The 1,153,433-nt window shown below is 44.9% G+C and overlaps 4 protein-coding genes across 7 annotated transcripts in view; 2 read left to right on the forward strand and 2 right to left on the reverse strand.

Annotated features, from left to right (window-relative positions):
* Positions 1 to 103,415, forward strand: part of LOC147690264 (inverted formin-2-like) — a 156,283-nt gene extending 52,868 nt beyond the window's left edge. The window contains exons 9-12 of the mRNA XM_086939470.1: positions 40,321 to 40,391; positions 74,305 to 74,428; positions 97,158 to 97,322; positions 103,302 to 103,415. Of these exons, the coding sequence (XP_086795596.1) occupies positions 40,321 to 40,391; positions 74,305 to 74,428; positions 97,158 to 97,322; positions 103,302 to 103,415 (474 nt within the window). The remainder of the gene's footprint in view (positions 1 to 40,320; positions 40,392 to 74,304; positions 74,429 to 97,157; positions 97,323 to 103,301) is intronic.
* A 165,644-nt stretch (positions 103,416 to 269,059) lies between these two features.
* On the forward strand, positions 269,060 to 747,214 carry ADSS1 (adenylosuccinate synthase 1). Its single transcript, XM_086937899.1, has 13 exons — positions 269,060 to 269,419; positions 433,784 to 433,886; positions 462,686 to 462,748; positions 511,515 to 511,565; positions 578,838 to 578,904; positions 591,881 to 591,988; positions 592,144 to 592,225; positions 622,822 to 622,948; positions 638,700 to 638,854; positions 642,100 to 642,224; positions 667,138 to 667,235; positions 738,973 to 739,122; positions 746,963 to 747,214. Exons 1-13 carry the CDS (start codon positions 269,246 to 269,248, stop codon positions 747,013 to 747,015), a joined length of 1,356 nt encoding a protein of 451 aa, XP_086794025.1. The 5' UTR covers positions 269,060 to 269,245; the 3' UTR covers positions 747,016 to 747,214.
* On the reverse strand, positions 747,208 to 800,013 carry LOC147690266 (uncharacterized). Of its 2 annotated transcripts, XM_086937901.1 has the most exons (5): positions 799,962 to 800,013; positions 792,048 to 792,191; positions 761,535 to 761,700; positions 761,415 to 761,446; positions 747,208 to 748,043 (listed from the first exon to the last, which is right to left on the reverse strand). In XM_086937901.1, the coding sequence occupies exons 1-4, from the start codon at positions 799,970 to 799,972 to the stop codon at positions 761,438 to 761,440; spliced, it is 330 nt and encodes a 109-aa protein (XP_086794027.1). In that variant the 5' UTR covers positions 799,973 to 800,013; the 3' UTR covers positions 747,208 to 748,043; positions 761,415 to 761,437. The 2 variants fall into 2 exon arrangements, with proteins under 2 accessions (XP_086794027.1, XP_086794026.1); XM_086937900.1 differs by lacking the exons at positions 747,208 to 748,043; positions 761,415 to 761,446 and having other exon boundaries at positions 761,520 to 761,700.
* A 278,186-nt stretch (positions 800,014 to 1,078,199) lies between these two features.
* Positions 1,078,200 to 1,086,365, reverse strand: ZBTB42 (zinc finger and BTB domain containing 42). 3 transcript variants are annotated; one of them, XR_015299945.1, is made up of 3 exons: positions 1,086,176 to 1,086,365; positions 1,082,202 to 1,084,116; positions 1,078,200 to 1,082,156 (listed from the first exon to the last, which is right to left on the reverse strand). XR_015299945.1 is itself a non-coding variant. In XM_086937902.1 (2 exons), exons 1-2 carry the CDS (start codon positions 1,086,246 to 1,086,248, stop codon positions 1,082,741 to 1,082,743), a joined length of 1,449 nt encoding a protein of 482 aa, XP_086794028.1. In that variant the 5' UTR covers positions 1,086,249 to 1,086,365; the 3' UTR covers positions 1,078,200 to 1,082,740. The 3 variants fall into 3 exon arrangements, 2 of the variants coding, with proteins under 2 accessions (XP_086794028.1, XP_086794030.1); XM_086937902.1 differs by having other exon boundaries at positions 1,078,200 to 1,084,116; XM_086937904.1 differs by lacking the exon at positions 1,086,176 to 1,086,365 and adding an exon at positions 1,085,188 to 1,085,285 and having other exon boundaries at positions 1,078,200 to 1,084,116.
* Positions 1,086,366 to 1,153,433: the final 67,068 nt, after the last annotated feature.

Genomic DNA, 1,153,433 nt, shown 5'->3' on the forward strand with positions numbered 1-1,153,433 from the left:
TTAAGTCAAAGAATTTTGAAGAGACTTTCAGTTATGAGTAGTAAGGATCAGGGGCCAGATGTATCAATGGTTTTCACATTCACAAACGGGCCAATTCTTAGATTCGGCCAGTTCACGACGGGAAAAAGCCTTTTGGAATGTATCATCCCAAAAGCCCATGCAATATAGGGAATCACAAAATTGGCGATTCCCTATTTTGTGAATGCATTTAAGAAATCCAAATTGCTATTCCTTAAATGCAATGCAGGAAGCACCCAAGTTGTGCAATTTTGCCCTGAGAAATCGCAAATTACAACCAACTTCTTTGAAAAATGCACTTTTTTCAGGGGTGCAACAGGGTGTCCTTTTGACACCCTTGAAAATGAATTCGCAATTTGCAAATACCTAATGGGTACGCGCGAATTTCGAATGATTTCCCTCTAGGTCTTCCAGGCCCATAGGAATGAATGGGATGGGATTGCTTGATTGCGAATTGCGATTATTAGTACACATTCAGGTGTCATTAATGTTTGATTTTTCTGAGTAAATGAACTACCTCAGTTTCACTCCAGGTCTTTGTTTTCCATTTGGATTGGTTCTAGTCTAACTTATTGGAACTACCCTTGTACATAATTGCATTTTTAATTCAGATAAAAATAATTTGGGATCTGACTGTAAAGGAAGGAAAATGGGCACATTAATGAATCATTAGGAGTAGCCTTACAGCATTGATTTTTTTTTTCAAATAGCTTTATTTGCGCTAAATTGTTTTAAACTTGTATGACAGTAGCAAGGAGTAGAAAACAGCAGGGAAAAACTATTGATTGTGTGCTTGTCATTTAAACCTTGTTTTAGAATGCCCCCTGCCATTACAGCATTGAAATTGGTTCATATTATAGGCAGGATGTAAATTCCTCTCAAATGAAAGTTACTGTAAAAGTGGGGGATTCATTTTATTTTAACTGAGTAGTTGTACATATTTTTCTGTAACCACAAAATGATAGAACAACCACTGTATACATCGAGACACAAGGTCCTATTCATGTCACAAATGATCAATTTTCGTTGAGGAAATATACTTCTGCTCTGCTCACCCACACAATTTGTGTGGCATGATTCATCAGCGAGTCCTCATCCATGCATCTAATTCCCCCGAATGGGGTTAACCCTTATCCCATTCGAGTGGGTAGGGGAGCACTTTGATCTTGTGTTTTTCTCTTCTATTTTGGGCTCCTAATTGTCAATTAAAGTAGCCTTCCGGTTCCTCAAGTACTTTTTCAATATTTAGAGGTGAAGAACTATATTAAAAACCTGGATGGATGTACTCGGAGAATATTAATTCCCTCATGTCCATATAAGTCAACCTGTTTAATCCAGCTTTTTATTCGCCGATTGGGTTGCCGAGCTTTCTTCAGGACCAGTCAGATCCTTACAACCCCGACCCACTTGGTTGTCATTAGTAATTTGCAGAAAACCAGTTTTCAATGTGTTCCCACACTGCATATACTATATTCTATCGCAACTTGGTTACTCCTATAAAGAAAACTACTAAATCAAAATGCTTCCAAACCCACACATCACAGGATAAGAATGAAGCCCATCCAGGGGTATTAGACAACCAGATAATGACTGAAGGATGCCACAGAATTGTTGTGTGGGTGGGAGACCTTTTAAAACAGAAGAAATAATTCCTTTAAAGAAAAAGGATCTTTCGGTCTCCAGGAACAAAGTAACTTTTATGTATAGAGTGATTGTTCTCTTTTTTTGTGTGGTAGATATTGTTTAGGGAAGATAAGAAAATTGTCAATGATGGACACTTCCACCACCGCCTCTGTTTTTTGGTGATCCTATTTTTCATTAAACCAGGATTTTGGCTTTTATTACAATAGGTAAGAAGCATTACTTGCTTATGATTGTAAGATGGGGCTGCTGCCAATTTATTTGGCACAACCTTAAATACAGAAAAACAATTTGTCTCTTTAACAGCCTATGGCTTCATGTAGTGTTTATGCGTACAAGAAATTAAATACATATTCTTGGTAGATGAAGTACCCATCTGTGATGGTATCAATCCTAGTAAAGAGCAGCCAAGTTATGGTGATGACTCTTTTTCAGATAATGGACAGTATGAACTCCTTAAACTTTCAGAATGAGACATTTTCAAGGACATGCACTTAAGAATGTCCAGATGGTGGAGGAGCTACACGCCTGATAAAGATGGCTGCGTAGACCTGCAGCTCCGCCGGCCCCATCATCCTTTGTTCTATCCTGACCCCCGAGCCTCACAGCTGAAACCGGAAATCGGGCGGACCACCTACAGCCGTCTCTGGAGTCCCGGGGACGTCGTGGGCCAGAGTGGAGCTCGCCTGGAGTTTGGGCCTGCGTGGGAACTGAAGCCGGGGACTGGGGTTTCTGACCTGGCCGCACCCGAGTGCAACAAAAAAGGTGGCCCGAACCGGAAGTTGCCGGCCGGGTCCGCCAGAGGGGGAATTGTGGAGAAGGTGGCGGCCAAATAAAGAGCTGCGGTGGTGGCTGGATTTTCCCTTTCTCCCTCCCTCCACAGAGCAAGAGAAGTAGCTGAGGGCCCCGGATCCAGCGTGGCCTTGGAGATCGCCGTAGGCGGGCGGACAACATCCTGGCTGAAAAGTGGGGGTGAGTAAAGATCAGGGGTACACATGGCCCTCCTCCCCGAACTTCTCGTCAAGGCCTTCGTGTGGCAAGAGACTGGGAGAGATCCGGCATATTGGGGAGCCATCCTGTGTGAATTGGAGGTCCCGGTCCCCTTCCCATGAGCTGGGCCAGACTCTGCGGTAGACGGGCAAACAGGAGGAGAGAGTTGCCTGGCTAGGAGCAGAAGGAAGAACTGTGGTGAATTCAGCATTGTTGGACAATTGGCCCTGAGGAGCGCTGGAAATAGGGGGTGTTCTGATGGCGATTGATTGCGACTAGGCAGTTGAGTGTGCGGAGGACCCCCTGGTAGGAGACTCACTTGAAATATCCAGCTGAGGGGTATATCGTGCCTAGGACCCTAATGTAACTTGCTCGCTGGCGTGGGGGGACCCAACTAAATACCAAGCTGTCCTGTGCATAACGCATGCAATGGCGTCCAAGCAGGATGGGGAGAGGCACTCCTCTAGGGGGTGAGGTCACTAAACCGGTACAATCAAACAAGCTTGACCGCTATACTTTGCCGAAGGGTTCGCCAGCCGGCTCGGGTCTTCAACTGTCACAGCTGAGGGGTCCGCGGATCAGGGGGGGATGTCACGCTACATGACATTATGGCTGCCGTAGATGGTGTTAAATCCTCCCTGGGACAGCAAATGGTAACACAAGACGCCAAGCTGGACACAGTTTCCATGGAAGTTACCCTCATAAGAGCAGACCTTACTAAAGTTAATGATAAGGTTAAATCACTTGATATTAAAACTTCCAGCCTGGTAGATGATGTGGCCCAGCAGCAACAAGATGTATGTGTGCTTAAATCCTCCCATGAACTGGCAGAACGCAAGCTGGACGATTACGAAAGTAGGGCCCGAAGAAACAACGTTCGTATTTTGGGGGTGCCCGAAAGATCGGAGGGCCCTCCCCGAATCTATTTGTGGAGGATCTTGTCCTCAAACATCTCCAGCCTAAAGGCCTCAGCAAACTTTTCACCATTGAGCGTGCCCATAGGGTTTCGGGGGGGAGGCCGAGACCTGGAGCCCCGCTATGCCCCATGATCGCCAGGGTCCCGAACTTCAGGGATAGAGACGCTATCCTGCAAGGTCCGGGGACCCTATCCGGTAAGAAAATGCTACCCTCTTTTCCGGATTTTATGCAGGCGGTCCAGAAGCAGCGACGCAATTCTTTTGGCGGTTAAGAAGAAACTGAGAGAGAAGGGGTTGAAATACGCCATGATGTTCCGGCACGTCTAAGGGTGGAGGTCAATGGGAAGGTCTGGTTTTTTGACAACCCAGATGCTGTGGCAGATTGGATAGACACTCTCCCTCGGGACGGAACAGGATCGCTAGACCGATCAGAAGAGCACGAGACAGTGGAACGTGAATAATACTGTTTTCTATATTGATGTGTGACTTGAATCTGTCTGGTATCAGTGACTGTAGGGCCTTGAAACTGCCGCAAGACTCTCTGGGAGCTTGGTTTGTTATTGGGATTTGGGGCTTGGGGGGGATTTAACAGTATCAGAAGGGATCTTGGGTGGGGGCGGTGAAGCCCAACCCTCCCTCCTTTTTTCTTTCTTTGAATCGTTAGGGGCGACAGGCACTCTGCATTTTCAATGGGCAGTTTGAAGCCCAGCGGGCAGGGCAACGGGGTGGGGGGACTTTGGGGGGGAGGTTTGGTTTATATGTTGATTGGTTTGTCACATCAGTACAGAATCCTGTTTCATTAGACAAAATGAAGGGGCGCACTGGAAGCAGCGGGTAGACGATGGGGGTAGTGAAATAAAAGTATTAAGTTGGAACGTTAACGGGTTGGGGGATAAAATCAAACGAAGTGTAGTTCTACAATTCCTTAAAAGGCAGGCACCGGATGTGGTCCTGCTTCAGGAGACACATCTCATTGGGAATTCATGCAATGCTCTGCATAGAATGGGGTACAAGTTAATCTCACACTCCGGGTTCACGTCGGGCTCAAAGGGTGTGTGTATCTTGATTCGTAAAGCCTTTCCACTGGCAGTGTCCTCCACATGGGAGAATGGAAGAGGCAGGTATATTGGGGTCACGAGCATGTGGGAGGGACAACATATAACCTTTGTGTCTGTTTATGTTCCGCCGGGGTTACAAGGCACAACGCTGGCAGATTTGGGTATGGTCCTACTTTCGCTCCCTGAGGGGCTTTTACTCTTGGGAGGCGACTTTAACGCGGTCACCTCTGGTATGATGGACAGGTATCCCCCACGGGAAATGGGGAGGGCGAAGCGGTGGCTACCTGACTTTATAGACACAATGGGACTTGTCGATAGTTGGAGGTTACTCCACCCAGATCAAAAACAGTACACTTTCCACTCTGGGGCACCATGATAGTCTCTCACGCCTAGACTACTGTTTGGTCCCTGCTGCACAAGCTTCAAACATAGCGGGGGGTTACACACTTAGCCAAAGTTATATCAGATCATTCTCCACTTTGGATTCACATTGTCATAACCCGGAGAATGGCGGGAAGGGTGGCTCCAAAAATTTGTGGTATTTGCTTAATCCCAAGACCCGCAAGACCTCCTTGCTAAGCTAGATGACTACTTTGCCAACAATGTGGGTTCTGTGTCTTCGTCCAGGTCCCTATGAGAGGCCTTTAAGGTAGTTATCTGGGGCCACGCCCTGCCTGTGATAGTGGAAACTAAGAAGGAGAAGCAGAGGGAGGTGGTGGAGTTGGAAACTGATATCAGCAGACTGGAGGGTGTGCTGGAACAGGAAGTGACGCGGGCTAGGCTTCACCAGCTGAGCCTGAAGCAGCACGACTACAGGGCATTGGTCACCGATAAGGCTAAGGCTCTTGATAGGGAGCACCAGGGTAGATTGTACAAGCAGGGGGACAAGGCAGGAAAGCTTATTGCATGGCTGGATAAGAGAGATTGGGCTTGCCGGTTGGTCCCTGAGCTCCTGACGAAGGAGGGGTTGTGACTCACTGAGCCGCAGGATATAGTAAACACATTTGTGGAACACTTCCAGGCTGTATATACATCAGTTTCTTCCTTCCCGGAAGCTGATTCTCATTTATTACTCAGAGATATACAACTCCGGTGTCTTTCCCTCTACAATTGACAGTCTATGGATAGTGCGCTGACAGCGGACGAGATCGACCTGGCCATCCGTTCATTGAACTCCGGTAAGGCACTAGGCCCCAACGGGCTTCCCATTGAACTTTATAAGCTTAAACCGGATCAACTCGGACCATATTTAAAGGAAATGTTTCTGGAGTCCAGGGGTTGTCCGCTGTCCCCCCTTCTTTTCTCTTTGGCTCTGGAGCCTTTGGCCGCTTGGATATGGTGGGAGCCTTCAATCAAAGGGCTGCAATGGACCTCAGAATGGGAGGACTGTATATGGTATGCAGATGATATACTGCTTTATCTGACCTCTCTGCGTAAATCTCTTACTGTGGTCTTTGATGTCCTGGCTTCCTTCCGGGGAAACTCAGGGCTTTCCATCAACTGGGAGAAGTCCCTGCTGTTTGTATTGAAGGGAGACCCCCCTGTCCCTCCGAGAAACTGTCCTATACAGGTTAACTCAGAAGGGATAAAATATTTGGGAATTTTAGTGTCGCTGGATTCCTTGCTTGGGTATACTCGAAACCTTCTTCCTCTTCTCCAAAGACTTAAGAGTGATGTTTCCAATAAGAAGAAGCCTCCTCTTCCACTGTTGGGAAAGGCAGCCCTCTTTAAAATGATGGCCCTCCCCTGTTTTCTCTATGCCCTGCAAAACACCCTGGATGTGGTACCATCAGGATACTTTAGTGAGATGGAGAGCTTACAGCGGAATTTGTTGTGGGAGGGTAGGCCCCGTATTGCTTTACACAAATGAACACTCCTTGTATGATGGAGGCATATCCCGCCCGGATATAACGAGATATTACTGGGTGTCCCAGCTGGCTGCAATCAACCACAGCACATATGGCCGGATTGACACCCTGGATATGCTATGGATAAATGGCTTTTCCCTGGGGGTAGGTATAGCAGAGCCCTATATTCTCGACCTAATAGACTGGCATTGACGGGGCGACTAAACACTCGGTCAAGGTTTGGCATGTGACCACAGGTTCACTGGGCTGGAAAAATAAGCTGACCATGGCCACCCCGCTGTGGGATTCAGAGCAATTAGGCACGCTCTGGAAGACAAAAGGCTTCGACAAGTGGGATCTCATGGGAATCTCCACGATCAAATATATTTGGGGGAAGGGGGGATTCATCACTCCCTTCTCTCTGTGCTTCCTGAGGGGTCAGAGCCACCAGAGGATTCCCCCCTGGAGGACAGGATACTAGACGGGCACCTACCTGACAAAACCATCTCCTTGATTTATAAGAAACTGATCAATCACAAGCCTGACCCTATGGAGGTGCTGAGAGACAAACGGATGCAGGACGGAATAGAGCTGGATGAGGAAGATTGGCAGGCAGCAGGGTCCTCCCGGAAGGAAATCTCAATTACGGCCCACTTGCGATTAATTCAGCTTAAAATTCTCCATAGGATCTATATCACGGGACCGCAGCTTTTGCATATGGAACTCTCAGACAGGGGGGCTATGCAAAGGAAAATGTGGTCAAGTGTGTACTTTTATACATATCATCTGGGAATGTGAACTCATCAATACTTATTGGCGTAATACATGATACCATACATAAAGTACTTGGGGTTTCTGTTTCACTGGATGCGAGGAGGTGCTTACTTAATATCTGGGAGCCTACTGATTTGAATACCTCACAGACGCAATAGGTTACTTTGGGATTCATGATTGCCAATCAGAATATTGCCCAATTGTGGTGAGCTGGCCAGCCTCCCACCCTGGAACTGTGGGAAAACAATTTGGACTGGTGCATGTTTAGGGAGAACACTGCATATCTTGCAAGAGGACAGCCTCGAAAATGGTAATTAATTTGGGGGTCTTGGAATAGTTAGAGGGGGAATTTGTACACCACCCCTGTCTGCCACTTTGGATGACCCCCCTTCTCCTTGAAGGTCCCATATAATTATGAACGTTGTTTAATCTGTCGCCCCCTGATATATGCTTGGCTGCCTTATTTGACCCTCTGTAATGTGATTTAACAGATGCTTTTTCAATAAAAAAGAGTTTAAAAAAAAAGAATGTCCAGATGGTGATTGCTAAGGGCTGTTGCTACTGTATGATCAGTAAGCTACCACTATAAAAAGACATGACTCATTCTTGTGGTTACCTTTACCTCTGCCTTCTCTCAGTAGCAGGCCCCTCCAAGCACTAACTGCTGGAGTGTCGAATCCGACCAAGTGATAGAGGGCTTGTATCATCTGTCTGAATGTAAGTAGCAGTCAGCTATTCTAGTCTGCATGAAGCAGTGACCAGTAGAAGGTCCTTGCTCTTAGGCTCAGACTTGTTGTCTGAGAGCATTATAATAAGATGCAGCTTGGACGAAGGGAGCATCATACTCGCAGACGTTATAACTTGTAGATGCCACTTAGGTGGAATTAACAGTTAGTGGGGGTGCTAATTGCAAGGGCAAAACTTTCTCCCACCATAGTGGACAAAGTGAAGGCCTGCAACTGGTACATAATTCTGGATGTAAATCCATGCTTTCTGGGGTAGTGAGGTGAAAGGTAGTGATGGTTTTTAAAATTCTATCAAGCTACAGCTGTGGAGAGTGGGGATTATACCACTATTTGACGACCACGTGAAGAAGGGCAAAATGCAACCTGTTAGTTCTAAATGGAGAGGGATTACCCAAAATAGTATTGTGGGTTATCCTGTTTTCTGAAGCTTGTTACGTCAAAGTGTTCACCTGCGTGCTGCACAGATCCTGTGTGTCTCCTGTGCAAATGTGATAGAATTCTATAATAGTACTGATGCTTCAGGGCAGTTGTAATCATTGTATTCTTATTGTTTGAAGCATCATCTTAAAAGTAGCATTTAATTAAATACCCCTGCATAATTATATTTATTATATCAATGGTATAGCATGTTATATTTAGAATGGTTTATTTTGTAGTTTCTATCTGTTTTCAGGTTCATGAGGAGCAATTGTATATAAACTAGGGATGTTGCTTAATTGCTGGGTAGTCTCTACTCTGTTCATTAAATCCTGTTTCGCTTTGTTCTAAAGAACCTGCAGTCACTAGTTTGGTGGACTCTGGGCACACATTATACAAAGGGGTGCAACAGGCATTTGTGCTCGCTTGTGCACCCCTGGGGCACTTTGGTATTGCAAAGAGGGCTGCAAAAACGTGTACGGCCCCTTCGATAACAAGATAGCGCTGAAATACATATTGCACTAGCGCTCTCACCAGAGGGCATTCCCTCATTAGTAGGAAGGTGCACCCCATGCAAATGAGGGAATCTTTGTCTCTGCGCCTGCGCGGTATTGTAGACTTGAGCGCAAAAGCAAGGAAGCCATAAGGAGGTGTGCTGAAAGTGCACCACAAAAATGCGACGTACTACCAGTGCACCCCCTGATGACAGCCTTTTGGAGGGAGCAAAGGGGGTCCTATTAACCCCTAGACATCCCCCTGCAGGCAGGTGCAGTTGCTCACTGCATCTGCCTGAAAAGGCATTTCTCACCTCACTTAAGTGTGCAGGCGAGTTGCTGCCTGCACAGTGAAATTCTGAGTGGCTGTTTCAAAGCTGCTCAGTATATCACTTGAATGAGCCCCCAGGGAAGCGTGAGTTTGCGGCTGCCATGGGGTCAGCGCATTGATTTTAATACTGCACACTCCATTTGCCAGCTGCACCCGGTGCAAACAAGGAAAAAGTACAACATGTGTAGTATCTCCCCTGTTGCAAGGATCCTGCTCATACACAGAACTGTGCACAGAGACCAAGGACATCTGTGAATTGTAGAGTACCAAAAACCCACCTCAGTACCTAGAAATCCCTAACCAGCCAGCATCCGTGTGGCATTAGCTCTTCATCCTATAGCAAAGCAACCAATGATTAGACCACCTAGAAGCTTGCAACTTAGGACAAACTCTGGAATTGTGGGAAGTGAGAACACTCTTTTGTTATACTCTCATACCAGTCCACAACAGGAGTAAATAGGAGACACAGGTAAGGTTAAAATATTTATTTTAACGACGTCCTCTCAGATGCAGTATCTTAACCAACATAAGCAGACATATGATTAGAAATAATATGGTCAGCATTGTTACAATTCCATAAAATACAAAAGGAGAAATCACATTACAATGATGGTGAAAACAGGTCTTTTGGCACCTAGTTTTAACACGCTCCTATATAGGAACTATGTTTATAAACTAAAGAAGGTCTCTTAGGCTTGTTTGGGGGACCCCATTACCTTTCCGCTCAGTACGAGTAAATCACATCACAAACCTGCAAAAGTGCTCTGCATCCCTGGAAACAGAAAATCATCCAAGCGTGTGAAATCATGGCAACTGTGCAATAATAAGGGCTCCAGAATCTGTTATCTCACAGCTGCCACATTGTTGTGTCTAAAAAGCGTTACTCGATAATATCGAACAGCTACCATGTTATGATAACCTTGACGGCTTCGGCACTGACTGTGCAGACTAGGGGCACCATGGAAGTCTAGAGATGTCGAAAACAAACCTTTTTTCATGTGTAGACCTTCGCGAAACCTAACTTACAAAAACAGCTATATGCAGTGTCATGTACAAAAGCGGCAAAAGATAAAATGGCATTTAAACTTCTAATAAGCCATGCTGACCTAACATGTGTGCAAAGCAGGCCTTAGGCCACACTACACCCTCCCTTGATCGGCGAACGCACAATAAAGGGGGCAAGATGCATAGAATGCAGAGTTCAAGTTCGAATGAGACAGACCCAAGTTCAGAAATGTTGCCAAACTTGATAATTGGGAGTTACAATCCGAATTAAAAAGTAACAAAGTCAGTGAAAACATCCACGGGTGCCCTGGTGTACATAAGACCTCAAACAATTGTGAATAGGGAAAAAGCATTTACAATCCAATGAAACAAATTCAGGAGTCCAGTACGTGTCTATGAAGCAGAAAAAACTCACTTCAATCCAATAGCGAATAGGCACCGTATGTCGCAACCGCCTCCAACAGGAAGTTGTTATCATTATCCATGAACATTTCAACCATCTAATTAAGTAATGGAAATTAACAGACATGTTCCTCAATAGCTGGAGCCTCTAGCACCATCAAAGGACAACCCGGGCTTTCTTCAAGATAACTGCGTGCCAGAAAGTCATTAGCCGCGGTCTAGATGTTCCAATTCCCCAGGACTCCATGAGCCGCTGCGCAGGCCATAATTCCGAAACCAGAACAATCTATTTCATGAGCAACTAAGGGACTCATTAGTAGATTAAAATCCAGGTCAAGAGACACCATATTGCAGAGACACAAGTCCAGGGCCATTCAAATCCACAATCCAGGCAATGGAAAAGAGGCAGCATGCAAGTAAAGTAAGAAAACCGGAAAGATAAACCATACACTACAGTCAGTTGCCAGAGGTAGCGGTCCATAGTATTCTAGCATCCGGTTACGAAGCTGGAGCAGCAGGAGCAGATCATCATGGGGCACAGAATGTGCATCTATTTTGGAGTAAACAAATTAGTAGCAGTACGCCCGCTCCCAAAGCGAGAATTAACGGGAAACCACCGTAGACACGAAAAAATCGAAAGAAAAAATTCTGGTATCACACTAAATATAGCTTGGAACGAGGTCACAAGGCCAGAACTTACTACTTTAAAAAATTGTGCCAGGCCCGTGGTTGACGAGGCATTAAAGATTGTGTGAATCAAAGCACCGAAATGCAGAGGTAGATCTGTATTTAACAAGACATGTACCTCAGTGCATGTGTTTGCAACGTGAAGGACGAATGTTTCATGCGCAGATGTAACGGCGACTTCCTTCTAGGAAAAAAGAGCTCTTATTCCACTCATCTTGTTGAACTCTGCTGTCAAGGTCGGGATAGAAGGCCATATGGAAACATCGAGCCTCCCATGTGGAGGAGGAAACATGACGTTCTTACAGCAAACTACACATTGGGAAACTGTAACGATATATGGAATAACAGCGAGCATACCACAGCAATCTTCATTATTTAATAACCAATAACTACCGTTTGCAAGCAACATGAAAATTGGTGTAATAGCCAGGGTGGGCGTGCCTTTCAAAACACATGCAAGATTAGGCGCTGTAACATTACAAGAACTGTGCAATTGCAGGTTTCTAAAGAGTGTTCTGTCGTGGAAATGCAGTCTTCACCTTTTAAATACACTTCTTACCCTTCCCTTAAGCACCTATATGTAAATGGGAGATTCCACACTTCATGTAGGAAAGTGCTACCTAAAGGCTCAAGTCTGCCTACGGCATAGTGTTTCATGCATGACTCAAATTTAAACAGAGGGAAAGGTAAAGTTATTAACCCATGGATGAGCCAAACTGCTGAATTTGGCTCGGCCACTGAAAATGGTAACGGTTCCAGTTTCTCAATGTGCAGCAGTGAAAACGTGGCTTCTTTCATTGACATAAATTGTTGTTTAACAGTCAAATTTAAAGGCAAAAACAAAGATGTTGTGTTCATGTAATCCCAAGGCACCTTCCCAGATTTCAATGTGTGAAGAGTCCATGCAAAATACATTATAGAACGCAATACATTTTGTCCATGGTACAGAACTGCAATGTCTTCTTGTACAATATTAACAACAGATTAAACAATGTTATCTAATGTATAAATGCGGGAAGAAAGGGTGTTAATGCTATTATCTACAATGGCAAGCACTTTTTCAAAATTGGCCTGCTCTATAGCTCTGAGCCTAGAGGCAGCTTCAATTTGGGACAGTTTCCAAACTTCGTTATAAACAGCATATATCCATATTTTTGAAATGCCCGCTGCAGGACCTTTCACAAAATCATTCAAATCCACGTTGTCAGTCAATTTAGAAAAATGCAACTTAACTGACGCTAAGGTGGAGTGTTTGAGCCAACTCTCAGGTAATTTCCCTACAGAATAGGTGGTGACCGAATGTTGACTCTGAAACGGGGGTCTACTCTAACCTCTGTATAGCCAGCGGTTAGACCCAGAAAACGGTGCCTGCAGGAATCCGCACTTTTTTGCCATAGCAACTAGCCCTCTGGATCAATGCTGGAAACATTAAAAAAGGATTTTCTCAACAGGGCCTGTAAATCACTCAGGGAAGAACTGGTGTATTTATTCCAGTGGGAAAATTCACTCAGATCAGGAAACGAAGGAACATTTCATTTTTTAGACGAAGCCAATCCAAAGCAGGTGGTTTGTGAAACAGAAGCATAAAAAAACATATGGTTTGGGATGAGTCATGCATGATGCAAAGCCTCAGTGCCTTGCACTTGCCAACTTTTAGAACCCCAAACAGATTTAATATCTAGGATATCTTTCCACAGTTCATAGCACCCAACAGGTCAATAAAGGACTTTGAATACAGTAATTTTGCGTGGGTAAGTCTAACCTTGGACGAGGACTTCTCAGTTATCCTAAAATAAAATGCATCAGGGTTTGATCAAAATCAGTAAAATAAGAAAACTTTTTCAAGAGAGTCTTTGATCTGCCTTCAACAGGTGCGGGAAAATGTTCCCACTGTGTGTAGTTAACTGCATTTCTAAATGTATTTGTCTTATGCAGAAAGTGATTGCCAAAATGCCGGTAACAGAATAAATCACCATAGTTTGCAGACTCTAGGTATAAATCCTCAGCATCAAAGGCAGCATAATATTTCAAATCAGAAATTAAAGCTTCCATGGCTTGGATGTCCCAATCATCAGAGTGGATATTTTGTTTAACCACATCCCCCATAGAAAAACGGAGTACATTGGGAACATTAATAACCTCTGTGGGCCCATGAATCTAGAGCTTTACAGCATCCCTTACAATCTAAAACGGGCCAAGCAGTTATATTCACAAATGTCTGGTCCCTCTTCATAATGTGCGAAGAGAAGTGGGAAGCCAAAGTTCTCCATCAATTAGTCTAATGGAAGTTCTTTCTTGAGCGTGGTGTCCATTCACAAAATAAAAAAAATACATCACAAATCCGATGGACATGAATAAAAAAAATTGAAAAGAGAACCAACCAAATGTAAGTCCAAGGGGGAATCAAAAAATGTTTTTTTTAAATCAGGTAGCAAAAATCTAAACATTTGAAGGGGACTTTGATGTGGTCGAGTCAGTGTCAAATGAAAAATGGGATTGATTAGCCACACGGGTCTCCAAATCAGGCATGGACAAGTTAATGGGGTAAGTATATTCAGTATCATTTGGAGGATCACCAGCAGGTGAATTCAATAAAGGATTCGCAACTGTATTCATCTCAATGGCAGGCTCCAGGGCCAAAACAGAGTGTCGCACTATTGCTGGACACAAAACTGCAGTTGTCATACTAAAAGAATCTGCCACCGTGTGTAGTTTGACATAGTTAATGGAGATGTACCTGTTCCCCTTTCGCCCAGGAAGAGGAGGTAAAATGACGGCTCTTGTACCCTGCATGCTAAGTACAGGAACTGGAGCTCGATAGGAGGGACCGAATTCCTTCTTGTTCTAGATCTTCTCTCGGACCAGTTCTCCAACTTCGGGTAGCCAGCCAACTACCGGAATCTGCAACGCAGCATCAGATGTGGAGGGCAAATGTTCCTTTGCAAGACTGTCTCTGGTCTTTTGTAGGTTCTGTAAAACATTAGAATGTTCATCTACGTCAAAGGATGCGGCGGCCGCCGCCATGTCTAGACCCTAAAGGTCTGGAGCAAACATTTTGATGCCAAAGAGCATTTCGTATGGGGTCCGCCCATCCAGTGACCTTCTTGGGAGATTTAGTGCACGCTGTATGCTATTGAGGTGGGTTAGCCAGTCTCGGCCAATACCTGATACCTTAGCTATCAATGATTGCTTTAAGTCACGGTTAATTCGCTTCACAACACTATTGCCCTCAGGGCCGGTTTGGAGACGAAAATTTGACCTGGACCCCTAAAGAACTCATGGCATCCTTGTATGCCTTAGAGGCAAACACTGGACCCTGGTCCAAATGGAAGGTACCACCCGCAAAAATTCCCACAAAGACACGCAAATCCCTTACGACAGTTCTGTAATCAGCACTGTGTTGAGGCCACAACCACACAAAGCGTGTGCACGAATCAACTGCAACGAAGATGTACTTATACGGAGTATCAGATGAGAAAGCTCCGCAGTGATCTAAAACACATGCAAGCGGTTTATTAGATATGCACAACGGAGTTTGGGGCGGGCGTGCAGCTGTAGAAGGTTTTATTCTGCTGACAAATGCCACATTGAAGGACATAATCACATGTCTGTTTGTACAAATTCCGCCACCAATGTCGTTGCTGGAGAAGAGCTACAGTAGCTGACACGCCGGCATGCGATGAGGCCATCCCAGCATGGGCTGCTGTAATCAAAGCCTGCCTGCGGTCCGCGTTTGGTATTAACCTGTCACCAACGTTAATTCTCACATGAGGAACTTTATCAGGACTTACATAATGAGAGTATTTAGAAGGGAAACCTCTAGGGTAATTACCTCCCTTCTCTGTAGCAGCATTAACTGCCAAGATGCCATCATCAATCTTACTTTTGAAACGTGTAACTGCTGCTACTGAGTATGCTGCAACTGCGGTCTTAGCAGCATCATCCGCTAGACAATAGCCACTCGAACCCAGATCATCTTCTGTTTTATTGTGTGACCTTTCGAATCACGATAATCATTTTTAGTCCAAAGGGGTATATTGTCGTTGTATGATTGAACACATTAGTAAGAGTCACTTACGATTAGTGTAGTCACGCTAGGATCTGCGTACTCTAATGTAAGCCTCAGATCACAAAGATCTGCCAACTGGGCGGTACAGTCACCTAATGTCGGTGTATGCACGGCATCGGACTTGAATTCACCATCCACCAAAGTACCTACCACAATTGCGAAGGCCGAAGAGTATGCGTGCTTTAAACCTATAGCCGCTTGCGCACTTCCATCAGTGTAAATGATACAACGGAAATCCTCAAGTGGGAGCATGGTCAGAGGAGCAGGATGAACTAATTCATACTGCAACAACTCTTGTGTCTGCAAAGAAGAATCAAAATTGAAAGTGACATCTGGGGATGTCAAGGATGTGGCCCATTGTATCCACTGCGGGTGCAAAGCTTTGGAATTTGGTACACTGGCTTTCGTTACTGCCTCCAAGGCAGGATATGGAGTAACAACCAAAATGTGCTTTCCCTGTGAGAGTGCACGTTCCTTAAGAATCGCCATTTGCACTGCTGTCAAAAATGTTCCACAGTGTAAAATCGCAACTCAGCCGAAGTGTACAAGTGTGACTTGTAAGCGATAGAGACTGTGTCACCCTCGTTAAAAGTGAGGTACGTGAAACCTACCGCGCCTGGTAAGATTCTTATCACCAGCTTGGTGTGGTTATCACGAGTCAACAAGAAGTTAGATTCCAGCACATCAACCTGCAAAGATTGCAAGTTGGCTGAATGTTCAGGCAAAATTCACAAGATGATGGACGGAATGTTGCACAATGGTAAAACATTCATGATAGTCAGAAACCGGTCCTTGGATGCTTGATTCCGGTCCAGGGAAGACATGGCTTGGCAGTTCGGGCTGGACTGTTCCCAGGAGGCACAGGGTAAAGACTGATTTACATATGGCCATGTCTGAACTGGGGTGGCTTGGTGAGCAAAATAGCGATGGATTAAACCCAGATCTATGACTGGGGGTGAATGCTTTTTGCCATTGTGCAACATTCCGTCCATCATCTTGTGTGTTTTGCTGTTCAACCTATGTGGGAAGGGTGTACCCAGACGTGGGTCCCGTGCACACTAAGCCACTGGAGTCAAGCTATCCTGGCTGAAGGCGGCTGTGACTGGGGGTGAATGTTTTTTGCCATTGTGCAACATTCTTTCCATCATCTTGTGTGTTTTTAATGCTCAGGCACCCAGCGCGGTTTGGAGAAAGTAGGTTGTACCAAAGCGTAAAGAGTCTTGATACACTGGGCATAATCGGGAAAGTAGGTATGCCCCAAATTCAAAAAGCCCAGTAAAGATAGTAGTTTTTCAGTGTTGTGGGAACTCACAAAAGTGCGCATTTCTCCAGGAAGTGAAGAGCTAAACCTCGACCTTCATTAATGAGCTCGTAGCCCAAGGGACATCACTCTGTACTCTGCAATTTGACTTATTGCAAAGTTGAACTTCTAGCCAAAAATGGCAAATTATGCAGTCTACACGGCACAGATGGACTGTTCCTATAGCCCATAGCCAAACGGCAAAATTGGCGGTGTTTGCCACCACTGGTAAAAGCTGTCCATTGACTACTAATAGAGTAAGCATGGGCGAATTTTGCGAATCTCGCGTTCGCGAATTTTGCGGATTTGCGAACTCGCAATCCGCAAAATCCGCGAATTCTCGCGTATTTTTTTTTGTGTGTTCGCGCTGGTTTCTGCCAGTTCGCGAGGGTTTTGTACAATTTCGCAAACGCGAACTTACCTGTCGGGTCGCAAGTTTTGCGAACATGTTGTTTCTACGTGTCCAGCCTGTTTGGGACACTCTTCTTGATCACTGCCACTCTCTGTCACCACTGCCACTCTCTGACTACTCATGCCACCCTCTGGCCCACCCATGCCACCCTCTGTTTCATCACAGCACCCTCTGGTTGTCCATTGTACATTATTGTGGCAAAGCAAAGCACACCTTCCCTGCCTCAAGTGACCTGAATTAATTTGGGGCTGATTAATGTGTCACAGAATATTTTTTTAGCTGGCACCTGCTTCCTTAGTGCTTCCTGATTAGTGATCTTTTGCACTTGCTAAGTGCTTTCATTGTTGCAAAATTAGTTACAACACCTGCCCTGCCCCAACTGACAATAATGAATTAGGGGCTGATTAATGTGTCACTGGACTTGAACTTCCAGCCTGGCTCCTGCTTGTCTGCCTTAGCTGTAATTCAGGACCTTTGTGTAACTATTCTGAGGGTCAGAGCAGGGTCACATAAAAGTTGCAAGTAGGCAACTGAACTCTGGAGGGGCCCCTCAGGAAGCACTACAGGAAATGGCTACTAATGATGAGCTTGAACTTTTGAACCTGGTAAGTAGTTTCAGTTTTGCTAAGATCGTATTTCTGCAATTTAGCGCTTATTCGCGGGGCGCGAAGTTGAACTGGGAAGCCGCGAACTCACGCGAACAGTGCGAGCAAGCCATAAAATCCGCTGCTCGCGGATTTGCGGATTTTGCGGGAAATTCGCGAATCTCGCGGATTGCGAATTTACCGAAAATCCGCAAAATCCGCGAGCGTAACGGATTTTCCGCCCATGCTTATAATAGAGAACAGGTTATGGGCCAAAAAGCTATTGGATATGTCAAGTGTGGTTTTGAACCTTGTACGCACAAGACTATCCACAAAGGCAGATCTGTGAGTATTTTGGATCGCACATGTACGACAATGTGAATTAAGGTGGCGGTAATCTAATACCAAATGGTAAGAGCCGTCATGCTTAGTCACAGTAAAAAGAGGGTTATTCATCGGAGATGCACACGTTTCAGTCACACCCTGATATTCCAATTGTTCAAGGATTTCAGCCACAGGAGCTTTCGCCTCACGTTGCATGGGTTATTGGGGTTGAGCCTGTGGCATAGACCGTAAGGGAATGTCATGTCTGGGGGAAAATGTATCCAATCCACAATGAGTGCGGTAAAAAGCCTGCGCTAGCGCCTTATCCCAATCTTCTGCAAAATGCAGAGCCTGCTTCTTCGGTACAGTGTGTGCGCGAAACTGGAGAGGATTACCTCCTCCCCTTGTGGAGCAGCTAAGACAAAAGGAGGGTGCCAATCGACCTCCGCTAACAAAATGTCATAAGTAGTAGTCAGATTTTCCCCCCAAAAACCTTTTATTGTACGGTGTACGTCATCTTCAATTAAAAGTTCAATTTCAAAAAGCCCATCAGGGGGAGCCACTCTAGTGTCAGCTGTCTCTACTACAAAGGTAATCATCAAAAGGAGGGAGAGTGATCAATTGATCAATCGGGCACTATTTACCACTCAGAAGAGTGGAAGGTCCAGTGTCAGCCTGTGCCCGCGACAAGCGTAGGTAATCCAAGTGGGTTGCTGAACTGTTCCTTGGAAAAAGGGAATTAAGTGTATCTGGCGTGACCGGAGGTGTAGATGAAACACCTTTGGGCATCCATTTTGTTGGATGTATTTGCCTCACACACCCATATGGGTGCCATGCTTCATCATAGGCGTTGCTCCTCATCTGGGAGGCGGTGCAATCCCCGACGGGCTCACCTCTGAGAGGGGCTCTTTGGCGGAGATCTTTTGTATCCAACTGCCTTATGGTGAAGTGCGGGTGTGTGGGTGGGGTAGCAAGTTGCCTAGGGGAGTGATTTAAAATGTAGTGGGGGGTACCCGAAACTACTTTATTCTGGGGGTCCCCCACTGCAATTAAAAGCGTGAATCTAACTCGCTAGGTGCCAATCAGTAAGGTATAGTGGCCCTAGATGAGATTAGAGAAGGATTTGGTCGACCTGTTTCTCGCGTGTGGCAGTTGCCCGCGATTAATGAGGACCTATAAAAGATAAAAACTAAATTCAATCAACACATGCTAGTGTCATGTGTGTAAGACCAGTAGTGTGGGTGTAGTTTACCTCTGTGGCTTTATCCTATGCCTAAACGGGGAATAAAAATACAGAGTTAATAGCATTTCGTTTCCACCAGAAAAGCATACATGGTCAGGGCCAGGACAAGAACACAGTGTGTCATGCTAGTGATAGTGAATTTCAACTAGCATCAGAATAACGTGACTGTGTTGTAGCAGCGTGCAGTGTAACCATCACACACACACTATGTAAGTGAAAAGGGTGCTTCATATTAAAAACAACGGTGTAAAAACAGCAGCAGTCTCACAGGAGACACCATATATTTCTTATTGTGTGGCCAGATGATGTTCAAAAGTGCTCACTTAATGGTCGGGGATTAAATGCAACATGAACGTTCGGTGGGTTGGTACATCGGGGTTGAACCTTCAAGTATGGCTAGAGGGGAGACTTGTATAATGTCAGAGAGGCTAGAGTTAAAGTAATCAGAGCCCTCTGGAGGACCGGGATCGATATTTGCTAGGCGGAGTTACTGGGGACCCTCGCAATGTGCTACAGGGGTGTACCTTACCTCATACTTCCCGTGTCCTCGCGGATTCACCTACCCATCGCCGCCGAGCTCGGATAGATAGTGGAGCTCGGTGGCGCTCACTATTTCTAGGTGTGAGCGTCAGGGAACTGCGCCCGTCCCCGCCCCCTTCACTAGATCAGGTGGTTCGCCTGGCCCTCCAAAGAGACTTGGAAATCCTGCAAATGGTTGCACACAGCCAAACAACTGTGTACTGGGATATCAACTGCAGCCATATCGACACAGTGAAAGAGAAGTACAATGCAATATAAAAGCACGACTGGGTAGTAATTCAATAGAAAACGGTTTGATATTATCAAGCTTGAAAATACCTATGCAACTATAGGTAGGTTTAATCCGTCACCACTGTCAACCAGAAACAATAGTGAGGGGATTGTGGATTGATATAAGTACTTCTCGAGAGTCTCACAATAAGACCACTACTTTAGATGCACCATGTTGCAAGGATCCTGCTCATATACAGAACTGTGCTCAGATACCAAGGACATCAGTGAATTGTGGTGTACCAAAACCTCCCCTCAGTACCCAGAAATCCCCAACCAGCCAGCATCAGTGTCACATTAGCTCTTCGTCCTAGAGCAAAGCAACCAATGATTAGACAACCTAGAACATGCAACTTACGACAAACTCAGGAATGGTGGGAAGTGAGAACACTTTTTCGTTATACTCTCATACTAGTCCACAATAGGAGTAAATAAGAGACCCAGGTAAGGTTAAAATATTTATTTTAACGACGTACTCTCAGATGCAGTATCTAAGTCAACATAAGCAGACATATGATTAGTAATGTGGTCAGCATTGTTAAAATTCCATAAAATACAAAAGGAGAAATCGTATTACAATGATGATGAAAACAGGTCTTATAGCGCCTACTTTTAACTCCCTCCCTATATAGGAACTATGTTTGTAAACTAAAGAAGGTCTCTTAGGCTTGTTTGGGGGACCCCATTACCTTTCCGCTCAGTACGAGTAAATTCCATCATGACCAGAGAAAGCTCTCTGCATCCCTGGAAACGGAAAATCTTCCAAGTGTGTGAAATCATGGCAACTGTGCAATAATAAGGGTGCCAGAATCTGTTGGCTCACAGTTGCCAAATTGTTGTCTAAAAAGCGTTACTCGATCATGTCGAACAGCTACCATTTTATGATAACCTTGATGGCTTCAGCACTGACTGTGCAGACTATGGGCATGATATAAGTCTAGAGATGTCGAAAAAAAAACTTTCGTCATGTATAGACCTTCGCGAAGCCTAACTTACAAAAACAGCTATATGCAGTGTCGTGTGCAAAAGGAAAACGGGGTTTAAACTACTAATAAGCAATGCTAACCTAACATGCATGCAAAGCCACACTACACCCCTGAGGCTATATCAAACAAGTCCCCTGGGGGTGAAATTGGCATTTGCTCCCACTTTATGCATCCCTGGGGCACTTTGTTATTACAGAATGTGCAGCAGATGCTTGTGCGCCCCCTTTAGCAATACATAAAGCGCTGGTGTACATTCATCTCAAGCGCTATCTTTAGAGGGAATTCCTGCATGGGGGACTAGCCAAGCCTGCCAAGATGGTGGAAGTGCTCGCCTGAAACTCTGTGCACTTGCCTGACCATCGTCCACCATTTGCACTAGTGAGGACACCAAACCGAGCTATCGCAACACAACATTGGCTGAACTGCAATCCATACGCGCAGAGCTCTGGGGGGAACGCTACGGTCACCCGACAGCAGGTGAGATACCCAGGGAAGAGGAGGTGGAGGATGACAGCCCGGACCGACCTGCCCTGTGCCCGTCATGCCACAGTGCATAGTTGCTGGCACAGGGGAAAGAGATTTGAGCCAACACCACAGGCTGAATTGTTGTGGTGAGATTGACATGCAAAAACAAGCTGCCAAAGGCTATCCCATGCCATTTGATTGAAGGGAGGAACACAATGCAACACTGTCTTATTTCTCCAGAACGCCCAGAGCTGAAAGAGGTGGTAGGTGACAGTACAATAAGTGATGGAACACGGGTTCAGGAGTGGCGGTTCAGACTGCGCAAAGCTGATCCAAAGGCAAGCATTAGCAACACTATGCGAGGCTCCCAGTGAATGGGGATCGACACAGAAGAGGAGGCTGCAGTAGTGGCTACCACAACAAGAGGGCAGGTCAGGTGAGGGGAGGAGATCCGGGCGGTTGGGCCTGAGCCATGTGGGATGGGCCAGCTATCGGAGCTGGTTCATCGCCACTCACACTACGAAACCCGCATGGCAGGGAGGCAGAGAAGCATGCTGAAAGGGGTACACAGCTGTGGAGGCCTCCACTAATTTGCTGGTGGGGAGAGATCATCTGAGGAGAAGCAGCAGCGCATCCTTTCATTTGCGACTGCTCCATCTCTTCCACAGCGACACCGCTCCCTCAACAGGAAGATAGTAGCCTTCAATAGTACAAAGCAACAGTTGTGACCTCCCCACCTGGAACCAGATGCACAGCCCTCCACTAAGGCCCAAGATCCCCCCCATTGGGCCTCACAGAGGTGGCAGCTAGAACCCTGCAACTCATCTGGCCCCACGGAAGAGTGCATTAGGCGCACCGCACGGGCAAGCCTACTACTTGGCACCATAATCTGAGTGCGGGGTAAACCGCTGCACTCCACGGACAGCAAAAAGGAGATAGATTCTGAGCCACCAGACTTTGAGCCCACCCCAACATCAGTGCTGCCACCAGGCGGTGAGATGCACAAGTACTCCTGACCCCCAAACCTTATGTCTGCACCACTTGAGGAGCAGTGTGAGACCAGACACTATCTAAATTATAGACCTATATACTAACCCCATCAGACATAGAGGGAAAAGTGAACTAGCTACTACCCTTCGGAAAATGGGCGCCAGCGCCACAGCACTGCGGAACACAGCGAAATGTCCCTTTTGTCCCAGTAAAGCATGGGGAGGGTCCGCTCAAATAGGACCGCAAAGGCCACCCTGATACATAGCCACATTCTAGTCACTAAAAACCAGTAAGGAGAAGCTGAAGCACCACACACACTCTCCATGTCTGAAAAATTGGACAAGGTGCTAACTGAACATTCCAGGGTCACCATAGACGACCGATTTGGGGCCCTAGCCACAGACGCTAACCTCTTACATGATGACTACTGCAAACTGTCCGATAAAGTCACGGATAGTGAGAAAACTCTCTCCACTTTACAGCCTTGGCAAAGTCGCAACAAGAAACGCTACGACAATTATAAAGTCAAGTTAGGACTCTGAAGGAACGAACAGATCTTGAAGGACACTCACATAGGAGTAATATTTGAGTCCTCAATCTACCTGAGGGAGTTGAGGGATAGGACCCCATCAGATACATTGAGACGTGGCTTTGTTCTTTTACACCTGACTCAGAACTAACTGCCTTCTCAGTGGAATAGGGCATGCCATCACTCCTTACGTGCATTCCACTGCCTCCAGGGTCCTCTCCTTGTCCACTGCTGGTAAAGCTCCTTCACTTCTGTGACAGATGCAGTACGAACAGCCAGGCAAAATATACCATACGAGTAGAAGAGAAATATATGGTGCTTTTCCCCAACAACTCCGGTGCAATGATCTTTCTTGCTGTAAGTAAAGCGCTGCCTCTGCCAAAGAAGGATACAACGCTCACTATTATTCCCAGCATAATATATGATGGAACCACTACCTTCTTTACAGATCCGGCCGAGGTGTTCGGCAGGATCCGAGACGAATTGAGCAAACGCTAGAACCCAGGAACTGGCATAATTATAGAATGAAAATAAAGCCACACTCCAGATTCCTGCCCAAAGCTCTGTCACAGGATCCCCTAAGCTGGAACGCAGAAAGGCCCTACAGGCAGTGGCGGATTTCGACCCAATCTCAGTGGCCACAGTCAACAAGAATGGGCCACACATTTTCACATCAGAAGAAAACGTCAGTGACACAAACACTTCTCAAGCACAATCAGTGAATCCACCTTTGGTGACCCCCCCCCCAAACTGCGGACACACATTTAAAATGTCGACCTTAATAGCTACCACCTCCATCAACTATCCAGCCTTAGATGTGCCAATGTCCAGATAAACTTACGCCACCAGAAGTATAGTTTAGCAAGGCTCTCAGCCTCACCAACCACTCAGATTCCACATAGGGCAAATGCATTGCTAGCTAGGGCGCAAGAACGGTTCACCCTCACACTACACTAGTGCGCTAGCATCATGCTCGGTTTGGATGTACGGCCCATTTTGGTAGGTCTCCAGTATTGGGAGTATTCCCCCCTCAGTCTACACCCTATTACTTGACCCTACCCTTTCTCCCTGCCAACCTGATGCCCAAAACTGAAAACAGTTTCCTCACTCTAAAAATACATGGCATTCACACAGCACGCAAGCACTACACTGTTTACTCTTACATAAAAATACAAGTGCAAATATCCATATTACAGGAGGCATACTTAATAGCTGGGGAGCTAGAGAAACTGTGAAAGTTAGTGAGGCACATTCTGCGCAACTACATGTTCAACATATGCACGCAGGGCACTAAAATTGCTCCGGCCTAGAGATCCATTCCAGAACATGTAGGGTTGATGATAGAGGCTGCAGTTCTTTCTACTGGAGGGGCTCCTGGATGGCCAGCCGATACTCATAGGCAGTATCTATATACCAAACTCTGAGCAGAAAAAATTCTGGAATTCTCTATACGGAGTTTTAACTTCTCACCCATTTCAACATATTGCCATGGATATGGGGGTGGTGGTGACTAAAACTGTGTACCAGCTCTTTCTATGGATGGATAGATCCACTCTCCCCATTCCAACTATCTGGCCAACAGAATGATAATGTACGTGGGTGTGCCGCTGGCCACCGATGGACGCCTGGCGAAGCAAATACCCCACAGTCAAACTATATCCTTCCTGCAAAACCTCTGGGTGTGACTAAATAGCTTCCTGTGTTCGCCTGTAGTTATACACCAATGATGCAGCATGCAAAATATTTGGGACATGCTCCTCTCAGCCCACAATGCACACCTTATCATACTTAAATGGTGATGCCCCAACCCCTGTCCTCACTTGGCGAGTCCCGTGTGATTTCCTGGGAGACCAAGTATTCTGTTATGAGGAACGCAAAAATATTCAGAGCTACTTTGCCAAAAATGCCAATATGGCATCAACAGGGATGTTAGAATGGGACACCTCTAAAGTTGTCATACGAGGGGCAAGCATACAGCAGCCGTTAGGGATCTGCGCTACACTAGAACAACGAATACTAGAGGCAGAAGACAAATTGGCAACCCTGACTCTGGCAGCAGATGCCAATGATGCATTGGCAATCCAAATAGCGGAAGCTGCATATACAGAACTATTAGCAGACCTGAGCCAAAATAACTTCGGGGCTCACACCACCAGGGTATATCATGAAGGTGGTAGAGCGGAAACACTAATGACCTGGCTCATTTGGCAAGACACAGACTAAACAAAATAATCGCTCCCACTTGGGTGATAGTCTGCTCTCAAGCAGACATCAACCAGGCCTTTTTTGAGTAACACATTGAAGTATACAGGTTTCCGGGGCAGGCCTGCTGAGCAATAGCTGACCAGTTCCTTGCCAACTTTCCAATACCCTGAGTTGCCATGCCAGACAGGACCTCCCTTGATGCAGTGATCACATCCACTGATGTGACATAGGCGATCCAAGCCCTGGCAGAAACAAAGCCCTAGATATGGATGGCATTCCACTAGAATACTATTGCACTTTCTCCACTCTCCTAGCACCTCAGCTAGCAGACCTGAACGTGCTGGCGCTAGAAACTGGGGAACCTCCGGGATCACTTCGCAAATCACTGATGGTGTCCTTTTTAAAACCGTATAGTGATCTGAAACCGAGGACATCTCCCAGACCGATTGCACTGTAGTTGGCGGACTGTAAGATTTTTGGTAAGATACTGGCAGACTGCTATACCAAAGTCCTCCCAAAACCAGTGCACCAGGACCAATGCGGATTTGTACCGGCAGTTCTACTTCCCAGAAAATCATCTGCAGTTTATTCCATGTACAAGATTGAGTACAGGTCCACTTTCCTCAGGCTGCTTGGCTGATCTTGGACCTGTAAGAGGCCTTTGACACCCTACCCTGGTAATATCTCTGTGCAATACTTCAGTGCATGGGGTTGGGCCCCACACTCCGAGCCTACACAAGACTACTGTACAAAAATCCCAATTCAAATGTTTGGGCTGCCACATCTCACCGCCCTTCCTGGTGTCTAAGGGTACACGTTGGGGCTTTATGTTGTCCCCTTCCTCCTTGCCCTGGCGATGGAACCCCTAGCGTCTTCGGGAGGAGGATACGGAATGGAGTATCCCAACAGTGGGCATCACCCACATTTAACTGTGTGCAGACGACCTATTACGCTATGTGCGCACTATCACAATGAATCTCAAAACCATCTTGACTACACTAGAAGACTTCGCTATGGCGGACAGCCTGAGAGTCAACTGGGTAAAATCCTCTATATATCCATCTAACCCCAACCTCCCCCCTTGAGGGGTATGCATTTGGGACGTCAGACGTTCCTGTAGTGCTCGGGCCCGCTACCTAGGCGTATGACTTTTTCACACCCCACAAGATCTGTATGATAGGAAGGGGTGAGAGCACACTGCTTCACCTCCCAGCACAGTTCGCCCATTAGAATTCTGGTCAATGCAATTCATGGTACATGCCTAGTTCAAATTTTACTGGAGTATTCCACCAAAGTTGGTTCAGGTTAGTGCTATAAATCTGTAGACATGTGTTTCTGGATATCATCCGTCATCAGTATAGATAAAACTGAATTTAATTTGGGTTGCTGAGCAGGCTGCCACAATCTTTTTAGGTCTCAGTACCTCTTACAGGCGCATCTCCACAAGCTAGTCAGCTCAATGGCTCAAGGGAGCCTTTTCAAACAGGAAGGGGTGGGAGCACATTGCTTAACCTCCCAGCACAGTTCGCTCCTTAGCATTATGGTAAATGCTGTTCTTAATACATGCTTACTTGAGATTTTACTGGAGTGTTCCACCAAAGTTGGTGCAGGTTAGTGCTGTACATCTCTAGACACGTGTTCCTGGATTTCATCCGTCATCAGTAGAGATACAAATTAATGGTAAATGGGGTTGCTGAGCAGGCTGACACAATCCCTACAGGTCTCAGTACCTCTCACAGGCACACAGGTGCATCTCAACAAGCTTGTCAGCTCAATGGCTCAAGGGAGCCTTTTCAAACCTTGCTTCACCTCCCATAGTCAGCAGGATGATAACCCACAAAAAGTTTACCTTTGCAACTGTAACACAGCATCTGTGCTTCGATCCCCAAATGTATGTATATGTAATCCTATCCAATGACAAACTGTATCACTCTTGATGTTTTAAACTCAATAAAAAGGTTTTAAAAAAAATAGGGGGCGCTTCTTCATTAGCATGGGGTAGTGGCCCTGCGTAGTTGCCTCTGCGCCAGCACAGTATTACCGACGTGACCGCAGAGGCACATATGCTGTTAGAATGTGCAACAAAACTGTGCCACAGAAAGGTGCACTCTTGAAGTGTGCCTCCTAAATGCAGCCCCTAAAGAGATGGAAGAGTGTCCCATGGACAGCCCAGACATCCCCTTGCAGGCCAGTACAGTCACTCACTGCACCCGCCTGCAAGGGGATCTCTAATCCATTTTAAAAGTGCAGGAGGCATGCTGCCTGCAAAGAGAAACATGGAGCAGCTTTTAAACCGCTGCTCCATATTTCTCTTACATGTGAGCCTAGGGGGAATCGTGAGTTTGAGGCTGCCCCGAGGGCAGTCACTCTTCCTTATAGAGTGCATCTTCTTGTTTGCACCCAGCGCGCGTGCTTAATGTACCATGGTGCAAACATGGAAAGTGCGCCCTACTGTAATATCGGCCCTGGTCAGCAGTAGATTTGTGTAAGAGGGCACACCATACACCACTGTTTCTTTCACAAGAAATATGATGAAATGCTGACTTTTTTCATTGAATTGTGAAGATATTGCCTGATTTTATTAGACATGGCGTATAAAACACTGAAATTGAAAGCAATTCAAATTACACTTTATTAGCGATCTACAAAGGTGAGGAAGTGTAAATCACCTACTCAGAAATCCAGGCTGTGTACACACAGGACCCTATATCTCGCGACGTCCTCTTTCCTGATTTCATAGATAAACTTTATAATTCAGATACAAAATGGAATAACACCAATAACAACAAAAATCACAGTAGGACCATCCATATGTTATCACCACCAAAAGAGTTCCCATTGAGGGACTGGGATGGTGATAACTGATTATTAAAATTAAAGTAGATTCATATAATACTGATTTAAGAAGGGTGTGTAAAAAAATAAATATGCAGCAGACATTGGAGGGACAATTGTTGCCTGTAGGTCTTTAATAAATCTAGGACTTTTTCTTTATTAGTTAATTTGTAAAATCTGTATGTGTCAAGAGTGAAGACTCACATTGTGTGGGATTAAATTATCTGACCGCAATCAAGGAAGTATGATCTCCTCTTTTTGCATTAAATTCTCCAAAAAGGAGAAATTGCCTAATCCGGAAATCAAAGAATGTACCGAAATATCACACCGGCACGAACTGCTTTGGAGGCCACATCACCCCGAACAACTGAGCCCTAAAAGAATGAATAATATTTTAAGCAGACCACATGTGCCAGTTAACCAAAGTCAGAGTTGAAGACACAGGGCCACCTGGCTTATTGAAAGAAATAAGCAGTTTACATCTTGCAGTGAACTGACAAAAATAATGAAATCCTTTCTACTGACCTCGGGATAATTCTTTTTCTTTTCACCGGAAAACCATTGCTGATGATAAAACCCTTCTGAAGCAGGTCTGCCCTCACTGAGCTAATAGAATCCTTTATTTGAAAAGAGTTGATTAAAAATCTATGGAAATGGAAAGGACACCGGTTGGTAAGTTGTAGTCTTTTATTATGATAGCATTGACGAGAAAATTCGGCACCTTCGAATGCAAGGAAAACCAAACCTCCAGCTGATACTACCTACATTCCGTTCCCCAGGTAACCAGAGGTTCTATAAGTAAAACCCAGCACATCTTCTCCCTTTCATAACAATAACAACAAAAGTTAAAATGGATAAAATAACAGAATGAACAGGGAACACTTGCAATGCATAGCAAAATAATGTACATATATACATGTGGAAACAAAGATCATAACAATCTAAGAAACAACTTCACACAGCCTGGAAGATGGAAACCTTGCCCTGGTAGACACTTGACTTTCCCCACCATCAACCACAGCATCTCTTCCTCCTCTTCCTGCACAATTATCAACCATACTCTTGTGAATATAATGTGCAATGGAGAACTAATCATTGTTCCACCACTTTCCATTTTGTAATCTTACCACATTCTTTTTCACATTCACAACTTTTTGTGGAGAGGAGAATTTGGAATCCTTCATAGCGATGATCCTTGGTACTTTATCGAAATCACAAATAGCTACTTTGCATTCCCTTACCCGCACACTCACATACTTATCCTGGGCATGTGCTCTTTTCCTGCCCACTGCTTACACTTTTTGCCTGGAAATGGTGGAAAACTCCACCCACACACTAATCACCTTAGATGCAGGTAAACTGCCACCTAGTAGGGTAAAAGGAGATAGATCAGTGTCCGCATTAGAAGTGGTGCGAACAGACCATAACAATTTGCGTACTACTCCTTACAATTCAGACCACTAGACCTGGCTAACTGTATATTATCCTTGATAACTCTGTTAAATCGTTCTACCAGTCCATTGCTCCTATGAGGGTACTAGGAGATCCTGGTATGTTTAATGCCCAAAAAGATTTTTAAAAATCTGAAAATTATGAAGATGTAAACTGACAGCCATTATCTGATCAAATTTCATCAGGCTTGCCTTTTCTAAGAAGAATGGATTCCATCAATTTGATGACGTTAAAAGTATTGAGAGATTCGACAACTTAATTTCTGGCCCACAGCTATAGAAATCCACAACAACTATACCATATTTCAGTAAACATCCAGAGATAACCATGGGACCAATAGTATTGATAGCTAATTTTCCCCCATGGCTTGTTGGGAACCTCAATGGCTTCAACAGGACTATGGACGTTAACTTGACACTTGTCGTTTCCAGCACCATTGATACAATCTCCAACAAAATCTTCAACACTCCTGTCCAGCCTTGGCCACCAAAAAAGATCCCTGATCCTCCTCTTCATGGCCTGCATACCAATATGCCCCTCATGAGCCAAAATAAGAACTCTATTTCTTATACTCTCTGGAACAACCAGCAAATCGGAACGATAAAGAAGGCAATTAATAGATAAGGGATGTTTGTAAGAATCCCTCTTTACTCCATCAGCCTACCATTCAGAGCAACCTTGAAGAATACAGTCTTTCGCCTCTGTGATCTATGCATCGGTGTCACAAGCTGTAAGCCACTCACTCTCAAGAATAGCACAATCTCATCTGTTCAACAGCACACACCAAATCAGTGTCCATATTAACTGATGTTTCCCCCTCATCAACTACATTGCAACTAGGCAGATGAGGCCTACAATCTGCCAAGACATTTGTGGCACCTGGAACATATTCAACAGAATAATCCTACTCTTAAGCCTATATTGCCATTTATCAATACTAGGTGTGGCTCGTTCTATGCCTTTAGTAGTGAATAACTGCACCAAAGGCTTGTGATCGACTCGAACAGTAAAATGAGAACCCCATAAGTACATTTTAAAATAAACAGTGCCCCACCAGCATGCTGAAGCTTCTCGCTCGATCACAGAATAAGATGATTGGCACCCTTCAAGCTTCTTGAAGCAAAAGTTACAACTTCATCCTTGCCTTCTCTATGTTGCATAAGAATGGCACTTAAACCCATCTGGCTGTCATCAGTCATAATAATAGTTTAATCACAGGTGTTGAAAGGCTTCAAGGGTATAGCCTGAACGAGCTCTTTTTTGACAAGAGAACATTCTTGATCACACAGATTACACCACTCAAAAGTTAATTTTTTTCAGAAGATTCCTCATATGATAAGAGTTTTCTCTACACTTAGAGATGAATCTTGAACAGAATTCAACTAAACCCATGAATCAATAGCTCTAACAAGGTTAAGCTTAGGTTCAACACCTTTAACGGATAATTTGGAACCTCAACACTCAATGTTGGGAACACTAAATGTACACTTCTCAGTACTGAGAGTTACACCTCTTGCCTTCGAAATGGACAAAACACGATGCATTCTGATATCATGTTGATCTTGATCATTGCTGAATACTGAAACGTAGCCTTTAAATGCAGCAACCCCTTTGACACCGTATTCCAACTGATGTAGAAGGCATGTATAATGCCTTCTACAATGAGTTGGAATAAGGCGGATGACGAAACCAACCCAAAAGGCATGCGCTTGAATTGAAGTAAACCCTCAGGAGTAATAAAGGATGTCAGGTGTCTACAATCGGGATGAAGGTTAATCTGATGGTATGCTGAAGTCATATCCAATAAACTAAAAATGTTACCACCTTGCAAAGTGGACAGCATTTCAATGATGTTTGGCAAGGAGTGGCGGTTGATCCAAATTTGCTTGTTACGATCGCGTAAATCCACTCACATATGGACCCAACCATTAGCCTTGCGTGCTAAAACAGGGGGAAACCCAATTAGAACATTCTACAGGTTTATTAACACCAAGGTGTCAAAGCTTCTGTAATCCATCTTTCAACTCAGCCCGCAAGGCTAATGGAACTCTTCTAACTTTGTGTGACTTTGGATAAGATTCATCAGTCAACCTGATCTTATGGGTGTAACCCTTCAGGGTACCTTTTTGGAAAACTTCAGGAAACTGCATCTTTCACATGTTAGAGTGTCTTACAGGCATAACGGGTAAATACCTGTCCCTTAACACAACCTGAGTTGGTTTGTTAGGGTCAAGTAATGTGCCTGAATTCTTCTGATCGTGCCAACCCAACAAATTGTAATTGTCCTTGGCTATGTACACAACCCCATCAGAGCTATTAGTTTGAAACTTCAAAGTGGCAGAGAAATCACCCACCACATCAATGATCTTGCCACCGTAACCTACAGGACGCAGTTTCGAATCAGTCAAATGAGTACCATTAAACTGGTTGTGCCAAACTTTCTCACTCAGCAAGGTATTAGTGAACCGGAGTCAACCATTACGTTCACATCAACACCATTGACACTGAATGTGCAAAATGTCTAACAAAATCACTCAAACCAGTGCGACGGATAGAATCATCTGCAGCAAAATCCTTGATCAAAAGTATCTTATCAGCTTCACTGGAAAATTGATCCTCCTCAACACCATTACTGGGAGTTACTCCAAAAACCTTTTTCCTATGTTGAACCCTATTGGAAGATATAAAAACCTTGGCAAAATGACCCTTACACATACATTTAGTACATGTGCGGTCCTTAGCAGGACAAATAACAGTAGAAGGACTCCCACAATGATACCACTCCAATTGTTTGAAAGGAGGCCGTTTGACTTGCTTGTCCAAGGTGTTACCAGTCTCAGAAGTATTTCTCGAAGTATCCTTAGTTTTGTATTTCGTATATTTTGATTTAACTGCAAATACCTCAGCAGAGTGAGATTTTCTGTCTGACATAGTCAATTGACTCATAAAGGATGAAGTACTCTCAGTCCTAAAAGCAATTTTTACAACCTTCTCCAACATAAGATTAGGTTTAGATAACCGGGCTTCTTGGACTTTCTTGTTAGTTTTCTGGACTAACTGATCACGGATCATTTCACCCTCAAAGTCCCTACACTCACACTAAACAGCTAGAATTCTTAAAGCTGAAACATAGCTGGCAGTTGATTCACCAGGAATTTGAACTCTACCATAAAATGTGTCCTTCCATGATGACATTCTTCCTTGCATTGAATCTCAAATCTAGTGCTCTTAAGGCCGTGGCGTACTCCTCAATAACACTGTCTCCCTTCCCTTCACCTTCTCTAGCCAAAATAGGATCAGAAGGAATGTGCTTGAGTATTTTGCATCCATCTGTACCTATACAATGACGAAGGATAGCAAACTTTTTTTTTAGGAGTAAAGGCGTCACAATCAAGTGCATCCAAATATGCCTCAAAAGCTTCCTTTCACGGCCCCCAATCAGACTCGAGGGTTAGTTGGACTAGGAGGAAAGGCAGGTGGAGGAACTGGTGAGTTTTGCATTCTGTAAAGGACAGCTCTGTGCACACAATGTTCAAAAAATATGCGAGGAAAGGAAACCGTGAGAATACAACAAGGACTATTAAATTATGATGGAAAAACAAGAGGTAAACTTACATGCTGTATGTTGTAATGAACTGTGTGCATCAGCGAAGACAACTCCCAATCCACAACACGTAGAGGGTAATGACAATAAATCAAGCTGTGCGTATCAGCAAATAAAATTACTGTACGCAACTCAAATGAATACAGGAACAGCTGTGTGCATGAGCACAGACACTCCAATGCACAATATGTAAGAATTGAGTGAAATACAGCTGTGTTTATCAGCGAATAAGGACAGCTCTGAACATACTGTTGATTTTGTATACAAGCAAGGAAGCTGTGTATATCCGGGTACGCAACTCAAATGAATACAGGAACAGCTGTGTGCATTAGCATAGACACTCCAATGCAGAACATGTAATGATGAATGAAAGTGAAATTCAGCTGTGCGTATCAGCGAATATTGAACGCACTGTAGATTATGTATACGAGCAAAGAAGCGGATATGGAGTCACAAACAGCTGAGCTGTGCGTGTCCGCTATCGAGAATAAAGCTGATGCTGCACCAGACAGCAAAATAATCAGCATGTGAGAGCTCTGGTTGCCATGGATACCGGAAAGCTCGAAGAGAAGATGAAATGGTTGATGCAGCGTAACTATGCTGGAGGTGATATTAGCGAAGGAGTCGGAGGAGAAGGCACGCGCAGAAACTTGCCCGAGACAGCGCAATGCCTGCTTAACAAAATTGAAAAAAGTACTCACGGCTGGTATACGAGTCTCCAAAGGACTACTGCAAGAGACCGTGCACCCATAGGATAGGAAACTTGAAGAGACGCTCACACTCAGCAACCGCCTCCTCCAAAAAGATGGCAATTACACAGAGGCCAAAGACAAGGTGACTGGGGGCTGGAACACCGGGTGGGGACTTAACCTTTCCCAGTCAACTTGTGTCTACTGAAAGGACACCAGTTGGTAAGTTGTAGTCCTTTATTATGATAGTGTTGACAAGATGAGTCTGCACCTCCGACTCCAAGGAAAACCAAACCCCCAACTCCCAACCGACACTCCCTACATTCTTTTCCCCTGGTAACCTGAGGTTCTATAAGTAGAACCCAACAGAAGCCAAGGAGTGTTTGCAGGACTTATGGACCTTATGAAATCATTTGCTGGTTATGAAGAAAAGGGCAACGTTCTGTGACCTATTTTTAAAATCTAAGAATAGGTCAATTGCCTTGCACAACACTTTGTCTTTCTTGACTGTTCTGTATTTGAAGCTAAATGGCCACCTATACTTCAAGGGAGGGGGGAAAAGTTTTAGTGCTTTTAGTAGGAAGCATCATGGTAGGGCTTCTGGAACAGATTACCTTTTGTAAGCTGCTGCCAGCATGGCTCCTGGAACTGGCGGACCTGTCATAAACTGTTAGCAAAGACTGCTCTGAAGGAACACGGAACCTTGTCCATTGCAGGAAAAGCAGCAACATATTTACCCCTTTCCTTCATAATTTGATTACCAAACAAGAAGTTAGAGGCAACCAGGCCACTTTCACAACTTGCTTATTTATTGGGGGGTTGAATCAATTTTGATTGATAAACCCGTGTGTCTGCAAGGAAATAGTGGTATGTAAGTTGTAGATAAAACGTACTGGCCCAGTTAGAGTACCCTACTCTGCTGGGGTGCCCTCTTTTGGCTGCTCTGCCAGGTCCAGGCAAACTATATCTAACAATATGGTCAGCTTTTTGTGATCCCTCCTATACTTGGAAAATAATTGAACCGTTCGATGGAGAGGGATTGTGTTTACTTTGCCGTCCATTATCATTCTACAATATTCTGCCTTATGTTTAGCACAGTGATGTCCTTGATTTCTGCATTACATATTATTTAGTACACGAGAACCCAGTCAAAACATTGTGTTGTAGTAAGGAAGGGTCAAACAAGGTATTTGTTTGTGCATTAACCACCTCCAATCCAGACCCCTATAAATTATTCTCAGAAATGTTATGAATGTCCTTCTACCATGCCCTCCCTCCCGTGCTCTAAGCACTGCAAACTAAAATTGTCTCTCAGAATCAGATGTGGATTGGTCATCATAAGCTGTTGTGTCAAGTAAAGCACTGTATTTCTTTGACTACACATCAAGGAGCTAGATTCTCGCTTCCTACAGTATGGCAACATCTTTTTGTAATGAAACTCCAACTAAGTCAGGTATCTCCTCTAAAAAACAAGATTGATTGCTCTGTAGAAATAAGCTGAATAGATTTATGACCTTATTAAGAGTTTGGCAGTGTTTCATCAGGCCCACTGCTGCAACACTGACAAGCACATTTTCAGACCACCAGCCGGATTTATACTGGAATCCAGGTTGGGTGATCCTGCTTTGGTGATCCCACGGGCGCTGTCTAACCAAGGCTCACATGCTCCCCCAGAGGCAATATTTTCTTCATTGCCACTCTTTTCATGTTGGGTTCATTGCCATCGAAAGGGTTGCATTGAATACATTTGTAATATGCTTGGCGATTCCGTAGTGGCACTGCCAGCCTATTGCAGGCTCGGACCGCTGTGCCACCGCCGTGGCGTCACAGATCCCCAGAGGTTGCAGTGATCTTATGGCAGTCCCACCGCTGCACCTGCAATACGGCGATCAGACTGCCAGTGCATGGACTACCACCAACTCTAAGGTGATCCATAGGTCCTAATCGGGCCCTTAGACTTTTTTGATAGTTTACTAGTTTTATTTATTGGTTGTGAGTCTATGGTCTGTATGACAAACTTAGGAGGACAACATGCATAGAGGACAGGGAGTTGGAAAGGAAAGAGCAAACCGCTTTTATATATAGCTCTTTAACTAATTCAAGTCCTGAGAAGCGGACATTAATTTTATCCATATTAAAGTAGGGTATAATTCAAAGGTTAGCACAGTTCAGATAAGTAGCAACTCAAAGTAAAATATATATCACTTTGATATCAAATCCACCAGGGAAGATGGCACAAATGTGATAGTGTTTTTCATTAACACATGGTGGTAATGTGGTGTTGAAAGTAAAACTGTTGCGTTTTTGAAGGATTGAAGCAGCAAACCTTTGATAAGTATCAGTTTTGCTTGGGCTCCTAATAGAAAAATAATAGACAGCTGTCAGCTAGTCACAGATCCAAGGGCGCCTGCGCCTCTTTGCCTTAACAGAAAGAAGTGTTACAAGTAGCCTGTGCACAAGTGATGTATAAAAGCAGAGTAAATACTGCAAGTCTAGAATACAGAAATCCACAAACACAACAATCACAGTACTCCAATGTTGTGTTTGTTCTGTTTAATGCCGATCAGATGCCCAGCCAACACGTGCTTCTTCAGGGTAATGGACCCATGACTTCTTCAGGGCTAAAGGATGCACAATGGCATAATGTTAAGCAATGTTACATGCACAATGGGGCAGTAGAATTCAGGCGGACACTGTGACTTTAGTGCTACCAAACACCCAAGGTGCCATAAGCAGGGCGGGTATGAAACATTTCGGAAAAAAGCAGAATAGTAGTTTTGTGACAATACGTGGGTCATTGGTTAGACCCGTGACTTGTGTGCATAGAGTTGCAGCAGACGAAATACAATCTAACAATCAGTATAACGATAATACGTAATCACAAAATCAGACTGCTGTGCGTTGAACAGTATTTAGTTTCTTTGAACGTATACATTTGTGCTGCTAATTTACACTTTTTCCTAGGTAATAGAGCGAGGTAATTCAAGCATTAATATATGAGTGACTAGTGCAATGGAGACAGGATGGTCAATGCAACCGGACAAAAGGAGGAAAGCGGGAAAGAGAATGAAACAAAAAGAAGAATGTCTGAAAAGAATACTCTCGGGGAACTGTGAACATAAACACTGCTTACCTATGAGGGCCGATGGGCTGGGAGGGATCTATATGTAATTACAGAAATGTGAACAACTCAATAAAACTCCTGCTTACAAGCAGTGACACACATCCTGAAATAGGGGTGAGTGCGTCAAACTGAGGGGGCTCACCTCTCCGCCGGTTGTACTTCCGTCCCGGCTAATGTGGGTGAGTATCTCCAAAGGAATGAACATCAGATAGTGAGATGGTCAATACAATCAAAGAGTACACTATGGACAAAGCCGGAATAACAATGGATCAGAACCAGTTACATTACCTGGGAAAACGACGTCCCAGGTAAGCAAAATGTGTGTGTGCTCAAGAGAGAAAAGCTGCACAATAATGGTAGAACCAAGAGTAGCACAGCAGCGGACACATACCTGATAGAACGTGTGAAACAGGCAGGTTTCTTACTGAAGTGCCACTTCATGGCTAGTAAGCCAATTTGTGGATCAATGTTCGTGTAGAGGGAGACTACGTCAAGTGAGGCTAGGATGATTTCATTTTGCCAAGTAAGGTCCGTGAGTAAGCTGAGGATGTTATTCGTATCCTTGATGTATGCCGGGAGATTCTGAAAAATTGGTTGCAGGAACATGTCTACATATTCCTCTATTCTCTCGGATGGTCCCCCTACGCATGACACAATCGGTCTACCTGGTGGGAAGGGCAGATTTTTGTGTACCTTGGGGAAGTGTGTATAAAACCGGGATTCTAGGTCTCTCCGCTTTGAGGTATAAAAATTCTTCTTGGCTCAGCATCCCCTCTCTGTGCCAGGTACTCAGATGTTTGTTGAAAAGGAGGTTGAGTGTACAACAAACATCTGAGTACCTGGCACAGAGAGGGGATGCGGAGCCAAGAATAATTGTTATACCTCAAAGTGAAGTGACCTAGATTCCCAAGGTACACAAAATCTGCCCTTCCCACCTCTACACTAACATCGATCAGAACATGTGAAAGAGCAGCGCAATTGTGATTGGCTTCACCTGTCACTTCCATCCCTTTACGCACGCTCTCTCACAATATTAGGTTTTGTATTACATTTTAGTGTATTTTTCTCAGCACTCCTACCCGGTCTGATCCATTGTTAATCCCACTTTGTCCATAGTGTACTCTTTGATGGTACTGACCACCTCACTATCTGACATTCTTTTGGAGATACTCACCCACATCAGCTGGGATGGAAATACAACGAGCATGGAGGTGAGCCCCCTCAGTTTGACACACTCGCCCCTAATTCAGGACGTGTTCACTGCTTGTTATCAGGAGTTTTATTGAGTTCTCGTTTCTGTAACTAGATAGATCCCCTCCCAGCCCATCGGCCCTCATAGGTAAGTGGTGTTTATGCTCACAGTGCCCCGAGAGTACTCTCTTCAGGACATGCATTCTAATTTTTGTTTCATTCTCTTTCCCTCTTTCCTCCTTTTGATCTGTTGCTTTGACCATCCTGTCTCAGTTGCACTTGTCACTCTTATATCAATGCTCTAATTACCTAGCTCTATTACCTAGGAAAATGTGTAGATAAGCGGCACGAATATATACGTACGTAGTAACTAAATATTGTTCAACACACAGCAGTCTGGATTTGTGATTACGTATTACGTTATACTGATTGTTAGATTGTATTTCGTCTGCCGCAGCTCTATGCACACAAGTCACAGGTCTAACCAATGACCCACGTATTGTCACAAAACTACTATTCTGCTTTTTCCGAAATGTTTTATACCGTCCCTGCTTATGGCACCTTGGGTGTTTGGTAGCACTAAAGTCACAGTGTCCACCGAATTCTACTTACCCATTGTGCATGTAACATTGCTTAACATTAGGCCATTGTACATCCTTTAGCCGTGAAGAAGTCGTGGGTCCATTACCCTGAAGAAACATGTGTTGGCTGGGCATCTGATCGGCATTAAACAGAGAAGAAACGCAATTTGATCTGCTTTTATTCATCACATGTGCACAGGCCACATGTATCGATTTTTCTGAGACCTAGTGTCTACCTGGGGGTTTGGGGTTATCCCCCTGCCTGTGGCCCCGTCTCTTACTGGTAATTTCCACACACACACGTACACACGAGCAGGCGCCATATCGCATTACTTAAAACCAGTCTTAATTGTCTAGGCTTAACAGAAAGAAGAATGGGCAAAAGCCAGTTGATGGTGACGCACTGAAAGCTTGTGTGAGAAACCTCGTCTTATTCACTGGCTTCAGGCGGCGAGGCAGCACAGAGCAGCAGTTTGTCACAGGCTGTCACAGCAATGAAAGAGGGACACAAACAGTTGAAGAAAAGTTTGTTAGTAGAGACCGGAAACCTGGCAAGAAAGAGAACTGATGTACCCAAAACATTGAAATGTCAAGAGCTCTATTGAAGATTATGGAGCAGCATATATGAACCAGTACAGGCCTGCTGCTCTCCACATTTCAATGTCCTAATACACAGACTTTGCCTTGCCTTTCACTTTCCCCTGCCTTGCCAAAATATATGGAGTGTGCCGGGAAAAGTGAAAGGCAGAGATCATGCTGTAGAGCACACTGAAGCCTTCCCCCCCCTCCTTGAGTAGCTCACACAATTACTTGAGCCTCAGAAGAAGGGAGTGGGGGGGGAGAACTGCCACTAGTGAAATGGGGTGCCAATACCGAGCTCAGCAAAGTGTGGTATCCATGCTCCATGGGTAAACTTCTGAGTATCATCTCCAAAATGCAACATAACCTTCTGTCCCGAGCACCAAGACATAACAACTTATGGGGTACTTATGGGGTACTTCATATAGAGTGCCATGTTCTTTTGGTCATGCTTTCTTGCTATTGGTGTTCTGTTTTTGCTGTGGATTTAAAGTATGTCTATTGCTTCAATGAATGAGGATGTCTTGACTGATGAGGGTCCCTTATGTAGACTGCCTTGGGTTTTGATCGATTACCACTCACCACCTTTAATGGGCTGTAATAAAGTATTATTGGAAGTGTAGTGCTATGCTATTTCAAAGTTACATAAAGTGTAGTAACACAAAAAACATATGAACACCTCAGTCTGGCCATAGATTTTGTTGACTATCACTCTATGGGTGCTTACAAACTCAAACTAAAAAATGCTGGTTTAAATCCATACTGAAAAGAAATGTACCGAAGAGTTAACATTCTCGGGTGTAATGTAAAGTTGTGCATACCATGTGTCGCAAAAAAACTTGAGAAACCAGATCTATTGAGGTGACAGCAGCTCTCCTAACAAGTGCCACATCTCACCTGCAGAAACAGAAATTGCTTCTCATTTAGTCACACATACCCGACATAGCTGAACTGCTTACTAGAATTTCTGATTTCAGCACCGAAGTCAAGAGACGATGTTAACCAGTTTGTTTGTTTACAGGAAGTTGAGAAGAACCACCATGACTTGCTGAATCTTCCTAATGATCTTGAGTGTGTTTCCAGAGCAGCTGGGTAGGAGCACTTCTTTATTTCCAGATCTAAAACAAATGGTTCTCGTCGATTATTCAATCCTCGACCTCAATATGGTCTGCACCTTCTGCTTCCTTTATAAGATGCATTCATTCTCACTACTGTGTTTTAGTTTCTGTTCGTCTTGGGAAGCAACTAAATTGCCCCTTTTTATTAATGTCCAGTGTCCTCTCCTTAAATTCCTTTTCTTTGACAGTTTGTTTTCTTGTTCTGTGGAAGGTGCCTCTATCGCAATACGTTGCTCCCTAAAGTCACAAATGAAACTGTTTATGCTTGAAGTTAAGAAACACACTCACACAGAATCTTCCTCATCAGTCTTACCTGGAGGGAACTGACCAAGTGACTTTCTTTTCCAGATGTGCAACGTTCAGTGGTGCACCACAATGCATTAGATCTTAACTAGTTATTTCTTCTCAGTTACGTAATACCAGGGTAGAGAAGTTTTCCAGGTTGTGCTGTGCCGCTTCTCTTGCCTGGTCCTGTGAACTGGATCACTTGAATTCAAAGCATCTTACATTTAGTATAATTAAAAAGTGGCCCGTCCTACCCCTAACTACCCCCTACCAGCGATGCGTGTCACTGTACAATTTTTGTGAACAGATGGGGCCACAGATTTGACTGGTGGACACTTTGATAGAAGATGAACCACATACAAACGTGAGAGTTTAATGAGCATTAGATTTCGCCATCCCATCCAGCGGAGTACCCAGAAAATGTAATGCTCCCGTCTTTCAACCAGGCTCTGATGGAAACAATCAAGCGAGACGTGAGCCTGAACATTCCTAGAAGAGCTCCCTTGTCTCTTCCATCCAAGAATCGATCTACTCATGCTTTGTTATGTTATGTTAAATTAATTTATTGAGCGCGCTAACACCATTAGGTTCCTTGGCGCTATACTGAGAGAGCAGGGAGGAGAGACAGAAAATAACATAACAGAGGATAACAACTAATTATACGCTTTGGTGAAAAGGTGCGTTTTAAGGGAAGATCTGAATCTGGAGTAGGGGGAGGACAACCTAAGAGAAAGGGGTAAGGAGTTCCAAAAAGACGGGGCTAAGAATGAAAACCTAAGGCCGCCGTGTTTCTTCCGCTTGAATCTAGGGACAGAAAGTAGAGCCATTTGAGATGACCGAAGGGTGCGGGAGGGAACATACTGATGAAGCAAGGAAGAGATGAAAGAGGGGCTGTGGCCAGTGAGGGATTTGGAAATGATACAACCAAGCTTAAATTTACAGCGGGCAGAGACCGGAAGCCAGTGGAGACTTTTTAGAAGAGGCTGAACATGTTGATCTCTGGGCTGATGGTATATCAGGCGGGCAGCCTGATTTTGGATCAACTGGAGTCTCCTGAGTTGGTATGCAGGAATGCCTGCGTATAATGCATTTGCGTAGTCAAGCCCGGACATGACTAACGCAAGCAGGGCCAAAATAAGGGCATCGGTGGTAAGTAGGCAAGAGATTTCGCGTATTTTCCTGAGCTGGAAATGGCTGGAGGAAACTACAGCGCTGATCTGGGGTGTCATAGATAGATCGTTACTTATGACAACTCCCAGACTTTTTGCTGAGTTGACGGGACAGGGGGGGCTGCCAAGACTGGCAGGCCAAAAGGAAGAGTGCCAGGGATTGGAGGGTCCCCTGACAAGCACCAGCTCGGTCTTGTCGGGGTTAAGTTTCAGATGGTTTGTGCCCATCCAATCACTGATGAAACAAAGGGTGTTTTGGAAAGTGGAGATGGATTCATCCCTGGAGTCAATGGTGAAGACCAGTTGAATGTCGTCCGCGTAGTTGAACGCGGAGACATTGAATCGACGGAGTGAGCGGATTAACGGGACCAGGTATAAATTAAAAAGGAGAGGGGATAAGGAAAAGCCTTTTGGGACACCGCAGGTCAACTCGACTTGAGAAGCAGAACACTGGGACAGCCTGACAGCTTGATGGCGATGGGTCAGGAAAGAGCGCACCCAGTCCAGGGCAGTACCCTGGATGCCAGCCTCTCTGACACGGTCGACCAAGATGTCATGGTCGACCGTGTCAAAGGCGGCCGACAGGTCTAGAAGGACCAGGGCATGACAGGTGTTAGAGTCGGCGCCCCTGCGTAGTTCGTTCATCACAGAGAGGATGACTGCTTCTGTGGAATGCACAGGTCTAAACCCAGCCTGCTGGGGGTCCAAAACACAAGTCTTCTACAAAAGAGGTAAGGGTTTGAGTAACATGGGACTCCAGGACTTTGCTAAGGAAGGGAAGGAGGGAGATAGGGCGATAGTTGCTCATGATGGACGGATCAGCCGTAGGTTTTTCAGAATGGCGACCACCTCTGCCCGTTTGAAGGATCCCGGGACCACCCCCGTGGTCAAGGAGTTGTTTAAAAGGGCTAGAGGGGGATCCGGGCAGGAAGTGAAAGCTTCTCGCAGGGCCGAGGGGGGGCAGCAGTCACAGGGAGAGCCAGAGGAGACTTTGAGCAAGAGGGGGAGAAAATTATCTTTAGAAATGAGGGGGAACTGGGTTAGGGTATGGGTGTTGTGGTGATAGGGGGTACTGGGGGGAGAAGGGGCAGATGAGGCATGAGCAGAGATGCTGGTTTTGATTTTGACAATTTTGTCCACAAAGAATTGATTCAAGGAATCACACAGAGGCTGGGAGGGGAGGGGAGCAATGGTGACTCTCGCCGGGTTAGATAATTCCTCAACAATAGAGAAAATATCTTTGGACTTATTAGTGGAGTTCAAGATCTTATTGGAAAAGTAGCTGGATTTAGCCCGGGCTATAGCAGACTTGTATTCCCTCAGCTGAGAAGAGAAGACAGCTTTTGTCTCGGGGGTATATCCACGACGCCAGCGTCTTTCGGTGCCTTGAGTTCCTCGGTGAACCACCTATGGGCGTCGTGACTGCGCCGTGTCTTAACAGGTTTTAGAGGTGCCACCGAGTCCGCGGCGGAAACAAGCCATTGGGTGAGGTTATCGGACTGAGAGTCAATGGAAATGGTGTTTCCCGTGATAGAAGGGGCAGAAGAGCTCAGGAGGGAGGTAAATTTATTGAGGTCGGCCTTGTTCCAGTTACGTGCCAGAAAGTTAGATTCTCGGATGATATTGGCGGGGGGGGGGTTTGGCAAGGGAAAAAGTGTTAAGTAGATGATCTGACCAGAGGCAGGGAAGAACAAGGGGAGTGGAGATGTCTAAGGAAGAAGTCCATACTTGGTCCAGGATATGACCTTTAACGTGCGTGGGTGTGTGTATATGTTGAGTGCAATTGAGGCCCAGCATGAGGTCAGAAAAGGCAAGTAAATCAGAGGTTTCATGAGGGTCCGATGGCCAATAATTGAAGTCACCGAGGACCAGAACATTGGTGTTGTTGATGGTCAGCTGCGAGATAAGCTCACCAAACTGAACGGAGAAGTTTGGCATAGGTTGGGGAGGGCGGTAAACCAGGACACATATAAGAGAGGACCCAGGTTGTTCCAGGCTGAGTACAAGACAGTCGGTCATAGGGATGCTGGGGGTGGGCACAGGGGAGAACCGGGTTGGGTGCCTAATGATGGCTGCGACCCCGCCACCCGCTTTGCCAGAGGGGCAGTTGGCTTGCAGTATGTAATATCCCGGAGGGATGGCCGCCAGGATATCAGGGGAGGAATCATCTGTGAGCCAGGTCTCGGACAGGAACAAGATGTCAGGCTGTTCCGATCCTAAGAGATAGAAGATGTCAGATTAATGGCTGACCAGAGACCGAGTGTTAAGGTACATCACAGATAAGGGGGAGTTAGGGGCAGATCCCGAGGTAGAAGTACGAGATTTGCCTGCCAGGTCCGGGGGCCTGTGAATGGGAGATGGAAGAATGATCTCGGGGAAAGATTTCCTGGGTGCAGGCAAGCCGCATACAGCGTGCTTAACAGAGGGCTCTGGGGGACGGAGTACGGGCTCGTGAAGTGAAATAATGGATTTCACTTCAATCCACCCACTGATATCCACCATTTCACCTTTACATTCTCATCAGTTCATTCTATCATCCATCATTTCATCAATCCATCCATCCAACCTTGGATTCCATTTTCTGTGCCATCCTTTCATCCTCCCATCATCGCATTCACTTATCCACCCATCCTTTCACCTACTCATCCTTTCACTCATCCATCCTACCTTCCACTCATCCATCCACCTGAACGTCATCCATCCTTCACCCACTCATCCATCCACCCACCTATCCATCCTTCTATCCCCCCACCCTTTCACTCACTTATACAACCATCTGTACTTTGATCTACCCAACCTTTAGCCCACTAATCTACCCATTATTTCGCCCACTAATCCATCCATACTTTTACCCACCAACTCACCCTTTTGTCCACCCATCCTTTCTCCCATTCATCCATACAGCCCTTCGACCACAATCCCACATATCATTTCACCCACACATCATTCATCCTTTCATCCATCCTCCTTTTCCCCCACACATTCTTCCACCCTCCCATCCTTTCACTGACCCATCCATCCTGTCATCCACCCACCCCTTCGCCCACTCATCGATCTTTTCACTTGCCTTGCCCATACCCCCACTCATCCATCTACCTTTCCCTTTCCATCAGCCTATCTTTTTTCCTTCCTTTTAATGATTAATACATAAGCTTTTAACTGCCAAGTTGCAGATAAGAGGGCCAAAAGGAACCCACTCCTCTGTAGCTTGTCAAGCAGGGGTTCACGATGGCAGTGATCCCACCCCAAGATAATTTGGGGAATCTCACTGGGTTTGTCCAGGCCTATTTCATTCAAACTTTGCCACCATAAATTATTGAACTATTTTGTACGCCAAAATACTCAACTCATTTTATGTTCCTGAGAGAAAGTGCCTCTTTTTTGCAAGGTTAGCCCCACTTTTTGCCCCTGGTTTTGATGTGGTTTCAGTTGTAGTGCACAGGGTCCAGGACAGAGCCCTAAGACAGGGTTCACTATACCATAGGTGACAATATATCTTCATGAGCCAGTGAATCTATACAGAGTACCTGGCCTGGGAACTCCAGAACTAGAGTTCCACAGCACCATGATGGCTTCACTGAACACAGGAGTGTTTGATACCAAACTACTCCTTTCATTAAATCCACACTGATGCCAGTGTGACATTTATTGTACCATGTACTCAGAGGGCACCTCAGAGGTCCTCCCTGAAAACCTACCAACCCTGGTGTGGTCTGTGACTGGCTGTAGGCAGCCAGCCACCACCAGACATCTTTTTGGACACCTAGGTAGAGAGCCCTTGCTTTCTGGGACCCGAAACAATGCACATCCCAGGATGGGCCGGTGCTTGAAGTGGAAGCTTCAAAGACCTGCCTCCTTTGTAATGCAACCCCCCCAACCTTTTCTGCTAGAAGCAGATGGCAGCTCCCTGTTGCACCCGTACGTTGGGTGAGAAAACCCAAGACCAAATGTTGTGTGTCCACCTCTGTCAAGGCCACCCCTAAGGTTCGGGGAGGCAAGTTGAAGCACATCTTTCAGCCCTGCCATCTTGAAGATAAGGAGATCCTCCCACTCAGGGCTAGGTCTATGCCCACTGACCCAATGAAGTTTCTCCTGACCTCAAGTGTACAGCTGGCTGATGGCTCCTGACTGCCACAATGACTCCTGCAGCCTGAATCCAGAGGCTCCCTGACCGGCTCCAGGAAGTAGACTCTGTTGTCAAGGCACCAGAATCTCCTAAGCTTTGGTGAGCTGAACTGACTGTGCCCCTGCAACCACCTACATCTCTACTTGCTTCTGCTGTCATTGGTATCCCTCTTGCAACCTTCAGTACTACGCCTGCAGCCTGATGGTCGAAAGAAGAAACTCTATTGAAAAGCATTGGGTGCCCGACCCTGATTTTGCGCCCTGCAAACAGTAACCCTGGGCGTAGCGGGGCTACATGGAAGGCCACAGAGTTGACAAAAAATGCTGTGGAGCTCTGCTACACCACCCACCTCCCACATGGCTGGCAAACTCTGCTCCGACGCAGAGTGTGTGGAGATTTGCCTACTCTGTGGAACACGGAGTAGGCAAATCTCTGCACATTCCGCAAGCAGAGTTCCCTAACCGGGGTTAGCACACAGCCGTTCAGTGCCACTTATGGTATATGTTTGGTCCTGCTTCGTGTCTCCCCCTGTGCTTGTGCTTCCCACCAAAGCTTTGCCCCTGCAACTGATCCACTTACTTGCAAGCAGTGTGGCTCAAAGCACCCCTGTCTCCATTGAAAACTATTGGGCTAAACTCTGACCTGAACCCGGCTGCCCCTGTGCCGCTGGTGGTGCAGTTTTTGTACTCATCAGGCCTAAGACTGGATGTGTAAGTGTGGTACTTACCTGTTCAACCACATTGTTGCTTTCCCCATAGGACAAGATTGAACCGCTTTAAAAATATTCCAAGTGTCCGCTTTTGGTGAATGTGAAAAGTATTTTTATTTAAAAATGTACCTTATTGTTAAGATCATAGTTTAAAATTAAATACAAACAATGCTTATTTTTGCAAAATTGGTGGTGATTCCCCTCTTGAGTCCTGTGTATTGGTCAATGTTGTGCAATAAATGTCTTGCACTCCTCTATGTTGGGCCTTTGGCTGTTCGACCACACTACCACTAATAGAGCATTTTGGGTTTACATTGAGCCCTGTAAGCTTTTGAGGAACCCCTGGTCTCGCTGCAAGGTATAACCACCTAGTGGGCATACCATAAGCAGAGCCAGCTTCTTACAGTTCCATTTCCCTGCCCACCTCTTTTCTGAAGGTGGTCATGTTACAAATACTGTTACCAGTAACCGCCTTTTTGGTCGCTACATCAACCTGTAATAGAGCACCAAAAATATTTTACTCTTTGAGACCTTCAGTCTTTTCATTCCTCAAATATAATTTGTGTGCATAGTCTTCGAACCTAACACTTTGCAAGTTAACTTGCCTTTTCATTCCTGCACTCTACAAGCCATTGCTCTCACTGTCTTTAATGTGGTTATTCTTTCAGCCAGTATCCTATTTTGTTTGATTTCCCCACACAGTGGTCGGTTTTGCATAATGCTATTAGGATGTGTGTTATGCATCTTATCTGTGTTTAAAAATGCATAATTTCTTGCATAAGTCTGCAAACATCTGTACTTTCACACTGTGGAGGTGTCCGTTTTTTATGTCTTTCTTTAATTTATTTCCAGTTTTTCTAGCCAATAGCACATTTGACAAGTGATGTGGTTTAATTACTTACCAGTTTGTCGCAATACAACCTGGCCTTCATATGTGCTGCACCTTTTGCCTGTGGGATAATTTTGATGGCAGGGGATGGTTCTATATGCGGTCAGTTCAACGTTTACCCATAAATCACTTTAATTAGGTACAAAAACATTTAGCCAGTTCAGCATAGATCAGAAATGTTGTGCTCAACCTTTGGAGACCATGCATGCATTACAAATATATTGTTATGCTATGTTATATGGATTTATGGAGTGCAACTAATCACCTGAACTGTGTAGAGGCACTGAAGCAAGGGAGCAGGTTGTCTGTTGGGAGTTTATTGAAGAGCCAGGTATTCAGCCTCTTCCATGATTCAAGAAGCGAGGAGGCGGCCCTGGTGTGTGGAGTGGAGGGAGATGGTTCCATATTTTTGGGTGTGATGTAGAAGGAGATTAGGCCATCCGTTCTGCTTTTGCAGATTCGGGTGCAAGAGAACATGGCTGAGCATATGTGTCTGCTGGGTTTCTAGAAATGAAGGCAGGAGTTGGGGTATCTCGGTCTTATGTTGTGCCGTGACTTGTATGCATGTGTGAAGTTTGAATTAGCAGTGTTTCCCATTGGTAGCTGGTGGAGTTCTGAGGTTTGGTGCGGTGTGTAAGTGACGTGGGAGATCCAGGATGAGTCTGTTGCAGCATTCTGGATGGTTTGAAGTTGGTAGAGGAAGTGATTGGAGATTCTGATATAGTTTTGCCATAGTCTAGTCTTCTAGCGATGTCTGGTGCATAGTATGTGGAAGTAGCAGGAGCTGACAGTCTTCACCTGTGAGACAATGTTTGTAGTCTAAGATGTTTCTTGCATTGTTAGTGAGTATAGTTGTTGGACCAAGGTCTGATGGCCACCAGATAGATTCCCAGGGGAAACTCTTGTTCCTGAAATTCACTTCCGTCTTGTCGGAGTTGAGTTTCAGGTAGCTGCTTTTCATCGATTCTGCTATGCAAATCATACATTTAGTGAAGTTGCAGCAGGTTGTAGAGAACCTGTCAGGCATTGAGAGGATGCACAGGGTGTCATCAGTGTAGGAAATCATGGTGATGCTGTGAGGTCGGATACCGGCGAGTGGTGCCATGTACATGTTGAACAGAATAGGGCTGAGAGATGATCCTTGAAGGACTCTACAGGTCAGGTATTTGGGCTGTGATCTGTAGAGAGTGAATCTTACTCACTGTGTTCTCCTGATGCGGAAGAAGCATATCTATTCAAGGTCAGGGCCTTTGATGTCTGTGTGTATTCTTTTGATGAGGCTGGAGTGACACTATGTTGAATTAATGTGATGTTACAACGCAGTTGTTAGACCGTGGTACGTTACATCGCAGTAATTACAACCATTTGCGCTAGAGGGCACTGGATTTAGGAATAGTATGATTTACTATTCCAACTCCAGCCTACATAACAGTAGGGAAGGTGTTGGAATAGTAAATCGTACTATTCCTTAGTGTACAGCGCCATCAAGCGCTGTAATGACCGCGATGTGAACATACCGCGGTGTAACAGCCACGTTGTAAAGGTCGTTCACCATATCGAACGCAGCAGAGAGATCCAGCAGTATGAGGAAATCTGCTTCTCCTCCATCCAGTAAGGAGTGAATGTCACTTGTGTAACAGAATTACCTCTCAACAGAAAGTTAGGCTAATCATAATAATAATCAAATGCACAATCGCAATCACAAAAACGGGTTAAGGTGATGTCAGAAAGAAAGAGGGCCTTGCCGTCTTTATGTGGACATTAATTCTTTTCATCAGATTTGTAAAATGTAGGGAACCCCAAGATAGCCACCTCCATCTTGTAGTCCCAGCTTCTCTGAGTTAAATAGCCCAGTGAGAAAACAACCGAAAAGGTGGTAAGACTAGTACTGTGTATTGTTGATAGTTTAAACCTGCTAGTTTCATTCTCCCCATGACTGCTTACATTGAACTTTGTTTCTGTGCTAACTGTACTTTTGAAACTGCTGATTTTTCTACCGATTTTTCGAATGTCTCTCATAGTTTTCCCTGTGCTGATAAGCCTGTAGGGGCAACCCCCCCAGTCTCTCCCAGCCTTGTGTCTTTAAAAGTAAAAAAAAATAATAAGACAAACTACATCCTCAGCAGAGACTTAGCAGAGTGTGTTTAAAAGACTGCTTAGTCTTAGTTTATGATTTAAACGGTGTTTGGAAAGAGTATGTAGCACTTGATTTTGACTAGAAAAAGTGGTTTAAGTGAGCAAAAAGCAGTTTTTAAGGGGCTGTAGATTTAGAATTAAACAGGACTTGAAAAGCGTGGATTAAGCCTGTTTGTATCCAAGGAGATTCTGAATTCAGAAGCAGCACACCCTGCCTTGCCCCCTGGCCATCATCCAGGGCTTGAGGTCATACGATACTTATATATTTGCTATTGGACGTTACACCTGTGCTCTGCTTGGCTGCTGTATCTGTACTGGACTTGGGGTTAGTGTTCTTATTAGCTGATAGGTCTAGGGTTTTGATTGTTCCATTGGTTAGTGATTCCATTGGATGTAGGCCTTAGTGTTTGTGTTATGATTGTAAAATAGTACAAGGGTTTTTGATTGGTTCCTGGGGGCTAGGGTTTCTTTTGTGCCTAGGGCTTAGGGTTTAATATCTGATTGGCTGCTAGGGCTATGATTGGTTGTATGAGTCTGGTTGCCTGTTGGTCTTAAGTCCAGCACTAAGGACACACCTGCTATAAGTCCACAAACACTGCTCACTCTTCTTCAAAACAGTCACACTATCACCAAAACACATTCTCTAAACAGTCTACTAATAAATGCTTGATCACTCTAAAAAAACAAGCATCACATCTATGACCTGCACACTACCTGACTTGTCATATCGGAATCATGATTGGAAATGACATGGCTCAAGTGTTGCATGAAGCGGTTACTCTAGGCGATCAAACTATTACCCAAAATTGTATATGAAAGAGGAGGTGGCCTAGCTGTTGCATTCAAGCCAACCTTCATTTTCACTAAAACGGACGACGTCTATATACTATGATGTGACGTCCTATTCACCAGATGCAACCCTAGATAATCTTCCTTCTGTAACTTCCTACTCATTTACAGATCTCTACCTAGCAACACAACATTTCCAGACAGTTTCAAAACTTATAACCCTACATACCAACCTATGCATTCTTGGTGACCTAAGCATTGTGTTTGACAAACCAATATGCTAAAACCAAAACCAATAATCATTGGCCTAGACCCGCTAAACGTAGAGCAATCATCCGCATACCCACACACATCACTGGACACATCATAGATGTAATTTTTGCAAATCCAGAACTAGTTACTTTTCAAACAACAACTTCAGTCCCATTGTCAGACCACCATTTTCTTGCTTTCCAACATAAAACGCAAAGCAGCACACCCAAAACCACGTTATATGTAGCCACCTTGGGGACAAACTCAATTTTGAAACTTAGAAACACTACTAAAATCAAGTACAGATCTAGGCATAATAAATTCTGTAAAAAAAATTACTGGCTACAGGATGCTTTTGATATCCTAATACCACTAAGAAAAATGCAACAGAGCCAAAGAAAACTCAAACCATCGAGAATAAATACAGAGGTAAAAAGATAAAACTGCTAATTAGAAAGCTGTGACGCAACCATATCAAAACAAACACCAATCAAGACAAACTTCACTTAAAGACACAACAAATTGTACAAGCCGGAAATCAAAAAAGAAAAAATACTATTCATAGAGAATTCAAAATGCTAAATGTGCAAATGAAGACTTCCATAAAATTCTCACCGAATTTCATGAATTCAATTGCCTATAAGGAGCTCATACCATTACCCAAAAATTCAGACAAACCTGTATATCATTACACATCCAAAGCAGATACATTGGACTCCTTTTTTAAAAACAAAGAAAAACCACCAGCACTAAACCTTTCCCAAAACAAAATCCTCCAAGAGTAGGCTAACCCAGTCTCTGCCTCCCTTCCAACGAATATCACACATGAATGTATGGATATGGTCGAAGCTAGCAAACCTGCTGGCAGCCCTTCAGACACATGTCCACCACAAACCTTCAAGACAATTCTTCTAACTGCCACACCAATAAGAAGAATCAATAACAATTCCTTAACTACAGGAATATTTCCAGAAGATCTAAAAAAAACAAAGTCTTAGATACACCCATTACTACAAACAGAACTGGAACCACTTAACCCCGATTACTACAGCCCAATTACAAATGGACCTTTCCAAGGCAAACTGATAGAAAGAGCAGCATCCACCCAGTTGTCCCAATTCATTGACGATAATTTCATACTAAATGAAGTGGCCCTTAGGGGCCAATTGGGTTACTTACAACCACCTGCTATGCCTTTCCAAGAATGAAGAGCCAGTCAGACTGTATAGAATACAAACAAGCTTTTATTAGTAAATACTCTGCAGAGGCGTCCAATCTGACCTGCACCCTAAAATTTCTGCCAAGGGACTGACTCCCCAGCAGCCCACAACACATAATCATTCCTCCCAGAAGCCTCCAACCACGCCCACAGTTGAAAGTTACCAGCTTGGGCCAAACACAGACTGCCAGATGGGTACATGCAATCTGCAAGTCAAGGTTACCGTGCTGAGTCTCAGCATCTCCCAACGTGGGAGCAGAACTACACACTAGGGTTGGTATGTGAGGGCAGAATGGCCTATTTATTAGTAAGTCTGGAAGCAGCCTTGACTCGAAGAGAAAATAATAACAAAATACAGTGTTCTGCTGAGGCAAGCAATACGAGTGATGAGGCCTAGTGCAGGCACAGTCTAGGCAGCCTAATAGGGATTATGAAATACAAAATTGAGTGACATTAGCTAACTAAAGCTTACACAATATAGGGATGACTCGGTGGGTTGCATAACGTGAATACAAGTGGCGTCTATTTACCCACACACTGCTAACCAAATATAGCATGAAACAAGTGTATAGCAGGAATGTTATTTTCAAACCTAACAGACCCTCCTTTTAGCATGGGTGGCTAAATGCTTTATTGAGGCTATCCTGCAGGGTCTTTACACTTCTAAGTGGGAGAACGAAAATGCAAATTCACTCAAGTTGCAAGGGAGAATAAGGCATCCCATGAGTATCAAAATCCACTCAGTATTCAAAAATACCTTTGTCAATAAGCATGATGGTCTGTATATCCTGCATCATCCTAATAGAGACCTTATTATCACATTCTGTCAATTTAGGGGTAGGGGTGAGCTTGCCCGCACAATAGATGCAACAGGCTGGAAGGTAATATATAAGCAACATGTAAAGATAATACCTGCAATAGCTACTAGGAAAAGTAGTATCTTCCAACCCCATGATGACAGCAGACCCCAGAACCACCCTGTGAGGGGACAGTGAACCATTATCCTGATGGATATCTGAGTTGGCCTGTGTACTTTCTGTATTGCAGAGTATACATTAGGGGCGTTATCAGGAATGTAAACACAGCTGCTGCCGATGTCGTGGCAGGCTTCACCCCAATCAGCAAGAATGACTTGTAAAAATATCTGGTTGTGAAGAGCAACAAGCTTCTTGGCCTGGAGCTCGACTGTAAGATTAGTCAGTATACCTGCAGTAGTATTAATAACTCCAACTACTCTGTCAAGGCTACGAATATTATGACTATTGAAAATGGGGCCCCAGAACGGCAGAATGCCCTTCATTATGTCAGTAAATTGCTGTCGGGAAGTATCTGTTTGATCTATATCTTCTGGATTGACCATTCTTTTGACCCGGTGCAAATATAGATCCTTACATTGTAGCAAATTAATTTTGTGATAATTGGACGGTGCAATGTAAATGGGGGGGTAAAAGAAAGGAGACGTAACACCGGCCAGACCATCCCCTGGGAAGTCATGTATAAGCCTGTTCCCCACAAATTGTATATATTTGGATGTGTAAGTAAAGGTGGGCTACTAGTAGTGTTCAATTGGTAGGTGTAGTTACAACTAGAGGTGGGCGTAGTTCGCGAAGTAGCGCTACGCGAAGTGCACTTCACACTACGGGAACTTCACGTAGCACTGCGCGAGCTGCGTCGAAGCATGTTCGCACTGTGCAAGATGCGTTTTCAATGATTGCACAGTGCGGACAAGCATCCGGCACTGTGCAGTCATTAAAAACGGCATCTTGCACAGTGCGAGCTGTAGTTTTCTGCTGCTCGAGTAGATTATTACTCGAGCGACAGCTTTCTCAGCGCGAACTGGTAGTTTCTCATTGAGAGCGGTCGCGAGCATGCGCAACCACTCACAATGAGAAACCTGACCTCCCCATGTTAAGAATCTCGCCGGGATGTCATTTTGCTTGCTCGCGGCCGCGACCATGACGTTGAGAACCGCGAACAAGCAGAAAATGATCGCTGCACTACGCTATGCTGCACTACGTGTGTTTGCACTATGCTACGTGCAGCTCGCGTAGTGTGAAGTTGTGCAAACTTCCCAAACTCCGCGAGCGTAGCGGAGTGCTTCGCCCAGGGTTCGTTACAACTGCTCTGTCCTACTGGAATGTTCCCTGCACCTTCAACACAGAAAGTAGCTGCTGTATAGATCACAGGGACGGGCATGGCTTTGTCTTCAGTGATATTTCGTTCCTGGAAACATTTAAAGTATTCAGTAACATTATATCCTTGAAAATCCAACATTTCATGTTGTAACCATTTATAGGGGTGGGCGGAATTCGCGTAATCGCGTTACGCAAATCTCTGCGAAACGGTAAAAAATCTCTAAGAACACGCAGAAATTCCGCCAACACGCGGAATTGCTTGTTCGCGATGCTTTTTTACTGTTCGCAATTGCCGTTTGCGTGCTCGGGGGGAAATATTTCGCGAACATGCATTTTGCGAACAAGCAAAAAATTTCGCGGAATGCAGAATTTTGGACAATTTCGCATTCTCCGCGGAATACTAAATTACCTATATTCCGCAAATTCCATGAACGGAATGGAATTTACCACCCAGGCCTAGTATCCAAGTGATCTTAATATTTTCATAATTATTAATACAAGCTTCTGGATGTAGGGTATCCTACGGCTGTCAGTGTAGACATTGACCAGTCCTTCACTCAACTCACAAGCCCTAAGGAGGGCAGCCAACTCTGCAGCTTGGGCCAATTGGTATGGGATACGGGCTGTCTCAACGCCAGTGTGTAACGTTGTGATTGCATAAGCTGCAGTGGTAGTGCTATCTGGTAGTTTGAAACAAGAGCCATTGACATATAGTTTACCTTGGGGGGGGGGGGGGGTCAGATAAGGGAACATCAGTCAGGTCCACCCGTCCTTTTGTTTCTTCCTCAATCCATAATAAACAATCATGAACATCATTGTCCTTTTCTTCCAAAGGGAGGGGTAGTAACATGGCTGGGTTCAGAGTAGCACATTGATGGTAATGTGCGTAGCAAACCATGTTAATTCATACCCAGTCAGACACACACTAGTAAGGTGCTGCGTCTTTGTCCTATTCAATAGTGTAGCATGGGGTACCATTACTGTGAGGCCAGTCTCAAGGATGAGCCCTGCCGATTGTCTGATAGAAACTGCCGCAGCAGCTCGGGAGAGCTCTGGCGACGTTATCAAGAATAGCAGAGAAATAAGCGCAGGGTCTCTGCTTACCACCGAAACCCTGTGTTGGAACAGAAAAAGTGCAACCATCCGCCTTGTATATATAGAGCACAAAAGGCTTCTGGTAATCAGGAGTACCAAGCACAGGAGCAGAGCAAAGCACAACCTTTAATTGCTCTAAAGCTTGCTGGCATACAGATGTCCAAGGCAATGGTTCATGAACTTCTTTGGTGGTCCGGTAAAGGAGGGGTTTCGTTAGTAAGGAATAATTAGGGATCCAGTGATGACAATAGGAAGTTATACCAATGAAGATGCGCACCTCGCATTGGGTCCTAGGAACAGGCATATTAGTAATAGCAGCTATGCGTTCAGTTATTGGTCTGCGACCCTCCTTCAACAGTAGGTGACCTAAATAGGTGCCCTACTGTCGACAATATTGACATTTTGAAAGTGACACCTTGTGTCCATGGTGTGCCAAATGCAACAGTAATTATCTGTGGCCTCTTTACAACCATCTTCAGTGTCCGAAGCCACAAGGAGGTCGTCAACGTACTGCAACAGCACATTACCAGGGGGAAGTTCCAAAGAATCTAATTGAGCTTTCAAAACTTGGCAATAGACACTGGGACTTTCTGTATAGCCTTGTGGAGTCTGGCAGAATCTAAAGCTCCTTCCAGCTATTGCAAATCCAAACAGATATCTGCTATCTGCATGGATTGTAATACAGAAGAAAGCATTCTTCAAATCGTTCACAGAAAATAATTTTGCTGATGGGGGAATCATTGTCAAGATTGTGGAAATGTCTGGAACCACAGGGTACTGGGGAACGACTATTTTTTTAAAAACTTCTGTAAGGTCAATTATGAAACAGTAAATATCAGGGTGAGCATTGAAAGAATCCAAGTGTGTATTTTTAAGAATCGGAAGAATAGAGCTATTACACACATTCGCCAGTCTCCTCAACCACACCAAACAAAATCAAATCCTGTATTTGCAATACAGCCTTTTCTCCTGCCTAGGATATCTTGTACTGGGGCAATACAGCATTGTCCTTAATCTGTATAGAGACCGGTGGGATCTGGAGTAACCCCACATCCGTGTCTCCTGTACCCCACAGTGTGCAGGGCACATCTTTAAACTTAGCGGGGAGGGGAGCATCTTTTGCAAAACATTGTTTGGCACGGGCCACTTGCGGTCCAATGGTCATGTAAACGCAGTCTGGAGAACAAAAAATTGTTGCATACAACCTTTTTAACAAATCCAATGACAACAAATTCTCCCCACAATTTGAAGTTAATGAAAATGGTGAATCAACTGTGAAGGGGCCAATAGTCAAAGCAAGAGATTTGGAAATGGGACTAACACCGGCATGCCTGAGAAACCCACCGAAACATTGTTTTGGCCAGACAGAGCTGCACCCGGGACCAGTGAATAGGAAACAGAGGTATTCATAGCCCCTGCATCAACAAAAAATGTAGTCGTACCTTGCAAATCCACAGTGACATAGTGTACGCACTGATCTACGGGCACTGGAACTGGTCCTTGCCCTTGCCCTGTCCCTGACTATCCTAGCTGTGAGACATCCCCGTCACTTCGTCCATGTCAATCATCATGGTAGTACTGCCTCCCTCAGGGGTCATCAAAATAGTTTCCGCCCTGTTGATTAGACGATGTATTCTCTGACCGCATCTCCCCCAGCCTCCTCCTCCTCTTCCAACTCCTCTAAATCCCCCACCTCTTGGGGCCTCACCTTTCTGCAATAACTTCCGACACTCATTCCACCAATGTCCCTCCAGCTTGCAATATGCACATTGATTGAGCCCAATGGGTGCACTCGAAGTACCACCCCAGTTAGACCGGGGCAGCCGCTGGGCCGAACCTCTTCCACTTCCCCTCGCAACATGCTGCATCAACACCCTAGTTTTCAAATCTTTTGACTTTTTCTCCACTTTCTCCTTCTCTTCATTCTCTCTATGCTCGTAGTACTGTGCCATGCTCAGTATTACAGATGGGCAGGAGGTGCTCCAAGTACTTTCTGAATCCTGCAACCTAGTCCCAATCTCAGGGAGCAAGTTATTAATGAATCTGCTGACAAAGAACCGGACACCACCTTCCCATGACAGGTCCTGACCACTAAAGTCGAGAAACACCCCTTAAAATCTAGTAAAGAAATCACACACTCTTGTCCATCTTCTGACGACATGCAGTCAACTTGTCTTAATCCAACCGTCTCTGCGGAATAAGGGAATGCATATATGTGCGACCCGGTAAAGCCAATAACTCCACCTTCGGCTTGTAGCCGGGCTTGCATTTCTTATCCCACACCCGGATCTGATCCCATGTTCCTCCCTATTCCACAACATGATCTTGTATATGCACCTGCCTCCATATATCCACCGGTCCCAACAGACCGAAAAACAACTCAATATCCGCTAACGTCATTACCGTGAAGGAGGCCGCCTCTGTCAACTCTGTAGTACGCAGTCAGATTTTTTCAGAGGGTCTGGCACTTGACCTTTAAGGGATATTACCCCACTCATCTTACATGGAGTATAGATCCACTGTTCCTTAAACCGAGCTTCGACTCGTGGCCTAATTAGTGTTTGTGGAGTCACGCAGTTCTGGTATTTCAGGGTGGTAAATGGGATGGACCTCCCTCATGGGGTACTGCGTCACCATCGTCGGAACCTTTTGGAGCAATCTGCCCCAATAACCCACCAATGTCGTTAAATTACTAAAAACCTCATTGCGAGCCATGCCTGTAGCATAAACCTTGTGCCGTATGTCATAGATCTGCGGTGCAACACCCCGAAAACACTGCTCCCAAGGTCCTATTAGCGTGGCTGACATGTGCTTAAGAGCAGGCTTCTGTATAAAGGTGTCATAATCTTTCTTCACACTCCACACTTCTTCCTCACTATAGAATGCATTCCGGGCCCACTGAGCCACCTGATTCGCCACCATTTGCTTTTCCTCATTACCCACAGCATCACGTGCAAACTCTTTCTCCATGCGGGTCTCATGCTGCGGCTCAATCCCTTCAGGTATCCCACGCACAGGCACCTCGCTATTTTGCAGTGTTGCGCTTAAGGGGAAAAGATCAGATGAAGAGACAGATTTTATGAAAGGGAACAGTGCTGTAGGAGTAAAAGGGTGTGTAGCGGCAGATGTGGAGTCAGTAGACAAAACAGGAGAGCTAACGGCTCCTGGCCCTATTACTTGCGTAAGCAGATAGGACGCAGGCGGGACTTGGGCTGAAGCAGTTTGCCCAGAGGCGGAAATACTAGGGAGAGTGGCATCAGGAGCCGGGGACTGAGTAGTGTGGGGACTTTAGCGTATATCCACTCAGGAGAGACATATGGTGGAGGAGGGCGAGAATCCAATAGCTCTTCAATGAAAACATCACCTTCCTCCCTAGTAACATAACATTTATCAGTCTGCAATCAAAACTTTCTATCTGTACATTCCATAATAGGGCCAATACCATGCTTGACGTATACATAAAAATGTGGGAACCGTCCAGAGGCGCAGGCTGTCTCTCTTCCAGTCGAGCCTCAGTAGAACAACACCAGCATCCAAAACACCCCAGTTTACTTAGACAAGGCATCCCCAACGGACAAGTATAACACCAACAGCAATACTAAAAGAAAAGATAATTAATTTAAAAAAAAGAAAATTGTTCAAGAACCAAACCTTAAACAGCCCGAAGACCGCTCTTTACAGTCCGAAGACTGTACCAAGTTCAAGTAGACAGGTTCTAGCTCCAGGCCTTTTCAACTGAAGACCAAATTTCCAGTTGGCCTGGAAGATTGTTCGCAAACACTCTCTTTTAAGAGGGTCCGCAAACCCACCAAGTTCAAGAAGACAGCCCGAAGACCGTACCAAGACACAGCCCGTCGGCTCGTGCCGTTCGAGCAAGGCAGTCCGAAAACTGCACCAAGACAGTCCGGCAACTGTGCCAAGACGCAGCCTGTAGGCTTGTGCCATTCAAGAATGGTGCCATTTTTTCCAAGATTCAAATCCCTCACCTGGTGCACACAGGTAGAGTTCAGTTATTCTCCACTGCGGACTCTTCAGACCAAACAGTCAACTCCAAGGTTTCCCCTTCTCTGGACCCCAGCCGGTGACCACTAAATGAGGAGTCGCCTGATCAGCTGGATGGGGCAGCTGCGAGAACCATGCTCGATCGTGTTGGGTACCCCTATCCGCCCAACCGACCAAATGCACCCTGAATCTGCAACCCGATTATGGATCACCTTGCGGGGTCCCTGTTCAGGCGCCAACTGAAGGAAGTGGCCCATAGGAGACACTCTGGTTACTTACAAGCACCTGCTATGCCTTCCCAAGAATGAACAGTAGGTCTGGCAGTAGAGAATACAAACAAGCTTTTGTTAGCAAATACTCTGCAGAGGAGTCCAATCTGACCTGCACCCTAAGATGTCTACAGGGGGACTGACCCCGCAACAGCCCGCAACACAAAATCATTCCTTCAGAAGCCTCCAACCACGCCCACAGCAGAAAGTTACTGGCCTGGGCCGAACATGAACAAAGGAGGCACAGAAGTATGGGCTACCACCTGCCAGATGGCTACATGCGATCTGCAACTTAAGGTTACTGCACTGAGTCTCAGCGTCTCCTAACGGGAGCAAAACTACAAACTCTGGCTGGTATGCGAGGGCAGAATGGCCTATTCATTAGTAAATCTGGAAGCAGCCTTGAACAGAAGAGAAAATAATAATGAAATACAGTGTTCTGCTGAGGCAAGCAATAAGAGTGATGAGTCCTAGTGCAGGCACAGCCTAAGCAGCCTAATAGGGATCACAAAATACAAAATGGAGTCCCACTCGCTAACTAAAGCTTACACATTACAGGGATAACTCAGTGGGTTGCATCACGTGAATACAAGTGGCATTTATTTAGACACACGCTGCTAACCTTATATAGCATTAAACAAGTGCATAGCACGAATGGGATTTTCAAACCTAACAATACTTTCAGACTCCCAAACAGAATTCAGTCCAGGGAGAGGCACAGAATCTGCCCTCATTGCAACCTGGAATGACCTTTAGAACACAGTTGACCGGAACACGGTTGCTGCACTACTACTCATGAGAAGGACCTCTCAGCTACCTTGACATTGTTGACCACGGCACTCTAATACAATGACTACGAAGCCAGCATAGAGGGGACTGCTCTCAAATGGATCACATCTTACCTTCAAAACAGAGCTAATGTAATCCATACCCCCACTTTCTCTTCCAAACCATAAACCATACTTTACAAAAGCACATCTTTCGCAAGGCTCAATCATCTCACCCTTGCTTTTCAACATTTACATGACATCATTGCCGGCCCTGATCAATACATTTCACCTCACTTGCTAGGAGTATGCAGATGACAAACACATGCTCCTTAAACTAGAAAGCCCCAAAGACTTTGGAAACTCAAAAATGTTTAGTTGCCTCAGAGCCATTGATCAGTGGATGATATAGAGCCATCTCAAATTGAATGCTTCCAAACGGAAATACTCACATGTGGTGATTGGAAAAATTACGACCCACTCACCACCTGGCCTGATGATCTGGGAACACCACCGCCTAAAGTATCTAAGGAAGTAAGAAACCTTGGCATCTCCCTTGTTCTATCTAAACCAGATTAGTCCAATAGCCTCTACCGCAGATCATCTTTAACAACTGTATAAAAACTACAATGGATTCAGAACTCTGCTGCAAGACTTCTTAGACATAAAGCCACAAGTCCACATCTACCCTGCCTTGAAGGTTCTACATTAGTTACCAGTTGCCAGTAGATCCACATTCAAACTGCTTTGTATCATCCACAAATCAATACATGGACCAGGACCATTCTTCATCAGGAATAAAATCAGCAAAGGAACCTCCCCTCTAGATTTGCACCTCGCCTCAAAATCCCACCAAACAAGAAAAAAGCATAAGTGGCACATCCTTCTCAGTTCAAGCAGCCAAACTATGGAACTCTTTACCCCCAAACATAAGATCCACAGATAACTACCTTCTCTTCAGAAGCCTACTCAAGAGTTGGCTCTTCAACGCAGACCCACCATACTCACATAAACATACAGCATATTTCTGTGTATAGAAGCACATATTTGCACTATGTATGTGTACCTACCTCTGTGTATTTCTTTGTATGTGTGCAATAAATGTTTATAAGTATATAGATATTCATTGGTTCTGCTTAGCAAACTTGTTTAACAGGAAAAGTGTAAATTATAAAAAACACTTAAGTCTGAGTTTATTAAATACAATTTTATTCGGTATGTTACCTTCTTCATACATATACGCCTTCCATATATTTATTTATCTTTATATTTATTACTTTACTTCTAATTCAGCATCTCCAATGCACTACCCTATATCTCACCCTAAACCTCTCTCATTACATCCTCCACCTCCACTCTGACTCATGCCAAACTTCATTTAACTACTCTCTTCAGTGTACTACCATATTTCTCACCCAATACTTCTCTATAGATCCTATACTCCAAATCAAAATAACCCTTTCTAGACTCTTCCCTCCATGCATCATCACAAACTTCTTTTACTAGTCGGATCTCCCAAACAAGCCTTTCTAATCCCTTCCCCCACCTCCCCTTTACCCATCCCAAATCTACTACTGCTATGATCTAAAAAAAAAAAAAAACTTTCTAGACCCTTGCCTCTTCTATTCCTCCACTATCCTTTTCAATCCAACTAGCAGACTCTTACATCCACTGCTCACATTAATTTAATATTTCCTATACTAATTACCCAATAATCCTGTTTGAGTTCCGGAGCAGCATGCTACTCGCCGAAAAGCGATTTGATGTCTCTCACGGATTGGAACGCCATATATAAATACAATTAAAATGACTATGTTTACTCCATGTTCATAGTTCCAGTTGATTAACCACTCCAATGTTCAGAAAATTATAAGGGTTTACCCAAATTACCCTCCTATACCTGGAGTAAAGAACAATGTAACAAGAAAATAGAAAAAATGTCAAGAAGGAAAGAATATATAAATCTTGCTCTTCACATAGGGGACTGACTGTATATTCCCCTATTATCAGTACATACTCCTGTCACTAATTACGTTCCATTTTAATAACAAAATAATCCCATACCAAAGACACACGATTACATAATTAAATTATGTAACCTTTACAATGTCTTTTCTTCCCATCATATAAGACTAGTTTTTTCATGATTATTATTTTGTGAGTATTTCCTAATTAAAGCCTTGAGTGAAATTCATGTGGATGAAATGGAACATTTAATCACAGCTAAAAAAAATTCTGAACAAGCACAAAAGGGCATACTTGCAAGCCTCTATCGCCACAGGAACTTCACTTTCAATGACATTCCTGTGACGATAAGGTCTTCACCTTATTTACAAGGCAGCGATATACCACTAAAAGTTGATTAACCACTCCAATATTCAGAAAATTATAGGGGTTTACCCAAATTGCCCTCCTATACCTGGGGTAAAGAACAATGTAACAAGAAAATAGAAAAAATGTCAAGAAGGAAAGAATATATAAATCTCACTCTTCACATAGGGGACTGACTGTATATTCCCCTATTATCAGTACATACTCCTGTCACTAATTACATTGCATTTTAATAACAAAATAATCCCATACCAAAGACACACAATTACATAATTAAATTATGTAACCTTCTTCCCATCATATGACTAGTTTTTTCATGAATATTATTTTGTGAGTATTTCCTAATTAAAGCCTTGAGTGAAATTCATGAGGATGAAATGAAACATTTAATCACAGCTAAAAAAAATTCTGAACAAGCACAAAAGGGCATACTTACAAGCCTCTATCGCCACAGGAACTTCACTTTCAATGACATTCCTGTGACGATAACGTCTTCACCTTATTCTTCACCATCTCATCGAGGCTGTAAATCCTACGATTAACGCCATCATCAACGAATCCCTCGAATCAGGCATCGTTCCCGATGACTGGAAAAAGGCCATAGTGAAGCCTCTAATGAAGAAGCAAAACAAATCCCCCACTGACCTCACTAACATGCGCCCAATTTCTCTACTACCCGCACTAGGCAAAATCACGGAGCAGCTAGTATACGGCGAGTTAAAAACCTTTGTAGAGAGCAATCACATTCTGCACCCCCAACAATCAGGGTTCCGTTCCGGCCACTCCACTGAAACCGCCTTGATTGAATTATCTGATTCTATCAAGTTCCTGCAGGATGAGGGGAGACAGGCTGTACTCATCCTGCTCGACTTAACAGCAGCGTTCGACACCATCTCGCATGCCATTCTTATCAATAGAATGCGCAAGATTTGTGTGTCAGATACTGTGCTGACATGGATTACATCGTTCCTGTCCAATAGATCCCAAACGGTTTCACTAGGCCCCTACCTCTCCAGAGAAAGACCAATCACATCAGGAGTCCCCCAGGGGTCCATACTTAGCCCTCTTTTTTTTAACATTTACATGGCCCCCCTCCTCGCAGTGATAGAATCCCACGGAATCCTCGTTACATCGTATGCTGATGACACTCAGCTTGTCGTCACCATCGATAAAAAATGCACGGATGCAGCCCTTAGATTTAAGAATGGTCTCTCTGAGGTTTTTCTATGGCTGAATAGAAATCACCTCAGATGCAACAGTGCCAAGACTGAGATATACCCTTAGGGAAAGACTTGTCCTTTTCCCCAAAAGACTGGTGGACAAAAAACTCAGAAGCCCCGCCGAGTGCTGTTTCCTCGGCACGTAATCTTGGCATCCAATTCGACGCATCCCTCAGCTTTGATGATCATGTCCGCATCACTGCTGGGTGCTGTTTTAGCCTCATCAGAACACTGAAGAAATTCTTTGACTTCCTCCCCATCTCAGCCAGACAATCAGTCGCGGTTGCTCTAATCCTCTCCGGACTTGATTATTGCAACGGACTAATGGCAGGAGTGAAGAAGTCCACCCTCAGGAAACTGCAAAGTGTTCAACACGCGGCGGCCAGACTTGTTCTTAAACTCCCAAGAAGGTCCTCAGCCTCAGCAGCCCTTAACACCCTCCACTGGCTACCTCTTCACAAAAGAATTTTGTTTAAACTTCTGCTCACTGCATTCAAAGCCACTAGGAAAACAGGCCCCCTGTATTTCACTAAGCGCTTTATGCATTACAATCCCACGCGCTGCCTGAGATCATCAGGAACCAACCTTGTCGTTATCCCAAGATTTAAGTTAAAAACGCGAGGGGGGAAAACCTTCTCTTTCCTAGCAGCAAGAGCTTGGAATAACCTCCCCGTTAATCTCAGGCTAGCTGATACTGAGAGCCACTTCAGGAAACTCTTGAAAATCTAGGTATTTCAGCAATCCGGCGCCTCTGTTTTCACAGCCATCTGATTCATTCATCACTACGTTTCCTTTTTCTGCACGCTCAGCGCCAAGATGCTCCTTCCGGAGCGATAGCCGCGCTTTACAAATCCTATAAAATATCAAATATCAAAAATACAAGGCAGCGATATACCACTTAAAGTGACTTAATGCTGCCTTGTAAATAAGTCAGCCGTTCACGCTATACCTAGCATGAAAGGAGTGGACAATTGGGGTTGCGGTGGGCGGTCTGCCGCAACACCCATTCATTTTGCCGCTGTACCGTATTTGGAAGGGTGGCATGAATGGGAGACCGGGCAAAAATTAAGACCAGGGAAAACCATATCGTAACCTGGCAAAAGGAGGAGAAACTGTGTATTTTTCCTAGTTTTTGCTGTTTGTGTACTGCATATAGAAAGAGCAAAATGCCATGAAAGATTGTTTATGTGCAGGAAGGCATCCCTTCCTGCTCATAAACAATCATTCCCTCAATGGAGGCAGCCTTGCACTATGGTGCAAGGGTGCCTGCCTTGGCACAAGGCAGCTTATTTAGCGCCAGCGCTAGGGAAAATGCTGGGATGTGGCATATCTTTGTAAATAAGGCTCATCCCTGAGTTTTGGGAATGGCTGAGCGTGGCACTAGAAGTTTGTGTTCACCATGCTCTGCCCATCCCTTGAAAATATGCCCCAAAGTATCTCGGACTCTGCCAATTGGCCAGTGAAATGAGAATGCATCTTGACATCATCGTGACTATATTCGTCCAAGCCCTACACAAATTCGACATTTCACCATGAAATTACAGTCCCTTCAGTTTGCTACAGGTTGACGTTGTCACCCAAGGCGCAACACGTGCACATGGTCTGGGGAACTCTCTTTTTAAAAAAAAATAACTTCCTTATGTTTGGGGGTAAAGAGTTCCTTTTTTTGTTTTAAGATAATGTGTACACCCAAATTTCATAGTCCGAAAAGGAGGTCCTGATTCATCATTGATCTGGAAGGAGTTCACTAATTTAGGTTAATTTAAATACTAGGTTCAATCGGGAGACCGGATTGCCAGTTAGTATAATTTTTATGGGACTGGTCCTCGTCAGTTTTTATCATTTTCACTCTTTGTTTTTACTAAATGGGTGTTGGATTACTTGGGTTCCCAAAATGTGGTCTTTATTTTTCTACTAATTTACATACTACATTAAAAATTATTCGAAAAATTACCTACATGGATTATTATGAACTTCCACAATAAACATATAAAGCTACGTTATAATTGATATTACTGTACAGTTAGTGGCAGTAGTAACATAAGGTAAAAGTTATAAGTAAATAAACATGAAAGTTCGTTTTGTGGATGAAACTATTGCAAATTCTGGAAGAAGCAATGCTTATATATTCAAAGTACAGGGAAACAGGTGAAATGTCCTAGAAGGAAAAAAGCGAATTAAAACCAACTTTGGTGTCTGTAGGCCTATGTGCAAGGGTGATTGTAGGTGTGTTGCTTTATCTGCATAGCGGTACACAAGGGGGTGGTGATGGACAGAGACTCACACCCAGTCAACAGATCTGGGTTTAATCAATCACCGTTCATTAGCCCACTCTGCCACCCCAGTTCAGACATGGCCATATACAAATCAGTCTGACCATCTGCCTCATGGGAACAGTCCAGCCCGAACTGCCAAGCCATGCCTTCCCTGGACCGGAAACAAGCTTCCTACGACTGGTTTCCGGCATTTCAGCCGTCTTCAGCCAGGCTTGCTTGAATCTAGTGGCACAGTGAGCAAGAGACTTGTGTCTGAGCATACCCTGCCAACTTATGGCGAACAAAGCGGTACAAAAGGGGGTGGTGATGGACGGAGCACCTGAACCAATCAAACACTCATACCTAGTCAACAGATCTGGGTTTAATCCATCACCGTTCTTTAGCCCACTCTGCCACCCCAGTTCAGACATGGCTATATGCAAATCAGTCTAACCCTGTGCCTCATGGTAACAGTCCATCCCGAACTACAAGCCATGCCTTGCCTGGACCGGAAACAAGCTTCCTAGGACCAGTTTCTGGCATTTCAGCTGTCTTCAGCCAGGCTTGCTTGAATCCAGTGGCAAAGTGAGCAAGGGACTCACGTCTGAGCATACCCTGCCTACTTATGGTGAACAAAACTCAGTCCATCATCCCCTTTTGTATCGCTTTGTTTGCCCTAAGCTGGCAGGGTATGCTCAGACGTGAGTCCCTTGCTCACTTTGCCACTGGATTCAAGCTAGCCTGGCTGATGACGGCTGAAATGCCAGAAACCGGTCCCAGGATGCTTGTTTCCGGTCCAGGGAAGACCTGGCTTTGGCCGTTCTGGCTGGACTGTTCCCATGAGGCACAGGGTCAGACTGATTTGTATATGGCCATGTCTGAACTGTGGTGGTGGAGTGAGCTAAAGAATGGTGAAGGATTAAACCCAGATCAGTTGACTGGGGGTGACTGTTTGATTTGGTCAAGTGCTCCATCCATCATTTCCTTTTGTATCGCTTTGTTCGCCCTAAGTTGGCAGGGTATGCTCAGACGTGAGTCCCTTGCTCACTTTGCCACTGGATTCATGCTAGCCTGTCTGATGACGGCTGAAATGCCAGAAACCTGTCCCAGGATGCTTGTTTCCGGTCCAGGGAAGACCTGGCTTTGGCAGTTTGGGCTGGACTGTTCCCATGAGGCACAGGGTTAGACTGATTTGCATATGGCCATGTCTGAACTGTGGTGGTGGAGTGAGCTAAAGAATGGTGATGGATTAAACCCAGATCATTTGACTGGGGGTGTTTGATTTGCTTAAGCGCTCCATCCATCATCCACTTTTGTATCGCTTTATCTGCATAGGCACGTGTATTTCTCTGTCAATGTGTGCATGCTGTATATATATATATATATATATATATATATATATATATATATATATATATATATATATATATATGCATGCACCATATAAAGCAAACCTATTGATTTTTCAGTGTTTTTAAAAGTGTGAGCATGACTAGACTGGCTAAGTGGGCACATGAAAATTATCCATATAGGCTGGGGAGGCAAGAACTCTACTTTCTTATAGAAGCATGCATGATTTGCTACTAGAGAGCATATATACACCCGTCTCCATTTTAAAAGGAGTACCCTGAGAATGCAAAGGCTGTGTGCCCGATTTCTGTAGCACCTGTCTCTCACTGGAGCCACCTGAAGGGTCATCTCTGTACCACTTGGAAGGCAGGCCGCATTGCCATTTGTAGAGCAAAAGATGGGCCAGCTGCTTTGAAAGGCCAGTCTGCCTTTTACTTATGGCCGGGATGCCCGCCACCCGCTCCCAACACCAATCCCCAAAAATGGGAGAAGTCGGACACAGGTTTGAACTTTTGGAAGGCGGGAGGGAGTCACCCTCCCGGCCGTATTTATTAAAATATGAAACAAAATTTAAAACATTAAATAAAAGTTTCATCATTATGTACAATTTTACATTTATTACATTTAGATGAAGACATGTTCTTTGGCTAACCTTAACAGCTCTCTAATACAAAGGTTTCCTAGCCGAGTCTAACATCCTGCAAATGCATAAATTCTAAATTAAAATTGTACATTCTAGCATTAAGGGCCAACGGCAAGGTAACCGGTGTCAGATCCCTACTACCAAAATCTCACCCTCACGGTGTGAGTGGCGCATGCGCAGAGGACTCTACCCTCATTGCCAACTGTAACTTCCCTTGTCGTGGTGGGGGCCCCCTTTCCACTCGACGCCATCTTAAAGGTCGTCCGAGTTCCCGTGTGAGGTATCTGTAGGAAGGACAGCGTGGTCTCTTCCCCCCCCCCCCCCCCCCCCCCCCCATCCCCACACTCTCTATCCACCTTCATGGATATCCGGCCCCCGGGAAATTAGTAGGAGGGGCATCTAGCCGCCTCCCCCCTGGGAGGGGCCTATGGCCGTCTTCCCCCTAGGTGACCCATCCTTAGTGGGTGCCGCCTCCCCGTGGAAGGGGCCAATGGCCGCCTCCCCCCGGGCGCTCCCATCCATTCTGGGTGGCGCCCCCCTCTAGGGACCTTGAAATTACTGCTCACCGATCATGACCTTACCGCCACAGGCCGGATAGTTGACCGACTATCCGGCCCCCCCCTACTCCTCCTAAAGGTCATGCTTCATCAAACCCCTTAGCCACGCTATGAAGTCTATAAGTAAGTCATTCCCCTCCCTGGACAGATGAACCCCATCATTCAGATACATGTGATCACCCCGAATACACCCATGAGGAATGCTATGCAACTGCGAAGAGCGGAACAATTTACCAATTTTATTGTTAACCCTTTTCACTGAATGGTTCAGTGCTGACACCGAAAGGCCCCCCCGCCATACCTTCCTTGGGATCATGTGGGACCAGGCAATCGTGCACCCCGGGACTCTTTTAGCCAACCAGCTAACAGCCGACAAAATGTGTTCCAATAACACTCGTCTACCCAGTGTCACCAAGTCATTTCCCCCCCAGGTGTACTATGACTACAGATGGCGGTGACCTTTGCCGCCCTAAGAGACCCTCAAAAAACGATTCGCATTGGTCAAAACAGAGCCCGCCCTTCCCATGGAAGGTCACTCTGTACCCGTATTCCCCAGCTGCGTGAGTCGCGTCATCTGCCTTGAATACGTCCCCGGCGCGCCTCACATATGAGTGGCCCACGACCCATACCACTCTCTCTCCAGTCGGTGATCCTTGACCGCTGGTCTCCTGGTGCTGGGTCGACTGCAAATTCCGCACCGCGTGACAGGCTCACGAAACTGTAATTCAAACAAAAGACAAGAAGCGTGAGTGCATGTCAATTGATCTTTACAACATGTGCAATCGCACATACCTTTTGAAGCAATTCGAGGACCAACGTCCCAACTGTTTTACTTCCTCCGCACTCTGACCCCTGGCTGTAGCCTCAGTAGCAGCCCCTATCCTAAAGGAGTGGGTCCCAAAATCGCACGGGTCCATGCCCGCGGCAGCGATTGACAGTGCTAGCACCCTCTGGAACTGAAATCTCGTCAGTGGGGTGCCATCCTTGTGCCTCAGCAAACTCCCCCCCCATGTAGCCGCCCTTAGTGCCAAGTATTCCTCTATACACTTTATCGGGCACGTGGGGGACCCTCGCGCGCGCTGCACGATAACACTATTTCCCATAGCCCCCTGGTCAGTCTTGGACCTGGCTATCGAGATCACCATTGAATCACCCCTAATTTGGACGTGATCCCTGCACAAGCCTCCCTCAACATCTTTCTTGTTCCTTGTGACAAGTTCGCTCACCCGCATAGCCCCATGGAATGCCAATGCGAAAGCTGCCCGGAACAGAACTGCTTCGAAATGGGAGGAGCACGTCTCGTCCAGCTTTGCTACGAGCAGAGACAACCTGTCTAAGCCAATCGGGCGCCTCGCGTCTTGCTTGCGACCCTCCAGGCGCTGCCAGCCGCGATGGGCTTTCTTAACCAAAAAGGAACCCGTCGGGTCTTTTATGCCATGCACCTGTGCCATGAATAAAATGGCCGCCCTATGTCTACTGGCCGTTGCCGCTGATCGGCCTTCTCTGTGCAGCGCTACCAGGAACCCCAGGAAGGATTCCTCCTGTCCCCAGCTCTGTCTCCCTGTTGGACCCAAAAATGTGCAGTAGGAACGAAACGCTACTTCGTATGCCTTCCTTGTCCTGGGGGCTAAGCTTGCTGCCACGAGGTCTTGTAATTCGGGGCACCGATTAGCCATAGCGCTTCGGGAATGGTGCCGCCACTAGGTCCGCTGTGGGTAGATAGCCCCTGAACGCCTGCATATGTGAACGAGAGAGTGCATCAGCTGCATGATTCAGTACGCCTGGCACATGTTTCGCCCTGAACTATACATTCAATCTCATGCAAAGTAGTACAGATTCTTTCAACAATCTCAAGATCCACTTGCAGCGGGCTGCCTGCTGGTTAATGCACTCGACCACAGTCATATTATCAGACCAAAACACCACTGAGCGGTCCCTGAATTCGTCTGGCCATGCCATCAGAGCAACCCAAATGGGGAATAACTCCAAGAACCCAATGTTACCTGTGAGATCGCTGGAGTGCCACCACGTCGGCCATACTTGCGCCGACCATCGGTTTCCAAAGATGGCGCCAAATCCCACGCTCCCAGCTGAGTCAGTCCACAGACCAAGTTCGTCTGAAGACGCTGGTGGCTTGTTCCACACAACTCGTCCGTTGAAGTCCGCCAGAAATGCCAACCAAATGCGCATATCCTGGCGAATATCCGCCGACAGTCTCGTACGGTGGTGTCCCTCCTTGAGACCCACCATAGCTTGTGCAATAGAGCGTGAGAAGGGGCGGGCCGTTGGCATTACCCTCAAGGCAAAGTTAAGCTGACCCACTGTTTGCTGTAACTGGTGCAGGGTCACTTTCTGCTTGCCCAGGCATTGTATCAGGGAAGCCCTGAATTTGGCTACCTTTTCCTTCGATAAATGGAAACATCCTTCCACCGAATCGAGCTCAATTCCCAGAAACTCTAGTGAAGTAGATGGTCCGACCGTCTTACCTGGTGCCAGTGGTACTCCGAACTTTCGCATGAGGATGCAGAAGTCCCGTAGCGCCTGCGCACAACTCTTCTCGCCGGCTGCACCCAAAAACACGAAGTCATCTAAATAGTGCATCACATGCTTATGGCCCGTGGCCTCAGTGAAAACCCACTGTAGAAAACAGCTGAACATTTCAAAATAAGCACAAGAAATGGAGCAACCCATCGGCATGCATTTATCCATGTAATAACTCCCTTGAAATGCAAAACCTAGCAAGCGCTGATCCTGTGGGTGTACCGGGAGCAACCGGAACGCCAATTCAATATCTGATTTCGCCATCAGCGCCCCGGGGCCCAGGCGATTTAACATGGCCACGGCATCATCGAACGATGTGTACCGCACTGAACAAACTTCCGGGTCAATGGCTTCATTCACCGAGGAACCCCTTGGGGCGGACAAGTTATGAATAAGTCTAAACTCCCCATTGTCTTTCTTCGGGACAACCCCTAACGGGGAACATATGAACTGCGCCACCGGCGGGCGATGAAAAGGCCCCGCCACCCGCCCCAAGCTGACTTCTTTTGCAATTTTCTTTGCTGCAACGCTTGGGTTGTGTTGGACAGATAACTGGTTTTTACAAAAGGAGTCCCCCCGAAAATCCCCAGCCGGGATGTGGAAGCCATGTAAGAATCCCTTCCTCAACACCCCGGCGGATACATGATTAGGGTATTTGTTCAACCAAGGAGTCAGAGCCATGATATCAATAGGTGTAGGCAATCGGTCACAAAGTCTTACCTCACTCTTGCTTGGACCCCCCTTTACCTCCCGTCCCGCTGTTTTTTGATCTACAGCTACTCTCCGGGTGTGAGGAGTTCCCACAGCCCACACATGCATGCCTGAACCTACATGTTCCCTGCAGTCTGTTACAGTTGCCTCTATTGAAGCCCCAACAAACCCCACGCTTGCCGCCATTCCCGCCGGTCTTGGGCTGATAGTCCCCACCGGCGCCCGCTCGAAAGGGCACCGCAGGCTTTTGACGGATGACCCCCGACCCGCTCCCGCTCGGCGAGGACGTACCTGCCGCCCCTGGCAAGAGCTGCTTGTGCCATGACACCGAGTCAAGGCAGTCCCAAGTCAACGTAGCATCAAACTCTTTCGCTTTCCGAAATTTCATATCATAACCTTTCCATTCATCCCCCTCATACATGGAATAAAAATCCATAATTCGATTCTGGTAGCAAGTCAACTCGGTCATCAGTTCAGGCTTTCGTTCCCCCATGACTGCAATAAATATGGAAAAGGCCTTAACCCAATTCGCTACTGTCTCATCAACCCTGAATTCCGCCATTTTGGCGCGCCATGCACTCGGATGCCACAAATCTTTCTGGGATTTTGCATATTCCATTTCGCGATTGTCGTCAATAGTGAAAACATGTTAACATATTTGTCCCCCCATATTAGTTCTTTTGTGGCCAAAGGGATGTGCTGTGCCACCCTTTCCCGCCTCGAGGGTAATGAACCCTCCCCCGCCATTGGCAATGTGTGCTTACCAGGTTCGGCCGTTATTTCTGCCGCCTTTTCACGACCAACCGCAGGTCCTCCCGGTGCCACCTGTGGGGGAACAAGAGGAACATTCGCCGTTGCGGCCTCTCTCGACTGCTGCAATTGCTCAATTATTAGTATGGCCTCCTCGGCCGGGTCTCCCGCGGCCACTGCCCCCCCTGCTTTTTTCTTAAGCCATGGCAACACCGCTGCCAACTGGATGGCCAACTCGGGAGGCATCTCTTCATCATTAGCGGGAGTAATCACAACCGGGATTGGCAAACCTATATCTGGGGTCGTTACCGGGATGTCCGCCGGCGTGACGGGGGCGACTGGGGGTACCTCAGGAACCGGGACCTCCCTTGAAACCGCCCTCCTCTTGACCCGCTTCCCCCTACCCTCGGGGACGACTCCCGGCAAGGCTGGGCCTATTACCTTCTTAGGGCGACCTGGGTTGCTCAGGGCCGCCAATTGTTTCTTAACTTCCGACAAACCTCGACCGATCGAATCGACTTTTCCGAGCTTTCGGTCCATGCCAGCCATTCGGTTCGACAACAGGCGTAATACCTTCTCCATCTCGGAACCCTTTCCTGCTTTCTTGCCAGCCATGGTTTCGAGTATTCTGCTCCTAGTCGATCAACGAGGTCCTGGATCTTTCGTACTTCGACTAACTGAAAGAGAAACAACAAGATTACAAGTTCTCAAAATTGCTGCTTGTTCCGTCGAGGGCTCACAAGCAACGAGTGGGTGCAGCCTTCAGAGCACAGGAAAAAGAGGACGCTTCTTCGGATTCCCGCTCTATTTATCCTTCTGCGGGAGGGCGTGTACCCTCCTCCGGTACGCCCACTGGGCGTGGTCTTCCGTGTAGGTGTCTAGGACAACCCCTCTTGGGCAGGAAAAGGCGCGCCCCGGCTACGCCACTTCGGGCATACCAGCCGAGCCCGGCCCCCCCACCCAAAATGGTTTCCCGGGGGGATCGGGGCACCCAACCATACGTTCGGGGGGACCGAGTGGTCGCCCCTTTCCAATTGCGCTGCACCCAGGGTAGGTGCAAGTTTGCGGCAGCTCTGGGAGAAGCGCATTAACTATAGCAAATAGGATTGGTCTGACATGCTTGCAGCACAAACCAGGACTCTATGCCGCATACATAATACTGCACCTGTAAAAAATCTTGACATATTCTAACATTTCATCATTGTCTTATTAGACTTTCTGTAACATCATTTACAGGGCCCTAAAGAGCCTAATGGTTTTTTTTTGGATTTTAAACCAATCCCTCTTGGAGGGGTTGGGGCTCCCTGTGCTTGGACTGTGTAATACGGGGCTGCTATTAACCAAGTTCGAATGAAATATTTAAAAGGGTTAAAAAAATATTAGATTTGAGTTGGCGTTTTTCCTCCTTTCACTAGGTACTGTTATGTTACAGTTCTAACCTTGGTCGTAAATACCCTTGCTAAGCAATGACCTTCAATGTGCCGTTCTTGTGAGTGCATCATGTAAGAATTACCCTTAAACGGAATGACTCTCAAGCAATCGTGCAAAGTATGTATGGGTGTATAGTGAAATCTATCTATCTAACTGAAATGCACATGGTTTATTTGAATTGTTACATTTATAGAAATCCCTGAAGTCATTCACTTGTAAGGACATTGTTTTTCTCTTTTTCATTTTGTATTATCAGAATTGACGTGGGAAATTTGTACTCTGAAACAAGTGCCATAGTGAAAAGATTGAAAGAAATTCAAATCAAAATGTCAGCCCCTGTAGCAATAGACGTAAAAGAGCAGTATGAAAAACCAATTCAGGCAAGTAAATTCTGGATATTTGAGTCTGCGTTTTGAAAATGTCCCTTATTTCAATATTATCCCTGTTCAGTGTGTCTTTACAATCATTAGTGGCATATTAATATTAGTAAGTAAATGTGATTCCTTTTTGCTATTATAATAGTATTTATGCCCAAATGTCTCCTATGTGCCCAACATGTGTTATGAATACAAGACTTTTGCAAAGTTGAGGGTGGGCATTATGTTCCTGCTGGGATGTCCGCCAGGTAGGTGTTGGTTAAATCTTGTAACTGCACCTCCACTCATTGCTGCGGTATACTGATAAACCAACACGATGGTGTCGTACAAGCAGGGTGGAGAACAATTAGAAACCAGCAGGTGGGTACACAAAGTGAATTTGAAATGGGGATAGGGGTGGCTGCCTGTTAATAGCAAGCTAGTTTATTGTGCGTTCAACAGTTTTTCACATGTCGACACCCCTGCCCAAGTCTTAGTTCTCAAACTACCTGAGGGTTTGCCAAGAGGAACCATTGCATTTCCAGCAATTTCAGTTGCAAGGGACCCTCTGTATCTTGAGGTTCATACTTTTACCATCATGCTTCTTTCCCAGGCCTTTGCCACCTACCTTGGGTTTGCTCTCTGCAGGGGAACGTGTTGCCTGGCGTGGGAACTTTGCTTTAGTATTCGTAATGCTCCCATTAACGGTCATGGCTCTGATTCCTGGTTTTACACTCAAACTACTTTTACTAAGTCATGTTTATGGCTTTCTTTCTGTTTGGTGGACACTGCATGCTATGCAGAACTATAATTGTTGTGAATATTTTTGTGACACATTCTTTTTATGTAACATAAAAGACTAACCACTGTCTGCATTCCAGTATGTTAATCGTCCTATGCATTTTTGTCTAAAGGACTGGCTATTATGTAACATATATTCTCTCCGAAAGGGAGCCTGAATTGCATTAATACTACTTTTATGTGAGCAAGAAACATTGGTATGAATCGGCTATTCCTTATCTCTATTAAGGGCCCGATTGCAAAACAATCCTAAATCTATTGCCTAATCTGGCCAATATTCACATTGATCTCTGCTACTAGCGTCTGTCACTCAGTCATGTAACATGGGCAGGTGTTGTATAGTGCATAATTACCCCGTGCTGTTTCTTGTGACATAATTTATGTTGGTCACCCTGCTCAATGGTACTCATTTTATCTATAAAGGAAGGATGAGGATTTGTGGATCCTCAAACTTCCTGCAGTGGAACTAATTATTCCAATGAGCCACCAACCCTGGCTAGGAGCCTTGGTGCAGCTCTACTCATGACTAGCTTCTTATGACGTACACTAGAGGTTGATGGGTTATTAATTCCCTTTGTACCAAATTTCTCTGGATTAATAAAAATGCTCATATTGCCTTATCAAAATTAACTAAACCTAAAATGGAAGATGGTGTAAGTTTTCCTAATTGTAAATTATATCATACTGCTTTTTTGATTCAACAAATGTATGCTTTGAATAGACCATATCAAGACTCTCCTATACCCAACTGGATTAATTTTGAACGCTCTCTATTACATGAATTTTCTTTTTATGATGTTATTTTTATGTCTAACTGCACAATTATTTCCAAGTACCCCATTTTAAGATATATTCACAGCATCTAATGCATTCAATTTTTTACCATTGGCTCTAATTTTTATCAAACTTTCCTTGCCTCCTCTACCTGGTATAATAATTCCTTTAAGTTTTGCCACAAAACATTCTATTTTAAACATTTAAAAGAAAAGGGTGTTCTATATGTCCATCAATTAGTCTCCCACAATTCTGTTCTCCCCTTCATTACAATACAAGATTGTTATGGTTTACCTACTTCTTGCTTGTCCCAATATTAAATGTCACAAGTGATTAAATACTTTTTTATTAACCAAGAGCTTTCCTGCTGACTCTACTCCGCTTATTCCCCTGACACCTCTATATAATATTGCATTTGATTCCAACCCTAAACCATCTTTTATAGCTAAACTTTAATCCACTCCTATTTCCGTCAGACTTAAATCCTCAGTTAAGCTATCATAGGAGCAAGACATCTCCATGACCCTCTCTGTTCAACAAAGGGACAAATGATGGCATAAAGTTTTCACTACCTCCAAAGCTGCCAATGTTACTCAATCTTTATTCTTTTTATACGAAATAGTTGTTCATACACCTGCTCTTATTCATAAAATCAATCCTTCTATTTCACCTTTATGCTTGTCATGTCTTTCCTCTAAAGGTACATAACTTCATTTAATATACTAGTGCCCAAATGTTTTTTAACTTTTGGAAATCTATTTCGTCTAAATGTTCAAAGATGTTTTAATATCATATTCCATTATCCATTCAAAATGTTTTTCTTGGAACTATGTATGAATATTTAAATGACTGCTCTCTGAAGTTGATATTAATCTGATCTTTTTATTGCACTTGCTTTTAAGGTCATTCTTACCTGTTGGAAAGATAACTCTAAAATATGTTTGTTAACAAGGTGGAATCTTTTTTGTGATGAGCATAGAATATCCACTGTCTCCTTCATTACCCAAGAAAAGTAGATCTGATTTACTCTGGTTACCCTTGACCACTTTTTGGTCCTCACACTCATCCTTACCCTAATTTCTAGACGTCTCTTTCTAGACGTCTCCTTCCTTTTCTTTATTATTATCTCTTTTTTCTTCTATTCTTTTCTTATCCATTTCTTCTCTACTTTTATTCATGCTTAAAATATAAAATTGACTGTTAGACATGTATTCTGCTAATTTTTATTTACATTATACCATTGGATTGCATTTTACAGTTTTTTATCCTAATATTACTGTATATCCCTTTACCTCTAGTATATGATTTTTTGTTGTTGTTCACCTTCCTTTTGATGATTGTAATCTTGGTATTCTATTTTTGATTCTAATAAAAAATATTTAACTAAAAAAAGAGGTTGATGGGATCTCCCCATGAAGGCCATTTCTACTTGCATCACCGAGAGTTTTATTTTCCATGTGATCAACTTATCTCTAAACACCTGTGGAACTTGTCCTTGGAGCAGCGTAATTTTGGCTCCACCTTTTTGTTCAACTAGGCCATACATATATATTTACACATGCTTTATGTGCTCGTGTGATGTAACATTATTAAAATAGTGTAGGTCACTTTAACAGATACAGCAAGTGCATTTACTGTGTAATCTCAAGATTTGAGTGTGCATATTAACATTTTCCTTGCATTAACATTGGATTGTAGCTCTCATATACATCTGCATTTGTGTGGTTTGAACAATATTATTAATTCTTATATATTCACATACTCATTTGAATAGTACTCTACATCTATATTACAGCCGTATCTGTAATCATGCATTTAAATATGTATTGCGATGCTTGCCACACTAGCATGACCAAAGGCCTTAAACATTTGAATTTCTTGATGTTTAACTTTCAACATGAATGTTTGCTTTGGATGCAATGTTTTTCTCACTTTTACAGGTGCAGTCATGTGATCTTATGAATAGAGAAGGCACTTTGTGTGAAAGAGATAGTGAGGTTCAAGAGGAGTACTTTTGGTAAGAATGAGAAACCTTAACGAACAAAGGGAGGGCTTCTGTCCCTTTAGAGAACTTCTACAGAGGCTTTGCTATGCGGACACCTTTCTTGCTTCCCTGACTTCATTTGGGTTGCCCTGACCCCCAGTTTAGAATAGGGCTTAATAGATTTTCTTTGCCAACATCATGTATAAACAGGAGGATCAAAACCTTCAATCTAATCACCAAACTGTTACTCATTCTCTGTATTGCGGCTACTGAATTCCTCATTTGCTTTCTGTTAATGAGGATACAAGTTTTCTAGCTTTTTGGATTTCCATTAGGTATTCTGTATTATTACACTGCTTTTGCAACTGATGACTATCAACTTGTCTTTGAACTTGTATTATATCCATACTTAGAGACATCATCCGACTCAGAGTTTTACTGTGTGGCCAAATGGGTTACACTTAAATTGCTAAAATATAGTTAATTCACTCCTTTATTTCCTCAGGCACCTAGAAAGTTCCATTGCAAAATGAAAGGAAAAGGGGCCCAAATATGGTGCGTTAGTACCCTTCTCTGTGTCATCTTAAATTCACTTTAAATATATACTCTACTTGGTATCACAAACTAACACCTCACCTCCTTCCTAGATGTGCCATATTCTAGGTTACATGAAAACCATTCTGGAGTTTATATAAATGAAGAAAGCACCTAAGACCTTTCAAAGCATACATTTTAAGTTTAAAGTATTTTATTGAAGCAGGGTGAGGAAAGAAACAACAAAACAAACATAGAACCACAGGTGCCTCTCAGAATCAGTGCGCATGGTACATTAGATACATAAAGGCAGTCCTTTCGACACGGTGGGCACAGTCGTGCCTGGATCTCACAGCTCGCGCACCTGTGGGCGAAAACAAAAGGGGAAAAAAGGAAAAAGGGAAAAGGGGGGGAACAACCCTACCCCTCCTCCCACCCAGCCAACAACCTCCCAACCCCCAAACCCCCTCCCCCACCCCCTTTACTGTGCTGTCAACCACTCGCTCTTCCCCTGTGGCACCCTATTGTCTACCCCCACTACCAGTTGTCAGCTTGGGCCGATTAAACAGGCGGGTCTGGCGGCGGTGTCAGCCGCAACAGTCTAAGATACCTAGGGCATGTGATTTCTTTGAATTCTGAGCATAACAAATTATGGAAGGGTGCCCACAGCTCCTCAAAAGCGTCTACGTCCCCCGCCACCACTAGGGACAGCTTCTCCATGCCAAGGACATGCCACAATCTGTGCAGCCAGCCGACAACAGTGGGGAGCGTGGCGGAGCGCCAGTGAATGAGTATGTTCTGTACTGCTGACCCCAAAGCTATCGCTGTCTGTCTACCCCTTTTAGATCTGAGAGGGTACATCAATCCATTCGGCAAACCCAGTAGGACAGATGCAGGGAGACGGGGTAGTTCTATTCCAAAGCATTTGTCAACCTCATTGAGGACCTCCTCCCAGTAAGGAGCCAGAAGGGGACAGTCCCACAATATATGAGTAAGTGTGCCAGTCTGACCACAGTTGCGCCAGCATGTCCCAGGTATTGAGCGGTCCATCTCATGTAATTTCTCAGGAGTGCGATACCAATAGGTTGTGATTTTGGTGAAGGTCTCTGTGAGCCCGGTGTGATAGGCGGAGTGGCGCGCTCGGTAGGAGATGTGGTCCCATTCAGTATGGCTCAGCACTCTACCAAGCTCCCGTTCCCACCGCTCCCTACCCGGGTTGTAAATGTGAAAGGGGGGGGGGTTGCAGCATCTTATACAAGTCAGAGATGAGCTTGGCGTCCGACGAGCGAGTCACTAGCCAGCGCTCATACGCTGTGATCGTCCGGTCTGCCGTCGCGCGCACTTGAGGCTGTAGCGCCCAGTGACGTGCCTGCATATACCGCATGCGTTCCGTCTCGGGGAGGCCATAATCCCGACGCAAGTCCTGGAAGGGAACGACACCCTCTGGGCCATATAGATGATATAAAGTGAAACATCGGGCCGCCCGCCAGTGATCATAGGCTCCAGGCTCCATACCCGGGCCAAAGTCTGGGTTACCAATCAGTGGCGTGAAGGGAGAGGGAAAGGTAGTGAGTTTGTGCCTGGTAGCCACAGAGTCCCACACACGAAGCGGGATCCGCGTCACAAAGGAGGCATAAAGGTTAGGGGGCCGATGGGCCCTTCTCAGGAAAGGCACCTCTTGTAGCGTTCTGCCTGCTACCGCCTGGTCCTGAAACAGCCAGTGTTTATCCGATTCCCACCGGCTCCACTCCACCAAATAGTGCAATTGGGCGGCCTGAAAATACTTCTGCAGGTCTGGTATCCCAAGTCCACCAGACTCCGGCGCCAGTGTAGCTATGGTCCGTTTGATCCGAGGCCTACGGCCCTGCCACACAAAACGTGCGATGGCCGACTGAGTCTCCGCGAGCCATCCTTTGGGGGGCTGTAGCGGGAGCGCCCTGAACAGGTACAGGACCTGTGGCAGGAGGGTCATCTTCACTGCGGCCACCCTGCCCAACAGCGACAACGTGCCCCTGTCCCAGCGGGCCAATTCCTCCTTGATCTTTGCACTCAAAGCCGTGTAATTGGCTGTGACCATCGCAGGGAGTGAGGGTGCCAAAAGGATCCCCAAATACGGAATCCGGTCCCCAGACCAGCTCAAGGGGAAAAGCCTCTGCAGTTCAGCTCTGGTGGCGCTAGTCAGCGAGATATCAAGGGCCGCAGACTTCCCAAGGTTCACCTTGAAGCCCGCCACCGTAGCAAAGAGGTCCAGTTCCGCGATACATGCAGGCAGGGACCTCCGCGGGTCGTAGAGTGTCAGTATGACATCGTCCGCATAGAGGCTAAGGGTATGATGGAACTCTCCCATCCGGACTCCTATGATGTCGGGGTTCTGGCGGACCCTTTGAGCGAACGACTCCATATAGAGAGCGAAGAGCAGAGGGGACAGCGGGCACCCCTATCTTGTACCACGCTCTATTGGAAAGTGCCGAGAGCTGCCCCCGTTCACCCGGACTACCGCAGATGGGAAACTGTAGCAGTTGAAAATCAGGTGCCGGAACTTCTCGCCGACCCCAAACTTGCCCAGGACCTTCTCCAAATAAGGCCAGTGCACCCTGTCAAACGCCTTTTCCGCGTCAATGGAGAGGAGCATGCGTTCCCCGGGAATCCTCGAGGCCTTCTCAAGGATATGAGTCACTCTCTTCGTGTTGTCCACAGTCTGCCTGCCTGGTACAAAGCCGGCCTGATCCGAGTCGACCATGCCCGGGAGATGAAGCGCCAGACGTGCCGCCAGAATGCTAGTGAAAACCTTCAGGTCTGTGTTCAAAAGTGAGATTGGGCGGTAGGACCCGCAAGCAGTCCGATCCTTGCCCGGTTTCGGGATCACAGAAACCGTAGCCTGAAGAAATTCAGGGGGAATGGCACCCGGCTCCGAGAATGTATTAAAAAGACGCGTCAAAAGAGGCGCAAGCTCCTGGCAGAAGGTCTTGTAGAAGAGCGGAATAAAACCATCAGGTCCCGGGGCCTTACCAGTCTTGAGCCGGGAGATCGCCGTAACCACCTCCTCAATCCGGATCTCCCGCTCCAGATATTGGGCCTGATCCGGCGTCAGCGACGGGAGCGACACCGAGTCTAGATAGTCCGTTTCGGCCCGTGCGGAGGGGGCCTCGCCAGTGTAGAGGTCAGCGTAGTAGTTGCGGAAAACTTCCACGATCTGCCCGTCCTCCATGACCGACCCCCCGGTAGGGGTAACTAACTCCTTCACCCGGTGCTGTTGGTGTTGCACCCTGAGCTTGTGCGCCAGGAGCCGGCCGCACCTGTCCCTACCGGTGTAATACTTGTGCTTCAGGCGAAGCACCGCGTAGTCCGCTCTGTCTGTGTCAAGAGCGAACAGGAGTTTCCTGGCGGCCTTCAATTGCCTCCAGACTCGGGGGGCGCCCGTTCTGTGATGTACCTGTTCCAGCTCCCGCACCCGTCGAGTAAGCTCGTCCCTTTTGAGCTGGCGATCTTTGTTCTCCGCCGAGGAGATAGCGATAAATTCGCCACGGAGCACAGCCTTCAGGGCAGCCCATTGCGTTGCGCGGGTAGTGTCGCCGTTGTCGTTGACATGTTGAAAGTCCGTTATGGCCGTGCGGATCTGTAGCACCGTCGATTGCCTGTGCAGTAACGTATCCCTAAGACGCCAGACCCCCCTCGGATGAGCCACTGGAGGTAGACGGAAGGTGCCCCCCACCGGTGCATGGTCGGAGAGAGAGAGGACCCCCATGCCGGCAGTCGAGGCCAGTTCGAACATCGGGCCCGTCACTAGAAGGTGATCCAGCCTCGCGTAGGACTTGTGGGCATGGGAGAAATAGGAGTATGCACGAGTCGCGGGGTGGAGGCGGCGCCACATGTTGTGCATATCAAGCTCCCCCAGTCGGGTACGAACCGAGCCCGAAAGCTCCCCCAACTGGTGGCGCCGCTGCTCAGACCTGTCCAGAGTCGCATCAAAAACCACATTCAAGTCCCCCCCCAGTACAATGTGCCTGTCAGGAGTGGATGTCACGTCTTCCAGCGCCTTGTGCAGAAATTGGTCCTGACGGTCATTGGGGCCGTATATGGAGCCTACAGTAAACACCAAGCCCCCCATCTTAGTCCTATACGCCAGGAGTCTCCCCTTCTGTTCCGCTACCTTCTGCAAAACCTCCCCTCTGAACCCTCTTGAGAACAAAAGCGCCACACCTGCTGTTTTAGAGGCACTGGAAGAAAAGAGTTGCGTGGGGAATTTAGGGGTGCGCATTCTGGAACAATCCTTGGCCAGCAGGTGGGTCTCCTGCAGTAGGCAGATGTCGGCCTGAGAGTTCTCTAACAGGGACAGGACAGCCCGCCGTTTAACCGGATTATTCAGCCCCTTCACATTCAGAGTAACAACTTTAAGGGCCATCACGGAGGGGGACACCAGAAACGCTCATGAAGGCAGGCGAGGCCCACCGGGCAAAACTCAAAGGCCACAGCAAGAAACATCATCTCACAGCGAAAGCAAACTTCCCAACGGCACAGTACAGTCCCCGAACCCCAAAACACCCCAACTGTGTGGACCCCCCCCCCCAGAACCCCGCACACCCAGCCCCACACTCCCCCCAACCCCCCCTCCCCAGCGAACCCCCAAACTCGAAACTTTCCCCAACAACTCCCCTTCCTCCCCCCCGCTCCCCAAGCCATTCAAAAGCGTCATTGTCCCAGTCCGGTCCTTATCGGACAAGGCCGTGGAAAGTGGATCAAGTGGACGTCCAGCCACCACCACCAGCACCCCGCCCCCCCTACCCCTAGAACCCCCGCACCTGCAATGGTGAAAAGCTAATGTAGACTCCCCCCGGAGTAAGTTCAGGCCGTCAAGGCCACATCGCCGTTCGTCGTCGCCCTGGAGGCCTCCTGGATGGCGCTCGACATGTCCGCTCGAATCGTGGGCGAGTCAGGCCTCACAGTCGGCGGGGATCGCCTCTCCCCGATCTGTTGCCAGCCGTCTCGAGTGCTGCGCCTGCGGCGAGGCGCCGGGGTGTCCGTGTCCGAAGCCGTGATCCCCAATACTCCGCAGACATCCTGGAGGGACCGAAGCTGATGCAATGTTCCATTCCACCGGAAAATCAATCGGAAGGGGTGCCCCCACGAATACTGCGTTTCGTGCTCCCAAAGGAAGTCCGTGGCAATCTTAAATGTTTTCCTCTTCAACAACGTGATCGTGGATAAGTCCTGATATAGAGCCACCGGGTGATCTCTGAAGCGGAAAGGCTGCTGCCGCCGCGCCTCGCGGAGAATCCGCTCCTTCAAGGGGAAGTCCGGCAAAAAGGCCAATATGTCCGGGGGGCGCCGAGGCCCTGCGAGGACGACCAACCCTGTGCGCCCTGTCGATACGTATTTGGAAGTCCTCAGACTCCCCCAGGATTGCGCGGAATAGGGCTCCCAGGTAGGCGGCCACGTCCTCACCCTCTTCGTTGGACGGAACACCCCGGACCCTGATGTTGTTCCGCCTGGACCGGTTTTCAAGGTCCTCGGCGTGGGCCTGTAACTCGATCTGTTGTTCCCGCAGCCGTAGGACCTCTTGCTGCAAGTGGGTGATCTCCTCGTCCCTAGAATGACCAGCCGCCTCCACAGTGTTAACTCGCTCCCCCAGGGAGTCCACTTCTCTTCGGACTTCCCGGACCTCTCCGGCCACCTCCTTCTTCAAAGTCTGAAAATCCTCCCTCAAGGAGCTAAACAGTGACTCCAGGAATGACCGGGTCACTGGGGGCTCTCCGCTGTCAGCGCCCCTGGAGTTGGCCGGGGGGCTCGGGGCAGGCTGGCCCCCGCCGCTGCGCAGGGCACCGCGCCCCAACATGTCCGGCAAAGTCCGATCGCCTCTCCTCTGCCCCCTGGCATTCGACATCTTGGAGAGGTGGGAATCGCCGACGTCCACAGCTCGGCGAGTAGGCGCCACAGACTGGGGCAGCTGAGCAGCAGAAGCTGGCCGGTCCTGCAGTCGCTGGTAAGGGAGCACTGCAGTCCAGAGGCCCCGGTCGAGGATGGGCGGCTGCTCCGAGTTCTTCAAAATGGCTACCCGTTGCAGGCAATGGGGCCAACGCCCAGGAATCGAGGCCGACCCCCGTCACGGGAACAAATGCAGGGCGTACAGTCAAAGGGCAGGCTCGCAGGGCGCGAGGCAACCAGGGCCGGCCCGCCGGGATGTGCAAACACGCTGTAAGCACGACCTCACTCCGTTGCGGCCAGGGGGGACCGGAGCAGCCACATGGGGTAGGCCTTCTCGGGCCCCGGTGTTGCGTAGTTGCCGCAGGTCGGCTACGCCTCCGCCGCCACCGTCTATTCAACTCCGCTCCGTCGACGAAGGCCGCTCCGGCACCCACCCAGGCGCCGTGTCCCGGGCACGTCGGCAGGCCACTCGCAGTCACTGGATCACCTCGCCGGAACACAAAGCCTGAAAGTCTCGCGGCTCTCGGGCCTCCCGTAGGTCTCTCAGCGGGCACCGCCTCGGTCGGCACCCGAGCTGAACCACCGCCGCGGCGGGACAACTGGGGCTCGCCGACTGCTCTTCATCACCACGGGGATCACCAGGTGTGGTAGCCGCCCGATCTGGGGGAGATCAGCGGCTGTGAGTGGTGCAGGGTTTTCAGGGGCTCGGGAGCTCTCGGCAAGTGCGTCCTCTCAGCCCGCCATCTTGGCCACACCCCTCAAAAGCATACATTTTAAAAGCGATATTCTCTTCACACACCTTATTAAATTGCCTTCTCGATTTTCCTTTTTCCTTACACCAAATTAAAAAAAACATTACATTTGCAATTATTATTATTATTATTATTATTAGGAAGATTTATAAAGCGCCTGGTTAGGCGCACCGGCGTGTCCCCACACTATGGTAAGTAGAGTAAACAGTCCAAGCAGCCATCACAGTCGCCTACCTCCCGTATAGGTGAGTCTTAAGTTTTCTTCTAAAAATGGACTCTGAAGGCTCCCAACGTAGCTCTATAGGCAGGGCGTTCCACTGCTTAGCGGACAGATATCTAAAAGACCTGCCCCCCATTCGAGCCTTCTTTATTTTTGGAATTTTCAATAGCCCTGTACAGGAGGAGCGCAGGTCCCGTTAAGGCTCATAACGAGTGACCAAACTCTGTAGCGGGACAGGGACTTTACCGCTCAGGATACGGTGACACGTGGAGAGAGCCTTAAACTCCACCCTGCTCCTAACAGGAAGCCTATGTAAGGCCTGGAGCGCTGCTTTAGAAGGAGATCTCCTAGGGAGCCTCAGAACTAAGTGAGCAGCTGCATTTTGCAGCACCTGAAGGCGGTTGATGGCCCTTCCCGTGGCCCCCAGATACAGCAAATTGCCATAATCTAGGCGTGAGGTGAATAGGGCATGCACCATTGTCCGACGAGCTGTGATAGGCAGAAGGTCCAAGACCTTCCTCAGAGTTTTCAGAACTCCGAAGCATACCCCGACAACCCGGCCAATCTGGGGGCCAAAGGCAAGGTCAACATCAAGCCACACTCTGAGATTCCTTGCTTCCTGGCAGGGGACAGGGGTTTCTCCCAAACAGGGTGGCCACCATGCCGACGACCAGACAGATGGCCCTCCCCCCACCACGAGTACCTCGGTCTTGCTACCGTTTAGTTTCAAACAGTTGGCGGACATCCAGGTTGGCAGTTGCCAATTTGCATACCCCTCACTGTACTTCCCCCTGCTCACAGTACTTCCTCCTGCTCACAGTACTTCCTCCTGCTCACAGTACTTCCTCCTGCTCACAGTACTTCCTCCTCCTTCCTCACTGTACTTCTTTTTTCCCTTTATTCAAATTAGTATCAGGGCAAGGTCACCCATTTCTATTCCAAGCTGCAACGCTTAATCATCTCTGTTCTCATTGTAGTTTCACATTGGATATGTGGGGTGCTGAAGTTTGTTGGACACATGGAACTATTAAGCCCAGGACAGTGCTAAGTCAACTTGTCCCACTCCTCTGAGGACCCTAAAACTCTGATTTTGGACTGGTCTAAATGGTCCCTCGGTGGTCATGATTAAGTCTGTAGGGACCGTACCCCATAATGTATATTTTCGAGTGTGGCTATGCTAGCTCCTGGCAATATGGAAGTCGGGCCTCTATCTCAAACTTGAGCTTTGCGGGCTATTCAAAAGCCAGAACGTGTAATGTAAATATTGTGCAATGTAGAGGTTTGGATTTTGTACTGGTTTTAAAGCGTGCATTGGTTACTGACATACCTGTGCCCCCCGCACTTAACTTGGGTTCTCATTGCCTTTACTGTATACTACAGGTATAATGAGGAAGCCAATGCACGTAAATTCATTACTGTAGTTACCTCTACTGTCGACCTTGGGAGCCCTAAACTGTGGGTTCCCAGGGACGCTTTCCACTTCCCACCCTCTATGGTGATCCTACGACTGCCCTGACAACCTGGATTCTATCCTTTTAGTGATCAAAGTAACTAGGGAAGTTCTAAAAAGCAAAATAGATATGGCCACTCCGGATCCAGGCCTCCTATGGGTAAATAAAAAGAACACAGAAAAAAAAACAGTGAGCCAAACTGAAACCTCCCATTGGATTACTACAAACTTGGATTGCTGTCCTACTTGAGTATTCAATTCAGGAAATACCATGCTTAAGGAAGGTCCCACAAAAACAATGCTCATTTAGGTCTGCCCATGTAATCTGCCTTGTCAAGGCTAAGGCCCTGAGAGCCTTTTGAGTCACCTTTTTGATTGCCAGAGGAAAGGACGCAGTCACCAAGTAACCACAGTTAATTTAATAATGCTACTGAAAGGTGGCAAATGCCTCCTTAATAGGGTTCTAAACGGGGCAGGAAAAATCTAAAAATGGTAAAAAAAAAAAAAAACTAACAAAAACACTGGCAGCTTTCTAGATGTTGATGGTATCTCCAGCTACAAATGATCAAAAATCAGAATCAACAATCGTATCAAATGGATGCTAAAAACAGAAGAGAATGAATGTGTTGTGGTGCATCCATCACTTCCAGATGCCTCCTGATCGGACTTAAACAGGAACTGGCATTGCAGGAAATGCAAGGCTCTCCAAAAACAGTTACTGAGTACCCCTTTCAGATATGATGGTATGAGGTAACCTCTGAAGTTAAAAAAGGTCAGTCAAAAAACTATCTGCTATCTCTAACAGCTGTTGCCTACTTGGATTCAGGCCAAAATTAACCCATCTCTGAAAAAGTGAGTACATTAACCATTATGACATGATACCCTTCAGAGGATGGAAAGTCCATTGAAGTGATTGATAAATAAAACTACCAGGATTCAAATAGGAGTAATAAAAATTCTAGCTTCTGTGCCAGCGGCTGGTTACCGCAGAGTATTTGTGGGCACGGAGACTCAGGACAGTTCATTTTCATATAATTGTTGCTTTAGTATATGAGGTGACTTATGAAGCTTCTCCGTTGCATTTAAGTCCTGTGTTGTTGGCTCGCCTGGTTCATTTTGTGTTCTATCGCAATAATTTCTTCACTCATCTCAGATTTCTTTTTCTTCTCATCCTGGTGTATTTCAATATTATTTGAAGAATGTAGTGATTGTATATGTAATCCCTTTGGACCTCCGGATTGGGTAACCTGGTCAATACCCCCGATACCACACTATACAAAAGACTGGAGGATGTAGGTATACGTAGTGGTCTTTAATATATCATCAAGCAGACATAAGGAATGATGCCAGAATGGATACAGGGTACAACACCTCGTGAAGTAGCTGGTTCTATTCTTCCAACCGTCCTCTGCACTAATGCCGGTCCCGGCACTCCCCAACAGAGGACACTGTGCAAAGAAGTGGCCGACAATGCCACTCGAATTAGAGGTATGTGTTCTTGGTGGTATTGGAATCGTCCTCCGCAATAGTGTCGGTCCCGACACTCTCCAACAGAGGGCAAGCACCGGTGAAGCGCAATGCAACAGTGAAGGAGGGCCAACAACCCTCAAGCGGGGACTGTGCCTGCAATGCAGCAATGCGCTCGATACCCTCGAGCTGGGACAGCGGGATGCTTAGCGTCCCACACGCTTGATAACCCTCGAGCGGGGACTGCCGTTAAAGTCTAAAGAATCAAGCGTCTCAACCCCGCTCGATAACCCTCGAGCTGGGACTGCCTTTAAGTCTGCAGAATCAAGCGTCTCAACCGCGCTCGATAACCCTCGAGCGGGGACTGCCGGAAAGGTCTGCAGAAGTAAGCGTCTCAACCGCGCTCGATAACCCTCGAGCGGGGACTGCCGGAAAGGTCTGGGGCTAGAAGCGTCTAAGCGTACTCGCGTACGTCAACAGGTCTCACCTCTGGCGCTGTTCTCTGGTGTGGTCCTCAACACAAACTCAGAATATCCAACGCCTTCCGCTGCCGCCATGTTCGTTTATGACCGCTCGCGAGGCTCCTCCTCCTCGCATAGCCCTCTGGTAGATGTAGTCCTGATGAGTCTTCGTCCTCGTTTCTAGCGCCTGGGCGAGTGTCCTAACAGTACATTCCTCCTCACTCAGGGACACCGAACAGGACCGGGCTTCTCCGGGTATTTCCTGTGAAAAGCAGACACCAACTGCGGCGCACAGATGCCCGCGACGGGCTCCCACGACTGTTCCTCCGGCCCATGTCCTTTCCACGAAAAAAGGTACCACAGTTTGCCCCGTCTCCATCTCGAATCCTTAATGCCCCCAACCTCGTATTCGCTGTCACCCTTCATCAACACCGGCACAGGGACTGCAGGCCGTGATGAACGAGAGGGTTTGAGCAATGATACATGGAACACCGGGTGGATACGCATGTTGGCAGGTAGCTCCAGACGCATATTCACAGGGCTGATGCATTTCTTGATGCGGTAGGGTCCCAAGAACCTGGGATGGAAGACGCTGTGCTTACGGAACCTCATGTTCTTAGAAGAAACCCACACGAAATCCCCCTGTCTGTATAGCGGTCCAGGCCGCCTTCTCCTGTCAGCATATGTCTTGTACACCTTCTTGGCCTCCTCCAGACTCCTCCGTGCATTCTCGATCGTGTCCTTGATGTGTACTACCCGTCGAGCTGTTTCAGGCATGCCCGACTTCATGACGGGATGTATCAAAGGGAGGAACCTGGGATGGTGTCTGTAGTTGCTGTAGAACGGCGATACCTTCGTGGATGTATGCGTTGCATTGTTATAGGCTATCTCCGCAAGCCACAACTTATCCACCCATTCCTCCTTGCCTTGGTCTATGAAACAGAGATACTTTTTCAGCGTCTGGTTGAGACGCTCCGTTTGGCCATCCGTTTGTGGGTGGTAGCTAGTGGATAATGCGGAGGTGATCCGCAGCGGCGAACACCAAGTTCTCCAAAAGCGCGCGGTGAATTGAGACCCGCGGTCCGAAACAATCACACTCGGTAGGCCATGTACCCTCACCACCTCCTTTAGAAGTGTGATCGCTAGCTGTCCTGCAGTTAGTACTCCTTTGCAGGCAATGAAGCGACCCATCTTGGTCAAATAGTCTATAACCACGATGATAGCGGTATGGGGTAACCCTACCACGAAGTCCAAAGATATGTTGTCCCATGGCCTGGCGGGTGTTGGAAGTGGTTACAGAAGCCCCCGAGGCGGCCGTGATCCGATTTCATGGCGGAACATGTAGAACAAGCGGCAATCCATCCCCTCACATCAGCTCTCACTGAAGGCCACCAGAATTGGCGCACAACGTATTCGACCGTTTTCTCCAGGCCAAAGTGCCCAGCACAGGGAGATTCGTGACACCACCTGAAGGCCAGCTTCCGTAGTTTGACGGTAGGCAACAGTAGACATCGACCATTCAACGGAACCCCATCCCTAACCTGCCATTCCACATGCCTGCGGAGCCACTGCCGCCATCCGAAGGTGCGGATACCTCTCTATATTCCTTGAATGAATGCCCCTGGTTGGATCGCTCCTACAACTGCACCAGGTTGAATGTTGGACCTGATGGACGGCATAGGCCTTTCCGTATCTGTGTGCTGTCTCGACACGACAGTGGGTCTGCCTTCCTATTCTCCGTGCCAGGTCTATACGTGATGGTAAAGTGGAACCCGGAAAAGAACAGCATCCATCTCATCTGCCAGGGGGACAGCTGCCGGGCAGCCGTCATGAACTGTAGGTTCCTGTGATCAGTGAACACCAACACAACGTGTTTAGCCCCCATCAGGAGATGTCTCCATTTGGCGAAGGCGTCCTTTATGGCCAGCAGCTCTTTTTCAGCAACGTGGTAGTTGCGTTCCGCCATGTTCACCTTCCTGGACATATACGCTAAGGGATGTAGCAGCCCCGTCTCAGGGTTTTTCTGCGATAGGATGGCCCCTACCACGAGATTGGAAGCATCGGCTTCCACGATGTACTGCTGTTCCGGGTCGGGATGAGCAAGAACAGGTGCGGTCACAAAGGCTGTTTTCAATGCCTGGAATGCTCGTTCTGCTTCGTTTGACCATAGAAATTCAGAGGATTTCCTCAGTAGGTTAGTGATGGGCGCCACTAGTCCAGAAAACCCCTCAATAAACCTCCGATAAAAGTTGGCAAAGCCAAGAAAGGTCTGCACCTCCTTCACGGTCTTCTGGGTTGGCCATTCCACCACCGCTTTCACTTTCCTTTCAGCCATTGTTTGTCCTTCAGGACTCAGCATGACCCCCAAGAATTCCACGGTGGTTACGTGGAAGTCGCACTTGCTGAGTTTGCAGTATAGTTAGTTTTCTCTTAGAATTTGCAGGACTGAGGCTACAAGCCACACATGGTCTTCCAGGCAGTCAGAATAGATCAGGATGTCGTCAATGTAGACGACGACGTACACATCCAGTATGTCTCTTAGAACGTCGTTCAAAAAGAACTGAAACGCCGCAGGGGCATTACAGAGCCCGAACGGCATCACTCGGTATTCGAACAAACCAAACCGAGTCTTAAAGGCCGTTTTCCACTCGTCCCCACACCGCATGCGGACAAGGTGGTAAGCCCTCTTCAGATCAAGTTTGGTATACACACGGGCCCGCTTCACCTGTTCTAGGAGCACATTGATGAGTAGTAGGGGGTATCGTTTTTTTTACTGTTGAGCGCCCTAAAGTCCACGTAAGTGCGGAGTTCCCCATTGGCCTTCGGAATAAAAAAGAGGCGATGCCGCCAGTGATTTTGATGGCCGTATGAATCCTAGACTCAACATTTTGTCCAAATAGGAACTAAGGTGGATATTTTCGGGCTCTGACAAGGCGTACAGTCTCCCGCCAGGTATGCTCGCACCTGGGACCAGATCGATCTGGCAGTCGTAGACCCGATGAGGTGGTAGTGCCTCTGCTTGTTTGTCGTTGAACACGTCCCCGTATTCCTGATAGGCCTTGGGCAGCATTACTTCCTTTTCTGCTGCAGTGGCAACCTCAAAACTTGAACTCATTGTTTCTATTGCCGTCCGTGAGAACTGCCTACAGGAACGAGAACAATACTGGGAGTCCATCCGTATATCTTGGTTTTCCCAATCAATAGAAGGGTTGTGTTTCTTCAGCCACGGTAGTCCTAGAATGATCCCGTACTGGGGGGCACCGATGATGTTAAAGTCCAATACCTCATGGTGATCCTTTCCATAATACACCTCAACATCACCTGTGTGTTGGCTGATGGGTCCCGAAACCAACCTGTGCCCATCCACCGCAAAGACGTCCTCTGGGACCACACAAGGCAGTAGTGCCACCCCTATGCAATGCGCCTCTTTCTCGTCCATAAACACTCCCATGGCCCCCGAATCTACCATGGCTGAGACCAACACCCACTCCTCTCGCACGTTCAGATGTAAAGCAATAAACATGTGGCTGGAGCTGGTTGAGGCGAGAAAATGTGCTGAAGGGATGTCTCCAAGACTCCTGGAATCCCCTTCTCCATTCCGGGAGTCGACTAGTTTTCCGCCCCCTTTTCTACAGTCGCGGTTGACCAGCGACTGGGGCGAGAACGACCGGTCTTTGATTTCGCAGGACACTCGCGGACGTAATGTCCTTTCTTCCCGCAGTACAAACTAAGGGCTTGTTTCCTGCGAGACTCATTTTCAGTAGCCGTAAGGCTGGCTCTGACGGCTCCCACGTCCATGGGTTCGTTCCGAGGGGCCGAAGGCGAATCCGAAGTCGCTGGGTAGCTGGAGGTGCTAGGGGTTTTGTCTTTCTTCGGACCTCCCCCTCGGCGTTCGCTTAGTCTATGTTCAAGACGCAGGGCCAGGCTGATCACGTCCTCGCATTGCACTGGTTGGGGATCGATCTGAGCTATCACGTCCTTCAGCTCTTCACTCAATCCCTGGTGAAATATCGCTGTTTGTTTGACAGGGGGCCATTGGTTTCCGCTATAAGGCGTCTGAAAGCGTTAAGGTATTGGACAAAGCTAGTGGATCCCTGTCTTAGTTCAAGCAATTCTCTATCGGCAGTGTAGGTATCGGCTCTCCTGTCAAACACCTTAACAAACTCCTCTTGGAAGGCTTCCCAATCGTATAGCAACGGATCGTCTCTGCTCACCAGAGGAACAGCCCATTGAGCTGCGTTCCCCGCCAGATATGATATCATGAATGCTACTCTCGCCTGGTTAGTAGGGAAGGCTTTCAGCTTGCAGGAGAAGTGCAGAGCCACATGCGTTATGAACACCTGGACTGTGGACGGGTCTCCGCTGTATCTCTCTGGGGTGGCGAGCGGTATGGCTACTGGCATCTCCACTATAACTGCAGGCTGACCAGTACAGGCCCTTGTGATGTCCCGCATCGACTATGGCAATGTGCTTTATCTAGGAGCAGATAAAGCCACAATCAATAAACTTCAGGTTGTACAGAACTCAGCTGCTCGCCTGCTGCGCAATGTTCCACGGAGAACGTCCGCAATGCAAGCTCTGCATGACCTTCACTGGTTAAAAATTTCTGATCGTGTGGTCTTCAAAACTTTGTGCTTCCTATTTAAGATTCGTCAGGGTTCTGCTCCCATCTACCTGCAAAATCTTGCCCAGCCATATCAGCCCGGCCGCTCTCTTAGGTAATCCAACAATGGCAATCTTGTGATTCCTAGAATCCGACTGGCAAAAATGGGAGGCCGTTCATTTGCATATCTAGGACCCAAGATGTGGAATGCTCTCCCGTTGGCACTAAAAACAGAAACGAGTCTTCTTGCTTTCCGTAAAAAATTGAAGACTCTTCTGTTCTAGGTTCCTCGGTTCTGTTTTTCTTTTCTCTCGGCTATTGCTTGTTTTCTTCTCCAGTCTGTCCCTGGCGCCGGGAAACCCACTGCGGGTAGCTGTGCGCAATACAAGTTCAATAAATAAATAAATAAATACCAGGAGCCCCAGCACTGAACGGATTCCTCTGGAAATGTTCCACTCTAGCTCTTAAATCCGCTGTTTCCTGTCGGGAAGCAGCCAGGTCGTTTTGTACATCCAGCAAGGCCGCCAACACGTCTTACATGGCTGCCATGGCGAAGTACCCAACCGGGAGGTCGATTAATGTTTTGTAAGGTCGGATATTATGTAATCCCTTTGGACCTCAGGATTGGGTAACCTGGTCAATACCCCGATACCACACTATACAAAAGACTGGAGGATGTAGGTATACGTAGTGGTCTTTAATATATCATCAAGTAGATAGAAGGAATGATGCCAGAATGGATACAGGGTACAACACCCCGTGATGTAGCTGGTTCTATTCTTCCAACCGTCCTCTGCACGAATGCCGGTCCCGGCACTCCCCAACAGAGGACACTGTGCAAAGAAGTGGCGGACAATGCCACTCGAATCAGAGGTATGTGTTCTTGGTGGTATTAGAATCGTCCTCTGCAATAGTGTCAGTCCCGACACTCTCCAACAGAGGGCAAGCGCCGGTGAAGCGCAATGCCACAGTAAAGGAGGGCCAACAACCCTCAAGCGGGGACTGTGCCTGCAATGCAGCAATGCGCTCGATACCCTCGAGCTGTGACAGCGGGATGCTTAGCATCTCACACGCTCGATAACCCTCGAGCGGGGACTGCCTTTAAGTCTGCAGAAGCAAGTGTCTTAACCACGCTCGATAACCCTCGAGCGGGGACTGCCGGAAAGGTCTGCAGAAGCAAGCGTGTCAACCATGCTCGATAACCCTCGAGCGGGGACTGCCGTTAAGTCTGCAGAAGCAAGCGTCTCAACCACGCTGGATATCCCTCGAGCGGGGACTGCCGGAAAGGTCTGGGGCTAGAAGTGTCTAAGCGTACTCTCATACGTCAACAGGTCGCACCTCTGGCGATGTTCTCTGGTGTGGTCCTCAACAGGAACTCAGAATATCTGACGCCTTCCGCTGCCGCCATGTTAGTTTATGACCGCTCACGAGGCTCCTCCTCCTCGCATAGCCCTCTAGGAGATGTAGTCCTGACGAGTCTTCGTCCTCGTTTCTAGCGCCCGGGCGAGTGTCCTAACAGTATACAATGTTGCATTATGTCTTACTTAAAAATGAATAAAGACTGATACAAAAATAACACATAATAAACAGATTTGTTAATGGGAGCAATCAGAATATAAAACTAAACCATCGTATAGGATTCAAGACAAGAGACTTACAGAGGCCCCTCGATGAATCCATTAGCGTGTAAGACAGCAGTAAATTTTGGCAAATGCCTTTGAATGCTTTTTAGCTTGTTGTGCAAATTTCAAGACCTGGCAGGATCTGGCAGAGCGCTCCAGACCTACTGGTACAGGTTGGTTTATTGGCCCTGTGACTAGCCTCCTAAGCATTCTGGCACCTTTACAACAATTACTGTTGATGGGGGACATGTTGCTTTCTGACTAATAAATACTTTAAAGGTTTTCAATTACTTTTAGCAGGTAAATACTTTTTAGGAAGCTCTCAACGCTGGTACCAGAATACTTGGGAAGTCTTCCAGTTTAGCCCTCTTAATAAGTATATTGGTGCCCTGGCTGGGACTAAACCAAATTTGATTAAAGTGATCGCAAGATTTCAACTTTGCTTTGAAAAGGTATTGTAGGAATCTGGATTATAAAACTATGGGAGGAGCTGTGACTGAGCTCACACAAAACTACTTTATAGTAACTCGTGAAGTAAACCGGTTTTTATAGCTCATCCTTGGTAGCTTGGCACAAGCAACAATACTTTCCACAGAGAAAATTGCAAGTGGCACAACGGAAGACAACACTAATAACATGTCAGATGTGCATGGTGATGCACATTTCAACCTAATGTAGTTATGTGTAAAATGTAATCATTACGACGCCATAATCAAATTGATCCTATGTAGGGCTCAAGAGTTACAAATAAAAAAAATCAATGGATAAATATAGTCTCGTAAACACCCATGGTAGTTAATTGGGTATGGTTTACTGAGACCAAGACACTCTAGGAAACTCACAGATAAAGAAGGCAAGTTTGAAACGAACTGTTTTTATCCTTGTCAAACGTTGAGGACTGAGAGCTAGGCGTCCTGTGGCCTATTAGGCTGCTTCATAATCGTGTTTCAGAAGATAATTTGTCTATAATATGACAGCTCATAAGGATGTCCAGTGTGAGACCAGTATGCACCACTAATGTGGCTGCAGTGAAACTTGAAAAAGGCCTGTTCTTACTGTTTTTTTCACAGTTGTAGTGATTCAGTTCTGTCAATATATTTTCCTCACGGAAATATAGATGTTGATAAAGGCTGCCGCAGTAAATCTTGCAAGCTTTAGATAAGAAATCCATTGACTTCTGTCTTAAATCTGTAGTACTGTAGTTAAACGCTCTCAAGCAGTTTTGTCGTTTTTGAGTTTTTTTGTGAATTTGCCAGTCATTAAGAATCAAGCTAACTATTCTCTTATAGATTAACTAATGTAAAAATAATTACAAAGTCTCTTCCACCAAGTTTAAAATATACAGGAGTAAGGGAACAAAAGAATATGCCCTGATATCTTTTTTCGGTGTCCTGACTTGGCAGATCATGTCTCTGGCTGATAAGCTCATCATCAGGGCGAAACTAGTCCTGGGTTGCTTGTGTTCCGGTTCAGGGACGACCTGGCTTGGTAGTTCAGGCTGGACTGTTCCGACTGGAGCAGGGTCAAGACTGATGTGTGCAAACTGAGTTCTAATGGTGTGCAAATTTACTACTGATTGGAATGTGGCTTGAGCAATTGCCAGTGGCTGAGAATAATTCAAGCATTCCGTACATTGTTTTTGGCCTACTTTAGTTAGCAGATGTGGTATTATGTGGCATATGCGACAAATGCACAAGTATACGGAAAATACAATGCCAGTAAAATTCATTAATTGCAGAGTCCCTGGTTGCTGTAACATTACTATTCTAACTATCCAGCTACATTAATTTAGGTTTGCTGCAGATATACACGACTCATTTTGGGGTAGATTGCTGCTAGTTTATTTGTTGGTAAGTGATTTTGGACCGATTGAACATTCCGACCATTCTTGATTTTTAATTCTTAGAATTGTGGCCACATTTTATGCAATTTCGCCAAGTTCCTCTTACCACAGTGATTGTACCATGCATGAACCATGATGAAAATAGTTCAGCAGCTTACACATACTTTTACAAAAAATGGAGTGAATGTGTTTTACATTTTCAAATAGAAATGACGGGGAAACTTCGGTGACAGCTGAAAGGGCTCTGAAAATACTTAAAATAGTATCCTGATTGTATGCGTGGTTGTGTCACTACACAATTCTGTTCATTTATATTTCAGGACTGCCTCAATTCATTAAGATCACTGGAAGGGGAGTTGGAAGACATTGGCAAAAAGAAAGCAAGGCTTGCGCTATACCTATGCGAAGACCTAAACAGATTGTCGCTGGAAGATACCTTTGCCACAATAAAAACTTTCAGGGATGCTCTCCTTAAAGCTCAGAAGGTCTGTATTTAAAGGTTGCGAGTGACTCCAGAATGAACAATTACAACTTGTTGCCAAGCAGGATGGAGTTAAAATTCAGATCCAAGCTGTAGAGCATAGCCTATTGCAGCCACTGTAGGGTCTGATTCCAGGGGTTCTAAAATGTGAAATGAATTTTTTTCAAAAAAGTACCACTTACGGGTGAGGTTTTTTTCAAAATTGTGTTGTATTGGATAGCATCTGCTAAATTGAATTTTGCTGTTGCTTTTTCAGCTTCCACCAGTAGGTGATACCTTGTAGGACTGCAGCCCCCCCTCTTCCCATGTTGGTCTTTTGAAGTGTTTTTCATAATTTTACTCCAATATTATCCTACTCAGCTGTTTTGGCTACGCCGTCGTGCATGAGTCACCGACAGGAAGTTGAAGATGGCCCAGAGACTTGATAGTCTTTTAACAAATTAGAAATAAAAGTTGGCCAAAAGAGCTCTGTAATTGCTCCTTGGGATCTCCTTGTGGTGGTGTAGTCTAGGCCCCAGTCTTAAACGTGAAAAGTACTGGTTTGCAGGATACAACAAATGCAATTGAAGTCTGAAAAGAAATACAGCCTGGCTAAAAATATGGATGTAATTGTAAAAATGCATTTTCTAAATTTCACTCAAACGTCAAGGATATTGGAATAAGAGCAATCCAAAGAAAAATTAATGCAGCCATTTAATTAGAGGAAAGGAGGAAAATTTATTGTTGTAAATCTATTTCTATTTTTTATTTTACTAAGCCGTCAAAAGTCCCCCACCAAACCCAGTGCAAGATCCCCTGAAACTAGGTAAGACAGCTGTATTGGCATGACTTTTTGGGAAAAGTCGTTTTGGCTATACTGTGGCTCAACAAGTCAAGTTCTTTCTCGTTTGCTTGGATGGAATTTATTGGGGGTGTGCGGACCGGCCTCTCGATGGTTCGCTCATTTCTTCTGAGCTGAAGTCAGGCAGTGGCTCTTCCTCCCTATTACTCCCAGGTTTGGGCTATTAACCAGGGAGTGTGACAGGGCTCTGCCATCAGCCCGATCTTGTTTCACATCTATATGGCTCCACTGATTAGAATGATTAAATCTCATAAAGTGACCCTGGTCAACTATGTGGACGATACCCAGCTTATTGTCTCCCTAGCTGGTAATCAAGAGTTTTCTTAATTTCATGATTGCATGATCAACATCAGTCATTGGCTTAGGTGTAACTCACTGAAGTTTAAAGTGGGTTAAGACAGAGCTACTCCACTGTACTACTCGTAATGTCCCTGAAGCTTTTCCCTCCAATGTCTGTTCCAAGGTGTTTATGGAGAATTTAGCGCGTGTGAACACAGTTCAGAATTTGGGAGTTGCCTTCGATGATAAGCTTAGCTTGGAAAGCCATGTAAATAAGATGAAGGCATAAAAGATTTCCCTCCAAATACTATGTTTTAAGGGTTTTTAAACGTTTGTCTTGCTGTTTTATTGAACATATCATATACAATCATGATACAGTTTTTAAGAGAACTGATGTACAAATGTTATGGTGTTGGTGTTGAGCATAAACTACTGTAATCTGTGTACGAAATTGGGAATGATGTCATTGGTTTTAGGATAACATTTTTAAAACAATCTTTAGCCATATTCAAGGAACGACTGGACAACAACGCACACAACAGCAAGGAACTCTTCAACATCGTCAAAGAGCTCTCCAACCTCAACGCCGGAAACAACGACATCACCCCTTCGCAAGACCTCTGCAACTCCCTCGCCTCCTACTTCCACAACAAGATCGCGGACATACACAACAGCTTCAGCACTCAACCGACGAACGCCACGAACGAACCACCGCCCCCCACCACCACCCTCCGCGCCTGGACTCCGATCAGCACCGAAGACACCGTCCGCACGATGAACTCCATCCACTCCAGATCTCCGACCGACCCCTGCCCTCACCACGTCTTCAACAAGGCCGACGCTGTCATCGCACCCCACCTCCGGGACATCATCAACACCTCCTTCGACACCGCTACCTTCCCAGAGAGCTGGAAGCACGCCAAACTCAGCGCCCTACTCAAGAAGCCATCGGCCGACCCCACCGACCTCGAACTACCGCCCCATCTCGCTGCTCCCGTTTCCTGCAAAAGTCATCGAGAAGACCGCCAACAAGCAGCTGTCCGCCTTCCTCGAGACGAACGGATCCCTCGACCCCTCGCAGTCTGGCTTCCGGGCCAACCACAGCACCGAGACCGCCCTGATCGCAGCCACCGATGACATCCGAGCGCTGCTTTACAACGGAGAAACAGCGGCCCTCATCCTCCTCAACCTCTCCGCGACCTTCGACACTGTCTGCCACCATACCCTAGTACAACGCCTCAGCAACGTCAGAGTCCAGGAGAAGGCACTGGAGTGGATCATCTCCTTCCTCGCCGGAAGAACACAGAGAGTCCGCCTCCCTCCGTTCAGATCTGAAGCCACCGAAGTCATCTGCGGCGTTCCTCGAGGCTCCTCGCTCAGTCCAACCCTCTTCAACGTCTACATGAGCCCCCTCGCAGACATCGCACGCCAGCACAACCTCAACATCATCTCCTACGCCGATGACACCCAGCTGATCCTCTCCCTCACCAACGACCCCACCACCGCCAGAGCCAACCTTCACGAAGGGATGAAAGAGGTAGCCGAATGAATGAAGAACAGCCGCCTGAAACTGAACTCGGACAAGACGGAAGTCCTCATCCTGGGATCCTCACCCGCCACTTGGGATGACTCCTGGTGGCCCCCCGCCCTAGGCAGCGCACCCAAACCAACAGACCACGCACGCAACCTGGGCTTCATCCTGGACTCCTCCCTCTCCATGACCAGACAAGTCAACGCCGTCTCCTCGTCATGCTTCAACATCCTGCGCATGCTACGTAAGATCTTCCGGTGGATCCCCATCGAGACCAGGAAGACGGTCACCCAGGCCCTCGTCACCAGCCGTCTGGACTACGGCAACTCCCTCTAGCCGGAACCACCGCCAAACTCCAGAAGAGACTCCAGCGGATCCAGAACGCCTCAGCACGACTCATCCTGGACATCCCCCGTCGCAGCCACATCTCCAAACACCTGAGAGACCTGCACTGGCTCCCGGTCAACAAGAGAATCACCTTCCGTCTCCTCACCCACACACATACAAAGCCCTACACAACCAAGGCGCGGGATACCTCAACAGCCGCCTCAACTTCTACGCTCCCAAACGCCAGCTTCGATCGACCAGCCACGCCCTCGCCGCCGTCCCTAGCATCCGAAGAGCCACCACAGGGGGACGGTCCTTCTCCTACCTCGCCGCCAAGACATGGAACTCCCTCCCCACCCACCTCCGCCTGACCCAGGACCACCTCGCCTTCAGGGAGCAACTCAAGACCTGGCTGTTCGAGCAGTAGCGGACCCCCCTCCCCCAGCGCCTTGAGACCCTCTGGGTGAGTAGTGCGCTATATAATTGCGATGATTGATTGATTGATATTATGTATGAATCTTATTCTCAGACATGACAGACAATTTAAGGTTTTGGCTTTGGAAGTTTACTCTTGATACATTTTGTGTATTTGGGTTTTTGAAGTGTATGTATGTAGACCAATGCATGTGACTGTATTATCCTTAAACAATGTATTGTACATCTTTTTAAATCTTTTACATTGTCTTTATTGCAACTTTGATGGCCTGCGGCCGAATATAGCCTTGTAAGGCAAAGGCAATGTGATTTGAGGTCCTGAAAAATCTTCGGAATTTTTTGCCAATGTTTCCATCCACCTCTAGAACGTTGGTAGTTTGAACGTTGTGCTTATCCGCCAGGAAAATTGTAATACTCTTCTTTTGGATGCACTAGATTATCTCTTGCATAATTTGTCAAGGGTTCAGACTGCAGCAGCAAAACTTGCCCTGTGCCGATCTCGGAGAGCCTCTGCTTCCTTGGCATTCAAAGAGCTGCATTGGCTGCCACTTAAGCATAGAATACAGTTCCAATCTCCTTGACTGGCCTTCAAAGCCTTCCATGAGATAGGCACTGATCCTTTGCAAAGGATATTGAAAAGATATATTCCCAATTGACCACTTTGCTCTGGATCTGCAAATTTGTTTTGCGAGCTTAATTTTAAGAGATGTAGGCAAGGTGGCAGGACTTTTATGGTTCGAGCAGTTAAGCTCTGGAATTTTCTTCTTCCCGCCTGAAAGCATTTACTGCCCAATTAAAATTAAGGAAGGCAATTGAGACCTGGCTCTTTCCAAAGTAACAGGTGCAGAGCTGTGTCTCCCTAGAGCCTGGATTAATTTTCTGGCTTCTCTTGCTCCCTTCACTTTCTGTATGCTCTCTAACCCTCTTTGGCCAGCGCCAGGATACTAGCTGGTGACAGAGCGCTTTATAAAAGTAATAAATAAATATATTGCTGGACAAGGACCATAGTCCGGATGTAAAAGATTGATCTGCTAAGGAAATGTATTCCACCTTAAACTATGTGGGTTGAAAACCTGTGTTGATTGTCCTTCTACGGTGTTCAAATATCATGGCGATGCACTGCTTTGAGGCTGGTGCTATCTTCAGACTACCACAACTTCAGGCATAGATACTAAAGGTATGTGCTCAAGGCGTTTTTTGTCTGATCTTCCACATGACGCTTTCATGGGGTTCCTGCAATGTTTTCCTTCAATGCTAGGGAGACTGGGGCATGACAGCCACTGGCTGCTCTTCAGGGAATTAACTCTGTACGTTCCAGCTGAACGTTGGTTACCATGAATCAGTTGGAAATCAGAACTCCTTAGAAATATGCAACAGGAGATTGAGACCATGAATAGGCACAGCTTCTCTGGCTTCAATATTAGTCCTACATGTTCCATGAAGTGAGAATCTCTTACCTGGTCAATGAAATTTGTGATCCTAAAAGCCTATTTAGTCAAGTGGCCCAAAGTTTGCATTAAATTAGACTATCTCTCAATCGGATTGGCGTGGGTTTGATATGAAGCCCTGAAATGACCATTCTCCTTTTTTTCGGGGAAATATATATATAACGCTGCAAAGTACATTTTATGAGCAAATTCTAATAAATACAAAATAATTACATTTCAACAGTGCCTGATAAAATTTATAGTGAAGTCAAAGTATAAAAGAATGTATATTCCGTGTAAGACTCAGCACTTTTCCACCCAGTTAAAATATATATAAATGACCAATAGAAACTATCCATGCACATACCTTGCAGCGAGTACTGTGTAATTATTCAACATGAATCGCACCTAGCCGTTTCTTTCCGTTGAGTAAGAATCTATCATGCTGACATTTCTAGCACTTAAGAAATGCCTTGTCCGCCCTATTTTATTTTATAACAAGAGAATTTTGCGATTGGCACCAACACTCTCACCAGTAAGTTACCTTGCCAAATAGCTCAAATCAGTTAGAGCAAGCGTCATTTCCTGATGGCGAATCTGTCTGCAGAAACGATTGATTGGTCAGCATAGGTTATGACGGGACCAAATGCTGTTTCACTCAATGATTTGTCTGCCTGAGATAGTTGAAATATTAAGTAACCCCACAGGAAAAATATATTTTCTGAAGGAAATGAAAAGGTCATGACCGATCCCAAGGACAGTCAAGCTCCTTTCATTAGCATTTTGAAATTCAGTTGATATTTTTTTTTTCTAACAAAAGTAGCTTTTGAATAATTTTGTAAGAGTTTCCTAAATAATAATCAATTGTATACCATTTCTATTCATGCTAAGAGCAAGGTACATTTGTGATCATCCTCTTTAGAAACTGGAGTTTTGATTGATGCGGAGATATAGTTTTATTAGCAGGGCCTTGTACCTCACAATGTTGCATTGCTTAATCATGAAGTAATATGCAATTGTTAAACAGTTGTCAACCGTTGCACACTTAAACATTCTTTTTCATAGAAACGATTGTTTGAATCCCTTTTTTCTTCTGCATCTTCATCTCCATGTATCTATGCTCTCTACAAATTGTACTTGTAGGACAACAAAGACCGGCTGGCTCAAGCTGTAAAGGCAGAGAAGAGGAAGAAGCAATCCACAGAGGATGAGGCTAAGAGGCAAAAACGGCATTCTGGAAAGATCAGTAAGTTTTAAGCTATATTTTGAAATTACCCCTCCAGTATGCTACAATTTGGCAGAGAATGCAGCTCGATGTTCTGGTTGATTGATGGTGTTACTGATGCCCCCGTTCTTGCATCAGATATGACTTTTCATGAACCCAAGGAATGTTGGGTCAATTGGAAATTTCTGATCAGCATGTCCCAGTAAGGCTCAGGACAATGCATGAATTAACAACTTGGAGTTATTGTTTTAGGCATATAGATGCCATTGTTGAATCCATACTGGTGAAGGGGTCCTCTGTAAATAAGCACCCACAGGGACCTGAAATGTTGTAAGCTGTAATTCAGGAAGATTGGCACCAAAACTAAGTGCACTTTATAAGTTCTATCCTAATCCCATTAGTATTTAGTGGTAAATTAAATGTATCCCCAGTAACTAGCAGCACTCTGCTGTTTCTTTAGACATTAGAATGAGGCATTTAGTATAACACTATAGAAGGTTCTAGCTGCAGTGTCCCATTACCATAACTCATATATCTCATATGCATTCTGTTAGAAATGGGGTCTCTAGTTGGCAATAGTTTACACCTTTGTCCAAATAGGGGCCCTTCCTTCTAGTCGGGATAAGCGTATACACTCCCCTTGGCTTGGCACAAGCAGTCCGGCTTCTCTCAGAGGCAGTGTGTACAGCAGTTGCACATAACGAACAGTAATACAGTGAACACATTACAAAAGGATACCACACCAGTTTTAGAAAAATGCCTAATATTTATCTGTGCAAACCAGGCCAGAACAATAAAAGACCAACATATAGTAATTAAAAATAGGTACTTTGCAAGTAGGACTTAAAAATGCAGTTCTTTGAAGTCAGTACATCCATCTGATGCTACTGCGGTGTTGGAAACTGCAGAATCCAATAGTTTCAGCTGACCCCGACGGTGTGGGCTGGCTTTAGTGTCAGCAGACTCGTAAACAGTGCCTTTGGTTCTGGCCGACCGCGTTGGTGCAGGCCAGTCATGGCAACTGTCGCGGTTGCGATGTGAAGCGGTGCGGCACAAGATGCCTTCAAATCACGATGCAGGCAGCAGCTAGGAGACGGTCGTCCAGCAGTGTCAGTGAGACCATGGTTGTGGTGCAGAGTGAGACGGTGCTCGTCACAGTGCTGACAAGTCTCGGTGCAAGCAACAGTGGCGGTTGATGGGAGCTGGCGTCAGTCAGCCCAGACTGTGGTGTGGGATGGGCGGTGCATCGTGTAACTTAAGAGTGGTACCCCCAAATCACAGTGTGGTCACACGTGTCACGGTCAGCAAGCAGTGATGTCGTCGGTGAGAGGAGGCCACAGAGTGAAGTGAGGCAGTGTGGAGTGCAGTGCTCACAGGTCACGGAGCAAGCAGCGGCTCTGTCGTCATTGCTGTTAAGACCAGGGTTACGGTGCGAGATGCAGCGGTGCCCTCTGTGGTGCCTTCAGGATACTGAGCCAGAGACTGAGTCAGCTGCTTTCCCCCCTCTGTGGCAACTGAAACTACAGTTCAGAGGCAGTACCCAGAGGTTGGTGAAGTCTTTGCGGTCCCTGAGACTTCGGAGCAGGAGGCAAGCTCTACTTCAAGCCCTTGGAGATGCTTAGCAACATGTTTGAGAAAGTTCGGTCCAGTCCTTTCGCTGCCCAAGACCGAAGCAGCAACTGCAAGCTAACCCAGCAAACCAACAACACAGCAAAGGAGCAGTACTCCTCCTGCCAGTTCAAGTTCTTCTTTTTGGCAGGTTTCTTGATACAAGCAAGTTCTCTGAAGTCTTTTATCTCCTTGAAACTTCCAACAGGAGGCACACTGTACTTCAAGCCCTCGGAGTAAACTCTAACAGCAGGATGATGAAAGTACAATCTAGTCATTTCCCTGCCCATGATAGAAGAAGCAAGCAGCAGGCCAACACAGCAAAGCATGCAGCAAAGTGGCAGATCCTTCTGACATCTTTTCCAGCCCTTGTTCCTGGCAGGTTCCTTAGTTTGGCAGTATTTAAAGTTCTGGGGTCTGGGTCCCAATATTCCTACCACATTTCCCTTTGTTCTCTTGTGGCAAAATTCTCTCAGCTCAGTTCAAACCAGTTCTGTCCTGTCTGGCCCAGCTTCCCGGCAGGAGGTGTAGACAACCTTGTGCAAGGGAGACGGGCCTATTCAGGTGCAAGGGAAATCTCCTACCACTCTAAATCCAAACCATGCCTATTTGGGTACTAGTGAAACACCTCCCACTACTACTCTGAATGCAGCCCAGGTCTATTCAGCCCAACCTTGACTCATCCAGAAAAGGCAGGACACACCTTGACCACCCATTCCCCCATGGTTGTCTACAGTCCCTGCCACTCCAAAGCCAAATATTCCATCCACAAACTGGCAGAGGTACATAGGATGGCTAAGAAAGGAAATACCCACTTTCTATAGGTGGTATTTTTTAACAAACAAAATAAAAATCCTCTTTACTAAACAATTCATTTTTATATTTGGAGTTCAGGCATACTAACCTCCAACTGTCTATTTTGTCCCAATGGGAAGGTATACTTATATGATGATATAAATAAACTCCCATTCTATCCTATGGGACAGATAACCTTTCCACAGTGAAAAAAGAAATACACAGTATTTCACTATGAGGACATGTCCCACACATCAGTACATATTTTACCTTTCACATACAATGTACCCTCTCCACAGGGGTACCTTGGGCCTACCTTAGGGGTGACTCACATGTAATAAAAGGAAAACTTAGGGCTTTGCATGTAGGTGCACTTGCCAAGCCAACATGGGAGTCACAACTGCACACATACCCTGCAGTGGCAGGTTTGAGATCCCTTTGAAGGGCTGCTCATGTGGGTGGCACAATCAGTGCTGCCGCCTACTAGCAGCATTTGATTTACTGGCCTGGGGCGCATACAGTGTACTATACTAGGGACTTAGTAGTAAATCAAATAAGCAAAACATGGAAGCACTAATCTATTTGCAAAATTTACCAGGAGAGCGCCTTTAGACCCTCATGGGCCCCCTGATTGATTGATATGCACTTTAGCACTAAATAGCAGTGGTAAAGTACCCAGAGTCCTAAGATGAACAAAAACAGGAGGCCAAAAAGCAAAAAGTATTGGAGGTAAACTCTGTGAAGAAGCCAAGTCTAACACATCCCTAGAGCAAAAATGTATTTGCTATTGTAAGCCCCCCTTAGTGAGCTAAAATAGGCAGGTATCCGCAACATGTTTATTTCTCCTTGAGAAATTCCAAGTTGCTAGCAAAGTGAAGGTTATTTGATGTCGCTTGTTAATCCTTTGTTGATAGCCTACCCTTCTACAATGTTATGTATGAGAGTCTCTTCCTTCCCCTCGATCTGACTAACTTGCATGAGCTATGCCAGAGGGGTGACCTTTACAAGATACAGCCCCCACACTAAATACCTGTTTAAAAATATTTTGCCTTGTTGTACTTCAACACATACTAAATACCATATTATTAATTTCTGTCATGAATCCTCATTCTTATGTTATCCTCAGCCCCTGTAGTCAGATGGGTGCAATCGATGATGGGACACGTGTTCTCAGGTCTACCTGCTGAGACCCTTCATCTAAGAGTTATGGCAACACGGTTTGGTCAGGAACCAGACTTGAAGACATTAAAGTAGCTAATTGCTCTGCAGCAGCCACCTTTAAAAGTTTCTCCTACAAACAAATTATTCATGTGTATTTTGTTTATCTGTGGTTCATTTGCCTTAATCATATCAGCCTCCAGCCTTTACCTAAAATGCAGATTTTCAAAAATTCTTTGTTGAGAAGTGCTAATTTTATTAAAGCCATGGAGGAAAGCATTATCCCAATTGCCTCATTGTTTCTAGAGAACTGGGAGGATGGCTATTGTTCTTCTTTCTCAGTTCTGTCTGCATTTTATTTGTGTTATACTCTGTTATCCAGAAGAATAACCCGTTTTAAGCAACAAGAAAGAGGAAGCTCTATTTATCGACTGTTAAATGTTTGCAGTACAGCAACTAGATGCAACTTGGTATTCGTCTATTGATGTGTGGCTGCTAGAAAAATACATCCCTAAGAGAGAGAGCATAATACTCAACTCCAAGTCTTTATTAAAATAAGGGGTTTTCCAGCAATTTTTCTCAGAAAATCCACATTTTACCTTGTGAAAGTGGTACAAAGTGCACATGGTTTGGTATTGAATTTCGATACATGCTACACCAAATCTGAAAAGTGGAGGGAATACTCAAAGTGCTCGTTCTCACACTTTTGAAGAAGCTTGGCCTTTTAAGGTGGCTGAAGTGTTACACAAGAATGAGTGAAGTCTGTAACTGCAACCCTCTCGAGAAATACAGATTGTAGGAAATTGGGGTATTAGTTGAGATGGGTGAGTCAACCTTATATAATCACAATCTTCGTCCAGGTGAACCACAAAAGTCACTAAATTAACCTATGCTTAATCCTCTGATAGCTTGGCACACAAGCAGTCCGGCTCAACTTAGAGGGAATGTATAAAGCATTTACAGAGTACTCCAACAGTAATAGTCACAACACAAGAACAATTCAGAACAGCAAAAATCCACACAGTAGAACAGGAATAATGAGTTTTTAGAATTTAAGGTAAAAATAGCGCCAAAAGGTGGGAAGTGCCAACTGCTGGTGTCTGTACAAAAGGGGGGTGGTGATGGACGGAGCATCTGAATCAATCAAACACTCACACCCAGTCAAAAGATCTGGGTTTAATCCATCACCGTTTTTTAGCCCACTCTGCCACCCCAGCTCAGACATGGCTATATGCAAATCAGTCTGACCCTGTGCCTCATGGGAACAGTCCAGCCCGAACTGCCAAGCCATGTCTTTCCTGGACCGGAAACAAGCTTCCGAGGACCAGTTTCTGGCATTCCAGCCGTCTTCAGCCCGGCTTGCTTGAATCCAGTGGCAAAGTGAGCAAGGGACTCACGTCTGAGCATACCCTGCCACACTTATTGCGGCCAAAAGCGGTACAAAAGGGGGTGGTGATGGACGGAGCATCTGAATCAATCAAACACTCACACCCAGTCAAAAGATCTGGGTTTAATCCATCACCGTTCTTTAGCCCACTCTGCCAACCCAGTTCAGACATGGCTATATGCAAATCAGTCTGACCCTGTGCCTCATGGGAACAGTCCAGCCCGAACTGCCAAGCCATGTCTTCCCTGGACCAGAAACAAGCTTCCGAGGACCGGTTTCTGGCATTCCAGCCGTCTTCAGCCCGGCTTGCTTGAATCCAGTGGCAAAGTGAGCAAGGGACTCACGTCTGAACATACCCTGCCACACTTATGGCGGCCAAAAGTGGTACAAAAGGGGGTGGTGATGGACGGAGCATCTGAATCATTCAAACACTGCTGGTGTCTGGCCACACTGGACCACGACAAAGTCAAAAATTCATGCTGACCGCAATGGAGGTTTATTTTGCTGGATCAAAATGGCAGTTTAAAGCTGCTCAAAGACAGGCTGCGGGGCCTGGCTTTGAGACTCATTTTACTGAGATACTTTAGTGGATGGCACAGGGAGTGTTGTACAGTGTAGTTTTCAGGCCCTGGTTACATATAGTACCATATACTAGGAATTTATAAGTAATTCAACTTAGCAATTGGAAAATGCCATGTTTAGAAGCGAGTGCACAAGCACAAGCACTATCTCTGGAAAGCAGGGATAAAGTGCACAAAGTGCTTGGCCCAGCGATAACTGGGTTGAATGCAAAAATCTGGGGGAATACCATGCAAAAGATGGTACTTTCCAGTACGGATCGGAAATTTCAACTGCTGTCTTTTGGTTCCTGCTGCACCTCTCTAATGTATGCATGAATTTGTATAGTTTACATTCACAATGGGATGATATTTTGGAAGTCTGGTACGCTGCCATGAACTGCACTGGATGTGTTCAGTGGCCAAGCACACACAACCGTGGCTGTTCTGTTTTTAACTCTGGTCCTGATGATCTTGGACAATCTATCTGCCTTACTCAAGTAAATGTAAATGTAAATGTATAGGCATTTATATAGCGCAAGTGTGTCCCCACCTCCCTTCCACTTAAAAGAATTAGAAAACTACCTTCTATCCTGACATGTAAATATGTGTGTATTGAACAAGAGGGAGAGTCAGGGATATTTACATAAACTATGTGTGGTGGGAACTCCTGGCCCCCGAAATTAACAATAACAACAAAGGAGTACCCCCTATATGAGAGGAAGATAGCAATTAGCCATATCCTACAGAAGATACAGGTTAGCCCTAAAAGGCCCCAACCCGTTTACCGGACAAAGCTTGTCCTTTGAGAAGACCCCTCACTCACCAACCTGGTTGGTGACATGCTTCATCATTGGGGTCCCACCCCATAGGCAGAGTGCCCATAGGGTGTGCTACGACACCTGACTACAGTAGAGCGGGATATTGTATGTTTATATGTGCTTAAAACTACAGTGAAAGGGTATATTAAAAGGGGCCAGTACTACTCACTTCAAGACTTTATTCTTGAGCGCCTGAACCCCAATAAAAACAAATGTGGCACCTGTGCCTATTTAAGAAGGCTTTGGTGCTTTAAGAAGTGTAATGTATTAAAAATAGCGAAGTGTGCTATGTGAAAAATTATAAAATAAAATAGGTCTACGTGTTTCAACCATTAACCGCCTGATGATCGCATACCGAAAAGTGACGGAAACTAGCCGTCTTGGTAGATCCGAAGCCCGTGAAGCGACACCACCGCTTAAAGTGTTTTTTCCTGAAACAAGGACAAAACACACCCTTTTACAATAGACCACAATTCACCCCGTGCAATACTCACGGTCCTGACGAAAACCATAGAATCTTTTTAAATGGTTGAAACATGTAGACCTATTTTATTTTAAAATTTTTCACATAGCACACTTCGCTATTTTTAATACATTACACTTCTCCGGTGACCCTGGTTCACGACCCTGCTCCGTCGGAAATTGAGCCCTCGTCCCGGGCCATCCTCTGCTTCCGGGTCTGCCGCCTCTAACCAGTGAGCCACACCACTCCACAGCCACTTCTCCCGTACACCTCTTAAACTTCTTCCACTAAACTAAAATAACTCCAGCATTATGTTGCTCTAATCCTTATGTGGTCTTGCCCATCACCTGCATCCTTGAATGCAGTGCTCTTGGCTTTCTCTTCATATAAACATCCCCACTTATTCGGAACAATTCAAGCCTTCCAAAGAAAGCCCTCTCACGTCCTGTAGATAATGTTGGTTAACGGAAGGGTGTGGATCCTCCGGCAGTCCCTTGCCATATCCATACATTTCTCAAATTCAATTGTTCAATGAAAATGTACTCCAATGTTATGATGCTATACATGCTGAATTTGCCTTGGATGACTGGTTTTATTGGAAGTACCCCTAATTAACACACTGCTTACAAGGTTGATTAGAAGACTGCATGTGGCAACATGACACCCCACACACCTGAAGAATCACTACTAAGGGCTCATATTGGGGAGTAGTGACTGGACTATACAGTCTGCCCACGGGACATTCTTTTCTAGAAATAGGTCCCATCATACTCCAGGATGTTTTGTCCATCGTCACTAGGTAAACAATACACAAAACAAACTGGCCAGCCATTACTGCATGACACCCATGATTGGTACAACAGAGATCAGACTGAAATTCGTATTTCAAAGTCCTACAAATTGTACTGGCCTCTCTCCAAATTGAACAAAGCATAATTACTACTAACTTACGTTGAATCCTGGTCCCGAAGGAAAGCAAGATGCATTCTAATACAATTTTTTTTTAAATGTGTTTTATTGATTTCTAGACATGAAGAATAGCATGAGAATCCGTTACATGTAAAGTATGTAATCGGCATTGTCGTGGTTCAAAAGGCATTGTAACCATTCAGGTAAGTGCGTAGCTGGGGCAGATACAGAAGCAAAGTATTTTACACAAGATGTAGGAGTCTCCAGGAAAGCAATCTTAAAACGTCTCATAAGTTTTAGAAGACGTCTTTGGAATAATACTTCGCTATTAGCAGGAACACTGGTGCTGAGACCCGGCGAAGGAACCACCATCGGAAGCAACTTGCTATATTTATACCTTCAGGAAACTCCTTAAAACATGGATCTTTCCCACCCAAGACGACCTAGCATTGTCACTAATCTAAACTCATGCCTCTCATAGTCTCCTTTTCTCTCTGTTAAACTTCACTATATATCGTTACATGCCTGTTTTCTTTCTGTCCACATAAGCGCCACGATGCTCCTTGGAGTGAACGTTGCGCTATACAAAAACCCTCTTCATTCATTCATATCACTAGGAGTGTGGTTACATTTGCAGTGGGGCCCAAATATGTTTCGTCTGAAACACTTAGGCAGGCAGTAACATGTTCACATATTCTGGCATGATCTTGCAATGTTAAGTCCTTACTACCTAACACCTTGGCTGCTAAGGCAATTCCCATCCTGTGCTGGAAATTGCTATTCTCCTTTTTTTATGACGAGCTCAGCTCGTCATAAGCACAGCTCCAGTGTGCCTCATGATGAGCTGAGCTCGTCATGAGCAGGGAAGGGGTTAATAGTAGGTAAATGGGCTCCATGCATTTCCACTTGCCAATTAGCCAAGGTCAACGCTTGTGCTGCATATTTACTAACTGATGTAGGTACACTCTTGACATAACCAATTAAAGCTACAAGTGGATAATGATCGTGAGCGATATCAATCACTCTGTTGAGTTAAGACATCACACCAATATTTATTTACAAAGGCACATTCCATGATGATAGTAGAAAGTCCGCCATTTTCTTCTGCTGGAGTATAAAAAATGTTTGTACATATTTGAGCTGTATGAATCTTTGCCTGCTGCTGACTGAGACCTATCTTATGGAGAGACGTTGAGTCTACGATTGTTTTAGTTAATTTGTAACCAATTTCTGACTCACCCTTTAAGCAGGATTTCGACAGTGGCTGGGTTTGGTCCAGGAATACACACCAGAAATTGCTTTGTTCTAGCGGATTTAATTAGGTATTTTGGTGGTAGAAAGGGTGTAAGCTCTGTAGGAAAATCTAGGTTCAAGGACCTAATGCATGCAGGATCCTATAATAAGGAAATGCATCTGATTCTGTCAGAGTTTGACCTCTGTCTGGAAATTATTCCAGTGATGTAAATTTATGTTCAATGATCAAACTGCAAATCTTTGTAACCTATAATCTCTCTAATTGAGTATTTGTCCCTTTTCAAGACATATCAGTAGCAATGCACAGTTAGTGACCTTGATACTCTGCAGTAGTCTACTCACAGCAGTGGATTCAGTAATGTAGTTATTAAAACATATATAAAAGTAGTGGGTTCTTTTATAACAGTTCAATCAAATCTAGGGACTGTATTCTCCAAGCCTCTCCAATATTGAAAACATAAATTTACATTACAAAATCCTTCTTGGTGTCCAAGAAAATGTGCTGTTGCCATTGTTTCCGGGTTAATTTGAGATTCTGCTTCAAAGGGAGTTCTGAGATTTATAGCTTTTATTCTACAGAGAATAAAGCCAGATTGCTTAGGTAGGGCAAGTCTGGGCATGAGGAGGACAATATGGTTAGTTGATTTTCACTGAGATTTGTGTGTTGGTGATCAACATTGACAGAGGCCAGTACAAGGAGAAAAATCTGACAGCCTGTCTGGGTTTGAGTATCATAGCGCCTTGTGTGTGGTGATTAGATGGCCGCCCCTCTCTAACACCATAATTCATGTGAAATGACGAACCCCTAGGCTGACCTGTTGCAGCTCTGGTAGCTGGGCGATGTCTAATCTGGATAACTCATCTATGACTCCATCAGTGCTGCTGGTTTTCTACATTACATGTAACCTGATTGGCGTGGTGAACAACAGACCTAAATAGATTGCAAAATTTCTGTCTGTGGAAGATATGCATACTGTGCTACAGGAGGTTTCAGACGGTATCTGCCATTTGCAAATGGATGATGGAACAGACACAAATTGTATTTTATGAATCGTCAACTTATAAAATCAAGGATCAGCGGAACATTTTGAACTAAAAATGGGGAAACTTTCTAAGTGACCCGCGGTCACCTACTATGACTCAAAATACAATTATAATAACCCCTGCAAGCACTTACATCTCCTTTGTATATTATCGGGATCCTCCTCTTCTATGAATTTGTGTCAATTAACTTGGAATATTCTAGGAAGACATAACTGTACTGCCTGACCCTGCTTCCTTGATATTGGGAAATACTAGGACACTAAGAAAAAATGTTTCTTAACCACATACAGTTAACCGAGAACTATGGCCCTGATTGTGAGTGGTGGATTCTCACACAGTGCGATATCTCCATGTGGAATACAGCCACCAGCTGGCATGGGTCTCCAGGCCTAGAATTATTGGAGTCTGCAAAATCCTGACCAAATTATTTCGGCCCAAGAGAACTGGACCTCACTTTGCTGATGCAGGCTATGGCAGTAGCAGCACAGCCCTGCTTCCTTGTGAAGGAAGTGACCTGTTTAGGGCCACCCAGGTCACTAAAGACCCCCTCTCAGCCTTCCATATCAAATGAAGAGTCAGTCAGACAGAGAATACGAACCAACAGTCTGCCCAGTTGCTAAGAGTGCTGCAGAGAGGACTGAAATTGACAAGCTTAAAGATACATTATGTGCATTTCGTAACTGGGCTAAAACACACCTAGTGGAATTTTCCAAGCAGGTACAGCTAAACAGTGAAATACAGAAAAAACTGTTTCAGCGCTCCTATTTTACACAAAATATTGTAGGCCAAGGTCGTTCCATTCAGAGCCTGCCACTGGACAAGTGGGACAAGTCGTCGATCTAGTGAGAAAGCTACATGCTAATATGAACAGTATGCTTATTACTAAAACAGGACACAAAGAAAGAATCGAAACTTACAGAAGGGCATTTCTCCAGATTGAATTGGATCAGTTTTGAACAGCCTAAAATGGCGCCCACATAGAAAATTGAGCAGCGAATGCTAACGTACATTGAGCGCTGCGTAAGCATAAACAGTTTCTATGTTAACACTCGTGCTCAAGCCCTACAGGAGCAGTAGGATAGCAGATAACACTTCTCCCAGGCACCACCTGCCCCAAAGTTTTCTCTCTAGTATGGAGAAAAATGCACTCTAACGAACACAGTATTTCCGGGTCTGTATAGTGATTTCCTACTCTGGGTGAGAACTTGTGTTAATCACGGATTCTGGTTGTATACTCATACTAAAATCCGGCTAAGGTCTTTTGGTATCCCTGACCAAGTTCCAGTGTATTTGAACTCAAGGGATATGTAGCAAAGACTGCTTTAAATGGTTGGGAATTGATAATGTCCAGAAATATTACCTATTAGAATATTTAAAGAGAATGATAATGTTTCCCAATGCCTTTACACTCAGGCCCTTCCTTATTGCCTCTATGTGTATACTCCTGTGTCCCTGCTAACTTATAACTGCTTATTCCACTTCCCCACCACCTGGCCAACACGCCCTTTGTCCATCCGACAGACATTCAGAGGTTAATATAGGCAGTGTCATCTTGAGAAATTGAAATTCATTTACATACCTTATGCTTTCTCAATGAATTAATTGGTTGGATGTGAGTGATCAGCTGACTGTTAAAAACTGTATATAGTGCTTGATGGACCTCTGAAAATGGCTAAATGTGATATTAACCTCATCAATATGACTAAGTGAAAGGAAGGCTGAGATCGGCCTCACATATGCCTCTAATAAAACGTCATAGCACAAATTGATGTGGTAGTCAGCTGGATAGGCAAATCTATAATTTGTGTTTATCTGCACTACTTCCCTACTCCAAAAGTGGTCAATTCCAAGAATTGAATGACTTGGGCTTATTCATGTAATGTGACATTCATCATAGGCCACCTCATCCCACCCTGGTAAGATTGTGCTACCAGAGCAGACTCAACCTCATGCAGGACTGTCACGAGGGAGTTCTTAGAAATTACTAGTCTGGCAAAATCTGAGACCCAGGTATATTAACTAAAATGCCTAGGATTCCTTTACTGGGTAGTGCTCCTGGTATGTATGAAAATACTTAAAGTATATTCGGGGGACCTTCTTAGGTGCCATGTCCCTTTCATAGCCCTATAGTGCCAACATGCTACTGCCATCTGCTAGGATAGCTAGGTCTCTGGCATTCGTCAGGGATTATTTTCAAATCACTATCGGTAATCTATGTGATAAATCAAAGATAAGGACATAACTCTCCTTATAACAAAGGTAATTTTACCTAATTCAGGGAGACCATTTGCCTCAGGGGTTTGTGACTCCTATTGTCACACTTTCGTCGAGGAGAATCGCCCTCCGCATTCCAACCTTGCCCTTAAGAACAGCCGGCCACCGCGTCAATTTGTGTTTAACTGTGTTATTAGTCATATACAGCTGAGAAGTAAAATAATGGTTTGTTGCAAGACAGAGGTTTGTTTCAAACACATGGCTGGTTTAAATTGCCATTTATTGAGTGAATCTGTCCGTTTAGAGACAAACCTTGCTCCTAGTCACTTATGTAGACTTTGTCAGATGTGGGACACCAACGATAAATCGATGGATGTCCTCCCTACTCTACTGTATGGTGATGTGTGCACTCTACATAGGGCAACAAGAACATGCACCAATTTTTGACCAATCTCTTCCATCTACCAAACTTTAAATAACCACCTTAGTCATCAGGGTAACTATGAGGGGTTGAAAGATATCTGGAGGTGATGTATTAAACAGTTCTTCTGTTGTATTTTCTAGCTTGTAAAGGTGATGCCTAAATTGGAAAGGAGTGCATCCTTCACGCCTTGATTTCAGATGGATAAAGGATTTTATCTCCAGAAAACTTCCACATGCAAGCGTGAGACATAGACTGCAGAAAGCGGTTACTGCTGAAAGCTTTGGCTGTTGATGTTCCGGATGAAGGCCAAGGTTTGGGTAAAATCAGCAGACATGACTCTGTTGTGGCTTTCTCGACACTAATCCGCACCACACTTCTTCCAGGAAGAGAGGACTTCCGGCTTAATTGGACCACATGCTTTTTGCTCTGCCCTTGATCATCTTTTTGTGTGGCCTCTTCAGGCCTTTTATTGTCGTCGTTGCTGCTGCTACTGTTTCGAGTCTCTCTTTCTACAAGTCTGTTTCAGGATTATAGGTATATAGTGACAATAGATTATGAAATGTATGCATATATAAATGTATATGTGACTGCACTTTCTATTTAATGACTTCCAAATGTGTTATTCTGACTTGTTTAGTGAAGAAACTGAACTAAGCAGTAACTTAGTGTTTGCATGGGCATCTCCTATCATCATGGAGTTTTAATGCATCGAGAGATTAAAAATGTTAATAAAATTGTAAGCATGTCATGTAAAAAATAAAATATGTAAATGATTAAAGAATTGTGTTTAAAAAAATAAATAAAGGTTAAAGTATGTAAATATACGCATGACAGTTATATCAAATTGTATGGGTTGTTTCCGGTCATAATATAAATGTTGATATGATTATTATTTTGTGTGGAATACTTACTTGAAAGAGCTCACACCACTTTGGCTTGAGCATCAATATACTAGGGCACCTGATGATCCTTCCTCGACTCACACAACCTTTAGGCCTTCTGGGAGTGAGGGGGAGTAAATTAGAAAGATGTGCTTACAGCTGGCTTTCTGCCCTCTGCTCTCATGTGAAGGGCTGAATCACCCCTTCAAGTAAGGGTGAAGCGTCTTATGAGAAGGTGGAATCACAGCACGGGATGATATTGTGGAAAGGAGTAGTTTATTTGAGCTGCCATCTTGGTATTGTTCTATTCCTTTCCACAAGGATAGTTAATTATTAAGTTACTATTCTGTTCTTGCATCTGTCTGCCCTCCTGAGCTCGCCTACCTTGATGCAGCTCCAGCCTTCCTTGGTGCTTGGCCCAGTCCTCTGGCAGTCGGAGTTGGTTGGCTCACCTTTAGCCCTGTGGAGAAATCTTGCTGCCTTATTGTTTTGCTCACCTTGAGGAGAGCCCGCATTTGATCGCTGATGCCAAGGGAGAAACAAAAATACCACGGCCCAGTCTAGAGTTGGTTTGGTTTCAGCCTGGACAAACACATGGAGGGGGGAGGGTGGTGAGGGCTGGCCCAATTTTGTTTTTCAGTAACTTTTTTTTTTTAAACCTGAAAACGTTAAGCCCAGCAATTACCCCTGATCATTAGCTTGCACTGTAGGGGTAAGGTCCTGGGTTTGCATTTTAAGTTCGCTAAGTGCACTGAAAGTCTGATGTGGTATGGCCTGAACAATAAGGGTTCTGAATGTGAACCGTACCCCTCATCAATAGCTCAACTGCAGGGTGCCAGTACTGGCCCAATTGTTTATAACATGGAAAAGCTGTAAAGCAATTTGGATAGACTAGCAGAGATATCATTTGGTAAATTAGACGAATTTAATAGCTTGAATGCCTGAAAACAATTGTTATTTCAAGAGTGACCTTTGGCACTTCTGGTGCTTTTAACCCTGGGCTTCAAATTCCACCTCAGCATTTTAAGCCTGGTCATTTGTCATTGAGAGAAGAAGGGCTTATTTTAGACAACAACGCTACCTAATATGGCTGGGTGAGATGGGAAAAGAAAAGGGAGGGATACCTAGTTGACCGCTTTTGTAAACTAGAATTGACCAAATGTGCTCACTGTGTGGAGGAGTCTCCAGTGAGCTCAGAGGGTAAATGGGAGTTGAGCACCCAAAGCATTTGGGGGGGGGTCCCCAGGGCTGCTTTTACAAATTTCAAGAGGTCCACCAGCAAAGGGATGTTGCTAGAGGACCTCCAGTGTCACAGAGTCTTGATGGAAGAAACCATATCAGGGGCCAAAGGGACCTTCCACCATTGGGACAAGTCCTGAACGGTTGTGGGAGAGTTCAGGGAATACACTGAAGCCCAATAGAGTGGTTCCTGGAAGGTTATTCTTAGGCACCTGAGGGACCCTCGGTGAGTTCTTGAAGAATTTAATGCAGAGGGGGAGAAATTGAACGGTCTGGCCCAAACAAAGGAGGGGATTGGGGGACAGTGCGATTGTGGTTAGTCCACCTCAAAGCACTACATCTGTGGTGGTGGAGAATGGGACAGGATTAGGAGCTGCCATTACCTCCCAGCCACATAAGGATAAAGGCTATGATGGGTACCTTTCAGACAATACTGCCAATGCCCTTAGTACAATTGTCTTGTTTTCACAGTTGGCTGCCTCTTTGCAGAAACCTGGTGATGCAGGTCTTGAACTACCCATTAAGGGGAAGATAGTAAATCTTGACTTTCTTAAGAATGGGGTAAGGAGACAGTAAGCCCAGCTCCTTAAATCTCAAACTCCAAACCCCATTGATTCGTCATATAATTAAATTAATTAAATTTACCTTACAGGGTGGTATTCTAGGTACAACCAAACATGTTAGTGTTCATAAGAAATGGACGATGTACTCCAGTTATTTAACATACTCCCTATGCCTATGATTCAGCAGAGTTCTCAACATGTGGCAGCCACTTGTTGGAGCTAAGAGGTTGACCACTTCAAAATCTTGACAAGTCGCCGGAGTGGATTTGCAAATGAGTCGCACCATGGAAGTACTTTCATTGAATCATTTCCCATCCTGCTTAAGGTGATTTCTTCCAGTTTCAACCTTGAAAAAGAAGTATGTACTTCCAAACACTTTTTTACTGTGCTGGACTTTAAAGAGAATTTGGTGCAAAGGATCAAAATTAAACTTAATTATTCACAAATTGAAGTACATTGTCCATGTCTTACAAAGGCTGAAATGTTTGGATAAATCTAGAGTAACTTTCTCGAAGGAAAAAGACAGTAGATCTAGCAGGCAATCATAGTGATCGCTGATCTCAGAAAACAAGTGACCACCTTGGCGGCAGCACAAACCTGCATTGGTGAGGCCAATAAAGGTTGTGCCCGCACAACCACCCCTAATGAGTTGAACAGACAACCTTCAGCAAGTAAGAACAGCTCATCCCAAGGGGACATGGTGGACAAAAGGAGAGTGGTGGCATCCTCAACACAAAACAATCTAGGTGTGCCCAAGAGAAAAGGGGAATCGGAGGCAGCCCTCACTAGACATGGTAACCTCCATGCAGGGTACATAGAAAACATGGAAGAGAAGCTTAGCGGATGTATTATCTTTGATCAGCCTAAAATAATGGAAACTGAGGTTGAAAAAAAGAACGGGAGAAATACAACCTAAAGTAAAAGAAAAGGGAAAAAATGTTTTTTTAGTTTCAATGTGTAAGTGAGGATTATAAACTTGAAATTGATCCCAAATTAATATTTTGCTGAAACAAGAGTCTGAAAGGGCAACATGATTGTACCAAAGAAAGAACCCCATAAGTTCCAATTAATTCACAGCACTTCTTGCAGTCCTGTCGAATATGCCTATTTGTTGATCTTCCATACAGTTCTGTTTTTTTTAGCTGAAGCTTTCTTTTATACCCGTGGTAAAAACCAATCGTATAAGCTCTTGATATGCTGATGGTTTTTCCTGGTGGGTAATTTAATGCCTTATCTTTGCAAGTTCCCGTGTTTCGGCCCCTCTTTCCATTTTGCAATCTTGGTTTCCAGTGATTGATTCAATCTCACCCTTATCAGGCCTCCCAGTACCCATGTACTGTTAGAATCTTGAATTGGATTTCTCTCCATTCATTCATGAGATGTTTCCTTTGAAGTTGAGTGATAGAGAGTTGTGATCTTTTTGTTCTCCAAAAGTGAGAATACATCATCGTAACCATTTGAGCTCCAAAGGCACAATAGACAGAGGTCTCTGTTTCCTTGTTTTCATACGAGTTTCTGGCTGAGAAGAGGCCTTCAATTGAGCTAAACTGGATCAGATATTTACCTCTGGCATCAGTTTTTTGAAAGCTGTGGCAAATTGACAGAATGCTAAGGGATGCTTTCTGTTCAGTAACCACCTCTTGATAATTTCCCCACTCTCCAATTTTGCAATTGATGTCCCCACAGACTATGGTGATGGGTTTAGAAACAGAATATTTCGTAATTGCTTTTCTGCTACATGACAGGAGATATTTATATAATTGAAACCTCCTTTGCTGTGTATATATATTCACTGTTCTGCACTATATTATCAATAGGGTGATATTATATAACTGAATTTTCTTGTGGTCTTTATTCCATACTTTTGTTTCGAGTTAGTTTTCTCTAAAGGCCAGTAGTTGTGTGGCACATTTTGTAAGTTTAATATAGCCCAGAATTTCACATGTTACTGTCAGCCATGTCTCTTGCAATACCAGTATTTCATGGTTGTTCAGTCAGCTCATAAGATCGATCTGCCATTCCTTTGAAGGTTACTGATCACAGTTAATGTTACGACTGTAGATTTCCTGCCCCAGTCAGTCTGTCCTGAACGAAGTCTTCTGAGATGAGGATGTAGTAAGGCTTGTTGCAATGGGTTTTCATTTTACCTGAGGGTTTTGTGGGTTTGCCTATCCTTATTTTGCTCTATTATTCCATTGTGTGTTAAGTAGTTTTTTCACTGCACCAACAGTTATAGAATTTGTCGGTGGGGCTTTGTTTTGGTGACTTGGATTTCCTTTGTTTTATCCTCTATCGCTGATTGCAGACTGTTGTCTTTGCGGGTCTTGTTCTCCCCCTCCCTCTTCACGAATAAAAGTGACATTGTTAGTATTGCTATTCTTATAATTTCTACTTTTGTGTAGGATGTAGACAGTTGTCGCCAGGGACCTCCTCTCCCTCCCTCCCTGGAGATTGACTCCCTAACTCTCTCGTGTGTTTTACTGCCAATTAGTATTCTAATTTCTGAGAAAGGTGAGTAATGGGGACATGTTTCTGCATATACCGTCTCAGATTAGATTTTCCTGTACATATTATGTAGTAAACGTCTTTGCTAGGTTTTGCCCTGGGGTGGTGTTTGATTATTTTCAAATGGGTCATTTTGACGGTGCCTTCGCCTACCTTTTCAGACAGCCATTCATAGGTTTTATTGTTTTAGAAAATATCTTTCTTCATTATTAGCAGAAATGAGAGATGTGAAGTACTTTAGCATAACAAAATGGATATAGGTTATGCAACATTCCAGTTTAGGATATTTATTTAATCTTGAAAAACCTTCAAAATTCCACCCTATGCATATTCATGACAACATTTTACTGTAACATTTAGTTTTATATTTGCATTTCTGCATATGCATGAATGAGAGCATAATAATGCCCCTGCACATTGAGAACTACTGACTCCAGTACGTGCATATCTGGATGACCCTAAGGACCGTGGACAATCCATTGTCTTCCTTTAGTGGCTAATATCATGCAAAATTTAATTGTGCGTAAGGAATTTTTCTTCTAAGCGAACTCACCTCTACCATATCCATGTTTGTCCAAACAATGATGCCATAAAATTCGGAACATTCATGCAACCTTCATTAAAAGTTTAATATAGTATGCACTGTCAGTTAGTGTACACATATATATCTAAGAAAATACATTATTTGTTGGGAAGTCTAAAATGGGGTCCATTCGGGAGGAAATTTCCATCCGAAGGGTCGACTGGAAAAGGGGGTCTACAGCATTGACATTTGAGCTGTAGAGTTGGGGATTGTGTGTTTGCTCGGATCTGTATATTGTGTCCCTGTGGGGGGTGGATCTGCAGGATTCGGGTTAAAGTGGGCATGTCTGCGTTAAGAGTTTCTTAAAGTGGTTCTTGAACATTTCTAAGGGCTAACTTGACTGGATCTCTAGTGGGATTGAGTTCCAGATACTGGGAACATTACCTGTGGGTGAGTTGGCATTTGTTTCCTATTTTTTGTCTTGCATGTGAGCAGAAGGGATCCAGAACCCCCTGGGAGCGAGAACCTCTAGAGTTTTAGTTATTTCAAGGCATGTTGAGTATGGCACTGTAAGTGATGCAGGTTGTTTTGAACAGATTTTAGATGTTACCTCAGACATTCACAGCGTGGTACATTACAACACATTGTAATCTACTACAGCGTAAATTACTTTCAAAATGCAAACCATGTATTTTCATTGTGTTGAGTTCTTTAACCCCTTCCATGCTGATGACGAACCCCAGCCGTCATGCACTACGGTGCTCGTGTGCTGATGACGGCTGGGGTTCGTCACGGCCCGCCCCTGTTCGTGTTGTTTACAGCACACCAGGGGAATCGCGGCCGCATGGAAGGGGTTAAACAAAATATACTTTTTAAATGTGTAAACATTAAATTACATGTGTATTTTTCTACATATCCATTCACATTTGTGACTGTGGGTATGTGTGTATATGTGTATATGTGTATATATATATATATATATATATATATATTTATTTTTTTGTTTTTTTATATTTATAATTTTGTTAGACTAGTGTTTATATAGTGTTATGTATACATATATTTTTTTATTGAGTGGTTAACACCCAAACTCACCTTTTTCCTAAATATATTTTTATAAATTATACAGACAGACCCACACAATCACACATGTATATTGTTTATATAAGTTATACAGTATTTTCATAGGTAAGTTCGGATCAACTGCTTAAGATAGTGAGTACAGCCAGTCTTGTACCAGTGATTTAAGTTTTTTGGGGGGGGGGTAGAAAAGAAGGAATTCTGTCTGTTTCAGGTGGTTGAAGACCTCTCTTTTTGAATGACTTTTAGGGTGATTTCTAGCGGAATTAGATTTTTGTGGCAAGACGGTCATGGAAAGTTATATGCCATCTACATAAAGATGGTAAGAAATGGTAGACTCTTTCAGGATTTCAGTTAGCAGGTTCCAAGCACAAGCTTTACAGGATAGGAGATCATAGCAAATATTGAGGTATCTCCTGAGTGACAGAGCGATATCAAATTGTGATTTGGTAAATTTGATGCATTGTGAGCGGTTATTCAGTTATGATAAACATTTGAGGAATAGGTCAAGGAGAATAAGTAGGCAGGATACCATCCACTCTCTGTAGAATGACCATGCGCATTCTTCATCCTGTTTTGAATCCTGATTGATTGCAGGTCTAGGAGATTGTTATCTGAAATGTATTGGTTTATCTGAGAGAAAAAAGCTTTACAGAGATGTTGAGAGGAACAGTAGGTTAGACATAAGGTGGAAATTGCCTTGCTTGTCTGGGCCAGGTCTTTGTTTTTTAGAGGTGGAGTTGCTGGTTACACTTTCAGGCAGTCCAGTACCTCATCTTAGGTTATAAAGAATTGATTGTGTCCAAAAAGGGTCTCTGTTCCTTGATTTCTTTAGTTGGGTAGTTTGAGATTGGATCTGTGATGTGCATGGAAGTGTTCATTTGTTAGTGCTTTGATCACCTCAGTATCGTCTAGCTGCCTAAATTCATTCCACAAAGCATGAGTCTTCGCAGTTGGGGACATCATGGAGTCATTTGTTGAGGTAGCTGGGAGAGATCACTCTATCTTTATAATTTTGCAGTAAAAGAAGTTAGATAGCTCTTCATATGTTTGATTTTTCAGCAAACATTGGCCTCAAAGATGTTCTTGTACCTCCTTTCATTATGGAGTAGGTTGAGATCTAGTGTTTAGGAGTTCTGTTTCCATGTTCTTTCTGAAGATCTAAGATATCTTCTCCCATGATTGTTGAACCATTAACATGAGATTTTCAGTTTTTCTAGAGATTCATGTGTGCCAGGTGATCCATCAAATTAGTTAATGTTGTATAGCAGTGTTCAGTTAGGCTAGTAGATGTTTCCTCCCGGCAGCGGGTGAAGATGTAAAACATAGCACCTTGTCAGGCATCACTTTTAGATGGGGTGAAAGATGAGATGATCAGTCTAGTCAACTGTGATAAGAGGCAATCTGAACCATGTCTCTTTTAGGTATTAAAAGTTCAAGGATAGATGCATATAGACTAGATCAAACTTGTGAAAAGTTGATGGAGGTCATTGAAACTTAAAAAGGAGTTTAGTTCAGATGTTTGGAAGTTTTACGGGTTGTTCCAATCATAGTTAAGGTTGGTAGAGGAGAAGAGAGACCGGACATAGATTAACTCCAGAAGTTGCTCGATAAAGGCATGATTATAACCTTGAGGGTGGTTTAGGTTGGGGATCTGGGGGGGTGTGGTATGAGGCCACAAACCTTAGTCCTACACTGAAGCATTGGAACATGCACTAGTTGGTTTACTCATTTTTGTGACTGTGGTCCCTCCACTTGGATTGTATTCTCTGTCAAGGTGTTTGATCTTGAAGTTGAGAGGAAAGTAAAGTGTTTATTGTTGTTGTTTGGACCACAATTGATCTATGCTTCTCAGGGGTGGCAGTAGCAGTATGTACTGAGTGAAGAGGTGACGGGTCAGTATGTCCTGGGGAGGGGGGTGATTGTTGATTCTGCCTTTGACTGTGGAGGGGTGAAGGGTACTTCAAGAGGGGAAACACGGACTTCAGTTTTTTCAGCTCAAAGCTTGAAGAGAAAGAAACAGTTTAGTGGTGAGGGAGTTATCCTGTACAGATAAGGAGTGGCAGGGGCAGTGATTATTGGTGTTGTCTGTGAGATCCTTAGAAATTAATGCCAACTGCATAGTGCCTTTCACCAGTCTATTCACTCTCACATAGGCCATTGCCTTGTGTATTATACAATGATGTACACATGTGCTTCAAACCAATTGTGTCAAAATATTCCATAATATCTTTTGACGTACATCGTATGCCGTTATCTGTAAGAAGCATGGCTGGGATACCTTCCCTCAAACACCTCACTTAGTACATTGATGGTGGATTCTGTAGTGATATTTCTCATAAGTGTTATCTCCATCCACCTTGAAGCCACATCCACCAACACCACTCCAAACTTTTCACTATCATGTAAGTCATAGAATTGACCAATAGAATCCATACATACTTTTTCCACCCACTCCTTCACCTGACCATCCATCCCAGGCCACCAAAATCTTTCTTTTAATTTTCTACCCGTTATGGTTTGACCTAGATGTCTCTCATGGGCTAAACCAATCATTCTACTTCTCTCAGCTTCGGGTGGTATAAACCTCTCACTCCTCAATACAACCAAATCGCCCTGTATGAAAATCTCATCCTGCATCTGAACAAAAGGTATTTGGCCTGGTGGAACACTGCTTTCCCTTGACACTCCCTCTTTGACCATCCTGATTACACCAGTAAGAATACTGTCTTTGCGCACCCCTTTCACCCAGTCCTCTAAGGTAATGGCCTTGCCTAAATCCCCAGTGAAATCTTCAGGACTAGCCACAACCTCTTCTGTAATGAAATCAGGTGATGGGGCTTTGGTATCAGGTAGACAGGCAATCTGCCACACTGTTACGCCAACCAGGTACATACTCCACATTACACATGAAATCTTGTAACCTAGCCGTCAGATGTGCAAGTCTCCCAGAACACTTTTTTGTGCCTTCAGGAACCAACATTTTCAAGAGTGGTTTATGATCTGTTCCTAGTGTAAAGACCATTCCCCACAAAACACCCTAAAATGTCTGGTGGCCCAGGCAGAGGCTAACGCCTCACATTCAATAACTGAGTAATTTCTCAGTCAAAGAACGTAAAGCAAAGGCCACAGTTCTTACTTGTACTGCATCTTTTTGTGCTAAAACTGCACCAATACCCACAGAGCTGGCATCCACCATCAAAATCGTGGATAAACCCGGGGTAAAAGGTGCTAAGATATTGACGTTAGCAATATTCTATTTGCACACATAAACGCTGTATGTTGTTTACCACCCCAAGTACATTTCTTGGTTTTCCTCATCAACTCTTAGTGGTTCCACCTTGTATGCAAAGTCTTGAACAAATTTAGCATAGTATTCAACCATGCCCATGAACGACCTCAATTTGTCTGTGTCATCAGGTACTTTTACATTGACTATGGCACTAACCAAATCATGCTTGGGGTGGATGCCTTCTTTTGTGATGTGTAACCCCAAATAATCACCTTCGTCAACAGCAAAAACACACTCATCTTTTCACAATGTTACACCAGCACCGCTCAAACCAGTACCTGATCCAAGATGGTTTATGATTAGGGCTCCCACTTTTCCGTTTTTACAGATTTTTACATATAAATACAGACAGTTATTTATTTTCCTGTCTGTATTTATTTTTAAATACAGAAAAATACGGAAAATAGATCTTCTTTGGCTGTTTTTTCAACAGTCAATCATGAATGCCAGTCAGTTGGTGTACAGATTGAGAGGTAGGAGAGATGAATAAAGAAAATGGATTTCATAATTAAGCTTAATTAAGTGCAGATATACAGTTATTAATGCTATTCTACAAATCAAGTGTTTTCAGATAACACTATTACACTGTATAATGCTGAAACCTTTTAGACATTCAAATGTGACTATGTATTTATCAGTCAAATAAATATGGAAACATTCCCATTGCAGCTTCATTTATACTGAAAACAGAAAATAAAAATGGATAAATGCCGAAAAAATTAGCAAAAAAACAATATGGATAAATACAGACAGAAATGTAGAAAAAATAAATACCATAAAACCAGGAGCCCTATTTATGATCTTTGATATTCTGCCCATATATCAAAATGTCATCTTGAAAGAATATCACTCGATCGATACCCTTCAATATTTCCATGAGTATACGCTGAAGTGCCCTAGCTGCTGAGCATAAACCAAACGGAAGTCTGTTAAATTGGCAGGTGCCTTCTGTCATAATGAACAATGTATACTTTCTTGAATCCGGATGCAATTTGATTTGGTGATACGCACTGCGTAAATAAAGTTTAGAAAACACACTAGCACCAGCCAAACTCCAAACAATCTCAATGTTTGGAAGAGGAAAACTATCCATGATAACACCCTTGTTTAGTCTTCTCGAGTCCACACAAAAGCGAAGCGAGCCATCCTGTTTTTGAGTTATTACCACTGGAGACAACCATTCAGCAGCCTCCTCTGTTTCAATAATCTTATCATCCGGCATCCGTTCGATGTCCTTAACTTAGACCCTGGCAGCCATGAGAACTCTCCTGGCATCATGTTTAATTGGTACAGCATCTTTTCTCAACCTTATTTTGCGTAGGAAACCAACAGCCTCATCCAAACTGTATCGAAGACTTTTGCATGTGATTGTAAAATACTTTGTACATCATTATCATTTATACACAGAACTTGTTGGCCTGCCCTTGGATCTACTCTGATAAGATTGTACTGGTCAAGCCACCCTAAAATGGATGGATCTTCCGGGGCAATGTCGCCCCATATCTCAGCTCCCTTTTATGGCAAAAGTGGTGGAGGCACATGTAAATTCCATCTTATCTAACTACATTGATGAGCATAACATTTTTGACCCATCCCAACACTGGTTTCGCACCCGCCACAGTATGGAATCTGCTCTTTTGGCGGTTACGGAATCCATCCGTAGTAGTTTGGAAGTAGATGATTCTGCGGCCTTGATCCTATTGGATCTTAGTGCTGTATTTGATGCGGTGTCTCATGAGATTCTTCTTCATTGTCTTTGGATGATTGGCATTAGGGGTGCTGCCCTGGAATGGTTTTGGTCCTTTCTGACTGAGCGGTCATTTCAAGTGACCGTGCCGCAGTTCCATTCTCACGAACATTTTCTGGACGGGGGTTCCTCAAGGCTCTATCTTGAGCCCACTTTAATTCAACCTGTACGTGGGACCCTTGGCGGAGGTGGCTAGAGGCCTGGGGTTGTCCTTGGTGTCGTATGCTGATGACACCTAGCTAGTGATCGCTTTCTCCAAAAAATGCAGTACTAACCTGGAGAACTTTAAGGAGGACTTATCTATTATCTCGGACTGGATGAAGGCCAATTGCCTTCAATTAAATGCCAGCAAGTCTGAGATTTTATTGTATGGGAAGGACCAGGGACTTTGGTCAGAGCAATGGTGGCCTGATCATCTGAAACCTGAGCCGTTGCCGAAGGAGACGGTGAAAAACCTGGGTGTTTGGTTCGATACCGGACTAACATTCGACAAGCAGACAAGAGCTGTAGCCGCTGTTTGCTTTGGGCTTCTGAGAGGATTGAGGCCTTTGCTTGGCTTCTTCTCTCCCAGAGCACGTCAGACCATCCTGCAGGCTTCCATTCTTGCGAGGCTTGACTATGGCAATGCCTTATATCTTGGTGCCAATAAAGCTAGCATCAAGCGCCTGCAGAGGGTCCAGAACGCAGCAGCACGTATGTTAGTGGCTCTCCCAAGATCTCATTCAGTGGCCCATGTGCTTGTGAAACTGCATTGGTTTCCAATCGAAGCCCGCATTCAATTAAAGGTGCTATGTATTGCGCACAAAATTCTGCATCTTCAAGCCCCCGTGGGGTTATTAGGTCTATTGAAGCTCGAAGGAAACCCCGTTCTGGTCCTTTGGCAGTGTGGCAGGCCGGGGGACTGGGCCCAGGGCCGTGGCACCCGACCCGGGGCCCGGCCGGGCCCCTGGACCCCATCCAGGGCTTCCTGCCACATGGCAGGCCCAGGGACGGATCCGGGGCTGGGGCGGCATCCTGGCATGTCCAGCTGCCGGCTGAGTACCGCTAGGCCGAGGGGGGTGCCAGAATACCTTGTCCCTACCAATCCGGAGGAAAATTACCCCCATTTCTTGTAATCTGAGCACACAAGGTGACAGAGGGGACCCAGGGCGCAAACATGCCCGACCTCCTGGAGCCCTCGCTGGGGTCCGGGAGGCGAATGGCACCCCATCGGGACTTCCAGGGAAGTCCGGCCATCTGGTCACACCATAGGAAAGCATTGCGGGTGACCAGATGGCCGAGGCGAGAGGGGCGACCAGATGGCCGGGACCGAAATGACACCAATCTGCCTGCCCCGGGCCTGTAGGGCTCAGGAGCTGCGGGACTGCAGGGCTCGGGGACTGCAGGGCTCCACGGCTGCGGGGCTCGAGGGCTCCAGGGCTTCGGGGCTGCAGGGCTGCAGGGCTCCGGGGCTCCGGGGCTCCGGGGCTCCAGGGCTGCTGGGCAGCAGGGCTCCGGGTTTGCAGGGCACATGACCCATGGAGCCCGTCCCGGGCTCTTCCCAACGCCGCGGGCCGGAGGAGGGAGCCACGGACGCCTGGGAGGTGTTGCCCGGGGCACATCCCATCCGGTCCCGGGGAAGGTGTCTGGGCATACTCTTGCCCCTAGTAATCCGGAGGAAAATTACCCTCCTTTCTTGTAATCCGTGCACGCGAGGTGACAGAGGGGACCCAGGGCGCAAACGTGCCCGACCTCCTGGAGCCCTTGCTGGGGTCCGGGAGGCGAATGGCACCTCATCGGGACTTCCAGGGAAGTCCGTCCATCTAGTCGCCCCAATAGGAAAGCATTGCGGGCGACCAGATGGCCGAGGCGAGAGGGGCGACCAGATGGCCGGGACCGAAATGACGCCCAATCTGCCTGCCCCGGGCCTGTAGGGCTCAGGAGCTGCAGGGCTCTGGGGCTCCGGGGCCTCGGGGCCTCGGGCCTCCGGGCCTCAGGGGCTCTGGGGCTGCAGGGTCTCGGGGACTGCAGGGCTCCACGGCTCGGGGGCTGCAGGGCTCCGGGGCTCCGGGGCTCCAGGGCTCCAGGGCTCCAGGGCTCTGGGTTGCTGGGCTTCAGGGCTCGGGGGCTCCAGGGCAGCAGGGCTCCGGGGCTACGGGGCTCCAGGGCCCGGGACCCATGGAGCCCGTCCCGGGTACTTTGCCCCTCTGCGGCCCGGAGAAGGGAGCCCCGGATGCCTGGGAGGTGTTACCCAGGCATAGCCCATCTGGTCCCCCTGGCAGAGAACCACCAGCCTTGGAGGGGTGTCCGGGCGTACCCTGCCCCTAGTAATCCGGAGGAAAATTACCCCCATTTCTTGTAATCCGTGCACTCGAGGTGACAGAGGGGACCCAGGGCGCAAACGTGCCTGACCTCCTGGAGCCCTCTCTGGGATCCGGGAGGCGAATGGCACCTCATCGGGACTTCCAGGGAAGTCCGGCCATCTGGTCGCTCCATAGGAAAGCATTGCGGGCGACCAGATAGCCGAGGCGAGAGGCGCGACCAGATGGCCGGGACCGAAATGACGCCAATCTGCCGGCCCCGAGCCTCTGCGGGAGGGCTCCAGCCTGCCCTTGCAGGGCTTGGGGGCTCCGGGGCTCTGGGACTGCAGGACTCCGGGGCTGCAGGGCTCCGGGGCTCCGGGGCTCCAGGGCTCCAAGGCTCGGGGGCTCGGGGGCTCGGGGACTGCAGGGCTCGGGCTGCAGGGCTCCGGGGCTGCAGGGCTCCCAAGCTCCAACCAGGCCGGGGAGATCAGGGAGTCTGCCCAGGCACAAGGGACCCCTGTCCAGGGCACACGGACCCCCAGGACGCGCCGCCGTTTTCCACCAATTTTTTTTTCCAAAATTTTGCGGAGTGGCACTCCACCCAGCCCTAGTTATCAGTCTGAAAATAGTTCAGGTGTCAACTGACATTCTAATGAAGTGGTCAATGTTTTTTTCTTGAAAGTTTGCAACAGCAAATTATGGAGAATCTGGAAAAAAGATTTTGTTCTTTGTTGCCTCGTATTTATGAAAAATTGAGAACTGATGAAAGTAAAATACAAAGCATTTGTGATATTCGTAATCTTTTGGGTGTATGTTCCGGTTCTGCACAATTTACGCAGAATATCCAGCAAGATGCTCAGGAATTTCTAATGTATATGCTTACCATATTGGAAAATGAAGGCATTGAAATTGAAAATCTTTTTGGCCTTTGTTATAAATGGGAACATTTTTGTGAAAATTGTATGTATACATATAGCACTAATAAAGACACTGAAAGATTTATATATTTGACATTACCAGACTGTAAATCAGTGTCTTTCAGTAAACTAGTTAAAGCAGCAAATCAAAACATGGTGTAGCCAATGCAAATCAGAAATGTTATCAACATTATTTATACGAAGATATGGACAATATATCATTTTAATGATGTAACGTTGTACAGCTGATGTAAGAAAATTGGACACTTTAATAAAACATTTTGTAGCAAGTCAACTATCAATATCAGGCAGGAATTTTGTAGCAGTAGCAGTAATTTTCCATGATGATCCTTCCACAACATCTAGACATTACACTGCCTATCTAAAATGTGATAAAGGCTTGACATATTTTAATGATGCTAAGTTGGTTTTTAAATAAAGTTTGCCAAGCGAATTACCAAATTCGGACCTAATATTTTTAAAGCCAACGTTTTAGGAACATACTTCAGCCTCTGAGGAATTTATTAATATGTATTAATATGATTACTATTGGACAATTTCAATATAAAGGATTTCAGTAATACTATTTGGCCTAGAGGAAAGGTTTATCTTTGAATTATGTAATTTTTCTTGCACATTCTCTCTGCATATATTTTTAAACAGGAACATTTACAGTGTATATAAATTTAAGTTAGAACATTTTCTTAGCATTTTATATATGTGTGATTTGCATGATATGGTATGTTATTGAGGATGTAGTCTTGAGTTTTTTTAAACAATCTTATTGTTTTTTTTCCCACTGTTATGCGATGAGTACGATTGAAATCACTGTTTCTAGTGAAATTCAATATATTCTGAGAACAGCAAGAAAGTCAAAGAAAATAATTTGTAAAATGTTAAAATGATGCTGTATTGTAAAAAATATAATATTATATATTAGAACTGTATTTTTCTTCTTTCACAGATCCTAATTCTGAAATATCAAATTTTCAGAAATTTAGATTATAAAAAAGACCTGAAAAAAATGTGTAGCATTTTTTATTTCTATTACTGTGAAGGTAAGTTTAATGAAGTATTAAAATGCACAATGGCCTGTGTTTGCACAAAGGTGAAGAAAGGGGAGATGGGCTGAGTAGATATGTGTGGAAAGATGCTCTGTGGGTGTTTTAAGTTATAGGATAAAGTTAACATGAATACTGAGTGTAACTGGGGGCCAACTAACCCACCAGATATGTGCAGAAAATGCCAGAGAGTTGCATTGCAGAGAGGTAAAAAATAGGACATGGCTTCAGAGTACCTCTCTGTAACGCACCTGTATGGTATTCAATAGAGAGACATGGTGGGCTAGTAGGGCCCAGGGACTTTCAGGGTCAAGAGACAAAATTCCTTAACTTAAAATATGTCACAGAGTGTGTTTGCACATGTCACATCAGGCCCTATCCCTTCAATAATCTATAAACATGTCCTATCAGTTTGCCAAAATGTAAGTACTTATAAATGTATCTTGTTCTCTGTTTGCATTACTGAAATTACTCTACTTTTTACTCATATAGTTAAGGATTGGCCTAGCTATTAACCCTAGTACAAATTAATGTCTTTATATACTATGCAAGCAGATCCTTGAGAAGCTACAAAGTATGAATACAGTCTTTAAGCACCCAGTTTATACCTATGTAGTTTTGGAATCTCCCTTTCATAGGATTTCATGTGACCTGAAAAAAAAATGTGATTGGTTCATAATATTTCCCATTGTACCTATGGGAGGACCGCAATCATTTCAATCATGTTTCTTTGAGCATCTTTAGAGACATAACTCTGTGCTTACCTCCTATCACGCTCATGCAATTTTCAAACAATGAGCTAGCAATATGTTCTTATTGTAACAGTCTGCCAATACCTAAGCACTTATGTGAAACATTTAGACGCATCCTGTGCCAACAATATATCACTTTTTGTAACATAGTTATAGCGCAAGGCACTCTTTTATATTTACAAAGAGAGGAAAAGGCAGTCTGTGTACCTTTTTCTTCTCCATGTAAATACAACCTCATCATACATACCACTTTGCATTGAAAGGGCATACTATAGGTTTTGCTGTGCGTGTTTGCAAAGAACACTCATAGAACAAGACACATCTCCAGATTTATCAGAAATTATAAATCTGGACATTTGTGTGAATGCTGCACCATCCTCCAATTGGTGTAGCAAGGCTCAACACGGAGAGTTATTTTCATTTCTCCTCATTTTTTCTCTTTCAATGTATGTTAAAATACACAGCATACATTGAAGGAAAAAAATACCTTCGCTGACTGTTTTTGTGCAGGAAGGGTTGTCTTTCTACACAAAAACAAACTCCACACGACACAGATATCCTTGCTCCAAGGTGCAAGGGTGCCTGTGTCACCACATGGCTGCAGTTTAAGCAGCAGTGCTTAGGGAAGCATAGACTTGCAACATATCTATGTACATATGTTGCATCCCTGTGCTTCGGAAGTACCACAGCACGCTGTACCTAAAGAGCTTACAGTGTCATGCTGCATCACTTCCTTATAGTTCTGCACTTATACATTCACCATACACCACAAATGCATTCTTTCAGTCAATTATGCACTACACATACATTCATCTAAACTTTCACACACTATCATACAAATATAGCTCTTTTTTTAACCAGAGTAGATAGTTCTGAAAAGAACTGTTTTTTTAATGATTTATTTTTTTGAACGATTTTTTTTGTTTTGGTTTTTTTTTTAAAGAAATTAAAAGACAACTGGAGGAACAAAACTATAAACTTTAGGGGAAAAAACACTCTAGCATCGATGATTATCGATTGCCCTGCAAACCAAATCAACAGTTTGCTCACCATAGCAGAGCAATCTATTACACTTAACACCGTCTATTTTGGCATTTGCAAGCTGGGGATGTATGTCCAGTTGTGGGTTTGAAGGTGATGCCCCAGAAGTGCTTGGTACTGCCGGTTTTGGTGGTGGATTCTCCCGCAGTCTTCTGTACTCCTCACATGCCAGGTTAACAGGATGAAGTGATTTTAAATGCTTCAGCATGCTTGCGGTCGCTTAATAGTATTTTTTGTTTGGGTCTCCACGTGACAACACAACTTTCCAAATTTTACACGTTACTTTCGTTGTTTACTTTTTTCTGTCCTCTATAAAGGTGAAAAATTTCCAGACGATGGAAGTGTACTTTGGAGTGCGTGGAGTTTCTTCTACAAATCCTTCTGCATTGGAGTGTTCTGACTCAGAGGATTCCTGCTGTGCTGAAGCCATTTTTCATCCTGTAAAAGGAAAACCAGGTGTCCAATCAGGAACAAATGAGGTTCTACTTGGTAGAGGTGTTCCGCCAAAGAAGGTCTAAAAAGGATGATTGAAATGGTTGGGGTACTTCAATAGTTAGAATAGGAAGTGTTATAAACCAATCAAATCTTTTTTTCTGGTCACATAACATCTGCGTAGGGTGCGCACACGCAGCACGCACCCAACGCGACTTTGTGAAATTGTATTTAAACGTAATATAGGATTATTAAAAGTAAAAGTATATTTGTATTATTACATCAGATAATGTCTTGCCCTAATATTTATATTGAATACATATATATATATATGTTTTCAGATATAAAAGAAATTGCGGGAGTCGTGCACCCGCCACGTCGAACACTTATGACGTCACGCGGAAGCGCACGAGTGTCGCTTAACGCAATGTGTATATGTCGCATATGCATAAGGAGTCGCGTACTGGTCGCATAGCAATTGTGCATGAAAAAAACGCACCCATCTCACACCCTAGGCGAATCCTACACAAGAATCCTACAATGACTGATAGGTTCCGCGCAGTGTTTGAGAAATGTACGCTTTGGGTGCACGACTCCCCCCCCCCCAAAAAATGGAGAAAAAAACAAAGAAAATAATATAAATAAATTAAAAAATATAAAATACATTTAAAAAAATTTAGAATTTCAATGTTTAAAAACATTTTTTAAATTTACATAAATATGTAATGTAATTTAAAAAATAAAATATCTAAAAATAAATAGTTTAAAAAATGTTGTAAATCAATATGGAAAAAATAACTAATGCGTTTAAAAATTGTCTGAAAAACTTTTGAAATTCAGTGAAAAAACCATAGGTTTCAGACATGTTATAGTCAGGAATTAGCATTCAAAAAACCTTTGAAATTAACTGAAAAAACCATAGGTTTCAGACATGTTATAATTAGGAATTAGCATTTAAAAAACCTTAAACTCACTGAAAAAACCATAGGTTTTAGGGATGTTATAGTTAGCTGGACATTTCACTCGTACAAAATCATTGAAATTCCTCCGTTATAGTTAGTTCACTGATGACATCTCCAGTGAACAGCATGGCGGGAGTGGTAGTCCCGATTCTTACCCTTTGGTGGGGTCCGTTTCTTCACCAATAGTTCTTTTGCCAAAATTAAAATATTCATAGCCCTCCGGTGGGCTTCAGGTCCGTGAAACCGCTTCCCCAAATTGCATATTTCCTCGTGCTGGAACTGGAGGACACAGGTACGCTTCCTGAAATAAAGTTTCAGGTGAACATTTCCTTGTGGAGTGCACTTCACAGCGCGGAGGCTTTTTGGGAACATGTTGTACACAGCAGCTCCAGCCTTGAGAGGTTGCACCGCCTATAATAACGGAATAAGGTCTGTTTGGCTGTGCACTTTCACAGCCACTCCCGGCATGCTGTTCACTGGAGGACACATGTTTGAAAGGGTCATATACGTGGTAATCCAATGCCTGTTTTCCAACTTGCCTAAACATCATGATTAAGGTGCAGGTGGCACTGAAACGCGTAGGGATATTAGTTGCTTGGGCTGTTTAAACCGCTTCCTGAAATAAAGGTTCAGGTGAACATTTCCTTGTGGAGTGCACTTCTAAAGCGCGGAGGATTTTTGGGAACATGTTGTACACAGTAGCACTGATAGTCCCGGAGAAAGGTCTGTGCGGTTGTGCACTTCACAGCCTGTTCCAGCACGAGGAAATATGCAATTTGGGAAAGTGGTTTCACGGACCTGCAGTCCACTGGAGGGCTATGAATATTTTAATATTGGCAAATGAACTATTGTTGAAGAAACGGACCCTACCAAAGGGGAAGAATCAGGACTACCACGGCCAGCATGCTGTTCACTGGAGGACACATGTTTGAAATGGTCACATACATGGTAATCCAATGCCTGTTTTCCAACTTGCCTAAACCTCATGATTAAGGTGCAGGTGGCACCGAAACACATAGGGATATTAATTGCTGGGCTGTTTAAACCGCTTCCCAAAATAAAGGTTCAGGAGGGTTTTTTGGAACATGTGTGTATATATATATATATATATATATATATATATATATATGTATATATTACTCAGGAAGTCAGCCTTACAGCGTGAAGAAGGACGACAGCGGACCCAGGAAATTTCAGGTGCAAATTTTATTTAGTGCAAAGAGCGCCCCCGCACCATAGCCATGACGCGTTTCGGGTCTTCCTTGACCCTTGATCACATGACAGCGCTTTGGAGTGATGATTCAAAATTTAAAGTGGCCGTGCACAAAGGAAAATACACGTCATCATAGAGATAGACAAAATACTATACAAGCGCCATAAGTTAATATACTTATTTTTGAAAAAGCAGCATTAAATATACTGTTTTAAAATAAAGTTAAAAACATTTCCCCAAATAAATACATACAATAAATATATTAAAATATCATATATAAAAAAGCATCATGTAAATGTGCAAAATATTGCTGCTATAATAGCATATGACAACTTTCGACAATTTATCTACAAGTTGATGTCACACTGGGGAAAACCTTGTAGGGATACTAACTGTGAAATACAGGTTTTCTAACCAAAGACCCAATTGTCTTTCAATATAGAATATAATCCCAACATAAAACGCTGATTAAAGAGTATTGCATAATGTATAATTGTCGGAATATGTTCCAATGTGCAAAGCAGTGCAAAGTAAACAATATAGAATACAACCTGTGTGTGTGTGTGCAAAAGTGCAAAACATGAATTGATAACATTTAAAACAATAAATGCTAAAATCAAATTCAAACGTATATTTGTAAAACGTTTAAAATGTTATATCCAATAGCTACTATAAGTTCGTAATCATTAAGAGTTTTTGCAACTTAGCTTAAAGAAATATCCATAAACCTGTAATCAATACCATACATAGAACCTTAGATTTCAAAGAGTTGAATGCCCATGAATGTTTCCCATTACAAACATGTATAAATTACTTCCCCTGCATTCAATCCATTAGGATGCTTACTATCTAAGTTCAAGATGTAATAAGTTTCAAGTTTGCGGAGAGCCCCATTCCTGTCGCCTCCTCTCCTTAGGGGCATAACAGCGTCTTTTGCGTAATATTTCAATAGACTGGAGTTTTGTTTATGATACTCCTTAAAATGTCTGGCAACAGGGTAACTCTCATCACAATGTATGATAGCTCTTAAATGTTGAAGTACTCTCTTATGGACTGGGAGTCTCGTGCTACCAATATATCTGAGTCCACAGGGACATTCAAGAACATATATCGCGAACTCAGTTTTACAGGTTAAATATTTTGAAATGCAAATCTCTTTCTTGAAAAATGGAGAGGTATAGGTTTTCTTATTGACCCCATTTTGACAGGCTTTGCAATTAGAACATTTGACAAGCCCTTACCTGCTACTTAACCAATCTGTCTTCACTACGATTTCAGGGCTACTACTAGTCAAGCTAGTCTGCATTGAGCCTGCTTTCTTAAACGTAATGGTTGGAGCCATGATCATTCCCATTTTTAGCACCGGGTCGTTCGTAATGAGATCCCAGTGTTTAGTCATAATTTTCCTGATATCATGATGTTGTTTACTGTATGTAATGATAAGCCTTGTAGTATCCTCAACTGGGACCTCCACATTGTTCTGTTTCATCGCTTTAGTAACTAGGGCCTCTTCTCTAGGCAGTAGCTGTGTGCGTCTAATAGCTGCCATAATATTTTTATCCGAGTATCCTCTAGCTAAGAAACGTTCCCGGCAGACGGATTGAGCTTTTATCACATCTTCCTGCCTGCTACAAATCTGTTTAATTCGAAGCATCTCCCCGTAGGGGATGCTCCGAATTAAATGTCGTGGATGATTGCTAGTGGCATGCAGCAGGGTATTGCCTACTGTAGCCTTCCTGTGCAATCTAGTGTGGAGTGTCTGTTCATGAGTGAATACTTCTACATCCAGGAAGTTAACTGACGTTTTACTGATTTGAGAGGTAAATTTCAAGTTTAAACAATTTATATTGATTTCCTCAACAAATTTAGTTGCTGATGCTAGCTCTCCCCTCCAAATCAGAAATAGATCGTCAATGTACCGATATATACATATGATGTTGTTATTGAGGTTCTCAGCAAACTGCTGTCCGAGCACCTGCTTCTCCCACATATATATTCACTGAAAAAACCATAGGTTTCACACCAGTTATAGTTACCTGGAAATTTTACTGACGTAAAACCATTGAAATGCCCACGTTATAGTTAGTTGGACTCACTATAACTTGCGCGCCTGCAATGCACTGCTGATGATGTCACATATTACATCACTCATGACATGGTCAGTGACATCACTCATGACATCACTGATGACTAAGCATGGGCGAATTTTGCGAATCTGGCGTTCGCGAATTTTGCGAATTTGCAAACTCGCAATCCGCAAAATCCGCGAATTCTCGCGAATTTGCGGATTTTTTTTGTGTTCGCAAGGATTTCTGCCAGTTCGCAAGGATTTCTGACAGTTCGCGAGGGTTTTGTAACAGTTCGCAATTGCGAACTTACATGTCGGTTCGCAACAGTCACGATTATGTTGTTTCTACGTCTGGTTCATCATCACAGGTTCCCAGCACCCTCGGTTTCACCCCTGCCACCCTCGGTTTCACCCATGCCACCCTCTGGTACATCAATGCCACCCTCTGGTTCATCATCACTGTAGATTATGGGGGGGAAAAGCAAGCACACCTGCCTGCTTCAACTGACATGAATTAATTTGGGGTTGACTTATTAATGTGTCACTGTTTTAAAATTCCAGTCTGGCACCTGCTTCCTTATCTGTAATTTGCTTTGTTGCAGTGTAATTTTTCTTTCCAGGACCTTTGTGGCCTACTTGTAGCTATTCTATGAGCCTGCTGTGAGGGTCAGAGCAGGGTCATACAATTGTTGCAACTAGCAACTGAACTCTAGAGGGGCCCTTGTCAGGAAGCACTACAGGGAACGGTTACTAATGATGAGTTTGAACTTTTGAACCTGCTTTCACTTTTGCAAAACTCGTTTTTCTGCAGAACAGCATTACAGCAACTGTAATGCCCCACCAAGCTTATATGAGGAAGTTGATTTCTAATCCAAAAGTTATCCAAAGATAATCAAAAGGCCTCAAATCCAAAAAAATGCAGGCAAATGTCAACCTGAGGAGTTATTCTGATAAAAATCATCATTTTCAGAAGGTCTATGCTGCTTGCTAGTAGATTTCTTGTGCAGAATTGCAATTTTTGTAATTTCGCGAGTGCGAGATTGTTGCTGCCCGCCGCACCTACATGTTCGCAATTGCGAACTTACACCGCAAAGAAAAAAAAATCCACTGCGTGCGAATTTGCGGATTTTCGGTAAATTCACGAGCGTTCGCGGATTGTGAATTTACCGAAAATCCGCAAAATCCGCGAGCGTAACGGATTTTCCGCCCATGCTTACTGATGACACCATCCAGTGAATGTGTGTCTTTCGGAATTTTTTTTTTTTTTTATATGTATTTGTAAAGTACGATGCAAGAATAAATGGTTAAATAAGTGTGTGAATGGATGTTTGTTTTTAAAAGAATTGATTGGTTAACTGCCTTATTAAGTGTATCTTAGTGAATACATATATTAGCAAGTAACTTTTATATATTGAAATGTATGTATCAGGGTTTCACTTTGTGTATAAGTGGCTGTATGGGTTGGTGACTGACTCACTGTATGTGTTTTGAAGACAGCATATGTACAGGACTGTATGGATGTATGAGTGTGTATATGTGTATGTTAGTGAGTAAACGACTGTCTCACTATTGTCTTTTTCAGTAACAACATATGTTTTAATCTCGTATATGTGAGTATTGATTTATAAAACTGAGTATATGTGAATGAGAGATTATAAGAGTTCCTGTTTAAATTAGTATGTGTTTATATAAGTGATTGTTTAAGAGAGTAAGTATGTGTAAGTATTCTTAGAAGTAAAGTGGTAGTGTGTGTGTGTATAGCTGTATATGCAAATAAATGAATGTTCATTAGTTTTTTTGCATGTGTGAATGTGTGTGAGTAACTTTTGGATGACTGTCAGTGTGTAACAGGATGTATAGGTGTATCACTACATATAATGAGTGAGTATATGTATGAATGACTATATAGTACTGTTTGAGAATGAGTGGATGTGTATACAGATGGTGGAATTACTGAATTGTTTGTTGTAACTGGTATGGGTATCTCCACTTTTTTGAAAATGCTAAATTCTATTCTTGAATATGTGTTTCAAGACTTACATTACACTGAAAGGAGGACTCTCACTCTGTCACAAGGATGGTGTCATCAGTGATGTCATGAGTGATGTCACTGACCATGTCATGAGTGATGTAATATGTGACGTCATCAGCAGTGCTTTGCAGGAGCGCAAGTTATAGTGAGTCAACTAACTATAACGTGGGAATTTCAATGGTTTTATGTCAGTAAAATTTCCAGGTAACTATAACTGGTGTGAAACCTATGGTTTTTTTGGTGAATTTAATAGGTTTTTTAAATGCTAATTCCTAACTATAACTGGTGTGAAACCTATGGTTTTTTCAGTGAATTTCATAGGTTTTTTAAATGCTAATTCCTTTCTATATCGAGTTTCTAACCTATGTTTTTTTTACAATTTGCTGTTTTGTGTAAGTATTAATTTTTGAGGTTTTTTTATATCATTTTTTCCTGGGGCGCTCTGGGTGCGTGCTCCGGTAAGCTCTCCGGTAAGCTTTCTGGTAAGCTCACCGGTAAGCTCACCAGAAAGCGCACCCAGAGCGCTACTTTCGTTCGTGAAAAAAAATATGAATGAAAAGTTAATAATAATGCAAAACATTTCGTACCATACAAATAAAATCAGTTTTTTTTAATAAGGAAAATGATTATGCATTTCCGTAAAAGTATGATGACGTCACTTCGGCGCGCAACGTAAGCGCCCTCGGAAGCGCCTATGTTCGCGCCGCGTATACGCCCCCGGAAGCGCCATCGTTCGTGCCACGTATGCGCCCCGGAAGCGCCTACGTTCTCGCCGCGTGTGCGCACCCGGAAGTGCTCCGGTGCGCGTAGCGTAAGCGCGTCGGGTCATGTGACCTTAAAATAACACTTTTCATTGGTTGCTAACAGTTTTTTTTACAAAGAATGAAATCCCCACCCATTTCCTTCACTACTTCTTTCACTTTTGTGACTGCAAGACCTGCCTTTTTGCTCCTGGATATTTCTTGGTTTTACAATTGCTGCCAGACAATCCAGCAGTGAGGATGAACCATAATTCATCAATGAAGAGCCTCCTCAACGAAAAGTTAAGGAACATTTCATTTGAAAATTTTTTTACATCCCACCTGACCAAAAAAAGGTGAATACTCCAAAAGTGGAGTGCAGGATCTGCAAAGAAGTGCTGTCGCGGGGTAACCCCTTAAAAAAGTACTCATTTGGAAACTTCACGATGCTGTCCCATGTCCAGAGGAAGCACCCCCCGAATTTTGCCCGGGAAAGTGTCAGGGCTCTGGCACAAGAGGTTCCCAGTGATGGGGCCTCTACATCCACCGGAGGAGCAACTTCTTCTGGGAGGGGGCAATCGCAGGAGCAGGTGCCAAACATTCAACCTGCATTTAACCATGGTGTCCTCAGATGCAGATACTGCAATCAACTCCTCACCTATGGGGAGCGAAGTGTCCAGCTCCTGGTTTGAGCATTGGAGAACCATCGCTGCCCTTCCCACCCCTAATTTTTTTTGTTTTTTTTGCTCCTGTTGAGCAGTTTACATTCCCTGTTTTTGTTCCTGTTTAGAAAAAGAAGAAAACAAAAAGTTATTTTCAGAACTACCTCCAATTCTCATCAAAGAGCTATATTCTTAAAAAAATGAAAAAAGAGTAAGTGAAATAGAGTGCATTGATAATGGAAAGGAGAATGAGTAAGAAAGAACAGAAAGGTATGAGAGGAGAAAGCAAGTGAAGTAGGAGGACTGAAAGAAGGTGAGTGCTAGGAAAGAAAGTAAGGAGAAGAAGAGTGAATATGGGGAATGTTGATATTCAAAGAAAATGTTGAAAAGGAACAGGGGTGTGGAAGGATAAGAAAAGATGCATTGCTGGAGTTGAAGGCAGAAGGCCTCATTTATGAAGGCATGCGTCACTTTAACACCACCAAAGCATCACTTTTTGTGACGCATCAGTCCAATAAAAAATGCACCTTATTTATTCATATTTACAAAGTGGCGTTTCTAGGTAAATACGTCATTTTGTAAACCCCTGTGCCACATTATTCCTACGTCATGTGTAATGTATGGAAAAGGGACGTATTGACGCAAGAAAGGGTCGTAGAGGTGACACAGTGAATAAACTGGAGGCCTCATTTCTGAAACGTGACGCATCGCTACGTGAAAACAGCGATGCGTCGCTTTTCTGTGCGCACTCCTTATGACATTCCAGATGTGTCATATTTAATGTATGACGAATCAACTCGCAAGGAGTTACAGATACGTCAGTATTTCTGACGTATCTGTAAACACAAAAGTGACGCATTACTGGAGTGTGTCACAAATGTAACGCAACTCCAGTAATGAGTCCTTTCACATAGGGAAAGCACCATGTGAAAGGTCTTGCGCCAGTCTTACACCTGCTGTGAGGCAGGCGCAAGATTTTGACGCAACAGCATCCTAAAAGTGACGCAGTGAAATCTCATAGATTTCACTGCGTCGCTATTACCAAGCTTTTTGCGGGGGAGCGCCCCCTCTGCATACATTATACCTGACGCAGGTATAATTTGGCGCAGGGTTTTAAAAAGTGACCCATCTACCTAGATGCGTCACTTTTTAAATATAGTGCAACGAGGCACATTTTTTTACACCGCTGGTGCGATGCGTCACTTTTCTGTGCGCACTCCTTACAACATTCCAGATGTGTAATATTTAATGTATGACGAATCATGTCGCAAGGAGTTACAGATACGTCAGTATTTCTGACGTATCTGTAAACACAAAAGTGACGCATTACTGGAGTGCGTCACAAAAGTGACGCAACTCCAGTAATGCGTCCTTTCACATGGGGAAAGCACCATGTGAAAGGTCTTGCGTCAGTCTTACACCTGCTGTGAGGCAGGCGCAAGATTTTGACGCAACAGCATCCTAAAAGTGACGCAGTGAAATCTCATAGATTTCACTGCGTCGCTATTACCAAGCTTTTTGCGGGGGAACGCCCCCTCTGCATACATTATATCTGACACAGGTATAATGTGACACAGGGTTTTAAAAAGTGACCCATCTACCTAGATGCGTCACTTTTTAAATATAGCGTAACGATGTGCATTTTTTTACACCGCTGGTGCGTCACAAAAAGTGACGCACAGGCGGCGCAAAACTGTCGCAAGGCCTTCATAAATATGGTCCTGGATTTTCCCCGTGCTTCGCTCCCCGGTGCGCTTCCCGGTGCGCGTACCGGGCGCTCCCCCTGTGCAAATCGAAAAAAAAAAAAATTTAAATGCCCCGCGGGACCCTATTTTAGCCCCCACATTAAACCTAGGGGGTCAGGAGGGGGTCTACCCTGCCCCCTTATGGTCAATTCTCCCCTTTGTTTTTGCCACCTCTTATGTCTCGATTTTACAGAGACACAAGATGGCGGCCGCTCCAGACTGTTTAGAATGTTTACAGACACCCAAGAGCCAATCCGCTTTCTGCGCGCAAGTCGCGTGGCGCGCCTGGTGCGCTCCCCGGTGCGCGTACCGGGGCGCGCCTATAGATATATATATTTTTTTGAACCTAAATTACTCAAAATCCACTGGAGCACATATCTTGAGACATAGCAAAGGCACATCGGGCTACCAGTCCCTACAATTTTGCCAAGTTTGGTGTAAATCCATTCAGCCGTTTGAGCTAAAAGAGAAATCGACCGCCCTATGGAAATTAACATGGGGAAAATGCGTTTTGGGACTCCCCTTTTATCTCGGACCCCGCTTGACAAATCCCCCCCCCAAACTTTCAGGGAAGGACCGGGGCGCCGCGAGGCCATTTTGAGGACATTTTCAGGCAGATTCGTCAACCGGCGCCAAAGTTATTCCAAATAGAATTTTGAGATTTAACATTGAAAAAATCCTAACTATAACTACCTACTGGCGACCGCCAGTAGGTAATATATATATATATATATATATATATATATATATGTATATATATATTTATATTATACCAACCAGGCTCTCTCCTCTCCTACGAAAAGAGTGTGGCACTGCTCCGGGGGTGAAACAGGAACGGCTTTATTTTAAAAAAACAGCGCTGGCATTAGTCTCTGGAAACGCAGGGCAGACGCGTTTCCGCCTCAATGGCTTCATCAGTGCCTATCCAGATTGTTTGTTGCTCTTCCGGGGATTCCTTTCTTGTAGTTGTTATGATCATGACCACTCCCAGTCACATGATCAAGTCCCAGCCTTGCCTCACAAGTGCAAGACACTAGGCGCTCCTCACTTGCACTGCTGCATTGTGGTTAGTAAAGTCCTTCGCAAGTGCCCATTCAGTGATGGGGCCTCTTAACATTGTAAATTGTAAATTGTTGTGTCTTATAAAGCGCACTGCTACCCGGAGGCCTCGTAGCGCTATAGACCGCTGGGGAACCCGTCCTGGCTTTCCCTGTGAGATAGTCCCTCCTGGGGGTCTCCAAGGTGAAACCAGGCATCCCCGGCGTTTGTGTGGGGCCGTTGTGGAGATGAGGCAAGCTAATGCCCAGAGTTGCCGAGTGTGCTCCCTGGTCGGAGTAGGCACCGATGCGAGAATTATCAGTCCGCTGATCCTGGTCCAAGACCCTGCCGCGTCGGGAATCGAACCCTGGTCCCGGGCCGTTCTCTGCACTCGGGTCTGCCGCCTCTAACCAGTGAGCCACACCTCTCTTAACACATCAAGTGATGCTCCAGACGATGTCCGGCCGGGTCTCCACGCCACCTCAGCCTTGCCGGTGGTAAAGCTGTCCTGGGTCCCCCTTATCAGGCAAAGATTTGCCTCCTCTCTCCCCATATTGGCGATGTATTCCTCATAGGACTATATATACATACATAACCATGCATTGTAAAGGCACTGCATGGTTAAAACTGAAAAGCACGTTTCTTATTTTTTTTAGGCTGAGAAAATAAAGAGAACTAAAAAGTTAGATTTTTGATTGTTTTGAAGAACAAAAAATTTCAAGTCTGAATTTGTCAGGATCGTGGATATAGGGAATTGTTTTGTGTATTTTTCCCACTTCTGCAGGAGAATGAGCAACCTACTATGAACTGCCGTTATCGCACAGTTTAGATTGTAATGCTTTTGTTAGATAATTTAATAAGCAAGAGTTTGTCACCATATCTTTCAGACTGCAGTGTTTTTCTGGAAGAACTTCCTGTTTCCCCAAATTCTGGGCCTTCTGTAACATAAACAAACTAAAAATTGTTCACAATCTAACCTGAGTACTAAATTGGGCTACGTTTGTGGTTATGTAAAGAGGAACTCGGGATCTGCCGGATGAGCGGGGTCCCTGGACACCACACAACTGACACAGGAGTGAGGTAAGGAGAAGGCAGGAGATGCTTTGTGGGTTCTAACATTTATAGTCGGCATCGCAGTATAGCGGTAAACCAAACAACGTTTATCTTTGGGGGAATTGAAACGTTTTGCAGACCACTAAATAATATAAGGAACCACTGTGTGTGAGGAGTTCTACAGCACATTTGGTTGTTCAGGTTACAACAGAAATACTTGAAACGGAGTTACCTTTAAACAGATAGAAGCAAGGGCAGCCAAATGACTGCAAAAAACGGTCAGCATGTTTCAGAAAGAAGCATCACTATCTGATATGGAAGACTGAGGAGTAAATACAAATCTGGGCAACAAAAGTATGAAACTATTATTCTTACAGCTGGAGAAACTACTTACAAAATAAATCCCCAAGAGCTGGGGAATAATCACCTTAAAAAAGTATATTAAACTCGACCGAGTACAAAGAGGCCTGAGGATTTTAACACTTCCTAATCGCCCTGACGCCCAGTCAGAAATACTGGAGGAATGGGGTAAAAACAGTATGTAATGTTTGAAAAATATGGTACTGATAATTCTCAAGTACACAAAAAAGATATTCCGGAATTACACAGCACCATTGGATAAATTAAGACACAAATTGCCATTATGAAACTGGAAGAGGTGGCAAAACAACTGAGAAAGGAAATGGAAAATAATCATGACAAACATGAGACAGAGGTGGAATAAAGGAAAGAAAGAAAGTTTAAAAGGTATGAAAGAGATTATGAAACTTGAGCTATTTTAACCTTCGCTAGGAGGTTTGATAAGCTAAAACAACTACACTTAGGAAAAATGACAATGGCAACAACAAAGACCGCCGGCAACTGCCGTTACAAGTGAGTATGAATCTGACATGAGTACTGAAGTAAGAAATGTGCGAGTAGGAGGACGTACAACTACTTTTTTTTTTAGAAGAGATTTCATTAATGTATATTGACCAAAGAAACCCCAAAATCCAAGGAAGAGGATGGGGGTGAGGGCGAGCAAGGGGCAAAGACTTTCAATCAAATTTAAGAAGCAAAGAAAAACTCGAAGCAAGAGCGGAAAAAACAAAGGGTTATCCATTATGAAATAATCTGCAAAAATAATTAACAGCATGCATAAAAATGTAAAACACAATCTAATAATTAATCTATCGGATTATACCCTGAACCAACATGAACAAAATGTGTTAAACAAAGGACTTTCCTTCTGCCCGGAGCTACATTATGATCATGTTGATACCAGAGAGGACATATACAAATCTGTGGGTAAATTGAAACTCACAAAATTCTTCACTAAATCAGCGCACACTTGCATACAAGAGAATACACAAAAACCACCAGAAATGAACCTCTCAATATCTGATATAACGATCCTTAGGATATCATATGATCTCATGCAGGGTGACACGAACAACAAAATGATGGACTCACAAATATTAGAGTAAATGGAGGTTAAAAGTGATAAAAAGATGATTAGCAAGTTCAAACCCAAGGCAAATTTCTGTCCAGTACTCCGTTTCGGAAACGAAGTAGTCGGACTTCGAGAGAATGGAGAAAACATGCAACGCAAATGAAAAAGAGAATCTAACAAAGGCAGAAAGGGAAGCATTGGAACTACTAATAAACAGAGAATATCTAATAATAAAGCCCATCAAAGAAGCCATGAGACAATTGGACAACACGAATAACTACACAAAAGTGATGAGAAACCCATTGAATGGTTTGACTCTGAAATTGGAGACAAAAATAGACAAATGGCACCGAGAAGGATTGCTATAAGAGGATGAAAAGTTGTTTTTGATCAATGATAGCCCAGTAATGCCAACTATATACTTCCTGCCCAAGGTCCACAAACGCTTAAGGGATCCCCTGTGGAGGCCAATAATTTCAAGATGCACTCATTATACGAACATTTATCTGAATATGTGCATTTCTATCCGGCACCTATGGTAATAAATTTAAGCTCCTATATTAAAGACACTGGAGACTTCTTACAACTACTTACAAATGCAGAATGGCAGAAAGGATACCATCTGGCAACCATAGAGGTGGTACTTTATACACCTCAATCAGTAATGAAGTTGGTTTAAATGCCATCAGTTACTCCCTAAAGCAAAGGAATATACAGGAGCTAAGACACAGCAGGGTGGTCACTGAGATGATTGAACTATGCCTCAGAAAACAACATCTTTCTGTTCAACAACCAAATTTACTCCCAAATATGCGGAACTGCAATGGGGGTTTCCTTCGCTCCTCGCTACGCTAACCTCACTATAGGGTGGTGGGAGACAATCATCGCTTGGAGAGAGGAGACTGAGGCACATACAGCTAAAATCACCCTACGGCTGTGATTTATAGATTATTTGTTTTTGATTTGGAACGGCAGCAAGGAAGAATTCACTGAATATATGCAGATTCTTAATGAAAACACTGTAGGTCTCCAATTTACATATAACATCAGTAACAAAGAACTACAATTCTTAGATGTTACAGTGCATGTTGAAAATAATCAAATTGAAACCACAATATATAGAAAACCTACTTCAACTAACAGTATATTGCATGGCGAAAGCTTCCATCCACAACAACTGAAGAAAAGTATCCCCTAGAATGAGAAGGACTATTCAAATGATCTGGGAATGGATACAACATTTCAGGAAACAACTAGATTCCTTCAAAGAGGATACAAATATTGGGATGTGAAGCAAGCAAAGGAAAAGGCAAAACAATTGTCCAGAATATCCACAATCATGAGTAACAAAGAGGAAAAGCAGGAGAAAGAAGATAAAACAATCAGACTAATTCTCACCTATAGTAAGGAAAATCATAATATCACGGAGATTCTGAACAAACACTGGAATATCTTCAAAAAAGACCCAGACATTGGTAATATAATAGGAGAAAGACCAAGTGTAACAAACAGGAAAGTACCATCATCAAGAGACCAATTAGTCAAACGCAATTTCACAGTGAATGTGAAGAAAGACTGGTTAACAAATCAACAAAATGGCTTTGTACACTGTACTAAACAAAAGGCCCGTGGAATAGGCAAAAATGTCAAAGAAATGGTGGATTTAAGGGGCAAAATCTTCAAAATTGATGAAAAAATAACATGTAAATCAACATATGTGATTGAGTGTTACTGTGGAATACGGTGCATGGGCAGCACAATATGCCTCTTCAGAAAACGGATTTTGGAACATCTTTGAGCTATTCAAAATGGTGATTTGTCCTATGCAATTGCAAAACACATGATAACACATCATAGTGAAGATTGCCATAACATCCAGTATTTTGGACTAGTAAAAGTACCAAAACATGAGAGAGGTGGCAACAGAACCCTCAAATTGAGATGACTGGAATCAAGGATGATTGTCACATTTAGGACAAAGACCCCACACTGACTGAATGGGTATGAAGAATTATACATACATTTGTAAAGCCTTATGAACCAAGGCGAATGAAACAGAGACAAGCAAGACTAACATTGATACATGCATCAGGATGAAGTGCGGGAGAAATAAAACAGCAAATAGAGTGGATCAACAAATGTGTACAAAGAAAGAGAAACAATTCTCTGAGGTATTTACAAATAACTCACAAAAATATTGTCAGATAAAAAATTGGGTAGCAAAAAGGCACTTAGCCTGAAGGACTTACATCTATAACAATGCTATAGCTCCTGTGGCAATAGCTCCCAATCCATTGTGAGACAATATTGTACACTAATCCAGGATACATAACTTCCTTAAGTAAAGCCCTCTTTTACCCTCGGTTCTAGCTAGCGTTCTGCGGTGTACGAGAACCACTGGCTGTTGCCCTGTGGAGCTGTCTTTGCAACTATAGAGGAGTCTGGCTTTGGTTCACCTCTCAGCTGTCTCCTGCCCAGCCGGACATCGGATATTGTTTTTTGTTTTTTTTTGTAACCGCTGTTTTGATGTTTTAACTTCCTTATGTAAGGTGCTCTTTTACCTCCGGGTCTAGCCAGCGCTAGTGCTCTGCAGAGTCCGAGAACCATTGGCCGTTGCCCAGTGGAGCTGTCTTATGCAGCTATAGAGGAGTCTGGCTTTGGTTCTCCCCTCAGCCGTCACCTACCCAGCTGGACATCAGACATTGTTTTTAACGGTTCTTCACAATCTTGTCTCATTGTTTTATCTTTTTTTTTTTTTTACTCTGACTGCTTTGTCTCACCTGAAATAGTTTACCCCTTCTGGTCTCCCTGTCTCTATCAGCATTCCTTCCCCTGTTTACCTTTCCCCTTTTCCTTCCATTCCTCATATTACGTTTTTGTCTTGGATATACTGCACACTAATAACCTTTTGTTATTGTGTAATCTCATGTTCTTCTTTTATGCCTACTCTTGTAACTGACATAATTTCCTATAACTGTAACTGATGCTATTTTTGTAACCTGTAACTCACTGATCCTCATGGAAAGCGATCTGATACCTCCGGGTCTAGCCAGCGCTATATAAAACTTTTTTTTAATAAAAGAACTAATGACATTCATCACCATGTATCACGCTAAAAGAATGCTGCTATAGATATAAGTGCTACTCTAAAACATCCTTGTTCGAACAAATGGCTGTTTTCAAAGGTGTTGCACACGATAATGTTAACGTAAACATCAATTCAATTGAGACATTGATAGATTACCCAGTTGAAACATTCTATAAATTGTATATATTTAGAATAGTACACCTAGGAGAACTGTAACCTGAACTTGAAAAACTACATGTCCCATAATTTATCATTGTGGGTGACAATGGGCTTGGACTATAAAAAGAGAAATTAAAGATGGACTTACATTACCGTGAACAAAACCCGTTAGGGTTGAAACACGTAGGTGTTGGTAGTGGGATATTCAGCAAGTTTGCAATTAAAAGTTATGAATGAGATTCCTTTGGTGTGCGGTGAAATCCTTGGCTGGGTAATTGGTGACTAAGAATCTATGAAGGACAGTCCACCCTCGACACCGGCAGCCTCTGTGAGAGAGAGAGAGCGTCACCACAGGCAAATTGTTGGAGTGTATATATATATTTATATATATGTATGTGTAATCTATATATATATATTACCTACTGGCGGTCGGCAATAGGTAGTTATAGTTAGGACCTAGTTTCCGTAGGAAATCCGCAACATTCTATTTGGAATAACTTTGGCGCTGGTCGACGAGTCTTTGCGAAATTCTCTAACAAGATGACCTGCTCTGCTTCGGTCCTTCCCTGAAAGTTTGGGGGTGATTTGTGATGCAGGAGCCAAGAAAAAAGGGGGTCCCAACACGTGTTTTCCCAATGCAATTTTCCATAGGGACCTTTAAGAAGGACTACAGCCCGAACTGCAGAACGGAATTACATCAAATTTGGCAAAAAGGTAGAGTTTGGTTTGCAAATGACCCTTTGTGTTAAATGGTGTAAATCCGTGCAGTAGTTCCTGAGAAAATCAAAAGTAAAATCATAGATATATCTATAGGAGAAGTACCGTCCGAGGATTATACGAATACCCTTATGAGCACAAGCTGCTTGCTAATTGGCTATCAACTGGCTGTCAACACTCCAAACCAGGAAGTGTTGTCTGATTAGCTGACCTGTCACTGACCCAACGCACTCAATAGGTGACTGAAAGCAGAGAGCTGCGGAGCGCTCTGTTGGGACGTTCGAGAACCCAATCGGGGGTTTTGGGAAGTGAAAGTGCTGGTGAAGCACTTTGCTGATAAAATTTATAACCCAGTCAGTGTTTTGGCAGATTCCTTGCAGAGAGGGAGTAGCGCAGGCATTGCAACCGAAGCTGTGGGTGTTGGTCTTAACCTTTGATGAACTGGTCCTGATCCAAATCCTGGGGTCATCCTGTCCTGATTGTCCATGAGCTGCACCTGCGCGCCTACTGGCACTTAAGTCCTTGGGGTTCTTCCCGTCTTTTCCAACTGACCCGTGGCCAGGGTTGGTCCTCACTCTATCCCAGGTAAATATAAATTCTGTGTGGGTGTTTGTAAATGAATTTGCATTTCCTTTTCTAAATTCTCGAATATTACAAAGCTTAATTGCATATGTTCCTTTTTCTTTCCCCGTCCCTTGGTAAATGAGATTTTCATCTATTACTGTCGATTAGTTTGTTTTCCATTTTTCCTCACCTATAGTTAAGGTTAAATTGTTTCTATTTAGCATATGTTCCTTTTCTCACCCTCCCTTTTAGGAGATAAATAGAATTTAATTGTATGTTCCAACTCTTATCTTTCTTGTAGTTTAATTGTGCTGAAACCGAATCACGAATTACATAGTTGCATTTCTCCTTTTCCAAACTGTTAGGGTATTTGCGAAAGTCTTTTGAGTTTAGTATGTTCCCTTTCTTTACCCTCCTTTAATCAAGTTGAAAGTCATATTCTAAAATTAGCATGTTCCTTGTTTTTACCCTTCCCTTTATTTCAAGTTCCTAAATGATTAGCATACTCTATCTTATTCATAGCTATACGCTGTTTATGATTTTGATTATAGTCTCATCACTTTTAATCTTCTGCTCATGACATATGATGATGATAATTAGATAAAAATTTGAACCTACCCAGAGTCTGTAGTTATTTCATCCTTACAAAAATGTTATAAATGTTTTGAGTGCCTATCTTTAAACTCACCTCCCTGATCCAATGTGTTTTGGTTCCTAGTATCTTCATTGCTAGGTCATAGGTATAGGAATTAGAGATAAAATCACAAATACACTGATAGAAGAGCGTGAGTTACCTAAATAATGTTAAGGTGTGAAGTTTGAAATTATGGGCCCAGGTGAGTATCAGTAAAATTTCCTAGCCGGGTGACCTGAGCGCTCGATCAATGGTGCTTGCTGGGATGTGAAGTTCACCAATGTGGGCTTCAATAATGCTCCAATCAGAAGGCGGCCCAGCTGAACCACAACCAATGGGTTAATGGCACTATTGTTTAAAAGCAGCGTTCGGAGCCAAAAACCGATGTGAAGGCATTTGATAAAGACAATTTCTATTGAAATGCGTCATGCCACATTTCCTGCAATAAAGAGTCTTCCTGATGCCCCCTCTGTGTCCCACTGATTGCTTTCTAGTGAAGAGTTTGTATTTTGAATTTATCTATCTTTCTATCTATATATATATATATATATATATATATATATACATATACCTTCCACTTTGGTTCCATTTGCCGATACCGCAGCGCTCAACACGGGTGCGGCGCCCTGCAGCTGAACCACGCTGCTCACAATTCTCACACCATTCCTCCAGCAGGAGAAATAATGGGTCGCACTCCACAGGTGGTATTTTGCATTTTTTCTTTTTATTTCTTTAACATTCTCTTCAAGTTTAAAGGCAGCTGTTACGATCTACGCGTTTCGGTATTCCCAATACCTTGCTCACGATCAACCGCACACTTGGCTCCCCCCCTGTTTGATATAGTTAATTACATCTCACATCACTTCCTGTTGGGGATAACAGGAAGTGATGTGAGATGTGATTAACTATATCAAACAGGGGGTAGCCAAGTGTGCGGTTGATCGTGAGCAAGGTATTGGGAATACCGAAACGCGTAGATCGTAACAGCTGCCTTTAAACTTGAAGAGAATGTTAAAGAAATAAAAAGAAAAATTGCAAAATACGACCTGTGGAGTGCGACCCATTTTTTCTCCTGCTGGAGGAATGGTGTGAGAAATATATACATATACATATATAACCATGTGTTGTAAAGGCACTGCATGGTTAAAAGTGCAAAGGATGTTTCCTATTTTTTTGGAGCCAGAGTGTAAAGACTGATAAAATAAAGAGAACAGAGATCACACCTGTCGCCACCACAGACCTTAGCCTATTCGCAGAAGATCAAGGGAATCACGTAGCGGTCTAATCACCCTTCCCAGGCAGTGCGGCATGGTCCTCACAGGATCACCTTTATTTAGGTTTTTCCTTGATGCAAACCATTCAAACTTAATCACTGAGCCACTAAGCTTTTGTTTTTGACCAGCCGAGTCGGAATTATCATCGGCAACGTGATCTTTAATAATCTACACACGACAGGAACACCCTCACTTCGGTGCTTAATAAACATTCGAACCTAAACGTAGAGCCACTAGGCCTTTATTCAATTGACCAGCAGGTTTGGAATTATCACCAGCAGAATGATCTGTATAAATCCACGCACACGAACCCTGAAGAAGTCGCAGGATATTTCCCATATTGACAAATCACGTGTTGGCTAGTTGCTTTTTTGATGTTACATGGAATAAAAGACAAAGAACAGATCGTTTTGAACTTTAATTACTTCGATGCTCACATTATTTGATGAACTCGTCAAGAATTCTTATACATGTGCACAGGACTTTGGTTCGCAACTCTGTGAAGGATCCTAACCAGACATCTAGAATAACATACGCTGAAACAGCAGGGTGCCATCACTTCCTATACCATCAACACTCCACATTGTTGTAAAACTGCAAAGGATGTTTAAAGAATACCTAAAAGTTTGATTTTTGATTGTTTTGAAGAACAAAAAAGTTCATGAAGTCTGTATTTTGTCAGGATCATGGGTATATGGAATTGTTTTGTGCATTTTTCCAACTTCTGCAGGAGAAGACGCAACCTAGTATCAACTGCCATTATCGCACAGTTCGGATTGTAATGGTTTTGTTTGAATATTTAAATAACCAGAGTCTGTCACCATATCTTTCAGACTGCAGCGTTTTCCCAGAATTCTGGGCCTTTGGTAATATAAACGAAATAAAAATTGTTTCAAAATCTAACTTGAGTATAAAATTTACTAAATTGGGCTATGTTTGCGGATCAAGTAAAGAGGAACTTGAATTTGTTAAAGAATATGAAAGGAGAGTGAACATTCTGAGATGTGAATGATTAGAACACGATTAGAAAAAAAACATTGAGGCTGAAGAAATTTTTTTAAATTTGAATTTTCATCCAAAATTGAGAATGGAGCATGAGCGAAACTGTGCATTATGTATGGTGTCATGAACCACCAGGAGGTAAGCCAACAGAGTTTGTTGGAAAGAGTGAGAAAGGAAAAGGACTTATATTTTCAGAGATTCATTTCTGGATGGTGTGGTGCCAACACTTAGAGGAATCTACTGTGTGGAAAAGCTCCTTATTTTACCCTGTCCCATATTTGGGTGAGTTCTTACTTTCTTGCTTTGGTATTCCAGAGGGTTACAATGTGAATGCGATGGATTATGCTGTTGGTTTGAAGAGTGGAATGAGGATCAGCACAAATTGTCCTTGTGTGTTAGGAGCTATGTGTCGACCTATTGGAGTGGCTATGAATGATGTGAAAATTAGAAGATTATATAGGTTTGTAGATAGCCTTGCTTCCAGCTCTGCTGGTGCATTAACCCAAAAAAATGCAAATTAATTTTATGTGTGTGATTATGTGAAACGCCGTCGACTTGACATCATTATGAAGGAGGGCAGAGTCTCATCCCGGATAACAGTAAGCATATTAATGCCTTTAAAAAGCATCAATATTGTTTCTCAGGAAGTCATATCTTTTCAACAATATGCCTATTATGACTTGGTGAGTTCCTCATTGGGTGAGATAGCAAAGGGCTTTAGAGAGGTTGGTGAGTGGTTTGTGAGGGGGCATGCTAAAGGTCATACTGTGGGTCAGCTCTAGGGCTGTGCAGCCTTTGTAGTCTCATCTGGTCCTGACCTGGGTGGAGAAAACAATTTTAGAAATACCCCTTTTTTTAAACAGCGCCTACTGCCAAGTTCCTTGTGTGTCCAGCAGTTTTCAGGCAACAACAAAACTTTTCAATATAACTTTTGGTGATTAAGGACCCTGCTGGAGAGAGATCTTTGTCTAGTGGCAGTTTCCATTCATGATAAAGGAGCATGAGGGTTACAATGCTTGCTGCAAAGAACGTGCACCCGGCAAATCACTGAACTGTATTTTATGTGGACCTCTTAGTGGGTTATTGCTTTGATTACTAAGCTTTTTGTTACTTGCAGTTCATAAGTTACAACCCTAAATAGCATATTGAGCTATGAACTGCCATCAGAGTTGCAGTCAAAATGCATGGTATAGGTTAGAAAGTTATTTCCCCCCCAGTCTTTCATTATGATGCTAAAATGGGGTAATTTGGGTTGTGCAACTTTTAGTAAAGCAAACAACTGTGGTATGTTTTAAATCTTAAGTTTGTTTCTCTAGATCAGAAAAATAAGACTTAAAATATACTGCCCACTAGAGTTAGTTCTATGTGACTCCGACACCTTGTGATCCTCCTTGTATATTTAACATTTCCTATAGACTGATTCACACACACGATTCATTGGCTCTGTATAATGTGTGTGATGCAAAGTGCTCTGACTTTGTACACTGGTATAAGTAGCTATATAAAGTAATTTTTCAAAGACTATTCCATGAACCCATTATAACGTTCATTATAACGTTCATTCACACTGTTTCACGGTTTATGTAAGTAGTTTGTTCTGACGCCTCTGGATGACATTAGGTCAAAGGGGCTGAATTTATTTTGATGTTATGGGTCAGGCTAAGGCCGTAGGTTATGGGTTGTTTTAAATTCTGTAATTATATTTTTTGAAAATGTAATTCTTTGTTCAGACCACAAGGAGTTAGTGTTCTGTAATGCTTTTCTTATTTTTTTTTTATAATGTTTATTAAAGAGTAGCAAGACATCACATTTCGGCATATAAACAGAAGATAAAACAGAAAATATACAATACATAGTGCATTACATCTGTGTCATTGCTACCCATTTTTGTATTATACCCCAGAACCCCACCCTAACCCACCCACCCAGGGATCGCTACAAGGGGAGAGAATAAAGAAAAGAAAAGAAAAAGAAAATATGATAAACTCATATTATGAAACAGGTGAATCCCATTATGTTTCATTATATACAATGAAGAATTTTTTTTTTATTTTTTTTTTGTATTTTTTTTTTTTTACTAGTTTAAATTATCCAGCCAATTAATTACTGGCTCCCAAACTGATTCGCCCTCTCTTCGAGCCCGTATGCCTCTCCTCTTGAAAACCAACAGCTCCCACTTCCCCACATTCAAAAACTTATTAAACCACTCATGTTCTGAGGGGGGAGAAGGATCTAACCACACTGTTGCTAGACATAATCTAAATGTAGCCATAGCTATATAAAATAGCTTCCGTTCTGGCAGCGTCATACTTATATCTGCCACCCCCAATATAATGGCTTGCGAAGACAATTGTATCTGATAACCGAACACTTGCTCCAATCGTTGTTCTATTTTAATTATCAGTGGAGTTAAACTAGAGCAAGAAGAGAACATATGGATACTGTCAGCTGCTATCTCCCCACACCTAGGACAATTAACTCCCGTGATCCCGCCCCATTGTTGTATACGGCGTGGAGTTATATACAAATTAAACCATGTTTTAAAACATTGTACCTGGAGGTTAGCAGATATAGTGGCAGTATAACTAAAACATAATGAATTTTCACAAACCTCCTGCCCAGCTTGTAGACCAATCTGCCATCGGTTAAAGTGTTTAGGTAGATCATCACTCCGCCTTTCATTCAACATTTTATAGATTATAGAGATATTAGAGTGCCCCCCTCTGATAGCCTCAACTAGTGGGATAGGGGTCCAACTAACATATTTCCGGGAGAGAAAGTCGCGAATCTGTAAGAACTTAAAGAAATGCTGGTTACTAATACCAAATTTATGTTTTATGTATTCAAATGTCCGCACCCCCTGAGCAGAGACCAAATCCCCCAACCTTATTACTCCGTGTATAGTCCATTCTCTGAAATACCCGTCTGCAAATATTTCAGGCAGGAGGGTATTACCCATTACCGGAGTATACACATGTATCCTTCCTATATTAAATAGTTTCCGCACAGGGGTCCAGACTTTAAAGGCTGCCAGTAAGACTTTAAACCTCACACGTTTGAAATACGCAAAATCGATATGCCTGAATAGTAACCCCTTGACCTCTTCCCCATAAATTAAACAATACGTAGAAAGCTCAGAGACCTCTAAGTCCACAAATACAGCAATGTGTCTTAATGTAATTGCCCAATAATAAAGCTGAAAGTTTGGTAAAGACCAACCCCCCCTCTCCCTGGGTAACGTCATATATTTATGGGCTCGTCTAGGTCTTTTACCTGCCCATACAAACCATGAGATTAGATGCTCTAGCTTCCTAAACCATACTTGCTCAAACAAAACAGGAATCGCCCTAAAAAGATACAATATTTTTGGTAGAAAAATCATTTTAACAACATTGCAGCGACCCATCAGTGTTAATTGAAGATTGTTAAACTTTCTAGTATCTTTTTCTATCTTTCCTAACAGTGGTTTAAGGTTGATCTCGACAATTTCCTCGGGATTAGAGCTTATTACAATTCCTAGGTATTTGGCCCTGCCAATAACCCGAGGATCCACCAACATGGTTTTATCATTGCATATAATTTGAGTCTTGGAATTATTTAAATGGTATCCAGACAACTTGCCAAACTGTGAAGTTAAGTTTGAGATCTCTGGCATTGCTGCCTGAGGAGTGTCTGTCAGAATGGCTAGATCGTCTGCATACCCCAGTATTTTCGTGTTACCACCCCTGGATCTCACTGGACAAATCAAATCATTTAAAAGAATTTTTTTAATAAGTGGGTCTATATAAATTGCAAATAATAAAGGGGAGCAGGGGCAACCCTGGCGTGTACCTCTTAAAATATTAATTGAACCAGTCTGGATCCCCATAACTGAAATATGGGCCGTCGGCTGTTTATACATGCTCTGGATAGCCCTTATGATTCCTTCTCCTAGGCCATAATATCTCAATACGGCCCATAAAAAAGGCCAGGAGACCCTATCAAAGGCCTTCTCTGCATCTAACAGAATTAGGGCCATAGGGTCTCCTGAAACCTTAGTAAAATCAAACAGCGAAATAACATGGCGTATATGGTCTATAGTTTCTCGCCCGGGCACAAAACCATGTTGTTGGACAGAAACAAGTTTCTTAATTACCCCAGAAATTCTATTGGCAAATATCTTGGCATAAATTTTAATATCACTATTGATGAGCGTGATAGGGCGGTATGATCCCAATTCTGATGGATCTTTATCCTTTTTTAAAAAAGTTATAATTCGGGCACCTCGCCAGGACTCCGGAGGAGCCTCACCACCCTGAACTCTACGAAATAGTTCTAACATGACCGGGGTGAGCTGAGGTCGAAATATCTTATAGAATTCTCCCGGCAGAAAGTCTGGGCCAACAGCTTTGCCCCTCGGAAAAGAATCTATAGCCTGCCAAAGCTCCTCAATACTAATTTCTGCGTCTAGTGATTCTCGTTCTTCTGAGGTTAGTGGATCCACCCCGATCCCCTTTAGATATTCCTGAATTTCCACCTGAAGGGCATCGTTATCACAAATATCATCATAGTATAATTTTTGATAAAACTTCTGAAATGCAAGAGCAATGGCTTTCTCCTCAGACACAGGCCCCAAATCCGGATCCTGAATCGTCTTGATACGTATAGTTGCTTCTCTGTCTTTAGTTCTTGCGGCTAACAAATGCCCTGCTCTCTCACTACTCTCAAACATTTTAGATCTCCAAGCAATAAATTTGCTAGCTGCTTTCGCCTGTGAACGTTCTGTAATTGCAGATTTTGCTATAGCAATCCGTGTTAGGGCTAAATCGCTATCCCCACCTGTCTGTATCGAGCGAGACAGATTCACTTCTGCTTTTTCCAATTCTTTATACAGCCTCTGTAAGTTAGCCTTCTCTTTTTTTTGAGCATCCCAGCCATATCTTGTAGTTTCACCCCTGATCGCAGCCTTAAGAGTATCCCAAATATTCTGAATACCTGTGCTACCCTTATTTTCCTCTAAAAACTGCAAAATTCAGGGGGACATAGTATCCACGAATTCCTTTTCACTAAGCAGGCCACGATTAAACGTCCAGACATCACTTTTGCTCTTACATGCCTGTATACTCATCACCAGTACGAGCGGATTATGATCCGACATCACTCGAGGATATCTAATGATACTAGAGCCTTGACTAAGAGCTGGTGATATAAAAAAATAATCAAGCCTGGAACAAATTTTATGTGGTGCTGAAAAAAAAGTGAAACCCGGATCACCCCGATTAAAAAACGCCCAAGCATCAATTAGCCCATGAATCTCTATCAGATAGCGTAGAGCCTTATATACTTTAGGTTTTCTCCCAGTGTATGCGCTCTCTGGTTGATTCAATAATCCACAGTCCATATTGATATTTAGGTCTCCACAAATTATAAAAGGGGATGGCCATCCTATCAGCTCCAGGCTAAGCCATTTATACAGTTCTGGGTCGTCCAAAACTGGGCCATATAAAACACAGAGCGTGATATTTTTGCCCTGAAAATCACCATATACAATTACCCAGCGACCCAAACTATCTGCCAGAGATCGAGTTATATTCACCTTCCCTCGTCTTACTAGGATTGCAACTCCTTTAGTCTTAGCCTCAAGTTTAGTCCAAGAGACTAATTGAAATCCCTCAAATTCCAGCAATTTATGACGACTAGCTTCTATATGCGTTTCCTGCAGGCAGAGAACATCTGCCTGCAAGAATCGCAGATCTTCCCTCACTCTTCGCCGTTTGATCGGATTATTTAGCCCACATATATTTATGGATACAATTCTAATATTAGCCATCTCTTAAAAAAGATATTCCAGAAAACATGTATAACCAGCACTTCATAATAATATTCAATACGGAGAGTTTATCAAAAGACAACGTTTCAAATCCTACCATTTGTGCCCCTCGTCGCAGATCCCCCTCCCCCTCCTCCCCACCCCCCCCTGCCCCCTCCCCTCCAAACACAGGCAAAATAGGTCCTCAGACCCGTGTGATGCCTCCCACTTCCCGAGTGTGCCCTGGTCGCTCCCTGTCTATATACATACAAAAGTGAGCGAACATTCCCAAATAGAATAGAATTGAATCCCATGTAGATCTACACAGGGGAAAATCGATCAAATCAAGAGATCAAAAAACCACTGCATGTTAAATCTACAAATATACTGATAGACTTAGAGTCATTTAGCCCACAGGTATTTCTTTTAAATAGTCCTCGGCCTGTATCTCAGAAGTGAAAACCCGGATTTTGCCACGAAAAATAACTTTAAGCCGTGCGGGGTTTATTAAGAACACCTCGCACCCTTTCTTTTGGAAAGGGGTGATCAATGAACGGAGCCGCCACCTCCGTTCCACTGTTGCATGGCAAAAATTCGGACGCACAAAGAAGGTATGACCTTCAGCAGTTCTTTTGGTATCAGGACGTGCTTTTTCAAAAATGGCTTGCCTTAGTAAAAAATTACCAAAAAAAATGAGGATGGCCCTAGGTTTTGCTCCTGGATCAGGATCCTTTTTTTGCGTAAGGGGAAATCGATGGGCTCTTTGAATCTCAGTGTCCCATGACCAATGAGAAAGCTCCGGAAAAGCAGCTTGAAACAATTTTATCACGAAACCTCTAATATCTTGACCCTCTTTTTTCTCTTCAATTCCTAAAAGTCTGAGGTTATTCCTTTGCAGCCTATTTTCGGAGTCTTCCAACTTCCACATTATATCTGTCAGTCTATCGTCATTGGCCGTTGTTTGAGTCTCGGTCTTCTGTAGCCCTGTCTCTAGCTCCACAATCCTTTCCTCGAGTGCAGCCGTCCTAGCAATAACTTCGGAACATGCTTTGGTGTTTTTCCGGATAGCACCCTGAATCTTCATTGTAGCCAGCTGAGCCCTCTTGTGTTCCTGGCGTGCTTCGCTTTGTATCGATTTTAACATTGCATAGATCAGAGTATTGGATGGAGGGGAGTTAGTTTCATTACGATCTTTTTCTTTCTCGTGGGCCTTAGACCCCCCTAATCCTGTAAGACTAGTGGTAGCCGGGGCGTAGTCCCATTGGAGGTTGTGGCTCATTTCGGACCCTTCACTATCTACCTCCTCTGAAACCTGGATGGGTGTGAGCTTTGTCTTACTGTGACGAGGTGTGGCCCTTTTGAGTGTGTCCGCTGTATTTGGTGGACTAGCACTGTCCTCGTCTGATGACAGATCCCCACTTACGGAACCCCCAGTGGACTCCCCCTCAGACTCCTCAGCCACTGAGAAGAAGCTATCCGCGTCCAGAGCCTCCGACAGGTTGCCATCATTTGGTTCCGCTTTCTCTCCTGCGGGGGTCTGGAGAATACCTGACACCCCCTCCTCCAGCAACTGGCTCTCAGGGGGACTTAATAATACTGCTGTATTATCGTACCCCTCACCGCTTCTTATTTCGTTGCAAACAGCTGGTGCGGGTTCCGCAACTAGAGTGGCTTTTTCCTGGTCTCCCAAACTCTTGTTGCCCCCATTGCCGTTTTTTTGTAACTCAGGGGTAGTGCCTTGATCATCAGTACATCCAGTTCTTGTTTCAGTTACATTTATATCAGTGGGGGAGGTTATTGTTAGAAGGGGAACCTGTGTCCCATTTTTTACAGAAGTTGATCTTCCCATAAACATATCCGGGACCGTTACAGCTTTTCCCCTTACAGCGTTGTTAACTGCCCCTGCCTGTACCCCCAGCTGTACAGTGTCTTTAGTTCTGAAGGCGGCGCTGGGCGGCCCTTTCCCCACAGTTTTATCTGTTAATTTCTCTGAATGTTTCCCTTTCACCAGCTCGGGCTTTTTACCACTCACTGCATTTGCTGTTTTGATTGCAGCCTTCTCTATCTTGTCAGATCTCCCCGCTTTCTCTACCTTCTCTAGTTTCTCGGTAGAGAGATTCTTTCTCGTGGAAACGCCAGCCACAGGTGATTCTCCAGGGATTTTCCCAACCGCCGGTAAAGCATTTCCAGCCGCCGGTAAAGTGTTTCCGTTTCTGCGGGGAGGCATCGCGGTGTACTCAGATGCCTTGCTGCAGGTGCTCCTCGTTCTCTGCGCTCTTGCTGCTCGCCACGCCCGCCACACTCCCAGGTGTACACGGCTCCGGAAGGCGGTGATCGCCAGCCGCGCTGACCAGAGCCAGGGTTTCTCCGTGAAACAATCTGTCAGCATCAAGTCTTCTAACTGGCTCGGGTTCCGCAATGCCAGTCACATTACCAAATTTACAATCCAGTCGTAATCGCTCACATTCCTCACTTCACGCAACCTCGGACAGGGAGTGACCCTCACTCGGATCAAGCGGCCGCCATCTTGCCCTTCACCTCCATAGTGACTTCCTCCTGTAATGCTTTTCTATAGTGAAAATAGCTTTATAAACCCTTGAAGTAGGGCTGAGAAATCTTTTTTGGTCTCTATGATGGATGCTGCCCAAATTCTTACTGATTTTGCTGCACATATGAGACTAGGCCTATTATTGATTTTGCCTATTCTGCTTTGCTTCTATCACGGAAAGACTTAATGGGAATGATTTGTCTTTTTAAATTAGATTTGCTGCATCTGCACTAAATCTGTATTGAATCCTTTGAATTTTGTAATAAACAGTCATTTGTATAAGTTCTGCTCTATAACTCACATTTTTAGTCCTTTATTGTGCTATATTTTAAATGCTGTTTTTAGCCTTGTTTCTGGGACTCATTGTCTCTTGATATGAGGATAATACCGCCCCAATCTATCCACCTCCTGGGCATGTCACTAAGCTGTAAAATGTTAATAATTTACTGCACCCCCACATTAACCCATGAATCTCTGTAGCAAGTCGGGCAATTGCAAAATATAAGGAAAGGGCTTGTGTGTGTGCTTCCAGTTTCTGCTTCATTAGTAGATTCCAGTACTTGCATGCCTGAATATCAGGACTTTATTTTGCCACAGTTTTTTTTGTTGAATATATGAATTTCCTGTCCCAACCCAGCAAACCCAATCCAGTATTTACAATCTGTTAAACTGGGCATCTTTTGGCATGTTTCCCCTGAGTTTTTGCTTTCTGCCCTCTTGGTTATGACTGTTTTTACTGGCGTAGAGTGTCTGCGCACTTTTCGCACTGCTGAACAGTGGTAAAGTGCAAGTGCTCCTGTGGTAAAGTATGTTATGGATTGGTGTTTCCATGATTGGATGTTTGGTTTTCTTGTCAGCCCCTAGTAAAGTGCACTGTGTGTGCCAGGGCCTGTGAATCAAATGCTATGCATGGGCCTGCAGCACGGACTGTGCCACCTATGTGAGTAGCCCGGAAAAGGTACCTCAGACCTGTCATTGCAGAGTCTGCACGCAGTTTGTAACTGTCATGTCGACTTGGGCTAAGCGCACACTGACCATTCCCTACCCTTCCCTTACATGTCAGGCCAAAGGTACCCCTGTGGGCAGGGTGCAGTGTATGTGAAGGTAGGACATGCCCTGGTGTGTGTGGCATGTCCTGATTAAGAATTAAAGCCCATTTAATTTTTCACTATTGTAAGGCTACCTGTTCCCCATAGGACAGAATGGGAAGTCTGTTTATAACATCTTATAAACACAACTGGCCCTAGGAACTAGGTAGGAAAATAAAATTTAGTATGCCTGAACTAAGAATCTAAAGATGCATCTTCTAGTAAAGGTGATTTTTATATTCTGTGTTTGAAAATACCACTTTTGGAAAGTAGGTATTTTCTTGCTCAGTCATCCCGTGTGCCTGTGCTGGAATGTGGATTGCCTGTCTGGGTTTTCGACAACAGGTGGCTAGGAAGAATGGGTGGCTCCCGATAGGTAGGTTAGGAAAGGGCTGAATAGACCTTTGCTGCAATGGGGGAAGAGGAAGAAGATTTCCTTGCACCTCAAAAGGCCTGGCCTGCCTCTGACAATGCTGTCTCCACCTATCACACCAGCGAAGGCAGAACTGGTTCTGGCTGTGCACAGACACCCTCTGCCTTGAGGATCAAAGGATTTTTGGATCCAAATACTGGGGCCCAGGCACCTGAACTTTAGAACTCATCTGAATCAAGAAGACTGCTTCACAATGATGCCTTGGCCTTCCCGACGACGACGCTCAACGCCGAAATCAAGGCCGCTGCTTGCACCGTGGTTCAAGGGCACCGCTCAAAGTTGCATGATATGAGTATTAACGGGGAAGGCCCTAAACACTCAGGACCTGGGTCCGTGGGTCAGTATAAGTAAGGTTTGGTCTGAGTTGAGACAGTATCAAATGATTTCCAATAAACACACACTCACCATAGAGTTATTTTAAATAGGATGAGTCGGAAAGAAAAGTAACTTATTCATTTATAAACATTTTGGCATTTTTAATCGTGCACGGTTAGATTTAATCCAAAAGCAGCAAAAATTGAAAAAAACATATTATAGTATCCACATGTACTCAAAACAATACATAAGAAATTCATCGGACGTGCTCTCAGAGAGAAGGAGGGAGAGTGAGTGAGTAAGTGAAAGGGACAGGGTAAAGGTGTGGTGACAAAGTGGTTACATCCAAATCGACACTTGAAAAACCTCTACTAGCAAGTTAATGAGCAAAGGTTCCCAAAGTCACATCACACATAGGGAACAAGAGTCCATCGTTTAGTTGGTTCCTATGGTGTGTAAAGTGAAGGCGTAGTTCTACGTTTCGACCCCTGGTAACGCTAAAGGGCTAGTTCAGAGCCTCATGGTGGGGTCTTCATCAGGAAGAGAAATGGAGAGCGTCGTCAAAAACGGCCATCAAATGTTCCGTTTGGGAAAACTGGGCTTCCCCGAGCTCCACAGAGTGTTGGCATGTAGGTTGACACACAGCCAATGAGGCACACTCGGATGCAGGACGCCGACGGTGATACAGCACGGCTGTGCGTTCCCGTTTTTCAGCTTAAAGCTATACCGATACATCGAGGATCTATTCACCAGTACCCATTGGCTGTGTGTCAACCTACATGCCAACACTCTGTGGAGCTCGGGGAAGCCCAGTTTTCCCAAACGGAACATTTGATGGCCGTTTTTGACGACGCTCTCCATTTCTCTTCCTGATGAAGACCCCACCATGAGGCTCTGAACTAGCCCTTTAGCGTTACCAGGGGTCGAAACGTAGAACTACGCCTTCACTTTACACACCATAGGAACCAACTAAACGATGGACTCTTGTTCCCTATGTGTGATGTGACTTTGGGAACCTTTGCTCATTAACTTGCTAGTAGAGGTTTTTCAAGTGTCGATTTGGATGTAACCACTTTGTCACCACACCTTTACCCTGTCCCTTTCACTTACTCACTCACTCTCCCTCCTTCTCTCTGAGAGCACGTCCGATGAATTTCTTATGTATTGTTTTGAGTACATGTGGATACTATAATATGTTTTTTTCAATTTTTGCTGCTTTTGGATTAAATCTAACCGTGCACGATTAAAAATGCCAAAATGTTTATAAATGAATAAGTTACTTTTCTTTCCGACTCATCCTATTTAAAATAACTCTATGGTGAGTGTGTGTTTATTGGAAATCATTTGATACTGTCTCAACTCAGACCAAACCTTACTTATACAAAGTTGCATGATAACTCCCTTATCCTGACTAGGAAGAAGGGTCCCTTTTTGGACAAAGGTGCAAGCCCTTGCCAAATAGAGACTCCCATTTCTAACACAATCCCAAAGACAGTCTGACAAATGGGCCAGTCTATAAGACTACAGATCAGAAAGTTTAATAAATCTCTGTTAGTAACATTTTAACAGTGCTTTCCAGTGGCATCCTTCGGTAACTCAGGTTATGACGAGAACTGTGTGGCTTGTGTATATTGTTGCCCTTTTTAAAGCAGGTAAACAAGTGACCCTTGCTTCTAGTCCTTGGTACTTGTTGTATGAGTAGCCTCTTAATTCCATGGCAAGGTATCTTCCACATTCAAATAAACTCACGAACCGTATGATAGCATTTTGAAAGAATCTCCATCCTACTGCTGATTTTACAGTTAATTATCACCCACTCTGTAGACAAATCTGGCAGGATACTGAGACAAAGTGTTTTATACCATTCTGTGGTTTTCCTACAGATGAGAGAATAAATGTATAAAGTCAGACATTGATACAAAGTGCTAGATCAGTGGTAAATGCAACAATTTTAATTATCAGCCATGTTTTGATAAATTCACTAAGTCAAGCCCCTAATGCGCTTTGTAAAATGGATAACTGTAAACTGCTAACTTTACTGCCTAGCAAACTGGCAATTGATAGACCACCTCGATTCAGGATATGAATTATTTGGTATTCTATAAGTGCCACACTAGCTGGCTAGCATGAGGGCACTGTTTAGGGGTTAAGCCCGAGTGGGGATACAGGAACGGGAGGAGGCAGAGTTGCTGGCAGGAATGAGAAGTCAGCTTATCTGAGTTGTGTTCCTTGATGAGGTGAGGTTTCAGTTTCTTCCTGAATTGTAAGAGGCTCCAGTGTCAGATGTTTGGGAACCTGGAGGTGCATGCTGAGAGGATTTTTTTCTTTCCTGCAGTATTTAGTCTCTAATTTGGTGATGTTGGAACTCCTCATCTGGTGTCGACCGCTAGATATTGTTACTTTCGGCCAGATTCATGAAAGACCCGTTTTGCGAGTCTGAAATAGCGATTCATAAGGAATCGCTATTACAGACTCGCAAAACGGGATTCATGTAGGAATCGCAAAATTAAATGCGATTCCTACAGATTCCTTATTTGCGATTAGCAAATTGCTAATCGCAAATAAGGAATAACTCCCCATTCATTCCTATGGGCCAAAAGGCCCATAGGAATGAATGGGGAGTATTCCTTATTTGCGATTAGCAATTTGCTAATCGCAAATAAGATAGCGATTTGAAGGGTGCCAGGGGTGTCCAAAGGACACCCTGTAGCACCCCTTAAATGCACATTTCAACAGGTGTTGCGCACACACATGTCCAAAGGACATGTGTGTGTGTAACATGCAACTTAGAAAAATGCTTTTAAAAGCATTTTTACTAAGTTTTCTCTATTTACCACGAGGTTTGACCTCGCGGTAAATAGCGGCCGAAAATTGCGATTTCGCAATTTTAAAATGTTTCAAGAATAGCATTTAAGGAATCTCTAATAGAGATTCCTTAAATGCTATTCCTCGCAAATTTGCGAGTTTCTAAATAGCAAATTTTGCATTTGGGATGATGAATCCCAAATGCAAAAATTGCACTCGCAAAGGGCCAGATTCTCAGAATCTGGCCCTATGCGAGCGCAAATATGATTGATGAATCAGGCTGTTTGTTAGCTATGTTTTGGTCCTGACGAAAGCCAGCATAAGGAAATGTCTGGCTGAAACATGAAGACCGATTTGACCTTTTGCAGGATGCATGAGCCGAATTTAAGTCTCTAGACATATCCGCATTTTCTTTTTAACCCTCTCATAGGGCCCCAATAATAAAATAATTCTCTGAACTGATGGGAACTCTATCGATAATTTTAACTCACATATCACTCCACCTCACTTGGCCCAAAATACACCAGCTCCGCTGTATTCAGGCATCGCAGCACACCCATGGTGCACTCTGCACCATGGGTGGGAACCCGATGATGAAGCATGCCACCAACTAGGTTGGTGGGTGAGGGTTCTTTAAAAAAAAAAAAATCCCAGACAAACTAGTAATCGAATGGCTTAATTATCTGTACGAGCCTGTTCCTACTCTGGTCTTGTTACATGAATCATATTTCAAGAGTGTTCAGTTTGTCTCTGGTGTTTACCATCTTCAGGTTCACTGTGTATACTGGGAGTTGTACCCCAAAGCCTCCCCACAACTGTGTATGTAAAATGTGGGAACATTTGCATTGTTTGTTTTTGGAAAGAACATGGATTCCTGGAAGAACACTGAAACAAAACAAAATAAAAAAATCTTAGAACTTTGAAACCTAAATACCAGAGTCTTCACGTTATCCAGGTACTGCCAAAATAAATGTCAGGGAAAATCAATCATCAAATGCAGATTTCATATTTTGGAAATTTCTACACCTTCCTTCACACAATCATTTGGCAAAGGAGTATGTGGATACTATGTATATCCCATGGTAGATCTTTGTTTGACTAGTGCAATGCCTGCAGCACTGACACCATATCGGATTTTCTACTCTCAGGTGGTGCATGTCTTAGAAATAGAACGGAAGGAAGAAATCAACAGTTATTTAGTAAAAATAGAATGAATTCAGAGAGGACTAGGGCCGGACTGCAAACAAAAATCTGTTCCTGGCAAAAATGCTCAACCCAGCCCCACATTGATGTGGCAGACTAGAATATGGACTTTCATGTTTGGGACTTGGCAATTCATTAATTTCTGAAACCAGCTCCTTAGCCTGCAGCTCAGATTGAAATTGCCAAAGTGGCAGAATGGCCAATCCCTCCCCAAGAGAGGACATGCACAGGAACACAAGATGTCAGAGAGGCAGTGCCTTGGGAACAAGAAGTCAGAGAGTGGGAGGGCATGTGATGTTGAAGACTTTTTCTGACCCAAGCTCAGCTGGCCAAATGCTCTAGATACCCAGCTTTAAACAATATGCTTTGCCACCCAGGCCTGCCTTTTCTACAGCTCCTTATCCCACCAATCACTAGCTTTTCACCAGAATGGCATGGATCTAACAACCAATATGCCACATTGTTGGCCATGAATGCCAGTCTAAGACATTTCCTATTGACTGTGACCCTGAGGCCATATTCTGAGACTTGGGTTTACAGATTTATGAGCAAAAACTGTGGCCCAATATCTTATGACACCCCAAAATGCAAAGCCCAAAATGTACCTGCATATGGTTCTCCCACTAGAAATAATTGCATAAGGCACCCACCCTCATGACGTCAGTTTTAGCAGGGTATCAAAATAAGTATCTGGGGAGGCGTGGCCAACAGCACGGCCGAGTAAGTCGGGAGCCATCGAAGCTCCGGCGAGCCGACCACATCCGACGTACTTATAGCCATCCAGAAAACCCCTAACTGCCCCCACAAGAGATCGAAGTGTCCTACAGTGCAGTGGGCACAGTTGGAGCCGGTAACAAGGGTCCTCAAAGCACCGCAATTTGCCTGAGAGCAGCGGCCCCTCGAAGAGACGCAGAGGCAGCCCTAAGATGGCGGCGCCATGACGGACTGAGGCGGAGCCGCGAACGACGCGCTGGTGGGACGGTGAGGAGAACGAGTGAGAGGTCCGGAGGTTCAGGGCAACTTGCCGAAACCTGGCGGAGGGTAGGAGAATAACGGGGCCCCAGAGACGGAACACCGGGAAGCCGCCTTAGAGGTGGGAGCTGCGGCGGAGGCCCGGGCCTGAGGAGGCGAGTCTGTAAGGAGGAGTGGGGGAGTGCCGACGCTGGGCCTACCGGCCGAACTACTGAATAGAGGAGCCTGGGACATTTGGTTGCACCCCGAGGAGAAAGAGGGGCCCGCACCAATCAAGGGCAACAGGCCTTGTGTGGACCGATAGGCTTGGGGTGAGGAGACGGGGCCTGCGACTTTGCGTGAGATCCTCACGAGGAGGCATCGGAGGTGCCGGCAGCCCAAGGGGAGTGCTAATCACGAAGTGGGAGACAGCGGCGGACAGGGGGAGACTACGACCGACAACAAGTGAGGCCCGGCCTGGGATCCGGGAAGGAGGGACATTTGGGCCTGAGCCCAGGACATCACTCCCCTTGCCTGCCTGGCGTGCGGAGGGTTGCTGGCCCGGACCCACCCTGAGAAGAGAGACTCCGGAGGCCCTGATACACTCCGGGGCTCCCACGTCTGGCGCGGCAGAGACAAGAGTGACCAGGTGCACCGGTAAGACGTTGGAGATCAGACCCCGGGGCAGGAAAGTAGGGGGTGAAAAGTAGCCAGTGAGGCCCCCGTTGACCCGGTGGACACCCTGAGAAAACAAAATGGGCAAGAAGGAAGCGGCCCTCAAGGCCCCACGCCAGGGCACATTGGATCGCTATACGACGGCACCCCCTGCGGCGGACGCGGACGCCGTGGGTCCGCGTTCGGACACAGCTCTCCTGATGGGGGCCATACAAGCGTCAAGGGAAATCATACAGGCATCACGTGCGGCCCTAGAGGTATAGATTGGGGAAGTGGGCTCAGAAGTCGCACAACTGCGACAAGACTTTCGCATTCTCACGGAGAGGGTGACCACGGCTGAGACTAGGCTGGGGGAGGCAGAAGATATAATTCACTCCCTACAGAAAGATGTGAAAGAACTTCGGGTATCGCACAAACAGCTACAGTGGAAGGTGGATGATGCGGAAAATAGGGCCCGACGCAACAACCTCCGCTTTGTTGGTGTTAGGGAAGGAATCGAAGGGTCCAATATGGTGGAGTTCCTGCGCACTTGGCTGTTGCAGATTTTGCCAAAGGCGGCATTCTCAAACTGCTTTGTGATCGAGACGGCACATCGGGCACTCCTTGTGAAGCCATTGGTGGGAGCGAGACCGCGGCCGGTCATCGCTCGTTTCCTGAACGTTGCGGACCGGGACGTGATTTTACGCGAGGCCAGAAAACTGGGGGAGATCCGCATGGAGAACTCACAGATCATGATCTTCCCCGACTACAGTCAGGAGGTGCAGAAACAGAGGCGCTCCTTTGACGTGGTAAAGGCTAAGCTGAGAGACCTGCGGATCCATTATATGCTACTTTTCTCAGCCAAACTCAAAGTCATTTATAAGGAGAAAACGTACTTTTTCACCCACCCCGAGGATGCATGGCAGTGGTTGGAGGAACGCCCGCCTCTAAGGAGGTGAGAGGGAGAGATGCGAGGTGCGACGGAGGAGGAGACCGCTGCTGGGAATCAGTGGGAGACTCCGAAGACACGACGGCAACGGAGAACGCAGAGTTCCAAGAGGGTGACGGCGACGCCCTATCCCATGCAGAGTCCAGCTGGCAAAAGACAACAGGGCCCAGGTGCCCCCAACCTCGGCAGTCAAGCGGGGTCCAGGTTTCGTTGCCTGGCAGGGAATACCCGCTCAGAAGGAGAGGAAGAAGTGGGGGGGGGTCACCTAGACCTAGAGGACCAGTCGATACATCTGTTAGTGGCGGCAATTATCGAACTGGAGCAGGAAGTTGTTTCGCACCTTATAAGCACTGCTGTTACAGTTTTTTTAATATAATGTGTATGAGAGTGGATTTTGTAGGAGAAACTATCTTTCCATATTTGCCAAATAGACTGTTTAGAGTGGGCTTGTAGGGGGTGAACATGGGGAGGGCGACAGACCTTCTCCGCCTGGAAGTCCTTTATCCCATCTTTAACGAGGATGGGACTGACGAGGGAGGGAAGTGGGGAGGGGGGAAAGGGGGGAGTTCTGTTTGTTCTACGGATGGTATGGTTGGGGGGGCGAAGGGGGAAGGGAGGTTGGGGTGGGGAGTAGGGGAAGGAAGGGGGAGATGGGACATGTCAAGAAGGTCATACACATCTGCGTCCCTGGCGCACCGTTGACACCAAGTTTATGCACCGCAAACCAGGACTTGGGGCATGATGTCAGTTGACCATGTAGATACATCACAGGATTCAGGGGGGCTTAAGATATTAACATGGAACGTCAACGGTCTCTGCAGTAAAATTAAAAGAGGCCTAGTGAATGCCTACGTGAAACGGGTGGGCACAGATATAATCCTGCTGCAGGAAACGCACCTTCAGGGCACCAAATGTGGCTTTCTGGCTAGAGGGCAGTATGAACTTCTTGCACACGCGGGATTCACTAAAGGCTCTAGGGGGATGGCCATACTGATTAACTGAACCGTTTAGGATAGCGCAGGTATGGACTGATCCTCACGGGACGTATGTGAGAGTGAGGGGGATGGCATGAGTACACGATTGTCTTGGTTTATGCCCCCCCTAAATTACAGGCGGTTACACTTAAGGGGGTCACGGACATCCTTCTAAACAAGTCAGATGCCCTACAGGTGCTAGGGGAGACTTTAAAGATGTGATGGTCCCACCACACGACAGGACAGGAGACAGGACTAGAGACCAGACTCCGACCCTACTTTCAAAGACGATTACTACCCTGGGATTGACTGATTTATGGAGGTGGCTGCATCCAGAAGTTAGGGCCTACTCTTTCTTTTTGGGCGCCCACAGGGCCTATTCTAGACTAGACTATATTTTTCTTGCCCGACATGTCCTGACAATAGATGACTTAGCTGAGTACAAAGCGAGGGGGATCTCGGACCACTCACCGCTCCTGGCACGAGTGGGGGGAAGGAAGGAAGGAAGGGAGGAGAGGGTCCTGGAAGTTGACAGCCTGGGACCTACAAAATGCGGCCATACTGCAAGGTCTCAGGGCCGATGTGAAAGTTTACATAGCTGAAAATGAGGGCTCGGTCTCATCAAGAGTGGTCTTCTGGGAGGCCTCTAAGACAGTCCTCAGAGATAGTGTGCAGAATAGACTGGCGGAGGAGGCAAAGAAAATACAGAGGGAAATTGGGTCCCTAGAAGCCCAGATACTGGACCTGGAGAGGGAATACCTGCTTACTAAAAGCCCAGGGACCCTCAGGAGGCTGAAAGATGTGCAGAGCCACTATAGGGACATGGTAACGGGAGAGGCTAAAACACAGGCGCTGGCGACACTTCATCATCTATACGATGTGGGGGACAAATCAGGAAAGTTACTGGCGTGGCTCAGTAGGAAGGAAAGGGATGCCAGGTGGGTAGAGCAGGTCAGGGACACTCAGGGAAACCTGGTGAGATCAGACGCTCAGATTGCAGGGGCCTTTACGGAGCACTACAAATTATTCTACAATGCCAGGGATTTAGGGACACAAGAGGATGCTCTACGGTACATGACACATATTGACCTCCCAGTATTAACTGACGAGGACCTCCGTGAACTGGAGGCTGACATCACGCTAGACAACGTTAAGGCTGCCCTGGCTAAGCTTCGGCCGGGAAAGTCCCCTGGCCCAAATGGGTTCCATACGGATTTTTTTAAGCGAACTGCAGACTTATTGGCCCACAATCTGCTAGGACTCTTTGAAGAGGCAGTGCAAGAGGGGGAACTGCCGCCAGACCTCCACATGGCCACAATAATCCCGATATATAAGTAGGGAAATCGGCAGAAGACTGCTCGTCGTATCGCCCTATCTCTCTCTTGAACATAGAAGTGAAGCTGTTGGCGACCATTCTAGCCCTAGACTACGGAAGGTAATACCAGGGCTAGTGCACATGGATCAAACGGGTTTCCTCCCTGACAGGGCTACCAGACTGAACCTCAGACGAACTCACAACTGGCTACAGGAGGTGGGTAAGAGACGAGACCCTCACTGGTTTTCGTCTCTGGACGCCGAAAAGGCGTTTGATGCAGTTCACTGGCCTTTTCTGGAAGGAGCCTTTGTTGTGGTTCAGCTTTGGTCCCAAATTCCGGAAGTGGGTACAACTGTTGTACACGGATCCTAGAGCTAAAGTTAGAGTTAATCGGGTCTTATCTGGGGATTTCCCGGTGAGGCGGGGGACCAGATAGGGGTGCCCCCTATCCCCTCTGCTCTTCGTGCTAACCATTGAGGTGCTCGCGGAGGCGATCCGACAAAATGCGGACATTAGGGGTTTCAAACTAGGGCCGACGGATACCGCAGAGGACAAAATATCACTATATGCGGACGATGTCCTCCTATATATTACGCACCCAGACATTACGATACCTGTGTTCTCAGAACTGGAGAAGTACGGAGCTCATGCAGGATATCAAATAAACTGGCACAAGTCAGTGTTATATGATCCCAGGAGCCAGGAGCCATGAACGGACCTCCCAGAGAGGCTGCAGACGACCAGCGAGGGCTTTACTTACCTTGGGGTGTTTGTGACGCTTGATGGCAACCGCTCCTATGACAGGAATATTTGACGGATAGTAAAAAATGTTATCGAAGATGCAAACCAGTGGAGGCTGCTACCTCTCACAATCCTGGGGCATGCGGCTATGTTTAATATGATGACACTGCTGAGGCTACTGTGTGCATTCCAAAACGAGTATTACCCCCTTCCAAGTAGGGTGTTTCTGGAAATAAATGCAGAACTGAGGTACTTTCTGTGGTTGGGTAAGCAGCCGCAGGTGGCATTGACGACCCTCCAACGGCATCAATATAGTGGAGGGATCTCACTCCCTAATGTTGAGGCTTACTACTGGGCAGAACACCTGGTGCCCATTAACGACTGGCTTCACACCACGGCTACGCACCCTACGTACACCCTTGAGAGACATAGTATGGCCACTCGTTCATATAATCACTATTTGTATGGGGGCAAAGGGAAAGGGTGTTTGCTACCAGCAACTAGGCTCACCCTGACAGTCTGGAACCTAGCGATCAAAAGTATAGGATGGGAGAGGAAGCCGACTAGGCAGACACCGTTGTGGCATTGTGCCCGGCTGCAGGAAGTGAGTAAACTGAAGGGGTTCCAGAGGTGGGATGCCATAGGGATTTCGACGCTAGGGGATGTGACTGCAAAGGGGTAACTGAAATAATTTCAAGCTCTGAGGACGGAATTTGGCCTGCACCACACCAATATTTTAAATACGCACAATTGAGACATGCCTGGAGGGCAGAGGGGATCCCAGTGGGAACACTCCCTAAATATGCACCTCTGGTGGTCCGCCTCCTGCAGGAACAAATTCCGGAAAGGGCGATATCGCTCACATACAGGACACTGATGAATAACATATCCGATGACCTGGGTACCCTCAGAAGGAAGTGGGAGTCTGAGGTAGGGGAAATGGACACAGTGGACTGGTACACGGTGGTAATGCATCCAAGAGAGGTAGCTGTTAAATCCAGGCTGAGGCTTATCCAATACAATATCCTTCACAGGACCTACTTTGACAGGGTGTGCCTGTACAAAATGGGAAGGGCTGGAGATATGAACTGCCTGAGATGTGGACAAGATGGGGGGGACTTCTACCACACCATATGGTCCTGCCCGACAATTCAGGCTTACTGGGCGGAGGTCTTGAGAGAACTGGGGGAGGTGCTGGCGACCTCACTGCCGTTGGACCCTGGACTGGTTCTGTTAGGCATGACTAATGATGTGGACCGCGCTCGCCCGCTATTGATATTTCTGGTCCTGGCTTTGGTGGTAGCTAAGAGGGGTGTGGCAAGGAAATGGGGGGTGGCTGCACCGGCACAGCTGGAGGAATGGCGGCGAGGTCTGGACCTATATATGGCAGCTGAGAGGGTCACATATAAAGCAAGGGGATGCCCTAAGAAATTTGGCAGAGTCTGTGGCAAATGGCGACAATACCATGGACTGGATGGGGGACTCTGAGGAAGGTCATTGTGGCAACATAGACTCTGGCCCTGGAAGAGCACTGGTGAGGCTCCTAGAATTGGAAGAGAGTATATTGATTTTAATGGTGATGCTCGGTGGGTGGGGGGGAGGAGGGAAGGGTGTGATGACCAATGATGACATGATTGTAATGTTGTTAGGTAATAAAATGCAAATAAAAATGTTTAAAAACAATAAAAACTAAAAAAATAAGTATCTGGGACCAGCCAGTAACCTAGTTCCTAACCACATGAAAAATTATAGGTTTTTATGACAGAAAAATCTCAAAATCAAGCAATGCCAAGTTAGACAGTGTAGTTAATAATCGGTCCCAAATGAAAAGTAACGTCCGAAAAAAGCTGGACACCATCTCTAATAGAACAAGAAAGACCTCTGGCTCACCTCCAAAATCAATGGGTTCTTATACAAAATGATTGCATAGTAAATTAATCAAAACTGCAAAGTCACCATGACACGATCACAAGTTATAACTCTTTAGCAAATCAGAAAAGAAAATGTCAAACGTTTTATAGATGAGCACTAGGCGCGCAACACCCATTGGGCTCACGGGGCTTCAGCCTACCTCCCCCCCTCCCCGTCGTGTGTGTCAGCCCGGGCTGACACAGGTTTGCGGGCTGGCGACCATCTAATTGCAGCCGCACCCGAGTACTTAACAGGTCTTTAAAAGACCATTTAATTGTAAATTAGGCTTTTGCTGTGCTTTCATCCCTTCTTACAGCCTGTCTATGGTTGGAAGAATTAGCCCCCCCAAAATAATTGTCAGGCCCCCCCCAAATTTGGTTCCTGTTGCCCGCCTGATGAGCACTATCCCATTTTTAACAAAGCATCTAGCATTATCCTTGCAACTGCTGTCCAGAGGTTTTTGAACAAAATACGAAGAATTTCACCTGTGATGAGTCACACTCACAATAAAACTATGCCCAGCAACGGAACTACAGTGGAAAGACCTTGGATAATGTAAAATTTCAGAAATAATACAATTAATTCAAAACACAGCAGTAAAAATCCATAACCTCAACTTGTCTTCGCTCCATTGAGTTTGCGGGAAGATAAGATCCTTGGGGGAACAAGATGGGAGGGGGTGAAGACCGGACTGAATGACAGAACAGCATCAGGACAACATCCATTTTATACTATGTAGCTTTTTGCATATAAATAAGCACAAGTACAATGTATTAACAACACACTAGTAAACATCCTATTAAACCAGTTACAACTACAATGATGCTAATTATGTATTTGCTATTGGATCCACATATAAATGAATATACATTTTTATTTATTGCACAAAAAGAAAGTTAAAAAAAGCTCTCACAGTAACCCACCCCCTAATTATTCTATAGTCACTAAAACACAATAACTTTATTAATCAAGAAATCACTTGGTCGAAATATGTCCAGTGACTAGGCCTTCTGATGAGACAATATGATTCGTCACCGTTAGTGTCCTTCTTTGATTATTTCACTGATGCACAAAACACCTAGCACACATGTCCTCAGATACATTTCTAAATCCAGTGTGTTCCCAGTGCTTTATAAATACACATACCAGGTTGTCTCTGCTAACATGTGTCTATAAATGCATGTATTTAGCCATTGGATACAACATTGAATCCGGAAGAATTCATTTATTTTCAGCATTAAGGTACACATCCTGATCATTTTTCTTGTAGCCCAATTTTTCCTATTTCTTTTTCTCTTCATCTGTAGATTCATCCTGAAGATCTCTCAACTCACCCAGAGACGTCTGAATAGATCTCCTAAAGAAACAATTCATTGGACTTCCTAAAGTGCTTATTCTTGACAGTCTGAGGAAGACCACCAAGTCATCGGCATTCCCTCCAAACAGATTTCAAAAGTAATCCAGCCAGGTGATTGTGTTACAGAGGCGGCATGTGGGGCCCATAGAGCCTGCTAGTCATGCCACCACAGTACAGCGCCTTGTGCACATCTGGTGCAGTGTGTGACATGTACCATGTTGTGCATGCAAAGTGCACCCACGACAGTACAGGAATTGGTGGAAATCCCATGTGCCCGAGCCAAATTTCGAAATGGACTATAACACCCATTAGCCCTGTTTGAATTCCCTTCCTTGTTTAATGAATGAATGTAGATTTATAAAGTGCACAGCTACCTCTGTGGAGGTGTCCGTGTGCAATCCCACCAACCTTTTCTGGTGGGATCCCTGCCACAAAACGTTCATCGGGAAAGCAATTTGTAATTTGGACAGTGGCGCCAGCATCTGGACCTCAATCATAGGCTGCAATTTTAGCCACCACAGTGGGTTGATCAGAGATCTTGGTGGAGTCTTTGGATTGTAATCGGGCCTTGGGACTACCGGGATGGCGATGGCCGGATCGCTATCAGACTGCATGGTGGTCCTGCGACTTCTGGTATCGTAATCAGGCCATATGTCTCTACCTGCCTTACGGGCAACACACTTGTCCACTGCAATTTCTTCTGGTGGTTCTATTGTTTTTCACAAATCCAATATGTAAGCAGATGTAATAAATCCCCTTTGTAACCACAGTCGACCAGTCATGAACCACTCCAAGACCATATTGGCTGTTTGCTTAAATTCACATTCAAATTTTCCAAAGGAGCAAGAAGGTTCTCGTTAAAGCTACCAACTCTGCCACCTGTGCTGAAGTTATATTCTGCAGAAAGGATGCCTCAACAATCTCAGAAAAGGAACATACTGCATAGGCAGCTCTCAATGCTCCATATTGGTCTATTTAATGATACCATCAACAAATAGTTTTAGATAAACCATTTCTAAAGGAGTTTTTGTTTTTTATTTTTATATCTGGGCTTTTTTTTTTACATTCCCTGTCTATGTATACTGCCTGAAATAGGAAGCCGGTTGCTGGGCTCAGCCAATTGTACCTCTTAATAGTAATAATCTCTTCTGCAAGGATAATTTGTTCATAACAAGTCATCCTGCTGTGTGTAATGTCCTGTGTTCTTAGTTGTGTCAACCACATTTCAACTGAGTTGGGGACATGTACAATTAAAGTATGACCCACCACTTTTCCTTGGCAACTCAAAAGGCACAACTGATTTCAAACATCCTGGAAGACTTAACGGATACTGGATCCAATGCATCTTAGAAATATGCAATTGTATGCATTAACCAACTATGCTTCTGAGCCAAGATTAACAATTCACATCCACCTCTCTGGTGACAGAGCAGGACAAAACGTAAGGTATAGTCTGGCATTCACAATGCAGACTTTCTCTCCTTTCTTTAAATGCTTCAGTACATTCTTTGTCAAATGGTATTGCATCTTGTATGTCACTGTAAGTCAGAATTACTCAAAACTTTGCAATAAAGGAAAAGTTCAGAATTCCCTTGTAACAGTGGCTAACAATTCCAAGAAACATCCACATGTCTCTCTGGGTGGCTGGTGGGCTAGTTTTCTGAATTGTGAAAATTTATTGAGTCTTTCCTCACACCCATTTCAATATGGTGTTCAAAATAAGTTACTTCTCTCATACAGTACTGTATTTTTGTTGTAGAGACCTTATGTCCACTGTCAGCTACATGATTTAACAGGGCAATTGCATTGGGTTTATAGTCCTCTTTTGTTTTCGATGGAACGAACACATAGTGGTTATATTGCACTAAGGTTGAGTCACAGGGCCACCTCAGTGTTTCTAGATCTTTCTTCAGGATTTGGCTAAAAATTGAAGGACTTCACATATACTCTTATGGAATCCTACACCACACAAGAACGTTATTCTGGAATTGAAATGCAAAGAGAAATTGTCTCTCTTCATGCAAAGGGATTAAGAAGAATGCTTGGCAAACGTCAAAGACTGTATAGCAGTCTGCAGCAGATGGAATTTGCAAAAAATCACTGCTGGATTCAGTGCCACTGAACAACACGAATTACTATTTTGTTACATAAGTCCTGAATTCTCCATTTTCCACTAGGTTTCTTTATCTTCATCACTGAAAAGTTACAAGGATTTCCGAGTACCTATGGTAAGATTCCCTGTTTAAACTTTTTTTCAATCACCGGCTTCATTCCTTCCACTGTTTCTTTTGAAAGTGTATACTGTTTAGTTCTAGGGAAAATTGCTTCTGGTGTAACTTTTATTTTAACTGGTTCAGTACTTTTTGTCAACCCAATCGCCTTTTCTGAAAAATCCCATGCCTACATACACATCTTTGAAAATATATGTCTTGAGTCCTTAGGCAGGTAATAATGGAATTCTTTTCTTTTGTGTTTTTATTTTCAAAACTGAATCCTCATCTTGTGTTTCAATAACGCTACCATCCTGTGTGCAATAAATAACAGAATTCCACTTGCACTACAAGTCTCTGCTTATCAAATTCACAGGACTTGAATCAAAGAAAATGCCCTGATGCTTATTCTCAATCTGACTAAATTTTAATGGGGCATGCACTGTAAAAGACACACTATTGATGTATGGAATGCAGAACAAATCAAAACATTCACCCCCCCCCCCCTTAGTCGAGAGACCTGGGTTAAATTAATCATTCTTTTGCTCACCATGACACGCCAGTTTAGACCTGGCCACATGCAAATCAGTCTTGACCCTGTGCCCCATGGGAAAAGTCCAGCCCAAACTGCCAAGCCAGGCCCTCCCTGGTCTGGAAACAAGCAACCTAGGACCGGATTTGGGTTTTCACCCACTTCAGCCGAATAGCTTGATTCAAGTGAAACCCCAATACCGGTCTTGAGATGCTTGTTTCCGGTCCAGGGAGGACCTGGCTTGGCAGTCCGGGCTTGACTGTTCCCATGAGGAACAGGGTCAAGACTGATTTGCATATGGCCAGGTCTAAACTGGGGTGGCATCGTAAAAAAAAGAATGATGGATTTAACCCAGATCTCATGACTGTGTGTGAATGTTTTGATTTGTTCTGCATTCCGTCCATCAATTGTGTGTCTTTTGCTTACATCGCATGAGGAAGGCGCATGCTTTGGAAATTGCGCAATTATTATCATTACCGACACCATCTTTCTCAGTATCATTGACTCTGCTGTGTTTTTTTAAAAATCTGCATGAGCCTTTCATAAAACGCGGACACTGACTCTATCGGTTCCTGTTAAGTTCTCAAGTTGTACCCAATTTATATCCCTGTTAGCCACTCTTTTATTATGATACTCAATCCCCTGTTCACATGTTTTTTAAGGAATTCCTCAGAAGGAACATTATTGGGAAAACCCCTAGTTGGTTCTTCAGTTGGCCATGCACCACTGCTTTGCATTATGCCCACAAGTCACTAGGGACTACAATCTTAAATAATGACATGAAATCTGTCCACAATGCCTGTGAAATGTTTGTTAATCTGTACACTTCTTTATACCACCTCTCAGGTTCCTCTTGCAATTTTGGAAAATTGGTAGTGAAAGCATAAATATCAGCCCTTTTCCATGGCACATGCACAAGATTCCCTCAAGGAACCTCTGTCAACAGAAATTTAAAAAAAAAATCCTATTCCAACTTCCGAATCACTTGCTGTACCCCTTGCTCTACCTTCAACTCGCTTTATTTTCTTTTTTGTTCGCTGTTGCTATCTTCCATCTTTCCTTGTATTTTCTCAAGTCACTCCATTCTTTTTTCAATCAAATCCTTAACATGAGCTCTCAAAGTGATTATGCCCATTTCTTTGATTTTTTAAAAAATATTTATTTAATATTATGAGTCAAATCTACTTTATAACAGTTTCAAATTTTTCATTTTTACTAATGTCCACTTCACATTCAACAGCTAACTCCTATAGGTTATCGTGTGCTTCATTTGCATTTCTGGGTGTTCAAATATCTCAATTCAGCATTGTTAACAGTCTGTTCCTTCCAAATTCGATTTTTGAAATTTCAATTTTAATAGCTTTAGGGGAGCTCTACAACCACTATCGTTCTAGCAGATGGATCAACTTGAACCTGAGTAACAGGTTGTGTATCTCTATTGGTATTGGGCAATTCTGTCATTGTTATCTTTGTTGGAGCACTCTGTACTACAACAGAATGAGTTTGCAGAGTAGATCTCCTGTCGCTTCCATGTCAGGTCCCAAACAAGAACCACTTGTTCCTACTGCTCTAGCTCAACATTTAAGAAAATATGGTGGTACCTTCACAATCAGAGCGACTTGCATAGTATTACCAACATCCTCTTTCAGGCAAGGTAAAGACTTGGGACCAAGTGAGCCGTAAATAACGTGAGGTTATAAGGAGGAGTCTGGGGCTTCATAAAAAGATGTGCCTCATTGTGATTTAGCAAATGACACACACGTGATGGACGGAATGCAGCACAAATAACATTCACCAAAGTCAAGAGATCTGGATTAAATGAATTGTTCTTTTGCTCACTGTTAGACCCGTCTGCTTCTGAGAGTCCCCTCACCACTATGATTTCTTTTGTTCCCCTGTACCTCCAAAAGTTTGTCACTTTTCTTTGTCTACCAGGACCTTTTGTGTGCTGTTTCATGGGGCTGGATGTTCCTTGACGCCCAGTTGTTCACAAGGTTTTTGGCACCTATTTACAAGGAACCTGTGACATTATAGACTGGGATTGACAACCTATATGAATGGCCTCAAAATGGTGGCCACCCTTTTTCCTCATGTGAGTGACTCCCCTTGGAGCCTCCATGAACCTTGACCTTTCAAGGTTTTGGCGCCCTTTTGCTTGGCGCGCATTCCTGACAGGAATTACTTTATTTCCCTCAGGTACACAAAATGGCTGCTCTAGAACCCCAGTATGGTGGCTGTTAGGGTCCCAAATACCTTCCAGTAGTGCCATGTCATTGGCCTGGCCCAAAGAAGGTTCTAGAACTTACTGGCGCGAGCCAGCACCTCAGGGCACTGGCTATATAAGGTCCAGTCCCTGGCGGCCATTTTAGATGACCAGAAGACTAGATAGGATAATGATGTTCCAGATCTAGGTGAAGAAGGAGATTCCAGACTTGACACCAGATTGACACCTGCCCTGTTGACCCCTGAGGCGGCTGGTAGTGTGGCAGTAGAGCAAGCAAGAGTCACTGGCGTGGATCCTGACTGGCGTTCCAGTCAGCTGTGTGTGCGGTGACCTCGCGCCTACAGTGCCTGCCCAGCGTGAACCTCGTCACCCCCAAGAGACTGTGGCCGTTTTCGTGTGCCTCCCCGCCCCCCCGGTGGTGAATTACGACAGACTCGGGTCGCGAGGCGAGAGCAAGTTCGCCGCGACCGAGAACGTCCTCTGTGCCTCCTTGTGACAGGCGCCTCCAGCGAGGAGCTCGGACGTCTCTGAGCTCCACCGGCGTAGAGAACTTCCTGCGCAGACTGAGGTGAGGTGGTGCGCCGGGGCGGGGAAAGGCCTGCCTTCGTTGGGCGGGACTAATGTCTCTGCCCTCCCCAGTGAATCGGCAGCTGAAGTTGTGGGCGGGAACCATCCCCTGTTTGAGGAAGTCGGAGGGAGGTCCGTGGAGCCCCTGAGAACCCGTCGCTGGCGAGAGAAGTGCTGAACCCGACTGAATCGCTTTTCGATTGCAGCCGATGTGAGGTGGGTCCGTTTCTTCAGGTGGGAAGCGCTGTTATAAAGGAACTGTGAACCGGCATTTATGTGACTGAGCGCGAAGATTGTGTGACCTCGTCGGCAGCCCCGTTCGGCAGTCTAAAGACTTGGAACTGGTGCCGCCTGAGTGCTAGCGGTGGTAGAAGCCCCTAGGCGCGCTTAGACCCCCACCGGCAAACAGAGATCTCAACCCGGTGGCCGCCGAGTGTAAATAAAGTGTTCACTGTCTTTCCTTGCCTTTTAGATATACGCGCATACCCCCGTGTGATTCTTAAGAGTCCCAGCACTCCTTTTTGTGCCCAGAGAAGCCTGTGCACATTAGTGGTGAAAACGTCATAAACTGTAAGAGTTATCTTTCCAACCTGAAATGTATTTACAAATGTAATGTTCCTGAACTATTTAATTGGTGGCAGCGATACCAGAAAGAATATGTGGTTGTTTATTTAACTGAACCAGTATTTATTCTGCTAAAAAGAAAGTGATATTTATGCTATTTATTGAAGATATTTATTCACGATATTTATTCTATTTATTGACAATATTTATTCCTGATATTCTTTCTATTTATTGATGAACCGTATTCCAAAGCTATTTATTGAATCTATTCCAAAATCGAAACCCAACAAATTGTGACCAAAAGAGATGTAAAGGTGCTTTCCTAAATTGATCCCCCATTCACAACAGAGAATTTTTACATAAAGGAATCGTATTTTTCTACAACAGTGGTGTGGTGTCCTTCTTTTTGGTGGTTGTACAAAGAGATATTATTGGGTCAAAGCCGGCTTAACACGATAGCCTTCACTTGCCTTGACACTTGAGCCAAGCTACCCCCTTTGTGCTGGGCTTTCCCATCGCAGGTCCAACACTCACCATGCCACCCCAGTTTAGACCCAGCTGTATGCAAATCAGTCTTGACCACATTCCTCAAGGGAACAGTCAAACCTGAACTGCCAAGCCGGTCGGAACTGGGGTGGCAAAGTGAGCTAAAGAACAGTGATGGATTCAACCCAGATCTGTGACTGGGGTGAGGGTCTGAAACGTTTCAGTGCTCCGTCCATCATATTTTTGTATTTGCTTTCTTCCCCTAAGTTGGCAGCGTATGCCCAGACATGGGTCCCTTGCTCATTTCGCCACTGGATTCAAGCTAGCCTGGCTGATGAGGTGTTACCCCGAAACCGGTCCTAGAATGCTTGTTTCTGGTCCAGGGAAGGCCTGTTTAGTAGCTCGGCCTGGTCCCATGAGGAACAGGATCAAGACTGATTTGCATATGGCTGGGTCTGAACTGGGGTGACAATGTGAGCTAAAAACAATGATGGATTCAATCCAGATCTGTGACTGGAGATGAGCGTATGAAAACGTTCAGAGCTCTGTCTATCAGCTCTTAATGTTTACTTCATGGTGAAATAGGCCACTAAACTACCCCCTCCTTACCCCACGGTGAATGTGCATAGAGTGGCGCCGGGAGAACATGGCTTGCCATATTACTTGTCAGCTCAGTGGGCACTGAGGATCCAGCATTGCATGTTGAGGCCTGACACACATTGGCAAGCGGCATTGAGTATGAAGTGTTGTGCAACTTTAGCTGCCCTTCAATGAGCAACCAGCTAAAGGGGCCCTAGCACTACACCTATTGTTCAGCTCACCACACAGAGCTACTGGGAATCTGGTGTTGGTGCCACTTGTCCCAGTCACTATGGTGAAACTGAAAAGTGTGAAACATGGAAACCATGGTGGCCTCCATGATAGTGAGATGGTGATCTAAGCTCCAGTGTTGCAATGCTTTCCTCCCCTGATGCTACGGCTCCGCATTGTGTCACCGAGCTGAATTTCATTTTTTCGGGGCTGTCCATGATATGAAATCTACTCTGGAGCCCAAAATGTGGTGGTGATTGAAATGGGGCCCATATGGGCAGTTCGCACAAAGCTGGTGGAATGAGTGGAGACTATAGAGTCGCATTGGTGGCGCTTTGCTCCCTCATTGAGAGATATGCAAATACACATCAAGCTTTTCAGGAGGAGGTACGATACTGGGATTTGAAAAAATTGAAGATGCTGAAGAGCAATCTAATCATAACAATGTGCGTATTGTAGACCTCGAGGAGCAAACTAATGAACCAAGCATGGAGCGCTATCTTGAATCGGGATTTGCTGACGCAGTACGGACTGGTAAACAACCACACTTTTTCTCAGTAGAACAAGCATGCAGGGTTCCAAACAGAGCACTGCCCTGGGAGCACTTCCCCAGGTCAGTTACGGCGAGACTCTTCAACTACTGAGATAGAAATCGCATCCTACATGAATCAAAGGCAGGAGGGCCATGGAGGATCAAGAGCAGTCAAGTAAGCATATTCCCTACTACGCCTTTCAGACTCAACATCACTGGTAGTCATTCTCATGGTTCAAGCAGCACCTCAGAGACCTTAACATAATATATGCCCTAATATTGCAGGCCAAACTCCAAGTCAAGGATAAGGGAAAGGGAAAGGTGCTCTTTTCTTTTTAACCCCAACAGAAGTGCACACCTGGTTGGATGCCAGGGGGTGGCCCTGAGGCTGGAGTTTGCAGCGACTCTGCTGCTGCTAAGCAGCCCTTGATTCAGGAGAAACAACACTGCAGACACTTCAAAGATTGACCAAACTCAAGAGCAAGCAACCAAAGAGCGGGCCACAATAGTGTAAAAGATCGAAAGGTACGCTGGCCCAATATCATCGAGCTCAGGAGACGATCAGGTGTGCCACATGGATGTGCAAAGTGCCTAACTGGAGGGTACACAGTCAAAATATCGACTACAAGATATCGAATGGACATAATATCGAGTTTTAAATATAGAATGGACAAAATATCGACTGGACAGAATATAGACATCAAAAATATCGTTTTTAAGGTAAGTAATGTAATATCGAATGTTAAGAATATAGACAGTTAAAATATCGAAGTATATAATATAGGTTATTAAAATTATCGAATTTTTAATAATATTGAACATTTTATAGTGTTTTTTATATTATTATATGTGTGAAAAGTGTGTATTTATGTTATAATTTATTTTAATTAATGAAATTTGTTTTTTTAATTTTTGCGTAATTTAATTCTGTAGCGGGTTGTGGGTTTATAGGGGAATAGGGTGGGAAGTAATTTAATAACAATTAATTAAATATGTAAATTTATTTATTGGTATTCATTTTTAATTAATTGTTAATTAATTCATATTCGGTAATTACATTTTAATTGGCAAATAATTTAAATTAATTGATTAATTGCTAATTATGTTAATTTTAATAATTTGATTTCTGTAGCGGGTTGTGGGTTTATAGGGGAATTAGGTGGGAAGTAATTTATTTAGAATTAATGAAATATGTTAAAATATTTATTGATATTGTTTAAGATTTATTGTTAATTAATTTTTTATGGGTAATTAATTAAATTTGAATTGCCAATTAATTTTATTTAATTGATTAATTTCTAATTATGTTAATTTTACTTATTTAGTTTATGTAGTGGGTTGTGGGTTTATAGGGGAATAGGGTAGGAAGTAATTTATTTATAATTAATTAAATAAATCAATGTATTTAATTGTATTTAATTTGAAGTAATTGTTAATTAATTTTTAAATGTTAAAATATTAATTGTTAATTTGTAATTAATTTGTATTAATAGGTAAATAATTGTAATAATTAATTTTAATTTGTAATTTTAATTAATTAATCATATTATATTAAATTGGTAATTACTTTTAATTAATTTTTTATAGATATTAATTTATATTTATTGAAATAATATATGAAGTATTTAATTTCCCTACTATTGCACTCTCTGGAGTGGGAATAGAAATTTTTACCACTATGCTATCCAACGCTTTCCCTACTGTTGCACTCATTGGAGAGGGAATAGTAATTGTTACCCCTACGCTATCCAACGCTTTCCCTACTGTTGCACTCACTGGAGTGGGAATAGTAATTTTAACCCCTACGCTATCCAACGCTTTCCCTACTGTTGCACTATTTGGAGTGGGAATAGTGATTTTTACCCCTACGCTATCCAACGCTTTTCCTACTGTTGCACTCACTGGAGTGGGAATAGTAATTTTAACCCCTACGCTATCCAACGCTTTCCCTACTGTTGCACTATTTGGAGTGGGAATAGTAATTTTTACCCCTACGCTATCCAACGCTTTCCCTACTGTTGCACTCTTTGGAGTTGGAATAGTAATTTTTAACCCTACGCTATCCAACGCTTTCCCTACTGTTGCACCCACTGGAGTGGGAATAGTAATTTTTACCCCTACGCTATCCAACGCTTTCCCTACTGTTGCACTCACTGGAGTGCGAATAGTAATTTTTACCCCTACGCTATCCAACGCTTTCCCTACTGTTGCACTCTTTGGAGTGGGAATAGTAATTTTAACCCCTACGCTATCCAACGCTTTCCCTACTGTTGCACTATTTGGAGTGGGAATAGTAATTTTTACCCCTACGCTATCCAACGCTTTCCCTACTGTTGCACTCTTTGGAGTTGGTATAGTAATTTTTACCCCTACGCTATCCAACGCTTTCCCTACTGTTGAACCCACTGGAGTGGGAATAGTAAGTTTTTACCCCTACGCTATCCATCGCTTTCCCTACTGTTGCACCCACTGGAGTGGGAATAGTAATTTTTACCCCTACGCTATCCAACGCTTTCTCTACTGTTGCACCCACTGGAGTGGGAATAGTAATTTTTACCCCTACGCTTTCCAACGCTTTCCCTACTGTTGCACCCACTGGAGTGGGAATAGTAATTTTAACCCCTACGCTATCCAACGCTTTCCCTACTGTTGCACTCTCTGGAGTGGGAATAGTATTTATTACACTTCTGCTATCGTACGGTAATAATATTGGATATTATTTAATTATATTATGTTACTATATATATATATGTTTTAACAAATATGATTGTAAATTTTTTTTGATAACTTTCATGAATTATTTAATTATTATACGTTAATTTAAGTATTTTTAAGTATATTTTAGTAATTAATTTTTAATATTATTTTAATTTAACACTGTTTTTAATAAAGTCGATATTTTTATAAACTATATTTTTGTAAACGATATTTTGTACTCGATATTTTTGTACTTACCTGTTTGTAGATACAAACTCGATATTCTGTCTGTCGATATTTTGTCATCGATATTTTTGCTAGTCGATATTCTGTCCCTCGATATTATGTCAGTGATCCAACTGGAGGAGGCCCTGTTAACCTTGAGACACGGCTCCATGCTGCTTTCCATGGCAGGAGACTTGATTGGTTAACTAATGGACACTCGCATATCCTTTGTTGGTTTAATACGTTGCCTGAGGAGAGAGTGGAATCAATGGACATCAGCCTTGCTATACATGGATGGGGGGATTGATCGAGAGGGACATGGGCTAATGCATGCTCTGGAGGCAGGGCCTGCCTGGAGCAGAACACAGAATTGAGCACATACCTACAATGTGCCCCACTGACTACCGAATGGACACGACACGCAGGCATCAGTTTGGGGTGCTACATTTTTGGCTATGCAATTTCTGAGCCCTTGACTGGGGATGGGAAGTTGAGGTTTACATGGTTAATACTTTTAGTTCACGTACTGGAATACAGAATGTAGAGATACCATATGGAGACTGGCCAGGCCTACTGAGATGGAGATGTGATGTATACTACATGACACAGAGGACATAAACTCTTATGCAATCACAAACTTACCCTTCCAATACAATATAATCACCTCAAATGTTCGGGGATGGGCGCCCGCATCAAGCGCTATAGAATTTATGCCTGACACGGACATTGACAGATTGCATCCACCAATTCTTGGGATGCACTCACTGGTGACATCAAGGGTACTATCCCACTGATTAGCAAACGTCGCGGTCACATAGAAATGGCGAGCCCTATACCTGGCCAGTAGGGAATACTCATGATATTCTTGAGTACACACCTTACACACACACACATAGATCAGTTTTGCTGTAACAAGACATTAGTAGGCAACATGTTAGATGCAGGATACCTGGGCCGCACTTTCTCCAATCACAACTCTCTTCAGATGATCATAACCTGTGGGTGTGTTTTGCCCTCTATCCCGACCTGGGGATACCTGTAGGACTGCTGCATAATCCATTGACAACGGCTGCACTTAGGGACCACATAGAGACATACTAAACAGAGAATGACAGGACAGCTTTCAATAAATTGATAGAACGGGATGCATTGAGGGTTGTTTGGAGGTTTGACTATCAAGAAGATCACCAAGATGAAATGCACTTAGAGTCACCGTGTCACCCTAGAGGACCACATAGGCTCACTTGAGGATGAGGCAGAGGTGACATTGCAGGCTCGGTATGTTCCCTCCATTGCAAGAGGAGCATAGTGAGGCACTGCAGAGGTTAAGATGTCTTGAATACAGAAAAACGAAGACCCAACAACATGGAGCACTAAAGCAGGACATATGCTGGCATGGCTCCTGTGGTTGGATTTCCCCAGAACCTGAGTGGTCATAATCCAGGACTACCGACTCGCATAAATGAAGATGGCGTCACTGGGCTAGTCGTGAGTAGATGCATAGCCCTACCATGTCGCGCCCAGCACCCCTTTCTCCTCACCTGGATGGGGCCACGCTTGGTCCTCAAGAGCCTCCGGGCGCCATACCAGGGCGGCGTGAATGCTGTGGAGGCCTTGCGGTCAACTATTACCCCTACTCTGGATTCAGGGCCCAGTAAGAGCTCACCTGTAAGACATCTGGGGTCTCTGCTATCTTTAAATCCAGTTAACCCTTCTACTTCACTACAAGGTGTTGACCCTCAAACTGCAGACTTTGGCCCTTCTGTTAATACACATGTTCAGCAAAGAAGACTGACCCTGGCTACATGGAACATTTGAGGAGCTCTAAGCTCTCAAATCCTGACTGGCAATAATGTGTTTCCTCCTTTGACCTTCTTTGTGTACAAGAGACCTGGTCAATTAATTCTTTCCATATTGATAGTTTTTGCAGCCTTTTCCAAACAGCAATTCCCTCACCGGTAAGCAGGCCAAGAGGAGGTCTTTCAACTTTTGTGTCAGTCAAATAAGAACTGGTTAGGGAAGGGCTTAAATTGTCTTTTCCATATGTTCTTGTTTCATAGATAATATTAAAAGGGAACTGGAATATTATGATGATGTTTTTTTTACAATACCATCCCCAATACCCAGGTGTGTAAAGTGATGGAGGATTTTGAAGGTTTTTTGGAATGGCTAGGGAATTTTAATATTACCTTCTGTTCCCAGGGGGGGAGTCAGTTGTGCGGCCTGCGAATCAAGGATGGCCAGGATAGGGCTAATTTTAAACACAATTTTTTAAGGGATACCGTGAACACACTGCTGTTAAAATATGAATTTGCAATTACAGGTGGACCCTGGGTAGGGTTTTTGAGCTCCGTTACAACGTTCATGGTATGGTGGAGTATGATAGATGTTATATTATTTTTGGCAGAGGATGTACCCATGGTGCCAGAGAATAAAATAGCCACTAATTGCTTGAGTGATCACAATCCAGTTTGCATCAATCAATCAATCAATCAAGAAATTTGTATAGCGCGCTACTCACCCGGAGGGTCTCAAGGCGCTTGGAGGAGAGGGGTCCGCTACTGCTCGAACAGCCAGGTCTTGAGTTGCTTCCTGAAGGAGAGGTGTTCTTGGGTCAGACGGAGGTGGATGGGGAGGGAGTTCCAAGTCTTGGCTGCCAGGTAGGAGAAGGATCTTCCTCCCATGGTGGCTCTTCGAATGCGTGGAACGGCGGTGAGGGCGTGGTTGGTCGATCGTAGCAGGCAGGTGGGAGTGTAGAAGGTCAGGCGGTTGTTGAGCTACCTGGGGCCCAGGTCGTGGAGTGCCTTGTGTGCGTGGGTGAGGAGTCGGAACGTGATTCTCTTGCTGACGGGGAGCCAGTGCAGGTCTCACAGGTGTCCGGAGATGTGGCTGTGTCGGGGGATGTCCAGCATGAGTCGTGCGGAGGCGTTCTGGATGCGTTGGAGTCTTTTCTGCAGTTTGGCTGTGGTTCCGGTGTAGAGGGTGTTTCCGTAGTCCAGTCGGCTGGTGATGAGTGCCTGGGTGACCGTCTTCCTGCATCACTCTTGAATTAAATATCAGGAAATCCCCTGGATTTTTAGAGAATGATCAGGTGTTTAATAAAAACAAAGGTTTGAGGGTTAGATGGGAGTGATTTCACCCAATGAGTTTTAGCCAAAAGATAGTGCAATAAAATAGGGAATCAATATTGACATACTTGGCTGTAAATCACTCTCACACTATTGTTTTAAAGGAATTTGAATGATTGAGTGGTGCAATAAGTGAAGGTCAGAAGATCCACAATCCAAAACCGATTCCCCTGCACACAAATGGTTTAATGCTGCATGTTCTACAGCACAAAAGCATTTAAAACCTATCTTCAAAACCAGACTCCGCTGCCCTACAGCTGTCTGAAAGGCTAGGCACAATTATAAGGCCATAGTGGAGGTAAGCAAAAGAGATATAAGATCAAACTCTTGGGAAGATCTGACCGAGACTTCAGCCCTAGGGAACACTGGGAAATTCTGGGAAGTAATAACCCTCCTTTTTTTCAGATGAGCATAACCCCCAGGGTAGAAGCCCTGATTTCAGAGGCTGAGTGGATGACCCATTTTACAGACATTTTCCAACCAAGGGCAGGTGCCCAATATCACTCTGATGATCCCTGTGGATCTGTCTTCTTAGACGTCCTCTTAACTATGCCAATAGAACTAGAGGAAGTAGTGAATGAAATAAATTGATCTGTTCTGGTAAAGCTCCTGGGGTCAGGATTACCGCAATCACCCGGTCGAGAACCAGGATGAAGAGACTAATGAATCAGTGTTTGGTGACACAGAAAACACGTCTAGGCAAGGTGCCACAACATCAGGTTTCTATTCTGTTGCTTCGCCACTGTGTTAAAAGTATTAAGCATTCTTGCCCAACGAGGCGGAGCGGACGCTACAGCCTACTGTAAGGTTAGCAGGCTAGTGTTGTGGGCTCGCGATTAGCGGAGCTCGTTATGCGCACGTTCGGCGAGAGAACTGCGCACTTCAACTGATTTCGCACGAGGAGTAAGAGTCTCCTCCTCGCACCGTGACTTCGTGAGGAGAATATCTTCAGTTATACGCAAGTAGCTTCTTGTAGTTTTTTTTTAGTTTAGTTAGTTAGTGAGAAATAAAAGCATGTGCATCGTGGGAGTGAATTCCTAGCATCAAAGAACATCAAACAACAGTTGTGAGAGTCGTCCAGCTGGTAAACAGAGGTAACGCTAGCTTTACCTGAGTGAAGACAAGGAGAAAAGGTACAGAATACATTATCGGTATTTTCTGTTACAATATCATCTATTGAAGATTTACCGCAAGCTAAATAGTGCCCACACCGCCATCACTCGCTCCACTTGTACCCACAACATTCACACCAAGAAGACTCATGAGACATGCTTGTGGGAAAACGGGGTGCAGGTTTATTTGCATAGTACAGCAGATAGGTGGGTCATCTTACGGGCGATCCAAGACGGCAGCCCCTCGCTGACCCGCCTGCCTAATTAGCCAACTTGCACGGTAAGTCGATGCTCTTGACGGTGCAGTACTTTTAATGTTTATCTCGTTACTCCCGCCCCCCCTGTCGGGGCGGAGCGATGAAGCCACCCCCGGTCGGTTAGGCACCCCCGACCGCCCGAAGGACTAACGGGGCACCGACGTTGCTTCCTGGAACCCCCTCGGCTCCAGGTCTTTGGCTCGGGCACCCCTAATGTGCCAGGCAGAGGTATTACTGTCTCCTTCTGCCGCAGAGGTACCATTACTGTCCATCTGCTTCCAGATCGCCCTGTGACTCCGCCTGCAACACAAAAAAGACCATTAATTGTTCACACCAACCTGCTGCTCTGCCGCTGGGTCTGGGCCAGGGCGGGAACAGCGCAGAGTAGATCTTAGCACACGCGGCGGGAAAGAGGGATTGCTGAAACCAGGCTGGCCTAGATAAAGGCCTTGGGCCCGCCTACCCTCTACTTGCAGCGCCTGCATTGGCCACCTGTCCGGGGGGGGCGGCGCCCCGCCTATCGCGCTGGTGACGTTCTGCTCGCGAGGCATGTGTCACTAGGACGCTGTCTCGCGTTACCTCCCCTTCGTGTCGCGCGGCCAGCGGCATAGTGCCCACACCGCCATCACTCGCTCCACTTGTACCCACAACATTCACACCAAGAAGACTCATGAGACATGCTTGTGGGAAAACGGGGTGCAGGTTTATTTGCATAGTACAGCAGATAGGTGGGTCATCTTACGGGCGATCCAAGACGGCAGCCCCTCGCTGACCCGCCTGCCTAATTAGCCAACTTGCACGGTAAGTCGATGCTCTTGACGGTGCAGTACTTTTAATGTTTATCTCGTTACTCCCGCCCCCCCTGTCGGGGCGGAGCGATAAAGCCACCCCCGGTCGGTTAGGCACCCCCGACCGCCCGAAGGACTAACGGGGCGCCGACGTTGCTTCCTGGAACCCCCTCGGCTCCAGGTCTTTGGCTCGGGCACCCCTAATGTGCCAGGCAGAGGTATTACTGTCTCCTTCTGCCGCAGAGGTACCCTTACTGTCCATCTGCTTCCAGATCGCCCTGTACTCCGCCACAGCTCTGGATGAGGCCTCCGCCGATGCCAGAGTCCCCCACCACCTAGCACTGCTGCTTAGACCTCACCCCGTATCTCAAACACAACCTGCTGCCGCCAAAGTTTCCTGTAAGTCAAGGAGAAACACATCCATACCCGTCTCAGACAAGTGAACCCCATCCTTTTCATAGTATCCCACAGCCCTGTCCTGTATTAATGAATGCCTAATAAAGCCCATCCCTCTTCTTTCGGTAAATTTCTGCATGGCCCTGTTCACCCTTCTCCTGCTCTGCTCGATGGCCTGCGGTGACCGCGCTCCTCTCCAAGTCCTGCGTGGGACAATCTCTGACCATACCAATTCCATTGCTCCCAACTCGTTTGCTAATGCCGTGAATTCCCGCTGCATCGTATCCACTAAGGCCCTCCTCCCCCTTGTAACCAGGTCGTTACCGCCCAGATGTACTACTAAAATGTTGGGAGGTCCCCCTGCAGCTGCCACTCCCTGCGCCAGTCTATGCTGAAGCTGATCCCACTTCATTCCAGGTGAGCCCATCCATACAATCCGTGTCCTTGGAAAGGTCAATTCCCATTTCCTGAATGCAGCCCATCGCTCCAGTCTGGAGACATACGAATGCCCCATCACCCACACGCAGACGCCGACTGAAAGAAAAGACACATCTGGTATAACGCCTTTATTCTGACTTCACTGCAAACCACAACAAACCACAACACACCAGAATTCAATGACATCACACATGTAAATTGCAACATACAGCTCGGTATTGCTTTGCATTGTATTATGGGCGTACATATCTTTGATAGCATGCTGATGACCATCTCCCCACCCTTTTGACACCTTCTTCACCCAAGCCTGCCTTGTAAGCAGCTGTGGCTGCCCCAATTCTGAAAGAATGGCTGGAAAATGTTTTGCCATCCCCAGCTGCTGCCAACCCTGCCTTTGCCAGCACTTTCTCCATTACCTTTTCAAATTGGAACTTAGTTAAAGGCGTGCCGTCCGCGTGTATCAAAAAAGGTCCTGCCAATAGTGGTCGAATTCTCAGGTATTCCCGTGCCAAAGACACCGGACAATACCTGGGGTCCTCGAAAGCGCGCAATGTTATCTCAACGCCCCTCCCAGCCTGATCAGTCTTGGATTTGCGCAACCATAGTATCAGGGAATCCCTGGCATTGACATCCAACATGTCCAGTGCTCTCCCCGACCTGTCGTTCTTGGATCTGACCACCAGCTCACTGGTCCGAAATGCCCCAAAAAAGGCCAGGCAGAACGCAGTTGCAAACAGGTGGGCCTCAAAGGCCGAACTGGCCACCGCAGGCATTGTGTCTATCATGCATCTCAGGGTAGGGAAATCTATCCCGGCTCTCTTGTCAGGGCTCCTGATTTCGTCCCTCGCCCAGCCTTTCAGTGCCGCCCTAATCCTAAATGCTCCCGTGGGGTCGTCTACACCATTCAGCTTGGTATCATGCCTGAGTGCGGCCAGGTGGCTGCACACCCAAGAGTGTGATTTACCGGATTCCTTTGCCCAAACGACAAAGCCTTCAACCTGTCCCATCAAACCACCCTCCGTTGCACCAAGGTACTTCGTCACTGCCTGGAATGTGTCCAGCTGGGCTGCATATCTCCTCCTTGTCGATACCGCCAAGGAACGCTGGCCCATCTGCTTTAAGCGTTCCCCCACCGAAGGAGTCGCCAGTATACTGCTGGGAACGGTGTCATCTCCTTGCTTGCCTGCGGCCATGCCTCCCGGAACCGTGACAGCTGAAAGCGAGAGAGAGCATCAGCTGCCACATTTTTGACACCCTCCACATGTCTAGCTCTAAACTCAATGTTGTGTCGCAGCCCAGCCCTGACCAACTCCCTCAGCAAGCTAAGGACCAACGGGCAGTTTGCACTCAGGCCGTTGATCGCCTGAACCACCGCAAGGTTGTCAGACCAGAACACCACCTTCCTGTTGCCCAGCTCCGCCGACCATAGGTGCACAGCCACTACAATGGGAAAGAGTTCGAGAACAGTGATATTTGCTGTCACCCCTTTCTTACGCCATGCATCTGGCCATTTCATTGCACACCACTTCTCGCGAAATATGACACCAAATCCTACTCTCCCTGATGCGTCAGAAAATAAACAGATACCTTGGCTGCTCTCCCAGGGGGCCCTCCAGATCACTGTACCGTTGAAATTACTCAGAAATTCATCCCACATGTTCAGATCAGCCCTCAACCCGGGGCCCAGGCGAACTAAGTGGTGCTTCTTTACAACCCCTGCTGTAGCCTTAGCCAACCTGCGTGAGAACACCTTGCCTGCTGGTATCACCCTTGCGGCAAAGTTCAGTTTGCCTAACAAGCTCTGCACACGTTCGAGTGTTGCGCTGCCCTTCCCCAGCATTGCTGCAATCTCCTGCTTCAAGTCAGCAACCTTGTCAGCCGGTAACCTAGACTGCCCATTGACCGTGTCTAGCTCCACGCCCAGGAATGTCAGCACTTGTGCAGGCCCTTCAGTCTTCCCTGGTGCCAGTGGAACCCCCAAGTGCTCCGACAAGTTCTCAAAAGCTCGCAGTGCTTCCTCGCACTCCTGCGACCCGTCTCTGCCAAAAAAGAGGAAGTCATCCAGGTAGTGGGTGACTTGTGTAATACCGTGCCTGTGCGTGAGTGCCCACTGCAGAAAAGAGCTAAAAGTCTCGAAAAGGGCGCATGACACCGCGCAACCCATTGGCATGCAACGGTCAAAATACAGTGCCCCTCCCCAACTGAAACCTAGCAGATGTTGGCTGTCTGGGTGGACCGGCAAAAGGCGGAATGCTGACTCTATATCTGCTTTTGCCAACCAAGCTCCCCTGCCTGTCCTCCTGATCAAATCAATGGCCATGTCTAGTGAGCAATAAGAGACCGAACATGCCCCTTCATCCAGCCAGTGGTTAACTGAATTACCCTCAGGGTACGAAAGATGGTGGATCAGTCTGAAAGAACCCTGCTGCTTCTTAGGGACAACACCTAACGGGGAAACTAGAAAATTCTGGAGGGGTGGGGAAGGATATGGCCCCGCCACCCGCCCCAATTCCACCTCCTTCTGTATTTTCTGGGTCACCACTTGGGGTAGATCCCTGGCTGACCTCAAGTTCAGCGCATCCCTGTGGCCCAGGGGGCCCTTGTACGGAATCCTGAAGCCATCCATGAAACCCTCATTCAGTAGCTCACGCTCCTTTTTCAAAGGGTATACCCTAAGTAATGGCAGCAAGTTTAGCAGTCTTATGGGGGAAGGACCCTTGCAATGCACCATCCCCTCACCCAGCTGGGGGATTAACAAATCACATCTAGAAACCAATTCTTCTCCTATCCATGCCACATCACGTTCAGAGCCAAATTCATCCCTACCTAAAGGACCTGTCTGCCCATGGATAACCTCATTACCTGGTCCCGTCTGAAACTGTCGCCGTGTTGGTGGTTGTGTTCTGGCCTGTGGTGCAAGAGATTGCTGCGTGCTGGGACCCACACTTGCTGCACTCATGCGCGAACTTACATGCTCTCCCCCATGTGCACGCGCCATTGTTGAACAGCCTACAAGTCCCTGAATTGAAACGCCTAGGGCCTGCTTCATAGCCCCTCCCTCGACCCCCCCGAAAGGGCTGCTGAAAGGACCTCCTCGGGTATTGTTCCCACTTCCTATCCTGGTCCCAACGCTTGTCCTCCCGGCCCTCACCTTGTAACCTCTGTGATGTCTCCTTCTTCCCATTACTCGTCCTGCACATATGTTTGAACCATAATTGTATGTCAGTGTGGTCCCAACCCATATCGGGGCAGCTGGCCATGGACTTCCTGAACTCCTGGTCGTAATAAAACCATCCCATACCCCCAGATTCTCTTGCCCCTTGCTGGATGGAATTGGCATACTCCATTAAAGCCTCACTTTGACCCGGATCCTTCTGCACTATAATGGCCGCCAAGATATTGAACGCCTCCGTCCAATTCTCGATGGTCTTATCTGGCCACCGCTGGAACTTGACCTTATCCTCCTCCTTCTTACCCATCCTTCTCGTATCTGCCCCAGAGTGCTCATGCATGAGCAAAGTCAGGATGTCTATGTATTCCCTCCTCCATATGCCCTCCTTTGCCGCCTGCGGCACTTGCCTTGCCAATGAACAACCCCCTTTATTTTTGGGCACTTGTTTCCCCATCCCTGTCGGTTGAGACCCACCTGCCGGACTCGGAGTGGCCCCGCCCCCCGTCCCCACAATTGCTGGGCCAGGAGTCGCTCCACCCACAGCCCCCCCGGAACATGGACCCACACTAGCCACCCCTCCTGTGGCGAGTACCCCACCAATGGTATGCAACCCTGAAACGTTGCCAAGCGGGGGCGCTGTCTGGGGGATAATTACCGGTGTACCAGGTGGTCCATTCTGATGTACACTGGGGGGCACACTCAGTTGATTCCCCGCTGACACATTCTGTGAGTTAACTGTATTAACCATCTGTGGGGCTCCAGTGAATGGAAACACATGACCCGTGCCCGGCTGAACCGCAGCTGCACTGATCTGCTGTGTGACGGCCGATATACTCTGTGAATTGATAGCATTGATAATCTGCGGGGCGGCCGCAAAAGTACTGGGCCCCGCTTGTGAAGCGCTGTTGACAGTGCTCTGTTGGCTGGCTGGTACGGCATCCTGCAATGCCTGTGAGTTGGTACCCTGACAAACGGGTGGCGGTATGACCACCGACGACCCCCCCCTTAACGGCGGCGGCCCTGCTTGAGCCCAAACCTGGCTCACTGGGTCAGAAGGTAACGCCCCCAAAATAGGAGCCAATTTCTCATGTGCCATAGTTATGGAGTCTAAGCGCTTCTGGAACATGGCCATCAAACCCATCATGTTCTCCATTGTCTTACCCAGTTGGGACAAGTCATTCAACTCCGCCACAGGCACCGGCGAGGGTGCCACTGCCGTTTTTGTTGTGTTGACCACCACCTCCACCGGGACCGCTGGTGAAGCCGCCTCAATCCTACGTGGCGGTGCGACTGGAAAGTCCTTCTTTGTGGCTTTCCTTTTGCGGGTGGACCGACGCGTTCCCTCTCCTGACGTGCCCGGTGTGTCGTCGCCCGCGTCTTGACCGCCCGCCTCCTCCAGACGGCGAGCCTCGATAAAGCCCTGTGCCCATGCCGGCCCTTTTGACTGTGCGACAGCCAAGAATTCCGCCCATAATCCGTCCTGTGGCAAAGCGTCACCGCGGGAGCTCATCGTGGCTGCTCCTACCCCTACAATTAAAAGGTACACATCAAGCACTGTAATTTTGCTAAACATCTACCTACCCCTGGCGGGACTAAGTCATGGGCCTTCTTCGGCGTAACAAATATGTTTCTGGCTAATGCTACCCTCGCGCCACTACTCGATGGCGTGCCCAAATTGATAATTACCTGATTGTTCCTCGAAAACGTCCGGTGTACCGCGCTCCTAAAGCCGCCCGCGCCGAAGCCGAACCTGTACCGAGCCGGACCTGTAAAACAACACGAGTTACTTCCTGTATCCACACACGACCTCGTCCTAACTACTGCGACCCATGCGTTCCCGCTGCCCGGCACGTGACGTTTTATGGCCCAATATATTACCTGGCGTCCTTGGATATGGCAACCTGATCACTGCCCGCAATCCCCGCGTATCCTGTGTACCCTGAAAAACAAACTCAATTGAACGGACTGCACAAGACTCTGTCCTGTCCTGTTGGAGGAAAAAGTTCATACCCCGACATCCCCCGCCAAGCGTTACCTAAGCGGCCCCTCTCACCTGACTGCCCTGTGCCGATGATGCTGTTTGATTATGCCCTCGTTGAAGATAAACCCGACACTTGCTTCTCCTACAAACGGAAAAGATGGAGGGAAATGGCAACCGGTTAGTTAGAGCATAATAAGTGTGTTACCCCAGTCTTGAGCAGAAGAAAGGCAACCTTTAAAAACCATAACCTGACACGCATAGTTGCCCAATAAAGGTGACACCCCCTGAATCCGCGCTCCCCCTCTGAGGAGAAACACCAAGGGCCCAGGCGCCAAGGGCCCAGGCGCCCGTCGAAATGTGACTTTATTACCCCAGACCATACCAACTGGCACGCTGTCTGCCTCCAACCTACGGCCTTGCTCACATGGTATCGTCCCTAAGAGTCTTACACCCAGTGACATCACGTAAGGAGGGTCTCATTAAAATGCATTCAGGGGCTGGTAAATGTAAAGTTGCATTTAAAGGTGTCTTGCAAGTAAAGGCATTACAGAAGTACCAAAGTACGAGTGCAAGTAGTACAAAAGAACACTCATCAAGAAATCAAATCAGATCTTGATCCATCGTCCTTGGGGGGGGGGGAACAAATACACAGAAACTATGTGAATCTCACACACCCTGAAACGCGCTAACCAATGAAAGTGAGGAAAATAAGACATATAAGAAGTCAACCAATGGTAAGTAAAGGGCAAACCAAAAGCTCGTGGTCGTAAAAATTAATACGTTTTCGCAAGAGAAAGCGCAAGCCCATTTTAGTTAACACGTTCGCATGCCGACTCGATCGCAGTTCGACCCACCTTTCAGGGGAAGGGCCAAATACTCGAGGTCTTACGACAAATTCGATTCATGATATAAACTGACGCTCGCGGCCGCGTGCTGTCATGGCGGACCGAACGGATTTGTTTATCATCATATGATGCACGCAGACACGACACCGCCTCCGGTCACCGGCGGTGGGCAGGCTGTTCCCGTCTTGTGTGCTTTTATTGAGCGTCGGATTCGAGGGGCTCGCGCTGAGGATAGTAACTTGTCTATTTGCAGTGACAGCCACGCAGTATAAATAATCCCCCGCACCACCAGGGCTCCCCCTATCTAAGCCAGTCAGGGAGCATGGCTTTGCATTTATTTGTTTGCCTTGCCTCGTCCACCTCGAGTTCTTTGTGCCGGTGGAAGTTTAAGCGAGCACGTTTCAAGCTGCTCTAACGCAATTCCCATTAGGACATATATATGTGCCTTAGACTGTGCACGCCAGCGTGGAGATGCAGGAGTTAAACACCAACCTTGGGAACACAATGAATTGCAAACCTACTGAGGCGCATGTGGGTCTTTCATTACAGAGGAAACTGTGGTAGTCCTATTGCCTCCACAAACGCATTCACCCAACGAGCTATCTTATCAGCTTAGGCCCGCGTCTGGCGCATTCAATTTACCTTCGGGTCAAAATTCTGCGGGTGTTCGAACCCAATTAGGGATTCGTTTGGGCCATATCTACGGGGCAGTCCTAAATACGGATTCCATAGTTAAAGGGGAGGTAGACGACACATTAAAACTACAGAGTAGACAGCGAAGGAATGCTCGCATGGACGACTCACTCCCGACTTCCAATGCGTTGAGCCCTCCCAGCGTTAGTCACGGGCTTTGAGGAGCAGTTCATTACGTTGCCTTATTTCTATGTCGTTGCTTCCAGTTAAAATATTCAACAACTCTCAAATCGTCAGTCAATAGCTCACCCACTCGGCACGTTCGAACGCGAGCTATTCTGCCCAGGCACGCGATTTGGCGCCCCAGTAGCGCTGTGCGTTCCCGCCAGCTCCGGCCGCCATTACCGGCCATGCGGTTCGTGCTATGTTCGGCCCTTCGACTGACCATAATCGTATCAGTTGCTACACTCGAGCCAACTTGCCCAAGATTTACATTTAATGACATTGGGCACTTAAATTGGAACGTTCCAACGAAACTGTTCAACCTCCTCCCGCGATTTTAGACCCTCAGTAGCCGAAGCCTATTACTAACGGCCGCTGTGCGTCAGCTCCGACTTCGACCGCCATTACCCGCCATGCGGTTGGCGCCAAGTTCGGCCATCCGATGAACGTTACTTGTGCGTCCGCTCCGACTCCGGCCGCCATTACCGGCCATGCGGTAGGCGCCTGGTTCGGCCATCCGATGAACGTTACGTGTGTCAGGTGTTACGATCGAGCCACTGGTCTCAATAACTAATGATGCAGTAATACCCGTGCATTTGCCGCCGTCGGGGAAGCGCTAAAGCACACCTGCCAACCCATACTGAATTTCGCATTCTTTACTTACATGGGGCATTCAAGCGCCACAACTCTTTAATGCCCTCCTCAGACCAAGCTGCTAGCGTTCACCAGGGCATGTCTTTCGCAGCTGCTCTGCCTTTATTCGTCCTGCGTCTGTCCTAGCGCCTTCCTCACTTCCCTGTGCATAACTCATACTCCCGCCTTCCTGAACGGAGCTTGCACCGCCGAAAACAGCGCCGCCCCGTGCCATCTAGAAACCCGCTCTACCCACCGGTTCTCGCCCAGCGCCCGAGCCTCGCATAAGGACGTGGCTAAAAGACACGCAGCTAGACCGACGATCCTTACTAATGCACACTATCTACGTTACCCGCCGTCGCTATTCCCGCGCTCCCTGCGGGCCAATCCCACTACGGCCGTCCAGGTGCCCCGCAACCCCCCCCGTGGACAAGCCACTGGGCCCTGTCAACCTGGTCATGCCCAGGGACGGGGCCGGGGGGAGGCCGGTAACACGCATACCTCTAAGATGATCCCAACGATGAAACACGCGACGACCAACAGCGACCAACAGCGACAACGGGAACAGCGCAGAGTAGATCTTAGCACACGCGGCGGGAAAGAGGGATTGCTGAAACCAGGCTGGCCTAGATAAAGGCCTTGGGCCCGCCTACCCTCTACTTGCAGCGCCTGCATTGGCCACCTGTCCGGGGGGGGGCGGCGCCCCGCCTATCGCGCTGGTGACGTTCTGCTCGCGAGGCATGTGTCACTAGGACGCTGTCTCGCGTTACCTCCCCTTCGTGTCGCGCGGCCAGCGGCAAAGAGAACAGTTGCTTGCTGATTTACTGTCTTTTGAGAGTACTAATATAAGAACACACAGAGGTAAAGAGACTGTAGAAATAAAAAATATTACTAGGGTGAAAAGCTAGAGCAGATAATAAATATCTTCATTTATCAACAGTTATCCTGTGTAATATGCCATACCAACTACAGCATAGAGAGCAGCAATAGCCCAGGTCTAAGGGGTAAATATCTTACCTGAACAACAGAATAATACAATTAAAAAAGGTTATTTGAGTGTATTTATGCATGTTGTTTCCACAGGTGCAGTAATAAGACGCCCTGCTGAACAGACGAGACGCGGACTAGGACTTGAGTTCTTTAGGCGGAGGCTGTGTCTCTGTTTCTCCCATTCCCCTTTCCCCGGCGTTTTAGCCGAACCTCGGATCGTTATATCATTCGGGTGACGGTTGAGGTGAGGGGGCTTTGGGAAACATCGTCAGCTCCTGTGGCCTGACGCTGAGATCTGACACCTGGCCTGGATGGGGGTGTCAGTTGATCTATTTAAATCTAGCATCCATCTATGGGCCACCGTTGTTACCAATGTTTTAAGATGTGCAGTGGAGGATATTATACCCAAATCTTGGGATCTTGGGTGTCTGTGACATTAATAATACCCATTTTTTAAGAGGAGAATAACTCTTCACCAACTTGTTACAGACCTATCTCTCTGATAGATGCCACAGCCAAAATACTGGGAAGGGTCATTTTAGGCCATCTAGTAATATGGGCTGAGAAAAATAAGATTATCACCCCCATTCAATATGGTTTTTGGCCAGACCTCGGCACTGCAGAACAAGCCTTAAGTTTACATCCTATTGTTGGCAAACGCGTAAAGGCAAAAGAGGGAGCAATATATTTTGGCTTTATTAACTTTTCAGGTGTGTTTTATTTTAATGAAAAGAAATAAACTTTGAGGTATATTCAGAAAATGTGGGTTGATTTGGGTGTCCTTACCCTAGTAAAGCGTCTGCACAAAGATTGGAAAATTGCAGTACGTTATGGCCCACAAGGGGAACTAACCTCACCAAGTAAACAATAGTTAAAAGACAGGGATGCATTTTAGCCCTGTTCCTAGATTGACTTTATATAAATGGCATAACTGATCATCTTGTACATTCTGGGGTGGATGTTTTCGAAGGTGGGAGAATGATCAGTGTCCATACTACTTTACGCAGATGATACGGTATTGATCGCTCGGATGCCAAATAGTCTACAGAAGCTGCCCGATCATTTTATGGAGTTTATGGAAAGCTTGAATCTGAAGGTAAATCAGGTAAAATGTTATATCATGACGTGGCCCGATTCACAAAAAACTAGGCATTATAGACTATGGGGACTCTGCTCAAGAGGTCAACTAATTTTAGCAATTTAGGTATACCTTTTAGCTCCTCCCTTAGCATACATATGAAACACCAACAAATGGTCAGAAATACCCAAGCTATTTTCCACTTCTCTAGGAAATAACAACACAAACCGCTTACAAAAATATCAGCTCTGTTTAAACCTAAATGTATTTCTGCTGCTGCCTACGGGGCTAATATGTAGGAGTACCAAAAAGCAGACCTCCTCCAACATATTGAAAACTGTTTTATACGTAACCTTCTGGCAGTTCCAAATAAATATTGCAAACATGATTTGCCATGAAGAGGTGGGTATACCCCATACTGGGGACCAATTAAAGTTTGCCCCTCTTCTATTGTGGGCTAAATGTTGGTTGAATCCTGGGGCAGTATTGGTGAGAGTGTAACGCTGATTGTGTATCGCTCCAGAGTGCTCTTAATGCCGCTGGCAGCGCGGCACGAAGGGGAGCATGGGCGGACAGCGCCCTAGTCCCACACGTCGGGCGAACGTAGCCTGCAGCGCGCCACCCTGTGCCGCCCCCCCGGCCAACAGCCAATGGGGAGGGCTCCCTGGGGACGGGGGAGGCGCTTTCGGGTATATGACCAGGCCCAGCTACTAGGCTCGGCCTTTCCTTCCCCGCGCCTAGTCCGAGGCTGCTCTGCGCTGTAAGGGTGTCGTCGGGCGTCGTCCTTCGTCCGTCGTATCCAGGTATTTGCTGCTGTCTCGCCTCCCCCCGGCCTCGTCCCTGGGCATGACCAGGTCGCACGGGGCCCCAGTGGTGATTACCACGGGGGGGGTGAGTCGTGGCCAAAGTGCGGTCTCGACCCTCCTTTAGAGCAATGGGACCACATGTAGTGGCGCGCCCTCGGGTCTGGGGAAAATTTAAAAAAATGCCGTCGGTTTTGGGGCCCGTTTTGAGCGCGACACGAAAGACCTTGCAGGACAACATGGCCGTGGGGGTTGCAACGAGGTTAGTCCCCCCTCCCATGTGGGCCGGGTCCTTGTTAAAGACGTGCTTTGCGCAGTAACATGATACACACTGGACTTGCTGTAGGATACAGGCGGGTTTACCTCATGTCTGTTCAGTCAGCACGGCAATCTTTGGGGTCAACCAAGGCGGCTGCACCTTTAATTTCTTATGCAGCTTGCCCAAAAGACGTGAACAGCAACATTCCACGCTGCTCGACAACTTTAGCAATGATGGGCACGTCATTAATTTCGTTGTGCGTGCCAATTAAAATAGAACCCCCCCTCGCACAAGATAAATCAGAAACCATGTCCTCCGTCGTGTGTGTGTGTGCCCCACCTCACTCGCTCCTCTTATTGAGAAAAGCATGAGGCACCATGTATTTGGAGTGTGGCTTTCACAAGGAGGTCGCCGAGCTTTACATTATTTCTTTGTCTGCAATCCGGTGCTGGTTCATACAGGGAGAGTATATTTCAGAGTGTCTGAAGTCGTTTTACTACCACAGCTCAGAAAGTTTGCATATGTAAAATATGTTTCTGGTGCTGGAGTTCACACAGCTTTCTGCGCAGTCAACGCTCCCCGAGGCTTCTCGTGTCCCCTCGTGTGACCGCCTCGCTGCTGCGGAGCTATCACGGTGTGGTTTACTGTTAAATACACCACTGACTTTTAGGTAGCATGTAGGAGAGTGTTTTTTCAGAGTTTCGGAAGTCGTTACTATCGCAGCTCAGAAAGTTTGCATATGTAAAATATGTTTCTGGTGCTGGAGTTCACACGGCTTTCTGCGCAGTCAACGCTCCCCGAGGCTTTCACACAGCTTTCTGCGTTATTCAACTGCTCCCCGAGGCTTTTCGTGTCCCCACGTGGGACCGCCTCGCTGCTGCGGAACTATCACGGGGTGGATTACTTCAAATACACCACTGACTTGTAGGTACCGTAGATATGTATCGGTATCCGACAATATGGGATCAAAACTGACTGTAATACAGTGAGGTTGCGGCATATCCTGAGGTTCCAAGACAGGGATCTGCTCCGGTTTCTTTGCACGCTATCGGTTACAAAGATGTCAGCGTATTCTCCCGTCTTTGACCCATTATTCTATGTATGTTTTATGACCTCCCTTTAGATCTCACGGTAGAAACTCTCACTGTGGCATTTCGTTGACTCTAATAACGGGCCTAGCATTACATCGTAGCACCGATGAATGTGCGATTTGCTATCACGGAGTAGACTACCACCGATTAATGGGTAGCGTAGAGTGGCATTGCTCGTGGCCCGAGATCACTGCTTGAATTTTTTCACAGTGATTAGGATTCTGGTACCCTAATTTTACACTGCCCTTGGCCAGCAATTGGTCCCTGGAGTGTGGCAAGCGTGCAGGCCGCCTGGGAGGGCAAGGACAGCGATGCTGCGAGGCCGCTTTTGGTTGGCGCTAGATCCGGCCGCCATTACCGGCCATGCGGTTGGCGCTATATTCAGCCATGCGGTTGGTGCCAGGTCCGGCCGCTAGCTTTACATCGGATCAACGATGAATGGGTAAGTTGCTATCACAGAGTAGAGTTGCACTACTCTTGGCCCGAGCTCACTGCTTGAATTTTCACAGCGATTAGGATTCTGGTACCCTAACCACAGAATAATGTGTTTACATTTTTTTATTAATTACTAAGGTGTTACGATCGAACCAACTGTTATAAATACTCAATAATGCAACAATGTTCGTGCATTTGCCGATGTCGGGGAAGCACTCTGGCAACTCTTGACAACTTGCACAGGGTTTTGCGATATTACTTATATTGGGCATTTCGGCGCCACAAATTTTGGAAATGCTCCCCCTCGGGCAATCCCGGTGGAAATACTCCCCCTCGGGCAATCCCGCTGCGATTTGGTTGATTACTTCCCAAGACTTTAACCCAAGCATGGATAATGCATTGGTTTAATTGACATGTATTACAGGAATGCGGGGGATGTGGCGCAGCCGCCAGAGCTGCCGGCTCGAGAGCTGGTGCTCCTGGTTTGAGTCTCAACATCCTGTGATTCTGGACAAATCCCTTAATATCGTTGCCAGATATAGCGAGCTCGCACTCACCTGATATAGCCCTGCAAAGCATTAGTCCCCTGTTTGTTTCTTTGCTGCGATCCTGCCGCTTGCATTAAACAGTAGGAAGTGACATCTCATGATAACACCGTGTCATATTACTACACACATGTACACCGTCATATTAACTATTCGGTATCCAAAGCTCTCGTTGTGCAGGGGTCAAGTGGCTCTAATGCATGTCGTTCCTGATTATATTTTATATGCTTTACTGAATCTTGCATTCCCTTTGAATGTTTGCTTTTCCAGGAGGTGGGGTTACGTTTTTTCCAGGCAGCATATTGCTCATTTCTAGAACATAGTGAATTGAGTCTTTAACGGGGCACAACTGTAAATATGCCTCCTGTGCAGCGTCCTCCGTCCTCTTCGTGCCTGCCTCTACTGCTTCCATTGTTCTGCTCTGACACCAAACAACACTCACATGAGTCGATCTTCAGCACACGAGGGCAAGGGCCCAGGCAGAAGGTTTTTTATGCCGACATAATTTTGCACGGTTCCCGACTCATATGAGTTGTTCGATTGCAAGGGTCAGTGTCTCCTCGCGCTCTCGGGGATAGAAGTCTGGAGCTCGAGTTCAAATGGGGACATGCGCGCCGTCATTCCCTGGTTATCCACATGATCACCTCTGCAGCATACGAGTGCAAGCGGCCCAGGCAAAATGTTTTTTATGCCGTATGACTTTACAGAGTTTCCGTGAATGTGTGTTCCTCGTTGTGATGCAAAATTCCATAATTAGACGGCACCAATAAGTGGTGTTGAATTTTGCATAATAAACAATAATTCTGTCGCATTCCACCGCAATTTCTCTAATTGCTTAAATACAGATCGCGAGGCGTCCAAGCATTCCTTACGGTAGGTTCCAACCCCGTACTTCTACATGACGCATTTGCGTGCCAGTCTTACTTCCCCAAGGTTGCCTTATGTCTGTGAGCAATCGAGTACAATACCTCCATGCTTTCCGCGGGAAAGGGTGAGCCGCATTATGTTGACCCTCCTGGATGCAAAGTTTCTATACGTTTGTAAAGCGTGCCTTCACTCAAATGGGGTGACAGAGGGGATGTTTGAGCGACCATGATACAATACGGACTTGTATATTATTGATTTAATGCGATTTTATATATCGCGAACATTACTCGAAGGTGTCAGAGCGCTTTACAAAAGAACCAGTTACAATACTATGCTCGCTCCTACGGTTAAGAGTTCTCGAAGTAACCTACTGTATTCTGCAGCGCGTCCAATGGGGGTTAACTAAAGGCTCCCTCCGCGCTTCTTTTGTTCGGAGATCTCAAATCTTGGCATCTCTACCTGCATGTGGAATTGATAGAGATGCGAATGCGTCGCCCTTTGTGCGCCTGGCTAATATAATATGCACAAAATCAAGCCAGGCGGATAATGCCGCATCAATTATTAGCGGTTTGGCTGCCCAGGCCAGCGTGCATATCTTTCACGCAGCATTGGACAGGTAGCCCGTGAGCAGCTATAGTAAAAGTAAATACAAGGCATGATGTATTGTTATTCTTATATTTGTTTGTACTACGAACACGTAGGTTAACCTTTAAGGAAATCTAATTTTAGTTTAACTTTGAAGGAAATCTGTGCTTCTCGTATCTCGCCAATGCAGGGCAGTAAAGAAGCGGTGCATTACGCGTTTTTCCTCAAATGGAGCAGGCAGGGCCCACACTGTTGCAGAGCACTCGACAGCGAAGCCCGCGAGGCTGCTCTGGAGTGGTGCCAGATCCGGCCGCCATTACCGGCCATGCGTTTTGCCATACCCGGCCGCCATTACCGGCCATACGGCATGCAATCATCAAAGACAGCAGTTAGCACTTTTAATAATAAAGCATCCCCAAAGGGATGCAAATGCTTTCCGCAATTGGTACTAGGAGTGAGCCCTCTTGGGATTCAAGCGCCTACTCACAGGTTCAAACTGATAAATGCACCCACTGATTAGTCGTAGCAGCTCAATGGCGGACTTAATAAACAATATTCAACTGCTTAACAAATCACAATCTTGGACATTGAAGTAGTCAATATGATTGATAAAGAATTGCTGTTAGCTATCTCTCATTGTCAAGGTACGGAAGATGTTTCTTGCAGCTTAGTTCGCCTGTCAGTTACCATCCCTGAGGCAGTTACAGACGTTATGTAACAGTATTAGGTAAAATGTATCTGTTAAGAGAGGCATCCCGTTACTTGTCCAGGCTATATATGAGTCCAGGTACTGTAAGATTACTAGACGCCTTGTCGGTTCCTTACTTACCCAAATAACGATGCCAGCACTATTTGGGCCCTGTCACTCTATACACAGGCAGAGGCACGGTAAGATCCAGATGTCTTTGGCTGTCCAGCGGAACAAGGAAAGTGAACAAATGTATGTCAATTTTCAGTAACCTCCTTCAAGTACAGCATGAGGAAGAGTTAGTAATAAGTCTTCAGGCGAGCAAAGACCAGTGTGCAGGTCACAAGAGTAACAAAACACAAACGATACGTAGGCAATGGTGGCACTTGTGCAAGTATCGAAGGCAAACAACATGTGAGAGGTAGCAAACAGTGTGTTACAAGAGAAAAGTGGCGGGGCATGTTACAAAGGAGTACGAAACGCAGGTACAAGGATAATACTGCAACAAACGTTACGTAGGCAATGGGGCACTTCTGAAGTGCAAAGGTAAACAACACGTGAGAAATAGCAAACAGTGTTTTATAAGAGAGAAGTGGTGTGGCATGCACCAAAGAATACCAAACACAGGTACAAGCGAGCACTGCAATAATGGCTAACACTTTAAACTGAGAAATGGGAAAGACATTGACGGTTATGGCATCTGCAGTTGGCTCTAACCACTCACAAATAATGATCTTGCAGTGATTTGCCAGGACAACCACTGTCATGATTATTGCAGCACTGTGCCCATGCAGCAAGTAAATGATTTGACTACAGGATAACTGTTATAATACCACCCCTTTGCGGGGACGAATATCACTGGTTTTCCATTCTCAGCAGATACAATAATGCAAATAGTCACGTGCCGATCCCTCGTATAATATGTCCGGTCAAAAACAACTAACAGTACCCAAGGAATCTCTGTAGGAGGTGTGGCCTATGTGACTAAGGGCGTGGCCTAAGAACAATAGCTAAGCAATCCCCATGAGAGGTGCGGCTCATGTAAATAAGTGCGTGTCCTAAGACCCGTGCTAAGAGATATACATAAGTGGTGGGCCTATGTAATGGAGAGCATGACCTGAGAACAATAGCAAGAAATCTCCATTGGCAGGTACCGATACGGAGAGAAAATGGAAGGGTACTATGATAAAGGTGCACTAAACAGCGACCAAAAGTAGCTAGGTAGTGGGGGGCTCTGTCATCGACGGGGGCCTCCTCCAGAGCTGTGGCGGAGTACAGGGCGATCTGGAAGCAGATGGACAGTAGGGGTACCTCTGCGGCAGAAGGATACAGTCTAAATACCTCTGCCTGGCACAGTAGGGTGCCCGAGCCAAGAACCTGGAGCCGAGGGGGTTCCATGAAACAGCGTTGGCGCCCCGTTAGTCCTTCGGGCGGTCGGGGGGCCTGAACCGACGGGGGGTGTGCCTCATCTCCCCGCCCTGACAGGGGGGGCGGGAGTCTAACGAAATAAAGTGATAATGTACTGCACCGTCTGAGCATCGCCTCATCGTGCAAGATGGCTCCTTGGGCATGCGGGTCAGCGAGAGGCTGCCGCATTGGATCGCCTGTAAGATGACCCACCCACCAGTAGCTGTGTTGTACGTAATAAACCTGCATCACTGCTTTCCCACAAATATGTCTCATGGTTGCCTTGGTATGTAAGTGTAACGTGCGCAGGGCGGAGTAAGCACTGATGGTGTGGGCACTATATCCCATAGCTGGCGTATGTTAAAAAATGCTTTCATAATTAGGGCGATTACATTTTTTGTAAATCCATCAATTATTAGGGCCAATGCAAAGGCCATTGTGGTGCATGGACAAAAGAGTGTGTGGTGCGATAAAACTCTGGAGAAGTTTGTTCATATATGTACGACCACATCCTTTGAATGATATTTGATCTTGCTGGAAAGCATTCTCCACCGTTCTTATTTAACACTTTTATGATTGAATGTTATCCATTCTAGAGCTGCCATTTCACAACCATATATATATTGAAGCATGATTTACCACTATATCCTTGCGATCAAATTACAAAGCAGAGTACATGCCATTTTGTATGGTATTGCCCTCTGTTGTCTTGCCAGAGAGTGGCTTTTTTAGCTCCATTTTCGCATCAGGCTGGGTTTACACACTTTTTATCTGATTTGGAGTTTTTACAATGCTTACACATGAGAGATTTATGTTAGGCCAATCTAAATTTTATCAGAAGTGCATTACAAAAGTGGAATAAATATGAGCTGATTATCTTCTCAAAGTAGCTGTTTGTGTTTTTTATTATAGATTCTGCTTTCAAATATTTTAAAAAGGTTTATTAAAATATGTGCACAATGAGATTTTAACTAATACTTGATTTTGTCTTGTATGAACTGTGTATTATATTTTATATGTTTATGGCAAAATTTCACCAAATAAAGATGATTTTGTTGTTGTCACTACCAGAATATTGGTTGACGTGCAGTCTATGATCAACTGGGTGCTCAATGACTATTATGCTACCCCCTACTCACCTGGGGCTGAATTAAATGAACAAGTGGCCAATGATTATCTGAGAGCAATTCCTTTCCCCAGCCCAGAAAACCACACTTGTTGGAACCCCTCATCCCGAGAAAATACAAGCAGAGATAACAATAAATGGCCAGGGGCAAGACACTGGACACAGACAGTCTCACCTTGGAATTTGATGCAACTTTTTGGACCGGGATTAGTGTTGGGCATGTTAAAGACCTAGGAGTCGGCCAGAGATGCTGGACATCTCCCTAAGTCGATGAGGGAGGAGCTGATCGAGGGTTTACTGAAACCTGGGAGGATTAGAAAAGTGCTTGGTATTATAGACCATTATTGCTGTTGAACATTGACTATAGGGGGAAGTGTTGGCTAATCTCCTACTACGCCATAAAACAAAGAAGGGAGTGAAGAGGTATAATAAGTCATGGACTCTGCCTCCTCTACAAGTAATGAAAAAACAGAGGGAGTCAACTCTCAATTCCAAAGAACTGTGCTATCCTTACAAACCGTGAATAAACCCAAGAGAACCATTCAGTTTCTAGCATGGGAAAAAATATGTGTTCTAAAATAACCCTCACCCACCAAAAGGTCCCTTGGTGGCATGCTTCATCATCGGGTTCTTCCCCCCACGGCGGGACGGGGAATGCTACGACCTATGGATACGTGGGAGCACTTTCAAGTTAGAGTGGAAGGGCTAGAAGGTAAGTGAGTTAAAAAAATACCTGACTGCATGGAAAACGAAACTTTATTACTCTTGATAGCTGGTATTAATAAAAGTGGGGAAAAGGAGGAAAACATGCTGTAATGGTCAGTTTCCTAAGAAGTTTTCATGTTTCGAAGCCTACCCCATAGCTTCTCTTCAGGACCTAGGATGTTGTTCCATTTAACCACTCTGATTGTTATCTAGTGCGGTCAGCCTGGTCAATGTCAAAGGCTAATATGCATCTTTGTCAAAAATACCTTCATCCAATATCTATTTGGTATTCTCTTTAAAAACTATCTGGAAGGATAGAGGAACAAAGTTAATAATCGTAGTATATACTCGAAACACCCCTTCACCACACTCGTGAAAGGTTTAAAAGGTGAATTTTTTTTCACTCCATGTACGATAGTTCCTCGTAGTTTTTACGTGTATATCATGCTGCCCTTTTGAAGCTCTGTTCAAGACGTACACGACAAGGCAATACATATAACAAGAAACACAAACTATAGATGCGCTTTGAGTTTGCAGAGATCGGTGCCCTTTTATAATGCAAGTTTTGTGTGACAGTAGTCCTCTATACAGGAGAGAAAAAACACGATGTGACAGTTTCTCAGCATTTTATAAAAACTGACAGAGAAGGCACACTTAGGTTGCCTACTTAGGGCCCCAATCTTCTACTACCCCTGATCCACAATCTGATACACACAGATCAAAACAGCTTCATTCCAGGCAGTAATGCTTTCTTAAATATTCTGCACTTATTTGGGTTAATCGACTGGGCCAGGCGCCATCGAGAGCACCACTAGGTGATCTTGCTTGATATCAAAAAGGACTTTAATACCCTCAGCTGACCTTATTTGCTGGAGGTGGTATGGCAGTGCGGCATAGGGGCTGACTTTCTTTGATGGGCGAGTCTGTTATACAGTGCCCCAAAAGTGAAAGTATATATGGTGGGATTATAGTGCCCCCTATCCAGATTGGAAGAGGAAGGCATTGGGGGTATCCGCTCTCACCTTTAATCTTTGCTTTGGCTACATAACCTCTGGCCTGCATTCTGAGGGTTCAGCCACTGGACTTGGGTATCCCTATGGGCAGAGAATGGCACATAGTGCCCTTAGAAGCCGATAATGCCCTGATATACCTATGGGATCCAATGACACTGAGTGAAACCTCGCCCTAGTGATGGCAGTACTTGTAGGCTTTGGCAAGGTTTTAGCCCTCAAAGTGAACTGTGAGAAATCCTGCCTGTACCCATCGACTGCCACAGAATCTGGCAAGCAGTAGACTCATCTGAATCCTGTACTGCATTTGGCGACTGATCCATTTAAATACCTGGGAGTGCACATCTATCACAATGAACAGTATCTGTTCGAGAGTAACGAGGGGAGAGCTGCCACTTCGATCAGGAATTCCCTTCCCTTTTGGACTGCCTTACGTTTATCCACAAAGGACCACATAGCAATTTCTAAGATGCTAATACTCCCTAGGTTACTATATTTCCTAACCTCACTCTCTCGCATACTGAAATGTTCCTTTTTTAACGAGTGCCATTTTCTATCATCAATGATAAACTGGAGTAATGGGAGATACAGGGTGAGGTTGACTGACCTTTATCACCCAAGATGAGGGGGTGGGGTATGGATGCACCAGATCCTGAGCTATATTATCCTGCAGCACAATTGCAGTGGCCAATGATATGGATAGTGAGGTTTGCTGATCCAGGGACCCAGATCATGCGTGCACATTTAAATGGTCTGTCACTGCTACTGGGACTCTGGTGGTGGACAACAAGTGCACCACCCCTGATCTGCTGTTTCAAGTGGCACAATGGTGCTGGTAGAAATACGTGCAGGGTGTCCCCAGGATGTCAGGATACAGTCTGATATTCGCTGCCTTGCATGATACGTGCTACTGAATTGAGGTGGGTGTCACAAAATGAGATCTGTTCCTTGAACTAACCTTGCAATCCTTTCCTGCCCTACAAGAGGCTACCAATCTATTGTGGGCACCTTTTTACTCTACGCAGTGATGAGTGTCCTACTTTGAGAAAAGTGGGGAAAAGGAAATTTGGAATCAGCCACCTCGGAACTGTGCTATTGATACACTGTCTTGACATACACGCTGTTATGTTATGTTATGTAATTCGCTTTTGTATCGCACTCGAATCACCTGGGGGCATCTCAGTGCTTTACTCTATCTCACCTCTGAGGTAGGACAATAAGAGGACAAATTTAATACAGGAGAGTTTTTAAAAGTTTCCTAAAAACGAGGTAGGAGGGAATTTCTCGTAAGGAGAGTGGAAGACTATTCCAGTATTTGGGGGCGATATAAGAGAAAGCCATGCCCCTGGATCGCTGGCGTCTGCAGCTGCTGTGTACAGGATCTTAAGCAGCGAGTTGGCACATATCTTTCCAATTTATTCTGGAGATATTCTGGACCCTGACCCTGAAGTGCACGGAAAGGTAAGGCAGCAGATCTTAAAAAAGGCTCTCTACTTGATTGGAAGCCAGTGTAGCTGTCTCAGCAGTGGTTTAGAAGGGGTGCCAGCTGGCATATTCAGAACCAGCCTGCCCGCCGTGTTCTGAATCACCTGTAGTTTTTTCAGAGCCGTAGCTCCCACTTCGGCTAACAGGGCGTTCCTGTTGTCCATGCGGCTCATCACCACGGCCTGAGTTATTAATCTGCGATGTTCTAAGGGGATTAACGGCAGGATCTTCCGTAGTAGTCTTAATCTATAATAACAAGCCCCTGATATTGCGGCTACCTGATCTTGCATGGACAAGGACTGATTTAATTTGATGCCAAAATTGTTGACACAAGGCTTCGGAATTGGAGGTGGGCCGTGTTTAGGTGGCCACCTATCATTTGTCCAGACTGCTTCGGCCTTCCCCAGAAGCATGACTTCCGTCTTGCTTGGATTTAACTGTAAGCAGTTGTTGGTCAGCCAGTTGGAAATTGCAGAGATTCCCCTAGCAAAGCAGAGTCTGTCAGCTTCTGGGTCTTGGCCAATGTTAAAAAGCAGCTGGGTATCATCAGCGTACGATATAATATCAAACCCCAGTGCTTCCACCACCTTAGCCAAAGGGGCCAAATAGATATTAAAAAGCATAGGGCTAAGGCAGGAGCCCTGGGGGATGCCCTTATCCAGTGATGTTCTTTCAGATTGGTGGGGGCCCAAAATGACCGTTTGGGAGCGATCTGCCAAGAAGTTCCGGAGCCATTTATGAGCCAGTCCCTGAATGCCACAGGCGCTTAGCCTCTCCGCGAGCCTGGAATGGGAGATGGTATCAAAGGCCGCGGAGAGGTCAAGCAGAATCAGGATTGCTGAGCCGCCCGTGTCTAGTTTTGTTCTCAAAGAATCCGTCGCAGATAGGAGGGACGTTTCTGTGCTGAATCCTCGGCGGAAGCCGGACTAGGATGTATCCAGAATCCTATTTTCCTCCAGGTAGCTGTTCAGTTGCCTATTGATCAGGCTTTCCAATATTTTGCCCAAAAGAGGAAGCAAGGAGATAGGCCGGTACTTGCCCAGCTCTGACGGGTCGGCCGAAGGTTTTTTAAAATGGGGCGCACAATGGCTTCCTTCCAAGGTCTCGGAATTACTTCTTCCCTAATGGATAAATTAAATATCTTTTGTACTGAGGGGGCCAGAATGTGGGATAAGAGCGACATTATTTTGGGTGGACAAAGGTCCATTGGTGACCCTGATTTGGCAGATGAAAGCGCCGTTTGGATTTCAGGTAATGTAAAAGGTTCAAAGTTTTCAAGAGAACACCTGGGCCCTATGGTGTCAGCAATTGAGTTATCTATATCCGAGAAAACTAGCCAGGTTCTCTATGGAGAAGTTCGCGTAAACTTTTTTGATTTTCTTATAGAAAAACTCAGCCAGTGAGTCACACAGATCCTTTGTCTCAATGGCAGGTTGTTTACACACCGAGGGTTCCACAAAGTCCTTTACTATTTCAAAGAGGGCCTTGGTGGAGTTATTGAAGTGCTCAATTTGATTTGCGATGAACACACACCGTGCAACTTTAAGATTTCGATGGTATGCTGCCAGGGCAGCTTTATATTGTTGTTTTAGTAGGACTGATTCATTGCATCTCCATTGTCTTTCGAGTTTCTTGCATCTACCTCAACCGCAACAAGATCGATTTTTCCTGGCTCAGTTCTGGGGTAAACCATTTGGCTGAGTTACGTCTAGGGGTAAATCTAGCTTTCTGTTCCATTGGGATGATAACATCCAACACTTTCTTCAGCCCCTCATTAAATTCTATCAGCCTATTTTCCACACCCTGGTCCCCAGTCAGTGTGGTAATCCGATAGGCCTCCTCAAAAACTTGGGGGGAAAGCTTGTCCCACTGCCTGTGCACCATGGGACACCTGCCAGCAGGTGGGCTGCAAAGGCCCTGAACGGGCAGGGGGGAAGCGAACTTGATCATACAATGGTCAGTCCAGACAAGGGGCTGTGGGAGATCGAATATGAGCTCCTCTATGTTAGTAAAAACTAGGTAGAGAGTGTGACCGCCATTGTGAGTGGGCCCTTGTATTCTTTGGTGGAGTCCCAATTTTTCCATATCAGTGAGTAATTTGTTTACCTCTGGTGAGGAATTGAGTTCCCTATGGTAATTAAAGTCACTGAGTACTACAAACTTGGTGGCTGCCAGGGCATGCGTGGCTATCGAATCTATCAGTGTGTCCAAAAAATCATTTTTCGGTCCCGGAGGCCGATAAACCAATGCTCCCGTCCAGCTCTCTGAAGCTGAGAACGTTACCTTGAAAATACCCAATTCCAACATCTCATCCATTTGCACGAGCGACCAGGAGATGTTAATATACTGCTTGCATGCAATAGCTATGCCTCCCCCCACCTTTCCCTTCCTGTCCAGATGTAAAAATTTATCATTTTCAGGGATGGCGATGTTAATAGTAGGGTAGTTGGTGGGGTTCAGCCAAGTTTTCTGTCATATAGCAAATATCAGGGGAGTGGGAGTTAAGCATGTCCCATATTTCGAACTGGTGTTTGGCAAGAGACCTAACATTACATAGCATAAAGGTGTACGCCTCCTCATTTGCGAGCCTTGGAATATGACTTGATTCTGAGTGACTTAAAAGTAGGTCCCCTTGAAGTCTACAGCAACGACAGGCAGCAGGGCCTTCTAACTGTGCCGGGAACTTAATATGGCAGTTAGGCATATTCCCTCCTGAGCTACAGGTCGTCCTCCGGATTTTGTGAAGTTCAGTAGAACAGTAGACTAGGGGCTTTGTGTAGGCCGCGAGTAATAGGGAGCTGGCAGGGGACATAGCTCTTAGCCTCGACCTGCCGCGGACGGGCGCAGACGGACTTACCTTTGGCGCACCTTCGGAGGCATCACTGTGTACTTTTATAATGACGCCGCTCGCGTCAGCTGCCTGAGCCGCACCTCCACCGCCCCGCCTCCGAGGTGGGCGTGGAATGTGACCGCAGCGTTCAGGGGAGGAATAGACACCGCACCTAATTGGCGGAGCCTGAGAGTCAGCACTTCAATGTGCAGGTCAGTTTTAAAAATCAAGCACAGGAACTAACAAAGGAAATAAAACAAAATAGAGAATTTAAGAACACCAACACGCTTCCTAACCCCCGGCTTTCCGCCTCAGGGGTGAAAGAGTAAAGCGAGCCTGATCTTAATCGGTCCTTTTATAATGACGCCGCTCGCGTCAGCTGCCTGAGCCGCACCCCCACCGCCCCGCCTCCAAGGTGGGCGTGGAATGTGACCGCAGCGTTCAGGGGAGTGAAAGTACAATGCACAAATCTGCTGCATCACCCTGTACAATTATTGGGACACCTTAGGCAATGGTGGGAATGAGTGCTAGACATAAGGTTATCAGACCAGCAATTTGTGAAAGGCCTCACGATGATCAAAGGGGTTTCGATGAATGCCAGACTGAGATATGTCCAGTTTAATAACCTACATCACACCTATTTAACCCCCATGGAGTTAACTGCATGTTCCCAGGCCCGGAAACAAAACATTTTTATATTGCACTGTTTCTTTCCATTCGATGTTTATCTCTTTTGCTGCAGATGTTGTACCTTTCCAGACACCTTCTGTTAGTGAATAGACATTTGTTTTGTATTAGGCAACTGATAGTGAGGTTCTCGTCCGAAGGAGAGGAGGCAACAGGAAGTGTGATTCATGAGAAGAAGAGTCTGGATCGCAGAATGTGAATGATTTAGCTTTTCAATGACTAATATCTAAAGAGTATTGTTCAAGTGTGAGAAGATGAGGAGTTGACCTATTCTCAGGAGTTTACTAAAATCCTGTCGAACAATGCAGGAGACGAAAAGACAATTGTTGACATTTGGAATTTTGTGTGTTTATAGAAGTATATGTTCTTAGAGTAGCAGCCGGATTCCTTCCCAAACTCTTTGCCTGATAACTCAATTTTGAGTTTCTTATATCTCTTTATGGTAGCTTGCTTAGCTATATCTTTGATCTTTACTGATTTATAGGTGAGAATATTTTCCAGCGTATTATTCAAAGGCGTTGTGCATTGATTCTCTCATCTAAACTCTTCATTGAGCATCTGAACTGACACCTAATTTTTACCTTATTCAAAAATATTTAATTTAGGGAACTTCCTTAATGGAACACGCTTGCTGCATTATTACAATAGTTACTGTTATCTTAACTAAAATTATATTTGACCTTATATTGAAATACAAATTAATGGATCATGTTAATTAATAATAGTTATCCTTAAGAGACTACTTCTAACTGAATACATGATTATATACTAAAAGAACTGAAAATAAAACCCTTTATCTCACATACATTCTGTTTATTGGCTGTACTGAAAACCTTTTTATGATTTTACATGTTGTTGTACATGATGGCTCCTTTTTACTTTTTCATGGTCAATGAACAAATGTCCATACAACAAAAGGCGTTGATTGTTTAATGATTATACCCAAAGTTCAAAGTACAGAAAACCACGCCTCATCATAATTAACCCTGGGCGAAGGACTTCGCTACGCCCACGAAGTGGGTGTAGTGTTTCCTACTTCACCCTTTGCAAAGTAGGCAAAGCAGGCAACACTACGCCCACTCCTTGGGCGTAGAGAAGTTGCCCGCCACCCGCCTCCCTCCCGCCCTCCCAAACATACCTAAATTTAATAAACGGGCAATTAAAAAAAAATAAAAGGCACTTACCTTGTCCGCGGCGTCCCGGGGCTCCCTCTGCTCGTCCACGCTGCAGTTTTGATAAACAATACGCATGCGTGGCCATCCGTGCATGCGCATTTTTTTTTGCGAGAAATGTGCATGCGCGAGTGGCCGCACATGCGCATTGGTTATCAAAATTGCGGCGTGAACGAGCAGAGGGAGCCCCGGGACGCCACGGACAAGGTAAGTGCCTTTTATTTCTTTTTAATTGCCCATTTAGTAAATTTAGGTATGATGGGGAGGGGGGCATGCGGCGCGTGGGTGGGCGTAGTTTCTCGCCCACTTTGCGTACCTTTGCGTAGCCCCACTACGCACACTACGCCCAGGGTTAATCATAATGTAATACTTTTGCTCACATCATGATAAATCTGCACTTTCTGTTCTATACTATGAGAATATTTCCTTCATTTTGTGGGTGAGGCAGAAGACTTTCTGATGCTACTGGTGAGGCTGTCATGTTTCTGTTGATTTTGCTGCTAACCTGGTACTTAAATGAATTCTGAGTGTGCACTATGTAATGCTCAGTTTGCTGAGATGTTTTATGGCAAATACTTATGTTGACTCTGTACAATATCTTTTCTAATAAATCCTTTACATTTATTCAGCTGAACTAGAGCTTAATTATTGAGTGGGCCCCTATTTCCCTTACATGATTTATTGTATTTTGTTGGGAGGTGCCTTACCTCGGGGGGATATTGGCTCATGAAATTGAGGTTTAACACTGATTAAACAATCCTTTGGTGTTTTGTTGAGGTAAAGTTTTGGGGTGAAACATTTTCAGGGTCCCCTGTTCCCACACATGTTAACCTGCCAAGATATATGGTAGGATAGAGCCAATTTCTCCCAAAGCTGCTTAGCTTAGCTGTGTTGGCCTTTATTCAGTAACTCATACTGCTTGCTTTAAAAGATGTATTTTTTGCAAAAAGTAAGTCCATCATTCCAAAAGCAAAAAGAAATGGGACTTTCCCCAAAGAAGGACAAGTCTAGTGCAGGGGAAGGAAGCAATGAGTGATGATCTGTGGGAGAGCACAGCCTGGAAAGTGACTGGAGCTGGATATACCATAGAGGGTGATGGGGCCATTGACTATGAAGACAGGCAAGTGAACTGGCTGAAGTGGGGAGGCAGGTGAGGCTGAAGGAGGAAAGAGAGATAAAAGTCACCCTGCTTGCTCAGTGTCAGAGTGAGAGAGAGCCAGGAGCAACACTGCTCGCTGTTGGCAGGGCAGCAGAGGAGCTGAGAGAAACCATGTGCTGAGGACAAAGATCCCACGGCATGAGAAGTGTTTGGGGGAGAAGGGAAAATACCCTAACAAATAAGAACGCAAAGGATCAAGGACTCCCTTGAAATAGAAACAGTAACATGCTGAAGAAATATGGAAAAAGAAAAAAGTTCCATGGCATCAGCAGTGGGAGGATTAAATTCATCCAATTGAAATCTAGTGTAAAAGAAGCATTGCTCACAGGATGTGATTGACACAAGAATAAGGGGAAAAGCTCCTCCATCAGGAGCAAGCAAATGAGATAGATATAAATACCATCCATTCATGCGCATGGCCTGACCCCAAACCCACTCTGTGGTAAAGCTATCCATAGCAACACAAGCAAACGATATATGGACAGCTTTTTCTGTGATTTGTGTAGAGACGATTAATTATGAAGAAATGTCTCCTTTTGCTGTAAAATTTTAAAACTGATCAATTCATTTGTTAGTTACATTACATCAAAGTTGTTTTCCTGCTGTCTCCCTAAGGCTGATTCAGCTGCTTTATCCAGAAAGTTAAAACATCTGTCACTACATATTCATCACAGAGGTTCATCAGGGTCATTACACACAAAACTATTAGCTTTAAATATGATACTTATTCTCTTGTGACATTACAAGGAATAAAATACAGTTAGCTTTGACAGCATGCATATGATTGTAGTACTTAGAGTACCCTAACCACAATAATGGAAATAATGAAAATATTTTGTGTTTTTATATAGCAACTGTCAATAACTTCACCTCTCCATATTTTTTAAGGAAGGCCCCAGTCTCGAGCGGAAACGGCTTTTCTCATGTCAAATACCATCTGTCGTCGTATAACTGCTGTACGTTAGGGTGCCTGGAAATACTTTCCTTGTCTCTCAAAGACACTGCGCCTTGGACACTGCCTGATTCCCTGAGTGATTTACCGGGACTCCAACACACAGAGAGCTGCGGGGTCCGCCACGAGACTGCTCCGCCCATCCTCTCTGCACCGGGAACCTATTGAGACCTCTTGCGGCTCCCGCTTCGCGGGAGACACTGCGCCTTGGACACTGCCTGATTCCCTGACGATTTACCGGGACTCCAGCACCCAGAGAGCTGCGGGGGCTGCCACAAGACTGCTCCGCCCCTCCTCTCTGCACCAAGAAACTATTTCTATCTCTTGCACCTCCCGCTTCGCGGGAAGCGCTGCGCCTTGGACACTGCCTGAGGGACATCCTTACCAGCACGCAGGCAGTCCATCCAAGCCTGTCACACCAGCGGGACGCCACTTCGCTCCTGGGGCCCTGACGCTGTGGTCTCGCCGCCCAAACTCCATCGCGGCGGCTGGAGACTACAGCTCCCAGAGGGCTGAGCAACAACTTCCGCCCACTTCCTCACGCAGCGCGCCCGGAGGCGCTATTAAAACTGGGCTCTTCCTCGACGGAGCGGGGACATCCTTAACAGCACGCAGGCAGTCCATCCAAGCCTGTCACACCAGCGGGACGCCACTTCGCTCCTGGGGCCCTGATGCTGTGGTCTCGCCGCCCAAACTCCATCGCGGCGGCTGGAGACTACAGCTCCCAGAGGGCTGAGCAACAACTTCCGCCCACTTCCTCACGCAGCGCGCCCGGAGGCGCTATTAAAACTGGGCTCTTCCTCGACGGAGCGGGGACATCCTTACCAGCACGCAGGCAGTCCATCCAAGCCTGTCACACCAGCGGGACGCCACTTCGCTCCTGGGGCCCTGGCGCTGTGGTCTCGCCGCCCAAACTCCATCGCGGCGGCTGGAGACTACAGCTCCCAGAGGGCTGAGCAACAACTTCCGCCCACTTCCTCACGCAGCGCGCCCGGAGGCGCTATTAAAACTGGGCTCTTCCTCAGCGTCGCGGACGGCGCCGGGCGGAGCCCGGGCAGAGGGCGGGCCGTCTGTGGCCGTCCGGGGTCGACGAGGGACGGGACGGGCCACCACCCTTGGCTCCAACGCTCCCCTGATAATACATCCAGGAACTGCATTGTTTGTTTGTATAGGGAAGCTGGACAGGGTATTGAAGCCCTTTGAAGCCCTCTGAAAGCCATTAGTCAAACCCTTCGACCTCACGCAAGAGGAGTGGCAGAAATCCACGCAGCACAGAACTGCTGCGATAAGGCAGGAATCTTCGAGGGAATTATGTCTACCCACCCCAATACTCGCTCGGCTGGGAACAAATCAAACAAAAGACCCACCCCTAAACCAACACGGGGGGAAACAACAAAGGAGGGCGCCCTTGCAAAGGGGATTAAACCTACAGCAATTGACCTAATGCTAAAGAAAGTGACAGGTGAAATTGAACGCATGGAACAGAGTTTATCCTCCTCGCCCAACCTTAATGCTATCACCCAAACACCCTCCAGAGACGTTTTAATAGTAGATAGCCCAACTACCCAGGGCAGTGTATCCCAATCAATCAATGACTTAGAGGACGTCCCCTGCGCACAAACCTCAGGCCCAGAAACCTCTGAGCTCAATGACACGACCCTTCGGAAAAAAAGGAAGCGACTGGGGAGAAATAAGTGACACCAGAGACAGAGGAAAGCACTAGCAAGAGATAACTCTCCAACATGTACACAAGAGCATACAATAGCAGTAAATAACTCCCAAGTAGAATCCATACCACCAGGGTGGATCGACACAGTAGTCACAGATCTGAAAAAACAGTTAGAATTTCATTGCGGCACAATTAAAGCCTATAATAAGTAAGGTGGACAAAATAATGTGTGAGCTCTCCAAACAATCCAAGGTACTAGAGCACAATCTCGTAAAAATTCCTCCCGACCCACCCCAATTAACCGAGGAAGTCACAAGCGATAAGGCAAATCCAAAGAGAGCGCAAAATAACAACTGTGTCAGTCACTCTCAGCAAGAAATAGTCCAGATTCATGAGGCCCCCAAAATTGTCCAAAATCTTAAAGGGGGCACTAACGACAACTCTAGAGGGAGATACAATCAAGGTGCAAATAATACACAAAGAGAGAAACCCACCCCACAACCATTAATGCAATGGAGACAGAATGATCGCACCCAGAGGGAAGGGAATTATAATCACTGTTACACAGACCCTGACCCCTTTTATAATACCAACGCCCCACACATAGATTTACCCCCCGAGGAGTGCCCTTTTGTAGTAATTTTTGCAGGGGTACCGGAAATTAGGCCAAACGAGAGAGAACCCCAATACCAACTGCTCTCCAAAATCTCCAAGTGGCTGAATATCCACAGACCCTTAAACAACGGGGAGAGAGGAGAGATAGCAAGTGTAAGAAGGGCAAACTGGATCGGGGGGAGAAACAAAGACATTAGAGGAGACTGCATAGTTGCAAACTTCACGGGCACTAGTCTGGTTGAGTATATCCTGAAGAACTCCAATAGGAACCAAACCAGCACTATCTGTGCACTCCCACTTGGGTATTTTTACCCTAGGTTCAGGAACAACAATCGTGGGGGTGACGAGGGAGGGTGGACGCGGGTTAGATCACAGCGCCCATATAGACCCAGACTAGCAAGCCGCCCTGAACAGCCCTATCCCCCCCGAGATTACGCACAATGGACAAATAGATTTGCCCCAATCCAATCACTAGAAGATATTGATTGACTCACACCCACAGAAAATAATAGCGTAGTAAGCCTGGCCATCAGTAGTTGCCCTGGATCAGAAACACGGGGCGAACGTGGGAGTGAGGAGAGTACCCAAACTGGGAGATTGGACTCACCTCGGAGGCAGGGGGGAAACAAAATATCTAAAAGAGAGTCACCAATAGCTGGGGAGGATAGACTAATTGATACACACATAGTAAAAGGCAAGGACAAGATGGAGGGTCTAACCATCCTATCTTGGAATATCGCAGGGCTGGAAGGCAAATTTAAAAGTAAGGAATGGTTAGAATTTATAAAGTGTTTTCATGTTATAGCACTCCAAGAAACTTGGGCAAAGGACCCGGGCCCATGTCAACTGGAGGGCTATAAGTGTTTCTTTAGACCCGCCCAAGCAACAATCTCGGGTAGAGCAAAAGGAGGCCTAGTAGTATATGCAGACTTAGATCTGAAAGGTACCTGGTCATACCCAGATTGTTTGTCAGATAACATACAAACAGTTAGACTTCTTCACAAGGGGGAGAGTCTACTGTTTGTAAACTTTTATAACTCCGGACCAGTGGAAGGGAATTTCCCAATACTAGCAGAGTTGGAAAGCAGACTAAACGAGGAACTTGACCAAAGGACGACGGGGCCAGAACCAACTGTCTTGTTGATGGGGGATTTTAATTGTCATCTATGCCCCAAACTACTCCCCCGACTCCTGACTGGTCAGCTTGTCCACTAGAAAAGGGCCCCCATTTTTCTCATTGCAAAGAGGGTACAACTCTGATGAAGTTATTAGATAATTTCGCCCTCACTCATGTCATGGACCTTGCCGCTATTGAGGTAGGCGAATCCCCAACACCGACATTTAAGGGCAAAGGTGGGGGGTCCATAATAGATTACATAATGAGCTCCGCTTGCGCTAGGGATCAGATCTTAAACACCAGGACTGAGTGGAGTCCCTTTAGTGACCACAACCCCATTATAATAGAAATTAAAGGGAACGATTTAACCAGAAAAGACCCAGGGTTGATCCTCCAATCAGAAATTCAACCAATAGACCATGGGAGACGCCTAAGGTGGTCAGTGATTAACCCCCAGGAATTTTACGCCAAACTAGTGGATGAAGGGAAAGCCCACATAGAGACCTGTTTAGAACACACAACAGAGGATAGAGGAGTAGTAGAGACGTTTGAAAACTTGACTAAAATAATCGAGAGACTCCTGACAACTAAGAAGCCCGCAAAGCAGTTATCCACGCCAAGATGGTTTGACTCTACCTGTTCCAAAGCGCTAAGAGACCTAAAACTGAGCCTTAAAAAAACACCAAGGGACAAGGTTGAAATCACTCGCTGCAGACAAAACTATAAAACCCAGGTAAAGATCAGGAAAGGGACTCTCCAAAAAGAAGTCTGGGCAGACCTAAGGGTGGCTGGTGAGAACAAAGATTATGCCCAGTTCTGGAAAATCATAAATAGACCATGCTTTCATGACTCAAGTTCCCCAGTCATCAGTTCTAACATCTTGCCAGAACACTGGATCGCTCATTTTAAATCCCTGTACAACCAACAGGAGATAGACAATGGTGATGGAATATGGAGGGACCAAGGGCAGATAAACTTGAACTATCTTTGGATGAAGTACTCAAAGCAATCTTAGGTCTAACACGAAACAAAGCCCCGGGCCCGGATGGGACCCCCCCAGATCTTTTTCTTAGCAATACTGAGCTATGGGCCCCAATGGTAACAAGAGTATTGAATGCAGCAATTAAAACGGGTCTGCCGAGATCATGGTCCACTGCGGTGATTGTTCCCGATTTACAAGAAAGGCTGTAGGTACAGCCCGCAGAGTTATAGACCAATCTCGCTCATTGACGTCACCGCCAAGGTACTGGGGAGGGCACTTCTCAATCGACTTTTAGATTGGACTGACACCAATAACATCCTGGTGGACACCCAGTATGGGTTCAGAACAGGCAGGTCAACCACCGACCAATGCCTCAACCTATACTTGCTCACCGCTAAGTATACCAAGGCGTCTGATGGCACCATGTACATGGGGTTTATGGACTTAGCAGCAGCTTTCGACAACGTTAATAGAGCCAAACTGTGGATACTCATGTCTAACCTAGGAATTGATCCGGATCTCATTAACATCTTGAGGGAGCTACATTGGAACACCACTGCCAAGGTCCGCTACAGTGTGGGGGGGTGAGTACTGATCCCTTCCCGTGCTCGGGCGGGGTGAGGCAAGGGTGTATCCTGGTGCCATTCCTGTTCTCCCTTTATATAAATGGCCTGGAGAGCGACCTGATAGCACTGGGAACTGACTGTCCAAAGGTGGGCACGCGTCATCTGCCAGTACTTTTGTACGCCGATGACGCGGTTCTCCTAGCCCGAACGGCTGTTGGTTTGCAACTTTTAATTAAGGGTTTCTCGGATTTCATGAGGAAATTGGACCTCTCCGTCAATATGACAAAATCTTTCATCATGATAGTGGGGAAGAAACCTCAGAAGAAATTCGTATTCAAACTGGGGGATCATGTCTTGGACACTGTTAAAACATTCCCATATCTGGGCCTTTTATTCGATGAGAAGTTAAACTTCGCCCCTTTGATAGAGGAGAGGGCGAGGAGACTAGTCTCAGCTAATGGGGCTATATTGAACTTTGCACGTCGAATGGGTCGCTGGTCCCCAGAGCAGGTGATGACTTTGTATAGATCAGTTAGCATCTCAAAGACCATCTACGGAGCTGAAGTGTGGGGTTTCAGAGATGCACAACTAATCCAAAGAGAGGAAGATAATTTTTTTTTTTTTTAAAGTTAAAACTTCCGCCGAGCATCACCGCAGCAATTACTCATGAAGAGCTGGGAACCACATATATAGCTGATATCATCAGACTGAGACCCATACTGGCCTGGCTTAAAATCTGGTCAAACCCCAATACAGAATTATCCAGACAGATCATCCAGGATTGCTTGTTGGAAGAGAAATGCCTCCAAATCCCATGGCTGAAATATGTTAAAGACACTTTGGGAGATATTGATGAACAAATGCTATTCTTGGACCCCTCCAGGGTGGACATATACTCCAGACACTCTGTACAAAGTCAATTGTTGGATAAATTTAATGGCAGGAGGAGGGAGCTTGACTCTACTAAATCCTCGGCAGTGGCGCACTCGCTTGTATCTAATCAAGTTGGTATGGAACCGTACCTCTTTTTAATGTACAGTCAGCACGAGAGGTTTTTAATGACTCGTTTTAGGCTCAATTTGTTGCACCATATTTTAGCTTATCCATTAGGGTTCACTCAAACAATTGAGCAGAAGGGTGCCTGCGGCTGCGACAATAGGTCTCCGCAGGACACCCTTCATTTCGTCTTATTGTGTTCCTTTTATAAAACACCGCGCCAAAGATTCTTAGTGGGTGTCTTGAAGGACTTAAATATTATCCATGCCAAATCTGCCTTACTGTTTTTGCAAAAAGCCACTGAAACGCGAACTCTATTTGCTGTTATAAGTTTCCTTAAAATTGCTTTTAAATTTAGAAATACAAGGGGATGATGAAATTGGTGGGTTTGGGAGGTACCTGAAATGTTACATGGGGTCTTGCATCACATCTGCTCTCTGGTTCTGCCATTCACAAAAACCCTTCTTTTTAACTGGACGTCTTTTTTTTTTTTTTTTTTTTTTTCTTTCTGCTTCTTTTAAACAAATGTCAAGTTGTTCAGAATGTTTTTAATGGAGATTATGTATTATGATTATTATGTATTTTCATGATGGTTTTTAACCTTAGAAACAAATAAACGAACTGAACTGAACTGAACTAATCAAATTCCCTACCTCAGATAGAATCTTGAGCTAACTTTTACATATTTCAAGCCCTTTAGCCTGCAGGTTACATACAGAGCATAGCAACAAGCACTTATTCAATTAACCATATTGATTTATTTCAAAGTAATCATTCGGAAGAGCATGTTCTACAACTTCACACTCAGCCAGGGACACCCAACTACTGATGACTGTCTCCACAGAAATATCAAATATTATATTCCTTGTGTTACTTGACAGCAGCAGCTTGAACCCTGCTGCACAGCCCTGTAAAAATCACAATTTCAACAGTAAGGAAAATCTGATGATTTTACATAAACAATAAGTCACCGCTAAGTGTACCATACAGCCCACAAGATGGATTTCCTTACTTTTAAGCGTGAAACAGGGGTCACATGAACAATGACATATTCCGCAATGACTAAGCCCAAAACATCTTTGTCACTGGTCAGGCATTAGCCGGCACTTGAGAAAAGTATAGATTGTGTACTTTGATCTGTAATGTTTGACCTCTACCAGCTATAGGCTGAATTCAAAGACGTATTTTTATATTTAATGAAAAATTTATCTAATCTTGAAGCCAGATTTTTTATTAAATATATGACAAAATTTACTTTTAGAAAGTTACCTTTACCCTGCTGGAAGCTGCTGGAGGCTAATTTGAATTAGCTCTTTATACAGAAGTCAAGCTGTACTTTGCCTAAAGTGTGAGGAGTGGATACTGCTCTTAGAGCAGAGACAATGGCCTAGGTGTGGGGAGATGTTTTCTTCACTTGCAGGAAGTCCGGATAGTGTGAACCCAGGAACTTCATAACCTTCAAAGATGCCTGCCCTGTCACAAGCAAGTGTTAGGAGGCCTCTGGAAAGGCCAAGTTTTTTCCCCTTAGCAACAACACAGTGGGGGGAAGCTGCCTCCAGAACAGATTTAGAGTGACCAATGAGGACAGGTCTGCTGGGATCCTGGTCACATTACTGGGTGGGCACCCTTGCTCTGCACAACGGGAGAAGAGTTCCTCCAGCTTGGACTTAGTGAGTGAGGGGCACTGTGGTATTGTTTGCAGTGGGGCACACAGGAACTGCTACAAATGTGAGTAGGGATACCCCTGGGAACTTTTACGCTATTGGTTAGAGAGGGGGCAGAAGTCATGTCACCCCCACCTACAATCTATTGCAGTCACATCTCTGTCACCCAAGACACCTTCTTTAGGACACTTTGTACCTATAGAAGAACCGAAGGACTGCACCTGTTTGGGACCCGTGAGTAGACATGAAGTGCCTGCTGCCACTTGTGTCCAGGACAAAGAAAAGGACCCCCAAACGTCAAATGGCTAACCTTCTGTACAAGCCACAGGGCCCCTACAAGCTGCAAGAGCCTTTTCTTAAAGAGCCTGGCTGATGAATACCAACCGGATTGGACCGGGACCCTGTATGTGGCTTATCCAGGAATGAGTTTTGACACCCAAGTGCTGTTCATAAGGTCCTGGGATGCTTGGCTATGTCTAACTGGCCTTCTGCTAACATACCTTCAAACCTGGGATCCATAAAACATTTAGAGGTCAAGACCTCTGGAGAACCAGGACAAACATACCAAGCCACTCCACTAAAGATGTATTGCAGCTAGGCTGAAGAAACAGGTTTCCTTTCATCAGAAATTTTCCCCAGCAGCTAATCAGATTCAGCAGGACCTTGCTGAGAAAGCATCAGGCATTGTGCTTCGGATCCAGTTTGCAATCTTTCCGTGCTAGGGGATCTAAACTCCGAAAAAGAGACTAAGGGTTACCATATTACAAGTGCATTTGAATATCATGCACTTGTAATACAGCGAACAGGATATCAGTCACATTTGTGATGGAGTTACCAGTCTGCAAAACTCTAAATTAGGCTCCAAGTCTGAAGCTAAAAATCTTGACCGGGCAAATGTGCTAAAAGTATCTGACCGGCAAGAGGGCTTCCCTGGAGTGAAATTAAAATTTTCCTGCTCAGAGATTTTCCTGTCAAAACCAGAAGCTTCACCTGAATCTCGTCCAATTCCTATCTGACATCGTGGAGTCCCCCTTGGATATTGCTGGCTGTCCTATCCCGCTGAAAGTTTTGACTTCCAAAAAAAGACTTGAGTCCCAAAGTAAAACTTCTGACCAGGTCAAACATAATAGGTGTATCTGAAATCACCTCTAGGGTCTGGTCTATTATTAAAATTCATATCATTGGTTACCTTAAATGGACTTTTGTCATTTTGTTCATCAAATGTACTCTATTTTTCTAAGTTAGAGTGGGATTTTTACGGTATTGTGTTTTCAAATTTTGACTGTTTTTGGTACTTCTAAATTCTTCACGCATTTTCTTAAGTTAAACTTGCCTACTCTGTGCTACCAGGTGTTGAACTCTGAATTATTGAAACCTTTAATTGGGCCTTACAAGATAGTGACCTTATTAGTAGTGATGGACTTTCATTCACCGCATTTAGTGATTCGCTTTCTCACAGTTTCATATGCAACTTTGCATTTTTAGGTTGAGGATACCAGACAACATCAGTTCTCTGGTTGCAAAAGACCTATTGTGGACCTAGCAAGAACAAAAAGGAGCTTACAGTTCACCATTGACTACCATTATTTTGCTTTATCATCTCATTGGCCTGCTTCTCATTCCAAGATTTTCCTTGTTCCAGGTTGTCCATCTTGTTTGTCTCTCACCTGGACCAAAGCCTCTATGTCGCCTAATTGACTGGCCCCTATCTTTTCACAGCTCACTGCTAGGAAATCACTTTTCTCTTTAACTTAAACACTTCACGAAAGTGCATTTGATTTCCAGATCTCTTTCTCTCGTGTGGCTCTCCCGCCAAATACCCACTTTCTTCAGACAATTTTGCTCTCACCCTCCTGATGCAATCTTTTTTTTGTATGCTTCTCCCCCTATCAAACTCCCTCCCTCATGCTCAGTGATGCTATCTTGCTCATATGCTTCTCCCCCTCCCACTGTTTTGACCTGGCTCGTGTTGTGTTTTTTCCCTCCGCTGCGCACTCATCATTGATTTCCCCAACTTCTCCTCCTTTGACTGCACGCAAAGTGTTTTTTTTTCATATTTGTTATCACAATTTATTTCCTTTTGTGGGAGAGGACAAAGCAGCAAATTGCTGCCGAGCCATCTACCTAAATATGAAAAAAGTGCTACTTTTTATTTTTTATTTTGATCATCGAATTCGATTGATACATAGGAAAAATGGCACTTGCATCATTATAAAGGCATGCCTGTGTAATGATGTGTGTGTGCACGTCATCATGTGTTTCTAAAGAATAAGGCAGCAATGTCATTGTGTTTTTATTTTTATTCTGCAGTTTTTTAAGTCCCCAAACTGTGACCTATTGGCTTTCCCAATGCTTGTTTTAGAATTGTTTGCAAACAAGTTGTATTTTTATAGGGCCTACGTGAATCGGTTATCACATACTAGCCAGAGACGTATGTGATCTGGTGAACTCACTGTACTACATAAACTTAGTGGAGTTTATACTGATTTGTTTGGTCCAATGCTGACTATCTCTACCTTCATGTCAATCTTTAGTTGAGCTTCCAGAGAGAAGTATAGACTGATATTCCTTCTAAATTTCAGAACCACCCTCTGCCTACTGTTGTTTCATAGGTGTCCCAACCCTTATCTTTTTAGTTTTCTGCTCCAAATTACCCTAGCGTTTTCTTTTTAAAAAAACTGTATTTTAAAGATATATGTTTGTATTTACCAATTAGATTATTGACCTTGCATTGTGAACAAAGAGCTGAGATCCAAAAGATTAAGATATGCATTGTAAAACAAATCAATGTGAAATATATGAGAAAATATAGAATTCGAACTGTAAAATGCACACAACTTAATACAAGCACATTATTAGTATTGTTGTTAGAATTAACCAAAAGATAGACTGTAGTTCTCATAGCACAAGCATGTTAAGTATTTTGCAATAATGTTTGGGCAACTTATTGCTGCACAGGATTCATTCTGTCAGCAAACCAGCTGTAACCATTACCTTTTACCAAAGACCTGAGCAAACATTCCAGCAAAATTTCCCAAAAGTTTAGCAATGCCCATAACAGGTAGGCAGTTGGTACCTTCAACATTTCAGAAAAGAAGTGATGAGTATATAATTAAGCAAATCCTGGGTGCAGCCTGAAGTCCACAGCCAGAGTCTGCCTTTGCCAGGGTAGTGCCTTGGGTGGAAATGAAATGAAATATAGATTTGTAGAGCGCTCTACTACACGAAGGTGCAAATGTGGTGTTTTGCTGCTGGTGATTGAAATGAGGCAGCAGGAAGCCACTTTTGTGTTCAGAGGTCAGTCTTTGGCTGATTTCATAAAAGTTGGTGACTTGCCTCTGAACACATCTCTACACCACCCCCTGCTCACCGAATCCAGGAAGATAGTCACCCATGCCCTCATCAGCAGCAGACTAACCTATGCCAAAGCACTCTATGCCAGCATTACCCAGATACTCAACAAAGAATCCAGAATGCCGCAGCAAAACTAATCCTCCACATCCCCCAGTGCAGCCACATCACTCAACACCTCCGCGACCTCCACTGGCTCCCAGTTGACAGAAGAATAACCTTCAAACTTCTCACCCATGCATACAACTCCCTTCAATACGCCGGACTCTCATATCTGTATCACCGCCTCACATTCTATGTACCCAACAGACACCTCTGTTGCATCCAGCTTTCCCTGGCTACCATTCAACAAATCCGCAAGGCCAGAACTGGAGGAATGTCCATCTCCCACCTCCCCTCCAAGACATGGAACACCCTGCCCATCAACCTCAGGAAATCACCTTCACTGACGCAATTCAAGAAAGACCCCAAGACCTGGCTCTTCAGCAGAACACAATTATTAGAACAAGTGTAACCATTCACTTGCCCGTTCCAGGACAGCTGAGGGTGCAAATATGCAATTTGCTCAATTTAACATCTTTGAAGTAAAGTCAGGCATATGAACGTCATCAATGAACCCCTCGGGAATAGTTGTTCATTGTAAAACTAACTGAGTTCTTGGAGAAATCCATGTTCAAGCAAGGGGAACTTCCTAACGGCTTAATCTGTTTTTCCAAGAAATCGTTGTGACTTTTGGTGAACAGATGGAAGTAGCCATGCCTGTATTTAGGCTGCATGGGCTATGCCTAAATAAGGGCTTCATTTATATGCCTATATAAGGGCATGAATCGGGAAAATCCATTCAGAATCTAAAACGACCTACAACACCCACTCCACTTTCTTACGTTCGACATTACTACGTTATAAACACAGTAAAATATCTAAACAGGATGTGTTAATACCCACCCAAAACACATAAAAAATGCATTGGCACTGGTTGTACACGAAAAAGCATTTCTGCTGTACGCATTTAAAGCAATGGTTCATTCCAAGCATATAGTTGATATTTGAAAAATGCTATCTGAATGAATCATGAAATTACATTTCGGAAATGGCTCGGAAATACAGAAAAGAAAAAGGTGCAGAAACCATTTCATGTCATATATAACTGTTGGTATGAGGACAAGGTCAAATATGTTTTTTTCAAAGAAGTCTAGTTATCTATGAATAGTTCTACTTTAAGCAGATTACTTTGTGCCCAAAATAAAAAAAATACAAATTTGGAAAAAACAAAATAATAATCATAGAAAAAAAGAGTTCCAAAGTTAGAACTTTTGTTAGGAAAACATTGAAGGTCGAATTCAGAGTCTCTCAGAACACTGTGTGCCAAATCAAAAGTCAGAGTTATTGTTTGGAGAAAACATCAAATCTTCTAAGTCTGTCAAAAATGTGTCTACCATTGTAGGTGAAAGTTGGATTACCTCGTTAAGAAGATCAACCGCACATAGATGTGAAACATCGCCGTCAGCATTGGTCGCATTAGCAATGTTCGAATTAGATGGTACCTGTGTGCCTGTCGTTTCTCGTACCTCAGCAGTAGCATTTTGCGCCGGTGAGATCTCAAGGAATGCCGTCATCAGGATCGGTAGCCGTTGTGGACAACACAGTGCATGAGCCATTACTGGTCCAAGCAAAGTATCAACAACTGTTGACAGGACTGATGGGATTGTCAGACTAGTGTCTAGCACACATTCTTCTCCACATAGCAGGCATCGTAGAACAGGTAAGGTGCAATCTTGCCAAATTGGTCTGAATGATAGAAACCATGTGGTATTCAATTCTCTTAGATGAGGTAGTACCAAAATGTGGATGATGCGCTCAAGACACTACATCGCCAGTAGAGTTGTCTCCACGGTGAATTGGGTGTCGCTTGTAGTTTGACTTGCCATATCGCAGCAACAGGAATAAAAATAGTATCCCTGCATTGAGTCCCAAAATGAGAGGCAATCTGCCAAACACAGAGTGCATGAAGTTTGAAAATATTCCTAGGACTGCTTCAAAAGGTGCTAACAGTCTCGAAAAAACTTTCTTAAATACATGTAAAATACCACTCATATCAGCCATGTTTAAGATACGACTTAACATTTCCGATAAATGTATAGGGCAATTTGTAGTTAAGAGGGCATGTATCTCTGCATAAGTCCTTGCGACTTGCAGATCATACATTTCTTTGGCCGAGGTCAGTGGCACAGTTTTTTGTAAAAGAATGGCTTTCATTCTGCTTAAAGTATCAATTCGTTTAGAAGAGATGTTCAGTGAAGGCTATAACGGCGACTCCCCGTCTGTCTTTGTTTTTGGAAAAAATACTTGCATACCGCAAGTGACTCTGGCTGACACAGTTACTAGATAGGGTAAACCTGGCAACATGCCACAGCATCTGTGATCGTTCAACATGAGGTAACTTCCATTAGAAAGCTGTCCAAAAATTGGATCAATCACCGCAGCTGGTGAACCTTGCAGGTGGCAGGATAAATTATTAAAAGAACCATCGCAGGCCCATGTAAATTAATACCCTGACAAAGGAGAGAACCGCTTAGTGCGTTTTCACAATTGTTACCACTAAGAAACACTTCTTTCCCCCCACTCCAACATATGTGTGTATATGGTAATTCCCATGATGTCTTGATATATTATTTACCCAACCTTTCATATGTGCCTGCTGGTATGTGTTTTAGGCAATATTGAAAATGGAAAATTGTAACAGACAGAGTGATTGTTCCGTGTCTAATCCATTCTGTTGCTGGCTTTTCAGCGACCGTTAATGGCAATCTTTCCAATGAGATTGAAGTCTGAAAAAGGTGACGTAGTACTGATTAAACGCCAAGGCACATAGCCTGAACTAAGGTTTTGTAACGTCCAGCCTAATAGCATTATTAGCATTATGGAGAAGTGTGGCTCAGTGGTTAGAGGCGGCAGACCCGGAAGCTGGGATCGACCGTGGACCAGGGTTCGATTCCCCGCCTTAGCGGGTCTCGGGCTCAAAATTCCACGGCCTCGACAATTCTCGCTCCGGTGCCTACTCGACTCATGGGGTCTCACTCTGCAACTCTGGGCAATAGCTTGCTTAATCTCCACGACGGCCCCTCGCGGCAGGATGCCTGGCTTTCACCCTGTGGACACCCCGCCGGGGCCTCTCACAGGGGAATACCAGGACGGGTTCCCTAGGCAAGCGCCAGGATGCCCTTTGGGTGACAGGTTGCGCTATATAAATACACCTACATTTACATTTACATTTACATGTGATTGTGACTGACTTTGTTGCAACATGACCAAGTCCTGTTCCATGATGTCTATGGCAGAGGATACTATGCTGTCCAAAGAATATATTCTGGACGACAGAGTCGTTAACCCATTGTCAACTACAGAGAGAGTTTTCTCTAAGTTAATACAATCAACTTCTCGTATTCTTTCTGCAGTCTCTGCTTGCGTAATCTTCCATGATTCATTATAAGCAGCATAAACACTGGCATATATAAAACGTTTATGACGCTGTGTTCTAGGTCCTAGAAGGAATTCCCTAAGATCAGCGCCATCTTTAAGTAAAGATAAGTGTTGTTTTACATCCTAGTGTAGATCTATGTAACCATTCAAGGCACAGTTTCCCTACACTGCATGCCGTTACTATTCCTGGATGCTGTCTTTGAACATATCTTGGATCTGGCATAGTGAATTGGAACCCCCGTGTTTTATTCAGGAATTCATCTTGACAGGTATTTGTGTCTGTGGGCCAGATTAACCATTTTTTCCAATCTGGATCTGTTCTGTTGTGGTGCAAAATAGTGTGTACGTCGGCCTACCCCTCTAAAGTGTTACTGCTATCAGGTGTTGTTGTACGTACAGACAGATTGTTTAAGTCTTTTATCTTGGCTAACGCAAGACAAGACGTCTGTTGGACAGTGTCATTCAAAAACATAATTTGTTCTGGGATGATGCAGGCTCGAAATAAAGCTTCTATCCCTTGCACCTGCCAATCTTTTGTACCCCAGACAGTTCTTGTCTCAATGTTGTCTTTCCAAAAGTCGAAACCTAGTGAAGACAGCTGAGCATAAAAGGCTGCAGAATAAATTTGTTTGGTATTTGTCAACATACTTTTCATTCCTGTCTTATTAACATTTTTAAAGTAAAATGATTCTGGATTTGAAGTATTAAAACCTGAAATGTATGGGAATGTTTCCAAAAATGTTTTTGAGCTACCCTTCGGTGGCGCAGGACAATGTTCCCATTGATTATATATTAATGCATTTCTAGGGTTTGCAGATTTGTGCAAGAAATGATGACCATAGTGATTATAACAATACATTTGTTCATAATCTGATGAACCTTCTAAGTATTCATGATTTGTAAATACAGCAGAAATTTCAAAGTCTGACATCATATTATTGCCCTGGGCCGACTGCGGCCCAGGGCCAGTCCCCCTGCCCCTTTTTTACATCGTACTAGTTGGAGTCGAGATGAACTTCTTCTCCTCCGCAGTGAGCTTGGTGGACCTTGCTCACACAGTATTGAGGCAGGAAACAACATGGGCTGCAGCCACTGTAATTTTACCTTCAACATAGGTAAGGCTCAAATCAGAGGTCAGCATACCTTGGTATGTGGCCTGCTGAAGGTACGCTCCCTACGCAAACACTCTCTGGATATTTATGACCTCCTCAGTGGAAAACAATGGGATCTGTTTTTCCTCACGGAAACTTGGCTTGACCAAGATTCCATGCCGGAGATCATTGAAGCCATCCCAGAGGGTTACTGTCTGCAAAGACTAGACAGAATACGGGGGAGAGGGGGCGGCATAGCCATAGTTGCTAGACAAGACTATCAATGTCAGCTAGAACGCACCATGATTGATGATAGCGAGGCTGGTGCTTTTTCCATCTCAATAAATGGCTATTTCACCCTGAAAGGCCTTTTAATTTACCGCCCTCCGGGCTCCACTGTAGCCTTCATTGAGAAGCTAGTGGAAGGCGTCACAGAGGCCGCATTACGCACGGATAAATACCTTGTCTTAGGGGACCTTAATTTGCATTTAGATACCCCTACGGATAGGGTGGCGAGTGATCTCTGTCATACAATGGCAAGTTTACAGTTTGAACAGAAGGTACTGCACCCTACCCACAAGTTGGGCCACCTTCTGGACCCAGTTTTCGCAAACTGGAACCAAGTGGACGCCCAAACTCCGATCCCCATCCCATGGTCTGATCATCTCCTCGTCCCTTTCACCATCGAAATGCAGGGACCTCGCCCCAGTGACCCCCCCGCTGACAAACACCCTAGGCGGAGATGGGCAGCGTTCTCCCAAGCCAAATTCAATCTGGCGCTAACCGAGAAGGGTCATCCTGGGGGTGATGGGGTAGATGAAATTAATTCTAATCTAGACCAACGAATCACGGAAGCCCTGGATCTGGTGGCACCACTGGGTATGGCGAAAATGGGGGGCCGAGTACAAAGATCGGCCCCTTGGTACAACGAGGACATGCGGACGGCCAAAGCAGCATGTAAACGTGCTGAAAGGCAATGGAGGATTGCCTACTCGACTCATGCCAAAACAGAATATATAGACTGTAGGCGCAACTACCACAAATTAATCAGGAGTCAAGTCAAGTCAAGTCAAGTCATAAAATTTGTATAGCGCACTACATACCCAGAGGGTTTCAAGGCGCTTAGGAAGGGGAGGAGGATTATTTGTCAAATATCCACGTTTTAAGCTGCTTTCTGAACGCTAGGTGATTCTGGGTGAGGCGAAGGTGAGCGGGGAGTGAGTTCCATGTTTTGGCAGCCAGGTATGAAAAGGATCTGCCTCCCATGGTGGTCTTGTTGATGCGAGGAACAGTGGCGAAGGATTGGCTGGAAGAGCGAAGTTGGCGGGAGGGGGTGTAGAAGGACAGTCGAGAGTTGAGGCAATCTGGTCCGATGTCGTAGAGTGATTTGTGTGCGTGGGTAAGCAGTCGGAAAGTGATCCTCTTATTGACGGGTAGCCAGTGGAGGTCTTTAAGGTGACCAGAGATGTGTTTGTTGCGTGGGATGTCTAATATGAGCCTGGCTGAGGCGTTTTGGATTCGTTATTTGTACGAAAAAGCAGCAGCGGACCTTAAAATGCTGCACCTAAACTCCAGTGCCAATGGGTCTATGATCAAGTCAGTTTGATATTGTGCTGCCAACCCCGACACCAGCTGCTGTTTGGCGTCGCTGTGCTCTCCAGATCAGTTAGACAGTTTTTAGATACTCAAGGGGGCGCACCAAAATGAGAGTCCAAATAGAATAAGTAGAGAAATGTTCTTTATTTATCCTTGTTCAGCAAAAAAGCGCACATCAATAAAATATGTAGTGAGATCAGCCAACGCGTTTCACTCCCTACCAAGGAGTTTCTTCAGGGTGCTGCGAATATTTTCGGTAAGTTGTCTTTTGTAAGATCCCTCTGTGATCGCACTGGTATTTTTTCGGTCGTTTCTTTATTCCAGCCTATTTCTTTAAAAGAACCTTTGGAGTATCTCTCTTCCCTTATCTTTTCTTTTTATCATGGACTTTGTAGGTCTTGTCCGAAAAAGTAGTTCTGGTGTTTCAAAAAGCTACCCGTCCCTGGTTGTATTTGTTCTAGGTGGGTACAGTGCTTTAATGACCGTCGTCAGTTTCGGCGTCTCGGCATGGCTGGTTCTCATGGAGTATCTCTCTGAGGGAAGAGAGATACTCCAAAGGTTCTTTTAAAGAAATAGGCTGGAATAAAGAAACGACCGAAAAAATACCAGTGCGATCACAGAGGGATCTTACAAAAGACAACTTACCGAAAATATTCGCAGCGCCCTGAAGAAACTCCTTGGTATGGAGTGAAACGCGTTGGCTGATCTCACTACATATTTTATTGATGTGCGCTTTTTTGCTGAACAAAGATAAATAAAGAACATTTCTCTACTTATTCTATTTGGACTCTCATTTTGGTGCGCCCCCTTGAGTATCTAAAAACCGTTTTGGATTCGTTGTAGTTTCTTCTGGAGTTTAGCGGTGGTACCTGCGTAGAGGGTGTTTCCGTAGTCCAGTCGGCTCGTGACTAGAGCGTGGGTGACTGTTTTCCTTGTTTCGGAGGGGATCCAGCGAAATGTTTTTCTGAGCATGCGAAGAATGTTAAAGCAGGAAGAGGATACGGCGCTGACTTGTCTGTTCATTGAGAGTGAAGAATCCAGGATGACGCCAAGGTTCCGTGCGTGGTCTGTCGGGATGGGTGCTTTTCCGAGGGCTTCCGGCCACCAGGAGTCGTCCCATGCAGAGGGGGATGTACCTAAGATGAGCACTTCTGTTTTGTCTGAGTTCAGTTTCAGACGGCTTTGTTTCATCCATTCGGCGACTTCTTTCATTCCTTCGTGTAAGTTAGTTTTGGCGGTGCTGGGGTCCTTGGTGAGAGACAGGATCAGTTGAGTGTCATCCGCGTAAGAGATGATGTTGAGGTTGTGTTGGCGGGCGATGGCCGCGAGGGGGCTCATGTATACGTTGAAGAGGGTGGGACTGAGTGAGGATCCTTGAGGTACGCCGCAGATGATTTCAGAGGCCTCGGACTTGAATGGTGGGAGGCGGACTCTCTGGGTTCTTCCGGTGAGGAACGAGGTGATCCATTCCAGTGCTTTTCCTTGGATTCCGATGTTTCTGAGGCGTTGTAAAAGGGTGCTGTGGCAGACTGTGTCGAAGGCTGCAGAGAGGTCGAGGAGGATGAGGGCGACTGTGTCTCCATTGTCCAGCAGAGTTCGAATGTCGTCTGTTGCTGCGATGAGGGCGGTCTCAGTGCTGTGTTTGGCTCGGAAGCCAGATTGTGAGGGGTCGAGTGATTTGTTGGCTTCGAGGAAGGCGGCGAGCTGGTTGTTGACGGCTTTCTCGATGACTTTGGCCGGGAATGGAAGAAGCGAGATGGGGCGGTAGTTTTTGAGTTCGGTGGGGTCTGCTGTTGGTTTTTTCAGAAGGGCGGTGAGTTCAGCGTGTTTCCAGTCTTCTGGGAAGGTAGCAGAGTTGAAGGAGCAGTTGATGACGTCTCGGAGGTGCGGAGCAATGACGGAGTCTGCTTTGTTGAAGATGTGGTGAGGGCATGGGTCTGTGGGGGATCCAGAGTGGATGGAATTCATCAGGCGGATGGTGTCCTCAGTGGAGATTGGGTTCCAGGCGTTAAGGGTGTTTATGGGGGGAAGATGGTCAGCAGATGGTAGGGTGGGTTGGCTTCCGGGTTGGTTGTCAAAGCTGTTGTGGATGTCAGCAATCTTGTTGTGGAAAAAAGAGGCTAGGGAGTCGCAGAGGGTTTGAGAGGGGGTGATGTCGTTGGAGTTGGCCGAGGGGTTGGAAAATTCCTTGACGATGTTGAAAAGTTCCTTGCTGTTGTGGGCGTTGTGGTCAAGTCGATCCTTGAATGCTGTTTTCTTGGCTTTTCGGATCAGTTGGTGGTGAGTACGGGTGGCGCTTTTGAAGGCGTCCTTGGTGCTGGTGGATGGGTCTTTTTTCCAGGCCTTTTCAAGGGAGCGGCACAGTTTCTTGGACTTCTTGAGATCATCGTTGAACCATGAGGCCTTCTTGTTGCCAAGTTTGTGTTGACGTTTTTTCAGTGGTGCTAAGGTGTCGGCGGTGTTGGATAACCAAAGGGTGAGGTTGGAGGCGGCTTCGTTGGCGTTAGAAGAGAGGGCTGGGGAGGTTCGAAGGAGCGATGTGGAGATCTGATCCGTGGTGATTTTGTTCCAGTTTCTTTGTAGAGTTGGTTGGAGGTGGATGATGGGTTTCGGCTTGTTGTAGGTGAAGTGAACGCAGCTGTGGTCAGTCCAGAGGAGATCCATGGTGTGGCTGAAGGAGACATGGTTGCTGGAGGTGAAGATGGGGTCGAGTGTGTGACCTGCGATGTGTGTGGGGGAAGTGACCAGTTGTTTAAGTCCGAGGTTGGCGAGGTTGTCTAAGAGGGTGGTGGTGTTGCGGTCGTTGATCTTTTCAAAGTGGAAGTTGAGGTCTCCCAGAAGGATGTAGTCTTTGGAGGGGAGCGCGTGTGGGGTGATGAAGTCCGTGATGTCTTCACTGAATTTTGCGCGGGGTCCTGGTGGTCTGTAGAGGAGGGTGCCTCTAAGAGTTGTCTTGGGGTCGATGTGGATCTGGAAGTGAAGGTGTTCGGAGTTAGCGATGTTGGCGTCGGAGCTGGTAGAGATGCGGATGGATTTCTTATGGACGATAGCGATTCCTCCTCCTGTATGGTCGGTGCGGTCCTTGCGTGTGATCTTATAGTCATCAGGGATAGCGATGGCGATGTCAGGGGCGGAGGAAGCGTTCATCCATGTTTCCGTTAGGAAGGCGACGTCTGGAGAGATGGTGTCTAGTAGATTCCGTAGGTCAATGGCGTGTCTGTGGATCGAGCGGGTGTTGAGGAGGATGCATTGTAGGAGATTGGGGTCGGGAATCTGTGGTGTGGTCGTAGCAGAGATGTTGTCGGTGCCGCTAAATTTGCAGGAGAAGCAGGAGAATGGTCCGTGGGTGCGTCCAGGAGCGGCTTGGACGCAGTTGGGGACGCGACCGGGGTTAAGGGCTAGGAGGGTGGCGGCATCGTAGGTAACGCGGGGGGCTGGGCAGCGCGAGGGGCAGGGGGTCTGGCGCTGGGCGCGGTCCAGGCGCGGACGGGCGTAGACGGGCTTACCTTTGGTGCAACTTCGGCGCGTATTGGCCGCGGTCGCTGCGCGTGAACGCTGCGCGCGGGAAGAACTGTCATATATGGGTGGTGGAGGGGGAGGGGCGAGGGCGGCTCAGCTGGGAGGCGGGCGCGTGTACAAATAACAGCACAACCAACAAACAAAATGGCAGCGGAGCGCTGGGGGCTAACGCGCTACCTCTGACAAAGTTAAGCAGGGGTTAACAAGCTCTGACTAAACAGAGCAAAAGCGTCTATTTTACTATTGGCAAAAAGATAGGCGGCAGGCGAGGCACAATGCAGGCTGATTAAACAGATCACAAAGCGTCGCTTTAACAATGAGCAAAAAATGAAAGGCGGCAGGCGAGGCACAATGCAGGCTAATTAGACAAGGCAAAGAGCGTCTATTTCACAATAAGCAATAATGAAAAGCGGCAGAGGCGAGGTACAATGCAGGCAGTGAGGGCACAACGATACCAGTAGCAGGGGAGCGACCACTCTGCTCGAGAGCTGGGAGCGAGTCACAGCGCTAGTTGGGTTTGGAGCGCTGGAAGTAGTCTGTGGGAGGGCGGCTCAGCTGGGAGGCGGGGCGCGTGTACAAATAACAGCACAAACAACAAACAACATGGCAGCGGAGCGCTGGGGGCTAACGCGCTACCTCTGACAAAGTTAAGCAGGGGTTAACAAGCGCTGACTAAACAGAGCAAAAGCGTCTATTTTACTATTGGCAAAAAGATAGGCGGCAGGCGAGGCACAATGCAGGCTGATTAAACAGATCACAAAGCGTCGCTTTAACAATGAGCAAAAAATGAAAGGCGGCAGGCGAGGCACAATGCAGGCTAATTAGACAAGGCAAAGAGCGTCTATTTCACAATCAGCAATAATGAAAAGCGGCAGAGGCGAGGTACAATGCAGGCAGTGAGGGCACAACAATACCAGTAGCAGGGGAGCGACCACTCGGCTCGAGAGTACTATTGCAATAAGATAGAGGAAGCAGAGCAGTCCACCAAGGAGCTTTTCTCTATTTATAAGTCTATTGCGATAGGGAAACCCGCCGCGGTGCCTAAGAAACTCTGTACAACGGAGGGCTGTAACCGAATTGCTGAGTTCTTTGCAACCAAGGTTACTAACATCTATAATTCCTTCCCCCAGAGGACAGATAGCGGCCCTAATCACCCGGAAGCCACTAGAATTAAAGGGGAACAACGATTAACCACTTTCGTCACTCCCCCCACTGCGGAATTTCTCCGTATCTGTGGATCGATAAAATCTGGTTCCCCAAGAGACCCGACCACCCCTAGTCGGCTAAAGGGCAGCTTGCCAGTACATGAGCCCTATGTCCGTCACCTACTGGACACCTCCTTTGAGTCCCAGGCTGTCCCGAATGCCTGGAAGCAGGCAGTGGTACTTCCGCTGCAGAAGAAGGCCAACGTCAGTTTTGAAAAACTGGACAACCTCCATCCCATCTCCCTCCTGCCCTACATGGCAAAAGTGGCAGAAAAAATAGCCAATGTGCAGCTTATGCAGTTCGAGGAGACGGCTTCGCTACTCCACGACTCGCAATTTGGCTTCCGCCCCCGTCATTCGACGGAGTCTGCTCTTCTCGTGGCGGTGGAAGCACTAAGACAGGGCGTGGACGAGGGCCAAACTATGGCATTGATCTTACTCGACCTAAGCGCAGCGTTCGACACTGTAGCACACTCCACCTTGCTACAGTGTCTGAATGAAGGCGGGGTGACAGGAGCGGCGCTTGGTTGGATCAAGTCCTTCCTGTCTGACAGGTGTTTTCAAGTCAGACTGGGTGAATGCTACTCAAGGGAGATTGAGTTGGGCCAGGGCGTGCCTCAGGGCTCGTCTCTGAGCCCAACCCTATTTAATATCTACGTCTCCCCCCTGGCGGCCATCGTGGAGGGATATGGTCTTCGTTTGGTGTCCTACGCCGATGATACGCAGTTGGTCATCTCCCTGTCGCGTACACCCGGCCTTGCAGCGGACATCTTCAGGAACTGCATGCAAGATCTCGCTGCCTGGATGTCCGCAAACTGTTTAAAACTGAACAGCAGCAAGACCGAGGTGCTCGTGGTAGGGGGTGGGCCGTCTGCTTGGTCGTCGGCGTGGTGGCCGCCCTGTCTGGGTGAAGTCCCTGTTCCCTGCCGTGAGGCCAGGAACCTTGGCGTGTGGCTGGACAAGGACCTTGCCTTTGGTCCACAGGTCGGTCGGGTGGCGGGGGTGTGCTTCGGTGTCCTGAGAGCCCTTAGGAAAGTGTTAGATCTGCTCCCTATCTCTGCTCGAAAGACGCTGGTGCACGCCCTCGTCACCTCCCGACTTGACTATGGGAACCTACTTTATCTGGGGGCCACAGGCAGGGTCATGGGCCGCCTGCAGGTCCTTCAAAACGCGGCAGCGCGGCTTGTACTCAGGCTCCCTAGGAGGTCATCCGCCAAACCAGCTCTGCGGGTCCTCCATTGGCTTCGCATTGAGAGGAGAGTGGAGTTCAAGGCCCTTGCTACATGTCACCGCATTCTGAGCGGTTAAGCACCTGTACCGCTCCAGAGCCTGGTAACCCACTACGAGCCCACACGCAGTCTATGGTCCTCCCAGACTGGGTTGTTAAAAGTCCCCAGAGTATCTAAGGTGCGCATGGGAGGCAGATCTTTTAGATACCTCGCTCCCAAGAGCTGGAATGCTCTTCCGTTGGAACTGCGAGTAGAACCCTCCGAAGTCCTGTTCAGGAAGAAACTTAAAACATATCTTTTCAGCAGATAGCCTTCTGTGGGAGGAGGGGGGACAGCCATTTCACTTATCACAGCGCGGGGACACGCCAGTGGCGTAACCAGGCGCTTAATAAATGTCCAAATATATAAATAAATATTATTAACAGTCTCGAAGTCCCAATCATCAAAAAACGTACTAGATGAAACAAAGTCTTTCAAGGAAATCTTGAACTGGTGTGGAATCTTCAACAGCTCAGACGAGCCAAAAATGTCATAATCAGTTCTGTCCCAAGCTATACTCCCTAGTATAGGAATGGATGTGATGTTCACTGATCTCAAGTCTCTTTGTTCACGATGAGATGATTTGTATGGCTTGAGGAGTAATTTGATGTTCTTACTTGCTGTGTCCTTTTTAACAAATCTTCCATTTATCAGCAATCCCAAAGTTATTACCAGAGTCAACCAAAGTAGAAGAAAAGGTACTTCCATCACAATCCAAAGTTCAATCCATGGTGAAACCAGGTAAGTCTTTTCCAGGAGATGAAAAAGTTCAGTTGCTTGGTATTTCAAAGTTCTTTTTACTGGTGTTGTTTCAGGTTCGCTGCGATCCTCGGAAAATGTATCAAAGTTAATGAAATAGCCAGATGCAGTTCTGTCAATTGTAGGGATTGCATCAGGGTTCGTTGAAATCGCGGGAACCATTTGATCACTTGTTACATTTGTGTAGTCGGATGCTACTTCATTGTAGACAGGCTTTTCTCGATGAACTGTTATTTGGGTTTCAAGAGGTACAAGTTCCACAGCTTTGTTGCTTAGACCTTCATTTCGCACTGCAGATTCTTCAAAGGTGATGAGTCTCTCAGTTTGAACCTCTTGGATAGTAGCTAGATTAGGGCGTCTGCTACATCTTTGAAGTCCATTCGGCCTACTGCTTATGATCGGCCACATGATGTGGTTTGACCAGGTCGATGGACACGAACCTGGTCTACTTTTTACCAGCAAGGGGCGGCAGTAATACTGTTCTTGATCCGTGGATTGCTAGGACAGGTACTGGTTGTCTGTAAGAAGGCCCAAATTCCTTCTTGTCCACGATCTTCTCTCTGACTAGATCCCCAATCTTTGGAACCCAGACAGGCCTTGTTGGGAAGGTCGGTTTCTCTTCAGTGGTCATTGGTTTTAGGAACACGTTACTTTGTTTCGTTCTTAGTTCATTTAAGTTCTGTAAAACAGCCAAATGGTCATGATATCAAAGGATTTTTGGTCTACCACTGATGGCTGACAATCGAGGTCCGACACTATCATTCTGGTCCCAAAAAGGACTTCATATGGAGTGATACCCCCTAGAGAACTTCTTGGCAGATTATTAAGACTACGTTGGATACTTATTAGATGCTTGACCCAACCGTCACCCGTGCCTAATACCCTAGCTGTTATAGATTGCTTTATGTCCCGGTTTTTTCTCTCCACTACCAAATTTCCCTCAGGATGGAATGGACTAGAGTACCGCAATGCAACACCCAGATTGACCATGGCTTCCTTGTAACCTCGGGAGTTAAATGCAAGACCCTGGTCTGAATGTAGTGTGCCAAGTGCGTATGTGCCGATAAAGACTCGCAAATCTTTTATAACAGTTCGAGCATCAGCCGAGCACGGAGGCCACATCCAAATGAATCTTGAACACGAATCCACTGCGACCATGATATATTTATAGTTACCATCCCTTTGTAAGGGACCGCAGTGGTCCAGGTAAACACAAGCTAATGGTTTATCGGAAATTAACAGGTGCGTCTGTGCAGGAATTTTCACAGTAGAGACCTTCATCTTTTGGCAGATTTCACATTCCACAACACAGTTTATGATCTGTTTCCTCATGTGTGGCCACCAGTATCTCTGTTTTAATAATGACACTGTGGGGGAAACACCTGCATGTGCAGAGGCAAGCTCTTCATGTGCTGCTAAGATTAGTCCTAATCTAGGTTCCATGTTTGGAATCACTCTATCCCCCAATCCAGGGATTCGAGCAAACGGAACAATATTTGCATCAATTATAAATGAGTATTTGAGTGGAGAGCCTTTTGGTAATGTTTGATCAAACTGTCTTTGCTTGTTGCATTGACAGCCATCATTATATCACTGTCTATTTTAATTTTTGCACCAGTGATTGCAGCTACGGAAGCCGTTTGCACAGCTGCCTACGCGACTTCATCAGCCAATGGATTCCCTGCAACGTGAATGTTAGCACGTTGATGACGCAGTGTATGTATCACGTGAGTGGTTTGTAGTTTGTTGTAACTGAACTACTTGTTCCCAAAGCAACTTATGCTTGATTGTGCCACCCTTTGCATCTTTGTAACTGTTTTGAATCCAGTTTTGCAAGTATTCATTGTAACATTGAACACAATAATACGAATCCTACACTATGAGTGTGGGGAATTCGCAGTCAGTATTTTCGAGCGCCATCCTAAATGCTTGCAGTTCAGCTCGCTGAGATGTACAATCTCCTCGAGATTGTGTTTTAGTGACCATTGGTCGGAATTTGCCATTTCACCAACGATCCCGCTTGCAGCACTATAAGCTTGTTTACCCCCCGTAGCGGGCTGTGCTGACCTGTCAGTATAAATCATACATTCATACTGCTCTAGAGGCAGAATTTCAGTAGGCAGAGGACATTCTTGTTCACATTATAGAAATTCTGGTGTTTTCAGATATGGATCAAAAATGTATTCAAAGTCTGTTGCAGCAAGAGAATTAACCCATTGTATCCATCTAGGATGTTTAAGCTTTAGCATTAGGAATGCTCGCTTTAGTCACTGCTTCCAAGGCAGGTACAGGTGTAACGACCATAATTAGCTTTCCCTGTGCGAGGGCTCTCTCTTTTGCTACAGCAGTTTGAACAGCTTCAGAATTTTTTCTGTTGAAGTAAACTTAATTTCTGCTTGTGTGTACAAATGTGATTTGTCAGCTATTGATACCTTTTCTCCTTCGTTAAAGGTTAAGTACGTGAATCTGCATCTTCCTGGAATGATTCGGATCACTAAGTTGCTTATGTTTACGCGTGTTTGCAAATGTTTAGCTGCTGACATGTCTGTTTACAATGAACGCAAAATTTCTGTGTGTTTTTGTGTCCAATTATGTGTTTTAAAATCTGGTTTGATTATTTCGAAGAGGTTTAACCCTTTCTGCGTAATTTAGAATGTATGTTCTTCAGAAATTCAGGAAACCTAGAATCGACTGTAAGTTTTTCTGCGTTTTTGGAGATTGGAGCAGCGCCCATTTCTCTAGAAAGATTGCTGCCAGGCTTTTGCCTTCACTTGATAACTCATATCCCAGAAAAAGGACGTTGTGGTGGGCAATTCTCGATTTTTAAAATAAAATTAATTTATACCCTTTAGAGGCGAATCCTAAAATAATTGTATTCACTCTGTTCAAGTGCCTGTCCAAGTAATCGTCTGTCAGATAGATGTCATCCACATATGATAAAGCTTCATCATCATATGTCTGTAGTAACTCTGTTACTCTAGCTGAAAATAACCCAGGACTATTCTTAAATCCGTGAGAGAGATGACAGAATTGACGCTGTGTCCCCATAAGTGAGAAAGCGGTCAAGTACCTACTTTCTGGAGCAATGTTCTGCGCTATGTTCATTTTGTACTGCAAAAGTTTTGCAACAAGAGTTTTAATTTCTGTAATCCAATACTACACGATATGTATTGTCTGGTTTGGAGACAGGAAACAAAGGATTGTTCATGGACGAAGTGCATGTTTCAATCACCCCTTGGTATTCAAGTTGATCTAATATCTCCCTGACCTGTTTTTTAGATTCTTGCTTAACTGGGTTCTGCCTTTGTGCAGTTGGTTGTTGTTTTAACTGGATTTTATGGTAAGAAGAATCCTCATCCCATCCTACATGATTTTTATATAATGCAGGAGCCTGAGCAACTGCCCATTTCCTGGCATAGGTATATTTTAAATGAATCGGAATATGGTTGGAGAAGGCTGGCATAATGATGTCTTCCCCATGTGATAAACTCCCTGACGAATTCTGGTAGCCAGTCTTGTTCAGCAAGAAGAATGTCATAACCCTTTAAAAGTCGCTCCCAGATGAGTGCTCTCATTTTTCTTGGTATGTCTCCCTCCATCCGGAGAGTTACTTCATATAACTTATGTGGACAACTAACCCTGGTATCTGCAGTTTCAACTTGAATGAATGCATGCAAGTCCACTGGCTCCAGATGATCCTTCAAGTTCTTGCGAGCTATAGTGACTTCTGCTGCACTGTCCAACATTGTCTGAGCCCATCCCCCGTTCTTGAGTTGTGTCCTCAAGATCCTCGGCATGTCTGATTTTTAGACCTGCTACCTTCTTTTTGGTGAATTGAGGTTTCTTGTTTTTCTGAACGTGTTGATCATCTTTGAACTTCACACGTTCTTCCTTGTGTTCTGACCATCCTCTTCTTTTGGATTTCTGTGACAAAGTCCTAAAGGTACGAGAGGAACTTGTATCAGTATCTTGATATCTATCAGGTTTTCTCTAATTATCCCTATTCCTGAGGTTATACCTCCTTTCAAAGGGCTCCTTTTGAGGAGACCTATCTCTGGATTGAAAACGCTTCTCTTTAGAAGCTTTTTTGCTATTTTCCCACTTCTTTTTAGAAGGAGTATGAGTGTTTTTAGTAAAGACCTTTAACTGTGTAATTCTAGTAATTATTCATCCGACATTGATTCAATGTCTGGGTCAGGTCTGCAGTTGGCTAAAGCTAGCCATGTTGCTCCTGGTCTACCTAGTGGACTGAGCCTGGTAATGTGATATTAATGTTTTAGGGCGCCTTTAAACCAGAGCGCATGCTCTTGGTAAGTTAGTGGAATTTCAATATCCTCGAATGGAATGTATTCCTCTGGTGGTTCATATTCTTTGTAGAAGTGAAACACTTTTGTTACTGGATTTGCTTCAGGGAAGACTATCAATGAATTGAATACCTCTGTCTGGTGATATTCATGTGCCTCTATCACAAAAACTACCCTACCACTTCTTGCTGATAGGCCATTTCGTATAAGTTTTATAGTGATAGCTTTCCTTAAATTTTCATAAATGCCTATAGCATCCTCGTCGGTTTCATTAAAACCTGTTATGTTGAAAGCTTGTAATGCAACATGGCCTGTAGCTCCATTTGTCCCGGGATTGTTATCCCCGTTTAGGGACATTTTTGTTGACTGAAAGTTTGCAAAGCAAGCTTCAGAGAAACAAAGATAAGCTGCACAATATTTTGGAACACTTTATCCTTCAAAGTTGAATAAATCAAAAAGCAAATACATAGGATTTTCGTCCCACTCAGCTATGGCAGATATTTTATCTTTTTACCCACTCCAGACGTCTGTTGGAGTATTTTATGGGAAAAAGGGGTCTCTGAGAAAAGCATGACTCAGTTACTTTAGTATCTAGCGTTAAATTAGTGCCTTACCAAACATTGGGCGCCATGTAGTGTAGTTCCTATATTCCCAATAGGCTCTGCGCATTGGAATTATATATCCTATAGATTTTACATAAGACTTATGTCAGTAGGTCTCTATAGAATATACTAAACTTAATTGTGAGTGCCAGCTAGCTCAGAGGTCACTAGAAACTTTCTCGAATTCACAAGAAGGGATTTGTTTCTGATAACCGCATAAACATGACAACTTTGTTTCCCTAGGACTGGAATAACTATCTTCAGAGTCGTGGAAACAATAGATAAGTATTTCACTCAGTCAATCGTGCATGCTTCGTTTCTACAGAGTTTGCAGAGAAATACTGAGACGGGCTTTTCAATAAAAGGTTTATTGAACAGTCTTCTTTCTCATGCAAGAGAGGTGAACTGCTACAATGGTTAGACAGAATGCAAAGTATAATGTGTACAGCGTAAACAGTAATATGAAATAATACTGTAAGAGCATTGTATGGTTTCTAAGCCATATAAAAATACAAACATAAATACACAGGCTAAAATACTCAACTGGTGCTTCTAAAATACACCTACTCCAATGTACCTAACCTAAGTTTAGTACTAGGGAGGAACTAAGTATGGTCTTTTGCATAGGTATAATTTTTGCCAAGAATCTATCAAAGGTTTCTCTAGGTTCTAATCAGCTCCATACCTGGAAATGAAGGAGGTCTGGTATCTCTGTTTCGGGACTCAATTTCCCAATACCCCGCAAGGGGAATCAGAAACACTGGAGCTGGATTTCTCAGCAGAGGAGGGCAGCTTCCTGATCAGTGCATCAGCTGGAGAGTCGGCTTCCTTCAGCACTTGCTGTGGTGAGCTGCATCTGGAAAGTAGGTTGTCAGGCTGCTCCAAACCACCCTACTTTGCCATAGCAAGTGAAGGTATATTTATACCTTGAAGGTGTTTAGGAATGCCATCTTTGGCGTAAAGTCTGGCATATAAACGTCATGAATGAACCCCTAGGGAATAGTTGGTCATTGTAAAACTAACAGAGTTCTTGGAGAAATCAATATTCAAGCAAGGGGAATTCCCTAACGGCTTAAGCTGGTTTTTCAAGAAATCGTTGTGACGTTTGGTGAACGGATGGAAGTAGCCATGCCTGTATTTGGGCTGCATGGGCTATGTCTAAATAAGGGCTTGATTTGTATGCCTCTATAAGGGCATGAATTGGGAAAATCTATTTGGAATCTAAAATGACATACAACAAGTGGACATGTATCCTGTCTTTATTCAGGTCTTAAGCTAAATAAATCCTATGTCGAACTGGGATGCGAAACTGGGATAACGTTCATGGAATCCAGGGTACATATATCAGACGGAGTGTCAGGTTTGGTATGCATCTCGCTGGTTGGCATGTCAGAGTGCTGCTCGGTGGGGGGGGGGGCGTGGTTGGTCCAGCCCTTATGTCTTATCTTTGAGTCCTGTAAGGTTTGTGGTGATAATATCGAGCAACATTACGTATTTGCTACAAGAGGAGAGTTGGCGTGTGTGCTTTCGGTCTGGGCTTGTGAGTGTGGGTCCACTGGGGTGTGCGGGGAACCAACTGGGTCGTCATGTGCTGGTGGCTGTTTGAATTGGTGTAGTGATTGGGTCCACTCAATAGAGATGGGGTGCTTATGTATCCCCTTCACCTGCTCCTCCCTTAGTGTATCCTCCGCCGTCGCCCATTTGTGTACTTCTCCCACCCATGCTGAAATCGGGGGACACGTGGGGGATCGCCAATGCATAGCTATACTTCTTTTAGCCAGCAAAATTGCCAGTGAGATAAAGCGGATTGATACTTTGTGTTGCTTCTGTTTCCGGAAGATACTTAATGCACAGGCTTCCCAGATGTGAAAGCCCTGTTCGATCCCTGAGTGTCTTGTGAACTTAGTTCTAATATGGCTGTAGTGTGGGGCAACTCCAGATCATGTAATAGAAATCTGCTTCCCATGATCAGCATCTGGGGCAGAGGAACTGGGTGTCTAGGTAAAATCTTTGGGGCGCGCTGGCGTTTGATATGAAATTGTATATTTTTAGAACGTGCATTTCTGGACACTTTCTTGCGGTATTCGAAGGCCATCTCCCACTCTTTCTCGTGTATTTGGCGCCCTAGTTCCTCCTCCCAAGTGGGTCGCAGGGCCTCCAGGGGTTTGTTTGTGTGCTACTGAATGGCTTTATAGAGCCTTGTGGTCAGGTGTCGCCGCATCCCTATGTGTATGATCGTGTGCCTGACCGGGTGAGTTGCTGGCACTCCCGTCGGTAGGTCGTGGTGTGATCGATAGCTTTCTAGGAGTTGGCGGTGACGTAGAAACTGGCCTGGGGGGGTGGTCGTAGTGGTCCATAAGCTGGTGGCACGGTCTAAGCTGTCCGTCCTCAGAGACTCTATTTCGGTTAGGCCATGGTCTGTCCATGTGTGAAGCATGCTAGTTGTGTAATATTTCTCTTGTTTGGGCCAGCTGACTAGAGGCAGCAGAGGGGAGTACGGAGGCATCCTTGCCGACATACGGTGTATCCATTGAATTCATTTGCACACCACCACTACTTGTATCGGGTATGTGCTCCTCGGTTTAGTGCCTGGCAGTAGCAGGCGGCGAAGTTCTGGGATGGGTACCCGGCCGGTCGCTGTGTATGTCTCACCTATGTGTCTTTCTGCCGTCCAGTTGAACAGCCACTTTAATTGTGCTGCCAAGAAGTATGATTCGAATGATGGTGCGCCTAGTCCTCCCTGTGTGGTGGGTAGTTGTAACTTTGCTAGTGCTATCCTACGTCTGCTTGTTCCCCATATGAGCGAGCTGAGGAGTGAGTCTAAGTCCCGGAAGAAAGCTCTGGGTGGGATTACTAGCAGATTTGTGAAGTGGTACAGTAACTGTGGGACTATTATCATTTTGGCTACGGCCACAAGGCCGATCGGGGCTAGCAGAAGGTTTTTCCAGAATCCGACCGCTGATCTGATTCCCGCCAGTGCTCTACGGTGGTTACCTTCAAATATGTCAGCCGGGAGTGGTAGAGACGGATCTCGAGGTATCGGGGGGCCTCCGCACTCCTGGTCACTTTATGGTCACCCAGCCATACATCACGAGGGGGGCGGTTCGGGTGTAGTGGGTATATCATGGATTTGTCCCAGTTTACAATGAGCCCGGAGGCTTCTGTGAATTCCATCAGTATTGATCAAATGGGTGTTAGGTCTGCAGTAATGTTCCAAATATATAGCAAAAGGTTGCCGGTGTACATGGAGACACTATGTATGGTATCTGCTATGGGAATGCCCCAGTGAACCCCCTCCCGTCGCAGCCGTATAGCCAAGGGTTCTACAGCGAGGGCAAAGAGTAGAGGCGAAATCGGGCAGCCCTGTCTCATGCCTCTCTGCACCGCGAATTCTGGCGATATGTATCGTCCCATGTGTATAGGATTTGTATGTATGCTAAGAGGATGAGACCGAATCCTGCTCGTTTTAAGACTGAGAACAGGTATTGCCATGTGAGGGTATCGAAGGCCTTCTCGAGGTCTAGGATAAGACAGGCTGCTCTGGGGAACGTGGCACCCATTTGATCTTGAATATGGAAGAGGCGGCGTATATTTTGGGACGTGTTTCTGCCCAGAACAAAACCACATTGATTTGGGTGAACCAGGTGGTTGTAGGATTTGTGTATACCTACTCGCTAATATCTTCCTTAGTATCTTACAGTCGGCGGACAGAAGTGTGATGGGATGGTAGGAGGCCATCTGTTGTGGGTCGCGATTTGGTTTCAGGAAGGTTACAGTAACTGATTCCCGGAAGGATCTTGGTAGTTCTTTTTTCTCTAGTGCTGTCACGAACATCGCCACCAAGCGGAGGACTAAAAGTGGGGAGAAGGTTGTGTAGTATTCCAGGGGGAAGCTGTCTAGCCCCAGAGCTTTGTTGAAAGCCAGTGCATGTAGTGCGTGGGTGATATCAGTGGATTGTATCTCTGCATCTAGTGCATATCTCTCTGCCTTTGTGATTTTGGGGATCATCTTTTTTTTTTTTTATATTTTTTATTGAGAATCCATGAGGCATAATAAGAAAACAATATACATGGTTCAAAGGAAAGAGACAAGGTACAACATAAACAAACCACCTAAATTAACAATAGAATGGTAATGTAGAGGTCGGTTGTCGAATTACATAGCTTAGTATCTGATTGAATTTATTCTTGTAAAACAAAGAATAATTCATGTTATTAATATGAATATTGTACACATTATTATAAGGGCCAATGTAAACAAAAAGAAGATGAGAAGAGAATATAACAAATTAGAATATTACCGTAGCCATGGTCCTAAAAATCGATGAGTTTGCTACAATCTGTTAGCATGCCAAGCAGCCACTGGTGCCCAGGTCTTCATCCCCACTTCTCTTAATTTTGTACCCTTGAGTTCATACAGAGCCGCCTCTACATTATGTATTCCTAATAGTCTAGACAACCACATTTGGAAGGTTGGGGCCTCAGTGTCTTTCCAAGCTGCTGAAATTATAATTCTAAGTACAGCTGTGGAGATAAAAATTAAAGCTTCAGTCTCAATATTTAATTTCAATTTGCTTTGGCATCCTATAATCATGAGTGTCAGAGACAGGGTTATCTGAGCATCCAGCAGCCCCGCCCAGAATGATTCAATCTCTGTTTTAATTGATTCAAGTTTCTCGCACTGATAAAACATATGGGTAATATCGGCTGGACCTTTGCAGCATCTGGGGCAGTTGCTGTTCTCCCTCTTACCCCAATCATAAAGCTTGGAGGGGTATAATAGAGATTGAATAATGTTTTGAAGTGCTGAGCTCTTAAATTGGAGGAGCGTAGGAATCGTTTGTCCATTACAAGGGCTCTGTCCAGGTCAATGTCCGGATTCTCCAATTTTAAAGCCCAGGCTGTCTCAGTTTTGTCCATATCGTCCTGAGATTCCTCCAAAAACAGCCTATACACTCCGTTGAGGCTAGGTTCACCCCCCTTCAAATAATCCAGTATCTTACACCTCTCCCTCAAGATGATACGGGCCTTGTTGATCTGATTGTACTGACCACCTGAGCATATTTATAATCTTGGCTGCCCTGGAAGGAGTGCCTTTGTCTTAATTCTTCCAGAGTTCTACACTCATGCCTGACCATAACTTGCCCCAGTGTAAGGATACCCTGTCGCTCCCAGTGTCTCCAGAACCCATCATTACTTAGGTTAGGAAAGAGGCCCGAGTTCCAGAGAGGGGTGTGGTGATTATATTTAGAGATTGGCAGTGCTTTCTGAGCTGCTGATTTTGGGGATCATCAATGGGTCAAGAAAGTGGTCTAGTATTTCCTGCTCTAACGGTGCTGGGGTACGGTAAACCTCAATGTAGTATTGGTGGAACGCAAAGAGGATTTACGCCTGGGACCACACCAAATTTCCGAGGGGGTCTAGCACTTTAGTAATGGGTTTCACGTCTGTCTTGTTTGGCTAGCCATGTCAATAATGTACCCATTTTATCCTGCTCCTTATGCATCCGGGTTAAATAAGCCCTGAAGTTGTACCGACGGAGGCCGGTGCTGGCGGCTAGGTACTCTGTCTTTGCTTTTGCTACTTGTGCCACTGCCTCCTCAGATGTGTCATCTCGTTTAGTAAGGGCGGCTAGCTGCACTTCGGCTTTGGTTAGTGCTTGCTCTAGTGTCCGTTTATGTGTCCCATTCTTCTAATGTAGATGTCACTGTTCCTGCATTATTTGTGAAGTATTCCTGTATGCTTTGCCCCTGTTCGTGTTTAAAGACTTGATCTGTCAGGCAGTCCTGTGGCAGTCGCCAAGTGGGAACGGGGGGGGGGGGATCTCCAGTTTTTCCGCAGGATATGGGCATCATAGTCAGAAATAACCCGGCCTAGGTAGTCCGTATGTTGAATTTTGGGTATTAGCTGTGCTGAGCATAAAAATCTATCTAGTTGGACCCGTAGTTTATGTGGTATGGAGTGGAACGAGTATAGTCGAGTCTGTGGATGACGCATTCTCCATGCATCTGTGAGTGTCCATGTGTGACCCAGGCTTTAAACTGTTCTGTTTGCTTGTGGGCTGGAGAGTGTGTGGGTGGGGGGTGGGACCGATCTAGGGTAAGGTTTAGTGTGCAGTTATAATAGCTCCCTAATATCCATGGTATGGAAGCAAATTGGGCCAAAACGCCTGTGAGGCAGTCCCAGAACCTGTCTTGCTCTATATTTGGGGCATATATACTGCCCAAAAGTACTGATTGCCCATCTAAGAGACCCTCCAGTAGGGCATACCTCCCCTCCTCGTCTACGACCATTCTGAGTTCCTCGAATGGGGTCCCTGGTCGAACCCAAAACAGCGCCACGCGTGCTTATGCGGAGTATGATGTGGCACATATAGTTCCGTGCCATTTGGCCTGCAATTTGCCTATTTCCGATGTGGTTAGATGCGTATCTTGCAAGAACGCGATCTGTGCGTTCTTGGGTTTTGTATATGAATATACAGCATAAGGTTTACTCGGTGTATGGAGGCCCCTAGTTTTCAGTGTTAGGATACTGATGTCTGTGTTCTGCATTGTCGTAGCCATTTGTTTTTGTCAGTACATGCTAATGTGGCGAGTATCAGCTGGAGCATAGTGCCCGATGATTCCCTAGCAGCGTGATAAACATATGTGAAATGTGATGTTGCCCATTCGCGTGATACAGTTACCCTGTTATGTGAAGGTCCATGAGGGGAAGGGACTATACTGAACAGGGGCAATGAACTGTAAACTGGGGTTGAGAAACAGTCCCAATACCAAGGACCTATCGCTGGTGACCATACGTCCAAACCTACTTTCATAGAAGAGGAGAGTGTAACAATATGATGTATGGGTGACAGTGCGTGTATGCGAGGCGGGTCGCCGACGGGGCATTTTCAGGATCATTGGTCGTTGTCTGGATTGGGCTTGACCATGCCTGTACTGCGTGCGCTTGAAAGGTGAGTCTAGGTTGCGCAGGCCGTTTGGAGGCTGCCAGTCAGGTCACTTTATGCCAAGAGAGGGTTAGTTTGTCCGTACAACATGGCATGAGCCGTCTGGGGTAACCAGGGGAGGTGTAATTAAGTCCACTCCAGAAAGCGTTCTGTCACTGTCATCTTCTCCTTCCGAAGAAAAGTGGTGTGGGGTTCCATCTGTGTCCTCTGCGAGTGGGGAGGTCTGTAGTTCTGTCACTGCTAGTAGAACCTCTCGTCGCTCCTTCGTGATTTGCTCCAGGTCTGGAGATTCTTGGGTATGGGTCCCAGTCACCCTGTCTGTACCGCTAGGTTGCTGCTTCGAGTTACGTCTCCTGGTGCGTGGCGACTTGAAACTTGGGCCGCGTGTGGTCTCTGCCCTGGGTTGTTGTACACAGTGTTGATCCACCCATTTGTATGCCTCTTCGGTGTTTGCAAAGAAGATGGTGAAGCCGTTATAAATAACTTTGAAGCAGATAGGGAAGAGCAGGGAATATTGTATGTTGTTCGCCCGCAGTTGTCGTTTCACTTCCAGGAATGATGATCTTTGTTGCTGCACCGCCTGTGCGTAATCAAGGAATATAATTATCTGTTTTATGTCTACCCGCAAAAGGGCCTGATTGTCTGGCGGCACAAAGCACTGTGTCACGGTCTCGGAAATGCAGGAATTTTGCCAGCATTGGTCTGGGGGCGGCTCCTGGCATGGGTTTGTGGGCTGGAACCCTTTGAACACGTTCTATGGAGAAGAATGTCGTCCGGCAAGCCTTGGTAGTGAAAGATTTCGCCCACGCTTCCCTGGGTTCCGCCAGGTTCATGCATTCGATTCCCTCTGGGAGTACCAGCGCACGGATTTTACAGCGTTTGCTGCGACCCTCGGGTGTCATTTTGGGGTCAGGCAGAGTGCAGTTCCTCAGTTCGCAGCTGGGCGGCGGTGGGAACCGTCCCCCTGTCCTGGAATCACTGATGGCAGGGCTGACACTCTCGGCACCACTCGGTTGCACTCCGGGCCCGGGTCATCTTCTGGATCAGGTCTGCAATGGTAGAAATGGCGGACCGTTGCCGGCATCCGTCCCCCGTCCCCTTTCTCAGTCTTGGGACGAATGCTAACTATCACTGATGTCGAGTTGTCCTTTCACCGCCTACACGCCCCCGCCCGTCTGTCTCGCAGATCACGCTCCTGGTGCGCACCCCTCGGCTCAAGACCAATCACACAGGGGCTAATGTTAGGTGCAGGTGGGCGCCGTCTTGCCGCCGGGAGTCGGGATCCCTAAAATTACGTTTTTCATCGAGGATCTGCCCAATTGGTGGGTTACTGGTTCACCTCTTGATGTTTCTCATAGTCCAACCTCAGGGTGTCGGCTCAGCAACCAGATGCAACGTAGGGAAGTGGGCAATATGCTATCCCGATCGCGGAGCCTCAGCAGTACAAGCCTGCCATCGCAGCCTTCTTGGCCACGCCCCCCTGCTATCTGCCCTGTTATCAGTAATATTTGAAAATGAATCAAATGACATGATCGTTGGTGATTGCTGCGGGCCGAGTGGGCTGCTTACTGTAAAAGGTTCTGGTGGGTGGGCCCGTGCACCCCTATCTACGTGTAAACTGATTTATCTCTTGTACAAGAGATAAATCCGTTTACACATAGATAGGTGTACTCGGTCCCACCTACCAGAACCTCTTCAAAAGAACACAGCACTTAGTCTGGTCTGCTGCCAACCCCCTTCCCCTGCCATGCCTGAAAACACTCACTGGTGAGTAGCCATGCTTTACAAACCCTGATTCAATCAATCGGGACACTTGTAAAGTGCACTACATACCTGTCAGGGTCTCAAGGCACCTTGGGGGGGGGTGCTGCTACTGATCAAAGAGCCAGGTCTTGTGGAGTCTTCGGAAGGCCAGTAGGTCTTGGGTCTGCTGTAGGTTGGTGGGGAGGGTGTTCCAGGTCTTGGTGTCGAGGTGGGAGAAGGATATGCCAGCGACGGTCATTCTTCGGATGCGAGGGACTGTGCTGAGGGCGAGGCCGGAGGAGCAGAGCTGGCGGGTGGGGGTGTAGAAGCTGAATTGTCTGTTGAGGTATGCTGGGCCAGTGTTGAGGAGAGCTTTGTGTGCGTGGATGAGGAGCTTGAAGGTTATCCTTTTGTTGACGGGGAGCCAGTGCAGGTCTATCAGGTAGGGTGAGATGTGGCTGCGGAGGGGAATGTCAACGATCAGACGTGCTGAGGCGTTCTGGATGCGTTGCAGTCGTCTCAGGAGCTTGGCCGATGTTCCTGCGTAGAGGGCGTTTCCGTAGTCCAGCCTGCTGGTGACGAGGGCCTGGGCTGTTCTAGTTTCAGTGGGGATCCACTTGAAGATCCTGCGGAGCATTTGGAGGGTGTTGAAACAATGAGGAGACGGCGTTGAACTGCTTAGTCATGGAGCAGGTGGAGTCGAGGATGACCCCTAGGTTGCGTGCGTGGTCGGTGGGTGTCGGGGCAGTTCCTAGTGTTGTCAGCCATCAGTAGTCGTCCCAAGCTGAAGGGGTAGAGCCTCCGTCTTGACCGAGTTCAGCTTCAGTCGGCTTTTCCTCATCCATTCGGAGACAGCCTTCATTCCTTCGTGGAGGTTGCTTTTGGCGGTGTGTGGGTCTTCGGTGAAGGAAAGGATATGCTGGGTGTCATCGGCATAGGAGAGGATGTTGAGGTTGTGCTGTTGGGCGACGTGGGCGAGGGGTGCCATGTGTGAGAAGTTGGCCTGATATTCAGTGTTCACTATTCTAGTGATCACTATGTATCAGTCCAAACAACCCTTATGGTGATTGGTTGTAAGTCAACCGATAGACCAGCTATCCTAGTAGCATGGACAAGAGCAGTCTTCGGGCTAAACTCTAGAGGGCGTGTTAAGCCAGCTGTTATACCATCACATATACCCCTTGAACACCAAGTGAAAGGACACCACACAAGTGTTATGAAAATAAACAGTGTATTTATTTAGATCACAACAGCCCTGTACTCTTGATGAGGACAGGGTACTAAGCACAGACAAAACTCTTACGAAAATACTTTAAGTTGCACAATTTACACAAATGCCCGAGGGGCACGAAAAACCATATACCATGGAAGTGGAATGCGAAATTACTAGCAGGTAAGTACTGGACTAATAGGCTTTGGAATCGCTAGGACTACGTTACTGAACCTTTAGATTACTAGTAGGAGGCCTAGGGGACTCGGGTGGAGAGTGTGCACTCTCACGCGGGATGCGGGACAAAGTCTATGGAGGCTAGTAAAAGCAAAGTTAGTGTTCTCGGGCGAACCCGATAAGGTAGGCTGAAAACGTAAGTGGATCTGGACCCTTGGATAGTGAGGCTATGCTGGGGCACCGAAATGCCGAAGTTACCTAGCCCAGAGGCTGCGGCTGCATAGGTCTGAAAAGACGTCGGGAATCCTCGTTGACGAACCAGGAGCCTGAAAGAAGGAGTTGCTGGCAGGCGACCAGTGAAGATTGTTCGGTGGATCCAAGCCTGGATCGAAGATGGAAGACACCTGTAAGCAGAGGGGACCAAGTTCTGAATCACTAACCAGTGATACGATGGGCACCAGGATGGCACTGGATGAAGTCACCTCGACCAGGTGAGTGGGCGACGCTGGGCTCTGCAGTCTCACGGACCAGGAGGCGTTGTCGGTGACCAGGATGGAGGTGCGAGCGGTCCCACAATGGTTGATGCTGTCGACGTCGCTGGACCAAGGATTGGGGCAACAAGTCTTGGCAAATTCAAGCCCACGCGGTGGACCTAAAATGGCGTCTGGAGTGGACCAGGAGGGTCCGGGGTGCTCCTCTTTTGGAAGGGAGCAAGGGCCAGTCTGGAGCAACCAGACTAGCAGTGGTGATGTCGTCGGTCATCGTCGGGAAGGCCACAAGCCAGTGGGCTAGTAGCCAGGCAACGCGGTGAGCAGCCAAAAGCAGAAGGGCCCCACGCAGATCTCGTGGATGCTGGGGGGCTGGACTTCGGTGCTGGAGCTGCTCAGGGTCGGGGCTTCTCGGACCCTAAAGCACTCACCAGAGGATCCCTCGGCGGTTGTGCTGGATAGAAGTCATGCAGTTCTGATGATGTCCGGTCCCTCGAGGTCTCGTCGCACCTACGGTTCTCAGCTTAGCTGTAGAGGTAGGTAGAGGTCAGAGGTGCCAGGGAAGCCGGGTCTCGTTGTGCTGGTCGGTCGGATTCCGGAGGAAGGACGTGCAGCAAACCGCAGAGTTCTTAGATGGTGCCTGCGGATGCAGGGTGACTACTCCTTAGTCACAAGGGAGAAATCTTGAGAAGAAGTCGAGAGTTCCTTTCGTAGAAAGTAGTTTCTTGATTCAAAGATGATCTAATATGGAAGGGTCCCCGCTCCTGCCTTTATCCTAAAGAAAGGGGTGGGTACGCAACTAGGTCCTGCCCTAGGGGTGGGACCAGGAAAGGGGGTGGTTACACCCCTCTCCCATGCCGGACTTTCCCCAGCTCAGGGGCTGGTGGGCCCCTGGAACTGGTTCTAGCCGGCAGATGCGTAGTGAGCACCGGGGTGCCACTTGCAGTCACCTTCCTGTAAAGCCCTGCCTACCCAGGATACACAAAACCCTGTCTGGGATGGTGCTAGCACCGCCCCTGACAGGAAACCCTTTGTCCAAGCTCCCCTCGCTGGAAGGACTCCCAGCTGCAGGGGGTCAGACTTGTGTCTGTGGTGGCAGCATCCATTTTGTGATGCTGAGGCTCGAGTTAACTTTAACCGGGGTTCACAGTTACATACATGTCGTGTCCCTCTAGAAGGGTGGAATGCTAACCCCGTCGCCAGAATTGGCGAGGGGTTAGTATTCCAATTCGTATGACACCTTACTCGACATGTTTTGATAAAGCGATACCAAAGATAGCATTTAACCGCGAGGATTATAATGCACTTAAGAGTATATGGTATGCGTTATCATGGAACAGCTATTGGGACTTGGTTCCGCCAGCTGCAAACGGGCTCAGCTCATGCCAGAGCACCATCTCACACGATTCCAAGCACTCTGCCTTCAGGATTGTCAAGGCCTGCCATAGGAGTGACTGATAGGAATCTGTGTGTCCATGTTCGGGTTAGATATAGGTATACTATATCTAAAGCAAAGGGTGATTACACCACCTTGACCCAGCTGTCGTGCAGCCAGTTGTGTCAGATTTAGATGGCCAGCCAGGGGTGGCATAATACATGCTGCAGCCCCTGGTAGGCCTTGGGTACACCTATGCCCTGAGTTACAGGGTCTGAGAAGGTGGCCCAGTACCAATTGGAAATGTACCTAAGGTACATGGAATCCATTTTAGAGAAAGAGCAGTAGGTCTGGGGTCCTGATTGGCAGGATCCCAGGCCAACTAAGTCGGAAAACCAGCAAAACACCAGGCAAAAAGTTGGGGGCAACCATAGTCAGGTATCCACCTTCCTACACCATGTAACTGTTGAACAGCGTTGGGCTGAGGGATGAGCCCTGGGGTAGGCCACAGATGATCTCGGTGGCATTGGAGCAGAAGGGGGGGAAGCAGACGCTCTGTGTTCTGCCGGAGAGGAAAGAGGTGGTCCAGTCCAGAGCCTTCTCTTGGATCCCGGCATCGTGTAGGCGTGTTCGTAGTGTGCGGTGGCAGACCGTGTTGAAGGCGGCTGACAGGTCCAAGAGGAAGAGGGACTCTGTTTCTCCGATGTCTAGCAGGGTCCTGATGTCATCGGTGGCGGCGATGAGGGCGGTTTTGGTGCTATAGTTGCTGGGGAACCCGGACTGGGATGGGTCCAGGCTGCTCTTCTCCTCGAGGTAGTGGGTCAGTTGTTTGTTGACGGTTTTCTCGATGACCTTTGCTGGGAACGGGAGCAGGGAGATGGGCCGGAAGTTCTTGAGTTCCTCGGGTTCTGCCTTGGGCTTCTTGAGTAAAGCGTTGATCTCGGCGGGTTTCCAGCTTTCCGGGAAGGTTGCTGTCTCAAAGGAGATGTTGATTACTTTCCACAGATGGGGTGCGATGGCTGTGCTGGCTTTATTGAAGATGTGGTTTGGACATGGGTCTAACGGTGATCCGGAGTGGATGATGTTCATGATCTTGCTTGTGTCCTCGTTGTTGATGCAGGTCCAGGAGAGCAGGCGGTTGGTGCTGGTGGTCGTGGTGGCGGATGTCTCAGTGGTAGTCGTAACGTTGAAGCTGTTGTGGATGTCGGCGATCTTGCGGTGGAAGAAGGTGGCCAGCGAGTCGCACAGGTCTTGCGAAGGTGGGATGTCGGTGTTGGAGCTGGGGTTGGAGAGTTCCTTCACGGTGTTGAAGAGTTCTATGCTGTTGTGTGCGTTGATTGATTGATTTGACTCACCTGAATTATGCACAGATTAGCATCTCACACTTGTGCCAATTTGTTTGTTGGAGCGGGTAAATAGTGTGTGGTAGCAGGGGGCGAGAAGAGAAGGGAGTGCCAGAAAGCAGGCTGGAAGGGAGTGAAGAATTCTGCTTGCAGCACTGGAGCCAGGTGACAGGGACTCTGCTGTCTGCTGGACCTTAATACAGAAAGCTCCTTATGCCCCTCTAAATATTGGTCCCCTGGCCCCAGATCGCCCATGCCAAAAGCCAGTCCTGGATATAGCTGCCTCTGGACATCATTTAGAGTATGACAGGTGGACTACTGTCCACCAGGGTGGGCAGAGATACAGTTCCCTTGCGGTCCCGTTCTGAAAAATGAAGTACATCAGACAATCGGTGCTGAATGGAGTGGATGGTCTGACGGCACCTACACCGACTGCCCCAAATCCGTCAGAACCAGCAGAGGTAACGCCATTGGAAACATGATGGCCTGCATGACACATAGGTCCAGATGTAGGACGGCAAATACAGGTCAGTAAAGGACGATTTCTGCCGTTACCGACCGGTATTTGCTGTTTGACATGTAGGGGGCCTTTTAGTTACACAATCGGTATATTTACTGATTCAGTAAATTTACCGATTCTGTAAAATACTGAATCGGTAAATTTACCGAATCGGTAAATACAGATGTAGGTGGCACTTTAAACAGTGCCACTGGCCCTTACCGATTTGTTATTTACCACCATATACTATTTGGTGGTAAATAACGAATATCTGTGTACATGCACATCTGTGCATGTACACCTGTGCCATGTGGCACACAGACATGCACACAAGCCTGAATCAGAGGTGCAACAAGGTGTCAAAGTGACACGCTGTCCCCCTTGCAAAATCGGTAATTTTACCAAATCGGTATTTACCGATTTGGTAATTGACATAGATTCCTATGGGCCTCAAGGCCCATAGAAATCAATGGCAAATACCGAATCGGTAAATACCGATTCGGTAATTACCGAATCATACAGATTCGGTAAAAATTACAGATTTTTTACCTACATCTGATTTACCGAATCTAGAATACCGAATCGGTAAAATTCGGTATTCTAGAGTCGGTAAATCAGATTTACCTACATCGCGCCTATAGGGCCTGGTTTACAGTATAGGTGCTAATTATCGCACCTGGAAAGGAAGAATACAACAAGTTACATTAATTACCTGTGTGCAATAAATATGCCCTATTAAGAGTTTCTGGGGAATAACATGCATATTTTGGTGTTCAACACACCAGAATCTGCATTACATAGTAAACTCCATATGCTTTTTCCCCTTTAAAGGTCTGCAGGTTTAACCTGCTGACATTTGAGAAAAGTTGAGGTATTTAACTCATCCAATAATGATCGGTTGTTTAAAATAACACTCAATTCATAATACCGAACTAGCGCAAATGCAGGAGTGTGAAATTAATCCCCCTCTCATCAGGCCATAAATAGAGTGGACAGACCGTTAATTTTGTGGGCAGGGTACTCCACCTTTGTGGAGGAGTACCCTGTCCACGAAACTCTGGAAACAGCCCTCTGTCTATCCAGATTTCGAAGTCTATACAATTATCCAGTTTCAGTTCATCAGCAGAAGTAGAGCCGACTGCTAGTTGCATCACTTCTCTACAAGAGAGTGGCAGCAAGGCCCATAGATAAAGGTAGGCGGCCTCATTGAGCATTTCCATATAGTTGCTGTTCTTGCTTGAGTAATAGAAGGTTTACCCTTGATTAACAGTCCTCCTTCTGTTACTTGATAAACATCCCATTCTTTTCCGTCGAACTCCACACACCTCCATTAGAACCAGGGCTTTAAGTGAGCCAGGTCCTGCTGGTGCTCAGCACCTGCAGTTCTAAAAAGCAGGTGCTGAGACGTGTCCCTTTCTGGCTCTCTATTATTGCCCTCCCCCTCAGGCTGAGAAAAAAATCTTAACTCTCTTGCAGTACCGTTCACTGACTTTGTATCTTTGAAGGTACTCGTTACAGTTCTTTCAGTCTCATAATTTCAGAAATTAAGCATTTTAACTATTTTATACAAAGATGCCTTTGTTTTTGCCTATTTATCCGATGCCACTAACAACCATTGAAAAAGCCAATAGTCCTGGCTTGCTGTAGCTGTAATGTTACTTTTTGTATTATATATCTGGATGCAATGACAGAAACAGCAAAATACTAGTCGGTGGCACATAATTCTAAGCAGAGATTTCTAACTTGTGTGTTTTCAGCTACACCCTTAATTATATCGGCCACGCCCCTTTGAGAGACCCCAATTTTTCAATCTCACTTAAAGCCCTGAGTAGAACTCTTTACAACTACATTTATTTTTAGAAGGTCTTTGAACGATAGCAATTGCAATGCAGCCGGATCTTCCGCTCTTTATATTCAATATGTTAACTCATTTTTAATAAAGTTAAAAATCTAAAGAACTTCCTTTTACTGTTTCAAAAGGATACACTGTGATGCTGTCATCTTTTTGCTCCTAGTTTGCTTGTATCTGCTAGAGGTGATTTGGTGGAGCTAACTGAGTAATGCAATTAATTTCGAAATTTTGTTTCAAATACAGATACAAGAACAAACAATCTTTCATTTAGAGCCGCAGTAGGTATTGTTTATAGTGGCCTGCAATACAAAATCAGTTTCTTTGGACTTTGAAGGGCGCAGTCGGTATACTTTTCACTTGATGAGAGAGATTATTTTTAAAACATTGTAGATTGGCATAACCGCATGCAGAAAACGTACCTAATGCCACCTTCCCTGTCTTATTTCGGTGCCCGTCATTTTATAAGCACAAACCAGGGCACGAGTCAGGGGTACACGCGGGTACACGGCGTCCACCAACTATTTTCACAGGGTGGATACAGTCCACTCTGCTAAGAAGTTGGGCTCCACAGAAATATGTTGAACTTGTCCCAGTGTAATTTTGAGACACTGGGACACGTTTATCAGCTCCTGCACGTTGTCTGCTTTCGATTCCCAGCAGCAATGTGCAGGCAGCGAGGGGGCTTTTTTTCACCTCCAGCTGGGCAACGATAAAGACAGAAGTTAAGGGACCATCAGGCCTCCTTTTGATGGAGTATGGGACTGGAGTCGTCCTGGGACCTCGCAAATGCACCAGAAAGGAAACAAAAGCACACAGCTTGTTACCTCTTCACAGGAACTTAAGAGATGCATGCGTTTTACTTTGTTATATATAAGTACATGCACTGTGAGCAGGGGCGGCCGTGGGGCATGTGCAAGCTGTGCACCTGCACAGGGCCACCAAACCCCAGGGGCCTCCACGCCAATATATATTCTTAATATAATAATCCTCTGAGGGAGCCTATGTAAAATGCCCTAACATATCTCGTCGGTCTAGTAAATGCTATAAAAAATGCGATTTCAATCTCTCTACTTCACAGTGTCATCAAAAGGCTGGGTGTACTCGTTTCTAACAGAGTTTCTCTAAACCAGCCTGGGGACTTCCCAAAGCTACTTTTTAGTACATATTTGTCATACATATTTGCGTGGCGGCCCCTGACAGGGATTTGGCGGCCTCCGGCTCTGTTCCACTTCCTAACACCCTGACCCCCCCTTCTGAGCTCTGGGGTGCTCCCCCAAGACCTGGACCCCCTCTTTCGGGGCGCCCTACCTACGCTCCCTGCCCAGGGCCTCCATGAGCCTAGAGCTGCCCCTGCTGTGAGCATGTTAGATGGGCTGGTCTGTCTCAGTATTTACACAAATATTTGAAATAGCACTATTGTATTTCTTTTATTGTGCTACTCATCCCAATGCAGAGAGTTAGAGCGCTTTAACCCCTTCGATGCTATTGACGGAACGGTTCCGTCATGAGCGTCGGTTGGCCTGTGCTCATGACGGAACCGTTCCGTCATGAGCCCGTTGGCTCATTAGAACGTTCAGCACAGCGCAAGAATCTGCGCCGCACTGAAGGTGTTAAATAACATACACATTATCCATTCCAAATAAACCATGTAAGTGTGTAAATTAATGTACAAGATGTCTGACATGAGAGTCAGGGTTACAAGGTGTAGGAGTCAAATACTCTTCATAGCTCACTGTGGTCTACTCGAAGGATTACAATGTATTAACTAAAGGATCTGTGTTCAATGCAGTAATCTACTTACCTATCTACATAAAATAAAAATCTGTGATCTGCAGGTTACATGATACGCTTTGCAGGAGACAACTTTTTTTTAAAACTTGTTTTATTGCATTAACATACACATATCAGAGCATCACTTCCAGATAGGTCATTTCCGGTGATGCCATGTGGAATGTCACACATGTGATGTCATGTGCTTTGATGGCACACTGTATCACTTGCATACTGCCTAACTTGGTCAGTCCCCCCACTTCTTTTTTTTTTTAGGACTTGTGCCCTGGCACAAACTGTATGCTCTATTTAAAACAGAATCCTGGAACTTGTAGTCCTGTTTTTTTATAATGGGGGTAAACAGGACTCCAAATCCCACCAGGCAACGAAAACTGGACTGAATGAGCTACTCTCACCTATGGGACAGGATAACTTGAGATCCCTGTTTCAAATCTATTTTAATATCTAGGGTGATGCTATCCACAGTGTGAAACATTTTTAATGAAACTGACCTAAGATTTCTGAACAGGCAGTGCCCTGGAAAGACGGTAGTTTTTGAGGCGCATAGGTCTGTCTTCCTCTGAATATGCGCTAGTTCTGTGGCATAGTCAGTAACTATGGCTGTCAGACACATCGCAGGAACGCAGGGCAGTGTTTTTGAATGGCACGTGGGACTGGGGGTAGAGTCAGAACTTCATAAGTCCGGCGTCACGTCATCTTGACATCCGGCTCACTGTGCTTGCAGCCTGGCCCACTCTGCCCCCCTTCCTGGAGTGGATGCTTTACCGCACGACTGACGCGACTTTAGGCCCTGGGGTGTGTTTCTGTCACACGGTGTGACTCCGCTCTCCCCCTCCCGCCCCCCACGTGACATTCAGCGCCAGGGCTGGCTTTATTTCTGGTCCTTCGGTGCTGAGGCTCTGGGAGCTCGCAGTGCACAGGGAACAGTCGGAGAGGACGGTACCCCCAGCACAGCAGGCAGCATGTCAGGCCCCCGCGCCTCCAACGACCGACCCGGCCCCGGGGGATACAAGAGGCCGCGTCTCGAGCAAGACAACAAGGTCATCGTGGTGCTCGGAGCCCAGTGGGGCGACGAGGGCAAAGGAAAAGTCGTGGATTTGCTGTCAACAGACTCTGACGTGGTCTGCAGGTGCCAGGTATGTATCCACACCCCCCTACATGCCCAATTTCAACGCCTCGTCAGGGGTGGTAGGCGCTATATACATGCATTTTCAATGTGTGGGCATAACTCCACCTCTGTGCACAAGGGGCGTGGAATTCTGCCCATGTTAGAGAACTGTGGCTGGACTGGGGTGTGGGGAGTCCCTTTCGGCATTTACAGGGCACTGGCATGACAGCATGCGAGTTCGGTATGCAGGCAGTGAGAACTTTTGAAATTCCTGCTCCGCAGCCCATTATTTCTGCGGGGGTTGTAGCTTCAGAGAGGTGTTTGGGGTGTTACCTCCCCACCCCCAATAAATGTATAATTTACTAAATAATAGGGTACAGGAGCCTTCAGTCGGTAAATATGGCGAGTTGACAGTCTGATTTCACCTGGGACTTTTTTTAATACTCACTCGGACATAAACACACACATTCTTCTGTTTTGAAAGTCTGCTCTCCTTCTCATATAATAATAATTATGATATGACAGCGAGAGTTTCTTAAAATCTGAAGCCCCCCCCCATCCCCCCCTCCCCCCAATTCCCCTCAAGTCTTATTGACCTAGCTAGCCCCTGGTTTCTGGGAATAGTTCCTTAAATGCCCAAAGGCCAATTGCGCGTTCCATGGTTGAGAAACAGTTATTCCCTGCTGCTGTTTTCCATCGCCCAGAATGTATTAACAGTGACAGTTTTAGGGAATGTCGCTTATTTCATGCTTCTCTTCAAAATCTGCAATGGGGAGAGCGAAGAAGCTCATCTGCCAACTGTAAAAAACATTAACAATTTGTCTTTCTTTGATATTATTCTCAACATGACGACGAGTATTTTTTTCAAGCTGAAATTGTGCGTGCACTTAAAAGCTTCTTCACTGCACCCATATGTTACAAGATGTGTACGCTTGGGGACAAAAACGCACAGTCGAATATTTGACATAATAGTGAAAAGAATTTGCCAAAATTCAGAAAACTGAATTAAATCAACCTCAGAGCATTGCAAAATAATTTATAGAATCGTGTAAGCCAATTGCACGTTCAAATTGTAAATGCACGTTGAATAACGCGTTTTTCCAAACAGTGCAGTATGACTTGAAATGAAATGAAATGAAATGAAAGCAGGATTTATATAGCGCATGGCTGCCCGAAAGCGTCCCAGCGCTGAGATTGCATAAACAGCTGAGGGGAGGAAGGGGGCGGGGGGCAAAGGGCCAAAGAAGGAAGGAGAAGCTTTATTGTGGGAAGAGGTGCGTTTTGAGTAGTTTCCGGAACTTCATGTAGTTGGGTTTGGCCCGAAGATGGATTGGTAGGGCGTTCCATAGAGTAGCAGCTGTGACCGAAAAGCGGCGTCCTCCAGTGCGGGCTTTCTTTGCTCTGTGGACCGTAGCCAGGTTCCTTTGAGAGGAGCGGAGGGACCTATTGGGTTTGTATGGGTAAAGCATGGTCTTCAGCATCGGCGGCCCTAGGTTTTGCAAGGCCCTATGGGTGGTGCATAGGGCCTTGAATATGACTCTTTCTCGAATCGGCAGCCAATGAAGTGCCTTCAGTGCTGGTTTAGCAGAAGATCTCCGGGGTGTTCCTGTCAGTATCCGAGCAGCGGCATTCTGTGTTCTTTGGAGAACATTAAAGGTAGCTTCTGGAGCCGCCAGGAAGAGGGCGTTACTATAGTCCAACCTCGATAGTATTAAGCCCTGGATAAGCAGTTTTTGTGATTGTGCAGGGAGTAGAGGGAGAATCTTCCTGGCTGAGCGAAGTAGGCCAACACAGGTGCCAGCAGTTTTTTTAGCCTGTGTTTTCATGGATAGATCCTGTTCTAGCCAGAAGCCTAAACTCTTAAGTTCCGTCTTGGGCTGAGGAAGGGGACCTAGGCATGAGGGCCACATGGCGGACGGGAGAGGCGACAATTGATGTCCCAACAGCATGAGCTCGGTCTTGGAGCCATTGAGTTTCAACCTTGAATTGGACATCCACTTGTAGATTCCCTCAAGGCAATCATGAAGGATTTTTATCTTTTCACCTTCAAGGCAGAAGGACACAACCATTTGGGTGTCGTCAGCATATGTTACGGCTTTTATCCCAAAGGGGATGACCACATCCTCCAGGGGGGCCATGTAAGTGTTGAATAGTGTGGGGCTCAATGAAGAGCCCTGTGGAACCCCACACTGGAGGTGGAATGGGTCTGATCGTATATTCCCTTCACAGACCTGGAAGGTTCTGTCCTTCAGGAAAGATGAGAGCCAGCTGAGTGCCTTGTCCCTCACTCCCAGGTTGAGTAGTCGCTGGATCAGGATCTTGTGGTCCACTGTGTCAAATGCAGCGCTTAGATCCAGGAGGATCAGTAAGACCGATCCCCCTGAATCCAAGATGCATCTGGCTTCCTCGACTACCTTTACGAGGGCGGTCTCTGTCCCCTGTCCTGGACGAAAACCTGTTTGTGATGGGCGTAGGAGATTGTTACTTTCAAGAAAGTTAGACAATTGCTGGTTGACCAGTTTCTCTGCGATCTTACTCATGCCTGGTAACAGAGAGATTGGGCGCAGGTTAGAAAAATCTGAGGGATCCTGTGAGAAAGAGCAGGATTCTGAGTAAAGTATTGGAAGGATAGGCCTCGATTTAGTAGGAGTGTTCTGTTGTCTTTCAAACCGCATTGTAGGTGCAATTTAAAGGAACAAACCGGTCACGTTCATGGGCACATTCATAAAAGCAGTACTTCGCTTCTGTAACATTTGTAAATGTAAATGTACAGGAATTTATATAGCGCAAATCACCGAGCGCTTGCTTAGGGAACCCGTCCTGGAATTCCCCTGTGAGATAACCCCGGCAGGGTATCCGCAAGGTGAAAGCCAGGCACCACGCCGCGAGGGGCCGTTGTGGAGATTAAGCAAGCTATTGCCCAGAGTCGCAGAGTGTGAACCCGTGAATCGAGTAGGCACCGGAGCGAGAATTGTCGAGACCATGGACATTTTAGGACTCAAGACCCCGCCAAGCCGGGAATTGAACCCTGGTCCTGGGCTGACCTCTGCTTCCAGGTCTGCCTCCTCTAACCAGTGAGCCACACTTCTCCATATAAAGTTAGGATTGTCCTTGAATGAAGCCTAAAGGACAGACATATGTGTTTTGGGCGCAAAGGAGAGTCTCACGTTTCTTATTTGCCCTAAGGAAGAAAAACGTGTTAGTGGATAACAGTCAAGACTTCAGGACATATTTGGGATCTATTCGCGAAAAAGTAGTAAATTTGTACCTGAGGAAATACGCCTACGAATAGGTGAAGGTTTAATATATTTTGCTATTCACAAACATTCCCAGTAATACGTCTGTAAGTTGTGCTAGGTATTAGTTTCCAGGAGTGTGTTTTGCATTGTCATAGGTCTGCTTCCCCTGGTTCCTACCCCTTGCGGAATTCTACCTAGGGGCCAGTTACAATGTCGTTAGGAAGGGTTCAGAATGGCTTTCGGTATTGCAGAATGCGATTCGGAATCCTCGTTTCCAAATGAATTGTCCAGATTTCCCTACGACTGATTACGATGCCTGGAAACCGTTCAAGCAATCCAAATTGGTTCAGAAAGGCATCCGGCCAGCCAGTGTCTTTCAGAACCGATTCATACAGCTCTATGGACACGGTTTCCGGATGAGCAACTGCGATGACTGATGCAGACAGCCATTCTGATTCAGTTTGTTTGAGACTAAACAGCTGCCAGAATCAGTCTTTCGGGGCCAGTTGCGGACCCCCTTCATCCAGAGACATACAAAATTAGCCAAGGGACCCCTCTTTCCATCCATCCCCAATGTGGCAGGTGACATGAGGTGCCCACCACAGGGTGCAAGGTTTTCCCCAACCACCCAATTTTAGGTCAAGCATTCGAGACCTCCTGTATATACTTTAGTATATACTCATATGTTTCTGTACTTTGTGGGCTCTGGAGATCAGCCCTAGGACTTGTCTGCTTTCACTTAGGGACTTCTTTTCTGTTCAACTGCCGCTATTTAACTGTCTTGATAGAAAACGACCAGTAGAGGTCAGTAAAACACCAGAATAACTTTCTGCTTGTTCAACAGCCTCTATTTAACTGTCTTAATAGAAAACAACCAATAGAGGTCACTAAAATACCATAATTGCTTTCTACTGAGGGACTATCTTTTTTTAAAAAAATTGTCAACTGCCTATATTTAACTTACTTGATAGAAAACGACCAGCAGAGGTAGGTAAAATACCAGAATCACTTTAGCATTCTCTAGATTCCAGTCCATAGAAATTGTCTTCCATGAGCACCCGTAGACAATAATATTTTTTTCAAATCTTGTATTTTCAGTGATCAGACCACCGAAGGCCCTGATTTTAAATTTAAAACAGAGCTGTGGACTATACCATTTCCAGCTGAAAGGCAATATTTCTCACCATGAGATCCCACATGTGGCGTATCACGCAGTTTGGTGCTTAGTTTCTCTCCATGTTAAAGAACACAGTAGATGTTTCAGCACCCAGGCTAATGTGATGCATAGCTAAATACATAACATCCCAAAGGCGAGACTGATTGCATTACAAATGCTTGTTTCAATGGGAGCCTGTGTTCTCGTTCGAAACACAGGCTTCCATTGAAGTCAATGCGAGTCTGACCAAACGATGTTGGGAAGCATTGTAATTGGTCTTCAGGACTCTCAGGACCCGATTTGTTTGGAAACTAGTCCGGAACTGATTAGTTTGGGAAAGTTTCAGAACAACATCGTAATCGGCCCCTTAGTGCTGAAGTCCTTAAATATGTGTATGTATATATATATTTATATTCACTGAAAAAACCATAGGTTTCACACCAGTTATAGTTAGCTGGACATTTTACTCATATAAAACCATTGAAATGCCCCCGTTATGGTTAGTTGCACTCACTATAACTTGCGCGCCCGCAATTCACTGCTGATGATGTCACATATTGCATCATTCATGACATGGTCAGTGACATCACTGATGACATCACTGATGCCATCTCAAATGACATCACTGATGACATCATCCATGTGTCAATCAAATACACCTCATCACACACTAGTATAATCTTTCATAACTCACTGTAAAATAGAAAGTGCCATATTTGAAACCATTGACACACCAATAGAAATTTCTAAACACCCGCTCAGTTATTCATAGAACTATACACACATCTAATCACTCAGTGTTATATGCAGTGAATAATCAACAGAACACTATCAAATATACTTATACGCCTATTTCAACATTACACACCAGCACACATTGTATTCACTTATAAAGACATCCTTCTGACTTATGCAAACAATTGATTATACTTACATTTACTCACCTACACAGTTATACAAACACCACTTCATCTATTTATATAGATAGTAATTCACACTTAGTGTGTTATAAAATCACTATTACAAGTATACAGTTATCCATATAGTGACTCATACAATCACCAAGTCTTAGGCACACTTAATTAGATATAACTGTCACATACACTGCCTTTTTTTTCAAGTTTAATGGAGATGTACCATTGAGAGAAATATTTCATCACTACAACACCCATAAACACATACACTCACTGAAACAACTGTTCTAACATGTAGTCTTAACCTCATATACCTACTGAATAAACTATTCACACATTTTTTGGCAATCAAACACCCCCCACCAAACCACATAGACATTCATTTACCCATACAAATATTCAGTTAAGAAAAGAATAACAAATATAGTCTTTAACATAGCAATTAGGACAAAGCAATAAAGACTTTCACACAGTTTAGTAACTACACATTATATATAGTGAGACTCTGCAAATTAGTCAAGGAAACAATCAATGACACTGTTACTAAATCCACCATCCACACATTTAAATTTAGATATCCACTCATTCTTCAATGCAAAGTAGTGTATTTATAATACATATTTAAATATCAAAGCAAACCACATTCATTGGATGATGTCATCAGTGATGTCATTTGAGATGTCATCAGTGATATCATCAGTGATGTCACTGACCATGTCATGAATGATGTAATATGTGACATCATCAGCAGTGGATTGCGGGCGCGCAAGTTATAGTGAGTACAACTAACTATAACGGGGGAATTTTAATGGTTTTGTATGAGTAAAATGTCCATCTAACTATAACTGGTGTGAAACCTATGGTTTTATCAGTGAATTTCAAAGGTTTTTTAAATGCGAATTCCTGACTATAACGAGTGTGAAACCTATGGGGCCTTATTTACGAGCCCCTTGCGCCTCCGGAACATCAGTTTTGTGACGTTCCGGTGGCGCATAAGACTGAGTGATATTTATCAGGCAGGACTAAGCCACTTTTTGTGGCGTAATCCTGCCTGATAAATATCAGTCCCTTTAACGCAGTGTCCTGCGGTAAAGAGGCGTGCAATGGGTGTTGCTGGGGGCGTTCCCAGCAGCATCCATGGACTTGAGTAATTTATAGCATCCTCAAAGTCAGTCTTTCAAAAATTCCAAAGTATAGGACATGATAATCCAAATCCAAATGTTTCTCAAGAAAAGTCATAAACCCTGTCCGTGGGTCATATCTGCCCAAACGACGATATTCCGGACGATTGAAAATGACTTTTCTTGAGAAACATTTGGATTTGGATTATCATGTCCTATACTTTGGAATTTTTGAAAGACTGACTTTGAGGATACTATAAATTACTCAAGTCTGCCCAAATTGTGTGGGTAAAATTGATACCAAGTCACTTTGAATAAGAATGTACTTACCATTCGTCTAACATTTGGAAGAAATATCTAGTTATATGACAACAGGATACTGACATAACTTGAAGGAAATAAGAACGCCCTTAAGAAGTTCTGTTGTACAGAACGAAACGCGTTGGCTGGCTGTGGTACATACACTTAAGGAAAATAAAAGCATTTGAATATACACCAAGATTCAAAGCTTCAATAAGGACTTTAAGTGATATGATTTGATTGGACTTGTTGTGCAAGTGATGCTGTGCCAAACTTTGGAATATTCTCCACTACTCTCTACTACTCACTCTCTACTACTCCACTACTCTCTAATACTCACTCTTTGCTACTCATTCTCTACTACTCTACTATTCTCTCTCTACTACTCACTCCCTACTACTCACTATCTACTACTCTCTACTACTCATTGTCTACTACTCTCTACTCTCTACTACTCACTCTCTACTACTCACTCTCTACTACTCTCTCTCTACTACTCACTCTTTACTACTCACTCTCTACTATTCTCTACTACTAACTCTCTACTTCTCACTCTCTACTACTCTCCACTACTCACTCTCTACTACTCTCTCTCTACTACTACTCTACTACTCACTCTCTACTACTCTCTCTCTACTACTCACTACTACTCACCCTACTACTCACTCTACTACTCACTCTCTACTACTCTCTCTCTACTACCCTCTACTACTCACCCTACTACTCACTCTCTACTACTCTCTACTACTCTCTCTCTCCTACTCACTCTCTACTACTCTCTACTAGTCTCTCTCTCCTACTCTCTACTACTCTCTACTGCTCTATATTGCTCTCTACTACTCACTCTACTACTTACACTCTACTACTCTCTACTATTCACTCTCTACTACTCTCTACTACCCACACTACTATTCACTCTACTACTCTCTACTACTCACTCTCTGCTACTCTCTACTGCTCTCTACTACTCTCTACTGAATATTACACACTCTCTACCTCTCTTTACTTGTCTCTCTACTAGTCTCTACCTCTCTACCTCTACCTCTCTACCTCTACCTCTCTACCTCTACACCTCTACCTCTGTACCTCTCTCTACACGGACACATATGCACACATATATATGCATATATATGCATATGCATTTATATATAGGTATGTGTATATATGTACCTACATATATAAACATATATAATCTGCATATCTATATAAATACACATATAAATGCATGCATACATATACATATATGCATACATATGCATGTTATTTACATGAAAGTTTGAAAAACACTAATAAAAGCAAAGCTAAAAAGCTACCTCATTACAAACAGAATGGCTTTAACTTAAACGAGGGCGAGATATATTGCATTTTCAATGCTTGTTTACTTTGGTTCCATCAAGAAGGCATTTAGATGTGTCACACATTTGCCATAAATTCTGAATGCTAGCACTCTAGTTGCTCATTAGATCACTGTAGTAAAGCTACTGTTCATATGTAAACAAACTACCTAGGCAATTAGCATTACTTGTCTATCTAATAATAGATGAGCAAACAACAAATTCCTAGGGGGTAAGCTACAGTCTTTATTATCAATACATAAAACAAAATATAGAAGTTAAAAACAAGCAAATCAATCAAAGGCTAAAAAATTCATTTGGCGAACAATATACAATGTATAAGTTGTTAAGCACAATAAAACAAAGGATTAAAAATAAATGTGGCACAAAGGTGAGAGTATCGACCCGCGTTTTGGCGAACCAGCGCCTTCTTCAGGACAAGCCACTTAGTAACCTAAATGTTAAACAAACATATAATAAAAAAATTAAACATTAGACTAACAATTCATCTATTTGACTACATATACATACAAAATTACAATATGTATATTAATTTTATAACACAATAATGTTTATGACACAATAAAGCTGTTAAAAAATACCACAAGGAATTTGTCTACTCACTCATATAAGGACAAGTAAGACTCAAAAACAATACGAGTCTTATAGTGCAAGGACTTCTGTGCTCATAATGAAAAGGATAGAATTCAATCACTTACGCTATTTAATCGTGCTCAAAGTGATAGTAAGGAAAATTGATGATCACCTATACCTAAACCAGAAATATGTTTTAGGATAAAAAACTACTCTAACAAAGGGGGGTGGGGAAAAGGGTTTTTTTAGGGAGGGAAACTGATGATAACCTACACCTAAACCAGTAATCTGTTTTTAGATGGAAAATTACTATAAAAGGGGGGATAGATAGAAGCTCTGCAAATCCAAGAGCATAGGCCTATTCTAAATGAGCTTCAAAAAAGCAATGGAAACGGCAGCAACACTTTGCCCAAAAAGGAGATATCCTTAAAACTTAGTTAAGAAGCCGGGCAGCCAGAGTTGATACTTCTCAGCATTTATTGCTAATACTTACTTTAAATTTCAAGATGTGGAACCTCTAACACTTCTTCTTACTTCAATTTAATTTATGGAATATATGTTTCTGGTAATAGAATATATTCATTGTTCCATTTCTGTCAATAATAGAAAATGGGAAGGGGGCGCTAGAGGGCGCACAAGCGGAATGGCTGCCTAATTGCGTAGCTCCCGCTTTTTGGCAACTTATCCGACGATTATCCTGTACCACATTGTGAGAAAACAGCGAATTCACCCACCATCTGCTGCGGGGGGCTTCCCTCTACACTCAACCTGAAATTGAGATTGTTGTGTGGTCCGGAACCGGCGGCAGCGCCGATTGCAGATCGACCGCTGGCACACCCTGAGACCGCGAGCAGAGGAGACCGGCTGTGACAGACTGCGCGAACCCGAGGTTTTCCACGAGGAGTTAGGCCCGGGTTGTGAATGAACACTTGGAGCCCGAGCGACACCTGCCTGGGGTCTTGTGACCGGAGTGCGGCAGTGTCGTTCTCCCATGTGCCTCGCCCCCGGCTGAGGGACTGACTCGGGCCTGCCTGGCTGGAATACGAACACTGGACATTACGGGAGAGCTCGAAACAGCGTTGCGACTCCTGGAGCCACGGTGAGGAGCCGGACTTAAGCAACTCCCTCCATGGAGTGGCACGAGGTGAGAGACGCCCGAACCGGGCGGAGTCGGCCGCCTCTGCGATCCCTGCAGGCGGTAGGGGGCCGAGAGTTGTCGTCTTTTCCAGCCCGCCGGACTGCGGGAGAGCCCCCCGCTGCTCTCGTGCCTGCATGCTCTCTGCCTGTACACGTCGAGAGCAACCCTTGCCCCCTGAGACCTCACTGTCTACATCACCCCCTGCCGGAGGGTTGCAGGGCCTGGACGTACCCCACGCTTAGGCTGCAAGGGGGGTCTGCCACTGTCATAGCCACATTGGACGCTGCCTTTAATAATTACCACAGACTTGTGGCCTGTGTCCTTGCCTTCACGAAGTGGGGTTGATTTAGGACCTACTTTATCACAAGGCGGCTACAGCTGTAACATTGCTGCCATCAGGGCCTGTACACCATATCCTCCGGAGAGACTGAGGGCGCGGGGAGTGTCGGATGGCCTATACCCCCCCCAAGAAGCGACTATTGTGCACTAGAGGTGCCTCATCTGGCTTGGGCCGACACTGGGGGGTGCGCACGGAGTTGTACCTGACCACAGACGCGCCCCCTGCTGGGATTGCATCGTCACCCCCTCAGCGGGCACCTGGTCGCACGGCAGCGGTGTGACACGAGGCGACGGAGAAGCCGTGTCCAGCCACCAACATGGTGCAACCTGAAAATCGCCAAACAAAACTGAGCTTTGATGACGCCAAAAAAGGCACGAAATCATCGGTGCCTGATGACCCCGGGCCTAGTGATGCAACCTCGAGGACCGTTGCTACTCCGACTAAGAACTCGATCTGCACAGCCTGTTCCAGGAGATGAGGCAGGGGTTTGCCACTGTGGTGGAAAAGGTTGACGGCGTAACCGCCAGGCTGGATGCCCTGGTTCATAAAGTGGATCGCCACGACGAGCGACTAACGGCTACGGAACAACGCATATCCGATAATGATGATATCACCTCGACCCACACCACGCAATTGGCCAGGATGGACAACCTGCTCAGAGTCATAGAGGCCAAGAATGAGGATTTGGAAGCCCGTAGCCGACGCAACAACATACGCGTCACGGGCGTTCCGGAATCCACCGACACGGGCAGGATGGAGCTCTATGTTGAAAAACTACTCAAAGGCTCGATCGGAGAGGACGCTTTCTCACCTCAATTTATCATGGAAAGAAGCCACCGATCTTTGGCGCCTGTTCCTAAGCCCGGATTGCCGCCTAGACCAATTATTGCTAAACTGTTAAACTATCGTGATCGCGATGTAGCGCTGAGGGCGGCCCGGTCTCAGCAAACCCTACAATACAATGGCGTTCCTTTCTCCATATATCCGGACTTCACCCTTCTGGTGCAGGAAGAGAGACGCAAGTTCATCCCTGTGAAAAAGAAGTTGCGCGAGGCTCAATTGGACTATGCTCTACTCTACCCGGCGAAGCTGCGGATCACACACCAAGGGAAACAGCGCTTCTTTACAAACCCTCAAAAAGTAGAAGATTTCCTAAAGACGATCCGTAAGGCCCGAAGGGGGAAGCGCAACGCTGCAGCGGACCTGGAGGACGAAGACCCATCCTCGGCAGCGGATGAACACTGATCGCTTGCATCTACTGTACTTCTTCTTCCTCTGCACTGTCATTCACTGACTCTTGCTTCGAGTGTATGAAGAGCGGCGACCACAGACGACGGAACCACGCTGGCTCATCTCTCCTGTGGTAATGTAATCCAAGGACCACTCTCCTGACCCTGGCCTCCACCAAGGGCGGTACAGACTTGGAGGCCATTGGCGGGTGAAGTGGCTGTGCGAACTTGATGTTTTATCCCTACTGGGTGTTCCCCATGTGAACCTTTACGTTGTTGAAGTTGAGGGGAGGCGGGGTGGGGGGGAGCGGTGAGGGGGGGTACGGATGGCTGCTTGCATGATTGGGATGCAGTAGTGGGTGGGGGGGCGGAATGTTTTGGGCAACTGAGAGACACACGTAGACTGTTTGATCGTGACATGAAATGCTATGCTACATTGACTCATCACAATGTTTTGGTCGCTGCGGATCCCCGACCTCCAGGGGGGAACACATCGAAACTCCATTGGCTAATGCAAATTTATGAACTGATGCTCAATTTAATTGCATGTCATGGAATGTTAGAGGGCTTAATGATGCCAAAAAATGTCGCAATGTGATAGCATATCTTAACAGACATAATGTTCATATTGCCATGCTGCAGGAAACTCACTTGTCACCGCAGACGCGAGCCACCTTTGCCAGCAAATGGGCAGGACTTCGTACATTCTCCTCTTACTCCACCTACGCGAGAGGGGTTGCCATTCTTCTAAGACGCAATGTACCATTTCAGAAGTGCGGAGACCTGACCGATGGCGAAGGCCGTTACGCCTTACTATGGGGGAGGCTGGGCCGCGACACAGTCACGTTTGTTAATTGTTATGCGCCTAACACAGACATGCCTGCATTCTTTACCGCACTTTGGGGCAGGATAGTGAATGTGGGGTCCCGGCACATTATTTGGGAAGGAGACTTCAATCTGGCGCCAGTGCCTCACCTGGATAGGGCGGACAGGGCAACTCATTACAAACCTAGAGCACCAGAGGCGTTGGGAGGCATCATTGCTGAGGGTGCACTAGTAGACACATGGCTAGACCTACACCCGACTAGGAGAGAGGGTACGCATTTCACACCACAGATGGGCGCATGGGCACGGTTGGACTACTTCCTTACCAACAAAGAAATCACTCCAGAGGTGCTGGGGGTTAGACACTTGCCGAGAACATACTCGGATCACAGCCCTGTCGTAATGCACACGCAGATTCCGGGGTGGGATAATCCTAGACCACAATGGAGGCTCCAACCGGCATCACTATTGGACAGTCTATTTCGTACTGAGCTGGGTGAGGAGATAGCTGATTTCTTTCCTAGGAAAAAGGGGTCAGTAGAATCGGTGGAACACATCTGGGAAGCCTTCAAGGTCACCATTAGAGGCTATTGCATATCTAAAAGCTTTGGGGTTCTGCGGGACATACAGACCACTATTCGCACACTGCATGGGGATCTGAGGGCACTAGATCTTAGAATGGTAGAGATTGACAACCCAGAGGTACATGCGGAATTCCAAAACAAATTATCGAAATACGAGGAGGAGGCTAACAGGGAGGCAAAATTTAGGGGGAAACACTAGCAAGCCAGAAAATATTGCGAGGGGGATAGGCCGGGGAGGGCACTAGCGGTGTTAACGTGCCCCCCACAAGACCATCACACCATACTTGAACTCACTGATGAACAAGGGCACACGATCAGAGACTCGGATGCACTGCTAGAAGCCTTCACATCTCACTATCACTCTCTGTACACCACTGCTGCAGCAGCGAATACGTCCTATACGGCATTTCTGGGAGACGTCGCACTTTGTTGGCTCAGCGACGGAGACAGGGCCTTCCTAGCAGCCCCCTTTGAGTTAGATGAAATCCGAGAGGCCATCATGTCACTCAGGAATGGCAAGGCCCCTGGGCTGGATGGCATACCCGCCGAATTTTATAAAGCCTACATCGACATTATGGCCCCGGTTCTCCAAGAAGTGTATGAAGAATCACTCGCTGACGGCGTCCTCCCTAGATCCATGCGGGAGGTGGTCATACACTCACTTTTGAAATTAGGCAAGACGCCTAACTCATGTGGTTCCTATCGCCCACTTTCCCTCCTAAATTGCGACGTTAAAATCCTAGCAAAGGTCCTGGCCACCAGACTTTCCCTACTCATGACTAGAATTGTATTGCCTTATCAATCCGGATTTGTCCCCGACCGGTCTACCTCGCACAACCTGCGCACATTGTTCTCTCCGCTTCGTACCGTTCACCCTGAACTTCCTGTAGCTGCTGTTTTCCTAGATGCCACCAAGGCATTCGACTCGGTAGAGTGGCCCTACCTGTTTTCAGTCCTGTCAGCAATGGGTTTTCCCAGACTTTTCATCTCCTGGGTACAGCTCCTCTACATTTAGTCTATGGCGAAGGTCCTCATCAACGGACGGCTATCTCATTCCATTGCCATCACCAGGGGGACGCGTCAGGTATGCCCCCTATCCCCTCTACTTTTTGCGATAACGGTTGAACCGCTGGCTTGTAGGCTTCGCCAGCTGCATAGAGAGGGCACGGTACAATGCCTCCAGAGAGAGACAGATGTGTCATTATATGCTGATGACATTACACTCTATGTCAAGCACCCTGACGTACACCTTAACCCGCTATTGAGAGAATTCGTAAGCTTTGGAGGTATGTCGGGAGGTACACATAAATTGGTCCAAGTCGCAGTTTTTCCCTCTTACGGACGCGGTCACTGACTTCCCCCTTGACTACCCACTCGAGTGGTGTCGGACGGAGCTCCGATACCTTGGCATACAGATATCGCATGATAAAGTTGAGACGATCTGCTCCAACTACGGAGTGGCGATTACAAAACTCACTGCTGCAGTGGATCGCTGGATCACCCTTCCGCTTTCCATGGCTGGCAGAGCTTCCCTCATTAAAATGGTGGTGCTGCCCCGATTTCTCTACCTCATCCTCAATATTCCATACTACCCGGGTGCTTTTTTCTTTAAAACCTTGAAATCGGAATTCTGTCGGCTCCTCTGGGGAGGCAAGAGCCCACGGTTGAAATGGACCACATTGACCCAGCCATATGATTCCGGAGGCTTTTATTCATGACCTTGAGGCATATTACCTGTGCGCTCAAGCGCATTATGCTTATCACTGGATGGCCCCCACGCCCTTTATGACACAATTAGCGGTGGAGGATTGGATTTTGCATCCCGTGCCGCTCAATGGCCTGCTCCACTGCCCGGAAGCGCTGATCCAACTGTCCAATACCTCTGTCTCCTGCACTCTCGATGCCTGGCGCCGTATAGCTAAGAGACTATCCTGCAGTTTTCTATATTCTCCTAAACTACCACTGACATTCCACCCTGCCCTAGCACTATTGCAGGAATGAGGCTTTGGGCTGCTTTGCAGCCGACTGTGGATTACCTCCTGGGGCGATCTCTTCGCCAACGGGAAATTTAAAGCTGCAGTTGAGTTCTTTGCCTCCCAGGGCCGCACGCCGCTCGACGTATTCTACTACTTGCGTCTACGACAAGGGATGAAGGATATCCTACCTGAATTCCCCAATGAACCCGAGATCCTTCTTCCACTGCAGTTCCTGTTGTGCTCACAGGACTGGACGCACTTAGTCTCTGGCTTGTATCGTCAACTCAGATTGGCTGGCGTGCCGCCTGCGGCGAGGGCGCGGGAGCATTGGAGCGCTGATCTGGCCACCGCGCTCACTGATGACCAATGGCACTACTGTTGCGCCCTCACGGCTCGGATATTGGCCAGCAGTAGATTTAAAATGATACACTACAAGTTCTTGTACAGGTTATATTACACACCAGTTAAAAAGCACAGATTCCACCTGACTGACACTGACAGATGCGAACGCTGTAACGCTGAACACGCAGGCTTTTTACACTTAGCCTGGGAATGCCCACCTGTCCGCATTTTTTGGCAACAGGTAACTGATGCTCTCACAGCGATGACTAAGGAACCCATTACGGAGGACCCACTCCTCATGCTGCTTGGGCACACGCCGCACATCCCGAAAACCTGTAAGAAGTTTATTGACAACGCGCTGCTCTTGGCAAAGCGCCGGGTTGGTTGTCGCTGGGGCCGAGGCAGAGCACCTAAATTTAAGGAGTGGCTGGTAGATATGACCCACTATCAGGAGCAACACGTTACATTTGCTGAATTATTACCGATCCTTAGTCGCCCGAAGGATATCTGGAGCCCGCTGACTGACTATTTGCTGGCCCAGGCAGACGATGATACTACTCTAGATTGAGATAACGTAAGGGTTTCAGCTTCCCTGATGACACTTGGGGCTGGGAGCTTTACACGCTGATGCGCATGGGATGCATTTCTCCTACCTTGCCGAAGTGCTCAGCACTTTCCTCTACAGGTCACCACCTTACATAACACTGTACCGCCTACTACCATTGCGACACTGTACATGCAGACAGAACCGCAGAGCCCCTGTCCCCTAGATAGTGCTCGATGCCCTGCTCATTCCATGCTCCCTATATCATCAACCTGGGTGCCCCCCTCGGAACGTTACGCTGGACCACTACCCTACAGAAGCACACTTAACATCGTTATTACAGACAGCTTACTGTATAGCACGGAACGATCAATGAACTGTTATTTCATGCATTGAATCAGGATCCTTTATTCGAAAAGGCCTACGATGCCTCTCTGTTTTTGTTTACAGTTGGGAACTGGGAGGGAAGAAAACGACACAAAAAAATTGTTCTACTGCATTGCATCCTTATGCATTGTATTTCACTCTGCACTGGGTATCGGATGACCACAATATAGTGCGATACTACGCCACCGGGCCTCCGGGATGCCGGTTACTTGGCTGTGTTACATAAATAAGACATGCTCTGTGAGTTTGCATTTAACGCTGCCGGCCTCCGGGTTGTGGGCGACTGAAGCAGTGTACTGTATATAATGCGCAATAAAGCAGTTTGAATACCAAAAAAAAAAGAAAAAATTAATAGTAAATGGGAAGGCGAATTGCTAAATTAATACATAAGTATCGCCATGCACATAGCAATAAATATAGCCCCTTTTTCATGGTTCTATATTCACAGTGCTTAAACAAGAGTATAACAAGAGCGATAGTGTTGCATGGAAGAGAGAACCTCCTGATAAATATGTTTAACCTAATATCTTATCGTTGGGGCGAGGATATAAATTCCTAGGTGACATGTACATCTAGTAACTCCTTACAATCACAATCAAACATGATTAGAAATAAGAGCTGTTGCGTACCTAGTTCCTTGTTGCTAGACGCATAGCCCTCAAAGTTCACAGTCGGTCAAACTGATTCGCCAAGGGCTATAAAGAACATGTAAACGGAAAAAAGATATCTGTAAATATGAAGCGTTACTGACACGAATGCATGCTCAATGACCGCGACATTAATTGGGGTCATAATGCTCCTATAACCCACCTTCGTTAAAATTATAGTTGGGTAATTAGATTGAGGGCATGCGATCAGGCATAAATGGGAACATGGATAATGATCGATAGATAAAATACAGCTCGTTGTCTGATGTACAAAATCTGTCAAGGACAGCATAAACGGGATCTGTGAATAAGTATGGCAACACATGTAATCACATACTGAGAAAAGAGAAAAGATTTACAATAAAAAGTAACTAAATGCTAAATGAATTTACCTAATAATCAGTATAATCTTGTTTTGCCTCCGTGCTTGTTCTCATAGGTATAAGGTGCGATACTGTGGAATAATAAGCAGAAACGAAAAAATCAGTGACCAAAAAATGTTTTCAGTCTTTAAAAAAATACCATTAGAAGGCAAAAAATTCAACTAAAATCGCCTGACAAAGAAAAGAGTCACAAGATTGCCATAAATACAACTAGGATATATTTACACTATAAAGCCCTCTCCTGAAGCAACATGTCACTAAAATAAGTGACAATACTAGAAGATATCCAAACATACCTGCATCGAAATTGCTGAATACACGAACACGGAGACTAACGGTAAAGAATGGCGTCTGATGTCAGGATACAACGTGTAGGCGGTAGAAGATCACCAAAACCTCCATGACTAAGCCTTTAAATATTCTCAGTACAATACGTGGATGCCGTGACCAACTATCACGTGATCGCCCGCAATGCAGGTGCGCGATTCTCGGCATAGAAACGGAAAGAAGACTAAATAGCCCCCCGTGTCTTGGGAGGAAGACTGAATAACAGCCCGTATCTCGAGATCTCGTTGTTCAGGTGAGCCGTTCTTGAAACATCGTTGTTTAGGATGTTTCCCATTCTCTATATGTACAATACCTAGTGCATATTTCACTACGCGTTTGACAAACATGTGTTCATTCTCGATCTAAAAGGAAAATTGCAATACACAACAAAAACTCAAATATTAAAATCTATCCTGTTTTAAAAGAAACAAGAATTATAAAATTATATAGATAACAATGGAAGGAAGGGAAAGCAGATATCTACACTCCTAATTCCTATCTATATAGATGACATATTTAAATGACATTATTTGTACAGCTAACAGACACAGTGTTATAGTGGAATCATAAGATCGCATTCTCTCACGGGATTTCACAGTTTAATCCATTTCTGAAGGTGTCAAAGGAAAAAATCCAAAACACCTCACGTTTCTTTCGGATTCGTTCCCCACCTTTGGAATCAGGGGTGTTGATTTTTCTAAAATTCGCCATTTAATGTCTTCTGGACTATGGCTGCAGTCAAGAAAATGTTTCACCTAGGTGACAACAGTTTCTTAGTCCTGATTGCAGAGCGATGCTCTGTTAATCGGACTTGGATGGGTCGTGAGGTTTCACCCTCGTACCCAAAAGAACATGGACACTGAGTGAAATAAACAATGTTTGAGGTTTTACAATTCCACATATCAGTGGCTGATGCAGTATGTCCATTATGGGTGAAATTCACACCCTCTAGGATATTTGAGCAGGATTTGCAGGTAGAACATCTAAATGTCCCCTTGATTGATTGGTTAGTATCTATAGACTTTTGCAAGAAGGGTACCTGATTCGTCTGTCCTGTAAATCTAGAATGGACAATTTGATCCTTTATATTCCCACTGCCTCTATGCGGAAACAACGGTTTCTCTAATTTCTGGTCCTTAGTACAATTACTGTTTAAGATGTGCCAGGTCGAATTAATGACCTGTTTCACTTTCGCATCAAGAGTGGAGTGTCTAGTGATGCATACTAATTGATGGGTCTCTTTGATTGGTTTGTACCTCAAGAGATGGTCCCTATCAAAGAATCGCGCTCTTTTGAAGGAGTCCATCACCAGCCGGTGAGGGTAACCCCTCTCTAGAAATGTCTTTCTCATATCTCCAGCTTGTCTATCAAAGTCGCGCAAATCTGTGCAATTCCGCCCCCTCCCCCTTTGTTAGAGTAGTTTTTTTATCCTAAAACATATTTCTGGTTTAGGTATAGGTGATCATCAATTTTCCTCACTATCACTTTGAGCACGATTAAAAAGCGTAAGTGATGGAATTCTATCCTTTTCATTATGAGCACAGAAGTCCATGCACTATAAGACTCGTATTGTTTTTGAATCTCACTTGTCCTTATATGAGTGAGTAGACAAATTCCTTTGGTATTTTTTAACAACTTTATTGTGTCATAAAGATTATTGTGTTATAAGATTAATATACATATTGTAATTTTGTATGTGTATGTAGTCAAATAGATGAATTGTTAGTCTAATGTTTAATTTTTTTATTATATGTTTGTTAAACATTTAGGTTACTAAGTGGCTTGTCCTGAAAAGGCACTGGTTCGCCGAAATGCGCGTCGATACTCTTACCTTTGTGCCACATTTATTTTTAATCCTTTGTTTGTTTTATTGTGTTTAACAACTGATAAATTGTATATTGTATGTCAAATGAATTTTTTAGCCTTTGATTGATTTACTTGTTTTTAACTTCGTTATTTTGTTTTATGTATTGATATTAAAGACTGTAGCTTACCCCCTTGGAATTTGTTGTTCGCTCATCTATTATTAAATAGACAAGTAATGTTAATTGCCTAGGTAGTTTGTTTACATATGTGCTTATCCTTGACCTAGGAATTGAACTATCTATTGTTCAGGGGGTCCTTGTTTTATACATTGTAAAGCTACTGTTAACCAGGGAAGTCTGCTGCTGGTATTCAAAGTGCATGTTTCAGTCTGCATGTCAGAATGTTTTTAATGAGATAGAAGAGGATTTGAGAAGTCAAAATGTGCCCCAATGTTTCTTTCCTAAGCACTAATCATAATTTCTATGGCAAAATGAACCCCCTCATTTTGTTCCTTTGCAAATTAAATGTTTTAAGTGTTACCACTTTATTCCAATCAAGATGACTTCAGGTGTGCCATACTTTTATCATAAGTAAGACTGTTAGCGCTCTAGTTGTTAGAACTCCCTGGGACATTCTGTCATTGGGCTATACTTGGGCTACATCTGGGGGATATTTGTGCTACATTTGGGCTCTTTTGTCTCTGGTGGCCATCTTGGGAGACTTATTTGTTATGAAGTTTCCTAATGTCCTCATTTACTACACTCTCCTCAGAAGGAAATAATTTCAGTTTTCTACTTTGATTCCATCAAGAAGGCATTCAGATGTGACACACATTTGCCATAAATTAAGAATGTTAGCACACTAGTTGCTTATTAGATCACTGTAGTAAAGCTACTGCTCACCAGGGAAGTCTGCTGCTGCTATTGAAAGTGCATGTTTCAGTCTGCATGTCAGAATTTATTAATGAAATAGAAGAGGATTTAAGAAGTCACTCAAAATGTGCCCTATTTTTTCTTTCTGAAGCACTAATCATACTTTCTATGGCAAAATGAACCCCCTCATTTTGTTCCTTTTAAAATTAAATGTTTTCAGACTTTCCACTTCATTCCAATCAAGATGGCTACTGGTGTGCCATACTTTTGTCATAAGTAAGACTGGTAGCACTCTAGTTGTTCTTTAGAACACTCTGGGACATTCTGTCATTGGGCTATACTTGGGCTACATCTGGGTGATATTTGGGCTACATTTGGGCTCTTTTGTCTCTGGTGGCCATCTTGGGAGACTGCATGTCAGAATGTTTTAATGAAATAGAAGAGGATTTGAGAAGTCACTCAAAATGTGCCCTAATTTTTCTTTCTGCAGCACTAATCATTCTTTCTATGGCAAAATATACCCCCTCATTTTGTTCCTTTTTAAATTAAATGTTTTAAGAGTTACCACTTTATTCCAATCAAAATGGCTTCAGGTTTGCCATACCTTTGTAATAAGTAGGACTGTTAGCGCTCTAGTTGTTCTTTAGAACACTCTGGGAAGCTGCAGTAGAACACAAAGGAATCAACTGACAGTCTCTGTCCTTGTTGGATGTACATGTTTTACTGAGAATGTCAGACTTCATTCTCACATGACTGAGAAAGATAATGTGAATTTACAGAAAATATGCTTTCAGTTTAGCTTATAGATCCCCTTCCAAACCACTGTGGGAAAAGCATGAGATAAAAGTTTTCTTTCAAACATGATTCATTATATCCCAGCAGAAGGTTTTTTCACATGGTAAAATCACCTTAGAACACACCCCAATTCCTAAAATGAGTATGGTACCATCAACAAATTATTTATAATGTAACTAAAGTCCTAAAACCTATTAACTGCAATGCTTTTTAATGAGGTGCTATCATGTATAGTGGTCCCAAGATGGCTTCCAACACTTCTTGGATGAAGTGCTGACAACCAATCAGATCTCACGATGAGATGTGTGGTTAGGCTCCGCCCAGATATATATATATTTTTTTCTTTTGATTTTCTCAGGAACTACTGGAGGGATTTACACCATTTAACCAAAAGCGTGATCTGCCTAGCAGGCCCTACCATTTTCCCAAATTTGGTGTAATTCCATTCAGCGGTTCGGGCTTAGCCGTGTCTAATCATCCTATGGAAATTAACATGGGAAAACACGTTTTGGGACCCCCCTTTTTTTGCGGCCCCCGTTTGACGAATCTTCCCGAGACTTTCAGGGAAGGAGTGGAGCGGGCCATCTTCTTTGAGAAATTCGCGAAGATTCAACAACCGGCGCCAAAGTTATTCCCAATAGAATGTTGCGGATTTCCTATGGAAACTAGGTCCTAACTAAAACTACCTACCGAGGACCGCCAGTAGGTAATATATATGCTCCGATTGCCGAAGACAATGAGTTGCACGCCAACACCGTTGTGAAGCCAGGCTTTATTAAGTTACAAACAGTCTCTCACTCGCAGAGTCCTTTAACAGCTGTCTTGTGGGATATTGCCTGACGCGTTTCGAAGGATATGCCTTCTTCCTCAGAGGCTCCCGGCTACAGTAATGCCATTTCCGGGGCAGTTCCTTTTATGCCTGATTCCATGCCCTATTGGGGCCGCTCGTTTGAGACTGCGGGGCATTCTGGATCTTGCAGTCCCGAAAATGTTGAAGCATCAATAAACTGCCGGTAAGTTGCTGTAAGCCCGCAGATGGACTTCCTTGAGCGGACACTGTTTTTATACTTGGCGGTGTTTCCCACAAGGGGTAGGTGGATCCCAGCCTCAGGTCCCTCACAGTTTCTTGGGGTGGTGCGTCCTCGACGGCGTGGGCACGCCACCAAATAAGAATGCTCCAATTGCCCAAGGCAATGAGTCGCATGCTACTGCGCACGCGCTGCTGATGGCGCTTCTGTATTTTAAATTGCCCTCGTTTTGTATTTTATTTGATTGCTCATTTCTTCACTTTTCCCCTGCTTTTAGCGGGATTTGGCTGGGTTTCGCCCCCCTCCCTCTCACCGCATTTAAAAGGTTGCTGCACCGCCGTTTTGGCGGGTCTGGGTCCCGAGGGTGGTCCTGTGTGGGCGCCATCTTGCTTTGGGCTCAGTTTTCCAGCTACGGGCGCCATCTTGGAGCGTCCTCGCGCTCGCGCTGGGATTGGTTGGCCTACTTAAGGCGGATCTACCCTTCCAGCTGCCTTGAAAGGTACTAGCACTGCTGCGCACGCGCTCCTGCTGGCGCTTCTGTATTTTAAATTGCCCTTGTTTTGTATTTTATTTGATTGCTCATTTCTTCACTTTTCCCCTGCTTTTAGCGGGATTTGGCTGGGTTTTGCCCCCCTCCCTCTCACCGCATTTAAAAGGTTGCTGCACCGCCGTTTTGGCAGGTCCGGGTCCCGAGGGTGGTCCTGTGTGGGCGCCATCTTGCTTTGGGCTCAGTTTTCCAGCTACGGGCGCCATCTTGGAGCGTCCTCGCGCTCGCGCTGGGATTGGTTGGCCTATTTAAAGCTTTCCTCTCCCGCGCAGCGGGACGCGCAGGTGGGACGCCCTCGCTTAGCCTGAGTCGTGCCAGAGTCGTGCCAGAGTCCTGCCCGTCTGTGCCCGTCAGCGACGAGGAAGCGCGAGACGTGGTAGGGCTCGGTCTTACATTTTTGTTGTCACTTTCATCTGGCACGCCTTATTAATGCCTAATTACTCCCGGGCAGATTTGATATCTATTGGGAACAGGGCTGGGGTCTGCTCATGTCATCCTGTGGACCCCCTATCCGGCCCATATGTCTGGGCCTGTAAGGCTTGGTCTCTAGTAAGCCCGACTATGATCCGCTCTCTGGAAGGCGTCAACCAGATTAAACGCAATATCAATGCAGACCAGGGCCTCCGGATCTGGAGTTTGAATGTGAGGTCACTGGTCAAACATCACCAGTTTATTTATGACCTCATTGAAAAAGACGATCCAGATCTTTTTTTACTCACCGAAACCTGGCTTCAGGATTCAGATGCCGCTATTCTTATTCTTGCTTTCCCTCCGAATTATATGGTTTTTACGCTAAATCGGACTACGAGAGGCGGTGGCATCGCCATGGCAGTTAAATCCTGCTTTCCTGCTGAATGGAAAGCTCTCGGGCTGCCCGCTTGTGAAAGTGCCCTCTTCAAAGTTGCTTTTAGTCATCATTTTACGTTTAGCGGTATGCTCATCTATCGCCCACCTGGCAATGATTCTGCCTTCAAGTCCGCTCTTGCCGATATGGTAAGCCCATTAGCGCTCGGCTGTGCGAATTTCAACATCATGGGTGACCTAAATATCCATTTTGACAACAGGTCGTCCACAGCCGTTAACACCTTGCTTGCGGATCTTGAAGCTCTTCAACTCGTCCAGCTTGTTACTCTTCCCACCCACACTGGAGGTCATATTCTAGACCCCTTTTTTTCCACTCTTGTGAGGGTGAAGGTGTCTGACCCGATGTTGATGGGATGGACGGATCATCTGCTGGTGGAAGCCTTTTGCCCTATTCACGATAAGCCATTTAAACCTGTGGATAGGCCAATTCCTAAAAGGCACTGGCACAAACTTAAACTTGAAGAGTTCTACAGGCTGCTGGAGCAGAAACCCCTAAGCGCTTTTTTGGATGTGGATCATGGTTACCAGCTGTTTTGCACATGGATTTCAGACGCTCTTGACTCTCTTATACCCATGCGCTGGTCGAAAGGTCATCTGAAGGTACCCAGCCCATGGTATAATGAGTCCCTTCCCGAGCTTAAAAAAACTTGCCGGAAAGCAGAGAGGGATTGGAGAAGATCTTATGATCCTGCCCTGAAAACCCTGTATTCTGCCAAACTTAAGCTCTACCATAGGGCAATCTTCAGAACTCGGGCCGCATTCTATGCTCAGGAATTTCTAGCCAGCACCAATCCATCTAAACTAATATTCAAGGTATTGAAAGACCTTATGAACAAAAGAGCTACCTCGGCAGAGATCTGCACTGACTCCCATTGGGAGAATCTGGTGACTTTCTTCTTGGAGAAAGTGCAGAAAATATACCGAGGTTTTGATGTGTGTCGGCCGGATCCAGAGTTAGTTGACCCTAATCTCTTGGGGTATGAGACTTTGATCTTCCTACCTGATCTGTCCACTGAGGCTTTTGACAAACTTAGCCTCAGCGTTAAATCAGGCTCTCCTCTGGACCCGCTGAAGCCAGCTCTTATTAGTACTCTTTCTCCGCTGTGCCTAGCTCCCATACTAAATCTTATCAACATGTCATTGTCAACTGGAACAGTTCCATCTTCATGGAAGCAGGCGGTAGTCACCCCTATCCTAAAAAAGGCAAATTCCGACCCCCTTTTGCCAGAAAACTACCGCCCCATATCTTTATTGCCTCGGATGGCTAAAGTCACCGAAGCCCATGTAAACTCGATCCTGTCTGAACACCTGGCTCGTAATCAGATACTGGACCCCAGTCAGAATGGCTTCCGGCCAGGACACAGTACCGAGACCGCTTTTCTCTATATCATCGAGCATTTACGCCTGGTGCTTGACTCGGACGTACAGCAGCGCTCCTGCTATTAGATCTGAGCGCTGCTTTCGATACTGTGTCCCACCAGATACTGATTCAACGCTTAGAGGAAGCTGGAGTAGCAGGTTCCGCTCTCCAGTGGTTTCGATCCTTTCTCTCAGATCGAACCTTTAAAGTGGCAATACCACCCTGCCAATCCACCATCTATGCCTTGGACCTGGGGGTCCCACAGGGCTCTTCATTGAGCCCCACCTTGTTCAACCTCTATGTGAAACCGCTAGCTGCAGTCGTCAAACAGTGGGGTCTGACGATGACCTCATATGCGGACGATACGCAGCTAGCGGTGACACTCAGTGGAGACCCTGAAGTGAAGGCCCCCAGATTCCGAGCTGGACTTGTGGCAGTAGCGAGTTGGCTTCGTACCAATTGCCTTCAGTTGAATGCCACCAAAACTGAGGTGTTGGTCTTGGGGAAACATGTTGAGCTATGGGGAAACCAGTGGTGGCCTCCAGAGCTGGGCATTATTCCTATCCCAGCTTCTGGAGTGAAAAACCTAGGAATTTGGCTGGATCCTGCGCTCACCTTCACAGACCACACGAAGAGGGTTGCAGCCACCTGCTACGGTATCTTGCGTGGCATAAGGCCGGTCTTGAAATATTTTGACCCCCCCACCCGACAGCTCGTGGTCCAGGCATCAATTCTATCCCGGCTGGACTACGGTAGCTCGCTGATGATAGGGGTAAACCAGGCTGAGGCATCCAGGCTCCAAAGGGTTCAAAATGCCGCAGCGCGAGCCATTGTGGGTCTTCCCAGACATTGTTCTGTGTCGGGTACCATCTCGGCCCTACACTGGCTACCGGTCAGACAGCGGATCAAGTTTAAGGTGCTCTGTCTGGCCTTTAAAATTATGAAATTTTCTTCACCGCCGGCACTGTCCAACCTGCTCATTCCCTACATCCCTCCGAGATCACTAAGATCTGAGGCTCTTCACCTAGCAGTCTGCCCCCGTTTTAAACTTAGCAGAATGGGTGGCCGCTCGTACCGGGTGCTTGCTGCGGGATTGTGGAACTCGCTCCCGGTGCACATCCGAGCTCTGAATGATTTGTCCACCTTCAGGCGTGCTATCAAAACTTTTTTGTTTCCCGCTTCCGAGTAGCCGCCACTTTCTTCTTTTTCCCTTTGTGTGTTATGTTATAGTACCTGTCTAGCGGCAGGACGCCCCTTGGCTGGGGCATCTGTGCGCTATAAAAATATAATTAACATAACATAACATAACATAGCATAACACTGGCGTGAAGCCAGGCTTTATTAAGTCTTGCAGAACTGAAAATGTTGAAGCATCAATAAACTGCCTGGCTTCCCTAACGTCCCTGTAACCTTTGGTTTTATCAGTGAATTTCAGTTTTTTAATGATATTTCCTAACTAAATGGTCCCTGCTACCTGAATGTGTGAGTGGTTGTGTGGGTGTGTAAGTAGGTGTGTAAGTGCGTGTGTGACTGACTGGCTTTGTTGGTTTGTGAGTGGCTATGTGGGTGTGTGAGTAGGTGTGTGAGTGGCTGTGTAGGTGTGTGAGTAGATGTGTGGGTGTGTGAGGGGGTGAGTGAAAGCTCCATGGTGGGTCTATGAGTGTGTGTGCGAGCGGTTGTGAGAGTTTGTGAGTAGGTGTTGAGTGGCTGCATGGGTGTGAGTGGCTTTGTGGGTGTGAATGGTTGTGTGGGTCTGTGAGTGAATGAGTAGGTGTGTGGATCTGTGACTGAGTATATTTTTTATCTGGGGTCTGGAACTGTGGATCCACTCAAATCAATCCAGATACTGGGGAGTATCCAGGGATCCTTGTGTAGTAAAAAGAAAAAAGGTTTTTGGAAAATTTCTTGCCCATGAGGGGCCCTTCAAAGATCCCTCCCTTAGTCCCATTGGGTCAGGGTACCTCTACCCTGACTCCTTCTATCACTTTTTCACTTTACTTTCACTGCTTGGAACCGAGTCCAAATTAACAAAATGATGGGGGCAACTTTCCTTTCAGGCTGCGTCCAACCAGTCACAGCATTGGTCAGTTGGTGTGTGGATTCACGAATCCAAAGAGGATCTGAGGAGATCGGTGTCCCTAGATATACAAATTTGGATTTCATTTGATATCTCAAGCTACTGAACAGATTTATACAAAATCACAAAAAGTTTGCTTTTTTGGACCAAGATCTACCTTTCTACCAAATTTTGTGTAATTCTTTTCAGTGACATTACTGATGATGTAATCAAGTGACTGTAAATGTTTTTAAGAGTTTATGGATGTTAAACATATATACTAACCTACTACAAAAGTGAAATTAGTATACTATTAGCACTCTGACTGAATGTATCCCTGTGTGTATATGTGTGTGAGTTGCTGTATGGTTGTATAAGTGGGTATGTTAGTAGCTGTGTGGGTGAGTGTGTGGTGGTATGTGTGGCTCTATGGATTGGTGACTAGGTGTGTAGTGACTGTATGGGTGAGTGAGTGGGTACCTGAATGGCTGTATGAGTGACTGACTGGGTTTCTAAGCAGCTGTATGGGTGACTGAGTGGCAGTTTGAGTGGGTGTTTGGGTAAGGGATTCGGCGTGTGAGTAGCTGAATTGCAGAGTGTCCTTGTGAATGGCTGTATTAGTGAGTGAGCAGATGTGTGAGTGCTTGTATGGATGTATGAATGGTATGTACGTGATTGTGTAGGTATGTGAGTGAGTGATTTTATGGGTGAGAGGGGCTGTGTTGAGTCTGCATGGACGAGTGAGTGGCTGTGTAAGTGACTGCAGGTGAATAAGTGTGTGTGTGAGTAGTTGTATGGATGAGTGTGTGGCTCTGTGAGTCGCTGTATGAGTGAGTGACATGGTTGCATAAGCAGCTGTATAGGTGAGTGAATGGTTGTGTAAGTGGCTGGTACAAGTGAGTGAGTGGATATTTGAGTGGCTCTATGGAGAAGTGAGTGGGTGTCTGTGTACTGGTACGGGTCTGTGAATGGGTATGTGAGTGGTTGTGGGTATATGTGAGAGGGCATACAATAGGTTGTATGAAGGAGTAAGTTTCTGTGGATGATGTAAGCAGTGTTGTCATCAGTGATGTCATTTGAGATGTCATCAGTGATGTCACTGAGCATGTCATGAGTGATGTAATATGTGAGGTCCTAAGCAGTGCATTGTGCAGGTGTAAGCTATAGTTAGCTCAGGTAACTTTAACTACTGAATTTCACTGGTTTGAATGAGTGAAATCTGAGCCTAACTATGACTTCCATATACCCTCTGTTTTTTTCAAGGAATGTCTAAGTGTTTTTAAATTCTATTGCCTAACTATATAATCCCTGTAACTTTTGCCTTTTTTCAGTGACTATCTAACGTTTTTTAACTGGTAGTCATGAATGCAAAGTGTAAGTCGGGAGAAAGCACGTCCGCAGAGCCACCCGCGCGGTGCCCCCTCCCACAAGAACCCCCTCAGCGCCGAATTAAGGCGCCGGAACCAGCCGGGCGAGATTATCAGTGGGTGATTTTGCAGTTGGTACACTAGGTGCGGGAGCACTACCATCTTAAAGATGGCAGACCTGCCGAGTTTAGATAGCGGCATCTTCGACCACACTTTCAGGTCTTCACGTGTGCGATCCCAAACCGGGGTAATGTTACGCTCTCGGGCAACAGCCGCGTCTTCAGACAAGAAGACACCCAGGTATTTCACTCCTTCCGTGGCCACCAGGAGTCCCAATTCCCAGTCCCCTACAGTCTGCGGACCTCCGAATATCCAAAGCGTGGATTTCCCCGGATTCATATAGAGACCAGTCGTTTTGCCAAAGATTTGCAATACACGCAAGAGTCGTGGCCTGGAGCGATTCAGATCGGTGAGAAAAAACAACACGCCATTGGCGTACAGGGCGATTTTATCCGCAAGGCCTGCTGACCACTGAAATCCCCTAAGTTGGGCGTCTATATGCACCCATGCCGCGAGGGGCTCCATGGCGAGCGCGAACAGGTATGGGGAGAGGGGGCAGCCCTGCCGCGTCCCACGCCGAATCGGGAAAGAACGGGACACTCCTCCCCCCACTAGCATTGAAGCCATGAGATCCGTGTATAGGAGCCGCACATATGCCAGGAAACGTGGGCCGAAATTAAGGAGTTCCAGCAGGGCAAACAGATATGTCCAGCTCAGGGAGTCAAACGCCCTGTCCATGTCCGCAAGGAACAGCGCCGCCTGCTCCCCCAAACGCCCTCATGCTGATATCGCGACCTGGGCCCATCCAATGTTATGGCGAGTGGCCCGCTGTGGCATAAAGCCCGCCTGGTCCGGGTGGACTAGGTCTGTAATGTACGGTTTAAGTCTATTGGCCAGGGCCTTAGCTAGGATCTTGGCCTCTGTATTGAGCAGGGAGATTGGGCAGTACGACGCGTGGCTCTCCGGGGGTCTCCCAGGCTTTAAAAACACCACCACTTCCGCGTGTCGCCAGTCCAGGGGGAGTGTTCCGCTTTTGCACGCCTCTTCAATCACTGGTCGAGAACGAGGACTCAGCTGCGCACGAAGCGCCGAAAGAGTTCACTACGGAACCCATTGGGTCCTGGTGCTTTGCCCGGGTTCAATTCGCCTAGTGCCGTAGCTAATTCGTCATCCGTCAGAGGGCGGTCTAAAAGGCCTCGAGCCTCGTCAGAGACAGTCTTCAGTGGGAGATCGTCAATGAACCGCCGTATAACCCCAGCCTCTAGGCACTCCTGGTGTGCATATAGCTCCTCATAATATTCCGCAAAGCTTTCAGCGAGTGCGGCAGGTTCCAAGATAGGTGCCCCTTCTGGGCTCACTATCCTGGGCAGTGACTGGGCATGCATGATGCCCTGACACAAGCGATGTAGCATCTTGCAGGACTTGTCGCCCCACTGGTAGATCCGACTGCGTGTGGCCAGCCAGGCCTGCCGCGCCTCATCCAGCAGCACGGTATCATATTGCTGTTGCACCAGTGCCAACTGCCGCCTAGCTGGTCTGCCATCCTCCTCCCGACCCCTGCGCTCCAGAGCCTCCAGTTCCCCCTCACGCCGCACCAGGTCCCTACGCTTCTCCCTCCGCGCCGCCGCACACCATGAGATATCTACCCCTTGCAATGTGGGCTTCAATGCTTCCCAGAGCAGCGCCGGGGAGTCCACCTTCCCTACGTTGGTGGAGAGATAATGTTCCAGCGCCGTAGTCATATGTGCGCGGTAGCCGTCTTGCATCAGGTGCCAAGCCGACATACGCCACCAAAACGGCTGCCTAGAATGGCCAGTGTCTAGCGTAAAATATATCGGCGAGTGGTCAGAAAGTGCCCTTGGCATAATCTCCGCGGATAGCACTCTGTGAGCCAACACCCTTGGAACAAAAATATAATCCAATCTGGAAAAGGTTTCCCGCTATGTGGAGAAATATGTGAAGTCCCTACTGGACCCATGCTTGTACCTCCATGTATCTACCCAGTCGAGACCTGTGGCCAATGCCCGCAGCTTGGTAGAAGGACCCACAATCCTCCCCAGGTCCTGGGCGTCAGCAGCACTCCGCCATCTATCACTAGTTATGTCCATGACGTCCTTCCAGTCCCCCCTACAATTGACAGGGCGGTGGGCATGTCGACCCAGAGGGACAGGAGCCTCTCCACTAGTGGCCACTGTAGTGGTTTGCGGGGCGTATACGCTGCCAAGGATTACTGTGTCCCCTCCAATTTCTCTCTGCACAAATATGTATCTGCCCTGTGTGTCTGTCCAGGTGCGTTTATGCACAAAGGGAACCCTTCGATGAATGAGGACTACCACCCCCCTGGAGCCCCTCGTGAACCCGGGGTGGTATGTGTGTACAAACCCACATCGCTGAAGGCACAATGCTTTCGTACCAAGTAGGTGCATTTCCTGTAAGAAGAGTACGTCCGTCCCCGTCCTCCTAGCACATGTAAATACTGCCCCCTCTTCACCTTATCCAACATTCCCAGCACATTCCAGCTCAAAATTCGTATCGCGCCTGGGCCTAACCGCCCCCCCTCTCTAGCAATAGACATTTGAACAGAACTACATGTAGTAACCTGGCATCACACCAGCACAATCGACGTATAACAAGGCAGTCAGCAAGCAGCAAGTTTAGTGCGGTTCCTCCCTCCTCCCACCAAAACCAAACCCCAACTCCCCCCCTCCCCCCACTCCGCACCTCCCAAACATGAAAGCACCTGTCGTGGTCGGATCGTGGCCCAGTCCCCAACGGGGAACCGAAAACCACCCCCTCCAATGGATCCCCCAGCTCCATCCATAAAGAACTAGGCTGTCACTCCCTCCCCCCTCTACGCCGGGTGTGGCTTCCAGCCTAAGCAAAAGTGCACCTGGTCATCTATTTCAGGCATATGCAGGTGATCATGGGCCAGTTCCCCAATAGTCAAGGTACATCGTCTTACTGTTCCTGCGTGGCAGCCCCTGGGCGGGGAGCCGACCCAGAGCACGAGCCACGGCTGGAGCGAGATCTCCGGCGGCGCTGACTCTGACTTCTGAGGCCTTCCCTGGCAACACTACTCGAGGAGGAGTCCGATTCCCCCCCTTTCGCTGTGTTAACCCGAACCTTCCCAGTTTCATCCGTCCACTGAAAGACATCTTCGGGAGTGTCAAACAACAATGTGCGGGACTTGAATACGACCCGCAACCTCGCCAGGTAGAGCAATGAGTACTGAATCTTAAGGCCCCGGAGACGGGCCTTGGCTGCAATGAAGGATTGGCATTGTTGCTGTACAAGTTTCGTGTAGTCCGGGAAGATGAGGATGTTGGTGTTCTCATAGGTAAGCATGCCTTTCAGTCTCGCCTGTCGCAAGATGGTGTCTCGATCAGCATAGTTCAGGAATTTGGCGATAATTGGTCTCGGGCGCGCGCCAGCTGGGGGCTTCTGCATTAGCGCACGATGAGCCCTCTCAACCACGAAGCAGCGGGAGAGGACGTCCGCAGGGATCCAGCCCTCCAGCCAACGTGCCAAGAAGCGCTCCGCATCACCCCCCTTGCAGTTCTCTGGAAAACCAACAAAGCGGAGGTTATTTCGCCGGGCTCGCACCTCCGCATCCTCAGCTCGTAGAACCAGGCCTTTCTGTGTTTTTTCCAAGGCTAAGACTCTCTTCTTCAGGGTAGAGACATCATCCTCCACCTCCGAGGTACGCGTCTCCGCACCTGTGATGCGCTCCACCGCGTTCCTCAGATCCTGGTGGAGAAGCATAACATTGGATCCAACTGTACCTATTTTAACATCTAGGGCATCCCTTGATTGCGTAATTGCTGCCAATAGTGCCGGGTTGTCAGGCACCTGTGACTGTGATCCCCCGGGGCCGACCGCCTCTGTGAATTTATCTATCGGCCCCTGCTTGCACTGGCCTCCACTGGCTCCACCTCGCGTCATGATGCTTGCAGTGTGTGGGTGGATGCACTGGACGCTGTGTTGCCTGTGCCTGTCGTACACCCGACACACACTTATGTGGCTGCCAATTGTTGACCACCTGCTTAAGTGAGGGGGGCCCCCAACTTGCCACCACCAGCGCCGGGTCTCGCTATCCACACCGTATCCCCAGGTAAGGGCTCGTGTGATGTGGCTACCAACCGCCACGGCCGTGTAGTCTCAAGGCACCAATTCAAAGGTGCCCCACCGGACGGCCAGCGCTACAGCACTTGCGCACCGGGGCCCGAACTTACCCCCGAGGCCCCAAACACCAGTCGCCCTTGCCTCACTGCTTTCACTGGTCCATCTACTGCACAAACTTGGTCCCGGCAGGGCAATTCCCAGAGGGCCCCAGCACTCGTCACTAACCTGGGGCCCTCAGCAGCGCAGCTCAGTCCCGTCTCGCCGCAGGTCGGCGTTGCGGCGGAAGCGTCCTAAAATGGCGGTCGCTCACCCTGGCTGCCCCAGGGTCGAGCCTCTGCTCCGGCCGGCAGCGTCGCGGTGTCCTCCTGCCGCTTTCCCGCAGCGTCGATGTGTCGTCCTGCTGCCGACCGGCGCAGAACAAGGTCCCTTATGTCTCTAGACTACCGGGCGGATAGTCGGCCCACGCTGCTCCGGCTCTTGTCTCCAGCAGCCTCCGCCAGCCGGGCTTCACCAAAATCGAGGCCCCGGCTTTGTAGGGCCCGCCAGTCCGCTCCGATCCCGCCCGCCTGCCGGGACGCTCCGCGATCGTCGGAGCCGATTTCCTCTCTGTTTTCATCGTCGGATTATACCCCAGGGATCCGGTGACTGCACAGGCTCACTGGTTGCCCTCTCAGATGACCAGGGCCAGGATTAAGGAACAGTATAAATGTTGGCTGGTCGGAGCTCACGCTCTACACAACCGCCATGATCGCCGGCTAAGCCACGCCCCCAATAACAACGATTTTAATCTAAAATTTACCAGCAATTTCAATAGGGAGGAGATTGCCTTCTTAGATCTGCTTGTTTTTAAGTCTGAAGAGAAACGTTGCACTAAACTCTACCGTAAACTGACTTCTGGTAATGCAGTCCTGCATTCACAAAGCCAGCACCCCGTAGTTTGATCAACAGCATCCCCTATGGGGAACTGCTGAGGTTAAAACAAACATGCTCTCTTTCTGGAGATTTTGAAGAGGCTAAAAGAGAGTCTATTGGCAGATTTAAAGCCAGGGGATATAAACAGAATGTTCTGACGAGTGCTGCAGATAAGTGCCATCTCAGAGACAGACATGAATTGATAACCAAAAAACCTGTAAAGGAATCAGAGACAGGAAGATTCGACAGTAGTGAGGGTAATTCTTGCTTTTTCAGAAGAATCACCAAAGATCAGGGATCTGGTCCAAAAAAAATGGGTGATTCTACAAACTGATAGTGTAATTGGGAGCTTAGTATCAGACAGGCCCAATGTTACATACAAAAAGAATGCCTCACTAAAAGACATTTTAGTCCACAGTCATTATACAGAGGAATCCAGCATTAAAAGAATGTCAATCACAAGATTTTTTCCTTGTACAAAATGCAAAGTAAAAGATTATTCAGTCCCAGGAAAGAAGAATAAACGATGTATTAACAAACTTATTAACTGTAATTCCAGTTTTGTTGCATACTGCTTGGTCTGCCCTTGTGGTCTCCAGTACATTGACAGCACTATTAACCCTGCCAAAAAACATGTGCTAGAGCACACAATGGCGGTTACAAATTAAAAGACACTATGTTTCCTGTAGCAAAACATTTCACTGAATTCTACAATGCTAAAAGTGATAAACTTCGCTACTTTTGTCTGGATCAGATTCTTCTGACAGAAAGAGGCGGCAACAAAGTGAAGCTCCTCAGACAGTTAGAATCGAGGTACATTGTAGAGTTGAGGACTCGTACACCCCTGGGGCTCAATACTGAGGAAGAATTATGGTCCTATATAGGATAAAACTAAGTTTTCCTCTCTTTCTTTTCTTTCCTTTACCTCTTTCCAATTCCTTAGAAATATGTCGTTTTAGAATATTTCATGAGTTATTTCCAAACTATGACATTGCCCATCCAGGGCGATCGTGTAGATGGATTAATAGTTTTATAAAATATAATCATGGTATATGTTTAGACACAAACAATGTGAATCCGGGCCAAGCTTGGCAACATTTATCCAGCAGTGGGATTTATAGGTATATACCAACCCTCACAGCATCGTAACAAGGCAACTTTGATAATGATAGAAATTGAAATCTAGAAGGATGATTTTAAAATCTAATTTTGAATTTTCAACTTTAGTATGTACATATATCTAAAACGGATTTATATGTTTGATTGTTGTTGATTTATTAACCTAACAATCCATGAGATAGACAATCAAGTATGGCCGAAGTGTTTTCACAGATGTATTGTCGAAAATTTGGTCTGTTAAGTATGTTAATGATTTTCGATGGCTACTGCAAACCAATTAAATGAAGTGATGTTAAAAGGCCCAATGTGGCATGTGATTACTGACACAGACGAAGGCCAGACGGCTGAAATGCATTTGTAAGTTTTGGTTTTTCCGAAGGTCATGGAAAAATAAATCTTTGAAAATTTAAGGAGCCTGCGTGCTCAGCATGGTTCTTGGAACTATTGTTGTTATTTGATACACAGTGTCGCCCCCGTGGGCTGCGACACCCGCCACGCAAGAGAGCAGCAACCTTTTGGGCGGTAAACTTGTTTAGAATATATATATATATTCCACAAAAACAAGGTTGCCCCCTCAGGAGAGCCCACACAAGGTAAGTGAAGCTTGTAATCTTTAATGGATACTACAGCAAAGCTATGGAATTTCATCACAGCACATTGATGGAGCCAACGCGTTTCAGGCCAACGCCCTTTGTCATAGGTTGAATTCCATTAAAAGTGCAAAGCGTGTTCAACGTTTAAATTTATTACCGATACCTGCCCATGTGGGCGTGGCCACTCGCACAGCCCCCTGGTATCTGCAGTCCTTTTTCCTGAAGTGAGTTGCTGTGCACTTCATTGTTCCCGAAAATTATATCCTTGTGGGTTGCTGTAGAAGTCCCTTTAGAACTGTGCTGACCTTTTAAAGTCTCCATTACAAAGCACCTTGTCCTGCACACATCGATCGCCAGTTGGTGTCACCACAGGTCTGTGCCAGCAGTGGGGCCTCCTCCACGACCGGGCCGGCCATAATCAATTTCACAAAAACTAGGTTGCCCCCTCGGAAGAGCCCACACTAGGCAAGTGAAACTTGTAATCTTTAATGGATACTGCAGCAAAGGTATGGAAATTCATCACAGCACATTGATGGAGCCAACGCTTTTCGGGCCACCGCCCTTTGTCATAGGCTGAATTCCATTAAAAGTGCAAAGCGTATTCAAAGTTTAAATTCATTACGAATACCTGCCCATGTGGGCATGGCCGCTCGCAGCCCCAGGGACCTCCACCGCCCCAGGGGCTTTAATTAAATAAAGGGGGCGGCCTCACGGGCCCCCCAAGCCCAGGGAACCACCACCTACCAGGGGCTACCTGATTTAAATGTGGGGCGCTACTCAGCCCCCCACAGCCACGGGGACCACCACCTCCCCGGGGCACTGTTTATTTCAATTCAGGGGTTTGTTATGGACCCCCGGCCCGGGGACCACCACCTCCCGGGGTTTTACAAATGCTGGGAGGCGGCCACCCTCCTAAAGCCCTCGATGGCCATGGGGACCACTACACCCCAGGGCCGGCTCCTGCAATGTCCCGGGGTGCCCACCCCCGGGCCATTGCTGTTTGCTATAGCAGGTCGGGAGCATGGCTCCTGCCCAGCCATAGCAAACTCTGCTTTGGTTTTTGGAAGCGAGAGCAGGAAACCTGCTCTCGCTTCCAAAAAGCAAAGCAGTATTGCTGTTGCACAAGGGGATCTGCATATCAGCAGCTCCCCTTGTGCAAAAGCAATGCCGGCTCCCTCAGGAGATGGGACCGTGGGGGCATTGGGGCTCCCCCCATGGTCCCCAACGGTGAGGCCAAGCCGCAGGGGATGGGGTCCCCGGGGCCAGACGTGGCCAGGGAAGGGGGCCACGAGGCCGCCCTCGCCTTTAATTATGATTTTAAAAACAGAATGGCAGGCCCCGGGGCATGGGGTCCCTGAGGCCATATTTGGCCTAAGGAGTGGGGCCACACGGCCCGCTCCCCCAAAAAATAATTTTTAAAAAACCAAGGCTGCCAGGCCCCGGGGGATGGCGTCCCAGGAGCCAAAAATGGCCCAGGGAAGTGGGCAACGCAGCCCCATCCCATAAAATAATAAAATGATTAAAAAAAAAGTAACCAGCAATTTGCCGGATGCCCCACCCCCTCACCGCATGACTCTGCAACTGCGCTCCCTGGGGCATTCTGAGTTGGGGAATTAAGTCCCCTTGAACACTGAGGGTATCTGGAGGCCAAATAACCCACCAGGTGCCTTCAGTAAGTGCCACACAGCTGGTTTGCAGAGAGGTGGTCTGAGGCCACATCCCTTTTTTACTCCACTCTGCAAACGCGCCTCTTGGCACACTGCTGATGGGGCGATAAGGAACTCTTGTGTCCTCAGGACCTCAGGACACAAGTGGACTTCATTCCCCAAGAGTTTGAGCTATTGGCATTGTAAATGTAAACATTTTTTACTAATGTTTTTGGGAGTGGAGTGAATGTATGTTGTGTGTAGTGTAATTATGTGGTATGTTATGCAGTGAAATTATGTGGATAGAAAGTATGTGGTATTTAGGGTATAGGAAATATGTAGAGTGGGATTATGCGTTATGAAGAGTAATTTTGTGGTATGGTATCTGTGTTGTGGAGTGGTAACCTCAGATTTAGTCTTCCTCGTTTCCATAGAAGCTCAACTTTGAACTCAGTGAGACAAAAAAAAAAAGGAATCACTGAGGAGCTACTGTGGACTTAGTCAGAGGTATGAGAAGGGCCACTGGAATTATGCGACTGTTTGCCTGCGTCGACTTTCGCACAATTATACATTTTCTGCTTTAGCCACATAATTCATCATCTGCTCCCTAATCTACAGATTTGAACAAAACAAGCCTTGTTTCTAGCTCAAACGTTACCAAAAATGCAGCAACAAGTGTTACAGCGTGGTGGAAGGCCCTTTGCAAACCTAGAATTGTCACCTGTTACTTATTGCTAAATGTGGGTGGGTTAAAGAATGGCTTGCACATCATTAGTACCAACTAATGGCATGCACGCCATTTTTGCTTCCTTCTGTGCCTCTCTTGCCTCTTTCTGCATTTCTGTTGCTTCTTTCTGCACATTTCTTTCTTTTCCGCACTTCTCTTGCCTCTCTGTAAATCTCTTCTACTTTCTGAACCTTTCTTCCCTCTTTCTGCAGGTCTATTGCCTATTTCTGCACCTCATGTGCTTCTTTCTGTACCCCTCCTGCCTCTTTCTGCACCCTTCTTCCCTCTTTCTGCACCTCTCTTGCCTTTTTCTGTATCCCTCTTACAACTTTCTACACCCTTTTTGCCTCTTTCTGCACCACTGTTACTTCTTTCTGCAGTTCTATTCCTTCTTTCTTCACCTCTCTTGCCTCTTTCATCACCTGTGTTGCTTTTTTCTGAAGATCTCTTGCCTCTTTCTGCCCATTGCTTGCCTCTTTCAGCACCTCTGTTGGTTCTTACTGCACTGTCCTTGCTTATTTCTGCATCTCACTTGCCTCTTTCTGTACTTCTCTTGCTTCTTTCTACACCTCTGTTGCTTCTTTCAGCAATTCTATTGCCTCTGTCTGCACTTTTCTTCCTTCTTTCTGCACCCCTCCTGCCTCTTTCTGTATCTCTCTTGCCTCTTTATGCACCCTCCTACCTTTTTCTGTACCCTTCTTGCCTCTTTTTGCACCTCTGTTGGTTCTTTCTGCACTTTTCTTGCTTCTTTCTGCACCTCTCTTGCCTGTTTCTGCCCTTCTCTTGCTTGTTTCTGCACCTCTCTTGCATCTTTCTGCACCTCTGGTGCCTCTTTCTGTACTTCACTTGCTTCTTTCTGCACCTCTCTTGCCTCTTTCGTCACCTCTGTTATTTCTTTTTGCACCCCTCCTGCCTCTTTCTGCATCCCTCTTTCCTATTTGTGCAACTCTCTTGGCTCTTTCTATGCCTCTCTTCCTTCTTGCTTCAGCACTCTTGCATCTTTCTGTACCTCTGTTGCTTCTTTCTGCGCTTGTCGTGCCTCTTTCAGCACCTCTGTTGCTTCTTTTGTGCACTTCTCTTCCTTCTTTCTGCACCCCTTGTGCCTACTTTTGCACCACTGTTGCTTCTTTCTGCACTTCTCTTGTTTCTTTCTGCACCTTTCTTCTGTCTTCATACAACTCACTTGCCTCTTTCAGCACCTCTTGTGCTTTTTTCTGCAGATCTCTTGCCCCTTTCTGCGCCCTCTTTTCTCTTTCTTGCCTCACTCGCCTCTTTCTGTACCCCTGTTCCCTGTTTCTGCACCTTTCCTTCCTGTTTCTGCACATCTCTTGCCTCTTTCTGTACCTCTGTTACCTATTTCTGTACTTCTTTTGCTCTTTGTGCACCCTTCACACTTCTTACAGCACTTCTGATGGTTCTTTCTGCACTGCTCTTGCTTTTTTCTGCACCTGACTTGCCTCTTTTGGCACTTCTCTTGGTTCTTTCTACACCTCTGTTGCTTATTTCAGCAATTCTCTTGCTTCTTTCTCCACTTCGCTTCCTTCTTTCTGCACCTCCCCGCCCTCTTTCTATACCTGTCTTGCCCCTCTGTGCACCCCCTATCTTTTTCTGCACCCCTTTTGCCTCTTTTTGCAAATTTGTTGGTTCCTTCGGGACTGCTCTTGCTTCTTTCTGTACCTCACTTGTCTCTTTCTGCACTTCTCTTGCTTCTTTATACATCTCTGTTGCTTCTTTCAGCAATTCTCCTGCCTCTTTCTGTACTTCTCATCTTTCTTTTTGCACCCCTCCTGCCTCTTTCTGTACCTCTGGTGCCTCTTTCTGTACCTCGGTTGCCTCTTTCTGTACCTCGGTTGCCTCTTTGTGCACCTCTCCTACCTCTTTCTACACCCCTCTTGCCTTTTTTTGCACCTCTGTTGGGTTTTTCTGCACTGCTCTTGCTTTTTTCTGCCTGTCACTTGCCTCTTTCTGTACTTCTCTTGCCTCTTTCCGCAATCTTTGTACCTCTTTCAGCACCTCTGTTGCTTTCTACACTTCTCTTCTTTCTTTTGGCACACATTGTGCCTCTTTCAGCACCTCTGTTGCTTCTTTGTGCACTCCTATTCCTTCTTTCTGCACCCCTTGTGCCTCCTTCTGCACATCTGTTGCCTCTTTCAGCACCTCTGTTGATTCTTTCTGCACTTCTCTTGCTTCTTTCTAAACCTCTGTTACTTCTTTCAACAATTCTCTTGCCTCTTTCTGCACTTCTGTTGCTTGTTACTGTACCTCTCTTGCGTCTTTCTGCACCTCTGTTGCCTCTTTCTGCACCTCACTTGCTCCTTTCTATACTTCTCTTGCCTCTTTCGGCATCCTGTTGCTTCTTTCTTCACTTATCTTCATTCTTTCTGTACTTCTCTTGCCTCTTCCTGTACATCTGTTGCTTCTTTATGCTGTTCTATTGCTTCTTTCTGCACCCCTCTTGTTTCTTTCTGTACCTCACTTGCCTTTTTCAGCACCTCTGTTGCTTTTTTCTGCCAATCTCTTTCCTCTTTCTGCACCTCTCTTCCCTCTTTCTGTATCTCTCTTCCCTATTTGTCCAACTCTCTTACCTCTTTATACACCTCTATTCCTTCTTTCTGCACCACTCTTGCCTCTTTCTGTACCTCTGTCGCTTCTTTCTGCACTTCTCTTGCCTCTTTTGGCACCCTTTGTGCCTCTTTCAGCACCTCTGTTGCTTCTTTCTGCACTTCTATTCCTTCTTTCTTCATCCCTTGTGCCTCCTTTTGCACCTCTGTTGCTTCTTTCTGCACTCCTCTTCCTTCTTTATGCACCCCTCATGCCTCTTCTTGCACCTGTAGCTTCTTTCTGCACTGCTCTTACTTCTTTCTGCTCCTAACTTGCCCCTTTCTGCACCCCTGTTCCCTGTTTCTGCACATATCCTGCCTGTTTATGCACCTCTCTTGCCTCTTTCTGCCCCTCCGAGTTAGATGTAGTTTCAATCCTCCTGACCTATTATGTACTAGGGCCTTACAGGGGAGGTCATACCAATCACAGGGATACCCCGACCCATATTGTACCCTAGTGTATGTAGGTGTTTTCACTGTATTCTAAGTGTCTTTTAGCATAGCAATGGCTTCGGGCCTGGTTAGTCAGAGTCAGTTACCACCAGTACCAGTCAGTAAAAAGTTGGGGGCACAGGATGACTTTGAAACAAGGCCTCTTTCTGCACCTCTGTTGGTTCTTTCTGTATATCTCTTACTTCTTTCTGCACTTTTCTTCATCTTTCTGGACTTCTGTTGCCTCTTTCTGCATTTCTCTTGCTTCTTCCTGCGCCTTTCTTCCTCTTTCTTCACATGTCCTACCTCTGTAGGCATAGTTAGAAATTAGCTTTTAAAAAACCTTAAAAACTCACTGAAAAAAACATAGGTTTCATGGACGTTATAGTTAGAAATTATCATTTAAAAAACCTTTGAAATTCACTGAAAAAAACTTAGGTTTCAGGGACGTTATAGTTAAAATTGATATTTTAAAAAACCTTTGAAATTCACTGAAAAACTATAGGTTTCAGGGATGTTATAGTTAGAAATTACCATTTAAAAAACATAGAAATTTACTGAAAAAAACCATAGGTTTCAGGGACATTATAGTTAGTTGGACATTTCACGCATACAAAACCAGAGAAATTCAGCCGTTATAATTAATTGAGCTATCTATAACTTGCGCCCCGCAATGCACTGCTGATGATATCACATATTATATCATTCATTGCATGGTCAATGACATCACTGATGACATCTCAAATGGCATGAAAAAGACTAGGAGGTCTTTGGAATGAAGGAAAGAGACCACAATCTATTGACCAAAACTCCTATCACAACTAACGGTGAGGGTCCATCAGTAATGAAAGAGTCCTATCAGCCCACCCATTTGGCGGAACCTCGTCATCTAGGACCTTATCAGCAGGTGTTCATATGGCCAAGCTCAGTTGTATTTGCTTGGTGCCAACAGTTCCCATGCTGAAAGAAGATGAGTCCTCACTGCGAGTGGTACTGACAGGGTGCAGTGCTCAAGAGAAAAGTGCATAATTAAAATGGCGGTCAAGGTAGAAAAAATTATTTATTAGTGTCTCCCTTGACGCCAGATTAAAAAGATGTAGCAACAGTGTGACAATATCACTGTCAAAGAAGCATCTAGAGATAGGCCAACATGTTTCTGCCGTTCATGTAACGTTTTACAGGCATTCGTCAGGGCCAAGCTGTACAAATAGGCTACTGCAACATCTAATAAATTCTCAAGGTGAAAATTTTTTTTGACAACAAGACAAACTGTTAAGCATGGTTGGGATGGTGAGTTTAATCGTGTGGCTAAGTCAGCCACCCTACCGTCTCAGGTTAAGTAACCATGTGGGGTACCATCCTTTCCCAACACTTTGTGGGAGTTAAGCCTCACCTCACCCGGCAACGGCTCGGATAGAGAGGCCCCGCTCTGTCCGTCGGTGCCTCGGCTTGGGTCCAGAACCGAAGGTTAAGTAACATGGTTACTTAACCTGAGACGGTAGGGTGGCTGACTTAGCCACACGATTAAACTCACCATCCCAACCATGCTTAACAGTTTGTCTTGTTGTCAAAAAAAAAATTTTTTCACCTTGAGAATTTATTAGATGTTGCAGTAGCCTATTTGTACAGCTTGGCCCTGACGAATGCCTGTAAAACGTTACATGAACGGCAGAAACATGTTGGCCTATCTCTAGATGCTTCTTTGACAGTGATATTGTCACACTGTTGCTACATCTTTTTAATCTGGCGTCCAGGGAGACACTAATAAATAATTTTTTCTACCTTGACCGCCATTTTAATTATGCACTTTTCTCTTGAGCACTGCACCCTGTCAGTACCACTCGCAGTGAGGACTCATCTTCTTTCAGCATGGGAACTGTTGGCACCAAGCAAATACAACTGAGCTTGGCCATATGAACACCTGCTGATAAGGTCCTAGATGACGAGGTTCCGCCAAATGGGTGGGCTGATAGGACTCTTTCATTACTGATGGACCCTCACCGTTAGTTGTGATAGGAGTTTTGGTCAATAGATTGTGGTCTCTTTCCTTCATTCCAAAGACCTCCTAGTCTTTTTCTTGTTATTCACGTTCTGAGTGGGGTTTTGACTAGAGAGGTCGATAAATATTATCCCCTTGACCCTCAAAATACAGTTGTTGTTTGTTAATCTCAAATGGCATCACTGATGACATCACTGATGACATCATCCACATGATAATGTGATGCACCTCCTCACACTCTAATATAACCTTTGATACACCTACTCTAAAATACAGACTACCCTTTTCGAAACCATAGACACACCAATACCAGTTACTACATACCCACTCACTGATTCCTGAGTCTACACACACATCCACTCATTCATTCATCCATACAGTCACTCATACATGCAGTCACTCATCAATACAGCACTATCATTTGTACTCATACACCAATACAGGCACTCACACACCACCACTCATCCATAGTTACTCACACACCTAGTCAGTCATGCAAAGAATCAATCACATTCCAATTTACTCACCTATACAGTTTTACACACACCACCTCACGTATTCAATCAATCAATCAATCAATCAAATTTATAGAGCGCACTACTCACCCGTGAGGGTCTCAAGGCGCTGGGAGGGGAGGGGGACTGCTACTGTTCGAAAAGCCAGGTCTTGAGTTGCTTCCTGAAAAAGAGATGGTCCTGGGTCAGCCGTAGGTGGATGGGGAGGGAATTCCATGTCTTGGCCGCCAGGTAGGAGAAGGATCTGCCTCTGGTGGTGGCTCTGCGAATGTGTGGGACGAGGGCGAGGCTGGTCGATCACAGCTGGTGGGTGGGCGTGTAGAAAGTGAGGCGGTTGTTGAGGTACTTGGGGCCTAGGTCGTGGAGAGCCTTGTGTGCGTGGGTGAGGAGTCTGAACGTGATTCTTTTGCTGACGGGGAGTCAGTGCAGGTCTCTCAGGTGGGCGGAGATGTGGTTGTGGCGGGGGATGTCCAGGATGAGTCGTGCGGAGGCGTTCTGTATGCACTAGAGTCTTTTCTGTAGTTTGGCTGTGGTTCCAGCGTAGAGGGCGTTCCCGTAGTCTAGTCAGCTGGTGACGAGGGCCTGGGTGACTGTCTTCCTGGTTTCGGTGGGGATCCATCGGAAGATCTTTCGGAGCATGCGTAGGGTGTTGAAACAGGATGACGAAATGGCGTTGACTTGTTTGGTCATCGAGAGGGAGGAGTCCAGGATGAAGCCCAGGTTTCGTGCGTGGTCCGTCGTCTTGGGGGGTGGAGCCCAGAGCAGGGGGCCACCAAGAGTCATCCCAGGTGGAGGGGGATGATCCCAGGATGAGGACTTCTGTCTTGTCTGAGTTCAGTTTCAGGTGGCTGTTCTTCATCCACTCGGCGGCATCTTTCATTCCTTCGTGCAGGCTGGCTCTGGTGGTGTCGTTGGTGAGGGAGAGGATCAGCTGGGTGTCATCGGCGTAGGAAATGATGTTCAGGCTGTGTTGGCGTGCCATGGCTGCGAGGGGGCTCATGTAGACGTCGAAGAGGGTGGGGCTGAGTGAGGATCCTTGAGGTACGCCGCAGATGACTTCGGTGGCCGCGGATAGGAACAGGGGGAGGCGGACTCTCTCGGTTCTTCCGTCGAGGAACGAGATGATCCCTCCAGTGCCTTCTCTTGGATTCCGGTGTTGCTGAGGCGCTGTATCAGTGTGCGGTGGCATACTGTGTCGAACGCTGCAGAGAGGTCCAGGTGGATGAGGGCAGCTGTTTCCCCGTTGTCGAGCAGGAACTGATATCGTCAGTGGCTGCGATGAGGGTGGTCTCGGTGCTGTGGTTAGCTCGGAAGCCGGACTGTGAGGGGTCGAGGGATCCGTTAGTTTCGAGGAAGGCGGTGAGCTGTTTGTTGACGGTCTTCTCGGCGACTTTGGCAGGAAAAGGAAGGAGCGAGATGGGGCAGAAATTCATGAGGTCGGTGGGGTCCGCTGTCGGTTTTTTCAGGAGGGCGCTGAGCTCGGCATACTTCCAGCTCTCCGGGAAGGTGGCGGTGGTGAAGGAGATGTTGATGATGTCCCGGAGTTGGGGTGCGATGATGGAGCCGGCTTTGTTGAAGATGTGGTGAGGGCAGGGGTCGGTAGGTGAGCCGGAGGGGATGGTGTTCATCGTGCGGGTGGTGTCTTCGGTGCTGATCGGGGTCCAGTTGCAGAGGGTGGTGGTGGGGGGCGTTGGTTCGGTGGTTTGGGTGCGTGGTCTGTGCGCCGAAGTTGTTGTGTATGTCGGCGATCTTGTGGTGGAAGAACAAGGCGAGTGAGTTGCCGAGGTCTTGCAAGGGTGTGATGTCGTTGTTTACGGCGCTGGGGCTGCAGAGCTCTTTGATGATGCTGAAGAGTTCCTTGCTGTTGTGGGTGTTGTTGTCCAGTCGTTCTTTGAATGTTGTCCTTTTGGTGGTGCGGATCAATTGGTGGTGTATGCGGGTATTCATACAGATACTAACACATACTTACTCTCTCATACAATCACTGACACAAGCACACACTCATCAATACAGCCACTCTCACAATCACTCACTCTCACATATAGTCATTTAAATACTCCAACACTCACATGCTGCCTTTCACATTTGTAGTTACTCACAATTGTACCACTAAGACATCTATTCACTCAGCATCACATCCATACACACACTCATCCACCCATACAGCCCTTCACAGATGCACTCTTGAACCCATACACCCAGCGAATCACCCACTCACACATCTATGCACAGTCACACAGCCCCACCCGCCCACACAGACACTTAGGCACCCATACAGATACTCAGATAACCAATCAATAACCCATATAGACACTAATGTAGCTACTCACCAACCCATGCAGCCGCTTGCACACCAAATGACAGACTGATAAAGATATTTACACAATTTAGTCACTAACCCATGCTTTCAGTCTGACACGTTTAATCACTCACTTTATAGTCAGTCACGCACCTACTAAATCATTCATTCAGACACTCATACACCCACTCATTCTTCAATACACCTTGGTGTATATATATATATATTCACAGAAAAAACCATAGGTTATAGACCATATATAGTTAGGAATTTGCATTTACAAAACCTTGAAAATTCAATGAAAAAACCATAGGTTATAGACCATATATAGTTAGGGATTAGCATTTAAAAAACCTTATTTTACTCACACAAAACCATTGAAATTCCATATATAGTTAGTTGCACTAACTATATATCGCGGACCCGCAATCCACTGCTAATGATGTCACATATTACATCATTCATGACATGGTCAGTGACATCACTGATGACATCACTGATGACATCTCAAATGACATCACTGATGACATCACTGATGACAACACCCAGTGACTGTATGTTTCTGTAAAGTTAAAATATGTCTTGCATATTGAAGAATGAGTGGATGTATAAGTGTCTGGATGAAGGATTTAGTAGGTGCATGACTGACTGTATGAGAGAATGATTAAATGTGTCTCACTGAGTACATGGGTTAGTGATTAAAGTGTCTTAATTTGGCAATCATTATTTATGTTGTTCTGTAAACTGCTGCATGTTTAAATCAGTAGCTATATCAGAAACTATATGGGTTATTGAATGGTTGCCCAAGTATTTGTATGGGAGACTGAGTATGTGTGTGGGTGGCTGGGAGGTGTATAACTCTGTGTATAGATGTGTGAGCAGTTGATTCCCTAGGTGTATGGGTTCAAAAGTGCATGTAGAAACAGCTGTATGGACAGTTGACTGTGTGCATGAGTATATTGGTGAGTGAATGGATATCTCAGTGCTACATGTCAAAGTAAGTACATATGTAAAACACACTCCATGTGAGAGTTGACATATATAAATAACTGAACATAAGAGCCAGTGAATGTGAGAGTGGCTGTATGATTCATTGTGAACTTGTATCAAGGATTGTATAAGAGAGTAAATATGTGTTAGTATATGTTTAAATAAGTAAGGTGTGTATAACTGTATAGTTGAGGAAATGGAGATGTGATTGATTCTTTGCATGACTGACTAGGTGTGTGAGTAACTCCATGGATGTGTGACAGTCTGTGAGTGCCTGTTTACACTGAGTGTATCTAAGGTTATATTAGAGTCTGAAGATGTATTATCACATAAATTATATCATCAGTGATGTAATCAGTAATGTCAAATGAGATGTCAGTGATGTCATCAGTGATGTCATTTGAGATGTCATCAGTGATGTCATCAGTGATGTCATTTGAGATGTCATCAGTGATGTCATCAGTGATGTCACTGACCATGTCATGAATGATGTAATATGTGACATCATTAGCAGTGGATTGCGGGTCCGCGATATATAGTTAGTGCAACTAACTATATATGGAATTTCAATGGTTTTGTGTGAGTAAAATAAGGTTTTTTAAATGCTAATCCCTAACTATATATGGTCTATAACCTATGGTTTTTTCATTGAATTTTCAAGGTTTTGTAAATGCAAATTCCTAACTATATATGGTCTATAACCTATGGTTTTTTCTGTGAATTTCATTTGGTTTTTTAAAAGCTAATATCTATAGCTGTAAAATATATTCTTTATTAAGTGATGTATCACGTAGCCCGTGAGACGCCTCATGATGCATCGCATAACCGTGACGTATCGTCTCTGCAGCGCAAACCAAACCCAAAACGTAAGCGCGCCAGAACACGCTTAAAGATATATATATATTTTTTTAACCTTAATTAGACAAAATCCACACGTGCACATATCACAAACGTTCAAAAAACACAATATGTCGGACTCCCGTTACGCTGCCGGTTAGCTGCCCGGTTAACGTACCAGGAAGCACCTTTACCGCGAAAAATCGCAATTTTTTTTTTTTTTTTTTGGCCCCGCGTGGCTTTATCATATCCCCCTCATCAATCCTAGGGGGTCAGAAGGGGTCTACCTTGCCCTCTTTCCTTCATTTCCCCCTTTGTTTTGGCCTCCTCTTGTCTCTCGATCCTACCGAGAGACAAGATGGCGGCCGCTCCGGACTGTTTACAATGTTGACAGCCAATCAGCTACTCCTCAGACTCCCGTTACACTGCCGGTTAGCTTCCCGGTTAGCTGCCCGGTTCGCGTACCAAGACGCGTCTCTACGGCAAAAAAATCAGAATATTTTTTTTTTTTTTTGGGCCCTGCGTGGCTCTATAATATCCCCCTCATCAATCCTAGGGGGTCAGAAGGGGTCTACCTTGCCCCCTTTCCTTCATTTCCCCGTTTGTTTTGGCCTCCTCTTGTCTCTCGATCCTACCGAGAGACAAGATGGCGGCCGCTCCGGACTGTTTAGAATGTTGACAGACACCGGAGAGCCAATCAGCTTCGCATCGCAAAGTTCCGTTACGCGAAAAGTACGCGAACCGGAGCGCTGCCCGGAGCGCTGTTACAGATATATATCTTATTTTAAACGTTAATTTCTCAAAATCCACTGAAGCACATATATTGGACCTAGCAAAGGCACATCGGGCTAACAGTCCCTACAATTTTGCCAAGTTTCGTGCAAATCCATTCAGCCGTTCGAGCTAAAAGTGAGGCCAACCGCCCTATGGAAAAATGAATGGGAAAAACGCTTTTTGGGACCCCCCTTTTTCTCGGCCCCCCCTTGAAGACCCCCCCCAAATTTTAAGGGGCTGCTCAGAAACAAAATGTGCCATTTTCCTGAAAATTTCAGCCAATTCCGTCCACAAACGCCAAAGTTATTAGACATAGAATTTTCAAATGTTCCATAGAGAAAAAATCCTAAATATATATTACCTACTGGCTATTGCCAGTAGGTAATATATATATATATATATATATATATATATATATATATATATATATATATATATATATATATATATATATATATATATATATATCTTGATGTGAACAAGGGTAGTCCATACCCAAAACGCGTCAGGCCAGTGAGAAACAAGGGGATAATAAACTTGAACCTTTGTACTGGACGAGCTGTGTGGTGGTCCTTGTGTTCTGTGTGCCGTGCGAGCAGCGTGGAGAAGCAGGAGGAAAATAATATATATATATATATATATATATATATCATATTTAAACTTTACAGAAACACACAGTTACTGGATGATGTCATCACTGATGTCATTTGAGATTTCATCAGTGATGTCATCAGTGATGTCACTGACCATGTCATGATGATGTAACATGTGATGTTATCAGCAGTGCATTGCATGGGAGTGAGTTATAGTTAGCTCAGCTAACTATAACAGCTGAATTTCTCTGGTTTTGTATGAGTGAAATGTCAAATTAACTATAACATCCCTGAAACCTATGTCTTTTTCAGTGAATTTATATGTTTTTAAATACTTATTTCTAACTATAACGTCCCTGAAACCTATGTTTTTTTCAGTAAATATATATAATATATATATATATATATATATATATATATATATATATATATATATATATTCACTGAAAAAACCATGGGTTATAGACCATATATAGTTAGGACTTAGCATTTACAAAACCTTATTTTACTCACACAAAACCATTGAAATTTCATAAATAGTTAGTTGCACTAACTATATATCGCGCACCCGCAATCCACTGCTGATCATGTCACATATTACATCATTCATGACATGATCAGTGACATCACTGATGATATCACTGATGACATCTCAAATGACATCACTGATGACATCACTGATGACAACATCCAGTGACTGTATGTTTCTGAAAAGTCAAAATATGTCTTACATATTGAAGAATGAGTGGATGTATAAGTGTCTGGATGAAGGATTTAGTAGGTGCATGACTGACTGTATGAGTGAGTGATTAAATGTGTCTCACTGATTGCATGGGTTAGTGACTAAACTGTCTTAATTTGTGCATCATTATATCGGTTGTTCTGTAAACTGCTGCATGTGTTGATCAGTAGCTTTATGATTAACTATATGGGTTATTGATTGGTTGCCCAAGTATTTGTATGGGAGAGTGAGTGTGTGTGGGTGGCTGCGAGGTGTGTGACTATGTGCATAGATGTGTGAGCAGTCGATTCACTAGATGTATGGGTTCAAAAGTGCATGTGGAAACAGCTGTATGGGCGGTTGACTGTGTGCATGAGTGTATTAGTGAGTGAATGGATATCTCAGTGCTACATGTCAAAGTAAGTACATATGTAAAACACAGTACATGTGAGAGTTGACATATATAAATAACTGTGCATAAGAGCCAGTGAATGTGTGAGTGGCTGTATGGATCATTGTGAACTTGTATCAGGGATTGTATAACAGAGTAAATATGTGTTAGCATATGTTTGAATAAGTAAGGTGTGTATAACTGTATAGTTGAGGAAATGGAAGTGTGATTGATTCTTTGCATGACTGACTAGGTGTGTGAGTAACTCCATGGATGAGTGACAGTCTGTGAGTGTCTGTTTACTCTGAGTGTATCTAAGATTATATTAGAGTCTGAAGAGGTTCACCGTATTATCACATAAATGATGTCATCAGTGATGTGATCAGTAATGTCAAATGAGATGTCATCAGTGATGTCATCAGTGATGTCATTTGAGATGTCATCAGTGATGTCATCAGTGATGTCATCAGTGATGTCATTTGAGATGGCATCAGTGATGTCACCAGTGATGTCACTGATCATGTCATGAATGATGTAATATGTGACATGATCAGCAGTGGATTGCGGGAGCGCGATATATAGTTAGTGCAACTAACTATATATGAAATTTCAATGGTTTTGTGTGAGTAAAATAAGGTTTTGTAAATGCTAATTCCTAACTATATATGGTCTATAACCCATGGTTTTTTCAGTGAATTTTCAAGGTTTTGTAAATGCTAATTCCTAACTATATATGGTCTATAACCTATGGTTTTTCAGTGAATTTCAATGTTTTTTTAATAGCAAATATCAAAAGCTTTAAAATGTCAAGTACGTGGTAGGTAAAAACATTTTCGTGTTTATGCACGCTGATGTGCTTTGAACGCTGCCCCCCCCTCCTTTTTTCTTTTTGGAGTATTCTCTCTTTGCAGATAGTGAAGGGTAGGTAATGCAGGCCTTTGCCCCTGTTGTAATCCGTCGTGCCTGCTTCCCTCTCCATTTGATTGATTGTTAGCCTAGCATTTATTGTTTTGGAATTGGTTCTCTTTGGTTCATTCTCTATTTACAAACAAGCACAGAGTCGCAATACTCTGTTTAGTCTTTGCAGATAGTGAAAAATCGTTAAAAAAACAAAAGGAATCAAGCAAAATCAGTAGGCCACTAATGGGATCTCTTTTTGACCTAAAATAGAAACATTATGAACAACCCCTCATGAGAAATATGAAACTAGTGAGAGGAACTGAGCTCGACACCATGATGGCTGCAAGACAGCTCGGCTCCGCCGCCCACTCCACCCAAAATAACGACAAACCCTATGCAAATATTATAAATATATACAACACACCAGCAAAGTAACAGGGTAAAACGTTTTATTAAATAACTATTTACATGGCAGCCTGCTGCAACATCGATCCAAACAAGCCTTTGTATTTGGGGCTCAAAATCAACAAGTAACAGGGTAAAACGTTTTATTAAATAACTGTTTACATGGCAGCCTGCTGCAACATCGATCCAAACAAGCCTTTGTATTTGGGGCTCAAAATCAACCATCAATAGTAAGATTTTCATAGGTGAGTGTAGGTTCATGGTTTTCCATCCACAGACTAAAAGCCTGGAGTGGGAGTGAAAGAACAATAACTAGGTAAGAAGGAAGGCAGAGGCTGTGGGAAGGACTCTGGATATGGTATGTTGCTTGGTCCCTGAGATGCTTCGATGTCACTGCCTTGCACAAATGGCATAAGTCCTGGATGTTGGGTGCCATTGTTGAGGGTTCCGAGCAGCGCTTGTAACACTGTCTGAAGCTTATTTGCACCTGCTGCAGCTTCACTATTCTCAAAGTAAGTGGGGGCTGTTTGTGGACCTGACTGCATTGGAAAACAATGTGATGCGGTGCCTCCCTGAACCGCTTGACGGAGGCCCCCGAGGGGCGGTGTGATGGCGCGGACTCGGAGGGGGTGCTTGGCTCCTGCCCCCTCCCCAAGTCTTGTTGCCCTGGTGTGGCCTAAGATCGCCCCCGACATAGGCGGCCGGCTCCTGGGGTCAAGCGGAACTTTTTGCCTTTTGGTGACTCTTCCATTCTGGACCTTGTCCCACAATCCGTTCGACCTGAAGACACGTCCTGCGGTGCCCTAGTCCGACCATCACATATTCCTGCGCCAGGAGACGGCGTGGGGTGCACTAGAAGGGAGAGGCGGCGCGAACGAGCCTCCCCCACCTCCCCAGGTGGAGGTTTCTCAGCTACACCCCAGCGCTTCACGCAACCAGCTGACTTGCGCCCGCTCTTGCGGAACAGTGCCTCCCTCGGCCAGCTGAATTGCGCCTGCTCCACACCTTGTCCCACAATCCGTTTGACCTGAAGACACGTCCTGCGGTACCGTGATCCGACCATCACATATACCTGTGCCAGGAGACGGCGTGGGGTGCACTAGAAGTGAGAGGCGGCGCGAACGAGCCTCCCCCACCTTCCCAGGTGGAGGTTTCTCAGCTACACCCCAGCGCTTCACCCGACCAGCTGACTTGCGCCCGCTCTTGCGACACAGTGCCTCGCTCGGCCAGCTGAATTGCGCCTGCTCTTGCTATTACAGCGTCTCACCCGCCATCCAACGGAATTGCACCCAATCTTGCGGTACAGCGACAGGCGGCTGCCACGGAGCTCACAAAATGGCGGTCGGCTCCACAGACTTGGGCCTGGCCTGCAAGGATGGCTCTGGGCAACGCTGGAACTCGGACGCTTGACTGCTAGGGCATGGACCCCATTCCCAAAAGCATCCCCTCAGCCTTGAAGATTCTACAAAAGTCACCGGGGCCCCCGACTCCCGCAGACTTCCGGTGGGGAGCGACTGCCATGATTGCTCGCGGAATGGCCACGACGTAGCCACGGGGTGCTCTCATGCTGACGCCAGCTTCAGTCTGAAACATCCAGAAACACTGTAGACTACCATTTCGATCAGTTCTGGTGGAGCCCCAACGTGAACCAGTAGAAAAGAACTTGCCCTCCCCTCTTTGACTGATGGTTCTTGTTTCCTGTCCCTTCTGTTGTCATTTAACAGAACTTTTTGGAATGCTGAAAGGGTTTGTGTTCCGACCGCTGGCTGGTGGAGACATTTTGACTATATTCTGGACCTACGTTGTCGCGTAATGCGTCATATGACGCGCTGCGTTAGCGCACCCGGAAGTGCTCCGGTGCGCGAGGCGCGAAGCGCATCTTCCCGGAAGCGATCCGGGGCGCGGCACGGAGCGCGTAACGTAAGCATAACAGGTCATGTGACTTGTTAATAAAACTTTTCATTGGTTCATTTCACTTTTGGGTTCCTAATTATGTACGGCAAGGTCATGTGACCTAAAAATAACACTTTTCATTGGTTTAGAACTATTTTTTGTCCCAAATGATGAAAACCCCTCCTTGTTTCCTCACTCTGACTTTCATCTTTGTGAGAGGAAGACCTTTTTTCATCACTTAGCAATAGCAAGTGTTGTAGCTTCAGCTGGTGCATCCCCACCAACACCACCTCCTCCTAAGAAGAGAGGACCACCTCCTCAGATCATCCTACAACAAGAGGAGGAAGAAGAGGAAGAGGAGCAAGGGACAGGGAGGTTTTTACCTGAACAGCCAAGGAGGTCCCATGGCAAAGAAAGTGACTGGGAGGGGGCGCTTGGCTCCTGCCCCTTCCCCAAGTCTCGCTCGGCCAGCTGAGTTGCGCCCACTCTTGCGGCCTACGACATGGAGAGGCCGGGGCGTTGACTAGGCGGGGCCTCCGGCCGCAACCACAGCGCCAACGATTGCTGCTGACGGAGGGGAGCCTTGCCGGTGAGAGCCACTGATCTGAAGAACCGCTGCCTGCGGTGCCTCCCTGAAGAGCTTGACGGAGGCCCCCGAGGGGCGGTGTGGTGGCGCGGACTGGGAGGGGGCACTTAGCTCCTGCCCCCTCCCCAAGTCTCACTCGGACAGCTGAATTGCGCCCACTCTTGCGGCCTACGACATGGAGAGGCCGGGGCGTTGACTAGGCGGGGCCTCCGGCTGCAACCACAGCGCCAACGATTGCTGCTGACGGAGGGGAGCCTTGCCGGTGAGAGCCACTGATCTGAAGAACAACTGCCTGCGGTGCCTCCCTGAACCGCTTGGCTCCTGCCCCCTCCCCAAGTCTTGTTGCCCTGGTGTGGCCTGAGATCGCCCCCGACATAGGCGGCCGGCTCCCGGGGTCCGGCAGAACTTTTTGCCTTTTGGTGACTCTTCCATTCTGGACCTTGTCCCACAATCCGTTTGACCTGAAGACACATCCTGCGGCCTGGTCCCTGAATGTGTGCAAGGGGACGGTATTCATTGAATCAAGATGGCGGCTTCACACAAAGCTGACTCAAGTGTTGCTGCTGATACTATGCAGACAAAAACTGGTTTTCAGTTTTTACATTCTTCAGAATTTTTCCATCCAAGGCTGGTTGAGAGTTTGTAGAACGATGCCTTCAGATTTTCAACATACGGTGTGGTGACGCGGACTGGGAGGGGGCGCTTGGCTCCTGCCCCCTCCCCAAGTCTTGTTGCCCTGGTGTGGCCTAAGATCGCCCCCGACATAGGCGGCCGGCGGAACTTTTTTCCTCTTCTTTTCTGCATCTTGTCCCACAATCCGTTTGACCTGAAGACACGACCAGGTCCCTGAATGTGTGCAGGGGGACGCTAATGATTGAATCAAGATGGCGGCTTCACACAAAGCTGACTCAAGTATTGCTGCTGATGCTATGCAGACAAAAACTGGTTTTCAGTTTGTACATTCTTCAGGATTTTTCCATCCAAGGCTGGTTGAGAGTTTGTAGAACAATGGCTTCAGATTTTCAACATACTACTCTTCAACATTCTTCCTAAATGTAACAATGTGAGACTCACTAGGAGAACGGCCGTTTATCTTTCCTTTCAAAATGCTGCCAACAATATTTTCTGAATGGAAGACACCATCTTGTAGCATAAAGAGCTGCGTCAAGGGTGGTATTGCCCAGAATGTCTTGTTTTCTAGTGCTCGTAATGACGAAGCCAGAACTGCCGAAAGGGATTCTGGTCCTGCCGCTACTTATTGGAGACATTAAACTATACTCTGCACCTGCCTGGCCTCGACCAAAATGGCGCCAGTATGGGAGCGACTTGAAACTCCTTATGACGTTCTAGTTACTTAGCCTTGACGTAATGGGGGATGTATGCGGTCTTTGTGCACATGGCGGGCGGGGAAGGGTACTGACTGGGAATATGGACAACCCTATTGATGTCGATTTTTCATTATTGATTTTTGTATTAATAAAGCTTTGAAGTAATGTTACCCATGATACTCGCCCATGGTGTGCGTATGGACGATTTTATTGTAACTGATCCTGTTATACTTTCAATTATAAAATCAACCTTCACTGATCCTGCAACCGTTTGTCACGTTTAGTTTTTTCAATTAAATGGCTCGCTTGTTACATACTCCTATAACCCTGGCTTTTGACCCTTTCCTACTCATGGTCTGTACTACCGCCCTCGGGCGATCTATGTAATGAACAGACTACCATTGCCGAAACACAAGGGAATGCATCTGAGAGAGATAGGTCAAGTGCGTGGTAGATAAAAACATTTTCGTGTTTATGCACGCTGATGTGCTTTAAACGCTGACCCCCCCCTCCCCCCCTCCTCATCATTTAGATTACCACCGCCCATTGCACAAAAGCGTACCGGGCGCTCCCCACGAAAAAAAAAACGATTTTTACAGATTCTTTACAGTTGGGGCCATAAACTACATCCGCAGGGCTAGGTGATAGCCTGGGACCGGCCTGGACAATCGGACACAGAGGAAGAGGAGTGTCAGAGGGTGCGGTAGTGAATTGGGTGAAAGGGGGGTGTCGGGCGGACATGGGGTGTGATTCTCAGGGAAGAGCAGCGCAGATGGGGGGAGGTTTATGGCCCATGCATGAGAGAGAGAGCAGGGGTGACCAGTGCGTGGGGGAGATGCTTGCGAGGGTGGGGAGCCGTGCTGAGGATCGGTAGCGTTTAGAGAGTGGGTCTGGTCAAGGCATCTAAAATGGCTGCCGTGCACGACAAAACTGTGGCATTGAAAAAAAGGCAAGATGGCGCAGACAATGTTTATCAATACGGATTAATTTTCCACAGAGAGAACGGGGGAGGTCAGAGAGGGGGGGTGTTCGTAGCGCCAGGGAGACGCGCTGGGGACCGGCGAGGGGCAGAGGGGCCATAGCGCTTTCAAAATGGCTGCTGCTTGCTAGAGCGTACGTGCCTGAGTGGGGACAAGGTGGCGCCGATTATGATGACATCGCAAACCAGATTTTAACACTTAGGCATGAAAGTGAAAACTGCACCATTGCTCCCCCCCGACTGACACCCTCCTTTGCCTCAGCTTGGATCATCATTTGCTAAAGTGTTCAAAGACCCCACCATGAGTATAAGCATAACCGGGGCCTTACTGCACACCCTGAGAAAAACTACGCAGCAACACAATCTCTACCTTCTCCCTTTTCCATGTTCCAACGCTTTGAAATGAACAATATATTTACTCGCAGTGACAAAATGGCGGTCAACACTTCCTGATTTCCTTCGAATCGAACGTTAACAGACGTCACGCAGCAAAAAAAAAAATCCGCTCACGCGCAGCCGCTGGAAGACATGTATCAACATATATGAGCATCCTCAGCCACCCTCAGAAAACATAGGGGGTCAGGATACGTCTCCCGTACCCCCTTATACCCATTTCCCACATTGTTTTTCCTCCATCTTGTAATTTAATTAAAACGAAACACAAAATGGCGAATTCCTGTTTCGCTCGCGAACCGGGAAGCGCTTCTACCGCGAAAAATAATTTTTTTTATTTTCCCCACGGGACCCTTTAATAACCCCAACATCATTCCTAGGGGGTCAAGAGGGGTCTACCTTGCCCCCTTTCATTAAATTCCCCCTTCGTTTTTCTCCTCCTCTTGTCTCTCGATCCTACCGAGAGACAAGATGGCGGCCGCTCCGGACTGTTTAGAATGTTGACAGACACCGGAGAGCCAATCAGCTTCGCTTTGCGAAGTTCCGTTACGCGAAAAGTACGCGAACCGGAGCGCTACCCGGGACGCTGTCACAGATATATCTGTTTTTTAAAACGTTAATTTCTCAAAATCCACTGGAGCACATATATTGAGACCTAGCAAAGGCACATCGGGCTAACAGTCCCTACAATTTTGCCAAGTTTCGTGCAAATCCATTCAGCCGTTCGAGCTAAAAGTGAGGCCAACCGCCCTATGGAAAAATGAATGGGAAAAACGCGTTTTGGGACCCCCCTTTTTTCTCTGCCCCCCCTTGACGAAAGCCCTCCAAATTTTCAGGGGCTGCTCAGAAGCAAAATGTGCCATTTTCCTGAAAGTTTCAGCCAATTCCGTCCACAAACGCCAAAGTTATTAGACATAGAATTTTCAAAAGTCCCATAGAGAAAAAATCCTAACCAGATATACCTACTGGCGACCGCCAGTAGGTAATATATATATATATATATATATATATATATATATATATATATATATATATATATATATATATATATATATATATATATGTATATATATATATATATATATATATATATATATATATATGTAAGTACGTATGTGTATGTAGGTATGTATGTTTATGTATTTATATGTATGTGTGGGAAAGGGGATTTCCCTTATCTACCCTCGATTCGTCTCACCAAAATTCAAGAGGGGCCCAGAAAGGCAGCACTCACACCAGCAAATCCAAGGCAAGTCGTAGTTATAAAGCGATCTTTGTTTTATTTTTGTTATTTCTCCATTTCAAACGGAAAGTGCAGAGAACATCAGAGACAAACAAACGACCTACGCGTTTCGGCCAGAGACCTTCGTCCGGGTCACATGATTACAAGTGCAGGGTGATTATAGGTTGGTTCGACCCGCCTTCATTTACAAAAAAAGCATCCCAAAATAAAAACTGTTTTTAAAGGAACAGTATCTTATAACATCCTGCCATCAGTAACCATTAGCCAGCTCAAAGACCACTTATATCTTAGAAGTTTTAGAAACAAATATTAAAGATCTAATTTGTGAGATTTGCACTTATAGGTCTCCTCACTGAGAAACAGTTTGGGGGTTGTAAAGTACCTAAACTTCACTTGAAGTAATGTTGTACCTTCATTACAAACAATTTTTCATTTTCTTTCAAATTGTGTCATTAAACCCATGTGCACAATTCCAGAATAAATAAGTGAATGATTTATACCTAGGCCCTTCCAAGTGTCATACCATGCCAATAACTACTTAAAAAACGAATCACCTGAATTTGTTTTAGTTTAATTGATCTATGGATAAATGATGATATGGATGTAAAGTGCTGCGTGCTATTCAGGGGTTGGTTCCCAATGAGTATTGAGTTATAAAATATATGTATTTGTAGGTATGTGTATATATGTATGTGTATATATGCATGTTTATGTATGTGTATATATGTTTGTGTATATATCTGTGTGTGTGTGTATGGATCTGCACATATGTATGGGTGTTTATATACATGTAGTATGTATATATTCTCACACTTCCTAAGCAAATCACACTTTAGAATTCCCACTTCACACCCCTTAAATGTGATTTACAACTGCAGATTTCTCTGCACTCATGGCCAACAAATCCAGAATATAGAAATGTTGGGGCACGAGGAATCTTTTTGTGAATTCCTGGTAAGTGTAAATAATTTTCAGCCTTAAACTTATATTCAAAGTCAGCATATCACTATGATTGCCCTCAGATGATATTTACACCGGTTTTAACCATGTTTATAAGTAGTCTTCCCATTGCGAATAATATGCATGTTTGCAGATTGCATTTTTATGAAGATCATTTTTTTTCCTTCCATTGTACTTTTTAAACTGGATGTTCACCACTTTTGCATATGCTTCTGTGTCTATTCCTCAGACACATTTCTAGGGGTCTCTATTTGTGCAGTTTGAAATCACTACTGTGCGTGCTTCATAATTGCTAAGGCGTTTTTTTTACATCTCAAACTTATTAGAATTTTTTTGAAATGTATGGTTACTAGCTTGGTTTGCAGGCTTTTTTGCATGTGGGTTTTCATGTTGAAATCGGAACTCCTGTGCCCCTTTTTAACATGTTTTGAGAGAAAATAAATAACAACATCCATCTCGCTTCCTAGAAAAAAAACTGTTTGTTAGCTCATATGATAAGCATACATCCATTTTCAGTGCAAACTAAAACTTGTGATGAAAAAGAGGCATTTGCAAGAAAATTTTGCCAGTTTGTGTAGAACAACTTTGCAAGTTCGTAGGCATAGGAAAATGGAAACTCCGCAGGCTCATGCGTGGGCTTCTCCAGCATATAATAAAAACCTCACTCCTAATTTGCAGCTGCATTAAAATTTCTTAACCAGTTGTATATTATGTTGGAGTAAAATAGAGCTTTTTCCAGGTACAAGGGCGTCTTACACTTGGAAAAAAATATTTGTTAATCGGCTCTTTTTGAGCCTGTTTTCCTTTCCGATTTACTCAACACTTTCAAAGCAACACCACTTTCCAATTAGAAAGAGAAAATATTAGCAGGTCAAGTCAAGCCAAGTCAAAGGGATTTATTGAGCGCACATATCACCCAAGGGTCTCATAGCGCTAGCCTAAAACTCCTGTGAAAACTGGACAACAATTGACAAAAAGGGCAATCAGAAGCGATCAAAATAGCCATGTTTTTAATTCCCTACGGAACTGCTTGTGATCTGTGATCATGCGGAGCTGTAATGGAAGTTCAAACATGAGAAGAAGCAGCAAGGGAGAAATTTAACGACTGTGTTGTGTCCTACTGGACAGGCAGCAACCCACATAGCTCGCCGGTCTGCTCATGATATAAATAATGTGCTGGTGGTTCCAGGCCAGCCTTAAGAATGCCAAGTTTTCGCTGTACTTTGACTTTTGCAATTGCATGCTACTTGGCAGGCTTGGGACTATTAATATCTGCACTCCACCCTTTCTGAAAGTGATCCACCAGCCTGGGTCTGAGGTCCCGTCTCTCAGCTTAATTTACCCTACCATCCAGGGCTGCAGCCAATCCCTGTGCTCTGTTCTTCATTCAGAGATTATTACAGCAGGTACTGTAGTGTGTGTGTAGGTGGAAGCATACTTAAGAGTAGTGGCACTGCATGGGTGTCTTGGGCCCTAGTGCAAGTAAGTGAAAGGCACCCCCACTACCAGTTTGCTGATAGGCAGTACATGACAATCAAGGTTCAATAGATTCCCTCAAGCCTCTTGACCCTGGATGAGCTGCACCTGCTGATCCATTGATCGTTACTCCCCTGTCTACTGGCACAGATGTAGGTGACGGCATTAGTATGGGTGTAGATGGATATGTAGGTGTAGTTTCAAGTGAAGGTTTAAGTGACATTTTGGGAGTGAGTCAGGGAGTACAGGGAGTAAGTGCTAGTATTGAGATAGATTTGTTGGTATTGTAAGTGTAGATGAAGATGCTGATGTTGCTGGTGGAATAGGTGAGAAAGGATGCACATGTGTAGGTTTACACATTGGTCAAAGCTCATAAGCTTTGTGGCCGGCCGGATGGTTGTAGGCCCGTATTTGTACTACTGCAACATGCACAATAAAGGTCTTCAAAAATTTTAAAAATATTAGCACTGATGGAGGTGAGGTTTTTGCAGGTGTAGGTGAATGTGTTGACGGAGTCATTATTACAAAGAAATCTAATCAACCTGAGAGAGAAGGGAATATTTTTTGGAGCCACTCTTCAACCAATAGTAACATATAAATGAACAATCAAACAAAGAGTGATTCCCAACTGCGAGCGTTGCCATAAGGAGTCATGTCTGTGTTTAATAAGATCCCTCACTCACCAATCTAGTTGGTGACATGCTTCATCATAGGGATCCCACCCGAGGGGCCGCATTCCTCTCTGGTGTGCTAAGACGCCTGATTACAACAGAGCAGGTTTTTTTGTGAAGTGTAGTCAGTGAAAGTGGAAGTTTAGAATTGTCTTTACTTATCCCAATACATTTTATTGGTGGAGAAGTAAGGCAAGGTTGAAAAATAGTGAAAGTGGATGGGAGGACTGGTTGTAAATGGCCAGTCACATCCTAATGTGAAAGTGCGAATACCGGTCCACATGTTTCAGCCTCGATTAGCGAGTAGCGAGGCTTTCTTCAGGACCAGAGAGTAACTGGGGTATGCACATGGTAAGGCACACCCTCACCTGTGACACTAAAACACCACAAAACTTACGGATACTGTAGACCTTCAGCAAATTTTGAGAAGCCAGACAATTATAAGGTGTAGAGCAATCTTACACCATGGATCCTAGCATGGGCGGTGGCTTATTTTCACACATACGCCAAAGCCCGACGCCCATATGGTACGTGGTTAATCCTGTGTTCCTGGAACCCGAGGTGTTTTAGTGTCACAGGTGAGGGTGCACCTTAGTGTGTGCATACCCCCCATGATTCTCTGGTCCTGAAGAAAGCCTCGCTAATTGAGGCTGAAACATGTAGACCGGTATTCGCACTTTCACATTAGGATTGTTAAGGAGTCATTATTACACGACCTTGTAGTCTCATAATGTGGTGTTGAGAACTGGATGTAGGTGGGTTGCTTAGCGATAGCCTGCTCCTTACGATGCAATTGAATAAGAAATCTTTTGCAGAGAAGTCTTGAGTTTGTAGAGAAGGTGAAAAGCCTACCTCTGTATCTTATGACTCTGTGCAGAACAGAGAGAAGATTGTCCAAGGCATTGTATTCAGCTGTGTTTGCAGCATAGAGCTGAAGTTTCTTCACGAAGAAAGGCCCCATTGGTAGAAGGGTGAATGGGTAAAAGCCTTAAAGTGGGCATGCATATTGGCTGGTAGTCATTGAAGATCAGTCTGGGTCAGCAAGATGTTGTCACACTGTTCATTTTGAGGCAAACTACAACAAGTTGATGTTGTATTCTCTGCAATAAGTCAATCTGTTAGCAGGGGAGGCCAAAAAGACTCTTTTCTTAGTGATGAAGGAAATGATGGTGCCAGACGCAATTAAACCTGGAATTGAGTATGCTGAGGGGTGCTACGTTTGAGGTCAGTGTGGTATCTTCCTTAACATACACCCCCCGGCGCTCTCGCATGTTATGGAACTGCCCGCGGTGACATCACTTAGAATGTCACCGCGACCAGCGTTCCAAGGCGAGCGCCGGGGACAGGTTGACAAGAGGCTTCCGAAGCGGTCAAGCTGTGGCTGAGGTCGCAGTGTTTACTTAACTTTAATAAACTAGTTTGGTTCATCATCTGTGACGTCCTCGTCTTCCCTGGGCCGTCACTACACTGGCGACAAGGGAAACTCGCACGCGACCTCAACACGCACGAAGAAAGAAAAGAAAAGAGCAGCCGTCTGGAGAATCCAACGCGCATTTAAACTGACTGTGCAAGTAAGGAGCCGTCTCTTCGGGGAGAATTTAAAAAAGGAAATGGTGAGAAAGAGCATCTGCTAGTCTCCAGCCAAGTAACTAGGAGCAAGTAGGTAGCCTTGTCAGCGAGCGAATGCGCAGAGTAGAGGAAGAATAGTGAAGGCGCCTGACCGAATTGAACTGTGGGTGCGATCCCCCATTACTGAAGACTATAAGAGCGATCGTGAAGCGAAGCTGTTGCTCTTAGCACTCCCCGTCCTGCGGCCCCACCAGTCTAGAGTGAAACCGGAGTATGGAATTTGGAGCACAGCTGTAAGAATGCGGAAATACGTGTGCAATTAAGACTCTTTTTTTTTTCGTCACCTCAGTGAGGGGATAAGTGGCGCAGGTCGGATGGCGCATGATAGGGCGTTCCGTGTTGGCAGAAGGAAAGTCTCTAATTGAGTAATCGTCTGTACTGATAAGGATTTGGCATTGCTAGGAAGTGTCGCGTGTCAGTGTGAGCTCGCTGGGTTAAGGAGAATCACAGGATTTGAGGCGTGTTTCGTGTGTCGTGTCGGGCACAAGGACGGCGCGTAGCAGTCAGCGTGAGGAGTTGAAGAGATTGTGTCCATCTGTGGCGCTCTATGGCGTAGGAAGGAAGCGCATGAGGCGTGTTTAGTCGGACCAAGGAATCGACAGCTGACGCTCGACACCAGCACGGTGTCTTTCCTCATGTCAAGCGGCCACATCAAAGGCGAGCGCTCGAGAGCAGGACACATCGTCTCTATCATAGCGGCAGCGCAGGGCTAGCGCGTCTGCAGGGAAAGTTGAAGGAGAGCAACCAGCGCCTCCCCGACCCAGTGCCGAGGTCTACCCAGTCAGAGACATTAAGGAATTAACTGATTTTTCAAGTTGATTTAGGTCTTAGCTCGACTACAAAAGTGAAAGCAATTGACTCACTTGCCTCAGCGTCAGCCCAGGTCGAACAGGAACTGTTCAGTCAGACGCTCCTCCACAGGAAGTTCCCGCCAAACGGGGAGGAGACTCGCCCTATTGGTTTAGGAGACTAAAAGCTATAGTAAAAGAAAAGGGACTATTTGAAAAGTCTATACCTACATTGTGGGGGCGAAAATCAAGTGTTTGTGTGGGAACTGGGTTGGTTTATGGTAAAACTGCATACTCCATGACATTGGTTGCTGATCTACCATACACATATATATATATTTGTGTGTTTTCCAGCTCATCCTCATAGGGTATTGGCATAACCTCAATTTTGTATGTTGCCCATTCTTGGTAAGAAATTAGTACCCTGTCCTGCTGTTACATGGTGTACATCTGAACACTATCATCTCATCCAGGTTGTAGCTCTGCTAACATCGCTCTGTAGAAATAACAATGCAAAGTGTGACCCCTCCACCCTTCTTTTTGACCAACCCAGGGGATCCCACTATCCAATGGAAAAAATGGAAAAAAGTGTTTTTGAACTACGCAACTGTGTGTGGGCCTAACCTGGGGTTAGAAAGGAAGGTAGCGTTATTAGCTTATTACCTAGGGGCGGAAGGTGAAGAGGTTTTGGATCATCTCCCAGACTTAGGGACGCAGGAAGCAAGGGGTCTTAATGAGTTAGAAGTCAGTCTAAAGAAGTTGGATTTGCATTATCTCCCTAAGACTAGCACCATTATGGAGAGGTACCACTTTGGTAAAAGAGCACAGAAGGAGGGAGAATCCATTGAAGATTTTGTTTCTGAGTTGAGGAAGTTAGCAGCTACTTGCAAGTTCGGGGGGGCAAATGAAGAAAGAATTAGAGATCAGTTTCTACTAGCCTGCAGGATGGAGCGTGTGCGCGAAGAGTTATGGCTTAAGGATGACCCACCGTTGAGGGAGGTTCTGATCATAGCCAAACAGGTGGAGCACATGCTACAATGTGTAAGAGAGATAAAGCAAGGCACTGGAGAAAAGAAGAGCGATGACAAAACTAGCGTTAATGAAGTGGTGACCGAATGTGAGGCAGTGTCTGTGATCAAAGGCAAGAAGGTAGAGGGCAGAGAACAAAAGGAGAGCAAACAGGGGGGATCATTCAGGGGCACCTGCTATAGGTGTGGCAAACAGGGACATCTAGCCAACGACAAAGAGTGCCCCGCCCTCAGATTTACCTGTAACAAGTGCGGCAAGAAAGGTCATTTCAAGCAATATTGCAAGAGTGGGCAAGGGGTCAGTAGCAAGAGTAGAGACAGGACTAATGTGGTGGGCGACGAATTTGTGGTGCAAGTCAAAGAGTTGCAGGTCAAAAGTGACACTAGGTGCAGTGAAGTAGTGGTGCAGGTTGAGGAAGAGCAGGTCAACAGCCCAAAAGACACCATAAAGGTAGGCGGAATTGGACTAGACGCATTGTTCGATTCCTGTTCCAGGATAACCATTATCAACGCAAGAGAGTTCTCTCGGGTGTCCAAAGGGAAAATAACTTTGAAAAGAATGGATTTGAGACCTGGGGGGTATGCTGGTCGCCCTATCTCCATGAAAGGCTACTTCTTAGGGAAGATTGAATACAGCAACAGGACTACTGTGTCAAAAGTCTATGTGTCCACTGTAGGTGACAACATCTTGGGGTGGCAAGCTCAGAAAGGGTTGGGGTGTATCTTAATCCCAACAGTGATCCCCAGATCCTTATTCAGGAAATACATGAACATGGGACGGACTTCGTGTCGGAGTTCAAAGGAGTGTTCAGAGAAGAACTAGGATGTTTAAAAAACTACTGCCACAAGATAAAATTGAGAGAGAACTCGAAGCCTGTTGTGGCCAAAGTCAGGAAACTCCCCATTGCCATCCAAGAACAGGTGAAAACTGAATTGGAGAGATTATGCAAGGCAGGAGTCATTGAACCGGTGGAAGCGACGGAGTGGTTGGCACCCATCATGGCCGCAAAGAAGAAGGACGGGTCAGTCCGGCTCTGCATCGACCTAAGGGCATTGAACAAGGAGGTCGAGGTCGACCACTACCCTCTGCCGAACATCACCCAAATGATGAGCATGCTGGAGGGAGCCAAGGTGTTCTCCACTCTCGATCTCACCTCAGCCTACTTCCAGATCAAACTACACGAAGAGTCACAGGAACTCACGGCATTTGTGACACCGATGGGCGCGTTCAAATTCAAAAGGATGCCTTTCGGGCTGGTCTCGGCAGCCGCCGTTTTCCAGAGAATCATGGGCAACATCTTAAAAGGCATCCCAGGAGTCATGTGCTACCAGGACGATGTGCTTATATTTGCTAAGAACCAAAAGGAGCATGATGAGAGACTGAGATGCGTGCTAGGAAGGTTCCAGTCACAAGGACTCACTGTGAAAAAGGATAAATGCGTGTTTGGAAGTGCAGAATTGGATTTCCTGGGACACAAGGTGATGACGGAAAGGTATACGGCCCAAAGCGGAACTGCAAAACACCATCGTGAACCTGACACCCCCCAAGAACAAGGACGAGATCAAATCATTCATGGGGATGTTGGAGTTCTACGGGAAGTTCATAAGAAACCTGGCGGGAAGGACTTACGCCATCAGGCTACTGCTGAAGAAGGAGAACGAATTCAAGTGGAGTCAGGAGTGCCAGAGGGAGTTTGAAGATGTAAAGAGGGCACTTGCTGAGGCCCCCAACTTGAAGTCGTATATACCCAACCGGGCAACAGTAGTCACCACCGACGCAAGCGCAAAAGGATTGGGAGCTGTCCTCACCCAAGTTGGAGAAGAAGGAGAAGAAACCATAGCTTTTGCCTCAAGGTCACTCCAGAAGACCGAGAACAACTACTCGGTGATCGAAAAAGAGGCCTTGGCTGTGTCTTGGGCTGTAGGAAAGTTCAGAGACTTCCTCTGGGGAACACAGTTCACTCTCCGTACCGACCACAAGCCGTTAGTGGAAGTTTTCAGTAGGAAGGGTTTGGATGCCATCTCCAGCAGGATAAGGCGGTGGGTGGTCAGCCTTCAAGAATACACATTCGACGTCGAGTACGTCCCCGGAACGCAAAACCTCGCAGCTGACTGTCTGTCCAGACTCGTCAGTGACGAAAAACCGAGAGAGAAGCAAGACAAGACGGATGAAGAAGAGGAGGACCTTCAGAGGGAGGATGTCTGCACCATCCAGAGGGCATTGGGAGAAGAGACATGGAGAAAGGCGTTGGAAGAAGAAGTTCTGGAGGAAATCTACATAAGAGTAAAAGGCGGATGGAAGCACGGCGACAAACAAGATGAAAACCTGCGGCCATACCTGGCCATTAAGGACGAGTTGTCCATAGTAGACAGATGTCTATTCAGGGGTACGAGACTTGTACCACCTGCAACAGTGAGAGACAACCTGGTCGAGATAGCCCACGAAGGGCATTTGGGCATCACCAAAACCAAACAAAGACTCAGGGAGAGCTATTGGTGGCCGAACATGGATCTAGTCACCGAAAGGAGAATCAGAGAGTGCATTCCGTGCAGCAACAGCGACAAAGTCCTGAGACAACAGACGCCCCCCATGGTATGTAGGCCGCCCCCGTCAGGACCGTGGGATGAGTTGGCATTAGACATTGTGGGCCCTATGTCTGGCGAACTGCGGACGCCCTACATTTTGGTGCTCATGGACTTATATTCCAGGTGGCCAGAGATAAAGTTTGTCAGTGAAGTCACGACCAAAACAGTCATCGGTTTCCTAGAGGAGGTGTTCATCCGGGAAGGCCTGCCCAGCAACATCCTCACGGACAACGGAGTACAACTATGTTCGAAAGAAATGGAAGACTTCCTGGAAGGAAGAGGGATCAGACACAAGCGTAGCGCTTTGTATCACCCCGAAACCAATGGCATGGTCGAGCGTTTTAACAAAACCCTCAAGGAGAGCATACAGTTGGCCAAAGCCAGTGGCATAAGCTGGAAAGAAGAGGCGTGGAAACGGTTAGAAGCTTACAGGTTCACGCCGCATCAGACGACGGGCGTCACCCCACTCGAACTGCTCCGCGCCAGGATACCCAACACCAAGCTAACCCCTGGATGGATGGAGTGGCACAAGGGGTGGTTGGACCGAAATAAAGAGGCGAAAAGCATGAAGAAACAAGAAGAAGCAATGAAAAAGAGGAAAGAAGGATATGACCGGCACAAGGCCACACGGCAGGTTGAATACAATGTAGGAGACAGCATTAAAATCAGAGCTCCCACAGGAAAGGCAAGTTGGTCAGGATACACCAGTCCCACCAAAATCACCAAACTATTCAAGAATGCTGTCTAGACACAGGAAGGGAAAATATGGAACCTGGGAAGAGTTGTAAGATACCATCCGCCAGAGAAAGACCCTGAGAGTTCAAGGGGTTGGGAGGGAGACTCAAGGCAGGACCTTAGTTCCACCACCAAGAGGCAGTCAGTAGTCCCTCACCCAGGCAATAGGCACAACACGAGAGTGACCAGACCACCTAGGCATTTTGATCAGTATGTAATGATGTAACCTGTACCACCCTGCCTTCTACTAGTCATTTACCTCCACCTGGTGTGTTCTGCAAGCCATGTTGTATTTTATGTTTTAGTTCCGCAGGGGAGGGGGATGTGTGGTATCTTCCTTAACATACACCCCCCGGCGCTCTCGCATGTTATGGAGCTGCCCACGGTGACATCACTTAGAATGTCACCGCGACCAGCGTTCCAAGGCGAGCGTTCCAAGGCGAGCGCCGGGGACAAGTTGACAAGAGGCTTCCGAAGCGGTCAAGCTGTGGCTGAGGTTGCAGTGTTTACTTAACTTTAATAAACTAGTTTGGTTCATCATCTGTGGCGTCCTCGTCTTCCCTGGGCCGTCACTACAGTCAGCATTCATTTTAAAATACCAGGATGTTGAAAAGACGCAGTGTGAATGATGAGGAATGTCCCCAGTACTTAGACATTGTTGTTCAGGATGGAAACTTCAGTCATTTCCATGCTGAGCTTTAAAACTTTGCAGCGCACACAACTACAGAGGGCTGCATGCACGTTTGGTGACAAGGAGCAGGGCCTGTTCTGCTGTTACTGAAAAAACAAGAATGTGTCATTCCTGTTAATGTTGCATCAATATTTAATAACCTTTCTCTTTGTTTGATGTGAACAATGTTGGCCGGGTCCTTGAGCCCTGCCTGCCCCAAGGCGGCCTAAATAGGAAATGTATATACATAGTTTCAAGGCTGATATCCATCATAGGATGTGCATAATGTGCAGACATTAAAGAGATATTTGTTTGTGTTATCCTGCTCTGCAATATGTTATACGGAAGTAACATTTGCTAGGACCTACTCCTTTCAAAGTATGCCATTTGTGTGGGTGATATAGAAAAATGGAGCCACTGCACGAGTGAACACGCTATAGGTGTAAGTGATGATGTACCCAAAAGCAAAGGTGGGGGTATCTATAATGCACAGGTATGAGACAAATGTACATATAATGGGCTTCTGTTGGAATTCTTTGCATATTCAATAGTAACAGTTAAACCCTGACTGAATTTTTGTATTTGGCGAGTCCAAACCCATCTCTAAGTGTTCTTATTGTTGCCAGTGTAGGTGTCTTGAAGGTGCAAATGTAAATTAATATTACAACTGAGTATTGGTTATTATAGTCATGTTTGTATTCTGTGTATACAATACATTCTTTTCAGAACATATCATTTGCAGGATGTGCTCAATGTGATTGTTAAAGTAAACATAGACATAATTCCTGGTGCTGATGAAAGTGTAAGTTTAGGTATGTTGGTTGGGTTTGTTCTATGCAATGTTTTAGATACTGCCATAAGGTTAAGTTCTACCGTAGAGATAACTGAATAATCTGTAATCTGAATAAGTACGTACATCACCATAAATTTTAATTAGATAAAAAATAAAACATTAGTGACATTTAGTTGAAAATAGCTGGACACCATTAGGGTGAACATTAATTTGACTGATGTTGCAAACAATAATAATATAAACCAGGTTGATAAACTCCCTTTGTCTCTGCAGGAATTAGATATAAAGGTGGGTTTTGGAAAGCAAACCTACTCAGAGCAAAATAGTTCTGAAATTTCCCAATTCTATTGAAATTGTAAACCAGCAAATTGCACAATAAAATCTAACCAATTAGGTAAACACATTCTAGTGTTAATGCCATAATTATTCCTGGTTGTATAATGGAACCAAGCATGTGATTATTTTGCATGCCATAACAATGAGGTCTTTACCTTGACCGTGTCTTTACCACGTATTCCTTTCCAACAAATTTCATTGTTAAGACCTAATTGGTAAAGGCATATGCATGGTAAAGATCACAGCCCAGCGCCCTGAGACCCAAAACCCGACCCCAGCCCTAAAGAGTACCCCCCCCCCCCGTCCTGAACGCTAAAACTGGCCCCAGTCCTAAAAAATGCCCGACCCCACTGCACTTAGCCCTAAAACCATCCCATCCCCTGCCCCCCATCATGAGCCCTAAAACAGGCCACAGCCCTAAAAATTGCCCGACCCCCCCTGAGCTTGACAATAAAGCCCTACTTCAAGCTGCATCACGATCTTTCCAGTCTTACTTCAATTATCCCTGCTCATCTGCTCTGTATCTAGAGGGCCACTGCCCTTACCACACATATGCGTGGTAAAGGCATGTGTGTGGTTAAGGCATGCATGGTAATGGAAAGCGTGGTTCCACCTGCGTTGTAAAATGTCATTTTCTATTTTTCCTACTTAACAATAACAGGGTTCCCGGTGCTCCAAAGGAAGACAAGTTGGAAGGATTTGCACTCTTAATAGAAACAGTATTGCCCATATTGTTATCCACAGAGTTGTCCATCTTAATAGCAGATCCAAACATGATAGGAATGACCAAGCGGAGATAGGGCATCAGTCAAGCTGATCAAGATGATCTAAACCCTAGACTCTATTCGACAGTGGTAGATTAAAGTTAAGTTGCTTGGCCTGAAGTTCAGTGTGGATTTCTAAACAAAGTTGTAGGATGATAGAATAAATCCAGAGGCATTAATTTAATCACACGTTGGCCCCCAGCCCAGTTCGTCTGATGGAACAACTAGTTCATGGTGTAGGTCTCCTTCTTGAAGTTAATTACAATACAGTCACCTGGAAAGTACTTCGCCAAGTGATCAGTGCATGCACTTGCATACTAAAAATTTGGCCAGTGTTCACAACACTACAATTACATTGAATAAATAGCCAGTGAGCAACTTTGGTTCTTTTTAAGCTTTTATGGGTCCTCGGATGTCATTTAATTCAATACTGGCATGTTGGCTAGGATAACCACATAAGGACAGGTGGCAGGTAGTAAAATAAGGTGATTAGAAATATTCCCCTGCAAACTTAGTTTTGCCAGATAGGAAGACCTACCATTCCCTTCCATTCGATCCGAGCCACCGGTTAAATTGAAAGCGTCCATTTGTATCCTGTCCCTCAGTGGATGGTGCGGCAGATGGGTAATTTATTCAATTTGGCTAACCTGTAGCTGGTGAAATGTGATGAGATATTTACTCTAACTAAAAGTTCACAAGTAATGCCAAATAACATTCATAGTTTGGAATCGGAGAAGACGCTTTGACATATGGCACAGTTGGGATGAAGATATCACACAAATTCCCAGATGTTGATCCAGAAATATTTGCTGTAACCGGGTGTGAACTCACAGGCAATAGTGCTTTATCACATTGTTCCTTAATACATGTAATTCGCTTGGCGGGAGGTGAAAACAATATTCTCACCATCTCGCCCAGGGACAAGAGAGTGTCCCCCGTGATGGATAAATATGGTGAGTTCTCAACAGTATTGGCTGAGGTCGTGTTCACACCCTTGTACACCTACTAGCTATATTAACAGCTCTCCTCTTACATTTAAGAGTTGGACCAGACGATGCAGGTGGACTAACAAAGGCACATACAAAGTCCTAGATGTTAGCATATGGCTGTGTTCCTGGTGCTTGTGTGTATTAGATGCATGCACACACTACCATCCTTTGAAAGGCGGCACTGTGCCAGCTCAATCTCCTTTGAAAATACACTCTCTGCCCTCTCCAAAACATAGTCCATTGTGGAACCATTAATATTACCAAAATTAGAATTGGTAACAGATTTACCTTAGTGTTTGCACTTGCTCATCTTGTCACACTTTAAAGGGGGGTTACCCTGCCTAGACTCTTTGGGGCTCTGACTGGGGAAAACTGTCCTGGCTTTGGCCCAGGTCCATCCCATTCTGGTCACAAGGGGGCTTTGTATTTCCGCTTGACCCTCAAACCAGCACCAGATGCATAAGAAAAGTGTTTTTCTTTTCTTATTCTGTGAGTGGGATAATTCCCAGCTAAACTCAAAATGTGTTCTTTTAAGAGTCCCAGCAGTTTGTAAGTCTCAACCAAGTGCTGGTTATTTAAATATGTAGTGCTTGGATTACTTGATGTCAAAGCAAGACCATTATTCAACTCAACCATTTTACCAGTATTTTAATGTACAATAAATTCAGTTATATACAGATGCAAGGAAGGTCCTCTTTCCAGCAGTTATAGTAATCATGATATGGCCTTAAACAAAAGTCTATTGCCAAATTTGGGCTACAAGATGCATTGTCGAGTTATTTTTCATGCACTCATTTCCAAATTGTTGTCGGGGAAGAGTGTGCAGAATGTTTAATTCAAGGGTTTTGATGTACAACCCACTGTAATACAACATTTCCATTACTTATATGACTTAGTAAATATCAGCATGGGTGAAACCAGCAGCTGTCGAAACTACACTTTTCCAGTACAAAAATCCAAAACAGGTTTCTCAGCCCATTTGCACTGAGGCCTATCATTGTCAGTCTTTATTGGTACTAAGCTAAAAGAATCCCCATCAACACACACCATTACTATGCAATGGAATTAAGCAACCCTTGGGGTAACGGAATTGTGCATGATGTTGGTGTTGGCAATTTAAAATGACAGAATCCAGAGACATCTTGCAGCATGCCAATTCTTCTTTTTTTTTTAAACATCTTTAGTAAACATTTTGCATAATTCTCCAATGTTAGCATATTTTACATGACATACAGACAGAGATCCAGTATTACACATATATACAATCTTTTGCGTCTCACAGTTCAAACCCTGCAGTACCGTATACGTATACGTGCACGTATACGTATACGTGCTTCTAGGTATTGCTTATCTTGAGGTATCATTCGACAATAATTGTTCATGAACTAATATCAGATTCGGAGTCTTCCATCGGGGGAGGTTCACATATATTGCTCCGATAGGTGTTCCAGCCCCCCCAGACCTTCTCCCATTTTTTCGGACACCCTCTGTGTATATATACTGATTTTTCCGCCATCATTGCCATGATCATGTCTTTGCACCATGTATTGAGCATGGGACTAACCCTGGATCCCCAGTGTTGTGCAATATTTCTTTTTGCTATAGTCATGCCCAAAGTAACCCAGTCTTGTGCAATTGTATTTAGATCCATCGACTCCCAAATATTAAGCAGACAACATCTTGGGTCTGGCAGTATGGTAACATGTGTGACCTGGGAGAGGGTCCGTGTAACCGCTTTCCAGTAGAGTACCATCTTGGGACATGACCAAATAGTATGGTAAAACGAACCTGTTTCTCCACACTGCCAGAGACAGAGCAGTGTGTCTGCACAATGTATCTTATTCAGGAGTGCCCTAGTGTAGTATGTGCGGTATAGAATTTTCAATTGCACTAATCTAAGTCTTGACGGGATTGCAGCCTCTCTGGGGGATGCAAGCACCTCTGTCCAGTGTGCCTCATCTATATCACCCAACTCACTTTCCCACGCAGCCTTCAGTGTCACTGTGGGGTCCACACGATTATTAACAATTTTTCAGTAGGTCAGTGAGATTGCCTTTTTATGCAGGTGGTCCATTAGGAGCCTATCCTCCAATGGGGAGGATTCCTCTGGTCTCGTATCTGGTGGCAGTAGGGATTGAAGTGTATGCCTGATCTGTATGTACCAAAATAGTTCTGTCTGGGCTAGGCCATATGTTGCCTGGAGATGGACAAAGGTAACCACCCCTCCCTTCTGCCACAAATCACCAACTTTCGATATGTCTATTAAGTCCCAATTATGAAAGCCCTTGGTGTTGCCCAGCATCCCAGGTTTCTTAGTATCCCATAACGGCATTGCTTGCGTGACCACCCCTGCCCATCCCAGCGTTCGTTGCGTCTCAAACCAGATGCGTATCATATGTATCGTTGGGCCTGTAATATTATGCTGCATCCTTTGGTTATATAGGGCGTTCATTATCCCAGATGGCGCTAGGAGGTGTCTATCTAATCGGTATGCAGGGTCCTCCTGTGGAGCATGCCAATTCTTGCATTACAAAAAATGCTGGTAAGGGAATTCTGGGACTACTCACCAGTAATCTGTTCCTTACTCTTGCCAGCATGGTATGCAACTGGAATACAAAAATGTTATATTTTAAAACCCCACCCTTACACAACATCTCCCAAGAGAGAGAGCCATAATATTTCAGCTCATCCAAAATCCAGACAACCTGTAGCAGGCGCTAGGGTCACAGGGACTGTGACATGGAAGAAATGATCAGAACATTGAAAAAAAAAACAGTAAGTATTTAAAGCATTACCTCCCCTTTTCTCAATGTATTCCTTTGCTAACATAATGAGAATATACCAAGGTGGTGCTCTCCATCCTCAGCCTTCTACAACAAAACACACCAACAGGACACAATTGAAACACTTACAACCCTTTGATGAAAGAAAAATAATTCATACTTCACTAAGAAGAGGACTCTAACTCCTGAATAGCTTGCCCCAAAATTATCCACATCTGACTAGTAATAACAAATCTACAAGGGAGAGCCTGAGAGCAGCTGGGCAAATATCCACAAAGAAAACCCTTTGTTCCACAGAGTGTGTGGCTGATAACCCTCTTGTATTGTGCAATAGAACCTGTCAAGGAGGGGCTGACTGAACCAAGAAAAAAGCCTAATTGATTTTATACAGTAACTCAGAGTAGAAGTGGAACTTTTAAACCCCTTTGTAGCTAATCCAAACAATGGTGCGGCCATGATTTCTTGACCGAGTGGGCACACTTGGCAGAGTGGACATAAACCTTATATTCTTCCTAGATTCTGTCCCACCTCCAGCACCATTCGAGCATTGCACTGGCTCCCTGTGGCGCAGCGGATTCAGTTTAAGGTCCTCTGCGTCGCCCATAAGATCTTGAAGGGGTCCCCTGCAATGATCCTCACGACACTCATGGCCAATTACATTCCGGCACGACCCTTAAGATCGTCAGATCTCGATTTGGCTGTGGTCCCGCGCTTTAAGCGAAGCAGGGCCGGTGGTCGCTCATTCCGAGTGCGGGCCGCTGCTCTGTGGAACTCCTTGCCCCCGGCAATTCGCGCCATGAGCGATGTGCTCTCTTTTCGTCGCGCCTTAAAAACATTTTTATTTCCTTAGTTTGTGTGTTCTGTGCTGTTTTATTTAGTTGTGTTGTGTAGCTGCCTTGTCTGGCGCCAAGACGCTCCTTAGCTGGAGCATTTGCGCGCCTAATAAAAACCACATAACATAACATAACATAACATTCGTCTCAGTGCAAGGAATTGGGGGTCTGGTTGCAAGAGGATAAAGTGGGCTACAGGGATAACTGTTCACCATTAATATGAGATCTATAAGTGAAAACTATTGATGCTCTAGAGAATGTTCAGAAAAAGGTAATTTTCATTTTAAAGTACTTCTGAATTATTGTTTTTGTACAACATCTTTTATATCTGTAAATTTAGTAAAAGGTACGCAAGACAACAGTAGTTTGTTTGTTCTCTCCTTGCTCTCCCAAATAATTTCTACCAAAAAAGAATTTAAGCAACAACTGAAATTTTGAATGCAACTCTTGGACAGTTTACCAAAATGCAATGGATTTAATGGAAGCCATTCAAAAAATGTGTTCGGGAGTCTACCCCAAATATATTGTTCCTTAATGTTTGCAACAAATGAATCAACACAAATGTTTTTAAATATAATCCATTTCCTATTTCTTCAAATAATACAAAAATCAGATACCATAGTGAATCGGATTACAGTGTATCATGTCTTCTCACTAAGGGGCCCATTAGGATGGCGGGCAGATTGCCCCCGCCAGGCCAGCGGTGGTCACGGCCAGCCTGGCGGGGGCAATCAGCCCGCCATCCGCTCCAGAATGACCCCCCGCCATATAAGTATGGCTGGGGGCCACATTTCGACAGGGGCAGAAAAGGGTTTATATGGTGGCGGTGTCTATCAGACACCGCCAGCCATATAAGGATGGGCCTTTGAAGATGCATTGCTGCCACGGGAAAGCATGTGGTCTTTGCTATGGGGGACCACTGCGGGCCCCCATGGTGAAGGCGAGGTGGGGGATGCACATGGGGGGTACCTGTGGTATCCCCTGCTTTTGCATACACAATGCGGCAGGCACCGCGCCGTGCCTGCCGCTTTGTGTATGCAAAAGCATCACAAGCATTTTTAGCATTGTGGCGGGCAGTGTTGAGCGCACCGGCGCCACAATGTTAAACATGCATGATGCGCCAGCCACTGTGGCGGGCGCATCCTAATACCCCCACGGGACCCCCGCCCTTATGGCGGGTGGTCCCTTCCCCCGATGGGATGGCGGGCCGACTAAGTCCGCCCGTCATCCTAATGACCCCCAAAGACTTTTATAATCCACTAGCACAACAACGTACCTTTTTTAGCACATTTTCTCCAGTTATTGTGTGATTATGAGCTTGGTTGGTCTGAATGGTGTTCCTTTACTGTTTGTATATGTTAATCATATGCAAAGGAATGGGTATTTGGGACTGATATATCTGTTTGTGAGAGGTGTTTGAGTGAAATGTGTGACAATGCAAAGCAGGAGTACTCTAATAGTAACTCATACATAAAAACACGCTTTTGCTATACTATCGGTCTCGCCTTTGGGACCTTATATGTATTTTAGCTATGCAGCACATTAGCCTGGGTGCTGAAACATGTACTGTTCTTCAACATGGAGGGAAAGTAAGCACCAAACTGCGTGACACGCCAGGTATGGGAATTTATGGAGGGAAATGTTGCCTTTCAGCTGGGAATTGTATAGTCCAAAGCTCTGTTTTTAATATAAAAGTAGGGCCTTTGTGTTCATATATCTGAAAATACAGGATTTGAAAAAAGTATTACTCTCCACGGGTGCTCGTGGAAGACAATTTCTATGGACTGGAATCTAGAGAATGCTAAAGTGATTCTGGTATTTTACTGACCTCCTCTGGTCGTTTTCTATCAAGAAAGTTAAATAGAGGCAGTTGCCAAAACATTTTTAAAAAGAAAAGTCCTGCAGCAGAAAACAGAAAACCTACCCTGGGAAGGTGTAGCATTTTGACGCATTCCCAGGTCTACCACTCGTGGTAAATCTAGGAATGCACCGAAATCCATGGTTGGATGCATGGGAACACCCACGCTCCACCCATTAAATGCCTCCCTGGGGCAGAGTAATGCAATGCAGTAACTTTCACTGCCTTGCTTTACTCCAGATTTACCAAGCACCACAGGACCCTGCAAGGTGGACTTTGTGGCTTGGTAGATCTGGCTTAAGTGTTGCATTGCCCTTGCTTACCTTGCATGATGCAAGGGCAACACAATGCTTTGATAAATCTGTCTCTGGGTTTCAGCAACTATTTATTATTTGCACATCACCAAGTAAAGAGTCTTGATTTGTTTTGTATCCTTTTAAAATCTATGTTTCCATCACACTTCTGAAAAAAAATGTGCTTCATTTGTGCGTTACCAATTGGTATGTTTTGAAATATTTATATAGTTCATCTACACATATTTAAATGTTGTTGTGCACCATTAAATGTTTTTGTGCACCAGAAAATAAAACTCCTACCGCCTTTTCTTTCCCTCTTCATTTACCCCAGCAGGATTGTATGATTGTTCACTCTACAAAATCTTCTAACTTTGCAGACATAGAAAGAAAAGCAAACATGAATCTACATTAAAAAAGCAGTAATTTGTCAGTTGACATATCCTGACATTTGACCTCTGCGCACATAGCAAATGTGACAAGCTAAAAACAAAATGTTAAGGCATCTTTAGTGCTCATTCACCTTCTGAAAGTTTATTTTGTTAGTGCTGCAACACCCCTCACACTGCATACCTATTTTATGCACCTGTGTCTGCTAGCCTATGCTGCAGGATATTTACACCAGGACAGGAAGACACAAAAAAGCTGCTAGAAAGATGGTGACAAACTTTTGAATGAACCGTTGTCTAGGTTTCAGCACCAATCAATTGGGAAATGGCCTGAAATAAGTAAACTTCCCTAACCAACATTTTGGTCACCAAAACTTTTTTGCTTCTGAAACTGTAAAGGTACTACCAGCAGAGGCTTAAATGGATTTATGTGACAAGCAAAGAAGATTAAGAAGATTGCACAGGGACAAAATTAACTTAATAAGATGAGTGCTAAAATCAAGCCTGCTAGATTCTATATTCTAGGGGGAAATGGAAAACTCACCCTCCTCCAGGAAGTGCTTGAACAAACAAATGGCCAAATTACTGGACCCAAAGTGTGGCCACTGGCCCTTCAAATTCAATTCCTATACATTGTGGCCTAAACTGTCTTTTGGACTTCTGTTTAGAAGAATTTACTTTGTCCAGTGCAGACCACTGACCTTGAACTGAGGACTCTCACAGGACTCTGGACCCCCCCATTGTCACTGGCATCCTTTTCCATGGTCAATGGGTGTGGAAGAGTAAGCAAGACTGCTATGGGAAACCTAGAGCTACCAGTGTTTCTCTAATTTGAATCTCTAATGGGCATACATTTATAATATTAAACAGAATAAATATGTGATTCCATTGTATTAGCACAATTAACAGCAATAGAAAAAAGCCTATGGCAACTATTATCTGTTTTTTTTGCGTGTTAAATTACCTTGGAAGTTTTTGCTGCCGCATGTGTTTTCAAAGTTATTGGCCTGAGTATTAGGTAATGATGGGTCTCGGGTAGGCTCACGGAGTCTGAGAGTGCATTGTTAGTGCTGGCTTGATTCACATGATCTACGAGTTTGTCTGGATCTCATGGACCGACAGGGTCTGGGAGTGAATTCCTATGTTCTTGTGGCTCACATGACCAGGAAGGGATTATTGTGGGGGTTCACAGGATGTGACAGAGCATTCCTGTGTTTTCGGTGAATTAACAGAATCTGAGATTACACTGAAAGAAGTACAATTGTTCAGTGGTCAGATTTGGCCACTGTTGAGACCACTGTACAGATCCGTGTGTAGTTTGAAGGTTACAGGTTTAAATCCCGGTGGTTCCACTCAGCCTTTCATTGTTCCGTGGTTAATACCATGAGTATCATTTGGTAATTATTAATACCTGTGACCAAGCACCTAAAGATGATATACATCATAATCATAAAGTGCACATTTTAGATCTTCTCAGTGTTATTGTTGTCCTGCTGCACAGAGTTGGATAAGGGATTGATGTGTCCTGGTGAGCTCTGAGGTTCTGAATGGGATTTTCTTGGTCTAACGAGAAAACACAATGTCTGGATTTCATAAACCCGGAGAGCTAATCCAGACACAAGCAACAAAGCTCGTCTTCAGAACCGCTCTAACCTCTTCAGAACCGCTCTAACCTCTTCAGAACCGCTCTAACCTCTTCTTACCACTGCATACACGGAAATACATTGTTTTCTTAAAATAAAGGAAAAAAAATACTGCTAAAATTACTGTTTTAAATTATCGCAAAATATATACTTCTGTATATGCACAAATGAAACAAATACTTTGGGGTTTTGACAAATAGTTTTTGGATCATTGATTAATGCTGATTTAACATGATTTGGTTAAAATATTTATTTATTATGTTTAATTTTGAGCCTTTATATAGTGCGGACCTAGACTCAAGTTGCAGCAAAGAACTTTACATTGTATACCAGTAGATACCATCTGGCGTTCCATTGCAGGTCATGTGCTCGTCTACAAAAGTAGGTGTGGAGAGGAAGAGGATTAATGAATGATGGGCGAGAGGAAGAAATGGGGATAGACCATGGAGAGGAGTTGTAATATAAGGCTTATGTATATGTAACTGGACAATCATACTATTAACAAAAGTACCAAAGAACAGTCCTTTCTGCAAGAACAACTACATTCTGAATATTTTACAGTGAACAGCCAGTACAAAACTTTAGAGATCCCAGACAGCAGAGAATGGAGGGAGTTAGCGGAGAAAAGGAGGGATTTCTGTTTCATTTTTAAAGTTTTGATTCAAGGTGTCATTATTAGATGGAAAGTTGTCCCTAAAGTGTCTTGGGAACAGTGCTATGGTGAGCCTCTATTTCGTGTTCCCAGGAGCACATACAACACATTAGAAGGCTACACGGAGTGGAGAAGTGTGGCTCAATGGTTAGAGCGGCAGACCCTGATGCAGAGGTGTAGCCCGGGACCAGGGTTCAAATCCCCGCCTCGTGGGTCTTGGGCTCAAAATTCAATGGACCTGATAATTCTCGCCTTGGTGCCTATTCCAATCATGGAGTCCCACTCTGCAACTCTGGGCAATAGCTTGCTTAATCTCCACAACGGCCCCCACAACGCTAAGGATGCCTGGCCTCCACCTTGGGGGTGCCCAGGAGTGGATGCCTCACAGAGAAAGCCAGGATGGGTTCCACAGCGGTATTCATACAAGCGCCTTGAGACCCTTGCGGGTGAGTAGTGCGCTATGCAAGTATCAATTTACAATTTCTTTTTACGGACACACCAGAATTATTATTAGTGCAGGTCTAGTCTCACAGTAATTAGGCGTAATGTAACTTGAAGTCCTAACAGATATTATTTGCAAATGCTTTCTTCAACAGGAATAAACCACGCCCAATACTTGTACTAAAAATAATTGTTTTTATTAGTACCTAATCATTAAATAAATGCTAAGTACAATTTTTACACACTATGCCAACAGTGTGTCGCGATCACCACTGTTCACTTTATCGGGCATCAATTGTACTTTAATTTCATGTTGTGCCAGAAACGACATCTTGCAGATTATGATGCTGTCAGGGCAAGACTGGTCGTAGCAGGCATCAGGCATTTTCCCGAGAGGCTGAAATGGTACAAGCCCGCTTTTGCAGCAGTGGGTCCCGCTTTTGTTACTGGGGGCCGGTTTTGCAGAAGTTCTGCAATATTGGCCCCTACTAACAAAAGCAGGAGTGCCTCACACTTAAACTCTCCTACTGGGGCTGGTTAGACCCCCTCTAGCGTTATTGCGCTACTCACAGAACCTCTAAGTAATCCCAGCCATTGTTTTCCAAATGTTTACTTCTGTCCTCCTTTGGATTAATTTTATACCTTAAAAGATTCCACATCCATTCAACAATAAATTACTCATTTCTGCATTGTAGGACTCCCTGAAAACGTCAATTGTTAAGCAATAGAAATGCACGTTCCAGGCTAAATTTATAAAGTAATATGTTTCTTTGCCTAGAGCTTTTCTCAGAAGCCCAAAACTGACACTGGCAAATGTCAAGATTGCTGAAGACCAAGTCTCAATAGTCTTGTTTCCATATTATGCCTCTTTCTACCACCTGCTTACACTCCTTTTCCATTTATTTCACTCTTGCAGGTTCTTCTTAATCCCTGACTTCTCCCATTGTCAGTGTTTTTTCCCATCATTCTCTTCCTACTCCTCCTTTATGTTTTTCGGTCTCTTGCCCTTGGTCAAAGTTTGATGAGGAAAGTTAGCATCAGTCACGAAAATGAGTGCTGGTGGACTCCACCTGCAAAAAAAACAGCTCAATTAAAGCACTGTGCATGTCACTCTCTTTCTAGGGGGAGCAAAGAGTAATTGTCTATCAATTGTTAGGGAATGCTTCCTTTATTTGTCTGTCAGATCAGGCCAACTCCGATCATCTGGTTTATGTCTCATATTCAGAAGAAAAGGGACAATAATGGCCCATGTACATTTCCTAGAAGTGATCTGTACACCTCCTCCTTTGCCTCCCCCCCCCAAAGTACACAAGGAAGTTAAATAACCACAGAGAGGTCAGTTGTGTCCATGTGCAAGTCCATTCTTGACCGCTGTTATGTCCTCTGTTTGTGTGTAGGAGTCCTCTAGTGGTCCTTAGCAGACACCTTACAAGTATTAAGTAATTTGGTGGATGTGACTGGGTGTGGTTAATAAAGTTTGCGATGCAATTTGTTGTTAACAGTTGTATACTGAAGACCAGAATGCAAACCAGAGCTCTGTGTGTGGCATGGTTTGTTACATGCTTCTAGGCTGGGGAGGTCGCTACAACTGGTGTCGACATAGGGGATGCGTTCCGCCAAGGATAAAAAGCTGCTGGGAGTTTGCGGAGGTTTAGCAAACTGCTTGTGTGTGTCACGTGTGTCTCAAGAAGCGGTCTATAGCTGGCAGGCATGTGTGGAGTCAAAGAACAACTCCAGCTTTTGAGAGGCCTTTGAAGTAGGTGAAGGCCATACAGATGAGCACAATCAGTAAGCCTGCCTAAAATCTACTGATAAGGCCAAAAGAAGAGATACTGCATGACAGCATAACACAGAGCCAGCGCCAATATAAAGCAGAAATGCTAAAGATAGAGACAAACTGAGAAGCTTCTACACATTTGCAGAGTAAAGGATCCCCTGTAGTGACCATGCGGCACCAGAAAACAACTATCATAGTGCCAATTCATGTCCTCCCAGGTATTTTGTTGAGTGCATGCTTACTACATTTCAATACTGCTGCTCACATGGGACTGATCACTATTTACTACAACTTGAATGCCCATTGTTAAATAGAGAGTTAATCCCCGACATTGTTTCATGGACTTGGGAAACAGAAGACAATGAAGGTGCAGCTTCATATAAATTAAGATATTCACTCAGCTGCACAGCGACCTGTCAAATTACTTTTCACTTGCAGGACACCATTGAGAAAGAAATAGATACACTATAAACGCATGACATTGAGCACTCTAGTGACACCCAAAAAGCAATGAGGAGGTTCAGTGCACATTTGTGTTGTTATGTGACTGGCCAACAAAGCATTTAAAAGAGAAAGACATCCAGGTCCACACATTGTGGACATGATCACACAGCTGAGTGGCACCAAATTTTCTCCCACCTTGATTTGAATAAAGGCTACTATCAACTTGAACTGGAAGAAAAATATAGGTACATTACTACTTTTTCAACTCATATTGCTTTGTTCATATGTAAAAGACATCTTTCAAGATGTCATTCATCAAATAATTCAGCTTATCACACATGCTTTGAACTACAGTGATGATATACTGGTGTTTGCGGCTACACAAGAAGAACACAATGAAGCACTCACACAAGAATGCCATCTGCTTGCTGATGCAGGTCTCAGAGAAGTGTGAGTTTCACAAAAACAGACAAATTCTTTGGCAATTTTTTTCTCTGAAAAGGGAATGACTCCTAACCCTGAATAGGTGCAAGTATTGTTGTCTACTTGCTCTCCAGACAAGGCATGTCGGGCTACTACGGTAGGTACATTTGTGATTTTGCCACTTTGAGTGTCCCTCTAAGGGAACTAACAAAGCAAGACTCAGCGTGCCTATTCTCTTGACTGGAGAGAGAAAGCTTAGCTGTAGTAGGACCTGTGTGAACGCTTTCATGTGTTTTTGTACGAAAAGCATTTCATCCATATCACAGATCATCAGGCATTGCTCACCCTCTTCAGAAATTCAAAAGCCAAGATGCCCTCTCACATTGAGAGGTGGATGTTGCGCCTGGAGGAGTATGCTTGCACTATTTTGCACAAACTGGGGAAAGGTCAAAACCTTGCAGACTACTTTTCACAAGTGCCACTACAGATTCATAGTTAACTTAACACTTAAATTTTAACACTGTCTGGGCATTGGTTGCACCTCATTAGTACCAGTTCAACACTCAAAGATAGCAAGTTGGCCAGTCAATCTTTGCAACTAGCCTTCCACTGCGCAGCAACAAATGTTACTGCATTTGTAATAACTTTTGAACAGTTTGAGCTGGAATCAACATTTTTTGGGGTTACAAAATCTGCATACTGTGCAGCAGAGGATGTATTGTGTGGCAAATGTATAATTATGCAAATATCGCAGTGGCTGGATAATTGCATAACTCCAGTGGGCCTGTTTAAAACGAAGAGGTACAGAGCTATGAGAAGCTTGCCAAAGGCCATCTAATGACAGTCCCTACCTTGCACTGATGCATTCCTCATGCCTAGGCTCATAGAATGTCTTTAGCTAGCTGTAAATTACAGGATAGTCTGTCATTTACAGCATTGCCCAGATAATTTAAGGTTTTCACTATCAGTTGATGTTGGGACGGAAAATCATCTACATGGTAATGGACTGATACCCCTGCCTTGAGTGCCCTAGTGTACTGATGTCTGGATTCCAAGAGCTAATGTTTGTTGTCGCAGGCAAACATGGATCATACATGTGTGCCATGACATAGGCTTGTCTCAAAGAATATGAACTTGTTGGACCGGGAGGGGTGCCCATAGCACTGACATTGGGTGATGGGTGAGCTCCTACTCTCTCATCAAAATATTTTCTCAGTACCCAATAGAGGCACTTGTTTAATTGGAGGAGAAGCTTTATATCTTATTAGATGCAAACAAATTATTGGCTAGAAATATCTTCTTTCAAAGAGATCAAAAGGAGAGGCAGAAAGCTCTCACCATGGGTGGAGGGTGGGGACCAATATACCCTTACCACTGAGGATATGTTGATGGTTAGATAAAAAATCTATAACAGTATGAACGCTCTAAAAGTTTTTAATTGAAGAAGACACAGCATCATTTAATTCAGAAACTCCTTGAGTTGGAGCAGTGACAGGCACATTCTAAGAATAGAAACCTAAAATTGGAAGCACATATTAACGACTTTACTTAAGACTTATACAGGGGAATAGAGGAAACATTTGAGCAAGAAAAGACTACAAGTAATATGTGTGTGCTATATTGCTCTCAAGCAGTTGAGGATCGTAATGCCACTGGTTTCCTTCAAAACACCCTGCCAAGGAAACTGAGAAATCACATCATTGATTAGTCATAAATGAGTAGAGAGGCAGAGGCCAATAGCATGTTTAAATAAATGTTTCTAGCCCCTGAAAATCACAAAGGTCTTCTCTTTTGGACCACTGGCTTTTGGATCTCTGCTGTGACAATGCACTCCTTAAGGGAATATCACTCACTGGCAGCTGTATAGTAAAATATTGTGGAACTGTAACCTGCAGTGCACACTTTTTAACATAAGGTCAGCTTCTGAGCAGCTGGGCTTAAGGAACTCTGCACTGATGCCAAGTGAACAGGTGCACTAATGTATGTGCACAGATAGAAAATGTTGTTGGGTTCAGCCTGGCACCTGCATACAAGTAGCGCAGTGACAGATGGTGCCCAGACTAAATTAATATGATTGGTTTGGCAAACAAAGCAAAGTGTAATACACCATTTCGGGTATAGTATAATCTTTGTAATGCTTTCACTGAGCATTATATGTGTAGCTTGTGGTTTTCTATAATTCCAGATTTCAGTGTCATATAAGGGCAGATTCACTGCCTTGTGTATAAGGTTTTGAGCCTGCAATCCAAAAATTAAATCTTTGTTCATGTTTGGATGTCTTCACAAGTTTACTAATTTGGCATATTTCTCTTACTCAACCTTAATTAGATTAATGCTAGCAGTTTCTTTCTAGGAGCAATAATTGTTCTTCTGCTTCCAGTTTGCAGATCAGAGACCTCTGAACTATAGACCCAGCTCAAGGAAGATTAACTATTTTATGCTTGAGGAAAGAAGCGGGGATTGAATTTCCATTGTTATAGCAGACCCTACATTAAAGTTAGTTTAGAGGATATGGGAGAAATGTAGGAGGCAGACCCCTGGCTACAGTTACCATCGGAGCTTTCTTTGAATTTTTAGAGAGACAAAATCAGTACACAGTGGTCAGAGCTGGGGACGAGGAGAGTGCTGGACCACAATTTTGAATGGAGTTGCCATTTTGTAACATACCCAGAGTACCACACAGGGGTGAGACAGCAGGCTTCGTGCATTGTGGTACATAAGGATTGAAGATATTATGTGGCACCACCAGCTTGGGTGGGAGCCCCACCAACTGAAGAAAAGTCTTCCTCCATTTATTAAATCCCTGCACATCTTCAGAAAGCTGAATAATTGAATATCTTCTCTATCTTGCCTTACTCCTAATTTTACTTATAAAAATAAACCTTGTAATATTCACCTGTAAAACTAAGAAATACATAAAAGCCTCTTCAAGAATCTTGTTACATTTCCTTTAGCACTTATTTCAACTTTAAGCCAAATCACAATAAAATGTATAAAAACATTGTTTATGATTAGTCACTTTGAATACTTTTATCATTATCCCATCAAATCAGATCCTATGCAGCAATACATTTTCAGTACATAGACCATACTACTATTTAAGTAATTTAACTTGATTTCATCTATCTCTTGAAAGTGGCACAAAGAATATATCCGGTTTTCTTCACCCTGTAACTAATACTGTCATTTTTCACAAAACACGCTTAAGCTGTAAAGATCCCAAAACAGACATCCTTTGACCATGACAAAACTTCCCGACACTATAGGAAGTCACTACCCATGGGTCATCTGTGTGAATATAGCGTGGGTCGGGCCTATGGCTACTAAACCCTTCTGTGGTACCCTGGAAGCTTGAGTTACACATATTTGTGACTACAGGTCAAACCAACCCACCCTTCCAATTGGGAGATGATGAAGTGTATGTACTTATACCATGTGTCCCCTCACTTGTTAATGTGTTATTTCCGATACCCTTAATAGGTGTGGGTGAGAGGGCGCTCAGTATTCTCAGGTCTTTGATTTTAGAAAACCCATTGCAGGTAGTCTGTTGCACTGTTCTGTTCAGGAAAATCATCTGTAATGGTATAAGGCAAGCTCTGAATAAAGCCTCTGTTCCCTGAACCTGCCACTCTCTTGTCCCCAGATAGATCTTGTGTCTATGGTATCTCTCCAGTAGTCAAACCCTATATATACAGTTAGGAGACAAAAGGTATTAGTCAGCATAATCTTCTTTGTTGTTGCATTCGTCTGTGCAAGTTTGGAGTAAAACAGTTCTGGGTCTGATGTATTGAACCCTGAAAAGTATGTGAATTTCTGTGCGAATGCGGCAGAACTACCCTTTGGTGGTGTTGGGCAATGTTCCCATTGATGGTCAGTAATAGTGCTGCATGGTTCACTAGCTCAATGCAAAAAATGATGACCATAATGCTGGTAACAAAACATGGTATCATAATCGGTTGTATCTTCATACAATTCCCTGTCAGAAAATGCAGCAGACTGTTCTAAATCTGAAAAGCATAGTATTTACAGTTTCAATGTCCCAATCATCAGAGATTTCCATAGAGGTAATGAAATCATTTAAAGCAATTTAAACACATGGAATTTTTAAATGTTTAGTGGAGCCAAATACATCATATGAAACTGTATCCTAAATTATCCCATCAGGTACTGGAATCGCTGCAATGTTCACCAGGGACAAGTCTCTTTGTTCATGTTGTGATGATGTATGGGGTTTCAAGACCAAGGGCCAGATGTAGGAGCCTTAATACCGGTCGGAAACGGCCGATTTCGGCCGTTTCCGACCGGTATTTGGCTTTTGACATGTAGGGGGCCATTATTTTACAGAATCAGTAAATTTACCGATTCAGTAAATTTACTGATTCTGTAAAATACTGAATCGGTATTTTTACCGATTCGGTAAATCAAGATGTAGGTGGCACTCCACAGAGTGCCACAGGCCCTTAAGAGTCGGTATTTTACCACCCAATCCTATTGGGTGGTAAAATACCGAATTCAGGTGTGCATGCACATCTGTGCATGCAGACCTGTGCAATGTGACACACAGACATGCCCTTGGGGCATGTATGTGTGCCACATGGCACACAAGCCTGCACTTGGGGTGCTAGAGGGGGTCAAAGTGACACCCCCTGCACCCTTGCTGGATTCGGTATTTACAGATTCGGTAAATACAGAATCGGTATTTCCAATTGATTCCTATGGGCTCAAAATCTGTAAGATTCGGTATTTACCGATTCGGTAAATACCGATTCGGTAAATACCGAATCGGTAAATACCGAATCTTACAGATTCGGTAATTCCCCAAAAATAATTACCTACACCTCCCTCCTTCTAATTTACCGATTCATAAATACCGAATCGGTAAAAATCGGTATTTATGAGTTGGTAAATTAGATTTACCTACATCTGGCCCCTAGTTCACAGATTGTACTGCAGAGCGTTCTGGGAGATAATGTCCACTCAGAAGCAGAAAAAAAGACAGTCACTGTGCCCATACAAATTAACCGGTATACTATCCCTATTGCAAACCAATTATGCAAACAAGGTTTTTTTTTTTAGCCAAAGACAGAATTGTAGAAATTTCTCTTTCATTGAATCGTTTTTGATCAAGTTTCACTGGGATCTGAGGAGAAATCATCAAAGTTGATGAAGTAGCCAAATGCAGTTCTAACTATCTTTTGTAGCTCTGTAGGTTTTGAAGAACTTGCAGATGTGTTGTTTGAAGGCACATTAATGTAGACATCCTTGTTTGGCTGAATTGCAACGTGCATTGTTGTTTCTTCTTGATGTTTTCCCATTTCCACTGAAATGATTTGTGCTCCGTTTGTTGGTACTCCGTCACTTTGTGTAGTGGAGCCTTGAAAGGTTATTAGTCTTTCCATCTGATCTTCCTGTATAGTAGCAAGAGGGCCCACACGACCAACTGTTGAGAATCGGCCACATGATGCGGTTTGATCAGGTCAATGGAGACAAATCTTTTCTCTTTTTTACTGGCAAGAGGCGGAAGAAGTACTGTTCTCATTCCCACAAACTCCAGGCAGGTACAGGTGCTCTGTAAGATGGCCCAAACTCTCTTCTGTCCAAGATCTTTTCCCTGATCAGGTCCCCAATCTGCAGGACCCAGGCAGGTCTTGCTGGAACTGGTTTCCCTTCCCCAGTGGCAGTGCGTTTGACTTGCACGTTGCTTTGTAACGCCCGGAATTCATTGAGTTCCTGTAAAACAACCAAACCGTCCTTCAATTCAAATGGTTTTGCATCCACCACTGTGCTGGCACAATCGAGTTTAGGTACCCACATTCTTGTCCCAAAGAGGATTTCATAAGGGGTACGGCCTCCCAAAGATTTTCTTGCCATATTTTTGAGTGCCTTCTGGACCCCGTATAGGTGGTTGACCCAACTACCTCCCGCACCTAGGATTGCTTTAGGTCCCAGTTTTTCCTCTTTACCACTGAATGTCCCTCTGGATGGTAGGGGGAGGAATAGTGAAAGGCCACGCCTATACTTTCCATGGCTTCCTTGTAAGTCAGAGAGCTGAACGCAGAGCCACGGTCGGTATGTAACGTGCCAATTGTGTATGTCCTGATGAAGACTCGCAAATCCTTTACAACAGTTCAAGCGTCAGCCGAGTGCTGGGGCCAAACCCATAGGAATCCACTGCCACTAACATGTACTTGTAAGGCCCATCTGAATTTAAGGGGCCGCAGTGGTCCAAATATAAACATGCAAGAAGTTTGTCTGAAATCAGTAATGGTGTCCGTGGTGGCCTATGAATGGTGGAACCCTTCATCTGCTGGCAAATATCGCCCTTCAGGACGTAGTCCTTCGGTTGTTTTGTCAGCCCCCACTACCAGAAATGCTGCTTCAATAATGAAATTGTTGCAGTGACTCCTGCGTTTGCAGAGCCTAGACTCTTGTGTGCAACTAGAATTAAACCTAACCTGCAATCTTTGTTTGGTATTACTCTCTCCCCCACTCCTGGAATGTGAGCAAACTGTGTGTTTTGCGCATCTAACATGTAGAAGTACTTGAGTGAAAAGCCTTTTGGCAGTATGACAGAGCCGTTCTTTATGAGTGAACACGTGATTGCTGCAATGGCAGCAGTTCGCACTGTCGCCGTGGTGGCTTCATCATCTAGTGAATTCCCTTCAATGTGTATGCCAACACCCTGATGACTCAAGGTGTGAATAAGTTGAACCCGTGGCAGGCATGCTTTTAGCTTTACCACTTGTTCCCCTAACAGTTTATGTTTAATTGTGCCACCCTTGGCGTCTTTAAACCAATTCTGGCCCCAGTAGTGAAGATATTCATTGTAAGATTGCACACAGTAAAATGAATCGCACACAATCGGTGTGGTGAATTCCTGATCCATATACTGTAGTGCTAGTATCAGGGCTTTCAGTTCTGCCAGCTGCGCTGTACATTCTCCTACAGATTGGGTGGTCGTATTGCTGAGATGGAACTTACCATCCAGCATACAGCCTGTCACATAGCACACGCTGCGCTACATTGCTGTTTACATCCAATGGCAGGTTGAGCAGAACTGTCAGTGTAAATGATGTATTCATACTGATCTAGAGGCAAGAGTTCGTTCAGAGAGGGTATTCTTGTTCTTACTGCAGAAATACTAGTATTCTCAGTGTATGATCATATCTACATTCTACATCTGTTGCAGTGAGAGAATTAGTCCATTGTATCCAACGTGGATGCAATGGCTTTGAATTTGGAATGCTGGCTTTGGTTACCGCTTCTAAAGTCGGTATCGTGGTTACAACGATGATGCGTTTCCCCTGTGCTAGTGCTCTTTCTCTCCCAACAGGTGTCTGTACTACTGTCAGTATTTTTTCTGAAGCTGCAAATCGATATTCAGCCTTCGTGTACAAATGACATTTTTGTGTGATTGGAACTGTCTCACCTTCATTGTACATGATGTAGGTATAGCCTGATAACCCAGGCACGACACATATTACCAGGTTACGGATGTTTACTTGTGTCTGCAGTGTTTTGAAGCTATCAGGTCAGCTTGAACTGAACGTAGAGTGTCTGTATGTTTTTGAGTCCACTTGTTCGCAGTGAAATCTGGTCTGATTAGGTCGTAGAAAGGTTTTACTCTTTCTGGGTAGTCCTGAATGTATGCTCTGCTGAAATTTAGAAATCCTAAAATTAATTGTAAACCCTTCAGAGTGTTTGGAGGTTGTATTAGCGCGCATTATTAAAAAAAATTGTAGCCAAGCTTTTCCCTTCACTTGACAGCTCATATCCCAAAAATTGGATGCTAAGATGGGCAATTTTTGATTTTTTAAAGTTAAATGTGTAGCCCAAACTGGCAGAACCAACAATTATGTTGTTCACCCTGCAAAAGTGTTCAAGTAATTCATAGTCTGTTAGATAAATATCATCTACGTAGGACACTGCCTCATCATTGCAAGTTTGTAATAGCTCTCACACTCTTGCTGAGAACAGCCTCAGGCTGTTCTTATAGCCTTGGGGCAGACAACAAAATTGAAGCTGAGTGCCAAGGGCAGAAAATCCTGTCAAATATCTGCTTTCAGGAGCTATATTTTGGCAGAAGAGATCCATTTGAGATATCTAGTGTTGTTTTGTATTTCTTCCACACAATGTTATTCATTAATGCAGCACTATGTGCGTTCTGAACTGCAAATGCTTTAGTGCATGTGTTCAAATGTCCGTAATCTAAAACCAAACGATATGTGTTGTCAGGTTTCATTACGGGAATCAAAGGGTTGCTCATTGGCGAGGTGCAAGTTTCAATCACACCTTGGTATTCAAGTTGGTCTAAGATTTCTTTGACCTGTTTCTTTGCCTCATTTTTAATAGGGCACTGTCTCTGTGGAGTTGGAGAAGTTTTTACTGGGATTTCCTGGTGTTTGGACTCCACGTCCCACCCTACATGGTTGCGGTATAATGCCGGAGCTGGTGCTTGTGCCCACTCCTGCACATGTGAGTGTTTTAAGAAAACAGGAACGAGGTCGGAAAAGGCAGGCAAAATGATGCTTTCACCTTTTGGGCAATCCATTAGAAATTCATTCGGTCAATCTTTTTCTGCAAACAGGATGTCATAGCCAATTGTCAAATTTTCCCAAAACAGATCTTATTTTTTTCCAGAGATGTCTCCCTCAATTTGGAGATTAATTTTGTATAGACAGTGTGGGGCACTCACTCTTCTATCAGGTGTTTCCACCGTGATGTATTCATTCAATACTGCTGTCTCCAGAAATGTTGTGAGGTTCTGAAGAGCTATTGCTACTTCTGCCACACTGTCTAGCATAGTCAGAGCCCATTCCCCATTCAGAAGCGGAGAACTCAATCACCTTGGCATGTCTGATTTTTAATCGAGCTACTTACTTCTTTTTGAATTGAGACGTTGCTTTAGGTAGCTCTTCCTGTTTGATAATGAATTCTGAATTGTGATGTGTTTCCCTTTTTCCCTTTTGTCAATCTTCAGTCTTTTGTTCTGACCTTCCTTCCCTCTTCAAGTTTTTTAATGAACTCTTAAAGGAACGAAGGGAACGTGTATCAGTATCCTGATACCTGTCAGGTTTTCTAATGTTTTCACGATTCCTAAGATTCTACCTCTTTGCAGAGGACTCCTAATGAGGAGACCCACCCCTTGATTGTGAAGTGTTTCCTTACTTTGCTATTATTTTTTGATTGATTATTATCCCATTTCTTTTTAAAAGAAGCGGGTGTTTGCTTTGAGTTATCATTATCAGAATTAATCACCACTTGTGGTTTCCATGGTTTGGCTCCCAAACTATCTCTACCTAGTAAAGCATAGGTTTTCTCAATAATTTTTGGTAATGCACACTCCTGATTTGTAGGAGCTGTTTCCCTTAAGTGCTGGTGTATAGCCACAGCAGCTGCTTCCCCCTTGATGTTGCTCAGCATAATTGCCAAGACTTGGTCAAAATTACCCATCGGTTTCATCCCCAAGTCCAGTGCAGGTCCTGCCCTGTAGTCATTTTGTATTTGTTTCAATACTTCAGGAATAACTGATATGGTCGGGGTACCGTGTATTCTAATGTATACTGCAGCAAAGATTGTTCCCCATCTGGTATAATCCTCAAGCGGGGGAACCATTCCCATTGGCAAGCAAATTGTTAACATTCTGTGTTTTTCCTGCAGACTGGTATGGGGAAATACTGCTTCCAACTGTGCTATCTTTGGAGCAATTCTGACCGGTACTTGATCCCTCTTTAATGGGAACGCACCCATTATTGCTTTTAATGTTTGTAGGCTAATTATTGGTGTGTGTGGAGTCTGAACTGTTCCAGGTGGAGCAGATCTTGCAGGTTGTTTTCATGACGAACTGGACAATATGTCTGTATAGCTTGACTACTTCTTTGTAAATTGCACGCACTTCCCCTACAGGGAGTGTGTCTATCTCAGGATGCGGAGTGTAAGTCACTAAGACCAGCCATGTTGATCCTCCTATGTTGAGCGGACCGAAGTTGTGTGATTTAGGGCACCTTTAAACCAGTTTTTATGTTGCCTGTAAGTTAACTGGACTTCAATGTCCTCACATGGGATGTATTGTTCCGGTGAATCCACTTCAATGTATTCATGGAAACAATGTGTCTGCGGATATGCAGGTGCAAATTTCACACAGAAATAGAATACCTCTGATCTGAACATCACTTGTGCCTCAAAAACGAAAGTAACATGGCCACCTGTTACAGGTATGTCATGTTCTAACAATCTCAGTGTTACTGCCTATCTGCAGTTCTCTCTGATATTTACAGCATTAGCACATTTGTCTCCTTCCACGCTTCCACTGCTACTCTCAGATTTACAGCCATATTCATCAATCTCCCATTTTGCGAGGCCCTAATAGCGAATTATAGCGATTCGCTATTAAGGACTCGCAAAACGGGATTCATGTAGGATTAGCAAAAATGTTTGCGATTCCTACTGATTCCTTATTTGCGATTAGCAAATTGCTAATCGCAAATAAGGAAAAACTCCCCATTCATTCCTATGGGCCAAAAGGCCCATAGGAATGAATGGGGAGTATTCCTTATTTGCGATTAGCAATTTGCTAATCGCAAATAAGATTGCGATTTGAAGGGTGCCAGGGGTGTCCAAAGGACACCCTGTAGCATCCCTCAAATGCACATTTGAACAGGTGTTGCCACACACATGTCCAGAGGACATGTGTGTGTGTAACATGCAAAAGAAAAAAATGCACTAAAGTGCTTTTTACTCTTTTTTCGCAATTTACCACGAAGTCAGATTTTGTGGTAAATTGCGACCAAATATTGCGAATTCGCAATTTTAAATAGGGTGATGAATTGGATTTAAGGAATCTCTATTAGAGATTCCTTAAATCCAATTCCTCGCAAATATGCGATTTCGCAAATAGCGATTTTTGCATTTGGGATGATGAATCCCAAATGCAAAAATCGCACTCGCAAATGGCCAGATTCTCAGAATCTGGCCATTTGCGAGCGCAATTCTGGTTGATGAATATGGCTGAATGTCATTTTGAAGGGAGAAGAAAGTATAGGTTTAAGAGGTAGGGTTTAGCACAATATGGGAACCTTTAATCCTTACAAGCTTGTCTAAACCTTCAGCCAATACACAGGGTGTACCTGCTCAGCTGGAGCAGATATTCCATCCCACTTCAGACGTCTCTGAAAAGTGTGAGTAGGGCTGTCTGAAAAAGCATGCCTGAACTACTCAGATTTTACTGTTAATATAAGAACTAAACCAATGTTGCCTGTGCCATGTTGTGTAGTTCTTAGGACCCCCCAGGACCTGCACATTTTGGATTACCTAAACTGAGGGCTTGGTGTGCATACAGACTCTGGACACCTCCACAGGATGAGTCAGCCGTTAGACCAGCTAGCCTTACAGTGCCATTACCACCCTCCTGTATTCTACAGTGTTGTAGGTAGTTCCTGGCAACCACTGAACATGACGACCCTGATTCCTCAGGTATTGTGGAAAACAATACAATATCTTTCACTCAGTTACTCGTGCTTACTTTTCTCAGAATACACATACAATGACGATTGGAACGGTTTCAATAATGATTTATTGATCAAGCGTCAGTCTAGTATGAAACCTATTCACTGCGACAATCAAAAGACAGGAGCAGACAAATGTGATTGCTAGCACCTATATCGTAAATAGTGGATTCATTTCTACCATAGTGCTAATAAGATGAATAAAAGCAGATTATATAGAGCAATAGCATTGGTGTACTCCTACAATGGACCTAAATGTAGCTAACCTGGATATGTAGGCGAAGCATGCGTATGTAAGTGATGTATACTTCCTAATGGAGCCAAGAATCCCCCGGTGAAGTGCTAACCCCACCCTGATGGTTCTGAATGAAGGACCCTGTCTCTGCATTGAGGATGGCACCCACAAGGGATGTCAGGTCTCAGCCTGTTGAAGAATCAGCCTGCAGAGCCTGGAAGGAATTCTCCTCTGTTTTGAATGGGGGAGTGAGGGTCTTTTATACTAAAGTGGTCACTCCAGGGTTTCTTCTAGAATCAATATATTTTGAAAACATTTGCTAATCCTTTGCTTTTTTGGAAGACAGGCCACAATTGGTCTCGTTATCAATCTTTTCCTTATCTGCAAAACCTCTGGAGTGTGGAGTGACACAGGGATCAGTAATGAACCCCGCTGTGTTCAATATTTGCCTGCAGCCTCGAGAGGTCCTAGTTGAAATTTGCGGTCTCAATATAATTTCCTATGCTGATGATACCCAGCTGCTTATATCCATCTATGAGAAGGATTCTCAGGCCCTCAACTCCTTTAAATTGTGGCTAAGGTCTGTAGGAGATTGGATGAGAAATAATTGCTTCAAGGCTAAGTCTCATAAAGGACGGAAGGCGACCACGGCGGAAAAGCACTAACATGGCTGGCGGTGTCTATCAGACACCGCCAGCCATATTAGGATGTAGGGAAAGTAATGCTTTTCCGCGGCGACTTTTCCGCCGTGGAAAAGCATACGGACATTCACTTTGGGGGCCCGTTGTGGGCCCCCTGGGTGAAGGTTGCATGGGGGTGCACATGGGGGGTACCTATGGTACCCCCCTGCCTTTGCGTGCACGAAGCGGCAGGCACCGCGCGGTGCCTGCCGCTTTGTGCATGCAAATGCACTGCTTTCATTTTTTACATTGCGGCGGGTGCTGCTTCAAGCAGCACCCGCCGCAACGTAAAACATACAGGATGTGACCGCCAGGGTGGCGGTCACATCCTAATTGCCATGGAGGGACCGCCACTGCCCATGCGGACGGTCCCTCCTACTCAGGGGTGGCGGACGGACGCAAGTCCGTCCGCCATCCTAATCGACCCCTATATGCTATCCTCCTTCCCCTGCATAAACTGTCAGGAACCTAGGGGTTAATTTTGATTTTGACCTTTCCTATTTTCCTCAAGTGAAAACTATAGACCTTCTGTTTTGCTACTCTTAAATCTCTGAGGAGAATATTACATCCTGGGCCCAAGGGCACGCCTAACTTCATTGCTCACTCTTTAGTGGCATCTAAACTGGACTACACTAATAGTCTTTAATTTGGGCCTACCTATCTATTGAGTCATTTGCAGATTGTGCTAAATGCTGCTGCTCACCGGATTAAGAAAGAAGTTCCCGCTTCTCAATCACTATTGCCCCGCCTACGACATCTTCACTGGCTGCCAATTGTCAAGCTAGCTCAATTCAATGCTCTTATTTTGGCCTTTAGAGACCTGGACCGCAGAGGTCATGCATATTTAAGAAATAGAGTTAAGGCTTACTCTCCATCCAGATCTTTGAGATCTAGTATTCAAAGATTTCTTCAGATCCCTTGGTGCGCAAAGCAAGAGGAGGAGGATTTATTTAAGCATTTTCCGGCTCAACGTTTAGCAGCGCTATAGAAATCAGTCTTAATATAGCATTTTTATTAGCTTCAATTCTGAAAAGTTTGTAATCATCATGGGCAAGAATATTGATAGTGCAGTTTAGGGAACGTCATGTCAAGGCCAGCAGTTTTCAGTCAGTAACAAGGTCTAATGTGTTAACTTATCAACCAATCCATCCATGATTATTCTCAATTATTTAATTCATTAAATTGATAATCCCACTTTAAAGCAATATCAGCGGGCATGATGGGTTCCTGAACAGAACGTAAGTAATAACAGGAAAGTGAAATGTAATTATACATTATCTTTTAGTTTATCAACATCCAAATAACAGTCAAAGAAAACTGCTGCACATTCATACTGAATCCTGCAATAACAAAATACTAATATTGTAAGAGTAATTACTACTGCAATTGTTCCTTGCCTCGTCCCGTCCATCGTAATGGACGTACTGTTATTGGCATTTGGCACTGTCTGGGAACTACATTTATAATTTTAGTGCTGGTAATTCTTTTTAGAATGCCAACAATTGTAAGTTCAGTCGCGTTATTTCTGTCTAGATTCAGACTGTGTTTTTGAAACCCCATATCGTGAAAGAGCATTATGTGACAGGGTGACCCGCCTATTTTTAACCTGGGCTTCTCCAAGGGTCGGTCAAGTCGCCTCAGTAATGCATCATCAAAATTATAAATACTGCCGGAGAAGGTCAGGTTTAAAGTTACTGGCGCCATAATAGCAAGCAGGGCTTCTTTTCCCAGTCCCTTTAAAAAAACACATAAACCATAGAAATGTCCCGTAAAAAAGTGCAACCATATACACAACTCGATTTCATACTTTTACCGTGTTTGAACTGAATTATTTTAGATGTAGAGCTTCCCCTTTTTAGTTGAAATAACTTTATTGGCGTTTATAGATATCACATAAACAATGTATAACATAAGGAGTACGTTTATAAGCTTCCCTCGTCGTTCCCACCTTGTCGCCTTATGATGCAAATGGAAGTACTGGTTCGAAACCCTGAGTAGTGCCTAGGTAAGAGCAAAAGGAAGGACAATGAGTCATAACGATATCCAAAAGGGTATGTATCTGACCTCAAGCATAATTGAGCTCTACAGGAGGAAAGGCTGTGTGGATCATCTAATTTACACCCATGCCTATATAGAGCAGTTTAAAACTCCGGCCGACCCCCTCCATTGCCCTAAACCTGCTTTCGTGTTTGGCCAGCACAATAAATAAAAAACATTTTAAGCGATTCTTGTTTACCCTCAGATTTTACAGCCATCTGCCACCTTTAGTTCTTCCCGCATTCACACACCCAGGGTGAGGGGTGTCGACTCGTCAGCCGCTCCCTCCGCTGCAGGCACTTCCTGTGGCTCTCTCAGCTCAGGCAGCATGGACCCCCAGGCCAGCAGATCATCCTCAAGTTTTTCATCTATCCGCACATGTCGCATCTGTACCTCCACCGCAATAGCCAACTCGCGGACATCTCTCAACCATGCCCTATAAATGGGAGGTGGGGGGAGGGTGTAGGGCTAAGCTACATAATGGTGACATGCTCTTTGCCAACACGAGATCCAACATGGCAAACTTTCTGCTTAATTTATTTTTCTCCGGGAATGGGAGCAATAAAGCAGCACTTTTCAAACCTCCATTGGGACATCTACCCCAAGGCCCTGTTGAGGAGAATAATTATTTCTTGCCAATAGGAAGCAAAGGGAGGGCAAGTCAACACCAAATGGATAAAATCTGCCCTTGAGGCTTTACAGCATGGACAGTCCTCTGGGCGGGCAGGATAAATAACATGTATCATATGCAGAGTAAGGTAGGTCTGATTCACAAAGTTAAAGTGGAGGAGTTTAAAGAATGCAGTAGAACTGCCGTTCAGACCCCCTCATGGACCTTTTCCCATTCTTTAGCCAGGAAGGCTTCCCAATCTGCTTGTATAGGAAGCCCCACTTGTGGCAGGTCATCTCGCAGGTCTCGACAAAGGTGAGATATCAATCGGCGTCCTTGGAGAATATACGACATGACCATCAATACATTAGACTTGGGAGGCTATGCAGGAAAGGATGGCTACACCTCTTAAGTGATGCCTGAAAGTTTCATGTATTGAAGATATTTCCAAATACCCAAAGCAAAAGAGCCGTCACCTCAGCCTGAGTGATAACACTTTGATCAATGTACAGGTCTCCCATTGGATTGCAACCCCCATCTTTCCAGTGACGCATCAACATGTATTCAGCGTTGCAGGATAATGGTCGTATCACCCAGAGAGGCATATCTGGTGCATAAGGAGCCTGTCAGAAGGGTCAGTAAATGAGTGCCCATTAAAAGCTGTTTTTCCCAATCATCTTCATCGCCAAACCTGAGCTGACAAATAATACAATTCCAGGCGGAGAACTTCAAACCCTTCCTGAAACCACGTTCCCTGTAAAGTGGCGAGTCCAAGCCATCTTCTCTTTGAACCGCAAAGGTCTACCACTAAATTGTCTAGTATACAAAAATAATGCCTAGGGATCTCTTAGAAATTATTTTGAATAGAGTAAAGACGGGTGGTAAAATTATTATTTTAACTATCGCAATCGTGCCTATAAGGTACAGCAGTTATTCCTACCAGGACATGGTCAAGGCTAGTATTCCCTCCACCACCCTTCCTATGTTCAGATTCAAGAATGATAGAGCTGTGGGAGCCAAGGAAACCCCCAAATAGCTAAAATCAGTAGTCACGCAAGGGGCCCCAGCCACAGGCAACTCTTCTTCCGGTACCCCCATCAGCCTTCCCAAGGGGAATAGCTTGGATTTATCCGGGTTGATCCTTAGGCCCGAGACCTCTTCAAACATCTGCATAAGGTTAAGTAGGATAGGTGTTGAATAAGCCGGTTGTCACAGATACACTAAAGCCTCATCGGCATACAGGGAGACCACAAGGGTACGTATCAGTTGCATCGTGCTGCGCAGGGTTTCCGCCAATGGCTTCATGGCTATCGCGAGCAAAATCAGTGACATACTCGAGTCTCTCTCACCAACTCGTGGTCAAATGAGCCACGGCTCGAGTAACCTGAATAAATGGATTACTGAGAACCCACGTGACGATGTCACATGGTCCTATGAGATCTGCTGCCCATGATTGCTTACGTGGCAGCCATCTTGACCCCTGTTCCCCCTTAAGGAAACATGTGAGTAAAACGGTACAGCAGATAATTACTCCCGCAGCCCCAGACCAGAGAAAAACAATTTCTAGATCGACGCGTGTCTATCGGCGGCTCGTGGTTACGCGAGCCGCGTTTGGTAGTTCCTAATTCAGTGGATTGGTGAGGCATCACATGACCATGAGAGGTAAGACGCCCGAAACTGTTGTTTTGTCGGCCATCTTATGTTGCCCATTGATCCTAAAGACTATATGAGCTCACGATGAAGTGGAAGAATGCGGCCACAGCACAGGGTAGGAAAACTATTTTTTAGATGGATGCATGTGCAACATCCGCTCATGGTTGTGTGGGTTGAGAAGAACATTTGGGATTTGGCGCACATTAATAAAAACATGTCAGCCATCTTTACCTCTGCTAACCCTCACAGATGTGGAAGGTCCATATCAGAGGGTCCTACATCCAGTTGGGTCCTAGAGACACCAATGTGACTGGGACCTATGAATGGTTTATCACATACATACACAGGGTAACAAAGTGGCCCATGAGTCAGGACTTTACAGCAGGTTTGAGTGTGTATATGAACATGACCCCATGCTGGATCGGATCACGGTGCAAGCAAGTTATGTCAAATCATAGTGGCAGTTCAAGGAAAGGGTCGCATAACCTAAGGGTTATTAATGGGCATGCATTGCAGGTAAAGTGCATGTGTGAGGTACGGAGTAAGTTACATATCAGATATGTGTCAGAAGGCCAATTTACCTATTAGTTTCCTCAACCTCATTTAGACCAGTACTTACTGAACCCAAGACATGTAACCACATGCATTCCCTGATGTTGAGTATATACTTTATATCTCCTCCTCTAGGGTCTTGTGTCACTTTCTCAATGGCCCACCACCTTAAGCTTTCCACTGAATGTTTCTGTTCATGGAAGTGTTCAACCAGAGGGGCCCCTTGTGTCCCGCATCTATTCCGTCTGCAATGCTGCAAGATGCACTGCTTCACCTTTTGCTTTGTCTGGCCTACATAGATCATGTTGCAGGGACACCTTATCGTATATATAACCTCCTTAGTGTTACAGTTGGTAGGATGGTGTGTTGTGTATGTACGACCCGAGTGGTCAAAGTTCCTCCCTTCCGTGGTAAGTTCACAGACCTTACACACCCACACTTAAAATGCCCTACAAGTGGAGGTAGATTCAGTTGTGTGGACCGTTGGAATTCTTCTCAGTTTTCAGGAAGGAACTCACCACATAAACCTGGATGTTTTTGTTCTTTCTGAAAGCAAATAGTGTTTTCTCTGGTGTGTCAATTTCAATGGCGACCAAATTCCAGTATTTGTTAACGATTTTTTTGATCGCATTGCTTTTGGTATTGAAATATGTCATGCAGACAAGTTTGTTCCCAGTGTCTTATTTGGATTTGATTTTCAGCAAATTCTACCTGGGGCAATACCATGCCCTTTTCTTTGCCCTTAATAAGAAGCCCGTGGGATAACCTCTTGCGCCTAGGCGCTCAAGCAAAGTGCTAGTCTCTTGAAAGAAATCAGTCCTGCATGGACAGTTTCGTCTCAACCTCAAAAACTGTCTGTACTGGAGATTGTCCCTTAGATTTCTAGGATGATGAGAATCATATTTTAGTAATGTGTTCCTCTCTCTGGGCTTCCTATATAGAGTGGTGTATAGCTTGGAGACGTTTACCTTGAGGTATATGTCAAGGAAGCTGATCACGTCTCTGTGGTACGTCATAGTGAATTGGATGTCACCTGATGTGGCATTGACACAATTTGAGAAGTCAATGAGACTCAGCTCATCACCTGTCCAGATCATGATAGCATCGTCAAAGAATCATTTTCAGACCCTTATGTTATTCAAGAAGGGGTTTTCATGGTCATATATGTATGCATCCTCATAGGCACCCATAAAGAGGTTAGCCAGACGCGGAGCAAATCAGCTCCCATTGCTACTCCCTTACACTGGATGTAATATTGGTTCTGAAAGAGAAAATAATTATTTTTCATTGCCGCACATAAGAGGTCTATTAAGAGATCTGTTGGTACGCAGTGTGGATATTCCCTCCCCTCAAGTACCTTGCGCATGACTTGAAGAACGTCCTCCTGGGGAATGTTTGTATAAAACGATGCAACATCTAGTGTCACCAAGAATTGTTTAGTCACATCAAATGGTTGCCCTTCTACCAGCTGTATAATATGCATTGTGTCTCTTATGGACAAGCTTGTCGTTGTCACTATTGGTTTGAGGAAGCTGTTGATATATTTGTTGAAAGACTCCAGGACAGATACACACCCGATACTATGGGTCTACCAGGTGGTTGCGTCTGATTCTTGTGAACCTTAGGTATGGTGTATATTATTGGTATACGGGGGTCCTTTTGGTATAGAAAGCATTGTTCCTCCTCTGTCAGGTAACTCCCCTTCCACCCCTCTCGTTGTCAGATCATATATAAGTCCCTGAATCTCTGATGAAGGGTCTCTTGCAACTCTATGGTAAATTTCTTTAACACCCAATTATTTCACAATTTCTTTAACACAATCAGTTGTGTCTTGTATAACTATTGCACCACCCTTATCAGCTGCCTTTATGACAATATCTGGATTGTTTTTCAGGGTCATGAACCTGTCTCTCTCTGGCTTTGTGACATTGTATTTGATGTAATCTCTGTTCTTTAAAACCTCCATTAATTCTTTCAAAACAATCTGTTCATAAGCCAAGATTTTATGAGATACCATATGCGCTGCTGGCGTGAAATGAGAGTGAGTTCTAAAGGGTATTCCAGCATTTTGCCTGTTCTGTAGAGGATTTGTCATAAAGTAATACTTCAGTCTGGTCTGTCTAAGAAGTGTTGTAATTGAACCTTGGTGTTAAATGAATCTGGAGGGGTCGTGGGGATAAAAGATAGTCCCTTACCGAGGATGCTTTTTTCTGACTCAGTGAGAGTATACTTCGATAGATTCATGATGAGGTTCCTGTGATCATCAGACAGACTGGGTATGGGCGGCTGTTCAAGATTTACCATCTGTATCTGTCTCCAGGTCTGTATTTTGCTGTGTGATTCCTCTGACTCTGTTGTTCCCCTCTGAGAGTTGTCTCCCTGGTTCCATCCCTGTGATCTGCCCCAATTCTGCTCTTGCCCCCTCCCTCTGTTAGGGTTCCAAGTCTTGTCCCCTAAAAAAGAAGACTGTTGACCACTGGCTGAATCTTGATAGGAGTTAGCTTGATTACGGGGTTGATAACTGGTCCCTGCTTGTTCTGAGCCACTTCCAGCTGAAGAATCTAAAAAGGTGGCAAAACGTCTAGGTCCCTGCCTACCCTTGTTGGTAAATTAACCCTGGCTTTCCTGCTGATAATCATCATCGGACACATAGGGATAGGTTAATTTCTTGTCATAGATTCTAATGTCTCATGTAAGTTTGTCCAGGTTCCTGTTGAGTGTTATGGTGTTGAACTCTTCAATTGTTTCCTCTGAAAAGGACGGAGAATTCATGTTATTGTCTTATTTATTGTTTGAATTTGAAATGTCACCTATTTGCGCTATAAGTCACCGCAGTCACCCATTGCATTGTCTTTGTATTTCTTATTGTGTTTTCTTTGTTAGACAGCCCCCATTTGCATACATAAGAAAAATAGAAAAACAGAACAAATAATTTAATAAACATATATTTTTGATAACATCTTACTGAGGTGTGGTACATTTATAAAAATCTAGTACTAATCATTATTGATCGTGAAAGAAATAATCAGGTTCTGAAGCAGTACCCGTGGTACTCACCCAACTGAACCATTTGTAGCTTTGTAATATTAACCCAGGTTCTGAGGGAGACAGGGTGACCCCATTGATCTTAATGCTATCCATTTACCAGCACCTTCTGTTAGCGGCGGTAGTTGTTCTTTCAAATTGTCTTTGTCCGTTTGGGGCCATGGAACACTTTGAGGGACAGCGTCGGAGCTTTTGAACAGTAGGGGCATTTGATCAGTCACTGGGGTAATTTTTGTTGTGGGTCATGTGAGGTCAAATTGACGTGTATATATCTGCCAGACTTTTAAGCTTGCCCACATGTAAGAATACTCCCAATCTTCTTTTCCCTCCCCATGTAAGATACAGTCTTCTGCCGTTGCCATGTTCTGTGGATCAAAGGATCCATCTCATGGCCAAGGAATCATTCGTGGTGCAAAACTTTCTGTCCAGCCTGCCAAGTCATCAGTGAAGGGATTGACATAGAAGTCCGAACACTCCCCTCGGGTAACTATTTAATTGGGTGCTAGATCTTTGCCCTGTAATGCATTTTGTTTACTGAGCATCATATTTCTGTTATTATTTTTTACTCTGTCTAGTGGAACATATTAGGGCCGTTGACAGAATGTCACTTTGATGTGAAGTAATTGGTGCTATTTAGTCATATTGACTGTTAAGGAGGGCTACTGGTCTGTTGTGCAATAAGTGCAGACTTACGTCCTCTCTCCAAATGCGTTATTCATAGGAACCTATTTTTAGCGCAGTTGACCTGCTTTAATTTGCGGTGAATCATTACGGGGAAGCTAGTGTTGGCCGTATTTGGAAGTAATTGTTATTGCTGCCTATTAATGTAAGAAAGTCTTTATTTTATTCACAGTCCAAAGCATCAATTGGTGAGCCTATTTAAATCTCTTTCTAGAGGCTTCATTAAAAAAGGAAGCTGTATTTAAGTTAAATGTTGCAACGCTCTTTTTAATATTGATGCTCTTTAACCAGGATATACTGGACAAGGTGACAGGGGGTATTTAGAGCTAAAAACAATAGGGTACATTTACATATATACTGACAGTATGGAGCCCTACCAAATTCACTCAACAAATATACATATATATATACATTTATACAAACATTTTTACATAGCTATATTATGTCTAGCTAGTGAATAAAACACAATTTGAATACAAAGAATACAACACTGTCATTGGACTAGACACCAATCTTAAAAGGAAACACAACAGAGTCACTTGAAAACGTGGAGATAGAAAAGCCATGAGCTACCCACAGAAAAAGCTACAGTTTTTTCAAAAAGTCAACAATTCCTTCACAATTAATTAAAAGGCAAGAATGCGCACTGCTTTGTCAGAAAACAGAACGAGAAGCCAAAATGGTAAATTTTAAGAAATGTTAATAGATAGGAATAATTAATTTTTCTCTTAGACGGAGAAAGCAGGAAGCTTTAGAAGTGAAGTACTTCCTCTTATTTTGCTACGCAGTTAGAAATGTTGTTTTGTTAATGCGAAAATATGAAAAGCTAGCCAGCACCCTTTAACAAAGCTATTTATTTTGTCTTTCAACCGTTAATATTTTTTTAACTCTTTAGGTCTGCACATGCTGGAGATTTCTTTTTTTAAGTTTGAAAAGCTTTATTGAGTAAATAAAGACAATGTAAAACATCAGTACAACTGCAAAAAGATAAAATACAGTATAAGAAGAAACAAAAGTAAACCTTGCGTGTATACATAAAAACCTCAAAGAGGTAAAGAATATACCAAGGGAAAATGCTTTTATAACTTTTAGAATTTTGGGGAGGGAAAAGAAAGAAGAAGAAGGAAAAGAGAGAGAGGGGAAGGAGGAAAGGGAGGGGAAAGAGACATCAATAATAGAGCAATAATAAAGCTAATACATAATATAATTATATTAATAGTATGCAAAAAATAAAAAACATCATATAGCAGATAAATGAATATGAAGCTAAATGGCACATCTGGATAGGTAATCTGTTAAAGGGGACCATAATAAATCACATTTAATCAGAAGGGAGGTAGAAGAGGCACATGCACGATCTAATCTATGGTGATGACAAATTAAATTCCACCATGCAGCATATTCGACATTCTTGGTATCTTTCCAATTGGTAGTAATGATTTGAAAAGCAATAGCAATACATAAGTCAATGAATTTGCGAGTAAAAGGTGGAACATGCCAGACTGGAGCTAAACCACCCAGAAAAATCAGAGAAATATCAAAGGGTATATTATTAGATAAAATTTTGTTCAGGGAAGACCAAATTCGTGACCATAACAGTTGTACCTTAGGGCATAAAAAGAACATATGTTTAAAATCACTTGTAATACAGGAACAGGACCAACATTTTTTGGAATCTATTAGTTTAAATTTAAAAAGATCACAAGGGGTGTAAAACAATCTATTGTAAAAATAGTATAAGGTCTGCGTGGTACTAGCGGAGCGGGAAGTTGAATGGAGTTTAAACCAAATTGAATCCCAGGTGGACTCGAGGAAGATTTGGCCAAGGTCTAATTCCCAAGAAAGTTCAAGTTTTGTTTTGGGCCGCACTAAAGGTGAGGGAGAAAGTAATTTATAAATGGCTGAGGCTTTGAAGGGAATGTGAAAATTAGGAGGGGAGGATAAGAGCGGAGGAGTGCAGGAAGTGGGTGCATCCTGTATGATAGTGGAGTGTAGAGAAGGAATAAGTGTGAGAAACTGTGAAGAGTATTTATTGGAGATACCAAAAGAATCACAAAGTACCTGAAAAGGCGCTAGAGAATTATTAAGAAGAAGATGACTATAAGTAAGGATTCCTTTATCAATCCATTCCTTCCAAAAAAGGGCACGGTTGCGAAATTTAAGAGATTTATTGTACCACAATGGGATATTCAAGTGAAGAGTAGAGGACGAGGAAAAGGAGCGGAAAAGAGCAAGTACAAGGGCTTTTGAATGTTTGAAAATAGGCGAAGAAAATTTTGAAGGTGGCTGAGTAAGGTTAGAAGCGGTGAGAAGAGAGAAAGGGGAGATTTGTGCTGATTCTAAAGAGCTCCAGGACGTAATAAGCGGCGGAGGAGAGTCAAGTAAAAAAGACCAGATTTGCTTAAGGGAAAATGCAGAATGAAAGCGTGAAATGTTTGGAAAGTTGCCACCACCAAGATGTTTAAGCTGTTGAAGACGGGATAAAGCAACTCTGGCTTTACAATTATGTCATAAAAATTTAGAGAAGAGACTGTTGATGGACTTAAAGAAGAAATGAGGAAGGGGAATGGGAAGCATAGAGAGATAGAAATTCATAATGGGAAGGAGCATCATTTTAATAGTAGAGAGACGACCCCACCAAGAGAGAAAAAGAGGAGACCAGCGATCAATAAGTGAAGAGAGTTTTTTAAGAATATCAGAATGATTGATTCTAACAGTCTCTCTAGTGGAGTTAGCATAAAGAACACCAAGACACTTGATATGGCTAGAGGTCCATTGGAAACCAGAACCATGAAACATGTGTGGGAGACAACATTTATTGAGAGGGAGAACTTCTGTTTTGTCGATGTTCAATTTATATCCAGAAACAGAGGAATAGTCACGTAGCAAAGAAAAAAAGCGGGAAGGGAGACCGAATGCTGGAGATTTCTAATACTTTCAGCACTAAACCTCCCTTACCTGCCACCATACAAGGGCAGTTGAAAATGTCAGGTGCTCTAACCCTGAAAACCTGCAAACGCTGTGAGATGCCAGACACACTCTCTTCTACCTGTCACAATATAAGGACAGTTGAAAACGTTCTCTTTCACCATCATTAGGTCTGGTGTAATAGCAGCCACTTGACATATTGGGGGTGTCGGCAGGAGCTTCGCCAGGCTCCATGTCACCACCATGTCTCTCTAGGCTCTGCCGCTGTTCATATAGGCATATGTTCCACCTAGTATTCTTCTCCCAGCCTTGCATTCTACACACCCCGCCAATGCTAGTGCGCCAGATAAAGTTCCCAAGTGCTCATAGGCTGTAGAATTGGCACATGCCTCTCTCCAAGCCTTCCTGCTTCCTTTCACTATGTAGTGGGCTCTGCTTTTAGTTGAAGGTGCATCTGAGGTGAGTCGGTCACAGACGAGTGTTTGTAATATTTATAATCCCTTCTGTAACATACAGTCCCTATTCCATGGCTATATTTCAGACTCTGCCTTGCCCGATAGCTCAGGCACTTGCACGCTATCTCTGCCTACTCGAGGAAAGATGAACCTCAGCCCTCACTGGGCAGCTGTGCAGTTGTCCTGCCCACTTAGCGAGAGGTGTACCTCAGCCCCCCCTCCAACATGCAGACAGTAGCAGTCGTGCTCCAAGCTCACTTGCTCCATAGATATGTCAGTTTGTAGTCATGACTAACACTTGTTTTTTTATTGTGTTGCCTGCAAAGAACACCTCTCCCACCTCCCAAATAGCATAGAGCAGCATGCTCAGTATCGTTTTTGTCACTTGACTGAAGAAAGGCTTCATTCACAGCTACCTAAATTTCCACTGTTTGCAGGATGTTGTTTATTGTGCAATCATGCTGATCAGATCTAGCGCACGACAATTGTCTCTTTTATGCCAGTCATACATTTTCTGGAGGGCCATTCCTTTTGGACATACCTAAAAATCATGTGGCAGCTTTAAGTGGGAGGGAGGAAAGAAAAGGAGGCAGTGCCAGCGCTCCCCGCAGGCTCTTTCATCCGAGCGGGCCCCAACCCTTTGCTAGCTGTACATATCGCAAGACTTGCTTGGCGCTGTGACTCCCATGTGAGTCTTTAGTAAACACTCCCTGCAGTTCAGCCATGGCTTCCAACCGGTGAAGCAGGCTGACATCCCATTGGCATTTACAGAGGAGAACGTGTCTCCCAGATCGAGGGTCTAAGGCTCAAGAGCCAGGAGACGTTCCACATACGCCCAAGCCGGCAGAGGCTCTTCAACGGGGGGCAACAAGTTGAGGCCGGCATTGATCGCGGATGGGAGGGCAGGGGGTTGTGTGGGGAGGGGGGGGGGGGTAAAATTATAAATAATAAATAATTATCTGTCCGCCGGCCGGCCGGGCCCGGCGTTTTTCCTTGGCTGCTTCTGTTCTCCTGCCTATGGCAGGAACAGGAACCAGGAAGCCTGTCTCTGCTCCCCTAGGTCAATCACAACACTGCAATGGCAGCGGAGTGATTGGTCAGGACGGCGCCCAGCCAAGCCCCATGGCAGGAACAGGAACCAGGAAGCCTGTCTCTGCTCCCCTAGGTCAATCACAACACTGCAATGGCAGCGGAGTGATTGGTCAGGACGGCGCCCAGCCAAGCCCCATTGGGTAGGCCATTTCCTCCATGTAGGCTGCATACATGGAGAAAGGGCAGAGTGTGCATGACTGGTTTGGGTGGCCCCAGAGGGCCTGGCAAATCAGTCATGCTCACTCACTCAGGAGTAGGCACCTACTCAGGAGTAGGCACACCACTCCTCCCTGCTCCTAGAGAAGCCCCACCCATCCACCCACCCGCAAACAAACACTTCTGCTTTCTCGCAGTACGAGAAACAGAAACATAAAATGGTAATTTGACCATGTTATGATTCTGCTTACCACACTGCGAGAAAGCAGTGAGAGGATGCATCTCAACCCCAGTGGAGGAGCCGCCACTGGGGGAAATAGGTAAACAGTGCTGAGGCAAAAAACTTTTTCATGCTTTATATTGGAAGCGTACCCTGGGACCGAGACAAAAAATATGGTTAAAAATATGAAAACTGGTCAGATTGGTTTTATTCACAACCAAACATATTAGCGCCACTTTACGCAATTTGCTAGTGAAGCACTACTTTCGTTTTCTCTTCTTTCTTTGAACAAGTCAGTGTTCACTTTTCGACCCCTGCTCCTCTGAGTCCCCCCGCTCACTTTCTTTCTCTTCGTCTCGCTCATCCTCATTTACTGAAAGCTACAACTTCAACACTGCATACAATAATAAGAAAAGTAAAAACCATTGACATTTCCAACACCAACAGCTGCAAAATAAAGGACAACACTGTAGCTGTATTATCGTTGACAGTTTGAAACAAATGCTCTAGGGAAAAAGTCAGCCAATCAAGACGTCATGAAGTCATTTGCAGTTGGGGAATTGAAGTTTCTGTAGAAGTGTTTCAGTTATTGAGGCCTGCAGTTAAAAGTGCACCCAACCTCACTGGATGCTCAATGTTTAACTAGCTGAACCCAGATCACCTGCTTCATCTCAGTATAGTATGGCACGCCAAAGCCTCTGAAAATGATGCAAACTTTGCACCAGGCACCCGTCAGCACATCACTTACATCTTGCCTCATGTTATCACACCCTCTATTATGCAGTGCTCTTGAAACTGACAACAAATTAATATACACATTGAAAATGCTTAGATTTAAAGGGACAAAGTTGTGTAAAATTGAAGTAGCTACCTTCTTTGACATGTAAACTGTCTTCTTAGTAGTCAGGGCAGGGATAAACACATGCCATTCTCAACTTGTCAAGTTAATAAATTCCCCACTGTATTTCTAACCTATGCATGCCAACGCAATTTGAGGCTAGAGCCTTTGTAAATTATGGACCCCGTCAGAGCAGGCAGGTGAATTATTGCCTACTATTGCGTCAGCCAATCAATGTATAGGGCCATGGAGAAATTTCTTCCAATTGTATTTAGGTATATGTATGTGGTTATATTTGTGCCTCTGTATTGTGTGCCTGTGACGTGGCACGCACTTAGATGAATGGCTGAGGGAGCCCAAGCTGTGAGGCATAATAGAATGTATGCCATTCTATGACCGCTTGTTTTGCTCTTATTAGTAGAATGCATTGGATACTCTTAACAGGCATCCTGGCCCTCTCCCTTAGAACCAACCCATCAGCACCATAACATCAAGGATGGAGCTCCATCAGAGCTACTGTTGCTACAGTACTTACAGATGTTCGTTAAGACTCAATTGAACCTTTGGTTTACCATCAGCTAGCTTGACCTCACTTAATAGTGGCAGGATTAAAGCACTGAGGAAACAATGTTACAAATTTAAACTGTTTCTATAGATCTCACGAATACTTGAGTATATATAACACAACACTCCTCAGATGAGATCATTTCAGGAATAGACCTGTCCGGGCAACTAATAAGCACAAACATCAGAAGAGTGCAAGAGCTGTTGTCTGTGATCTTCTCTGCGTTTGAGATGATAGAAGGTCGCAGAATGTTACAGGAGATCAGCATGATCCAAGATTCTTATTTGCAAACCACACTCCCAAACAAGCACCTGTTCCAGATACTTCTCGGAACTTTTGGTGTCTCACAGGGGAGTGTTTATGGGTTCATGGCAGATGGAAATAACAAGCATTTGCAATGCATTAGCTCTCCCATTACTGAAAGTTTGAGCTATCTGCAGTGCATTATTATTAGCAATGCCAATAGCTCAAAGTTTGGCAATGCGAGACCTATTGCATTGCAAATGCTTTTTTCTTCAGTAGCAACATTATTTTGAATGGAAGATTCCTGTTCACTTCTGAAGGTCAGACTTGTACCACTCCCACTTGCTCCTGCTGCACGAGACCTGTTATCACAATTTTAGTTCCATGGATCAGTAAATTGCCACTACTTTATATATATCTGCACTTAAAAATAGATAAGTTGGTAGTTGATATATTTACACGATCCCCGCCTATCTTTCAGGAATACAACAACATTTTTTTTTTAAGTTCAAGAAAATTTTATTTGATAATAATAAGAGAAAAAACCAGGTGTCAAAACAAAGTACAACGTGATATCAAGTTAAAGAATTTGAGCAAAATAATACAATCATACAAAGACAAGCATCATAATAAAAGAAATCTGGGTACAAGATGAGAAAAAAGGAAAAGTCAGAGAGAAAACATGTTAAGCATAAAATATGAAAAGCATAAGAGCATTGGAAAGAATAAAAAAAAAAAATACAATGGAGGATAAGTGGAATGTATCGAGCGATTAAGGAGGCTTAGGAACTTCTTGTTGTGAGGGCGGAGGGTGAAACAAGCGTTTACTACAGGAGTCTAAATAAAGTGTGACGGGAGTCCATGCGTTTTGTAGCCATACATGCCGGGAAGACATGGGCAGTATCAAGTCTATGGTTATGGCATACGTTAAACCACCACGCCTTGAAGGAAATCTTGGAAAAGTCTTTCCAGTTGACCGTTATTTGTTGGAAGGCAGCGGCAAGTAATAGGTCAATAATCTGAGGTTTTAAATCAACGTCATTCCAACAAGGAGAGAGGCTGCCCATAAAAATATGCGTGTGAGAAAAAGGGATAGAAGTGTGGAAAATTAAATTAATTTGAGCCCAAACCTGTAGCCAAAAATTACGAACATGAGTGCATAAAAATAACATGTGAAATAAATGAGCTTGTGGCGACGAACAAGACCAGCATGTGTGGGGAGTATTAGGAAAGCGTTTGTGAAGGTCATAGGGTGTGAAGAGGAGTCTATTGTAAATGAAAAACAAAGTCTGAGTGAGGGTTGCTGCTCTGGAAGATTTGCGAGGTTTGGTCCAGATTTTGTCCCAGAAGGAGACCGACCAAGAGACAGACAAGTCATGCTCCCAGGACTCTTCCACTTTAGATTTAGGCCTTGGAGCCTCACCAGCGTGAAGATATTTGTAAATAACAGTAGCTTTTGGTGTAGTGCGTAAGAAGGAATGAAGTGCGGAAGTGGGAGTGGATGAAGCAGAAGGAGGGCAGGGCTGAGAGAGGTCATTGTATTTTGTTAGGACTGTATTTTTAAGCAATTGGTATTTGCGTGCAAAGGAAGTGGGTAAGTCATAGAGGGAGCGAAGGGTATCAAAAGATAAGAAAGAGGAGTGAGAAAAAAGTTGGGAGATCCACTGCAGGCCTCGAGTATGCCAGGTTTTCCAAAAAAAGGGTCTGTCACGGATGAGTAAGGACGTGTTATGCCATATGGGGGAGGAAAGGAAATCAGCAATGGTAGTAGGAGGTGAGTGCGTGGAAGAAAGGAGTAATTTAGTGGTAAACTTATGAATCGGAGTAGAGATAGAGGTGGGTTTGCGAGAGAAGGAAAGGTATTCAGCAAAGGAAAAGGGAGAAAGAAGGAGGCGTTCAAATTTGGCCCATAGAGGACAAGGGGTGTCAGGGTCTTGTAGCCAAAAAGAGGCTTGCCTCAACTGGAACGCCTTGTGGTAGGCTGGGAAGTCAGGGAAGTTAGCCCCACCTTCTGATTTAGGACGAATCAGACGTGCTAGAGACATTCGTGACTTCTTTTTATTCCAAAGAAAGGACGTTAGAATAGAGTTGATCTTTTTGAAAAGTTTGGAGGGGACAGGGACCGGAATATTAGAGAGGGTGTAGAGAACAATGGGAGACAGCATCATTTTAATAGTGTCAAGGCGACCCCACCAGGATAGGTAAAGGGGATGCCACCTGGATGTGAGATCCGTTAATTTTTGAATGCATTTGGACATGCACAGGGAAACAGTATCTGAGATGGTGGGGGTAATATGCATTCCAAGATACTTGATATTGGAGGGTTTCCATGTGAAATTAGAGGCGGCAAAATCGGGCTTGAATGTGAATTTAGTCAAGGGGAGGATCTCACATTTATCGTTATTGAGTTTATAGCCAGATATTTGGGAATAAGTATGAACTTCGGTGAGAAAGGCAGGAATGGAAACGGAGGGGTTGGAGACAAATAGCAAAATGTCATCCGCATAAGCGGCTAGTTTGATGTGGGACTCTGACAATTGGAAACCATGGATAGAGGGATTTTGACGGAGCTTGGAAAGGAAGGGTTCTAAGGCCAGATTAAAGAGAAAGGGAGATAAGGGACAGCCTTGGCGAACACCTCTTTTTAAATCAAAAAAGGAAGATATTTGACCGTTGGCACAAACCGCTGCGCGTGGGTTAGAGTAGAGTAGTGAAATTAAGGATATGAAAACAGGACCGGAACCAAACCAACGGAGAGTGTGAAAGAGATAAGTCCATTCGACCCTATCAAACGCCTTTTCGGCATCCAGGGCAATGGCCGCAAGTGGATGGGGTAAAAGGCGAGATTTAGAAAGAATGTTGAAGAGGAGTCTGGTGTTATCAGTTATAAAACGACCTTTGACAAAGCCCGACTGTTCCTCCCCCAAGAGGTCTGGAAGAAGAAGGTCTAGACGTGCCACAAGAGATTTTGCAAATATTTTATAGTCAATATTGACCAAAGAGATTGGCCTGTAGTTTTTGCAATGTTGAGGATCTTTCCCCTCCTTGGGAATGAGGCAAATATGAGCGTCTGAAAAAGAGCCTGAGGAGGATCCCAAGGAAAGGAAGGTGCCAATAAGGGAATGGAGTCTGGGGATAAGGAGTTTTGAAAAGTGGAGAAAAAATTCTACTGTGAAGCCGTCTGGCCAGGGGCCTTGTCTTTTTGGAGGGTTTGAAGCGCCTTGAGTAGTTCTTGTTGGGATATATCAAATTCTAAGTGAGAGAGGTCAAGTGGAAAGTGAGATGGTTTTTGAATGGAGGAGAAAAATGTGTCTAGGGAGTGGGAAGAAGGCTGAGTTTCAGAAGAGTATAAGGTCTTATAGAAGGTAGAGAATTCAGTGAGAATGTCTGCGTCTGTGTGTTTGAGATTCGAATTGGCGTCGTAGATTGATTCAATGTTTAATTTGTTGTGTTTCACCTTGAGATAATTGGCTAAGATCTTGCCAGCCTTATTTTTGCCTCCGTAGAACTTGGCACTAGATTTTAATAAGTACAATGACGCATCGTCCGTAGATTTTTTGTTGAATTTCATCTTAGCACTGACCAGGGCGGTTAGAGTTTGCTGTGAGCGAGAAGTAAAATAAGAATGCTCCAATTTCTTAATATCCAGAAGGGTAGCCTTGGTAAAATCACGAGCAGCTCTACGTTTTTTAGCAACAAAGCCAATGATGAAATCTCTTGCCGCTGCTTTAAAGGCATCCCAAATGGTATGTTTGGGGACAGGGGAGTTATCGTTTAGGGAGAAAAATTCATGAGAGAAGGAAGTGAACGAGGTAGTAAATTTAGGGTCTAAGAGGAGAGAATTATTGAAACGCCAGCGTTTAAGGCCTACAGATTTGGGTAAGATGTCCAATTGAGCTAATGTGGGGGCATGGTCAGAGAGTAAAATTGGACCAATTTCCGCATGAGTGAGAGTTTGGGCGATATTGTGGGTAACAAAAATGTAATCAATTCGGGATTGGGAATGGTGACATGGTGAATAGAATGTAAATTCCTGGAGTTCTGGGTTACATAGACGCCAAGCATCAGTGAGTTTGTGTTGGGAAATAGCTCGAGAGAAGGATTTATGGGATTTGTTAGGGATGAAGTGTGCTTTAGAGTTCCTATCAAGAAAGGGATCTAGGGGCTGATTGCAATCTCCTGCTAGTATGAAATTATCATCAATAAATCTGGTGATGTGCTGGGAAAATGAGTGCCAGAAAGTGGGGTCACCAGTGGTAGGGGCATAAACATTTAGGAGAGAAATTGGAACATTCTTGACAGAGAGTTTGGTATATATCCATCGGCCTTCAGCATCGGATTCTTGGGCAATCAGGGAATGAGAGAGAGCTTTGTGACACAAAATTGCAACGCCATTAAGTTTACCATCCCCAGGAGAATAATAAACATCACCCACCCAACTTCTCTTCAATTTGACAGATTCTTCAGCAGTTAAATGGGTTTCTTGTAAAAAAGCAATGTCCACATTCAAACGTGAAAGATGAGATAAAATTCTTTGTCGTTTGATAGGGGAGTTAACGCCTCTAACATTCCATGTAATTACCTTCAGAGACATATCATATCAGAGAAAAGGAAGAAAATAGAGGAAGAAAAGGAAGTGCAAAGGGGACCCAGAGGAATAAAAAAGCCAAGGAGAATAAGAAAGTCGATGAAAGTCAGTGCAGTATAACATTGAGTAAAAGGATGAGGAAAAAGGAAATAGGGTGAGGAAAAAGAGAGTAGAAGCGATCGATGTGGAAAAGATGAGAAGGTAGGCCAAGAAATAGTTAGAATGGTAGGAAGAAGACAGTAATAGAGAAGTATTTGAAAGGCAAGAGAGAGAGACACCTGTGAATCAAGGGAAATTGGGGAACTTAAAAGCGAGAAAGATACAAGAAGGAAAGTGAACAACCGGGAGGAGAGGGAAAACATACTTACGAGGGGTAGAGATGGGGAGGGTTGATCACCAGGGGGAGGATACGCGAGGAAATGGATGAGGGGGGAGCGCCGGCAGAGGAAGCAAGCATCCAATGCAAGCGAACCAACAGGTCGGGGGGAAGACGCCAAACGTATTGTAAAACCTGCAAGGAAAAGGGAGGAAAGACAATAATGAATGAAAGGAATGAAAGAAAATGAGGACAAAACAATGATGAATGACAGAAAGGTGTGTGAAGAAATAGTAGTGAACAATACTAACTAACGAACAGGAATACCAGAAAAATGACGAAAAGTGAGGGGGAGAACAGAAAAACTAGAATCGCTAGAAACATGGCATAAACAAACAGCGATACATGAACTGTGCACGGTAAGCATGCAGATTAATGGAAACTTCAATAGTGCCCCACGCAGGAATCATGGCGTAATCATCCAACTGGGATGCATGAGAGATGGGGAGAAGCGAAGAAAGGAACACAGAAATTGAAGTCGCTAGGAACGCAGCGAAGACAAACAACAGCGCAATCTGCAACAAGTATAAGACATATAGGTTAATTAAAGCAACGAAGCTACATCATGGATAAATCATGGAGGGAAAGCCGACGAAGAACTGGAGAAGTCCATATCAGATGCTTGTGTTGCGTTCAAGAAGCTTCGGAGACGAACAGGATCCTCGTAAGTCGTTGTCTTGTTGTTGTAAGTTACTCGAAACAGACAGGGATGGAAGAGGCCATATCTGGCTCCAATGGCACGGAGTTCTGGTCGCATATCCAGGAAGGCCTTGCGGCGACTGGCTGTGGCCTTGGCGTAGTCCTGCGCGAAGAAGAGATTGGAACCTGACCATTGTAGACGAGGTGAGGCACGGGCCGCTGAGATGACTTTGAGGAGGTCAGTATATTCTAAAAAGTACATGATGACACCTCTTGGCCGTGAAGAGGGGGAAGGAGTAGACGGTAGGCGACCTAACCTATGCGCGCGCTGGATGTTAAGCGTTGTACCTTCAGGCAGATGAAGAAGCTTGGGTAAAAATTATTTGAAAAAGGCAATGGGGTCAGTCCCTTCACAATTCTCCGCCAGGCCGTAGAGTCGGAGGTTATTGCGTCTGTTTCGGTTCTCCAATTCTTCGACTTGCTTTTGGAGGGAGGAAATCTGAGACTGCATGTGTGTCACCTTGGAGGATGACTCCTGAAGAGATGTGAGAGAATGTTCTACATTAGTCACTCTAGCATCCATCTGAGACCAATTATCAGTAAGAACTTGCAATTTAGAATTAGTCTCTTCCATAAATGGCTTGAGGGCACGGATCTCTTCCAGTAATAACTCCATGGAGACAGCCGATGTGGACCCAGTCGGTGATGGGGGGTCTTTTTTGAGGCGTTTCGTGGTCACTTTCCCTGGAGGTTGGGTAGGTCGTTCTGTGCTAGACTGTGACATCTGGATGGCGAGCGCTTGTGAGGCCTCAAGGTGCGCCAACGCTGAAAAGACTTTTGAGTTTTTAATAAAAACACGACGTGGAGTCTTGAGAGTTCGAGGGATTGCCTTCTTTTCCATACAAAAGAGATATTGTTGGGATGGAGAAGGTCCAGTAGTAATCACTGCGCTCCCGTGGATGTCTCAGAGTCTGGTCAGGAACACTTGAGTGAGGCAAGGTACACAAGCTCCAGAAAATAAAAAGAGAAAGGAGGAGGTGCTGCCTGTTGGAATTCAGGAGAGCCAAAGAGTTAGAAGATACTTAGAGCAGCCTTCATATATTTAACTGGAGGAAGTGATCCATGAATGAATAAAGCAAAAAATCAACATGACAGTGAAATGCTGATAGTTGACACAGCAGGAAACATAATAGTTCCTTCAGGCGAAAGCAGCAGACATAGAAGTGAATGCGCCAGCTTATTGTAGAGGGGCGCCAGCAATTGTAGATGAATAGAGGCAGAGAAGCGTAATAAATTACAGCGCTGATATTGGAGGGTATGTAGAAATTGCGCTTACACTTGAGTTGTGTGAGGAAGGCTGAATTGCGCAAAATGGCCGCCGATGTGGTGAGAAAGCAAAATACGAGTAAATGTGATGAAAAAGCGGCGTTCCTCAAACACATGCAGTTGAGTTGCTAACCTGAGGGGAATAGCTCACCAGGAGCTGTCGACGTGAGGGGAGGCTCCTCGTTTAACAGGCATGTCCTGCGGGCGGCTGCTCCGTAGCGTTTGGTGTAGGCATTCAAAATGGCGGTCGCGGCTGTCAGGGAACCGCGTCCGCCGAGAAGTGGAAGATAGCGGACTTTCCGCCGCTTGGAAGCTACCGCATTTGGGAGCTCGGTGCTGTCCTTGACATCCGATTAAGGAATGTGGCGTTTGCAGGCGTCGGGGGATGGTGAAAGATAGCGAAGTCCCTCGGCGACCTGGAGCGCTCACATGAGAGCCGCCATCCTCGTCGGGCGCAAGCCACGCCCCCCCATACAACAACATTTTTATTAGTAAAGTTAACTCATTTCTGAATTATTATTTTTTTTAAAGAATTTGGGTATAATTAGGGTAAATTCTCTGACATTTTGTGTGTCGAATTCAACTAGGAGAGTTTACTGTCCCTGGTACTAACTTGTCTTGATTGTTTATTTTTACAGCATTTTGTCCCTCAGTGTCTCCTCCTCTTCATCTCATGTGTCATCCAAAGTAGAATGAAGTTGCCACAAAACATGCCAGAGTCCATCATGTTTACTGGGAACTCTAGAATACACACTAGCTAAAAAACGAAGCAAATTGTTTAGGTATTTCTGTGAGTATCACTAACACTGATCTCTGTGTACTAGAGGAACTGCTCAGGAAGCCTTCGTGCCCTTTAAATGAGCTACACATAATCACCATAATTTCCCATCCTCATAGGGTTGTTTTAATCCTAAACAAGGAGTATTATGCTAGAAAAGTGATTATATTTTAAAGTTCACATTTTGCTTTTATCAGTTTGTGCATTATATTATTTAGTGTTCTTTTTATGTGTACGAACGCAGATTATTATTTGTGGGATGGGTGGCTGCACACCTCAAGGAAGTCACCAACTTGACCTGAGCTCAACCCCCTGGTAGATATGGCACAGAGCAGACAGGGTTAGCATAAGGCAAATTATTTTTACAGTACCAAACCAGAAATTAAGTCAAAACACCAAACAATAAGAATCCATGCCAATTTGGAAAAATAGAGTAATGAAGAAGCATAGATATGAGTTTCCTAAAGATTTAATTGAAAATAGTCACAAAAGTCATTAAACACTCATTGATATTTCATTGCTGTGATAGACCAGGACCTAAGTGCACTTTGAGGCTGACTGCCATTGATTCTGAAGTCCAATAACCAAAGTGAGATGGCCCTGTCAAGGGCTTTACATTTAGATTAATTCTGCAAAATATGGGAAAGAGTCTTCCAGCCAGGCAAAGCAGCAGGCTGTATCCCACGAAGTTGAATTGCCACTAATTTAGATGGGGAATAGCTCAGAGCGAGAGAAATTTCTAATTTCCGTCCCCCCAAGATCAAACCGTTGCTCAGAAATGTGTGATGGCTTTAGCTGGTCTAGACTTTCTCTGTGGGACTTAATCTTCGAAATTAAAGTCCTTTTCTTCCAGTGGTGTGAAGCATAAGGTTGTATCCAACGAGGGCTCAACGAGGTCAGATACTTTCCTATAGCGGGCCCGCTGAAAAGGATTTGCTGCTGTGTAGGAGTTCCAAGCAAGAAGAACCTGTTTCTTCAGCCCACCAAATTGGCCCTTTCACCAGATCGGCTCTGGTACCTAGCCCTGGTTCTTTAAAATTCTCTAACTCCCAAAACTTCACAACGTAAGTACCTTTCTCCTCAGCACATCTGTAATGTTCCCAGACTTCATTGGAGACTCTTAGGATTTCAGGGCTTATTAAAGCAAATGCTTGAGCTGTGTCCAATATAGCTCCAGTATGACTGAGCAACTAGGAATTCAGGAAAACATTTGTTTCAGCTTTATGAGTACCTTTATGTTACAGTAAGTCAACTGACCCTTGGAGTCCACTTCTTTGTCATCTGTACAAAAGGGAGCAGATCCAGTCCTTCAGCGCTCCTCTCAGCTTAAAGCTAGAAGGGTACGGTCCTCCTCTTTTCTTCCAGAGGTGCAGAGAGTGTTCTGAGTAGGGTTCTTGAAATGCCACATTTATGGTTCGCTTTAGCCAGTGGGTGGGAGTGACTCCTGGATCTCCATTAACCAATGCAGTAAAAGTTCACCGGGGGAACCTGCTATTCATAATTATTTTCTGATCTGGGCATTCCCTCACTTGAGTTACATGTGCTAGTCAATTAATTAGAATGCTGAATACGTATGATTCATATGACAGACTATAGCTTATAATATTAGTTTATGCAATGTGATAATCAAACTTGCATAAATATGTTTGCGGTGCTTAATCTAAAATGCTGGCTTTTCATTTTATATTTACTTATTATTGACTTCAAAGAGTTTCTGGAAGGTTGACAGCTACGAATTTTGTTTTTGTTGCTATTCAAAAGAACACAGTCTTGTAGAACAAAAATAATTGAAAGGGCATTGGGCCACTTTCTGCTAATTGTTTTCACAAAAAGGTTTTCAAAATAATGGGATTATGTTATATAAATCGAGTGCAGGATGTGAAAGGCAGAGAGGAGTACATTGGCACATACCGAACAGGACATATATTCGGTTCATGTTGTAGGCTACCAGGACATGAGGCACTTAGCTTTCGACAACTGATTTATCACTTCTCCGTGAGACGAGAATAGTAGACCTGCTATTTTACTGTATATATAAATCCATTATTCAAACAGGTATGCTGCTGTGTACCATCCCTGAAACTCAAAATAGGTTTTTATTTTCTACTTTGCTCACAATTACTTAGGGCCTTATTATGAGTTTGGCGGTCCTGTAGCGAGCTGCCACGCCAGCCCCCTGCTCCAGGACCGCCAAACTCAACAGCTGCCCACCAGATTATGATAAATGTAGTTGTCGGGTGGCCAGCATGACTGTTCCGCGCCGGTGCAGTTTAAAGGCACATTGTGAGTCTTATAAATGCACCGCCGTCAGTCTGCCAATGGATGTTCTTTAGCAGTCCATGCCGTGCAGGAACAGGGGAGCATTCACGAAGGGGGGCACAACATTTTCCTCCTCGCATGCCCCACATGCACATGGGAAACCGGGGGGTCTGTAGGGCTCCCTTTGTTTCCCCACTGCGAGCCTTTTTTTATGGCGGGCTCACCTCCATGAAAAGGCTGACTGTGGGGAAACTTCTCATATGCATGACACCCTCATGCATATTTCTTTCCCAGACCACCGCGCCACCGCCAGGGATCACTGATCCCTGGCAGTTGCAGCGGTCCCAAAATGCTCTGACCGCCATACTTATAATATGGTGGTTAGACCCCTGGTGCGGCAGTTCCCGGCCGCCACCGCACCTCCACCATGGGTTCGGCACTCCATCATAATCAGGCTCTTAGCACTTAGAAACAGCAGATGGAGTGTAAGATTGATATAGATTAATAGAAGCAATCACGTTGGAGTGATATTTATTACCATGCCTTTGGGAACCTTTGCTACTGCCATATAATTTTTCTTCACTGTAGTTACAATTCATTTTGAATAGAATTTTGAATTTAATATAAATATTTAAAATATGTATCCTCTGTGTTCTATTGTTCTTGAATCTGTTATTCCTTAGTGAAAGAGGGTTTGGGATTCGACTTATTGTTCCTTTAATGTGATTGATCATTACCTAGAACACATCTCACTCAACTATTGCTCAGTTGGTTGTGGAATGGTTTCAATACAACTGGTTTTCTGATTCAGGTTGGCACATTGATTAAGGGCCTGATCACTAGTCTGGTAAGCTTGGAGTGGGCATCCATGCGAACACCCCAATCCAGGACTGCCAAATTTGACTGCCAACGACTTGCTATATTACGAGTTATCTATTGGCTTGTCAGACAGTCCTTTGGCACTCCCATGTTTGTTCCTATTAAAAAGGCACTGCAATAGGAGTGCCAACGCCTGCTCCTGCATGTCATGGACTGTAAAGTCCATACCATGCAGGTAAGGGGGTGATTGCACACAGAGGGGCATACCATTCCCCCCTGCAGGCACCCCATGGCCTAGTGGCAACAGGGGTCCCTGCAGGGCCCACTCCTCACCACCAGTTTTTATGGTGGCCTCACTGCCATGTAAACTGTGGCAGTGAAAAAACTCCTAATATGCTTTCCGGCTTGCTTCACTCAGTAGTCTATAATAGCGCAGGTACACACCGGTGGTGTAACCATGTGCTTAAAATAAACAATACAACTAAAGTAAACTAATATGCTAAGTGGTGTTGCAGCAGCATCACCAGCATATTCGGGCCTCTGACCGCTGTGCCACCGCTGCAGGATTTGTGATCTCTGGTGGTTGCGGCAGTCCTGTGGCGGTCTCACTGCAGTATTCCTAATACGGCGGGTGGACCACCGGTCTGGTGCTCCAGAGACTGCCACCTTAGGTTCCCAACTCGTAATCAGGTCCTAAGTACTTAGTACCAGGTGTTCTTGAAAACTGCCATCTATGTCCCTAGAAAAACAAAGAGAACGCATCAAACCCTACCCATTTTTTCAGCATTTCCTGTTTGCTCTACTGCAAACAATCCCACAGTGCATCTTACTCCTAAAATTCCCTTCCTTCCTCATGCAGTGCCTTGTGACCACCCAGAGCTATGCCCAGGGAGGTGAGCAGTCCCCTCTGCTGTTTCCATCTAAGCTAGTTTTCGGGGCAGTTTCTTTTAACGGGGTTTGGAGCCAGTCTGGCTATGTGGGCCCGGGCAATAAAGGTGTCACTTTACGTCTGCCTGTAAAAGGGCAGGCCTCACCGTATTTATGTACAGGTTTTATGTAGCACTAGCTAGACCCGTAGGTATCAGTGCGCTTTACATATAATGCAAGATTGTTTGATTAAAGTACATACATATATACAGACTGTGAAAATCATTAGGCTGTCAAAATAGTTACAATGGGCCTCATTTACAAGAAAGTGCCACAGCGCGGCACCGCAAGCCCTTTGGCTGCGCCACACTGCAGCACTTTCAAAGCACAGGGATTTGTCATGTCTACAAGGATATTATGTATCCCTTTGCTCTCCCCTGCGCTGCGCACAACTTGCTGCCATGCGCCGACACAGGGATCCTTGCACCATGGTGCAAGGATGCCTGCATCATGGTGATGACTGTTTATGTGCAGGAAGGTGTCCCTTCCAGCTCATAAACAATCTGAAATGGTGTTTTTCAACTCCTATGTGTGCTGCATTAGCACACATAGAACTTGCAAAACATATTTTTTTTTTTGATGATGAAGGGATACCTACCTGCACGTAAGCAATTACCAGAGGTGATTTCCTTGTTCTATGTGTGCTGTGGAATACATACATTTCTCCTCGTTGCGCCTCCCTACACCGCCCCTGGGGAGGCGAGGCATTCAGATGTATTTCCAGGTTTACGATTTCTCGTAAATCTGGAAATATGTCAGGTTCCATGAGTGTTGTGTGGGATCACACACAGCAATACCTATGGAACGTCCCTTTCTCACATAGTGTTGCATGTAAAGGGGCCCTATTTACAAGGACACGAAAAGCCCTGCAGGATGGCTTTACTTTTCCTTGTAAATATGGGGCAACAGGTTGCACTGCCGTGCATCAGAAATAGTGACACACCTGCGGCACAAGCAGCTTGTAAATGAGTCCCTATATGTGGACATTAGAACAGCATAAGTTAAGGGAGTAAATGACATAGAAGACAGCTAAAACAATTCATTAATCACCGCAATGGGTCTAGTCGGATTGAGTGTGAGCTTAGGAAACATAGCTCAGTTTGTCAGTGTGTTAAAGTATTTGTTGAGCATAAGGTATTTGTGGTCCTGTTTGAAGCAGGGAACGGAGAGGTAGCAGCAGAGATTTCTTCGGAATGAGTTTCAGATCCTAGGTTCATTTCCAGAGAATGAGCATGTCTGGGATAGAACCTGACATTAGTACAGATTATCGGGAGTTGTAAGGAGAGTATCAATGGTTGGGAGGCAGTAAGAAAGTAGGGGTCTTCTGAAAACGTCCATAGAAGATGAGTCACTGGAGGAATGTTACATTGGCTCTTGGAAAAAACGCAAAAGACTAACTGCTAAGAGTGGGCTTTGCTCTGACTTACTAGCAGCAACTGTGTACCATGGTGTGCTTGGAGCACCCAGTGCTTGCTTGCACAGACTGTGCACATATGCTGCAAGGCACATCAAACTTCATTGTGCCAGGTGAGCATGAGCCTGATGAATGGGGGCTATCGCATCATTCAAGCTGAAACTATACCTGGAAAATCAATCACACAGTAGTTATGGGGTGGCATATTTATAATTATGTTGTGTCGCCCTTGTGCCATGCATGGGGGTGCAAGGGCCGACACACAAGTTAGTCAGATTTATCAAGCCATGCAACACCACCTCATGTATCCGGACTAACCCAAGGCAGCGCCAATCGCTGCCTTGCATTAGCCTACCCCAGGGAGGCATTCCATGGATGGAGGGTGGGTGTCCTCAAGCATCCAACCATTGAGTTTGGTGTATTCCCTGATTTACCAATACTGGGCGACCTGGGAGTGCATCCGAGTGCTACACATTCCCAGGTCAGTCATAACAAGTAGAAATATGTTAATTTCTCCTCGTTTTTACTCTTTCTATGTGTGCTTCATTCGACAGCACACATAGAAAGAGGAAAATGCCTTAGAGGATTGTTTTTATGCAGGAAGGTGTCCCTTCCTGCAAAAAAACAATTTTGCATTCAACGCAGGCGCACTTATACCACGGTGCAAGGGTGCCTGTGTTGGTTCTAGGCAGCTCATTGTGTGCCAGTGGAGGGAAAAGACAGGAATGTATTATGTTAAATACGGCGCATACCTGCCCTTTCACTTTCAGACAGCATAGTGCAGCAAGGTGACATGTGGCATTGCGCTGCTTGAAACTTTAGTAAATGTGCCCGAAAGTTAAGACTTTCACACTGTTTTTTTGTTTGTTTTACTGAACGTTTTGAAAAGGAATCCTGAGGATACAGTGGATGTTAAAAATAGCAAGACATACCTTTAAACCCGATTCCAGATTAGCTTCAACTCATTGTATGCAAACAGAGAGTTAAAAGGCATAGATTGAGCACCACACTTGCTCAGTATGGGCTGTTTATATGTAACAGGAGTTCAGCCCAAGACCATTAGAGCGCTTTACATGAGCACCCGTGTAATGGCTGCCATGTACAATCTACTGTATGCATAGTGGGCAGTAATTAGATAGTGCCTAACTCAGTCTGCAGTAGGAGAGCTGTCCCAGATGTCAGGATAAAAGGAGGAGACTAGGGTCCTTTGCATGGAGCTCGTAACCCTCGACAGCTACCTCTCGTCAACCACAGAAAATATCTTTCATTTGTTGTAATTCAAACGTAAAGTTAGGAAGCAAACAGCGAAGTCCTCATCTGAAAAGTTGGGACAACAAAACACTGGCAAATATTACTCATGAATATTTATGAATTAGGGTATTTTCATGTTAAAAAAAAAAGAGGCGTTATCAAGAATTTCTCTTTCCACAATAAATGAACATTACAGGGGAAAATGCATCCTAGAAAGACAAAAGAACGAGCAGAGTTGCGAGAGAGTCAGAGTACATGGTTTGGGGTAGGATAGTCCTGTGTAACAACAAGCATTTGCAATGCAATCGGTCTCAACTTTGGGACCTTATATGTATTTAACTATGCAGCACATTATCCTGGATGCTGAAACATCTACTGTTCTTTAACATGTAGGGAAAGTAAGCGCCAAACTGCATGACATGCCAGGTATGGGAACACATGGAGAGAAATATTGCCTCACAGTGGGAAATGGTATAGTCCAAAGCTCTGTTTTTAATATAAAAGCAGGGCCTTCGGTGGTCATATATCTGAAAAGACAGGATTTGAAAAAAATGATATTGTCTACGGTTGATTGTGTAAGACAATTTCTATGGACTGGAATCTAGAGAATGCTAAAGTGATTTGGGTATTTTACTGACCTCTGCTGGTCGTTTTCTATCAAGAAAGTTAAATAAAGGCAGTTGCCAGAAAAATAAAAAAAGAAGGTCCCTCAGCAGAAAGAAATTCTGGCATTTTACTGACCTCTGCTGGTCGTTTTCTATCAAGACAGTTAAATAGAGGCAGTTGAATAGAAAAAAAAGTCCCTAAGCGGAAGCAGACAAGACCGAGGGCTGATCTCCAGAGCCCACAAAGTACATACACATTTAAGTATATACTAAAGTATATATACTAAAGTATAGACAAGAGGTCTTGAATGCTCGACCTAAAAAAACACAAGATAGATAAAGCAACATCCCTCCAAAGAGCTGGTGCTAAGCCATCCATGTTATATACACCGGTGTTTTTGCTACTGACATTAAGATATGGAACTGCCTGAGTTCATATTTGCTGAGAGTACATAATCGCTGATGTACTTTGCCAATAGGCTACAGTCCCAGGCAGCCAAGCTGTGCATGTGTCCAAGTCATCAATCAAATATGAACAGCTTGTGCAAGCAGCCCCATACTTCTTTTCTAGCAGCGTCTCTGAGCTGCAAAAGCTAGTACTGACAAGGCTGCAGTCCTAGGGTTTTGATAAGAATCTAATGCATTCTGGAAATTGTATTCACAGTTATAGTTCAGTTGGATCAGCACAGTTGATCCAATTGAAGCGGCACACCTGAAAACAATGGTTAGTAAAAGGAAAGGCCAATATTGTAACATTGAGTATTTGGTGACGCCTAAGATCGGAATTATGAGTTGTGTGATAGTTTTCCAACCTTCACAATGTCGCCTTGAAAAATTTCGACAAGTCAAACCTGCCAAAATATATCAGATGAAAAGATCCATTAAAAAAACAGAACATGCAGAATTCTGTGTGTTAAACCCATCTCCATGTGCACTCTTTTATTCTCCTTTCGAAAACTTGGAATAGGTGTTATTTATCACAAGTGGTACCACATGCAGCATTTCCCACCCTATTCTGGCATGCTTATAATGAGTCCCTGAAAGTCTATTTTTTTAAGTATTATTACTTTTAATGCTGTTGAAAGCCACGTGACAGAGTCAATCCCCTGTCAGTGTTGTCTCTCAAAGATAGCAGGTTTGAGGAAAACAAATGATTTGCTAGGCATTTTATGGCAGTTGGTTCACCAAAATTCCTGGGATAGCAAAAGTGACTTTACACATACTTGACCCTTAAATGACATTACAGAAAGTAACGCCCTTTGACATTTGACCATGATGATATCACAGGATAACACTAAAGCCTCACTGGAAGTGATATATTGACCTCTGGAAAAACTATTCAGCTAAGATTTTAAAAATTATTTGCAGATGATATAAGATCATGTATCTTTTAGATTCTTCTGCAAAAGATGTTTGCAATGCTCCTGCTTCTGTGACTGGAGGAGCATACAGAGGATTGCAAATATTCCTTTGGTGCAAGCCAATTCTTACCCACTGGACCAGGTGTTTACCCTGTGGGGCCTCACAAGGATATCCCCAGTGGCATTCAACAGGTTGAGCAGGCTTTTTCTGTGGGAAAAAGTATGTGCATTGGGAATACCACTGTCACTGATACACTTGGTAAAGCCTTTGCATTGCTTGGCATGAACAGAGGTTCAATTCAACAATAAGTGGAGAGTAACAGAGACATCACTATGTGGATGGCATTAAGCAGGAGTATGTTCTTGGCCCTCTTGTGTTTGTTTTATTTGTGGATACTCTTGCAAAGCCTCTTACTAAAGAACCCAAATCGAAGGATGGTCAAATACATGTTTTGCTCTATGCAGATGATGTTTCTCTCCTTTGCCAGCCTTCAGTCGTTCTGCATAGGCATCTAGACATGTTAGCTTCCTATTATAGATGTAATTGTTTGATAACGACAGACTTGAGAAATAAACAAACTCAATCTGTTTTGTCTTTGGGTGGATGTAGGATAGGGGTGGTCAAGAAGTGTAGGATCTCGAATTGCTATTTAGTAGTAATCTAAGTTTTGACCTCTTATTGGGATGAGAAAGCGAAATAAGCTTTATAGGGCATGAATGGCCTAAGAAGATTCAACTTATATTATGGTGGATACTCTTTAAAAAATCTCCTCATCAACACCTATACGCGAAAAACCTTCCCTTTCAATCTTTCTGGTTCTTCTGCTTCAATCCTGGGCTTTCTCTCTCATTTTGGAATACTTGCAGAGAAATATCCCAGGAAATCATAACAGCTACCACTGTCAGCCAGTATTGAAGGGTTAAAACAGGAAATGAGCCCGAGGGGACTAGATTTTGAGACTAAAAAACTGTGCCCCAGGTTACTTATGCATTTGTTGAGAGAGGACTTGAACTCGGTGTTTACCTTTGAGCAGCTCATGTTAGAGATATGATCTGGTCATCTGACAAGAAGCAGCAATCATTACAATTATTCATGAAATACCCATTTCGTCTCCCAGCTCTATTGACTGTATAATATACAAGTGCCTTATAAGGTATATGTTTATGTGTATAAGGTACATATAATATACATAGTACAACTGCACTCCTTCATTAAGGATTTGAGTTATGCTATTAAAAAAGCTAATTTCTAGTGGAATAAACTCTCTAAAATGAATTTGGTAGGTGAATGGTATTTAAATTCTGTACATGATAAGAAGACTCATCACTTGATCTCGATGGCCAGATTAGATCCTGTTCCTCGGTATTAAATTAGTTTTAATCAGGTTTTGGGTGATGTGGGTCCGTTTGGGCAGGTTGAGGATCAGTCTGGCTGCTGCGTTCTTTATTGTCGGGAGCCTTTGCATTAGTTCCTATGTACAGTGCATTGCTGTATGATTAAGGCTTGCGTGACTGGTTATCTCGTTCTGGTGGGGAGCCATTTGAAGATTCTTCGGAGCCAGCGGAGAGCGTGTTATTTGTAAAGGATCGTGTTTATCAGAGTTCACCACATGTTGTGGCTTTGTGCCTATTTTTAGCAGCGCACAAAGAATGGCGCATATAACTCTTTAACATGCTTTAAAATGCTATAAATGATAAAACAAGCACGTTCAGGACATGCTTACAGTGCAAGGGCACCTGGAATAGTGCAAACTTGTTTGGCATTGGTCACAAGTAGATCATTCTGGTACTGGCATTAAGTTGCAGGGACAGGATCTATACGTGGTGCCAGTGCCAACTGCAAGTGACTGGGTAATACCTGGGGCCCTGACACTTGTGTGTGTGTTTTTTTTTTTTTTACAAATTAGACACTGGTCATGACCATAACATCTGTTATTTGCAACATTTAGAGACAGCAAAAGTGCAGTATAAAACGTTCTTATTTGCAGCATGACAGCACTTTTTTTTAGATAAAAGTAAAGGCTGTCAATGATTGTATGAGAAGTTAGATTGCTTGACTGATGTGACAGCGATGTATCTAGAAAATATTGTCTGTTGTCGCACAGAAATACATTATTCTTTATGTCTGCTGCTGAAGGAAGAGTGTGTACCATAAAACCTTCATTCGCAGTATCCATACAGTAAAAGTAAGATTCCTAAAATCATGTACAGATTGCTGGTCAAAAATAAAATAATATGTTGTACATTTGCACATTTTTATATGCTTAATTGTAATGTAAGCTGGACAGCAACACAGAACTGTCACCTCATTTATACTCCAAGTTGAAAACGTTCTGTTTATGTGTAAGATCTGCTATGCTTAAAAAGAACAGTGTGTTTCTGGAATACACAAACAGAGCACAGCACCGCACAAGGCGGTGAAGGGTATTTGTTAAAATATCGAGATCAAGAAACACTATACTTTTTCCCATCATACACTGTACTTTAGAATTTGCATTCCTCACAGCATGAAGGCTTATTTTGAAGGCACTTAGAAATCCATCAACACATGGTTGCCAGGAGACATTAGAGTAGTGCCAGGGAGCACCCGGGGTAGCAGCTGCCACCTCTAGTGACCTCTAATTGACGTCCAAGAGGCAGGTGCTGCTGGAAGGTCAGAAGGCTTGGTGCATAGTCTGTCACGTGTCATGGTTGCCTCTGAACGTCTAGGGCGGGCTTGTTAGCTAATGTCATGTGTCAGGCTAGTGCCTCCTATAGGCCAGAAACGATAGACGGAAACTGCCTTGTCAGGACTGCTAATGAAAGCTGTCTGTGAACTCTGAGAGAGGCAGCCGGATGTGACGCGAGCCTGCTGGTAGACTGGCGCGTGCAATCCATTGTGGTAAAAGCTCACTATGGCTGGGAACACTTTTGCCACATGTGAGGTCACTGGTTCTTAAATGAAAGAAGGTTTGATGTACAGACAGCTGGGTCTCAGGTTTCCTTCATTTTACCTTTAATAATCCCTTTAGATTTTGTTTTTCATTGCCCTTTATCCTTTTAGTGGCAAGTCCGGCTATTTTTGCTTTTAATTTCCTACTTCTCTGCTTGAATATCATATCCTGGTAACTCCTCGACCCCCCCCCCCACTCCCTCCCTGCTTGCATGCCATTGTTTTCTGAAAGTTGGAGGTTCAAATTGTGGAGTTATCTCTTCTGTCTTGCTATGAATACGCAACAGCATTTGGGACTGTTCAGCTGCTAATAGAGATTTGCACTGTATGGAAATAGCGCATGTCCCATGCCCTGTCTCATCCACGTTTCTGAGCAGAAATATATCTCTGATACCCCACCCTTGCTTCTCTCTCTACTTGCCTCCCATAAGAGAGTCTAAGTGGCCCTTACGGTGTGCCTTTATACCGCCCTTAGTGTTTCATGCCCGCTTTATGGTCTGTCTTGAGAACGTGGCTGTCGCCAATTATGTGAGTATCACTAGAGAGGGTTTTGGGCCTCTGGAGGACATGGAATTTCGGATCGAGGTGAAGGATTGTCGAAATATGATGAACATTGTCTGAATTAGGCACATAGAAAGATAACTACGTTATTTTTCACTCACACTTTTACTCTATGGTGTTAAAGTCCTTCTCTTTTCTTTTTTTTCACTATTGGGTCTATTAGAACTGATGTAGCACAAAATAATTTTTTCATTGTAGGGGTGCATTATAATCACATGTGTAGACTGCAACCGAATTTAATCTTTTGTCGCGTTAACCTAAGTGTTAGGATCCTGTAACATGATAACATGAACATGATGTGTTTGGGCAAAAATGTAGAATATGCAGCGAAATATCGTGGATGTTAGACCTGGCATCATTCGGCGTGTTTCCCCTGTCTTTTTGCTTTCTGACCTCCTGGTGTTGACTCTGTTTTTGCTGGTTTAGTGTCTCTGTGTACTTTCTCACTGCTGTTCAGTGTTAAACTGCAAGTGCTCCTTTTTTATATTGTATTATGGATTGGTGTTTCCATGATTGGCACATTTGATTTACTGGTAAGTACCTAGTAAAGTGCACTCAGAGTGCCAGGGCCTGTAACTCAAATGCTGCTAGTGGGCCTGCAGCACTGATTGTGCAACCTACACAAGCAGCCGTTCAAAGGTTTCTCAGACCTGTCACTGCAGTGTCTGTGTGTAGTCTTTACTGCCATGTCGACGTGGCAAGTGCACCCACTTGCCAAGCTCAAAACATCCCTATTATTACATGTGAGTCACCCCTAAGGTAGGCCCATGGTACCCCTATGGGCGGGGTGCAGTGTATGTGAAAGGTAGGGCATGTCCTGGTATGCGTGACATGTCCTGATTGTGAACTTCAGTGTAATTCATTTTTCACTATCGAAAGGCTATCCGTCCCATAAGATAAAATAGGGAATACTTGGTAACATTTCACGAGTCTATCTTCCCACTGGGACAAGAAAGAGAAATTGAGTTTTGTATGCCTGATCTCGGAATGTAGAAATGCATCTTTTATTAAGGATGATTTTTATGTTCTGTGTTTAAAAATACAGCTTTTAGAAAGTAGGTATTTTCTTGCTTAGCGATCCTGTTTCCCTCTGCTGGGTTGTGGATTGACTCTATGGCTTTGAAGTGACAGGGGATGGGGATGTGCATTCTCTTCAGCCACTGGGGGGTCAAGGTGTGTGTAATGTATTACCTTGCTCACTCGTATTTGATTCATCACAGAATGTAGATTTCTCTTACCATACCATTCTTAGAATACCGAATGTTCTGATTTGTCAGTGACTGCTTGGCTGTTCGTGGATGAGGCTAATAAATAATTCCTGATCCTTCATCTGGATACTGAACCTTATTTAAAATAACAATTTATCTATTTTACACTGGCGACGATCCTACCTCACGGCCTCAACACGCGGCCGTCCCTGACACCTCTCCAGCGGCTGTACTATCAATTAAGGAAGCGTAGTCTTCCCAGCGGCCGAGTAAGTAAATCATCACCGGAAGAAAAACTGATACGGTGAGGAGCAAGCGGGAGGTTATTTGGAAGAAAGGGACTTTAATTTCAAGGGAGCGATAAAAATAATTAATTGGGCGCGTATTCTCATGTTTAAAACGTTGCACATTCCTCTCGCGCTCGCAGTGCGCTTTCTCGCACTGATCGTTAAACAAAATGGATACGCGTTTCAGAGACGCGGCGATTGCGTGTCATTGAGGAAAAAGCCTAGCCTCGTTTTGAAGAGAACTCAGCCTCTCTTTGAATAAGCATTGGAACGCACGAAAGAGCATTGACGTGCGTGACTTTTACTTAGGGCTTTGTGACGCCCGATCGTTCCAAAAGAGGAACGTTGTATTAAACTTGAAGAAAGAGAGCATTGTGAAGTGCTCAGGAATCTAAAAAAGAACGCTGTATTCAATTTGAGGAAAGAGAGCATTGTGAAGTGCACAGGAATGTTTACAAGGTTAAAATTCTTAATAAAAAGAATACTCTGAACACTTCTAATGAACTTATGAATTGTGACATCATCAATAAAAAAAAGAGATATTTTTATTGAAAATAAGTTCTTCTCTTTAATATTCTTTTGTATAAAATAACACTACTATTAAAAACATTTTTAAATTGTTAAATGAGCATATTACAAAGAACTTTGAGATTAAAATAAAAAAAAGTAAAACTTCCATTTTTTTTATCTTCGCAAATAGAGGAAAATGCAGAATGTAACACAACCTGCTTTCTTCTTAACAAGTCCAGGTGAGCCAAACGTAAAATGGCAGAAATGGAAAAAGATCTTTGCTAATTATGCAAGGGTATGTGGCACGAATTTAAGTGCAGAAAGGAAACATTTGTTACTTTTGCATTGTCTAGGAGGAGAAGGCCAAGATGTATTAGAACATTTACCTGAACTCACTGCGGCTGAACAAAGGAATTTAAACGAATATGAAATAGCAATTGAGCAATTAGACCGACACTATCTTCCTAGACTGAGCACGATAATGGAGAGATATCATTTCGGCTTAAGGGGACAAAAGAAAGACGAATCAGTTGAGGAATATGTTTCTGCACTAAGAAAGTTGGCTTCATCTTGCAAATTTGGACAGACTTTGGATGAGAGAATAAGAGATCAATTTGTGTTGAAGTGCGCTCATGACAGTATTCGGAAGGAACTGTGGCTAAAAGATGAACCACCACTAGATGAAGTTCTTGTGATAGCAAAACAGGTTGAGCACATGACAAAATGTGTTGATGAGTTAAAAGAGGAAAAACAAACAAGCATTGGAAATGCAATAGGTCTCGCATTAGGAAAGTTTGAGCTATTGGTATTGTAAATGACACTTTTTTTATTTATGTGTTGGTTTTGAAAGTAGCAAAATTAATAGCTTTGTCAGTTACAATGTCAATAGTTTTAACTTTTGCAAATGTGACACCTATAGCATTTGTAATGCAATGTGTGTTGTATTTACGTGACTTAGATGTCTTGATATTACAAATAACAATGGCTTTTAATTTTGTAAATAATTAATAGTTAAATAAAAGTAATTGTAATTTATAATGGCCATAGCTTAAACGTTTGTAAATAACTTTTGTGAAGATTATGTTCAGTGTATTTTATTGTGACAAAAATCCAAGAACATTGCATTTGCACCTACACACACACAGAGCCACACACATATAGATGTGGTGGTGGTGGTGGTGATGGTGGATGTGGTGGTGATGGTGGTGGATGTGGGGGTGGATGTGGTGGTGGATGTGGTGGTGGATGTGGTGGTGGATGTGGTGGTGGATGTGGTGGAGGTGGTGGATGTGGTGGTGATGTGGTGGATGTGGTGGTGGTGGATGTGGTGGTGGTGGATGTGGTGAAAGTGGTGGTGGATGCGGTGGTGGATGTGGTGGTGGAAGTGATGGTGGTGGATGCGGTGGTAGATGAGGTGGCGGATGAGGTGGTGGATGTGCTGGTGGATGTGGTGGTGGTGGATGCGGTGTTGGATGTGGTGGTGGTGGTGGTGGATGTGGTGGTGGATGTGGTAGTGGTGGATGCGGTGGAAGTGGTGGTGGATGTGGTGGTGGATGTGGTGGTGGTGGATGTAGTGGTGGTGGTGGATGTGGTGGTGGATGTGGTGGTGGATTTCATGGTGGATATGGAGGTGATGGTGGATGTGGTGGTGGATGTGGTGGATGTGATGGTGGATGTGATGGTGGATGTGGTTGTGATGGTGGATGCGGTGGTGGTGGTGGAAGTGATGGTGGTGGGTGTGGTGGATGTAGTGGTGGTGGATGCGGTGGTGGATGAGGTGGTGGATGAGGTGGTGGTGGATGTGGTGGTGGATGTGGTGGTGGTGGATGCGGTGGTGGATGTGGTGGTGGTGGTGGATGTGGTGGTGGTGGATGCGGTGGAAGTGTTGGATGTGGTAGTGTATGTGGTGGTGGATGCGGTGGATGTGGTGGTGGTGGTGGATGTGATGGTGGATGTGGTTGTGATGGTGGATGCGGTGGTGGTGGTGGAAGTGATGGTGGTGGGTGTGGTGGATGTAGTGGTGGTAGATGCGGTGGTGGATGCGGTGGTGGATGAGGTGGTGGATGAGGTGGTGGTGGATGTGGCGGTGGTGGATGTGGTGGTGGTGGTGGATGTGGTGGTGGTGGATGCGGTGGAAGTGGTGGATGTGGTGGTGGATGTGGTGGTGGATGCGGTGGATGTGGTGGTGGTGGTGGATGTGATGGTGGATGTGGTGGTGGTGGTGGTGGATGTGGCGGTGGATGTGGTGGTGGATTTCATGGTGGATATGGAGGTGATGGTGGATGTGGTGGTGGATGTGGTGGTGGTGGTGGATGTGATGGTGGATGTGATGGTGGATGTGGTTGTGATGGTGGATGCGGTGCTGGTGGTGGAAGTGTTGGTGGTGGGTGTGGTGGATGTAGTGGTGGTGGATGCGGTGGTGGATGAGGTGGTGGATGAGGTGGTGGTGGATGTGGTGGTGGATGTGGTGGTGGTGGTGGTGAATGCGGTGGTGGATGTGGTGGTGGTGGTGGTGGATGGGGTGGTGGTGGATGCGGTGGAAGTGGTGGATGTGGTGGTGGATGCAGTGGATGTGGTGGTGGTGGTGGATGTGATGGTGAATGTGATGGTGGATGTGGTGGTGATGGTGGATGTGGTGGTGGATGTGGTGGATGCGGTGGTGGTGGTTGTAGTGGATGTGGTGGTGGATGCAGTGGTGGTGGGTGTGGTGGTGGTGGTGCATGCAGTGGTGGTCGATGCGGTGGTGGTGGATGTGGTGGTGGATGTGGTGGTGGTGGATGTGGTGGATGTGGTGGTGGATGTGGCGGTGGATGTCATGGTGGATGTGGAGGTGATGGTGGATGTGATGGTGGATGTGGTGGTGGTGGGGGTGGTGGATGTGATGGTGGATGTGGTGGTGATGGTGGATGTGGTGGTGATGTGGTGAAAGTTGTGGTGGATGTGGTGGTGGTGGATGTGGTGGTGGATGAGGTGGTGGATGTGGTGGTGGATGTGGTGGTGGATGTGGTGGTGGTGGATGCGGTGGTGGTGGATGTGGTGGTGGTGGATGTGGAGGTGGTGGATGTGGAGGTGGTGGATGTGGAGGAAGTGGTGGATGTGGTGGTGGATGTGGTGGTGGTGGTGGTGGATGCGGTGGATGTGGTGGTGGTGGTGGGTGTGGTGGTGGTGGATGTGGTGGTGGTGGGTGTGGTGGTGGTGGATGTGGTGGTGGATGTGGCGGTGGTGGATGTGGTGGTGGTGGATGTGGTGGTGGATGCGGTGGTGGATGTGGCGGTGGATGTTATGGTGGATGTGATGGTGAATGTGGTGGTGGTGGATGCGGTGGTGAAGTGGTGGTGGATGTGGTGGTGATGGTGGATGTGTTGGTGATTGTTGTGGTGATGGTTGATGTGGTGGTGGATGTGATGGTTGATGTGGTGGTGGATGTGGTGGTGGATGCAATGGATGTGGTGATGGTGGATGCGGTGGATGTGGTGGATGCGGTGGTGGTGGTGGATGCGGTGGTGGTTGTAGTGGATGTGGTGGTGGGTGTGGTGGTGGATGCGGTGGTGGTGGATGTGGCGGCAGTGGATGTGGTGGTGGTGGTGGATGTGGTGGTGGATGCAGTGGTGGATGTGGCGGTGGATGTGATGGTGGATGTGGTGGTGGTGGATGCGGTTGTGAAGTGGTGGTGGATGTGGTGGTGGTGGATGTGGTGGTGGATGTGGTGGTGGATGTGGTGGTGATGGTGGATGTGGTGGTGATTGTGGTGGTGATGGTGGATGTGGTGGTGATTGTGGTGGTGATTGTTGATGCGGTGGTGGATATGGTGGTGGATGCAGTGGATGTGGTGGTGGTGGATGCGGTGGTGGTGGTGGATGCGGTGGTGGTGGTGGATGCGAAGGTGGTTGTAGTGGATGTGGTGGTGGGTGTGGTGGTGGATGCGGTGGTGGTGGATGTGGTGGTGGTGGATGCGGTGGTGGATGAGGTGGTGGATGAGGTGGTGGATGTGTTGGTGGTGGATGTGGTGGTGGTGGATGTGGTGGTGGTGGATGTGGTGGTGGTGGTGGATGTGTTGGTGGTGGATGCGGTGGATGTGGTGGTGGATGTGGCGGTGGTGGATGTGGCGGTGGTGGTGGATGTGGCGGTGGTGGATGTGGTGGTGGTGGATGTGGTGGTGGATATCACTGCACTGGGCTGATATGATCTTTGACAAAAAGTATTTTTCATTTCTTCTCTCCTAAGCCTGGACTTTAAGGTGACCCTATGGTGGCATATAATGCTAAGCACATAACCAATTTAGCATACATTCCATAGCACAACATAGTAAAACATACCACAACACTTTAAATATGTATTTGTATGTGGTCGCTGCACATCCTGTTTTTTTTGTTTTATTATTTTAGAGTTTACTAATGTTATTGTATTTAATTATCAAACACAAATTATCTAGAAAAGAGGGCCTGATTTTCCTTTGTTTTAACTTTAAGATAGCTCAACGGGTTAAACACATTAGCTGAGACTGACGTTTTGTTATTAATTAACAGGTTCCCCGACATTATTAATGCAGCCTAAGCTATTCATCCTTCTGAGGTACGTAACTTTCATTGGCAGTGTTCTCTACATGAATACGCAGTTTGACAGAATGGGTCTATCATGTGAACTGTGGAACATTATGGAGAGGTGATTATTACTTGAAGCAAAAATACAGCCAATCACAGCAAAATGACTGCTACTGGCTAAACTGCTGTGACGTTTCTTTAGTTCCAAACAAGATGGACGGATCTGGAATAAAAGTAGAGTAGTTGTGGTTAGATCCAGAAATGTTTCTCAAGATGGTTCTGACACTGCTTGTGAATCTTCTCCTTCATTCAGACTCCCTTTGTCCCGTTCCAACAATTCTGTTTCTCCTCGTATGAGAAGTCAGAGATTACGCAGAGCGCCTGCTTATATGAAAGATTGTTTGATCCTTCTTTAGCCTTCACTGTTAAGTGTGACTTGTGTATTCTTGCCATACTTGCCTATTCTCTTATTTCTTTTATTATTTTTATTGTTATTGTATAAGAGGAAGATGTGTAATGTATTACCTTGCTCACTTGTATTTGATTCCTCACAGAATGTAGATTTCTCTTACCATACCATTCTTAGAATACCGAATGTTCTGATTTGTCAGTGACTGCTTGGCTGTTCGTGGATGAGGCTAATAAATAATTCCTGATCCTTCATCTGGATACTGAACCTTATTTAAAATAACAATTTATCTATTTTACAGTGTGTCCTGCCTTTCCTGTATAAGTTAGGGCTGGGCTGAATAGACCTGGTGTGCATTTAGAGTAGTAGGAGGGGATTTTCTTGCACCTGAATAGGCCTGGTCTGCATTGGACAATGCTGTTTTCACCTCCTGCTGGGAATCTGGGCCAGAGAGGACCAAACTGGTTTGCACAGAGCACAGACACTCTCTGCCCAAGCGAACAAAGAAAAACTGAGTATAAATATTGGGGTCCAGACCCCAGAACTTTAGAACTTGCTTGGATTAAGGAACCTGCCAAAGCGAATAGCTGGAAGAACTGCCAGGAGGAGTACTGCCACTTTGCTGTGTATTTGCTTTCCTGGGTTGGCCTGCAGTTGCTGCTTCTGCCTTGGGCAGTCAAAGGACTGTACTGAACTTTCTTCACTTGTTGCTGAGTAGCTCCAAGGGCTTGAACTAGAGCTTGCCTCCTGTTCACGAATTCTCAGGGACAGCAATGACTTCACTTATCTCTGGTTACCACCTCTGGAACCGCGGGTTTCATTTGCCGCAGAGGGGGAAAGCAGCCAACACCGTCAGAGACACCGCCGCAGGTTCCGCGTCCTGAAGGCACCGCAGAGGGCACTGCCGCACATCACACCACAACCCTAGTCTTACCGGCGGCAATGACGACCGCTGCTGCCACCGAGCCGCTGCTTGTACCGTGACCTGTGGGCACTGAACTCTGCTACTCCTAGCTTCACTCTGCCACCCTGGTCTCACTGATGAAGTCGCTGCTCACTGACCATAACCCTCATGACCGCATTGTGGTTTGGGGGCACAGCTCAAAAGTCACATAACGCACCGTTCCATCCCACACCACAGTCTGGGCCGAATGATGCCAGCTCCCATCAACCGGCAGAGCCGTTGCACCGTGACCTGTCAGCACCGCCACGAGCACCTCCTCACTTCGCACCGCAGCCCTGGTCTCACCGATGCTGCTGGACGATCACTGAGCTGCAGCCTGCACCATGACTTGAGGGCACTGCACCGCTACATTTCATATCACAACAACAACGGTTGCCACGACTGGCTCGCACCAACATGATCGGCCACAGCCTAAGGTACTGTTTACTAGTCTGCTACACTAATGCCAGGTTGCACCAATGCGGTCAGCCGGAACTGTTGGATTCCGTTGTTTTCAGCACCGGGGAGCGCCAGATGGAGCTCCCTGTTTCAGGAACTGCATTTTGCTTGTTTGTACAGATACATATTTGTTATTTTCTAAAAATGGTGTGGTGTCCTTTTGCAGTGTTTTCTCTTTATTACTGTTGGTTATGTGCAAATGCTCTACATACTGCATCTGGGATAAGTCCGACTGCTCGTGCCAAGCTACCAAGGGGGTGAGCAGGAGTTATTTCAGTAGTGTATCCCCCTTATCCTGACTAGAAGGACGGGTTCCTATTTGTACCAAGGTGCAAACCATTGCCAACTGGGAACCTCCATTTCTAACAGTAGAAAATGAATCTAACTAGGAGAAACCATTAATTGAAACGCTTGTGTTGCACAACTGGCAATAATTGAATGTGCCTATTAATCATGTAATTTTATGTATAGAGGAAATGATTAACTGTATATGTTTTAGGGCCAGATGTATCAAAGGAATTTTACCCATTCTGTGCCTGTGGGAACCTGTGTTTCTACATGTGGCTCTTAATTTCTATATAACTTATAAAGTTCATGGCCGATTTCTCTTACGTTAGCTGCATTTTGTAGGCCTGAAAAGCATGTTCCCTGGAAACTCTTCAATTAGAATTAATACATTTAATTCCATGTGCACATTAGGTCTTGTTCTCTCTCACGCTTGTGTTCAGTTAAAAAAAAGCACCTTTGTTAGCTAGAATAATGTCTTTGATTTAGGAGTTAGACAAGAAGAGAAAGGGATACATTGAACGTTGATACTAATATAGAGAACTGTTATTCTTTCTCACTGGAGAAAGCCTGGAAATCATGGTCATCTCCCCATCGCTGTCCAGTGGAAAAGTACTTATGAGAATGTAACCAGGCCGGATGGCATGATCCAAAGAGGATCTTGGGAATTCACCTGTAATTATGATGTGTGGTAACTAGGAAAAGAGCCCCACTTCTCCTCTGCCATCTGAGAGGGAGTATCTTAGAACAAGCTCTTTCTCTGTAGCTTCATGATACTTGACCTAACTGATGTGGAGAGACTTCTAAGGAGGACTCCACTTGCTGACACCTTAACTGACCTTGCCCCTTGCTGACCTGTGGCTGTGTGAACTCCCTGATTGTCGCTTCCCGTGCTGCGCCTCGCGGAACCCGCTTCGCGGGTCCCGCTTCGAGGGAAGTTTTGCTGTGGACCTTTGTAATTGTACTTCCAAATAGGCGGAGACTACTGTGGGAGTGAGAGTGTGTGGGCCGGGCTGCGAGCTGCGGGACTACCTCTCCCAGGAGCCCCCGCCAGCCCCAATTGAAACCAGCTGGGCCGCTCTCCCTGCCTGCCACGCCCCCCACCAACGGGAGTATCTATTTTAGCAACCTGTTTTCCCCGCTGCGCGGGAGCGCGCGGGAGAGCGCCGGGAGAAGCCCGGGACAAGGGCGGGACCGTCTGTGGCCGTCCATGGTCGGGCGAGGTTGGGTTGGGCCACCCCCCCTGCTTCTTTGTATTTATTGTTGCCCCAATATTGTACGGTTATTGTTATAATTAATTATGCCTCTACGTTCAGGTAAAGAACGCAATGTACAGTTACAGACCACAAAGAGGGTAGTCTCTGGCCCTTTAGATGCTTTTATTACCAGGGCCACAGGCATCCTAGAAAAAGAGATAGCTATGGTCGAAAAAAGGCTTTCCATAGATTTGGTTACCGGGAAACGATCCTCATTGGGAAGGCTGGCCACAATACCCAGCCCTGATGTTCGGGCCCCGAATACAAGCCAACATCTTGTTGAAATAGCGGTGGATGTGCACCGTGAGGTAGAGGGGGAAGGCCTACCTCCGACTATGATAGAGAGTGACTCTAGCCCCGACGATACACAAGGCAGTGGGGGAGAGGGCAGTGTGCTCCTGGCCAGTCAATCCCTGTCGGACTCCCCAAGGATGAGGACTCTCAGAGAAAAATACCACGAAAAAGGAAAAGATGTAAGGGCCACCAGAGGGGGGGTGCTACCAAGATTCAAAAACCTAATGCCCCAGCACCTCCCACTGTCCCAACTCTTGAAATCATCTCCACCCCTCATCCTGTCCTAGTCTTAAATGATCCTCCGAGTCAATCACACATCCCCTTCGGCCCCTCAGACCCATGCCCCACCTGTTACAGTAGCGATGATAGATTGCTGGCCAAAATGGAAGCATTGTTTAAAACTCTTTTACTCCCTGTGCTTGAAAGAACACGCTTAATGACTGCCAAATTAGATGCACTTGAGTCCATTGTTAACACCAATACCGGTCTCTTAAAAAAGATGGCAAACTCCCAAATTGTTCTGGGGAATCCTAGTTCTTCCTCAAGTAACTCCAAAGGCCACAACCAAGTAACCATAGGTAAAATTTCATCGTCAGCAATTGCTGGTTCAGTATCTGATTCTGGTCTTAATAAAAACAAGGGTTCAGTAGTAGGGGGGAGTTCTAGGAACAATGATTGTACGACTGCACCAGTCTCCTTGCTGCAGGTGCCAAAGAAGGCTCCCTTTAAATCTAACCACCAACGCCAGCCGAATAGCCCTACACCTCATGTGGCTACTCGGCCACAGGATAGTGTAATGGATGTTCCAAGCACATCGTCTCAGCCCAAATTAACCAATAGTGCAAAGGGGAGCAGATCCACCAATCCCCCTACTCCCTTTACGAAAGCCAGCAAACGGGTACCCCCATGTACAGATCTACCTCTAGAAGCAACACCATATACGATAGTTCTAACAGGTGTTGCTCCTCTTAGGGAGGCCTCAAATGAATCACACGGGGACCTCCGAAACAAGGTTGTATTTTGGCTTAATAAAAACCACCCTCTTCCCCCCTCCTCCTCGACTGAAATATTGTTTGTGAGAAGAGTTGAATGGGTGGGCCACTGTACCAAGGACTTAGAAGGGGACTGCATCATTATATCCTTTAAGGATCCCTGGGTGGTAGATTTTTTGCGTAGGTGAGCAAGGTTTGGGAGGTTGGGGGATGTGCAGACACTAGGCCTTCGGTATATTTATCCCAGACGATCCTGTGAGCTCCCCTCTAGTCATACCTTCCCAAGAATACCTGTTAGAAGATATTGTCCTGATAGAACACCTTACATTCCGCAGCACCCATTATTGTTCAATCGTTACGAACCCCTCTCTGGCCTGGAGTGTAATGATTGACTTCACCGAGCAAGTGGCAATGGGAGGACGCTGGGCAACCAAGTAGGTGGGGCAGACGGAGTTGGTACCGAAGCCTTTATTCAGGGGACCTTAGCATTGAGAGGGAGAAGGTGGTGGCCTCTGTATACCCTCACCAGGAAGATAACACGGCGGCGGGTCCACAACTGAGTATAGTAGTACCCTTGGGAGTGGATCATAGTGGTACGCATAGTATTACAACACCCAGTCAGGTTGCGACACTTAAATTAGCATCATAGAATGTGGCAGGGATGAAGGGTCGTATGGACTCAGAGGACTGGTTGGATTTTATTGATACTTTTGATATTCTTTTGTTTCAGGAAAGTTGGGCCCCTGATCCTATTTATAGGGTAGGGTTCCTAAACTTCTTTAAACCTGCAATAAGGGGCAATAAGCGTCGGGCATCGGGGGGGTTAGTGATCTGGGTTAAACAGTCCATTGGCTATCGACCAATGGAAATTTGTGTGGATAACCCGGACCTCTTGGGAATTAGGCTAAGCAAAGAAAATTGCCAGGACATTGTAGTCATTAACATCTATGCACGTGGCCAACCGGGTGGGCGTTGCCCTAGTATCCTAGATGTGTTAGATTCCTACCTTGAAGGGGTAGGGAGAGACAAGTTACTCGTCCTAGCAGGGGACCTCAACTGTACTTTTGAGCCGCTTTATGCTGCGGGGGAGGATCTGGGGTTCGTGGAGGATACTGTCTGGAACATCCCGATGTTGTCCCTGGATACTATTAAAAGCGGCTCTGAGGCAGCCTTACACTGGATGAGGCTATGTCTAGATTGGGGGTTAAGGGCAACCAACGGTCGTACAGCCTCTGACAAAGTTGGCAAACCCACTTTTGATAATGGGGTGAGAAAAAGTTGGATAGATTACATTCTGCTAAAAATGGAATATTGGTCACTTCTGATTGATATGGAAGTAGTGCCTTGCCCCGAAAGCGACCACAACCCTTTGTCACTTAGTTTGAGACTCCCAGGCGGATTCGGTAGGCCCTCTCCTGCTGTTCATGTAACGGGGGATGCTATCTTAACAAACGATAGAAGAAGGCTTAGAAGGTCCAGGGTTGTGGAGAACCCGACCCTTCTTGATAGCATAATGAAGGCAGTCTCGTCGACTTTGAGCGACATTTTGTCCCTTGCTCACAGTAGGGTTGTTTGTAATCAGATTTGTGACCTTCACGAACGATGTTTTGCTCATCTTAAAGTCCTTTTGACGACTCTACCAACGCAAGGCACCGTAAAGGTACATGGTCCTCGGGAAAAATGGTATAATAAAAATTGCAGGGAGGCGCATAGCCGTTTAGTCAAAGCAGTGAAATCTAGGATTTCTAGTGATATAAAGGAGGCACGCTTAATGTATAAAAGAACCCAGTGGGAGGCGAAAAGGGAGTGGGACGATCTACATTGGTCTGACCTGCTGGATGCATGCATTTCTGCCAATCAGATTACGTTTTGGGAAATTGTTAAGTGGGGCAGAAATTCTGACTCTCAAGCCCCAGTTAACCATGTGTCCGCAGAAGCATGGGTTGATTTCTATTCTGGTCAGTTTATGAACCCTGACTTAGAAATCGACACAGCTCAAACCCGGCAGGTAATCACCCTAACCAAGAGTTAAATTTCACGCCACTGGAAACTGAGTCTGCTCTCCGCCTGGTCCTAAGGGGGAAGGCGCCAGGGATGGACTGCATCCCGGCCGATTTATTTAAGGTTAATCCCCAACTTTGGGTTCCCTACATAACCACGATAGCGAATGCCATTGCCATGGTGGCCAGGATCCCTGTGTCCTGGAAGGGGGCGGAGATTCTCCCAATTTTTAAAAAAGGGGATCGTTCAGATCCGGGAAACTACCGCCCAATAAGCTTAATAGACTCACTTCAAAAGGTCATTGCAAGGATGGTCCTTGCTAGAGTTCAGGGGTGGATGGAGTTGGAGGGCATCTTGTCCCCCCTACAGGCCAGCTTCAGATCAGGCACCAGCACCATTGACCAGGTCTTCAGATTTTGTCTGATTTACTGGAAGGTGGTGCTTTTGGGCGGCGTAACGATCTATGCCGCATTTATTGATCTGAAATCGGCCTTTGACCTTGTGCCAAGGGTCAAACTCTGGACTGTTCTTAGAGATCTGGGACTGCGATTGGGATTATTGGACCTGATTGTTAGATTACATGAGGACAACTTTGCCAGGGTGAGGTGGGGAGGCCAAGGGCAGGTGACGGATTGCTTCCCCATAACTCGTGGCGTCCGTCAGGGTTGTGTCCTGGCACCCACACTCTTTTTACTGTTCATAGACCAGGTGGTCAAGTTCTTTGCAAATACCCCTACTGACGCGCCATCCTTGGGCGGGACAAAGTTCCCCATGCTCATCTTTGCTGATGACACTTTACTCCTCTCAAAGACTCGCAGCGGCTTGCAAACTGCACTGACCCGCTTTGAGGAGTTTTGTACCGTCAACGACCTAAAAATTAATGTAAGCAAAACTAAATTTATGGTCCTAACCAAAAGTCGTCCCATTAAGAGCTCAGTGAGCTTGAACGGAGTGGGCCTGGAACAAGTTGAGGTTATGGCCTACCTTGGAGTAACCTTGGACTACCGTCTCCGCTGGAAACCACAGGTTGATACAGTACACCTAAAATTTGCTCGCCTCACGGGTTGTCTTTTACAGGAGCAAAAAAGGTCCCTAACTAAACGTATTAAACCCGCACTTAAGATTTATGCCACTAAGGTAAGCTCCGCAATACTGTATGGGGCAGACCTCTGGGGACATATGGACCTATCAACTTTGGTGAAAGTTTGGAATAAATTTATGCGAAAACTAGTAGGACTTCCACAATCGGCCCCAACTAAACCACTATGTCTGGATATGGGCTGTAACCCAATTAATGAAATGGCTAGATACAGACTAGTAGCTATGTGGAGACGCATCTGGACCTCACCAGACCTAAGCCTCTTTGCTAGGGAACTCGAGGAAGTAAGATCCACTTGGGGGTCTAGCAGTATACCCTGGTTGCGTGAAGTGAAATTGATCCTGGGTGAGATGGGCCTTAATCAGTTGGGGGTTTCTCCGGGGCCTACCAGCTTTCCCTCAAAACAGGAATATAAAGCACTCTATTGGGCCTCTGTTCACAAAAGGGCTAGTTATCGCCTCAGATTGTGTTAGCTTAACAGGAAGGTTCTTGTGCCACAAACTGGACCCTCTCCTAGAGAATTATTGGGATGTCATAACTAAGCCATTAGATAAAAAGCTTTATCACCAGTTCCGTGTAGGTACTTTGCCTTTAAGATCTTTTACTAGGAACTGGTCCAAACGAGTGAGTGATTCCTGTCCTTGGTGCCCCGGACATAAGGAGAGTGTGGGTCATCTCCTATTTGCATGTCCGGTTTATCATGCCCCAAGAAGCAAATGGATAGGGCCCACATGTCGCCATCTTAAAGTCAGAGGGAGTGCAGAGGCTATTTGAGCACTTCGTACTAATACCTCTGAGATGGTAGTTGTGGCTGTAGCCAAATTACTGGGGTGGACATGGGTGATTAGATCAAGATACCTGCAGGCACTTTGATTCTGTCTCTGTTTCCCAATTTCTACACAGGATTTTTTCCTTTTTTTTTTAACTTGTATTAGGTCTTTATTATACTGTTTAATTCTAATATTAGTGTTGAATTGTCTTGAAATCTATGAAACTGCAAATTGTAACTATGATGGTTTTAAATCAAATTTTAACTGTATCACATCATGTATGCTCAATTCCTATTGTTTTTAATTGTCTTATATGATCTAAAAAATCGAAATAAAGACTTTAAAACCTGAAAACCTGAAACCATTACCTTGCCCCACAATATGCTTAACTATGGATGTCAAGTTAGCGTTAGTGTAGTGATAAATTAATGCGTATTTCTCAGAAATCTCCAATGCGGGGAAACCTAGACTCTTGTATTCTACTCTTTAGTATCTTGATTCTTGACTTAATAATCTTGTGCATGTTGCACCACCTTCATTTCATTCGTAGGTTTGGCTTTGTATTAATTTCAATGTATTTCTACACCCTCGTCTTGAGGTGTATGTATGTTCAGATGTTTCTGGTTTGTAATAAATTAGCTAATCCCATTTAGCTGTCTGTGATTCTTAATGACCCTAGCAAACTTCAATTGGGTAGATTTACTTGCTAACGTTTCTGTTCCCGTCACGCTCTCATGCTGAGAAAAAGTACCATCGACTCAAGCTTCTTGACCGAATCTAGAACGTGAAATCTGGCTCCATCAGAACCATGGTCTGATCCCAATTCAATTCAGTTTTGATTAAATATATTAAATCATAATTAATTTGTAATATGGACAGAAATGAACATGTAATATAATCCAGGTCCTCAGAACACAACATTCATCTTGTGGCTCTTCCTGCAGAAAGTGTGTGTCAATTTACTGAAACACGCATAGAGATGATTATGTCTATCAATATACGAATTACTAAGCCACAACTTGTGTTTAAATCTGTACATAATACTTGCTTTTTATATGTGTTGCACTAGCTCTCGTATTAGAACCTGTCTGTTTAGATGTTTTCTGTGTTTTTCTTTGTGTGTATCTATAAAAGTACACCTGTCTGATTTATTGTTATGTTTTGATAGGACATGTTTTCCTTATTTTGACTATTTGATATATGTGTTGTGAGAGAATACTACATGAAATATATTTTTCTTGCTAATTTATTCATTATGTAATATCTACCTAATTAAATGTATCATCCCCATTGTGTTTATAAATGAAAGACTGTTTTGCACTTTTAATCTGTAATCTTTCATTGTATGTAATATTTTCAATGGGTTACCAATAGGGCCGGACTGGGAACCAAAACCTATCCTGGCAAAGTGCTCCCCCCCCCCCCGGGGGTTGGGGGTGCGACCGAGCTCTTTGCCAGGGCCGGTTTTCGGACGATTTTGTTACAGGGCCGATTTTGCAGCTATGCTGCAAAAACGGCCCTGTAACAAAAACCGGCCCCCACCCGTGCGGCGCACCAAGGGGATTTTTTGTTGCATTGGTACTGCCCTTAGTGTGTCAGGCCCTTTTTAGGTCTCGTGGCATTAACTGCGCGAAAGCGCAGTCTCGCCAGAGACCTATTGTTAGGGACTCAGCTTTCTAGGAGACAAGACCTGGCCACGCGCATCCAAAAATCGGATCGGAGAGGGGCGCGGGCGCGCGAACGCGCACGCTATGGCCCGCTCCTGTCTCCTAGAAAGCGCCAGCACACACACAGCCACACCTCCCTCTGCACGCATGCGCACACACAGTGACACACACACAAGCGCACCTACACACACACACGCACACACACATACAGAGACCCCCGCCGCGCCCCCCGTCGCACATCCCCCCTGCCCCACACATACACACGCGCGCGAGCACACACACACACACACAACCGCACCCCCTCTCCCCCTACAACTAAGCCCCACCGCCATTCTGGATTTCTGTAGCCTCCGCGGGGCTCTCCCTCGGGCATGGGAGCCCCGCGTCACCAGCACTGCTTCTCGCTGTGGCACTCCATGGGCGCGTGCGCGGGCTTCCGAAGACCGAAGTCCCGCCCCACGGAAGGTTACGGTTTCGCTCACGTCTTGGTTTTATTTCTTGATAATGAACAGCATCTGCAGTCTGCATTAGCAACAACAGAAGGTGACATCTGTTGGCTTTGTCCATGCTTGTTTTTTTCTTACTATTTTCACTGAGTAACTGAAGAGCTCCCCCATTCCTGCTCCTCATCTGCTTTTATCTTGCTTATTTAAGGTAAGTATTTTTTGTCAATCCCCCTCTAATTTGTTTAGTTTCTGGTTTTTTTTTCTTTCTTTCTGCATTTATGTCCCTTCTGTTGGTGTTCAACATGAGAAATGGTATTGCATGTTTACTTCCACTTATTGGGAAGTGAACCGATTTTTGTTTTGCAATGTTCTTACGTGCATTATAACTTCCAGTGGAATAATCAGCCTACTCACCACAAATTCATGGTTATCTTGCACACACTACTAAAGCCGGTAGCTTGGCCCGTTTATCTTTTGGTCTATTTACTTGTTGGATGTGTGCTTGGCAACCGGTTAGCAGTACCTTTCTTTCTGCCATGTGACGGAGATCATGTGTTTGTGTTCTGTTTACTGAATGCTTGCTGCCTGCCCTTTCGCATTATTGACTGTTGCTGTCTTGACAGCTTCACTACCATGCCAGGTACAATAATGAACCCTGCCCTGCAGGTGCAGATACTGTAACGCTGAATTGTCACGTGATAATGAATTGAGGGGTGTTTGGTAGTCTCTGGGAGAGATAGTGTATAATCAGAATTACTTTTATTGTGAAGTTAATAAAAATTGTTGCAATAAAATGGCGACCACTACTAAAATACGGGTAAAAACATCACACCGTAAAAGTTAGCAGTGTACCATCATCCTTCAGTTACTGTAACTGCAAGCATACATTGGCACTTTAAAAGGTAATCACTACCTGTTGTGCAGGGTGAAATGTAGTTATACTGGCCCTAACGAATGTTTATGCTGAGGCCCCACAGGGAAGCTGTAGTTTAGCCATCAACATTCTAAAAGGGACTCGCCTTCTCCTGAATCCTTTCGACAAACAGAAGCTTTTTCTGTTTGCTGCTCTTGGCACTGGGTATTATGATGCATAATGCCGAAGATTGACCCTCCTTGGTTCGATTCTCCACTGCCTGGTGTAGTGCTCACATTGAACCGCTCAAGATAGAATGCACATGCTCATCTGTTATAGGAATTCATTAGCATGTGAATTTGGATAACCAGTCTTTATAATGTTAATCCATGGTTTCAAGGGGGTCGCTATTATAAGCATGCCAAGTCTGAGGAAATTCTTTTTACAGCTACTGAAATGTTGAAGAAAAAAAACAGTAGGGAAATCTTTCAAATAAGGGGCAGAAAGGCCAACATGTACATGCTTTCATTAGAAACAAACTGTGTTGGAATGTAATTACACAGTGTAATATTTAGAAACTTGTAAAATATTAGAAATATTCAGGAACTCTTCTCATTCCTCATAACTAAGCTCACGATCTTGCACCTCCGTTCTAATGTTTTGTGCATCTGGCACACCTCTCCTTGAACCTTCGTCTCCTCATGTCTGTCTATTGCCTCAAGCATATTTTAGTTTGGAATTTGATGCCATCATGAGAATTTTTAAAATAAGCTCTTGCATGGAAAACGAGAATTGGCAAAGGCAATCGGTCTTTCGTTGACTGAAGAACTTTTTTCTTTGCCAATACTTATTATTTTGATGCTTGTGAATGATTTTTGTATGAAGGCATACTTGTATGAAAACAGGATTTGTCTAAAGCCAAAATGTATGTTTCCTTATGTAGAAGCACTCATTAAACCAGTAATCCCTGGAACTGAATGGGATTACTTTTGGTTGGAATTCCACGTTCTGCAAGAGCAGAATGTCCTCACCAAGTCAGGTAACCTAGTGGGCGAGGTGGGCTTACCCTGTGCCCCATGCTGTAGAGGGAGAAAGGAAGCAGAATTGGAGTAAATTTACAGCAGACCAGTGGATGACGTGCTGAGTGAAAGCCTCTGCAAATATGTCTAATATATTTATTGTAAACAAAAGGTCTTGGGTAACGCCAAACCTTAAAATAAATGGTACATGTGGAGATGCTGCAAATTAGGTGGAAATGTTTCGGGGTCGTGGTGACACAATGGTGGGCGAGAGATTTGAAAACCAATAGTCATTGTTGGAAAGTATCCTGGTAAATAATGTCAGAGAGACCGTTTTGGTGTGAGCTCCACTTGAGCTCCCACATTCTCCTAGCAGAGAAATACTTGGAGACTGGGAGATTTCAATGAGCCTAAACCTTTGGTAACAGTGAACCGGGGTGAATACTTGACATGCATAAACTATGCAAAAGTAGATAGCATTAGGTCCAAAGGTGTCTGTGTCACTTCCCCTTAATTACATTAATATGTATTTGTTACTCTTATGTAATATAACATGTTTTGTATGTTAGCAAAATGTGTGATTTGCGACCATACACAGGTGTATAAATTACGCCTGGTATTATTTACATTTTAAAATCTATTAATTGCCATCACTCCCATGTCTCCTCTTAAATGATGCATATTCATCTATTTACTCTCTGGCTACCCTTTTCCTGTTGTTTCCTTTCATTACTAAGGAGGGACCTCCACAGAGGTTCAGCGTACCAGACCCTCTTGGCCCAATCTGTAGCAACCAGGGTCAACTAGTGTCTGACTTGCTAGAACATAGCGGGATCACCAGCAAAAATGACCAGATATTTAGCTTGTGTTAATCAAGAATACTTTAGTTATGAATTTCTGTGTTCATATTGCATTACAAATGCTATAGGTGTCACATTTGCAAAAAGTTATAACTATTGGCATTGTCATTCACAATGCCAATAATTTTAATGCTGCGAGACCTATTGCATTGTAAATGCTTGTTATGGTCTGTCTTGAGATAGACTCTGTCGCCAGACAATTATGTGAGTATCACTAGAGAGGGGTTTTGGCGCCTCCAAATGTTAGGACCTACATGTTTGATTGACCAGAAATGATGTGCTTCAGCAAAAAATGTGCTTGCCCTCCACACAGCTGAGATCACTTTGTTTATTTAACTGGGTGCCTGAGCTTGACCTTTTAGGGGAACACATTTAATTCTATTAAAGTGTCTTAGATAACTTTTTCTCTGGCATAGCACAGATGGTAGGGGAGCAGTTATTAAGATATATGGATTTTTTAGTCTGGCTTGACAGTGTATTTATAAGCCAGACCTTTTGGCACTGCTAAGGATTTTTTGTTTGTGAATCTAACTTGTGCCTGTCTGAAAGTATAGGTGTTCACACTGGCTATCTACACCTATTGCTCTGCTTCCTGTATTGGTGTATGTAATACTGGAGCAAAAGGTAATAAAAAAAACGTTCTGAAGAATCAATCTCCGCAAATATGTTTCCTCCATTTTTTTTATTGGAATTTCCAGAAGATTGAATACAAACTGGTCAATGTTCTTCCTGTCAAAAGATTCCCTGCAGTGTGCTTTCTTCAGTGATCACATCGATCTTGTATTTGTTGTAAGAGGGAATGTCTACAAAACCCTACCTTCCACTCTGCCTTTCTTTCTTCATAGCTTTCCATAGCCCTTCCTATACCTGCAAGCCCCCTCTTTTTCTTAGCAACTATGGCTTTTTGTTTTGACCCCTGACTTGTACCCAGGGCCGGACTGGGAACCGAAACAGGCCCTGGCAAACTGCTCGGCCGTCCCCCCTGGGGGGGCTGAGGGAATGCAGCTCAGATGTTTGCAAGGGCTGGTTTCGGCCGATTTTGTTACAGGCGGCAGATATTGCCAGCCCCCAGTAGCAAAAATGGCCCCCCAGGTGCCCAAAACTGGCCCCCATCCTGGCTGCCCACCGGGGAAAAGCCTGGTGCCTGCTATAGCCAGTTCGGCCTTGCTTGTACCCCTGCCTCTATCATCTACCATAGTCCCACTATTCCTACCCATATTCTATTACCTCTATTCCTATCATAGCATTACCTCTTTCTGCTTATATACTAGTAATAAATCTACCTTACCTATACCTTGCAATCTTTAATTATACATTCATACCTTTGCTCCTACCTAAACCTCTAGCTGTGACCATTCTGATAACCTACTACTTCTACCCACTATGTTCCTCATTCCATGATACCTCAATTACGTCTTATACCTTTTTAATACACTTACCCCTACCTATAACATTTACTACTACAGTTCCTAGTACTCTTCTTCCCATGTCCAACTCAAGACGCCAGAGCTAGAATATGTTTCACAGCAGTGGAACCATTGGGGTATAGAATGCATTTAATACTGTTTGCATACTTTCATATTGAGTATAAGCAGTTTGTTCATTCGGTTGTCTGCTCCATTGTTAATAGGCAGATGACTATCAAAGATATAGATAGTGTCTACTCCATTTTGCAATACCATGAAATCGTTACCGTTTTATACAGCTAGGAGCAAAGGATTTCAGAGACAGTTTGGGCAAAATCCCAGCCTTTAGAAGCATGAAAACATACATCAACAGCGCACAAGATGGGGGCGTGGCTTGGACGCTGATCGGGATGGCGGCGTGAGCTTGCAGCTCCACGCAGGGTCCCGCTTTTTCTCCTGAAAACTATACCCGGGGAGACCCCTGATCGGCGTAACTGGCCTGCGAGGTGTTGGGGAACCACTGGAGAGCGGCTGAGAGCTCTTGGGGGACCGCCAGTGCCACTGAGACCTTGAGAGACGACGCCCGAGGTGTTGCCCGGAGTGTGAAGAAAATGGCGGCGGAGAGAGTCGATGGTCTCTGAACCGAAACTGAGGAGGATTGGAGTCGGCCTGCGGGGTGGCCCGCCTTTGCGAGATCGGAGTTAAGGGGGCTTGCTGGCACAGGCTTGTGGAGCTGGGGGTTCGGAGGCCGACATTGGACTGGTGTACTGGGAGCACGCACTCGTTTCTACCTCCCCCTCCCCCATTCCCCCCGGTTCTGGCGACAGAGGAGCGAGCGGCTCTGCCACTCCTGGTTCTTTGAGTTGCAGACACAGCGAAGGCACTGTACCACGATCACCGTTGGTGCGCACGTCCCCCGGGCAGGGGATATCGGGCCCTGGTGAAGATCGGGCGTGTCCGTGCGACGACGACAGAGGCACCTAAGATGGCGGCTGCGGGAGGAGCGGCCATCACGGAGCTGGGCCGGGAGGACTCGACCGCGCTATCCCAGGTCGGTGAGGCCCCCCCGATGATGATGGAACAGGAGCAGAGACTGAACCGGCGCCTAGATACTATTCTGGAGGCCATCACCTCGACCAAGGAGGCATTGCAGCAGGACATTGCGCAGGTCACCACGGGGCTGGGTCTCCTGAGGGCGGATCATGCCAAGCTGGCGGACAAGGTAAAGGACCATGAGCAGCTGCTTCTAGACCTGAAACCGGCGGTGGTGACCGCGGAACATAAGATTACGGACATCCTCAAACGTTTGGACACGCTGGAGAGACGTGCGGAGGATGCTGAAAGCCGCAATAGATGGAACAACGTGCGGGTCTTAGGCCTGCCGGAGAGAATTGAAGGGGAAGATGCGGTGGCCTACATGGAGAACTGGTTCCGGACGGTGGTGGCACCGGAGGGCCTCACTTCCTTCTTCACGTTAGAGCGAGCACATAGGGTGCCGGCTCGCCCACCAGCGCTTGGCCGCCCCACTAGACCGATGGTGGTGAAGCTCCTTCATTATAAAGATCGGGACCTGTTAATTCAGAAAGCTCTAGCTTCGGGCCCATATGAGGTGGAAAATAGCCGAGTCACGATTTTCCCGGATTATACACTGGCGGTCCAGAAGAATAGAGCATCCTTCCTGGCGGTGAAAAAGGAGCTGAGGGAGGAGGGCATCCAGTACTCATTGCTCTTCCCGGCCAAGCTGCGAGTGATCCTGGATGGGAATACTCAGTTTTTCCAGACTCCTGATGAAGCGTGGTCATGGCTGGAATTGTATCGCGCTGGCACGGACAGGACTGGCAGAAGTCAGCGAGAGAGGCCTAAACCGCTTCAGGTCCGGTAATCACAACGGATTCGCTCTCGCAACAAGCTTCAGAGGGCGAAACGGGAGGCTCAAATGGCTGCGGACAAGAGAGGGGCGCTGGCAGCGACGGCGAGCATCACGAGGTTGCAACAGGAGAGTGACCTGGCTGTAACGGACTCTGGCGATGACGGCGGCAGGACTGGAGAGGAATTATCGGAGGCGGAGAGCTCGAAGGGCCCGGTGGTCACCCCCCAGACATCCGACGAGATCTTTCACGGCTGACTCATGTATGGGACTTGGGACTCTGTACTTCTTGCTGGGAGGTGCTCTGTTGGTCATAGAGGGGCTGCCAGGTAGGGTATGGCATCAGCATTGCGGGATGGAAGGCGCGGGGCGCGGGCTCCGCCTGCCCGGGGTCGGCGGTAACTCACCCCCTCGGGGCCCTCAAGGCCTTCTGTGGTGGCAACCACAGATTAGTCGGATGTGTGTTTTGTTTAAGGTTTGGATCAGGGCTGAAATTGGGTTTGTAGGCTCTGTCCTGGGGAGTGGGGTTTGGGGAGTTTTTTCTATGATTCTTTTGGGGGGGGCAACTGCTACGATGTGGGCAATGAATGGCTACACCTGAACTGGATCGTTTTGCATTGGTATGGGGACGTTACCTAACTTGAAATGCCTAACATGGAATGTCTGAGGACTGCGAACTATGGTCAAACGCCACAAAGTGCATGCTTATTTGGTGAGGCGGGGGGTCCAGGTTGCCATGTTGCAGGAGACTCATTTAACGAAACAGGAATGCACTGCGTTACAGAAGAGATGGCGAGGTCAGGTCTTTGGAACTACTTACTCCGCGTTCACTAGAGGGGTACTGATATGGGTACGGGCGGGGGTACCGTTCCAGATGCTAAATCAACTGGTGGATCCTGAGGGTAGATATGTGGCGGTGGAGGGAAGGTTGGATGGTCGGGATGTGGTCTTATGCTGTGTATATGCTCCAAATGTTGACCAGGCTCGCTTTTTTGATGGCTTATCCTGCTCACTGGCCTCTTTCTTGGCGGGATCTGTGATTCTGGGAGGGGACTTTAACTCGATCACGGATGTAGCCTTGGATAGGTCTCACCCACCACTGGTCGATTCCCCAGTACGTAGACTAGCTGCACACAGGAAGGATTGGCAGGAAAGATGGGGACTGCTGGATGTGTGGCGGGAGCAACACCAGGGTGGCAGGGATTACTCCTTTTTCTCGGCCCTCCACGCTCTACATGTTAGGATCGACTCGGTCCTGTGCAGTGGGTCCCTGGCCACATTGGTCACCCATACGGAGTACCTGGCCAGGACCATCTCGGACCATAATCCTTTGCAGGTGCACGTACAATGGCAGCGTGCGCGACCCGCGATTCCAACGTGGCGGCTCCGGCCCGACACCTTGGAGGACTCGGTGTTTAGTGACGCGATCCAACGGGGTATAGACCAATACTTTGATGAGAATGAGGGGACAGCAACTTGTAGGTCCACTGAATGGGACGCGATGAAAGTGGTGGTGAGAGGAGTGTGCATGGGTAGGTTTTCGAATGCCGGAACGTCGGTGTTGAATGCGCTTGCCAGAGCGGAAGAGAAGCTGAGGGATCTGGAACAGCGTAGACCGGACCGCCCGGACTTACAAGCCCGGTTATTGGAAGCCAAGGAGGTGGTGGCTACCGAAACGGAACGGCTGCAGAGTTATGATTACAGACAATATGCCATTAAGGCGCATGCTGACAGGGATAAGGTAGGCACGTTACTGGCCAGGCTCGCTAATCCTGAACTCAGAGGCTGCCCAATCTTGAGCATAAAAAATACACTGGGGGAGATGGTTTATTCACAAACAGCGGTGATGGAATGCTTTCGGACCTATTATGCTGGGTTGTACGAGAGTCAATTGGGGGTTGAGGCCTGGGAGATCAGTGAACACCTAGAAGCGATGCAGCTTCCGGTGCTTGATGACGACGATGCGAAGGACTTGGGGGGACCTATCACGCTCGCTGAGATTAGGGCGGCCATTAAACATATGGCGAGGAATAAAACGCCCGGGGTAGATGGTCTGCCGATTGAATTTTACCAGAAGTATGTAGATAGCTTGGCGCCTAGATTACTGGTGGTGTATGGGGAGGCTCACAGGCTGGGGAGTCTGCCCGGATCAATGAGGAAGGCATTGATAGTACCATTGTTGAAACCCGGCAGAGAGGCAACTGATGTAAGATCGTATAGGCCGTTGTCCATGTTGACGGTGGACTACAAGATATTGAACCACATTTTGGCCACCAGGTTAGCCCCGCATATGACCAGACTGGTGCACAGGGACCAGGCGGGGTTTATCCCTACGAGGAACACAGCGCTTAATATTCGTCGTTTGATTGGGATATTGGACGGCGCAACGGAAGCGGACGGTGCCTAGGCGGTGTTATTTGTGGACATTGAGAAAGCCTTTGATAGTCTGGAGTGGGTCTATTTAGACGAAGTCTTAGTTAAGTTTGGCATTGGCGAGGGGTTCCGTAGATGGACGAAGGTGTTGTATTCCTCGGCTACAGCGCGAGTGCGCCTGGGCACTCTGGTATCTGCGGCTTATCCAGTTTGTAGGGGGACGAGACAGGGGTGTTCCCTCTCCCCACTGCTGTTCGCACTGGCGATGGAACCATTAGCTGCGCGCGCCAGGTCGGGAGACATGTACACGGGGATCGACAGAGGCGGGCAGTCGCACTATATATCATTGTATGCAGACGATCTGCTGCTGTATATGGCGGATGCGGAGCGGGCTCTGGAGGGGGCGATGGACATGCTGTCCGAGTTTGGTCGGTTGTCGGGCTTCAGGGTTAACTGGACGAAGACTTGCGTCTTTCCGCTCAGGGCGGACGCGCCGTGTCCCTCCAGCGAGATAGGGGTGGTCTGGGAGCCATCTTGCTTCACTTATTTGGGAGTCCGAATCTACCACAAGGTCGTGAATTTATTGGAGGGTAATGTTGGGCAGTGCGTAAGTGCGATGAGAGGCTGCATGTCTTTTTGGGCCTCCCTCCCTTTGTCAGTGCTGGGTAGAATAGCTCTGCTGAAGATGGTAGCGCTCCCGCGGCTATTGTATTACTTTTGCACGCTGCCCATTTGGATCCCTCAGAGGATCTTTAAGGATCTGCGGACGATGATAATCGATTTCCTTTGGGGGCACGGTCGCCGTAGGGTAGCATTGAACACGTTGCTTCGTCCCAAGCTTGAGGGGGGGATGGCGGTCCCCAACTTTGAATTATACTATTTTGCCGCGCAGCTTCAGGTTCTCACACAGCACGTGGCTAGGGTATTTAGAGGGCCTGAACACGAACGAGAGCAGGGTATACCACGTCATGTCCTGGCCTACATTATCATGCAGCAGAGACTGGAGTTGCGAGGCCTCACCATGGAGGAGAAGACGCTCAGGTTGTGTTGGCAAAGGAGTTTGAGGAGAGCGAGGGCGTCCCGACCGTATGCGCCGGAGATACCGTTAGGAATGCTGACTGCGCTCCCGCATGGGGGCGATTGGTCTCCACTACTGGAGTGGGAGGAGCTGGGACTGCAGGTGGTGGGGGATCTGTATCTTGATGGGACGCTGGTCCCCTTCCAGACGCTGCAGGAACAGTTTGGGCTGCCGGAGGGGAGCTTCCTATTGCATGCGGCCGTGGTGGCGGCCATGCAGAAGCACTGGAAAGGGGGGCTCATTGAACCGGAAACGACTATGGCTTGTCAGTATGTCGTGATGGCCGCTGCGGTGACCTGCCTCCATAATAGGATGTTGCATGAGGGGTTGGATCCGCTCCTGGGCCTGAAATCGAAGTGGGAACTTAGCATAGGTTGGCCCATTCCGGACACGGTGTGGGGTCATATCCTTAAGCGTACGTGGAAGGGTACAAGGAACGCACGCTTTCAGCAGGTACATTTTTACGTGTTGCACAGGGCCTACCTGACCCCGGAGAAGATTAAACGGTATTTCCAGGTGCAGGAGGCGAGATGTCCGAGATGCCTGGCATTGGAGGCAGATCTAGATCATTTGTTATGGGGCTGCCCGAAACTGGAGGTTTACTGGGCGGAGGTTGGGGAACTACTGAATGCAGTGACCGATCGGGAGGTGGATTTCGACATGGTGGCGTGCTTGTTGCTCTGGTTTCCACACACGAAAAATACTAAGGTGACGAGTAAATTCATTGACCTGGGGCTGATACTGGCGCAGAGGGAAATCACTTGGCACTGGAAGTCCAGGGAGGGACCGTCTGTGAGGAGATGGGTGAATGAACTGCTGAGATGGTCTGAATGCGAGAGTGTGCTCCGTATGAGACAGGCAGTCAAGCTTGATAATGAAGGGAGCTTAGAAACAGCGCGAGCGTGGGAGATGATAGTACAGGCGTTGCGTGACTCTATGGTGGAGGACGAAGACTGAATGGATGGTGCATAAGGACTCCATGAGGCTTATGAGTATGGAGGTATCAATAGATCCGTAGCGGGACCCATAATGGCGATAGGAGCTTGGCCCACATCATTAGCGGTTGCTGGGGGGGAGGGGATGGGGGTTGTTTTGGGATAGTTGGGGGGGGGTTGGACACCGGGATCCGGGTCGGGAGGCAGCAGTGATCCCCGGGGTTGGAACTGTCCTAGCGGGACGGGAGAGCTTGGATAGATGGCGGGGCAGGGATAGGGACACATGGAACTGTTATGGTGGGGGCCCACCACCGTATGGACTGGGGGGCAGGATCACTAATATCGCCATGTGACTGGACTGTTAGGATAAGCTGGAAGGCGTTGGGGGGAGGGTTAGGCGTTAGGGGGTAAAATGCAGATACATGAAGAGATTATCGACCAATTGTCCCTCAGGGATGCTCACTGTGATGTTCTTGCTGGAAGTTTGGAACACTGCGCCGCCCGGCCCCCGGGATACGGGCTGAATGGCTGTGTATGATCTATGGTTTACTCGATCCATGCGTGGGGACACCATGAGTGTGCTGGTTGATTTATTGTATGCAATGGTTTCTAATTCTGCAATAAAAACAAATTAAAAAAAAAAACAGCGCACCAGATAACCTTAGTGCACCCTAGAACTAAATGTGAAATTGTCATGGAATCATGCAAGCCTTCAGCTGAGCCAGAAGATGTCCTCCTTAGGGCCGTCTTCACGGGGGCAGACTAGTCACTATGAAACCATGTAAGATGTATTATGTGCAGGAGTGAGGAAGGTGGTTCAAAAACGCAGTGTGAGGGTGCAATTGCTAACTTTGGTATTGGAATGGACAGGGGATCAAACTGTTGGGAGTTGTGGGGTGGAGAACAGACTTGAACCTCAAACTAGCGAGACACAGATCAAATCAACCCAGATGAACAGCTATAATCAGGTCTAAGTGTGACTGGCTGAGAGCTTGCAGAAGCCATCCTATACAGAAACTTACTGAATGAAGCAGAGGTATAGACCTTTAAAGACATACCATGAGAGAGAAGGAGAAGATAAACAGTGATACAATAATCATTTTATTCAGATTGACAATCTAACAAGGTCATTTCATGTATTGCTATGAGAAGGAAGAGGTCACCATGTAACTATTGTGAAAAATCACTGCCCAAAGGGTAACTTAATGGATATTCTTTAAAGGTCAATTGTATTGAGCATTTGGCAGAAGATGGACCAATGCATGCCTCTCAAAATAGTGAATTGTGAGAACGGGAGCTTCCCAAGGAAATTTTGTCTGACATGAAACCCAAGCAAAAGGTACTTATAAAAATAATGAAAGGTCTTGTTGATAAGCTGGAAAGACATCTTGAAGGTAGGGATGGTGTGGCTGACAAAGTTTGACCAAAATATTGAATCAAAAATATTGTGAGTCACAAATATTGTTATGTTGAAGTATCATCTAACCCTACTGCATCATATTAAACAGCACCTAGAAACCACCACAATATTCCAAGACACAGAACATGCATGCAGTTCTCTTAATTGTCCATTTCTATTCCTGGTCTTGCAGCACATTGGGATCCTTAACAATATAGGGGCCAATTACTATGTCTCGGAATGGTTTTCAACCAAATTGGATTCTGGGAGTCTGACCGAACCGATTACGATGTTTCCAACCACCGTTTAGATCGACTCCCAGTGACTTCAAGGGGAGCCTGTGTACCGACCGACAACACAGGCTCCCATTGAAGAAAGGGATAGGTGGGGAAAATCATGCACCCTGTATGTAGCAGGCACTCCAGGGTGCCCGCCACACTGTATATGGTTGGAAAGGGGGGACCCATGGGTACCCCCACGGGCCGCATTCAGAGGCCGCCGGGTGAAGGCAGGGTCTGCTACAGGCCCCCAAAGTCAGATTCCGACAGCCAAACCATGTCGGAACAACCGATTCAGAAAGGCTGTCGGAATCCGACATTGTCATCACTCAGTTAGCAACGCGGTCCGTAGACCTGTATAAGTTCTCAGACCGACTCGCTTTCTCTAAATGCCATTCTGAACCGAGCCAGAAAGCCTGAATGCTTTCTGACTATCGTAATCGATCATTCGGAAGGGTTTCCAAGTCATTCGGAAAGGTGGGTTTCTAATCGGATTTGGACAAACCAAATGCCATTCGGAGCCTTTCTGACCGACACCATAATCCGCCCCATAGTCTATACCAATCCCCCTAAACAAGTTCATGTTAATGGCATGTCTGACCCTTTCCCGATTCAAAGGTGCCGCCTCTCCTCACTCCTCTTTGCTCTGTCAACTAAGCCACTAGCGCCTGGCTTACAGCTGAAATCTCACATCAGGGCATCACATTGCTTTGGAAACACAAATTACTACTAATGTACACAGGCAAAATGTTGTTATTTGTTAAAGAGCTGGAAGTCAGTGTCTTCCCAATTCTTCTGGAGGTAATTAAATTTGGTGGGTTCTCTGGACAGAAGATTCATTGGGAAAATCTGAAATAATGCGACTCTGGCTATCACCACTGCAGTCACCATAAATTACTAGCTCAAAAGGATCATAGGACCTGTATGTATTTGGGTATATGAGTCCCCATAAACATACAGACACTAATCAGACAAACTAAACTTGCTGACCAAGTTAACATACTGGATTACACTTCTGCCGCCAATGGTTGGCAGAGTCAAACTGATTAAAATGAGAATGCTTTCCACATTTGTATGTCTCTTTAACTACATTTCTATCCTACTTCATAAATCCTTCTTTATCACCATTCGCACATTGCTAATTAAACTGACATGAGGGAAATTCCCAGATTCAAGCGAGACTACCCTACCTAACCAAATGAGCAGGGAAATGTATCTGTTCCAGATCTGAGCATCACACTATGCCTCTTGCTGGTGCAGTCATGAATGCACCGCCCCACATCTCCACGTTGAACAAAACCATGTAGAGCCAGGCGATCTGGGCATGGTAATTACCAAAGTTCCACCCAGGCCTTGGGCACTATCAATATGGTGAGCTGCACATGCTGGTCGATTTGGACCATAGGTATAGAGGCACAACTAGACAGTTTGTGTTCCCCTGTTCTGAAATTAGCAAGTCCCTACTGTCACACCCATGCTCGAGTCTAAAGCCAGGGTCAGCATGCACAAGCCAGACTTCACTTGAGTGGGCCAAATATATAAAGAATGAACCTTTCTAACCCTGAACCAGAGATATGAAAACTTACAAGTTAATGCCCCTGATATCTTTACAAACGACATGGTGTGCTGCTCCATCTCGAAACCATGGGCTGCATTTGCCGAAGAGCCTCCAGAATTCCCTCCTCTAACTCACCTTCTCACCACATCAAACTCACAGGGATGGATATCCAAGCTGTACAGACTATACACAGACTCTCTCCCGAAAATCAACACACCACACTGGGCAACTGGGCTGGCGACATTGGTGAGGCCTCAGTGATGCTGAATGGCAATATATATGCACAAAAACCAGGCTTATTTCCATAAATGAGCTCCTCCACTTCATATTTATTAACAGGATTTACTTTTCCCCCAAACCGCTTCCTGCAATTGACCCCAGTTCCCTAGCTCTCTGTGTCTGCTGCTCCACAGAACCAGACAGTTTTTTTCATTTATCCTGGGACTGCCGCTGATAAGTGTATATTGGTCATCGATTGCCAGCATCATTAGGCACAATGTTGAACTACCTAGCTTATGTTACAGAGGTCGGTCAAACCACTCCCAAAACATATTAGGAGATTATCCCCAATATTGCTATTATTAGCCAAAAGGCAGTTACTCTTTACATAGATGCAGAGACCCTGCCCTGTTGTGAAGACCTGGCTTACAGATTCAGCGTTCTGTTCCGAACCTGCGGAAATATATGCTGAGTTTCCAACTCCACCATCATGGCTTAAAGGCATTTTGGTACCCTTGATAGGCTATATGGATAACATTTTGTCACAGATGTAATATAATGTATGTAGCCTTCAATGATAGCTCAGCTATGCCTTAACCCCTTCGATGCTTGTGACGGAACCATTCCGCCATCAGTCACGGCTGAGCTGTGCTGATTTGGAATGGTTCCATCACGACCACACCCTATTCTGGAATGTCCAGCACAGGGGAAAAATTCAAGTAGCAGCCAAGGTGTTAATCTGTGCTTATAACAAGTATACTACCCACCATACATTCGTTGCTAATTGCTCCACACTGTACATGTACCATAAGACTCTTGCTGTGCTTTGATTTGTTGTTTCCAACAATAAAACTAGAAAAAAATGTATCATCCAACACTGTTAAATCTGACCACTTCAAAAGTCCAGCACTTTCCCTACTTTTCCTTATGTTGGAGTGGGAATATTAAATATGACCCCTCCAAAGTCCAAACCTTTCACAACTGTTGCTCAGATTGTGTTGGCAATAGTAAATCTGACCACTTCAAAGCCCAACACTATTCCTACTTTTGCTTACGTTAGACTGGGAATAGGAAATCTAAAACCTCCAAACAACATCATGTTTTCATACTTTTGCTTATTTTGGAATTAATTATTACATCCAATACTTTCCCATTGTTTTTACATTGAATTGTAAGTAGTAAATCTGATCCTTTCACAGTCCAGTGCTTTACCTACTTTTGCTTACGTTGGAGTGGGAATAGTGAATATGACCTCTCTGAATCTAATACTTTTACTACTTTTTCTCACTTTACAGTGGGGATCATACATGTAACCATTCCAAAGTCCAACTATTTCCTACTGTTGCTCAGTTTGTTGTGGGAATAGTAAATTTGACTCTTTTATAATCTAACACTTTCTCTGCTATTGCTTAGATAATATTGTTAATAATTTTTTTTTAGGTTTTTAAAATATTTATAAAATGATTTGTCATTGACCTTTTTATTTTATATTTAATTTTTGGGACTATTCTTTTTTCAATTATAATTATGAATTTGCTTGATGGATTACTTTTATATAAATATTTATATATCTATCTATATATATATATATATATAGATATATATATATATATCTATATATATATATATATATAGATATATATATATATATATATATATATACACACACACATATCTATAAGCGCACATATATATTTCTTATTTTTAACATTCATACTTTTAATGTAATTTGAATGTATTCTTTTTTCAATAGTTTTTTAATAATTCTTTGAAGAATACATTTATGATTATAATGTTATTTAATAATATTTTTAAATAATATATTTATTAACCATATTACTATTTTAATCTTCTAAACAAATATAAAAATATGCCATTTATAGTCAATTCAATATATTTACCTGGATTTTACAATATTCTGGTAAATTATGTCTTTGTCTCAGTATTTTTGTAGTTTACATACAAAGTATGTTAACTTGATATTGATATTTTGGTTCCAAGTATGCTTTTTCACACTATTTGTGTTATAAAATATTGTTGTTCTCAATAATATGTCATACAAGCACACAAACATTTCGTTCACAGAGCAGTACTTTGCTTTGTGTTGTGACCAGTCTTGCCCATTGTGGTGTGACAGATTCTCAGATGCTTTGAAGGTCAAAGAGGCTGTTTATCCTGAAGTTCAACCCATCCTTCCCTTTAATGTCAATGGAGCAAGAATTATTTTACGCTGATTGTGAACATTTCCAAATGCTGGGACAGAGTTTTGTATCAGAAAGCATTTCTCCATAATGGCCCTACTGGCCGTACTGGGCATCGGATGTCTCCCCAGGAGGCTGGAAGGGTGAAGTGCTGGTTTTGTTACGGGCACTTTTGTTATGGGGCAATGCTGCAATGTCAGACCCCAATAACAAAATCAGGCAGGCCAGCACAAACCACATGGCACACACTTTTGTTTCCAGCCTCCCTGTGTTTTGAAATATGGTACACTTGTAAAAGTACGTGCTGCAGAGTTCGTCGTATATGACACACTTTTCAGCGACAATAGCATTTCCAAGATATCTCTGGTGATTAACCTTCATGCTGGAGTCAGCTGGAGTTTTTGTCCAGTGAGAGTTTTGTCTCATCTGAGGTCGCGCGGAGGGTTCATATGCCTGCTGCAAAGAATGTGTACAACGTAGATCAAATAATTGTATTTTATGTGCAGAGCTCTGTGGGTTACTGCTTTTGTCACAAAGATCCTTTTCTTACTGTGCAGTTCATAAACTATAATAGTGAGCTATCACAACGAGTCATTAACTGCCATGAAAGAGCTGCATGCCAACTGCATTGTACAGGTTAGAACGTTTTGTTTTACCCAGTCTTTCATTATCCTAATGTTGCGTAAAAGGGTTTGTTTGGGTAGAAATACATTCTTATTAGAAAATCTAACCCTAACCACTGTGCCACGTTTTGAATCCTGTGTTTTGTCTTCTCCAGCCCAAGCACTCTTAAAAAATGACTACACCTCGTAGTGACCTTTGTCTTATGTAAAATTTCCTTACAAATTACACACATATTATTCATCTTTGCCTCTATGTCTGTTTGATGTAAAGTTCTCTGACACCATAATCTGGTATGAGAGGTGCTATAAAACAAATGCAATACATATGAAGGAGGGACAATGGTGAGATGAGGGACACTGTTGGAGAGTAAAGGTGAGAGAGCACCACCCAAAAAAGCTTGTCATGTCCTGGTGCACCGTAAGCTCATCAATTACTATGCTTTACATGCCAATACAATGGAATATACAATGAAAAATGTGTTGTTGAAAACACAATTTTTGCCGTGTTTCCCTGCATTTTCTTAAGGGGAAACCCAAAAAGCCCACCCCCCAAGCCCTCCTTGTAATGGTCGCGCTCACTTGCTGCGCCCTCTAACTTTTCAACTTACGTGGCTGGTCTGACAAAATTGGCCAGGGCTGCTGTGGGTTCCCAGTCCGGCCCTGCCCTCCATATGTACAATCACATTTCAATAATAGCGAATTATAGGAACAGGGTCAACATGCCACCGCAAGTGGCACAGTGTGGATTTGACATCAGACATAGCATTTAGTGGTCCATAGATCCATTGTCTGCTCCTCACCTCGCTAGGATACAGATAACTCCCAAAGCACTTTCAGTTACACTGAATCAGCAAATACACTTGTTTTTTCTGCCTCGCAAGGCACTGTATTAATTACTGTGTCATGTTTATGTTTGTTTGGTGAATTGAAAAAATATATGTTATAAAAAAGTTAAAATTTGTATGCTTTATGATGACAACGTTTTTAAATTCTGTTAAGCATCATAAGATCTGCAATGATAGGCTATGTGCCGAATAACACAATGCACAAATACATAGGTATTCGCTTATGTGAAAAGGCATAACTTCTGAAAAATACATTATGTTATGACAATCTTGCTCATCTTCTTCTAGGGTGGAAATAATGCAGGCCATACAGTGGTTGTTGATGGAAAAGAATATGATTTTCACCTCTTTCCAAGTGGCATTATTAATCCAAAAGCCATATCGTTTATTGGTAAGTAGAAACGTTTACGTGCTGTCAGAAGAAGCTCCTACTATGCATGTTTGTTTGCCTAATTCAGCGCACTATATATTCAAATGCACTCTGAGGTGCTTGTGCACAAGACAGCTATATTTGCATGCAAATGATGTTTAAAGACCAGCACAATATTTTCTTTATGTCTTCTATTCCGGCCAAAAAACTGTAAATAGATATATATATAGAAACAAACAGCGTCCCCACACTTTTACCAATAAAAACAGAATCCTCCTTTTGGCATTAGATCTGCATCTGGGGCAGTGCTGACAAAAAACGTACAGTGGAAACATGAAGATTGTTTCTTTGAATTTAATTTGATTCTACCCCCTACCGTTTTTGGGACATCAGCAGGTCAGCTGCCAAAGAAACCTACCAACCTCAAATATTTCTGAAAAGTAATTTAGATTATTGGGCATGACTTGCATGATACCACTACCTTTTCGAATAAGAATGCCCTGCAGACATCAATCTTTTGACAAAATCACAAATTTCCATCACATTTGTCCGGCTTTCGAACAAAATATTGAAAAATAAATATTGAGATGTGTTGAAAGTAAATACCTCACAAGAGTCCAAGTAACAGTTACAGGTAAGGATCTTTATTCATGATGAAGTACAGAGGTGGCAAGTAGGTAGCCAGGGTACTAGGTAGGCCAGGAATTAGGTTTTTAAGAAGGCCCCACCAGGAGCTGCTTCCTTCAGCTCAGCCAGGAGTCAACTGACAAACATGAGTCACCCCACATTCTGTGACATCATTAAAAATTCTACATGTCCCCAGACTGAACAAGAAGGAAAGACAGGGTGAAAAGGAGGTAGACAAGAAAAGACCCTACAACAAGATGCAGAAATATGGAGTTGGAATTATCATCATGCACAAATATTGTGTGCAAATATATCGTTGACAAGGATATTGATGCTAAGGTAAGTATTATTGATGTTAACATATCTATGTTCGTAAATATACAGGTTAAAATATCTATGTTGTTAATATTGTTTTCAAAAATATTATTGTTAATATTGTTTCTTATCATTTTCTGTATACATTTTAATTGTATATGTTATGAATTGTTTGTATAATTATTGTTAATTTTTTTGTAATATAGTTTGTAAATGTATTGGGCCTAATTACGATTTGGTTCGTGCTGTGGGCGGTTTCTGTAAATATGTATTTATTATTTTTTTTAAGATATATTTTAGGTTTGTAGTGTTAAGTTTGTAGAGGTATAGGTAAGAAGTTGTTTAAGTAATAATAAATGTAAAAATTGTTATTAATTCATTAGAAATTATCACATTATGCTTTTTAATTGTAAATAACATTATGTTTGTTGGGTGTTATGATTGTGAGAATATAGGGCCTGATTCACAAAGGGCATCCACAGTTGCAGCGGAAGCATCGCAATCGTGGGGGAGTCTCTGCACTCAGGCGGAATCTCTGTATTGAAAATTCTCAGTGCGGAGTTTCCGCCCCGAGCATGGAGACTTCCCCATGACTGCAGGGGTGGCCTTTGTGAATAAGACCCGTTGTGTGGTATTTTAATTATATTATTAAACATTGTAATAAATATGTAATTTGTTTTATTTGTTTTTAAATATATATGTATATATATTATATTTAAATAATTATTTCTCTTGAGAATTAATATATCTGTTAAAATCTGTTATGTGTTCGAAGTGAACTATTCTCTCTCTACTACTTTACTGTTGCACAGGCTGGAGTAGGAATAGTAAATTTTACCCCTCCGCAATCCAGCACTTTCCCTATCATTGCACCGACTGGAGTGAGAATAGTACATTTTCCTCCTCCTGGGTCCAACCTTTTCTCTACTGTTGCATAGACTGGAGTGGGAATACAAAAGTTTGCCCCTCTGCAATGCAACACTTTCCCTACTGTTGCAATGAATGAAGTGGGAATAATTATTTGCACCCCTCCTGAGTCCAATACCTCCCCTACTGTTGCACAGAAAGAAGTAGGTATAGTAAACATTACCGCTCCCGAGTCCAACACTTTACCTACTGTTGCGCAGACTGGAGTGGTGTTAATAAATTCTACCCCTTCTGAGTCCAACGCTTTCCCTACTGTTGCACAGATTGGAATAGAATTAGTATATGTATTTTTCCTACAAGTTTTTTTTTTATATATATATTGTTTACATTTATAATGTTATGTTTCTGTGTATTTAAAAAAATATTATTTTTATTTAGTAATGTTTGTAATATCTAATATATTTTTTGTCAAATGTAAAATATTTTCCAGTGTCATTCATATTTATTTGTATGATATTAAACTTTACAAAAAATGATCAACTTTATAAGTTAAAATTCCTCCTTTAATGATAGTTTAAAATATTATATGTTAAAATAAACATATAGATATATATGTGTGCTTTTAAAATAAGTATATTATTCATATATCCCCTTGCTTGGCTCACCTTCTTCCTGAGCGACCGTACCCAGGCCGTCCATCTTGAAGGGTTTTCTTCTCCCCCACGTAAGGTGCAGTGTGGTGTTCCCCAAGGTTCTTCCCTTTCCCCTCTCTTATTCAATCTCTACATTCTTCCTCTCATCCTTGCACTACAACGACTGGAGGTAACCGTCTTTAATTACGCGGATGACCTCCAGCTGATCTTTAATCTTTCACACTCTTCTGAATCTATTTCTAATTTTCAATCAATCATGATTTTCATCAGGGACTGGATGAACTTTAACCACCTAAAACTTAACCCAGACAAAACCGAGTTGGTTTTGACTGGTGGTGCATCCAGTCCCTGGACCTCTATGTTCTGGCCCCCTTCACTTGGTCCCTCCCCCTCACCTTCCTGTTCTGTTAAAACACTTGGGATCACATTAAATCAGAATCTAACCTTGCACACCCAGATCAGTATGGTGGTGTCCTCCTGCTTCTTTACCCTTCGCACTATTAGGAAAATCTCTAGATTCTTTTCTTTTCCCGCTCTCAAACTCATCGTGATGGCAATGGTCCTTTCACGGCTGGACTAGGGAACCATCCTGTACAATGGCGTCCCAGCTTACGCTCTTCGACGCCTACAGCTGGTACAGAACCAGGCAGCACGCCTTATTTATGGCCTCCCTAAATCCCATCATGTCACCTCTGTATTAAAGAACTTGCATTGGTTGCCCATTAGGGAGAGGGCTCTTTTCAAACTGGGCTGCACTGCCTTCCAGGCTCGAGCTGGAACCGCCCCAGCCTTCATAAATTCGGCAATCTCCTGCTATACACCTGCTAGAGAGCTCCGCTCATCCTCCCAGTCCCTCCTCTCCGTCCCTCGCTACAGGAAGATGAGGATGGGGGGGTGAAGTTTGCGGTCCTTGGCCCCACCTTTTGGAACTCCCTCCCTCCCAATGTTCGATCTATTCCACTCTATTCTGACTTCCGTAAGGCATTAAAAACCTTCCTCTTCCTGCAAGCATTCCCAGCCTAGTCCTTCAACAGCTGTTATCTGGGTTCAATAAATCCTTAGCGCCAAGAAACCGCTGGGTAAAAGCGCGCTCTATAAATGTTTTTAAATTCAAATTCAAATTTAAATTAATTATTTAAATATATGTAATTCACATTATATTACTGCTAAATGGTAATATATTTAGGGGCCGATCACAATGCGGCCCGTAAAGGTTCCAACCTGCAGTCGGAGCTTTCAGAGCCACATCGTAATGGGCCAACCAGTTTCCTTTCCAACCGCCTCATAATGATGGAGGTGGTCGGAAAGGAAACCGGCTGGTCATTCTGGCTGACTATGTCAGACTCGGAGAGCCCTCCCGCCAGTCTGAAGCTGGCTAGTAATCTCAAGGGCAGGCCTTTCCGCACTTGAGATTACAATGCAAGCTTTCCGACATGGGTTCCTTGTCGGTCTGGCGGACATGGAAACCTTGTCAGAATTTTTTTTTGAAGGCCCACAGTCGGGCCCCCTTTGATGCCTCCGATTGGACAAGGCGGAGATCGAGAAAAGCAATTGAGAAGATTAGAGTCAAATTACATACTGGCACTCAACACACGTTCCCCGGCAGGTCCGAATATGGAAGAAGACTTTATTACACATTTGTAAGCATTGTAGGGTACCCTAATGAAGTAAGAAATGTTATGCAGCATCCTCCTATCTGTTTTTAACCATTTTTCTCTTTTTTAGTATCACATTTTCTTATTATTTTTTGAGGGACTGAATAGTAGCTATGAATGAAGTACAACATGTGGCATACTTTGCCCACTTGGGCTTGATAATGAGTATTAATACCATTGTCAAATGTCTTGTAAGGTAATTCCTGTGGCGCGAGAATCACAAATAAGCATGCGATGGGCAGCAATGAAATTACAGAATTTTACAGCATAAATGTACTGCATGTCGAATATTATGTTGACACACAGTAACACGCATATGTCTGTAATTGCAAGGTAGTAGTTTTAAGCAGCAGGTCACCATCATTGTTATGGCGTTGATTCCTATTGTGTCACAAATTGCAACCTATCTGTTGGAACCTGGGATGTCAGGTCACCTAGGGTAGCCTGGCCTCGGGTAAGACATACAATTCTAGAGGCATAAGTGTGAAGGTTGCAAACCACCCAGCATTAAATCCACGCAATAACACTTAAAAAGGACACTACACCAATTTGTTAGGAAAATACGAGCTGTTTTATAAAAATAAGATTCTCTTTGTTTTAGCTCTTGGTATTCACAATTGAAAGTTTACACATAGATCAGGAGAAATAATAACTCTTTTCTGTCTGTGGAAAGAAAATTACAACTCAATACATTCAACCTGTAAATATTCTTAGTCTTTCACAGTTACCAAATCAACATCTTACGCAGATTTCCTTTTAGAGATGATAGCTCAATACAATTTAGTCAGGAAATTAATACAGTCCCTGCAGAAATGCTAACTTAAATCATCAATTTTACATCACTAGTGCATTTACTCAGTCTCCAGCATTAATTAGGCGTGGTTACTCTGTAGTGCGCTAAACTTTCCTCCCACCGCATCTATCTTCCCCAACAACAGGTAGACAGCCCTTGAGGGGATTTAGAAACTCAGGTTTTTATATAAGCACCCACACTTTCAATGAGGAACTGATATCTCATATCGCAAAAAGCCAGACAGGTCTAACACGCGTCCCCCCCAGCTGAAAGTGGGGAGAACTACCCAACCCCTTGAGAGTCCTCATCACTAAGGCAGAAATACCTGGAGAGACCGTCTGCATTGGCGTGGTCCACTCCAGGCCGATGTTCCACCCGGAAGTCCATTCCCTGTAGGGAGATGGACCACCTCAACAGCTTCGGATTTTCCCCCTTCATTTGCATCAGCCAACGAAGGGGTCGGTGGTCAGTCTGAACCAGGAAGTGCGAGCCAAAGAGGTATGGCCGCAGCTTCTTCAGAGCCCACACCACCGCAAAAGCTTCCCTCTCAATGGCACTCCACTTCTGTTCCCGGGGAAGCAGTCTCCTGGATAAGAAGACACAGGCTGATCCAGGCCCTCTTCATTTAGTTGCGATAACACTGCCCCAATGCCATTTTCTGATGCATCTGTCTGGACAATGAACTCCTTGGAGAAGTCTGGGGCCTTCAGGACCGGTGCCGCACACATTGCCTGCTTCAATTTCTCAAAAGCTTGCTGACAAGCTCCCGTCCAAACTACCCGTCGAGGTTGTTTCTTTGAGGTGAGCTCTGTGAGGGGCGCTACAATAGTGCCATACCCCTTCACAAAGCGACGGTAGTAGCCTGTGAGGCCCAGGAAAGCTCGGACCTCAGTCTGTGTCTTGGGGGGTTCCCAGGCCATGATTGCCTCAATCTTCGCCTGCAGGGGCTGCACAGTCCCCCTACCCACCAAGTGTCCAAGGTACACAACCGGCCCCTGCCCAATCTGGCATTTGCTGGCCTTGATTGTCAATGCAGCTTGTTTCAGGGCCTGGAGAACTGCTTGCAAATGCTGAAAATGGTCCTCCCAACTGCTACTGAAGACAGCAATGTCGTCCAGGTAAGCAGCAGAGAAACTCTCCATTCCAGAGAGGACCTGGTTCACCAGCCGCTGAAATGTGGCAGGGGCATTTTTGAGCCCAAAGGGCATCACGCAAAACTGGAAGTGTCCCTCAGGCGTGGAGAAGGCTGACCTTTCCTTTGCTCCATCTGTCAAGGAGATCTGCCAGTACCCCGGAGTGAGGTCAAAGGTACTCAGATATTGGGCAGCTCCTAGCCGGTCAATGAATTCATCCGCCCTAGGGATCCGATGAGCATCAGTCTTTGTGACTGAGTTCAGTCCTCGGTAATCCACACAGAACCTCAGTTCGGGTGTGGTGCCTGGTGGTGCGGCTTTTGGCACGAGCACCACCGGACTGGACCAAAGGCTGTTAGAAGGTTCAATAACTCCCAGCTCTAGCATCTTGGCAACCTCTCCATGGATGCTAGCCTTCACCTTGTCGGACAGCCGGTAGGTCTTCGACTTCACTGGTGGGCTGTCCCCTGTGTCCACATCATGGGTACACAGGTGAGTCCTTCCCGGGACAAGGGAGAACAACGTAGAGTACTGCTCCAGGATCTGGCGGCAGTCCTCACGTTGCTCAGGAGTTAGAGTGGGAGAGAGAATCACTCCCTCCACTGACCCATCCTTCTCTTGAGACGAGAATAAGTCTGGGAGAGGTTCGCTTTCCGCTTTCTCTTCCCCATCAGTCACCATCAACAACATGACCTCGGGCCTCTCATGGTGGAGTTTGAGACGGTTGGCATGCAGCACCCGTAGGGGCTGTCGAGGGGTCTTAAGGTCCACCAGGTATGTGGCCTTACCCTTCTTCTCCAACACTTCAAAGGGGCCTGTCCAGCGATCCTGGAGGGCACTAAGCTCTCCAGGCTCCATCACCCACACTTTCTGGCCAGGCTCCAATTCCACCTGGTGAGCATTGTGGTCATACCACTCTTTCATGACTGCCTGGCTGGCCTCCAAGTTGTCAGAAGCTTGCTTCCACAACTTCGCCATTTGGCTCCTGAAGGCCAGCATATAGCTCACCACATCCTGGGAGGCTTCTCCCAACCTTCCTTCACCAGGCTGAGAGGACCGCGTACAGGGTGCCCATACAGAAGTTCAAAGGGGCTAAAGCCCACTCCCTTCTGTGGCACTTCCCTGTAGGAAAAAGAGCAAACAGGGTAGGAGGACGTCCCATTTCCTCCGCAGGCTTTCGGGCAGACTTCTGATCATGCCCTTCAAGGTCTTATTGAACCTCTCAACCAGTCCATTCGACTGGGGGTGATAAGGAGTGGTGAATCGATAGGTCACTCCACACTCCTTCCACATTGCCCGCATATAAGCTGACATGAAGTTGGTCCCCCTGTCGGACACAACTTCCTTGGGGAATCCCACTCGGGTAAAGATCCCCATTAGGGCTCTAGCCACTACAGGTGCAGTGACTGTCCTCAGAGGAATTGCCTCTGGGTACCGTGTGGCATGATCCACCAGAACCAGGATAAACCTGTGACCAGCTGTTGTTGGTGGATCTAAAGGCCCTACAATGTCGATGCCCACCCTCTCAAAGGGTGTGCTAACGACGGGAAGTGGTTCCAGGGGAGCCTTTAGCTTCACCCCTGTTTTCTCACTGGCCTGGCAGGTTACACATGTCCGACAGTAAGTGTTGGACGCCACTTTCATCTGAGGCCAGTAAAAGTGGAGGACAAGCCGTGCAAAGGTCTTGTCCTGGCCTAAGTGTCCTGCCAGGGGTATCGCATGAGCCAATTCCAGAAGAAAGGCTCGGTATTGTTGCGGGACTACCAAGGCCCTTGACGAACCAGGTAAGGGTACCTTGGGTTCACTGTAGAGGAGTCCATCCTCCCAGTAAATATGGTAGTATCCCGTAACATCACCTGCTGCTTGGGCTTCAGCCTGTCGCCTCAGTCCCTCAAGGGTGGGGCACTCCCTCTGCCCCTTACAGAATTCCTCTCTGGTAGGACCTCCCTCCACATGCCACTCAGCAGGGATGGGTAAATCCTCCAGAGAGTCTACTTCCCCCTCCACGGACTCCTGGTCCACCACCGCTGGTGGCCGATCTGTCACATGGGGTGTGGAAGCCGGAGCAGGCTCTTCCTGTCTCCGGGTCTGTCCCTTTTTAGCAGCGGGTTGGGCCATTGTTCCCGGCTCCAACCCAGGCGAACTCCCTCTCCGGGCAGTCGCAGACCGTGTGCTCACACAGGCCCAGTCAGGTGTACCCAGCATCGCAGAATGCGTCCGGTATTCCACCTCTCTCCAAGTGTTGTGCTCCATGTCATTCCCCAACAGACAATCGACTGGCACGGCAGGGCTTGCGGCAACTCGAAGTGAACCTGCAACCCCCTCCCACTCAAAGGGAACCTCAGCCACTGGATAGTGGCCCATTCTGCCGTCAGCCATCGCGGCGGGGTGGAGTACATTGGGAACCACCTGCTCTGGAGACACCAGTTGACTTCTCACCATAGTCATACTGGCTCCTGTATCTCTCAGAGCCTCCCCTCTCTGGCCATTGATGGTGACCCACTGCCCATACTTTGTAGTATTTGGGGGCACCTGGATCTTTGGAACCATCTCCCATTCTCCCAGGGACACTAAGGTGACACCCGCCCACTCACCCCCCTTATCTAAGGGCAACTCCTCCCCTAGTGCTACACTAGCTACTCCCGGTGATTTTCCTCCGGTGGGAGGGGGTGGTCTCTTTGGGCATCTGACATCTCCCTTATAATGTCCAACACCACCACACTCAAAACAGTGGAGAACCCTTGGCTGCTGGCTTTGGCCAGGATTAGGGTTTCTGGGCGGGTTTGCCTTAGGGGTGAAGCCTGCTCCCTTTCCTTGGAAATTATTTTGGGGACCTTTGGAGAACTCCTTCTTTTTATCTCCCCCCTCCTTCTTCTGGGGGGCGCCCTGTCCGGCTTTTTGAGAATCCCCTCCAGTCCCCTTTGAGGACACCCGGGTACTTGCCCAGGTATCCGCCTCCTCTGCAAGCTTCCGGGGATTGGTCAGCTTGCTGTCCACCAGGTGTTGGCGCAGCTCGGGAAAACATTTCTCGAGGAGGTGTTCTTTCAAAAATAGGTTGTACAGCCCCTCATAATCCTTCACCTCGCTGCCCTTGACCCAACCCTCCAAGGCTTTCTTGGCGTAATCCAAGAAATCTACCCAATTCTGGGTACTCAGTTTGTGACTTCCCCTGAATTTCTGTCTGTATCTTTCAGGGGTAAGTCCAAACTTCTTCACCAGTGCCACCTTCATTGTAGGGTAGTGGGTTTGCTCATCCTGCTCCAGAGCCAACAAGGTGTCTCTGCCAGCAGGTGGCATATATTTATACAGCCCACCCCCCCAGTGAGTTTCCAAGATCCCGTGAGCCCTTAAAGAAACGTCATATGCGGCTAACCATTTGGCAATGTCATCGCCTGTAGTGTAACTGGCAATGACATCCTTGGGTAAATAGGGTCTGGATTCCCTGGTATTCACTTTAATTTCGCTGCCACCATTATCTGGATTGGGAGACTTTAGTGTTAAAGCTTGTAGGTCCATCTCCTTGATGGTTCGCTCATGGGCTAACCTCTTGTCCTCCCTTTCCATATCCATCCTAGCTAATTCCAACTTCATTCTCCTCTCCTCCCTCCTATCTTCTAGCTCGGCGTCAGTCAAACCCCTCTCCGAGACGCTGCTGCCCACCCTCGAAGGTGTCCTGGGACCTGTCAGCAGATTCCCCCCTCCAGCTTGGTACAACATTGCAGTCTAAAGGACAGTGTCTCTGTCACTCCCTTCTGTGTCCAGTTCCTCCCCTGAATGAGCTTCCACCCATGCCCTTATGCTTGTCAGCAACTCGCCTTTCCTGGCACCTTTTTTGAAGAATACCCCCTGTTGCTGACACCATTCCTTGAGTTGGGTCACAGTGTAGGATTCTAGCTCTTCAAAATTTAATTCCATCTTTCCCTATGGAATAAAATAAGCACTCAGGAGAGAACCAAGAAGTGACCTGAGGTTAACCTCCACCCACCACCAGAAATAAATTTGAAAAAAACAAAATTCAAATTAGGAGGGCCGCAAGGAGAAAACTCCTGGTGTAGGCCAGTGTATTGCGTTGAATTACTATTGAGTAGCTGCAACCAAGTCAGAATCCCACCGCTAGGCACCAATCTGTTGGAACCTGGGATGTCAGGTCACCTAGGGTAGCCTGGCCTAGGGTAAGACATACAATTCTAGAGGCATAAGTGTGAAGGTTGCAAACCACCCAGCAGTAAATCCACGCAATAACACTTAAAAAGGACACTACACCAATTTGTTAGGAAAATACGAGCTGTTTTATAAAAATAAGATTCTCTTTGTTTTAGCTCTTGGTATTCACAATTGAAAGTTTACACATAGATCAGGAGAAATAATAACGCTTTTCTGTCTGTGGAAAGAAAATTACAACTCAATACATTCAACCTGTAAATATTCTTAGTCTTTCACAGTTACCAAATCAACATCTTACGCAGATTTCCTTTTAGAGATGATAGCTCAATACAAATTAGTCAGGAAATTAATACAGTCCCTGCAGAAATGCTAACTTAAATCATCAATTTTACATCACTAGTGCATTTACTCAGTCTCCAGCATTAATTAGGCGTGGTTACTCTGTAGTGCGCTAAACTTTCCTCCCACCGCATCTATCTTCCCCAACAACAGGTAGACAGCCCTTGAGGGGATTTAGAAACTCAGGTTTTTATATAAGCACCCACACTTTCAATGAGAAACTGATATCTCTATTTGGAAAGCAGGCACCTTCAGCACTAATTACACAGCTGGTGTCCTCCAAATACTCCCCACCTCCTGTACACAGCTGAGGGGAAATGAGCAATATATAAGTTACTGCTTGGCCGGTTCCACTCTTCCCCCTTCCTTGTCAGAGCCCTCAAGGACCCCTCTCCTTACTGTACTGTGGAGACAGCTTTTCCCAGTCACCACGCGCCTCTGTTATCCTGAGGCTCCTCCGAGGTCTCAATTGCCCAATCTGCTTCCTCCCGCCCAGCCAGCTGCTCACTTGATGCTGGGGCGGGGAAAAACGGGGAACACAATTTCCCCTTCTGGCACCAACCGAACCCGCTGCCGGATCCCCAGCTACAGGCCACACAATTATCAATCGGCACCGCCGAGGCTGGCCGGCGTAGTTGATCGCCGCTTCCACTCCTCGCTTCCAGCCGGCGCCGCCTCCCAGAGCCCGGCGGTTCCACAGGGCATGCGCGAAGGAGCAGTGTCTCCACACTGGAGATCGCGCACTCGCGTCAGCGCCTCCCCTATCTCTCCTCACCCACTGGGACCGGGGAAATCACCACAGGACTGCTACTACGTCCAGCGACGGCCTCGCTTCCTCTCCTCACGTTACCAGCGACCTCAGCGCTAATCCGGCGCTGCTTTACAAGCGCTGGCTTGGGGGTCAATTTGCACAACCTCACTCTGCTTCTGCCCCTCCGAAGGATGGCTCCTCTCCACAGCTAGACTCCGCCCCAGCCAGTAAGTGATGAACTTTGGAGGGGGGGGGAAAGGTTCTGCCACCAAGGAAAGTCACGGCAGCCGGAGGCAGGATACAGAAGTCCACTGCACGAGGGGGCCACAAGGATTAACCCTGCCTCTACTGAACACTGCTCAAAAAGAAGCCTCTCTCTGCTTGGCAGAGGACTGCGCACCGCAGCACTGCAGTCTCCTTCTCCTTTGACACCCCGCTATTCCTAAGCTAGGGGTAGGTCAGACGCCCAGGGTCTCCCTTAGTCTTCCACAGCGGGGACAAGACAAGGATCCCAAAGGAGGAGTAGAGAAGTGGATTAATTAGGCTGCTTCCCAGTCCAGGAGATCAACCCTTTCACTAGTCTCCCCCCACCTTCCAAGATAGCCTGTCCTCCAGTAGACAAAATGGCTGCCCAGCATTCCGCCTTATATAGGCTGACCCTCAGTGGTCCAGAAGGGACCAGAAGGTTCTGGAATGCCCTATACTAGTCTATGGGCAAGTTCTGGGTTTGGCAGTTAGGGCAGTTGGTAGCCACCATTTTGTGGTTCCAACTATTTTCCTGTCAGAACAGGCCTCTAGGTCTGAGGTGAAAAATTATGAGGGGGAAAAGAACACCTATCCCCTTGACCAACACCTAGAAAAAGTTAGTGGACAAAAATTATTAAGGGTATGAGGGGCAAAAAGGGGACAAAATAAATAATAATTTGGAGGGACTACGCAAAAAGCCAGACAGGTCTAACACTACCTCATTAAGATTCATAAGGTAGTTCGATTTGCGACCCATTAGGAATTGCTTTTTAAAAATAAAAGTTTCATACATTAGAAATTATTATTTCTAAATTGTGATTCAGTAATAATTGAAATTTGGAAATCGCAAGTACTGATGTGATACATATGGCCCTAAATTACACACATAACTGATGAAAAATAAAAAGTCATAGCTAATACCAGACCTAAAAAAGTAAATTGGTTTGTCGTTGGCTGCCAGCCTCTTGCCTTTGTTTATGCTTTTTTGTAATATTTCTGAAAAATCCTCTTACACCCTGACAGATATAGAGGCTTGCACAGACTGGCTTCCACAGAGAGACAGACGGACCAAGATGCTTGCACAGATAAACAGAGATGCTTGCACAGACATGAGACTTGCACAGACAGAGAGGTATGCACAGACAGAGAGGCTTGCGCTGACAGAGAGGATTGCACAGACAGGCAGAAAGGCTTGTACAGGTAGACAGAGAGGCTTGCACAGACAGACAGACAAACAGAGAGGCATAGGCAGACATAGAGGCTTGCATAAAAAGACAGACAGGCTTGCACTGACAGACAAACAACTTTCACAGAGAGACAGACAGAAAGAGCCGCTTGCACAGACAGACCAACAGAACAAGATAGAGGCTTACAGAGAGAAACAGAGAGGTTTGAATAGACTGGCAGGCTTGCATACAGGTAGACAGAGAGGCTTGTACAGACAGACACAAAGACAAACCATCAGAAAGAGAGACTTAGCGAACAGATAGAGGGTTTCACAGATAGACAGACAGACAGAGAGGTTTGCACAAACAGACTGACAGACTTGCATGGATAGACAGACAAAGAGCCTGGCACAGCCAGAGAGGCTTGCACAGACAGGCAGAGAGGCTTGTACAGATAGACATACAGAGAGGCTTCCACAGACAGACAGACAGAAAGACAGGCTTGCACACGCAGGCAAAGAGGCTTGCACAGACAGACCATCAGAAAGAGAGACTTAGCAGACAGATGGCGGCATGCACACACAGACAGACAGAGAGGCACAGACAGCCATAAAGGCTTGCACAGACAGACAGAAAGACAAGCCAGCCCAGACAGACAGGCTTGTACAGATATGTGGGCAGAATTGCAAAGGTATATAGACAGAGTTGCAAAGGTAGATGGACAGACAGACAAAGAGAGTTGCAAAGGTAAATGGACAGACAGAGATACAAAGACAGACAGATAGAACAAGAAACTGGAATAAGTGGCATAGGCAAAAATAGGAATGTGATAGTTAAATATCTTTATGAGCAGGGCATACAGGAGCATTGAAAGCACACTAGAAAGACATAAAAGCAGGACATACAGACTAAATTAGTTTACAAATATAACGATATACAAGAGCACTGAACTGGTATCCAAATAGAACTGTAGCCCTCAATTAAATACATACCTGAATAACAAACAGGAGTGCAGTTAGAAATGCACTTCATTGTGCACACGCAAAAAAATAAAAATAATAACTTTATGAAAAAAGTTTCAAATGGATTTTGGTATGCTGAGAAATGCAGTCACTTGTAAAAGAAAAAAAAATCAAAGGCCAATCCGAAAGGAATTTACAACACCATCAGCAGGAGATAGGGACTGATAAAGCTAGAATGTGCATTGTGCATTACAAGGAGGAGCTAGTAGAAAGCGTCCTGCCATCACATCAGGCTCTAAACATAAAAGCAACATAAAAGCAACACCAGAGAAATAAAGTAAAAACACTGTCATTGAAGAGAACTACCTTGTGTGCAGATGTGCATCTTTTGAAGGAGCAAAATGCAGTCAATCAGAATGAAGTTAGCCAGGGACTGAAGTGGGCTGATCCCCTGCTCCATGTTGTATGCTGTTTGCTGTATGCTGTAGTGGGCAGAAGCAAAATGTGAACGACACAACAACAGATCATTGGATTAAGACAGCTGGTGACATCCCCTTTAACCAGGTATATTATAAATATATTTTTTCAAAACATACAAAGGTGTTGGCTAACGTCAAACCTAAAAATTGGAGAAACTTGTAGCTCAGCACCTGCCAAGCCATGATGTAACTCTGAAGTTGCATTCATGTTTAACTTATCTTATAAGGTGCTCCACCAGTGTGTGCCCACATGACTGACTTAGCATCCTAGCTTCATGAAATGCTTTGCCATATTGGCAGCTTCTTTTACGTGGGACATAGGTCGACAATAAACAAAATGTATTGCTCTAAAGTGGACTGTTTTAAATTAATTTGAAATGCATTATTTGTGGAAATAAGAATGCTGTACTTTCTCTCATGAGGTTGAATTGAGGGTGAAGGCACCATTTTGGTTCTTTTTCTGAGTAGGCATATTTTACCTAAATTGAGTTCCTAATGTGAGCCGTTGCTTGCAAGTGGGGCCCATCAGAACTCTTTTTTATCTTCTCTTGAAGAGACAGTCCTTCACTGGTTCTCCTCCTTCCTCCACAACCTCTCCCAAAAAATAAAAATTTTAAACTTTGAGTCCGACCTACACCCCGTAAACAGGGGGGGTCCCAGAAGGGCCCACAACTTTTCAACATCTACATTGAACCCCTTACTATCATACTCAAAAAATGCAACATCCCCTTCCACCTTTATGCAGATGACAAGCCGATCTATCTGGAAACCTCCTCCATTGATGACATACAAAGACTCAACATCACGCTTAGAGAGGTCCAACACTGGCTCTCTAGTAATCATCCAAAACTCAATCAAGAAAAAACGGAAATACTCCTCATCTCCAACAAAGATGAGAACCCCCAAATTGCGGAATGGCTCAAAGCTATTGAAGCTCTCAATGGCAACCTCACCCTGGCGGACTCTGTAAAATCTCTAGGTATAGACCTGAAACCGGATATAAACAAACACATTAAAAACTCTGCAAAAAGCGCTTCCTCAACTAGAAGCTACTGCACAAAATAAAACCCTTCCTCCCGCGCAAGGACCTTGAAAAAGCCACTCAAGCACTGGTGCTGTCCAGACTAGACTATGGGATTGCGGTCCTCTCTGGCTCAGCAAAATCCCACCTCGCCCCCCTCAAAACAACCCTCAATGCAGCAGAAAGAATGGTCACTGGAACTAAGAAATTCGACCACATCTCACCCGCACACAGAGAACTAAAATGGGTCCCAATTGAAATGCGGGCCAGCTTCTGAACAGCCTGCCTCACGCACAAAGACCTACACACAGGTAAACCGGAATACCTGCTGTTTGACAATTTCTCAATCAAGCTGAGGCAGGGCTTGAGGGAGGGGTGTCATACTTGGTGATTTCCCGTTTTTAATATCGGTTTTAAAATTGTAACTGTCACTGTGTGATGGGAACTGGTGGAGCTGTGTTTAATGCTCCGGGGGGCATACTCTTTTAAAATAACATTCTACGTTAGGAGGCCAGCGGCTCTGATTCACCTCTTCACTGCTCGCTATCGCGCACGCCCTGGATAAAAGGGGGCAGATGACGTGGGCGCGCACTAGTGCTGTTTGACAATTTCTCAATCAAGCTATGGCAAGGCTTGAGGGAGGGGTGTCATACTTGCCGTTTTCCCGTTTTTAATATCTGTTTTAAAATTGTAAAAGTCACTGTGTGCTGGGAACTGGTGGAGCTGTGTTTAATGCTCCGGGGGCATATTCTTTTAAAATACCGTCCTACGTTAGGGGGCTAGCGGCTCTGATTCACCGCTTCACTGCTCGCTATCGCGCACGCCCTGTATAAAAGAGGGCGGATGACACGGGCACGCACTAGTGCTGTTTGACAATTTCTCAATCAAGCTGTGGCAGGGCTTGAGGGAGGGGTGTCATACTTGGCGATTTCCCATTTTTCATATCTGTTTTAAAATTGTAACTGTCACTGTGTGCTGGGAACTGGTGGAGCTTTGTTTAATGCTCCTGGGGAATACTCTTTTAAAATACCATCCTACGTTAGGAGGCTAGCGGCTGTGATTCACCGCTTCACTGCTCGCTATCGCGCACGCCCTGGATAAAAGGGGGCGAGTGACGCGTGCGCGCACTAGTGCTGTTTGACAATTTCTCAAACAAGCTGGGGCAGGGCTTGAGGGAGGGGTGTCATACTTGGTGATTTCTCGTTTTTAATATCTGTTTTAAAATTGTAACTGTCACTGTGTGCTGGGAACTGGTGGAGCTGCGTTTAATGCTCCGGGGGGCATACTCTTTTAAAACACCGTCCTACGTTAGGAGGCTAGCGGCTCTGATTCACCGCTTCACTGCTCGCTATCGCGCACGCCCTGGATAAAAGGGGGTGGATGACGCGTGCCCGCACTAATGACGTTTGACAATTTCTCAATCAAGATGTGGCAAGGCTTAAGGGAGGGGTGTCATACTTGGCGATTTCCTGTTTTTAATATCTGTTTTAAAATGTAACTGTCACTGTGTGCTGGGAATTGGTGGAGCTGTGTTTAATGCTCCGGGGGGCATACTCTTTTAAAATACCGTCCTACGTTAGGAGGCTAGCGGCTCTGATTCATCGCTTCACTGCTCGCTATCGCGCACGCCCTGGATAAAAGGGGGCGAATGATGCGGCGTGCAGCGGCGCGCCGCTGGCGCGCCTAAGGCAAGCCCGAACTGCGCCCATCCGCATCGCAGCCAGTGCCAGCCATGCTGCCCGGGAAGGCCTAACATCTTGAATTATTTGGAGTAAGATGCAATTATTGGTTTTCTCTGCTGGAAATTGCGATAGGCCTGCATGCCTGGTCCCAGGATCAGAAGGATATAAGGAAGGCAGTCTCTGTGAGTACCAATGCCGAACTTGTAACTTCAGGTTGGACGAGGCCAGGGAAGATAAAGGCAGGCAAGGAGTTTATTCATATAGGTTACATACAGAACCCACAGAGAACGCCATTAAGGCATGCCTTATCAACTGTAGATCACTGCCAAAACATGTTGATGATATCTGGCTTAACCTAAAGACGAATGCTTGGGACATTATGTTCCGAACTGAAACCTGGCTGAGAGACAGCTCTAACCCTTGTATAGCATTAGCTACTCCTGTAGGCTTCAGGATCTTCAAGGTAAATCGGGCTGAAAATAGGGTTGGTGGGGGCCTCGCAATAATTGTTAGAGATGACTGGGAGATTACAATTAAGGGAACTCAGAACTTGGGGCAAATTGAGGCTATGTCTTACTGTGTTGGACCCGCCAAAGCTTCTCCTATGGCAGGATTATTGGTCTACTGACCCCCTAATGCCCCTGGAGCCCAGTTATTGAAACTTTTTCACATCATTGCGGCGTTATCACTGAAAAATACCAACCTGACAGTTCTTGGAGATTTTAATGTCCATATGGATGACTCCAATTGCTCCTTAGCGGAGCAATTGAAAGATTCCCTAAAAGGTTTAAATCTGACGCAAAAGGCAGCTGCACCTACACACATGGCGGGCCATATGCTAGAATTACTCTTTACTGACAATCAAGCACTACAGGTAGAGTATCCGTCTCTATAACTTGGTCGGATTATTGTTCGATCCCTTTCAGCATCTGCGGGCCTCACCGCATTGATTTGGCAAGTACTGCCCAGGAAGTCAGGAGGAACTGGAGTAGGGTCTCCACTGATTCAATGGGCTTCTTTTTACAGTCTACCTCCCCCGTGCTTACTGGCGATCCCAGCCGTGATGCACTGACATTTAATCAGTGGGTTACCTCAGCACTGGATATTAAAGCCCCAAGGAAAAATAGGAAGTTTACCCGGAATAATCCCTCTGCGCCTTGGTTTACGGATGAGCTCCGGGTGGAGAAGAGTCTATGCAAAAGATTGGGGTCTGCTTGGCGCAAACACTATGAGCCGGCAGACATGTGTATTTACAAAATAGCGCTAAAATAATGTTATGCTTAGAAGCGTAAGTCTTTTAGAACCTTCTTCGCCAATCAGATTATCTCCTCAAACATTTCAGCGAAAGAAATTTTCAATATTGTTCAAGTCAAAGTCAAGTCAAAAAGATTTATATAGCGCGCTACATACCCATAGGGTCTCAAGGCGCTTGCGGAGGGGTGGGGAATTACTTGTCGAATATCCAAGTTTTAAGTTGCTTTCTGAATGCTAGGTGGTTCTGAGTAAGGCGAAGGTGAGTGGGAAGGGAGTTCCACGTTTTAGCTGCCAGGTAGGAGAAGGATCTGCCTCCCATGGTGGTTTTGTTGATGTGAGGTACAGTGGCAAGAGCTTGGTTGGAGGATCATAACTGACGGGAGGGGGTGTAGAAGGACAGTCGTGTGTTGAGGCATTCAGGTCCAAGTTCGTAAAGTGCTTTGTGTGCGTGGGTTAGGAGGCGGAAAGTAATCCTCTTATTTACGGGGAGCCAGTGGAGGGTTTTCAGATGACCAGAGATGTGTTCTTTACGCGGGATGTCTAGTATGAGCCTGGCAGAGGCGTTCTGGATGCGTTGGAGTTTTTTCTGGAGTTTTGCGGTGGTGCCGGCGTAGAGGGTGTTTCTGTAGTCCAGTCGGCTAGTGACCAGTGCGTGGGTGACCGTTTTACGAGTTTCGGTGGGGATCCAGCGAAATGTTTTTTTGAGCATGCGAAGAATGTTGAAACAAGATGATGAAACGGCGTTGACTTGTCTGGTCATCGAGAGTGAGGAGTCCAGGATGATACCCAGGTTCCGTGCGTGGTCTGTCGGGATGGGTGCCTTTCCAAGGGCCTCTAGCCACCAAGAGTCATCCCAGGCGGAGGGGGAGGTGCCTAAGATGAGGACTTCTGTTTTGTCGGAGTTCAGTTTCAGACGGCTGTGCTTCATCCACTTGGCTACTTCTTTCATTCCTTCGTGTAGGTTGGTTTTGGCGATGTTAGGGTCTTTGGTGAGTGAGAGGATCAGTTGAGTGTCATCAGCGTAGGAGATGATGTTGAGGTTGTGTTGGCGAGCGATGGTTGCAAGGGGTCTCATGTATACGTTGAAGAGGGTGGGGCTGAGAGAAGATCCTTGTGGCACGCCACAAATGACTTCAGTGGCCTCTGACTTGAATGGTGGGAGGCGGACTCTCTGGGTTCTTCCGGTGAGGAACGAAGTGATCCATTCCAGTGCTTTTCCTTGGATTCCGACGTTTCTGAGGCGCTGTAGAAGGGTGCTGTGACAGACTGTGTCGAAGGCTGCGGAGAGGTCGAGAAGGATGAGGGCGACTGTGTCTCCGTTGTCCAGAAGAGATCGAATGTCGTCAGTTGCAGCGATGAGTGCGGTCTCAGTGCTGTGTTTGGCTCGGAAGCCGGATTGTGAGGAGTCGAGGGATTTGTTGGTTTCGAGGAAGGCGGCGAGTTGATTGTTGACAGCTTTCTCGATGACTTTGGCAGGGAATGGAAGGAGTGAGATAGGGCGGTAGTTTTTGAGTTCAGTGGGGTCAGCTGTGGGTTTCTTCAGGAGGGTGCTGAGTTCGGCATGCTTCCAGCTTTCCGGGAAGGTGGCGGAGTTGAGGGAGCAGTTGATGACGTCTCGGAGGTGCGGTGCTATAATGGAGTCTGCTTTGTTAAAGATGTGGTGAGGGCATGGGTCTGTGGGGGATCCTGAGTGGATAGAGTTCATCAGGCGGATGGTGTCCTCAGTGGAGATTGGGTTCCAGTTATTGAGGATGTTCAAGGGGGGTGGGGGTCCTGCAGAGGGTTGTGTGGGTTGGTCTTCGGGTCGGTTGTCGAAGCTGTTGTGGATGTCTGCGATTTTGTTGTGGAAGAATGAGGCTAGGGAGTCGCAGAGGGCTTGAGAGGGGGTGATGTCGTTGGAGTTAGCCGAGGGGTTGGTAAATTCCTTGACGATGTTGAATAATTCCTTGCTGTTGTGGGCGTTGTTATCTAGTCGGTCCTTGAAAGCGGCTTTTTTGGCGGTCCGGATCAGTTGGTGGTGTATGCGGGTGGCGTTTTTGAAGGCGTCCTTGGAGCTGGTGGTTGGGTCTTTTTTCCAGGCCTTCTCAAGGGAGCGGCAGAGTTTCTTGGATTTCTTAAGATCATCGTTGAACCAGGAGGCCTTCTTGCTGCCTAGTTTGATTTGTCGTTTTTTCAGTGGTGCTAAGATGTCGGCGCTGTTGGATAACCATTGGGTGAGGTTGGTGGCTGCTTGGTCTGGGTTAGAAGACTGTGCTGGGGGGTTTAGAAGAAGCGATGAGGAGATCTGGTCGATGGTGATTTTGTTCCAGTTTCTTTGCAGGGTGGGTTGGGGGTGGTTGTTAGAAGTGGGCTTGTTTAGGTGAAGTGAACGCAGCTGTGGTCAGTCCAAAGGAGATCTGTGGTGTGGCTGAAGGAGACATGTTTGCTGGAGGTGAAGATAGGGTCGAGTGTGTGACCTGCGGTGTGGGTGGAGGTGGTGACAAGTTGTTTAAGTCCGAGGTTGGCGAGGTTGTCCAAAAGGGTGGAGGTGTTGCGGTCGTTGTTCTTTTCAAGGTGAAAGTTGAGGTCTCCCAAAAGGATGTAGTCCTTGGAGGGGAGCGCGTGTGGAGTGATGAAGTCCGTGATGTCTTCGCTAAACTGTGCGCGGGGTCCTGGTGGCCTGTAAAGGAGGGTGCCTCTGAGTGTGGTTTTGGGGTCGATGTGGATCTGGAAGTGAAGGTGTTCAGAGTTGGCGAGATTGACGTCTGAGCTGGTTGATATGCGGAAGGATTTCTTATGGACTATAGCGATACCTCCTCCTGTGTGGCCAGTACGGTCCTTGCGTATGATCTTATAGTCTTCCGGGATGGCAATGGTGATGTCTGGAGCTGAGGTGGCATTCATCCATGTTTCTGTTAGGAAGGCGACGTCCGGAGAGATGGTGTCTAGTAGGTTCCAAAGGTCGATGGCGTGTCTGTGGACCGAGCGGGTGTTGAGCAGGATGCATTTAAGGTGGTTGGTGTCGGATCTCTGTTTGGTATTAGTGGATGAGGAGTTGGTCTTGGTGCCGTCATACTTGCAGGAGTTGCATGAGAAGGGACCTTGGGTGTGTCCAGGAGCGGCTTGGACGCAGTTGGGGGAACGGCCGGGGTTAAAGGCTAGGAGGGTAGTGGCATCGTAAGTAATGCGGGAGGGGTGGGCATTACGTGGACCAGGGGGTCTGGCGCTGGGCGCGGTCCAGGCGCGGACGGGCGTAGATGGGCTTACCTTTGGCGCACCTTCGGCGTGGCCGTAGCGCGTGGACGCTGCGTGTGTGGGCATCCGACATAAATGGAGAGTGGATGGGACGGAGCGTGGGAGGGGCAGCAGCTGGGAGGCGGTAGCGGCGAGGAGGGGCGGGTCAGTGAGCTGCTACAGACAAAATGGAGGGTCAAAGGGAAGGTGAGGCAGGGGCAGCAAATGGACCAGCGCTCCTAATGTTCTGTTAAAGCGCCAGCAGGCACAGAGAGCAAATGTCGTGCTACAGAAAATAGAGCTGAGAGAGCGGCGCTAGTCAATTACAATTATAGTGGCACTTGGAAGACGAGCTGAACGAGCACAGCACTAGTCAATTACAGTGGCACTTGGAAGACAAGCGAGTCAAAAGCAAAGCATCTCAGGCATTGTCGGTCCCTTGCCCGGCCAGGTTCTTCAAACTTCTTGCACCCTGGTTTCTCCCGCTATTGCATGAAATTTGGAATGCATCACTGGCAACAGGGGTCTCTCCCTCTAGTTGGAAAAATGCATTTGTCCAGCCGATTTAAAAAAAGGTAAATGCAGATCCTCTGGAGCTTCAACATTTTAGACCAATTTCTCTCCTTCCTGTTCCGGCAAAAATCTTAGAAAAGGAAGTACAGAAACAACTTAAGGACTTTCTAGAATTGAACCATCTTCTCCACTACTCCCAATCCGGCTTTAGATCCAGGTATAGTACGGAAACGGCTTTGCTGGAAGTGGCAGAGACTATCCGGGAAACTGTTGATCAAGGAAGGAGGGCGATGCTGGTGCTGCTGGACTTGTCCGCAGCTTTTGACACTGTGTCGCACAGGATCCTTTTAAACAGACTTAAGGATCTTGGGGTGTCAGGCACGGTCTGGGCTTGGTTTCGCTCATTCCTAGTGGGGCGCAGGCAGCAAGTGGTTCTCCGCCCCTACACTTACACTGCTAGCCCTCTAAAGTGTGGGGTAGGGGGTTAGCCTTGAGCCTAACTCTTTTTAATGTGTACCTCACTCCTTTGGCAGCAGTAATTGAGAAATTTGGGGTGAAGGTCTTCTCATATGAGGACAATTCACAATTAGTGTTCTCCTTTAAAGACAATAGTGAGACAGCCTTTATTAAGAGAAATGTCTTCCTCATGGATGACAGAGAACTGTTTGAGATTGAACACAGAAAAGACAGAGGTTCTCTTTTTAATTCAATCTACCACCCCACGGTCAGAGCTCTGGTGAGCTAAACCCCCCTGCCTTTTCCAGTTATCTCTGCCAAAAATGTGGGCTTTAAGTTTGAAACACAAATCGCAAATTGCCCATGTCTCGGGGCAATGTTTATGGAAGATGAAGCCTCTTCGGAGCTTTCTTCACTATCTTCCTGTGGAGTGTAGGATGACCGTGGTGCATGCATTGGTCACCTCCCAACGTGAACAGCCTGTAAATGAGACTTCCGGAGTACTTACTAGGAAGATTGCAGACTGTTCAAAATGCAGCAGCAAGGCTCATGCGTAACGTGCCAATGCAACACCACATAACTCCTCACCTGATTAGTCTTCACTGGTTGCCAGTGAAAAGAAGAGTAGAGTATAAAACCCTTATTTTGGCCCGCAGAGCAATGAATAACAGCGGTCCTCTATATTTGAGGCGAAAACTCGTACAGTACAGTAACAAGAGAGTACTCAGATCTAATGATAGGAACTTTCTGGTGATTCCACGGTTTGCAAAGGCCAGGACCGTAGGTCGTTCCTTCTCGGTTAAAATGGCAACGTTGTGGAACACCATGCCTGACTACCTAAGGAAGATACTTTCTGAACAGTTCTTCAGGAGACATCCGTGTGCTTTATAAGCCTCCTATTATTATTATTATTATAATTGTTATTAAAAAGGCCGGCCAGACCAGGAACCTCAGGAGCTCCAACACTCACCCTGCTGAAAACACGCAAATAAAAAACCACAGCCAGGTCGTTTGATGGTAACGCGCCCGAATTCTGGAACTCCATTCCCCTCACATCCGAACGATCCCCTCTTTTGCAAAATTCTAACAACTGCTCAAAGTCCTCTTCCTTGATCGCTCCCTAGTGAACCAAAAGGATCCACTGAAGTGCCTTAGCCGGCACTCCACCTGACTTTGACTCCGTGTCCCGTGACTTCGACCTCCTTTACCCCCCGGACCCCTACCCCATTCACCCCACCCCGAAGAAGAAACCGTATCGGCTACTCATTTTGTGTGACCTGTACGTATCATTTTTTTTTTTGGTTCTATCTGCTACTCCTTATGTTTGAACTCTACTCGTCACGAATCTCTATGTCCTACTATGATCTCTGCCTTGCTTGATTGAATATAAGACACTTGTTGTAAAGCGCTCTGATGTCCCCGGGTCCAGCTAGCGCTATATAAAACTCCTAAAATAAAAAATAAATAAATAAATAATTTTATGAACCAAGACTTTTTTTTTCCTCATTGGACTTTGACCCAGAGCAAGAGGGAGAGAAACAAAAAAGGGAGAAAGAAGGAGGATGCAAAAGATAGAAAACAGTGACAAGGGGAGAAAGCAGGGATGAACAAGAACTTATAAGAGGAAGATGACGGCCAGAGAGTTTCTGGTGATGGATGGCCTCATGCCTCCGAACAACACTTTGGGCCTAGGTGTTTATTATTTTGCAAATGAAGCACCAACTTTTTGATACTCAGGCTTTCAATGTGTTAACACAGACAGTGTCAGGGGCATGGGAGGATGTATAGTTTCCTTATTTAATGAATAACAGCTACCACTTCAGACAACTTTTGGGATCAAGCTTCTTTTCCTATTTTAGACCTTTCTTGTTTGATAAGAGTTCTTGCAAGGTTGAAGATGGATTGAAAGGCAGGACATTTTTTGGTCCCCATTCCCAGCAACTGTAGACCTCTGGTTTTTTGACAGAGCGGTGGGGCTGCCTTTCTGTTGAATCAAAAAATGACTTTAAACCTGTAGAACAGTGCCACTGAGTTGTGAGGCCCTATCTCCGCTAGTCGCCAGTTCAATCCACAGTAGGGTAGTAAAGGCAAGGAACTCCTTGGCTCCCAAAGCCATTTCCATTCAGGCCACCTTCCAGAAACACTGTTGGAATTTGAAGATGAAAGCATCTGTATTCAAGACTTGTACTGTGATGTACTATTTGGTTTCACAATCCCAGAAACAACCTTCAATGATGTGTTCCATTACTACAGACCACATAGAGAGCAAGAAAACTAGTTAGCAGTTCAAGATACCTCTAATGCCAGCTGACCTAGATAGTGCCCCTCTGGACTGTTGGATAACCTTCATCATTAGCAAACCCTGAAAGGGAGAAAAAGAAAGCCCTCAGATACTGAGTTCCTCCTGGACTAGCATTCAAAGTAGTTCATAGCTGCAATTTATCAGGCCTTTTAAACTATCTGAGGCCCAATTTTTGTTAGGAAGTCTGGATGTCATGGGTGGCCAGATTTAGAGAAGTGTGCAAACTAAAATGACGCTGTAGACTGGTGATGTATACTACAACAGAAAAATAGTATAAGCTGATCTTGGACTTTCCAAAATAGGAAGGAAATCATCAATTAGAAAATACTGATGGCCTTCCATATGTGGCAAAAAGTTGCAGAAATTGTAGCAAAACACTAGTATGAAATCAGTGTATTCGAGAACACAGAGTATGCCTATAATTTGGTGTGTGCAATTTAAATATATGCCTTAAATAGCCTCGGAGCAACAAAAAACATGGCACAAAATGTTAAAAAAACATATGCACGTAATTTGAGAGCTCTGTAAAAAAAACACTTGGAGGCCCGATTCACTAAGGGACTTATAACTTGTAAAGTTATAAGTCCCTTTGTGAATCGGCCCCCAAGTGTATAACTTGCAAAGTTATAAGTGTGGAGGCTCTGCACTTGGGTGGAGCCTTCACACTCTGTAAGGATCTCCGCTCTGAGCACTACAGTGTTGGGATTGTCCACAATTGCAGAGACTCCGCACCCATAAATTTACGAGTCTTAAGTCCCTTTGTGAATCGGGATCTTGGAATGTGTTGGCTTGACTCTATGGCACATGAATAAAATTCCACACAAGTAATTCTGCCAGCCTATAAGACTACTGATGTTATTCATGTCTAGTCAAGCTTTTCTTTACACGTTTAATGCAGAAAACAGAAAGATTAATTTTGCAAAGCTTTTGTGTTCAATACAAGTTTTTCACAGTCTCTAAGGTACTGTTTGCAAAAAAAGCAGAAGGTACAAGTTTACATTTTCATTAATTCCAAAGTATCCCATACACAAAGTTCCAAAGAATAGCAGTATTGTGCATTCAGCTGTAAGGAGCTCAGTACAGCACTGAATTTAGGATTCAAGATGTGGTAGAGTTTGGTAATTTGGAGTACGCATGTGGAACAATACTAAGCTAAAGTCTTCAAATCTGGGTCTTGGCAGTGCAGTCATCATACAGAACTATAGGTTATAATATATATATAGATTTCATCTTGGGTTTACCCCCTTCAAAACATTAGGTTTTCTTTGTTCTTCTTCTTCCAGCCATTGGCTTGAGACTTGTCAATTAGAGTCTGTGCCCATCATGAGATCTAGCCACTCTGGAGTATCAGCAGGCCCCTGCACACACCAAATATTCAACCTCAGTAGTCAACCCATCAGCAAAGAACTCACCAGGGTCCTCAACTCCTCTATCACCATGGCCCACTTCCCCCAGAATTGGAAGAATGCTGACGTAAGGACGCTGCTGAAGAAACCATCTGCGGACCCAGGGGAACCTAAGCACTACCAACCTATCGCCCTGCTCCCTTTCCCAACCAAGGTCAAAAAGGAAGCCATCAATGTCCAGCTCACTAGACATCTGGAGAACCACAACATTCTCTAACCCTCCCATTCAGGTTTCAGAGCTCACCACAGCACAGTGACAGCCCTAGTCCCTGCCCCAGACAATATCAGAATGCTGTTGGACCACAGAGAGACAGCAGCCCTTATCCTCCTCACCCTCTCAGCAGCGTTTGACACCATATCCCACCACACACTGTTAAACAGACTCCACACAATCAGAGGACAAGCCCTCAAATAGATTGCATCCTACCTCACAGTAAGAACGCAGAAGATCGTCCTCCCACCCTACTTCGCACTCCTTAGGAACATCACCTGTGGTGTACCTCAAGGCTCATCACTTAGCCCAACCCTCTTCAATGTACATGACAACCCTGACAAACATCATCAAGAGCCAGAGACTCAACATCATCTCCTACTCTGACGACACCCAACTTATCCCTTCCCTGACCAATATCCTAGTGACCACCAAGGACATTCCAAAGATGCATGAAAGGCAAGGCCTGGATAAACAACAACTGTCTCAAACTCAATACTGGCAAGACCAAGGTACTCATCTTCGGTAAAGGAAAGGACACCCACTGCAACACTGCATGGTGGCGAAGTTAACTGGGTCAACCCCCAAACCCACCTAGCACACCCTCAACCTCAGCATTCTCCTCAAAAGCCAGCTCTCCATGAAGAAGCCGGTCAGCTCCGCCTCCTCCGCTTGCTTCCTCACCCTCTGAATGCTCAGAAAGGTCTTCAGATGGCTCCTACATAACACCAGAACAGTCATACAAGCTCTCATCACCAGCACACTATACTACATTATCTCCCTACATAGGAATAACAGCCCAACTCATGAAAATCCTCCAAACTATCTAAAATACAGCATCCAGGCTCATTCTGGACTTTCCCAGACTGCCCCACATCACCCAACAGCTCAGGAAAACTCCACTGGCTACCAGTCACAAAGAGATGTCAGTTCAAGCTGACTATCCATCCTTACAGGGCACTACACTATGAAGGACCAGTGTGCCTCAACAATCGAATAAACGTTCACCAACCTACCAGGAAACTCTGCTCTGAATCCCCTTCCTTAGCAACCACCTGACTCACCCGCCGGTCAAACAGTGGTGGTCGCTCTCTCTCACCTGGCAGCTAAGACCTGGAACAACCTCCCTCTGCACATCAGAGCCTCACCATCACTCCAGCAGTTTATGAAGAACCTCAAGACCTGGATTTTTAACCAAAAAGAGAACAGGCAGCATGCTGTCCTAGTGCCTCGAGACCCTAACGGGTGATGCAGTTGCGCTCTACAAATCATACTTGACTGGATGATTGAATCACGTCTTAGAGCAGCTATTGGGTTGTGTCTTGCTGCCTTCAATTGAGATGCACGAGGGACTACCTTACAACTGTAACCCTATCTATTCTCTTCTTGTGGCACTCTCCCATATGTGTCTCACTCTGTTCATCCTTTTGTACGTAACACCATTGCCTTCAATACTACTCTGATTTTTCGATAATAAAAGAAGGTTTAATGACAAGGCAGCTTAATTCAATTTCATCTTTCCTTTTATGTCTTAGAAATTGAAAACGACTAAAATAATGATCCTTTGTTATTGAACCTTTATGAGAAATATAAACACACATTGGATGGTATTGAAGGAAAAGGAGCCTTCAATATAATCCACCTTTCATTTGTTTGTCTGACTTTAATGTACCTATTGTGCAGGCATTATCAAATTAAACCAGATCAATTGAGTTTGACAATACTTGTTTACATTTTGACAATACCCCTAGTTATCTTCGGATACAAACACAAATGAAAAATATTGGACTCACACGATTTCATTGGCAAGTGATGAAATGGGATGCAGGTCTCCAAGTACAATGTATTTTCCCTTAAACAAAATTGAGAACCTTTTCATGGTGTCTCATGAACATACATTTACACTGTCTCACTCTATGTTGCAAAAGACAATGTGAAACATGTCTACATTTGGCAGATTGTAAAAAGGTGTGCTAAGTCAAGTGCAGTATGCAACTTCAGTAGTAACAAAGAGCCCTTGTAAGCAATGAGAACATAACTAACTAGGTCGATTTTCTTTCCACACCGATTGGTTTGCGACCTGCTTTTCATTTTGTGGTGCAACTGGTGGACTGATCAAATACACTGTAAACTGTACATTCACAGTAAGTCGCAAAATCTCCTGCTTCATTCATATGAGTGAGCCAGAAGACATTTTGTAACCCCTTAGAATGTAGGTATGAAGTCTTACAAAGAACAGCAAACTCCCATCCCTGCATTCACATTGCCTGTATGCCAAATTTTTTTTTAAAGCAGCCCCAGTTGCATGTCTTTCTTTTGAATGAATTTTCTTCCAATGTCAGGTGCTGGTAACATCTAAGTGGTGTGTGACTGTAACTTTAGTCACAAGGCATAGATGTTATCACTGTGACCCCTACTAAAATTGTGAGTCGGAAAGACTTTTCTGACTGACAGAAGTGTTGTCAGTACATAACAGCAAGAGGTAAATAGTACCCAAAATTGTTTAAAATTATTAGTCATTTTCTGCATAACATAAGAGTATGTAGGTTGGGTGTTAAACTATGCTTTTCAGGACTGTCTATTTACATCAACTGTTTGTTGTGTTTATTTAGGTAACGGAGTTGTGATACACTTGCCAGGCTTGTTTGAAGAAGCTGAGAAAAACGAAAGAAAAGGTATGAATTAGCACTTTCCCACCTATATGTTTCTCTGTCAATACTTGCCATTTCTAAGTCGGTAGTTGGCGGGTGATGGCACAAAATCAATCTTCTCTCTGAGGTGTTGAACCAAGGTTTCATCATTGATCATCACACAGGCTTCTTTGTGCCTTGAGCATCAAGAGCCTAATGTTATTCAGAGGTTTAAGATTTGATTCCTAGTCTTCAATAACTGAGACTTGACCTCAACAAAAAGACTAGTTCCTCCCCCATGTGAAAGAACAAAGTCTAGCCCTTAAAACTGTAAACAGATTGTATCTGCTCCAGCTTTTTGGCTGTCTAAATGTGTTTGCATACCCGTTTCCTGTTATACAGGCCAATGGCCCCAGCTCATGTCAAGCTTCCATGAAGGCATTGCAAGGATTTTATAAAAGGGGAAAGTCGGAATCTACAATTTTGAAAAGAAAAACCTAAACTCAAATCATTGCTGTACTTGCTTAAAGTTCTTGTAAAGATTGCCATGGTGGTATGTTGATATCTTTGACCATTTGAGCCTGCACAGTGTGTTAGTCTCCTTAACTACTGAGAATTATCATGTGAAAACAGACGCAATTCCAAGTGCATGGTTCAGAGTGTGGGAAAAGGTGCTCTAGCAGTTTCCTCTGAAACTTTTCCTCAGCAGAGTTTCTACACCTTGAGTGCCACATATCCTGCACAATGCCCTTATGTTTGTGTATAAATATTTTATATTTTTGTGCTTTTATTTTTGGTCAGAAAGTAAGTGGTTGTTCATTTACAGATTATCTATATGCACATATTGGAACACAAAGAACACTAGATGACGAATAACAGTTCTAGCTAAGGTATAATTCTAATTATTTTACCTAGGATATTTCCTGAAAGAAAGTAGTGATTCTAAATCTCATTCTTCATCTTCTGTGGTCACAATAGTTATCACTAAGCAGCAGATGAAACTTTCTTTGGTCCAAGAGAAGGGTGTCCCCTCAGCTGGAATTTCTCTTGCCAATTCTATTCTGTTCACAGGTGTTCATTGCATTGAAAACCTGGAGGGCAGGATTGGTGAGGTCGAGAAGCTTCTGACTCCTGACATTTAAATGGATTTGGTGAGTCATGACTCTTATATGGGGGGAGGGGGGTCTTTGCTCTGAGGGTTTTCAAGTCATAGGCTAGTAAATATATATATTTTTCTTCCTCATCTATTACTTGTGCTGCACCAGCTGGGGATCCTATCTTATGCCTGTGCACTATTCTCCTGGGCATCCATGCACATACAGTGCATTAGTGACCAGTGGCAGGCTACTGTGTGGCACAGTTGTCTGCCTCGCCACCAGCTGTGCAATGCAGGGCTGGTGGCTGAAGGTGTGACTATCTCCCACACTCCTGCCTGCACTGCAATCGCTAAGCTTGAGCAGTAGGACAGGATGCCTTTTGGGCCCTCTTTTTTACCTGGTGCCCAAGGGAAGACACTACCACAGAGCCAAGATTCATTGGCCGGGGGCTCACCTGGGGCAATAAACTGGGTTCCTTAAGGTTGTGAGGCCTCAAAGTGGGTTACGCAATTTATAGTGGGTAATTGTTAGAAATAGCATGGTTCTGCTTATCTTGTAGCACCCAGAATATTATCCTTCCGGAACCTGGCCCCTCCTCTCCTGACATGACACCCGCACCAGATGTCACCATGGAACGAATACTACTAGAAATATCAGCCATGGGCGGTAGATTAGAGGGCATGGAGACAATCATCTCTGCCTTGGCCACCGAGACCAAATCCATTAGTTCGGACATAGCAGGATTTCATACACGCATTAACCATCTTACCCAATGTGTCTCTGCAATGGAAATACCAGAGAGAGACCAGGAACTCTTGTATCATCGCAGCAAAGTCATACACCTGGAAGACAGAAGCTGAAGAGACAATGTCCACTTCTTTAGGCTCCCAGGATACGCAGATGGCCCTGATGTCAAATCCTTCCTGAGGGGCAAACTCCTGAAACTCATGGGTCTGACCTTTGACCCCACTTTGCAGATGCAGAGGGCCATCAGACCATCGGAACGCAGAGGATCCACCCTTTCATGGCCTCTTATTGCCTACTTCATACTCCACGAACATGCATGACAACTGGTCAGTATGCATACGAGGGACATGGGATCCAAATTGTAGTAGATTTCTCCAGAGAAACAAATGAACAACGCTAAGCCTTCCTCTACCTGAGGCCTGTCATTCGCCAAATGGACATTAACTATGGCCTTTTCAAACCAGTACGCTTCCCCATCACCAGGGACGGCATTTCAAAGGAATTCCTCACCCATTAAGACATGGAAATTCAAACCTCTGCTACTAGAGACAATCCCACTCTACTATCGCCAAACTTTCCGTACCCTCCAGAGAACCCCGATGTAACTCAGGAGGCTCCCGCAACAAGGGAACGGACCCTAATAGGACTGTCTGCTCCGTAGGAGACAGAACCCAAGGTTTCAGGTGGTGGCAGCACTAACTCTGGAACAGCACAGGGACAAATCCTGGTCCCTCTGAAGCCCACACCTGCAGATATAAAGCGTCCTGAAAATGGCACATCCTGGCCCTTGGGGTACAGGGACAGGGACCGTAACACTGGGAAATGGCAGGAGATCCAGATAGCTAAGTACCAGCTTATTTACTCATAACACTGTTTCGTTAAATGCTTTAATGATCTCTTCTCTTAATGCGTATCTGCCATGTGCATGCATCTTATTTGTTCTTAGTTCTGAACATCCCATGCCACAGCATATCTCACTTCAGAAGCCCCCCCTGATTGTAGCCCCAATATTGGCTGTTGCTTCTCATACATCTGAGTTTGCAATACTGAGACCTAGTGACAAGACCTGCTTGTAACATGTCCACCCCATCCCTTACTGCAGCACCATCCACTGCAACTCAGCACTTACCTCCCCCCTCCTTCCTCCCTAGACAATTTCAGCGAACATGATTCTCAAATTATCAGTGCAATGTTCCCTAGGCTTAAGGGGACGCGTGCAGAGTACCTCCCCTCTCTCTTTACTTGACTCCATCTAGGATCCTAGGGCATGACCATACCACCTCCTCCGAGTTGTGCATGAACCCTGGACAAATCTCAGACCTCTCTGCCACCTATGCCCTCGCCGCTCAACACCCCATAGAATGACCTGATAAGATCCAATTAGGCCCGTCACTTACCATGTCATACCCAATACGGACGAGTTACCACTCCACACTCCCCATTGCACACCCCCACTCCCCCACAGAAGGCTCGGAGCCCACAGACTCAAAACCACCATCTTGGACCACTGTCCACTCTACTGACCGCATCCCTCTCTCTCTCCACCCTTTGCCGCGTAACCAGCTTCTTATCGCAACAACCCCGCCCCCCCACTCAAGCGGACCTTGAAAGCCCTCCAACTACTTCCCCCCCAGTAACCGCTGACAGGCCCCGTCTCCAACCATGACTGCCAGATCCGACTTGCATGCTTCATAACTATCACCCGAATGGGTCCCCAGCCTGGCCTGTCTTAACCCGCAAGCCTAGACCCGCAGCTAACAGCTCCATGATCTTAGAATCACACCAGCCTTATCCCTCATCTTCTCTCCCCTGCACATTTACCTATCCCCTCTTTGACTCTTGCACTGACATATACGTCGGTTACTTCTGCCCGCGCATACCTGATATCCTTGAGCGAACACTAGTGTCCTCCCTGCCTACGGGACAGAATCGCTCCCTGCCCAACCTAGATACCTCATCTCCTTCCTCCTTCCATACCTTTCTTTCCCATCTCTACTCTATTCCTTTCTTTACCCTGCTTTCTCCTTCTGCGTCTCACTCATGACCCCCCTCTTTTCCTGCTAAGTACCCATACACACCGCTCCCCTATTCTTATAGTCCCCTCATTGCTCCACCCTATTCTGTGTAATCCTATATCCACCCCCACAACAACACTAGTACACGGAAGACCGGACTCTTCACAGGCACCCTAGAACACATGGCGTCACACAATACCCTACGTGTCCTTTCGTGGAATGTCAATGGCCTCACACCCTACATAAAATGAATAAAGTACTCTCTTTTCTACAAACGAAAAAAAATTACATTGTGCTCTTACAGGAGACGCGCCTTGTTACCTTGGAGTCTGATAAACTCTGACGTGATAGGGTGGGTTGAGTGATCCACACCAGCATGGTAGCGTAGCCTACCTCTGGGGGGGTCAGCCATGGAAATACCGAGTTGTGATTCTCTTCCCCAAATTGCTGCCTGTCACAGTCATAAAAACATGGTCTGACCAAGGCAGTAGATATACATTTGCCAAACTCAAAATAGGAGCCTCTGTTTTTATCGGATCAGTGTATGCCCCCATGAGAACCAAGCGCTCCTTTTACCTCCAACTAAACCAACTACTTGTAGAGATAGGACCATCTGGATGCATAATAGGAGGCAACTGGAACCTGGCCTGGGCCGCGATGTTGGATAGGACAGGACACTTAGACACGGGAAACGAGATACAGCTTCTCACAGGGCAAGAATTTACTACCTACTCTCTTCTCTACCTACCTGACGGAGAAGGAATAAGTGGACTCACGCAGGACCTTGTAAGCAGCAGCAAAAGTAACCATCCTTGGGCAACTCATAAAAGATGCTGCAATAGCTAACGGGCATCCCTCCACCACACCGAATTTGTAACTCAGATTGCCTCTCACTCGTCTTTATTCCAATCAACCGTCGGTGCCTAACCGTCGCTGCCTAGAGCTGGCACGCATTGCCCTCAACAACCTCTCCACCTCCAAAGGAGAGTATGTTTTCTAATGCCTAAAAGGAAGGCACTTTGAGCAGAGGGAAAAAGCTGGCCGTTTGCTAGCGGCGCAACTACGTCAATAGGAAGCTGCAATGGCCATCCCAGCCATACAATCTGAGACAGGGGAGACCCTTACTAGACCCCAAGACATAGTTAATGAGTTTGCCTCGTTCTATGCACACCTTTATAGACCGGAAGCATCGACCAAAGTGGAACAGATATCCACGTATCTCGAGGGCATCGATCTTTCTCGCTTGATGGACTAAGGCAGAGAACTCCTGGAAGGGGATATTGGTAAGGATGAAACACTGGCAGCCATTGCTAACCTCCTCTACCACAAGGCGCCGGGTAAGGACGGCTTTCCTGCAGAATATTTCAAATGGTCCAGAGAGGAAGCAATTGGCACCCTGCACATCGACCTACAGGAGGGCGAAAGAACGGCCTTCTGGGTCCTCTCTCCAATAGGGCAGTGATTGCAGTCTTACCCAAACCAGAAAAGGATCCGCTACTGTGTGGCAGTTATCATCCCATCTCCCTCCTAAATGGGGATATTAAAATACTGGCTAGCATCCTAGCTGCACGCCTAAAGGTCATTCCTTCTCTCATCCACCATACACAGGTTGGCTTTGTTAGGGCCGTTCCTTTACAAACCCCCTCCGCACCCTAGCCCATACCTTATGGACCACAACAGGATGCGGTAGCTCTCTTCCTCAATGCAGAAAAGGCATTTGTCTGCATAGACTGAAGTTACCTTCTTGCCACTATGAAACGTTTCAAGCTCGATGACCAGTTCATCTCCAAGGTCCTCTTACTGTACCACTGCCCCGTGGCTCAGGTCAATCGCGGAGGGTTTTTGTCAGATATCTTTAAAATCCGGTGAGTTACTCTTCAGGGCTGCCCACTCTCCTCCCTCTTATTTCTACTGGTCAAGGAACCCTTGGCTTCTGTAATTCGATATTGATTGTGTGTAACAGGCATCCCTATTAAAAGCGGCCTCTCTAAAATATGCCTATATGCAGACAATATCCTACTCACCCTTAGGGATCTACCACGTTCCCTACCAGCACTACTAAAAATCATAGAACCTATCAGGTTACAAGGTAAATTAGGATAAAAGTGAAGCCCTCCCACTTTTCTCAAGCACCACTAAGGCTGTGATGTATGGCTACACCTTTAGGCGGAGACTGAAGACGCGGCAGAGATCATCGAGGAAGAAGCCGGAGGAAACAGCAAGGTGGAGCCGCAGAATGCCGGAGGAGAAAAGAGGGAAGAAACCCTGAGAAAACAGGGTGACAAAGGAATCGAGAATGAGGACAACGGAGAGGAGTGTAGTGAGGCGAGGCTTATTTCCCCTCCCCCAGGAGGTGTGAAAATGCCGCCGTAGCTCAGGAGAGCTGGGGCTAGGACTGTTAGTGAACTGGGCGAAGTGAGGGCACCATACTAGAAGGAGAGGGTTTATTAAGATACAGGTAGGAAGTTCAGGAGGTGGTTATACTGCACCAAAATAGGGCACCTAGGGTTATTTCTTTTATGTCGAAAATTCTGGGTTTCTGCCATAATTATTTTTTTACTGTTTACTGATGTCTTGGGGTACTACTCGTCACTGGTGATACTTCCCTAATCTCTTGAGTGACTCAAATTGGGTTTTCCCCATCAAGGAGAGGGGGTGGGAGGGATTGTTCAGTCCAGACACTGTAACTAGTCATTTACCACCTCTTCAAACACAACGTGGTGTGGTGATGGACCCTATCCCATCTCATAAACTAGAATTTATTTAAGAACCTGAGTCTCACTGTCCTGTTTTGTTCCTTTCCTCTCGAGCAAACTGGGGGACGGACAGCCAAAGGGAATATACCACAGAAGATTTCCAACCACCCACCAGGACATCAATTCCAGAAGAACTCTTGATTTTTCCTATAAATTGCAAATAAACCAGAACAATTGATAAACATCTAAAGCCTCTTAGCTTCTATTTCCTCCCATCCCTCCCACATATCCTTAATGACTCTATGCCTAATCAATACATGAATACAGGCCTTCGCCTAGGGTGCCGCTTATCCCCATTTATCTGCATTCTAAAACTAATGGCCCGCCGCTCCTGAGGCGGCCTGGGCTTGCCATCTGTAGAACACTATACCTTAGCCCTGAACCTCTCACAGCTCACCTACCTGCTCCCGGAGACGCCGGACCCCCCCTCAGTGGATGGAAATGGAAAGATCACTTCTTAATCAAGGGAAGGCCCAGACCCCATGTACAGGAATCCTTTCTTCTCTAGTATCATCCCAGCATCCTCTGATGCAGGCCACACGCAAAGCAAGTCACTGTGCGCATCAGCTTCGGAGTATTACCCGTCGCCAAGGCACTGATCTGGTGCAATGACAGCATCAGAATAGACAAGCGCAAACTTTACTGGCCCGTATGAAAAGCTCCGAACATACAATCATTGTACCAGGAGATACTAAATGGTGACTTAAAACCTTTCGCTCAACTCCGAAAGGAATTTGGGCTGCCCTCATAGCAGGCCTGGCAATACCTGCAGCTGCAACACTGCCTACTACAATGCCTCTGCCCTGACCTTGGATCCTGCCATCCTCTCTGATAGTGGAGAATCTGTCGCTATGGGGCAGACACAAAGGAGTGATGCCGGGACTCTATAGCACCCTGACAAACCACCTGTTCTCTCAACCTCTGCTGCACAGCCTCTATGACAAATGGCAAGTATGGTTACAATTCACAGTTGAGGAGGAGGACTGGAGAGAAATGGTAGAAGCCCTGAAAAAGGGAACTCGAGAGGCTCGGCTAAAATTCTGCTTCTTTAAAAGTCTCCACTATTGGTATTGGACCCCTGTAGGGATCTAGGGACACACGGGGTGCAAAATACCAAAACCACGGGTTCTCTTCTTGTTTGGAGGTATTTATTAAGGCTTTCACAGTCAGCTGAAAGAAAAATGAAAGGGAGGAAAACAACAGGATCTTCGGGGCTTGGCAGACTGGTCTCTGGTTTTCCTCGTTGCGTAGTCTGGGTCAAGTGGTCTGTGTTTCTGCTTGGTTTCAGGTTTCTGGGATCCCGGGTCACTGGGCTTCAGAAGGGAAGATTAGAGGATGCAAGGGTTGGGGTCAGTAAACGTTTAATGCCTCTTTAGTACGTGCTACCTTCACCAGTCAATTTGGGGATTGGGTTGTGAGGAACATTAAAATTGTACACCCAACCAATCAAGTGCCCTACCTCCCGCCTTCCCACACCCCCCACCAAAATGCCCATTGTAAAGGCACTTGCCTGTAGCCACGGCCCGTTCCTAGGACCGCGGCGTATGGACCCGGGGCGTCTCCTCCTCCTGTCGTCCTATCGGGTTTACACGTGGTGTATAGGTCTTTCCCCTGGCTCTGGTGCTCACTCGCCTCGCCCGCTGCTCGGCTCCCCGCTCTCTCCTCCGATGCTCCGGCTCAGCTCCCCGCTCTCTCCTCCGATGGTCCTACGATGTCCATCACTCCTTCTCCTCGCGTTGCTCGCCCTCCTTCTCTCCGTTGGTTCTCTTCTCCGCCCTCCAGGTGCTCGGCTCTCCTGCCTCCTATGCTGCACCCCGTCGGTCTGCAGGACGAAGGTCTTTTGGAAGTCAGTGCATTGTAAGATGGGTGCCCTACATATAGCGGTTTTGAGGGCCTTCTTGTTGTGACCTCCATGTATTGATCTGTGTTGGTCGGGTATTGGCCAGGAGGTCTGTAAGAGGGCTGGCTAGGGTGGAAAAGTGTGGGATAAAGCGTATGTAGTAACCTATGAACCCTAGAAAGGATCTAACATCTTTTTTGTTCTTGGGGTAGGGATAGCGGTCCAGCGGAGGGAGGGGCTGTGACTACAAATAAACATGCACTTCAAGACGCGCAGCGGCCACGCGCAGCGGGCGCGCCGTCTGCGCGCCGAAGGAGCGCCAAAGGAGGGCCCGTCTGTGCCCGTCCGTGTCCCGGACGCGGCCAGCGCCAGCCCCCCTGCGGCTGCCTCCCCATCCACTGACGGGCCGCGTATCTCCTACTCTCGTGAGTACTTAATGGCACTTAGTGCTAAATCTTGCCCCTGCTCGAATCAATGGAACTTGGTAGATACTTCTCAGCGCACTTGTCAAGCATGTACATTTCGCCTTCAACCTATCCTTTTGGCCCCCACCCAGTGTTCTATTGATTCGTCATGTCTTCGGGCAGGCTTTATCAATGCCAGATCACTGGTAAAACACTCTAACGATATATTTGGGCTATTAAGTGACAACGAGCTTGATCTTCTTTTTGTCACAGAAACATGGCTCAATGATACTTGCAACCCAGTGATCGAACTTGCCATTCCACGTGGCTTTAAAATTATTAGACAAGATCGCCCCTTAGGCAGAGGAGGTGGTATTGCAGTCATTTTTAGGGATAAGTGGACCTTCTCTCTAGATTCTATGGGCCCCTCTATTGACGCTGAGGTACTCCATTTCTCTCTTACTCTGGGGGCACATTTTACCTTAGGGGGCTCCTTGGTGTACCGACCACCCGGCCACGAAGGAAAATTTCTAGAGGCACTAGAGGACATGATAGTCCCACGTGCCCTGAAATACCCCACATATCTCCTTCTGGGGGATTTTAATATTCACGCGGACCAGCCTGATCTACCGGACACAGTTCGGCTAAATGATGCGTTTGCGATGGCCCAGCTAAAACAGTGGATCAAGGCTCCCACCCACTCAGGGGGTCACGTCCTTGACCTAATATGCACCAACTTTAACATAAATATGTCTGAGCCTGAAATATTAAACTGGTCTGATCATATGCTAATAAGATTCTCGTGGCCCCTGTCACGCTCTGCTGAGACCAATCACCCCACGGCTCATACACAGAAAATTAACATAGCTATGCTTTGTGATCAGCTGGATACCTCTCGCACCCCACTTCCTTCAGAAATTGAGTTAGCCGTTAGCTCATTCAACTCATGGATCAAAGGAGGTGTTGCTCTCTCAACCAAAACAGGTCGCATATGTAGAGTTCGTTCCACCCCTTCCAAACCTTGGTTCTCCAATACTCTTCGCGATCTTAAATCAGGCTGCAAAAAACTCGAAAGACGCTGGAGACAAGCTTATCTCCCTGAGGCCAAGAAAGAGCTAAGAATGGCTCAAAAGAAGTATTATGCAGCAATTAAAGCGGCAAAAAGTTCATACTATGACGGGCGCATTACCAAGGCCAACAACAATAGCGGAGAAATCTTTGCTATTGTAAAAAGCTTAGCTTCCCCCTGCGCCGCTTAACCGCTTTTAGCCTCATCGGCAAAATGGTGTGAAGAACTTTCTGTATTCTTTGTGGAAAAAATTGAAAAAATCCAAGATGATCTGCTTACTGTATGTAGCAATTTTCCAGTCTCCATGACTATTCCTTCCCCCATTATGCCTATCTCTATGGATCAGTTTGCCTTCTTCTCTCCAGTGAACATAACAGAGGTTGTGAAAATTTTGGCTACCCTACAATCGGGCTCCCCCGCCGACCCCTGCCCGGCCAGAGTCCTTGCGGGCCTGGCTAATACAGTTGGCCAAGAGGTGACACATATTGTCAACCTCTCTTTTTCTAGCGCCACTGTTCCAGCCTGCTGGAAACAGGCAAAACTGTTACCACTTCTCAAAAAAAATGGCCTAGACCCAAAGGCCCCTGCTAACTTCCGGCCCATATCTCTATTGCTAGCTCTAGCAAAGATATGCGAAAAAGTTGCATTTTCACAGCTGGACAGATTTGTTGAGAGCTCTCAAGCTCTTCACCCTGCGCAATCAGGCTTTAGAGCTGCTTTCAGCACAGAGACGGCTCTAGTCGAGGTTTCTGAGGCCATTCGTGAGTGTTTGGACAGAGGTGGCAGAGCGGCGCTGATTTTATTGGACCTCTCTGCCGCCTTCGATACGGTCCCACACTCCCTTCTACTTACCAGACTAGCAGCCATAGGCATAACTGGTCCAGCTCTCGGCTGGCTAACATCTTTTTTAGACAGCAGGTCACAGCAAGTATGGATGCCACCTTTCTCCTCCTCTCCCAAAAAACTTTCTACTGGTGTACCACAGGGCTCCACCTTAAGCCCTCTGCTTTTTAATGTATATATGACCCCCCTCATTTATCTTGCGGAACAGCTAGGTGCCAAAATTATGGCTTATGCCGATGATACTCAGCTTCTGTTTACATGGCCCAAAAACAACTCGGACACATCGAGAGTTCAATTTTGCTTATCATCGGTTTTTCGCTGGCTGGCCTGTGCCCAACTTAAATGTAATGAGAGCAAATCTGAAATCCTGCTGTACGGCTCCTTTCCAGATAACTTTAATAACTCTCTCTGGCCCACCGACTTTCCTAGCCCCAATTCCACTGGCGGACCTGCAAAAAACCTAGGAATTTGGTTTAGCAACAATCTCAGATTTGAGGACCACCTGAAAAAACGTACTGGAATCTGCTTCTCCACCCTTAAAACCCTGCGCAGATTTCTTCCTCTGCTTCCGAGAGCAGCCAAGGAGACCGTCATTCGCGCTCTGATATTATCCAGACTGGATTATGCGAATGCTCTCTACTGTGGACTCCCAGCCTATCTGATCCACCGCCTCCAAGTCGTTCAAAATGCTGCGGTCCGGCTGCTGTTTAACATACCCAGAAGATCTAGTGTCCGCCAACCTCTCAGAGATCTTCACTGGCTCCCAGTTGCCCAAAGGATCTTATTTAAGATCCTTGTGCTTGCTTACCGAGCACTCCATCTAACAGGTCCAACCTATCTGAGAAAAAGATTTTCCCTCTATGCTCCCAACCGCCCTCTTAGATCAAGTAATCTTCACCAAATGACTGTGCCAAATTTTAAATATAGCAGGCTTGGTGGCCAATCCATCTCGGTTAGAGCAGCGAGAGCTTGGAATACACTGCCTCTGCAGTTGAGAACAGCCCCTTCCATCATGGCATTCAGGAAAGGCCTAAAAACCCACCTCTTTAACACCACTGTATAATGACCATCTCTCCTCTGCATTTACTGTGATCTTCTCCCCTCTCTTCCGGGCCAGGATACTATACTATTTAGTAACAGAGCGCGCTACAAAAGCCGCTATAATAATAATAATAATAATAATAATTGCCTTGACTGCCTCTATCTTGCTAATTTGTGGTTTGATGTGTCCACCCTGTACAGTATAGCCTAGATAGTGTACAGAGTCTGTGGCTAACGGTGATTTTTTGGGATTGATTTTGAGCCCTGCTTCTTGGATCGCTTTAAACACTAGAAACAGATGTTGAAGATGGGCTTCCCAAGTAGGACTAAACACCACGATGTCATCTAGGTATGCGGCTGCGTAGTCCCAATGGGGATGCATGAGTCGATCCATGAGCCTTTGAAAGGTTGCAGGGGCTCCGTGCAACCCAAAAGGAAGCATGCAAAAGTGATAGAGCCCCGAGGGAGTGGAAAAGTCCGTCTTTTCTTTTGCTTGTGGTGAAAGGGGGATCTGCCAATACCCTTTCGTGAGGTCAAGGGTCGTCATATAGGTGGCGTTTCCCAGTCATTCTAGCATCTCATCAACCCGTGGCATTGGGTAGGAGTCGAACTTGGTAACGTTGTTAACTTGGCAGAAGTCTATACAAAAGCGTAGGCTTCCATCCGGCCTTGGCACTAGCACGATGGGTGAGCACCAGTCGCTCGCAGAGGGTTCTATGATGTGAGCCTGAAGCATAGCGGACACCTTTCTTTCCACGGCCTCTCTTCTGGCCTCCGGAATGCGGTACGGTTTCTGTTTGACTATGGTGTTGTTCAAAACCACGATATCGTGCTGTACCAACGTAGTCAAACCGGGGTCAGAAGAAAAAAGACCATGAAAGTGGGCGAGGGTTGTTTTTAACTGGGCTCACTGTGTGAATGTGATGATGCTGCCTATTGGAGCTTCCTCTGTTTGTGGTGGGGTAGTGGGAGCTGTGGGAATGTTCAGTGGTCTCTGCGTGTTTACCAGAAGGGCGGATTGTCCCTCTCCTATGGTCTCAGGGGGGTCAACCCACTTCTTTAAGTGGTTGATGTGATAGATTTATTTTCCCCTGGATGGAGTGGCTGGAGTACACTATAAGTGACAGGGGTTACCTTTTTTTCTACGGCGTAGGGACCTTGCCATTTGGACAATAACTTGTTGTCGGTGGTTGGAAGGAGTAGGAGTACCTTATCTTCTGATTGGAGTGTTCTCATCTGACAACCACGATCATAATAGCGTTTTTGAAAGGCTTTAGCGGTCTCTAAATGTTTTTGGACCAAACCCGATATGTGGGTAATGGCGGCCTTTAAATCGGCTGCGTATTGTTGGAGAGGTTTCCCCTCCTCTTCTTCCTCCTCCCACTGTTCTGCAGCCATGTCTAGTAGAGTCTGCGGTTTTCTACCGAAGAGGACCTCGAACGGGGAGTAGCCTGTGGACTTTTGCTCATGTGTTCTTATGGCAAACATAATGAGAGGTATTTGTTGGTCCCAATCCCTACCTGTGTCAGAGATGACCTTGCGGAGCATATTCTTTATGGTTTTATTGTAACGCTCCACAAGGCCATCTGTCTGGGGGTGGTACACCGAGGTCCATATCTGTCGGATACCCAGGATCCCGCACACCTGAGCCATTAGGCGAGACATGAACGGGGTCCCCTGGTCCGTGAGAATCTCTTCGGGGAACCCCACCCGGGTGAATAAGGTGACCAGGGCTCTGGCTATCGCAGGGGTTGTCATCGATTTCAGGGGGTACGCTTCTGGATACCGACTAGCATAAACCACAACCACCAACAAATATTTATGGCCTCTGGCTGAGGGAGTGAGTGGTCCCACTAAGTCCATGCCTATGCGCTTGAAGGGAATATCTATTATGGGTAGAGGATATAACGGGCCCCTTTTTATCCCCGCTGGATTAGACAATTGACACTGCACACATGCAGCACAATATCTTTCCATGTCCTTATAGAATCTACCTAACAAATATGTGGGTGTCTGCTCTTTCCCATAAAGTCCCCCCCCCCCCAGTATGGTTGTGGGCCAGCTGTAACACATGGTCATGGAAGGACAGGGGGACAAGGAGCTGGGTTGTGACGGCGTCTCCCTTTTTTGTGGCTCTGTACAATAAACCTCGCTTCTCATAAAAGTAAGGTCCTACCTTGTCGGGCTCCTGTTTTTGCACTTGTTCCCAGGCATGACGAAGGGTATTGTCATCCCTCTGAGCTACCCGAAAGCTGTTTGGGGAGGTTTCCACCATGTCTGTAAGGGTCACAGGAAAAACATGAGATTGTCGTGTTGCTTGGGTGTACAGGGTTCTAGCTTTTCGTCTCTCGCTCTTACTTTTCCGATTTTTTCCCACTACTCCCTCCACCTCGCTTTTATTAAAAGGGGCGTCTCCCCACCAGGTAGTTGAATTATTTTTCGTTTCATCAATATACTGGTCAAACCGGGGATGATCCGTACCGATTATAACGGCCTCCGGTAAAGAAGGTATCACACCTATTTTGCGCAACTGGGGGTCGTTAGAGACGTCCAGTAATATTTCCGCCACGGGATACCCTACGGTGTCACCATGGACACAGGTAACATGCACCATCTTGTTGTCTCGTAGTTGTTGAGGATGAACCAAAGATCTATCTATAACGGACACGTGACAACCTGTGTCCAGTAGAGCCCGTTGTTTATTTCCGTTTAGTAATACCTCCCTTTTATACTGGTGATGACCCTGGCCTGTCAGAAATATCCTTCCCTTGGAATATCCTATGTCCATTGGCTCGCCTGGTGGGGTTCTATGAGGGCACTGTCAGGCTATGTGGCCCCATTCGGAACAGTGGTAGCACTGGGGTCCTTGTAGGCTAGGACCCGGGACGGGGGACATAGGCCTGAAGGGGATACGTGGGAGAAAAGGGGCTCGGGGTTCAGGTCTGCCTGGAGGTCTGGGGTTGGTCTGTCTTGGGAGGGAGGTAAGTGGTCGGGTACTCCCTGCTCTGAACTCGGAGGCCCTATGATATGCACAAGCTAGATCTACTGCTATCGTGGGTGTGAGGTGGGGATGCTGTTTGACCCAGGAGCGGGTAGTGGTTGGTAATGTGTCCAGAAATTGCTCTAGGTACACTTTGGCAGTCAGTTCATCAAGGGTGGACTCGTGAGGGGTCAGCCAATGCGTGCCTAGATCCTGTATCCGGTAATACAGGGCTCGGGGGTTGTCCCCGGGGTTCCACTTTTCCTTTCGGAACTTGGCCCTGTAATATTCTTGGTCGCCTCCGAGCCTTCCAAGGCTGGCTTTCTTTATTTCATCATATGGTGTTCTGCCTGCGGAGTTTGCGGCCTGATAGTCAGCCTGCAGTTTACCGGATAACATGGGAGCTATATACTGACTCCATCTTTCTCTAGGCCATGCTGCCGAAGTGGCGACCCGCTCAAAGTTAGTGAAAAAATAATCCTGATCATCTCCTTCTTGGAACTTTTGTAAGACAGAGCTAGGTACATTAGGGTGAATCCGGGTATTGGCTATGACGTCCGTGAGACGCAGAATGGCAGTATCTTGTATTTGCTGATTTGAAGTAAGGAGAGTGGCTTGTTCTTTCAGGGCACCCTGCAGTGCTTCCCTCTCTGTTTTCGCAGTTTGCATCTGTTGTTCGAATATAATCTGGAGATGTCTTTGGCCTTCTGCCAATTGGGTGATGACATTCTCCACCGGGATAGGCACGGGCTGTTTCATGTCGTCACAGAAGTGATCCCACTTCTGACACCAAAATTTAGGGATCTAGGGACACATGGGGTGCAAAATACCAAACCACGGGTTCTGTTCTTGTTTGGAGGTATTTGTTAAGGCTTTCACAGTCAGCCAAAAGAAAAATGAAAGGGAGGAAAACAACAGGATCTTCGGGGCTTGGCAGACTGGTCTCTGGTTTTCCTCGTTGCGTAGTCTGGGTCAAGTGGTCTGTGTTTCTGCTTGGTTTCAGGTTTCTGGGATCCCGGGTCTCTGGGCCTCAGAAGGGAAGATAAGAGGATGCAAGGGTCTGGGTCAGTAAACGTTTAATACCTCTTTACTACGTGCAATCCTTCACAAATCAATGTGGGGATTGGGTTGTGAGGAACATTAAAATTGTACACCTCACCAATCAAGTGCCCTACCTCCCGCCTCCCCACACACCACAACAAAATGCCCCTTGTGAAAGCACTTGCCTGAAGCCCGTTCCTTGGACCTCGGTGTATGGACCCAGGGCATCTCCTCCTCCTGTCTGCCCACTGGGTTTACACATGGTGTATAGGTTGTCCCCCTGGCTCTGGTGCTCACTCGCTTCGCCCGCTGCTTGGCTCCCAGCTCTCTCCTCCGATGGTCCGGCTTGGCTCCCCGCTCTCTCCTCCGATGGTCTGGCTCGGCTCCCCGCTCTCTCGTCCGATGGTCTGGCTCTCTCCTCCGATGGTCCGGCTTGGCTCCCCACTCTCTCCTCCGATGGTCCGACTCATCTCCCCGCTCTCTCCTCCGATGGACCGGCTCGGGTTCCCGCTCTCTCCTCCGATGGTCCGGCTCGGCTCCCCGCTCTCTCCTCCGATGGTCCTACTATGTCTGTCACTCCTTCTCCTCACGTTGCTTGTCCTCCATCTCTCCGTTGGTTCTCCTCTCCACCCTCCAGGTGCTCGTCTCTCCTGCCTCCAACACTGCCCCCTGTCCGTTCCTCCTTCGGTCCTCTTATCCCCCTCACTTCCGCAATCAGGCGTGTCTCCGCCCACTCCAGTCGTTCAGAGACTAGAGCGCTGATGTGTTCCGGGTCTTCCTGTGATGGCAAGGCGAAGTACCCCTCCGGTCGACACCACGGGTTCCGTCCGGCTCCTGCTCCTCCTCACAACCCCGATGAAATTGCACAAGACTGGCCTACCACCACACTCCAGGCTTTGGAGGTTTCTAGACATGTGCTGCAACATCCCCCATTTACTTTGTGGATACCCCTCTAGCCTACCTTTTTGATCTTATATATGTAATAGCCTAGGAGAGGCAATCCCCATCCATCTACCCCTCCAACCTCCAGTTATCCTTCTGCATGACACCGGCAACACTCCAGACATCACATGACCACAGCGCCGACTCCTTCAAACAGTGCTATATAGAGCCAAGCTCTGTATCCTTTAACATTAAGGTCGGCCACCCCCTTTAAAAAAAGGACTGTAAGGTGGCAATGATTCAAACAGCATCCCACGAACATGTTCTTTACAGACTACAGGACCAGATGGAGGTCTTCACATGGACATGGTCCCCCTTCCTCAGAGAGGTTATGCACTAACGCCCTACGGCCCTACCCAGCCCAACTTGAGCAATCAGTCTGTAGTCCGTTGGTAAAAGATATGACCAGCTCCCCATCTTCTTCCTCCCCTCATTACTGATTACTCACTCTACTGCATTCCCTTCTCTTACCATTTTCCCCACCATTCCCCTTCACTCCCTCTTCCCCTTGCCACCAGTTTTGCTTTTTTCCCCTTCTCTTCAGTCTTTTTCACCTCCCCCTCTCCCCTGCCACCCCCTTTTTACCCTTCCTCTTTCCCACTGCCCACCATCTCCCCACTCCCTTACCTGATCAACCTCAAATCAGCACTCAGTCACGTAGGTAGACACCTCCCATCCCGTCCCCCCTACCGAATAAGGATAGCCATCCTCTCATCTCCGGAAGCGGAAACACAAACTCTTCATATGGGGATACAGCCTACTCCGCCCTTTTAACAGTGCGTCAAAATTATGTTCACCTCAAAGTGTGGACACATCCCCTTTTATTACATTGTACATCCGCTCCTTCACCTTACCGCCTCTTAACACCACCCGATATCTGAAATATACACCACACTGGATTAGACATGGACTGTCCCTACTCCCTTCCTGCCCTTTCCCCCCTCCTGTCCCCCCTCTTACCTGCCCCACTCCACTTATCAACCCATTCTAACACATGATATTTCCCCTTTGCCTCCACATACACTGCTGTGGTCACAGTACAGATCCTACCAAATGACCCCCCCTGGATAACACTCATGAAACATGTTGTCATGAGTTGATCCACTGTTGATATTGAAGATGGTCCTACCTGTACATGCCCTACTATCTCCCACCCTCTCTCCTCTCTCCATACTCCCCTGCACACCCCTTCAACACTTTTCCTCTCATCAGTATACCGATGAATCCACCATGTTGTAACTGGATTTATGTACCGTGATGTACTGTTGTACCATTGTTTCATTGTTATGTTCTCCCTCCCCCATAAAATCAAATACAAAAATTACGTCACAAAAAAAAAGAAGTAGCATGGTTGCCGAGCATGTCACGGGCACTTAAAGGGAAGCAAATCATCTTGCATGGAATTTCCCAAGCATGGTGAGTGCCTGACATCCAGGGCAACTTCCACCAGTCTGAACAGCCCACTCACATGCAGCTCCTGGTTGTTGAGATATATCTAGACCCCAATATAGTAATTTAGATGCAGTTTTTTGTCTGCGGTTTCTTGGTGGTGAACTTTTGCCAAAAGAAGTGCTTTGGTGGAGATTATTGACACTCAAAACCTCCAGGTGGCTATTCCTGGATGACTTTATACAGACCCTGGCACTGCTTTAGTGGCCTGCCCTTGCCCTCCTGTTCTTCCTTGGTGGTCTCCTGACAGGAGGTCTCCAGGCAACAGCTCCAAAAGTTATCAGGCAGACCAGTTTCCCTGCCTCCACTCCCCAAGCACAAAGGTGTGAGCCACTTGCAAGAAGCCAGTGTGTCCAGCAGGAGCCGGCAGCCGAGGCCAGTAGTGGGAGTACTGGCCGGGCGGTGACGTGGGGAGGGGGAGGGGCAGGGTGGGGGGTAGTAATGTATGGATTACGGAGTTTAACAGGTAAGTAAACATATAAATAAATAAAACAAATTTCGTTGCGCGCACTGCATGGCATTTGGTGATGCAGTGCACACCACTATAGCAGTGCTAGGGTCTGTAGAAAATCGTCCAGGAATAGCCACCTGGATGTTTTGAGTGTCAATAAGCCCAACCAAAGCACTTCTTTTCGCAAATGTTTTGGCAAAAGAGCTTTGAACTGCAACGTGGTTAGCAAAGTATTAAACTTAGCAAGTAGGCAACTCAAAGCATGGATACCATTTAGGCATTATCCAGTAAATATTCCTAAATTATAAATATATAAACAAACTTATGTAGATAAAACAAACACTTAGTATGGGTTTGTGAACCTGTAAATTATAGGGAAGGACATGACAGACCTTCTTACATCTTGCCAGAAGAAGCTATGTTTTAGGCACACTTTATCCAGAGTTCAAACCATTTTAAAACTACTTCTTTATGTTTCTGCAAGAAAAGATAGGGGGGTTTTCTTCCTAGATTCAAAATTGAATAATATGGCCTTATAAGACCTCAAGTAACTTGATCTTGGCCTTGCCTGTGACAGTGCCTCATGTGTCCAGATGGCAGTCTGAGTCAGACAATAGTCTTCCTCGATCAGTGTTTACTCACGTGTTGATGCTTAACTTGTCCTCGGGGGCTTCACTTCAAATCCAGTTTAACTTAGATCTTAAAATGAGTTAAACTACATTAGCAAGAGTTTCTCAAAGCAGAGGTCCAACAGCCAATGGACAAAAGTGAAAAACAAGTGTTTTTTCACAGGTTAGAACTTACTTTCTGACACTGTTGTAGACTGTCTGACATGTTGGCCATGAAAGGCTACCTCCTGCAATTTCCCCTGCAGTTCTTATACTGCCAGTGATATCAGATTTTTCTCATCCCAAATGACAAAGGAATTTACCACCTTTACAGGTTTGGGCCACTAGGTGATAGAAGTGACTTACTTTCATATGAAAGATTGTAGAGCCTTCTCCAAAGATCATTCCTCCTAAAATGATCTGCTCTCAAGCATCTTACCACATTCCAGCAGACAGCCACATTGTCACGTATATTTACAATGACTTCTAGTACACGAGATATTAGAACTGCGGCCTGGAGATGTGACAACTCCAGCTATTGAGCCACGATATCATGATGTCTGTTAGACCTGACCACCTTTGGTGTGATATTCCACTAGACATTATGCAGTCTCTACCCTTTTTTTGCTGAATCTGTTTTTGTTGTCTGTAGGAGGCTCTACACTTTACCCCTTTTAACCAGCTGTCCAGTGCTTGGGCTTTCTCCCTTAAACATGGTATAATTTGCCTACTCATAATTGCCACATCTAATTTACTTAGAAGACCCAAGTATATGGTACTACCTGTACTCAGGGCCTGTAAATGAAATGCTGGTAGTGGGCTGCAGAACTTGTTGTGCCACCAGCTAAAGTAGCTTCTTAAAGCATGTCTTAGGGGTGCCACTGCAGCTTGTAGTGTACTTTCAAACTGTCACTTCGACCTGTCAAAATGCACCTTTTATCAAGCCCAAACCTTCCTTTTTATTATTTATAAGACACCCCTAAGGTAGGCCCTAAAGGCCCAGAGGGCAGGGTGCCTGGTAGGTTATGTGTACTTAATTTGTATATGTCCTGACTGTGAGCAACTGCTAAAGGCCCAAGTATATGGTACTACCTGTACTCAGGGCCTGTAAATGAAATGCTGGTAGTGGGCTGCAGAACTTGCTGTGCCACCAGCTAAAGTAGCTTCTTAAAGCATGTCTTAAGGGTGCCACTGCAGCTTGTAGTGTACTTTCAAACTGTCACTTTGAACTGTCAAAATGCACCTTTTATTAAGCCCAAACCTTCCTTTTTATTATTTATAAGACACCCCTAAGGTAGTCCCTAAAGGCCCAGAGGGCAGGGTGCCTGGTAGGTTATGTGTACTTAATTTGTATATGTCCTGACTGTGAGCAACTGCTAAAGGCCCAAGTATATGGTACTACCTGTACTCAGGGCCTGTAAATGAAATGCTGGTAGTGGGCTGCAGAACTTGCTGTGCCACCAGCTAAAGTAGCTTCTTAAAGCATGTCTTAAGGGTGCCACTGCAGCTTGTAGTGTACTTTCAAACTGTCACTTTGAACTGTCAAAATGCACCTTTTATTAAGCCCAAACCTTCCTTTTTATTATTTATAAGACACCCCTAAGGTAGTCCCTAAAGGCCCAGAGGGCAGGGTGCCTGGTAGGTTATGTGTACTTAATTTGTATATGTCCTGACTGTGAGCAACTGCTAAAGTCAAGCAATCAATCAATCAAGCTTTATTCGGTTAATAAAAACTAATCTTAAAAAGCACATATATATCAAATATAATAAAAGAAACAATTAAAGATAGGTGTAAAATCGTATGTATGAGGAAGAGCTTTTGCGAGACACGGAATTTCCAAACATTACAGAAATTTTCAGCAACAGAGAGACAAAGAAGTCTGTTGCGTCGCATACTTGGGCAACTTCCACATTATTACAAATGCAAAAAGTTTATTTCATGACCACTAAAAATGATTGCACAACAATTCTCAATTTAAAAAAAAATTGCATTAAAAATATATACAATCGACAAAAGTGCAAAGTGCAGGGTTAATAACAATAACCACACAGTCCGTGGGCAGAACCATCTTCATTGGCACCAGATCCCCCTGTAGCTACAGCAAAAGTGGCAAACCTTCATGACCGACTACAGTACAATACTAGAATACTAAAAACTACGTGTAGACAGAGGTCTCGCTCTACAAATTGATGCCAGTGAAAGCTTCAAGCCAGATGGCAAAATTAACAGCAGTATTCAGAACAACTCAAACAATAGTGTTTGCCTACACCGAAGAGCACATATAAGGAAAGCCACCACACCTACACATACCTCAGGTGTGGAAAGCATCTGCAAAAAATACATTGCAAAAATATGTCTGGAGACAGAAACGCCTCTGGGAAGCTGGATTAAAAACCTTCTGTGTAGCTATGATAAAACCTACCAAAAAACAAAGTGTCAGTGTTTGCAGGGAGTGCTCATCACAAGGGCAAACCTGTACATTTGGGATCGACCTGGCACAGTGGAAAGGAGAGTTGGCTCCTGATCTGACTCAGCCTGATCCCAGGTAATAGTACTCTGTCCCAGGTTTTTGAGGCCTTCTCTGCGTACGATTCCATCTCAAGTGTGATTTGAACCAGCCGGTACTCTCTGTTGGCTAGCTTCCTCAACTCAGACGGTACTTTTTCCCGCTTCTATATTCTCTAAAGCTGGATTTATCCCAGCTTTTATCCCTCGCAGTAAGATTAGCTGGCATGGAAAAGATGTCACAACTGCCTAGCTTAGTGCAGGTGTCCTCGATGTACTTTAACCAGGAGACATAGACACGTTTGTCACATAAGTGACAGTTTGTAATTATCTCCTCATTCAGGAGACCTTAGGATTACAGCAAATGGGACACCATAACATTAGCGGAGCCAGGATAATGTCTTCAGCTAGATACGGTAATCCAAGGTTCCTCATGGACAGCGTATGTAGGTGACGTTGGCAAAACGCCAATGATACGCCGGCATACTCTGGTTTCTTCATCCTAAACTGCAAAAATCATTCTTCACTGTAGCGGGGCTCCCTCTGCCAGACTAACAGTAGGTTACCTTATTATACATAATAAGTGATAACTTCAGTTTGGGAGCAGATAGAAAAATATTTCTTGCATTCATTTGCATTGAAATTTAAAATCCTATTTAATGGTAACGTCTGAAAATGCCACTTTTAGAAAGTTGCCATTTTCCTGCCTCCACCAAATGTGCGTTTCTGCCAGTGTTCAGTGTCCCATGACTATTTATAGTACTCCTGCAGTATGATATGTATTCCTTTCAGAGAGGGGACAAAAGGGTCTTTGCTTTGTAGAAGGGTGTTCCTATCCTGAGCATGATGGCCTGTGGGGTTGTACTCAGCTCTCCCTTAGTTTCAAAGGGCAGCATGAAGGCTGTGTCCGCCCCCTTCTTGACTTCTGAAGCTGCTTCTCCCTTTCACTGGCAAATGCAGACCACACCTGGGCCTCACTGCCCTTTGTTACTCTAGACAGATTGGAGTCAAACCCAGGGGAAGAGAAGCACTAACAAGAACCAGTTAGGGTTGAACAAAGGAGTTGAACCCTCACACTCAGTTTGGCAATGGATATAAAAGAGGCACCCTTAGAACCTCTCACCAGAACCCTCCTTGGCCTGAGTAAATTTGGAAGAAGGTCTTCCTTGCTGTCTGAGGAAGGATGCCTGGATCTACTTGCATTAAACCCAGGATCCCAGTGGTGACTCCAATGGTTAGTTGACTGACTTCCTCTTTGACCTACAGGGCTACAGCAAGTTTCCAGAATTCTTCCCTGCATCTGCCCAGCTGACTAGCACCAACTGGACATGCCTGTAGCCGCTGCTGGTGTCTGCTGGAATGAGTTCTGACTTCCAAGAGTTGCCTCCCAGTTCCTGGATGCTTGGCTGGTGTCACATTGTACTCTTCTAACCTGCAAACTACAAGATTTGGACTCCAGGTGAAAAGCCAGAGGTTCTGGGCTCTCCGAATTAAAAAAGACTTCACAGAGGCTAACTCAGGTCCTCCATGCAACAGCTGGCGTGAGCTCCCTGGCTCCAGACTCAAGACTTTACTTGCACATTGCTCTTCAAATCAGCAATGACCCTCCTCATCCACCACCAACAGGAAACTCCGAACTGCAACAAGCTCTTCAAGCCAACAGCAATTTCCATGCGCTCCCCTGTCAATGCAAAGCTCTGACTGAGGCTCCTTGTGAGGAACTGGCCTGAGTTGGAAGGTAAAACTTCCATCGGGATGAATTGGATCCCTGTATATGATGTAAATTCCATCGCAGGCAGCCTGAACTTTTGACTTTGACCTGGTTATGCTTAACCAGATAACCGTGATGGGCACTTTGCGCTTCATGGCCATATTTGTACTTAAAACCTTAAATATTCATAACTCCAGTTATATTTATTGGAGCTTTGTTACTTTGGTGTGATTTTATTTAATAAAAAGTACTCTTTTTTTTTAATTGGTGTGGAATTTTTCCTGCGATGTGTTTTTGTTTTTATTACTCTTAGAGTGCTGCATACATTTTGCACTCATTGCCTCTAAGTTAAACCTGACTGCTTTTGTTCCAAGCTACCATTAGCTGAAACACAGGTATATTTAGTGACTTTTGTGGTTAATCCTGACAAGAAGTGTGTTTATTACTTGAGTGGGTTTCTCACCCCTCTCAACTAATATACTTGGGGCCAGATTTACTAAGTCCTTGCATTGCCATTGCGTCATGCAAGGCACCACAAGGGCTTAGGTCAAGTTAACTAAGCCATGCAAAGCCACCTTGTGTGGCTCTGCATGATTATTAAACCTTAAGTAATGCAAGGCAAAGCAAGTCAATGTCTTTTACCCTGCTTTGAGCAAGTGTTCCATGGATGGAGCTTGGGTGTTCCCATGCATCTACCCATGGATTTTGTTGCATTCCCAAATTTACTTAGACTGTAACACAGGCACCCCTGCACCATGGCACAAGGGTGCCCTTGTTGGTGGCAGGCTGCACTGTGTGCACCAGCACAGAGAGAGAGAGCGGGAATTCCCCATATCTTGCTGTGCTGCACTCTGTCAAATTGTAGTAAATCTGGACCTAATTTCTTACAATATCATTCATAACCTAGACAGTAGACTTGCCTTTAGAATATTATTCAGCCCATAGGTTCTGTGTTGAACTAATATCTTATGCTGGATGTAAACCTAGGTTACACACCCTTTAGTGATTTCCATCATTTCCCATGCTGTAAATAAAAGCCTTGAAAGCCATTCTTGTCCAGGAGGCTTCCTCTAGTTCAGGAACTCTCAAAGGTTTTGATGCAGAAAGGTTATACTGAACATGAGGGGCAATTCCCCAGGTCAGCTTGGAATCTGGCCCTGAGAACAGGAGTGGCCCGTGGTGGAGGAAGAATCGACAGCCGACACCAAGGGTGAATTAAATAAATAAATAATTTTCTCTCATTGTCATTTGTCGAATCCCCCACTTCCACCCCTCCCCACCACTCTTACCTGCACAGGCCGCTCCTGCCTGACAAACAAATGAAGCTATGATATTTGAGACCCGACCTTCTGCCAGTCAAACAGAAACCTGTCTTTCTTCGAAATGTCATTTTTTTTATTGTTTCACCATAAGGCATGGATATACAAATGTGGTTGGTTAAAAAAGACAAACAATAAAAACACCCACAGTTAGCACGATATTAATATTATTATATTTCTTTAAAAAGTCAAAAAATAGAATTTAGAGATTACACAATGCACTAAAAACTGTTCTTCAGGTTGTTCAATCTGTAAATTGATGCAAGCTTGTACATAGCAGCAGAGTCAGACCTATAGCCAGGGGTGATGCTTGGTGAGTAAGATAGCGGGGTGGGAGGGAGTGGGGGAGTACCAGATTTTCCAAAACTCATATTGACATATCATGTACATATACATTACACATTAAGCAGGGAGCATGGGGGGGTATGAGGGGCAGTTGGAAAGGAGAGGAATATGAATTGGTGGAAAACTAAGTGAGAGAAAACACAATATTTTTTAAAGTAACCAATATCTGTGAAGACTTTCAAAACAGAGAGAGGGAGAGAGTGTATTTGCATTTTTGTCTATGCATTTGTAAACATTATTGGAGAATTCAGACACTTCACCATACCTGACTGAAAGCAGCAGTACCAATTAATATGCTTCAAAATGTATTTAATTGGGGTTGTGTAACACCACAAATACCCCCCGAAGATATGTTCCACCATGCACCACTGCACCAGAGAATCTTTGTGGGTCTTTATGTTATGGACTTTAACCAGGGGTTATAGTCTTTGTATCCATAGCTTGGTGAGTTTTTCACAATTGTTTCAGCTCCACTCATCTTGCACTCACAGGTACCTTGGTTGTTTTCATGGCAATTCTATTTCACCATTTAAACACGTACTGACACATTTCCCACTCCAAACCTTGGGGAACACAAACATAACAACTGTGCACCATGTACTTGATTTTAGGTACGATGTGCTGCATTTCAGGAGAGGTTTTTTCTAGGTAACCTGTGCATTGACTTACCTTGACTGCCATGTAACTCATTGATAATCAGTGGGTTATGGCACATTTTATATTAATTCTTGCATGTCTAGCCACTAGCTTGCTTTTTTATGCTGATTGTGTCCAGGCCTATACCGGTTGGATTATTCCATACATTCCTAAACCTGATTAAGGGCCTGATTCCGAGTTTGACAGCCAAACCCATGGTGGAGGTGTGGTGGCAGTCGTGGACTGCTGCAACAGTGGTCCAACCGCAGCATTCCAGGCAATCCCTGGCAGTGGTGCGGCGGTCCTGAGGCTGCACTATACTTGGCGGTGCCACTGAATATTATGAGTTTCCTTCTGCCTCACTTTTCATGGCGGTGAGCCTGCTGTAAAAAGTTAGGCAGGTAGGAAAACCCTTGTGCATCTAGGGCTGGGGATACATGCAGGGGCAAATGTTGTGCCACCCTGTGTGCATACACCTCCTGTTCCTGCACGGCATGGACTTTACAGACTTCACTTTGCTGTGCCCTTTTGAAAGGCACCACTGTGGGAATGCCAAAGGACTGCCCACCAAACTACAAAAATACTTGTAATCTGGCTGGCGGTGAGCTTTGGCAGTGCAGGAGTAATCAGGCTCTAAACCTGATTCTCTTTAATGTCTTTTTCACATAGCATGATCACTGCCATTTCTTTTAGTTTTCCAGGTTCATTATGTCTTGGATTGATCTACCATCTACTTCAATGTGTCAGTTCATGTGAAGCCTTACCCAAAAGAGAACAGGATGCAGTGAGATTTCTTTGAAGTTTATGGCTACACCATGCTCTAATGGAGTCAATTTGGTGCCACATGCAGAAGTAGTCTCAGAATGCTTTTTTCAATTGCATTGTTAATGTACACCACAGGTCTACACCGAACAGGGCAGAGAGCGATTGATAAAATCAAAAGTGGATTTTAGGTCTAAAAATATAATGAACAGTGAGGTATTATTTGGGTGACAGTATTAAGAACAGATTAAATATAGTTTAGTAACCTGTTCAATTGCACATACTCCTTTCCTAAATACAGCTTTGAGGTTGCTAAGAATTCTGTTTTTATCTTCCCATTCTTGCATACAATTTAGGAGAACCTTACCACTGATTTTCCACACCTCATCAAACAATGGTTTCTGGCTGGTGATTGCAGTTTCTGCCTTCCTGATGGTGCTTGGTTTGATATTCTTTAACATCTTGGGTATTTTCATCAGTCGTGGCTCCAAGGTGTTGATCATCCTCATCACAGCCTTTTGAATACAGTTGTGTGAAATGATCTACTCATTCTTGTACTATAACATCCATTTCCAAATATTTTGTCCTTCTCTGGGATCTCTTGGTCACTATTTCCCAGGCCTTTTTGCAGTACTTCTCTTGTGCCGCTTGTGTGAAATGGTTTAATTCTTCTGCTCCAACATCTATTTCCAGATATTTTCTCCTTCTCTTGTACCCTCAGGTCACAATTTCCCAGGCCTTTTGTAGTTCTTCTCTTGTGCCACTTGTCTCAATGCTCTACATGCTCTGCTGCAGCAGCTTCCTTTTTAGCTGCTATTAGTGCTTTGTGCTAATTCCTGAAACAATGTGTAACTGGGTCAACTATGGGTCTTAGGTGCTATGTTCTCATTTTTTTAGTTCTCTTGTTATCTCCACACATTCTTGATCTTACCATTCTTACTCCTTTTTTCTAGTTTTATTTTCTGGAAAGGCTGTTGATTATTAATGAAGTATATAAAAAGAATCTTAATCACTTTCTGGATTACCTTCTTACTACTCTATCATTCCTAGCTCAACACCTTCATTGGTTACCTATTCTGCATTTTATGCCATTTTGGGTTTGCCTCACAATAGGTCTTCTGCCCCAATTTTTCAAAGAGGGAGTAGTTCCTGAATTCTATGTCAGCATCCCTTGCCACCTTTTCACCTGCGTACACAGCATGCTGTTGATGTCAGCCTGACAACTGGTCATGCTGCACCTTGCTGCTTGCTCACACCACCCAGCCTCCCGATGGATCGGATAGCATGGTGGTGCAGAGTAGTGTAGGGGCCTATAGACAGGGTGCAAGGTCATATATGCTGGTGGGCATGAGATACAAGGTGAGGCACTGTGAGAGGGAGGAAGATGGCTGAGATTCTTCTGAACTATTGCACTTTCTTGCTTATATTTTGGGCCTCAGCATTTATGTTTGAATGAGAAGGGTGGAAATTCATCAGGTAGCAAACCTACTGAATTACAGCTTTGTACAGAAAGGCTACCTCTGCAGCTTCTATCTTTGTCAATTGCTGTAGTACCAACAATAAACTGAATGGGAGAACTAGAAACTTGAAAACGTTCTGGCCCAGGAATCAATGTCACTTTTGTGAATTGTTATACACTGAACTCCAGGAAATCCGCTCATGGCCGAACACTCTCCATCACACCATCCCAACTCTTCCCGGGCAGAACCACCATCACTATCTATAACAACGGGATTGTCCTAATCCAATCCACAGACAGGAACCTGGAACTACTAGAGAACCTGTTCCCCACTTTCAAACAGCACCTCTCCAATCCGCGGACCCCCACTCATAGCACTCTCAGTCCTATCACCCTTGACTTCACAGCCCCCACCCACAACCATTCTAACCTAGCTCAGCCCCAAAACGACACGCACCTCTCCTCTACCCCCGGCACCTTCGTCATTCACCCACCTACTGTAGCCACCTCAAACTCCTCAATCACAGACTTAGATCTCTCCCCTACATACACCAGCCGCACCCCCTCGCCCCCCACCAACACCTTGACCTCCATTCATACCACTCCTATTCCTTTCACCCCTGACACCACAGCCCCCAACCACAACGCCTCTAACCTAGCCCAGCCCCAAAACGACAAGCACCTCTCCTCTACCACCGGCACCTTAGTCATGCACCCATCTACTGTTGCTACCCCACACCCCTCAATCACAGACATAGGTCTTTCCCCCACATACACCAGCCGTACCCCCTCCCCCCATACACCAGCCCACATTCCCATTCTTTTCACCCAGGACACCACAGCTCCCACCCACAACCCGCCTAACCTAGTTCAGCACCAGATCGACATGCACACAGACAAACCCCACCCTTTATCCCCCCATTCTCAGCCCCCACTTCCACCCATTAACTAATCACACAGAACACGCCGCCTCTATCAACTCAACTCCGCCTCCTCAAAAAAGAACCATATACAATCCCACTTCCCCCCATTCTCACCCCCCACTACCCTACATGCGCCCCCATCACCACTAACATACGTCCATCTTCCACCATGCACTCTCCGCCTACCACCAATACCCTCTTCCATATCACCAACCTCCCCCCTATGTCATCCACCCCCAACCCTCTCATCCCCACCACCAACACATATCCCACACTAGACTACGTTATGGCCTCCCTCCTCCAGCTCAAAGAAGACATTCACATCATCAAACAACTACTCTGCACTCACTCCAGTCACTCCTCACCCACCACCCTCCTCAAGCTCAAAGAAGACATTCACATCATCAAACAATTACTCTGCACACACCCCAGACACCCCTCACCCGCATCCACCAGCACCACCCCTTCCAACAGGACCTCCACCCGGTCGGCTGACTCTCTCACACAACGCCCCCCGCACAGGACCTCAATCCCTGTTCGCGATCGTGAAAACAGTCCCCATCGCTCATGCAACCCACTGTCGGACCTCGACACAGTCACCCTCCTCCGCTCCTACGACCCAGCTCCCCATAACAACATACCCACCACCCTCCGCGCCATTCCAACGATTCATCCAAATCCCCTTAGACCCCCCACACTGAACAACAGAATTTCTATCCTTAGTAACCTGAGAAAAGTCCCCCTCTCTCTAGAACCCCCTTCCACCCTCGACACACCCCGTCTCAAATGCACCCTCCTCAACTGCAGATCGGCCTCTAGGTACTCCTCTGCAATCGCTGATCTCATCTTAACACTGGACCTTGACCTAATCATCATGACTGAAACCTGGCTAACTGAATTTTCTACACCTATAATGGACATACTGGTTCCCCCCAACTACCACATCACTAGACTAGACAGGGTTGGTCAAAAAGGTGGTGGAATCACATGTATACACAGGAGTAACCTCTCTGTCCTGAAAGTAACCTCTCCTTCCCTACCCTCCTGTGAATAAATCTGCCTCGATATTATCAGTGAGGGCAAACCGATATGCTCTCTTCACGGCATTTACCACCCACCAGGGGACAACCTTACCTTCTCGCAACAAATCATGGATTTGATCACAACCAATTCCGGGCGACAACTCACACAAATATATCTTGGTGACTTCAACCTCCACTGGAACGATCATAATGACGCAGTGGTAAATAGTCTTAAAAATTTCCTCAACGCCCTTGACCTCACCCAAATGTGCAACAGCCCAACCCACAAGAAAGGCTATTTCCTTGACCTTATCATCTCCAAAGAGGACTCTATCCAACTCGAATCTATCCAACCCTGTGACTGGTCAGATCATCATATTGTCACATTCTTCATCAATGAAAAAGTCAAATTTAACCCGGTTCAATCCTTCAAGCCCAAAGTCTGGAAAAGAGACCTGAAAAAACTCAACCCAAACTCTCTACCCCCCAACAGCTGCAACCTCCTACTTCCTCCTACCGACGTTACGGATGTCCAATCCCTGACCAATCACTATCTCAATGCTATGACCTCTATAGTTAATGAAGCTGCACCTATGCAGCTAAAAAGAGCCTCCACAAAAATGTCCAATCCTTGGTACGACAGGAGTCTCAATGACGATAGACGGGCCATGCGAATGGCAGAGCGCACCTGGAGATCAGCTCCCTCCGCACTGCACTTAAAAACGCTGAAGAAAAAGAGAAATACCTACTTCAGGAAAATAAAACGCTCAAAATCAGATTTCTTCAGCCGTCAGCTCGACCAAGCCAAAAATCGTCCGAGAAAGCTGTTTGAGCTAATCAAAACACAATCCAAGGAACAACCCCAACCACTCAGCACTTTGGGCGAAGCACCCTCCTGTGAAGACTTCGCCTCTTTCTTTATCCAAAAAACCGACAACATAAAGAACGATCTCCTCATTGACGTAAGTCTTTACTCCAAACCCCACTGTACAGCACCCACTGAGCCAAAAAACAATGCTACATGGTCATCCTTTGTCACCTATTCGGAAGAAGAAATTGGTAGACTGCTCAGCACTGTGAAACCAGCCAATCACCTCTCGGACCCCCTTCCTGCCAACGCTGTCAAAGACCTTACCCCGTCGCTCCTCCCACTCTGGGCTAAAATTATTAACAGTTCACTTCAACAAGGGACCATCCCCGACTCCCTCAAAGTTGGCCAAGTCACACCTCTACTAAAGAAACCTACAGCCGACCCCTCTGATCTAAATAATTACCGTCCCATTACCAATATTCCGACTCTTGCCAAACTGTTGGAAAAATGCGCACAAATACAATTGACTAAACACAGTAATCAGTTTGATCTACTCAACCCTCATCAATCAGGCTTCAGAGCAGATCACAGTGCAGAAACTGCTATGACTCACATAATTGATGACGCCCTTCCAATCCTAGATCAAAACGATACCTGCCTCCTCATCCTTCTTGATCTCTCTTCTGCATTCGACACCGTCAAACATGAGAATTTACTCGAACTATTAAACACAAGAATGGGTCTATCTGGAACTGTGCTCAAGTGGTTCACGTCCTTTCTACACAACAGATCGCAGAAATTCAAGAGTAACAACTTGATGTCTTCGCCAATACCTGTATCGCTAGGCGTCCCACAAGGATCCTCCCTATCCCCAACTTTGTTTAACCTAGTTATGGAACCTCTCACCACCTTGCTACAAGCATTCAATTTCACTTCCTCATGTACGCCGATGACACCCAACTTTATCTCAAATTACAATCACCCAAAGACATTATGCTCTTGAATTCAATGATCAGAAGCACCCAATCCTGGCTGGCCACAAATCATCTCAAACTCAATGCTCTTAAAACAGAGTTCTTCTTGATCTCACCTCCCGCGAAGATCACTACCGCTCAAATTTGGCTAAAACACCTAACGGCACTCAATGTTCATCCCACCATCGTGGACTCAGCAAAATCTTTAGGCATAACACTTGACACCAACCTCAACATGCAGGAACACATCAACAAAGCAACTAAGGGTGCGAACTACCAGATCAATACCTTAAGGAAACTTAAACCCTTCCTTCCAGCCAAAGATTTCCAAACTGCGGTACAAGCACTAGTCATCCCTCGAATAGATTACGGCAGCATCGCCCTCTGCGGTCTCCCCCTAACTACTACGGCACCCATAATAGCCTCTCTAAACGCCGCAGCGAGACTCATCACTGGATCAAAAAAACACTCACACATTTCCCCTGACCTGAAATCCCTGAACTGGCTGCCTTTTGAAGCCAGAATACATCTGAAAATCGCCTGCATGACGCACAAGGCTGTCCACCTGAGCTCTCCCGGATACCTCGCTCAGAAGCTGACGATTTCTGGAGGCTCCAGAAACACTAGAGGCACAAACAATCTTTTGCTAAAGCCCCAAAGATTCCGCAAGGGAAAAACCTATAAACGCTCCTTCTCAGGAATGGCACCCAGGATCTGGAACTCACTTCCCCCTGAAACCAGGCTCATCTCCTCCACCATACTTTTTAAGAAAGAAGTAAAAGCTATCCTCATGGCTAAATACACTTGAATTATTACTGGGGATGATATTTACAGACGCTGTTCCATTCAGTTCTACTGATCTTTTTGCATTTTTGTATGACTCGTGTTATTGACCTACCTAATTGTTTACGCTACCACTTATTTGTACTTGTATCATTATTGATGTATCTGCCTGACTATGCTCCCGCATGTACCTCCCCACCCCAATTGTTAGTTACTCACATGTTGTACCCTTGTCTGTAAAGCGCTCTGATATCTGCAAAGATCTTGTTTGCGCTATATAAAACTTTCAAAATAAATAAATAAATAAATGTGCCCTGCAGGTTGACTGACACTAAGGGGCCGATTCCGATCTGGGTCGGAAAACACTCCGACCGAGCCAGATCCGGGGTGTTTTCCGGCCCATCCGGACTCCTGCAGTCCAACCTAGCAAGTACGATGCGGCCGTATGCTCTCAGAGTCGGTTCGGTCAGACTCCCATAGAAGTCAATTGGAGCCGGTCGTATGACATGTACATAGGCTCCCATTGACTGAATGGGTATGACGCGGACAAGTGCGCCCCCTACAGTTGGTAGGCATCAGTGCCGTCGCACCGTGCATGCCTGTGTTGGGGAGACCCATGGGTCTACCCTTGTGTCTGAGTCGTAAGGCTGCGGGTAACAGGGGGTCTGACGCGGAGCCCCAAAGTCCAACTCCGGGAGCTATTGCAAGCTGGACGCTCTGCCTCGATTTGGCTGTCCGAATCGAGCATCGTACTAGCTCGGTCGTGAAACATCTCCATTCCGCGCCACGGTTTGCTTGTGACCGAGTCGTACGGAGCGGTTCAGACCCAGAAACCATTCAGATGGAGATTTCGCACTTGTTTGCATTGTACTTCAAAGTCCGGACCCGTGTATGACTCGGACGGAAATTCAGCCTTGGAATCGGGTCCCTCGGGCTGGGATAAAGGACAGGACTCCCGAAAGTAAAGGTGCCAACAGGATAGGACAGGCGCAGACCAGAATCAGGACAAGTACGGACCAAATTGGATCAGGACAGGACCACCGCAGGTCAGGACCAGCACCCACAGCTAAAGAGCAATACCAGCTTCACACCCTCTCTGCAACTAACAGTCGGACCCCAATTGGGTTATCGAACTCCTTCCTAGAACCCCGATTGGGTTATTGAATCTTCTGACAGAGTGCTCCACCAGCACCTCTGATCTCGATCGCCTATTGAGTACGTTGGGTCAGTGACAGGTCAGGTATTCTGACAAGTCGGACAATCTAACTAGCTAAGCCTTCCTTAGTTATACAATTTTCCAGGGCAGTGTACCACCCCTCAATGTTGCAAGTTTGTGTATTCCCTCAATTTGATTGGTCAAAAGCGAGGAGAGGTCATCACACCATACCAGTTATGAGATCATTTCATTTATATACTCAAATTAATGTTCCCTACCATAGTTTTATTTTCCCACGCACTTTTATTCCACCCAACAATGGACGTTTCAATAACAAATTCAATGTATACGAAGATTTGTAAGTTGTTTTTCTTTTTGAGGGTAAAAGTTCATTTTCCCAGGCGCATTGCAGGTAAGACTGTCACTGGCACGGATTCAATGCCATGGCTTGTGGACTCGAGGGAATTCAGCACATGCGCGTTGAGAGTTTCAAAATGATGTTCAGTAAAGACACATCAGGCCCAAATACAAGCTAGTAACAAAGTCAAAGAGAAACACTTTTAGAACAAAGAATAAATGAATGCACTGTATACCACTTATCTCTACTCTATTCCCCTTACTTTATTTTAATTATATCGGTAATCGGGGCGTGGCCAAGCAGCATGGCCGACAGGACGTGAGCTCCGCCAGCTCCGTCCCGAAGACCGCTGAAATCCTTCTATTATCCTGCCCGGACCCTCCCGTTCCTGGGAAAGCGTGTCGGAGGGACAGTGGTAGTCCCGCCGGAACTCCTGAGCCTGGTGGGACGGACCCGTGATCGGCAATCTGCCGTGAACGACGGACTGGCTGCTCCTGGAGGCGGCGCCGGCGTGCTCACTCACACTGCGCCGCGGCTTGGGCCTGCACCCTGGGCCGGACGGCGGAGGAGGCGAGCGGAGACCCCAGCCTGGGTGCGCCCTCTGATGTCCGCCGGGGGCCTAACTGAGGATCCCCGACCCGGAACCGGAGGACACTAGTACCGGAGGTCCGGGAAGCTCCTAGTATGCGGTGAGGAGGGGAGTGGGAAGTAGGTGCCGTCCATTTTGCGCGGCCTCGCTGGGCTGGAGAGCGGAGGGCCCCCCCCCCCCCTGCTTGACTAGCGCTGCACGACGGATCATCAAAGCGCCTACCCTTGGGAGTGGGGGAAGTGGATGCCATTTGCCCTGGCCCCCCCTTGAGACGCTGGGGTGCGAGTGGGGCCCTGGACTGCTGTGGGCCTGCCTGGGTCTGACTGCGGGGCTTTTGGTCGTACCTGCACCTCCTCCCGCTGATCTGTGTCCTGCGCCCTGAGGAGGATTGGGATCTCCGCTACCGGTGAGGCATCGGGGGGCTCTCGAGGAGGCCTTGCTGGGCCTGGAGACGAACGGCGCCCCTCCCCCACCTGTCGGCCATTTTGGAGCTGGTCTCGAGAGGCCTCTTGGGGGTCGGTGCCGGCCGTTGGAGGTGTGCATCTGTGCCCCGACTTGCCCTACTCTGTGGATTGTAAGCTGGACCCACGACCCTACGCTCTGGTGGAACCTGATCTGTGACCTGCACTGTCGGCTCTGGTCTTGCCGGGGCCCTGCCTACTGGCCCTCCAGTGGGGCTTCACAGACGGGACCGGCCCCTATGCAGTATAGCATCTTGGATTGCTGGACCCGAACACTGCTTGCCCAATTTCCTCTGGCGCTGTGGTGTTGCATACCCTGCCTTGCTTGGGTGGCTTCTGGGGGCCCCTCCGGATAGCACCGTGCGGACCCCTAACACAACACCTGCAAAGGCGGGCCGGACTGGACGTGGCACCAAGGCTACCCAACCCAACACGATTACGCAGTACACTACTCCTCGCCTGCAGCCGCAGAGGATCACGCGCCAGACGGGCGCTGGAGATGGGGATGGGGAGCCGCTGGAGCCGTCCAGGGCGGAACTCCTCAAGGCTATACAGGGTTCACACACTGCCCTGGAACGCCAAATTGAGACGGTGTCCGTGGATGTGAACTTTTTGAGGACATACCTTCGCAAAGTAGCGGATTAAGTCTCGGACGCGGAGGGCAACATCACTCAACTGCAGGGGGAGGTTGCGTCCCTACAGAAGTCACTCTCCCAACTTACCGCTACTACCCGGGCACTGGAAAGGCGCGCCGAGGATGCAGAAGGTAGGGCGCGCCGAAGTAACATACGGGTCCTGGGGGTACCGGAGCGGCTGGAGGCGGGGAACCCTGAACGGTTCCTAGAGACCTGGATCCGTGAACATCTGTGTCCGAGTGGATTGTCCAGCGTCTTTATTGTGGAACGGGCGCACAGGGCCCTGGTGCCCCCCGCGACCTGGGGAAGCCCCTAGAGCCCTCATTGCGAAGATCCTTAACTATAAAGACCGTGACTGCATCCTCAAGGCGGCGAGGGAGTCGGGGCCCCATATGATTGAGAACAGTCGTGTCTCGATTTATCCCGACTACACCCAGCAGGTGCAGGAGCAAAGAAAATCCTACTTGGGGGTCAAACAGAAGCTTCACACCATGCAGCTACAGTATATGCTTTTATACCCTGCTAAGCTCAAGGTGCTCTCCCAGGGCCGGGCACACTTCTTTGAAACGCCGGCGGAGGTGTGGGAGTGGCTCGAGATCAGAGGTGATGATCTGCCCCCGGGTGAGAGAGGGGGCTCGCGAGATGTCTGGGGGACCAGGCCGCAAAAACGATGGCGTGGCAGGAGGAATCGCCGTTCTGGATCCCGTGGTCCTCTTGAGACTCGACCCACGGTGGGACCGGATGGGGCCATCCTGATGGAAGTCTCGCCTGAAGGGACTGGAACGAGTTTGCATGGGCGGCCGCACCTGATGACATTTTGGTACCAGATACTTTGCAGGAGACACCGGCGACCGCGGATTCTGCGGCCCCGGTGGTCCCGGAGACGGCCCTGCAGGCCCCAAACTTGGAATGATCCTTGCCCTGCCTCCATTGACTCTGCTGTGCGATTGCTGTTATTGAGTGACTCCATGTGGCCCGGCAGCTCTTTAGATCTCTGCTGGTCCAGCCTTGATGTTGAGGGCGATTGAACACTGATCGGTACCTAGTACTTGGCGTCTGGGTTGGTTGTACTCCGAGTGGTGGGAGAGGTGGTGGGAGCTGTTCCTCCCGCATTGCTGACTACGGGGGGGAGGGATGACCGGGTTCGCATTAACGTGAGCATTGGTCATGCGGGGAGCTGGGGGGGGGGTGTGTGTGCAGTTCATAGTTGTGTGAGTGTGTGATGTGTTGTGAGGGGTGTGTGGGGAGGCTGTGTACGTCCTGGCACCAACCTGGTTGACAGGTTGGGTTGTTGTCGCTATCCTGCTCGTGGGTGGGGGTGGAGGGGAGAGTTCTGCAAATGTTGTAATTTTGGGGGGGGGGAGGAGGGGGGGGGAATGTTTAAGAATGTTGATATAGGCATCATGTGTATCACTGTTCAGGCCCCTAGGAGGCGGCATCTAGGCAGCAGACTGCATGGCCCGGCTGGGCGCTTACTGGAACCATGGGATACAAATTCTTAACGTGGAACGTGCGTGGGCTGGGCACATGTACCAAAAGATATAGGGTCCTGTCCTTCCTTAGGAGGCATGGCATTTCGATTGCATGTTTGCAAGAAACGCATCTGAATGAGGAGGGGGCGCAGAAGCTGGCTAAAAAGTGGCGAGGTCAGATCTTTCACTCTTCCTTTTCGACGTATGCGTGTGGGGTCTTGATCTGGGTAGCACCAGGGGTCCCCCTCGCGGTACAGTATGCGGAGGCAGACATTGAGGGCAGGTACCTGCTCCTGAGGGTGAAGTTGAATGGCAGGGACCTTACACTCCTTAATACATATGCGCCTAATGTAGATGACGCGACCTTCTACTTGCAAATGCAGGATGTCTTAGTGTCGGACGTGGACAGCCCTCTCCTTTGGTTCGGAGACTTTAACTGTATCTTGGACCCCGTCTTGGATAGGCATCCTCCCCAAGTGGGGACGAAACCTCGCATGGCGGCGAGACTGCGCGAGGTCATGGCGAACTTGGGGGCGGTGGATGTGTGGCGTCAGGGTCGCCCGTCGCAGAAACTGTACACCTGATACACTCCTACACACGACACCCATAGCAGGCTGGATAGGGTCCTAGCCGCTAATATGGATGCGTAATATTCCTTAAAAGTCACCCATCTGGCCCGCTTCCTGTCTGACCATTCCCCGGTATTGTGTGCTACGCAGGACGTCGACCAGCCTTGCCGCCCCCGCACCTGGCGGATGCCTACGGACCTCCTGCAGGACCCGCTGGGCAGAGACCATGTGCAGATGACACTCACTAATTATGTCGACCTGAACTGGGAGGGGGACGATGTGCCCCTGTCGACGAAATGGGACGCTCTGAAGGCAGTGGTGCGGGGTGAATGTATAGCTCTTACTTATGGGGTCCACCAACAGCTGACTCGCGAACTGCGGGGCGCTGAGGACGCTCTGCGGACTCGCCAGGCCTCATCAAATCCTGGGGAACCGGAACTGGCCTTGGAGCGGGAAGCCCAGGAACAAGTACACGATATACTTACGCGCCTCGATAGATTCACGCTAGGTCAATTCCGACAGCGTCTCCACAGGGAGGGGGACTAATCCGGCCGGTTATTGGCCTGGATCTTGAAGAAAGAAACGGCCCCGGTCAGGATAGTGCCCTGAGGGGCCCTGATGGAGTCATGGTGCATTCGGAGTCAGGTATACCGATTGTTGTAGTGCACTCCCTACAACAATCGGTGTCATTCTGGAACACGTTGCCTCTCTCTCTGATGGGCCGTCTGGCAGTGGCGAAAATTGTGATGCTGCCGCGAGTGCTGTATGTGTTGCAGAATTCACTGTGCCCACTTCCCCCGCGGATATTCCGCACCCTTGATACACTTCTTAAGTCTTTACTCTGGGCTGGCAGGCATAGCAGAGTTGCCTTGCGCACGGTTGTCCGGAGCTGGGAGGAAGGGGGGTTGGAAGCGCCGAGATTTGACCTTTACTACTATGCAGCTCAGCTGTTGTCAGCTGCCAGGTGGTTCGCGGATGCGGACACCTGGGAACTACGGCTCCTGGCGGGGAGTGCGGATGAGAGGACGGTACAGATGGCCCTGATGTGCGGCAGGGGCGCGGATGCGGCCCTGCCGTACATAGTGCGCCACACCGCAGCCATTTGGCAGCGTGTTGTGGAAAAAGTCCTACGGAGGGCCCCCTTTCACAGAGAGCTGCCGGTATGGATCTTAGCCCCGGTGGTGGACATGGAGGTACACATGCCATTCCATGACTGGAGAGCGGGTGGGTGCGAGTTATTGGCGGATCTCTACCCCGACGATACGTTTCTATCTATCGAACGGGCGACGGAGACGTTCGGACTTGGCGAGGGGCAGTTCCTACACTACAGGGGCCTCCATGCGATGGCGCGGGATACTTGGCCGCAATTCCCTGATGCGCCCCCTGTGTCCCATACCCTCAATATCATCCTTTCCTGTGGAAGAGGCAAGAGGCTGATAACCCTATTGTACTCAGCCCTGCGGCAGGACTCCACCCCGCCGGTCCCACCGGCATGGACGGCCTGGGAGGCTGACCTGGGAATTGTTTTGGACCCGGCACAGCGCAAACGCATTGGTACCCTCACCCGAAAGGTGTCGTGCAATGCACGGTTCAAATTGATCCACTTTAACTTTCTACACCGCACATATGTGACACCGATTGCCTTGAGGCGTATCGCCCCGGAAAAGCGCGATGACTGCCCTAGATGTGGCGCGCCGGGGGCCTCCTTCCTTCATCTGGCGTGGGACTGCCCGTTAGTTAACGCCTTCTGGCAGTCGGTGGTGGTGCACATTCGCAAGGTTACTGAACTCCGGTTGGAGCTGACCCCCCTTCAGTGTTTGTTAGCCCTGGTCCCCAAGCCCAAGAACTGTAATTTGTCCTACAAAATGTTACAACTACTTTTAGTACTGGCAAGGAGGAGGGTGGCAATCACATGGATGGGACAGAGGGCCCCAGAGATGTCGCAGTGGCTTAGAGATGTGGGGGAATGGTCCCTGGCGGAGGAAACCTTCATGCAAACCGTGCGTAGGGATGTAAAGCTACAGGACGACCTGCTTGCGTGGAGAATGATGCGAGTGGTGGGTGAGGCAGCCGAGGATTCGGATGGCACCAGTGCGGAGTTGTTTACCCCTGGGGATACAGGATCTGAGGATGAGAGTGGCGGGGAGGGAGAGGGAGGGCAGTGAGTTGGGGGAGTGCCTGGCTGACACACGCACGTTTTGGATACAACTGGGAGGAATTGTGATTGTGTTTTTGGTATCTGGAGGTTTCATTCCTAATCTGAGTAACGATTGCTGTACTGTCTGCCGATAGGAGTGCCATAATGAGGTGAACAAACTGTATACACATGCCTAAGTCCTAAATGCCGAAGTTTTGGGAGGGGGGGGGGGTTCCATTGGGGAGTTGGGGGGTAACCTGTATAAAAACAAAAAAAAAGAAAAATAACAGCAGATCAGAATATCCTGCCGCGCAGTTACATTGCCAGGTTCAGGGCCTGGCTTTAAAGCTGCCACCTACCGCCGCCCGGCCTTCGGGTTGTGGGCTGATGGGCCGTGTGCACAGAAGTATGTTATTTGACGTAATGTCGTTGCTTTGTTGATGCTGTCGGCGCAACTGTTCTACACTATCATTATCTGCGACAAAAATAAAGTTTTTTTTTAAAAACTATATCGGTAATCATTAGGCAGAACGAACAGGGTTTAGTAGGAGCAGCAGTGCAAGCATCAGCATGTGAAACATAGAGCAGCCATCTTTCGTTCTAGTGCGCAGAAGCAAAGATTTCCCACCAAGCAGAGAATACGTCAGGTCACATGAGTGTGATAGACGCATGCGCAGTAAAGATCCTACATTGCGACGGCCATTTTAGATCACTCGAGTTACTGTTAGTAAAAGCACATAGGAAAGCTTCCCCTAGATACTAGAAATGTCGTGTGGTACATTATCAGTAATACGAAACATGTTTATTAGTGCATTATGTGTTATTTCGAAAGGGTTGAATGCGAGCAAGTCTCTTTAGGTGCGAACCCTTGCTCCATCAATGCTCATAATGCTTTTGAGAATCAGTCCCAATAGGTTCAGCTATATTCTACGGTGCATGTAGGAGAACATCCTTTGACTGTCTTTTAGTAAGTACGCAATCACTAGGTAGGTGGTTTCAACACCTGTCACTTATCGGAATAGATCTATTAACTACCCTTCTGAATGACTTTGTATATTAGGCACCATGAACATTATGCATACGTCCCATTAAGTACTGTGTTTCTGTGCTTGATCTGGGCATCTATCTGTGAGCTACACCTTACCACCTTCCTTTCAAAACTTGAGCGTTCATTGCTGCACTAACACATTAGAGTTAGAGTATGTATGATACCCTAAAATTATATCATTACACAAAACCCACGCTTCGTAACTCATACATTTATACTTTACATTTTGTGAATGGTAAAATAAGCAACTGTTTTTATCACAAGACAATTTTTTTTATTATATTAGTTTCAGTGTCTGGAATTCTTGCTATAAATATACGGACTATTTGCAGCCATGTCTAGCCAGAGGGTTTCACATAATTGGAATCCCAAGCACAGTATAAATAACATCGGCTGTTTTGTGTTCAATGTTGCACATTTTGTGAGTCACCGGTGATGCAATTTTAGAAATTACATGTAGTTATGGAAGACATTAACTCTTCATTCTTAAGTATTGAACCTTTGTAGTGTATTTGTGTAAACATGTGTGCAATGCATATAATGGCAAAAATTGTTTTGGTGCCATTTTTTCTACTTACCGAAGAGCAACGAAAACAGATCCTATTCAGTGTTTAAAATTTCAAAAATAAAACTGGGCCTGCATTCCTTATTATATAAACAGTAAGTGAGGTGCCAATCAGTTTCAACATACAATATTTTTATGTGCCCCTTTAATAGTTCAAAAAACTGATGTAAACGTTTTTTATGCAAGAGGGGCAAATAGTTTGAAATGTTCATCCACGTATTAGCATAATCTTTCATAATTATTATTCCCGGCATTTTTTCACTTATCTCCCTCATTTTCCAGGCTAGGGTTGTTCTGCCTGAAATGTATGCAGGTACAAATGGCTGCTGTGTGGCAAATTGCAGCTCCGACGCGTTGCAGGTCAGGGATGATGTGATGAATCTTGAGTAAATGTGACCCCTTGAAGAAGGATTGCACGAAATGCATTCGAGCAAAAAGCAAACTTCGGAAATATAGTAGGAAACAGATGATATTTTTGTAAGAAAAAACCCTCATATTTCTGCTTCATACCAGAGAAGGACTTAAGTCTATAAATGAATAAGCCTAGATTGAGACAATAACGTGTGCTGTGCAGCCCGTGACTCGCTCTTAACTCTAGATAGCGCATATTCGTGGATTGCTGGGAATTCCAGGCTGGAAGGAATCTTACTCTGAAAAGGATAACTTATCTGTCAGGGCCGGACTGGCCATAGCGGGCACTGGGCATTTCCCCGGTGGGCTACAATGGTGGCGACCGGTTGTGGGGCCCTGGGGTCCATTTTTGTTACCGAGGTCCGGCAATATCGGCCCCCTGTTACAAAATCGGTCTAACCGGCACTAGCAAACAGCTATGCCGCACCCCCCTGGCCCCAGGGGGGCTGGCCGAGCAGTTTGCCAAGGCCAGTTTTGATTCCCAGTCTGGCCCTGTTAGCCGTGCAGTTCACTGATGAATAATTTTAAATGTGCCACTGTAATGGGGAAACCACCATTACAACGCGGTCTTTACACAGCACTACCACATAAACAAATCTAGCATGTCAGCAGCTGTTTTACCACTGACCTGTCCCTGTAGTCTACTTCACAGGTGGGCTAGTAAGCCATCTGTTAGTTGTCCCACACTTCACACACCTTGTCTATCTACACTTGACGGAGGCTAAAGAAGATCTACCCGGGGTAAAACACTTTGGGGCCGATTACGATGGCGGAAGGACCACCACTGCCAAGATAGCATTTGAAGGTCAAACTAGATGATCTCCACTTGCATAATGTTAAAGCAGAGGTGCCCGAGAAATTAAATCCAAAGGAGAAGAACACAAGACATTAATCTACAAAGTCATGGACTGTGATACTTTAATACTGGATTCTCCATCCATCCCAGTGTCCATATTTGTTGAAGAGATTACCTCACAGAATGGGAAACATGGGTTTAGACCTGCAGTAGAGAGGATGTATGGTAGTATGCTGGATTTACAATTAGAGAGAGAGAAAGATTTGCAGAATGTACTCAGTTTCTCACTGCTCAGTAGGAAGAAGGTTTGAGTTTGCGGAATTTTCATTGACACTCGACAGAGGCATTCCTTAGACAAACTTGGTATGATTCACAAACACCTTTCTATGAGTAGTTAGATCTTAATACTGTCTTAGGTGTGAATGGTACCTGAATGACCAGGCCTCACGCTCAAGCCTTCCTCTTAGAGCAGTTGTGTGTATCCCTGATAAGGTGAGACTTTTTCTAGTTTTCCAAGGCAAAGTGTGGGCCCTTCCATTGCATACTGTTGCATTTTCTAGCTCTCCAAGGCATAATAGAGGCTGGTGCATAATATGTTAAAGGCCTTCAAGACAACATTCTAGCTATCACAAACACAGTACAGGTATCCTTGACATAGTCAAGGATACCTGTACTGTCCTTGACATAGTGTGGGCCTTCATAAGAGAAACTCTGCTAACTGTTTCACGATGGGGCCAATGGAAGAAAGGTGGTAATGCTTGAAATATTGCACCCATTTGTGACAAAATTTGGCCTATCCTTACTACAATGATGGTGAGAACCCCAGACATAAGATCAACATCCCTGGGATTAGATAATATAGAAATTGGAATGAAAATCTGAATCTCTCCATAAGTGTAAGTATTACATGAAAGTATATGAGAGTGGTTGTTAAAAAAAGGAAGGTTAATATTTGTATATCATATATGTTTGTGCTAAAAAACAAATCTGTTTTTTCCGGACACAATGCTGCTCTTGATCATAAGAATGAGAATCTTCTGTTTGAGGGAAAATAGCTTATTTACGCTTAATGCGTTTTTTTGCATTTCATAGTACTACATCTACATTTTCAGAAAATGGCAAGTTTATGTTACTGACAAAATGCTTGCATCTCTGAAATATATTCAAAGCTAATATAGGGATAATTCATTCTGGTCTTAGGAGGCTTATTGTTGTTTCTGTGTTTTTAGTTCCATGTTAAGCATCTGTTATTGCTATGGCTGGTACTTTATGATATACAAAAATGCCTTTCATCATCAATAGTGATATAGGTTTATATGATATTGTTCCTAATATGGTCTGTGACCTGAGTATATTAGATTGGTGTAATAAATAAGCGGTCTGCTGGCTATGCACTCTGCATAGGTTAGGAGTGTCATTACTATATGAATCATAGAGACTTTTGCTAGTTCTGATGTATATTGTTTTTAATTGTGAGATTTGTATACTTTTTTGTTGTTTTCCAGCCTACCTCTACAAATAGATTCTCTATTAAAACATGTGGTTGATCTCAGAAAGTGGGTTATTCATCTGAGTACGAGAAACCCTTACCAACTTAATAAACACTCAGCTTCTAATAAATGTCTCAGTGAAACTCTGCTCAACCCCTGCATGCAGGCCCCAGAGAAGTGCGTGTTAGGTTGAAGCAGTGCCATAAGGCCATGAAACAATACAATAGAATCCCCACGACTTTTAGGAGAATAGAGGATACTTTAAAAAGCAAAAAGATGTAAAAATTATTAAATAAATAAAAAACAGAGATGTGATTTTTTTGTTTTTTTAAGGCAAAGCCTCGTAGGAAAATAGTGTCTTCTTAAAACAACTGTACACCCTTGCCCAATACATAGTACTTAGTTGTGTTTTCAGCCTGACTGCAATGGAGCCTAAGTCAGATAATGCAAGCTATCCCTGTCAAAGATTTTGTCTTTGAACTTAGTCTCTGAAATAAAAGTCAAAATACTTCAGCAGAGCAAAGTACAAAGTAGAGGCCAGCATAGGTCCCTCGAAATGAGATACGTCATCAACGTGATTCATCTGAAGTAATTGATTTGGGCACTACAAGGTCTGAGTTGGAGAAAGCTGGATTTTGTAAATGCTTATGTCAGTTCACTATTGGAATAGATTTGCTGCATCTCCCCATTCTGAGGTTCCACCTTCAGACTTAGGGCCCAAGTTTAGAGTTTGGCAGGTGGCCAATGGTGTGTCAGGGTGGCAGAAAACATTATGTTTACCACCCTGGTCAAACTCTCTCTACCATATTTAGAGATCACTACCAGGCCAGCTGTGATCTCTGTGCCTTCAGAGGAACCGCTGTCTCATGGGGCTACTCTGAAGGCACTGCAAGTGTGATGCGCAGCAAGAATCTTTGTTTTTCAAAAACAAACTCCCAAACCTGGAGTTTGTTATTGAAAAACAAAAAAAACGAATGACCCCCTGACTGAAAGTTTGCTGAGTGGCTGCCATGTTTCATGTGGCCACTCAGCAAATATTTTGGTTTTTTAATTCAAACTCCAAACGTGGGACCCATGTGGTCCTGAACAGAAAAAGTACATCAGACCTCATTCCTCTCGTTGTAAATATGGTGACTAGTCTAATGTACATTCAACTACAACCACAACTACATCGGGTCATCAGTGCATGGTTTCCACCAGCGGAGACAGCTGGAGCTCCACTGTCAGAAAAAGAAAAACTGGTGGGCCTCATGACTCTAAAAAGAGCTAAACAATATGTTGGACAAGATAATCTGATTCGTAACAACAGGAGAGGAAGGGAACAGAGTTACGCTCCTATCCCCCTCTAAGTAATTCAAAGACAACAACAGAGGAGCATCAGAAGATTTTGGAAAGCAAGAGAGCAAGAATGTAACACCACTCACCGTCTCATATGACTATGAGGGAGACCTCTTAGGGTTATTCGCAAGGCCCTCACTCACCAACCTGGTTGGTGACATGCGTCATCATCGGGCCCCACCAGGAGTGGCCAAATGCCACCCTAGTGTGCTGCGACACCAGGTTACTACGGAGCTGGGTTTTTTGGTGAAGTGTGATTTAAAAATGTGCCAATTGTGTCAAAAAAATCATTTTATTGGTTTTGCCAATTGGACATAAGTAAAAACAGTGGTATAGGATAAAGACTTAAGAATTAAAAGTTCAGAATTAAAAGTCCAGATTTATCCTGTGTTGTTTGTCAACATGTTTCAGCCTCAGTGATAGTGGTATATCAGGCATTTTCGGGACCAGTAAAGTGAGAGAATTGTGACTTGAAACCCCGGTGGTATGGGCACGCTAAGGCCCAACCTAACCTGGGGTATAAGTGTTAAAAGGTTATAAAAAAAACACTGTCTCTAGATTCCCATTGGTTGGAGTGGAACCGAGTTTATTCTGTCAAACATAGACAAAGACAGACGAAAACATAAAAACAAATAAGTTTAGCTGTAACAATATCTGTTGTCTTAAGGATCAAAGCCAAGAACATGCTGCAGTGCTCTAAGGAAGTGCTAGTAGCCATAACAGGTCCAAGGGTGGACTGAGTGACCTTGTGCACCTACAGGGTAATATTCGTCCTGTGAAACTGTCAGGACAACTGTTCATGACAGACAAAGTTAGGTGAACGTAGAAAAAAGGCATTAAGGTTAGGTGAATGTAGTTAGGTGAATACACCACTTAATACACCACACAATGTCTCTCTCCCGCCTGACCTCCTTCAAGGTCACATCTTCTGTAGTCAGCTGGGCCTTGTTGGAGTCAGGATTCCTTCAGCTTTTTGTGCCTTTGATGCAGCCAAACAGGAGGCCAAACACTTGACCCTTAGAAAGAAGTTTCAGTCCAATTTCAACTGTTCCTGTACCCCATCCCGATGGCTAATCTTGGTTATGTGGCCAGTTTTTGACAACACCCCGACCTTAATAGGCCTTTAGGCCAAGCCAATCCCCCTTGGAGTGCAAGGCCATTGGCTCCATATAGGAATGGGCTTTGAGTTTTTGGAGTTGTGATGAGTGGAAAAACTGGTTCTAACCCACTTTTGTCCCAGTCAGGGCAAACTGCATTATACAATTTACTTGTTTACAACAAAGATATCAAAAATGTGATTTTTAAAACTAGGAGGAAAATAACATTCTTCCGGTTGATGAAATGTCTTTTTAACCCAGCCTGTGTTTGGAGAATGTAACTAAAACCTAAACAGTGAAAAAAGCTTTTGGACATCCAATCACTGTGATGGCACACTATTTCAAATATGTAGTGTGCTACTTTTTTACATATACCTAGAATCCAGCCATTTGTCCTTAAAAAGCACATTTTAGGAATGGCATATTAATATATAAAATAGGTTTTCTTGTACAGCAAAGTAACTTTTCCTTCCTATCAGTTACTCAAAGTGCTTTTAAACTGGCACCCAGGAAGAGCACTTTGGTGTTCTCCTGGCCGACAAATATTTTTGTCAGTAAGGGTTTAGTGTTTACATATTGCAGCCTGCATAAGTAAAGTATTTAGACACTGCAGCCTGCATATGATATTAAATGCCACTGGTAAATTTTCTTTGCTATCTACCATGACTTTACAGGTAAGTTGAATAAGACAATTAAATAAATACAAGGCACAACACATATTTTAGGGGGAAGCCTAGGCACTGTATTACTATTTATCACTGGAATAGCACAAAGAGTGCCACAGCAAGACAACAAAACAGGGAAAAAGTTGGGGACCACAACAAATATTGGGGCATATTACCAACGTTAAGCGATATTTATCGCTAACGATGCTTAGCAATGAATTTTTTAACGCTAAGCATCGCCGGAAATTATCGCAGAGATAACTTGCTATAAGCAAGGTTTATCTCAGAAGTGATAAAAATCCTCACGCTAACTGCCAATTGAGAGATTATCGCTGGAAAACCAACAATAATCTCTCAAAGTTTGGCGTTAGCTTGATGATAGGGGCTCACAAACTTAGCCATGATATCCACCTTCCATAGGATATCATGGCTAAGTCAGGAAAATACCAGGTGTAAAAAAAGCAGTGCTAACCGCGGTTAGCGCTGCTTTTCTTATCACTAAAAGGGTTTGCGAAATCCTTGATAATAGGAGAAATGTCGCTTAACAACATTTCTCCTATTATTTTTCTCTGGAACGCCCCTTTGCATCTCATTAGAGATGCAAGGGGAAGCGTAGAGAAAAAGGGTGCCAAAAAATGCGAATTTGCATGTTAGCACCCTGTTGCTGATAGGGAGATAATTTTATCTCTGCTTTCTTGGCTTTTAAAGCCAAAAAAGCAGAGATAAATCCCTTGATAATATGCCCCTCTGTGTATTCTCTAACAGCTGAGCATATAATCTGAAAAGGCATGATAGAAAAATTAAGTTTAGAAATGTTCTGTATGGATATTGCGTGTAATGGCAGACCATATCGCATTGCCTCACTGGATATTCTCTCTAACATTTAACTTCCAGTGATATGTATAGCCCTTTTGCCGATCTTCAGGACAATTGTGTAGAAAAATCTATTTGTTTTACCACCATTACTTCAAAGGCTTCTAGTTGAGGATAAACTTCAACACACCTGGAGAGTTCAAAACTTGTCTCTCATAGCTCAAATTTTTTTGCAATTTTTATTGGTACCCATTTAGAACCTGTGTATTTTTTGACAATTTGTGTAAAATTGTGCCATGCATCAGTCAACCCAGTTTTTTCCCGACATTTCCTTGATGGGAACTCTGAACTGCCTTAACGGAGTTCAGGGTTGCTCACTTTGCTCAGTAGCTCACCCATATTTGAAGCATTAATTTACAGCTAACATTTTCACTCTTCTAAAGTTCAGCAGCTGCCACTGTGTATGAATTTCAGGATTTACCCCTATTCTGCCTTTATTTTGTATTAATTGCTCCTCAACCTGTTATTCATAAATGTAGAAATGTGCAATGTGAAACAAGTCAACTGCGATAATATTGTTCACACATATAATAACAAAGAAGAAGTAGAAAACAGGAAGTAATAATTGGGATGATAAAGATGTTGTATTGAAACATATATTATGTGGCTTATTGTAGGTTTGAAGGACTGGGAAAAAAGATTAATCATTTCAGACAGAGCACACATTGGTGAGTATATTTATTTATTTATAAATGTACTTCTACAGCATGCTCTTCTTTACTAAACTACTTCTAGGTGGCAACATAGATGTGCTTTGATTAAGGTAAGCAAAAGAGAAGAAATTGTTTATTTTCATATGGTTATGTATTTAGTTTTCTTCTATAGCCAGGAGATTGTTGAAGTTGTGGAGAGAGGATGAGACACAGGTGAGGGACAGCCCCTGAGAAGGAAAGGTCGAGGTTGTTTTAGGGGCGGCTTTAATTGGGTAATTATCGCTTGATTTTGTGCCATGAATATTTAGGTGTGGAGGGTTCTTGGCATTTAAAGGTAAAGCAGAGCATTTTAAAAGTGACTGTGACATTTATCGGAGGGTACTTCAGTGCTTGGTGTTGCTTTGAGATTGTATAAGAAACAAACAGCAGCGTATTATACGTTCTGTTGTCTATTCATCGGGTAGCAAGAAGTTATAAAAGGGATAGACGTACTCGAAGCTCGCATTCACAAGTGCTCTAACTACCACAAAGTGGGGTTCAAGATGAATACATGGTGTTTTTGAGCAATTGCAGTTGTCTGAAGGATGACTGTGGGACTTGGGGCTGAGATCAACATTCCATAAAGTGCCATGGTGAATGCCAGTCATTACTTCACACATCATTACATCAGGAGTCATTATAACACAATAAATACACAGGAAGGGCCATTATATACGGAATTCTTTTTTATATCGGAAGTATCTTTGCTTTTCATTTCTACATATATATAATTATATCACTACACTTCAATCCCATCACAAGGGTAGCAAGCATTCCATAATTCAAGCTGCAGGAACTGTCATATTAAAAAGAGCGTGGCAAACCAAACAACTTACGCCCAATGCATTTAGGCACACAATCCCTTGACCCATGATCCAGGCCTGTGTGCTGAAACGCTGCTGCCTTATATCCATCATGCCCGCTGGAGGGCAGGTATATGAGCAATTGAATATTCATATTGAAAAATGTATATTTAACGGGCATCATTGCATGCAAATATAAATAAACAGCAGCTAAACTCAAGTGTTACCCACTAGAGGGCAATATAGTGAATTGCCAGGTGCCAGTGAATTCAATAACTTGGAAAATAAGAGATGGATTAAGTGAATGAACTCATAGTTTAAGAAACATTCCTGTAAAATTGCCTATTTCAAACAATAAATTGGTGATATGAAATCAATCGCAACTACACATATTGTACATTAAGATTAGAAGCACAGAGAACATGGGCACTTTTAAACATATACACATCAGTGGTGTAACATTAGCCCCCACAGCCCACACAGTGTGGAGGGGCTCGAGCTCCAGTGGCCCCTCCTGGCACTGTGCACAGGGTCCTGGCCTGGGAGCTCCTGACTGGGCCCGGAGGTAGCGGGGATGAGGAGTGCCATGTACTTTGCACTGGGGCTCCCTCAAGTTTTGTTACGTCATTGATACACATCGTGACCACAAAAACTAGAATGAGCTCATGCACAATTGGTGGGTAAACTTTAAAAGAAAGAGAAAACAGACACTTAACAACTGTGACCAAGACCATGAAGTTGGAATGCATTACGTATTTAATGAGTGATTCATTAAAACCCTTGAAAGGAATCTCTAACAGAGTGTGGCACCAGCATTGCTATGAGGATTTGAATGCTAATATTGACTTGTTCCCTAAGGTAACTATAACTCGCAATGATATCATAGAAAATGTCATGATTGATATAATAGGTGGGTTAATTATCAGTGCAAGGAGAGTGTGAGAGATATAGTTACCTTATGGCGCAAGTTATAGTTACTTGAGATAACTGTAATTATAACTGGGGAATTTCAGTGGTGTTTAGAGTATAAAGAGTTATGTTGTTCCTGAAAATTTCACCTAACTATGAAGTTACTTTGTTTTTTTCAGTGAATTTCTAGTTTTTTTTAACGTAAATAAATATTTATTTACCATACGTAAATCCAACCCCCTGTTACACACAGCCAGAGGCTGTGCGTGGCAGGGGGTTGGCTGCAGGCCCAGGCCTCTGGCTGGCCCTGTGGCCAACTCCCCACATTCAGCCAAACCCATGCCGCGCACAGCCCTTGTCCGTGCACAGTGGGGGATTGGCCATAAGGCCTGCCCTTTAGCCAGGCCCTGGGACCAACCCCCAGAGAGTCAGCCAGCCCCACACTTCACAGGATGTCTGTTTGTGCATGGCGGGGGTGGTTCACTGACAAAATATTGTGTCAAACATATCGAGCCCAAAGGTATTATTTTCCTATACATTTATTGATAATGACAAAAATATCGGAAAAATATTGTTTTACACTAATATGAAAACATAGATACAAAAATATCGGTTTTTTAAATGTATATAGTTAAACATAATAAACATGAAATATTTTAACATCTCCCTCAGCCCTCCTCGCAGGTCTGCAACCTTGGTTTCATTATCGAAAAATCTTTATCTATGCGTCAACAGGTTACCAAGGTTGCGGCTACTTGCTTTACCGTCCTGAGATGGTTGAGGAAGATTGTGTGTATGTTGCCTGTCCCTACCCAGAGAACCGTAGTCCAGGCCCTTGTTACATCTATGCTGGACAATGGTAACATCCTTTACCTGGGAGCTAATAAAGATGTTATACGCAAGCTGCAGCGTGTGCAAAACTCTGCTGCTAGACTATTGTGCCGGGTCTCCAGAATCTCCTCGGCCTACAGTCTGCTGGGGAATCTACATTGGCTCTCAGTCTAAAAACAGACTAGGTTCAAGGCCCTAACCTATATGTTTTGTATTAGGTACGACAGAGCTCCCAGCTATCTACAACACTTAGCCCTTACATACCTTCTCGCACCCTTCAGTCTGCTACACAAGCCAAATTCCAGGTCCCTAAGGTCAGACTTTCCCGTACGGGTGGTCGGTCATTTTCGTATTTGGGTCCTGTACTGTGGAATGCTCTCCCTCTTTCTCTTCTCATTCAACCCAATCTCTTACTGTTTCGAAAGTCAATTAAAACCTGGCTCTTTAGCCAGTAGTCCGCTTTTTTCCTCTGCTGCTCTCTGATAGCGCCAGGAAACCCTTTTTGGGTAGCTGTTTGCGCTGATGAAAAATGTAAAAAATAAATAACATTTAAAAGTGATATAATGTAAATTGAATATATTTAAACAATATATAAAATATATATAAATATATACTTTTCTAAACACACATATATATGTGTGTGAGTATGTTTATTTACACATATAAACTGTAAAACTATTATTAAAATATTAATTTTCATTTGTATTTTAATGTATTATTGTTTAATTGTAATAATAGAACACGTATATATATATATATATATATTCACTGAAAAAACCATAGGTTATAGACCATATATAGTTAGGGATTAGCATTTAAAAAACCTTATTTTATTTGCACAAAACCATTGAAATTCCATATATAGTTAGTTGCACTAACTATATATCGCGGACCCGCAATCCACTGCTAATGATGTCACATATTACATCATTCATGACATGGTCAGTGACATCACTGATGACATCACTGATGACATCTCAAATGACATCACTGATGACATCACTGATGACAACACCCAGTGACTGTATGTTTCTGTAAAGTTAAAATATGTCTTACATATTGAAGAATGAGTGGATGTATAAGTGTCTGGATGAAGGATTTAGTAGGTGCATGACTGACTGTATGAGAGAATGATTAAATGTGTCTCTCTGAGTGTATGGGTTAGTGATTAAAGTGTCTTAGTTTGGCAATCATTATTTATGTTGTTCTGTAAACTGCTGCATGCTTAAATCAGTAGCTATATCAGTAACTATATGGGTTATTGAATGGTTGCCCAAGTATTTGTATGGGAGACTGAGTATGTGTGTGGGTGGCTGGGAGGTGTATAACTCTGTGCATAGATGTGTGAGCAGTTGATTCCCTAGGTGTATGGGTTCAAAAGTGCATGTAGAAACAGCTGTATGGACAGTTGACTGTGTGCATGAGTATATTGGTGAGTGAATGGATATCTCAGTGCTACATGTCAAAGTAAGTACATATGTAAAACACACTCCATGTGAGAGTTGACATATATATATATATAACTGAACATAAGAGCCAGTGAATGTGTGAGTGGCTGTATGAATCATTGTGAACTTGTATCAAGGAGTGTATAAGAGAGTAAATATGTGTTACTATATGTTTGAATAAGTAAGGTGTGTATAACTGTATAGTTGAGGAAATGGAGATGTGATTGATTCTTTGCATGACTGACTAGGTGTGTGAGTAACTCCATGGATGTGTGACAGTCTGTGAGTGCCTGTTTACACTGAGTGTATCTAAGGTTATATTAGAGTCTGAAGATGTATTATCACATAAATGATATCATCAGTGGTGTAATCCGTAATGTCAAATGAGATGTCAATGATGTCATCAGTGATGTCATTTGAGATGTCATCAGTGATGTCATCAGTGATGTCATTTGAGATGTCATCAGTGATGTCATCAGTGATGTCACTGACCATGTCATGAATGATGTAATATGTGACATCATTAGCAGTGGATTGCGGGTCCGCGATATATAGTTAGTGCAACTAACTATATATGGAATTTCAATGGTTTTGTGCAAATAAAATAAGGTTTTTTAAATGCTAATCCCTAACTATATATGGTCTATAACCTATGGTTTTTTCAGTGAATTTTCAAGGTTTTGTAAATGCAAATTCCTAACTATATATGGTCTATAACCTATGTTTTTTTCTGTGAATATATATATATATATATATATATATATATATATATATATATATATATATATATATATATATATATATATATATATATATATATATATATATATATATATATATATATATATATATATATATATATATATATATATCCTACTGGCAGTAGGTAGTTATAGTTAGGATTTTTTTCAATACAAAATCTCAAAATTCTATTGTGAATAACTTTAACGCCGGTTGACGAATCTGCCTGAAAATTTCCTCAAATTTGCCTCGCGGAGCTCCGGTCCTTCCTTGAAAGTTTGGGGGGGATTTGTCAAGTGGTGGCCAAGATAAAAGGGGTGTCCCAAAACGTGTTTTCTCCATGTTAATTTCCATAGGGCGGTCAAACTCACTTTTAGCCCGAACGGCTGAATGGATTTCCACCAAACTTTACAAAATTGTAGGAACTGGTAGCCTGATGGGCCTTTGCTATGTCTCAAGATATGTGCTCCAGTGGATTTTGAGTAATTTCGGTTCAAAAAAATATATATATCTATGGCCGCGCACCGGGGAGCACAGCGGGTGCAACACGCGAGGTGCGCACGGAAAGCTGATTGGCTCTCGGGTGTCTGTAAACATTCCAAACAGTCCGACCGGCTGCCATCTTGAGTCTCGGTAGGATAGAGACACAAGAGGTGAAAAAAAAAGGGGGAAATGACCATAAGGGGGCAGGGTAGACCCCCCCGACCCCCTAGGTTTGATGTGGGGGCTATAAAACGGGCCCTGCGGTGCAAAATATATATATATATTTTTTTGATTTGCACGGGGGAGCACCCGGTACGCGCACCGGGGAGCGGACCGGGGAGCGGCCCATGGGGAAAGAAGACTGACAGAGTTATTAAAAAATGTAGCCTTTTTTATGAATTGGAGGTATTTCTAAAAAGAACTTTTTTTTCTTCTTTTTTTGTGTTATATTTTTTTTGTGTTTTAGGAACATTTTGCCTTCTCTGCCTTTTTTGCTTAGCAACCACCTCCTGAAAAACCTCTCATGTTTGCAAATTCACACAACAATGTTTCAATTGAACTCTGAACTCTCAGTGCACCTGCGTATCCAGTGCAATCTTTCATTAAATGTTTCTTCCTTGACCATTCAAATTACATCTTTCAAAGAACACATCCATCCACCCTAACTTTCTGTTTTCAGAAATGGAAATGCACCAATCACTGCTAATGAATCATTAGCATTGTAAATCCACAGTTTTTTTTCTTTAGAAACTCCTACTGTTTCAACTGCCCTTTCATTACCACACTTCATCTGACTGCAGAACAACCTTCTCCCACCATGTTTAAGGTCTGGATTGTTGAACATAGTTACATCCACTGGGCTCAAAGGTATGCTGAGAGCAGAAATTTACCTAACCTCAATTTACAAGATGTGGAAATTAAGTGGTTGGGCCAAAGAGGATTAAAATGTCACCAATTGATACCATTGGTGAAAACCTTTATGCATTTGCCAAAACCTGACCTGTTAATAGTGCACTGTGGAGGTAATGATTTGGGCACTTTGACAGGGGTAGGTCTGGAAATGCTTTTAAAGGACACCTTTGAGCAATTAATGGCACTTTTTCCTCAAACTGCCTTGGTATATTCCAATATATGCCAAAGACAGAAATGGAGGTGGTCCAACCAATTTTGTCCACAAATTGAGAAAGCGAGGAAGCATGTAAACAAATCTGTTTCAGCTTACATGAGAGACCATGGAATGGGCTCTCTGTACAACAATAACTTGCGTTACTACATGCAAGATATCTACAGAGGAGATGGAGTTCACTTCTCAGATGAGGGCAACAGAATTTTCATTCTGAATTTAAGACTGTGCATTGGTACCTACTTATAAGTACCTAAATGTACCATAAACCCAAAAGCTCTTCTCAGAGCTACCCTACATCTGATCACTCACAATTATTATTTTTCTCTAACTTTTTTCACTAATTTTCGACAAAATTCGCTCCCCGGAGCGCTACCCGGTTCGCTAACCGAAAGCTAACCTCGCTGAATTTTTTTAAAAAAAGTTTTTTTTCCGCACATATAAGCCTCCTCAGCCACGCTCAGAAAACCTAGGGGGTCAAGATAAGTCTACCATGACCCCTTCTACCCATTCTAAACATTATTTGCCCTCCATCTTGTATCTTAATGCGACCGAAACACAAAATGGTGGACTCCCGAGACGCTTAAGGTTCGCTAACCGGGCCGCTTCCCGGAAAGCGGTCCTAAAAAAAGGCGGGAAAGTAATTTACAGAAAAACGACTAGAGACACTCTCACCAAATATAGATTAGCTCATACTACATAACAATCTCTTCCATTCTCACAAATTTTATTGAAATTCCATTTAGCCATTTAGCCTGTAGACCTCTCCAAGTACCGTGAGGTAAATTACTTCACAAAACACATCTGAATTGTTGGAATTGACAACCAATGAAAATGTTACTTTCATTTTCTACTTTTATTACCTGACATTTGATTGGTTATATACCTGTATATATATAAAGGGAGAGAAGGAAACACAGCCATTTTGACTACTACTTGTTGTTGTATATATCATTTAGAATATCACTAATAACATCAACTTGTTTCTAAAGGTAAGTTGTTATTTTTAAAACTGAAGTATATTGTGCACTATAAGTAAATATGGTAAACTTTTTCAGATAGTTATATACTATCCCTCTGTAAGAGTTAGACATTCAGAAAGGCTTCTTTATTATAATTATGGACTGATTTAGGTTTCTGTGGTATAATTATGAATTTACTTAGGCTTCTTCACAGGCACTTTTTAATAGTACTACTTCACGCCTGAAACCATACAGTGCCCATAGATTACTTCTCTGTTATAAACTCACAAGTGCCTGTCTGAACTTAAACCCAACAGTGCCCTATCTCTACTGATATATTTATTTTTTATGCAAATTACAGCAATAAAATGGAAGGTGAGCAGAATGTTTCCTTCGAAATTGTTCTGGAGAACAACACAGAAAAAGTTATTGAGGACAATGATGACTCAGATTTCATGGATGAATCACGGGACCATGAATTAGTTCAATGTATAGAATCTGTGGATCATTTACTTCATTATGATGACGGTCAAATGTTGGAACTTATGTTCACTGAACAAGAACACATATCAGACAGTGAAATGCTAGACGTTGTATTAAATTTTGAAAAACAATCCGAAAAATAAAATTGTATGTAATATTAAAAAAATTTTGAGTCTTTAATCATTTTTATATGTAATTCATAAACTAGTTAAATGTTAGAAATGTTATTAAATTTTGAAACACAATCACAATAATAAATAATTGCTTAAAAACAAGAAAAACAACAAACAATTAACATACAGTATTAGAAAAGTCTTTCATTCTTTTATCCATAAAGTTCGCTGCCCAGAACGCTTTCCGGTCCGCGAACTTGGCGCTTACCACGCAAAAAAAAAATTTTTTTTTTTTTTTTTTTTTTTTTTTTTTGGACCCTCCTAGGCCCTTTTAAAACCTCCACATAAAACCTAGGGGGTCAACGAGGATCTACTATGCCCCCTTATGGTAATTTCCCCCTTTGTTTTGCCCTCCTCTTGTCTCTCGATCCTACCGAGAGACAAGATGGCGGCCGCTCCGGACTGTTTAGAATGTTGACAGACACCGGAGGGCCAATCAGCTTCTCATCGCAAAGTTCCGTTACGCGAAAGGTTCGCTAACCGGATAGCTGCCCGGAGCGCTGTTACAGATATATATCTTGATTTAAACGTTAATTTCTCAAAATCCACTGAAGCACATATATTGAGACCTAGCAAAGGCACATCGGGCTAACAGTCCCTACAATTTTGCCAAGTTTCGTGAAAATCCATTCAGCCGTTCGGGCTAAAAGTGAGTCCAACCGCCCTATGGAAATTAACATGGGAAAAACGCGTTTTGGGACCCCCCTTTTTTCTCGGCCCCCCCTCCACAAAACCCCCCCAAATTTTCAAGGGCTGCTCAGAAACAAAATGTGCCATTTTCCTGAAAATTTCAGCCAATTCCGTCCACAAACGCCAAAGTTATTAGGCATAGAATTTTCAAAAGTCCCATAGAGAAAAAATCCTAACTATATATACCTACTGGCGACCTTTTTAGAAATACCTCCAATTCATAAAAAAGGCTACATTTTTTAATAACTCTGTCAGTCTTCTTTCCCCATGGGCCGCTCCCCGGTCCGCTCCCCGGTGCGCGTACCGGGTGCTCCCCCGTGCAAATCAAAAAAATATATATATATATTTTGCACCGCAGGGCCCGTTTTATAGCCCCCACATCAAACCTAGGGGGTCGGGGGGGTCTACCCTGCCCCCTTATGGTCATTTCCCCCTTTTTTTTTCACCTCTTGTGTCTCTATCCTACCGAGACTCAAGATGGCAGCCGGTCGGACTGTTTGGAATGTTTACAGACACCCGAGAGCCAATCAGCTTTCCGTGCGCACCTCGCGTGTTGCACCCGCTGTGCTCCCCGGTGCGCGGCCATAGATATATATATTTTTTTGAACCGAAATTACTCAAAATCCACTGGAGCACATATCTTGAGACATAGCAAAGGCCCATCAGGCTACCAGTTCCTACAATTTTGTAAAGTTTGGTGGAAATCCATTCAGCCGTTCGGGCTAAAAGTGAGTTTGACCGCCCTATGGAAATTAACATGGAGAAAACACGTTTTGGGACACCCCTTTTATCTTGGCCACCACTTGACAAATCCCCCCCAAACTTTCAAGGAAGGACCGGAGCTCCGCGAGGCAAATTTGAGGAAATTTTCAGGCAGATTCGTCAACCGGCGTTAAAGTTATTCACAATAGAATTTTGAGATTTTGTATTGAAAAAAATCCTAACTATAACTACCTACTGCCAGTAGGATATATATATATATATATATATATATATATATATATATATATATATATATATATATATATATATATATTCACAGAAAAAAAAATAGGTTATAGACCATATATAGTTAGGAATTTGCATTTACAAAACCTTGAAAATTCACTGAAAAAACCATAGGTTATAGACCATATATAGTTAGGGATTAGCATTTAAAAAACCTTATTTTATTTGCACAAAACCATTGAAATTCCATATATAGTTAGTTGCACTAACTATATATCGCGGACCCGCAATCCACTGCTAATGATGTCACATATTACATCATTCATGACATGGTCAGTGACATCACTGATGACATCACTGATGACATCTCAAATGACATCACTGATGACATCACTGATGACATCTCAAATGACATCACTGATGACATCACTGACATCTCATTTGACATTACGGATTACACCACTGATGATATCATTTATGTGATAATACATCTTCAGACTCTAATATAACCTTAGATACACTCAGTGTAAACAGGCACTCACAGACTGTCACACATCCATGGAGTTACTCACACACCTAGTCAGTCATGCAAAGAATCAATCACATCTCCATTTCCTCAACTATACAGTTATACACACCTTACTTATTCAAACATATAGTAACACATATTTACTCTCTTATACACTCCTTGATACAAGTTCACAATGATTCATACAGCCACTCACACATTCACTGGCTCTTATGTTCAGTTATATATATATATATGTCAACTCTCACATGGAGTGTGTTTTACATATGTACTTACTTTGACATGTAGCACTGAGATATCCATTCACTCACCAATATACTCATGCACACAGTCAACTGTCCATACAGCTGTTTCTACATGCACTTTTGAACCCATACACCTAGGGAATCAACTGCTCACACATCTATGCACAGAGTTATACACCTCCCAGCCACCCACACACATACTCAGTCTCCCATACAAATACTTGGGCAACCATTCAATAACCCATATAGTTACTGATATAGCTACTGATTTAAGCATGCAGCAGTTTACAGAACAACATAAATAATGATTGCCAAACTAAGACACTTTAATCACTAACCCATACACTCAGAGAGACACATTTAATCATTCTCTCATACAGTCAGTCATGCACCTACTAAATCCTTCATCCAGACACTTATACATGCACTCATTCTTCAATATGTAAGACATATTTTAACTTTACAGAAACATACAGTCACTGGGTGTTGTCATCAGTGATGTCATCAGTGATGTCATTTGAGATGTCATCAGTGATGTCATCAGTGATGTCACTGACCATGTCATGAATGATGTAATATGTGACATCATTAGCAGTGGATTGCGGGTCCGCGATATATAGTTAGTGCAACTAACTATATATGGAATTTCAATGGTTTTGTGCAAATAAAATAAGGTTTTTTAAATGCTAATCCCTAACTATATATGGTCTATAACCTATGGTTTTTTCAGTGAATATATATATATATATATATATATATATATATATATATATATATATATATATATATTACCTACTGGCGGTCGCCAGTAGGTATATATAGTTAGGATTTTTTTCCTATGGGATTTCTGAAAATTCTATGTCAAATAACTTTGGCGTTTGTGGACGGAATTGGCTGAAATTTTCAGGAAAATGGCACATTTTGTTTCTGAGCAGCCCCTGAACATTTGGGGGGGTTTCATCAAGGGGGGGCCGAGAAAAAAGGGGGGTCCCAAAACGCGTTTTTCCCATTCATTTTTCCATAGGGCGGTTGGAATCACTTTTAGCTCGAACGGCTGAATGGATTTACACGAAACTTGGCAAAATTGTAGATATGGTTTGCCCTAAGTGCCTTTGCTATGTCTCAATATATGTGCTCCAGTGAATTTTGAGAAATTAACGTTTTAAAAAATAGATATATCTGTGACAGCGTCGCGGTTAGCACCCGGTTCGCGTACCTGACGCGTAACGGAACTTCGCGAGGAGAAGCGGATTGGCTCCCCGGTGACTGTGAACATTCTAAACAGTCCGGAGCGGCGCCATCTTGTGTCTCGGTAGGATCGAGACACAAGAGGTGGCAAAAACAAAGGGGGAAATGAGCATAAGGGGGCAGAGTACATCCTCCCTGACCCCCTAGGTTTGATGAGGAGGCTTTAAAAGGGCCCCGCGGGGCAAAAAAAAAAAATTTTATTACCTTTTTTTTTTGCAGGGGGAGCACTCGGTACGCGCACCGGGAAGCGGTCCGGGGAGCGTCATATAGGGAAAATAGAATGAAAGAATGTTCAAATAATGTATGTTTATTGATTGTTTTTTTTTTTTGTTTTTTTATTTAAGTACCAACATGTAGGTACCAATGCAGAGTCTAAAAATAAATATACACCGTTTTCTTTGTAGATATCTTGCATGTTGTTTCAGAAGTTATTGTGGTATATGGAATTCATAGCATAGTCTGTGAGGAAAGCAGAAAGAATATGGAGGCAAGGGATGATAAAGAGATGTTAAATACACATTGGAGATAAAATAGTGGGAGAAAGGAAGTAACTATGAGCAAACTTACTATGTAACACAAAAAAGTTGCACAGTATATTTAAAGTCTGACTTTACATTATAATCAATTTGGTACTAGTTTAAAAAATACATATAAAAATGAATAATGTCTCAAACAATTTTTGAATTATTAAATATAAATTTATTTCTCAGATTCTTTTTCAAAATTTAAAAGAACTTCTAATAATTGATTGTCAGAAATGTCCTCATTTTCAATCAGGAAATCTACTGATTGTACACATTGAAGTAGTTCATAGTCCCGTGATTCATCCATGAATTCTGAGTCATTGGGTTCAATAACTTTATCATTGTTGCTTTCCAGAACAATTTCGATGGAATTTATTTGCTCTCCTTCCATTTTTGTGCTGTAATTTGAATTTAAAAAAATATATCAGTAGAGATAGGGCATTGTTGGGTTTAAGTTCAGACAGGTACTTTGGTTTTTTTAACAGTGATTTTATCTTTGGGCAGTGTATGGTATCAGAGTGGAAGTAAAAATATAAAAAAAGTGTATGTGATAAAGCCTAAGTAAATTCACAATAATACAAGACAAGCCTAACTCCATCCATAACTATAACCGAGAAGTCTATCTTATTCTATAACTATTACAGAGGGATAGTATATAACTATCAGAAAATGTTTTCCAAATTAACTTAAAGTGCACAACATACTTCAGTTTTTAAAATAACATCTTACCTTTCAAAAAGAAGTTTAAGTTGTCAGTTGAAATGCACTTGAAATGTACTTCAGGAAGTAGTAGTCAAAATGGCTATGTTTCTCTCTCTTTCTTTATATATATTCAGGTACATAACCAATCAAATGTCATGAAATAATAGAAGATAATGAAAGTAGCATTTTAATTGGTTGTCAATTCTAACACTTCATAAGTGTTTTTGTTAGGTAATTTACATCAGGATATTTAGTCAGGCCTACAGCATAATTTTCTCAATGGAATTCCATCAGATTTGGGTAAATGGTAGGGACTGCTATGTAGTAGGGCCTATTCTATATTTGATGAAAGTGTCTCTAGTGGTTTTTCTGTAAATTACTTTCCCACCTTTTTTTAGCGAGCGCTCACCGGTGCGCGCCCCGGTACGCGAACCGGCAGCGTTACAGGAGTCCTCCATTTTGTGTATCGGTAGAATTGAGACACAAGATGGAGGACAAACAATGTTCGGAATGGGTAGAAGGGGGCACGGTAGACACTTTGTGACCCTCTAGGTTTTCTGAGGGGGGCTTAGGACGCTCATATAGGCAAAAAAAATAATAATAATATAGCGCGCATCGGTAAGCGGACCGGGGAGCGTACTTTGGTGAAATTTTTTTTAAAAAGTTTGAAAAAGATAAACGTTTTGAATGATCAGAGGTAGGGTAGCAATGAAAAGAGCTATTGGGTTCTGTGGCTAATTAAGGTACTTACAAGTAGGTTCCAATGGACAGTTTTAAATTCAGGAGGAATATTCTATTCCCCTCATCGGAGAAGTGCACACCATCTCCTCTGTAGATGTCTTGTATGTTGTAACGCAAGTTATTGTTGTATATTAAACCCATTGTAAATTCTCTCATGTAAGCAGAAACAGATTTATTCACATGTTTCCGTGCTTTCTCAAATTGTGGAAAAAATTGGTTGGACCACTTCCATTTCTGTCATTGGCATATATTGGAATATACCAAGGCAGTTTGGGGAGAAAGTGTCTTCAATTGATGAAAGGTGTCCTTTAAAAGCATTTCCAGACCAACCCCAGTCATAGTCCCAAAATCAATTCCACCACAGAGCACTATTAAGAGGTTAGGGTTTGGCAGATGCATAAAAAAATTATATTAAAAACATATAAAATATATTTTCCATTTAAAAGAATAATACATTTAACAGTTTTTGATATTTGCTATAAAAAACATTGAAATTCACTGAAAAAAACATAGGTTATAGACCATATATAGTTAGGAATTAGCATTTACAAAACCTTGAGAATTCACTGAAAAAACCATAGGTTATAGACCATATATAGTTAGGGATTAGCATTTACAAAACCTTATTTTACTCACACAAAACCATTGAAATTCGCATATATAGTTAGTTGCACTAACTATATATCGCGCACCCGCAATCCACTGCTGATGATGTCACATATTACATCATTCATGACATGGTCAGTGACATCACTGATGACATCACTGATGACATCTCAAATGACATCACTGATGACATCACTGATGACATCTCAAATAACATCACTGATGACATCTCATTTGACATTACTCATCACATCACTGATGATATCATTTATGTGATAATACAATGAACCTCTTCAGACTCTAATATAACCTTAGATACAATCAGTGTAAACAGACACTCACAGACTGTCACTCATCCATGGAGTTACTCACACACCCAGTCAGTCATGCAAAAAATCAATCACACCTCCATTTCCTCAACTATACAGTTATACACACCTTACTTATTCAAACATATACTAACACATATTTACTCTCTTATACAATCCCTGATACAAGTTTACAATGATCTATACAGCCACTCACACATTCACTGGCTCTTATGCACAGTTATTTATATATGTCAACTCTCACATGTACTGTGTTTAACATATGTACTTACTTTGACATGTAGCACTGAGATATCCATTCACTCACCAATACACTCATGCACACAGTCAACCGCCCATACAGCTGATTCAACATGCACTTTTGAACCCATACATCTAGTGAATCAACTGCTCACACATCTATGCACAGAGTACACACATCCCAGCCACCCACACACACACACTCACTCTCCCATACAAATACTTGGCCAACCAATCAATAACCCATATAGTTACTCAAATAGCTACTGATCAAAACATGCAGCAGTTTACAGAACAACAGATATAATGATGCACAAATTAAGACAGTTTAGTCACTAACCCATGCACTCAGTGAGACACATTTAATCACTCTCTCATACAGTCAGTCAGGCACCTACTAAATCCTTCATCCAGACACTTATACATCCACTCATTCTTCAATATGTAAGACATATTTTAATTTTACAGAAACATACAGTCACTGGGTGATGTCATCAGTGATGTCACTGACCATGTCATGAATGATGTAATATGTGACATCATCAGCAGTGGATTGAGGGTGCGCGATATATAGTTAGTGCAACTAACTATATATGCGAATTTCAATGGTTTTGTGTGAGTAAAATAAGGTTTTGTAAATGCTAATCCCTAACTATATATGGTCTATAACCTATGGTTTTTTCAGCGAATTTTCAAGGTTTTGTAAATGCTAGTTCCTAACTATATATGGTCTATAACCTATGTTTTTTTCAGTGAATATATATATATATATATATATATATATATATATATATATATATATATATATATATATATATATATTACCTACTGGCGTCTCGCCAGTAGGTATATATAGTTAGGATTATTTGTCTATGGAACTTTTGAAAATTCTATGTCTAATAACTTTGGCGTTTGTGGACGGAATCGGCTGAAATTTTCAGGAAAATGGCACATTTTGTTTCTGAGCAGCCCCCGAAAATTTGGGGGGGTTTCGTCAAGAGGGGGCCGAGAAAAAAGGGGGGTCCCAAAACACGTTTTTCCCATGTTAATTTCCATAGGGCCTTTGGCCTCACTTTTAGCTCGAACGGCTGAATGGATTTGCACGAAACTTGGCAAAATTGTAGGTACTGTTAGCCCGATGTGCCTTTGCTAGGTCTCAATATATGTGCTCCAGTGGATTTTGAGAAATTAACGTTCAAAACAAGATATATATCTGTAACAGCGCTCCGGGCTGCGCTCCGGTCCGCTTACTTTTCGCGAAACGGAACTTTGCGCGCAGAAAGCTGATTGGCTCTCCGGTGTCTGTCAACATTCTAAACAGTCCGGAGCGGCCGCCATCTTATCTCTCGGTAGGATCGAGAGAGAAGAAGAGGTGAAAAACGAAGGGGGAATTTAATGAAAGGGGGCAAGGTATACCTCTCTTGACCCTCTAGGAATGATGTTGCGGTTATTAAAGGGTCCCGTGGGGAAAATAAAAAAATATATATTTTTCAAGGTAGAAGCGCTTCCCGGGCCGCGAACTGGGCCGCAAACTGGTAGCGAAACGGGAATTCGCCATTTTGTGTTTCGTTTTAATTCAATTACTAGGTATAAGGGGGTGCGGGAGACGTATCCTGACCCCTTATGTTTTCTGAGGGTGGCTGAGGAGGCTCATATATGTTGATACATGTCTTCCAGCGGCTGTGCGTGAGCTTTTTTTTTTTTTTTGCTGCGTGACGTCTGTTAACGTTCGATTCGATGGAAATCAGGAAGTGTTGACCAACATTTTGTCACTGCGAGTAAATATTTTGTTATAAATGAATCCTTATTGATAAACATTGTCTGCGCCATCTTGCCTTTTTGTCCAATGCCACAATTTTGTCGTGCACGGCAGCCATTTTAGATGCCTTGACCAGACCCTCTCTCTGCACGCCGTCGATTCTCAGCACGGTTCCCCACCCTCGCAAGCATCTCCCCCACGCACTGGTCACCCCCGCTCTCTCTCTCATGCATGGGCCATATACTTCCCCCCATCTGCGCTGCTCTTCCCTGAGAATCACACCCTGTGCCCGCCCGACACCTCCCTTTCACCCTATTCACTACCGCACCCTCTGACACTCCTCTTCCTCTGTGTCCGATTGTCCAGGCCGGACCCAGGCTATCACCTAGCCCTGCGGATGTAGTTTATGGCCCCAGCTGTAGAGAATCCAGACATACCAATCCTCCCGATTCAGGCGTGAGACTACCGATTTCAGTGCTAGTCTTCCGCCTCCCGATTCCTGCAAGGAAAAACCCGGGGGCATATTACCAACAACTAGCGATAATTTTTGTCTCTAACTTGTTTAGAGACAAAAATTATCGCCGCACATCGGCGAATTTTATCGCAGATAAACCTTGCTATTAGCAAGCTTTATCGCAAATGCGATAAAAAACGGCCGCAATGCATGAATATCGCTGAAAAGTCAGCGATATTCATGCATTATCCAGCAAATGCTCTTAGCCATGTTATCCACCTTCCATTGGATAACATGGCTAAAAACTGCTCAGGGCAGGTGTTAGCTTTTGGAGATATTCGCGCTTAGCGCGAATATCTCCAAAAGTTGGTAATAGGAGATAGCGATGGTTAGGGACTGTTTCCAGTCGCTAACATCTTGGCACGCCCACTTTGCATGTCATTAGTGATAAATATCACTGACATGCAAAGCGGGGCCCAAGATGGTCGCTATCTCCTTTTAGCTGTCACTAACTGGTGTTAGCGACAGCTTGGTAATAGGGAGATAATTTTATCTCCTTTTTTTTGGCTTTTAAAGCCAAAAAAGCGGAAATAAACCCCCTTGATAATATGCCCCGCGATTCCTCGGGGGTTTCAGCTGACAGGGCTTGGTATTGTGTTACGTGCTAATTCTTCCAGGAAACGTCAGAGGGTCGATGTAGGGGTTCTAGAAGGGGTGATAAACCATTTAAGCCTCATGAACAAGCGCATGGTCTTTTAAAGATTTGTGAAGTACTCGGGGCGGCGGTGTGTGTGTGCCCTCTTTCAGGAGCGGGCGGGGGGGCACTGCCAGCAACTTGCCAGGCCAGGCAGTGTTCAACACGTGCATCACCCTTTCTCTGCCTGCTATTGCGCTCCATGCTTCGGAAAGGTAAGAAAAAGAATGTGCATTTGAGTTTGAAATGTCCGATCCTGTAGCAGTACACTTGCAAAGCCCACACATGACAATAACCCGATTCAAGGCCCCATTCACCCGATTTTTTAAAAAAATATAGTACTCCAAGAAAGTTGGATTATAAAACTTTATTAACTTTTAAATATAACGAACGCAACAAAAACTGTAAATATATTTGAACATTTTTTGATAAAAAAAAACAACAATGGTCAGAAGCTGTCTTTTGTGCGAATAGTCCCAATGCAGCACAACGTGCTGAGTTGTGGAAGGCACCCAGGTGAAGAACCATCCCTTCTTTAAACCCCATGGTGACCAACTATAGTTTCAATGAGTGCTATGTCCCAGGTTTTACATAAAGTAGTGTTTACCTAGAGTGGTGCTGTGTAGGACACTCTGAATGGAAATTAACCAGAACTATAACGATAACAACAACAACAACAATAATATAACTTTTATGCCCAAATTACGCAAACATTTAGCTAATCTGCTAAAGGGGAGAGTCGCCATTTCTTTACAATAATCAATAATGAAAAATCAACATCAATAGGGTTGTCCGTATTCCCGATGCAGCACTATAGTGCAACATACACAGCACCTGGGGTGTCAAGAGTGAACAGGTCCTAGCTGCTTAACCAATGACTGACAAATGCTATATTAAACACTTACTATGTATAATACTTGCGTTCACAATAGTTTTACTTTACAAAACAGAACAAAAGATGTCCCCTGTAAGTAAACCCATATTAGCTGTTTCAGTTATTGAACATCCTAAGGTTTTATGACATGGGGAACAGTGGTGATATCCTGGGCCACCCATCCGTAGCCTCTCTAATCTCCATTACAATGTGTTTCTTGCTAAAATTAGCCAGAACTATAACCATAACAACAACAACAACAATAATATAACGTCCAAATTACGCAAAGATTTAGCTAATCTGGTAAAGGGGGGAGTCGCCATTTCTTTGGATAATTTATTCATCCATCCGTAACCTCTCTAATCTCCATTACAATATGTTTCTTGCTGTCGCTAGCTGATGAAAAAACTAAAGTGATAACTTCCTCATCCTTATTTTGTCTTTCTTTGTTCCTTAAGATGTTATCTGTGTCAACCTCTTCCGAGAATGCTGATGCGTTAGGGATTTCCTTGTGTTTCTTAATAGCATTGGTGTCTGCACACTTCTTTGTCGATTCTGTGAACATGATAACTGCTTCATAAACAGACGATATCCTTGTTAAGTCATTAGTGTTAAGTGTGTCTGAAACTACAGTGCCCTTCTGTTTTTCTTTCTTCAGGCTCTACAGAGTTTTGTGTGTTGTTCTTTTGAGCGACAATTATTCCAGAGGTTTCAGGTTCACTTGTTTTGTCCTGCAGTGAGTTAACAGCTTTAGAGACTTCATGTTTATTTGCTATGTCCTGCTGTGCGTCAACTGCTTCAGAGACGTCAGCCTCATTTGTTATGTTTGACTAGATCCTGGACCTGCCCGGCCGCGCCCAAAATGGCGCCGATGTAAATGGGACTCGTAACTGCTTGTTGTGTACTGGTTGCCCAACCTTGATATCACGAGATACGTATGCAGTTTTGAAGCACATGGCGGAGGCTCGTCTGCTGTAGTGGGGCGCCCCTTTATCGTTTCAGTCGCCATTCCGCCCGCTTTTGCTACACTGTGCCTTTTCCGCCATTCAGCTGTTTACCGCCCGCTCTTACGGCTACAGCGTCTCGCTCACCATGTAGTTGAGTTGCTCCCACTCTTGCGGTGCAGCGATAGGCGGCTGCCACAGGACTCTTAAAATGGCGGCCGGCTCTTCGGATTTGGGCCTGGTCCAGTAAAATGGCCCTGGGACACCTTGGAACTCGGACGCTTGTCTGCCAGGGCTTGGGTCCCATTCTCGAAAGCGTCCCCTCAGCCTTGAAGATTGTACAAAAGTCTTGGGGACCCTCGACTCCCGCAGGCTTCTGGTGGGGAGCGGCTGCCATGATTGCTTGCGGAATGGCCACGCAGAGCTACGAGATGGTGGTGCTCTCATGGTGACGCCAGCTTCAGTCTGAAACATCCAGAAACAAGGTGGGGCTTTCATCGTTTGGGAAAAAAAATGTTTTAATCCAATGAAAAGTGTTATTTTTAGGTCACATGACCTAGTCTTACATCATTAGGAAAACAAAAGTAAAATGAACCAATGAAAAGTTTTATTAACAAGTCACATGACCTGTTATGCTTACGTTACGCGGTGCGCGGCGCGCTCTGGATCGTTTCCGGGAAGCTGCGCCTTGCGCACCGGAGCACTTCCGGGTGCGCTAACGCGGCGCGTCATATGACGCATTACGCGACAACGCAGGTCCAGAATATAGTCAAAATGTCTTCACCAACCAGCGGTCGGAATACAACCGCTTTCAGCAGTCCAAAAAGTTCTGTTAAATCTTAAGAGCGGGAGCAACTCAACTACATGGTGAGCGAGACACTGTAGTTGCAAGAGCGGGCGGTAAACAGCTGAATGGCGGAAGAGGCACAGAGTACCAAAAGCGGGCGGAATGGCAACTAAAACGGTAAAGGGGCGCCCCACTACAGCGTGTCTTCAGGTCAAACGGATTGTGGGACAAGGTCCAGAATGGAAGAGTCATCAAAAGGCAAAAAATTCCGCCGGACCCCGGGAGCCGGCCGCCTATGTTGGGGGCGATCTCAGGCCACACCAGGGCAACACGACTTGGGGAGGGGGCAGGAGCCAAGCGCCCCCTCCCAGTCCGCGCCATCTCACCGCCCCTCAGGGGCCTCCGTCAAGCGGTTTAGGGAGGCACCGTATCACATTGTTTTCCAATGCAGTCAGGTCCACAAACGGACCCCACTTACTTTGAATAGTGAAGCTGCAGCAGGTGCAAATAAGGTTTAGACAGTGTTACAAGCGCTGCTTAGAACTCTGAAGTATGGCACTCAACATCCAGAACTTATGCCATTTGTGTAAGGCAGTGACATCGAAGCAACTCAGGGACCAAAAGCATGAACGAACACTCACGTATGAAAATCTTATTTGGGGAAGGGGCAGGATCCAAACGCCCCCTCCCAGTTCGCGCCACTACACCGTATGTAGAAAATCTGAAGCCATCGTTCTACAAACTCTCAACGCTTGCTATCAGTGCATGAGTTTCATGCTCGATCGATTGAGCTAGCCGGATCGGGCAACAAAAAGTATAAAATAGTTATGTAAAAAGTTATTTAATAAAATGTTTTACCCTGTTTCTTTGCTGGTGTGTTGTCTATATTTATAATATTTGCATAGGGTTTGTCGTTATTTTGGGCGGGGTGGGTGACGGAGCCGAGCTGTCTTGCAGCCCTCATGGTGTGGAGCTCAGTTCATTTCACTATTTTCGTATTTCTCATGAAGTGTTGTTCCTAATGTTTGTATTTTAGCGAGGTCAAAAAGAGATCCAATTAGTGGTCTACTGATTTTGCATGATTACTTTTATTTTTTTACACGATTTTTCACTATCTGCAAAGACTAAACAGAGTATTGCGACTTTGTGCTTGTTTGTAAATAGAGAATGATCCAAAGAGAACCAATTCTAAAACAGTAAATGCTTGGATAACAATCAATCAAATGGAGAGACAAGCAGGTACGATAGATTACAACGGGGGTAAAGGTCTGCGTTAACTACCCTTCACTATCTGCAAAGAGAGAGTACTACTAAGAGAAAAGAGGGGAGTGGGGGGGGGGAGCGTTCAAAGCACATGAGCGTGCATAAACACGAAAACGTTTTTACCTATCACGTACTTGACATTTGACAGCTTTTGATATTTGCTATTAAAAAACCATTGAAATTCACAGAAAAAACCATAGGTTATAGTCCATATATAGTTAGGAATTTGCATTTACAAAACCTTGAAAATTCAATGAAAAAACCATTGGTTATAGAACATATATAGTTAGGAATTTGCATTTACAAAACCTTATTTTACTCGCATAAAACCATTGAAATTCCATATATAGTTAGATGCGCTAACTATATATCGCGCACCCGCAATCCACTGCTGATGATGTCACATATTACATCATTCAGGACATGGTTAGTGACATCACTGATGACATCACTGATGACATCTCAAATGACATCACTGATAAAATCACTGATAACATCTCATTTGACATGACTGATCACATCACTGATGATATAATTCATGTGATAATACCATGAACCTCTTCAGACTCTAATATAACCTTAGATACAATCAGTGTAAACAGACAGTCACAGACTGTCACTCATCCATGGAGTTACTCACACACCTAGTCAGTTATGCAAAAAATCAATCACACCTCCATTTTCTCAACTATACAGTTATACACACCTTACTTATTCAAACATATACTAACACATATTTACTTTACTCTCTTATACAATCCCTGATACATGTTCACAATGATCCATACAGCCACTCACACATTCACTGGCTCTTATGCACAGTTATTTATAGATGTCAACTCTCACATGTACTGTGTTTTACATATGTACTTACTTTGACATGTAGCACTGAGATATCCATTCACTCACTAATACACTCATGCACAGTCAACCGCCCATACAGCTGTTTCCACATGCACTTTTGAACCCATACATATAGTGAATCAACTACTCACACATCTATGTACAGAGTCACACACCTCCCAGCCACCCATACACACACACTCAGTTTCCCATACAAATACTTGGACAACCAATGAATAACCCATACAGTTACTCATATAGCTACTGATCAACATATGCAGCAGTTTGTAGAACAACAGATATAATGATGCACAAATTAAAACAGTTTAGTCACTAACCCATGCACTCAGTGAGACACATTTAATCACTCACTCATACAGTCAGTCATGCACCTACTAAATCCTTCATCCAGACACTTATACATCCACTCATTCTTCAATATGTAAGACATATTTTAACTTTACAGAAACAAACAGTCACTGGATGTTGTCATCAGTGATGTCATCAGTGATGTCATTTGAGATGGCATCAGTGATGTCATCAGTGATGTCACTAACCATGTCATGAATGATGTAATATGTGACATCATCAGCAGTGGATTGCGGGTGCGCGATATATAGTTAGCGCATCTAACTATATATGGAATTTCAATGGTTTTATGCGAGTAAAATAAGGTTTTGTAAATGCAAATTCCTAACTATATATGTTCTATAACCAATGGTTTTTTCATTGAATATATATATATATATATATATATATATATATATATATGAGGTACGTGGCGCTCCTAGGCAGCATACAGCATTCAGCCGATCAGACAACTCAGGAACCAGCAAGACCCGTAGTTTGGTGCAAATGTTTTATTTAGTGTTTAGCCCAGTACCAGTCCGCCATGACGCGTTTCGGCTAGAGATAGCCTTGATCACATATATATATATCCAGTCAAACGTTCCATTGGTAAAAAACGTACTCGAAACACTGGAGTTGCTGGTGCACGAAGGTTTTAATTGGCAGTTTCCTGCCAATTAAAACTTTCGTGCACCAGCAACTCCAGTGTTTCGAGTATGTTTTTTACCAATGGAAGGTTTGGCTGGATGTATTGGGTGACCGGGAGCCCTACCTCGAACCGGCCGTGAACGCGACTGGCGTTTCTGCGCTTTATATATATATATATATATATATATATATATATATATATATATATATATATATATATTTATATGTATATATATATTACCTACTGGCGGTCGCCAGTAGGTAGTTATAGTTAGGATAATTTTCAATGTTAAATCTCAACATTCTATTTTGAATAACTTTGGCGCCGGTTGACGAATCTGCCTGAAATTTTCAGGAAAATGGTCTCATGGCGGTCCGGTCCTTCCCTGAAAGTTTGGGGGGGATTCATCAAGCGGGGGCCGAGATAAAAGGGGGGTCCCAAAACGCGTTTTCCCCATGTTAATTTCCATAGGGCGGTCGATTTCACTTTTAGCCCGAACGGCTGAATGGATTTCCACCAAACTTGGCAAAATTGTAGGGACTGGTAGCCCGATGTGCCTTTGCTATGTCTCAAGATATGTGCTCCAGTGGATTTTGAGTAATTAAGGTTCAAAAAAATATATATATCTATAGCAGCGCTCCGGTAAGCGCACCGGTACGCGCACCGGGCGCGTCACGCGACTTGCGCGGAGAAAGCTGATTGGCTCTGGGGTGTCTGTAAACATTCTAAACAGTCCGGAGCGGCCGCCATCTTGTGTCTCGGTAGGATCGAGACACAAGAGGTGGCCAAAACAAAGGGGGAAATGACCATAAGGGGGCAGAGTAGACCCCCCTTGACCCCCTAGGTTTGATGTGGGGGCCATAAAAGGGCCCCACGGGGCAAAAAAAAAATAAAAAAAAATTTTGATTTTCGCGGGGTGAGCGCCCGGTACGCGCACCGGGCGCGTCACGCGACTTGCGCGGAGAAAGCTGATTGGCTCTGGGGGGTCTGTAAACATTCTAAACAGTCCGGAGCGGCCGCCATCTTGTGTCTCGGTAGGATCGAGACACAAGAGGTGGCCAAAACAAAGGGGGAAATGACCATAAGGGGGCAGAGTAGACCCCCCTTGACCCCCTAGGTTTGATGTGGGGGCCATAAAAGGGCCCCACGGGGCCAAAAAAAAATAAAAAAAATTTTTGATTTTCGCGGGGTGAGCGCCCGGTACGCGCACCGGTAAGCGTACCGGGGAGTGTACCATGGGGAAAAAGAATGACAGTTTTAAAAGTAGCTGATTAGAAAAAAAAATGTTTAGTTGTTTTTTTTATATATACACATACATATATATAAATGCATATGCACATATATATATGCATATATGTCTATATGTGTGCGTGTAGAGAGAGGTAGAGAGGTAGAGGTGTAGAGGTAGAGAGGTAGAGAGGTAGAGAGTAGAGAGTGAGTAATAGAGAGTAGAGAGTGAGTAGTAGAGAGTAGTAGAGAGCAGTAGAGAGAGTAGCAGAGTGAGTAGTAGAGAGTAGTAGAGTGAATAGTAGAGTGAGTAGTAGAGAGTAGTAGAGAGTGAGTAGTAGAGACTGAGTAGTAGAGAGTAGTAGAGAGTAAGTAGTAGAGTGAGTAGTAGAGAGCAGTAGAGAGTGAGTAGTAGAGAGTGGGAGAGAGTAAGTAGTAGAGAGTAGTGGAGAATATTCCAAAGTTTGGCACAGCACCACTTTCACAATGAGTCCAATCAAATCATATCACTTAGAGTACTTATTGAAGCGCTGAATCTTGGTGTATATTCAAATGCTTTTATTTTCCTTAAGTTTATGTACCACAGCCAGCCGAAACGTTTCGTTCTGTACAACAGAACTTCTTCAGGGCGTTCTTATTTCCTTCAAGTTATGTCGGTATCCCGTTGTCATATAACTAGATATTTCTTCCAAATGTTAGACGAGACATAAGTATATTCCTATTCAAAGTGACTAGGTATCAATTTTACCCACACAATTCGGGCAGACTTGAGTAATTTATAGCATCCTCAAAGTCAGTCTTTCAAAAATTCCAAAGTATAGGACATGATAATCCAAATCCAAATGTTTCTCAAGAAAAGTCATTTACAATCGTTCGGAATATCGGTGTTTGGGCAGATATGATCCAGGGACCCCCAGTATGCAAGGGGAATTAGTCCCCCCTCTGCAAAGGCGCCAGTGGCCTGCATTGCAGAGAGGTGTAACAAGAGTGTGGCCTCATTACACTTCTCTGCAATGCAGCTCCCTCGTGCATACTGGAGGCTCCTGGTGGACTAGTTGACCCCAGGGACCCCCAGTATGCAAGGGGAATTAGTTCCCCCTCTGCAAACGCGGCAGTGGGCTGCGTTGCAGAGAGGTGTAACAAGGGGCATAGTCTCATTACACCTCTGCAATGCAGCCCCAGGCGCATACTGGAGGTTCCAGGTGGGCTAATAGGCCCCCAGGGGCCCCCAGTATGCAAGGGGAATTAGTTTCCCCTCTTCAAACATGCACGGGGGCTGCGTTGCAGAGAGGTGTAAAAAGGGTTGTGGCTTCATTACACCTCTCTGCAATGCAGTCCCCTGGCGCATACTGGAGATTCCTGGTGGGCTTTCAGGTCTTATATAGTTAGGAATTAGCATTAAAAAAACCTTTGAAATTCACTGAAAAAACCACAGGTTTCACACCAGTTATAGTTAGGAATTAGCATTTAAAAAACCTTTGAAATTCACTGAAAAAACCATAGGTTTCACACCAGTTATAGTTAGGAATTAGCATTTAAAAAACCTATTAAATTCACTGACAAAACCAGTTATAGTTAGCTGGAAATTTTACTGATATAAAACCAATGAAATTCCACGTTATAGTTAGTTGGACTCACTATAACTTGCGCGTGCAATGCACTGCTGATGACGTCACATATTACATCACTCATGACATGGTCAGTGACATCACTCATGACATCACTGATGACACCATCCTTGTGACATAGTGACAGACCTCCTTTCACTGTAATGTAACCCTTGAAACACATATTCAAAAATAGAAACTGAAATTTAAAAAAAAATGGAGATACCCATATCAGTTACAACAAGCAATTCAGTAATTCCACCATCTATATGCACATCCAGTCATTCACCAACAGTTCTATATAGTCACTCATACATATACTCACTTATCATATGAAGTGATACACCTATACATCCTGTTACACACCGACAGTCATCCAAAAGTTACTCACACACATACTCACACGTGCAAATAAACTATTGAACATCCATTTATTTGAATATAGAGTTATACACACACTTCCACCTTACTTGTATTGAAAATTACACATATTTATTCTCTTAAACAATCACTTATAGAAACACATACTTATTTAAACAGGAACTCTTACAATCTCTTACTCTCACATATACTCACTTATATACATCAATATTCACATATACTAGATTAAAACATATGTAGTTACTGATAAAGACACTAGTGAGACAGTCATTCACTCACTAACAAACACATATACACACTCATCCATCCATACAGTCCTGCACATATGCTGTCTTCAAAACACATACAAACAGCGAGTCAGTCACTCATGCATCTATGTGCTAAGTAATACCCCCACCAAACCATATAGACACTCATACTGATACTAAGAGAAACATCTAATAACCCATATACATACGCATGTAGCTACTTACCAACACATGTAGCCACTTATACACAAAGTGAAACAATAATATATATATTTAAATATTTAAACATTACTCACTAATATTTATTTTTCAGAAAGACACATATTCACTGGATGGTGTCATCAGTGATGTCATGAGTGATGTCACTGACCATGTCATGAGTGATGTAATATGTGACGTCATCAGCAGTGCATTGCACGCGCAAGTTATAGTGAGTCCAACTAACTATAACGTGGAATTTCATTGGTTTTATATCAGTAAAATTTCCAGCTAACTATAACTGGTTTTGTCAGTGAATTTAATAGGTTTTTTAAATGCTAATTCCTAACTATAACTGGTGTGAAACCTATGGTTTTTTCAGTGAATTTCAAAGGTTTTTTAAATGCTAATTCCTAACTATAACTGGTGTGAAACCTGTGGTTTTTTCAGTGAATATATATATATATATATTTATATGTATATATATATATATATATATATATATCTTTTCTCCTGTAGCCCGATTTCAGGCTGAGTAGGGCGCTCTTGAGACGGTGCAATCGAGCCACGGCAGGGCCCCGCCATTAGAAATGCATTCCTGTTTCTCCGCAGAGATTTTGCTCGTGCACTCCAGAATCAGTATTTAACAATCAGCGATCCACTCCCAATCAGTGGTTAGAATTTCTTATTTCATAACAGCTCAGCCAGCAGCAACTCTACGCGTTTCAGTCTTTACCAAGACCCTGCTCACGAGACTGACTGAAAGCAGTTGACTCAGAAGGGGTTAAATTTACTATTCTCACTCCAGTCTGTGCAACAGTAGGGAAAGAGTTGGCTCAGTAGGGGTAACATTTACTATTCCCACTCTAGTCTGTGCAACAGTAGAGAAAGTACTTCACTTCAAACACATACCTTAATTTAAAGGCAAGTATTAATTTCATAAAATTATATAACTATTAACTTAAAATTAAATATATACATAAAAAACTATTAAAATATTTATACATTTTCAAAATAACTAATATAAGAAGAATGTTATTTAAAAAGTATTTTAATAAATTGCCAATCTATAGTCCCACATACCTAGCAATGCACATTTAACATATTTCAAAATTTAAATATTATAATAATTACACAATTTACATAATTAACATACAGTGCTTGAGTCTGGGGCTATCGAGATACAAAACCCATCCAGCAGGTTGAGAATACCTTCTTAACATTTCTCCTGGCAGTCCCAGGCAGTACCTCAAATCATATTTGCCACTCTGAACTAGGGTTACCTTATATTTCAGATTTGATAAAATGACAACTGCTCCTTTTGTGGCACAGGATCTAGACTTCTTTAAAGACCACATTAAATCGCAAAATTTTAAAAGACAGCCTTAAGTTGGACAGGGCATTGGATATCTCATCATTAAAATTCATAAAGGATTTTACCAACGATCTCGGCCACCCCGAATATTTTAACGATCCTGGTTCTATAATCTCTGTGTCTATTTTAAAAGAAATGGGCATGAGTAAATGTAGACCAGCATTTTTAGCCCTGCAATTTTTACATAATGAACTTCTTATAAAATCAATCACGTCATTTCTGAAATGTATAGAGAAATGCAGAAAAACCATCCTTATTTGAATCTTGCACTTTATCCATTTTAACTGAAATGAAATCACTGTGACCATATCTAAATGTATGTCTTCTTTATTATATTTATTATTCCATAAATTCTATTTCATTCAAGCTTTTTAACATATGTGATAGTGAAATGTTTTTTAATTGTGTGCTTTTATGATTTTACGACAAAAATCGATAAAGCTTGTTCTGATTCTGATTCTATTCCCACTCTACTCTGTGCAACAGTAGAGAAAGTACTTCACTTCAAACACATACCTTATTTTAAAGGCAAGTATTAATTTCATAAAGTTATAAAACTATTAACTTAAAATTAAATATATACATAAGAAACAATTAAAATAAATATACATTTTCAAAATACCTAATACAAGAAAAAAATAATATTTAAAAACTATTTTATTAAATTCCCAATCTATAGTCCCACATACCTAGCAATGCACATTTAACATATATCTAAATTTAAATATTATAATAATTACACAATTTACATAATTAATTAATAATTATTTCAATAAATAATGCATAAATAATTAATATAGTATTACTTAATTAACTTCCCAAACTATAGCCATACAAACCCAACAGCCTGCACCTAAAATGTAAATAAAAAATTATAATTACACAATTTACATAATCAATTAGTAATTTAGCAATAAATCAATTAATATTTAATTCATTTCTCACCTTATACTCCTACAAACCCAACAACCTGCAACTAAAATATATCTTACAAAAATATTACTTACACAATGTACATACTTAATAATCAAATAAATAATTAGTGTTAATACAAAATATTATAAATTCATTATAACACTATAAATTACTATTTTACAATTAAATTTATAATATAAATTACAAACTATATTTAACATCATTAACAACAATTACACCAATAATATAAAACATATACAATTAAAATATAATTTAAACCCATAAAGAAACTTAAAAAACAATATTTCTTACCTTACAAAAATCGATATTTTTGTCAACGGCATTTTTGCACATGATATCTCTTTGTCACAATATAAACAATTCAATATTTCTGCAACTCAATAATTTTAACTCAATATTTTGTCCGTATACCGTGAGGGGTTGGACATAGGGCTTTGCCTTCGCTCAGGCTCTTGCCTTGATAAGCCCTGGAGACCCCATCCACCAGAGTCACTCATTAAAATTAAGGGAAGGGGTATGGGCCCCATCCCCGAGCCTGATGCATTTTTTAGGGGACGTGGCACGTGGCCCTCCTCCCTGGGCAGCTTTTGGCTCTTTGAACTCCCATCTCTTGGGACCCATTGCTGTGAAAGTTGAGTGCTCTGATGCCCACCATAGACTAGTTGGGGCAATGGTGGAGCCCCAAGGCCCCCGCAGCCCCAGACGACTGCCCACATACAGCAGGAACCGGCATTGCTCCTGTGGCTGGGAAAAGTTACTAATATTTATGTTTATGTTTATGTTTTGGCGGTTGTTATAGCGCGCAAATACCCAAGGGTGTCTCAGCGCTTTAGGGGATCAGATGATGACAGTTACAGAATTTTTAATGTGGGAACAGCCAAGTTTTCAATTGCTTCCTGAAACTAAGGAGGGTGGGGGAGATTTTAATGGTAAGGGGAAGGGAATTCCATAATCTAGCTGTGGAAATCACAAAGCATCTGTCGCCCCAGTTGGCTTTCCTGGTGCGTTGGACGTTGAGCAAATAAGCTGAAGATGAACGAAGGGTCCTGGAGTTTACAAATGGACGGAAAGCATATTTAAGGAACTGAGGACCAGAGTCGTTGATCGCTTTGTAAGCAATACAAAGTGCTTTAAATTTAGTACAGCTCCTTACAGGAAGCCAATGAAGCTGTCGAATGGAAGATGTGATGGAGGAGTACTTGGGTACGCCCAGTAGGATTCTAGCTGAGGCGTTTTGCACCAATTGAAGCTTGTTTAGGACTTTTTCCTGTGCATTGAGGAGGAGGGCATTACAATAATCAGTCCTTGAAAAAATAAGGGTGCTGATGAGAGATTTACCTGCCGTTCTGGGGAGGTAAGGGAGAAGCTTCTTGATTTTCTTTAGAATAAAGAAGGAAGTGGAGGCTACGGTGTTGACATGATGGTGGAAAAGTAGTCTGTCGTCAAACATGACTCCAATATTACGAACCTTAGTGACGGGTTCAGGTGGAGCGCCCATCTCATTAGGCCACTAGAGGGGGGACCAAACGGGTTCGAGTTTCCCAAAAATCATTACCTCCGTCTTGTCGGAATTTAACTTTAAACAATTGGCGGACATCCAGGAGCTGATGGCAAGAATTCCCTCCTGGAAGTTCGCTGCCACTGAAAGTCCATCCTGGTGTACTGATAGAACAAACTGGGTGTCGTCGGCATAAGTAGTGAGACTAATGCCATAAGATTTGATCACCCTCGCTAAGTCTGAAACATAGATATTAAACAAAGTCGGACTTAGCGAGGAAACCTGCAGTACTCCACAATGAAGGGAAAAAGTGGGAGAAAAGAAGGAGCCTAATTTTACCGCTTGGGAGCGGTTGGCAAGAAACGAAGCAAGAAGGTCTTTGGCCTTATGCTGGATACCATTTGTTGAGACACGGTCGATCAGAGTGGCATGATCGACCGTGTCGCAGGCCGCAGACAACTCAAGCAGTATTAAAACTGCTGCACCGCCTCTATCCAGAGTCATTCTGATTTCATGAGCCGTTTTTATAAGGGCCGTCTCGATTCCATGCCCTTGCCTGAAGCCAAACTGGGTGTCATCAAGCAAGTGGTTTGAGTCAATAAAGTTGGAGAGTTGCCTATTCATTAGATTTTCGCATATTTTTGCAGGAAACGGAATGCAGGCACTAGGTCTGTAACTGGAAGGTAGTGCGGGATCGAGGGTGGCTTTTTTTGAAAGAGGCTTAATGATACCTTTTTTTCATACTGATGGATAAGAACCAGTAAGGAACATAGTATTACAGATGTTAGCTTAAGCGGGAGATATGGCATCAGGGATAAGGTTGAGGATGGAGGGGGGGCAAGGGTCCAGAGGTGAGCCTGTTTTGGTAGTGGTGATTAAATGAAAAATGTGTTCCTCAGAAACCTGAATAAACTTAGAAAAGGAAGTGCTGGAACAGGGGTGCCTAGTGGTGATCAGTGTTGGGGGGGGGGGGGGGGGGTTGTGATGAAAGGCAGAAGAGATGGCAGTGACTTTGTCCAAGAAGAAATCTGCCAAAGAATTGCAGAGTACCTGAGGGGTGTCAGGAGGGGGGTTAGAGGGATTAGAGAGGTGGTTGACCACATGAAACAATTTTTTTGCGAAATTATGTGCTTGATTGATTTGGGTAGTGTAATAGGTAGTCTTTTCTGCGAAAATGAGTTCTTTGTATTTGGAGAGGGCACATTTATAAGAATTTTTATCAAGGGGGTTGTAGTCCCTGTAATGCTGTTCCCTGCAGATAGGAGCAATACTTTTATCTGATTCCCTGCCCGTTTCAGTGCAGTCAGGGAAACAAATGAAAAGTCTGCTCACAGCAGGCCAGCTGTGAGCAGACTTTTAAAGTTCTGCCTGCTGGGAAAAACTTGGTGTTTGTTCCCAGTATTTTTGAAAATGCTCCCACCATGCAAGAGCAAACACAGATGCCCCTGCCCGCTTGCTCTCTTTTACTGTTTGGCTCTGTTCACAAGGATATCTTCATCAGATTCAGTTGAACAGCCAGGGGCTTCTGCACTGGCTCAACCATGTCAGCCACCCAAGGAATTCTGGTGTGGTAATTTATTAAAATGAGGCCTGGTGCCAAGAAAGTTTCTGCGAAGTGCGCTTCACCTTAAACTTTACAGCAAAGAGTTCCGCTGCCGGGTCAGAAATAAACAGCATGAGTACCACAGGGATAGGGCAATACCTAAGATCTATGCATCTGCAAAAGCTTACATGGGCAGTGTTAGTTCGTGCTGCGGAGCTAGACAACTCTACAGGGACTTCAACATTATTTGCACCAGGAGATACTGTGCCTGTGCACATTCTAAGTGCACAAGCAGACAATAACCATGCTTTTTTGGATGAATCGCTATTTTGCTGCTTGTGTAAGCAGCTAATTTTTTCATCAGAGAGAAGCAGATCTGCCCTGGTGATACTTGTCCAAGAGCACAAGTTCCCCCCAAGGTACTATTTTTTTTTCAAACAGTTTTTTGTAAGTTTTTCTTCTTTTGAATATTGCAGAGATGCTGTTGGTGTTTGTTTAACACTTCAAGTTGCATAGTTTGGTGGTACCCTTTAAAAAGAATTAAAATACAAACATTTTAAAAAAATATTTGAAAACACAAAGTTGTTGGTGTTTGTTTAAAACTTCAAGTTGCATATTTTGGTGGTACCCTTTAAAAAAAATGTAAAATACAAAAATTGAAAAAAATAATTGAAAACACAAAAAAAAACATTTTTTGAAAACTGTTCTTTTCAGAGCTACCCACTACTTTTATGATGTACATTGTTTGCACTGTTGCACTGTTGCACTGTTTGCACTGATGCGAGCCGCCATCTTGGGTGGGGCTGGACCGGATCTAGCGGTCTAGTTCTCCCGGGAGGCAGGCTACAAAACGTTTCCAGGCACAGAGCCTTCCGAGAACGCTTGGTTGGTGGCAGCAACCCGGCTCTCTTGGAACCCTGCGAATCATTCCTGTTTAACGCGCAGTTATTGGTAGACATTGTCGCTGCTCTGGCGTGATCAAAGCACCAGCGCCTCAGAAATATTTTATGGTCATTTTTAATAGTGAAATTTATTGCTTAAACTTTACCTACCTACTGTGTTGATTTAACCTCTGCAGCCCGCCCTGTTCCATCCCGGCTGGTGCCGTTTGCGTGGAGGGTGAGGCGAGCCGCCATCTTGGGTGGGGCTGGACCGGATCTAGCGGTCTAGTTCTCCCGGGAGGCAGGCTACAAAACCAATATGTATACAGGAGCGCAGCGGACGAGCGCAGCGGGCGCGACGAATGCGCGCCGAAGTCGCGCATAAGTCAAGCCCGTCTGTGCCCGTCCGCGGCAGTCCGGGGCCTGGGGCCAGAATCCCTGGTCAAATTTATACATACTCCTCCCTAGACTTATTACATCTTAGACCTTCAGATAGTGGGGGACCCGCCCTACCTGCTTACGTCTTAAAGCGTGCCGCCACGTATGGCATTTTGAACCCTGAGTTCATCATTGATAAAGCCACCCGCCCAAGCCCCTTTTTTTCTCCCTTACCCTCACCTGACTTAGAGACCACTCTCAAATGTTTTTACTTAAATACTAGGTCCATGGTTAAACACCATATGGACATCTTCTTCCTGCTTCAGGCTGAGCAACCTGATCTCTTACTCCTCACAGAGACTTGGCTCAATGCAGACTCCTTGCCCGACATTTTAGCAGCAGTTCCCTCTGATTATTACATCTTGCATGTTGACAGACCTGCTGACAAAAGGGGTGGAGGGGTTGCAGCGATTATTCGCAACAGCCATACATTTTCTCTCTTACCGTCCCTTGATCTCATAGGATCTGATAACATGACTTTTAAAATGGACACTAATAGTGGATCACTACTTATGATCCTCATCTACCGTCCCCCTCAAAACATGCCCACTTTTGCGGCATCTTTAGCAGAACAGCTTGCCCCTCTAATAATCAATCATAAAAAAAATCGTGCTTTTGGGCGATTTCAACCTTTGGTTGAATTCTGCTGAGTTGGATGCTCAGGCAACTGCGCTGAAAAAGACCCTTCTAGACATGAACCTCACCCAACAGATACACCTCCCAACCCATGAAAAGGGCATTGCCTTGATCAAATTTGGTCACAGAACATCCCCCTGGCTATTAATTCCATCATGCCCTGCATCTGGTCGGATCATTTTTTGATCCACTTCACCATCACTACTGAAAAAAGCAGACAGCTTCCTTTTCAGAAAGGAGGGAAAGTCAGAATATGGAAGAATGTCGATATCTCTGCCTTTATTGACACCTTAACTTCATCCCTTCCCCCATTAGATCAGGATATCGAAGGGATTGAAGAAGCCTTTTCCAGCTGGCTACTTCAGGCAGCTGACGTACATGCTCCCTGTACTGACTTTCCCCGCTCCCGCCCCAATGACGCTTACAGGTGGTTTACACCTCATCTGAAAGCTTTAAAACTTGAAGTTCGTCAGAAGGAGCGGAAGTGGCGAATAGCATACTCTGAACAAGACAAACCCAACTATTGTAGGGCCCGAAAGGACTATCAGAAACTCATCCAGAAACACAAAACCGATTATTTCTCGGAAAAAATCCTTAGTGCCCATAATAAATCAAGAGAACTGTTTAACATTGTGGAAAATCTTAGCGGCAGCGATAGAACTTTCCAACCTGTAGCCCCCACCCAGGATCTCTGTAACTCACTGAATTCTTTTTTCTTTAATAAAATCTGTACCATAAAACAAAGTATCCCCACCACTGTGTCTCCCCTCCTTCTGGCTGACACTTTCTACAACTCTGCTATTCTGGAATCTTTCCCCCTTATTGATGGCGCCATTTTATCTAAACTTCTCGCCAAGTTCAAATCAGGTTCCCCTGATGACATCTGCCCCCCACACATTCTGAGAGAAGTGGGAACCAGCATTCCTGCGGGTATACTCTCCATGCTGAATGGATCTCTCGCACAGGGTAAAGTCCCAGACAATTTTAAAAAAGCCCTCCTTATTCCCCTGATAAAAAATAGCCAGAGCCAATCCGCTGGACCCGCTTAACTACAGGCCCATATCTTTGCTGTCTTACTGTGCCAAACTATTGGAGGCTCATGTCTGCGACAGTATTTCCAAATTTGTGGAAGAATCAGAGTATCTTGCACCCAACCAGGCGGGCTTCCGCCCTTGTCACTCAACTGAAGCAGTCATCCTTTCGATGCAGAACACCTTGAGGCGGAACGCAGATGAGGGGAATCACCAGGCTCTGGTGCTGCTGGACCTCTCGGCTGCGTTCGACACGGTTGACTATACCATTCTGGTCGACCGTGTCGAGCAGGCAGGTCTCAGAGGCCCTGCGCTGAGCTGGATCCGCTCATTCATTACCGGCCGCTCTCAATCTGTTAGACTGGGTTCTTTCACAGCTCCCACTATACCTACCATCTGTGGAGTACCTCAGGGCTCTTCTTTGTCACCTTTGCTTTTTAATTTATACCTACGCCCCCTTCTGTATTCCCTTAGAAAAGCGAAAGTTACCATCTTCAACTATGCAGATGACTTGCAGCTCATCTTCCCTTTAAACACCAAGGACTCAGTGGCAGAATTTCAAAACACCATGTCCCACATTCTGAGTTGGATGAACTGCAATCATTTGAAACTTAACCCAGGCAAGACCGAACTGGTCTTGCCTGGACAGAGTGCACTTAGTTGGAACCCTAGCTTTTGGCCATCTAGCATGGGAGCCCCTCCGTCTAAGTCATCCTCAGTTAAGAGCCTAGGAATCTTTATCAGTGAGGATCTCTCCCTGAAAAAACAGGTAGGAGCAGTTGTGTCATCTAGCTTTTTCCAACTGAAGAAAATTAAGAAAATTGCCTGCTTCTTCTCTCCGGCTGCCCTTACACAGATTGTCATTTCCCTGGTCCTGTCCAGATTAGATTTTTCCAACAGCCTCTATCTCGGGCTTCAAACTGGAGAGTTAAAACGCCTCCAGCTGGTTCAGAACCAGGCAGCCAGACTTCTTCTGAATCTATCTAAAAGGCAGTCTGTTAGATTAGGTTTGAAACAGCTACACTGGCTGCCTGTCGAGCAGCGAGTAGCTTTTAAAGCAGTGTGCATCCTATTCAAGTCTCTGCATGACTCTGGCCCTCTATTTATTAGAGATTTATTCAAGAGATACAACCCTTCCCACAATCTCCGCTCCATCCATAAATCCCTTCTGATCGTCCCTTCTTATAAGAGGAAGCGTCTCGGAGGTTGCTGCTTTGACCATCTTGCAGCTGCCTTCTGGAACTCTCTTCCCCTTCAACTAAAACTGAGTGACAATATCCTCAGTTTTAGACACTCCCTGAAAACCTGGCTCTTCTCTCAGGCTTATTGCTAAGCTGCTTCATTTCTACTTTTAACCGGTGCGTTGCGTTCCTTTCTACATCGCCATGAAGCCCCCGGGCGTACGAGCGCTTAACAAATCCATATTAACATTAACATTAACATTAACATTAACTGTTTGTCTTTTCTCCCTTCTTAAATTCTCTTGCGAGACTCTAGCAGAATCATAACACACGTGGCTGGCCCAGTTATTTTACAAGCTTGTTTTGGGAGACTCTTGCAAGACCGACCAAGCCTCAGGCATCAATCTTCACTCCCTGAAGCTTGCACAGTACTCTTGTAGGATCACAAATCAATTCTAGCTAAATAGTAGTATATGGAAGGGACTAGCCTCTCTAATAAGAATCCTCTCTTCAAGATTAGGTGTCCACACTAGGGTGTGAGAAGGGATTGCCCTCTCTTTTCAAATTTCTCTCTCTGATTACAGATTTGCATAGTAGGGTGTGTGAATGGTCTGGCCTCTCCTCTCCTTCAATACCTCTCTCTCAGCTGACAGGAATGCATAGTAGTCAGTGGGGAGGGACTGGCCTCTCCTTTCAGACCTCTCTCTCAGATAGCAGGTGTGTGTAGTAAGGTGTCTGGATGGACTGGCCTCCTTTTTAAGACCTTTCTCTCAGATAGTGGATATCCATAGAAGTGTGTACAGAGGGGCCACCTGCTCCTGTCAGAGCTCTTTCTAAGATGACAGGTGTTATTGGTAGATTGTGTAAATGGAATGGCCTCTCCTTTCAGACCTCTCTCAGATGACAGGGGTGAACAGTAGGGTGGGTAAAGGTACTGCTTCTCTGATGAGACTTATTTAATGATGGGTGTGTGTAGTAGAGTGTGAAGAGGGACTGGCCTCTCCTTTCAGACCTCTTTCTCAGAAGATAGTTGTGCGAAGTAGGGTGTGGGGAGGGATTGCCCTCTCCTTTTAGATCTCTCTCTCTCAGATAATGAGTGTACATTGTAGTGTGTGTTGAAGGCGGGCCTCTCTGCTGGTACCTCTCTGCTGGGATATCTCTCTGTAATGATAAGTGTGTAGTAGGGTATAGGTAGGGACTGGGCTCTCATTTCAGACCTGTCTCTCAGATGACGGGTGTGCATAGTAGGGTGTGTGGCAGGACTGGTCTCTCTAGTGAGACCTCCATGTAATTATGGGTGTGGAGAGGAACTGGCCCTGTACTTTTAGACCTCTGTCTTAGATGGCGGGTGTGCATAGTAGAGTGTGGGGATGGACTGCCCTCTCCTTTCAGACCTATCTCTCATATGACGGGTGTGAATAGTAGGGTGTGTGAAGGGATTGGCCTCTCTGCTGAGACCTCTTTCTGTAATGATAGGTGTGCGTAGTACGATTTGGGGAGGGACTGGGCTCATGAGAGTCCAGCAATATCTTAAACATTAGTTAAAAACAATATAAATGTATTATCTTCACAGTAGTTATCTCTTAGACTCCTCCTCCCTAAATCTAGGGGAACAGCATGCCTTTCTGCTGCCCCCTTATATAGCTTTTTCACTTCATTTCCACAACACCTCCAATTTTTAACAGTATTGGCAGCATTTTCATTTCTATCATTCCAGCCAATCACAGCTCTCGGTCTCGTGAGACACACTGGAGCCTTTCACTCCTGTGAGAGCGTGAAGGCTCACAGAAAAAATTGGCCTCTCGAACAATCACAGGGCTCTATTTAGATTTTGCGCTCTACGGGAAGCCCACAGAATTCTCCCAAGCCCAGCTAACAAAATATACATTTATTTCTGACCCTCAATATATCAAAAACTACTGAACGCATTTACATCAAACAATCTGCTGACCTAGATATAGGGTCCTGCCAAATTTGGTGTAATTCTGTTCAGCAGTTTTTGCTATAACCTTGTTTACAGAAGTCTATGGAAAATGCATCGGGAATTTGGGTTTTGGGACCCCTTTTTTTCTCGGTCCCCACTGGATGGACCACCCTGAAACTTTCCAGGAAGGAGCTGTGGTGGATTAAAGGTTTTTTTCAACATTCAAACGAGACAAAGTTACCAGCAAACTAAAAAACAACCCTTCTATGGAAAAGCAGTCATCAATATATAAATATATTTGCTCTAACTATTATTTGGCTTTTCCCTGAAACAGCTGATTGCCACTCTCCCGCTCGTGGGTGGGGGGATTCTGCTTGGACAGAGTCAGCAGCTCAGTATAAACATCCACAAATCCCACAGCTCTTGTTAAATCAACAAAGGACCAAGTGCAGACTTCAGCAATGCTCTCCAAACTTGATTTATTGAAATGTATGCACTTGCTCTGTCATGAATTTTTACCAGGGCCTAATAAGGCCTAATAAATGAACAGTCCTAGGGGATGGGGTCTACAGGGCTTGTTGAGGGTCAGGGAGGCTGACCAAGCAGCACCCGCCCCTTTTAAAAAAATATGGCCCTGGGGATCCAGGGGCCTATAAAGGGTCAGGGAGGGAATGGAGGTCCTGGAGGCCTAATAAGACTTGGGATCTATGCGGCCAGGGCCTGCGCCACACCACTTCCATGCCCTGCAAAAGATCAACAATTGTAAGAAGGGAGCTACCCTTTTTATCAGGAAAAGGATTGGGTCAACAATCTTAAAAAACAGGGTTCCTTCTCCTGAGTTCAATAGATTCTAGGTGGTATTATTGTCCCCAGAAGGGGTGTTTTCCATCAATATTAGGGATTAGAATGTTACAACGGTTACCAAATTCACAAATTGATATATCTATATATGGCCCACATGTATTGTTGAAAGACATGAAAGACATGAAACAATTTTATAAAAACATTTTTCATTCATTTATTTGAAAAAAAAAATTTTTTAATTTGCTAATAGCACATTTTTGTATTTAAAATCATATACATGAACATTTATAATCAATTTCAGGATTAAAAAACATACAGTATTCTTTAAAAGTTGCTGATCTAGCAAGGTTTCACAAAAACATTACATTTATAATATCATAATTACTATTTAGAAAAACATTTTTGGGAACGAAATTGTCGACGCTGCGTTTCGGTGCCTCTTTTGTATCCTGCACCTTCTTCAAGGACTCGTTCACTGGTTTAATATTATCTACAAAACATGTCATAATACATATCATTAGGCCCGAAGATTTTTTACATCATTTGCACTTAGATTACTTTGACATTTTGACTACTATCCTAGTATTTGGTAACCCCGAACATTTGTGCAATCCCAACACAAGTTCTTTCTCGTAGTATATTGTTACTTCATTCCCTCATTTTGGAGGTACTTAAAGCCAAGGTGTAGTAGGCTGAGCGGAAACACCCCTTCTGGGGACAATAATACCACCTAGAATCTATTGAACTCAGGAGAAGATGCCCTGCAAAAGCCCTGCGCAGCATGGGATTGGTTGCCTTTGAGGGGGTTGGCCACAGGGCCTGGTGTGGCGGGTTTTGAATTTACCTATGGTAATAAAATATTACTTTATGTTTAAAAAAAACTTGAAATTCACTGAAAAATACAAAGGTTGAAGTAATATTATAGTTAGGTAAAAATATTAGTAGCAACATAACATTTGAAACTATAATAATCAAAATATCACAGAAATGTACCATTATAGTTATCTCATGTAACTATAACTCTTTTTAGTTAAAGGGGAGAGGAGTCACCCAGCCTCCATCCCTGAGCCTCAGTAGGACCTGGAGACCCATTCTAACATGGCCTTTCTTTATGAAAGGGGAGGGGGCCTCGTCCCTTATTAGGCCCTCAGAACCCCATTTTCCAGGTACGTTTTTAAAAACAAATAAAGTGGAGGGTCCCGAATAGCCCCCTCTCTCCAAGGCCTATCAGGACCTGGAGACCCCATGCCCACAGCCTAATTGTTCTTTAAATAAAAGGGATAGGGGCTGCACAACTCCTCTCCATGAGTTATTATCATCCCCCGGGAACCCATCCCCAGGGCCCGTAATATTAAAGGTGGGTGCCCTGGTGCCCACCCAAGGCACCCATCATACAATCATTAGGGGGTGCGTGAGGAGCACCAAGGCCCACCTTGGGCCCAGCCAACTCCCCACATCAGCAGGAGCCACATTGCTCCTGCCCACAGGGAGCAGCTACTAATGCTGCTCCCTGTGGCAGGAGCAAAATTGTATCTGTTTCGCTGCCCGTATCAGAGCGGGAAAGGAAACAAATCAAAAGTCCACTTCCAGTGAATGGGAGGATTTTTCAAGCTCCCACCCGAGGTTAGCAAACTTTATGACTGCTCCTGCTTGGTGGGAGATTGAAAAATGCTCCTTCCAATTGGGAGCAAACACAGGTTTCCCACCTGCGCCGGTGAAGGGGTGGGCTCCTCTGGATATAGCATGTGAGCCTGGCGGTAAGGAACAGTATAGGAACAGTAAAAGCATTATAATGCTCCCCTGCCTTTGGAGAAGACTCCTATGGTGAGGGGAAAATTACTTTTTTGTTTTCGAAAAGAAAATCCTGTCTTTTGAAACTTAAATACAAGAATAATGTTTGCTATAGGGCCCAGTATCAAACAACAACATGCACTTACAGGAACCACTGTGGAGGTAGTTCCTGATGATACATTTATAAAAAACTGCTTGCTTGGCAGTCAATTATAAATTAGGTAGGAGACCACTCCACCATGGATTAAGAGTAATTATCCAGTATTAGGGTATCTGTCATAGATTCACATGCCTGAATCATCCCCCGTTGTCGGTATGGGAGGGGGAATGATTCAGGCATGTGAATCTATGAAATATACCAATACTGGATAACTGCAGTTACTGGTAAGTAACACATTTATTTACTCCCTCCCCATGGGGGACCCATTGGTCACCCACCATGAATTAACGCCATCGTTCTAAAGGGTGGGCGGGGCTGCGCCAGCTGTTTGTCGTGCACAGCACTGAGTAGGGAGTTGGCTGACGGGAGCATGTAAGGGGTTAAATGGAGAGTGGAAGGTTAATTAATTAATAATTGAATGACAGTTATTTATTAAATTGATTGTTAATTATTTTAATGAATATTAACTATGTGAATGATTGACTTTTATTATGTTTCATTACATATATATGAATATATTTACATATCAAGGCTGTGTGAGAGCGGGAACGTGTGGATGCCATCGCTCAAAAATAAAAGTTGAGCAGTAATAATCCCTTGGAGTGCTGGTTTATTTTCATTGGAAGCTGAGAATTGTTGTTTGATATATAATATATATGTATATATTCACTGAAAAAACCATAGGTTTCACACCAGTTATAGTTACCTGGAAATTTTACTGACATAAAACCATTGAAATTCCCACGTTATAGTTAGTTGGACTCACTATAACTTGGGCGTGTAATGCACTGCTGATGACATCACATATTACATCACTCATGACATGGTCAGTGACATCACTCATGACATCACTGATGACACCATCCAGTGAATGTGTGTCTTTCTGAAAAATAAATATGTTTTATATATGTATATTCAAAGGTCGATGGAAGAATACATGTTTAAATAAGTGTCTTAATGGATGTTTTTTTTTAAAAAAATTGATTGGTTAACTGGCTTATTAAGTGTATCTTAGTGAATACATATATGAGCGAGTATTGTTTAAGTATTTAAATGTTTGTATCAGTGTTTCATTTTGTATATAATTGGCTGCATGGGTTGGTGACTGACTCACTGTATGAGTTTAGAAGACAGCATATGTGCAGGACTGTATGGGTGGATGAGTGTGTATATGTGTGTGTTAGAGAGTGAATGACTGTCACACTAGTATCTTTATCATTAACTACATTTGTTCTAATCTAGTATATGTGAGTATTGATGTATATAAGTGAGTATATGTGAGAGTGAGAGATTGAAAGAGTTCTTGTTTAAATAAGTATGTTTTTCTATAAGTGATTGTTTAAGAGAGTAAGTATGTGTAAGTTTCCTTAGAAGTAAGGTGGTAGTGTGTGTATAGCTGTATATGCAAATAAATGGATATTCAATAGTTTATTTGCATGTGTGAGTATGTGTGTGAGTTACTTTTTGATGACTGTCGGTGTGTAACAGGATGTATAGGTGTATCACAAAGTTAGGAAAGGTCTATAGCAAAGTGACAGACATTGATTAAATAGTACAATTTGCGTTTTTTTGTAAATGAAAACCTAGACTGAAACAGTATATTAAAGTCCACTTGTGTACAGAAACCAATGAGCAAAATAATTTCTGATAGAGCTTTATTGTTTATTATTGTTGACTATTTTTCTTTTGTTTTCTATTATTTTTTGTATATATAGTTTTTATAAGTGATTATGTGTTTAAATTTTATATAGTCTTGAATTAAAAAATACAAAAGAGAGACTACAAAATCAATAGACATGAAACATATATACAGTGATGAAGGCAAAGCGGTAGACACCACTACGCCCGTTTCGGCTCTTGAGCCTTCTTCAGGTGACCGTCTATTGTTAGAATTTCAAAGAGTCCAGGACTCACAGTTAGGTGTGGCGTGGATATAAAAGGTCAGTCGGTAAAAGCAGCTTCTTAAGATCTTGAGATGTGGAACGATGTAGTCCTATAACTTGTCATATGATGTTATGACATCAGAGAAAAGGAGGTGGTATAACAGTATAGTGGAGGTAGCTTAGGTGTTGACATTTGTAGAACCTCCACGAGGATAACTTCCAGTGAATAGATGGTAAGGTGATGAGAGCAATAGTGAAGGAAGCGAGTATTTTATCTCCACAGGTTGATAATGATGTATAATTGTTAGCGCGAATATTTTGTATCCACCTAAAGATGAAGTAGAAAAGATGTCCCAGGAGCGGAAGATACTATGGAGGATGATCTGGTCATAGCATTGCCCGTGAGGTTTGATGAAGATAGTGACGCTCCTGGTAAAAAAAAGGGACTTGTAGCTGTTCTCGACCGCCAAAAGACCGCACACCGGTATGCTAGAATGCAAGCACTATTGTATAGGTGTATCACTACATATGATGAGTGAGTATATGTATGAGTGACTATATAGAACTATTGATGAATGAGTGAATGTGTATATAGATGGTGATAATACTGAATTGGTTGTAACTGGTATGGATATCTCTTTTCTTGTGTGAACATTTTTTTTTTTTAATATGTGTTTCAAGGGTTACATTACACTGAAAGGAAGTCTGTTACTCTGTCACAAGGATGGTGTCATCAGTGATGTCATGAGTGATGTCACTGACCATGTCATGAGTGATGTAATATGTGATGTCATCAGCAGTGCATTACACGCGCAAGTTATAGTGAGTCCAACTAACTATAACGTGGGAATTTCAAGGGTTTTATGTCAGTAAAATTTCCAGGTAACTATAACTGGTGTGAAACCTATGGTTTTTTTAGTGAATTTAATAGGTTTTTTAAATGCTAATTCCTAACTATAACTGGTGTGAAACCTATGTTTTTTTCAGTGAATTTCATAGGTTTTTTAATAGCACATATTACATAATTCATGACATGAGTGAGTGATTAAATAAATGTGTCTTACTAAATGCATGGGTTAGTGACTAAACTTTCTGAATGTGTGCATCAGTATGTCTGTTGTGTTGTAAACTGCTGCATGTGTTGATCATTAGCTATACGAGAGGCTATATGTGTAATTGATTGGTTGCCCAAGTATTTGTATGGGCGATTGAGTGTGTGTAGGGGTGGCTGGGAGGTTTGTGACTGTGCATAGATGTGTGAGCAGTTGATTCACTAGGTGTAGGAGTTCAAGAGTGCATGTGGAAACAGCTACATGGGTGGTTGACTGTGTGCATGACTGTATTGATGAGTGAATGGATATCTGAATGCTACATGTCATAGTAAGTACATATGTAAAACACAGTACATGTGAGAGTTGGCATATATAAATAACTATGCATGAGAGCCAGTGAATGTGTGAGTGGCTGTATGGATCATTGTGAACTTGTATCAGGGATTGTATAAGAGAGTAAATATGTGTTAGTATATGTTTGAATAAGTAAGGTGTGTATAACTGTATAGTTGAGGAAATGGAGGTGAGATTGATTCTTTGCATGACTGACTAGGTGTGTGAGTGACTCCATGGATGAGTGACAGTGTGTGAGTATCTGTATACACTGAGTGTATCTAAGGTTATATTAGAATCTGAAGAGGTTCATCGTATTAGCACAAGAATGATGTCATCAGTGATGTGATCAATGATGTCAAATGAGATGTCATCAGTGATGTCATCAGTGATGTCATTTGAGATTTCATCAGTGATGTCATTTGAGATGTCATCAGTGATGTCATCAGTGATGTCACTGACCATGTCATGAATGATGTAATATGTGACATCATCAGCAGTGGACTGCGGGTGCGCGAAATATATAGTTAGTGCAACTAACTATATATGAGAATTTCATTGGTTTTGTATGATTAAAATATTCACGTAACTATATATGGTCTCAAACCTATGGTTTTTTCTGTGAATTTCAATGGTTTTTTAATAGCAAATATCAATAGCTGTAAAATAGATACTTCATTAAAATGATTAATGTTTTTTATTTTTATTAAATACAATTTTTTTATGTTAACATTATTATTATTATTTTCTTTTTATTTTGCACCGGTGCGCTCCTGTTACGCGCACCGGGCAGTGCACCGGTAAGCGCAACTCTGTTTAGCGCCCCGGTGCGCGTAACGGTGAGCGCCCCGTCAGAGCAATTGCCGCGAACGAAAACATCGTGACGCGCCGCGTAAGCATGACGTATCGCGTAACCGTGTGATGCGTTCTTTAAGCGCGCTGCGACCCGGAGCGCGAAACGTTAGCGCGCCGGAGCGCGTCGGGACATGTGACCTGAAAATAACACTTTTTATTGGTTCTCAACTTTTTTTTTCTCCAAATGATGAAAGCCCCCTCCTTTTTCCCTCATTCTTACTTTCTTCTTTGAGAGAGCAAGAGCTATTTGTGAGCAGAGAAATGGCTTCAGTAGTAGCTGCAGCCGGTGCATCCCCACCACCACCACCACCACCCAGAAAGGAAGGTTCACCAAGAAGAGGAGGAAGAAGATGATGAGGAAGAACAGCCTAGGAGATTCTTGCGGGAAGAACCTAGGGAAAGGCATGTGAAAGTGCATTTTATATGGGAGTACTTCTCCATCCCTGCTGGGCAAAAAAAAGTGAATGCTCAACATGTCACCTGTTTGATTTGCGACAAAGTCCTCTCCAGGGGCAACCCAAATAAAAAGTATTCCTTTGAGAATTATACAATGATCCGCCACATGGAGAGATGGCATCCTAACAATTTGGCACAGGCTGAGGTACGGGACATGGTTCCGAAGAACAGAGATCATCAGGCCAGCACCTCCACAGGTGAAATTTCTTTTGCAGCACCAGAAGGGCGCGAAATGGTGCCAAACATACAAAAGAAATTTGGTGGATATAAGATGGTCTGCATTTATTGTGGAAAGACCATCACCTACGGGCAACTAAGTATTTCCCTCATTAATGATGCTATAGACAACCACCACTGCAGCAAGAAAAGAAAGCAGTAGCTTTTTTTTTATTTTTTGCTCCTGTTGAGCCACTGTTAATTCCCAGTTTTTTTTCTTCCCTAAAAAAAAAAGTTCATAAAAACAAAAAATGTTCAGAAAAATAAAAAAATATATAAAACAACAAAAATAAAAAATAAAGTTCTTTTCTGAACTACCTTCCAATAATAAAAAATTGCTTAAACTAGTACCAAATTTATTATAATGTAAAGTCAGACTTATAGAATACTGTGCAACTTTTTTGTGTTACATAGTAAGTTTGCTCATAGTTACTTCTTTTCTCCCACTATATTATCTCCAATGTGTATTTAACATCTCTTTATCATCTCCTGCCTCCATGTTGTTTCTGCTTTCCTGACAGACTATGGTATGAATTCCATATTCAACAATAACTTCTGTAACAACATGAAAGATATCTACAAAGGAGACGGTGTATATTAAATTTTAGACGCTACATTTGTACCTTTATGTTGGTACTTAAATAAAAAAAAAAAACAACAAAAAGAGCAATTAATAAACATACAATTTTAGAAAAGTCTCTCATTCTTTGCTCCCCAGTCCGCTCCCTGGTGTGCGCTGTTGACTGGCTGCTGAAGACTTCCATGATTACGAGGCGTCCCAAGCCTCGAAACGCGTTGGATGGGAACTAAACATTAAAGAAGTCTTCAGCAGCCAGCCAACAGCGAGGCTTGCACTGCTAGAAAGCGGGAGGCAGCGTTGTGTGCTCTCTCGAAGCTCAAGGGCATTTGCTACAAAAAAATATATATATAAATATAAATATAAATATATATATATATATATATATATATATATATATATATATATATATATATATATATATATATATATATATATATATAAATATATATATATATATATATATTCTCCATTGTTGGTTCCATTTGCCGATCATGCAGCGCTCAGAACGGGTGCGGTGCCCTGCAGCTGAACCACGCTGATAACACATTAATCACTATTCCTCCAAAGAAGAACAAATCGGGTCGCACTCCACAGGTCGATTCTGCAGTTTTTTAATTTTTCTTTTACATTCCAAAAACAAGGGCAGTTGTTACGATCTACGCATTTCGGTATTCCAAATACCTTGCTCACGATCAACCGACCACTTGGCTCCCCCTCTCTGATATAATCAAATACACATTGCATCATTTCCTGTGTGGGGGTTACCAGTGCCTCAATGCTTTCTGGGAGATGTAGTTTTTTTGTATTTTCACACAGTGTAACTTATTTCATTTTGCCCATTCTCATGCTTTTTGCTCTACAATTTACTACATAATGAGACATTGTTCAATTAGTGGTTATGGTGTTGTGAACTAATAAGTTCCCTCAAGTGGGATTACATTACATATTGACACATTTTTTTAATATGCATTGTTAGCTGATGGTTGTGAATGTCTCACAACCCTCCACAACGGGTATCCCTGGTCATTGTATTTACATGTTATTAGGTTCCCTCAAGTGGGATTACATTACTTTTGTGGCTTTCCCGCCTTTCTAAATTTCTTTAATCACTGGTTACAGTTCTATCACCAGTTCCCTTGGGTTAACCATGTCTGGTCATGTAACATCATAACATATAACCACTGTATACTATTCATAGATAATCTCCTCATTTCACATGCAATGTCTCAAATTTCTCAAGTTTATGTATCATACCCATTACGGATACAGTAAGCAATTATGGCATTATTTTGGGCAACAAACAGATTAACAAAGCGAAGTCCTTATAGGTGTATGTATAACTCTTCTGACTGGTTTAGCCCATATGGGGTTAGGGTTCTTAGGTTTAGGATATGGCGTGACTCTTTTTGTCTCAAACGTTTTTCTCTGTCTCCCCCTCTTTCTTTTTTGGGCACACTTTCGAGTCCAAAGAATTTCAATTGGCTCCAGTCACTCTGATGATATTGTTCCATGTGTTTGGCTATTGCATTTGCCCTGTCCTTATGAATGGTTGCTCGGACATGCTCCAAGATGCGTTTTTTAATTCGCACACCGTGCTGCCCACATACCTCATGGGGCACGGACATTCCACTACATATACAACATGTGTTGTTTTACAGGTGATAAGTTCTCTAATCTCCCATGTTTTCTTGTTTTCCATTTGTACCTTCTTTGTGGGCTTTGCAATCTGGCAAGCTTTGCATGCATAACATTTCACAAATCCAGTTGATTTGAGCCATTTGTCTTTTTTTATTGTTTTTTTAAAATGGCTGTGGATAAGGTGATCTTTCAAGTTCTTTGCCCTTCTGTATGTAATTGTTGGGTGTTGTCCCTCAATATCTTTAACTGTTTCATCAAGTTGTAAAATTTTCAAATTACGTTTCAGAATATTGGCAATCCTTTTGCTCTCATTTGAGAAATTCATTATCATTCGTATTGGTTCTGAATCCTCTGTGGGTTCCTTTTGTTTTTTTATGAGACATTCCTCTCTAGTTTTTTGATCTGTTCTTTTCCAGCATTTTTTGATTACGCCATTGTTGTATTTGCGCCGTTTGAATCTATCAGTGGTTGCAGCACTATGTTTCAACCATTCATCATTTTCGCTGCAAATCCGACGGATTCTCAAAAATTCCCCTTAGGGGATGCTTGTGATGAGGGATTGTTGGTGGAAGCTGGTGGCTTCTAAAGTGGCATTGGTGGCAGTACATTTACGATGTAGCGTTGTATATATTTGATTTTCTCGTATGTAGATCTCTGTGTCCAGAAATACAATTCGATCATTGCTTATTTCATAGCTGAACTTTAAATTAGGTATGCTGTTGTTCATGATTTCAAAGTATTTCCGAAATTCCTCTTTGCTGCCATCCCAGATGATTAGTAAATCATCGATATATCATGTCCAACTAATCACTTTATTTAGTGATGCCTCATTGCTGTTACTCCATGCTACTTCCTTCTCCCACCATCCCATCGCTAAACAGGCATAGCTGGGACTAAAGGAAAATCTCATCGCTGTCCCGCTATTTTGACAGTATATTTCTTCCCCAAACATGAAGATATTTCTGGTCAAACAAATCGTGATCATATCCAATATCATCTGATTATGATTTCCAAATTCTATTTTTCTTTCCTTTAGGAAGTAATTGCATGCTGTAAGTCCCATGTCATTCCCTATGTTGGTATAAAGGGATATGACATCCATGGATACCAAATGGTATGAGTCTTGCCAGGCAGTGTTCTCAAGTTTTCTTAGTAGGTCACTTGTATCCTGTATGTAGGAAGCTAGGCATGTTACAAATGGATTAAAAAAAATAGTCAATGTAGTTGGCAATCGGTTCCAGGAGAGAGCCCTTCGCAGACAAGATTGGGCGTCCTGGGGGCATTTTTTGGTTCTTGTGCAATTTCGGGAGGAAATATATAGTAGCCGTTACTGGATGTGCTACCGTAAGATATTTCCTCTCTTCTTCATCAATTAGGCTTCTTCTACTCCATTCTGTTAACTTTGCGTCCACCATTTCTTTTATTTCCATGGTAGGATTTCTTTTTAACCTGTCATAATACTTGGTGTCCCTTAGTTGTCGATGCGCTTCTGAGATATACGCTGTTTTTTCCAGTATCACGATGTTTCCACCTTTATCGGCCATTTTGATCCCCTTGGAAGTTGCTTGTAAACAAGAAGGAGCGGGTCTGAGTGGTAAGAAACCAAAATCAAAGTTTTACCCCCAACTGGTCCCAGGAAATAAGATTGACTTATTCCAGGAAGCGGTAACCCAGGATTTGTATAAACTGAAGAACTCAAATTATAAAGACAATCTAACAGAAAATGAGAGAAAGGCACTTCTGGAGCTATCTATAAATGACCAAATAGAAATCAAAATGGCCGATAAAGGTGGAAACATCGTGTCTTTTCTGAAGGAGAGTCAGAGCTTGGAGTGTCAGTGATTAATTCGGCATCGCTGAAAGGGATGAATTTTGGCGTGCTTTCAAATTCGGAGGAACCAATTCCCTTCTTCACCCAGTCGTCGTAAGGAAGTGGCAAAGGTACACGCTTTACATGGGATGCATGCACCCAATGCTTGCGACCAGCCACACGAACTGCTGTTCTTGTTGCAAGCAGGACTTGGAAGGGGCCGACGAATCTCGGCTGAAGGTTCTTCGTCCTTGCGAAATTCCTGATAACCACAAGATCTCCTGGTTTCAGCTGATGCCCTGGACTCTCCGGAGGCTTTGGTAAAGCAACGAAAACCTGTTGGTGAATAAGACTCAATTTAGCAGTCAAGTCGTAAAGGTAGTCTATCAACATAGGATATTCTAGAGAACAAAACTCCTTAGGCCTCGGCACACCCCAAATATTTGCCGGGCGGCCAAACACTATCTCATAAGGGCTAAGCCCCACTCTAGAATGTACAGTTGCTCTCGTTGATAACAAGGCCAAAGGAAGTGCGTCTGGCCAGGCTAAACCTGTGGATGCTTGTATTTTAGCTAGTTTCAGCTTGAGGGTGCCATTGTAACCCTCCACTAAACCAGCAGACTGGGGATGGTTTGCACTGTGGAACTTTTGTTTCAGACCTAGGCCGGCACACACACTCTGCATAACTTTCCCTATAAACTCACTTCCGTTATCTGACCATACAATCCGTGGCATACCATACCTAGGGAAATATTCTTTGAGAAGAATTTTGGCAGTTGATAGGGCAGTATTGTCCTTTAGTGGGTATGCTTCAATCCACCTGGAGAAAGCACAGACTACCACAAGGACGTATTTCAAATTATTACAGCGATCCATGTGAATGAAGTCTAACTGAATCACTTCAAAGGGGCAGGAAGGAGGAGCGAAGTGACCAGCTGGAGTTGGAGTTCCCTTGCCAGGATTATGCATCAGGCATACCATACAATTTTTCACCACTCTCTCTGCACACTTACTGATTCCATCATTCTTCCAGACTGGAGCCAACATTTTACAGATTCCTTTAGAACTTATATGCGCTACTCCATGCGCCATCGTCACTACTGCAAGCACATACGCATCAGGCAACATCCAACGCTGCTGTTCTGTCAAATCAATCCAACACCCATTCGAATCCAATTTGCCCGTACTTTCTTCCCATACACGTTTTTCCTCCTCAGTTGCTTCTTTCTGAATCTCTTTCACACTTTCCATAGTATCCTCACACATTCCAGACTCAGCAACCCATCTTGCAGACGTAGCAACATACATTCTGCTCATCATGTCTCTAGCTGTCTGTTTAGCAGTTTCATCAGCAAAAGCATTCCCGCGACCAACATCATCCGTGATTGCTTTATGAGCACTGCACTTTACAATCGCAACTTCAGTCGGCAAGGTTAGAGATTCCAACAAGTCGTTAACTAGCTGACCATGTTGAATCTTAGTCCCATGGGACGTAATGAAACCTCTTTCTCTCCACAAACGGCCAAAACTATGGGCCACGCCAAACGCGTACTGACTATCTGTAAAAACATTCACTCTCTTTCCCTTAGCTAAAACACACGCTCTCGTTAGAGCTATTAATTCTGCAGCTTGGGCAGAATTCTGACTCACTCTTGCAGTCTCCACAATTGTCTTCAAAGTCGTTACTGCGTAAGCAGCAGTCACATCACCATTCTCCAATTTAAAACATGACCCGTCCACATACAGCGTGCCATCTGGATCGGATAACGGAGTATCCTTTAAGTCAATGCGTCCTTTTGTCTCTTCCTCCGTTTTAAAACAACAATCATGTGGTTCGGAATCACTCGACTCTTGATCAGTCGGCAACAGCGTTGCTGGATTCAATACATTACATCTTTTGATCTGAATATGACTCGCTAATAACGTCAGCTCATAACCAGATAGTCTAGCACTGGTAAGGTGTTGTGTCTTCGTTCGATTCATGAGTGTATCCACCGCATGAGGAACCATGACCACTAGCATGTTGTTCATCACCCAACCAGCAGATTGTCGAATGGAAGCCGCAGCTGCCGCTGTAGCTCTCAAACAACTAGGTAACGCTCTAGCTACCGGATCTAATGTTGATGAAAAATATGCACAAGGGCGTTGTTTATCACCAAACTTTTGTGTCAGAACACTCAACGCGCAACCTTCTCTCTCGTGAACGTAGAGCGTGAATGGCTTACTGTAATCAGGTGTACCCAATACAGGAGCTGAACACAATGCTTTTCGTAATTCAGTAAAACTCTCTTGACATTCATCAGACCATGGCACCGGACTCGGAACATTTTTCCCAGTCAAAGCTACCAACGGTTTTGCTAAAAGAGAAAAATTTGGGATCCACTGCCTACAGTAAGAGGTAATACCTAGGAAGGCACGTACTTCTCTCTGTGTGCGTGGAACACTCATCTGCGTAATTGCTTTTATTCTCTCTGGGGTCAACTTCCTTCCCTCCTTTGACAAGAGATGACCTAGGTAGGTCACTTCTTGGCAGCAGTATTGCATTTTCGAAGGTGACACCTTATGATTCAAATTAGACAAATGATGTAATAACGAGATCGTAGCTGCTTTGCAAGTTTCCTTGTCATCAGCAGCCACTAGAAGATCGTCTACATACTGTACTAGGGCAGAACCTGGAGGAAGGACAAAGGTATCTAACTGGCTTTTTAATGCTTGACTGTAAATAGATGGGCTCTCACAATAGCCTTGTGGAGCGCGTTTGAATCTGAAACTTCGACCTCCTAAACAGAAGCCGAAAATATCTCTGCTTTCCTCGGCTATCGGAATGCTGAAAAATGCATTCTTCAAGTCGATGACTGAAAACCAAGTAGCTGTAGCAGGAATCAATGTCAACAAGGCAGTAATGTCTGGAACTACAGGAAACTGCGGAACTACAATCTTATTAACTTCTCTGAGGTCGATAACAAACCTATACACTGGAGGCTTTGTAGGATCAGTTCGTTTCAAGATCGGTAGTACAGGACTGTTACAGACATTTCCTCTAGTTTCTTCAACCACATCTTTCTTAATCAAATCTTGCACAATCAATAAAAGTGCACGCTCACCTTCACTAGATATTTTGTATTGCGGAATTCTTGGAAATTTTACATTTGCTTTCAAAGTTACTACATATGGTGGTATTTCTAAAAGGCCTACATCGTTAGGACCAGTCGCCCAAAGAGAATCAGGGAGTGAACGCAGCTCTGGTGGGAGTGCATCCATTGACAAGTACATCGGAGAAGTGATATTTTTACCCAATGTAAGCTGTACTCCTTCCGGAGAACAGTACAATGTCGCATATAGTCGTTTTAACAAGTCTAAACCAAGCAGATTTTCATTACAACCCGTCGTCAAAATCAGAGGTGCTTTCAATTGACACGGTCCAACAGAAATAGACAAAGGACCAGATATCGGGTTGTAAACAGGGGCGCCTGAAAAACCTAAAGAAACATTTGTTGAGCCGGACAGAGGTGCGCCAGGGAGTTTCGCATGAATGATAGAACTTTTTGCGGCACCAGTATCCAACAGAAACGGTTCGACTACACCTGATGTTGCTACTGCGACATAAGGCCCACTCTGATCCACTGGAACTGATACTACTCCCTCTCTCTGTCCATGGCTGTCCTAGTACCCAATTTGCTGAAATCCCTCATCCACTTCACAATAATCTTCAACAAGATATTGTTGAGATCTATTTTGCTGAGCAGACTGGCCATTTCGTTGATCAAAGTGATTGGAAGGACGATCATTCGTTTGTGGAGGCATAGTACCTCGCCCTCGACCTCTAGAATTCTGCACAAAACCACCACGACCTCTCTGAGCTGCTGCTGCATTATTTTGTGCTAAGACCGGACATTCATTTTTATAGTGACCCTCTTTCTTACAGTACGCACATTGGTTCCACTGATATTGAGGTCTCGATGTACTATAATCTGTCCTTTGATACGAACCCTGTTGCGTATTAGTCTGATTCGTGCGAGGCGGATACGCCTGTTGCAAAAGAACTTTAGTCTTTAAGGCTTTCGTTTTCTTTTCTGATTTCTCCTTTTCCTCTTTATCCCTATTTTCGTAATACTGCGCAGTTGCAAGTATTTGCGCAGTTGTAGAAACAACCCACGCACTCTCTGAATCCTTTAATTTATTGCATAATTCAGGTAACAAATTATGCACAAATTTATCGACAAACAGTCTTTGTCCTCCTTCTGTGCTCATATCCTGACCACTGTGATCTACAAAAGTCTCTTCGAACCTCGTGAAGAAGTCGGAGACACTTTCGTCTTTCTTCTGTCTGCATGCTGACAACTTGTCCCAATTAACACGCAATGCGGGCATCAGAGCCTTCATTAAGTCGATTATTCTACCTGGAAGATTAGCAATTAGGGGTTCGGGTTTTGCACCACCTACTTGCTGACCATCCGCTGCAATGATAGCTGCCCAATCACCACCTAGGGCAGCTGGATGATTCTCTCTACGAATTTTAGCCCAAATTGGTTGCGGAACTACGTTCCCAAATAACATATCGATGTCTGCTAAGTTCATTATACAAGCCTCAACTGTCTGTGTTAATTCCTTATAGTATCCAGCAGGATTCTTACGCGGATCTGGCAAGGCCTGCTTCACTGCTAGCACTTCAGCTCGTTTCCATGGAATGTGTATCCACACCCTTTGGAACTGGGCCGGAGCGGCTGCAATACCACGGACTGCATCAGCTTGCACAGCATCGCGCCAAATTGGAGGAACCTCCCTCATTGGATATTGGCGACTTAGCTTCGTCTTACTTTTCTCTAAATCTCGCGGTGAACGAAGTGATGGATCACTCCTATAACTTAAAATCAGTTCCATCGCTTCTTCTATATTTTCACCTACTATCATTCCTGCAGCAAACTCTTTCTGAACCTTAATTAAGTCTTCTAAATTTGATTCAACATCATCTTCTTCTATCTCCTCACGTAACAACGAGCACATCTCGTCAAAGACATACCGTTGCGTTGGTTCTTTCCACTGCATAAACGTATCTAGCACATCTCTCGTACTATATCTCCTACTCTTCGAAATCCATCTGAGAGCCGTGGAATCTAAAATTCCCCGTTCCTCAGTACTCGGAAGCTGACTACGTCTCTGAGCAGAGTCAGAAGTAGGAGTCTTGATTAAAGTTTTATATAAAGGAGACAGAATGTTGGAAACAGAATCAGCGATTCTTCGACGAACGGAAAGTGGAGTCAACATTCTGGCAGACGCAGAGAACACAGTAGAGGTTGGAACAGATAGCGGGACAGTAGAAGTATCGAAAAAGATAGTTTGTGGAACAGTAGGTGTAAGCGAGGCAGATACAGGTATAGAAGTCGGCAATCCAGGAAGAGGAGGAGCCGTAGGAACATTCACATTGACCACAGGAGGTACAGGAACTTGATTCTGAGGGGCAGGAACACCAGGTTGTCCAGCAACCGGCAATTGTACATTCGGTAAAGGTGGAGCCGTAGCACCCTGTGCATACGGTGGAGGTGACCGTAACAAATAAGACAACAGAGGATCGTTTTCAGAATCCTCTAGTATCTTAATTGTTTTCGATGGCAAGGCAGGGTAGCACTTGTCAATCGCTAAATTGTGCTCTCTAATGGCCACCTCTATGGCCTTCTCACACTCGTTATCCTGCAACTGCTTAGTTGCTTGTTCTAGAGTCAACTCTTCTTGCTCTTTTTGTTCTTTCTTTAACCTTTTCATTTCTCTCTGTTTGGATTCTTTTCACTTTAACTGCACACTAGACCCCTCGCTGGACCGCTCACATCCTCCCCCCACGCACTCCCCGGCCCCCCGGCAGGCGGCCCTCTTCAGGGCATGGACCACACACTGGGCGCTCACTGATGCATGGCGACACCTACACCCACTGGAGTTCTGGACTTTTTGGTTCCGTCCAGAGGTGTCAGGGAACAACACCCAAAGACCCCGGAGTTCCACCTGCCTTGGTGCACAAATGAACAGAAACACGGGCTTCTCGACGGTGGCATCAAAGACCAAAGGTTTATTACTGCAGGGACACAGAAGTCACAGAAACTACGCATGGGCAGTAACTAGGAGCCTGTTCAAATTGTACAAAGAGGGTTGCTCCTTATATACTAAATTTTGGCCTTCAGGCGAATTCTTCACATGTTGGTACATTCCCAAAACCTTTGTGTCATAAACAATAAATATTTGGCGTACACAGGAACCGTTGATAAAATCTGATACAAAACATCTACGAAAAGGGGTTCCCACTAGTTCATCACAATCCCTTGTCAATATTGCATTCAAGAGCCGGACCGCCTCATCGTAAATTTCGTTACCTCCCCCTAATAAAGATTCAGAAAGAAAGAAACGGAGCCAGGTGTGGAAGATAGGAAAGCGGGATAAGAGATGTTTGTGGGTCGTAAATGGGCAAGGCTACCGGCTTCGGCCGCCTAATCGTGATCAGGACAATGGACACGAAGACCAGTTTAGCAGGACTGGCCTCGGGCAGAGGAGGCAGCCTTTGTCGAGTCATGCAGCTACAGCGTGATCTGGTTTAAGGTGCACGTGTCATAAAAGAGGTGAATCTCCGGCTAAGGCTACGTGTCCTTAATCGAAATGAAGTGATCAGAGGTTATTGCGTATGTGAGGGCAAGAAAAAAATGGAGGCCATGATCTAAGATGGATGCCGTGGGTAGATCAGAAATGTGTTTATAAAAGGAGTGCTCTTGCTCGTAGCGTAGCGAAAACACCAGGATATGCTAAATGGATCATTTGCGGTTCGCTGATACCAATATTATGTATTTCCGACAATATTGAAAACACGGGTTCAAATCGTCACGGAACCTCAGATGGCTCGCATCTACTCCTTCCACTCGATTCCACACAACCTTCGGGTCCGCCTAGACCGTTTCCTCTGCTCTGCTCCGATCCTCCCTAAGGTTACATCTACAGATTACCTGGGACGGATCCTCTCAGATCATGATGCCCACATAATACGGCTTACCTGGCGCCCCCCGCCTCCACCGGTCCCCACCTGGCGCCTCCCTAGAGACTGCCTAACGGACCCGGTCTTCAGGGACGCGCACAAAACCAGCATACGCGACTACTTTATGCACAATGAGAACACAGCGTCATCGGTACTAGTGGAGTGGGACGCGTATAAGGTGGTGGCAAGGGGAGAATGCATCAAACAGATAGTGGGGGTCCGCCGCACCTTAGAACGGTTGCTCTTAACGACGGAACAAGCTCTAGCTGCTCTCACCAAACGGCCTGACGACTCGGAGGAAGACGCCGTACTCACGGCAGAGGCCAAAACGGAATATCAAACTGCCTGCGCTGACCTCCGTAAGTATAATTTCAGGGCATACGCCTCTCGGGTGCACAAACACAGAGACAAAACCGGGGCGCTTCTGGCCTGGATGGCGAAGCAGGACACCGAAATCAAGCCGATCACGGACATTCTCAACCCGGAGGGTGTACTGGTGCAATCACAGGCTGAGATTCTCCTAGCATTCCAACGCCATTATACACGAGTGTACGAAGCCCCGGCATGCTGTACCCCATTTACCGCGGATCAGTTTTTAGACCCTCTGACGCTGCCCACGATATCGGATTCCGACAAGCGCACACTTGACGCCAAGATAATTCCCTCTGACATCACCCAAGCGATACGCGCCATGTCCCGAAATAAAGCACCGGGACTGGACGGCTTCCCACTAGAATACTACGCAACATTCTCTCCCCTGGTGGTTCCCCGTCTGTCACGGGTGTTCGGGGCGTCACTACACTTGGGGAAACTACCCCAGTCGCTACGGGAATCCGTGATTGTCACCTTTCTTAAGCCCCACAGAGATCCGCTTCACATGGGGTAATACCGGCCTATCACACTCCTGTTGGCTGATTGTAAGATCCTGGGGAAGATCCTAGCTGATCGTTACGCACAGGTCATACGCCCGCTGGTCCACCCCGACCAATGCGGCTTCGTCCCCGGGAGGAATACCTCCCAGAACCTCCGCCGAGTCTTCCATATCCAAGATCAGGTACGCGACAGATTTCCCCGCGCTGCCTGCCTCATTATGGACCTGGAGAAGGCGTTTGACACCCTCACTTGGCCCTACCTATTTTCAGTCCTGCGGCGCCTTAATCTCGGCCCGACGCTCATGGCATATACCCGCCTCCTATACACCGACCTCACTACTCGAGTTCGTATCGGGAAACGTATCTCACCGGCGTTTGCAGTCCGACGAGGCACGAGACAAGGTTGCCCCTTGTCGCCCCTCCTGTTCGCGCTAGCGGTCGAGCCGCTGGCGGTTCGACTGCGTCGGGAGGGTGTGGACTGGGGAGTACCGCTTGCAGACGGGACCCATTGTGTGTCCATGTACGCGGATGATCTCCTCATATATGTCCGAGACATCGAAATGGACCTAACCCCCATAGGGGCCACATTGGCGGACTTTGCAACTGCCTCGGGTCTACAAGTCAACTGGGACAAGTCCACGGTTTACCCCCTACACCCGGACCTACCCCCCCGAGACATCGACCTTGGACCACATAGGCTTTCATGGTCCACGGAAGCTCCCCGATACCTCGGCGTCCGCTTATACCATTCTCCGACGGACATCTTTGAAGGCAACCACCGCAAGGTACTCGAGAGTCTGCGCCCGACGGTCGCCTTCTGGAATAAATTACCACTGGCCCCGATTGGACGGATAGCCCTTGCTAAAATGGTGATGCTCCCCCGGCTCCTCTACCATTTCACAAACCTGCCGGTGATACCACCCAGATCCTTCTTTCGCGACGTTGATTCCCTCTTAGGAACTCTCATCTGGGGAGCAGGCCGCCACAGAGTCGCCCTGAAAACTCTTCAACTCCCCACAACACAGGGGGGACTCGGAGCTCCATCCTTCGAGGCATATTTCCTCGCAGCACAGCTCCAGTGGCTGTCCTACTGGACAGCGGACCGTTACCCTCAGGAGACGGTTACTCCTACTGGTAGAATCACGACTCCGGAACTCACCCGTCTGCTCCTCCCGGGCACCAAGCCACGGCGCACTTACCCCCTCCAGGTGACGATAGCGCGCCGATGTATGCTGCGGATACACCGGCTGTCCCCCGCTAGACCCCCATACTCCCCGCTGCTGCCACTAATAGGCGGCCCCAAGCAGGATTCCTACTTTGCGGCCCCACTACTCGCCGACTGGTCCCGCTGTGGCATCACAGATCTAGAATCACTCTTTGAGGAGGGTCAGCTGAAACCGCTGGACCGCCTGGTCGCAGAATACGGGCTCCCCCCAGGCCAATTCCTCAGGTATAGGCAACTGCTCGACGGATACCGACCCCATTTCAATCTCCAAAATGGCGAGCCAGACACGCATCCAGTAATACATACTATCCTACATATGGGGGTGGGCCGCCACCTGGTCACATGGCTATACAAATCCATCCGGGAACTCTCATACACCCCCCTGACGACCCTACGAGCCACTTGGGAAGAGGACATAGGCCGTGTTCTGCACGACTCGGAGTGGACTAAAGCTCTTGAGGCCCCTAAACGCGTCTCTAGGAACGCCCGCTTCAAAAATATTCAATATTATATATTACACAGGGCATATCTCACCCCAGCGCGATTACACAAGTTCTACCCCTCCACGCCATTCCTGTGCCCCAGATGCTGTTCCCCAGCTGTGAACTTCCGTCACATGTTTTGGGACTGTCCCAATCTCCAATCTTTCTGGCAGGGGGTGCACAACACACTACTGGAACTCACGGGTCTCACTACACTAGCCACCTGGGAGTCCAGTGCATTAGGCATCCTCCACATCTCTAAGCGTGAACCGGTGCATAGGCGCTTCGTGTCCTTAGCGCTCCTACTGGCCAATAGATGTATAACCATGCGCTGGCGATCCCCAGAGGGTCCCCCCATAGCACAATGGAAGGGGGCGGTTAACAAATGGGCGGCAGCGGAGGAAGACGCTTTAAGGGAAGAAGAAGCCAAGGGCGCGCGCAAACTTCCCATCTCCATGGAATGGGCCATGCTCCTTCACAGCTTCCGCCAGTCCACGCAGGCTGGAGACCCGCCTGACCCTTCCCCTCCCCCCACCCGAGCAGACCGGTAGCCTTCACCTGAAGTGAGCCACCCTAGAGTCGGACCCCGATAACCCCCTACGTCCTAGGCAACCTCTCGCATGTCCGGCCATCCGTGGGTTTCTCCCCCCCCCCTCTCTCGACACCCGCCGCCATTATCTCCCTACTTAGACCCTGCTAGCGCCTACATGCTTCCCTCCCACAGTTCCGTTACCCCCCTGTTCACTGGTAACACTGTTATGTGCACAGTACAGATCCAGATCCGGCGCTGTTACGGCATGAAAGTACCCATCTGATCTTATTCATCGCCCCTATGGCGATACCGTCCCATCACCTCTCAGCCTGCAGGAGCCTTTACATGATTATAATGCACTGATTCACCGAAGTCATGTTTATGTGTACCAGTTCTATATAACAAGAAAACGTTGCACACATAGCTGTTCGTGGCTGAATGTTGAGGCCACGTCGGCGGACTGTTTATTCTGTACTGAGATACTTTACTGCAACAATAAAAACAAATTTAAATCATCAGAGTGACTGGAGCCAATTGAAATTCTTTGGACTCGAAAGTGTCCCCAAAAAAGAAAGAGGGGGAGACAGAGAAAAACTTTTGAGACAAAAAGAGTCACGCCATATCCTAAACCTAAGAACCCTAACCCCATATGGGCTAAACCAGTCAGAAGAGTTATACATACACCTATAAGGACTTCGCTTTGTTAATCTGTTTGTTGCCCAAAATAATGCCATAATTGCTTACTGTATCCGTAATGGGTATGATACATAAACTTGAGGAATTTGAGACATTGCATGTGAAATGAGGAGATTATCTATGAATAGTATACAGTGGTTATATGTTATGATGTTACATGACCAGACATGGGTAACCCAAGGGAACTGGTGATAGAACTGTAACCAGTGATTAAAGAAATTTAGAAAGGCGGGAAAGCCACAAAAGTAATGTAATCCCACTTGAGGGAACCTAATAGCATGTAAATACAATGACCAGGGATACCCGTTGTGGAGGGTTGTGAGACATTCACAACCATCAGCTAACAATGCATATTAAAAAAATGTGTCAATATGTAATGTAATCCCACTTGAGGGAACTTATTAGTTCACAACACCATAACCACTAATTGAACAATGTCTCATAATGTAGTAAATTGTAGAGCAAAGAGCATGAGAATGGGCAAAATGAAATAAGTTACACTGTGTGAAAATACAAAAAAACTACATCTCCCAGAAAGCATTGAGGCACTGGTAACCCCCACACAGGAAATGATGCAATGTGTATTTGATTATATCAGGGAGGGGGAGCCAATTGGTCGGTTGATCGTGAGCAAAGTATTTGGAATACCGAAACGCGTAGATCGTAACAACTGCCCTTGTTTTTGGAATGTAAAAGAAAAATTAAAAAACTGCAAAATTGACCTGTGGAGTGCGACCCGATTTGTTCTTCTTTGGAGGAATAGTGATTAATATATATATATATATATACACACACACACATCACGTATGCTTGTGAAATAATGTATTTCGGCTTCCGCCTTAATCACGTTTCAACATTGCAATAAACCGTGATTGAATTTAACCTACGCCTAATATAGACATAGGACTTACACTACATAATTGTGTAGCATCCTCTTGAAAAATGACATCCATTTTGGAAGGTCTTAATCCACTGGATATATATATAATTTAAACCATTTCTCATGGTATTTGATGATTACAAAAGAGAATTATACCTCACATTAATATTTCATGTAAAGACACTCAAAATGAATATTTGCAACATTTGTTCTCAAATTGTACTCGGAAAATGTTTACATGTTTTTCCATCACTATATTTGCTCCACAATACTCGCAGGTGCATTTTTTGCTTAAACCGGAATTTCCAGCCTAAGCCTGTTGGCGGACGATGTATTTGCCAGTCTACTAACAATGACGTATCAGCTAATAAAGATAATCTACATTGAATATCTGCTGAAGACATTGTAATATAACACATACAGGAACTATAATGTATAGTTTGGGCAATAACGCCCATGTGGCCACATTCACCACTAAGCTTATACACAGCTGTATAGTTAATTGCTATACATATTACTTCATCTCGCCCCAGTGGGCAAATAATCCAAAGTCAATATTACTACTTTAATGGGTTGTCCCAATTAAGTAGAACACATCGTTGGAAAACATGATTAAACCATCCAATTCATTGTAGCGCCAAGATCAACAAGATGCCTTTCTATACCTAAAAAGTCAAAAAGTTAAAAATCTTTAAAATCACAAAAGGGTTGAACACCGCCTAATATTCTTACATATACAGATTTCATTCCATCAAGTGAACTGCTAGTTCCTCGCTCGAATTCAAGCCATTTGGGGTCAGACAGTCAAACTCAATAATGTACTTAGACTCTAATTTACGCAAGGATAGTTCTCGATTCCCAACCCTGACACCCATTTAAAACATTTACTTTATTAAAAGACAATCAGAGTCACAGCATTCTGCTGAGCATGGCAAGTCAACATTTCTGTGATGGCCACCAATAGGAGTGAGTTACTGTTTGCGACAACCTCTTCAATATTCATGAGGTAGGTTGGATTATCACCCACTCTGAATCAGAATTTTACAAACAAACTATTTGGACCTAGGTTGGTTCATGACATTTTTTACTGGTTGCAACATGCCAGCCGCAAATTGTGACTAGTTTTTGCAAACATTATTTAGTATATCCACCCCATTTTCCTTTGCATCCTCACTTTAAGAGATTTTTTTGTTTCAGTGCACTTCAGCTAGTCTGCAGGGAATCAACTACATGCAAGCCACTTCCTCACAGCTCATGCAAGTTCAGCAGAAAAACCCCCTTGTTCCCTGTATCATGCAGACCTTGATATTTTGATACAACCACCGTGCTGAAATAGAAAAGGCAAATGTGGTTAAATCTAACTAATTTCTTGACAAAGCCTCTACTTTCCTAAATAATAGAGCCTCAACACATCAAATAAAGTTCCATAAAATCTCCTACCAATCACCCTACAATATATTTGAGAAATTAGATAATTGGCAATTTACACCTCATCAGATTACTCAATGGACACATTATGGACCTCATTAAGATCGGGGTCGGAGAGCCTCTGACTTTATGTCCGAGACTTTCCGACTGAGATCGTCGGCTTCAATTCCGACAGCCTCATTAGAAAAGAGGCTGTTGGTTTTGAACTCGGGCGAACATTCCGTCTGGCTTCCGATGGGCTCAAGTAGCGCATCTGCCAGCTGAAATTGGCACGCAATCCATATGGATGGCGTGTTAGGCCGTCCAGATTACAATGTCGGTTTCCGGCAGGGTTTCCATGCTGGGCCTTCCTAAATGGAAACCTGTCAGAAAGCACCTTTGGGAGTCCCTAGCAGGGCCTCTTCAGCCAGCGGCCTCCGGTTAGGGACCGAAATGGCACCTATGGTGCTCCCCTGTTGATACCTGCACCTTGCGGAAGGTACAGTGAGGTGCCTGCCACGCGGGGCAAGGATGAACACAAGCTAATTTTCTGTATTGGAGCTTGTGCTGTGGCTGGTTTCCAACCACAGCACAAGCTCCCATACAGAAAAGGGAGCTTGCGACTCCACCAGGTGAGGTTGCATCATAAAATAGCGGTTGGGACTACCGACTGGAGGTTGTGACCACCGAACGGAGATCGGTCGGACTCGTATCTATGACCGACATCGTAATAAGCCCCTTAGACTCAAAGCGTTATCTGTTGGGTGTGCCTCCAAATGTTTGTGCATCTCCCTTTTGATGCACAAAACCAGGTGGGTCCTTTATGTACAATGTTTATGTATGTGGTTACTTGGTGAGATATTGGGGCACTGTTGACTACAGAGGTCCGATTATCTAGCGAAACATCCATCTTTTTCCATTTTTATCTCAACAAAATTTTACCTTACAAGAAAGATGCAGCCCCACCTTTAGCAAGCATGGTGGGCTTGAAAGTCAAGACTGAGAGCATCCAGGATGAGTACTGAATAGGGTTCTGTGGGCCTCTAGATTTCTTTCATAAAGTCCCAATCATTCCTCTCCAGAAAAGCTTACCCCGAGGTTTTCCACTTATTGCTTTGTGTCCTGGCTTTCGGCCCCTTTCTGCATGTATATCCATGATTCTCAGGCTCTCCCATTCTTCACATCATCCATCTTAATGTGTATATTCTTAACCTACTGAGGAACAGTCTTAATGATGTTGAGTTCCCTGTAGCTAATTTTTAGACTTTTTTTTATAGAGCGAACTGGACCCGAAGATATTTGAGTGCTTCACATGAGCACTGTTTACGTTGCATAAGGTCACATTCATATTTTCCAGTCACTGGAGATTTAGGGCCTGATTACTAGTTTGGTGGTGTGGCAGCTGCCCGCCACACCAGCAACCCCTGCCACACCGCAAAACTTGTCCGCACAATGCCCATCAGATTGAGTTCATTCATGGTCTGGTGGGCAGTACTTTGGTGGTCTCCTGTGGTGCCTTTCAAAGGTGGAAAGTACCGTCCCCAAGGTCCCAGACTTGTCTATCTCCCTAACCAGTTACCTACTGATCAGCACATTCTTATCACACACACTACATGGTGTTCTCTTAGCGCAGGTCTTACGGAGTCACCTTAGAAGAAATGTGTATTTAGAGTCCTTTTAAAGTTGACTAAGTTGGATGAGGCCCTGATGTTACCTGAGAGAGAGTTCCAGAAAAGTGATCCTTGAGCAGAAAGTGCTTGGCCCCTTTTGATTTTTAGCTTGATCTGTTACGTATTCAGCAGATTCTACTGTCAAGGGTTTCTGGTGCCAGTCTATTAATACATGTAAGCATCCAAAAGCTGATTTTAACATCTAGTGTGTACTTGAGCAACAGCCAGTGAGAACCCTCCTGGCATGTGAGATGTGATCCTTCTTAATAAAACAGAAATCAGCCTAACACCGCCCTTATGAGTTTTCTGTCATTGGTTGATCTGAGCTGTTGGAAGGCTACCAAGGGGCAGATACAGTAGTCCAGCCCGGATCTGATAGCTGCCCCAAACACCAGAGCTTTGTGTGCATGAAAAGGAAAATGCAGAATAGCGCCAGTTAGGATGATGGTAGCAGCTTTGGTAACCATCCCTACTTAAGTGCAGAGGATAATGTCTACATCAAGTGTGAGCTGTTTTTGACTTTGAGGGTGGATTCTATCTTTTGGTTAAGATTTGAGGAAAGGGTGGGGGTAAGGAGTTATCCTTCATCTTAGAACAAAATATTGGGGCTCATTACGATGGCGGCTAGCAATTAGCGGCTGATCACCATTGTTGCAGGATGATAACCCCCGATTAGTAGTCAGCAGTTCCATCCAACATATTGCAAATGCCCTGTAGGTGGCCGTAAACCTGGCTTTTTCCATTGTGGCTTGTGCTGTGGCCTGGAAAAGGACCGCAGCACATGCCTCAATTGAAAAAGGGATGTTTTGAAGCATCCATTCCCCGTTTCCCAGGCACCATGTGGTGCCATGCACACAGGAAATGGATGTTTGGGGCGGCACCACAGCTGTCCCCCAGGCTTAATACCGGACGCCCATGAGGGATAGGGGCCCTGACAGCCTTTCTATGGTGGGCAGATCACTATGGAAAGGCTGTCACAGAGGGACATCATAATACCTATGGCCGTGCATGAGCAGAGACTACACCTATTGTAGGTAATACAATACGACCGATGGTCAGACGGGCTTCTTGAGCACGTCAGAAGCGATGGTCGGTCCCTCCGACCTGATGCGGTCCAACCGACTGCATCATAGTGCAGCAGTCGGACTGCTCTGCTAAATGTCGGTGGGACCGCCACCAAAGGCCTTTCTGTGGGGATCCCACTGACATCCTAATGTGGCCCACTGTAATCTTGGTTTGGTTTAGAATTGTTAAGTTGAATGTAGTTGTAATTCATCCACTATTCTACTTCCTTTAGAGCCCTTGGTGTGTTCATCTGTTAGATAATTTTCCCTGGATAAACTGATGCCAAGGTGCGTTTTGTCTGCAACAAACTTGTGCCCATCTGTATGCAATTAAAATGTTGAACGGTGGGGCGAAATAAACATTAAGGGCCCGATTACAACTTTTGGTGGTGCAGGGGTGGGCGGCAAGGTGGTTCACACTGCAGTGTCTCTTTCATAAAGGCACCATAATGGGAACACGTATCAAAGTCCCTGCATGGCATGGGCTGTAACATCCATGACGTGCAGGAACTGGTGTGCATCCACATGGAGTGAGGCACCAGGGTTCCCTGTAGGTCCACCTTTGTTTTCTCTCGGCCCCGGTTTTCATGCTAGTGGAACCACCATGAAAACCCCGTCAGAGAGGAAACTTGTAATATGCTTCCTGTCAAACAGTGGTCCCACCAAGCTTATTGTAGCCTCTGGACCACTGCGCAACCTGTCAGTCCGACCGCCCAAGTCATAATGGGGCAGTCGGACTGCTGGTGCGCCGGTGGCTGGACCGCCACTGCTGCACCACCATGACTTTGGTGGTCCTCGAACCGCCAGACTCATAATTGGGCACTAAGTAATGCTGGAGACATAGGGGAATTCTGAGGTAATCACAGGATGGTGACACTTCCAGTGACACCAAAAGGCACAGGAAAACAGCCTGGATTCTGTGTGACAGTAAAGATGTGAAACAAATAGTAGTGTTTTTGTCAGCATAGGCTACTGTGTCCAGAACAGGTCACTGCTGAGGAACTAGCAGACACACATTCTCTATACCATATGTAAGGGTGTGTTCAAAAAAGCCATTTAGAACACTTTCAGTGCTATGTTTAGGATAGTAACCTAGCTGAACAGGACATTGAGAGGAAACTTGTTGATGACTACTTCTTTATTTAGTGTGTGAAGATCTACATAGAGGCGTCACTCCCCCTTGTTAAAGGCTTAAAGATCCTGGTTGATAGACGCCTATTATTTATGCTTGTCAGATGATTTTCATTTCCTGTGGAGAAATGCACAGTTGTGTCAACTGCTTCTGAACAGTTTACCCTTTCCGCACTCAATGTCCTAATTAAAATAATCTTTTGCTGTTTGCCGATTTTTTTTCAGTGTGTGACTTTCATCAGGCTGTTGATGGACTTCAAGAAGTACAACGAGAAGCACAAGAGGGAAAAAAGTAATTATATACTTTTACGTTTCTAAAGGGATGGACGATCATTCACATGTTATTTATCTGACAGTTTGTATTCAAGTGAATTTTTACACATAATTTCTACATCTACAAAAATACTGAGTAATGAATTTATGGGAAAACATATGTAACTAAACTAAATATCACTTGAGATGTGGTAAAATGAAATAACACACAAAGGCGATGGGAAGAATAGCTGCGGATAATCTAAACAGCTGGCAATCGCTCTGTGCAGCATTTCAACCCATTGTTTTTCACCCACTGTGCCTCTCTAGACTGCGGCCCAACACCATGTGCAAATCAGTGCTAATTCGGCTCCTCCTGGGTACACCCCAAACTGCCTGGCAAGTTGTGCCACAGGATCAAAGCTATACCTCGCTCATGAGGCCTAACATGGACGTAACCGGTGTGGGGTTCCCTTCTGGCAGTCCTCAACCCGTAAAATTCAATGCATCTGTCACCGCCGAATATTTTGGATGGGCTTTTTGAGGTGATATTTACAACGATGAATGGGTTATTTTGCTAGTGAACGATATTAGATCATGAAAATACAAAAGTAAAATCAATTAAACATTCCATTGATTTTCCTTTCATTACAGCTGGCTTAAAAACAAGTTGCTACATATTTTCTGCATGACACATAGCCTATTCAACTAGTTTTGTGACTAATCTATATTCCACTAAATGTTTTGCAGGTTGGATTTATTACCTGTTTTTGCTGTATATTTCACTCCATTTCTGGCATATGTGTTAGAGGTGCTGGCACATGTAAATGTATTTTTTAGCGTATGTGTGCTAGTGGAGGCTGCAACAGTACTACACCTATAGGCTTAGGCACGATGTTTCATCATTTTGCGCCAGTGCAGTATAACCAGAGGTTGAGCACAAATGTAATGTAAATGTACAGGAATTTATTTAGCGCAAATCATCGAGCGGTTTCTAAGCACTTGCTTAGGGAACCTGTCCTGGTATTCCCCTGTGAGATTGCCCCAGCAAGGTGAAAGCCAGGCATCCCGCCGCGAGGGGCCAAAGTGGAGATTAAGCAAGCTATTGCCCAGAGTTGCAGAGTTCGAACCCGTGAATCCAGTAGGCACCGGAGCAAGAATTGTCGAGTCCATGGACATTTTTAGGACTCAAGACCCCGCCGAGCCGGGAGTTGAACCCTGGTCCCGGGCTGACCTCTGCTTCCAGGTCTGCCTCCTCTAACCAGTGAGCCACACTTCTCCACAAGCACAAACCCTCAAAATGTTGATTTAGGATTATTTTCCAGTTCAAAACATGCAGTGCAAGGTAGACCTAAAGTAAGACAGAGTAATGCTATGCACAGCTTTGGGATGATTTACATCAAGGGGGCGCCCAATTTGTGATATTTGGGTGTTCCCTTGCAACCACCCAAGGCTTTTGAAGAAAAACCCAATCTACTAACATTTGCAGACAGGGCTTTGCATCAAATATATATGCCTCCGTGAAGCAGGCACAACATTTGAGAAAAGTTATATTTTCTCAAAATGTTTCTAACTTTGCATGTATGCTGTACTGCACAGCAAATGTAAATAAATGTAAATCCAGTATTTGTATAGCGTAAAACAATTACCCAAGGGTGTCAAGGCACTGGTGGCCGCCGGCAAGATTAAGCGAGCTATTGCCTAGAGTCACATGGTGCTGGGCTGCACGAGGGATCGAACCTTGAGCACCCGTGTTCCGGAGCCAGGCGCCCTGGCCGCTGCGCCACACCTCTTCCTGCACACAAACTTAGAAAGGTTTGGAATTATGTTTAAGCATAAAATTGTGTACTAAAAGGGTCCTCTTTAAATACAAAAGTATCCTACACATCATACATTCACCCTTTACACTATTGTGCAAGAGTATATATGTGGTGCATGGCAGCCTATAGTGCACCAACGCAGGGGAAGGGAGCAATTGCAACATATCTTCGCAGATATGGTGCTGTCCCTCTCTCTCCCTATCATGCAATGCAGTGCAGCAACTATGGTTGAATGCGCTGCATAGCTGCACAGTAACAGCTACTTAAATCAGACACTAGGAAGTAGAGATAAGAAAGACAGTGATAGAAAGGGGAGCATGTGAGATGGAAAGGAAGGAGCAGAATAAGAGAGAGAGAAACTGTTTTGTTATTTGGGACATGGTATAGTTAAAGACCAATGTTTGTAGGAGAATGACCAAAGATCATAGAACAAGAGTGACCAAGGGAGCAAACATGGAATAGAGAGTGACCAAGGGAGCAAACGAGAAAGATTGTGACTCCTTGTACTACTGTTCATTGAGTGTCTATATATTACTAGAAGGGGCAACATATGATTTTAAGCAGCTTAATTTTGAAGCAGCTATGAGGAATTAGTCAAAGTCCAAGTTTTAGGGTTTACCATCGACAACGTTAGACCACTATACCACTGAGGAATGCTGTGACTAGGAATCATAGAAGTGGTGGCTGGTGACATTTGAAAGTGGTGAGGAGTAACTTTATTGTCGTACTGCACTGTGTACTGGAAGTTTGTGGGGGGGTTATCCCCCCTAGAAAATTTTGAAAAAAAGAGTGGACAAACGGTGCATTTTCAAGCAAATTTGAGGAAGCAGGAAAATTACTATTATTATAATTATAACTATTGTTAGCTAGCCTTAGAGTTAGTGGACATCCCTGAAAACATACGTTTTAATTTATTCATTGTTCTTACAAGTTTCAGCAGCAAAAAGCCCCTGTGGAAATTCAGCATCAAAAAGCAGAACATCTACGCCTGCTTCCTAGCTTCCTGGCGAGCGATTTGCTTGTATTTGTGCATTTAGTGAGGCAGAGTAAAAGAGTGTGTTGTATATCTGAGAGTGGTTTTCTTTTTGGTCTACCTGCCGTTGGTCCACATGCAGGACTTGAACATCCAGTTATGAATTACCAGTTGTGAAGGATAGAGTAACAAATAGGCGCTAGGTCAGGCCCTGGGAACATATTTTCTCAGCTCCCTCTGGCTCTCCTGCTGGAGTTTGGCCAACACAGCAAGACTTATGGGAAGACAGACACTAAGGACAGACATACTTCACCTGCACAGAAACACACACAGGCGTGCTGATTCTCAAATCCGCAAAGCTCTAATTCAACTCAGCCTTAACCCCCAACGCCTGCTGCTATTATAATTGGAGCTGCATGTCGTGATCCGACAGCATAGCACTAGGATCCTGTGGGTCCTGGATGACAGGGACAGGTCACGGGACACCACATCCGGTCAAGGGGGCGGGGAAGGGCAGAGTGACCAGGGCGAGTGACCAGGGCAGACGTGCCGAGTATCTCCTGTACAGAAAGAGAATAAAGATCTAAACCACCAACCTGCGTGATGTGCCTGCTATGACCACGGTGTGATACAGATCACTACAACTGGCGACGAAGAGGGCAAAGGATCGACGCGTGGATCGTTGAGGTTTCGTTGACTATCACCAGGAAGTAGCGAGGAGCCCACCCTCAATGCACAGAAATTACAAAGGACTGAAGAAAGGAGAAGCAGTGACACGGGAGCCCACCCCGACCGCCACCGAGGAAAGATCCAGCTGATCGCGGTAAGCGCTAAGAGCAAGCGCGCAGATTCAAAACAGTGGCGCGAGCTCTCACGAGAGTCTCGGTGGCCATTTTAAGGTCAGGCGGCGGGGCCAATCAGAGGCAAGAATAAGACAGGCGGCCATTTTGAAGTCAGGCAAGTGAGATTTCGATCGCAAAGTCTCACTGGAGCGGGATTTCGATCACGAAATCTCGCGAGAACAGTGGCAGCCATTTTGGAAATTGGACAAGTGAGCAGAAAAAGCATTGAAAACAGCAGAACAGCCATGGTAAGGCCAGGCTAAGCAGAAAACAATGCAAACATAAAGGAAAAGAGGCGAAAAAGAAAGAAGAGACAAAGATCCCAAAAAAATAGGGACAAAGACCTCAAAGAAGAAATAATATATGGAAAATAAAGAATAAAGGAAAACAAAAGGAAAACAGACAAAGATCCCAAAAGTAGGGACAAAGACCAGAAAAGTGGAAATAATAAAAGGGAAATAAAGAATAAAGGAAAACAAAAGGAAAACAGCAACAAAGCATAGATAAAAAAAAAAAAAGAATGGCTGAGGCAAGAGCAAGCGCACAGTATCGGAGACCACTCCCATGTAGCGTATCGGAGCCACAGGTGGGAATAAGATGGGAAAAGTGGATCACTAAGTTTGAGAGGTACGTGGAAGCCACAGATGTGGTAGAAGCAAAACAACTAGGACTGTTCCTAAACCTGGTGGGAGATGAGGTAGATGACCTTTTAGTAACACTACCAGCAAATGAAACAGGCACATACCAAGGACTGATCAAGTGTCTCACGAACAAATTTGACCCACAAAGAAATATTGACTTTGAAAGGTACAGTTTCAACATAGCATTTCAACAGCCCGATGAGTCGCCAGATGACTTCGCAACTAGGCTAAGAAAACTAGTCACCCATTGTGAGTTCGAGAAATATGACAATGAGCAGGCCACCCGCCTAAGAATAATAGAAGGATGTCGAGACACTGACTTTCGCACAAGAATACTAAAAGAGCCGACCACACTAGAAAAGATCTTGGAACTGGCCAGAGCAGAAGCAAGAGCGATGGCACATTCAAGACAAATGGAACAACGGGTTGAACAAGCTCACAGGATAACAGACAATGGTCGATCAGGACAATGGAAGAAGGGGTCAAATGGACAACTGACAAAGAAACAACAAGGGTCACAATGCTACAGATGCGGGCTGGAATTTCCACACCTAGGTGCATACCCAGCATTCGGTCAAACATGCCGAAAATGCAATTGAAACAATCATTTTGCCAGCATGTGCAAGGCATGCAGTTCAAAAATGAAAGAGGTAGACCAGGGAGACCACGAATGATGACAAACCAGCACGCACGGCACATGGAAACAACAACAAGGAGCTCTTCGCTAGAGTCAGGAGAAGAAGAAGAAGCAGAAGAAAAAGTAGAGCGGTTATACCTCATGTCCATAGCTGAAGAAACAAATGAAGAAAGCATATGGCTGGTAGACAAGAAGACAATAGAGAAAACAGATTTCGTGACCCTAGATGTAGGGGCTCGCCAAGCGGAGTTTGTACTGAACTGTGGTGCCACGTGCAACATAATGTGCGCCATGGAATATGAGAAAATAAAGAGGAAACCACCCCTACAACCATCCAGAGTAGAAGTGTTCACCTGGGGTGTGAAAAGACCAGTAACAAACCTGGGAAAGTTTACAGACACTTTGACATATAAGAACAGAACGATCACGGAGGAGATTCACGTGCTAAGAGGGGACATCCCAGCACCATGTTTACTAAGCAACGCCACTGCAAAGATAATGGGTCTGTGGGAAATGACCTATCACATGTCAGACAAAGGAAATATCCTCAGAGAGTATCCAAAGTTAACAAAAGGACTAGGCAAACTGAAAGGGCGGCAGATCACACTACACATCAACGAAGCAGTTAGGCCTGTTGCTCAGCATCATAGACGTGTACCGATACACCTACAACCGCAAGTGGAAGAAGAAATAAAGTCATTGCTGGATCAAGACATCATTGAGCTGGCTGAAGGGCCAACACCATGGGTATCACCGATAGTAGCCGTACCCAAGAAGGACACCTCACAGATCAGAATATGTGTCGACATGAGGATCCCGAACTCAGCCATCGAAAGAGAACGACATCCCGGTCCGCATTTGGATGACATGATCAGCTGCCTGACGGGATCAAGACGATTCTCCAAGCTGGACCTGTGCAAGGGGTACCATCAGTTTGAACTTGACCCACAGTCAAGATACATAACGACATTCTCGACACACCTAGGTCTGTTCCGTTACAAGAGGTTGAGTTTCGGAATCTGCTCAGCAGCTGAAATTTTCCAAGAGACAATCAGGCAAATAATTAGACCAATCAAGAACAGTCTCAACTATAGTGACGACATTTTAGTGTTCGGGAAGTCTGATGAGGAGCACGACAAGGCACTGAGAGAAGTCTGTTCACAACTAGAGAAAGTCGGACTAACATTGAATGAAAAAAAATGTGAACTAGGAAGGGAAGAATTGGTGTTTTTCGGGCACATCTTCTCGAAAAAAGGAATGAGGCCAGATCGCAGCAAGGTGGATACCCTGGAAAAGGCAAAACAGCCCAGTGATGTAGCTAACTAGATCCTTTCTCGGTCTTGCCAGCTATTGCACGCGGTACATAAAAGACTTCGCGACAGTGAGTACACCACTGCGAGAGTTGACGAAGCAGGGACAACCATTTGTATGGACCACAGAATGCAGCAAGGCGTTCGAAGAGATAAGGGCGTCAGTGACAGCTGTAGATCACCTGGCGTACTTTGACCCGAGTCTTTGCACAGAACTGACGGTGGATGCCAGCCCAGTTGGTTTGGGCGCAATACTGGCACAACACAAACAAGGAAAGGAATCACCAAGATGTGTCTTGGCCTATGGGAGCAAAAGTTTGTCGGACATTGAGAGAGCATACTCTCAACCGGAAAAAGAGAGTCTGGCAGTTGTGTGGGCCTGTGAGCACTACCACATGTTTATCTATGGGAAGCCCTTCACGATAGTAACTGACCACCAGGCTCTAATAACAATCTATGGCAACCCAAGTGCCAAGATACCGCCCCGGATAGAATGGTGGGGAATCCGGTTGATGGACTACAACTTTAAAATAGTTCACAAGCCCGGAAAAGAACACAATCCCACAGACTACATGTCACAACACCCACTGCCCCACAAAGAGGACACCACAACCATGGCAGAAGAATACCTCAATTTCATCCTCAATCAAAGCACTCCAACGTCAATAACAATAGCAGAGCTAGAGGAAGAAACAAAGAGAGATCCAACCATGCAAGCTATCAGAAACGTGGTGAGACAACAAAGATGGAGACACATAAATAATAACAGCGCCACAGAAAAAGGGGTAATCAAGGAAGAACTGCTAGCGTTCAAAAAGATAAATGAAGAGCTATCAGAAACAGAAAATGGCATCCTGATGAGAGGAGCACGGATAGTGATACCCTACAGGCTGAGAAAGCGAACACTTGAACTGGCACATGAGTCCCACCGAGGCATTGTGGCCACAAAGAAGATGCTGAGGGAAAATGTGTGGTTCCCAGGACTTGATGGCATGGTAGAAGAAGCAATAACACGATGCCATGTCTGTCAAGTGATGGGACCATCATCAAAACCAGCACCACTACAAATGTCGGAACTTCCAAAAAAAGTATGGACAGAGCTAGCGGCGGATTTCTATGGACCTCTAGAGACTGGAAACTACTTACTGGTTGTCATTGACACATTCTCGAGGTTCCCGATAGTGAGGCAGGTGTCGTCGACATCAGCACATGCAACTCTACCTGTGCTGGATGACATATTCGCAGCCTGGGGCTCCCCACAAACATTAAAGACGGACAACGGCCCGCCGTTCTCAGGAGAAGAATTTCGCCGTTTCAAGGATTACCGTGGGATAAAACATCGGAAAGTAACGCCCCTGTGGCCACAGGCCAATGGGATGGCAGAACGCTTCATGGGGACCATCAAGAAAGCCATCCAAAGAGCAAAGTTGACACAAATATCGACTGGGCAGGCACTGTGCTAGGTGCTGAGGGACTACAGGAATACCCCTCACAGCTCCACAGGTCGGTGCCCGGCTGAACTGGTACTAGGACGTTCAAGCAAAACAAGACTACCACAAATGAAAGCAAAACCAAGTGCAGACAGAAAGGAAATTGCAATAAAAGATCAGGAAGCAAAAAGAAAGATGAAAGCATATGCGGATCAGTGGAGACATGCAGCTGAACCAAAACTGAACGAAGGAGACCTGGTGGTGGTGCGACAGAAACAACAACGAAAGTCCGACAGCCCATTCTCCATAGAACCACTGACAGTGACGAAAGTGAAAGGATCAATGATCACGGCAGCCTCTGCCCAACAACGAATTACAAGGAATAGCTCACACTTCAAGGAGCTGAAGACGGAGGAAGAAGAAATGGCAGCGCCATCAGCAGCAGCCACAAAGGAGGAAGACAGAGGACAAAGAAATTATGGAGAGACAAGAACAAGAAGAATATGCAGAAAACCGCAGAGACTAATTGAATTATGTAGATCGACATGTCTCTCTCTCTCTCTCTCTCTCTCTCTCTCTCTTTCTCTCGCTCTCTCTCTCGCTCTCTCTCTCTCTCTCTCTCTCCCTCTCTCTCTAATTCCTCTCCACTACTCCATCTCTAAGTGAGTAGGATCAGTAAGGATCGACAGTATTGTGAAAGTACATAATGAACATTTGTTTGTAACAAAGGGGGAGATGTCGTGACCCGACAGCATAGCACTATGGCCCTGTGGGTCCTGGAGGATGGGGACAGGTCACCGGACACCACATCCGGTCAAGGGGGCGGGGAAGGGCAGAGTGACCAGGGCGAGTGACCAGGACAGATGTGCCAAGTATCTCCTGTACAGAAAGAGAATAAAGATCTAAACCACCAACCTGCGTGACGTGCCTGCTATGACCACGGCGTGATACAGATCACTACACTGCACTAAGATGCCACAGAAAGCTCTGTAAAAGCATCTCTGATCTGCGCCACCCCCTGCTGTTCAGAGGCCATAACACAGCTCTATCAATTCACCTAATTGCTCACCCAGAGCACCAGGCAATTGCAGTAAGATTTTACACCCAACCCAGTCACTGTACCTCAGTCCTGCACCCCGAACGTTACAGTAGTAATGACCCTTCACCCCTACACACTATGGCAGTGTGCTCTAATACAGACCTTCAAGTTTTCCATATACACCACGAAAAAGTAATATGATGCGAGAGCGTACCGGCCTCCAACCAGAGAAGACACGGCTCGCTCAGAAAAAGGATTTGTATCCATCCTGCCAAAAGTCTTCTTTTCTAATTTCCCAAATGTTAAACTCATCCAGAAAACATGACTCAGATCATGCAATGAGCCTCTTGGTTCAATTAGACAAACAGGGTGAATCAGTTAACACGGCACCATTACAGTTATAAGATCATATATTACCTCAGGCAAACGGTGTATATTTCGAAACATTACATCTGCCTAATAATTGTTAAAGGAAGAACAGGCATTCAGATGAAAGCGCACCATATGGAAACATTCTCGCTGCACTGCACTGCCTGTTGGGACATATAACAGAGACACATCTTTGATGGACTTTAATTAGGAGCAGCAAGGGCACTGCTGCCCCAGGCTTGCTGTTAAGTACCATTGGCACTGCCCTGCGGCCCATGGTCTCAGGGGTGACAAAGACAACGTAGGAAAAGGAAGTAAACGGGCCTCTGCATGCACTGTTTATTTTCTGTAGATTCCACTCATTGATTTGCCCAGAATCAATGAAAGATTAGCCGACCCTGGGAGCTAGAAAAAGAGGAAAGAGTGAGAGTGGGATACCAAGAGAGACAGCAGGAGAAACAGAAAGGAAGACAGAGGGAGAAATCGAGAAAACGAAAAACAGAAAGACAGGCAGACAGCGACATGAAGGCAGAATGAAAGTGAAAGAGTATTGACCTTATGATTTGCATTGCCGGCTCGGCTTGAGTTTTGACTGTTAGGTCCCCTGACTGGGTCATTCTTATGAGTTCCATGGCTTGCCCACCTCCGATCGTTTTAGCTTTACGGTTTGACGCCAACAGTTCCGAAAATTTTACCCATGCAGAGAATGGATTGCCTACAATGGTTCCATGGTTTGGAGTCCGAGCACTTAGAGGGATTAACAGTAGTGCAGCCAAGACTTCTTTAAAGGTAATCCACCATGAAATAGAAAAGCTAGTAAAGATAGGTAGGTGTGCTCTACCCAATGGCTCAGTTGTAGAAACTTGATGGCAACGTCTGGATTACTAACCAGAAATGTTCAATACTCTAGTTTCACGTTCCTCGTCCCAGTACTGGTGCAGGTGGAAGGCTCACTGAACAAAAAAACTCCTAGGCTCCTCCGTTCAAAACAAACCTATTTTTTTAAGCTCCTTACTTAACAGTCAGGGCCGGCATTATGGGCGGTTGGGGTGGGGGGGGGTGGAAATGGTGTTGTCGCGCTGCAGAGGGGATGGGGGGGAGGCGGGATAAATAATAAAAGTAAAACGTACCTGGCTTCCCGCATTTAAGTTCCGAGACTCCAGACTCCCGACTCCCGCCGTCTGCGTTTCGAATTCCCAGGGTGCTGCTCGTCAACAGGAAGGCTGCAGGCAGCCTCCCTCCCCTCCACCGCAGCGTCTTTGATTGGTCCGGCCGCTGCCCCACCCATGTCATTTTCTCTCTGTATGCTGCAGCATACAGAGAGAACAGGAAGAGTAGGCGGTGTTACTCGAGGGCAGGGGGGAGCGGCTTGCCCACTGTTGTTAATACAGTCTGTTTGGGCAGCCTGAGGCCGCCCAAACAGACAGTATTAACAACAGTGGGCAAGCCACTCCCCCCTGCCCTTGAGTAACACGGACCACTCTCAACCAGGAACTTCTGCTTTCTCGCCGTGTGAGAAGGCAGAAACAAATCGTAGATATTACAGTAATAACTACCATTTGTTTCTGCCTTTTCGCACGGCGAGACCGCAGTGGGGCGGTGCCCAAACGCCCCCATAGAGGAGCCGCCAGCATCATCTTGCCGTGTTAATGGACTACTCTATAGCAATTCATCCATCCGTGAATATTCTTGAGGAAGCAGGACTTCAAATTGCATCCCCAGCGCAAAGAAACCGGATTTAGGAAAGCCAGTGAGTTGTTGGAGCAACTGCAAGGCGAACAAGAGTAAGTGGTTTAGAGTTAGCAGCCTGTGTCCGAGCAAGAGTAACAGAGATGCAAATCTGTCATATTTTGTTAGAGAATACTAAAGTAACACAGATAGCTGGGAGATATTGGAGGTTGTATTGTGAGGAAAAAGTGAAAATGCACCCATTGGGTTTTCTTTTTCCTTTCTATGTGGTTGCTCTGTTTCAGTTCACAGAAGCTAAGTCTCTTGATGCACCATGCATATGCCCTTTTATCCATTTTGCAGTATGTTTTACTCAGTTATTGATAGTCGGAAAAGTAGGACGCTGGTTTATCAAACCCTTTTTAGCATAAGTTTCACAATGAGAGGTCTTGACTTTAGTTGCCCTGTCCCTTTCTCTACTGAAGAATCTTTTGGGTAGAAGCAGAGTGAGGGCTCCAGGTCCTGTCACAGGTGCTATAAAGAATGAACATGGTTCAATCTCTCCTCCCACTCCCTGTATTGCCCTCCTCCATCTGAAATGTCTTGAGGCCTTATGTAGGTAACCTACAGGTAATCCCACCCAAGGAGGTTGTCTCTCTCCACCTCCCTTTCGTAAGGGAAAAGAATGGCTTCATGTAATTTCCTGGTAAGGTTTGGCTCCTGCAGAAATGCACAGAGAAGCTCTATTTTCACTCACTTCATAGGGAGACTCTTCACCTCTCAAACATGTGGAAGGCGAGTGCCAGGCTATGGAAAGAGATCCCATATTGGCACCAACATACAGGTGAGGGTGTCAGTCCCTTTTTTCACCACTCCTGCCTCTAAAGACTACATAGGTGCTAGTTATGACTTTGGCGGTATGATGGACCGCCAAGCCTGCAGTGGATGTCTCACTGCCGCATTACGAATAGGGTGATCCGATAGCCATAGAACTGCTGCTGCCGGCAGGGATTTGTGATCCCAGGCGGTCTTGCAGCGGTCTGAGGCCTGCAATATGCAATATCAAGAGTTTCCTCACCTCCACAGTTTTCATTATGGTAAGCCTGCCATGAAAAGTGTGGTGGTAAGGAAACTAAGGGGGGCCCTACAGGGCCCCCCTGTTGCCTCAGCACCAGGAGATGCATGCCAGGGAGCATATGTTGTGCTCCCCTATAAGAATGCACCCCCAGTTCCTGCATGGCATGCACTTAGCAGTCCATGCCATGCAGTAACATGCTGTGGCGCTCCCACTGCAGTGCCTTTCTAAGGCTTAGATATGAGTCATTGAAAGGCACTGTTGTGGGACCACTGTCACAGAACCACTGACCTGTATTCTCATCGGAATATGGCGGGTGGTTAGGCTACGGGGTTAGGGGTCTTCGAGCAGAGAGCTGGCGTGGCCGCCTGTTCCAAGACAACCAAACTCATAATCAGGCCCACTGTCTGGAAGCAGTGCTTCCGACCCTGCTGTGGCGAGGTCCATTGAGCCATTGCATTATCCTGGTGCCTGGGGGAATTGTGTGAAACTGGTTTGCACGTAGATTTTTTCCAAAAAGTGTGTGTGTTTGGGTTTTGTAAGTTAGGGATGTATGTCTGTGAGGCTGAGAAAATGTAGCATCTGCTGACCCTTGGAGACCTGCCTTAAAAAGAACACTGACAACATTTGAGAAAATATAAGAATATGTTATGACAGGGAGACATGATCAGATAAACAAATAAGCAAGTGCATGTTTTTCCCCAACAACTGATATCTGAAGAAAGGACTCGTGCAGTCTCAAAATTAAGACCATACACTATAATTATAAACTTTTTGTTCGTATAACAAAGTTTTTTTTATAAATGCTTAAGTAGGTCAACGGAGCGAAAACTTTAAGTAAAATATTCGTTAAACACATAGGTTTACACATATACCTACCATGTATTAAGAGGTAGAACCGTAATAATTTGGGGCAGATTGAAAGTATTACTAGGGTCAACTGCTTTACAAAGCGGCTCAGCGAGTTAAGTGCCCACTACTGGCTTCTTACATGGACGTCATGTACAACTTCTCTCTATTGAGTTTGAATTCTGGCTGCGCCTACTCACACTTTCTTATATCAAAATGTAATAAATTGCATACTATTACACTGAGAGTTAGTAACGCCTGATGTTTACAGTATTAAGAAACACAGAAAGGATATGGTTATGAGAAATAGCTCATGTTGCTAGTCCTTTTTATAGCTTGATGTATACACTTTTGTTTCTTCAGTATTGGAACTACAAAGAAGGGAATCGGACCAACATACTCATCAAAAGCATCACGAACAGGTCTTCGTGTGTGTGACCTCCTAGCTGATTTCAATGAGTTTTCGCAAAGGTAAAGTTCAACACTTTTCACAAGCAAGTTTTTTTAATTGAAAACCTTTACTAGCTGTTAACTTAGCTATGAATTTCTTTACCCTAAATGTATTAAAAGTGATTTAACAAAGTTATTGCTTTTTGATCACCATATATATTCTGATGTCATCATAGGTTTAAGAATTTAGCGCTCGAGTACCAGTCCATGTTCCCAAGTTTGATCGTTGACGTAGAAGGGGAACTAAAAAAATTAAAGGTACCTCTTTTCATTATTATAAAACAGTAGAAATTGATGTTATTTGATGAACTACTGTCATTTTATTTTGCAATTTCTCATTCGGCTTCAGCAGGAAGGTTGATTTCCATGGGTAACAACTACAGATGAGGGACAGTATCTGTAGTTATGGACTAAATTCTGAGCAATTTAATAGACTTTCTTGCGCGCCACCAATTTAATAAATGTGCAACCTAAGTGATTTACCCATGGGCGGAAGGTGTGAAGGGGCATGTGTAGTGGCATAGCTAGGCGGTGAGGGGCAGGTGAGGCCAGTGCTAACTCTCCTGCCCCGCCCCTCCCCCCACTATTGCAGCAGCGACAGCCTCAGCCATCAAACACAGAAACTGCCCTCATAACCTGTGAACAGCAATATTGTCCCTGTTTACATTTCATGTTTTACTTACTCTTGCATTCCCTAAGGGTATTTGCTTTTTCCTGGATGGTGTCTTAATTTGTTTTTTTACGCAACATATTATTCATGCACAGCACATGCCATGAAATGAGTTGCTTCTTGGTATCTGTGCGAGTTGAGGTTCTTCTGGGTGGGTGTTTATACAGGGCCAAAATTAAGAGCTGCGGAGTTCAGGCCGAAGACAGTCTAATTCTCACAATACCTGTTAATTGTCCCAAAGGGATAGGAAAACATGTTCATCCCACCCTTGGCATCTCTGCAGAGCACAGAGACCAATTGTCAGGTACACCAATTGTAATTGTGATGCCATACGAAAGTGTAAGAATGAGATACACAACATTCAAAATGTTGGTGGGGGAAAGTTGAAGACAATGCAGTGTTTAGACATGAGTGGATGCATTGTGTGTGTGGTGAAGTGAAGTAACGTAAGTATGTGCAGAAGAGAGTGAAATGAGGGTGGTGAAAAGGAAAGACATAAGATGTGAGATATGCAGATGTAGTGTTTCAGAGGAGATAAAGCATGTGGGTGTCTAACCAAGAGACTTCAAAAGAGAGTGGTGTGAAGAGGAGAACGGGAATAGTTGAGACATGCCAAAGACCACCACCCCTGTCACATGCCATAGTAATTCTTTTAATTCATATTCTGTTTAAAAAATGTAAATAACTTTGTGTAAAAATATATATTATTATATATACAAATATATATATATATATATATGTATATATATTTTATATATATATATATATATATATATTCACTGAAAAAACCATAGGTTTCACACCAGTTATAGTTAGGAATTAGCATTTAAAAAACCTATTAAATTCACTGAAAAAACCATAGGTTTCACACCAGTTATAGTTACCTGGAAATTTTACTGGCATAAAACCATTGGAATTCCCACGTTATAGTTAGTTGGACTCACTATAACTTGCGTGTGTAATGCACTGCTGATGACATCACATATTACATCACTCATGACATGGTCAGTGACATCACTCATGACATCACTGATGACACCATCCGTGTGACAGAGAGACTGACCTCCTTTCACTGTAAAGTAACCGTCGAAACAAATATTAAAAAATAGAAACTAACATTTTCAAAAAAGTGGAGATACCTATACCAGTTACAACAACCAATTCAGTAACTCCACCATTTACATACACATCCACTCATTCACCAACAGTTCTATATAGTCAGTCATACATATACTCACTCATCATATGTAGTGAGACACCTATACATCCATTAACACACCGACAGTCTTCCATGAGTTGCTCACACACATATTCACACATGCAAATAAAATATTGAACATCCATTTTTTTGCATATACAGCTATACACACACTACCACCTTACTTCTAAGGAAACTTACACATACTTACTCTCTTAAACAATCACTTATAGAAACACATACTTATTTAAACAAGAACTCTTTCAATGTCTGACTCTCACATATACGCACTTATATACACCAATACTCACATATACTAGATTAAAACACTCTGGTACATACTATCATTGGGCTATAGTTGCGCTACATCTGGCTGATATTTGGGCTACATTTGTATTATTTTTGTCTCTGGTGGCCATCTTTGGGCTTTATTGGGCTACATTGGGCTACATTTGGGCTACATTTGGGCTCTAACATATATAAAGCCCAAATATAGGCCAATATATATTTTTTAAAAGTTAATTTTCTTAAAAACAACTGGAGCATATATCTTGAGACATAGCTATCAGTCCTTACAATTTTTCATTTTTTTTAAAAAAAAAATATATTTTTTTTGTCTTGGAGCGCTTCCGGTGCGTGCCCGGTGAGCGCCCCGGAAAGCATACTATTTTGAAGCGCCCCGGTGCGCGAACCGGGAAGCGTCCCGTTAGCGCCAATGTCGCGATCGAAAGCAACATCATGATGCGTCGCGTAAGCGTGACGTATCGCGTAGCCGCGTGATGCGTCTTATGACGCGCTGCTTAAACGCACCAGGAAGCGCTCCGCGGCACGGCCCGGAGCGTGTAACGGAAGCACGTCGGAGCGCGTAACGTAAGCGCATCGGGTCATGTGACTTGAAAATAACACTTTTCATTGGTTCTCTTCATTTTTTTTCTCCAAATAATGAAAGCCCCCTCCTTTTTTCCTCATTCTTACTTTCTTTATTGAGAGAGCAAGAGATAGTTTGGAGGAAAGAATGGCATCACTTGTTGCTGCAGCTGGTGCACCCCCACCACCACCCCCACCACCCAGAAAAGAAGGTCCACCACCACAGTTTCTTGGAGGACAAGAAGGAGAGGAGGAAGAAGAGGAGGAGGATCAACATCAAAGGGTCTACCTCCCAGAAGAACCAAGACAAAGGCACGTCAAAGTGCACTTCATTTGGCAATTTTTTTCTTTTTCAGATGACCAAAAAAAAGGTGAACGCCCCCAAAGTCACCTGTCTCATCTGTGACAAAGTTCTCTCCAGGGGCAATCCCTCCAAGAAATATTCTTTTGGTAACTATACCATGATCCGCCACATGGAGAGGTGGCATCCCAATAATTTGGCCCAGGCTGAAGTCCGGGAACTTCGGCACAACCCACCCCCTGTGCCCAGCACTTCCTCTTCAGTACCCTCACTTTCTGGACCAGAAGAATGGCAAATGGTGCCAAATATTCAACCAAAATTTGGCAAGGTCAAATTTCTTTGCATTTTGTGTGGCAAAACTTTATGCTATGGTGAACTTAGCGTCACCTTAATAAATACTGCTATAGACAACCACAAATGCAGCAAGGAAAGAAAACAGTAATTCTTTTCTTTTTTTTGCTCCTGTTGAGCCATTTCCAATTCCCTGTTTTTTGTTTGTTCCCTCAAAAAAAACCAAAAAAATATAAAATTGTTCAAAAACACAAAAAAGTTAAAAAAAATTCAGAAAACTAATAAAAAAATATAAAACAACAAAAAGAATTAAAAAAACGTTCTTTTCAGAACTACCTCCCATTTATAAAATATTTCCAACATTTTTTAAACTCTGGCATTCTTTTTTCTCTGTTGTGCACTTCCCGGTGCGCAAAAATCGAAAAAAAAAATATATTTTTTTTTGCCCCGCGGGGCCCTTTTAAAGCCCCCACATCAAACCTAGGGGGTCAGGGAGGGTCTACTCTGCCCCCTTATGGTCAATTCCCCCTTTTCTTTGGCCACCTCTTGTGTCTGAATCCTACCGAGACACAAGATGGCGGCCGCTCCGGACTGTTTCGAATGTTTACAGACAACCAAGAACCAATCAGCTTTCTGCGCGCAAGTCGCGTGGCGCGCCCGGTGCGCTCACCGGGGCGCTGTCATAGATATATATCTTTTTTGAACCTAAATTACTCAAAATCCACTGGAGCACATATCTTGAGACAGAGCAAAGGCACTTCGGGCTACCAGTTCCTACAATTTTGCCGAATTTGGTGTAAATCCATTCAGCCTTTCTGGCTAAAAGTGAGGTCGACCGCCCTATGGAAATTAACATGGGGAAAACGCATTTTGGGACCCCCCTATTATCTCGGCCCCCGCTTGACGCATCCCCCAAACTTTCAGGGAAGGACCGGAGCTCGACGAGGCCATTTTGAGGCCATTTTCAGGCAGATTCGTCAACCGGCGCCAAAGTTATTCCAAATAGAATTTTGAGATTTAACATTGAAAAAAATCCTAACTATAACTACCTACTGGCGACCGCCAATAGGTTATATATATATATATATATATATATATATATATATTCACTGAAAAAACCAAAGGTTATAGACCATATATAGTTAGGAATTCGCATTTACAAAACCTTATTTTACTCACACAAAACCATTGAAATTCCATATATAGTTAGTTGCACTAACTATATATCGCGCACCCGCAATCCACTGCTGATGATGTCACATATTACATCATTCATGACATGGTCAGTGACATCACTGATGACATCACTGATGACATCTCAAATGACATCACTGATGACATCTCAAATGACATCACTGATGACATCACTGATGACATCTCATTTGACATTACTGATCACATCACTGATGATATCATTCATGTGATAATACGATGAACCTCTTCAGACTCTAATATAACCTTAGATACAATCAGTGTAAACAGACACTCACAGACTGTCACTCATCCATGGAGTTACTCACACACCTAGTCAGTCAATCAAAGAATCAATCACACCTCCATTTCCTCAACTATACAGTTATACAAACTTTACTTATTCAAACATATACTAACACATATTAACTCTCTTATACAATCCCTGATACAAGTTCACAATGATCCATACAGCCACTCACACATTCACTGGCTCTTATGCACAGTTATTTATATATGTCAACTCTCACATGTACTGTGTTTTACATATGTACTTACTTTGACATGTAGCACTGAGATATCCATTCACTCACCAATACACTCATGCACACAGTCAACCGCCCATACAGCTGTTTCCACATGCACTTTTGAAACCATACATCTAGTGAATCAACTGCTCACACATCTATGCACAGAGTCATACACCTCCAAGCCACCCACACACACACTCAGTCTCCCATACAAATACTTGGGCAACCAATCAATAACCCATATAGTTACTCATATAGCTACTTATCAACACATGCAACAGTTTACAGAACAACAGACATAATGATGCACAAATTAAGACAGTTTAGTCACTAACCCATGCACTCAGTGAGACACATTTAATCACTCACTCATACAGTCAGTCATGCACCTACTAAATCCTTCATCCAGACACTTATACATCCACTCATTCTTCAATATGTAAGACATATTTTAACTTTACAGAAACATACAGTCACTGGATGTTGTCATCAGTGATGTCATCAGTGATGTCATTTGAGATGTCATCAGTGATGTCATCAGTGATGTCACTGACCATGTCATGAATGATGTAATATGTGACATCATCAGCAGTGGATTGCGGGTGCGCGATATATAGTTAGTGCAACTAACTATATATGGAATTTCAATGGTTTTGTGTGAGTAAAATAAGGTTTTGTAAATGCGAATTCCTAACTATATATGGTCTATAACCTTTGGTTTTTTCAGTGAATTTTCAAGGTTTTGTAAATGCTAATTCCTAACTATATATGGTCTATAACCTATGGTTTTTTCAGTGAATTTTCAAGGTTTTGTAAATGCTAATTCCTAACTATATATGGTCTATAGCCTATGGTTTTTTCAGTGAATATATATATATACATACATATATAAACATATATCATCTGTATATCTATATAAATACAAACATAAATGCATGCATACATATACTTATATGCATTTTAGGGTTGTTAGGGCGTTTTCGTGTGTATTATGTTGCTTTTTTAGGGCTTTTGGGTCAATTAAGTAGGGTTCCCGGAGCCTAGGGCTGAGGGGCCGGTTCAGTTTCGTGCGTATTGGTGTTGGCAAGGTTTTGAGGGATTTTGGCGGTTTTTGGTCGAGATTTGGCCGTTATATGGCTTTTTTTGTGTTTGCGGGGGGCGCGTATTCGGGTTGAAATTCGTCCCCGTTCCAGTGGATGGATTGGGCTGAATTTTGGTGAGATGTTAGGGAATCGCTGGAACTAGTGTCCAGCCAAGTTTGAAGCGGATCGGAGCAGTGGAAGTGCTTTAAAGAGCAATTTTTGTGCGGAGTAGCGAATTGTCATGTTATTCAATGGGAGTTTTTGGTGCGCATGGAGAAGGTGAATTTGGGGTGTTCCAGTTGCGCTAGAGGGACGGGGCTTGGGTGAGCTGTAGGGAGAGTGGATCGGCAGGTGTGCCGAATTTTTGGGATTTGTTGGCCGAAGGGAAGGGTGTGCTTGGGCAAAGTCGATTTGGTGAAAACGGTGCGTTATTTACATGAAAGTTGAAAAAACACTAATAAAAGCAAAGCTAAAAAGCCACCTCATTACAAACAGAATGGCTTTAACTTAAACGAGGGCGAGATCTATTGCATTTTCAATGCTTGTTTACTTTGGTTCCATCAAGAAGGCATTCAGATGTGTCACACATTTGCCATAAATTCTGAATGTTAGCACTCTAGTTGCACATTAGATCACTGTAGTAAAGCTACTGCTCACCAGGGACGTCTGCTGCTGGTATTCAAAGTGCATGTTTCAGTCTGCATGTCAGAATTTTTTATTGAAATAGAAGAGGATTTGAGAAGTCACTCAAAATGATCCCTAATTTTTCTTTCTGAAGCACTAATCATACTTTCTATGGCAAAATTAACCCCCTCATGTTGTTCCTTTTTAAATTGAGTGTTTTCAGACTTACCACTTCATTCCAATCAAGATGGCTTCTGGTGTGCCATACTTTTGTCATAAGTAAGACTGCTAGCGCTCTAGTTGTTCTTTAGAACACTCTGGGACATTCTGTCATTGGGCTATACTTGGGGTACATCTGGGTGATATTTGGGCTACATTTAGGCTCTTTTGTCTCTGGTGGCCATCTTGAGAGACTATGTCAGAATTTTTTAATGAAATTGAAGAGGGTTTGAGAAGTCACTCAAAATGTGCCCTAATTTTTCTTTCTGCAGCACTAATCATAATTCATATGGCAAAATATACCCCCTCATTTTGTTCCTTTTTAAATTAAATGTTTTAAGAGTTACCACTTTATTCCAATCAAGATGGCTTCAGGTGTGCCATACCTTTGTAATAAGTAGAACTGTTAGCGCTCTAGTTGTTCTTTAGAACACTCTGGGACATTCTGTCATTGGGCTATACTTGGGCTACATCTGGGTGATATTTGGGCTACATTTGGGCTCTTTTGTCTCTGGTGGCCATTTTGGGAGACTGCATGTCAGAATTTTTTAATGAAATAGAAGAGGATTTGAAAAGTCACTCAAAATGTGCCCTAATTTTTCTTTCTGCAGCACTAATAATACCTTCTATTGCATAATATACCCCCTCATTTTGTTCCTTTTTAAATTAAATGTCTCAAGAGTTACCACTTTATTCCCATCACGATGGCTCCAGGTGTGCTATACCTTTGTAATAAGTAGGACTGTTAGCGCTCTAGTTGTTCTTTAGAACACTCTGGGACATTCTGTCATTGGGCTATACTTGAGCTACATCTGGGTGATATTTGGGCTACATTTGGGCTCTTTTGTCTCTGGTAGCCATTTTGGGAGACTGCATGTCAGAATGTTTTAATGAAATAGAAAAGGATTTGAGAAGTCACTCAAAATGTGCCCTAATTTTTCATTCTGCAGCACTAATCATACTTTCTATGGCAAAATATACCCCCTCATGTTGTTTCTTTTTAAATTAAATGTTTTAAGAGTTACCACTTTATTCCAATCAAGATGGCTTCAGGTGTGCCATACCTTTGTAATAAGTAGGACTGTTAGCGCTCTAGTTGTTCTTTAGAACACTCTGGGACATTCTGTCATTGGGCTATACTTGGGCTACATCTGGGTGATATTTGGGCTACATTTGGGCTCTTTTGTCTCTGGTGGCCATTTTGGGAGACTGCATGTCAGAATGTTTTAATGAAATAGAAAAGGATTTGAGAAGTCACTCAAAATGTGCCCTAATTTTTCATTCTGCAGCACTAATCATACTTTCTATGGCAAAATATACCCCCTCATGTTGTTTCTTTTTAAATTAAATGTTTTAAGAGTTACCACTTTATTCCAATCAAGATGGCTTCAGGTGTGCCATACCTTTGTAATAAGTAGGACTGTTAGCGCTCTAGTTGTTCTTTAGAACACTCTAGGAGGCTGCAGTAGAACACAAAGGAATCAACTGACAGTCTCTGTCCTTGTTGGATGTACATGTTTTACTGAGAATGTCAGACTTCATTTTCACATGACTGAGAAAGATAATGTGAATTTACAGAAAATATGCTTTCAGTTTAGCTTATAGATCCCCTTCCAAACCACTGTGGGAAAATCATGAGATATTAGTTTTCTTTCAAACAATATTCATGATATCACAGCAGAAGGTTTTTTCACATGGTAAAATCACCTTAGAACCCACCACAATTCCTAAAACGAGTATGGTACCATCAACAAATGATTTATTATGTAACTAAAGTCCTAAAACCCTCTATTAACTACAATGCTTTTTAATGAGGTGCTATCATGTATATTGGTCCCAAGATGGCTGCCAACACTTCTTGGATGAAGTGCTGACAGCCAATCAGATCAGATGTGTGGTTAGGCTCCGCCCAGATATATATATTTTTTTGAACCTAAATTACTCAAAATCCACTGGAGCACATATATTGAGACCTAGCAAAGGCACATCAGGCTAACAGTCCCTACAATTTTGCCAAGTTTCGTGCAAATCCATTCAGCCGTTCGAGCTAAAAGTGAGGCCAACCGCCCTATGGAAATTAACATGGGAAAAATGCGTTTTGGGACCCCCCTTTTTTCTCGGCCCCCCCTTGATGAAACCCCCCCAAATTGTCAGGGGCTGCTCAGAAACGAAATGTTCCATTTTCCTGAAAATTTCAGCCAATTCCGTCCACAAACGCCAAAGTTATTAGACATAGAATTTTCAAAAATCCCATAGAGAAAAAATCCTAACTATATATACCTACTGGCGACCGCCAGTAGGTAATATATATATATATATATATATATATATATATATATATATATATATATAAAAAAATATATATGTTGGCCGAGCATGGAAAATGTTGTGGTGATTGGTTAAGGAGGTGCATAGATAAAAGGGGGTGGTCCCAACACCTGTTTGGGCACCCATGCATTTTTCAATGGACTATGTATTCATGTGTAGTGGCCAAACGCCCATTCGGATTTCCATGATATTTGGCAGTATAACACATTGTGGAGTGCTGATGATCGGGGCGTGGCCGAACAGCCACGATGGCGGACAGCTCTTGCTAGAGCTCCGTGCCCGGCCGGGCTTTCTCCGACTTATACAGACCCGTGGGGGCCACCTGTCCGTTGAACTGTGCGGCACCGCTGCAGGCCTTGGACCGGATTACAGGAACTGGTGCGGAGACGAGGAAGACTGCCAGGGCGGCCAGTTCGAGGACGCGCCGGGAATCACGGTGCGGGCCTCTGAAGCAGGGAGGTAGAGTGGCGCTGCGGCCCGGAGGCAGACCTGCGCCTCACTGGAAGGTGGTCGCCGGACTAACGGAGGCGGGGCCTGTGATCCATGGGCGGCGGCGGAGGCTGCCTGCCCCCACCCCCCCCCTCAGCGCACACTACCAGACAGCGAGAATGGCAGCAGAACACGGTGAGGAGGACGGGGCAAGGCGCACAGAATCCCCGGGCCAGATTGGAGACACTGAATCGGGAGGCAACGCCATTTTGAGCCACGGGACCGCGACATAGCACCTGCAGCCTGCTCCCCCCTCTCGAGATCTCTGTAGCTGGCAGATCTGCCCCATTGGGGGGTCGAGGAAGACCCACGGACCAAGAGGCAGAAAGTGTTGCCTCGAGGCACCAAGGTCACGATATAGGCGGTGACTGTGGGGGGGAGCCGCTCTTACTCGCCAGCTCCACTCTGAGCAGGCCTCGAGGTCGGAGGAGACGCTCTTACGGAGCGAGCCACAGACAGCTGTACCCTGGTGGGGTTTGGACCCCCCTGTGTGACGACCCTGCTCGGGGCTGGAACCCCTGTTCATCGGATCTTGATCCGCCTGGGGCCCGGTGCGGGCCCGGCGGACCTAGTGAACTGAGGGACCTCCAACGCCCGGGAGGCCGGCTCACCTATAGGGTGGCTGAGCACTACAGGACAAGCGCAGCATTGTCCGGAAGGGCCAGAGAAACGTGGAAGGTCCGGGGGAGCCGACAGGGCCCGGCCTGCAGGCGGGTGCTGGGGCGAGCGATGGCGGGCCTGGCCTGGCTGACCAAACGTTGCTGAGTGCTCCTCAGCCGGACAAGCTGGACCTTATACTCTGGGTTTCTCTACAAACGTTAGAGAACCAACTCGGAACCCTCACTACTAACCTATCCCTCCTAAAGGCTGACCATGACAAGCTGGCAGACAAAGTCAAAGACCACGGGCTAACACTCACAGACCTTGCGCCCAAGGTGGCTGATCATGGCACGTCCATCAAAGAAATACAAGGCCAGGTCGCCGCGCTTATGGAACCGGCCGAGGACGTGGAAGGCCGCAACCGAAGGAATAATATACGGGTTATCGGCCTTCCAGAAAAATGTGAGGAACCGCAGGCTGAAGAGTTCATGGAGCAGTGGTTCAGGGAGCACGTGGCGACGGAAGGGCTCTCTCCGTACTTCTGTGTGGAGAAGGCACACAGGAACCCGACGGGACAGCCCCGGCCGGGGCTCCCTCCGTGCCCTCTCGTTGTTCGCATCCTTAATTACGGCGACAGAGACGTCCTTCTGAGAAAAGCTCGAGAGAAATCCACCATCCATTTTGAGAATCAGAGGGTGTCGCTCTACCCAGATTATACGAACATAGTACCAAAACAGCAGGCCTCCTACATGGCGGTGAAGAAGAAACTGAGAAACGCACAGCTAAAATACGCATTACTCTTCCCCGCCCACTTGAAAGTTATCCAGGGGAAGAAATCTCACTTTTTCGAAAGCTCTACGGACGCCGAAGAATGGCTGGAGGTGATGGGTTTGGACGGCAGCCAGGAGGCATCTCAGGAGGCGGAGACGAGGACGTCGGAGAGGAGCTCCGGGGGTGGCCGCCGCTCCCCCTCTGGATCAGGACAGAGACCTGCTGGGCGAGGACCGTTGTGGGACCATCAGAAGGAGGACCAACTGGCGGCCCTCTCGCTCGCCGGTATCTTTAGAGAGGACCCGGCGAAAATAGCCACAGAGTCTCACGATAACACGGTGCATTCAGACTCGGAAAACAGTGTGCTGCTCTTTCCTACAATCACGCCCAGGGCCGCTGATGACCTCATCGACAGCTAACCTGTCGGGTGATATCCAGGACTATACAACAACAATTAATACCTGGGGGTCTGAGAACATATAAGTGAGTCAGACAAATCGGATCACTATACCAAGACTACGCAAAATAACACCAGTGAGAGAAAGTTGGTAACTACAGGCCTAGTCGAGGCTCAAGAGTATATGGAGAAAAATAGTTCCCATCAGAAGCCACACTGTACTGCCCTCATTGTCATCATTTGGGTTCTCCTTACCCAGGAGACAGAATGGCCAGTAAGTTGTTACCGTGACCGAAATGTGGTATGCGGGAAGTACAGAAAAGAATGTAAGTGGCTAATGAAAAAGCAGTGTATGGTGGTTAGAGTGAAAAGTGAGGGGTAATAGTAAAATTAGGTGAACTGGGTAGAAAAAAGAAATGTATTAATATCTCCCAATCCCTAAGATTAAAAGGCAGATGTGGGTGCGGGTTTTAAATAATAACCGCACTTTATAGTGGTCGACATGTTTCTGCATTACAAAGAACAGAGTTTCTAATGCATTCTTCAGGACCTTTGTTGGAAATACACTACTGCTTTGTGAATAATAATGAAAAAATATGAAAAAATATCACCTGGGTATCCCAGGCGTGCTCAACCGTATACCATGTATGTTTGTTGAGAGGCTTCACCCCACCTGGCTGCAGCGCAGGTAAAAGGAGCACCGCTCTTTCCGTCGGTGTCTCCGGGCAGTCCTCAGTACTGCTTGGGGGGATATCCAGGACTGACACCTCTGCAGCTGTCACTGTACGGTATCCTTTTTTTATTTGTTTCTGTTGAAATTGGTGCTTCTGATGCCTGTCCTATATGAGAAGCTATGTATGGGGGATGGTGGCGATACACGTGATGAGCAGACAATGACTTTTCCACAACAGACATCACATCCCCTAGCATTGACACTGCACTGGGTACTCGGGGGTATGGCTTGAGGTTGCTCATTGACATCCCCACAGATGCTGTCTGTATACCACTCTGACCTTTCTTATACGCATCAAGGGCTCGGCCCGGCCACTGTTGAGCCGGTGGAGACCGAAACTGGTAACAAGATGGAGATGTATGTGCTAGGCCACCCCTCCCCCAATGGCGAATGCACAAAACTTTGGTTCTCTTTACTTTTATTATCAATGTTGGGCACGGCTAAGTTAGTTGGCTGCGCCAAGTTTGTTTTAATTCTGTTAGTTGTTTTTAAAGGTGTACTCCCCTGGGTTCTGCTCCCCGGAGTTTTCGGAACGCGACCACTGACAGCATTGATTCCACCACATGTAGATCATGGCTGATCACTCAGGAATGTACAAAGTTGTTACTTGGAATGTGCGAGGGCTAGGCGCAGTGCAGAAAAGACACAGGGTTCACTCCTACCTGCTTAGACAGCAGACACAAATCGCCATCCTACAAGAAACACACCTCACGATATCTGAAGCCCAGAAGTTGCGGATAAATGGAGAGGGACTATATATATTCCACATCATACTCAGCATTTTCTAGGTGGGCCACTATCTGGGTGAGACACGGGACCCCGTTTACTGAAGTGGAAAGGAACGTGGATGACCAGGGCAGGTACATCCTAGTCAAAGGTAACCTAGATGGCAAACTGATTGTCCTGGGCAGCATCTACGCCCCGAAGATCCTTAAGGAGTTGAAGGTGGACGAGGCCCTAATTTCCTTCCTTAGGCTGCTTTATGTGGGAGCCAGGGCAAAAGTTAGATTTGGTACCAACGGCGAATGCACTTAGCCGTTCCATGTCCGGCGGGGTGTCAGGCAAGGATGCGTTCTCGCCCCTTTTCTTTTCAACTTATACACCAATGATTTAGAGAAAGATTTGAAGGCCGAGGTGCGCGATTCCCCCAGGTCAAAAATAATCAAATTGTTTCACTCCAGTATGCTGATGACGCTGTGGTCATGGCCAGAACTCAAAGAGGGCTACAAATGGCCTTAAATACATATATGAACTTTATGGACTTGAGGGGGTTGAAACTAAATGTAAAAAAGACATTTGTAATGACCTGTGGTAGACGTAGGAATGGAGAGTGTCGTCTGCTAGCAGGGAAAGAGAAGATCGCCCCAACCAAAACTTTTTCCTACCTGGGTATTGTATTAGAAGATACGGGTAGTTGGGGGCCTTCAATTAGATCCAGGTCTTTGATGTTTAACCCTTTCGATGCTCATGACGAGCTCAGCTCGTCATGATGCACAGTTGAGCTGTGCTGATGACGAGCTGAGCTCGTCATGACACCAGCAAAATGGCATTTTTCAGCACAGGGGGGGGGGGAACGCCTAGCAGCCAAGGTGTTAAACGAGCTACATCTGTCTTGATGGGTAAACAGTCAAAATATCGAGTTTTTAATTTCGACCTACACTAATATCGAGTTGCTAATATCGATGGGACAGAATATCGATGTCCAGAATATCGATGGCCAGAATATCGACCCTAAGGTAAGTAATATCGAAATTACTAATATCGATAGCATATATATCGATGTAAGTAATTTCGATTTACTAATATGTGTTAGAAATATAAGTTAAGTATTTAAATTAATTGTTATAATATGTGTTTAATATGTTTTTATAATTTAAAAATATATAAGAGTAAATAATATGTTTTACTACCACAGCGGGTTGTGGGTTTATAGGGGAATAGGGTGGGAAGTAATTTATTTGTAATTAAATAATTATTTTTCAATTATTAATTTATTTTGCAATTAAATATTAATTGGCAATGATTTATTTTAATTGATTAATTGATTAATTAATTGATAATTTATGTATATTTTTAACTAAATTATATGTTTTACTACTGGAGCGGGTTGTGGGTTTATAGGGGAATAGGGTGGGAAGTAATTTATTTGTAATATTAATTTTGGGTAAAGGGGTATTTTTAGGGTTCAGGGTCAGTTTTCAGTTTTTGGGTAAAGGGGTATTTTTAGGGTTCAGGGTCAGTTTTCAGTTTTTGGGTAAAGGGGTATTTTTAGGGTTCAGGGTCAGTTTTCAGTTTTTGGGTAAAGGGGAATTTTTAGGGTTCAGGGTCAGTTTTCAGTTTTTGGGTAAAGGGGTATTTTTAGGGTTCATGGTCAGTTTTCAGTTTTTGGGTAAAGGGGTATTTTTAGGGTTCAGGGTCAGTTTTCAGTTTTTGGGTAAAGGGGAATTTTTAGGGTTCAGGGTCAGTTTTCAGTTTTTGGGTAAAGGGGTATTTTTAGGGTTCAGGGTCAGTTTTCAGTTTTTGGGTAAAGGGGTATTTTTAGGGTTCAGGGTCAGTTTTCAGTTTTTGGGTAAAGGGGTATTTTTTGGGTTCAGGGTCAGTTTTCAGTTCTTTGGTAAAGGGGTATTTTTAGGGTTCAGGGTCAGTTTTCAGTTCTTTGGTAAAGGGGTATTTTTAGGGTTCAGGGTCAGTTTTCAGTTTATGGGTAAAGGGGTATTTTTAGGGTTCAGGGTCAGTTTTCAGTTTTTGGGTAAAGGGGTATTTTTAGGGTTCAGGGTCAGTTTTCAGTTTTTGGGTAAAGGGGTATTTTTAAGGTTCAGGGTCAGTTTTCATTTTTTGGGTAAAGGGGTATTTTTAGGGTTCAGGGTCAGTTTTCAGTTTTTGGGTAAAGGGGTATTTTTAGGGTTCAGGGTCAGTTTTCAGTTATTGGGTAAAGGGGTATTTTTAGGGTTCAGGGTCAGTTTTCAGTTTTTGGTTAAAGGGGTATTTTTAGGGTTCAGGGTCAGTTTTCAGTTTATGGGTAAAGGGGTATTTTTAGGGTTCAGGGTCAGTTTTAGGTTTTTGGGTAAAGGGGTATTTTTAGTGTTCAGGGTCAGTTTTCCCTACTGTTGCACCCACTGGAGTGGGAATAGTAATTATTGTTAAGTAATTATATATTATATATGATTCATTTTTTTTTATTTATTAAATATGTATTATTATTTTTTTTAACAATTATTACATATATTTAAATATGTTTAAGTAATTATTATGTATTATTTACAGTTTTTTTATGTTATTTTAAATTTAAAAAAAATCGATATATTTAACAACGATATTTTTTACATCGATATTAAATTTTCGATATTTTGGTACTTACCATGTTGTACATAGGGCGTCGATATTTTTGCTATCGATATAATTACGCCGATATTTGTGTAGGTCGAAATTCTGTCTGTCGAAATTCTGTCATAGATCCGTCTTGATGATATTCTCAAAAAAATGGGGAAAAGACCCGCAGACATATTGCTGAAAATTTATCAAGCTAAGTGTATTAGCATAGCTACCTATGGGGGGGGGAGTCTGGAGAATATCCGACTCAACACTAATGCAGAAGATAGAAAACGCATTTTTAAAATGTATTCTGGCTGTTCCCCAAAGTACACCTAATTTTAACTGTCATGCAGAGTTGGGCACTCGGTATATAAGTGACCTTATCAGCATGCAACCGCTATTGCTGTGGCACCGAGTATGGACCTCACCCGATCTCAGCCTGAACAGAGACATTGTTACTGACTGTATGAGCCTAGATCGGGCTACTAGAATCCCCTGGTTGACCTATATACGTAAGTTCGCTAATGATCTAGGGAGACCTGAGTTTTATCATACACCTGAATCACAGTGTAATATCTCCAGGAAGGACTTGAAGCTGCTTTGCTGGAACCATTTGGAAACCCTAAGGGCAGGAGTAGAACTGGTTAAGAAATCTGTGACCCATCATCAAGCAACGCTAGTGACATACTCTATTCAACCTTATTTAAACTGGTGCTTAAATGGTTTCGACTTATATTTATTGACAAGATTTAGGTTTAACATCTTTTTTCGTTTAGTAACTTTCCCAAATATGAACAACTGGGACAGGATGTTATGTAGTTGTCCGTGTGACAATATGTCAGTTCAATCTACATTGCACGTTATCTGCTTCTGTAAATTTTATGTTGATGAAAGGTTGAGGTGGATTAAACCACTTCTAAAAAAGTATGGAACATGGAGACAATGCAGGCCGGCCCTACTGTTTCTTTTATCTCTCAACGATGTATACACTGCGGCCGTAATGACAGGTTTTTTAAAAAGTGTACTAAAAAAAAGGAAAAGCTTAAATATTCTTTAAATTTAATTGTTCTTTTTAAACATTTTTAATGTATTTACATGAATTATTGTATGTGCAAAATTGAATCTGTTGCTTTTATGATTTTATGTATTTTAAAATCGAATAAAGCTTTTTCATTCATTCATTCACCACTCCACTCTATGCCACTAGACTCTATGCTGTACCATTGTATGCCACTCCACTTTACATCAATCCAGTGTATGCCACTTCACTTTATGGCACTACACTCTGCGCCACTCTCATATATGCTATTTCATTGTATACCACTCCACGCTACATCATTTCACTCAACCCTATTTCACTGTATGCCACTCCACTCTATGCCACTACAGACAACACTATTCTACTCTACAAAACTCCACTCTATGCTACTCCACTTTATGCCACTTCACTCATCACTACTCTAGTCTGCACCACTCCACTCTACACCACTAAACTCTAATCCAATGTACTCCACTCCACTCTATGCCACTCCAGTGTATCAAATACACTCTTCCCCACTGCAGTCTACCACACTCCTCCCTATTGTATTGCACTCTACATTTCGGCACTCAACTCTACTCTTCTCCATTCCAGTCTACACCGCTCCATTGTGCGCCACTCTACTGTACGCTATTCCACTGTACACCACTCAAATCTAGCCGTGGAGGCGTGCGAGTTCAAATAATTTGAAGGTGTTACTTGAATATTTATTCTTTAGATATATACCACACTTTATCAATTCTAAACTTATACTTTTAATTTATATTCAATTCAATTCAAAAATAGCTTTATTCGATTTTAACAAGGAAAATCATAAAAGCACATTTTAATACAGCATAATAAAAATGAATTTAGCTCAGACCAAATATTAAAATAGACGTAAGCGATAAGAAAAGACTTTGAAATTTTTTAAAAAAGATATATCAGATTCAGAGGACAGTCAATTCATAGATGCTCTACACCTTACTGCAAATTTCAAAAAACTAGCAGCTACAGTAATGGTATGTTCATCTTCGAGCATATAGAGCTTGAGTAAGGCTGGTCTGCACTGTCTTAGACCCCATTGTTTCAAAAGTGGTAGGAGATGCTTCTTTCTACCCCAATCGTAATATTTGCAGAATAAAAGGACGTGGATATTGGATTGCTTAGAGGTGTTGTCACAAGGACAGACCACCAGATTAGTGGACCAGTCATTAGTGGTGGGAAATGTTAATAGACGGTAGAAGCACTCTGTCCTCATCCTTGTTAGCAGCATTCTCGTGTAGGTTGGAATATGCGGAGAAAGATAGGATGGAATGCCAACATCATGAAGTAGGAGCTTGTGGTGGGCAATCGATAGTTTGTTACCTTCAATATAAGAGCGCCTGTCTTCAAGTAAGCCTAAACAGCGGGCCTTAAGGTCCTTTTTTAGAATGGTTGTGCATAGGGTCGGGTTGGCATATAAATCGGCTAAATCCAAAGATGTTAGGAATTTCCGCACGTAGGCGAGCCAGGATATTTTTCTTGAGTCACTTAAGGCCATGCAGTCCTTGATCACATCTCGGTTTAGCACAGTTTTTTCCGAGGTCCATATTTTGTGCCATAAAAGAATTGGAGCGGTTTTAATTGTGTCCGAGATATGTACACGGGCAAGCTCGTTGTGGCAGACTGTGGTGGAAATTGATCGTTGCACAGCCAGCAGGTATTTTAAGAATGCATTCTTGCTGGTTTGTATCTCTCCACAGTCCGCCAGACCCCAGATTCCAGCCCCATATGTTGCAGTGGAAATACACTTAGCTGCAAATATATCCAACAAGATCCCTACCGGTTTCCCACCTAATTTTGTGGCAAATTTCTTTAGGGCTCCAATTTGTCTAATGAAAGCCAAGTTACGGGTATGAATAGCATTTTTCCATGACCCTTTGCTATTAAAGAGTATGCCCAAGTAAGTAAAAGTTTTTGTGAGAGAGATCTTGGATGCGTTAATGAACGTGTTGCATGAAGTGTTCTTCTTTTTACTACAACACATGGTAAAGGTTTTACTTACGTTGATCTTTAGTCCTCTCTCGCCCATGAATGTTGAGAAGGCTGACAGTGCTTTTTGTAGCCCTAATTGTGTCCTTGACATGATAACGGCGTCGTCCGCATATAAGAGAATTGGGACTGCCAGGCCTTTTATTTTAGGGTAATCAACGTCCAATTTCGCGAGGCAGTCGGCGACGCTGTTTATATATAAATTAAAAAGAAAAGGGGCGAGGATGCAACCCTGTCTAACCCCCTTTTTGATGGGAAATTTGCTCGTGCAACTTCCATCCTTGCCGTAACGAACCTTGGCCCCAGCTCCACGGTACAATTCTTTTATGAAAACAAGTATATATTTTTTTTTTTTTTTTTTTTTTTGGTGTAAGACATTTATTGCACATTGTCATAGAGGTGGTACATACAATTCGCCTACAACCCATTAAGGCCGGCTGCGCACATTTCCAGAGAATTGAGTCAGAGGGACTTCCATACACAGCCCATCAGCCGACAGCCAGAGGCCCGGCGGCGCGTTTTCAGTGACAGTGTAGGCTTATTATACAACAATGCAACAGTATGGTATACATGTTCGTTCGGTCTCACTTTTTCAGTATTTTTTTTTTTGCCAGAATCCCCAAAACCCAGGGGAAAGGCATAACATCAGAACAAGAACCCCCCATTAAAACTCAAAGCACTGTGTCACAGCATTCTCCCTCCTTCATTGCCCCGCCATGTATCTCACAAAGTAGCAGATGACCCGCAGTCAGTGTGCGCTCAGCACATTTCATCATCGGAGGCCACTGACAACAGATATTGTCGGAAAGGTTCCCAGTAGTCTCTGGGGCGGGATCCCATAGGCAGGTCCTCCTCATACGTGAGTAATGTATCCTTGCAGTAGGCCAAGTCCTCTAGCCAGTTTTTTACCCTCGGCTTCCGCTTGCTGTTCCAGTGTACGGATATTCTCCTTTTCGCCACCAGTAGTGCAATCACGCACAGTTTACGTCTCCGTGCTCTTAGTTGTGGTACCAACCCCAGTAAACAGACTTTAGCAGTACATGGCAAGGTAGCTCCCAAGATAGTGTTGACAGTTTGCACCACCTGAACCCAATAGCGCGCCACCGCACCACAGTGCCAAGCTAAGTGTATGAAATCTGCATGTTCCTGTCCGCATCTAGTGCAGTTGGAGTCATCTCTCAGACCATATCTATGTAGTCTCTCTGGTGTATGTTACGTGTGATGTAGATATTTATAATGGATCAGCCTGAGATTACCGTTTGGTGTCAGCATCCCCGTTAGCATGCAGGAGGTCTCCCACTCCTCCTCCGTTAGGGTGTCCCCCAGTGCAGTGCTCCATTTTTCCCTTGCTTTTGTAGTGTTACCCCCGATGCTAGTTTGCGCGCTGCGGTACAATCGTGATACCAAATGAGATGCTGAGGGGGTGGTTAGAACGAGTGTCAGTGGAGCAAGTGGTTGTGGTTCTGCTGGGAACGTTTGAAAATGTTCTTTCACCGCCCTCTGCAGTCTGTAATAGGTGAAACTGAACATCAGGGTTGGATTTTGGATATATGATAGTTGGTCTAGTGTTATAAAGTGTCCATCCCTATACAAATCGCCTAGGGTATCAATGCCTGCGCTTTTAAGAAGGTCCATCCCCACCTGTTCTTGTGTGACAGAAAGTGCCGGATGGTGAGCTAATGGGAGTGTCGGCGCATATAGTGGTGTACACTGTGCCATCTTACTGAGTGTCCTCCATGCATCTACCGTCGTGTTCACGGGGTTAATATCGTGATCGTGCAGCCTTGGTCGAGTGTGTGTTAGAATACTTGTCAGTGGTATGGGATCAGCATTCCCTTTTTCTACTGCGACGTGCGTTAGGAACGGAATCTCGTGGAACCAATAATGCGCAAATTGCGCCTGCGCACATTGATAGTATAGGTAGATGTCTGGCACCTGGAACCCCCCTTTTGCGTACGGCAGTGTCAGAGTCCGTAGTTCTAGCCTAGCCTGTTTCCCCGCCCAGATTAAGGAGAGCATGAGAGATTTAATGTTACGAAACACCTCCGCCGGGGGCTTGATTGGTATATTGTTGAACAGGTATAAGAATTTAGGCAGGAGTACCATTTTCACTATGGCGAGCCTATCTGCCAGTGATAGCGGTAGCCCAATCCATCGTTTGACCTTGTCCTCAAGTGCAGATATGGTTCTCCCGTAATTGGTGCGGATGACCAGTTCCGGGTCTCTATGGAACCATACGCCCAAGTATCTCGTCGGCTCCTCTTGCCATTCCAGGGGGTAGTCCAGCAACGTGGGCTGGGTACTGTCCGTCAGCGGGAGTATGATGGATTTGCTCCAATTGATGTGGAGACCCGAGTAATGGCCGAACTTAATGTATTCCCGCAGCAGCGGGTTGAGGTTTGTCTCCGGGTTTTTGACGTAGAGGACCATGTCATCAGCGTACAAAGCTATGTGTATTGGTCGCGTGGGTAGCTGAATAGCTGAGTAGTGGTAGTGCTGGCGTATTTTACATGCCAGTGGCTCCAGTATGAGGGCAAATAGCATTGGCGATAGAGGGCATCCCTGTCTAGTGCCACGTTTGATGTCTATCGGAGCTGACAGATGTTTATTCACCCTTATTCGTGCCGTCAGGCCTGAGTATAACATTGTGATCCAGCCAATGAATAACGGCGGGAACCCCATCCGGATTAGGACTGCATGGAGAAATGGCCAGTCTATAGTATCGAACGCCTTGGCCGCATCCAATAGCACTGCCACCGCTTTGATTGTCGGGGCCAAATAGTGCGCCAGGGCGAAAAGGGTGCGCGTGTTGTGCGTGGTCGACCTGTCCGGAATGAAGCCGGCCTGGTCCGGTCGTATTAGTAACGGCATTAGCGGTTTTAATCTATCCGCTAGTATGCTCGCTAAAATTTTTGTGTCTACATTAATTAACGATAGGGGGCGGTAGGAGTCGCATTGCTCCTCGTCTTTACCTGGTTTCAGTAGGGCAATGATCATCGCCTCCCTCATGGACGGTGGTAGTGATTGGGCTTCATGCGCGTGCTCATATAGATTTACCAAGTGTGGCGCTAGTGTGTGTGCAAATGCCTTGTAAAATTCAATGACGAACCCATCTGGTCCCGGCGCTTTGCCGTTAGGGAGCCTTTTAATGGTATCAACAACTTCCTGTGTCGTTACGGGCCGTGCTAGGTATTCTCTGTGACCGTCTGCCAGCCAGGCGATCTCCACGTCAGCCATGTATGCCAATATTTCCTCCCGTGGCATCAGTGTCCTTTCCTCGTACAGTGCCCCATATGTATCTCTGAATTCCCCCATAATGGTCTTTATGTCATGCGCGCGTGTGCCGTCCTTAGTCCGTATTGCCGTTATGTGTTGTGGTGCCCTGCCGGAGCAGATCTTTTCCGCAAGGGCTCTGCCTGGCCGTCCCCCTTCCCCATATCTCCTAGCCGTTGTCCTCTTGAAGATGTGTTTCAGCTCATCGTCAGCAAATGTATTGTATTCCGTCAGTAGTACCTGAATGTCGCTGAGTAGCGCCGTGTCCCCAGTGTTTGTGTACCTCATCTCCAGCTCCCGAATCATCTCCTCCCTCCTCTTTAGCTGGTGGCGAATATCTTTCAATATTCCAGAGGATGTGCTAATGCAGACGCCCCGCACCGTTGCCTTAAATGCTTCCCACAGGAGGCACGGGTCCTCCGTAGTGGGGCAGTTCAGTTCGAAATAATCCGTAATCGCCTTCATGACAGTGTCAACGTACAGCGGATCACGCAAGGCCTGCGCGTTGAATCTCCAGGTGTAGGGCGGTGGGACATATTGTGGGATTCGTAATCTCAGGAGCACCGGGTTGTGGTCAGACAGTGTCCTCGGGAGATGTGTTATCTGCTCTACCCATGTAATAACATCTTGCGTGGTTAGCCAATAGTCTAGCCTGGACCAGCTTCTATTCGCCGCATTAACGTGTGTGGATATTTGCTCCCCTGGGTGCAGCGTCCTCCACACGTCGCTCACGTGCAAATCAGACATTGCGTCCAGCAGCATTTCCCTCGCCTTGGTGTGCTGTTCAGGTGTGTGTGGAGCCCTGTCAAGCCCGTCGTGCTGTGTAACGTTGAAGTCCCCCCCCCATATGACATTGTCTGCCTGTAGGTCCGCTATTTTGTGCCATACTGTTTCAAAAAACCCCGCATCATCCACGTTGGGGCCATAGACATTTACCAGTGCCACTCTCTGCCGCCTTACCTCTCCCACCACGATCACATACCGCCCCCCCGTGTCAGAGTACGTGTCCTTAATTGTGAAGTGGGTCCCTTTCTTGATCAAGATACTGACGCCCCGTGAGTATGTCGAGTAGTATGAGCTAGTGGTGGACTCCGCCCATTTACTCCCCAGCTTGGAAGTGGTAGTGGGTGCCATGTGCGTTTCTTGTAGGAATACCACATCCGCCTTCAGCCTGTTAACATATGCAAACATTTGTCTTATCTTTTTCGGGTTCCCCAACCCCCTGACATTCCACGTGAGAAAATTAAGCGTGTCAGAGCGTGTCATTACCGTGATGTCAGTAGAAATCGTGTGCCGCGTGTGTCGTGCAGCCCTCTGCCACAGAGCGTTCCTACAGCGTGAACAATACAGGCAACTAATGAGGTCGCAATGCTTCTCAGCCACAGTGCAAACATTCGAACCATATACAGCTTCCCAGCCCCCCCTCCACCCACTTCAGCACCCAAACATTGCCAAAGCCATCCCCCCCCGAACTTCAAAACTGTTGTAAAACTTGTTGTGGGGTACACCCTCCTGGGGGGGTCGCCCGAAGCACACATCTCCATCCACATAGTGGATGTGGACGGGCGCGGTATCACACAATAACATTGTCAAATGACAGTCGTTTTGTCTCTGTGTTCGCCCTTCTCTCCCCCCCATCCCCTCATGTGCGTTTATGAACATCTTTCCTTCACCTTTCTCGTACCGAGGTGTCTAATGGTCTTAGGCAGTGCCACCCGCCCCCATAGTCAGTGCTTCAAGGTTACGTACTTGAGGCGCATGCAGTGCTGTCTTCTGGGCACACGCCCTTAGTAAAACACATCCCATACCTTGCGTGTTGGCCCATAAAAGAATTGGAGCGCCCCTGCTGTACTCACTGCGTCACTGCCAGACAAGGCCTCTGTCCAATGTTCGTCTGCAGCAACGTCTGCACCCTCTCGGAGTGCAAATCATAGTCTCGCGCCAAACAGAAAATCTGTGTTATGCAGCCCGCTCCAACTAAGTAGTCCAGTGATCTGCATTGGTCCGCCATTTGCGGTGTCAGTCGTTGTCGCTTGTTCTTCCCGCATTCTCCCGGTCTTTCCGACGTTTGATATAGGTTTTAACGTAGTCCTGCGCAGCTTGCACCGTCGGAAGGATCACCGGCTTGCCATCCGTTAGGATCTTAAGTTTCGCAGGATACAGCATCGCATACCCGATTTCCAATTCTCGAAGCTTCTTTTTAACGGGAGCGAATTCTTTTCTGGCCAGCTGCACCGCCATGGTGTGATCAGGGTAGAACTCCAGGGTGTTACCCCGGTGGTTGATAGTGCCCTTTTCCCTTGCCAGTCGTAGTACGGTATCCCTATCTCTGTAGTTGAGCACTCTGGCAATAATTATTCGAGGTGTCGCCCCCGGTTTTGGAGTGGGAGCCAGGGAGCGGTGCGCACGTTCGACCAGAAATACCTCGGAGAAGCTCCCTGCACCGAAGATATCTTTCAGCATGTTTTCCACGTACGTCTCCATTCTGCCGGTGTTGGTGGATTCCGGCAGGCCCGCTATGCGCACGTTGTTGCGGCGCGACCTCGCTTCCTGGTCCTCCACCTTCGCCTTCAGGGTCTCCAGGGTCTTTTCGATGGCCCTGCATGCTTTCGTGGTGTCCCTGGAGTGGTCTTCCACCGCGGAGATCCTTTGTTCCGCCTCCACCAGTCTTTCCTCGTGGTTCTCCAGTTTGGACAAAAGGGTGTCCACCCTTGCCACAACATTGTCCATTTTGTTATTCATGTCCTGTAGACTTTGCTGTATAGCCCTTAGCACTGCCTCCATGTTGGCGCCTTCCCCTAGTACCTGCTCACCTTCTGCTTCCAGTGCAGCCCCTGTCTTCGTCGCTTGTTTCTTGGTCTCAAAGGGCAGTTTCGATTGCTGCTTGTCGGGTTTCCCCATTTCTCTGTGGGCACAGTGGGGCTGGCGGCCTGTGAGCGCGTTGGTGTCGCTGGCTTGGACGCCGTCCGTGTGCGCCGAGGTTGTGTTCCAGCCCTTCCCAGCGCTGCGGGTCTATTCATTTGTCGTGCCACTTTGCCACATAGTGGAACCACACAGCGTTCAGTGCAGGCGTCCCCTGCGTTGGTGTGGCAGTCGTGGGGTCTTGTCTATGCTGGGGTGCCCTCTTCCTGGGAGGCGTGGACCTACGAGTGATGTCGGTCCCGCTTCGCGCCCTTCAGCTAGCGCAGCGGAGCGCCCTGGACCTTGCAATTTGCCGCGTTGGTAGGAGCATCCCTAGCCGCTTCCCTCCTGTTGTTGTGGTCACTGCTAAGCAGCGGAACGCTGTGTCGCTGGTTCCCACCCTGGTTCTGAAGGCCACCGGGCGCTGCCAGCACCCGTTGTTGATGCGCCGGTTGTGCGTTTCACCGCCGCCGCCATTTTGTCCGCCCTGGAATGCACAAGGACCGCTGCAGTGTTCACACGCAACGCAGGCAAGTTGTACCTTGTTTCCGCCGGCTCGCGGTCCACGTTGCTGTCCAGTCTGGGTGGGTGCAATCCTGAGAGCGCTCGGCAGCGACACCAGTCACTCGTGTCCGTGCTTGCTGCAGCCGCGCGCCGCCATCTTGTCCAGCCTCGCAGCATTGTGCGATTTTCTGCCGATCTCTCCTACATGCCGCACACCAGGCGGCTGAAACTTTCACACCGCAGAGCCGGGGCGGTCAGATGTCCATATTTACCGTTTGCGCCGAATTTGGGGATGGTTAGGGGACAAAGGCGACGATTTTACCGCTCCCGTCCGGCGGAGCCGACTCAGCAGCCAGCCATCCCGCAGTGCGCCCTCTAGCGCCCCCCCATGAAAACAAGTATATTGGGATCAACTCCCATGGCGGTAAGGGTAGACCACAGTATAGAGTGGTTAAGGCAGTCAAAAGCAGAGCTTAAGTCCACGAAGGTCATATATAAATTACACCCTTTTGCCGTCACATATTTATCGGTAATCAAAGCTAAGTTGAGGCATTGTTCCACTGTCCCAAGGCCAGAGACAAATCCATATTGAAATTTGGATAAGGTGTTGTTTGCCTGAGCCCATATCTGCAGTTGATTCAGCAGGACTCTCCCCGCCACCTTCATCATGGAGTCCAGCAAAGAAATGGGTCTGTAACATTTTGGGTCCATTCTTTCCCCTTTTTTAAAGATTGGTATTATGATGGCTTCTTGCCAGGTTTCAGGGAATCCTGTGTGGGCATAGGAGTTAAGGACATTTGTGACAATTGGTGCCCACAGTTTGATGTTATCTTTAAATAAGTCTATTGGTATTCCGTCCGGCCCAGGGGCTTTAGCATTAGAACTTTCAAGAATGGCCAGTTCCACTTCTGCATAATTGAAAGAGATGGTAAGTGGAAACGACTCTGTACAATTTCTTTGTATCTCGTTACTCTCAGTTTGGTGAATGTCAGGGTGGGGTGGCTCAATCTGTTCATCTAGTTTATACAATTCTGTAAAGTGATTTATCCAGACTTCCTCTTGGATGGCAATTTCTATGAGGTCAGTTGTCCTATCAATGAAAAAAGGGGCGTTGACCTCTCTCCAAAAGGCCGTATTGTCTCTTAGGATACTTGCTTTTACCAAAGCTTCCCAGGCTGCAGATTTCAGTTCCTTTTTCCTGTTTTTAATTGCCTGTTTATAAGCTGCACGGGCTAATCTTATTTCCGTCTGATTTTTTGGGTGTTTGTTAAGAGTAGTCTTTAGGGTATTGTGTGTACTTGAACATTCACGATCAAACCATCCAGGGCTTTTTGTCCCATTACTTTTATTGTGTTTTCTATACAAGTTTTTCCTAATTTGTGACGCAATTTGGTCAAAAGCACTGATAATTTCCTGTGGGTTGGGAGGATATTCTAGACAAGGCCGGAATAAATCAGGGTCAACGTTGATCAAATTTTCGAGAAACTTGGATGTATCAATTTTTGCCCACTTTAAAGTATAACCGTTTCTCGACGAGAGTGATATGGAATGTGAATAGAGATTTCCTGTAGTGCTCCCAGACTTATTTCCACTAATGGGGGAATATATTTTCGCACTAATAGGGTAGTGGTCGCTCATAGCCAGCTCCTCTCTCCTGGTTTCTCGGGCATCGCTGTGGTGACTATTTGACAGGAGAATAAAGTCTATAGTCGTGAGCGAGCCCCTTCCATGGAATGTAGGTTGGAAGACAGTTGGTGGAACTGTTAGGTCATTAAAAAAGCCCAAATCCCATTCGTGTAATAAGTTGTTTAGTTGGGAACCCATAGCTGAGTGTTCGAAATGGGTGGTGTGTTCGCCATTTGGGGCTCTTAAGTCGCAAACCCTGGTTCCACTATATGGGCATAGGTGACAGTTGAAATCTCCTAAAATAACTAAACGTCTGTCTAGACGAGGCCCACCCATGCCCTTCTTGATAAGTTTGGAAAGAAAGTCTATGAATTTTGGTTGGTCGTCTCTCTGTTTACTATTATATAGGTTTACGATGAGAGAGCTAACAACCTCTTTCCCAGTCATTCTTAAGGCCTGTGAGTGGAGGCCAAAGGACTTTAAAGTAGGATCAAGTGAGGCAACCTCAATGGGTTCTGGAGATACGTTGAGCCTATTTGTGACATATAGGCAAAGACCTCCTGAAGGTCTGCCTCTGGTAGGCTGGGTAGCTGGGGTGAAATGTGTGCTATAGCAATCCAGATTGGTAGGTGTCAGGTCCCAACATTCCTGTAATGCTATGATATCAAATCTGTTTATAAAGTTCAGGAAAGTTGGGTCCTTCGCTTTGGCTGAAAGACCGGCTATGTTCCAGGTTAGAATAGACAAATGTTGATTAAAGTCGGTATGATTTGGGGGACAATAGGGATGACTGTGATCAGGGGTTAAAGTGGAAGGAACCAAGGGTCCATTTGTTTGTACGGCAGTGGACCCAGAAGGGGACATATTAGCGGGGCCAGCAGTTAGTTGTTCCATGACAGGTTCCCCATATTGACTTGAGAGTGACCCAGTCCTAGCAGGGGGCAAAGGAAATTTTATCTTATTCTGGGGGGATGGTTGGTTGCTTGGTGGTCAGTCGACCATTTCTAAGACTGAGTAATAGTTGCTGGTTGGTACCCCCCTCCACCCCTCTGCGTAGGGTTGCTCTCTTCTTTGATTCCAAGGGTGAAAATCCCAATCCCTTCCTCTGTTGCGTGTATCTACCTGAGACCAACTCCAGCCTGGAGATTGGTTCCAGCTAAGAGGGTAATCTTGATCGCGAGGAATCCTTGGAGGATAAAAAAAGGACAGGCGATGGGTGTCTATGGATCCCTTTCTCTCCAAGGTTGACCAAGAGCAAATATATCTAACAGTCTCTGGATCGTCAAAATTGATGATAATGCAGTCCCCCTGTATTCTTTTTCTAGTTTCCCCAATCCAAGGAACCCTGCGTGTCATGGAGAGCCTGCTATTGCAGTGGGAGGGAAGGGGTCTGTTGACGTTGAGCCATTGCATGACTTTATTTTTTAAGGACCAGGTGGATTCACTCGTATTTTCATCTAGTTCTGGGACTCCCGTAAGGATCACGGTGTAGGGAGTTGCCTCTGGGGGGAGGTGGATAGGTCTCTTTGGCTTGGCTGGTTTATTCGTAGCATCACTTGCTGGTTGTACATCTAAGGGCTTGGGAGGGGGGGGGCTTTGATTTAGTTTTGGAGGGCTCGGATGTTGTTATGGTTGGCTTTCCCTGAGCTTGCTTGGTGGTGTCTTTAGTGTTTGTTGGAGTTACTTTAGTGTTAGTTGGCGTGTTGGGAGGTTTACCTGCAGGTAAAGCGGTGTTATGTGTTGGTGGTGGGGGTGCGGATTTCTGCACGGTAGTTTCCCTAGTATGAATGGCAATTGTGGAGACTGGGGGAGCTGTAACAATGCTAAGAGGTTTTTGTTGACTAGTAAGGTTGATAAGTCTAGCAATTTGTTTCTCGATGTTATTTAAGGATCTTTCGATAGGTAATAGTTGGGATTTTATGAGATCCTTAATTGTGACAGAGGAAACAGCTGATGGACTTAGCGCTGTTCCTCGCAGTCCCGGGGCCGCGCCTCTCACCTCCTCTGCGGCCTCGCGGTGGCTTTCTCCTCCCTCTTATGGCGTGGACAGTCTGGCAAAGAAGCTGCTACTCCTGTAGCAAAGGCAGGACTCTGGAAACGCTGGGATCAGAAACCTCAAAGGCGAGCGGCACCCGCAAAGCGGGGGCCGCGAGAGGTTATGAACGCCTTGCTGGGGGCGGGCACTGGGAGGGGGCGCGGCTCACGCGGGAAGAGGAAACAGCTGATGGACTTAGCGCTGTTCCTCGCAGTCCCGGGGCCGCGCCTCTCACCTCCTCTGCGGCCTCGCGGTGGCTTTCTCCTCCCTCTTATGGCGTGGACAGTCTGGCAAAGAAGCTGCTACTCCTGTAGCAAAGGCAGGACTCTGGAAACGCTGGGATCAGAAACTTCAAAGGCGAGCGGCTCCCGCGAAGCGGGGGCCGCGAGAGGTTATGAACGCCTTGCTGGGGGCGGGCACTGGGAGGGGGCGCGGCTCACGCGGGAAGAGGAAACAGCTGATGGACTTAGCGCTGTTCCTCGCAGTCCCGGGGCCGCGCCTCTCACCTCCTCTGCGGCCTCGCGGTGGCTTTCTCCTCCCTCTTATGGCGTGGACAGTCTGGCAAAGAAGCTGCTACTCCTGTAGCAAAGGCAGGACTCTGGAAACGCTGGGATCAGAAACCTCAAAGGCGAGCTTTTAATTTATAATTTATGCAACACCTTCAAATGATATATTATGAAAGTGTTGCATACATTATAAATTAAAAGTATAAGTTTAGAATTTATCATTTTTGTGTGGTTTAAGTTTTGTTTGTATCTAAAGATTAAATACAATTATAGTAATTTAAAGGTACATACTAAGGAATAAATATAAGGTGTAACTATAACTTCAGAATGTTTAATCTTTGTGTATTTAGGTTTGGTTGCATTGAAAGAATAAATAAAGTGTTCCTAACTGTTACTAAGCTTTAACCTTCATGATTGCCATTGGATAAGGATCCACAACTTGTATCTGTGGCCCTTTTTATGCCTTCTAAAAGTCACTTCTAGAGATGACACTAGTTCCAAGGGCTTCCTAGACAATAATATCCCTAGTCGAATTTGAGGGGGGCATGGAAGAAATGAGTTTAAATAGCAGCCGCCAATGTCCATTGGCATTTACGTTACTGCATTCCTCCTTTAATATCACCTTCCACCCACATACATTCACGCACACTGTCCAGGCATGGGCTATGCCCCTTCACACCACTTTCAATTTACTCCTGAAAGCTCAGAATGCAGGGAAATAAGATAAGGAAATGCAGGGAAACGAGCCAAGTTCTACATTTTAACTTTCTGGTTGGCTGAGCTCTTCTCAGTATTCTGTTGAGTATTTTTTGCTCTTGTTAAAATGTTGTAATGTAGGCAGTTCACACGGTTTGCTACTATTGTACTCTGAGTTGGTATTAACTACTGTTCTTCAATGTGTATATCATTGCCTACGAAACCTTGAGCGAATATCCGATTGTTTGGATACTGTCCAGACAATTTCTCCTCCCAAAAACAGTTAAAAATCACAGTGGATTTCATTCTTCTTTCATCCTTTGTGCAATCTTGTCAAACTTTAGGCATTTCAGATCCTATTAGTTGATAGTGAAATTTCCTTTCTTCCATTTATCTTCTACAGCATGCTATGCATATCCCTTGAACCAAGGCACCTCTGCCTACCTATTTCTTTGTCTCCTTGACTTTAAATTTCTCTATACCTTTGTGCTACTACTCTCCTTCCCACGCTTTAACCATTCTGTTTTCATGTTTTATCATCAGGTTTTGACTTATAATGCTGACAGAGGGCATCTTACACATCAAATGTTGAGTTGTCTGAATTTTATCTGCACTATTAAGGGTAAAGGTTATGATATGTATGTTCTTCTTATTGTAGATGTATGCTGAGAAAATTCGACCAATGGTGCGTGATGGTGTTTATTTTATGTATGAAGCGCTTCATGGTCCCCCAAAGAAAATTTTGGTTGAAGGTGCAAATGCAGCACTACTTGACATTGACTTTGGTAAGTTGACTAAAGCAATCACACTGATTGACATCCAGCACATCTTTACAATTCATGAATTGTATTGTACTGGTAGTTATATAGTGCTTTCCAATCCTGACGAGACACTAAAATGCCTTCTGGATGCATTGCTCATTACTCTGTGGGTCTCCTACAACATTAGAGGAATTTGTAATACATCTGAGTCAAAATTTGACATGAGTGTAGTAAAACAATTGTCACGCCATTTGTAAGCAGTTGGTATGAAATGTATCTAGCCATCTGTTATATAAAGCTTTCACACAAACTGGCATGCAAAAGGTCCTGCATAGGTTATGTAATCATGTAGGGGTCCAGTCAAGTGATTATGAATACAATCATGTAGTGATCCAACCCATCAACGGACGTCCTCCGAAGAAGTACCTAGAGTCAGATGTGAGCAGGAAAGGGCCCTGGGGAAATCCCTAAGTTGCCAGGGTACTTAGCTGGAACAAGGATATTGAAAGTTTTTTGGGAAACACCACTTACGGTCATAAAAGATGAAGCCTTGATGAAGTTCCCACAGTTTATGGAATGAAACGCGTTAGCTAGACAGTATATGTAAATACAAAAAAAGCAATGTAAAAAGAGAAAATAAAGGTTTAGATAAAATCAGCTTGATTGGACCTCTCTACCTGGTGCACCACCATATGCTTTACTGATGGAAAAAGCAGGCTGCTGACAGTTGCTCTGTGGGTCCATGAAGAAGACAAGAGAAGAGCACGCTCTTAGCCCAGCCTCACAAAAAAATAACACAATGGTGGCTGCTGCTCAGTAGAGAGAGGAGCAGAGTAGGGACAGCTACCAGAAACATTTTGTGGTCCAGCTGTGGTGCCTCACAGGGTATCCACTGCGGAGAAGGGCTGGCTCAGTGATGGCTGATATTGGCACAAATATCGCAACACCAAAGGCAGAATAGTGCTGGAAAATGGCACCCGCAGGAGGAAGCCTGCACACTGCATGGCTGGGGCGAGGTAGTATCCTTCATAATAGTAGGAGAGGCTCAAGTTTAAGGGTATAGAAGGTTATTTTGGTCGCGTTGGGTAATTTCACCTCCCCGTCTTTTACACTCCCATGTGGGGTACCCCAGGGTTCTTTTTTAAGTCCTACACTTTTTAATATATGTGTCTCGGAACTGGCATCTCTCATCAGATCTTTTGGAATGGCATTAACATCATAGGCGGATGACACCCAAATTTTGGTAACCATCAGCAAAAATACAGTACCACCATGAAATAGATTTAGGGACTGTAGGACAGCAGTCAGCTCATGGATGAGCTCGCACTGACTCAAGCTAAATTCTGTGAGAACAGAGGTGATTCTGTTCTGTAATTTTCACCCTCCTGGTCCCAGATTTGGTTGCCAGATGACCTGGGATCAGCACCTATCCCAGTCCCCAAAGTAAAAAATTAGGGTGTAATGAAAGACCAGAAACTGGATTTTGAAGCTCAAGTTAAGGCAATTTCGTCATCATGTTTCTTTCTGCTTAAAGCACTTGAGAAAATCCTACTTCTGATCCCAACAGAAAGCAGGAAAATGTAGTCACTTCCCTAGTCCTTTCTAAACTGGACTACTGTAATGTGTTATAGCTTGGTATGGTATGAAGCAATTACGTAGACTCCAGATAATCCAAAACGTGGCCGCAAGGCTTCTCCTGGGAATTCTCAAATTCTAGTCTTTGGGAACCCATCTCCAGAGACTACACTGACTACCAATTATAAGTCGGATCAATTTTAAAACCCTGTATATTACTTACAAAGCACTACACGGGACTGGCCCTCAGTTTCTAAAACACTCTTTGCACTGGTACTCTCTAAACAGATGCTTAAGATCACAAGAGGCAAAAGTGATACTCACTCAGAGATTCCTCAAAGCACGCTAGGGTGGGAGAAGATTTGTGGTGGGAGCACAAGGCTTTAGAACTCCCTCCCGTTCAACATCAGAAATCTGCCTTCCCTAATGCTTTTCCATCAAGACCTGTCTATTCCTTGACTAATGCTTGTGATTGCTTCTCGGTTTGCTAGCACAAGACACCACTGGTATTCGTGCACAGTGAACATTTTTTAACATAACATAACATAGCACTCAGATCACGAAAGTCACAATAATTAATGACTGATTAACCTATCATGGGTGTGTGTGGACCCCTAAGACTGGAAAAGAGAAAAGAGGAATTTCCTACAGGGATGAATAACAAGAGGCCTCTAGACATGTGTAAGAGTGCTAGTCAGAGGCCACTGACAATTCCAAACGGGTCATTGGATGGGGACGACTAAAGCAGTGGACAGTAGACTGATGGCCAATTGATTTGTAAACTGGTCATGTACATAAGCATGGAAGTTGTCTTTCCTTTAAGCCGCTCCCCCTGGGTTAATCTGCTTAGGGATAATCTGAGTGGCCTTACCAAACGTACCTGAGCTCCTAAGTACTGGGCCTGTTTTCATTGTTGCTAGGGTAGGATCATGGAGAGATTCGGTTAGACAGGGTATATCGACCAGGTCAAAAATGGCCATCATGCGCTCAGAGGCCATGTGACATTATCTACAAATTTCATTACTTCTTAGAGAAATAAGTGTTACTTCAGGAGGCAAGCATAAGACCGGAGAAAGACTTCCAGAACTCTACAATCAAAATCTTCCAGGATTTATCACAATCCATGTTGGCACAGTGCTCAACCTTCAGAACAATCACTGAAAAGGTTCCAGTATAGGTAGTGGTTTGGCTTTTGAATATAAGTACCAATCCTACCACCTTACAGATTAGTTGGAAGCAGCACATATTCTGTGACTTGCTGTTCCAGAGAGGAAGGATGCATCTAACAGACCTGTGCCTCACCCAGCCCAAGACACCCTGGCGACTGGGGGCCCTGGAGTATGGTAGAAGCAAGGATTATGAAGGGAGAGAGGAGTGAATGGAAAGAAGATGAAACACAATAAAGAACACTGAGGTATAATTTGCCAAGGTGGGGATCTGCCTCACAAAATGTTTAGGTGGATGTGGGTTCTGTGAATTTTTGGGTCCCCATTTCTCTATTTTGAGGGGCTTGCTTTCTGAGCTTACGGTGAACCCAGTGAGTTTAGTGAGTAATAATGCTTTTGGTTACAAGCCACAAACATGTGATATAGTGTGAAAAGCTATATCAAATCACTCCTAAGCATTTGGAGAAGATACATAAATATGTTAACTAGAAGGGGGGTGAGGGGTGTGGGGAGAAGAATATCTATATTCCCTGAGCTTGTCACCTTAGTCGAGGAGTCATTGAGGTGGGGTGGGCTGGCCTATACTGTACGGAGGAGGTAGGGTATTATGTGGCACGTTTGCGGTCATGATTCAGTGTTTCTGGTTGGTGATCCTGCATTAAGTACCCACAGGCCTTTATGATGTGAAGTCAAAGGTGAATTCAAAGAAATTCAAAGATGTTATTTTTGTTTCTTAACGTATAAACTTTGGGTAAGACATTGGATTGTTAGTTGACTAGGGTTTGAGCCCTGGTCAAACAGTAACCACAACCCTTGAGGGACAAATCAACCATAAATGAACCTATGTTCTACCCTCTAGTAGCTTGGCACAGAGCAGTCAAGCTTAATTCAAAGGCAATGTATAAAATATGTGTGCAACACTTCACTCTGTAATGAGTGGGACCATCACACCAAAAATAATATCACACCTAGTTAGAAAAATAAAGTTATTGTTAAAAAAAAATACCAAATCTACAAAAATACAATCAGTAGAACCAGAGTTATGCAAGTGTAAAGATTACATTAAAATAGTGCCAAGAAGCACAAAGCACCAATTATGATTATTTCCTTCACGCCAGACTGAGACAAAGCCACAGGTTCAGTCCGACTGCGATGGAGCGTGGGCCGGCTACAGGGCCCACTTAGACCCATTATACAGAGCACCTCAAGTCCTTGTTTGTGGAGCATTGTGAGGATCTGCTTCAAAGGTGAATTGCACAGCCAAAATGATGCATCGGTTCCAAGATGTGGTGAGGCTGCAGTACAAGGTCCTGTGCCGTTGAGGATCTTGTTGATGAGGGCTTGCGATGCAAAGTCCGGCATTGAGAATGCATTGCACAGTCAGGGTCATGCGTCACTTCCCAGAAGCTGTAAGGCTACGATGTGGATTCTATCATTGTGGCTGGCTTGGTTGAGGGATGAGAGCATCCTCGAGACTCAAGTCAGAAGCCAGCCAACTAGCCCTTGAAGTTACTCTGATTGTCCTGGGTTCAACAGATGCAAGTCCAGTCCTTCTTACCCAGGCAGGAGTGCAGCAGGCAGCAGGTCAGAACAGCAGGGCATCAGTTCTTCAGAACAGCAGTCCAGCAGAGTAGCAGTCTTTTCAGCAGCACAGCAGTGCTTCTTCCTGGCAGGGTATCCACAGGTCCAAGGGCAATCCCACTTAATGAAGTCAGAGGTGCAAAAAAATAATTTCTTCTGTTTCCTCCCAATTTTCGCTTAAAGACTGTGGGTGAGAGGTCTTTTTCCATTGCATTGCACATTCGAAGGAATACAATATGATGAAGACTTTGTTATTTCCAGCTCTAATAACACTGGGGTACCTTTTTCCTGCAATTGATTTCTACAGTATGTCTATGTGAAAGTGTTGAAACACTTTGGGTTTTTAGCACTAATATCCTAGATAGGATGATATGATATATGATGTTCCTTACAAATGCTTAAACTAAATGAAACTACTTATGAGTAATGCCCCATCTTCAATAGTGGAAGAAGCTGTGATAGGCAAGATAGACATTTCAGACCATGCCCTCATGATGCTGAATTTAGATATGGGGAAAATACACCCTAGAGCAATTTGGTGGGTGCTACACCAGGTCATGCTAAAGCACCCTGGGGCTTATTTATAAGCCCTGTGCGCCACTGGTGTGTCACTTTTTCCCATGGTAAAAGTGATGTACCTGTGGGGCAAGGGGCTTGTAAATAAGACCCCCTGTGTTCTAAAAAGAGTTAGGGAAACAGATTGAGGGGAGAATCTCCAGAGGGAGTATGGAGTGTGCTAAAGGAAGCAATGAGGGGAAAATGTATTGAGCTTATGTGACACCTCATGCATTCCTAGAGCAGTAAAAATTCGAAAACCGAAATGGAGGTGTAAACCCCAGAAACAGAATACCATCCTTAATTATGCTATGTAAATGGACTGCTTTGAAGGGGTAATTAAGAAAACTATTTGTGCATAGGGTAGAGCTTCTTTACCTAAAACATGGAGTTTATGTGCATGGAAATAGTATAAGGTGGGCACCTCCTTGGCATACTAGCTTAGGGTAAGAGAGAGAGAGATGGACTACAACAGGTTATCAAGACAGCAGCTGGGTAAGGGAGTGTGCACAGTGAGGAAGTAAAGCTATATGAATTTCAAAAGTATTGCACTTTCCTGCTATACTGCGGAGAGACACTTGTATACCCAACGGGCATCCTGCATTCAAAGAGTACAGCAATCCACTCTCACCATATCTGTCAAAAAGGTAAGAAAAGGAACATTGGCCCTGAAAAATAGGAATGCTACAAGGATACAAGGCTAGCCCATTATGGTAGGTGAACTTTAGGTAGAATATGTACATGGAAGGAATTGCTCCCTAGGAGCGTAGAACGCACACCCACACACTTATAGGTTATCATATGCTCAAAAGGAGCACAGTTCAAATATAGATGTAGAGGTTTTAATGGCATGATCCATAGGAAAAAGAAATAGATCAGTGCGTCGTGAGGTGAGAACTCTCCTAGGATTGATCAAACCTCGAAGGCATGATGTGACGGTCTGTACTGCTGGCCCTCCTTTTTAGGTCTCTCCCACTAGACAAATCAAGCTGCCAGGATGTGAAAATACATATTGTATGTTTATACTGGGCTTACAGCCCTTTCATTGCTTCTCATTAGTTGGCTTTGCTGTCACTTTCATTTGATTTGAATTCTATTGGTTATCTTGTGGGGGCACTTTCCATCCTTTAATTGTGTTTGTCCCTCCCCTGGAGCATAGCCTCATTACTTGTTTCCTTCCAATTCTTTCTGTTCATGCACTATTATTTTCTTTTTAGTTAAGAATTGAATGAGAGTATATGTACTTTCCAGTTTTCTCCCTCACATACTTTTATTCCCCCCTCCAACATGCTCCGTGCTGCACTCTCTCACCCATGTGATTCTTCTGCATTTTTTTCCATGTTGTGCTCCACCATTGTGTGCTGCTCACCAGTGTTGCATTCTCATTCATGTGCTTCTCCCTTGAGTGCTGTTTCCTCCTACAATTGACTGCTGCACACCCAGTCTTTTTTAATCTACCATTTCTTTTTTTGGTTGGAAAACAAGACAGCATATTGCTGACCCACCCACCTTAAAAGCACTTTTGTGCTACATTTATTAATACTTTTTTTTACTCACCGATCCATCTCAAATCGATAAATAAAAAAAACACCTGAGTCATTTTGTAGGCATGCATGCGTAATAGAGCATGCACGCACATCGAACATGATGTTGGTGCTGTGCTGCTTTATCGCATTTTTTAATCTTTAAGCTATGCTGTGCAACATGGCTAAAAGGCATTGGTAAATCTAGTAGTTCCCAAAGGCGAGACCTATTAGCTTTGCCAATGCTTGTTCTAAATTGCTTGTTATGGCCTAACAATTGAGCCAGGTGATGCCTTTCTTTAATTCTTTCACCTCAAGATATGTGTGTAACTTCTTTGCTAACTTAATTGTGTTAGAAATGGGGTCTCTAGTTCACAGAGGTAGTCGGTACCTTTGTCCAAATAGGGACCCTTGCTTCTAGTCAGAGTAAGGGGGATACACACCTTAGATAACCCCTGCTCACCCTCTGGGTAGCTTGGCCCAAGCAGACAGACTTATTCCAAAGGCAATGTGTAAAGTATGTGTACTCAAAACACACAGTAATACAGTGATCACAAATGGACACCACACCAGTTTACAAAAATAAAGTATCTTTATTGAAACTCAACAAGACCAAAATGACAAAAATCCATGTAATAAAAATACGACTTTAAAAAGGCTTCAAACAACTTGGCCCATAGAAAACTATGGACGCGTGATTTCTCTCAAAGTACCTGTAGTTGCGACAAAATTTACTTGGCCAAACAGCTGCAGAGATGGGAAGCACCGAAAAACAAAGAGATGCATCAGTTCCTGGGAACCTGGGTAGGCAATTCAACAGTTCTTCTGCACACAGGAGAAGCAATGCGTTGAATCCGTTCTGTAGGGGGAAGTGATGCGTCAAATCTGAGTCAGTTCTGAACTGCAGGTGATGCGCCAGGAAAACTTGCCGCACAGGTACGATGCGTGGAAATCTGAAATGTGTTGGTGATTGGTGGGGCGGAGTTGAGTAGCGTTGTGTCAGTTTCTTCAGCTGCGATCCCTTGATGCCTCTGTTCTTGCAGCAGCGACAGGTGCTGCATCGGTTTCAGCAGCAGCTTGGCGAGGCGTGGAAATTCTTCTTGCATAGAAGTGCTGTGTCGGAAAAACAGCCACAAAAAGAGCGATGAGTCAATTTTCTTGTAGTTACGTTGCTTTTCCAGCTGTCAACAGCAGGAACAACCTCCTAGGGCCCAACACAGTCAGAGGTACACCTCTTGGCAGGTCAGAACTCACAGCAAGGAAGTTCAGGGGAGCTGGGGGTGAGGTCTTTGTGTCGCTGAGACTTCAGAACAGGAGGCGAACTCTACTCAAGCACTTGGAGATCTTCCTCATACAGGGGAGCACAGCACACAGCACAGTCCTTCTCCTTTCCTTGGCAGAAACAGTTACTGCAGTCCAACCGTAGACAGCACACAACAAAGGGGCAGTACTTCTCCTCCAGTTTCTCCAGCTCTTTTCCTTGGCAAAGGTTCCTCTTAATTGCCGAAGTAGTCTAAAGTTCAGGGGTTTTAGGTCTAATACTTATACCCCAAAATGTCTTTGTTCTCTTTGTGCAAAGGTCTTGGAGCCAAGTCCAAACCAGTTCTGTCCTCACTGGTGCAGTATGAACACAGGGGGTTTAGGCAGTATTGTGCAAGGAGAAAGGCCCTATTCAGGTACAAAGCAATCTCATCCCAATACTCTAAATTCAAGCAAGGTCAATTCAAATCAGCTCTGGGTCATCCAAGAAGGGCCAGGCACACTTCAACCCCCGCCAAAACTCCCTAGTGGTTGTCTACAGTGAATGCTCACATGGCAATTGACTCTGTCAACCAAACCATTGGCTTGAGGTCTGAACAGAGCCACTCTTTCATGTTTAACCCCCACACTACACAAGAATTCCTTCATTGTCCTAGAAAACAACTGCACCCCATTGTCAGACCCTAGGATTTTAGAGATACCCTCATTTATGAACACCCTCTCCAAAAATTCTATGACTTTCTTTGTATGAATGTAATCAGTAGCCTCTACCTTGTCTTTGTGGACCTGCGGGCCGCATTCGATCTGGTTCCTAGGGAGAGGCTCTGGACGGTGCTGGAGGAACTTGGTCTCCCTCCCTACTTATTAGATGCCCTAATCAGACTTCACACTGGGAATTACGCTCAGGTGAGGTGTGGGAAAAGCGGGGAATTATCAGCCCTCTTCCCTGTCACCCGGGGCGTACGCCAGGGTTGCGTTCTGGCCCCCACTCTTTTTAGTTTGTATGTTAATGGCCTGATAGATAAACTTAATTGTGTCAGGGACAACGATGCTCCACGCCTGGCTACTGGTAGGGTGCCCGCTCTGATGTTCGCGGGCGACACTTTGTTGTTGTCGCGGACATCATCAGGCATCCAGCGGGTCCTGCTTGGGTTTGTCTCCTTTTGTGCCTCGCGGGGATTGGAGGTCAACTTGGAGAAAACCAAGTTCATGATCTTCAATCCCCCGAAGCACACTCGCCCAAATCCCATACTGAATGGAACTCCACTAGAGTGAGTCAAGACTTTTATATACCTGGGGGTGACTTTGACTGAGCACTTTACATGGGACCACCAGGTTTCTAAATCTTCCCTGAGACTTGCACAGATTATGGGAGGCGTAGGCAGACGCCACAGAGCCTCAACTTTTAAACCAGTTACCCCTGCCCTTGAGATATACAAAATACAGGTCAGGTCTGCAGCTTTGTACGCTGCAGAACTCTGGGGACACACAAATGTATGCAACTTACTGAAGGTCGAACAGGCCTTCATGCGACATCTGGTTGCTCTCCCCCAAAGTACGCCCCTCGTACCACTACGCTTGGATTTGGGCTTGGAACCTATTAATGATTTGGTAGCTGCACGACCTCTGCTCTACTGGAGAAGGCTCTGGTCTGTGCCGGAGCTTGTATCCTTTAGAGTAGAGTTCATTACAATTTGGGGGCAGCTAAAGAACAAGAACATACCCTGGTTGGCACATGTAAAGGCTCTCCTCTACCAAATTGGCCTACCCCAACTTTGGGATACACCGGAGGACTGCTGCATGAGGATGCAAAGGACTGTATTAGTGGCGGATGTAAGATCGCATAACCTCAAAATGCTACATTGTTCAACTTCCCTGGGCAGGCTGTCTACTGAGTTCCTACTGATGAAAGCCGAATCCAGGACGGAGGTTTTTCTGGACCTAGTGCAGCCTCCACTTGCAAGAAAACTATACATCCAACTGAGGCACGGCTCTATACCGATTGGGGCATCGACATCTAGATGGGCAAAAATGATGGAGGCCAACTGCCCTGCTTGTAAATATTGTAGGGAAGACATTGTACATATCTTTTTTTTCTGTCCGGCATATAGTGAAATTCGGAAATGCTGGATTATCCCATTATGCAAAAACCTGGATTTCAGACATTATGTACAAGCTTGCAGAGTTTTAACCTATGATACCGCCCCTCCCATTGTTTTTGCTCTCTCTCGATTTTTACTTGGCATGTGGCGGAGAAGAACTGTTTTTATTAATAAGAAATAACAGACTATTACTTCCCACTTTTTTCTTATCTTTGATAACCCAAGTTTAATAACTTTATAAATCTCAATGTATTTATGTTTTTTATTTCTGTGCCTGTACATAATTTATTGTACTTTTATGGTCATTGACCGAAATAAAGTTATCAAAGTATAAGGAATCAGTAGTCTCAACAACAAACCACTTGGAATCCACCATTATGTATTTATTCTGCAACACAAGTTTGGATACCGTTCCCAAAAAATAAATAGCCACTCTCTCCCAAGGCTGTTTGGGCAGGACCACACAGCTCAGAGGAGACTGTCTTACAATTTTTGTTTTATCAATATTGGCACAGCATAGCACTCCTTAACTACCCCTTCCACATCCCTGACTATTCCAGGCCACCAAAATGATTGCTGCACACGCCTTTTAGTCATATTGAGACCCGGATGCCCTTCATGTGCAGCATGGATTATTTTCCTTCTGAATTTCTCAGATGGTATAAACTGTTCCTCTTTAATAGTTTCCCATCACACACACTCAATTCCCCCTCCACATGGAGGTAGCCTTTAAACCGGACATCATTAGCTTGATCCTTCTCCCAACTTTCAAACACACACTTGACCACCTATAGCAATAAATTATCTTCCGACATCACCTCATCACATTCCTCCTGCACAAGAGCCACTTCTTCACCCCCATCTATTACCTTCTCAACATCTCCATCTGTCCGTAGGTCCATCTCATCCATTGACATCCTTGACAAACAATCAGCAATCACATTCTTCAATCCCTTAACGTTCTCCATTTCAAAATTATACTCGAACACAGACAACATCCGCCTGGCTATCCTTAGCAGTATATTTCCCTCCAAGCACTTGCCCCCTTCAAACAAATTAATAAGGGGCTTGTGCTCAGTATGGACTTTAAAATGTAAACCCCAGACCAAGTATCTGAAATGCTTTACTCCGTCGCAATATGCCAGGGCTTTTCCCTCAATAACTGAATAGGAGACCTCAGCATTCTGAAGACGACTAGAGGCAAATCCAATAATCCTATCCTGGCCATCCTTCACCTGAACTGCCCCAATTCCCACATTGCTTGCATCAGCTGTTATGTACATCTTAGCCATAACGTTAAAGTGACCTAATGTAAGAGCATGAAGAATGCCATCCTTCACTTCGCTGAAAGCCTAATCAAAATTCTTATTGCATATAAAAGTTGCACCTTTTTTCATCAGCAATATTAAAAATTTCACAATCTCAGTAATTCCGGCCACAAATTTTGAACAATTTTCTGGTAACCTAAGGAAGGACTTCAATTTTTCCTTGTTAAGTGGTGTAAGGGCATTTTCCACCACTGAAACAATATTTTTCTTGATTCCATCCTTGGATATTTCATGTCCTAAATATGTAACCTGTGTCCTTCTCAGTTGACATTTTTCTTTCTTTATAGTCAACCCATGACTTTCCTTCATTTCAACACCTTATCCAGATATTCCACACAATTTTTCCCTAAAATCAACACATCATCCTGAAAACAAAGAACTTCAAGTCCCCCTAATATCTGTTGCATGATATTTTGAAAACCGCTGAGGCCAATGCTAACCCAAAAGGCATACTACAATGTCGGTAGGCCCCCAGCAGTGTAACAAATGAGGTAAGATGTTTGGATTCCTCATTCAGAGCGATTTGATGATACACCGCAGATATGTCAATCACATTAAAAATGTTACCCCCTCCCATAGCTGTCAACATTTCAGAAATGTTCAGTAAGGGTTGTCTATCCACCCATATATTTCTGTTCAGGTCACGTCACTCCACACACAACCAAATCTTGACCTCCTCCTTAGGCATTGCCACCACAGGGTGCCAACCACTCCAAAGCCTCAATAGGCCCGATTATACCCTTCTCCAATAACTTCTCTAACTCCTTCTGTAAAGGCTCCCTCATTAGATGGGGGGCATTCCTTACTCTAAATACAACTGGGGTAGCATTTGTTTTAGATGAATCCGTTGTGAGAAACCTTCAAGTCTGCCTAACCTGTCAGTAAACACTCCAGAATACGTATGCATTATCACCATACCATACCCTTCTAAAATATCACCATCCTTCTCAACATTATGCACTCCCAATGTCATAACTGGTATTTCAGCATTAGGATTTAGGATTATATTGAGATCTTTCTGGTGCTGCCAACCTAAAAGATCAGAACCCTGTTTTGTTATGTACACTCGACCTAACACTTTTTTACCATCAAAGCTTATCACCATGCACTTCAAACCCCAGTATCTCTATGGTCTTTCCACTGTATCCTACAGCTTTGATATCTGACTTACTCCACCCAGGATCCACCCCCACCTAGTTTCTATAATACTTGTCCCTAGATAACCGGGTGCAGAGACTTCCAGAATCCACCAACATCCCACATCACACTCATCTAAACTTATATTGCAATGAACTTTTTTCAATTTGTTTGTACTTTCCCTGCCTACACCTTTAGCCTGGAAAGCTGCATCACTCACAGACCTTTCACACGCCTCCACATCCAATACCAGCTCATGTATATTTTCACAAGTGTTTTCTACCTCTTGCACCTTGGCAGATTGGACTCTTGTCCTACAAACTTTGGAGAGATGTCCCTTCCTGTCACAATTTCAACATGTCTCATTCCTAGCCATGCACTTGGTACTAGACGCAATGGGGCCAGGGGCATCAGAGCAGTAGCATTTGATTACTTCGACACCAAGATGGTGGAGCAAATTTGCCGGTTTCCTCAAATGACCATATTTGTCGGCACCAATTGCCAACGTGTAAGTAATTAACAACTTCCTCCACTGTTTCCACGGTACTGATGGATCCCCAGGAGTAGCGAGGAATGTAGGCAGCGGAGCCTAACCCTGATCTGCCACAATAACGCAGTCAAAGACCCCTCATACATTAATTTCTATGTGCAAAGAATATATAAGGCAATGGAGTGCAACACAACAAAATAGAGTCCAAACCTGCAAAGAAATATAATATTAAATTCAAAGAGCACAAAAAACAACTAAAATAACTAATCAACACAATAAATTAATAAAACAAACTACCATAACAAACTGCTTCAGCTTTGTGAAAATCTAGCTCTGCAGAAATGTTCAACTTCAGTATCATTCACCAGTTTCCTCCTGGTAGTTGTTTCTTCGGTTGTAGTCATAGTGAAAAGCTCTTTCAGTGGATCCTTTATTTCCTCAGTATGTTGAATTTTTTATTCTGTTAAGATTAAATTGTTCCCATAAATTTCAGAATACTTTTCTATGCACCATCATTTATTCACCATGCACGCTATTGAAATCTATGAAAGATGTCCCAAACAAACAAAATGGCCGCGTAAGATGGAGTGAATTAGAGCTTCTTTTCCTCCCAAGCAACAAATACTACGTCACCCAGCAGGTGAGGACACAAACTAAGGCACAACTGGATGCTGTGGCACCCATAATCTACCAGGCAAGGGAAAAGAAGAAATCAAGCATGATTAGATGCTGTGTCACCGGAGATCCTCGAGGCATGGCGCAAGCACCCACAAGATGATCAGGTAAACAAGTAATGAGTTTGCAGTTGGTAATTGAAAATAAACATGCAGCAACAGTTGCAAGCGTAAGGTAACTGAAATTTGGCAATTTCAATGAAGCAATCTCAGCAGGCCAAAAAGCAAGTCTCAGAAGTGCTAAGCTACACGTACGTACCAAAAGTCAAATCCAGGATGAAACCTACCGCTTGTTACAATAAGCTCGTTGTTACTCTCCTAATAATACAGCATGTCGCATAGAATACACAATTAAAGCATCAATTAACTCATGGTCAAAAATGGTAAATCCGCCATTGAGTACAGACAGCAGATGCTTCATTAACGATCAATTAGAGCACTGTGCACCATGAGTTTCATATGTAGATTGGTTTGTAGAGGAATTAAATAAATCCTTACAATTCCTTGTCAAAGGTCGAAGGCACTTCACGTCTGTCCCCTGCACAGACCTCAGGTTCAACTCGATGCCAGTTATGTAGAGATCCACATAGACATATGTATAGTAAAAGTATGTTTATTCGTTATCAAGTACTTACAGCTTACTCCTCCAATTTCCCAGCTTCAACTCCCTCTCCTTCAAAGGAGCACATTCCTTCCACTGGTTCCAAGTTCTATCTCATGTTGAGGATTCCAACAACTCCACAACCACCCTCATTATCCCGTTGGCATTGTGTGCCCACCTAAAGGTCACATGGTCCATACCATTTTCTAGATCATGACATAGTACTGCCACCCTGGACACAAGTTCAGAATCCAGATCTATGCAAAGGCACAGATAATATAGATAATAGAAGGTCCTACTCCGTGAGTCACACATGCCCCACCTCCCATTTAGGACTGTATGATTATAGAGTCCCCCTAAAATTAGAAAAGTGTCTGTCTGCTCTATCACTGTGGGATTAGCTCATCAGAACAGGCTGAGAAACTGTGTCAGTGACCAAATTTGCCTTCCGGCAAGGAAATGCCAAAAGCCTCCTAGCAATGCAAAATGTTCCAGTCAGAGCAGATCGTCGTGTGAAAAAGGATCTTCACTTCGTGATTTCAGGAAATAGAACTTCTTTCTTCCTTCCAGTGGTGCTACCGAATATTGACGCCCAGAATATTGTGGTACAAGAATATCAAAAACAGAATAACGCTGGACAAAATTTCGAAAGGTAAGTGCATGTAGGGAAGAATAGATTTACTATTTCTAACTCATAATTCCCAGGTAAAGAAAATCTACACTTATTTACCTAACAATATTGTTTTTGATATTTTGTCCTCAATATTCTGGGGTGAATATTCAGGGTGCACAGCCTCCCCTCCATCCCCCAAAGAACACAATTAAAATGACGTTGTGCCTATTACCGGTAAGCATGCCTGAATAAACTGTTGTATTTAGAGATCTCTGTTTGGCCTCTTCAGTGCTGGCACCACAAATGTATGCTTGTTTGTTCTTATATCCGTCCCTTCAGTTTACCCATGCAAATGAACAATAAACTAAGGGGCTTATTCGCGAGAGGGTTACGTCGCGTTTGCACCACACAGTAATGCTACATGCATGAGCAAACCTCCACCTCAGATTTTTGAAGCTGTGAAAAGGCAATTTGCGTGGCCTGAGTGGCTTTACAAATGTGGAGTAACGGAACTCAGCACATATCACTGCATTGCATAACTCTGCCCTGGGATGATGTTCTTTGAGCGTTGCGTGGGTGCTCCCACATAACGCTCATGGATTTTGAGAAACTTGTAAACCTGGGGATGCTCCAAAATGTTACACCTTCTCAGGGGAGACATGGCGAGGAGAAATATCTCTTTTCCTCCTCATTTAATCTGTGTGTGCTGCTTTCTGTAGCACACATTGAAAGAGGATTATGCTTCTGAGGATTGTTTTGGTGCAGGAAGGGACACCTTCCTGAACTAAAACAAGCCTCTATACAACACAGGCACCCTTGCACCATGGTGGGTGCCTGCATTGGCGCTAGGCTGTTAAAAGGGCGTCAGCCAAGGGAAAGGAAAGTAAATACAGTGCATTCCTGCCCTTTCCCTGTCATACAGTGCATCGCAGTAAGGTGACCTGCTGATCTGCATTGCATCACAAGCTCTTAAATAAGCCCCTCAATTTAGGGAGGCAAGTATTTATGGCACAAGGATATAAATGCTGAAGCATTTAAAAACACAAAAGTATTATTTAGACATTGTTAATCTGTTGAAAATGTAATATACATATGCAAAATTGGACAATCATGCTACTACGTAATAATAGTTTTCCTTCATGCTAAACCATTTTAATTAATCTTTTTCAGGTACTTACCCATTTGTGACATCATCAAACTGCACTGTGGGTGGTGTGTGCACTGGTCTTGGTATACCTCCACAGAATATTGGACAAGTCTACGGTGTAGTAAAGGCTTACACTACTAGAGTTGGGATTGGTGCTTTTCCCACTGAGCAAATAAATGTAAGTCTTTCATGTAACAAGGGTATATAGTGTTCATTAAATATGTTATTACTTGTAACTGTGGTTCTGCCATCAGAAAAACATAACCTGGTCCTCTAACCTCAGCAGTGTCTCCAGAGTCAAGAGCCTGAAGGATCATGCAGTTTAGCAGGTACTGAGGGCCTTATTTATGAGGATCCTTGCGGCGTCAGAACGTCAATTGTTGTGACGTTCTGTGGCGCAGGAGCCTGCTCCATATTCCTGCCCTTTTCTTTTGCCGTTGGGCAGCACAGTAGGAAGGCCTGCTGCGCTGCCCTACGGTAAAAACACATAAATGAGGCCATGAATGGGTAGAGATGCTTACAGGCTGATCAAAGTCCTTTTAACTAGGTTTTAGTGGGTGCTGTCAGAAAAGGAAAACAACAGGTTCTATGGCACTACACAATTGACACATTAAATAGACCAAAACACTGGTTCCTTCTCTGGCATTTTGTTTCAATTCAGTGTAATTAATCTGTCTTTGTAGTAATGTACATTTAAGAAATCTATCTACACCCAAAGAGATACCAGTTACAGGAGTCTTGCAGTACATGTTTATTGCCAGTATTCATGTCCTTTGGTAATTTTTTTTTAAATTACCCCAAATAATCAAGATATTCAGCCTCATACCATTATTTTTACTGTACTACATCACAAAGGACCTTACCAACAATCATTTGGGTATTTGTAGGCAATTTCTTGCGCCTCAAATTGTTTGTTTCCTTGCAAAGGTATGTTTTAATGTGTTAATGATATTTGGGACAATTGTTGACAGACTAAAAGGGGTTTTAGCTTGTTATTGTTCTCTTTTCATCAAGAATTATAGGGACTTCTCTCTTAGGACTCTTTTGACTGTAAAGGCTGCCTTCTAGAAGTAGGCTCACATAAATGCTGGCCAAAAAGTATAGACAACGTTTACCTGAATCAGAATGGACACAAAATGTAAGTTGTTTCTGAGTGACCTGAGTTGACAAAAAATAAGCCAGGTGCTATCAATTTTGTGTGTTCCGAAATCAAAATGGCCACCATGGTTGTGAGAAACCAGGGCTTTTTGTGGTGTCCCCCCACTGTTTGCCCTCATTTTGACTACTAGATGCTAGTTTTCTGATGCTGATTGTTCCCTGGGCTCTTCTAACCAGACCCAGGCCTGTGCTCTATGTTAACGGTACATGGTAATTAGGTAAAATCACAATTGGTGCTGACAACCTCCATATAAGTCCCTAGTATATGGTAGCTCATGTAGATTTAGAGGCCCAGCAGAATTAATGTCCTTAAGTGTGCACTGCTGTGTGGCCTGCTGTCATTTTAAAAGTCAGCCCTGCTTTGCATTAAGAATAAAGGGGTCCCAGTAAGGGAGGGAAGTGTATTATCGCAGCTAATTGGTTAAATCAAATAAACATAAATTACATCCATAATGTTTTATTCACATTATAGGAAACAAGCAACAAACATGTATTCACACATTGCAGTTGTATTGGTGCCCCTGAGGGTATGGGGGACGTGCAGTCGTGAGGGTAGTGTGGGAAGGGATTTTGACAAATAAAAACACGTATCTATCAAACATTAGTACAAATTCAATGTAAGATAAGTAGAAAAGCGGTCACAGTTTAAACCAATAATTCAAGTTACACATGCCCCATTGTCCCTAATGTACAGGAGTAGTGGGTAGGAGGAGCTGGGTTATAGGTCAGGGGGTATGTCGACGTTTCGACCCAGATAAGGCAGGATTTAATGGAATCCTTGCATGATGGTCTTCTTCAGGACGGAGGAGGGGTGGTGGGGCAAACAACCTGAATCAATCAGTATTTCTGGTTAGAGATCAGAACAGGAATCAATGGGAGGTATTCAATCTTGATAAGTAAAGTCCGATATCCCGATAGGGTAGGGCGATAGGATCCGAACACTGGGCACGGGGGGGACCACTCTACGTATCGATTAGCGTAGATAACTTCACAGTGTCCCCGAGTCTAAGAGGATAACGTCCGTGTTATTCTGGAATCGTATCCGATCGTAGGAAGTTTCCGCGTCTCTCACGACTGCCTTCACTTAATTCTTAACAGTAACAACAAGTCAAGAACAGTGGCCCTGATGAAAGCCATGGGGCATTTGGCCCGATAGGCAGAAACATGTTGGCCCTTATTATTACAGTTATTTGTTTCATACTGTCTTTTGCGCTGTTCCGTTTTTAATTAGGGGATGTGCCTTGTCTTTCATTAAAATAGTTCATTGAGACATATCACCCTATTTTAAGTCACCACATTGGTTAGTTGCACTGTGTTTTTACTCTATTATCACAAACTGGCCAGCAAATAGTGTTTCAGAGCCAACTGTAGACCTTATCCAGCATCTACAACTCTCTGTGCGGCATGAGGTCTTGATGATCAAAGGACCTGCCGGGTCACAGTTTGGACACCTAATGATATGACTGATCACTTGGTCTGTTTGATGGTTATCCACTATGAGAAGATCTGGATTTTGTCGACCAGTTTTTGATCTAGCTCCATTCTCTGTGGTTTGAGTTCACTGCACATGTGTTTTGTTCCATTTTTTTCCCCCTTATCTTTTGCTCCTTAGCATTTACCCAATGGTGACTGTAGCACCCACTGACCTAGTATATTACATGTCAGTCGGGTCAGAATAACTGACCTATAGACCTCCTATGTTCTTAGTGTTGTTCATAAGTAAAATGATGTAAACAAAATTATTACTAAATCTAGGCTTTGCATTATGTATGTTCCCAGCGGTACTGAATGTACATTTCTATTTATTATTTATCCAAATTGGTAAATTTGAAGACCACTAAGAGGTTGGTGAAATTCTTGCTTTTTCTCCAGTTTTATTTAGTTTGTAGGGCTCACATTTACCCACACATAATCCATTTGAGGCTGATGACGAAACAGAATAGCATTAGGGACTTTGATGCAGGCAGCAATGAAAATAAATTGTTGTGCACTATGCATGTATTGTATTGTATCGTAGCAGTTCAGTACATCTTCCCTACCTCATGAATACATCTAAGAGCAAAATGTAAACAATAGAAGTAATGTGTCAACTTATAAAATACATATCGAAGGCAAACCACAGAAATATTGAATCTGTCATTTTTATGTGGAAAATCCCCCTTTTAAGGTTTATTTGCATCTAGTTAAAACCATATTTTGGCTGTGCATGTTTAAGAATGGACAAATGATGAATTTGTAAATGAGTTTTTATTTATCTTATTGCAGGAAATTGGAACTCTCTTGCAGAGTCGAGGCCATGAATGGGGAGTAACAACAGGCAGGAAGAGACGGTGTGGTTGGTTAGATCTTGTCATACTGAGATATGCTCATATGGTCAATGGATTTACTGCGTAAGAAACACATTTTTGTTCAAGAAAAATATTAAAAATGTCTTCAACAATCTGCTGTCAATGAAACTGTCCAAGGGAGATGTCCCACAATTTAAGAAATGTCTGTGATAGAGAATCTCTATCATAATAAATTTGTAGAAATAAGGCACATCTCTTATTTAAATCTTGGTACCATCTTCCCTTTTCGGAGAGCAGAAGCCTTGAGAAAGTTGGAACTTTAAGAACACATTTTAAGATTGATTTTCTTGTAATTTCATGGGAATTCATTGATACTACATGTGCAACCAAGTGCCAAGTAGGGCAAAAGATCTATGCAGTTATTTTATGTTTGGAAGATTTTATTGAAAATAAAACAGGTATAATTAATTATAAATTATGTATTAAAATAAAACAAAATGTAATATTAAAAAGCAAACATTTGTAGAAAACACAGGAAAGGGCAGAGGAAAGGAGAAATGTATTGGTCTTCAATGCTAAAATATATAAAGAGTGGAGATAAAATAGTTTTAAAATGTGTAAAATTAAAACATGTTATCATTAATGAATGGCTATAATAATAATAATACAGCGACAAGATAATCCACCTCGAATTTAACTCGAAGTGGAGGATACCTCTTGGTACCAATAAAATAACTCACACAAGCATACATCAAGGGCTCTGATGAGCTCTTCATCGTTTAATTCTCACAGTAGATGAAGATTTATAATTGTAGCATGGCCTTGGACCTGCCAAACTTTTGTTTATGACATATACTATCTTACTGTTATGCGAAAGATAATGTCCCAGAATCTTCACAGATTGCATTTATTTGATCAATAACAAGAGCAAATTTTAAAAAAAAGACTACATTTACCTTTTATTGATTTGTAGGACATGTTTCTCTAGTTACCCAAGAGAATGTTTTGTAATGGCATAGAGAATTCAGTACTCAAAACACTGTTAATTTTTACACACACTTCAATTCATAGCACTCAGAAATCTAATTCACATTAGAGTCTCGAAGAGAATAACCAACAACACTGGCTACTGAAATAATTGTTCTTTCTGTGCAGAAGAACTGGCATGTAAAAACACAGTCATGGTAAAAAGTCAGCATTGTACTAGCAGGAATTAATGTATTGAATTAATGTATTATATACCTGCAACCAAAATCTACTCCATATGTATATAGCATAAGAGACATTCAAGTTCCCCTAAATACTACATCAACAGTACTTGTATTCCTTTACTCATCCAATCCAAAAATCCTTTTTATTGGATAGTAGAGCATACACACACTATTAGATCTCAATTCTTTGGACATCTAACATAGGAGAAGAGCGAAAGAATGGAAGAGTGAAAGAAAGATAATTTAAGTAAGAATGATAATGTAGGTAAGAGACCCTATCCACCAATGCCTTCTAATTATTGAGTTATGCAAACCCAGTGCCTTCTAATTCTTGGCTCATGCAACCCAATCCTGGTTTAACTTATTAACTTGTTTTCAAGTGAACAGATGACAATGCTCCATTTTCATCAAAAAAATATTTCCCATCTGAACCACTGATATCATTAATTACCTCCATGTGGTAGAACTAGGTGTAATCCTGCTTTCCTCGAGATTTGTTACTTTTACAAACAGAAGGTACTCTCTTACACAGGCAGCTATGCTTCTGTCACATTCACCATGGTTGCACAGCCTACACTGACTGCAACGTCAACAGATATGTGTCCCCTTAAAAGATTCTTACTTTGGTGCAAAAACGGTCTGTCATGGATGAAGATAGCTTCCAAAAGTGAGTTTCCATCTCCAGACATCATTATTATACTAATTCATTCTCTGGAGTTATTTCAAGTTTGTTAGTAGTTGGATTTATGGATGCCTACCACCTAGATCTATTTGGAAAGTATACAAATTCAATGTGAAATACTCCTTCAGGACCTTCTTGCCTGGGGGATATCCTGGAGGATTATTAGCTTGCCCTGTTATATTCACTAGCTTCTATTCCTGGCTCAGATTTCATCTACAGACACAATAGGCTCTTACAATTATTAATTCATGCTTTTCTTCCCCTGGCAATACGGCTTCACATAATAGATCACTGACAAATTTACACAAGGGGGTCTCTTGCTGTATTCCCCTAGGAACCCCGGAAACTCAGAATTTGGCTTTGTAGGCCGGTTCTCTAATACCTCTGTTCTAAACACATAACCTTTTAAATGTCCTTTTCAACCTGAAGGTTCTGACTTTGGGCCTGATTTTCTTGTAATTAATATCTTCTTCAACACCTCTGGCTGTACAACATACCTGGACATGTTAACCTCCAAACCATCTATTTTTTATAAATAGCTTCCATTTCAGTAGCTTGTGCCACTGTTGCTTCCTGTAAAGCTCTCATTATAGTTTCTATCAATTCTGTATTGATTATGTATTTAGACTTTTAGAAGCTATGTACATTCTCAAGCAATATTGATCTGCTTTTAAACCTTGAACTGACTTTGCGCTGAGCCAAAAGTAATACCAGTGTCATGCATTTATTACCACTCTCTGTGACCCGGCAAAGGGCTGTGTATCAGCCAATCGAGCAACGTAGCAATTGGCAATTAGGGGTCACACCATTTCCCCCAATTTTTGCTGCCCTGTCCGTGGCCCCGGTTGTCCTTACCACGAGACGGCTGCCTCGCATATCTGCTTGATGGCCGGGGAGTGTCTCCAGTAGCTCCCGGCTGCATCGCCCCTGGATCATTACTTGTCTGCTGATTGCTGCTGCTACTCAGCATGCCGAAGCAGGCCTTCATTTCTGCCTTGCTGCCTGGGGAGATGGATCTGTTTCTTCAGCCGGCGGTCCTACAACAATGTTGCTGTTTCGCTGACCTCCAGGGTCATAAGCGTATTGCTCTGCTGTTTTTCTGTGCTGCAGGTGTCTGCTGCATGGGAAGCCTGTGTTCTAGCTGACACTGTATGTAACCCAGAAGTGAGGGGGTCTCTGGCTTGGACCTTGTCTTGTGCTTCCCTATGACTAGGACTCTTTACAACGAATGCGCTTTTCACACGTTTCAACGTGAACCATAACATCGCAAGTCATTTCAACGGCTTACTGTAGGGCGCGCGCTGGACTTAGGAATATTAATATTTACTATTCCTACTCCAGTTTGTGCAACAGCAGGGGAGGTGTAGAATTGTAAATCCAACACCAGCGTGTACCCCTACAGCAAATCGTTGAAACGGCTTGCATTGTAATGGTCCGTGTGGGAACAACACAGTCGTACTGACCGCGTTGTAAAGGAGTCACGTAGTACCGACATCATTGTAAATGCTGTTTCCCACGTACAGGTACCTACGCTGTCACGCTGGCCGCACTGGTTGGCCCATGTGGTCTGGGGAAGCGCACAATATGCTTACTGATCGCCTGGTGAGGAGAGCCCCACATTTTCTCCATAATACATTGCCGGTAAGGCCTGCATTGACTTCTGCTTGCACGCTGAGGGCTGTATGGTTTCCCTCCATGTGACTTTGGCAATTTGTGGGGGCTTTTCCAAACGTTCCCATGTGGGCTGCTCCCCAGCTGCGCTGTGCTGCCTTGTTGGGCTGTCAAGACCTGACCAAAACCTATTGGGTGGAACAGTGTGTGCTCACTGGAAGTCCGTGGGCTTGACCGTTGCTAACCCCCACCTCCTGCACACCTGCTGCCCTGACATTAGGCACTCATTGCATCTGTACACACCCTTGAGCTGGTTGTTGTGGATGGCCCTCCGTCTTCACAGGAGGCGAGATGGAAGGATTGGGTTGAACATCTAGAAACGTACTTTGCTGCGGTGGCTTTTGAGAATGTCAGAAGGCGCACCATGCGCCTACATTTGGGGGGTGCCACTGTTCACAAACTATGGTAGTCAGTGGTGGAAGCTGCCCCACCTTTCACTTACAATACTTTGAAACAGGCACTAACAGTTCACTTAAAACCGCTTGCAAATTCTGATTATGTTCCTGTTACGACAAGCAGCAGCCCAGATAATTTGTGGACACTTTTTGTGCTCACCTGAAAGATCTGGCCAGCACATGAACACACCAGACATTGATGTTGCGATCAGGGCCCAATCATTCGGGGCAGTCTCTCAGCCAAGCTGAGGGAGAACATCCTCCAGGTCCCGGTATTGTCCATGGCCAATATGCTCATGATTGGGCAATCTAAAGAACTCTCTAGTGCGTGCTGTTCACATGGAGGCAGCTTTACATCAGCAGGTAAAAACTGAGCATGCCAACGCGGTAGAAGCAGTGGGTTCCAAAATGAAGTAAGCTTACTCCAAGCCAGGTGCAGCTCCCAAACTGTGTCACTGGTGCCACGGGCCATATCCATATAAGGGAACCTGCCCTGCATGAGGGAAGAGATGTTTGGCATGCAATGAACTCAACTACTTTGCTGAGGTATGCCGCTCCTCCGCATCTCAGAAATGTACAAAAACACAAGTCAGTGAATGTCATGGAGACACTAAGGTTCCCATATGGCGAAGAGGCCATGGACGATGATGACTTGGATGGCATGGTGCATGTCATGTATGTTATGCAACCCTTAGAGTACCATAGGAGACAAACTCGAAAATGCACAGTTCTCTTCACGGGCCATCAAATTCCAGCCCTGATTGACAAAGGCAGCTCGATTAACATCTTGGCGCAATCTGTTCTAAGGACTCTCCCACAACAACCCGTTCTGCACCCCACCTCAGCCCAGGTGTTTACCTTTGGTTCATTAATGCCCCTCCCATTAATGGGTGTCTTCACAACTGAGATCATGCATGAGGACCTGTCAACACGTGCCAAAGTATATGTTACCTAAGGAGGCTCTGGAATTCTGCAGAGCTGTCGTACGGTGGAGCGTCTCCATTTAGTTCCTTTTGAATTGAGGTTGCACTTGTGAGTGTGGACAAATTCACACAGTTGTTTGAGGGCAATAGATGTCTGAGAGACGGTTTGATGCACCTCCACATAGATGATTTGATTCAACAACTCTGTGAGACATCATCCATGGCATTCCATCTCCGCCCAATGGTGGAGGGTGAACTCCGGAAACTGGAACAGGTGGACATTATCGAAAGGGTGGAAGACCCGACCCCCTGGGTGTCTCCAATAGTTGTAGCTCCAAAACTCTGGCAGCCTGAACAGGTCCAGATTTGCATGGACATGCACTTACCCAACATGGCCATCCGGCGTGAATGGCATCTGACGCCCTAGGACATTCAATCTGCCCTTGTCGTGCAGTTCCTACCAATCTGTAAGACCTGCGCATTGTTTGGACAACATAAACTAAGGGCTTGGTGGCAAGTCTGATTCGAGTCACCCCGCAGGATCTGTTGTCCTATAGAACAAGCTAGCTCACAGTCCCACCCCAAGCCCCCTTAACCTAACAGGGAGTAAATGGTTTCTGGCAACCACTGAACATGACAACTCGTTCCCTCAGGGACCGTGGAAACAGTACAGAACCTTTCGCTCAGTCCCTCATGCTCACTTGTTCTTAGAGAAATATATAGAGAATGCATAATAGGATGGTATCAATAATATTTATTGAACCAATGTTATTCTTGCATAAAATAAGTGTGCTGCAATGATTAGGAGACAGAAACAGATAAACATGATTACAAGCACCAAAAGCGTAAATAGTAGGTAGAGATCTACCATGGTGTTGAAACAATGTATAAATGCAGGCATATACAACAAGTCAGTAATCAGGCATACTCCAACGATGTGGACACTACTCTAAGTGTATTTAGATTTTATGTAGGTGTAAAGCCAAGAATCCCCCCACTCTATCCATTACTTGATGGGATAGAGTGAAGGACCCTGCCTTAGTCATGAACTGGACACCCCTCATGAGATGTCAGATCGCTGCTTGGTGATTTCTCAGCATACAAGGACCCTCTGTGTCAGCAGAAGTACCTCATCTACTGATCTATCGGATGCTCAACTTTTATAATGGAAAGCAGCCTTGTGATGTACGCATAGATTAGTGATGTTGTGAATATGTAGACAGCCCTGTAGCCCCATAGATTAAAATAGTGATGACATTTGTACATAGTGAGGAACAAGATCTTGTTTAGCTTGTTCAGGGCATTGTGATAGTGTTGTGCAAAGCTAGATGTAAAACAAGTATAGTTTCAGAGAAACATATCCAACATTGTCATGCTTGCAAATGTATGCAAAAGTGCACAGCTTGGAAATGTTATTCATGAGGACAATGTAAGAAATAAGTTGCTTCACTACATGGGCCTAACCCGGAAATATGACACCCTGGCTCCCACATGTGTCACAGACGTACCTAGTTTTCTGGGGATGATCACATATTTTTGCTGATTAACTAAGAACTTGACCACCCTCACAGCTTCACTTCAAGAACTGATGAAAGCATATGCCTTCTGTGGCCCTACCCAAGAAGCTTTTCAAGCGACCAAGCAAACATTTCTTAACCCACTACTATGGCCTACTTTGATCCTCCCAAGACTCTGAAATCTCAGCGGCAGTCCTGTCCCAAAAACAAGACAATAGTAAAAGGACTCCTGTAGCATATGCCAGTCGTGCTTTGACAGATACAAAGCAGCGGCACTCTCACATTGAGAAGAAAGCCGTTGCTATTCATTGGGGGTGTTGCCACTTTCACATATAACTCTATGATCACCAAGTTCTTAGTCCACATGGGCCACAAACCACTGATCCCTGTGTTAACTAGATCGTCCTCAAAATCACCACCAAGAATTGATAAGTGCATTCTCCATCTGCAGGAGTTCTGCTTCTCTGTAGTATACTGGCCTGGGACTCAGAATCTCACCGACTATCCAGGCATGCAAGACCAGGCACAGTCAATGAAGAGTTAGATGCTGATGAAGTGGAGGAGTATGTGAAGCTGGTGATTGAGACATTGAGGTCTTTACCCATTACTCTGGGGGAGATTGTTGAGGCTACCAACCTGGATGAGTGTCTCCAGTTGGCAATTTTGGCTATGGCATCAGGGAACTGGAATACCCTCACTCACAATGTGTCCCATCGAAGTTTGGAGGCACGGCAGGCCCTTCTGTTGCTGCAAAATGTACGTCATGAACTAGCAGCTGCTGGACTGGCAGAGCCGTCTGCACCTGCTATCACAGAGGCCATTCCTCTGTTTCCCTGGCATCAGCCAGTGCTGATTTTGGAAGCCTACCTGATGGTCGGCACATGCTGGTGATAATGACTTTTCAAAATATCCTGAGAGAGAAATTCTTGACTCCATACCTGCTGGCCAGACTATACCTCAACTAGAAAAGGTCATGGCTACTCATGGTTTGCTGATTGTACTCTTGACAGACAACGGACCTCCATTTTCCAGTCAGGAGTTTGCTGACTATACAACCTTCAGGTGTATTCATCACAGGAGAATCACTCCCTGATGGCTGCAAACTTTGAACAATGGCATCAGTATTATGCTGGCTAATTACCAGAACAATGAAGGTGCTCTATATGCTTTCCTTTGAGAATATCAGCTCACTCTGCATGCCACGACCACAGTGAGCCCCAGCAATCTATGCATGAGCAAGATGGTGGGCGACACCATTCCTCATGTTTTGGAGCAGTCGAAAATCCGAGATGAGGTGGCAGAGGTCTTAAACCAACACAAAGCACAGAACTACAAAACGTCAAGAAGGAGAAGAGCCCAGCAGAGGCATCTCCAGGTTGGTGATTTGGTACTTGTCAGAATCGGCATCCTGGTAGTAAGTTACACTTGCCATTTGAGATCAACCCCTGGATAATCAGTGCTGTTATCAGCGGCGGCTTCTCCACTTTTGCGGAGTAGCGTCTGCCTGCAGAGGCAAAAGGAAAATAAAATGCCAATCTTATTTTTCGTCCAGCTGAGTCTTGGGAGGTGGGGACATTGCACTGCACCAGGGAGAGGAGGAGTGGTGGGCACTGCTGCCAGTGCGCATATCGATTTGGCCAGCCGTCTTAGGCTGGAAAAACCATCATGCGTGCTGACATCTCTCCAACCCTGATGTGTTGTTGGGTAAAGAGATCAGCAGGCACAGGCTCCCAGCTACCAATTGAGCGCAAAACAATCCCACTCTGCCCAATCTCGACACTGCTCTCATGGGTATGAGAGCAGTGTTTGGATTGGCCGTGTGGGAGACTAGGAGCTTTAGCCTGTTGCCAGAGGAGCATAAGACCAGCGAGCAGAGAGGCGAGCAGAAGACCAGCAGTTGCGTTTTTTTTAATTGTTTTGTTTGGTACATTCTCACACCTAAGCTGCTTCCAACGCTGCTTCCCCCGTGCTACCCCAACACACACATATCCCTGACACCAGCCGCTACTGCCCTTTATAGGGCATCACCAGGAATGTATCATTCTTCAAGCACTACAAAAAACTCCACCTGTCTGATGGCAACCAGTGTGCAACTTCCGATGAGGAATTATGATGTGATGATGAAACCCTCAGGGTGCAAGGAGAAACTCTAACACATCACACCTGACATGGTCATTGGAGGCAGATGATCACAGTCTCCTGGTTCACGTCCACCTCACCTGGAGATGGTCCTAGAGCCAATCTAGGTAATGGCCCTGCTACAGGGGTTTCTCTCCAACGTAAAGAGCCAGCTGAGGACATCTCTGGCATCCATCAGTAAGGGGAGGCGAGATATCCTCTCAGACTGAGTCCAATGGGCTCTACAAGATTGAAGGATTTTGTCTTGAATTGAGGACGTATAACTCAGAGACCTGAGAGTGCACAGTTGTTCTGTTTTTGGTTTGTACGCATTTTTCATCCTTGTTTTCTAATGTTTATGAAAGTGTTGGCTGTGATGTAAGTTAGATGTTTTTGTTTGTTGTATTTTTATTTTGCTTGGGCGAAGGAGAAATGTTTTGGGAATTTGGTCATCCCAACATGCAATAGTAAGGAGGGGTGTTTCACATGAAAACCCTGTTCTAGTTGTCCACATCACTCAGCCTGCTGTGAGTGCAGCAGGCAAACACATTAATAAAATGGTAATAAATACCATTTACTAATAAAATGGTAATAAATGCCATTTACTAATAAAATGGTAATAAATACCATTTAATAATAAAATGGTAATAAATACCATTTATTAATAAAATGGTAATAAATACCATTTTATTAATGTGTCCCAAGCTCATTCTGTTACAGCACGATGGCAGGGGGCGGGGCTAAAAAATGCAATTGCACTAATAATGCAGGCCCCTGCAAATGCGCAAGTCAGATTGGCCAGCTGTCTAGTGCCGGACTATCTGACATGCGCACTTCAAAGCCTGCAATCCCAGGGCTGAGAAACAGCAGAGGGATTGCAGCTGCAGGCCCCCCTAGCCTCAAAATGAGTGCTGGGTTAGCCTGCTCCAACCAATCGTAGCTCCAGAATTGGGTAGGTTTGCGTTTGTACAAGGAGCGAAGTCCTTCCCTTTACATCGTGTCAGTACCGAGGAGAGTGCCAGGAGGAGGAAGGAGATTGAATCCAGAGCCTGTGGCCAGCAAGCCAGCAGGATCAGCATATATGGAGAGTGTTTTCGGCATTGTGCCCACCATATTGTAATGTTGCTGGCCGCGGCTGGCACTGGGTGAGAAATAAAAGGCCCTGAGCTCGGACCTTGTGATCCCAAAGTAATACCTGTGTCGTGCACTTACTACTGCTATCTGTGAGCCGGCAAAGGCCCGAGTATCGGCCAATCGAGCAACGCATCACAGGACAGGCTTAACAAGTAGTTCTTTCTGTGCTTCTGAGTCCCCCCTTTTCTATACTTGAGATCTGAGTGGCCTCTAAATTTACATTTGTAGGAAGTCGTCTCTTCACAACTTGCTGTTCGATGTGAATTGGGCAACGTTGTTAATGCCATTTGGTGCAAGTGACATGAGCTAAATTATTTTCTCCAGTGGATTAATGACAGCGAAAAACATTAAGAAAAAGAGGCCTTGCTACCAATTCAGTGGCACATATGCTGCTTCCTGATCCTGGTTTCCTTTATTAATGCTTTCACAGCGAAACATATCTTGCAGGCAGAGTGTCTTTTTACTTAATCTTTCTTCTTGTCTCTCTTCCCCCTAGACGAGTGAGAAGAATCGTCCAGAGCCAGGGACGTAGCTTGGTCAGTAAGATTTGGGGGGCTAGGATGAGCATCAGATTCCCCAACCATCAGGCTAACATATAATGTTAAAATACATTATATGACAAGTAGGGTGCATGAGAGGGACTGAAGAGGCTGTGGAAAGAGAGAGAAATACGGTTTGATAGAAGTACTAAACGAGAAAAACACTATGGGGCAGATTTACAAGCCCCTTGCGCCTCTTTTACGCCGCCGTTGCGTCACTTTTGTGACGCAGCGGCGGCGCAAAAGATGCGCCATGCTGCGGGGTATTTACAACGTAACGCATCTGGGAGACTCGTCACGTTGTAAAGCAATGCACCAGAAGTAGGCATTCCTGCGCTGGGGGGGGGAGGGGGAGGGGGCGTTCAGGCGCAGGGACGCCTCTTAAAAGTGGCTGACTGAAATCTACAAGATTTGACTCAGTCACTTTTGAGCCTATGCTGCATCAAAACCACAGCATTGTGAAGATAGGGCCCCCCAGAGCATTGCTGGAGCTGTGTCGCGCTTGTGACGCAACTCCAGCAATGCGCCGCCTTTACGGCACAGATGCGTCACGCATCTGTGCCGTTTTTGCCCTATGGTGCACCGCATTGCAAATGTGGCGCATCCATGGTGGCAGAGCCGTGGCGCACAATAACTGGCGCATCCCTGCTGATATGCAGGGATGCGCCAGTTATTGTAAATCTGCCCCTATATTTTGGAAAATAACCATTTTTTAGTGCCTTCAAAACAAATGAGAGAGAGTGTGTGTGTGATTTTGTCAGTGTGTGTATGCAAAAATCGCAGGTGAAATCCGACAGACACCTCACCATACCGACTGAAAGCACCTCTGCTCAATTATTCATCTGAAAATTCATTTTTACGTGGGTATAATACCATGCACGCTTCTTTCTGGTGACCACTGCGGTCCATGCCTACACAGTTCTATCTTCTCCTACGATCCCGCTACTATTGGTTACCTTATGCCAGATATCCGACCTCCTTCACCCCAAACAGTGCCCCTATTTAAACACACACTCTAAGCCGGGGGCACTCAAAGTACGGCCGGCGGGCCGTCAGCGGCCCGGCAATCCTGCCTTGGCGGCCCGGCAAGTCTGCCTTGGCGGCCTGTGGAACTTGAGACATCGCACCTGTGATCTTTTTCTAAACTTCAGCAAACACCGCCGGTTGCAGCAGTGGGAATCGGAGAGCCTGCTCTGTGGGGGCCCAGCGATTCCAGCCACAGTGAGAGTGGAGCTGCAGGGGCGCTAAGAGGTGAACAAAGCCTCATTAACAAACAAATGGTCTTTTAAAGACCTGTGAAGTACTGGGGTGTGGCTGTGTGAGTGCCCTGGAGGCTGTGTCAACCCAGGGTGACACACAGAGGGGAGGGGGTGTTGGGGGGAGAGGACAGCAGGGACTGAGAGCCCGGTGAGGTGGGGGGCAGAGCAGGGAGTGAGAGCCCAGTGAGGTGGGAGGGCAGCAGGGAGTCAGAGTCTGGGTGAGGTGGGAGGGCAGAGCAGGGAGTGAGAGCCCAGTGAGGTGGGAGGGCAGCAGGGAGTGAGAGTCCGGCTGAGGTGGGAGGGCAGCAGGGACTGAGAGCCCGGTGAGGTGGCGGAGTGCAAAGCAGGGACTGAGAGCCTGGTAAGGTGGGAGGGCAGAGCAGGGACGGAGAGCCTGGTGAGGGGGGAGGGCAGCTGGGAATGAGAGCCCCGTTGAGGTGGGAGGGCAGCAGGGAGTGAGAGCCCAGGTGAGGGCAGCAGGGAGGGAGAGACCGGGTGAGGGAGGTGAGAGGTGGGAGGGCAGCAGGGAGTGAGAGCCGGGTGAGGTGACAGAGGGCATCAGGGAGTGAGAGCAGGGTGAGGTAACAGAGGGCACCAGGGAGTGAGAGCCGGGTGAGGTGAGACAGATAGAGATAGAGACAGATAAAGACATATAGAGACAGAGACAGATAGAGGCAGAGACAGATAGAGACAGGGGCAGATAGAGCTAGATGGGGTCAGAGACAGGGACAGAGACAGATAGAGGTAGAGACAGATAGAGGCAGAGACAGATAGAGGCAGAGACAGGGGCAGACAGAGCTAGATAGGGTCAGAGACAGGGACAGGCAGAGACAGATAGAGGTAGAGACAGACCGCAATAGAGACAGACTGCGATAGAGACAGACAGAGCAAGAGAGACAGAGAGAGAGACAAATAGAGACGAAGATAGAGGCAGGGACAGATTTAGACAGGGACAGACAGAGACAGATAGAGGCAGAGACAGACAGAGATAGAGACAAAGAGAGATAGAGGTAGAGACAGAGACAGACGGAGAGGGAGACAGAGGGAGGGAGACGGAGACAGGGACAGACAGAGACAGATAGAGGCAGGGATAGGAACCGACAGATAGATGCAGAGTGACAGGGAGATGGAGAGGGAGACGGAGGGAGACAGAGGGATGGAAAAGGAGGGAAAGGGAGCAGAGGGTGACAGAGGGAGGGGGAGGGAAAGAGAGGGAGACAGAAGGGGAGGGGAAGGGAGATGGAGGGAGTCAGGGGGAGACAGAGGAAGACAGAGGGAGGGAGACAGAGGGAGGGAGATAGAGGGAGGGACATAGAGGGAGGGAGACAGAGGAAGGAAGGAAGCTAGAGGGAGGGAGCTAGAGGGAGGGAGGGCGATAGAGGGAGGGAGGCAGATAGAGGGAGGGAGGAAGATAGAGGGAGGGAGGAAGATAGAGGGAGGGAAGATGATAGAGGGAGGGAGGAAGATAGAGGGAGGGAGATAGAGAGTGGGAGACAGAGAGCGGGAGACAGAGAGAGGAGACAGAGGGTGACAGACAGAGGGTGACAGGCAGAGGGATGGAGACAGACAGAGGGAGGGAGACAGACAGAGGAAGAGAGACAGACAGACAGAGGGGGGAGACAGACAGAGGGAGGGAGACAGACAGAGGGAGGGAGACACACAGTCAGAGGAAGGGAGGGAGACAGATAGACGGAGGGAGGGAGACAGACAGAGGGAGGGAGGGAGACAGACAGACAGAGGGAGGGAGACCGACAGACAGACAGACAGAGGGAGGGAGACCGACAGACAGAGGGAGGGAGACAGACAGACAGAGGGAGGAAGGGAGACAGACAGACAGAGGGAGGGAGACAGACAGAGGGAGGGAGAGGGAGAAAGGGAGGGACAGGGAGGGAGAGAGGAGACAGAGGGAGGGAGGGAGACAGAGAGAGGGAGACAGAGGGAGGGAGACACAGGGAAGGAGACACAGGGAGGGAGACACAGGGAGGGAGACACAGGGTGACAGAGGGTGACAGACAGAGGGTGACACACAGAAGGTGACAGACAGACGGCGACAGGCAGACAGAGGGTGACAGGCAGACAGAGGGAGGGAGACAGACATACAGAGGGAGGGAGACAGACAGAGGGAGGGATGAATACAGACAGAGGGAGGGATGGAGACAGACAGAGGGAGGGAGATGGAGAGAGGGAAGGAAAGAGAAGGAGGGAGACAGAGAGAGGGAAGGAAAGAGAGGGAGGGAGACGGAGAGAGAAAGAGAATGAGAGGTGATACAGAGAGACAGAGGGAGACAGAGTGAGACAGAGAGAGAGGGAAGGAGGGAGCGAGAGAGAGATAGAGGGAGGGGGACAGAGAGAGGGAGGGAGACAAAGAGAGGGAGGGAGACAGAGAGAGGGAGGGATGAATACAGACAGAGGGAGGGATGGATACAGACAGATGGAGGGAGATGGAGAGAGGGAAGGAAAGAGAAGGAGGGAGAGAGAAAGAGAGAGAGAGAGAGAGAGAGAGAGAGATATGTGTGTGTATGCCGGTATGTTGGCTGAGTGGATGAAGGCGTCCGCTGCAGGGGCCTGAATTTTTCCTCTAGCACCTCCCCCACTGACCCTGCCTCCACCAGTGCGGCCCTAGGCCAAAAACCACACTGTAAAGTCGGCCACCGAGAGAAAGTTTGTGATTAGAAATGCTCTAAGCGGTCTACAGTCTGTGCGCTAACTTCTTGTACATACTGGTGGTCAACAGAGGGAGCTCTAACCATGTTTTTAAGGAATTTTGCGCAATGAATAATTCCACTTCATTTCTAGTAGCAGGTGTTTTCCACACAGTAATACCAAGAAATGCACATGCTCATTACGGGTTGTACGGAGTGGTTCTGACTGAGAAATGCGTCTCCACACAATGACATGTTTTACCCTGTGAGACAGAGGACCCGGTATTTCTGTATCAGATTAGGGACCTCCTTTTCCAGTCACAAGCCGTGGGACATATGAAATGAACAGGAAAAGGGCCAGAAATTAACACAAACATGTAGTAAACATCCCGATATTTCTGGAGGCGGTACTTTCTATTGTGGGCCGAGTATGTGGAAGCCCCAAATAACCACAACAAAGCCTTGTGTTAGTTAACTTCTCTTTATTCACCGGAGCGCCGGGAACACTTCTGCCTCTTCCCGCAGTAGGCGCCAACTAACTAAAATGGCCGCCTACCGCTTCCGGTCCCGCCCTTCCGATTCCTGCCTATGTGACGCTAGTCCATCATCACATATCTCCCCCCTTTTGGTTCAATGACACAACAAAATTACTAGGCCTTACTTAGAGTCCATTTCAAAGTCTTTGAATTTAGCCGGAATCTTCACTTCTCTTCCTGCTCTCGTTTTTTTTACACAGTCTTTCATTTTGCCACTCTGCACTTCCTGGTCACTCTTTCCTCTGCTCTTTCCAGCCATTCTTTCCTTCACTTCCCAGTCCAAACTTTCCTTGCTCCCGCCGTCTACTCCTTCCTCAACTCCATCTCCTACTTTCCCTTCCGTGCTGCTCTCTTCAACTTGCTTCACCCCTTCTTCTACATTGCCCTTGTTCCTTCCATCACTTTCTTCTTCTCCGTCTCCTACATCCTCAATGTCTTCCTCCATACCTACTCCCCATTTCAGGATCTTGCTACATTTCGCCATTCTGTCCTGCGACCATACTTTGCCATCACTAAGTAATGCAGAACGGTCATATGGCTCTACCACTCGCAGGGGCGGTGAGAACTTGCTCTCTCCTTTATTTCTCAAGATGGGTGACCTTACCCGGACCCAGTCGCCTTTCTCCAACTCCACTTCTTGCACATTGTGTCTCTTATTGAAGTGCTTAGTGTACACTTCTTGCGCTCTTTCCAGGTTCTTCCTGACCACCGCAGGTGACCACTTGCTCTGTACCACCATTTTCCTCCACGCCATATTGTCTTTCGTGAAGGCCTCCCTTCCTCTCAATACCTTGAAGGGACTGTACCCCGTGCTACCTGGGGTGATGCGGTAGGCCCATAGCATTTTCATTAATTCTCTCTCCCAGTCCAGTCCATCATCAATGGCCGCTTGGATTGTGCCCATAATCACTCGGTTGAAGCATTCAACTTGACCGTTGCCCGCTGGATGATAGATGGGAGTATGATTTACCGCTATCCCATTCCTGGTTGTAAACTCTTCCCACTTCAAAGACACAAACTGGGGTTCATTGTCACGCGTTATGACTTTGAGGATACCTTCCCTGAGGAAGACACTTCGTAAAAAGTCTACCACCGCTTCAGTGTCCACTTTCTCCTTTATAGCCACTTCCGGCCATTTGGAAAACCTGTCAACCATGACAATGGCGTACTTCTGCACTCCTTCCTTGTTGAGGACCGGTCCCATGATGTCGACGGACACGATTTCCCATGGATCGTCCGGTATTGGAAATTTTCCTAACGCAGGTCTCATCACGCTCTGTGACTTGTCGGCCTTTGCACACGACTCGCATGCTCTCATGTGTCTTTCAACTTGGGCATCTATGGCCGGCCACCAGTACGCCTGCCTAGCCAAAGCCTTGGTTTTTGTAATTGCCTGGTGGCCTTCATGTAGAAGCACTAACAAATGTTTAATTATGCCTTGCGGTGGGACTACTTTGTCGCCTCTCAGGAGAAATACTGAGTTGTCTGCTAAAGACAGTTCTTCTCTCACTTCCCAGAACCGTCTCAGGGTATCCTTTAAGTGCCTCTTTTCAGGCCATCCATGTGTGACATATCCCTTGATCACTTCCAGGTCTTCGTCTGCCTTGTAGGCCTCTTCCCAGTCTTTTGCGCTAATCACCTTTTCCAGGTCTTGAATAGTGGCCACCACATATCCGTCCCACCTTGGGTGTTCTTGTTCCTCTGCCGTTTCCATGGAGGCCACTCGACTTAGAAAATCAGCTACTTTGTTCTGCAGTCCCGGCATGTGTTCTACCACATACACAAAGTCCAACAAACGTAGTGTAATTTTGGCTATCCTCGGGGTGGCGTGTGCATGTCAACTGGACGTCAGCAGCTTGACCAGGGGTTTGTGGTCCGTTCTTACGAGGAATTTCGCACCCCACAGATACTGCCTGAACCTCTCCATCGCCCATACAACAGCCATTATCTCTTTCTCAATGACGCTAAACTTCCCTTCATTTGGCGCCAGGGATCTTGAGGCAAAACACACGGTGGATATTTCCCCTTTTTCTGACCGCTGCATTAGCACTGCTCCCAGTCCTCGGTCACTCGCGTCTGTTGTTAATATCGATTCTGCATCAGGGTCAAATCCTTTGAGGGGAATTGCGTTGCCCATTTCCTGTTTTAGAGTCTCGAATTCGGTCTGCTCCTCCTCATTCCATTGGAATCCATTCTTCTCCTTCAGCAGCTGCCGTAAGTGATGAGTTTTCGTGTCAAAGTGGGGAATGAACTTGCTGTAAAATTCAGCCATTCCCAAGAATGACCGTACATCCTCCTTCTTGCTCGGGGCAGGAGCATTCAAAATGGCTTGCATATTTGATCTTTTAGGTTCAATCCCGTTTCCGCTCACTTCGTGTCCCAAATATGTGACCGATTGCACACCGAACTTGCATTTAGACCACTCCGCCATCAGTCCGTTTTCTTGCAAGGTGCGTAGTACCATGTGCAGCTTCTCATCGTGTTTCTCTTTCGTTTCACCCATGACCAGGATATCATCCTGAAAGAACTGGATCCCTATTTCTTTCCGGAATAGTCTGTGCATAAGCTTTTGGAAAACTGCCGCCGCTGAGGCCAGGCCAAACGGCATCCGTACAAACTCATAGCAGCCAAAGGGAGTTATGAACGATGTGAGATGACTGCATGATGGTTGCAATTTGACTTGGTGATAGGCTGACGACAAGTCTATTGTGGAGAACCACCGTTTGCCTTTAGTCTTTGCCAACATCTCGCTGATGCGTGGTAATGGGAACTTGTCCACTATGATATTTTTATTGAGTTCTCTGAGGTCCACGCATAGCCTCACCCTTCCATTTGGCTTTTGTGCTACAACCAGGGGCGAAAGCCATTCTGCACTCTCAATGGCCCTAATGACTCCTTCTTTTTCCAATCTGTCTAGTTCTGCTTGCACCGCCTCTCTGCACCGGAACGGTATGTTCCTTACTTTGTGGACCACCGGTGTTGCTCCTTCCTTCAGCTTTATAAGGTGTCTGTACTTGATTCATTCTCCTATTTGGCCATTGAAGACCTTGGGGTATGACTCCTGCCAGGACCCTTCTTTGCTGTCTCCTTCCCTGTCCATCAATAAGATCTTCTCTACTCCGCCTGGATTCAGTAGTATGCCCAGTGCTCCTTGGTCCTTCCAGCTGAGCACTGGCGGCCCTTTCTCGGCAATGTATAGTTTACAATTTGCCTGGCGTCCTCTAAATTCGAACAGCAAGGGGCAATACCCTAACATTGGGATTCTTTGTCCCGTGTACGTTACAGGCCTCAAGTCCATTGGCCGTAAACTTTCTTCCCTTTGGGCCCGAAACTTTTCTTCCCAGATCTTCCTTTGTATTATGGAGATGGGTGCTCCACTATCCGCGATCATCTCCATCAACACTCCTCCTATGAAAATCGTGAGTTTAGGTTTGTCTGTATCTTTTCCATCCATTTCTAGTACTTGCACATCGATGTAAAGGATTTCTTCTGCGTCCCCTTCTTCTTCCTGGCACTCTACATCTTCCTGTTGTTCCTGGTCCACGTATTTTACCCTGGCTCCTCTGGGTTTTCGGCGGCACACCTTTTCGTAGTGCCCAAATACGCTACAGAATGAGCACCTTGCTCTGAACGCGGGGCATGCTTTATCGTTGCCTAAGTGCGACATGCTGCCACATCTATAACAACTCGGTCTGGCACCCTTGCTAGTCCTCTGTTCTGTATGGCCAGTTTGGGGTGTCCGTTTTCCGTCTAGTCCTTTTTGGTTATCCCTTGGCCTCGCTCTTTCGTTCCTTACCGTTGCAGTGATCTTGCACACGGTTTGCGTTCCTCCTACCTCTTTCCTGGCGGCTTGCGCACACCTCTTGGACATTTCCGCCTTCTTTACCATAGCCCATACTTCTTTCAGGGGGGCATCGCCGTTGACCCACAACTTTTCCTGTATGTGAGTGCTGGACATGTGCATAATGATTTGGTCTCTAATTAGGTCATCATGCAGCGTTCCAAATTTGCACGTCAAGGCTAACTTTTGCAGAGCCACCACATATTCGTCCACTGATTCTCCCCCTTTTTGCTTCCTCTGGAAGAAGGTATGTCTGTCTATTGCCACACAAACTACTGGTCTGTAGTGTGCGTCTAGGTCTGCGATGGCATGACCGAACACGTCCGTGTCCACCGCATTTCTCGTGCCCTTGACTATGGTGTCGTACACCCTGATTCCTTCAGGACCCAAGTTGTGTAACAATATTTTCTTCCTCCTCGGACTCGAAAATGGAGCCCCACCTTCTTCTTCCAGAGCTTCTAGATATTTGAGGAAATACCTCTTCCAGTCCTCCCATTGCATTTCTGGTTCCCCGCTCTTCGCCATGAACGGGACCATTTGAGTGAGGGAGGTGGACTGAGCGGCCATCTTGTTGCCTCCTCTATTGTCCGCCTGCACTTGTGCGCTCTTACCCGGTGGGCTGCCCGGTGGCTGATGTTGGTCAGCGTCCTCATCACTGTGCTCACTGCTTGCTGCTCCGTTCTCCGACTCGCTCCCGCCAGGTGTTGGCGTTTGTTGTACTCTCTAGTTGTCCGTGGTTCCTTCCGTTGACCCTTACCCTCGTGGTTGCCTCGCCGCCAGCATGCCGGGTAGGGCTTCCGGCCAGAGGTGAGGTTATCTGCGACGCTGTGGACCTTCACCGGACAGCGTCCTGTAGCCGGTGGGGAGTGGTTGTTTGGGCCCTCCGTGTATCTTATGCTCTTTGTTCCTGTGGCATACCTCTGCCCCTGTTGCACTGGTCTGTGATAAGGTTGAAGGCTGTTTGGTGTCCACTGCCAAGCTCCGGTGTTCGTTCCGAGTGTGTGGTGTAGCTTTTCTTGTCGTTGGCTCCGGTGGCTGGGGCAGGGTCTAAATCCCACTCCTCGTCACCATTGTCGAAGCCCCAAATAACCACAACAAAGCCTTGTGTTAGTTAACTTCTCTTTATTCACCCGAGCGCCGGGAACACTTCTGCCTCTTCCTGCAGTCGGCGCCAACTAACTAAAATGGCCGCCTACCGCTTCTGGTCCCGCCCTTCTGGTTCCTGCCTACGTGACGCTAGTCCATCACCACAGAGTACAGTTCACTTCATTGATCCATGCATAGTCGCAGCTTCTACGAGGCTAGTAGTTCATCTGCTGCTTTTTGGTTCCTCCAGCTCCACTCAGACATCCAGACAGAGACTGCAGCCAAGCACATGGGGGCAGATTTACAAGCCCCGTTTACGCCGCCTTGCGTGACGCAACAGCGGCATAAACGTGGCACATCCCTGCGAGGCATTTACAACGTGACGCATCTAGGGAGATGCGTCACGTTGTAAAGCCCTGGGCCACATGTGGGCGTTCCGGCGCAGGGTGGGCGTTCCGGGGCAGGTGCACCTCGCAAAAGTGGCTGAGTGAAATCTACAAGATTTCACTGAGTCACTTTTAGGCCAATATTGCGTCAAAACCCTGCACCTGCTTGAAGCAGGCGTAAGGCTTGACGCAGCATTGGACAGATAGGGCACCCCGGAGCCTTGCTGGAGATGCGTCGCGCTTGCGACGCAACTCCAGCAATGTGCCGCCTTTACGGCACAGATGCGTCACGCATCTGTGCCGTTTTTGCCCCATGGTGCGCCGCATTGTAAATGCAGCGCACCATGGGTGGCGGAGCAGCAGCGCACAATAACTGGCGCATCCCAGGGGATGCGCCAGTTATTGTAAATCTGCCCCTTCGTGCCGTAACGTTGCTTACTCCTTCCACACCAGCAAGGCCCATCTGCTGCGTCCTTGCCGCTTTCAGTTACTGCTGGTGCCCTGGGTGGTCCAACACTCGCCTGCCAGCAGCCAGAAAATCCACTAGCAGGAACAGGAGAGGTCATTTCTGAGTTGCCCTTTCCTGTAGGAACTCTTCCTCACTCACCGCAAACGCCCAGCAAATTTAACCCCAGAATTATGATTTACTTCCATGTGGACAGGTTAGCTTTCTCATTCTATGAGACTCCTGAGGTAGGAAATCTCTCTATTTTCTAAGCAACAAGTTGACTCTGCAGTGGGTCTCTCAGGCAGCTCGCTTCCTCCTGAAAAGCCTCCGAAAAGAATTGTCTCACTTAATCCAAAGAGCTGAATGAAGACTGAGGGGCATAGGTACAAGTCACTATCACCACGCGAATGTCACTTTTTGTGACTTTCCCCTGGCGATAGGGGCCTTGCCTTATATACAAGGCAGTGTTAAGCCACTTAACGTGGCTTAACGCTGCCTTGTACGTAAGGTCCCTTTTCACGCTATGTTTAGCATGAAAGGAAGGTGCTTGCAGTGGGTGTTGTGGCGGGCGTTCCACCACCACACCCATCGTATTTGACGCTGCCCCCTATGTACAAGGGTGGCGTATATAGGAGGCAGCGCCAAAATTAAGACCAGGAAAACCTTGGTTTTAAGGTGGCGAAACGAGGAGAAATGCATTATTATTCCTTGATTTAGCTTTTTCCATGTGTGCTGCCTTGTGCCGCACACATGGAAAAAAGCAAATTACCATGGTTTGTTTATGTACGGGAAGGTGTCCCTTACTGTACATAAACAAACCTTTTTAAAAAATGCCATTTTGTAACTTACATGTATGCTGCATGAAGTAGCACACATGAAAGTTACAAAATGGCATTTTAGGATTGTTTATGTGCAGGAAGGGACACCTTCCTACACATAACCAATCCTCCCCTGCACACAGACACCCTTGCACTCTGGTGCAAGGGTGCCTGCATTGGCGCTAAGGTGGGAAACTTAGTGCTATCGCAGGGGGAAACGCAAGGCTGCACCACATTCTTGTAAATATGGTGTAGCCTTGAGTTTCCAAACTGGCGGAGCGTGTCGTTAAGCAGAGGAGGCTAACGACACGCTCTGCCACTTCGTCGTACATGTGCCCCTGAGTAAAAAATAGACGATTTTTATGGGATTTATTTAAACTGCTCATACTGTGCAGCCTTGCCCTATGTCCAGTGGATAAGTTACTACCTTAACTGATAAGTTTACCATCCTTTTACGTTTTTAATCGCACCTCGTTACCCAGTATTGAATACCCTAGATAATTATCTGGCCCAAAGCTCCAGCCTGTTAGAAGTTCTTGAATGGAAGGGGCATGACTTCCCTTGGAGAGGTTCTTAAAAAAAGTCAAGCAATTGCTCTGTCAGTCTTCGGTTCCTCGAAGAGTATTTAAAGTGAAAATAAAAATGCCAAAATACTTTTTTAAGAAAAATGTAGGTGACTGTGATCATAGTGAGTAGTAGAAAAATAAAGAACTTGCCTTTTTTTAAACTTGTAGGCCCAGTTTTAGTAAGGCTTTGTGCCATTGCAGCATCACAAAAAATGAAACAAACCAAAGATTTGGTATATACTTTACAGTGCAAAAGGTATTTTGTGCTAGAAAGGTATGTTTTCACAGCGCAAAAATAGAATTGCGGTACTTTACGTTTTTTGCGACAAGGATCTTTACCGGGGTGCATCGCTGCTAACACCCATAGGTTTTGTCGCAAAGCCCAATCTACTAAAATAGCAAGATTAGTCTTTATTTTGAAAAATAAATACCTCTTCAAGCAGACGTTAATAGGGGCCAATATTTAATTCGTCAAAAACAATCCACACATTCCATCTGTGCTGAACTGCTTAGCACACCTCCAATTTGTGAAATCTTTCAGTGTATGCCTAGGCATAGAAGTTTGTACTGGAAGGATATGCTCCCTTGCAACAGGTCCACATATACCTGAGAGGCACAGTGTCTATCAGGAAAAGTGTGGATATTTTGGACTTTAAGACCTTTGTCATGTGCGTGACGTTGTTGTCAATGTAAATGGAAGCAACTGTGATTTGTTTAATAATACTTCGACATTTTCCAGGGATTCTGGGTAATAGGAAGAGACTAATTTGCAGAAAATCAGATAAGATGTATTTCATCATCACGTCGTCTCACTGAACTCTATACTCCAAAATTGTGTGTTTTTTTCTGACCTGTCACATTCATTGAAACCATTGAAGCAGGGGATGTAGCAGATCTTTCATTCCTCTAATTCTTATTGCTTCTTTCTCTAGTCATTTGTTGTATCTAGTTATTTCTGCTCTAACAATGTTCATTTCTAAGAATCATTTGTCCTCATTATTATTGCGTTTGCTTGCTATTATTTATCTCATTAGTGCCCACAATTACAGTATTAGTGGAATTTTAATTTGGGATGCGCCTGGGGGCACTTTTATTATTTAGTATCCATCTCAACTATAGCTTCCGTTTTTCTTTTTTTACAGATTTTTACAGAAAAACATTTTAAAAGCTGGAAAATACTGAAAACGGTGCTTCTTGAGATAAGCTTTCCATGCTGTCTTTCATCAATTTCAGGCAATGGCTGAACAGATAGACAACATGGAGAGTTAAAAAACAGGATGAGATTTCCTTAAATACATGCATATATCAGCATATATTTGTAGTATTAACGCTAATATGTACCTGTGAGTTTAGTGCCTTGTTATAAGTGGCTGCTTAATTTGCTAAAATGTGACAGGCATCCATGTATGAATGCACGTCCAAGAGATAAATATACATGGAAACATACCATTTTAAGGCTCCTATTATACTCAAAACACAAAATAAATATGGATAAATACCAGTAAGATTACCAAAAAATATAGATGAATACATACGGAAATGATAAAAAATAAATATCATAAAGCCAGAAACCCCAATCTTAATTTATTAAAACATTGTTTTTTATTTACTACCATGATCATATGGCTTCCAAACGTGTACTCTGATATCTGGCTTGTCTGGCTAATATCTGTTCTTCATTTTTCTACATATGTTGTCACTGGTTTTCCTGTGTCCTAATCATTACGCTTTGTTTCCTGTACACTGGGTTGCAAGGTCTCTAGTGCATTGACAAGTAGAAGGCTTCAGGGCATTTTATTTGATATTATTGAGAAAGGGCTGACTTTTATTATTTGTGGATCATATACAAACACAAAGGGGGCTGGACAGTGTTGTATAGATGAAATATCTTTACATGAAGCCCAGAAGGTGATATAGGAACTTACAAAGTATATCAAATTACCCTACTCTTTTATTCACTATATCACAACCATGACCTCACAAGTCATCTTCCTCTCAGCAGGACAATAAGAACCATGAGATTCACTTTACAATCTTGGACCAAAACCATGAACAAAAACCTCCACAACATTAACAACCAATATTGCTTTTCAGTTGGAAGCATTGCTCCTGAAAGTACATTCAAGGGGGAAATTCAAACTAGGTAACATTCCATACACAAAAAAAGCAGTGATCCATCAGAATGAGACAGAAGGTTAGGGAGAGACTTGCAGAAACTACCTATCCCTATTAATTCTCAATAAAGCCATAAGCTAATCTATAAGTAATGCTCTTAAATATCAACAAGAGATGCTAAAAACAAAACATGATCAATAGGAGAATCTTCATCTAGACCTTGCCCTGGGGGAAATAGAACTTTCAAGCTTCTGAGCACACAAAAGTGAAACCTGTCGGGACATCCTGTACTTCACTGCATCCTAGTTTCTCTCACAAGGTTCCAACAACTGATGATTTACATAATGCCCACTGATATCCAACCGGTTAATACACATCCGCTCCTCTTCTTCAAACGGATGACATTAGAAGCAACCACATGTGTCGCTGCTACCACCAAGAGCTTGGCACATGTCAAGACCCGTAACTACTGTTGTGGTTGTAAAATTCACCTCATTTGCTCATGTCCCCTCGTCGCCCTAACCGATGAGATTCCTAAGGTGGGATTAGTGACTGCTGCTCCAAACCTAGAAGCCCATTAACACTCCTTTCTGAAGAAGATTGGCCTTGATTTCAGTGGCTGGCACAATTGTATGCTAATCTTGATTGTACAGTGAATGATGCCCTCAACCATAACAGGTTACTCCCTCTTACCAGTTCAGACACCAGAAGAAAAGCTTGGCTTTCTACTCTGCCCACCTGATGTGCGATTTAAACAAGTAATGGATTGTCATTCCCTGTGGGGACTTTGGTACCCCAGAAGAATAAGCGATGACTGATATGGCTGCAGTTTAGTAAGAATCCTTTACAGAGACCATAGAAAACGCCAGCTGTCAGTTGAATTTTTTCTTATTTGTCCAAATCAGCTTTCTGGCTTTTATTTATGGAGCTAAACTGGTGTGAACGATTTTATGGATTACTAAACTATGCATGTAGGATGCATTGTAAATTATATGATTTACTATGGTGTATTTATTTGCTTCTTTCAACCGATTTATAGTTTTAATTCACTAATAAACTATATATTGAACTGGGGTGAATTATATCACAAATTATTCATCCTAACCATGTGTGTATTTTCTGAAACAGGTTAGCACTGACAAAGCTTGATATTCTGGATGTTCTCGATGAGATCAAAATTGGTGTGGCATACAAGCTAAATGGAAAGAGAATTCCACATTTCCCTGGTATGTTGCTCAGTTTTACTAGAATTCTGAATAATTATTTGCAAAATTGGGTTTTATTTTCATAAATAAAATTGGTAAAGATATGTAAAACTGAAAATGTATATGTGAAAAATATTTGTTTTGTTGATATCTGCTTCTGTGAATATTTTTTTTATTCAAATACAAAGTTTTCGAAATTTCATGTGACAGTTCATGTTAGAAAATATTTAGCTACTATTCTGTGTGTTAATGTATGCATTTATTGTGGCCTAAGCTAACAAGCAGACAACCGAGAACAATCTTATAGAAAACAAGAGAGACTCTTTTACATGTGTCTTGTATCCTGTGACTGAAAACCTGTAGACAAAAAAAGGTAGGAGTGGTGCAGCGAGTGACTTATGACTTCCTGTGATCACCATGTTATTTAGCAAGGCTCTGACTGCCAGGACTCCTAAGTGCTCCACCAGACTGGAGATACACATGCATTCCATTCCTGACGCATGAGGTATTAGCAGTGGCGTCACTAGGGTTGGTGTCACCCGGTGCGGGTAACTCATGGTGTCACCCCCTCACGCTTACCGAATGGACCTCCTCCGCTCCGAGTCTGCCAGTGGGCACAGTTGGCAAATAACGGGACCATACAGAATCCTTAGTAACGTTTGTAAATTTAATTTGTCACACCCCTATTTGAGGGGATAGCGAAGTCTATAATCATTGCTCCTGAGGAGGGGGCGGCCCTGCTAGCCCCGAGGAGACGGCTCCCCCCCTCATTTCATGGCGAACCTGGCGGTTTAACCAGGTTTTACTGGTGGATGCGTTTCTGCTAGACAGCCCTTCACCATGGTGGCGTCGTGTGAGAATGGCACCGTAGTTGAGCCTCCCACCCAGGCTTGGACATCGGGGGGAGCTGCTCCTACAAGCTATTCCAAATAAAGGTCTCAGTTCAATAGCACATAAATGCCCGATAAAGGACAGCCAAATATCGCCCCTGCCCCCCTTCCTGTACTGTGATGGGAGTGACAGAAGTAAATGGTCTGAAAAATGATAGCGCCACAGATTCACCCCTTGTGTCGTCTTCACATTTCAATTTACAGATTGCTGCCAGTGGCAGGTCCCATGATAGTGAATCTTACAGCACGTTTTTCATTACATATTAAAATTATATCAACTTTCAAAGCACAGCAAATAGTAGATGGTGACTTTAAAGAACATCCGGTTACCCGCCCAGTCATATGTACCCATAGACATTCTTTCAGAGAGCACCGAAAATAGACGCAAGGAGTGAATCAGAGAGAACAAAGTAAAAGTGAGACCAGCCCCTACATGGTGTGTAGCGAGCAAGCGCAGTGAGCAACCACTACTAGGGGGAGTTTGGGGGGTTACACTTCTCCCCTCCCAAGAAAATTTGGGAGACAGAAAGGTCAAAAACAAAGCTTTTTTCAACACATATTAGATTGATAATTGATTTAAGGTTATAATGAGTTATTGACAGTAAAATGTATTCAGAAAGTGGCCGTGGGATATGCTTCTAATAGCAGAATGTCCCCAAATACGATAAAATGTGGAAGTACAAGCCATTTCTCTTTGAGCCATGGAGTTTCTGTCATCATTCAGCACTTCTCCTGTTTCCACAACAGCAGTTAAAACATGAATGGCTAAATATCCTAGTTTGCAAAAGTTTTCTAAATAATAATGGCTCAGCCATATTTGCCTCATAATGCAAGATGATGTGACCATTTCAACTAATAAATTGTTTGTAGCTCAAACGTATCAAATGTTAAGAAAAAATGTGACTTGTGTTATTATTATTATTATTATTATTTATGGGCTTGTAACGCGCCGGCATCACACCCGAAGGTGTATCTCCGCGCGGTGCTGTGAAGAACAGGACGGACAGCGCTCCAACTAGAATAGAGTTGTCTTTAGGAGTTTCCTAAAAGCTAGATGGCTCGGGCACTCTCTAAGGGAAAGGGGGAGATTGTTCCATAGGCGCGGGCCCATAATGGAAAGGGCACGACCTCCCTGTCTGGTCTTGTAATGTCTAGGAACCTGGAGTAATAGTTGGTTGCTGGACCTGAGATTGCGGCAGGGGCGGTGGTATACAAATTTCTCGGCCAAATAGTGAGGACCGAGGTTGTAGAGACTCTTGTGTACCACACAGCAAATCTTGAATTCCACCCGTTTCCGGATGGGAAGCCAGTGGAGGGCCTTGAGAAGGGGCAAAGATGGAGTTCTAGGGGGGGCATTGGTCACCAGGCGGGCCGCGGTGTTCTGAACCACCTGAAGTTTATTAAGCACTCCTTCGTTAGCTCCCAAGAGAAGGCCATTACAGTAGTCCAGGCGGCTCAGAACGAGGGCCTGCTGCGGAGTAGATGACATAGCTCAATGTTCTATGTTAGGATTTTAACTTATAAACTGCAAGTAACAAAAGGAACGCTCTGACAAAAACAGTAGCCCACCACCCACTGGCCTATTTACATGATTATGTGTACTTTGTGATCTGCATGGCACATGTTCTTTGCAGCAGGTACATTAACCCTCTGAGCTACCTTTCCATGAGTCAAATCTTCCATTAGACAAAATTCTGATCTCTCTCTAGGAAGAACATTAATCACCAGTCATCATGACATTTTTGTTGTTACCGGAAATTGCTGGAGTGCAGGGAGGAGGCACTGGTTATTAAGGCTGGCTGAACTTGGTTCCCCAGTTTCAAATTCAGCAGCTCCTCTGCCCATAGTGCCACATCCTCTCCCCCACTGAACACCATACTGCAGTGCCCCACTGAGAAAAACTCAGACTGCCTTCAACTACAACCCAATTGTTGCCGCTGCGCGACAAACACCTGGATACGACTCAATTACGCACTAGGCAAGAAGAGCAACATGTGGCCTACAAAACAAAAGTGACAGCATCCTGGAAAAAGCAAACAATCAAAGGGAATGCAAAATGTTGCAAACCATGTGAAATGTAAGCAAGAACAACATGGCTACCTTAACGCTTTTACACTCAGTGTTCAGAAATTAGTGCTTTTGCCTGAAAAGTTAAGGACATGACTCGGGCCCTGAATGGCCCATTTCAATGGCCATTGCTTATATCCTTACAAAACGTAAGCAGTATCTATGGTAAAAAAGACATCTGTAGATGCAGTGCAGCAGTACAAATTTTGTTTTTGAATCCTCACTTTGCAGTACCTCCAAGATTGGTGCACTAGTTCCAAGCCCAGGGAAAACAATGCCAAGACAACAAAAATAGCGCTTAACTGGCAAACTCTGTAAGAGTGGCGCTAAATGTATTTGGGTGTGAATAAAATCTATCTAGCCAGTTTGCTACCACTAGTCTGTCTTACTTTATTTAGTTATTTCTTTTTCATATTTTTTAACTTTTATTCCTGTTGCTGCACTAGTGCACTTTGAAATTAAATGTCAGAAAAATACATTGATTTGCAGCAAGAACTACAACCCATTACAGGCAGTGGGCAAAGAGAAAGTAAAATAGCAGCTCCTAACAGCGTGGAGAACTCAAAGGCAAATCAGCAGGGCATCCCTTTGGCACTCATGATGAACCCCGGCCTGCAAGGCCGTAAAAACTATCATCTGCGTCACTCACAAAGTAAAAAGAAAAAAGAAGAGCATCCTGTGACTGTGTTATTATAGGTGCCCCCCTCCCCCCCCCCCCCACGTGCCGGTCCGGACAGAGAAACTCACTGACTCACCTGTCCTGCTGTTCGACGGGGGAGGGGTGAGTGGGGGGGGGGATCTACATCGGTCACGGTGGACCGGGAATAAAATTAAATTATGGCGGACCCCAACCCAACTGGCGGTCAAGTCAAGACGTGCCGCCTCTGATCCTCCTGCTGCAGTGCAGGCCAGTCACGCGCATTTAGGGCCCAATGCTGCGCATGCGGATTAAGAATCAGGGATGAATGGCATGACATCATCCGCAATCCGCCTGTAAGCGGGCGGCGGGCCTTAAGAGGCGCGCTGACACGGCGGAGGAGGTGGAGACAGTGCGCACTGCGCACAGGCACCTCCTTCAGTCTTCCTGAGCAGGATAGTAAGGTTGCAAGTTGCTGCAAGACAGAACTGACTGAACTTGCACGTACGGTTGCAACGACGTTTACTATTTTCAATGCAATCAAGTCTGCACACTGTTTACAGCACACACTGCTGCTAACCGCCTTGGTGTCACCCCAGTGGGATGGTGACACCCGGTGCGGTCCGCACCCCCCGCACCCCACTAGTGACGCCGCTGGGTATTAGTAGGTTATGAAAATTGTGTTACAGCAATGCTTCATAAAACGCTATTTGTGTCATCTGATCTTGCCTGACCTTGGATGCTGTTTGGGATTATCCAAGGCCTGTGTTACTGCTTGACATATATGTAATGACACCCTAATGTAATTCAGATTTTTAAAAGTAAGTATAACTTCTAAATGTGCTTTTATGCAATATCTGTGTATCTGTCTTTGCACTCAAACAATTTCAATAGTTTTCTAAAGAATTTTCAACGACCCATCACCAAGGTTTAAAGGTTGTGTGATATAATTTCTCGTGAATTAATTGGTGATCAAATGTAGCGTTATTCAGTCAGCAGAAGGGCTTGCTGCTGAGATGAACTTTCAACTTGAAAATCCCATTTTGATTTCTGCCACAGGTCAGCCTTGCATCCTTCAACACTGATAAAAAACAGTTCCAGTACTGTGGTTAATAGTAACATTTTCCATGCAAACAACTAAGAAATAACAAAACTGGGTTAGTCCTGTGCAAGGGTCCTAGAGCCTAAGTCCTTTGTCATTGTTACCTTCAGTGTTAGTGCCCAATGGTTGTGATTAAAAGGCATATTTACAAGCCCTCAGTGCCGCCGGAGCGTCACTTTTTCTGACGCTCCAGTGGCACATCAACACTTTCTATTTTTATGTGGTGCCGCTAAGCCACATTGCGTGGCTTAATACCACTTTGTAAATATGCCCCTTTCTGCTGCAGTCCTCTACGGCAAAGGGGCATGGAGTGGGTGTTGCTGTGGGCGTTCCACCACAACACCCATTGCTTTTTGCTTTTGCCCCAGATTTACTAGGCTGGGGCAGTGCCAAAAGCTGATGCCATGGAATACCAGGCGTTAGAGTAGCACAACGAGGATAAATTAGTACATTCTCTTCAAATTTTTGCTCTTTCCATGTGTGCTGCAAAAAGCACACTTCGAAGGTGATTATTGCCATTTTTGATTGTTTATGTGCAGGAAGGTGTCTCTTCCTGCACATAAACAATTGTCCCTGCAGTGCAGGCACCCTTGCAACATGGCGGCAGGTGGTCTGCGCTGGCTCTAGGCAGCTTTTTTTGCACCAGCACTAGGGGAAACACAGGAGTGCACCATATTCTTGTAAATACGGTTTTGAAAATGTCAGAGCACAGCGCTGCCAAATATGGCACAGTTCCCCCGCTCTGACCTTTTCTTGTGAATATGCCCCTAAATGTTTACACTCCAATGAACATTTCCCTGCATCACTATATGTACTTTAGTGCCTAAGTTCATGTGCCACTGATCGTGTCCCAGTGGCATTTGTCTAGTCTGTTCTCATGCCTGAGTCCTTGTAGCCCTATGTCTGAGTTCATGCATCATTTGTCTCTAAGTGTGAGTCTCAATGTCAGTGTTGTAATACCAATGCTCCAATGCTACTGTCCCATTGTCAGTTTCATTGTTAGTGTCAGTGTTTGAGTTCTAACCCTGTTGTCAGAGTCCATACCAGCATTGGTATACTCATATCTACATACAAAGTTCTGTATCGGTTCCATAACAAAGAGAAGAGTACCAAAATATCAGCACACAAAAATATAGGCAAAAAATATTGTTAGCATAAATATTATCTTATGAGTAATGGCTCATGCCCTGCATTCACATTTTGAAATAAATATCAATTTAAACTCGGCACAGCTGCATATATGCTATGTATAACTTCACAAAGTTTATCTCTTCAACTCTGAATAGTAGATAATTCTGTGTATGTGTATATATAAATAGTGAAGAACTGCAATTTCGTAAATCCGGTTTTCCCGTATGCAAACAGTGTTTCTGTTTAGCTCAAACTGCTAAATAATTAGTCTTCATGCAATATCGGCAATTTTTTTATATTGATTTAGTAATCCTCAATTTGGGTGGCTGAGAACCGTCTTAATAAATTGGGTGTCTACCCCGAGTTTGTACAACTGAGAACCCACTTCAGGGCTGTGTGCCCCATAAACAAAAATTATGTGCATTACCTGGTGTAAGATTAGACTACATGGACAGCTGTGAAAAGGAACATGTGGCTGAAATATGGATCAGTTGACATATGGTCTACAGCAGGTCGGAAAGGTGTGAACATAGTGCGGTAATGCACCCACCATTGGAAATCTCACTTTAGATCCCCCTTCAGGTGCCAGGCACAAGAATTTGCCAGGTGCAGTCTGGCATTTGCAGATAATGCATTTCAGTCACTGCTGCTACATAGCAGTGTGTATGCACCCACTGACCTTTCTTTAGAAGGTTGCTCTCAGACCCAGTAGCGGCCCTTCTGCTAAGGAACTTCACCCACCGCACCCCCCCAAAAAAAACGTCAGGAAAGGATAAATAAAACAACACTCTTTTTTTTATCCTGTCCTGCCGAGTCTTGGTGCAGGGCCTGGCAGTGACAGGCACTGAGGGGAGTGGTAGTGCACGCTCATCACAACGCATGATGGTTTTGGACTACCGTCTCAGGACAGCCAAACCATCATGCACAGTGAAAGCTCTCTTCAACCCAGCATCGTAGCTGGTTTGGACATAGCAGGCACAGACTCACAGTCCGGCCTGGAACGCCATTTGAGGGCACTCAGTCCAATTTTGAAGCTGCTCTTATGCAAGAGAGCAGCTTAAGGATTGCCCGCAGGGAATTCTGGGACCCTGTGCCTTTATGAATAGGTGAAGAGGAGCAGAAGAGCATGACGGGCATGGCTGCAGGTCCATATGTTTTATTTTTAATGCTTCTATCCCCTGTGACCTCTAGTACCCCATTCCCCGCCCCCCCCCCCCCCACTCCTCCAGCGGACCAGCCGCCCCTGCTCAGACCCCTGATTTTGATTTGTGACATACCAAACCTCCTTTGCCCTTGTGTAAGAGTTGCCGTTAAGAACAGTGATATAGAGAAAGGGATTCCGTTATTTGCATTCATATTTAGGAATATAAGGGTGTTCCACACATGAAGCCATTCTGCTTTTACCCTCCTTGAATTCTGGTTTTGTTGATTCATTTTGCAAGGGTGACTCTTTGAAAGATGTGATAATATATTTATTTACAGTATGTTCAGGGCTGATTTTCCAGGAGCTCTGACAGCATGGCTGTGAATGATGTATTCCCATCCCCCTCCCATTTGATGATGCAGATGGTCATGGCTTCCCCGGTGTGCAACGCCTCTTCTTAAGGGGCCTCAAGGGTGGTCATAGATATTGTAACTGTAACTGTGATTGTATTTATTTAGCGCTTACTACCCCTGGTGAGGCGTTGACGTGCTTTTTGGCGAGTAGCATGCTACTCCGTAACCCAAAATGGATTAGTGATGGATTAGTATAGATAAATATAAGTTGCTAATTGGAACTGTGAACTTGTGAGTCTGTTAGTTGGATTTAATTGGATAAAAGAGGAATAGAGGAGGGGAGAGTCTAGAAAGTGTTATTTGGGAGACCATAGTAGTGAAATGAGGTTTGGGATGAGTCAAAGGAGGGATAGAGGAAGGAGGAGTCTACAAAGGGTTATTAGGGAGATAATAGTGGTAGAATGAGGTTTAGGATTAGTAAAAGGAGGAATAGAGGAGGGAAGAGTCCAAAGCGTGTTAATTTGGGAGATCATAGTAATAGAAGGAGGTATGGGATGAGTCAAAGAAGGGAGAAAGGAGAGAAGAGTCTTGAAAGGGTTATCAAGGAGAAAATAGTAGTACAATAATGTTCTGGGTGAGTCAGAGTAGAGGTAGAGGATATATTGAGAGAGGAATTGAATGAGATATAGAGTAGTGCATTGAAGAGAGTTGAAGGCCTTATTTTATTTCTATAGTAGGAGTAAAGTAATAAATATATAGAAACATAATTACTTAGAAAGGTATACATGTATCCTGAAAATAATAAAGATATTTAAAGTTGTATTATAGGAAGTACCATATGTGCATGTATGGATACATAGTTAGAAACTCAGACTTTCAAGTGTTGCACATAAAGTTAATTTAGTTGTGTATTTGTATTAATATTTTATTTTGGGACTTTTAGTGCTTTTTTTGTTTATTTATTTACATGTATGTATTTCAATTTTCACAATATTTCAGAAGTGAAGCACTTATAGATAGAATTGTCCTGATTATATTTACAATTGTGATAGATAAAATAAAATAATACAGAGACTCATATACATTCTAATCAAATAACTATATAACTTGCCAGACTATTGTGATGGATACAATAAATAAAACAGAGAGATATATATATATACTCACACACATAGTATTTGTGCTAATATATATATATATATATATATATATATATATATATATATATATATATATATATATATATATATATATATCGACAAACACTTGCTTTTGTAAAAGAAAGTAGACGGCACTCCAAGCGTTAAGATACTGGAAACGATTTATTGGCAGACCCCCCTGCCCCCAAGATGACAAACGCGTTTCGCCGTAAAGGCTTCCTCAGTGTCAAAGTGCATAACAAAAGAACGCCATTTTATCTCCACCCCTTTATCAACATCAAGAGAGGACTAAAGTGCCATGTAAGTTATTTGGCAGACATCTTGCAATGTACATTTGTTTACATATGCATTCTCAAGTTCTTTACAAACTTGTCAAGGAGTATGGCATTCGTAAAAGTGCTCGTGCAATTAAAAACAATGGGGCACACCCAATAGAATTCATTATATATTACATTGCTTATTAAAACATTTGGTAATTATCAGGGACAAGTCAAACAAAAAATACAAATTTCTCGGCAAAATAGTGAGGACCGAGGTTGTAGAGACTCTTGTGTACCACACAGCAAATCTTGAATTCCACCCGTTTCCGGATGGGAAGCCAGTGGAGGGCCTTGAGAAGGGGCAAAGATGGAGTTCTAGGGGGGGCATTGGTCACCAGGCGGGCCGCGGTGTTCTGAACCACCTGAAGTTTATTAAGCACTCCTTCGTTAGCTCCCAAGAGAAGGCCATTACAGTAGTCCAGGCGGCTCAGAACGAGGGCCTGCTGCGGAGTAGATGACATAGCTCAATGTTCTATGTTAGGATTTTAACTTATAAACTGCAAGTAACAAAAGGAACGCTCTGACAAAAACAGTAGCCCACCACCCACTGGCCTATTTACATGATTATGTGTACTTTGTGATCTGCATGGCACATGTTCTTTGCAGCAGGTACATTAACCCTCTGAGCTACCTTTCCATGAGTCAAATCTTCCATTAGACAAAATTCTGATCTCTCTCCAGGAAGAACATTAATCACCAGTCATCATGACATTTTTGTTGTTACCGGAAATTGCTGGAGTGCAGGGAGGAGGCACTGGTTATTAAGGCTGGCTGAACTTGGTTCCCCAGTTTCAAATTCAGCAGCTCCTCTGCCCATAGTGCCACATCCTCTCCCCCACTGAACACCATACTGCAGTGCCCCACTGAGAAAAACTCAGACTGCCTTCAACTACAACCCAATTGTTGCCGCTGCGCGACAAACACCTGGATACGACTCAATTACGCACTAGGCAAGAAGAGCAACATGTGGCCTACAAAACAAAAGTGACAGCATCCTGGAAAAAGCAAACAATCAAAGGGAATGCAAAATGTTGCAAACCATGTGAAATGTAAGCAAGAACAACATGGCTACCTTAACGCTTTTACACTCAGTGTTCAGAAATTAGTGCTTTTGCCTGAAAAGTTAAGGACATGACTCGGGCCCTGAATGGCCCATTTCAATGGCCATTGCTTATATCCTTACAAAACGTAAGCAGTATCTATGGTAAAAAAGACATCTGTAGATGCAGTGCAGCAGTACAAATTTTGTTTTTGAATCCTCACTTTGCAGTACCTCCAAGATTGGTGCACTAGTTCCAAGCCCAGGGAAAACAATGCCAAGACAACAAAAATAGCGCTTAACTGGCAAACTCTGTAAGAGTGGCGCTAAATGTATTTGGGTGTGAATAAAATCTATCTAGCCAGTTTGCTACCACTAGTCTGTCTTACTTTATTTAGTTATTTCTTTTTCATATTTTTTAACTTTTATTCCTGTTGCTGCACTAGTGCACTTTGAAATTAAATGTCAGAAAAATACATTGATTTGCAGCAAGAACTACAACCCATTACAGGCAGTGGGCAAAGAGAAAGTAAAATAGCAGCTCCTAACAGCGTGGAGAACTCAAAGGCAAATCAGCAGGGCATCCCTTTGGCACTCATGATGAACCCCGGCCTGCAAGGCCGTAAAAACTATCATCTGCGTCACTCACAAAGTAAAAAGAAAAAAGAAGAGCATCCTGTGACTGTGTTATTATAGGTGCCCCCCTCCCCCCCCCCCCCACGTGCCGGTCCGGACAGAGAAACTCACTGACTCACCTGTCCTGCTGTTCGACGGGGGAGGGGTGAGTGGGGGGGGGGATCTACATCGGTCACGGTGGACCGGGAATAAAATTAAATTATGGCGGACCCCAACCCAACTGGCGGCCAAGTCAAGACGTGCCGCCTCTGATCCTCCTGCTGCAGTGCAGGCCAGTCACGCGCATTTAGGGCCCAATGCTGCGCATGCGGATTAAGAATCAGGGATGAATGGCATGACATCATCCGCAATCCGCCTGTAAGCGGGCGGCGGGCCTTAAGAGGCGCGCTGACACGGCGGAGGAGGTGGAGACAGTGCGCACTGCGCACAGGCACCTCCTTCAGTCTTCCTGAGCAGGATAGTAAGGTTGCAAGTTGCTGCAAGACAGAACTGACTGAACTTGCACGTACGGTTGCAACGACGTTTACTATTTTCAATGCAATCAAGTCTGCACACTGTTTACAGCACACACTGCTGCTAACCGCCTTGGTGTCACCCCAGTGGGATGGTGACACCCGGTGCGGTCCGCACCCCCCGCACCCCACTAGTGACGCCGCTGGGTATTAGTAGGTTATGAAAATTGTGTTACAGCAATGCTTCATAAAACGCTATTTGTGTCATCTGATCTTGCCTGACCTTGGATGCTGTTTGGGATTATCCAAGGCCTGTGTTACTGCTTGACATATATGTAATGACACCCTAATGTAATTCAGATTTTTAAAAGTAAGTATAACTTCTAAATGTGCTTTTATGCAATATCTGTGTATCTGTCTTTGCACTCAAACAATTTCAATAGTTTTCTAAAGAATTTTCAACGACCCATCACCAAGGTTTAAAGGTTGTGTGATATAATTTCTCGTGAATTAATTGGTGATCAAATGTAGCGTTATTCAGTCAGCAGAAGGGCTTGCTGCTGAGATGAACTTTCAACTTGAAAATCCCATTTTGATTTCTGCCACAGGTCAGCCTTGCATCCTTCAACACTGATAAAAAACAGTTCCAGTACTGTGGTTAATAGTAACATTTTCCATGCAAACAACTAAGAAATAACAAAACTGGGTTAGTCCTGTGCAAGGGTCCTAGAGCCTAAGTCCTTTGTCATTGTTTCCTTCAGTGTTAGTGCCCAATGGTTGTGATTAAAAGGCATATTTACAAGCCCTCAGTGCCGCCGGAGCGTCACTTTTTCTGACGCTCCAGTGGCACATCAACACTTTCTATTTTTATGTGGTGCCGCTAAGCCACATTGCGTGGCTTAATACCACTTTGTAAATATGCCCCTTTCTGCTGCAGTCCTCTACGGCAAAGGGGCATGGAGTGGGTGTTGCTGTGGGCGTTCCACCACAACACCCATTGCTTTTTGCTTTTGCCCCAGATTTACTAGGCTGGGGCAGTGCCAAAAGCTGATGCCATGGAATACCAGGCGTTAGAGTAGCACAACGAGGATAAATTAGTACATTCTCTTCAAATTTTTGCTCTTTCCATGTGTGCTGCAAAAAGCACACTTCGAAGGTGATTATTGCCATTTTTGATTGTTTATGTGCAGGAAGGTGTCTCTTCCTGCACATAAACAATTGTCCCTGCAGTGCAGGCACCCTTGCAACATGGCGGCAGGTGGTCTGCGCTGGCTCTAGGCAGCTTTTTTTGCACCAGCACTAGGGGAAACACAGGAGTGCACCATATTCTTGTAAATACGGTTTTGAAAATGTCAGAGCACAGCGCTGCCAAATATGGCACAGTTCCCCCGCTCTGACCTTTTCTTGTGAATATGCCCCTAAATGTTTACACTCCAATGAACATTTCCCTGCATCACTATATGTACTTTAGTGCCTAAGTTCATGTGCCACTGATCGTGTCCCAGTGGCATTTGTCTAGTCTGTTCTCATGCCTGAGTCCTTGTAGCCCTATGTCTGAGTTCATGCATCATTTGTCTCTAAGTGTGAGTCTCAATGTCAGTGTTGTAATACCAATGCTCCAATGCTACTGTCCCATTGTCAGTTTCATTGTTAGTGTCAGTGTTTGAGTTCTAACCCTGTTGTCAGAGTCCATACCAGCATTGGTATACTCATATCTACATACAAAGTTCTGTATCGGTTCCATAACAAAGAGAAGAGTACCAAAATATCAGCACACAAAAATATAGGCAAAAAATATTGTTAGCATAAATATTATCTTATGAGTAATGGCTCATGCCCTGCATTCACATTTTGAAATAAATATCAATTTAAACTCGGCACAGCTGCATATATGCTATGTATAACTTCACAAAGTTTATCTCTTCAACTCTGAATAGTAGATAATTCTGTGTATGTGTATATATAAATAGTGAAGAACTGCAATTTCGTAAATCCGGTTTTCCCGTATGCAAACAGTGTTTCTGTTTAGCTCAAACTGCTAAATAATTAGTCTTCATGCAATATCGGCAATTTTTTTATATTGATTTAGTAATCCTCAATTTGGGTGGCTGAGAACCGTCTTAATATATTGGGTGTCTACCCCGAGTTTGTACAACTGAGAACCCACTTCAGGGCTGTGTGCCCCATAAACAAAAATTATGTGCATTACCTGGTGTAAGATTAGACTACATGGACAGCTGTGAAAAGGAACATGTGGCTGAAATATGGATCAGTTGACATATGGTCTACAGCAGGTCGGAAAGGTGTGAACATAGTGCGGTAATGCACCCACCATTGGAAATCTCACTTTAGATCCCCCTTCAGGTGCCAGGCACAAGAATTTGCCAGGTGCAGACTGGCATTTGCAGATAATGCATTTCAGTCACTGCTGCTACATAGCAGTGTGTATGCACCCACTGAGCTTTCTTTAGAAGGTTGCTCTCAGACCCAGTAGCGGCCCTTCTGCTAAGGAACTTCACCCACCGCACCCCCCCAAAAAAAACGTCAGGAAAGGAAAAATAAAACAACACTCTTTTTTTTATCCTGTCCTGCCGAGTCTTGGTGCAGGGCCTGGCAGTGACAGGCACTGAGGGGAGTGGTAGTGCACGCTCATCACAACGCATGATGGTTTTGGACTACCGTCTCAGGACAGCCAAACCATCATGCACAGTGAAAGCTCTCTTCAACCCAGCATCGTAGCTGGTTTGGACATAGCAGGCACAGACTCACAGTCCGGCCTGGAACGCCATTTGAGGGCACTCAGTCCAATTTTGAAGCTGCTCTTATGCAAGAGAGCAGCTTAAGGATTGCCCGCAGGGAATTCTGGGACCCTGTGCCTTTATGAATAGGTGAAGAGGAGCAGAAGAGCATGACGGGCATGGCTGCAGGTCCATATGTTTTATTTTTAATGCTTCTATCCCCTGTGACCTCTAGTACCCCATTCCCCGCCCCCCCCCCCCACTCCTCCAGCGGACCAGCCGCCCCTGCTCAGACCCCTGATTTTGATTTGTGACATACCAAACCTCCTTTGCCCTTGTGTAAGAGTTGCCGTTAAGAACAGTGATATAGAGAAAGGGATTCCGTTATTTGCATTCATATTTAGGAATATAAGGGTGTTCCACACATGAAGCCATTCTGCTTTTATCTCCTTGAATTCTGGTTTTGTTGATTCATTTTGCAAGGGTGACTCTTTGAAAGATGTGATAATATATTTATTTACAGTATGTTCAGGGCTGATTTTCCAGGAGCTCTGACAGCATGGCTGTGAATGATGTATTCCCATCCCCCTCCCATTTGATGATGCAGATGGTCATGGCTTCCCCGGTGTGCAACGCCTCTTCTTAAGGGGCCTCAAGGGTGGTCATAGATATTGTAACTGTAACTGTGATTGTATTTATTTAGCGCTTACTACCCCTGGTGAGGCGTTGACGTGCTTTTTGGCGAGTAGCATGCTACTCCGTAACCCAAAATGGATTAGTGATGGATTAGTATAGATAAATATAAGTTGCTAATTGGAACTGTGAACTTGTGAGTCTGTTAGTTGGATTTAATTGGATAAAAGAGGAATAGAGGAGGGGAGAGTCTAGAAAGTGTTATTTGGGAGACCATAGTAGTGAAATGAGGTTTGGGATGAGTCAAAGGAGGGATAGAGGAAGGAGGAGTCTACAAAGGGTTATTAGGGAGATAATAGTGGTAGAATGAGGTTTAGGATTAGTAAAAGGAGGAATAGAGGAGGGAAGAGTCCAAAGCGTGTTAATTTGGGAGATCATAGTAATAGAAGGAGGTATGGGATGAGTCAAAGAAGGGAGAAAGGAGAGAAGAGTCTTGAAAGGGTTATCAAGGAGAAAATAGTAGTACAATAATGTTCTGGGTGAGTCAGAGTAGAGGTAGAGGATATATTGAGAGAGGAATTGAATGAGATATAGAGTAGTGCATTGAAGAGAGTTGAAGGCCTTATTTTATTTCTATAGTAGGAGTAAAGTAATAAATATATAGAAACATAATTACTTAGAAAGGTATACATGTATCCTGAAAATAATAAAGATATTTAAAGTTGTATTATAGGAAGTACCATATGTGCATGTATGGATACATAGTTAGAAACTCAGACTTTCAAGTGTTGCACATAAAGTTAATTTAGTTGTGTATTTGTATTAATATTTTATTTTGGGACTTTTAGTGCTTTTTTTGTTTATTTATTTACATGTATGTATTTCAATTTTCACAATATTTCAGAAGTGAAGCACTTATAGATAGAATTGTCCTGATTATATTTACAATTGTGATAGATAAAATAAAATAATACAGAGACTCATATACATTCTAATCAAATAACTATATAACTTGCCAGACTATTGTGATGGATACAATAAATAAAACAGAGAGATATATATATATACTCACACACATAGTATTTGTGCTAATATATATATATATATATATATATATATATATATATATATATATATATATATATATATATATCGACAAACACTTGCTTTTGTAAAAGAAAGTAGACGGCACTCCAAGCGTTAAGATACTGGAAACGATTTATTGGCAGACCCCCCTGCCCCCAAGATGACAAACGCGTTTCGCCGTAAAGGCTTCCTCAGTGTCAAAGTGCATAACAAAAGAACGCCATTTTATCTCCACCCCTTTATCAACATCAAGAGAGGACTAAAGTGCCATGTAAGTTATTTGGCAGACATCTTGCAATGTACATTTGTTTACATATGCATTCTCAAGTTCTTTACAAACTTGTCAAGGAGTATGGCATTCGTAAAAGTGCTCGTGCAATTAAAAACAATGGGGCACACCCAATAGAATTCATTATATATTACATTGCTTATTAAAACATTTGGTAATTATCAGGGACAAGTCAAACAAAAAATTCAACATCACGGTAATTCATAAAGAAATGCAAATTTGGAAATACCACAAAGTTAGTTTTGTATAAAAATTGCATATATATATACATTATATCTCTCAACTAGATGTTAGAGAATCTTTTTGTTGTTAGATATGAACAACACTATATCACACCGTGAGTATCCATAGCCCTTAACTTTTGTTATTATACAATGTGCAAATAGGCATATGTTATACCGCCCTGTATGGGCAAGTGTTTTATATTTTTCTATCTCGCCCTGGATGGGCCAGAATCTCCCTATTGCCCAAGGTGACATGTTATAAAGCCCGGTGTATTTGGGGTGGAGAGGGGAGATATGTAGATGATGTTACTTAGCCTATATTTTAGTTCTGTTCGGGTTCTTATTCTTATGGCTCCTATATTTCGCTGTCCGCTATTCTTTTATATACTCTCCCTTTCTGATTGACTATTCTAGGTGTACCCAAAGTTCTTCATCGTTGTTCAGCCCAACGGGTTTCATTGTCTGGAGGTCGATGATGTATTTTGATTCCATGGCCCTTAGTGCTCTTATCTTGTCTCCACCCCTTTCTTGTCTTTCAAGTTGGTCAATGAGAAAGAAGTATAGTAAGTCCCTGTTGCTGTTATGATGGGTTTCGAAATGGCGTGCCACCGGGTAATTCTTGTCTTTATTAGTGATGGCACGCATATGCTCTAAGATATGCTTTTTAGCTGGGTTGATAGTGCTCCCGATGTATCTTTTTGAGCATGGGCAAACCAGACAGTATATTACAAATTCTGAATTGCAGTTCAGAAATTTGTTGATGGTTCTAATCAGCCGTGGGTCATTGGGTCTACCGTCATATCTGATTTTCTTATGACTATACTTGCACGCTTTGCAGTGCATGCAAGGGTAGAAACCCTGAACTGATTTAGATATAGATGACTTAGGGGGATCCTTGTAGTGACTCCTCGTCAAATGGTCACCAAGGGACTGGCAGTGTCTATAAGTTATTGCAGGTTTTGGGGGTATTATATTTTTCAGGACAATATCTGTTTTAAAGGATATGCCAGTTGTTATTAAAAATTTGTACCAGTTCATTCGATCTCATATTGTAGGTTGTGATCATTCTTGTCACTGTCTTGGACTCCAATATCTTCTTTGTATTTTTATTCTGTAGTAGGTCCTGTCTATCTGTGAGCTCCACTCTCTTAGAGGCCTCAACTAATGATGTCTTGGAGTAGCCTCTCTCCAGAAATCTGGAGACCGCTGCACTTTGAGCCTGTAAAAAGTCATTGTGCTCCGAACAATTCCTTTTCAGGCGTAGCAATTCCCTGAACGGAATGTTCCTTATCATGCTTCTGGGATGGTGACTTGCTGCATGAAGCACGGCATTTCCTGCCGTTGGTTTGCGGTAGAGTTTTATTTGTATAGAGCCCCCTGCTACAAAGACCTCCAAATCAAGATAATGGACTGATCTGTCACTGATTGTGCTGGTAAATCTTAAATTGAGACTGTTGTCGCTTAGCGTTGCCACATATTCCTCAGCCGAGGACCTGTCGCCCCGCCAGACCACAAACAAGTCGTCAATATATCTTGTCCAGATCATTATGTGATCCAACCATTTTTCATTGGTCCCCCCCAGGCCACGTGCTTCACCCACCAGCCCACGAAAAGATTCGCGTAGCTGGGGGCGAAGCACGTGCCCATGGCGGTCCCCCTGGTTTGACGATACAACACCCCTGCGAACAGAAAGATATTGTTATAGAGACAGAACTCAGTCATTTTGAGAAGCATACGATTATGTTGGTGGTATTGTATGTTTTTCTTCCCAAGAAACCAATCAATCGCTGAGAGTCCCTCTTAGTGTCCAATACAGGTATATAAATTGGCGACATCTAAGGTAATAATGAGCATATCCGTTTCCCATTTGATGCCGTCAATAAGCCTCAGAAAGTCTTGGGTATCCCTCACAAAAGAAGGTAAGTCTCTAACAAAAGGGGATAAATAATTGTCAATAAATCTAGAAGTAGCTTCCATAAGACTGCCTATTGACGAGACAATAGGTCTCCCCGGTGGGTTCTTGATGTCCTTATGCACCTTCGGCAGATGGTAAAAGGTAGGGATGATTGGATGTTCGCAATATAGGTACTCAAATTCACTTTTGCTGAGCATTCCTTCACACAACCACCCCTTCAACAAAACATGGTAGTCCGAGGTGCATTTCTCAAAATCCTTTTTATTAATTATCTCATAGCAGTCTTTGTCATGCAGTTGTTTCAAAGCTTCTAGTTTGTATTGCTCTTTGTTGAAAATCACAATGTTCCCCCCTTTGTCAGAGGGCTTGATTTCGATCGTATTGTCCTCCTTAAGTGATTTGATGGCTTGCCATTCCATTCTCGAGATGTTTGAGTTGTATCTTGTCATTTCAGTATTTTTGGTGGTCATTTTATCCAGATCTAATAGGATCGCATCGTTGAAGACATCGATGGCATCATGTGTGACATGCGGTAGGAATCTTGATTTTTTTTTCAGATCGCTAAAAAAAAATATATATATATATATATATATATGTATATATATATATGTATATATATATATATATATATATATATATATATATATATATATATATATATATATATATATATATATATATATATATATATTCCAACACACAGGTAGCACCCGAAGTAAGGAAGGCCACAGGAAGTTTCATTAGAGTTCAACCTCTTAATTTATCGGCAACTCGCCAGCAGTCATCTCGCCAGGATTCAAGCATCGTTATATTGTAGCCAGACGCGTTTCAGGATTTTCGATCCTTTCTTCAGTGGCATGCAGAAGGAATGAAGGGATTTGCGCTGCAAACGCTCAATATCTTTTCCATGCACCCGCCCCAGTGGGCGTGGCTGTCAACACAGCCTCATGGAGCTTGTAGTCCGGTTCAATCATCCCAAGTGGGTGCGCTACTTCATACCTTGAAATTAACATCATAATTCACAATCCATATATGTCAATGCCTAGACCCTGAGCAGGCCAAGGGGGTCAGGGTGTTTCTACCCTGTCCCCTTTTTGCGTTCTACAAGTTTGTTTTTCTGCTTTCTTTTTCCAAAAAGCATGCAGCTCGTACTCGCAGAGGTACGCATACGTACGCGTACTGTACACGTAACCCGCAATTAAAAAAGTAATAATAATAATTTGGGGGACTTGGGGGTCATTGTGGGACCCCCGAGCAGGCCTAGGGGGTCCGGGTGTTTCTACCCTGCCCCCTTTTCTTCGATTTCACCTTTGTTTCCCTGTTTTCTTGTGCCTCAATCTACCGAGGCACAAGATGGCTACCAAAACTTCCTGGTTTGGAGTGTTGACAGACAGTTGACAGCCAATGGGCATGCAGCTTGTGCTCGGAAAGGTACGCGTACCTACGCGTACAGTACGCCTACAGGTACGTGTACTGTATGCGTACGGTAAGCTCCTCAAGATAGACTTCTGATTTTACTGATGATTTTTTCAGAAACTACTGAACGAATTTACACCATTTAGCAAAAAGCGTGATCTGCGAAACAAACTCTACCTTTTTGCCAAATTTGGTGTAATTCCGTTCAGCCGTTCGGGCTGTAGCCCTGGTTAAAGGTCCTATGGAAAATTGCATGGGGAAAACATGTTTTGGGACCCCCTTTTTTCTCGACCCCTGCTTCACGAATTTTCAGGGAAGCACCGGAGTGGAACAGGCCATTTTCTTGGAGAAATTCGCGAAGATTCGTCCACCAGCGCCAAAGTTATTCCAAACAGAATGTTGCGGATTTCCTATGGAAACTAGGTCCTAACTATGACTACCTACTGGCGACCGTCAGAAGGTAAGGTAATATATATGTGTGTGTGTGTATATATATATATATGTGTGTATATATATATATATATATATATATATATATATATATATATATATATATATATATATATATACCGCAAGTAATTACCTACTGGCTATCGCCAGTAGGTATATATAGTTAGGATTTTTTCCCTATGGCATTTTTGAAAATTCTATGTCTAATAACTTTGGCGTTTTTGGACGGAATCGGCTGAAATTTTCAGGAAAATGGCACATTTTGTTTCTGAGCAGCTCCTGGAAATTTGGGGGGTGGTCGTCAAGGGGGGGCCGAGAAAAAAGGGGGGTCCCAAACGCGTTTTTCCCATTCATTTTTCCTTAGGGCGGTTGGACTCACTTTTAGCTCGAACGGCTGAATGGATTTGCACGAAACTTGGCAAAATTGTAGGGACTGTTAGCCCGATGTGCCTTTGCTAGGTCTCAATATATGTGCTCCAGTAGTTTTTGAGAAATTAACGTTCAAAACAAGATATATATCTGTAACAGCGCTCCGGGCAGCGATCCGGTCCGCTTACTTTTCGCGAAACGGAACTTTGCGCGCAGAAAGCTGATTGGCTCTCCGGTGTCTGTCAACATTCTAAACAGTCCGGAGCGGCCGCCATCTTATCTCTGGGTAGGATCGAGAGAGAAGAAGAGGTGAAAAACGAAGGGGGAATTTAATGAAAGGGGGCAAGGTATACCCCTCTTGACCCCCTAGGATTGTTGTTGGGGTTATTAAAGGGTCCCGTGGGGAAAATAAAAAAAAAATGATTTTTCACGGTAGAAGCGCTTCACGGGCCGCGAACTGGGCCGCAAACTGGTAGCGAAACGGGAATTCGCCATTTTGTGCTTCGTTTTAATTGTTTAGAGACAAAAATTATCGCCGCACATCGGCCACAATGCATGAATATCGCTGAAAAGTCAGCGATATTCATGCATTATCCAGCAAATGCTCTTAGCCATGTTATCCACCTTCCATTGGATAACAGAAAGCTGATTGGCTCTCCGGTGTCTGTCAACATTCTAAACAGTCCGGAGCGGCCGCCATCTTATCTCTCGGTAGGATCGAGAGAGAAGAAGAGGTGAAAAACGAAGGGGGAATTTATTGAAAGGGGGCAAGGTATACCCCTCTTGACCCCCTAGGATTGCTGTTGGGGTTATTAAAGGGTCCCGTGGGGAAAATAAAAAAAAAATGATTTTTCACGGTAGAAGCGCTTCACGGGCCGCGAACTGGGCCGCAAACTGGTAGCGAAACGGGAATTCGCCATTTTGTGCTTCGTTTTAATTGTTTAGAGACAAAAATTATCGCCGCACATCGGCCACAATGCATGAATATCGCTGAAAAGTCAGCGTTATTCATGCATTATCCAGCAAATGCTCTTAGCCATGTTATCCACCTTCCATTGGATAACATGGCTAAAAACTGCTCTGTGCGTGAGCTTTTTTTTTTTTTTTTTGCTGCGTGACGTTTGTTAACGTTCGATTCGATGGAAATCAGGAAGTGTTGACCACCATTTTGTCACTGCGAGTAAATATTTTGTTATAAATGAATCCTTATTGATAAACATTGTCTGCGCCATCTTGCGTTTTTGTCCAATGCCACAATTTTGTCGTGCACGGCAGCCATTTTAGATGCCTTGACCAGGGCCACTCTCTGCACGCCGCCGATCCTCAGCATGGCTCCCCACCCTCGCAAGCATCTCCCCCACGCACTGGTCACCCCCGCTCTTTCTCTCATGCATGGGCCATATACTTCCCCCCATCTGCGCTGCTCTTCTCTGAGAATCACACCCTGTGCCCGCCCGACACCTCCCTTTCACCCTATTCACTACCGCACCCTCTGACACTCCTCTTCCTCTGTGTCCGATTGTCCAGGCCGGACCTAGGCTATCACCTAGCCCTGCGGATGTAGTTTATGGCCCCAGCTGTAGAGTATCCAGACATGCCAACCCTCCCGATTCAGGCGTGAGACTACTGATTTCAGTGCTAGTCTCCCGCCTCCCGATTCCTGCAAGCAAAAACCCGGGGGCATATTACCAACAACTAGCGATAATTTTTGTCTCTAACTTGTTTAGAGACAAAAATTATCGCCGCACATCGGCGAATTTTATCGCACATAAACCTTGCTATTAGCAAGGTTTATCGCAAATGCGATAAAAAACGGCCGCAATGCATGAATATCGTTGAAAAGTCAGCGATATTCATGCATTATCCAGCAAATGCTCTTAGCCATGTTATCCACTTCCCATTGGATAACATGGCTAAAACTGCTTAGGGCAGGTGTTAGGTTTTGGAGATATTCGCGCTTAGCGCGAATATCTCCAAAAGTTGGTAATAGGAGATAGCGATGGTTAGGGACTGTTTCCAGTCGCTAAAATCTTGGCACGCCCACTTTGCATGTCATTAGTGATAAATATCACTGATATGCAAAGCGGGGCCCAAGATGGTCGCTATCTCCTTTTAGCTGTCACTAACTGGTGTTAGCGACAGCTTGGTAATAGGGAGATCATTTTATCTCTTTTTTTTTTGGCTTTTAAAGCCCAAAAATGCGGAAATAAACCCCCTTGATAATATGCCCCATGATTTCTCGGGGGTTTCAGCTGACAGGGCTTGGTATTGTGTTATGTGCTAATTCTTCCAGGAAACGTCAGAGGGTCGATGCAGGGGTTCTAGAAGGGGTGATAAACCATTTAAGCCTCATGAACAAGCGCATGGTCTTTTAAAGATTTGTGAAGTACTCGGGGCGGCGGTGTGTGTGTGCCCTCTTTCAGGAGCGGGCGGGGGGGGGCACTGCCAGCAACTTGCCAGGCCAGGCAGTGTTCAACACATGCATCACCCTTTCTCTGCCTGCTATTGCGCTCCATGCTTCGGAAAGGTAAGAAAAAGAACGTGCATTTGAGTTTGAAATGTCCGATCTTGTTGCAGTACACTTGCAAAGCCCACACATGACAATAACCCGATTCAAGGCCCCATTCACTCGATTTTTTAAACATATATAGCACTCCAACAAAGTTAGATTTTAAAACTTTATTAACATTTAACTATAATGAACGGAACAAAAACTGTAAAAACATTTAAACATTTTTCACCCAAAAAAGCAACAATGGTCAGAAGCTGTCTTTTGTGCGAATAGTCCCAAGGCAGCACAACGTGCAGAGTTCTGGACGGCACCCAGGTGATGTCGCCTGGGTGCCGCACTGGTTTTGGGATCCTACAATGCTGCTCCGAAAATTGGCGTGGGGCGTCCCGGGTGGGGCGGGGGGAGGCCTCGTCAGTAGCGGTCTGTTGTGCGAATAGTCCCAAGGCAGCAGAACGCGCTGAGATGTTGATGGCACCCAGGTGATGTCCAGTAAACTGCCGCGCTGGTTTTGGTATCCTACAATGCTGCTCCGAAAATTTGCGTGCGGCGGCCCGGGGGGGGGGGGGGCGTGGGGGAGGCGGCGTGAACGGGCCTCCCCAGGTGGCGGCCATCCAGTTGAGTTGCGCCCGCTCTTGCGGCTACAGCGTCTCGCTCACCATGTTGTTGAGTTGCTCCCACTCTTGCAGTGCAGCGATAGGCGCCTGCCACATGACTCTTAAAATGGCGGACGGCTCTTCGGTTTTGGGCCTGGTCCACTGAAATGGCCCTGGGACACCTTGGAACTCGGACGCTTGCCTGCTAGGGCTTGGGCTCCATTCTCGAAAAGCGTCCCCTCAGCCGTGAAGATTCTACAAAAGTCTTGGGGGCCCCCGACTCCCGCAGGCTTCCGGTGGGGAGCGGCTGCCATGATTGCTCGCGGAATGACCACGACGGAGCCACGAGATGGTGGTGCTCTCATGCTGACGCCAGCTTCAGTCTGAATGATCCAGAAACAAGGTGGGGCTTTCATCGTTTGGGGAAAAAAAATGTTCTAAACCAATGAAAAGTGTTATTTTTAGGTCATATGACCAAGCCTTCCATCTTTAGAAAACCAAAAGTAAAATGATCCAATGAAAAGTTTTATAAACAAGTCACATGACCTGTTATGCGGCATAGGGCTACAAAAAGCGTAGAAAATCCGTTGGCACGTGAGGCGGCGTCAGTAGCGGACCGATGTGCGAATAGGCCGAAGGCAGCACAACGCGCCGAGATCCGGATGGCACCGAGTTAGTGTCCAGCAAGTTGCTGCACTGGTGTGGCTATCCTACAATGCTGCGCCGAAAGACGGCGTGTCCAGCTGAGTTGCGGTCACTCTTGCGGTACAGTGACTCGAACGCGCCGAGATCCGGATGGCACCGAGGTGGTGTCCAGCAAATTGCCGCACTGGTGTGGCCATCCTACAATGCTGCGCCAAAAGACGGCGTGTCCAGCTGAGTTGCGGTCACTCTTGCGGTACAGTGACTCGAACGCGCCGAGATCCGGATGGCACCGAGGTGGTGTCCAGCAAATTGCCGCACTGGTGTGGCCATCCTACAATGCTGCGCCAAAAGACGGCGTGTCCAGCTGAGTTGCGGTCACTCTTGCGGTACAGTGAGTCGAACACGCCGAGATCCGGATGGCACCGAGGTTGTGTCCAGCAAGTTGCCGCACTGGTGTGGCCATCCTACAATGCTGCGCCGAAAGTCGGCGTGGGGTGCCCCGTTGGCTTATGAGGTGATGTCAGTAGTGGACCGATGTGTGAATAGGTCGGAACCAGCACAAGGCGCCAAGATCCGAATGGCAAGTCCTGGATGTTGAGTGCCTCAGTTGAGATTTCTGAGCAGTGCTTGTAAGACTGTCTGAAGCTTATTTGCACCTGCTGCAGCTTCACTATTGCCCTGGTGTGGCCAAAGGTCGCACATGACATAGGCGGCCAGCTCCCGAGGTCCGGCGGAACTTTTTTCCTTTTCCTTTCTGCTTCTTTTCCTACAATCCGTTTCATCTGAAGACACGACCAGGTCCCTGAATGTGTGCAGGGGGACGCTATTGATTGAATGAAAATGGCGGCTTGACACAAAGCTGACTCAAGCGTTGCTGTTGATGCTATACAGACAAAAATTGGTTTTCAGTTTGTACATTCTTCAAGATTTTTTTTTCTATCCAAGTCTGATTGAGAGTTTGTAGAAAAATGGCTTCAGATTTTCCACATACTACTCTTCAACATTCTTCCTAAATGTAACAATGTGAAACTCACTAGGAGAACGGCTGTTTCTGTTTCCTTTCAAAATGCTGCCAACAATATTTTCTGAATGGAAGACACCATCTTGTAGCATAAAGGGCCGAAAGGGGTTCTGGTCTGGCCGATGGTTGGTGGAGACATTTTGACTATATCTTGGACCTGCCCGGCCTCGCCCAAAATGGCGCCGGTATAAATGGGACTCGTAACTCCTTGCCCGCAAATGTATATCTAGAAAATGTTATTGTAAGTGGCCCTGTCGTATTTTAATTACAAAATGTACGTCCACCGATTCCGCAACTGTTAGACACCTTTGTTCTTGCAACCTAATGGCCCGCTCGTTACGTTCCTCTACAGTGTAAATGTCTCCTCATCATATACGATTTCAGTTTGCTCCGTGGCCGGCCCACGTGGTTATAGGCCCGTATTTGTATACTGACATTTTCACAATAAAGGTTTTTAAAACAAAACACGGTAGTAGTATTTACATTGGTAAAGTTTTTACTTTTAGTCACTGTTTTCGAATCAGTAAAAGGCAAGTGAAATAAAGCAGTCCAATTACATGACGGATAAAAGGTATAATATGTAGGAACGCAGTAAAGATAAATGGTCAAGGGCAGTTGTGTTTTTCATTTCTGCAACATAAAGTGATCGATAAGAATCTGATAATCAGGCGTATCGGCGACTAAGACAGCAGGCCGAATCTCTTTTACTCAACGGCTCCGTCATGGAAGGAAGAAACGCCCTTTTTCTCGAAAAAGGAATATATTTTACTTGCAGGACAGTTGTAAATTTTCCGGGAAAGTACATTAGCCTGGAATATTATAACATATATGTTTTAAAAAAAATAATGTTCGAAAACAATAAAAAGCGTAATTTTTAGGTCATATGACCAAGCTTTTCATCATTAAAATAACAAAAGCAAAATGAACCAATGAAAAGTTTTATTAACAAGTCACATGACCTGTTATGCTTACGTTACGCGCTGCGCGCCGCGCCTCGGATCACTTCCGGGTGCGCTAACGAGGCGTGTCATATAACGCATTACGCGACAACGTAGGTCAAGAATATAGTCAAAATGTCTCCACCAACCAGCGTTCGGAACACAACCCCTTTCAGCAGTCCAAAAAGTTCTGTTAAATGACAACAGAGGGGACAGGCAACAAGAACCATCAGTCAAAGAGGGGAGGGCAAGTTCTTCTCTTCTGGGTCATGTTGGGGCGCTACCGGAACTGATCGAATTGGTAGTCTACAGTGTTTCTGGATGTTTCAGACTAAAGCTGGCGTCAGCATGAGAGCACTACCATCTCGTAGCTCCGTCGTGGCCATTCCACGAGCAATCATGGCAGCCGCTTCCCACCAGAAGCCTGCGGGAGTCGGAGGCCCCCAAGACTTTTGTAGAATCTTCACGGCTGAGGGGACGCTTTCGAGAATGGGACCCAAGCCCTATCTGGGAAGCGTCCGAGTTCAAAGGTGTCCCAGGGCCATTTTAGTGGACCAGGCCCAAAACCGAAGAGCCGGCCGCCATTTTGAGAGTCCTGTGGCAGCCGCCTATTGCTGCACCGCAAGAGCGGGAGCAACTCAACTACATGATGAGCGAGACGCTGTAGTCGCAAGAGCGGGCGGTAAACAGCCGAATGGCGGAAGAGGCACAGTGTAGCAAAAGCGGGCGGAATGGCAACTGAAACGGTAAAGGGGCGCCCCACTACAGCGTGTCTTCAGGTCAAACGGATTGTGGGACAAGGTCCAGAATTGAAGAGTCATCAAAAGGCAAAAAGTTCCGCCGGACCCCGGGAGCCGGCCGCCTATGTCGGGGGCGATCTCAGGCTACACCAGTGCTATAAGACTTGGGGAGGGTGTCGGAGCCAAGCGTCTTCTCCGAGTCCATGGCCATCACACCGCCCCTCAGGGGCCTCCGTCAAGCTGTTTAGGAAGGTAACATATCACATTGTTTTCTAATGCAGTCAGGTCCACAAACGACACTCACTTACTTTGAGAATAGTGAAGCTGCAGTAGGTGGAAATAAGCTTCAGACAGTGTTACAAGCACTGCTCAGAACTCTTAACTATGGCACCCAACATCCAGAACTTATGCCATTTGAGAATGGCAGTGACATTGAAGCAACTCAGGGACCAAAACCATTAACGTACTTTCACGTATGAAAATCTTACTTGGGGAGGGGGCAGGAGCGAAGCGCCCCCTCCCAGTCCGCGCCACCACACCGTATGTTGAAAATCTGAAGCCATCGTTCTACAAAGTCAACCAACCTTGGATTGAAAAATCTAGAAAAATGTACAACCTGAAAACCAGTTTTGGTCTGCATAGCATCAGTAGCAACGCTTGCTATCAGAGTGCATGAGTTTCATGCTCGATCGATTGAGCTAGCCGGATCGGGCAATAAAAAGTATAAAATAGTTATGTAAATAGTTATTTAATAAAATGTTTTACCCTGTTTCTTTGCTGGTGTGTTGTCTATATTTTTAATATTTGCATAGGGTTTGTCGTTATTTTGGGCGGGGTGGGTGACGGAGTCGAGCTGTCTTGCAGCCCTCATGGTGTGGAGCTCAGTTCATCTCACTATTTTCGTATTTCTCATGAAGGGTTGTTCCTAATATTTCTATTTTAGCGAGGTCAAAAAGAGATCCAATTAGTGGCCTACTGATTTTGCTCGATTACTTTTATTTTTTTACACGATTTTTCACTATCTGCAAAGACTAAACAGAGTATTGCGACTTTGTGCTTGTTTGTAAATAGAGAATGATCCAAAGAGAACCAATTCTAAAACAGTAAATGCTTGGATAACAATCAATCAAATGGAGAGACAAGCAGGCACGACGGATTACAACGGGGGCAAAGGCCTGCGTTAACTACCGTTCACTATCTGCAAAGAGAGAGTACTACTAAGAGAAAAGAGGGGAGGGGGGGGGGCAGCGTTCAAAGCACATCAGCGTGCATAAATACGAAAATGTTTTTATCTATCACGTACTTGACATTTTAAAGCTTTTCATATTTGCTATTAAAAAAACAATGAAATTCACAGAAAAAACCATAGGTTATAGTGGATATATAGTTAGGAATTTGCATTTACAAAACCTTGAAAATTCAATGAAAAAACCATTGGTTTTAGGCCATATATAGTTAGGGATTTGCATTTACAAAACCTTATTTTACTCGCATAAAACCATTGAAATTCCATATATAGTTATAAGCGCTAACTATATATCGCGCACCCGCAATCCACTGCTGATGATGTCACATATTACATCATTCATGACATGGTTAGTGACATCACTGATGACATCACTGATGACATCTCAAATGACATCACTGATGACATCACTGAAAACATCTCATTTGACATGACTGATAACATCACTGATGATATCATTCATGTGATAATACCATGAACCTCTTCAGACTCTAATATAACCTTAGATACAATCAGTGTAAACAGACAGTCACAGACTGTCACTCATCCATGGAGTTACTCACACACCTAGTCAGTTATGCCAAAAATCAATCACACCTCCATTTTCTCAACTATACAGTTATACACACCTTACTTATTCAAACATATACTAACACATATTTACTTTACTCTCTTATACAATCTCTGATACATGTTCACAATGATCCATACAGCCACTCACACATTCACTGGCTCTTATGCACAGTTATTTATAGATGTCAACTCTCACATGTACTGTGTTTTACATATGTACTTAATTTGACATGTAGCACTGAGATATCCATTCACTCACTAATACACTCATGCACAGTCAACCGTCCATACAGCTGTTTGCACATGCACTTTTGAATCTATACATATAGTGAATCAACTACTCACACATCTATGTACAGAGTCACACACCTTCCAGCCACCCATACACACACACTCAGTTTCCCATACAAATACTTGGACAACCAATCAATAACCCATACAGTTACTCATATAGCTACTGATCAACATATGCAGCAGTTTGTAGAACAACAGATATAATGATGCACAAATTAAAACAGTTTAGTCACTAACCCATGCACTCAGTGAGACACATTTAATCACTCACTCAATCAGTCAGTCATGCACCTAGTAAATCCTTCATCCAGACACTTATATATCCACTCATTCTTCAATATGTAAAACATATTTTAACTTTACAGAAACATACAGTCACTGGATGTTGTAATCAGTGATGTCATCAGTGATGTCATTTGAGATGTCATCAGTGATGTCATCAGTGATGTCACTAACCATGTCATGAATGATGTAATATGTGACATCATCAGCAGTGGATTGCGGGTGCGCGATATATAGTTAGCGCTTATAACTATATATGGAATTTCAATGGTTTTATGCGAGTAAAATAAGGTTTTGTAAATGCAAATCCCTAACTATATATGGCCTAAAACCAATGGTTTTTTCATTGAATATATATATATATATATGTACTAAGCAGACCTATACGAATATCTTTATATTATCAACCTTAAGTAGGATATATATATGTACAAAGAAATGCACATATTTAAGTATTTGCATATAATCAAATTATACGTGTTTACGTACACATTCATATGCGTCTTGTGTTTTGAGTATGGTAGTCATGTAGGAAAGAGCCAACTCTTGAGTAGTCTACTGAAGACAAAATAGTTATCTGTGGATCCGTTTGGGGGGGAAATGAATTCCAAAGTTTGGCTACTTGAACAGAGAAAGATGTTGTTGAATAGCTTTATTTCGATATATTTGTCATATCATAAAAGCATTACAATACAAAAATGAATAAAAGTACATTACAAACTGACAATTCATTCCTCTCAGACAATATACTTTATATGGAATCTACAAAAACAGTAATAAAATATCATAAAAATAGATTTATTTGCCCGAAGAATAAAAAACAGACTAGGGGCTGGATCAACGATTCTGAAAAGGGGGTGGTGATGAACAGAGTGTCTGAATTAAGCAGACCACTCTTACCCAGTCCAAAGATCAGGGCTTGATCCATCACCGTTATTTATCTCACTGCCCCATCCCAGCTCAGAACCTGGCTATATGCAAATCAGTCTGTCCCTGGCCCAGTGCATCATGGGAACAGGGCAGACTAAACTACCAAGCCAATTCTTCACCAGAAAGGAGACAAGCTACCGGGGACCGGTTTCTGGCATTTCAGCCGTCTTCGGCCCGGCTTGCTTGAATCCTGATGGAGCGGTGAGAAAGGGACTCATGTCTGAGTATACCCTGCCACACCTATAGTGGCCAAAAACGATTCAGAAAAGGGGGTGGTGATGAACAGAGTGTCTGAATTAAGCAGACCACTCTTACCCGGTCCAAAGATCAGGGCTTGATCCATCACCGTTATTTATCTCACTGCCCCATCCCAGCTCAGAACCTGGCTATATGCAAATCAGTCTGTCCCTGGCCCAGTGCATCATGGGAACAGGGCAGACTAAACTACCAAGCCAATTCTTCACCAGAAAGGAGACAAGCTACCGGGGACCGGTTTCTGGCATTTCAGCCGTCTTCGGCCTGGCTTGCTTGAATCCTGATGGAGCGGTGAGAAAGGGACTCATGTCTGAGTATACCCTGCCACACCTATAGTGGCCAAAAACGATTCAGAAAAGGGGGTGGTGATGAACAGAGTGTCTGAATTAAGCAGACCACTCTTACCCAGTCCAAAGATCAGGGCTTGATCCATCACCGTTATTTATCTCACTGCCCCATCCCAGCTCAGAACCTGGCTATATGCAAATCAGTCTGACCCTGGCCCAGTGCATCATGGGAACAGGGCAGACTAAACTACCAAGCCAATTCTTCACCAGAAAGGAGACAAGCTACCGGGGACCGGTTTCTGGCATTTCAGCCGTCTTCGGCCCGGCTTGCTTGAATCCTGATGGAGCGGTGAGAAAGGGACTCATGTCTGAGTATACCCTGCCACACCTATAGTGGCCAAAAACGATTCAGAAAAGGGGGTGGTGATGAACAGAGTGTCTGAATTAAGCAGACCACTCTCACCCAGTCCAAAGATCAGGGCTTGATCCATCACCGTTATTTATCTCACTGCCCCATCCCAGCTCAGAACCTGGCTATATGCAAATCAGTCTGTCCCTGGTCCAGTGCATCATGGGAACAGGGCAGACTAAACTACCAAGCCAATTCTTCACCAGAAAGGAGACAAGCTACCGGGGACCGCTTTCTGGCATTTCAGCCGTCTTCGGCCCGGCTTGCTTTAATCCTGATGGAGCGGTGAGAAAGGGACTCATGTCTGAGTATACCCTGCCACACCTATAGTGGCCAAAAACGATTCAGAAAAGGGGGTGGTGATGAACAGAGTGTCTGAATTAAGCAGACCACTCTTACCCAGTCCAAAGATCAGGGCTTGATCCATCACCGTTATTTATCTCACTGTCCCATCCCAGCTCAGAACCTGGCTATATGCAAATCAGTCTGTCCCTGGCCCAGTGCATCATGGGAACAGGGCAGACTAAACTACCAAGCCAATTCTTCACCAGAAAGGAGACAAGCTACCGGGGACCGGTTTCTGGCATTTCAGCCGTCTTCGGCCCGGCTTGCTTGAATCCTGATGGAGCGGTGAGAAAGGGACTCATGTCTGAGTATACCCTGCCACACCTATAGTGGCCAAAAATGATTCAGAAAAGGGGGTGGTGATGAACAGAGTGTCTGAATTAAGCAGACCACTCTTACCCAGTCCAAAGATCAGGGCTTGATCCATCACCGTTATTTATCTCACTGCCCCATCCCAGTTCAGAACCTGGCTATATGCAAATCAGTCTGTCCCTGGCCCAGTGCATCATGGGAACAGGGCAGACTAAACTACCAAGCCAATTCTTCACCAGAAAGGAGACAAGCTACCGGGGACCGGTTTCTGGCATTTCAGCCGTCTTCGGCCCGGCTTGCTTGAATCCTGATGGAGCGGTGAGAAAGGGACTCATGTCTGAGTATACCCTGCCACACCTATAGTGGCCAAAAACGATTCAGAAAAGGGGGTGGTGATGAACAGAGTGTCTGAATTAAGCAGACCACTCTTACCCAGTCCAAAGATCAGGGCTTGATCCATCACCGTTATTTATCTCACTGCCCCATCCCAGCTCAGAACCTGGCTATATGCAAATCAGTCTGTCCCTGGCCCAGTGCATCATGGGAACAGGGCAGACTAAACTACCAAGCCAATTCTTCACCAGAAAGGAGACAAGCTACCGGGGACCGGTTTCTGGCATTTCAGCCGTCTTCGGCCCGGCTTGCTTGAATCCTGATGGAGCGGTGAGAAAGGGACTCATGTCTGAGTATACCCGGCCACACCTATAGTGGCCAAAAACGATTCAGAAAAGGGGGGTGGTGATGAACAGAGTGTCTGAATTAAGCAGACCACTCTTACCCAGTCCAAAGATCAGGGCTTGATCCATCACCGTTATTTATCTCACTGCCCCATCCCAGCTCAGAACCTGGCTATATGCAAATCAGTCTGTCCCTGGCCCAGTGCATCATGGGAACAGGGCAGACTAAACTACCAAGCCAATTCTTCACCAGAAAGGAGACAAGCTACCGGGGACCGGTTTCTGGCATTTCAGCCGTCTTCGGCCCGGCTTGCTTGAATCCTGATGGAGCGGTGAGAAAGGGACTCATTTCTGAGTATACCCTGCCACACCTATAGTGGCCAAAAACGATTCAGAAAAGGGGGTGGTGATGAACAGAGTGTCTGAATTAAGCAGACCACTCTTACCCAGTCCAAAGATCAGGGCTTGATCCATCACCGTTATTTATCTCACTGCCCCATCCCAGCTCAGAACCTGGCTATATGCAAATCAGTCTGTCCCTGGCCCAGTGCATCATGGGAACAGGGCAGACTAAACTACCAAGCCAATTCTTCACCAGAAAGGAGACAAGCTACCGGGGACCGGTTTCTGGCATTTCAGCCGTCTTCGGCCCAGCTTGCTTGAATCCTGATGGAGCGGTGAGAAAGGGACTCATGTCTGAGTATACCCTGCCACACCTTTAGTGGCCAAAAACGATTCAGAAAAGGGGGTGGTGATGAACAGAGTGTCTGAATTAAGCAGACCACTCTTAACCAGTCCAAAGATCAGGGCTCTGTCCCTCACCACCCCTTGTTGTAAATATTTTTGTCCACCCTAAGCGTGGAAGGGTATTCTCAGATGTGAGACCCTTGCTCATTGCACCATCAGGATTCAAGCAAACCGGGCCGAAGACGGCTGTAATGCCAGAAACCGGTCCCCGGGAGCTTGTTTCCTTCCCAGTGTAAGAATTGGCTTTTGTAGTTTGGTTTGCCCTGTTCCCATCATGCACTGGGACAGGAACAGACTAATTTGCATACAGCCAGGTTCTGAAACTGGGATGGTGCAGTGAGCTAAAAAACGGTGTTGGATCTAGCCCTGATCTCTTGACTGGGTGAGAGCTTTCTGCTTAATTCAGAGACTCTGTCCCTCACCACCCCTTGTTGTAAATATTTTTGTCCACCCTAAGCGTGGAAGGGTATTCTCAGATGTGAGACCCTTGCTCATTGCACCATCAGGATTCAAGCAAACCGGGCCGAAGACGGCTGTAATGCCAGAAACCGGTCCCCGGGAGCTTGTTTCCTTCCCAGTGTAAGAATTGGCTTTTGTAGTTTGGTTTGCCCTGTTCCCATCATGCACTGGGACAGGAACAGACTAATTTGCATACAGCCAGGTTCTGAAACTGGGATGGTGCAGTGAGCTAAAAAACGGTGTTGGATCTAGCCCTGATCTCTTGACTGGGTGAGAGCTTTCTGCTTAATTCAGAGACTCTGTCCCTCACCACCCCTTGTTGTAAATATTTTTGTCCACCCTAAGCGTGGAAGGGTATTCTCAGATGTGAGACCCTTGCTCATTGCACCATCAGGATTCAAGCAAACCGGGCCGAAGACGGCTGTAATGCCAGAAACCGGTCCCCGGGAGCTTGTTTCCTTCCCAGTGTAAGAATTGGCTTTTGTAGTTTGGTTTGCCCTGTTCCCATCATGCACTGGGACAGGAACAGACTAATTTGCATACAGCCAGGTTCTGAAACTGGGATGGTGCAGTGAGCTAAAAAACAGTGTTGGATCTAGCCCTGATCTCTTGACTGGGTGAGAGCTTTCTGCTTAATTCAGAGACTCTGTCCCTCACCACCCCTTGTTGTAAATATTTTTTTCCACCCTAAGCGTGGAAGGGTATTCTCAGATGTGAGACCCTTGCTCATTGCACCATCAGGATTCAAGCAAACCGGGCCGAAGACGGCTGTAATGCCAGAAACCGGTCCCCGGGAGCTTGTTTCCTTCCCAGTGTAAGAATTGGCTTTTGTAGTTTGGTTTGCCCTGTTCCGATCATGCACTGGGACAGGAACAGACTAATTTGCATACAGCCAGGTTCTGAAACTGGGATGGTGCAGTGAGCTAAAAAACGGTGTTGGATCTAGCCCTGATCTCTTGACTGGGTGAGAGCTTTCTGCTTAATTCAGAGACTCTGTCCCTCACCACCCCTTGTTGTAAATATTTTTGTCCACCCTAAGCGTGGAAGGGTATTCTCAGATGTGAGACCCTTGCTCATTGCACCATCAGGATTCAAGCAAACCGGGCCGAAGACGGCTGTAATGCCAGAAACCGGTCCCCGGGAGCTTGTGTCCTTCCCGGTGTAAGAATTGGCTTTTGTAGTTTGGTTTGCCCTGTTCCCATCATGCACTGGGACAGGAACAGACTAATTTGCATACAGCCAGGTTCTGAAACTGGGATGGTGCAGTGAGCTAAAAAACGGTGTTGGATCTAGCCCTGATCTCTTGACTGGGTGAGAGCTTTCTGCTTAATTCAGAGACTCTGTCCCTCACCACCCCTTGTTGTAAATAGTTTTGTCCACCCTAAGCGTGGAAGGGTATTCTCAGATGTGAGACCCTTGCTCATTGCACCATCAGGATTCAAGCAAACCGGGCCGAAGACGGCTGTAATGCCAGAACACGGTCCCAGGGAGCTTGTTTCCTTCCCAGTGTAAGAATTGGCTTTTGTAGTTTGGTTTGCCCTGTTCCCATCATGCACTGGGACAGGAACAGACTAATTTGCATACAGCCAGGTTCTGAAACTGGGATGGTGCAGTGAGCTAAAAAACGGTGTTGGATCTAGCCCTGATCTCTTGACTGGGTGAGAGCTTTCTGCTTAATTCAGAGACTCTGTCCCTCACCACCCCTTGTTGTAAATATTTTTGTCCACCCTAAGCGTGGAAGGGTATTCTCAGATGTGAGACCCTTGCTCATTGCACCATCAGGATTCAAGCAAACCGGGCCGAAGACGGCTGTAATGCCAGAAACCGGTCCCCGGGAGCTTGTTTCCTTCCCAGTGTAAGAATTGGCTTTTGTAGTTTGGTTTGCCCTGTTCCCATCATGCACTGGGACAGGAACAGACTCATTTGCATACAGCCAGGTTCTGAAACTGGGATGGTGCAGTGAGCTAAAAAACGGTGTTGGATCTAGCCCTGATCTCTTGACTGGGTGAGAGCTTTCTGCTTAATTCAGAGACTCTGTCCCTCACCACCCCTTGTTGTAAATATTTTTTTCCACCCTAAGCGTGGAAGGGTATTCTCAGATGTGAGACCCTTGCTCATTGCACCATCAGGATTCAAGCAAACCGGGCCGAAGACGGCTGTAATGCCAGAAACCGGTCCCCGGGAGCTTGTTTCCTTCCCAGTGTAAGAATTGGCTTTTGTAGTTTGGTTTGCCCTGTTCCCATCATGCACTGGGACAGGAACAGACTAATTTGCATACAGCCAGGTTCTGAAACTGGGATGGTGCAGTGAGCTAAAAAACGGTGTTGGATCTAGCCCTGATCTCTTGACTGGGTGAGAGCTTTCTGCTTAATTCAGAGACTCTGTCCCTCACCACCCCTTGTTGTAAATATTTTTGTCCACCCTAAGCGTGGAAGGGTATTCTCAGATGTGAGACCCTTGCTCATTGCACCATCAGGATTCAAGCAAACCGGGCCGAAGACGGCTGTAATGCCAGAAACCGGTCCCCGGGAGCTTGTTTCCTTCCCAGTGTAAGAATTGGCTTTTGTAGTTTGGTTTGCCCTGTTCCCATCATGCACTGGGACAGGAACAGACTAATTTGCATACAGCCAGGTTCTGAAACTGGGATGGTGCAGTGAGCTAAAAAACGGTGTTGGATCTAGCCCTGATCTCTTGACTGGGTGAGAGCTTACTGCTTAATTCAGAGACTCTGTCCCTCACCACCCCTTATTGTAAATATATAGGGGCTGGATCAAGCAGATCGAATCACTGGAGAAGCAGTTTCCTCACAGATCTTATCCGCCATACCCAACCCAAAAATGTTGCCAGGCCACAGGCGAACAAAGGGCGAGCATCAGATCGTAGTATACGTAAAGCCTCCAGATGCGATCTAATGCCAAGGCTCCTGCATAATGGTTTCAGCCATCTGGACCTGGGCGCTGCATAGGCGGGACACTCAAATAATAGATGGGCAATAGACTCAACCCTTGTTTCACAAAAAGGGAAGTACGGTATGGTTTGCAACGGTGGCTTCCAACTTGATGTTAACTGCCCTAGAGGTAGAACTCCCACCCTGAATTTGAAATACAGCGATCTATCCCCCGGATTAAGAATCAAGTCCAGATAAGGTTCTCTAGAAGGGAGCTCCTTGATTGATAGAAACTCTACAACAGATCTACATAATTTGGAATCGCTCATTCTGCCGTTAGCCACCCATGACCAGTATAATTTCTTGAGCATCTGTTTGGGTGGAGCTGTTCTATTAACCCAGGCATCTCCTAGGCCCAGTTCACAAAGAAGCCGCTTAACTTCCTTGAGCCAGCCAACCTTGTGCCAGCCGGGTAATGAAAGGAGTTCTCTTAGGGCATCAGCATAGCTGGACAGTTCTGGTACATTCCATATTCGAGCCCATAATAAGAGGGGGCGTAGCCTAGCTTGCTCACTTATTGGGCGTGTACCTGCATCAAGTAAGAGTGGGAGTGTAGGGGTACTGTGTGGTAACTTCATAAGATCTTTATGGAAATTGTTTTCGAGGTGTGTTAAGGTGTCAACTCTCTGTACACCCCACAATTCCGCACCATACAGTGCCGCACTCACCACCCTTGCCCTGTAGATGTCTAATATTGCCCCAATGGGTTTAAGGGATGAGGCACATTGTTCTTTTAGCAGGGCCCCTGTAACCCTCCTATGTGTCAAAAAGACCTTTTGGTGGTGGGCCTTCCAATTCATGGAGTCACAGAGTCGGATGCCTAAATAATCAAACTCCTTTACCCTTTCAAGTGGGACTGAGTCTAGAGTGGGAGGGATTACAGTTTTCCTAGGGGGGTTTAGGACGAGGAATTTGGTTTTGCTTACATTGATAGCTAGGCCCTTGGAGTCACAAAAGTCCTTAAAGCTAGAAAGCAACATTTGAATGCCTACTGGGGTTTTTGAGATTAGGAGGGTGTCATCTGCAAATAGGAGGGTAGGTATTTGTCTGCCAGCCAGGGAGGGTGCATCTGCTGGATGTTGGAGAAGATGCTCCACCACTCCGTTAACATAAAGTGAGAACAGAGTGGGGGCTAGCACACAACCCTGGCGGACACCCCTATCTACAGGAATGCAAGATGTTTTTTGCCCCTGATCACCCCACCTAATCTGTGCAAAGTTGCTTTCGTGAAACTTGATAAGCAATCCCAGCAAATACGGAGGGATACCCAAACCCTCTAAGACATTCCACAGTTGGTCTCGTGGGACCAGGTCAAAGGCAGTCCGTAAATCTATGAAAACTAGATACAAACTGCCCTTGCCCAATACGACCACTTTCCAATACAGCATTAATAGGCGAAATGTCTGTTCGATGGTGCCAGTTCCTGATCTAAATCCAGCCTGGAAATCTGACAATACCTGCTTTTCTTCAGCCAGGTGCAAGATCCTGCCTAAGACTACTTTGCCCGCTACCTTTTGGGTGGAGTCGAGCAGGCTAATTGGGCGGTAGTTAGCTGGGTCGTCCCGGCGGCCTTTCTTAAAAATCGGGACGACCTCAGCACCCCTCCAGAAGTCAGGTAGGCAGCCTCCCAACGCAGCCTCATTCAGGAGTGAGGCAATAAGTCTACTCCAAACATATGTGTTTTCCCTCAACAGGTCACCTGGAATGCCATCTGGGCCTGCAGCCTTGTTAGCAACAAGGCACCTGATTGCCCCTTCAATTTCCTTAGCACTGAAGGGGTAATCATTGATTGTGGTGGCAACCGGCAGTCTGAATGGGAGACCCGTGTTTGATTGTAATACACCTAATGGGATGGAGTAAAGCTTAAAAAAGTGGGCAAACCAAGCCTCCCCTGACATGTTGCAGGTCACTTGTGCATCAATGGGCTTGTCCCTAGCTCTCATCAGATCCCAGAACCCCTTAGAGTCCTTTTTGGAACTCGCATCCATTAGCTCACTCCAGAAGTTGGAGTCATGTACTTCCCTTGCCAAGGCTAAAGTTTTTTTGTAGGATTTCCTAGCAAGTCTGATTTTACCTGGGTCTTTGGATTTTACAGCTAGAATGAGTTCCCCTTTGGCCACCCGACATTCCGAAGAATACCATTTGTCTCTTGCCTTAGTTGCGCCTCTCGTTGTGGCCCTTACCCTTTTTTGTGGAATTATGAACAGCTCGCTTAGGGCCGAGATGGTTTCTGTGAAGGCCTCAAGGACAGCATGTTTGGTAATTTCCGATGTATCTAGGCGCAACTTCACAGCTGTCATTATGGTCTTGGCTTGGGCCATCCTTCCCTCATCCGCTGCTACTTTAGCCCATTTTAGCCGCCTACCACAGTTTGAAGGGACAAGTTTGTGGGATGATTTCCATGTAAGAGTGGACTTGACTGGGTTTCTGTCATGCCACAGGGGGGTGAGAGTTAGAGCCAAAGGGTTATGGTCGCTGTCGGAAGTCAATAAGACTTCCATATCTTGGTGGAACGGCCATAGATTGTGATTCAACAAAATGTAATCTATTCTGGAGGTATGTCCCACCCTATTATAGGTGTGCGCTCCCCTGGGGTCTGACTTGGAACGACCATTAGTCGCTCTGAGGTCGTGTTCCATACAGAGTGAGTTAATATCTATGGCACTCTGGGTCCATTTTTTGATCGGATCTAGGGAGAGAATGGGAATGCCTCTCCTAGCGTCATCTTCCCAGTTGTCCAAAATGTCCTCGCTGGCCAGAGGTTCGAAGCAGCAATTAAAGTCACCTGCTAGGACAACAAAGGAATCGATGTTACAGGATCCAAGTTCATTGTTTAATCCTGTTGAGGATAACGTTGTGGTACCTCCCCTGGCCCCCCTTAAGTAGAGGTTAAACACTTCTAACTTCCTGCCCCCATGGCACTGTATTGTTATTCTCTGGAGATCAGGAGATTGTGTGGTTTTATGACTTATGCTTAAACCCAAAGCAATGCTAACCCAAATGAGAAGGCCGCCGGACGGGCGACCTTTGCTGCCCTGGTGTTGGGAGGCGGGAACAAAGTAGGTTGTATAACCTACCCTGTGCCTAGGTTCCAAGCACCATGTTTCTTGCAAGAGACAAATACCGAAGGGATCCACGAAGGAATTCCACTCTGGATTGTCAAAATTGCGTGCAAGCCCTGCCACATTCCAACTTAGGATCTTCAGCTGTGTTTTACCTGGGGTATCCTGCCTGGGCAAGGTGGCAAAAACAGGGGGTTCAGGCTCCAACCCTGACACCACTACGTCAACTCTGTTTAGCATTAGGGAGGACTCATTCTGGGTTCGGGTGATTGCCCTGGCTGCGGTAGGTCTTTTCCCATCGGGCAGGGCCAACTGGTGGGGTGGCATGGAGGTCATGGGGGGTACAACTATCTCATGCACTACTGCATGGGTTCCAAGATTATTTAAGGAGTTCAACGCCCCCTGTGCTAGCGGGGCGTGTATCCTTGGTTGCGGAAATGAGGTGAAGTTAGTATCATCAGGTTCGGTTGTCAGGAATAAAGAATCTGAGACCCCAGGGGCTAAGGGAGCCTTTATAGGCGGTGGAGAAGCAGCTTGCCTGAGGAGTCAATCAACTTTTTCAAGACAGCCAAACCTGTTCAAAGTTGGTGCCCCAAGCCAGCGTCTAGTTAGATCTTGCTCTTTATTTAAGTACCCCCTCCGAGTCTGATGGTGTACCAGTGACCAATCACCTCCCGGAGTGTGTATAGTGCACGGAGGGTAGAAGAAAGACAGTGGCCTAGGTACAATGGGTGAGCCTTCGCCATCAATGGGCCATGGGCAAATATGGTGGGCCGTGTATGGATCCTCACATGTTACCACTATACAATCACCAGGACTAGATTTCCTTGAAGGACCCACCCAGGGAACTCGTCGGACCATTAGAACTCTACTTCTCCGACCATTTGGAATCGGTCTATTCACGATGAGCCAGTGCATGATCTTATTCTTCATGGACCAATGGTTCTCGTGGTGGTCATTGTCGATCTGGGGCACACCCGTCAACACCACCACATAATCATTGGCCTCTGGAGGAAGATCAATATAGCCCCCTCGAAAATTATTCTTATTGCGTGGGCCCTGGGTGGATTGGTGGACAACTTTGCTGGCATTTGTCCTTAAGGGAGCACCAGCATTGGTATATACAGGAGTTTTGGTGGTAGGAAGCTTGGATGTCCTAGGTGGAAAATCAGAGGTTTTTCGGTCTACACCCATGGTTCGAGGTTTGGGAACAGGCCGTGTTATAGCAGATGCTGGGGGGGGAAGTTGTGGGGTCTGTGGGGCTGGGTCTTTCTCTAGAAGACCTTGGTTTTCTAGACGTCGCAATCCAAGAGTGGCCAAGGATATAATACTCTTTTCCATCTCTAGCAGATTATTTTCAATGCGCGATAGTCTCAGGTCCAAGGGAGAAAGGAGCTTCTTTAAAGTTTCCCAAACTATACCTATAAATTCCCCATCCCTCCCTTCTTGACCCTCTGAATGTAATCCAACTTCCTCTGCAATTGTGTTATCAATAATGGATGCAGAGGCTGCACCATCTCTATCTTCCTCTCGGAATACCTGTGGCGAAGAGGCACACCCTCCTGAAGCGTTAGTCACAGGAAAACTTCCAACATTAAGCTGATGTGCCACAGCAATTTTAGCCTTCTTACGTGAGTAAGCGGACCTTGAATTACGTTTTCTTTTGTGTAGTTTACCTTTGGAGTTAATGCATGCAGATTTATCGGGTATTCCCAGAGTAGGGGGTTTAGTAGTAGTTTGCTGATCGGGGATAGCCACGGGTGGATTCGGGTTTTCAAACTGGGTTATGGGACACAAGGATGGAGGTGAGACAAGTGACGCCGGAGTGTAATGGACGTCTGCCTGCGTAATTACGCAGCGCGGAATGACCAAACGCTCCGGAGTTATAGCAGATGCTATATAACCCAAGGAGGATTTTTTAGAATTAGCAATGTCCTGCGACAATCTTCTAGCAGCTGCCAAGTCCATGGAGACACGAGTTTGCAGTTTGGTAATTTCCTTGTCTATAGCTAGATTTGTGCGAGTAATAAAATCATCCATAGGGCCGTTTGTTTGCGGCCACCCCTTAGCAGCCCTACTACGGCTTGCCCGAGTGCACATATCTAAACAAGGTAGGCAACCCGCCTAAGCAAAAAGGGAGCTATGTAAGCAAAACAAGTGGCCGAGCAAAGGGCGATAGGGGATGGCCCAGTCCAGTCCTCTCCGTACTCGAACGGCCTCAAACGGCCCGCTCTTTGCCCGGTCTTCGCCCCGAGCTGCGTCCCGCGCTGCGGGAGTTTGAAACTGTGATATAGGGGGCGTGTTGGGCAGGGGGCTGGCCAGCAGGGAGAGCGGACCGGATGCTGGTTACCGGTCTCGCAGGGACTCCTGGTTGTTGGAGTCCCCGCACGCTCGCAGCCCCGCCGAGCCTCACGCCCAGAGCCGCCTTACTGTTCCTCTCCTTCAGCTGTCAAAGCCCCACGCACTCCTGGGCGAGATGTGGGAGTAATCACCTTGTACAGCGCCGCCTGGTCAGAGATGCCTCCGTGAGTAGAAAGACTGGAGAGAAAGATGTACCACCCATATGTTTTCTTGTATGAGGGGGTTATGAGGTGAGGTGCCAATCTAGAGCTGTGGTTCCTTTGTTCTATGCATTTGATAGTTTTATTCCTAATGAAAAGTGATCCTCTTCCATATAGTGCTTTTTGGGTGCTACAAAGCAACTTGAAGGTGGATCTTCTGGCAACCAGTAAACAATGTAGGGCACTCAAGGCAGGGGAGATATGTGCTTGTGGCTTTACTTGTAGAAGTAGTCTGGCAGCAGAGTTCTGAATTTGTTGTAGACTTTTCAAAGTTGATAAAGATGGTTCGGAGTAAAGTCCATTGGCATAATCAAGTTTAGACAGTACAAGAGAGATAGTAGTTTGGGCCTCGTGAGGAAATCCTAGTGGGGGAAGATGCATCGCAGAGTTTTCATAGTAGTAGCTTGATCTTGAAAACTTTGAGAGCCTCTGTGGGGAATAATAGGCCCTGTGCAGGGTGAAGAGTAGATTCCTTCGGAGCCATGCTGGTTTGACAATTTCCCACAGTAGCTTAAAAGAATTGAGCCAAAGGTTTCCCACATCCTGATCCAAGCGGGAGCTCCCGCAGAGCTTATCGGCCAGTTGGAATTCGCCGTCCATCTCCTCTAGAATTGTATGGTACCAAAAAGAGATTTCCTTTTTAGCTGGAGTTTTATTATGAAGCTGGAACTCAAGATGGTTACCTCCCCCTACTGGGAATCTACCCTTACTGATGGACTGTGACTGGGCCCAGCTAGCTATCTGTAGGTACTTGAACTTGGAAAGGTTTAAACCGACTCTATCTCTGAGGGATTCCCATGATACAAGAACCCCCTCCACAAACAGGTCACCCCACACCTCCACACCTGCATCTCTCAAGGGCAAAGCGAGACTGTCATTAAGCCACACCGGGCCCCCAGGTGAATCCCACAGAGGTGCCTTACTAGAGAAATACCCTGGCATTATCGAACTACGCAGCTTAACCCACGTTCTGGCCATGCCCTGTAAGACCTTTAGTTTTATTTATTTGTTAAATTTGGGGTCTCCAAATTTAAACAAAAACTCCACCTTTGATAGATTTGCCCCTCTAAGCATAGCCCCAAACATACAGCCAATCCCGATGTTACTGGGCATCTTCAATAGCATGCGAGAGTGGGTAAGTTGGAATGCCCATGCATACAGTTGAGGATCCGGAGCCGCTAGACCTCCCTTTTCCCTTCGACGCCTACGTTTTTTCCAGGCAATCCTAGGTATATGGTGAGCCCAAATGAATGAATTAATATCTTACCTGTATCTTGTAGGAAGTGTGGGGCAATAGCCGCCTCGGACTTACATATGTTTTTTGACTGTCCATCTTTGTCTTCCTTCTGGGACTCTATAAGTAGTCTATTATCTACTTCGCTTGGCTGCCCCATCTTAATGAATCCGACACTTGCAATATTCGGTGTGATGGAAGGTGTCACGGGCCCTGCTAAACACCTCCTTTTTTATACCATCCTTCTGGCTAGAAGAGAAATTTGTAAAAAATGGAAGGACTCTATTCCACCCTCCTTTTTTGATTGGCGGGCATCAGTATTGCAGGTTTCTAGACTAGACCTAACGAGATCGGGCAACCAAAACAAAAGAGCCTTTTGGATCCTTTTGAAGGGGGGACAACAGTGAGATCTAGGATGTTTTTTTTTCCCATGTCCAATGATTAAGCAGCCCTTGCTTTCTTTTTTCTCTCTCCCAGGCATATCTAGACATATAAGGTTGCGCTCTGATCGCTGGTATACATGCCTATTAAGGTGGCTCCCCCATGATTTCTGGATAAAGGCTGTGGAGGTTTTGACATTACAGAAGGTTAAGGCTAATCTCTCAATAGCCTTGCCATCCAGGGTACTGAGGCCGTGTGTCACTCTCTCCAGATTTTAACAGAACAACCAGGGTGGAAAATTAGGACAAAAAAAAAAGTAGTAGCTTGATCTTGCTATCTTATCCACTTGATAGCTTGGAGCCCATGGTAATTCCAGGGTTCATTATTTCCTTGGATACTCTAGGAGGTGGTCGCAGGTCATCAGGACTGGCTCAGGGTGGGTCATACTTTTCCATTCGCAACATTTGAGTATTTCAGTTTTGGAAGCATTCAGTTTGAGATGGCTCCAAGTCATCCACTGATCAACGGCTCTGAGGCAACTGAAGATTTTTGAGTTTCCAATGTGTCCAATAAAAGTGGGTTATTGGTAGCTGTAAGTATGCAGGTCCACAAGCAATAAGGCCACTAACACAGTGTAAGGTCCAGTAAAGGTCTCAATAAATTTGTCCCTTGTTCAACCCTTGGTAGCCAGCAGCGAGCAGTCAGGTCTAACTAAGAAAAGAGAAGTGTACAGAATTTAAAAACAACAATATATTAAACGAGTAAGACACCAAACACAATAGAAAACCCACAAAAATTCATAAAAATAGGTTATATTTTTATGAACAAAGGGTTACATGCATCAAGCATTTTTGCCCTCGCAAATTGGCCGATTCTGCGAATCGACTTGTTTGCGAGGGCAAAAATGCCTTTTCTGATGCATCAAAGGCTTACCATTTGCAACTTAGGTAATCACAATATTTTGCCATTACCTAAATTGCGAATGCATTTTGGGAATTGCAATTTGCGATTAACAATTTGGTAATCGCAATTTGCGAATGCATTCCCATTCATTCCTATGGGCCTGTAGGCCCATAGGAATGAATGAAGTGACATTACTTAATAGCGATTACCTAAATTGCGAATGCATTTAGGGAATCGCAATTTGCGAATACCAATTTGGTAATCGCAATTTGCGAATGCATTCCATTCATTCCTGTGGGCCTGTAGGCTCATAGGAATGAATCAAGTGACATTACTTACTGATGATTCACAATTTGCAAATTGCTATTAGGTAATGTTTAGGAATCACAAAATTTCATGCAATTCCTACACGCATAAGAAATTGTGATTCCCAAATAGTGATTCCTTAAAAATCGCTATTTAGGGAACGCAATTCCATATGTTGATCCATGTGGCAGAAGGTTCATAAAATAGGTTCAAAGTGTCCAAAACACAGAGGGTTTTGTTTGTAAATTCCTATGGTCCTAATGTAGATGACCCCGCGTTCTATAATGATATCTGGAGGCAAATAGCAGCATTCCCCCCCATCAGTGATTTGGGGTGGTGATCTGAATATGTATTTAGACTTGCAATTGGATAGATCTGCCAATATGGCATGGCAAACAAGCTGCACAGATGATAAGTGAAATAATGGAGGTGGCGGCCTCGTCGATGAGTGGGGCAGCCGAAACACCTTGGGGAGGGAAGGCACGTTTGTATCGACCGTACATGGCTTGTGGTTCAGGTTGGACATTTGGCTCGTATCCAAACAGGTCAGTGCATGGACGGTGTCGATTCGACACCTCGCTAAGACACTTTCTGATCATGCCCCTGTGCTTCTGGAACTAGACATTCCGACTCACTCGAGGCCAGCATTCAAATGGCATCTGCAGCTGTCGCCATTGCTTGATCAAGTATTTCATGTCACGATTGGGTCAGCCATCACAAATTTTTCTCTGAGAATGAGAGCACAGTCGAGGGGGAACGGGACTCTTTGGGAGGCCTTCAAAGTCACCATTCACGAGGAATGCATAGGAGCGCAGGCTGGTGTTTTCCAAACTCATTACGAACCAGGCTAGGTACGTTAGAGGATATGATATGTGCACTTGAACGTTCATATGAACAGGCACCCACCCCTAGACTGTAGGCTCAAATGAGAGATTTAATATCCGAATATGATGAAGTGGCCAAGCAGGAGTCGCAGCATAGATATGGCGAGGGGGGTAGGCCAAGCAAGCTCTTTGGCCAGTAAATTGCGGACGTCTGTGGGTCGCGACCACATTGAAGAAATCTTAGACAATAATCTGGAGGCACGACACATTACACCGGAGATCAGCCGGGTGTTTATGAGGTTCTTTTCTGATCTGTACAAGCTGGTACTGCCTGATGTAGAATCAAAATGCTTGGATGACATAGCGCTCGGCTGGTTGTCTCTGGGCCAGCATGAATATCTCACGCAACCCTGCTAGGTTAAGGACGTTAAAGAGGCCATAGTGTTCTTCTCTAATGGCAAGGCAGCAGGTCTGGACGGTCTGCAGAGTGAATTTTATAAGGCTTATGTGGACCTGCTTGCCCCCAGAGGTCTTTACTGAAGTTAATGAGAAAGGTGTGCTCCCCCCTTCCCTCCAAGAAGCTCTCATAGTGATGTTGTTAAAGCCAGACAAAATATCCAACAGATATGAGTCATATAAGCCGCTCTCTATGATAAACATTGATCCCAAAATAGTGGCAAAAATAATTGCTAATAGACTGCAGCCCTTGACGGATCAGTCAGGGTTTGTACCCAAAAGATCCACAACACATAACTTGCGAACTATGGAGCCGAATCACAGAACTAATCTGAGACAAAATCCTAAACTTACTACTTTTGGTATTCACAGAAGGCATTTAGAAGTAGTAAAGTTATGATTCCTAACTTTACTACTACTAAACTTAGTCTAAATCCTAACTTTACGACTTTCTTTATTCACAAAAGGGATTTAGTAGTAGTAAAGTTAGGATTCCTAACGTTACTACTAAACTGAGACAAAATCCTAACTTTACGACTTTCGGTATTCACGAAAGGGATTTAGTAGTAGTAAAGTTAGGACTGTCACCAAGAAAATGTATTTTGGAGAATTCAATTCAGGAGGCACAATTTAAAATGTAAAATGCATTGACTCAAAGGAGAACTTTCTTCCTATGGTTGTTGGACCTGCACTTCTTAGTTTACTCCCAGATAGACAGGTGTTTTGTGGAATCTGATGTTCAGGTGCTTTAACCCCTCAAACCAGAAGATGCTAGTTTCTAATCCAGTATAATCTTTAGATATCACTATCAATGAGAACCCCAAATTCCAGTGCTTGCATCAGCAGGAAAAACTGATTCCACAAACACATTCTCCAATGTACTCCTTGAAAATCTGCATGCTCTTCACTAGAATCTTTCACAGATAAGGCTTTCATTGATCCTTCATCCTAGCAGTAAATGTTAATAGTGAGGGCCTCATGAAAGAGCTCATAACTTGCAACAAAACCTCTTATGAAAACGAAGAAGACATCTGGAACCCTGTCAGTCCAATTACCTCAACTGCTCTGTGTATTTAGCTTCTAAAATGTTACCCAAAGTTAGCGGTGTATGCTTTTAAAGAGAATCCCCAAAATGCTAGCTGGAGAGAATGTACCAAATGGATATTAAATCTCTAAGAGTATACAACTAAACCTTCTCAAAACAAAAAAACAAACAAGACTCTGTATAAGTAAAAAAAATAGTGGTATTTACAGAACAGAGAGAACTTAAGTATGTTAGATTCCCCAAAGAGAGGGGAATGATCACAATACGTGAGACAATGGACTCAGGCTTGAAGTAATATTTACTAAATGTAAAATCCTATCTGACCTTCAGATTGCTTGCCTTTTATACCCCATACTAGTGTCAGATTTTAAAACTCATGTCTATAACATAGGTGCCCATTAGGATGGCGGACGGACCTGCGTCCGTCCGCCACCCCCGAGGTGGAGGGACCATCCGCAGGGGCAGCGGCGGTCCCTCCATCCCAATTAGGATGTGACCGCCACCCTGGCGGTCACATCCCGTATCTTTAACCTTGCAGCGGGTACTGCTTGAAGCAGCACCCGCCGCAAGGTTAAAAATGCATGATTTGCATTTACATGCACAAAGCTGCAGGCACCGCGTGGTGCCTGCTGCTTTGTGCATGTAAATGCAGGGGGGTACCATAGGTACCCCCCATGTGCACCCCCACCCCCGACACCCTGGGGGTCCGCAAGGGCCCCCAGAAGCTATTGTCCACATGCTTTTCCACAGGGGTAAATCCGCCGCGGAAAAGCATGTTTTTAAACCCATCGTAATTTGGCTGGCGGTGTCTTGCAGACACCGCCAACAAATTGCGGCCAACACACCGCGGTTCAGCGACGGACAGACCTGCCGTCCGCCACTGATCCCACCGCCATCATAATCTGGCGGTGGGTGTTTTGAAGGTCCGCAGCGGTGATTCTGCATCCTCCGGGCCGGCGGTGGCTTCCACCGGCCTGGAGGATGCGGAATCACCGCAATCATAATAGACCCCATAATACTAAAATAAGACTACTCTTATCCGTGCTATTACAAATATTTGCTGAGTCACGCACAGTTTATCCTTCCTCTTAGTGGTACGTTTTCTTTTATCTGTTCTCGAAAATATTGCCTTAGGGGTCGGTTGGGTACATGTGATAAAACTCAGCCGCACAGCAGAAAAATAAGTACTCCTCATAGTTCATCGAATTCAATGCAACGCATTATTGTACCCTCTCCTAGCAGACATTCTCTCCTAACAAAGACATAACTCCTGCGCAGACAAAAATTGCATGAACAAAAATCGCATGAATTTTTAAAGAAAAAAATATATTTCTGGACATAACCAGTGCAGAACTGTTAAATGTTAAAATACAATGAATTCAAAATGAACGTGTTTATTAACTTAAAACCAAATGAATATCATAGCATACATAAGAATCTCTGTTCCAAGGCTTCTGTATGCTCTTTACAGTGTGCCGGCAAACCTTTGAAACAAGCGTATCACCTCTCTTTATAGAGGCCAATTATATGCAATCCATAAAAATAATTTTTCTAAATTAAAAATAAAATCCTTCTGTACTAGTTTTTTTAGATATGAAACTTAGTAGTGTGGTATGTTTTCTCAAAGAAACATAATTATTTAACTTGATTTACAGTGTAAACAGTGCCTATTCCCATGCTAGATAGAAGACCCATTCAAACCCATTCATTCAAATAATTTTGAACAAAACTTGTCAGACTTTTTCCTTATATTTTAACTGTTAGATGAGCTAGCAATATCAATGTTGATTGTCTCTGAATACACTTGGCACAGGGTACTCATTTGATAATGGAAAGATGACTCCCAAGCGTCCTTATTACTCCCGGTAACCTAGTCAAGCAGCTGAGGACTAGATGAGAGGAGGCGGTGTGAAGTTTGAGTTAAGGCACAGAACAGAGTTTGAGTTTGAGTTTTAAAATATTTGTAAAGCGCTCATACACCTGCGGTTTCTTGGCGCTAGAACTAACAAGGTCCAGGGCTAAAAGACGGGGGAAACTGTTGGGGATTTAGTCAAAAGACTTTGTGAATAAGTGGGCCTTGAGATGTTTGCGAAATTGAGGGTACAGAGTGATGGTACGGAGTTCCAGGGGGAGGGAGTTCCAGAGTATCGGGGCAAGGGTGGCAAATTTTGAACCTCCCCACTTATTAGTCCGGTAGCGAGGGGTGGTGAGGAGGGACTGGGAAGACGAGCGAAGTTCCCTGGTGGGTACGTAGGGGGTGATCTCTGAGGAGATGAATGCTGGTGCCAGGCCCAATCGGGCCAAGAAGGTGATGGAGGCGAGCTTGAATTGGATCCGAGCTCGCACAGGGAGCCAGTGTAGGGATTTCAAGAGGGGGGAAGAACGGTGAAATTTAGGAAGATTGAAGACCAGGCGGGCCGCCTGGTTTTGTATCTGCTGCAAACGCCGTAAGCTGTATGCAGCGATACCTGCATATAGGGCGTTGCCGTAGTCCAGGCGGGACACCACCATGGCTAAGATGATGAGTTTAAGAGCAGAGAAAGTGAAGAAATGGGACACCCTGCGTATAGTGCGCAGTGAAAGGAAAGAGGAAGATACCACGGAGCTAACCTGGGAGTGAAGGGTGAGTTGGGAATTGAGTTTTATGCCGAGGGTTTTAACAGAGGTAGTGGGTTCAGGAGAGGGGCCTAGAGAAGGGGGCCGGAAGAGAGAGGACCAGGGGCTGGATGAGCCACCCGTCAACACCAGCTCGGTCTTATCGGGGTTGAGTTTAAGGTGTTTGTGGTTCATCCAGTCCCGGATATGGAGCATGACAGATTGGAAATTAAGGACAGAAGCGGGAGAAGAGGAGAGGTTAAAGACAAGCTGGAGGTCATCCGCATAATTAAATACGGCGACCTCCATTTGTTGAAGAGAAAAGATAAGAGGGGTGACATAGAGATTGAACAAGAGGGGGGAAAGGGAGGAGCCTTGGGGGACCCCGCACTGAACTTTCCGGACGTCCGCTGTAAAATCACCCAGGCGGACGGCCTGGGTGCGGTCGCTCAGGAAGGAGGATAGCCAGACCAGAGCAGTCCCCCCGATCCCCGCCGCCCTGACACGGGAAAGCAAGATGGTGTGATCCACCGTGTCAAAGGCGGCTGAGAGATCGAGGAGCACTAAGGCCTGGCGCTGGTTGGTATCCATACCCTCCCTGAGGTTGTCTAAGACCGAGATGACAACGGACTCCGTGGAGTGTGCGGGGCGAAAGCCGGCCTGGCGGGGAGCGAGGGCTCCATGAGTCTCTACAAAGGAGCTCAGAGCGCGGGTGACATGGCGCTCGAGCACCTTTGCCAGAAAGGGTAGAAGGGAAATCGGGCGGAAATTGGCAGGGACAGAGGGATCTGCCCCAGGTTTTTGAGAATCGGCACAATAACCGCTGATTTCAAGGGGGGTGGTACCACACCTTGAGCCAGAGAACTGTTGAGGAGATGAAGGGGGGGGTCGGGACAGGTAACAAAGATATGGCGGAGAATGTGAGCAGGGCAGGGGTCAAGTGGAGAGCCAGATTTAACCAAGGGTACTAAGGAGGACAAGGCTTCCTTAGATATGGGGGGGAGGGCAGTGAGTTGTCTCTTGGAAGGGGGGCATTGGGGGTCCACAAAGGAGGGAGAGGGGGGCGGGATGTTGGCTTTAATGGTCTCAATTTTGTGGATAAAGTAGTTGTTGAGGGAGTGGCAAAGTTCCTCGGAGGGGGCGGGTTTGAGAGTTGTTCTGTCCGAGAACGCTAGGTTATGGACAATCGTAAAGATCTCCTTGGGCTGGTTTTCTGCGGCAAGGATTTTGGAGGAGAAGTATGCGGTTTTAGCCTCCAAGATGTCTTTTTTATACTGGGTAAGGATGTTGGTGTACTCCAGTTTTAGAGTGGGGCAATAATTTCTCCTCCAAGCCCGCCCTGCGCGGCGTACAGTAAGTTTGGTGGCCTTAAGTTCTGCGTTGAACCACCGGTTGGCATCCTTATCACGCTTGGAGGTAATACGTTTGAGCGGGGCCACAGAGTCACTGCCAGCGGAGAGCCACTGATCTATGGTCTCAACCTGGGAAAGGGTAGAGAGGCCCTTTAGGGAAGGGAGGGAGGTGGTAAGCAGGGAAGAGAGGTCTTCCGGGTTGACACAGCCCCATGCTCGGACCCAGGTGTTTTTGGGGCGAGGGGGCTTGGCTGGTTGGTGAATGGGTAGGGAGAAAGATATCAGGTGATGGTCGGACCATGTGCAGGGCGAGATAGAGAGGGAATCCACGGGACGGTTCAGGGACCAGATCTGGTCTAGCGTGTGACCTTTGATGTGGGTGGGGGAGTGGACATGGGGGGTGAAGTTGAGGGATTGGAGGGTTTCAGAAAATTCTTTTGAGGACAAACATTCAGCTGGGTCGGAGGGCCAGAAGTTGAAGTCGCCAAGGAGTAGGATAGAAGAATTATTGACTGTGATGGTGGCCAAGACTTCCAAGAAGTCAGAGAGAAACTGTAAGGGGGATTGAGGAGGACGGTAAGTGAGAAAACAGGTCAGAGGAGGAGTAATGGAGGTAGTGCCGATAACCAGATATTCGGAGGTCTCAATGTCAGGTAGGGACAGAGTTTGAAAAGGAAGGTCGGTGCGTGCGATGACCGCCACGCCGCCCCCAGCTCTGCCAGAAGGGCGGTCTGCCCGGAGGGCATAATAAGAGACCGGTAAGGAGGCTAGTAGGGCAGGGAGAGAGTCGTCGCCGAACCAAGTCTCCGTTAATAAAAGAAGATCCGGGGCATGAAGATCCAGCAGGACCGATAGTTCGTGCGCAGGGGCGACTGCAGAACGGGTGTTAAGATAAATGACGGTGAGGATTTTAGGGGTTGTGGGGAGGGTGATGCTACTGGGTGAGAGAGAGGGGCCAACTGTAGAAAGGGGGATGTGAGGGGGAGCAGCAGGGGAGAGACCAAGAAGGAAATGCGAGAACAAGTGTTGGCTGCGATGGGCCAGGGTCCCTGGAGGCTGCGTAGTTGGTCCGGGGTATAGGTGATAACCGGGGCAGAGTGACGTGCCCCTAGCCCCGGACAGTCGCGGACGGGCGCAGACGGGCTTGCCTTAGGCGCGCCTTCAGCACGCAATCGTCGCGCCCGCTGCGCTTCCTACCAAGACACATAATTTATGTTGGATGGTTGGGGCGTTGGAGGGGGCGTGACCAACAGAGGGGGCGTGTCTCGTGGCGCACCTCGCCCTCGAGAATGGTGACCAAGATAAGGATAGTCGTTGCAGCGTAAGCCCGCTGTTTTAGGAAATGCCAGAGAGTGCAAGGATGTCAGGTAATTTTTAAAAAGCTATTTATCACACAAATAGTTAAAAGACCAGCTTTCGCGCTCCCGGCTTTTCGCCTCAGGAGTCCTTCGTTAGTGTCGCGCCATAAGATCTGCGTGCACTATTTATACGAATGGTGAGGGGGCGTGGCCAACAGAGGGGGCGTGTCTCGTGGCGCACCTTGCCCTCGAGAATGGTGACCAAGATAAGGATAGTCGTTGCAGCGTAAGCCCGCTGTTTTAGGAAATGCCAGAGAGTGCAAGGATGTCAGGTAATTTTTAAAAAGCTATTTATCACACAAATAGTTAAAAGACCAGCTTTCGCGCTCCCGGCTTTTCGCCTCAGGAGTCCTTCGTTAGTGTCGCGCCATAAGATCTGCGCACACTATTTATACGAATGGTGAGGGGGCGTGGCCAACAGAGGGGGCGTGTCTCGTGGCGCACCTCGCCCTCGAGAATGGCGACCAAGATAAGGATAGTCGTTGCAGCGTAAGCCCGCTGTTTTAGGAAATGCCAGAGAGTGCAAGGATGTCAGGTAATTTTTAAAAAGCAATTTATCACACAAATAGTTAAAGGACCAGCTTTCGCGCTCCCGGCTTTTCGCCTCAGGAGTCCTTCGTTAGTGTCGCGCCATAAGATCTGCGCGCACTATTTATACGAATGGTGAGGGGGCGTGGCCAATGGGCATATTTTGAAAATTGTGGCGCAGGGCAGCAAGTCACTTTGCTGCTCTGCCCTGCGTCACTGGCATGGGCAGGAATCTGCTGTATTTATCCAATATAGCGCATTCCTGTCCTTTCCCCTGGCTCTGACACCATTTTGGCAGCCTAGCGCCAAATCCGGAACCCTTGCACTATGGTACAAGGGTGCCTTCGTAGCATGCAGGATTCTTTTTGGCAGGAAGGGCACCTTCCTGCACAATAACTATTCTGAGAGGGTATTTCCTCTTTCTACTTTCTATCATAGAGAAAGGAAAAAACTAGGAAAAATAAAGATATTTTCCTTGTTAAGCCTCACCTGGGGAGGCATAAGATTTGGGCACATTCACAGGTTTACAAGTCCTTGCAAATCTGGAAATGCATCTAAAACCATTGAAGTTGTGTGGAAATACCCACCGCAGTGCCCATTGAGTGCCTCCCTTGCGCGGAGTAAAGCAACGCAGTAATTTGTGCTGTGTTGCCTTACTCCATATTTACAGAGCCATTCAAAGCCACGGAATGTGGCTTTGCGTGGCTTTATAAATCTGACTTAGAGGCTGGCGTCATGCATGTACCACTATGTGCGATGCAAAAGTGTATCAAGTCCCTCTTAAATCTTCCCCTACATTTGCTCCATTTACGTCAAAAATGTGAATGTCCCTTTAGATTTCTTATTTTCCTATAAAGTTATGCTACATCAAAATATATATACATATATCTACTGTAAAAGCAGTATTCACAAAATGCAAATTGCACATATTGAATAACAGAGCAAAGTAACACTCGTAAAAGTGCATAGAACAGTGAGCACCCTAGATTTACAAAATATATACAGTTTTTGATCACTGAATGTTCATGAAAGCTGTAATGCTCTCATTGCAAAGAGAACACAGTGGATTGTGATCCTACCACGAAATGGCAAACATTGGAAATCTTCAATAAACAATCAATACAATACGTGCACTGTGCAACGTGAACCAGCACGATTGTAACGCAGTGGATGGGGCGCTAGGTGGTGCACGAGCGGAATGGCTGCGATTGTGTGAGGCTCCCGCAGTTCTGCACTGATATCCTCAATTATCCTTGTCCTGGTGCTGAATTTTGCCCGATACAGCATGGGAAAGTGACATCCAACGAGTGAGGATCGAGCGGTGCTAGTTTTGGTGGCGCCAGAGGTGAAATGCGGTGCAGATCGGCCCACAGCAGCCGAGACCGGGCTGCGTTCCTGACTATCCTGGTACTGCTGTGGGGATATGATGCGCACGCAAGTACCGTGGTGCCCTCGAGGCATGCAGGCCGGTGCAGTGTAATGGCGGCAGGGGAGACATACTGACTGTACCCTGGAACGGCGCGCCTATCATCCGGACCCTGCAAAACATGTCGGTGAGTCGGGCATCCGTCTGAACCCATAGAGCTAAGGCAGCAGAGTGCGATATCGGTAGCTGGTGTTGAATTGGCCCTTTCATTTATGCGGATGGCAGGGCGGCCATGAGCGGCAGGACGAGAGTGCACATGTCCTGAAGGTGCAACAATCCCGGGATGGAAGTGCAATGCACGATCTTTGAGGAGGTACCAGGTCGAGGGGCTTGAGGTATTGGCACATGTGAGGCCCTGCATAAAGGTAGCACCACGATGATTTGAACGCAAGTTGGTACGGAGGGAGCAGCGCTAACGGCGGATATAGTGGCGGTAGCGAGACAGGCCAGAAGCAACACGCCGCCCATGGCAATATCATCGCAACGCACTATACATATTACCAAGGTGGGGGTGCAGTGACTGCTACTAATGCTGTAGGCCAGGAGGCAACTTCATTTCCCACCGCTAAGGGCTCACAATACACAATTATCCATGTTGCACTGGAGAATGCATAAAGAAGGGGTGCCCTTCACCATGTATCCTGACTTTACAATGCACGTCCAGGAGGAGCGACACAAATTCCTCCCGGTAAAACAAAAGTTGAGACAAGCTCAAATTGACTATGCCTTACTTTACCCTTCGCACCTCCCAGTCACTCATCAGAGGTCCCAAAAGTTCTTCACAAAGCCTCAACAGGTTGAAGACTTCCTAAAGCAGCTCAAGAAACAAAAGAATGCATCACCTCCAACAGAAGACTTACCAGGAGCATGCGCATCGGACATAGAATGAACTCTGTCGACAAGAGCGGATGCTCGTTGTTCTTTTCTGGTCACTCAACATTAACACGTCAATGTTTAGCATTTTTAATGCTTCCTTTGAGAGTGCTTCCTTCCCTAGTAGCTGGAAATTGGTGCACGTTAGGCCAATTCTTAAAAAGCCTGATAGTGGCCCTTCTATTTTGTCCAACTACAGACCAATCTCTTTATTACCTTACTTTGGTAAGGTTCTTGAGTATTTGGTTAATAAACATCTGTCTTCTTACATTGAAACCCATACACTTCTGGACCCGTCACAATCAGGCTTCCGTGCCGCGCATGGCACGGAAACCGCAACATTAGAAATAGTGGATAACATCCGACTCTCCTTGGATAGGGGCGAATCAGCCATCCTGGTACTATTGGATCTTTCCGCTGCCTTTGACACCATCTCCCATAGCATCTTGAAACATCGGCTGTGGGAGGTTGGTGTCTGAGGCAACGCTTTGGCCTGGTTCGCGGACTATCTCAGGGACCGTCCCTCTTACATCAGGATGAATTCTCATACATCGCCACTATTCCTCTCTCTATGGGGGTCCCTCAGGGATCTATCCTTACAGCCTAATTCATGAAGCCCGATTCGGCTCGCAAAGGGCCAGATTCTGAGAATCTGGCCCTTTGCGAGTGAGATTTTTGCATTTGGGATTCATCATCCCAAATGCAAAAATCGGTAATTGCGTTTTCGCAAATTTGCGATGGATTACATTTAAGGAATCTCTATTTGAGATTCCTTAAATGCAATTCATCATCCATTTTAAAATTGCGAAATTGCAATTTCGGGCCGCTATTTACTGCGAGGTCAAACCTCGTGGTAAATAGCGATAACTCAGAAAAATGCTTTTAAAAGCATTTTTCTGAGTTGCATGTTGCACACACACATGTCCTTTGGACATGTGTGTGCGCAACCCCTGTTCAGATTAGCATTTAAGGGGTGCTACAGGGTGTCCTTTGGACACCCCTGGCACCCTTTCAATCGCTATCTTATTTGCGATTAGCTAATTGCTAATCGCAAATAAGGAATACTCCCCATTCATTCCTATGGGCCTTTTGGCCCATAGGAATGAATGGGGAGTTATTCCTTATTTGCGATTAGCAATTTGCTAATCGCAAATAAGGAATTAGTAGGAATCGCATTTTTTTCGCATATTCCTACATGAATCCCGTTTTGCGAGTCCTTAATAGCGATTCGCTATGAATCGCTATTAGGGGCTCGCAAAACGGGAGTATGATGAATCAGGCTGATAGTCCCTTATTATTTAATCTCTATCTTTGCCCGCTGGCCCATATCATAAAATCCTATGGCTTCTCTACTGTGTCTTACGCAGACGATACGCAGGTACTTATCACCTGCAGATCTAATCTCCAGGAAACCTGCACCAGTTTTAAACAATGCATGACTCACATAAAAAACTGGATGAGTGAAAACAAACTTCAACTCAACTGCAGCAAGACCGAAATCTTATTATTTGGCAAGGCCAAGACCTTCTGGTCTCTGGACTGGTGGCCTTCTGATTTAGGGCCTTGCCCCGAGCCTAAAGAAGCTGAAAGAGACTTAGGGATTATGCTTGATGGCGACCTCTCTATGAAGACTCACGTAGGTCATGTGGCCGGGACCTGTTTCGGTATTCTCCGACTATTGCGCAAAATTTTCAAATGTCTCCCATCTGAAGCCAGAAAGCCCCTGGTCCATGGACTGATTGTCAGTAGGCTTGATTATGGTAATGCCTTGTTTGCCTCCATTAATGTGAATCTGCTGGCCAAATTACAAACCATTGAGTACGCGGCAGCAAGGCTAGTGCTGAGCCTGCCTCCCAGGTCTGCTTCCAAACCTTCTCTTAAAAAGCTGCACTGGCTTCCCGTGCGCCAAAGATGCCATTTTAAAATTTTGAGTTTAACTCATAAACTCCTTCATGGGATTGGCCCTTTCTATCTAACAAAGAAATTAGCTTGGTATATTCCATCCAGAGCCCTCCGCTCTAGCTCTAAGTTTTTGTTATCTCAGCCTAGAGTACGAACCGCTAGGAATGGATGCCGTTCCTTTTCATATGTGGCTCCTCAACTATGGAATAAGTTACCCACTCATATCCTGTCCCTCTCTAATCATCTTGAGTTTCGAAGGGGGTTGAAAACGTGGCTTTTCCCGAAATAAAGTCCTTTTGTACTTGTTGCTCTCTGGGGGGTTAATGCCTCTCTCCTGCAAAGCGCCTTGAGACCTCTTCTGGTGATAAGTGCGCTATATAAAAGCTTTTGACATTTGACATTTGACAATGTTGCTACTCAGCGTACGATTACAAAACACTTTCCCATGACCTCGGGGAGCATGATGAGTGAGACGACATGACTACTGGATGGGATTACAAGCAGCCGGACACCCTTGAAGCCTATTCAGGGACTTGATACACAACGCAAGCCATCTGGAATGGCAAGAGGTACCCGTGGGCCACCCAGCAGAACTTCCCCATATGGGTGTTCCCCACCACTCTCCCCTTGTTGTATTTGTTTTTGTTTGTTTCCTTTTCAGGTCTACTCTGGAATGAGGCCAAGACATTGTTTGTTCTGGTTTGGGGTCTGGGTACTAGGGAGGGGGGAGGGTTGCTCGCAACTGGCATGATTGGGATGCTTCAGTGGTTGGGGGGGTAAGGGCATGGGAGGTTGAATGTTTTAACCAAAATGGCACACAATACCTTGTCAGGAATTATGTCTCTCTCAATGCGCAATAGTTGAGTAATACAGCTTTGCAATTTAGTAGATAATGCAGTATAGTATGTTTTTGATGGCTCTGGAGGAGAACTCTGTACTGATGGTGATGTCTTGGAATGTCAGGGGCCTGGGGGATCCGAGAAAACGGAGGCAGATTCTGGCCTATCTAGACATGCAACAGATACAAGTAGCCCTGCTGCAAGAGCCACACATTAATCCACACTCCCCAAACATGTTTGCCAGCACATGGGCAAGCAGTAGGCTTTTCTATTCCTATTTCTTGTGGCACAGCCATACCAATTAAAAAGCAGACACCTTTTGCACTGTTGGGTGTGATAGACGATCCACAGGGAAGGTACATCATAGTATGGGGATGGCTTAGTAGAGACTCGGTCACAATAGCCAACTGCTATGGTCCTAATGTGGACACTCCCGAGTTTTTTACTAACATATGGGGGAAAATACTGAATGTGGGATCCACCCATATTATATGGGGAGGTGATTTTAACGTGGTCCTTAATCCAGCGCAGGACAGGTCTAATACTGCTATGCATCAGTATAGCAACTCCCAAGGGGTATTGCCGGGGGTCATGGAGGAAGGTGGCCTAATAGATAGCTGGTGTTACACACATCCACAGGGGAAGGAGGGAACACATTTTACGTCCTGCACAGGGACATGGGCACATATCAACTACTGCTTGCTTTCAAGGGGGTTGAGGTCAGCTATTCGTAGTGTTGTACACCCTGCTAGGACTTTTTCGGATCATTGCTCAATCCTCCAGGATACGATAAACCCAGGCCTAGCTGGAGGCGGCAACCTAATGCCCTGTTAGATACGGTTTTTCAAGCTGAACTGGGTGAGGAAATAAAGGACTTTTTCCTCAGAAATAAAGGATCAGTGGACAGCGTGAAGGTAATATGGGAGGCGTTTAAGGCCACAATAAGGATTCAGGGTACTCAGGGACATACAGGGAACAATCAGGAAACTGGAACAGGAACTGAAGAAGCTGGAGGAGCAAATGGGAATGGGGAGAAATAGGTCAGGTGCAAAAAGATTTCCGGGAGAAGCTATCGGAATATGAAGATGCTGCGGCAAGGTAGGTAAAGTTCAAGGGACGCTATTGGGTGGCTTGTAGATATGGCGAAGGTGAGCGGCCGGGTAGAGCACTGGCTGAAGTGACTAGGAGCGAAGTGTACGCGGAATCCCTGGAAGTTGGGATACTCCCCCCCCTCGATGATGAAGGCGTTGGTCACGTCCCTCTTGAAACCTGGGAAACCACCTAGCGCCTGCGTCTCCTACCAGCTGTTGTTGCTAATAAATAGAGACACGAAGATATTGGCTAAAGTACTGGCAAACCGCCTACCTCTCCTGATTGATAAGCTCAAACTTCCCGATCAGTCAGGTTTTGTCCCTGGTAGGGCCACTACACATAATCTCCGCACCTTATTCTCTTTGATCCAGACCGTCGCACCTGACTTTCAGCTCGCTGCAGTCTTTTTAGATGCCACCAAGGCATTTGATTCTGTAGAGTGGGATTATCTCTTCGGAGTATTACAACGTATGGGCTTCCCCCCTATTCATCTCTTGGATAAGATTACTATACCACCAACCCACGGCCAAGGTTTTGATAAATGGACATCTTTCTCCCACATTCTCCATTTTGAGAGACACCCGGCAGGGATGCCCTTTGTCCCCGCTGCTATTTGCCATAGCGATTGAACCGCTAGCCTCAAGGCTACGCCAATGCCACCAAGATAAGGCGTTCCACTGCTGCTTGCGTGAATCCTGATCTCTTTATATGCGGATGATGTGACATTATATATTAGGGATCCCCAACCAAACATCAACCCCCTGCTGCGAGAATTCATAGTGTTTGGTAGATTATCTGGTGTCAATATTAACTGGGGGAAATCTCAGGTTTTTCCTCTCACACCAGCGGTCTCTGAATTTCACCTCGACTTCCCTCTGGAGTGGTGCGACACTGATCTTAGATATCTGGGCATACAGGTGACGAGAAACAGGGAAGACACGATACGACTTAATTATGGTACAGCTATCACACGACTTGCCAGCAATGTCACACGCTGGATCTCCCTACCTCTCTCCCTTGCAGGTCGCACGTCCCTCATAAAAATGATTGTCCTTCTGCAGTTCCTATATCTTTTTTCAAATATACCTTACCACCATGGACCTTATGTTTTTTAAAACACTTCGCTCTGAACTAATCAGATTGCTCTGGGGAGGGAAGCAACCCAGACTTAAACGGTCCATTCTTCATGAGGCCGTATGTTCAGGGTGGCTTCGAAATTCCAGATTTTGAAGTTTATTTTCTCAGCGCACAAGCACATTATGCATACTATTGGGTTTACCTCCCCCCCCCTAGGTATATGCAGCAGGTGGCTGAGGAAGACTGGCTTGCCAACCCAATACAGTTGACTGGTGTCATACATGGCCCTACCCACACCCGTGCAACACCGCCCACCAGGGTCACAGGTACGGTTGATGCATGGAATCATATAACTGATCTCCTTTCCTCACCCCAATTGTACTCCTCGTGGCTTCCACTTTCTTACTATCCCCGTGTGTCACTACTGCAGGAAAAGGGGTTTCATAATTTATGCAGGCGTATTCATGTCACCACATAGGGAGACCTCTTCCATGAAGGAATATTCTGTTCTCTACACCATTTGTTCCAGGGGATAGAGCCTACACCTCTGGACATATTCCTATACGTGCGCCTGAGACAGAGGATACAGTCGGTTGTCCCAGACTTCCCAATGGAACCCCCGAACCTCACCCCGTTACATCAAATGCTGGGGTCTACAGACGGGAAACACTTAGTATCTGGCTTATACAGTTGCATACGCACACAACAAGAGGGAATTGCCGGGTCGGCCCACACACATTGGAGCGAGGAGTCGGGACAAAAGGTGACTGATGAACAATGGAAATACTGCTGCCTTCAAAACTCGCAGATCTCTGCCTGTTCTAGATTGTGGGTGATACATTAAAAATTCCTGCAACGCCTCTACTACACACCTGCCAAAAAATATAGACTTAAACTAACGGATATTGATAGATGTGAGAGATGTGGGCGGTCAGGGGCAGGATGTCTGCATCTGGCATGGGAGTGCCTGGCGGTGCAGGAGTACTGGGAACAAGTCTTGGAAGCGATTGAGAGCATGACAGATAGTGTGCTGGAAAGAGATCCCTTAATTTTGCTTCTGGGCTATACTGCGCAGGTATCCAAATCATATCGAAATTGTCTTGCCATTTCGCTAATGTTGGCCAAACGTAGGGTGGCCTGCAGATGGGGCATGGGGCGTGCCCCGAAGTTAAAGGACTGGCCAGCAGACTTAATATATTGCCAGGAGCAAACGATCACGTATGCTGAAACACTTCCGCAAGCCTCCAGGCCTAAGGACATATGGGGTCCCCTTCAGAGTTATCTCCTTTTACAGGACTCAGATGAGATGGACACTCCACCCCCAAGAACTGATGCATGAACACCATCCTCAGTTGTTGTTGCTCGGGGATAGGGGGCTTGGGTCCTACGGGAGCTGTGGCTGAGATAATGCTGTCTGCTTGTTGTGCTGGGCCTTTGCTGTTCTAAATGTACTATCATTGTATCATTCTTAAACATGCAAAATTGCTGTGAATATGTGCCTTACAGGCTCGCTCCACTTGATACATTCATGTTGCGAAGCTTTAAAAGCAGAAGAGTCAAATGTTTGATACGCGCAAATTGCCATGTGGTCACCTAAGAGGTGTTGTTGTTATATATGACAAAATCATAAATAAAAGGTTTAAAAAAATATTGTAACTCAGTGGAATCCAGAATAAATCAACCCAGGAAACTAGCATACTCCCATTATCGGGTGAAGGATTCCAGTCTCTTAAATTACAGGTATCTCTTTACCTGGCAGTCCTAGACACTCTGAGTCCACAACTACATATTCAGGCAAACTATGGTAGGTTCTCATGGGGGGCACGCATCTGGTAGACCCACAGGGAGAATCAGTGTGGGATTTACACACACACATAAGAGGACCATACAGGCCATCTTTGAGCTATCTAGTTAGCATAGGACCTCAAACTGCTAGACTTCTCTCTGATAGGGCAAGGTCTAGAGATCCTAAGGGTAACTTGGGGCACTTCTTCTGGTACCCAGCCCACTTAAGCTAGAGATAGCCTTGTATTCACAATACATTGATTGTGCTCGTCATTCAAAATCACCACTCATTCCTTAAACTTTTAGACGGTTGGATCGTGGGCTCCTTAGTGATCTGCGTCTTTGTCTCTTGACGTCTTTGTCTGGATAGTGGCTTTCAAGCAGACCAGCACCAGGACATCAGCTTTAGTCCCAGCCTTGATGAACAGGCAAGTATAGAGCTTGAAATCCAGTGTATAAGTGTTGATGTAGGTTTTTAATTATGTGAGGTGAGAACCAGCCTTTGCCAATCTGGCAGCAGCCCAATGCCAATCAGTGCCAGTAACTTCATGATCTTAGACAGTTACAACTTACAACTCACAAATGCCTCCTCTTATTGGAGCCATAGACATGACCAGCAGACAAAGCAAGGAAACAAACGCGCCCATGGGGCTATTCTTGTGTTTCACCATGGGCACAAGCCATCTTTAATCTTGCACTGAACATTTTGTATCAAAAGGATGTTCAGAGTTATGTAAGGGTACCCTTGTAACGGGAGCACCAAAGTTCAACTCACTATTTCCGATCATTATTGCAGAACAATGCACACAATGTTTGCGATTATTCACAAACTAAAACAATATACTGGGAAGAGCCTCATTTGCCAGAGGTCTCTGAATTTAAGTTAGATGAGGATACCTGGAGGCAGAACCCCTGGGTGCAGCTAATGAATATAAAATATACGAAATTCTGCCATAAGCCATGATCTGGACACCAGGTTTAAGAGGGCTAGACCCCTTAATTTAACAGGATGCCCCAATCTTTGGTTACACCAGAGATGCCCATTAGGAGCACTAGATCTTCACTTTGGTAGGGCCCTTCTGATCAGCAGCAGGTCAAATTGAGCTAAGATGGGGGGAAATAACAACAGAACTTTTAGGACAAAGAAAATATTTGCAGGTTTGGAACAGATGGGCATTGACCATAATCCTAACAATGCTTTTATATTGTGGTTACTGTAAAAAAAAAAATACCAAAGAACACTTTGGTGCAAATCTCTGGATTACAATGCTGCATTATTTCATTCTGCTCTTTAATGTCTATTTTCTTCTGAAAATCTCAGAAGGTTAACACTCTATTAACTCTGCACACTGGCTTAAGCTGTTGATAAGTTAAGAAATAAGTGAGATACCTGCAACAACTGGAATATAATACAGTGTTTTTCACTTTTAATGTTAAATGGAGGGGCTTATTTTGATCTAAAACAATACAATCACTCATAGCCTCTGTTGTACTATGGTCCAGGATGGAGCATACATGGATGTTTAGTCCTTGAAACACTAGCTGCAAAGAAATAACATGAAATGAAGTGAAATTAAATGGAAATTACACTTGTAGAGCACGCTACTACCCTGAGGTGTCTAGGCGCTATAACTCTAAAGATAATTCACAATCCATAAAAGACAACTTTATTATTAGACCTGGAACAAATGTTCTAACTGTTGAAATGCCATATTTTAAGAGCTTTCTGGAAGGAGAACAATTCTGTGTTTTCCTTTAGGTGAAGGGGCATTGACTTCCAAAGCTTAGGGACGCATGTGATTAAACTCCTGCTGCCCCTGTTAGATCTTCTAAATTTGGGTGTAACTAGGTTACGAGCTTACGATGTTTTGAGTGATCTACTGGGAGTGTACCATTGTAAGCGATGATTCAGATGTTTGGGTCCCACATTATGCAGTGTATTAAAGGCGATGCAGAGGGCCTTAAAATCAAAAAATGTTTATGAGTAGTCAGTGTAACTGAACAAGACCCTGGGAGACCGATTTAAATGTAGGAGAATCCCAGAATATTGTACTGCAGCGTTCTGAAGTATTTGCATTTTTTGTGGACATCTTTTCTTGACGTTAATGAACAATTTGTTGCAGTAATCTATTCTAGAAATAATGAGAATGGAAACTACACTTTTCCATAAATCATTCGGAATGAATGGGAGTCCTTTCCTTAGTGTCTTAAGCATGTAAAAAGACAAAGAAAGAGTAGTGTTGATGTGCCGCTCAAAAGAAAGATTACTGTCAAAGACAACCCCTATGTTTTTAGACTTGGAGACCGGGAGGAGGGGTAGTCCAAAATCCTGTGACCACCATTCGGGAAACTAAAAAGATGTATTTCTACCAAACAGTAATACCTCGGTTTTACCTGAGTTAAGTTTGAGATCGTTTTGGGACATCCATTACCCAATCTGCAACATGCAATTGTGGAATCTGAGGGCCGTGTTGTCAGAATAACTGGCCACTAACACCACAACCTGGGTATCATCAGCATAGGACACTACTGCAAAACCAAATGATTTAATGAGATCAGCCAAGAGGGTCATGTAAAGATTGAACAGCGTAGGGCTCAGCGATGAGCCCTGCGGGACCCAACATGGTAGAGAAGAGGAAGGGTAGTTGAACTCATCCACAGTAACTAACTGTTCTCGGTCTGAGAGAAAAGACTCCAGAAGCTGAAGGGCCTTGCCCAGATACCTAGAAAGGATAAACGGTCTATAAGAAGGCCTTGATTTACTGTACCAAATACTGCAGAGAGGTCTACTAGAATTAAGGCAGCATTGCCAGCTGCACATAGGATTTGTCTGTTTTCTTCAAAGGCAGTAATGAGGGATGATTCAGTACTACGTTGGCTTCTAAGGCCAAATTGCTTCTCATCCATTATCGCTGATGAAAGGAGAGAGTTTGATTGTAATGGCCTTCTCTATGATCTTCGCCGGTAAGGGAAGGCAAGAGATGGGGTGATAATTATTAGGATCTTCGCATCCAAGGTGGGAAATGGAAGCTTTTTTCCACTCTTTAGGAAAGTTGACTGTTTCAAACATCAGATTGAAGATATCTGTAAGATACTTGGCTACAATTTCTGGAACAAGGTGAAGGATTATTGGAGGGCAGGGGTCAAGTGGGGAGTTAAATTTGACCTGGCTAAATAAGGTCTGGAAAGATGCTGTGGATCGGGAGGAAAATGATGTTAGAACTTCATTATCCGTTGGAGAAGACTCTTCAGGCATGCTGTAGAGAGAGGCTATATTTGTGTCCTGATGGATCATGTAGTTAGAAGAAGTAACTGCAATTTACTGGTGTCATCAAGCAGTAGTTCCACCAGTGAACACATTCTCAGTGCCCTGCCCCCCAAATCCCACAGGACGTTTCTTACTGTAAGCCACTCATACTCTGCTGAGTGACTCTTTTTCTGGCCACACAGCAATTTCTAGCAGAGGAACAAGATACCACCGTTCTTGACGTCACTGACGTCACTGCTATCTTTCAGAATCCTGGTGGAGACGGCTGTACCCGTCCATCCCACTTTGACCATTTACAGTGAGGCAAAACATCACCAAGATATCTACGTTACACCCGTGCTAGCCGGGTTGGAAATATCACCGGCTATTCGAACTCCTACTTTCCGATTTGGACAGCCCTGAAGAGTCACAGGTTCAACACCCGCATGACGAAACACGTGTCGGCTGGTTGTATTCCTTGATGTCCAATATATTTTCATTTGAAAGAAACCACTCTGATGTGTCCACTTTGGTTCATGTGCTGATACTTTGTTACTATGGATGAGTAGTACAGACACCAAACTTAACGTGTGCACAGGATTTGTTTGTTATAGTCACTGAGTGAGCCCTTGTCACTCACTGTAGAGGTTTGGGAATCCCCTCTAACCTGTAGCACCATACTAGTATTATTACATTTCACCAAACTCCAACCACTACCAGCCTAGGCGCCATCCTTCCTGCACACACAGAAACCCCACAGAGAACCTTTAATTTCTAGCAGATGCTCTCTCTGGCTTACTTCTGTCCTAGTTCACCAACCCCAAAGCTGCACCAGTGCCTCTGAAATCACTTACAGTTTGTGCCCATGTGTACTAAGTGCTGTTCACACAAGGCTTATGAGCAGAAAGTTAACTTCACATGGAACAGCTGGTAAAACACCAGGCAGGATCGCTGTACTGCACATGTTTAAAAGCACGTACTAGCACATTCACATAATGAAGCATATACTCCACCTACCACCATTGTCATCCATTTACCGTTAACTGCATTTATTGGGCCATTAACTGTAATGCACTTGTAAAACAGCAGTCGGGATTTCTGCGTTATTTTTGACAGAGAATTCCATCTGCCAAACTTTAGATGAGGGCGGTAGTCTTATTGTAAACATTGCCCTGAATGTCGCAGATTTGACATTAGTGATTCCCTGAGACTTGCAGCTTTCATATGTCAGCTCCTGGATTTCCAGCACCTATAGTAGCCAAGATGCGAGCACTTCATGCACCCTACAGTTGCTGACCAGGGCCCGTACCACTGATAGGGTACACTATCCCTATTTGCACCACAGTGCACCTTTACACAGGTGCTCTGGGCGAAAACAGAACAGTGTGTTCTATTACAAATATTGGGCTAACGTTAGGGCTGTTGCAAACTGGCGCCTGCCCTGGAGGCAGCACATTTAGTGAAATACTGTGTGGTTGTTTATAAGCTGATCCATGTTTCACAATGCAGGCGGCATGCTGCCTGCACTTTAAAGAGGGGAGAAAGATCCCCTAGCAGGCATGTGCAGTGAGTGATTGCACCTTCCTCCAGGGGGATGTCTGTTGGAACTGTGGGACCCCCTTTGTCACCACCAGAGGGCTAGCTTAACCCCTTGCGTGCTTATGACGGAACCACGCCTAATGAGTCATGAGGCTGTCGCTCCGCCCACGCTGCATTAATTCCCCGCCTGTGCGGGCGAATAATTGAGCAGCGGGGTAATGACGGAACCACGCCGTCATGAGCACACGCCGCCTGTGACTCTTAACGGTGTGGTTCTGTCATGAGCACCGCAGCGCCGTACTCACCCCCTACACCCCCGCGCCACGGCGAAATGTGCGCTGAAGCGAAGGGGTTAAGGAGGTGTACTGACAATGCCCCACATTTTGTGGCACATTATCAGTATCCTCGTAAGATCCTGTTTGCCTCCGCACCAGTATGCATAATTCAGTGCTGGTGCAGAATCAAAGTGATTGTTCATTTACATAGGGAAACACCATCAGGCAAATAAGAGAATGCCCTCTAAAGATAGCGCTGGTGCTACATGTGCTCCAGCACTATCAGTATTACAGAAGGTGCAGCACAAGCGTCTGCAGCACCTTCTATAATGCCATTATGCCTCGGGATGCTCAAAGCAGCTGTATATGCCCATTGCGCCTCTTGAGCACTATGTGCAATATGTGCCCAGATGTTTTGTGGCCAAGGATTTGATGACACAGGCATTATTTTGAATTAATCCCTGATTCTCTCCATTACAGCTGTCATTCTCAAAAGCCACTTCATGCCATCGTATGTAATGAAAAGGAGTAAGTGGGATCAAATGATATGCAATGTCGCATCTTGTCTAGTCATTATTGCCAAAGGGTGTGTGATGTTACTCTGTCCTGGTACCCTTAAGAGAAAGGTGAAATACTGCCGGCAAATGACATTATTCATTTCATTTCATTAATCTTTATTTAGGCAATTGCCATAAAAGATGAACATAAAATTACAAAAAGTCAGACATCAATGTTACATCAGTAGCAAAATAGCATACAAGTAAAACGAGAAAGTGCCCCAATGCATAGCAACCTATAGTATAAAAACAATCAGATAAATCAATGCTAATTAGTTATTTGGACAAACTATTAGGTAAAAAACGAGAGCAATTCTATATAATATTTAGATTCTAGTTAAAAATGACCAAATCAAGAGAATTGCACACTCAATAGTACATGATCTGATCAGAAATTAAAAGCCGTCTGTAAGAATCCAGGAAACAGGTTAAAATTCAAGAAGCTTTATTCAGCAGCACAGCATCATACATAGAGCTTCAGAGTCCAGATGCAACTGACTCAAAGATGCCGAATGCATCACCAGGAAAGTTCTGAGAACTAGAACATGATGGACCAGGTCTCATGCCATTAAAGGGGAAGGAATAAAAAGGAAGGAATACAATGCAGGATGTAACACCGTCTCTTGTGCCATGCTGCTTTAAGGAATTTGGCCATCGCAAAAACAGTTGCTTTTGAGAGATCAGTCTTGAGAATTCTAAAGGTCTCAGAGCATTTAACAAACCCTAGATTTTTGCATAGTGGAATTATCCAGAACCTTCTAGCCGCACTGTGGGCGGGACAGAAGAAGACTAAATGCAATTCTTCTTCAAGCCCACAGTTGCAGTCAGGACAATTTTCCAGGGTGTGGAGCTTCCATTTACCTGTAAATGCTCTAAGCGGAAGAGTACCATACCGCCATTGGAAATATAATTTCTTGGCCGAATTTGGAAAAATATCATCAAAGACTGGTTCAAACTTGTAAGAGTCTTTCACCGAAGAAAAGTGTTAACCAAGGAATCTGGGCGTATAACCTGTGTGTGGGATGCAAGATTACAAGCATAAAATTTGCCAACAGGTGTTTACGGGACAAACCCTGACAGGCCACTTCAGGGTCACTCCAGAGGGTAGGAAGACCCAGCCGGGCAAACTCGGTTTTTAGATATTTGAACCACGGGATGTTCTCCATAGTAGGAAGAGCAAGAATGTCCTTCAATTCCTGCCTATAGTTGGCTAGCTCAGGGGTAGATCATATTCTTCTCCAAAAGGTTAGAGGCTTTACACCCACTACTTCGTCCAAGGGTATTAGGCCCAGATCCAACCTAAGAGGCAGAAGTGGGGTGCTAGCCGGTAACTTTAGAAGTTGTCTAAGAAACTTGTTTTCAACTATGACCAGCTCTTTTTTGCAGGTGTGTCCCCGAAGTTCACTGCCATAAAGAATCGCACCTCTGGCCTGGAGTCTATAAATCTCCAAGGGGGGGGCTATCAGTCTGAGAGTTGATTTGTTGGAATTGACTATCCTGATTATTCCCCCTGCTATTTGGGCCAATCTGAGCTGGGACTTGACTTGATGATCGCCCCATTCCAGTTTGTCATTCAAGGTCACACCCAGATACTCAAACGTGAGGACTCTTTCTAGCCTATTCAGGCCTATGGTGGGATTGGGGCGTGTTTTTTGGGGGGGATTAAAAAACATGTACTTAGTCTTCAGGGCATTTATTTTGAGACTGTGATCTTGACAGAATGCCTCAAAGCCCTCAAGAATACGATGAATCCCCATTGGGGATTTCGACAGCAGGAGGGTGTCGTCCGCAAACATGATTGCGGGCACCCTCCTGCCGCTGAGTCTTGGTGCATCTGTATTGGGGACATTATTTAGGTGATCGATTACCCCGTTGACAAAGAGGCAAAACAGGGTTGGTGCAAGAACACATCCCTGCCTTACCCCTCTGCCAACGGGAAATCTTTGTGAGAGGGTACCCGACCTCCCGCACCTAACCTGTGCGTAGTTGTGAGTATGCAAGCGAACAATGATGTCTAAAAGAGCAGGAGGGATACCAAGATTGGCGAGTACTGCCCATAATTTACTCCGCGGAACCAAGTCAAAGGCTGCGTGGAGATCGACGAAGACGGTGTACAAAGTACCCCCCTCCACCTGCACCGTCTTCCAAAACAAAAGGGCCAAACAAAAAATGTGGTCCATCGTCAACACCTTACTCCTAAACCCTGCCTGTTATTTGCTTAAAACTGAATGGTCCATCATCCATTCCTGCAGGCGATCAAGTATCAGCCTCGCAAAAGTTTTTTGTGCAACATCAATGAGGCTGATTGGCTATAGTTGGCTGGGAGCAGAGGAGAGCCCTTCTTGAAGATAGGTACAATCTCTGCTCCCAGCCAAGTATTAGGGACCGCCATTCCCCCAAGAATTGCGTTAAAAACTTCCAACAGATACGGGGCCCAAACCCTGGGTTGGTGCTTAAATAAGTCTCCCGGGATTTTATCTAACCCGGGGGCCTTACCCGAGGGTAGTTTAGATATTGTATTAAAGACCTCCCCCAAGGAAAATTGCAGTGTCTCATCGCCCTCCACAATTTCAAATTGCGCGGTTGACCCACCAGAAGGTAGAAGGTGTTCGGGCGTCAGGTCATCTCAGAGCTTAGGCCGGCCAGGGCTAACCTCTTCATAGAGGCTGCGGAAGTGGTCCTCCCAAACTAAAGCCGCTATGTTGGCCTCCACAGCCTGAGTCGGCTCGGCAGACCCTGTTCTCACTACCTGCCAGAATTTGCGGGCATCTCTGGTCTGAAGAGTGGCCAGCATATTATCCCAATTGGAATAGTCCCAATCCACCTTTGCATGATGGATTGCTTGCTTTAGTTCCGCCCTTCTAATCCTAATTAAATATGTATCCCTTGGATATTTCAATACAGCGAGAAGGTTGGCCTTTGCCTTCCTGCAAGCTGATTTGAACCAAGAGGGTCTTTGCCCCCTGCGGGTCCCCTTCCGCGCAATTGGATTTAAAAGTTCCACAAGGGTGTCCACCAATTCCGTATGGAGGGTGCCCAGCTTGAGGAAAACATTTTCTGGCGAGGATTGACTAATAAGGACCCAACACGTTCAAATATGGGGAGAATCCGAGCGTACAGCTCGGAAATGTGGGCAGGATTATCCAAAAGCTTGGCCCACCTCACTCTGCGCCTATCATTTGTTAGAATGAGTTTGGAGTTTGATGATGCCTCTGCCGGCGGGTCGCCCAAATGACCGCTGGGCGCGACCAAGAAAAGAATCAGCGCGTTGTGGTCGCTGTCAGTTCTTTGGACTACCACAAAGTCAGAGACCTTGTTCCAGTCTGATGTCTGAACCAGGATATAGTCCAGATGAGACTCCTGCCCTGATTTATTAAAGGTAGGTTTAGAAGGGATGTCACTCTTGAGTCGGCCATTACAAGCCCTCAGCGTATTGCTGAGAGTGAGTGCCGTAATTTGTGTTGTTAAAGGGGACCATGGCTTTGGCGGGGGGCCAACCAATTGCGGAATTCCCCACTGGTCGTCCTCCTCCATGAGTGCTCCCTCCATAGTCAGGGTAAGTGGCTCAAACTGACAGTTAAAGTCTCCACCCAACACAATCCTAGCACCCAGGGGAATTCTGGGGAAATTTGCGCTGAAGCGAAGGGGTTAAGAAGGTGTACTGACAATGCCCCACATTTTGTGGCACATTATCAGTATCCTCGTAAGATCCTGTTTGCCTCCACACCAGTATGCATAATACAGTGCTGGTGCAGAATCAAAGTGATTGTTCATTTACATAGGGAAACACCATCAGGCAACTAAGAGAATGCCTCTAAAGATAGCGCTGGTGCTACATGTGCTCCAGCACTATCAGTATTACAGAAGGTGCAGCACAAGCGTCTGCAGCACCTTCTATAATGCCATTATGCCTCGGGATGCTCAAAGTAGCCGTATATGCCTATTGCGCCTCTTGAGCACTATGTGCAATATGTGCCCAGATTTTTGTGGCCAAGCATTTGATGAATGATGACACAGGCATTATTTTGAATTAATCCCTGATTCTCTCCATTACAGCTGTCATTCTCAAAAGCCACTTCATGCCATCGTATGTAATAAAAAGGAGTAAGTGGGATCAAATGATATGCAATGTCGCTTCTTGTCTAGTCATTATTGCCAAAGGGTTTGTGATGTTACTCCTGGTACCCTTAAGAGAAAGGTGAAATACTGCCAGCAAATGACATTATGACATTCCTCGTTTTATGATACTTTGCTCATTAAATACTGTTGTTTCCTCAGCAAATCAAGAAATTCTACAGAAAGCAGAGGTGGAATATGAGGTAATGCCAGGGTGGAAGTCTGACACAACCCATGCCAGAAAATTTGAGGACCTCCCAATAAAGGCTCAGAATTATATCAGATGCATAGAAAATCACATTGGGGTTCCAGGTGAGCTTTAGTTTCTAAAGCAGAAACCTATCACTTCATATAGGACGATGTGAAATAGGATGGTAAAATGTAATATTTGATCTTATTTGAAAGCTTGATGATGTAAAATAGGATGATAAAATGTAAATATTTCATCTTATTTGAAAGCTTTAACTAAATTTGTTTAAAAATGTATATTTTTCAGTGATACTTTTGTATGTGAGTTAATATCACTCCAATGAGGCCGCCAATATTTGAAACTAAGCAGTAGTAGATGTGTGCTGTTGGCCCCATTGCAGGATGGCTTTAATGGTTCTCTAAGATTTTCATGTTAGGGACATGGAATGTCTCCACAGATTATTCTTCATACAATCCAGTTGAAGCATGTCTCTTCTGAGGCCACTATGAAGAACTTTAAGGTTTTCAAAAGGGTAAAGTGGTTTGCATCAGCACTAAGAATGAGCCAATGAGCTAAGTACTAAGCTGCCATCTTTGGCTCTTATTAGCAGTGTCCTCGCATTTCCGAAGGGGCCGGTAACAGCGGTTACTGCCCTCATCTGAATTATACAATTTGTTGAAATACTGTAGCTTTCACCAAGAAACATCTGACCCAGAATCACCATTTCTCCTGTAATTTCCAACTTCTTAGATGACCCTCAGGCTCCTACTCCTAATGGGCCAGATTTTCCATACCCTCCGAGTTACCAGTGCTTTCATTATCAGTAATTCCGGGGTTGGGAATATACCCATTTTCTTCATTAATCACTCAAAATGAAGGCATTTGTGCTGACATAGTTTAATTCAGTGGTAATGAAAGTAAGGTTTAGGGAAAAGTGTGCTAGTGTAGAGCTGTCAATACCTAAACTGGCCAGTTGGGGGCCTGCTCAATAGAGATTTACAATCTAGAGTAGGTTTTAAGAAACCTTTGTATCCATAGTCATTTTCACAGCCAACATTGCAAATATAAAAACATTTAGCTCCCCTCATGTAAATCTTATCCATACTACCTGTAACTGTTTTGTAAATTTTTTTTTCAAAGCATGCCATAAATTGTTTACTCCCTCTATTGTCAGGCTGTAGAACTGTATCATCTGCAGATATGTTGCTTTGTGTGTTGGGCTGGATGTACAGGTTGGCAAAATACTTTTTTTTAATCTGTGGTAAATGGATTCAAAACTGCAGGAAATTTAATAATTTCCCCAGGGTTTCACAGCTGCATTCCATCGTTAAAAGCAAGCATTTGCAATGCAATAGGTCTTGCATTTCTTTTTAATCCTTAAGAGGAGGAAGCAAACGGTAATGGATTAGAAGAGAGGGTAAACAGAGAAGGTGTTGAAGATGCTACAATGACGGTGGTAGAAAGAAGCCTTGTGACAGCCCATACTAGGCGCAAATGAGATTCCGCTCATGAATAAAAACAAAGAGGGATAGATTTGTGTCAATTGAAGAGGCAGAGGTGCATCTAGTGGCAAACTGCTGCACATACAAAGGGAGGATGGGAGGGTAGGATGCACACAGAGAAATCCGTTGTGCGGTATCAGAGTGGAAAAGGTGAGGGAAAAATAAGGGCGGCGCAGTGGAAGAGAGTCCAAGTACAATCTGGACAGAGGGAGGTAGCATAGGGGTCGGGAGAGTTTAGAGACCGAAAGGTAATGCCAGGGTGGAAGTCTGACACAACCCATGCCAGAAAATTTGAGAGGAAAGACAGGCTTGAAGAGATAGCAAAATCAAGCAAGAAGCAGAGACTTTGGAGGGTTGTTGGGGTGGCCATGCACTGTTTTGGGGGGGGGGGGGGGGGGGGGGTGAGGAGGTGTAGTGAAGGGCATGGGTCATTAAGGGCAGCACAGAGGGCAGCGAAAAATGAAGCGGCCACAAAGGTTTCTTGGCAGAAACATGAGCAGAGGCAGGCCACGCTAAAAAAAAGAGTGCGCTTGAAGTGTGGGAAATAACATGAAGCATAAAATCACATGTAACAGAGGCAGTCCTCATAGGTGGAAACAAAAGTCCAAAAGGATGGACTACTAAGCCTATTGACCAATTACAAACATTCATTTTCAAACGACAGTAAGAGGAACCCAAATGAAAAGATGGGCGGTGCTTAAAGTCCATATCCAGGAACAACAAGCCTTGTAGGGCAGCACATGCGCTGCCCAGGCTCAACCTAAAAAGACAGAATGCCCTGCAGAAAAAGAATTACTTGTTCCATGCGGTAAGGAATGAATGGTACGAGAAATATTTGTACTGTCTAGTGCCCAGCACTGTCAGAGTCCATTATCTTAATGGTGATTGCATTGCATTGTTTACACAGGCTGGACCCTAACAGTGCTGTTAATTGTAGCAGAAGTTGCTTTGAAGAATACTGTCAGGGTCCAGGTAGTGTATTTCCTTTACTACAGGTTAGCAACAATTATAATACATTACCCAGCCCTCCAACAGTGCTTCTAAAAGTAACTCTGCGTTTGGCTTTGAGCACGTATTTCCACCCATGGAGGTTTGGATTAGCCCCAGTTCCATTCTGAAGGTGGGAAAACAATATGCTACATTTTGCTGGTTTGTAATTCCCCCTAGATATTTCACCCACCCCTAGCTAGAGGTTCACGGAGCACAGGATACATTATGGAATTCTGAGAGTAGAGGCTTATGGGTATGCACACCATTTTGGTCTGTTAGGACCTGGTGGTGCCTGCTCAGCTGGTGAGGGACTGGGAGCATGGCGGTGACAGGGAAATCCAAAGTACTCGAGGAGATGAGGTGTGGGATGCTGTGTCAGCATTGTGAATAGTTGTGTGGTGTGGTGGGATGGAAGATTTGTGAAAGATTTATATTATACTTGTGAGGGATGCTGTAAAAGCCTGGCGCTATGCCAAAGACAACAGCATTGGATGCTGGGAGGTTGGCTAGGACATGGGCTGGGAGTAGACAGAAAGAACCTGGTCTAAATGACCAGCTATACTATATTTCAGGTGCTGAGAGACCTCAGTTAATAATGATGATGGGTGGTGAAGATGCTGTAGTGGTCAACGGTGCAATAGGCCATGTCTTACATATTGCAGCTAACAAACCTCCTCCTGCAAGGATCTGAAATCCTTGAAAGCCATGTTGATATCCACAGTTACTGTACAAAAATCTGAATTAGCAAAAATGTGCATCAAGCAAGTTTGAGAAAATTGCACCATTTCTCCAATTGTGGAAATTATGGCACCATCTTCTCTAATTGTCAGTGCATGAGACTCCCAAATGGTTGTGAAACATACTACTGGTTCACACAAAACAATCATATCCACGCCTGCTACTTTGTGTCCATCTGTTAAAGGTCATACGAAGTGGCACCTATAAATGTTCTTGTCTATTTCCGCTCAGTTTATGGTTGCCTATTGTCTGAGTGCCAAAGAATAACTTATCTACAGTAACTGTTTGGGATGAGCACAGAGTTCAAAATGTCAAAATAAAGGGGAAGACTTGTATTTTCTAGTCTACCCCTAAACCTGCAGCACTTCTAACAAATACACCGAAAGTATCTGAGAGAAAAGCCACAGTGCATCAAGGGAGTGTAGTGACTCAGAATTAAATCTTGTGTTGCGTGTTTTCTGTTGTAGAACAATGTTGTTTCATATTTCGGAAATATTCTCCTTTTGATGCCGTTTAGGCACAATTTGACTTGTTGGCCCCGTAGTGTAGCGAATCAGATGAGCTAAGACATTTGGAAATAAGACTGAAAGGTCAACAAGGAGTGGTTCGGCCGTTTCCATTGCATTTATAAGTGCATCTGAACAACAGCGTTGGAAAGGGTAGCATTTCTGGCACTCCGCGGGTTCACAGTACTGCTAATGAAGTAAATGCTTCAGTTAAGGATAGTATTCTTCATTCCTCTAGCCTGGTATTCCACGTCACTAACCATTAATTTTGAAATTTAGCCTGTCTGGTAAAACCGGCAACCTGCTGTTTGTGTACCTTTTTAATATTTCTTCTTATTAAACAGCCAACCCCCTATTTGGCGAATCCCTCCTCTCTTTTTATGTACTCTAGCAAGACATCGCCCATTGGTTTTTCCTACATAATTTAGTGTCTCACCTGAGTTTAGGCTACAATGACTGGATCGGTAAAGTCCTTCCAGTAATAACCGTGGCTCCCAGCTGTTCAGTCCGATTAGCAGAAGCAGTAGCCTCCGAAATCCAATTTGGCAGGGAGGTAGGAAAATGTAGCAGACTTCAGGTGCCCACAAGATTACTTTATGCTCCACTTAAGGCAAAGGAGGTGAAGCGCTGGCCCTCCTTTTCAGAAATTACAGAAAAGATGAGCTAGGGGTTAAACTACACCAAATCACTGTAACTGCTTGGAGGGCACCCCATTGCCAACTTAGAAGGAGACTAGACCCTTCTCAAAATCATTGTACATGAATTCCATAAAACAGCACAAACTGTAAGTGTAGTGGAACTTTTGGGGTGTTCAGTATTGACCCAGGGTGTGTGTGCATTAGAATGAAAACTTCCCTTTCTTGACAGCTTCTCCTCAATTTCCCAGTTGCCAGTCTGAGGTGAAGCAGAATCGAATGGGCTAGATGCTACGGCAACATAGGTTGCTGGACTCAATGAAGGAAAACATAAGATTGTCTCTCAGAGTAATAGTATTGGGAAACCAATGTTTACTCGGCTGACAAACAACTATTAGAATCGGCCTAATGGTGGAAGTAAATGCAAGGCACTGGAAAGTTCCACGTGGCAATAGGAGGAACAAGGAATGCTCCCCAATCCACCTTTATTCATACTGTTGTAAAGAAAAGTGAAGAGGAGGATCCTCTGGTTCCTCCAAAAGATTTAGTTAGGGAATTCAGAACGTGTGTGAGAATTGTGGCATGAAAACGGTTAAAAAACTCTGCTGAGCCTCTATACCATTACATTTGGGATAAGAGGTTGTTTTCTGCCATGCTGAAAATGGCCTGACCAAACATTTTGCTTGACAAAGTTCCTCATATCAGAACTTATCAATTTGGCAGTCAAAAATAGCATGTGACTAGTAGGTGGCCTATACAGTTCCATGGTTGCATACAAATGTTTCTTCTAATGGTGATGATCTAGCAACTGTAGTTAGAGACCAGAACCAAAAGTAGTGTGCAATAGGGCATTGACCCTCTAAAGAGCCCTTTTCACTCTCCAGCATCGCATTAAATATTTTTTTTTTAAAACATTACGGTATTCACAGTTTGTTGAGCTGCTTTAAAACGTTGGGAGAGGATGTGGTCTGACAGCTAGACTGCCGACTTTGGAGTTGGGAAACCAAGGTTCGAGCCTCGGGGTCGTCTTCACATGCTGTGATGCGGGGCAAATCACTTAATCTCCCAGTGCCTATAAAAAAAAATGAATGTGTCCTTGTTTAACATAACCTGTGCTCATGTAACGCGCTCCAATACCTGCAGGTTAAGTTCGCACTATATAAATCTCCCAAAAAAACACACAAAAATTGAATCATTCTATTCCCATCATGCAATTGGCCTGCACACATTTGCTTTTCAGAAGAGGGCCCAACCCCTGTTTGCTGGTCACCATCTCATCAATGAGTGATCTCTGTTTCGAAGAAAGAACCAGTTCCTATTAAACCACTACTGCCTTATTTAGCATGTCCTATAGCACCTCTAGACGAGGGTAACAAGTTGCTGGTCAGGGTGACTTTCTTCACACTGTGGCACTTTGCCCCATACTTAATCAGGCTGTCCATGCTGCTTGTTGTGTCACAACAACTTTAGATCCAATGATGTGTGCCATGTTGTAGATCGCCATTTTCCAAGAAAAATAAGCACCCTCTCAAAATAGGTTGGGCTGTGCCCCACAGGAGCCATGTGCAGGCACCCCGGCTAAAACATTCCAGCAGTGATATTCATTGCTTTTCTACAGGTGCTAAGTAGAGTGGTGCATAAGCCTGCTGGAAAATATCTGCTCTTCAGCACCTAGCCCAGCATTATGTGCCACTGAAAAAAGAGGCGTTCGAATCTTTGCCTAAAGGAGACTCTACGCATCGATTATAAGATGTGTTAAGATGGACAACTTCAAAATATCCATCTCTTTCCAAATTAAACTGGAAAACTATTGAATCAGTAAGCCTGACGATTTGGAAACCATATTTACAAGTGTATTCCTTCTACAACATTATTTCACGGACAAGACACCACAAGTTTATCAGATTGATTTCATATATGGTCCTGAGGAGAATCCCACTACTCTTAGGGATTCGAAACGCGTCGACCTTTTCTCTGTTGTTTTGTTTTTAGGCCAATCATCTGAAAATTGATTATTTGAAATGTGAAAATTGATTATGTATGATGGCTTAATGAGTTATACAGTGTTTAACTAAGAAATATGTCATATAATTCTGTTTTTTCGTGTGTTTCCCCCTAGAATCAAAATAAATAGTATAGGGTGATTTCGAAATTTACACACTCCTTTTCTGTCCCACCACATTTTTTCCTTCTTGGATGTATGCTGTATGAAATGTTGTATGAAATGGTTGAGTGAATTGTGATTTGATTGATTTATGTCATTTCTTTTGGCACTTACACTTTATCTTTACTCTTCTTGTAAATATATTAATACACAGTTTTTACTATTTGGAGCTCTTTTCCCATTTTCCGATAATGAAATAAAGGTGTTTTGACTTAAAGAAATTGGTCAAACACCAAAAATCCTTGATTATAAAAGAATTCATTCTAAATTAAAAATAAAGAATTATTTTTGAGATTAAACTCTGGACTGTACGTGTGGTCTTTAGAGATGAGAGATAGATTGCTCATCTGAGAACTAAGTTTAAGTAGTCGAGCAGTATTGGCATTTGTTTTGTTGATCACATAGCTGGCGTAGCCTTACTGCACTCAAGCCAAACCCTTGTTGTTGTGTACTGAAAAAAGAGGAGCTCAACAGCAATCAGTCTTGTGCTGCGCCACTGAGCACTGACTCAGTCCACAAAAATGTTAACATACAGTAAGAAACATTGGTTCTGATTTTGATCTTGGCAGACAGCCTGTTCTGCACCAGGGCAATAAAGTAAATTACTCTGTCACCCTGACATGGGTTCAGTCTGCCAAATTTTGACATAGCCGTTCATCAGGTGGTCATTGTATTTGCCAGGCAGCTCCCTCAAACATGAGGGAGACATACGGCAAAGTTTAAAATATATATATATTTTCAAAAAGAAAATCCCAATGCAGGATTTTCTTTTTTGAAATTAAAAAACAGTGCCCTCCTCTCTTGGGAATTTCATCCCATGGCAAGGGGGGCATTGAGCACTTTTCAGTGCTGCTTACCGTCAGGTTTTTCTGGAGGTGATGAGAATTGAAAAGCGGCTGTGTATCTACCCATCTAAATAAGGTGGGTGGACATGTATCCAAGTCTCCGACAGCCTTTTTTCTGTCTGGCCATTGGAGAAGTTTGACCACAGCAGAGCCACAGTAGTCTCCCCTGTCTTCATACTATAGTCTTCCAGAAATGTAATGCGGTGGGTGGTCCTTAATATTGGTGGGGAGGGAAATCATTGTAGCTATTACGGAGCTTCCTCTCCACCAACATTTCAATTGGGCCCATAATCACCTACAGCAAGAGTGTGCTTCGTTTAGAAATGCAGGTCGCCATTTAGCTGGAGGGATGCAGACAAAAACAGGAAATGTTATGCTAAGCGGTATAAAAAGAGAAAGTGGACTATTTGTATAGATGTTTAATGCTTACTACATAAAAGTCAAGAGAGCTGTACGTTGTTTACATTGGTAGTGGGACTAAATGTCATAGAAAGGCACAATATGCAGAATCAGAACACAAAGCTGCTTTATTATTTTGTTTACCATTCTACTAATTTGTCTCTGTTTTTGTTTCTTTTTTAGTTAAATGGGTTGGCGTTGGAAAATCAAGAGAATCAATGATCCAGCTGTTTTAACGAAAAGTAAAACCTAAGCAAGAAAATGCATAATTTGGTGTTTAATTTTTCATCTGTAAACCTATTGAAAATTGTTAAAATGCTTTTTATAGGAGCATGCCAACAAAGTAAATGTTCAGTTTTTCGCTTCATATATTGCAAACTGTACAGGAGGAGAGGGAGACTGTATACTTCTAAATAAAATAATCTGTTCAAGAAAGCAGGGTGCTTGATTACTTTAGCAATAATTTTCTACCAACAAGTTTTTCACAGATTTAATTCTAATTTAATACAATATGTCATGCACTGCCATACTATTTAAAATAAAAAATAGTTGACCTACAGTATCTACCATATGTTATATTCACACTGAAATGACTAAATTACCATTTTCTAATTCAGTCATTTGAGGTTTGGCAAGGATATGGGTTTTAAAGGGAAAACAAATAATTAGGATCAATGCTTTTAAAATGAAACTACAAAATATAGCCAGTAATGATTTGGGTGGTGTATTGTGTCAAATCAATAGTATCATGGATCTATAAATATCATCATTGCCAATCATGCAATATCTTGTCTTCTGTACAACACTGTGTCATACTGGACAGAAGATGTCAATTTAATGTGCACATTAGCATAATTACAGCATTGTATATACTACATGAAGGAAAGCATAGATAGGTAATGTAGAAGGCAACCTATAGTCAAGAGACACATTGCAAGCCAAGTTTACTGTGGGAAACCAGCAGAAAAAAACTCCTAGTCTCATTGGCAAGTTGTAAAAAATCAATCCAACAAGTTTGGGGAAATTCGTCTTTGGCATCTTTGGCTCCAATGGGGATCAAAGAGATCAAAAATATAAAGAGATCTAAGACTATGGAAAGATTTATTAGCCCAAAAGCTATTTTGTACTATGTGAACAGCATCACTGGGTGCCACAGCAGATCTCAGCCCTCGATGGTTTGACTGTTGCCGTCAACATACTGAAGAATTCCACATGTAGCAGAGAAGTCTTTTCATGAGTCCAAGTGGAGATAGTGCATAGAATTCTGTAATTCAAGAAATTTTACATGAAAATTGAGATTATCCATTCATATTGTGTTATAAAAGAATAGCAAAGAAACGCGTGGACAACCCAAAGACTTCACTAATATTTACAAAACCAATGCATGCACTGTGTTGTTACATTTCAACCTGGGAGGCATTCCATGGGTGGAGGATGGGCATTTCCATGCATCCACCCATGGATTTTGGCTCATTCCCAGATTTACTAAAGCTAATAAAACTTGGAATGCTTCTACGCCTTTCCCAGTGAGGCAGAACAAGAAGAAATATCTTTATTTCTCTTTGTTATTTCCTCTTTCTACTAATAAATAAATACAGCCAACAGATAGGCAATAGTCATAAAAATAAGCATGTGCTTATCAAAAACCCACCACAAAATCAGAAATGTGTTTAAAAATTGCACTACCACTGCTTCAGGAATGAAAATATATGAAGACAGTTTTCATAGGCACACAATCCCAGCTGCAGCATTGCATCAGAGTGCCAGGTGCTCCAGGTGGCCATTTTCCACTCTCTGTGACTAGAAATAAAGGGTTTTAATCTTCAGTTGTTTTTGCACAGATGCTACTTCTAGAAAAAATGTGGTGTTGTTTCTCACAATATTTTATGCTTTTTGCATTGTCGAAGGACATTTTTATGACAGGAATCATTGGTACTGGGATGTCATTCTGTTTTTTTTATTGGCCTTTTTGTGCCAGGGAAAACTTATTTTTCTTACTGGAATATTGCCAGAATGTTACAGTGTGGGAATTTCAATGTTGTGGCTGTTATTGTCACTTTTGGGTCATTTTCTCCTTTGGTCCGAGAAAGATGAGGGTGAAATATAAACAGCATTGCAGGGCAAGGGTCTAATTCCAGGGCAGCAAAGAGCACCATGGTGGAATGGCTCTCCCGTCCACATACCTCTGGTCTTCCTTCTCAGACCTTACAGAGGGCATTCAGTGGCTTCCTGCCATTTCAAAGGAATTTTCTGTAGTGAAACCTGGTGTCAAGAAAGACTCAAAATCATAAACGGCTCAACGCCATTGAAGCCGTAACATAATCAAAGCCTCCTCGTCATTGAAGCAATTGCATCATTGATGCCTCAACATCATGAAGGTCCTTAAAATGAAGAAGAGCTCTAAATCATTTGTACCCTGATGGTGACGCTGAGAGTCCTCAGGAGGCATGAAATATGGTCTAGTATATTGCAAGGTTTTGAAACTAAGATTTGCCTCCTGCTAGGCCAAACAGTCAAATCCTCTCAGCACTCTGGCCTGTCATACCAATGGAATGACAACCTTTTACCTAATTACTTCAGCCCTCCTGCTGCTTCCTATTCCCTACCCTACCATGGTACTCTAATTTCCCCTCCTCACCATAACCAGCTTTTACCCCTCACTTCTGTCCTATCTTCCTCTGTTTCCCATCTTAATATTCTTGTCTGTGCTACCTTCCTTTCTCTCATCCCTGCTTGCCCTCCCATTAACTCTTCAATTTATGCCTTGCTGAATGTATGATTGGCCACAATGTTTATCTACCCACACTGTTTATCTACCCACACAGAGTACATTTGTTACCTGTCGTCTCTCCCATCCATATGCATTACATTCTCCTTTTTTCCAACTTCAAGCATTCACTCCATTCTCACTGGAAAATCTTCTTTTACCCTCTACTAGTCACTCTCACATCTCACATATCCTTTTGTTCTCCTCAGCCAAAAGGCATTCTGCACCTATTATTATTCTGTCTTCCACCAGCACAATATTATCATTTCCTCATGCACCCAGCGTTCTAGCCGATGTGCTAGAATGCTGTTTTCGTGAGGGGTAGATAATATTGTGGTGGTAAGTGATGCTAGGGATAGGAAGATGTTCCTCTCCCCCACTAAATCGATGAATGATACCACTTAGCTTGCTTGACTCCAAGAATGACACAAGGCCATTCTCCTTCAATACCAACTAACTACCCCACCAACCACGAGTGATCTCACGCCATCAAAGACAACAAATCCACTCTCTAGCATCCTTGAAGCAAGATCAATGAAGAAAAAAACACATTAATATCTAGACATAGCTTGATGAGGAGCATATTTTACCAGTTCCGATTCCTGGGGCCTCTGAATCATGGGTGTCTGGTTCAGCACTGAAAAGTGGGCTGAGATTGTTTCAAAGTTTGAGACCTTGAGTACCAATCTGTTAACCATTTACACTATTTTTATTGAGTTTGATTGGAGGAGGGTGAATGAAGATCTCTAACTGGTTTCTTATGAGAACCTGTTTTTTAGTTAAGCCCAGGCCTTTTCCCCAGTTGACCTTCAGTTATATTAAGAATGTTGTGCCATGCAAATGTGGGGAAGCATTGTCCATTATGTCCACACTGTATTACAGACACGGTGTTGGATTTGGCCATCTCTGCAGGGTCACCACAAACCCTTTGCCTTCACCCTTCATGTTTTGTGACCCTTTTTTGTTGGCTTTTTGGACTCTGTGCACTTTACCACTGTTAGCCATTGATAAAGTGAATGTGCTCTCCCCGTTACCCATGTTAAAATTGGCTTACACCCAATTGGAACATTTATTTACTTATAAGTGATACTACCTGTATGTGGGGTCTGTCCATTAAATTATATTGGTAGGCCTGCAGCACTTATTGTGCCACCCACCTAAGAAGCCCTTTAAAACATTACAACCTGATTGCAGTTTTAAGCTGGCAGTTCGACCTGGGAAAATAAACCCTTTTGCTATGCCTAACCCTTTCTTTTTATTACATCTATGTCTCCCCTGAGTTAGGCCCTACAAAGCCCCCAGGGCAGGGTGCAGTGTATTTAAAAAGTATGACATATATTTTTAAGTTGTATTTGTCTTGGTAGAGAAAAACTCCTACATTTGTTTTTTACTACTGCAAGGCCTACCTCTCCCATAGGATAACATTGGGTTACCTCAATACATTTAATAAGTGATTACTTTTGTTTGGGAATATTTGTCATATTTGGTATCTAATGAATTGTCATTCAAAACCCTCTTTAAAAGTAAAAATCCGATTTCAAGTCCCAGTTCTGAAAATGACACATTTAGAAAGTTAGCATTTTCATCTCCTACCAATTTGGTGTCTGCAGCCTGTACTCTGGATCACATGACTATGTGTAGTTATCAGTTGGCCATTGTGTATTCCTCCCAGACAGTGTAACAAAGGGGGACTAGATGTTAGCTGGATGGGAGAAGCGAAGCTGTTCTCTGCCCCTCTTACACATCAAAGGATCTGCCTCACACGCTCACAAAGAACTTCACACTCGTCTTTCGTCACTCAAGACATACTGGGACCAGGGCAGTGAGGCAGGAAATTATAGAAACATCTGTTGTGGGAAAACTCCAGACATGTCTTCAACTGTAAAGCTGGCACCAGGTATAAAAGTAGGACCCTCAGACTAACTCACACTCCTGGGCCTATTATACTACAAAGAATGGCTGACCTAATCCCAGAGCACTGCCCTGCTGCCTGTAGCCTGCCCTGATCTCTGAGAAGGGAGACTGGACTTGCTTCCTACATCCCAGGCAGAGTGACTCCAAGGGTCAGTTGGCTGACCTCCTGTTCAGAGCTACAGGGACCAAACAAGCTCAAGAGACCTCCCTGCAACTGCAGAGCTGGCCTGCTTCACTGGATCTGCAAATCAAACTGCCTGAGCCCTGATGGACTCTGCTAGAGTGAGCCCTGATCCCCAAGAGGTGGCACCCCAGGTGGTAAGCCTTTGGCTGATATCACAGTGCCTTCCTCTGAAGAAAAGGGAAATATCCTGAGGTTTTGGGCTCTTCAGGACAGTTTGCAATGAGATCTTGCTGCGCATGACCATCGCCAGTGTGAAGCCCCAGTGAACCCCAACTTTTCGTGCTAAAACAACTGTAATTGACGGTGGGCAACACAAGATCTGCACTTCGCGCTACTGCATCGACAGCCTGTGGTGACGGCCAATGCTAAGCTCCAGCAACGACGGCACAATGCCTGACAGGATCTTCGTGCTACAGAGAGGGCTGGCCTGCTCTTTACGCTACAACAGCGCCCACCTGCAAAGCTCTACCTGCTCCTAGTGGCCTCTTCCACCGTGAAATGGACTCTTTACACCGGACTTTAAGAAGGTCGCTGTTTCAACTAGACTAACCTGGTCTTTGTAAACGGACCATGCTCCATCACGGTCGACCTGAACTTGTGACTTTCCCTTGGTCCATCATAAACAGAAAACCACGAGTGGTGTTTTGTGTTTTTGGGCACTATACTTACCTAAATCTCTGAAATTATTTATGGATTTTTGTCTCAAATTGTTTACAACATTTTACCCTATTTTTCAAAATAGGTGTGAGATGTTTCTTGTGTTATACTTTCACTTAACTACTGTTTGTGTGCTGCACAAGTACTTTACACATTGCCTCTAAGTTATGCCTGACTGCTTTTGTGCCAAGCTACTAGTGGGTTAAGCTCAGGTTAATTTTGTGACTTTTGTGGTTCACCCTGACAGGGATTGTGGTTGTTGCTTGAATAGGGTTTCACCTCCCTCAACCAATAACCCAATTTCCCACACAAAGCCACAATGGGAAGAAGCTCTCCAGAAGTGCAGCCCCAAAAAGCATATATTGGGAGGGGAAAATGTAGGTCTAAGGGTCTCCCCAGGCATGACTCAGGTCTGCAGGTGGGTGGGGATACCCACTGTATCCACCTGCATGGAGATTCTAGTCCACTCATAAAAGTGTGGTTCGGTCCACAGCCAGTGAAAGACATAGCTGTAGTTTTTAGTTTATGGCTCTTTCTATCACTGATGATTTCAGACCCAAATTGTCAGAGTTCACACCTGCACATGACTAGGAAGGCAGACAATGCTGTTTCACCCTTTGACTTGATGTAGGCCTCCGGATTCTCTGCCAGTATATGCTGAGCTGCACCTCACAATTGATCTAAGATCACCATCAATCCATGAGTGCCAAAATGGGTGGAAGGAATTCACCAGCTGTTTGATCCATTCTACTGTAAACATCCACCCTCCCAATGACACTGTGTCGCCACCATCTCACCTGGGTTTTGTCAAACACTGTTAGTCAGCGGGTGGCTTGTACTAAACTTCTGCTGGTTATTTGATTACAGAAAGAGTCTCTGGGCATTTGAGTAGCTAATGCAAGTCAATATGCACAAACTTTGCTCAAAATAGAAGGCCAATGTTGGCTGTGTTCACAGTTTCCCAATCAAGGCAGTCAGTGTTAGATGGTTTTTGGTCTTATGTGTGGTGATGTTGTCAGGCATTACAGAATTTGCACATTTCATTTCCATGTCATATTAATGGATGCCCCTCATCCAGATGGAATTGAAGTAAATATGTAGGCTTCAGCTGTGTATCAGTATTTAAACTTTCAACTTCACATTGGTGGCGGTGGAAACCATCAACCACACATCTCATATTGAGGTGGTCAAATTCAAAGCAACATGGTAAAGGTAAGCAGCAAATATACTGTACAGGCTATTCAGGAAGAGTATGATCACACTGTGCTACCAATGAGTGCATCGAAAGGGATGGAGGAAAACAATCACTCATAACATTGACAACGTTTATCGGGAGCACACCAAACAGTAAGAACAAGTACAGTATTCATTTATAATGATTAATCAACAGGTATGAAATAGTTGTACCATTTCATATATTTTTTAATCTAAACAGAAGTTAAAAAATCACAGCTGGTAGTAACAGAACAATAAACGTTAAATTGTTGAAGACTAGAAGGAGACATATATCCATTTGTTATTGAGTCACATAGGACAAATAATGTAAGGTAAGCTTGTTCTGACTATCAGTGAAGCCAAACAGATGACAGTTACTGCAGTTTACATGTGTTTCATTACAAAGGACTTTTTCAAGACTGTGAAGATAGTTGCACATTCAGAAGCAAGACTTGGTTGTTACTACCTACCTTCAATTGAGCATTACATACCTATTTTGTGGATTTTTGCATATTTTTGTTCCTGCACTAATTGTTAATTGGTACTTAAATACACCGGTGACATAATTTCTCCCACATTCTCGCTCCAAGAGCAGACCCTCCAATGTGCTTAACATATTAGGCTGTTTATTTATCAGGTTTGATAATATCACAACTCTCACCTTCCTCCCTTTAACTGGAATCACAGCTTTAACAGTGTACGTCTATACACCAATTTGCACTATAACTTAGAGCATCTTGTATTTATCTTGGAACACCTTCTGACCTTTAGTTTGGAATATATTCTGTTGTTCTGATCTGTTCATTTCTCTTGTTTTAAATTTAATGACTTCTTAATGCTCCCTTACTTTATTCTGCCTTGTGTCAAGTTTATTTTCTTTCATTTGTGTGATTAGGAAGCTGGTGGACTTATCCTTTGAGGTAGACACTTGTCCACCCCAAATAATGATCCTCTTTCCTACATTAACAAATATCACTCAGCTTTTACAGAAGAACATACCATAGTTGACTAGGATCACTTTGCATTAAGATCTCAACACAGCACTGAAGTACCTTTAGTTACAGTACTCAATGACCTTTATCTGAAACCTTGATCATGATGGGTTTGATACACTAGTGCTTCTTGATCTCTCAACCAAATTCAATAGCCTTTTTAATTTCATCCTTGTCCAGCACATTATATAGAACAGGCAGGGACACCAGCCGTAAAGCAAGAGCCTAATTTTGAGTTTAGTGGATGGATTACTCCATCACATATGTGACTAATATTCCATCTGCCGTATTAAAAGTGCATTATTTTCTATGACACTTCTAACAAGATAGACAGGAGATCTGTAATGTTTGAGACAGAGTAACTCATCTGTCAAAGTCTACGTCAGGTACTAAGTCCTTTCTAACTGATTCATCATAGACTATTTCTAATCCTTTATTTTAATCAAAATTCAAACCCATTATTTGCGGGCTCTATAAGGCCTCAGCAATCAAACCCACTTACTCATCTGTGGCATCATTAGTAAAAAATGTATATATACACAAAACCAAGGAGTATCACATATTTAGAAAAACATATTCTCAGAAAGTATGTGTAGACAAAGTTCATAATCCAAAGAAAACTCTTTAAAGCAGGCTTTGCTTCTTCTTTTCGATTTTTATTTGTTCTTTTTTTCTCACTTCAAGTATGAATTTTTCAAAGATGCTTCAAAACAATAGATGTTCCAATACAGCCACTTCAATTGATGATCACATGTATTATCTGACAGCCACTTCAATTGATGATTACATGTATTATCTTACAGCCCACACGTTTCGTCCTCACAGGGACATCATCAGGGCTACGGGTGAAGCTGATCTTTACGGAGAATTGCCATTAGAAATCCTATCGTAACCAGGATAATGTTCAAGATAAAGGGATTGAATTAACAGCATTGGATGAAGCTTGAATGATTATTGGACGCAAGAAACTACAGACTATTAGCACTGAAGATTTCTTTACCCGCATTTGTGCAAATATCTGGATTTCAAAGGAACAATTTCCTCATTAATAATTCTTATCTACTTTAGCCCTGATGATGTCCCTGTGAGGACGAAACACGTAGGCTGTAAGATAATACATGTGATCATCAATTGAAGTGGCTGTCAGATAATACATGTGATCATCAATTGAAGTGGCTGTATTGGAACATCTATTGTTTTGAAGCATCTTTGGAAAATTAATACTTGAAGTGAGAAAAAAAAGAACAAATAAAAATCGAAAAGAAGAAGCAAAGCCTGCTTTAAAGAGTTTTCTTTGGATTATGAACTTTGTCTACACAGGACTTTCTGAGAATATGTTTTTCTAAATATGTGATACTCCTTGGTTTTGTGTATATATAGTATTAGTAGTGGCCTGTGCGGTGGACCACTCCAAGTAGAGTATCTAAAGGAGTTTTTGCTATTGTGCACACCAAATACTAATCTCTAAAAGTGCAGGGTAGGTGACTCTCGCCGCAGTGTACAGTATTGTTTAAAAAATTTATATTATTAGATAGAATTTAGGGGCATATAATTAGGACAGGCAATAAAATTATCGCCGCTTTAGCGGCAGAAAACTGCAGCTGAAACGGCGATAATTGACTCCATAATATGCTCTAGGGAATTCCAATTGAATCCCATGTTAGATGTCCTTCACATCTAACATGGGCTTCAATTGGAATTCCATAGACATATTATCAAGCCAATTATCGCCCTTTTAGCAGCAGTTTTCTGCCGCTAAAGGAGCGATAATTTTATCACTTGTCTTGATAATATGCCACTTGGTTTGTATACATTGAGCATGCCTATCTACGTTATAAGCTTAGTGGCGATGATGGCTTAGGCCATTACATTTTAGCAACTGTCTTTACACTGTTGCTATTGGATGAAGCCAAAATCCCTCAATCCTAATTTTCATAAAATAGAGGATATTCTCTTTAAGGAGGCAAAAGAAGGATAAGGATAGTGGCCAGTTGAGCTGGGAGTGATTCTGTAGAGTTCCTGCTCTATGCATAGCATAGAATATATCTTTGACAACGACAAATGTTCCTACAAGGGTCATGTGCTTAAAGTCAACTCCATTATCTCCTTAAAGTGTTAAGGACGATTCTCTGACTTTTTCTTTTGTAAGAACATCATTCCAGCCCTTATTTTATGTAGGACTGACTATTCCCCTTTTCAAGGTTTTCCTTACAAATCAATCCAATGCCTCTAGGTGAGTATGAAGTCAACAGTGTGAATTCTGCAGGACCTTGATCAACGTTCTCTGGCCACATGGTCTCTCTTCATTGGCTTCCTGTGACTAAGGAATGTGCCAGATTTATCAAGATTTTGCATCGCAACAGGGCCTGATTATGAGTTCAGTGGTCTTACTGCTGCAGCAGCGGTCTCCAGCAGTCATATTACGATGTGACCGCTGGCCTTGCAGCAATGTTTCTGATGGTGGTGCATATTTATTCATATATGTCAAGGCATGTGTGCATATGTTGAATATATTCATATGCATGACAGGTGAAAAACACCTACTACCCTTTGCTGGAGTCTGAACCATATGTGCCCAGCCCAGTCAGTGGGTAAATACTGCAAAACGGACCTACCTTGTTTTGGGCACCAAAAGGATCGTTTTCTTTGGGGATCAAGAAGTTGCTGTGAAGGGGGGACCTGGAAAAATAGATCAACGTGGGAGACTGAAGGGAAGAAAAGGAAATGTGGGAGTTTGACCCCCAAATCCTTCGATTCTGCTGACTTGAAGCAGGCGGTCTCACCGCCATGGTCGCCTCTCCAGAAAACCAACTCATAATTTGGATGGCGGCAAAACTTTTCTGCAATGCCCTTAGACAGCTGCTTTACCCCCTACCACATTCCCAGATTTACCAGTAGAGGTAGACCTGGAAATGTGTCAAAATGCTACGCCCCTCCAGGTGATGAGTAATGAAGGGGAATATATTTCTTCTCGTTTTTTCCTTTTTCTATTTGTGCTGCATTCCGTAGCACACATAGAAAGAAATTGCCTCTCAGGTTTGTTTTTGTGCAAGAAGGGGTCCCTTCTGTGTAAAAACAATCCTGTCTACAATGAGGGCACCCTTGCACCATGACACAAGGGTGCCTGCATTGGCGCTAAGCAGCCAAAAGTGTGAAAGCGTTAAGAAAGGACGCCCTATAATGGTGAACTCGGTTCATTCTGCCCTTTCACGCAGCGCAGCAAGGTGACTTGCTGCGTTGCTCTACATGAAAGAATGATAAATCTGCCCCTTTATCTTAAAGACCTCTGTCTCTGTCACAATGCCTTTTACAAGGTGGGCAGCATCTTTACTAGGGAACAATTTACCTGTTACATTCTGGGTTTCATTACATCTCTTAGTTTCCAAGATTTACCATTCATGCCTTCACTGTAAGTCCTTGTCTGTGCTGACTACCAAACCCAGGAATGCTCTCTTCACCAACATTACTTTTTCAGAACAAATAAGTCCTGCTTTCCTCTTTTAATTGGTTCTGGTTTGGCAAGTTAACCGCCATGAAAAAGCAAAGGCACACAGTCTTTGGATAACAGAGCACGTTTAAACACTAATATTCTATTAATGATGATAATAATATTAATAAGAAATCTTCCTAACTACTTGTAATTACTTGCAGCTACTCCTATGTACACCTATGACTACTATTGCCCACAGTCCAGGACACACAGTCTCTGGATAACAATGCATTTTTCAAAAATAGCACAGTAGAAGTAAAAGTTATAATAATACATTTTCATACCTCCATACTCCTACTTACTTGTGCCTACTTCTATTTACCCTTACTATTGCCTTATCTTACTCCTTACTTACTCCTAAGCCATTATTGACTCCTACATTTATTGCAGTTATCCCTTTCTCCTAGTTTTATTTCTAGCTTTTTCCTGTTTACGCTTTCACTTAGACAGAGACAGAGCCCTCTACGCAGGAGCCTCGGCCAAACTCCTGAAACAGCTTCAATGCATCCAGAACGCCTCTACACGGCCTGATCCTCGACATCCCCCGCCGTAGCCACATCACACCACACCTGAGAGACCTGCACAGGCTCTCCATCAACAAGAGGATAACCTTCAAGCTCCACATCCACGCACACAAGGCACTCCACAACACCGGACCAGCGTACCTCAACAGACGACTCAGCTTCAACACCCCCCCCCCCGCCAGCTCCGCTCCGCCGACCTCGCCCTCGCCACATTCCTCCGCATCTGAAGAGCGACCTCCGGCGGCAGATCGTTCTCCCAAATCGCTGCCAAAACCTGGAACACCCTCCCCACCCACCTACGGCAGACCTAAGACCTGCTGACCTTAAGAAGACTTCTCAAGACCTGGCTCTTCGAGCAGTAGCAGCATTCCCTATCCCCCAGCGCCTTGAGACCCTCACGGGTAAGTAGTGCGCTTTAGAAATGCTTGATTGATTGATTGATTGATTGATTGATGTATTCCTATGTACTTATATCCATATTCCCATTTCCATTTGTCCACCATTAATCTTCACTCAACCCTGTTTCCATCCTTGCACGCTCAAGCATCCATCCGTCAACCCATCATCAAGGTATCTGATCCAAAAGTAGTGCATTGCTGTAGTTAGTTTCAACTACAGCAATGCAGCAATGCGTCAAAAACCAGAGGTGAACCATCAAGTAGCAAGTAGCGTACTGTATGGGGACCAATGTAACGGATTGTCAAAAGGTGAAATACTCACCTAGCACTCTATTACATAGGTGAAGCATTCAAGTGGTCATAGTGTACTTATCTGTATCACTATGCCTATGTATGTGTGACATGTCATTAATGGTGCGTAATATGTGATTTACTGTGTTACCTACCTTATGTGTGCCCTTACCCGTTGAGGGGATGTGACCTGATTGCAGGTTACAGTGTTTCAAGTCACTTCAGCTGTCAAATTCCTCTGAAAAAGCCAATGTGTCATTCCTACGCCTGGGTTTTAGAGGCTTTTTTGAAATATCTCAAGCACAGCTGTCCACCTCCCAAAGATGCATCACTTTGGGAAAAAATCATAAATACCACTGTGTCACTTTTACAGGAGATTTTAGGTGGAAATGCTTACTTTGCCTATATTAAAAATAACAAGACGCAGGCGATTCCGTTGAAGGGAAAAACCAACGCTGGCTGACGAAAAGTGCTGCATCAGCCCAGATGCATCAACTTGTAAATATGGAGCAATGACAGCACTGCTGCTGCGGCAAAAGAAATTATGCATTGGCAGTACAGGCTCTTTGTAAATATGCCCCTTTGTCTTCAAGTTCAAAATTCAATTTACTTAAATCGTTCCCGTAAGAAAATATATCTTCCACAATTTCCAGTAGAGGGCTTAGAGATAAACTGTCATTAATGGTATGGACAGTCAACAGTGGGTATGGAGCATCCTTGCATGGATGCGAAACTGGCTGGTAGTTAATTGACAAACCAGAACCCAATCAGGTTTTGCAAATTTGCATGAAAGCATATTTGATGACATCACAGGAAATTATGTCACACAAACTTTGGCAACAGGGACAACATGGGAAAATAATATCTGTGAATTGGTAAAAAACTATTCTCCATAAATGTAAAATAAAAGAATACTAAAACCTCAATAAAGTATGGAGCAGCACTCCTCCCATCAACTCCATGTGACTTTGAGGGCTACATCTGTGGTGAGGTGTCTTCCTGAAACTTTCACTGATCCCAGAAGCTCCTCTGCATAAAGCTGAATTCATGCAGAATCACATTTAGGGCCAGAGTGCGACCTTAATGCAGAGCGTGGCACGGCTGTACAAACCGCCACTCCAACGCTCGCCCAAAGGTCGCTGCCGCCCGCCCGCCATAATGACTACTTTGCAGTGGTCTGGCTGGCAGGCTGCATGGCGGTTCCTCCTGCGGTACCCTTTAAAAGGGCACCGCAGTTGGAACTCCTCACAAGGTTCCTTCACGGCATAGGCACGAGAGTCCATGTCATGCAGGAACCTATGTGCATGCACAGGGGGACACATTTTCTGCACCCTGTGTGCATTCACATAAGTCTAAGGTGCAGGGGAGCCCTATAGGGCCCCCTTTATTTCCTCTCTGGCAGAGAGGGAACTCGTAATATGCTTGGCAGGACCGTGCTGCTCCTACATCATGGAACTGAGGTTCCCTGGCGGAGCCGGCGGTCCTAATGAGGTCCGACTACCCGAGTCGTAATCTAGCCATTAGTCTTCAGGTTGTAGCTCTTCTCCTTGTGTATGTCATTTAACCTCCTGTGAGTAAAAGCTAAACCCAGAATAGAAATGTGTGACTCTGAGTGAGCAAAACTAGATATCCGTGGAGCCCCTGAAGCCACATACACTCTCCCAAGTCCCTTCTCTCTCTCCCTTTTTTCCCTCACACTCTTCTTTTTTTGCTTTTTACTTTTCCTAAATGGAGGGACGGTACATGCCCCCTTTTACTTCAGTTGTACCACTCCTCTCCTCCCTTTCCCACCACTATTCCTTAACCCTCTCTCCACCTCACTTAGTGGTCTGCATGCATTAGCTTCCCGCCGCCATACCTTTCTTTGCAGGTGTAAGGGGGCAGCAGAATACAGTGCCATTAATACTAATTTGCGTTACATGTCTTGGACATGTGCATCTTGAACTTCTCTTATTTGTTGGCCAGCTTTAAATGCTTCATAAAACATCACTTTTCATAACTACAAAATTCCTGAAATGTCAATGTAGAAATTCTGTCATTCGTGTTTTTTTAACCACAGCTTTCAAATTAATATACATTCTTGGTACAACATTTGTGTGTCAAGGCTCTTTGACTACATTTTCTAATGTTTTATGTTTTATATGACTCCACGTGCAATGCTAAGGAAAGAGTGAAACGAAGAGTGTAGTAAATAACTACTTACCACTTATTTTCCAGTTTCTATTTTCACGCTCCCTAAAAACGGAAACATTTGAATTAGGAATGTATCCATTTGCAACAGGAAAGGGACCTATCAGATTGATTACGGCTATCGAGTACATACGTCTTGTTTTTGATTGTATGCATGATCATACTCAGACCACCAGCGATAGATTTCAGGTTTCCCATATACGTCCAGGGGAATTTCCCTCTTGACTGGCTGTTCCATCTCGACTGAAAGGATCTGGGTGTTCGGCAAGATGTTGGTGTCTGCAGGTGACTCTGAAAATCTTTAAACAATAGGATAAGAATTCATTTTTTCCATGACTATCTGACACGATTCACAATAATGGAAAATGTTAGGTATTTGCACATTATAAAATGTATGACATCATTTTTAGCAGTTTATGCACTGCTGAAGCTGAAGAAACCAACTTAACCAACACTGTTTTCTCAATATTCCTCTAGCGTGTTCCTTTGACTTTCTTCCCATCAATTTCCCAAAATAATTTTTAAATATTCTTTCCATCATAATAGCTCTTTATTTAAATGGCCTGCATGAGACAGATTTACTGAGCTGACACATACATCTGCTTTAAAGTGTGAGAATACATCAATAGTCATGAGTTGTGTGAACACAACAGATATTACTTCGTGGAAATTAGGGATAATACCAGTACTTATTCATTAGTAAGGGGCAGAGGTACACATTAGACACTAGGGCACACATGTATTAAGTTTCCATGCAAACAACTATCCATATATGCTGCACTGCGTTTTGTGAATGGTGCTTCACAACTTTTTTTTTTAATACTTTTATTTAAACTTTTTTGTGTTACAGCACAGCATTAACAAACCAAAAGAAAAAGAGAAAAGAAATTCCTTGTGAGCAATTCCCCCCCCCCATCACAGTGTAAACATTTCAATTCCTACAGAAAAAAAAATTAGGAGAGCAACATATAATCGTAAAAAAAAAAGGAAACATACATATTCAGAGGCCCTCTTTCCACTGCTGGATAGGTTCCCAAATTCGTCTCCCAAGCAGTCTACCCTTTTTCCCTTTCCTAGCGTATATTCCCTTCTCCAAATTATAAAGAGCCAGTAGCCTGGCGAGCCAATTCTATAGCGTTGGGGTGCTTTATCTAGCCATGCCCTGTCAATAAAAATTCGGAGAACGTGCATGGCTATAAATAAAAATTTCGCTTGGGGCCCATGAAAATCTGGGTTGATCCAGAGTATAATCCAAATTGGTGAAAGGGTAATTTGTATCCCCCGAGACCTATTGAGAAATGATTCAATAGCTCTATTAAGTGTATGGAGCTGCGGACAAGTAGCAAATATATGAATTATATCTGCCTCCGAGGAGTCACAGCAGGGGCAGGTAATACCAGAAGTGCCCCCCCCATTGAGCTATCCTTGCAGGCGTAAAATATAAGGAGTATAGCGTCTTGTAATGCTGGGCCTGCAGCGCAGCCTAGCATAGAATTGTCCGACCCAATTCTAGTGAATCCTGAAACCAATTCTGCTCGATACCTAATTTCTCAGACCATTTAGTCCCAAACTTCTCCAAGTCATCGGGCTTTCTTTGCCACCAGTTCTGAGTAAAATCTTCGAATCATACAATCCCCTCCTTTTTCAATAAGATCCAGGATTTGGTTGTTACTAAACCCTGCTGATCCGCCATGTTTATTACAAATAAAACTCTGTATCAGCAGGTATTTAAAAAAGATCTTTCTACAATGCCAAACACAACCTGTAGCTCCGTAAACTGCAATACCCCGCTAGGACCAATCATTTCTCCTATTTTCAGGATCCCCTGTTTCGCCCAGTTAGCCATGAATGAATCCGCGAATATCTCCCCTGGGAGGGATGTATTTTTAAACATGCAAGTATATCTATTAAATCTTCCAAGACCAAATTTTTTCGAGAAGACTGCCCATATTTTATAAACCGCCTGTACTGCCTTGAACCTCGTTCTTTTGTAATAACTGAAATCTGTGCAGTTAAGAAAACAGTTCCCTTCTTCTGCCCCAGGACCGTTGCATATACATTGGTAGAGCTGGAGATAACTTTGGGATCTCTCTCCACCCCCCCCGTAGCCCCTGCATATACTGGAGTGCCGCCCCCTCTGTCCCTGGGAAGAGTGATATATCGATATGCCCTTCTTGTTTTGCCATGTGCCCATACGAATCTATTCAATATTAATTCTAATGCGAGAACCATTTAGACTAAATAAAAAGTGTTATCGCCCTAAACAAATAAAGAAATTTGGGCAAGATGATCATCTTTATGACATTTGTGCGTCCCACTAATGACAGCTGAAGATTATAAATCCTATCAAGATGTCGTTTTACTTTGGTGATCAAGGGCTCAAGATTCCGTTCCACGGTACTGTCCAGATCAGCCGAGATATTAATCCGCAAGTACACGGCTGAACTAAACACTCGGCTATCCTCGCAAACCGCACTAGTATTTTTAACTATCTGAGTTTTAGCCCTATTAAGTCTATACCCTGAGACCTGGCCAATTATCTAGGCTTCTACTTAAATCTCTTTGATAGCGAAAGCAGGGACTGAGGTGACGATTGCAACGTCATCTGCGTAGGCCAGTGTCTTGAACTCCTGGTCATAGATTATTACTGGATGGATCCTCTCATTACATTCTAATCTACGTAGTAGTGGGTCCATATATAGCGCAAACAAAAGCGGTGAGGAAGGGCACCCTTGCCTAGTCCCTCTCTTTATCTGCAACGGGGCAGTGTATCCTTTGCTAATTCTTAACCGGGCTGTAGGATCTCTATACAGAGCCTGAATGGCTTTAATATATCCCTCACCTATACAACTTCACCTCATAACCATCCAGAGATAGTCCCAGGAGACCCTATCAAACGCCTTCTCTGTGTCAAGTAGCAAGACGGCCATAGGGTCCCCTGGGACCTCTGCAGCATCAAAAAGGCTAAAGACTTGCCTTACATGGTGTGTAGTGCCCTTTCATGGTATGAAGCTGTGCTGCGTAGAACTAACCATGCCCTCAATCACCCTGGATAACCTCATAGAAAGAATTTTAGTGAAAATCTTCGCATCGGCGTTCATCAAGTTATAGGCCTATAAGATCCCGGTTCAGATGATGGCTTACCCTTTTTCAAGATTAATGCAATGTCAACCCCCCCCCAAGAACTTGAGATGGAGTCTCCCTGTTGTGCCTTCACTATTGTATCCTGCATGCCCCTGCTTAGCACCCCTTAGAAGAACTTGTAAAAGTCAGCCGGGGTCTGGTCCGAGCCAGCCGCTTTACCCGAGGGAAATTCTTCAGTGCCGCATCAACCTCGTCAAAAGTTATAAGGGAATCGAGAGCCAACTTTTCCTCCTCAGGAAGGGCCGGAGCTGGTATGTCCATTAGGTATCCCTGTATAGCTGCAACATTGCTTATATGATCTTGGTTATATAATCTTGCGTAAAACAGTCTAAAAACCTCCTGTATTGCCCCGGGATCTGTTACAGAATTACCTTTATCATCTACAATCTCCTTTATCTCCCCTGCCGACAATTTCTGCCTAGTGTGTATTGCTAGAATGTGCCCCACCCTTTCGCTTAGTTCGTAACACCTTTCTTTCTTGACCATATAGCTAGCTGCTGCTTTACTTGCAATGCCCTCTAGAGCTTCGGCTTTACCCACAATAATTTTAAGAAGGAATGGCTCCAGGGGTACTTTCTGCTGAATTCCCACATTCAGATCTTCCTCTGCCTCAGCTTACTTTTTAATAATTTGTTCCACTCTACTCTTTTCCTGTTTTTGCTTGTGTAGCGTCTAGCTCAAGGTCTCCCCTCGTACTCCTGCTTTAAATGCATCCCATGCAATTCCAGTGGAGGGGCTTCCTCTGTTAATCTCCCAAAAAACTCTAATCCATTTGTTCATATGTTTGATATATTCCTCGTCCTTAAGTAGTGCCCTCTCAAAAGACCAATTATGCTGCCACCCCTCCTAATTTTAATAGTAATTACCAGAGGGTTATGGTCAGAAATTATCTGTGGATGTTTTTCCAACTGGGATCTAGCAGTTAGGAAATTTGACACTAAGAAGTAGTCCAATCTCACTGAGATCTTATGTGGTGCTGAGTAGAATGTACTGCCAGTGCCCTCAGGATGCAACCTTGCCCAGAGGTCTGTTAGTGAGTTATGGTGCGCCATATAAACTATCGCGCGGCATGTCTTTTTTTTTTTACGACCAGTATATACCTGCCCAACCTCAGTCCCCAAACCAGAAGGCCCGTTGATATTAAAGTTCCCTCAGCAGATGATAGGTTCAGACCATAGGGCTAATTCTAAATCCAAGAACTCGAAAATATCTGGGTCGTCTTCCGTTGAGCCATATACTGATGCTATGGTAAATGTCTCGCCCCTAGTAGTCACTTCTAAAAGAACCCATCTCCCCCATTGATCCTCCTTCTTTCTATTACCTATTATATCCCTTCCTTTAGCTCATATGGCCACACCCCGGGCCTTTGAGCCTTGCCTCGTATTTGTTAGCAGCGAAAACCGCAACTGTTCCAAGAGATATCCTTTCGTCCCTTCTATATGTGTCTCCTGTAAACAGACAAAATCTAACCGCATTGACCTCAGAAGCGCAGCCACACGCTGCCTTTTTGTGCAGTCATTGAGCCCACAAACGTTAGTTGAGGCAATCTGCAGACTCATTAAAACACATCATAGAGCTGTCCTGCCTTACCTACCAATACAGTAAAAAGACTTAAAAAGTGTGCTAAGCTGTGCTGTATGTGCTGTATGTGCCCCCCCTGCCCTCACTCCCCACCCAGGGTCCCTCCCCCCCAGAGCTCCCCTCCCCCATACAGGCAAATAGGTCAATCATGACCTATGAGTAGACGCTTAGATTGTAGCTGTCGCATCCTCCTCCCTCCCATATGTCAGCAAAGAAAACCTCCTTGTGCGGGACCACTATTCATTACATCCCTTCTTATTCTACACCTTTATTATAGCTTAATGTAAACTTCCTCCCTACTTCTTCCTGGATAGGTATACCCAACATTGCCTAATCTAGAACACCTCATCCACCCTTCTGCCCCTTTATTTCCTCCATATATTCTTGTGCTTTTACTTCTGAAAAAAACATTTTAATCTGCCCCCTTGTGATCACCTTCAGTCTAGCGGGGTAAAGTAGGTATGCCTCTGAGCCGAGAGCTTGAAAAGGAGCTATTAGTTGTCTCAGCCTCCACCTTCTCTCGACAGTGGCATGGCAGAAGTCGGGTCTGGCAAAGAATGTGACGTTGTTGAATGATCGCTTAGACTCTGGCTTCACTTTAGCAATAATTTCTTGCCCACAAAAATCAGTATTGCCCTGGGCCTGCCCTCTTGCCCCTTCCTTAGTGTTAAAGGAAACCGATGCGCTCTCTGTATTTCATTCTACCACTGCAAAGAAGGCGACTCGGAGAAGGCACCTTTTAGTAAATTACAACAAATAGCCTCACATCCTATCCTTCAGTCCCCTCCGCCACGCCCAGCAGTCTTGTGTTGTTCCGCCGCTGCCAATTTTCAAAGTCCTCGAGCTTCCACTGAACGTCCTTGGACATCTTTTGTTGTGCTTGTTTAAAAGTCTTGAAACTGCCCAGATCATCCTCCAGCTTCCCAGTCCTTTCTTCCACGTGGGCCACTCTATCCACCACCTCTTCGTACATTTTATTCATTTTTCTCAGTGAACTTTGCATCTTTTTTGTTTCCTGTCTAGCCCTAAGGCTCTCAATGTTCGCTTCACTCTGCATCTGTTTTAAAGTGTTAAACATTAATTCCAATGAAGCAGGCTGAGGCTGTGGGGGGTATATGAGGCCTGATCCCCTCCTTGGCTAAGTGGATTGCCCCCATCCTCATAGATTTGCGAAGTGGCGGAGTAATCCCAAGTCAATTTTTTAGTGGGTCCGAAGGGCTACCAGGTGGATTAGATTTTATTTTGGACCTGCGTTTCTTCTGCGTATTTTTCTGTGCAGTAGAACTGCTCACAGAATCCATATCTACATCTGAACTCCCTTCACTAGACATAACCGATTCTGTGTCCTCATTCAAAGAGAAGAAATGGTCCCCCTCAGGTGAGCCAGCCCCTCCTCTCTCCCGGAACAGTAGCTTCTGAGTGTCATTGGCGTTATCCTGATATGCCAAGAGAGGGTCACTCGCCCAGGTAGTCACAGTTATGCATGGTCCGTGTAAATTAGCTCCTTCGCCTTGAGACTCTGGCTCAACATTACTGCCTATGCCGGTATGGCAGGAGCTCCATTCAACTCCATATGCTCCATATGCTCCTTCTGGCTGCCTCCGTCCTTTCCCATGGTAGAGCGTTAGGTTCCTGCATTCCTGCTCATCTGCTTGCATCCGGCAGGAGTTTGTGCCTCAATCTCCATACATTGCTTCGAACCGGGGTTTCAGCGCCAAGAGGACGGCGCAGCGGCCGCTTTCTTCTTTCTCTGCGTCGGCGTCTACGATCTCCGGACCTCTGGTGGCAAAAGCTTCAGTCACGGTGGGTTGGCGCATTGTAGGTTCTTTGTTTTTACTGTTCTCCTTTGGGGGTTTCTGTATTTCCGTACCCCCACATTGATCCCCCGGCTTCTTTGTCTGCGCCTTCCGTAGCGTACTAGCGGAGCGCTGCCCCGAGCTCATGGCTAATATATTCTTGCCTTCATCTCTCTCCCTGAGACTCCCCGGCTCCTTTTGCTCCTTGAACTGCTTCGCGGCGCGTGGAGGCATTCCGTACACCACTCTAAAAAGCTGTTCGGCAATCCTTAAGAGCCCAAATTTAATGTTTGTCAAGAAAATCGCTGTCGGATGTCTTATTGGTCGCGGGCCTCCTGGATCTTTTGAGCCAGCAGCAGTTAGATGTCCCAGGTCAGCAAAGGTCCACCACATCGCTGCCAAACCATCATCCTATATTGGAGAGGGAGGTGGAAGAGTTGCGACTTATCACCACGATCTGTCAGCAGCCATCTGGCCCCATCTCGTGCTTCATAACTCAGAACTTTATCTGCTAAGACTTTCTTGCTGCTGGTGTAATTACCTGCATTAGTACAGAAGCAGTTTTACCTGCACTACACACAGTCTCGCACCATGGCACAGAGGTGATGGTGCTGTGTCCAACATACTATTTGTGATGAAAGCAATTCCTCCCAGAACAAATTCATACATAGAAACAACAACAAAAGAATCGGACGTACTGGATTTGTGCTGGCTACTGTGGAACATATGAAATGCGATTATTTCGTGTAAATCAATAGTCCCAACTTGTTTGCATCTGCTTCCACTAGGCATTAGGTTTTGAAGCAAAGTTCAGTCAGGTTTACTTTATAGGTGGGGCTTTGCTTCAAATTCTCTGGCTGTTTGCAGTGATCCTCTCCCAAAAACGCCTCTTTGACACAAAACGGCTAAAAGTGAATTTGGTGCTCTCAAAAGGCCACCTTACGAGGAAAAAACATATTTTACACTTGAAAATTACTCCCTCTAGCCGCTTTGTACTGATTTGTATTGCTTTGCTATGCACCAGCATATGGACAAATCAATAGGTAATCCGGGCCTAGGGATGTACTTCAACATATTTATATCTACAAGAGGCTTACTAAATCAATTTCATGGCAGTTGCTATTTTGAAGAATGTGTTCTAACATTTTTGCAACGTGTCATGCCGTAGGACTATAGATTTCTAGAAAGTCGTAGTTTGAAAAGGTGTTACAATGAGTAGTTTTGTCTTTTTAATACTAGATACTTCACGTACTAACAGAAGACTTGCAGTATCCCCTAGTCATTCATTAAGTGAGACATAAAGCAGCCTGCAAAGCATACAGAGAAGATTAGAAAGCAGATACTGATATCTGCAGTGAGTGTTTTTTCACGTAAACCATTTAGAAAGTGAGGGGCATATTTACAAGGAAGGTGAGGGGCATATTTACTGAGGCAAATTTTGCAGTGCCACACTCTGCCATTTCCAAAACGCAGGGATGCGGCGTATTTACAACAATATGGTGCACCCCTATATTTTCCCTTGCGCTAAAAATAGCTGCCTAGCGCCAACACAGACACCCATGCACCATAGTTCAAGGGTGCCTAAGTGACAGGGAATGATTGTTTATGTGCAGGAAGGTCTCTCTTCATGCACATAAACAATCAATAATGAAAATCTGCTACTTCTATGTGTGCTGCATTTTGCAGCACACGTAGAAGTAGCAAATCACCATTATTTCGTGATTGTTAATGTGCAGGGAGGGGCACCATCCTGCAGATAAAGAATCATTAACAGCATTTTGCTCTTTCTATGTGTGGTGCAGAATGCACGTTGCTGACTGAGTGGATGTATAGATGGCTGCATAAGTGTGTGAGTGGGTGTGTGAGTGGCTGTATTGGTGATTAAGTGGCTGTATAGGTGAAAATGAATGTATGGGTGAGTAGTTGTTTAAGTGTGTGTATCGGTACGTGAGTGAGTGTCAGTGGCTATATTGGAGAGTGACAGTGTATATGAGAGCCTGTAAGGGTGAGTGAGTGGCTGTTTGAGTGGTTGTATGCATGTGTGAATGGGTATGTAAGTGGTTCTGTGGGTATCTGTGCGAGTGTGAGTGGCTGTATGGATGAGTAATTTGCTTTGTGAGCGGCTGGATTGATAAGTGAATGGGTGTGTGGGTACATAAGTGGGTTAAAGTAGCCGTATCAGTGAGTGAGTGGCTGTGTGACTGGCTGTATGACTGAATGAGTGGGTGTATGAGTGGCTCTATGGATGAATGACTGGGTGTGTGAGTGATTCTATGAGTGTATAACTAAGTCTGTGTGTGTGTGTAAATGGGTATATGAGAGGCTGTATGGGGTTATGAGTGGGTATGTGAGTGCTCTGTGGCTGATATAATCAGTGATATCATTTGAGATATCATTAGTGATGTCAATGACCATGTCATGACCTATGTAATATGTGACATCATAAGCAGTGCATTGCAGGGGTGTAAGTTATAGTTAACTCAGGTAACTATAACTGCTGAATTTCTATGGTATTATACGAGTGAGATGTGAGCCTAGCTATCATATCCCTTTAAACTTTGTTTGTTTCAGTGACTTTCTAGGGTTTTTTTTAAATTCTGTTTCCTAACTACGACATCTCTGCAACCTTTGTTTTTTTCATTGAACTTGTACGTTACATTTTTTTAATATTCTAACTATGGCTATGTGGGTCTGTTAGTGGCTTTGTGAGTGTCTGAGTGGGTGTCTAAGTGTGCATGTGGGGGTCCCAGATGCTGTGTCACTGACTGACCCATAATGGTACAGCAGCTGCCCCTTTATTGAAGGAGAGTGCACAGTTTTGCATTAAATAGCTACCCTAGTAGAGTACATTCTATTGCTTAATTACCAAGCAGTACCTCCTCGAGGACATACGCAGTATGTATTCTACTCTATACGTATGTAATGCAACATGAGGAAATATCACCAGTGATGCAATGTGATTATTCCTCCTGCATCTGTGTCCAGAATTTTGGGATAAAATAAATGTTCTTATAGAAAAGACAACAAGTCTATAAAGAGGTGAATCTGCATCTAATGAAGATCCTGCCTCTTAACTATATAAAGTAAGTGTATGTTTGTTTGGTGGAGATGTCCTCATATTGTTCAGCATTGCAACGCATCTCCAAAATCAATGGAAAAAGTGTTGGGGGGTCCTTTTTGTAATATACCAATCTTCCTGACAAAATGCAGGTAGACTTTTGCACACTACTAAGTTGAAAAGGTCACAACTAAATGGGAGAATCGCGAAGTGTTTTACAGATTTACATACTCCTACTAATTTACAATGAGAATCATGGATTCTGCTTTGACCAGGAGAAGGGTATAGAACAGGGGGGTTTACCCAAACATAGTCACTGGGACCTGGGTTCAATAGGTACTGAGAGGGAGGGGTCCCAGTGTGAGTATGAGTTAATGTAGAAGGATCAAAACAAATAATTAACAACACATTGGATGAGTCCGCATTGTTTTATTCACAATGGGACTGGGTATATTGAATATACACAAGAACAAATCAATAAGTACAATTGGTTGTACAGTGCCCCAGGGAAGGATAGGGAGAGGTGGTGGTAGGTGATCAGGTGAGGATAAGGTAGTGGAGAGGAATAAGTGACAGTAAAATCAATGGATCAAAGACACTGTATTTATAAATCATATACAGTATGGTGGACCGTTGGTTCATGACAATTAAGTTAGGGGATCTTACTACACATAGAACAGTGAATGGAACAACTGGTGGCGTGAAGTTGATAGACAAATGGGCGGTTGTCGACGTTTCGACCCTCTGAATAATGCAGGGATTAGTTGAGCCCTTGCTGTGGGGTCTTCATCAGGACGGAAAAGGGGGGCAGGCAACCTATTTAGGTATATAAAATACAGAATTAAATTTCAAAGTAGTGGGACATACCTCATGATAACTATACCAATTTGCGCACACTTGCTAAAGCAGATTGGATGGAGTCATTCTCGGGATATCAACAAACTAGTACTTAATGCCCTGATCATGAACTTAAATAATTAAATGGGTTCAGGGAGGAGTGAATCTAATATGAAGGAGTCAAAATCACAGTGGTTGTAACAAGCGTAAAGAGCCGAAAACCGGCCCGGAGGTTAGCATCGTCTTTCTCGGTAGCAAGATAATGCGAGGAGGAATACCTTATTACGCAGTGTAGGAGAGCGTGGTCTCAAGCCACCAATCGGTTAGGTCCTGTCATGCAGGTAGTGTCTAAAATAGAACACGTAGATCGAGGCTATAGTTAATCACAATGAAATATGATTAAAATTAAAACAATCACGGTAGGAATGATTTGTAAACTAACTTACCATGCGGTAATTATTAAGATTGTAACTGAGTTGAGGCGAGGGGTTAGTAAGATAATTGTGGTTCCTGTGGGCAAAAGAGGAACAGTCACTCTCTATTCATACACTACTAGGTGAAAAAGGTAGCGGACCGAGGGACTGACGGCTTACCCAGGATTGGAAAGACGCGTCAGGGACCGGCTGTGAATCAGGAATCCGGAAGTTCTGAAAGGGAGATTAATTGGGTATTAATGTCACAGATATCCGTGACGGGATAGTCACCTTAAAGTGTAAAGGTGCCACGGGATCGTTGACTTACTTGCAAAATGCCGACTGAATCGAACAACGGACGCCGCTCGCTCTCGCAATGGCGAACCGCTGTTCCTGTTTGTCATATCGCCATAGTGATCGTACCACGTGGTGTATGATCGGTTTATGGAGGTAGAAAAAAGACTGCGCATTCAAGCGGTCAGACGGGGAAGATATTAAAAAATAAGGATTGTATGCAAATAAAGGTGACGTTTGGGAAATCCATCACATCGGGCCACAAAATAAATTGTCATCCTAAAGATACGAGTAATTGTAAAATGTTGGGAGACAATAAATGTTGAACGCACCGCGAAAGAGCCAATGTTGCTTGTATACAAATGATGGGGATACCGTCATTTACACAATGGCACAAGTTAATAAACAGTTATGGAATGTTACCATACATAATTACTGACCATTACTACTGTAACATGCAAGGTCAAAGCAAACAATTAATTTCTACTTATGTAGGTGGTGTACCTTCAACATTGGGGTAAAGACCATTCCAGATAAACAGAGACATGGACAGTTTCGATATTATATTGTCACATTTACTGTGGCGCACCTCTCACATGAGGATGTAGGCCAGCTCAATTCAAGATGTTATTCGAACATAGTGTGAGTAAAGTTTGGCATGTGTAAATGTAGGGGGAGACCTACATTTATGGTAACGTTGCCAGTTGCGAAAAAGAGCTGTCATGCTCATTCAGACCAGTATCAATTGAGTCAAAGAAGTACATCCACTTTAGTTCACGTGTATTTAGGATACCTGTGATGTTACCACCCCGTGGACCTAGGGTGGCTTTCTCTATTACCACCCATTTGAGGCTGCCCGGGGAATGTCCTGTACCCTTAAAATGGTCTACTAAGGGAGCCCCCTGTACATTGCATCTAATCCTACTCATGTGCTGTAGATCCCAAGCTTTCACTTTCTGCTGTGTTTGTCCAATGTAGATTTTATCGCAAGGGCAGATTATTGCGTAGATTACATAAGCCGAATTGCAATTGCTATGTGTCTTAAGCCTGATTCTATGTTGAGAATATTGAAATTCCTTAGTCTGGATGGTAGTGTCACAGGCTTTGCAGTGTCCACATCTGGAGTGTCCGACCACAGGGGGTAGATCCCATAATGAAGTGATAGTGGGCTCTTCAGGTGTTGGAAGTAGTGACCGTACTACAAAGTTCTTGATACTTTTGGCTTTCTTGAAAGCATGTAGGGGAATTTCAGATTGGTCGATGTCATCCCGGGTAAGCCGTCAGTTCCTCGGTCCGCTACCTTTTTCACCTAGTAGTGTATGAATAGAGAGTGACTGTTCCTCTTTTGCCCACAGGAACCACAATTATCTTACTAACCCCTCGCCTCAACTCAGTTACAATCTTGATGATTACCGCATGGTAAGTTAGTTTACAAATCATTCCTACCGTGATTGTTTTAATTTTAATCATATTTCATTGTGATTAACTATAGCCTCGATCTACGTGTTCTATTTTAGACACTACCTGCATGACAGGACCTAACCGATTGGTGGCTTGAGACCACGCTCTCCTACACTGCATAATAAGGTATTCCTCCTCGCATTATCTTGCTACCGAGAAAGCCGATGCTAACCTCCGGGACGGTTTTCGGCTCTTTACGCTCGTTACAACCACTGTGATTTTGACTCCTTCATATTACATTCACTCCTCCCTGAACCCATTTAATTATTTAAGTTCATGATCAGGGCATTAAGTACTAGTTTGTTGATATCCCGAGAATTACTCCATCCAATCTGCTTTAGCAAGTGTGCGCAAATTGGTATAGTTATCATGAGGTATGTCCCACTACTTTGAAATTTAATTCTGTATTTTATATACCTAAATAGGTTGCCTGCCCCCCTTTTCCGTCCTGATGAAGACCCCACAGCAAGGGCTCAACTAATCCCTGCATTATTCAGAGGGTCGAAACGTCGACAACCGCCCATTTGTCTATCAACTTCACGCCACCAATTGTTTCATTCACTGTTCTATGTGAAGTATGATCCCCTAACTTAATTGTCATGAACCAACGGTCCACCATACTGTATATGATTTATAAATACAGCGTCTTTGATCCATTGATTTTACTGTCACTTATTCCTCTCCACTTCCTTATCCTCACCTGATCACCTACCACCACCTCTCCCTATCCGTCCCTGGGGCACTGTACAACCAATTGTACTTATTGATTTGTTCTTGTGTATATTCAATATACCCAGTCCCATTGTGAATAAAACAATGCGGACTCATCCAATGTGTTGTTAATTATTTGTTTTGATTCTTGACCAGGAGAATGCATGAAATCACTCACTCATTACAGTCCCTTCAGGTTGCACTCTAATAGATCCCGATGCATTGTTGTCCCGACAGATTTTAGATTGTTTTTGAATCTGGAATTTCCAAGCAGACACACACTTCGCTTTCTCCAAGCCGCGAACTTACAATAATTTGTCCTTTATAGATGTATATCTTCAACTGGGCACCTGCTTTGTTTACATTTTGAAGTGCTTCTTGTTGAGGGTTATTTTCTGTGAAATCTGCATCAGGCTTATAACGGAAGCTCACCTTCCACAAAATGTATTACCAATATGTGGATTTCCAACTAGTTCGTTACTAACTGGCAGGTCGTTGGTTGAGTGTACAGTGTTTGCTACCCATTATCTTTGCATAAGCTGGAAAGACTATTGCTTGTGTGGTTGTGAGGTGTGTACAGCAATCAATTTGTATTTCAAAACATTTGGGAGTCATGCAACCATTGCACTGGGGTCCTGATTCAGCGTGGTTTTGACAGAACTGAAACAGATATGTAAACACTTTAAAGGTTTTGGTTAAGGTAAGTGGAATACTAATGCAGTAATAAAAGTAGTATAATTTCAAAGGGAAAACATTTTGAAGGTTGTTTTAATACTTTTTAGGAAGTTGGGATTCCTCCACGCACCATGCCGGCACGTACTTCCAGATCCACGCTGGGTATGCGAATCTGGCATCATTTTTGTAGTAGTAAAATACTTATATAGACACCTATAAAGTTTTCTTTTAATTAAGAGGTTTAGTAATACAACACTGAAACTAGTATAACTATAGTGCAAATACATTTTAAGGTTCATTTTAATGTATTTTGCGCATTCACAATAGTGGTGCTATGTGAGCACAAAGGCGTCGCCCACCCCATGTGACTCAGAAACAATTGGATTTAATTGGTTAAACAGCATTGCATAAATAAAGAGGAACCCCACCCATTTCTTTTATCTTTTTCAGACTTCTTGCATTTCTCAATTTTTGGGGGGAGGGGGTTTGGGGGGAACAATTGGCGTCTGCTCAACCACCACCACTTGGTAAGAATGGCAGAAGTTCTTCCCATGACGATGAGCCCAAACCTCCCAAAAACAAAGCAAAACCTGGGAATTCTTCAGCATCCCTACTCGAGAAAGAAAAAGTGAAGTGAATGCCAGAAAGGTGACTTGCACACTGTGCAACATTATCCTGTCCTGTGGGTCTGACTGGAAATATTCTTGTGGAACCACAAGTATGATGAAACCTCTGAGGGCTATTCTTTCTACTAAGGGGTAAGCAGCACTCATGGAGCAATAGAAGCAAGCCAACCCACAATCTTCTTTGGACAGTTCTGAGCCAAGCACTTAATCTGGTTTGACTATAACCACTTTTCCTCCAACCCGGGTCCCTGAATTTACTGCTGATGGACAATTCTGTTTAAAATGTTGTACCATACTTACTATGTAAGAACAGTCAACCCCTGTGCTTGTATCTTCCAGAAACACTCAAAATGTTTTTTTTATCGAAAACATTAATACAAGTGTTGTGCTATAAGTTCCAAAGCATTCAATTTTTTTTTTAAATAATAGAAAGAAAAATACACAAAGATTCAAAAAGTTTTAAAAAATGGTTCTCGTTAGCACCACCTATTCTGGTTTCCGACATAATAATTACATGTTATAGGTATGTCTGTGATAGTATAAATATGTCTTCTTTTCTCTGTTGGTGTGTGTGTGTTTGGGTATAGATGATTGTTTGGTTATGTGAGTAACTGTGTGGGTGAATGAAAGTCTGTGTGAGTGGCTGTATGTATGACTGAGTTTTTCAGTGAGTGACTGTATGGGTGTGTGACAGGCTGTTTAAGTGGCTATATGGGTAAGTGACTGTGTGACTGGCTATATGTGTGAGTGAGAGAGAATGCATGAGTGCCTGAATGGGTGAGTGGGTATTGAGTGGCTGTATGGGTGTATGAGTGGGTGTTTCATTGGTTCTCTGAGTGATTGACAGGGGTCATGAGTGAATGTATGGATGAGTGAATGTTGCATGAGTGACTATATGGGTAAGTGACGGTGCATGAGTAGCTGCATGACTGAGTGAGTGTGTGAGTAACTGATTACTGTATGGGGAGTGAGAAGGTGTTTGAGTGCCTTTATAGGTAAGTAACTGGATGCATGAGTGGCTGTAAGGGTGAGTGAGTGGGTGTGTGAGTGGCTGCATGGGTGAGTAAAAGGCTGCATTATTGGCTATATAGGTGAGTGAGAGGATGCATGAGTGCCTGTATGGGTGAGTGAGTGGTCTGTGAGTGATTGTGTGAGTGAATGATGGGGTGTAGGAATGAGTGTCTGTATGAGTGAATGGTGCATGAGTGCCTATATGGGTGAATGGCAGGGTACATGAGTGACTGTATGAGTGAGTGGGTGAGTATGTAAGCAACGTAATAAATACGTGAGAGGCTGGGTGGGGGTGAGCTAATGGGGATTTGGGGAAGGTTATTATGTTTCAGATTGGACTGCTTTATTACAGACTCATCGAAAATGTATATAAGCACAATGTCTATAAATACAGGAATAATTGTACATTCAAGTGTTGCTGAAATATAACAAGCATAATGAAAAATATGCATGGCAATGAACATACTATTAGAAGATGAACTGTGTATGATGTGATGACTTCTGAAATGTAATACAATGTCATAATAGTTTGTATTGCTTACATTAAGAAACTCAAACTTGTTTAAAAAAAATAAGTGATAGGCTGGGTGACTGGCTGCGTGGGTGAGTGAGTGGCTGCATGAGTGCCCCTATGGGTGAGTAAGTGGGTGCATCAGTGGTGCATGGGTAACTGAGTGAGTGTGTGAGCAACTGAATGAGTGAGTGAAAGGGGGCATGAACTACTATATGGGTGAGTGAGTGCGAAGGTGCATAAGAGGCTGTACAGGTAAGTAACTGGATGCATGAGTGGCTGTAAGGTTGTGTGAGTGGATATATGAGTGACTACATGGATGACTGAGTGACTATGTAAGTGGATGTATAGGGTAGTGAGTAGGTGTCAGATTAGCGAGTCAAAGGGTTCAAGAATGACTGCATGGGTGAGTGACTGGGTGTGTGAGTTGGTGTATGGGTGAGTATGTGAGTGGTTGAGTGGATGAATGAGTGATTCTGTCAGTGACTATAAAGGTGAATGAGTGCATGTCTTCATATCTGTATGAAAAGGTTAGTGGTCGCCTGAGTATCTGATTGGTTAACTGAGTGGGTGTGTGAGTACCTGTATGCATGTCTGAGAGGGTATATGAGTGGCTGGATGGGTAAGTGAGTGATGGTATGACTCGCTATAGGAGTAAGAGGGTGAATGAGTGCCTGTGTGGGTGAGGGAGTGGCTCTTAAATGTCTGTATGAGTGAGTGACTAGGTATGTGAGTAGTTGTAAGAATGAGTGGCAGGGTGCATGAGTGGAACATGAATATGTGAGTGAGTGTGTAACTGAATGAGTGACTGAAATGGTGTATGAATTACTGTATGAGTGGGTATGTAGGTGCATTACTGGTGAGTACATGATCCATGAGTGGCTTTATGGATGTGTGAGTAGGTGTGTGAATAGCTGCATGGGTGAGTGAGTTGCTGTGTAAGTGGCTGTATGAATGAGTAAAAGTGTTATTGAATGACTGCAAGGCTGAGTGACTGGTTGTATTACTGGGTGTATGGATGAGTACATGATTAAATGAGTGAATATCATTAGTGATTCTGTCAGTGACTGTATAGGTGAATGAGTGTATGTCTTAGTGTCTGTATGAGTAAGTTAGTGGCCTTCTGAGTATCTGATTGGTTAACTGAGTGTGTGTGTGTGTGTGTGTGTGTGTGTGTGTGTGTGTGCCTGTATGCATGTCTGAGAGGATATATGAGCAGCTGGTTGGGTGAGTGAGTGGCTGTGTGACTGGTTATAGAGTATGTGATAGGATGCATGAGTGCGTATATGGGTGAGAGAGTAGCTGTTAAGTTTCTTTATGAGTGAGTGACTGGGTGGGTATGTGAATAGTTGTAAGAGTGAGTGACAGGATACATGAATGGTACATGGTAAGTGAGTAAGTGTGTAAATTAATGAGTATCTGAAAGGATACATGAATTACTGTATGAGTGAGTAAGAAGGTGCATAAGAAGCTACACAGGTGAGTAAATGATGCACAAGTGGCTGTATGGATGTGTACGTGGGTGCGTGGATAGCTTCATGAGTGAGTGAATTGCTGTGCAAGTGGCTATATGAGTGAGTGAAACGGTTCTTGAATGGCTGCACAGTTGAGTGACAGGGTGTATGGGTGAGTGCGTGAGTGAACAAGTGGTTGGGTGGATACATGAGTAGTTCTGTCAGTGACTGTATATGTGAATGAGCGTATGAGTAAGTTAGTGTCTGTCTGAGTATGTTTATGGGCAACTGAGAGGGTGTGTGTGTGGCTGTATGCATGTCTGAGAGGGTATATGAGTGGCTTTATGGGTGAGTGAGAGGCTGTGTGACTGGCTATATGAGTGAGTGAGGGGGTAAATGATTGCCTGTATGGGTGAATGAGTGGCTGTTAAGTGGCTGTATAAGTCAGTGACTGGGTGAGGAAGTGGTCATATTGGTGAGTGAGTGGATTTGTGAGTAGCTGTATGGGTAAGTGAATAGATATGTGAATACACGAATGAGTAAGTTAGGATCACATGCCAGAGCTCATGATAGCAGCAATCAACTGCATGGCAGTTTTCTAGTATCCCTACCTAGTAAAAGAAACTTGTGTGATGGGATATCAACTGGTCTTTATGCATGAAGACCCTCTGCATGTCTGTGTCAAAAAAATATGGATGTGACACTACATGTATACTCATACACCTAAATACTTACCACTGCAATACCTGTTGTAAAAGAAAAAGAATAGAAATAAAGGATAATATTTGATTTACAAAATTCAAGAAATATAACAGTACACATTGGTCATGCTGTAACAGTATTTCACAATATAGTAAAACATTTCAATTTCCGTTTTTATTGTTCTCAGTTTTCATTGTTTTACAGCATGAATGATATACTAGAAGAAGCTTCATCCTTGAACAGTGGGGAAAAAACAATCGCATGGCTTATGCAAAAAAAACATAACTGCACAGTACATCACTGTAATAAGTTACACAATGCATTGCACTCACTACAGTTCATTAAACAGTTGTTTTGCCAACACTTACTGTACCAACATAAACAAACATACCTTAAAGTTTTTCCCTTTACCATTCTACCTTGTACACAAGTAGTAATACATATAAAGCACACTTGCATTTATGAGCTCCTTTTGAAAACATGACCTCTGGTAGGCCAAATGATGTTGAAAACACTGATCCATGTAGATGAAACACAATACTTCTTTCACAGAAATACTATATAAAAGTTTCGTTTAAGGAACAAAAGGTGTCAATTTTGTTGTTTTAAAAGGTAGTTTTGGTGTCAATTGAAGGTAGCTGTGATTCTTTTGTGTCCATCCTGTTGCAATCTTTAATTATAGAATATTGTATCCACATACTATATTAAATCCTTTGTGGAATAAAAAAGAAATCCTGAATTATGGGGAACGTTTTGAAGACATCACACCTGATAGGCTGAATGATGTCTAAAACATTGATGATCCATGTACAAGAAACACTGCATATTCCTCTTTCCCCAAAATAGTCCTTAAAACTTTGGTTGAAGAAACAAGAGGTAAGAATTTGATAGTTTGGAGGGCGTATTTGTTTAAATTTAAGGTTGCTATTATTGCATTCTGCCCATCCACTTTCACTCTTTAAAATAGACAGTGTAGTGCTGAGATGTTATGTTAACTCCTTCATGAAAGATAATAGCTATAGTAGTATAAGTTTTTCCAGAAATGTATATTTGGCAGCTTTAAATTTTGTAATTTCGGTTTCCAGTTTAGATTCATCCGCTCTACATCGCAGTAACATTAATATAAGGTATTTTGCAGTTCTTTGTAGATACTATGTAGACATTTCTTCTGATCTACAATTTGAGCAAGACATATTTTGGTTTGTCAGGTTAATAAATCTGTCGCAAGGCACAATTTGCAATCTGGTAGTGATAAGTACCGAATTTGCTCTGAATTTATTTGAGTGGTGGATGTAAATGAGCAATCTTCACAGTCATGGTTCCATTTGTAACTCAGTCCAAATAAGTCATAAATATGTACTTCTTCTTCTTCTAGTACTCTAAGAATGACCATTATAAATTATTGTGTGTCTTGTTGAGTGTTGTTAGTAAATACAAATGATCCCCTACATGCATCTAAAAGGTCTTGAATGTATTACATATCTGTCACTGAGTAAATGTTGGAGCACATGATATAGTGCAGCACACAATCTCTTATCTGGTTTTTCTTCAATTTTCTTCAAGATCTGGTAAATGAAACAGTACATTGAGAACAACATTTGCATAGCAATTTACACAAACTATTTTCCAAAAGGTATTCTACAATATCTCCCTCATTTTCCAGTTTTTTCTTCTTAACACATTCCAGCTTGTGCTGCTTTGCTTTCTTTTCTTGATCATCTGCTGTCTCTTTTGTAAGCTTCCATTTTGGACAGATTACCCGTTTCTCATAAATAGGTTACTGACCTAATTGAGGAGCGTATAGACTTCTTAAACTATCATACAATCTTGCACAGCTTGCATCAGTACTAACTTTCTTATCATCAAATTCAACTAAAAACAAATCGTACAATTTTCTAACTCATCATAATCCTACATAACACATACCTTCTTTAAATACTGTACTTCCTATATTAATAAAAGCTGTGTCTACACTTAAACCTTGAGATTTATGGATAGTTACAGCATATGCTAGAGACACTGGAAACTTTTGTTGTCGCACATATATGTCCTTCACAAGCAAAAAACTTGCAATACCTCAACCAATCTGCCTCACACCATCAATCTGATCAAATTTTATAGCTAAGTACTCAACCTTATCCCTATTTGGAAAATTAATTAAATCACTACATTTGCCCATAGCACTATTTACTAACCCTTAATCCAGATTTAAATTACGTTCCAAATTAATCAACACTTTTTGCACATGTGTAAACACTGTTCTAATCCTACAGCCCTTAACACAGATTTCTCCAAATAATCCACTTTAGCTTGTAATTTCTCAGTAAATGGTATTGTTACTCCCTTGTGTTCCATTTTATCGATAGCTGTAATTTCCAAAATATCTTCTTTCTCCTGCTTCAGTACTTGTTTGTTAAAGTAGGAGCACTCTTGAGAGTAGGCATTAAACAGATTTTGGATTTGTCTTTTTCAACTAAATTGTACAGTAGTTGTGCTGCTGTGTTGTAAGATGAAAATAATTTCTTAGTAAGTTGACTTTTCAAACCATGTTTTCCCTCCTTTGTCAGAACTCCCACTCTAATGTCCTTAAGAATATGTCCATATTTCACAGCAGATACTTGACGCATATTCTTCACTAGTTCCTTGTATTCAAAGTTTAACCAAATATTTACATTGCCAATACTTCCCAAAGAATTTCTTTTTCATTATGAAGAAGTGTCTTGAAAACAGGCTGTCCTTTCATGGAGGTGAGTTGAAGTAGGTCACTGAAGTCAAATAAATGATTTCCTCAGAATAGCAAATCATAATGTGTTTTTTAAATCTGTGGCATTCTTAAGTGTATGAAAGCAAGCATTAAGATTGAAACCATGCTCATCTCATTGATTATTAAAAGCTTCAGTTTCTTCCCTACTCTTGACACCTCATGACAAGCGGCACCATATAACTTTTGGTGTTTCAGTTTATTGTCCTGTTCAACAGGTAGCATAAGCAGTCGGTGTAAAGTAATTCCATTAATGTATGCAGCTAATCCAGTTGGTGCTTTTACTACAAATGATAAATTTGAACCTGTCTTCTTCTGCATATAAGCAGTGAGAACTCAAATTAGAAAGCTTTCCCAGTGGCAGCTGACCACCGGTGTATAGTAGAATTGACTTAAATGAAGAACATTCACATTTGGTCGTCTCGCGCAGAAATCCATTCTCTGTTTTATCTTTTACTTTGATCAAAATTTCTCTCTGATCCTCATTCAGTTGTGCTACTAAGGGGTCGATTCCGATTCGGGAAACAAATCCGTACGACGATTCAAATTTGTAACCGTTTCCGTACGAATCGTACAAATCCATCCGAATTGCATAGTACGATCCGTAGTTAAAAAATACGTCCAAATCGTTGCGAACCGTACGAAAAGCACGGGAAAGTCTGTACGATGCGGACCCTGAAAGTGAACCGTACGAATCGTAAACATGCCGTACGATCCGACAAGTACGATCTGGACCGGGGAATGAGTACGCGATTCGTACGGTAAACGTTTCGTATGAGCAATTCGTACAGAGAGCCACACATTCACATAGGGTACGGTTCGTACACCCAATGATCGTAGGTGTACGGTTCGTACACCTACGATCATGGGGTACAGTTCATACACCCTATGATCGTAGGTGTACGAACCATACCCCTACAAGCATGGGGTGTACGAACCATACCCGAAGGGGTTTACGAACCATACCCCATGATCGTAGGTGTACGAACCCTACCCCTACGATCATGGGGTGTACGAACCGTACCCCATAATCGTAGGTGTACGAATCGTACCCCTAAGATCATGGGGTGTACGAACCGTACCGGGGGTCCGTTTTGCATGCATTGCGAGTCGAATACTGCTTTTCCGGACGTTTTGAGCTCTTGTAAAAAAACAGTCGTACTGAGTGTTGACTGGACGAATCGTACTTGCTGGGTCGGAAAAAAATGCTTCGATCCGTACCAACATCATGTAATGCGCATTCGGAATGCGATTCGTAAGGATTATTGAGTCGTACGGGCTTTGGTACGATTTGGACAGAGAACTGCTTTGGTATGCATCGTACTACATTGTACGCATGGGGACGTTTGAGGATACGATTCGTACGGGAAAAATGCTCGGTACGGGATTATCCTGAATCGGAATCGGTCCCTAAATGTTCGAAATCAACACTTTCATCTCTTGCTTATTGCATTGCAGTCTCCACTTCTCTCATGGCTATGGTTGCTTGATTTTGAATAGTTGGTTGTCCAAGTCGATATTGTCTTATTAGTGCAGAACTTTAGCTGCTTTGTGAACACTGCTTAGTTGCTTCAGCAGCAGTGGTTTCTTACTGTTCAATCTCATCTTTCAACATTTACAAATAGTTTAGAAAGACTGGACACTAAATGATGCATTTTGCAGCATTGAAAGAGTATTTGCAGCAGTCATAGTCTCCAAGTAGTTCTGATTCAGCACACCAAAGCTTGAACAGTTGCAGAAGTGCCAAATAGAAAAACTCTCTTCTGTCTGCAGTTTGGCAACTTAGTTTTTTGTGGTTAATTAGATTTCCCTTGCTATGTCTCACCAAACGGCCATCACATCCAACTAGCGCATATTTTCCTTTTCTATGTTTTCTCTCACATTTCTTTTGTATTTACAATGTTGAAGTAGTCCATAAAGGCACATGGCTTCTAGATGTGGGCTCCTTTTTGGATAGTAGGTATCCAACATATTTGTCCTCACAATGTCTGTACTTTCTGGATCAAACTCCACTAGATACTGAATTTCTAGGAAATACTTTAACACTCTATTCCATGTACTTGCTAGGCCTAGACTTACCCAAACAATTCCCCTTGACTGTGAGAACAAACTGGCTGAGCTTCACCGATCACAGCACTTATAGGAGCCCATCTCGTCATGGGAAAGCATTTTCAAGCTAAATCTGTATAATTTCTTAGATAGACTTTTTTCTGCAAATATCTCCTCCTACATCTCCTTCATCTCTGAATTTTGTAATGTATGAAGTCATGTACCAAGCAACAGTGAAGGAGTTGTCTGCAACCAATTGTAGATCTATATTTGCATTACACATCTTCAAAATCACAATACAGACTCATTACTGTCTGTTCCAAACTTTGGTGCATCTTTAATCTATAACAGCATGTGACTGTGAGAAGCAACTTTTGCTTGTTATTCCTTGCACCAAAAATAAACCAGCAAGTTTACCAAGAGGAAGCTTAGTTTTTTTGAAGGTGAAAAACATCATGGCTTGATACCTGTGGTTAAAATATCAGCAAACAGTTGCAGGATCCAAGGAGCAAAGTTCTCCTGATGTCTTCATTTTGATGTCCTTTATGTTTGAGTTTGCTTCTTGCAAAAATTCAAACACATTATCCTAGGCATATTCAGCACAATTGAGTGTCAGAAAACCAAGTAGGTATACATAGATTTCTCAACATAAACTGCAGTTCTCCATGACGGCAATACAAATAATCGTTGGTGCCATGTTGGGACACCATCAAATGAATCAAGTTGTACTCCAAGTTTTCGTCCTTTGCATGAGCTTTGTCAATAAATTCCTTAACAGACAGATTTTAAAGATTAACACCTGTTTTCAGTATAGGTTTAACAGCATATGTAAGTCCAGGCAAGTCACACTCAAATAAAAGTTGGAATATGTAGGGACTATACTGCCAAAATCTGGGATTCTCTGAGTATAATCTGGTTGACCGCTCTCTAGCTGCTGTTATATATGTATAGGGCAGTTATCAAACCAGCCACCTTCTCCAGTGGGAAACAGCTGTGGAAAAGAGAAAGCATCTAAACTTTTCTCCCACACACTCATGGAACCTCCTTTTGCTTGCTTCATTTGAAAGATATCAATAGCATCACTGATTATGTATTTAGAATGCAGAGGATGAATGCTTTTGTGTTCATAAATCTCTTCTGATCTGGATCAAACCAGTTTTTCAATCTGCCACTTGATGGTGATGTTTCATCCTCTAAATATATCATATCTTGAACAAACATTTTGTAATAAACATTATTGTGTATCAGGTATAAGTTTTTTATTTACTTTGCTAACATCCACTAACTCTTGCTAGATAGTTTTACTCTTTGTAGGCACACCATTTGCTAGAATCACAACTGGTTCATGAGCCTGTCTGTGTAAACCAACAGTTTCCATATTCTATTTAAAATCTAAAAGTAAGTAGACAACTCTTCCTTTGAGGTCTTTCTGAAGGTCAGTTGGTGGCAGCTTCCCTGTCTTAGGCTCCATACGAACTACAGACTGAAATGAGAATGGATTCATAAAGATTTTGTAGCTCTTGTGGAAAAGAAACTAATTCTAACGTATTATGTACTGTTCTAGCTGGCATCTTGTTTTCCTCTAATTTATTGTAACAGTACTTACATATAATTTGCCGTGTAGACACATCGAACTGTTCCTCTGCAAATTAATAAATAGCAGATTCTTGCCACTTATATTCTCCACCTTAGTTTTTGAGAATACAATTGCATTGCAAGTTTGGCTTTTGTAGTGAGTGCATCGACAACAAATATAAACTCAGTTTGGTTTCTCAGAAGAAACTGTATTACATTTCCTAATCTCTTCTGTATAATTATTAACACTAATACTTATCTCTACACTTGTACATACCAACTCCTCATTCTCCCTACACTCTTGTTCAGGACCAAAGGAACGGAATTGAATATCTTCACAACATTTTTCTACCTATGCTACTGTACCATGTAAAAGAGTTCTGCTCATTTCCCCTAAACACAGGGCAGGGGTTTTGACATAGTAAAGCTTCCTAACTAAATTTCACATTTTAGAGTGGTGTACTTCTAACATTCTAAAGTGATAAAAGGTGCGTTGGCATACTTTCTTTGATAGACATGTCAGTGAATGTCCCAGCAAATTCGAAACTTCCTTATTTTTCATAGATATAATTCTTGCAAAACCTGTATTTTCAGTTTCAGACATCTGCATGGAAACATATGTAGGAAAGTTCTCAATATATCAATTGATTCCTGCAGAACACTGCAAATACTGCTACTGATACAAATACTGATACAGGGGCCTGTCTACGTCTTCCTTGTACCTCTTCAGCTACCACTTCTTCAACATTCCTAGGTACCATCTCCTCTTTTGGAATCAGCGTTCCATCCTTCACCTCATAACATCGACCAGTAGTTTCAACTTCATACACTAATGTGTTCTCTAGAAAGCAGCTGTGTTCATTAAAGAAAGACTCAATACTGGAAGTAGGTTTCCTTTCACCACTGAAAAGGAGGGAGGGGGGTACAACAAAGACAAAGGAACGTCTCCCCAATGTCCGGCTGGGTAGGTGACGGCCGAGGGGGGATCCACAGCCCGTCTCCTCTACAGCTAACAGGTAGCTCCACCGGGCATTGGTCAAATAGCAGGGTCTCCACGGTCGAGGGAAAGTTCAAAGTGAATATGTCCTGGAGGGAGAGCAGGATCCAGGTCAGGTGAGGGATGTGGTTAAGATCAGGTTGATGACCAGTTCTATTGTCCGGGAGTAGTAGAGCATCATGGAGAGACCAGCTGAGGCAGCCAACTTGAGGTCAGGCAGGGGGGTTGTGGCTTTGGTGTTAAGTTCAGTCTTGAAGTCTGCCAGGTACGCTAACAGGTCTTCCTTGATCAGCGCCATTACAGATTCAACACTCTCCTGGCCGCCCACCTGTTTTTTCTCCGCTGGTGTGAAGTAGTTTGACACCTTGGTTACAACTATTTTAGGAGGCATAGATGCGATCACTGCCCACCGCCAGGGAGTCCTGGGCCGATCAGATCTCCGGGGATCCCTCTCCGTGTTGTGGGGATCAGTCGCGCTTGTAGAGAGGTTACTCTGGTGTGTGCCTAGGTCCTTCTTGGAGTCTGAAATGGTGGGCCTCCTCGAGGTAGAACTTAGTAGTGGCTCATGGTGGCCATCTTAGTACTCTCTACTACTCACTCTACACTACTCTCTCTCTACTATTCACTCTTTACTACTCACTCTCTACTACTCACTCTCTACTACTCTCTCTCTACTACTCTCTACTACTCACTCTCTACTACTCACTCTACTACTCACTCAACTACTCACTCTCTACTACTCCCTACTACTGACTCTCCACTACTCTCTCTCTACTACTCTCTACTACTCACTCAACTACTCACTCTCTACTACTCTCTACTACTCTCTTTCTGCTACTCACTCTCTACTACTCACTCTCTACTACTCTCTACTACTTACTCTCTACTACTCACTCTCAACTACTCTCTACTACTCACTCTACTACTTTCTACTACTCTCTGCTACTCACTGTCTACTAATCACTCTACTACTCTCTCTGCTACTCTCTCTACTACTCTCTACTACTCTCTACTACTCACTCTCTACTCTCTACTCTTTATTACTCACTCTTTACTCTCTACCTCTCTACCTCTCTACTACTCTCCACCGCTCTACCTCTCTACCTCTACCTCTCTACCTCTACCTCTCCACCTCTACCTCTACCCCTCTAGCCTCTCTACCTCCCTCTACCTCTCTCTACACGCACACACACACACACACATATATATATATATATATATATCTCAGAAGCCGCTTGAAGAGATCGGGTGCAGTGTGAAATCTCCAACTAGCACCGAAGAAGCAGACACGAGCCCAGAGTAAGTGCAAGCAGTAGCGTTTATTTTCTCATAAGTCCGCCATAACGCGTTTCACCACCGGAGTGGCTTGATCACATGACAACGTTCAAACAATGAATGGACCATTAAAACAGGTAGCACCCTATGCACGTGATTGTGAAGGTGATAAACATAAAGAAAAAGTGAAATGCAGCATATTTTCAAACCTTAGAAGAAAGACTGTGCTTCGTATAAGGTAAAACTATTAAAGTAACTACTTTGTTCCAACTGATATGAGGGATATTTAAGAAATAAATGCATGTGATGACCTAAGCTATAAACCATCGCAATTTACAATGAAAGAAAACTCATGGCTTAAATGCATGACTATCCGTATAAATACATACAGCATGAATACATTCACCATTGCACCCCATATGATTTCAAGAGAAAATTTGATGAAGTGCAATTAGAAATATATAAATATATCCCGGAAAAAGGTATTTTTACCTTCCTATACAAAAATAGATTTGATAAAAAAATATATATATATACACATTTCATATATTTACACACCAGTGGTTAAGGCTTTTAGGTCATAGCATAATTGTAGCATAAATGCTTGGTCTTAATATATAGAGTGCAGCAATTTATACAAAACCCTCTTGTATGTCAATTTGACCCAAGATATAAGCACAGTTGGATTTTCGTGGAAAATATTAAATAAAGTGCCATTGAGTGCCAAAAGTGAATGAAGTGAATGTGAAATTAAAAACGATCCTAATATGAGGATTATGTGAGAGTCAATAGACAGCTACCTCCCTCTACCTCTCTCTACACGCACACACACACACACATATATATATATATATGTGTGTGTGTATATATATATATATATATATATATATATATATATATATAATCTGCATATCTATATCCATACAAATATAAATGCATGCATACATATACATATATGCATACATGTGCATGTTATGTACATGAAAGTTTGAAATACACGAAAAAGCTAAGCTAAAAAGCCACCTAATTAAACACAGAATTGTTTTACCTTAAATGAGGGTGAGAACTATTGCATTTTCAATGCTTCTTTACTTTGGTTCCATCAAGAGGGCATTTAGATGTGTCACACATTTGCCATAAATTCTGAATGTTAGCACTCTAGTTGCTCATTAGATCACTGTAGTAAAGCTACTGCTCACCAGGGAAGTCTGCTGCTGATATTCAAAGTACATGTTTCTGTCTGCATGTTAGAATTTTTTATGAAATAGAAGAGGATTTGAGAAGTCAAAATGTGCCCTAATTTTTGCAGCAATAATAATACTTTCTATGGCAAAATGAAGCCCCTCATTAATGCTCACCAGGGAAGTCTGCTGCTGGTATTGAAAGTACATGTCTGCATTTCAGAATGTTTTTTAATGAAATAGAAGAGGATTTGAGAAGTCACTCAAAATGTGCCCTAATTTTTCTTTCTGCAGCACTAATCATACTTTCTATGGCAAAATGAACCCCTTCATTTTGTTCCTTTTTAAAATAAATGTTTTAAGAGATACAACTTTATTCCAATCAAGATGGCTTCAGGTGTGCTATACTTTTGTCATAAGTAAGACTGTTAGCACTCTAGTTGTTCTTTAGAACACTCTGGGAAGTGCAGTAGAACACAAAGGAATTAACTGACAGTCTCTGCCCTTGTTTGATGTACATGTTTTACTGAGAATGTCGGACTTCATTCTCACATGACTGAGAAAGATAATTTGAATTTACAGAAAATATGCTCTCAGTTTAGCTTATAGATCACCTTCCAAACCTCTGTGGGAAAAGCATTAGAAAATAGTTTTCTCTGAAACATGATTCATGATATCCCAGCAGAATGTTTTTTCACATGGTAAAATCACCTTAGAACACACCACAATTCCTAAAATGAGTGTGGTACTATTAACAAATGATTTATAATGTAACTAAAGTCCTAAAACCTTCTATTAACTGCAATGCTTTTTAATGAGGTGCTATCATGTATATTGGTCCCAAGATGGCTGCCAACACTTCTTGGATGAAGTGCTGACAGCCAATCAGATCTCACGATGAGATGTGTTGTTAGGCTCTGCCCAGATACATATGTATTTTTTCCTTTAATATCTAAAAAACTACTGAACAGATTTACACCATTTAACCAAAAGGCACGAGTGTGAATGAAGGACTACCTCTTTGCCAAATTTGGTGTAATTCCGTTCAGCAGTTCTGGCTGTAGCTGCTATGAAAGATTCCTATGGAAAACTGCATGGGGAAAACACGTTTTGGGACCCCCCTTTTTTCTCAGCCCCCGCTTGACAAATCACCCTCAGACTTTTAGGATAGGAGTGGACCGGAGCTGGCCATAAGTTTTGAAAAATTTGCGAAGATTCGTCGACCAGCGCCAAAGTTATTCCAAATAGAATGTTGCAGATTTCCTATGGAAAATAGGTCCTAAATATAACTACCTCCTGGCGACCGCCAGTAAGTAATATGTGTGTGTAGATAGATAGATAGATAGATAGATAGATAGATAGATAGATAGATAGATAGATAGATAGATAGATAGATAGATAGATAGATAGATAGATAGATAGATAGATAGATAGATCATACCCTGTCAGGCTTCACATCCCACATAAGTTATACAAAAAAAGGGAGCATGGAACTCTTGGTATTTTTGATGGAGGGCAGCTCCTATGTAGAGGACCCTAAAGTCATGCCCACACCACAAACTGCCAATTAACCCACATATTAGATTACTCATGACATCTTCTATGACATCATTGATACTATCACTTCAACATGTGCAATAAAATTACTGATTAGAAAAATGTGGGACCGGAGCAATAGTTACCTTAAGTAGGGCTGGGCGTAGTTTGCAAAGTAGCGCTACGCGAAGCTACGCAAAGTGCACTTCGCACTACGCGAGCCACGTGTAGCACTACGGGAACTGCGTAGTACCCTTTTTGCATTGTCCAAGATGCCGTTTTCAATGATTGCACAGTGCGGACAAGCATACGGCATTGTGCAATCATTGAAAACGGCATCTTGCACAGTGCGAGCTGTAGTTTTCTGCCACTCGAGTATTTACTTCAGCTGCAGCTTTCTCAACGCAGACTGGTAGTTTCTCATCGCGAGCATATGCGACCACTCGCAATGAGAAACCTGACCTCTCCGCCTTGAGAATCTCGCCGGGAGGTTTATTTTTCACGCTCGCGATCTGCAACTTGATGTTGCTGATCGTGAGCGAGGAAAAAGTCTCGCCGGGATGTCATTTTGCTTGCTCGCGGTCGCCAACTTGACGCTGAGGACTGCGCACAAGCAAAAAATGACCGCTGCACTACGCTACGCGTGTTTGCACTGTGCTACGTGCAGTTTGCGTAGTGTGATGTAGCGCAAACTACGTGAGTGTAGCGTAGTGCTTTGCCCAGAGTTAACCTTAAGGCGCAAGTTATCGTTACTTGAGAATATTTCAACAGGTGAATTTCAATTAAAATTAAAATGTTACATTGTCACTGAAATTCTCACCTAACCATAACATTACTTTAACTGTTGCTCTTTTCAGTGAATTTCTAGTTTTTTTTTAACATAACGTCTGATCTTTTTGATTCTGACTGCCCTATCTGAATCCATTTACCTTTATATTTATATTTTGTATTATGCATTGTTTTTTCGATTGAAGTGAAGCATTACCATTTTAACTTGCCTTATTTTCTTCTGTGTTACAGTTCCAGAAAAAGCCCTCCTGTCAGAATCTGGTACCCATTCCTGGTGGGCATCTAATGTCCTTGGTAATATCCTCTGTGGAGTTGCAGAGTGATTCAGAGAAGTGGCAGACCATTTCTCTTTGCTGATAAAATGAAAAAAGACTGTCAGACTAAAATGTCCAATGAGACTATGTAAAAACACAGCAATTCTACAATGTCGTAGATCTCCACACTTCTATACTAATGTAAGAACTGCCTGTTTCCTAAACACCCATGGAAACTGCCAAGATTAAACCAGTGTTTAACCAACAAATAGAGAAACACACAAGATTATAAATATCAATCTAGACCACAGCAATTTCTCTATCCTAGGGTACCATCCATGGCAATGCCCTGCATATTATTTTGTGGTTGTAAAAACATAATTTTGTAGTTCGCCTAAAAGCGCTTAAGAGTAAACATGCCAGCATAGTACATTATCTGCCAAATAGTTTGGGCATATTTCTGAGAAATTTACATCATGCTTGCTTGCATCACGCAAAGTGGTACATGCCTGACACAAACATCTAAGTCAGATTCATGAAGCCACACAAAACCACTTTACATGGCTTTGTATGGCTTCAAAAATCTGGATTAAGGCAACGCAACACAAATCAGTGTGTTGACGTACTCTACACAAGGAAGGTGCTGTATGGGCATTGCGGTGGGTGTTCCCACACAACTCCCATGGATTTTAATTCATTCCCAGATTTTCAAGCACTTGTAAACCTAGGAATGCTCCAAAAAGATATGCCTCACCAGGTGAGGCGTAACCAGGGGAAATATCTTTATTATTCCTCCTTTTTTCCTTTCTATGTGCGCTGCATTCTCGCTGTATTTTTTGGTGATGGATGGGGTGCCCCTTCCTACACGAAATCAATCCTGCATACTACACAGGCACGCTTGCACCATGGTGCAAGGATACCTGCGTTGGTGCTAGGCTGCCAAAATGGCGCCAAAGCAGGGGGAAAAGACAGGTATGTGCAGTATTAGATAAATATGTAAACATTCCTGCACTTTCACTGTGACGCTGGGTAGCGCAGCAAGGTGGCTTTCTGTGCTGCACTGCACCAAAAATGTAATAAATATGGCCCTTAGAGTCTGAGTTAAAGCATAGTGCCAATGAAGGTCTTGTAAAAATAATCAGATTCTTCATCCCCCTGCATCCGGCAGCATATTCACATTAACTTGAACATGGTAAGGTATTCGTGGCAGAGATGCCTCTTTTTGCCATCAAGTGCATCAACAGTAATCATAAATTCACCAAGGAGTGTGGTGGGTCAGTCATGCCACCTTCAGTAGTAGGTCCACTAACATCTTTGGAAGAGTTAGCACAGTGAAAAGTATCCACTGAATGGGTGTACATTTTCATTGAAAGTGAGAATTATGTGCATAATATGCTGGAAAATGTCCCTCATTACACTGTAATGGGGTAAGCAAGGGAACATCAGGGCCTGAGTAAGGTTATGTACAATAAAAAAAAAGGTCCAGTTGGGTTAGAACAATTAAACATAAATGATGCTTTGAACACCAGAAACATTTCTTTTAGGAAATTAAAAATAAATATTGAAAAAAACTAACAGATAATTAAGTACAATGAGAGTAATGTACAACATACTGTAGGTTGCTACAGTAGTGAGAGAGTGAAAAAGTGCTTGTGCTGCGTGACAAGTGAGAGTGTAGTGACTGTAAACATATAATACAAGAAAAAAATCGCAGTGCTACAGCCGACTACATGCTGCCTTTCAAGAATTATATTGTTTTGAATTCCCATATATCCAGGGCAGCAGGAAAATTGTCTTAAATGCCCAAATGGGGTCTTGTCTTAGTACAGGCAAATACTGAGTGTGTAATTTAGACCCAAAATAGTGAGGTTACTTGGAACCATCTGGGTGTGTCTTCATCAGGATGTGGGGGTGGAGCAGCCTAGAGGTGCATGAAAACTCCATAAGGAAGTTCCTTTTGTGTTAGGTAGACAGCAGCAGACTGTGATTTTTGTTCTGTATTATATGTTCTCGGTTACTACGTTCTCACTTGTCATGCTGCACAATCACTTTTTCACTATTGGAGCAACCTACTGTATACTGTACATAGATACTCTCTTTGTACTTAGGCCATAATATATGACATTGATCTAATTCCATTTCAGGTTGTGTTTTTCTTCAATATTTATTTTATTTTTCTTAAAATATTTTTTTCTGGTGTTGAAAGTATCATTTATGTTTAATTGTTCTACCCAACGGAACCATTTGTTTATGGGGAATGTCCTTCGGTATGCAAGGGAGATTGAATATAGACGCACTGACACCATACTCTCATTTCAGAGATTCACTCTATTGCACACATTTTATAGTAAGTATTCCAACATGCAAGTGCATTGATCAAATTTCAACACGAGGGTTCCACAAAAGTCTTTCCCATAGCGGAGACAGCAACTTAATGAAGAAACCTCTGTGCCATAGAAGGCCTGGAATATGTTAACCAATCAGATGGAGATTACACAAACTAAATTGTATTTAAGACTACACATCTGTAAATAAACATGTGGTGCCTGATGTATACTGATTTCAGTAATGATGGACTGGATCACTGTAACATCCTTTTGAAGACATTCATTCAAGCAGGGAGGAAAACAAGGCGTTGAGTTGCGTGCATGCAATAGCCAGTGGTAACTGCTTGGGGTCTGCCCTCTTGTCCACTTTTTTGTGCACTATACCTCTTAAGAAAGAGACCAGTCATGTTAACAAAAACCTTGATTCTGCACCTCAAGCACCAGTCTCGAACAAACTGATAGTCCACGGGCCAGGCCACATTCCCTCGAAAATGGAACATAAGCATCCCCAATCAGCCTTGCCATTCCTCATCAGTGAAGTATAGATTGAGTATTTGGACACAGTGAGTGCGGGCCCCACATCTGGGCATGTCAGTTGCACTTAGAACATCACACTAAGGGGAAAAAAAGGTGATGGGTGTAATACAAAGGTTTTAGTCACAGGCAGTTGCTTAGGCCACCTTCTAGTCCGTCATCGTTCACCGACTATTTTACTCCAGACTCCGGCTATATGTAACTCCACTTCAGGTTAACAACAAAATGTTCAGCTGCAGCTGGATCCTTGGATTTCTCTGCAGTAGCACACCCTCTTTCATCCGCATGACGTTCTACACTCCCCAGGTAACAATGGAGAGGTTTCCCAGAAGCAGGCAGGAGAAATGTTCAGTTGTATCTGTTCCACTAGGTTTCTACCGGGTCGCTCTTTTCCTGTGGCTTTCTGCACTCTTCGGCCCTGGGGGAGATGAGTAGGGACTAGTAGGTTTCATATGCAACACCCTGAACGCTGTGCCCTAGGGGTCAGTAAGAAGCTCGCACCCTTATCCTTTGGAGCAGCTTTATATGGGCATGGCTTTGAGATAGAATTGGGATCAAACCTAGCCAAAATTTCTGTTAGGGTAACAAGAATTATCCAATGCAGCAGCAATAATGTTTTTCTGTCTCCTTATGTTCTAGTGATCCCTCTCCTGGAAATTGGTCGAGCAGAGTAAAACCAGTCTGTGATTTCCTATGATTTTCACTCTCTTCAAGGTTCTATTGTCTAGGCTTCCCTTTAGGTATAAATGACAGTAGCCACAACAGGATTGTGGATGTACTTTTGCTTAAACCATGCAACTGATCTCCAGGGAGATTCTATGTCAGAACTGGAGGCTGTGATTATACCTTCACTTTATTTTTCACAGCAGCCATTTTTAACACAACAACAGAACTACATGTCCTGTGAACAGCAGAGAAATAAAGAGTTTTAGCAGAAGTCCTTTCACGCTGTCTGCCCTCCAGACCCCAGTTGGTCCTTTCACACTGTCTACTCTTCCTCTTTCTTTGCTTCTCAGCAGCAAGTTAAGTAGTTTTTCTTGTTTCTCCTCGGTGGGGGGTGTGGAAATGCGATATTTTGCTGTGTTTGTATTTGCGCTTGATAATCATTTTGTTTTAACAGAACCCCTGTAGTCGCGGGATGCATTTGTGTACCTTATGCAAATTATTTGCCCAATTGAAGTGTGTTGAGGTCCTCCCGCCGCTTGGGGGCATTGTGCCCTCTCAATGGGCAACGCGAGTCAGGCACTGGTGATAGAGTCCTGTCGAGCGCTGCCTTGCCTCTTGCCACCCAAGTGACACCTTAAGTGGTCTGTGTTTCCCTGATAGCTTTTTTATACCCCAGTAGGGGTCTGTATTGCATTGTTGAATACCCCGATGGGTCGTAAGGGTGCCCAGTGGTGCCGTGTGGGACACTGGTTCAGGTGGCTGTCCAGTGATTGTAAGGGGGTGTTGCGTCCCAGGGCTCTGCCCCTCAAATTGTGCACATTTGGCCACCCACATTCGTCTGGGCTCCCTCCCAGCACTGTGTGTGTGAATTGGTGCTTCCCAGCACTGCTCTGCCTCTTAAGTCCAGTGGGCTTTGTGGTCTTAGGACCATGCAATCAGAGCTGGATCAGTTCCAAGAGGAGAACCTTTTGGCCTATCTCACTTGGGATGATGACTTTTATTAGTCAGTGGACGACTCTATTATAGGGCTGTAAATCAGGCCATGGAGCCCTTGGAGCAGCAGCTTTCAGCGCAGATTGCGAGGGAGTGTGCCAGCGGCTGTGGGACTGGCGGTGTGGGTAGGTTATGGATGCAGACTGATGCGGCACTCGGGCCCCTACTACTGAGGCGCCTAGGCGAACCGCCAGCCCATGTTGAAGAACCTCTCAACTTAGGATGAGGTCTTTTGATGCTTTGACTACAGAAGCTGGGACATGTAGTCAACAATCAATGGTAGCAACTATCTAGTAGCACCATTAAGTGTAGATACTAAACAACAATATCATTTTAACTCACACGAATTTCACATATTAGGTCCTGAAGAATTGCCACGGTACTCACAGGCCAATAGGGCAAGAAACAAGTCGACCCTTTGAGTAGAGCACGAGATTTAATAAATAGCCCTGACCCGGGCCGTTGCCACTCTCTTATATATATTTTTATTAAGGTGGATTACCAATCAGAATAAAAACGCAATCTGGAATATCCAACCTTTTTTAACTAACACAGACTCACTGCACCATCAAAACACCCCTCCTTTTTATCTACACACACAAGGGCCACATACCCGCACTTCATCATACGGCAAGGAACAAAAGATCTCCGGTAAAGAGCCCCTTCGCGGGTGCCCGTTGAGCATTGCAGCACCGGCTCAGAGAGGAGCAGGTCCATATGATGAAGCATGACACCTAGCTTGCTGGGTGTGGGAGGACCCTAGTTCCGCCCAAGCAGGATCTCCCCTTCCCCCCCCCACCTTTTTCCCGCTTCCGCCTCTAAACCCTACTTTCACCACCACTTATTAACTGGTTGGTGACCACTAACATAGAGGAACTACTCCCACTTCCCTTTTTTGTACCGAATGGGCTAACCCCATGCCAGCTCCCCCTAAGTCCCCCAGATATCCCAGGATGATGCCCTCCCTCAAAGAAACAGTGTAATCTGGGAGTGGACGTAGATGCATTTGCACATTTAAAACAGGGCCCTGCTGACAGTTCTCCGACCCCCCCCCCCCACACTCGCAAAGCCTCGCCTGACCCCCTAGATGCTGTCGACTCCCCCGTGGACATGGATGAGGATGCAGACCCCGGGGGTGTCTCATACATGCTAGACCCAGATGATATTGTGCACCCTAGGTCAACGGACTGGATCCTAGGTGATAAGGTAGCCAAGTAAGTCGCAAGCAAGCTGTGCTAGCCCATGGAGAAGGACACTTGCAAACGCCTCCGGGCGGAGTGCCCCTGACCCAGTTTAGAGGGAAAGGTTGCCCATACTCCTGAGATAGACCCCAAGATGGCGAAGTTCCTAGCTAAATTTGTGAAGGACCCTAAGGAAGGTATTGATAGGTCCTGGTGCTCCTGCCAGGACAAGCTTTAGGTTGCGGTGGGTCCGGTGACTAAAATCCTAGATATGGCTAAGGAGGGCTAAGGCCTCAGGCTCATTGATTTCCCCAGAGGTGTTCTCAGCCATTGTGTTCTTGGAAATGGCTAATTGCACGCTCTCGACCGAGAGACAGCATTTTCTCTTGATAAACATGGACCCAAAATTGGCAGACCTGGCTTGAGTAGTGACCCAGGGTGGTTTATTCAGGGATCCATTCACCAAAGAACTTGGCAAGTTTGTGGTGACGTACACCTCACTGGACAAGGCCTAGTCCAATATCCGGAGAATCTTCTCCCCTCAGGTTTTCCAGGGAGCCGGTCGTGGCAGGAGCCGCTCGGCCGGGTGGTTCTCCTACTTCAACCCTGACAGGGGACAAGGTTCCGGACGTGGGCAGTATCAGGACAACTCATGTTACAATACTTTCTACCCCACCAGAGGGCCATTTTTCGTGGTCCCTTGCACTAGCGTCCTATGCAACGCCTGATAGCGTGCCACCTCAGGGGGGGTGACCTATTCCCAATCCGTTCCGCTTGCAGAGGAGGTGAGGTACAAGATGGTCTGGTGGCTCATGCACATGGAGGCATACAATTGACCCCTGTTTTCCTGTGGCACGCAATCTGGAGAAGGGATACACTCCCCCTGACAAAAAATAAGTAAGAATTTCTTAAATATGGATAAATGGAGGAGATCCAGATGGCTGTGCTACTTAGAAAAACTCCTAAACAAGATTGTGCTACCTGAATTATTTCATCATCCAGATGAATGTAGAAAGATCTCTAAAGAAAAGGTCAAAAATTTGTTTAGGATGAGGGTAGAGTATGAGAGAAGGGAAACTCATGGTAAGAAGCAGGCAATGGTGAACTATAGATCAATTCCCCCTGTGATAGAGAGAGGATATTTTTACTATCTGTCAGACGTTACAAATGCATATCACAGATTTATATTGATTAGGTTTCGTCTGAACATGATCCCTCTTATGATAGGATACCCCAGAAAAATCTATAACCATGCTGATTTAACTTTGTGCCCCTGTGATGGCTCGTCAAGACAAACTAATCTGCACCTTGTTTTATTCTGCAAACTGTATAAGAAGGAGAGGAACAGTTATTTAAACCCGATACTGCAGAAAAATAATTTTAAACATTGTAGGGTGGCACTATATTTTTTAAAGAGTCGATCAGATCCTTTGACTTGTTTTTCTCTCGCTTCGTTTCTCTGGGCCTGCATGAAAAAGAGGAAAAACTCTGCACTAGACCAGTCACTGGATGAAAAGTACGTAATAAGAGTAAAACCTTGGAAACAGTCAATCTTTTATAGGTCCAATTTTTTAAAAATTTAGTACGATGAAAATGAACTATTTTATTTCGGATTTTAAATGAAATTGAATATTAAAAATCCTTTCATTTCTTTTTTATATTTTCTTTTATGATCATTTTGTATTTGATCGAATAAAGGATTTTGAATATGACTATGACTGTTCACACACATCCCTATAAGTCGCTAATGCATGTGTATTATAATTGCATTTCTTGTAAAACAATGGTTGACGTTCTCCATACCAGTAGAAGCAGAGAAACAATTTGCTTCATTGTATAATCTGTTGAGGCCCCAGGATAGAAAATGCTGACAAACAAAATCCTCCCCCCACCTTGGTAGAAAAACACGATTATTGATGCACCAAGTAAAACTAATGATCAGTCCATGGCAGAAATAGCTTAGCTTGTAACACAAATGTGTCTCTCCGTATCTGATGAGTATGTTATGCAACTTTATATTGATTCCTTAATTATAACATATGAAGAAAAGTGAGTGATTAAGCTGTAAAGAATCATTAGATACTAAACAGTTACGCTCAGAAGCACAAACTAGCAAGAAAAAGTTAGATTATTTGTATTTAGTTTCTGATGTCATCTACATGTCTTACCTCCACTCCATATCCTTTATGCTGTTTGATATATTATGTTAAGTCTCCAGAGCTAAAAAAAACAATAATATATTCTATTAGAAACATCAACCCTTACAGTATTATCAATTTAACGAATATCCTATTTAGGTGTGGCAAATACCTTAAAGAAAAATCTGTGTTTTCTTTATACCATAGGTCTGCATATCATTCTTACAAAATTCCTAAAGATCTCACTCAGTAAAAGTTCAAAGAGCTAAAAAAGGCATTTCAGGAAGAAGTAAAATCCACCTTTCTGAACCAGTGGGAATCAATATACCATTGACAGTGTATAGCAAACGAGGCGCATCTGTTGTGCAGATAGAACACACAACAAGGGTGATAGGAATTGGGTTGTTGCTTTCAGAGGGGGTTAACCATACCAATCAAACAAAGCTAATCTTGTTGGACCAACACATAGTACTTTGGGAGTTGGGGCTCAATCCCTGGTTGCTATTACTCAAGCAGCAATCAATCATGAAAGAAGTGTGTGTTAAGTTCAAGCAGTGCAACCAATTTGAAAATCATAAAAACAGCAAAATATTCAAAAATCAATTTAGTAAAGTAGAGAAGGAATTTATCATCAAAATGACACAAAAACAATCAATATTGATAAAAGAAAACAAGTGATATGAACCTAAAATGTTTTAGACAAAAATAATAAGTTTCAGTTCCCGGAAGACCAGGACTTAGATGGTATTTCACCATGCCACGCCAGACTGAAGGCAGGGAAAGTTTGCTGTGTGCCCACCATATTTAATATGGCTGCTCAGAATTTTTTGAATTAATTGAAAAGCAAAATACTAATGGGCCCGATAGCCTCAGTTTTCTCCCAGGGTGTGGGGTCATTTTTCATTCTGGTGAGGACCACCTGTCTTTTCCTAGAAGCTAAGAACAGGAAAGCATACATCAAAACATATGTTAAATATGGCACATCTGAGGTATATATACCAACAGCCCCACGTCTCTTAGTTCGTTGGTGTAAGGTTTAGGTCAGCAGAAACTAAATAGAGTTGGCAGACCATCAGCTTTGTGTACTGGGAGTCATATTTACAAGGAGCTTGTGCCGCCACTGCACCATTTTTTTGGACGCAGTGGCGACGCTATCATTGCTCCACAGTTACAAGTTGAATCATCTAAGCTGATAAGTAACTTTTTGTCGGCCTGTGTCGGTTTTTCCCTTCATCGGAATCGGCTGAGTCATGTTAGTTTTAATATATGCAAGGTAGGCGTTCCACTTAAATTCCCCTGTAAAACTGAACTGTTGGTATTTATGACTTTTTCCCAAAGTGATACATCTTTAGGAGGCAGGCGTCTGAGCTTGAGATGCATCAAAATTCCTACGCCTCTAATACCCAGGCATAGGAATGACGTATAGGCTGTTTCAGTGGAATCTGACCAGTTGAAGTGTCTTCAAACTGCAATCTGCAATCAAGTCACATCCCCTCAACAAGAAAGTGCACACATAAGGAAGGTAACACAGTAAATCACACATTGCACACCATTAATGACTTATGTCACATATACGTAGTATAGTGGTACACATAAGTACACTATGCCCAATTGTGTGCGTGACGTCCAGGACTAATGTAATGGAGTGCAAGGTGAGTTTTTCACCTTTTGACACTTCATTACATTGGTCACCGTAGAGTAGGCTACTTGCGTAAGTCAAACTAGCGAAGCGCTAGTTTGACTTACGCAAGTAGCCTACTCTGACTTTTGACGCATTGCTGTAGTTGGGTCCGTTTTATAACCAACTACAACAATGCTCCACTTTTGGGCCGGATACCTTGCAGCTTCCTTCCCACACATACCTCAGAATTTCTGATGCCTCCTTTATGATTTGTTATACACTTTTGCAAAATAAACAGTTTGTGGCCTAGCAGAACATCAAAGGGTCCATACAAGCTGGTTTGCAGCTCACATTCTTGTTATAGTAATAGAGGACAATAAGTCATTTCCACAAAGCCGTTTTCGCTGTCTTTGAAACGAAGGCCTTGATTATGAGTTGGACTGAATAAGGAGGGTATTTACTGCACTCTGAAATTACAACTACCTTACGGTTAGGTAGTTACCAGGTGCGACAGATACCTCCTATCTTGAATTGTCAGCTCGAAGCATAATGTGGAATAGGTAAACAACACTCAGAATTCATCATGCTTTGCTTTTTCCGAACATTTTCTCAAAACAAATTTCAAGATTTTTGGCGTGACAAAATCTAGCATGTAATAATTGAGGCGGTATGTGGTCTACTGGAAAACTTTGAATTCCTACACCTAACCCTATTTGCAATAGGATTCGAATTACCATTCTAAGAAGAACAAGCATTGTCATAGCCAATAGGTCTCGCATCTGGGACCTTATAAGTGTTTAGCCATGCAACAGTTGGTGTTGTTGCACCAAGGATATTCAGCTGCATAACTAAATACTTATAGGGTCCAAAAAGCGAGACCTATTGGCTATGCCAATGCTTGTTTGTTTTTTGTTGCTGTTTTGTTTAACCACATGACTGCTAAGGCAATTCCCCTCCTGTGCTGGAAATTGTTATATTCCATGTATCATGACGAGCAGTGTACTGCATGACGAGCTGAGCTCGTCATGAGCATGGAAGGGGTTAAGTTGCCAGATCTACAATAGCTGGACATGGTTTTTGTTAACAGTTCTTTGCATCAAATTAACTTGTTTTCATTGCTCTGAATGTTGTTTCCATTCTGGTTGTAGGAAGCAGTCATTCCCGGTGGTGTGTGGGCTGACTAGCTGTGCCCATGCGCCGAACTCTGCAAATGAGAAAAAGCCTGGTGCAGGCGCAATTTACAAGTGTGGAGTGAGTGAGCCCCAGGCAGCATGACTCACTCACACAGGAGTTCATGCACTGCACCTGCATACTCAGCATGGTTTAAGGAAACTCGACCTCTTGTCAGACCTATCTAATTTGCCAACAGGTTATAACTTTGCTAATAATTTCAAATATACAGCACAGATATAAAGTTTCAAGAAAACATGACTTTCATTTAGATTATATTTTATAATTCAAAATATTTTTTTTCTTTTTTCCTATATATATGTGTCTATTTTATCTTTTTTTAGTAAAATCAATTTAAATATCATTACAATAACATGTGAAAAAAGAGTGAAGAAAATATCAGATAGTAATACAATCCCTTCAGTTATTGTTTCAATGACCCCCACGAAACAATTGTAAAAGACTCAAGTGAAATCAAGATCATAATCTCATTCAGCCTTTCTCACCATGCATTGTTCTCAAATATACAATCTCTCATAATGTGTAAATGTAATAATGAAGAGCAGCAACATCTGAGACAAAGACCTATTACAGAAATATAGTTTGTTCTATATCTGTGTTATCAAAAGGCATCAGTCCATTATTTTACTTTGTGGTTGATCATTTGTCTTGACATCATCTTTAGATGGAATTCTGAGATGTGTGTAGTTGGCCTACGCATATTTCGGTGAAAGCTAGATGTTATCACCTTCATCAGGGCCAAAAATACATACAATTCCAATTAAAAACTGGGGGTTCTTGATATCTGCAATAATACAATGAGTATATACATTTCTGTGCTGTATCTGTAACAAACCACATTGTAATTTCATTTCTGAACATATACTTATGTGCTAAAGAATAAAGAATTTGTGACCACTACAATAACCTAAAGATTCCACATCATAGTCTTAAACCTCAAAAAATGTGATAGTAAGAAGAATAAGAAAAATAGAAGAGAAACAGAGATCCCTAAGATTTAGGCAAAGTCAAGTAGATGACACCAAATGTGCCGATATCCTAGTTCGTCCTGTATGTCGCCCTACACCAAGAATAGATATAATTTATTAATATAACCTACATGTTTTCTGAAAATGGGTAGGTGTCTTTCCTATATCTCTGGCTCGGAATATCGCCATATTAAATCTATGAGGAAAAAACACAGACCTGACGATTAGTTATCTTTAGGTGTTATTATCTATATTTGACTTATTGTTTATCCTAGGGGGGGCCTACTTACAACTGACTCAAGAGGTAGTGGGTCTCTTCCTTAGTATTACAGATTTTCCATACGGAATGTACAATACATCCTTCAATCCGTTGAATACTAATAAAATATTGATCAAATAATCCCAAATAGTCCTATAAGGGAAACAATTGTTTTTTTGAGAGCCAAGGGTTGGTATGATACAAATTTCCTGGTTCTTAAAAATTACGATGGTGTAGCACTTTCTTACCTATTTGTGAATTATAGGTAATATGTTTGCAGATCCTATGTCATTCTTTTTCTTATCAATTGAGGTATGTAGTTAAATCTGAATGCTGTGAACAACCAGTCTACAAGAACATGAAATAGATTAAGAAAGATATATTTAAAAGTACTGCAAATACTATTAAATGATATAAGCTGAGACATATCCTAGTAGTGGTGACTACTGTTTATTTAAACATACGAAGGCTGTCATCAATGCCTGCACCTTAACAGGTACAGTTTAATTTACACACTATGGTTATGTGTATGTCTCGCGAAATGAAGATTATTTTAGCGCGCTAAAAGAAAAAAGGCTCATATCTTAATTGAGACGCCCACTATCTCCTATGTTGGGTGGTCCAGCTGGTATCCCAGTGGGCTCAAGCCGCCAAGTTATAGAATTTCACAAAGGATAGCGGACTTATAGATGTTGGGAAAGCCCACTGTGTCTCATATCAAGTATTCAGGCTGTGATACCAACGGGCCTGTAAAGTCCCATGGCTTGGAACGTCACTATTAAACAAAAACCTTATTAAATTCTACTAACTAATACTTTAAATATGGCATGTACAATATTAGCACAAAAGGTCAACTAAACTCCTCAAAAGTTCTTCCATTTACAATGCAGCAAGGCAGGTACCGATAAAGCTGAACATGATTTAAATTTGTTACTCTCACACTATAAAAATGAGAACCTTCCCATTAAACTTTACTCCATAAATGAGAACGATGTATGTATTTAAGACTTAGATGAAATGGGCAAGCCAATGACCTTGCTATTTCACCTGGCCGAAAGTTGCCATAAATCGTTACATTAAAAAGTGGCAATTATTACCAGAGTTATAACCTGTTGGCAAATTAGATAGGTCTTACAAGAGGTTTTTGTATATATTGTGCCCGGTGAAAGCATGCACTTACGGCTGTTGGTGTGTGTGCCTGATGGAAGCGTGCACTGACGGCTGGTGGTGTTTGTGCCTGGTGGAATCGTGCACTGACGGCTGGTGGTGTGTGTGCCTGGTGAAATTGTGCACTGGCGGCTGGTGGTGTGTGTGCCTGGTGGGAGCGTGCACTGATGGCTGGTGGTGTCTGTGCCGGTGGAAGTGTGCACTGACGGCTGGTGGTGTGTGTGCCCGGTGGAAGCGTGCACTGTTGGCTGGTGGTGTGTGTGCCTGGTGGAAGCGTGCACTGATGGCTGGTAGTGTGTGTGCCTGGTGGAAGCGTGGACTGACGGCTGGTGGTGTGTGTGCCCGGTGAAAGCGTGCACTGACGGATGGTGGTGTGTGTGCCCAGTGGAAGCTTGCACTGGCAGCTGGTGGTGTGTGTGCCCGGTGGAAGCGTGCACTGATGGCTGGTGGTGTGTGTTCCTGGTGGAAGCGTGCACTGACAGCTGGTGGTGTGTGTGTGCCCGGTGAAAGTGTGCACTGATGGATGGTGGTGTGTGTGCCCAGTGGAAGCGTGCACTGGCGGCTGGTGGTGTGTGTGCCCGGTGGAAGCATGCACTGACGACTAATGGTGTGTGTGCCTGGTGGAAGCAGTAGCATTCACATTGATAGAAGACACAAATGAAACTAACGAAGAGGAGGGGGAGAAGGGAGGGGGAGTGCGAGCAGAGGAGCATGATTCACAGCTACAAGACACAAATGAAGCTGACCAGGAGGGAGGGGGAAAAGGGAGGGGGTAGTGGAAGCAGAGGAGCCTGATTACAGCAATAAAAACACAGATGGCAGCTGTGCACGTGCACGAGCTCGTGAACGCAAGCTGTAGGCCAGCAAAAGCCTCTGGTGGCACTTTTAAAAGCCACTTACTAAATAGCTCGAAGACCTAAAAAACACAGTGCATTGGTCCAGGAGGGTACATCCTTAGTGAAAAAGGAACATTAAGGTGCAAAATCACCATTTGTTGAACATCAGCAGCAGGGCTGAAACACTTTTAGCAGCAGAAGTCACATTTAAAATCTAAAAGACATTTACGTGCAAAATGAAGATTGGAGCAATATCAACAGGAATGTAAAATTACTTGTAGGGTAAAAATCTAATTTAGGTTTAAAAACACAAATAGGTGCAAATCACTTTCACGTTCGCGTGTGCTGCTGTAGCGTTTGGTGACTTTCTCATTTTTTTTTAAAACCCGATTTTTAAAATTGTTATTTTCTTGCTTACCTCTACTGTGCACTTTCCCTCGTCATCTCCCAGCTCCCCTAGCCTTGTTCGGGCACGGCTGAGTGCCGCTTGAAACCTGAGGGCTGACGGGGTTGCTGGCGCCATTTTGGGAAGGGCAGAAGAGGCTAGGTTAGCGCTGCATTTTTTACGCACTTAATCCCATTTAAGGCACGCGCAGCGGATGAGCGCAGCGGGCGCGCCAGCAGCGCGCCGAAGGCGAGCCAAAGGCAAGCCCGTCTGCGCCCGTCCGCGGCCGGCCGGGGCTAGGGGCCCCCCACTATGCCCGTTTTCTGACTTACTCCCGAGAGCAACTTTGCTCAGCTCAAGGCCCCTGGCCGCTAAGTGCCCCTACCATCGAGCATATTAACAATCTCGGCCTTAGCCAAGCCAGCCCTTCCCCTTCCCTGCCTCCTTACATGCCTCCTTCTCTAACCCCTCCTAGAACTGCAGCTTGTCCCCCCGCCCTGCCCTGCACCGCCCATCTCAGATTTCCTCCTCAACACTAGATCGGCTGTCAAGCACCATCTCGAATTATTCATTTTTTTAGACACTATCAAACCAGATCTTCTGTTTTTAACAGAAACCTGGTTTTGACCCAGACTCGCTGACCAACGTGTTAGCAGCCCTCCCCCTTTATACTATGTTCTACGCGCCGACCGGCCCGTGGGAAAGGCCGGAGGCGGTGTCGCCCTGATCGCTCTTTCTGGACTTCATTTTCAATTGTTATCTCCCCCGTCCATTATGGCGGTTGACTGTTTAGTCGCTCGGTCGCCCTCCTTTTTTACCCCCATCACGTGTGTACTCGCTTATCGCCCCCCTCAGCAGACACCGCACTTCATCTCTGCTATTCAGGACTTACTAGCAACTCTAGCAGTCAACAACAAATCGGTTCTACTGCTGGGGGATTTAAATTTTTGGCCCTCCGACCCGGCAGAGGACGCGATGTCAAAAGAATTCACCGAACTCCTCCTTAGTCTAAATTTTTCATCCCACATCCGTACTCTGACTCATGTCCGAGGCCACACTTTGGACCAGCTTTGGTCACTCAGTATATCTGTATCCCCCCTGTTGGTACACCCTGTTCATGGTCCGATCATTTCTTGGTTTCTTTTTTTTTAGACCAAAGTCTTGCCAAAAGACCCCCTCTTCCTAGAAATACCTGGGCCCGGAACTGGAACTGGGTAGATGTACCCTCTCTGTGTTCCTCCCTCTTAGCCTCCTGCCCCACTCTTACGAACTTGTCCTCTCCATCCCAAGCAGACACCATTAACAATTGGTTGTCTACAGCGTGTGATCAAGTGGCCCCGTTCAGACGCGTTAGAACCAGGCGTGCACACGACGCCAACAGATGGTTCAATGCTGAGCTTAAGGACAAGAAGCTTATTGTGCAACAGGCAGAGCCCGCCTGGAGACGCGCCTACTGCCCTGCGTTGAAATTGCAGTACACTTCTGTATCAAATGAATACAAAAAAACAATTCTTCTGGCCAAGACCAACTATTTCTCCTCAAAAATCCTTTCGGCCGAAAATCAACCCAGGGAAATCTTTGCTACCGTCCACGAGTTGGCTTCCTCAGACAGAACCACCCTCAAACCCTCCCCTTCCCAAACCCTCTGTGACTCTCTCAATGAGTACTTCATTGAGAAAATAGTTGTCATCAAATCTAACATTCCACCTCCTTCCCCATATTGTATTGACCCTCAAATCCCTTCTAATCAGCTCCACCTGGATCACATTCCTCCTCTGACCAGAGAATCCTTTTTGGCCCTGCTCACTAGAGTCAAATCAGGATCCCCCTCCGACATTTGCCCGGCTTACATCTTAAGGGAGATATTTATGGCCTGTCCCCTGCCTCCTCTCACTTTCCTCAATGACTCTCTGACCCAGAGCATGGTCCCTGCCCTTCACAAATCAGCAATCATTATCCCCATCCTTAAGAAGCCTGGCGCCGACCCTACTTCCCTCCCTAACTATCGCCCTATCTCCCTTCTCCCATACTTGGGTAAAGTCCTTGAAAGTCACGTCACTAAAGTTCTGAGTGCTTTTATGGAGGAGAGTGGCTGCTTAGCCCCCTGCCAGGCGGGCTTTCGCCCATCTCATTCTACGGAAAAGGTAGTTCTGTCCGTCATGGACAACTCAGAGAGGGGCTGGATGTCAACGAACCCCAGGCATTGGTCCTCCTCGATCTGTCCGCCGCCTTCGACACCGTTGATCATTCCATCCTTCTTTCCCGTGTCGAGACGGCTGGCATCGGGGGACATGCTCTAGCTTGGCTTACCGCCTTTCTGAGCGACCGTACACAGGCCGTTCACCTGGCGGACTTTTCCGCACCCCCACGCAAGGTCCAGTGTGGCGTTGCTCACGCCTCTTCCCTTTCCCCTCTCCTTTTTAATATATACATCTTCCCTCTCATTTTTGGTTTACGGCAGATGGAGGTCACGGTCTTCAATTATGCCGATGACCTCCAGCTTATTTTTAACCTTTCTTCCTCTCCTGAGTCTATTCACAATTTTCAATCGGTTAGGATTTTTTATCAGGGACTGGATGAACTGCAACCACCTTAAATTAAATCCAGACAAAACTGAACTACTTCTCACAGGTGGCAGCTCCAGTCCCTGGACCCCATGGTTTTGTCCCTCTTCCTTGGGTGCCTCTCCTTCACCTTCTTCCTCAGTTAAGACACTAGGGATCACTCTCAACAATCACCTCACTCTCCACTCCCAGATCAGCTCAGTTATGTCATCTTGTTTTTTAGTCCTTCGCACTATTCGTAAGATCTCTCGGTTCTTTTCCTTTTCTGCTCTCAAACTGATTCTACTGGCTATGGTTTTGTTACGCCTCGACTACGGCAACATTCTGTACAACGGCGTCCCCGCCTATGACCTGCGACGCCTTCAAATGGTCCAAAACCAGGCGGCTCGCCTTATTTTTGGTCTCCCAAAATTCCACCATGTCACTCCCCTACTTAAATCCTTGCACTGGCTCCCTATCCGGGAACGCGCACTATTTAAAATGGGTTGCAGGACCTTCCAAGCTCGTGCTGGAACTGCTCCAGCCTTCATCAATTCGGCAATCAAAATCTATACTCCCAGTAGAGAGTAGCGCTCTTCTACCCAGTCCCTCTTGACCATACCCCGCTTCAGGAAGAAAAAATCTGGGGGCGTGAAGTTTTCTGTCCTTGCCCCCACCTTCTGGAACACCCTCCCCTACACTATCAGATCCACACCCTCCTACCTCGACTTTCGCAAAGCCTTGAAGACCCTACTTTTCTCGCAAGCCTTTCCGTCATAAGCATCCACCCGTCGCCCACTTGGGTCTGCATGCACATCGTCAAGGAGCCGCCTGGTAAACGTGCACTTAATAAATATTTTAACTTCAACTTCAACTTTCAGTTGCTTAATTACTGCTGATGTAACACCAGCCAAAATGCGGAAACTGCTTTAGATGTTAAAACACATTTACTAGCAAAAACATGTTTATATGCAAAATTGTCCTTTATGCACATTCCGAAGGAGTGCTATCACATTTAGGCGCAAAATAGCTCAGCACAGAAAGTATGGTATGAAGATGCCACTTTCTGTGTAAATGCTGTGCATCAGTATGACATCCCATTTGGTTGATAGCTCATTGAGACACAAATTCACCCTTGACGCAATATTGACATGCACGAGGAAAACCTTTAGAAACACAAATCAAAATTATTTGTAAAACCTCTTTTAGCGGAAGCACCATTCTTGAGGAAAAGGAAGCAGAATTGTAGTATCACATTTAGATGCGAAATCATAGCTATGCACAAAGTCACAGTAGGGTACAAAATCACACTTTATGCAGCCTCGGTAAGAGAGTGAAACACTTTTAGGAGCAAAAAATCACATTTAGGAGCATTCTCATCCTTGTTGAAACAAATTTAGAATGATCACGTGCCTCCATTGTAGTTTCACTATACCATCCATGGATTGCAATGGAAAACAAAATGTAGGCAGGCAGACTGACAGTAGTATTGACCACTAGCTCATGCTCAGACTTAAATATTCCCCAGGCCTAATTCAAAATGTGATCTAAACTTTCTTAAACAATGACTAAAGGCGGCCCACCTAACGAATCACAAGCTGTACTAAAACAGCCTCCGCAGCAGCCTAGCATGGGTTGCCAGTGCCCGGGGCACGGCAAGAATTGAGCCCCTAACCCATGGACCGTTAGCACGTTCGGCCTAACTCTTAGGGGCGGAATTTTGAGCCTGGGGCAACCGCCCCAGTGGCGCCGCCACACTACGCCACTGCCTCCCCATGCACGTTTTTGGTATTGATAACATGAGCCCTAGCAAGAGGCTAACACTGTATGTAACCAAACCTAACAATGTTTCTGAAAGCATAGCAGGTACTCTAAAAGTTCAGTAAAAAAAGTAAAACAATACAGGACAGATTTACAAGCCTTTCTAGGGAGATGCGTCATATTGTAAAGCCCTGCGCCACATGAAACCTGCATCAGGTTTCATGTGGGCGTTCTGGCGCAGGGGAGGGGTGGGGGGCGTTTCGTAGCAGGAACGCCTCGGAAAAGTGCCTGATTCACTTTTCCGATGCTGCTGCATCAAAACCTTGCACTTGCTGAAGCAGGCGTAAGGCTTGAAGCACCATGTTGTACATAGGCAGGGTTGGAACAGTGGTGGAGTTGCGTTGCGCCAACGACACAACTCCAGCACTGCACCAACCTTACGCCGGCAGATGCGACACACATCTGTTTATCCTTGCGCCGTGATGCGCTGCACTGTAAATACAGCGCATCTGTGGTGGCGCCAGGGTAAACTTGCTTCACGCATCTTTCCTGGCACATCCCTGCTGATTTGCAGGGATGCGCCAGGAAACGTAAATCTGCCCCCAGATTTTTAAATATGGCCGGTGGCCACAGTCTTGTGATAATGCTGTACAGAAAAGGTGGTTCTATTACACAACTGAACCGTACTGATTTCTGTCATGTGGAGCACTAGCATCTCACTTTTGCAACCCGTTTTTTTCTCTGGCACATGCCTCAGCTATGCTCCGGGAATGCACCAAACAGATCAAGTCATAAACCGCGCATGTAAATCGCTGCTGGTGTATCGATTCAGAGAGTGGAACATATCACTACTCCTTGTCAACCGGGATGTGGGCAGGTGTAGATTTACAGAATGCTATTATGTAACGCCCTCACCATCAGGCGGCACTTTAGCGTGCAGCAGACAACATTACACAAAAAAGCAAAAAAAGACATCTCTCATTAATCCCTGCGATTCGTTTAGTGCCTAATTCCAGAAACAACACCAGCATCGTGACACTGCTGCACAATATCATTTACAATTGGGTCGAATATAGACTAGCCCCCCGTTTAAGTGTTTTTTCCAAAGCGCTGCCACCGGACCGCGCTCAGCTCCCACCTTCATTGCCAGAAGCTGCCCTTCGCGTTAGCCGACCCGACGTCCTGATTTATTCAGACGCCGATCACCCCCGCTGCCTCAAGCCTTCTAAATCGCTACTCAGCACTGTTCCCTCGACAACCCAGTCCTGATGACGATCCCGACTGACGGGGATCGAAACGCCGTCGACCACACAGCTTAATTTTATGGCGCCCTACTTGTTTTGTACTCCTGGAAATTGACTCAGTCTTGTTTTAAGTGATTACAACTTGATCCCTGGAGCCATTACTCTGTATATTTCACCTATTGTCACTACGCGCCGACCACGCTGTTTCACCCCAGCACTTGCACTACCACCACTATTCACTGTATATATTCATGTATATATCACCCTCACCAAGTGCCACCGGGTTGTCACCCCATTTGATGTGTACAGTGCTGTTTAACTGTATAACTTTGCAACAGACCCGCCTTGCTCTTAAAGTGGTGAATAATACCCGCCTTTTTTTCAAAAACTGCAGTGACTCCTTAATTTCTTTCTTTTGTAATGCATATTGCATACACCTGTTGAAATTGTCTTCCAATTGATACCTGTTGGGAATTGTTCTTATTTACAGTGTATACCCATCCCAACTTGGTCTATGGGTTTTCTCCTGTTTATCCTACGCACTGTAAATACAGCGCATCTGTGGTGGCGCCAGGGTAAACTTGCTTCACGCATCTTTCCTGGCACATTCCTGCTGATTTGCAGGGATGCGCCAGGAAACGTAAATCTGCCCCCAGATTTTTAAATATGGCCGGTGGCCACAGTCTTGTGATAATGCTGTACAGAAAAGGTGGTTCTATTACACAACTGAACCGTACTGATTTCTGTCATCTGGAGCACTAGCATCTCACTTTTGCAACCCGTTTTTTTCTCTGGCACATGCCTCAGCTATGCTCCGGGAATGCACCAAACAGATCAAGTCATAAACCGCGCATGTAAATCGCTGCTGGTGTATACACCACAGTTTGATCGATTCAGAGAGTGGAACATATCACTACTCCTTGTCACCCGAGATGTGGGCAGGTGTAGATTTACAGAATGCTAATATGTAACGCCCTCACCATCAGGCGGCACTTTAGCGTGCAGCAGACAACATTACACAAAAAAGCAAAAAAAGACATCTCTCATTAATCCCTGCGATTCGTTTAGTGCCTAATTCCAGAAACAACACCAGCATCGTGACACTGCTGCACAATATCATTTACAATTGGGTCGAATATAGACTAGCCCCCCGTTTAGGTGTTTAAAGACCCCGCAAACCCCCTCAGTACCACTTCTTACTGTAAGCCTGCTCTGGAGCCTGCAGCTGCGTCCTGCGTGTTGTGATGGTGTATCCAGGAAACAGACCATGCACAGCTCATACTGAAGTGTCCTCTGTTGTGTAAACAAACCGGCATATGCCAACAGTGACTTAAATGTCACGTTCCGCCTGCCCCTTGGGCTGTCACACTACAATTGTTATAGGAGGCATTGTACCACGATAAAACACCCCTCCGGGTGCTTTTGAAGAAACAGATTAAATAAATCGGTGCTTTTTATTAGCTGGTCAAACGTATTAAACACATAACCATCAAATACTGCAAACAGAAATTAGGTTATAATTTTAATTTTATTGCATGCCTTAAATGTAGTACTTCTTTTAGTTTCTGCTCCAGCTGCAACAAACACTTTTTTTAATTCAGAATCTCAGAAAGATGAGGAAAGAACCCATCGATGAGCAGGGGATCAAAAGCTAACCATTTCAACGTGAAAAAGAGCTGAATTCGGAACTAAGCGCCCGAAAGTTGCAAAAATATATGTATGGGCTCAATTGCCTTTTCCAGAGTAGCTCCCTAGCAAATTTTAACGCATTAAACTAGGAGTTAAAATGCGTTTTAATGCCATCTTTTTTTATATACATTCATATGTACTTTACACATTAAGGTTTTTTAGTACTCTTTTGCATATTTATAAATGTATTTGTGACTCTTCGACTGAACTGCAGAACTCCCCCCCCCCCCCCCCCCCCCCCCCAGCGCCTTGAGGCCCTAATGGGTGATTAGCGCTCTCTATAGGAATCCAGATTGATTGACTGAGCCCCAAAACATCTAAATTGGCAATAACATGGGAATACTCCGGGAATAATACTATACTATTAGTACAAACAGGAAGGACTGTGCCACCTTTGCATTTTTAGTAAAAGGGAGCGGGACATTTCCAGGACGATTCACGAAGGCTTGTAAGAATACATAAAAGAGTACTTCTGTATTTCTCCTTCTATTACTTATAAATGCTTTTTTTCATCAGCCACGGTCAGACGGTGATATAGGGCAATCAGCAGAGGCCCCTGCAGCCCGTATGGTGTGGGGTTGCCCCCGAACGCCAGGGGGCCCCCTCAGCAAATGTATTAGGTGGTGGGCCAGGGAGGAGGGCCCCATCTTTGCACTATGCAGGTGGGCCCCTTCAAGATTCGTTACGTCTCTGGCAATCAGGCAGTGCCTGATGGACTGTTCTCCCTGATCTGTGTGTGGGCTGGTATTCTGACTGTTTGTGAACTTTTTATTGCCTGCTGGGTCAGTGTTTACTGTTGATTTACCAGTTGGTTATTATAACAAATATTGCATGCAACAAAAGCAAATCTTCCATACCTTGCAAAACACTTATACAGCAGGTCTTTACAACTTCACAACTGCCCCAATTTGCAAGCATTTGCCTCTTTTTTAAATTATCAATCAATCAATCAAACTGGATTTATATAGCGCTGCTAATCATCCGATAGGATATCCAAGCACTTGCAGGTCTCAGGGGCTTATTTGAACAGCTGTGTCTTGAGTGTTCTTCTGAAGTCTGGATGAGAGGGGATAGTTCAGAGCTGTGTGGGGAGTCCGTTCCAGGTCTTAGCTGTGATTTAGGAGCTACTGCTTCGGTGGATGTGAGGTGTGTTTTCAAGTGCAAGGGAGGTGGATCGTAGATTTCTTGACAGCTGGTCAAAGTTCAGGCAATGGTTGATATAGGTGGGCCCTTGGTTGCATAGGGCTTTGTGTGAGGAGGGCAGCATCTTGAGTTGGCATCTCTTCTTTATTGGGAGCCAGTGGAGTTGCATGAGGTGGGGCTAATGATTGTTCATCGTGGGAGGTCATGCATGAGTCTGGCAGCCATATGGTTTGAAGTCTGTGGAGGAGGTGTGTGGCGATTCCTACATATAGGGTGTTGCCATACTCCATTCTACTGGCAATGAGGGCCTGTGTCATGGTGCATCTAGTGTGGACGGATAGCCACTTGAAGATCTTCCTTAGCATGCGTAGGGTGATTAAGCAGATGGCATTGATCTCCGATTTCATGGTGAGTTTGTTATCTATGAGGATTTCAAGGTTTCTTGCATGGTCTGTGGGAATGGGTGCAGGTCCCAGCTCTGAGGGCCACCATATGTCGCTCCAAGGGTTGTTGTTTTTGTTGCCGAAGATCAATATTTCCATCTGGTCTGTGTTCAGCTTTAGGCAGTTGTTTCTCAGCCAATCAGCAAGGTGCATCTGTAGAAGTTGGCTTGGTGGTAGTAGGGTCGTCAGTGAGTGAGCAAATCGGTTGGGTACCAACTGCTTAGGATATTATGTTGAGTCATGTGATCTGACTATGTTGGTGATTGGCATCGTGTAGATGTTGAAGAGAGTGGGGCTTGGGAATGAACCCTGCGGTTCACCACAGGCGATTTCCTTGGGTTAGGGGATGTATGGTTTTAGGCGGAACCTATGAGTTCTTTTAGTGAGGAAGGAGAAAATCCATCTGAGTGCTTCCGCTTGAATGATGATGATGTAGAGGTGTCTTTTGATCAGTGTGTGGTGTGATACAGTGTCAAAGACTGCAGAGAGGTTGAGGAGGATTAGAGCTGCTGTTTCTCCTCGGTCAAGGCGGGTTCGGATGTCATCGGTGGCTGTGATCAGGGAACATGTCATTCACTAATGCAGGCAGCTGCTATTTTGGTGCACGCCTATTTTCTGTCCCAATCTGACCTAAAACTATCCCCAAGTTAACTTTTATTATACTCCTGAATTTGGTTTGTATACTATATCGCTGGGCTGTTCATGTATACAGTTTATTGATTGTGTAGAATTTAGTGCTATATCCTTTGACTGATAAACATATAGAATGCCGTTTGAAGGCTAGCACTTGTTTCACTTTTTGTAAATAAAATTCAATACAAGGTAATGGAATCAGAAGTCTTTCTGATTATAAAGCATGAACTCTGGGGGCTACACCTCTTACATTCCTGCTCCTCAGATAGCTAATTCATGATTCTTAGTCAGATAAACGTAGGCCGTTTGACGTTTGTGGCAGTGTTTTCTGGTTCTCAGCACCAACATTTCTTTCTTAACACTGGCACATAATTTTGAAAGACCACCACCTGGTGGCGTTGTGTGTCTATATTTTTGACAAGAGTGCATCAGTGGAAAGTTGCACTCTTTTACATTACAAGCTAAGAAATCCAGGACATTCCTATAGTGTGAGGTGACCTGGAATATTCCAAAACATTGCCCATGTTAAGGTGTGATCTGTAGTTGGCATTCAACAGTAGCAATAGCGGCTGTAGTAGATGACAACTGCAGTGCATAGCTGTGCAATTACTTGGGTTTTGGCACTTACTTATTTTTTTTACAAATGAAGCAGTGCAGGTTTATGGTTGATTTATTGGGTTAATTTTGGTGTGTGCACTGAATCTAGTCCACTTAAGTGTGGAACATAACAATTTTTGGGTTTTCACATAACTACATGTTATTTGTTTAAGTGCGCCTTCAAGCGATCTGGTCCCGTGTAGATTACGGGCCGCCGCTTAGCCTGCCGGGTACTGTAGTCCCCGGGGCGGCGGCGCAATGCTTTGCGTGTTGTGACTCCTGGCGGTGGCGGCGTTTGGACCTGGCCCCTCTCGTGACTCCTGGCGGTGTCGGCGTGTCAGGTAAATTTTTCCCCCGCTCCTGCTGGGATCTGCGCTGTTTAAGTGCGTCTTCAGGCGCTCTGGTCCCGTATAGATTACGCACCGCCGCTTAGCCTGCCGGGTACTGTAGTCCCCGGGGCGGCGGCGCGATGCTTTGCGTGTTGTGACTCCTGGCGGTGGAGGTGTTTGGACCTGGCCCCTCTCGTGACTCCTGGCGGTGTCGGCGTGTCAGTTAAGTTTGTCCCCCGTAGCGCAGATCCCAGCAGGATCGGAGGACAAACTTACCTGACACGCCGACACTGCCAGGAGTCCTGAGAGGGGCCAGGTCCAAACGCCGCCACCGCCAGGAGTCACAACACGCAAAGCATCGTGCCGCCGCCCCGGGGACTACAGTACCCGGCAGGCTAAGCGGCAGCACGTAATCTACACGGGACCAGAGCGCCTGAAGTCGCACTTAAACAGCGCAGATCCCCGCGTCGCGAGACGCCGGGCGAAGCCCGGGCCAAGGGCAGGCCCGTTTAAGCCTGTTCAAGACCTGAGAGGCCGGGTCGGGCCACCCCCCTTCCACTTACCCTCCAGTATACCCGAGTGAGTACATTACCATTAAAATTTCTTTGACAAACTGAGACATTTGGTATGCTTTCTAAAGAGGCCAAGGGGAGGGTGGGTGCTGCAATATTTACGGGAGCCACGGACCAATTCATAACAAAGATGACCAATGTTGTTGATGAGGAGATTACTATAATGGAGCGACGTGTTTCGCATGAACTAGCCATTGCAAGAAGATCTTCTATGGGACTAATTGCGGACGCTCGGACTTCTGACAACTTGATTGCCAATAGTGGCTTATGTGCTTCCCCCATTTTAGAGCTCCCAATTCCGCAGATTCCCCTTTGTAATTTGTCACAGACAACCCTTAGTAGCCAATCCACAGCCTCTGAATCATTGTTGTTGTCGCCCCAAATGTTTCCCACTGCACCTAGTGTAGTAAAGGTGTATAATACTAAGCAACAGTGTGGGAAGGATCCAGGGGCAATACCTAAAAAGACCCACCAGTTACCTAATAATGCAGGTGGGAGGAGAAACAAAGGTCGTAAGGGCAGGAAAGCAAACCCACCTATTGCAGTGCAAGTTGTCGCCAAATCACCTCTTGGTCTAACAGGCTCCATTCCACAAAGCAGGGCCGTAGAGGTCTCAAATGGGTCACCAAGCCAAGAAATGCCACAGAGGGTGTTGGAGGTGGAGCCTAATGCTATCTATGACACCATTAGGCTCCTGTTAGCTCCACTAGAAGAGAGGTTGAGCAAGATTGAGGTCCACTTAAAAAGGATCGAACGTGATGTCAAGGGCCTTGTTGAACCCCCTCTCAGAGTTATCCCACCCTCAGTTACAAAACTGTCTAAACCACCTAAAACCCGTAAGGAAAAAGTTCCCACCCCAGTGACCAACAAGGAGTTAGTAGATTTAGGTACAGCCCAGACGACTATACCTGTTCCTGTAGCTATCCCTACTGCTAAAGAAACAACTCGTCGCCATGTAAACAACTCATCCCAAAGCAAGAAAACCTCAGATCAAAACACGCCTGGTGGGGGGGTATTGATCAACCAACCCATTGCAGGTAAAAAGATCTTAAATCTACCTCCGGAGGTTTGCCCATGTGTGGTGGTCCTAGCGGGAGCTCCAGAATTGGGCACAAACGAAAGGGAAAGCCCAACAAAATTATGGAACAGGGTGGTACACTGGCTAAATGTGAATAGACCCTTGCCCCCGCAGCTAGTGGGTAAAATACTTATGATTCATAGGACCCCATGGGTGGGACATTTGGCTAAAAACATAAGGGGAGATTGTATTTTGATTATTTTCAATAACCCTAGAATCGTCGATTTCATCTGTAATTGGAGATACCCTAGCACAGGCACGACTGTCCACTCCCTCCCTCTAACCTACTTCTATCCCCCCGGCCACTTTTCTTCTCAACCTGATGGATGGACAATGGTTCCTGGGCGCATGGGGGGCGTAGTACAAGGAGATTGGTCCATGCCACCTGTAAACCTTGACAGCTTCTTTTACTACAATCGCTATGACTGTTTGGATGCAGTTGATTGACCAGATGCTATTGTAAGTGAAATAAGTATTTCTTCTTTCCCCCAGGGTGACCGCCCCATAGAACTACCTGCATTTCAAGTGTCAGAGGATATAAAACCCACTGGCATAGCCCTGGACCCTGTAGTTATTATTAACACTAAGGCCACCCCGACCTTGGATGATACTGCAAGTGTCTTATCCCATGGTAGAGACAATGCTAGTAAACTTAAAATTGTTTCGTGGAACGTGGCAGGTCTGCGAAGCAAGCTCTTGTTACCTGACTGGGCTGACTTTATCTATGGGTTTGACATCTGCATGTTTCAGGAGACATGGAGTTTGGAACCGTTGTATATGCAAGGTTTTTCTTGCTTTTGTGTACCCGCTACATCGGTTGGACGGGGTCGTCCCTCTGGTGGGCTCATAATGTGGGTAAGGGTTGATCTTAATCTTAGGATTACACATCATACTCCTCTCTGTCCGGACATTATGAGACTATCCGTTGACGGTATAAATGGTGACCCCGCTTGGGAATTCTTCAATGTTTATGTAAGAGGTACCCAGGGGGGGACCAAATCGCCCACAATTGAGATTCTAACCGACTTGCTATGGCTGTGTGCTCCTGATTCCTTAGCTCTGGTTGCTGGGGACTTTAATTGTTCATTTGAACCCTTGGCAGTAGAGGATATTTTAGGAATACATGAGCACGATGCACATGGGGCGTGCCGTCCCTAACCCTTAAGCCCGTGCGGAGATGGTCTCCTGTAGTCATTCAATTAAACGGCTTAATGATTGAAACAGGTTTAAGAGCTGCCAACGGCCGTACTACCTCTGATGCTCAAGTGCTATCACCCACAATAGAGTGTTGTGCGAGAGTAGGATTGACTACATAATGATAGATAGGAGGACCTTGAAGTCTGTAGTGGATATGGTCATTATACCATCGGTGGAGAGTGACCACAACCCTTTGTCCCTTACATTGCAAGACCCATGGCACAGAAGGGAGCGCATACTCTCAAAAAACGGGGGTCTATTAACAAAGCAACTTATTCCATCGAATTGTAATAGATTTCTAAAATGGCCAAAGTTCTGTTTGGACGATTCTAGATTGCGCGAGCTGGATGGAATCCTTGCAGAGCAGTCATTAAGGCTATCTGTAGTCTGTGATGAGGAGGCAGGGTCAGCAGAGGTAGAAAATATCTATACTGCCACAATGGACCAGATTGGCAAGTTGTTTACGGTCCCATTCAAGAAGAGCCTGGCAACTACCAAGCCATTGCAGTGCTGGTTTGATAGTAATTGTAGAAGGAGGAAAACCAATTTAATTTCTGCCATCAAATCCTCTAACCCAGTATCTGTACGTTCGGCAAGATTGTATTATAGAAAGGCAATTATAGCCGCAAAAAGGGCTTGGGAAGAGTCCCATTGGGAAAATCTTAGAGATGCAAGCCGAAACAAGGATGCTAATCTGTTTTGGTCACTAGTCAGAAAATCATTTGGGTGCAGCCGAACCAAATTTCAAATCATATCACGGACAGTGAATGGTTTGAACATTTCTCCAAACTCTATGGTGGGAATGACCTGCCCGGAGTCCCCGGGCATTTGAGCGGTGCTCTGGTTGATGGTTCCGGGCAGCTCGCGCCAACTAGAGTTAATAAAAAAGAGGTTCTTGCCGCAATAGCCAAAATAGTATCTGCCAAAGCTCCAGGACAGGACGGTGTGCCTGGCGACCTTTTTAAAGCTAACCCCGATGGTTGGGCAATGTATTTTACCATCCTGATAAATGCATTTATGGCAGGCTCACCAGTCCCTAGTTCTTGGAAAGCGGCCAAGGTGATTCCCATCTACAAGAAGGGCCCAAGTGAGAACCCTGCCAACTACCGTCCAATTAGTCTAATAGACGCGGGACAGAAACTGGTCGGCAGGGTTCTCCTTGAAAGGATCCTCTCGTGGGCAGAAGAGCACAAGATCATTTCCCCTTACCAGGCTGGCTTTAGGGCATGCACAGGTACAACTGACCAAGCGTTTAGGTTGCTACTCCTCCACTGGAAGGTGGTTACCATTGGCAAAGGCGGTCTTTATTTGGCATTTATTGACTTGAAGACCGCCTTTGACCTGGTTCCCCGAGACTGCCTGTGGACTATACTGGAGGAGATGGGGATTCCGCTTCCAATCCTAAACCTCTTGGCACGTATGCATGATGGTACTTATGCCCGTATTAGATGGGGCTCCCAAGGGCAAAAAACCAATAGGATTCCTGTGAAGCGAGGGGTTAGACAGGTGTGCGTGTTAGCCCCAACACTTTTTTCTTTGTTTGTGAATGGTGTTGTCTCTTTTCTGCTTGAAATTGACGCAGATGCTCGGGTTCTGGCAGGCGATAAAGTGCCCACCTTACTTTTCGCAGATGACACCTTGTTGGTTTCAAAAACCCCTGTGGGCCTGCAAAAGTTGCTGAATCGCTTCAGTTTGTTTTGTGAACTTAGGGGTCTAGTCATTAACACCACCAAAACCAAACTTCTCTATTTCAATCCCAGTAAGTCCTCAAGGTCCCCCCTCTTTCTTGATGGATTTGTTCAGCAGGTCCTGGTTTGTTTCAAATTTGCCCTGTCTAAGCTCTGGCACCCCAGAGAGAACAGTCACATAGGGGGCGGCTTCAGGGGGTGGGTTGATTCGATGCCTTCTTTCATGAGAATTCCTAGGTGCTATTAAAGAGTTAGAAGTAATATTACATCTTTTTGGGATGGGTTTGCTAGTAGAGGGATCAGTTGGTGGTGCTTTTCTGTGTTCTGTAGACTTAGGTTTCTCATGGTTGGTGGAGGGCGTATAACATAAAGGAGAAGCAGTGTTTACATTTGATGGATTAATCCTTTGTACTATTTTTTCCACGCTGGACAACCTTTCTCCCAGGTCCTGAATTTTTGTGACCAGGGGTGATAGGGCCGCGTTCAGCAATCGTTCAATGTGGGCCAGTAGGGTGAATTGGAAGGGGGAAACAGCATTTGATGTGGCCCCCACCTTCTGTGGCGTTGAAACAGTTGAAATAGCGGGGGGTGATGAGGGGCTACAGGACATTTGATCAACATTAGCTGGAATCTCCTCAATGTTCATTTTGGTGATTAGGGCCTGGGGCAGCGTGTTAGCTTGAGTGGGAATCATTACAGGCAATAAAGATAGTTCCTGGGGAGTGCGGTTTATAAGGTCAGTATTTCTGCCAGATGTGGGTGGAGTTGATATATTAGGGGCGTAATTTGTGCCACACAAGGCATTCAGGTCCTCCCAGAAAGACATATTTTAGGACTGCAAGAGCTCCAAAATAGACACTGGACGGGTCAGGGACAAATGACAATTGGAAGCAAAAGGGTTAGTTGTTTTCTGTACCTGCTTCAATGATGGGGTCAAGTGGGGTGGCCCGTCCCGTCCTCCTCGGGTCCTCTGAGGGCCACAGAGGGCCCGCCCTTTGCCCGGGCTTAGCCCGGCGCTGTCCGCGCGCGTCCCGCGAGGCGGGATGCAGTCCGGTGCTTTGTAGCACCTCCGGTCGCTGGTGGTGGCGTGTGGAGTGCGCCGCGGGTCCCGGGGCACCTGCGGATTGTAGTTTCTCGCGGCCGTTTCCCTCACGGCGCGAAATTGGACCCGCTGTCCCCTGACAGCAAAGAGAAAGCTCCGCCCGCTAAGCCGTTGCCCTCATGGCTGGACACAGTCACTGGACCTCAGGTAGGTCCCCCCCCGATGCGGAATGCGGTCCGGTGCTTTGTAGCACCTCCGGTCGCTGGTGGTGGCGTGTGGAGTGCGCCGCGGGTTCCGGGGCACCTGGGGATTGTAGTTTCTCGCGGCCGTTTCCCTCACGGCGCGAAAGTGGACCCGCTGTCCCCTTACAGCAAAGAGAAAGCTCCGCCCGCTAAGCCGTTGCCCTCACGGCTGGACACAGTCACTGGACCTCAGGTAGGTCCCCCCCCGATGCGGAATGCGGTCCGGTGCTTTGTAGCACCTCCGGTCGCTGGTGGTGGCGTGTGGAGTGCGCCGCGGGTCCCGGGGCACCTGGGGATTGTGGTTTCTCGCGGCCGTTTCCCTCACGGCGCGAAAGTGGACCCGCTGTCCCCTGACAGCAAAGAGAAAGCTCCGCCCGCTAAGCCGTTGCCCTCACGGCTGGACACAGTCACTGGACCTCAGGTAGGTCCCCCCCGATGCGGAATGCGGTCCGGTGCTTTGTAGCACCTCCGGTCGCTGGTGGTGGCGTGTGGAGTTCGCCGCGGGTCCCGGGGCACCTGGATATTGTAGTTTCTTGCGGCCGTTTCCCTCACGGCGCGAAAGTGGACCCGCTGTCCCCTGACAGCAAAGAGAAAGCTCCGCCCGCTGAGCCGTTGCCCTCACAGCTGGACACAGTCACTGGACCTCAGGTAGGTCCCCCTCTCTCATAATTTGAAGTGGCAGGCCCATATTGATAAAATGCTTCTGAACCATAAAAGGGTGACTGGTGTTCTGGGGCGGGAACATCGTATGTCCACCTCTAAGCCTGTTGCCCCTGCCCTGGATATATATGCTGCAAAGGCTGTGGGCAGCGCCCTTTATGGTGCCGAGTTGTGGGGCTTCGAATGCATTAGTGTCCTCACCACTTCCGAGAATAAGTTCTTTAGAGACCTGGTATCCCTTCCAATGGGCACCCCCATCAAACCATTACTGAGCGATCTGGGTCGCCGCTCTATCCGGGACCTAGCCAGGCTTTGACCTCTTTTATATTGGGCCAGGCTATGGCGGACCCCCGAGCTCTCTAAGTACCTTGATGGTTTGATAGAGGTTATGAACCTTAATGGCTCCTACAAAGTCAGTTGGATCCGTAACATTAAGAAGCTTTTGAGTGAAACTGGTTTGCCAACTAATTGGGAGCGTGGAGTTTCCTTATCCAAGCTTGAACTTAAGCGAGTCTACTGGAACTGGGTGGACAAGCAAGATCTAAGGGACCCAACCAAGGTAGGCTGACCGAGGAGTTCAAACAGCATAAACCCAAGCCTCGCTTGGAGCCTTACTTGGATTTCATTGAAAAACCAAGGGATAGATCGCTGTTTATCCAGTTCAGGTTGGGAAACGTACCCTTACACGACTACACCTGTAAGTGGAAGCCCCCGTACCAAACCCCACCCGACTGCCCTATCTGTGATGGCGTCACTGAAACCATTGCTCATGGTTTTTTTTGCGTGCCCAGCCTATGCAAAACCGAGACAGAAATGGCTAAAACCTACATGTTTATTGCTCGGAACCAGGAATCATTCCGTAGCTTTGAGAATTCTAAAGACTGATACCAGTACATGTTTAGTCTGTGGGGTTGCTAAATTTCTGAGCTGGGCTTGGGTAATCAGAGCAAAATCCATGAGATGACTCAGTTTTTAATCAAAATTTTCTCTCTTTTAATTCTACAAAGCTGCTATTGTTTAATATGCTTCTTAACCTATTTATTGTAATATGAATGTTTTTACCGTAACTAATCCCGCAAAATGTAAAGATCTATGAATTGTGGTTTCTCTTTTTTTAATCTTTTGTATGCGCTTTTATGATATCATGTGTATGTCGAAATAAAGCTTTGAACTTGAACAAATATCTGCATACTACACGGCGTAGCGGCATTGGCCAGCCCCTGCCTCCTCCTCCCCTATATTGACAAGTAATACTACATTACTTAAAGTAAATTAAAACCACTTAACTGCACTGCGGCATCCCCGGGCTGCCCTTCTCCTCTTCCTTGCCGTCTGGGTAATCCTTGAGAAAACTGCGATTGCACACGCTCCCGCGCATGCGCAGTTTTCTCAAGGTTTATCCAGACGGCGAGCAAGAGGAGGAGGGTAACCCGGGGATGCCGCAGTGCAGGTACGTGGTTTTAATTTACTTTAAGTAATCTAGAATTACTTGTTAATACAGGGGGGGATGGAGGCGGGTGGCGTAGCAGAGTTCCACGGGTTTGTTTGCAACTCCGTGGACCTCCGCGTAGCCCCGCTATGCCCACTTCATCCAGGGTTTGCTATTTTCTACATTGTTTTGTTTTATGTGGACCTCATCTGAGTTCCAAATTATGACTAAAAATTGAATTGAATTAAATTGAGTGGGCTGGACGGGGGGTATTTTCCATAATGAGATTTTAAACACTGAGGGGCATATTCTCAAGGATATATTGCAGAGTTAACAGCACTTTATCACAGCCAAAGTGGTGATAAATGTATCACCCCATTCACAAGCTGATGCTAACAGCACATATCACCAGTTTATCTGTGATAGCAGCCGCAAAAACATTGCCACAGATGACCCCCGCAACTGTCGCTAATGAGATGCAGATTAGGCATTCCCGTGCAAAAAGCTGCAGAAACACCACTTCGCAACATTCTCAATGACCAGCCAGATTGGCGATAAGATCACAAAACATGCGATAAGGCACTTTAGCAGCAGGAAATCAACACCTGCTCTGACCTGGTTTAAAGTCGGACGACAGCCTGCACCACAAAAGGGAGCCCAGCCCAGAGCAGCACCTGAACACCAACAGATGCCATGGAGCCACTGATCATGGGGGCCACCCAAGAGGGCCAGAACACCCACCGCCACCACCGCCAGGACCACCTGCAGCCGCCAACTGCCAGAGTTGAAACAATGGTACTGGCAGATGAACAGAGTTGCTCACACCTGTCGTGGATGCCATCCTCTGCCTGATACCCTGCTTAGCACTCCAGGTGCCACTAACTCAGTGCACCACAACCCATGACCGTTATTGATTGAGTTTTGTGCTGTGGAGAGGTTACGCAGCAATGTCACCTCAGGCAGTGTGGGAGACCTGGGACGATGATGAGGAAGATGATGCAGGTGTAACACACTCCACTGCAGCTGCATCAGGTACATCCCCAAGGGACACAATCCTAGACACTTCATTCACATGTGCACGCTCAGCTCTAGTGCCCCAATTTTACTGCACTGCAACTCACGGACAACTATGTTTGCATTTTCCGCGACCTCTGTACTTGCTCTGGCTACCACTATGATGCTTCACAGTTGTTTATGTTATACTGGTGTTTTCTATTTCCGTTTTAATGGTGATCACTGTTCAAGTTGTTGCCAGCACCAACCACTCAGTGTGGGCTGGCTTACACTCACCCCACACCCATTCAGCACAGGCGTCCTGGTACATGTGACCCCGCCAATAAAGAGGCCGGGCACACGTGCCTGTAGCCAGTTCCACGAACTATCTGCGTGCGTCTGTGTGGTCATAATGAATGCATAAGGGCCCGGGCACTACAAGATTGCGTTGTGCTGTGTACAGCGGATGCAACCATGTCACCGCAGGCAGCGGATTAGAGCCTGGACAGGTAGCTTTGTCGTCAGCCACTAAATATGTAAGAGTAGTGGACTGGGCTGTCGTACGCAGGTCCAGCCTGTGTGTATGAATGTTAATTGCGTGCCTCTGGGCGTGGTTCTGTACTGGAAATGTGCAGCTGCATGTGTCTCTGTCGCAGTGTGGGTCTCCTTTCTGGGGTGTAGGTGGTCCCTGATGGGAATTAAACACCCATGTATGTAATCTGGTTCATCTTCCATGAGCTCTGAACCCACCTGCACCTGTTAGGCCACCTCCTTTTGATATTCTGACACCTGGCATTAGAATGCCTTGTGTGGCTCGGTGAAGTGTTGTGAGCCAGCCGTGCTGGCTGGTGCTTTCTGCTGTGTGGTCTGTGCAGGAGTTGGGGTCTCCTCTATGTAGCTTGTCTGCCCTGCTCCAGGCAGTGCGTTGCCTGGGATGTCCATGAGCTGTTGTAGGGCGTTGGTGTCGAAGGTGTGGGGGTCCTCTCTAGTATCAGTCATGAGTTGTCTGGTCTGCTCTGCTGGAGGTGTTGATTGTCCCTCTGCAATGCGAAGGGGAGATGCATGTTCGCATTGTGTTGTCATGAATGTTGGCACATTGTTCTTGTTTGCATGCAGACTGTATGACAATGTACATTGTGGATGTTTGGGAGGTTCTAGATTTTGATGCAGGACTGTGGACATTTGGACTACATGATGGATGTGAGGTTGTGTCCTCTGTTCTGCACTGTCAGGGTTGCACATTGTACCACATTGTCAATGTGGATGTGATGTTATTGCTATGTGTGTGTGCTGCCACGGGAATCAGGGATTTGATCCAGGGTCATAATGGGTGTACAGTGTGCTACACATTGTTGTGCATGTGTGCCTTTGTGCCCACCTCCCCCTATCCCCCCAGTCCCTGGTCGTTACTCATCCTGTTGATGTTGTGTCAGGTCATCTCGAGCTGTGTTCGGACTCCCAACTCCTTGCACCGTCTCCACACTGAAGACTGTGGTCTCCGTTTCCTCCAGCTCCTCCTGTGGCGGTGCACTCCCACCTCCAGTCGCTGTTTCTGCCTTCCTGTTGGCAGCAGGTTTGTGCTTGGTTTAGATTTTCACATCATGCCAGCACCTCTTGGCCTCCTCCATTGACCTCCTCGACACTCCAACCAGGGGCGGCTGGTGACATTTGAAAAGTGGTGAGACGTAAAATTATTGTCGCACTGCACTATGGCGAGTGAGCAAGCTAAAACAACCTACGAGAAAAGTTTGAAAATAAAGTGGACAAATGGTGCATTTTCAAACATATATAAGGAAGCAGGAAGGTTAGTAAAGCAATACGACTGAATTATTTATCATTTAAGAAACTTTACTGAGTTTCTATCTTTCTCTCGTGACAATGCCCTTTGCTGTTATTGCTATTGAGTTGCAGTCCAGCAATGTCACTGACTGAAGAGCCTGAGAAAACGTATATTTCCTTCTGCCCCCATCCTTGTGTCTTCATTTTAGGTGTTAAGCCTTTCAAACCGCTACCAATGTGGAGGCTAACTGATATTTAATTTAATGTGCTTGATGATATTAGAAATGTGCAAACGGTGCAGTGCGGCCTCACACTGATCGCCCTAAAGTCCCATCTAACCCCTTTCCGCATATCAAACGACCCTAAGGTAAAGCGCTTGCCCTCTGCTGAAGCCATTACCTCAACACCCGACCCCGGCATCTTCTCTACCTGTGTGGGCCCAGTACATATTTGCCGGAATACTGCCATTCCTGTCCCCGATAATAATGCACATATGTCGGTTAAAATGGCGCTAGCTTGCCAGAATACTGCCATGCCTGCCCCTGATAATAATGCACCGTTAATGAATCACACACATTGACAGCACTATCTAATTTCTTCAAATGAAACCATCAAGCGTGAAAGTTTTAGTTCAATTCACGCTGGAACAGACTACTCACTCTATGCTCGATCGCCATCGATTAAGAAAAGCACTGTGTGGGGGCCTTATATATGGAGTAGCATTGAACCCTTTGATTACTGGCCTTGCAAAACAGTATGATAGAAACAGTAGTGCAGGATGTGAAAAGCTAAAGTGACCTCTGTCAATAGAAAGGATAAAGTCATGCCTGGGTAGTTTTATGCCAGCATGGCCGGTATTTTACGAGCACAACAGAACCTCCAGTACAAAAGTGCCACGTACTCAAACTTTTCAATCTTTCTTCTAATTGAGGTCAATGGTCAGATGTAACTTGTAATAACTAGGAGCAGAAATATAGTTTGTCCAGCATTTCCTATTATAGCTTACATCCGGTGAAAGGGACTGTATCAAGAGAAGCGTTTCCCAGGTACCAATCAGATTGTCCACAGTCAGTAAATTCCTTTTTTCGGGCCTCTGTTGTACGAAATGAGATGAGGCCCCCTCCGAAGTGACAGGTTCGGGTCAGGCTGCTTTTTTAACATTTTCAAAATGGAAACCATGCAGTTTTTTAACATGTGATACAGGCACAGCAAATTATTCCAACGAGAGGCACCCCTCCTACACCCCGCCCCCTCTCGGGATGACCAATCCACAACCTCTTTGTCTCCTGTGGCCGCAGCTTGGCCCACCCCCTCCCATTGAAATGAATACAATTTTGTTAACTCCTTCCTGGGTCACCTTAATGTCCGCCCAAAGGTTTCCTTGTAGATGGCAATGTAACTCACCACTCCCTCTGAAATGATGTCACTGCTGCAGCTTGTGCCTGCAGGTCAAACAATACCTCGCCCTTGGCACATGCGCAGCAGGACATGTGTCCACAATGAATTTAACATGTTTATTGCCAATCAGTAAGTCCAGTCATAATTTTTTTCAAGCTGCTGGATGTTTTTGCTCATCTTGCTTCTCCCTCAGGGTGGTATGGAGGGCAACGCCCTCTAAGCCTACTAACACCAGCCGCCCCTGACTCCAACTGCATTCACGTTAGTCTAATGTGGGTCATTGATGGTAGTGTTCTGTCACCTCTGTGATGCTGATCTGGTTTTCCTGCGTACAGCACCCCATGATCCTCTCCCTCTTCTCCTTGTCTTTCCCCGACCCCGTTGTTCCTTGCTGGTGGTCTGTGGGACTTGTGGGGTTCGCATTGACCTCTGCACTTGGTCCGGGTGCATCCATGTTACCACGCACTTTGAAATGTTTTTAGTGTGTTCTTTTTGTTGCTTTTATGGTTTATTTTCCCACCTGACTCGTGGGATTTGCAGGCCTGTTGCTAGTTTTTGCTGCTTTTTGTATCGCAATTGGACTCATTGCAACTTTTTTTGCGTTTGTGTTTCGCATTTATGCGGTGTCGCATTGGCTTTATTGCCGACATTTGACGCGTGGTCATCGGACTATCGCATGGTGCTTCTGTGTTGTGAATACTTAGTTAATGCAGCATTATTTTCCAATGATAGACTGTGATATTGAAAGTTGCGTTAAGCTAGTTTTGCGATAGTTATCGCACATTCTTGAGAATATCCTCTTGAATGTTTTAGAGATGCCTTAACAGAGTTAGGATGACCTGCAAGGGAGTTTGACACACATGCTTTTCACACTGGGGCAGTAACAAACTCTGATGTCAGGGTTAGTTCATTGAAAGAGATAAGGAGGCAGGGTAGGTTAAGGTCAGATTGTTACAGGCGTTATGTGAGACCTCTTTTGGCATTAACAGATCAGTGACATTATGTTATTGTTTCTACTAGGTAATGTTGCCCGCCCCAGAGTTGCTCCACTTTTGGTGTTGCTCTGTGGCTATTGATTTATAAAGTGGGCAGCAAAACAAGCAGAACGGAGACAATTTGGCATTTGATTACACAGAAGTACAGATACACTGGTGGGGTAGCGAGAGCATGCTTTGGCAGAGTTATTGCCTTTGTTGATAGATTTGTTTAAGAGTAGAGGTTGCCAGGGTGTGTTGCTCATCCATTTGTGTGAACATGACTTGGTGCAGTTGAAGGGTTTAGGAAAATATATACCTTACATTGTGGGCTACAAGAATTAACTATGGGTGACAAGATTTAAAAGGAAGGTTTTTCCCTGCCAAAAGGGTTATAAAAATATTTTTGATCATTTATTATAAAGTTTAACTTTTTTCATGTTCCCTATACTTTGCAATGGGGAGACCTCCACTCCAACTGTGAAGGCTACCAATGGTAAAGTACAGGGAAAAGTAAAAACGTGTATTTAACTAAAAAAAAATTGTGAATATATTTGTATGTTAAATATTAATTTAAATTGGGGGTGCTAGAGAGCCCACAGCAAGATAGCCGCACTTTAGCGTAGCTCTGTGGGCTGGGAAGCAATATCCGACGAATATGCGTCTAAAAGTCTAACATCCACTCACTACGTCAGAAGCGGAGACTGCCAGCTACCCGGAAAAAACTAACAGGGCAGGGTGGCCACGTGTGCCCAAGCAAGGCAAGATAGCAGTAGAGGCCTGACTCTGGGCCAGAGTGGAGCTTCTAAATGGTGGTGAGGTCTGGCAGCGGTATGGCACGGCTTCTCTTATGGTAGGGGGCTGCAGCGGCGGACTCCCCGGGCGGACGGAGGCTCCCTAGGGGGTAGCAGCTCATCTTGTTGCTGCAGTGCTGAAGGGTCTAAGTGTATCTCCAGGCGCATGAAGCTGTAGTGCTGGTAGCGGTGCCTGAGCGATTGGGCGTAAAAGAGACCTGGCAGCTGGGAAGCAAGGAGCTACTGAGGCGCTGGGCCTTGCACTTTGGGACAGCCCTGCTATGCTGCTGTGCTGCACTGAATTGGACCCCTGGGTTCCAGGCTTGGTGCTCCACACAGGGGAACTGTTGAAGGTGCCGAGGCACTGTGATGGAGGGGACACAGCACGAGAGACTGCTGAAGAGATGAAATCCAACACCAAAAGATGAGGGAAAGTTTTCTTTATTTCTGTTATTCCGTACACCTCAGCCTGTTTCCCAACTCCAGCCTCACACCAACTCCCCTCTTTTCAAAATCCAACATTCCTGGCATGGAGCTTTGAGAGAGCAGATTCTACCACAATGAAATTCTCACAGACTGACGGTTCTTTATACCTCTTACAATGACAATATGGATAAGGACAGGATATCACATATCTCCCTCCCAATGAATATATTTGAAGAACTACCTAAAAGAACACAATAAGTATAAAGAAACAGTTTGTAAACTTACCAAAGTTAACTAAAGACGCATTTACACCAAAAGGCTAATAAATAACATTTTGAAAATATAACTGACAAGATTAAAAACGCATTTACACAAACAGATTCATAAGTAACATTTTATGAATATAGATTATTATTATTATTAGGAAGCTTATAGAGCGCAATGGTTACTCCAACCGGAGTGTCCCCGCGCTAGGACATAGCTGGACCCAAGCAACCCTCCCAAGCTGCCCACCAGTGAACCCGGACATCCGCATATGTTGGTACCTTACCACTTTAGCCCTCGCGGGGAGAGCGGAAGAGCCAAGTTTTCAATTTCTTTGGGAACAGAGACTCCGACTCAACTGTCCTCAGATCCACTGGGAGCTAATTCCAAGCCTTAGCCGCCAAGAAGCCAAAGGTTCTTCCACCTATCCGTGCCTTCCGCACCCTGGGCACAGTCAATCTTGCACTGCCCGATGATCTCAAATTACGAGCAGGCTGGTGGACTGTCAGGAGAGGCCGTAAGAAACACGGCCCCCTTTCGCCAATGATCCTGTGACTCAAACATAGAGCCTTAAAGGTAACTCTGGCCCGGATAGGAAGCCAATGCAGTTCCTTCAAAGCTTCTCCCACCGAAGGCCTCCTAGGTACATTCAGGATAAGGTGGGCTGTGGCATTTTGGGCCTTCTGCAAGATGTTAAGATTTTTGGCAGTCACCCCTAGATACAAGACATTGCAATAGTCAAGGCGAGACATGACCAATGCCTGTACAATAGTTCTTTTAGCATACCAACGCCTGTACAACAGTTCTTTTAGCATCCAGGGTGAGAAGCTCCAAGATCTTACGTATCAACTTCAGAAAGCCAAAACAAGATCCAGCCACAGCCGATATTTGCGAGGAGAAGGAAGGATTTTCGTCGAACCACACTCACAGATTTTTCCCTTTGGCTTTCGGCACTGGACTAGTTCCTAGAGCTTCTGGCCACCAATGCTGCGACCAGAGAGAGGGCTGTTTACCAACCACCATCACCTCTGTCTTCCCTGCATTTAACTGGAGACAACTCAGTCTCATCCAGTCCAGGCAGGTTCTGAAATCAGCAGCCCTTTCAGGTTCCTTCTGTTCCAGGGTCCCAACTAGCTGAGTGTCATCAGCATATGACACCAGTTGAATTCCATGTTTCAGAACAATATCTGCAAGTGGGCGCGTATATATGTTAAACAAGGTTGGGCTGAGAGCCGAACCCTGTGGCACCCCCTGGTTTAGAGGACACGTTCTGGAACTGAAAGGCTGTTGCAGGACCTGGAAGGATATGTTTTCCAGAAAATTCTTCAACCAAATCCATGTGACAGCTCCGACCCCGACTTCCCTTAGCCTCTCAAGTAGGAGGCCTTGGGACAGCGTGTCGAACGCGTCACTTAGGTCCAGCAGAATCAAGGCCGCAGTCCTAACTTCATCAGTCGCAGCCCTCAACACTTCGGCTGCCAGCAGGATAGCGTACCCCGTACCATGCATAGGCCTAAAGCCGGACTGGGTATCATGAAGAACCCGCCTCTCTTCCAAAAACTTTGAGAGATGGCCAAGATGACAAGATTATCCAACTCAAGATGTCGTCATTCAAGTACTTTGGTTTGACTCGTTGCCTCAAGCAACTTTTCCTTCTTACACCCTTCTCCTCCACAATGCCATGATCATTCCCCTTGCTGCTGTTTTCTTGACCACCATTCGAACAAAACTCAGTCAGTTTTGTAACTCTGTTTTGATTCCACACTCTATGATCTTCTGTTCTGACAGCATTCTTAAAGACTTTGATGACCTTCATGGGAAGTTTTAGATTTGGGGGTCTCTAGTTGGCAGAGGTAGGTACCTTTGACCAATAGGGACCTTTGCGTCTAGTCAGGGTAAGGGGCTACACTCCTAAAATAACCCCTGCTCCCCACCTTGGTAGCTTGGCATGAGCAGGCAGGCTTATCTCAGAGGCAGTGTGCAAAGCATTTGTGAACACATACAGTAATACAGTGACAACACTACAGATGGACACCACACAGGTTGCATTATAAAACGAAGTATTTTATATAGACTTAACACAAGACCAAACAACAAAAATCCACAATACTGTACTCAAAAATAGAATCTAAAAGGTTATAAAATAGCTCAGTTCTCTCAAGTTGTAAATACGACACTTTACTCTCAATTTACCTTGAATGCGTAACACAAAGAAAACAAAAGGGTTGCGTTGAAGGTGATGCGTTCCTTACACACAGTGGAGTGGATGTGTCGGTTCCTTACTGCTGTGCAGGGGAGTTGATGCTCGCTTCCTTACTGTGTAGGGAGGTGATGCGTCGGTTTCTTACTGCTCTCCGGTACGATGTGACAAGATGGCACCTCGATGCGATATTCTTCTCTGGCGCGATGCGACAAAATGGCGTCTTGGTTATGATGCGACAACGTTGGTGCGATGCATGCACGCCCGACGGCCGTGCGGCGACTCGATAATCTTTGTAGCTGTGACAGGCCCTGCGACGCGCTACTCCAGTGATGCGACGGCGACCTCTGTGGCGGTGGCCCGCTTCTCCGGTGATGTGCCAGGCTTCAGCGATGCAATGATGACTCTTCAGTGATGCGACGACAGCTGCTGCAGCAGCGACACGCTTCTCGTTGCTGCTTCGCGCTTCCAGTTCCTAGTGATACGCAGTCTCTAAGAAGGCCCAGCACAACAGCAGGCACTTCAATTCCAAGCAAGGGAATTCAGAGCGGAGCTGGTTGGTGAAGTCTTTGATCCCTGAGACTTCAGGCAGGAGGGAAGCTCTAGTTCAAGCCCTTCTAGATTCTTCTTCAAGTTCATAGAAAGCACACTCAGTCCTTTTCTCCTTTCTTTGGCAATGAAGCAACCACTGCAGGCCAACCCCCAAACACACAGCACAGGGGTAGTCTCCTCCTTTAGCTTGCTGGTTTCTTCTCCTCAGCAAAGGTTCGTCTTGATTCCCAGAAGTGATCTAAAGTTCTTGGGTCTGGGTCCTAATATTTATACTAATTTTTCCCTTTGTTCTCTGAAGGCAGAGAGGCCCAAACCAGTTCTGGTCAGTCCTGGGGCACTATGTTTACAGGACTCCTTCTCTTCCTTTGACAGTGCAGGCCAGGGACATCAAACGCACCACAGGAGGTGGAGCCAGCATTGTGGAGGGAAGACACAGCCCTATTCAGGTCCCAGGTGCAACTCCTCCCTCCCATCTGCATGTAGATCTCTCCATTCAGCCCTGTGCTGACACCCTTTCTCCTGGAATCCCCCAGCCCCTGTCACTCAAACTCCAGACAACCTACAATACACAATACACAACCTAGCAGAGGCAGGATTGGATAGTTAGGCAAGAAAATACCTACTTTCTAAAAGTGGTATTTTCAAACACTGAATGTTAAAAACCAACTTCACTAAAAGATGTATTTTATCATTTTGGGTTCAGGCATACTAAAACCGAATTTCTACCTAGATCCCTGAGTCAGTTAGGATTATTAAATGCTATAATCAAACTGCCCATTCTGGCCTATGGGGAATAGATAGCCTTGCAATAGTGAAAAACGAAAATGGCTGTAATTCCCTATTATGACATGCCACCTATGGCATGTCCTACCTTTTACCTACAATGCACCCTGCCATCGGGCCTACCATAGGGGTGACTAATATGTATAAAATGGAAGGTTTAGGGACTGGGAAGTGGGTGTACTTGCCCAGTCAACATGGCAGTACCAGACTGCACACAGGCTCTGCAATGGCAGACCCGAGACACACTTTACAAGCTGTTCCTTTGGGTGGCACAACCAGTGCTGCAAGCCCACCAGCAGCATTGGATTTACAAGCCCTTGGCACACGCAGTGCACTGTACTAGGGTATGACAAGTAAACCAATCAGCCAATCATGGAGTCACTAATCAATACATCAATTTACCCTAAGGAGCACTTGCACTGTGGCACTGAACAGCAGTGACGCAGTGCCCAAAAGCATCTAAAACCAGCAAAAAAAACAAGAGGCAACAGCAAAAAATGGAAGGGAGACCCACGCCAATGGTGCCAGGTCTAAGAGGAAGCAAAAACTTCGGACCTTGTGAGGAAATTCCTTTGCGAGGATTTATGATTTTAACAAAACCTCCCACTTTCACAACAGTTTCCTTCACTACTTTTCTTATACCAAATCTCATCTTATTCTCACACATATTCTTTACTTCTTTCTCAATTCTCTCCTTGTCATCCTTCATGTGCCCCAAACCTTGTGATGTCTCCTTCACCCAAAAGGGAAACATTGTTGTACATGCCTTCCTTTTAAGAAATAATTCAAAATAAGTTCCCCCTGTCATAGAATGAGGGGTGAACCTATAATTTGCAACCTTCTTCAAAATTTCAGTATTCCAACATTTCTGATTAGATTAGATTGTTTCCTTGAGCACTCTGTTGAATCTTTCTACCATCCCATTCGTCTCTTGGTGATAAAGGTCTGACCTTTTTATGAAATATTCCTCTATCGCTCAAATACTTGCCAATCTCTTTAGAGTAAACTGAACCCCATTGTCAGACAATAAGGTAGATGGAAAGCCTTCTTTTTCAACAAGTTTGTCTAAAAATGTCATGACATCCTAGGTTTCTACTGAGTTGGTAATCATGATTTCTGGCCATCTAGAAAATATGTCCAGAAGTACTATCAAATACTTATCTACACTGGCATACATGATTGGACCCACAATGCCAATAGCTACTTCTTCCCACGCTTCTTTGGGAAGTTTCCTTAGTGTCAAGGGTTGAACTCTGGGTTTCAAAATCTTGTCACTTTTACCCCACTCGACACACTCTCTTGCACTTCTTTAAAAACTAATGTACATTCCTGGCCACCTAAGGATTTCTTTAGTCTTGGAAATGCCAGGATGATTAACATGTGCAAACTCGACAAATTGCTTTCTTAAACTAACCGGGGGAATCAATCTAGTACCTCTCATCAACAACCCATTTGTACATGCTAGCTTCTCCCTTACTTTAACAAAAACATTCAAAGATTCATCCACTTTTGAAAACTTGCAGCAATTATTTTTGATGCCAGACATCACAGCTTGTAGCATTTCATCCTTTTCAAGCTCACTAATCCATTCATCCTCCTTAATTATACCCTCATTGACAAAATAAACAGCATATTTCATCAAAGTCATGCAATTCTTCTTCAACTACATCTTGCTCAGAGATATCTCTGCTAGTCAAATGAGAACAACAGTCAGACAAGTTGTTCTTCGCGCCTGGAACATACAACACTTGAAAGTCAAACTCTTGGAGAGCTAAAACACTTCCTTCTCAATTGCAGAATAGTTAATTTCCGCCCCTCTCATGCTCTTTAACAGAAACAAAATAGTCCTTTCTACTCCTTTCTGTCTTTTCAACATTACGGCTCCTAACCCTGCGGAACTGGCATCTGTCATAACAATGATATCTTAACCTGGCTCAAAACTTCCCAGTGAGGTCGCTTTGCTCAACAAACACTAAGATTAATTCTCTTTCACACACTGAGTCCCAGGAAAATCCAACTCCTTTTTTAACAACTGTCTCATGTAGTGTGTCTTATCAGCAAAGTTGGGAACAAATTTAGCATAGTACTCTGACTACTTCCTCCTTGCTGGCAGAAGTGGTCACCTTATTAATTGTTTACACCAACTCCTTCTTGGGTTCAATACCTAAGCCAGTAATCTTGTGCCCTAAACAATCAGCATCGGTGAAATTCAACTTACACTTCTTAGCTTTAAAGGGTGAGCCCATTTTCTCTTAATTTGTTCCAAACCATTCTGACCCTGTTGTCATGTTCCTCAATGCTGCTTCCAAAGACTAACATATCATCTTGGTAAATCTTTATTCCTTTATGATATTTAAAGATGTTTTCCATCAGCCTTTGAAAGACCGCAGCCGCTGAGATCAACCTGAACGGCATCTTAAGGAATTTAAAGGTTCCGAACAATGTTATGAATGCTGTTAGATTCTGCGAATCAGGAAGAAATCTCACCTGATGGTATGCAGACACTAAGTCTATGGAGGAAAATAATTTTGCTCCCTATAACAAAGATAGCATCTCCGGAATTTTCGGCAAAGGATAAGGATCTACAACACACTTATTATTCTCTCTGAGATCGATACAGAGTCTGAACTCCTAATTGCCCTTCTGGTCCATGACCACTGGAGCCAACCTTTTGGTGGCCTCCACTTCCGCAATCATTTCACCCTTTAAAAGCTTATCTAGCTCTTCTTCATGTTTTCCTTTATCGTGATGGGAACACCTCTAACCTTGCCAACCACTGGCTTTGATTCCTCTTTCAACTTTAGTTTATTGGAGTATCCTTTCGAACAACCTAACTGATCACAAAAGACTTCGGGGAATTATTTTTTATTTCAAAACAAGGTCTGTCTAACTGCACCTGACCAAGTTGTTCTACACCTTGACTGCTGGAGTTTTATTGGGATCCAGAATAACTCCATCTAACTCACCTGGGAATCTCCTCTCTCAGAGACATAAACTTTCCCAGTAATGGCTTTATCCTTAAAGTTAATATTACCTTCAAAGTATCCAGATACTTTAATGGGTTCTCCCCGTAACCTTTAGCTCTGATATCAGGTTTTTGTAACAACACCTTATTTTTCAAATGAGCATCATACACTTCTCTGGGGATTAGTATGATTTTTTGTTCCGGAGTCAAACAACATTCGTACTGGAACCCTTTCAATGAGTACATCATCAAATGGACCAATTTTCTTTCCTTCACAGATCCTTAAGACAATTTCTTCCTCATCACTCTCTTGTTCACACATGACTTCCTGGATTTTTTTTATGACACTACTGCAACAACACTTCGAAACATGTCCCTTTTTTTTACACCTCTTGCAAGTGGCCTTCCAGCCAATACACTTCCGAAAAATCATCACATGACCATGCTCCCCACATTCTATTCTAAGGTTTCTATTCTATTCTATTCTATTCTATTCTAAGGTTTTGGTAAAGCGCAATCAGCTGCCCCAGCGAAGAGGCGTCCCGGCGCATCTGTAATATGTACCTTGGAACTTCTTTGGAAAAGATTCATTTTTGCTGCTGTCACCACTCTTTTTTTGTTTTGTTGAACATTTGTTGTGAAATGTTGTTGTTTCTTTTTTAATGAACTTACTACCTGCACACTTCCTTCCCTATACACCTCTTCCTCTCTTCTTTTTAACTCTTCAACACATGCTCTACTGTGTTCACACAATTTAGCTTTAGTAATAACCTCAGAAAGGGTTTAGTTGTCTTTCGCCCAGCATGCATTTTTGGCTTTATCCAGACTACATCCTAACATAAACTGGTCTTTTAGTCTCTCTTCATAATTAGATCCAAAATTACACGTCAAAGCTAACTTTCTTAACACCATAACATATTGTTGTACGCTCTCCGCCAACCTTTGCATTTGTCTTTCAAAATTATATCTTTCAAGAACTGTTGTGACTTTTGGTAGATAATGTAAATCAAGCTTTATAAGACAGATTTCAAAATCATTGAAATCATCTGCTTCTTGCGAAGATAACTGTGGTAGATGCTCAAACATTTCTTGGGTCTCAGCTCCTAAACCATGTAATGAAAGTGCAATTTTTCGTTCTGCACCGAGAGATACACCACAAACTCTAGCATAGTGCATAAAAACATTCTTCCACTTTTTCCATGGTATTTGTGGATCACCTGGGCTCACCAAAAAGAAAGGAGAAGGAGGGACATTCTGCATGTTACAGTGATATGAGGATATGAACAGGGATAACAATTATGTTGCCCCCTTTTTTAAAATATGTACTAGAATTTTACAAGAATAGAGATAAAATAAGTTAAACATTTTTTTTTAATTTACACTATTCAGTTGATAACGGAAATTCACCTGCAAAAGAAAAAGTAACACCGGTATCCAATAGATACCCGGAATCCCCTCAAAAGAAAGGTTATTAGCACCAACCGGTTATTTCTTTAATTTTATTTTTACTTTTACCATTAATAACAGTGATTAATCTGCAAAAGAGATTTTTCGACTATCACAGTAGAGGCACACCGTGAACCTGAGAGACAGGAAGTGAAACTTTCAATTCCTGATGCTCGCTTGACTGAAGCATCTACGTCAGGGTCAGCAGGATAGCTCACAGTTGTATGGCTGACTGGAAGTGCCGAAAGGATAGTAGCGTTCCTAAGTTTTCCCAAAGTCTTGAAGTGAAATCACGGTGTTGAGGAAGGCAAACGAAGAACAGTTAAAAGTGACACAGTGCAGTGTGGTGACAACTCAACCTCGGTGCAGTGCCAGAGTCTTTCGCAAAGATGGAAGACAGTAACGATTGAGCCTGAGTGAGCCTGAGCTCGAGGTGAGTGGTGTGCGGTGGAAGCTCGCGCATCGGATCTGTGTTGTTTATGTGCGAAAAATGGCCTCACGTTTGTCAAAAATATACACTTGCTCTAAGTGTCACTGACAACAAGCACGTGAGATGGCCCAAAAATGTTTTAAGTACAGCGGCATGAAACCCAGACGACAAACGCAAACATAGCAAGACATTCACAAGCTCCTTGTTCTTCAAAAACAAGGAGGCTCTTGATACACACTGAATGCATCATGCAGCTCTCTTCTTCACTTTTTTGATGCTGTCAATGTTTATCAGAGCACATGGGAGTTTTTCAATTTGTACATAAAGATAGTGTGTTGATGTACTGTATCCCGGTTAATAGTACGTGATGTCAGTTAAGATCCTTACTTGGATAGCTTCTGTATTGTGGAGAGTTGAGGTGTTTTCCATGAAGGGTTCTTTCAACTCATCACCATTGAAGAGACGAAATCTAACACCAAAAGATAAGGTAACGTTTCTTTATTTTAGTTATTCCGTACACCTTGGCCTGCTTCTCAACTCCAGCCTCACACCAACTCCCGTCTTCTCAAAACCCAACATTCCTGGCATGGAGCTTTGAGAGAGCAGATTCTAACATAACGGAATGGTCTCAGACTGAGGGTCTTTACACCTCTTTCAATGACAATATGGATAAGGACTGGATATCACAACTGCCAAGGGGTAAGTGGAAAGGGCAGCGCCGCGGTATACCTACAGCCAACAGGCCCAAATATGCAGTATAGAAAAATCATAAGGCTGAAGGCACCAAAGGACAGTACAAGACAACACCGGAATAGCTACGGTAATGGTAGTACAATCACAGAGAGTTGGGGCTAGGGCAGTGCCAATGAGGCACAGGGTTGCTACAAGCACTAAAGTGAACTGAAGACGGCTAATACAGTCTGGGCACCTTGACACTGCCACAGACAAGTGCAGAGTATATATTGGTAGATATAAGCAGCGCTTTTGCTTAACAATCCTCTGTAAAGGAGCGGAGCTAATTCCACATACGCAAAAGATAGCATAAGCCTGGATATCCCTCCTGCAGTGACTTCCCTGCGAAGAGGATAACACGCAGTGGGAAGCGCACAGAAGATAAGCAACAGTCTCATCTTACTTTTGTGACTAGACGCACCCCAGCAACATGTGCTTTCAGACTCGAAGCAAGACCCACTTCCGCACTCTCGAGGCCACGTTCCTTGCCAGACAGCAAAGTTTACAGTCAATTGATGAGAAGATCGATACGTTAAACTGAAGATTGATCACATGACTGCAAAACTAGATAAACAAGCAACAAGGATTGTGGCGACGGAACAACACATCTCGGCTGAGGAAGACAACGCCCAGGCCAATGCAAATAAATGTTTGAATATGGAGAAGATTCTAGAGGTCATACAAGCCAAAAAAGAATAGCTGGAGGCATGCTCACTGTGGAATAATCTCCATATTTTGAGGTCCCTCAATCCACGAACACTGGCTGTCTTGAGGATTACTTGGAAAAGATGCTGCAGGAAATCTTTGGGTGAGAACAACTATCGCCAGTCTTGATAGTGAAGCAAGCGCATTGATCAATGGTGGCGCTGCCACCTCCTGGGGCCCCCTGAGGCTGATTATTGCTAAACTGTTGAATTAGCATGAACTCAACGTGGTTTTGTGCCTCTCCAGGGAAAAGCAAAAGATCCTGTACTAGGGATATGAGGTTGCATTTTTACCAGACTTTACTGCTGCAGTGCGTGAGGCACGAAGAGAGCTTATTCCAGTAAACGAAAAATTGTAAACAGCAAATATCTCCTACTCTATGCTATAACTGGCCCGCCTTCGGATAGAGCATGGAGGCAAACAGAAAGTTTTCAGCACGCCGAAAGCTGCCATGGAATTAATTAAACCTATACACCACGCTAGACTGTGCCCTGCTCGATCCACCTCACCATCGGCTACTGAGTGACAGATTGGAGATAAGATCATATTGGATTGTAATTATGGAAATGGCGGTGAAAGGCCCACTGGAACCGTCACAGCACACGATCCCCAATACAAGCAAGGTGACTTGATTTTGACTCTTATGAATATCTCCTTTGAGTACATGATAAGCCCGGGTTCAATTGATGTAAATCCCTGCACAAAGCTCTCAGAGAGTTCCCGAGCTTATAGACTGACGCTAACTAATAAAATTGATAGCTCATACACAGGGATACTGTATTATTGCCTTTCCTGTGATACTAAGATCTATGTAACAGGTCACTGATAGGTCCCCAGCCACTCCCAACCCCCGGGAGAGTACTCTGGCCTCTAGTAGCACCATGAGGGAACACCCCATATGATGACACAATGTGATACCATGAATGTGTTCTTTTGTTGTTTTTTATGCTGTTCATTTTTTATTTGTTATATTGGGATTATCTTTAGCATAAGTGGAATGCTGAAGTGGGTGGGGGAGGAGGGATTTGTTTGTTACATGCAACTGTCGATGTACATCATCATATTAAGTCATTCTACAGACTGCTCTATATTGTTGTCAGAATGGCATAACATGCTGCGATTTATTTTCCACAATAGGTAGCACCAGATTCGTAACGTGGAATGTGAGCCGGCTCAACCATCCCAAACAGATATGGCAAGTGTTAGCATATTTAGACCGCCACCATGTGCAAGTTGCCTTATTGCAGGAAACACATTTAATGCAGGCCACAGAGCTACATATGAGGGTGCAGTGGGCTGGAATTAGAGTGTTCTCCTCTTACTCAAAATATTCCAGGGGGGTACTAATATTGATCAAGAAGGGAGTCCCATTCATCCTTATTCACTCTGAAACTGATGATCAAGGATACTATATTATAATACATGGGAAAGGCTGCATGGCACGGACGTATCAATTATCAATATAGATGACCCTGAGTTTCATACTAGGGTCTGGAGTCGGATTTATGCACTGCAACCTATGGCTTTTCTATGGTGTGGAGACCTAAGTATATACATTGACCCTACATTGGACAGATACACAACTACTGGTAATCATGGTAAGCACTCAGCCCGAGCTCTCAGGGACAACATGGCAGGATACGGCCTGATAGATATTTGGAGGGAATCATACCCTAGGTCTAGAGAGAGGACACACATCTCTTCGGTACAAAACATGGGCTCGACTAGACTATTGGCTGGTATCTAAAGAAGTGAGCACGTGGGCCGGAACTATTGATCACTTGCCCAGGACACTATCAGATCATGTGCCAGTCTTATTAGAACCAAGACTTCCAGCTCATATACCCCCCCAATTCAATGGCGGCTTCAAGTAATGTCACTACTAGATCCTGTGTTTTGGGAGTGGGTGCAGAAGGAGATTATACACTTTTGAGGAGAACGTGGGGTCAGTGGAGGGAGCTGATACGTTTTGGGAGGCATTTAAATGAACTATAAGGGGGCATGTATATGATTGCAGGCGGGCGGTCCTGCAATCACTCCAGTCCTGCAGAATATTGAAAATACACTGCCCTCCATGGAAAGGCAATATGAAATACAGCCAACCCCTAATATCCTAGCATGCATTAAAGAGCAAATAACAGCAATAACACAGAGGAACATGAAGCAAAACACCTGTCCAGATGATGGGTTGCGAGATCCTATGGGAAGGGACGCTGGCCAGGCAGGGGAAGCAGCTAAAATAAAAGAACCCTGGGCAAATACACGAGTGGTGAAGATAGAGTCCACTGATGGAGAGGTCAGCCATGATACACCAACGATCCTGTCACATTTTGTGGCTTATTATTCCAGTCTGTATGGCTTGCAGGAAGCCGTGACGTGGAGGAGACAACCGCATATCTAGATGATACTGCTTTGGCGTTTCTGGCTCGGGGTCGGATGGAATTCTTGGTACAGCAGATAACTCTTGAGGAGGCGAAGGACGTTATAAGAATGCTCCCAAATGGAAGGCCTCTGAGAGTGACGGGATACCATGTGAATTTTACAAGTAATATGCAAATCTGGGGCGACCACATCTGCATGAAATGTACACGGAGGCATACGAGAAACAAATACTACCACCATCTCTAAGGGAGGAGATTATCATAATGCTTCTGAAACCTGGGAAAACCCCCCAGTGAGCAAAGATTGTCGCCGTACAGTTGCGCCCACTTCTCCCAGAGTTGGTACTGCTCGACCAGTTGGGCTTTGTTTCTATGTGTTCCAACTCACATAATTTGCGCACACTCTTCGGGGATCTTCATCAATTGGATCCCAACCTGAACGCGGCAGTGGTGTTGTTAGACGCTGCAAAAGGGTTCGATTTCATAGAATGGGAATATATGTTTACAGTACTTAGCCGTATGAGTATTCCACAGACATTTGTGAGATGGATAAGTCTGCTGTACAGAGACCCGGTGGCAAGGATTCGCATTAACAGGGGTATTTTGGATCTATTCAAGATAGGTAGGGGCACAAGGCAGGGGTGTCTGCTGTCTCCAATATTAATTGCAATGGAGCTGGAACCTTAGCCTGTATAATATGGCAGAGACATGCAGAGGCAGCATTAAGGTTCCATCAGCCGCACCTTGCCATCTCCCTATATGCAGACAACATGGTGCTCTATGTTCGGGACACAACTATAAACGTATCCGTGAATAACTCAGATATGAGAGATATGCGGGTTGAGTATTGATTGGGATAAATCGACCTTATTTCCTTTGACACAGCACATGCAGCCCCACACACGGCTTTCCTCTGGAGTGGTTAAATGTTTCGAAATCTGTGTGCATAGAGATCCAGAGCTTGTTATGGAGCAAAATTATGGACAAGCTATCTCTCGACTGGAGGAACAGGTAGCTCACTGGATACGGCTGCCCTTGTCACTGGCTGACAGAATGGTGCTCATGAAAGTGGTTGTATTGCCTAGATTTCTCTATATGTTCATCACTGAAATCCCATATGATAAAACTGGCCTGGGAAGGAAAGCAACCCAGAGTCACCTGGACACGCTTACTAGGTCTGTTGAACAAGGAGGCTTCGGGACTCCAGATGTGTTTTGTGTACTATTTATGTGCACAGGCACAATTTGCACATTGTTTGGTATATCCTTCCCCTTATTTGCCACACAGAGCCATAGAAAGCGATTATGCACATCCTATACGTCTCCTAACCATTCTACTTCATGAACGGATAAATACCACTTGTACAGAAATTAACACAAAATATAGTACCACGAAGGACTGGCGCACACTGGACGATCGAGCACATACCTTGCCGCTCTTTGCAACGGTGCTACCTCTGCTTTGGCATCCAAATAGTGGGGTTAGAGACACTGGGGGACGTTTATACAGTGGGGCAGTTTAAATATCAACAGAGGCATTCTCACAAGCACAACGTAATATCCCCCTTAAGGCATTTATTTATTATAGACTTAAGGAGGCAGCAAAGGCACTGTTTTCCACAGTTCCCAGAAACACCACCAACGCTGATGAATAAGTACAGTAAAACCAGAATGTGTGACTTTTTCTTGAATTGGCCCAACAGCTCTTACAGCATCCCCAAATAAGGTTAATTCACATGCAGATATTTGCATCTCTGCGTTCTCCGCGGAACGCGGAGGAGGTAAATTTCCGCACACTCCGCGGGCGGAGCAGAGGTCTCTGCCCAGGCTTAAAAATAACATAGATCACATTTATTATATCTTCTACCTCCACTCTCTAACTAGTCTCTAACCTCATTGTACTACTTTGATCGCCCTAATAAGCCTTGCTAAGTTCTTCTCTCCTCTTTACCTCTTTTAACTCACTCCAAACCTCATTTTACTACTATGATCTCTCAAATAACATTTTATACATGCTTCCCTCCTCCATCTCTACTTAGACTCATCCCAAACTTAATTTTACTATTATGATCTGGCAAATAACACTTTCTAGACTTTCCTCCTCTGTCTCCCCTTTTATCCTACCCAAGTAACAGATTAACATGTTCATCTGTCGAATTGATAATGTGTATTTTCCTATACTTATGTACCACTAAAGGAGTGGCCTGCTACTTGTCGAAAAGCACTTCAGCACCTCTTCAGGGGTAGTAAGCATTATATAAATACAACCACAATTAAAATGAATATATGTGATACGGTCCCGCTGTCCACCCCGCCAGGAATGGGCCCTCGCAAACACATACCGCCTTCCTTTCCGCCAGGACTGAAACCCCTGAAACCCCTCGGACACTTCCTGTGTCGGAAACAGGGACCGGAGCAGTAACCTTGACAACTAGACCCCCGCCCTTCTCTGTCTTGCAGGAACCAACCGGAGACCAGCGTCCACAGGAAGTACATCCCTTTGACCCCGGAAGTCCCTCCCCCGTGGCAGCGCCAGAACAGGGAAAAGCCGAAAGGGGAGATCAGAACGCCGTCGGAGCATCGTGGCAGGACACTCGGACTGGAGCAGAAGAAGGAGAGCAGGCGAACGTCGACGAAGATGTGTGGACCGAAGATTGGTGGAGTCCCCAGGAGGTGGCTGAAGAGCGGCCGTAACTCACTGGAGAGTTACGGCGGACAGTGTGAGTACCCTGTTAATACATCTTTCGAGCTCACTAGGAGCGCGCTGTAAATACCCTGTAAATAACTCCCCAAGGCAGAGCTACGTACTATTTGCACTGTAAAATACTTGTACAGCACCTTCACTGTGTAGAAAGCCCTCCCCCTCGCGATCCCATTAGACACTCTTACTACGTACCGTTCCTCTCTTTTTTCCCCAACCCCGATACCTCCTTTCCTCACGGTCTCCTCTCCATCCCTCACTACCCGGGTGACGGTGACGGATACAGTCACTCCCTGAAGCCCAAACAGGACTAACGGTCCCCTTTTCTTTTCTCTTATTGCCCTCCGAGGATTCTCCCCGATACCGGACCCGTCATCTGATTTCCGAAGACCAGACCCCGGACCCAAGACCCGGAGAGGACCTGGACATCTTCCCTTGGAGCCCTTTTTCTTGAGACTTGTTTTCTGCCTCGTGTAAAATAAAAAACCAGCATAGCCCACTATATCCGGCCTCCTTGTCTGCTTTTCCAGCCTGCAGCACCCCCACAATCACAATATACATGTCATTTTTTTTTTTTTAACACCTTGGCTGCTATTGATATTTTCCTCCTGTGCTGAAAATGATATTTTCCCATTGTTTCATGACGAGCTCAGCTCGTCATCAGCACAGCTCAACCGTGCCTCATGACGAGCTGAGCTCGTCATGAGCAGGGAAGGGGTTAAAGAGGAGACTTTTTGACAAATGATTTCATTCTTAGGATAGAAGAGGGATCACCAAGCCTCTGCTTAAAATATGACAGTGAGGAATGTGCAGTGCAGGACAAACAAATAGAACATGATTAAAATCCTGAGTACCCATGTTGCACAAATTGCACAGTTTCCCCTTATCTTTGGAATTAGACCAATTTGCTGGTAACAAATTTAGAGGAAGTAAATTCATACCTAATAATGTTCAAAAACAAATAATTCCATGCTCTAAATTCCAAAACAAATATTGCTGAACTTCCTGTAACTGGCAGCAGGAGGTTATCACTTCACTTTTTGTCTTAATTCCCAGTGTTTTACAGCTAACCGTTGACTTAGAATACTGGACGAATGCTTCAAAAATGTTTAAGTTGAGTTTATGAGGAAACCAGTGAATACTACTTTATATCAAATTGATATAATGTATAATTAGGATCCTTAGAGAATTAGTATCTTCCAAAAAATTCCAAACACAAAAAACCCTCAATTACTCCTCCTTGACTTTCATAAGCTGGAGACTCCACCGGACCACACTGGATAGGCCTTTCACAGGACAGCTGTTTAAGTCAAATTCTAATCGTAAAATGTGAACAGGGACAGATGAATCAAAAATACACAATTTATGCACAATTTGGCCTTCCATCTTCTCTAAGAAATCCCACTTAGACAGATTGTTTGATTGATTCACTGCCATTCAGTAGCATCAGGGAGACCTTTTTACCTTATATACTGATAGCAAATGCAAAAAGTGCCTCCGACCCTATGTGTTATAAAAAGGTCTTATACCTCTTCAACCCACACTGAGAGGTGATTCAAAATACTGTTGACAAATATTTTTCCTACTGCATCGTAGGGCAATTTGGCAGTAATTATAAGGGAGATTTTGAGGAGACAGTCTAGTGGTTCTCGGGGCGGGCGCCGCGGGCCGAAACGGCAGTGTGACCATTTTAGATAGCTGCGACTTTCGAGTCAGTCGGACGCTCTCCCTGGCGCTCTGTGAAATAAAGAAGACTTACAACCACCTGAGGCTCTGAAGTACTTATTGGTGGTGTAAGCGGGTCTTGACAAATAGCGACAAGGCACGGGATTGTATAACAGCGTGCACATTGGCGCGCTGAACACACGCCTACCCGCACCACACTGAGTGCGGCAGATGGACTAGAGCGTGCCCTGAAGAGGACGCGCCCCCCCTCCCCCCACACGGATAGTGCAAGGCAAGGGGCAGGACCCGGTCACCAGAGAGTCTACTGCCCCGGGTAATGCTGGCAAGTGCCAAGTGCCACCTCGGGCACCCAGCCATTGTGAGCACAAACTAGAGGAGGGCCCACAGGGTAAAAGAGAGGAAGCGGCCATAGCAGGCTGGGAGGAGGCCAAAATGGAGGAGAAGTAACACCCAGGCCCACAGCACCCATAGAGGGGAGAAGAGCTTATGGAGGAAGCAGGAACGTAGGAGTGAGTGGAAAACTCTGGAAGGTCCTTGCCTCAGGCTGAACCAACTGGGGAAAAGTATAAGCCAAGGCCCAGCACACTAGCTTCTAAACGCAGCCCTGGACTCCCCAAGTACATCCAGCAGTGAGGAAAGAAGTCCAGTTCCCATGCAAGAAGGCAGACAGGAAGACAGGAAGAGAGACAAGCGCCAGGTAGCCCACCAAGCACCGTCACGCAGTAGAACCCAGTCCAACGAAATGTGGGAAGAATGAGTGCGCAGTCATCTTCCCTCACCAACCGGGTCCTGTTCCTACCCAAGAGAGGCGACCCAACGATGCCATGGGAAGACTGGAAGAGGTATTTTCTGAATTACCTATCGGCCCTAGAAGAAAAGAGCGAAGGGGCATACTTAAGCTCCCGGAGGAAGAAGATACTCATGCACAATCTAGGCCCGGAGGGGATCAGAGTATATGACAACCTAGTGAAGAAGACCAGGCCTCCTACGGACACAGATGAGTTCCAACACGCGATCAAGGATTTGGACTCGCACTACCAACCCGTGGTATGTGTAGTTATAGACAGATGTAATTTATTCCAGAGGAAACAAGGCAGAGGAGAATCGATCGACGAGTATGTGCAGCGTTACAGAAACTAGCAGTGACCTGCAAATTTGGAACGCTGCATGACGAACTGATCAGGGACCAGATCATAATGCACACATCCAACACGGCCATCCAAGAAAAGTTGTGGGTAAATGGCGATGCTCCGCTCAAAGAAGTACTGGCGCTGGTGAAGAAGGTGGCACTGTCGAAGAGGTGCGCAGAAGCAGTGAGGAAGGAGACGATCATCAGAACGACAGTATGCAAAGTTACGGAAGTGAACAGACCAGCCAAGACCCAACAGGCAGGACCATCCAACACACGGCCCCAGAAAAAGTACCCTCAAAGAGCAGAAGGAGGACAAAGGCCTAAGTGGAACAACAGGGAAAACTATTACTGATGTGGAAGCCCAACGCACGCCGGCAACGACAAAGTCTGCCCAGCCTTCAGGGCAAAATGCTTGTACTGCGGCATCATCGGTCACTATGAAAAGGTGTGCCGACGCCGACCCAGGAAGGCAGAAGTGAAGTACGTAGCTCAAGACGGCGAGAAAGAAGAAGAAACACAAGGGGAAGAAGTAGAGGAGGAGGAAGTCTTGTGCATAGATGACCAAGTCATGGGGATTAACTGCACGGGGTCCAAGAAGCCAGTACTGAGACTGAGGATTGGAGGAGTAGAGATCGACATAGTGGCGGACTCAGGTTCCCTTACACGATAATTAAATGAGCAGTGTGGGAAAGAAACTTTCAAAATGACACAAAAGCAGGCCTAATTTCACTGGAAATACGCCCTGTCACATACACTGGCGAACCCATACCCATGGTAGGGTATTGTCCTCTCACGTTCGAATTCAAAGGGCGCAAGGCGGACGGCAAGCTGTATGTAGACGAGAGAGGACCTTCGGTCCTGGGATGGAGGAATCAAGGTGCCCTGGGGATTCAGCTCAACCCAGGAGGAATCGATAAAGTGCTAATGACTGACACAGAATAAGAATATAAGGCGGACTCATGGAGGAGAGAATACCCGGAGGTCTTCAAGGGAACCATAGGTCGGATGACCAAATTCACACACAAAATACGCTTAAAGGAGGGAGCACGTCCAGTGAGCCACAAGGTCTGCAACATTCCTTTCAGGAGCAGAGAAGCGGTACAAGAAGAACTAAGAAGCCTGGAAAGGAGCAGCATTATAGAGGCTATCGAGATCGCTGAATGGCTTGCACCTCTCGTCGTGGCAAAGAAACCCAACGGGAATGTGCGTCTATGTGTGGACTTCAGGGAACTGAACAAGAACATATGGGTGGACAAGTTCCCTCTACCCAAGATCAACGAGATGCTATCGAAAACGAAGGGAATAAAATGGTTCTCCACAGTGGATCTCTCTTCCGCATATCATCAAATTACATTACATCCTTCCTGCAGTCACTTAACATCCTTCATAACTCCATTCGGGTGTTATAAGTTCCTGAGGATGCCGTTTGGGCTAGCATCGGTAGCCGCAGTATTTCAAAAACTAATGCACAGGCTGTTCCAAAAGGAAGAGGGAGTACAATACCTCCACGACGATATACTCATAATGGGGAAGTCAAAAAGCGACCACGACACAAAGCTACACACGGTGTTTTCCATACTGGAGAAAAATGGGCTCACTGCGGAATGGGCGAAATGCAAGTTTGGCTTGAGATCAGTGACATACCTGGGTCACGAAGTCAGTGAGAAGGGAATAGAACCGAAAATAGCTAATGTGTCAGCCATCAAGGATGCACCGACACCTACGAGGAAGGAGGACATTTGCTCGTTTTTAGGGATGGCAGAATTCTACAGTAAGTTCATACCACATTTCGTGTCCAAGACCCATCACCTGAGGCAACTACTGAAAGAGAAAAACATGTTTAAATGGTCCGGCGAGGAACAAGAGGAGTTTGACGCCCTGTAACAAGAGATCTGCCATGCGGTACCCCTCAAGGGATTCGACCAAGCTGCCTTGTCCATACTGACCACTGATGCAAGTGACAAGGGATTGGGTGCTGTATTGATGCAGAGGTCACAAGAGGGTGAAGTCTCCACAGTCAGCTTTGCCTCAAGGTCGCTAGCGCCCAACGAAGAAAAGTTCAGCATGATTGAAAAGGAGATTCTGGCAGTTGTATGGGCCATGGAGCACTTCAGGTAGTTCTTATGGGGTTCCAGTTTCCTACTTCGCACGGACCATAAACCAATAGTAAAGGTCCTCACCTCCAGCGGACATGCCCATGCGACGCCCCGCATATCAAAGATGACCTTGAGATTACTAGACTATGTATATGAAGTAGAATACATTCCAGGAAATAGGAACAGAGTGGCTGATTTCTTACGCTGAGCGTCGGCCAAGGCACGGGCTGAAGACCAAGAACCCTCCGGATGGGAAGGCTACATGGTGGCCTTAACACAAGACCATGAAATGGTAATCAGCGTGACTCATGGATGGCCGGACAAGAAACACCTCGACAGTAGGCTGAAGAAGTTCTGGGAAGTTCGAGAGGAATTGTCGATCGGAGACAGCCCAGCGTTCTTACTGAGAGGGGACAAGGTAGTCCCTCCACAGAACTTGTTGGAACACCTCCTAACTATCCTCCACGAGGGACACCTTGGAATTATGAAAACCAAAGCCAGGGCAAAGCAAGCTTACTGGTGGCCTGCCATGGACAGCCAAGTAGAAAGACACGTACGATCATGCGAACCATGCGGCAGGGCGGATAAAACACAGATCCTGCTTAAGCCACCCGGGGAAGTTCGCTGTTCCCTCCAGCCCATGGGAACTGCTATCGGTGGACATCTTAGGCCCCATCCTTAATACAAATGGAGTGCCGAAATATGTCATAGTATTGGTGGACCGGTATTCCAAATGGACGGAAGTGGAGGTGTGAGATATAGTGGACACAGAAGCAGTGCTTTCCTTCTTGGCCTCCACATTTGTGAGGGAAGGGATCCCCAAGGTGATCACCTGTGACAATGGACCACAATTTGTATCCGCGAAATGGGATGCTTTTATGGTCCGCAACGGAATAGAAGTCAAACGTACCCCAATATACCACTCGGCAGGGGAACGGATTGGCAGAAAGATTCAACAGAGTAATAATGGGGTCAGTGCAGGCTGCGATCAGCGCCGGACAAGATTGGGAGAAGGAGCTCCTGAAGATGTTGTGGGCGTACCACATCACTCCAGCCAGCACGGGGTATAGCCCCTTCCGAATACTGCGAGGGCGAGACCCTTTCATGAAGGACAATCTGGCATGGAAACATCTAATAGTCCAGAGCAAGTGGTCCCCAGCTGTGGTGCATAGGAACATGGAAAGAGCACAAGCATTGTACACAGAACACTACAACAAACAGCGAAACGTCCATGACGTGGCACTAGAAAAGGGCGAGTGGGTGAGAGTGAAGCAGGCGGTGATGAAAAAGAAGGGTGACAGCAAGTTCACACCACCGTTACAAGTGACAGAGCCATACACCAGATCGGCTCTACTCAGTGATGGCAAGGTATGGTCGCATGACAGGATGGCGAAGTGCAGCAAAATCCTAAAGTGGGAGATTCCAGATGAGACAAGTCAGCTAAGTGGGGAGAACGGCGAAGAGCGGAGACTCGAAGCAACAGCGAAATTGGACAGGTCAGGGGATCAACCGCGTTGGGAAGGCGAAGAAGATCAGCACTACTGGAAGGAAGATGAAGAAGTCGGAAGAACCAACCCACCAACGCCAAGGAGTCAAGGATGTGACAGACTCAGTAGAGAACCAAGAACGGCTACTTTTAAAGTGGGCGGAAGCCCTTTCAGGATCCAAGGCGAGAACACACGCCAGGAGCCCGTGAGAACAAGGCCAGGCAGAGAGGTCAAGGCACCCCAAGAAATTCGAAGACTTCAGCATGGAAATCAAGTAAGACTGTTCCTTTTCCCCAATCCTAAGACTCTCGCTCTTGGACTGAGAATTATCATGTTCAGGATGTGCATTTTTGTGAGGATGTTAAAGGGGGGAGATATGTGGTGACGGTCTAGTGGTTCTCGGAGCGGGCGCCGCGGGCGGAAACGGAAGTGCGGACATTTTAGATAGCCGCGACTTTCAAGCCCGTCGGACACTCTCCCCGGCGCTCTGTGAAATAAAGAAGACTTGCAACCACCTGAGGCTCTGAAGTACTTATTGGTGGTGTAAGCGGGTCTTCACAGATTTCTGGGGCCCTTTTTATGTAAGAGAATTAGAATACTTCCAGATCAGGAAGGGGGGATAACTTCTTGTTGATAACAATATGAAAAAACATGTAAGGGAAAAACGGCCCATAACGAGACCTCCCTCTTAATTACGGAACTGGGAATCTCATATGGCCTCATCACCCCGGAACTTCTTATTCCTGTAACTATAGCTTCCATCTGTTTCGTGGATAGAGGACCAAAGACCGGGGGAGAGAAAGAAAAGGAAGCCAACGGAATCAAAGGCAACTCTGTGCAAGCATTAGATGGATACAGATCAATATTGTAAAAGCTACAGCCATCTTCCTTTATTGGAATTGGAAAAGGTTTTATTCTAGAGCCGCAACAGTTGTACATAATTTCCCAAGATCATTTAGCATCCTCGTGGGAGGCAACTTGTTTTAGCTGAAACCAATTATAGCCATCCTTCTCAAAAGTCACTTTAAGTCTCTGCCTTCTATTTTTACAGGTAATTAAATAATTTGCCTCAGAGATTAATACTTAATTTATTTCCCTATTTAAGTGGATAATAGGACTGTAATGTGTTCTCCTTGGAGAAACCAGGGGCCTGACATACAAATATCAGTAATACTGATTTCATAATTGCGATTCACAACAAATCGCAATAAGGATATTGGTGTTCCTAACGTATGAAACTCTTTTGAGTTTCATTAGCAACTCCTAGTGGGTCACAAACAGACCTACCTCATGCATATTAATGAGGTAGGTCACAATTTGTGACCCAAAATAATCTTTTTTTTTAATTGCAGCCCATTTTCCTTAAAGAACAACGGGGTGCATTTAGGAAGAAAAAAAGGAAACGCTTAAGTTTAATTACCTAAGAGTAGGTAGTGGTATGTAGGACCACTGCCTGCTCTTAAAAAATACTTTTATTTACATTCTCAATGGGGGAGGGGTCCCAAAGGGACCCGTTCCCCTTTGTGAATTGGGTTACCACAGGTTTTAAACTGGTGGTAAGTATTACTGCTTTGAGACTGGAATTTGGTTGCAAAACAGTAATGCATGCTTCAGGAAAGTCCCCTTTTTGGATGGTAACCCCCCCACTTTTTGCTAAAGGTGTTGTGGTTTTTAGAACTGAAAGTGCACTTGGACCTGCTAACCAGGCCCCAGTTCCAGTGCTCCTACCCTCAAAAGATAATGTGAATTGGTACACCCAGTTAGCAAGATGCTTTAGCTCCCCCCTTGTAAGTCCCTAGTATATAGTACCAGATGTAAGCAGGGTAAGGGAGTTAAAGGGGTCACCAGGCCTGCAGCAATTTTTGTGCAAACCTGGGTGACCCCAGTAAAAGTAAAGTCTGCAGAGCTGCTATTGCAGCCTGTATGAACAGCTTCCCTGCTTGAGTTTGATTCTGCACACACCATGTGTGACAGAGTCCCCACACTGCCTCGATAAATGTAAGTCACCCCTAAGGTAGGCGTCCAAAAGCCCAGGAAGCAGGGTGCATTAAATTAATCATGAAGGCATATATGCACACCATATGATAACAAGGGAGAGAGCAAGGGATCGTGTTCACTGTAAGTGAACGGAGAGTACTCCTGTTCCCCTGAGGAATAACTTAGATAAACAAATAGAGGAGTACCATCATGGGAAAGTCAATGGAATGAGATTCCTAATGTGGTGATAGATAGACAAAAGGAAAGAATTTATCCTTTTGTAAAAAAACCCTCACTCACCAACCTAGTGGTGACATGTTTCATCATCGGGGTCCACCCTAGTGGCCTAGCGTCACTAGGGTGTGCTACGACACCTGAGTTACAGTGGAGCAGGTTGTGGATGTAGGTGCAATAAAATGTTAAAAATCGTCCTGGTTTAACTTGATGGGTGCATAAATTTTATTAACAAGTAACTGGGCAATATTAAAAATTGTGTCGTAGCACACCGTAGTGACGCTAGGCCTCTAGGGTGGACCCCTATGATGAAGCATGTCACCACTAGGTTGGTGAGTGAGGGTTTTTTTACAAAAGGATAAATTCTTTCCTTTTGTCTATCTATCACCACATTAGGAATCTCATTCCATTGACTTTCCCATGATGGTACTCCTCTATTTGTTTATCTAATATATGCACACCAAACAAAGGAGAGAGTATGAGGAAATCCCATCCTTCTTCTCTTTATGACTATATCCAACAATGAGAATGAGCTTGCTACCATGCCAATCAGCTGTCATTCATGTCTTTAACTACAGTCTCAAAAAAAATATTAGGTTTTTAAAAGATCCCTCACCCACCAACCAAGTTGGTGGCATGCTTCATCAATGGGTACCCACTTAAGAGGCGGAGTGCATCTTTGGTGTGCTATGACGCCTGATTACGTTTTCTTTTTGTGACGTGATGAATTTGTGAGTGGATTTTAAAACTACCTCAAGGATATCCTCCCTTAGGGTAAATATTTTAATTATGGATTCCTTGGGTGGGGTTAAAAGCAGTGGTGGATGTGTCATGAGTAATTAGTGATCTCTCACTTCGTAGTGTTGGATCGACATGTTTCAGTCAATGATTAGTGCTGTTTGAGTCACAGCGACTTTCTTCAGGGCTAAGGTGCTAGGGACAAAACTCTATACAGTGTATGTGCACACACTAAAGAATCCGTATGTGAGGTGGAGCATTTGTAACTTACAATTTTCCCCCAACTTTTTATTGTTTTAGAGTTGCTACTGATTAGGGCAACATGCATCCGGAGGGGAGCATAGCCTTTAGTCACACTTTCATCAAGGTCGACCACCCAACATAGTACCTACTACTGTCTTGCTCAGGATCTGGATATGACACATATAACCCTACATTAACAGGTTACTGTGGACTGGCTACCAGGCAAAACCAAAATGGCCAGCTCTGCGTGGTACCACCAAATGTACTTGTGTTTGGTATTAAACACCGTGCTTTTTCACCCATGACACTATTCTTGCATTGAAGGTGAGCTGAGATACACCCAGGTGGCACCCTTAGAGGGTGCCAATGAAGATACTGAGTCCCCTTGTGCCTTGGCGGCTTTCTGAGCTGTTTGCAGCCATGACAGAAGTCTGACCTCCTGCTGGTGAGCGCTATCACACCCAGAGGACATGAGACAAAAAAACCTGGGCAAAAAGGAGGTCACACCTCCCCCCTGCCAGGATGGTCAGTGAAAGACCCATCAGAGCAGTGAGCCTCAAGAGATTCCCCACCTCTGATATGTAAATGACTTGTCACCCAGTGAAGACAAAGATGCCTCCATGCCCCTAGACACTTGTGTTTTTTGACCAAAGTCTAGCCATACCTCTAGAGTGGGCAAGTGTGTCATTACAGTCAAGGATGGTCTGTGTCATCTCGGAAAGCTCCTAGAATATTGGATGCTGGGTAGTTTGGTGACATACACCGCCTGGATGTTGTCTCCTCAGGCGGATTAGCTGCCTACTGGCTATTCGCCCTCACACCCCTAAACACCCCCTAAATCCAGGATTTAAGGGGCATCCTCAACATCAGTTATTATTTCGGCGGCGGGATTGAGAGACATTGCGTCCCTCAAAATGTGCTCACCATGCATTTGCCATTAAGATGAGGAACCTTTAGATGTTCTACCTATCAGAGTGCATATTCTATTGCTCTTTTGGATTTGAGGATCAGGAAATGAATCTGATTTCACAATCTGGGAATTAACATCATCAATTTGAGTTATCACAGACTTCTCAATAATCTACATATATTCCGGAGTACATGACAGAGTACAGTACAGTTTATCACTGCCCTGAGGAAGTCCTATTCAGGGTGAAACGTGTTGGCTGCACCTGCACTGCATTACGCGTTGTGATTCAAGCAACTATTAAAAGATTTGACAAACATCATTGAAGGCTCCGGATAGATCGTTTTTGTTTAGCATTTGTGCTTTTTTACATGTGTGTTGCCTCTCTGTGCTCTCTTTTTGCATTGTAGTGGTAGGGTTCATTGGCAGTGGACCAAGAAGGTGAGAAATAGTGAGCTTTCAAACACAGTGTACAGTCTGGTAGTGCGGCGTTAATTATCCCTTGCTGCCATTCCCCGTTTTTTCTGTAGGACAAAGAAGAGACCTGTGTCACCGCAAGGCAGGACTCCAGAAAGAAGAAGCCCCTACTCCTCCTGAACTACAACTTGTCCTGGACCAGAGACCAGTTCCAAAAGGAAGGTGAACCGCTCTGGAACCTAAAGACTTCATCAGGACTCCCTAGGACTATAGGACTGCAGTCGACAGGCACAAACCACAATTCCAAGAGCCAAAGAAGAACTGTCTGCCGGACTCCGTTGAGGACCAGCCCTAAAGTAACCAGCCAGGTGTCTTCTGGAAAGCATTTTTCCTGAACCTCAGTGAATCTCAGCCCTTACAGTGTTCCTAAGAAGCATAGCAGAAGATTTGCTTCATTGCTACATTTGCTGTGGCCAAGGTTTGTTGGTGGTCTTGCTCACTACTTACTACTTTACCCGACGCTCCAAGAAAAGGAATCCTTTGCTCCATCAACCTTCTACCTTTAGGTTGCAGTTGTGGAGTACGTGCATCCTAAACCTGTCTGCGTTGACACGCCTTGTAAAGTCAGCTCCTGCAGTCCCATTCAGCACCATGGATAGCTAGGTACACCTCTACATCCGAGACGCCTGAGCTAGGTAGAGCTGTTTTGCCTGGTGATTCCTGGTCCAGTGGCCGCACCAAGCTTTCTGTCCAAGGAACTCAACCTGCAACCATAATTTTGCTAAGTACTGTTTTTGATAGCTCCCATAGCTCGAATTCAGCATGAAGGACAGCCAAGTCACCACTGCTCCCAGACTCCCTGGGCAAAGTAAAAGTGTTCAGATTGTCGGAGCTTGGTCTGGGGACCAGCAAGACCTTTACTCTGAGTGGGTTCCATGGATCTCACCCCACAAGTGAACGAGTGTCACCTGAGATTTAATAAAGTTTGTCTCTGAAAAATATTGATTTTATTATCACTGTAAAATCTGTAACTCCGGTTATAAGAACTGTACATACTTCATTCTGATGTCTAAAATTATAAACAAAAAAGCTCAGTTTTTATAAATTGATGTTGGATTTCTTTCAAGTCGTGGCAATTACTTATCTTCAATGTTGGTACTCTAAAATGCTTTACACATGTTCCTTTAAGTAAGCATGTCTGCTCTTTGCCACTTTACCAGGACTGAGAGAAGGATTTCTAGTGTGAAACTGAGTTCCACTTTTGGGTCTTGTGCTGATATTACATGGTAAGGCTTTCCAGCCATACCACATAATATTACCACCTTGCTATACATATCATACTGATTCAGTATTTGGAAGGGACACCCTAAACACGCCCCCAAATACCGAATTGCAAATGCTACATGTTTACTGAATCGCATCTTGCACTTTGTAAATCACCAACAGCATTTTTCCAGTTTCAAGCAGGCAAATCTGCGAATGGGGCGATTGGCAACCAGAAAAATGCGTTGTACATTTGGCCCCAGAATAGTTAATTTACATGTACATACCAGGGACTTCATATATCTTTCATACTTAAGTAATGTTTCTGGTAGCAGGAACAGTGTCTCTGCAATTAGTGCTGCCAAGGATTCTTTCAATTTAACAGTTAGCTTGGTGTTCCAGTGGGTGCTACCATTTGATCTATCAAACCCTACTGTTGTGTCTTGGAGGTTCCAGGACCCTACTTTCTTCTGAACTAAATCAATCAAAAAAGAAAGAACTTTATGATCACTAAAGGAATTATCGTAGACATGTGAGATCATACCAAAAGTAGGAGAAGGAACAAACACATAATCAATGATGAACAAGCTACCAGAAGATTAATGTGTAACATTTGCAGAAGTAACATTCTCTATTCTTCCATTAACTATTAGGAATTCCTTATTCCTTAAAACTTCCAACAACCGGAGAACTCTTTATCTGTTTTAATATCGGAGGGTGGGTGGGGTGGGGGGGGGGGAGGGGTTGAGGAAGCAATTGTAAGGCTCCTTTTCTGGCCTCATTTGCAAATAGTCTTAAAGCATGGTTGGACATTTTGACATTAAAATTGCCTACTTATATATGTATTTACGTTCATCTCACTCCCTAATTTGAGAGATAAAAGAGAACATTTCAGTTACCAGTTACCCACAGATAGAGTCGGGGAGGGGAGCAGTATACATGTTCACTACCAAAGTGATTCATTATTCTCCTGCCCTCCCTTCAATAATATATTTATAGCCTGCATTAGTTTTAAATCATGAACAAACTGACTAAAAGTACAGCTGTAATTATTACTTAAAAGAATCGCAACTCCCCCTTTTACATACCCCTCCTGAAGGGGGCTACAGTACAGCTTATAACAAAGTACCCTTCTAACACACAATTATTAGTTAACCAGGTTTCCTGGATGCATCAGCATCCAGACCATTCTGAAATGTCATCTTATTCCTGTCTGTCAATAGTACAGCAGCACTCCATTAGACTATGTTAAAGCTATTACTAGATAGTGCTGTTGAGCCCATTGGCACCCTTTGAATTAAGGCCACCTGCTGCCCAACTCCAACTCCCAGTCTCTTCATCTAGATCTGGAGTGTTCCTTCTCCCATTCCTGCCAAGCAGGGATACTCGCAGGTCTGATAGATTCTCATTTGACATAAATTGTGGGGGCAGAAAAACTAGAGGACAAATCACATCGCCCATGGTTTTTGGAGAGGAGACTCTACTATCCTTCTCCTCCTGTAGGGGGATTACATCAATGCTGCAACTGCATACCTTGTCACTATTAAGTAGGATTAGATTATAATTTAGAATTAAAAGTTACTCTAGCCCTACTATTTGGCCCCAGATGCTCAATTTGCACCAGGAAAGTATAACTACTTTGAATCATATCGGAATGTTCTGTTCAAAAATATTTATTGGTCAAAGATAGCAATAAATTAAAGCAAAAGAGGCACATTCAATACATTATATACACTTTTGAATCAAAAGTTACTCTAGCCCTACTATTTGCCCCCAGGTGTTCAATTTGCACCAGGAAAGTATAACTACTTTGAAAAATATGGGAATTCTCAGTTCAAAAATATTTATTGGTCAAAGAGAGCAATACATTCCAACAAAAGAGGCACATTCAATAAATTACATGGGAACTTAGTCCCAGTGCTCCCACATTAGCTCAACTATATGTGACTTTGTCCCCCAAGTTAGAGGAAAATATATTAGCCTGAGTTCAGGGAAAAGGAGGAGACATCTTGTGGGGGATCGATGATTGGAGCAGCCAAAATATCCTCTACCCATAGGCATGAGGAATGAACGGAAGTCTGTTGTGAGGAGGAGACTACCACCCTTTCCACTGTTGGACCACTCTCTTCACTCTACAATGTCACACCAGGATCAGCGTTTAAATGTAAGCAGAGGTTTTTTTTGTGTTTTTTGCAAATTCTACTTTGTTTTTTCTTCCACTTTTGTTGCCTTCATTATTCTTTTTGCTTTTCTTCCCCCTAGAATTTTACCATTGTTAAACCTGGCCTTTTTTGAAGGTTTATCCACAAACTTGCCTTTTTGCCTCCTATTATTCTGACCTGTTTTCGTTGGTTTTAGGACACAGGGCACTTTACCACTGCTGATCACTTCTAAAGTGCATATGCTGTCTGTGTAAATTGTGATACGATTGGTTATCCATGATTGGCATATTTGAATTACTGGTAAGTTCCTAGTAACGCTCATTGAGTGTGCCAGGACCTGTAAATCAAATGCAAATAGTGGGCCTGCAGCACTGGTTGTGCCACCCACATGAGTAGTCCTGTAAATGTGTCTCAAACCTGCTGTCTGCACGTGCAGTTGTAAACTGCATGTCAACCTAGCAAGTGCTCCCACTTGCCATGCCCAGACATTCCCTTTTCTAACATGTAAAGCACCACCAAGGGAGGCCCACGGTACCCAGGGTGCAGTGTATGAGAAAGTTAGGACATGTGCTGGTGTGTTTTACATGTCCTGATAGTGGAATTCAGGCAATTTAATTTTTCACTTTTGAAAAGCTGTACATCCCATAAGCTAACATGGAAGCTGCCTTGTAACATCTTACAAGTGTAAGTTTCCATTGGGATTAGATAAAGAAATGGAGTTTAGGCTCCCTGAACTCAGAATTTAATAACACAACTTTTAGTAAAGATAGTTTTTAAATTGTGAGCTTCAAAATGCAATTTTTAGAAAGTGAGCATTTTATTGCTTCACCATTCTGTGTGCCTCCGCCTGTTTGTGTATTCACCTTCTGGTTTTGGAGTGCCAGGATATGGGGATGTGACCTGCCTTTCCTGGATGACTCATAGCCAGATTGAATTGAACTTTCTGCATTAAGGGGCCGATTAGGATCGCGGACGGACTTGAGTCCATCCGCGACCCCTGAGGAGGAGGGAACGTCTGCAGGGGCTGCGGTGTTCCCTCCGAGCAGATTAGGATGTGACCGCCATGGTGGCGGTCACATCCTTTATCTTTAACATTGCGGCTGGTGCAGCTTCAAGCTGCACCCGCCGCAAGGCTAAAAATGCATGCATCGCATTTGCATGCACAAAGCGGCAGGCACCGCGCAGTGCCTGCTGCTTTGTGCATGCAAATGCAGGGGGGTACCATAGGAACCCCCCATGTGCACCCCCCTTCACCCAGGGGGCCCGCAACGGGCCCCCGAAGTGAAAGTCCGTATGCTTTTCCACGGCGGAAAAGCCACCGCGGAAAAGCATGTTTTTCCCACCATCCTAATATGGCTGGCGGTGTCTGTTAGACACCTCTACCATATATGGGCTTTTCCGCAGCGGGCGTAATGCGACCGCGGCGGAAAAGCGGCAGACAGAATTCAAGACCCACCAGCCATCCTAATATGGCGGTGGGTCTTTGGAGGCTCCGCAGCGGTATTTCCGCATCCTCCGGGCCAGCGGTGGCTTCCGCCGGCCCGGAGGATGCGGACAAACCGCAATCATAATCGGCCCCTTAGAGAGGTGGGAGGAGTTTTCACTATCACCTAAAAGGCTGTTTCTCCTTTGCACAATGCTTTCTCCACCTCCTGTGGTCAAGCTGCACCTGGGAGGACAGAACAGGTTTGAAGTAAGTTCAGGGACTCTGAAACAAAAACTATAATGAGAAAATGTAGTATAAATATTTGGGTTAAACCCTCAGGACTTTAGATCACTTCTGGGAGCAAGTGAACCCTGCCAAGAAGAAAAGCTGAAGAGCTGTGTGAGGAGCACTACCTTTTTATGTGTGAGAGGTGGGTTTGCCTGCAGTTGCTGCTTCTATCTGTGGGCCAAGATAAAGAGCTGACTCTTTCTGCCATTCTGTTGTATCCTGTTTGAGAAGGTCTCTAAGGGATTGTGTGTGCTTGCCTCCTGTTGGAAGTCTCAAGAATATCAAAGATTTCAAAGTGTTCTTGCTGGATCAAAAAGGAGCCTGTCTGGAAGGAGAGCTGGGAGAGTTGGGTGAGGAATGATGACCCTGCTGTGTGTGGGGTGGGTCAGCCTGCAGTTGATGCTTCTGTCTAGAGCAGAAGAAGGACTAGACTGTTCTACATCTTAAACAAAAGGAAGTGCATGGGGAGTGCTATATACTTAATTTATCCTTCCAAAACGGGTGCGTGGTGAGCGCCGACCTTTGCTGCTCATGGCCCTGCAACTTTGGCTCGTGGTGAGGGCTTCACTGGCCTTCCGCCTGAGAGCGCGTGAAAATCCTCTTGCGAGAAACTCCTTCGCTGGGCTCAGCACACAGTGCCATCTTTCATATCTGATTTGCAGCAGGGGCTCTGCTTAAGTGGCCCCATGCTGTTGAGTATTACTGTGCCAGAGCGAGATCATGCTGCAGGCACCAGAACACTCTGTGGCTCTCCCAGAGGCAGCACAGCGCTTAGGGCTGAAATCTGAAGCTGCCTACGGAGCCGCAAGAAGTAAGGAAATCCAGAGCTGGAGTCCACTGCATTGCCTAGCAAAGCCAAAGTCATGGTTCAGAATGCCATGATGAAGGGAGCAGAGCCAAAGTGCCCCGCCATCAAATGGGAGGCTTCGTCCAGCGCTGCTGTCCTGAAGGAGCTTGTACAGCTCAGTGCTGATTGGCGGGTGACATGCCACATTTGTCCTTCCGGCCTGAGGAGACCGAAATGGAGTTATCAACTCCCTGCCACATTTCTTCGCCAGCTGCACCACATGTACGCGGACAGCTGCCACTTGCTCAGGGGATTCAGGGGACGAGTAAGTTTTTCCTGCATTGACGAATAGGACAGCAGGAACCCTCAACAGAGTTCCCGATCCTCCTCGCCCAAAGAGGAAAGGTTATTGCATTTCATATAGAAGATGTGCAGGAGCTCCTGTGGCCTCCGCTTTGGGGCTTGAACACATTCCCAAGGCTGGCATGGCATGGCCAGCAGTTGTGATTTATGTACCCCTGATGCTATTAGGTGCTTTATATGTTTGTGTCCATTATCCAACTGCTTCATATTTTGTGCCCTGATTAATGATGTATGTTGTGCTCATATCTTATACAGACAGCATAACGAGTATCATTTCAGGAACTGCATATTATGTACAGCTATGGTGTTGTTACGTGCAACTTATTAGTCTTTACTTTATTGTACTAACTGTGATGTTATGACAATTGCCTAGTTGGCAAAGTGATTTATGTGATGGTGGTGATGTAGCACAAATTTCACCTTTTTTCATTGTAGGGGTGCATCATAATCCCAAGTAGTCCGTATCCGCATATATTCCTTTGTTGTATTAACATGAGACAGTAGAACGTGAACTGTAATAACATGAATTGTGGTGCATTAGGGAAATTCTTATGGACACATGAAGAGACTAACGTTGTATTCACGTGTCTAGCTGAAAACATTAACATGCAGAATTTGAGTATGCAGCTGACAATTATTCACATATTTGATGTGCTTCTGTAATGTGTTACTCTAGAAGTGCACAGTAAATAGTGTTCATTTATAGGTAATTTCATATAGCCGGTGTTCTATTTCTTATGTTGGTCGATTTATGTAAGCCTGAAGTGCATTTTCCCCGGAAACTCTCGCATTAGATTTAATAGTTGAATTTCAGGTGCATGTTGGATTTGTTCTTTCTTATGTTTCTGCTGCAGGTGGAAGAATCATCCTTGTTAGTAAGAATAATATCCTTGTTTTAGGATTTAGGCTTAGGAAGAAGAGAATACTTTAGTCGTTGATACTGATAGTGGAGAGCTGTTGTACTTTCTCATCAGAGCAAGCCTGGGAATCAAGGTCATCTCGCCCCAAGCTTGGGAGCATCGCTGCCTAGTGGAAAGTTACCTACAATGAGGTGGCCTGACTGGATGGTGTGATTTTGCAAAGCACTTGGGATACTTCCTGTGGTATTGAAGTATCATAACTAGGGAAAGTTTCTGGGGACTTCTGCCTTGCCTTGGGGAGAGAGAGCATCTTAGAATGAGCTCTGTAATTTTATGCTACTTGACCCAACTGATGTGAAGACCCTTCTTAGGAAGGCTTCACACGGTGACATCTTAACTGCTCTTGCCTTGGGAAATGCAATGTAGGGATGTCACGTTAGTGCTAGTGTAGGAACAGACTAATGCTTTATATCTGATGGAGCGAGGTTTCACATATATTGAAACTTGCTTGTACTCAGCCCTCTCAAAATATTGTGTAATACATTAAACAACATGTTTTGTTTACTAATATTTAAATTTCAGGTCATTTCTAGTATCTAGGGGAAGCTTGCCTATGTGCTATTACTAATATTAACTCGAGTGAACTATTTTGGCTGCCGCAAAGCGGGAATTTCACTGCGCATACGTATGCCACACTCACGTGGTGTGACATCTTTTCTGCTTGGTGGGAAATCTTTGCTTCTGCGCACTAGTGCCAGAAATGGCTGCTTTAAATCTCACATGCTAATGCTTATGCTGTAGCTTGTTCGTTCTGCTTAACTATTAATGCACAAGTTAAAATAAAGTAATGGGGTTCGAGTTGAGATAATTGGTATACAGTGCATTCATTTATTTGTGTATTTTAATATGTTTATTTTTGACTTTCCTACTAGCTCATACTTTGGGCCTGAACACTGTCAAAATCTCCATCTAGAATGATGCCGCGCACGTGCACACTGACTTTGAAATTGCTGAAGCATTGGCATTGAATGATTGCCAACACCCTTCTTACCCACAATGTTCCTGGTAACCTGCTCTACTGACCTCTAAAGAGGAAGCAAGGAAAATAAATACAATGTATATGATTTGTATGCCAATATTGTTGGGCGGAATAAAGTCATGGGAAAGTAAATTGTGGGTGGGGATTCAATCAATGTGAATCAAATTGAAATTACATCATCTTAGTATGGTGTGATGGCCTCTCCTCATCTTTCCAACCAATCACTAAAGGGGAACACATAGATTTGCAACATTTAGGGGTGGTAAATTGACCTCGAAATGGTATAACTAAGGTAGGCTTAGATAGAGAAATTGTCTGACTTGTCCGAATAACTGACCTGTCACTGACCCAACACACTCAATAGGTGATCGAGGGCAGAGGTGCTGGCGGAGCACTCTGTCAGAAGAATTGATTACCCAATCGGGGTACTAATTGGCTTTCCTAGAGAGAGGGGTGTGACGCTGGCATTGCGCTTAGCTGAGGTCACCTGTCCTGATCTGCACCTGTCTTGTCCGGTGGGCACCTGATCAGTCAGGAGCCTGGTCCTAGTTACTTTTGCCACAGCCCTTGGCCAGGATTGGTCATTGCATCATTCGAGGTGAATATAATCCATGTGATATGTCCTTGTGCTATTTCCCTTTCTCACCCTTCCCAGGTACCAATGTCTAAAGGTGCGGCTGTGATTTCTTACAAACTGTATGTCCTATTGGTTATATTCTTGCTTTTTAAAGTTATGGTCACGAGATTGTGGCCCTTTTCAACTTGACTCAGAAAATCTCTCACAGATAAAGGTTTTAAAACTTTCTCTGAGTCTCTGGGTATTATAAGAAAAGTAAATGTGTTTAATTATTACCTGTTTATTCTAACTCCCTGATTCACAGGACTTATAGTAAGGTGACTAGGATTGGTAAGGCATGGTTTACAGGTATAAGTCCTAAATCGGACCTCTGGGCAACTGATAGGGTGACTAAATTAGTAATTGGTTAGGCAAGACTGCTAGTTCAAAGTGTGAATGTTATATGGGCCCAAGGTGAGTATGGTAAAAAAAACTGAGCTAGTTGGTCCCTGCACGCTCTATCAGTATACCCATGAACTTCTGATGAAGGGGAATCTGGATGTCTGCTCGATAATCTTTTGTATCCTGATTCTCAAACTAATCATTTTGTGCATGTTGCACCAACTTCATTTCATCCGTAGTTTTGGCTCTGTATTAGTTCCAATGTATTTCTACATCATCCCTTTGAGGTGCTTGTATGTTCAGTTTTTCTTGGCTTTGTAATAAACCAACTCACCTTAATTGGGGGTCTGTGATTCTTAAGAGTCATAGTAAATTTGAACTGAAATTATTGATCTGCTAACAATTTCTCTCCACCCCACGCTTTCACGCTGATAAAAAGTACCATTGACCTGAGGTTCCAGAGCGGATCTAGAACATGGAACCCATCAATGGTCTATGTGTTTACATACAATATATGAAATATTTTTATAAAACCTGGTGCGGAGTCTCTTTAGTGGTGTATTAATGGCATCACTGATGTGTAATGCAGCAAATGCTTTACACATCCCTTCTTGTATAAGCCTGAATGCTCTGCCAAGCTACCAAGGAGGTGAGCAGGAGTTATCTTGGGTGTGTAACTCCCTTACCCTTACTAGAGTAGTGGATTCTGCCTGGCTTAGGTCCATACCCTAGCCAACCACAAACCCCTATTTCTAACAACGATGAATGTACTTTTTTGTTCTAAAAAACTGGACAAAGATTTCTCATTTTGCACTTATTAGGGAGGGGGAAAATCAGACTTACTGCTTCCGTAGGCTTTTGCTCAGAAATATTTTGTAGGGAGAAGATCGGCTGATTCTCTGCTAACAAGCTCTTTCATCTATTTCCAACTGTGCAGAGAACCAGCTTGTGTTCTCAAGTCTCTGAATCAACAGTTGGATGGAAAATCCTCACTAAGATTCTCTTGATGAATACCCAATTGAGGCACCCCAACAGAAGAGCTTTTCCCACCTTCACTACTTGGGGGAGAAGTATATTTATCAGATAACGATCTTTTATCCTAAATTAAATACTTCGATATAGTCAGACGTTTATCTAAGATGTGCTCTGAATTATTAACTGATTTTTCCAACAGTGCCAATATAGATGACAGAGGGTCATTTTTACAAGCCCCTATCACCACCACAACGTCACTTTTTCTGACTTGAGATGGTGATAGAGGCTTCACCTTATTTACAAGGCAGCGTTAAGCCACTTAAGGTGGCTTAACGCTGCCTTGTAAATAAGGCAACCTTTCACACTATACTCAGCATGAAAGGGGCGGGCAATGGGTATTGTGGTGAGCGTTCCACTGCCGCACCCATTGATTTTGTTGCTGCCCCATATTTGCAAGGGTGGCATAAATATAGGACAGCACCAAAATTCAGACCAGGGAAAACCTGTTCTTACATTGGAGCAATGTGGAGAAATGTTTATTTTCTCCTCGTATTTGCTGTTTCCATGTGTGCTGTGTTGTGAAGCATACACAGAAACAGCAAAACACCATTGATTTCTAATGTACAGGAATATGTCCCTTCCTGCATATAAACAAGCATTAAAAAAAAATATGTTTTGCAACTTTTATGTGTGCTGCATTAAGCAGGACACATAGAAGTTACAAAACACCTTCCTGTACATAAGCAATCTCCCCATGCAATGCAAGCAACCTTGCACTATGCAAGAGTGCCTGCTTTGGTGCTAGGCAGCTAAATTTAGCACCAGCGTAGGGGAGTACATGGGGCTGCACCATATCCTTGTAAATACGATGCAGCCCTGCGTTACAGAAAAGGCAGAGCGTGAGGTTAAGCCAAGAAGGCTAAGACCCCACTCCGCCACTTCCTCGCAAATATGCCCCAGAATTCCCTCTAGACACTGCAACGATTTCGAATACTGTACGTAGTTAGACAATAGATGTAGATGTGCCTTGTTTGTTCAATACTAGGCACAAGGTGCACTAGAGTGTGCTTTAGGATTCACAGACTACAGCACAATAAAGGATGGCACATAAGAATGTCACTGGGTGCTAATAACAAGGCCTTGGTATGCACATTAAATAATATCCACAATGTCTCAATGTTCAAGAGTTGTCCTGTTTTCTGAATTTTTCAACATCATGAAAATAAGTTGTTGGTTAATACGCACTAATTTTAAGGATAGTACTAAACCATGTTTTATTATTTTAGGTGCAGCATTGCAGGGATGGTGTTCACTGTGTTGCTGGATTTGCTGAGAAGATATCCACAGCATCGGAGATTCGTAGGAGACTGTGCATAGTTGCAGGGATGGAGTTTGCTCCGTCGCTGAGTTTGTAGGGGAGAAGATGACCACAGAGTCGAAGATTCGCAGGAAAGCAGCAATGCAGAAGAAACTCAGCCAGGTCGTGGAGACATTCATGTGAGCAAGATCACTGAAGATGATCCGTCCTCTTCAACCAGTCTGTAAGCCAAGCACTGCTTCATGGTTTGAGTCCTGTATAAATACGTTCCCAAATCCTGATGAGTCAGTCCAATGTCCCATAGTCATGTGCCTATGTTTCAGCCCAAATATCACCATAGTCATTAAAGTCAGCCTGAACGCTGTGGGTTTTTACTGTTTGTAATTTGGTGTTTCATGACTCAATGGCCTAGGGGCCCAGGGAATATTAACCATGCCAAGATCGTTGTCAAGCCTAGGCGACAATGAGTCCCAAGAACAGCCAGGGAGGCATTGAAACGTGTGCTCGATCCCGCAATCCCCCATACACAAGGTAAAGGAGGAGTGAGAACAAAAGGAGGTCAGGGTCATGACATTTAACCTCTGGTCTGACCTATCAAATTTACCAAATGAGTGTGACTCACCATATAATTTCCAAGGATACAGCACAGATACAGAATTTGAATTCACTTTTATTGATCAAAATAATGTGTTCTTTTTTCTTTTTTTCATACATCTGATTTTTTTGATTTTAAACTTTTTATTGAAGGTAAAAAAGCATTAGTTTACAATTCATTAGCTAAACATACACATAATAATTGAGAAAAATATCAAATTATAACACAATTTCTTCATTCAATAAATCAAAGACCCCCATGAGTCAATTATAAAAAGCTAAACATTATCAGTATCATACTTTCATTCAAACTTTCGCACCATTCATTCTTCTCATACATACACACTCTCATACTGTGCAAAATATACTAACAAAGAGCACCAAACAACTGAGAAACAAGGACCTATAGTTGCGATATTCAGTATTCTACCAGGGCATCAGTCCAATATTCCATTTTGTAATTAATCCTTATTCTTGTGATCCTCCTTGAATGGAGTTCTCAGATGTTTGCAGATGGCCTTCTGCAAACAGCTGAGAACTCCATTCAAGGAGGGTCACATGAATAAGGATTAATTACAAAATACTGAATATCGCAACTATAGGTCCTTGTTTCTCAGTTGTTTGGTGCTCTTTGTTAGTATATTTTGCACAGTATGAGAGTGCTTTTTTACCTTCAACAAAAAGTTTAAAATCAAAAAAATCAGATGTATGAAAAAAATAAAAAAGAACAAATCATTTTGATCAATAAAAGTGAATTCAAATGATAGTCATGTTTTCTTAAAATTCTGTATCTGTGCTGTATCCTTGGAAATTATATGGTGAGTCACACCCATTTGGTAAATTTGATAGGTCAGACCAGAGGTTGTTTGTATATGTAGTATGTTTTTCTTCCCCCTCCTCAGGACCTACAATTATTCGGGGGTACCTTAGCTCAGCAATACAGGGTGATTACATTTACCATACCCTCTCTGATCCTTCTTAGAGTTCCGAAGTCTCACTATAACATTATTCCTGCCAACCCACACATCCCCTCTAGCCACTTCTTTCTCACCACTATCCCAACCAAAACTGATAAGCTAAATGCTTCAAAGAACAGCCAAGACATTGTCAATGAAAACTAATCTCTTTCCTTCTCATTAAAACGTAGCATCAGCAAAATCCCAGGGTCCTCCCCAACAGAGCCACTTTAATGAACTGCTTAACCTTGCTAGTCACCATTCTCTCTCTTGACCATGCCTCCAATACGTTCCTTACCGCTCTCCCCCTCCTTCAACCTATAACCCATAGTTACCCATAAAAACACATTCCTGCCAACATCATTCATCCATTTTGGCTCACAACCTTGTATTTTTTTAACCTGACCCCGAATGCCAGGTACTTAATCCAAGCCTGTTAGTTTACCTTCTGTGTCGAGTTTGCCAGTTCCAGGCCTCCATGGCTCCTTTGGCATTTCCGTCCCTTGCCAGTCAAACAACAATATTGTGTTGGTCCCACCAGGTCCCAGCAGGTGTCCTGCAGTACTGAAAAATGTAAAGAATAGGGCCTTCTGATTGGCCGAGTGAGCTTTTTCACCCAACTGCCATTTCAGTACCATGTTATTGCTGCCAATACCCCATTATCAGTGATGTCATCGATTATGTCCTTTAACATGCCATGGTTGATGTGATGTATGAGGTCATAAACAGTGCAACGTGGGGTCACATAATATTGGTAGCTCAGGAAACAATGACTTGCAATTTTATGTGAAGTTCTTTTTTGGTTTTACAATATAACTTACCTCATGTCACCACCTAACTATAACTTCACTTTAAATGTTGTTTTTCTTGTGAATTATATACATACTTGTAGCTTGATATTCACAACCTTCTCATGGCATCATACTGTTCATTAAAACTATTCTACCAGGATAATGCAGTATATTCATGTAAACAATTCCGGCCTCATTTTTTGGCTTCTTTGATTCTTACTGATTGCCTATTATTCTCTGTATATTATCTATAGCATAAGCAAATAGTGACGTCCTAGATGGAGAAAGATGCATACCAGGAACTAGAGGTGAATTAGGAAGTAGGAACCAGAGTGTCGACAATATACACACATTCTGTCATAATTGCATGAAGGCGGTAAAATACCGTCACTCCGCATTTTTTACTCCGCATTCCTTTACTCCTCATTCCATTATAACGCAGGTACCTTTACTCCGCATTTTCTTACAACGCATGCCTTTATATATCATATGCTTTTATCACGCATGCTTTTACAACGAAAATCATTGTAAAAGCATGATTGGTAAAAGTATATGTTTTAAGGTAAGTTGTAAGGTAAGTATATGGTTTTTTTTTGGGTTCAGGGGTATTTTAAGGGTGGGTTTGGGTTATGGTGTGCAGGGGTATTTAAGGGTTAAGGGGTACAGGGGTATTTTTAGGGTTCAGGGGTAGGTTTGCGTTTTGGGGTACAGGGGTATTTTTAGGGTTCAGGGGTTGTTTGGGGTACAGGGGTACAGGGGTATTTTTAGGGTTCAGGGCTGGGTTTGGGTTTTGGGGTACAGGGGTATTTTTAGGATTCAGGGGTTGTTTTGGGTTTTGGGGTACAGGGGTATTTTTAGGGTTCCGGGCTGGGTTTGGGTTATGGGGTACAGGGGTATTTTTAGGGTTCAGGGGTTGTTTTGGGTTTTGGGGTACAGGTGTATTTTTAGGGTTCAGGGGTTGTTTTGGGTTTTGGGGTACAGGTGTATTTTTAGGGTTCAGGGCTGGGTTTGGGTTATGGGGTACAGGGGTATTTTTAGGGTTCTGGGGTTGTTTTGGGTTTTGGGGTACAGGGGTATTTTTAGGGTTCAGGGGTTGTTTTGGGTTTTGGGGTACAGGGGTATTTTTAGGGTTCAGGGGTTGTTTTGGGTTTTGGGGTACAGGGGTATTTTTAGGGTTCAGGGCTGGGTTTGGGTTATGGGGTACAGGGGTATTTTTAGGGTTCAGGGGTTGTTTTGGGTTTTGGGGTACAGATGTATTTTTAGGGTTCAGGGGTTGTTTTGGGTTTTGGGGTACAGGTGTATTTTTAGGGTTCAGGGGTTGTTTAGGGTTTTGGGGTACAGGGGTATTTTTAGGGATCAGGGGTAGGTTTGGGTTTTGGGGTACAGGGGTATTTTTAGGGTTCAGGGGTAGGTTTGGGTGTGGGGGTACAGGGGTATTTTTAGTGTTCAGGGGTTGTTTTGGGTTTTGGGGTACAGGGGTATTTTTAGGGTTCAGGGGTTGTTTTGTGTTTTGGGGTACAGGGGTATTTTTAGTGTTCAGGGGTATGTTTGGGTCTTGGGGTACAGGGGTATTTTTAGGGTTCAGGGGTTGTTTTGGGTTTTGGAGTACAGGGGTATTTTTAAGGGTTCAGGGGTTGTTTTGGGTTTTGGGGTACAGGGGTATTTTTAGGGTTCAGGGCTGGGTTTGGGTTTTGGGGTACAGGGGTATTTTTAGGGATCAGGGGTAGGTTTGGGTTTTGGGGTACAGGGGTATTTTTAGGGTTCAGGGGTATGTTTGGGTTTTGGGGTACAGGGGTATTTTTAGGGTTATAGTGTATGTTTGGGTTTTGGGGTACAGGGGTATTTTTAGGGTTCAGGGGTAGGTTTGGGTTTTGGGGTACAGGGGTATTTTTAGGGTCAGGATGGGTTAGTGTTTAAGGGTGCTGGGGAATTTAAAGGGACTAGGGTGGGATTATTTTTTAGGGTGTATAGGGTAATTATTAATTAATAATAATTAAATATATCTATATATTTTTATATATATATATATATATATATATATACATATATATATATATATATATATATATATATATATATATATATATATATATATATATATATATATATATATATATATATATATATATATATATATATATATATATATATATATATATATATATATATATATACATATATATATTACCTACTGGCAGTCACCAGTAGGTATATATAGTTAGGATTTTTTCTCTATAGGATTTTTGAAAATTCTATGTCTAATAACTTTGGCGTTTGTGGACGGAATTGGCTGAAATTTTCAGGAAAATTGAACATTTTGTTTCTGAGCAGCCCCTGACAATTTGGAGGGGTTTCAACAAGGGGGGGCCGAGAACAAAGGGGGGGTCCCAAAACGCGTTTTTCCATGTTAATTTCCATAGGGCGGTTGGCCTCACTTTTAGCTCGAACGGCTGAATGGATTTGCACGAAACTTGGCAAAATTGTAGGGACTGTTAGCCCGATGTGCCTTTGCTAGGTCTCAATATATGTGCTCCAGTGGATTTTGAGTAATTTAGGTTCAAAAAAAGATATATATCTGGGCGGAGCCTAACCCCACATCTGATCTGATTGGCTGTCAGCACTTCATCCAAGAAGTGTTGGCAGCCATTTTGGGACCAATATACATGATAGCACCTCATTAAAAAGCATTGTAGTTAATAGAGGGTTTTAGGACTTTAGTTACATTATAAATCATTTGTTGATGGTACCATACTCGTTTTAGGAATTGTGGTGGGTTCTAAGGTGATTTTACCATGTGAAAAAACCTTCTGCTGTGATATCATGAATATTGTTTGAAAGAAAACTAATATCTCATGATTTTCCCACAGTGGTTTGGAAGGGGATCTATAAGCTAAACTGAAAGCATATTTTCTGTAAATTCACATTATCTTTCTCAGTCATGTGAAAATGAAGTCTGACATTCTCAGTAAAACATGTACATCCAACAAGGACAGAGACTGTCAGTTGATTCCTTTGTGCTCTACTGCAGCCTCCTAAAGTGTTCTAAAGAACAACTAGAGCGCTAACAGTCCTACGTATTACAAAGGTATAGCACACCTGGAGCCATTGTGATGGGAATAAAGTGGTAACTCTTAAAACATTTAATTTAAAAAGGAACAAAATGAGGGGGTATATTATGCAATAGAAGGTATTATTAGTGCTGCAGAAAGAAAAATTAGGGCACATTTTGAGTGACTTTTCAAATCCTCTTCTATTTCATTAAAAATTTCTGACATGCAGTCTCCCAAAATGGCCACCAGAGACAAAAGAGCCCAAATGTAGCCCAAATATCACCCAGATGTAGCCCAAGTATAGCCCAATGACAAAATGTCCCAGAGTGTTCTAAAGAACAACTAGAGCGCTAACAGTCCTACTTATTACAAAGGTATGGCACACCTGAAGCCATCTTGATTGGAATAAAGTGGTAACTCTTAAAACATTTAATTTAAAAAGGAACAAAATGAGGGGGTATATTTTGCCATATGAATTATGATTAGTGCTGCAGAAAGAAAAATTAGGGCACATTTTGAGTGACTTCTCAAACCCTCTTCAATTTCATTAAAGAATTCTGACATACAGTCTCCCAAGATGGCCACCAGAGACAAAAGAGCCTAAATGTAGCCCAAATATCACCCAGATGTACCCCAAGTATAGCCCAATGACAGAATGTCCCAGAGTGTTCTAAAGAACAACTAGAGCGCTAACAGTCTTACTTATGACAAAAGTATGGCACACCAGAAGCCATCTTGATTGGAATGAAGTGGTAAGTCTGAAAACACTCAATTTAAAAAGGAACAACATGAGGGGGTTAATTTTCCCATGGAAAGTATGATTAGTGCTTCAGGAAGAAAAATTAGGGATCATTTTGAGTGACTTCTCAAATCCTCTTCTATTTCATTAAAAAAATTCTGACATGCAGACTGAAACATGCACTTTGAATACCAGCAGCAGACGTCCCTGGTGAGCAGTAGCTTTACTACAGTGATCTAATGTGCAACTAGAGTGCTAACATTCAGAATTTATGGCAAATGTGTGACACATCTGAATGCCTTCTTGATGGAACCAAAGTAAACAAGCATTGAAAATGCAATAGATCTCGCCCTCGTTTAAGTTAAAGCCATTCTGTTTGTAATGAGGTGGCTTTTTAGCTTTGCTTTTATTAGTGTTTTTTCAACTTTCATGTAAATAACATGCATCTGTATGCATATAAGTATATGTATGCATGCATTTATGTTAGTATTTATATAGATATACAGATGATATATGTTTATATATGTATGTATATATATATATATTCACTGAAAAAAACATAGGTTATAGACCATATATAGTTAGGAATTAGCATTTACAAAACCTTGAAAATTCACTGAAAAAACCATAGGTTATAGACCATATATAGTTAGGAATTAACATTTACAAAACCTTATTTTACTCACACAAAACCATTGAAATTCCATATATAGTTAGTTGCACTAACTATATATTGCGCACCCGCAATCCACTGCTGATGATGTCACATATTACATCATTCATGACATGGTCAGTGACATCACTGAAGACATCACTGATGACATCTCAAATGACATCACTGATGACAACATCCAGTGACTGTATGTTTCTGTAAAGTTAAAATATGTCTTACATATTGAAGAATGAGTGGATGTACAAGTGTCTGGATGAAGGATTTAGTAGGTGCATGACTGACTGTATGAGTGAGTGATTAAATGTGTCTCACTGAGTACATGGGTTAGTGATTAAACTGTCTTAATTTGTGCATAATTATGTCTGTTGTTCTGTAAACTGCTGCATGTGTTGATCAGTAGCTATATGAGTAACTATATGGGTTATTGATTGGTTGCCCAAGTATTTGTATGGGAGACTGAGTGTGTGTGTGGGTGGCTGGGAGGTGTATGACTCTGTGCATAGATGTGTGAGCAGTTGATTCACTAGATGTATGGGTTCAAAAGTGCATGTGGAAACAGCTGTATGGGCGGTTGACTGTGTGCACGAGTGCATTGGTGAGTGAATGGATATCTCAGTGCTACATGTCAAAGTAAGTACATATGTAAAACACAGTACATGTGAGAGTTGACATATATAAATAACTGTGCATAAGAGCCAGTGAATGTGTGAGTGGCTGTATGGATCATTGTGAACTTGTATCAGGGATTGTATAAGAGAGTAAATATGTGTTAGTATATGTTTGAATAAGTAAGGTGTGTATAACTGTATAGTTGAGGAAATGGAGGTGTGATTGATTCTTTGCATGACTGACTAGGTGTGTGAGTAACTCCATGGATGAGTGACAGCCTGTGAGTGTCTGTTTACACTGAGTGTATCTAAGGTTATATTAGAGTCTGAAGAGGTTCATCGTATTATCACATGAATGATGTCATCAGTGATGTGATCAGTAATGTCAAATGAGATGTCATCAGTGATGTCATCAGTGATGTCATTTGAGATGTCATCAGTGATGTCATCAGTGATGTCATTTGAGATGTCATCAGTGATGTCACTGACCATGTCATGAATGATGTAATATGTGACATGATCAGCAGTGGATTGCGGGTGCGCGATATATAGTTAGTGCAACTAACTATATATGCGAATTTCAATGGTTTTGTGTGAGTAAAATAAGGTTTTGTAAATGCTAATTCCTAACTATATATGGTCTATAACCTATGGTTTTTTCAGTGAATATATATATATATATATATTTATATATAAATATTTATATATATATTTTTAAAAATAAAGTACTTTTACAAAGTATATGACTTCACCACACATGCATTTGCGTTGTAATTGCATGCGTAGTGAAGTCATATGCGTTGTAAAAATTTGCGGAATTATGGCTTGAGGAGTAATGGTTTTTGCAGACTTAAAAATGCGGAGTGATGGTATGCGGGATTTTTGTTTGCGGAATGGAATCATATATTCCATGAATGCACACGAAAGGATGTAGAAAAGTTGCTGTTGTGATTTGGCTGGTATTCGTATTTTGCAAGGTACAAAAAGAGCTATCTTAGATAAAAGGTCTGCAACTTCACACACAGCCAAGTGCAAGGAGATGATTGGGTGAAAGTTGTGCTTTTTAAGATCAAACTTACCCTAAGAAAATTATAAATTGTGTTTTGCACAGTTTGAGACTTTTTTACCAATAAACTACTCACTTTAGCACTTCCTTTCTATTGACAGTCTTAGGTGTCCACCTAAACCAGACAACCGTGCTGAACTGTAGTTGTACCCCTGTCACTAGATACTATTTTTGGCAGTAAAATTGGCTTTAACTTTGTAATCCGGTTTGTTATGTCTGCATTTAATACACTTCTAAAACTAGAGTAATCCAACTGTTGGACAACCAAATAAAATGAAAATCTATGGTATCGAAGAATATGATGCAATTGCTGGGTAATCTTGTCATTCACGTTTTTTTTCATCTAGAAGTCAAGACATCAACTTTCATGCTGGTAGTTCCTTGTCAAAGTTGTCATGGAGTTCTTTCACTCTGGCATGATCTGCATGTACCCTGCATGCAGGTTCCTCGCTCTTCCTTTCTGTTTCTTTTTCAAATTCAATTTGCATGTCAATTATGATGATGCCGAATTTCAGATGAAGCCTTCTTTGGCAATCCAGTAGTCAAGTAAAAACGCAACTTTATTCGGTTGTAAAAGCAGCCATAAAAGTGTATAATTGCAACAAAAATAAACATTACATATCCAGATGTCCAAGACGTTTTTGATTACCTGGCAAAAATGCAAATGTACTAGCACATAAATCATCATCATACAAATATATAAAGGAAAGATCAATAAAAAAATGTATAATCAAAGTGCATTGTGCCCCGAGATCGCACTGCGAATTTGGGAAAAAGCTTACATAAAAGCAAATCTCATGGTCGAATAGCTGTTGAAGGAAATGATAGGCTTGACTACATTGCCGAAAGTCTCTGGGTTTCATAAAAGAAACGAAAAACCTTTATGGCTGAGATACCCGCCACCCCCTCTCAACACAATCCCCAAAAGGAAGGGAAACCGGAAACAGTTCTTAAAGTTTTTGGATGTGGGATGGAGTGACCATCCCGGCCGTATTTATTAAAACAAAAAATTAAAACATTAAACGTTTTCATGTTATGTACAATTTCATTATCACATTACGATGTTTGGCTAACCTTAACATAATCTCTAATACAGAGGTTCTCCTAGCCGAACTAGCATCCTACAAAAACATTCTCTAAGAACACTGAAATTGTACATCCTAACGTTTAAGGGCCAACGGCAAGGTCATAACCGGTGTCAAGATCCCTAACCAGACTTACCCCTCCCACTTAGGAGGGGCGATGGCACAGGGGCTTACCTCAAGTGCAACTACTAACAATTTCCCTTGACTTGACGGGGGCACTTAAGACTCGACGCCATTTAAAGGTCGTTCGAACACTTGTGTGTGGTATCTAGAAGGTATCGTTGACCTCTCCCCACCCCACACAACTTACCGCATCTGCCGTCGCAGATGACACTGGCCCCGGGAAATTCCCCAGGAGGGGGCTGTAACCCCTCCTACAAAGGAAGGGGCCTTGACCGCCTTTCCTTTACTTCCGGCGACCCGCCCTTAGACGGGACCGCCTCCCCACTGAGGGGCCAATGGCCACCTCTCCCGAGCGCTCCCATCCGTGTTGGGTGACGCCCACTCATAGGGATCTACCAATTAGTGCTCACCGATCATGACCTTACCGCCTACCAAAAAATAAATACGACAATTCTTAAACTTATGAAAACATTGGTCGCTACGACCGAAAGAACATGCTAGAAATGCAACACTATATCAAATCATTTTAATCGTAACAACCTAAACGATATTCACCATCCTTTATTATGATTAACCACAAACTGATACTGTTATAGCCTGTAAACAAAAACGGAAAAAACAAACTTATCAATTCACTTTATTGCACGACAACTTTGCTGTCCTCAGGGGCTGGTGGGTGGGTCAAAATTGGCTCTTCGTTCCGTCCCGAGCTCACGTGTAGCGAGGAGGTGCAGCTTCGGAGCACAAGAACAAGAGGACGTCTTCTGGTCTTGCGCCTTCTTTTATCCGTCTTCAGGGCGGGCGAAAACCCGCCCCTGCCCGCCCCGAGGGCGTGGCTGGCTGCGTCGGTGTCTAGGCCAGCCCACTCTAGGGCGGGAAAAAGCGCGCCCCGGCTACGCCGCTTCGGGCATACCAGCCGAGACGCGCCTCCCGCCCAAAAATGGCTTCCCGGGGGGATCGAGGCACTCATCCATACGTTCGGGGGGACCGAGTGGTCGCCCCTTTCCATATGGCTGAGATACCCGCCACCCCCTCTCAACACAATCCCCAAAAGGAAGGGAAACCGGAAACAGTTCTTAAAGTTTTTGGATGTGGGATGGAGTGACCATCCCGGCCGTATTTATTAAAACAAAAAATTAAAACATTAAACGTTTTCATGTTATGTACAATTTCATTATCACATTACGATGTTTGGCTAACCTTAACATAATCTCTAATACAGAGGTTCTCCTAGCCGAACTAGCATCCTACAAAAACATTCTCTAAGAACACTGAAATTGTACATCCTAACGTTTAAGGGCCAACGGCAAGGTCATAACCGGTGTCAAGATCCCTAACCAGACTTACCCCTCCCACTTAGGAGGGGCGATGGCACAGGGGCTTACCTCAAGTGCAACTACTAACAATTTCCCTTGACTTGACGGGGGCACTTAAGACTCGACGCCATTTAAAGGTCGTTCGAACACTTGTGTGTGGTATCTAGAAGGTATCGTTGACCTCTCCCCACCCCACACAACTTACCGCATCTGCCGTCGCAGATGACACTGGCCCCGGGAAATTCCCCAGGAGGGGGCTGTAACCCCTCCTACAAAGGAAGGGGCCTTGACCGCCTTTCCTTTACTTCCGGCGACCCGCCCTTAGACGGGACCGCCTCCCCACTGAGGGGCCAATGGCCACCTCTCCCGAGCGCTCCCATCCGTGTTGGGTGACGCCCACTCATAGGGATCTACCAATTAGTGCTCACCGATCATGACCTTACCGCCACAGGTCCGGATAGTTGACCGGCTATCCGGACCCCCCACAAAACTCCTACCTAAAGGTCATGCTTTAAAGATTTTAACCAGGCTAGGAAGTCTCCTATGAGTAACTCATTCCCTGCCCTTGACAAATGCACACCATCCCCCAGATACATACTGTCATCATTAATACAATTATGCGAGATTGAATGCAATGTCTTGGAACGGAACAACCTACTCACTTTGTTATTCAATTTTTTAACAGAATGATTCAAAGCAGGGATCGAGATAGCCCCCCGCCACACTTTTCGTGGGATCACATGAGACCACGCAATTAGGCACCCCGGAACTCTCCTCGCTAACCAACTTACCGTGGAAAGCATAGCCTCCAGGAGCAGTCGTCTACCGGTGGTGACCAAATCATTGCCCCCCAAATGCACTATGACTATGGACGGCGGTGACCTCATCCGCTCTAACAAGCCCTCAAAAAATCCCTGAAACTGGTCAATACAGAGACCGCCCCTTCCGTAGAAGGACACTCTGTACCCGCATTCCCCAGGTACGTGAATCATGTCACCTGCTTTGAATACGTCTGCGGCCCGTCTCACGTATGAGTGGCCCACGACCCACACCTCCTTCTTCACAGCCGGTGACGTGCGACCGCTGGCCTGGTGTTGGGTCGACTGCTCAGTCTGCCCTGCCGCGTAGGCTTGCGCAACTGAAAACAAACAAAAGACAAGAGGCGTGAGTACATGAATACAGCTTCACAACATGTGCAATCGCACGTACCTCTTATAACAATTGGAGGACCAGCGCCCCACACGTTTCACTTGTTCTACATTAAGACCCCTGGCTGTAGCTTCAGTGGCAGCCCCTATACGAAAGGAGTGGGTCCCAAATTCGCCCGGGTCCAAGCCCGCTGCGGCAATGGCCATTGCAAGCACCCGTTGAAACTGAAACCTCGTCAGCGGGGTGGCGTCTGCATGCCTCAACAATGTCCCCCCCCATGATGCCACTCTCTGTGCTAGGTAATCCTCTAAGCACTGTACCGGACACATGGATGACTCGGGGTTCCTGCGAATGATCGTACAGTCCCCTCTCCCATCTTGGTCAGTCTTAGACCGGAGAAAGGAGACAATCATCGCATCCCCCCTGATCTGAACATGTTCTCTGCACAAGCCCCCCGTCACATCCTGTTTGTTCCTCGCAACCAGCTCACTAACTCTCATAGCCCCGTGAAACGCCAGCGTAAATGCAGTTCGGAACAAACAGGTCTCAAAAGGGGACGAGCATGTGTTCGGGAGTGTGGCCAGTAACAGGGACAACCTGTCTAGACCTATCGGTCGTCTCACGTCTACTCTGCGACCCTCTAGGCGTTGCCACCCACGCAGCGCTTTCTGTACTGTGAAAGACGCTGTTGGGTCCAGGATGCCATGGGCCCTGGCAACAAAGGAAATGGCGGCACGATGCCTTTGGGCCGTAGCCACCGATTTCCCAGCCCTGTGTAACGACATAAGAAAGAGTACTACCCACTCTTCCTGACCCCAAAGACCCCCTCTCTCTGCCCCCAAAAAGGCTAAATAGGCCTGGAACGCCCCTTCATATGCCTTCCTTGTCCTGGGTGCTAGACTCTCTCCCACGAGGTGACGAAGTTCGGGGCACCGAGAGACCAGAGAGCTTCGGGGAAGGGTGCCGGCTCCGGGTCCGCTGAAGGAAGGAAACCCGAGAAAGCCTGCATGTGAAAACGAGACAGTGCGTCAGCGGCCTGATTCATCACTCCTGGGACATGTTTTGCTCTGAAAACCACGTTCAGTTGCATACATAGTAGGACAATTTCTTTGAGCAGCCTCAAAATCAATTTACAATGGGCTGACTGACTGTTGATGCATTCTACCACGGTCATATTGTCGGACCAAAAAACGACAGAATGATCTCTGAAACCTTCTGGCCAGGTTCTCAGGGCCACGAGAATGGGAAATAATTCAAGGAAAGCGATATTACTCGTTAGCCCTTTCTCGTGCCACCATAGGGGCCATCTTTGAGCAGACCAGTTCGTGCCGAAGATGGCGCCAAAACCTATGCTTCCTGCTGAATCCGTCCATAGCCCAAGCTCTTCCGAGGACACGGCTGGCTTGTTCCAGACGACTCGGCCATTGAAGTCCGCCAGGAATGCTAACCATATCCGCATATCCTGGCGGACCTCAGCCGATAACCTCGTGCGATGATGACCCTCCTTCAGGCCAATCATCGCTTGGGCAATGGAGCGGGAAAAAGGGCGAGCCATTGGGATTACTCTTAAGGCAAAATTCAACTTCCCCACTAATTGTTGCAACTGATGCAGTGTAACCTTGGGTGTATTTAGACATACTCGGAGGGCTGACCTGAATTTCAACACTTTGCTAGCTGGTAAACGGAAACACCCCTCCCTTGAGTCCAACTCGATCCCCAAAAACTCGAGGCAAGTCGTGGGACCCATAGTTTTACCCGGTGCCAACGGCACGCCAAAATGACCCATCAACCCACAGAATTCATCTAAGGCCTGGGCACACTCGGGATTTCCGGCGGGGCCAAGGAACAAAAAGTCGTCAAGGTAGTGCATTACATTTCGAAAACCCGTCTTCTTAGTGAACACCCATTGCAGGAAAGTACTGAATTGCTCAAAATAAGCACATGATATAGAGCATCCCATTGGCATACACCTATCCATGTAAAATGATCCCTGGAACCCGAATCCCAAAAGACGCTGATCGTCTGGGTGTACCGGGAGCAACCGGAACGCTGACTCGATATCTGATTTCGCCATCAACGTCCCGGGCCCCAGGCGATTCAAGATGGCTACTGCCTCATCAAACGATGCGTATCGCACCGAACAAACTCCAGGATCAATTGCGTCGTTCACCGAAAGGCCGTGTGGAGCAGACAGATTATGGATCAGACGAAACTCACCTGGGTCCTTCTTGGGGACCACCCCTAACGGAGAACAAACAAAATCCGGTACCGGGGGTACACTAAACGGGCCGGCGACCCGTCCCCGGCTAACCTCTTTCTGAATTTTTTCCTGCACCACAGATGAATGTTGTAAGACGGAAAGCTGATTCTTGCAAATCCCTACACCCTGAAAGTCCCCCACCGGGATGCGGAAACCATGTGTAAAACCGTTCCGCAGCACCCCGGCAGAAGCACGGTCCGGGTAATCGCTGAGCCAGGGGATCATTGCCAAGGTATCAATCGGGGTTGGTAAAGGCGCCCCTCGGACTAAATTAGACCTGTTTGGCGCCTCCCTTACCCCCATTCTCACCCGTTCTGGCTCTGCACGATGACTCAGGATGGGATGACCCACACGTACTACATTCGTGTCTAAATTTACAGGACCCCGGAGGCCTGGTACATTTCCCTCTGTTGAAGTTATAACAGAAACCCTTTCTCCCGGTATTACCTGCGGGCCTCGACTGGTCGTCGGTGCTCGTACTTGGTCGAAAGGGCGACCCCACATTTTGGCGGGAGTAATCAACGACAGTGCTCCCGACCAATGGCATTCTTAACATTCCCGATTCTTTCATTTTATCCCACGTTAAAGAATCGTAACAATCCCAGGTCAAATTCTTGTTATGTTCCTTTTCTTTCCTGAACAGATTATCATAACAAAACCAATGGTTACCTTGATACGCCGTCGAGTAACCCATAATTCGTGATTGGTAAACGGGAAACTCAGGAAGCAACTCGGGCCTACGTTCCCCCAAAATCGATGTAAAAATACCCCAGGCATTGCCCCAGTTACCAATGTTCTCATTTACCTTAAAGGCGGCCATTTTTGCGCGCCAAACACTCGGATGCATTAGGTCCTTCTGACTTTTTACATGCTCCACATCATAATGATCAACAAGCAAGGAAAAAATATTCACGTATTCCCCTGCCCAGATCTTTTCCTTTATGGCTAAAGGCACATGTTGTCCCAATCTCTCTCTACGAGAGGGTGCTGACTCGTCCCGTGCAATCGGCAATGGCCGCTTACCTGAACCGGACGCAGCTTCTGCCGCTTGCGGCTTGTCTGTCCCTGCCAACGGTGCAGCCACTCTAGCTGCCTCTTTCTTCTCACGAAGCCCTTTTATCAGCGCCTGTGCCTCGGCAGCCGTGGCGCCATCACTGCTATCCCCCAACCATGCTGCTAGCTGTGCTGCCAGCTCGGGGGGCATGTCTTCCTTAGGTGTCGGGGTGACGACAACGGGGATCGGATTCCCCTCGATCGGTACCGGGGTCGGCGCCTCGAGCGGGGCAGAGGGAGCCGGGACATCTCCCCCAGCTGGAACCCTTCTCGGCCTCTTAGGTCTCCCTCCAGCCGGTGGTTGGCCCGATCCCTCCTCCCCGTCTCGCTCCGCCAGCCGCTTCTTTATGTCGGACATATCCTTAAAAAGGGCCCGAACCATCTGCTCAGTCGTCATTCTCTTTGCGCCTTTCTTGGGCATCTCTCCGACGAAGTATCTAGAAGACAAAGAAAAAGATCAAAACGCTCAAAATTGGCTCTTCGTTCCGTCCCGAGCTCACGTGTAGCGAGGAGGTGCAGCTTCGGAGCACAAGAACAAGAGGACGTCTTCTGGTCTTGCGCCTTCTTTTATCCGTCTTCAGGGCGGGCGAAAACCCGCCCCTGCCCGCCCCGAGGGCGTGGCTGGCTGCGTCGGTGTCTAGGCCAGCCCACTCTAGGGCGGGAAAAAGCGCGCCCCGGCTACGCCGCTTCGGGCATACCAGCCGAGACGCGCCTCCCGCCCAAAAATGGCTTCCCGGGGGGATCGAGGCACTCATCCATACGTTCGGGGGGACCGAGTGGTCGCCCCTTTCCATTAGTGCATCTTTTAAAAAAACACAAAAAATGAAGCAAAGTAGGTATTTAATTATGTCTGCCCTAAACGAAACAGTAACGAGCATTCCCATAGTCCTCTAATATTAAACAGGTAGCTAGTGGGAGAAATTTTCATGGTTCAAATGCTAGTAAGCTATAATAGTGGGTTTTAAAGTTTCCACACTTAAGGTGTCTTATTACTCATCTGACAGACCGCCAGACTCACTGGGGCATGGTGGTGGCGGTCTTCTGATGGCCCTACTAGGAACAGGGCAGTAGGGCTGCCCTGGGACCACCACAACCGCCAGGGATCAGAGATCCCTGGCAGTGGCGCGGCGTTCTTGAGGCTACAATATGCTTAGTTGGGTCATTGCGGCCCCGTCAAGCATATTACGAGTTTCCTCACCACCACATTTTTCATAGCTGTGCGACCGCCATTAAAAGGGTGGCAGAGAAGAAACAAAGGCGGGTCTACAGGGCTCCCTGATGCCTCACGCAATGTGGATGCAAACTGGGGGGCACGACATGTGCTACCCTGTGTGTATGCACACCAGTACCTGCACGGCATGGACTGCAGCAGTCCATGCCATGCAGGTACTGCCTTTGATGTTCCCACTGCGGGCCCATTTAATGGGCACCACCCTGGGAATACCAAAGAATCACCCGCCAGACCAGGAGAAATCTCCTGATCTGGCGGGTGGGTCCTACACGGGTTTGGTGGTGCAGGAGCAGGGTGGTCCAGCTCCTGCACCAGCAAACACATAATGAGGCCCTTAGCCTCTTTGCTTGTGCCTGGGCTAATAGTCATGATTGTACATCTTTCTCCTGGGGTTTGCAATCAATACTGTGTTAGAAAAAACATGGTTTAGATGTATCTCTTCAAATGATTTCTTTGCATAATCTACCTATGGAATAGAGAGGCCTTTATCACAAGCTAGAGAGTCACTGATCATATCTCTCGTAAGCAAGGCTTCTTCAGTTTTTCAGATGGATAACCTTAACAATGCTGGTCGTGTTCAAATGTGGTCACTAAGATAACTTAAACCCAGGTTCTTGTGGCAAATAAAATTGGAGGAGGATGGGGGAGCAGACAAACATTTTCTGTAGAAACGGTTTTCCTCTACACGTATAGCTGTACAATCTGCCTTACCCCAAATCTCATCCCCATAGGATGCTACTGGAACACATTGAAAGGTGTATATCTGTAACAGTGGTACAAGTGAAACCTGGTAGAAGTGGGAGACTGAGGAGTGAGCCTACTACCCTAATTACCTGCACCCTGCACTGAGTTATGTTTGGTTCCCATGAGTCAGTTGCATTAAAAGTAACCCTCAGGAAAGAAAAAGTGCCAGTGCTTAGCAGTCGATTGGAGCCGACTGCAAGGCTTGAAAGCAGAGTGCTCTTAGAGTCACACCCTATTATAAATGATTTAGAAAAATGTGTTAATAATTCAAGGGTGGCCATACATTGAGCAAATGAATGGACTAGCAAGCACAAAGCTTTAGGAGTGTGAGCTATTAGGACAGCACCATCCGAAAATACCAATACTGGAAGTGGGGCACCTTTTATCATAGGGAGATCCAGGGTACAGGAAATTAAGGTGAGTATGCACCCTTGTCGCGCCCCTCGATCGATATTAATGTCTTTTGATACTTCACCGTTTTGTCCAAATCTTGCCCTAGCCTTTGTGTTTTCATGCAGGGATGTTTAGATATCGACAAACGTCACATCAACCCCATTTAAAGCAAGAGTTGCCTTAACTTAGAATGATTTACACAATCGAAGGCCATGGAAATGTCCATGAAGTCAAGGTATAATGGTGTTTGCTTTTCCACTGTATATTTAGCTCGAATTAGGTTTAAATTCAGGCTTTGCTCTATAGTGCCTATACAGTTATGAAAACCATGTTGGCAGAGGTTTATAATGTTGTTGTTGTCCGCCCTCTCAATAATCCTGGTGTATGAAACCCTTCCCAAGATTTTAGCCAGTATGTCATTCAGCGAGATGAGGCAATAGCAGCTTGTTGTGTATCGATCCCCCTTTTAAAGCCGGGAATAATAGTGGATGTATCCTAGGAGCTTGGTAAAGATGAATGTTTTAAACTATAAAAAACATTGGTCAGCATTGGGGCCCAAAGTTTGGTGTTACATTTAATTGAGTCAATGGTGCTACTATTAAGAACGGGTGCCTTACCCCAGCACTCTGTTGTATAGCAGAAGTAGCTCCCTGTGGAGTAACCTGTATGGCTCAGCAGGGATTCTCCTTCACAAGGATCTTGAATTTTGACTCCGCAGTGGAGTACATCTGGGAAAAATGTACCTCCCACACCTCGCTATTTATATGGCACCTAATTGAGGTCACTGTTTAATAAGCATTTCTCATAGTTGACACAGCATTTTAAAGGACTTTCTCTCTTTTGTTGATGCTGTTTAAACCGGTTTATCACACTTGGTAATAACTTCCTTCCACCATTTTGTCGTAGCTGTTTTGTATTGTTTCCAGAGAATAACCACAGTAGAGGGGTCCCATTTGGCTAGTATTGAGGGCCCTGTGCAATGATCAATTAGCTACAGAGCATTCCTGATCGAACAATCTCAGAACCGTATGGGGCAGTTTGGGGGTTTTAGAGAGGTACTATTCCTACCCTTTGATGTAGGAAGCCTCAAATCACCAATACCAGCCACTTCCATCACTATTTGCAATTCAGATGATCATCCTTGCCTCATTGTTTCAGGCCCTCACCAGCAACAACCCCATTCCGATATCTTAAGGGGGCAGCCTTGTGTTAAAGTCTACTGCTAAGCACAGACATGATTGTCATCCCTCTCCCGATACTCTCCCCACAACTGAGTCAATGTATTTAAATAAACGAGAGAACCTAAGATTCGGAACATTAGTATGCTCACTTTACTAAAGCTGGGATTTTGTCAAAGTCCATGGATGATTCATGGGAATACCAGTGCTCGACTCATAGAATGCCTTACTGATGCAGGAAAATACTTTGCTCTGCCTTGTGTTACTTGGTATCTGCTAAATAGACTTGTCAGACCTCCACGGTATCATCTATTCTTACTCGCACATATTGAGCCATTACTACCACATTTTGAGTATTCTAAATAGTGTCATCATGATTCTCGACTTCTTTGTTACACATACTACATCAGTGGGTAATGACATTTTTATTAACTCTGTGGCAACTTTGTGAAAAATGCATCACTATTGTCTTGCATAGTCTCTGGTGGTTACAGCATTTTGTCAATAACCCAAATGTTTTCTCTATAATGTTTCTTTTTTTAAATTAAGAGAGCATTCTTGGAGGAGCTTAGTGTGCATCCAAGATGGTTGCGTGAGCACACGCCTCCCCGGACCCTCGCCACCTATCCTGCAGTTATCCTGATTTCTTGGACGGATTCTTTGAGATGAACCTCGACTGAGCTCATAACTCTTTTCAATTCTTAAATCGGACTTGGGCAACCGAAACTGTGTCGATTTGAACTTTTTAGGCCCACCGGGAGGCAAGCCAGGGACTGGGCGAATCGTGGATCCGGGTCGGAATCGAACAACAATGGCAGTGGGGTCTCCTCAGTCGCCCCTTCATCACTTTCGGTTTCGGTTCTGGATCCTGATACGGTCTGATTGTGAGGCTGTATCCCTCGGCTCGGTGCCATTCCAGCCTTCAGTTAAAGCAACTACTGCCCTGACTCTGCAGTCGTTTGGATCGCTCTTGTACTTTGGTTTTTGGCATTACGAGCCGACTTTTGGGGTTTATTGGTGCCCGGCCTCACGGCGGACATTTTTACCAGGTCTCGCGGGCCCATCTGGGGCGCATCTTCCAACATGGCTGGTAAGGGTGATGCTGAGAAGCGTAAGACGAAGGCACCTCTTCGTGGGGGACTGGTCCAGATGAATGTTATCGATCGCTACACTCAGCCCAAAGAATCCCCTGGTCTTTCCAGTCGTCCCCAGAGGATGCCAAAGAAGATCCCTCCGCCCCTGTCGATCTGTCCCTACAGGACATCATGGGCACCATCTCTAACATGAAGGAGACCATCGGTCAGCAATACGAGGCACTGGCTCGTAAAATCGACACGGTCGCCATCGATGTCACCCTGATCAGGGCCGACCTGTCCAAGACCAATGAGAAAGTGAAGTCATTGGATCTTAAGACTTCCACGGAAGTTGGTAACTTGAAATTGGCCAACGACCTGATGTCCCATCGGCTTGAGGAATTTGAGAACAGGGCGCGACGCAACAACATTCGCGTCATTGGAGTGGCAGAAAATCCTGAGCCTCACTCAGTGGATCTCCTGGTTGAGGATCTTGTCCTGAAGCATCTTTCTCCCTCTGGGCTCAGCAAGTTTTTCGCTGATGAGCGGGCGCATCGAGTGCCGGGTGGAAAGCCCAAGCTGGGCGCTCCTCCGAGGCCCATTATTGCGAGACTCTTCCACTTCAGAGATCGGGACGCGATTCTACAGGCTTCGAGAGTACATGGTCCGGTACACTTCGAGAACTCCTCTGTCAACTTCTTCCCAGACTTTACCCAACAGGTCCAGAGACAACGAATGGCCTTCCAGGGGGTAAAACGACAGCTTCGGGACCTTGGTATGAAGTACGCTATGCTCTTTCCTACTAGGCTTCGAGTGGAGTACGAAGAGCGGACTTTCTTTTTTGATCGGCCGGACAATGTGAATGACTGGCTGGACACCCTACCTGGCCGGGGTGATCGGACGGAGCACCCTGGCGGTGCCGAAGGTGGTGAGCGTACGCGGAAGTGACTTTTTCGGTCCCTGTCTTCTGAACATTAGACCTTTCTCAGCTGGGTCCTGTTTCTTTTCTAATATGGTTCAGTGCGGTTCATGTCTGGGTGGCCGGTGGTGACGGGCCTCTTTCCTCCTCCGGGTCTTTTAGTAGAGTGGGGTTTTTAGGGCGACAGGCACACTGCATGTTGGGGTGGCATTTTAGTCTATTGCAGGGGTGCAGGGAGGGGGGAGTTGTAACGGGTGTTGGTTGGGGGGTGGTTTGGGAGTGTGTTTTTTCTTTTCAAGGCGACGATGTGATTTTTTTTCTTGTTTCGGTTGTCGGGCTCTTTGTGGGGTTACCCATGCTTTACTTGTGGGGATGGGGGGAGTGGGTTGAGGTTGGTATCATGGAACGTCAATGGATTGGGGGATCGTATCAAACGGGGTGTTGTGTTGCAATATTTGCGTTGTTTGTCTCCTGATGTGGTACTCTTGCAGGAAACGCACTTGGTGGGAAATGTGTGCTATGCTTTAAACAGGTGGGGTTACCGACTGGTGGCCCATTCGGGGTTCAAAACTGGTTCTAGAGGGGTTGGTATCCTGATTCGGGCTTCCCTCCCAATCGAGATAGACAGTGTTACCCTTGATGATAGAGGGCGCTACGCCGCCATCACCGGTAGGTGGGAGGGCAAGACTCTTTCCTTGGTTACAGTGCACATTCCCCCAGGTCTCCAGACCTCTACTTTCTCTGATGTTGGTCGACTGCTGCTGGGCCTCCCTGACAGTCTTCTTCTTATGGGTGGGATTTTAATTTGGTGCTTTCAGGCGAGTTGGATCGCCACCCCCCCAGGACGCTTCCAGCTTCCCAATCTTGGCTTGGTGGGTTCATAGATACTTTTGGCCTGGTGGACTGCTGGAGGTTAATGCATCCGACGCAATGTCAGTATACCTTCCATTCTAGGGCCCATGGGAGTCTATCCAGGCTTGATTATGTCCTTATGCCTGCAGTTCAGTCTTCCTATGTCAGGGAGATCAGACATTTGGCCCGAGGTATCTCTGACCACTCTCCTTTGTGGCTTAGCTTTGACACGGGGACACACGCTGCGGGCGGATTGCCCCTATCAATCCGTGGTATCTGCGTGACCCCAAGACCCGTAATAGACTGATAAAGTCCCTAGACTCTTACTTCTTGGAAAACGAGGGGTCCGTCTCGTCCTCTGTGTCCTTGTGAGAGGCATTTAAAATGGTCATTCGTGGTCAGGCCCTGTCCCTAATAGCCGAGACCAAGAAGGCCAGGAATAGGGAGGTTGAGAATCTGGAGGCAGAAATACTTGAGTTAGAGGCTGACCTGGAATCAGGCGTCACCCGGGAGACACTCCACGCCCTTGGTTTGAAACAGTTTGATTATAAGTCCCATGTTACGGATGCCGCTAAGACAATGTTCAGGGAGCAGCAGGGCAGACTATATGATGTAAGCGATAAGGTGGGCAAATTGATTGCATGGCTTGATAGGAAGGAGAGAGTGAATCGTGTGGTTCCTGAGATACTGACTTCGGATGGTGTGTGCGTGACTGACCCTGGAGAGATAGTGGAATGTTTTGCCGATTATTTTCGTGTGGTTTACTCCCCGGTGTCCGACAGAGATGAAGATGACTCTCATTTACTGCTGAGGAACATTGCTCTGCCTTGTCTGTCTGAAGAGGATCGCGAGCGCATGGATGCTCCTTTGTCAGTTGATGAGATTGCTACCGCAATCCGTTCCCTCCGCTCTGGTAAGGCCATGGGCCCTAATGGCCTTCCTGTCGAACTGTATAAACTGCGCCCGGACAAAATTGCGCCCTACCTTCGCGCGATGTTCAGGGAGTCGCGTGAGCTCGGTGCCCTCCCCTATGATCAGCGTCTGGCAACTATAGTTGTGATTCCTAAGGAGGGCAAGCCCCGTGATCACTGTGCGTCGTATTGGCCTATTTCTCTACTAAATGCCGAACCTAAGATCCTTGCCAAGGTCCTTGCCAATCGCTTAATCACTGTAATTTGTGACCTGATTCACCCGGATCAATCTGGATTCATCCCGCACCGAAACACTGATCTCAACATGCGGCGCCTACACGGTGTTCTCGCTAGGGCGGAGTCTTTATCTGAGTCGGCCATCTTGGCTTCCTTGGACGCCACGATGGCCTTTGATACGATTGAATGGCCGTATCTCTGGGCCACCCTGGCTAAATTCGGTTTTGGTGTGGGCTTTATCAGTTGGGTTAAGCTTTTGTATGCGGATCCGTTAGCTCAGGTCGTCGTCAATGGCAGAGTGTCCCGGTCGTTTGCTTTCGAGAGGGGTACGCGGCAGGGATGTCCGCTGACCCCCTTGCTGTTTGCCCTTGCTCCCGAACCGCTTGCAGCCTGGCTCAGTTGGGAGCCTTCGATAAAGGGCATCCGGTGGTCTCCCGATTTTGAAGATCGTATTTCGTTGTATGCCGACGATATCCTTCTGTACCTCACCTCCCCCCGTAAATCCCTTAACGTCTTGTTTGATGTTCTCACTTCTTTTGGCAAGAACTCTGGGCTGATAATCAACTGGTCCAAATCGTGTGTGTATGTCATCTCAGGCGGCCTCCCCCCCTTGCCGAGTAGGTTCCCCATTCAAATCTCGCAATCCGGCTTCAAGTGCCTGGGAGTCTACATATCGTTGGATCCAGTTGCCCGCTACGAGCAAAATCTCCTCCCGCCGCTCCGACGACTGAAGCTGGACCTGGCGCAGTGGCGTAAGCTGCCGTTGTCGCCACTTGGTCGAGCGGCACTCTTTAAAATGATGTCGCTGCCTCGCTTTCTCTATGCACTTCAAAATTCTTTTGACGCTATTCCGGCGGCGTACTTTAGGGAGGTGCAGGGTTTGCAGAGGAGGCTCGTGTGGGATGGTCGGTCTCGCATTGCGCTTGCAAAACTTACTCTCCCATGGTATGACGGGGGCATCGCGCTCCCGGACATCAGGAGGTATTATTGGGCTTCTCAATTGTCCGCCATGAACCATACTACGTACGAACCCGGTCCGGCGCCTGCATTCGAGATGGACAAACATCAGTTGCCCGGCGGTAATTTCAATAGAGCACTTTACTCTCGGGCTGCGAGGAGGAACCTCACGGGACCCACCAGGGTTGCGGTGCGTGTGTGGAAAGATGCGAATGCGGCTATGGGATATAATGACCGATTGACGCAAGCGACCCCACTGTATGCATCGGAACGCTTGGGATGCATCTGGACAACGAAAGGTTTCGAGAACTGGGATATGATTGGTATCAGCAGAGTGGGTGATCTTTGGCTGAAGGGAGCGGTGAAGACCTTTGCAACACTTCAACATGAGTATGAGTTGGGAGACCGAGAGTTCTTCCGGTATATACAGGTACGCCACGCCCTGTTGTCTGTCTTCACGGCTGGTGCATCTGTTTCTGAGTCATCCCCACTCGAGGACCGCATACTTGACGGTCACCTGCCCGATAGTACGATCTCCTTGATCTACAAGAAACTCATTAACATTCGGGCAGACCTTCTTGTGCGTCTCAGAGAGGTCTGGTCCCGGGACGGGTTGGAGTTGGATGACGAGGACTGGCAGGCCGCATTATCCTCCCCCAAAGAGGTCGTCATTCCGGCCCGTCTCCGACTTTTTCAGCTCAAGATTCTCCACCATGTGTATGTTACGGGTCCTCGTCTGGTTGCGATGGGTTTTTCCCTGGATGGGCTGTGTAGGCGTGGATGTGGTATGAGTGCTACCTTCCTTCACATCCTCTGGGAGTGTCGGGAGGTGGCGGTGTATTGGCAGCGAGTGCATGCGGTCATGGAGAGTGTTACCGGGGTTGCTTTGCTGCCCGAGGCCCGTAGATGTCTGTTGAATGTGTGGGAACCGAATGATTATACCATTGCCCAGGCCCGGTGGGCGGCACTGGGGAACATGATTGCGAAAAGAGATATTGCGCAGTTGTGGGGTTCCCCGCGGCCTCCCACCGTGTCGGCATGGAAGGAGAATATAGACTGGTGTATGTTTAGGGAGAAGACGGTATATGTGGCTAGGGGCAAGCCTGGGGCGTGGAGGAAGATCTGGGGTCAGTGGAACGCCTACCGAGGGAATATTCGCACACCTCCCCTCGAAGACACTCTGGACATTCCATCCTCCCCCTGATCCAGTGGTTCCTGTACCGGTTTATTCTTCCTTTTACTAATATGTGTCCGACTTCCCCACTGCCTCCCCCCCTTCCCGACTGTACTTTATGCCCTCCTGATTGGTTGGTTTTATGCTGTGGGTCCCCCCCTCCGGAGCTTGACAATGTTTATATTATCTTACGCCTTGAGTTCTTTTTCTTTGTTTTCTTCTTTCTTTTTTCCTTTTTTTAAAAATTTAAAAATTTCTATATCCTGCCTACATCCTGTGTTGCCGAAAAGGTATCCTGTGTTACTCCAAGCCACAGTGGAGCGGTCATTGCTCCGTGAACTACATAGATTGCTTTATATGGTCTAGCGGCCGGCCCCTGTGGTTGTAGGCCCGTACCTGTAATGCTATTTTTGCACAATAAAGTTTTTCAAAAAAAAAAAGATAGCATTAAGGTAGCACAGTCTTATGAATACTAATGAATCCATTACTTACCGATAAACTTCATTACCCCGGTTAAGGTTGTCCTTGTTACAGTCAGGCCTATCTACATGCTAGTCTTTCTTCTATTTTTGCCCAAAAAAATAATGGCTCCTCCCTTCCACCTCCATGCCTGCTAGAAACCAGACCAGATAAAAATACAAATCAGAAATAGGGGGGGGCATGATTGGGATGAGAAGGACCTCAATTGGGGTAATGAAGTTTACCGGTAAGTAATAGATTAATTACCCCCTCATAGGACCTCCTGGGCCTAGTCATTATAGAATAAAGATTTCACAAGCAACAAAGAACACCATTGTCTGCAAACAAATAAAGTTTATTAAACCACACACTTATTTAATTTCTGCTTTCACAACACCAACAGCAAAATCATCCAAAGAAGACTGCAATAACACAAGACAATAGTGTTAAAAAAAGGTGTGATGAGAATGCCATGTGGCCACGGTGCAAATCTCTTGAATTGACACTGTGCCGCCTCAGCCGAAGAAGCCAACACTGATTGAGTGGAGTGTCTCTGGACCTGCACTAGAGGGACCCACCCTAGAGATTTGCACACTTGACAGATTGCCTGTCAAACCCATCTGCTGAGCGTGGAAATGGCCACTTTCTTATCCCTATTGACACTACCAAAGGAAATAAACAGAGAATTGACAAGACAAAAGTCATTTGAACATTGCAGATATATTGTCAGAGCCCTTTTAACTCCAGGGAGAAAAAGTCAACCGAGTAGCACCTTCATACTAAAAAATTGGAAGAATCAACTCTTGCTGCAAATGGAATCTAGTATACACCTTAGGAACAAAGGTTGGATCCAAACGCAGGATCACCTTGTCAGGAAGGATCTGCAAATAAGGATATAACATCATCAGAGGACCCAATTCACCTAATCCTCAGGTTCAAGTAATGGCCAACAGAAAGGCAGTTTAGCCAATACCCCAAATCCTGAACATGTTTACTCTTCTACACAGCTTTCCCCTCAGAAGCACTACAATGGGGTCCGAGTGCTGATTTCTCTCACTGTACTCTTTCAGCCCGCCCGTGGACCGCACACAACACTCCTAACCCTAGTCAATCACATGCACGGGGAGCATGGGCGGCGAGCGAATAACTAATACAATTAATTTAATTTTCATTTAAACTAAAAACGTATTACAAAACACACAAAAAATAAACCAGTGTGTCTCTTAACTGTCTTGGACAGGAAATGAAGCAGGCATGGAGGAGTTTTTATTATTTTTGTGTAAAAATAGAAGAAAGACAAGCAGGTACATAGGCTTGTCTGGAGGCTGGCCTGCCTCATATTGTATTGACTGGTACAAGGTCGTATGAGTAGTTAATGCAGTGTTCCAATTTACTTCCATCTCACAAGTATGCTGAGGCTAAATATCTCATTGGATCTGCCCAACTATACAACCTACTTTAAACTCATGCCAAGGGCTTAGGGCCTCATATGAAAAAAAACAGTTTCAGTTTTTGGAATGGGGTGATTTCTTGATTTCCATCTTCATTGAGAGACTACTTTTTAATAGACTAGGCCACAGCTATTGCTACCATGTTGTATTATCTGCTCACAAAGGGCAAGGGCCAAGGAAGGCTGAGCAGGGCCAGGCCAGTCCCTATTTCAGTCTGGCCCTCTATATCTGAGGCCTTCATATCAACTTGACTTTTAAACTTTGCTTGCTATTATTTTTTTTTTGCTATCTTTTTTCATGAAGAGAGTGTTGTGGTCAGAGCAGCAAAGATCTTCAAAAAAACATGCCACTGAGCCTTTGGCTCGACCTGCCATAGGCTCGACCTGTGTAAACATACTGTGGCGCCACACCTCGATAGTGCCGCTAGGGGTGGGATCATCTGCGCATTCTTTTCATCCATTCTGAATACTGTTGGTTGTGCCCAACTCGGTGTAGATGGAACTTCAACTGCACAAGAACTGCTAAGTTGACCATCAGCTAAAGCGATCGCCTGTCCCAGTGGTGCTAGTTTATTATCACACACCCCTGTCTCTTCCCTACCTGTACAAGCTGGCAGTTATTTGAATGTGTCTGATCCAGACATGACTGAGTCCTTATGACAAGCCCTTGCCAGCACGAAGAAAGCATGGCAAAGGCAAGTAAGATGATTGAATAATGTAGTTTTAGAATCAGTTAAATTGGCATTTCACAATGCAACTGGAGCAGCCTGAGATAGCATCTCTTCACATACCTATTTGATGGCTTTGCAGATGCAGAGAAACACCAAGGGGGATATTATCAAGACAGGCGATACAATTATCGCCGTTTTAGCAGCAGAAGATTGCCGCTAAAACGGCGATAATGGGCTTGGTAATATGCTCTATGGAATTCCAATTGAAGCCCATGTTAGATGTCCTTCACATCTAACATGGGCTTCTATTGGAATTCCATAGAGCATATTGTCAAGCCCATTATCGCCGTTTTAGCGGCAGTTTTCTTGATAATATGCCCCCAGGTTTTTCAAAAAATTAGATCAAATTGCTTTTATGAAATAACTTTATTTCACGGTTAAACTCTATAACTTTTTTATTAATGTTGATTAGTGCTTTAATTCTGATGAAAAGGGGGTGGGGGTGTCTAAAACACATGTTGCCAAAGAAATGTAATTAGTATTTATTTCCAAATGGAGCGGCCTATGTAATTAAGGTTGTGACATAAAACATGTAACCTAATTGCCTGTGATTTATACATCATGCTACCTAACAAATATATTGGTGTCTTTTTGTGTGTTTTCTGTTGTTGTATCTAGACATGTCTGATCACATCAAAGGGCATATGCCTTAACCAATCCAGATCTATTAGCTTTGCCAGTGCCTGTTAGCAGAATCAAATAAATCGTCAACAGCAAATATTTTGTTGTGAATAAGAACTGAAAATGTGAGACTGAATTAATGATTACCAATGTCTGCGGAATGGTAGTTGTCTCCAGAGTATCATAATCACTCCTTTTCTCCCCTTATCTGTCTCCTAGAGCCTGGAATTCCATGCCCAAGAATCTCAGACTTCTGACTCAAGAAAACCAGTTTAGGAAGCAACTAAAAACCTGGATTTTCAATCTCCCAGACGAATATGTCATGGCCGCTATCTAATTCTTCCTTACTTACTGTTTGTTCACTATCTAGCCAGCGCCAGGATGCTCCTTTCGAAGCGATAGTTGCGCTTTATAAATACACAATACAAATACAAATACAAATACTTTACTTTCCTCATTCTGGTAGGCACCAACACCCTTTTCTCCCCTTCATCTATCTGAAATCCTCCATCTACATTTTAAACCTGTTGTCGCTTTTCTCCTCTGCACCATTTCACTCTCTCCTGCTTGTAATTCCTTTTATTCCCCCCACTTCACCATCTCTCACACAAATGTAAACCCTCCACTCACCTATAGGGATTACATTTTCTTTTTCTTTTGTGCTACCGATATTTCCATAGTTGAGCACCCCTTCACACACTTTACCATAGAATCGCAAATACCATTGGCACATATATGACCATCGCTATGCGTGCTCTGCTGAGAGGCCAAACATTGTATGTACATGTAGTCTACACACTATTATAATGTACTGACAGCCACCATGAGAAATTCACACTGACTTCAGCTGCAGCAGCCGAGCTCTAAATCATGCCCTGTCATAAACACACGCCCATACCCTTAATTCAGCAGGAAACCTGGAGGTGACTCAGTTCACAGTACGCACTATACATAAGTCACATGTTGCATGATAACAAATACACATGAAACACAACATCTGGAAAAAGAAAGTATTCTTAGGGGCTGTAACATAAAGTAAACAATATCAAATAGAAACAGAGACTGCATTGCTGACAAGGATTACCTTAAGGGTTTTTACAATATTTGAAAAATCAATCAGTGTCTTTGCCTGTAAAGTTAAGGACATGAGTATATTGCCCGAAATGGACCAATTTGAAAGTCGGTATTTACATACTGTCAGGTCTAAGATCCAGCAGGGTCAAGATTTTGATGTCAGTGACCTCTGGGTAAGCATTGATGGTCCAATGAAATATGACTACAAGGCTTGTACCGCAAACCACTCTGCAAGTATAACTACCGTCACCTTCAAAAGCACCTTTTTAAAAGTATTTATAGTTATGCGATTGTATTGTGCTGAAAGTAGGTATCATCCAAGCACAATACAGTATACTACTTTATGGCCTACAATGCAATCCAGGGCCAGAAAACTGGAATGGGCTCCTAAAGCCCAGATGCAGGCCTGAATGTCATTGATGTCGTTTTGCTCGAGTGTCTCTCCTTTCTTTGGTTAGGTTGGATAACATAACATAGGCTCAGTGTGCAGCTAACTGTTGTGAATTAGACGGCTTGTCAGGCATTTTACACTTAATACTTGATAGGTTTGTTGTGGAGTGAAGGAGGACATGCCATGGACACGGAAGCACTGTTGCTGAACTTCCTTTCATCCTGTCGTGGTCATGTGTCCATATATTTTTGATTGCTCATAACTGTCAGGGGCCCATGTCATGTGTGGCGCCATCTGCCAGCCCTATATTTTTGCCAAAAACCTAGGGCTATATGTACAGGGTTTAGGAACTATCAGCTAGATTCATCAAAGTCCCGATTTGCGAGTCCTTAATAGCGATTATTAAGGAATCGCTATTAAGGACTTGCAAATCGGGATTCAAGTAGAAATCGCAAAATAAATTGCGATTCCTACAGCCTCCTTATTTGCGATTAGCAAATTGCTAATCGCAAATAAGGAATAACTCCCCATCCATTTCTATGGGCCTAATGTACATTCCTATGTACACTGATGTTGTGCACACACATGTCCAAAGGACATGTGTGTGTGTAACATGCAACTTAGAAAAATGCATTTAAATGCATTTTTCTAAGTTTTCGCTATTTACCACGAGGTTTGACTTTGTGGTAAATAGGGCTCCTAAATTGCGAATTCGCAATTTTTAAATGTTTCATGAATAGCATTTAAGGAATCTCCTATAGAGATTCCTTAAATGCTAATCCTCGCAAATTTGCGAATTCTTTATTAGCGATTTTTGCATTTGGGATGATGAATCCCAAATGCAAAAATTGCACTCGCAAAGGGCCAGATCCTCAGAATCTGGCCCTTTTGCGAGCGCATTTCGCTTGATGAATCTGGCTGTATGAGTTCCTAATAGCGATTCTTTACAAATCACATTTAAGAAATCGCAATGCCTAATGTACTAAAATGTACCAGTTAGTAACAGTGATTCTTAATGGGATTGCAAAAGACCTACATCATGAATATTAATGAGGTAGGTCACAATTTGTGATCAATTAGGAATTACTGCTATCAAAGGGATGGTGTTGGTGGTCTGCTGTTGTCAGCAGACCACCATGTCTAGTATTGCTTTTTAATACAGCAATCTGTTCTTTTTTAAATGCAGCAGTTTTCCTTAAAAGAAAATTGGAATTGTTGAAAAAAAACAACAGAGTAGATAGTGGTACCTTGGACCACTGCCTGCTCTTAGAAAATATTTGTTTCAATATTCACTAAGGGGTAGGGGTTCCATGGTGACCCCTTTACATTTGCAAATGGTTACTAGTTGAGTGGTCCGAAAAAGTGAATGTTTTACATCCATAATTTGGTCGCAAAACATTCATACTTAGCTCTTAAATTCGGTATTTCGAAGGGACACCCTAAACATGTACCTTTTAAACACTGAGGGCCAGATGCATCAAGCATCCATTTTGCGAGTCCTTATTAGCGAAAATTAAGGAATCGCTAATAAGGAATAGCAAAATGGAATGCATCAAGCAATCACTATAAAAATAGCGATTCCTTAGAATTCCTTAATTGCGACTCGCAAATTGCGAGTCGCAATTAATGAATACCTCCCCATTAATTCCTATGGGCCTAGAGGCCCATAGGAATGAATGGGAAGACAATCTCAATTTGCGAATCGCAATTAGCGATTCGCAAATTGAGATTGCGAGTTCAAGGGTGCAGGGGTGTCCAAAGGACACCCTGTTACACCCCTGAATGTGATCTGTGCACATATGTTGTGCACACACATGCCCTAAGGGCATGTGTGTGCGCAACATGAAACTTTGAAAAATGCACAAAAGTGCATTTTTCAAAGTTTTTGCAAATTACCATGAAGTTGTATTTCGTGGTAATTTGCGTGCCCTATTAGCGAATTCGCTATTTTTGATACTTTAATGCATTGCATTTAAGGAATCTCAATTTGAGATTCCTTAAATGCAAACAATCGCAATTTAGCGAATTCTCTATTTGCGATTTTTGCTTTTGGGATGATGCATCCCAAATGCAAAAATTGCACTCGCAAAGGGCCAGATTCTGAGAATCTGGCCCTTTTGCGAGCGCATTTCGCTTGATGCATCTGGCCCTGTATCGCTAAACACAAATCGTGATTCTGTAATGTGTTACTGAAATTGCAATTTGTGCTCTCTACATGTAGAAAAGCATTTTTGTCAGTAACGGGCCGAAACCACAAAAATGTTTCTTCACATATGCCCTTCATTCTTTCTGGGACTTGGATCTCACTTTTTGTTGTGTTAAATATTTCAAGCCTCAGAATAAAAAGTGATGTTGGGTAAAGGGCTGGGATTGGCTAAAGGTATAACACGCAATTGGGCCGTGTTGTTCTCATAGCCTGAAGTCACCTATTGCAATATTTGCCCAATTCATTTTGTTGTTATTACATGTAGCCATTGAATTAGCTAATGATTTTGTGAAAAGTCACCTCAGTTTCAGTTCTTACATTTGAGTATGCCCTAGGCCACATCAATTTTTGATAATACAAATGGTGCTAATTTGTGTCTTTCTGGTAAAAAACAAAACTTATAATATTGATGCTTAATTTCCTTACCAGAGTTTTTTTATATTCTGCAAGATATAATACTTTATAATACTTTTGTACTCTGGTGAAATCTCTGCCTATCTATAGTATTAAGTGCAAATTCTCATTCTGAGAGGAGAGCAGATTATGACTTTATCCATAGTGCCGAGAACCCAGAGAGATAAAAAGTTTAAAACAAATAGCTTGAAAGACATCACATTTGAAATCTTTGAGTTTTCCAGCATAAAAGTTAAGTAAAAAATTTAAGTCTGAAAAAAGGTGGAATGTTAATTCAGATTAATAATATGATCTAAGTGGTCTAGAATATAAAAAAATATGGACTGTTCATCCTGCTGCTTCAGCCACTAAGTCATCAGGATTTTACAGTTGATTGCAGCTGGGTGTGCTCCGCTGACAGGTGTCAGGAAATGTTGTGGTGGTGATGGAGGGGTTGAGCAGGGTCGTGAGTTCCTGGTCGATCCTTTAATTTCTGAGGTTGAAGATGTGGTGCGGGAATGGGTCTGTGGGAACTCTCAAGTGGGTTGATTTCATGGTGGAGGTCGTGCCCTGGTTGGAGAGGATGTTCCAGGTGGTCAGAGTGTGGTTTCTGTCAGTTACGGTGGTGACGTATCTGTCAAGAAAGTCTGTAGGTGTGGGTTGGGGTTTTAAAGTTTCTGTATATTTTTGCGATCTTCTTGTGGAAGAAGAGGGTGAGGTAGTCGCACAGCTCCTGTGAGGGTGTGTTGTTGTTTTCACTGGCAGCCGGGCTGGAGAAATCCTTAACGATGTTGAAAAGTTCCTTTGTGTTGTTGGAGCTGGTTTTAATGCAAGTGGCTAGGACTGTCTTCTTTGTTGCCCTCAGCAGGCAGTGTACATTCTTTCCAGTAAAAAGATTAAAAAAATCTACAGCAAGTTTAGTCAGATTGGCTACAAAGCAAATGAAGCATAACTTCTGTGGACAATACATTCCTCAACCCCGCAATGTGCAAGCTGATTGCAAAATTGCCTGTGAACTGTCTGAAGTTGACTGTTATTTTGTGGTGAAAAGCTTATTCCTCCCACTAAATTGAGATATGGAATTACCAGCTCATAGTGGTCACCTTGGGTGCATGCTAACAAAAAAGAAGAACCAGAGAAGAGTATTGGTTGCCCAGCTAGGATTCAGAAATAGAAAAGTACACTGAGGAGTGCGCACACTGCGCCATGAGTGATAGATACAAACATTTCTATCACCGGACTGCCCAGCACCTGCACTAAGAAGAGCTTGCAAAAAGTTGGTTTAGATTTTCCTGGACCACTTACCATTTTACTGATCCAGTACAGGTACATCTTAGTTCCTGTTGATCAGTTATCCCTTTGGGTTGCTGTAAAATTTCTTTGCGAACCCACAGCTAATTCTGTTCGAGTTTTTCTTCAAGATATTTTGGCTAAGGGATATTACTTACTCACAATGGTGTGCAGTTCACCTCACAAATCCTATGCTATTTTTTGGGCCAATCTGCGGTTAAACACTTCAGAACACCATTATATCTAGACTGCAAAGCAATGGGTTAGTCAAACGCTTTAACAAAGTGCTGGTTGAGTGTGTGCAGGGTCTTTCCTGTCTGGAAAGGATGTTTGTGATTCTGTAAGATGCACATTGTGGTCCTACCACATAACTCCTTATATATTACCTGGGTTATCTCCTTTTGATGTAATGCAAGAAAGGAAAGCTTTTTCTGAGCTCTGTCCTAAATGGAAGGTGAAAGTAATTTCGAAAGATCATGTACCTCTTTCAGACATGTAGACTTCTGCCAAACTTATTTCAGATTTGCGTCAAACCAAACATGACAGTTGGAGGGATTGTAAGAGTGTTGGCTACCGTCCAAATGTGGGCGATTGAGTCAGAGTTAAGGCAACCTTGTTGAGGAGAAATCTTTCAAAATTTCATGAGCCAGTGAAATTCTTGAGTTAAGAGGGAATGCAGCAAAGGTGAACGGAAGGTAATGGTGGCTTGTTGGGAAGCACGCTAGGGTTAGACCTGAAAATTCAGCTATATTTAATTCTGATACTTTCTTGATCTTACAATTTCTAGAGGTGACCACAGCAAGACTCTTTATTGTAATACCAGAGTAAGGAAGTGTCCTTACAAAATGTTGGGCTGATGTGTTTTTTCCAGTACAGCACTTTCAATATGCATATCAGTTATTTCTTCAATGCTTACTTTTGTTTTTAGATTGATGTTCATGTTATCATAGTTGTAAAGTTGCAGTTTTTACACACATGAAAGTTGTTATTTCAAGCAATTCGAAATTAGTTCTTTATCTTGTGTTATTGCTGTTGTAAAATTGTATGAAAAGGGGAGATGTGTGGTGATAGATCTGAATAGCCCTTTGTAGAACCTTGCCATGTCATTAGCACGATGCTATGCTGTGACAAGGAGAATGTTGAGACAAGAATGAGAGAGAATCAGGGGTAGGACGTTTACAGGTGTCATTAGGTCATACATCTAATAAAGGAATTACTGTCTGATTAAGTAGCCCTTATTTGCTCCTCTTTGCTCTTTGTCCGGCAACTAGATCACTTTATGTGCATGGAAACTCCCAGGTTTCGTGCATGTCTTTGGAAGTGATCCAGTTCCTGAGGCCAGATGGTCCTACAGTGGTAATTTTCTGATTTCCCATAGTTTTTGATGGGTTAAACTTCATCCAGTTGTTCAGTATTCTTCATTCACAATTTGGAGGTAATTGTATAGGACAGAGGAAAATAGGGCAGGTTTTTGAGCTTCAGAATTCTACAGGTGTAATTTGCATGGTTAATATAGGTCTGATTGAACAATCAGATGATTTCCAGTAGTTGGCTGAGATGTTGAGAGCTGATGAAATATTGTGGGCATTCCTAGTCAGTGCAGAAAGGAGCTGAAGAATACAGTGGGCACAAGATGATGCTTCATCTATTGAAGAGATGAGACGACATCCATTCTAGGAAGGTTCCATGAAACCAAGATCTTCTAGGCGTATAGCCCATGCCAAGAATATCCTGTTGTAGATTGGTTGCTAGTGATCGGCTTGATGTAGGCAGTCATGAAGTCAATATTGCAGATGCCTGCTGTTGGTGCCTGCATTAGAATGTGGCACACATGGCAGCAGATTCAAATGGCAAGAATTTAAAATATGTAACTAAACAATCATGTTAGCAAAATCTATACTCTTATACAATGTGTTGTTCTAGACAGTGAATGTATCTATTACTCATTCCATTATGTCAGTCTGAAGGGCTTGTTCCCTCTATTTAGGGAAAACATTTTTTTACTATTTCTTCAAGTACTTTTTTCCTACAATTGAGTGTGCATTTGCAATATGTATATATTGGAGTCCAAATTCAGATATATGGACATTATGCCAGCATATTCTTGTAAGAACAATGTGTGTGTGTGTGTGTGTGTGTGTGTGTGTGTGTGGATGCAACGTATCTACAACAATATGTCACATCTCTGCGCTTATCCCTGAGCTGGCACACAAACTGCTGCCATGCACCGGTACAGGCACACTTGCACCATGGTGCAAGGATGCCTGTGTTGTGGGGCGATTGTACAAGCACTCGTAAAGCCACACAGGGTGGCTTTATGTGTGCTTGTAAATATCACCAGCAGGTTGCGCCGCAGGTGTGTCACACAACGTGACGCACAGGTGGTGCAAGGGGCTTGTAAATAAGCCCCTAATATTATGCAAACCTCAGATGCACAACAATATGAATGCCTCTCATAAAAGGCTAGTGCTCTCACGTTTGATGCGGGATAATAATATCTTACTCTTACAGGGTGTTTCATACCACATTTCTAAAGAGGCTACTTACTGTAAATAATAGGTACTCTTCTCACTCAAGTTACCGCTAGTCACATGATTGACCTAGGAAAGATGGGAGACTGACTTGCCCGTGCTAGATTCAAATTTGTCCCCTGCAGATCATAAATGATGTCAGGTATGAGCATTAACTCTCCCATTTTATCAGCTATATGCATTTTATGAAAACACAATCTGATGTATGGCAAACACAGTTATCAGACAATTGATACATATTAAAGGCCTGCATATTGTCTACAGGCCAGAGCCTGTGTACTCTTTGCATATACCAGAGACCTCCTGAATATACTGGACATATATTAAAAGCTGTAAACTGTGTGTTTTCCAGAGACTGTACACACTTGCACAGCTTTGCACCATGTATATCATTCATGTACGAGAAACCTTCCTGCATACTGTGTATATCTGACTGTTTACTCTGCACATATTGTGCAGATTGATGAAGTTAAAGCTTGATACCAATCCATTGACAGCAACTCTGTCAGCTGTATACCCAGAGTGTTCTTGGGCTGTCTTAACTTGTCAATGTCCAAACATTTAGCAGATAAAATATATGCCATTTTGTACATCTTAAGTGTGAGTTGAGTGAGAAAGTGGGGGTTCTATATTTGTTCAGTAAGTTCCACCCGGGTAAAGATAGAATTTAAGAGGGAGATGATAAATATCTTTTTTTAGATATTTAATCGAGCTCAGCCAAAGCTGCAGGAAGCAGCAGGGGGCTTTGTAATGAACACTTTTTATGTAGCAGGTGTATCTAAAAAATGAGGTCTTAGACATGCTGTGATGGAGGTCAGGAGGAGTCCAGATTACAGGGACCAGAAAGTTGTGAATGAGAGCATGGTGATTTGGACAGTACCATGTGCAGCTCTTATTTTCACATGTTCTATTGTCTATTTGCATATAATAACAATTTAAGGCACTTGAACAAAAAGTAATTCCCACAGAAGCAAACGTTGTGTTGATCAAGCAGAGAATCTAGAAGCTCATGCCACCTCAATGAAACCTTGATGCATTACATTCATATTTGACGACTTTGACTAAAATGCAATAATGTCAGGAATGTACCCAAATATCTGCGGAAGAGAAAAATATCTGTCCATAAATACAATAGAAAATAATTGATTGTTGTTCAAACTTAGCCACACTTTCTGCACATTTTTAAACAACGTCCTCAGGAGAATAATGTCACAATTAAATATACAATAGAAAACGCAGTGCTTAGCAGTATATCTTAAAAAAATTGTTTTACTATTTTTATGTTTTTCTTCGCGGTGGGCAGGCTCCTCAAAACCAATGTCGTGGCTAAGGCACTCTGCTCAAATTTGATGTAATATGTTGAAGAACCATTTTAAAGACATTCCGTCATTACAGTCATTCAAATAACATCCCAATCGGAAATATTTAAAGAAATAGCATAATTAACTACAAATTGATCGCAATTATATGGTTACAACTGACCCAACATCAAACGGTCGCAGAAAAAGAAATAAACTATTATAAACAGGTGTCGATAAAGTGAAAAGGGCGAGTTCGAATTTGTTTTTGATTTATTTTAATATGGTCGTATATTTACCTTCAATGCAGTATCAGTGCCACAAATATGGCTTGAAAACAAACAAATGAAAAGTCACACAACGACGAGGATAATTCGATTATATTTCTAGGTTTATGTTTGTTATTGCAAGCCACTCTAGTATTTATTTGTGTAGCTCATGATCTTCTTATTAATTTCCAGTAGATGGCGCAAAACTACCACAATTCCGTAAGTCGCAATACGTTTCACGCTTTACTTTACTTTACCTCTATATTACCAGATTGTACATTGTAGTTTTCGTATTTATGTGCCGTAGTATGACTTCCATCCATTTTTCACTTTCGACTCACTGGAGGGATGTTATTGACATTCCCCTAACTCACTACAAACAAATATAAAAAAAAATGGCTCCTTCCGGTGTAGGTGTTTCTCGATAAAAAAAGTTCTGTCTATTGCGCTTTTTGCGGCCTTTCGTTTTCATGCACACCTTTCTTGTTTCTTAAGGTTTTTTGCTGTTCACGGACAGTTCTCTAGTGGGGCACTATTTAATAGGTCGGCTTCTTGAATTCCCTTCCTGCCAGGATTCTGACAAAGGACCTATTGTGCGTGTTATTGTATTTATTTATAGAAAGAACGGGGTTTCGAGCACCGCACTAGTCTATATATTGACACCACACTGAAAAATACCAAATCAGAACTTTTCTCAGCTTACCTCTGTATTATGCCCTTAATGTCATTACGAACCTTAAGGGTGTCGCTCTCAGTGCTCAAACCAGCTTGATAGTCGGAGGGTAGAGGTTTTTTTATTATTTAATTGACTAGCTGTTTGGAGACCAGTGGGTATTTTCCTGCAAGGGAATTTCAAAGGTCATGAATGGTAGTTGTTATGGTCTGGCTTAACACAACTGTCACCAGACAACACCACAGAGGGGCTTTGACTCTGCCCAGATGTTGGGAGATAAAAGTACGTTTTGATCGCCCAAAATGACCAGACTCAGACACATGTTTCTTAAATAGCAGAAAAGGCCACCTTTATTTTAGATCAGTTAACTCCAAATTCAGGCAATTGAGTTTATAAGATCAATAATTTATTAGAACATTGGAATGTTGGGAGCTCCATTGAAGACAATGGAGTGCTCCCTGCTTCTACGGGCCGGTAAAGGCCCGCAGAGCAACATTCCAATGTTCTACAAAGGCTTCTCGAAGTTCGAGGGGATGTATATCCCCTCGAGCTTCGAGAACCCTTTGTTTAATTTGTTAGAACATTCTGCCCTCTAGTGGCAGAATGTTCTAATAGCCTTATAGCCCTTCGTAGCAGGGCTATACCGGCAATTAAAGTCCTGCTGTTTCGTTAAAGTCCCTCGCCTTCGGCTCGGGCCTTTAACGATTCAGCGGGCCTTTAATAGCCGGTATAGCCCGCTACGGCAGGCTATAAGGCTATAGTAAAACATGCCAAAACCTTTACCATTTTCCTGGGTATAAAATATTAGCATTTTCAGACCGAAACCCTAAAATATTATGTTATCACATTCTTTCAAAATCTTGTGTTTCATTACTCTTCATTTGTTACCTTTACTCCTTGCACCTTTCTTTTTCTCTAAATCCGAGGTGGGCAAGCCCGCTCCAGACATACCCACCCCAAACCAACGCCATAACTTATCTTAAGCCTCGGAGCTACCTATCTAAAAGTGACAATCTATATGCAAGCCAAACTTTTTTTTAAATGTATTTTTATTATTATTTTTTTATTTTTTTATTTATTCTTTTTTATTTCTTTTTATTTTTTTATTTTTTAGGGACGGGAGGGTGGGACTTACAAAAATAACGCCTCCCTCCTCCCAGCTGCCGCCTCGCAACCTCCCTCAGCGCGCACTGTGAACGTTCCACAGCAGACGCCTGTCTCCCAGCCTATCGTTGTCCTCGGGCTGGCCCACTGAGCGAAAGACACCAGGGGGAGACCGCTCACCGAATGTGAACGCCAAACCGAGCTCTCTGAATGAAAGCGCTCGTACTAAGGGGCTGGTGTCAGGGCAGTAAATGTACTCGTATCCAGGCAACGTAAACCCGGAACGAGACTGGCCAATCAGATTGGAGTCCAAGCGCTTTCATTCAGAGAGCTCGGTTTGGCGTTCACATTCGGATCGCCGTTTCCACATCGCGGAGGCTCCCACGCTGATGTCAACAAATCGAGGGTTGACCAACGGGCTACCCTCTGAAATACAATAACTTTTGAACATTCCCCATCCCCCTTTTGTCTTGATAAAGACCCGCCGCGACCACCAACTGGGGCGCAACCTGGGTCGAAATGTCGACGCTCTTCCTTTTGGCCAAGATAATTCCAGGAATATGGACAATAATTCCTTGCTTTCCTTGGAACTTGTACTATGATGAAACTGGCCACAAAACGATAAAAAATATATTGTTCTACACCTCCCCGGTCCTCCCCCTCCCCCTCCTTTTTGCAAATTGTATTGATTTAACGTCTTTGTATATAAGTGTCACTACATGTTTCACATTTGTCACTTGAATCACCACAGTCACTGCACTTGTGTTTACTAGTAATGTAGTGGAATGAAGTAATTCCATTTTACTGTTTCATTGGTCCTTGTTTTTAATATATATAAAAACTTTGAATATCAGAGAGTTCTGCTTGTTTGTGCTTTAGAGCTCTCTTGAGCCTAACCCAAAGAGATTGTACAGTACCCAACAGAACCACTTTTTTGTCAATCACATATACCCAGGTTCTGAGGGACACAGGGTTACCCCATTTTGTCAAAATGTTATGATAATGAGCCCTAAATGTTTAAAAATGTATAATATATTATAAACATAATTACAAAATTATGGTACTCGTTTCCTATTTTATCCTTACATTTGTATTTTGTCTGGTAATTTGAAGACTTTATTTTGGGGTTTTCCATTGGAGATGTAATGTGGGCGAGGTGGCTGTTTTTAACAATCTTATAGTATTACAATAAACTTAAATTACCCCCACAAATTGTACACTTCAAAACATCGAAATATTAATAAAATATATTTACAACAAATACTGAGGTTTAAACATTAAACAAAAATTATTATAAATAGATACATATATAATAGATTCACAATAAAATGAGAATTTCAAAATATATATTAAACATAAAATAAACACTAATTATCCTTCTCAACTTACCTCTGTATTATGCCCTTAATGTCATTACTAACCTTAAGGGTGACACTCTCAGTGCTCAAACCAGCTTGATAGATTCACGCACACACTGACAGGCCTTTTCCTCGCAACACGCTGGGCTCCCCGCCCTCTCACAGCTGTGGGCGATAAACATGCCTCTACAGCACGCTGTACCCAGGTCGCCGCCTGCCGTCGCGGCCTGACCGGGGAATGCTGGGACACTCTGCGGGCCTCAACCGATAATAAATCGGCCCGGCCGGCCTCTTGAATGACACGGAGCGCTTCGAGCAGCTCCGCTTTCAAGGACATGCTTGCCAATGTCAATCCGCCCAATAGAAACAAAGCGCAAGTGTACGCAGCACGCAAATATACACAACGTGCCACAGTAAACACCTAAACAAAAATCCTGACGCACTTACAAAAATAATGATTCAGAAAAAGGGGGTGGTGATGAACAGAGTGTCTGAATTAAGCAGACCACTCTTACCCAGTCCAAAGATCAGGGCTTGATCCATCACCATTATTTATCTCACTGCACCATCCCAGCTCAGAACCTGGCTATATGCAAATCAGTCTGTCCCTGGCCCAGTGCATCATGGGACCAGGGCAGACTAAACTACCAAGCCAATTCTTCACCAGAAAGGAGACAAGCTACCGGGGACCGGTTTCTAGCATTTCAGCCGTCTTCGGCCCGGCTTGCTTGAATCCTGATGGTGCAGTGAGAAAGGGACTCATGTCTGAGTATACCCTGCCACACCTATAGTGGCCAAAAACGATTCAGAAAAAGGGGGTGGTGATGAACAGAGAGTCTGAATTAAGCAGACCACTCTTACCCAGTCCAAAGATCAGGGCTTGATCCATCACCGTTATTTATCTCACTGCACCATCCCAGCTCAGAACCTGGCTATATGCAAATCAGTCTGTCCCTGGCCCAGTGCATCATGGGAACAGGGCAGACTAAACTACCAAGCCAATTCTTCACCAGAAAGGAGACAAGCTACCGGGGACCGGTTTCTAGCATTTCAGCCGTCTTCGGCCCGGCTTGCTTGAATCCTGATGGTGCAGTGAGAAAGGGACTCATGTCTGAGTATACCCTGCCACACCTATAGTGGCCAAAAACGATTCAGAAAAAGGGGGTGGTGATGAACAGAGTGTCTGAATTAAGCAGACCACTCTTACCCAGTCCAAAGATCAGGGCTTGATCCATCACCGTTATTTATCTCACTGCACCATCCCAGCTCAGAACCTGGCTATATGCAAATCAGTCTGTCCCTGGCCCAGTACATCATGGGAACAGGGCAGACTAAACTACCAAGCCAATTCTTCACCAGAAAGGAGACAAGCTACCGGGGACCGGTTTCTAGCATTTCAGCCGTCTTCGGCCCGGCTTGCTTGAATCCTGATGGTGCAGTGAGAAAGGGACTCATGTCTGAGTAGACCCTGCCACACCTATAGTGGCCAAAAAGATTCAGAAAAAGGGGGTGGTGATGAACAGAGTGTCTGAATTAAGCAGACCACTCTTACCCAGTCCAAAGATCAGGGCTTGATCCATCACCGTTATTTATCTCACTGCACCATCCCAGCTCAGAACCTGGCTATATGCAAATCAGTCTGTCCTTGGCCCAGTGCATCATGGGAACAGGGCAGACTAAACTACCAAGCCAATTCTTCACCAGAAAGGAGACAAGCTACCGGGGACCGGTTTCTAGCATTTCAGCCGTCTTCGGCCCGGCTTGCTTGAATCCTGATGGTGCAGTGAGAAAGGGACTCATGTCTGAGTATACCCTGCCACACCTATAGTGGCCAAAAACGATTCAGAAAAAGGGGGTGGTGATGAACAGAGTGTCTGAATTAAGCAGACCACTCTTACCCAGTCCAAAGATCAGGGCTTGATCCATCACCGTTATTTATCTCACTGCACCATCCCAGCTCAGAACCTGGCTATATGCAAATCAGTCTGTCCATGGCACTTACAAAAATAACGCCTCCAGCCTCCCAGCTGCCACCTCGCAACCTCCCTCAGCGCGCGCACCTCCCAGCCTATCATTGTCCTCGGGCTGGCCCACTGGGCGAAAGACCCCAGGGGGAGACCGCTCGCGCTCTGCTCCCCCTGAGGCCCCCATTGGACAGAAGGTGTATGCTTCCACAAAAAAGTGCTTGCCCTCCACACAGCTGTGATCATTTTGTTTATTTATCCGGCTGAATCAATGACATTATATTAATAGCAACTATATTGATTCACAAAAATATAACAAAATAGATAACATTCTGAAAATATTGCCTTCCTGTACTGTATGCCATATATATATATATATATATATATATATATATATATATATATATATATATATATATATATATATATATATATATATATATATATATATATATATTCAATGAAAAAACCATAGGTTATAGGCCATATATAGTTAGGAATTAGCATTTACAAAACCTTATTTTACTCGCATAAAACCATTGAAATTCCATATATAGTTAGCTAACTATAAGCGCTAACTATATATCGCGCACCCGCAATCCACTGCTGATGATGTCACATATTACATCATTCATGACATGGTCAGTGACATCACTGATGACATCACTGATCAAAACAACCAGTGATTGTATGTGTCTGTAAAGTTTAAATATGTTTCACATATTGAAGAATGAGTGGATGTATAAGTGTCTGGATGAAGAATTTAGTAGGTGCATGACTGACTGTATGAGTGAGTGATTAAATGTGTCTCACTGAGTACATGGGTTAGTGACTAAACTGTCTTAATTCGTGCATCAGTATGTTTGTTGTTGTGTAAGCTGCTGCATGTGTTGATCAGTAGCTATGAGAGTGGCCATATGGGTTATTGATTGGTTGCCCAAATATTTGAATGGGAGGCTGAGTGTGTGTGTGGGTAGCTGGGAGGTGCGTGACTCTGTGCATAGATGTGTAAGCAGTTGATTCACTAGGAGTATGAGTTCAAGAGTGCATGTGGAAACAGCTATATGGGCGGTTGACTGTGCATGGGTGTGTTGGTGAGTGAATGGATTTCTCATTGCTACATGTGCAAGTAAGTACGTATGTAAAACACAATACATGTGAGAGTTGAGATATATAAATAACTGAACATAAGACCCAGTGAATGTGTGAGTGGCTGTATCGATCACTGTGAGCTTGTATCAGGGATTATATAAGAGAGTAAATATGTGTTATTATATGTTTGAATAAGTAAGATGTGTATAACTGTATAGTTGAGGAAATGGAGGTGTGATTGATTCTTTGCATGACTGACTAGGTGTGTGAGTAACTCCATGGATGAGTGACAGTCTGTGAGTGTCTGTTTATACTGAGTGTATGTAAGGTTATATTAGAGTCTGAAGAGGTTCATTGTATTATCACATGAGTGATGTGATCAGTGATGACAAATGAGATGTCATCAGTGATGTCATTTGAGTTGTCATCAGTGATGTCATCAGTGATGTCATTTGAGATGTCATCATTGATATCATTTGAGTTGTCATCAGTGATGTCATTTGAGATGTCATCAGTGATGTCATCAGTGATGTCACTGACCATGTCATGAATGATGTAATATGTGACATCATCAGCAGTGGATTGCGGGTGCGCGATATATAGTTAGCGCTTATAGTTAGCTAACTATATATGGAATTTCAATGGTTTTATGCGAGTAAAATAAGGTTTTGTAAATGCTAATTCCTAACTATATATGGCCTATAACCTATGGTTTTTTCATTGAATTTTCAAGGTTTTGTAAATGCAAATTCCTAACTATATATCCACTATAACCTATGGTTTTTTCTGTGAATTTCATTGGTTTTTTAATAGCAAATATGAAAAGCTTTAAAATGTCAAGTACGTGATAGATAAAAACATTTTCGTATTTATGCACGCTGATGTGCTTTGAACGCTGCCCCCCCCCCCTCCCCTCTTTTGCCTTAGTAGTACTCTCTCTTTGCAGATACAGAAGGGTAGTTAACGCAGGCCTTTACCCCCGTTGTAATCCGTCGTACCTCCTTGTCTCTCCATTTGATTGATTGTTGTCCAAGCATTTACTGTTTTAGAATTGGTTCTCTTTGGATCATTCTCTATTTACAAACAAGCACAAAGTCGCAATACTCTGTTTAGTCTTTGAAGATAGTGAAAAATCGTGTAAAAAAATAAAAGTAATCGAGCAAAATCAGTAGGCCACTAATTGGATCTCTTTTTGACCTCGCTAAAATAGAAATATTAGGAACAACCCTTCTTGAGAAATACGAAAATAGTGAGATGAACTGAGCTCCACACCATGAGGGCTGCAAGACAGCTCGGCTCCATCACCCATCCCGCACAAAATAATGACAAACCCTATGCAAATATTAAAAATATAGACAACACACCAGCAAAGAAACAGGGTAAAACATTTTATTAAAAAACTATTTACATAACGTTGGTTTATAAGATGATGTCAGTAGTGGACCGATGTGTGAATAGATCGAAAACAGCACAAGGCTCCAAGATCCGGATAGCAAGCTCCTGGATGTTGGGTGCCATAGTTTAGAGTTCTGAATTTCAGCCTTTTTCAATGCCTGTGCTTTGTTGAATCAAAATGGCGGCTTGACACAAAGCTGACTCAAGCGTTGTTACTGATGCTATGCAGACCAAAACTGGTTTTCAGTTTGTACATTTTTCTAGATTTTTCAATCCAACTTTGGTTGACTTTGTAGAACGATGGCTTCAGATTTTCAACATACGGTGTGGTGGCGCTGACTGGGAGGGGGCGCTTCGCTCCTGCCCCCTCCCCAAGTAAGATTTTCATACGTGAAAGTACGTTAATGGTTTTGGTCCCTGAGATGCTTCGATGTCACTACCATTCTCAAATAGCATAAGTTCTAGATGTTGGGTGCCATAGTTAAGAGTTCTGAGCAGCGCTTGTAACACTGTCTGAAGCTTATTTCCACCTACTGCAGCTTCACTATTCTCAAAGTAAGTGAGTGTCGTTTGTGGACCTGACTGCATTAGAAAACAATGTGATATGTTACCTTCCTAAACAGCTTGACGGAGGCCCCTGAGGGGCGCTGTGATGGCCATGGACTCGGAGAAGACGCTTGGCTCCGACACCCTCCCCAAGTCTTATAGCACTGGTGTAGCCTGAGATCGCCCCCGACATAGGCGGCCGGCTCCCGGGGTCCGGCGGTACTTTTTGCCTTTTGATGACTCTTCAATTCTGGACCTTGTCCCACAATCCGTTTGACCTGAAGACAAGCTGTAGTGAGGCGCCCCTTTATCGTTTTAGTTGCCATTCCGCCCGCTTTTGCTACACTGTGCCTCTTCCGCCATTCAGCTGTTTTCTGCCCGCTCTTGCGACTACAGCGTCTCGCTCACCATGTAGTTGAGATGCGCCCGCTCTTCCGGTGCAGCGATAGGAGGCTGCCACAGGACTCTCAAAATGGCGGCCGGCTCTTCGGTTTTGGGCCTGGTCCACTAAAATGGCCCTGGGACACCTTGGAACTCGGACGCTTGTCTGCTAGGGCTTGGGTCCCATTCTCGAAAAGCGTCCCCTCAGCCGTGAAGATTCTACAAAAGTCTTGGGGGCCTCCGACTCCCGCAGGCTTCTGGTGGGGAGCGGCTGCCATGATTGCTCGTGGAATGGCCACGACGGAGCTACGAGATGGTAGTGGTCTCATGCTGACGCCAGCTTTAGTCTGAAACATCCAGAAACACTGTAGACTACCAATTCGATCAGTTCCGGTAGCGCCCCAACATGACCCGGAAGAGAAGAACTTGCCCTCCCCTCTTTGACGGATGGTTCTTATTGCCTGTCCCCTCTGTTGTCATTTAACAGAACTTTTTGGACTGCTGAAAGGGGTTGTGTTCTGAACGCTGGTTGGTGGAGACATTTAGACTATATTCTTGACCTACGTTGTCGCGTAATGCGTTTTATGACACGCCGCGTTAGCGCACCCGGAAGTGATCCGAGGCGCGGCGCGCAGCGCGTAACGTAAGCATAACAGGTCATGTGACTTGTTAATAAAACTTTTCATTGGTTCATTTTACTTTTGTTAATTTAATGATGAAAAGCTTGGTCATATGACCTAAAAATTACGCTTTTTATTATTTTCGAACAATATTTTTTTTTCAAACATATGTTATAATATTCCAGGCTAATGTACTTTCCCTGAAAATTTACAACTGTCTTGCAAGTAAAATATATTCCTTTTTCGAGAAAAAGGGCGTTTCTTCCTTCCATGACGGAGCCGTTGAGTAAAAGAGATTCGGCCTGCTGTCTTAGTCGCCGATACGCCTGATTATCAGATTCTTATCGATCACTTTATGTTGCAGACATGAAAAACACAACTGCCCTTGACCATTTATCTTTACTGCGTACCTACATATTATACCTTTTATCCGTCATGTAATTGGACTGCTTTATTTCACTTGCCTTTTACTGATTCGAAAACAGTCACTAAAAGTAAAAACTTTACAAATGAAAATACTACTACCGTGTTTTGTTTTAAAAACCTTTATTGTGAAAATGTCAGTATACAAATACGGGCCTATAACCACGTGGGCCGGCCACGGAGCAAACTCAAATCGTATATGATGAGGAGACATTTACACTGTAGAAGAACGTAACGAGCGGGCCATTAGGTGACAAGAACAAAGGTGTCTAACAGTTGCGGAATCGGTGGACGTACATTTTGTAATTAAAATACGACAGGGCCACTTACAATAACATTTTCTAGATATACATTTGCGGGCAAAGAGTTACGAGTCCCATTTATACCGGCGCCATTTTGGGCGAGGCCGGGCAGGTCCAAGATATAGTCAAAATGTCTCCACCAACCATCGGCCAGACCAGAACCCCTTTCGGCCCTTTATGTTACAAGATGGTGTCTTCCATTCAGAAAATATTGGTGGCAGCATTTTGAAAGGAAACAGAAACAGCCGTTCTCCTAGTGAGTTTCACATTGTTACATTTAGGAAGAATGTTGAAGAGTAGTATGTGGAAAATCTGAAGCCATTTTTCTACAAACTCTCAATCAGACTTGGATGGAAAAAAAAACCTGAAAAATGTACAAACTGAAAACCAATTTTTGTCTGTATAGCACCAACAGTAACGCTTGAGTCAGCTTTGTGTCAAGCCGCCATTTTCATTCAATCAATAGCGTCCCCCTGCACACATTCAGGGACCTGGTCGTGTCTTCAGATGAAACGCATTGTAGGGAAAGAAGCAGAAAGGAAAAGGAAAAAAGTTCCGCCGGACCTAGTGAAGCTGCAGCAGGTGCAAATAAGCTTCAGACAGTCTTACAAGCACTGCTCAGAACTCTCAACTGAGGCACTCAACATCCAGGACTTGCCATTCGGATCTTGGCGCCTTGTATTTTTGTTTTGTTTTTGATGGAGGGGAAAGAACAAAAAACAGACATTGAAAAAGGCTCAACAGTGCAGGGCGCCTTGTGCTGGTTCCGACCTATTCACACATCGGTCCGCTACTGACATCACCTCATAAACCAACGGGGCACCCCACGCCGACTTTCGGCGCAGCATTGTAGGATGGCCACACCAGTGCAGCCACTTGCTGGACACCACCTCGGTGCCATCCGGATCTCAGCGCGTTCGAGTCACTGTGCCGGAAGAGTGACCGGAACTCAGCTGAACACGCCGTCTTTCGGCGCAGCATTGTAGGATGGCCACACCAGTGCGGCAATTTGCTGGACACCACCTCGGTGCCATCCAGATCTCGGCGCGTTCATTCATTCAATAGCGTCCCCCTGCACACATTCAGGGACCTGGTCGTGTCTTCAGAAGAAACGCATTGTAGGAAAAGAAGCAGAAAGGGAAAGGCAACAAGTTCCGCCGGACCTAGTGAAGCTGCAGCAGGTGCAAATAAGCTTCAGACAGTTCTACAAGCACTGCTCAGAAATCTCAACTGAGGCACTCAACATCCAGGACTTGCCATTCGGATCTTGGCGCCTTGTGCTGGTTCCGACCTATTCACACATCAGTCCACTACTGACATCACCTCATAAGCCAACGGGGCACCCCACGCCGACTTCCGGCGCAGCATTGTAGGATGGCCACACCAGTGCAGCCACTTGCTGGACACCACCTCGGTGCCATCCGGATCTCAGCGCGTTCGAGTCACTGTGCCGGAAGAGTGACCGGAACTCAGCTGAACACGCCGTCTTTCGGCGCAGCATTGTAGGATGGCCACACCAGTACGGCAATTTGCTGGACACCACCTCGGCGCCATCCGGATCTCGGCGCGTTCGAGTCACTGTACCGCAACAGTGACCGCAATTCAGCTGGACACGCCGTCTTTCGGCGCAGCATTGTAGGATGGCCACACCAGTGCGGCAATTTGCTGGACACCACCTCGGTGCCATCCGGATCTCGGCGCGTTGTGCTGCCTTCGGCCTATTCGCACATCGGTCCGCTACTGACGCCGCCTCACGTGCCAACGGATTTTCTACGCTTTTTGTAGCCCTATGTCGCATAACAGGTCATGTGACTTGTTTATAAAACTTTTCATTGGTTCATTTTACTTTTGGTTTCCTAAAGATGGAAGGCTTGGTCATATGACCTAAAAATAACACTTTTCATTGGTTTAGAACATTTTTTTTTCCCAAACGATGAAAGCCCCACCTTGTTTCTGGATCATTCAGACTGAAGCTGGCGTCAGCATGAGAGCACCACCATCTCTTGGCTCCGTCGTGGTCATTCCGCGAGCAATCATGTCAGCCGCTCCCCACCGGAAGCCTGCAGGAGTCGGGGGCCCCCAAGACTTTTATACAATCTTCACGGCTGAGGGGACGCTTTTCGAGAATGGAGCCCAAGCCCTAGCAGGCAAGCGTCCGACTTCCAAGGTGTCCCAGGGCCATTTCAGTGGACCAGGCCCAAAACCGAAGAGCCGTCCGCCATTTTGACAGCCATGTGGCAGCCGCCTATCGCTGCACTGCAAGAGTGGGAGCAACTCCACAACATGGTGAGCGAGACGCTGTGGCCGCAAGAGCGAGCGCAACTCAGCTAGATGGCCGCCACCTGGGGAGGCCCGTTCACGCCGCCTCCCCCCCCCCCCCCCGGGCCGCCGCACGCCAATTTTCGGAGCAGCATTGTAGGATACCAAAACCAGTGCGGCAGTTTACTGGACATCACCTGGGTGCCTGTCGTACATGTTGTGTCAGCCATGTGACACTGGACACAGACCGCTACTGACGAGGCCTCCCCCCGCACCACCCGGGACGCCCCACGCTGTTTTTCTGTGCTGCATTGTAGGATCCCTAAACCAGTGCGGCACCCAGGCGACATCACCTGGGTGCCGTCCAGAACTCTGCACGTTGTGCTGCCTTGGGACTATTCGCACAACAGACCGCTACTGACGAGGCCTCCCCCCGCCCCACCCGGGACGCCCCACGCCAATTTTCGGAGCAGCATTGTAGGATCCCTAAACCAGTGCGGCACCCAGGCGACATCACCTGGGTGCCGTCCAGAACTCTGCACGTTGTGCTGCCTTGGGACTATTCGCACAAAAGACAGCTTCTAACCATTGTTGATTTTTGTGTTAATAAATGTTTAAATGTTTTTAGTTTTTGTTCTGTTCATTATCGTTAAAAGTTAATAAAGTTTTATAACCTTAATTTGTTGGAGTGTTATCTATTTTTTGAAAAACGGGTGAATGGGGCCTTGAATCGGGTTATTGTCATGTGTGGGCTTTGGAAGTGTGCTGCTGCAGGATCGGACATTTCAAACTCAAATGCACGTTCTTTTTCTTACCTTTCCGAAGCATGGAGCGCAATAGCAGGCAGAGAAAGGGTGATGCACGTGTTGAACACTACCTGACCTGGCAAGTTGCTGGCAGTGCCCCCCCCCCCGCCCGCTCCTGAAAGAGGGCACACACACACCGCCGCCCCGAGTACTTCACAAATCTTTAAAAGACCATGCGCTTGTTCATGAGGCTTAAATGGTTTATCACCTCTTCTAGAACCCCTACATGGACCCTCTGACGTTTCATGGAAAAATTACCATGTAACACAATACCAAGCCCTGTCAGCTGAAACCCCCAAGGAATCGTGGGGCATATTATCAAGGGGGTTTATCTCCGCTTTTTTGGCTTTAAAAACCATGAAAGCGGAGATAAAATTATTTCCCTATTATCAAGCTGTCGCTAACACCAGTTAGTGACACCTAAAAGGAGATAGCGACCATCTTGGGCCCGGCTTTGCATGTCAGTGATACTTATCACTAATGACATGCAAAGTGGCGTGCCAAGATGTTAGCGACTGGAAACAGTCCCTAACATCGCTACCTTCTATTACCAACTTTTGGAGATATTCGCGCTAAGCGCGAATATCTCCAAAATCTAACACCTGCCCTGAGCAGTTCTTAGCCATGTTATCCAATGGGAGGTGGATAACATGGCTAAGAGCATTAGGTCGATAATACATGAATATCGCTGACTTTTCTGCGATAATAGCAAGGTTTATCTGCGATAAAAATCGCCGATGTGCGGCGATAATTTTTGTCTCTAAACAAGTTATAGACAAAAATTATCGCTAGTTGTTCGTAATATGCCCCCGGATTTTTGCTTGCAGAAATCGGGAGGCGGGAGACTAGCACTGAAATCAGTACTCACACGCCTGAATCAGGAGGATTGGCATGTCTGAATTCTCTACAGCTGGGGCCATAAACTACATCCGCAGGGGTAGGTGATAGCCTGGGACCAGCCTGGCATCTAAAATGGCTGCCGTGCACGACAAAATTGTGGCATTCGAAAAAAGGCAAGATGGCGCAGCCGCTGGAAGAGATATATCAACATATATCAGCCTCCTCAGCCACCCTCAGGAAACATAGGGGATTAGGATATGTCTCCCGCACCCCCTTATACCTAGTACTTTAATTAACGAAGCACAAAATGGCGAATTCCCGTTTCGCTACCAGTTTGCGGCCCAGTTCGCGGCCCGTGAAGCGCTTCTACCGTGAAAAATCATTTTTTTTTTATTTTCCCCACGGGACCCTTTAATAACCCCAACAACATTCCTAGGGGGTCAAGAGGGGGATACCTTGCCCCCTTTCATTAAATTCCCCCTTAGTTTTTCACCTTTTCTTCTCTCTCGATCCTACCGAGAGACAAGATGGCGGCCGCTCCGGACTGTCACGCAGCAAAAAAAAAAAAAAAGCTCACGCACAGCCGCTGGAAGAGATGTATCAACATATATCAGCCTCCTCACCCACCCTCAGGAAACATAGGGGATTAGGATACGTCTCCCGCACCCACTTATAACTAGTAATTTAATTTACGAAGCACAAAATGGCGAATTCCCGTTTCGCTACCAGTTCGCGGCCGCGCTTCTACCGTGAAAAATCATTTTTTTTTTATTTTCCCCACGGGACCCTTTAATAACCCCAACAACATTCCTAGGGGGTCAACAGGGGGATACCTTGCCCCCTTTCATTAAATTCCCCCTTCGTTTTCCACCTCTTCTTCTCTCTCGATCCTACCGAGAGACAAGATGGCGTCCGCTCCGGACTGTTTAGAATGTTGACAGACACCGGAGAGCCAATCAGCTTTCTGCGCGCAAAGTTCCGATAAGCGAAAAGTAAGCGGACCGGATCGCTGCCCAGAGCGCTGTTACAGATATATATCTTGGTTTGAACGTTAATTTCTCAAAAACTACTGGAGCACATATATTGAGACCTAGCAAAGGCACATCGGGCTAACAGTCCCTACAATTTTGCCAAGTTTCGTGCAAATCCATTCAGCCGTTCGAGCTAAAAGTGAGTCCAACCGCCCTATGGAAAAATGAATGGGAAAAACGCGTTTTGGGACCCCCCTTTTTTCTCAGCCCCCCCTTGACGAAACCCCACCAAATTTTCAGGGGCTGCTCAGAAACAAAATGTGCCATTTTCCTGAAAATTTCAGCCGATTCCGTCCACAAACGCCAAAGTTATTAGACATAGAATTTTCAAAAGTCCCATAGGGAAAAAATTCTAACTATATATACCTACTGGCGATAGCCAGTAGGTAATATATATATATATATATATATATATATATATATATATATATATGTATATATATATATATATATATATGTATATATATATATCTATATATATATGTATATATATAATTGTAATGATCAAACACAACAATAACATTTTATGTTAATCAAAAAATGAAAATAAAGGTTTAAAATATACATAAATATTATAACATCAATCTTATAGTATTACAATAAACTTAAATTACACCCACAAATTGTACACTTCAAAACATCAAAATATTAATAAAATATATTTACAACAAATACTGACTTTTAAACATTAAACAAAAATTATTATAAATAGATACATAAATAATAGATTCACAATAAAATGAGAATTTCAAAATATATATTAAACAGTATACAATAAACACTAATTATCCTTGACTATAAAAGGCTATTACTGAAAAAGAATTCAAACTAAGCACACTCTAACCAATTTTTAAAAAGTAGCGCAAAGTAACCAATCAAATTATATCATCAAATAACTAAACAATGTGAAAGGCACACAAAATGCAATTACTAACTGCACCAAAAACTACAAAAGCTGGCAAGAAGACGACAGATTGTCCAAACACAACCCGCAAACATAAGTGGAATAATATGCACAACTACCTTCTAAAGTAAGTAAAACATTTACTTTGACTAATGTATAAACAAATTCATTATTAACATCTTAGATTCTAGAAATTATTACAACATCGGGACACTGCTGTACCGAAAAATGACAGAAATCACATACCTGGAAATAGGCACACAAAAAGTAAGTCAATTAAAAAAATTAACTAAATACCAAATCACGCTAAAATGGTAAAAGTAAAATCAAACTGTCTCAGCCCCCATTAACTAAAAACAAGCAAACATTTAAAATAAAAGTAAAGCAATTTTTTTTCCCCGAACGGGAAAAGGAGCCACCTCGCCCACATTACATCTCCAATGGAAAACCCAAAAATAAAGTCTTCAAATTACCAGCCAAAATACAAATGTAAGGATAAAATAGGAAACGAGTACCATCATTTTGTAATTATGTTTATAATATATTATACATTTTTAAACATTTAGGGCTCATTATCATAACAGGCAGTCGGACCGCCGCCAGCTACCATGTCTGTCGGTCAGGAGACAGAGTGACAAGCAGGTGGCGGTCTGACCACCCAATTAGGATGAGACCGCCATCCTAGAAGTCGGAAAAGTGCCTTATTACATTGCAGACTTGTGCTGCGGCCCAGGAAAAGGGCCGCAAGCACAAGCTGCAGTGTGAAAGAGCACTTTGTGCACATCCATGCTCTGTGTGCCTGGCACCAGGAGCATGAATGTGTAGGGTGGCACTACATTTGCCCTGAGGGCCACTTTCCAGTGGTCCACGGGGTACGAGGGCGCTGCTTGGGGGCCCCAAATGTCCGTTTCAGACAGCCTTTTCATGCCTGTCGGACCGCCATGACAAGGCTGTTAGAAAGGCACATTGTGATCCCTACAGCGGTGCCTAAGCAGGCATCGCCTCCATGCCAGGGATACAATTCTGACCGCCACCCCAACAGGATCCTATATCCTGTAGGAGAAGGCAGTCTTTACCCCCGACCTTTGCTGTCCGACATCCTGCATCTTAATGCGGCGGTCGGACCGAAGACCTGTCTGTCGATGGTCCCACCAACATCATAATCGTGCCTTTAATTCATTGCATTATTACACAATTTTCAGGCATAATGTCAGCAAGAAACATCACATCGCAGAAAGGGAAATAATTACTCTCTCACATGGGCTACACTTACAGCCAAGAAAGGAAAGAAACGGAAACTATCAATTGGAAATGCATTAAATATTACTGTAATGCTTCCTATCGGGAAGAATTAAAGGCACGCTGATCATTGCTGCACTAGCGCAGGTCGCGCTGCCAGCGGGCTCTGATATGTTAAACTACCTTTAGCTTATCTTGGTTGCTTTACTTTTTTTATCCCCTGACTTTACCTACCGCTCTGCTGGGCTGCTGTCCTCTCACTCGCACTTAATTTGTGGAAAACTCACCGCCATTCGGCGGGTCCGGGTCCCGGGGCTGGATAGCTGTGGGCGCCATTTTTGTTTGGGGTGAGTGTGTTCTTGCGCGGGCGCCATCTTGGAGCGTCCCGACGCTCGACTTGTTTTGGGAGACGCCTATTTAAGGCGGACTTGCATTGTCAATCGTTCTGATCATTGCTGCACTAGCGCAGGTCGCGCTGCCAGCGGGCTCTGATATTTTAAACTACCTTTAGCTTATCTTGGTTGCTTTACTTTTTTTATCCCCTGATTTTACCTACCGCTCTGCTGGGCTGCTGTCCCCTCACTCGCACTTAATTTGTGGAAAACTCACCGCCATTCGGCGGGTCCGGGTCCCGGGGCTGGATAGCTGTGGGCGCCATTTTTGTTTGGGGTGAGTGTGTTCTTGCGCGGGCGCCATCTTGGAGCGTCCCGACGCTCGAGTTGTTTTGGGAGACGCCTATTTAAGGCGGACTTGCATTGTCAATCGTTCTGATCATTGCTGCACTAGCGCAGGTCGCGCTGCCAGCGGGCTCTGATATTTTAAACTACCTTTAGCTTATCTTGGTTGCTTTACTTTTTTTATCCCCTGATTTTACCTACCGCTCTGCTGGGCTGCTGTCCCCTCACTCGCACTTAATTTGTGGAAAACTCACCGCCATTCGGCGGGTCCGGGTCCCGGGGCTGGATAGCTGTGGGCGCCATTTTTGTTTGGGGTGAGTGTGTTCTTGCGCGGGCACCATCTTGGAGCGTCCCGACGCTCGAGTTGTTTTGGGAGACGCCTATTTAAGGCGGACTTGCATTGTCAATCGTTCTGATCATTGCTGCACTAGCGCAGGTCGCGCTGCCAGCGGGCTCTGATATTTTAAACTACCTTTAGCTTATCTTGGTTGCTTTACTTTTTTTATCCCCTGATTTTACCTACCGCTCTGCTGGGCTGCTGTCCCCTCACTCGCACTTAATTTGTGGAAAACTCACCGCCATTCGGCGGGTCCGGGTCCCGGGGCTGGATAGCTGTGGGCGCCATTTTTGTTTGGGGTGAGTGTGTTCTTGCGCGGGCGCCATCTTGGAGCGTCCCGACGCTCGAGTTGTTTTGGGAGATGCCTATTTAAGGCGGACTTGCATTGTCAATCGTTCTGATCATTGCTGCACTAGCGCAGGTCGCGCTGCCAGCGGGCTCTGATATTTTAAACTACCTTTAGCTTATCTTGGTTGCTTTACTTTTTTTATCCCCTGATTTTACCTACCGCTCTGCTGGGCTGCTGTCCCCTCACTCGCACTTAATTTGTGGAAAACTCACCGCCATTCGGCGGGTCCGGGTCCCGGGGCTGGATAGCTGTGGGCGCCATTTTTGTTTGGGGTGAGTGTGTTCTTGCGCGGGCGCCATCTTGGAGCGTCCCGACGCTCGAGTTGTTTTGGCAGACGCCTATTTAAGGCGGACTTGCATTGTCAATCGTTCTGATCATTGCTGCACTAGCGCAGGTCGCGCTGCCAGCGGGCTCTGATATTTTAAACTACCTTTAGCTTATCTTGGTTGCTTTACTTTTTTTATCCCCTGATTTTACCTACCGCTCTGCTGGGCTGCTGTCCCCTCACTCGCACTTAATTTGTGGAAAACTCACCGCCATTCGGCGGGTCCGGGTCCCGGGGCTGGATAGCTGTGGGCGCCATTTTTGTTTGGGGTGAGTGTGTTCTTGCGCGGGCGCCATCTTGGAGCGTCCCGACGCTCGAGTTGTTTTGGGAGACGCCTATTTAAGGCGGACTTGCATTGTCAATCGTTCTGATCATTGCTGCACTAGCGCAGGTCGCGCTGCCAGCGGGCTCTGATATTTTAAACTACCTTTAGCTTATCTTGGTTGCTTTACTTTTTTTATCCCCTGATTTTACCTACCGCTCTGCTGGGCTGCTGTCCCCTCACTCGCACTTAATTTGTGGAAAACTCACCGCCATTCGGCGGGTCCGGGTCCCGGGGCTGGATAGCTGTGGGCGCCATTTTTGTTTGGGGTGAGTGTGTTCTTGCGCGGGCGCCATCTTGGAGCGTCCCGGCGCTCGAGTTGTTTTGGGAGACGCCTATTTAAAGTCGTCCTCTCCCGCGCAGCGGGAACGCGCAGTGGGACGCTGTCGCTTAGCCGGAGTCGTGCCAGAGTCCTGCCCGTCTGCGCTCGTCCGCGTCGAGGTAGCGGGTCCGGGATATGGACTCTGGCCTCCTGACATTTTACCATCATGCGTAACATAGCGACGCTCAGGTACGATCGCGCTGATCTCCTTTCTATAAGAGACAGTCTTCTGGTGTGCAACCATGTCCCTTTACCCCCTCTTTCGGGACCTTATGATTGTGCTTGTGGTTGTTTCTCTCTGGCCTCACCCATTGGGGTGCGCCCTGTTGAAGGGACTGTCCGTGGCACTCATATGGATTGTACCGAGCAAGTACTTAATATATGGAGCTTGAATGTTAGATCTTTGGTCAAGCACCATCAGTCACTACGGGACGTGATAGATACGGACCTTCCTGACATCATTTTTCTTACCGAAACTTGGTTACAGGACGCTGACACTGCCATTATAAATCTGGCTTTCCCCTCTACCTACACGGTATTTACTCTGAACCGCTCGACTAGGGGAGGTGGTATAGCCATGGCGACTAAATCCTGCTTCCCGGCTGAGTGGAAGGCTTTGGATCTTCCAATGTGTGAAAGCGCCTCGTTTAAGGTAAAGGTCAGTCACTAATTTACCTTCAGTGGCGTGCTTATCTATCGTCCACCTGGGAACAACACTGCTTTCAAGGCCGCCCTTGCGGATGTGGTTAGCTCGCTGGCTCCTAGGTGTGCTAACTTTAGCATAGTAGGTGACTTAAATATACATCTTGATCAGACGTCATCTCTATCCATCAGCTCCCTGTTAGCGGACCTGGAAGCGATGCAACTTAACCAACTAGTCACCTCCCCCACCCATATAGGAGGACATATACTTGACCCCTTCTTTACCACCTTAGTTAGGGCTAGATCATCTGACCCGATGGTGGTGGGTTGGACTGACCATCTGCTGGTTAAGGTGTCATGTCCCCTAGACAACCCACAACTTAAACCTGTGGATAAACAGATCCTAAAGCGCAATTGGCGTAAACTCAAGTTGGAGGAGTTTGTCAGGATATTGGAGGCACAACCCCTAGGCAAACTGCAGAATGTGGAGCAGGGATATGAACAGTTTTGCAACTGGGTCCTTACTGCCCTCGATTCTCGTATACCTCTGCGCTGGGCAAAATGTCACGCTAAAAATCATAGCCCTTGGTATAATGAGACTCTTGCCGAGCTCAAGAGAACCTGCCGGCAAGCTGAGAGGGCCTGGCGAAAATCCTTTGATCCCACGTTAAAATCGCTGTACTTTGCCCAGCTTAAGACCTATCACAGAGCTATCTGTCAAACCCGGGCCGCTTATTATGCAGCTGAGTTTTCCAACAGCCCTAACCCTTCTAAGTTAATCTTCAAGGTACTCAAAGACCTGACGGGGAAACGGGCCACCTCGCAAGAAATCTGCACGGACTCTCACTGTGAAAGTTTGGCATCCTTTTTCGTGGAGAAGGTGCAGACAATCTACCGAGGATTTATACCATCTGTTCCCGGGGATGCTCCTAGTGATGTGAAGGTCTCGGTGTCCGAAACTCTGTCCACCTTGCCGGCCATGTCTAACGAGGTATTTGACACTCTGAGCCTCAAAATTAAATCTGGCTCCCCCTTAGACCCACTGAAGCCGGAGCTCTTTACCCGTCTCCCGCCTCTCTGTCGTGAGCCCATTTTGGACTTGATTAATCTCTCCCTCAGTGAGGGCGTGGTCCCGCCATCCTGGAAGCAAGCTGTGGTCAGCCCTATTCTGAAGAAACCCAACTCTGACCCCTTGCTCCCGGAGAATTACCGGCCCATCTCCCTCCTGCCTTGGACCGCCAAGGTCACTGAGGCACACGTGAATTCCATCCTGTCTGCCCACCTCTCTCGTAATAACATTCTTGACGAGAGTCAAAATGGGTTCCGCTCTCAACACAGCACTGAAACTGCCTTGCTCTTTATGACCGAGCATCTGCGGTCAGTGCTGGATGCGGGGCAGACTGCGGCGCTCCTATTGTTAGACCTGAGTGCCGCGTTTGACACGGTGTCTCATGACATTTTGATGCGGCGCTTGGAGGAAGTGGGTATTGGGGGGAAGGCTCTTCAGTGGTTCCGCTCCTTCCTCTCGGACCGGTTTTTTAAAGTAGCCATTCCACCTGGCCAGTCCTCTTTCCACTCTTTGGAACTGGGAGTCCCTCAGGGCTCTGCTTTAAGCCCCACATTGTTCAACTTGTATGTGAAACCGCTGGCTGCTGTCGTCAGGCAATGTGGCCTTACCATGACATCGTATGCCGACGACACGCAGCTGGCGGTGACACTCAGTGGGGACCCTGAGGTGACTGCGCCCAGATTCCGTGCAGGACTTATAGCTGTGGCTAGCTGGATGCGTAGCAACTGCTTACAGCTCAATGCTAAGAAAACCGAGGTCCTGATTGTAGGGAAGCAGGCGGAACTCTGGGGAGACCAGTGGTGGCCTTCCGAACTGGGGGTGTCCCCCATCCCAGCGGCCGAAGTTAAAAATCTGGGGGTTTGGCTGGATTCTAACCTCTCTTTTACCAGCCATACAAAGAAGACAGCAGCTACCTGCTTTGGTATTCTGCGAGGACTGAGACCAGTCCTCAAATTCTTTGACCCTCCCACTCGGCAACTGGTGGTTCAGGCCTCTATCCTTTCCCGGCTGGACTACGGGAGTGCCTTGCTGCTTGGAGTCAACCAGGCTGAGGCTACTAGGCTTCAGAGGGTGCAGAACGCTGCTGCACGGGCCATTGTTGGCCTTCCGAGACGATGTTCTGTCTCTGCTGTTCTGACCTCCCTTCACTGGCTTCCGGTCAGACAGAGAATCAAATTTAAGGCTCTCTGTCTGACATTTAAGATTCTGAAGCTTTCCTCTCCCCCTGCTTTGGTGGGCCTTATTTCTTCATATGTCCCCACGCGGTCGCTCAGGTCTGAATCTCGCCATCTGGCGATTAAACCTAGGTTCAGGCTGAGTAGGATGGGAGGACGCTCTTTCCGTGTTCTGGCGGCTGATCTATGGAATTCCCTTCCTTTACATATTCGCGCCCTAAATTGCCTGACTCTTTTTAGACGCGCCATTAAAACCCACCTGGTTGCCTCTGCTAATTGATTTCTCTTCCCCTCTGCTTTGACCTGTTGTGTTGTGTACCTGATCAGGCGCCAGGACGCCCCTTCGCTGGGGCAGCTGTGCGCCTAATAAAAGTTATTAACATAACATAACATAACATAACTACAAAAGATGACGTTATTATTAATGTAAGGGAACACAATCATCCCGCAAATGTCACAGAAATCGATGTAAGTCATGTACTACACACAATATTTATTTTAGTTTATTTTATTTTAGAAGTTTTCTATAGCGCTGTCAAGACCCAGAGGTAACAGAACGCTTTACAGTAAGAGAGTAGCATACAATCAACAGAGGCATGACATATGAAAGGTAATGCAATCAACGAGTGTCACAGTAGGAGCTGCATAAATGTACTGCAGAGCTTCTTTGGTTTCAAGGTTCAATGTGGGCACAAAGTTCAGGTGTTGCAGTCTGGTCCGTGTTATCCACAACCAAGGGAATGGATGAGGAACAAGGATTTGAGTTGGCTTTTGAATTCCACAAAGGACGGTATTGTTCTGATGTGCGTAGGGATGGAGTTCCAAATTTTAGGGGTGTTTCCCGTGAAAGAGCAGTCCGCTGTTCTTTTCTTTCTGGCTTTAGGTAGGATAAGCAGGAGTGAATTAGAGCTTCTCAGATTCCTGGCTTGGCCAGCTTTTTTGAGTTTTTTTGCCAAGTATTCGGGTTTGCCAGTATGGAGGGTTTTGTGGGTTAGGCAGGCCGTTCTGAAGTTACTTCGCATTTCTACTGGTAGCCATTTGAGTTCTTTGAGTGCCGGGGAGATGTGATCAGATTTTTTGATGCCGGTGATCATTCTGGCTGCCGCATGTAATGTTGTTTTGATTGGGGCCAAGTGCGATTTAGTAATACCTATTAGGATTGCGTTCCCATAGTCCAGTCTTGACAGTACCGGGGATTGAGTGGCCAGTTTGAGATCCTTGTTAAGAATGTATGGTTTGATTTTGTTCATAAGTCTGAGGTTAAAGAATGCACTTTTGACAGAGCTCTTAATGTGTTTCATCATGTTTAGTTTAGGGTCCAGGGTGACGCCAAGAGATTTAACAGAGTCTGCTAGAGTAAGATTCCCTTTGAGCGCATCGATTGCCTTTAGCCATTCAGTGATTTGTGGGTTGTCCTCCTTGTTCGAGATGAGGAGTGTCTCGGTCTCGTCTGGATTTAGTTTCAGATGGTTCCTTGTTGGCCATTCTTGAACATCATTCAGTACATCATTTAGTCTTTGGATGGCAGTGAGAGAGGAGGTTTACAGATAGATCTGTGTATCATCCGCGTAGAGGTGGAAGCAGATGTTGGATTTACTGAGTAACTTGGAGAGCGGTTCCATATAGATGTTAAAAAGCTGTGGAGAGAGCACCGATCCTTGGGGGACGCCCTTGTTAACTTGCTGGGTTTCAGAGGTGAAGTTCTTGATTTTTATTATTTGCGTGCTGTTGTGTATAAAGGAGGAGAACCACTTGAGAACTACCTCGCCGAGGCCAGCTCTTTCTTGGAGAGCCTTGATGAGGAGTTTGTGGTCCACTGTGTCAAATGCTGCTGAGAGGTCAAGGAGAATGAGGAGGCAGCATTTGTCTGAGTCTAGAGATCCCTGGATGTCATCTATGATGTTCAGCATCGCGGTTTCTGTGCTGCAGCCTTTTCCAAAGCCAGACTGGTGGGGGTCTAGGAGGTTGATGTTGTCCAGGTGTTGAGTCAGTTGATGAAGAACGCAGCGCTCAAGTGTTTTTGAGAGCAAGGGGAGGTTAGATATAGGTCTGAAATTGTTCAGATCTGTCGAGTCTAGACCGGGTTTTTTCAGCAGGGGGGTGACTTGCCCCATTTTAAGGCAATCAGGGACCACTCCATTTTTTAAGGAGCTATTTATGCTTTTGCCCCATATAGGTGCAAAAGCGTGCTTCAGTTTTTTGATTAGTAGGGGAGGAATGGGATCTGAGATATGAGCTGATGGTTTGGAGGTCGAGATCAGTGAGATTATCTCTGTTTCTAGAACAGGGCGAAAGCTAAGCCAGGGAGTGAGAGAAGAGCCAGGAGAGAGGGCAAGGGGTACAGCCGAGTTGCTCTTCTTGGGGTGTGATTCGTTGATGTCTAATGATAGTTCGATTCTTGTGTTCTTATCGTTGAAGAAGTGTGCAAAGTTGTTGCAGAGTTCTTTGGACGCCTGTACAGATGAGGACACTGGATTGGAGGTTTGTTGTCTGATGATGCTGTAGAGTTCCTTCGGTCTGTTTTTGGCCTTGTCCCGTGCCTCGCAAAAGAAGTTGGATTTCTTATTTTTGGTGTGGTTGTTGTATTTCCTACGGGCTGATTTCAGTTGGTCACGAAGGATTGCAGTCGGGTTATTTCTCCATTTTCTTTCTTTGGCTCTTAAGTTTCTCCTTTTTGTGTTGAGGTCATCGTTGAACCATGTTCTGGATGGAGTGGTTCTGCTTCTTTTGAGCTTCAGTGGAGCTAGTTTGTCGAGTATGGACAACAGCTCGGAATTGTATCGATCAGTGAGACCTTTGGTGGAGAGGTGGGCTTTGTTATCCGGGAGAAGTGAGCTTAACTGAGCTTCCAGGATATCCAGGGGTACTTTGGAGATGTTTCTCATCCATTTTGGGGGGTCGTGTGGAGGTTGGTAGGAGATAGTGTGGTTATTGATATGAAATAGGATCATATGGTGGTCTGACCAGTCGACGGGAAGTATGTGGTTGACCGTGATAGAGTTCTTTTGCGAAATGATGGCATCCAATGTGGCTCCTTTTAAATTAGTTTTCTCAGTGCATTGTTGTTTAAGGTTGTTATAATTGAGGAGGCTTGTTAGCGATTGGATAAGAGGATTGTGTGTCTCGTTCCATCGTAGATTCAGATCACCAAGAATTAGGTTATTGGAGTCGCCAAGTGCGCCTTGTGCTATCAGGTCGGATAGTTGTTCTCCGAAAGCGTTGTTTCTGCCTGGGGGGTGATAAAGCAGGTGACATAGTAAAGAGTCATTGTCTTTGGTCTTGATGATGGTGGATAGACATTCAAAAGAATCGCAGTCAAAAGAGGAGGTTTCCGAGATGCCTAAACTATCCTTGTGGATGATAGCAACCCCTCCTCCTGGCTGATCTATCCTGTCTTTGGTGATGAGGGAGAAGCCAGGTGGTACGAGCATGTCTAAACAGAGAGGCAATAGCTTATTCAACCAGGTCTCCGTGAGGAACGCAATGTCAATATCATGAGTGAGGATAGCCTTGGCTAGTTCCGTTGCGTGTAGTGAGGCCGATCTGCAGTTGATTAGTAAGCAGTTGGTGAAGGGCACCTGATTGCTGGTAGTTCTATCTTTAGTCACCCTAGGTATGGCGGTGAGGACAGGATGTCTCAGTGATTTGGTGCAGGGAAGGTCTTTCCAGTGTCCTGTGATCACTTGAATTTTGGATTTAGGAGAGTCTAAGGCGGAAGTGTTGTATGCAGCAGCTAGTGAGGCAGCTTCACTGTCTGACATAGGTGCTTCTGTTCTTGAGGGCCTTGAGGACGGGTGTTTTGTAACTGATAGAGTATCGATCTTGGTCCTAGTAAAGGGGGCTCTGGTTTTTGCGGCCTTAAGTGCACATGATCCTGGGACCCAGTAGGGGGGACCGTGCAGCTGGGTACTAGTGGTTTCTGTGGGCCCAGGGGGGCAGTTTGTGTTGAAGATGTGGGGAGACCCGGATGGGGTTTCAATGGTGGTTTGCGGGCTATACCTAGCACTACCTCCCAACAGCCTACAACTTATGTACTAAAAGATATATGCCCTAAAGTCATCAAACAGTCACGGGGCAGCTACCAGCTCTACTCACTGTAAAACGCTTAATAGCATAAACTACAAAAGCCCCCAGTAATAGCCCTCCTGTCACTAGAAGATACCAAGCCAAGATACACATAACAAGGAACCCTTCCTCTTACATGATAATCTTAACAAGGGTAAACACATCATAATATATTTTACCACAAGTAACTTAGTAGAACTAACCCAATGTCAAAAATGGATGATGGGTGGGACATTCAAAAGGGGTCTCAAACCATTCACTCAGATATACACCATACATGTTGAGTATCAAAACTTTAATATATGATTCATATATGCCTCTCTGCCTAATAAACAAAGTAGCACTTACTACAAACTAGAGGAAATTGTAATCACTGATGTGACACCCTAAAAAGTCTTAATCAAAGCATTACAGAATAGGGTATGTTCTCTCATGTGTATGGGTCAAGACTATTTAAGAAATCTATTCTATCACAGAGTAAACAGATTAAAACACCTTGCAATATATGGCACTAGATACGTTGTCAACTGGATGACGGCAAACTCACTCAAGGTCAACCCAGATAAAACGGAAGTACTGGCCATCACTACAGGCAGCAACCCATGGACCAACCACTTCTGGCCACGGGAGCTAGAAGACACCCCGTCCCCAGTTCCCGTTGTAAAAAGCCTGGGTATTAAAATCGATGACAAACTTACATTGACCAACCAAGTGGCCTCCGTCATCGGGACCTGCGTGGGCTTGCTGAGGCAGCTAAGGAAATCATTACCGCTCCTTTCATTTTCCACCATGCGGACGGTGGTGACCGTGCTGATTATATTGCGCCTAGATTATGGCAATGCGCTATATATTGGGTTACCGGAAAAGTTGCGATGAATGATGCAACTTGGCTGATTTTCAAGGTCCGCAGAGGCACACGTGCCACTCCCCTGCTGCAAAAACTTAATTGCCTCCCCATTAAACAGCGTGTTAGATCCAAGGGTATTTGTATCGCCCACACGGCCCTCTATGGGCAGGCCCCAAAATACATCAAAGAGCGCCTTCGGAAATATGTCCCCGGCTACATCCTTCGGTCATCCGAGAGAGGCCAACTGGCCTGCCCACAGTTTAATGTGTTTGTTTTAGAAGGGTTTTTTAATTGAAAAAGTCCTTTTAGGATCATGCACATAGGTGGAGGTATTCAAGCATAATATGAAGAAACTCAGGTCTCCAAGCTGCAAACCTACTGCTACAGATATGCAACACCCTCTTTGATGGCATGAATAAGTGACACATTCATTTGAGTTGCAAAGAGTAACAACAAGCATTTCTTTTCCTGTGGGTTTGAGGTGAAACTAGTACAAAATGCATTTCGAAATTCTGCCTGTCTCCACCTATGGTGTTCCGTTTTATCCGGATTGATACAATAGTGTATAGAATTCAAAGTTTCTTCCTTTGACTTTGTGAAAAGGGCCGTTTTAGATAAATGCCACAGTTGCTCTTTTAGGCATAGCGGAGTGTGCCCCTGATCTGATCCCACTTCTTTTGGGGTATTTCTTTGTTGTCGGTTAACTACTGGGTTGCTGGTTTGACCAGATGATGATCCTTCAAAACAACAGGATCAAAGTTTGTCTCTAGTGTTTGACTTTCAGCATTCAGTCTTTTTTGGATCTCAAAACTATCATCACTAAACACAACATGTATCCCACCTTCATGGGTTTCAATCTATCAAAAGTTCACATATGTGTTTTACTACGTTATACTAAATTACAATCATGAGGAAACAATTTACATATTTCTGGTCTAGATATTGTTCACAGCCAGGTAAAACAAAGGTGAAAATGCAATAATACCTTGCAGACATCTTATCGCAAGTCAGGGGTGATGATCTTCAAGTAGTCGCAGCAGTAGCACGTTTCACAGTAGTATTATGTAGGTCCAGAGCTGTATGTCGCAAAGGTAAACAAAAGGAATCCTCTGGAAATGGTATAGGCACCTCCACTTAGAATTCCGTCTTGGATGCAAACTAAATGGCACCCATCTCTGAAGGCTTTTCAGATGCCCTGGAATACGTCACCCAATGCTTCTGCTTTGTAAGCCTATGTGTTTTGCAAACTTGTACTCACAACAGACAAGAGTTATTTATACATTTGGATCTCATCTATCTGTAGTAGAACTAAAATGTTTATGACCATACGCAACGAGTGAGTTTTCCTTAATGCAAAAACAAATCTGTTTTAGAGTCTATAACTGCCTTCTCACAGGTTGGCCACAAACCGGAGTCAGGTACCTTATGCCAGACTAATACTGATTGAGCTCTTCCTCCCAAGGTACCCTGTGCAGCATCGTCTGTGCTTGGGGATGCAGCTACAACAAAGTCCACCGGAGTCCTGGGCTTTATAAGAAGGCTCAGGTAACAAGGTTGCCACTCCAGCTGCACAGATCAGGCTAGATTGAATCATGGTTCTGGGCAGAAGATGACAGGCGGCACGGTGACGGGCGGGCAGTCAAATACTGCTCATGGTGGGCTTTTGGAACTGATGTCAGCCTCTCCGCTCCACCCCACCCCACCCCAGCTATGCTCATAACAGCCAATGTGAGTAGCTAGTTTGGGTGAGAGCTGTCCAGTGCCACAAGAGGCCTGAAATTAACACAACCATAGAGACAGGTGTTGTTTACTTTTAATGCAGGGCATTAAAAGACACTATCGTGGATTTTTGGGCCACAGGTTTCGCACACGGTGTCTGCAAGCTACCAGTAGACACTTGCAGTTTCACTGTAACAGCTGTGTTAACATATATGTGCACTAAAACTTTGTATTCCTTCCATCACTTGTTGTTTGTTGTCTTCATTCTGCAGGAGATTGCTCCAGGTCGTATTACAGCCTTATCAAGGCTGGATTGGGTGATTGTCCTTTTTACTCTTGGCCCACCTTATTGTAGTGAGGCTTTTGGAATTGCTTATATTGTTGTTATCATACCGTGGATTCTCATACTGCAGGACTTTATCTGGGGCGCATCCCGGCACAGGCTGGCGCTGGCGAAGTTTTCTTGCCAACGGATAGGGGGGACTGGCTGCCCCCTGCTTCGAGCACTACTACCTGGCCGCACAACTGCAGTGGGTCGCCCTCTGGTTGGCAGATAGGGGCAGAGAGGATACAGCAACATTAATGCCGCCATACTCTCTAGAACGTGTAACTAAACTTTTTCACCCACTAGCGGCACCTGAGTGTCCTACTCCACTTCTGCTGGCAGTAGCGTATAAGTGCTACCAAAGAGCCTTGTTCCTAACACGTAGTGTGATTCCATACGCGCCTGCCATACCTTTGGAGGGTTCCCCGGGTGATGAGGGGGTACTCACAGGCTCCATGCTCACAGAGTGGCGGGAAGCTGACATCCAGACACTTGGCGATCTTTATAGATATGGGGCGCTCGTGGCATATGAGACGCTAGTAACACAGGAGGGGCTTCCCCCCAGGGGGTTCTTACTGCATTGCTCATTGATAGCGAAGCTGACCGTCAGATGGGGAGATGTAGCGTCGGAGTCTGAACAACACTTAACCATGCAGTACCTACATGTCATGGGAAGAGGCAAGCACCTGGTTCGCTGGTTTGCTGCATCACTACGAACACATACTGCGACTAGTTTAGCCCCTCTCAGAGGTAAATGGGAGAGAGACCTGGGTAGGCTGCTCGTGGACAAAGAGTGGGATAGAGTCCTAAAAAGCCTGGTGCGCATTCCCAGAAACATGCGATTCCGTCAGATACAACTGTACATTGTTCATAGAGCCTACCTCACACCTGAGCTAATTAACAAGTACTTTCGTCGCTCCGACGCGTCCTGCCTCAGGTGCAATGAGGTGGGAGCGGGGCTCCTCCTTTCCCTGTGGAGCTGTCCTGGACTGAGCACTTACTGGAATGCAATCAGCGAGCTGCTCAGAAAATGCACTTGCCGCACTATCCCCTTTGATTGGCCCGAGTACCTTTTACACCATTTCAGGAGGACACCCAGGAATAAGGTGTTGTCTCGTTTCCTGGACCTGGGGCTTGTGGTGGCGAAGCGCCTTCTCACAAGGCGGTGGAAGGCGCGTGACCCGCCAGGCGTACAGGCATGGTCCTCTTCTCTCCAGGCGTGGGCCCGGGCTGAGTGGACCGCCATACGAAGGGAGGAAACACTGGGGATCCGAAAGGAACCTATAGCGGAGCGTTGGGAACACATGCTTAATGCCTTACAACTGCTGGAAGGGGAGGGAGACGTGGGCGGTGCAAAGGATGCGGAGGGCGCCCCTGGGGGCGGGAGCATACCAAGGGCGTTCTCCTGCCATAATAGTATGCTATGTATAATTCCTAATCCAATGGGGCACAAAGGTTACAGTACAGGTGTGGTTGTGGCCGGGGGTGTGCGCGTGCGGGGGTGGGAACCGGGGAGTCGGGGGGGATGGGAGGGGGGTAGGATGTGGGTTGAAATGTGACTGTGGTTTCACCGCTGTTGTTACAGTTTTCTCTTGTTGTTGTTTTATCAATATTTCATCTGTATGTAAGTCCAAGATGGGGGCCTACCCAGAATATTGCTATGGGAAAGGGCCCAGCGAGTGGACCTTCATGGACAGTCCTGGAGTCTTTATCCGATCAGGAACTCCACAATCCAGCCACCCTTGGGCGAATACCCCATGACTCAGTAGCTGCACATCCTAGCCATTGCGAACCTAACATGCAATGCTATGATGTTTGTGAATATTTGTGAATATTTGATTGACATGCCCAGGTAGTTGTGCTTAAACAGATGATGCTCCTATTGTATTATGAAACTCTAAAATGCCAATAAAACAGATTTGACAAAAAAAAATCGTACCGTGGATTCTCTCTTGCTTTCAAGAGAAGCGCTTATCTCTGGCTTATTATATCTTGCTGAAACGAGCCTGTGCAATTTTGCTTATAACACTTACCCACCACGGACACTCTGATGCTGCCTTTTCTCAGGAGTGCCCGTTTTTTGTCTTAATGCCCTGAAGAAGCCCATTACTGCACAAAACATGTCGTTGTGGCTTTAAAAAAAATTATTTGAATAAAAGAAGAGACTTGAAGAAAAACACTATGGACACAGACTTGATAATGTGATATGTGTCTATTTTGTCTGGTTGCTAAGTGGTGCACCTTTGCGATTTGTTTGGAATTGTTTGGAATTGTTGTTTGTTGTAGTTTAAGCCCTAAGTGTGCCGGGTATACCCAGACGTGGGTATACCCAAACGTGAGTCCCATGCTCACTGTGTCATAGGACTCAAGCTGCTCTCAGTTGATCATGCCAAAATGGATTGAAACAGTCTGGTGTTGTTTGTGTTTTCTTCTGGAGGAAGGCCTTGTCCACCAGGTCAGGATGGACTATTCGCACGAGGAGCAGGGTCAGTACTGATTTGCATAAGGCAACCCGCTGTCCAAAGTGACATGGTGGGTAAGAAATTATGGGATCGTCAGTGGCTGAGGTTAATTCAAGCATTCCATGCATCCCTTTGTTGTGTGTTGTAATATTTGATAAAAGCTCTTGTATCACTTGCATGAGCACAACCACAAATATATTTTGCATTTAGAATAATCCAAATCGTGGTAAAAATTACACACAGAAATGTGATGGAATCTTTTCAAAATTTAAAAAGCGTATTTCTCTAACTTTCAGAAGCTTTTCATCTCAGAACACCAGATGATATAGAGGTATTTTTAGTAGCTAGTGTTGTAAACATGAAACAATTGTGGACTTCCTCCACCTCTGATGACAATGCTTTGTTAATAAACTAAGAGTCAAGTCCGTTGTGATGTGCACCATATATTGGGCCTAGGTCGTTATTATTATATGGAGCAAAATTGTGGACTTCGAAGAGGAGATATTTTTGTGCAGTGCCTACCCTGAAATCATTCATTTCAAGGTGTTGTCATGCGTGATAATGAAGAAAAGGGAGACACAGTGTAATAATATAATTGCAGAGGTCAGGATCACACAATTCATTCAAGAAGGAAGCTGGGATTGATCCCAGTTTTTTTGTCTCATGTTGTGCATTGCAGATACTAAATGGGTATCTCTTTCTCACTAGAGGTGGCTAGGTCGCATTTAGTGCATTATAGGGTGAGATGAGGCCTATGCTAATCTTATCAAGAAGTCGAAACGTACTGCTTTTGGAGATAAATCTCATACACAAGCAGAGCACACCTGCAATTCAGATCCGCAGTACTCAAAGGCATGTTTCTGTGCAACAGGAAGTGTCAAAGAACAACTGGGCAGGCTGATGTTGAAATATTTTTGGTCCTGAGTATCAAACCAGATTGAAATACATCCTGCTTCAGTCTGCTTTGCAGCAATATGGAGTATGGCATAGGCCACATCTCACCCCACGAAGAAACGGTTGATTTATAGCTCATTTCGGATTTATGGTATGTTTTAATGTAACTGTTGATTATAATCTATACTGCAAAAAATAGCACATATGTATTTTAATGTTTTTTTCTGAATTTGTTCATGCCTTGCATGGGTGTGTACTTCATGGGTCAAAAATGTAGACGAAGAGAGGCATTTAAGAGGTGATCCCATTAAGATGAATAGAGAATGGGAACTTATTTTTAAGAGTAAAATAGACTTGAAATGTATCAATAAAATCTATCGAGACACTTTGTCAAGTGGATGAATAAAAGTTAAAAGAGGATGGCTTCTACCATAGGTGGGTGAGTTGGCAGGTTTAGTATTGCCATAGAAACATTGATCATGCTGGCATTGTTACAATAACGGTCAAGTACCATGGGTCTGGGTTATGTCCTCAAATCTGCTGTCAGGGATTCCCTGGAGTAGTTTTAACAGTCTTTGCCAATTCCAAAAAGTCCAACGTTTGCTGCAAATGTAGGAGTAACCCAATAGAAATAAAAACTTTCACCATTATGAATTTGGTTCCATTGTGTGCTGTAAATGTTTGTCCTATTCCTATTCGCAGACGTCAGCTAACCGCCACATACTTTTATTTTGCTTTCTATTTTAGTAACTTGTAAAGTGCATAGCAGCCTGAGAAGGTCTTCCCAGTGCTAGCTGAATAGTACTACAACAGAGGAAGACCAACAAGGCCATAACCTATAGTCTTTGTCTTTTCTTCGGTCATGCTGAGTTAAATCTAGGGCATTTGTGACAAACAACCACTCAGTGTTCATTATGAAACATAGCTAGTGTAAATTAATTATATCACTTTTCATCTGTACTGTTTAATGGACCGCTGCTAATCACAAATTGTCTGAAATACTATATCATTAAAGGTGTCCAAATGGTACTGTAGCCTAATATGGATTCGATGATGACTTTATCAACATTCCTACTCTTTCTTACAGGTTTAACCATTTAATAATAAGTGAAAAGCTAGGGGCTTGTAAATAAGTCCCAGGGTATTTAGCAAACCTTTGCCGGGGTTGGACTGCCACAAGCTTTGATTACTATAATGACATACTCAGAATTCCACTTTCAGGATACCAGATTTAGAGGAAATTGTTGAGTACCATATTGAAGGTATTGATTGATTTTCCTCATTGTTTTTTAATTGAGCTGTATTATAATTATTATTTCTGTGACTAAACATTGATAGGCCTTGACAACACAAATACTTATAATTATTATCAGTGTTTCTAGGGAATTCTAAGTAATTTTTTCAAACCATAGTATGGGATCCATGGAAATTGGGCTTAAAGACAATGGTGCTGGGTGTGGGGTGTTTCTGCGTACAACGTGAAAGTTACTTGACCTTTATTAGCTCACAATGATTTTCACAGATTAGAAGTAGCTCTCACTTCAGAAAAGGTTGGATACCCCTGCTTTAGGCTAAGTGGTGTGGTGGCAACCACAATATTTCCATTAGGGTATATTAGAATTGCAGTACATACATTTCTCGTGGTTGGACCTAGGTATCAAAGTGTTAGTCTGCCACATGACAACCTAGTTCATGCTCCAGCTCCTGGTTTTTGGGCTCAACGTGGTTGTCTTGACTGAGCGTCCTTATGTTAGGAAGCCCTTAAGCAAAACGTAGAGTGTTCTATAAGGACGTTCACTGGGGTGCTTCCGCTAGCAATAATGCAATAGGACATTGGTCATCTGCTAATTTTTGAAATGTGGTCATCCTTAAGTGGGACACTAGGGTATATGTGCATTATGCCATTAAAAGCGACTTCTGTAATCAGTGTAGGGTAAACAAAAGTAAAAGCATTTACTGTGGATATTTCTACCAGTAACAGGACTAAATTGCCTGTAATGATCCAGGGCTGCATGTACAATACTCTGGATAAGTTAGCTTTTGACCACTACCCTTCACTACCAGCTTGGGGTAGCACACTGAATCCCGTTCAAGATACAGGGTCTGGATTGCAATTATTTAGCATGAACTAACAATTGCTAATGTGTGTGGGCCATAAAGTTGTGTTGAGTAAGTCCCTTCCCTCCATACACACCACTCCAATTGGCCCACCATGATCTTGAAGGGCCCTTGTACAGCCCATGGAAAATGATCCATCTTGATAATCTAGAGAAAGTAAAAGTGGTAATAGGGTTTTGGCAGGTGAACATGCAGAAAGATCATTAATAGTACAGCAACCAGAAAGTCAGTAGGCACCTAACCTTGGCTGTGTTACGGACAGAACCAGGCACACAGTCTGGCACTGGCACTGTCCATGAATGCACCTGTCTGCCACCTTGAGGCGCTTGTATGTGGACTGGGTGCAAGATAGGCGTCTCCCGAGATGAACCGACTGAGGAGCACTGAACCTTTGGTCAGGAGGGTTGTGGGCCTTGCTGGAAGAGTCAAGCTTCATTGGCGGTTTGAAAAATTCCGGGCATGGCAGAGGCATGGTGGAACAGCCCTGGGTGTGAGGGGAGGTTTGAGGCTCATCTCTCCAAATGTGATGATGTAGCAGGGGGGACATTTAGTAGTGGCTTCCATGGAAGGAAAGAATAAGAGGCTAATAATTTTACCCAGGATTCCTCCCAAAAGAGATACTGTCATGCTCTAATTTCTATTTGAAGACAACAGGGGTTAGGCATAAAGTCAGGGAGGTGTTATTGTCAAACGAATATCCAAAGACATACTTTATTTATGAGTGTCCTGCTTACTTAGCTGATGGTATTTCTACTAGTGCAGCAAAGCTGATCATGTGCTCCTGGACTAAGTGTGTGACAGTTTGCTGGGAAGTGTGACTATTTTGGCAATAGATGGGAGTTTAAGACTTCCTTCATCTATATGTGAAAAAGTGAAACATCCATTTTTGGTGGATAATTAAGCTTAGGCATAAGTAAAGAACACATCTAGCTGTATGAATTAATGTGAGCAGCAAGACACGTACATTGATCATCAACACTTCAAAAAGCCATTGTGACAACAGGACCCATTGTGACAACAGTGGATCGCTTGGCACAAAGGGTCAGGGCCATGCCGCACTTGATTATTTGGCACAGAGTTTGAGATCATGTTACATTTGATTACTTGGCACAGCAGCTCAGATCACACCTCACTTGATTGCTCAGTACAACGGCTTTAGTTACGTTGCTGCCAACAACCACGTCTCACCAGGTTTTCACAATTCTGACCCGGAATCAAGGGATGGTTAGCAGCCCACAAATATCAGGGCACACAGATTGCTCTCTGTGGTCTTCTGCACTAGCTGACCCACCACATTGGGGCCACACTGCACCTCGCTCCTCTTAGAGACTCCTCTTGCATGATGGGCAAGCTCCTGTCCTTTCCGAGGAGGCTGGATGGCTTCTCTGAACTGGGAACAGGTGATCAGCTCTTGCAGCAATGGGTAGACATCAGGCGATGTCCCCATATGTACAGGAAGCTGAGTTTTAGGCAGATAGCAACTATGGTTGCCAATCAGTCATCTGCGTATTTTAGTCAATGATAATTTGGAACTGGTACCATCAGTGAGTTAGTGGGTCTCGCTTTGATGTAGTCAGAGCAGACAGGAGATGCAGATCCACAGCCCACTAGGTAGTTCTCCTTTCAAGTGTCCTCTTCAGGCTATTTTCCAAACCATGTCTTTGTGTAAACTGATTATCCTTACAGACAGGTAGTATCCAGCCTAGAACAGAGGCTCTAAGAGATGTGAAGTTTCTGCACCACGATGTTATCAGCCACACTGAAAATTGATCCGAGGAATGCTAGCCTCAATTTAGGTGTCCCTTTCACCTTGAACAACAGACTTTGAGAATCAGTTTAAGCTGGTTCTCCTTTTCAGTGTCCTCTTAAGGCTGTCCTCCAGGCAAACCCTTTGTGTAGAGAGTGATGTTCCTATGCAGGGAAGTCTCCAGCCTAGAGCACCCACCACAAAGGCACAAAGAGGCGTGAGCCTTCTGAAGTTGTCTGTTTTAGCCACACTGAACAGTGATCAGGCAAAAGACAATTATCTCCTATGAGGCCCTTTTTTTACTTTATGCAACAGAGACTGCAGACCCACCCTTTACCCCCACCATTTACTAAACAGCAGGGCTGCAGGAAGACAAATCAGCAGCTCCTCTTACCATAAGACCCAATTGATTTCCTGAAGGAGCATTATCCCATCTATCCACATTCAGCAGTTAAGTCTCCTCCTTTCAACTTCAAGAATGTCAGCAATACATACCACGGTGTGCAAATAAAAACCCCACTTCCATCTTGTGCAACAGCTCATGCCATAAGTATCCAAAATGGATACCACAGGCCTTCATTACTCTGATTCACTGATGCATTCCATGCATGTACCACGCAGGCCACATACTAAAGCACACACACCATACACTTGATATGTTAATGCTAAGATATGGCCACAACTATGGTTTCCCAAAAAAGGAGCCACCACTGCTTTATGTACTAAACCCACAACAGAGACAGTAGTTTACTTTTGGTACAATGAGGACGTGCTTGGTGTGCTCATCCAAGGCTAAGGATAGGTCCAGGACCTCACTCACCTCAAGGGACTATCCTAGACCCCTTTGTGCACACTAGATTAGTGTAAGATTAGGGCCAAAACTGGGATACCAGATACACACAGTCTGGCACTTAGGCACTTAAGACAGAGGAACAGCACTCCCATCAAATCACTATGTCATTCATATATGAGAGTGGATTTGCATAATCCTGTATGATTTAAAATATTCTTGCTGTGAATAACCCTGAACTCTTTCTATACACTTGTGGTAATCTCATATATGTACATTGGATACCACCAAATGCAAACACCATAAACTAAAGAAACCATTCACGCTGTCAAGAGTTATTTTGCATATATTTTGTGATAAACTGATCATAGGTCTAGTACTGTGGATATTCCACACTTTGTGTGTATTTGTGGGAAAATTCAAATTTCTATAACCCAATACCAGACAGTATGAATTGTCTGGCTTAACCATTGGAAAGAGAGGCTTGTTCATTGTTGAGATACAAGGCACTATCACACCCTAACCCTGTAATTCTGTTAAGATTGCTTTTATATTGCCCTTCTCCTCTGCTCCTCTGACTTCGATGGATATTGGGCTTTAATCAGTGTGGTAGCAATTGGGGGAGCTTCAGAGGTTTTTTGGTCAGTGACTCCCCAGATCATACCAGCCATCTTGGGGTGGGAATCGCCACCCTCGCACTCATAAGTGCAGCCGTCTCTGGGTGGCAACAATCAGAGGAATCCGTCAGCACCCCCCCCCCTTTTCAATAAACGCGGTCTAAGGTCTAGCTATGCCACTGGCTTGAATGTGTGGCTCACTCTGAAGAAGATTCACATGTGTCACCACTTTTTTTTTTACAACATTGGGGTTTGTTACATGCCCACCCTGAGATCCTCTGATACTACTGAAGAGAAATAATGATAAGTGTGACCAGAAAAGTAATTTTATAGTGCTCAGTCTGTCACATCTATCTGTAAACTGTGTCTGAGAAAATGTACATATCCATTTGTCTTTCTACCTCAAGGTATTCACCTGTAGGAGCCATGATCACTCCATGAGAATCTTTCAAGCTATTGTCTGTTCTGCAGAAGGACTTTCATTTTCTGAGGCATCTTTTTTCTTTTCCGTGGTCAAGCCTGACATTTTTTTCTTTTTGCAATGAGCTTTTGAATAATAACTTTACTCTTCTTTCTTCACACTCTGCTTGGTATCTAGAGACTGTGTCGTTTAGAGTTTCTGACTTGCATACTTGTCTCCTCTATGATACTCAGGGGATATTTACAACAAAATGTCAGAGCGCAGTGTTACACCAAAATTCATAATGCCATGATCCAACCTCTTTAAAATGCAGGGATGCGCTGTATTAAAAAAAATACAGAGCACCCCTGTCTTTCCCCTAGCGCTGCTCCAAATAAAGCTGCCTAGCACCAGCGCAGGCACCCTTGCGCCATGTTGCAAGGGAGCCTGCACTGCAGGGGAGATTGTTTATGTGCAGGGAGGGATACCTTCCTGCACATAAACACCTTGAAAGGCGATTTGCTCTTTCTATCTGCAGCACACATGGAAAGAGCAAAAAACGAGGAGAAAGTAATAGGTTGTCCTCGTATCACCAGTCTAAGACCTGATATTTCCTTGTCTTAGTTTCTGGTGCTGTTTCAGCCTTGTAAGTATGGAGCACAGTCAAAAAGCAATGGGTGTTGCAGCGGAATGCCCACTGCAACACCCATAAAAAGAAACACAATTGATGGACGGAATGCAGAACAAATCAAAACATTCACCCCCAGTCTAGAGATCTGGTTTAAATCCATCATGCCACCTCAGTTTAGACCTCGCCATATGCAAATCAGTCTTTACCCTGTGCCTCATGGGAATTCTCCATCCAGAACTCACAAGCCAGGTCCTTCCTGGACCAGAAACAAGCATTCTAGGCCCGTTTTTGGGGTTTCACCCCTCATCAGCCAGGATAGCTTGAATCCAGTGGCACAGTGAGCCCCGGACCCCCGTTTATGGTTTATGAAATTAATTTGTGATGCTTGAATCTTTTCCAAATCAGTGCTGTAGTTTAGATAAAAATTCTACTGATTGTAAATCATTAAGAAAGGCAATTATGCAGATGTGCCCTGGTTTTGTTCTTTTGTGTTGTCACTGTAGGTGGTAGAACGAGAGTTCACAAATTTGGAAAGGAACTTAGATATTTGTGGATAAGGTAGTACTCCTTTTTGTCAACTTAGCAGGTAGTTTTTAACAAGAAACTAACCCATCCGGATTCACTTTTGTTAGATTCACCAATTCTATCAATGATAGAACGATGATGGCTGACTGTTTTCCTATGTCTGTTAGACGAGTCCTACACCCGACTTGTCACCAAGAAATCGTTTCCAGCAGAATCAGAAAGAGATGCAGGTCACCATGACTGAAATTAGGTGAAGAAAACTGTGGTTACTCCTGACATTGTAGAAGTGTGGCTCAATGGTTAGAGCAGCAGACCCTGATGCAGAGGTCTGGGCCGGACCAGGGTTCCATTCCCGCCTCAGGCGGGTCTTGGGCTAAATTTCCCCGGACCTGACAATTCTCGCCTCCGTGCCTATTCTAATCATGGGTCCCACGCTGCAACTCTGGGCAATAGCTTGCTTAATCTCCACAACGGCCCCAACAGTGTCAGGATGCTTGGCCTCACCTTGGGGGGCCCAGGAGTGGGCACTTCACATGGAAAGGCCAGGAGGGAATCCAGAGCAGTATGTGTACAGCGCCGTGATACCCCTTGGGGTGATTGTGCGCTATATAAGCACTACAACATTTACATTCACATTTACCTACCTCTCATTGATTTGTTTTCACCTTAAACTTTGGAGCACTTGAAATCACATTGGTAGTCTTGCTGCAAGGTCTTGGGTTTAATGTAAGATACTAGGAGCAGGAGCGGCTAGTGCAGGTAAGAGTGATGAGGCGGGGTGAGGGGGGACCCAACAAACGATGACTAGAGAAAATTAAATAGATAATGAATTTTACCTCTTCGTCTGTCGAGTCCCCCATCCCGTCCCACCGCTCCACCACTGGGGCCGCTCCTGCGCAGGATACAGAGGATTTTCAGATGTTGCCAAACAACGCATATTTGATACCAAGGTTTGTTATAATCTTGGAGTAACAACCCAAGATACTATGAGACAAAATAAGGCCAAATGTAATAAGGTCGGAGAAACAGTTGATTGTATGGTTCTAAGGAAAGTGCTGGGCATCGTCAAACATGGGCTGTCCACATATTTATCAATAAACTTGCACAAAAAGGAATTCCATCACTGGCTCAGCCACAGAAACAGGGGAACTGTGAAGTCAGAACAAAGCACACCAGCCACCATTCTCAGCCCAATCAACAGCCTCGCATCTGCTTCTGGATGAGGAACTGTACAAAGAATGAGAGACTGTGCACTATTAAGAGTGTTAGGGGTAAGCCTAAGATCATTCTTGCTACGTCATGCCCAAAGGAGAGGGGGTGCTTTGGACCATAGCTTAGAGAAGCACCTCTGGACTCTAGCAGCAGGAGACTATTTGAATACTGATTATATCTGTGTGTAGTACGTAGTCCTCCTGTGTAATGTGCCTACCTTGCTTTATAATCATCAAGTTCTGAGTTAGACAACTCTTGATTATACAAATGTGACTTTATATTGAGTGTTGAGGTTGAGCAACTCTACTTAAGGATTTCCATCCCCTTAACAAGTTGATGGTGACAGAGAGGCTCAAGGAGCAGTGCTCTACGTCACTTAGGCAATGCCTTTCATATCTGACAGAAAAGGATACAGAGAAACTTGCTGTGCTAACTGGTAAGTGGTTAGCCAATAGGGTTAACAAAGGACTGTAGCAGCATGGATCTAAGCCAAAGGTAGAGAGGAACTCTCAACAGACTGGTTCCAAACCAGAGGGTAAGGGCAGAGACGACTTCCAATGTTCCAAGGGAGAAGAAAACAGAAAGGAAAATGGGTTCTGAGTCACGGACAACACAAAAAGGGAGGAAAGGAAGATTGTTCCCAGATGATGACTTGTTTTAAGTCTCATAAGGAGGAGCATTAAAAGAGAGACTATCAGAAGAGAAACCCTATTCCAGGTCCACCTGTGATAGTGAGTGTGTTTAATGGGGGTGAAGGGACACAAGAGGGCCCTGTTGTATGCACACTAGTGGCTTTGGAAATTTGGAAGAAGGACCCAGATACCTTAAAGCACATACACACAACCATTGGTTTTGTGTCAGAAGCTTGAATCAATAGACGTAGGTTCCAGCCCTGTGTTATACAGGAGATTACAGGAGTAAAGTAGAGAGGGAAGTGTCTCAAACCTGAATGGATTCTCCATTGTGTCAATGGCACAAGTTAGTTAGCCATTGGAGATGACATGGAATTTTTGGATTTCCCACGTTAAGGTATATTCAATGAAGGGGGGAGAGAAGCATGGACCTTGAGGTCTCTTGGGCAATAGTTGGCTTGCACCACCTCAGCTATTATGACCAGAACACACGCTGCATATCAGTCTCAAGAGGAGATTGGGACTATTCCAGATTTACCCAGATCAGAATAGGATAGCAAGTGCATCAGGGCAGACTCTGAGAAGGCATTGGCTCGATCATCCAGGCCCTGCTCCAGTCAAAGAGGAAGAGGAAATGCTCCAAGATGGCCACGTGCTGGAGTCTGGGTCACTGCTAGAGCTGATTGGGGTGTTGGAAAACCTACCCAGGGAGAATTCCTGAAGGCACAAGTTGAGTACTTTATGTTTGTGAGACTTTGTAATCAAACCCAAGATCAGGTCAGCAAATGAGTAGTTGGAAGGCATAATTTTAGCAGTGAGGATGGGCTGCTTTACAGTGAGTGTGTGAATCCTGATCCATGAGCTAGAAAGAGGTTAGTGCTTCTACTATTACAAGGGAACTTCCTGTTAACAATGACCCACGAAGTGCCCTTAGCAGGATACTTGGGCATTAAAAAAGATACAGGATACATTGTACCCACTATTCTACTAGTCAGCAATGTGCAGAGACATGAAACGGTTCTGTAAAAACTACCCTGCTTTTCTGAATCGTTTTTGGCCACTATAGGTGTGGCAGGGTATACTCAGACATGAGTCCCTTTCTCACTGCACCATCAGGATTCAAGCAAGCCGGGCCGAAGACGGCTGAAATGCCAGAAACCGGTCCCCGGTAGCTTGTCTCCTTTTTGGTGAAGAATTGGCTTGGTAGTTTAGTCTGCCCTGTTCCCATGATGCACTGGGCCAGGGACAGACTGATTTGCATGTAGCCAGGTTCTGAGCTGGGATGGTGCAGTGAGATAAATAATGGTGATGGATCAAGCCCTGATCTTTGGACTGGGTAAGAGTGGTCTGCTTAATTCAGACACTCTGTTCATCACCACCCCCTTTTCTGAATCGTTTTTGGCCACTATAGGTGTGGCAGGGTATACTCAGACATGAGTCCCTTTCTCACTGCACCATCAGGATTCAAGCAAGCTGGGCCGAAGACGGCTGAAATGCCAGAAACCGGTCCCCGGTAGCTTGTCTCCTTTCTGGTGAAGAATTGGCTTGGTAGTTTAGTCTGCCCTGTTCCCATGATGCACTCGGCCAGGGACAGACTGATTTGCATATAGCCAGGTTCTGAGCTGGGATGGTGCAGTGAGATAAATAATGGTGATGGATCAAGCCCTGAACTTTGGACTGGGTAAGAGTGGTCTGCTTAATTCAGACACTCTGTTCATCACCACCCCCTTTTCTGAATCAAGAAACCATTACTGGCTTTGCCCATTGTAGGAGTTTCATTTGAGCGAGTTGGAATAGACATTGTAAGTCCATTTGACTCCTTCTGAGAAGTTCTGGGGTCTGATCAACAGAAAGACTGTTGAGAAGTACGGGGATGATTTTTCCATCGTTTTTCACTGTTGCCAGCTTTGACACACAGGAGATAGTCTGCCTGTCAAAAGCAAGACTTGTCACATGTCTAACAGAGTTCAAGAGTACATTAATACAAAAGTGGCCAAGATGTTAGACCTGGGTGTGATTGAGCGATCTTGTAGCCCATGTCCTAGCCCAATGGTGCTGGTGCCCAAGCAAGGGTCCACAAACTTGCAGTTATGTGTGAACTCGATGACATCACAAGGACAGCTGCACATCCAATCACCACACTTGATGAGCTACTGGATGAACTGGGTGCTGCAAATAACTTGAGCACCTTTGATCTGATCAGTGGAAATGGCTGATAGCATTAGTATCTAGTTCAAATAGGAAGACTTCATTTCTAACTCCATAATGCCCTTTGAGATGAAAAATGCTCCTGCCACTTTACAGTCCTGGTGAACTTTGTTCAATCAGGGCTAGAAGGTTTCTGTGTGGCATAGCTGGCTGACATTGCAGTATTTAGCAAGCCATGTGAAGACTACTTGAAGCACCAGAGCAGGTGTTGGTCAGTATGTAAGTGAAAAAACTGAACATCAAGGCAATTAAGTGCCCCTCAGGCAGAGAAGGGGGTCAAATGGACTGGATTTAGTACATCTGAGGAGCACAACTTCAAAGGTGATTGTTAGGGCTCTCCTAGGGATCTTTTCTAGAACTGGATTTCCAATGATTGAATTTACAGTCACAGAGCTAACTTTATCTCCTTGTACATGCGAGAGATATGGAAACAAAGTGGTGTGACCTACTACTTTGTCGCAAAGTATCACCCACAAACTATGGGGTTAGCGGAATGTTTAACAAGACCCTTAAGAGAGTGATGGGACCATAACCAGAGAATCACAGGAGACAGTAAGATCTTTTCCAGCCATGTCTCTTAATCACTATCAGAAAAATTCATCCTAAAGGAGTGGCTTTTAATGCCTTTGAATGTCTGGTTGGGTACCTAGTGTGTGGCCCAGTGACCTTGATCAGAGAACGGTGGGAGGGAACTTCCAAATCACCTCAGAAGGATTTGGTGTACTATGTGAGTTGCCTCAGAAATCTGATGCCCTAATACATTGGTCAAGGGAAAACACACCTTCAGGCTAGTCAGGACCTGAGAAATGGAAGTACCACAAAGCAACGTTGACTTGGTACAAGGACGATTGGGAGGTGCTGATGCTAAAGACTATTTGTCCTCAAGTTGTACAGCATCTGTGGTATGGGTCATAGAAGGTAGCGCAGAAGGTGTCTGATGTGTCACAAGGAAAACCAAGAGGACATCCATGTGAACCAATTTAAGCCTTACTTCTGGAGAGATTACAAAGTGCACATTATGGCTATTGCAGAGGACATTAAGGAAGACAATCAGCCACTTCCTGACTTACTGCATAGTGATATGAAGAATGGAACTGTGGGTCTGAGCAAGGTGTTAGTCCTGGGAGTGATTGAGCGATCTTGTAGCCCATGTCCCAGCCCAATGGTGCTGGTGCCCAAGCAAGGGTCCACAAACCTGCAGTTATGTCTGAACTCAATGACATCACAAAGACAGCTGCATATCCAGTCGCCACCCTTGATGAGCTACTGGATGAACTGGGTGCGGCAAATAACTTGAGAACCTTTGATCTGATCAGTGGAAATGGCTGATAGCATTAGCATCTAGTTCAAATAGGAAGACTTCATTTCTAACTCCATAATGCCCTTTGAGATGAAAAATGCTCCGGACACTTTCCAGTGCCTGATGAACTTTGTTCAATCAGGGCTAGACGTTTTATGTGTGGCTTAGCTGGCTGACATTGCAGTATTTAGCAAGCCATGTGAAGCCCACTTGAAGCCCCAGAGCAGGTGTTGGTCAGTATGTATGTGACAAACTGAACATCAAGGCAATTAGGTGCCCGGTGGGGTAGAGTACTTTGACAAGTGGGTAACAAAAAGATATGCCTATTGGGTACCAATATCTAGTCTCTATTTGAGTCGGAGGTTCCTACTACTCAAACTCAAATGAGAGGCTTTCTGTGAATCACTGGTTACTACAGATACTTTGTAGCCACTTATGGGAACAGAATTGAAGCATTGACAGTTTGATACCCAAAAAGCAACCCAAGAAGTTGTTTTGGAGTGGGGTGTCAGAAGGCTTTTGATGACTTGAAGAGAGCACCCTGCAATGCACCTGCACTGAAGGGCCTTTATTAAGTTAGGCCTTCATAATACAAATGGGTGTCTCAGATAAGGGATTTAGAGCAATAATGGCTCAACTTGATGACAAGGGTGGAGAGCATCTACTGGCCTTTAGTAGTCGCAGGTTACTACAAAGAGAACAGAACTGGACAGCCGTTTGCAAATGAATGCTTTGCCAGAGGGTGGGCTTTGAAAAGGTTCTGGCCCTATCTGTTAGGTAGTAACTTTGTGGTATAGATGGATCACAAGCCTCTAAGGGTGAGAATCCCAATTCATTTGCTGAAATAGTATGTCTCACTACAAGGTCTAAATGTCACTGTGTGGTACAAAGCTGGAATGAATCATGGGAATCCGGATGAACATTAAAGGTGGTTTTGCGGATCCTGCAGCCAGACTTCCCCAATGGTGGAGCAAGTTTTTGGGTAATCTGATCTAGGAGGTGGGTCTCTTGAGATGGGAATGCCCCTTGCATGGTGTACAGTTGTGCACTGAGTGGCTCACTATGTATATCTTGTATACTTGTTTTTGATTTTTAGTCCTAGCCTCGCACTAGTCTAATATGAGCACAGAGGTCTAAGCTGAATGAGTGAAGTGCTGGAAGGTCCTGTGGCAGTTGTGCCTCACCAAACCTAACTTGATTATACCTATAGTGGCCTATTGCCCCAGTCATGGGCTTTATACATGGAACAAAGGTGGTAGGGTAACATGGTTTGTGGATTCATAGTTGTGGCAAGATCATTTTATTTGTCACTGGACTGGAGGACTTCAGGCCTACTCATGGACACTCTGCTTCTATTTGATTACCTAGAGTCTCATGCTAATATCTCAAGTACATGTTGTGTATGTTTATGTGTGTGGTGTCTACATGCATGTTGTGTTTGAGAGAACCATTGAAATTAAGCCTGTGGGGTCCATTTTAGATGCCCCTGGCCTGGACGGCTGCACATGATGGAGATGCATTTGCTTTCCCAGAAAATAGAAGTGTGTTGCTGCTGACATTCCTGCAGCTGTGGGGAACAGAACTAGACAATGAAGTGTGGTCAGAAGAGATCACCCTCAGGGATTAGACAGGTTCACTCACCCTAGACATGATAGGTTAGAATGCACTATGAAGGGGCATATTATATTACAGTGCTTGTATCCAAGCAAATATTCTCAGTCATCAGCAAAATGGTTGAACCACTTATCTTTTTCACCATTCTAGTAATGCTGATCACATTATTCTGTTTCCTTCTATTGAGTATTGCAGAGCAAGTATTTTCTCAAGAATCATAATGCTTCAATAAATATTGAAATGCTTTGCTATGTATTTCTTGTGTATCTTTTTGGGTATGCATTAGTGACTAAGCGAAAGGGTTCTAGATCTGTTACCATGATTTCCTTTGGGAGTAAAGGTTGTCATGTTCTGAGGTTGTGCATTCATGTGTTACCCTGTCATGTTAGTGGTGCAGCTGGTGTACTGTGAGCTAGCAGGAATTAGACCAGCATATTGGAACGTGTGCGTGAAATCGGTCTTGCACAGTTCTGATGGTTATGCTGTCCAACAAATGCACAGTTTTACTTGCTAATGTATAGACTGTATGACAGCTGTTGTCCTGCGTGATAGAGATCCATTAAATGAGTGTCTCCCCTGATCCTTATTTAGTGTAGCTGTTGATAAGTTAGGTGCAGAAAGCGTGCACCTATGTGTGCCTTTTTTCTGGGTGCTTCAGGTTGTAGTCTACCTTGCTGTGAGGTGTATCACTTTATACAAATGCTGTGCCTGAGAACAGCCTGAGGAGGACACTTGAAAGAAGAACCACCCAAACCGGTTCTGAAAGTACAGAAAGAGAATCCACATACTGTGTCTGCTTCGTCTGTGTAAATGTGGGGGGTCACAGACATATTTTCAAGATCCCTTTGGCCAAGGAAAGGACTGTTCCGCAGAGTATTCTGATGACTGCTTTGTAACCAGAGCTGGTAGCTACCTCTCAGTCCACTTCCTAGATATGACGAACATCACCAGAAAATTAGCTTACTGAAGAGCTGTACTCCTGACCTGAACCAACTTGAAGCCAACTTTCTTTATGAACGAGGGAAAGAGCCTGCCAACCCTGTAAGGTATATCTGTCCAGGGAGTGATAGACCAAAGAAAACTGCAGAAAGCAATCTGTTAGTCCTAAAAGGTGATGGATGTAAGGCTTAAAATAATCTAGCCACTGGCTGCAATTTCTTGCGACTATATTTTAGTCCATCGCTTTTCAGCCACCATGGCACTCTAGACAAAGGCCCTCTTTATGCAAATCAGTACTGACCCTGCTCGTCATGAGAACAGTCTGTCTGGAACTGCCAGACTCTCCTAAAGGGGCCACATGCAACTCCACACCGGTTTCGACCTACTTACTCCTCATTAGTGAGCTTTAGCATGAGTGTGATGTCCCAGTGAGACAGGACCCACATTTTGGCATACCTGTAGCACTTAGAGCATCATTTGCATCAAACAACAAGGTGATGAATGTGTGTGGGCACTGGCTCTCTAGCATTGTGATTCAATGGCGGATCTTAACGCCGTTCAAGAAGATCGACCGCAGCTGATCATACCACATCAATCAAGAAATGTGCCCTTGGTGGACATCGCTAGTGAAACCCACAGCTATGCTGTGGTAGACATTGTCATGGAAAAAACAAGAACTGTGCCCGTGTTGGACATTGACACTGAAGCAAGAAATGTGTCAGTGGTGGATGTAATCACGAACAACAAGGGTATGCCAATAGTGGGCACCACTGCTGCATTGCCAAAGAGTACCTTGCGGCTGCCATCGTTTTGGGCCATTGGGAAACATCATCTACATGGCAGATGAGCACCTATTTATTGAGGAGTGACCCAGAAGAGGGTCTGACCCCTGCTGTCGGCCTCCACTGAAGCCTAGTACCTTTGTTCTTCAAAGGACTCCAGATAACTGTTCCTGCAGGCCCATCCTGTCCTAACTAAATTAAGGGCTGTGTCTGCAGATGGGGCATCTCCACTCAGAAGTAGAAGAGATCAGAGACATTTGTTGCCGGTGTCCGCTGGCCAAAAAAAGGACATGGATACCTGTATTGTGACAAGACTTTACTGAACTGAGTGCAGCCATTATTGAACTGGGGTCACTGCACCTGAGCCTTGCTTCATGCCACATAAAACTCTCTATCCTACAAGGGAACATGCCTAAATTCAGTAGAGGAGGGACACCCAGCAAAATGAGAAGCAGAGAGTGATATTGCGAGTCGCAGTAGCCCCAGCGTATATGTTGTCACATGTGTTGTCATTGCACCTGGTGCTATTATCGGTGTAGTATTCTATTTTAAGTAGGTGTTTTAAAGTACTTTTATTACATAACTAAAGCACTGGGTTTGACATTCCGTTATTGTGCTGCTGAATGGTTGGTGAAACTTGAGTTTGCGCACCCTTGCACTACCTTCACAAGAAGCATGTGACTGCTTCCCATCACTACTACTAACGACCTGATTACGAGTCTAGCGTTCCTCGGACCGGCAGACTCGTTGCAGTGTGGCAGTGGCATTCTCCTGACAGCCGCATTACGATTCTGGCGGTCAGACTACTACAGCCCCGCCACAGCCACCAGGGAACAGCCATTTCCTGGTGGTGGTGGTGCGGCGGTCAGAAGGCAGCAATATGCTTGGCGGGACCGCCACGGTCCTGCCAAGCATACTACAGGTTTGCTCTCCGCTGTCGGTGTCATGGAGGGTTCCTCCTCCATGAACACTGTGGCAGAGAGGAAACTAAGGAGGCCCTGCATGGCCCCTTGTGCCCCCTCCAACTAGTGTAGGCCATTAGGGATCTTAACTATTAAATACACAAAGAGTCCTCAGGTCCGGGGTCGCACTTGGCGAGTGTCTCGATGGAGAAAGTTCTGAGATGCTATGCTGGGAAGAGGGAATCCCTTGGCTGACCTCCTTCCTGGATGAGCGCTTCTTCCAGGTGTTTGAGGGCGAGGTAGCATCCTCGAAACACCCTCTGAGCTGCGGGGTTCCTCAGGGCTCGGCCCTGAGCCCCACGCTCTTTAATGTCTACATGAGTCCTCTGGCAGGGATAGTACAGCCCTTCGGTGTGCGTATTATCACCTACGCGGATGATACCCAACTGGTGGTCTCTTTGGATCACACGGAGGGTTCATCCAACACCTTAGGGCCCTGTCTAGAGGCAGTAGCCAAGTGGATGCATTCCTCATGTCTCAGACTCAACGGGGAGAAGACGGAGATTATGCTACTGGGCAACCCCGCACCGACCATTCTGGTTCCCATCTGGCCCGCCTGTCTTGGTGCTCCTCCCTTGCCGAAACCCCACATCAAAAGCCTCGGAGTCTGGCTTGATAAAGCATTGGATTTTTCTGTGCAGGCCACTAAAACTGCTTCCATCTGCTTTGGTCTGTTGAGAATGCTCCGGAAGATTCTCCCATTGCTTCCTTTCCAAGCGAGGAGAATCATGGTTCAGGCCTTAATACTCTCCCGCCTGGATTATGGAAATGCATTATATCTGGGTGCCCCAGCAGCAGTGATCAACAGACTTCAAGTTACGCAGAACTGTGCTGCTCGACTCTTGTTTGGCATCCCCCGTGGCCAATCAGCAAGGAAGGCTTTAAAAGAACTCCACTGGCTCCCAATAGCTGCCAGAATGCATTTTAAAGCTATGTGCATTGTGCACATAGCTTTTCACCGAACAGGTCCAGCCATTCTGCGCCCTCTGGTCGTACCTTACGTTCCATCGAGAACCCTTCGTTCCAGCGCCCTTCATCTTGCCACGACAACTAAAGTCAATAAGGCTCGCTGGGGAGGCCGGGCGTTTTCACACTTTGCAGCTAAGATGTGGAATTCGCTCCCACCAAATATGCGGGAAATCAGCAATCTGATGGTCTTTAGGAAGACATTAAAAACTTACCTGTTCGCCAAAATGTGTTAACCTTGCTATCTGCTCACCACACTATTCAGTTCAAGCGCTGCGAGGCCTTAGGGTATGTGCGCGCTATATAAATATAATTTTTCATTTCATTTCATTACACACCAGAGGTGTCAAGTTTCATCATATGGATACCTCCTCGCATCACGAGCCTAGTCGTAACACGGTCTACAACCCCCTCGCTGCGAAGGAGGAGCTCAGGGATATTTTAAAAGAAGAGGGGTATTCATAAAACCCACTGCGAGCAGATTGTGTGGTGGAGGGAGTGCAGTGCTAGCAAAATAGTGATTAAACTAGCTACAAGGTTTAGCCAGACAAATGTTATTATTGCTACCTGATGCTGGGATTAAAACTGAATAATGAATAGTGTGACTGCCAACATTAGAGGCAGTTGCACTAGAAAGTAATCAACTTTCCGGCATTTCAGCAGATTCACCGGTAAGACCTGTGGTAAAACAAAAACAACATACCGTGCAGTTACACCAATGTGGTGGGGAACAGCGTAGTAGGACCTCACCACACTCTTGTGACTCAAAGAGAGACATCAATACAAATGTACATAATTCGCAAGTGCAATGCAACAGGACTAGTGTGGTGCTTTATTTAGCATTAGGTAAGTTTGTGTCACTCACCTGCAAAAGTCAGGTATAATACATCATCTTGGCAGGTAGCCTTAGGTACATACGCACATCCAACCAATGAGTAGAGGTGGTGGGTTTAATATATTCTAAAAGACTAAGCCCAGTTTAAAATGACAAGTATCCAAAAGACGAAAAAACAGATTTTTAGAGACCAAAGATTAGAGCCTGCTTTCTAACTGTTGGATAGACGGAGCCCTAACCGTGGCAAAAAACATAAAATCACTACAGAGGCAAATCAGGGTTGGCTTCATGGGCATGACGGGTGCCCTGGAGGCACTCTGTGCGGAACTAAAGGCAGATCGTGCTGCTAGGCGCAGGGAGATGCAGCGACTAGATCGGTACACCTGGGCAGTGAATCGCCTGTCCTCAGCAACAAATGTGCTATCAAGACGCAGCATCTGTATGCAGCGAGAGGTGGCACACAACAGCCAGGACGTGTCAAGGGCCCTGGTACAAGTCACATCTGCTGTAGATGAGCTGCTGGCAGCTCGAACTACTGGGCCAGGAGTCCTAACTCCCACAGATGAGGACACACAATCAGGCAGGAGCAGCATCACCCCTCACCACCCATGGATAGGCGCCGTAGTGGGCGTACCAGTAGGCCTACTGGGACAAGTGAGGCGGGCACTGTGCAACCCCGAACAGGGGCTCTGACCCGACAGCGCTGCATTTAAAGGGGGAACTAACTTGGACCAGTAGATGGGTGCAGCAACCCACTTTACATGGACACTTGCTCCTGATCATACAATTGCACTGTGACACTAACGTGCTGGACATTGGGAGATACATTGTGTGGTACTCAGGCTGTGTGCCGTCATTCATCCTGAAGTTAAGGAAATAAAACACAGTCTCACAACTGATATTTAGCATTGTGTCATGTTTTCTTACCTAGAAATAGTTGTGTGTAATCTCATCTTGCCTCTGGTGCCCAGAAGCGGCACCAATTACACCGGCTGGCATGCGTCCTGGACCTGGCCCCCCCTCATCTGATGAATCCGAATCACTGAGCTCCACCGGTGTGCCTTTCCTGGTGGCGATGTTGTGCATCATGGCACATGCTACCACTATCTTGCAACAGGTCTGGGGGCTGTATTGTAGTGCCCCTCCACTCTTATGTAGGCATCTGTATCTGCTCTTGAGTATCCCGAAGGTCCGCTCAGTGGTGCATCTGGTTGCTATGTGGGCACTGTTGTACCTCCGCTCCTCAGCGTTGGCAGGATTCAGGTAGGGAGTCAATATGAACTCACGGACCGCATACGCACTGTCACCTGTTGGGTGGGAGGTATATGGTTAAACACTGTCCTGCACATGCTATCCTTAACTAGTGTGTCCTCTGTACAAATACATTTACCTAGTAGGTATCCCTCTCCAAACTCCCCACTTGTGAGTCGACAGTGTATCCCACTGTGGCGGAAGATGAAAGAGTTGTGCGTGCTGCCTGGGTATTTGGCGACAATGTCGGTGATTACACACCACCTGTATGTTCAGGGAATGGTAGGATTTGTGATTCCTGAACACATACTCATTCTGGGAGGGGGGGATATGGCAACATGTGTCCCATCTATGCATCCAATGGCGTGGGGAAATTGTGCTATTTGATCGAACTTCTGCTTGGTCTGGTCTAGTGCCTGTGGTGTGCTGGGAAAGTGGATGTGGTGATGCAGCCTCTGTACCATGGCATCAAGGAACGTGTGAAAAAAGCGCAACAATGCACTCTGTGAATTCTTGGTTCTCAACTTTAGAAATCTCTAATTTTTGGATTCCTTATGTTAGCATTGCGAGAATGGCTCATAAAAATTTGATAAAAGATATAGGGCCATATGTATGAAACTAAATTTTACTCGCAAAGGCTTTTTTTTTGTGATTCGCAGCGTTTGCGAGTAAAATTTCGTTTCATACATTTGGCCCCATATCTTTTATTATGTATGATTAAAAGTGATGGATAGAATTAGTTGAAAGCAATTTAAGTATTTCTGATCAATTGTGATGTTATATCTATTTTTGAATTTAAAAAAAGATACAATATTTTAAAATAAAATAATATTTATCTTTTATTCAAGAATAATTTAATTAACATTAAAAACTTTTTACTTAATACATTTACAACTATTTTGGGTCCTTTTTTGATGAAGTAATTATAGACATTCAGTATGTGATTAGCAATGGGCTTACTCTTTCATCTGGTGGGTGTATGTCTCTCCCTACACCCCACCATAGCCCCCATTTAACCCCTTGTGGACCTCCCTTAATTCCTCCCATTTAGTAGTAAGTAGTCCCATTTTCCAACCACTCCCCCGTCCATCCCACATTTACTACTAAAACGTATGTTTATGAAAGCGAAGATTCCGCCGTCGGATCAGGGTGGAGATCTCTACACAGAAATGACAGGAGAGGTGGGGGTAGAGACCTCTGTGCACAGTTTTGTGAATAGCATTTTGTAATATATAAGTAGCATATTTTAGTACTGTTAAATATACTCGGCCTATTCACAAACTTCTTTTGAAGCATGTTCCAGTGGAAGGAGTTTTAGAATATGCATGGGTTTTAAATTGTGAAAACTCTGTCAAGAGCCATAAGAATGGGTGTATCAACTCTAACAAATACAATAAGAATGGGCTTTATAATGTGAACTCTCTGATAAATACAATATGAAGGGCCTTTAAGTTGTGAACTCTACAACAAACACCATAGGAAGGGGCTTTACAATCTCAACTCTGACAAATACAATAGGAATGGGAATGTGGTGGGCATTAGAACTCGGCTCACTCTCTAAGCCAGTCACTAGGGTGAAGAATTTGGGGGAGGTATTTGACAATCAACTGAATTTCGATGGCCACATTAACTCCATTACATCAGCATCATTTTATATTATGAAACTTCTTAGGAAAAATCTTTCCCTTTATCCTGAGGGATCTGCAAAGTACTGTGACTGTATCATCAATCTTTCTAGAGTTGATTATTGCAACGCCCTTTTTGTTAACATTAAAAAGAAATGTCTTCACAAATTGCAAATTTTGCAAAAAGACGTATTGAGTTAAAGGACCCCTGCATCTCCTTCAAGGTAATCCATGGTATGGGGCTAGATTATTTTAGGGAAAGTTTCAACTGGTACATTGTATGTATGTATGTGTGTTCTTATTAGCGCTCAATTTTACCCTTGGGCATCTCGGCGCTTGCCTTGGGAACCCTTCCTGGTTTTTCCCTGTGAGATCACCCATGCTGGGCATCCCCAAGGTGAAACCCAGGTATCCCGCCGCAGGGGGGGGGGCGTTGTGGAGATTAAGCAAGCTTGTTGCCCAGAGCTGCATAGTGTGAACTCGTGCTTAGATTGGGCACTGAAGCGAGAATTATCGAGTCCGTGGACAATTGGGTTCAGGACCCTGCCGCGTCGGGAATCGAACCCTGGTCCCAGGTCTTACCTTGGCCTCTGGTATGCCTCCTCTAACCAGTGAGCCACACTTCTCCACATTCCCTCCAGAACACTTCGTTCAGCTACAGCTCTTAACCTCATTGTTCCCAAATTCAAACTTGTTCCATGGGGAGGAAGGAGTTTTGTGAGCAGCACCTCACAGCTTTGGAATTCCTCACCTTTGGCCTTGAAAAAAGAAACAGACCTACTAGCCTTCAGGAAGGCTCTTAAAAATTGTGTTTTTAATCGGTAATTCTTCTGTATACATCCAATCTTACTCAAACAGTCACATTTACTTGAGTTCAGTGCCTAGACACCCTCGGGTATAGGCGCTCTACAAGAATAGATTTTACATTGTGAACTCCAGGGCAATTCTATCAAGAAGGTGCTTTACATTTGTAATTGTATGACAGATACAGTAGTAAGGGGAAGGAGATTTACATGGTGCATTCTGTGTCAAATTCAATAAGAAGCGGTTTAATGTATATGTCACTTTTATTTGCCTGTTATCGAAAAGGCTTGATTTTTCCATAGGGAGATTTAAGGTTCATATCAATGTATACTATGGTTGATGAGTCTCCTTGAAGTTACTGCATTGTCATATTTATTTACTTTCATGTTTAGCCCAACAGGCTTGCTTTAATGAGTTATAAAAGTGGACAAAGGCAGTAGCTCTCTTGATTTATATTGTGATTGACTTTGCAAAGCCGATAGACTTAGGGCTTTATTACGAGCAAAGAGGTCCTGGGACCACCGTACTTCAGTTGGGTTCCGACCACCACCACCCCTGCTGGTCCGCCCTCTCTATTAGGAATGTGGCGGTCGGACCACCACAGGACTGCCACCACCACCAGGATACCACATCAGTGGGGGTGTGGACTAGAGGCTGAATTTGCGGCTGTGCCAATGGTGGCACCACAAAGCAAATTAAGACCTGCCTTTCCACCAAGCATGTCATGGCTGTGAGCCCGCCATTAAATGCTTAGCGGAAAGGTGGAGAAAGAAGCCCTCAACAGGACCCCTCGGCAAATCTGCCAATAGGGGTGAGAGCAGGGGGCACAAGATGTGCCTACCCAAAAGTTAATTTTCCTGCGTACATTGTGTGGCATGCACAACATGGTGCATGCCACACAGTGCACACGCCGTGGCAGCGGTCCCACTGCAGCAGCATAACTGCTGACTGTAATCCTCAGCCAAAGCATGCCACCGGCATGGGACTTCTTCCACACTGCCTGCCCTGGATTCTACTTGGAATACGGCGAGCGAGGTGCACCACTGGCTTGGCAGTCCTCCTGTGGGTGCAGCTGTGGTGGTCCTACAGGAGGACCGCCAAGTTCGTAATCAGGCCCTTAACCTTTGTGATTGTGAAAATCCTTGTTTTCCAAAAGGATCAAACATGAGCAATGCTGGTTTTTAGTATAGGAGCCTGTTGTTGGGCAAATTGTAACAAGTTGAGCAGACTACATTCCAATAGATAGTTGTTCACTATGTTATTTCTTTATGGTATGTGGGTTAGATCCTGGTTAATATGGGAGGCCCCTATAAGAATGGTTCCAATATGCAGATCTACCTGAAAGCTTGTCAACTGTAATTAATTTGAGTATAATATTTAGTTGTGTGTGCATTGAAGTATTTTTCTTTTTAAAGAAAAAGCAGTGGTTGGATGGTTCTGCTCTAGGGTTTTAGCCCAAACAACACCTACCTGAGTAAGCCGTGAACTTTCCTGCCTCAATACACTGGGAGTTGGGTTATAAATTGCGATCTCTTTGACAAATGCAAGAGAAAAAGTTTTACATTGAGAATTCTGTGACAACTACAATAGGAAGAATTTCTAGCAGTGAGCCGAACGAACACCATTGGGAGGGAATGTGTATTGCTTAACACTAAAAGACATTTTGACACAGATTTCTAGTTCAGAAGGCGCCTGAGAAGTTTTGTTTACATTGTGTACATTTGTAATTTTATGTTAAGTATTTAGTAGTGTGTATATTACCGTACTTTTTCTTATCAAAAGTAAAACCACTGGACATTTATTTATTGAGTATTACAATGCACATTATGGAGTACTGTTGTAGTAAATGAATCCTTTTTAGTTGCTTTAATTAATTCCATTCGGTTTACTTCTTTGAATTGTGGTGTTGATATTCAATTTTCGATCAACTAAAATGAAAGTAACTCTAACTTTCTTCTTCAACTGCTGGAATGTCTTGCTTCAGTCAAAAGTTTACCTTTTAACCCCTTCACTGTGGCGGCTATTCCGCCGCAGTGCTAAGGGGGAGGGGGGAGGGGGGGCGGCGTGGCGCTCCCGTGCTCGTGACGGTACCGCTCCGTCACGAGCCTCAGGTGGGCTGTGCTTGTGACGGAACTGTTCCGTCACGGCCCGCCCGCCTAATAGAACGCCCCGCGCAGGCGCGGAATTCACGCCGCGCAGTCGCGGCGAGCAGGCCGTGACGGAACCGTTCCGTCACCAGCACAGCCCACCCGAGGCTCGTGATGGAACGGTTCTGTTACGAGCACACAAGGGGTTAATGTTGAATGCAGATAAAACAGAAGCATTGGTACTAGGGAATCATCCTTAGAACTGGACTTTTGTTTGGTAGTCATTCCTAATCCCTGCTAACATGACCAACAATGTTGGTGTTGTCATCTCTGATCTTCCCTTCTGTCCACATGGCTACATGATTATTGGTAAATGGTACTCATTTTTGAAGGAAATGATCAATCAATCAATCAGAGTACTTGTAAAGCATGCTACTTACCCGTGACGGTCTCAAGGCGCTGAGAGGAGGGGGTGCTGCTACTGCTCGAAGAGCCAGGTCTTGAGGAGTCTTCTGAAGGCGAGTTGGTCTTGGGTCTTCCGTAGGTGGGTAGGGAGGGTGTTCCAGGTCTCGGCGGCGAAGTAAGTGGTTTCCCTCTGAGTTGAATGGAGGTAGTTGGGGATGTATGTAGCTATCTCATTATGTGTGGATTGTAGGAATGCAGTATTGTTTGGCTTATCTAAGTACCTTGGCTGTCACCTTCAGATTTTGCGAAATGCAGTTGTCACAATGAATATTTCATTTACATAAGTACACTTTTGTAAAAATCCAACTTTACTTACTCCACATGATAACAGTGAACAGAAGGATCTTGTTCACAGCACTCTGCATTGGGTAGAAGGCCCTCGGTGGTGACATTTGTTCTCAGTATCTCAGCTCTCAGCTTCAGCGCTACATGCCCTGCTTTGTTCCTTTTCTCATGCGCTCTTGGTTGTTCCATTTTCCGTCACACCAGAGCAGGCAGCCACTCTTTCTCGGTTGTCATTTCTATTCCCAGTACACCAGGGGTAAAAGCTTCTGCCCATGTGAGCAGTGAGTGTGCGTGCAGACTTGTGGTGTGCAAGACGTATGAAGATGCTGGTTTAAGGAAGTGCTTTTTGCTTATTTGGTGTAAATCCGTTCAGTAGTTTTTGCGAAAGTTAAGTTTAAATTATAGTTATATCTCCGGTCGCGAAGTGCTTGTGCAGGGAAATGCACTGCTCTGATTGGCTGCAACACTTCAACCAGGAAGTGTTGGCAGCCATCTTGGGACTCGGCAATAAAAAATAAAAAAAAAGTGAAAATAAAGAAAAGGGGGCAGGGTAGGAATTCCCTGACGCCCAAGCCATGGTCTTGTGGCCACGGTATAAAGCCATTGCTACAAATTCGCGATATTCTGGAATTCAGGACAAAAAAAAAGACAAGCGTGGGCTCAAGGGCTTGCTTTAAAATAACCCCCGGTTGGGCCAGGTCCCGGGGCATATGATTAATATAGGAGGGGGAAGCAAGGGGTCCACCCACAGCCTCAGGCACCGCCACCTCCCCGGGGCTATTGAAACAATATGGGGGGAACTTGTGGACCTCCCTTTCCCTGGGGACCGCCACCTCCCCAGGGCAGTTTTTGTTCCAAGAAGCGGAGCAAAATTGCTTTTGGTCAGAGGGAGCTGCATGTTTGTGGCTCCCTCGGTCCAAAAGCAAAGTTGGCTCCAGCAGGAGACCATGCCCCGGGGATGGGGTCCCCAGGGCACTATTGGCCCGAGCAGGGGGGACGCACTGGCCCCCCACCCCATTTAAAAAAAATGTTGAAGGCCTGCCCTGGGGGTGGGGTCTCTGGCCCGAAATAGGCCTTGAGGGAGGCCATGCCCCTCCCAAGTGAAAAATAACTAAAAATAAAGGCCACACCTCTCCACAACTTTGCAAACGTGCCTCCTGGTGCACTACAAGTTGGGGGATGAAGTCCCCTTGACTCCAGAGGAACATTGGGGGCCAAGAAGCCCTCCTGGTACCTCCTGTAATTCCTGCACAGTGGCATTTCTGAGAGCTAGTCGGAGGCCCGACCCCTTCCTCCACTACTCTGCAAACGTGACTAATACTTTAAAAGCCATAGAAATTCACTGAAAAAAACTAAAGGTTACAGGGACGTTATAGTTAGAAATTAGCATTTAAAAAACCTTACAAAGTCACAGAAAAAAACAAAGGTTACAGGGGCATTATAGTTAGGAAATGGAAATTTAAAAAACTTAGAAATTCAATGAAAAAAACAAAGGATACATGGACTTTATAGTTAAGCTGATATTTTACAAGTACAAAACCAGATAAATTTAGCAGTTATAGTTAGCTGAGCTAACTATAACTCACAACCCGGCAATGCACTGCTTATGACCTCATATATTACATCACTCATGAAATGGCCAGTGACATCTCTGATTACATAACTGATGAACTCCTTTAGTCCACAGGGGAGCAGGAGGGTGGGACCTGATGTTAGGATGGGAAAGACCCGCCCCGTTATTTTATCAAAAAATGTATTGCTGCCAAACAGCAGGCTTTCTGCCCCCCAGGAGCAGATATGGGTAATTACCCCCATCTTCTCCCTGGGGGGCAGACAGACCACTGCCCCATTTAATTGGGGTGAGGGCATGGCCATGCCTATGTTGGGCAGCACCCACTCCTATATTTTAAAAAAATCCCTGCCGTCTAGTAGGCTTTCTGCCCACCTCCAGAGGGACAGAAGGGGGGCAGAATCAGATGATGGTTGGCAGCCTCCACTCCTATATTTCTTTTAAAATAAACTTCTCTGGGATCTAGTGGGCTTTTTGCCCCCAGATATTTTACCCCAATTAATTGGGGTAGGGGCATAGCCATGCCCATGCTGGGCAACCCCACCTCTATATATATATTTGTATTTTCTTTATTGATTTTTCAATTAACACAACACAAAAATTATTTTACATTGTCAATGTAGAGATACAATTCAGGCTGTTATTACCAAGTACATCTTGTCTGTCATTTTGAAATCACTTTGAGGTAGCATTGTCCATACATGTTACTACAAGAAACTTCATAAGGTTACGCATGTCTATATAGAATACAGTATTCACACTTTCGCAATTACTCTAGGGTTGCCACCCTTTCCCTGCTTCCTGCTTGGTCTATTGGCCCTTCCCCATCTCCTGCTCCCTCCGGTTCTCTGGTTTCTTTACCCACCAGGTATTGCTGAAATATACTCCAGTAAGCCCTTGGCCTAGCTTGCGGAGATAGAAGTTCACTATAGGCATCAAACTTAGTATTAAAAGTAGATCATGTCTCTAATCCACTCCTCCATAGTTGGGATCGGGCCCCTACCCCATCGCATCAACACCCGCCTTTTAGCCTGCAACAGCCCCATCGCCACTAGCTGTCGGACTTCTTTATTGATAACCTTCATTGATAACCTTGTTGTACCCCAGCAACGCAAGGAAAGGGTCTCGGACAAGTATCCGGTTATTTTGTTTACAATGTGTAATATTTTTTCCCAGAATGTTTGTATTCCTGGACAGCTCCAGGCTGCATTCATAAAACTGGGCACTGGCTCTGAGCAGCGACAACAGGAAGCTGGTTATCGTAGGCCATATCTTAACAACCATTCTGGAATATAGTACGTTCTATTGATATATTTAAAATGTATAGGGCGATGCCTGCCATTCAACGATATTTGTCTAGTCTCTCGCAGCAATATTGCCATTCCTTGTCTCCGCTTATACGCCCCAAGTCCCTCTGCCAGTCCAGTCTCAATTTCGAATGTAGCGGCCTTCTGTTTTCTTGTGTGATAGTTTAGATCCTAGAGACAAGCTTTGCGGGTGAGGAGGCTCGAATAATGTGAGTGAGAGCTAGTACCTCAGGTGGGTCCTGGATACTTTCCCCTAATAGTGCTTTCAAAGCGTGCTGTACTGCTGGTAGCAAACTAAAGGTGAAGGAGTATGTCCCTCAGCTAATATATGCTCCCATTTATGGAATTCACCCTCCTAGAACAGGTCTCCTACTTTTGTAATGTTTACCCTGTGCAGAGCCGTGGATACTTCCCTCTCTTTACCTGTTGGGAGCCAGGTGCACCATTCTTGAGGAATCAATGGCGAGTACAATAACGCACCTGCCTGTCTATCAAGCAGATTGTGCCAGGCGTGTGCAGTGGGGTTACAGGAATCCAGCAGGGTGTGTTTTCTAGTTGGCATCTTAAAAAGCACCTGTGGGAGTGTGTCTGAGTCAGCTGCCATTTTCTCCATGTGTATGTACGGAAGGGACTCTGGGCTGTGTATCCATGCATGAGCATGTGAACTCTGAGCTGCTCTGTAATAAAAATCTAGGTCTGGGGCATTAAGACCCCCCACAGAATATGGCAAAGTGAGAGTTTGCCATATGACACAAGGTTGTTTACCGCCCAGGCTAGCTCAATCAAGAGTGATCTCATCTAGGAAAATGTGTGCGCCAGGAGTATCACGGGGATGTTTTGAAAGAATAACAGTCTTGGAAGGACGACCATCTTCATTATTGAGATCCGCCCCAACAACGAGAGTTGCCCGAAGCCGATCATTTCGGTTAGCACCAGAGTAAGCTAAGTTGCAGACTCTCTTAAATTAGAAGCATGTCATCTGCATATGTTGAAGCTATCAATTGGTAACTTGGGAAGCGCAACCCTCTATGGCTATGGTACTCCCTGAGAGCACACAGCAACGGTTCAGCGACTAGTGAATACAATAGAGGGGACAGGGGGCCCCCTTGTCGTGTGCCTCTAGAAATAAGAATAGGAGATGTTACCATATTCCCCAGTCTAACTCTGGCTACTGGAGCCTCATACAATACTTTTACTAGCTGGAGAAAGACTTCCCCCAATTTAACACGTCTCAGTAGCACTTCCATAAAGGGCTCGCCCTCCCCATACACTGGCGCTGTTGCATTATTTGCCAAAATGCTTAACTTCACTTTCTGCTGTGTCTTGATATTGTTCAAGGTCTTTTTCATGTTTTTAATGTCACCGGTCCTTTGGTGCTCCCGCTCCAAGCATGCAATTTCTGCATCTAGACTTGTACGCCTATTCTGAAAAGAACGCAGCACACCTGCATATTTTGATAACGCCTCCCCCGATAAACACATTAAAGGCTTCCCAAACCATCCAGTAGGAGGAGACCGACCCAATATTTTCCCTAAATAAGGTCTCAACGGCCATTGCCATTTCCGAGCAGAACACCTGGTCAAGTAAAGAGTAAGGGGGGAACGTCCATGTCAATGGTGCAAAGCGTTCTACCGGAATTATCCAGCTGTACCGGTGAGTGATCTGAATAGGTCCTGGGAAGGGACTCGCAATTCGTGACCTAGGGGAGAAGACTTTTGGACACCAACCAATAGTCAATCATTGTGTGAGTGTCATGTGGAACTGAGTAATACGCAAACCCCTGGGATGTGTTAGGGCGCTGCCTCTAGACATCTGCCAGGCCCAGTTGATCCATCAACTCCTTAATAGCGATGCAGCTGCTGCCGGTCTCCTAGGTTGGCCCCTTGACCTGTCACTGCTGGGGTCCAGTATAGAATTAAAATCTTCCCCCCAATATTAGCTGGAGGTCATCTGCCTTTAGCAGAAGTGAAGCCATTGCATGGAAGAATTGTGGGTCGTCATAATTAGGACCGTACATGTTCACAAGTCTGGCCCCAAATCCCTCCGCACAGCACCTGACTATCACAAACCTGTCATTGGGGTCGATCTCCTCGTCATGTAATGTTAGAACTGATCTGGGGTTAACCCATGTGAGTACGCCTCTTGCTTGCGATGTGAAGCCTGCTGCATGGAATTGGCCCAACAGTCTCTTCGAGGACATCTTATTTTGGGGAGCTATATGTGTTTCCTATAACATAGCGACGCCGACCTGGTGCCTCTTCGGGGAGGCTACTACCCTACTGAGTTTCCTATATTCATTCAATCCTCGGATGTCCCATGCCCAAAGCTTAATTTTCATATGAATTCAAAATGCTACTCTTGGTTGTGTTGTATCCTGCCAGTTTGATTTTCCTAGAACATACCCCCTGTAGTTGAATATGATTCTTCGCCGCAAACCCACTCCCTCCCACGCTGTGCTTTCCGCTACTGTGCATAGACGACCCCATATCCACCCACCCCCCACAAGCTTGCTTCATTACCAATACCTTAAAACAATTAATAACAATAACAATCCCAAATATGCCAAGTGGGTTGCACAGTGGGGTAGATGTTGCCTGCATTCTGCCTAGAACGGAGCCTCCAAAGCCCACTCCGCTTGTCGCTTCTCTCGTTCTTAGTCACTTGTGACCCTCCTGTAGCCCCCATGACTGTAGCACCTTCCGTCCACATCAATGTAGTTCCCTTACAGCTATGGCAAGCTCCAAGTATGTCCAGTGTCCAATGCGCTGCTGTAATATTGTTATGCTATGAAGGTTATGCCAGTGCTATTAGCCAGCCTCTATCACAAGTTCACAAGGCAGCTCCCCTCTCGGGGCTACTGTGGAAAGAGTTGCACCTCCCTATGGGCGCACATGCCCTGCCACGCCTCTTGCCCACTCCCGCAGCATCCACGGCATCTGAGACGACTGTTATGTTCTGTGTTGCTGGTTAATATTGAGCTCGTCTTTTCCTCGCTGGGTCTGCTGCAATCTCAGGCCCCACTTTGTTCCTTCAGCGACTCGGTGACCCCCTCTCCCAGCATCTTTCTCAGGGCTGGCCCTCCAGGGGTACCACGGGTGCAGGCTTCTCTCCCGCGCTGAAACTTAATCTGAAAGCTCTACCATCATTGAGTAATGCACCACCTCCGCCTGTCGCAGTCTGCATCTAGGTGGCGCATGGCACAATGGGCCTGCTAGTCACTTCTGCCTCACGCCTGTTGCAGGGCGACACTGTCCACTCCTTTTGGCACCTCGGGGTTCGAGCTATCCAGTGGGGACTTACTGCTGTTTGTTGCTGCTCGGTGTCTCCATCTGCCCTGTGCCCGGGTACCGGGAGGGCTCCCGCTCATCCTCAATCTGGTGCGCTCTCCAATGCTGCTCTCAATCACCGGCCCCTGTAGCGGAGGACACGCAGGCACCCATATCACTTCTCCACTTATACGGTTTCTGCTGGGAGGGATCACCCTCCGGGCTGCCGTCGCCTTGCCACCCTGGGCAGCCTGCCTCTGGCCGGCACCGCAGGCAAATCGAGCTGGCGTATGTGCTCATCCCTCACATCTCGGTGCAGGCCTTGGCACCAGTCTGGATCACGTTACTCTCTGTGGGCCCCAACAGCATCTTTTTTCCCCGGGGTTTCGGCCTCTGGTTATGCCAGATGCACTCTTGCAGCTATTGAAGGAGTGAGGAAGGTAATTTATTAAGGAGAGAAGCAGGATCGTTAAGGATAGTTTTCACGGCTCCCTGAGCTACCTTAGAGCATGGCCATCTTTGGGCCAGGCAAACTCTGCCCCAAATGTATATTTATAAGACAGAATATTCACTGGCTTCTAGTGGGCTTTCAGTTGTCCGGGGGCTGCTATCTCTCTTGTTGGGGCGAGGGCATGGTTAGGCCCATGGTGGGCAGTACCCACCACTATATAAAAAAAAAAAAAACATTCCCTGTCATCTAGTGGACTTTCTGCCAAATTGGGGATAAGCCCCCATCTGCCCTTTGGGGGGACAGAAATAGTTTTTGGGGGGTGGGGGCATGGTCATGCCCATAATAGGCAGCCCCCACCCTTATATTTAAAAAAAGAACACATACCCTGGTGTCTAGTGGGCTGTCTGTCCCACTGGGGTTGGGGTAGATGGGAGTAATCACCCCATTTGCTCTCCAGGAGAGCAGAAAGGCTCACTATAATTTGATTTGATTTTGATTTGATTTGTCAATTTATAAAGCGCGCGAATGCCCGAAGGCGTCTTGGCGCTATGACAGACCCTCGACTCTCGAGAATGGTAGCTAGAGCTGTGCAGAAAACAACCAGGTTTTTACTTCCTTCCTGAAGGATTCCAAGGATGGGTTGATTTTTATAGAAAAAGGCAGCTGATTCCAGGTTCGCGCTGCATGTACCAGGAAGCTTCTTCCACCCCAACTAGCTCGTCTGAATTTTGGGACCCTAATGAGTTTCAATTGGCCGGATCTAAGAAGTCTGGTTGGTTCGTATTGTTTTAGATGTGACTTCAGGAATTGTCATCCTGTTCCATGAAGTACCTTATATGCCAGGCACAGTGATTTGAATTGCACCCTTTTTGCAATTGGCAGCCAATGCAGGGTTTTTAGTTTGTGGCTGATTGGCTCAAACTTGGGTATGCCTAGAACCAGCCTGGCTGCTGCATTCTGCAGGCGTTGTAATTTGGCTATGATTTTTGTCCTAGCTCCGGCATATAGGCCATTCCCGTAGTCCAGTCTTGACAAGGCTAAAGCTGTCACTACTGTCTTACGCGAATACTGTGGTAGGTAAGGCAATATCTTTTTTATCATTTTTAAGATGTACCAGAGTGTTGATGCCAGCTTGCTGGCTTGGGCGTCGAAAGATTGGTGTCTAGAGTAATGCCCAGATTCTTCACTTTTTCTGACGAATCTGGGCATCTGCCCGGATTATTAGGCCACCAAGCGGGAGGCCAGATGTTTGTGTCACCCCCTAGTATCATCACCTCACTCTTGCCCCTGTTAAGTTTTAGGCAATTCTTTTCCATCCATTGGCTAACCTGTATCATGCATAATTGAAATTTTTCTGCTGTGTCCTCCACATCCTTGCTGGTAGACACCACAATTTGGGTATCATCAACGTAGGATATTGGGGTGAAGCCACAGTCCCTTATGATTTCTGCAAGAGGGGCCACATATAAGTTAAAAAGGGTGGGGCTCAGCGAGGAACCCTGCGGGACCACGCATGGTGAGTTGAATGGTTTAGATTTAGCTCCTCCTAATTCTACAGAGAAGGTTCTGTTCTCTAAGTAGGAAGCAATGAGGGTACATGCTGAATTATGTATTTCTGCCGCTCTCAAACGAGTTAGGAGAATCTCGTGGCTGACCGTGTCGGAGGTCGCCGATAGGTCAAGTAGCACCAAGGCGGCCTTCGCTCCATTATCCAGCACTTTCCTAAGTTCTTCCACTGCTGTGAGTAAAGCAGTTTCCGTTCCGTGTCCCTTGCGAAAACCGAACTGAGAATGGTCTAGCCAGTTACCATCCATCAAGTAGTGGGATAACTGTTTGTTTAAAAGTTTCTAGAAAATTTTCGCGGCGAAAGGAATCCTAGCTATTGGTCTATAATTGCTTGGTTCTTCACAATCTAGATTTGGTTTTTTCAATACAGGCCTAATCGATATTATTTTCCAGTCATCTGGAAAGGTATTAGTTCCGAGAATTTGAGCAAATAGTTTTTCTAGTACCAGGCTCACCTGTTCTGAGCAGATTTGCATTACTTTGGGTGGGCAAGGATCCATTGGGCTGCCGGAATTTTGGGGATCAGGACAGCCCCAAACCTCTATAACTATTTTTAAAAATTACCCTAGTGTCTAGTGGGCTTTTTGCCCCCCAGGGGGGCATATCAGGTGTAATTACCTTCATCCATCCCACCCAGGGCGGCAGAAAGACTGTATCACTTATTCAGGTGGGGGCATGGCTATGCTCATAGTGTGCAGCCCCACCAATATATATATTTTTTTAAATACATTCCCTGGTGTCTGGTGGGCCTTCTGCCCCCCCCAGGGAGGCGGATGGGGGTTATCACCCCATCAACCCTCACGAGGGGGTAGAAAGACTATCATATTATGATATTAATGTTTTCGGGTGTGTATGGCCATGCCCATAATGGGCAGCCCCCACCCCTATCATTATTCTAAAAAAATCAACCCTGGTGTCGGAGGGGCAGATCCGGGATTCGAATGTTGCATTGATGTTATCAATGGTATCATAGAACATGTCATGAGCAATGTAATCAGAGATGTTTTAAGGCATGGGCAAAGTGGTCTCTGGCCCCGGTCCCAAGCCTTTCAGGGGGCTCCTTGATAGACCCTGCTCTGTTCTGCCAAGAGTCCTGCCCTGACGACCTTGAATAATTCTTAAACAGATTGTTTTAATAAATTCTATTACAGATATTATGCAGTGAAATGCTGTGTTTACGTTTCATGCAACATCCATTAAAAAAATCTTTCAGATCAAAACACGTCCTCACATATGAGAAATGGGAGGGGTCTTAGAGATTGTTTTCAGTAATATTAGTGAGCTGCTGTTGTGTTACAATATTGAAAATAGACTTCACTCACCCTAAATATTAGATGTAAAAACATTTAGAATTGGAGGTGTGTGTCTGTCCACGGTCAGTGACTTGGCCAAAGAGGGCATGGAAGAGGTGACATTGGATCATAAATTCAAAGCTATTCTGAACACGGGCCCCTAAAATATGTTTGGCCTAGGGCCCCCAAAATGTCCCTGAATGTAATATGTGAGGAAATTAGCAGTGCATGGCAAGGGCGCAAGTTATAGATAATTTAGGGCACGAGCTATATTTACTTAAGATACTTCTAAAAGGTAAATTTCAGTGGGTTTGATATTTTACTTTGAAATTGCATGTTTTCATTGATATTTTCACCTAACAATAATGTCCCTTTAACCTATGTTTTTTCAGTGAATTTCTAAGGTTTTTAAGGTAAAGCACGATATTAATACAGTTCCTAATTATAACATCCCTTTAAAAAAAATCTCATCTAATTTTTATGATTTTTTTTGTTTAATAAAAAGCTTTATTAAAGTGAAATACAAAAAGTACAGAATTGTCTGTTGCTTAGAGTGAAAATCAGGTTAAGAAAAAGACTAATAACAGAAAAAGAAGGAACAAATAATACTTAAAATACAAAAGAGAAAATCATAAAATAAGCTTATTAAGATAATATCATAACTCTGCACTTATGATATCACATTACTTGCATTTTGTATTTGAGAAAAGAGGAAAGAAGAAGGAAGAGACAGAAAAAGATATAGGAGAGAAGAAAAGGGAAGAGAGAAGGAAGAAAAAGGAAAAATAAAACAATATATAAGACACAACTGTACATATATCACATAATAAAGCTTATATCATTTAATGGTTTGTTCCATATAGTAACTTCATGACATCTAACAACTCAGTAGACACAAGGAAATGATGGACAGCGCTGGAACTTTTCACACACTCACCCCCAGTCACAGTTCTAGGTTGAATCCATCATCATTCTTTAGCTCACTTCCATCATCTCCTTGTGTTTGCTTTGTTCGCCCTAAGTTGGCAGAGTATGCCCAGACGTGGGTCCCTTGCTCACTTTGCCACTGGATTCAAGCTAGCCTGGCTGATGAAGGGTGTCACCCAGACCCCGGTCCCAGGATGTTTGTTTCCAGTTCAGGGACGACCTGGCTTGACAGTTCAGGTCGGACTGTTTACCATGAGACACAGGGTCAAGACTGATTTGCATATAGATGGGTCTGAACTGAGGTTGCAAAGTGAACTAAAGAATGATGATGGATTCAACCCAGATTTGTGACTGCGGGTGAGTGCCTGAAAAGTTTCAGCGCTCTCTCCATTATCTCCTTGTGTTTGCTTTGTTTGACCTAAGTTGGCAGGGTCTGCCCAGACTTGGGTCCCTTGCTCACTTTGCCACTGTATTCAAGCTAGCCTGGCTGATGAAGGGTGTTACTCAGAAACCGGTCCCAGGAGGCTTGTTTCCGGTTCAGGGAAGACCTGGGTTGACAGTTTGGGCTGGACTGTTCCCATGAGGCACAGGGTTAAGACTGATTTGCATATAGCTGGGTCTGAACTGAGGTGGCAAAGTGAGCTAAAGAATGATGCTGGATTCAACCCAGATCTGTGACTGGGGGTGAGTGTCTGAAAAGTTTCAGCGCTGCATCCATCATCTCCTTTTGTTTGCTCTGTTCGCTCTAAGTTGGCAGGGTATGCCCAGACTTGGGTCCCTTGCTCCCTTTGACACAGGTTTCACGCTAGTCTGACTGATGAAGGGTGTTACCCAGAAACCGGTCCCAGGATGCTTGTTTCCGGTTCAGGGAGGACCTGGCTTGGTAGTTCAGGCTGGACTGTTCCCATGAGGCACAGGGTAAAGACTGATTTGCATATAGCTGGGTCTAAACTGGTGGTGAAGTGAGCTAAAGAATGATGATGGATTCAACCCAGATCTGTGACAGGGGTGAATGTCTGTAAAGTTTCAGTGCCCCGTCCAGCATCTCCTTGTGTTAGCTTTGTTCTACCTACGTTGGCAGGGTATGCCCAGACGTGGGTCCCTTGCTCACTTTGCCACTGGATTTAAGCTAGCCTGGCTGATGCAGGGTGTTACCCAGAAATGGTCCCAGGATGTTTGTTTCCGGTTCAGGGAAGATCTGACTTGTCAGTTTGGGCTGGACTGTTCCCATGAGGCACAGGGTCAAGACTGATTTGCATATACCTGGGTCTGAACTGAGATAGCGAAGTGAGCTAAAGAATGATGACGGATTCAACCCAGATCTGTGACTGGGGGTGAGTATCTGAAAAGTTTCAGCGCTCCGTCCATAATTCTCCTTGTGTTTGCTTTGTTCACACTCAGGGGTCAATTCTGGTCTCGGTCGGTCAGCCCCCCGAGACGTGTCAGTAGCCTTACCTTACGGCCGAATGGTACCAGGAGCGGGACCGTACGGGCAAGGAAGTACGATGAGGAAAGGTGCTAAATTCCCGAACAACGCGTACACTCCGACTCCATCCACCTTTTCTGTATGAGCCGGAAACACACAATTCGCGCCGCACTGCACCATAAACACTGCAACTTCCGGCCGGTCAAGTACGATGCGTACTTCGTACGTTCCGTACAGGACGTCACAGCATCCGGGAGAACTGCATATCAGGTGCGAATCGCGCCAGAACACAATCCACGGCTTCGAGACGGACCAGCCAGCAACGGATACGTCACAAACGTGTCATGAATCCTATTGCGCACGTCATTCCAGTCCTGTACCTGAATGACTGGATCAGGAACAGACGCGGACGTCACAGACCGTAAGTCGGACACCCACCATACAAACCAACAACATGTACCTGCCAAATTTCACACACACCCAGGTGGTCCAGAGCCTGTCCACTAGCAACAGGCCTCCATAGGGGTCGCATGGCCACCATACCTGCCACTCCTACCCATATGTGTCATGTTGCCTATCACTACTGCCACCCCCACCCATAGGGACATGTTGCCTATCACTACTGCCACCCATACCCATATATGTCATGTTGCCCACCACTACTGCCACCCCTACCCATATGTGTCATGTTGCCCACCACCACTGCCACCCCACCCATATGTGTCATGTTGCCCACCACTACTGCCACCCCTACCCATATGTGTCATATTGCCCACCACTACTGCCACCCCCAACCACAGGGGCATGTTGCCCAGCCCTACTGCTACCCCTATCCATATGTGTCATGTTGCCCACCACTACTGCCACCCCCACCCATATGTGTCATGCTTCCCACCACTACTGCCACCCCTACCTATTTGTGTCATGTTGCTCACCACTACTGCCACCCCTACCTATTTGTGTCATGTTGCTCACCACTACTGCCATCCCTACCCATATGTGTCACGTTGCCTACCACTACTGCCACCCCTATCCATATGTGTCATGTTTCCCACCACTACTGCCACCCCAACCCACAGGGGCATGTTGCCCACCACTACTGCCACCCCTACCCATATGTGTCATGTTGCCCACCACTACTGCCACCCCACCCATATGTGTCATGTTGCCCACCACTACTGCCACCCCTACCCATATGGGTCATGTTGCCCACCACTACTGCCACCCCTACCTATATGTGTCATGTTGCCCACCACTACTGCCAACCCCACCCATATGTGTCATGTTGCTCACCACTACTGCCATCCGTACCCATATGTGTCACGTTGCCCACCACTACTGCCACCCCTACCCATATATGTTATGTTGCTCACCACTACTGCCACCCCCACCCACAGGGGCCTGTTGCGCACCACTACTGCCACCCCTATCCATATGTGTCATGTTTCCCACCACTACTGTCACCCCCACCCACAGGGGCATGTTACCCACCACTACTGCCACCCCTACCCATATGTGTCATGTTGCCCACCACTACTGCCACCCCCACCCATATGTGTCATGTTGCCCACCACTACTGCCACCCCTACCCATATGGGTCATGTTGCCCACCACTACTGCCACCCCTACCTATATGTGTCATGTTGCCCACCATTACTGCCACCCGTACCCATATGTGCCATGTTGCTCACCACTACTGAAATACCCACCCACAGGGGCATGTTGCCCTTCAACACTGCCACCCTCACCCACAGGGGCATGTTGGCCACCACTTCTGCCACCCCTACCCATAGGGGCATGTTGGCCACCACTACTGCCATCCCCACCCACAGGGGTCTGTGTGTCTAACAACATTGACATACCCACAGTGTGCAGAATGATGACATGTGACTTATAGGGACAGCAGGGAAAATAAAGTAAACAACAACCACACAATTGCCCACAACTGCAATTCCATGCGCACTGGTGAACATGCACAAACACCAACAGGCAACCTCACACTGCACATCTCACACAGCATGTGTGTGTGTCTCAGTATCCCCAGGCAACTACACAACACATGAGGGTGGCTAAACCTCAATGACACAGATGTGGACACAGTGCCACACAAAAGTAAGCCATCAATTGTGCACCCCTGAGTGGGCAATCAGGCATCGTGATATGATAGGGATACCAACAGACACATGTGACACAAGCTGGAATGAACCACAACTGAAACAGCATGAGACAGACCCACAACAACACTACCCCCAAGGCCCATAAATTGGGGTGACACAAGCCTGCATGAAAGGTCCACTGTGATGTCAAAGGGAGATGTTGTGCAAACTGGGAAACACAGACCGGTGTCCTGTGACTCAAACGTACATCACACTTACACAAACACCAATCACTCAGCATGGCGCGTCAACCAGAGACAAAAGGGAGGTAGGGGCACAGACATGCAACAATTCACATATGTCCACCCTCAACACCACACACGACCTGAACTGCACTGATGTGCATCACTGAAGTCCACATGGACCAGTAACAGTGCACTGGCATCCGAGATAAATACAGTAATGTTGTGAGGATCTAAGTGCACAGACTCATCACACAAGGACGGTCTACAAACCGGCTGAATGACAGACACACTGCACAGTATGCGGTACATGGCCATGACGTCACACCTCCATTGACCTTCGGAAGCCAAGACACAGTCCCAGGACAATGCAGAAGGCAAGAAGAACCACAAGGCACACATGCAGAAACCTGCCAACATTGCACCTCTGAACCTGACGGGTGAGAGCACATCCACACACACACACATGTCTGAATCACTGAAAGGTATCACCAATCGACATCTACATGATATTGCAAACAAACAAGTGCACATACAAAACACATATGTCTACCAAGTTTCACAGAGGACACAGTTGACTTCTACACCAATGATGCCCACACATGCATGTCCAGTGGAGATGGGCCCACAGTCAGGAAAAGAGACAAATTGTACAATGTGAAGCACATCATATGTGCATGGGTGCAAGCCACAGATGTGGCTGTGTAAATGAAATGTACACATCCCTGTGCGAAATTAGTTCCTCATCACATACCCAGTTACCTGCTAAGGATGACATGGATACCAAACAGAACAGGATACACATCTCATGGACCACATGGAGTACATCACATCAACACCTGAGTATCCAACATTGACAATCCAGCATCATTACAGCAAGGTCATGGTAAACCTCATCAACATAATGTACAGCTAAATCAAAGGCAGAAGGATAACAAAAAAAGCTTTAATCAGCAATTTAAAAAATGAAAGGACAAGTCCAAAAAAATACAAAGGGCAATGTCCAGTAAAAAGCCAAAGTCCAAAAAGGGTGTGAGTGACACCTGTCACCCGTTGCTTGCCTGCACTGCTAAGGACTGGGGAAATCCTCTCTGAGGGGCATGCATGGGGGTAGGCCAGGCACCTCAGGGACAGGATCAGGGCTCAGCAGAAGGAGGCTGTGAAGGGGTTTTGGGTGCAGGAGAGTCACTGGCAACTGCAGTGGAGGTGTCAGACATGGTGTGTGCCGTCACAACTGTGGGGCACAACTCTGATGGTGTGGGTGCCGGAACCACTGCAGTGGGCAAGTCAGGTGTAGTGGACAGGGTCCCCACTGCAGTGCCCATGTCAGACTAGGTGGTCGTGGATTGCTAGTCGGTCGCTAGGTGGCAGTGCAGTGCAGGATTTCGTGGAGAGGCGAGGAGAGGCGAACGAGGCGAGTGAGACGCAGGTGAGGAGAGGCTGCTGCCACCGTTCCGCCTGAGGACGCCCGGCCCTCCACGGCCCCCCCCCCCGAGGGTCCAGGACCGCGGAGAGACATAAATCGCGGCAAATCGCGGCAGAGACCCGGTTTTCCACATGGCCTGCACCCAGAAGACTACAGCCTGCTGATCGGTGCCACTGCCCTCGTCTCAACAGTACAGGTAGCCTGCGGTGAGGAGCGAGTAACCAGCAAGGAGCCTGTGTCCACATCTGGACGCAGTGAGCGCAGGGTCTGGAGCGCGGCCTCAGCTTTCAGAGGCTGCAGAGTGTTGTGCCCGGGTTGGGTGCGGTTGCGGTGCGGCTGCGGTGTCCCAGTGTGCCCTGCTCCTGACTGCCCTGCTATCTCTTCAGTCTCCAACACAGGCCCCAGGCCTCCTATCCAGCTTCACTCACCATTGGGACAGGTAGACTGGACGAGTAGACTGAACGAGTGGAGCTGTTTAGCCATTTTTAAATAACACACTGTCTTATCCCACAAGGGAAGGGAAACAAGTGGGGATAGTGCCCCTGTGCTTGCTGACACCGCGACCAATCCAGTCCAGACCAGTACAAACGCGCTCGAGTGCCTGAGCTTGAGCCTTAAGGCTGTGTGCCGTGGTGTGCTGCCCATTGGGAGGTACCTGGAGGCGCCTGGACTATCAGGCGACTTTGGAACATATCTGGAGCCGGAGCATTCGGAGAGCCTGGAGCCTGGAGTCTGGAGGCTACCTGAGCAGCCAGTGCGGGAGGTAAGTGTCAGTGGCGAGCGCAGCAGCCATTAGAGGCGGTCGCAAAGTAAGAGCCGAGGGTGCGGACTAAGGGGTTGCTTGACTAGATCTCCCAGCCTGCAGCCCCCCTGTATGCACCGCTTGCCGCCTCTCCCTCCCCCTGTAAAGACGCCGTCCAGTACAGTACAGCTCACGTGGAGAGCTAGAAATGTTATCTAGACTCATACAAGAAATATAAGGCCACCTCAGGAGAGACTCCCCTGTAACTAGGCACACAAGTAAACAAACTCCACCACTTCACCACGTAGAGCCCCAGTTCACGGTGCTTAAAGGATGACGCTCAAAAAGACCAAGTCCAGCACGAAGGAGGAGGAGGTGGGGGTGGAGGTGAACCCTGAAAACACGGCACAAAGAAGAGCAACTATAAGTACTAGAAGTACCAGCACCCAAAATTCTCAGGACTCAGTCCCGGGCAATTCTCTCCCACAGGGTCTCATTACTCAATTCTTCCAGGTCCCCTGTGCACCAATAGCCATGGACGTGAGTCAACCAGGACCCGAGGGCAGTGCTAAACCGGGGTCGCCAAAGCCCAATCAAGATCAAACCGGCTGTCACTCCAGCGAGCCTGCCTATATCGAAAAAGTTCGAAGCCCGGAAAAAGTCCGAAGCCCGGAAGCACGACTCCATCTTGTTGCTAGGGTGAAGAGCCCATTAAGGATCTTAGCAGACGTTCACATGAGACCCATTGTGGGTGCACAGGAGGAGACAGGCATTGCAAAGCAAAACACGGCTACTGCACCCTCTCCTCCAACGAGCACCGGGATGCACCCGTGCATAACGGTGTCACCCCGGTCAATAACAAAGTCGATTACTCCGGGTACGGTCGCGCTAACTGCATCGTTCCTACAAAAACTAGAACAGTCAATAGAACGCACACTTGAAGACACACCCATAAACTCAGGCAGAATCAATTCCAGGAGATCATCGCAGATGGAGGCATGGAGTCCCTTGGGCCTGACACAACACCAAGTCTCTATCGATGAAGTCACGGTCAAAGATCTAAACTTGACCGTAATAAGAGAAGTTCAAGACACCATGGCTAGGGCCTTATTATGGCAGTCCACGAAGATGGAGGTTCAAGTCAATCTCCTGCACTCAACTGCCCAGCACCTAGTGCGCCAAGATGACAAATTAGCAAAGTTAGAGGTGCTATTCGAAGCCCACGCGGTTAACATCAACTCTTGTGCCGCCATCATAGAAAAATGGGCAAGTCTTCCCGAAGTTCTAAAAGACATGCTCGCACTAGCCAAGGGAGAGAGGTCTCCTCAAGGCACAAAAGTTACCAGCTCTGACGAAAGTGCATGACGCAGTGACCGACCATTGTACCGCGGTCATCAGCTCACCAAAAGTTCCACTGGTAGAGCCATGCAGTAATCTCATCTTGGCAGAACAAAGGAGTGGGGACCTTGAGGTTTTGGACCCCGACACCGAAAGCGACGACTCATCCATCAGTATTCCTCTCTTGGAGAAGGCTAAAGGCGCATCAGCTAGTGTAAATGCTCCGCTGTCACGGAGAGCAAAAAAAAGACTTAAGAAACAATTAAAAAGATCTAAAGTCAAAAGCAGGATCATTTCACCAGCAACAATAACCTCTGGCGCCACCGTTTCTGAAAGTAGCCTTAAACCAACCTTTCCCATCTTCATCCTCAAACACGCATCCAAGACCGTCAAGCCTAGTGACGCACCTGTTGCGCAACGCGAGGCCTTCGGACATTTAATCCCCCACCCTGAGGAACAATGCAATGTGGAGGATCAATTAAGGCCTTCACAGGTGGTAACCGGTGGACCACCCAGCACCAACGGCCCAACGGGTTGGACACTTCAACATAAGATAGAAACTACCCATTTACCACATCAGGGAGCGCAGTTGGGTCTGCCCTGCCTGGTAGGTCCACCAACTGAGGTACCTGGTAGTCAACAACCAGGAGTTACATACAACAACCTCCCACACCAGAATGCAATCAATGACGAGTGGCAAGGACTGTCAAGAGAGGCAAGACCACCAACCGTGGTTTCAGACAGACAGTGACCAGGAGACTCCCATAAAAACTTTTCACACCCAATTCATCAGAGGCACATGTCCCTGGGAGAAGGGGTACAACGGCACTCCCCCGAAAATAAAAAGCCACCAGAAATACATGAGCTGCTGTTTACCCCTAGATATAAAGCCATAGGTTCTTTTGACATCCTGAACAGGTCCAATATCGTTCGACTCTTCGGCCACATTGACTCTCTGGCACATATCACCCTGGGGATGATCGAATGGGTGATGTTCAAGAGCCTGGAGACAGACACTCACGGTGACTCCACCATAGTCGGATTTGCTAAGCAGCAAGCCCAACAAGCTGTCCTCCACAAAGCAATACAACTGGCAGAATGGGGCATAGAAGTCACCGCCCCCACTGCTCCAAAATACCCGCACGTCCTCAGACCTCATTATGGCCTTCAAGAATCTATCTCTGTCCTCAAAGGCACAAAAACCACCAGTCCAGACGGGGGGCCGAAGTCAGGGAGGCCAAGAACCCCGCTAAAAATAAAAATCCTGCTAAAAGAAAAGCAGCGCAGTGTGCAGCGGCCTCAGCAAAAGACTGGCTTTTACGGAGGACACATGGAGACAGGGCTCCTAACCCCGCCTACACTTATGTAAACACCGTACGCGTAAACCCATCAAGGGGCCAAGATCGCAAGCTCACCATCATCTCATGGAACATTGCGGGGCTAAATAACATCCGCAGGGACACATCCACTCTTGATTATCTTGCACAAGGGGATATATTATGTATCCAGGAGACCTGGGCGAGGTCAACGACCCCAATAGCTGGCTTTTATGAATATTTCAAATCAGCAACCAAAAGGACGATCTTTGGTCGCCCGTCAGGTGGTCTTTCCATCTTCGTAAGCCACGCCTGCAAATTTAATGTAAAATAATTAGATCTGGAGTCACCTGACCTGCAAGCCATCACAATAGAAGGGCTGAGAGCGGATCAAACACCCCGCCCGCTTTTACTAATCAACTGCTATCTCAACCCAGCAAAACTCCATTCTCCTCACGTCTTGGAATCACTCACCATCGCCCTGGAAGACCTATTAATAAGCCGCTTGCACTACGACGTAATTATAGCCGGTGATTTTAATCTGAGAGGTCTGGACCTGATCCCTGTGTCACCCCCTAGTAAGAAGTCAGTTCAACTGATTGAACTTCTAGCAAACTACAATCTGCAATCCTCTCACGGGACACAAAAAATGAGCCACCCCACATGGTCTGCCCATCCGACTTTCAGGAATGTCTCCACGATAGACTCCATTTTCATCAATGCAGGGCTGGCTCACAAACCTTGCAATTTCACCGTGGATGATAGAGCCGAAAGCAACCACAGGCCCCTCCGTGCCACATTCAATCTGACACGAGAACAGGCGGACCCCTACGAAGTAATTGGTATGACCACAGGCGAAGAACACCATTTAGTCCTTAAAAGAATAAAATGGTCGACCAACCTTAGCCACAGACTCACGGCATTTGTAGCCAACAGGGTGGCAGTACTAAGGCCACAAGACAGTGAGAACGCAATACACCTATGGGAAACATTGACCAAGGATAATTGAAGTGCCTGGGCAACACTCACCAACCAAGAAGCAGTCAAAAAAACTTCAGGCCAGGCCGCCTAAAAACCCACAGCCTTAATCAGATCAAGAATGCACTCAACAAGGCAGTGAGGGCGAAAAAGAAAGGTATCCACCTGCCAGGGGCCCCCCCCATTGCCGTTTTGCGAGTCAAGTACAAAAAGAACATCTGGGAATTGAAAAGAAAGCGGACCGAACAGAACTGGCTGAAAGTGTTCTCCTTAATTAAAGGAAAAGACAATAGCAAGCTCTGGCACTACATCAACAGCTTGTCATCAGGAGGCGCAAACAAGGTTAACATTGAAAGTGTGGGAACAGTATGCAAAGGGGCTGTATACCTGTGAGCCAAATCGGCCGTCTCACTGCAACACCGGTGGTCCAAGACGGCAGCTAACCCCATCAAAACTGAAAGCGCCTTGAACGAACAACTAAGACCGACCCGACCTGGAAAATTCTTGGAGGCGGAGATAGCAAAGCACATCAAGGCCATCAGAACCGACGGCGCCCCTGGCCCAAACGGGATCCCCGCCCAGGTTTTCAAGACCGATCCAGCCTTCTTCGCATCAAAACTTACTCCTTTATTTAACCACTCATTCGCAACCGCAATCTTGCCATTTTCCTGGAAAGGCTCAATCCTTTTCCCCATTCATAAAAAAGGCGACCACTCGAACCCGGCTAATTACAGACTGATAGCCCTCCTTGACATTGAAGCTAAGGTTTACGCCCGCCTTCTTCTAAAGGATCTGGAGACCTGGGTGGATAAGAATGGTATTCTTCCGCCCTCACAGACCGGCTTCAGGGCTAACTGTTCCACGCTGGACAACATCATAGCGCTTTAGTACCTCACTAAGAAGGCTAACACGAGGAATAAGCTGCCCCTGTTCTGTTGCTTTATAGACTATTCAACGGCCTTCGACCGAGTGAACAGAAACCGGCTCTGGGCAAAACTAGAGACCTGGGAGATCCCCGAAGATCTTCTAAAAGCCATAAAAGCACTTTATGAGGGGACCTGGGTCCAGGTGAAACTAAGCTCCTCAATTGCAACCACAAGAATTGCCACTAACTCTGGTTTAAAGCAGGGGTGTGTTTTGGCCCCCCTACTTTTTAATCTGTACACTGCGGACATGGGGCATGCCCTGAAAGATGCCAACCTAGCCCCCCCCAGATTGGGGAAGCTAATCCTGGGTACACTCCAGTACGCAGATGATACAGTAATTATGGACCACACCAGGGTAGGCCTTCAAAGAGCCTTAAATAGTCTTGCCACCTACAACAAGGAGAACGAGCTACGTATCAATGTGAGCAAGACCAAGATAGTAATCTTTGGCAAATACCATCACAAAACAAAAGCTTCATGGTCCCTGGGGGAGCACCGAATCACCACGGCCCCAGCCTATAACTATCTGGGTACATGGGTATCAGAGAGGGCCACTGCAGTTAAACACCTGAAGGAGCTTAGACCAAAAATTGACAAAATAATTTCGTCTTTAAGACGTTTAAGCCACGGCTTGGCCAGTCCCTCTGCAGATCCGATGCTGTCAGTGCTCAGGGCGAAATTGATCCCCGCCATCACGAACGGCCATATAGCCTACCCAGGGGCTTTTGAGAAAGTGGTCCAAGCGGCCCAGGTGAAAGCATATAAGATGGTGCTACGGGCCCCTAGACAGGCACGGAACATCAGGCTCAGACTAGAAATAGGCCTGAAACGTCCTGAGTTGGCTCTACTGGGGGACTTGCTAAAATATTACATTAGAGTCCTGAAAGCCCCTGAAAAACACCTTAAAGCACTCGCTAAAACCCATCTTTGGCGAAGCAGGCTCCCCATGGCATTCCAAGGTGGAATTAGCCATTGAAGTTCTGAAGATCGAGGGAAGGAGCCTGCATCTTCACGAAATTCCATATTCCGCTTGGGCCCAAGCCATTAAGCGCCAAGTCCAGTCCATTTCCTTTGAGTTTGACCTTTCCTCGCTCTGGCATAATCCACTAACGCTGGCCCTGGACAAGTCCTACATCCCCGGTAAACCTCAACCATATCTGCAAGATTCACTAACAATCGAAGCAAGACAGAAAATTCTGTTTATGCGCCTACTGGCCCTCAGGATTGCGGACTTCAACCCAAGTTGGGCACGCACGGACGGAGCCACTGCCTGCCGACTTTGCAACTATCGCAGAAAATCCTGGCTACATCTGCTATGTTGCTGCACAAAGTTGGCCAGTGACCGACAGCGATTGCTGCGTCCGGCATTACGGATTCTGGGCCATACAACATGCAGAGAGGCCTCGGACTGGTGTTTCTCTGAATCCACAACCTGCTTATTAGCCAGGGTAGGCAAGTTCATCCATCAAGTTAAAATGGCACTAGACCCCAAACTAAAGGCTACTACTCCGATGGGCCACGATTGTGGGCTTAGCGCTTTCCCCGTCGCCCCAAAGTTGGCAGCCCATAGGTAACTCAGGGAGACGCCGTAAAGAAACTGGTACCATCGGACTGAGGTATTCAACCCGGGTCGACTAAGGGTCTGACGAAGTTCGCAGTGCGACTGATGATGTCGAACTTTTATACGTCTCTCAGACTCTAGTAAGTGTGGTCTCATGGTAAATTCAAAACCCTTACTCTTTCAATAATGTATAATAGTAGTGATCACAGTTAGTCTTGGGACAATATAGCTGTACCAATGGTTTTACCTGGTTTTGGCCGAGAAAGGGGGGGGGGGTACTTTTACTGTATTTTATTGAAGTTCATTGTATTTTATACTGTAATGATTTTAAGTAATCGCACAGTTTACTAATAAAACATACCTTTGGTCGTGGACTCCACTGCAGTGCCTAATTCCATGGGAGTAGAAAGGGGCTCAGGTGAGGTTGACCAGACAGCTGAGGGGGCCACGGTCCCCACACCAGTTGCACAAACAGAGTGGTGGTGGTATCAGTGGAAAAGCAAGTGGGAGTTGGGGAGGGCCTGAGCATTTTGGGGATGATGTATCTGTGGGTGGGTGAACCAGGGACAGGGAGTGGCGGGGTACCTGTAGAGTGCTGACCTGGGGATGGAGGAAAGAGACTGTGCAGTGGAGCTGTGGGGTGGGGTCTTGCTCTTACGGGTGCGGGGTGACTTGTGGGTGGGGGCCTCAGTCTGCCTGCACCTGGGGGATGGTGTCCGGGTGTGAGGGGCACTCCCCTCTGTGTGTGGGGTCTTCCTCTGCCCCCTGTGGTCTGGATCTGCTGGATCGGAAGGGAAGAGGTCAAGGTCACACAGGAAGAGCTTCTTTGGGGATGGGGTTGCAGGTGAGGCAAGGGAAGGGCTCTTGGAGGGAGAGGGATCGGAGGACTGAGGAGTGGTTGTGGATGCTTGTGTGTGTTTTGGCAAACCATCCCTTGGGAGTGTGGTATCAGTCCCCTGACTTTGCTTGCGTGCACGTCTTGACTTAGGTTTGGGTGATTGTGTGCTGTCTTTGTGTGTGTGTTTGGGTGACTGTTCCGGTGTGTGTGTGCTGGGGACAGATAGGGTGCTAGGACTTGTTGATGGGGCAGAGGCAGAAGGGGTGAGGGACTGTTGGAAGAGGGATACTGTTGCCGTCAGGGAGGAGGCCTTGGACTGATTGGTCCTCTGTAGGGCAGACATGCCCGATGACATGCCCTCCACGAACGACACCATTTGTGTCAACAGACTGGTGTGTGCATGGAGGACACTCAACATTGGTGTCTGTCCTACATGGATCTGTTTAAGCAAGTCCACAGTCTCCACACTCAGGGCAGCAGGGGACACAAGGGCAGGGGGGTGCAGTGCCTGGCATGAAGGCGACATTCTCCTGAACACAGGAGCTGCCACGGACCTCTGGGATGTGAGCCCAGGGGAGGGTGGTGGTGGTCGCGGGAACAGCCTCACTATCTGTGGTTTGCTGGCTGCTGATGCCCGCCCCCACAAGGGAGTCATCCTCAGAGCTGCTGTGGTCCTCAGCTGAGGTGGATGCTGCTGAGGACTGCTCAGTGTGGCTCCCCTGACCCTCCGTGCCACTGGGTCCCTCTGACTCCTCGGATGCTGGCCCAGGAGGCAGGCTCTACGCCTCCTCCTGTTCCGTGGTGCTGTCTCCTTCTGTGCCCATGGATGTATCTGCATATGAATAGGAAAACAACACACACATTAGTCGCCTGCACTGACTGCACACTAGACAGCGATTAAAGCACATTACAGGGCATGCACTGGCAATGTCATCTGATAATTGCTCAAACTGCCCACACTGGCGTACATAAGGCAATAGCCAGTCTGAGCATCAACCATGGCACCCATATCCCTCCTGGACCTGGCCCATATGTCTATTGCATCTTGGGTGATAATACCCCAAAGTGCACACATGCGCCACCTACACAGTTGTTGGACATGCAAGTGACCATGTAGAAGTTTGTTACTATACATACACATCACATGCCACTCACACAGTACAGGTGTCAGGATGAAAGGATGGCCAGAGTCACATTTCACAATCTTGTGTTGCCTAGCAGCACCAAACACAACGATGTCCTCATGTGCTGATTGTCAATGACACAATGGGGTGCATGAAGCACCTTTTACTCCAATGCAGGATCCCTCTTAGCAAGTCAATGCCCTGGCACAGGCATGCATGGTAAGTCAGTCTTCACTGCCACATGTCATAGGGGTAGGGCATCCGGACAACATTAGTCTGCACTGTGTCACAATCATAGGTCATGCCCATAGACAACTCTACAGCTGACAAGTACACTTGTACATCCCTGCAAAATACATAATTTTGACTATGATGAACCCACATCACAAAATTCTGACATATGAGTGACTGCAAACAGAAATACCTGAACATGAGCACCTCAAAGTCTGCTGCGAATGAAACACAGCTCCCTGAAAATCACTGTTGCATACAGCATGGTGCACAGTCAAGTGACCTCACCCCTATATGTTGCACAGGTATCGTCCCTATAGTCACATCTCAGTTGTCCTGCTGACACTAAAATCATCGACACACCAGTTGTCACAAAAAGGAAGCTACACAACAATGACATTGAGTCTGACACCTGATGGCACAATTCAGTAAGCACAATCAGGAGGTTGATACACGGGAGTGTGAGTACAGAGTCTCCCAATGCCCTGGAGTGGGCATGACTGGCCAGGTAAACCAGAGACACTGTATAGGCCTGGACAGTACGCCGGTGTCTGGGCAAGTGTGACACACTTGATATACATACTCCTGAGGCCACTACATGTGCTCACCTGCTGCATGGGTGTGTATTAATACACCAGACACATGTGGTGAGTCAGAGCAGCAATTGGAACACATATGAAAGGCACACACAGAACACATGTCAAAGACCAGGCATTGTGCAAACAACAGACCCACCCACGAAGCACACATCTGAGTCCCAGTGACATATGCGGTACAGGACCTTCAGCATGGCTGAATGCAGGGACACAGTGCCCAAGTGAAGAAAGTCACAGACTGTGGGGCCACAACTGTGGATCAGATGAGGAGTGTGACTTACAGGATTGAGGGACATGAGTCCAGGACTACAAGACCAATGTAATGTGGAAGCATGACCGGGCCAAAAGACTGCAAATTGCATGTCAGACATAGTTCACAGATTGTGCATGGACTTACCCCCTCCTTGCTGCTGTCTGGCTTTCAGTTGCCCATCCAGGTCCGGGAAGACCACCTCCAGAATCCGGAGCATGTGGGGGGTCAGGGTCTTGTGTCCGCCCCTACGGGGAGGAGGCGACAGCTTCAGCTGGACCCTTGCAATCCTCCCGGTCCAGCCACATAGGTCCTGCCACCTGTTCTGGCAGTTGCGGATCCAACACTTGTAGACCTCCACTGATCTTACTGCCCGGGCGATGGTCAGCCAGATCTCCTGCTTCTGGTGGACATCAACCTGTGAGGATGACAAAGTGAAGTGGACATTACCACACATGCCACACAATTGTGCTGCATAAAGTTTGAAATACATGTAGTCATCACAAAGCTAAAAGAGGGACAAAGGTAGTGCACCCATAGACATGTGCATTTGTGCTGCAGGTCTGACATGGTAACATTGCCTGGGAATTAAAGGCTACCACTACTGCACTTTAGCAGCATACACCTGTACATCACATTTACCCACAATATTTGGGTGCTGAAAGCACTCAGTGCATATGCTTCCCACTGATGTGCACACTTCTATTACTGCTAGTCAGACAACTTGCACAATTGGTAGGCAGTGGACTGCACACTCACCTGCTCCCTTGGTTTCCCATACAGCTTGCAGTACTGTGGGAGGACCCTGTCCAGCAGGGCCTGGTTCTCCTCTTCTGTGAATGCTGGGGCCCTCTCCAGAGCATGTGCCATTGCAGGATCTAGAGGATGCGTAGACAGCAGCAGTGGTGTAAGAGAAGTGGTCCTGGAGCATGTAGTGCAGGCAAGTGAGCTCTCTAGGGGCCTTCCAGCCTTAAATCAGTGCTGCAGAGGCAGAATCTGAGACATTACTCCTTACTGATAGGTCCGACACAGTTGCATTCTATGAATCTGTCCAATCCATGAGAATGTAGGACTCGTACACGTCTTCCGCATCGTTCAAAATTTCACCTTCATGACACCCTAGGATTGCAACATTGTTGTAGGCATCCAACTGAATTTCCAGCGCACGACTCGTACGATTTTTGAATTCGCGTCTGTCTCCATGACAGCCTATTGCCAATGAGTGTGCACGGCTCAGTAAACTGAGTATACGACGAGTATTTATTAATACCACATGCATCCGTCCCAAAAAGTTTAAATGGGCTATGTGTGCGCACGTCTCGGTCCATGCCTGTATGGCGCATCTGCTTACAAGTCACCCGCGTCAGTTCATATTGCAGTAATTGGCCAAGCCGTGCACACGGCTCATTCCAGAACTGCACAACGCATCTCTGTAGATGTCACCCGTGTCGGGTCACATTGCATACGCGTCGTACATGCATGAACCGAGCCGTGCGCATGCATAGCCCATTGTCTGCAATGTGAACCGACGCGGGTGACTGTAATGCATACGCGTCGTGCAGTCAATGGACAAGGCGTGTGCACTACTCAGTCCATGCATGTACGGCACATCTGCATACAAGTCACCCGCATCAGTTCACATTGGTGTGACTTGCAGACATATTCCACATACATTTCATTGCCAGGGACACACCTTCAACACCACAGCATGTCCCACACTTCATCCCATGTCATGTAAGGTTGCATCACCTGTGTGTGTATGGGGGGGCAACATGTGCTTTCTTGTGTGGCACTTTGGTGCAGCCACTCCCAGGCTGGGCACAGGTTCATGGGGTCAGAATCCTTTTAGTGTTGTGCACCTCACCAATGTTATGTGCAAATTTGCACTTATGTGCATGAGTCATGGGCACAGTAGCAATTTGGAGATATGTATGACCTGTCACATACACCCTGAGTCTAGGGTGGCATGGTATGTACTTCACTGCGAGAGCCATGGGCACAATCATTATGTACACACACAGTCTGTGTGCATGTTGTGTCTCTGATGTCTGTGGCTCCATGTGCCTTATGGGAGACAGTCTCCAACTTGTGCTTTGTGCATCAACATTGCTGGTGTGTGTGTGTCTCAGAGTCCTGCATGTATGTCCTGCAGAGACCACAGGGGCCACTACCTGTGGGAGTCATGATTAGTCGTGGGGTAAACATGATACGCCATGCCATTCCAGTGCACATGTGTCACAACAGGGACCATGGCTATCTCCCTGTCACGGAGTTGTGATGCCTGTGAAACATCAGTCCTCACTTGTCACTGTGTTGTGTGTATAGGTACTGTGCCACAGCCCAATGATTTGGCATTACACTCCATTGGACTTTTGTACACATGTCTCACTGATATGTGGGATGATGTGCATGAAGGTGACATATGTGTCCATACACAACAGCACGCACCTCATTTCATTGTGTATTGCTATGATGTATCATGTGTTATTTGCAAGGTCAGTGCCACATGGGTGGAGGAATGTAACATCTTACTTTGCCCATCTCTGTACTGCAGGGCACCAGCTGTCCATAGACCGTTCCCAGACCATGAAAGCATGTTGGAACGCGACTCCATCCGACGGTACTGCTTCACCAGGCCACTGATTGAGGAGTTGGTGGAGCAGTTGGCGCCACTTCTGCAACCTGGCTGGACATACTCTACATACCTGACCCCAAAGGTGATGGCAGCCTCGCACTTCTTTGCCACCCGTACCTTCTAGTACACTGTGGCTACTGCTGGTGGGTTGTCACAAACAATGTTCAGCCATGTGCTTCGTGATGTCTTGGAGGGGATGTTGCATTTCCTTGACTTGTACATCAGGTTTCCTAGCCCTGGTGGACTCACTGACATAAAGGATGCTTTTTATAGATTGGGGAGGATGCCAAACATCATTGGATCAATTTATGGTACACATGTGGCACTGATACCACCACAGGCAAATGAGCAGACCTACCATAACAGGAAACATTTCCACTCCATCAATGCTCTGGTGGTATGTCTGGCAGGCATGTGTATCACACATGTGTGTGTTCGTTTTCCCGGTTCTGCGCACGATGCCTACCTCATGAGAAGGAGTCGCATTGCGTTGATGATGTCACAGATGCCAAACCAGCGTGCCTGGCTTGTTGTTGGTACTGTTTTCCATTGTGTGTGTTTGGCAATGTTGTATCCCACCCTCTTACAAGACTCAACTAATGTGCTATTCTTTGTATGTAGGTGGCTCTGGATACCCCAACATGCTGTGGTTGCTGACACCCCTCAAGAACCCTGTGACAGCAGCCGAGATGAGCTACAATGAGGCACATGGTCGAACCAGAAGAGTGATTGAGCGAACCTTTAGTCTCCTGAAAAGCCGCTTCCGATGCCTGGACAAGACCGGAGGGACCCTCCCGTATGAGCCTGCAAAGGTGTGCAAGATCATCATAGTATGCTGCATGCTACACAACATGGCAGTGCGGAAGAAAGTACCTTTCATACAGGATGACGATGACCAACATCCCCCACCTGTGGAGGGTACTGGCCTGGGCCACGAGGCCAGTGATGATGATGAGGATGATGTTCCCACACAGCTCCTAAACAACTTCTTAAGCTGAATGTGAGTTCCCTGAGTTGTTATGCCAATGTCTTGAGTTTGCCTGAGATGTGTGGGTGCTGCTCATTTGCTGTTTGAGTTTGTCCGTGTGGTACCTGACTGGATGCGTGCAGTAATGTGTCCTGCCAGATGGTCTGTAGTCCACAATGGTGTCTACATGCCAATTTGTTACTGTGTAGATTTCTTGTGACATGTTTTATGCATGTTTATTACATTTCCATCCTGTTCTGGTGTGCTTCTGACTGTGTCTTATGTCTGTCCTTCCAAAGGTACTTTGCCTGTTGCTTGCTCAACTCTGACACCCAACAACCAGAATCCAATGCCAGGGTGGAACTTCTAGTATACCATCATGCGATGTGCCACACACCCCGGAGGCTCAAATCGACAAGACTTGGTGACCATGTGCCCACTGTCAGGTGGACTTACCTTGCTACTGTTATAAAATAAACTTGTTGCTGATGTGTGATGAATATGTGCTTCACTTGTTCTGTGTGTTATCTGTCTTCACACATCTGACTGACCGTTGGTTACCTCACATGTGGGCTTGTTAGCACTGACCGTGGATAAGTTTGGTGTCTGTGCATTCAACTGTATTTCTGGAAAACATGTTTGTAGACAATGTGTCACATGTCCATGGTGAGTATGAGTAGTGGGGCCCTATTGGTGTGTCTCACTCATAAGTGTCACATCAACATGAGTCAAATAACGGTAATGACATTGCTGTAGTAGTTGGCATGCACTGTGTTGTTCGGCATATCATCAGCTCCATGACACATACCAAGTTGCAATCACAACATAGGCAAGTATAGTGTAATAGTGAGTTTATTTACATACATGTATGTAGATAGTGCTCAGGATTGTGGGTGCTGTACATGAGATTATGAATCCAAAGTTCAAGGATGAGTTAGGAGTCTTGGTAGATGAAATGTTCAGAGTGAAATCCACATTCATCTCCTACATTAGAACAACATAGACTCTCCATTTCATTTTGGGGAGTTGTGTCATGTGCAACAAGGTGAACACTTTGCACATAAAGGCCAATATCCAAAACAGGTACTGGGTTCCTGGGGGATGTGCATGGACATCTGTGGCTCACTTGTCCTTCTTCAGACGACCCCTCTTCTTCTTCTTGGGGGATCTTCAAGTGCAGGCGTCGGCGGTGCATCAGACTCTCCACCAGATTCTTCCTCCCTCCCTGTGGTATTTGCGGATGTTGCAGCAACAGATGTTGTGGACACACAGGGAGGTGTGGACATATTTCTGCAGATCTGGCGGAGACAAGTCAAGATGTCGCTATGCACCGCAGTTAGTTTGTCCCACTTGGCCTCCATGCATGCATGGTGGCCAGCCTGCTCCTGTTGCATGTCCTTGAGGATCCCCACTACCTGGCTGAATCCTCCTGTGCTATTCTGGTACGCATCTATGATGCGTAGCAGTTGTGGGTCATCATGCAGGCCAGGCCCCTCTGCAGGCCGTGACCTCTGCCTAACACCCCTACCACCACGCCTAGCCACACGGGCAGGACCTGCGGTGGCATGCACAGGTGACCCTGGGACACCTTGGGTGTTGCTACTGGTGTTATTGTTCGTAGCTTCCTGGGTGGCCGGTGTCCCTGTACAGTTTGGATTTGGTGTTCTAGGTCTGTCCGTGTTGGCAGGGGTGCTTGGTCTGTTGCCAGGTGTTGTTGGCGTGTGTGCAGGGGGTGCAGATGTCAGTGCTGCTGGGGCTGCATGATGACTCACACTGGAGGTGCCAGGTTGTTGTTAGTCATCCGAAGAGGACAGAGCCAGATCCACACCAGAGAGCTCGTCCTACACCAAAGTCTGGGCCAGGGACTCCTCTTCTCTTGCTGCTGTGTCCCTAGGACCACCTGTGTTTGGAAGAGTAAGACATTGTCAGTTATGTTACTAGGCATTAATGATTCACATATGTATTTTGCAACGGGAAGGAGGAAGAGGTACAGATCGATTCAGCTTGCAATGGGTATTACTGACAATGAAGGAGGGGGGAATGGATCACTCGTCCTGTGCAACCAGGGTATTTACGTATTTTCATTCCTTACTAAATACCATTATTTATTTATTTATTTATAACGTTTTATATGATATACCTACACAAGAATGGGGCGGTACATCTTGGTTCACCGCCTCAGTGTACTGTAGCAGCATTTTTATTGGCTCACCATTTGTACAAATATGCTGTGCTTTCACCTGGAAGTAGACTGGCTGCTTTTCCAAGAGTGTCCAGAGAAGAAAAAGGCTCTGTGATCACATGGGGCTGCAACATGTTGTCCAAAAGTGAACAACCCTGATGCAGTGGATCAGTAGCTGGAACCACACAAGCAACAGCTTTGTTTGTAACTTTGTACATCACAATGTTCACCATTTTACCTTTGCCTTTGGGTGATCTGAGTGGTTTTGACTCACAGCACGTGGCACTCTTGGGAAAGCAGCCAGTTTACATCCAGGTAGGGGCACAGCATATTTGCTAAAATGGTGACCCAATGAAAATGCTACTACAGTACACTGATGCGGCAAACCAATATATTCCGCATCAAGTGTGTGTACGTATGTGAGGTTTTCAATGGAGGCAACACAATACGTTATGACCCGGGTTGCACAGGACAAGTGAACCATTCCCCCTCCTAGATTTTTGTATCAATGGTTCATCTACATGACATTTGCAACGGGACGTCAGGATGCGTGCCCGCACACTGCATTGTCTTCAGACGTCACAGACAGAGATAGATATTGTTGTTGCACATTGTCCAGCCATCATGATGCCTTTCAATGTGCAGTTGAAGTATGTACATGGCCTGCTCGTGTATGGATTTCGATGTACATGGTCATCGGTACTCAAGGGCCATCAGGTGGCTGACACAGGAGTGTCATCCCTGTTCACATTTGACTCAGCTTCCCTGTGAGGGAGTGTGGCAGCAATGGCAAGATGTCTGACAGTGCTGGCCTATTGTCTGTTGGTGCACAGTTCCCAGCAGGGCCTTGTGCTCCCCACAACAGAGACCAGCCCAGACATCTTGCCAATCCATTTCCACTCCCTGTGAGGTGAGCATGGTTCAGTGTGAGCTTGCTGGGCCATGTAGGGAGGCTGAGGATTGTGAGTGACTGCAACTCCCACCATGCTCTGGGCTACAGCCCCCTTCCCAGCATGCCCTCGCTTCCCTCCTTTTGACTCTGCCTCCCTGTGAGGGGTGTGCCTGTGCTCACAAGATGGCTGACAGTACAGTCCTGGTGTTTGTTGTTGGCCACTTCCTTGCAGGGCCTTGTGCTCCCCACAACAGAGCCCAGTCCCAGACATCTTGCCAATCCGTCCACTCCCTGTGAGGTGAGCATGGTTCAGTGTGAGCTTGCTGGGCCATGTAGGGAGGTTGAGGATTGTGAGTGACTGCAACTCTAACCATGCTCTGGGCTACACCCCACTTCCCAGCATGCCCTCACTTCCCTCCTTTTGACTCTGCTTCCCTGTGAGGGAGTGTGCCTGTGCTCACAAGTTGGCTGACAGTACAGTCCTGGTGTTTGTTGTTGGCCACTTCCTTGCAGGGCCTTGTGCTCCCCACAACAGAGCCCTGTCCCAGACATTTTGCCAATCTATTTCCACTCCCTGTGAGGTGAGCATAGTGAGGGGGGTGTTGATGGTCCAATTCAGTGGGGTAGCATTATCTGTGGCAACAACCCCATCATGCTTTTGGATACAATCACTATACCAGCATACCCACTATTCCTTCCTGTCAGTCAGCTTCACTGTGAGGTAGTAGTTGTGATGGCAGAAATGTCTGACACTGTTTATTTAGATTGGTTCCACTGGCTTGCTGTATTTGTTGGTAGGTTTGTACATGTCATGACACAGTTAGGTATTACTATGAGGTGGGCGGTATTGTGTTTGTCTGACTAGCATGCACTACTTGGGCTGATTCACTTTTGTTTACTATGCCTTTGCTAACAGTGCATGGTTTCACTGCCCGCTTAACAGTGATGTGTGTGTATTGTGACACAATTTAGAGTATATTGGTTATGTACTCACCAGACTCTGGTATGTCTGCTAGGCCGTGGATGCTCTCTGGTGGTAGCATGTCCAGCACCTTCTCCTCCCAGGACCTGAAGTATACTGGTTTGGCAGGAGGGCCACTGCCGGTGCGATGGGCCAACTAGTAGTCCTTGCGGATGAGGTTCTTGACCCTCCTGCGCACATCATACCACCTGTTCTGGATGTTGGTCTATGTGCGCAACATTGGTGCCTGTGCGTTCACCTTGTCTACAATCTTCCCCCACATCTTGGTTTTCTGTGACATGGGGATCCTTTGTACCAATGCACCAAACAAATGTGGCTCCACTCTGAGGATTTCATCTACCAATACTTCTAACTCACTGTCTGTGAACTGTGGATTCTTCTTAGGGGGCATGGTGATGGGTGGTGGGGAGTGATGTATGTGTGTGTGCAAGTGAGGGTGGGTGGGTGGGTTCTGTTTTGCTAGGTGTATGTGAGAGTGCTTTTGGAGGGGTGTTGATGGTGTTAAGGTTGTTCGATGGGTGAGTTGTGTGTGTGTCTGTGTTTGCTGCTTGAAGTACTTCTGTGCTGGCTGGTCTGTTGTATGTGCAAAGGATCATGGTAGTTAATTTTAGACTTTTTATAGGTGGAGTTGTGGGTGTGTCTTTGTTGCTTTTTTTACCATTTATTGACTTTGTCAATGCTTGATTGGTCCTTTTTTGGTGGTTTTTCCTTGATGCTTTGTGGGCATGTAGGAGACGTTCTTCGGACTGAGTCGGACGCTCATGTTGGCCCGTGCGGGCTGCTCTGTGTCTTTCACGCTGGCTTTGTTCAGTGTTGCATGCAAGTCAGTCGCAGGGCTCTCTCTCGCTTCAGGTACCTGATTTCTGTGTGTGTCGGTCATGAGGCTTGTGCTCCGTGTGGGTCGGTCTGATTTCAGACACATTGCATCGTACTGGGCGTGTCGGGCGTCGGGGGTACGTCTCGGTCGGGTTCATTCCAGGTTGGTATCGGTCGGTGCGGCTCGTGTCCATTTTCCGGCCGGATAGCTGGTTTCTGTATGGCTCGATCGTACGGCTTATTTTCCGGACGGGTCGGTTGTAGTTCACTAGCTTATCATCGTACTGCGCAGGTCCTACGATACCTGTAGGTGTCTGTCAGACTCCATTCCGGGTCTGAGTCGGTCGGTCCGATTTCCAACCAAAATCAGAATCGGACCCTCAGTTGGCAGGGTATGCCCAGACGTGGGTCCGTTGCTTACTTTGCCACTGGATTAAAGCTAGCCTGGCTGATTCCGAGTGTTACCCAGAAACCGGTCCCAGGATGCTTTTTTCCAGTTCAGGGAAGACCTGGCTTGGCAGTTTGGGCTGGACTGTTCCCATAAGGCACAGGGTCAAGACTGATTCGCATGTAGCTGGGTCTGAACTGAGGGGGATAAGTGATCTAAAGAATGATGATGGATTCAACCCAGATCTGTGACTGGGGGTGAGATTCTGAAAAGTTTCAGCGCTCCATCCATCTTCTGCTTGTGTTTGCTTTGTTCGCCCTAAGTTGGCAGGGTAGGCCCAGACTTGGGTCCCTTGCTCACTTTGCCACTTGATTCAAGCTAGCCTGACTGATGAAGTGTGTTACCCAGAAACCGGTCCCAGGATGCTTGTTTACGGTTCAGGGAAGACCTGGCTTGGCAGTTCCGGCTGGACTGTTCCCATGAGGCACAGGGTCAAGACTGATTTGCATATAGCTGGGCCTGAACTGAGGTGGCAAAGTGAGCTAAAGAATGATGATGGATTCAACCTGGATCTGTGACTGGGGGTGAGTGTCTGAAAAGTTTCAGTGCTCCGTTCATCATCTCCTTGTGGTTGCTTTGTTCACCCTAAGTTGACAGGTACGCCCAGACATGGGTCCCTTGCTCACTTTACCACTGGATTCAAACTAGCCTGGCTGATGAAGGGTGTTACCCAGAAACAGGTGCCAGGCTGCTTTTTTCCGGTTCAGGAAAGACCTGGCTTGGCAGTTCGGGCTGGGTCAACACTGATTTGCATATAGCTGGGTCTGAACCGAGGTTGCAAAGGGAGCTACAGAATGATGATGGATTCAACCCAGATCTGTGACTGGGGGTGAATGTCTGAAAAGTTCCAGCGCTTAGTCCATCATCTTCTTGTGTCTGCATATAACAACTCAGCTCCATGTATTAACAATGTCAAAATAAGTATGTATGGTATTAAAGAGGAAGAGGAAAAACAGTCATTGGAGGTGGAATACCATTGTAGAATCCTTGGAGGGTTTAGGCTTTTTGTTTAAGAAACCAATATGCGGAGACCAAAAGAGGTATTTATTTATCATCTGTATTGTAGACGTGATCGATGCTGTATCAAGTGTATGTTGGGAACAAAGAAGATTCCACCAACTAGTAACATTAATATTCTTGGCATTCTTCCAGTTAGATGTAATAACTTGGAAAGCAATAGCAAGTGACAAGTCCAGAAATTTTCCTAATTCAGAACATACTGGCCAAGACCTTAAGGAACTTCCCAGAAAAATATATTGGTTATCAAAAGGAAAGTTAGTTGACCAAATAGCGGATATAGTTCTACAAACTTGCAGCCAAAAAACATTGATCGGCTGACAGTGGAAAAACATATGTAAATATGTGCCAGGGAGAGTTTTACAAGACCAACACATATTTTAAATATTTGTATTATATTTTTGCAAAGAAAATGGTCTAATATATAACGTTATAAAAATAATAAAGGGTATGTGTAGTGCTCGCATTAGGCGAGGTGTGGTGTATCTTGTTCCAAATTGAACACCAGACCTTTAAAAAGAAGGAATGCTGAAGATCAGACTCCCACACTAATTCAGTTTTAGACTTGGGACAGGAAGGGGTAGTGTAATGCAAATATTTGTATATATATGATGCTTAAACCGATGACGAAAGTGCAATTAGGTTAGTAGGTGATGAACGTATATGAGATGGCGATTGATAGAGTATGGAAATAGTCTGTAAGAGAGCACCTTTGAGAGATTCATATTTGATGGCATAAGCAGAGGGAAGATCAAATTTGTTTTGAATTTCCAAAAAATGAAGAGGAGCCATGTCTCACAGTTATTGTTTGATTTGAATGATGACTTTAAGAACCCATGGCCTCCAAAAAATAGTACGATTTGAAATTTTGAGAGATTTATTATGCAATATAGAGGATTCTAGGAATTCTTGTACTGGGGACATGGACCTTGTAAAAATACGAAAGATACTACAACAAAATATTTAATAGATGGAGCGGTAAAGGCCAGAGGAGGTTTCGAAAATTATCGTAAAGAAGAAAAAGGAAAAGGTGACAAAAGTGAATCCTCCAATCTGCGCCACATATTATTAGGTGAAGGATCAGTGTCCCCAATATATGGTAGAACTTGTTTTAGAACAAACGCAGTATGGTATTGTTGAAAGTTTGGAAAACGTATGTCACCCAATTCTTTGGGTTTACAAAGAGATGCTAAAGAGATGCACGTTTTTTTCCCAATCTATAGAAATGTAGCATGCGATTTATTTAATAACTTAAAATGTTTTAAAGAAAGTTTAATAGGCAACATGGACAATAAAAATTAATGACAGGTAAAACATCACCTTTATAGTGGCCAAGTTTCCCCACTAACACAAATATAAAAGAGGCCATTTCCCTGTCATTTGAAGAATTTTAGGGTGAACATCATCTGAACTGTCTTTGCCAAGAAGTAGAATACTTAATTCCCAAACATGATCAAATGTGAAGACCATTTAAGCCCAGTGCCATCAAGTATATCTTTCCGAAAATACATATTAAGGGGGAGTACCTCAGAGTTTGAAATATTCAATTTATATCCAGATAGCTTAGAATAAGAAGATAAAAGATTAGTAAAAGCCAGTATTGATGATTCCGGTTCAGAGACATAAAGGATAACATTGTCGGCGTATGCTGAAAATTTTATCTCAGTATCTTTATGTTGAAAGCCCTGAAATGATGAAGAATTGTGTAGTGTGAGCAAAAAGAGTTCTAGGGATGAAATAAAAAGCGAAGGAGATAAAGGACATGCCTGTCTGGTCCCCCTTAAAAGAGGGAAATATAAAGATTGATTGCCATTTAAAAAAAGCAGACTTCATTGGAGAGTAATATATTATAGCTATATATTTGAGAAAAGATGGACTAAAACTATGCCATTTTAAAGCCCGCATCATAAAGTTCCAATTAACACGGTCAAAAGCCTTTTCTTCATCCAAAGTTACAGCAGCCATAGGTGTATTGTTAGCAAGAGCCATATGTAAGATATCCAGAAACACCCTAGAATTGTCAGTCATTTGTCTTCCTTTAACAAATCCAGTTTGCTCAAAACCAACCTTATCTGGAATGAAATGAGAGATTCTAAAGGATAAAATCTTGGCAAAAAGTTTGAAATCTAAGTTAGTAAGGGAGATGGGTCTATAATTGGAACATAAAGAGAGATCCTTATCCTTTTTATAGCCTCCAAAAAAGTCCCCTTAGCTTTGTCTTGTGAGAGAAAACACTGATATAAGGTAGGTAGATGCGGGAGTAAGAGATGTGAAAAACAGGAATAAAACTCAACAGAAAAAATGTCCAGACTTGGGGCTTTATCTTTGGTTAGTGCATTAAGGGCGGATTTTAGTTCAGAAATTGAAAAAGGCTCTTCAAGAAAAGAAAGATCTTGTGTCTATTGTTGTCTTGGTGGAAGAGAGTGAAAATAGGAATCTAATGCCTCATCTGTGGGAAAATGATCTGGTGTGTAAAGGTGTGTGTAATAGTCAGTAAAACACTTAAAAATGTCATTGTTTTTAAAGTGAGGAGTCACACTTTCATCTATAATCTTTATGATTTTAGACTTTTGAGATTTAACTTTAAGATAATTGGCAAGTAATTTGCCGGCCTTATTTCGTCCACCATAAAACTTGGAATTAATGAATTTTTAACAGTGTTCCGGCAGATTCCTCTGTTGACCTTTTATTTAACTCAAATTTAGCATTCATTAAACGGTATAACACATTATTGTTCTTGGCTGTGAAAAATTCATGTTCTAATTGCTTAATAGATTGAAGCAGTAATGAAGATTCCTTATTAGCATTTTTCTTTTTGACCATGACATAATTAATTATATGTCCTTGGCCAGAGGCCTTAAAGGCATCCCAAACAATATGAAATGGAATATCAGGTGTGACATTATGCAAAACAAATTTCTGTAGAAAACATTCAAAATTCTGCACAAATTCTTTATCCTTCAATAATATATTGTTGAAGCGCCATCTTTTAGGTTTAGAGGTCTCAGGTAATAAATCCAAATCTATTCTAATCAGTGCATGATCTGAAATTAATATTGACCGAATTTCAGCATGTGTGAGTGTAGCCACTAAGGGGGGTGAAATAAATAAATAATCAAATCTGGATTGGGATTTATGAGTTGGTGAATAAAAGGTGTATTCCAATGTCTCCGCACAATATAGTCTCCAGGCATCAACTAATCCTCTAGAGTGAATAGCTCATGTAAACGTTTTCTGCATTTTGTTAGGAACATTCAACTGGAGATTTTCTTTCTACAAAAGGGTCTACAATCTGAATTAAAATCAACACCTACTTTTACATTTGCATTTGAACATGAGTACAAAACAACATTTGTTCCAAAAATTGTATATCAATACCAGTAGGACCATAAATATTAAGAATTGAAATAGGCGTGTGATGAATGGTGGCATGTATTAGAACCCATTGACCCTCTTTTTCTATTACTAAGGGAAGGGATTTGTGAACCAATATAATAACCCTGTTTTTATGGTCAAGAGCTGGAGAACAGGAAACCTGACCAACCAAATTTTTATGCAATGAGTTTAAATCCTTGTCAAGTAATTGTGTCTCTTGTAATAAAGCAATATTACATTTAAGCCTTGCTAGATGGATGAGAACTTTCTGTTTTATAATAGGATTATGCAAGCCCTTGACATTCCAAGAAATAACCTTAAAGGAATTTACCACTGTAGTGCATTAGCATACAGAGTAAACCATTGTATCTATGAAAGGAAACCGGGACAACAAACCATTTGAATGCATACAACTCAAGAAATGGTCTAACATTCATAGTTGATGAAGAACTATAATGTATAGTGAAACCAAAGATAAGGAAGAAAGAAAAGAAGAAGAAGAAATGAAAGGAAAGGAAAGAAAAGTAAATTACTCTAATAAAGGCAATAGAGATGACAAAAAGCCAAGACGCCTCAGTCATGAAGAAAGTAAGATACAACCAGCGTGAAAAGAATATGATTGAGGGGTAGAGAAGAGCAAAGCTGAAGATGGGCAACAGGCTAAAATCGAAATAGATTGGATAACAGTAGTGACGGAGACAATCATTATAATAGAAGAGAAATAGAGAATATGAAGAGAGAAACAGCACAGCAGCTATTCTTGTAAGTAGGACCAATGTGACAACAATACAAACAAGTCAACAATAAGACTGCATTGCACATAGATGGCTTCAGAAGCTGGGACCTCATTGCCATCTTGCAATTTGGAGACTTGTGGGTCAGTGATCATATTCGTTCCTTTGCCGACTTGTAGACTAGATATTCACTTCATCCTTCCCAGTTCTACAGATAATTGCAAGTCTGTCACGCCCTAGACACACATATAAAATCCGGCACTTCACTGCCAGAACACCGCCCCCTTGAAGCCCAGGTCATGATGGGTAACCTCGGGAGGGGTGGAGTCTCATGCATATGTCGCTCCCTAAAAAATAATGGTCCCACTTCTCTCGACCAGCTGAAAATTAGGTGGGAGGCATGGTTGGGTCCGCTGGAAGAAGAGGACTGGAGGGATGCACTGATGGTGCCTAAAACTATCACTGTCTCAGCTAAGCTTTGCCTGGTCCAGCTCTACTACCTGCACACCTCCTACCTTGCCCCCAGCTGCCTACAGAGAGCAGGCCTAATTCCAAATCCAACATGCACATGATGCGGTACTGACGGGGCGTGGCTAACAGCCAACCATGTAGGACGTGAGCCGAGCTCGCTCCGTCTAAAAAACCCCATTTCTGGCATTTATCCTGCAATCTCGGTGCTAAATACCCCCTCCCCAGAGCATACTGGGCGAGGAGTACCTATCGGCGAGCAAAGGGAGAAGATCTGAGATCCGGGAACGACTTGAACCCGACATCGTTCTGAGGCGTATACGGGGCCTGTGGGCAAGAAGACGACCCCGACCCACAGTGAAACCAGCGACAGACCTGAAGCGAGCTGCGTTCGGCAGACGTGAACGCACGCCCACCGCTTCCCACCAGACTCCTGACGGAGGTTCTTATTGCCATCCCACGGGGTTTGTGTCCCTCACCCCGCGTCCCTTTGTGTCTGCTGTCCCAGGGGGACCGACTGAGCTGAGTGCCGGTGGCCCAACGCTGAGGCGACGACACCCGGGTACCCGAGCCAGGTATCGACGGTGAGTCAGGACGTACCACCTCACCTTCCCACACGTTTCCCGGGAAGCGGTGCATCAGGGGCCCACTGCATGGTAGACTGGGTGCAGTCGGGTGGCTTTGCAGAGGGAGCCTTGGGTGCAGGTGGAAGCGGCAGAGCTGCGGGAATCCGCCCGGACAAGACGCGCCCACGGATAGCGACGGCTGTCATTACGAAATGGCGCCGTTGCATTAGGGCCAACTGCGAGTGGAAAGAAGCCTGAGGGGCAGCCCGGAATAACACTTGCATACACCGCACAGCCAGTATCTGGCCCCCGGCGATGACCCTGGGTGCTGTCCATGCACAGGTTTGGTTTATGTGGAGCGTGGACCACCTACCCTCCTGGGACACGAGGGGCATGAACCACTGCAGAGGGCACTACGAGACTGCTTACACGCCTCTGAGGTGAAGGGGGCGACAACATCCTGGTCATTGCAGATCTAACGGTCCTGAGCGCCACTGGGTCCACTGAGTGGAGTTGAGCGCACCAACTGAAACAGCGGCAGATAGCTTTGGGCCGCGTGGTGAGGCTGCCCTGACCCAAGATATCACCGAGAGAGTGTACGGCGGGGCCACATGCCGGGAACTGGTGATCGCCATTGCGCTGTGATTTTTTCCATAGAGCAAGCAGAGAAACCGCGCAATGGTGCGCAACGGACTCCGCCGCACTGACCCAGCACCACGCACGATGGTCCCCTCCTCTGGTTCGGAGGATCCTCTGGCCTCCTCCACCGAAGACATCATCCCACCGACAGGTGTGGGGGCGCAGGATGCCAAACTGGACCTTATACTAATGGAAATTAGGGCCTCCAAGGAAGCCCTTGAATCCAGAATGGACACGATGTCCACAGGACTCTCACTATTGAAAGATGACCATAAAAAGTTGTCAGAAAGAGTGGCCGAACATAAACTCGCACTGGCTGAACTGATCCCCCAACAGACTGCCCACTCCACACAACTGGAGGTACTGGAGAAACAGATCAAAGGTTTAAGGGAGAGCGTGGACGACGCGGAAGGGCGTTCCCGTCGCAACAATATACGCATTATAGGTGTGCCGGAACGCAGCGAGGGGGCTAACCCGACCAGTTTTGTGGAAGACTGGCTGAAGACGATTATAAACCCTGAGGACCTCACCTCGATGTACAGCATAGAAAGGGCGCACAGAGTACCCCCTAGGCCACCGAAGCCGGGGGCCCCTCCTCGTCCATTAATAGCAAAACTTTTGCACTACAGAGACCGGGATGTAATACTGAAAGTCGCAAGAGAGAAAGCCCAGTTGAAATACGAAAACAGAACAATTTTCATCTACCCGGATTTCACCCAAGCAGTGCAGAAGGCTCGCGCATCCTTTTGGGAGGTGAAACGGTCATTGCGGGAACGGAGCATAAAATACTCTCTCTTTTTCCCAGCAAGGCTTAGAGCTGTTCATGACCACAAGACCCTTTTCTTTGATATCCCGGAAGAAGCCTCGGAATGGATGGAGGTATCACTCACGCCACCCCAGTCCCGAGAGGATGGCCTACGAGAACGGAGTGAGCATGATCGGGACACCCTACAATCGTGCGCGGAACAACCAATGGATTTGAAGTGGAACCCCCTTGCACTAGTAGGCGAGACCGGGAGACCGCAGGGTCCTCCCTTAAAGTTGCAGTTTTGACAACTGATGTGCTGGCAGAACACAATGCGACCTGTGATGTGGTAACAAATAGCCAAGCCAGCTCACGCAATGCTGCATCGGACACGGACGCAAGTGTGCAACTGTTCCCGCACATAACGGCTCAGATGGCAGCGGACATGTGAACTATGGCTCTGCGAGTACAGATTGGTAATGTAGCCACAAATTTGTCCTGCCGACTCGGAGGGTGGTAACCGTTACCGAGACATATGTTGATTTTGGGGTGTTATGAAGGTGAGACTTTTGGTGGATAACTGCTAAAGGACATCGGCTGGGCACACCCCCCCCAGGCATAGGCACCACTATGATCAGTTTACACCCCAGTTGGGTGCAATGGTTTGGTCCTTCACAGTTTAGAGAGAGGGACCTTCTAGTTGGGGAGTTCAGTACAAGTTACGCACTTACGCTATATTGTGTCATGACGGAACTGTCGAGAAGCAGGGTAATGTCCAAAGTGAAATACATTCTTTACCGTGTCGGCCCCTAATAAATATAAAATCTGCACCTGGAATGTGAGAGGGTTGGGTTCAGTACACAAAAGGCATAGAGTTCTAGCACAATTGAATAGGCGGCAAGTGTCCATAGCGTTTCTACAAGAAACCCACCTGAATAGAGGGGAGGGTGTTAAACTGTAATGGAAATGGAAAGGACAGTTATATGCCACAGAATATTCGGCATTCTCTAGGGGTGCAGCCATTTGGATGAGGAGTACTGTCCCCTTTAGAGTCCTGGAGCAAAAGATTGACAGGGATGGGAGATTTGTGTTCCTGAGAGGAGTGCTAGACGGCCTGTGAATAGTCCTGGGTTATATTTATGCGCCTAATTCGGAGCAATCCCAGTTCTTCCAAGATGTAACTGGGGTTTTATCAGGTTGGGTAACACAAAATTGGGTGGTGGGTGGAGACTGCAATGCAGTGTTGGATCTCACACTTGATAGGTCACATCCCCCACTACAAGCCACAGAAAGTAGAAGACAGGCGGAGGCACTGGCGGCTTGGGCAGATGGGTGGGATCTAGTAGACACATGGAGGATAATGAATGCGGCCAACAGAGAATACACGTTTTACCCCCCACCTCACAATCTACATACTAGGATAGACCGCATCTTCTGCTCCCGTCCATTGTCTGAGGCCATAACGTCAGTGACACATATGGGGAAAACTCTGTCAGACCACAACCCAGTGGAATTGACCTTACATTGGGGGAGGCTCCCTACCCCGATACCAACGTGGCGTTTAACACCCGGCTTACTGGAAGACTCGGTCTTTCGCTCAGCTTTGTTGGATGCCACCACCCAGTATTTCACTGATAACGAAAACACGGCTAGCACTAGACAAATAGAATGGGATGCGTTCAAGGTAACAATACGTGTGATTGCGATGGGAAAGAAAGTGGGGGTTAAACATGAGATTTTAGACAAACTTAAGACTGTGGAAGGAGGCCTGGCAGGGTTAGAGGCAGAGGCGGTGGGCATGGATGGCAATCTCACCCAACTCCAAGAACCACATATCCAACACGCGAAACTCCTGGAGGAGCTACGTGTGATAGATTATAGGGAATACACATACCAACAGCACACACAAGCAGACAGAGCGGGTCCACTACTGGCGCGATTAACACGCAATACCCCTGAGTACGCCCCCATAACGGAAATAAGGGACCCAGGTGGGTGGATAACACAATCTCAACTGGATATAAACACTGTCTTTAAAACTTATTACACTACATTGTATGGCTCGCATGCCCCCCTTGAGGAACAGAAACTAAACTACTTCCTTTCACACATACAACTCCCACAATTAACACCAGCACAACAAACTGATCTCTCGAAACCCATCACGATACCAGAAATCAGACAGGCCATTAAGGCATTGCCACGGAACAAGTCCCCTGGGTCTGACGGTCTACCGGCGGAATTCTACCTAACATACATTGACACCCTAGCTCCGAGACTACATAAGTTATATAATGAAGCAAGTGCAAGTAACACACTGCCGGGAACGACATTGCAGGCGCTGATAGTATCCCTTCTGAAGCCGGGTAGGGACGCCTTACTGCTAGAGAATTACAGGCCACTGTCCTTATTAAATACGGATTACAAAATCCTCAGTAAACTGTTAGCGTCCAGACTGTCTCAATATATTGCAGAGATAATACACTCGGACCAGTGTGGATTCGTGCCAGGGAGGAGTACTGCACTGAACTTAGGTAGACTGAGTCAACTCATGATGTCAGTTGGTAATACTGGAGGAAAGGAGGGGTGTATCTCCCTGGACCTTAGACAGGCCTTTGATTCCCTGAGATGGGACTATATGTTCTCAGTGCTGGATAAGTTCGGCATCCCACCGGCATACGTAGCATGGATTAAATTACTTTATTTTGGCCCCCTGGCGCGCGTCAGAACTAATGCGTGTATATAGGAGCAGTTTGATATTAAGAGAGGTACTAGGCAGGGCTGTCCCCTGTCACCCCTACTCTTCATCATAGCGTTAGAACCCCTATTAGTAAAGATACGAACTGTGGCAGCTCACAGAGGAATGTCCTGTCTGCACACCCAGCATGTCGTCTCCGCCTAAGCGGATGACATATTGCTATTCCTCAACAACGTAACAAACCCACTGACCCCACTCCCGGAAATATTTCAGGAATTCAGGGACTTATCAGGCCTCACGATCAACGAAAATAAATCCTATGGGTACTGTTTCCAAGAGTCTAATGGGGACTCGCACTTGCAGTTTCCGCCACATAGTTTCAAGGTTGAGCCTATGACATTCAAACATCTAGGTCTGCAGATCTACAGACGGTCACAGGACATGATAGAGGGTAACCTGGGAAAGGCCCTTACCTTGAGGACACAAATCCGCTTCTGGACAACATTACCACTTTCTGTAGCAGGCAGAGTCACGATTTCGAAAATGGTGGTTCTGCCCAGATTGTTATATTATTTCACCAACATACCATTGCCGATCCCCACCCCCTTCTTTAACCCTTTCGATGCTCATGACGAGCTCAGCTCGTCATGATGCACAGTTGAGCTGTGCTGATGACGAGCTGAGCTCGTCATGAATAAAGTAATAAAGCAATTTCCAGCACAGGGGGGGAAAACGCCTAGCAGCCAAGGTGTTAAAGCCCTAAACTCGGCACTGACGGAGTTGGTATGGGGCAAGGGCAGGCGACGCATCAGCCTAGCCAAACTGCAACTGCCGACGGACAAGGGCGGAATGGGAGTTCCAGACTTGATCGCATATGCGTATGCGTGTCAACTCCAGGGGCTGGCCTATTGGCTGGCAGGACGTAACCTTCATGAACTTAATATGTCGGACACTGATAGAGCAAGAGGAGCTATACACAGCTTGCTGCTCCCGCGGGCTAGGATTCCAGACACTGCCCCACCCCTGCTCCGACTAGAGCTTAAACTATGGAAGGTGGCGGTGAAGTATACTGACAGAAATTCTGCTTACGCGCCCACAATACCGTTACTGGGAATCCCACTGGGGTCAGGCATGCTCACGGAGCGCAAACGGCAGAAGTGGCATGATGCCGGGGTGGTACAGGTTGGGGATTTTTTCTCGGAGGGGAGCCTACTGACACATGCAGACTTCACCAGATTGCATCACACCCCCCGAGAGAGCTATTCCTCACGCACGCACAGTTAACTCATTACATCTCCACACACTGGGCGAGAGACGGAACGGAACCAGTCACAAATGCGCTGCTCACAATGCAATACCTAATGGAGTTGGGCAGTCACCTGACAAAATGGCTAACGTACGGGATACGGGTGGACAGAGCGGTGACATTACCGCCCCTCCGGACCCGCTGGGAAACAGATGTGGGCAGTGCACTCAGGGACACTGAATGGAAAAAGGTACTACAGTACCCCAAAAAAGTGGTGCGGAGCCCGAAGTTTAAGTACATCCAATTAATGATAGTCCACAGGGCGTACCTAACGCCGCACAGACTGCATGCAATGTTCCCGGAACTAGCGAATAACTGCCCCAGGTGCAACGCAGATGACGCAGGTCTCTTGCATATGTTCTGGGAATGTCCTAAACTTGGATATTACTGGACGACGATACAGGAGGCCCTAGCAGCAGTGGCCCCGGGCAGACTGTACGAGACCATGTTATATGGAATTTTAGGGCTAGGACACACAGAAAGAAAGAGGAGTGTTGCCACTAGATTCGTAGATATGGCTTTGCTGCTGGCAAGAAGAGCGTTAGCAATGAAATGGAAGTCGCCAACTGGCATGGGGAGGTGCTGCGATGGGGAAAGGCAGAAGGGTTAGAACTACAAAGAGAGGAGCGCAGGGGACTCAGGAAAACGCATATCTCATTAGACTGGAACTCGATATTGCTGGAATTCGAAATTAACGCCCCGACATACATTGAGTGATCACAAACGGTAGTGTCTGTTTTATGTCTCTGCACTTCAGCATTGTCACCGTGTGTTGTTCGGATGTTGGTAATGGGAATAGCACTCGTAGATCACCCGCAGGAAAGGATGCAGCAGAAACCAATAGGTTAAGCACCGAACGAACTGTTACAGTAGGAAAGTTGACAAATGTAGCAATAATATTGTTCTAATTTGAAGGTCGTTACCTGCAAGAATAAGAATTGTTTGATCTGTAAGGGCTGGGGAAGGAGGGGGGTTGGGAGTTCTCGCAAGGTTTAGTATTAAGTAGATACGAAGAAAAACTGAAAACTGCATTGTCTTTCCCATCCTGTCTCGGAAGCACTGTTATAATGCTGAATATTGTAGTAATGATGCAGTGTATGTAAATGAAGTATTCATGCAACAATAAAAACAATTGGAAAAAAAAAATGCGGTACTGACCCTGCAGATTTCTTTCACATGGTATGGGCATGCCCGCGCATAACCCCTTAATGGGCCGCCTTAGAAGCAGAGCTCTTGGAGGTACTGGGATGGGAAGTCCCACACAACCCCCTGAACCTATTACTAGGTATCACTGATGGGTTGAATGGGTCCAGGGCAGACAAGGCGTTCCTAGGAACCGCTCTGGTAGTAGCCAAACACGACATCGAGGCTGCATGGAAGAACTCCACCCCACCCACTATAAGTAAGTGGCGCCGAGGAGTAGACTGGTGCGCTACACAGGAGCTCCCTTTATATGAAGCCAGAGGTTGCCCAGCCAAACACCGAAGAATCTGGGGCAAATGGTTGGGAATGTTAGATTGAGTGTCACCCCTATGTCCTTGGGTCTAGCTCTATATGCCCCCTTGAGGGTGAGGAACAATAATGTATTTTGCTGTACCTGTACTGCGTGCCGAAAATCATATGTTATGATGCTGCCTACAATACTGTACTGTTTGTATTCAGTTTTCTCAATTTCTTTGTAAAATCAATAAAATTGTACATAAATGACCAATAACTATAACTTACCAAGTCACGAAGATAAAATGGAAACAGTCGGTCTAGAAAGGGAGGTACTAGGGGGTCAACACATCAGAGGGGGGAATCTGGATTAGACAACAGACAACTGCAAAGAAGAATAAATAAATAGCAAGGTTAAAAAAGAGGGCAGATTAGCTAAAAACCTCACCAATATTACAAACACCATTAACCATGAGCATTCTACCATGTATGGCAATATGTTTAACTCCTTGAAGCAATAAATACATTCAATTCAAAGACAAGGATCAGAAAGCATAAGCAGAGAATAGGTTCAGCAACACTAAATGAAGGGTTCAGGTTTTCCCAAGATCCATTACTTCACCCATGTGTTGGAGAACACAGTTCATCAGGTGTTCTGGACAGTCTAATGAGAAAGTTTGTTCCTTATATGTGACTTTAAAGAAGCAAGACCATATCTTGCATTCATAGAGTAGGAAAGAAGGATAAGAACTCCTTCCGACAAGCGGCAGTTGCATGTGCCTCATCCTGAGAAATAAAAACTCTCTGACCAGACCATAGCATTTGTTTCCTTTCCTTAGCCGCCGATAGCACCATAAGCAGCTCAGTATACTCTAAATAGAGAACAATTATTCCCCTAGGGTAGGCAGAGCTTGAGGCATTGACAGATTTAGGACCAATACGATGAGCATGTTGTAAGTTGAGAGGAGTTCCTTCCTTAAGGCCCACCAGCTTAGGAATGTGGACTCCAAGATATGCAAGCATGTTTGACCCCTCTGCCCCTTCCAGAATGCCATAAATTCGGAGATTATTGAGCCTATTCCAATTTTCTAAATCTTTTGTTTGTTGTTTCAACAGCGCATTCACTTTAGACATCCCATCAATTTTGGCAGCCGCATCTTGTACTTTACTTATACGTTGTTCAACACCTGACACTCTGGAATCCAGTGTGGACCACTTTTCCTCAATACGATGAAGTATAACGTTGGTCTCCATGACAAAAGGTTTCAAGTGCTTAATCTCCCCCATCAGGTCCTCCAAAGTCAAAAGTGAAGGAGACTTTGAAGCGGATCCAGGATTTTATTTTCTGTTGCTTAGTAGGAGCATTTGAGGCTTTACGATCAGTGTGCATGATTGTGGATGAGGTGACAGCCTTTAGACTATAGCAGTCGAGAGGACTCCATAAGCATTAGAAGAATATTGTAATAGAGGCCCTGAAAAAGACTTAATGACACACACAGAAAATATCTGAAGGGTGTGCGTTATTCAAAAATATCAAATGTGTCACCAAATAATAGAGGGCTGCACAAAGTAATTTATTGTGGAGGAGTGAGTGACAAAAATAGTCCAGAATATCAGCTCAGTGCTCCAGAATTCATATGAAGTAAATTGTCAGTTAGACTACTGACAAACTGTATCTCCACAGATAGTAATGGCTGACAGGATTTGAAAACGAAGCCATTAGTGCATTATTTATCTAGCGTGTCAGCCTTTCCACTAAATAGCACTCTTAAATGTGCAAAGAGGCATTTAGAGGCAGTTACTGTAAGCTTCTCTGTTTTTGGTAGACACTGGCAGCAATATGCAAACTAACACGACCAAGCAGGGAACTACGGCTCTGACGCGCTCTTCAGATCATAATATGGCGGCCACTACTGCCGATGCTGAGGTGCGCAATGTGGGAATGCAAGGACACGGTAAATGGCTTAAAGATAGCCAAAAAAAGTTCAATACCTTTTCTCCCCGCATTCGCGCACCAGTTCCTTCAGCACATATGCACCTTTCTCTTACACAGCTGCCTGCATTGAAGAAAGTCTCTGGCGGCATGCGGAGCCTCCCGAACCTGCAGCCATCTTGTGGGTGGTTTGGCCATGCCCCTTTTATGATTTCTTTTTTTTTTAAGTAAAGGAAGATGCCCATCGCCCTGCACAGGTGTCTACCTCTCGTCGCACACTGCTGTCTATGTCATGTAATGAAATAAAGGGTGTATTTTTTATGTAAGGCAAACCTAATGGCTTTGGCAAAGGGTCAGAACACAAAACTATAAAAAGCAGCAGGACAATTGGCTTTGTCAAGTGGTCAGCATATCAACATATATAAAGCAAACATATTGGCTTTGTTAAAAAGTCACCAATACGAGAATCAAATGTATAATTCATAAATTCACACTTTGCAATGTTGAAAAATAGTGATTGTCACAAACTATCTTTAAAAAAGCACTAAAAAAAATTAAACATATTTTTGAGTCTTTTTAAAAACTTTTTAGAACCAACCTCAAGAGGCCCCTGCACTCAAGCTAAAGAGCATACGGTTCCAGCTCACAGCGCTTTCAAAAATATTGTTTTTGTTTTTTGTTTTTTAACAGAACAGAAGATCTGCGGATATGTGTTAACATCAAGAGTAAAATTATGTTTTTGGACCCCAGGGATGGGCACCAGAACTAGGGGTGCAGGATATCCTATATATTTTTTAAATTATTTTTGTAGGACAGGGGTCTGTGTCCCCAGGTCCTAAAATGGCTGCCACAAAATCTTAATGTGGTGGCAGCCAATCATTTCTTATCTTTACATCTGTCAGGAGACATTTATATATAAATGTTTGAACCTTAATTTCTGAAACATTTCTGAATGGATTAACATCAAATCACCAAAAGCGCACTTTCTGGAACTTGATCTAGGTTCTGTCAAACTTAGTGTAATTCCGTTCAGCAGTTTTTACGGTTTGGAAAATTGCATGGAGAAAACTTGTTTTGGGAACTCCCCTTTATCTTGGCCACCACTTGACAGACCACCCAGAACTTTCTAGACAGAAGCTGACGTGGATGTGACTTTTTTTTATTTACACCTTGAGAAATAACCATGCTGTGATTTGGCCTTCTAAACAAGAAGGTGGAACATCATACGCAAGTACCCAAAAATAGATATATATGGTGCAAGGTTAAAGGGTCTATGCATATCTCACAGAAAAAAACTGAGAAATCACTTTGCCGTTTAATGGCATTTATTCCTTAAAAAAATAAGCATGCAGGATGTGATACCATACATGGTTGTGTCTTCCAAACATTCCCTGCCCAAGGCCAAAAAAAAACAATAATCCACCTGTTTTGTGGGTTTAATGTGGTGGTGATGACTTCATAAAGCAGAGTCTAGGTGTTACCACTGCCCTGCATCCCATTTTTCCCAGATTCCAGAGATTATATTGCAAATTCCTTGCAGGAACCTCTGGGATCTCTGCGTCCCTCAAAATTGTGACTGGGTCTCCAATGGCTAATCGGAGCTGGAAGAAGCAGACTGTGATGACTCCCAATGAAACAATGGCCAACGGAAAGTGTAAGTGCAGGATCAGAGCAGTTCTTGTAACTGCTCCCAGCCCTACCGCAAAGCAAGGAGTGATGGGGTGTTAGTAGAAATCAACCAGACATTGATAGTAGCTCACAGCCTGAACAAAAACAGGCCACAAAGACAAGGGCAGACATTATAATTCTGATGAACCGAATAGCAGGCACAAAATGTCCTCCTAGGACAGAACACTAAAGAGGGCTACATTACAACCAACGTATTTCCTAATGGCATAGAAATTGTAGAGACTAGGAGTTGTTCCACTTTACAGTGTACACTCAACACCATTTACGGAAGCAAAAAATGCAATCACCTGGCACCCACCCACTTTTTCACGCCCCTAGCATCAGATGCAGAAGCAACACACTGGAGGAGAAAGGGCACAGGACGATGAGAATACTATTGGCATAGTTAAAGCTAGGGCAGAGGTGTCACCTACCAAACGAATTCTAGCCGACGATTACTTACTGAGCTTTCTCATCACCCATGAGAAGGAACGAAGAAAGGACAGGTCACCCTGGGGGTCTACTAATATGACACTAACAAGAAAGAATGGTCCAAGTATATGAAGCCTGAACATGCAGCAGCCTAACCATATGAGATCATTAGCAGGAGAACACAGAGATAAGCAACTTGGCTACAAAGTTGAACCTGAACACTGCACTGAAGTGTGCAAATGTGGCTTAAAAGGAAAAAGTGTCCTGCCTTATTTTACTACCACCAGGAAAGAAAACAACACTAGTGAACCTACTAGTGCTGACACTGGAAGTCCCTAGTCTTCTGTTAGATCTGGAAATGGCTATCACTGCACCTGAGCCAGTTGAAACACTTCAAGTGCTCAAGGAGGAACTGAGTGAAGAGCTTAAGGAAAACATTGAGAAACATTTGCATGATCTGCACTCGGGCTTGGATACTAAGATCAGCAAGTTGAGACAAGTTGTGAACTCTGTGGGGATCAGAGTGGTTGACATGGAAGGCTCGTCACTCAGGTCCAAGACGCCCAAGGCGGACCCCAAGGACCTCAAGAACTTCCGGCCCATCTCCCTGCTCCCGTTCCCGGCGAAGATCATTGAGAAAATCATCAACATGCAACTGGCCCGCTACCTGGAAGACAACAACATCTTGGACCCGTCCCAGTCTGGGTTCAGACGAAACCACAGCACCGAGACAGCCCTCATAGCCGCCACAGATGACTTCAGGCGCCAACTAGACAACAGCGAAACATCAGCCGTCATCCTCCTGGACCTGTCAGCCGCCTTTGACACGGTCTGCCATCGCACTCTAAAGACACGCCTCCAAGAAGCCGGAATCCAAGAGAAGGTCCTTGACTGGACCACGTCCTTCCTCTCCGGCAGAACCCAGAGCGTCCGCCTCCCACCCTTCTGATCCGAGGCCACCGACATCTTCTGCGGTGTCCCCCAGGGCTCATCCCTCAGCCCGACACTGTTCAACGTCTACATGGCCCCCCTTGCACAAGTGGCCCACCAACACAATCTCAATATCATCTCCTTCAATGACGACACCCAGCTCATCCTCTCCCTCACCAAAGACCCTCACACAGCCAAAACCAACCTCCACGAGGGAATGAAGGCCGTCGCCGACTGGATGAGGAACAGCTGTCTGAAGCTGAACTCAGACAAGACGAAGGTACTCATCCTCGGACCCACCCCCTCAGCCTCAAAGACCCATTAACTCAAAGACTATTACTCTCCGATTGAGCACACTATTATGCAAACTGCAAGAACTGTGCTTGATCACAGATTTAGAATGTAAATCTATACTTAACAAAAATCTCACTGTGTCTCAAATATATTATTTGTCAAATATTCGCAAAAATAAAACATCGCCCCTTAGTAGACAATCATATCGGGGATCGGAATGCCAACTGAAAAACTCTCAGAATACATAGATGGATTCTTGCAGACGTTTGTAAGAAAAGTACCCTCCTATTTATAGGACACCAAGGATGTCCTTAACAAATTGGAACATGTTCAGTGGACATCTGAAATGATTTGGGTCATACTGGATGTGAGTTCTCAATATACAGACATACCAAAAAGTAGGGGACTGGAGGCAATTCGCTACTTTTCTCAAAAAGATCAGCTTCCTACATAGAACACACGGACATGTTGATAGACATAATTGATTTCACATTGGCAAACAATGTCTTCACCCATGAGGGGGTAGTAGCCATAGACTCATGGTTTTCACCACCATATGCAAACCTGTACATGAGTTACTTGTCCCCCACTTGACTGAACATATCTTCTTTTGGGGGAGATTAATTGATGACGTGTTATTGATATGGACAGGATCAGAAGCAAAGCTGCTAGAATTTTTCACCTACTTCACCTCAAATGATTTCAACATACAAATGACATTTAAATATACTAAACAATCCATATGTTTCTTGGATATAGAAATATATATCAAAAACATGAAAGTACAAATGAGAATTTATCGTAAATTGGCAGCCTGCAATGCACTGTTACATGCCACAAGTTCACATCCAGTGTGAGAAAAAATCCCAGGACATCTAACGTATACAGTGAACACTCGGGATAGGTCAATAATCAAGCAGGAAAATCAAGAATATAACAATATCTACATAAAATATATATTTTTAATGAATATTTGTTTAAAAACAACACATAAAATAGGATCACGAGACCAAACCAATTAATCAGAATAAAAAATGTGTCAATAACATACAATTCTAATAGTCAAACATAAAATCATAATTAATACAGAAAATAAACACATAAATGCATGTAATACAACAAATGTTTAAAAAGGAGCATAAGAACTCGACGCGCGTTTCGGCAGTAACCCGCCTTCTTCAGGAGACCTAGAATAAATCCTGAAAATACATATGTAGAAAGAGAAAAAATATATCTATTAAAATACAATCCATATATTACAATATCAAAACGTGACATTCCTTACTATCACATTGACCCTCCATAACAATTTGTTCACCTAGTGGCAATAGATGGCCGAAAGATATCTATAGATTGTACAGTACCACCTCACTAGACCTGTTCAGAGATACATCCTTTAGATCAGATCTCGGCCTTGTCCCTAAATAGCACACAGCTAGTAGCGTTGTCATATATCGCTATATATTGGCTATCTTATAACCATCACTTTCTTGAACCCCATTGTTGGAGGTTGTCAATATGCAATAAATTGATACATCATGTTTTAATTCCTAATTTTGAGCACATAAGAATGTTTACATTGAATACAAGATTACTTACAAAACACGGACGCTCTATCCATGCTGTAGCATCATTAGAGGGTGACACATTCGTAGATGGAATAACATAAAATTGGTTGCAAGATGAGGATATTCCTAATGATATAAGATAAAACAGAGCTGAATAAGACAACTTTAGGGATATGGTTATTTAAGTCCACCATTAAATGGGTCAAACAACCTGCATAAGACATGTGGATAGTCCTATATTGATAAGACCTATAGATGTTAACATACGAATTGACTGGCTATTATTTTAAGTTTTCCAGACTGTATAGTCACTCGGTTTCCACATTCATGCCTGGCGTTTTGTCCACGGATAAACAGATACTGTACCAGTCGTGGTTCTGTCTAGTTTACAGGTGCACACACCTAACTAGTAAGGACGTCAATATGGGCAGTATGGAGAAAAAATACGTCTCTACATAAAGGCGGCAGGGTATATCCAATGGTAGCTCCTCGAAAATTACATCTATGTCTATCATAGATAGCATGTGTATTACTCGAATCCTAGAACAATTCAGTATTTATAAACAAGTGCGTCAAAAAGAGTACCTTCGTGTTTTCAATGAAGTGGGCGATGTACGTAGCGCAGAGGAAAGTTGATTAAAAAAGCGATGGTCACAGTGATACTGGTGAGATAAAGAAAATTTCTTATAGGCGTGTCTAAAAAGGCCAATATTACTTGTACTACTACATAGATCTGATAAATACTGTTATTACAATAAATCTCTAGAACTTTATCTATCGATGTACCTTATTTAGTACTAGAGACTGTTGGACGTATAGATTACCTTTAAATTTTATGTAGTGTATCAGAGTAGTGATCCATACGACTTTGCTAGGTGATGGTACATTCAAGGATGGTGCGAAATAATTTCTGTAGATAAAGTCATGAATGCGGGTTAGATGATAATAAATTAAGCACCGCAGTCTACATAAACATATAATGTAGAGTGCCTGGTAACCCTAAATTCTTACCTTAAACAAACTAACAGCGGACGGACAGAAATGCAGTCCTGTTCCGTTGCTCAGAGTGTTAGGGTCCTATTTCCCCATATACAGTCGTTTCTATAGGAAAATACAAATAGTGGTGGATCAGTAAACTATAACCCTCTGTCTGTGGTGACAGCTAGGGGAATAACATATTAACAGTCTCAGGGTGCCTATTGCTTATTACCTTAAAATCGTAGATAATGCGTGGGCAGCAGAATGGTGCTGTTCCAGCGTTTGTTCCGTAGGGATCCAACCTCCGTAAAAAGATATAAATCAGCCGTCCCTATGAGGGAAATGCCGGTAGGGAAACAGTCACGTTGTTTTGTTTAAAAAAATAATCTGTATCTATGGCAGAATGTGGACGAAAAATGAACGGTTTCACCGTGCCTAAAGAACACCATGGCAGTGTATTCCTTACCTTGAGGAAGTAATTCTCGAATGGACAGCGGAATGGTGCTGCTCCGTCGTTCGTGTTGTGGGGACCCGACCTCCACAGAATGCGAAGATAACCGCTTGGTCATAGGGATCCTATTTAACTCTTATTTTCGGGCGCGAAAATTACACAGATGATGCCTAGACGAAGGACTACTCTGGGGAGAGCCTAACTATACTCATCCCGTTCCAAAATGGCGCCTAAATAATACCGTGATTATTTACTTGTTCGAGATTTTATACTAGCTTTAAAAATAATCATTTATCCTTTTTGGTTAGATATTGTAATAACATCAGGCCCGATATTATGGGATCTTATTTAACGTGAACATTTTAGCGCAAAGTTTATAATGTTCTTACCGATCTCCGGGAAAATAAACAAAGGACTACTAGGAGATAAGGCAACTATACTCGCCCTGATTCAAAATGGCGCCTGTATAATGTCAGGATAGTTTAGTTTTTTGAAAATTTGCAATTATTTTTAAAGGTAATAGCATTTCCATACTGCTTGAGTATTTAGATAACACAAAGCCCGATATTGTAAGACATCAATATCCTAAGGCATCATGATTTGTTATTTAGATAATTCTTTATGAATTATCAGTTTACATTTTATTATTATAGAAAGTAGTCGTGATAATTGTCAGTAGGGTTATACTAAGACTACATAAAAATTCAAGGACTACTATAAGCGCGGAGTCATAGGTAGTATAGATATTATCAAAAACTGGCATAAGAGAGTTATACATGAAATTCATTACAGGGAGTCTATATATTTGTCGATAGAGTATATATACTCCTAGGGCCTAGGCTATTTACAACAATTACAGAATTGCATTCTCCCAGGGAATCTCGGCATTGAGGCCCTTCTTAAAAGTTCGCAGGGTGAAAATCCAGAACACTTCCCTTTTCTTTCTTACCAGGTCACCACCTTTAGTGTTAGGAAGTCTAATTTTCTCCAAAATGCGCCATTTAAAATCGTCGGGGGCATGATGGTTTTCATTGAAATGTTTCACTAACGGAGCTAGTTGTTTGTTTGTGCGGATAGCTGACCTGTGTTCAGTAAGCCTAGTGTGTACCGACCTCGAGGTTTCTCCTACGTATCCGAGTTGGCATGGGCACAAGATAAAATAGATACAGTTCATGGTCTTACAATTCCACATGTCTTGGGCAGAAGTCTGACAGCCATTATGTACAAAAGACTCACCTTCGATGATGCTACTGCAGGATTTACAGGATGAGCATTTGACAGTGCCTTTAACAGGGAAATTGTTGCTGATTGATCTCTGTAAAAATTCAGATTGGGTATTCGTAGATGTAAAACGAGAATGTACTATGAGATCCTTGAGGTTTTTATTTCTCCTGTGGGCAAAGATAGGCTTCTCTAGTTTATTACTGGTCGGATTAGAGTTTAGGATGTGCCAGTTAGAATTGACAATGTGTCTAACTGTCTTGTCGAGAGTGGAATGCTTCGTAATGCATACCAACTGGTCTTTGGCTGCTGGTGTCTTAGTTTTTAGGAGGTGGTCTCGGTCGTAAAATCTCGCACGTTTATATGAGTCTCGTATTAATCTGTGTGGGTATCCCCTGTTGAGGAATTTCTGTCTCATTATTTGTGCTTGGGTATCAAAGTCTGATAGATTAGAGCAGTTCCTCCTGACTCGAAGAAATTGGGAGAAGGGAATGCTCTCCCTCTGGCACCGCGGGTGAAAACTTTTGAAATGTAATAAAGTATTTCGTGCTGTAGGTTTGGTAAACAGATCAACAACAAGTCGATTGTTTTGGTCCTTAATGATAATGTCCAAAAACTCGACTTGGGTTTCACTGTATTGGGCAGTGAATTTGAGATTCACATCTGTCAGATTGACCCACTCAAGAAATTCAAGGAGTGAGTGTTTCCCATTGGTCCAGATAAAGAAGATGTCATCTATATATCTGGACCAATGGGAAATAGACTCATAAAAAGGGGCAACCTCATTGTGTATGAATCTGGTTTCAAAAGCTGCCATATAGATATTGGCAATCGAGGGGGCCACAGATGCCCCCATACTGACGCCTTTGACTTGACGGAATAATGAGTTTCCAAACTCAACAATGTTCTCTGAGAGGACAATTTTTTAGTAAGTCAATAAGGAAGTCTTTCGGACATGAGATGTTATAGGTGTCAATAAACCAACTGGTTGCTGATATTGCTTCTCGCTGTGGGATGTTACTATACAGCGCTTCTATGTCCATTGTCACCAAAAGATGTTTGTTGCGATCAAACGGAAGATTCTCTATCTTTGTTATCATGGAGCCCGTATCTCGAATGTAAGAGGTGATTTTGGGCACATGAGGGCGTAAATAGGAGTCAATGAACTTAGACAGTGGTTCCGTATTGGTTCCAATTGTGGATACAATGGGTCTGTAGGGCGGATCAATTTGATCTTTGTGAATCTTAGGCATGCCGTAAATGCATGCAGTTTTATGTTGGTGATTGTTAAGGTAGTCGAATTCTTTTTGGTTGATCTCTCCTGATGAGAGTGCTGTAGTTGTTAGATAATGTATCTTTTTGGATATGGTATTGATCGGGTTTATTCTTATCTTAGAATAGGTGGCACTATCTGACAGCATGTTTAGCATTTTTTGTTCATATTGTGTACTGTCTAACAGCACGATACCGCCGCCTTTATCGCAGCTCTTTATTATTAGTTTGTTGTCCTTTTTCAGGTTTCGTAGAGCTTCTGATTTGTCTCTACTAAGATTATATATGGGTTTTGGGATGAATCTAAGGGATCTTTCCAATTGTTGGAGAACAACCAGTTCACATCCAGCCACACCATTGTCAGCGATGCCTTTTAGTGAGATGACGAGAATCAAAAGAAACTGCTCTGAAGATGAATAATGTGAAATTGAGGTGGACCATCTAGAAATGAGGTTCCAACAAAGGGGTTATTCAAAGAAGATCTTAACAGCAGCTAGTAGTAGTAAAATCCAAGTTTATTTAGACAATAGTCTATAAACCATACACGTGACCATGGATCCACTTAACAATAGTAATTTTTACATCATAGTTCAATTTAACACTCAATACACATTTAAAACCCTAAAAACACTAAATTGACATTTTTCATATTTTAAAATCTTAATATCTTAAAATTTCCCGTTTTCCTTGCTTGTCTCCATTACAGCTTCTCTTATTGCTTTCAAAAATTTCCTCAACGCAATTGTAATATCTAAAAACGAAATTTCTGTAAGGAGAACGACAGCCTCTGATCGTTTGTTCACCTTACTAATTACTATTGTTAAGTGGATCCATGGTCACGTGTATGGTTTATAGACTATTGTCTAAATAAACTTTGATTTTACTACTACTAAAAACAGCAGCTAGGAAAAGGATTGCAAAGAAATCCAATCAATCAATCAATCAAAGACATTTATAGAGCGCACTACTTACCCGTAGGGTCTCAAGGCGCTGGGGGGAGGGGGGTGCCATTACTGCTCGAACAGCCAGGTCTTCAGCTTCTTCCTGAAGGAGAGGTGGTCTTGGGTCAGGCGCAGGTCGGTCGGGAGGGAGTTCCAGGTCTTGGCGGCCAGGTAGGAGAAGGACCTTCCTCCTGTCGTCGCTCTTCGGATGCGGGGGACGGCGGCGAGGGCGTGGTTGGCTGATCGGAGGTGGCGTTTGGGAGCGTAGAAGTTGATTCGGTTGTTGAGGTAGCTCGGGCCTTGGTCGTGTAGGGCTTTGTGTGCGTGGGTGAGGAGGCGGAAGGTGATTCTTTTGTTGACGGGGAGCCAATGCAGGTCTCTCAGATGTCCGGAGATGTGGCTGGTTCGTGGGATGTCGAGGATGAGTCTGGCAGAGGCGTTCTGGATCCGCTGGAGTCTCTTCTGGAGCTTGGCGGTGGTACCGGCGTAGAGGGCGTTGCCGTAGTCCAGTCGGCTGGTGACGAGGGCCTGGGTGACGGTCTTCCTGGTCTCGGTGGGGATCCACCAGAAGATCTTTCGTAGCATGCGTAGGATGTTGAAGCAAGCCGAGGAGATGTTGTTGACTTGCCTGGACATGGAGAGGGAGGAGTCCAGGATGAAGCCCAGGTTCCGTGCGTGGTCTGTCGGTTTGGGTGCGGTGCCCAGGGCTGGAGGCCACCAGGAGTCGTCCCAGGCGGAGGGGGAGGAGCCCAGGATGAGGACCTCCGTCTTGTCTGAGTTCAATTTCAGGCGGCTGGTCGTCATCCACTCGGCTACCTCTTTCATCCCTTCGTGCAGGTTGGCTCTGGCGGCGGCGGGGTCGTTGGTCAGGGAGAGGATCAGCTGGGTGTCGTCGGCGTAGGAGATTATGTTCAGGTTGTGTTGGCGTGCGATGGCCGCGAGGGGGCTCATGTAGACTGAACATCTTTGCTAATAAATTTTAAAAAATTAAAAAATAACCGAGCGCGAAATTGAATTTCTTTTTGTATGCCTTACAGTCAAAGCACAGTGAGAAACCACCGGCGTAGGATAACGGACTAACCCCCTCCTTTTCGCGTTTAACTTTGGCGAACAAGGAATCTAACAAGAGTGACCACATCGGCACTTATATACAGTACCCCCGTTGAGGTGGGAAGAAATATCGGATATCCTAAAATGTGAAGGAGTCCATAACCTTGGAATTTACTACCCTGGAGATTAGGTTTACTTTGACGGCACTATACAAGCAATCTGGCCACTTGGATACATAGACTGAGTGAGCTCACCGCCATTGAAATTAGATTAACTCATACGGATTCCAATCCGAAAGATGGAGACATAGATCCTGGGTCGATTTTTGATGACGACCACTTGAATTACCATTAGGGAACTGGTTCATGTCAGGTACGGAGGGTGCTCCCTAGTCCTGAAGAAGACCCGCAAGCAGAGGCTATCAGTTTTCCCAAGGCATTAAGTCGGGTCGAAACGTCGACACCCCTATTAAGACTTCCTGGATCACTATACATCTAGTGTAAAAACGTGTAAAAAAGAATAATTTGATACACTGGATTGTGAACTTTTGAAAGTGGACAGGACATTTTGATTTGTTATTAGTATTGAATCAGCATACTCACTTGTAAAAATTGTCACCTACTCTTCTTTTCCTTCTCTTGAATCACTCGCGCCAACTTTTCGAGCACTCACTCTATGCACGTTCTTCTTGAGCACCTTTTATACGTACCTTTAAAATATTGTAAATATTGAAAAAACCTGATAAAAATTGCAATTTGAAACCTTTGAATTCCAATAGGTTACAAGTATGGTTTAGTAAAAATAAAAATATATTTTTTCTATGAATATGACACAGTTGTTGGGCTCTGTGATTGCATGAATAAGTCTGGATTTCTTCCAAAGAGCATAATTTAGTTTGGCTCTAAATTTAGAAAATTAAGGAATACTGTTTGATATAATCATTGAATTGAATTAGGTCAAGGACCATTGTTTTTGTTAACGTTCTGTACCCAGGTCCCAGACCGGTTTGGGATACCCCATTTTTGATAATGGTTACAGTCAAAGCAGCAGTTCTATCTATAGAATACTCTTAAAACATTGTAACATACTACATGCAGACAGTACACTTAATCGCATAATTCAACCAAAACCAAGGATGATTCATAAGAGGGATAAACAATTATAGATATGGTCTGTAACACCAAACACATGGCTACCCACCAGACCGCAAGGATTTTACAAATGCAGTACCTGCAATATGTGCAGTATAGCTATGCACAAGACAGATCATTTCAGCTACAATGGTAGCAGCACTTACTCAATTGAAACCTTTATCAACTGCAAGATCAAATATGTTGTGTATTTGCTGATTTGTGAATGCGTAGCCATATATGTGGGAAGGACAATCCGAATCCTCAAATAGAGGATACAGAAGTGCATGCGGTCACTGAGAAACAATAACCCATCCTTCCCTCTAGCTATACATGTTTGAGAGAAGCAACTAACATCACAGACCCCCACAATTATGTTTATTGGAATTATTCACAAAAAACTAAGCCAGAGGGAGGGGGGTGGGGAATTGTATAATTGAACTGAGAAAAAAATGAGGCACAGTGGATCATTAAACTGAGAACCATGGAACTGGGCATGAATCATGACAGTGAATTGCATTACTTTCTATAGGTACTGACTAAGATCTTGTACTGCATTTATATCAGCACAGGTAGGTTTTGTGCTATTCTCCTCAATCTGGGGTGTGTAGACTCTATGTTCTCATACACTCACCCAATAAATGGACTATAACATCATTTGTGGGCTGTGTCTTTCATGCTATTGAGTTTATGACCAAGAAGTGCAGATAATAGTGTATTTAAATTTTGGAATAATATGGAATAACATCTAATTCTTGTCATCTATGAAACACTCTCTTTGGGACTTTATGTGCAATGTATAAATAAGGGTACGCACATATATACCACATAACACTAAATTATAATGGATGCATGAATATGCACCAAACAGGCATGGAGGATTGATTCACAAGGGACTTGGATTTCCTTCTATATTTACTTTCATGTTATATTTTCATTGTTTTTGTTCTGTAACTCCTTTGCCCCCAGCACATTCTTGTCAATGAACATAGTGTAATAGATTTCCATGAAATGCCAGGTAGTTAGTCGTACATGACATTATGTGTTAACTGTGTACACATGAGCACTATATATTAGAATTCCATGTCGATCAGTCAAATATGACATCTTGTGACAACATGGCTCTTCATTTTGTTGTTCTTTGGCCTGAATAAACACATCCAAGCAGACCATAAATATACATTGATAACAGCTGTTGTGAAAAAAAAATCCATTTTAATTTTCTATGACGTTTTTACATTGAATGTTGATTTTTTTATGGGCTCTGACCAAACTAAGCACTTCTGAAGTGGTATTGCAATCCTTGGAACTAGGTGGAGAATGAGCCTCTTATTGCAGGCATCGGAGGTTTCACACATTATGACATGGCGGCTTCGTGCAGGAATTGTCTCTGCGCTGTGTGTTCTCAGTCCTTTGTTTCAATGGTAGCTTGATGCTTACTAATACACCGTTTTAAATCCAGGTTAGTTGGAGGCTTCCAACACTTTCTGCGGTTCAGCGGCAACTGCGACAGTGACTATCCCCAGCCAGGCGGTTCTTTTCATTGTAGATAAACTGGGACGCATGATGATGCTAGTAATGACAAATATTGGAAAAGTTATTGTTTCCTTAGAATTTTGGTTGGGCACAATTTCATGGGACCTTGGGGGCCGTAAATGTATCAAAGGTGTTTGCACTGGTACACTTTTACTGGTTTGTTACACTTGGCACAAATGGAAAGTTATGGAGTTTCATGATATTACAATTTGTTCATTTGGGAAAAGAAATTGCCATGGTGCAAGGATTCAGAAACATTTATTTGTTGGTGTGTTGAGTTAGCACTATTGAAAATACAGACAGTGACTTATATCACGTGCCCCCTGTCTACACTGTAAACACAAGTGCAGTAAAATTATTCAGCTAACTTGGCTCATAACATGAGTTATTTAATTTCAGACATTGACTTACCTCACGTGCCTCCTGTTTAAACTGCAAATACAAGTGCAGTAAAATTATGTATCTAGCTAGGCTCACAACATGAGCAATAAGGGTATTCCTTAATATCTTGCTTCACAGCTTACCTCTTGGACTCATGGTCTACATCAACAGCAAGGCTTGAGAGTGACTGTGTTTATATATTACCGGTAGGTCTTTTTAATTCATTTATGTTGCTACCTTTTTGAACAATTTGCTTTAGTGATAGTGTTTTGACCGTTGAGAGTGCAACACAGATGCTGGCATTCATATGTACGCTTTGGCTCTTCATAAATATATAGCAGCTAACAAATATCCACTGCACGCTGTGGATTGCACAGATAGGACCTTTACAGTCTTACTCTTTTTTATCAAAGGAAATTATATTGATATTACTAGGAGTTTTCATCTGCCCCCTTTGGCACAAGTGAGAGGTTAGTTGCCCTGGGATATATGGAGTATCGCATTTGAGATGTTCGGTTGGATTATATAAAAAAGAATTTCTGATCATAGAAATATCCCCCTTTTTGTTCTCCTATAGTGATTAATAGCTTTGACTGGAATCACCATACCGGATTACAGGTAAATGAGTCCTTATGAGCAATAATGTTGTTCATCTTTTTATCTGTCTACACATAGGGTGTGCATGGCAGCACTTAATGTTCTGCTTTTCACCTTTGGCTCCTCTGCACATTTTCCTCACAGTATGCATGTATTAGTACAGCACTACAACCATTTCTCTTTATTGAGAGTCTTTTTGAGAAGAGGCAATGAGATTTCCTTTTGCCTATTTTTAAATCCCCAAATGGACTGTTCTGAATTGGTGGAGGAACTAGTTTATATTTCTTGCTTTGTTCATTCAGGGCATATCATAGAGACACATGAGTCTCACTATATATACGTTCTGCTGTATTAGACACACATAGCTGGTCACATGGCCAATGTCCTTTTTTTAAATTAGCATGGTCACATTTTTTGTTTTTTATTTTTAATGACGTTTATATTTTAAATGTTGTTTTTATGTACCATATCAATCAGCTTTGAAAAAGTCCTTAAAGGACAAGACACGTGTCGGCTAAGATCATCCATGAGGCACTAACAGTAATACTTCCATAAAGGGTCAACACAACAACTGCACCTGTGAATCAAGGAAGTGCACAACAATGTATATAGAATTTAAGATCAAATCATTATATGTACAAACAAGTGACAAATAAATTATGGAATATAAAGTGATGATATGATGTATAAACATGTTTGTGTGTTACTGATTTCAAGTAAAAAATATCACATATCGAAATGTCTGAAGTCGATTTTTTGAAAGAGCATCTGATACCAATGAAGCAATATACATGCTGATGTTTAAATAGATATGGACAGCTGTTTTGGATTATGATGACAGTAACAATTTACATATGAGGATTGTTCCACTATTCTGTATCTTCTACTGCACATAATAGGCCTGCTTTCAAACTCATGGCAGAGGTACTTTGTAAAGACAGGATCTTATACAGAGGAACTTACCCTTTTGGCATCTCATTTGCAAATAACTACAAGGTGCAAAACAGCAAACTTTCTGGAGATATTTCAGGTAAATATACTTCAACAGTCTTCTCCGATCAAGAAAACTGCCAATATCACTGCTTAACTGGCAAATTCCTAAACCACAGAGGAAACCTGACAGCAAAGAAAATGTAAAACAGCAGAAAAGTAGACTGAAGAGCACACCAATTGAACCCCTACCTGCCATCCCCATAAGTACAGGTGAGAAAACTTTGACTTCAATGCAACAGAACAAAAATAAGCATGTCTGAAGACAGAGCCACAAGACTAAATAAATTATATAAACTATGATGTGGGCCACCATAATGAGAAAGACATGCAGGTCATCATTTATCACCAGTGTACTTTCAGCAAAGAGGGTCTATATTTGAACTTAAAAGGGCTTGTCTCGGGGGAAGGAGGGGTTCTACCCCACTATTCAACTGTAGCAGTCATCCTGGTATGACACTGGTCTGGATTACACTTGAGGGGTGACAAGGAATTCGCTGGCTGCCCTGTAAGGCTGGATTATGTCTCAATAGCAATTTACTTTTCGAGTGTGGGTGAGTTAGGGTTTTTCTAAATGTTTTTTAAAGTTTCAAGGAGTTAAGGTGTGCGGTGTGGGGGCAATGCCACATGATCGACTAGGGCTCATAGACAAAGGGCTCATACTGTAGGTGGCACACCTGAAGAATTCCAAGCAACTTTGGCTCAGAAAATGCCTCTAAGTAAATATGTTCATACAGAAAATAAGGTTGGTTGTCCCTCAGGTCACCTGAGCCATGGTGAAAATTATATAGGTAAACAGTAAGGGTCAGAGCTCTCCGATAAAAAGGGGGCAAGTTTGAAGATATCTTGGTACCAAGCAGCCATACATTATCTGTCTACAGAAATTAAACTTTTTTCAAAAATGACCAACACAGAATGAGGCATAGAATATACCAAACAGCGTTTCATTCTTTAGCGGGGCCCATACAAAATGGAGTAGCAATATTTTATAGTATAGGAGGCCCTTGCACTTTGTCTTTTCCAATAAAGAAGTAGACAAGGGTGTCTGCTTTCTAATTTTGAAAGACCTGCTGTTAGGCCAAGCATTGAACATTGCCACATTATAGTCCCCAAACACAGCACAGACACTTTTTTAGGGGGTTTCTTAAACAGATTTGATTTTATTCGTGTCTGGGTTGCCCAGCGGGAAAGGTCTTCTAAAGGCTCAGGCCATTTGTGCATCTTCTCTAAAGATTTGAAGTAGATGTGTATTAGAGGCATAGGGAGAACATTTCATAAGCAATGTGAAAGTCACATATTACTCAAATGTACATCGTGCCTATCCTTGCTTTGATTATATCCTATTAAATAACATGCTTGCATCACAGATTACCAGAGCTGAAATCAGAACAATACCAGTCTCTGACCATGCTCAACCATCACTGCAACTCCACTAAAAGACAACCATGGTTAGGGGCAGCTGACATTAATCTAAAATAATAGACAAGAGACTTCCATATTTTACTGGAAGAGATGGTCACAGGTGATGGGAGAAACAGTAGACACACTTAGCTAAGCTTTTTAGAGAGAGAATACATTAAACACATCAAGACCGCTAATAGCTCAAAGCTTATTTGGAAAAGGATATTCTAGAGAAATATATCCCTCCTGTAAAGAAATTGGGTTATTATTTGAGGAGTTAGGCACCCACCTTCGTTAATACCCACAATCCCAGTTATGGTGAATCACTGAAGTCACTAAATAAACCCGACCTCAGCTCACTACTAGCTATCTCACAAGACAGACAGGCTTAACATAGAGACAATGTGTAAAGCATTTATGCAGTACTAAAAAAGTAATAAAGTCAAAATGCAAAACAATAAAAATTCCAAAATGTATTAGAAAAACAGAAATGTGTAATAAACAAAATTACAACAATCCAATAATGGGAACCGGAGATAATGAAGTTTTAAAGTTTTATGTAGACATAGCACTAAGAAGCACAAAGTGACAATAAAAGTCAATGGTCGCAGTAGACCAGGACCAGGACCTAAGCGCAATTTGATGTTGACCATGATGGAATGCAGGCCAGATACACTAACCGGGTTTATCCTGGCCAGAGATTTTACCTTCTTATTTTAGAACTTTAAATCCTAATCGACCTCAAGAGTACAATTCTAAAGCTCACCAGTACCTCAGGGGAAGCTCATAGAGGCTCACGGGATGGCAGGAGGATCCAATTGAGGTCCAGTTGCCACTGAACAACTGGGCAATTGCATGAAAAAGGCCTTTTGTAGCTTGTTATGCCGATATAGTTTCAACAGGAGGCAAGCCTTATGACCTTTGGAGTCTGCTTCTTTGTCCTGGGTACAAGAGGGAGAGCAGGTCCAGTCTTCTGGGCTCTCCTCAGATCTCAGACAGCAGGTTAAATCCTCTTCTGATCTTTCTGATCATCTGAATGTCCAGGAGTGTTCTGAAGTGGGTGACTGGAGATGTCACGCTATGGCATGAAAATCCATTCAGCGAGGTTACTACCGCTACAACACTTGAGCATAGATATTTCTTTGCGCATGCGCCTTACGCTAATACAGTGCGTTCAGTCGAGCGTAGCTATTTCTTCGCGCACGCGCCCTACGCCTTAGCGCGTTCATCATTGGCAGTACACGCAGCGCAGCTAACTTCTAGCGCATGCGCTTTAGCTTATCGGTTGGCACATGCGCATTCAACCATCGGCGGCCTTAATATTAGACGCGCCAGAGCGCCAACGCTTGAGTATGACACTGCTTCATAGCGCAAGCGTGTTTTCAGTCCGCTGACATTTATGAAGAGAACCAGGCACTGTTAACCAATAGACAAGCTCGGTTGGCTGTAAATCGCGCCGTTTTTCGCGTGCTTTTTCACACAATTAACCAATTAGGGGTGTATATAACACAGAGCATTACACAGTTGGGATCACCTCTACTCCCACTTGGACGCTGGCCATTGGGGTACCGACGGACAGGTATTGCTCCATCTGAACTCTAAAACTCTGCAACTAGGGATATAAAATTTGAACCTTGTTGTCCTCACTTTAGCTTTGTGGTTTACCTAAGACTAACTTTGTTGCCTGACTTGCACCAATCTTGCCTCTTTGGTCTTTCCTATTTAAATTGTCATATGTGGGCTCAGTCAGTATCCATAGCCCACTTAAGATCCACTTTGATAATAAACATCACTCCCTAGCTTAGTCATAACCATGTTTCCTGACTGGGTTGAGTCTCTCCTTTTTTAATCAACTAGTCTTTTGTTAGTGTTTACATTTGTATATGGACAAGTAGAGTATATACACTCTGAACCTCAATAGACTTTTCATTAGAGGTCACTATACTTCTCCATCTCTAACAGAGCAGGGCCTCCTTCTTCCCGAGTGGGTGCCGGGTGAGGTGAGGCGTTCTCCCACGGATTGTTGGGTGAGTAGAAAAATATTGAATGAATATTGTACAAATAATTTTGTTCATAAACCAGGAGACTTATATAGTTCCTGGAAGGCAGAGAACAGCTTTTTTTGCCGCCTAGCTTACTCTTGTTGTGTTGTGTTCTTTCAGAGCCATTATTTCACAAACTGCTTCTCACACCCCCTTTTTTCCTATTCAGGAAAATCACGACCAGTTGGATGACTATCAGGGAATACTTTGGGCTCAAAGATCCGGTAGGAACAATCCAAGATGTTAATTATACCTATTGTCTCACATAGTGCAGATGCATAATATCTTAAGGTCCTGAAGAAAGCTCGGACTATCTGTCCCCTGAGCTGAAACATGTCGACCACTTTTGCACTACGCCAGGATATAGCCATTTGTTAAGACTATGAGGCGTTGTTTTTACTCTTGACCCTGGACAATACTGAATAAACATATTTTTTGTCCCAGGAGTCAATTTTACAATCACTTATGTTTTCTTTTTTCACTAGCACTGCACTCCATTGGTCCTACCTCTGAAATACTGTGGTTAAGAATATCATCTTCCAGAACCTATCTCAGCATCATTACTAGGTGCAGTGTGAGAAATCATGGTTCATGGCCTACATCCCACATGACGACACTCCACCAATAAGGGTGGGCTGATGGGATTTCTTCTAACCCAGTGTTATCACTGTGAGGACATTTTGGTGTGATGGCCCCTCTGGCATGACACAGCACGTAGATAAGCAATTTGACTAGGTACCTCCTATTTGTTCTTATAGTTGATAAAAGGGGTTTGAGCTACCGTGGTCATTAAACTTTCCCCTCTTGACCCTCCCACCTTCTTTTTCCGATGTCACATTTATGCCTGACATGAGCTACTGGGTGGAAATGACCCCTGGGGAATCCGTAACCAATGGGGTAAAGGTTGCCGGGGCTACCTTTACCCACTTTTTACATTATCAAGAAAATTAAAGATTTCGGCCACACTAAACTTGGCCTCTGAGGGCTGGGGTGTGTGTGGGAGTGTATTATGGTATTACTAGTGTACTCCCACATCTAATATTAATATCCAGGTTGAGGCAGGTCCTGCACCCACTACGTCAGAGACAGGTGTCTGGTAGGACATAAACTGAGTTTTTAGCAACCAGACAGAAAATACATAAGAATTGTTTTGGCAACCTGCTCTCCCCATTTGATGTGTGCCCCAAATGTGATACTCAACTGAATGGGAGGGAATGACTGTGGTGCTCATAGGATGCTGTATTGGTGTATTGTGTAGGGTGAGCATCTCCAGAAGGAGAATGACCTAGCACATGCTCAGCAATTAGCATTTGATTGCAGGGACAGGAGTAAAGAGGAATTCTGTCACTTACGAACAGTCTCAGAGGTTAGGGATAAGCTGGAGCGATATATACTTAAATCATATCACCAACTTCTCCATAAGGAGGGGGACAGAACATGGTGCCTCCTTGCCTGTATTCTTTGGAGGGGGACCATAGACCATGTCATCTTACACCTCTGTTCTTCCTACAGTCTGGAGGTTTATACACAGGAGGGTATAGTGGACACATTGTAAACATATCTGGAACAAGTATGTTGTGACCCTGCTCTGTCTTTGTGGGTGCTGGTCGAACCCTTTCTAGCATCATTGCTGTTGCCGCAATTGGAGATTTGGATGCTCAGGGCTTGGATGCAGTCCTCTCCCTGGAGGAAGTTCGTACTGCTTTAGGGCAACTGCTGGAGGACAAAGCGCTGGGATGTGATGGATTCCCTGCCAAGTTTTACCAGACCATTTCATCGGTGTTTACCCAGCATCTTTTAGAGGTTTCCATAGAGGCTAGAGAGAGGGGTCTGCTTCCATCATCTATGAGAGAGGGTTGCACAACGCTGCTGAAGCCCGAGGGAACCCATTGGATCCCTCGGCCTACAAGACACTTACTATGATTAATACAGACACTAAGATACCTTGTAAATGCTTGCCCCTGCATCCGGTCATTACTCGCCTGATACACGAAGACCAATGCAGATTCGTGCCTGGCCACAGTACCTCAATGAAGCTGCGGCAATTGATGCACGTGTTATATGAAGTGGAGGGCTGTTATCAAGAACTGGTGTTGGTGTTAATAAACATAACTAAAGCCTTTGATACAGTTAAATGGCACTATCTTATGCAAGTGTTAGAAGCTATGGAGTTCGGATCTCACTTTTGTTCTTGTGTACGTCTGCTGTATACATAGCCCACTGCTTGGGTAAGGGTGGGAAGGCAATGTTCTACAATGTGGGATGTGGAGAGGAGCACACACTAGGGAGGTCTGTTATCCCCCCTTTATTTTGCTATAGCAGTGGAGCCCCTTGTAGTTCAGATCTGGCAGCATATAATCAAATAGGAATTAGGGTGGTGGGAGCAGTCATCCACTTGGTGTCCTTAATTGTGGACAATACTCTTGTTTACCTCTCATCTCCTCTGCAGTCTCTACCCATCTTGTTGTCATACTTAAGTGCTGTAGAGAAATATCAACAAAAAGGGGTGGTGAGGGACAGAGTCTCTGAAATAAGCAGAAAGCTCTCACCCAGTCAAAAGATCAGGGCTAGATCCAACACCGTTTTTTAGCTCACTGCACCATCCCAGTTTCAGAACCTGACTGTATGCAAATTAGTCTGTTCCTGTCCCAGTGCATGATGGGAACAGGACAAACCAAACTACAGAAGCCAATTCTTACACTGGGAAGGAAACAAGCTCCCGGGGACCGGTTTCTGGCATTACAGCCGTCTTCGGCCCGGTTTGCTTGAATCCTGATGGTGCAATGAGCAAGGGTCTCACATCTGAGAATACCCTTCCACGCTTAGGGTGGACAAAAATATTTACAAAAAGGGGTGGTGAGGGACAGAGTCTCTGAAATAAGCAGAAAGCTCTCACCCAGTCAAAAGATCAGGGCTAGATCCAACACCGTTTTTTAGCTCACTGCACCATCCCAGTTTCAGAACCTGACTGTATGCAAATTAGTCTGTTCCTGTCCCAGTGCATGATGGGAACAGGACAAACCAAACTACAGAAGCCAATTCTTACACTGGGAAGGAAACAAGCTCCCGGGGACCGGTTTCTGGCATTACAGCCGTCTTCGGCCCGGTTTGCTTGAATCCTGATGGTGCAATGAGCAAGGGTCTCACATCTGAGAATACCCTTCCACGCTTAGGGTGGACAAAAATATTTACAAAAAGGGGTGGTGAGGGACAGAGTCTCTGAAATAAGCAGAAAGCTCTCACCCAGTCAAAAGATCAGGGCTAGATCCAACACCGTTTTTTAGCTCACTGCACCATCCCAGTTTCAGAACCTGACTGTATGCAAATTAGTCTGTTCCTGTCCCAGTGCATGATGGGAACAGGACAAACCAAACTACAGAAGCCAATTCTTACACTGGGAAGGAAACAAGCTCCCGGGGACCGGTTTCTGGCATTACAGCCGTCTTCGGCCCGGTTTGCTTGAATCCTGATGGTGCAATGAGCAAGGGTCTCACATCTGAGAATACCCTTCCACGCTTAGGGTGGACAAAAATATTTACAAAAAGGGGTGGTGAGGGACAGAGTCTCTGAAATAAGCAGAAAGCTCTCACCCAGTCAAAAGATCAGGGCTAGATCCAACACCGTTTTTTAGCTCACTGCACCATCCCAGTTTCAGAACCTGACTGTATGCAAATTAGTCTGTTCCTGTCCCAGTGCATGATGGGAACAGGACAAACCAAACTACAGAAGCCAATTCTTACACTGGGAAGGAAACAAGCTCCCGGGGACCGGTTTCTGGCATTACAGCCGTCTTCGGCCCGGTTTGCTTGAATCCTGATGGTGCAATGAGCAAGGGTCTCACATCTGAGAATACCCTTCCACGCTTAGGGTGGACAAAAATATTTACAAAAAGGGGTGGTGAGGGACAGAGTCTCTGAAATAAGCAGAAAGCTCTCACCCAGTCAAAAGATCAGGGCTAGATCCAACACCGTTTTTAAGCTCACTGCACCATCCCAGTTTCAGAACCTGACTGTATGCAAATTAGTCTGTTCCTGTCCCAGTGCATGATGGGAACAGGACAAACCAAACTACAGAAGCCAATTCTTACACTGGGAAGGAAACAAGCTCCCGGGGACCGGTTTCTGGCATTACAGCCGTCTTCGGCCCGGTTTGCTTGAATCCTGATGGTGCAATGAGCAAGGGTCTCACATCTGAGAATACCCTTCCACGCTTAGGGTGGACAAAAATATTTACAAAAAGGGGTGGTGAGGGACAGAGTCTCTGAAATAAGCAGAAAGCTCTCACCCAGTCAAAAGATCAGGGCTAGATCCAACACCGTTTTTTAGCTCACTGCACCATCCCAGTTTCAGAACCTGACTGTATGCAAATTAGTCTGTTCCTGTCCCAGTGCATGATGGGAACAGGACAAACCAAACTACAGAAGCCAATTCTTACACTGGGAAGGAAACAAGCTCCCGGGGACCGGTTTCTGGCATTACAGCCGTCTTCGGCCCGGTTTGCTTGAATCCTGATGGTGCAATGAGCAAGGGTCTCACATCTGAGAATACCCTTCCACGCTTAGGGTGGACAAAATTATTTACAAAAAGGGGTGGTGAGGGACAGAGTCTCTGAAATAAGCAGAAAGCTCTCACCCAGTCAAAAGATCAGGGCTAGATCCAACACCGTTTTTTAGCTCACTGCACCATCCCAGTTTCAGAACCTGACTGTATGCAAATTAGTCTGTTCCTGTCCCAGTGCATGATGGGAACAGGACAAACCAAACTACAGAAGCCAATTCTTACACTGGGAAGGAAACAAGCTCCCGGGGACCGGTTTCTGGCATTACAGCCGTCTTCGGCCCGGTTTGCTTGAATCCTGATGGTGCAATGAGCAAGGGTCTCACATCTGAGAATACCCTTCCACGCTTCATCACCACCCCCTTTTTGTAAATCGTTTTTGGCCACTATAGGTGTGGCAGGGTATACTCAGACATGAGTCCCTTTCTCACTGCTCCATCAGGATTCAAGCAAACCGGGCCGAAGAAGGCTGAAATGCCAGAAACCGGTCCCCGGTAGCTTGTCTCCTTTCTGGTGAAGAATTGGCTTGGTAGTTTAGTCTGCCCTGTTCCCATGATGCACTGGGCCAGGGACAGACTGATTTGCATATAGCCAGGTTCTGAGCTGGGATGGGGCAGTGAGATAAATAACGGTGATGGATCAAGCCCTGATCTTTGGACTGGGTAAGAGTGGTCTGTTTAACTCAGACACTCTGTTCATCACCACCCCCTTTTTGTAAATCGTTTTTGGCCACTATAGGTGTGGCAGGGTATACTCAGACATGAGTCCCTTTCTCACTGCTCCATCAGGATTCAAGCAAACCGGGCCGAAGAAGGCTGAAATGCCAGAAACCGGTCCCCGGTAGCTTGTCTCCTTTCTGGTGAAGAATTGGCTTGGTAGTTTAGTCTGCCCTGTTCCCATGATGCACTGGGCCAGGGACAGACTGATTTGCATATAGCCAGGTTCTGAGCTGGGATGGGGCAGTGAGATAAATAACGGTGATGGATCAAGCCCTGATCTTTGGACTGGGTAAGAGTGGTCTGTTTAACTCAGACACTCTGTTCATCACCACCCCCTTTTTGTAAATCGTTTTTGGCCACTATAGGTGTGGCAGGGTATACTCAGACATGAGTCCCTTTCTCACTGCTCCATCAGGATTCAAGCAAACCGGGCCGAAGAAGGCTGAAATGCCAGAAACCGGTCCCCGGTAGCTTGTCTCCTTTCTGGTGAAGAATTGGCTTGGTAGTTTAGTCTGCCCTGTTCCCATGATGCACTGGGCCAGGGACAGACTGATTTGCATATAGCCAGGTTCTGAGCTGGGATGGGGCAGTGAGATAAATAACGGTGATGGATCAAGCCCTGATCTTTGGACTGGGTAAGAGTGGTCTGTTTAACTCAGACACTCTGTTCATCACCACCCCCTTTTTGTAAATCGTTTTTGGCCACTATAGGTGTGGCAGGGTATACTCAGACATGAGTCCCTTTCTCACTGCTCCATCAGGATTCAAGCAAACCGGGCCGAAGAAGGCTGAAATGCCAGAAACCGGTCCCCGGTAGCTTGTCTCCTTTCTGGTGAAGAATTGGCTTGGTAGTTTAGTCTGCCCTGTTCCCATGATGCACTGGGCCAGGGACAGACTGATTTGCATATAGCCAGGTTCTGAGCTGGGATGGGGCAGTGAGATAAATAACGGTGATGGATCAAGCCCTGATCTTTGGACTGGGTAAGAGTGGTCTGTTTAACTCAGACACTCTGTTCATCACCACCCCCTTTTTGTAAATCGTAGAGAAATATCAGGCATCCTTCTTAATTACGACAAGTCCCTCGTGTTTCTACTAGGGTCTCAGGCGGACTGTATATGTGGGATTTGCCACTGTTGCCCCTTCAATGGGAGCTGGACTCCTTCCGATACCTGGGAATGGTTATAGCACATACCCTTACAAAGGCATACACAGCGCAACATAGAGATGGTCATTGAGGGCCTACGCCCAACGGTGTGATTTCAGACTTCTCTCCTGCTGTCTCTCATGGGCCGCATATCTGTTACAAAAATGGCGTTTCTGCCTCGTTGCCTCTGGTGATGAGGGCCTGCGTGACAGTCCTTCTTGTGTTGACAAGGAGCCCCCTGCCCATTGGCAACGGATGTGTGCACTGGGGAAGACAGTGTCAAGTAATGCACGTCTCAAACTCCTGCACTTCCACTTCATTCATCGTATATATTTTACACCAGTGTTAATGAATAGAATAGATCCTGGTAGGACTGATTCGTGTCACAGGTGTCACGCCCCGGCGTCCTCTTTTCTCCACTTAGCATGAACATGTCCTGAGGTACATGTCTACTGGGGAAATATGTTGATTCACATGAGTTCTCTAGTGCGGATCACTGTAGATATGGACCTCTTAGTGTGCTTGTCGGAAGACATCCGTAGAACAAAGGGCCAGAAAATGGTCCTTAAGTTCCTGCACTTCTTGTTATTATTGGCCAAGAGTTGAGTCATGATTACATGGAGGGGTCAGGTTGGACCCAGTGAGGAAAGGTGGGTGGTGGATGTGTTAGAATGGGCTGTGGCCGAGGAGGTCCGTCTCAGGAGGTGCAGGTGTGATGAGAGGGCACAGGAGGGCATTGAGGTGTGGGTGGGACTTCTCAATTGGTTAATAAAACCTGAGTGCGTATGTTATTCCACCACGTTGGATGATGAAGGGTCTTCAGCCTCCTGATGAGGCATAGAATGAGTCTGTTATGTTTAAGGTCAGGGAGGGATATTCGGAAGAAGAAGGAGTGGGATGGTATTGCGAAGGGCATGAATATGTGTGCTGGGCAGATAATCAATGTGATGTTAAATTGATTCTAATATGAGATGTTAACTTCCTTTGTGACATGGTGGATTGTGGCAAGTAGTTGGGTGCCTATTGGTACCAGTTTGTATTGTTGAAATTAATAAACATATTTCCTAAAGAAAAGGTAGGTGGATGCCCATTGCCAAGGCAGCACAGTTTCTTACAGCCTGCTAGAAAGTCCTGTGACTTCAAAGGGTAGGGTGTTGAAATATCGATTACAAAAATATAGTTTACAAAAATATAGTTGTAAAAATATAGTTTACAAAAATATCGACACCCTATACCTAAACAGGTAAGTTCATAAATATCTACTTAAAAATATCGTTGTAATAAATATAGATGTAAAAAATATCGACTTTTTAATTTATTAAAATTACATTAAATATTAAATAAATATAAGTACTACTAACAAAATACATTACATTACTTTTATTTTTTGACTATTTAAAACAAATTAACTACACTTTTTCATTATCAACTTAATAAATGTGTACATATGCATATATTTAACACGTTACTTTATATAACAACAATAATGCATACATATAATTAAAATATAAAATATATTATTAGTTAAAACATTTGATAGCGAAGGGGTAAAAATTACTATTCCCCCTCCAGAGGGTGCAACAGTAGGGAAAGCGTTGGATAGCGTAGGGGTAAAAATTACTATTCCCACTGCAGAGGGTGCAACAGTAGGGAAAGCATTGGAAAGCGTAGGGGTAAAAATTACTATTCCCACTCCAGAGGGTGAAACAGTAGGGAAAGCGTTGGATTGCGTAGGGGTAAAAATGACTATTCCCACTCCACAGGGTGCAACAGTAGGGAAAGCGTTGGATAGCGTAGGGGTAAAAATTACTATTCCCAGTCCAGAGGGTGCAACAGTAGGGAAAGCGTTGGATAGCGTAGGAGTAAAAATTACTATTCCCACTCCAGAAGGTGCAACAGTAGGGAAAGCGTTGGATAGCGTAGGGGTAAAAATTACTATTCCCACTCCAGAGGGTGCAACAGTAGGGAAAGCGTTGGATAGCGTAGGGGTAAAAATTACTATTCCCACTCCAGAGGGTGCAACAGTAGGGAAAGCGTTGGATAGCGTAGGGGTAAAAATTACTATTCCCACTCCAGAGGGTGCAACAGTAGGGAAAGCGTTGGATAGCGTAGGGGTAATAATTACTATTCCCACTCCAGAGGGTGCAACAGTAGGGAAAGCGTTGGATAGCGTAGGGGTAAAAATTACTATTCCCACTCCAGAGGGTGCAACAGTAGGGAAAGTGTTGGATAGTGTAGGGGTAAAAAATTTCTAAATGTATTTACTCGTTTAAAAATTAACAAATCTTTATTTTTATTTAATTAATCATTAATTAAATAATTATTCAATTAAAATGTAATTAATTCACTACATTTTCACTTAAAATTTCCACTACACACACCTAAAATTAATTAAACAATTAACATAATTAATTTACATATTTTTTAATCAATTAACTAATTGAAATTAATTAACTATTATTTATTACACTATTTATATTCAATTAACACATTAATTAATCAATTAATTTATTATATTTAAATTACTTCCCACCCTACTCCCCTATAAACCCACAACCCGCTACGGAACTATTAACACTAAATTCAACATAAAATACGTTATGAACTAATAAAATACTACAAAAAATACTACTTTGACAACCAATACTCATTAAAAACACTAAATTACTTATAATTATTTAAAAACTATGTTTTTGTAAACGATATTTATTACAACTATATTAATGTTAACGATATTACTTACCTGTCTGTCGATATTCTGGTCAAACTATATTTTTGACATCGATATTTCTTCTTGTAGATATTTCTGCGGCGATATTAAGGTTAGTCGATACTTTTACGACGATATTCCCGCTCTGCACCACTTCAAAGACCACTTTATGAAAGAAAATTGACATTTACAGGCTGAACATTATTCCCTCTCGTAGGCTAACCCTTTCATTCCTTCTATAATCCTGTCCATCAACTGATGTCTGCTAGTGACCTTCAGGATAAAAACACATTTCTGCACACTTGTTAGCAGCAGAAATACATTAAAAGTTATCCAAAGAGTGGTGCTGTTAAGGGGATTTTTTCTGAACTTTGTAACTCAAAAAATCGGGGCCGAGACAATATTTTCCCTGGAGACAATTTTCAGAAACAGTATGTTACAATGTTTTATCAAACTGATCATTCACTACCACCAATTAGAGTCTCCTTAACTCTTAAAAACCTCAACTCTTAGAGACCTCAAGAACCAGTCTCCAGATACCATTTTCAGAGTTGGCTTATCTCAAACAGTTGGGTTTTTAATCAACCAGCTTAATAAATCTCAATGCTTCTGTGATTTCTGGGCAAACAAACCAAAATCTGCAGATAAGATTTTAGTGACACCTAATGCTTATTCAGCCACGTATAATGCACAGATGAAATATAATCCAGCCTTTAAAGGTCAGTTGTATCCCAAGAGAATGTCCCTGAATTCAAATCAGTGCAAAGGGAATTGTATGTCTTAAAGAGAGAGATCATGGATTTATTTGATTAATATGACTCTCAACAATGACAAAATGTTGCAAGAGGATATGTGTCCTGTAAGACTGAACCATGTTTCAAAGACCCAGATATTCTCTCTCTGAACATCATGATGTTAAAGCTTTGACTGAATTGCTTAAGTGGAAGAATGAATCTTTAAAACAGAGAGCAGAGCTTGAGGTAGAATAAGCCATCCAGCTCAAGATTCAATTAAAACACTCTTTTCCGTGCCAGGAGGTTAAGAAAGCTTATCTTGAGCCATGTTCCAGCTATAATTTGAAGTAGATTTTATTAATAATTAATTGTTTTGCACTTAAATTGAGTTTAACATGTATGCAAATGTATTGAGTATTTTTTGCATTTAGATTGACCATAGGTAATGTAGGCCTTCATTTTGAAATGGTTAATATCTGTTTGCCATCTTGTTCTGTGTGATGTGCCTTTCTTTATTCGAGCAGAAACTGATTTGTCAATCTTAAATTATGTATTTTTGGTTTCTGTTCCCATGTGAAATGTTTTCTTTTATGCAATCCTTGAAGATTGTGCTAACGTCTAACTGCGCGGACAAACTCGCCCCACTGAGGACCCCGCCTAGCAGACCCGGCAGCAAGAAGGCGCCATGGTTCACCGACGAACTCAAGAGCTCCAAGAAGAACTGCCGAGCCCTCGAGACAGTCTGGAGAAAGGAACCGACACCGGACAACAGGACCTCCTTCAAACTTGCCACCCGGAAACACCACCAGCTGATCCGCGCCGCCAAGAAAACAGCATTCAAGGACCGGTTGGACAACAACGCACACAACTGCAAGGAACTCTTCAACATCGTGAAAGAGCTCTCCAACCCCAGCGCAGGAAACAACGACATCACCCCATCGCAAGACCTCTGCAACTCCCTCGCTTCATACTTCCACAACAAGATCGCGGACATACACAACAGCTTCTACAACCAACCAACGCACACCATGACCGACCTACCACCCCCCACCACCACCCTCCACGCCTGGACCCCGATCAGCACCGAAGACACCATCCGCACGATGAACTCCATCCACTCCGGATCACCGACCAACCCCTGCCCTCACCACGTCTTCAACAAGGCCGACGCTGTCATCGCACCCCACCTGCGAGACATCATCAACACATCCTTCGACACCACCATCTTCCCTGAGAGCTGGAAACACGCCGAACTCAGCGCTCTACTCAAGAAACCAACAGCGGACCCCACCGACCTCAAGAACTACCGCCCCATCTCGCTCCTCCCGTTTCCAGCCAAAGTCATCGAGAAGACCGTCAACAAGCAGATGGCCGCCTTCCTCGAGACGAACGGATCCCTCGACCCCTCACAGTCCGGCTTCCGTGCCAATCACAGCACCGAGACCGCCCTCATCGCCGCCACCGATGACATCCGAGCCCTGATGGACAATGGAGAAACAGCGGCCCTCATCCTCCTAGACCTCTCCGCGGCATTCGACACGGTCTGCCACCGCACCCTAGTACGGCGCCTCAGCAACATCGGAATCCAGGACAAGGCGCTGGAATGGATCATCTCCTTCCTCAACGGAAGAACACAGAGAGTCCGCCTACCACCGTTCAAGTCAGAGGCCTCCGAAGTCATCTGCGGCGTCCCTCAAGGATCATCTCTGAGCCCCACCCTCTTCAACGTCTACATGAGCCCCCTCGCGGCCATCGTACGCAAACACAACCTCAGCATAATCTCCTACGCCGACGACACCCAGCTGATCCTCTCCCTGACCAACGACCCCTCCGCCGCCAGAGCCAACCTGCACGAAGGGATGAAAGAGGTAGCCGAGTGGATGACGACCAGCCGCCTGAAACTGAACTCGGACAAGACGGAGGTCCTCATCCTGGGCCCCTCACCCTCCGCCTGGGACGACTCCTGGTGGCCTCCCGCCCTGGGCACCGCACCCAAACCGACAGACCATGCACGCAACCTGGGCTTCATCCTGGACTCCTCCCTCTCCATGACCAGGCAAGTCAACAACATCTCCTCGGCGTGCTTCAACATCCTACGCATGCTACGGAAGATCTTCTGGTGGATCCCCACCGAGACCAGGAAGACCGTCACCCAGGCCCTCGTCACCAGCCGACTGGACTACGGCAACGCCCTCTACGCCGGTACCACCGCCAAGCTCCAGAAGAGACTCCAGCGGATCCAGAACGCCTCAGCCAGACTCATCCTCGACATCCCACGAACCAGCCACATCTCCGGACATCTGAGAGACCTTCACTGGCTCCCCGTCAACAAAAGAATCACCTTCCGCCTCCTCACCCACGCACACAAAGCCCTACACGACCAAGGCCCGAGCTACCTCAACAGCCGGATCAACTTCTACGCTCCCAAACGCCACCTCCGATCAGCCAACCACGCCCTCGCCACCGTCCCCCGCATCCGAAGAGCGACTACAGGAGGAAGGTCCTTCTCCTACCTGGCCGCCAAGACCTGGAACTCCCTCCCGACCGACCTGCGCCTGACCCAAGACCACCTCTCCTTCAGGAAGAAGCTGAAGACCTGGCTGTTCGAGCAGTAGCGGCACCTCCCCCCCCCCCCCCAGCGCCTTGAGACCCTACGGGTATGTAGCGCGCTTTATAAGTGTCACTGATTGATTGATTGATTGAACGTGTTATTGTGATGAACCTGCAGAGTACATCTCGGCCCAATGTAACTCTTGATGTTTCTGAAAACTGCAAGTTTAAAGGTTGTTTAGAGTAGCCTCATCATGTGGTTGCTTAAAAATAATGAGTTTATGATATCTGCTTGTGCGTTAACCTGATCGGTCCATTATATGGGAAACATGTGTACGTGTCTCAAATGTTAGAATTGTGTGATTTAAACTAATGCGAAGTGGATGCAGATTCAGAGGCTTTTCTTCCCAACTTCTTAGTTGAACTTTTTTCGACTTAGCAGAGTAGGGTGATCTCTTTATGAGAGAACTGATTTTTGCTAAACCTTCCTTTTGAGACAACTTTATAAAAGTTGTTGTTGCCTTTATGATTTGCATTTAACCTTTACAGGCATATATTGTTGTTCGATTTATAACTAATTTGATGATTTGAATAGGCAACTTTGCTAATCCTTTAATAAATCTTTATGGTATGAAACTTTACTCTCTGTCTTGACCTTGTGGAGCTTAATGTGCTTCAAGTTAATGAAATGTATTGAATTTTGATGTTAGCCTCAATGGGAACTAAAGTTTATCGGAGAGACCTTTATGAACCTTAATTTGCACCGGAATTTGCACGAAGCAAAGCGCTCTATAAGTTTGGTAGCAGAGGATGGTTTCCACTGAAACTTAGGACATTTACAATTTGCCCCAGAAAGAGTTTAAATCGGCCTTGACTCAGTCTACATTTTCAAGCTTCCATGGTCCCATTTGGAGTATGGACGGCGTTCCTGCATTCCTGAAAGTGGTAGCAGGAGTGTGAGGATAAGTAGGGTTATGTGCTCCTGATTATGAGTAGTAGAGAGTTGCGGTGTTTGTGGGTTTTGATGATTTTTCATGTTTTGAGTTGCTTTGCCAAATTTGTGTCCAAGAGGGCTCTATTTCGAGATTGAGAATAAATGCTTTTCACATATATTGCTTGTGCTTATGAAGTGTAACGCACTTGCTGCAAAGAGTTGCGATTTGATTATCAGATTCATTGTAATCCAAGATCCCAGGATAGATATGGACTCATGTTAAGTTTTTGACCTGCCTAATGCATCCATGTACCCCCCAATACAACATCTCACCTGAGGCGGTGATTGAAGTCATGCTAGAGCAAGGAATCACAAAGGAGATATTAGACAGCTTTTATCACTTTCCGATTCTTAGAAAACATTTTGATATGGTGCAAGGGTATACAGAGAGCCCCTCGATCTTTAAGCAGATACTGAAGAAAAACCTGGAGACTCTGCACTTGCAATGCAACTTGGTTTTGGTCCAGGATATCGACGACCTATTGGAGGCATCGACAACCCAAGATGCATGCAAGGAAGAGACCATTACCTTGTCAAACCATTTGGCAAAGAGCAGACATAAGATGTCCCCTACAAAACTGCAGTCTTCTCAGATGGAGGTTCTGTATCTGGGACAGCATATTAATGAAGGATCTCAAAAAGTATACCAGTAGAGAATCTTTACAATCTTGAGAATGAACCGCTGCATGACCCAGAGAGAACGATGGCTACTGTTGTCAGTGGATTGCCAACTTCTCCCTAGTGGCCTTTAAACAGACTTAGGTCCTTATTATGAGTTTAGCAGTCCCACGGACCACCATATCAGCAGTGGTGGCCCGAGCATGGAGAGATCCGCAGTATTGTAAGTTGGGAGGATTGGTATGGGGGAGTTGCATACGAGTTACATGATCCACGAGTGGATCATGGCGGTCGGACCGCCTGCTTCAAGGTGGTGGTGACAAAGGATTTGGCTGAGTACTCACCCCTTTCTTCTTCTTCTAGGCAGCGCCCGACATGGATCTATGTCTCCAGGTCATACCTTCACAGCAGAATCTTCACCGCGAGGATTACAACCCTATGTGCGGTGATATACAGGTGAGTCTTATTTGTACCATATACCCATTGCCAGGACTACCCACATATGGGCTGAACCCCGTTAATAGGTATATGGTATTTTTTACACATATATCATGCATAGGTGTGCATCCAACACATATGCAGTGGAAATGCACACACAGGCACCAATATATTTGGAAAAGGTACTCACCACCGCCACAAGATTGCCTCCACACCGCCGGCCCCATGGTCAACTCGTAATATGGCATTCTTTGGCCTGCCAGTGCTGTGGGCTGCTGGCAGTGGAGAATGTGGTTCTACTGCGGTCGGTCTGCCAAACTCTTAATAAGGACCTTACACACACTGATGTGTCTTATCTACTACCCTATGACAGCAATTGCATGACTACCTTTCTAGAGCTGAGAGAAACTCTGCCGCACCCCGTTCCTAGGAATGCCTGACTATGAGAAAGATTTCATCCTCTATTATCATGAATGTGAAGGGTGCGCACTGTCTGTGATGATGCATACCTATGGTGAATTCAAATGACTAGTTGCCTATTTTTCTGATACATTTAATCCAGTAGCAAGGGCGCCATCTGAATGCCTAAAGGTGGTGCTACAGTGGGTGCAGTGAGGGCATTGTTATGGGCTACTCACTTATTGTAATTAAAGGTTCCACACTCAGCTGAGATTTTGTTGACCAGTAATTAAGCACACAACGTGAATAAGAGCAGGCTTACTAGATATGAGCAGGTGATTTTGGCTCCAGACAACATTTCTTTAAAGAGGTGCAAAACACCAAACCCTGCTACACGTTTGCCAGTTCCATTGAATGAAGCAGGTAATGATTGCTGTCTAGATGATACCGAATTGTGTACCAAGTCAAGACCTGACATTGAAGATGTCCCTTTGGAAGAGACAGATTTTAATTTGTTTGTTGACAATTCTTGCTTTAGAGATAGACATAAGATTCTGAAAGCAGCTTATTCTGATGTTCACCTTAAAAGGTATTGTGGAAGCCTCCTATTTGTGCAATGTAACTTCCACAAGGGTGGCTGAACCGATTGCTCTTACTAGAGTGTGCTGTGTCTCCAACAGTTTCAGATGTTGTATTTCAAGATAGTAGCCCCTAGACAAACATTATAAACAGTTGTGCAGACCATTGGGTTATTTATTTATAACAGTCATGAGTCTTAAAACATCGGAACCGTGGGTGTTGGTGACAAAACGTGGTCAGTGCTCTCTTAAGCATGATAGACAGATGTTAAAATAGTGGTCAAAAGTGTGCATCTAAAAATGAGAACTGCACGGCGAGCTGATAATTCATCAGCAGTGTAAATAGGGTTGATGATTACAGTCAACATTTTGATCACAAGGGGATAACAGGACCAATACCAGGACTTGTAATGGTATGGAGTCCGAGACCTACAAGCTACAACAAACAAGAAACACTATAGTCAGCAGAAGGACACAATAAAAAGCAGGGTAAGGTACAGATAATTCCTGGGAGACTACTCACATAGGGAATAGGCTTCCAGACACTAAAACAGAAATAGGACAAAGATTTATGTGAAAAATGCTTTGAAAGACAGAGTTTCCCAGTGGGTGAAAACAGAAGTAAATGGTGATTTAACCATGGCTCACTTGATGAATTATATGCGAGAGGAATCAAGGTATGTTTGTGTGAGGAGTCCAGGGTGAAAGATAATAAGAGTGAAGGCAATCTGAACTTATTATTAGGAAGGAGAATACAACTGCAACATTAATTACTGTACTGTTCTAGTTTTTAGATATGCACTTTTGTCCACTATTATTACGTGTGTGTGTGTGTTATAAATAAATAACCATTTAGTTTAAATGATTGTTAATAATATGCGCATGGGGGCCACTTTCATGAAATACCTTTTGGCTCTTGTGTCCCCTTGTTAGCTAGAGCGCCAACAGTTTGAGATTAGCCAGCTATACTGATAGTACAGTTTTGGCATGGTCTAAGGCTTTGGACAGTTGTGGTCCCAGAGGGGTTTTGTGACTTCCTTTGGATTTCCCATAGGAGTGGAAGTAACGTTATGGATTTGTTAGATGCACTACAATTGCCTAGAGAAGTAGCTTTTGTAAAATGTACTTCACACTAGAGTTGATGGGATTTTGTGATGGTCAGAAAAGGCTACGCAGATGAGATGGCTTGGCAAGGTACGGCACCCTTGAGTCCTGCTCATTCCATCTGGAAGACCCTTATAAATCTGAAGGTGGTGCTGTCTTAAATATGTTGTTGAAAACAGGCACTTGGTAAGAGATAAAGTGTATTCAAAAGAAAGTTTAGAGACCAAAAAAGAGATGGGTTCAGTCAGGATGTGTAATGAATCAGAATGATGCCTGGATTTTCACAGATGGGAGACCAGTCCTACTGGATGCTATAGTATCTCCCATGAGAAGGAATTTCCACTGTCCCCCAGAGATAGGAAGAGATGCAATCTCTGTAAGACCTACTGGTGTAACACCCATTTCCATGTAATTTCAGAGAATTTTATCAAAAATCTGTTACTTGCCTGCAGTTAAATGCGGGCAGGAGGACATTTGTGACCATGAGTCACAAAGTCACATAGGACCTGACCTGACCTGGTCAGTCCGGTCGCTCCTCCTGCCGCGTGGCCCACTCCAGTTCTCCCCTGCACCTCGGTGCTGCTGCCCCACCCAGCTCCCTGCCGCTGCTCCCCCGCAGCCCCACCCCTGCTCCCTCTAGCATCACCGGATCGTTCCCCCCCACTCGCCACCCCGCTCCCGCCTCCCAGCTGCTCCTCCCTCCCACAAGAGTACTTTAGGCGGGGCTCACGGGCAAGGAGCTGTGACCTGACCTGACCTGGTTAGTCCGGTCGCTTCTCCTGCCGCGTGGCCCACCCCGAGTGTGGCCGTTCTCCTCCCGCTGCCGCCGCCGCTGCCAAGAGTAGTTTTGTGCCCCTGTTAGGTCTGGTCCCCTGCCCCTGACTTTCCCTCTGTGCCTGCTTCGTTTTTCACATAGTATTCTGTATTGTTTCATTGCCGTTTTTCTCGTCCCTCCTTGTGTTGGTTTTTGTGGCCCCTTGTCGCTCCAGTTCTCCCCTGCACCTCGGTGCCGCGGCCCCACCCCGCTCCCTGACGCTGCTCCCCCGCGGCCCCACCTCCGCTCTCTCTAGCATCACCGCATCGTTCCCCCCACTAGCCACCCCGCTCCTGCCTCCCAGCTGCTCCTCCCTCGCCCCGCACCCCCCACTCTCCATTTATGGCAGAGTGCATGTGTACGCGCAGCGAGCGCGCCGATTGTACGCCAAAGGTGCGCCAAAGGTAAGCCCGTCTGCGCCCGTCCGCGCCTGGACCGCGCCCAGCGCCAGAACCCCTGGCCCCCGAAGAGGCCAGCCCACCCGCCGGACTTACAACACCGCCACCCTCAACGCACTCAACACCGGCCGAATCCCCGGCTGCCACCGAGCCACCCGAGGACGCACCCACGGACCCTTCACCTGCCAATCCTGCAAGTTCTCCTGCATCCGGACCTGTACCGCACCCGCCAAGCCGACCCCCAGCAGCAACAACCTGAAGTGAATCCTGCTCAACACCCGCTCCGTCCACTGACACGCTGTGGAGCACTGGAACCTCCTCGACTCCACATCTCCAGACGTCGCCTTCCTCACGGAAACATAACACCAAGGAACTCTTCAACATCGTCAAAGAGCTCTCGAACCCTAGCGCCGGAAACCACGACATCACCCCATCACAAGACCTCTGCAACTTGCTCGCCGCATACTTCCACAACAAGATCGCAGATATACACAACAGTTTCAGCACACAGCCGACGCACCCCACGACCGCACCAACACCCCCCACCACCACCCCCCGCGCCTGGTCCCCGATCAACACCGAAGACACCATCCGCATGATGAACTCCATCCACTCCGGATCACCAACCGACCCCTGCCCGCACCACGTCTTCAACAAGACCGACTCCATCATCGCACCCCATCTCCGAGACATCATCAACGCCTCCTTCGACACCGCCACCTTCCCAGAGAGCTGGAAGCACGCTGAACTCAGCGCCCTACTGAAGAAACCTTCAGCGGACCCCACCGAACTCAAAAACTACCGCCCCATCCCGCTTCTTCCTTTTCCAGCCAAAGTCATCGAGAATACTGTCAACAGACAGCTGGCCGCCTTCCTCGAGACAAATGGATCCCTCGACCACTCGCAGTCCGGTTTCAGAGCCAACCACAGCACCGAGACCGCCCTCATCGCAGCCACCGACGACATCCGAGCCCTGCTCGACAACGGGGAAACAGCTGCCCTCATCCTCCTGGACCTCTCCGCAGCGTTCGACACGGTCTGCCACCGCACCCTAGTGCAGCGCCTCAGCAACGTCGGAATCCAAGAGAAGGCTCTGGAGTGGATCATCTCCTTCCTCACCGGAAGAACACAGAGAGTCCGCCTCCCCCCGTTCAGATCAGAGGCCACCGAAGTCATCTGCGGCGTACCACAAGGATCATCGCTCAGCCCCACGCTGTTCAACATCTACATGAGCCCCCTCGCGGCCATCGCACGCCAACACAACCTCAACATCATCTCCTACGCCGTCAACACCCAGCTGATCCTCTCCCTCACCAACGACCCCGCCACCGCCAGAACCAACCTACACGAAGGGATGAAAGACGTAGCACAGTGGATGAAGAACAGCCGCCTGAAGCTGAACTCAGATAAAACGGAAGTCCTCATCCTGGGATCATCACCCTCCGCCTGGGACGACTCCTGGTGGCCACCTGCCCTGGGCAGCGCACCCAAACCGACGGACCACGCACGCAACCTGGGCTTCGTCCTGGACTCCTCCCTCTCGATGACCAGACAAGTCAACGCCATCTCCTCGTCATGCTTCAACATCCTATGCATGCTACGTAAGATCTTCCGGTGGATCCCCACCGAAACCAGGAAGACGGTCACCCCGGTGCTCGTCACCAGCCGACTGGACTACGGCAACACCCTCTATGCCGGAACCACAGCCAAACTTCAGAAAAGGCTCCAGCGCATTCAGAACGCCTCAGCATGACTCATCCTGGAGATCCCGCGACACAGCCACATCTCCGGACACCTGAGAGACCTGCACTGGCTCCCAGTCAGCAAGAGAATCACGTTCAGACTCCTCACCCACGCACACAAAGCTCTCCACAACCAAGGCCCCAGATACCTCAACGACCGCCTTACCTTCTACACTCCCACACGACAGCTGCGATCGACCAGCCACGCCCTCGCCGTCGTTCCCCGCATCCGAAGAGCCACAACGGGAGGAAGATCCTTCTCCTACCTGGCTGCCAAGACGTGGAACTTCCTCCCTATCCACCTCTGCCTGACCCAACACCACCTCTCCTTCAGGAAGCAACTCAAGACCTGGCTGTTCGAGCAGTAGCGGACCCCCCCCGCCCCCCCCAAGCGCCCTGAGACCCTCCTGGTGAGTAGCGCGCTATACAAATGCTTGATTGATTGATTGAGGAAGATCAGGTAGGCCCTTTAACAGAATGCAATTGGATTTTGTGGAAATGCCTATCTGCAAGGACTCCACTATATCTTGGTGGTAGTCTGTCTCTTTATGCGTTAGGTGGAAGCCTACTCGACTAGGAGGTGTGACAGTCTCACATTGGCCAAAATTACTAATGAGGGAGTTGATCCCTCATTTCAGTCTAATGGTACTGTGGAGTCAGATTGCAGCAGTAATTTAAGGCATGAGATCATGAGACTGCAGTGTGTAGAACTGCAGTAGAAGCAGAGGTACCATTGTAGCTACAGGCCAGAGGATAATGGGATTGTGGTGCATGTGAACAGGACACTGAAGTTTCAACTAGCCACGGTGTGTGAGTCCACTTCTTTGAAATGGCCTGATGCCTTTCCCCGAGTTCTGATGGGCCTCTGAAGTGAACCCAGTAGGAGATCTTCACTCTACCTCCTCAATGGGATCTTGATCTGGAGCCATGAGACTTTCCGCACTGTCAGCAGCTGCACTTATAAATATATCGGATGATGTGATTCTTGACTACTGCAAAGGACTGTCTGACGCTGTGCATTCTGTCTCTTACTAGGGTGATTTGGCACTCCAATTCCAAGACAGGAACAGTACCACATACTAGGTCCGGGGCTCTCTGTCTTGGTGAATAAGCATGTCAGAAACTCCTGCTTGGATATCCATTGGCATGGCCATTTCCAGGTCATCCTGGTGATCAATACTGCTGTAAAGTATGGGTCCTCCCAAACTGAATCCATTCCTCCCACACCAAAGGAGTGAGAATAGCTGGTGAAAAAGTAGTGACAAGAACCACTGATTCGCAGAATCAAACTCCAGCACAGAATGGATGTTCAGAAAGAGGAGACGATTGCACACAAGTATCTCATATGGAAGCAAAGGCAAGTGCAAAGCCTATGGCGAATGAGCCAAAAGTAAGTACAGTAAACCAATCATATGAAATTAAAGGTGTGCATCCTTAGCTTGAAGAAGGTGCAATCACTTCAGACAGAGCAGTGCTGAGACAAGAGAAGTGGCCAAAAGGTAGTGAGAGACTCAGAGCAGTTGTGCCAGTGGAATGTATCCTAGAAACGATAAGAGCTGAAACAGAGCCATGTGAAAAAAAATAACAGTAAATAAACATTTGTCAGAAAATCAAAAAAACAACAGGTGCCTAGTCGGAGATACTCAGCCCCTGAGTGGACTTACTTTGCTGAAAGTGGGCCTGATTAGAGAGCATGTGGGACTGAGAGTCAACAGAGAGTTTTTGAAAAAACTCTATGAGCAGTGCTACCACAGTGAAGATTGATTGCTTTTCATTTGACTGAATTCATGTGACATGTTAAGACACTGAAGATTCTTGTTCTGTATTCTGTGGAAATATCAGGCCCCAAGCTCCAGTAGCAGAGTAGGGTTGCTTTTTTAGAGTACCCTACTGTAGATTGTAAGACCTAATTCTGAACTAATAGACCTTCACTGAACAAACTGAAAGTGTTGCTGATTTGCAGAGTAGAAGCAACAAGTACAATTAAGATTTTTTATTTTTATTTTCAATCGGACTTGAGAAAAACCGTGGAATTGAATATATCAAAAAGGTATCGAATGGTAATAATTAACAGTGGCAATTGCCTTAGTTATACTAATCATTGGCTTATTAGTGGATCTTAGGTATTCCAGCAAGCATGCTTCCAAGGAAACTAAACCTGATTTAGCCTACTTTGAGAATCAATGTAGATTTAACATTAAAATTTTACATAGGGATGCGTCTGAGGGAATTATACAGATAACATATTTTTTTTAACTTACTCCATGAGTATTGTAAAGTCATGCATGCAAGAGGTTTGTCCATCTACACATACTTACGGGTCTCAACTGCAGCTAGTGTTACATACCACCACTTGCCCATCACATATGTGTTGTCCTGCACCATACCTATGAGTTTGTTTTCTCAACATGGTTGTTGTGAACAATATTTTTCTAATTTTGACTTGCTTGTAGAGTATGTGCCTATGTACAAAAATGTGAAGAACAATTCTGAAAAAAATCAGTGGGAAGAATAGGTCATTAGTTAAGGTCAGTCACAGAAATTGATATTCCTACATTTACTAAAGCTAAGGTTACGTGCAAGTTGAGTAGGCCTGAGAAAGATTTTATTGAATAATTGGATGAAAGGAGGTACGAGATTGAGAGGAGGGCAAGGATAGGAGCAAAGGTGGGTTGTTAGAAAGAAGAGAAGAAAATGAAGGAGGCAAGAATGCATCCAAAGTTACCTTTGGATTTGCTATGGGAGGGACAATTGTGCTTAATGACATGAAAGGAACAGGTTAAGAACTCTCAGATGGTAGGTTTTAGTGAATGTGTACACAGTTTAAAGGTTACAGGTAAGCAAATATGTTCAGGTAAAGGTCCTGTTATTCTTGTAGTCTATTACGTGTGTGGAAAACAAATTATTTTCAAGTTCCCGAGAAATGGACTGACAGGTGCTATACAGCTTTAGTGTTTTCTAGGGTATATCATGTAGATGAAATCGATTAGATGGGGACAGTGTGTTATGGACGAGCTAAACATAGTGCTTCTCAAATAGTAGGTGATATTTTTGGCTCTATTATGGATAGTTCTGAACGATTTGGAAATCAGAAAGCTGTCTACTTTGGTAGATCGCATTGCTACTATAACCACTGGCATTTAACTGCTACTAACTCTGAGCTTGTAGCAATTTGGGCAATGGTTTGCAAAATAGGCTTGCATTGGACATCTTACTCATGAGAGAGGGCAAGGTCTGCTGCATGTTACGCATTCAGCAGTGCTGCACATACACCCCTGACACAAGCAAATAAATTAACATGTTTGTAACTAGCATTTCAGATGTTTCTAGAGAGGTGCAGGAGTTGGAGAAGACAGGTCCCTGGAAAGCAATAGGGAAGGGACGTCAAAAGACGGCTGAGTGGTGTAGTAGTATTGGTTGTGGATTACCAGCAATATGTTAACCCCCATACTAACAGATGCAATTCCTGTGCTGTGCCTATTTCTTTTTATATGGGGAGTAAAAATGATTACTGCAAAGGGTGAGTGCAACGAAAAAGGCGGCTGCCTGAAAATAAAGGGATGAAAAGGAAACACGCAGATGTGGAGTTGGAAGAGTTGCAGACCCACCTGATGAGATCAAAGGTCTAGAAGAATCCAGATTTAAGTTGCTAAAATCAACAACTGTTGTGTAAGGGGGATTTAGAAAGAAACTTGGTGTAATGTGTGGTGACTCTCAGCTTCACCACAGGGAGTGATTTGATGGCCCGTTTTTCATAATTAATTGTTTTCCACATATATTGACATTAACATCTATTTTTTTTTATTTTATTTTATTAAATATGTTTTGGAGCTCCGTGGAGATCCACATATTATACAGTTACAGAATACAATATAAGTTAAAACATTTTTTTTAACCTTTTTAAAAAAAAAAAAAGAACTGATCATATAAACATGAATATACAAAGGGAATTTACCATCCTAATACATTTCTAAGAAACATTTAAAAAACATAAAAATTTTGTTGCAAAAAATTCCATTCGGGGGGCTAAAAATTGCATCTAACAAAGCTGTTGCCGAAGAGATCCCAAACTGAGTACATGTTGGTTTTATCCAGAGACGACGATAATTCAATAATGCTGGACAAACTAACAAAACATGTTTGGAGTCTTGGATTGCCGAATTACAGAAATTACATACATTGGATATCCCATACCATTTGGCCAATAGCTTATTCAAGGGGAGCAAGTCCTGCCTGAGAAGCAGCCAAAAGCGGCGTAGGCCGTGCGGGATATTCCACATTAACATCTAACACAAATGTATTGAGTGTATTTTCGTATTTAGATTGTCTACTGCTTATGTAGGTATATATTTTAAAATGGTTAGAGTCCTATTTCCATCCTTGTTCTATGTCATGTATCTTTCTTTATTCTAGGTGTAGATAATCAAGCATGATGTATCTTTGTTTTTTGTTCCCATGGTAAGTGTTCCCTTTTACGCAATCTTTATATAATGTTCTAACAAGCTGTGGAAGAGGTGTGGAGCAGCGGCCAGGGTGCCTGACTTCAGACCATGGGGTTAACGGTTCGATCCCTGGCAGCAGCACCATGTGACTCTGGGCAATAGCTCTCTTAGTCTTCCCGAGGGCTCCCAGCGCCGGGAAATCACTTCGGAGGTAGCTGTGCACTTTACAAATTCAAGGTTATTATTATTATAGTAATGCACCTGCAGAGTACAGCCTGGCCCAATATTGTTGACAATAACTGCAAGACTGAAGGATGTTTACTTTAACCTCATAGTGTTGCTGTTTGGTAAAATAATGAGTTTAGGTTATCTGCTTGTGCCCTAACCTGATTGGTCTATTATGTGAGGACCATGTGTAGGTGTACCAAAAGTTCGAACTGTGTAATTTAAACAAGTGCATTGTAGAAGCAGATTCAGATGCCTTTCTTCCGGAGTTCTTCGAGGAATGTTTCCTCGAATTAGCAGAGTAGGGTGCTCTCTATACGTGAGAGCTTATTTTTCATTTTTATAATTGAACTACCTTTTGAGAAAACTTTATAACAGTTGTCTTTGCCTTTATGACTTTGAATTGCATTGAACTATACATTAATTACTACATGCATGTACTGATGAGTGATTTATAACTAATGTTGTTACTTGAATTTGTAATGTTTATAATCATTTAATAAACCTTTATGGTTTGAACTTTAACTATTCTCTGGCATCCCTGTGGCACCTAATGTTATTCACGTTATTGAAATGTATTGATTTTTTCTGTTGGCCTGAGGTAAAAGTAACAATTCGCTGGAGAGCTCTTAATTAACCCAATTAGCAAAAGCAAAGAGCTCTATCAGTAGCTTGTATTGGTTCGTATTAACTATATTTCGAGCTCCAAGATCATAAAACTACAACATATATAAAAGACACATCCTCACAAAGGCATACAAAGTGTCATCAGAGATCAAAGAGAAATGTGCAATAGTAAAAACACGTTGTCAAGTAACCAGTCTAAATATGCATTAGGGCTTAGAAATACATTGTCCCCATATTTTAATGCAAAGATACAATGTTAGGCCACAAAAATCTGCAAGTGCTTTTAAAGGTGCATTTACAATTTTAAAACGAGGTTACAATAGAACGAGAAAAGAGGGGTCTTGCTCTATACCAAGCTGTGCAAAATTGCAATAAAGTGCTAGCCTTAAATAGGATTAACTCCCTCCAAAAAACAACATTTGTTTCAGGGATTTACCTTTCCTGGGCTGAAAAAAACATTAGTCTACTTGAGTCAGTTGAGAGGATTCCATATGACTACATATTCTGGCTTGTGCCCAAATTCCCACACTGGGGGGCTACCCACTTTCTTCTTTAGACAAAAAAACATTATATGCGGTAATGATTCCGAAGCCTCTCTGTAGACTGGACATAAATCATTCCCTGGTACATCTCTAGACCATGTGCTACAAAATTGTTTGGTCGGGGGAGGCCTGTACCTAATCTGGATGTAAGGTTGGCGAGCCAGTGGGGGAGTTATTTAATCTAAGGTTAACTCATAACATGGAAATGGTTTTTCATCTAAGAAATCACTTACCCTGGGAACCACTGGTGGTTAACATTGTTTGAGTAAATGCAAATTCCCAGTAAATTTATTTTAGTCTGGCTCCCGCAATTACACACAACTCTTCAGGACAGTCCAAAAACGTTCTAGCCCCAAGAGCAATTGAATGGTATTTTGTGTACACAAGTTAGAGACATCAGGTTTTTCAAACCCACACAATAGGAGCTTAATGCTACAGTTGACCACAATCGATACAACAAGACAAGCATTCTACATTCGCTTTTCTGAGTAATTCATTTATGAGCCATATCAAAACATAGTGGTGTCATCTGGGTACTTTCTCGTAATCCAAAAAGCGATTTTATGAACCTATTTTCAGCTGTAATGAGAATTTGGATATCAGCAAATCCTCATATTTCACAGCCATAAAGCGATGCACCTAAAGCCTTCTTTTTATAGATTTCTAGGGCTGGTGCAGCACTTCTAGAAATAGTTTTCCTAGGGAGTGTTGGCTACAGAGACTGAGTGTTGAGATAGGAATGATAAGATGTGATTTCTGAAGCTGTATACCCCAGTTAAGATTTGGCGTAAGTCTCACACATACGTAGTCGAGGAGGGGAACCTGGTCAGTTGTGTTGCTACCCACTCTCATTTTCTGCTTTGAACTTCTATGTCCAACTGGGCTGAAGACCATATATTTAGTCTTGGAACTATTCCAGTCTAATTGGAATTCTGTTCTAGTGCCATGAATGTTCCCGAACTGAAAGATCACAGCATTAGAGATTCCTACACAGTCTAAGATGTAATGTCAGAAATAGATGTGGATGAAAAGATGTACCTAAGCCCATTTCTGAACCTCTCCCTGCGTTTCATGTTATTATGGGCATAACTATCACTTCTGTGGCATCTCAGCATTCTGATAACAATAGCGTAAGCTTATTGGACAGTTTAGTATGTGAGCACAAAGATTTGTATATGCTATCCAATGCAGAAGAAACCACAGTGCCAAATGTCTTTATTTTTGTTCCAGTGTCTCTCACTGATCCTGAGACTATGAAATACCTTCACTCCACTCTTAAGTCAGAAAATACATTCATAGTCAGTCCACTGCAAGCTCCAGTTGTGGCTATAAATCTTTGCGATCAAAAAAGGACTATGATCCTTCATGACCTCAAGCATTCTAAGCCTGAAATGACTGCATTCCATCAAGACTTACAATGTAAACGTATGCTTCAGGACCTATTAATAATACTGTATTGAGTGTCATATTATTGGGAATTGTGACTCTATCAAATGATCATTGTGAGAAAATCACCAAAGATATGTCAAAGACATTTACCAGCAATTGCAAAGAACAATAATTTACACATTTCTTGGAAGTTACAAGCAAGACACCAGTAGTATGCTTTACTAATGAGCCTGTTTCTGCCATGCAAGTTCCGCAGGCATCAGCAACTGACAGTCTTGATCATAAAAACTCTATAACCATGAGACATCCTTGCAGTCCTGTGGCATATGTACAAAGGAGACTGAACCACAAAGGTATGACTATTCAAGTTCCTGAAATACCAGTGCCTTTTGTTTCTGAAGACAACCTTGTCCTCATTACAGAAGAAACACCTGCATCTTCTTTTGTTGCTAGTGCCTTTGCTTAGAAGAAGACCCTCTTGCTAGTTGAAAATCATTTAATGAAATTTTCTGTATGCAGAAGGTTATCGATTCCAAGTATTACCTCATTCTTGGGAATACCCTGGAGACTAAGAAGACCACTCCAACTCCTGTGTCTTCCTCAGAAGACAACCTGAACACCAAAAGGAAATGCCCTCAGGCGCCTGTGAGTTTTACAGAGGCCATTCTGGGAACCTAGAACATACCTTTTCCTGTGACTAAAATTGTTTATGAAAGCAACCAATGTGCCAGTCTATTAATCAATCTGTCATCTGTTGTTGGCGACAAAGCCAGTAAAAGCTCCAAGGGAAAAGATGCTCAAGCATTTCCGAACACTCCCAATGTCTGTCTTCCTGAAAAGAAAAGTATCCTGGTTACCCAGCATTCTCATTCTAGCCCCCACCTCAAAGTAGCTTTACATAATTCCATTCAGTCCTTCTGTCTTTTGAAAGGTTATGGACTTGTTTTCTTGTTTGGACTCCTCGCCCCTGGTTTTGGTTACCTGGGACTAGCACTTTGGGATACAGGGGATAATCTCAGGAATTTAGCATTTGGCCACTGGGCGGCATTCACAAAAGTCCTCTGGGTCCTGATTTATGCCTGAATAGAACTAGATACACTTTGACACCTTGTATTCCCAGAGCAACTTCATATTCCAGTCTAGGCTTCTGCACCACTTTCCTAATGCATCATGCCCCTGTAGTCCTTTCTTTCTCCAAACCCTGTTCCAAACATGCCCTCGCTGTGGTGCATTATTTTCGCTCGTTTCTGGATCTCACAGACTTTCTGACCCTTTTAAACCTGCCTCCTGGACTTTTCACTCCACTTGGCTCTGAGTCCATTTCTAGCTTTCATGTGGTCTGTTTTGTGCCTCTTGGTTTTGCTGCTCTTTCGTTTTCCAAAGTCCAGTTCAGTTTTCCCTTCATTGGTGGTTCCCAGATTCCTTGCACCTGCTTCATTCCTTGCATCTGGCTCTCTCCTGGCACATGTATTCCTCCTTCGAGTCTCCTGCTATTTCTACCTGGTAAGCCTAGAATGCAGTGGCTTGCAACAGATCTTGCTGCTAAGACTCCTTGCGCTTTGTTTGATCCTGTAAGTATATTCCAAGCTTGCTCTTTGATTTGTTGTTATCGTCATTTGATTCCATGTCCCTGTTCATGTATTTGTGCCTGTTGCCTGCTCTTGTTTATCCTGCTTTTTTGTTCCTTAGTTTACTTTGTTCCTGGTTCTCACAGCACACATCAAGAGCTGTCTCGTATATTCAGATTCCTTGTCTTATATGCTATATTGCTGTTCTGACTTCATGTTCCTGTCCTGTCCTAGTCAAATCGCAGTTCTAGGTATTGCAGTCCTCTTCTCACACTGATTCCAGTCCTACATTTCCCTGAGCCAAGTTATATTGTGGTGTTCACTGTGCTGTTCCCTCTTCTCTTGTATATTACAATCTTTATTATCGTTCTTACCAAGGATGCTAGGGTGTTTTTGAGGCCTGGTGCCTCTGACAGAGATTCACTCAGCACTCATTTTCAATAAGAGCTGTTGTTGTCTCCCTGACCTCTGTGATATTAAAAGCAACAAGGACTTAGGACCAACATGTTTCCTGGGAATTTTTACAGAACCCTATGCCACAAAACTGACCCTTTGAACTGGTGGCTCTTTTCAACTTGTGGTGAAAGAGGGAGGGTTACGCCAACTATGGGCAAAGCCACAATTGCGGTTATCCCTCAATCCGAACAGGCCAATTATTCTGCTTAATGATAATGGAAAACTCTACTCTAAGATCCTGGTCTCTTATTGGAAATGGTACTTTTTGCAGGGTTACCCCAAACATTTTGCCTACCTCCTCCTCTTTTACTGACTTCATTTTTGTTGGCTTTAGGATTTTGAGCACTTTGTCACTGCTGACCAGTGCCAAAGTGCATGTGCTTTTATTGTGATGACAATTGGTTTATCCATGATTGGTATATTTAGTTCACTTATAAGTCCCTAGTAAAGTAGTATACCATATACCCAGGGCCTGTAAACCAAATGCTACTAATGGGCCAGCAGCACGGATTGTGCCACCCACAGAAGTAGCCTTTCAAACTTGACTCAGGCCTGCTACTGTAGTGCCTGAGGGCACAGTTTACTGCCGCTTTGACTTGGCATTTTCAACTACTTGCCAAGCCTTAAACTCCCCTTTTATTACATATCAATCACCCCTAAGGGTGGCCCTAGGTAGCTCTAAAGTCAGGGTGCTGTGTAAGTAAAAGGTTGGACATGTATCCTTTTGTTTTACATGTCCTGGTAGTGACAACCACCCAAGTTAATTTTCACTACACTGAGGCCTGTTCCTCTCAAGGGTTAACATTGGGAATTACTTAAATACCATTTGAAAGTGTAATTCCTGATTGCAGAGGAGTAACAAATTTATGTTTTATATCATTGTATTGGTAATGAAAAAATCCTCTTTAGTGGTAAAGTTGGATCTTATGTTACTAGTTTAGAAATTCCACTTTTAGAAAGTGGGAATTTCTCTACTCTTAGCTCTTTGTGTGCCTTACATTCTGTCTCCAGTACACATCTGGGGTGAGGTGAAAGCTACAGTTTGTGTTTTTCCAAAAGACAGCCACAAACAAAGGACACTCAGCTGCATCCGCATTCATCTGCATACTGATCGGTCGCCCTGGGGAAGAGGGAAGAAAGGAGCTGAAATGTACACCTGAATTGGTAGTGTCCTGTCCTTACACAAAACACTGATTTACCCCCCACCAATAGGCTGGCAGACAGTGCTTGGCTGAAAGAAAACTTGTGCATCTTATAAAGGCAATGCTTTGTAGTCACTTTCACTAAAGACACATTTGAGTGTAAGTTCTGGGTTTATGAGACCCTCACACTAGTTTACTTTGGGGTCCTAAGGAGAATCTACCAAGAAGATGAGGTGTGCTACAGGAGGGACTGTCACTTTGCTAACAGCTTTACTGTGTTGGCCTGCTGATTGCTGGGCTACAGGAGGGACATCCACTTTGCTACCTGCTCTGCTTTGCTGGCCTGCTGCCTCTGACCTGGGCAGTGAGAAGGACTGGAACTGTTCTCTACAACCTTTTGAGGCCTAAGTACCTCCAAGGGTTTTATTGGCTTGCACACTGTTCAGGAAATCTGAGGGTCTTCAAAGATTTCATTTGTGCAAACAGGCGCTACTAGGCTCTCCTAATCTGGAGTCTGACTCTGCTTGATTTGCCCTTAACCAGTCCTGGGCCTCCGCAGAGTGTTGGCAGCCACTTTTGGGCATCCACATGCATCAGAGCAGTGCACTGATCAAGAACCAACGTGTCTGCCTTGGTCGAGCTCAGACCATCGTTTTTTACTTTGTCAGAGCTGATGTGCCCAAAGGGAGTCCAGTGCATCCTGGCGCACTCTGCATGCATCAAGGAAAGACGGGTATCTGCACTCTGTGACTCCATCACCGCATTGTGTCCAGCAAGAAGAGACTACAGCAATGTGGATCCGGATCCTGAGGCCAACAGCACCACTGCAATCCCCAAGAAAGGTACTGTGCACTCAGGGACATAAGAGGTTCCAGCTGTGAGAAGTTGGCCTGATATGCAGTGCTCACTATTCTAGTGATCACTATGCATCAGTCCAAACGACCCTTATGGTGATTGGTTGTAAGTCAACCTTAGACCAGCTATCCTAGTAGCGTGGATACGAGAAGTCTTCGGGCTAAACTCTAGAGGGCGTGTTAAGCCAGCTGTTATACCATCACATATACCCCTTGAACACCAAGTGAAAGGACACCACACAAGTGTTATGAAAATAAACAGTGTATTTATTTTAAGTCACAACAGCCCTGTACTCTTTATGAGGACAGGGTACTAAGCACACAACAAAACTCTTAGGAAAATACTTCAAGTGCACAATCTACACAAATGCCCGAGGGCACGGAAAGTTTAGTGTTCTCGGGCGAACCCGATAAGGTAAGTCGGAAGCGACAGTGACTCTGGACCCTTAGATAATGAGGCTATGCGGGCACTGAAATGCCGAAGTTACCTAGCCCAGGGGCTGCGGCTGCATAAGTCTTTACAGACGTCGGGAGTCCTCGCTGACGAACCAGGAGCCGGAAGGAAGGAGTTGCTGGCCGGCGACCAGTGAAGATAGTTCGTAGAGATCCAAGCCTGGATCAGAGATGGATGACACCTGAAAGCAGAGGGGACCAAGTTCGCAACTACTAACCAGTAGTCAGAGGGTACCAGGAGGGCACCGGATGATCGTCACCTCGACTAGGTGAGTGGGCGACGCTAGGCTCTGCAGTCTCACGGACCAGGAGGCGTTGTCGGCGACCAGGATGGAGGTGCGAGCTGTCCCCCGAAGGTTGATGCTGTCGGCGTCGCTGGGCCCAGGATTGGGGCAACCAGCCATGGCAAATTCAGGGCCACGTGGTGGACCTAAAATGGCGTCTTGAGTGGACCAGGAGGGTCCGGGGTGCTCCTCTTTCAGAAGGGAGCAAAGGCCAGTCTGGAGCAACCAGACCAGCAGCGTTGTTGTCGGGCGTCGTCGAGAAGGCCACAAACCAGCGGGCTAGAAGCCAGACAACGTGATGAGCAGCAAAAGACAGAAGGGCCCCACGCAGATCGTGGAAATGCTGGGAGGCTGAACTTCGGTGCTGGAGCTGCTCAGGGTCGGGGCTTCTCGGACCCCATAGCACTCACCAGAGGATCCCTCGGCGGTCGTGCTGGTTTAGAAGTCGTGCAGGTTCTGAAGATGGCCGGTCCCTCGAGGTCTCGTCGCACCCACGGATCTCAGCTGAGCTGACCATGTGGGTAGAGGTCAGAGGTGCCAGGGAAGCCGGTTCTCGTCGAGCTGGGCATTCGGATTCCTGAGGAAGGACGTGCAGCAAACCGCAGAGTTCTTAGATGGTGCCTGCGGATGCAGGGTGACTACTCCTTAGCCACAAGGGAGAAATTTTGAGAAGAGTCGAGAGTTCCTTTCGTAGAAAGTAGTTTCTTGATTCAAAGATGATCTAATTTGGAAGGGTCCCCGCTCCTGCCTTTATCCTAAAGAAAGGGGTTGGTACGAGACTAGGTCCTGCCCTAGGGGTGGGACCAGGAAGGGGGGTGGTTACACCCCTCTCCCATGCCGGACTTTCCCCAGGCCAGGGGCAAGTGTGCCCCTGGAACTGGTTCTAGCCGGCAGATGCGTAGTGAGCACCGGGGTGCCACTCCGCAGTCACCTTCCTGTAAAGCCCTGCCTACCCAGGATACACAAAACCCTGTCTGGGATGGTGCGAGCACCGCCCCGGACAGGAAACCCTTTGTCCAAGCTCTCCTCGCTGGAAGGACTCCCAGCAGCAGGAGGTCAGACTCGTGTCTGTGGTGGCAGCATCCATTTTGTGGAGCTGAGGCTTCAGTTAACTTTAACCGGGGTTCACAGTTACGTACATGTCGTGTCCCTCTAGAAGGGTGGAATACTAACCCCGTCGCCAGCATTAGTGAGGGGTCAGTATCCCAATTCGTATGACACCTTACTCGACATGTTTTGATAACGCGATACCAAAGTTAGCATTTAACCGCGAGGATTATAATGCACTTAAGAGTATATGGTACGCGATATCATGGAACAGCTATTGGGACTTGGTTCCGCAAGCTGCAGCCGGGCTCAGCTCATGCCAGAGCACCAGTTCACACGATTCCACGCACTCTGCCTTCAGGATTGTCAAGGCCTGCCATAGGAGTGACTGATAGGGATCCGTGTGTCCATTTTCGGGGTTAGATATGGGTATACTATATCTAAAGCAAAGGGCGAGTACACCACCTTGCCCCAGCTGTCATGCAGCCAGTTGTGTCAGATTTAGATGGCCATCCAGGGGTGGCATAATACATGCTTCAGCCCCTGGTAGGCCCTGGGTACACCGATGCCCTGAGTTACAGGGTCTGACAAGGTGGCCCAGTTCCAATTGGGTAATGCACCTAAGGTACACATGTCAATTTAGCGAGAGAACAGCTAGGCTGTGGGTCTGATTGGCAGGCCCACAGCCAGAGAAAGTCGTAAACCAGTGAAACAAAAGCAAAAAATCTGGGTGATCATAGGATTGCAGACCCTACTCTCCTACACCAGCCACCCACCAGAGCCCCAAATTGAGTGAGTAGATCAATATTGTGCAAACTTGACATTTAATTTTAGCTGTAATAACTTTGGAAATATTGCTTAGCACGGACCTGGGAGGAAAATCTATTTCTGACCAACGCCATGGATCGCTGTCATTTCCCCAGCATAATCGTGAAGAACCTACTGAAAGTGCAAGGGCTCTTTCAGCATTGTACATTCTTGATGTATTCGTAACTTGAGATGCTTTAATTGGGTGCTTATTGTTTAATCTTGTTTTAAAGAGAGAAAGAGATAGGGTTGGGTACAGAAGTCAGACCCAAGGGGTGGAATGGGCCACAACACTTTGTTGGCCTTGGTGGAACTGTCTGCCTACTGGGATGCATCTGTGAGCAAATTAAAGTTAGGTGCTACACAGATGGGTTCCACAGATGAGAACGGTTCCCCAGGGGTCAGTTCAGAGGGCCCCAAGAGTTTAGACAGAGGAATCCAACTGGGTTCAGAGAGGTATAGAATTGGCAAGCGCCCCTGCAGTAGTGGGCCATTGTCAATGTTCTATCACCCTAATCAGTCACACCTCCCTATGGAATGACTCCTGGTGGCCATCGGATCTCGGAATCACACTCACACCGAAAGGCCAGGCCCGCACCCTCAGCATCATCAGCAACAGCAAACTCTCCATGAAACGTCAGGTCAACTCCATCTCCTCAGCCTGCTTCCACACGCTTCGCCTGCTCAGCAGAATTTTCAAATGGCTACCCACCGGCACCGGAAAAACAGTGATGCAGGTTTTGATCACCAGCCATCTGGACTACGGCAACGCATTCTATTCAGGCACCACCAGCAAACTCATGAGAACACTCCAGACGGTCAGAATGCAGCACTGATCCTCAACCTGCTATAAAGGACCCACATCCCCCAGCACCTGAGAGACCTCCACTGGTTCCCCATCCAGAGGAAATGCCATTTCAAGCTTTCGACCCACGCCAACAGAGCCCTCCATGACCAAGGACCAACATACATGAACCACCACCTAAACTCCACCCAGCCACCCAGAAACTTCAGCTGCGCTCACTGCGCCCAGACACAGCACATCCACTGCTGCTGCACTGGAGGACGAACCTTCTCCTACGCCACCCCTAAATCCTGGAACGTCCTTCCCCTTCACCATCAAACATCACCCTCATTGGTGGACTTCAGGAAGGGACTCAAGACCTGGCTCTTCAACTGCGACACTCAGCCCAGTGCCTGTATACCCTCACACAGTCACACAATATAAGCATAGTTTGATTGATATTGATCAGTTTAACCGGAGTTAGGCTGGAGAGAGGTTGTGTAGGAAATGTCCCTTTTTACAGGGATACCCCAAACATCATTTTGCCTTCCTTTTGCCTTCCTCTTCCTCTTTTCTGACTTCATGTTACTGGCTTTGGGGCTCTGAGCACGTTACCACTGTTGGCCAGTGCTATAGTGCATGTGCTCTTATCTAAAATGTGATGACAATTGGTATATCTAGATCACTTATAAATGCTACTAGTGGGCCTGTAGCACAATTGTGCTACCCACAGAAGTAGCCTTTCAAACCTGAGTCAGGCCTGCTACTGCAGGGCCGTTGGCCGCAATTTACTGCCACTTCGACTTCCCATTTCCAACTACTTGCCAAGCTTTAAACTCACCTTTTATTACATATCATTTACCCTTAAGGTAGGCCCTAGATAGCCTTATATGCAGGGTGCTGTGTAAGTAAAAGGTAGAATGTGTACCTTTTTGTTTGATATGCCCTGGTAGTGACAACCACCCAAGTTCGTTTTCACTACTGTGAGACCTGCTGCTCTTATAGGTTAACATTGATACGTCCTTAAATATCCTTTTTTAAAGTGTAATTCCTGTTTGCGGAGGAGTAGCTGTTTTATATCATTGGATTGGTAATGACAAATCCTCTTTAATGGTAAAATTGGATCGGATATTACTAGTTTAGAAAGTGGGCATTTCACTACTATTAGCTCTTTGTGTGCCTTTCGATCTGTCTCCAATACAGGTATGGGGTATGGTAACAGTTACATTTTGTGCGCTCCCTACAGATAGCCGCAAATGCCAGGCACTCACCTGCCTCTACATTCATCTGTATACTGATGGGCCGTCCTGGGCAAGAAGGAAGGGAGGAGCTGATGCATACACCTGAATAGGCAGTGTCCTGTCCTCACACCGACAACACTGATTTACACCCCACAGAATGGCTGGCAGAGAGGGCTGGGCTGAAAGGAGCCTAGTGCACCACAAATGCCTTGCTTTGTATTCACCTCCACTTCAAAGATACATTTGGTTTATGACCCCCCTTACTAGTTCACTTTGGGGTCCTAAGGAGACTCTGCCAAGAGGAGCTGTGCTACAGGAGGGACTATAAACAAAAGAAATTATGTGGAGCACTCCTTATTTAAACCTAATACCTAAAACCATAGCCGATCCACAGGACTTTCAGAACTATAGACCCATATCACTTTGTTTGTTTCTAAAATTATGAGAGCATCAGTTAATAAGCAGTTTACTGAATTTCTAGAATCGAATAACTCACTTGACCCTTCCCAGTCTAGCTTTCGTGCGTCATATAGTACTGAATCCGTCCTAACGGAAGTAACAGATATAACTAAGCTGGCCTTAGATAAGGGGACACCAACCATGTTGATTCGCCTCGACCTGTCAACAGCGTTTGACACCATCTCTCATCGAATCCTAGTGCAAAGGTTACGAGAGATAGGTGTCAGCGGAATGGCGCGAAAATGGTTTGAAAGCTTCCTCGCAGACAGAACACATCTCAAACCACGGCTGTAGACAAAGGGGTCCCCCAGGGATCCATTTTAAGACCCACCGTATTCAACATCTGTGTCCTCCCTGGCCACCATTATTAGATATTGTGGCTTTGATTTCATCTTGTATGCGGACGACACACAATTGACAAACACCATTGACACAGATTACGCTACGTCCAGAGAAAAATTTAAAAACTGCATGTTAAAAATGGCAGCGTGGATAACTGAGAATTTTCTATAGCTTAACACAAACAAAACCGGGATTTTGCTATTCGGAAAGGCAAAGTTCTGGTCTACTGATTGGTGGCCTTTTAAGCTGGGTGAACCCCCTACTCCAAAATAATCGGTGAAAAACCTCTGTGTCCTGAAAAACATGTGAAAAGCGTCTCGGGCACATGCTTTGGCCTGATGCGAATGCTCAGGAAAGTATTCCCATGGATCCCTCTCTCAGCAAGAAAATCTATTATTCAGGCACTACTAGTAAGTAGACTAGACTAAGGAAATTCCCTACTGGTAGGGATAAGGGAAGATCTACCCTCAAGGCTGCAGGTAGTGCAAAACACAGCTGCTCCCCTAGCCCTTAATCAGCCGTCTCAAGCACCTCCCAAACCCCTCCTGCGGCTCCTCCACTGGCAGCCCATTAGGAAACGAACAGTGTTTAAGCTTATGTGTCTGGTCTTTAAAACACTACAGGGGAATGGGCCAGGCTACCTAAAAAAAGAAGCTAAAACCGTATATTCCTTCCCGTCAATTGAGATCTAGCAGCCAGCGGTTGCTGTGCTCTATGAGGCTCGATAAAACCAGAATGGGCGTACGCTCGTTCTCGTATCTGGCTCCCTGCCATTGGAACAAACTGCCAGACCACATTTGCGCTGGCACCAACCTCATGCAGTTTAAAAAACGTCTTGAAACCTGGCTATTCAATCACTAACTAGTTGTCTCCGCTTCTGCTCTGCCTGTTATTGTGGCACCGAGAGATCATCTTGTGGATGATCTGTTTTGCGCTGAATAAATATTAATAATAATAATAATAATCCTTTAGACTTTTGTGTGCTACACTGGGAGGCATGATGTTGAACATGCATCAAGGTCATCAAAATCATACATTCAAGTACTTGATCCAATGTGCACAATTCACAAAACAAATGTTTAATATTTTTTCAAAATAAGTTATATTTGAATGTAGTTTTACCACTTCAATTCATACATAACATTAGAATATCACATAAATATTTGCTTAGATATATATGTTGACACATCTGCAGGTTATACTTAATCACATTACTATACAAACCTGTTTAAATCCTGTCTTTAACCATGCATATCTTCTTTTCTTTCATGCCAAATGCATTTCGGGACATGTGTCCCTTCGTCAGGTGAAAACTGTAACGTTATTAATAATGTATATACTGAAAAAAGAACAATTGATCGACAGAATGCAGAACAATGTCATACATTCACCCCAGTACAGAAATCTGGGCCTAAATCCATTGTTTTTTTGCTCACCATGCCATTCCAGTTTGGACCCAGCCATATGCAAATTAGTCTTGACCCTGCACCCAATAGGAACTGTCCAGCCCGAACTGCCAGGTCAGATCCTCCCTGAACAGGAAACAAGCATCCTAGGACCGGTTTCAGGTTTTCAGCCCTCATCAGCCAGGATAGCTTAACTCCAGTGGTATGGAGAGCACGGGACCCACGTCTGGGCATACCCGTCCCTTTCGGAGTGACAAATGGAAAAAGAAAAATTGATGGACAGAAAGCAGAACAATGCCATACATTCACCTCAGTACAGAGATATGGGCCTAAATCCATACTTTTTTTGCTCACCATGGATTTAACCCAGATCTTTTGACTGGGGGAGAATGTTTGCATTGTCAGCATTCCATCCATGATTTGTTTGCTGTAACATATATATTGAATCAAATATTTATTTGATATTCTATTGTTATGTATGAATTGAAGTGGTAAAACTACATTCAAATATAACTTACTATGAAAAAATAGTAAACATTTGTTTTGTGAATTGTGCACATTTGATCAAGTGCAAGTGCTTGAATGTATTATTCTACAGGAGGGACTACCACTTTGCTACCTGCTGTTGGCTTGCCCCCATTCAGGAAATATCAGGGCCAACAAAGATTTTATTTTTACAAACGACAGCTGCCAGGCTCTGCCAATCCAGAGTCTGGCTCTGCTTGACTTGCCCTTAAACAGTCCTGGGCCTTTGCAGTGTGTTGGCAGCTGCTTTTGGGTTTCTATACACATTAGCGCAGTGAATTGATTAAGAACCGCCAAGTCGGTCTGCTCGAACACAGACCATCCTGTATGTCGACTTTGTTGAAGCTGCTGCGACTGAAGGCAGTCCAGTGCGACCCAGTGCACTCTGCACTCATCAAGGAAAGTCGGGTGTCTGCCCTCTGTGACTTGAATCACCGCATTGTATCCAGTAAGGAGAGCCACTAGCAATATGGGTCTCGATCCAGAGGCCGATGGCACCGCTGCAATCTCCCGACAAAGGTACTGTGCACAGGGCCGGACTGGGAACCACAACCGGCCCTGGCAAAGTGCTCGGCCGCCCCCTCTACCCACAACTATGTTGCAAAAACGGCTCTGTAACAAAAACGGCCCCCAGGGGTCCAAAACTGGCCCCCAATCATGCGGCGCACCGGGGGATTGCCCGGTGCCCGCTATGGCCAGTCCGAGCCTGACTGTGCACTCCAGGACTTATAAGGTCCCGGCCGCCCACCAGTGCTCTTGCAGGCGGCCCCAAACGGAGCAAGTAGATCAATCTCCCAAAAACTTGACTTTGCATTTTAGCGGTAATACTTTTGAAAGCATTACTTCGCGCTGACCCTGGGAAAAAGTCTGTTTCCAATCCACGGCATGGATCACTGTCATTTTCCCAGCGTAACCATAAAGAACCTACTGAAAGCGCAAGGGCTCTTAGAGCATTGTATATTATTGAAGTATTCTCACCTTCAGATGCTTTAATTGGATTCCTATTGTTTTAGTTTGTTTTAAAGAGTAAGAGATACTATTTTAATACCCCATTGTGGAGTCTTTTTGTGGTGTTTTCTCTGTGTCACTGTATCCACGTATGCACAACTGATTTACACATTGCCTCTTATGTTAAGCCTGACTACTCTGTGCCAAGTTACCAGAGGGCGAGCACGGGCTGATTGAATAAAATCTGACCTCCGATCATGTACACCGACCAAATTGGATTGGAGGGGGCCAGACAATTACACGATAATATTTAGGGAGGCGATCAAGAAACATACACCAGTGCTGTCTATTTCATTATATGAAGAGAAAGCATTTAATCAGATGGATTGGTTCTTCCTAAGGACAGTCCTGGAACGGATGAGGAACAGGTGCATATACATAAAAATAGTCAGTCATGACTACTTTCTTAATTCCTAGAGCTAGAACTGCACTTAATGGTCGACTCCTGCAAACATTTCGGTTGAACAGGAGAACTAGGCAGGTTTGCCCACGTCCCCTCTGATATTTGTACCGAACATTGAATGGATGCAGTTAGATCAAGGACCCCCATTTAATGATGGTATCCAATTTGTAGCACAATAAGATAAGGATATAGGTGGACGGTGTCCTCCTCACTTTGTTCGCCCTTGAGGCCACAATTTCGGATACAATAAACCAGCTGAGAGAATTTGAGGCAGGGTAAAAGATAAACAGAGAAACCCCTAAACCTGTCCCTTTTCCCAGATTTGGTGAAAACCATAGAAAAAGATTATCATTTTGGATGGGCAAATGTGTGCATAAAATATCTCCGATTTCTTCAGGGTTAATTTAATCCAGGAACTCACTGTACATCTCACCATCTGAAAGAATAAACGTAGTGAAATTGAATGCATTACCAACACTCCTCTTTCTTTTTCAGGCATTTTTACTACAGATTAATAATTTATTTTATGAGCAAATAAAAACAAATGATGTCTGCATTCATTAGGACTTATGCCAGCCCCAGACTTCTATTACATCTACTTCAACAGTCAAGACAGTAGGGAGGGATGACCTTTCCAACCCTTCATATGCATCATGACTGCCTCCAAATTCAAGATGGCAGCTGAATGATCCAGACAAGATGCAAATATGATTTGGGTCCATGTGGACGATGCAATGACAGGTAGACACCTCCGGGTCTTCCTATGGCTAGACAAGGAGCAGTGACAATTGAAGGCGCACTTGAGCACACCGGTCAAAACATAGTGGCTATAACGATGGGCTTATAACTTTTTGTCCTCCGCACACACCAATTAACTTCAATATTCTCCCTAAGCTCTGACAGAAGACCTTTTTCAGAAATGGACAGAGCAGGGTTCGAAAGATGTGGGATCCGTTTATGTCCACTATACAACGTAAAACTGGATTCGTCCTATATGAAAAGGATTACGCTATGCCTACCTTAGACTTTGGGTCTACACTCAAAATGTATGCAAACAGCCACGAGATGTAAAACACCATTTAAAATTCTAATTTTAGAACTGGTGGGCTCGAAAAAGTTATCTCCTCTGTGTGTGTGGATGGTATTTTACCAATCCAAACTGTAATACTGTGCCTGGAATCGATAAGGATTTTGTCATTTTACAGCTCGGTGTGGATGGCAATTGCTAATCTTATGGTTATAGCTTTTGCTGTGCAAATGGAAAAAGGCTTTGTAACTTTCTAGCTCGGCCTGGATGACACTGTGCTAATCCTATTCTTAAAAACGTTGGTAGAAAAAAAGAAATTTTGAGATGAGCAGGTTTGGATTCGTGTTGAACAGTGTTCTGTTAAAAAAGGAGCTGCTCTCCACCTAAAACTTGGGAACTATCAGGGTTCTCTCCTCTATTTTAGAAAACGTATACAGCACACTAAACCTGAAAGGGCACGAATTTAAGACGTATTTATATATAAAATGGGAGCAAGCTACAGGGCAATAGATATATGACAGTCAGAGCAGTATTTTAAATGTGAAAATAGGGTGATACACTAGAATATCATGTACCCAAATATACCGTCATTACATCTGCCTAAAAACCAGTTAGGATTGTTGGAGCATGTGGAGGGCAAGAAAGGAGTGTGGAGGGCAAGAAAGGAGTATGGAGGGCAAGAAAGGAGTATGGAGGGAAAGAAATGCACTACATATCTGGTGGGACTGCTTCAAAGTGAAGCAATTGTGGGAAAGGGTAGCACAGATCATATATAGATTTCGGGATACCCATTACCTCAAAAACCCAAAACCATGAACCTTATGCCTCAGACAGGAAGGATAGATGGGCATGTCGAATCAAGACTTGTATGCCACAAAGCAATATTTAGAAGGCCGCGAAAACCAACACAGCATTTAAATTTTAAAGCAAAACAATTCACCATCCCTAGCCCAATTGTATCATAGATTGTGAGCAATTATTACACTTGAAAACGTGATTAGCATTGTGAAGGGCATAAATGTATGAGTTGAAGTAATGTGGAAACCACTATTATGGGTCTTTCAAACACTGTCTGCTCACCCAGAGGGCAGGGCCTTCCAAACACGGTCTGCTCACCCAGATGGACGGCGTCTGCATAGTTCTACTGTACAGACCGATGCAAAATGAACGGGGTTTCAGGGACCAAAAAGAATAGGCTGAAGCCTAAACGTTTATAGTTAGCACACAATGAAAACCAAAGGTGGAAACAGAAAATTGATGCTTGGCTGATCATGTTAGGGGGTGGGGTAAATAAGAGTTGGGTAACTCTTTCAGAAACTGCAATCAAGATCTACTTACTGTTCTAAGGAGACAACAGCCCACTCAATATAACGGGCCATGATATTTACACCAAGTTGGGCAATTGTTTACAAAGGCAATTGATTTAACTTTTGTTTAGTGCATGCACCCCTTGTCATCCTGGAGACAGTTTCCAGTCCTCCTGTGTTTTCACGAGATATCCTTATGCATCCTGGTTGTTGCAGTGTGCGTTTGCTTCCATTGCAATAATTATGGCAATTTGTCTTATAGCAATAAATTAGGCCTGGAAACAATAACTGTGATGACATGAGTGACATGACGACAGTAACAAATATGCACAATATAAACATACACTGACACACATGCCAATATGCAGACAGCAACTAATCTGCATATTCTAGCAGTCACACCGAAAGTCTCCCACATATAGCACCTGACATCCAGTCACAAATACGGAGATATCAGTTATCATATGTTGGTTGCGTGTGTAGTAGCACTTAATGATAGTTTTAGCCCAGCTCAAACCACTAGATATGAGAGGAGTGGACAGGGGGTACAATAGAGGAAAGCACAAACTGGTAGCCCACCCTAGGCAAATCGTGGGAACCTAGGAAGTCGAAAAGGAAAATAGGCTGTAGCAGAGCAGGAGAGGATGTATAAATAAGGAGGAACAAACTGTAAGAAATGATGGCCTAATTAAGAATCAGGACCTGATCCCTGTTGGACATCTACCATGATAAACCAGGGAGCCTGGCGCACAAAGCCCCACAAAATAGATACAGTGAAAAAGCACATATGATAGGTGAAAATTCCTCCTCATGCCATGGCCTCTTAATATGGACTCTATTGGGGACTGAAATGGAGTACCTTAATTTTCTTAATACTTGCATATGACACAATGTTTACCTGGTTGCTCTACACATGTCAAATACTGAACATCCAATCCTGGACTTTACCCTGCACAAATTATTAACACATGCATTAGCCAACTGAGGAAAACTAAGATTACAAATCCAGAATGCACTGCTCTGTTAAATGAAAGCACAGGACCCCAAATATGACGCTTGGCATTCATGGAGCAAGCCAGCTAAAAATATACTTGAAAAGGTCTCGACTTTTTACAACAAAATTGCTACAGCTTCATTTGAAATATTATTGTGCAACAAAAAAAATTGCATTACAAGAGCTCTTATTTTTATCTGCCTTCTATTGTTATGAAAACGAGTTACTTTGCTTATTTTCTCAAGTTGTGCCTTCTCCAGCTTCTAGAACTAATAAAGAACGAACTTTTTTTGAACTTTAAAGATTGTTTTGTCTGAAGGCTGATTATAAACAATCATCCTAAACAAGACGAGGTATTACCAACTCAAGAAAATAAATCAGGCATACTTAATTCTAAAACAACTACCTCCCATTACAAAAACAACAAGCATTTACAATGCAATAGGTCTCGCAGCATTAAAGTTTGAGTTACTGGCATTGTTGATGACAATGCTTTGCATTAATTTTATTTTTTTTATTTGCAATTGGTATATAAACATTGTTTGTGAATGGTTAGCTGTTGCTTATGCTAAGCAAAGTTGCCAGTAATATAGAGTACTAGTCTTGCTTGTTAGAAGCATGCTGATTTCAAGCGCTCTGATACCTGCGGGTAAAGTTTGCGCTACATAAAAGTGAAAAAAAAATAATAATTTTAAAAAAAGCCTACCTGTACCACGTCCGTTCTTATTTCGCGATGGCACATATCTTTGGGTCCCTGTACTTATTAACTGCACCCGGCTGTGGGAAAACCTCCATGGCATGAACGCGTTGCGGGGCAGACAGAGGGCAATGTAGGAACTGTCCTGTGGCTGCACCGCGGGGTAACAGTGTAGGGGCAGGAAGGCTAGCAGTTGGTAGTGCTGTGCCATAGCAGTGTAGTTCTCTATGTATGCTGGGCATGGGGGTTGCTATTGGCTGACAAGAAGTGGTGAGGAGGTGCCGGTTTGGTATGCATGCTTCCTGATCTTAGGCAGGCGACAGGTAAAACAAGGTAGTACTAAGGAGGCACTACTAAGCCGTTTGACCAATGAAAAGCCACAGTTTACAGTGGATAATGACAAGCCAATTAAAAATGTGGATGGAGCTTCAGGTCCCTACTTCAATACAGCATGCCTCACAAAGCATGCACTGCCTAGGCTCAACCTAAAAAGTAGTGCTTGAAAGCAAGCAGTGGAAGAAGAGATGCCAGCCAAATAAGAGATGGCACAGAAGTACTCAAGGTCCAGCCAACTGTAACCCACTTTCGCAATAGCATCAAAATAAGAGATTTATCATTAAAAGTACCATCATTAATTTGCATCATTTTAACCTTACATACTCTTGCCACGCCCCTAATGACATCAGCCACACCCCTTTGAGAGACCCCCGTTTTTTCGTCCCACTTAACTCCCTGTCTAAACCTCTTAAAAAGTGGGCTTAATGTCCCATGGCATGGTACGGTTCTCTCTGAGGCAGGTATGCCTTATTTAGTTATGACTGGGACAGAGAGGTTGATGAGAGCAACTGCAGGAGTATTCAGATGAAGATTATTGGCGGGCTCAGCTCTCACAGCCGTGCTGGACCTCCCTGGCTTGGCCTCGGGTGAATTTACCGTCTTCATCGCCCCTCCCTTTGCCTGTCCAGCCCACCTCTGCCCATGTTGTGCATGTCCCGCAGTGGGAGAACCGGCGCTGCTGCCCTCTGCGCTGTCTAGCTCTGCCCATGTAGTGCTTGTTAAGCACTGGTAGCGCTAGGGGCAGCCTGACACATGTCCGCGTGCTGCTGCTGCCGCCCTCTGTCATGTCGGCCCAACACTTGCGGACCGCGTCCAAGAGAGGAACCGGCCAGCTCTGCCCGTGCCTCTTACTGTGGCTCCCGTGAGTCTGTAGAGAAGGCGGAGCGGGCGGTGCCTACCCGGGCAGCCAGGACTCAGCCTGGAGCCCAGGGAGGCGTTAGACGGTCCCTGGAGGTACCAGCCGGATGCAGACCCTGGAGGTGGACGCGGTGGAGCAGGACGACAGCAGCTGCAGCAGGAAAGAACATCTCAATGCCTGAAAGAGCGCACCGTGTGCCCCTGAACACCCAGGGCTGGCATCGGCCTCGAGACGCAGCCCGGCACGTAGGACAGTTGACACTGCGGGCATTGCATTTAATGCTGTAAACCTGTTCAGGGAATCGCTGGAAGGGCAGGGAGTTCTGCACAATGTTCTGCCCACCGTTTAAATGGCGACGAGGGTTGCCATGTAAACATAGCATTATTGTGTAGTAATCTCAGCAACTGGCACGCAAAGAAGTAAGTTGCACGCATCTTTCTACTGCTCTGTAGTGCATCGACATGGCGATTCTGCAGCTGCTGCCGTTGGTGGTGAACGCGGATCACGTGATGCTGCCTTCCGTGAAGCCGGCCAGGAAGAGAGCAGTCATCGGCGCGCGGCAGAGACGCTGTTGCCGTGAGCGTGCAAATCGGCAGCTCTGAGACTAAAAGGGAGACTGACTCACGCGCGCGACCAAATCCCATGAGCGTGTGGCCAGCTCTCGTCTCTCCCTCTCCCATTGACAATGCTGTACGCGTGGCCAGCTCTGGTCTCCCTTTGTCAGCTGAGCCGACGACTATAGTTCTCGGCGAGAACGCGCTTCTAGCCAAGACCTAAAAAGGATTTATTGTTGACATTATCCACCTAAATGTATTACACTATGAACTGGTTTCAAACACAAAAGCAAGCAACAGTGTTATGGATATGAGGTTGGTAGCAAATTGGGTTTATAGGGAACTCCTACACACAAAACTCTTTTTTTCTGCAAATTTTTCACTGTAAGGTCGAGAAGGTGAGGGCTTACTTTTGAAGTTGGCTTGAGAACAGCTGCAGTCTACTTTTCCTCACAGAAATTTCTCTGTACTATCTAGTGTTTTGGCTATGGTCCGCTGAAGGGGACGTAAAGAATTGCATAGTCACTACAGTCTAGTTAAAGATGGGGACAGCATGTCCTATCCAGGGAAGACATCAGAGTGATGGGAGATCACCTTAGAGAAATTAAGATGGTCCTGTGGCGAAGATGGCTTTGAACAGCAAATGATTGCTACCAACCATAAGAACAATGTAACTCCTTTTTGAGTCAACAAAAAGTTCCAAAATCCAACAGAGTAGTTCAACCTTTTCACAATTCGACAAATGATAACTTCTTATATACGTTCCAATAAACAAAATATGGCATTAGCTACATAGTGACCCATTTAAAGAAGTAGTTAGTCCCACTACCAATTTGCATTGGTGGGCAGTCTGTTGCATACTAAGAAGGACAGTAAAAGCCTTTTCATGTTTGCCTCACTTAACACACTGTCCCATTAGTAGCTGAAAATGTACCCTTCAGTTCAGACATGGATGCTTATCGATGGAGAGGCTGGCAAAGTGCATTCTACCAACTCCCATTGTTTGGTGTCCTACTAATAAGCAGAAAGCTTTAATTTTGAAACTTATCAAGCAGCAATTGGTCACAGGCTGTGAAAGGAACTCTCAAAATACAAGAATTGCCAAAAACGTCAAAACAAATTTTATTTAATTTTGTAACATTTTATAAAGATAACAGTGCTAGCTACAATTATCACAGTTTAATAGCACACGTCACAAACAGAACGCCACAAAAACTTGTAAGAATTTAAGAACATTTTCATCACTCAGATTACGTGATTGTCATATCTAGACTAAAACACCAGAATACTAACACCCCAGAAAAATAATTCACTATAAAACAGTGATAGGATTTTCTTTTCATAAAATATATATCATTCAAACTGATCTACATTTTGTATATTATAAAACTCTCCCACAAATGGGTCTTCAAACATACATACTTCATCTGAATTACCTCACGGTTAAGGATTATTTCTAAAGATTTACAATAGCTTCACAGTATTGCTTTGCAGAAAACTTGAATCCAGTGTTAATAGCTAACAGCAGCACTATGCTTCATTTTATTTTGAACTTATCAGTGCTTTAAGTGGGAAGGTGTTGCCTCTTCTTTCATTTCAAAAGGAATACTGGCACTTATTAGCACTTCTGCAATACTTTTGACAGGATCGTGCAAGCGCAGCTCAGAAGAAAGCAGGTAGTGCGAGACAAGACCAGCCCATTATTGTTCCTTCCCCGAGCAACAGGAAGTACAAAAAATAGCATCATGTACATATGGGACAGTAATCAACTGGCAGCGGTTGAAAGTTCACTAACAACATTAGCACAGGTTTATGAAATCAAAGAGAACTGTGCAACTGCCAAACTAAGTGCAAAAATCTTTACTCTTAAAATCCTAAAGTAACAACGAACTAAATAAATGAATATTGACAGTCCTATAAAAGATTAGCATAGCATTAGCGTGGAATAGAAGATGATCTTTGCTGTTGTTCAAGGGCTTGAATAAATATGCGTGTTCTGTAATTGGGACATTGTGGCGACTTACTCCTGACTTCCAAGAAGCAAGATGCACCTACAGGAAAAGCCTTATGAATTTGGCTCCAAATTACTGCAGAGAACGAAAATGAGTGCTTATATTACACTTGCCAAGAGAAAAGAAGTACAAATTACGATACTCATTTAGCTTATGGTTTGAAGAAGCTATCTCAGGGAACATGTACATTTAGGAAAGGAGCAAAACAAAGTCAAAGGAGTGTCAATAAAGTTAAGAAATATAAACAGAAAAAAAATTAAATACTTATGAAAAAAAAGTATTAGCCTTTATTTTAAGAAAGGTCAATGCACATTTTCTGAGATTTGAATTCAAGTGTAAATTAACGTCATGAGAGAGGATCCAGAAACAATTATGTGACTTCAAATACAAAATCTAATAAATAATTTATCAAGTGTCATCAGGAAAAATAAAAATAACTTAAGTTTAGTAGATTTTGACCTCAGTGCTATTTTTTTTTAAATCACTGCAAAAAAATAATATTAATATTCAGTAGGTAGAACAGTACAAATACATAAAAAGGCAAATGTGAAATTCAATGAAAACTGTACCATTTGAATATACCAGCCCCATCTTAGTACTGTACTCATATAAAGAAACTTAGACTGCAATACTCTATAAATAAAAATTGTACAAAGTTGTTCTTTTTACATTACACATACATTCGAAGGAAAAAGCAGGCAAATCTAATTAAAGGCATTTTGTTTTACCCAAAAAGTTAAGTTGAATGGCTTCTGAAGGAAAAAGTTCCATAAACGATAAATACCCTATGCATACTGCAATTGTAAATATTCAAATATACTGTCATAGTAGTAGTGCTTCTTTAATACAATGTATGGGCAAATACAGATGGTTTCCTCTCTTTGAAACCCTAGAACATCTAGAAATAGGGTGTCTTGGATTCATTTAATGAATAAATATACATTTTAGAACATTCGTTCACTGGGAACTCATCTCAATGGATGCTCCGGTCAAAGTAGTATGATCACATTTACGAGAAGTTTTAAACTTCCTCTTCCTAAGGGTAGTTCTAAAGGCAGAAGGACAGCATATCGATGATTTGATCTATGCAGTGGCAAGTTTCTCCTTGAGTTGAAGAGTAACATTTACATCGCTGAATATGTGAAACCAACTTGTGAATCTAGGAGTCTAGCGGAGTATTCAGCAATATGCAAGCCACAAGTCACAGCACTGAAAACCTAACACCCAGAAATGTTTCTTCTGCATAACAGCCTATTAGAACACAGGCGCAGTCAATATATGTTTACTATTCCAAACAGTGTAACAAATGCAACATAATACAAATGCATCAGGAAATAACTTATTTTTGCAAATGCATGATTTGACAGAGTTAACTGAAAAACAACCAACACACACCAAGTGTTGGATACTGGTCAAAAGTTAATTTAAAAAAATAAGAAGTTATTGACTTCATATCTAGTGTGAATGATTGGATAGATTCTCCAGAAGTTTAGCACTTTTTCCAGAAAAGAGGCCTAAGTGACAAAGGTTAACACAAATAATTAGGAAATACAAAATGAAAAAAAATAATTATACGTAATCAACGCGTCTCCATTTTGTCCTTAGTCATTTATATTAAGTAAAATACCCACAAAACTGGAGTATCTTATTAATTTTGAGCCACAGCTTTAGAATAAAGATATTCATAGAAAAAAATCTATAAGCATATATCCACTGAAACAGGTTAGCTTCCTGTTGATGGTAAAACAATGCAGTGCACATCCTTTTGAATTGTGAAAAATGATAGCGAATCTAACTTTCCCTCTAGTGAAACATAAAGTAACTCCTTAACAACTCATTCTTTTTGTATTTGTTTCACCCCCACCGCACTACAAATGGCTTTCATAGCAAAGCCCTTACCAGACTTTTGAATACACTACACAGGAAGTGTTTAAAGACTAAATGAGAATAGTTTGAGCTGTGGATTTGCTCAGACACTAGCATTTACAGCAGCATTCATCAGAAACATCACCAAGCCACACCCAGATGCTCAACATCATTTTTAAAAGAACAAGAAGTTAAACGGCAAATAAATTATACTTTAGGGCAACTCACATATGTGCCACCATTCAACTGCTACTAGCGATGTAAAACAACTAACTTAAATGCCCTGCATGACTGCAGTTCTTAAACTATTAGAGTCATAATCCAATTAAATATAAACTGCCTTTTTTAGGAACTATCTTAAAATTGCTTGTGACAGGGGACAAACTAAATATGATCACATTTTGTGCAAACATTTTAGCACAGCTTTGCTTCAGCCTGATCGATTACGCATACATTACCGTGAAAATCTGACAACTGTAGAAGTCTAACCTCATTTGGGGTGTTGCGTAATCTGAGCAGAACACCTGGTTTACTGCATTCCGGGGTTCACTGCAAGTTTCCAGAAAACACCAGAAAGAAACAATCTATCTCACTGAATAAAGCTCCGGGAGAGGCACTGTTACCACTGCGGTTTAGGCAAATTTCAATAAGGATTTCAAATATTCCGTTTGTGTGCCAAAAATCTAGCTGTTGTGCTCCCCTAATGACACACATGGTCATTAGCATTGTGTAGGGTGCTGTAAGTCAAACTTCAGAAGTACTGCACATATGAGACTCAATAGTGTAAAACTGGGACCAGTAATCATTCAGGAACTTAACTCGAAGTCAAATAGATGTTGAAGGTCTACCACAAAGTATATGTCAAACGGTACCTCTACCTCCCACTTTATATTTTTAACGCTCCTCTACAACTGGTCAACTCAAGTATGTGGATACTATGATACCAATTCTTGTTGTTCAGCTACCAAAGGCTACTCGCTGTACTCAACATCCAGCTGTTTATTTTTTATCTCCTGTAACTCTACGCCATCATGCGGAGGGACTACCCTTCTTCTCAGCGCTAGCCAAAGACTCAAGGCTATCACCCAGAGACTTATTCAATGCCTTTAACCATATGCACTTCATTTGTTGTGAATACAGAATTACATGGAGGAGGATTGCAAGTACTGTACAGTCACTGGGGACATCTTTCACTACAGGACTGCAAGTACAGTACAGTCACCAGGGAAATCTTTGACTAAATTTGCATTAGTTGGACAACACAGCCACCACAGAGGTTTGAATTGTTTTACACCAGGTGAAAGCAATTCAGTCAGTCCTGGCATTTTAGCTCGCATCATTTTGTAGTTCTGTTACTCATATATAATTTTAACATTATAAATACAGTGCTACTAGTACCAGAATAAAATGAGACAGGAACTAAGAAGCCAGGCGTACCTTATAGTGTCACACCTGAGTTAGTCACAACCTTTCAGCTATGTAGAATGGTATTAAGGAAATCAAACTGCCCCCAGAGAAATCTAGATGGCATGCAACATCTACAGATATCAGATTAACCATAATAACAACACACCTGCGGAAGTCTGAAACTACACACATCCATTGCTCCAGTCCACTGGAAGTAAGTGCCGATGTACATTTTTTTTAACAGAACAGGGATAGTTTACAATTGTGGAGATATTGTAATTATACTTTGAACTCTGAATATCAGAAACAATATACAATCAGATATTGCCTTTTTGAAACATGAAGTAACGATCATTATTCCATCGCAAGGGATTTGACCAGGCCACAGTGGAACTTGCGGATGTGCCTATACAGGTCCCCAGACTGCGTGAAGCGCCTCTCGCACCACTTACAGCCATGAGGCTTCTCCCGCGTGTGCACCACAGCATGTCGGCTGAGGTTGTGAGAATACTGGAAGCTCTTTCCACACTGCACGCATGTGTAGGGCTTCTCCCCTGAGTGAGTCCGCTCATGCCTCTTCAGAGTGTACATGCAAGAGAAGGTCTTTCCGCAGATGGTGCAGGTGGGCACGGCACCGTCGGGGGACAGTTTGGGCCTTGTGCCATCCCTGTCCCTAAAGTGGGAGCTCAAGTGCAGCTGGAGGATATGTGGGCTTGGGAAGACCTTGCTGCACAGGGGGCAGACACATATGTGCCCTGGGGGTACCAACACAGCAGAAGAGATGTCTGAGCAGTCGAGGTCGTCTTCACTGTCCTGTCTGTCATGATCCAGGTCCTCTTCCCTCACATGAGGGAGTCCGTTCCCCGCGAACATGTGCCCCAGACCGGTTATCAGGCTGCTGGCATTGGTCCCCAAGTGTTGAACCTCTGGGCTCCTGACCCCACCTTCCTCGTCATCTGTCATCATGTCCCGTTCATTTTTCACAAGTGGCTCGGCGGCCGGGTGGTGTGCATCAGACGCCAGCTGTCCATGGCCCCTGGAGGGGTTAAAGAGATCCCTCTCTGACACAGGCTTGAAAGACAAATCCAGAACACAGTCCACCTCAGAGACCAGAGTCTGCCCTGGTGGCCCCTCGCTCAACTGTCTTTCCTGGCAGACCTCGCTACCCTTTATCCTTCCAGCTGTTTCCGGGCCTGATGCCACCTCTGGGGACACAGCTCTCACATCCCCCGGCTCAGAGGTCCAGCTGACCTTCTCAGGGTACACTGGGACAACGCTGGCCTTTTTCCTGTCCCCAGGGTCCCCCTCGTGCCTCGCAGTGTATGGAGAGTCGGCGCCTAAGCGGCCCTCCCTGTCCTTCATGCGACCCTTGCACACCTTCACCACGTCGTACATGTGCAGGTAGCTGGCGGCGGCCAGCACGTCTTCGGCCGGCAGCCGCCCCAGCTCCAGGCGGCCCTCGTACATGAACTGCAGCAGTAGGCCGAAGGCGGCGGCCGTGACGATGTCGCTGTTGAGGTGCACCGTGTCCCGGGCGGCGGTGCCCGGCTGCTCGCGGTAGAAGAGGTGGAAGTACATGCTGCAGGAGGCCAGCACGGCCCGGTGCGCCCTGAAGCGGGCTTCGCCCACCAGCACGGTGCAGTCGCATAGGAAGCCCTGCAGCCGCTGCTGGCTCAGGCACTGTAGCAGGCGACGGCCGTGCTCCGGGAACTCCATCCCTTCCTCATACCCTGAAAAAAAACACAAAACACGACACATTAGAAGCACACTACTAACCGCAGCCCCGGCAACGAGGAACAAGAAACAACTTTTTCCAAGTATGCACCAATAAGGTTTACAGTTTCACATTGTGCCGCCGTTTGTAATTGTTAATGAGCCCTGCCATCGCTCGACACCTGCCGGGAACAGGAAAAACTAGATTTTTGAGTCAACAGAACTGTCTAAGGAAGGGGGACACTTCAAAAAGCTTTGTTAATTACGCTCTTCTTAAAGATAAAAACAAACACACACACACACACACACACAGGAGTGACGAAGTAGTTATGGAAACCGCTGGCAGCCAAACACTATGTTTAAAATTGTTTACTGTCTTGGGCCACTCCTCCCTCAACATTTCCAAAGTAAAAAGTAAATTCGTATTACATCTAACGCCTCATACAATGTTATATAAACGCTCAAATTAATTACCCACTTCGCTACAAATTTGATCAAAAACATTCTCTTCAAATTTTATTGTTAGGGTTTCATTAGCCACAAATAACAAGTCTCATTATTCAAATAAAAAAAATACAACGGAACAAAAAGTTTAACTTAAAACAATTGGATCGCATTCCTAAGTCGCTGGTACAAACTAAACTTCCCCTTGCCCTTAAAAAATAAAATCATTTGACAAACAAACCGTATTCACGTTTGCGAGCGGGCGCTAAATGCGCCCTGACATCTGTATTAACCCGGCACAGATTAACCATTGTACACATGCAGACACCAGGGCACCATGGAGATGAATAAAGCAGCAACACGCAGCCAGTCCCACAACTTCCTCAGAGAATGCACGCCAGCTCGCCTGCGAAAGAGGGGGGGGCGGGGGCTCTCACGGTTTTTAAGCACCAGTGTGGAGACGCAGCAAGTTTTCCTTAAAAATAATCATAATTCCGCACTAGGTAAACATGTATTCAAATTTTCCCTACTTCTGAGCCGAGACGTGTTTGCTGTTAAAGCCCTGAAAAAAAGTTAGCATGGCCGAAGGCAGCTGACTGCGACACAGCTGCCCCACAGCAGGTGCATTGTTCCCCGGAGCTTACCTCCCCAGAGGCTGTGCGTGCTCCTGGAATAACCCCCGGGCAGACTCGGGGTGGCCGGAGCCTGGACTCTGGAGATGTGAACAGGGAGGGAAGAATAGCAAGTGTGTGAGTGAGGGAGAGCGCGAGGGGGGTGAGGGAGAGGCAGGCAGTGCTCGGTTTGCTAATTACACTGCAAGCTGGAGAGTCAGCTGCTCTTATTTCACTGCGATGGAAATGCTACCTCCAGCTGTGCTCCCTTTTAATGCCATATGTTCATCCAAATCGAGCTACCAGCCGACCACAGCTTGCTGCCTTTTTTAAAGTTCCAGCAGCCCCATTTATAGCCATCAGCCGAACGCATCCCCCCCCCCCCCCCCACACACACACATACATACACTTTAAACAGTGCTACTGAAAACATGACATGCTCATACATATCAAAAGGGAGAATTTAAGGAGGGGCATGTGCAGACCTTACAGTGGTCATTTTGGGGCTACCTGAAGATTAAGATCTCAAGCAGATTACACCGGCGCGTGAGTTCCCAACTCTCCAGCGCGAGGTAGATTTTCTCTTTTCTCGCTGTTCTAAAGTTTAGGGAAATAAAGAACTGCTCGCGTACTCGTATTTCCAAAACTCCGGGCATGTTATGCACTATGAATTTAAATGAGAACTAACTATGCCCGGGTTTTAAATGTGTGATGAATAGAATTACCGCATATACTTTCTTTAAAAAAAAAAAAAGTAAGGCAGTAAGTAAAATGGTAGTAAAAAAGTAATGCATAATTTCCCAAAAGTTCCGGATAAAAAAGTCCAAGAAGTGATAGCATACGATGTTTGCAGCTGCTCTCTACGCGCTGACATGCTCCTTTTGTTTTGCGCTTGGGAAGGGGGTGAAATGGCTGGCAAAGCAACACGGAGTTAAAGCAACAGAAACTTGTCTCTTTCAGGAAATAATGGGAAAGGGAGTTCCGGCTCAGCGCAGGGAACAGGGTGAAGCGAGGTACTTACAAGTTGAGGGCGAATGTGCCCGAGGGGCCCAGGAGGGCTCGCACCCGCCGGGGGAGCGCGGCTGCTCCTTCATGGGCTCCCAGATGTGGCTGCGGCCGGAGCCCTCCGCTGTCTGCAGGGTTGCCGTCTGTTACTGGCCGCCTAGCAGCAGCGGTCTGTGTTGTGGAGCAGGTTGTTAACGAGTCCGGTCTCGCGATGCTTCGCCCCCTCCTCCTCCTCCTCCTCTCCCTCATCAGGAGTGCTCACCCCTCCCTCCTCCTTCACCTCTCCGCTCCTCAGCGCGCCTGTGTGCAGCGGCGGCCCAGGCAGGGGTCACCCGCCGTGCACCTGCCACAGAGGAGTTTCCGCGGACTTGTCACGGGCTTTAAAAAGTTGTGAGTTTAGGGGCGCTGTAGAAGACCTGCTGAGGGGGGCGTGCAAGGCATGGACAGAGAGCGCACTGTCCCCCACGCCCCCCACCTTAGTGTTTGGGGAGGGGGGACGGGCGGTAGCTGCTATGACAATCTGACCACAGAAGAGGTGGGGCACAGCTGCTGCCCTCGCCCCGCCCGCGCTACTTGCTGCAGACTGTCCCAGGCAAGACGTCGGCAGCAGCTGTCCCTGCAGCAGCTGTGGCCCACCTTATGCTCGGCGTGCGCTTCTGCCCGGCTTGAAAGGAGCCGCCCCAGAGCACGGTGGTCTCCCCGACTCTATCTTTGGCACCCAGAAGATAAAGCGGCCGCCAGAATTAGAAAGAGACGTGCCACTTTAGTGTCTTCTCTAGGGGTGCGCATAGCCGCTCGTGCGGGATCCTCAGTCCCTCTGCCTCTGGCGTTCGCGCCTAATAGTACCATTATTTGCTAAAAGGAACGTGTCCCCTCATGTAATTCATACACAACCCCACTTGAACCAGCGGGTGACAGATGGCCAGTAAGTTTAATCGAGAGCCTTTCCATGCACATGCCATTCACCAGTCCCTTACTTATCAACACGCACGGCACTGCAGAAACATAAGTGTGTTACCCAGCCCCCCCTCCCCCCTTAGAGTTGTAAACATAAGCACTGCAAACCAAGACAATTCTAGGCACTTTTCTGGTTAAATGAACTGGGTCGCATAAGAAGAAACTTTGCACTTAAATAATATCGATTTTTTTTTATCTGAAAGATACATTATTGTTTTCCACTTGCATTATAGAGAGTAGGGATTTCCCCTTTGTCTTCGTCTTTGAAACCGCTCCTTCTTGGTAAGCATGTGTATGGAAAAGCTATAAGACCATATTATGTAACCACAGCACAACATATTTTTACGACTATGGCATAGCTATCACATGTGGCACTGGAGCCCAATGGAGTAAGAGGCCCGTGGCACCACTATATCTAAGTTTTAGTACCCAACAGGTATTTAGTGCAGAGCACTTTATTTGTATTGAGGCACGTGGCACACTTGTTAAGCCTATGGCTGCAAGACAAACAGGTTTTGGTCCCTAACAAGTTAAGTCGGGCGAGACAGTGCTAGCCAGTATACACAAGACTTGCAATTTGAAAAGGACCAATTTTAAAAGACAGGTACTCACTAACATAAAGAAACCCCCCTAGCAAAAACCTTCCAGATTATATACCTCACTAAACATTGACATATACCTAACTCGTGCTCTTCTCCATTTTTAAGCACATCAACACTTTTGCCTTAACAACCAAGCCACAACTCCCAAAACTCGCTGCAATAGCATACCCAAATCACCTCCCTTGCCAAGATCTACTCACCCAAATTCTGATTAATTCTGCCTTAGAGACTTCAAACTCCTCCTCTGTGCACATTATCTCTACCTCATACTGATCCACCTACCACAAGCGAGATTAATCATCAATCCATACTAGATACAAATCTTTGTTAATTCCTTGTTCATACACAGCAATGTGATCGCCCTACTCGCCGCCACTGACGGCATCCGATCCCTCCTCAACCGTGACGAAATGGCAGCCCTAATCCTCCCGGACTTCTCAGCGGCATTCAACACAGTCTCCCACAGCACCCTAGCCACCAGACTCCACAAGGCCGGCATCCGTGGCAAGGCCTTCGACTGGAAACGTTCCTTCCTCACCAGCAGAACTCAGCAGGTTAGACTCCCTCCCTACCTCTCGGAACCAACAGAGACAAACTGCGGAGTACTCCAGGGCTCCTCCTTCAGCCCCACCCGCTTCAATGCCTACATGGCCCCCCTCGCATAACCAGCGTCCGGAACCAAAACTCAACATTGTCTCTTATGCCAACGACTCCCAGTTCATCATCTTCCTCACCAACGAACCCAACATCACCAAACACAACTTCCAAGAAGGGATTAAAGCTGTCACCACATGGATGAAGAACAGCTGCCTGCAACTCAACTCAAAAAAGACAGAAGTCCTCATCCTTGGCTCCACCTCCTCCCCATGGAATGAACCCTAGTGGCCCTCCACCCTCAGAAATCCCCCCACTCAGAAGGACTACGCTCAAAACCTTGGTATCATACTAGACTCGCTCACAATGAACCACCAGTTCAACTCCGTATCCTCGACCTACTTCAACACGCTCCACATGCTCCGAAAGACTTTCAGCTGGATTCCAACCGAATCAAGAAAAAACATAATTCACGCACTCGTCAGCAGCAGACTGGATTACGACAATGCTCTCTACACCGGAATCATTTAGAAACTCCTTTGCAAACTCCAGACTGTCTAGAATGCCGCAGCCAGACCCTGTCGAGGTCACATCACCCAACACATGCGCGATCTCCACTTGGTTCCAGTCGAAAGAAGAATAACCTTCAGACTCCTCAACCATGCACACAAGGCCTTTCACAACACCAGACCTGCATACCTGAACAGTCTACTCTCCTTCCACGCACCCAAAAGACACCTGCGATCAGCTCAGCTCTCTCAGGCCACCGCCCCTCGTATCAACAAGACTAGAATGGGAGGAAAGTCCTTTGCCTACCTCGCAGGCAAAGCCTGGAACACCCTACCCATCTACCTCCGACAACCTCCCACGTTCCCCCAGTTCAGGAAGGACCTCAAGACTTGGCTCTGCGGATGACCTCCACAAACTACGGAGCCGCCCCATCCCCTCCAGCGCCTTGAGACCCTCACAGGTGAGTAGTTGCGCTTTACCAACCCCTGATTGATTGATACTTTGCCATGGACATAAAATTATACTACATGAAACCCAGAACGAAGAACCTCAACAGCCTCAGAATTCCCAAAGCCTTAGCCAACTACCTGTTGGCAATCTTTACTAGAGACATGTTATCCACGTTGAAGATGACCTTATTGATGCTAAATGGCTTTCCCAAAGTACCAATGCCACCACTAAAGAAAATAACTCTAGGAAGGCAATCATGCATCCTACTTGCTTCCAAAACCCCAGGTGCTGCTCAGCATACCACATTCCCTGCTAAAATACACCAAAGCAAACGCCTTCTATTGCATATTAGAATATCCGTATGCTCTATTTGGCTTCATCACCCAAACCCTATAAGGTCACTCAATTAAAATGTTTCACAAAAATCGTCAATACTTGTTGGTCTGTCCTTTTCCCAGCTGACAGCCTCATCCTGTGATGGGGTAGAGCATTCCATCAATAACAGCAAGAGGGAGGATAGGGAGCTAATAAAAGGCCCAGAACCCTTGCTCCCAAGACCAACTATGAAAATAATAACTGGGTATCTGTTCCTGTGGTACTGTATCTCAGGTCAGATATGTGGTAGAGGGGGTCTTCCTTATAAGGAAGTAGTGCCCTAACACACCTGTGAGGATGTCATACTTCATCATCTGGCTTAGCTTCTCATGGGGTCAGTGCTGTAAAACCCCACGGGGCCCCCTCCAGAGGATTCTTGAACTTGCACTTATGATCATCACGCCATGCATTTTTTTTAGATGACATCACCTTCAGACGAGAATGGTCTGAGATAGCATAGAAGTGCACCCGCGACTGGTTGGTCCTGGTTATCAACGCAGCCCACACGCCCTCCCCTCCGAGGACTACATTCTACTGGGAGACCTCAACTTCCACCTAGAAAAGAACAACAGCAACACCACTCCCCTTCTGGACAACCTCGCCAATCTCGGACTCAAACAACTTGTAGACACCCCCACCCACTACGCCGGGCACACGCTCAACCCAATCTTCTTCTCCAGCAAGCACATCTCCTTCAATCACGCCACAGGACTCCATTGGACGGACCACAGCTGCGTTCACTTCAACTACAAAAAGACCACGACCCACAACCACCCACAAACAATCCCCCGCAGAAACTGGAACAAAATTACCACCGACCAGCTCTTCACATCGCTTTACCAAAACCCTCCTGCCAAATCATTGGACCCAAATCAAGCAGCCATCTACCTCACACAATGGATCACCCACAGCGCTAATGATTTAGCACCCTTGAAAAAACATCAAATCAAGCAAGGTAGCAAAAAAGCCCCCTGGTTCAATAACGACCTTAAGAAATCCAAGAAGATCTGTCGCACCCTCGAGAAAGCCTGGCGAAAAACCCAACCACTGACAACTTGGTCACCTTCAAGAACGCCACCCGCAAACACCACCAGCTGATCCGATCCACCAAGAAATCAGCATTCAAGGATCGACTCGACAACAACGCCCACAACAGCAAGGAACTATTCAACATCGTCAAAGAGTTTACCAACCCCACCGCCGGCACCAACGACATCACTCCCTCTCAAGACCTCTGCGACTCTCTAGCCTCATTCTTCCACAACAAAATCGCTGACATACATTACAGCTTTGGCGACCAGTCCACCCCACCCACCTCCGAACCAAAACCCCCCTCCAACAAACTTTGCGCCTGGAACCCAATCACCACTGAAGACACCATCCGCTTGATGAACTCCATCCACTCCGGATCGCCAACCGACCCATGTCCCCCCCACATTTTCAACAAAGCAGACTCCATTATCGCACCTCATCTCCGAAATGTCATCAACTGCTCCCTCAACTCCGCTACCTTCCCGGAAAGCTGGAAACATGCTGAGCTCAGTGCCCTCCTGAAGAAACCCACAGCAGACCCCACCGAACTTAAGAACTACCGCCCCATTTCGCTCCTCCCATTTCCTGCCAAAGTCATTGAGAAAACTGTCAACAGTCAGCTCGCCGCCTTCCTCGAATCCAACGGCTCCCTCGACCCATCACAGTCCGGCTTCCGAGCCAAACACAGTACAGAGACCGCCCTCATCGCAGCAACAGACGACATTTGAACTCTACTGGACAACGGAGAAATAGCTGCCCTCATCCTACTGGACCTCTCCGCAGCCTTCGACACAGTCTGTCATAGCACCCCTATACAACGCCTCAGCAACGTCGGAATACAAGGAAAAGCATTGAACTGGATCATCTCGTTCCTCGCCGGAAGAACCCAGAGAGTCCGCCTCCCCCCTTTCAAATCGGAGGCCACTGAAGTCATCTGCGGTGTACCACAAGGATCCTCACTCAGTCCCACCGTCTTCAACGTATACATGAGTCCCCTCGCATCCATCGCACGCCAACACAACCTCAACATCATCTCCTACGCAGACGACACCCAGCTGATGCTCTCCCTCACCATAGACCCAAACACCGCCAAAACCAACCTACACGAATCAATCAATCAATCAGTGACACTTATAAAGCGCGCTACATACCCGTGGGGTCTCAAGGCGCTGGGGGGGGGGAGGAGCCGCTACTGCTCGAACAGCCAGGTCTTCAGCTTCTTCCTGAAGGAGAGGTGGTCTTGGGTCAGGCGCAGGTCGGTCGGGAGGGAGTTCCAGGTCTTGGCGGCCAGGTGGGAGAAGGACCTTCCTCCTGTAGTCGCTCTTCGGATGCGGGGGACGGCGGCGAGGGCGTGGTTGGCTGATCGGAGGTGGCGTTTGGGAGCGTAGAAGTTGACTCGGCTGTTGAGGTAGCTCGGGCCTTGGTCGTGTAGGGCTTTGTGTGCGTGGGTGAGGAGGCGGAAGGTGATTCTTTTGTTGACGGGGAGCCAGTGAAGGTCTCGCAGATGTCCGGAGATGTGGCTGGTTCGTGGGATGTCGAGGATGAGTCTGGCTGAGGCGTTCTGGATCCGCTGGAGTCTCTTCTGGAGCTTGGCGGTGGTCCCGGCGTAGAGGGCGTTGCCGTAGTCCAGTCGGCTGGTGACGAGGGCCTGGGTGACGGTCTTCCTGGTCTCGGTGGGGATCCACCAGAAGATCTTCCGTAGCATGCGTAGGATGTTGAAGCATGCCGAGGAGACGTTGTTGACTTGCCTGGTCATGGAGAGGGAGGAGTCCAGGATGAAGCCCAGGTTGCGTGCATGGTCTGTCGGTTTGGGTGCGGTGCCCAGGGCGGGAGGCCACCAGGAGTCGTCCCAGGCGGAGGGAGAGGAGCCCAGGATGAGGACCTCCGTCTTGTCCGAGTTCAGTTTCAGGCGGCTGGTCGTCATCCACTCGGCTACCTCTTTCATCCCTTCGTGCAGGTTGGCTCTGGCGGCGGCGGGGTCGTTGGTCAGGGAGAGGATCAGCTGGGTGTCGTCGGCGTAGGAGATTATGCTGAGGTTGTGTTTGCGTACGATGGCCGCGAGGGGGCTCATGTAGACGTTGAAGAGGGTGGGGCTCAGAGATGATCCTTGGGGGACGCCGCAGATGACTTCGGTGGCCTCTGACTTGGGACGAAGGGATGAAAGAAGTAGCCGAGTGGATGAAGAACAGCCGATTAAAACTGAACTCTGACAAAACGGAAGTCCTCATCTTAGGATCATCCCCCCTCCGCTTGGGACGACTCTTGGTGGCCACCGGCCCTGGGCAACGCACCCAAACCTACGGACCACGCACGTAACTGGGGCTTCATCCTGGACTCCTCCCTCTCGATGACCAGACAAGTCAACGCCATCTCGTCATCATGCTTCAACATCCTACGTATGCTCAAAAAAATCTTCAGTTGGATCCCCACCGAAACAAGAAAGACGGTCACCCATGCACTGGTCACAAGCCGACTGGACTACGGAAACACCCTTTACGCCGGAACCACAGCCAAATTACAGAAAAAACTCCAACGCATCCAGAACGCCTCAGCCAGACTCATCCTAGACATCCCCCGCCAAGCTCACATTTCCGGTCACCTGAGAGACCTCCACTGGCTCCCCGTCAATAAGAGAATAACGTTCCGTCTCCTCCCCCACGCACACAAAGCCCTCTACGACCTAGGACCCAAATACCTCAACACGCGCCTGACCTTTAACACCCACACCCGCCAACTACGATCGTCCAATCAAGCCCTCGCCACGATTCCACGCATCCAAAGATCCACCATGGGGGGAAGATCCTTCTCCTACTTAGCGGCCAAAACCTGGAACTCTCTCCCCACCCACCTCCGCCTTGCACAGAACCACCTCTACTTCATAAAACAACTAAAAACTTGGATATTCGATAAGTAACGTACCCCCCCCCCCTCCCTCAAGTGCCTTGTGACCCTCTGGGTGAGTAGTGCGCTATACAAATTTTAACTTGACTTGACTTGACTACCTTTCAGAAGCACTATTGATCAGGATTACAATAGTGGAAAATGCACTGAAAGCAGTTATCAGTGTATCAGCATTCAAGTCCCTCTTGGCAGAGATCAACAAAGAAATGAACAAACATAAGGACTACCTTACCTAACAAAAAATACCAAATTACTGAAGGATGTCAAAAGATTAGACCGGGAAAGGATATACCCCTACACTAAAAAAGATTTCCAGGCACCAATGGGAGAAATGTAATCCGATGAAGGTTCCTATACCTCTCGTAGGAACCCCAGCTCATTTAGCAGCACACCGAGCAACAACAACTGGGGCAGTTGAAACAATCGATGAGGTAACAACCCCCCTTTCTCTTGGACTATCCTGAGACCCCCTTCACTGGAAATCATTATATGGGCGCTCACACAGGGCAGCCACCGATGTGGCACTCAATGTACCAGATACCGCTACAACCACACTTTCCCATGTTCCAACAACAATTCCTCAACCCGCTTTTTTCAACAGAGGGCAGGGTTGAGGAAGAGGCAGAAGAAGAAACAACAAGACAGTACAGTGGCTAGAATCGGAACCCCAGATGCACCTCAGAAGCCACTCGATGATGACAAAAAACTAGTTGTCAACTTATTTTCCCACATTCTTACTGGAGAGGAGACTACGGTTCTAGAAAAAAGGCCTAGATTTTGTCCCCACCCCAAAAGAAGATCTTTTCTGACTAAATACTGAACGACAACAATTTTTTCGCAAAATTTGCCTACAGTTTTCTTTCAAGATAAACCCTGTCAGGACCTAGAGGATTCTGGCCTACGCAATCCATCCAGGTTTGCACCCACGACAGCATTGATGCCCAGTGAGATCTCTCCTTTAAAAAAGCAATACTCCAAGATGTAGGCCAGATTACCCCTGTGTGCCTTTCAAAAACCAATCGGGGAAAAAAAACACCATACACAATATCACGGACGATCCTTCTGTTATATTAAAAACAACTAATAAGGGTGGCACTATTGTACTCCAAGACATCGTGCTTTATGGCCAAGAATGCCTGCAACAAGTTTTCAACAAGCAGTACTACTGTCCCATAGACACTGACTCAACAACAAGGTTGACAACCAATATTAAACATCTTGTCAGTGCAGCAGACAGAAGGCTGGATATCCAAGTATGAGGCTGATTTCCTGCTCAACTCCAAATCTGTAGCTCCATACTTCTACACTCTGCCCAAAATAAACAAAGGGACCCAGCCACCACCAGGGAGACCGATTGTATCCGGCATCAATGTCCTCCTTGAGCCCCTAAAAAAATTTTGTGATCACATCCACATATCTGAAAGACACAACAGATGTACTTTATCTATTACCGAACCTCACCCAACAGGACGAAATTGATCTACTAATCACATTTGATGACGAAGCACTGTATACCAATATACCACAAGATGCGACCATTGAAGTATTGGAAACCACCTTGATGGCAGAGACTACTTGGGAATCGTCTACCCCTATCATTTTCATTGTGTAATGCGCATCCATTGTCCTGAATGACAACGTCTTCAAATATAAGTATCAACTGTAGCATCAAATGCAATGAACTTCAATGGGCAGCACGATTGCGCCAATCCCAGCCTGTCTCTATAAGGCAGCATTTGAGGAACAACATATTCTCTCAGGTGAAAATCCTTACAGGACCAAAATCATCACCTGGCGGAGGTTCATTGACAACATCCTTATTCTGTAGCATGGTGACAGAAACACATGTGCTGATTTCTGCACATGGATTAATACTCTCAACCCGTTTTTAAAATTCACCAGCACCGTGGCAGCTGACTCAGACCTATTGATCTCTAGAGTAGCCGGAAAACTTTTTACCACAAACTAAAAGCAACCAATGGATCCTCATGTATGAGAGCCACCACCCAAAAGCCCTACAAGACAATCTTCCGTAGGCCAATTCCTCCGCATATGTCAAGACTGTAACACCCGGAAGAAATACGAATTGCAGACTAAGGAGTTAAGTACCAACCTGGCCGCACACTATTACCCATTGAGGATAATCAACCAGGCATACAAGAGGGAGAGGAACAGGTCACAACCCTTGTTGAGATTGTATAGCATGTGCCCTCACACAGGATACCAAACAGATTGATCTCAGAGGAAACCGCCCCTGGCAACAAAGGAAACATACTATTAGCAACACTAAGAACTGTACTTATCTTATTACCTGCCCCTGCTCACTACGCTTTTGCGGGATGACCACACATATGATAAAAACTAGAGTGACAACATCGCAGCAACATCCGCTGTAAAAGAGCTACACAAAATGTCTGCCCATTTTCTAGAAATTAATCACACAGCTGATGACATCAAGTGGACAATCTTTGAGGCCAATGACAGTTGGAACACTGAATCATTATTCAATAGAGAACAACGTTGGGTTTTCTGTCTAAAACCCCATATCAATGATCTGAATGATGAGATACCAGGACTGAACGCTCCAGATAATAAGCAGCCATTCTACATAGTACACAGCTGTTTCCCCGGAACACAGCCACCTTTTTAGCCTCTTAAATCCTGGAAGCAGTCTCCAGACATTCTAAATACCTTGACTAACCAGAGTATAACTCATGAGATGATTGTGTTTATCGGCACCCTTCCATCCGGTGCCTTATGCCTCACCATAATTCTTTTCTCTCCATTTAACCCCTATGTACAAATATGTCTTTTAAGACTTCATAACCTCCTCAAGATCACCGGATAAACTTTATGCCAGCTCTACGGTTTTAACACTGGCCATGTAGCAGGCATGGAGACAGCTCTGGGAGCCATCTGCAGAGGTTCCTGTGTGAATCTAGTTTCTATTCACTCTGTTTTGCCTGATTCAGTACAACTTATACATTAGAGAGGCAGTACACGTTTCCCCTTTCAAGATGGCCACTAAACTTTCGTTCTCATCTCTGCACTGGATATCCTTTGAGATACTATCTTATAGTCCAATTGGTTTACCAACAGCTTCATGCTTAAACATGATTTAGACAAAATCCTTCCCTTTGACTCTATTACACTAAATTAGAGTGTGGAAGGGCCAGCTCTGTTGCTGGCAATTCACTTTAACCCATTCCAGTGTGTCCGCCTCAACATCTGGCAACACCCTAGTTTGCCTCACTCAGACTCATGTGACCGCCACTACGTGCTGACGGAATCAAGAATTGACGCGGTTGCTCTCAGTTGAGCCTGTCACGATGTACTTAACTGTGATCGGTCCGGACCCCGTTCTCCACCGGACAGTCAGAAGGATACACAACGCGACGATCCATGGAAGTACTATAATCCCAGAGCGGCTGGTTCTGATTCTACAAGAATGCCCGCCTACCTTTTGACTATTTCCTTTAATTTACCTCTTCAAAAATGTTTGCCGCAGCACAGTCTTGGTCCTCTGCTCTGACCCATGGTACACAATATTCCGATTTGGAGTGTAAGACCATATCTCTACCCTTATTTTGGTCCACTTCTTTATTTTTGTGTGTGTCTGTCAATTGCTGTGGTTTTATTTTATTTTATTTATTTATTTTATTTTGGAATTTTATAAAGCGCATGGCATTACGCACATCGGCGTGTCCCCGCGCTAAAAAAGCGAGAGTGAGCATACACAACGGGGAGGCTACACCAAACCTAAACGGAAAAGATGTGTTTTTAGAGCTCTACGGAATTTTACTTCGGAGGGTTCAAGACGCAGCTCCGTCGGAAGCATGTTCCAGCTCCTCGCCGCCAGTAATCTAAAGGATCTGCCTCCCATTCGGGTCCTATGTTTATAATAATATTTTAAAGCATAGTTGCTCACCTTATTTTATGGGATGTGTGACACATTGCACCACAGGAGCTTTGTATTGCGCTCTAAGTATGTTTTGACTTTAACAACATAATATTGCTATCATGTACCCTCTGTGGATTGCTACCAGGGGCGTACAAATGAGTACTACTATGGACTATGTCTTTTCTTTCAGGTTGGATGTTAAGACCTCATTTGGGTTAATTTCCAAGTAGGTACCTATGTGACTTACCTCCATCTTTTTGGTAGTTAAAACACACAACCCCACACGTAACCCTGACTAAGGGGAGCAATTCTTTCTTTTTTGGCCTGGAGAAACCCCATGGATCCCTCCCGAACCACTAAGATGTGAAACATGTTGACCTATACACGTTGATAGTTTGCCTTTCTTCATAACTAGAAGTGAACAATCTTCACACACCTTTTATCTTTACCCAGGGGACCCCGGATTAAAAATAACTTTGTGGTACCCCCTTCGGTAGTTTTAATTCACCACTTCACTTAACTCCCACACACCCGTACTCACCATCACAACTTGTTTTACTAAAAAATTCTCTGCTAAAGGGCCCTCTCGTGGGGCCAGTGGGCTATTGCAGTGCTGACCCAACGAGGAGCTAAGCCCGATGATGAAGCATGACACCCTCACATGAAAGTGAGGGCACTACTTTGAGGATGTGGCCTAACGGTCTAGTGCAGTCAATTTCAAATCTGGGGAATCAGGCTTGAGTCTCGGCAATGACACACCTGTGATTCTGGGCAAATCACATAATCTCCCTGTGCCTAATAATAATGAATTTTTTTTTGTGCGACGTAACTGGTGCTCATGTAAAACACTCTGATACCCTTGGGTTAAGTTTGCAGTATATAAAACTGCAAAAAAATAAATAAGCATGACACCCTCCAAAGTGTGTGAGGGCACAACCTCATAAAAAGAAGACCCCCCTCTACCACATATCTAACCTGAGAAACAGTACCACAGGAACAGATACCACGTTATTATTTTCAGAGAAAATTCCATGCCAAACCAAGCCTCTTGCAAAAGTCCTACTGACTCACCAAGCATCAAGTAAAAATAAGGTGTCTGAACAAGATTTGAATGGACCTCTCCTCCATCTTTTGGCTTAGCCATAATATTTTCCGATAGACTTAATAGCGCTAAACCTCGGTCAATAGGTACCACAGCCATTGCTTCCAAACCCAGCTTGATCTCCAAAAATGTTAGAGCTGTTACTGTCACCAACACAATCATCCACGCTCGCCACACAGGTACCCAGTGCGGAAGATAGTGATAGCCCCCCTGCACCCACATAAACTTAACTTAGGTATATTATCCAACCAAAATGCCCGTACAATGCCTAAACAGAGATGCTGACAGCTGCCGGGAAGGAGGAGGGGAGGTGGGTGGAAAATGTTTATGTTCAATGTGTTCACAGGAGGTCATCCAACAGTTAAGATAAATAGAAAGAGTGTTGCAAAAACATTGTGATTTGATAGGTCGTAAACAATGTAGCCGGTCATTGTATAATACAACAATGTTCGGAAATGTATGACAATGCTATATGATGTTATATGAAGCAATTCTATCAATAAAAAATAGTTACAAAAAAAACTGTTACTGGATCCACTGTCTTCTCAAGATCCAGCAGCACCCCAGTTCTGCTTTCAACAATGGAAAAATGTACAAATCTGTCAACTACTAACCTGTCACTATGATCCCACAATGAAAACAACATATACATAATGCATCACTGCCTTTGAACCGAGTTACAAAAGAAAATTACCCCGCTAAAATGTGCTGTACATTTCAAACACATAAAATGAACTAGAACACCTCATAGGTAAAGCTTTATTACATACATCTAAAAACAACAGTTGATGGACAGAATGCAGAACAATGCCATACATTCACCCCAGTACAGAGATCTGGGCCTAAATCCATCGTTTTTTTTGCTCAACATGCCATTCCAGTTTGAACCCAGCCATATGCAAATCAGTCTTGACCCTGTGTCTCATGAGAACATCCAGCCCAATCTGCCAACCCAGGTCCTCCCTGGACTGGAAACAAGCATCCTAGGACAGGTTTCGGGCTTTCAGTCCTCCTCAGCCAGGATAGGTTGATTCCAGTGTCATGGAGGGATGTACGACTTTACGACGCGTACTTTTAGAATGTGTGCCGTTACAACGCGGTTTTTTCAAGGCAAGTCGTTACCACGACTTGAGTTGGAGGGGGTGCGGACTTAGGAATTTTTTAATTTACTATTCCAACACCAGCCTACGTACAGTAAGGAAGGTGTTGGATAGTAAATTAAAAAATTCCTTGTCCTGCAGCGCCATCCAGCGCAAGTCGTGGTAACGACTTGCGTTGAAAAGACCGCGTTGTAACAGCACAGCGGTGTAACAGCCGCGTGGTAAAGGCTGTTCCCCTCATGGAGAGCACGGGACTCACGTTTGAGCATACCATCCCTCTTGGGGTGACAAATGCAAAAACAACAGTTGATGGGCAGAATGCCGAACAATGTCATACAATCACTCCAGTACAGAGATCTGGGCCTAAATACATCGTTTGTTTGCTCACCATGCCATTCCAGTTTGAACCCAGCCATATACAAATCAGTCTTGACCGTGTGCCTCAGGGGAAAAGTCCAGCCCGAACTGCCAAGCCAGGTCCTCCCTGGACTTGGAACAAGCATTCTAGGACCGGTTTCGGGCTTTCAGCCCTCCTCAGCCAGGATAGCTTGATTCCAGTGGCATGGAGAGCAAGGGACTCACATCATAAATCTGGCACTGAAACTGCATTTCCAGCAACTTATAGTCATCCATACGCTTTGGCAACAAAAAGAAGATGGATTTTGTCGCACTTAGCCATAAAGACCCCAGGCCTTGGTACTCTAACCAGTACCACAGCATCATCAACTGAACACAGTATGCTGGGATCAGCGCCTCTGCTATAAAACCAATCACCGTTTACCGTTCTGGCAATGATAGATGTTGTCAGAGCTCTCCTTTTTCCTTTTTAGGTGCTATCCCAATTGGTTAAACTATCAAGATCTGTTGCCGATCATCAAGGGACTTCCGTCCTCCTTCTCTAACATCTTTCATTAGCTTTGCCTTAACTACTGACATACATTCCTTAACTGATCACAAATACTGCACTCGCTGCTAAACCTAGGACCCTAACCCAGGGTTCTCCAATGTCAGTCCTGTAGTGCCTTGGCAAATTTTGAGCATATCCACATTTAGATAAATGTAATTATCCTAAAAATCTGGCATGGATCCGGCCATCCAGGACAGACTCTGGAGAACCCTGCAAAACCCTGTTGTACCCTTCCAATGGCCAAATCTCTATAATCTCGTTTAGGACAAAAGTGTAACCCCTAATACATAACCCCCATTCCTACTGGGGCACAAAGCCTTTCCCAGTGGATTCCTACTCCCTATTACTCTAAGTGGCTGCTGCTGCAAATATTGCCTTTTGCCTTTGTCTCCCCCTTTCCCTGGCTCAATCAGGGTGAGACAGAGTGCTTGGCACTAGATTTGAGAACTCCTTCTTAAACTTGCAGTAGTCCCTGTTGCAGAAACCTCTGTTCAAGGCCCAACATGCAGTTTCCTGTGGTACCTCCCTTTAATTGTTCACCCAACATGCAGTAGGTGGGCCATCTTTGAAAGGGTCGATACAACACTGGCCAACCACAGGTTGCATAAATTGTCAGAGATGGCCTTTTGGGTTCCATTCATTACAAACACGTCAGCATGTACTTCCCGTCAGTTTCAACTGGCATCCCCAGCCAGCCTTACCCAGAATTATGTGTCATAGCAAACCCAGACCATAACCATAAAAGTTATTAGCATTTTCCTTACCACATCAATATACTAAAAAAGCGCCACACTTCTTTCTGGGTATGTTTCACAGTATAATTGTTTCACATAAGTCAAGAAGCTGCTGTTCACTTCTCAGTAGTTACTGGCACCTCCTCTTTGACAGCTATCAGTGCTTCATCCTTAGATCATTCTTTTGTTTTAGCTATCTGTCAAAGAGCTTAAAAACTTCAATACATTCCCATTTCCATATGTTTTCTTTTGAGGCTGCCATCAAGTGTGAACCTAGTGGCTTAAGCATGCTGCTATAAGGCAACTTCTTGGCTGGTACCTCCGAAGTCACGCTCTTTCCTTTCTCTTCTGCATCCCCATTCCCATATTTCTTTGACATTTCCTATCCCTCTTTATTTTTACATTCCTAGTCCTCTTTAACACTCACCTTGAGCCTAATCCCTTTATGTAAAACGTACTTCCTAAACTACCCTTGTTCAGTTGATGGTACAGCATTGCCCACCCCAACTCCAGTTGATCTCATCTTGACACCACCTCTGCCACCCCCTTTCTATTTCCCACATTGTCCCAATCCTGTGGCTCGTCTCAATATCTTAATGTCATTGGCCAGGGCAAGGCTTGCCTTCCAATTGCATTATTCGGACTGTCCACTATAGCCACTCCTCCCTCCCGTAATATTAGGGCCACCTGTAGCATGTCAAACTCTCTTCCCACCATCTCCATCAACCTTACATCCGCCCACTCACGCCTTACTCCACCAATTTTCCAATTTCTTGTTCCTTCAACTCTTTCTCCTCCAAGTCCACATAGTCCAAAAACATCTCTTCACTCACTATCTCCAGACCCACATTTACTCCTAGGTCACTAGTGCTCAGGCTCTTCCATTGCCCACTCCTCCATATAAAGCACATGCATCTTTTTCATTCTGTCAACCTTCACGGTGGCTGCACTAGACCTTCCCTGCCCTGTTCCAGCTTGGTCCCCTGCCCGTTTTCAGGTTGGACACACCAGATCATCCCCTGGGTTGGAACCAGAGTGCCTGAGCCACACAAGCCTCTCCCGGCTTTATTCTGTCTCCTGCTTGTGGTCTCTGCTGCACCCTCCTCATGTCTGGCCACCTCTATTGCCACTACACTAGTTGACATTGCAGTCTCTCTCTTCGTGCCCAGCCTCTATTCACCTGCCCGACACAGTGATAGATATCCTCCCTTCTAACTGCTGATACACCTCTACTTGCCCTGTATCTTATGTACCTCCACCATGCATTAGTCCTTCCCCCATATGTCTCTCAACTATACTACCCCCAGCATCTTCATCACATATTAGCATGCATTACCCCTTCACTCCGCAGCCATTCCATGTTAACGACACCAATCTTCCCCACTGCATTCGCGTCACAGGTCAGGTGTTTTGGGAATGCATCTCTTATTATCATTATCAGTATCTTTTAATTCCCCTACATTTTTGGCCACTGGTACTGTGTTATTTGTTGTAGTTCTGAACATCCTGACCTATCCTGCTTTCTTCCACTGCCTTACAGGTCAACCCTCTCATAGCAGCAAGGCCGCCTGGCGGCAGCGACCACAGGCTTCTACCCTGTCTCGCATGCAAGTGCATACTTGCAGGCGAGGTAGGACAGCCTCCCTTTCTCCCCAGCTACTGCTCTGCCCCATCAGCTGTCAAGACATTGACTGTATCTTTGTCTGCAGCCTTCTTTGCACCTGTTCCTGTACTTCCCCAATAACCACCAAATCATGTTATGTTATGTTATGTTATGTTATGTTATTCTAAACTTTTTAAGCGCACGGGCACCCAGGGGTTTCATGGCGCTAGCAGTGAGGAAAGATTGAAAAGCAGTTGACCTATCCCAAAGCTTGCTTGAATAGCCAGGTCTTCAAGGCTCCCCGAAACGCCATAAGATTAGTACATTTCCTGAGCGACAAAGGGAAAGAGTTCCACACCTTTGGGGCAAGAAAAGCAAATCGACACCCGCCCTGGCGCTTCCGTTTGAAGGAGGGTAGGGTAAGAAGGGACCGATGGGCAGAACGAAGATTGCGGGTAGGCTCATGCTTGACGATTAAGTTATTAATGAACATGGGGCTTTTCCCGTGAAGAGCCTTAAAGGCCAGACATCCTACTTTAAATATTACCCGTTGGGCTATGGGTAACCAGTGGAGAGTAGCAAGCAATGGTTTCGCCTAGCTCCCACCGCGGTGCTTGAAGATCAATCTGGCAGCTTGGTTTTGCACCATTTGCAAGCGTTTAAACAAGAACAAGGGGAGGCCTAAGTAAATAGAATTAGAGAAGTCTAATCGGGACAAGACCAGGGCGAGTGCCACTTGAATGAGCGCAGAATGAGTGAGTAAATGAGCAATTTTTCTGATTTTGCGCAGTTGAAGGAAGCTGGAAGAAATCACAGCTCCCACCTGGCCTTTCAGAGAGAGATCAGAGTTAATGGTGATCCCGAGGCATTTCACCGAGAGAGAGGGGGAGGGAGGAGATCCCATTGTTGACGGCCAGTAGTGGGGGACCCAGCTGATCAAACTTTTGCCCGGGAGTACTAACTCGGTCTTCCCTGGATTGAGTTTTAGGTGGTTCAACTCTATCCACCGTTGAATGTGCAGCATGGTCGCCTGGAATTCCACGGCAGAGTCAGTAGAGTCCAGTGGGAAAATTAGCTGCAGGTCGTCAGCATAGTTATAGATCGTTACCCTCCTGTTCTTTAAAGAATGTAAAAGGGGTTTAAGATATAGATTGAACAGGAGGGGGGACAATGAGGAACCTTGCGGGACACCACAGGTGGTAAACAATTTGGGCGCGGTAAAGTTCCCAAGTTTAACTGCCTGGATCCGATTGCTCAGGAATGATTTCACCCAACTGAGAGCCGAGCCTCGCAGACCAGCCTGCTCGACACGGTGTAATAAGATGGTATGATCCACCGTGTTGAACGCTGCCGACAGGTCCAGAAGAACCAAAGCCTGATGTATACCCCTGTCGGCGTTGGACCTCATAGTGTCCAGAACTGCGAGAATCACGGCTTCGATTGAGTGCGCCTGGCGGAAGCCGGCTTGGTTGGGCTGCAGATAATCCGATGTTTCGATGAAATTGGAGATGCAGCTTGCCACATGGGCTTCCAAGATCTTTGGTCCAAATGGAAGAAGGGATATGGGCCGGTAATTAGAAAGACTAGCCGGTTCGGCCCCCAGTTTTTTAATTAACGGGACCAACGTTGCATTTTTCAACGTGATGGGGACCCGTCCCTGTGCTAGGGACTCATTCAAGAGGGGGAGTATGCCTAGCGGGAGTGCTGAGAAAACGTCCCTTAGGACGTAAGGGGGGAAGCAATCATTAGGTGAACCGGACTACACACGATTCATCAGTTCCACTAACCTAGGCTGATCAATCAGAGGAAAAACCTCAAATTCAGATGGGTTTCTACAGACGTCTTCAATAGCTACCTTACTAGGTCTTTCCGGAATACTTTCTTTTATGGTGGCTATCTTATCCATGAACAAATTATTGAGCTGATTACAGAGCTCTTGCGTTGGAGCTTGGGAGGGGGGGGGAGTTCTTACATCGTTGCAGAGATCGTTCACCACCCTAAAAATTTCTCTTGATTTATTGTGCGCATTCAAGATTTTCTCAGAGAAAAATGCTGCCTTAGTGGTTAAAATGGAGTTCTTATAGTTCCTGCGGGCAGTCGTGTATGACACTCTGTCTACATCAGAGTACCCATGTCTCCATTTCCTCTCATATTGACGCAGTTCCAATTTTTGTTTCTTTAAATCTGCCGTAAACCACCTATGAGCATCCATACGACAGGCAAGGTAGAATTTGGAGAGCGGCACATGCTCATTACAGGCTGCCAGGAGCCAGTCAGAGAGATTTTTTTCCATGAGATTAATATCGTGAGTAGGTTCTGGGATTGAGTTTGACAGGGAAGACAAGAAATCTTGATTGTTTAGCGATCTCCATTTCCTTACTACCCCTCCCACTGGGATAGAGGCCTTCAGATGGCCGTGTAGAGTGCAGGAAAACTGGATTAAATAGTGATCAGACCAAATGCAGGGGGTTGCCGTCGGGATAGACAGAGGAACATTATGGGACCAGATTTGGTCCAGGATGTGTCCTTTTTCGTGGGTTGGGGTCAGGATTGATTGAGAGAAATCCAAATGGAGGAGGAGCTCAGGGAGTTTGATGGCCTGGGGCCCTGCCGCTGGGTCGTTAAACGAGTAGTTTAAGTCCCCGATCATCATTACCTTGTCATAATTGACAACTAGGCCAGCCATTTGCTCGCTCAGGGAGACCGGGAAGGTGGGCATGACCTTGGGGGGCGATAGACCAATGCCAACACCATGGTTCCCTTGTCTGTATCAGTTTTAATTAAAAGGTTTTCTGTATCCGGTAGGTCTAGAAAAGGTAATGTAATAAACGTATAATCTTTGTGGATAATGGCAGCAACGCCACCCCCTTGCTTTCCCGATTCTCTATTCACTGACAGTATGTAATAATCTGCCAGGAGAACGACAAGGACATCCGGTAGGGAGTCTTGGGTAAGCCAAGTTTCGGTGATAAATAACATATCCGGTCTGTCTGAATTAAGGAGTAGAAAAATGTCCAGTTGGTGTTTTACCATAGACCTCGTGTTCAAGTATAGACAGCGGAGCGTGATGTCTTTGGATATCAGGGTTTTTCTAGTGTAGTGAGAGCCTAGGGCTATTTTGTCAGGGGAGGCCTAGCATGGACCACCAGACAAGGCCTTTCAGTGCCTCCTACACACATGACAGGCTTCTGCGGCCTACCTGCCCCTTCACCACCAGCAGGACCTGTTTCTATGCGCTCCTGAACCTTCTTGCAGCAAAGAACTGCCCGAACCTCACCACCTAGGGCTAATAGCCCTCTTGGGCACCTACACCCTCTTAAACATTCCAGGGACAATTCAAACCTCCGACCCCGCTTCGATGCAAACTATTAAGGATTCAACTACCATATTTCACCCTGTGCTAGCCATAATCCATGACCATTTGACCGTACCACTATCCTACCTGAAAAACTCCCAAAGCTGACCCCCTGTCAAGCCCCTCTAGCTTTGGTTCACTGGATGACACCACTCAACCAAAATGCCCAGAGGAGCGGTCTTGTGGTTACCCCACACTAAATACACAATCACTGTATCTCCTTGATGACATCCTTTAAAGTCCTAAGCAAAAGAAACAATTGATGGACGGAATGCTGGACAGTGCAAACATTCACCCCCAGTCACAATTATCTGGGTTTAATCCATCATTCTTTTGCTCACCACACCACCCCAGTTTGGACCCAGTCATATGCAAATCAGTCATGACCCTGTTCCTTGTGGGAACAGTCCAGCTCGAACTGCTAAGCCAGGTCCTCCCTTGACCGGAAACAAGCATCCTGGCACCGGTTTCAGGGCATCACCCTTCATCAGCCAGGCTAGCTTGAATACAGTGGTGTAGTGAGCACGGGACCCACGTCTAGGCATACCCTTCCTACTTAGGGCGACATATGCAAAAGAAACAATTGATGGACGGAATGCTGGACAATGCAAACATTCACCCCCAGTCACATTGATCTGGGTTTAATCCATCATTCTTTTGCTCACCACACCATCCCAGTTTGGATCCAGCCATATGCAAATCAGTCTTGACCCTGTTCCTTGTGGGAACAATCCAGCCCGAACTGCCAAGCCAAGTCCTCCCTGGACTGGAAACAAGCATCCTGGGACCGGTATCAGGGCATCACCCTTCATCAGCCAGTCTAGCTTGAATCCAGTGGTGTAGTGAGCACAGGAACAGTCCAGCCTGAACTGCCAAGTAAGCGCGAGCGGAAAATCCGTTCCGCTCGCGGATTTCGCGGATTTTCGGTAAATCCGCAATTTGCGAACTCCCGCGAGTTTACGGAAAATCTGCGAATCCGCGAGCGGCGGATCCGGGGGGCAAAAGTTCAAGCCTTCAAACTTGAAGTTGTAACTATTTTAGGATGGCGCCGACAAGCTGCCAGCGCCATCCTAAAATAGTTACTAAGTTAGCTTCAGTTAGCTTCAACAGGAAGCACTAATAGATAAAATAAAGCAGGTGCTCGAGCACCTGCTTTATTTTATCTATTCGTGCTTCCTGATGAAGCTAATTTAGTAACTATTTTAGGATGGCGCTAGCAGCTTGCCGGCGCCATCCTAAAATAGTTACAGGATGATGGATGGACAGCTCACTCAAGGGACCCCTGCGCACATCGGTGCGATTGCATAGTAACACACACATGGCCGCTGGAACTAGTTGAAGCTCAAATTCAGTGACTCATTCATCAGCCCAAAAACAATTGTGAGCGTCGTCGAGGCTGGGCAGGTGTGCCTTCTTCTCAAATCTACCGTCGAAAATCAGCTGTGATGCTGGATAGAGGGCTTTGCATCCTTGACTTTCACAAGCGCAATCCTCGTGCTGTTCCTGTGACCAGGAGCTTCTTTCTCTTGATCTGCTGCTCTGATCGGTCTCTGACCTTGTTTTATACACACAAGAGGCATGTGAACTCGCATGGAAGCCCAGCCCGTTTGGCCCCGCTCACACACTTGCGGTGTGCACCGTCTTCCCGCCATTTACCGACTATGATGGACAGCTCACTCAAGGGACCCCTGCGCCCTTCGGGGCGATTGCATAGTAACACACACATGGTCGCTGGAACTAGTTGAAGCTCAAATTCAGTGACTCATTCATCAGCCCAAAAACAATTGTGAGCGTGGCAGTGATGAACCAGAGGGTTTCAGCCTTGAACCAGAGAGTGGCAGGGATGAACCAGAGGATGGCAGTGGCAAACCAGAGGGTGGCAGGGATGAACCAGAGGGTGGTAGTGATCAACCAGAGGGTGGCAGGGATGAACCAGAGGATGGTAGTGGCAAACCAGAGGGTGGCAGGGATGAACCAGAGGGTGGCAGTGATCAACCAGAGGGTGGCAGTGATGAACCAGAGGGTGCTGTGATAAACCAGAGGGTGGCAGCCTTGAACCAGAGGGTGGCAGGGATGAACCAGAGGGTGGCAGTGATCAACCAGAGGGTGGCAGTGATGAACCAGAGGGTGCTGTGATAAACCAGAGGGTGGCAGCCTTGAACCAGAGGGTGGCAGGGATGAACCAGAGGATGGCAGTGGCAAACCAGAGGGTGGCAGTGATGAACCAGAGGGTGCTGTGATAAACCAGCGGGGGACAGTGATGATCCAGAGGGTGGCATTGGAGAACCAGGGGGTGGCAGTGATGAACCGGAGGGTGGCTGCGATGAACTACCGGGTTGCTAACAGGCTGGACACGTAGAAACAACATGGTCGCGACCGTTGCGACCACACAAGTAAGTTTGCGTTCCCGTACTTGTACAAAACCCTCGCGAACTGGCAAAAACAATGAATTCGCAAATTTGCACGAATTCGCAAATTTTGCGAATTGCGAGTTCGCAAATCCGCAAATTCGCGGAACGCGAATTCGCAAAATTCGCCCATGCTTACTGCCAAGCCATGTCTTCCCTGGACCGGGAACAAGCATCCTGGGACCGGTTTCGGAGTAACACCCCCTCATCAGCCAGGCTAGCTTGAATCCAGTGGCAAAGTTAGCAAGGAACCCATGTCTGGGCATACCATGCCAACTTAGGGCGAGCAAAGCAAACACAAGGAGATGATGGATGGAGTGCTGAAACATTTCAAACACTCACCCCCAGACACAGATCTGGGTTGAATCCATCATCATTCTTTAGCTCACTTCGCCACCCAAGTTCAGACACAGCTATATGCAAATCAGTCTTGACCCTGTGCCTCATGTGAACAGTCCATTCCGAACTGCCAAGCCATGTCTTCCCTGGACTGGAAACACGCATCCTTGGACCGGTTTCAGAGTAACACCACTCATCAGCCAGGCTAGCTTGAATCCAGTGGCAAAGTGAGCAAGGGACCCATGTCTGGCCATGCCTTGCCAACTTTGGGCGAACAAAGAAAACACAAGGAGATGATGGACGGAGTGCTGAAACTTTCCAAACACTCACCCCCAGTCTCAGATCTAGGTTGAATCCATCATCCTTCTTTAGCTCACTTTGCCATCTCAGTTCAGACGCAGCTATATGCAAATCAGTCTTGACCCTGTGCCTCAGGGGAACAGTCCAGCCCGAACTGCCAAGCCATGTCTTCCCTGGACCAGAAACAAGCATCCTGGTACCGGTTTCTGAGTAACACCCCTCATCAGCCAGGCCAGCTTGAATCCAGTGGCAAAGTGAGCAAAGGACCCACCTCAGGGCATATCTTGCCAACTTATGGCGAACAAAGCAAATTCAAGGAGATGATGGACGGAGTGCTGAAACTTTTCAAACATTCACCCCCAGTTACAGATCTGGGTTAAATCCATACTCGTTTTTTAGCTCACCTCGCCACCCCAATTCAGACACAGTCATATGCAAATTTTGGCAGGGTATGCCCAGAGGTGGGTCCCTTCCTCACTTTGCCACTGGATTCAAGCTAGCCTGGCTGATGAGGGGTGTGGCAATTGGTGACAATGTTATTTCCAGCATAAAAGGAGAGACTTTATAACTTTTCATAATGTCTTTTGAATAGTAAGCAGCCAGTGAGCTGGAGAATATCTGACTCAACAGAGAGGGTGTTGGACTTTCAAAAAATGCACAAGCAGCTATCCTACTTGATTAGCTGAGCACAACCAGGAAATACTGTATCCATTTGCGTACAGTGGAAATACTGTCACCCTAGAAGTGGTCCAACAGGTGTAATTCCATTGGAAATTCTCTAAAAAATAACACTAAAAATCTCTGCCAAAGTTTAGGCATTGTACTTTCAAATAAAATATGGTTTAAATTCTGAACCCTACTATTAAAAAGAGTGCTGATATGGTTAGCACTGGATATACCTCTTTTCTTTGGAGGATCTACCTCAATTGGTAAACAGTTTTGAAATGTAAAAATAATGATCTAACCTCCGGAATCTCATGTAAAATATAAATATTTTTGCATTGTATTAATTTCAGAATTCCTCACAAGTTATCTTAGGGCCTCGTTTAGAGTTTTACAGATAGGGTACTCCATCACAATTGTGACAGAATACCCTGTCCACCAAACTCTCATTCTGTCCCCTACCCCCTCCATTTAAGGTTTTGCATACCATTAGCTTTCCATTGGTGATGCTCCCTATGGCACATTCCATGAAAGTCTTACTCTGATGGCCTGACCGAGTGGCGGTCATCGGAGTAAAGGCATCAACCTGCCCTCCCTATTTAGGTCTAACAGCCAGATGTCCTTTTTTAGGTCTCGCCAACGTAGCGCGCATGCGCCACTTATGAAAAAGACCTTTAGGAATGGATTCGCTTTTCGCCCTAAAAACGTGCACGCGTTGCATTGCTTTCAATGGCAACGCGTGCACCTTTGGCGATTCCCTTGCGGGAGCGAGCTTTGACACCATATGTTTGTAATTAACTTGCAAACATAAGGTGCCACTGCTCGCTCCCGCAAGGGAAACAATCAGCAAGTCTTTTTTATTTAACTTTGAAACTGAGCGTGGCGCCGCTTCGCGGACACCACGCTCGGTTTATTGATATATTTCTTAACTTTAGCACTGAGCGCAGTGCCCACTTCAAGGTCACCATGCTCAGTAATGAAGTTAAAAAAAAAAGTAAAGAAACCAAGCGCGGTGTCCATGAAGCCGTGCCCCGTTCAGTTTTAAACGTACGTTTTTTGCAATGAATCGGACCGATTACATTGCAAATGCTTGTTTAAAATGTGTGGAGTCTACTTTCCTTTGCTTTTGGGCTCCTCTGGTACTGCCTCTCGCTCCCTCTGTTTGGGCTGTGACTACCTCCTCCTCTTTCCCCCCTGCTTGTCTGTTTCTCTCCTCCCCTGCAGCCAGCACGGTGCAGCGATTGCTTTGAACACGCGGCATTCGCGCCTGCTCGTTTACGTGCAACCTCCTCACCTCAGTGCTCCATGTTGTTTTTTGTGCTTTCTATACCTATAATAATGGTCCTTGAATGGAAATGATGTTTTTTTCTAATCACATAAACCTGGCAATGAGCGTACCTTTATCGAGCACTTCATTTAGGTTAGTAATCTTTCCATGACTGCGAATTTAAAGTACACTAACATGGTGACCAAGTTCAATATTCCTCCTTTTACGTCACAGAAGTGAGGATATTGTCATGCACCAAAACCCCCCCAAAAGAAAAGATAAGGAAAACACGGATATTCCTGAGTGGAAAGTACTCCTTGTTACCTTACCGCCAAACGGAACGAAGTCAACAGAGTCTCCGGGCTCCTCCGTTAGGATAGCGTCCCAAGGGTAACTTGAGGATAAACAGAAGAACCAGATAGAAGCAGGCGTCCACTCCAGACGATTCAGCCAAGAAGATAAATCCCCTGAGCAAGGCGATACAGAACCAACAAGCGACGCCTCTCCTCGGTTCACCAAGATGTATAATTAACGGGTGTCCGTGTCTTCGCTCAGCAAGCAGTGAAGCACCACGCACCCCTGGAAAGAACCAGCCGATCCTCTCTAAAGCCGCAACAAAAGTCCGGATCATTGCAGGCCTGTGTTTTCGGGAATGGAACTGGCGAAACACCACAGGACCTGTACCCGTGAGTCAGCCAACTCACGGCGTCTGAACAGTTGGGAGAAAGAGCCCTTCCTCTCTTCACCACCAAAAACAATCAAATGGCAGCCGTGTCTCCGCGGAACCTAGCGAAGCACCACATCGCTCGAAACACGGCAAACCGCACCGCAAACAAACCGATGCAAACGCGGAATCCAATACAACCCGTCTCCCGGGTTCAGGAAGTTCTTATAGTCCCCGCCTACTCGTCGCATGGTTCTCTGGGACTTGTAGTTTAAAGTCATTAGGCAGGCGCACTATTGTCCGTGAATCAGTTCCTGACAGTACGTCCCCCTCCCCAGCGCCTTCTGGAACCGGGTTTACTTGGGTTGCGGGCATGAAACAGACGTATCGCCCTCGGGGCATGCACATCCCGTGCAAGGTTCCCAGGAATCCTCCTCTGAGGAATATCCCTTCCACGACACAAGGTACCAGAGACGGCCCGACGGAGCCGGGAATCCAGGATGCTGCGCACCTCATACTCCAACTGGCCGTCCCTAACAACTGGAGGAGGCGCCACCCGCCGGTGCCCATATGCTGGCTTCAACAGGCTACAGTGGAATACCGGATGGATTCTGAGGGAGGCAGGTAGTTTCAGCCGATACGCCACTGGGTTCACTTGACGAAGGACGGGGTACGGACCGATGTAGCGCGGATGGAATATACTGCGGTACCTGAAACGGATGTTTTTTGGTGGACAACAACACCCTGTCCCCTACTGCGTACTGCGGCCCAACCTGCCGACGAGCATCCGCCCATTTCTTGTAGGTTAGCTTAGCCTGAATCAACTCCGCTTGTATCCGTTTGTGAATCCTCAATAGATCCTTAACTTGAGCATGTACCGATGGGTGGTTCGATATCTCACTTGGTACCGTCAGCGGCGGTGTGTTGGCATGGAAGCCGGTATTAGCCCTGAAAGGCGTTTCTTTGATAGAACTATGCCAGGAGTTATTGTATGTCAATTCCGCCAGCCACAACATCGAGACCCAGTATTCCGAGGCCTCCTTAGCATAGTATCTCAGGAATTTTTTGAGAGTCTGATTTAGTCTCTTGGTCTGGCCGTTCGTTTGCAGATGAAAACTCGTGGATAAGGCCACCTCCACCTGCAACACTTTACACCATGCCTTCCAGAACCAGGCAACAAACTGGGGACCTCTGTCTGAGACGATGACCTTGAGAAGACCATGCAGCCGAACCACTTGCTGAAGCAACATCTGGGCGGTCTGGGTTGCAGTAGGTAGGTTCTTACAGGGAAGGGAGTGTCCCGCTTTAGTCAGGCTATCTAGCACCACCAGAATAGCGTTGCACCCCTGGTCCATGGGCAATCCCACCACAAAATCAAGGCTAATGTTCTGCCAGGGGCTGAACGGGGTGGGCTAAGGCATCAAAACCCCTTTTGACCTACAAGCCTCTCCCTTGGCCCGGGCGCAAGTGTCACATTGGGAAACCCAGGTCTTCACATCTTTCGCCATGTTTTCCCACCAAAAGGAGCGCTGCAAGGACAAGAGGGTTTTTCTACTCCCCGGATGCCCTGCTAATACCGCATTGTGACACCAGTTAAATGCCTCCTGGCGGACCTCATGATATGGTAAAAACAGCCGATTGTGATACAAAGGGATGCCATGTTGTAGAGAACGTTGTCGGTCCTTCGATGCCCATTCCTGCCACTGTGCTAAGGAACGATGGCCTTTCACCTGATCCAGAAAATCGTCTACAGAAACAACGCACAGAACCCTATTGGGAGATACGATGGCCTACGGAGCAGTTAAGCGTGAGGTCTCCGCATCGCTCTGCCTTGAAAGTGAATCAGCCTTTCTATTGTCAGAGCCCGGACGGAAGGTAATGACGAAGTTGTATCCGGCAAAGAACAGAGTCCATCGCATCTGTCTCGGAGTCAGGTGTCTGGCGGTTTTCATGAACTGCAGGTTGCAATGGTCCGGATACACCGTGACAGGGTGTTGGGCCCCCCCCAGATAATGTCGCCATTCCTGAAAGGCTCTTTTGATGGCCAAGACTTCTTTTTCTGCCACAGTGTAACCGGATTCGGCCTGGGTTAATTTTTTGACATTTATTTATTTTTGAAGTTTTATATAGCGCTAACCAGACCGGAAGGTATCGGAGCGCTTTACAACAAGTATATAGCAGTGCAAAAGACAGCAAATACAGTACAATCAGCGAGGCGTTCAGGATATGAATCGGAGTAGAGATGGCGATCCGCATCGAGAATAGAGTAGAGGCTCTTTGAACATAAACTCCACTGGATGTAACTGTCCTGTCTCCCGGTCCCTTTGCGTCAGAACCGCCCCAAGTGCCACATCCGAAGCGTCAGCTTCAACTATGAATGGAATGTCAACCTGCGGGTGTCGTAATATCGGTGCAGAACAGAATGCCTCCTTGAGCTGTACAAAGGCGTTGGTAGCCTCAGGAGTCCAAACGTAGGCCACCCCTTTCCTCAGCAGTCTGGTGATGGAAGCTGCCAACTGAGAGAAGTGTGCGATAAAGCGGCTGCAATAGTTGGCGAACCCGAGAAAACATTGGACCTCACGAGCGGTTCGTGGGACAGGCCACTCCTGCACCGCTGCCAACTTCCTTTCGGCCATGCTGAATCCCTGGGGACTCAGAATCACCCCCAGAAACTCCACCTGGCAAACACTGAACTCGCACTTGCTCAGTTTGCAGTACAGGTGATTCTCCTGCAATCACTGAAGTATCATACGCACGTGATCTGTGTGCTGTGCAGGAGACTCTGAGTAGATAAGTATGTCATTGATATACACGATCGCGATGCGATCCAGGTACTCCTTTAGGACATCATTTAAAAAATACTGGAATGCCGCTGGGGCATTACACAGCCCGAACGGCATTACCAAGTACTCGTACAAGCCATATCGTGTCTTAGGCCGTTTTCCACTCGTCTCCTTTGCGTATGCGGACCAGATGGTAGGCCCCTCGAAGGTCGAGACGGGTGTAGATAGCCGCTCCTCGCACCTGGTCTAATAACACTGGAATGAGCGGGAGCGGATACCGGTTCCTCACCGTGTTCTTATTCAGAACGCGATAGTCTATGCAAGCCCTGAGGTCTCCGTTGGCTTTGGTAGTAAAAAACAGTGGCGAGGCTGCAGGGGAGCGAGAAGGACGAATGAACCCTATGGCACAATAGTGATCCAGATATTCCCTCAAATGCCGGTTCTCCGGCTCAGACAGAGCATAAACCCTACAAGACGGTAGAACCGCTCCGTCTATCAGGTCGATCCTACAGTCATACTCGCGGTGTGGCGGCAGGGTCGCGGCTTTGTCCTCGCTAAACACCTCGTGGTATCCGCTGTACTCCGCTGGAAGAACCATCGCTTTCTCCGCAGCTGTAGCCACTAAGTGTACCAGGGCAAGGGTCAGAGCTACCGAACCATGATCTCTCATGCACTGCGTCTTACAGTCCCTGGACTGGAAGCTAAGGGTTTTCTGTCTCCAGTCCATGGAAGGGCTATGTAGCCACAACCACGGCATTCCCAAAATGAGCTCGTACTGGGGGGCCTCTATGATGTTGAAGACTATATCTTCCACGTGATCCTGTGATAACCCCGGAAGGATGAGTTCTAGGGTCTCCTTGTGTTCGACTATAGGGCCTGATTTCAATGGTGTGCCATCTACCGCTAACACTGGCTCAGGCTTTTCACTACGCACCCTTTTCAGCCCTAAACATTGGACTAGTCCCTGGTCTATGAAATTACCCGTGGCCCCGGAATCAATCATGGAACGGACAGGATGTGTCAACTGATGTGTAGTCAACAGCATATCCAACACTATATGCGATTCAGAGTTTTTTTGTTCTGAGATGTCCAATAATGGTATCCGCCACCCGTGTTTCAGTTCCTCTTCTCCTATCTCAACCGAGGAAGAAGGTTCGGTTACAGCACCTCCTACAGCACTAACGACCACTTTCTTCCCCGGGAAGTAGATATTTCTTTTCTTGGGTTTGGATGGACAGTCTCGGACGTAATGTCCTTTTCGTCCACAGTACATACATAAACCTTGGGCCCTTCTGGACTCCCTTTCTGTTTTGAACAACGGCGGTCGAACTGCTCCGATATCCATGGGTTCGGGCCCTGCTTCCTTAGAGGAAGCCATGGTTCGGTTCTCCTGATCATTCACCGGCGGTGCCCCGTCTCCCCTTCGACTACCCCCATGTCTATCGGCCATGCGATGGTCCAGCCTCAAGGTGAGATTAATAAGGTCAATGCATGAGGTAGGCTGTGGGTCTATCTGCGCCAGCACATCCTTCATCTCATCACACAGACCTTGGTAGTAGAGGGACATTCTCTTTTCTTCAGGCCTGGCAGTCTCTGCTATCAGACGGTTGAACGCCGTCATATAGGACACCAAATCTTTTTTTCCCTGTCGGCGCTAAACGTGGTAGCCCTATGGTCAAACACTCTTTTGAGTTCCTTTCTGGACCCTTCCCAATTGGAAAGCAGAGGGCTATCGTTCCGTACCAGTGGAACCGCCCAATCGGCCGCATCCCCTGAGAGATACGAGATCGCAAAAGCGACCCTAGACAGATTATTTGGGAAGGACGCTGGTCTACACGAGAAGTGTAGCGCTATTTGGGTGAGAAACATTTGGATTTTATGGGGAACCCCTGAATATCGTTCTGGCGTAGCCAACGGAACAGGGGGAGGCACTGTGACATGTATATGGGGGTTGGATGAGGAAGCATCAAATGGATTGCGTGCTTGCCTATCCACCTTTTCCCTCAGAGCTGCGGTTTCCGCTTTGGAATCAGCCAGCTCCTGTTGAACCAGTACTAGTGCCTGTAGCACTTCGTCCATGGTAGCCATTCTAAAGGAACACTCAGACCAGGAAGAGCTATGTTTCGTGGGTATTGGATTCTGTCAGGGTATTCTGATGCTCTTCGGGATCCGGGTGATGCTATAGAGGGTCCACCTCTGGATCTCCCCAAGCCTGGTTCTATGTAGTACCCAAAGCCTAGAGGTGATCCGGTGAGGGAAAAAGAGGGGGCCGGGTCGGTGCTCTGCGGGCTCGTACTACCTGAAAGCATAAAGGACAAACCGTTAGTGCAGTCCGGTGTCCCTTCCCCAGGCCCCCCTATGATTCCCTTGGAATCTCCGCCTACCTCGAATAAGTGAAGTTGGTGACCACGGAGTACACTGGGTGTCTTCTACCTTGGAAATCTGGGACTATGTCCTGTGAATACAAACACAGGTATTTATTCCTCTGTTCGATATAGCCCCTCCCTCTCAGTGCTCGAATGCCTACAGTCTTACATACCTGGTAATCATAACAGGACTCCCCTCAAGGTACAAGGAAGTCAGAGTTCCTAGATATACCAGTCAAAAACAGCCCTTTGCAGATTCAAACTGTTCCAATATTCCTCCTGTTACGTCACAGAAGTGAGGATATTGTCATGCACCAAAATCCCTCAAAAGAAAAGATAAGGAAAACACGGATATTGCTGAGTGGAAAGTACTCCTCGTTACCTTACCGCCAAACGGAATGAAGTCAACAGAGTCTCCGGGCTACTCCATTAGGATAGCGTCCCAAGGGTAACTTGAGGATAAGCAGAAGAACCAGATAGAAGCAGGCGTCCACTCCAGACGATTCAGCCAAGAAGATAAATCCCCTGAGCAAGGCGATACAGAACCAACAAGCGACGCCTCTCCTCGGATCACCAGGATGTATAATTAACGGGTGTCCGTGTCTTCGCTCAGCAAGCAGCGAAGCACCACGCACCCCTGGAAAGAATCAGCCGATCCTCTCTAAAGCCGCAACAAAAGTCCGGATCATTGCGGGCCTGTGTTTTCGCGAATGGAACCGGCGAAACACCACAGGACCCGTACCCATGAGTCAGCCGACTCACGGCGTCTGAGCAGTTGGGAGAAAGAGCCTTTCCTCCCTTCACCACCAAAAACAATCAGATGGCGGCTGTGTCTTCGCGGAACCTAGCAAAGCACCACAGCGCTCGAAACACGGCTCAAAATTGCACCGCAAACAAACCGATGCAAACGCGGAATCCAATGCAACCCGTCTCCCGGGTTCAGGAAGTTCTTATAGTCCCCGCCTACTCGCCGCATGGTTCTCTGGGACTTGTATTTTAAAGTCATTAGGCAGGCGCACTATTGTCCGTGAATCAGTTCCTGACAACATTTGCAAGCAGATAGGAGGGCATTTTGGAAAACTAAATTGTGGGAATTGCCAACTGATTAACAGGATAATGTGCTGCATGGCTAAACACTTATAAAGTCCCAAAGGCGAGACCTATTGGCTATGCCAATGCTTGTTCTGTTCGTCATTGCCAAGGAAAATCTGTCAGTGACAAGCAGTAAAATACAGTTCAGTTCAGTAAATTTTATTTCGATGATTGAGAACCATCATAAAAATACATAATACAAATCATCAGTTACATTACATTTCTGAACCATACAATATTAAAAAAGAAATTGATATAGTTATAAAAGCATATAAAATTAAAAACATCCTAAATCAGCCTCTGGTGTTTCTTAGTTTGACAGCAATTTTTAAAAAACTCATGATAGAGCATAAGGTGCGCATGTCAGTAGCTCTTTGCAGAAATAATAGAGCAGTTTTAGCATGACGAAATTTTGACTCTTTTAAAATATCTACAAGAAATCTACGATGAGGGGTACGATAAAAAGAACATAACAGTACAAAATGGAGGGTGTCCTGCGGAGACCTATTGTCGCAGCCGCAGGCACCGTTCTGCTCAATTGTTAAGGTAAAACCAGATGGGTAAGCTAAAATATTAGGTAACAAATTGAGCCTAAAACTACACATTAAAAATCTATCTTGCTGATTATGCATTAAAAATAAATATGGTTCCATACCCTCTCCGTTGCTTACTAAAGAGTGTGCAGCTACAGATGTTTTTGTAGAATAAAGCTGTTTCCTGCCCAGATCATATTTTCCTAATAACAGTTGTTGGATCCGATATTTACAGAAAGTGTCGATCAGAGACGGATCAGTGAATAATATTTGGTGGTCTATACTCCCTAGAGTTTCTTTAACATATTTTAGCCAGGGGATTTGTAGGCACTTGTCTCTCTGAAGGCAGTCTCTGACTATTTGCCTACTGAGCTATGCTTCTGGGTTAACCCAGATTCGCAGCCAGGTCAGGATGGGTCTCACTTTTATCTGGTCGGTAATATATGGGATACCAAGCTCTGTGTGTGCAATTGCTGCTGGGATGCACTGTGGTGTCTTCAGCATCTTACATAGGAACATATCTTCCTCTACTTGTAACTGGTGTACATCCCTAAAGCCCCAGACCTCTGCCCCATACGTGGCTTTGGGGGTGCTAACAGCTCTATACAACGTCATTATTTTCTCTGGTGACCAGCGGCCCAGCCAGCGTGCAAAGTTAAAAATAGCACCGTTTGCTGAGACCAATTTCCTACACCTTTCCTCCAACAAGGAGGCAAACCTAATCTCTCCATCAAACAAAAGACCCAGATATGAGAATGTATTAACAGTTTCTAGCACATGAGTTCCTATCTTAAATACAAATTTCTTAGGTTTTTTTTTCCCTGCCACCATTACAAAGGATTTGGTCAGGTTCACGGAGAGATCCAGATTCTGCATAAACTTTACAAATCCATTAACCAGATATTGCAGGCTCAGTGCTGTTCGTGCAAGCAGGACCGCATCATCTGCATACAGCAGTACCGGTATATGGCACGATCCTGCTTTGGGGCAGTCAGTCTCCAGGGCCATCAATGTGCTTTCTAGGTCATTTATGTAGAGAGAGAACAGGAAAAGGGCCAGGATACACCCCTGCCTCACTCCGCTAGTGCACGGGAAGGGATCGGTACTCACCCCCTCCGCGCTATAGCGAACTTTGGCAGTGGTGTTCCAATGTAGTTCTTTTAAGATGTTTATGAGTTCTGGGTCAATTCCCAGTTTGAACATGAGGGCCCAGAGTTTATTTCTATTTACGTTATCAAAGGCCGCCGCCAGGTCCATAAACCCCATATACACCGTTCCGTTACTGGCTTTTGTGTATTTGGCAACTAGAAGGTAGAGGTTGAGACATTGATCACTAGTTGATTTGCCCGTTCTGAATCCATATTGGGTGTCTGCTAGGGTTTGGTGCTCTTCTGTCCACTCAGTAAGGGGATTTAAGACTGCTCTGCCTAATAGTTTAGCTGACGCATCTATCAGAGAGATTGGTCTATAGCATTGCTGGTTGTCCCTACTCCCTTTCTTGTAGATAGGGACAATCAATGCTGTTGCCCATGATCGCGGGAGCCCAGTCTTTTCCGCTGCATTTAATACTCTGGTCATAATGGGCGTCCATAATTCAATATTACTTAGATAAAGATCTGGGGGGGTGCCATCCGGGCCTGGTGCCTTATTTTGGGTCAGACCTTGGATTGCCATAGTAATTTCCTGTAGAGAGTTTTCTAATTCCGTGGGTCTCGCCCCCTCTCAGGATTCAACTCTAGCTATCGCGCCCTGGTGGTTGTATAGACTCTCAAAGTGGGAGACCCATTGTTCGGGGAGTATATTAGTACTGATAACAGGGGAACTGGAATCTTGAAAACAGGGACTATTGATGATTCTCCAAAATTGGGTGTAGTTCCTATTTTCACCTGCTTCCCTCAGGTCTTCCCAGACTTCCTTTTGGAGTGTGATCTTTCTCTGTTTGACCTGCTTTTTATCATTACGCCTATACAGGGCAACTTTATTCTTGTCTCTCGGGAGCGTCTAAGGCACAGTTTTAGCTCCCTCAAAGCCCGCGAGCAGTTAGAGTCAAACCATCGTGGAATTGCTGAGTCCTTTACAGGGCATTTGGTTTTCAATAATCCATCAACCACCTTAGTTAAGGACTCAAATGCCAGGACCACATCTCTGCCCTCTATAGTGAGTTCAAGGCAGGCCTCTATTTGTTCTTTCCCTCTTTTCAATAGGGTGCTATAAAATTCTTGAGCATTGATCTTTACCCATCTTAGGCGCCTCCCGTTGGACGGATTTCAATGTCGTTCCTTACTGTCAGCCCGTTATATAGAATTTCAAGAGTTAGGGGATTATGGTCACTAAAGGGACTCCAGTCCGTTCTTACCTCTTTAACCTGCTCTTTTGCAAAAGTGGATATTGTGATAAAATCTATGATGAATGAGCAGCCTCTTCCCTTAAAAGTTGGTTTGAGAGTGTCTCCTGCTCTCAGAGCCAACAGGTTAATAGTGTGGGTATGAGCAAACCTGTCAAGTAGCTTCTTTAGTAGTGTTCCCTCTTTATTATGTTCAAAGTGTGGACCACTTTCTTCAGGGCAAGAGGACCAATCAGGGCTCACGGGGAGAAGTTTTTGACACAGGTGGCAGTTGAAGTCACCCATAAGCAAAATAATTGGTTCTGGGCCCCCCTGCCTTCGGTCAATTTCTTCACTTAATCTACTCTCTAGTTCTTGTATCACTGGGTAGTTCCCATCAATCGGCCCTGAGTTATAGAAATGTAATATTAGGAACCTCTGACCCTGTCCCTGGAATGCCACTGCTTGTAAAGTATCTGAGACCCAGGGGGGTTGTGACCATGTGCCTTTTAAATCTAAGTCATCATATAAGGCTAGCCCTCCTTTCGCTCTCCCTGATCTACCTTCCTGCGCAGGCGCAAAGAGGCATTTGTAGCCATCCAACTGATAGGGAGAGAGGTCTCGTGCCCAGGTCTCCTGTAGTGCTATGATATGGAAGCCAGTGATGTACTCCCTCCAGCCCTTGTTATCAAATTTCCCCCCCAGGCCGCCTATATTCCAGGACAAAAGAGCTAGCCCTGCCCTAGATGCTTTCCCTCCCTCTGAGGCCTGATCATTCGGTCTAGACTCTGTTCTCTTGTGGGTCTTTAACTTAGTAGCAACCCCACCCCTCTGTATTGGGGGTTCTTCAATCCTCAGGTCTTCCAGGCTTTTTCCCTGCCCCTTTCGTAATACATACAGGTCCAACCCCTGTGGTTGTGTTTTCTTGCCCTTTCTCTGCAAGGGGTAGTCAGTCGTTTTCATCGAGCGACTGTAGGGGGGCGAATCTATTTCTCCACTGTGGGTAATCTCGAGATGGTAAGAACTGGCCTGGATGGTTAGGCATTCTATCCCTTTGTCTATATGGTGCCCTTCCTATGCTCCACATTGGATAGGTCGAATTATAAGTGCTCCGCCTCCTCGGGTAAAAATACCCCAGAGGGAGGGTGCAAATAGTACTAGTGTGGTTTCTGTTTGTATTTCCCAGTATGTATTCCACCAGATTGACGTCCCTGAAATTTGCCACAATACAGTCCCCTGTTATATCTTTCTTTATGCCTCCTAACCAGTTCACTCTTCTTACATGTGGATTCTCCCCCCATTCCCCGGTATTCAAGGGCCTATGGATGTTCAGCCATTTAATTATTTTGGATTTAAGTTCTAGGTGTGATTCTTTTTCTGCAGCCCTGAGTTCCGGCACCCCAGCAAATACAATAACATAGGCGCAAGCTTCCGGGGGTAGATTTATATGTGGTGGTGGACTTTCTAATCTGTCATATGGATCATAGTCATTTTGAGGTAAGCTAGTTGGACCTTGACTTGTGTGATGGCCTTCTTGCCCCATTTGTGTGAGTGTTTGCTGTTGGGCTTTATCTGTGTGTTTGATTCCGTCCTTCTGGGAAATTCCCCTCTCTGGGTGTGCTGAAGCTTTAGGAGGGTCATGTACCTGAGCGATCGTGTGTTGTGTGTTACTAACACAGTTGTTATTGACCGCCATTTGGCCAGTGACCATGTTTGTGGATTGGTTGGGGCCTGTAGTAGGATTCTTGCTTATCGGGCCCATTGTCTTGCCCTGTTTAATCAATTCATTAGCTATTTTGTCTATCCTACTGACTATCGGTTTTATCTGGCTAATGATGAAGGCTTCTAGATGTTTTTTTAGGTCTCCAATTACCTCATCTATCCACCCTGGCGGTCTTACGTGGAGTGGCACTACTTCTTCAGAGGTGACCTCTTGTCTATTTTTGGGTCGACAAGCTCCTATGTTTGATTTAGTTTTTCCTGAGCTGGCCCTTGCCACGCCCCCGTTGTTTGGGTCTACTGTGTATGGTAAGATTACTGTCCCTTGAATCTTCTGCCCCAGGTTGTGCTACCTGTTGTGCGCAGGGTATGCCCTCGATTGAGTTGATCTCTATCTCTGTGTTGGGACTTTCAGATAGAGTTAGATCCCTGGCTTGTGTGGGGGTAACTAATATGGGATTTGGTGAAGAGGACTAACTCCTTTCCATGCGCTCAATCTCCCCGGAGACTTTCCTCAGCATCAGGTCTATCGCAGTAGGTTTTTTGACTTTGTTGTGTGGTACATCGTTTTTTTCTGCAATGACCTGGTTTGGTGTACCAGCTAAGTGTGCTTTGCTCGTAACCGAGCGTGTTTTTGGGGGTTTGAACATGATTACATTTCGGTAAACTATCTCCCAAACCTGTCCTTCCTGGCTTCCTACTGATAAATATCACAATAGTGCTACTCCGGTCAGTGCCTGCCTTTCTCCCAGACCACAGTCTTATATTATTTGAGACGATTTTGTCAAGCAGTTCAGTAGTAGGGTCGTCGTGTTGTTATCCTCCCAATCAGAAGAGTAATCAGGATCAAAGAAAAAGTACCTTTTGGATGAGTCAGAATCAAGGGGGGTGGCCCAGTCCGGCCTTGTCCGGTCCCGGACGGCCACAGACGGCACGCCCTTTGCCCGGGCTTAGCCCGGTGCCGCCCTCGTGCGTCCCGCGACGCGGAGGGAGCCGCTGTTCTTTATGCACCTCCGGGCGCGAGATTGGTCAGGTGTGGGCTGTAGGCGGGACCGCTAGGCAAGCTAGGCGCTGTAGTCTCCCCCCTCTGCGGCCGCGTGGTGGTGCTGGCTGCGGTGGCAGGGGAGACCAACAGCGTCAGGATCCCAGGTAATTCAGGAAGGCTCCGGTGAAAATGAGGATGGGGGTCGAGTTCTTCCCCAAGCAGCGTCTGAGTGCCCCGCTCCACCGAGGGAGCCGCTGTTCTTTATGCACCTCCGGGCGCGAGATTGGTCAGGTGTGGGCTGTAGGCGGGACCGCTAGGCAAGCTGGGAGCTGTAGTCTCCCCCCTCTGCGGCCGCGCGGTGGTGCTGGCAGCGGCGGCAGGGGAGACCAACAGCGTCAGGATCCCAGGTAAGTCAGGAAGGCTCCGGTGAAAATGAGGATGGGGGTCGAGTTCTTCCCCAAGCAGCGTTTGAGTGCCCCGCTCCACCGAGGGAGCCACTGTTCTTTATGTGCCTCCGGGCGCGAGATTGCTCAGGTGTGGGCTGTGAGCGGGACCGCTAGGCAAGCTGGGAGCTGTAGTCTCCCCCCTCTGCGGCCGCGCGGTGGTGCTGGCAGCGGCGGCTGGGGAGACCAACAGCGTCAGGATCCCAAGTAAGTCAGAAAAGCTCTGGTGAAAATGAGGATGGGGGTCAAGTTCTTCCCCAAGCAGCGTCTGAGTGCCCCGCTCCACCGAGGGAGCCGCTGTTCTTTATGCGCCTCCGGGCGCGAGATTGCTCAGGTGTGGGCTGTGGACAGGACCGCTAGGCAAGCTGGGAGCTGTAGTCTCCCCCCTCTGCGGCCGCGCGGTGGTGCTGGCAGCGGCGGCAGGGGAGACCAACAGCGTCAGGATCCCAAGTAAGTCAGGAAAGCTCCGGTGAAAATGAGGATGGGGGTCGAGTTCTTCCCCAAGCAGCGTCTGAGTACCCCGCTTCACCGAGGGAGCCGCTGTTCTTTATGCGCCTCCGGGCGCGAGATTGCTCAGGTGTGGGCTGTGGGCAGGACCGCTAGGCAAGCTGGGAGCTGTAGTCTCCCCCCTCTGCGGCTGCGCGGTGGTGCTGGCAGCATCGGCAGGGGAGACCTACAGCGTCAGGATCCCAGATAAGTCAGGAAGGCTCCGGTGAAAATGAGGATGGGGTCGAGTTCTTCCCCAAGCAGCGTCTAAGTGCCCCGCTCCACTGAGGGAGCCGCTGTTCTTTATGCGCCTCCGGGCGCGAGATTGCTCAGGTGTGGGCTGTGGGCGGGACCACTAGGCAAGGTGGGAGCTGTAGTCTCCCCCCTCTGCGGCCGTGCGGTGGTGCTGGCAGCGGCGGCAGGGGAGACCAACAGCGTCAGGATCCCAGGTAAGTCAGAAAGGCTCCGGTGAAAATGAGGATGGGGTCGAGTTCTTCCCCAACCAGCGTCTGAGTGCAAATAATACAATACAAATAATAATGATGTTCCTAAACTCTGGGAAGCCACTTCCTGAGTGTGTGTGGGGTCATTGCTTATTTGTATTTCAATAAAAAAGTTTGTTTTTGAAAAACAAAACGTTTGGTGGCTGGCCGTCAAAACCTACAGTTGCCGTCCACCAATCTTGTGGTATCGTCAAAGGAATCAATGTTACAACATATCCTCTTAAGGTACAGAGATCACCCTTGTCCAGTGGTGATCTCAACATTTGACTGGGGGTTGGCAGTCGGGGTGGTGGATGTAATGTCCTCCACTAACGTGACGGAGGGAATGCTGCCCACCAATCTCCAAATCATGCCCTTACTCTGGATATTTGGGGCATTGTTGACTATCTATAAAAATACTTTTAGTAGTCACTGGAACGTTTGACATATTTTCTTAATATGTAGTTGCTATAAGAGACTGAATGAAAATAGACACCCAGGTAACAATACGTTTTCATTTTCTTAATCAGCTGTCTTCCTAACATCCAATTTATTTTCGCTTTTAAATTTTTGTTTCATGCTCCTTGCTAACTTAACAATCGAAACAGTGTCCTTTGCATGCCTATGCCTTAATTGTAAAATTATGTCGTCTGGATACAGCAGGCAATTAAACTGCCTGCCCATCAAAATAGAGGGAATGAGCAAGGAGTTTTAAATACTACGGATAAATCTGCACAATACAAAGAGAATAAAAAAGGAGTGAAAATGAAGTCCTGTTTTAGAAGGTTCTTAACCTGACTTTTCTGCAAATAAGTAGCATTGTTGTCTAGGAAAATCCATATCCAGGTATTCTTGTGCATCTCAGTTGCTAGATGAAGTAAACCACCAGGGATTCCAAAAGACCTACCTTTTCCCCCAAAGGACCGTCTGTCTGCTTCATTAAAGGCCACAATAACTCAAGAAATAGAGCAATGTGGCCTAGAAATTTGTGGCTAGGCTGAGGTTCAGGCGTGGGCCAGGATCCTGCAAGCGGTGTCGGCTGTTGACTATTTAAATTGTGTTGTTTTGCTCTGCGTACTAGCCTCAAGACTGAGGACATTCAATCCACTATGCTCAAGCCACAACATTGGCCTATCTCCTCCAGATTCCCTGTTTGTCTCAGAGATTGTTATTTCTAGCACTCCACTTCCACATAGACCCTGCTTGTTGAAGGTTATGATGAACATATCTACCATACGTTTTTGTGCCTGGGTCTGCACTTGGTATGACCTTACCAGTGGGACTTGGTCTAGACCAGATCATCAATTGTTCAGAATAAAAAAAAAATCAATATTGTTCCAGTGTACTTTAACGGCTAACAGTGCTTGGCAATTTAGGCTTAACACACTGTAAGTGCAGTGTCCTGATTTGGCTGACAGCCAACTGTATGCAGTCATTGGGCATTTCGGGAGAAGATAACAGAGACCTATTTTGTTACACATTGCTACAGTGGTCTTGAGACCTTCCTATGTGCACAAAAGCAGTCTTGATAAGACAAAGCGACTATTGATCATAAATTCTATTAAAATCTTTTTTTATTGTACTAAAGATGATCATACTTTTGACATTCCATACATTTATTTTAATCCTAAATCTGTAGATGTGTCAGTGCCAACTGTTTCAGGGCTGATAGACAATGTGGCCTGCTGCCTAGAGCCCAGGAAGAGGAACTGGGTTAATATTGACTTCTTACTTCTGGGGCCAGCTCAAAAAGCATGTTTGACTGACGTTATTGCATGTCTTTGGTGCTAAGTACGACCGTGTTTGGTGCTAACACTTTTTGCTACAGTATGCTGAAGGCAGATTTGTGGAGGTGGTCATGTGTGTACGAATATTTTCACATATTCGCTGTGTTGCATTTTGTATGGTGGTGATTTGTTGTCTTTTTTGTTTGTGCTGTTCCTTTCAAAAACATGTGGCAGTGAGCATGTCCTTGTTTGATACTGTCCCTGGCACGATCAACAGGTTACAAGATCGAATCCAGACAGCTACAGCCCACTTTACCATCCTTCCCTGGTTAAGTGCCATTAAAATACTAAGGTATGTTAGATACACTGATTAGAAACAGCGAATGTATGGTATGAAGGACGACATAAAAAAACACCTGCACAATTTATCATTTTAAAATGCAATAATAATACAAACTTACTTTTATATCTAGGTTGTAGTCGAATTTCCTCAATGAACCAAACTCTTGCCACCTGGGTGAATGCGGTACAAGCTCAATTAGTACAAATGGTCAATTTCCAAAATGGTCAAAACAGGTATTGTTCTATGCTATCAAAGTCCCATTTTATCCTTCATTGGTGTCGTGTTTCCCATATGCTAGTCAAAGGGGACTTTTCTGTCAGTACTGGGAAGAGCTCATATGCTGCTAGCTCCCCACTGCCCGCTTTAATGAAGGGCATCTCTCACTTGGGCGAGGGCTAATTATTTTATAATGAACCAGGAAGAGAATTTATTCTGAAGTGACCAGCACAGAGTTCTTCTAGCAATCAAGCAGGAATCAGAACCCAAAGGTTAGAGCCTCAGTCCAGTGTAAGATTTCTTTGTATGCACCTGCAAAAATCCAGCTTCAGAGAGGGAGAGGGTCTTGCTGATGGAATCAGATTGTAGACATTTTGGATGGATAGAAAGGTACCCGTTGGGGTTGGTGTAATATATAGCAGCTCTCCTGAGGTGGGGTGCTATCACTCGGTAGTAAAAGGTTTTTGGCACAGCTAAGATCAGAGGTTAATTTGTGCATGTAGTTGCGTGTGGTGGGGAACAATACTTATTTTCGGAGATAGGGCATATTTATCGTCATCAGATTTTGACCTAGAGCAAAAGAGAGAAAGTCCTAAAAAGGAGGTAAGAGAAGACAATCAAACAATGACAATGTGAAAAGCAGGGATGTGTATAACCTGGAAGATGGAGCTAAAGAGGGTGTGAAGTGTAGGGTGGTGAAAGAAAGAGGGAATTGGTGGAATTACCATTCAGTAACTTCTCTATTTGGCAACCCCAGCAATCAGCAATGCCATCGAATGGCTCCCAATAAAAACTTTGTTATGCCCTCTGACACAAGGCCGTCAATTTTCCCTGTGTTTCCCCCCAAAATAATTTGCGGGCCTGTTCACCTCACAGTCTTTGTCAGTGCGCCATGAGTCTGATTTTCTGTAAGGTTTCTGAGATAGTCCCACAAGACAGGCCATGTTTTTACTGCCCACCTTTCCCTGCGATTTGCATACTATAAGAGTATTTGACTTCTTACATTTATTTATGAAACTGCTGATGTATTTTTTTTAAATAACTAATTTATTAACAAAACATATTACCAGCACATTTGGGGGTTGAAGTTATGTTACAATGTTTTTTTTGCTTGTTTCTCTTCTATTCAAGATTTTGTCAATTTCAAAGATTTATGCGAGTTCCCAGATGAGGGCCCTATAAAATAAATTAAATTTCAGCTTATTAATAGATTCTTGTGCAAAATGTAATCCTGATTATTTGAAAAGGAGCTTGGTAATGATAACTGTTAAACGTAATTGGATAAGGCTGAAATTGATTTTCTTCGATTCCATTTGTTGTGCTTTGGGAAACACAGATCGACACCCATCCTGTGCTATATTTTCAATACACAGTTATATTTGTTTGACAAATTAAGCACTGGCTAAAAGGTAAGATAGCCAGGTGTTCCCATACCGTGCCAAGAGCTGTGGAATCCAAGTGATACTTTTAGTCCTTGTAGCTTAGAGAGTTCCTTGCATGCAAACCGGAAAAGACTGTGCACAGGCAGAGGAAGGCAGTCTCTTGGAGGGAAACATACAGCTTAATATTTTTTTAAGCTTAAACGGATCCTGTCATTAACAGGCTTTTCCAGCATTGGCCTCCTTCTGGATAGTGTGCTTTTGGATAATGTGAAATGTTATCACACAAGGAATGCAGTGTGTTTTGGAGAAGAAGCTCAAATAGTTCTTCTTAAAAAGAGATGTGTGTCCTATACTGCTCTCTGGAGTGAGAGACTTGGAAATTAATTTCAGAATATGAACTACAGTCTCCCAGGTTATATGATTTTTTTTCCATTTGCGGATCCTTATCACGAATGAATGCTCTTGGGAGGCCTTGGCAGATTTTGTTGTGGGAAGAGCCCATTGCCGTAAACTTAGAAGAACTGATGTGCGGTGTGGTGTTCACTTTCACATCCAGGGCCCATCAAAGCCTTGCAGTAATGGACCCAGTGCTGTTCCTACGGCACCATTTGTGAGCAGAGGATCCAATTCGAGATGCAGAGCTCCCTTCCAGCTGGGAAAGCAGTGGCTGTGCCTGCAGCGCATGCGTGTACAGGACAAAACTGAAAGGCCCTTGTGGTGACTAGAAGAGACAATGGCAAGGCCCAGGTAGAGGGGTCATTGCAAGCAGGCTGGTGTGAGTACTGCTCTGTACTATGCTTCCTCACTGTAGGGAGTGCGGCAGGTGGATGTTCATGCTGGAAGAGCGACAGGTCATTCATATCTTGTCCAAAGTGACATAAAGACCAACTATGGGACGTGAAATGAGCACCAAACAGACCCAGCAAAGGAGCCTAGACAAATACACATTCCTCAGGCACAAATTGCGAGCCGATGAGGATAACCTGCCACAGGACTCTAATAACACTGGGAGAGCATGTAAGGTGGAAGAGCCCATGTCAACAGACGTGCTAGTCTCAATTCAGAACTCTAAAACAATGCAGGTCAGAAAATAAGTAATGTTCAAGGTCAAGCTGCTGAGGGCTAATCTCAGGAAGGGCGTTGACAAAATGGAGGAAAAGGAGAAGACACAGGTTGGGTTGGCTGCAAATGCGAAAACATTGAATGCCAGCATGTAGACTGGTCAGATTTACCTGAGCTCAACCTCAAGGTACCTATGGCACACAGCAGACAGGCTTAACTTACAGGCAATTTGTAAAGTGTTTACTCAATACCGAAACAGTAATAATGTCAAAACACAACACAATCAAAATCCCAAACCAATTAAGAAAAATAGAGTACATATGTTAACAAATAAAATTACACCAACCCGGCAAACATTCAATAAGGGGAAATAGAGGTATGTTCTTTTTAAGTTTAGCGCCAACAATATAGTACCAAAAAGTGGTAAGCGCCAATCGCTGTTAACTGATCGTGATAGACAGGTACCTTGGTGCGATTGGAAGCCGACCACAATGGAGCACAAGTCCAATATAGAAAACGAGTTCCACCAGGTCAAAGGATTTTACCTTGGAACTTTGTCTCAAAAATAGAAGTAGCAAGATGTAGCTGATGAGGGCTCCATGAGGTCAGATAGCCTTTAGACAAGGTCCCTGTGAAGCTGTTGGTCGGATCGGCTTGGCAGCTATATCCCAGTCTTCAGGAGGTCTTTGGAGCCAAAAGGTTTCTAAGTCTTAGGTCTCTCAGGATGCTGGAAGAAGTACCCTCTGACACAGGCCAGGGTGCCACGCCCTCAGGAACAGTACTTGGGGGTCAAGATATATTCCAGCAGAAGGCAACAGAAGTGTCCAGGCCAGGTCCTGTTGGAACTGGTCAACTGGGCTACTGCAAGGAAGGCCTCTTGTAGATTATTGCATCCTTATAGCTTGAACTGGAGGTCTCCCATAAGACTTGTGAAGTCCATTTCTTTGCCCTAGGTACAAGAGGGAAAGCAAGACTAATCGCTCAGGTTTCTTCTTAGGTCTCAGACAGCGAGTTTAGTCCTCTTCCGATGTTCGAAAGGTCCAGGAAGTGTTTGGAGGAGGGTACTGGAAATGCAACATTTATGCCTGGCAGCAGCCTATGAGCAGGAGTAACTTGTGGCTTCTCCTTGACGTATGGGGTAAAAGTTCCCCTGGGCTACCCTGCCCACTGTTGCAGCATTACTTGTGTGTCCTATTGCAAGCGATTGCACGATGTACCTCTCTGCCTAAATCCAAGATGGTGAAACCCTTCTCCTCTTGTGTGCCCACCCCAGAAGTATACTTTGTAGAACAACAACGGTCCCATGCATACAAGTTATATGCGAAACAATGAATATAGACAAAATCAATTCTATATTTGGAGCGACATGTCCAGCCGGAAGTATGGCCAGGGAAATGAGTAACCCATCCTCTGTGGTCACTTCAAACCAGTTTCGGGGGAAGCTCCCTCCCTACTGTGATTGAAGTCTGGCAGACTGGAGGAACAATGAAGGGGCCTTCACAGGTGTCATTTAATGTCTCCCAGTGACAGGGAGGCCCCTGTGACAGGGAGGCCCCTTTAAAGTTAATTAAATTCCTGGGCATTGCCCAACTGGTCATCCTGCCATGGGAACAGAAGCACATCCCAACTCCCAACACATTGTATCCTATAAGTTCCTGGGCATTGCCCAGCTGGTTATCCTGCCATGGGAACAGAAGCACATCCCCACTCCCAATCCATTGTATACTGCTGCTCTAGGAGCATCACTTGCATCTCATTTCAAAGGGAAGCACTCAAATTAGCTTCTAGAAGCTTAGGCAGTGAAAAGGCAACTTTCTAAACGTACCTTATTCCTAATATGTATTAAAAACCTAACTTCACCTATGAATTGTTCTTTTAATGTTTTAAATAAATATTACAAACTACCATTGTTCAGCGGGTCACCATTAAGTCTATTCATTCTTATTAACCTTTGGGTTTGCAGGTGCCATACTTACCAAGTAAAGAAGGCTTGGAAGTGCTATCCCCTCATTAGGGAGGCTTATGTGGGACATAAGAGGAACTGTGGAAAAGGAACCACTGATTTATTGATTCTTGTTTAAGAAAGACAGACAGAAAGACAGACATTCACTGGATGATGTCATCAGTGATGTCATCAGTGATGTCATTTGAGATGTCATCAGTGATGTCATGAGTGATGTAACTGACCATGTCATGAGTGATGTAGTATGTTATGTCATCAGCAGTGAACTAACTATAACGGGGGAATTTCAATGTTTTTGTATGAGTGAAATCTCCAGCTAACTATAACATGTGTGAAACCTATGGTTTTTTCAGTGAATTTGCAAGGTTTTTTAAATGCAAATTCCTAACTATAACGTGGCTGAAACCTATGGTTTTTTCAATGAATTTCAAAGGTTTTGTAAGTGATAATTTTTAAATGTATAAATTAATCCATTTCTTTTGTTTTTTTATAATAATTTCTTACATTTTTGTTAAAAATATTTATATTTATTTTATTTTTTTAATTATATTTCATATTCTTAATGTAAAAGAATAACAAAACTAAATTCCAATTTTTTTTATATACAATTTTTTTCTCCTCCATTTTTTACAATTACAATCTGTATAATTCCTTTTTCATATTTTTTTGGGTAATCGCACCATACGCGTACATTGATCACACCACACTTTGTACGGCAAATGGTCCTCTGCGCGTAGCCGCGGACTCATTACAGGTACGCTTTGACCTTGCGCATCGCATCAACGCTTCTGCGTGACGTCATATACGGCGCTCCGTAAGCGTACGGCGCAAAACTTTCTAATTGTTCAAAAACATATATTTATGTATTTAATGTACATATTAAGGGAAGACAGTATCTAGGACAATCATGAAAATAGTTTTTTTAAACCTTTAATAAGCGATTATTACTTTTAAAGCAATTACGCAAATCGCAAAGGTACGTCGTACATACTCGCTTCTTAAGAGCACCTTAAGAGCACTGTAAGCGTACGCAAAGTCATGTGACCATAAAAGGAGAGTTTTGATTGGTTCATAATACTTTCTATTCCAACTGTTGAAAGACCCCTCTCATTTTGATCATCCTACTTCGACTTTCCCAGGAAAAACATCTATTCTGTAGAGCTGTAGTCTTTTACAACCAAACTCTACAATGGCTGCTCTTTTAGAGACTTCATCAGTACATTCCTCTAAGGAAGATTTTGTTACTGAGCCACCTCAGAAAAAGAGAAAAGAAGCTTTCATTTGGAAGTTTTCTTCATTTCCGGAGGGACAGAAAAAGGTGAATATACCGAAAGTAACATGCAAGATCTGTGAGGTTACACTTTCCAGGGCTGACCCCACTAAAAAGTATTCTTTCGGGACAGCCTCATTGGTTCACCATGTCAAAAATTTGCATCCAAATAATTATGTAAGGATGACAACACAAAGGTTCCAGGAAAACCCTCAACCTGCAGTTCCTTCTACCTCAACTGCACCACCACCTCCTCGAGCAGTTCACATCCTATTATTGTGCCTCAGTTTGAGGACCTTACAATTCATTGTAAATTTTGCAGAGAACTACTTTGTTAGGGTAAGCAGTCTATTCACCTCATTGTGAAGAGCAAAGAAGAGCACCGTTGCCCAAAACAATAATTTCTTTTTTTCTTTTTTCTTCCTGTTCCACAGTTTTTTTGTTTCCAGTTTAATTTTTTTGGTTTTAGAAAAAACAACTATAAACTTGCTGAAAAAATACAAAAAAAATAGAAAACTAAAAAGAAAAAATAACACTTCTTTTCAGCACTACCTCCACTGGCTTAAAAAAAAAAATTTGGGCCTCATTAGGATGGCGGACGGACCTGCGTCCATCCGCCACCCCGAGGTGGAGGGACTGTCCGCAGGGGCAGCGGCGGTCCCTCCATGCAAATCAGGATGTGACCGCCACCCTGGCGGTCACATCCCGTATCCATAACCTTGCGGCGGGTGCTGCTTGAAGCAGGGCCCACCGCAAGGTTAAAATTGCATGCTTTGCATATGCATGCACAAAGCGGCAGGCATTGCGCGGTGCCTGCGGCTTTGTGCATGCATATGCAGGGGGGTACCATAGGTACCCCCCATGTGCACCCCCCACACCACAACACCCAGGGGACCCGCAACGGGCCCCCAGAAGCATTGGTCCACATGCTTTTCCACGGCAGAAAATCCGCCGCGGAAAAGCATGTTTCCTCACCCTTCGTAATTTGGCTGGCAGTGTCTTGCAGACACCGCCACCAAATTGCGGACAACATCCCGCGGATCAGCGGCGGACGGACTTGCCGTCCGCCGCTAATCCCGCCGCCATCCTAATGTGGCTGGTGGTGTTTTGGAGGTCCGCAGCGGTGAATCCGCATCCTCCGGGCCGGCGGTGGCTTCCGCCGGCCCGGAGGATGCGGATTCACCGCCATCCTAATCGACCCCTATATCTCTATATTAGTGTGTAAAACTTTGTAATAATGAATGTGTAGTGCACAAATGAACAAATTAATTAGTAGTCTATGGTGAATGTGAAAGTGCAAAACTATAAGAGAGTGCTACAGCATAAATGTATAAGGTGTTTACCTATACTATACTGTAGTACCTCCGAAGCACTTCAATGTAACACATCCATATAAATATGTTAGAAGTCTATACTTCAATTTGCACTGCTAGTGAAACTGCCTGGGTGAATTTGTATGTGTTAGGAGCGAATTTACAACACCCTTGTACCTCTTTTACACATCTTTTCTGTCACGTTTGTGATGCACCGGTGTTGCAAAAGATGTACCATAGCACCTGATATTTACAATGTGATGCATTTGGAAGAGATCAAAAAGTATTGGGAGGAACTCTTTTTAGGAAAAGAAAATGGGGTTGTATTCAACAAAAACAAGAGTCCCTTTTCCTCGTTTTATAAGGAAAAAATCTGGAAAAAATCTGTAAGGTGCATCACATTCTAAAGCCTTGCGCCAGAAAGAGACTTTCCAGCGCAGAGAGGGGGGGGGGGGAGTGGAGGTGTTCTAGCATAGGAACACCTCCTAAAAGTGACTGAGTGAAATCTATAATATTTCATTCAGTCACTTTTAGTCATATGCTATGTCAAAACCCTGCACCTGCTTGAAACAGGTGTAAGGATTGACACAGTTTGCTGAGCAAAGAACCCCAAGAACATTGCTGGAGCTGCGTTGCACTTGGAACGCAAGTCAAGCAATGCACCACCTTCACAACACAAATACATGACATATCTGTGCCGTTTTTGCTCCATAATACACTACATTGTAAATACGGTGCATCCATTGTGCTGATATCACAGTGCACAATAACTGCCATATCTCTGGGAATGTACCACTTATTGTACATCTGCTGATTACTGTTTCAATGTAGTGAACGGATTACCACACACTGATCAATGAGTCACTACAAAACTATAACATGAATGACAGTGTTTGCTGGAAGTGTAAGGATAGGGACTGGGGAATTCAAAATATAAAAGGTAAATTTGCAGGTGCATAGAACAGTACATACATAGTAAATAGGAGTTTGAAGCAGTCCATATACTAAGGCCTACTTTGCTCCATAATTACTTGGATACTGATTGCATGATTACAGTTCTGCAAAGAGAGTGCATGACTGAATTTATAAGAGCTTCAGTTTTACCACAGTACATATATAAGGAACTACTGCTGAATGGCTCACTACAATATTGAAACAGTAGAGTGAGAGTGATTGTGAAAGTTTAATGATACAGACTGGACAAATGAATGTATAAAAAACAAATTTGCACCTACATAGAAGAGTGCATGCATACTCTATTCAGGTTTAAAGCAGTACATGGCCTAAGGCCTACTTTGCACCATGATTTCTTGAGTACTGACTGGATAATTACAGTTCTGCAAGAGACTTCACTACAATACTGAATGAGCAATCACAAAGAGTTTGCTGGAAGTGTAAGAATATAGACTGGATAATAAAAGCTATAAAAGACAAGTTTCCCATGCAAAGAAGACTGCATACATAGTGTATAGGAGTTTGAAGCAGTCCATGCCCTAAGGCCCACTTTGCACCATGACTACTTGGGTACTGGCTGACTTATAACAATTCTGCAAGGAGAGTGTCTGGCAAAATGTACAGCAGCTTCACTTTTAGAACAGTGTATACATAAACACATACTGCTGAATGGCTCACTGCAATACTAAAATAGCAGTACCAAAATATTTGGAGGTAGTGTAAATATACAGACTAGGCAATTGAAAGTTTAAAAGCCAAGTCTACAGGTGCATAGAAAAGCCCCAAGCCCCAGCACACATTTCCGAGGGTAAGATTACGATCTACAAATGCTAGCATTTTCTAAATTAAGAACCATAAAAATAACAAATATTAAAACTTTTTTTTTCTTCTACTGATAACAATATTTTTTATACGTCTTCTATTTAGATGCTTTTAATCATGAATATGCTACGAACACATTTTACTGAGTAACACTTTTTAAACTCTCCAACGGATGTAGATAATAATACCTTATATGTGTTACTATCAAAATCGAAACCTTTACAGCTTCACAGTTTGAAACTTTTCCAAACACGTGCACACAAAAAACAGTTAAAACGTGAGCACGTGTAAAATGCAAAACGTGCTATCTACATAGGTGGCGCCACATCTCCCTTCAATAGACTACTAAACAACAAAAAACGATATAAACCACACCTACTGTGCAATTAGTTTCGTTTTCCCGAGTTATTTCTGAATCGCCGATCTCTGTTGTAGGTTCCGTTCTCTAGCATCGGATTCTCTTTTTGCATCAACAAACATATTCCGGAGTTGTAAGTTGTTTCAAGATGGCATAGGCATAGTACTTAGTTATACATTGTGACTAATTGTCAATATTTAAACATTTATATGTAGAAAAAAATGTTATTCCATGTTTTTCCCTTTTTCTCTGTAACGTCAGCAGCTTGTTCTTAGAAACAGATATATTATAACAAATATTACTCCTTTTCTGGCTCCTTTTACCTTATATATAGTGACTTTTTATATTATAACATTGATACTGTACTTCGCTCAAGAAGTGTTGCTAACCCGTCAATGCAAACCCTAAACATGTACAATCAACGTGACAATGATACACTTGTTATTATGTTTTCCCATAGAGATCACATACTGTTAATATGTATATTATAACATTAACAGTCTTAGTGATCCTAGCGGAAGTCACAATCCGTCGTCACAAACAGTAACGATAAGTAAGCAATGTTACCGGCTTGCGGCTTTTAGTCTATTTTCCCCTTGTGATCATATGCTGTGAGAATATATACATATTTTTATTCTCAACGTCATGATCTCAGAGGAATTTATGACCCGTTGCCACGAAGATCTAATTTTTTCTCCTCCCGGAGAAAAGAAGTTCAGTAAATAATTACCGCTCAAAAATATTTCATTATGGATGTTCTGTTAAATACATACCTTTCTTTTCCTTTTCTTTGTACTGTAACAATGGTATCAATCGTTATATTATAAGAGATTGTCCTATTGCTACAAAACAGGAATGGGAGATTTTTCAGTGCCATCTGTAATATAATTATCAAATATTTATAAAAACTTGATCAGATATTTTTATATATATTAAAATATAGCTATGCATACTTTGTTACTTTAAATATTTAATACACCCTACATTTCTGAATGTTATTTTCTAAATTCTATTCTTATTTGTGATTCCTATTCACCTGCTCCCTAAAGAATATATAGGACCTGCAATATATATTATAAGAGTAACATTCTATATATTCTTTGGTGAGTATGCGATTTATTAGCGGAACAGTCTGCAACTTGTAAACACTACGACAGTACGTTTCTGAATTGTACAGAATACACATTTTTAAAATAATAATGCATGCATTTCTATGTAATAAGAAACAATTTAGATTTTACTGTTTTACTTTTTCTCTTGATCTGAGATAATGTAGTGCGGGAGTGTTTGTTGTAGCACTTCTATTTTACTTTATCTAAAAGTAACTGATGCCCTCTTACATCAACAAGAATGTGGGGCAACACTTTTACAAACTGTAGCACAAAAATGAACTATATAGCCACGCTTAACTGATAGTTTATGAAATTCTATTTTTAATTGTCACCCTTTCATATATACTGCAACAGTTTCTGAAGAAAGTGTATTTGTATTTGCTTAATTAAAGCTGTTTCAAACCTAGACTGAAATTTTTGCTGCGCAACCACACCTCCCCATCATGAAAGTAAACACCACATTATAAGCAAATAGTAGTACTAAGAAGTATGTCACCTACAAACTTGATAAAAGAAAACAGCGCAAAACACTGTCATTTTTTCACTGTGATTTATACACCACCCGGCAATTATATAAATGGCCCTTAAAACATGTATAAAAAAATGTTTACCTCATAATTCCTCTCCACCACCGTACACAGTTAATAGTTTTCCTAACCTGCCCTCTACTACTTTCTTTACCCATACTCCTTTGGAAAATGCATCACAATATCACTGACAACAGTGAACCGTTCCCACCCAATAAGGAGCAAACTTGTGTTCGGAACACTTTACCCATTAAAATATCCATCTTGTTCCAAAGACGAGCAAGGAATGACTGCTAAGCCTTCTACTTTTAATACTTTACAGTCAATGAACATTAAACTTCGTAAAGTCCCGCTTGGAGCACGTTACCTTAATACTCCCCGAACAGGAAGTTATCCTTAATAATAGTTTTCCACAAACTTCTTCTACGACTAATGGTTCATATGAAAAGAATTTATATAAATCTCCAGCACAGTAAGTATTTCAATTAGCAACATATTGTGGTGAACTTCTAACCTCTGTACTCACGCAACTGATACATGAACTGCTACTATGGTAACAGGCAGAAAGGTAGTGGCTGTACAAAAAAACGTTATATTTACCTTGGATCCTCTACAAGACAGAAACAAAACCAAAATACCACATTTGCAACCCCTTTGCACAGTTTTTTTAATAAAAAGAGGCCCCGGAGGTGGGGGAGGGAGGAGAAAGCGGTCCCCGGAACTCCAGAGGGCCATGAGCCCCCCGCATACATATAATTAAAGATCCGGGGGTAGCGATCCCCACGCAGAGGAGAACCTTTAGGCCCCCCATTATGTAAAACAAATTGCCCCAGAGATTTGACCCCCCCGGAGGCTAATTAACAATAAAGCGGGCTTCACTTTTTTTTTCTTTTTCGCCCAAAACGCTTACCCTGCGTTTTTTAATAAAAAAAATATCCTGTGTGGTTATATACGGCGCCCGTACAGGTACTCCACGTAAGATTCTAATTGTTCAAAAACATATATTTATGTATTTAATGTACATATTAACAGAAGACATTATCTGGGATAATCATAAAAATACTTCTTTTAAACTGTAAAAAAGCGTATATTAATTTTAAAATCAATTACGGAAATATCGCACGTACGTCGCAAGAATAAAGATAGTTTGAAGACTTATACATTTTATAAAACAATATAGCACTGCACACTAAAGAAGAAAAGCCAACACAATTATTGACCCCTTTCCCAACATTTAAAAGGGAGGTGATAAATTAATCGAGACTGAATACGTTAGTACAGCCTACTGTGCTTACGCTACCAGAAAAACACAACAACAGTACAAAGCCCAGATTTCCATTGTAGTGATTTCTTAGTTGCAGGTCTAGTTGTCAGATCGACACACACTCCCTCATGGCTGGTATATACCCACACCACACCTGTCCAGCACATCCGTCACTACACACGTGACCCTATGTATAAAAAGACGGGGTGCACGTGTTCTACGCCATTTTAGTGTTGTTCCCAAACTACTGTACAAGGGGGCCCACTACTACATGCGTGGCCTCTTTGGTCACTCAGTGAGTGGTGCCCAAAGCACTGAGCGGGTGAACAACCTGCGATGATAATGATGGGAGCACAAGTATGTTGTTAGCCACATACATTTACCACCCATGATAAAGGCATAAGTATAATAATGGCTTTCTGGTGATGGACACACGTTGTAATGGCTGCGGCTTATATGCTTCAAATTACTTTTTACGTATACGTGTCACCGAGTCTGATAACATCGGAGGCCAAAGACAAACACAGGACATCTCATCTATCACAGACAAGATAGGTGGAGGGTAAAATGAAAGTAACAGGTATAAAAAAAAATGGAGGAAAACTACTAAAATGGCGGAGAACTGAGTATGTAATGAACGTTTGGCGCCTCCGCAATATGGTTATTAATATATTACAAAAGTATAGCAGCGGATGACACACACAGCCCGGGAAAAGAAAGTGGCAAATTTAATACCTGAAATGAGGACAGCTTTGCTTGGCGAACTTAAAGAAAAAGAAAGACACATGGGCTTGGAAACAAGGCTGCTCATACATAGAGAGTACAACTCGTGCACAAATAAAACCTGAAAGTTTCACATACTATCATAGAAACATAGCTCTTCTCTTCACCAGTAAAGTTAGTTCTCAAAAAGAACTGTAGGACATATTATCAAGCCTGGGCGATAAAATTATCGCTGCTTTATCGGCAGGAAACTGCTGATAAAGCGGCGATAATGGGCTTGATAATAGGATCTATGGAATTCCAATCGAAGCTCATGTTAGATGTCCTTCACATATAACATGAGCTTCAAATGGAATTCCATAAAGCATATTATCAAACCCATTATCGACACTTTATCGGCAGTTTCCTGCCGATAAAGAGACGATAATTTTACCGCCCAGGCTTGATAATATGGCCTTGTTTTTTTACCCCAATGCCCCCACGATCCTCCCCGCGTCCTTCGAGAGCCGGCATTGCTTTGTCCGAGAGAGTAGCTTACATGCTGCTCTCTCTATCGAAAACCAATCTGCTTTCCTACTTGAAAGAGAGACCAGTTTAACATGCTCTCTCTTTCAAATAGGAAAGCGGTTTGCTGTGGTAAAGTGGGAACAGCGACGCTCACGCCCTAACATAGCAAACAGCAGTGTCCAGGGGTAGGCACCCCGAGACACTGCAGGAGCCGTCCCTTGGGAGGCGGTGATCCCCATGGCCATCAAGAACTCCAGGAGGGGGGCCACGCGACCCCCTCCCAACATTAAAAAGCCCCGGGGGGGTGCAGCTCCCCGGGGCTGAAAGGTAATTTTACATAATACTGCCCCAGGAAGGTAGTGGTCCCCGGGGCGTGTACAGAGGGAGGGGGAGCTGTAAACATACTTTTTTTTTTAAACCCTGAAGGGGTGGCGGCCTTACAAGCCCCTGTTATGGATAAAAATTGCCCCCGAGATTTGACCCCCCGGGAGGCTAATTAAGAATAAAACGTATTTCTAGTTTTTTTTTACCTATACGCGTACCCCGCGATTTTTAAATTATTTTATTTCAAATTGGGAGCCTAAAGATCCTTGTGGGACACCCTGAGCAGGCCTAGAAGATCAGGATCTTTCTACACTGCCCCCTTTCCTTTTTTTTCAACTTTGTTGTACTGTTTTCTTGTGACTCGGTTCTACCGAGCCACATGATGGCTGCCAGCACTTCCTGGTTTGGAGTGTTGACAGACAGTTGACATCCAATCAGCAAGCAGCTCGTGCTCGTGATTGTACGGATTTCGGTACGCGTGCTGTACTTCGTCTCTAGATATCGCTATGATTTCACTTTTGATTTTCTCAGGAACTACTGAACGGATTTACACCATTTAACAAAAAGCACAATCTGCGAACCAAACTCTACCTCTCTGCCAAATATGGTGTAATTCAGTTCAGCTGTTCAGGCTGTAGCCCTGGCTAAAGGTCCCTATGGAAATTTCATGGGGAAAACATGTTTTGAGACCCCCTTTTTTCTCAGCCCTCCTTTGACGAATCACCCCCAAACTTTCAGGGAAGGAGCGGAGCAGGCCATTTTCTTGGAGAAATTCGCGAAGTTTCGTCCACTAGCGCCAAAGTTATTCCAAATAGAATGTCGTGGATTTCCTATGGAAAGTAGGTCCTAACTATAACTACCTACTGGCAACCGCCAGTAGGTTATATATATATATATATATATATATATATATATATATATATATATATATATATATATATATATATATATATATATATATATATATATATATATATATATATATATATATATATATATATATATATATATATATATATATATATATATATATATATATATATATATATATATATATATATATATCTCCATCTCAAATGCCCTGAGCTTTACAAAGGTCACACAATGCAGCTCTTTACCATCCGGTTTAGAAGCCTCGAGGCTGCTTGCAGTTTTTTGCATCCATTTCGTTTCTCAATTCCTTGCTTGATTCCCGACGCGTTTCGAGGCAGAACGCCTCTTCCTCTTGGGGAACTAAATGGAAAGGCTAGGAAGGAAACCTTTTCTTTCCATGAAAGCATGTAGCTCTAGGCAAAACGAAGCCTGCAGTTTTGAAATCCAGCCTACTTAAGGATTACAATAAGCTTCATAAAAAGAACACAGAGACAACGAACTTTCAAATGAACTTTTAAAATAATACTCACCCCAAGAACTACATGGACCAGCATACCATTGTGCAACTCTTGTGTGCCACGCCCATTGGAGGCGATGTTCTCAATAAAACAATCAGTGAGACAAAACTGGTGAGGTATTCATTTTTTCTGTGCAGTCCCCAAGAGGAAGAGGCGTTCTGCCTTGAAACGCGTCGGGAAAACATGCTTATATAAAGTTACTCGTAGCTTAGATGCCAACAATCCTCGTGTCTCCACCCCCTCGCCTTGCCTGAGTAAAACAATCAGTAAAGTAAGCACGCCAGCCGGCGTCTTACCGGGACTTTTCCACCACTCCTCACTGCGGGTATGTACTCCTTCCAGCACACCTTGTCCCTCAATACGTTCCCGTTCCACTCGACTGGTGCTTCGCCAAATCCAATCTCAGCTCCAGAAACACCAGAGCAAAGCACTCGCAGGCGGGTGCTTTCAATGCGGGGGTGCTCCCTATATCTCTGTATACTAATCTTGAATGAATTTCTGTGAATTATTGAATTGATCCTTTTTCTCTCCGTCTTTTCTTGTTTTCTTCTTCTTCTTCTCTTCCTTTTGATTTTCTATATTTTTTCCATTCTATTCTCCCCTTTTCCTTGTAAATATGTAGACATTAGTATGTGTATAAGGCCCATAATAGACACAGGATTATGAGCAATGACTCTGTTGATTTGTTTTCACCATTTGTTGCAAGCCCATACAGGCCAGGTTTGAGTATTAAATATCTTTCATCTAATATTTATTGTAAGCTCTCATCGAAGATGATAGTTGCCCCTCGATGGGCTTCATTGAAGTGTAATATGAATTATGTTAGCGCTGATATATGATGCTGCATGATTATCTTGCTTGTTGTATTTTTGACATTCTAAGATGGCGCTTATTTTGCAGGAGCAGTGCAGCGTTACTATTGTCCCTTGTTGATTTCTGTTGAACAAATGTGTGTTTAAATACGTGTCTGAACGGCGCTTCGATAAACATCGAAGAAGGTTTATACCGAAACGCGTCTGTTTGTTGCTGTGTTTGTTTTGTGTCAATGAAGACTCAAACGACTCCCGGGGGTGCCTTTTTTCCTGAAGGATGCAAATCAGATGTAAAGGAGAAGTGGAGCGGTAATTGATTTGTGGGAGCACCCCCGCATTGAAAGCACCCGCCTGCGAGTGCTTCACTCTGGTGTTTCTGGAGCTGATATATATATATACATATATATATATTTATTTTTGTGTGTGTGTGTCTATACATATATATAGTGTTATGGGTATTTTTATAAAGTACCTAATTTCCAACCCAATCTCCTCACAGCTTTGGTCGTCACAGCAGAAGCTTGCCACAAGACCTGGTCCATGGACAGGCCTTGCTCCTAACCAAACATGGGCGGCAAACTTCTGCTGTGCATTACCTTCAGTTGGGCATAGCAGAGGATTGCCACAGGCTGCAAACCTCCTCTGTGCAAGCCTTCAGCAGTATGCACCAAAGATTTACCAGAAGGGCCTGGGTGTCTGCGGACGAGGAATATAGTCGGTGATCTGCCAACATTTAAAAAAAAAAAAGAGTAAATGAAAACAAAAGTTTGATCATGAATGTAGCCGGTTGAAAATGAAACCAGCGATCTTGATTGTAAAGCCTCCGACCCAGTGCCGGAGGCATTCTGATTGAGATCGTAATAGGCCCCATGGTGTCAAATACCCAAAATCCAAAGTTTAAAATATCATTTATCCTCGTTGTCTATTTAAGAATAACTGCCCCAGGGCATTGAACACTGCTGTCGAAGTTTCAACCCTATGATTGTGTTATTGATTGCACATCACAGCGTAATGAAACGTGCACCTCGAAATATATTTGCATTAATTCCAGACGGTTCGTGGAGTGAACAAATTGAAAGGAGTTGTGAAGGAATTCTGAGTGAACCCCAGTTGGGGTCAATGGTAATCCTTTGTGGAGTGAACAAATTGAAAGGAGTTGTGAAGGAATTCTGAGTGAACCCTGGTTGGGGTCAATGATAATCCTTTGGGATATTGATTCGGTGTTCCTTATTTGAATTGCAACATTAAAAGGATGTCTCCCGTTTTATCATTATAGTCCTGAGGAAGACCAGGTATGATGTGCAGTCAATAATACAACGATAGAGTTGAAACATTGACGGCATTGTTTAATGTCCTGTGTCAGTTATTCTAAAATAGACAACAAGGATAAAGGATATTCTGAACTTTGGGTTTTGGACATTTGACACAATACGTTTTCATTGTTTCATGTATTGTGTATGTGTACAGGGATTTGTACATCCTCACCATGTATATGTTATTTTATTATATGAAATATATGTGTTAAGGACAGCATTTAAAAAAAAACAAAAAAGTAAAGAAAATTGCTTGATTATAATTAATGTTTGTTATATGGCAATGAATATACCAAACATGAAATTGTCCACTGTGTTGTGTGATTTGTGTATTATATACATTTCTGCAAAACAATTTAGCACACTAGTGGTTGTATTAAGTGCTAGAGGACATAAAATGGTAAGTCTCAATTACTAAGACACTCCCAAGTCGTAACAAGGGATAATTTTTGTGAAACCTTCTGTTTCTGGAGTTAACTGGTCAACGTCTCTCACAATTCTTGTTTAAGAACTGTGGCACCGACAGAACTCATTGATGCTTATAGATAACTAGGCCGCCTACCATTGTTGTCCTCATAGCTGTTTTTGTGTGTCTGTTCCATTTCAAAATTGCTGTTATGATAATAAAATCATTTTAGTTAGTTTAGCTCATGCTCCACTAACAAGAATTATGATTCTCAAGTAGAGTTAGAGAGTTATATAATTATATTCTATAAACTCTTTCTGTTAGTGTTTTGTGCCAAAGTGACTCTTGAATAAAGGAGGAATGCTAGAAATTATCAAGCTGACTATGTCTATCAAGTGGGCAGCTAACTGACTTGGATTTCATATATTCCTCTCCATGGACAATTTTAGCTTGAATAACAATCTCATAGGGTTACTGGGACATCTGCTCATTGGAGTGAAGGGATCAAGAATGGAATTAGCTAAATTTAGTTGTATGGCATAGGCTTCCTTTTGAGGCATCTTTATAACTCTTATCAGTCTGAAATTGGAACTATCTGAAGTTGGGGTTTGAACCAAGGACAGTGTTGGGTCAATAGAGTTACTGTCAACTAAAAAATCTTCAGATACAAAACATGCCCAGACAAGAATGGAAGCCAAAATCAACCCTGGCAATGATGTTCAAACCAGCCCCATGCTGAAGGAGGCCATGATTAAAATGGGGCTGTGGGTGAGTGGTTGGATCAAGGCAGCACATCCTGCTCTGACAGCAGCCCTTTAGTCTGCAGTCCAGCGGGGAGATACCAGAATAATAGAATGGTCAGTCCGGTCCTAAACAGGCATGGTGAGTGCAAACTCAGAAGACATGCATGCACTTGACCTTTTAAAAGACTCTAAATATGACCAAGATGTCCTATTCCTGGAATATTATTGTATACTGGGGACATGACTTTAGTGTTCAATGGAGTGATCAGAGATGGGGATTTGGTATTGCAACATGGTCATAGTCAAGTTAGTCTTTATTCGATAATTTCAATCATAAAAGCCACAATACAAACATAAAAAGTGTCATAAAATATTGTGTTGACATGTAGAAATGATAAAAAAGAGAAACATACCATTTAAATTCCCTAAGAAAAAAAAATATATCAATTACAAAAGATAAAAATCCATGCTATAAAATCATACAGTTTAGTGCAAGATTAAATATCATCAATATCAAAGATTTTCCTAACATGTATCTAACAATTAAAATTCAAACCATAATAATTTAATAGCTTAGAGTTAAAAAGAAATAAAACCATATAGAAGACAATTCACTCAGGATTCTATCATAGAGACGGGCCGCCCAGCCAGATGTACATAATTAAGAAGACGGTAGGAATACTGTGGCAGCCTCCAGATTTGTTCTACGTAATGCCCAGGTCCAGTTAAGAAATGTTGCCATCGCAATTGCTATGTCTTCGCGAGTATTAGTTTTCAAAATACACAAAGCAATCTCATAAGATCTGGTGCCAAGATTAGACCATATCGGCTTGAGCCACCTGTCACGCGGACCAATATATGCTGGGCACACAAACAGTACATAAGCTATCGTCTCTATCATAGAGGAGCATGTGGGACAATGAGTATCTAGAGCATCTTTCCATTTTGCCGTGAAAGATTTCAACAGGAGAGTGCCCACTCTAAATTGGTGATATAATTTCCTATCACCTGGTCTTGTGATAGAGTTCCAATAAGCTTTTACTCTTGTGACCAGCTTATGCTCCATAAAAATGGCAGTTAGGGAGCTACTACTCACCCGAGACATAGTTTTCCAACTGGTCATGTCCCAGTAGAGTGCTTTGTACTCGTTTTTATTTGGAAACCAGTTCCCTATTGGGTCATCCCACAGGTGGCCAAGGCCCATGTCAAGCAATGTGCCCTTAAGCTTTCGCAACCATACAATTTTCAAAGTCTGCTTTCCTAATATACATTACTGCATTGGCATAAGATGCTAGCTCTGGTGTCGTCCTCAGCCTTCTCCAGTAGTATAGGGGTCTAAATCCCGCATCCTCATCAAACGGAGAACAACCTAAGTCTAACAGTAGGGGTTTGATAGGAGTAGATTGGGGCAGGGCGGGGATTTGGTATTGCATTACAAGAAGATATGTCCAGACCTACAATTGTGTTTTACTCAAGTGAAGATCTTGTAGACTTTCTCTGCTCCCTCTAAAATGTTTAAATTTGAAATTGTGAACCATTACAGCTTCTAGAAAAAAATTCTCAAGCAGATGTTTGAAACATTAATCCATCTTGGTTCTTTCCTCATTACCCTGAATGATACACCTCCAATTCAAAGTTCAGACAGATTCACGATTATAAATATTCTATTAATCGCTAAATGAATAAAACAGTGAAACAGGAAATGTAGTTAAAGCTCAAAGTTGACACCTGACTGTCAGTCAGTCAGTCAAATTAACTTTATTCGATTTGATAAAATCATACAAAGTACATAACAACAGTAATTATTTACAGTTAAAAAAGAATTAAACAATTTCATGTGGAAAAAAAGTTAATTTGGCAAAATGGGTGCATTAAAATATTTAAAAAACCCGTTATGTACATCAGTTTTCCAAATTCATGCTCCTTCTGGCTCTGGTTGCTGCCACAAGGAAATTGGCCATGGCAAATTGGTTCACAATGTTACCGGCAATGCTGTTTATTAGTTAGATCAACGACGCCAATTCAAAGTTCAGACAGATTCACGATTATAAATATTCTATTAATCGCTAAATGGATAAAACAATGAAACAGGAAATGTAGTTAAAGCTCAAAGTTGACACCTGACTGTTTAAAACTAGTATTCATGCTTGAAAAGTTTGATGCGATGTAGCGAACTTCAAGAAAATACTGTATTCCCATTTAACATTATAGCTGTAGTGCAATTTACAATATGCGGTCTTTTGGTCTGAACTGTCTTTAATGAGTGCAACTATTCTGTTCACAGGCAGTGTTTGTGTCACTTATTTTAGAAAATGTTGGGGGCCCCTGCCTAAAAGGATAAACCCTGGCAAGGAAAAAACTGTTTTTTGAAAAAGAGCAAAATTAGCACCGGGTTTTGTGCATATTTTTACACATCCTATAGACGCCTATTTATGTTTAATGTAATTCAACTGACACTGTTGCTTCTGATTAAATTTTATTTTATAAAAAATATTTTTTGTTCTTTTTTCTTTTTTCTTATATCTTATATATTATTTTTTCTGTGCAAGTTATCAAACCTAAGTTACATTTCACATTCCAAAATTCATTAGATACAATACTTTTTGTTCACAATTATATACAGAAGGCTTTCCTTCAACGCGTTTCAGCAAAGCCTTCCTCAGGAATTCTGTATATATTCTGTATCAATGATAACTACAAAATAAAAATAGTGTCAATTAATTGAATACCTTATCTATACATTATCAGCGTCAAGTGGATTGCTATCTTTTCCATTTTTACACAAGTTATGTCATTATTATATTCGACAGTCAACAAACCAATAGGGTGAGGCCTAGCCATTTTCTCAGGATGATATCTGTATTATAATTTCACATTCCACTATATACCATCATTCTACATATATACATATATTATACATTATATACACATTGCATTTCCTATTTACAATACGACATTACAACCCACCACTTACACTATTGTACAACTTATATCTAATTTATTCATTCTATGTACATGCATTTTCAACAATAAATATATATAAACCATAGGACATTTAATGCTTACATAAAGCCTTATATTGTTGCTCAGGCTATCATAAATAGTTTCATCACTATCTCATAATCTATATATAGTTCAGTGTTTTTAAACAAACAGCGTTTCAAAAGTCCAAGGCACAAGTATCTGACTATGAGGGGCATAGATTTTGAAATGTCTTTCTATTATAATCAGTCTAAAAGTTCGAAAACTACATGTCTCATGAATTATTTTGTGTCCTGTATACAGCACCTAAAACTGTTATTTAGAAGGTTTGACCGGGCATTAAGTTATTAATGAAAGTTTCTGTAGGCTCTAAACGGGTTGTTAATACCAAATACAATTACCTGTATTTTGTTAACTTCGAATCCGACTCCACAGTAGGTTAAAGCGCCTACGGATATGACGCAATGGATGACTATTTTTTATTTAGCCAGGGTACGGATAAGTATTAACAGCATATTAGGATCTAGTGAGCAAAAAGGAAAATAGAAAAAGGGCTCCTATTAATGCTTTATATATGGGGATGTCGAAGGCATGAGTTAATGGTTTAGGTATTCCGTATACATACCTATGATGCAAAAATACGAATATATCCACACGACGCGAGTAATGACATGCAGCAACTGGACTTTTAGTTTTCCTGTCAGCCTTAGTGCCCTTGTTCGAGCTATAAACCAAGGTAGATAGCAATATTAGTCTACCAGGTTTCTATGGGACTTAATTATTGTACTGTGTCTCTGAATTAAGTTGAATAGAAGTACCTGTTAATCACTCATGATGGCCAATAGTCCAGGGTTGTTTCACATTCAAAACGCGTGACTTTATTGTTGTGAACTTCACCTATAAGGGATACAATTAACATACACTATAAGTTCATTTGAAACTGGTTTCCTACCCTCTGCATATACCTCTCGCATAAAGCAAATTCTAATCAGTAGTAAACTCAACAAGAGGAATTTTGCGGCCTATAACTATGCATGTTGGACAATTAAGTATACGTGCTACTGTTAAAATAATAATCACAGTTGCCAGAAGCCCTTGATGGATTAACCAGCCGCAGTATACGGTGCATAGTAACGCCTGCTAGCTCCTGACCCACCTAGGCATAGACACGCCGCTTATGTCAGAAGTCTTCTTAACTAGAAAATAAGTGGACGCCCTATAAGCCTAACGAGGCGTCCTATCTGTTGCACTGTTCCTTACATAATAAACTGCAGAGGGGCACGTTCAATTCCAGCCGTAAGCCATATAGTCATGCTGTTTGTATCAAAAGAGTATCCTCAACTTAAAAATTAATAGGCGCCATATGTGCATGGAAATATATTGTTTCTGTTACCTAATTAACTACATAACAAACCGCCAAGGCATGCGTTCAATTACTGCCTTACATAAAGCTCTAGCGTCTCTAAGCGTTACCTTTTATAATCTAAATTGCTTACTTGATATCTGGAGAAAAAGCGTTCCGGGGCATAGCTGCGTGTCGGCGTCTCATTCTGTGCATACTGCTCTACTGGATCTTTTTAAAAAGCTGGTAATTATCCCGTAACTATGTTGAATACCGCGATATCTTCTTGGTTCACAATGTTACCGGCAATGCTGTTTATTAGTTAGATCAACGACGCCAATTCAAAGTTCAGACAGATTCACGATTATAAATATTCTATTAATCGCTAAATGGATAAAACAGTGAAACAGGAAATGTAGTTAAAGCTCAAAGTTGACACCTGACAGTTCAGAACTAGTATTCATGCTTGAAAAGTTTGATGTGATGTAGCGAACTTCAAGAAAATACTGGATTCCCATTTAACATTATAGCTGTAGTGCAATTTACAAAATGCGGTCTTTTGGTCTGAAATGTCTTGGATGAGTGCAACTATTCTGTTCACAGGCAGTGTTTGTGTCACTTACCTCATCTTCTTACTGCACCTTATTTACTATAAAATGCTATATCTTTGTTTGGTTAAATGTTTTATTATTTCCTGTTCAATTGTTTTCAAATTTTGTTTTTTAATATTTAAAATACACTTAAGCGTCTTAATACCTAGAGCATTTGTATTGTTAAACATTTAATTCATTTAGTTTTAAATCGGATCTTGCACCTCACATTTATTCTAATATAAGAATTGGTCTAGTTTTCTCTTTAGAAGTCAGAAACCCCTACTTAATGCTACACTACCACTCTCTGGCACTATACAACAATACTATACAAAAGCAAACACAGAGAGAAGCGACATTACTAAATAAAATAAATAACGCAAATATACCTAAGTTTGTGATAGAACATTACAGTGACTCCACTGTCTTCTAAGTGCTTTGCACTATGGACAGAGATTACCCAGAACAATAACGACTATTACCTATAGTTCAAATAGGCTCACTGCCAATCCCATTGCTTTATATAGCATTCTATTAATTTAAGAACATTTTAGTTAGTATGACAAAGTACATTTAGAAGACAATTTATGATGCCATCAATTTCTTTAGAATTTTTCATCCTGTAAATCAGACACCCTTTAGGTCTGAGTAGTACCAGCATTTGGGGGTCCCCTAGATCTCAAAATGTGATCTGTGAATTTGCTGACGCTGCAGCAAAATATCCACTGTGTCTTGAGTTCCATGATGGCTTGGCGTTGATATTTTCACCAAAAGTGCTTCCGGTGGACCATCAGAATCACTTTCAAGGAAAATGGTATTCTGGCCGGGCCTCTATGGTAGTTACACCTGTCAGTGTCACAGGATTACTGAAAGATGAATATCTTTTTAGCCAAGTGGAAATATTAGGTTTATATTTATTTACAGCAAGTGACACAAGTGACTTGCAGTCCTGTCACAGATTAATAACCTTTGGTTCTAAAGTGCAAATGTGCAATCAAATCATACTCAAACTAGTAACATGTGTCCCACAGGTACTAAATCATTAAAACATCTGTCATTTTCATAATGCACATTATACAACATTCATTCTCTTAGTCAGCTAAGTTTCTCTAATTTTCATATGTAGGGTGAGTCAGCTTTACTACTTGCTGCCTGCAGAGCTATATATATATATATATTACGAGGGCTCTTTATCAATACATCCACAATTCATTTTATTAAGGAACAAATTACTTTTAGTATTAACAATCGGAAAAATAAGAACCTTCCTGTGGAATACTTTTGAAAGTTATCCCACTATTCTTGAGAATAATCTTTCCCCTAGGCAGCCTTTGAGACAGAATAAAACTCTCCAAGACTCTATGCTATAGGAATTTAGGGCCCAATTTAGATCACGGGTTGGGCCATGGTTCAGCCAGGGCATGGAGTAAGTACCTCTGTCACCTTGGTGGAGGTCCCGACCACCACATTTATAAATGCATTACACTACCCTGCACACACAGTTTTATTGTTCTATTTTGAAAAAGGAAATCTCCAAACTGGATTTCCTTTTTCAAAATAAAATGTTTTTCCTCTTGCCATTGGAGTCATTTCCATTGGTGGGGAGAGCATTATTTAGATTTTACTGTCCATCCCCACCAGGGTTTACCTGACGGTGACAGACAGTAAAAGGTGGCTTCATGCCCGCCCATCTAAAATGGGTAGGCAAGCATGTAGGAGTTTCTATGATGGCCCTTACTCGCCACTGCCATTGGAGAATTTTGGTCAAGGCAGAGACAGAGTAGTCTCAGCCGTAGCCAAACTGAAGATACACCCGCATATAGATTGGGCAGGTGGACCACTATCTTGGTGGGGAGGGAACTCTAACTCCCCTGTGACAAAGTTCCCTTCCCGCCAATATATAAATCAGGCCCTCAGTACCTCTCACTTGCTATGGGAGTAGTCTGTCACCAAAATTCTCACGCTCATCCACCCGGTCCTATCCACTGCCATCACTTTAGCGCAACGGGACACAAACCTTCTGTCAATGCCACTTAGGCAGGATGCTAATGGTTCACCTAAAATCCTGATTATAAGGGTTCATCTCTCACAACAGTGCTAGAATGACATACGGGTTGGCTCTCATTCATCGGGTCATGAATTTATTCGCAAGAGACCCCTACACTATCAGTAGAGGTACACTAGAGATGCTTTTAATCAAAGAGCTATATTGAGTTTTTCCTTGAAAGAGGCTCTTTAGGAGACCCAAATGGAACCAGTCCATGAGTAATTCTCTCCCAGATGCAACTGCCACACTTTCAGCCACAACCAACCTAGGTCTATCATGACAACTTAAGGGCACATGCATCAATGTAGGCTTTTGCGATACCTTAATTTCGATTATTAAGGAATCCCAATTAAGGAGTTGCAAAAGCCTATGCATGTAGGAATCGCTGAAAAAATAGCGATTCCCAAACATTCCTTAATTGCGACTTGCAAATTGCTAGTCGCAAATAAGGAATGGCTTCCCATTTATTCTTATGGGCCGGAGTTTCTTCACTTATTCTTATCATAGAAGTCGGGTCCTTTTAAATGGAGGGGATTCTCTGCATTTTGAAGTGCTGCGGGGAAATTTGAGCATCGTGGAAATTCTTATGCGTCATTGCTCGACGAGAGAAAGTGCAGTTTTTGGGAACGATTATACCGTTTTAACTGAAGGTGCGGCAACACTCCAAGAATTATCTTGATACGACGCCTTACAAAAAGTTTGGCCGCAAAGAAATTGACGTGTGTAAGTGGCTTACACTTTTGTAGCCTATTACTTGATTTGCACAGGATTACATTACTTGGACCCCTCATATATATTTGTCCTT

Source organism: Lissotriton vulgaris, chromosome 9 (assembly GCF_964263255.1).
Source record: "Lissotriton vulgaris chromosome 9, aLisVul1.2, whole genome shotgun sequence".
NCBI lineage: Eukaryota > Metazoa > Chordata > Amphibia > Caudata > Salamandridae > Lissotriton > Lissotriton vulgaris.

Coding starts and splice junctions, on each gene's coding strand:
- ZBTB42 (XM_086937902.1), bottom strand. CDS start 1,086,248: ATGAAGGAGCAGCCGCGCTCCCCCGGCGGGTGCGAGCCCTCCTGGGCC. Junction 1,084,117..1,086,175: donor GGCACATTCGCCCTCAACTT/GTAAGTACCTCG, acceptor GTTTTTTTTCAG/GGTATGAGGAAGGGATGGAG.
- LOC147690266 (XM_086937900.1), bottom strand. Junction 761,701..792,047: donor GTAACACAGAAGAAAATAAG/GCAAGTTAAAAT, acceptor TATTGTTTAAAG/ATTTTCAGAGTCACCTGCAG.
- ADSS1 (XM_086937899.1), top strand. CDS start 269,246: ATGTCAGGCCCCCGCGCCTCCAACGACCGACCCGGCCCCGGGGGATAC. Junction 462,749..511,514: donor TGAGAAAAACGAAAGAAAAG/GTATGAATTAGC, acceptor GGCTTATTGTAG/GTTTGAAGGACTGGGAAAAA. Junction 739,123..746,962: donor AAATCACATTGGGGTTCCAG/GTGAGCTTTAGT, acceptor TTTCTTTTTTAG/TTAAATGGGTTGGCGTTGGA.